The 912,392-nt window shown below is 51.9% G+C and overlaps 193 protein-coding genes and 40 pseudogenes across 193 annotated transcripts; 122 read left to right on the top strand and 111 right to left on the bottom strand.

The window, feature by feature from the left end:
- Positions 1-7,631: 7,631 nt before the first annotated feature.
- Positions 7,632-11,522, top strand: SAPIO_CDS7511 (uncharacterized protein; the record flags this gene model as incomplete). The annotated part of the gene is made up of 5 exons (XM_016789360.1): positions 7,632-7,923; positions 8,022-9,327; positions 9,428-9,499; positions 9,566-9,634; positions 9,710-11,522. 5 exons carry the CDS (start codon positions 7,632-7,634, stop codon positions 11,520-11,522), a joined length of 3,552 nt encoding a protein of 1,183 aa, XP_016641187.1.
- An 808-nt stretch (positions 11,523-12,330) lies between these two features.
- Positions 12,331-12,630, bottom strand: SAPIO_CDS7510 (uncharacterized protein; the record flags this gene model as incomplete). Its single annotated transcript, XM_016789359.1, has 2 exons — positions 12,331-12,505; positions 12,599-12,630. 2 exons carry the CDS (start codon positions 12,628-12,630, stop codon positions 12,331-12,333), a joined length of 207 nt encoding a protein of 68 aa, XP_016641186.1.
- A 1,538-nt stretch (positions 12,631-14,168) lies between these two features.
- On the bottom strand, positions 14,169-14,884 carry SAPIO_CDS7509 (uncharacterized protein; the record flags this gene model as incomplete). Its single annotated transcript, XM_016789358.1, has 2 exons — positions 14,169-14,726; positions 14,840-14,884. The coding sequence occupies 2 exons, from the start codon at positions 14,882-14,884 to the stop codon at positions 14,169-14,171; spliced, it is 603 nt and encodes a 200-aa protein (XP_016641185.1).
- Positions 14,885-15,802: 918 nt separating this feature from the next.
- Positions 15,803-17,815, bottom strand: SAPIO_CDS7508 (uncharacterized protein; the record flags this gene model as incomplete). Its single annotated transcript, XM_016789357.1, has 4 exons — positions 15,803-15,891; positions 15,966-17,344; positions 17,456-17,529; positions 17,627-17,815. The coding sequence occupies 4 exons, from the start codon at positions 17,813-17,815 to the stop codon at positions 15,803-15,805; spliced, it is 1,731 nt and encodes a 576-aa protein (XP_016641184.1).
- A 1,566-nt stretch (positions 17,816-19,381) lies between these two features.
- On the top strand, positions 19,382-21,800 carry SAPIO_CDS7507 (Pre-mRNA-splicing factor cef-1; the record flags this gene model as incomplete). The annotated part of the gene is made up of 2 exons (XM_016789356.1): positions 19,382-21,385; positions 21,471-21,800. 2 exons carry the CDS (start codon positions 19,382-19,384, stop codon positions 21,798-21,800), a joined length of 2,334 nt encoding a protein of 777 aa, XP_016641183.1.
- A 633-nt stretch (positions 21,801-22,433) lies between these two features.
- SAPIO_CDS7506 (uncharacterized protein) lies at positions 22,434-24,354 on the bottom strand (the record flags this gene model as incomplete). Its single annotated transcript, XM_016789355.1, has 3 exons — positions 22,434-23,385; positions 23,900-23,917; positions 24,110-24,354. The coding sequence occupies 3 exons, from the start codon at positions 24,352-24,354 to the stop codon at positions 22,434-22,436; spliced, it is 1,215 nt and encodes a 404-aa protein (XP_016641182.1).
- Positions 24,355-26,999: 2,645 nt separating this feature from the next.
- Positions 27,000-27,878, top strand: SAPIO_CDS7505 (uncharacterized protein; the record flags this gene model as incomplete). Its single annotated transcript, XM_016789354.1, has 4 exons — positions 27,000-27,218; positions 27,326-27,405; positions 27,480-27,526; positions 27,625-27,878. 4 exons carry the CDS (start codon positions 27,000-27,002, stop codon positions 27,876-27,878), a joined length of 600 nt encoding a protein of 199 aa, XP_016641181.1.
- A 232-nt stretch (positions 27,879-28,110) lies between these two features.
- Positions 28,111-29,287, bottom strand: SAPIO_CDS7504 (Uncharacterized protein; the record flags this gene model as incomplete). The annotated part of the gene is made up of 2 exons (XM_016789353.1): positions 28,111-29,042; positions 29,218-29,287. The coding sequence occupies 2 exons, from the start codon at positions 29,285-29,287 to the stop codon at positions 28,111-28,113; spliced, it is 1,002 nt and encodes a 333-aa protein (XP_016641180.1).
- A 1,437-nt stretch (positions 29,288-30,724) lies between these two features.
- On the bottom strand, positions 30,725-31,933 carry SAPIO_CDS7503 (annotated as a pseudogene; the record flags this gene model as incomplete).
- Positions 31,934-41,660: 9,727 nt separating this feature from the next.
- SAPIO_CDS7502 lies at positions 41,661-42,512 on the bottom strand (annotated as a pseudogene; the record flags this gene model as incomplete).
- Positions 42,513-45,446: 2,934 nt separating this feature from the next.
- On the top strand, positions 45,447-47,550 carry SAPIO_CDS7501 (uncharacterized protein; the record flags this gene model as incomplete). The annotated part of the gene is made up of 4 exons (XM_016789352.1): positions 45,447-45,519; positions 45,666-45,724; positions 45,823-46,770; positions 46,843-47,550. The coding sequence occupies 4 exons, from the start codon at positions 45,447-45,449 to the stop codon at positions 47,548-47,550; spliced, it is 1,788 nt and encodes a 595-aa protein (XP_016641179.1).
- A 361-nt stretch (positions 47,551-47,911) lies between these two features.
- Positions 47,912-49,108, bottom strand: SAPIO_CDS7500 (annotated as a pseudogene; the record flags this gene model as incomplete).
- A 1,712-nt stretch (positions 49,109-50,820) lies between these two features.
- SAPIO_CDS7499 (uncharacterized protein) lies at positions 50,821-51,819 on the top strand (the record flags this gene model as incomplete). The annotated part of the gene is made up of 3 exons (XM_016789351.1): positions 50,821-50,924; positions 51,077-51,612; positions 51,680-51,819. 3 exons carry the CDS (start codon positions 50,821-50,823, stop codon positions 51,817-51,819), a joined length of 780 nt encoding a protein of 259 aa, XP_016641178.1.
- Positions 51,820-56,158: 4,339 nt separating this feature from the next.
- Positions 56,159-56,866, top strand: SAPIO_CDS7498 (annotated as a pseudogene; the record flags this gene model as incomplete).
- Positions 56,867-57,478: 612 nt separating this feature from the next.
- Positions 57,479-58,210, bottom strand: SAPIO_CDS7497 (putative kinetochore protein SPC24; the record flags this gene model as incomplete). The annotated part of the gene is made up of 3 exons (XM_016789350.1): positions 57,479-57,918; positions 57,991-58,123; positions 58,184-58,210. The coding sequence occupies 3 exons, from the start codon at positions 58,208-58,210 to the stop codon at positions 57,479-57,481; spliced, it is 600 nt and encodes a 199-aa protein (XP_016641177.1).
- Positions 58,211-58,896: 686 nt separating this feature from the next.
- On the top strand, positions 58,897-59,568 carry SAPIO_CDS7496 (uncharacterized protein; the record flags this gene model as incomplete). Its single annotated transcript, XM_016789349.1, has 4 exons — positions 58,897-58,918; positions 59,001-59,019; positions 59,075-59,168; positions 59,239-59,568. The coding sequence occupies 4 exons, from the start codon at positions 58,897-58,899 to the stop codon at positions 59,566-59,568; spliced, it is 465 nt and encodes a 154-aa protein (XP_016641176.1).
- Positions 59,569-61,729: 2,161 nt separating this feature from the next.
- On the top strand, positions 61,730-63,621 carry SAPIO_CDS7495 (uncharacterized protein; the record flags this gene model as incomplete). Its single annotated transcript, XM_016789348.1, has 3 exons — positions 61,730-61,882; positions 61,993-62,516; positions 62,613-63,621. 3 exons carry the CDS (start codon positions 61,730-61,732, stop codon positions 63,619-63,621), a joined length of 1,686 nt encoding a protein of 561 aa, XP_016641175.1.
- A 4,206-nt stretch (positions 63,622-67,827) lies between these two features.
- SAPIO_CDS7494 (Fungal specific transcription factor) lies at positions 67,828-71,147 on the top strand (the record flags this gene model as incomplete). The annotated part of the gene is made up of 2 exons (XM_016789347.1): positions 67,828-69,368; positions 69,899-71,147. The coding sequence occupies 2 exons, from the start codon at positions 67,828-67,830 to the stop codon at positions 71,145-71,147; spliced, it is 2,790 nt and encodes a 929-aa protein (XP_016641174.1).
- Positions 71,148-72,040: 893 nt separating this feature from the next.
- Positions 72,041-75,023, bottom strand: SAPIO_CDS7493 (Xylanolytic transcriptional activator xlnR; the record flags this gene model as incomplete). Its single annotated transcript, XM_016789346.1, has 2 exons — positions 72,041-74,562; positions 74,678-75,023. The coding sequence occupies 2 exons, from the start codon at positions 75,021-75,023 to the stop codon at positions 72,041-72,043; spliced, it is 2,868 nt and encodes a 955-aa protein (XP_016641173.1).
- A 16,016-nt stretch (positions 75,024-91,039) lies between these two features.
- Positions 91,040-93,083, bottom strand: SAPIO_CDS7492 (uncharacterized protein; the record flags this gene model as incomplete). The annotated part of the gene is made up of 3 exons (XM_016789345.1): positions 91,040-91,323; positions 91,379-91,872; positions 91,951-93,083. 3 exons carry the CDS (start codon positions 93,081-93,083, stop codon positions 91,040-91,042), a joined length of 1,911 nt encoding a protein of 636 aa, XP_016641172.1.
- Positions 93,084-96,920: 3,837 nt separating this feature from the next.
- SAPIO_CDS7491 (uncharacterized protein) lies at positions 96,921-98,622 on the top strand (the record flags this gene model as incomplete). Its single annotated transcript, XM_016789344.1, has 3 exons — positions 96,921-96,925; positions 97,000-98,087; positions 98,159-98,622. 3 exons carry the CDS (start codon positions 96,921-96,923, stop codon positions 98,620-98,622), a joined length of 1,557 nt encoding a protein of 518 aa, XP_016641171.1.
- A 1,416-nt stretch (positions 98,623-100,038) lies between these two features.
- SAPIO_CDS7490 (uncharacterized protein) lies at positions 100,039-100,724 on the top strand (the record flags this gene model as incomplete). The annotated part of the gene is made up of 2 exons (XM_016789343.1): positions 100,039-100,542; positions 100,635-100,724. The coding sequence occupies 2 exons, from the start codon at positions 100,039-100,041 to the stop codon at positions 100,722-100,724; spliced, it is 594 nt and encodes a 197-aa protein (XP_016641170.1).
- Positions 100,725-101,220: 496 nt separating this feature from the next.
- On the bottom strand, positions 101,221-102,452 carry SAPIO_CDS7489 (Origin recognition complex subunit 6; the record flags this gene model as incomplete). Its single annotated transcript, XM_016789342.1, has 2 exons — positions 101,221-102,199; positions 102,271-102,452. The coding sequence occupies 2 exons, from the start codon at positions 102,450-102,452 to the stop codon at positions 101,221-101,223; spliced, it is 1,161 nt and encodes a 386-aa protein (XP_016641169.1).
- A 648-nt stretch (positions 102,453-103,100) lies between these two features.
- Positions 103,101-103,890, top strand: SAPIO_CDS7488 (putative secretory pathway protein; the record flags this gene model as incomplete). The annotated part of the gene is made up of 2 exons (XM_016789341.1): positions 103,101-103,639; positions 103,719-103,890. The coding sequence occupies 2 exons, from the start codon at positions 103,101-103,103 to the stop codon at positions 103,888-103,890; spliced, it is 711 nt and encodes a 236-aa protein (XP_016641168.1).
- A 128-nt stretch (positions 103,891-104,018) lies between these two features.
- Positions 104,019-105,260, bottom strand: SAPIO_CDS7487 (annotated as a pseudogene; the record flags this gene model as incomplete).
- A 564-nt stretch (positions 105,261-105,824) lies between these two features.
- SAPIO_CDS7486 ([Myosin-light-chain] phosphatase) lies at positions 105,825-108,007 on the bottom strand (the record flags this gene model as incomplete). The annotated part of the gene is made up of 5 exons (XM_016789340.1): positions 105,825-106,016; positions 106,094-106,523; positions 106,590-107,001; positions 107,220-107,363; positions 107,440-108,007. The coding sequence occupies 5 exons, from the start codon at positions 108,005-108,007 to the stop codon at positions 105,825-105,827; spliced, it is 1,746 nt and encodes a 581-aa protein (XP_016641167.1).
- Positions 108,008-109,042: 1,035 nt separating this feature from the next.
- On the top strand, positions 109,043-111,035 carry SAPIO_CDS7485 (Uncharacterized protein; the record flags this gene model as incomplete). Its single annotated transcript, XM_016789339.1, has 2 exons — positions 109,043-109,302; positions 109,388-111,035. The coding sequence occupies 2 exons, from the start codon at positions 109,043-109,045 to the stop codon at positions 111,033-111,035; spliced, it is 1,908 nt and encodes a 635-aa protein (XP_016641166.1).
- A 582-nt stretch (positions 111,036-111,617) lies between these two features.
- On the bottom strand, positions 111,618-112,379 carry SAPIO_CDS7484 (annotated as a pseudogene; the record flags this gene model as incomplete).
- A 3,249-nt stretch (positions 112,380-115,628) lies between these two features.
- Positions 115,629-116,837, bottom strand: SAPIO_CDS7483 (annotated as a pseudogene; the record flags this gene model as incomplete).
- A 3,432-nt stretch (positions 116,838-120,269) lies between these two features.
- Positions 120,270-122,471, bottom strand: SAPIO_CDS7482 (uncharacterized protein; the record flags this gene model as incomplete). The annotated part of the gene is made up of 2 exons (XM_016789338.1): positions 120,270-121,696; positions 121,772-122,471. 2 exons carry the CDS (start codon positions 122,469-122,471, stop codon positions 120,270-120,272), a joined length of 2,127 nt encoding a protein of 708 aa, XP_016641165.1.
- Positions 122,472-124,577: 2,106 nt separating this feature from the next.
- Positions 124,578-126,586, bottom strand: SAPIO_CDS7481 (Uncharacterized protein; the record flags this gene model as incomplete). Its single annotated transcript, XM_016789337.1, has 3 exons — positions 124,578-124,923; positions 124,987-126,316; positions 126,400-126,586. The coding sequence occupies 3 exons, from the start codon at positions 126,584-126,586 to the stop codon at positions 124,578-124,580; spliced, it is 1,863 nt and encodes a 620-aa protein (XP_016641164.1).
- Positions 126,587-131,616: 5,030 nt separating this feature from the next.
- Positions 131,617-133,741, top strand: SAPIO_CDS7480 (ABC1 family protein; the record flags this gene model as incomplete). The annotated part of the gene is made up of 2 exons (XM_016789336.1): positions 131,617-132,431; positions 132,559-133,741. The coding sequence occupies 2 exons, from the start codon at positions 131,617-131,619 to the stop codon at positions 133,739-133,741; spliced, it is 1,998 nt and encodes a 665-aa protein (XP_016641163.1).
- Positions 133,742-138,137: 4,396 nt separating this feature from the next.
- SAPIO_CDS7479 (uncharacterized protein) lies at positions 138,138-139,713 on the top strand (the record flags this gene model as incomplete). The annotated part of the gene is made up of 2 exons (XM_016789335.1): positions 138,138-138,565; positions 138,639-139,713. The coding sequence occupies 2 exons, from the start codon at positions 138,138-138,140 to the stop codon at positions 139,711-139,713; spliced, it is 1,503 nt and encodes a 500-aa protein (XP_016641162.1).
- Positions 139,714-140,984: 1,271 nt separating this feature from the next.
- On the bottom strand, positions 140,985-144,538 carry SAPIO_CDS7478 (annotated as a pseudogene; the record flags this gene model as incomplete).
- Positions 144,539-145,143: 605 nt separating this feature from the next.
- On the top strand, positions 145,144-146,808 carry SAPIO_CDS7477 (annotated as a pseudogene; the record flags this gene model as incomplete).
- A 183-nt stretch (positions 146,809-146,991) lies between these two features.
- SAPIO_CDS7476 (uncharacterized protein) lies at positions 146,992-147,866 on the bottom strand (the record flags this gene model as incomplete). Its single annotated transcript, XM_016789334.1, has 2 exons — positions 146,992-147,198; positions 147,405-147,866. The coding sequence occupies 2 exons, from the start codon at positions 147,864-147,866 to the stop codon at positions 146,992-146,994; spliced, it is 669 nt and encodes a 222-aa protein (XP_016641161.1).
- Positions 147,867-148,487: 621 nt separating this feature from the next.
- SAPIO_CDS7475 (uncharacterized protein) lies at positions 148,488-149,681 on the top strand (the record flags this gene model as incomplete). Its single annotated transcript, XM_016789333.1, has 5 exons — positions 148,488-148,501; positions 148,632-148,704; positions 148,767-148,852; positions 148,919-149,182; positions 149,333-149,681. The coding sequence occupies 5 exons, from the start codon at positions 148,488-148,490 to the stop codon at positions 149,679-149,681; spliced, it is 786 nt and encodes a 261-aa protein (XP_016641160.1).
- Positions 149,682-157,455: 7,774 nt separating this feature from the next.
- On the top strand, positions 157,456-159,566 carry SAPIO_CDS7474 (uncharacterized protein; the record flags this gene model as incomplete). Its single annotated transcript, XM_016789332.1, has 5 exons — positions 157,456-157,788; positions 157,877-158,276; positions 158,395-158,613; positions 158,711-159,109; positions 159,193-159,566. 5 exons carry the CDS (start codon positions 157,456-157,458, stop codon positions 159,564-159,566), a joined length of 1,725 nt encoding a protein of 574 aa, XP_016641159.1.
- A 1,273-nt stretch (positions 159,567-160,839) lies between these two features.
- SAPIO_CDS7473 (uncharacterized protein) lies at positions 160,840-166,402 on the top strand (the record flags this gene model as incomplete). Its single annotated transcript, XM_016789331.1, has 4 exons — positions 160,840-160,912; positions 160,973-164,122; positions 164,187-165,763; positions 165,908-166,402. The coding sequence occupies 4 exons, from the start codon at positions 160,840-160,842 to the stop codon at positions 166,400-166,402; spliced, it is 5,295 nt and encodes a 1,764-aa protein (XP_016641158.1).
- Positions 166,403-166,678: 276 nt separating this feature from the next.
- Positions 166,679-167,672, bottom strand: SAPIO_CDS7472 (uncharacterized protein; the record flags this gene model as incomplete). The annotated part of the gene is made up of 3 exons (XM_016789330.1): positions 166,679-166,932; positions 166,996-167,072; positions 167,296-167,672. 3 exons carry the CDS (start codon positions 167,670-167,672, stop codon positions 166,679-166,681), a joined length of 708 nt encoding a protein of 235 aa, XP_016641157.1.
- Positions 167,673-168,437: 765 nt separating this feature from the next.
- Positions 168,438-169,016, top strand: SAPIO_CDS7471 (annotated as a pseudogene; the record flags this gene model as incomplete).
- A 788-nt stretch (positions 169,017-169,804) lies between these two features.
- On the bottom strand, positions 169,805-171,479 carry SAPIO_CDS7470 (Pantothenate kinase; the record flags this gene model as incomplete). Its single annotated transcript, XM_016789329.1, has 3 exons — positions 169,805-170,664; positions 170,738-171,020; positions 171,123-171,479. The coding sequence occupies 3 exons, from the start codon at positions 171,477-171,479 to the stop codon at positions 169,805-169,807; spliced, it is 1,500 nt and encodes a 499-aa protein (XP_016641156.1).
- A 1,897-nt stretch (positions 171,480-173,376) lies between these two features.
- Positions 173,377-174,338, top strand: SAPIO_CDS7469 (uncharacterized protein; the record flags this gene model as incomplete). The annotated part of the gene is made up of 4 exons (XM_016789328.1): positions 173,377-173,562; positions 173,671-173,706; positions 173,787-174,178; positions 174,260-174,338. 4 exons carry the CDS (start codon positions 173,377-173,379, stop codon positions 174,336-174,338), a joined length of 693 nt encoding a protein of 230 aa, XP_016641155.1.
- A 2,915-nt stretch (positions 174,339-177,253) lies between these two features.
- SAPIO_CDS7468 (Protein EFR3) lies at positions 177,254-180,924 on the top strand (the record flags this gene model as incomplete). Its single annotated transcript, XM_016789327.1, has 2 exons — positions 177,254-177,468; positions 177,651-180,924. The coding sequence occupies 2 exons, from the start codon at positions 177,254-177,256 to the stop codon at positions 180,922-180,924; spliced, it is 3,489 nt and encodes a 1,162-aa protein (XP_016641154.1).
- Positions 180,925-181,958: 1,034 nt separating this feature from the next.
- SAPIO_CDS7467 (uncharacterized protein) lies at positions 181,959-183,217 on the top strand (the record flags this gene model as incomplete). Its single annotated transcript, XM_016789326.1, has 2 exons — positions 181,959-182,283; positions 182,406-183,217. The coding sequence occupies 2 exons, from the start codon at positions 181,959-181,961 to the stop codon at positions 183,215-183,217; spliced, it is 1,137 nt and encodes a 378-aa protein (XP_016641153.1).
- A 1,656-nt stretch (positions 183,218-184,873) lies between these two features.
- On the top strand, positions 184,874-186,899 carry SAPIO_CDS7466 (uncharacterized protein; the record flags this gene model as incomplete). Its single annotated transcript, XM_016789325.1, has 5 exons — positions 184,874-185,105; positions 185,221-185,782; positions 185,906-186,455; positions 186,553-186,806; positions 186,872-186,899. The coding sequence occupies 5 exons, from the start codon at positions 184,874-184,876 to the stop codon at positions 186,897-186,899; spliced, it is 1,626 nt and encodes a 541-aa protein (XP_016641152.1).
- Positions 186,900-187,462: 563 nt separating this feature from the next.
- On the bottom strand, positions 187,463-189,800 carry SAPIO_CDS7465 (uncharacterized protein; the record flags this gene model as incomplete). Its single annotated transcript, XM_016789324.1, has 6 exons — positions 187,463-187,633; positions 187,704-187,895; positions 187,960-188,243; positions 188,306-189,211; positions 189,280-189,413; positions 189,484-189,800. 6 exons carry the CDS (start codon positions 189,798-189,800, stop codon positions 187,463-187,465), a joined length of 2,004 nt encoding a protein of 667 aa, XP_016641151.1.
- A 3,092-nt stretch (positions 189,801-192,892) lies between these two features.
- On the top strand, positions 192,893-195,063 carry SAPIO_CDS7464 (uncharacterized protein; the record flags this gene model as incomplete). The annotated part of the gene is made up of 6 exons (XM_016789323.1): positions 192,893-192,932; positions 193,014-193,252; positions 193,331-193,693; positions 193,802-194,059; positions 194,140-194,637; positions 194,731-195,063. 6 exons carry the CDS (start codon positions 192,893-192,895, stop codon positions 195,061-195,063), a joined length of 1,731 nt encoding a protein of 576 aa, XP_016641150.1.
- A 263-nt stretch (positions 195,064-195,326) lies between these two features.
- On the bottom strand, positions 195,327-196,492 carry SAPIO_CDS7463 (uncharacterized protein; the record flags this gene model as incomplete). The annotated part of the gene is made up of 2 exons (XM_016789322.1): positions 195,327-196,125; positions 196,215-196,492. 2 exons carry the CDS (start codon positions 196,490-196,492, stop codon positions 195,327-195,329), a joined length of 1,077 nt encoding a protein of 358 aa, XP_016641149.1.
- A 1,828-nt stretch (positions 196,493-198,320) lies between these two features.
- Positions 198,321-199,407, bottom strand: SAPIO_CDS7462 (Acyl-CoA thioesterase II; the record flags this gene model as incomplete). The annotated part of the gene is made up of 2 exons (XM_016789321.1): positions 198,321-199,169; positions 199,300-199,407. The coding sequence occupies 2 exons, from the start codon at positions 199,405-199,407 to the stop codon at positions 198,321-198,323; spliced, it is 957 nt and encodes a 318-aa protein (XP_016641148.1).
- A 780-nt stretch (positions 199,408-200,187) lies between these two features.
- On the bottom strand, positions 200,188-204,311 carry SAPIO_CDS7461 (Oxysterol-binding protein; the record flags this gene model as incomplete). Its single annotated transcript, XM_016789320.1, has 3 exons — positions 200,188-200,277; positions 200,686-201,873; positions 201,948-204,311. 3 exons carry the CDS (start codon positions 204,309-204,311, stop codon positions 200,188-200,190), a joined length of 3,642 nt encoding a protein of 1,213 aa, XP_016641147.1.
- A 1,773-nt stretch (positions 204,312-206,084) lies between these two features.
- On the bottom strand, positions 206,085-208,686 carry SAPIO_CDS7460 (uncharacterized protein; the record flags this gene model as incomplete). The annotated part of the gene is made up of 2 exons (XM_016789319.1): positions 206,085-208,264; positions 208,335-208,686. The coding sequence occupies 2 exons, from the start codon at positions 208,684-208,686 to the stop codon at positions 206,085-206,087; spliced, it is 2,532 nt and encodes an 843-aa protein (XP_016641146.1).
- A 6,459-nt stretch (positions 208,687-215,145) lies between these two features.
- On the bottom strand, positions 215,146-217,746 carry SAPIO_CDS7459 (uncharacterized protein; the record flags this gene model as incomplete). The annotated part of the gene is made up of 2 exons (XM_016789318.1): positions 215,146-215,634; positions 215,707-217,746. 2 exons carry the CDS (start codon positions 217,744-217,746, stop codon positions 215,146-215,148), a joined length of 2,529 nt encoding a protein of 842 aa, XP_016641145.1.
- Positions 217,747-225,203: 7,457 nt separating this feature from the next.
- SAPIO_CDS7458 (Uncharacterized protein) lies at positions 225,204-226,437 on the top strand (the record flags this gene model as incomplete). Its single annotated transcript, XM_016789317.1, has 3 exons — positions 225,204-225,437; positions 225,499-225,596; positions 225,684-226,437. The coding sequence occupies 3 exons, from the start codon at positions 225,204-225,206 to the stop codon at positions 226,435-226,437; spliced, it is 1,086 nt and encodes a 361-aa protein (XP_016641144.1).
- A 5,781-nt stretch (positions 226,438-232,218) lies between these two features.
- Positions 232,219-234,740, bottom strand: SAPIO_CDS7457 (uncharacterized protein; the record flags this gene model as incomplete). Its single annotated transcript, XM_016789316.1, has 3 exons — positions 232,219-232,687; positions 232,757-234,633; positions 234,732-234,740. The coding sequence occupies 3 exons, from the start codon at positions 234,738-234,740 to the stop codon at positions 232,219-232,221; spliced, it is 2,355 nt and encodes a 784-aa protein (XP_016641143.1).
- Positions 234,741-237,488: 2,748 nt separating this feature from the next.
- SAPIO_CDS7456 lies at positions 237,489-239,105 on the top strand (annotated as a pseudogene; the record flags this gene model as incomplete).
- Positions 239,106-239,938: 833 nt separating this feature from the next.
- Positions 239,939-240,746, bottom strand: SAPIO_CDS7455 (putative exosome complex exonuclease rrp40 protein; the record flags this gene model as incomplete). Its single annotated transcript, XM_016789315.1, has 2 exons — positions 239,939-240,475; positions 240,549-240,746. The coding sequence occupies 2 exons, from the start codon at positions 240,744-240,746 to the stop codon at positions 239,939-239,941; spliced, it is 735 nt and encodes a 244-aa protein (XP_016641142.1).
- A 377-nt stretch (positions 240,747-241,123) lies between these two features.
- On the top strand, positions 241,124-242,969 carry SAPIO_CDS7454 (Ribosome-associated complex subunit SSZ1; the record flags this gene model as incomplete). Its single annotated transcript, XM_016789314.1, has 3 exons — positions 241,124-241,259; positions 241,322-241,448; positions 241,532-242,969. 3 exons carry the CDS (start codon positions 241,124-241,126, stop codon positions 242,967-242,969), a joined length of 1,701 nt encoding a protein of 566 aa, XP_016641141.1.
- A 481-nt stretch (positions 242,970-243,450) lies between these two features.
- On the bottom strand, positions 243,451-244,964 carry SAPIO_CDS7453 (Uncharacterized protein; the record flags this gene model as incomplete). Its single annotated transcript, XM_016789313.1, has 3 exons — positions 243,451-244,067; positions 244,164-244,788; positions 244,884-244,964. 3 exons carry the CDS (start codon positions 244,962-244,964, stop codon positions 243,451-243,453), a joined length of 1,323 nt encoding a protein of 440 aa, XP_016641140.1.
- Positions 244,965-245,677: 713 nt separating this feature from the next.
- On the top strand, positions 245,678-248,467 carry SAPIO_CDS7452 (annotated as a pseudogene; the record flags this gene model as incomplete).
- A 590-nt stretch (positions 248,468-249,057) lies between these two features.
- SAPIO_CDS7451 (uncharacterized protein) lies at positions 249,058-250,297 on the bottom strand (the record flags this gene model as incomplete). The annotated part of the gene is made up of 2 exons (XM_016789312.1): positions 249,058-250,109; positions 250,195-250,297. The coding sequence occupies 2 exons, from the start codon at positions 250,295-250,297 to the stop codon at positions 249,058-249,060; spliced, it is 1,155 nt and encodes a 384-aa protein (XP_016641139.1).
- A 1,641-nt stretch (positions 250,298-251,938) lies between these two features.
- Positions 251,939-252,667, top strand: SAPIO_CDS7450 (annotated as a pseudogene; the record flags this gene model as incomplete).
- Positions 252,668-253,257: 590 nt separating this feature from the next.
- On the top strand, positions 253,258-254,522 carry SAPIO_CDS7449 (Chitin biosynthesis protein CHS5; the record flags this gene model as incomplete). Its single annotated transcript, XM_016789311.1, has 2 exons — positions 253,258-253,329; positions 253,434-254,522. 2 exons carry the CDS (start codon positions 253,258-253,260, stop codon positions 254,520-254,522), a joined length of 1,161 nt encoding a protein of 386 aa, XP_016641138.1.
- Positions 254,523-255,263: 741 nt separating this feature from the next.
- Positions 255,264-257,681, bottom strand: SAPIO_CDS7448 (annotated as a pseudogene; the record flags this gene model as incomplete).
- Positions 257,682-268,731: 11,050 nt separating this feature from the next.
- On the top strand, positions 268,732-271,180 carry SAPIO_CDS7447 (Uncharacterized protein; the record flags this gene model as incomplete). The annotated part of the gene is made up of 3 exons (XM_016789310.1): positions 268,732-269,090; positions 269,182-269,798; positions 269,868-271,180. 3 exons carry the CDS (start codon positions 268,732-268,734, stop codon positions 271,178-271,180), a joined length of 2,289 nt encoding a protein of 762 aa, XP_016641137.1.
- Positions 271,181-272,475: 1,295 nt separating this feature from the next.
- SAPIO_CDS7446 (uncharacterized protein) lies at positions 272,476-275,538 on the bottom strand (the record flags this gene model as incomplete). The annotated part of the gene is made up of 3 exons (XM_016789309.1): positions 272,476-272,609; positions 272,683-274,968; positions 275,058-275,538. The coding sequence occupies 3 exons, from the start codon at positions 275,536-275,538 to the stop codon at positions 272,476-272,478; spliced, it is 2,901 nt and encodes a 966-aa protein (XP_016641136.1).
- A 3,821-nt stretch (positions 275,539-279,359) lies between these two features.
- On the top strand, positions 279,360-279,880 carry SAPIO_CDS7445 (uncharacterized protein; the record flags this gene model as incomplete). The annotated part of the gene is made up of 3 exons (XM_016789308.1): positions 279,360-279,409; positions 279,482-279,666; positions 279,747-279,880. The coding sequence occupies 3 exons, from the start codon at positions 279,360-279,362 to the stop codon at positions 279,878-279,880; spliced, it is 369 nt and encodes a 122-aa protein (XP_016641135.1).
- Positions 279,881-280,774: 894 nt separating this feature from the next.
- Positions 280,775-281,529, top strand: SAPIO_CDS7444 (uncharacterized protein; the record flags this gene model as incomplete). The annotated part of the gene is made up of 4 exons (XM_016789307.1): positions 280,775-280,829; positions 280,905-280,998; positions 281,050-281,204; positions 281,309-281,529. 4 exons carry the CDS (start codon positions 280,775-280,777, stop codon positions 281,527-281,529), a joined length of 525 nt encoding a protein of 174 aa, XP_016641134.1.
- A 571-nt stretch (positions 281,530-282,100) lies between these two features.
- SAPIO_CDS7443 (Adenosine-deaminase) lies at positions 282,101-283,510 on the bottom strand (the record flags this gene model as incomplete). Its single annotated transcript, XM_016789306.1, has 3 exons — positions 282,101-282,906; positions 282,990-283,246; positions 283,302-283,510. The coding sequence occupies 3 exons, from the start codon at positions 283,508-283,510 to the stop codon at positions 282,101-282,103; spliced, it is 1,272 nt and encodes a 423-aa protein (XP_016641133.1).
- Positions 283,511-284,092: 582 nt separating this feature from the next.
- On the bottom strand, positions 284,093-286,146 carry SAPIO_CDS7442 (uncharacterized protein; the record flags this gene model as incomplete). Its single annotated transcript, XM_016789305.1, has 7 exons — positions 284,093-284,143; positions 284,225-284,619; positions 284,705-284,871; positions 284,948-285,455; positions 285,512-285,599; positions 285,699-285,827; positions 285,928-286,146. 7 exons carry the CDS (start codon positions 286,144-286,146, stop codon positions 284,093-284,095), a joined length of 1,557 nt encoding a protein of 518 aa, XP_016641132.1.
- A 3,978-nt stretch (positions 286,147-290,124) lies between these two features.
- SAPIO_CDS7441 (uncharacterized protein) lies at positions 290,125-291,657 on the top strand (the record flags this gene model as incomplete). Its single annotated transcript, XM_016789304.1, has 5 exons — positions 290,125-290,364; positions 290,431-290,476; positions 290,530-291,201; positions 291,293-291,545; positions 291,627-291,657. 5 exons carry the CDS (start codon positions 290,125-290,127, stop codon positions 291,655-291,657), a joined length of 1,242 nt encoding a protein of 413 aa, XP_016641131.1.
- A 344-nt stretch (positions 291,658-292,001) lies between these two features.
- SAPIO_CDS7440 (uncharacterized protein) lies at positions 292,002-295,304 on the bottom strand (the record flags this gene model as incomplete). The annotated part of the gene is made up of 3 exons (XM_016789303.1): positions 292,002-294,836; positions 294,904-295,218; positions 295,272-295,304. 3 exons carry the CDS (start codon positions 295,302-295,304, stop codon positions 292,002-292,004), a joined length of 3,183 nt encoding a protein of 1,060 aa, XP_016641130.1.
- A 940-nt stretch (positions 295,305-296,244) lies between these two features.
- Positions 296,245-296,709, bottom strand: SAPIO_CDS7439 (annotated as a pseudogene; the record flags this gene model as incomplete).
- Positions 296,710-297,346: 637 nt separating this feature from the next.
- SAPIO_CDS7438 lies at positions 297,347-298,675 on the bottom strand (annotated as a pseudogene; the record flags this gene model as incomplete).
- A 1,779-nt stretch (positions 298,676-300,454) lies between these two features.
- On the top strand, positions 300,455-301,265 carry SAPIO_CDS7437 (uncharacterized protein; the record flags this gene model as incomplete). The annotated part of the gene is made up of 3 exons (XM_016789302.1): positions 300,455-300,479; positions 300,597-300,978; positions 301,208-301,265. 3 exons carry the CDS (start codon positions 300,455-300,457, stop codon positions 301,263-301,265), a joined length of 465 nt encoding a protein of 154 aa, XP_016641129.1.
- A 1,983-nt stretch (positions 301,266-303,248) lies between these two features.
- SAPIO_CDS7436 lies at positions 303,249-304,634 on the top strand (annotated as a pseudogene; the record flags this gene model as incomplete).
- A 1,095-nt stretch (positions 304,635-305,729) lies between these two features.
- SAPIO_CDS7435 (uncharacterized protein) lies at positions 305,730-307,351 on the bottom strand (the record flags this gene model as incomplete). The annotated part of the gene is made up of 6 exons (XM_016789301.1): positions 305,730-305,966; positions 306,100-306,483; positions 306,575-306,858; positions 306,983-306,994; positions 307,069-307,087; positions 307,313-307,351. The coding sequence occupies 6 exons, from the start codon at positions 307,349-307,351 to the stop codon at positions 305,730-305,732; spliced, it is 975 nt and encodes a 324-aa protein (XP_016641128.1).
- A 2,807-nt stretch (positions 307,352-310,158) lies between these two features.
- SAPIO_CDS7434 lies at positions 310,159-312,825 on the bottom strand (annotated as a pseudogene; the record flags this gene model as incomplete).
- Positions 312,826-314,081: 1,256 nt separating this feature from the next.
- Positions 314,082-314,949, bottom strand: SAPIO_CDS7433 (Superoxide dismutase; the record flags this gene model as incomplete). The annotated part of the gene is made up of 5 exons (XM_016789300.1): positions 314,082-314,104; positions 314,166-314,262; positions 314,320-314,471; positions 314,566-314,745; positions 314,937-314,949. 5 exons carry the CDS (start codon positions 314,947-314,949, stop codon positions 314,082-314,084), a joined length of 465 nt encoding a protein of 154 aa, XP_016641127.1.
- A 3,662-nt stretch (positions 314,950-318,611) lies between these two features.
- Positions 318,612-323,902, top strand: SAPIO_CDS7432 (Rho1 guanine nucleotide exchange factor 3; the record flags this gene model as incomplete). The annotated part of the gene is made up of 3 exons (XM_016789299.1): positions 318,612-322,133; positions 322,212-322,862; positions 322,937-323,902. 3 exons carry the CDS (start codon positions 318,612-318,614, stop codon positions 323,900-323,902), a joined length of 5,139 nt encoding a protein of 1,712 aa, XP_016641126.1.
- An 842-nt stretch (positions 323,903-324,744) lies between these two features.
- SAPIO_CDS7431 (putative GTPase-activating protein) lies at positions 324,745-328,270 on the bottom strand (the record flags this gene model as incomplete). The annotated part of the gene is made up of 2 exons (XM_016789298.1): positions 324,745-327,729; positions 327,845-328,270. The coding sequence occupies 2 exons, from the start codon at positions 328,268-328,270 to the stop codon at positions 324,745-324,747; spliced, it is 3,411 nt and encodes a 1,136-aa protein (XP_016641125.1).
- Positions 328,271-330,954: 2,684 nt separating this feature from the next.
- Positions 330,955-332,418, top strand: SAPIO_CDS7430 (cGMP-dependent protein kinase; the record flags this gene model as incomplete). Its single annotated transcript, XM_016789297.1, has 4 exons — positions 330,955-331,129; positions 331,200-331,295; positions 331,416-331,953; positions 332,091-332,418. 4 exons carry the CDS (start codon positions 330,955-330,957, stop codon positions 332,416-332,418), a joined length of 1,137 nt encoding a protein of 378 aa, XP_016641124.1.
- A 1,005-nt stretch (positions 332,419-333,423) lies between these two features.
- On the top strand, positions 333,424-335,292 carry SAPIO_CDS7429 (Inositol 5-phosphatase; the record flags this gene model as incomplete). The annotated part of the gene is made up of 2 exons (XM_016789296.1): positions 333,424-333,704; positions 333,909-335,292. The coding sequence occupies 2 exons, from the start codon at positions 333,424-333,426 to the stop codon at positions 335,290-335,292; spliced, it is 1,665 nt and encodes a 554-aa protein (XP_016641123.1).
- Positions 335,293-335,713: 421 nt separating this feature from the next.
- Positions 335,714-336,034, bottom strand: SAPIO_CDS7428 (uncharacterized protein; the record flags this gene model as incomplete). The annotated part of the gene is made up of 2 exons (XM_016789295.1): positions 335,714-335,776; positions 335,858-336,034. The coding sequence occupies 2 exons, from the start codon at positions 336,032-336,034 to the stop codon at positions 335,714-335,716; spliced, it is 240 nt and encodes a 79-aa protein (XP_016641122.1).
- Positions 336,035-338,081: 2,047 nt separating this feature from the next.
- SAPIO_CDS7427 (uncharacterized protein) lies at positions 338,082-340,665 on the top strand (the record flags this gene model as incomplete). The annotated part of the gene is made up of 3 exons (XM_016789294.1): positions 338,082-339,484; positions 339,546-339,832; positions 339,893-340,665. 3 exons carry the CDS (start codon positions 338,082-338,084, stop codon positions 340,663-340,665), a joined length of 2,463 nt encoding a protein of 820 aa, XP_016641121.1.
- A 655-nt stretch (positions 340,666-341,320) lies between these two features.
- On the bottom strand, positions 341,321-343,533 carry SAPIO_CDS7426 (uncharacterized protein; the record flags this gene model as incomplete). Its single annotated transcript, XM_016789293.1, has 5 exons — positions 341,321-342,639; positions 342,724-342,807; positions 342,864-342,952; positions 343,139-343,403; positions 343,497-343,533. 5 exons carry the CDS (start codon positions 343,531-343,533, stop codon positions 341,321-341,323), a joined length of 1,794 nt encoding a protein of 597 aa, XP_016641120.1.
- A 1,586-nt stretch (positions 343,534-345,119) lies between these two features.
- Positions 345,120-345,368, top strand: SAPIO_CDS7425 (annotated as a pseudogene; the record flags this gene model as incomplete).
- A 1,340-nt stretch (positions 345,369-346,708) lies between these two features.
- SAPIO_CDS7424 (uncharacterized protein) lies at positions 346,709-348,182 on the top strand (the record flags this gene model as incomplete). Its single annotated transcript, XM_016789292.1, has 4 exons — positions 346,709-347,452; positions 347,510-347,535; positions 347,598-347,686; positions 347,758-348,182. The coding sequence occupies 4 exons, from the start codon at positions 346,709-346,711 to the stop codon at positions 348,180-348,182; spliced, it is 1,284 nt and encodes a 427-aa protein (XP_016641119.1).
- Positions 348,183-348,940: 758 nt separating this feature from the next.
- On the bottom strand, positions 348,941-349,836 carry SAPIO_CDS7423 (uncharacterized protein; the record flags this gene model as incomplete). The annotated part of the gene is made up of 3 exons (XM_016789291.1): positions 348,941-349,328; positions 349,403-349,673; positions 349,740-349,836. The coding sequence occupies 3 exons, from the start codon at positions 349,834-349,836 to the stop codon at positions 348,941-348,943; spliced, it is 756 nt and encodes a 251-aa protein (XP_016641118.1).
- Positions 349,837-357,990: 8,154 nt separating this feature from the next.
- Positions 357,991-358,917, bottom strand: SAPIO_CDS7422 (annotated as a pseudogene; the record flags this gene model as incomplete).
- Positions 358,918-360,553: 1,636 nt separating this feature from the next.
- Positions 360,554-362,158, bottom strand: SAPIO_CDS7421 (annotated as a pseudogene; the record flags this gene model as incomplete).
- A 489-nt stretch (positions 362,159-362,647) lies between these two features.
- SAPIO_CDS7420 (uncharacterized protein) lies at positions 362,648-364,418 on the top strand (the record flags this gene model as incomplete). The annotated part of the gene is made up of 2 exons (XM_016789290.1): positions 362,648-363,445; positions 363,498-364,418. The coding sequence occupies 2 exons, from the start codon at positions 362,648-362,650 to the stop codon at positions 364,416-364,418; spliced, it is 1,719 nt and encodes a 572-aa protein (XP_016641117.1).
- Positions 364,419-365,433: 1,015 nt separating this feature from the next.
- SAPIO_CDS7419 (uncharacterized protein) lies at positions 365,434-367,161 on the bottom strand (the record flags this gene model as incomplete). The annotated part of the gene is made up of 3 exons (XM_016789289.1): positions 365,434-366,388; positions 366,450-366,893; positions 366,953-367,161. 3 exons carry the CDS (start codon positions 367,159-367,161, stop codon positions 365,434-365,436), a joined length of 1,608 nt encoding a protein of 535 aa, XP_016641116.1.
- Positions 367,162-367,765: 604 nt separating this feature from the next.
- Positions 367,766-370,334, top strand: SAPIO_CDS7418 (uncharacterized protein; the record flags this gene model as incomplete). Its single annotated transcript, XM_016789288.1, has 4 exons — positions 367,766-368,033; positions 368,104-368,360; positions 368,427-368,619; positions 369,187-370,334. The coding sequence occupies 4 exons, from the start codon at positions 367,766-367,768 to the stop codon at positions 370,332-370,334; spliced, it is 1,866 nt and encodes a 621-aa protein (XP_016641115.1).
- A 528-nt stretch (positions 370,335-370,862) lies between these two features.
- SAPIO_CDS7417 (uncharacterized protein) lies at positions 370,863-375,349 on the top strand (the record flags this gene model as incomplete). Its single annotated transcript, XM_016789287.1, has 4 exons — positions 370,863-371,275; positions 371,335-371,402; positions 371,458-371,665; positions 371,716-375,349. 4 exons carry the CDS (start codon positions 370,863-370,865, stop codon positions 375,347-375,349), a joined length of 4,323 nt encoding a protein of 1,440 aa, XP_016641114.1.
- A 1,251-nt stretch (positions 375,350-376,600) lies between these two features.
- Positions 376,601-377,041, bottom strand: SAPIO_CDS7416 (uncharacterized protein; the record flags this gene model as incomplete). The annotated part of the gene is made up of 2 exons (XM_016789286.1): positions 376,601-376,624; positions 376,685-377,041. The coding sequence occupies 2 exons, from the start codon at positions 377,039-377,041 to the stop codon at positions 376,601-376,603; spliced, it is 381 nt and encodes a 126-aa protein (XP_016641113.1).
- An 833-nt stretch (positions 377,042-377,874) lies between these two features.
- SAPIO_CDS7415 (1-alkyl-2-acetylglycerophosphocholine esterase) lies at positions 377,875-380,028 on the top strand (the record flags this gene model as incomplete). Its single annotated transcript, XM_016789285.1, has 4 exons — positions 377,875-378,039; positions 378,115-378,411; positions 379,463-379,592; positions 379,661-380,028. 4 exons carry the CDS (start codon positions 377,875-377,877, stop codon positions 380,026-380,028), a joined length of 960 nt encoding a protein of 319 aa, XP_016641112.1.
- A 1,898-nt stretch (positions 380,029-381,926) lies between these two features.
- SAPIO_CDS7414 (Casein kinase I-like protein hhp2) lies at positions 381,927-383,203 on the bottom strand (the record flags this gene model as incomplete). The annotated part of the gene is made up of 4 exons (XM_016789284.1): positions 381,927-381,936; positions 381,995-382,457; positions 382,534-383,095; positions 383,192-383,203. 4 exons carry the CDS (start codon positions 383,201-383,203, stop codon positions 381,927-381,929), a joined length of 1,047 nt encoding a protein of 348 aa, XP_016641111.1.
- Positions 383,204-386,828: 3,625 nt separating this feature from the next.
- SAPIO_CDS7413 (uncharacterized protein) lies at positions 386,829-387,860 on the bottom strand (the record flags this gene model as incomplete). Its single annotated transcript, XM_016789283.1, has 2 exons — positions 386,829-387,297; positions 387,376-387,860. 2 exons carry the CDS (start codon positions 387,858-387,860, stop codon positions 386,829-386,831), a joined length of 954 nt encoding a protein of 317 aa, XP_016641110.1.
- A 2,198-nt stretch (positions 387,861-390,058) lies between these two features.
- Positions 390,059-390,598, bottom strand: SAPIO_CDS7412 (annotated as a pseudogene; the record flags this gene model as incomplete).
- Positions 390,599-392,097: 1,499 nt separating this feature from the next.
- On the top strand, positions 392,098-393,604 carry SAPIO_CDS7411 (Histidine acid phosphatase; the record flags this gene model as incomplete). Its single annotated transcript, XM_016789282.1, has 2 exons — positions 392,098-392,194; positions 392,268-393,604. 2 exons carry the CDS (start codon positions 392,098-392,100, stop codon positions 393,602-393,604), a joined length of 1,434 nt encoding a protein of 477 aa, XP_016641109.1.
- A 2,446-nt stretch (positions 393,605-396,050) lies between these two features.
- SAPIO_CDS7410 lies at positions 396,051-396,512 on the top strand (annotated as a pseudogene; the record flags this gene model as incomplete).
- A 1,517-nt stretch (positions 396,513-398,029) lies between these two features.
- Positions 398,030-400,553, top strand: SAPIO_CDS7409 (uncharacterized protein; the record flags this gene model as incomplete). The annotated part of the gene is made up of 10 exons (XM_016789281.1): positions 398,030-398,325; positions 398,381-398,429; positions 398,482-398,762; positions 398,881-398,891; positions 399,090-399,577; positions 399,651-399,751; positions 399,809-399,845; positions 399,915-400,011; positions 400,320-400,376; positions 400,432-400,553. 10 exons carry the CDS (start codon positions 398,030-398,032, stop codon positions 400,551-400,553), a joined length of 1,539 nt encoding a protein of 512 aa, XP_016641108.1.
- A 2,031-nt stretch (positions 400,554-402,584) lies between these two features.
- SAPIO_CDS7408 (MFS sugar transporter-like protein) lies at positions 402,585-404,516 on the top strand (the record flags this gene model as incomplete). Its single annotated transcript, XM_016789280.1, has 5 exons — positions 402,585-402,598; positions 402,688-402,936; positions 403,005-403,928; positions 404,010-404,113; positions 404,179-404,516. The coding sequence occupies 5 exons, from the start codon at positions 402,585-402,587 to the stop codon at positions 404,514-404,516; spliced, it is 1,629 nt and encodes a 542-aa protein (XP_016641107.1).
- A 303-nt stretch (positions 404,517-404,819) lies between these two features.
- SAPIO_CDS7407 (uncharacterized protein) lies at positions 404,820-405,729 on the bottom strand (the record flags this gene model as incomplete). Its single annotated transcript, XM_016789279.1, has 2 exons — positions 404,820-405,246; positions 405,389-405,729. The coding sequence occupies 2 exons, from the start codon at positions 405,727-405,729 to the stop codon at positions 404,820-404,822; spliced, it is 768 nt and encodes a 255-aa protein (XP_016641106.1).
- Positions 405,730-407,165: 1,436 nt separating this feature from the next.
- Positions 407,166-408,116, top strand: SAPIO_CDS7406 (uncharacterized protein; the record flags this gene model as incomplete). Its single annotated transcript, XM_016789278.1, has 3 exons — positions 407,166-407,389; positions 407,540-407,747; positions 407,838-408,116. 3 exons carry the CDS (start codon positions 407,166-407,168, stop codon positions 408,114-408,116), a joined length of 711 nt encoding a protein of 236 aa, XP_016641105.1.
- Positions 408,117-408,989: 873 nt separating this feature from the next.
- On the top strand, positions 408,990-412,096 carry SAPIO_CDS7405 (uncharacterized protein; the record flags this gene model as incomplete). Its single annotated transcript, XM_016789277.1, has 4 exons — positions 408,990-409,336; positions 409,410-409,639; positions 409,730-409,901; positions 410,296-412,096. The coding sequence occupies 4 exons, from the start codon at positions 408,990-408,992 to the stop codon at positions 412,094-412,096; spliced, it is 2,550 nt and encodes an 849-aa protein (XP_016641104.1).
- Positions 412,097-413,090: 994 nt separating this feature from the next.
- Positions 413,091-415,155, bottom strand: SAPIO_CDS7404 (Transporter; the record flags this gene model as incomplete). Its single annotated transcript, XM_016789276.1, has 2 exons — positions 413,091-413,489; positions 413,569-415,155. The coding sequence occupies 2 exons, from the start codon at positions 415,153-415,155 to the stop codon at positions 413,091-413,093; spliced, it is 1,986 nt and encodes a 661-aa protein (XP_016641103.1).
- Positions 415,156-417,611: 2,456 nt separating this feature from the next.
- SAPIO_CDS7403 (uncharacterized protein) lies at positions 417,612-421,232 on the top strand (the record flags this gene model as incomplete). Its single annotated transcript, XM_016789275.1, has 7 exons — positions 417,612-417,721; positions 418,205-419,018; positions 419,243-419,328; positions 419,389-419,397; positions 419,456-419,968; positions 420,018-421,113; positions 421,197-421,232. The coding sequence occupies 7 exons, from the start codon at positions 417,612-417,614 to the stop codon at positions 421,230-421,232; spliced, it is 2,664 nt and encodes an 887-aa protein (XP_016641102.1).
- A 7,509-nt stretch (positions 421,233-428,741) lies between these two features.
- On the top strand, positions 428,742-432,460 carry SAPIO_CDS7402 (uncharacterized protein; the record flags this gene model as incomplete). The annotated part of the gene is made up of 2 exons (XM_016789274.1): positions 428,742-429,274; positions 429,382-432,460. 2 exons carry the CDS (start codon positions 428,742-428,744, stop codon positions 432,458-432,460), a joined length of 3,612 nt encoding a protein of 1,203 aa, XP_016641101.1.
- Positions 432,461-434,046: 1,586 nt separating this feature from the next.
- Positions 434,047-435,159, top strand: SAPIO_CDS7401 (annotated as a pseudogene; the record flags this gene model as incomplete).
- A 1,209-nt stretch (positions 435,160-436,368) lies between these two features.
- SAPIO_CDS7400 (Type I phosphodiesterase/nucleotide pyrophosphatase) lies at positions 436,369-438,710 on the top strand (the record flags this gene model as incomplete). Its single annotated transcript, XM_016789273.1, has 3 exons — positions 436,369-437,220; positions 437,289-438,258; positions 438,319-438,710. The coding sequence occupies 3 exons, from the start codon at positions 436,369-436,371 to the stop codon at positions 438,708-438,710; spliced, it is 2,214 nt and encodes a 737-aa protein (XP_016641100.1).
- Positions 438,711-439,608: 898 nt separating this feature from the next.
- On the bottom strand, positions 439,609-440,823 carry SAPIO_CDS7399 (annotated as a pseudogene; the record flags this gene model as incomplete).
- A 1,056-nt stretch (positions 440,824-441,879) lies between these two features.
- On the bottom strand, positions 441,880-444,945 carry SAPIO_CDS7398 (uncharacterized protein; the record flags this gene model as incomplete). Its single annotated transcript, XM_016789272.1, has 6 exons — positions 441,880-441,988; positions 442,052-442,375; positions 442,472-442,892; positions 442,962-443,988; positions 444,059-444,375; positions 444,438-444,945. The coding sequence occupies 6 exons, from the start codon at positions 444,943-444,945 to the stop codon at positions 441,880-441,882; spliced, it is 2,706 nt and encodes a 901-aa protein (XP_016641099.1).
- A 689-nt stretch (positions 444,946-445,634) lies between these two features.
- SAPIO_CDS7397 lies at positions 445,635-446,813 on the top strand (annotated as a pseudogene; the record flags this gene model as incomplete).
- A 2,486-nt stretch (positions 446,814-449,299) lies between these two features.
- SAPIO_CDS7396 (DNA-directed RNA polymerase, mitochondrial) lies at positions 449,300-453,532 on the bottom strand (the record flags this gene model as incomplete). Its single annotated transcript, XM_016789271.1, has 2 exons — positions 449,300-449,350; positions 449,417-453,532. 2 exons carry the CDS (start codon positions 453,530-453,532, stop codon positions 449,300-449,302), a joined length of 4,167 nt encoding a protein of 1,388 aa, XP_016641098.1.
- A 633-nt stretch (positions 453,533-454,165) lies between these two features.
- SAPIO_CDS7395 lies at positions 454,166-455,944 on the top strand (annotated as a pseudogene; the record flags this gene model as incomplete).
- A 193-nt stretch (positions 455,945-456,137) lies between these two features.
- SAPIO_CDS7394 (uncharacterized protein) lies at positions 456,138-457,448 on the bottom strand (the record flags this gene model as incomplete). Its single annotated transcript, XM_016789270.1, has 2 exons — positions 456,138-457,222; positions 457,334-457,448. 2 exons carry the CDS (start codon positions 457,446-457,448, stop codon positions 456,138-456,140), a joined length of 1,200 nt encoding a protein of 399 aa, XP_016641097.1.
- Positions 457,449-457,795: 347 nt separating this feature from the next.
- On the top strand, positions 457,796-458,643 carry SAPIO_CDS7393 (uncharacterized protein; the record flags this gene model as incomplete). Its single annotated transcript, XM_016789269.1, has 2 exons — positions 457,796-458,245; positions 458,353-458,643. 2 exons carry the CDS (start codon positions 457,796-457,798, stop codon positions 458,641-458,643), a joined length of 741 nt encoding a protein of 246 aa, XP_016641096.1.
- Positions 458,644-459,417: 774 nt separating this feature from the next.
- On the bottom strand, positions 459,418-461,337 carry SAPIO_CDS7392 (uncharacterized protein; the record flags this gene model as incomplete). The annotated part of the gene is made up of 2 exons (XM_016789268.1): positions 459,418-461,008; positions 461,120-461,337. The coding sequence occupies 2 exons, from the start codon at positions 461,335-461,337 to the stop codon at positions 459,418-459,420; spliced, it is 1,809 nt and encodes a 602-aa protein (XP_016641095.1).
- Positions 461,338-469,503: 8,166 nt separating this feature from the next.
- SAPIO_CDS7391 lies at positions 469,504-470,760 on the bottom strand (annotated as a pseudogene; the record flags this gene model as incomplete).
- A 1,940-nt stretch (positions 470,761-472,700) lies between these two features.
- SAPIO_CDS7390 (uncharacterized protein) lies at positions 472,701-474,452 on the bottom strand (the record flags this gene model as incomplete). The annotated part of the gene is made up of 4 exons (XM_016789267.1): positions 472,701-473,007; positions 473,069-473,401; positions 473,596-474,116; positions 474,285-474,452. The coding sequence occupies 4 exons, from the start codon at positions 474,450-474,452 to the stop codon at positions 472,701-472,703; spliced, it is 1,329 nt and encodes a 442-aa protein (XP_016641094.1).
- Positions 474,453-476,057: 1,605 nt separating this feature from the next.
- On the top strand, positions 476,058-477,962 carry SAPIO_CDS7389 (Uncharacterized protein; the record flags this gene model as incomplete). Its single annotated transcript, XM_016789266.1, has 4 exons — positions 476,058-476,312; positions 476,380-476,792; positions 476,871-477,601; positions 477,673-477,962. The coding sequence occupies 4 exons, from the start codon at positions 476,058-476,060 to the stop codon at positions 477,960-477,962; spliced, it is 1,689 nt and encodes a 562-aa protein (XP_016641093.1).
- Positions 477,963-478,712: 750 nt separating this feature from the next.
- Positions 478,713-487,548, bottom strand: SAPIO_CDS7388 (uncharacterized protein; the record flags this gene model as incomplete). The annotated part of the gene is made up of 5 exons (XM_016789265.1): positions 478,713-486,301; positions 486,356-486,493; positions 486,564-486,744; positions 486,798-487,274; positions 487,348-487,548. 5 exons carry the CDS (start codon positions 487,546-487,548, stop codon positions 478,713-478,715), a joined length of 8,586 nt encoding a protein of 2,861 aa, XP_016641092.1.
- A 787-nt stretch (positions 487,549-488,335) lies between these two features.
- SAPIO_CDS7387 (uncharacterized protein) lies at positions 488,336-489,531 on the top strand (the record flags this gene model as incomplete). The annotated part of the gene is made up of 2 exons (XM_016789264.1): positions 488,336-488,880; positions 488,997-489,531. 2 exons carry the CDS (start codon positions 488,336-488,338, stop codon positions 489,529-489,531), a joined length of 1,080 nt encoding a protein of 359 aa, XP_016641091.1.
- An 865-nt stretch (positions 489,532-490,396) lies between these two features.
- SAPIO_CDS7386 (Uncharacterized protein) lies at positions 490,397-491,454 on the top strand (the record flags this gene model as incomplete). The annotated part of the gene is made up of 3 exons (XM_016789263.1): positions 490,397-490,510; positions 490,586-490,708; positions 490,813-491,454. 3 exons carry the CDS (start codon positions 490,397-490,399, stop codon positions 491,452-491,454), a joined length of 879 nt encoding a protein of 292 aa, XP_016641090.1.
- A 114-nt stretch (positions 491,455-491,568) lies between these two features.
- On the bottom strand, positions 491,569-492,537 carry SAPIO_CDS7385 (annotated as a pseudogene; the record flags this gene model as incomplete).
- A 1,769-nt stretch (positions 492,538-494,306) lies between these two features.
- SAPIO_CDS7384 (Mitochondrial phosphate carrier protein) lies at positions 494,307-495,494 on the top strand (the record flags this gene model as incomplete). The annotated part of the gene is made up of 4 exons (XM_016789262.1): positions 494,307-494,449; positions 494,545-494,964; positions 495,016-495,398; positions 495,481-495,494. The coding sequence occupies 4 exons, from the start codon at positions 494,307-494,309 to the stop codon at positions 495,492-495,494; spliced, it is 960 nt and encodes a 319-aa protein (XP_016641089.1).
- A 328-nt stretch (positions 495,495-495,822) lies between these two features.
- On the bottom strand, positions 495,823-496,883 carry SAPIO_CDS7383 (uncharacterized protein; the record flags this gene model as incomplete). The annotated part of the gene is made up of 3 exons (XM_016789261.1): positions 495,823-496,458; positions 496,535-496,702; positions 496,773-496,883. The coding sequence occupies 3 exons, from the start codon at positions 496,881-496,883 to the stop codon at positions 495,823-495,825; spliced, it is 915 nt and encodes a 304-aa protein (XP_016641088.1).
- Positions 496,884-497,842: 959 nt separating this feature from the next.
- SAPIO_CDS7382 (putative o-methyltransferase protein) lies at positions 497,843-499,358 on the bottom strand (the record flags this gene model as incomplete). The annotated part of the gene is made up of 5 exons (XM_016789260.1): positions 497,843-498,153; positions 498,228-498,682; positions 498,742-498,865; positions 498,935-499,058; positions 499,125-499,358. 5 exons carry the CDS (start codon positions 499,356-499,358, stop codon positions 497,843-497,845), a joined length of 1,248 nt encoding a protein of 415 aa, XP_016641087.1.
- A 1,049-nt stretch (positions 499,359-500,407) lies between these two features.
- On the top strand, positions 500,408-502,567 carry SAPIO_CDS7381 (annotated as a pseudogene; the record flags this gene model as incomplete).
- Positions 502,568-502,855: 288 nt separating this feature from the next.
- Positions 502,856-508,049, bottom strand: SAPIO_CDS7380 (Polyribonucleotide nucleotidyltransferase; the record flags this gene model as incomplete). The annotated part of the gene is made up of 4 exons (XM_016789259.1): positions 502,856-506,391; positions 507,313-507,747; positions 507,820-507,927; positions 507,992-508,049. The coding sequence occupies 4 exons, from the start codon at positions 508,047-508,049 to the stop codon at positions 502,856-502,858; spliced, it is 4,137 nt and encodes a 1,378-aa protein (XP_016641086.1).
- Positions 508,050-511,336: 3,287 nt separating this feature from the next.
- SAPIO_CDS7379 (uncharacterized protein) lies at positions 511,337-512,604 on the top strand (the record flags this gene model as incomplete). Its single annotated transcript, XM_016789258.1, has 2 exons — positions 511,337-511,401; positions 511,521-512,604. 2 exons carry the CDS (start codon positions 511,337-511,339, stop codon positions 512,602-512,604), a joined length of 1,149 nt encoding a protein of 382 aa, XP_016641085.1.
- Positions 512,605-513,974: 1,370 nt separating this feature from the next.
- SAPIO_CDS7378 (uncharacterized protein) lies at positions 513,975-515,956 on the top strand (the record flags this gene model as incomplete). The annotated part of the gene is made up of 4 exons (XM_016789257.1): positions 513,975-514,512; positions 514,601-514,691; positions 514,759-514,776; positions 514,846-515,956. 4 exons carry the CDS (start codon positions 513,975-513,977, stop codon positions 515,954-515,956), a joined length of 1,758 nt encoding a protein of 585 aa, XP_016641084.1.
- A 560-nt stretch (positions 515,957-516,516) lies between these two features.
- On the bottom strand, positions 516,517-517,141 carry SAPIO_CDS7377 (uncharacterized protein; the record flags this gene model as incomplete). The annotated part of the gene is made up of 3 exons (XM_016789256.1): positions 516,517-516,831; positions 516,896-516,963; positions 517,084-517,141. The coding sequence occupies 3 exons, from the start codon at positions 517,139-517,141 to the stop codon at positions 516,517-516,519; spliced, it is 441 nt and encodes a 146-aa protein (XP_016641083.1).
- A 676-nt stretch (positions 517,142-517,817) lies between these two features.
- SAPIO_CDS7376 (mRNA cleavage and polyadenylation factor CLP1) lies at positions 517,818-519,401 on the top strand (the record flags this gene model as incomplete). The annotated part of the gene is made up of 4 exons (XM_016789255.1): positions 517,818-517,856; positions 517,922-518,717; positions 518,782-519,048; positions 519,133-519,401. The coding sequence occupies 4 exons, from the start codon at positions 517,818-517,820 to the stop codon at positions 519,399-519,401; spliced, it is 1,371 nt and encodes a 456-aa protein (XP_016641082.1).
- Positions 519,402-519,531: 130 nt separating this feature from the next.
- Positions 519,532-524,386, bottom strand: SAPIO_CDS7375 (uncharacterized protein; the record flags this gene model as incomplete). Its single annotated transcript, XM_016789254.1, has 5 exons — positions 519,532-519,979; positions 520,044-522,509; positions 523,022-523,424; positions 523,485-524,070; positions 524,132-524,386. The coding sequence occupies 5 exons, from the start codon at positions 524,384-524,386 to the stop codon at positions 519,532-519,534; spliced, it is 4,158 nt and encodes a 1,385-aa protein (XP_016641081.1).
- A 583-nt stretch (positions 524,387-524,969) lies between these two features.
- Positions 524,970-527,026, top strand: SAPIO_CDS7374 (ATP-dependent DNA helicase II subunit 1; the record flags this gene model as incomplete). Its single annotated transcript, XM_016789253.1, has 3 exons — positions 524,970-525,035; positions 525,095-525,703; positions 525,770-527,026. The coding sequence occupies 3 exons, from the start codon at positions 524,970-524,972 to the stop codon at positions 527,024-527,026; spliced, it is 1,932 nt and encodes a 643-aa protein (XP_016641080.1).
- Positions 527,027-527,600: 574 nt separating this feature from the next.
- SAPIO_CDS7373 (uncharacterized protein) lies at positions 527,601-531,083 on the top strand (the record flags this gene model as incomplete). Its single annotated transcript, XM_016789252.1, has 3 exons — positions 527,601-528,150; positions 528,222-529,132; positions 529,200-531,083. The coding sequence occupies 3 exons, from the start codon at positions 527,601-527,603 to the stop codon at positions 531,081-531,083; spliced, it is 3,345 nt and encodes a 1,114-aa protein (XP_016641079.1).
- A 605-nt stretch (positions 531,084-531,688) lies between these two features.
- Positions 531,689-535,372, bottom strand: SAPIO_CDS7372 (uncharacterized protein; the record flags this gene model as incomplete). Its single annotated transcript, XM_016789251.1, has 4 exons — positions 531,689-532,930; positions 533,010-533,443; positions 533,839-534,948; positions 535,129-535,372. The coding sequence occupies 4 exons, from the start codon at positions 535,370-535,372 to the stop codon at positions 531,689-531,691; spliced, it is 3,030 nt and encodes a 1,009-aa protein (XP_016641078.1).
- Positions 535,373-536,434: 1,062 nt separating this feature from the next.
- SAPIO_CDS7371 (Fatty acid synthase subunit beta) lies at positions 536,435-542,823 on the bottom strand (the record flags this gene model as incomplete). Its single annotated transcript, XM_016789250.1, has 2 exons — positions 536,435-537,570; positions 537,627-542,823. The coding sequence occupies 2 exons, from the start codon at positions 542,821-542,823 to the stop codon at positions 536,435-536,437; spliced, it is 6,333 nt and encodes a 2,110-aa protein (XP_016641077.1).
- A 3,418-nt stretch (positions 542,824-546,241) lies between these two features.
- Positions 546,242-551,968, top strand: SAPIO_CDS7370 (Fatty acid synthase subunit alpha; the record flags this gene model as incomplete). Its single annotated transcript, XM_016789249.1, has 3 exons — positions 546,242-546,764; positions 546,827-551,781; positions 551,858-551,968. 3 exons carry the CDS (start codon positions 546,242-546,244, stop codon positions 551,966-551,968), a joined length of 5,589 nt encoding a protein of 1,862 aa, XP_016641076.1.
- Positions 551,969-553,902: 1,934 nt separating this feature from the next.
- On the bottom strand, positions 553,903-554,289 carry SAPIO_CDS7369 (annotated as a pseudogene; the record flags this gene model as incomplete).
- Positions 554,290-556,292: 2,003 nt separating this feature from the next.
- SAPIO_CDS7368 lies at positions 556,293-557,378 on the bottom strand (annotated as a pseudogene; the record flags this gene model as incomplete).
- An 817-nt stretch (positions 557,379-558,195) lies between these two features.
- Positions 558,196-559,544, top strand: SAPIO_CDS7367 (Actin cytoskeleton-regulatory complex protein END3; the record flags this gene model as incomplete). The annotated part of the gene is made up of 3 exons (XM_016789248.1): positions 558,196-558,432; positions 558,501-558,735; positions 558,817-559,544. The coding sequence occupies 3 exons, from the start codon at positions 558,196-558,198 to the stop codon at positions 559,542-559,544; spliced, it is 1,200 nt and encodes a 399-aa protein (XP_016641075.1).
- A 453-nt stretch (positions 559,545-559,997) lies between these two features.
- SAPIO_CDS7366 (uncharacterized protein) lies at positions 559,998-561,482 on the bottom strand (the record flags this gene model as incomplete). The annotated part of the gene is made up of 3 exons (XM_016789247.1): positions 559,998-560,219; positions 560,303-561,088; positions 561,366-561,482. 3 exons carry the CDS (start codon positions 561,480-561,482, stop codon positions 559,998-560,000), a joined length of 1,125 nt encoding a protein of 374 aa, XP_016641074.1.
- Positions 561,483-563,745: 2,263 nt separating this feature from the next.
- On the top strand, positions 563,746-564,347 carry SAPIO_CDS7365 (uncharacterized protein; the record flags this gene model as incomplete). Its single annotated transcript, XM_016789246.1, has 3 exons — positions 563,746-563,836; positions 563,992-564,059; positions 564,198-564,347. The coding sequence occupies 3 exons, from the start codon at positions 563,746-563,748 to the stop codon at positions 564,345-564,347; spliced, it is 309 nt and encodes a 102-aa protein (XP_016641073.1).
- Positions 564,348-564,576: 229 nt separating this feature from the next.
- On the bottom strand, positions 564,577-566,251 carry SAPIO_CDS7364 (Tyrosyl-dna phosphodiesterase; the record flags this gene model as incomplete). The annotated part of the gene is made up of 3 exons (XM_016789245.1): positions 564,577-564,986; positions 565,052-565,811; positions 565,874-566,251. 3 exons carry the CDS (start codon positions 566,249-566,251, stop codon positions 564,577-564,579), a joined length of 1,548 nt encoding a protein of 515 aa, XP_016641072.1.
- A 2,110-nt stretch (positions 566,252-568,361) lies between these two features.
- On the top strand, positions 568,362-570,702 carry SAPIO_CDS7363 (Disulfide isomerase; the record flags this gene model as incomplete). Its single annotated transcript, XM_016789244.1, has 3 exons — positions 568,362-568,543; positions 568,614-570,282; positions 570,352-570,702. The coding sequence occupies 3 exons, from the start codon at positions 568,362-568,364 to the stop codon at positions 570,700-570,702; spliced, it is 2,202 nt and encodes a 733-aa protein (XP_016641071.1).
- Positions 570,703-571,417: 715 nt separating this feature from the next.
- SAPIO_CDS7362 (uncharacterized protein) lies at positions 571,418-574,436 on the bottom strand (the record flags this gene model as incomplete). Its single annotated transcript, XM_016789243.1, has 8 exons — positions 571,418-572,620; positions 572,687-572,789; positions 572,860-573,126; positions 573,185-573,404; positions 573,554-573,767; positions 573,879-573,889; positions 573,959-574,132; positions 574,217-574,436. The coding sequence occupies 8 exons, from the start codon at positions 574,434-574,436 to the stop codon at positions 571,418-571,420; spliced, it is 2,412 nt and encodes an 803-aa protein (XP_016641070.1).
- A 2,962-nt stretch (positions 574,437-577,398) lies between these two features.
- SAPIO_CDS7361 lies at positions 577,399-577,866 on the top strand (annotated as a pseudogene; the record flags this gene model as incomplete).
- A 1,794-nt stretch (positions 577,867-579,660) lies between these two features.
- SAPIO_CDS7360 (Translocation protein SEC62) lies at positions 579,661-581,029 on the bottom strand (the record flags this gene model as incomplete). Its single annotated transcript, XM_016789242.1, has 3 exons — positions 579,661-579,846; positions 579,915-580,468; positions 580,576-581,029. The coding sequence occupies 3 exons, from the start codon at positions 581,027-581,029 to the stop codon at positions 579,661-579,663; spliced, it is 1,194 nt and encodes a 397-aa protein (XP_016641069.1).
- A 635-nt stretch (positions 581,030-581,664) lies between these two features.
- On the top strand, positions 581,665-582,248 carry SAPIO_CDS7359 (uncharacterized protein; the record flags this gene model as incomplete). Its single annotated transcript, XM_016789241.1, has 3 exons — positions 581,665-581,796; positions 581,861-582,134; positions 582,223-582,248. The coding sequence occupies 3 exons, from the start codon at positions 581,665-581,667 to the stop codon at positions 582,246-582,248; spliced, it is 432 nt and encodes a 143-aa protein (XP_016641068.1).
- Positions 582,249-583,031: 783 nt separating this feature from the next.
- Positions 583,032-591,244, bottom strand: SAPIO_CDS7358 (uncharacterized protein; the record flags this gene model as incomplete). Its single annotated transcript, XM_016789240.1, has 3 exons — positions 583,032-590,009; positions 590,098-590,810; positions 591,241-591,244. 3 exons carry the CDS (start codon positions 591,242-591,244, stop codon positions 583,032-583,034), a joined length of 7,695 nt encoding a protein of 2,564 aa, XP_016641067.1.
- A 2,206-nt stretch (positions 591,245-593,450) lies between these two features.
- SAPIO_CDS7357 (NADPH--cytochrome P450 reductase) lies at positions 593,451-595,854 on the top strand (the record flags this gene model as incomplete). The annotated part of the gene is made up of 3 exons (XM_016789239.1): positions 593,451-595,229; positions 595,450-595,728; positions 595,837-595,854. The coding sequence occupies 3 exons, from the start codon at positions 593,451-593,453 to the stop codon at positions 595,852-595,854; spliced, it is 2,076 nt and encodes a 691-aa protein (XP_016641066.1).
- A 4,697-nt stretch (positions 595,855-600,551) lies between these two features.
- SAPIO_CDS7356 (uncharacterized protein) lies at positions 600,552-602,709 on the top strand (the record flags this gene model as incomplete). Its single annotated transcript, XM_016789238.1, has 8 exons — positions 600,552-600,567; positions 600,684-601,596; positions 601,660-601,750; positions 601,812-601,901; positions 601,965-602,056; positions 602,110-602,379; positions 602,433-602,513; positions 602,574-602,709. 8 exons carry the CDS (start codon positions 600,552-600,554, stop codon positions 602,707-602,709), a joined length of 1,689 nt encoding a protein of 562 aa, XP_016641065.1.
- A 940-nt stretch (positions 602,710-603,649) lies between these two features.
- Positions 603,650-606,450, top strand: SAPIO_CDS7355 (uncharacterized protein; the record flags this gene model as incomplete). The annotated part of the gene is made up of 7 exons (XM_016789237.1): positions 603,650-603,714; positions 603,781-603,818; positions 603,978-604,867; positions 604,967-605,075; positions 605,143-605,595; positions 605,700-606,237; positions 606,357-606,450. 7 exons carry the CDS (start codon positions 603,650-603,652, stop codon positions 606,448-606,450), a joined length of 2,187 nt encoding a protein of 728 aa, XP_016641064.1.
- Positions 606,451-610,419: 3,969 nt separating this feature from the next.
- SAPIO_CDS7354 (Uncharacterized protein) lies at positions 610,420-613,257 on the top strand (the record flags this gene model as incomplete). Its single annotated transcript, XM_016789236.1, has 4 exons — positions 610,420-610,639; positions 610,770-612,101; positions 612,226-612,903; positions 612,995-613,257. 4 exons carry the CDS (start codon positions 610,420-610,422, stop codon positions 613,255-613,257), a joined length of 2,493 nt encoding a protein of 830 aa, XP_016641063.1.
- Positions 613,258-620,310: 7,053 nt separating this feature from the next.
- Positions 620,311-621,945, top strand: SAPIO_CDS7353 (uncharacterized protein; the record flags this gene model as incomplete). The annotated part of the gene is made up of 5 exons (XM_016789235.1): positions 620,311-620,434; positions 620,602-620,947; positions 621,275-621,404; positions 621,514-621,752; positions 621,846-621,945. 5 exons carry the CDS (start codon positions 620,311-620,313, stop codon positions 621,943-621,945), a joined length of 939 nt encoding a protein of 312 aa, XP_016641062.1.
- Positions 621,946-625,643: 3,698 nt separating this feature from the next.
- Positions 625,644-628,931, top strand: SAPIO_CDS7352 (Phosphorylase; the record flags this gene model as incomplete). The annotated part of the gene is made up of 7 exons (XM_016789234.1): positions 625,644-625,800; positions 626,013-626,333; positions 626,424-626,689; positions 626,770-627,279; positions 627,368-628,287; positions 628,358-628,430; positions 628,524-628,931. The coding sequence occupies 7 exons, from the start codon at positions 625,644-625,646 to the stop codon at positions 628,929-628,931; spliced, it is 2,655 nt and encodes an 884-aa protein (XP_016641061.1).
- A 3,365-nt stretch (positions 628,932-632,296) lies between these two features.
- Positions 632,297-634,175, top strand: SAPIO_CDS7351 (Mitogen-activated protein kinase; the record flags this gene model as incomplete). The annotated part of the gene is made up of 9 exons (XM_016789233.1): positions 632,297-632,352; positions 632,425-632,472; positions 632,618-632,747; positions 632,849-632,892; positions 632,998-633,097; positions 633,173-633,529; positions 633,697-633,775; positions 633,848-634,031; positions 634,100-634,175. The coding sequence occupies 9 exons, from the start codon at positions 632,297-632,299 to the stop codon at positions 634,173-634,175; spliced, it is 1,074 nt and encodes a 357-aa protein (XP_016641060.1).
- A 3,376-nt stretch (positions 634,176-637,551) lies between these two features.
- SAPIO_CDS7350 (uncharacterized protein) lies at positions 637,552-640,117 on the top strand (the record flags this gene model as incomplete). Its single annotated transcript, XM_016789232.1, has 4 exons — positions 637,552-637,901; positions 638,006-638,435; positions 638,566-638,778; positions 638,831-640,117. 4 exons carry the CDS (start codon positions 637,552-637,554, stop codon positions 640,115-640,117), a joined length of 2,280 nt encoding a protein of 759 aa, XP_016641059.1.
- A 1,093-nt stretch (positions 640,118-641,210) lies between these two features.
- On the bottom strand, positions 641,211-643,936 carry SAPIO_CDS7349 (Cullin-1; the record flags this gene model as incomplete). The annotated part of the gene is made up of 6 exons (XM_016789231.1): positions 641,211-641,399; positions 641,481-643,366; positions 643,439-643,521; positions 643,596-643,612; positions 643,711-643,774; positions 643,881-643,936. 6 exons carry the CDS (start codon positions 643,934-643,936, stop codon positions 641,211-641,213), a joined length of 2,295 nt encoding a protein of 764 aa, XP_016641058.1.
- Positions 643,937-645,502: 1,566 nt separating this feature from the next.
- SAPIO_CDS7348 (Uncharacterized protein) lies at positions 645,503-646,721 on the bottom strand (the record flags this gene model as incomplete). Its single annotated transcript, XM_016789230.1, has 3 exons — positions 645,503-646,498; positions 646,598-646,617; positions 646,670-646,721. The coding sequence occupies 3 exons, from the start codon at positions 646,719-646,721 to the stop codon at positions 645,503-645,505; spliced, it is 1,068 nt and encodes a 355-aa protein (XP_016641057.1).
- A 2,178-nt stretch (positions 646,722-648,899) lies between these two features.
- On the top strand, positions 648,900-649,818 carry SAPIO_CDS7347 (uncharacterized protein; the record flags this gene model as incomplete). The annotated part of the gene is made up of 2 exons (XM_016789229.1): positions 648,900-649,336; positions 649,413-649,818. 2 exons carry the CDS (start codon positions 648,900-648,902, stop codon positions 649,816-649,818), a joined length of 843 nt encoding a protein of 280 aa, XP_016641056.1.
- A 2,466-nt stretch (positions 649,819-652,284) lies between these two features.
- SAPIO_CDS7346 (uncharacterized protein) lies at positions 652,285-653,374 on the bottom strand (the record flags this gene model as incomplete). The annotated part of the gene is made up of 2 exons (XM_016789228.1): positions 652,285-653,058; positions 653,138-653,374. 2 exons carry the CDS (start codon positions 653,372-653,374, stop codon positions 652,285-652,287), a joined length of 1,011 nt encoding a protein of 336 aa, XP_016641055.1.
- A 3,160-nt stretch (positions 653,375-656,534) lies between these two features.
- Positions 656,535-657,916, top strand: SAPIO_CDS7345 (Survival factor 1; the record flags this gene model as incomplete). The annotated part of the gene is made up of 4 exons (XM_016789227.1): positions 656,535-656,557; positions 656,659-656,874; positions 656,947-657,748; positions 657,815-657,916. The coding sequence occupies 4 exons, from the start codon at positions 656,535-656,537 to the stop codon at positions 657,914-657,916; spliced, it is 1,143 nt and encodes a 380-aa protein (XP_016641054.1).
- Positions 657,917-659,037: 1,121 nt separating this feature from the next.
- Positions 659,038-659,858, top strand: SAPIO_CDS7344 (uncharacterized protein; the record flags this gene model as incomplete). The annotated part of the gene is made up of 5 exons (XM_016789226.1): positions 659,038-659,236; positions 659,323-659,338; positions 659,437-659,524; positions 659,580-659,642; positions 659,742-659,858. 5 exons carry the CDS (start codon positions 659,038-659,040, stop codon positions 659,856-659,858), a joined length of 483 nt encoding a protein of 160 aa, XP_016641053.1.
- A 362-nt stretch (positions 659,859-660,220) lies between these two features.
- SAPIO_CDS7343 (uncharacterized protein) lies at positions 660,221-661,513 on the bottom strand (the record flags this gene model as incomplete). Its single annotated transcript, XM_016789225.1, has 2 exons — positions 660,221-661,083; positions 661,405-661,513. The coding sequence occupies 2 exons, from the start codon at positions 661,511-661,513 to the stop codon at positions 660,221-660,223; spliced, it is 972 nt and encodes a 323-aa protein (XP_016641052.1).
- Positions 661,514-667,554: 6,041 nt separating this feature from the next.
- On the top strand, positions 667,555-670,345 carry SAPIO_CDS7342 (uncharacterized protein; the record flags this gene model as incomplete). The annotated part of the gene is made up of 3 exons (XM_016789224.1): positions 667,555-669,238; positions 669,302-669,579; positions 669,647-670,345. The coding sequence occupies 3 exons, from the start codon at positions 667,555-667,557 to the stop codon at positions 670,343-670,345; spliced, it is 2,661 nt and encodes an 886-aa protein (XP_016641051.1).
- Positions 670,346-671,923: 1,578 nt separating this feature from the next.
- Positions 671,924-673,780, top strand: SAPIO_CDS7341 (uncharacterized protein; the record flags this gene model as incomplete). The annotated part of the gene is made up of 4 exons (XM_016789223.1): positions 671,924-672,258; positions 672,317-672,677; positions 672,740-673,316; positions 673,374-673,780. The coding sequence occupies 4 exons, from the start codon at positions 671,924-671,926 to the stop codon at positions 673,778-673,780; spliced, it is 1,680 nt and encodes a 559-aa protein (XP_016641050.1).
- A 2,683-nt stretch (positions 673,781-676,463) lies between these two features.
- SAPIO_CDS7340 (Dynein heavy chain, cytoplasmic) lies at positions 676,464-689,629 on the top strand (the record flags this gene model as incomplete). The annotated part of the gene is made up of 3 exons (XM_016789222.1): positions 676,464-676,752; positions 676,825-689,120; positions 689,195-689,629. The coding sequence occupies 3 exons, from the start codon at positions 676,464-676,466 to the stop codon at positions 689,627-689,629; spliced, it is 13,020 nt and encodes a 4,339-aa protein (XP_016641049.1).
- Positions 689,630-690,161: 532 nt separating this feature from the next.
- Positions 690,162-691,845, bottom strand: SAPIO_CDS7339 (uncharacterized protein; the record flags this gene model as incomplete). Its single annotated transcript, XM_016789221.1, has 2 exons — positions 690,162-691,593; positions 691,679-691,845. The coding sequence occupies 2 exons, from the start codon at positions 691,843-691,845 to the stop codon at positions 690,162-690,164; spliced, it is 1,599 nt and encodes a 532-aa protein (XP_016641048.1).
- Positions 691,846-694,796: 2,951 nt separating this feature from the next.
- Positions 694,797-695,947, top strand: SAPIO_CDS7338 (uncharacterized protein; the record flags this gene model as incomplete). Its single annotated transcript, XM_016789220.1, has 4 exons — positions 694,797-694,815; positions 694,967-695,183; positions 695,263-695,665; positions 695,729-695,947. 4 exons carry the CDS (start codon positions 694,797-694,799, stop codon positions 695,945-695,947), a joined length of 858 nt encoding a protein of 285 aa, XP_016641047.1.
- An 847-nt stretch (positions 695,948-696,794) lies between these two features.
- Positions 696,795-697,368, top strand: SAPIO_CDS7337 (uncharacterized protein; the record flags this gene model as incomplete). The annotated part of the gene is made up of 2 exons (XM_016789219.1): positions 696,795-697,039; positions 697,137-697,368. The coding sequence occupies 2 exons, from the start codon at positions 696,795-696,797 to the stop codon at positions 697,366-697,368; spliced, it is 477 nt and encodes a 158-aa protein (XP_016641046.1).
- A 516-nt stretch (positions 697,369-697,884) lies between these two features.
- On the bottom strand, positions 697,885-699,364 carry SAPIO_CDS7336 (Aryl-alcohol dehydrogenase (NADP(+)); the record flags this gene model as incomplete). Its single annotated transcript, XM_016789218.1, has 6 exons — positions 697,885-698,350; positions 698,416-698,540; positions 698,621-698,766; positions 698,866-698,961; positions 699,078-699,151; positions 699,228-699,364. 6 exons carry the CDS (start codon positions 699,362-699,364, stop codon positions 697,885-697,887), a joined length of 1,044 nt encoding a protein of 347 aa, XP_016641045.1.
- Positions 699,365-701,541: 2,177 nt separating this feature from the next.
- Positions 701,542-702,413, bottom strand: SAPIO_CDS7335 (uncharacterized protein; the record flags this gene model as incomplete). The annotated part of the gene is made up of 4 exons (XM_016789217.1): positions 701,542-701,602; positions 701,672-701,948; positions 702,070-702,318; positions 702,401-702,413. 4 exons carry the CDS (start codon positions 702,411-702,413, stop codon positions 701,542-701,544), a joined length of 600 nt encoding a protein of 199 aa, XP_016641044.1.
- Positions 702,414-703,629: 1,216 nt separating this feature from the next.
- Positions 703,630-704,280, bottom strand: SAPIO_CDS7334 (annotated as a pseudogene; the record flags this gene model as incomplete).
- A 2,931-nt stretch (positions 704,281-707,211) lies between these two features.
- On the top strand, positions 707,212-708,387 carry SAPIO_CDS7333 (uncharacterized protein; the record flags this gene model as incomplete). Its single annotated transcript, XM_016789216.1, has 5 exons — positions 707,212-707,448; positions 707,522-707,580; positions 707,677-707,723; positions 707,783-707,994; positions 708,073-708,387. 5 exons carry the CDS (start codon positions 707,212-707,214, stop codon positions 708,385-708,387), a joined length of 870 nt encoding a protein of 289 aa, XP_016641043.1.
- Positions 708,388-708,510: 123 nt separating this feature from the next.
- SAPIO_CDS7332 (GRF zinc finger domain-containing protein) lies at positions 708,511-709,898 on the bottom strand (the record flags this gene model as incomplete). Its single annotated transcript, XM_016789215.1, has 2 exons — positions 708,511-709,245; positions 709,317-709,898. The coding sequence occupies 2 exons, from the start codon at positions 709,896-709,898 to the stop codon at positions 708,511-708,513; spliced, it is 1,317 nt and encodes a 438-aa protein (XP_016641042.1).
- Positions 709,899-710,507: 609 nt separating this feature from the next.
- SAPIO_CDS7331 (uncharacterized protein) lies at positions 710,508-711,335 on the top strand (the record flags this gene model as incomplete). The annotated part of the gene is made up of 3 exons (XM_016789214.1): positions 710,508-710,683; positions 710,762-710,990; positions 711,141-711,335. 3 exons carry the CDS (start codon positions 710,508-710,510, stop codon positions 711,333-711,335), a joined length of 600 nt encoding a protein of 199 aa, XP_016641041.1.
- Positions 711,336-712,404: 1,069 nt separating this feature from the next.
- Positions 712,405-714,374, top strand: SAPIO_CDS7330 (ATP-dependent RNA helicase; the record flags this gene model as incomplete). Its single annotated transcript, XM_016789213.1, has 2 exons — positions 712,405-712,778; positions 712,844-714,374. The coding sequence occupies 2 exons, from the start codon at positions 712,405-712,407 to the stop codon at positions 714,372-714,374; spliced, it is 1,905 nt and encodes a 634-aa protein (XP_016641040.1).
- Positions 714,375-714,972: 598 nt separating this feature from the next.
- SAPIO_CDS7329 (uncharacterized protein) lies at positions 714,973-716,146 on the bottom strand (the record flags this gene model as incomplete). The annotated part of the gene is made up of 2 exons (XM_016789212.1): positions 714,973-715,526; positions 715,603-716,146. The coding sequence occupies 2 exons, from the start codon at positions 716,144-716,146 to the stop codon at positions 714,973-714,975; spliced, it is 1,098 nt and encodes a 365-aa protein (XP_016641039.1).
- Positions 716,147-718,220: 2,074 nt separating this feature from the next.
- Positions 718,221-722,373, bottom strand: SAPIO_CDS7328 (Inner centromere protein; the record flags this gene model as incomplete). The annotated part of the gene is made up of 4 exons (XM_016789211.1): positions 718,221-718,859; positions 718,929-721,982; positions 722,042-722,132; positions 722,198-722,373. 4 exons carry the CDS (start codon positions 722,371-722,373, stop codon positions 718,221-718,223), a joined length of 3,960 nt encoding a protein of 1,319 aa, XP_016641038.1.
- Positions 722,374-723,003: 630 nt separating this feature from the next.
- SAPIO_CDS7327 (Structural maintenance of chromosomes protein 2) lies at positions 723,004-726,809 on the top strand (the record flags this gene model as incomplete). The annotated part of the gene is made up of 5 exons (XM_016789210.1): positions 723,004-723,030; positions 723,098-723,138; positions 723,200-723,320; positions 723,397-726,482; positions 726,545-726,809. 5 exons carry the CDS (start codon positions 723,004-723,006, stop codon positions 726,807-726,809), a joined length of 3,540 nt encoding a protein of 1,179 aa, XP_016641037.1.
- Positions 726,810-727,205: 396 nt separating this feature from the next.
- Positions 727,206-728,744, bottom strand: SAPIO_CDS7326 (MOSC domain-containing protein; the record flags this gene model as incomplete). The annotated part of the gene is made up of 4 exons (XM_016789209.1): positions 727,206-727,443; positions 727,511-727,622; positions 727,696-727,804; positions 727,866-728,744. The coding sequence occupies 4 exons, from the start codon at positions 728,742-728,744 to the stop codon at positions 727,206-727,208; spliced, it is 1,338 nt and encodes a 445-aa protein (XP_016641036.1).
- Positions 728,745-729,491: 747 nt separating this feature from the next.
- SAPIO_CDS7325 lies at positions 729,492-730,280 on the bottom strand (annotated as a pseudogene; the record flags this gene model as incomplete).
- Positions 730,281-731,753: 1,473 nt separating this feature from the next.
- Positions 731,754-733,822, top strand: SAPIO_CDS7324 (Uncharacterized protein; the record flags this gene model as incomplete). Its single annotated transcript, XM_016789208.1, has 2 exons — positions 731,754-731,838; positions 732,036-733,822. The coding sequence occupies 2 exons, from the start codon at positions 731,754-731,756 to the stop codon at positions 733,820-733,822; spliced, it is 1,872 nt and encodes a 623-aa protein (XP_016641035.1).
- Positions 733,823-748,056: 14,234 nt separating this feature from the next.
- SAPIO_CDS7323 (C6 finger domain-containing protein) lies at positions 748,057-750,591 on the top strand (the record flags this gene model as incomplete). Its single annotated transcript, XM_016789207.1, has 5 exons — positions 748,057-748,353; positions 748,420-748,447; positions 748,517-749,271; positions 749,381-750,183; positions 750,288-750,591. The coding sequence occupies 5 exons, from the start codon at positions 748,057-748,059 to the stop codon at positions 750,589-750,591; spliced, it is 2,187 nt and encodes a 728-aa protein (XP_016641034.1).
- Positions 750,592-751,290: 699 nt separating this feature from the next.
- SAPIO_CDS7322 (Mob1/phocein family protein) lies at positions 751,291-753,068 on the bottom strand (the record flags this gene model as incomplete). Its single annotated transcript, XM_016789206.1, has 2 exons — positions 751,291-752,772; positions 752,853-753,068. 2 exons carry the CDS (start codon positions 753,066-753,068, stop codon positions 751,291-751,293), a joined length of 1,698 nt encoding a protein of 565 aa, XP_016641033.1.
- Positions 753,069-754,156: 1,088 nt separating this feature from the next.
- SAPIO_CDS7321 (uncharacterized protein) lies at positions 754,157-755,619 on the top strand (the record flags this gene model as incomplete). The annotated part of the gene is made up of 6 exons (XM_016789205.1): positions 754,157-754,280; positions 754,343-754,426; positions 754,515-754,526; positions 754,582-754,678; positions 754,733-755,231; positions 755,293-755,619. The coding sequence occupies 6 exons, from the start codon at positions 754,157-754,159 to the stop codon at positions 755,617-755,619; spliced, it is 1,143 nt and encodes a 380-aa protein (XP_016641032.1).
- A 1,985-nt stretch (positions 755,620-757,604) lies between these two features.
- On the top strand, positions 757,605-759,341 carry SAPIO_CDS7320 (uncharacterized protein; the record flags this gene model as incomplete). The annotated part of the gene is made up of 6 exons (XM_016789204.1): positions 757,605-757,651; positions 757,839-758,299; positions 758,357-758,702; positions 758,791-758,994; positions 759,065-759,206; positions 759,282-759,341. 6 exons carry the CDS (start codon positions 757,605-757,607, stop codon positions 759,339-759,341), a joined length of 1,260 nt encoding a protein of 419 aa, XP_016641031.1.
- A 1,304-nt stretch (positions 759,342-760,645) lies between these two features.
- Positions 760,646-761,381, top strand: SAPIO_CDS7319 (CUE domain-containing protein; the record flags this gene model as incomplete). The annotated part of the gene is made up of 2 exons (XM_016789203.1): positions 760,646-760,936; positions 761,064-761,381. 2 exons carry the CDS (start codon positions 760,646-760,648, stop codon positions 761,379-761,381), a joined length of 609 nt encoding a protein of 202 aa, XP_016641030.1.
- Positions 761,382-762,768: 1,387 nt separating this feature from the next.
- Positions 762,769-765,285, top strand: SAPIO_CDS7318 (uncharacterized protein; the record flags this gene model as incomplete). The annotated part of the gene is made up of 5 exons (XM_016789202.1): positions 762,769-762,874; positions 762,945-763,281; positions 763,348-763,826; positions 763,904-763,946; positions 764,028-765,285. The coding sequence occupies 5 exons, from the start codon at positions 762,769-762,771 to the stop codon at positions 765,283-765,285; spliced, it is 2,223 nt and encodes a 740-aa protein (XP_016641029.1).
- Positions 765,286-766,902: 1,617 nt separating this feature from the next.
- On the top strand, positions 766,903-767,694 carry SAPIO_CDS7317 (uncharacterized protein; the record flags this gene model as incomplete). Its single annotated transcript, XM_016789201.1, has 4 exons — positions 766,903-766,935; positions 767,007-767,190; positions 767,304-767,474; positions 767,579-767,694. The coding sequence occupies 4 exons, from the start codon at positions 766,903-766,905 to the stop codon at positions 767,692-767,694; spliced, it is 504 nt and encodes a 167-aa protein (XP_016641028.1).
- A 2,788-nt stretch (positions 767,695-770,482) lies between these two features.
- Positions 770,483-773,866, top strand: SAPIO_CDS7316 (Pro-apoptotic serine protease; the record flags this gene model as incomplete). Its single annotated transcript, XM_016789200.1, has 4 exons — positions 770,483-770,829; positions 770,945-771,141; positions 771,221-773,521; positions 773,601-773,866. 4 exons carry the CDS (start codon positions 770,483-770,485, stop codon positions 773,864-773,866), a joined length of 3,111 nt encoding a protein of 1,036 aa, XP_016641027.1.
- A 591-nt stretch (positions 773,867-774,457) lies between these two features.
- Positions 774,458-775,528, bottom strand: SAPIO_CDS7315 (annotated as a pseudogene; the record flags this gene model as incomplete).
- A 216-nt stretch (positions 775,529-775,744) lies between these two features.
- SAPIO_CDS7314 (uncharacterized protein) lies at positions 775,745-776,615 on the top strand (the record flags this gene model as incomplete). Its single annotated transcript, XM_016789199.1, has 2 exons — positions 775,745-775,753; positions 776,286-776,615. 2 exons carry the CDS (start codon positions 775,745-775,747, stop codon positions 776,613-776,615), a joined length of 339 nt encoding a protein of 112 aa, XP_016641026.1.
- A 1,545-nt stretch (positions 776,616-778,160) lies between these two features.
- On the top strand, positions 778,161-781,992 carry SAPIO_CDS7313 (uncharacterized protein; the record flags this gene model as incomplete). Its single annotated transcript, XM_016789198.1, has 2 exons — positions 778,161-780,571; positions 780,774-781,992. The coding sequence occupies 2 exons, from the start codon at positions 778,161-778,163 to the stop codon at positions 781,990-781,992; spliced, it is 3,630 nt and encodes a 1,209-aa protein (XP_016641025.1).
- A 362-nt stretch (positions 781,993-782,354) lies between these two features.
- Positions 782,355-783,932, bottom strand: SAPIO_CDS7312 (uncharacterized protein; the record flags this gene model as incomplete). The annotated part of the gene is made up of 4 exons (XM_016789197.1): positions 782,355-782,360; positions 782,434-783,258; positions 783,324-783,520; positions 783,602-783,932. The coding sequence occupies 4 exons, from the start codon at positions 783,930-783,932 to the stop codon at positions 782,355-782,357; spliced, it is 1,359 nt and encodes a 452-aa protein (XP_016641024.1).
- A 957-nt stretch (positions 783,933-784,889) lies between these two features.
- Positions 784,890-786,095, bottom strand: SAPIO_CDS7311 (Leucine carboxyl methyltransferase 1; the record flags this gene model as incomplete). The annotated part of the gene is made up of 2 exons (XM_016789196.1): positions 784,890-785,731; positions 785,831-786,095. 2 exons carry the CDS (start codon positions 786,093-786,095, stop codon positions 784,890-784,892), a joined length of 1,107 nt encoding a protein of 368 aa, XP_016641023.1.
- Positions 786,096-789,127: 3,032 nt separating this feature from the next.
- On the top strand, positions 789,128-791,653 carry SAPIO_CDS7310 (uncharacterized protein; the record flags this gene model as incomplete). Its single annotated transcript, XM_016789195.1, has 4 exons — positions 789,128-789,139; positions 789,723-790,141; positions 790,209-790,762; positions 790,845-791,653. 4 exons carry the CDS (start codon positions 789,128-789,130, stop codon positions 791,651-791,653), a joined length of 1,794 nt encoding a protein of 597 aa, XP_016641022.1.
- A 1,092-nt stretch (positions 791,654-792,745) lies between these two features.
- On the bottom strand, positions 792,746-793,606 carry SAPIO_CDS7309 (uncharacterized protein; the record flags this gene model as incomplete). The annotated part of the gene is made up of 6 exons (XM_016789194.1): positions 792,746-792,918; positions 792,997-793,065; positions 793,141-793,193; positions 793,310-793,315; positions 793,403-793,474; positions 793,587-793,606. 6 exons carry the CDS (start codon positions 793,604-793,606, stop codon positions 792,746-792,748), a joined length of 393 nt encoding a protein of 130 aa, XP_016641021.1.
- Positions 793,607-794,434: 828 nt separating this feature from the next.
- Positions 794,435-797,086, top strand: SAPIO_CDS7308 (Ribosome-releasing factor 2, mitochondrial; the record flags this gene model as incomplete). The annotated part of the gene is made up of 3 exons (XM_016789193.1): positions 794,435-794,635; positions 794,738-794,798; positions 794,886-797,086. The coding sequence occupies 3 exons, from the start codon at positions 794,435-794,437 to the stop codon at positions 797,084-797,086; spliced, it is 2,463 nt and encodes an 820-aa protein (XP_016641020.1).
- A 489-nt stretch (positions 797,087-797,575) lies between these two features.
- On the bottom strand, positions 797,576-798,491 carry SAPIO_CDS7307 (uncharacterized protein; the record flags this gene model as incomplete). Its single annotated transcript, XM_016789192.1, has 3 exons — positions 797,576-798,009; positions 798,079-798,245; positions 798,337-798,491. The coding sequence occupies 3 exons, from the start codon at positions 798,489-798,491 to the stop codon at positions 797,576-797,578; spliced, it is 756 nt and encodes a 251-aa protein (XP_016641019.1).
- Positions 798,492-803,422: 4,931 nt separating this feature from the next.
- Positions 803,423-804,887, top strand: SAPIO_CDS7306 (uncharacterized protein; the record flags this gene model as incomplete). Its single annotated transcript, XM_016789191.1, has 3 exons — positions 803,423-803,755; positions 803,826-804,058; positions 804,119-804,887. 3 exons carry the CDS (start codon positions 803,423-803,425, stop codon positions 804,885-804,887), a joined length of 1,335 nt encoding a protein of 444 aa, XP_016641018.1.
- A 1,398-nt stretch (positions 804,888-806,285) lies between these two features.
- SAPIO_CDS7305 (Acetyl-CoA C-acetyltransferase) lies at positions 806,286-810,118 on the bottom strand (the record flags this gene model as incomplete). The annotated part of the gene is made up of 6 exons (XM_016789190.1): positions 806,286-807,173; positions 807,239-807,542; positions 807,761-807,991; positions 808,674-808,870; positions 808,946-809,890; positions 809,969-810,118. The coding sequence occupies 6 exons, from the start codon at positions 810,116-810,118 to the stop codon at positions 806,286-806,288; spliced, it is 2,715 nt and encodes a 904-aa protein (XP_016641017.1).
- Positions 810,119-811,600: 1,482 nt separating this feature from the next.
- SAPIO_CDS7304 (Ubiquitin--protein ligase) lies at positions 811,601-812,283 on the top strand (the record flags this gene model as incomplete). Its single annotated transcript, XM_016789189.1, has 4 exons — positions 811,601-811,642; positions 811,736-811,800; positions 811,868-812,092; positions 812,160-812,283. The coding sequence occupies 4 exons, from the start codon at positions 811,601-811,603 to the stop codon at positions 812,281-812,283; spliced, it is 456 nt and encodes a 151-aa protein (XP_016641016.1).
- A 2,513-nt stretch (positions 812,284-814,796) lies between these two features.
- On the top strand, positions 814,797-817,904 carry SAPIO_CDS7303 (Kinesin heavy chain; the record flags this gene model as incomplete). Its single annotated transcript, XM_016789188.1, has 3 exons — positions 814,797-814,916; positions 815,180-817,587; positions 817,664-817,904. The coding sequence occupies 3 exons, from the start codon at positions 814,797-814,799 to the stop codon at positions 817,902-817,904; spliced, it is 2,769 nt and encodes a 922-aa protein (XP_016641015.1).
- Positions 817,905-818,916: 1,012 nt separating this feature from the next.
- Positions 818,917-820,106, bottom strand: SAPIO_CDS7302 (putative Ubiquitin conjugating enzyme; the record flags this gene model as incomplete). Its single annotated transcript, XM_016789187.1, has 2 exons — positions 818,917-819,873; positions 819,945-820,106. The coding sequence occupies 2 exons, from the start codon at positions 820,104-820,106 to the stop codon at positions 818,917-818,919; spliced, it is 1,119 nt and encodes a 372-aa protein (XP_016641014.1).
- Positions 820,107-821,229: 1,123 nt separating this feature from the next.
- On the bottom strand, positions 821,230-822,417 carry SAPIO_CDS7301 (uncharacterized protein; the record flags this gene model as incomplete). The annotated part of the gene is made up of 2 exons (XM_016789186.1): positions 821,230-821,807; positions 821,931-822,417. 2 exons carry the CDS (start codon positions 822,415-822,417, stop codon positions 821,230-821,232), a joined length of 1,065 nt encoding a protein of 354 aa, XP_016641013.1.
- Positions 822,418-823,296: 879 nt separating this feature from the next.
- Positions 823,297-825,297, bottom strand: SAPIO_CDS7300 (uncharacterized protein; the record flags this gene model as incomplete). The annotated part of the gene is made up of 4 exons (XM_016789185.1): positions 823,297-824,548; positions 824,627-824,697; positions 824,779-824,923; positions 824,999-825,297. 4 exons carry the CDS (start codon positions 825,295-825,297, stop codon positions 823,297-823,299), a joined length of 1,767 nt encoding a protein of 588 aa, XP_016641012.1.
- Positions 825,298-825,972: 675 nt separating this feature from the next.
- On the top strand, positions 825,973-827,052 carry SAPIO_CDS7299 (uncharacterized protein; the record flags this gene model as incomplete). Its single annotated transcript, XM_016789184.1, has 2 exons — positions 825,973-826,174; positions 826,259-827,052. 2 exons carry the CDS (start codon positions 825,973-825,975, stop codon positions 827,050-827,052), a joined length of 996 nt encoding a protein of 331 aa, XP_016641011.1.
- Positions 827,053-828,306: 1,254 nt separating this feature from the next.
- On the top strand, positions 828,307-830,334 carry SAPIO_CDS7298 (annotated as a pseudogene; the record flags this gene model as incomplete).
- A 646-nt stretch (positions 830,335-830,980) lies between these two features.
- On the top strand, positions 830,981-832,137 carry SAPIO_CDS7297 (uncharacterized protein; the record flags this gene model as incomplete). Its single annotated transcript, XM_016789183.1, has 3 exons — positions 830,981-831,031; positions 831,215-831,857; positions 832,055-832,137. 3 exons carry the CDS (start codon positions 830,981-830,983, stop codon positions 832,135-832,137), a joined length of 777 nt encoding a protein of 258 aa, XP_016641010.1.
- Positions 832,138-834,248: 2,111 nt separating this feature from the next.
- SAPIO_CDS7296 (Carbamoyl-phosphate synthase arginine-specific small chain) lies at positions 834,249-835,764 on the top strand (the record flags this gene model as incomplete). Its single annotated transcript, XM_016789182.1, has 2 exons — positions 834,249-834,461; positions 834,583-835,764. 2 exons carry the CDS (start codon positions 834,249-834,251, stop codon positions 835,762-835,764), a joined length of 1,395 nt encoding a protein of 464 aa, XP_016641009.1.
- Positions 835,765-836,343: 579 nt separating this feature from the next.
- Positions 836,344-837,709, bottom strand: SAPIO_CDS7295 (Zinc finger protein gcs1; the record flags this gene model as incomplete). The annotated part of the gene is made up of 3 exons (XM_016789181.1): positions 836,344-836,667; positions 836,739-837,539; positions 837,659-837,709. The coding sequence occupies 3 exons, from the start codon at positions 837,707-837,709 to the stop codon at positions 836,344-836,346; spliced, it is 1,176 nt and encodes a 391-aa protein (XP_016641008.1).
- Positions 837,710-839,174: 1,465 nt separating this feature from the next.
- On the bottom strand, positions 839,175-840,852 carry SAPIO_CDS7294 (uncharacterized protein; the record flags this gene model as incomplete). Its single annotated transcript, XM_016789180.1, has 4 exons — positions 839,175-839,504; positions 839,595-839,834; positions 839,917-840,208; positions 840,647-840,852. The coding sequence occupies 4 exons, from the start codon at positions 840,850-840,852 to the stop codon at positions 839,175-839,177; spliced, it is 1,068 nt and encodes a 355-aa protein (XP_016641007.1).
- Positions 840,853-844,008: 3,156 nt separating this feature from the next.
- SAPIO_CDS7293 (putative NADPH reductase TAH18) lies at positions 844,009-846,180 on the top strand (the record flags this gene model as incomplete). Its single annotated transcript, XM_016789179.1, has 4 exons — positions 844,009-844,176; positions 844,278-844,453; positions 844,562-844,660; positions 844,722-846,180. The coding sequence occupies 4 exons, from the start codon at positions 844,009-844,011 to the stop codon at positions 846,178-846,180; spliced, it is 1,902 nt and encodes a 633-aa protein (XP_016641006.1).
- Positions 846,181-846,850: 670 nt separating this feature from the next.
- Positions 846,851-849,671, bottom strand: SAPIO_CDS7292 (uncharacterized protein; the record flags this gene model as incomplete). Its single annotated transcript, XM_016789178.1, has 4 exons — positions 846,851-848,853; positions 848,923-849,279; positions 849,404-849,495; positions 849,580-849,671. 4 exons carry the CDS (start codon positions 849,669-849,671, stop codon positions 846,851-846,853), a joined length of 2,544 nt encoding a protein of 847 aa, XP_016641005.1.
- Positions 849,672-857,225: 7,554 nt separating this feature from the next.
- Positions 857,226-859,269, top strand: SAPIO_CDS7291 (annotated as a pseudogene; the record flags this gene model as incomplete).
- A 1,878-nt stretch (positions 859,270-861,147) lies between these two features.
- SAPIO_CDS7290 (Uncharacterized protein) lies at positions 861,148-864,272 on the bottom strand (the record flags this gene model as incomplete). The annotated part of the gene is made up of 2 exons (XM_016789177.1): positions 861,148-863,774; positions 863,849-864,272. The coding sequence occupies 2 exons, from the start codon at positions 864,270-864,272 to the stop codon at positions 861,148-861,150; spliced, it is 3,051 nt and encodes a 1,016-aa protein (XP_016641004.1).
- Positions 864,273-865,373: 1,101 nt separating this feature from the next.
- SAPIO_CDS7289 (uncharacterized protein) lies at positions 865,374-866,567 on the top strand (the record flags this gene model as incomplete). Its single annotated transcript, XM_016789176.1, has 4 exons — positions 865,374-865,451; positions 865,529-865,691; positions 865,805-866,012; positions 866,084-866,567. The coding sequence occupies 4 exons, from the start codon at positions 865,374-865,376 to the stop codon at positions 866,565-866,567; spliced, it is 933 nt and encodes a 310-aa protein (XP_016641003.1).
- A 764-nt stretch (positions 866,568-867,331) lies between these two features.
- SAPIO_CDS7288 (uncharacterized protein) lies at positions 867,332-870,244 on the top strand (the record flags this gene model as incomplete). Its single annotated transcript, XM_016789175.1, has 5 exons — positions 867,332-867,588; positions 867,685-867,877; positions 868,752-869,072; positions 869,175-869,472; positions 869,541-870,244. 5 exons carry the CDS (start codon positions 867,332-867,334, stop codon positions 870,242-870,244), a joined length of 1,773 nt encoding a protein of 590 aa, XP_016641002.1.
- A 624-nt stretch (positions 870,245-870,868) lies between these two features.
- Positions 870,869-872,660, top strand: SAPIO_CDS7287 (uncharacterized protein; the record flags this gene model as incomplete). Its single annotated transcript, XM_016789174.1, has 2 exons — positions 870,869-871,314; positions 871,400-872,660. The coding sequence occupies 2 exons, from the start codon at positions 870,869-870,871 to the stop codon at positions 872,658-872,660; spliced, it is 1,707 nt and encodes a 568-aa protein (XP_016641001.1).
- Positions 872,661-873,023: 363 nt separating this feature from the next.
- SAPIO_CDS7286 (Uncharacterized protein) lies at positions 873,024-874,293 on the bottom strand (the record flags this gene model as incomplete). The annotated part of the gene is made up of 2 exons (XM_016789173.1): positions 873,024-873,277; positions 873,363-874,293. 2 exons carry the CDS (start codon positions 874,291-874,293, stop codon positions 873,024-873,026), a joined length of 1,185 nt encoding a protein of 394 aa, XP_016641000.1.
- A 676-nt stretch (positions 874,294-874,969) lies between these two features.
- On the bottom strand, positions 874,970-875,959 carry SAPIO_CDS7285 (annotated as a pseudogene; the record flags this gene model as incomplete).
- A 2,567-nt stretch (positions 875,960-878,526) lies between these two features.
- SAPIO_CDS7284 (Transcription-silencing protein Clr2) lies at positions 878,527-880,426 on the top strand (the record flags this gene model as incomplete). Its single annotated transcript, XM_016789172.1, has 2 exons — positions 878,527-878,773; positions 878,838-880,426. The coding sequence occupies 2 exons, from the start codon at positions 878,527-878,529 to the stop codon at positions 880,424-880,426; spliced, it is 1,836 nt and encodes a 611-aa protein (XP_016640999.1).
- Positions 880,427-884,774: 4,348 nt separating this feature from the next.
- SAPIO_CDS7283 (uncharacterized protein) lies at positions 884,775-885,932 on the bottom strand (the record flags this gene model as incomplete). The annotated part of the gene is made up of 3 exons (XM_016789171.1): positions 884,775-885,030; positions 885,103-885,672; positions 885,769-885,932. 3 exons carry the CDS (start codon positions 885,930-885,932, stop codon positions 884,775-884,777), a joined length of 990 nt encoding a protein of 329 aa, XP_016640998.1.
- An 11,225-nt stretch (positions 885,933-897,157) lies between these two features.
- Positions 897,158-898,207, bottom strand: SAPIO_CDS7282 (annotated as a pseudogene; the record flags this gene model as incomplete).
- Positions 898,208-898,713: 506 nt separating this feature from the next.
- Positions 898,714-899,995, top strand: SAPIO_CDS7281 (Mitotic checkpoint protein BUB3; the record flags this gene model as incomplete). Its single annotated transcript, XM_016789170.1, has 4 exons — positions 898,714-898,723; positions 898,791-899,034; positions 899,138-899,220; positions 899,289-899,995. The coding sequence occupies 4 exons, from the start codon at positions 898,714-898,716 to the stop codon at positions 899,993-899,995; spliced, it is 1,044 nt and encodes a 347-aa protein (XP_016640997.1).
- Positions 899,996-900,703: 708 nt separating this feature from the next.
- SAPIO_CDS7280 (uncharacterized protein) lies at positions 900,704-904,011 on the bottom strand (the record flags this gene model as incomplete). The annotated part of the gene is made up of 5 exons (XM_016789169.1): positions 900,704-901,528; positions 901,629-902,559; positions 902,645-903,544; positions 903,695-903,780; positions 903,829-904,011. 5 exons carry the CDS (start codon positions 904,009-904,011, stop codon positions 900,704-900,706), a joined length of 2,925 nt encoding a protein of 974 aa, XP_016640996.1.
- A 2,881-nt stretch (positions 904,012-906,892) lies between these two features.
- On the bottom strand, positions 906,893-908,984 carry SAPIO_CDS7279 (uncharacterized protein; the record flags this gene model as incomplete). The annotated part of the gene is made up of 6 exons (XM_016789168.1): positions 906,893-907,565; positions 907,648-908,136; positions 908,203-908,242; positions 908,324-908,382; positions 908,455-908,764; positions 908,882-908,984. The coding sequence occupies 6 exons, from the start codon at positions 908,982-908,984 to the stop codon at positions 906,893-906,895; spliced, it is 1,674 nt and encodes a 557-aa protein (XP_016640995.1).
- Positions 908,985-912,392: the final 3,408 nt, after the last annotated feature.

The following is a 912,392-nucleotide window of genomic DNA, read 5'->3' as shown; positions in this document are numbered from 1 at the left end:
AGAAGAGGAAGACGGCCGATCATATCATGAGAGGTTTCCATCGTGGATCAGCGCCCGATATTCCAACCCACTAAGCATCCCTTGACCATTCGCCTTGGCATGGCCATCGCATCCAACGTCCTGACCCTACCCAGGGCAAGATTAAGACCCTTCTATCTCACAATATCCTTGGTATCACCTGATTCATGGCAACCTTCAGGCTGCTGGAAGTAGCAAAGGTATGTAAATAGACCTGTCCATCTTTGCTTGATTCTACGTGTTATTTTTTTTTTTTCTTTTAGCATCTTGTTTAAGAATTGACTGCGGAGAGTATAAAATGCTAACAGTCTTATCTCATAGACTACCTTGTCTTCTTGAAGTCTAAGATCCGGGTCGCCTAGCATTCAGTTTATTCAGCCACAGTCTTGGTTACGGAGGGCAAACTCATGGTCGCAGCATGCGATTTTCGTTGGGTGAGCAAACGTTCCAGGAAGGAAATTTTTCCCGGAATAGGAAAAACTGCAGCCGCTTTTGACTGCAGCATCTCAGTCAAGCTGGCATCATGTCATCCAAGCCAAGTTCAGGAAGATTATTACTTTGAAGATGGGCACCACAGTCACTTGCGTTAACAGTCTCCCTCTTCAACATCAATAGCAGTATAATTTCTTAAATTATGTATTAGGATCAGATCAATGCTGTTGTTAGAATGAGCAGTGGAGATTGGTTAATGTAAATGGAGATTTGACAGGGCTCCAAAATCGCCAAGACTCCAGACTCTTCTTCGGCATCCTAGAATTCCCAGAAGGTCACTGAAAAAATAGGCCCCTTACGACCCTGAGCGAGAACATTGAAGTTTAGCCAGAGGCCAGTCAACTTCTCATTGAGTCATCCAATGTCGCCCACGGGCGCTGAAAAGGAGCCGTCTCGAACCGCCGGGCAACCACCAATGCGAAACGGGGACTGGACTCCAGCGATCTTGGAATCCAGCATAAAAGGCAACATTTCGCCCAGTCAGTTTAGTTGAGTCAGAACTTCAACACAAGCACGACCGTTGCATCGAGTGTGGATTTCTAGAGAGATGTTCGTAGCTGTGTATGTTGCTTGAGACAACGCCCCTATTGTAATAGTCTAGACGCCTCTGCCTCCACAGCGTCGTCCGCCTCAAAAGCCTGTTATTGGATCGCGGTTCTCCTGGACCGCCCGCTCACGGTCACGAGAGCCCTAGTCACCGGTAAAATCCGTTGATAGCAGTGTCGATGCAAAAGTGCAGGAAACTTCTGAGTTGATCACTCTATTCAGTGTCTGTCGCTCTCAAGTTCCTACCACCCCCAGTCATCCTCAGAGTTCTTGATTGTGGTCATGCACCTAGGTAAGAATCCAAAGGCAAACTTGGTCACAAGACTAGCAATAGTGTTTGGTTGAATCTTTAAACTCTCCGCTGTCGACTTCTACTGCTCAGTCTTAGCTCGCGCCCAACCATTCAATTCTTCACATGGCCATTATTTCAGCCTCACTAACACCGATTACGTAGATTTACAAAGAGCTATAAAATACTGATCGAAGGTGACTCGACAAGCGGTGTTGAAAATATATCGACTAGCTGTTGAAGATAAAGTTACCATGTGATTTCGCTTCTGACTAGGAATTTGAGGGACTTTATGGGTTGAAATATATAAAGGCCTGGTCCGTTTTTATTCTACTGATATCTCTTTGTACTCTCTTTCCTTCCGCAGAGCTCTCGATCTCAGTGTAGCGTCTGTTCTTTCTCATGACCAGTGATGATGCTCAGAACATAGATTCGGGGAACGAATGGGGAGGGGATTTGAAAAGTAGATCCAAGTGGCTACTATTTCAAGACTCTACCTATTCTATCAAATCTGAGGTCAAATCTTCTTCATCTACTTATCCCCTCTTCTACTTCTCTTTTCTTTTCGATTCCTTCTGCCTTTCCCTGCTTTTCTTTCCATACTGTTGTCCATGACTTTCTTCCCATAACTGTTCTCTATGCCCCGCCTCCCTGTTCTGCTACTCGCTATCGAGAGAAACTCCCTAGCTCGCATAACCCAAATGTGAAGGGGCAGGATGGCTTACAGCACCACATCTCAGTCATAGAGAGACCATGGCATTTTGATCGATGGCATTTTGCTTGGGGACTTGGCAGCCTTGATGCGAAACTATTTTTCCAGCACGCAGATAATTTTACTTAATGACTTGAAAATGAGAAAGCGTTCAGCCAGCAACGGAGCTATCGGAGACGGGCAAAGAAAGGGGGAGGGAGAGAGGGGAGGGGGTGGTATCCCCCGAGGAGTTGAAGTAGTTGGATGAGCATTGATATATAATGGACTAGGATACAGCTTACACTGAAAACCAAACCAAAGCGGCTTTGGACGGAAATCCACCAAAGTCTCAAAGGGTCAGGACACGAGACAACTCGACTCTTCCCCTTAAACTGAGGAACACGTTAGGTGCAGGCCAACAAGGCTATAAGGAGACAAATTGAAACCAGTTTGAACAATACATAGTAGGTTACATACAGCTCTGCAATACAGCTCAACGTCCACAAAGTCCACTCCTTATGGAGTCTTGATTCCATGTATCCAACAAACACACACATCATAAAAGAAGACAAAAAAAGAAGGGGAAAAAACCACACAACACTGCAACCGTCCTTCGAACATCAATGACTCCCTGGTGTCATACCAACCAAGGTGTGCTCCGTTATCGTCGTCATTCCAACCAAGCCCCTCTGCATGCCGCGTCCTTCCGCCACAAGCAAACTCAGCGACACCGCGAAGTCCTCGAACATCATCCGCCAGAGTGCCGATGTAGGGTACGCCGCTACTGCATCTCAGAACAAGACTGATACGATGCTGGCTGTTCATCTGTACGATGGTAGATTATATGCTTTGTCCATTCCCCCTTCGGGTTGTGTCGGACTCTTCTATCCGTCCCACGTGTGGTATATCGTCTGATCCTCAGTTAGTATCGGGACACTAGTAGGTGGGACGCAAGGTATCCTTACTTGAGGCCGCCTTGAAGCTAGAGTTGATAGCAAATGGAGGTTCCTTTCCTCGTTCTTCTTCCTTTGGTCCTGAAATTGCGGCGAGAGGTTCGGGAAATTATGTATCGCGAGGTGCTTGAGAGTGGATGTTCCAAATTCGCATTGAACGTTTCTCCGCTCATTAGTTGTCGAAGAGATGCCTACACCAACGCAGTCATTGTTAGCAATTTGCAATTGGCCATGAGAGTGGATCTATGTGAAGAAGTACCACAATTGCTTGAGGAGGACAGGCACTTATTAATGAAGTTCGATGAGCGCAGGAGGTAGGGCCATAGTAGCTGAACAACAAGGCAGACCAAATACGTCGAGGGGAGTCCTGCTGTAGGCCGCAACATAACTTGTTAGCTACTTATAATGAGACATGAGAGGGGAGCCTTTTTTTTTTCCCCCCCCCCAAAAAAAATTCAAAAAAATGGGAGGACGGGGGCGGGAATCGGGCGCAAAGAAGGGGGGGGGGGGGGGGGAGCGGAAAGAAGAAGGAGGGAAGGGAGAAGGGAAAGAGAAAGGGAAAACAACAAGGGAACAAGAAGGATATCAACGCTATCATACAAAGAGCTCAAGTGTAACGTTGTTTTTCGCCCATAGAGGACCCACGCACCTTTTAATTTAATTCGCCAGCTTGACCTTAGTGACGAGCTGCCAGAGGTGGTAGTAGAAGAGACTACCATATAAGAGGAAGAGAGAGAATAATTGCTGGGGCTGAACTGATCACCTAGCAACAGGAAAGGGGATATTTCTTCGGACAAGATAGAAAGAGACAGTGAGATCACATAAAGTGAGAGAACGGCAGACATTCTTGATGCTGGAAAAGAATTTCGCTATCGAGGTATGAAGTACACTAGGAGAGAAACAGAGGGGAGCAAAAAGACCGGAAAATACTAGGAGGACACTGAAGACGAGAAGACGAGAAGAGAGGAAGAGGATATGGGAAGAGGAGACGAGAAGTGAAGTTGGGAGGAGACGAGAAGCGAAGTTAGGAGGAGACGAGAAGTGAAGTTGGGAGGAGACGATGGGAGGAGAAGATGGGAGGAGAAGAAGGGATGAGAAGATGGGAAGAGAAGACGAGAGATCACTTCAGATGGGAGATATGGAGTGGGGTAAATGGGATGCTGGAAAGATAAGAGAGGAATAGAGGAAGGAGAGATGCCTAGGTAGAGAGGAGCCCCAGGTTGAGCTTGGAAGGAATAGTAGTTGAACCAGCATCTGAAGGGAAGCAGCAATTCGATATGGCACCTAGTGATATGCTACTAAAAGTGTCTGGGAAGGTGTGGAGGGATTCCTATAAAAGCAAGTTTGGAATGGCGATCTAGAACTCTCTACTAACAGTTACGCCTTCCTCCGCGTTGCCCCAATATCGTGCGATTGGTGTTAGATACACTTACGTTCGTCCTCAAGAAGGAAACCGGAGGATGGAATCGGCGGCTCTAGACCACGGACATCTCCTACTACAACCATTTAGGAAGAGGACAAAGACCATATTTACTTTCATCCAAGGCTAAGGTTCGAGAGATTGTGGAAACTAAGACCGGAGTCCTGCAGAGGAGATCGAAGGGTAGGGCAGCAAGGGCACCCTTGATCTAGATGTTTTGACCTGTGCGCCTTCCTATGTAGATTGCAGGAATAATTCCCCAGTTCTTGCATGTGAAACTTCTCTAGAGATTCATGCTTCCGCACATTGATCCTAGAAGAGCAGAGCTTAAATGAAAAGGGAAGGTAGGGAGCAATGAGGTCTTGAGCTGTCAAAGGTTCTCCGGAAGGTGCTATTGAGAAGGGTGTGGGATTAAACCAACGTGTCGAAGGTATCGCATTTCTCGAGTCTTGAGCTGACTCCTCTTACATTCACATGTACGAAGCAAGTGGAGAAAATTGCGGAAAGCTTGGGGAGGGTTCCGTGAAGTAGAGCCCTTCTTTTTGAAGTAGAACAAGTTTACTTCCTGGCGCCAAGCCCTCTCCTCAGCTGCTTATTCCTGATTTCGTTCGAATTTTGGTAGTATGAGCCTGCAACTTATCGAAGCCAGGATTGGGGTCGGTAATCTTGTCACAGACCACTTAGATAGCCCTTGATCAGATTCGTCTTGTGGTTCCAGAGTCAATACAGAACTGTGCCACGAATTATCAGCAGCTTGCCCGCACCTCACTCAGCTCTTGTGAGCTGCCAGACCATCAGCGGGCTAGCCTAATCGTGGGCCCTCTGGCTTTGGATACCAAATTGTAGAGAGAAAAGGGAAGACAAGTTGCGCAAGGCTGACCCATTGAATACGGCAGATTCCGCCGGATGCGTTAGGGAGTCCCTTTAGCTTAAGCTACAGCGAAAATGGACAACGACTTCGGAGTCTGGGACAGTTTCCGGCGTGCGGAGCCTCCAGGATTGATGCTCGGTGTCACAAGAATAAAACTAGCGAAAATGGATTCGCTTAAGCATTGGGGAAGACAGTGGAGACTGGACTCCTGCCCTATACAAGATGAACCTCCTTAGGTCACGCAGCCGAAACTCGAGATACATGTTGCGAACGGATTCCTCAGCCCTGAAAACGTGTGAGAGCAAGCTCGTTGATGAAGAAAGGGGGGTGCTATCTAACGGAGGAAACATACTTAGAGGGAGGTGTAAGAATCATTAAAGAAAGGAAGAGGTAAGGGTGCCTTCGATACATCGTGCTTGTTTCGAGTAGTCTTCTACGGACCGCTTCCAAGTCGGCGCAGGATAGTAAATATGGAGTTCTCTGCAGTTTCAAAGTACCCACGACAACAAGACATGAAGTCGATAATGATCAATTGATGATGATTTCCGAGGTGCTTGGCGAGGCAAAACTTTGGCCTGTTGAAGAGGAAGCGACGTGACCTATGACGTCATCCCAACCCACTAGAAGGGCCTATTGACAACTCGAGGGTGTGGGAACGGACGTTGTTGAAACCCGGGCCGCCAACAGAAGGCGCTGTTTCCGCAGACCGATGACTTCACACTACTTAATAGTAGAACGCCAATTGCTAGAGACCATGGCAATGTGTAAGGTTCAATTAGTACATTTGTATTTCGCTAAACCTCGAAAGGAGATCTGGGGTGGTGACTTAAACTACGGAGTATGTCGGCTCTAATATCCCGTTGCTGCAGGCTGCTGGCCTGGTGGTGCCGCGCTCAAGCCCCGGAGTGGTCTCTCACTGTCCAATTGTCGCCGGATCGTATTAGCTAACGCCACAACCAGTCAGCATCAAGTCCCCAGGCATGTTCCTTGTTCACTCGTGAAATCGCAGATTGCTTCCTGCGGTTATTCTAGACCTCCTCTTTCCTTCGCCGACACTTGTCCACTTCCAGTCTTTGAAGTTCATGGATGCTAGACGAACGTCGTCTCGTGGTAACCTGAAATATGATACGCTTGCACCTTGACCTTCCTAAGGTGTAATAGGCGAGCGCAGAGTCGTATACAATCCGGAACCCCCCGTCCATTCACTTCCTGATCGGGCAACGTACATATTAACCACACCAGAGCGAAACCATGACATCCATCCGCTCATCGGAGAACAACATTGGCGACGCTTTGGCCTGGCTGCTGTCCAACGGGGCTGACATCCACGAGTCAGAGGCACTGCAAGAGTTTCTGTGCTCGCGACACCCATCGCATCATATCTGGTGTGTCTGCGAAAATGTACGAAGTATCTATGTGCAATTGTGAGTGTGTGTGTGACCGCCTCTGGCCCGGATTGGACATTAACCTCCTCACGATAATGTGTGACTTGATGATGCAGAAGGATGGGGTAGAACGCTTCGAACAGACCAGACTCTCCCAGCCAGAGTGCATATCTTGACAGTGCCATTACCCAGAGACGTTGAGCGACGCTGCCCGCACAGCGACGCCTCGAAAAAGCTAGCATGAAGGGGTTGATGATTGTGGCGAAGATGCCAAACGCCATTTTACTTGAATAAATACAGGTTAATCGAGTCGTTCGATATTCGAGACTAGTTCATCGCAGGAGGAGGTCAAACATGGGCCCTGACACGCTGGTAGCACGTTGGTGACACGCCGGGCTGGGCTGCACTGCACACTAGTGTTCAGGAAGATCGTGGTGCCAACCATCTGGCTGTGTCTTTCGCTCTTGATTGATCAATCAATCAATGCTCGATGTTACTTCGGGCATCCCTCCAATTGCACTTGGCAGAGCGCGCTAACCCCCTAGCACGAGGACGCCCCCCACCAGTGACCACCACCACCAATACCACTACATTTCGCATTTTGCATTGATTGTTCCCAAGCCCCCACGAACTCGCGGACTATACTGTTCAAATAATATCTATCGTTGACCACGCCAAGTCTTCCAAGTCCTCCAAGTCCCCCGTGGTCGACTCTTAAAACACTTAGCCGCAAGAAGCGAGTCGACTCTTGCGTCGTCTGCCGCAGAACACATCTCCGGCAAATCTTCCCACGGCTATTTGGTGCACCACACTCCTTCGTCCATCAATTCCTTCTCTTCTCCCAAGACGATCCCTCCCAACCCCTTGGGCTTCTTTTTTCTCCCCTCCCCCATGGAGTCTTAAGCTCCTGGAGTCAAGCAAGGTGGCGCGATCTGAATCTAGGCCGGTCCCGACTAGGATAGGACAATGTTTTCCTCACTGCTTCGCCGAAAGCAGCAGACGCCTAGTCGTCGCGTCCACGATCGAGATCGAAGTGACCCCCTTTCCAAGCCTCATCCGCTGTCAGCGTCGCCAGGACCAGCAAGTCGGTCGTATCAAGGAGCCAGACACGCCACTGCCGACTTTACAGAGGTCGACGATGACGATGACGACGATTCAATCGGAGGTGATGGGCTTGGTCCCTACCAGCTTGATCCGATCGACGAGGATGGCCCCCATCAACCCCCCATCCTGCCACTATTCTCGGCAAGCTATCTTGGTAAGGCGGCGATTTTTCAGTAGTCCCCATACAAAAAAAAGCAATTTTATCCTCATCGAAAATGTTACATGCCATTGACACATTCGGATTTTGCCTAGACTCGTTGCCAATTTATTCTATAACCCACGCGATTCGAATCATCATCCAGGCGCGAACCGAGACGACCCTCTCCTGGGACCAGCTGCGGTCCCCGCAAGTCTCGCAGTTTCTTATCAAGCCCATGCAACAGCTGATTCGAACACACCATTTTTCCAGGGCCACCGTATACTGTCTAATGGCAAACTGTTTGCAGTTTTCCAAGGAGGGTCAAATGTATCCTGGTAATGCTGGCACGAGTAGTACTCGCGCCAAAGTGTGCGAGCTTCTTGCCCTTAAGCTGCTAAAGGAGTATACCACCCGGGAGCTTATCGATGTCTTGTCGTACGATTTCTACCCACTCCAAGGCATGCCAGGGATTCCACCGCCCAGTAACTCGGGACTGAAACGAGCAGACAGCCGATTGGGGTTCAGAGCCGCTGCCGGTCGAACGTCCGCTCTCGAGGTAGCAATCCGTGCCTCTGCGAAGCATTTCCTGGCCCATCCCCTCGTGGTTCAGCACCTGGAAGCTATTTGGAACGGTGCAATCAGCTTCTATTCCGCTGCTGATAGTCTGCACCGAGAAGTGCGCCCAGCCTCAGCTTTTGCTGGGCCCAAGAGACAGCCCAGCAAACCTGGTGTTCGGACCCCTTTACTGGGTAGTCAGTCATCCAGGGACGACCGGAAGGATACTGCTGCTGTAGGAAGAAGGACAGTGACACTCTACGACCCGCGTCAGGCTTCTCTTTTCAAACTCTCCCGGCTCCGTGTTCCCCGGTATCGGTTCTTCCTCTCCACCTTATCCCTGGCTGTATTGATTGGTTTGTTCCTTGCCGTGCTTTCCGCCAGGTCTACCCGGATTACTACCCTGGAGCTTATATTCTGGTTTTGGAGTGCCGGCTTCATGCTCGACGAACTCGTCGGGTTCAACGAGCAGGGCTTCTCCCTCTACATTATGAGCTTCTGGAACATCTTTGATCTAGGCATCTTGATACTGCTCATCATCTACTACTGCATGCGTGGATATGGCGTTTTCCTTGTAGATCCGCACCACTGGAACCAGATGGCGTATGATGTTCTCGCCGCGAATGCAATCCTGCTACTTCCCCGGATCTTCAGCGTTCTCGACCATTACCCATATTTTTCCCAGCTTCTTATTGCCTTCCGTCTTATGGCTCTGGATCTCGCGGCCGTAACCGTCCTTGTCTTGATTTCATGCAGCGGGTTTTTTGTCTTCTTCACAATGTCGCAGGACAATAGTGATCCGGCCGATGTAGCCTATTCCATTTTCCAGATTCTGATGGGCTTTACACCAGCCGCCTGGCAAGTGTAAGTGAAGTCTAACATACACTCCATCCTGACAAGTATAACCGAGACACCTCAGAATTGGGTAGAACATGACTGACATCAAGGTTTCGCATCCGCACAGATGGCCGACATACAATTGGCTTGCCAAGGCGCTGATGGTTCTCTTCCTAATCATCTCTCATTTCGTGGTCGTGTAAGTCCTCTTTTTCCCCCGCCCTCATGTCGCTGAATGAGCGGTAAACTAACTTGGCAATAACAGTACAATTCTCATCACCGTCCTAACAAATTCGTTCATGGCTATCGCCTCGAATGCCACAGAGGAGCACCAGTAAGCACTCCCGCTGTGGCCGAGACTCGCCCCATTGTTTCACGCATTTTGCCGGTAAGCTAACAAGACCTGTAGATTCTTATTCGCCATCAACACGATATCCATGGTTAAAAATGACGCGCTCTTTTCCTACGTTGCGCCGACCAACATATTTGCGTGGTTGCTCATGCCACTTAGGTACTTCATGCCTCTAAAGCACTTTGTGTGGTTGAACCGGCTCGTCATCAAGGCCACACATTTCCCCCTCTTGTTCTGCATCTTCTTCTACGAAAGGTATTGGCTCGCGTCCTCGATGTTTGAACCCACGGATTTGGTGGAAAACCCAGGCCGTAGTCGACCGAGGACCATCTCCTTCGCTGATCCGGCGAGTCGCACTGCCGTGTTCAGCCCTAACCTTCGGGTTCGTGAAGAGTCCCTGGTTGGGTTCCAAAAGGACCATGCCTTGGAAGAGGTATTTCGTAGAGCCCCGGGCCTCAACACTTTGCGAAGTCAAAGAAGAAATGAACGGCGAAAGACACAGAACGCCATCCGGAATTGGATGGATCAGCATGATGAGGCCGGGACTTCCCCAGTTAACTGGCCGACTCTGGACAGCAACAATCGTGGATCGGAATGGGCAAGACGATTCAGCCTGGGTCGTGACCGACCACATAGGCTGCGGCAGGTTTCGGACGTTAGGTCTGCCGCCAGCGACCCTGCCGATCTGATCTCTAACAGTGGTATGGGAACATTCCCTCGTCTTACCTCGAGATCGAGACTACAACCTTTACCTTCTGAATTACGAGATCTCACCGACGCCGATGGTGACGACGAACTGGTGACAAATGACGAAGAAGAAGAAGACAATGTTACTAACACTAACACGGGTGGGAATCACGAAGATGATCCGACTGGGTCGATGGAGGAGGATGATGATGACGAGGACTACTTCACGACGCCGATGGCGAGCAAGTTCCACACAGCAGCGCCCTCTTCGTTTGAGTCGTCAAGCCAGAAATCAGCAGGGAAATCGCCGCGGTCGGCAAAACCCAGGCGCGGCTTGCATTCGCGGACACTTTCGACAAATACGATTCTGTACGACCCGCAAGATCCTCGACTGGCCCGCAGTTCATCATCAGCCGACATGGACAAGTCGCCATTGACACGTCAGGCATTTAACCGAAACTTGGACTTCGATAGTCCTCCTCCAGCCGAGACGCGGTCTCCACGGCGGACCCTCTACATGACGCCACGATCACGCCCAACAGTGACACAGAGGCCCTCCGCGGTAACCCCTCGTTCGATTCCACGAATCGCAGATCCGATCTCGCGTCTGACGCAGGCACGCCGACTTTCTTCCATCGACACGGGACCGGGGTCAGAAAGCACGAACTTGCTGGGCAACGACGCTAACATCGAGGTACCGTCGAGTTTCCAAACGCAAATGGCGATGGCGATGATGAAGCAAGGTGGGGCAGCAGCCGCCGACGCAGCAGATCGGGATCGAATGGGAAGGTTGATGCTGGCGCGGATGAAGACTCTAGAGGAGAGCTTTGCGGATGTTGTGAAGGAGATGAGGGAATTTAAGAGCAGCTCCACGGCCCCGCCGACGAGGAGAAATTCAGCAAGCGAGGGTGGCGGTGGACGGAACGCCGTGGCTATGATTGAGGTCGCCGGCAAGGATAGGAGACGAAAGGCCAAATCCACATACGGCGCCCGGAAAAGGGTGGTTGTGGCCTCGACGGCAGCACGACGGCCGTTCACCAGTGGCAGTGCGAGAGCGGAGAACTCGGCGAAAGACAAAGGAAAAGGAAAGGCGGTAGCTGTCGCTTCTGAATCCTCGGAGGAAGGCGACGCTGAGGAGAGCTTCACCGAGGATCACTTCACGAGGAGGGGAAGCTCGTTCTAGGTCGGGTCGGCATGGTGGATGCCGTATTGTTTCTATTAGTGCGCCAAGGCGGAAGGGCCTGGTTTGGCCCCCTCCTCTTCTTTTCGGCATCTCATTTGACATTACTAGTTTGGACACAAAGTCATTTTGTTTTTGGCAGCGAGAGAGAGAGAGAGAGAGAGAGAGAGAGAGAGAGAGAGATTCATCCACGGGCGCATTGGTGGGCGTTTTTGGAGGCTTTCTGTATCTGGTCTGTTATGGGCCATGTGTGTGTACCTGAGCATCTGTTTTTGCAGTACCCATTGTTTGTTGGGATGGGAGGCTATAGTCATGCACTTTCCCGGGCGTTGTGGCATTTGTGTCTTTTATTGAACTCGTCTGCGACGAGGTAATAGCATAGCTGAGCTGGGAGTTGGTCTTGTCTGCTCTATAGTTTGTATTTTTTGGCGAGGGCATTTCTGGAGAGGCATTCGGAGGATGCTCCGCAAAATTGGTACATTAATGAAGCATTGACAAGCTTGTAACTGAGTCGAGAAATGAGCATTGTTGCCGATAATGTGGGATTGAAGTGAGAATGGATTGACTCCAAGTATTATTTAGGGGTTTCATCTATCGATATGCGTCGTTCTTTGTCTCATATCTACAGTCTTTACAATCAAGCAATGGTGCGCCAGCCAGTTCCCTTGAAGTGTAAAACACTTCCCATCCCGTCATCGATAGCCATGAAAGAAGAAGAAAGAACGCCGGTTAAGACCAAGCCAGGAACATAATGAATAACGTCAAAAAAGGAATAAACCACGATCATCGACCGCCACCCTCTCTCCTTTCTTCAAATCCCGCCGCCGCTGCGATCAACAGTGACGTGGAAATTCGGCCTCGCGGGGGCCTGGGCCAGGGCGAGCTCGTTGCGGCGGGTCGCGGAGGAGATTCGGTACCGGAATGCGAGGACGGCGGTGGCTGTTGCGGTTGCGGATGTGGCGAGGAGGAGGGTGCGGCGGCGGCTGCTGGAGGATGGTATTGATCCTTTTGCTTAGTTCTTGGAGAGTTTCGTTGTATTGAGAGGAGAGGGGAGTGAGGTAGTAAGGCTTGGAGTTTACCTGATGGGGAGGAGGGCCATGATGGAGCTCATGGTGGGATGTAAAGTATGTGATACAAGAGGGAGATGAAGCGAGCTCTCGGTGTGCGGCTATCGATAAGGTGCCGCTGAGCTTGAGAGAACGTGGAGAGATGTCGTCTGCTTGTATTGGCGACCAGGGTCTTGGCTGAGGGATCTAGTCTCGCAGTTTATCTCGTCTCTTTGGATTTTATATCAGGGTAATCCCGTACAGGTGAAGCAAGGGAGTAGGAAAGAGGAGTCAAGACTACGCTATATAATAGGTACAGGCAGGCGAGAGGGAGGCAACGAATATAAAAGGTAAATCGATGTGCTTGCATGGAGCATTCTCTCCTCTCCTCTCCTCTCCAGTCCTGTACTGTCCTGTCCGGGCTTGTCTTAGATCTCCCAACAAAAGCAATCCTCAGCTGGGCGAACCCGAAAAGGGAAAGTCTCACACGAGCTGCTCCGGGTACTCCGTATCATGCACGGAGTACGGGGGAAACGGGCAATCATTGGTTTGAAGAAGACGGGGGACCAGACGATATTTTCGACGTGTCGAATGGTAGGGGTTCTTTGAGTACCCGGATATTGGAGTGTTACGAAGTACATTTAATGGGGGATCTGACGGGATTCGTCCGTTGATTGACGGATCCTGATCGTTTCAACAATGAACTCTCGGTTCATCAACCAGGACACAGTGGCGACAGTTGCCCGGAATACGGCCTTAGCTAGCACTGGTACGCTGCGGAGGGTTTGGACGGATGCGGGGTGGAATCGGGTGCAGACATTGATCTGGACGCAGTGCTATGTAGAGCAGTACCGTGCAGCGATGCCCCACCACTATCAGCGTGATGCAGAACTGGCCGGATCTAAGGAACGGGCAGGACGCCATCATTGATGCCAACATTGAACTAGGCTAGGGATGAAGTGGAAGCTGATTGCTGGGCTTCTGTCGCTGAGACCCCCACACGCTTATACCTGACATTGGCGGAGTTCACGAGGTGCCCGAGTCGTTTCGCGACATGTCTTCTCTAGATGAAGTGAAGCGTCGAGCTTTACATGTAGCTCGACCTGGTCTCCTTTCAATGCCGTCGTTCTATTGTATTACACCAGGAAGGACCTTCACCCCGCATTTCCACTATCCCGATTCCCCCTGTCGTGATAAGAAAACCGCGCTGAGAGGGCTCGGTAATCGACGAAGCTAGAATACGGATTGATAGTATCATGCAAGGATAAATGATATTTCTCGGCGCCGAAACAGATATCCAATACCATCCTCCTTGCTGCCAAGGACAGTAATGATATCTCGGCTCGCTGCGCCTGGTTGAAATCTTTCTTCCCTTTCCTTCTCTTGAACCGCCGCTAAGCCCCGTGGTCTTCCTCTGTCATATGCAACAATATGCTGTAATCTCCAATATGTACTCACTCAACGTAATCTAGGCCCTCGTTGTCCATTGCTGCGACTCCCCATCTATCCCATGGCGTTCTATAATCCAACATTTGGAAATCATTCACATAACCCAAGCCTCCTCCATCATCACGAAAAAGAAACAAGACGGAAAAAAAATCCTTCAGGCCCCCATATCCCTCAACACCTTCTTATACTCCTCCACCTCCCTCACCATATCCTCCAACGACCTCCCCTGCCTCAAAGCATCCTCAATCCTCGCAAACCCACCCCCCGCAACCGGCCTCTCTCTCCCCTCCAACGCAACCCGATCCCACAGAGCCCCGCCAATATTCCCCTCCTCGGCAGCCATCCGCTCATACAGCGCGTCGCCCTCGCCCGAGGGATCCTTGGCCGACACGTCGCGTATCCTCGGGATGACGTGCACGTGGACGTGCGGCACCGTCTGGCCCGCCTCCGAACCGTCCTGCAAGGCGATGTTGAACGACCCTTCCTCGGGCGGCGCGGGGATGGTCGCGCCCGTCGACGTGGGTGTGGGGCGGAAGTAGTACCGCGCCAGGAGGCGCTGGACTAGCTGTACGGTGGTGAAGAGGTCGGTGATTTCGGGCGTGGTGAGGTCGGTTAGGCGTTTGTGGCGTGTTAGGGGGCAGACGAGGACGTGACCTGGTAGGAGGGGCTTGAGGTTTACGAGGGCGAAGGAGTGGGGCGTTGTTAGGAAGACCTGTAGATTTGGGGGAACGTAGTCGGTTAGCTTTCCGGAGTTCTTCTCGTATGGTAGGTAGTATAGCAGATTGGGAGAGGCAGAAGAGGGAATCAACTTGCTTGTCGGGTCACCTCGAAGGGGCCGAAGTGGATCTGGGCCGATGTCGAGGTCGACATGTTGCGATGGAATAGTTTCAGAGGACCAAGTACTCGCCCGCAAGCCCTTCCCCCAGCATGCATCGTATCTCGGTCAGAGTCGGAGTTGGTATTAAAAAGAAAGAAAGAAGAGAAAACCAAGAGGTACGGTTTTCGGGCCCTTGTCGTCGTCCTCTTTCCGAGGGTCCCCACTCTTACTGTAGTCAAGGCGGAATCTATAAAAATTGCCGCTGGGCTGGGTGCCGAAAGAGAGAAGAGCTGGCCTCAAACTCGGGACGAGGGGGACAGACACAAGAAATATTATCGAACGAGATAAAAGCGTGTCGTCCTCGTCAAGGGTTTCCGCGAAGGGGAGCTCGGGGGCGGTTCGACCCTCAGTCGATGTGTGGGTGGCGCGAAAGATCAATTGATGTGAAGCTTGGCGAATGGGATTGACAAAGATTGAAGAGGAATTGCTAAGCAATTGCAATAACCTCTCAATTGATGGAGAACAGCATTCGACACGGCAATTAGAACCTCCCGCGCCCATAACCCCGCGCCCGGACCCGCTGTAACTCTGCCAAACTAATTGTAGCCGTGATTGAAGGAACATTAAAACGTCGTGTTTAAATGAGATCAACACCTCTTCATAAAAACATATTCATATATCGAATCGTGAACTAGGGGATTACTGGAGTATCAATTCACCAAAATCACTCTCGTATAGAAACGTAGGAAATTCTGTAAACAAAAACGAAAGACACGGCCTGGTTCTAGCTCACTCCTGGGATACCATCACGTTGAGATAAATCATGATGTGAAGACATGTCCTAACCCCCCGGACCCTCTATGTTCCAGCTCTAACCCTTGGCTATGGAAAACACCCTGGAGGCGAGCCACTAATGCGCTCTAGAATGTACATATAAGTAGGAGAATAACGAGAGAAAAGGAATGGCTTCCTCAGATGAGAAGCTCTTCCTCCAACGCCGAGTCCGACGTAGTTGGCCGAGGTGCTGGAGACGGCGGAAGTGCATCGTCCCTCACGTAGACTAATAGAGACCACACATGGTTAGCAAATAACAACTCTCAAATCTAAAAAAGACATCCAAGGGTTCCTCCTTACTATGAGGTTTGACGATCAGACTCGCCGCCAGCGAAACGCTAAAGAGAGCCGCCAACAGGATAAAAATGGCCTGAGGGTATGTGTCGAGAGTCGCATGGTACAGTCCGTTGAATGCGAGTGGCGCCGCCACCCTAGCTAATCCGTGCAAGAGTCCAACGGCGCCGAGAAGCTGTCCGACCTTTTCCGGCGGTACATGCTTCGTAATCGCCGCTTGAATCGTCGCGCTACCGAGACCGCCGAAAGCTGTGACTATACCACTGAGAACAAAGAGAGGCTCGGTGCTCGCGAAGAAGTAACCCGTGGCACCAAGGACATCGGAGATTAGTGCCGTCCTGATGAGCCAGATGTCCAACTCATCGCAGCCCTTGTTGGTTTCAACAACCCGACCGGGGAAGAGGCGTCGCCGGCGGGCGGCCGGGCGAGTTCGGAAGATGTAATTGATGAGAGGGAGAATCGCCATGAGAACAAAGGCTCGCACAGTAGACACAAGCGACACGAATTGAGAGCTCCTGTAATTGTCCCACTTGAACACGTACTCGCTGTACAGGATAATGACCGTCCCTGCGCCCATGGCGGCTCCGAGGAGGACCATGTCCACGAGAGCCAGTGAAATAATGTTGCGGCGGAACCGCGACGTCGCACTGGGATGCTTGTTGTACAGTATCCTAAGTGGCGCAAACGGATTTCGATGACGTAGTGAGCTCAGCCAGCTATTGTCCTCCCCTCGCGCCTCGAGTTCCTTCGAGTACTTCTCTCGACTGAGAAGCTGTCGCCTCTTCGATACAGATTCTGGAAGGACGAATAAAACGAACAAGACGAAGAAAACGTGGCAGCCGAGAGCCACGTAGAATATAGAGACAAGCTCGTTTCCGGTATGTTTGATAAATTTGGCCGACAGGATTGGGCCAAGCGCAAGACCAGTGAAGAGGCAGGCGTGTAGATATCCGATAGCCACACTTCTCTTCGAAGGCGGAGTGCAGTCGCTGGCGTATGACTGGCCAAGGATAGTCCCTGCAGTGAACGAGCCGGTGAGTCCATCAAAGACCGATCCGAGTATTATCCACCTATAGTCAACAACGTCCGGGAATTTCGCCGCAACAATTGTAATAATCTCGCCAATGATGCCTCCACAAGACGAGAGAGCCAGCCACTTGGCTCGGCCATACCTGTCGGACAAATGCCCGAGTTTGGGCGCCGAAATAGCACTCAGCAACCCGACCGCAAGGTTCATCACCAGCGTCATCTTCGTGGCGGTCTTCTGGACTGGTGAGATCTGGCATTCTTCGTTATTCCCACCAAGAATTACGGGTGGGAAAACCAGGCCAGGGTTTTTGGAGGTCTGGTCGGCGAAGTATTCTCGGCAAATCAAGCTGATGATTCTATATTGGTCGAGTGAAGCCATGGGTTAGCGCACCGGCGTCGCATAGCGCGTGCGTAGCAGAACCACGGGGAGGAAAGGAAAGAGATTAAGTTTCGCCCGAAACCCTTACAAATTGAGCTTTGGTACTATGATACCGCCAAAGGCAAGTGTATAAAGGAAGAAAGGCCCGACCAGCCAGTAAACCTGAATCACCATGCTGGTTAGAATACAATCCAATCCACTTGGACAAGAAGTCCTCCCGAGCATGTCTTCATTATCTTTGGCGTCCCGGGAAACATACAGAGGGCTTGCGCCACCACGGATGGCCATCGAAGTCCTCCGCTCCCGCCCAGGTATACCTAGGTCCAACACTCGTGGCATTGCTGGTCGCGCCATCTAACAGTCGTGTCGTCTCGGTTACATCGTTTCCAATGTTGTTCGGATTAGGCCCGCGACCATCGCGCTCAGCGCCGGTTGAGAGACCGCCCATGGCTCTTGGGTCTGGGCCGGTTCAACAAACCGGAGACCTGATGCGCGTGTGGTTCAGAGGCCGGGATGCAAGTTGCGATCCGGCCGAAGCAGACGGGTTAGTTGGCTTTTGACTTGTAGTAAGCTTTTAAAATAGAATTGTCGAGCTGTATTCCAATCTTAGGAGCTCGCCGGTGCCGGAGGTATCAAACAAAATCGGAGGGTTGGCGAGCGATACGGACCGATCAAGACCAGAAGTTAGGAGTGGGTCGAAGACAATGGGAGGGTGCTGGTCGCACTCTTATATGGGATCGTGCCCGAATGCATTGATGGTTCGGACTTAAACCAGAGGCCGGCGGATAAACCCCAGCGGTCTCATGCAGGTGCAAGAATTAATACGTGGTGAGACAGGATTGAAGGTCCTGGCGGAATTCCGGTTGGGTTGGTGGGATTGGGTTGTTTTAAAGACCAGGGCCAACCCGGATAGTATTTGTCGGGTCCGATGTGAGTTAACTCAATCCTTGTTACTTCGTATTTCGTCCTCCGTCATACAGGGCCCAGCTCTGGATGATAGTCAGGGGATGCAAATGCGCACAACACACAACACGGCGAGTTCACCAAGTATGAATGGTTCGTAGCTTTCTGGAGAGGTTGGAAGAAGAGGGGCTGCCAACAAGACAGCTTCGGCAGGTGGTAGTTTTGGATCAGTGAGTTTCTTTTGCCCGAATTGGAATTGGTTGGCTCAACTTGGTTGATTACGAGAGAAACGTCTCCGATGAGGTTTTGAAACTTCTCATCTTTGCAGTTGATGACGTGCCCCTGGGACCTTCCTGATCTTGGGAACCAATTACAGCAGTACTTTATTCTGTAGCCTAATGTTATCGCTCGCAGAAGAGCATCGATAGCATGCCACGATACCATGCGACGATACCATGCGAAGCCATTGATGCTGTCCCAAGATTCGTTGGAAGTGCTGCCCAATTCAGCTTCGATCTTGTCGCTGACACTGACACTTCATGATTTGATTTCTAAGCACTTAGCACAGGAACTGGCCCAGCTCCAATCGGGCTTAGTGAACCTTGATCTACACTCTTGTACTTTTGTACCGCTGGGGACCGGTATGAGTACCTTACCCCAGGGTTGAGCTCTTATCAAGAATAACTCAGATCAGAATATTTGTGGAGACCAAGCAACACTGCATTGTGGATGCCATCCATGCATCGGCCTTGTTGGGAACTCATCAACGATTCGGCATTCATTGAGATTAAGGAACGTATCGGGGATTGGCGGGGGAATCATGAATTTGATCATGGATCAATCAATTCACGTCCTTCGTATCACTAATCAGAATAAACGCGTGATCTTCTCGATGTCGGTGTGTCCAGATAGATGCGGGTCTATTGTCAAGGCACCCAGGCTCACCGAAAACGCTGAGTCAGCAATGCTGCAGCATCAATCCAAATATTTTCTTTAGCAGGCACGAACATGCAATTATGTAGCCTCGAACGCATCATCGCCGCCACCCCCTACACGGCACCACGACATTTCCTTCCCCCACGCTTCCATCGTCCCCAACTAGCCAGCAAAAATGCCAGTCGTAAAGGGAGGCGTGTGGACCAACATCGAGGATGAAATCCTCAAGGCCTCCGTGTCTAAATATGGCCTGAACCAGTGGGCTCGCGTGTCCTCGCTGCTAGCCCGCAAAACACCCAAGCAATGCAAGGCGCGCTGGAACGAATGGCTGGACCCGAGCATCAAGAAGATCGAATGGAGCCGCGAAGAAGATGAGAAACTCCTACACGTCGCCAAGCTTATGCCCACGCAATGGAAGACGATAGCCCAGATTGTCGGTCGAACCGCGAACCAATGTCTCGAGCGATACCAGAAACTCCTCGACGAGGCCGAAGCGCGTGAAGGCCTTAGCCTCACGGGAGCCGACGCGGAGACGAGAGCGCCCACCGCCGAAGATGTGCGAAAGCTTCGTCCCGGCGAGCTCGATCCCGATCCGGAGACGAGGCCGGCGCGACCCGATACCATCGATCTCGACGAGGATGAGAAGGAAATGCTGAGTGAGGCCCGAGCGCGTCTCGCCAACACGCAGGGAAAGAAGGCGAAGAGAAAGGCGCGAGAAAGGCAGCAGGAAGAGTCGCGCCGTTTGGCTGCTCTCCAGAAACGGAGGGAGCTCAAGGCGGCCGGCATCAACGTCAAGGTCACTACCAAGAAGAAGGGCCAGATGGACTATAATGCCGATATCCCGTTTGAGAAGAAGCCGGCGCCCGGATTCTACGATACCAGTGAGGAGATGGCTAAAAACGAGCATCAGCGCACACATTTCGATCCGCGCAAGGTACAACTTGCAGCGAAGAGGAAGGGTGAAGGGGACGAAAACGCCGACAGGAAACGACGCAAGGACGACAAAGATGCGCCGTCGGCGTCAATTCAGGCCGCCATCAAGGCGGGCCAAATGCAGAGGATTCGAGAGGCGGAGCAGAGCAGCAAACGGCGGGCTCTCGTCCTACCGGCTCCCCAAGTCAGCGATGGAGAGCTTGAAGAGATTGTCAAGATGGGTGTCATGGGAGAGAGGGCCAGTACGACGGCGCGGGAAAGTGAGAATACGGCGACTCGTGGACTTATCAGCGACTATTCTACCCTCAATACCAACGCGCCTATTCGAACGCCGATGGCGCCTCCCCAGGAGGATCACATTACCAACGAAATTCGGAATATCCGCGCACTGACGCAGACCCAATCCTCCCTCCTAGGCGGTGAGAACACCCCCCTCCACGAAGGCTCAGCCTCCACTGGCTTCGACGGTATCGCTCCCCGGAAGCAAGTCGTTGCTACACCGAATCCCCTAGCGACCCCTCTACGCGCTGCCCAAAACGGTGTTGGTGCTACCCCCTTGCGACCTGGGCAAACACCGATGCGCACCCCACGCGATAGCTTTGCTTTGAACGCCGAGGATGGAGTGTCGCTGGCATCGGCTACGCCTCGAGATATCAAGACGCACAACCTGGCTATGCGGCAGCAGCTTCGGAAAGGGCTCTCCTCGCTTCCAAAGCCCAAGGATACCGAGTGGGAGCTAGAACTCCCCGAGGAGAAGGAAGAGGTCTTTGACGACGAGGGTGCCCGGGAAACAGACGCCGCAGAGAGAGACCGCAGGGAGCGGGAGATTCGGGAGGCTCGCGAGGCGCTAGAGCGGAGGAGGCGGACGCAGGTCATGCAGAAGAATCTCCCCAGGCCTACCTATATCAACATCTCCGAGCTGCTTGCGAACGTGGATCTAGACTCGGAGTCCCCCGAGGCTTTGATAGCGAAAGAAGCGGCTGCCCTGATGGCCAATGACGCCATCAAATATCCCGTGGACGGAATCAAAGTCGCCGGGAAGGCGCCGACACTACAGACACTCAGTGATGATGCCCTGGCAGAGGCCGGTCTCCAAATCATGCTCGAGACGAAACCGATCCCGAGTCTACAGGTTATCCAGGATACCTTTGACTCGCGGAACAAAAATGCCATCCTTCTAGGCCTGGGCTGCTACGACGATGACGAAGAAGAAGAGAAGGTGGCAGCCGTTACCAGTGCCTTTGATGTAAGCTTTTCTCCCTCGACTTATTTTTTTTTATAAAAAAAAATATATATTCCCGTGATGTAACTAACCATCGCCACCTCATCAGGACATTCAAAACGAGATCCAAGAGACCGCCCAACGCAACGCCAAGATCGAGAAGAAGCTCGCCCTCCACCTCGGCGGCTACCAGAAGCGCCAAAAGGCGCTGCGCGAACGCATCGTAACCGCCGCGCGGGACCTCGCCAAGGCCGAGAACGCCCTCGGCGCGTTCAAGACGCTCGCCGTGTCGGAGGAGGTGACCATCGCGCGGAGGCTGGAGGCGCTGAGGGAGGAGGTCGGGTTCGTTAGTCGGAGGGAGAGGGAGGCGCAGGAGGAGTATAGGAGGTTGAAGGATGAGTTGGATGGGTTGGCGGCGGTGACGAATGGGGTTTATTGAGTGTTTTTGGAAAGTCCCGTCATGTGGTTTGGTGAAGAACATGGTGGGGGTAGTTTGTGAGAAGATACATAATGGGTCCTTTGTAAACTGTATTCCCTGGGCTGGGTTCATGGGCATTGATAAGAGACAACAATAACACAAAGCATATGGTATGGAACACTCACGTCTGATCATACAAGTGAGCATTAACATAGTAGGCCATGCCTGAGCCCCGGGGGGGAGCCCACCTGGGATGCTACATCATAGCCATACTGTCTACAGAGTTGGATATGAGCGTTCAATCAATATATTGATCATTAATCTTTCTTGGATACTTGCGGTTGGCTTGCTCCCTCAACATCCCTCTTCCATTCTCAGTCCATAATTTCAAATGACTCCTCTATGTCTCGACATAAATGATGTCGAGCGGGAGAGAAAAAAAAAAAAAAAAAAAGACAAACAACGCCATAATAGGTGCATTTCCGGATCCGTGTACTCCCGTTTTGCCTATGCCTACCCTCTGCGTAATGATTTCATAGCTGCCAAACTCCAGCGTCGCAGCCTTTCTTCATTCCTTGGAAACAGATGCCGAATTTTTCTTTCCCACGATCCCTTTGCGCCATGACAAGGAAGCTCATCAAGCCATGTTATATATTAAGATTTGCTCTCTTGCCCTTCACTTGCCAGAACCGCCGCAGCTAAGATGCCGGCACCCGTAATTCCTCCACAATGGCAAGGTTTCAACTCCACCTCGACGGGGATCTGGGGTCCAAACTCCTCGGAAACGATCTGGCTCAGAAGCTTCTCGTAATCGTAGAGGTAGTTTTGAAAGTTCACGATGCAGCCACCCGTATAGCCGACGCCTAACTTCTTCACGCCATTCCGTGGAGGGGAGGCGCTCTTGACGTCGGGCACAGGCGGGACCTCGCCGGCGACTCTGAGAAGGGAAATCGTGGCCGCCGCGAGAATCGATGCGGCTCGGTGTTGAATTCCCTGGGCGATCTGGTATAAAGCCTCGACATGCGACTCGTTCCACCGGAAGTGGGAGGGCCCCGTTGCCGTGGGGAACGCATTCTCTAGCTTCTCCAGAAAGCGAGGGTTCGGAGGACCGAAGTAACTAAGGAACGTCGTGGACATGGCATATCTCTCAAGCAGAGCGCTCGGTAGCAGTGCAGGGGCGATTCCGAGTTCTGTGGTTAGATAGTCGAGAAAGATGATGCGTCCCAGCTCGCCAAGGTATCGTCCGGACGTGACGTATTCCAGAGGCTGAAAGCCGGGACTCTCGCCTGCGCGATCGAGCTCTTCATCCCATTTTGTGATTAGTCCTAGCTCTCTCAGTGGAACAGCAGTCCCGTTTATCGTCCATTCTGTGTTGACGGCGATTCTATTATGCTTGGGTCCCGAGCTGATCTCGGAGCCGAAGGAGACGGAGCTGATCTTATTAGCCATTATTTCCAACGGTAAGGTAACTGTCGCGTTACAGCCGGTGCCGACTATGAGACCCATCGCGGGTACTCGGTTCTCGGTTTCGCCATACTGATAGATGAAAGAGACGAGGGTTGCCACGGAGTCGTTGGCAATGGCTGCGATGCGGATCGAGGGAGTTCTGGTGTTCGGTGTTTCTCGTAACCTTGTAACAGCTGAGAGCCTAGGTCGGTGCCTTCGTCTAGTTTAAATCCCTTCCCCATCGACATTAAAATTGCCTCCGAGAGTGATCGCTGTAGCATGGGAAAGCTGAAAGTGACGCCCATGGGGAGTACCTCGTCCGGGCTGAGGCCCCATTTCAAACGCCCATCGTTCACCACCGCAGCAATGGTTTTCCCTACCCAGTCGAAAAGGGCAGTTGGGTTCTTGTGTTTCAGTTGCTCACCGATGGGACATGACCTCTCCAAAAGGACATCGACGGTTGGTGGTTTGGAGTCATCCTCGTGGAGAAGTCTCACAAACCCAACACGGAGATTGGTGCCACCACTACATTCGGTTGTTAGTCCATGTCCTCGCCTTTCAAGCAAGTAGACCATAGGGTAAAGCCTGGCGGCTTGTAGGTTGAGCCTGAGTTTAAACAGGTATGCTTTGCATCAAGTTGTACAGGTTGTAAGAGCAGGTATTGGATAACTTACATGTCAATGGCCAATTGCCTAGGAGGTAAGAGAATAGGATCAGTTAGCACATGTGAGCCAATCCAAGATGAGCTCAACTTGCCCCTCACTGATGTGACCTGAGAGGGGGCAAAGGAGCGAGACAATGAAGAGCAACAGTAGCGTTGCATCTCCATATGCATTCATTGCGATGGTGGGGGAATGGGGAAAGAGTGGCTGGCGAGCACTTACCTGTTTAGGCAGCCCTCCTGTTTGCTAAAGTCTCCAATGGGCCGGAGCAGGGACGTCAAAATAGGTGTTGGGAGGAATTGATTCTGAGAATTTGCGGCCAAGTGCCTAAAGGTGGCTTCGAACCTTCGAGTGAGGTCAAGCAGCTTTTTGGAGTCGACATGAAAGGCAGAGAGATATTGGGCGAGCGGGGTCGGCAGAGTCCTCGCCTCAGTCACGACTACCGACAGGGATTTGGCGACCGTCATGGTGGCGAAGGAACCACGAGCGATGAGGGTGACGTTGTCCACCGAGATTATTCAGGAGCGTAGGATGGACAGCAGGTGGCTTCTCTCGTCGTGGGAGAGGCGAGGGTAGTGGCGACCTGGGCCTTTGGATGTTGGAAGGTGAGAAGGCGAAGTTCAGTGGGAGATGTAAGGCGGTCTGAAGCTTGAGGTAGGTAGAGGTAGGTAGGGCTGTGGGTAGAAGCTGAGAAGGGTGTGTAAATATTTATATGGCTCAATGTTCCCTCGAGATAGTGAGAGTGGATATGATCAAAGCAGTGAATGTATAAGAGGCAGTGTTGGGACGTTGGGTCAAATCGTCAAAGGTATCGATCAATCGGACAACATTGAAGTGATCAATTGGGAGTGTGGAGGGAGTGTGGGGTGTCAAGAGCTCAGGGGAGGGTGTATACGAAGCAGAAACATCGAAAGGAGCCGAGTCTGTTGAGAGGTGGGCCTTCTTCGTTAAGAGCAACTAGCGTAGAGAGTGACAGCGGCGGGAACTAGAGGGAAGGATCAATGGATGATGCCTCCACCTGCCAATTCATCTGGTCAAACCGAGCTGACGTTTCGTTGGTACCGGGGGAGAGCTAGAGGTGTGGATGAAATTGCAATCGTGATTCACGGCAACAATCAACAGCCATAGATTGTGGGGGGTTTGGACGACAACTGTACACGACAACATTCGACAACTTTGAACTACTTCGTACTGCCGATTTGACAACGGAGCATTCTCAGAGCTCCACAAAACATGTAAAATATCAGCTAGGTTGGGGGGAGATGCGATCGGCCTAATGCATGCAAGTAATCAATTGATGGCCTCGTACCTGCAAAAGTCTTAAATTTTCCTGCAGTCGAGTCTAATGATATAGACTCGAGATGGGACTAGTGACAAGAACCGATCCCTCGATGTTTCCTATTTTGGGATGCGACGTTGACGAGGCGAGGCGAGGCGAGGCGAGGCAAGACTGTAAATAGGTGGGCGGGCTGGGTATCATTGATATCAATGGCATAACTCATTGATATAATTGTAGGCGGGGCGCGGGACGTTGCGTGGGAACAATCGCCCACGGCGCCTGGCTTTGCTGCTTCAATTAGATCAATTGATTGATCCCAAGATCGATGATAATCCAATGTTAGTTTGTGGAACACCGAACACTTTTGAATGCGGAACTGAGGGAGTCGGTCCAATGTTGGTGCCAGGGGAAGCCAGCTGGCCAGCCAGCCAGGCCAAGACAGCACAGCACGGTAACACCGAAGATTAGTGGTTGCCCAGCCATCCTCTGGCCTCCAGGCGGTAGCGCCGAAGGCACACCGGAGTGAGACTGGGGATTTGATGCTACTAAACAGAGCCGAATTGTGGTGCGGGACGAAGTGCCACGCAAATGAGTCCAGCGGTGATTGCCCTGGCTCGAGGCTATCTTTCTCGGGGATAATATGTCAAGTACACAGAGATGGCGTCAAGTCAGATGGCAATGTTAATGGCCGGCCAAGCCTATTGAGGCATGAAGGGTAAATCTACAAAGACCCAAGGTCTCTACTCCTCGTTCTTCCAGAAACGAAAAATGGATATGGCTGCCACTTCATCATTCTTTATCTAACGCTTAGGCTCGGATCTCAGACGACCCAAATCTAGGAGGCCTTTCCCGTCTGCTTTGAGGTCTCTCGTTGGGCTTTATTTGCTTAAGCCAAGGTCAGGGGTGTTCAAGAAGGAGTACCTGTCGAAATCCACTAACATTTGATGAATCGGCGAGGGACGCGGCGGAATGTATCCATGTCCGCCACGCCACTCTCTCAAGACACTGAGTAAGCTTCTTGTCCGAGCTCCTTCAGCGGCTTTCTAAAGTTAAGAGGGCCCAAGCTAAGACAAGCTGCCGAAAGCAACATCATGTAAATAATGTAGGCCCGAGAATCGCAACAGTAAACCTGGCGCGTGAGATATCACGGAGGTAAATTGCGCCGAGGTACGGAGTAGATGTCTACGAAGTTAGGGTACGCAGTCACCCTGGATTGGTTCGAGTCGATTAAACTTCGTAACTCTCACTCTCACTTCGTATGGGGGATCCGGCACGTCAACACTGCCCTTCCTGACGAAATTATCCTCGAGGGGTCCTCTGTGTTTCTAGTCTTCTCTGACGCCCATGTGATGTGCTCTTGTGCTTCAGGCAGCTGCTTCCTGATGCGTAGTTCCTCGATTGTTTTGTTTTGTCGTCCATGTCCTTGGGGGAGTAGAATGTTGTACTTAGTTTGAACCAGATATTAATTATACGTGAAGTTGTATGGGGATGTGGCCTGTCTGGTACAAGTCTTGAGGCACATATGAAGTACATACATACGCATATTGATAGTTAGTGACGTTTACCCACTTTGCGAAGCTCGTCCTATGGAAGCTCCAAAGCAATCAATCAATCAGTCGGTTGACACCTCAAATAAGCTAGCCCGCTTTAACACTTTAACCACTACCCACCAGAAATCCCTCCACGTTTGATTAGCACCCGACTTGAAGTTAACCTCATCATCACCCACTTCAACCGCCACCGCTTTACTGCTGTATTGACGGCAGCCTCGCCCAGAACATGCCTCCGAACGAGAAGCATTTGCTACCTACAGCATCTCCGCCCACGTCACCGATGGTCCGATCCCGCGCCGCGAGACACCTGCTCGCGCTTTCCGCCATCCTCCTAGTCGCCTGGTATTCTCTGTGGCACTGGGACTATCTCGCTCGCCCATCCAGCCCCGACGCTCCCCCGAAAAGCAGCCAACATGGCGGCGACGATGCTTCTGCGCGCCTCGAGAGCGCGCTAGTACCTTTCGAGGCTCATGTCATGAGCAAATGTCCAGATGCGAGGGTTAGATGCTTTCCCACCACCACAGCCGCGCCTTCGCAGCTACTGTCACTGCCAGCCTCCTTTTCACCCGTCGGCCGACTTCGGGCTAACGTAAACGTGATGCACAGGACTGTCTGAGAGAGATGGTTTTGCCGGCAATGCAGAGAGTGCACGACAAAGTCAACTTCACCCTCTCATTTATCGGAACGTAAGTGGACCCGGTGTCTTTCACGATTGCGTGTCAGGAACCTCGACTAATCGGACCTTTCTCGGACCCTCTAGACCTACCGACAACGACGGTGTAGCTTGCCTACATGGCCCCCAGGAGTGTAAGACCCCCGGTGAACCACGGCGATCTCGATCTCTCTTTTCTTTTTTTATCGCTGTCGCTACGAAACGCCACCAGCTAACACCCGAATCTACACAGGCATGGGAAACATCCTCGAGCTCTGCGCCTTTGAGCTATACCCCGACCCTAAGATCTCCCTGGGCTTTACCATGTGCATCTCGCGAGACTACACCCACATACCCGAGCGAACTCTTATTCAGGACTGCGCTCTCGAGCACGCCATCGATTTCAAGGCTTTGAACGAGTGTGCGTCCGGCGACGACGGCGCCCATGGCGTTGATTTGCTGCGCAAGAGCGTAATACGATCCAAGGAGGTAAGCGAATCGCGATAACCCCACTGGGAATGATTCTGCAGAAAGGAGGGCATCTCGCATCGGCAGCGCCACCACCACCAGGAGGAGATCGTATTTTTGCTAACTGCTCTTTGCTTTTTTCAACCCCAAAATTAGGCCGGTGTCACCAAGAGCTGTACCGTGCGACTCAACGAGGAAATCTATTGCGTCCGAGACGGCGGCAAATGGGGTCCCTGCCCAGGCTCCCCCGACGTCGACAAGCTCGTCAACTCTATCGAGGATCTATACCAGTCTTCGTCTTCTTCTGCTTGAGCGGCCCAAACACCTGCTCCCACAGCTCGCTCGCCTCTCCCACCGTATAACTCATAGCGACAGAGTCCATCCCAGCCTCCTCGTCGTCCGCACCCATGACCTTGAGCGTCTCGATGATGCTCTCCAGCCCCACCGCCTTCCCCGTCGCCTGTGTGGCTCCAGCCTCGAGCGCCACGTGTACGATGTGGATATGGAAATGGTAATAGGTCGGCTGATAGTGGACGTATAGCTTCAGCTGATCCGCGTCGATGGAAGGATACGTTTTCACCGTCGCCGCCACCACTTTCTCCTTCATGTGCTCCAGCCAGGGGATGTGCTTCTTCCTTAGGTCCCTCAGGCTCCAGATGTCGCGACGCTCCACCAGCGCCAGCAAGTGCAGTGCCTCGAGCGTCTTGCGGTCCCAGTTCAGGTCCGGCAAGAGTAGGAAACCCTCGTCGCCGGCTTTGCCTAATTCCGTCCTGTATATAACGTCCTCGACCTCTTTGCGTCCCTCGATAATGTTGTAAGCCCAGTTTAGTCGACCCTGTTCGCGCTTGCTCTGCATGTATGGTCTCACGTGGTCCCTGTAGATCTCGGGCGTTTCGGTGACGAAGCGCACGCCTTGTTTGCTGTACTTTTTGATGTGCGCCTCCGTGCAGGGGTAGATGAGGTTAAGCTTCATGTCGGCAAAGAAGCTCCCCGAGTCTTGCGGCTTTGCTGTGAGGCCGGCGCCGTTGGCGGCCATGTACCAGTGGTAAATGTCATTAGCTCCTAGGTTAGCCAGGCGAGCTAGCGTTCCGGGAACGGAGCCGAGATACTCTTCGTCCGTTGGCCACGGTGCCCTCTCGAGGATGAGGAGGGCGGGCTGCGAGTCGATTTCGCCAAGGAGAGAGATTCTTCTTCCAGCCTGGTCTATTTATCGTTGAGAAGGAGTGAGGAGTTTGCTTATGTTAGTTTAGGGTCTCCTTATTTATTATTATTTATTATGAGCTTTTTTTTTTTTTTTTTTTTTTCCTTCTCGGAACATGTTCTTGGTTTTGTGAAAAGGGTCTTGGGAAGTGGAAAACAAGGGTTGGGAAGCAAGAACCTTGGTTGAGTGCCCTGACGAGCTTGAATTTGGGAATGAGCGCCTCTGCGGCGGCTTTGCTCTCGACCATCTTGCTCGATTCAAACTTGTTCTCTCTTCTGAATGGTCACCGTGTTATGATAATATTGGAATAGGTTATTGAAAGAGGCTTGTGCAAGGCTGAAGACAAGTCGGCCTGGGTGATCCAAGAGAGCACAGGCAGTTGGACATTGTTTTAATGGCGGGGTTGTGGGGGAGGAGGGGCTAAGATAAGGCGCGTTCTCCGGAGGCTTCGTTTCATCTACCCAACTTAGAGACAATTGAAGCATTGATCGAAGGATAGCAAGCCCTCCATGATTTACAAAGTACGTTGCAGCAATCACTAAACCTGCGCAAGAGCACGTTTAATCTTGACGAGAGAAGAGAAAACAGAAGTTCTTTTTTGTATATCTAGCTATGGAGATACATATATGGCGCTGAAACCGTCCAGCAAATGCACAATGTTGCCCAAGTTCATTGCAATCATATCCAGTCATTAAATACCTTAGAGAAAAACGAGAAATTAAAGCTCAAAGCGGAACTAGGAAATCGAGATGTTTTGGGGGGCGATACGATAAGGTCCTCCCGGTTTTGCATCGCGTATCTCCTGAGCAATCTCGTCCATTTCCTGGCTCGTCGGACTCGATGCTACTCCGATCGCGATCGGTTGCAAATACGAATCCAACCACAGAAGAAAAGTGGCGGATGAGAAGAGTGTCCACCAGGAAAGGAGCTAGGATATCGTCTCCGCCCCGAGATACACCGAGAGAGTTATCCAACAGCAAAAATGGAAAGGCAGACCAGGAAAGTAGCGAAGGATGAGAACCAGAAGCCAGCAAGAGGAAATGTGGAGTATAATGGCAATACCCAAAACATACCATATTTGCAGTATATAGCTGGACGACAGAAAAAGGGGTAAGGCAAAAGCAGTTGAGAGAGAGCGCACCGAGGCAAAAACCAACAACAGAGCAGAAGGCGACTTTCCCAACTCCGACTCAAGATCAGACAATGCCATCCCGCTACCAAATTCGCAAAACTGTTCGGATTTTCTTTTTTCCTTTATCGTGAAGAGAGTCGATTTGCTTTACCCGCCCAATCCAAAAATTTTCATCATGATGTTTTGAAAGTCCAAGTGACTGGCAGCAGCGAAGTAGGAAACAATTAAGCAAAAATAAGAAAAGAAAAAAAAACATGTTGGTCTCTCGCTATGCAATGTCCCGTCCAATGTGTAAACCCCCCGCCTGTTTAGAAAATAGAGTTGGATTCGCGTAGATATAGAGACCCAAAAGTGGGTGATCAATCTTTGACATGTTGCCAAGTACGATCGCCAGTAAATGTGCTAGGCTGTGACGAAGTCGTGTAGGTATGAGGTTCCCAAGGTATTAGGGCGAGACGGATGATGGCGATAGATCAATGCCACGGGGCACGATCAGGGCTTTGGGAGTATTACTCAAGAAAACGGAAGATGTATTATCCGTTCATGAGCTGCCTAAGCCGATGGAGCCGCGGGCGTGGAAGCCACCACCTTGGGATCGACTTCCAAGGCGCCAGTGTCTCCAACGAGTGGAGAATCGGCAACGATCTTGGCATCCATATCTCCTAGGGCCTCATCATCGTCGTCGGCTTCGAGTGCACCCGATTCCATTGCCTTTGCAACGGCGGCTGCGACTCTCGGAGGTGGTCGCCTGGCTTCTCGAGCATCTTTTACGACGCCCGTGTCTTTCATCGAGCTGAGATCGCGTCTCACCGCAGGTGGACGATGTGTCCTGAACTTGGGAGTTTCAGGTGTCTCCTTGGCCAGCTCCGGTTCTTCACGCAATATCCTCTCCATCTCCTTGTCGGCCAACTCTTTGGTTTCGCCCAGTCGTCTGGAAATATTGCCAATCTCCTCGTTGCAGTCACCGTCGCGAAGGAACTGGTGGGCTGCCCTCTCAGACATGCTCTGGACGTATTCGAGGCCCTTGTCGAGTTTGTCGTAGAAATCGTTGGCGTCACCGCCGGCCCCCCTCATGCCCCTACGGGCAAGAGCAGGAGACAGAGCGGACGAACGCGCAGCACTGAGATATCGGATGGATGGCAGCGGTCGTGGCGGGGCATTCGGGTCGTCTTCATCGTCATCGTCATCATCCTGGTTGTCCAACTCGGCTAACCGTTTAATTTGTGCGACTTTGGCAGCCATCTTGGCCTTACGCATCAGATTCCGGGAGGCGGAAACAAATTTGACGAGCTCTTCGAAGAAGCTCTCGACGTAGCTGTCGTAATACACGATGATCATACTTCGGGACCGGTAAGCTGCAGGGTTGCCCTCGACGGAGACGATAGATTGTGATCGATGACGCTTTCGAACCTGGGCTCTGGCATGGGCCTGGGCTACTGCCATGGCGCGCTTAGTCTGCTGTTTGAGCTCGGTCGACGTCACCGCGGGATCGGCAGGGGATGTAGGGGTTGCCGGCTGAGGGGCCTGCTCCGAGTTGTCTTGGTTGGGCTCGTCAGGCCCCGGACTGGGATGTGCCACTTCGCCATCCTCCTTTCGCAAAAGCGACTCATTCGAGCCTCGGTTTCTGATAGACCGGGCACTCTTCTCAGCCTCACCAAGAGCCGCTAACTCAACCTGACGCTGCTCAATCTGACCACTTAATTCACCTAATCTCTGTAACCAATCCGGCACATTCGAGGAAATATTCTTCAACGCGTCCATGGCCATGACGCGATGATCGTCTGGGGGGAGAGGGGAAGGAATCTTGGAAATTCGTCAAGGGGACGTTAGGCTGGATGACCTAACGTTCAATGCAACGAGTACAGATCCGCTGAGAAAGTCGGCTGTTCTCAATTCAGCGATATCCTACGCCCGGGAAAATAAGAACGGCTGCCTATGATCGTCCTTTGCCTGGAGTATGCTTCGAGAGTGGGGCGCGGAGGAGGAATGGGTGAGTGGCGATAGTTGCCGCTATAGGAAAAGCATTGCGGTGTTCGATTGCAGTGGAGTGATTAAAAGCCGTAGGGATTATCGATACTGGACAAGACGATTCTGCGGTGAATAACTCGATCTTGCGGCCTCGGATGAAAAGTAGAAGAGAGGTTTGCGAGGTTTGGGAGCCGGTTGTCGTGAAGACCTGTTTGGTCGTTGAGGGTCACGGAGAATCTAGGCTGTCGAATTATCCGAGATCAACGGAGTCCGCGGACCTCGGCGAGATCGGTCGTGATGGTACTAACCAGGCAAGTCGTGATTCAACACGATCCTCCTATCCTCGAGTCGTGTGCAAAAACAATAAACACGTCGTCGGGATGGGTTGCCCAAAGACGTTGCGTTGTTTGCAAGGTGGACGGTTGGAAGACAATGGAAGGAGAGGACTGAAATATAGAGAATGAGACTAGTGCGAGGGAAGGTTGATTTAACCCTGCTTCAGTTTTTAAAGAAGGATCATCAGCTAGACGAAGGGGGGAAGGGTCGGGGCCACGGGAGAGGGGAGATGGGGGGAACGGACAATAGCAATTGGCAAGGACAATGACAATGGACCACATTGAACACGCTGGAGGGTTGTATCGTGAAGTACAGTACGAAGTACCTCGTACCCTCCAACTTGTACCCTCGTACCCTATCCCGTCTGCTAAGTACTGTTGTACTGTTGTACTGTTGTACTTTTGTACTTCGTACTCGAGAACTCCGCGCGATCACCCCCAACGAAGTACAAAGGTAGTGAGGTACAATTTGTATCGCAAGGGGAAAACGTGGGTGGGTGGGGACCCCGAAGGCGGGCAACGAATATAGGGCATCAATTCTCATGCTCATTCTCCATTTCCATTCATCCATGGGCCATAACTACGACATCGTACGTACGAAGTATGGATCGAGCGTTCATCTAGGCTAGGATTTCCTCCATGTCCTTGATAACCTAATCGGGATAGGGACATTAGATGCTCACTACAGGGTACATAGTCTTAAGTTTTATTATGTTGCCGCTTTTCCCCATTTTGTGTTCAGAGGAAGATAATATACAATCACTTCAATTGTGGGTGAGCACTCCGTTTATTTCTCTTCATAGCTTATTGCGTCCCGCCTGTTTTAACGGGGGGATTATTGGTACGGAATCCGTGCTCCCTCACATCAGGGTCGAGACCACAACCGCCTGACTGCCACCCAAGTACGTACCTCGTACGTCCAAAATCCCCCTCCAACAGGCTTCTCATGAGTACTTCGTTCTGGCATGGGACCCCAGCATTTCCCATGTTGCACACTGCCAGGCGTTGCAGTGGCAGTTTGCAGACACTAGACCCTAGCCGCCAGACTTGGGGTACACTGGAAGAGTTGTCGACCTGACCAGCCAAGCACGAACGAAGTACGAAATACAGTTCACCATTATCACAAAGTATACATTGATGACGTTCGCGAAGTGCACAATGTCACCCGCTTCCTTCCGTCTCTGCATTTGAGAAAGAGGCGTGACCGCGATCGGGACACGAAGCAGTTCTCATCAGCGTTGCTCGATATTAACACCGAAATGGATAGAGTGTTCCCAAGCAGTATCACACCCTGTAAGTTGTCTACAACGAAACGGACTGATGTCTTTAAGAATCACGAGCGTGTTTGCCAGTACGCCAGCCTCGTCGAGTCTCTTCCAATCGCTAGTCCAATGGCACAGGGATCAGAATGAGATCTCTCACTGACAAATATACATGCTTCGTAGTCGCTTTGTCGTCAAGGCGGAACACAGCTCCACATTATCATGAAACCCGGTTTGGGCTTGTGTTTGACCCTCACGGCCATGACTACAGATTTGACTCTCACTTATTGTGCCTTACATTTTGACCTAACCCTCATCGCCAAGAGGCATCGAACTTGCATTTGACATGACGGCAAGATTTTGACCTATCGGGATCCGAGAGGCGCTATTGGCATGGCAAAGGGCTATTCCTGTTTCCATCGGTATTCTGCGCCATCGAGGTATTGATCCTCCACTGCACCCTACCTGCAAGTGTCTGATGGCACTGCCCAACGAAAATAAAGACGACTCAAAACATAAACAGACACAACGAAGACACCCTCAGCAATGCTATTGACTTAATGGCATCATGTACATCCGCTCCGCTCCTTGCCTTGTCACACAATCATCCACGATCCGCCCTTACCCGCCGTCTCACCCGCCCCTCCATTCTCCCGTCCTAAATTTTACTGCCCGTCCTTCCTTCCCATCCCGGCTTAGATGGAGGCACTACTTGTGCACTACGCTGGCTCGATATCTTAGCCCTAAACTCACAGTCGATATTTCGCGTTCGCGCCGTTTCCCCGCCCCACCTGGCCTAGTTGTTACGACGTGGGGTCCTCGATGTCATGCATTCTCACCTACCTATGTAAATCTACACTACTAGTATTCAGATTCCCCTATTCCCATCGTAAACATATCAAGATGACGGTCAGTAATTTGAGGCGGCCATTGGCCCAACCCCCATTTACCTTCCTCGATGGAACTCTGGGTACACCGCGTTCTCCGGTTGGCAAACGAAAAAAACTCCCCACGTATAAATTGGATCAGCTCCACATGGAGCATTGAGCGGCGTTGGTCATGCCAGGAATCGTCTTTATTTCGTACACTACTTCGTAGGAGTCGAAGAAGAGCACTAGCACTTAGTTCTTCAAATAAGCCTTGACTAAGAACACGACTAGCAGAAGCCGTAATATGGGGGAGGCAAGGTTGGTGTCATCAATACAAAGACGCATCGAGAGACGACCGTCGTCGCAGATTACCCAACCAGAGAAGAGAACGAAGTATGCAGTAGTTTTAGTTCTCTGGTCTCTATAGAGGGTACTCTCCCCGCTCTACGAAGTAAGGAGCAGTAGTGTCTCCGTGATGCATCACCAATCCCAGAAACCACTACGAATGACCATGTACGAAGTACTTCTGTGGTGTACACGGCGAAGGGCGAGTACAAGTACACTTCCTACACTACTTGTCCGCGAGAAAGAATCTTGAACAACGCCGATAATTGTAGTTCTTGCCAATGTTTTGCGCCTGGCCTCCTCAGATCGTCCGTCTGGCATTGAAAAAATCCATCTCGCCTCCTAGACCACCGGTAAATTGGTCCAGGCTGGCGAGCGCATGATTAGTGATGTTGAAATCCACACGCCAGGCACTCCTCGTGGCTTGAGAAATTCCCACTGTTAATATGCTGTGTGTGATCGGATAACATTCTCATCTGACACATGTTTGTTTTTCTCCAGAGCTCTTGGCTCGTGTGGTTTTCGACTGACTACGGCGTTGGCAAGAAAGCCAGCAACAACACCTCAATCAATTCAATACTCGTTCACGTAAGTTCCCTTTAGTGATCGTCGGCGCCGAAGTCCGTGCTGCCACTTTGTGTTGTAGGGGACCTGACTGTCAGAATCTCCGGCTTCAAATCCCCAGCTCGCTTGTATGTATGTCCTTTTTTTGAGTGCACAAAGCCAACTGAACCCTTCGGCGTCGGCGTTAAGGGTGTGTTGCACCGCCCTCACCCTCGTTTTTTTTTTTTTTTTTTTTTTTTTTTTTTTTCCTTTAACCCTCGATGGGAACCCCTGTAAATGCGATACGGTGGGTGGTGTTCCATTGGGCCGTTAGAGTCCGCCTCCCAACTAGTTTAAAACAGTGGCCGAAAGCCTCAAGCTACCTGTGAACTCTGTTGAAGCCACAAATCCCAGTTTGCAAGGATCTTGGGGCTACCTTTGTAGGTTGGTCGATAATAGGATATTGTACAAGTGAGGCTCCAGCTCATGAACGATCCTCTATCTGTTCAATTCAGGATGTTTGTTCCTTCGAGGACGGTGGAGCTTATGTCCGAACCTCTGCCCCATGCTACCTGCAAGGGAGAGGATTGTCTTCGATGACCTATCATGGCCGGAGATACGGACTTATTTGTGTTATTATGTCTGCAGCCGTCTCGGGGTTTTATGATCTGTCACTCACTCAACGCGAGTGTATGTTTGCAAGTGGTGCAACGCAGGGCAAGGGTTGTCAGCACGCCCGGTTCTGTTCCGTGCTTTTGAGTGCGTCGTCCTCAGAAGGGCAAACACCAGTCAAGGCGCACAGTGCGGAACGAGATCCGAGGCTCTTCCTTGATGTCTTTGTTTGCCTTGGTCGGTTGGCTCCTGACTGACCATCCCGAATGAGTCTTGTGTAGCACCACTGCAACAAAAAGCAAGAAGAATGAATCGTTTGATCAAATCGTAAAACTATCCATCCATCGAGCGTTCAAGTATCCCTTGGCATACAGAGGTGTAATAGTAGTTTCGATCCGCCCAAGAACAGAAAAGATCGACTACATCCCTGCAAAAGTAATACTCAAAACGGTTGAGCTGGTCTCTCGCCCCGGATGAAGTGGAACTTCGATTGATCTCTGGGGTTTGTGATGGTCCTGTGACGTACTGGGCCAGGATTAAGAATTTGTGATTATTACGACGTACACAATGGGCAGAGTCGGTATGGGCTGCTGGGACTCTGTGAATATCGTTATCCTCTGTCTTCGGGCGCTCTATTCATTCTCCTGAGTCCAGTTAAGAGGAGAAAAGAGACAGCTCGACCGCTTGCGACGATTCTCGGGCCGAGTTGGCCGAGCTCCACCACGATGTTTCTGGGGTCTTCCCGTGTTGGTTTCCTTTTCAGAAATTTCAGAAAAGGCTTGGCACTCCCGGAGCTTTTTCTTCTTCACCGAGTCCACGTTAGGTACGTATTACCAGACCGTTTTCCAGTGTGTATTAGTTGGATACTTGGATGATACTACTCCGTACGCCGGTTATTATAGAATTGAGCGTTTGGTAATCTTATCTTCTTGACTCCAGAAGGCAACGAGTCGAAGAGACAAGATGACGACGGACACGGTTCGGTGGAGGTAATATTACATCCTAGGAATATCACGCTATCACATTGGTGGGGGTAAAATGCGTACGAAGGGGGTAGCGGTTTAACACTTGATCAATGTATGACGATGAAATGGTCTCTTTTCTCTCACCAAGCAATAGAAGGTTGGCCTCATCATCGATGTTAAATTTACCACTTCGTGGGGTTGTACAGCATGGGGCGGACCACACCTGAGCCTAGCCCAGGCTCTGCCATTGGCATCAAGCAGTTTAGCGCCGGTTGATCTTTGAAATGCGTGCGGGCGGGCTCATTGTTTTTTTGAGCGTCCGCTCACACTGTATCGACAGCCGTTTACTGCTTAGCGTGGTGTGGGGAATTTCCCGCCCGCTGCCATTCTGGTGCATTAATGCTGGCATCGTACGAAGTACAATTGTACTTTATGGTGTACCGAGGTACTGAGGTACTTCATCCCCACGATTCGTACCGCTTTGTACGAAGTATACTTTGGACTTCTGGGTCAGGAAGGGTCTATTGATCATTGATGATTTGATGTGTGTGGAGTAGTTCATATGAAGTAGTTTGGCCTGGCAAACATTTTGTCTTAGTGTTTGCAGAATTAGTGCCATCTCGATCTTGACTTCAACAGACCACGCATTCTCAAACCATCAAATTAAGATGTTGGCAATAAAACAAAATTTGCCCTTGTTTCCAGAAAAGACCTCAAGGGCAATCTCGCACTGATTTCCCCTCTTAAGAGTATACGCCAAGAACACACCATCTACCTGAGCAAGCCCTTCGAGTGTTCCACAGCCCTTCGAATGCTTCCCCAAGCCTCTAGGCTCCAAGTCCCCATGCGGGCCGAATCAAGCGCCAGCGATCATCCTCAAGAGTCAAGCCTCATCTCCTCAACGTTGACTTCGTGTAATATATCCAGGACGACGGGGGAACGGTTGGCTAGAGGGCGGCGAAGTCATTTGCTCGGGTCCATCGAGGGCCCTCTTTTGAGCAAAATTTGGGGCCCCTGATTCCCTGTGTATGACTGGCCGGGCGCAGCATCCACGGGTGGTTCGAAGGCACAAAACCCTCTGAACACAGGTACGGAGTCGTCCAATTCCCCCACTCACCCCCTAACATGGTGTTCAGGACTCTGTAGTGTGGCGTTATGGAGAGACATCTGAGTGTCATGCGAGTAATAAGTATTGCTCATTTCCCTCAAGCTCACAATGCCTCCAAGGCCTCAGGGCCCGTTTCCGCAAAATGAGACGGCGCCCGCCTCGCAACGCCAACTTTCAAGTGCCGACAAGTCGAATGGCAGGTGGCATCAATCACTCTGTGTGGCATGGCATTACGAGCACGCTGTTTCCGAGGTTCGATTGGTCTCTGCGTATCTGCAGCAGCGTCCGAATGGATCTATGGCGGCGTGAACCCTACATCCGGCCAACCTCCCGTCCCCTTTTCCGTCGTCAATCATTCCCTAGTGCATAATAGGATTGAATGGGCCGCTTGGTGCTTCGTAGACCCCCTTCAGTCCTTTTTTCCCTTTTTCTCTTCTGGTTTCGTACCTTCATTTTTGCCCTTCTGGTCGAACGGGATATGTGCCTGCTCTGCATGGACAACACGCTCCTGTTACATACTGTAGTGTACATTCCTAGTACCCACATGTCCATCCCTCCGCTGTCAAGCATTCTCCAACGAATGATCAATTGATGTCTCTGAAGTTGCAAGTTCAAGTACTTCGCCGTTGTCAGTCCAATTGTCTTGGCCTGGAAGCGGAGCCGTTGCGGTGATTTCTTCCCCACCTGCGACTTAGTGTACCGCCTTGTACCTCAGGTACCCGAAGTACCCCTCGAATAGTTGAATGGAGCGAGGATCCGGGCTTGTAAACTGATCAAATTCGACCTCATTGTTGGTGAGGATTAATTTTTGGACGCAGGGTGAACAGTGCTTCCTGCTTGCTTGAGCTGTGCTCATCTTGAATCGAGCGGGACGAAAGCGGGGGGGACACGCAAGACGACCGACAATAATCTCCCCTTAATCGAATGCATCATCGATGGCACTACGAAGTAAGAAAGCTGCAGGAAAGGGGAAATTTTTTCCGCTTGCCTACTCCGTACTGTACGCATGCTTCGAAGACGAATGTTTACTCCAATCGGCCTGCTCTTCGATGGAAGGGATCCTCGATGTCGTATCGACGCGGAGATGACCAAGGTGCATGCATATATCCAACGTATTGCAACGCGAAATGACTCCATCGATCGGAGCGTGCCACATCTTGGATTCCCTCTCAGGGATCATGGCCGGTCCGCTGGAGGGTTCAATGAAACGGACCAGAAAGAGCGGTAACAATGTGGCTACGCAATTCGAGTTTGCCAACTTGCGAGCCAGGCCGGGCGAGACTAGTGAATGAAGCTTCTGATGAATGGCTCCATGCCCTATCCAAGGCCCTAAACCTCACGTGGCATCAATCAATTGCCAAACGCTAACAACAGCAACCATGTTGCGAAGGAGTACATTACAAGTAGCGTAGACTGGGGGAGTCATTAAACTAGTGTAGTTGAACCCCAGTTTACACTATAAATAGGTCTGTCTCGATATATCTAAAGAGCGAGAGTAGGTTGAGTGAGGGTATGACTATGTATCACGATCCGAAAATCCTTAATCATGGCCCCTTCCGCGAGTGTCTTCTCAAGGCGTCGTCAATCATCAATGTCATCCTACTTTTACGGAGTGGTACAGTATCAAGCAAGGAGGCCCTACCCGTACCCGTTTACCAAGGAGGGAAACGGAGCAACCTACTTCTTTTAGCATCACCTCACCTCCCTCCGGGCGTCAAAGCATCGGATGTGGAGTAACAGTAAATGCGAGGCGAGACTGCCTGTCTCCGACTTGATAGGGATACGAAGCTTCGACAGCTTTGGAAAGGCTATTGGCAGAGGAGCGAACGGCGGGATCGCCATCGCACCGTTTTCCCCCACTCCACCCATTGATTAGATTGATGGACAAGTGAACATCGAAGTATTATTAGCGATTTGATGTTCATCTTTTGATTGAAGAGTTGCCTTATCCTGAACGGACCAACACAGTTCAACACATACTTCGTACGGTGCGGGCGGGATGCAGCACAGGACAGGCATTTATCAAGCGTTAGAGCACGTCCTCAACGCTAGGGGAAGCGCAAGAACGCTGCCGTTCATCATCGGCGATCTTGGCGTCGATGGAAATAATCTAGTGTATGTATACGAAGTACGAAGTAGTGTACACTCCACTCAACTACCTCGCAGTTCCCCCTAAAACCGACCCTGTTTTATAGTTGAGACTAGTGTACTTCACGAAACTTCCTTGACGAAGTGTCACTTACCTGTAGCTTATCCCCACTCTGTCAGTTAGCCACCTGGTGCGCCCTTTGCAAACCGGCAGAAACGGGCTGAGGTCAGAAAACATTTCGCGGCTCAGCTTGCCCTAATTCACCCTCCCACCAGCCTCCGGCAATGTATGAGTATGACAGACAGGACAGGTTGAGCAGGACCCTTGCTTCTGCGGCCTTTACAGTTTCCGTGCTATGTAGATCACTTACGAGGGATTGGCCCACCGCTGGCGGGCTCCCAGCACCATCTCTGATCTCGTTTTTAGACCAGCCTTTCGATCTGCTGATGGCTGGCAATCGTAGATTACACGCCCTACCCACTTCCTATACTTTGATGCTCTCGGTCACAGAACGGAATCCCACCGCCTTCCTTGTGCGGCGGGCGGTAGGAATATCAAACACTAAATCTCTTTTCTCTTGCTGGTGCATCACGTTTTCCACCGCAAGTGTAGCCCTCGAGGATGCTACCAGCACATCGTGGGACCCTTGCAACGTGGAGCCCTGGCCAATCCTGCCTCTTCCGGACAGGACAGATGCGGGAGACCATCAACCAGGTTTCTTCGAAATTTCTTCCATTTCCCATCTTGGTGTGCCATCGAATATTACCTTCCTATTGCTTCTCTCATCACATTCCTTTTCGTAAACATCAAACTGGATGTCAAATTTAAGGACGCCTTTTTTTTCTTATTACCCCATATGATTCCAAAACCGCCTCCTCTACTGCGCACTTGACTGACCCCGAAGACCCTCTTTCACATTCACCCCTGGAGAAACCAACCACCAAAGTCCCTGATCGCGGCCCCGTAATATACGAGGGACTCTAAGGCCGACAGTCGATGATAGCTGAATGACTGCATGGCAATTAGACGGTGAAAGTTTGCTGCTTCTGTCCTCCTGCAGTAACTTATGCGGCTTTTTAACCTCACTCGTACTTGAAACGGGGGTTCGGCGTTTGGTGGAGTGTAGTCTCAGGTACCATTTAGACCCGTCTTCGCCCCATCTCATGCGGCGTCTGCCTTCCTTCGAGCAAGGCACGGGCGAGATCTCGTTGAGATATCTGTCGATGTATAAGCGTAACGTTGTAGTCATCATTTGGGAAAAAAAAAAAAGAGTAAGGCGCTGCATTTCTCATCACCTCGTGGAACGAGATGAAATGAAACCACTCGTCTTCTCTGCCCCTCTTTCTCCCGTACTTCGTATACTTCGCGGGGCCTCGCCTTCTCCTTCCTAGATCATGGCCAGACCTCGGTAGTCTCCCAAGTGGGATCCGCATCCTTACCAAGATATCGATATCTCCATCTCCTCGCCTTGCCTAACTCGCTGAGATCAACCCTGTCCACCTCATCCGGCACGAGCACTACGACCCTAAAATTCTTCCTAGCAATCTCATCTCCGAGGTCCTCTACCTTCTGCCCTAGACCGAGCCCTTCCCCTCCGGTGCCCTCCGCCACGGGACGTCCCGGCTGGGGGTTCCTGAAAGATCCTCTCATCAGCGGGCTCATGTTGCCAAAGTGCCCTGTAATTTCCCTCTCCCAGCTAAACGACCCATCTCCAACCCGCCTCATGCGCTCCAGTAGAGTCTCCCGTACCCTCACGGACGCCTCACCGTCGGACTCGACGTCGGGTGCTAGCAGGTACGCCTTGCCGCTGAATCTCCACTGCGTCATCGCGTCAGGAATCCAGAATACGGCCTCGAAGGGACCGCCTCCCCCCGTGCCTCTCGTGCCGTCTGGGCCTTCTTCCCCCTCCAGCGAAATTTCCTGCGCCTTGTCCATCCTTGCGTCGGTCGTCAGCGAGAGAAAATCGCTCTCGTAGATGCGTGGGTTCCTCTCGGCCGGGTTATTTTCGTTTTCCGGAAGTGTCCCCCACATGCCGCGAAAGACAACGGTTCTGACACGGGGCACCCACGAAGTCGTGGCCGTGGTGGCCACCGGGAATGATGAGGATGCGTCGGCGATGGTGCCGTTGTTGTTGCTAGTGGCATGGATGGTGCTGAAGGAACATACGGGAAGCGCGAGCTTGGTGAGGTGGGAGAGGAACTGAGCACGCCAGGGCGCCGTTTGCAGCGGCTGTGATGGGGGCATTACGGCTCGTAGTGGCATGCTCGGGAGGTTTCTGATGCACATAATAGGGCAGTACCTCCGTTTATTTTTGTCGAGTTTACCGTAGTCTCATTACTGATTTATCGGCAACTTGGGTGATTCTCGGGCTGGGCTCGCTGGGGTTTGTTTGTGAGCGATTGACTGAGGTATTGATGTGCTCGGGGTGAAGTTTGCACCTTTAGCGCCGAGGTTGCGAAGCGGGATGGGACGGTGTGGGTTTTCGTTGAAATCATCGGATCTCGTTCACCAAGACTTTCCCTCCCCTTTCCCTCCCAAATCATGTCTGCCGGCCACATCTACAATTTGCATGTTATCAACAAACATCGCACGCTAAATCGAGATGATACAGGCACTATATCAAAGCGACACTCGCAAGAAACACCGCTAAAATACTTTTCTTTCTTCGGGTAAGAGTGGGCGGTTACTGCATGTCGCACGCAATTCTGAGGAGTCCTTTCGCTTTCCCTTCGCCTCCCCAGACGTCCACCTCTCCGCCCGAGCCACGCTCTCTGCCTGGTGCTCTAGGAGAAAGAAATTGGCGAAACGTATGGACAGAAGAATAAAATATGGGACGGTCTCGAATCGAGTCGTCAGCGCTACATAAGTGGACTAGCGACGGGGGCACCCGGAAGATCTGGCCGGACCATGTTTAAAGAGCCTTTCTTAGACCCTGCAAACCCGGATCCCCTGCGGCGGAATTCGCGTGTCATGTTTCATCGAAGTCGATGATGGTTCCTTTACAGAGACCCTGTCCACATGGAATGCCCCCATGGAATGCCCCCATGGGCCAGGTATTCCCCACACAAACAAGCCAAACGCAGTGAGTTGATATCGCGGCTGGGCGAGCCGGTGAGGATATTAGACCGCTAGCACTAGACGTGAGACGAGGTGAGTGATCCAAAGGGTTAGCTTATAAGCACACCCCTTCGTAGCAAAAGGGGCCTGTCATTAATGAACAAATCGAAGTTGAGCGTCGAGCCCTTCTCCCTCTCTGTCTTTTCTTCCTGTGTGGGAAGGTGCATATTCTTATGGTCCTTGTCAGCCCATCAGGTCGTCACCTGCTTCACTTTGTTGCAGTCATGGAGGTTGCATTGCTCAAGTCCAAGTGACATGAAAATTACATCCTGTTGGCAACATCTAGGCAAAATTCTGAAAGGATGGGGTCTGGCCGCAGGGGTTGGTGGGTGTAAGCCAAGGGAGGGCAAGTTGGCTTTCTGAGCCTATGTATCTCTCAAATGCGCTCAACCATGCCAACAGATGAGTCCGCCTTGACGCTAACCTTAAGCCTTCTTGCGTGGGGAGCTTCCGGTTAATAAACAAATAGAAGGACGACTTCTTGCTGGCGTCGTAGTTGTAGTAGGTTCCTCTTGTCTAAATAATTTAGTGTATTGGGGGATATGGTTTCCTTTGACGAAAGAGTGTCAGGCAGGCGATCGAGTTTCTCAACCACTCGCGGTTTGCAAGTGCAGCTTTCCCTCGACCAGGCAAAGTCGTGTGTAAAGTCCGACCGACTGTATCTCTAGAAATATTGCAGTCCACATGTTGCACGAGGCTCTCACAAGAACTCCAACGCAGCCTTCCTTTGGGTCTGAAACTCTCCGCTGGGCATGGGCAGTTCTAGCTCCTTTGTGTTGGTCGAATCCGGCGGATTGAATGACGACAAGTTCCGACCATATTAATCGTTTTAGCTTGCAAAGGTATGACGCCAATGACCAGGTGGTGGAGTGCGTGGGCGTGCAACGGGATGGGGCAGAGCTTTAAGCTTGAATGCTTGAGAGCCCACGTGTGACCACCTTGACTATATCCCCCATTCAAACAGTCAAAGAGTAATCTTAGTTTACATCGTGTATTGCCAGCTAGGAAATAGTTTGTGAAGTAAACTAGTTTAGTGAGTTGATGTTTTCTGCCAGTTCCGACGTGCCGAGAGAATAGCCCAATAGTTTAGTTATGTGTGTTCTGGCGTGCTCGATTGGGGGCCGGTGAGGCGTGATGACGCTGGATCAGGACACCGTCGACAGTGTTCTGCCCACCACAATGCCTCTATTATTCGACACTGCCGTTGTCACTGGCTCTACCACTTTGCAAGGTCTGGAACTTTTGAGTCAAGTCGTGGGCGGGGGCGTTTGGCAGACGGGTTCTTCGTATTGGATGCGAGACTCGTCAGCCCACGGATCAATCGACGCCCATTGGACGATAACCTGCCCAGAACCCTGGCCTGCATTGGCACGGACAAATGCAGTTAAGAGGGAAAGGGAAAATGTGGGAAAATTGTGAGGGACGTCACCAAAAGTTGGCCCAGAAGGTCACACACATAAGGTGAGGTGAGGTGAGGAGCGGGTGGAAGCACTGACGAGGGGAGGCAAGAGGGGGAGAGGGAGAGAGGAGGGAGAAATCAATGAGAGGAGGGGGGCGGAGCAGTCTTGGTCTTGGCCACAGATGCCGACCCCGTTTTCCCCCATTTTACGCGACTTTGGAAAGAACCAGACGCAATCAATCCTTCGCAGGAATTGTGAGCACGAATGTACACATCTCCCGTCTCCAACTTTAAACACCAGAATTCAAAATTCAAACAGGCAACCATTTTCTTCACCCCCGCGAGCCCCAGCGCCGGATTCCTCGCGATTTGACAATTTTGTCCGACAAGACACCTGCCCTACCGTTTGCTCCTCCGCTCTTGGTCGAGCTCTTCGGCTGCCTTCGTAATCGGGCAGACAGTCCAACTTTGGGGGCACTTTGAGAGTTTGCTCCCTCCGCCCCTATTTTTGGAGCTTTGCGCGCTTTTTCGTTTTACCTGTCTTGGCCCGCACGATCGGGATTGTTAGCCTGGATTTCTTGCCTTCACTCCTCCACTCCCGATTCTCCCCTCGTGATTGATCAAAGACGTGGTGGCCCTGGATGGGCAATAGGTATGCCGGAATGCGCGGCCTCACCGGAACTGCTCTGGCAGTATTGCCTGTGCTGAGCGGTCTTGGATATGTGAATGCTCAGGGTGAGTTTAACCATCACGATTTTATTTTGGATCTTGTCGTTGGTGATGTTCCTCGAGTACGTGGATTGGGAGGAAGAAGAAGAAGAAGAGGCTGCTTGGTGCTCCGATCCGAAATAAAACATTGAAATCTCATTGCCATTTATTAGAGACCGCAACTGCTCTTATCCCCCTCGACCTCGGCGACTATGGATTCGATCGGGAACTGGTACGTCGGCCCCTTTCCGTATTGTTGTTGTCTTGTCTGTGATGCCCGTGTTTGTGCCTCGAGTTCTGAAACCTGTGCCGTTCTTTTCTTCTGTGTAGACTCTCCTCTTCACCCTCTTCGAATCCGATAAACCATGCGGGCTCTCCAACATCCAGCTCAACGGCCAGTCCCTGGCCACCCTCGCCGGACATTCCGGTCGCGAAACGATCTTCGAAGATTATGGTTCCGAAGTAATTACCAACTGGGTGCTCCAGTGTATCGACGTCGACGATAAGCCGGTCCGGGAAAGCATCACCATCCAGATTGACTCCATCGACGGCACGCATCTCGAAGATGTAATATTCACCGTAAACTTCCATCAGTCTAGTCCCGTTGCGATTCTTAGTGTGGATGGGCAGGCCACCAGTGCCCCAATCCTTGATATAAGTTCGACTCAAAGAGATTTCTGGGCTCCCGCAAGTGAAAACGATGACCCAGACAGCGAGGTCCAAGCCGCTATCGAGGAAATTCAGCTCCTCCGCTATCAACAACGCGAAATCGCCCATCGGATTAAAGAATTGGAATCCTTCGTTAGGCAATCCGAGTCGGGCAATGCGTCTTCGTGCCGAGGGAAAGTTAGGTGCATCATGAAGCACTTCCTCGATCGAGTTGCCGGCATAGCTGCCAAAGCCTATTCCAATGTTGTGGGCTCCGACTCGGACTCTGCGTTCAAGTCTCCTAATCAAACATCCCTACACGGTGATGGCGAGGGCTCCAACGAAAGTAGCACTCGTTTACACATTCCCTTGAGGCGGCCATCCTGGCGCCCTCTATTCTGTCCTTGTTCTCCCGACGACTCTACCAGCCATCTCCCCAAGACTCCGTCGGATGACTCGACCCTGCCGCCTCTTCCCATCACTCCTCCTCTTGGCGATGACTCGCCTTCTAACCCCGACAACTCTACACAAATACCTGGCGATGACGGCGGCATTGGAAACGGCAAGCCGGGTGACTCTGAACCTGATTCGAAGAAGGGCGGAACGAAACCCATTCAGTCGGATGGCAGGGTAAGTTCTAGATTACAATCCAAAATCCATACATACCAATATCACCAAGCTAATCGCAAAGCAAAAACCTAGAGCAATTCGTCGCCTACGGATAGCCTCATGCCCGCTCTAGTCTTCATGATGATCGTGGCCTCGATTTTCTGCGCCGTCCGCTACAGACGCCGCATTGCCGAGTTCCACCAAGAGCGTAGACGTCGACGACTAGAGCGCCACCGTCGGCGTAGGGAAGCCGCCCTCGCCTTCGTCCGCCGCCTGATTCCCGGTCTTCCCAACCAGCGCTGTACCGACATGGAGCAACAGCAGCAGCAACAGCAACAGCAGCATCAACAACATTACCAGCAGGTCGACATTCCGGACGTGCCCGAACCGACCGGAGAAATGCAGCAACGTACGCGGCGGTCACAATCCGATGCGTCGAACACGATGGAGCAGGACCTGGCTCAACTGCGTGCGGCCGTCGCCATGGTTGATAACCTCGTAGCTGGTGGCGACGCCATGAGAGAAACAGCCGTAGTAGACCGCGAACTCGACCCGTTGTTGACCAGCATGCGTGGGCGTCGGGGTTCGATGCGAGAATCTGCCGGCTTTGCCGAGTACTCCTACCCCGCCATGCACCACGATCTACCGCCCGCGTACGAGTCCGAGGAGGAAGGCTCGTCGGCCATGCCCGCCATTTCGGACGGTTTTCGACGAGGTCAGGGAATGACGCCGTATTCACCGGGGTACGGGACCTCGACGGCGAGGAGTAGTGCCGACGAATTAGGATATCGTAAGCCGTAATGGGCGGGGCTGGAACACACAACTTGGTTTGGTCTTAGGGAAAGAGACGGGAATCTGGGAATAGGGAACGAACTGTGCTGGCGTAGGTAATGGATATGGTTAGGAGGCGAGGGAACATCTTCTTGAGTTATGATTTTCTTTTCTCTGGCGTTCCGGATATGAAGGGAGGGGAGGCTTCCACGTAACTGGACCATTGGGAATGGGCTCTTGATGGCGTTTTAAGGCTGGCATTTTTTTTATTTTTTATTTTTTATTTTTTAAACCCTCCCTCTATGGACCCCGTTCCATCAACGGTTATTTTTCTATGTAATAATATAATCGTCGAACTGCATGATTCGTCTCGTCATAGGCGTGCGTGGCTTCATTTTCCGAATACAAACGCCTTGAAATTCCGAGCTATTCTCTCCACACCATCCTTTAGCTCCCACCCCTTGGCCTCACACACTCTACGGTAGATGTCCTCCAGAGCAGCGTCCATGTCAGGACCAGCGGCGTGCAGGTCACTCTCGACCAACAACCTATCATCCGGGATAGCGGCCAGCACCTCGGCGAACTTGGCGTGTGCCGAAGGAGCGCCCAGGTTGACGGCGGTGGAGAGGGAAAAGTAGACGTCGGCTGGGACCTGCGGTTTCACGTAGCGCTTCAAGACCTCGACAGATCCGCTGAAGGAGTGGAGACATATCCTCGGCGGGAAAGGCTTGCTCGCAGCCTTTCTCTCCTCCTTCTTCTTTTCCCTCAGGGCTCGCATCTTTTGATAGTATTCGTCATTTTCTTCGTCGTTGGAAAATTCAGATTCGTCGCTGGTAGACCACCAGTCCTCTGCGTTGGGCGCAACCCTCCTCCTCTCACGTTTACTCAGCACGTCCTTCTCGTGACCTTTCCATAATGCGGAGATGGCATCGTAGAGCACGCCATGGGCCTGCACGCCGTGCACGCTCACGGGAACCTGGAGCTCACCCGCCAGCCTGAGCTGGGCTTGCAGGACGGCGATCTGGTGGGGGATCGAGACAGTGTGGGGGCTGAGGCGGCGACCTTCCCTGCCGCCGGGAGTGGTGAGCGAAGCGTCTCGGTTTTGAGGGGCCGTGCCGTCGGGCCACTTTTCCGGGAGGCGGAAGGCTTTGTCGATGCCGATTTCGCCAATTAAGGCTACGGGGTGGGATTTGACGCGGGATCGGGTGGCGTTTAGGAAGGAGGCGAGCGGGGTCGGGGTGGGTAGTTGGGAGATGAAGTCGGGACCTTTCGGGGGAGGGGTAAGTATGGCAGAGTAATGCTTCATTTTGAACTCCTGTATCGCCTCGGGGGAAGCGTCGGGGCCGGGCACATTTGCCGCCGAGGGGTCGTCATCGTGATAGAGTTGGTGGGCGAACCACGGGTGCCAGCCGAAAGCGGGTATGACGTATCTTGAAGAAGGGTCACTGTACGATGATGGTAGCTCTGAGGGTTGCTTGAGGCCGTGTTTGGAGGCGACTTCGCCGACGAGATCCTGGTCTTGGGACCGGGTGGCCATGATGGCGAGAAGTCGCGTGCTCATGGTGGGGATACTGGCTATGGAGCTCATGGTGTCTGTGGGATGGCAGTGGGCGTCGATCACCCCGGCTTCCCAGGGGAAGGGGGAGGTCGGAGAAGAGCCGGAGTCCTGGCTGGGAGCATGATGCTCTCCTCCACACATGACTTTCTTTAGATTTGGCTTCAGCCCTGCAAGGCGACTTCTCACTATGGGGGGCGTATAGAGTACGGACTTGGGAGAAACCAGACCCTTCTATGGCGAATACTGTTCTTGTAGGGCGGAAATGCGGAAGTGAAGTCCACTGTACGCAGCCAGCGTGTATTATTTGAAGCTTATTAGCCTGATTACTAAGAACCCCCCCTTGATCAGATATTATCTGGGGAGGAGGCAGAAGGCAGAATTCCTAGACTTTACAATACCATGGAATACACGAGTAATCAAGTTCGGATTTGGTTTCATCGAAGTGACTGATTGTGTTGTCTGATTCTATCAAATTTCGACTGTTTCTTCTCTGGATCTCCTGAGTTGGATCTGTTTCTTCCTTCTTTCTGTTCTGTTTCAGATCTTTGAGTCCTGATTGGAGGGCTACAAATTGGTGCTTCTATACAGATCAGGTGGTGTGCCATCCATCCACCTAATTCTATTACTGTTATTATTGAATCCTGTCTCTTTTCATCAGATCTACTTAATTGACCCTGTAATTAGCTTAATATCTACCCTAATTATTAGAAGAGTGCCCTTTTTTTCCTCCTTTGATTGATGATCAGGAAGAAGAGCACCTCCCCTTCGACACTGGTACCCGCTGAATCCTCATCCTCCTCTCTGATGGAAGTAGAGAGGGACTTGAAGCACCTCTGCGAGCAGGTTATGAAGGATGAGTTATTGAAAGAATTGAGCGATCATGGATAAGGGCCTAACCCTGAGGAAGCAATGTCGGTTATACTTGCCCTGATGACCTTTACTGGGGGCCCTAGAGAAGATATTGGTGATTACCTTGATTACGTGGAAGCTACTGTGGTGGTGTTGACGCTAGTAGAGATGGGATAGAAGATGCTGCTGAAGAGATAGGTGTTTCGATCTGGCCTGAAGGGGGCTGCTAAGGCTTGGTATTCAGCCCTGCCTAAAGAGACCTGATTGGATTGGGAAAAGACTGTTGAGGCTGTTTAGGAGAAGTATGGTGAGGTTGCTTGGGTAGCCGGGGACCCAGTGGTAGTTGCTGCTGCTGCAGCGTTCTGAAGGCAGGAGGGGGAGCCCCTGAAGCTCAAGGTTCAATTAAGGGTTGATGGCACGTTGATGGGGTGTGAGCAATAACATTGAAGCAACAGGCAACGACCTAGTTGAGGTGGGGTTATTAGTACTTCGTAGCTCGAATCGATTACAAAGGCATACTGGCGAGATGGCGATGGTGGTGTCAAAGAAGCACTTGACGGCTTTACTGGGGTGCGGGGCACAATTTCGAATTTCGTAGTTCGTGGTCTACAATTGTAGTGAGGGGCAGACTGCGAGTATCATTATAATATTAAGGTTTATAGCCTTGGTCTTAGTTTCCTAAAACTAACACTAGAAATTTATCAACTATTCGGCAGATTTCTGGGCTAACTCTGGACGTCGATATGGACCACTGTGTGGACGATGAGTTAAATACAAATAATTCCTCTTCCTTCCTTGACAGACGCTCTTCCAATTTAATTGCTATTACGACGCAATCTACCTTTACTATCAGAAACAAGAAACTCTTTCAGAGTCTATCATCAGAATTGACAATGTCGATGTCTATTTCATCAGACTCTGCGCCGGATCCCGATCTCAATACTATACCACTCCTCAGCCTAGACTCCACAACCCTCTTCGAGGTCAAGACCGTCCAGTTTGATCGTTAGAGCCGCATTGAACACCGCCGGTCCGAAGGCGACTTTCGACGAAGGGAGCAAAATAGAGAGGTGTCTCCAGAAAACTCGTTAGTATATCCTGTCTAGCCCCTTTCCACTACACTACTGACATCATCCAACTTGATGCTAGGCGCCACAGGAAGCGTCCAACAAGCGAGACGCGCATCTTGCCTGTTCTCTCCTTGCCTTTTATGGCGACCCCTGCTATCTTCCCTCCCGCGCTCATCCAGCAATGGATCGAGCAGGGAAAGGCGCGACTACTACCTGATCAACAAGTTCAGGTCGACCTCATGGCAATGCTTGCGTTTGCAGATCGGGAGTATACTGGATGTGACGATGATTATGGTGACTTGGTGTTTCCTACTCACTGGAATACCGCCGCGGTCCTCGAGTATGTCGGCTTTTCGAAGAGCCGGTCCTTGGAACTCTTGCATGCATATCACCAGACCGTTGAGGATGGCCCCACAAACTTCACGCTGTGCGAGTACGCCATCGAGGCCACAATTGGGGCGACGCCAGCCCTTAGCAACGCCGACAGTGACTGGCGAGCATATATGGAGTCCCTAGGTCTGTCAGAGGCAACAATCCAGAGACAAATGAATGACGACGTCAGGAAAGTGCGTGCGTCATCTACAATGGACGCCTGGATTTGGGAAATCTTACAAGGTAGGCTTTGGGGGCTCCACAACCTTGACAAAATCTGCTATGCATGGTCTCGGGGCACCAAGAGTAGTGGACACGGCCAGAAAGGCAGTTCATCTAAACCCGCCCAACAACCCTCTCAGCAAGGACCTGCGGGCCAAGGGGAAATCCAACAGGAGATCAGGGAAGATGGAACAATCTCGCCTTGTGTTAGCGTTCAAGACGTTTTAGGCGATGAGAATAACGGCATTCCTGGGTTTCTCTCTCTATTTAAAGGCTGCCGTTTTGAAGTCGTGCGTGACTTCTTATCCGACATTCCAGATGTCGCCGATGGCCTTGATCGCATTCGATCCCACACATGTGGAGATTTCAGTCCGGGGAGCGCTCTATATCTCACGACTCAAAAATGGGTTGCGGTCCACTACGCGCGAGGGATTCAACGTGCCGTAGGGGAGGTTTACTCAGAGTCACCGGTTGTTTTGCAGTTACTCGTTCCCAATGCATGGTTTGAGAAGCAACAAATCAGCACAATACCATACTCAAGTGCGTGGAATCAGGTAATTTGGGCATGTCGGCGTCAACTGAGCAAGTCAGATTGGCCACCAGCGGTCAAAGGCAAGATTAGGAATAGCCTTGTTGTTGCTGGCCCTATCTGTGGCGTCTCGAACAAGGAATTCGTCTCTTCGTTAAAATGGGAGGACATTACAGAGGAATGGGTGATGAAGAACGGAGTCGGTGACCGGTCGAGCCAGCATGTTGTTGGTCGCTCATTACTCCCTTCGCTGGCTTCGGTTATTCCCCCTGGTCACACCAGGGTCATTGAGAAGAGTGTGTGGTCACAGTGGGACAGGGACGAGGCTTGATATTCAACTGAGCTTTATCATCATTAGACTACTGATAGTTACACGGTGGGCCGTCCTCTAAGAATTAATTTTTCAGTCTGTTCTTCTTTTTTTTGGCTGTTCAGGAAGAGCAGCTGTGTCGTCTGGGTACCTGCGTAAGAAATAAAGCAGTCAAACAGTATCTACAAGATGTAATAGGAAGTGCGTATTCGAGTGTAGGGGCGTAGTAGTACTTGACTTGGCTACTGAAGAGTCCAGAGAAACAGCTAGATACATAGAAGAAACCGTGGTTTTTATGGTGATGTTTTCCTAGTTCTTCCCAGGCAGTTCTAGCTCACCGTACTCCGCAGTAGTCCGAATGACTCCTGGATCACCCTTGACTGTACTAAGATATCCTCGTGGGAGGTCCCGTTTGCTCTTTTCCGTCGCATGCTCTTGATCTTATTCAATGTATAGTTAGCCCCTATCAATAAATGGTGGGTAAAGGACCTAATGTTTGGGGGGACGAGGTGGTAAACTTACTCTACGCGCTTTCACATTTTCGCGTGGGCAGCTTTGACATTTACCGCTGGGTGGATCACCTCAGGAACGTCATCTCGGAGAGACCTATTAGTGCGGCTCTGACCGCAACATCATACTTGAAAAACCTTGAAGGAAACAAGTGGTGGCCAATGGTCATGAACCACTTCCTACGGGAAGCCGCTGCGATGCTCTTGCATGAACTGGCAGGCGTCGGGTCCGTAGGTCAACGGGACGCAATGCTGAGAACACGCAATGTGCATGTCAGGCGGCATTCCCGTCCCATTTAGACCAGTCCTTACGCCCTATGATAGCTGTGTGATAGGGTGGGATGCATTCGGATAGCGAAGGAATCAGGCCGATGCCGATAACGTGTTGACTGGAGATCTCCCCCTCCTTGTTCCTCAGTACCCAAGAGTTTTGAAGAGCGCTCCAGGTCAAATCAGGTTCTGAGAACGCCCGCGTGTGTTTACCGCAAATTGGACCGGTCACCACGAGATTATTCCTAAACTTTCCGTGGATATCAACCGGTCAATGTTCCCGAGAGGTATTTCTTCTGCACGCCCAGACAAGCTGCATCCAGAGATCGCCGTACGGGATGTGGCTGATATGGTTTTTCAGAAACCCTGCGTTAAGGGATGAGAAGTTGAAGGATAACTGGAGGTTCGGTGGATGCCGTCCGTGCGCCTCGCAGGTATCCTCTTGCGTGATAGATCGCCACCCATCTCTGAGTAGTTAAACATAGTGCGTTGGCTATGCTAAAGTCACCACAAGCTGAAGCTGTTGCTCGGTACAGCCCCGTTTCAATGGAGGGGTTCTCGCGCATGAACTCCCCGGCAGTGACGAATCGACATCCCTTGTACAAAGACAGGAAGCCAGGGATGCCGCCACTCTGCTCGCCCATCACTTGCTGAACACTAAGAACGGCTGAGATTGAGCCGTCTTTGTTGACGTGTGGTGGGATACCCTGTGTCTTTTGGGTTGGTAGTTGGATTGGGCCTGATTCACCTTCATCGGTCTTGGCCTGGGAGCCTGTTGCTGCTTGTCGGCATATGGAGTGAAATTTGATGAGGGCTGAAACGCGGGCCTGGGGGATTTGCTCCAACCATTCCTCCATCGTTGACATGGCCCTGACTCGGCGGACGTCGTCATCAAGCTGCCAAAGGATGAATGTGTTCGAAAACCCCAGGGTGGAAAGCTGGAGTTGCCATTCTTCATCTTCGTTGCTAATAGAGGTAATCCCACTGCATATGCAGCCGATTGCATAATCCTCGAGGCCAATATAGGTCAAGCCGTCTTGGACAGACTCTGTCCACGCTTGGTAGAGTTCGAGTGAGCGCTTTTGGTCAAAGCCAAGGTATTGGAGGACAGCTGGCGTGTCAAAGTGGGTTGGGTGTATGGATGTGTCATAGTCGCGTTCGTCTCCAGTAAAGGGCTGTCCTTGGAGGACTACTGTCAGGGGCGACTTTGATCCTATGTAAGGTCGGAAGCAGTTCTGCACAGCCCTGTTGGATCCAAGATCTCAAGAGTGGTTGGGGGACAAGCTCCGTGCCCATGCCCTGTAGGAGGGATAGCGAGGGCGCCATAACGAGATCTCTTCGTGGTCGTTCTCTTGCAATCCTAGAAAGTTACAACGATGTTAGCGAATAGGTGCAGTTGCTGCGGCTCGCGATCCAATAGGTTGGTAATGGCGGTATCGTCAAGTGCCCTGGCCTTGTGGGTAGATATGTCATAATCGGTTGCGCCAGTTTGTTTTAGATCCATCGGACTGGAGCAAAAAACGCAATGGCAGTGGAATAATGGTGAAATAGATACGATGATGCATGTGATGGCTGACTCTAAGGCAAGCACCCACCCCTTGTTTCCCGGCAGGCATTCGCACCTTCCACAACTCATTGCCGACTTCATCTCAGGCAGGCACAATGCAGCAATCTCGACCCCATCGCCTCCATCGCCTTCGTCGCCTCCATCGTCTCCAGACCTACACAATTGCACAATTGCAGGGTCCTTGCCCGTAAGCACCATCAATAATAGCAGTGCTCATTTACGGATGGTTTTGAGTTCAGCCAAGACATAAGCTCTACGCATTCGGCAAAGGCAGATAAGGGGGCTAGAAGATTCTTTCCAAGTTGGTTAGCACTTGACTGAAGGTAGTGTCTCAAAAGGGGAAGCCACGTTGAGGTCATTAAGCTCTATTTCTCACGAGCAATGAAGCAAACAGATTTAGAGTTGGTGGGGACGGCTTGAGTCACCGAAGCTTACTTATTGTTTGTATTGGGAACCTCGAACAATGCAGCTCTGACACTGATTACCCCAGAAAGTACGAGCTTGTCAGAGTCTGTAGGTTCTGTTAGATCCAGTATATGCTCTGATCGCTCCCTGCGCCGTTGCGTACCTTGGTTGTTTTCAATTTAATGTTGATATACAAAGGTGATGATAATGGAGTGGGTACAATTGTACACAATGTGGAAACATTGCTCGATTAACAACTCGTCGGATCAATTGATAGTTATACAGTACTTCATAACAATTGAATCCTCGAGCTTGAAATTGATGTTGCTGTACCCCGCGGAAATGGCGACACACAGGCGTGGGTGAAGCTTGGAGAGCTTGGTGACCTGATTCTTGTTCGTCGATCTCACTTACCACGGTCAAAACACATGTGATTGGATTCCCCCTTCTGCCTGCCAAAACCTTCCGGCCACACACCGTGCGATTCTGAGTTTGGCTTTGACTAATAATGTTCGATGTTCCCTCGTCCCTCCTCGTCCCGCATTCTTCGTCTGTTCAATACTTTGTATTGTGTTGTTTCTGTTGTCCCCCCTCCTTTATGCTTATCGTGCCTGTTGACGTCGGCTCCCGGACTTCGCTCGTCAATGAGGGGAGAATGCTTTATCTTGTGCCCCTCCATACTTGCAAACTCCACCCCTCTCACATCTTCCTAAGGCCGACTTAACGGGGAGCTCGACCCCGTATATTATGACGAGGCCAGCACCAGCCATTGTCTATATTGCCCATACCTTGATAAATTCGAGTTCGCGAGCGACCTAAGGGACGGCCGCCTGAGCACATTTTCTTTTGATCGATTGCGCTACTCCAAGCGGGCTTGCGCCCGACAATGTGAGCGAACACAACGCATCACATCCACTCCGCACTCCTCGGATTATCGCCTCGAATTGTTCTTGCGACAACTAATCACCCTCTTCACCATGGCTTCCTTCAATCCCCTGCGGCTGTTGATAATACCTTTCCTATCTATTGTTACCATTCCTCTTGCCATCTTTGCCGGACTTACGACAACTTTCGCCTTCTCTGTTCTCCTCTTCCGTGTGATGATTGTCTACCTCGACGTTATCATTTCTTTCGTCCCCAGCTACATTTTCGGCACACTGTTTTCTCGAAGACGGCTGGAATATACCATGTATTCCCAAGTCGGAAGCTCCCATGTTTCTCCCGCGTCGTCTCCTGGCAGGCGGAGGAGGCGTCGTTTAAGTACGGCAAGTGGTATCTCCGTCGAGGCACCCAACTCAGGCTATGAGAAGGGTCTGGGAATAGCACCGAGCATTGGATTGGTTAGAGATTTTGAAGGTGTTGGTGGATGGAGAGCGAGCGGCGATGATGACGACCTGTGGACTAACATCCACTCGAGGATGGAGTTGCCCGACAAGCACCATCAATACTATTATGGAAGACCCCACCATCAGCGGACATTATCCGCAGGGCTGGCGCCCTCAACCAAAGAGGGCCTACTTTTGAAGAGGGCGAGGACAAGAAGTCCTGGAGAGCGTCGAAAGGTGTCACCAAATAGCTCCAAGGCTCGCACACCCCCTTCGCTACCGCCCACTTTCACCTCCTTAGAGGATGAACAGGGCTTCTTTGACTCTGCTGCCTCCCCCAAATTGGCGAGAAAATTATGACGGAATCTCCTCCTCAACTTCTTTTCGCAACATGACATCAGATTACCAAAATCAACAAGGGAAACGGGAAAAGTCGAACGGAGTTATGATTCTGGGTCCAATAAGGTTCGAGATGCTCGTGCGCTTCATGACCTGCATATTTTGGATGGAGACTCGCAAATTGGAACATGCGATGGGACTACATATGTTAGAAGTGTATACTAGTGTAGGATACTATCGCGGGCGATGGAGGAAAAGGACCTCTCTGCTCTTTTTCATTACCGTGTATCACTTGACCTTTCCACGAACCCCCTTTGCCTTCTCAGACCGACCCGACCGGACAGCATTAGGCTACCTCTTGTATGGACTGGGGAAAATGTCAAAGTTGCTTTTTTTTCGGTTTTCCTTTTTTTTCTTTCTTGCTCGTGGGGGTATGCATGGCACGCGCTGGCCGTAGAGACTGTCATCAGTTTGTCAAGAATCATTACCGCATCATGTTAAAGAATTTGATATCCTAGCAAGACCCATCCAGCAACGCCTTGCACCGCCAGAAAGCCTCAAGTCCGATCGCAGCCTAGCCCCTTTAAACCTCATAACAAGACATAACCGGCCTTTCCCCGAAACATCCATAACTTAAACCGTCTGCCAGAAGTAGTTGGCGTAAAAGAACCTCGAGAACTTCTTGTCCATGTTGACGACGTGCACATCACCCTTCCTATCATTCCTAATGATAGCCTTCGTGAACTCCCCATCCTTCTCGTCCCTCTCGACCTCGATACCCAGGCTCCTATACACCTTGAGCCTCAGCAGAACCTCGTCGTCGATGGGATCCCGCCTCCTCGCGCTCTCTCCGCCGTCGACACCCTGGAGCTCGAGTTCCTGGAGGCGGGCGGCGAGGTCGGCGGCTTGAAGGGCGAGACGTTCGGTTTCCATCTCGGCGTCGGAGGCGGCCTTTGCTGTGCGGAATTTCTGGGTATCGAGGCGGGCGATTTCCGAGGCGTGGTCGGTTGAGGAATGGGAGGAGACTAGTTCTTCGTGTTGGGAGTGTTTCGTCTTGAGGGAGCGTGCAAGACCTAGGGATTTATTTTGTCAGAAAAAGGAACGACTGGCTTTTTCCTGTAGATTTTTCCCGGTGTTTATCTTACGTCTTATCGCATCTTCGGCTTCCTTTGCACGGAGTTCTCGAGCTTGGCCGAGTGTGGAAAGGGATTCGTTGATGCGCGATACGGCTTGTTTGTCGGGGGCGATGTTGAAGTTTTTGATCGTGTGCTCGATGAGCTGTGGGAGTCGCGACACGTTAGTTTACAACTTTCCGATCATGATGATGGGGTTGCGTACCGTCGCGGGATCCTCTGAGAGAAGCATCTTGGATGGGCGTCGCTTTGGCTGCGTGAATGGGGGATCGGCTGTCGCGTTTTTAGTAGGGAAGTTTCCGCTTCAATTGTTCTTATAGACGACCGGGCTGTGGGGAGGATTCAATGTTGATAATTACAAACCCAAAAAGTTGAGAAGAGTTAACAATGCGATCGTGTGTGGTGGATTCTTCGTGGCGTAGTGGAGTGTGGAAACATCAATTCAACCAACCAATGTCCTAAATAGGCAACGGTCCAAACATTGCTGCGTCGCCCAGACGACAATCGATTACAGGCGGCAGAGCCCCACGAGGCTGCCCAGACTCTGAGTTCCGAGGGTTAAGTGTCTAAGATCTTAGTTCCGTATGGCCACTTGCTAAGCCGCTCTTCGTCATCACGCGCAGTAGTGGCCCAAGCTTTTTTTCACCTGCCTACGAAGTACTCAGTCTTTTTGCCTCTGCCGCGCAAGTGTTTGATTCAAAGAGACAAAGAGAGTCGAGACAAATAAATGCCTGACGTGCCTCGATAAATCGACTCCGGATCGAGCAGCAGCAGAGACATTCCACTTCCATACTTCCCTTGTTTCTTACTTTATTCGTGTATTTCCGGAGCTGCAATTTTGCATTCGCAACGAATCTCTCCTGACCTGACTTTATTACATCACCAACGTAATCTTCAGAATCCGAAACGAATCCGAAAATGGGTGGTGACGAGCTACCATGTGAGTTTCTGCTCTAGCTATCGAGGCATTTTCTTTTCTGCTGTTGTTGTTTGCCTGGTGAGAGTGCTAACGCTTTGAGTAGACGCCCTGGATGCCGAGACGTAAGTCACAGTGCTCACCTTGACCCTCGGTCGACAGCTAACACTACTTTCCTAGTCCACTGAAGGAGTCGGAGCTCCGGGTCCTCCGCGATCAGTTCGAGAAGGAGGGTGAGATGGTGAGCGTACAGACCAAGTTCAACTATGCCTGGGTACGGATACTCCCCATATTAACCTGTCACTCGGCTTCGTCACAATTTCTAAAACCATTTGGATCACTAGGGTCTCGTAAAATCCCAATCGCGAGCCGACCAGCAACTCGGCGTCCGTCTCCTCTCCGACATCTTCCGCGTTGCTCCCGAACGCCGTCGCGAATGCCTCTACTACCTAGCCCTCGGTAACTACAAGCTCGGCAACTACGGCGAGGCGAGACGATATAACGACATCCTCCTCGACAAGGAGCCCGCAAACCTCCAGGCCTCGAATCTACAGACGTTGATAGACGACCGCGTCACTCGGGAGGGTCTCGTCGGCGTGGCGATAATGGGCGGTGTTGCTGTTGCGGCTGGCGCTGTGGGTGCATTTTTGCTCAGGAATGCGCGGAAGAGGTGATCTATTTTCTTTTTCCCTGTCTAGGGTTAAATTTTGTTGCGTTGAGTTTGAGATCTCTCTCCTCTCTCGCCTCTGGGGCTCTGCTTTTCCTATCTGGTGATGGGGGCGAATATGTGCCACCTGTCCGTGTATACCGAGGTACATGATATATGAATGGCGCACGACATGGGAACATAAGTGGCGGTTGTCTGTCTTAATACGTCATCTTCTTCACTTGATTCCCAGAGCCCACACACTGCATTCATCTGTGTCATTAGACGGACTACAAAATGGAGATGGAAGCGTTTAAATCCACTCTGATGGGATTGTTGGTTCGAGTTGCGCAGGGCATAGTTCCCCGATTGTTTCTGCCCCTCATTCATATGAGCGCGTCCCTCAACTTTTCGGCCTCGGTGGAGGAATAAGCTGACGGCGAATAGAAAAGTTAGATAGTCTCGATGAATAGGCAACACCCGATGTATAGCAAACTGAAGCGAGTCACGTAGGGTGCTCTCTAGAGGACCCGGTCGAGGGTTTCGGAAAGCACAACTGTGTTTTCACGGGATGTAAACACGTGGAGATATCGAAGTGTCAAGGGTGCATAAACGTGCATCAAATACATGGGGATGGGACTAACTTGGTGGAGTAAAGGTTAGCTGCCGCCATTCATACGAAGCATATAAACTATCAACGTAAGGATCTCAGTAAGGAAGTGACCTTGTAAGCTCTTCCCATCAAAGGCCACTGACGTGTGAAGACCCAGATGGATTCCAAGAGAATCTTAAAGATGTACCTGTGGCGAAACAGCCACGAGATCGGTGAGCCTGATATTGCGAGACGTGGCCGGTTCTGTCGCCTTACCTAATCCCGATTTCACTGTTCGAGATCGGAGCTGAGCCTTTAGTTGCAACTTGTTATTGTGCCGTGGCCTTTGCCGTAATTGACCGTGGAACTTCCCGTCTTTGTTCCAGGGCGCGAGAGAATTCCTTGACTTGGAGCTTGTCGTACCGCGCCTACCTTATTTCCGTGAACGAGTACCTGGTCTAGGACAGTACGAGAAAGTCGCCATCCTCTCCCGCAGATGACTTGGCCTGGTTTGCAACACTCTAATACAAAACCCGACAACATTGAACTATTGATCAATGTACTGAGGCCTTCTGATCCGCCTCACCCACAATACTAAATCAACCGTTCACCTTCCTACTCCTTTCATCTTTCCTTGTTTTTATTTTTCTACTGCTTATTGACATCAGCGTGGTCCGTTCCTACACTGCGTTTGAATTCCTGAAATTCCTGAATTCCCGACCGACAACGATAACCCTAGAAGGAACATCCTAACAAACGGCATCATCGCCTCATCGCCTCCCCCCACCAAGGCTAACTTCCTCCTACATTATTTCCGAGGTTAGTTTTATCGCGACGACGAGAAGTATATACTTCGTACGTACATACGCCGCTATCGTCTTGGCCACCAGCTACGATTTGTCTCCTTGGTATCCCCGTTCCAGCCTTGGCTTGTTTGGAACCTCGCATCGGTTATCGAGCTTCTGGAACGCCAGCATTCGAGCTTGGTCAGCCGAGCAACAGCTAAGCAAGCCTAGGTGCGATCTAAGACCCGCTCCTGCCCAAAGTTCCATTTCGTCCATTTGGTTCGTAACAGCTCCCAACGCACTTACCATCCGAGATAATCTCTCGCCTCCCAAATCCCAAAGCTCTGGGCAAACGGGACGGTTGCCATCAATCTCAGTCCAACTGGGCTTTGATATCCCTGTTTGTCTGACATCTCGGGCCTAACGTCTGCCGGGACCAGTTTTCCTTGTCAAGCCCGACCCCTCAATCCCCGCTGAACAAACATCAAGAAGCGCAAGGAACCTTCTGTTTGTCCGCGCACCCCACTGTCGCAGCGGTCGCGGCGAACAAATAAAAATCATTGACTCAAAACCGGCATCGCACCCCCAACAGTCCCCAAAAGCGACCTTCAGTTTCCCAAGACGGGCAAAGCTCACCATCCCATCCCCCACTTCGCTATACCACATTCCTTAACCCCACACAGCCAGCGAAGGAATAAAGTCCAACGGCAACAATTTCCAGGCTGGCTTCTAGAGCGTTTAGACTCGCCGGCCTTGTCGCAGGCCTTGGTCTCACAGCCTTGGCGGCCCATCAGCGAAGCCAGGCCGCCAGGATGGCTTCAAGTACGAGCAGCAGCAGGTTGGGTCATCTGGACGCCACCACCGGTCGTCCTGTCGTCTTTTGCCACGCCTGCCATAATGAGTGGTACGGTGACGAGCGTGGCCAAGACTTGTGCCCGGCCTGTGGAGGGGACATAATTGAAATCGTAAGTCTCAAACTCAGCTGCCCCACAGATTCTCCTGGAGCTCCGGTGCAGTGTGGCAGCCCTTCCATGCGAGAATATGATAATGCTAATTGTCTGCGTTTTCTCTCTAGGTCAATCCGGATAACGATCCTCGGGATATGGACTATGACGACGACCTCACCGCCTCCAGCCCAGACCTCCAACCCCGCCGCCATTCTGAAGATTCGGACCCTGAGGAGGCCGATATCGAGGAGCATATTCATCCTGCTCACCCAGCGGGTTTCTTCTTCAATCGACCGGGTTGGCCGGAGCCGCCTGCTGACCACCGGCGCGACGCTTGGCCGAGCACTGAAGATCGAGATGCTCACGATCCGGAACTTGCTGAGAGTGAAGCGGCGACTTTACGTAGGTTTTTGGACATGGCCGGTAGCTTTGGGGTCGGTCGAATCCTCCCCGGAATGCAAACTCAGAATCGCGAAACTTTCACACTGGGCGGTGGAAGTGTGAGGCGCACAACTTTTACGAGCGGTAACGGCAGGCACACCACGAGTGTCACGATAACGTCGGGTCCTATCCACCTCGGCCCTCGAAGGAATGGTGGTGGCGGCGGTGACGATACTGCCGCCTTTGACCAGTATGTTCCCGCCTTTGACCGGTATGTTAAACCACCGACCAGACCAACATTCTTTGAACAGTTGTCCACTTTTTACGATGGAATTCTGTTTGCTAACGACAGTATTAGAGCTTTTAGAACTATGCTGGGAGGCATGGTACCTCGGCCTCCCCCGCCACCTCCCCCTGGTCGCGAGGGTGCAGATGGTGAGCGGGCTACCGGTGGTGCTGGTGGTGCTGATGGCGCGGGCAGTGCTGGTGCTGGTGGCGAGGGAAATCTTCGAGACCCTGCCTCGGAACTTCTCATCAGCCTCCAAAATCTTCTCGGCCTGCTCGTCGACCCTGCCAATGCCCGACACGGCGATGCCGTTTATACACAAGAGGCGCTGGATCGGATTATCTCGAACCTGATGGAGAGTAATCCCCAATCGAATGCGGCGCCTCCCGCCTCCGAAGGCGCGTTGGCTAACCTCGAGAGGAAAAAGATGGACTCTGACATGCTTGCCGGCGTCGGTGGTAGTGTCGAGTGCACTGTCTGTATTGACGAGATCAAGATTGCCGAGGAAGTGGTGTATCTGCCCTGCAAGCATTGGTTCCACGAGGCTTGCGTAGTCATGTGGCTAAGGGAGCACAATACGTGCCCCATTTGCCGATCGTCGATCGAGCCAAACAACGGCAGCCGCAGCAACAACAGCGCCAACAACAACAACGATAATTCCAACACTAGCAACCGTAACCCTACTAATCCACTAGGATTCGGACTCGGAGGTGGGCTACCCGGACTACAGCAGAGGCAAGATTCTCAGTCCCGGGCCCAGGACCCTCGGGGCAGGCCGGCGGCGTTTGGCTGGACGGCATTCCTCGATCCACCCAGCGGACGAAGGTCCGCTGTTGGCACGAACTTAAACCTCCGTGACACCTTACGTCGAACTACGACCGGCACAAGCGCAGACCGCGACCAGCGCTGGCCTAATGTTGGATCTCGACGAAGCTCGATGTCCCCTCCCAATACCGCCGACGCTGGATCCAGGACAAGAACTAGGAGTCCGTCAACGAACAGCAGACGGTCAGCCCCCTCAGACCAGGACAACCAACGTGAGAGTGGCAGCCGCTTTAGCTGGTTCCGGGACCACTTTGGAAGGAGGTAGGTATCTGATCGCCGTACTCCACTACGCATCTCAGCGCGCCTGGGTATGGCCCCCTCTTTTCCCGCAGGGGTAGTATTATTGTTTTTCTTGATTCTCTATTTCTGAGCTTGGTGCTCGGAGGAGCAACCCTGTGGTCCCTAGGTTGGGCCGAAAAGATTCCATTGTCATTCTCGGGGTTTACCGTCAATGGCGGATTTTGCGGTCAATGGCTCGATGGCATGGCATGGCACGGCATGCCACGGTTCCGAAATGGACTCTATTCATGTGAAAAGGAGGATCCCGAATAGAGTGATAGATCACTTCGATTCGATACCGTTTTCTACGGTTTTTGGCCTCGCGGTTTCGAGGACACTCGGCGTTTTTCTTTTCTTAATTTCTTTCGTCAACATCCCAACATCCCTCCTCCCTCTCAACCGTCACCCCCGTTTAGTGATAGTGAGGCGGGAGTTATTTGTACAATAGACTTGATATTGCCGTTGGGTGTTTACTTCTTTCTTCTTCCTCCTTCTTCTTCTACCTTTTTTCGTTTCCTTCTTCTCTTTCTTTTTTCCTTCTTTTTTTCACGATACATTTTTATAATCGTGCGGCAAAAAGGGGCAAAGTTAACACATCGAATGCGAACCTTTGGGAAGAATGTTGATTTTCGGCAGATGAGAGCGGGAAGCATAAGGAAATGGTCATCGAGGTAGCAGGACTGATCAATGAATAATGATCCATGATTCACGGTCTACATTTTGTATATGCCTTCAAATTGTGTGAAGTTACATGGCTGTGCATAGATGCTGGTTGGGCCATATCCTGTTAATCCATGTATGCTGTTGAGTAAAGGGTCCTTTACGTCAATGTCGACGACAAGCATGGTGAGGTTCGCTTGTTTTAGGAGCCCGAGGACGAGGGACCCACACGCTAGGCTTTTAACATTCCCTGTTGTCGAGCTGGGTGGGAGAGAGCCAGGTTGGTTGGTAGGTTTGGAAATTGAAGGGTCGGGGGTCGAGGCAGCCCTCGTAAAAGGGTTCACTAGACGGCCAAGAGCTGCGTGAGCCGCGATGGTCTCAAACAAGGACGAAAGGCTTGATCCGTCCGAGGAGGGGGTGAGAGGAAGGGGAAATCTCGGAGAGCATAACCCAGAAGGAGATGGGCTCTAAATCAGCCGTAGCCAGTCCTGGAAACTGTATTTGGTGCGTGACCATTCTCTAATGCTAGGCTAGGTTGGAAATAGACTGACTAGAACAATCGGAGGAACGGATACTGCCCTGTTGCGGTATCGTGGGCATTTTCTGCTTCGTTGGAAACGACGGATTCACACCGACGCCAATCTACTAGTACATCCTACCAATCACTCCCTCCCACCCACATGAGAAAAGTGCCATTGAGGTATTTGTGTATCCTGGCACAAACCCAAAGGTATGACATGGCACGCCAGCTGCGCATCGGGGCCGTTTCCGAGAGAGTGGGACATTGTACAGGGCGGTGTATTCCCACAAAGACTCGACTACGAGGGGGGAGGGGAACATGGGTCGATCGGATGAGAGATTCTCGGCCGGAATTTACAACAACGGCCCGCTAGACTTCCGGCTCCGAACTCTGAAGGCAAAAAGGGCCAGATCACAGACCAGAAGATTGCGTTAAGCCCGAAGCTGTTGGTGTGCTTGATTCAGCAACCACCAATCGCTATTAATAGAGCTGCTTGTTCAAACAGTAACTGGTATTTTTTTTTGGCGAGGAGGGGGGAAAGGCCAGGTAGGGCATAGGGCTGCTGGTTACACGAGCGAATCTTCATCGTCCTGTCCCGCCTTGTCGGGACGGCGGAAAACATCCATCGTCAATCCGAGGCGGTCTTTGTCGTCTCGTCTTGGGGAAAGAAGGAAGACGCCGTAGCCAAGTTCCGGAGAGAGACTACTCCCCAAGTCCCCAAGGCCAAGGCTAGCATCACAGCTCGCCAGGAACTCCACGTGACTGATGTAAATGAAGTTCACTCATAATGATCCAGCTCAACCCCTCTTTAACCACCTCGTACGAAGTAGGTGTAGATTAATTCACTGGCCTTGCTCATAGCCTGCGTCACAATAAGGTTTAGCCACTCCCCCAGAATGCCGGCAAACGGAGACAGACGGATCTGGGGTAAGTGGTACAGCACGGGTATGTGAAGGAAACACAATCCCATCACCAGGACACGGATAGTTCCAACTTGGTGCTTGAGAGAAGCAACGACGAGATCGATGTAATTAATCCTTGACCTCGCTAGACCATAGACCGGAGAGCATCGGGGGGGATATTGCAGACACTGAGTACTTCGTAGTTGAAATTCAAATTCAAATGCACGTGACGTCGGCGAACCAACGAGGCGAGTACGAGCGCCGTGAACTGGATGGTTCGTTTTCGTAACCAGGAAGTTGTGATTGGAAATCAATCTGATTTTGCCTCAAAGCCAGGCTGCATTGACTTCTTCCCCAGGTCCAGGTTCGGGTTGATGTCCGTGGGTAGTACTTTGCATGGAGTAGCATGGAGTGAGTAGCATGGAGTGAGTAGCATGGAGTAAGTAGCGGTACGCAGTACGTACTTCTTGCAGTGCACTATACTATCCCGCTAGTTTTAGGGACAAAGGAGACGGTGTTCGGGGTACTCCACGGGGGACTCGGCGTACCTCGACGGTGATTGAGGTACCACAACATACACATGTCGCAGTGGCGATACTTATCCCCGACGGAGGAGTCTCGGCATTTGCTTCCAAATCATTCAGAAGGAAAGTCGCTCCATTTGCTGGATTCGACCGATTCGTTCGTAATTGGAATTGGAATTGTGACCCTGATTTCCAGGTACTTTGGACGTGCTTCAGTGCAGTCGAGCGTTTGATCGAATTGCATTGGATCGAATGAGGTCAAGTCGCAGGGATCAACTGAGTTTATTCATCTTTAGCGGCGGTGGGTTCAGACTTTCAGAGTTCAATGTTCAGTTTCCGCTGGCAACCGCAGTTCATGTTGCATCTGCCTTTCGCCTCGTGCCCCCCAAACGGCTCAAACCCCAACACCTGCGCTCATTTCACGCCAGCAGCAGTTGAGTGATCCACAAGCCCCGGATTTGAGATTTATACTACACTCCACTTCTTAAGAGTCAACGAAGGAGAGTCATATATTTCGATCCGACTTCAAGTTCCTTTTTGAAATACTCATGCGAATGCGGGGAACTCGCCCCTTGAACCTCAACTCGGCCCAGCTCCGTTTGTTCATCGGTTCATATTCCATCCATCTCAGCACATTCGGGCGGACTCCCAAGAGCCTCGCCCCCTCATCAATTGATTCTCCATAGCCTCAAACCTTCAGACCTTCCATACCCCCACTCCACTCCCTTAACGCTCCAACCGCCTGCCAGCATTGAGTAAGACTCAGGACCTCAAGCCAGGCTACTTGTCTTGTCACTGTCACCCACTCACACCCATTCGGTCCTCGCCATCAATTCATCGCCCGACCTATTCAGAGTGCCGTACCCCTACTACGCCCCTCCCACTCCATGGTTCGGCCTGCATGAGTCTCTTGCTTTTTGCATTTCCAATTGCTTCCTATCCAAGCCCTTATCTTCGGAACCCGACCCTGGATTGCGTGCTCGAACTCACCACCCGACTCGGAGGTACCATCCTACTGGAACTACACTACGAGCTACTTTCCTGCTGTAGCTCCTCCGCTACGTCGCGCCTTGTCGCCACTATTTCTTTTTTTTTTTTTTTCGGAAAAAAATTAATCGCTCGGTGAAGCCCCCGTCGGATTGAGCGTTCCATAACCAGGGGCTAAGCCTATTTACTCTGACACGAACCTAATCGTATCGTCACTTGTGTGCTGAGGAGCGATATCCCCCGGTGTTGTCGCCCGTTACGCTGGGAAGAGACGCCGCGGGTCATGAACGAGGAACCCGCTGATTGCTCCTATCGGCCTCACTCCAGCCTTCAAGCTCTATTTCCGCCACTGCCGTGCATTTGCATTCTCGCGACTTGCTCGGATCCCGTGCTCTAACATCCATTGTATACCCTGTCTTATCGCACCCCGATGTCTTAAAACCCCCTTCTCTCACCCCATTGATATACTGCCGCCTTATTTTGGGCTTCCTCCACATATCATACGTTTGCTCGTTTCCTTCTTCTTCTTCTTGTAACACCCATTTCCCCCTCGCTGTCGGCCTTTTGGGACCTCTACCTAGGCTGATATCCCTCGTGAGATGGACCCAGACCCTACCCCACCGGCTGCCTCGAGCAGCAAGCCTGGCCCATCCTCCGGCAAGAAGAAGGGACGCCGGAATACGGATCCCACCGCCCAGAAGCGCCGGTGTGTGAGCACGGCCTGCATTGCTTGTCGGAGGAGGAAATCAAAATGCGATGGAGCCCTGCCCAGCTGCGCCGCCTGCGCTAGCGTCTACGGGACCGAGTGTGTCTACGACCCCAACTCAGACCACCGTCGCAAGGGCGTTTACAGGGAGAAGGCCGGCATAGTGAAAGCCCGGAACTCAACCCTGCACGTCCTGATGGATGCGATCATCAACTCGCCCGAGGACGAAGTCCATGACTTGGTACACCGGATCCGTACCACGAATAGCCTTGACGCTGTCGCCGAAGCTATTTTGAGTCACCAGAGTCTCAGTGCCCCCGAACCCGATCAGCCGGAGACTGGCGAAGAGGACCAGCCCGCCGAGGTAACTGTTGGCGGCGAGCGCGATCTCGCGCGGAAAATGGGAGAGCTTCGCCTAGAGAATGGACTTGTCCGCTTCATTGGCGGGACGTCGCATTTGATATATCTCGGCGAACCCTCAACCGTAGACCCTGAGCCGAGCACCGCCGCATCTCACTCCGGTGAGGATCCTATCACGAGCTGGACGACCGTAACGAAGGATCCTCAACTCATCATCCACCTCGTCAACATGTACTTCAACTGGCACTATACTTACTTCGCCACGTTATCAAAGAGGCTATTCTACCAAGACTTTTTCAGGGGCAAGCATGCGAATCCGGTTTACTGCTCCTCTCTCCTAGTGAATGCCATTCTGGCCCTTGGGTGCCACTTCACCTCGGTGCCGGGAGCCTACGCTGTGTCGGGAGACAGTCGTACCAAGGGCGATCACTTCTTCGCCGAAGCCAAGAGGTTGTTTGTGGAGAACGACGAGTACGAAAAACCTCGGCTCACCACCGTCCAAGCTCTGGCCCTCATGTCGGTCCGCGAGGCGGGCTGCGGCAGGGAGGCCAAGGGCTGGGTTTACAGCGGCATGAGTTTCCGCATGGCGCACGACATCGGCCTGAACTTTGACGCCGGCGCCATGGGTTCGGAGAGAGATCGGATGAGCGAGCACGAGATCGATGCCCGGAGGATAACATTCTGGGGATGTTTCCTCTTCGACAAATGCTGGTCTAACTACCTAGGCCGGTTACCTCAAATTCCTCAAAATTCGTACAGCGTTCCGAAGTATGACGTCTTCCCCGACGAGGATGCCGAATCCTGGTCGCCTTATACCGATAACGGCTTCGATCAGACCTCGAAGCAACCGGCTAGGACTAGGGCCATCGGTCTAGAGCTGTCCAAGTTGTGCGAGATTAGCAGCGACTTGCTCATTTTCTTCTACCACCCTACGCACATTGGCAAGTCGAGCGGGAGGTCGGCCGAGCTCAAGAAGCTTAGTGAACTTCATCGTAGGTTAGAAGAGTGGCGAAAGGAGCTTCCCAAGGAGTTTGAGCCCAAGGATGGGCAACTACCGAACGTGATCCTCACCCAGTAAGTTTCTCAATACTTTTCCTTAGTCAACTGCTAGCTGGTAAAGGTAAAGGTAAAGGTAAAGGTAAAGGTAAAGGTGGCCGAGGTTGCGCAAGTCCTCGGGCTATCCAAAGGAAGGAGCGAGAACTCCCTTCTGCTCGCTCCTTCTCTCCTTTCTCCCCCTGAGAGTTTGTAATAGCTTTATATATGAGTCCATGGAAACAACTTTCAACCGAGCAGCTCAAGTAGTGGTGACACTACGACCAGTGGCCAAGTGGTCATTGGAGCGCTCAGAAGGTTAGAAAACAGCAGTTTTCGTAGCTCGCGGCAAGCGACCAGGATTCGATCCTGGGAGCGAGCCCCGAGCGAGCTTTTTGTTCTTTTTTTCTTTTCTTTTTTCTCGCTTTCCCCCCCCCCCCCCCCCCAAAAAAAAAAAAAAAAAAACTTCCTTTCCTCTTTCCTTTTAATCGTGCTCCCTTCTCCGTCTATTTTCTTGACCTTATTTTTCCTATTCTTCTTCATTTCTTCGCTCGCTAACATTCCTCCTCTAGCATGTTCTTCCACCTCCAGTATATTCACCTCTTCCGCCCTTTCCTCAAGTACACCCCCGCCGCATCCCCGCTCCCTGCGCACGTCTCCCCTCGGCGCATCTGCACCGCCAACGCCGTGGCCATCTCCAAGCTCATCCGTCTCTACAAGAAGAACTGGAACCTCCGCCAGCTCTGCAACATCGCCGTGTACATCATCCACAGCGCCTGCACCATTCACCTCCTCAACCTGCCCGACAAGACGGCGAAACGGGACATCATCCACGGCGTCAAGCACCTCGAGGAGATCGCCGAGGACTGGCTCTGCGCCCGCAGGACACTGGGCATCCTCAGCGTGCTCTCGAGGAAGTGGAACTGCGAGCTGCCCGACGAAGCGCGGTCCGTCCTGCAGCGAACCGATGAGAAGTATGGGACGTTTAGCACCTCGGAGGTACCCTCGCCCTCGAGCGGTGCCGGGTTGCTTTTACATGCCGACTCCCCTTCGGCGGCGGAATATGCCTCGATGGGAATCACTGCCGCCGCGAAGACGAACCAATTCGCAAGCATGCTCTCGTTCGAGCAGCAGATCCAAGTCAACGAACGCCTGCTAGCCCAAACGGCAGCTTCCTCCCTAGCTGCCACCGCGAACGCCAACACCACCGCCCCAACATCCAACCCCGCGCTCACGATCCCCGTAACCCAGCAGCAAATCTCGGCCGCCCTCTCCATCGCTGGCCAGGAACCCCTCCCAGGAACAAACGACTGGGCCTCCCTCCGCACCACTCCGACCCTCCCTAACTACCCCGCCCACCCAGGCTTCTCCCCCATGCCGCGCGGGAGCGGCCTCACGTCCGCACAAACCAGCCGCTCGGGCACCCGACAAGTCTCACCCAGCAACATCTTCCAAGAGCAAGGCATCGACGGGCAAAACTGGTACCTCAACGACGGCGTGCGATGGCAGCAGAACTTCGAATCGTGGGACATGCAGGTCGGCGGCACGCCAGCTGCAGCCATGGGATCTACTCCCACTACCTCGGGGGCTGCCGCCGCCGCCGCCGTTGCTAGCCAGGCCATGTCGCAGGGTCAATCGCCCATCTTGGCGGCGGATCACCTGCAACAGTCGCAGCAGCAGCAGCAGCAGCAGGCGTCGCAGCAGGGGTTTAGCTTTAGGACTGGGGCGGGGAGGTTGGGAATGGATGATGCGTCGTTTGGGGCGTCGTTTGATGCTCTGGCTGCTTTGAATGGGTCGGCGTGGTTATCAGGTTTGGATTAGACCGGGGGGAAAAAAGTGGCTTATATGTTCCGGAAGTCGTAGTCGTGGAAAAGAGAGGAAAAGGAAAAGAAAAACCAAATTGTAGGACTGAATTGCTACATTTGTTGTCATGGGCGTTTATGGAGGGAAAGGGGCGGGCGGTTATTGATATCACGGGTTTCCAAGCTTTGTCATGAACGGTGTTTAGTTCGAGAGCAACATTATGTACATTAGCATCGTCGTATATACATACTCCCAATTCTCACAGTTCCCATCTCCTCTTCTAAAATTCATAGCCCTCTCAGGAATCCATGGAGGAAGCCGGGTAAGAGGAGAAGATACGTTCAGGAAGAGGCCTATGTTTATTCAATCTATCTCGGCAGATTCGACCAGGCGCCGACAGGTTCGCCATCTCTCGACTAGATCGACATTTCCCAGAAGCCTTCATGAGAACAACACAACCAGTGTTCCGATATTTTCAACATCGTAGTACTCCATTAACTCTCGAGGCGGTAGAAGCCTAAACTTGAGGAAGTAGGGTAATAAAAAATAACCATATCAACATTAACTACCCAGCTTTTTGAGACATTGTGCGGAGAAGAGAAGATCCGAACGAATAAAGAAGAAACGCCAAAAAGCGGCAAAATAAAACAAGAAGAAAAGAGAAAAAGGAAAATAAAATAAAATAATATAAAATAATATGCTGAGAGGTAAGAATCAAATGAAAGGCCCTCGTAAAATAATCCTCATCTCCCGATGCGCCATCACAGTCCGTTTGACCCGGCCCAAAGGGAAGAACAAAAAAAATCAAACTCCTCCTGATAATACCATTCCCGTACAGTTGCGATCTTGGATATATGTAATAAAAAGGTATCAACCATAAAAATAAATGAGGCCCAAGATAAGACAAAACATTAAAGGGCTAGACCGGTACCATCCCCAGTCCATCGATACAAAGAAAGGAGTTCGCGCCGGCGCTGGTGTTGTTCGCCAAGGTCCTCTGGCACGCGGCCACGTACCTGGGCAAGAGCGCTGCGCATGACCCTGCTAAAGTTGCGCTGGTACTCGGTATTGAGTGTTACCACGCAAGCTTCGTGGGCTCGAATGATGGTCTCGCACGCCTTGACGACGCTGGGAGAAGCCTCAAGCTGCAGCTTGTCGGCAATAAGGAGGAGGAGGAAAGAACCTTGGAGGAGATAAATACCGAAGAAGAAAGGCATGAACTCCAAACCAGGGTCGTATTCGAGGATGTTGCTAATGGCTTCTGCGGCCGAGACCGCGTGGCCAGTGGCATTGATAAATCCTTGAGACGAGATCCACAAATCATTATCGTCGAGGAGGTTGATCGGGTCCCATTTTCCAGTGAGGAGAATGTGGAGGACATGCATGACGTGAGTACCGTACGCAACGACAATCCGCGTCTGAATATCACCTTCAGTCATGCGGTTGGAAGAGTTGGTGTGTACTGAGTGGCCCGATGGGGATCCCACCACTTCTGCCACGTTACCAGTGTGCTCGCCGTTGTTCTCTTTGTTTCCCACCTCAATCTTCTCCTCGCCATTATTGCCGGTTCGGAGATATTGTTGCTCGAATCGTTTTAGGCTCCGTTCATATGCCTCGAGATGTCGGGCAATCTCGGCCGCCTGATCATCCCACTCTCGAGCGGAACGGAAACCGACACCAAAGCGGGGGTGGTTGCGCGCGTGATGGAGGTCAACGATCTCACCAAGGATGGTCATTAAGGGGAGGAAGTAGCCGAAGATGCTGTGTCCGGTGCATTCGAAATGAGGTCCTCGAATACGGGACATCTGGACCACATTTTCCGCTCCCGAATTGAGCACATTCGGGTCGGTATTGCTGTTGGCGTACGCTCGGAATTCACCATTCTGCCAAGATGTCTCATCCATGGGTTGCATGAGCCCCTCGCACTCGATATCGAGGAGGAATAGCGGCCTGTTGTAGCAAAGAGCAAGGTGGCGATCGACGATGTATACGAGCCACCAGATACGGCGTCGCTCCTCCCTTTCCTCCTCCGAGATAACTCCTGGAATATTGATATCCTCATCGGCTTCGCCATCGGCGTCGATCTCATTCACATTCTCTCCATTCTGGTTCATAGGATTCTGCGAAGGAGGAAGCTCACGGCCAAGCTTGAGCTCACGAGCAAGCGACCAAGCTGCATTCCACCACCTAAGACTAGCACCCTTGTACTCGCTTGCCGAGACAACGGTAGCCAGGTGAATGTAGGTGATGACGTCGTCGAGGGTCCCCGCCGCGCCGAAAGCCCCGGATTCTCCGGTGAGAGCATCCATGCTGATGGAGCCTGGAAGGGCAACGCCAAGGCCACCCAGCGCAACGCCGTCGATAACAGGGCTAGATACTGGGGAGACGTCTCCCGATGGAGTGTGAATCAGAGGCTTGAGGAGGCTGACGGTGAGTTCAAGGAGCTTCTGGCAGATCTTGCCACGGGCGGATGGAACACTGGTAAGGAACTGGGCATCGCTAGTCTGAGCAGCAACCCAAAGCATGCTAGCGAGAAGAGCGGGCTGGCACTGTCTAGGCTTGCTGGGGTGGAGGAACGAGCGCTTGCGGAACACATAGCCGAGAACGTAAGGAGACATTGGGTGGATTTGAGCCGAGGATGACGAGGAGAAGTAGAGATCGATCAAGTCGCAAGCAAGGGATGCTGGGATAATGTTTCCGAGATGGGGCATGAGGGGCTCCAGGACGGGGTACCGAAGGTGAGACTGTTGAGTGAAGCTAGGCTGCTGATGCATGTGGGTCTGGAACTGCGCTGGAGGAGAGGACATGGCAAGATTCCATCCAGGAGAAGTAGCCTCGCCTCCCATCGGGTAGCCGCCAAGAGGATTGCCGCCCATGCGGAAAGCCGCATTGCTCGAGAAGTTCGTGGGGCTTTGCGTCTGAATGCCGTACGGAAGGTCAGGGTAGCTCGACATGTTCCCTTGGCTGGGTCCATATGGCGTGTGGCTAGGGCCGCTCATCATGTGGCCCATTCCCTGTCTCTCATAGCCAGTGTGCACATTGCCGTAGCCGTTCAAGTCGAGCCCGGCGGGATTCTCGAGGTGGTCTCGCTCCATTCCAGGATGGCCCGTCATATGCGGTTGGCCATGCATATCACCAATGGTGTCGAGACTACTCGTCCTCTGGTTGCGCTGCATAGTGTCGTCGGCGAGATCGTTCATAACTTTCTGCTCAGGGTTAACCTGCCCGTCATTGGAAACCTGCTGCATGTTCTTAACGTTAGGCGGGCTGTTTGGCCGCTGTTCGTTGGCCGGGCTGTTGTCACCACCCTGACCTTTTTGGCCATTTTGGGCGGCGGCGGCGGCCTGTGCTGCTGCTTGCTGAGCAAGGTCCTTGCGCGAAGCTTTACCTCGCTTCTTGCGTTCCCGAATGTATTCGCAGCCGAGACCAAACTCTGTGAGGTAGTAATCATGTTAGCTTAGCTACGCCAGTCCCGCATTGTCCGAATTAGGATAGGTCGAGTGCTCGGTCACAACCTCAAAAATATACGCAGCAGGGTTTTAACTTACCGATACAGTGAGCACATGGGTGTTGGCCATCGCACTTTGTCCTTAGCTGGTTGCATTGGTCGCAAGCTCGGCTAATCCTCCTCCTGATGGGACCAGCGGCCCCAGTAGCCCTCGCGGTAGGTCCATAGGGATGTTGCCTATGCTTTGGTTGAGGGCCTGGTCTCGCCATGTGAGGGTTTACGCCAACATGCTGCTGGAGTTGCTGAAGAGCATAGTGAGGACCCTGCGGGATCCCTTCGAGACCAGTCGAATGGAGGTGAGGGTTGGGAACATGACCGTTCGAGAGGAGGGTGGTGGACGGTATGGTGTGGTACGGTGAAAACCGATGAAGTGGATTAGACAACATGTTGTCTGGGGAGGGGAAGATCGGTATATTAGATTGGGGCGACAGCTTGACCGATTTTCTCGTTAGCTTGGGGGAAAGAACTTGGCGTGAATAATAGGAAGATATATGGAGAGTGTTTGAAGCGAAGGTGGTGGCTATAAGAAGCGGGAAAGCACTTGTGAAAGACGGAGGCTGACTTCGAACGAATGCAAGAAGTTGGTTGAAGTATGGAGTCAGCGACGCCTGAGGTCTGTTTCTTTTGTCAAGGTGATAAGAGGAGAGAAGAGAATGGGTCGAACGTCAAGATGATAGAGACGGATGAGGAGTAGAGGGGACCTTTGTATCTTTATCTTTGATTTCACCACTTGGCGAGGGCGGGATGGACGGAGAGCTGGCTCCACATAATACACAGCTGCAAGGACCCAGTATGCGGTACTTGAACGGACCGATGTGTCATTTTGTGGGGAAAAGCAGAGCAGATGGATTTAAGGTGAGCATTAAGCATGACGGAACGAGTGTATAGAGGAAGCATTAACAGGAACCAAACAGTAAGTGGCGCGTGTGTGTATGTGTGTGTATTGATTGATGTGTGTGAATGTGCGGTGGAGATCTGCGCTGTCGGGCACGGAACCACTGCTCCTCCAACGCCCGCCAGAACTTCTGAACTGTGGTACGGCCAGCATGCTCGATATTGATCAATGTCTGTCGTCTGTGGTTGTGTCCTGTAGATGGGATGGCGGGGTTGGAGTGAATTCAGGTCAAGGTCAAGGGGGGCGTATGTCGGGGTGAAGGGGGGTGTCTAAAGGAGAGCGGGAAATTCGACCGGGGGTGACAACGAAGGAAGGGACAGGGGTCTCGGCGGAGGGGGGAGGGGGTGAGAAAGTTGGAAGTGGTGGGCATCAGGAGGGGTGTGCGAGGTGTGTGCCCACAGACTGAGGGAGAGAAGGGAAGGAAGGTCCCCAGTCAATAGCACCTGGGGTCTTAAGAGAGAGTAGGAAGTGGGTATCGCTCTTTCCGGACCACCCAGTCGATCCCGGAGCCATGCAGAGCGAAGCGAGTTATGAGCATGTGCGACTCGACATTAAGGTACGAAATGCAAGAGGGAGGAATCAACGGCAGGAACCTACCAGAGCAACTTCCATGAGGACCTCGAGAATCCTTTTTTTTTTTTTCTTTTTTTTCTCGGAGATGTGTATCACGCTTTATTCCGAACCCCTCCTTCCAGTTGATCGCTCACCTGGAAAATGGGTTTGCGGGGATCAGGTGTAGAGCCAATGCTCACGAAATGGTGTAAGCCACGAGATCTGGTTCGGGTCTGCACAACTGAGACCGGACACAAGTTCAGGTGGTGAGCTTCTTGGGTTGGGGTAAGCTGTCGTCTTGTCGTCAGGTCAGCGGCCGCCGCTCGTTGGTGATGTAGTCGTTCCTGTAGTCTATAATACCGTTCGTCTCAGCTGGACAAAATAGAGGGGGGTAACGTCTCGAATGATGCGTGGTTGTTATTATTGCAGTATGGTCTGCTCGTCGAGATTCGCTCCTCCTTGTGGCACGCTAAGTCCCTTTCAGAAGAGCGAAATCTAGATGGCGACGCCGACCTCGATCGTAGTTTGAGAGTGTGTGTCCTGTTTCAATTAACAGGACCAGAGAACTGGTGAATGTGGGTGGCCCTCCCGTCTTCGCAATGGTGATAGGTGAGCAGAGGGCTCAAACTTCAAAGAGAAGTCGTAAGGCCTTTCCGGATCGATTCGGTAATAGGCCGCAATTCCTCACACGGTTTGATGCTTCCGAACGCGAAAGGGCAGCTCGCTCAGTATCGGAGCAAAGTCGAAGCAGACAGCAGACTCGGTTGGTCGAAGATTGGGAGATGTACTCTCCCCTTTCTCATCAACGCAATATCGCCTCTCGCATTTAAATTGCAAACGCAATATATAAGACGCCGAGGAGCCCCAGACGGAGGGATAACACGGGATCGCAAAGAGAGTATGTACGAGGGCGGCGAATAGGACTAAGGCTCGAAACGAAAACAATACAGAGTAATGGCTTGCTTATTACCTGGACAGTCGATTTGGGTTCGTACGAGGGGGAAAAAAAAATGAAGGAGAAAAGGAATCACCGATGATTCTTTTGGTATTCATACTCCCTGCTTCGTACACACTTATACTACAATAGAGTAGCGTCGCATTCTCTCCTGCCATTCCTTTTGGTACGGTTGGATTTCTCCACCAGCGCTAGTTAGTTCGATGGATCAAGGACTTTTGTCCGCACGAAACAGAAGAGAGAAGGTCAATGACCGCCAGGCTCCGCATTACTTAGAATTACTTCATGGAGGGTTAGCGGAAAAGGTTGCAGTCATTGGTGGCCATACATTGTAGGGCAGGGGTTCTATATTGTTGGTCAGGAAGGTGGCGGAGGAGGAGACATTGACGGTGGGCTCTATTAGCCAGGCAGAGCAGTCTTGGTTCTCCTTCAACCTACTGACTGAGGCTTGCTACACTACCAGAGTCCATCTTGGAAGTATCACTGATGAGATCTATCAATGGACATCCACATCTAGACTTCAATTAGGTCAATCTCTTGAATGTACCATGACTGAAATCTTCCTCGGAGTATTCGATCAATAGCGCAGTGGGCGGGTCCTGTGGCGTGTCTTCCTCGCACAAGTAGCGCATTGACAGAGTATTCAGTTACCAAACAAAATCAATTTGATCAGGGGGTGGGATCAAATGAGGTCCTGACGCCAAAGAAGAGCAGCACGGTCAATTGAGGTATGCCGACTTAAATACCCTCGTCTTGGTGGGACAACCTCCACACTTTGACCTTGGCTGACCCCACACAAATCCCCTCTTTCGGTTTTGGAGGGTGGGAGTTGACTTGACCAAAGCAAAATAATTTGAAGAAATGCGGAGAGATTGTGGGCCAGGGTATCGCCGGTGAGCCTGGCGATTCTGACGATGTCGGTAGTTGATCGAAGGAGGACTTCACACCGACTGTGCATACTCGAAAGTGCTTTCCTGCATCAAGAAAAAGAAACCCTAATTACTGCCGGCTACCTATCACAGCCGTGGCCTCCTATCTCATTCTTCAATTTGCCTTCCTCAATCATAGAGCAGATATCAGTCAGTGAGAAACAAGGACTTATAATTTGCACATCGCTACAGGGCAAGGCTAGCATGAAATGTCAGTAACGGGCTGACATGTATATGTGCCTGCTGATATCAAATTATCAATCCGTCGAGTATATCTCGACTGAGGAAAGGGAGAGGATCTAGAAGGGTCCCTTCATTTTTGCGAAAGACCATGTGGCACATCGATGATGGTGTGCTGCTCCAAACACCACAACGCTACCAAGAGAGCAGTATGAACTGTCAGATCGGACAGGCGGAGGCTGCAGAAACGCTTCATATCCCCGAGATTGATGAAAATTTGTAAAGATCCGATGTTTAATGTCTAAAACAGATAAATTCCTTCCGAGGAGACCAGAAGGCTGGTCTGGGTTGGTTTAATACAAAGAATGTCACCATGACGCGTAGCTTTAATCCCAAGGAAGACTTCCTTCTCTGGGCCGATGGACAAAAAAGAGACAGCATTGATCAACCTCCTATCAACGCATCGAGGGTCGGTATTAAACTATTGGTACCCTTAACTATTTAACCATGCTCTACAGAGACTACTACGTTCATGGTAAATGGGAGACGAAGACGCTGCATCCTTGAAGAGGCTCTCGCTTCGGATAGTTTCAATCCTAGATGAGACGTCGCTTTACTCATATCATGCTTCCTTCGCAAAGATGCCCCCGAGAACGAGAGGCTTCGCACCGGATTAATTTTCTTGCATTACCTTTCAAGACTCGCGAAGCACATCGCGGAGAGAGAATCTGGGTTCAAGAGCGCTAGAATAAGACTAGTCAACAGCCTCTCTATTTCTTCAAATTAGCATTACCGTGGGTTTGTCCGCCTAGTGCTTGAACACTATATAAGTGACATAAATGCCATCCGTTTCGCCGTGGCCAATTCTTCTCGAGTATTTTGAGCGCATGGGAGGAGGTTTCTCAGTTAGGGTGTTCGGACAATTTATGTTAAGGCGCCCGCTGTATCTTAATTCATGGACTAAAGGCCGAGATAGCGACGAGAAGGAGGGGGTACTGCAGTCAACGTCCGTGATTCACAGTGCACAACGGAGGTCGGTACGATTGTCAATTGGACGATGTAAGATCTCTGGACTCGAATATTATTGTTGTCCCACACCACCAGCACGCCAGGACTTAAAGAGTCTTGGCGTTGACGCCAATGATCAATCCTTCTTGTTACGGAGTCGCTTTAATATCCACGACGAAGCGGTGGCTTGGTTGTAGTACACAGCGATTCAGAGATGCGACTCGATGACCCTAGGCCCAGTTCTTTTCTCTTGGGGGGGACTTGAACCAAAGCATTAAGAGTGTCCACTTCGTAGGAAGATAGTTCGAAGACCAATACAGACGAAGTTATCTCCATTTTCTCATGCACTCAAGCATCTTGTCGAATATCTCGACGGCATTGTGCATTGCCTGTATGCCTCTGGGGAATGCACAATCCTTCGTAGCACTGAGGTTTGTGATGTCTCCCGACACTTGTGTTCTGCTCCCAAAACCGGTCATTTGACTGCATCTTACATCAAAATCCAGCTCCATCCCACAACACTTTGTCATCATCCGAGACGTCGCGGTGCGCGTACTTCGTAGATGAAATGCTCTGCATCCCAAGAACCCATGCACGTCCATCAAATCGTTCCCTCAATCCCGATGCTGTAATCACATGGAGGAACTGGATTGGTCAGGGTGGTTGGGCGGAAAGTTGTTCCAGCTTCGCCGGGTGTCGGTCCGCAACTCCCACGAAGAGGGTGCGTTTAGCCTGGTTCCTTCCTCCACACTCCATCTGCGCATTATTATTGGTGGAATTCCCTTTCCGAAGGTCGTGGGCGAATAAAATCGCTACGCGACCCACCCCTCTCCATGTGACTAAACCGGAGCCCCAGAAAAGCCTTGCAAGGGAAAAGAGTACACAGGTAGCCATTGATCGTATGTTTGTTGGATGGACAAACGAACGTGGGTCGTCGTTAACTATGAATTTAACGTCATGGCTCAACGTCTCTGCACCTCTGAGTTCCCATGTTCATTGTCTTGCTCGTCGCTTCCCCAGTTGAAGTTCCAGGAGAATAGTTCTGGGGCATATCAACCTTATTCTACATGACTGTAACCTTAACTTTCTTGGGGTAGAAGCTCGGCAGTTGTGTATTGGCGGTGTGGAAGCCCTACTAGAGCCTGGAACCCTCAATGCATTGATCAATTGTTTTGTTCGCAAGTACTTCCAGCAACATTAGATTTTTAATTCAAGTTCGCGTACCTGCTGAGGGAATCATAGATAGATTGATACGAAAATACAGGACCAAGATGACGGACGAGTATGGATGGAGTGCATTGGCCTCCACGCCGGCTTTGCCTCACATCCAACCATTCCACTCATATGCGTCTCTCACCTCTGATCTTGTCTATCTCCTTGACCAAAAGCCGGGTTGAGTATGAAGAGGGAATAGAGTAATATACTCAAACGACCTGCATTTTCGCACGATGCATGGCCCCCGACATCTCACCAAGGAGCCTGTTTTTGTCCCTTGCGAGGTAAGCGATTCTGCTTGAACTGAACGGGAATGGCAGCGGATCCTATTCTTAGTCTCTGCCACAAACGCGGGAGGGAGCCGGAGACATTAATATCGCTTGCCACTAGCAAAGAGTGCTAAGATGTTCAGCTGACTATTGATCCGGCCCATTCGAGTGCGCATTGTGGCGAAGGATGATGTATGAATAAACTACAAAGCAAGGACGATATACTGTAAGACTTGTCGACGACAGCATGCACATGCTCGATCTGCCGATCCCAGAGCCAAGGAGAATGCCAATATTCGCAATTCTCGTCTGGTTCTGTTGATTAAATCTGATGACGATTCTTGGAGGACCTAAAGGTAGACGCTGTGCGAAATGAAGTGGCAATATAGCGGGAGGCGGCCCAATTCCGGTCTCGTATCACTAGCGAGAATGCAAAGGTTCGCCCATTTTCTCAGAGGAAGCCGTCCGCGGACGTACCCGCGGACTTAGTGATGATATTCCGGGCAGTGAACTTGGATTGAGAACGCCGTCCCTCCAGAACGGTTCGCCCTCCGAGGTGCATCACAACGTTAATGGATTAGAATCCAAAGAGGCCACCACTCTACAGTTTTAGGTTGCCAATCCACCCTTGTAGCAGGTGATCATTGATGTGGATGTCGGTTCCCTGTGGGCGACTATCCCAGGGTCGGGAATATAATGGTACAGCATTGATCGGATTTTCCCCCTCCTTGTCTTTGCCTGGTCGCTCCATGCGAACAGAATCTGTCTCTGGAGAGTCAAGGTCCGCCACCATGGCGGAATGGGTTTCGCGTGACACACATCGCAGCCACCATTCATGGGCTGGTCCAACCATGACTTGTATCATCGTTTCATGTTTCAACGCTGTAGTTCCGGGGTTCCGCTTTGGGACACGCGGGTTGGCAGTACTGAAACCGAAACTAACCTGACAGCTGCATGGCAGCTACGTGTGAAGAGGAGCCGCCCAGCCATTCGGGCATTGAAATAATTGGTGTGTTAGCTGCCAACCCAGAACGCCCAGCAAAAGACACGACCAGAGCCCGTACTCTCACACTCTCCGGTGCAAAGCATTGCTCGACCCAGTTCGTGATGTATCCTAATCCCAAGTTCTGATCCTCAACTCCAGCCTGGGCATAATCCTGATTCTGCTGGCTAGCTCGACCACTTGCGTCTTCCTGTTGTCCAAGTTTGCTGCGGCAGGTCTTGATTTACATCCACACCCCCGTGACCAGCTGGCTCTTCAGAAGGTTCCGGTCTGGCACGTCATATTAACTTACCACCTCTATTAGTCGTTACCGAGCGGCAGCGGACAGTTGTTGACGGGAGTGCTTGCCGACCTGTTTCCCGGGGGGGTCGCGGAATCGTGCGGTCAAAGGATCCTGTGCCCAGCTTCCAAATGAAGTGTCCTCTCATTTTCTTCGTAATCGGGAACGGTGGTCCGACTTCCCTTCGGATGAGCAATATTCCACTCCCGTTGTTGAGCAGTTGCATTGATGAGGTCGCTGACTGGTCTTGTCCTCTTCTGCCCTTGGAAATAGTTATTGCGTGCCGCATCAATTGTTTGCACGTCTCCTTATTTGGACAGACACGCACTCCATGGCCGGATCTACCCAGTATTTATTGCTACTATTATTATTATTTCTTTTCTTTTAATTCTCTTCGCCCCAACGGAGAGGTCATTCAAAGATCTAATACTGTCAACTATACGAGGCCTAGTGAACAGTACCTTGCGTGCCTTACAGGCTAGTTCTCATACCACGAACCCAGAGAATCACCTCAAGAGTTGAAATGACAATTGGTATCAATGATGTATTCTTGTTATTCTCCAAACGGCTGTGTTGGCGTACAGCACCAGGAGGGCAAATCAGTGAATGGTCTTCACCACGTTAATTTGTTCGCAATCCGAGAGCACTTTACCACAATACGCTGCAGGACGGAAATGTTAGAAAGGGAAAGGACCAGATTTGTGGAGAAATCCACTTAGTGGTCGCAGGGTGCAGATCTTCATGACGAAGATGTGTCTCTTCCAAATGCACCTTCAACGTTCTTTTTCTCGTCCCGCCTGACCACTCGAGGCAGGCCTTGAGGGGTGAAACACAAGAGCCGCGCCAGTTCGACGACACTACTCGTAATACGAGATAGAGAGAGAAATAGTTTGGTAGTGAACACTATAGGAGTTGTATAAAGCTGAGTCTTGATTGGTATGTGCCCATCTTCCTCCTATCACTTCATGTGCACTAGAATGCTTCTGGTAAGCATTGTTTCCACGAAGTATGTCGACAAAAAGGGCCAACCAGCCTCGGAAGGGGGATAATAATGCACCTGGCGGGTGTTACTAAGAGGCTTCTTCCCCTTTCCCCCTTCACCGAAACCAGGTCTGAAATTGGTAAACTCCCCGTCCGTGCCTGTGCCTGGCAGAGAAGGCGGGGAAAAAGAGATTGCTACCAGTTTCCAGCCTTCCTTACATGCGGGACCAGTCTATGCGACAAATTGAAGAGTGTGTGAGCAATGTTCGAAAAGAGGTGTAGTGGTGCTGTGATATACTATATCTCGAACACTATGGGAGGTTCATGCCGCGGGGGCGGGCTTCACCTGCTGATCGAGGACTGTTCACAGCCTCATCAAAGTTACGTAGAAAGATGGATTCAATTGTACAATTGCCATAGCGTTTCTTAATCGGGAAAGGCTAGGTGCGGGTCGTCTTCAAGCGAAATATGCCTGGTAAGCCAAAATGGGAAGGCGCCATGAGGGTCATGATGTGGTGATATTATCATGGCCAGGTCAAGGATCTTCTCGGTGTAGACCCACTGACAAGAAGTGACTGACCCTGTACTGAGGAGGTGAACCAAGACCAGGCCACTTACACGCTCCAATGATTCGCCAAGCCACGGCGGACATTTAAGTATTCTAGGATCTAATCACAGCGAAGTATCCTTCCCTTCTACAAACATTGGAAGTACCGAGCTTCATTACAAAGCCATCAATGAGTGATGTTTCCAAGTAGAGGGTTGCAACCATCCACCACGAAGGAACATTTGATTCAGACTGCCCCTTCTCGGTAGAAGGGAACATGAAGTGTGATGGCACCGGTTAAATTGCCCCACGTGCTGGATAAATAGGAAGAAATTCCCTAATTCGGAAGGGGACTTAGACAGACTTGGGGGTGGAAGAGGATGAGGGGTTGGGACAGCATGCACAATGTACACGGGTACTAAACCAGACATTGGAGTTTCTCCAACTTCGTAGGTCACTTTCGAAAGACCGAAGACCACGTCGCCTGCATGGTTTTGCAGAACAGCTGGATTTTAGCCACTTGATCGAGTTTATTGAGGTAATTTACATGTTCCATTCTGGTGCTGTGCCTGCCTACTGGGTTCACACCGGTGAGCACCCAACCTCCTGTATGATCTCCATTACTATGGTTTGGCCAGCCCAAGCATATCACGGATCAAGGGAGAGAAATATACGAGTTTGTAGTTCGATATCAGAGGAGTGGCGCTCTTTCAAGAAACGAAAACGCTCATGAGGGCTTGGATGAAGACGAGATTGATGCGTAGATTCTTAACGTGTTCTGTCACAATCGTCTGTGAGTTACAAGAGTCGGAGCAGAAGTAATATCGCTAGGCCACACCGAGCTGATCCAGCCCCATTGAAACCCACACCCAACGGTGAGATCCATTGAACAGTCAGCTTCAAAAGCATAAGCCAGATTCCTCTTCTTGACGCCGCTGCGCTTTGACAAATGCTAAAATGCTTAAAGGCCGTGACAACCGCCAATAGCGCAGAATATACAAGTACATGCGAGGCTTGCGTCTTGCGGTGAAGGTCGAGCAGATCGACAGCGACAATAAAGAATGGAACGTTTCCTGCGTGGATCAGACTGGGGTTGTGACCTCCCTATATGATCTAGTTTAGATACCTTGCTGGTGAAGGAATTGTGGCCCGTTCTTTCCTTCTGGAAGCCTCCTTGATGGGGAAAGATCGACAGGCGTCCACGTCTGACGAAGTACAGGCAGAGGTTGTATCGAACAGCATTTCGCAGTCGAGAAACAGAGCCTGCCAGGCGTCTTCCTAGCGCTCATTGACAGGCAAAATGTGCAAGAATACGCTGGAAAGGTGCAGTCAGTGTGTCTCGAACCAGTCCGTTAAAGGCCAGGCCAAGTGATTGGGCTCTCAATCAAAAATCCAGGGTGAGACGTCAACTTCATAGTTTGGCCTTCCCTTGCACATCATTAGTAGGCTTAGTCAAGGTATGTGGGGGTAGCCAGGCCATGGGAATGTGAGACACCATTGAAATCAACAGTCTGGCGAGTCCCTTCAAGTGTTTGTCTCGAGGGCAGGTAGGCAGGATGCCTAGAAGCACCGGAATCGACATCTCCATACAATGTTCTCTGAGTACGGAATCACCTCAATACAAATTGGATTTTTGTCGATAACACAGGCGGAGTATTCCTCTACCGGCGCGCATCTCACGAACTATTGGAGGTGTGGTTTCACTAACAGTAGGAGTACTGCACACTTCAGGTGGTCAAGTGTCAACTGAACCAGATGTCAAGATTCGGTGGACCAAATTCCTCGGGGTTGTGCCGCCGCGTCACATTTAGTCAACCCACTGCCTATCACGCCGCCCAGTCTTGATCTTACAGATAGCGGTGTAGAGTCGGGCTCAAGACCATTGGCAAGAAAGTTTGTGGGGGCATGGGGAACAGAGTCTGGAGATATTGAGATCGGGTTATAGACTGACGAGAGGAATTTGGTTCCAAGCATACGGAGTACCCTCTCCGCATGTGCATCATACTGACTGACCGTCTCGCCAAACATCATAAAGAACAGCACCGTTCGGCGTGGAGCACGAGGCCAGTGATGGCACAGACATTGGGACGGCTCACCAATACTGAACACTCTGAAGAGCATTGAAGCAACACCACGGCCACGCCGACCGAAACTCACTTTCAGCCCCAACATGAAATTAGAGATGTCTTCGGCTCTCGCACATCAATATCCAGGGCAGGCGAGAGCCAACCGGTGGCTAAGCAGTTACGGTACTCAGATCGATTGAATTAATGGATCAATGGTCTGGTGGATACTGGTAGCGAGAGACGGAGGGCCGAACAGTGAGCGGTGACGGGTAGGCGAGGACTAGGGTTTCGGTCAGTTGCCGTTGTCGTTTCGCGGGGGGGTTTCTGGGGACGGATAGAGGCGGGTTTGGGTGTTTGGGCGGGGTCTGGGGTACCCCTACAGGGCCGGTGCGGTGCTGGTTCAGCACCAGCCCACTGTTCGTCGGCTCACCGCCAGCTGGGCTCACCACTATCCATACATTTCCCACGATTGGATGAGACACGCTATGTTTCGCCTTGTCAATCAACGAAATTAGCACACACAAACCACGGGCAATAATGTCGTCATTTCATCGGGGATCAAACAACTTTGTCAGCGGCGCTCGGCAAGATCTCCGATCCTTCTGCCCTTGCTCTACGATTGCCTCTCACAAAGCCCTGGCCGGCTTCCCATGCGAGATCCACTGCCCCGTGCTTCCTCCGAATGCCCCAAGCTTTGGGCTGACTGAGTTGCGATTACTCGCAGTCTGGCCCTCGCGCACCTAGCCGAAGATCCTGCCCGCCAGACCACCCCGTGACTTACCCTCTTACATAGGTCTCCCTCTGCTGGCATGATGATATTGAGGATCGTCGCCTTGGCCTGAGCGTACTTTTAATAGGCGGTATTCGCAGGAGGTTTCATCAGCCTCTCATGTACGGGTAGAGAAGCAGCAAAAGGCAATGCCAACTTGCTAGTATCTCGGAAAAGGGAAAAGACCGACCGCCGCTGCGACTGCCATGCAGACTTGTTGACGAGTTGAAGAAGCCTTATTCTGGACCCGTTCCTCTGGGTACAAGTGCTTCAGCAGCATGAAACGTCACCTGCTGAATACTGCACCTCAGGCTCAGGATGATTTTATCCCGAGACCGTCATCCACAACCCCTTTGAATTTTGCCCGCCCCAAGCGAGCTGCGTATCCATTAACACCAAGGCTACTAGGTGCAAATGAAAGAAACACGGGCGCGATCCTTTTTTTCCTTGCCTTTTTTTTTGGTTTTTTTTAGGGGGGGTTGGAGAGGGGGTTAAATTCGTCTGACCGAGAATACTTCCACTTGAAGTACTTCGTGCTCATAATACCATCTGATGGTCGGTGAGAGGATCAGAGATAAATGGCTTTGGCCACTCCCTGGACTGTGGGCAGGCCTATTCGAACAAGGGGAGCCAGCCACATTCTGTGCAGGAGAGTGCCGAACCGTGCTGGCCATGCTCCTGGGCGAGGAAAAGCATTTTCAAGACCGGCGATCTGTCATGGGGGCCTTGCTCCTTCCCTGGCAGGGAATTTCTAGATCTTGCTTGGCCCATCGTTTGGCCTAAACCCCCACACTCGCGCCACAAACGTGGAAGGGTTGATGGTTCTGCGAGGCGACAATCGAACAATCTCTTCCGGAAGAACCAGCCTCAACCTACCCACGTCGGTCTCTGCGGTTGCGGGGTTGATCTTGGTTCCAAAACTTGCCACTTGATCAAGTGAAGAGCCATGGTATTGTGAATGGAGGAAATCGTCTGAACCTTAGAGAATCGCGAGAGTGAAGGTGATCTGGCATAAACACACGCTAGTCCTGTAATCAAAGAGGCCAGCGAGTCGACTTGTTTGCAGTGTCAGTCGAGGCTCGCCTTGCTGGCTCGCCTAGCTAGGATCCAATGCGGTATTGTTGCACTCCGACAGGCCTCTCCTTGCGGTTGCCGTGTATCAAAGTGCACGCTCGGGGAGTTTGAAAGATGGGGGGCTCCAAGTCGAAACAGTAGGGTGTGGGGTGTTCCTTCTGGATTATCATTTCTTCTTCTTCTTCTTTTCCTTTTTTCTTTTCATCCCATGATGTGCCTGTAGAGCGTGCGCTGCACGCTCATACAAACAACCCACCCCTGATCGGCGAGGTCATATTCGCCACTTCTTACCCTCGATGATTGATTCGTTTGCCGCCACGCTGTCCGCCTTAATCGGAATATTATGATCTGTGGCTCCCTCATGCAGGTTAAGATCGAGTTCGAGTGGCTCCTGCGGTGGCTTGAGTTTCTCTGGTTCATTGTAGAAAGAGCCGGTTTTGGAACGGCGGCTGCTAAAATGGCTGGGGTGTCAGATGGCAAATATCAGACACAACCACGGCCAAAACACCACCGCGGTCAATCATCCCATCATCCCAAAATTGGAAGGTTGATGTGAGAAGAATGGGTCGGAGAAGAAAGTAAGGAACCAAAAAAGGGCAAAAGAAAAAAAAAAAAAAAATGAGAGAAAATGATCAGACAAAACTGTGAGTCGCGGGGTGTAGATTCAGAGAAGAGGATGAATGCAACGGAACCGAGGAGAAAACCCCAACATCTGAGCACCAGCTTGAAAATATTCCCCTGTGACCGCATGCGCCGTCCATCATACAACTTTGTATGACATGCCGGCCCAATCACGAATGTCCCCCCACACTCCATCTGGTTGTTTTCTCTTCCGTGCGTGCTTCCTCTCTCGTGTCTGTTCTATCTCCCCACGGCGTATCTGACACCATAGAAAGTGTTGCAAATGCAGGCTGCCATGTAAGACAGCTTCGTCATGACACCTCAATCTTCTGTTCCACGCCGGGGTGGTACATCCTCCAGAGTGTCGGGGCTTTCGTGAAACGTTTCTCCGCATACGCCCTACCTCCCCACGGGCTGTAAACCTTTTCACTCGTGGGATGCGGTCCTTCCTACGGCGCCTAGACCGCTGCAGGAAGAAAAGTTGCCTCGCTGTTCTTTCGTATCTGTTGATCGACCTTGCTTCTCGGGGCCGGTCTCGTACTGTTGATATCTCCACTCTTTTCATTTCGTGGGTGCGATGTATCAGGCATGGCCCCGTCGTGTCGAAGTCTTCGAGAAGGTCGGAAAGTCATGGTTCCCTAGACCACGATGATGTGCGGTCTTTCCCCTTGACCTTCCCTCCGCGGATATGGATGTCTCTCCATCCGATGTTCGAACATGTTGTGTTGCGGGGATATCCTTTCTATGCCGTTCCCCCTTGTCAGAAGAAGCCATCTCGTGCTTGAAAGGATCGTCCGCCAGTTCCCTTTGCCTTCTCGCTTTGCCTTGTAGTTCGAAGGTCGACAAGTATCTTGAGGCACAATGCATAGTGCCGTGAGCCTATCATCGGTTTCCCAAGTGATCTGGGAGTGTCGCTAGCCAAGGGGCTTTTTGTTATCTTCCTCTCCCATCGGCTTGTTCTGTATGGTCGCCATTGTCTCAACCATTTCATGATCGATGAGTGCGACTGCCCAAGATAGTATCTCCAGTCGTATCCCGCCGTTCAACTGGATAGTCCAGCTCATCATCCGTGCGGCCGTGTGGCAGGTTTGCATCGTCCCCTGATCCCAGACGAAGGTCTCATCCATTTTGTCTCTCAACCCCTTCCCTTCGAGAAGAATGAGGGAAGTCGTCTGACATGTTGGGGTTTTGGATGAAAGTCGTGACAGAAGACATTCTGCATTGGTAGGGTAATCCATACCGGCAGGGATCCTTAGATTGGGGTGACGTTACTTGTTACAGTGAGAGGCAATCATGCAGTGGTGAACTCTTGGGCGAAGGGATGTTGGACTGGCTCGGTGTGTTCGGTGGTTTGTCGCAGATAGAGAATGTGTCTTAGAGGTCCTCGACAAGAAAGAGGTATGGTGGATGCCAAGTTCAGCACCAAGATGGCTTCAAAGCGACGTTCATTGCAATCTCTTTTTTGTAGGAGAAGGAGTTAGACGAGCCGGCCTCAGGAGAGAAGGCAAGCTTATATAGATCAAGCGTCCAGAGAACGCGTAATTAGGGCGTCATCCATCAAGAGCCTGAAGTTTGATAAAAAGGAGCAAAAAAGTCCTTCTCGTCAAAGAGTCATCTTTCCCGAATTGTGCCTGAAGTGTATATCCTCTCGCCTGGCCTGAGAACTCGCTGGCTCTGGAATTATTCTCTTCCTGCCAGTAACTTTGCTACCTTTCACTTTGCCTAAGAAGAGAAGAAACACAGGTGGCCGGGGAAAGGCCCCATCCTCATTCTCGCCTGTTCTTCAGATTTCCACTTAGCCAACAGGGAAACAAAAGAGACTGGAGAAGGCTCAAATGGATCAAATAATGGTCCCTGGAAGCTCCACAGGGTGGACGTTGGCGAAATCAGCCGGCTCGGCAGGAAAGACTGGCTTTTGTTCTACGTTGATGCCTGTACAGGCAGTGTTGGGAAGTGTCTCGGACAGAGAATGCCGAGTTCATGCGCCGGGGCACCCTTCAAGAGTGCCGAAAGACGGCCAGTTAGACACTGGCGATTGGTGACGTGTACTTGGGTGTCATGAGTTTTGTCTTGGACTTACGCAGCTTTGAACTGGAGAACGCTAAAGGTTGGTTTTGGCTATTTTGAGGCGTACAGAGACGTCGTGGAGAATTCTTTTAGCCCCATCTTATGGCCCATAAGATATCTAGATGAGGTGACGAGTTGCACTCAGGAAAGGGCATCTTGTCGGCCAGCTCAATATCCTCACAGTAGCCTGTGCTGCCTTTGCCTCCTCGTCGAACCCAAACTTAACACAAGCTCATAGATAGCTCGTTCTCATCTATTGATGTCTACTCTCACCACTGAATGGGATGGCTATTTAGTAGGCATTAATCCGAGTCTTGTGAACAGTCCTCCTCTTCTTGCTGGTCAGACAAAAAATCCACTGGAGGGGTTGGATATGTGTAGTTGAAAAAAGCGTCGCAGAACTGATCCATTACTTTCGCATCGACCTTACCTCCCAATATATCCTTGAAAACAGACCTCACACTGACTCGGGCCACCATTTCCAAGACGTCCATCTCCGACGAATCCAGCGGAGGACCTGCAGAAAAAAAGAAGATCCTGGCGGCTTGGGCAACTTCAGGGATATCTAGCAGTTCCGGGTCAGCCAGGTTTTCAAGTAGATATGACCATACTGATTCGGCGAGAGGGGAGAACCTACCACACATGCAAATAGAATCTTCGCGGTCCGTCACGTTTAGCCAAGCTGAAATGATTTATAGAGAGTTAGATGGATCCTTACCTTGAAAGCGGAAATTCGCGAGGCATTGTAACTCAGGGCCAGGGATTCGACCCCCTGTTGAGGATGCGGGTATCCAAGAGTCCTCAAAATCTCTGTGCGCCATGAAAGTAGAGATGGTAAAAGTCCTAAACATCAACTTGTTCAGCTCTACTGGCCCAACAAGCGAGCGAGCCCCTATTGTGCGTATTAACGACTAGATTCTTGTGCCGACAGGAGGACGTAGTATAATCGCGTCTATCAACCAATGCAGGCTAGGAGCGGAGATAATCCTGGCTACTTACCCATTGCGATGCATTCCTCAGGGCTAGGCATCAAATTAGAGCTAGTAGATATCTCAATGTCATAATCCGGTTCATCGGCGTGCATTCTTCGACACAACTGCAGATAGAAATAGAAGCGACGGGGAGGCAGGTGCAGGTACAAATTCGTGAGGTATTCGCGGTTGAAGACTCGGGTTCGCTCGTCGATGCCGTGGGACCATGCGTCGATTTTTATCCTTAGAACTAGCATCCTGAGCGCCTGGTTCATGTCGTAGAATATTGTCCGTGTATGCCCGCCTTCTCAACGACGTTAGCCTTCTCCAGTCGGACCTTAAGACTCGGATATTCTTACCAAGAACGCCGTAAACTCCCCCAACCTCCATACCCTGAGGCATCATTTCGTAAAATTCGTCTATCTTCGAAGCGAATAAGTCGAGGTATTCGAGTCCTGAAGGCCTGGGAGGCTTTGGGCGTCGACCAGCTGCTTTGCGGAACTCTGGTAAGTCCACATATTCGGACGCCTCTGGGATATGTTCCAAGAGCTCTTCAACTTTGAACTCTCTGCTCTTGTCTTGAAGAAGCTCCGTAAAGTAGCGGTTTTTTTGTATATGGACTTCCATGAATTTGTCGTAATCATCTACCGTCTCGGTCGGCTCTTCGGGGGGGATATAGCAAGTCCCCTCAGAACCAAGAGCCTTTAGTAAAGCCTCGAACTTCCCAAGCAGCCGCCGACCGCTAGAAACAGTATCACCGCCCAAGACCTTGTGATGGGGCGTAGTGGAAGTCATGTAGTCCTCTAAAATGCGAAAAAACCCTTCCCTTGTGCCGAACACGACATTCCTGCATCTGGAGGCATTATCAAGAAGAATCCCGTTTATTCTCTTGACATGTCTTCCTTGTAATCTGAAGAATGAAAATATGAACCTATCGTCCTTTTTGGGTTTCCACTCGGGCTGAACTTTGCCGTGATAGATAATGTATGGATTCGAGGTTTCGGCTTTCCCAACAGGCAGACTATGCAAGATAGATTTGGGCTGCACGGCCCATTGCTGCAGGCTTGCCTCATGTACCCTTCGGAGGTTCTGTCGGCTCTCATGGTCAAGACGTTCACCTCGGTAAGGGAGGTCATTGCTTCGGAGAACGAGCATGAGTTTAGGGGAAATGGGCGCAAACTCGTGGAACCGGCGGCAGGCACCACCTTCGATTTTTCCTGTCTTCGGGTCTCTGACGAAGGAGTTCGGGCCTTCAAATACGTTGTAGCTGTGGTCGGTGAGAACGTACTCATCTTCATCATCGGCCACAGTGCACAAGGCCATGAAGGACATGTCGATGTGCGATGCGAACCACACGGCATCCGGAAAGAACATTGTCGACATTAGGGTTTTGGTCCATTCCCTGGTTGTTTTGTTCATGTCCAGGTCAATGATGGCTCCAAGGCCCTCAAACCAGACGTCCAAAGGTCGACTGTATCCACGTTTTTCCATATATTCGAGGATGAGGACTCTGTCGTTCTCCGAGTAAGTATCCGGGACGGAGTGGTTGAATCGTCTGCGAAATCCAGGACCTCGATACTTGAGCAAGAAGAGGAACTTTCGGACAAGATCTCTTTCGAGACGAGTGAGCATCACGCCCCTTTTCGAATCTTCCAATTCCTTTACCATTCTTCTGAATATGCCACACACTGTCCGCTCCAAGCCGCGAAACTTTTCCTCAATACGCTGCTGCTCCTTTGTAGGCTTGTCAGGGTCGCGGTACATATCCACTTCACCAAGGATACGGCCCACCGGGGTCTCTTGGATGGAGAGGACATCTTGCTCGAGATCGAGGTTGTATACAACAGGGTCCCCCGGGTACATCCCCTTTTCGTACTTCTGGCCTTTCTGCTTCTTCTTCTTATTCTTCTTATTCTTCTTCTCCTTGTTGGAGTCGGTGTTGTCTTGGTCCGGGGGTGCGTATTTGTGCGCGAAGTTCTTGAGGAGGAATTGAGGTACGAAGTGCTGATATTGAGATCGTACTCCCGAGGCCGGGGCCGGAAGCGATCCCTGAGGCTCTGACATGATTTCTCGAAGATTTTCTTTGCTAGAATTTTGAGGTTTTGCGATGAAAATAGACAAGCATTCATTCCGAAGATACCATCCATCAATATATATGTATATAACACCCAACAACTCGCGTCAAGAAAGTCTACTGATACGAAGCCCATATGGGACGACCAAGGCTCGATCGAGGGATGCGCACATGCGGCCGGCCAACCGCTGCTCAAGTCGACGATGATAGGCTGTTGCGTGGCAGCCTGAGGGTGGATCAAGAGCTCCATCGAGACCGAAAGATCTGGAGGGGAGATTCAAGAGTAGGCATCTGGATGGGTCCAATCAAATCCGGCCGCATGTTGGTGTTGGTGATGTTGGTGATGCCACCACTTCAATGAACGAATCACATAGTGAGGGCATACCATCCTCTAATCGGGTACGAAGTACTCTCTACCTCTCTTCTCTCTCAATCAGACGAATATATATTTCTCCCAAGATCTCCAAACTCGCAGAGTACCTGCCTCTTCCTTCCATTCCATCCATTCCTTCACCACCAACCTTGATCCGCGCGAAACCTTGACGACGGAAGAGTCAAAGAAAGAGGAAAACAAGAAAAAAAAATAGAAATTGAAAAGAATGGAATGGAAGGGCTACGTCGATGGCCTCCTGGAATCGGCGTTATGCCGGATCTCCAACGTTTGTTCAATTAATCCCCGCTTCATTCATTATGTATGACCGATGAACGTTAGGAATCCCGCGGAGGACCGATTCCAGGAGGCCATCGACGTAGCTCTTCCATTCCATTCTTTTCAATTTCTATTTTTTTTTTCTTGTTTTCCTCTTTCTTAGTTCGTTTTGTTGTTTTCTTTCCTCTCCATTCTAGACTGTCAGTAAGCCTATCGCCCAAATAACATTGATGGTATCAGGAGAACTAACCGTCCCCAAGCAATAGACACCTCGCCCCACGGCAAGGCTCAATTGCCTCCAGGCCATGTTGAATAGCTCCCGGGATCTCTCTCCAATATTGTGTGGGTTCTCAGCACAGATGAATATGCATTCGCCTTGCCAGCTCGAATCAACGAGAGTGCTAACCCTAGTCCTGTAGGATTTAACCGAATCCCCAGTCCAAGCTGAGGATATTCCTCTGCATGAACAAGACATTTCAAGTGGTAGCACCTTCATTCGTGACCTGCTAGACACCACGTCGAGATGGCTATCGGAAAGCAACTGGAATTTTCATCCTCAGCTGGCCTTGTCCTGGGCTGCTTTCAAGAACGGGCCTGCAACATCATTAGATGTGTGCGAGGTGCTAGAATGGAGTTCAATTAAGCTATGAAGTGTCATTACAGTCGGTAAGTGTTAGACAGTTCATTTTTGCGGTCAATTAGTGGTGAAGCAATATGGGGTGTCTAACAGGACCTTTTATCATCACAGACACTAGATTGACGGACCTGGGTACGTCGTTAAAAGGTCCAATTAGCGAATAACAAAAAAGAAAACTTCACTACGAAGCTTTAAACCAATTTTAAACAAAACTCTTCAAGCGATTGGCCCTCTGGGCCCAAAATTTCAACAAAATGTCGGACGGCAACTTGGAAAATCAAGGGCCGACGGGGGACTGGGATAGAATATCATGGGAAGAATGTCTTATGGGATCGGAAACTGTGGCCAATCCGGCCACCGGCTCGGTTCCGAGTCTATTTGGAACTAGGACTGATTTGCTGCCTCTCGATGACGGCAGTACAACTTTCGACCGGGTCCAGCAGAGCGGTCCAGCCAGCACAGATGAGCAGCCTTTGAACTTCCTATCCTTTGAAGCTGCATTTCCCGGCTTCCCCCTCATCAACAACTCAGCCGACTGGCCTACCACTCATCAACACGGGTTGGACGTCGGCTATATGGGGGGTATGGGCAGTGCAGGCATGGAATACCTTGGAGTTTGCTCATCTGAAACATCATCTAGCTTGTCACCGCTCTCATCTCCCCTTAGCTGGGGTCTCTCGAACCCCACGTCTCCGGGAACCCAAAGCAGTTACACGCCCTTCAGTCCTGTGGCAATGGCCACTGGATATGAGGGGCCGCTGTTGCCAAACAACTGGCCTCTCTCAGAAAGTGCATCTCCGACGCCGCCGGTCCCAGTTCCTAGGAGCACAAGATGCAGGAATAGAAGCCGGGAAATCAAGAGAAGGGGACGAAAACGAGTAGGAGAGACAAAGTAAGTCTCGAATCGAAAGTGTGGCACATTGATTCCGCTGTACTGATACACAAGAAACAGACGAGAGATTAGGAAACGAGAGAAGCCGGAGAAATGTCCTGAGTGTGGCCAGGGAAGTTCCTATGATCGGGATCGCAAGCGGCACATGAATAAGCATAAGAAAAATCGCAAGAGGGTTCATTGCCCGTATTGCGACAAGCCCTTCATAGCTGATTATCAACACAACCTGAAGAGGCACATCAAGAAACAGCATCCGGGTGAAGCTGTCGACGCAGCTGTATTTCGTCGGGTTTTCCTTGAGTCTGGGACAGAATGATATCGATAGTTTGTGTATTTCGTTAGCCTATGTACGTGGTATTTCGGAAATATGAAGTCTGTTTAGTTTTTCTCGTAGTTGGAAGGGGAGGCTTGGAGTGTTGAAGTGTCTTGTCGTAATGTTCATCGAGATGATGTTTCGTCGTCCATTGCGAAAATGACAAGTGGCAATAGACTAGCAGCCAATTGTCCACAGCTGACGGGATGGTCGCAAGACCAGGTCATTCGTTCCTTCCTCTTCAATGCATCGATTGATCTTGGCTCATCTTCTCAGCTTCAAATCTCATCTTCGCATTGATGATAAAAATAAACTCTTGGATCATTGCCGTGGACCCGAGAAAATCGCAGAAAATTGCAGATAAGTGCTAGGCTTGGCATTTCTATCTTTAGGAGTCTCTCGATCGGGAAATTCCTCACGCGACGCCGGAGGTTTAATCTTTTGCAATGCGGCGGGACTCTCGCTTGAGCCAAGCGCCAGGGCGTTGAAACGAAACAGCTCGATCTCTTCTTCTGCTTGGCCCGGAAGCTTCCGCTTGTGACCGACCAACTGCGCTAAGAAACGAAAAAGTGGGATGAAACCCTGGACCAACCATGAGCACTTTGTCTCGAAACGACGCCTGGTTTCAGTGGGGACTGCAGCTAAAGTTAGGATATTCGCACGGGCGTTGCATTTGACTGGCTGACAATGCTAGACATCCTTGAAGGAGGTAGTGAACTATTGTCGATGTTTGAACTCAACCGCTTTTCATCCCAACTGCTCGTTCTACTCGTCAGGTAGCCCCTGGCAGGTATACACATTCCTCGCCCAGGACGTACGAGGCTCTCCAGACTAGCGATCCTTCCATCCGAGGTCGTCGACATGGACGGGATAATGGATCTGGGGACGACAACACCTGTCCCCTCCATACTTTAACCTTCTTCTTCCCGTCCTTTCATCGAATATACTTTTCTCCTCTGCCACAGTCGTTCCCGTGTTTCGTTTCATTGTGCCTTTTTCTTCTTGTCCAGTGGTTTGTTTCCTTTCTCCATTCACTTCGCTGTCTGTCGCTAGATAGACCCGCCAGCTGGCTGTGCCTTTTTCTCTTTCTTTCAGATATACGCAGAGCGGCTTGAAAGCAAAGTTCGTTTCGTTTCATTCTATTTTCCTTCTCTACTGTGTCTCTCATACGACACACGGCCGCCCTCAAGATCGTTTTCATTACGTTGCGAGGACCATTTGCTCTCTACGAGCAGTGACATATCGAGAAACATTAGAGTGAATATCTCCATCGAGATACCTACCAACTGGGGTGAGCTTGAGATTCGGACTCATCCGGGAGGCCAAAACTTTCACTATGCGGTAAGTAAAAGGGTCCTGAACCACACTTACATCGATTTACAAGAGGACTAACCCAGTTACAAAAGTCAACCAAGGACTACAAGAGAGCTCCAAGCCGAGCTTGATGAGCGTCAGGTCGTTGACCTTACCGACAATGACAGTGGTGTCAACTCCGACGCAGACAATAGTGCCTTCTCAGACACTGACGATGGCTTCTTCAACCGAAACAGGCTCACTGTTATTCAACGCCGCAGGAAGAAGAACAGGGCTCAACGACGCCAGATTCCAGGGTTCAACACGGATGACGATAGTGGTAACAACTCCAACACGGATAATGATGGGGCCTTCAGCGATACCGATGACGGTCTACCCAATCGCAGCAGACTCCCCGCTGGCCGACCTCGACGGGTCAAGCGTTCTGAGAAGCGCCAAATTCCGATATTCACGGACGATGAAAGTGGGAATAACTCCAATACTGACAATGGCGGCTTATCGGATTCCGACGACGGTTTCTTCAACCGAAACAGGCTTCCTGGAGCTCGTCGTCGTGTCGTGAAGCGCGCGGAGAAGCGCCAGATTCCCGTATTCACTGACGGCGACAGCGACGCCAACACCAACACTGACAACGACGGTTTGTTCTCGGACTCCGACGGTGGCTTCTCCAATCGCACGCGAACTGGGGTCAGGCGACGTCATGTGAAGAGTTCCAGGCGCCTCGGGATTGAACCGAGAACAGATTCCGAGCCTGACAATAAGGGTCCTTCCCAGGAGCCCGAGTCGGAAGATGAGGCCAAGCCCTCCCAGAGTGTCGGGCCACCCGCCGAATCGCCGTCTCCAGTAGTTGGCCCGGCCCCTATTTCGTCGGCGACAGACCCTGTGCCGAACGTTGGTGACCCAACTTCGGCGGCCCCTCCTGCAGACACACCTGCCCCAATCCAGACCCCCATCGTGAGCGCACCAGAAGCACCTAGTACCAGCGAAGGAGTCGGCCCAACGCCCACTTCTGACGCGGTTGGCCAGATCACAGGCGGGACATCCACTGGCCCTACTCTTAACCTACCCGCTTCAACCAACATTGGTACCGGCGCCGAACCAGCTGGAAATGCTCAAGACATCACGTCCGGCAACTCTGGCAGTGGCATGAGCCGTGGTACGGCGGTCGGTATCGCCTTCGGAACGATTGGTAAGACTCCTTCCTATCCTTTTTGCGTCTATCATGAGGCATAGAGGCAGCATGCTAACATGATCTTGCAGGTGGCCTCGCACTCATTATTGCCGCCGTATTCTTCTTTATAAGATGGCGCAAACGACGGCTTGACGACATCTTCGACCAGCCTCCCCCAGCAGGGCTACAACGCACCAACCCCCGCACGGATACCCTAGTCATGGACAGGGCCATGCGCGCCGTATACGCCAACGAGCTCGGCCCAGACGACAAACTCTTTGCGGGCCAGGAGACACTCGATCAGCGCTCCCTTGCCGAGAGAGAGGTTGATCAGGCGCACAGCCCGGTTGACCAGCCTGCGACCGTCCTGCCTGTGCCTTTGGATAACGCAAGCGGTCGTGGGAGCGTCTTCCGAAACGTCAACGGGTGGTTGCAAAGGACGACAAGTGCGCTTTCGCAGAGACGGGACTCTATGCTCTTCTTTACACAGCCGGATGCGCAGACAACAGGCCCCCCTCCGGTGCACCTTGGAGGAGGAGGCAAATATAGGTAAAATGGAGTTATTTATTGCTTTTATTGTTTTCGTAACAGGAGGAAAGACTGGGAAATATTTTGAAAATCTTACTGTCACGATTCACTTCACTTCTCTACCATTAGACACAGGAGATCAATAGAACATACGGTTAGCTGATCATGTTTCTCAAACTTCCACAAGACGGTTCTGTGTAACTGAGATGAACTACAGCAAGGCAAGGACCATGAATATTGACTCCAGTTAACCCCGTTCATCGCAAGTCTTCGAGCTATCCAGATACCGGATATTGCTATTTGGAATACCCCCAAGAGCCCACCGCGATAATTGAAATTGCGTCTCTAGGAACCCACGTATTCCTTGCAACCAGGGGTTTCTCCTGTATCTCTCGGGTGCCAAGCCTAAATCCGTGCATTCCGATCTCCGACCGTTGCTCTTCCCGTTTTGCCCGGATCCAGGAATGCCGATGTGGGAATGAAAGAGATCCTTCGTTCTTCAAAAAGAAACTCTCGGGGGAAACGCCGTTCCTTGCATCTATCAATATATCAAATCTGATAAACCGCCGACAGATCAATTTACAAAGTACTTGGATAATGCCGTTCTTTCACCTTGGTCCTTGGCTTCCTCGTCTTTTGCCTAATATCCCGCCCTCCCCGACTCCGACTCGCCCCAAGCAACGGAACCAGTTCTGCTCCCCAATTTGATCTCCCCCAATATTTAAAGTCCCCTCTGGAAACTACACAAGTACTCCATTCCGTACACTATAGCAATGTCTCTCTTTACTGTGCTGTTATATAGAGTGCCCTTCCCCACCTTCTTACACCGGCACCGGCAATCTCCAATTCCACAACTAATTAATATACACAGGTCTCTCGGGGCTCCTCTCCAATCCGACCAGCCAATGTCCTACTCCCTTGCTCGCACGGCAGTTATCCGGATCGAGGGCCGGCCGCAGGGGGGCGGGTGGTTGGTGAAAAGAAAAACGCAGGTTCCTTCTCCGCGCCGATTCAGATAGAATGCTCCTAGGTAGAGAAAGGGGTTGTTGGGAATCCCCAAACGCTGGTTGCATGGGCAACGGGAGGGGCTCTCTTCGTTTAGCCATGTGCACCTGTTCAATGGAAATCCGATCTCCGAGAAAGAGGTCTAAGAAAGGAAGCGGAAGGCAGAAGAACGTTTGCCACGGACATATATAACCAATGTAAGCGCTCGAAAGGGGAAATGGGAGCTGAAAGGGGGTGGGCCAGAGAGGTTATATCCATCCCCCACATCCCCTCGCAAACCCTCCTCTGTCCAATTTAGAAGAAGGGAAAGAAAGTCTCTCAATCCCACTCGATTCTTCTCTTTCAACCTCCAATCCGCCTACTCCACCTCCCTCGGAATCTCTCTCCCTCCCCACTCTCCACAACCTACTCTCTGCCCCCCAAGGCCCTGAACAAAATGGTCTCTTCCTCCGTCCTCGGCCTCTCGGCCCTCGTGGCCCTCGTCCAAGCCCACGGCCTCGTCGAGTCCCCCGCCGCCCGTGCCCCAGGAGAAGCCACTGCCGCCGTCTGCGGCCAAAACATGGTCGACTTCTACAAGGCCGACGGCACGTCCTACCCCGAGGCCCTCATGCGGAGCCCCAACTGGCAGAACGGCATCACCGAGGACTGCGATCTCTACCTCTGCAAGGGCTACCAGTTCGAGGACAACCTCGAGAACGTCCAAGAGTACAAGGCTGGCGACAAGGTCGACTTCAAGGTCCAGATCCGCATCCCCCACGTCGGATACGCCAACGTCAGCGTTGTCGATACCGCCAAGAACGCCGTCATTGGCGACGCGCTCAAGGTGTGGGAGAGCGGATACGCTGATGGGGCCAAGTTCCCCAACCTTCCCGCAGACGAGACGAGCTTCAGCGTCACAATTCCCGAGCTCGGCGGACAGTGTACTGAGCCTGGCGCCTGTGTACGTCCACCTCACCCCCTCATCCCCAGTGGACCCATTTATAGATCAACTAGACATTCGCGTGTAATTTATACTAACGTCTGATGCTGTAGGTACTCCAATGGTACTGGCTCGGCCAGGGTCAGACCTATGAGTCTTGCGTTGATTTCGTTGTCCCCGGCGCCGCTGCTGAGGAGGAGTAAAAACCTCTTAAGTCGTTTGAGAAGGCGAAGTAGGATGAGCAAAAATTGGTCTCGGGGGGTTCGTTTTGGGGTCCATCGTACTGCCCAATGGGTGTAAATAACAACCGTGTATGAGCATTGGGAAAGGAGGGGAATTTGACGTTGTTTTTCGCTATTGTTTGTACATAGATTCGAACTTGTCTTGTGAATATCATCACTTTGGCCTTGGAGCTCTGTCAGAACCGAGCGCCTTGATACTATTTCGTCAGTCCCTTGTCCACACGCTGTCGCCAACTGGTGGAGAATCGGCAGCGATATTATATTCGCTGTTCGGTTCGCTATTAAGGTTTCCAGTTTCACTTTCGCTTTCTTTTGTTTGTCACGCTCCCTCCTTGAGCAATCCCAACGGTGATTTTTATACGCCCGAGCGTAGCTAATCCCAATAAAACCTGCCCTCTATCTCATAACTCCCAAACTCCATTCATGCAGGATCGAAGAAAACAGGGAAGAGAGAAAACTAATCCACGGTGCGGAGGCCAAGTTCCGTCTCGAGGTCGTCCAAATCGCCAGCGCCTTGATCAGCAAGGCGGCCAGCGACGCTCTGTAGCCACACCTTATACTCCTCCTGCCGTTTCTCACTCAAGTAGTTATACCTCGGCTGATGCAGAGTATCAGCCTTATGAATCCCCATCGTCTCCCGCACATCCCGTCGCTGGCGGCCCTTCCCCTTACTCTTGGCTCGCTGCACGTTCTCCGACGCTACGTCTTCGAGAGCCAGATACCAATCGGCATCAATCCAGTCTTCTCTCACACGCTTGATTGCCGTCCCCACGTCAGGGAGCTTAGGATTCGTCCACCCATCCCAAAACTCCGCTTCCGTTAGGCCCTTTACATCAAGCGCTTCCCGGGCGTGGTTCATAATGTCCAGGGTCTTCTTCATAATGTCGACCAAGGACTCGACATCGGGCTCTACACTACCGAGTATCGTTGCTAGTCTGTCCATGGCGACCACAAAAATCGCAGCAACCGTGGCCGGGAGATGCGAGGATATCCACTTATCGTTGGTCCTCCTACCGCCTGGCGCGATGGCGTACTCGACACCTGCAAGAACAAATTTGCCGTAGTCCTCCCTTCGGAACTCCGCGACCAGGAAAGCGAGAACGCCGCGGATCCAGGGGTGCAGGCCGACCTGTGGCTGAATCGACTTTACGAACCCCCTACCGGTGGATTTCGTCGGTGTATCTACGAGAGTGATATCCGTGGCCGAGACCTTCCTCGCAGAGCGGGACACAGACCTGTCGAAGCCTTGATTCGGAACTGACTTGATAGCGCTCCCTAATGCAGGCGAGCTAAGGCCCTGTTTGGGTTTCGAAGGTGTGCTTCTTACCTGCCGGCCTGGAAGGATATTGTCGAGATGGGTGTATAATCGCTTGTAGACACGCGGAGGTATCGGCGGTCTCGGTTCAATAGGTGGGAGGTTTAAGGTGATTTTTAGCCTGCAGAAAGAGATCCTGTAGTTAGCACGTGTCTTCTTGAACTCGGCTGAGGGCACTCCAGGAATGGTTACCTCTCGCAGGCAATGTGCGCACACGCATACATCCTCGCGACCTCTTCATCGGCCTTTAGAGTGCTAGCTCGCTGACGAGACTGTGTCAGGAGGGTGCGGGCAGTGTCCACAAGGCGCGGCGGAAGCTGGGAGCTGTGCGTGGGCATAAGAGAGAGCAGGTTCTGCTCTATCGAGCGACTCATTTTAAACCGTCAGCCCGAGCGGCTGTTATCTTCGAGGACAAAATTGTAGGTGCTGAATGAAAGCGGCTGAAGTGGGGGAGGGGGAGGTTGGCAGTTTCGAGTTCAGGTTTCGCGCGAATCGAACTCGTCCCGGCTCGGCGGATTCGAAGATCAGATCGACGGCGAGGCGAAGATTATTCGCAAAATGGATCGCTTTAGGGCCCAAATTGATCTAGCAAGAATACCGAGGTATGCCAATTCTGGGTTAACGGCCTGCAGAAAGTAAAGGGCGGAATGGAAATGGAAATGTTGAGGAGAAAGAGACGAGCTTGTGACGAGGACAAAAAAGGTGGGAAGGAGGAGCTATGACGCTATGGCTGGAGCAAGGTCAGGGGAAGGAGCGCAGGAGCGCAGGGGCATGGGCGGGCTCAAATCGCGGGTCGCACCAGCATCACAGCCTCCAGGATTAGCGCAGACTCGACTTGTAAATAAATCACTGAGTGGATACTGGCTCCGAGTTTATCTTCGGACTTTACCAACCTTACTGACTTTTCGCTCTCTCTCTCTCTGCAAAGTGTATCCTCATCTGTTTTCCGCTAAACTCTGTTCTCCCCATATTTACCCTTTCTACCTGTTCAAACAAAGTCGTCAACGGAACCCGATTTCGCAATGCGCTTTCACACACTCTCCGCCCTCTCCCTCGTAGTAATCGGCGCTTCTGCCCATGGAGACCACGGGTCTGGGTCGAAGCAACCAGCTATCGCTGACGATGCCAACTGGATGACAAAACACATGGCAGGCAAGTTTGTCTTGTTCCTCCCGCCCCGAACTCTTCCTCCTCTCTCCCTTTTAGACGACATGTCGGAACTAACATTGACTGTGCGCATAGAGGAGCACCACCTCGATCACTGGGACGCCGCCTCCTTCTTCTCCCTCCACGACTTCAACAGCGACGGAGTCTGGCAACCCGAAGAGCTTCTGCGCACATACGGTCTATTCGACAAGTCCAATAAAGACGTCCCTGCCGAAAAGCGAGCGACCATCTTGAAGGAGCTGTTGAGGTTACTCGATCGCAACGGCGATGAGGAGGTGTCGCGTGACGAGTTGGCCACGTTCCTAGCCGAGGGAAAGACGCTGCCGGACATGGGCACTGGACCAGGACATCACGGCGACGATGAATACGAGTATGAGATCCATCATTGGGAGAAGTAAGCGATTCACTGTTTCCTTTGATCGACTGAGTCGGTAGTAGAAAGTGAGGGCATTCTTGACTAACGGCATACTTAGGTACCACGGCGATGATACCGAACTAGAGGACCTCACCCACCCGGAAGATATCGAACACTTCAAGCTACATGAACAGATGGAACAGGAAGAGGAAAGGATGGACGAACTCAAGAAGCGATCCGTGATAGAGGAGAACATCCCCGCCATGTTCCTCCGTCCCCGGAAAGAATAAGCCTCCGGCTGCCGCTTCGGCCCTCCTCCCCCTTGATGATACTCTGTAATGAACCCACGGATCTGATGGGAATGTTGGCGCATATATGGAAGGATGATACAGGTTCGGTCTTTCTTCTCGCGTTGATTCTATTGGGACTCTTTAGATAGTGATACCTTCGTAATGTATACATCGAAGACGCAATGCCAAACTCTTGGCGCAATCGTCTTCACTCGCTCCACATGCTCTACCACAGCCTTCCTCTCGTTGCCGTCATCCTGGGCCCATCTGTTAAACATGTGCCCAACTTCCGCTCGCCGTTTCTCAATATCATCCTCTCCCACATTTTCATGAAGATGGAGCCAGCATTCCGTGCTAGGGCACGACATGCGCCATGACTCTTCCCACGTATCTTTGCTCGTAGGAAGCAACCCTCCGTTGACATGTAATATCTCTAGTCGTTCGAGACACAGCCGGAGGTTCGCTATCCGCTCGAGCGCCCTCTGGTTATCCTCGATGAAAACCACGATCTGCTCATCTCCCACCAGCAGCTCATCAACGGGAAGCTCAAGTGCCTGTCCCTGAACCACCTTGACTTTCCACCCATTCCGCAATGCGCCCCTCCGCAAACCCTCGACGCTCCACGGGTTAATCTCCCAACAGAGGACTCTCATGCCACGTTTCGCGTAAGAAAAGACGAAATATCCTATGCCGGCGTAGAGATCAACAGCCCATAGACCCTTCAACGCAGCCAGCGACTTCTTTCTCCTCTCCAGCCTGGCGTCTCCACGGTGAAAGTCCAGGATTCTCGCCTTCTCCGTAATGTTCCCTCTGCTAAACATCGTGTATCGCGGCGCCCAGGTCTGGAATATGCCATTCTGTTTCGTTGATACCCAAAACGCATTCTCCAGGTCTTCCTGCCTTGGCGGCCACCGCGTCCTCGCAGGCCCAAAGTCCCCGTACAGCGTTGCGATCTCCACGGGACTCCTCAGCACGTTTTCCCCAGCCGTCCGGCCAGGCCCATGTCCTTCGCCCCCTCGATCGACGTAGAGCGGAATCCCGGCGTTGACTGCTAGGTGCGTCACTTCGCTCTTTTGTACCTTCGATATTGCTCCGAGGATAATTCTGAATAGACCATCTTTCTCCTCTTCGTCGCTATCCTCTAGGACACTCTTCCACGCCGAATCTGCAAAGGCGCCGGGGGAGAAGAGCACCATTGGTTCGTAGACCATGAATCGTTTCGGGAGCGACTCGGCCAGCGCTTTTTCAGTGTGGCCTAGTGTCTGCCACTCAGTGACTTTTTCGGCGGCGACTGTGGAAAGCCATCGCGATACTATTTGCGACGGATCATAAACGTAGCGAGCCTTTTTAGGCCGTTTTGGGCGATCCATCGTGAGGCTTTCAGGTGGTGGGCGACTTCAATTTGGGGCCAAAAAAAGATAGAACGCAGCAGAAATAGGTAGGCTTTCTCAGATTAACTTTTGGATAGAGAGCCAGCCCTATTGGATTTAGTCGCCGGAGCACATTCTGCGAGATGTGCGATTATCATCGATTGAATCCACAATAGCAATCAATCGGGAATAAAATATCTCTATCTTGGTAAAATTCTTGACGAGTATTTCCATCACGAGTATGCGCCACAAACCAATAGAAGGGACATCACTTCACCAAAGAAGGTCCGAACCAGCTTGAGAAATAAATCATCACTCGCATTCCATGCAAACGCCTCTAAAGCTATTGACAGGAACAGTCTAGCAGATTGGTATCTCGTTGGTTTCATCAATATGCCATCTTCCTTTACATCTTCCATACCCTCGTTATGTACCCCAGTTAATCCCTCCAAAAAATAAACAACGGCAAATGACTGCGGGAAAACTGAAAAACAAACAAACTTGCAAGGAAACACGATGCACTACTCCTATCGTACATACCCGCAGATGAGTAGAAAACTGGATCTAAAGGAAATAGTCGCTTGGCCCTCTCCGATTTGGCGGTACGTGGCGTTGCTCATCAGGAACGGCAGAGAAGATGCTAAACTTGGGATTCAGATCCCTATCCACCGTCATGATAGAGGCAACATTACCGCATCGGTAACAGTAGTTCGGTGCCGACCATACCGTTACCACGGAGTTTTGTGGGAAATGGTACTGCGGAGTCAAAGTCAGTACGGCCGAGGTGAGGATTGGGCAGGCATATAAACACTACAGAAGGAGCCAAAGCATACCTTATATCCCTCATTGACGAGCTGGTGAGCACGCGCTATCAACTTGAGCCCGTTGACATGGTTGAACTCGGTAGCCACCTTGTTCCCAAAGAGCCACCCAGCCCCACGAGGACTGACAGCCCAAGTGTCAATGTCTTCGGGGTCGGACCAAACAAGATCACAGAATGCGCCTTCGTGAGGAATTTCCTGTGCACGAGCGACAACCCGGATCTGATCAATCGTCCGAATCTCCGGACTCAAACCGCCGTGAACGCAGAGAATCTCTCCATCAACGATGGCGGCTAGAACAAGGAAATCGAAAACATGACAGCAGGCTTTCCACACGGAGGCATTGCCGTACTTTTGCTGGCACTCCTCGTAGAAGCCATAAACCTGCGTAATCTGACGAGACTCGTGATTTCCGCGGACTAAGACTATTTGATCTGGGAACCTATCAAGATATCACGCCGTTAGCAAAGTCGTGAGCAGAGTAAACACCAGACGGGTTAGCACATACTTGGCCTTGAGACACATCAACAAAGTAAAGGTTTCTAAACTGAAGTAGCCGCGATCCACGAAATCTCCGAGAAAGATGTACCGCGTATCTGCAGACTGAGAACTGCTGTTTGTTACAACACCAGCTTCTGTCTTCGGGGCATCAGCAGGACCAGGACTCTCCTCATCTCCAACCTCACCACTCGCGTCATCGGGGGATGTTTTTAGCTTCTTCTTTAACTTGGGGTTGGTGATCGACGTTGGGGGTTCAATGTCATCCGATGTTATCACATTGGTTGACGATTGAGGGGCCTCAACTTCCGATTCCCCTGGCATGCCGCCGGAAACTCTGAACAGTTCGAGAAGATCATAAAACTGGCCGTGGATATCACCACAAACGGTGACTGGGGTACAAACGGGTTGGATATTCGATTCTAAAGTCGGTTTCCTGATTAGTACATCTTATGGGCGTCGGGAAACCACGAGGACACACAAACCTTCCATAAGAACTTCCTTCACCATCTCACAAAGCTCCTTCATCACTCTCTCTGGCAGATAATGACACTGCTTCGCTTCCTCTAACCACTCGTCCAGCCCAGAATTGGGGCCCAGCTTAGCTGGACCCGGCTTCGGAACGGGCTTCATGACGAACGGGGCGAGGGAAGAGGGGAGGAATCGCGATCAATGCAATTCGGGAGAAGGAGGGCGCGCTGAGGGCTGCCTCGAACACTGGCGCTCTCAGGAGACGGGGCTCCAGTCGCACGCTCGCGAGTGGGAGTTTGAGTGTTGCTCGAATCTGTGCAATTTCCACATTAGAACCCATTCCATGGTTACGTTCGAAATGTGCCGAATGAAGCCTGACAGCTGCTTACTGGTGGAAGATGCTGCGTTTTGGAGCTCGTTTTGATCCGCGGGAAGAGCAGGGTCTACAAATCTGGGGAATGGCTCCGAATCGCCGGGAATGGGTGCGAACGCGTAAGGAAGCTGTTGGTCTCCACCAGGTCGTGGTGAGAAGTCAAGACGCGGGGATCGGTGAGGAGCGTCGACGATGTTGAGGGGCGGGGGGATGGGTCGGGGTCGGGTCGTTGTGCCCGTAGCTGAGACGCGTCGCTGCTCTCCGGGACTGCCTCGGGCGGCGATGAGAGCCGTCCGGTTTTGAGAGGCCGGGGTAGGAGGACTAGGAGCGGGGGAAGGACCGGAGAGAGGCGGAAGACTCTCAGACGAGCTCGCGGACGATGTTCCGTTTATCTGAGGGACGCTGTTGGCGGGGTTGATGCTGGGTCGTGCAACGGGGGCAAAGCTCTCGCCGAACGCGTTTCTCCGAGGTCGAGGCGGCCCGATACGGAGTCCAGCAAAGTCAAAGGCAGAATCCCTATTAGATTGGCTTCTGCCCCTCTCTGGGGGAGCTCCCTCTGGATGATCACCATCCTCTGAAGACATCTTTGGGATAGTATCTCACGTGACTGGATGTGATAAATAGGCGATGTTTAGCCGGTAGGGTGAAGGAGAGAAATTCACAGGGCCTTGTTACCTTCACGTGATTGAGTTGGTGTTTTGGACCTAACAGGTGTGGGGCCAATCTCCTTTCACCATTGCGCTGCACAGCACCTTCCACTCAGACCCCAGCACTGGAATGGGTCCTGAAAGATGCACTGGAACTTGGCTGCATCATGTGATTTAGTTGCTGCTTCAGGGTCCCCATTCTGAAGCCAGAGTCACTGAGGCCTAGGTGAGGTGAGCAAGCACAAAGCAAGGCTACAAGTACATCTAAAGGGTGAGTGATGGAAGCAAAATAGGTGTATGCATGCCAACTACTATTCTTTAAATTCCTCTTACTCAATGATAAAGGATATCAACTCCTAGAAGCTTATTTTCTCATTTTACTTTGAATTGTTCATCAAAATTCCCAAATTTCTACCTCTCTAAACTCATTACTGGTGTGTTGGTGCTGGCTTGACCTAGGTACTCTTCACTGGTGGCATTGATCAAATCTTCCCCATCTTCGGTCTTAGGAGCACTTTTATCTTCGCCTGAGAATCCATTATAATTCCTCTTCCCAGGGACACATTCAATGTTGGTCTCAACACCTTCCACCTGCACGACATCTCCTTTTGCCTCCAGTTTCCTTCCTTGAGTATTTCTCGAGGGTTGGGTAGGCTGGAATCCTGGTATCAAATCCGCCACCGAGCTCTCAAAACATCCCCATCACTTTTTTCAAGTCTGCCTCCCCACCATTTTGCCAGAAGCAGGCTGAGATCCTCCCAACATCCAGCCAGCCTGCAACCCATCGGGTCTTACTCGATATATCCTGGCCGGCGGCCCCAGCACGGAATCTCATCTTTAAGCATAACCAGCATCGGCTCAGTCGAGCCGGCTCTTACGGCTTAGACATTGGCCTCACCGCCTTCGAATAATCCCACCTCGCATGACGCACAGCACTCGGGACCACATCGGGACCGAGCCCAACAAGTCGGGATGACGCCGCCACCAGACAAATCTGCGGGCAGGGCTAACGGTGTGTTGCCCATCTCCGTAACTCAGCAACCGGCAGATAAAAATGCCAAAGCATCCCGAGCCAAGCCCAAGGCCGCCGCGGACGGCATCAAGATGAGTGTTCGCTACCTGCCTCCCGGCATGAAAGAGTCTGAATTCACCGCCATCCTGGGTGATCAGTGGAAGGTCGGAAATGGCAAGGTAGACTGGTTTTTCTATGAGCCTGGAAAGCAAGCTAGAACGTAGGTGCAGATGCGGAGGAGTATTGGCATACGCACATGTGTTGCCTTGAAATCTAGACACCAGGTACTGACACACCGCTCATAGCTCTGGAAAGCCATCCCGTCCCAGCATTGCCTACCTACACCTTCTGAAGCAGGACAATGTCCCGCTTTTAGTCGACACCGTACGCAATGCCACCTGGGAGGATGCCGGCAATACTTACAACGACCCGGCTTTGATCTTCCCGCCCTTTGTGGAGAGATGCGCTTTCCAAAGGATCCCACCCGCTAAGGAAAGAGTTGACCCTAGGCAGGGGACTATCGACTTGGACCCTGATTTCATGGCTTTCCTTGAGGAGCTAGCAAATCCCAAACCTGCTCCGGCGGAGCCGTCCGAACAGGATGCAAACACGCCAGCCGCGACAACAGTCACACCTCTCATTGAGTTCCTCAAGGCGAAGAAGGCCAATAAAGATAAGGAATCGTCGTCCTCAAAGGGAGGAAAGCATTCTCGACAGGACACTAAGACCGCTTCGAAATCTAAGAGTGATGAGTCTAAGAAGGGAAAGGAAAAGAGTGAAAAGGGAGAAAAGCCCAAGGAGGAAATCAAGATTCTTTTGAAGAAATCGACTGCCGACTCCGCCAAGGACGCGAAGAGCACCTCTGGGAAGAAGACATCAGCTTCTGCAACAGCCTCAAGCTCGTCTCAGCCAGCAGCAGCAGCAGCTTCACCTTCCTCTGGGGACGCGGCACCTAAAAGCCGCCGTGCTGGTATTGCAGCTGCGGCTCGAATCCTTCAAAGGGACCTAGGATTGAGCCCAGGAACTGCCCATAGGCGAGCACGTCTCGATGCTGCGAAGGCTGAGGCGGAAGCGAAGACCGCTAGTTCCCCCCAACCCGCCACGTCCACTCCCGCTACTGGTTCCAAGAACTCATCCAATGCCGCAACGCAACCGGCCACTCCGACCACCCCCGCCGCCAACAGCCAGCCTTCTGCTGGATCTGGTAGCAAGTCTCAGTCATCTGGTCGCTCCCGCGGACGGGGATCGAAGAATGCGGATCAGAAAGGCAAAGGCGCAGAGAACACCGCTAACGGCTCGGGCCCAACCGCAGCGAATCCGCCGATTCTGCTGAAGAAACGACAAGACCAAACCTCTGCCACCGCACAGCCCTCATCCTCCGCTGCCCAAACACCTGCGCCCCAGAAGCAGACACCTGGAGAGTCGTCCAAGGCAAATGCTGAGAAGAACAAGGGCGGCAGTCAGAAGAAGGCCGGTGCCATTACTCCCGGCGCTACGCGTGGCTTTGTGAAGCACGCGAACCCCTCGCAGGGAGTTACTGAAGCGCTTTTGAAGCAGGCTCTTGGTGCATTTGGTGCTGTCACGTTCGTGGAAATTGACAAGCGGAAGGGCTTTGCCTATGTCGACTTCGCCGAGCACGACGGCCTTGTCAAGGCTATTGCCGCCAGTCCCGTTTCTGTCGCGCAAGCTACCGTCCAGGTTCTGGAGCGAAAGGAGAAGAAGCCTGCCCAGGCAGCGGCTGCTTCTTCCACCGCAACCGGTTCGGGAACGGCATCTACATCGGGCGCGGCAGAGAAGGAGAAGTCCGGACACCGCAGCCGGCGAAGCAGGAGGGGGGGTGGTGGTGGTGGTGGTGGTGGTAGTGGCGGCGGTGATAAGGCCGCTGCAAATGCTTCCACCGCTGCCGCATCAGGCCAGGCGGCCTCGTCCGGATCGAAAGGTGGCACAGGTTAAAGATGCAAGCTGGATTTGCGCTTCTATGAAGCAAAACTATTGACCCTTCCCACGAGCTGCTGAACGCACAATGTCGCCTCTTCGAGGATCATCGTATCCTTAGCGTGGGCCGCTACGGCAGCGTGAACTCAGTGTTCCCCCTCGCCTTGTCGTGCAGCTTCTAAGCTCCAAACTCGTCGTTAGAGCTCTTGCTCTAGTGGGGGAAGTGGATTTGCATTCGATCAATGCGCTTATGGTAACCTCCTGGAGGATCCCGAACATCCTAGAAGCTCGCCAAGACGAAGACTACTATACCACTCTCCCGATGCCGTTGCTACTCTGTGCAGCGCGGAATGCTTTCCCGGAAAGTGATAGGAGTAGTGTTATATCTATGGGATCACCCATCGTCTGAGCGCCAACTATGGAGTAGCGGTTTGAGTAGCTAGCTTGAGAAAAAAAAAACGGAGAAGAGACAGACAGCGGGAAAATCATTGTTAACCCAGCTAGATATATCCTTAATTGAGACTGTCCACTCTCTATATATCTATCTATCCTCTCCATCTCTCTCCGTAGCATACAAGGAAATGTATAAATGTGTGTACCTCATATCCAACCCAGTGTCCTCCCAAAGGAAAACAGTAAAGCAGCCAAAAGGAATCCAAACACCACCGCCGCCCTCTCATGCCACAACGTCATAGCACGCGCCCGCAAGTCCCTAACGATCAACATCCTCTCTCCAGCATCTCTTCTCGCGGTCCTCAACCCAGGCAAATCATCCAAGCTCCTCGCATTATTCAAAGCCTGATACTCCAGCAAAGCGCCATCCGCGCTCACCGCCTTCTTCCCCGCCCAAAGCTCCAAAGTCGGCCTCTCCGTAAAAGCATAAAGCTCGCTCTCCCCCTCGGGCAGCAACTCCTTCCGAATAAGCGGCACGCCAAAGCCACAACTCGTCGTGACCCTCCAAACGTGACCTCTCACGATGGCCCTAGCCCCCTGGTACACCCTCCTCCCGCTGCCGCCGGCGTCGCCGATCTCGGCCAACATGGCGGCGAAGCGCGGATGGTCCTGCTCGACGATCTCGGCGCGGCAGAAGAGGCGAAGGATGCGGGGCGCGGGGCCGAAGGAGGTGAACATGACGGTGAGGCGGGCGTTCTCGTAGGCGTGGGCGACGGTTTCGCAGCCGGAGCCGGTGCGGTCGACGTAGGCTACGAGGTTGGGGTTGAGCACGGCGAAGTGGGAGGGGGAGAGGCCCTTGGGGGATACGTTTACGTGGGAGCCGTGGGTTGGGGCGGAGGCGGTGAAGAAGATGGGTTGGCGGAGGACCCAGGCGGTGAGGTCTTCTGTGAGGGATGGGTAGATTTTCATTGTGGGGAGTGTTTTGGTTTTTGTTTTGTTTTTGGTTTTGGTTGGTGGTGATGGGAGGGGGGTGGTGATTGGAGAGGTGAAGCTGCGCTTTGGATTGGGGATGTGATGCACAGCTTCTTTCTTTTCTCCGGACGCCGCCGCTTGAGTAAGATGTATGTCGGAATGAGGAGAAAAAAGATAAAATGAGAAAAAAATGAAGTGAGAAAGGGAAAGAAAACCGAATTACAGAATTCCCAAGACGGAATAGATTAAGAACATTGAGGACTCGAAGGATTGGAGAAGCACAGTTACACGCCCTTCCTTTCGACATCTACGCCAAACTTAACGCATTGCAACCCCCCCGTCATCCCATCCTATTAGAAGCTACATTATTGAGCTGCCCGTTTGATCAATTAACGTTTATCTAGCTTGTCGTAGCCCCCCTTCTCAGCAGGTCAAGTCCGAAGTTTCAGCATTGGAGACGCTCCTATGTTGGTCCTGAGAGAACGAACGGACAGATGGTCGGACTTAAGACATGTCCGATTGGAGACAGATCAATTCGTGACAGACTTTCAGTTCCTAACTTGACTCACCGGAGATCCACCCGGACTTGGAACCTGCGCCTTTGCTGCAGAGGTGTGGCTCTCCCTTTGTTGGCATTGGGATTGCCATATTGACTTATTGCCATGCAGAGCTGACTTGTCCTCGGAGACGAAACTGAGCCATTGGTCTTCGACTGTGGAAATATGAAGGAAATGCAGGCCGTATTGATCAATCGGATGGGATCAACAGATGGAAAAGAATCAAAAGTTCACTATTCCTTTCTGGAAGCATCATGCACTTGGGATGTTTCAGGGAGCAAGACCTGTGTGTACTGAACATTCACACATCTTCAATGTTTCAATCCACACCCACACCACAGACAGCAGCTCCCCCGTCGGTTATGTGTCAGTCAACACCTAATAAACAAATACTTGTTCTCAATTGAAAACCATCAACCTCATCTTTACAATTGGAATTTGTAGATCTGAAAGAAATCAACATTCCATTCAATCTTGTTTTATGCATTCAGTAATTCATTCCTCTGCACCAGTTGGAACCAGTTGGGGCCATTCCCAAGGCTCCATATTGGCATTCTGGAAAGCACCATTTCAACATCAATCATTGGTTCGGTGGTGTAGTTGGTTATCACGCTTGTCTAACATCCACAAGGTGCTGGACACAAGAGGTCCCCGGATCGAGCCCGGGCCGAATCATCAAGATTTCTTTTTGCCCATTTTTTCACCCCCTTGGATCCCCCAATTCCTTGCCTGTATTTTTTGTTTTCCCCCTCTCAAGTGCAGGAATTACTGCTCTTGTCGTACAAGTCCTCGGATTTGCCAGAATCGAGAATTTCCCAACTAAATTCGGAAAGGACGGAATAGGCTGAGCGAAGAACTCTCAGGGTGCGGAAAGTGGTACCTGTACTCCGTACATGCATCTTCAGGAAAGCAACCCGGCTCGAATCCAGACCAGGCCATATTCTAGAAACACCTGCCAAGGTGGTACGGCATGAACATGTCCTCTTACTCGCATCCGCCCACATATGTCTCCAGGTCTCCCGTTCTCCAGTCACAAGCCCACAGGTATACGAAGTAGGGGAGTACGGAGTCCCTCAGTCACAGAGAGATCAACGCATCAAGTGTCCAATGATACATATATATCGTCTATATTGCTTGCGTTGAACAAGGTTACCCAATTGAAAATCTGAGGAACAAGACCCAGAAATCTATCTACATGACGTTCCCCCAATACATAGCGGTTACCCGATTCCTCTTTTACCTTCGCTTTTTTATAAATGCCCCTCAGTCCCAAGATCCCTTTTTTTTCCCAACTCGTACAAGACGGTGTTACCCATACATGATTGTTCACAATGCAAAATGATCACCCCAAGAAACAAAACGCAAAGAACAGCAGAAAAAGAAAATCTTCGAGTCGAGAAAACAGACAGGGGTATGTTGCATGGAATCAAACAAAAAGCATCGACTCGAAGACAACAGGTGGTGATCATCAACACTGATCAAGACCAGAATCGCAAAGCAGTAAAATTGCCCCGAAGAAGCGGAACCAGTCAAAACTGGAAGGGGGGAAGAAAAAAGAAAGGGGGATAAAAAAGAAAAAAAAGAAAGAAACCCGAAAACGGACGCGACGCTGTTACACTCACGCCCCCCCCCTTTCTCTCCCGAGGGGGTGTGATGTGACGTGACTCCTCCAGTCACCTTCCGCCTTTTTCCTTCCCTTGTCGGCCAACGCAGCCCAACCATCTTCTGTGAGTCATAAACCTGTCAGCAGGGCACCAATGGCTGCTGAGAATGTCGCCCGGCGACGGTCCGAGGTTGTTGTGTTTCTGCAGCTTCCGCATAACGACTGCGTAGACCAAGGTGCGGTGACTGAAATTTGCAGGAAGAAAGTGATGCAAGGAATAAACTGGACGAGATTGAGGGGGAAAACAAATCCGATCGAAATGGCGAGAGATGAAAGTGCGATAACGAGAAAATATCAAGAAATGTAGCGAAAAAAACGTGAGGTGAAGATCGGGCGCGGGCCGGATATTCTAAAAATGTGATGTGGGTTTGGGTATCAATGTAATTTCCCACTTTTTTTTCCTGTTGCCTTTTTTTTTTTTTTGTGTGTGTCCTCTTTTTCCAACAGTCCTCTTGTGGCAATTTCCTTTCCCCGTTTCATCCTTCTCTCTTTTTCTTGGGTGAGGCGGAGTCGAGGCCCAAATTTCCGGCTAGCCAGGGATGCCGAATGGGAAGCCGTCAATCATTTTGGTGTGGTGGGGTCATTCAGCCCCTCCCCCAGACCACTGGAAAGTGGTAGTGAAGTCGTACCAGACTTCTCTGGTTGAGGCCGAGAAGAACCAAGTACGGCTAGGCTAGCCACTAAAGGGAAGTCACGGAACTGGGGGCGGGAAGAGCCATTAGTGGTTCCCTGGCTTCCCTGTTAATTTTGACTCATCGAATCAACCCGACGGAGAGCCAGAAAGCAGGGAACGCTAAGAAACGACCAAAAGGAAATGAGAATAAAATTGCCCAGGAGGAATGCGAGGGACGGGGAAAATTTGAGTTTTTCCGAGAGATGAAATTGCGCTGGCGGTTGCCAGTACACCGATCCACGCGGTGAGAAAAACTAACGGTGGAGGCCATTCGAGGGCGAGATGGGAAAATCTCCCCCATTGGTGCCGGTCGCTGCAAAGGTGCCAATATTGCAGCTGCATAACGCATTCAATTACCTGGGATAAGGACGGGCAGTATTAACGTAGACGTCCGTGGGTCGCGTGTAGCCGTTGGCGTCAGTGCGAGAGGCCCTCGACACCTCAGAGTAAGCTGTCGTGTCTCGGTGTGAGTCTCGGTGTCCTGGAACCACCATGGCGGAAAATCGCTGAGTAGGAGGAACCGAGCTATCCCGACGACGGCGTGGAGTAGTGGGGCCCCATGGTTCTGCGTATATGCCATCATCGGACTCGTACTCATCATGCTGAGCGGCCGCCTTTGCAGTGGCTCTCTCGAAGCGTTCGGCGAGGGGATCCCTCCTGGCAACCGCAGTCGACCTGCGCTTGCTCTCGGATCGGCGTACGCTGCTCGACTCAGCGTTCCGTGAGGTAGAGGATGACTTTCCTTCGCTTCGGGAGCTCGAGGACGACTTATCCTTGGAACGGGAGCTGGAAGATGAAGACGACTTTTCGTCCGAGCGAGAGCTTGAGCTCGAGGAGCTCGAGGATTTAGCCTTGGTCTTCTTTTCCTTTACTGGCGACTGAGACTCGTATCCGTCAGAAGCTACCGCCGCGGCTAATTTCTTCTCGAGCTTTCGGTTCTGCGCCTCAAGATCTTTGACTTGAGCTTCGAGTTCTTGGTTCTCTGCCTCGAGATCCTTGTTCTGCGCCTCAAGTTTCCGGTTCTGAACGTCGAGATCTTTGCTTTCTTTGATTCGTGTCTCAAGTTTCCGGTTCTGCACCTCGAGATCTTTATTTCGCGTCTCGAGCTCAGTGACGTTGGTCGTGAGGGATGCGCACCTTTGCGCAAGGGTGCCCTTCTCCTGCGTCAACCTCTCGTTGTCGTCGGTTAGAACGTCGTTGCGCGCCTCGAGCGCCTCATAGCGGCTGCGGAGGACACGGTAATCTTGTTCGCGCTCGCCGGCGTCGCGTTCCCTGGAGTTCGCCTCGGCGTCGGCAACCTCCAGCTTGCGCTCTAGGTTTCGAATTCGGGTCTTGGCCTCACGGAGAGCCTCGGTCAGAGCTGATAACGTCGAGAGCTGTTCGTCGCCCGACGTGTGGGCCGAGTCATGCACTGCATACCCCCAATCAGGACTGGTTGCGTAACTATCTTGGTCACTGGACGAACCAACTCCAGAGTCGGTGCTCTTGTGAGAATAATGCTTGTAGCCCCTGTCTCGATGGACCCTTTCAGGGTACGGGTAATGGGATGATGGCATCGGCATCTTGGAAGCGGGTGAGGAAGGTAGAACGACGTAAGTCCTGGAATGGAGATGACGGGAATCCACACGGGCTTGGTGCTTTTTCTTAGGGCTATAGAGTTCAAAAAAACCGGCTAGGTTGTTTTGATCAGTTGTTCAAGCGAGTTGCAGGGTCCGATTATGTTAGCTTGCTTGAGATGAAGGCAAGGGTCCAAGTCTAGGTTTGGATCTAGTCGGCTCCAGCGGATAGAATGCAATGGCAAAGAGTTAATAGAACCCTGGGCTGAAGCTCCGGCGTAAGGAATGGATAAAATTTTGCCTGTGGCTTGCAAGAAGGATCCAAAGACCGGAGTGTCCACGGACGGAAAGGTTCAATATATATAAGAGACTCCCGGAATAATAATAAGAACCGGATGACAATCTCAGTTCCTTGGAGTGGGAGGAATGAAGTAGGTATGATGGTTGAGAAAAGAATGCGTGATGGCAAGGTTGACTTATAAGTCCAAAGTGGTCTTGATCTCGTTAGCTTGAATGAACCCGGGATGGGCCGGCTGCTGCCTTGAGGGTGATTGATAGTGGTGGTGGCCCGGAATCATGCAAGTGTAAAAAGAAAGTGTCGGAGGCGCGGGGAGCTTCGATGTTCTCCAGAACGGATACTCCCACTGCCCCTCGCTCAAAGAAGACGTCCCAGTGGACAATTCGGATCACCTTTGTCGTACAAGGAATAAGGAATGGTATCCAGATAAATGAACAAGGAGGGGTATCACATGTAGAAACAGCCAATGTTGAAACGAGAAAGGCAAATAGAAAAGAGAGTGGGTGGGTTGCCTCTAGGCAGGATTCGCAGCACTGCCATGCAAGGACGGACAAGGAGGGTGAGGGTTGCTCAAGGCAGCCTATGTTTCTCTGGCTATGCGCCACAGGATGCGTTGACAATCAGTGTGTAGATTCGCAGGTTGAGAAGGTGGTGAGTGACATCCAGTGAGCGCATGGTGGTGAGGAAATTGGTGGGATGGGGTTGGGGTTGGTTGAGACGAGAGTGTGCTCAACTGCGTGTAGGAGGATGAGTGTGTGTGTGTGAGTGTTTGTGTGTGTGCGCGCAAGAGCGGGAGTTAGAGGAAGAGAAGAATTGAGAAGAATGCTCTAGAGCGGTGGGAAGAGGGCTGGACTGGATGAACACGCAACGTGTAAGGCGCAGGTGAGGAGATGGATGTGCCACAACACAGCACTGGTGCGCCAAAATACGTCCAGAGAGGTCAAATATGAAGCCACGGATTTCCTCATAAAAAAATAAAAAAAGAAAAGTGTGCGCTGTTCAAAATCCGTCACCAAGGGAAACGGGAGAATCGGACAGGTCCAGGAAACAGGTGAGTAGATCAATATTGTGAGTCGGTGATATTTTCGATTTGGCGAGATTGTTAGAAAATCCACGAGGGATGGAAGGAAAAGGATGAGGAGGGAAACTGAAAATGGAGGTGGGAAGGTGATGAAGTGGTAATATAAGGAACACGGAAGAACAAGGAAGGAGGAAGGAGGAAGGAGGAGAGGAGCCAGGGAACAATAAAGGGGAGCAACGCTACGGCGGGAATTGCACAGGTCCCGATTTACGACAAGGGTCAGAAATTTACCAGCGCGGCGGAAACTGGAATGACCCAGACTAGTGTAGGTGTACGGAGTAGACAGGGTAAAGAGTCGGAGGCCAGAGCCAAGGAGGGGGGAAAAGAAAACGAAAAAAAGAATAAAGAGAGAAAAAAAAAAAAAAAAAGAAATAGGACGAAAAAAGGTCGCGGTGACGGGGAGAGATAGGGCTGGGCCACCGGGAAGCGGGAAAGAACAACCAGGGGGGCGTGTTCTTCGGGAGCAAGGGGGCGTGTGTCTATGGTTTCCTCCCCTCTGGTGCATTTTTAACTCCTTTTGCCTGCTTTGGGAAACGGGAACCCTGTGCTCGTGCTGTCCTGCCGACTGAGACGCCGAGAGTGAATGATTTGGAAACACTGGCAAGTTGCAACCCTCATCAATACGTGTACGTGTCCCTGCCCCGATCACCACAATCGCACCGACCAAGCATTACTTCCATTGTTTGTGGCATATTATATTAATCTCGGAGCAACAAAATGGATATCACCTCCACAACCGTATCGTATCTCTGGAAACGCCGAGGTGCTCCCCAGTAACCCAAACGAGAATTGATTCGATGAAAGCAAAAAGGTTAAGAAGAAGCACTTCCGACCACCCTCGACCAAGCCCTGGGCTGTCGTGTGCTGCGTCGCTGGGTCAATGTTGCCATCAGCAGTCTGCCCAGCGTGCCCAGGACTCATTTGGTACCAGGACTCGTACGACGAAAGCGGAAATGGAACGTGGAAGACAATGAGAGAAATTATTCCCCGAGTCTCCCTCGTTCATGATCAACTCAAGCTTCAATCGAGCCAGGTATCCCTTGCACAAGTAGTAGAATAATGCCGTCTCTCTTCGGGAGACGGTTCTTGTGTCCCCCCCCCCCCCTTTTTGCTAGACATCAATACCCGTCCACTTTTTGTAAGTGTGACTGTGTGAGTGACGACGCCGCGTGTCTGGAAAACAAAAAATGAAAAAGGAAAAGTGAAAAGGAGTGTGCGTCAGCCATGCTCATTGCCCTCGACGTGTCCAGTCGCGTTCGTTCCTTTGTTCTATTCTTAACACTGCTCCGCCAATCCTCGTCCTCGACTTGCAAGTACGAAGTACACCGCCCATGTTGGTGGTGTAACCGCCTGCACTAACACTTCAATGATCAACTCAATGTTCGAGAACGCGTTTTTCGCCCCTCCGGCCTGACGCATTCCCACCTCCCACAGCATAAAGATAGCACGACCAGTTTGCCTTGTGCGCCTTCGCCCCTCACGCGACAACTTATTGTGCTCTCTGCCAGCTCAGTTATTGTTGGACCAAGGGTGGGCTGCACACCTCCCTCAACTGTCTAAGCCTCTCTGGCATTTACTTCACTTACTACACTTTTACCTTGCTTCATCCTCGGAAATGACAATCAGTGACAGTGGTGTGATACATGTGAATTCCTATAGAAAGACTATCATAGAGAACGAATGCTCATCTAGGCAGCCTTTCCAGACTCGAGGAGCCAAAGTGCGCTGAATACAGCCTAGTTTCCTCCATAAACTGAGGCAATGTGCCTAGCAAACAAAACTAGGGAAGCGGGCAGAATTGGGCCCGAGAAAACAGAGAAAATCAAGTTAGACAGATCCACCTTATCCCTGAGCGCAACCAAATCCTGGTGTGCTATAACCGTAACGCCTTTTTCGAATCCTTTTTCCTTTTTCCTCGACGCCTTTTTACCCTCTTTTTGTTTTTCATGTCTTTTTCTGGTCTGGGTACCAAAGAATTGGGATCCAACCCTTGCTTCGTAAACGAGTCGGGCCAAGTCCCCAACATACGTCATGTTTTCAGCCTGGCCTGAGTAGTGGACTAATACATGGAAGGGATGGACCCAGGAAGAAGCGCGGCACTACCCGACTTCTCGTCCACCTTCTCCTCATCGTCTGCGTGTGCAGCCTCCTTTTCGGCCTTAACATCGGCATCTTCCTTTCGCGCCTCCGCCACCTGTCGCTGGTAGTCGAGAGACTGGAGGGCCGCGTTCAGGAGAGGCTCCGCATGCTCAGCGGTCGACATCTTGTTGGCCTCATCAATGGACATATGCTTATATGACTTTTTCAACTGTGAGGCCGCCTTTCCCTTGGGCATCGATCGTCTGTCAGCCACGGCTCCGAAGGGATTTCGTCCTGGCTTTCGCTGCTTTTGCTGCTGTTGCTCCTGGAATTCGTCCAATGTCATACCCAGTCGAGCAGTTCCGCTGTAGAACCAATCATCGACCTTCTTTTGGCGTTCGTGGAGTTGATCGTCCGACATCTTGACTGCGCCAGCGGGGTAGCGAGTGTTGAGTTCCGAAGGGTCCCAACCGTAGGGCTTAAGAAGCTGGGCCTCGATAGACCAAGCCTCATCTTCGGGCAAGTTGAGGTTCAACCTCTGGCGAACGCCTCCCTGATGAGCCGGAATTCCAAGAGCAGAGACACCCATATTCGATCCGGGCGTGCCATTGTAAGCGTTGGGGCCGCGGCTGGAACCGGAGGGGTGACCGATGGCCAACGCCTGCTGAGTACTGCCCATCGGCAAGGTATTGGTTGCGCCATAGAGGCCATATCCAGCGCCGGCGTCAGGGCCTTGTGAATTCACGTTACCCATGGGGTGACCCTGCTGAATGTTTGTACTGTAAGGGTAAGGGCGCAGATTGTAAGAAGGCGACTGCTGGGGCTGTCCAGCCTTGTTGGTAGGCGAATTGGCGTGTCCATGGTTATAGGCATGTCTCTCAAAGCCTGGTTCAGACGGAGCAGCTCCGGAGGCACTTGCGTTCGTCATGGGAGGACCGAAACCGCCATGCTGACCAGAGACTGGGTTGAGAGTTGGGGCATGGCGAGGGCCTTGAAATAAGTCTTGGCCGGCTCCAATTGCGCCGTGGAAAGGATTACGAACACCGGGGTTAAGGTGCATTTTCTGAGGAGAATGAGGGAGCGAGGGCATGCTACCACCCGTTGAAGAGCCCGCCTTTGGGACAAAGTACTGGCGCTGACCCGGGGGTCCGGCCCGCAACGGCGCGGGGGCTCCTGGGCCAGTGGCCAGAGTCGAGGAAGAATAACCCCCCAGGAGAGGCTTATAGTGCTGCTTGCTCATCTTTGCTTGCGCGAGTCGAGCAGCGTAGTCTTCGAGAGCTCGAATATCTGTCTCAGAAATTTTCGAACCACCAGATCCTTGACTCATATTGGGGAAGACTGCCATGTCGTTGCTGCGGGATGACGCATTGCTGGATGGATTATTGGGCTCATTGGCTCCTTCCATGGCTTGATGCTCGAAATATTAGAACTGGAGCAAGGACACACAATGTGAATCATGAATAAGGGGGGAGGATGGCATACCGAGTCTGATGCGAGCATGCGACAAGGCATTTTGGGCTTTCAACTGATTGGGATTCGGGTACGAGGCCAGGTTAGCCAATGACTTAACTGGAAGCTTTCGAAGAGCCTCGTCAACCGAATCGTAACCGTTGTCGTTGTTCCTCGGGATCGGGATACCACGGGAGATTATATCAGACTCCGATACCGACGGAGACATGGCCGAGTTCGCAATTTCGACAGAACGGCGCATAATCTCCTGGGGAGATGGCGGCGAATCGGAGACCGGACCCGGACTGCCATCGACACCAAAGGCGGGATGATGCATAGGGGTTTTGGCACGGTCGTTGTTTTGCCGGAGAGGTGAATACTGACTCGTGGGAGAGACGAGATATGGCCTGCCTCCACGAGTGGGGGAGCCAATACCCACCATCTCCAGCTGCCTTGTTAGAAGAGAGACACGGTTTCCGTGCTCTTGATGGGGAGACCACCGCTGCGCTCTACCTCGGCGAATGGGAGCTTGAAAGGATTGCTCCGACTCCGGCTTCCAAATGGTACCGGCCGTCGTGTAAAGAGTTGGAGACTGCTCCTCTTGTTCATTGTGCTCCTCATCTTCAGAGAGCAGGTGCTGCCTCTTCTTATCGGGCGGGGCCATCGACGACGTTGTTCCGCTGCTTGGGGAACCCGCATAAGGGCGCTTGCCCGAGGGAGGAGTCGAGGACATCTCGGTCCAACTTTCAGCGGCTCGAAGCTTACAATTTCTGTTTGTTTCTGAAACGGGATGGTGCGAGGCTGCGATCTCTCCTTCCGGCTCTCGCCTTCAGAATGAATCCGCACTCTACCAAGATGCGATGTTAGTGTCAACTATACTACCATTATTCCAAAGGAAATGCCCGGCCCGGAGAGATCCTGAAGACAACAGAAAGCCAGACGACAAGGAAAAAAGGGATAAGGGGACGTGGAGAGCCATTGAGGCAACAAATACGACTCACACTGGAATCGGAGTCCACGAGGACGTCGATTATCCTCAGTGTGCCTATGTCTAACTCATCGTCAGATATGTTCGTGTAAGAGAGCGGGGTTGACACCAGCTGGGAAATAACCGAATTGGTTGTTGCTTCCCAGCTGATGATGACAGGGCAGGAATGGAAAGGGGGAAGGAACTTCGATTGGGAGGTGATTCGATCTGAACTTACGGAAGGCGCGTCCTTCGTCGCAGCTTCCTGTTTTGCTGCTTGCTTGGTATCCGGTGATACCTTTTCGTTCGGACGCGTCCTTGCTGCTCGGGTGCCAGTGGTCGGTCTGTGACGAGGTCAGCTGCGAAATGTTTTATTTCTGAATGAGAGGGCAGGAGGCGAAGATCGCTCTAGAAGGAAAGGAAGGGATTCACTTCGGAGGAACGATCAGCTGTTCTGGAAAGGCTAGCAACCCCAGGTACTTTACGAATTCGAATGCCCTGTCGATATTTCATCAGTCTTTGCTGCCCTGGGAGGGATTGTATGGTTGAGATGACTGTTCGAAGGCAATCCTCAACGCATACGTGTCCGAACTTGTCCCTGGAGGTGAAGGGCAAGCCTGGAGCTGTGGACTTGGGCAGAGCAAGGGGTTCGACAATTGATGCTAACTTACCTGCGTGCGCTCCAAGACGCGTCGAGACTGGACTGTTTGGTCTGGAAAGAGGGCAATCGACCGAAGTCGAAACGCGAAGGGGAGGGAAACACGAAATGATCAAAGGAACAATAGATGACGCGAGAACGGCGTCCTCGAAAGAAAACGCGATTCCCACTAGACGATGTCAACAGGGAAGTGTTTGAAAGGCTGGCTGTATGGAAAAGGATGAGAGGGATGGATGTGGGAGTGTTTGTTTAGGGATGAAGAAGGGAAGAGGAGAGAAAAAAGGCTTCCTCTGAAGGAGACATACAATGTAGGATGGGATGGCAAAGACCAGTTGAGTCTGCTTTCAGTGTTGAAGGGCTCGGGGATGGGGGGATCACATCTGACGAGGCCGGTCCCACGATGCCATTGCGGAGCACCCCTTTTGTGGATGCTCCTCGAAGCCCAGATCATCTGTGCCCCAGAAACAGGCACGTCCATGTGAATTACATTTGCTATAGGGCACTAGAAGTAGGGACTCATAGGCCATAAAGTGTGGCCTGCTTGTCCTTAGGCTCCTGAGATGCTCTCGGTAGCACCAGATGTTGAAGAAGTCACCTCTTTATAAGGCAGGATAATGAAGATCATCTTTCATAGAACAAGGCAAGCTCTCAGCCTTCACTGGATCAGATACACATGCAAGAAGGGGAAAAAAGGAGAAGTATATTGAGACAGAAACGGACAGGGAAAGCCTCCTGTCGAGACAAGTTGTAAAGGTGCCCTCTACTCCAAACGCCTTGACGAGTATAAAAAGCTGTCGACGACCACGTACCGACATCCTCGGATATCCATCCCACCGCACCTTACTTCCAACCCACGCCCTGCAAATATCCTCCTTGATAGAACCCAACCAACAGCAAAAGAATGTAGTGACATCAAGATGCCGAGTCCGAATGGACTCTATATGGTGCGTCCTCCCGATCAAGAGGTAGAGGAAAAGAGTGGCCCCGGAAGAATACGTCCCAATACGTATAGGTGGGACAGGCGGCAACCACGAGTGTCTCGGATTATCCCTCCCGTGCATACTATGCCAAGTCAGATGGCCGTGGTATCCAAAGCATCAATCAACTATTTACAGGACGAAATGAAAAAAAAAAAGGGGGGGGGGGGGGGGGGGTATAGGTGATAGGATAAATGAGAACTCATTCCGAAGAAATGGAATTCCCAGACTCTCGACTTAAAATGCAGGATAGGACCTGGCTGGCGTCAAGCCCGGCGGCGGACTTCGCCCAGGCTGCGGGCGCCTATTTTGGAAATCGGGGTTGCTAGCTTGCGGGGTTGGTCGTCCGTAGCCCCCAGGAGAACCTTGCGCCCATTGAGGTTGCGGCGCCGGTCGCGCGTTCGGATCTGCCGCATACCGAGGGTCCACATCTTCGTAATAGGCGGCGCCCTGGTCTGGGGTACTGCGGCCCTGAGGTTCGGGTCGGCGGACACCAAGAGGAGACGGTACACTTGGGGAATGTCGGCCTGGGCCGGCGCCTTGGTTCCAAGCCGCGCGAGGTGGCACGTACTGCCCTTGGGCACTATGAAATTGTTAGTAAAGGAAAATCCCAGGTTAACTATAACAGAAGAAAGCGGCTACGTACTCTTCAGCGCTGTACTTGCTACCCTCACTGACGTATGAGTCAGTTGGCCTCGCACTTCCCGCTCTGGCCTGTTGCAGTCCCACCATCCCTGCGACGTCCGTATCGCCATCTCTAATTGGGGCCTGGGGCTGGGCATAATTGCCCGTGGGGCCTGCGGGGCTGGCGTCCATCTCAGCTAGTGGAGTGCCAGTTCCTTCAGGCAAAGGAGGAGGTGATTCGGCACGAGGCAGCGTGTTGCGATCGGAATTATAGGAATCGTATCCAGTGCTAGAGGGGATCGTGGTACTGGAACCATATTGGTCGTTAGGCCCCCGGCCATACGGGCCATAGGCATCTGCTGGGGACGGACGTCGGTCGTAAGGGCCGCCATTGTTCATGTTCTGGTAGGGGACCCGGCCGCCCCCTCGCATCATGCCACCAGGACCTCCCCGCGGAGGCGGGCCATAACCGCCTCCCCTTGGGGGTCCGTATCCACCCCTCCCAGGTGGTCCATAGCCCCCACGTGGAGGCCCGTAGCCTCCTCTACCATACCCACCACGGCCACGATATCCTGGCGGCGGCATACCGCCACGACCTCTGGCGCTCAATTGATCGAAAGACGGGCCGCGCCGGAGAGCATAGTCGTCGGGCGATGGGCCCATAGGGTTTCCATACTGATCCTGCTGCATGGGTGGCACCGAATTGGACCTCATGGGCTCCCCCAAAGGCGGACTCGTGGACCCGGAGCCCATAGGATTCGGCGATGGCTGGGTAGGGCTTCGTTGAGTCAGGGGTATTCGCTCGTCACTAACCTTGTCCTCCTTCTGCTGGTTCTCAAAAGATGCGAAGGCGGGGAGCGCATCGCCAGTGCCGTTAGCCCCGCTAAGGATGGGCATAGTAGGCTGACGCGCGAGAGCAAGGGCCTGTTTCTGTGCTTCACGATTATAATAATTCTCACCGCTCATCTCGGCATTTTGAGCGACCCTGTTCTGCCTGGCTTTCCGGCTAATGAGAGTTCGTCGCATTGCGCATGCGAAGATGCCACTAAGAGCGACCATAATTGTGGCGGCAAGCACAATGTAAGAACCCCAGGCGAGGTGAGGTATGAAGACCAACACATCGACAAGGAAGGCAAGCAAGCACACAAGAAAGTCGATGAGAATAAGAATGAAGATGCCGAGAAGATAACGAGTGGAGTGAGAGGCAGAATGAAGGTGGGCAGCAGCGGCCATGATAAAGCAGGCAAGGGTCAGAAAGGCTGCAATAGGATGCACTATGAGAATAGTGGTTAAAGAATTCCGAACCGACGTGGGCAGATCGAATCTGGACTCGTCGGTATTCAGAAGCCCAGCTACGCGAGATTAATGTTAGTTTCCATGACGGCAACGAGCGTCGCACATTCGAAACTCAAGTTCCTAGAAGGCAGAGACGTACTCGGATCATATCCGATTGTTATGTCGGTGCAACCATCGGCGCCACAAAACCCAAATACACCAAAGTTAACACCGCCCAAACTGCCAAGGGGAATCGCGCTGATAATCGGGGCTGAAAGAACCGCCAGTAATATCAAGGCGAAAGCCCCAAAGAGCAGTATCGACAGAGGAGTGGCTGGTCGCAACATCGTGACGAAGATCCAGGGGACAAAGATAAACGGGGTACGGCGAAGGGCGCCAGCGTCGTCAAGACGCGGCGACGAAGAGGAATGTGTCGCTCAACAAAGAATCGGACACGTTCTAATTTCCTGGGTTCATAGTTCTCGCGGACGAACAAATGGATCGCTCGAGGGACGGGTTGGATTCGGGGACGAGTAAGTCGTACACGACACTTCGACGATTCGGAGCCTTCGCGAGTCGCACGAGGACAGTTTGTCGGTAGGGGGAAACGAGCTTTCTTCGCTGTGAGACGGAGGAATCGCTACCGTTCAAGGAGAAGAGGTAGCGTCAACGTGAATAAGACAATTGCTCGAGTAAGAATATCAACTTCGGGGATCGGACCAGCGTAGAAGAGAGAAGAAAATAAAATAGATGTGCGTATCAACGAATGTGGAGGTTAAGGAGCGTGGTTAACGTTAATGGAGGTTTGGAGAAGGGAAAGCGTTGGTTGTCACGATGAAGATGCTGGGGATTTCAGTAGGGGACAACAGGATAGGACCGACGGAAGTGCCTGGCTATGGATGGGAGGACCCAGAGCCAAGGCAATCTGGGGCGGGACAGTTGAGCCATGGCAACAGCCAAAGTACCGAATACAGGGCCGAACGTGGAAAACGCACTTCCAGAAGGAACCTGGGACTCGTACGAAGTCTGTCCAGGGAGCAGTGGTGCTAGGCGACAGATACAAAGGTACCTTGAGTCGGGGTAACCACAACTTAAAGCACGCCACATTGCGGGAGGTTTGTTACAGCGTCCCGTGCTAGTTTAGGTCTAGTACCTTCCTGTAGGTACCTAGTTATGGTTGCATGCATGAACAAGCTTCAATGTTCTTCCGCACTTTTGGTTTCCAACGTACACTGTACACTACCTCACGACTTCGTGCCAACCAACTAACGAACGACGAAGTAACATTAAAATCACCATTTGGAAGTGTTCATCTCCTTTTTCGCGATCCTGCGTCTTGTCCTTGCATGCTGTGTCCCCTACCAATATTGCTGCATCACCATATCACTCATCATCATCAGTCGAGATGTTCCCTCAAGGCTGGATTCCGTCAGGGTACTTTGTAGAGAATGTGAGGTCTGTGGATTGCTCAGGTTTGGCGTTGCGGGCTAAACGATAGCTTCAGCTGTTACCCCAATGTCCTCCCCCGGGGCAGGACTAGCGCTGTAAATTCAAGATCAATCCAGTTCATCCATTTAGTCAAGTTCCAGCAACTGGAACCTACCGTCAATCGTTGATCTAGACCGTGACCAACGATAAAGCTGACGAAGACGGAAGCGTAAGCTCCCGGATGGATCAGTCTGCAAGTAATGAGGGTCTTGACAGTTTCTCGAGACTATGTCGTGTAAACGGAGTGGAGAAGGGACGAAGCGGGGTGAAATGTGATGAAAGAAATGACGGTTTAGCCTAGGGCCCTAGGCTAAGACCAGAACGTTCAATATTATCAATTGATCTGTTATCGCCTACCAGGAGCGGACTAATGCAAGATCGCCAGCAGGATGCGCAGATTTTTGTGCAGAGGAACTCTGTCTGTCTCTGTCAGGGTCCAAATTGGTGGGGCGATGAAGGGGTCTAGTTTCGCCGGGCCGTTAATTCCTCAAATAGCCTGGTCATCGAGCAATTCTCAAGGTATTGTGATTGATCCAAACAGCGACCAACACTGTTGCCATTTCGACGTCCTTGAAGACTTCAGCGATTGATCAATGATATTATCTCACTTTAATACGAAGTCATGTCGCATTCTAGAATGTATGAGGTACTGCAACTATTGTTGTTCAGTCCGAGTCGTGTCCGTTACCAAGTACGTAACCCCAGTATTTACTTCGTACTTCGTACCTACCTTTGTATTCAGGCACCAAAAGCTGGCTGGTTAAAATGAAGCTCGGAAATTACCCTGACATTTCGAGCATTCCAACACAACGGACAACAGGAAATGAGGACATTTCTCTCTGAAGTGTCCAACAACTTTACGAAGCAAATGCAAATATCCATAGCTCGCACCGGATGCTTACCCTCTATCTATACGAAGTAGCAGCGTCCATGATGTTGGGTTTCGCGGGCCACTGTTCCTGAGCCTCAAATCAACCTAGATCCAAGTTTAATATTTAAGTTCTCAGGAGTCGTTTTCATGCCTTCACTTACGCTGTGGAGATAATTCAGTGTTGTACTTCGTACCCACACCTTGACTCCAACAAAGTCCGTAGTTGTATTCGATACTTCATCAATAGCTTCAGTACCCATTCGTCAACGCCCCAGATAGGGTCCGTCGATAAGATCTAGCGACCCCAGGAGGAACTGTTTCAGATGCTGCCCTTGATATCCACCTTAATTCGTAGTTCGGACACGTAATATTCGATATTCTGCGCCTCGTGGGCCACGCACTAAGCCCTTGCTGATTCGAATTGGTGACGACAAAGGAGCCCACATTCAGTCGATCGAGTCCACTGCCTCAGCCAGTTAGACATCTTTTGGTAGCGAGGAAGTGTGAGGGAAAAACTATAAAATTGCCTCGTGAGTCGAGTAGAGTTTACAGCTAGCCTGAACCTCAGAGAATAGCCCCAGCCTATGCATCGGAATCGTAGGGCTGGGTCACAGGATTGAATCCTAAGCAACTCTGTTCAGGGTCCAAATGAGCACTCCGGAGACCAGCACTTGATAGGCTGAGCTGCACAGCCTTCAAATGACGCCCAGTCAAACCAGTCAGAAGCTGTCACTGACATAACCTATCTTCCCTGTCCCCAGTCCACGCTTCAACACAGACTCGGCGACCAAGCCTGGCTCTGACAAGAAGGGGCGGGAAGGAACTGCATGAATGAACCCGCCCAGACGTCTCAACGCCGGAACTGCATCGCTTCCTTTCCGATGTGGGTGGGCGACGATAAAAATAGCCCATGCGCCTTGGACGTTAGTTGCCGCTCGACTACCCTACTATGTACAAAGGTATGTTGGTGCTATGAGTTCGTGGAGAGTTGAGTTCGTGTTTCTAGGAGGCCATAACTTCGCTGGAAAATCTAATACGCCCCCCCTTGTGTATAAAGTAATTGCTTTCTTATCTTGGGATCGTAGAATACTTATGCCATCATGATCTAGCCGCTAGGCATCGAGAACAATCATCCATAAGAAGCGGTATGTGATGGAAACGGCAAGCTAATGGTATATCGGCCCGAACACGGCGTAAATGTCCACTTGCTTCGTCTATCGAGACAATTGATTCTGCTCAAGCGAGTTTTTCTTTTTGCCATGGACGGTCGGTCTCAATTCCAGTGGGTAGATCCGTCGACGGAAATGAGGCCACTCCGAGTTCGAATTTTGGCTCGAGCTTGGGCTCAAAATGTCACGGGAATGATCATTCAGAACAGCAGTCAATGGGACCTACGTATTCGAGAACCGCCCGCTAGTTGTGATCACGGTGTTTGCTTTCCATCAGTGTTGGCCCGCTCATTAGTCGTTTCTCTGGTTCTCTATCGAAGATCAAGCGTTGACTTGAGCTGTCAACCAGGTTCTCCAGGGGCAGATCCGCGATGCAGGGGCCAGAGACTTAAGGAGTTGGAGCTTCGACGAGTATGTACTACATTCTAAGGAGCACAGAGGGGGAATAAGGTCGAGGCATGGGTGAGGGTTATTGGGCATGTGGTGAATCGGTTTAGGTCGATCATAGGCGTTGAATGCATGATCTCGAAATAAAACTTCATAAATGGTAGAGTGACCCACCAGGACCGGATCACAAAGCTGCTGAGGGACGAGAGGGATCAATTACAAATTCAGGGAAATCCGACGATATAGCGGAAATTAGATATCTCTCTGTGAAATACTCTCCGACGTGGGGGGGAAAAAGTTCACATGAAAGGTCGCAGTTAAGAAGGCTGAGGCTACGAAGTGAATTAGGGTATATTTAGCTGAATATTTTACATCGCCCCAGTAGTTTTCGTCACCGTTCATAGTAGGGAAGGAAGTTCTAAAAGAAATCTATTTCTCGCCCTTTCGTCTGAAGAAAGCCATCATAAATCCTTTTTTTTTTTTCAATTAAAAAAAAAAAAAAAAAAAAAAAAAAAAAAAAAGGGAAAACATCGAAGATGCATCTTAGGTTTCCTCGTAAGTTACCGAAATTATCTGTTTACTAACTACCTCCTGAAATCTTCAGTGAATAGCATTGTGTTGGTGCAAAGGGCAACTGCACTCGGCAACGCCACATTAAAGAACACTGCCGCCACGGAGGAAGCCGTGCCACATGGCCGGACCTCACTTTCACATGAAAGGGACGAAGGCTCCCACATCTATAGAGCAGGAATCAGACAAGACGTGCGACGGCGCGCAAGAGAAAAGGGGAGGCGCGAGTGGCGGCGAGCAATCTGTCGTTTCCCTTAGGCCTACAGGTTGCTACGAAAGTCATTCTTTTACAATTCTATTTTCAATTTCACTTTCTCCCTACCTTTACTTACCCCCTGCCCCCGAAGTCCCACGATGCAGATTCCGACTGATGGTTGACTTTCTGATGTCCTACTTGACCATTACGACCACACGATGACTTGGGACCATTTCTTCTGTTTGGTGTGGCTCCTAGCCTGCGTCTCTTATGAGCGGGCGGCATAGACCTGTTTTGTGTTGTGGGTTGTGCTGCTCGGCTCCGACAAGGAGTACAGGGTTTCTTTGTATTTTTTATTTTTATTTATGATTATTATAAATTTTTTTAAGACTGCCGCGTTTCCCCTTCTGCGTGGGCAGAACTCACCAAAGATGGCACATCTCGAATCCGAGGCCGAAAGTTGTCGGACTTTGAGCTGAGTTTGCTGAAGCGCGGCGATTAGTTCTGCCGTCTTAACTCCGTCGGTGTGGATGAGTCGGCTTTTTCCGCTCGGATGATATCACCGCTACGCCTGCCTGGATCAAATTTGACCATCAACCACCCCGACTTCTTGATCCGACTCTCTCACGAGCTGGAATGCCCGCTATATTTTCTACATGGCGTCCTTAGCGTGATATTCGCCAACCCTTAGAGCCTATGTTCCGGTCAATGAGAGGCAGGACCCCGTCGAGGGCCCTGCAATTTGGCCAGCACCAGCAGCTCAGCAAGCCATGCCACCTAACTCGCGGCTCCCTCCAACGCGGTCCTAAGGCTCAATTCACTACCGCCCGACCTCGCCCTTCCCCCTATTCCTCTTCCTCATTCGAGCCTCTTCGGCCTCCGTCGCCAGCGTCCCTAGGCACCCCGCGAGCTCCGAAAACCTACAAGCGCACGCGAAAATGGCTCCGTCGCCTCCTCGTCCTCTCCGCCACGAGCGGCACCGTCTACTTCATCGACCGCTACCTCTACGCGTCCAGCCTCGCGCGCACCCTCCGCACCTTTGGAATCGGCGCCCTCGTCGCACTGGACTACAAGATCAACTTCCGCCCGCAGCCCATCACCGGCGGCACCGTGCAGGACGTCCACCTGCGCAGCGCGGAGCGGCTGTTCGACCTGCTGCGCGCAAACGGCGGGCTCTACCTGAAGATGGGACAAGCTATCGCGATGCAGAGCGCCGTTCTGCCGCCTGAGTTCCAGCGCATGTTCGCGCGCATGTTTGATGATGCGCCGCAGGATGAGTGGAAGGACGTCGAGGCGGTTATCGAAGAGGACTTTGGCAAGAGTGTGGAAGAGGTGTTTGGGGTGAGTTTTACGGGAGAGGAGGGTAAGGGCCTTATGGAGAGGAGAGCCAGGGCCAGTGCTAGTGTAGCGCAAGTCCATTGGGCTCGACTTCCGGATGGCCGCGAGGTCGCGATTAAGATTCAGAAGCGGGAGATCGCGAAGCAGATTGCTTGGGATCTTTGGGCGTTCAAGTAAGTTCTTTTATGCTGTTCCCCCTGCCATGCGAAACTACGAATCCTCAAAGGGGCGAGATCTATACTACCGGGATATTTTCTCATTTTTTGTCTTGGCTCTTAGGACGGTAACGAGAATCTTCAGTTACTGGTTTGACCTGCCCTTTTACACTATGATACCCTTCATAACAGAGCGTTTAGAGTTGGAGACGGACTTTGTGAACGAAGCCAAGAACTCTGAGACTATGAAGAAGCTTATTGAGGGCGAACCGGGGATCCGTGGCCGGGTATACGTGCCCAAAGTGTACCCCGAATTTACAACAAGGAGGGTTCTTGTGGCGGAATGGATCGAGGGTGTCCGGCTGTGGGACAAGGAAGGACTCACGTCTATGTGGCTCGGTGGCTCCGGGAAAGGATCACCTGGCCTTGGTAACGAACTTCAACCTCCTGATTTCAATCATGCTCGGCGGGAATTGCGCCAGAACCCTCTTCGTGAAAAGCTCAAGCCCGAGAGGCTAGAGTGGAAGGGCCGTCGGGGTCTGGGTGGTCTAGGTCTGACCTCGAAAGAAGTCATGAAGACGATGGTGGACCTGTTCTCGGCTCAGATTTTCAAATGGGGAGTGGTCCACTGCGATCCTCACCCGGGTAACATATTCGTGCGGCGGAAACCGAACGGCAAGGCCGAAATGGTCCTCATCGACCACGGTCTATACGTTTACATGAACACAGAATTTCGCCATCAGTACTGCGTCTTCTGGAAGGCACTCATGACTTTTGATCATAAGATGATGGTTGACATCACGGAGCAGTGGGGGATAAGAGGCTCCGATGTCTTCGCGAGCGCGACACTGATGCGGCCTTACGAAGGCGAGGAGACGAAGCAGTTCCTACGGGAACTCGAGGGTAAATCCCCTTCGGAGAAGCAGTTCCTCATGCAGCAGAAGATGAAGGCGAGTTTGAAGGACTTCCTCGCCGACGAGGACAAGTGGCCCAAGGAGCTCATCTTCATCGGCCGCAACATGCGCATCGTCCAGGGCAACAACCAGTACCTCGGGTCGCCTGTCAATCGGATTAAGATGATGGGCGAGTGGGCGAGCAGCAGCTTGTATACGGATCCGAATCTACCGTTGAAGCAGAGACTCGTGAATGCGTGGCGACATCTCCTCTTCAAGACCGTCCTTGTGGCTACGGATATTGCGTTTTATTTCTTCAAGATCCGCCAGCTGCTGGGCTGGGGCGGGGGCATGGAGGAGGAAGTTGACCGACATATGAGGGACATGGCTCATGGGTTTGGGGTAGAGATTGAAGAGAGTGTCTTCTCAGGGTAAGCAATTTCGACAATTAAAAATTGGGGGGGAAGGGTATTCGATCTCGATATATTGAGGCCCATGTACGATTAAGGATAGAAGACGAGTGGCAGGAGTGTGTGGTCACTCACACACCACACACATGAAGACACTTCTCAATCTAATACCTACCAGATTTATTGGACGAACTACTGCATGGCTCGGGTCTGTGAGGTGCCGAATGGGGAAGGTCATATCAGACTTATTCTAGAAATCATCGAGACACGACAGCTTCCGTTTTCGCAGATGGCAAAAGGTCACGGACTGAAGTGTTCTTGCGTCTGTGTTACGACTACTTCGTACTTCGTAGTTGGTGGACTGGGGTCCCGATTATCTTCAAATCGGCGGGCCTCCTAAGTAAGAGAGGAAGAGCAGAGTCAAGGAGAACAGCAATGGTGAATGAAATCTGGACAGGCAGGCCACCGAGCTTGCTTAAAATTCCGATGACCCGCAAGCCTTACAGGGTTGACGGTGAATCGCAATCGCAGTCTGTCGATCGACACTTATCGTTGTTCTCTTCTCCAGCAAGTCTCAGCTCGCCTCGTCCTCCAGATCTCCACCAAGAAGGAGCCTTCTTGATAAGTTGATGTTCATTAGGCGGGTAACAGGGATAGAGTAACCTTGGTCTTGTGTCTTGTTACCCCTTTTCCTGCCTTAAGCTGGACGGTAATTGCGAAGTACAAGGGATCCGGTATTCTCAAACGAACCTCCCCTCCATTTCCCGCAGAAGCTCAAAAGTCTCGTCTCTTCTTCCGCCACATGGTTTCCCCAGTCATTCTGAGGATTTAGCGTCAAATGCTAGGACCGTTTCGTGGCCCCTAATCTTAGTTGGACATTGAGATTCGAGGACCGAGAATCAAATTGGAGGAGGAAAATATCCCGGGCGCCCCACCTTTGCAACTCGCAAATATAACGCTGGATTAAACACCGAGGTGTCGGTCTGGTGTGATTGCTTCGTATGACAGCCCAGGGCAACCCCTAATAATACTTCTTAGACTGAGGAGCTACAGTGGAAATACCCATCGACTGCCTTCAATTCTTGAATCTTGCTCGCTCTCAGGTCGAGCACGTGTTAGCACCTGCAGGAAGGTGCCCACTGCTTCCTTGTGCCCACCGTTTTACTTCGAATGCCGAGATGCGCAAGCCCACTCGCTACACTACACTACCCCTCTTCTTCTTCAAGTGCATGGCTGGCCGCAGAAGAGCTCACCTTATTTCCTGCACATCTCCAGGCGTATGGGCGGACTTACAGTAGCGCCCTGCAGAGACGGTATTACTGTCCCCCTCTCGTCTCGCCTCCCACACAACGGGCTCTCATGGTCCCATTTGGTTCAGGAGAACATCCTGCTGATTGGTTCGATCAACCTTGGAGCTAACGGGACAGTCCACTTTTGCTGTCCTTCCATCATTAGGGGAAGGCTAGCTGTGATTGGCTGTGGGGGCTGCCGGGGTACCTGCAATTTTAAGGAGACAAGGCCTGGAGTGATGAAAGTGGCATCTCTGATGACCTTTGTAGGCGACAATGCTCCGAAGGACAAGCTAAACACTTTGTACTTCGTATTTCGCAGCCCAGGAGACATCTGGGGGCATTGTTTCGGGTGTTCACATCGGTTGCAAAGGCAGGAGGTCGGCGCTTAACGCCAGAAGAATGCCGTGATGATGAACTGGTTTTACATCAAGCAAGGGCAGAAATCGGCCCCGAGAAGCCTCAATGTAAGTACCCGTGACCGGATCATCTCCTGGCCTCGTTTTTATCCGCAGCTTTCGCATTGTGGTCGGAGAAGTGCATTGTGTACCAGTGGTAGTGATATATCCCCTAATATCACCGGGCTGGAGCAGTGGAATCAATCCATTCGGTCATCCTGTGGTTTCCCAGGGAGAGGATGAAACTAACCGCGCCGAACTCACCCATGTTCAACTCTACCGAGGAAAGGAATTGGAGAGGGGTGATGTCGGGACCGTGAGTGTTCAAAAGGAAAAATTGGCTCCTTCTCGTCCTGGTAGTAGGTACGAAGTAATAAGGCGAGATCGGGCTTGAAGATCTGCATTGCGCAGGGCTCAACTATGCTTCGAGAAAATCCTGTTTCTCAGCTACTGGTCGAGCGCCAGAAGCTCTAATAGAGATTGAAATTGTTACCACTCAACGCGCAGTACTCCGTATCTTCGTGCACCATTGCCGGATGCATGTCTGAAGTGAATGATGCACAAGGAGTACTAAGGATGTAGTTATTTGCATCGAGGAATCGAGGATCCAGCCAGGTCAGCTTGGGTTTGGGGCATTTTCTTGTCGAGTCTTAGTGGAGTCGGTCCCAAAACTACCCCCGGAGTCTTGGCCCGGGTACCTGGGTTAGTACTTGGCCTTGTTTCATTGTACAAAATACAGCGGAGGAGCTCGGCGGAATCGACCTGATGAGGAGCTGGACTACGAAGGAGGGAAGAGACTCAGGCACCTCCACGTACCTGTATACCTGGTACCTTCGTACTTACACCGCGAATTGAAGTGATTTGATGGATTGATGGATTGATTTGATGCGAGGCGAGAAGATAATTATTACTCCTCCGTACAACCCTGGTAACGCATGTACTTCGTACACCCCACTAGCAAGACACGCCAGACAAGACAGTGTACATCGTACTTGGGGTGTGTAGTCTAGTCGTGTCATCCGCATCAATTAGCTCCTGCCTGCCTTCTCACCCCCTCCTGCCCATTTCCAGTCGGTTGCTCCCTTCCAACGTCAGAGCAAAAGTGGGTGGTTCCTGTCCTGTGTCCTTTGTCCTGTGTCCTGTTCCTGGCTGTCTGGTGTGTCATGTCCGGCCCAGATTGTTCTTTCCTCCCTGAATTCTCACAGTTGGCAAGGATCCTTCAACGCGTTTTTCCTTCAACTTTTTTTCTTCACTTCGCATCGTTTGCAATGCAAGCTGCATTCGACTGAGAAATAAAGTAAAACAGTCTTTCAAAATCTTTACCTGTCATTGTTTACTTTTTTCACTTCTTCTTACCCTCTTTACCCCGGTTTTGATCCACCTAGTCTCGGGTCGTCCTGCGCTGCCCGGCACCACCATCTCTCGCGCGACCTCACTTCGAACTCGTTCTCTGCTGACCGTCGCAGAAACACCTGGTCTCCCCCAATTTGGAGTTCACCTGTCAACCGCGATTTTCTAGCCCCGGATCCAAGTCCCGACTTGCTGAGACAATCCTCGTGTGATTCCGAGCTATCAGCGAATCCATTCGTTCTAGAGCCATATCCGCCCTGACACCCTCGTTAGCCAATCGACGTTGCGGATGGTCGGTTGAAGTCGAAGCTGCGCCGAGCATCAGAGTCCCACCTCGACCCCCTATTCTAGAAACGCCCATTCCCTGCGATTGATATCGCCAGCATTTCTTTTCTTCATCTTTTCTCCTAATAAACGAATTTCTCTACGAACTGGACAGGATCAAGCCAGGTAAGTTTACATCGTGCGTTTCGAGCACATCGCCAGGCGCTGCCTATGTTCGATTAATCGTGTACTCGTTTTCCTACCCCTGGAGCTAGTGCTCCCCCCAAACGGCCATGTTTCGAAACATGCTTTTCCTTGTGTGAATCCACCCGTCCGCCTTATTTGCGGGCCAGACCTCACAACTTCACCCGTGACGTCGATCTCTTGACTGCATCGCAAGAGAATTAAAGTGCGCGTGAAGCATGGCTGGAGGAGACCTCGACCCAACGGTCCCGTCGAACTCCAAGCTTCAACGGGGGTTGGGCAACCACTCCGCGCACACCCTTTTAGACCTTCTCGGGTGGATAATGGGCTTCTGCACTCTTGCAGCACAGATACCCATTCTTGGGACTCTGTGGCCAATGATGCGCTGCGCATTGATGGGAGTCGGCAGGCGAACGCGAAGCATATATTAATTGAGGGCGTGGATGGCTATTCGATGACCGCTTACCCTGCCCTTCGATATATCGTTTCGGAATTGGGGTCTCATCAGGAGATGGGTTCATCAGCCACAGCTAACAACTTCTCATGTGCAGGTTATCATTCATCGATACCCCATCTTCTTTTACGACCTGGCTGCGCCATCTATTCCTTGATTCGTATTCATCGTGCGCACAGACAACGACGACGTGTGCTCGCTCAGCTTAGGAATTTGGTCCCCGAACCCCCCTCTAGTGTTGGTTGCTGCAACCCGTGCGATCCACCTTCGTTCCCTCATCGCGCTGTCATCAACCCGCGTCGTGAAAAGCATCAACGGCAACGCTACGTCGATCGAATCTACGCTTCATCAAATAGCGGTCGTTAGCAGGCATATCACCCGCGTGGTTACTCTTCCGCAAGGTACACGAATTCGCAGCCTAGCGGAAGATAGTTTCCCTGTTAATGCCTTACGCTGACAAGAATGACGCCGCCCCGCCGTTCTAGTCTCGGTATGCTTCTCCGTCGAAGCAAGTCTGGGGACCTCAAGTCCCGCAAGGCCAAGGACGCCGAGCGCCAGCCTTCGGTCTCCAAGGTCGCCCCTAAACTTCCCGATGTCTACCGAGGTCACGAGCAACTGTCAAACAGTTTCGGCACCGAATTACGACCCGACTCGGTCTCCATCATCTCCGGCACGACTGATCTCTATTCCGCTCGCCCGTCAATTGACCCCGGACGGGGCCCCCTGACAGCCGTCCCCGCCCCTCCGCCGGTTCCCAATACGCCGTGGGATCCCTATGCGCGTACCGAGAGCATGACCCATCGGGGTCGGTACAGTTATGCCAGCAGTGCGATTAGCACTATCAATAGCCCTAGGAGGGTCCGCAGACGCAAGGATCCTACCCCATTCAAGTACGTCTTGCCACATCCCATGTAGGGCTCTGATTCGATAATACTGTCTATACTGACATGGAGTCTAATTTAGTATCCTAATCATCGGTACCCGAAACTCCGGCAAGACATCCTTCCTCGAGTTCCTCAAGACCGCCCTTGCCCTGCCACCCAAGAAGAGAGCTAAGAGAGCTGAAGAGGACGATTTTACTCCCCATGCCCCGCCCTCGGGCAATTTCATTCCTCACTATCTCGAAACTGAGATTGACGGTGAGAGGGTGGGACTTACACTCTGGGATTCCGAAGGCCTCGAAAAGAACGTGGTTGATCTGCAGCTCAGGGAGATGTCCGCCTTTTTGGAGAGCAAGTTCGAGGAAACCTTTGCAGAGGAGATGAAAGTAGTCAGGTCGCCTGGCGTCCAGGACACCCACATTCACGCCGTCTTCTTGGTCCTCGATCCCAGTCGGCTCGACCGTAACGTTGCAGCGGCGAAGTCTATCTACTCGAACGGCCATAACGGTATCAGCGATGCACGAAACCCGGGTGCTTTGGACGACGACCTCGATCTTCAGGTCATGAGAACCCTCCAAGGCAAGACGACGGTAATCCCCGTTATTTCCAAGGCCGATACGATCACCACGAAGCACATGGCCGCCTTGAAACGCAGTGTATGGAACAGCATCAAGAAAGCTAACCTCGACCCACTGGAGTCTCTGGCGCTCGATGACGAAGATGGCAGCTCGGCTAGTTCCAGCCGGATCGACGAGGTTGATGAGGATGCTGTGCAGTCGGACGCCGGCTCTGATTCGGCACCCGGAGAAGGACTCCCTATTCAGGGGAACGAAGGCCAGGAGGCCGGTCAGGACCCCGACGATTCCGTCCGCCGTCGCAAAGCAGAGAAGGAGGAGGCCGCTGAAGAGGATGTCACATTCCTGCCCCTCTCCATCATCAGCCCAGACCTTTACGAACCCGGCGTTATCGGCCGCCAATTCCCCTGGGGTTTCGCCGATCCCTACAATGAAGAACACTGCGATTTCACCCGTCTTAAGGATGCCGTCTTCAGTGAGTGGCGTGCCGAGCTCCGTGAAGCTAGCCGAGAACAGTGGTATGAGGGATGGAGGACGAGCAGATTGAAGCTTCGGGACGGACAAACGCGCCGCCGAATATAGAAGGGCGAGCTAGATTGTCTTTTCCTTGTTGATGAACCATACCCTAAACCATTCAGGTGGCATTCATGGTACGCCTTTTTGATTCCCGGTCAGATCAGATCTCCTCCCAAACTCTCCTTTTTTTTTTTCGTCATGTTGTCGAGGTTGAATACTGCAGCATACCCCCTTTGTTCTTTGGTTTCGTGTGTCTTCTTTTCTCCCTTTCTTCACTTTTTCTGGTACACTTCTCTTGCACTTGGGGAAGGGTTGGGTGGCGCTCTTGGAGGGTTAGAATGTTCAAAGATTCGCGTTTCACGGATCCCCAGTACCGCCGCCCCTATCACGAGTCGCACGACAGACATTCCTTATTTTGATTCCAATTTTTTTTCTGCTAATTGATGGATACACAAAACACGGTGGGCATCGACGGCCAAACGCCTAGCTAAGCGATGCGTCTTGGCTCATGTCTTGCGGTGTTTCGACCTTGGTTTTCCTCCGGCCTCAGTGGCGATTGATGGATGAGATTGGTTGAAAACGCAAAAGGCGATTTAAAATACCCCCTTATTTTTGTGGACGATGAATTTTCTCTCTTCTTCTTTTCCAATTTCTTTCCAGCTTCTTTTTGTTCTATTCACTCCATTCGGTCAAAAATTCTCTCCTATGTATCTTAGTTCATTCTCGGCTTCTCGACCCGTCCGGTCCGGGAGCTTGAAAACCTGGGTTTCAATGGAGGTGGACTTGTTTCTTCTAATTTTCTCCCTTGGCGCTTCGTCAATTGATTCTCGTCGGGACCCGCAAATGATAGACCTGTCAATCTTTGGTTTCTGGTAAAATGAAAAGAGGCTCGTCGTTTGCTTGTCGTCACCTCTCTGTTGCGTCTTGACGTTGACGAGACCTTCGTGCGTAGTTCCTTTCACGGAGTGGTGTTCCTTGGCCTCGATGGGCTGTATCAGCTGGCTTTAAGTAGGAGAGATGGGCATGATATGCAGCAACCAAGGGAGCAAACGCACGTAGACAGGCATGGTACCATAAAACACTGCATTGGAGGAAGAAAAGGGGTATCGAGTCCGTTGATTAACCTGCCAAAATTGCAAACTACCATCCCAAACCACCATCAGAAAGACCTAGTATAAGAATAAAATGACCAAAGCAACCCAGGAAAACCATCCTCGCACGCCATTCCAGGAGCCATACTGGGAAGAACGGCAATTGAAATATCCACCCATGAAATAAAACCTTCACAACCCAAGGGTAGTCGAGTCCTGCCGCATCGCACATTGTGAATGGCTTGCTCAGTCCTCCCACTCAGTGTTGAGAGGGTTGCCGTCGTCTTCAACATCTTCCTCCTTCCGGTCAGGGTTCTTCCCACATCTGATGAGCAAATTCCGATCCTTCGCGCTGAGAAGAACCGCGTCGAAATTGTTAGGTAGAACTCCATCGTTTCTGATACAAGAAAAGATAACAACGTTAGTCGATTCTGAAGAAGAGAAGGTAGAAAAAGGCCGAGAAAAAAAAGGGAGTGGCCGGATAGCATACCTAAGAATATCAACCTTGATATTCCGAGCCTTGTCTCGAATCTGTTGCTGTGTCCGCCGAACCGCGAACAACTTCTCGCGCCTCGCCTTGTCTTCCATGTGCGCCCAGTAACTTCCGTGCTCTCTAATGAGCTCGATCACTGCCTCCGTGTCCTCCTTTGTCCAGAAAATGCGCCTCCTAGGTTGTCTGACAGCAGGTTGGACATCTTCGAGAAGCTCGGTGCCGGCTCTCACAACAATGGATTGCTCCGGAGGCCGTCTTCCCGTAGCAGCTGGAGTCGCTGCTCGGATCTCTGCCTGAATCTCTGACGCGGAAGCCGATGGGTTTCCTGTAGCTTCGCGAGGCTCTTCTGTAGCCCTCGAAGATTTGGCCCGCGGCGGCCTGCGTTTAGGAGTCTTGTAGGTACATTGAGGCGGGACCTCCTCCGGCTCCTCTAGTGCCTCTGTGGGAACTTCGTCTGGCACATAGTCTTCATCGCGGTCGTCGATCGTTGGCAGTCTCGCGTCTTCGTCCTCATCTTCGTATTGCCGGCGGGATCTCTTCTTCGAAGGCACAGCAGCAGCTGGAGCCTCGATTGAAACGTGCCGGTCACGGGAGGGGACAGCTTCGCCAATGGTAGCCCGGGTACCTCGGGAGGCTGAGAAAAGAGCGCCTACTGACGCTACGCCGGTGTGAAGGGTGCTGTGGAAATAACGGTTAGTGTGACCGTAAAGATGGACATCGAGGGAACGGCGCCACGGTACGCACCTAGGATCTGCGCGGTCATCAGTCTCTTGCTGGATCTGCGCTTCTACGGCCGAGGAGACAAGTTCTTCATTCTGGAGCTCGCGGACAGGTACATTCTCTATCGTGTCAATCACGGAACGGAATAGGTTGTCCGCCCATTCCGACAGATCGTCGAAGAACCTATCGATTGGAAATGTCCTCTGGAGATCATCGATGTCGACCTCGGCACCTTGCATACATTGCCAAAGCTCATCAACTCGGTCCGCAACCTTTTTCCTAGCCTCTCTTTGGTCTTCCTCTTCCTCCATGTCCGGATCTTGGGAGAAGTCGACGTCAAAGATGGGCAAAAGCTCGCCGTCGTCGAGGTCGAGGGTGTCAAATTTTCGGGCCTCCCCTGGCGCCGAGGCTAGGAAGACATCAGCGCCGATTTCTAGCGCGGTAGTGCCGTCCAGAGAGCGTTCGGCAAGAATCTCGTAGATCCAGCGCTGCGTGCGGATATCGAGAGCGCGATCAAACGTGTTGTACTCCTGGTAGCGCTGGGAGAGAACGCTTTGAGGTGTCATTATACACCAAGGGAATTGCTTGTCCAGGGTCTGAAGGAGGCTCAGGATGTCGTCGGAGTCTTGGCTGCCGCCCACGGCAAACAGAGCGTCCATGAGGATAACCAAGTTCGTCGCAGAAACCACATTCAGAAGGGCATCCCTGTCTGTAGAATCGTCGAGGGATCTAGCAACGAGATCCTTGTCTAAGAAGAGAGACTCGCGCATAATGTAGTGGACTTTCCAGTTGTTCAGCGCTTGTCGATACGACTCGAGCAATATCTCCCATGTCCTAGTAGAACGGTCCGCAAGCCCGAGGTGATCCCTAAGACCCCGGGCAGCGGCCAGAAGATTTTGCTGGAGCGCGGTCATTACCGCAGCGTTGAGGAGCTCTTCCTCATCTCCGACAGCAACTCTGACCACGGCTTCTAGAGCAGTGGCAGATTAGCAATGCTTCGAGGAAATATGATTCTGAAGTAATACATACGTTCAAGTCCTTGCTCTATGAGACCGTCAGAACCCACTGCCTCCGAGTCCTCATCCACATTGTACTTAACACTCTCAATGCTCCTAGGCTCGGATGGCGCCTTCGCCCCGCGCCGAGCAGGAGGGCCTCTCTTTATCTCCGAGGGTTGTTTGGCCTGGCTGGAGGAAGGTGCTGTTCTTTTGCGCCGAGGCCGCTTTTGGACCGTGGCTTGCTGCTCTGGCTCTGGCAATTCTTGGCTGTCATCAACTACAGCAGTCCTTTTTCGTGTACTTCTTGTAGATCTGGCAGAGCTGTTAGCTCGCCTTGAAGATCGTGTCGCTGTTGCCATAGGACAGGTTAGAAGGACTGTGGCTTTGCTGAGGGTATAAATGACGTAGGCGAATTCTGCTGTGACAACGAGAAACCATAGAAGATCAGAATTCAGTTCCAGGTGAGCTGTATACAGTCCTCTTCCACACACACACTATCTGATGGAAATAATCAAAGGACTGTGTTGAGTGGGATGAATAAAGAGGGTGTCGGTAGGGAGGCAAGAAAGCTTTGTTTACCTGAACCCTAAGGAAGACTGATCAGGAAATTCAATCGTTCGGGTTCGGGTTAAGACGTCACGTGATCATTCTGGTATGCTCCTTCCTTCGAGAGCCGGAACCAGCTGGAACGGAACAGAGGCATATCTATCTGCCTAATTGAGATTGAGGTTGGACAAGACAAGATAATACTCTGCAAACACCCAACAATTCCTCAAAATTATGGGTTCCTGTCTCTTTTATTGTCGGTCTTAAATTCACGAAGTAGGAGGGAATCATCCCAGTAATGGAACGGAGACAGTGCAGCATCCACCCTGGTCAAGACTGGCTCTGAAAGAGCCTGTAAAACCACTCCTACAACAACATAGAACCCCCAGTACGAAGTTGTGCCACTTAATTGACCTTTTTGGGTGGAATTCTCCTGATCCTATCGGGGCCGAAAACCCCGAGAAGGTAGGCCGTCCGAGTCAAGAACAAAAAGACCTACCATATTGAGTAGCACCAGTTAGCAGGTAAGCTAAAGAGAGTGAAGAGTATCTGAATGAGAGAGGAAGTCGTACTGTTGCCCCAATGTTCCCCCATGTCATGGCATTCCACCTACTCACATCTGTGAAGTAGTGGTTACCCAGGGCATACCAAGTGAGTGCAATGTGTCCAATATCTGCTACCCAAAGAGCTATGAGGTAGTTTCGAACAACTTTAATCTCCGTGGTAGTCGAAAGCACGGCAAGCCCCACCATACAGAGGAGAAGATATAAGTTACCGAGCTGGAGAGCAACGAGGCGACTGTTGGCAGAAGTTGTAACTGGGACTGGGCTAGGTATTTGCTCTGCAATGAACCAGTCAGGAGAGTAAATGGCGCCAACGAAGCCGCCTATCCTATCGGGGGATGTTAGTTCGGGAGGGTGGCAGAGGAATATGTAAAGAAAAGGGTACAAGTCAGTAACGACTCCTTTCGAGTTGTCTTACAAGGAGATGGGCTCGAGGATCGTGAAGACAATCCTCGGGAATGGGGGAAGGGTCGATGCCATATTTTGTGTTCTTATTTTCCCCTTTCTTTCTTCCAGTGATTTCTTATCCTCTGATGTTTTCGCAAAAGCCTTCTCAACTACTTCGAAGATCAAGACGCACAGTGTTACAGCTAGACTAGATTCCCAATCTGATTTGTTGATGAGCTGGACCTGCATGCGGATGGCCTGGGTCTCCGATCAAACTCAGCATTTCCAGTTGGCGGTGGCCCTCCTTTCCCAGACTTCGGTCTGGAATCCATATCACGTGAAAACTCGATTCATTTTTGGTGGGGTTCACCTCTCGGTCCCGTCATAGTATTTGTAGCTTCAGCTGATTCCAGGAGTCGATTTACATCCAGCTTGCTCTTCTCCGCCATCAGTCTTAACTCTTCCCATCTTTCGTCGATACCATGTGAAAGGAACCCTCCGACATCTCCTCGCTATAGCCTTGCCATCGTCCCTTCCAAGCATCACATTTATGTCGCTTTCTTCTGAGCTTATGGGTGTTCGTCCCTCCACAGATCGCTACTATCGAATCGAACTGTTGGAACATTTCTGGCCTCGGACTATGGGCCTTCCCTCAACCAGACTAAAGGAGAGTGCAGCTTTGATGCCAGGATAGCACAATGGCCACGATAGAACCGCGCCTAATTCACCTCCTCAACGATGCCACGACACCCAATCTCCCCTCTACGGACCTCCCGCCGCTCCAGTCATCCGGTACCTCTCGGCATCCCGATCGACTGCCTCCTCTCGAGCCCGATGCGAATATCCAAGCCGATAAAAACTCTATGAATTCTACGCTTCCCCCTTACCTCCTTGACGACAGCACCAATCTGAGGATCGGGAGGGCGGATTCGAGATACACCATCTTGGATCGTGGGGTTGGCGTTGGAGCTGCGTCCCACTCGCTTCGCCTCCTACTTGGAGAGACATCAGCACCGGATTCGTCAAGTCCTTTAAGCAAAATACTTGGAGACGGCGTAGATGGGTCTGACGAATTATCTACAAAGAAGAGGCACCGAGCGATCGCAGTCAAGGATGACTTTGTCCAACTGCCCCAACCTGTGAAGAAGCAGAAGGCCACTCAGCAGCAGGTTATGCCCCCCATTATCAACGGGTTACTTGAGCCGCCTCCAGATGCTGCGTTATTCCCACCCATTTCATCGAACTCCTTCAATGATAATGACTTGAACCTCAACCTGCTCCGAGAGTTTACGAATGTCAACGAGGATCGCAACGCAGCCACGGGATTTCGTGACCCAACGAAACCTCTAGGTGTGAAGACCAGGAGGCGATCGACGAAGCCCCGCAGGAAATGGACGGAATCGGAGACTAAAGATCTTCTTCTGGGCGTGAATCGGCATGGAGTCGGCAAGTGGACGACGATTTTGGAGGACCCCGATTTCAATTTCAATGATCGCACCGCCGGTGATTTGAAGGATCGATTCCGGACATGCTGTCCCGATGAGCTCCGCACAAACCTTCCGAGGAGACCCAAGCCACCCGGAAAATCCTCTTCTTCGACTCGGAACCCTGGACCCACCAACCGAACGAAATCAAAGGCTAAGACCGGTCTTCTGTCCGAAAATATCTTGATCGCTACGGAGGAGGAGGAGGCAGAACCACAGGCATCTGCGGGCGAGTCGGCGAGTGATATGCCTCTAAAGAAAAAGAAAAGCCGAGCCCACCGCAAGAAACTAGAGGATTTGGCGGAGCTAGGGATCCACGGACCATTCAAACGTTCACGCCGCAGAGAGCGGAGGCCGTTCACAGAACAGGACGACAAGGAAATTCTAGAAGGCCTGGATATCTACGGACCGGCATGGACTAAGATACAACGGGACCCTCGGTTTAGTTTATCCAGCCGACAGCCTACGGACCTGAGGGACAGGGTCCGCAACAAGTATCCGAATGTTTACCAACGAATCGAGAAGGGCCTATTCCAGATTAAGGACACCAACCCTGGGAATGAATTGCTGGAACCGTCGGTAAATATGACGATAGAGAACTCTCTGACCAAGGTTTCCTCTGGTCCTGTGGACACTCAGCTCAATCGGCCGAGTTCACGGGACGAGATGCTGAAATGGGGTGGTCCAGTTCAGGGTCCTGAACTGCCCGAGCTGATATCAATTGTCCCAACAACGGCCAACATTGGGGAGATGGATATATCCCGCTTTCTCGTCGATAACACTTCAGATTTACGGCCAAGTGGGAAGCAGGCGCTCCTCGGCGCTGTGTTACCATCACGGTCATCTTCGCCAGTTCCTGGAGGCCTCGCTTATGAGTAGAGAGATCTGCGCAATGCTTGAAAACGTTTTTTTTTTTTTTTTTTTTTTTCCTCTTTTTTTCCCCCTCTTCCGCTTGAGTAGCATAGAGATATGGTAGGAGAATGCTTGAAACCATTAGTGATGAATCAAAACCTGCACAGCCCGTAAACAGATATAATTCTATAAAAATGGATTCTGAAGATCTCATCGCGGCGGCTCTTCTTGCGGGTTGCCATGGTCATCAACCTTTGGTGTCGCGTCCGTGAACACTAGATTCTCAAGGCGCTCAATATTCGCCTCCTCCTTCCGCTTTAGAAGTCTGTTCATACTACTACTGCCTTTTACGACTAGCTTGATCATAGCAACCAGCGTATATGTAGCATCGTTCCCCGCATTGTAAAGGTAGAGCTCCTCGTGTGGGCACCCAAGACCCGTCAGAACACTTCCTAATGAAAAACTTGTAAGCGGCCCCGGCAACCTTGTCGGCTCGCATTATGCCCGAAGACTGATAGCGCCACTCTAAATGTGTCGACGACTGCCGTCACGGGAGCGACGTTGAATATGTCGACACCTAGGAGCTGAATGATTCGTAAGTCGTCTGTCACGGAAGGACCTACAAGGACGATGTTGCGAAGACGAGCGTGGCGGCCAGTCGGCGGATAGTCTTGGTCCTTGACCTGGAGAGCTTTAGCGATCACGGAACGGAACTGGTCCTGACCGATGCGATTCGTCGGGGCAAATATGCATCGCCGGCCAGGTATCAATCTCTTCGCCTTGACGGGGTATTTAGTAGAGAATTCCTGGGTTGTAATGAGATCGTTGAGGCTCTTTCTCGGGCTAGAGTCTCTCAGATCTCGTGTATCAAGAATGGCGATGCCGCATCCTTCAGTCTTGAACTTGTGCATGTCCCATCGGTCCTGTCCTGGCAATTCCAGATCGATCGAAATAATCACGACATCCAGGGAGGAGAGTTGTCCAGAATTTGGTGTTATTCCTAAAATTGCCTTCAGGCGTCCAATTCCGCCACCCTTCCCAATCTTAATTGGGGGTAGGTCGGCAAACGGAGAAGTTGAAGCCATCGTGACGGTGACGTAAGTGGTGTATCGGTCCTTGGCGATTGTAAAAATGAGGGACCTCAGAGCAGCGCAGTTTTCAGCGGGTCAGTGGTACACTGTACTGCCTGAATATAGCTATGCCCACTTCGTAAGTCGTATGGAAACGACGGTAGGCTAATAGTTGGCAAATTCGAGCATTGATGAACATTGATGGGGTGGGAAGCATGTGCTTCTCGATGCTGTATTACCATCACAGTCATCTTCACTGGCTCCTGGAAGCCTCACTTATAAGTAGAGAGATCCGCGCAACGTTTGAAGGGCCTAATACAACCCCTGAGTGAATGGAAATGAACACAATATCTGAGCCTGATCCAGTTTCCTAAGCATTCTTAGTTTGAATTGTTCCTCCTTCGGAGTTCAGTTTAAGGACAACGGAACATCCCGCTTAGTCATCAACAATTTTATTAACCCTACAATTGCACTCGTCGAGTTTTGGCGGCTCGTCCAATTTTTCTCACGTGATTCGAAACATCAGAAACCCCACCAGCCAAAAAAATAACCACACAAAAAAAAGAACTTCGAGATCTCAATTCAACCACGAAACTTCTGATCTACTAACCCCATCACCAACGCCCAGCAATCAAAATGGCCCGTGGAATGTAAGTCGACGCCGCCTTGCTACACCGTCTAATCTCGATATATCATACCTTTCGGCCTTGAGATTCGCTCTTCGCCGCGGAGATGCGTCGCAATCGCGCGCCTTTGAGCCTCGTACTAACTATCTCATAGCAAGAAGCACCAGAAGAGACTGAGCGCTCCCAGCGCTTGGATGCTCGACAAGCTCGGCGGAACCTACGCTCCTGTTCGTTGAACCCAAGATTGTTTCGCTCTCCAGAAGAGGAAGAGAATTAACAATTGCTATAGAAAGCCGGTGCTGGTCCTCACAAGGCCCGCGAGTGCCTCCCTCTCATCATCTTCGTCCGAAACCGACTCCGATATGCCCTCAACTAGTGCGTTCTGCCTCGTTTTCGCCGTGAGAAAATGAGACGAACTTGCTAACGAATGTCTGCTTTTAGCCGTGAGACCAAGGCCATCGTGATGCAGCGCCTCATCAAGGTCGACAACAAGGTCCGAACCGACATCAGCTACCCCGCCGGTTTCATGGACGTCATCACCATCGACAAGACCGGCGAGAACTTCCGTCTCATCTACGATACCAAGGGCCGCTTCGCTGTCCACCGTATCCAGGCCGAGGAGGCTGAGTACAAGCTCGGCAAGGTCAAGCGAGTTCAGCTCGGTCGTGGTGGAATCCCATTCTTGGTCACGCACGATGCTAGGACGTGAGTTCTGTCAGACATCATTCAGCCGTTGGATCAAGCTTTGGTCGATTCGAAGTCACCCGACGAATACAAGATTGGAGCTTTATTTGACGGCTGTATGTCATGCCCTTTATCCCCCCAGTCTGCTAACGGTTTCATTCTGCCTCGTAGTATCCGCTTCCCTGATCCTCTTATCAAGGTCAACGACACCGTCAAGATCGATCTCGCCACTGGCAAGATCACCGACTTCATCAAGTTCGACACTGGTGCTCTCGCTATGGTTACTGGCGGTCGTAACATGGGTCGTGTTGGTGTCATCACCCACCGTGAGCGCCACGACGGAGGCTTCAACATCGTCCACCTCAAGGATGCCCTCGACAACTCGTTCGCTACCCGTGAGAGCAACGTTTTCGTCATTGGTACCGAGAAGCCCTGGATCTCCCTCCCCAAGGGCAAGGGTGTCAAGCTTACTATTGCTGAGGAGCGTGACCGCCGCCGGGCGCACGCTGCTGCTCACTAAAGCATAAAAAAAAAGCTATGTTTATAGGTAATGGGGTATCAGTCTCTTTACACACACGGGCCATGGAATTGAATGAGCATTAAAAAAAGGCGTTTCTGGTTGCCTGTTTGATTTCGTCCGAGTCAGAATCAGCGTTTTCCATGCGAGAAATAGAGATGCCACACGGGGCAAGGTCTCTGCGGGAAGAGACGCAATTGACTCTTCGAAAAATTGAGTGACTGAACTTCAGCTTTTTGTGAACAGAGTGCCCACGCAACGTGATAAAACAAGTGATTCGCGGACAAGACCATCCCAGGGTCATTGTTCGCTTTAGTCCCAGAGCCTATAATCTGCACCCCTTCGAACCCGACTCCCGATCATAACCTCCATCAACCTTCATCCCTTACCATTGTGTGGAAAAACTCCTGGCCCCCATGCCAGCCACAAAAGCCCTGCAGCATGATAATCTATAAAGACAGAGTGATTCGTTTGCATCATGGACTAGTGTAATGGAATCGGAGCAAAGTTGCAGGAGATATGGTCTGATGGCATCGGGATTGAGAGAGCGATTATATTCTCATCTTGAGAGGAGCGTGGGGTAATGGTGACATCGGGACGAGATCAAAACAGGGTAGATGACCCAATCGCTGCCGACTTGGAGGATGCTGTCCCGCTCAAGATATTGGAGACTTTGCCTCCGAAGTCAGCGCTGACAGCCATTTCTGGTATCTAGCTAGGCCCGCTTACAGCACAGATGTTACGGATATTTACATTTGAGAGAGCGTGACCTGCTACGTACGCAGGTAATCCTGCTTTTACAGGAACATGACATTGCTAGGTTGTGCTCTCTCAGACCAAACTAGACTTACCGAGTGCAAACTCAAGAACAAGAAAAAGAGCGAGACAAAATCATCTTGCCAAGCCGCCTCGCTAGAGAAAGACCAGCCCTCCTCTCCTCCCGCAGATGGCCCAGCACCCTCGACATTTACCCCCGAAGGAACGATGGGAAGTCTGACATCGTTCCAGTCTGGCGGTGACTGCTTCTGGGGTGAACCCGGAACAGGCCTCAGCCACCGAGCTGCAGGGCCGCGCTTTTGGCTTTTCCATTAGTGAGCGATATGAAAAATCCCCGGTCTGTTTTCTCACCCCCTCCCTCTCACAGGAGGGGTGGGTCACCGGACAGCGTAGGGTTCAGGTGAGAAAAAAGAACTTGTGTCTCATAAGAGGTTTCACGGCGAAGTTGTAACGGATTCGGGATTTGCAGAGGTGAAATCGACGGTTGAGAGGGCGGGATGAGGGTTAAGAGATTATCGTGCTCCCCTTAACAAGGATCATCAGGGCGGCGGGCGTTGTTACCCTCTCCTTGGGCCTGGACCAGGCTAAGGGCGTGGGGGTTGAGCTGGAAAAGGACTCGGGGCGGAAACGTGGGCGAATGAGGGAAATTACGTCGTAATGTTCAAGGGAATATGCGTTGGGTGGCGTCGTTGCAAGCTGCACTGGTGGTCAAATGGTGGCGGTTTCATTCAGGGACGAGTCAATGTTGAGGTTGAGATTTGAGGTTGGCAACAGCAAGTGTGATGGAGGGACGTACTTCGTACCTCCACACGCTCTTGCTCACCGACTTCACCGATGTCAGATTAAGCTGCTCAGGGATCTGTAGGTCAGTCCACAACGTATTATTGACCTGCTTGATCGGGTACTATTAATGTAGCGTTTCCCTGGTTGGAGTCTGGGGTAATAAACTACGAAGTACTGCATCCGAAGGAGGTACATAGGCAATGGTTCTCGGTACCAACAGGCCCGCTGAAGATCCTTGACCATGCCGGATTCGACTCACATTCACGGGGTTCCAGCGACGGTAATTGCTCATTGACCGTTGTTGCAGAGAGAGGCACGAGTAATTGTTACCGCCTTCATCATTTACAGAAATACAAACGCGAAAAGAACTGCGAAGTAAAACGAGCGTCTTAATAACCCCTCGCCTAGGACTGGTCAACTTCACGTCGTGTTCGGATAAGTGCAGAAGGAGAAACATGCAGCAGCTGGTCAGATGTCGTCCCCAGAGCCGAGAAAGTTTATGCGACTGTCGAGTGTCGTGCGCAAGGAAGGGAAGCAAGCCGGGATAGATCGTCATGTTGGCAGACATACTGCACAATGTGCAAGTGCAGCAGCTGCCGGGGGAAAAGGGCCTTCGTGCCTGAGTCGGCTCTGGTGCCTTGGTTTGCCATGCCGTAGATGCAGCGGCTTGGACTTGCTAAGGATGTTCAAAAGCCCGTTTCCACAGTTGCAGGCGATATGAAGAAGGCAGTGGCAGCCGAGCAGGGCGATGGAAAAATTTGATTCCTAATCATCCGCGGACCTCAAGAGGCGGGACCACGTCATGTCGTCTCACCTCAGCTGCGGGGAGCATGGCCCCAAAGGTCGGTTAGGCAGGGTTGCTGAGGGGTTGAAGCAGACGAGGCGAATGAAACCGATGAAAGGAAAGTGCGGAGAGGCAGCTGTTGAAGATGCTGGTGGTGGTCTCGTGGGAAGCTGCCCGGAACGGAATGATGGATGGGCGTCGAGACAATTTACATGTAAGTGTGACTGGACAACCCGGGGAAATAAAGCCAACCGCAACTCTGGAGGGGAAGATGCATATGCTCTGCAGCATGTTGCTTGAAAGAGGGGGGACACGGTTAGAGACATTGGAGATTGATGGAGGGGGGAAGAGTTAAGCGAAGGTGATCATTTTCAGATTCATCGCGTAATGGATTCCACGACATGTGCTCCAGTAGTCGTGAAGAACGAGATTCCCGGTTCCAAACGCCATTGAATTGAGGGCGACCGGAGCAATTCTACCGAGCTACATTGCGCTCATGCTTCTACCTCTGTCGTTGTCAACCACCATTCGAGAGCCTCTCCATCGTCGCAGTTCCAGCTCTACATACTTCGCATGGAATAGTCCGAAGAGGGACAAGAGGTGGATCCAGTTTTAGGGTAGTATGGGGTACATATGTCTTGAGAAGAACATGAGCCAGGGGGTTTCGCGAAGTGGTTTAGTACCGACAACCGGACGACCTTTGACTTCCGAAGTAGCACTAGTTCAGAGTCCCTCCCGGGGTCAAGTCTGGGGTCTGGGGTATGTATCTGTGCCTATTTGACAGACGTGAACTTCGTACTCCATCGAGACGAGCAAGAAAGAAGCGGTGGCGGGAAGTGGAATGAAAAGTCGGTGACGGAGCTGAGCCTACGAGATATGGTCGGGGTCGAATTCAAGGCTCGAAAGTAGTACGATTGTAATAATGTGCGGTTGATATTGAAAAGCGATGACATTGTCGACGGATTATATTTGGTCATCAGGCCTCGAGATGCAGGTGGCCATAAGGAGGCCCAGGCCAAGCCAAGTCTGGCGGTAAGGGCGCTGGGGTATAAGGATGCAGGTTTCGGGAGAATGGGATTCACCATCACGATTATAAAACAAGATGAAAATCTTTGCGCCATTGACGTGCGATCGTTTGGACGGGGCCGGGTGGTGGCCTGAGGATCCGGAACTTCCAGAAGCGATCTTGTGCATCACAATTGAGAGCAGATGTGTCTTGGGCGGGTAAAGCTGGTGTGCTGCTGTTGCACTGCATCAAATATGACCATCCGGCAACATAAACTGGCAGGTGGTCATGCCGTTGGGATTTCAGAGATCAGTGATGGAGCGCGAGCGACCACTCCGTGTTAGTGGATTAGTGTGGGAGTTGGGATTTTGATCGCAATACTTCGTACTTCGTAATCAACTTGAACAATATCACTCTATCCTGGCTGGTGGTGACCTCAAGTCGTTCCTGAGTGGGCTGCCCATCGGGTGCTGCAACTAATATGATCGCTGATGCTGACGCTGCAAATTGTGTCTGGAACATTGAACTCTTCCGCTTCTCCACGGTCATGCCGACGCTATCCTCGATGTAATACCGAGCACCAATCTCGAAAAGTGGTCAATCTGGGAGGCTCCGACACAAATGGATTTGAATCTCGAGCGATGTTAATTACAGGGTAATATTCCGAGTCAGCACTGGCACCGAACAAGCCGCTTGCTGCTAGCCTCCAAACTCGAAATTACTTGTACAGGTACGAAGTACAGTCCAGTCCATCAGATGTCAAGTGGCATCAAGTGATGATGGATACCGATCCGTGTTGAAGCTCTTCTCAATCCAGGTTATTAGGCTCGGTAGTCGGACTTTATCTGCCACCTTATGTATCATCACAGTCCAGATGAAAGTGGTCTGTCGGATTGATCTCCGACCTTGCATGCACTTCATCGACAGGGAGCCAACAGCCATGATCGTGTATCTTTTTTTCTAAATTCCCTCTTGGCAGTCCCGCCTCGTTATCCCGTTTCCCGGTTTACGCGCAAATAGTCTGCGCTAGTTTATATCAAATCTCGATGCACGTCGTCTTAGTTCGACCGCTCCCACCAAACCTCCGATGAGACGAGAGTCGCTTCGCAGATCCTAGCGCGTGACTTCTTTTCGTCCTTTCCCGACGGGCCCACACTGACGAGGAGTCCCTGATCACCGCCGACCATTCAATGTTGTCTTTGAAGTTCGGCCATGATATGTACCGAATGGCACGGCGAGTCGTTTCTCGTCGGGCATTTCCGCTCATTCCACCATTCCAAACTCCCGATCGGACAAGCCACGCATAGGAAACAGAGATCCAATCCGGTTTTGGATTCCTCTTGGATTCCTCTCCTTCGCGTCAGCTTGAGGTATTGAATACTACTTTCTATGTCTTGCTTAGACCAGATAAGGGCCGGAAGCCGCCTGGCTGTCTGGCTGTGCCTAAGCCGCACACTGTTGATCACACATCGGGCACTGTTCCTCGTCACTTCAAGGTGGAGAATAAGACCAGCCCGACGCAGGCAAGAACTGAGCTCCTGCAAAAGGCGACTCCGTGATGGTTCATAGCCTATGGCAGCAGGCCGGATGCTGCCTCCGTCGTCACGTTGGCCTGGCGTTCTGGACTCTAGAGGTCGTAATACCCACAACTGATGGCATGGAGGTGCAATATTGTACGAAGCCGTCAATAGAAATCTACCTCCGCCATATTATTCCTGAAGCTCGGGCCAATCGCGGCTCCTCTACCCGTACGGTAGAAGCTGTCGATGCCGTTCGACGTTCGTACCTGTACGTGAAGTACAAGAGCCGCTCTCCAAGGGTGAAGCATGCGGCAATGAACATTGAAGTCCTTCCAGGAAGAAAAGTTTTTCCCCTTCTCCCCTTCGCCCCCTTCTCTCACTCCGTCTCATCTCACCAACAACGTATCAAATGCAAGCTGGAAAGGGTGAGGGAGAAATTGACGCATCTTGAGGGCGCCAGCCTTTGCATCTGCCATTTCTGGAATTTATCAACCTCCACGCCACTAAGAAACCAAGAAACCCCCCAATCCCACCCCATGCGTCCATCGATCCGTTCCATGATTCTTTGGACGGCTTAAATTGGGCTAGCTTTATCACCGTTTCTGCGTTTTTGGTTTCTCGTTTCTCGTTTCTTCGATTCAATCGCCTCCCACCACACTCTCACATTCCCCTCGCACACCTTTCTATCCCCACGCCCAGTGGTTACCGCCTCGGCCGAATTTGAAGCTAGTGTCTTGATGGATAGATTGAGCTCAATGTCCCTCAAAAAGTTCCAGAGAACAACATACCAAGTTGTGTATGTACAAAACCAATTTACATCCAGTTTGCTATGATTCAAAGTCTAAGCTCTACAAGAGCCCTGTCCGAGTCGGACCCGTCCGCCATTCCCAACTCCTCATTCTCTAGCGTCTTTGTCTCTCCGCTTCCCCTCTCTGAGTTCAACTATTCCTATTCTGCGAGGCCCCGCCTCGTTTCAACATTTCAATAAACAGACACTCTTGATTCCCTCCCACTTCGACGAGGAGACACTCAGGAGCTCCAACCCTACAAGGTAACCCCTTCCTTGTACACGCGCCTGCGAACATGAAGTAGTATAGATACTTGGCCGTGCATTCATTGTTTTGAGCTGCGTACCTGCCGTTTCAATGTTCGATTCACGCGACCCTCGGTGCATATCTCATCTCTCCTACATGCGTGTCGATGGTTTAAGAAAGAAAAGTTACCGTACGAATCCACTTGTTATATGTTGCGTGAACCTCTATACCGATTACAACCCTCTCGAAGATGTTTAGCCCAAATCCGTCCTGGTTCCCCTTGCATCCCCAGTGTCTACTCCGTACTCCGCCCTAACGCTCCTAAGCTCGTGTCTCCCCTGCTCAAGTCCGTACTTATGATCGTCATCACTCGGCAACTTCATCCACATCTTCCCCTTACTCCTCAGTCTTCAGCCGTCCTTGGTTGCGCATTTGCGAGCCTGCAGAATTTGCTTTTTGCCATCCGTTCTCGCTCGCCCCGTCCATAGGGGCTATATTCGCCTCCCCAAGTGACAAAAATATAACGTTTCTGAACGAGGGTTTAGACCTGATTGGACCAGGACTCACTCACAGACCTAACCCATACCCTTGGGATAATACCTTCGTACCAGTTGACGCATTCAACCACATCCAGCCGGGGTGCCTTTTTCCTATTTCCACCAGAACGTTTCTCTTCAACTGCAACCGGTTCCAGATTCGGAAGAGGAAACAGACCTCGTGAGGAAGGGAAGCAAGCCCAATCTTCCTGTGGTACAGTACAAAGCCCGCTTCATTTCAAATTCCACCTGCATCGGATCAGCTCCTTACTTTCCTTACTTTTAAGCCCAGTACCTCGAAAGCCACCGACATTTCTGGGCCTGAGCCTTTTTTTTTTTTTTTTTTTTTTTTTTTTTTTTTTCTTTTTTTTTTTTTTTTTTTTTTTTTTTTTTTTTATTTTTTTTTTTTTTTTTTTTTTTTTTTTTTTTTGTTTTTTTTTTTTTTTTTTTTTTTTTTTTTTTTTTTGCCCTTTCGAGGTAGGGTCTGCTGGTTGGGAGAAAAAAATATCGAAAAAGAGGAGGACGAGAACCCTGTCGAGGCAACGAGGCGTTCAAGATTCCCGGTCACCGCTTATAAAACTGTTCGTTTGAGGGTGAGAATTTTCAACTCTGGACTCGACATTTATCAGACCTGAAGCCGAGACGGGTTCAATGATTCACAGCTACCTTGGTAGTTAATAGTTCAATACTGATACTGGTTGGTATTATCGAGGGTCACAACCGTCAGAACCGTCAGAACCACCACACCACCAATCCACCACAGTGAAGCCCGCAATAGCAAACAGCGCCATTTCGAGTAAGCACCCACTCACTCGGATCTGGGTATAATACATCAAGACACCCACCGTTCCTTCCTCATCATCACGAAGCTAGCGTGAATCACACCGGATTTTTATTCGCCTTTTTACATTGACATTTTTGGTCGATGAAAACTCGTTGCTCCAGTCTTCCGGAATTTAGGCTTGTTCTTCTTTATCCACTGTCTCTAGAGCATCTCATTGATTTCAACCTCTGGAGGATCACTATTTAACGAGCCAGGCCCTCTCATCTTACACCTTCTACTGAAGACTGTCAACTAAATCTCAAAGGGGCCTGTCACCATCAGTCGGCCATTCGGTTTCGGAACTTCGTCTATACTGAGACAGCTGGTCTTTCATCGGAAAATAAAATATCAACCTAGTTTTCTCTTCGATTTCGCATTCCCCAGCCAGGAAACTCACTCGTCGGGTAGAAAGGTGAGAGACACCACACTTGTAACAACTCGTCGGTGACTCGACATCATTCGCCACCCCCTACCTATATAGTACATACTGCAGCAGCTTTCCACACTTTTACCAATGTCGGTGGGCAACTGCGCACGACCGCTCCTCCGTTCTGGCCGAGCGGCCTCTCGGTCGATATCCCACAGGCAACCAATCTCCACTTCGGGTCCCCGGTACTCCCAAACTTCAAACAATGCGGGCTCTTCAGCACCGCAGTCCTCCAAGTGGACGGGATCTTCCGTCATGGCCGTGGCTTTGGGTGCTGGAATTGCTGGATGGGCAACTGCTTCGCTTAGTCCGGAAACCGCATTCGTAGCGGGTGACCTCCTGCCTCGTCTCGGAGGTCACAAGACTCTGTTGGACGCCGGAAAGCGCCCTCGCTATGCAAATTTGAAGGACATGGAAAAGGTATCATCAAAAGTCTTCAAAAGCCTTCAAAATTGAAATAGCCATGTGAACAACGAGACAGTATCGTCTGACTAACCCACGTTTTCAGGCGCTGGACGAAATCCGGCAGGCATTCGGCCACGAAGACATTATTTCCACGGACCCGGAGGACTTGTATGCCCATGGATACTCCGAGTGGTCGACCACGAACCCAGATGGCCTCCCTGTCGCCGTAGCGTATCCGCGCTCGACCGAGGAGGTGTCGATCCTAGCTCGGATATGCTACAAGTACCGCGTGCCAATCATCCCCTACTCCGGAGGATCCAGTCTCGAAGGCAACTTCTCGGCTCCTTACGGAGGTATTAGTGTCGATTTCGCCTTTATGGACAAGATTATTCAGTTCAACAAGGATGATATGGATATTGTGGTGCAGCCGAGCATTGGGTGGCAGGATTTGAATGAGCAGCTTGCAAAGCAGGGAAGTGGACTTTTCTTCCCCATCGATCCAGGTGAGTTTCTTATCCTCCTCTCCTTATAATTTATGATTTTTCAAGTGCATTTTCATCGCCTCAGTTCATACAACGATGAGTTTTCTTATGCTAATCAAAAGAAACCCACGGGAATTAGGCCCGAGTGCAAAGATTGGTGGCATGATTGGAACCAACTGTTCTGGAACTAATGCCGTCAAGTATGGCACCATGAAGGACTGGGTTATCAACCTGACAGTCGTGCTAGCAGATGGCACGGTGATCAAAACGAGACGTCGACCGAGGAAATCATCCGCGGGCTATAACCTTAACGGCATTTTCGTTGGCTCCGAAGGCACTTTGGGACTGGTAACCGAAGGTATGGTTTCGCAACTACTCATATTATGGGCATTCCTGTTGGGATACTTCCGTTTTAGCCAATGTAAGAGCTACTAACAAGACACTCTCGCACTCAGCGACCCTCAAGCTTGCCGTCATCCCGGAAGATCTCTCGGTAGCTGTAGTCCCCTTTCCGTCCATCCGCGACGCAGCCTCTGCCGCCGCCGAGGTAATGCAGTCCGGTATTCCCGTGGCCGCCATGGAGATTATGGACGAAGTCCAAATGAAGGTTGTCAACATGGGAGGCGCCACCAAACCTCGGACGTGGAAGGAGCAGCCCACGCTCTTCTTCAAGTTTGCCGGTACCAAGAGCAGTGTCAAGGAGAATATCAACCAGGTGCAACGAATTGCCAAGGCGCACAAGGGGGGAAATTTTGAGTTTGCCAAGGACGAGCAGGAGCAAAAGTTGTTGTGGTCGGCTAGGAAGGAGTCTTTGTGGTCGATGCTTGCCCTGAGAAAGGATGGAGAGGAAGTTTGTGAGTCGTTTTCCTTCACGTTTTCGGTGTATTTCCCTCTCCCTCTTCCCCCTCAACTCTCTGATGCTAATGTTTGCATGTAGGGAGCACCGACGTCGCAGTACCCTTCAGCCGACTTGCCGACATCATTGAAGTGAGCAAGAAGGAGATGGATGACCTCGGCTTGTTCGCCAGCATACTCGGCCACATTGGAGACGGCAACTTCCACGAGAGCATCATTTACAACCGCACCAAGAAGGAGGAGCGCGACAAGGTCGAAAAGTGCGTCAAGAACATGGTCAAGCGCGCCATCGACATGGAGGGCACCTGTACCGGTGAGCACTCTGTTGGATGGGGTAAGAAGGACTCGCTCCTGCTCGAGGTTGGTCCTGATACTCTTGGGGTGATGAGAGCGATCAAGCGGGCTCTAGATCCGCACTGGATCATGAACCCTGGAAAGATCATGGATGTTCCTTGATTCCTTGAATCTTGGGGCGACAATCGATATGGCGCTGGGAATGAAACGGTGTATAAATTTGACACCGTCTCTTGTTTCACGGGTTACTCAAAAAGAGGGCTTTGGAGGATTTCTCTTTTCTTCATTTTATTGTTTCGTTTGTCCTTTTCCTTCTCTCCCATCATAGCATTGGTTTCAAGGGCATAACAGCATGAGCATTGGGGTGTAGAAGGAGGCCTATCTTCTAGGACTCGAAGGTATGGGGCGACCAGCGTACAAGAAACTTTCAATTACAGTCTTTATTCCGCATTTCTGGGCCCGTTACTACATGTGTTGTATGAGAAGATGTTTTATGACTCTGTTTGCACCCCAGGATCAAGAGAGCAAACAACATCAGCCACACGAATCTTGTGTATGGATTAATCTATCTGCCCCGTTGCAGGGATGGACGCCTTGGATTTGTTACACAGGCCTCTATTCCCTCCTCCCTTCTCCTGCAGTTTCACGATGCTTATATCTTCCATAAATCACTCCATAGCGTCTTGTCGATCTTCTTAAAGTTACCTGCCCCAGGGCTCTAGTTTCTATCCTTGACCAACCTGAGAGTGAATATTGAAATAATTGAGATTGAGGTTCGGGTACCTGCCTCAACTCAATCAGCCTCCTCCCTTCCTCCACAGCACCTTCCTGATTTCACAGATAAAGATTCATTATTCCCATTATTCCCATGACTCCTCAAATTTTGAGTCTATCAAATCTCATTGATGCTGACCTCATCGTAGCTTCCTTCCCAATCCCTTAGATCTCCCAAGGTGCCGCCTCTACTCTTCTCCTCTTCCATTTCCAATTACCAGTCTTCTTCTTCTTCTTCTTCTACCTCTTGTTTCCCCCAATCCCCTTGAACCACATCAAGGAATACCCTACTGCAGTACTACAGCTGATCATCTCAATTCCATCTGAGAAGTAAGTGCCTGTGACGAAGGAATTCCCAGTCATATACCAATTCATCTGGTATTATCTCATCCTCAATATTTCCTTGTTGGACAAGTTCTATGCCTCCGCAGCCCATCCACCTAACTCTTAGCACACCCACAACAAACACTTCACACTTCACACTTCACACTTCACACTTCACACTTCACTCGCCTAGAGGAGCTAGCATCGAAACAGCCATTCCCTCACATTTATCCAACCCTCGTCTCCCTCTCTGTCTCAGGTTTTACCTTCCAACCTAGACTCAAAAAGTCAAGGGGAACTTCCTCTCCCATTGGCTCCTGCTTCAGAACCGCCAGCCATGGCGATTGATGGAAGCGGGGAGACCGGTGGCAGTGGCCATCTTGGGGTTTTCAACCCTGCTCAATCTTCAGGTAAGACTTCTTACACGACGGTTTTGACACGGCCACAGTCGACTAACCGGGGACATGCAGGGAGCCCCGACGACCCGAAAGCTGAACTGGGAGGGCCCTCTTTCAGAAAGAATGCATCAAGGACTTCTGGCCAAAAGGCAGATAGGATAGAGAATGGCAGTCACCAGTTTGAGGCCGCTGAAGCCGGTCAGTCAACCGATGTTTCTCCCAAGGACCAGGACCAAGACGAGGTTTTAGTCAGCCTTCTTTCTGGTCCTCCAGGCGAGGCTGAGTCCAAGGTACCCGAGTCTCAGCCCCATTTCTCAGACGAGCCCTCATTCAAACGGGCTGGCCTAGTGCCAACTGCACCAGATCCAGACTGGAAGAAGTGGCCTGAGTTGACCATCAGACTCGGAAATATACCGTATTCGACACTTCCGCTAGACCTATATCGAACCCTGGAAAAGCATGGGGGCAAGATAATCTTCGCCGAAGTACTTGAGGATGGAAAAGGCTACTGCAGGATCGGAAGGGTACGGTTCAGCCCTCCGCCGGCCAAGGCCTTTTGGGAAAAATCCTTCATATGGATGCGCTCAGCTGGCCAGAACTGCAAAGTCCTTATCGAAGTCGAGCCACCCAAGCGAATGATGGATAGCACGGTCAGAAGTCCCATCAACGCTCGCCTATGGTACAGCAGGATCAGCAAGCTGAGCCCTATCTCTTTGGACTTCGGTGTTATGCTCGGTGACGCTACCATGCTACGAATGAAATCAATCGAACGCGAGTTCACCCCCGAGAAGGATGGGGGGCTTCAGCTCACCGTCGATCTCCTTCGAAAGCAGATCGTGGCTTCATTTGGAGTCAAATTCGCAACGAGGCCTACGCAATTCTACAAGTTCGTCTTGGATTTTCACCAATTAAAGAAGATTCACTGGCGTAAAGCTGGCCCAACTGCCTGGGAATTAACCATTCCACTCGACTATCCTCCTCATTACTTCTGGAAGAGAACAAATGTCGAGGAAACTTTCGCCAAGAACGCGACGGTTTGGACGGAGGGATGTCTGTGGTACCGAGTTACCGACATTGCGACAGACGCAGGTGGTATTATGTTCCGTCAACTCTCGCCCTATGACTCGCAGGAGATCACAGATCCGGCTTTCATCCATCTTGGAAGGTGGACAACTTTCAGGTTCATCTTGGAAGAATGCACGGAGTTGACCACCGTTCTTCAGGCTCTTGGGGATTTCAACGTTAACATCGATTCCGAGACGGAGATAAAGGTGGACAGCCGCCTATCGCCTCCATTCTGGACACTCGCGAATTTAGAGCCTGAGATGCGGCGCGACTTAGCTGATAAGTCTGAGACCCTCGCGAAGATCATCGAGACATCATCAACCATATTAGACAAGATGCCGTTCGAGATCAGGTATCAGCTCGACGTATGCATATCTCGCGGTGCGCTTTCAGAATATGCTATAGACCCCGAGTTTCTGGAAAAACTTGGCAGTCTTGACCCGAAGGAGGCAAGACGCATTCTCGAGTACGTCGCCGACAACGAAGAGCGTATTAGCGACCCGATGTCAATCTTCGAAATGGATGAAGATACCCCCTTTAGGATGGAAGCCCTGAGTCTGAGGGTGCCTCACTATTGCGTGGTGACTCGGAAGGTTATGGTGACCCCGACAGGGGTGTACTTCACCTCGCCAGGCCTTGAGATCGCCAATCGAGTTCTCCGGAAGTACAGATCTCTACAGGACCGCTTTATTCGTGTTCAGTTCACTGGAGAACTTTATGAAGGCCGAATCTATCCTCGAAGTGAGAGCGAACAGGACGACGAGATGTACAAACGTGTTCTTCGCGTCCTCACACGCGGCATTCGAATCGGGGCACGCCACTACGAATTCCTAGCTTTTGGAAACTCGCAGATTCGGGAGAACGGTGCTTACTTCTTTGCCGGCACAGACGAAGTTTCTTGCGATAGTATCCGCGAGTCAATGGGTGACTTTTCTCGCATCAAGACCGTGGCCAAGTATGCCGCTCGCATGGGACAATGCTTCTCCACGACCAGAGAAATTCGAACCATCAGCATTCCAAAGATTCGCCATGTCAATGACATTACGAACAAAGCAGGCTACTGCTTTACTGATGGGGTGGGTAAAATATCCCAGTTCCTAGCCAAGATGATTGTCCAAGAATTGGGGATGGGCTGTTTGGAAATCATTCCCTCGGCGTTTCAATTCCGCATGGGCGGATGCAAAGGTGTCCTCGCGGTCTGGCCGGACGCTAAGAAGCGGGAAGTGCATATTCGGGAGTCCCAGTTCAAGTTTCCCTCCAAGTTCAATGGTCTTGAGATCATTCGATGTGCACAGTTCGCCGTTGCCACCCTGAACCGACAAACCATTACCATCTTGTCCTCGCTGGGTGTCAAGACGGAGGCGTTCCTTACCCTGTTGAACATCCACGTTGATAAGCATAACAACGCTCAACTTAGCAGCCGGGATGCCATCACTCTTCTTCGCCAACAGGTAGACGAAAACCAGACTACTTTGACATTGGCCGACATTATCCTCCACGGTTTCAAAGAGCCATCCGTGCAAGAGCCATTCATAGTCACCGTTCTCAACCTGTGGAGGGTCTGGTCTCTCAAGCTAGTCAAGGAGAGAGCGAGGATCCCCGTAGAGAAGAGCGCCTTTGTCTTGGGTTGCGTTGACGAGACTGGGACACTTCGAGGTCACAAGAAGTCTACGGAGGGCTCAACTAGACAGGGCCGGGACTTGCTACCGCAAATCTTCCTCCAAATCACGGACAGTGAAGACCAGAGGAATGCAACTGTTATCACGGGCGTTTGCATCATCGGTAGAAACCCATCTCTCCATCCAGGAGACATCCGAGTGGTTGAAGCAGTCGACGTGCCAGCCCTCAGGCACCTTCGTGACGTGGTCGTCTTCCCAAGCGTAGGGGACCGTGATCTTCCGAGCATGCTTTCCGGAGGAGACCTCGACGGGGATGATTTCTTCGTTATTTGGGAGCCGAGTCTCATTCCACCCGAGTGGAACTATCCGCCCATGGACTACCAATCGCCGAAACCGAAGGAACTGGATAATGATGTTCACGTAGCTCACCTTCAGCAGTTTTTCGTCCGGTACATGAAAAACGACATCCTCCCGACAGTTGCCTTAGCCCATCTGGCCCACGCAGACAGTTTCGATGATGGAGCCAAGAACGCAAAATGTAAGTTTCCCCTCCTAGTTAGGAATGAATGAGTCTAACAAAATGGGGTTCGTCTGAAATATAGGTATAGCACTCGCCCACATACATTCCAAGGCCGTCGACTATGTCAAGACAGGTGAACCGGCAGAAATGGATAGATCGCTCAAGCCGCGTCGATGGCCACACTTCATGGAGAGGCGAGCTCCTCGTGATATGACGTATCGCTCTAAGAAAGCCCTTGGCGTCATCTACGATGCTGTGTGCAACGTAACCTTCACCCCTAGCTACACCGAGTCGTTTGACAAGAGAATCTTATCCAAGTGCCCGAAGGATAACGCACTTCTCAAAAAAGCTCGCCAAATCAAGACTCAGTACGACATAACTATGCGAAGGGTGCTAGGCCAGCGCGAGATCGCCACCGAGTTCGAGATCTGGTCAGGTTTTGTCCTGTCCAAACCCCGGGTCGGCAGTGCGTATAAAGTTCAAGAGGAGGTTGGCCGACAGTACGCCACTATGAAGCAGCGATTCCGTGAGCTCTGCTATGATGCTGCGGGCGGGAACTCAGAGGAAAAGATCGACCCTTTCGTCGCAGCAATGTACAAAGTTACCGAGGAGGAAGTGAAGATTGCCCTTTATGAGCGCCGGGATACCACAAATAGCGTCTCAAATGGGCCGAAGCATAAGAAAATTGATGCTAAGTCGATGCCGCTCATCAGCTTTCCTTGGATCTTTCACGAAGTACTCTGCCGGCTGGCAACTGGAAGGTCCGCGAGGACGCAGGCGGAAAAGCCGACCGAGCCCCCCGAGGGAGTTGACCAGGATCAAGTTACTCGTCTGAATGATGGAAGAATCATTCATCGCGGCGAGGTCCTGAACCTTTTCACCTCGATGGAGGATGAGGACGAACTTGACGATGGCTTATTTTATGCCGAACAGGGACCTGAGCAGGCCGATGCTTTGGAGTCCGCGGAACTCGCCGATCAGGTAGTAGAGGTGGCTAATGGTCAAACCGGTGGGAGCGAACAGCTTGTTGAACTCCAAGTGGATTCGGATACGCAGGATTCTCCCATTACGCAGGCACAAGCGGATGATGTCGTTTTCGAGACAGATGGCATACTTATTGACATAAGCGAACCCCCTCAAATGCCGCAGCAGCAGCCCCGATTGACAATGAGCTCGTTGCGACCTAATACTGAGTTTTCAGTATCCGGGTCACTGGAGAACCAGGGGCCCCAAGTTGAGCAATCGCAGTCGAATACTAGGCCCGAGCTAACAGATAGAATCCTCGTCGACATAGAGGATAACGGCCTAGAGGAGGAGACGGAGCTGGCCCAAGTTGAACAATCGCAGTCGAATACTAGGCCCCCCGAGCAAATGGATGGAATGCTCATCGACATAGAAGACAACGGCCCAGAAGGCTCAGTCAGCGGACCACCAAAGGAGAGTGCTCTATCACTCTTGGCTGAGCTGATTTATCAGGGAGACGGAAATCAACAGGAGCCGGACAACCAGCTACAACCGGATCCATTGGTCTCCACGTCAGAGACATTGACAGATCTAACGAATGTGCCAAATGGTGATCTAGTTAATGAGGAGCAGGAAGATAGCCCTGGCCTCGAAGGAGGAGAGAATGTGTTGATAGACTTCGAGTCTCCCAAGAAGGTAGCAGGCCCCCACAGTCAGAATTCTATCGTAGAAGCACCACCTCCCTGGTTTGCACAAACTCGCGAAGAGCAGCCACTAACTGAAAGACCCATCCAGGTTAAGCTGCCCAAGGCAAGTTGCTACAATACGAACACTGGCTAGAAGCCACAGTTGGAAAGCGAAGACGCAGACGAGACTTTGAACGACAACCATGCCCAAACGGAATCTGATACCAGCACTATACTCATCGATATCACTCCAGTTATGAAGCATGCAGGGCGTGAGACTCCGTCGACTAATTCGCCTAATATCAAGCTCATGGAGGAATTCTTCATGACCGCCAGTGTTATGATGGACAAGAGTCAGTTTGAGGGCGGTGATTCAGGCTCCCGATTCGGCAAGGGCTCGACCAGTAATGGCGTGAGCTCTGACACCGAGAGAGTGTGGGGAGCAAATATAAATGACAAAAAATGCGAGGGGGAGACTGCAGAAGACTCGGAGTCGAAAGGCAGGGTGTGTATCGACTTGGACCAGCCTGTCGCCGACTCGGATGTCCTTCGGGGTACTCATCCGAAGCGTCGAAGCCTTGAAGACACCGAGGACAAGACCTTGGAGTATTCCTCATCGATTACTCCTGAGATGTTTGAGGTCTGGTAGTTGAGATTCGAGGGCAGACAATTTAGTGGCTGGTTGATTAGGAGGAGAACTATTTGCCCGCTCTGCAAGGGACTCTTTTTGATCCTCTTCGCTAGTTTGTTGACGTCGACATGGATGCATTGCAAGGTATTTTAGAGGCCGCAAATTTACTTTTTCACACAAATGTCTGTTCTCAAAATCCATTTTTCTCCTGACGTGACTTCTCGACCCTCGTGCTGCCAGAACGATTAGTGACATTCCATTCCATTCAACCAGTTGACATGCCAAGAAAGGATATCATCCATCCCGAGACAAGTAGTAAGAACTAACCAGCAGACAATCGTTCCCATGTTTATGCAAAAGCACAAGTCCCGTTTCCGGCGCAACGACGACGGCCTCCTTTTCCAACTGGCGGTCATGCGGATAGAAGACGGTCTCGCCGCCGATGCACCCGTCTGGGTCGGAGGCTGAAGTGAGGTAGAGGAGCAAGGTCCAGGTTGTTTTGCAAGGAGTATTGTTTGGTGGGAGGGCTACGGGGTTGGAATCATCGTCTACAGTTATTTGTGGTTAGTGGGTGATGCGTGTTAGGGCGGGAGGAGATTGACTGTTGATACAATGGCAGTCAAAGAATTGTGATTTAGAATAGCGGTAGACGCGGATGTTGGGGTTTAGACCCATGACTTGGCCGCCCCTGGTTGAAGCGGGATATGTTAGTCATTGCTCATCGATGTTGAGGAATTTAAGAAGGCCAAGCTTGATCCAGAGCAAAGCAAGAGGCACGACACGACTAACAACAGTGAACATGGCATGGCACACATGAAGGAGCACATGAAGAAGCGCATGAAGAAAAAAAAAGAGTACCACGGAATACGACACGAAGGGACCGATTCCACAGAGCCTGGGGGAGAACTCACCAAAGGTGCGCAAACTCCTCCTGGGCAAGCACATCCCTCAACCCCGTCTCCGCCCACAACCTCTCAGCAAAGGCAGGGTCATCGACCTGGAAGCGATCATTCACACGTACGGCCTCGCCCTTCCTCGGCCGGCCGGGAGTCGTTGTAAGCGGGAGGGTGCGGAGGAAGGACACATAAGAGCGGCAGAGGGAGCGGGGGAAGAAGTTGGGGAGGAGGACGATTTTGTCTGGAAAGGAAGGGTGAGGAGTCGGAGAGAGAGGGATGACCGGGAGAGGCGGTTTGAAGGGGGGCCATGTGGGTGGTGGTGGTTTGGGAGGAGTGGAGGGTTTGGTGTTGTTGGTTTGGGATTTCCTGAGTTTGGGTTTGGGTTTGGCCATTCTTCGAGAGTTCAACGTTGATTTGGGATTGCGAGGACCGGTGTATGTAGATGGCTCTTTTACAGACTACGGAAGTTGCCCAGTAGGTCTGTGTTAGCCCTTGGAAAGCACTTGATATCGTAGACTATGTGGAAAGAATGTATTTCTATCTGTATCGAATTCAACTGCCATAAAGTCCTTTTGCCAGGTATTTATTGTTGCTCTGTCCTTCTGTAGTAGTCTAATATTAGTCAGTCCGTCCTCGATGCCAGAGCCATCAACGAAGTTAGAGCGGAGAACCAGGCGCTCAAAACGCCGCGGACGCGGTGGACATTCGAGTTTTGAGTTCTTGGCAACAAATTACAAGCTCCTGAGATATTATTGAACTCTCGTCTTTGACATTCATGAATGAAGGAATGGAGGGGGAAACCGGGGAAAGATACACTCTTCATCATGGTCTCTAGGCCGATGCATTTATCACACAAAATACTCTGATAGCTGCATATCTTATCTTTGCGACCGATATTTTTCCGTCGCGCATCAAATTCCCGCTGCATCTTTCAACTCGCGAGAAGAGAAGGATTGATATCTACTTCATACAAGTTGTCAATTCAACTCGAAATTCGTCTCTCGGTCTGCGTCAATCCTCCATCTCCATCCTTGAGCTGCGCCCTTCGCCCAATCGAAAAATCTCATACCTCCTCAAACTTAGCCATCCCACACACCCGTCCCCCAACAATCCTTTAATACGGGACTCACAACATACACGCACACGCACACGACACAATGTCCCAAACCAACTCCGCCCCGGCCCCAAGCTCCGCGCCGCCCTCACAAAACCCCGAACCCCGCGACCCCTTCTCCCCCCGCGCCGTAAAGCAACTCGGCCTCTTCTTCGCCGGCTCCGCCTTCATGCTAGCCTCCCTAGCCGTAACCCGCCGCGCCATAACCCGCAAGCAAATCGCCGCCTTCCCCAAATACTACCAATCCAACCTCCGACCACCAACCACATCCACAGCCACAACCGCAGCGGAGGCAGCAGCCAAAGCCACAGAATCGACAGCGGCATCGGAGGCGTCAAAAGTCGACGGGGGGCTCATCGCGGCGGAGGCCCTGGGCTTAGCGACGCTGAACGTCATGAGCTTCGCGCTGATGGCCACGGGCGGGCTCTCCTACGCCTTCGACATCTCGTCCGCCGAGGATCTGAAGAGGTACGCTAGGAGGAAGATGTACGGACCTGCGGGCAGGCCGGACGAGGACGCTGAGAAGGAGTTGGAGGAGTGGGCGGCTGGCATATTGGCTAGGGTGGGGAAGGCTCCGGGGCAGGGGAAGGACGCGGAGGGGACGGTGGAGAAGGAGAGGTAGTCCAAGTCCTAGCGTCAATTGTCGCGTGGGGCCATCGCGGGATGGAGAATGTGTTATGATGATGGATGGGATACACGATGTGACATGCACCACCTCCGGCGTCGGCGTGTGTGTGTCCTTGATTGGGGGTGGGTGGGCGGCCTTGAGATCCTCGGAATTCGGGATCGCTCGGAGCAGGGCTGCTGGAACTCTCGTGTTATTGCTTGATATGAGTGATCACGAGGAGCACATTTGAGTTTTGAGGCATATTGGCGCCTCTCTATATCCTGTATTTGTACGACTGACATCAAAGACCCGGTAAGGGCTGTTTGGCCTTGCCTTTGAGCAATATACCTCGCTCCACGCTCTATCTCCATCATCCACCTGAATAACCAATGATCTTCCTCCTCTCTTGCAGTAGTCTCTCTCACTCTCTCACACTATTTTTTTTTTCTTTTTCCTTTTTCCATTCATATGCAACAAGATACAGGAACTGTTCGGGATACTAATCTATCACAAGACAACCGGCCCGTAACCCCAAAATGCAATAGGTATACCACGCTATCAAAAATGGAGGGAAAAAATGAAGAGAAAAGAAAAAATGAGCCGCCATCTGGGCGTCCATGTAAAAACATGGTAAATGCAGTTGCCTTTATGCCTTCCTCTTTCCTGTAAATGCGCATCCTCCTCTTCTGAACAAATCGCGCTTCCAAACCATGGAAAGCAACAAGAAGAAAAATTAAAACAGTTAAAATGATAAAACCAGCCGCTCTCAATCTCTCAGGTCAAGGGAGCAGTCGGGGCATTCCTTAAGCTTCGGCGGCTTCCTTTGCGACTCGCTCGCGCATCCGCCACTCTATGCCGTCCTTGGCGACAGCTTCCTCGAAGCTACCTCGCCGACCCCAGTTCCTAGGCTGTCTCTTGAGGAACGCACCAACGGCGCCGAGATAGCCCTCGTGGCGAAGGAAGTAAGCCTGCTTCTGGCCGCCGGACCAGAACTTGATGGCGTAACTCAGAGTGTTGATGGTCTGGCGGTGGCCTCGGATGAAGCTTCCGCCAAAGTAGATGTGATTGAGGTTATGGATGCGGCTGTGGAGATGGGCCAGCTGGCCGATGTTGTTACTGATGGCGTAAAGGAGAGAACGAGAAATGTCGGCGCGGGAGAACGGGGGGATGCGGCCACTTTCCGAATCCGCCGGTGTGGCCTGCTCGGACGGCATGGCGGGGTTCTGGAGGGAGAAGGCCGTGGCGCCGCCGCTGTCCTCGGCCGCTGACTCGGCTTCCCTCTTCATGCGGAAGACCTTGCCGAAGGAGGACGCGATGGTCGTGCTCTTGAGCCCGATCTTTCCGTAGTCCGTTCCATAGATGTCGCCCACGAGCATGTCGACCTTGGAGTTGTCGCCCTGGTCGGCCATGTCCAACATCTCGTCGAATGTCCGTGCGCCTGTCAGGAGGGAGAGGAGACCCCATAGGGTTCCGCCTCCGAGGGACGTACCACCGACTCGCTCATACTTGTGGGGGCCGGAGACCTTGAGGAACGAAACGCCGGAGCCGATGTTGACGAGGAGGTAAGGGTAGATGTTTTCGTTGGGGATGACGAATTCCATTGGTTCTGTTTCGCTGTATGTGAAAACTTCCCGAGGGATTTCTGTAATAAAAAAATCAAGGCCTATTACGAGTTAGCAGCCTTCCTCGTTCGCTGGCGTATGGATGTATGCTTTGCTGGGTACGAGGAGACACACCAATAATTAGACACTCCATCTCATCTTCCCGTAACACATCAACTCCAAGGACGTCCCGAATCTTGTCATAGAACTTATAGGCCCCTCCGCCAGTGGCCATGACACAGAGCTCTGCGGGATGCGAACCATTGAGTCTCTGCTGGTTCTCCTGCAAGTGTTTCATGAACTCCAGACAGTCGTCGATACGATCGGTCTCAAAGCTGTGGAAATTCAACCGGCCACCGGGCTCGGTAGAGTGTGCTTCACGGGTGAAGTAGACGAGCTTAATTAACGAGCCGCCGATCTAGTAAGAGGGAGAAAAAAGATGTTAGGAATTCGGTCTCAAAAGCTTGAAACAGAAGACGACTGCGGAGAAAGGAGAACAAGAAAAGAATGCGCCACTTACATCAACAGCAATATGGCTCACTACCGCCGTGTGATTCGGTAACCGGATGTCGCTGGTCTCCTGGGTCGGTGATATGCGCCCAGACTTGACTGGTTGCTCGGTCGGCGAGCCGGGGGGAGACTCGACGATGAAGGCGCCTTCGACGTTTATTCGAACGGAGCCGGGATGTATGATGGTTTGGTGTATTTCTTCCGCCGTCGTGGCTTCGGCGTCGTGGTCTAGGTGTTCGTGGTCTTGGTCGTGGTCTATAACCGCCGTGGTGGCGGCTTCTGTCGCTTGGCGGTCTTGGGGTTGCGCTGGGGTCTGCATGGCGTCGACTACCGCCTCTTCAAGGAGGGGCGACACTTTGGTGGGCATATTCTAGAGGAGGAGGGAGCATTCGGTGGCGAGGGCGAAGGACGAAGAAGTTTGCAGCTTCGGGGGAGCTTTATGAGGTTCCTTGGCAGATTTTGTAAACGAAGTAAAGAGAGGAAAAAGGGAAGCCTAGCAAGGTGCGGTAAAAGGTCCGATTCAACCTCCGATGGAGCGGGAAGCTCGCTTATTGAGGATTGGGAGGGGCCTGAAGGGTCCAGTCGGCAAATTTCAGGGGTCGCACTGGTCAATGGCAAGGATTTGCGGGTTGGATGTTGGGGAGTCGCAAGGATAAGTTGGAGAAGCGGTTGGGGAGATGAATAGATGAATCAAAGGGTCTGTACGAAGGTAAAGACGAAGGAGGCGAATTGGCTTCGCGATGGGAGAACAAAGGGAACACAATACTGTAGTAGAGCACGAGGTGAAAGTGAATGAACTTTTTTTTCTCCCCTTCGCGTTTTTGTGCCCCTCGTGTCAAGTAGAAAACTAGCCTCTTGTTCTACTAGTTTAGTATTGCTTCGTGGTTTTGTGTGCGGTATCGTTCTTTCTGCCTGTGCCAGTGTGTGCCAGTGTGGGCGAGTCGTTGATTATATTCCTCGAAATGGACTAGAACATTTGATATTGATGTAACCATCAAGCCGTTCGGCCGAGGCCCTGGGGATCAACACAGTCACACACTATGGATATGGGGAATGTTGGGGGATCCGGTGGATGCTATCGGCCCAAGTTGAAGAGTTGTTACTGGACTTCTCCATGACTTTATTCTCTTGCCTTTGCGGGGTCTCCACGTCACTGCTACAATTCGGTCCTGGGTTAGGATGTCTGGATTGTTAGTCCAGCCCGTTGAGTTCCGGTACTGGTACCTTGCAGGACGTGGGTGGCCAGATTTAAGCTCTCGACCACAAGACCACAAGACCACGAGGGCAATGGGGGTGCAATGGGGTGCAATGGATCGAATGCCGTGCGCTCCCGAGGTTCTCTCCAGAAAACTTGGTCAAATCCGATGGAGCCGGGAGTGGAGAAGGGCAATCGAGGGCCGAGCTGCCGCAAAAAGGGAACTGCTGCAGTGTTTCTGCTCAACCCGTTTCTGGTCAAGTGACGGGTTCAGATTCGGCCAAGACCCTGATAATCCGAGGCTGCCGCCTGGCTGCTCAGGCAAGGCGAGCTTATGTCCGTCACCAGGTTGGTTGAAGCAAGCCAGGCCAATGTCGCCGTTACAATGGTTGACAAGTTGACACAATGCCGTTCTAAACTAATCTACACCTCGCCGAAGGGAACAATTGAAGACACGAGGGTTGTACCAGGGTTGTACTTGCCGTGAGTGCTTCTACGTCATACTCACAGATTCGTGAGACTGCGCCCTTATGGTTTGATACGTTTGGTACGTTTTGGCACGACAAAGAACAGGAAGCATCAAATCAATTCAAGACCGTGGTTCTCCCGTCGGCGACCTGTCTCTGCCGTGGTCGAGAGGAAGTGGCACCATTCACACATGTGGGGATTAATTTCAATGACACCGGGGCTGTTTGTCGACTTGGATGGGCCTTTGCGACTCTTTTTGCAACTCTTTCGTAGGCAGCGACATTAATAAATTTGAAGAGGCCCCAACAAAACTTCCCTCGGCTCCAATATTTTCTTGGAAGAATAGAAGCAATCGAATGTGACCTTGGGGTAGATCGATTACTAATCAAATTGGTGTTTATTTTGACAGTCGTTTACAGCTGCCTTTCGATCGACAGCTGAAATTGAGACTCGGCCACCCCCCACTTTGTCTCACTGGAAGAATGCACACCTCGGGGATTAGATTGTGTCGTTGAAGCTCTACATTGCGAATGTGTTTGTTTTCCTTCCCTTCCCCGTAGACTCTAGACTCCGAGAATTCTATCATTCCTTCTGCACAACCATGCCCCGCAGAGCATCTCTCGTTGTCCCGGCTGCTGCTAAGCACACAGCTACCGTCATCTTTGCCCATGGCCTGGGAGATACTGGCTATGGCTGGCAACCGGCGGTAGAGAATTGGAGGCGGCGGCAGCGATTGGATCATGTCAAGTTTATACTTCCACATGCACCTGCGATTCCCATCACTTGTGTAAGTTGCCATGAACTCTCCTCGTCACCAACAATACTTCAATATCACTATCTATTTGTGGCAACCGTAAGGGGTGGCAGCGGCTAACATACAGTATTTCCTCTCCAGAACGGCGGCATGCAAATGCCTGGTTGGTTTGACATTGTACGTCAGAAAGTATCCGCAAGCCGTGTTTTCCTTTTGAAGAATGGCGCAACTTTTCAGATAGCTTACACCCTCTCTAGAAAGAGCTCAACGGCACTCTTGAGTCCTTACAAAGGAGCGAGGATGAAGCCGGCATCCTCGAGAGTCGTTCGTACTTCCACGACCTGATCAAGCAAGAAATCGACGCGGGAATACCAGCCAACCGCATCGTCCTCGGTGGTTTCTCCCAGGGAGGCGCCATGTCCATCTTATCGGGCCTCAGTGCGACTGTCAAACTCGGCGGCATCGTCGGCCTCTCGTCCTGGATCCTCCTCGGTGGAAAATTCAAGGATCTTGTCACCCCTGAAAACAAAGAGACGCCAGTCTTCATGGGCCATGGATCCTTCGACCCTCTGGTCATTTTCCCGCTTGCTCGAATCTCTTTCGAGAAGCTAAAGGAGCTGGGTTATGATGTCACCTTCAAGACCTACCCGTAAGTTTCGGCTTTTCTGTTCTCGTCTCTTTTGGAGTCTTCCAGGAATTGCCTTATTTTTATCTAATAAGCGAGACGTAGAATGCCCCATTCGGCTTGTCCAGAGGAGCTTGACGACGTTGAGGAGTTCCTCAAGAAGAGGCTTCCTCTGGCCAACTAATGCTAAAGCCAACCACAATTAAACGAAGTCTGGACACATTTACGGCAACTTGTTGATTTATCCTTCATAGAAGGAAGAAGGGTTAGGAGAGGAGGGCCACAAAAATAAGTCTATAGATCGGATATTTGCGGGAGTAATTGTCGTCTCTTAAGGAAGACGAGGACGTGATTCTCACCATATTTTCAAGGACGACCTACAGGTAGCTCGTGAAAGTGTGTGACTAAGGCTCTGATCTTCATCCAAGTCTGGGCCGTCGTTGTCTTGTTGAATTTGTGAGACATTGCGACGAAGTTGTCTGGAATTAGCGACATGAGCCATTTGTTGGTTGGCAATTGCCGGAGTCTACAATGCGCAGATGCAGTCGAGAAGGCCCGGTGACTTAGTTGAAGAACTAATGAAGGAAGTGGTTGCATCCATCCCGAAATTATGAGAACGCCAGAACCTCAAACTATCGCACGTGGAAGCCATCCGCGCTTTTGATATAAGTGTTCGAACTCTAGACTTAAGCTTTAAGCTCAAGGACCGCTTTCCACTGGCGGCAAAGCGTTTCCCCATGTGTCGCTACTAAATATTATTCTCTTTTGTTAAACTTAAGTTCCTTTTCAAGAATCGACATGACTATTTCTGACCACATGCAAACATCAAATGGATACTACATGTGCCCTCACGGTAGATGTGATTGTGCTGCTGCCACCTGAGTTGGATGCAAACAACAGTGTAGCCTGAAAGAAGATGAATCGTCCAACGTTTCGTGCTGTTGCCCCCCGCCGCTCATTTGTTCGTTTCCCCCGCAAACGTAAATTTGGTTGAACGCATCGACGTTCTTCTCTTCCCAGATCGGAAACGTTGATCGACGAAGTGGGCGCGCACTTTTGCCTTGCGTGCCTTTGGTGCTTGCAGGCTGTGCGTTCTAATCTAGCAGTTCCTAGAGTTTAACGTTGCAATACACTAGAGTCGTGCGAACCAGACCCCAAAAAGATCCCTTAATGGCGTGCATCAAGACGATTTGTTAGCAAATTAGAGCCTATCAGAGCCTGCCCGGCCCACGCCGGCGGAATTCGGTACCTGGTGCTCTGGGAGGGGGGCGGAAATGTCCTTCAGCCGAAACTTAAAGGCTCAATCGGGCAACAAGCCAGATCATCACCAGTAGCCCGTCGTTGAAGGTCGGGCGTCGGGGTTTCTTGAAGCTTCTTTTTTAACGAGTGGATCCATGAGGATTAGGGCATCACAATGGGCTTGGATTGTTCCCGCCAGCAGCTCAACAGGCGGACCTTTGTTGTTGACTGTGGCGCATGTCGTCCGTTGATGTTCTACGTGGAATGACGTGGCCGAGTATGCGAGTAACCTACGATTTCAGGTTGCTTCACGAATCCCACTAGATTGGGAATCCGGAAAGATAAAAACCCCACAATGGTGACGAGTAATTATGTACTTCCCAGCGAGGGCGAGGGGTCCGCACTTCACTGTAGAAGTCAAATATTGATATTGATGTCCAGGCGATACAACATTCGCTAGGTGAGTGAGGTGCAAGAGTCGGCGAACTGTCCGTCGTTGATTACGCTTGTTTGAGGACGGGCTCGATGGCATTTTGGGGTCCGGAGTCGACGGGAGATGTCAAATTGAGGTAGCAAAATCGATGTACTTCGTAGGCAGCCGACTCTGAATCACCCATCACAACTGAAATCTTAGTCCATCGAGTCGCAGTGTTGGCGCTTTTCCCTCCCCTCTTAGATACTTTGAATAGTCCCACGTGTAAGTACTTCGTAGACCGCTAGACTATCGATTGCATGAAGGACGAAGTAATGAAGAACGAAGAAGTACTGAAACCCACTTGCCAAGATAATCACAGGTTGTTCATCGCCAATCTCGGGAGCTTGGGGGATTTTTAATGTATCGTTACTCGTCGCTTGTTCCTCGTGTAAGTCTCCTTCCTAGATGTCTTCAGATGGAGGGGAACTCGATGCTTGCTCCCATGGCGTTGGTTTCGTGCTCGAGGCGGTAAATGTCTTAACGTAGCACCAGGATGCAAGGCCACGAAAGCTCCGTATTAGGCTACTGGCGATACTCGGGATGGACAGGCCATCGGCGCAGGGATGGCACTTCCCTTGAACGTTAAATCCTAGATAATGGTCCAACGCGGAGGAGTTATTGCGATCCGAAGAGGCGGTCGGAGTCGTTGACGCTGATATCGATGCGGATGTCGATGGACAGCTCACGGCTCGAAACCCGAGAGGGCAGTTGGAAGCTGTGAAGCTGCAGAGCGGAAATACTGGCCTTTAAGAATTCATGTACGAGTACTTGATGCTCGAGTTTTCGTCACCTTTTGCAAAGTATTGGAACTACCTACAGTGTTGGCAACTGCCTGCCTGAGTAGAAAAACACTCGGGGGGCTGAAGTGGACTTTTAATGCAGAAGGCGGGCCTTTTGCGCAGCGTCACCGGTGTCTTACTTGGTACAATTCTTCGAAGGCGTGCTGGACATGGTGGATGGACAAAGGAAGAAGGCGCCAGGTGTGGTGAGCTAAAAGAAATAAGGTACTTGGAATAAGTCAATTTACTCAGGTCACCGACAACGAAAACGCCACCTTCTTTGTACTTGTACCGTCGCTCCATCAATTGGCTTGATCCTTGTATCCTTGTATCTTTGAATCCTTGTCCGCCCATTTGCTTTTGATTCCACCTCTCCCTTTTCTCCCTCCCGCTAATAATCTCAAATCTCTCCATCGCTGATCCCATCTTTCCTTTCTTTCCTCTTCGGCATCCGAGCTTCCATGTCCTCTACTCCTCCAATTCTCCCTTCCCTTGAGTAATGCCATCGTACCGAAATCCCGACCTCGTCTTCCATCCAACCGCAGTGTCCCCTCTCACCCGGTATCTGTCCACTGCATCCTGGTAGCTTCCGGCTCGTCCGGCGCGATGCATTCCATCCAGGACAGGTGCCGTCCGAAGCACCAGGTCCTTGTTTTGAAATGTTATCCGCGTACGAGAAAGGGTGCCGTCGATGTCAAGCCCAATTCCAGCGAACTCAGCTATCTTTTATTCTACGCCACTTCGCGACGGTCTAAGATCCAAAAGATTGGCTCGTTCCTAGAAAAGAAGACGGCCAGTGATGTCTGGAGAGTTCGAATCGGGTACGTTCCACGTCCACGACAATAACCACCCAGAGTCGCCGTTGTCACCGTTTCTTTCTTCGATATCTCTATTCGACGCCATCCTTGTTGCCCTTTCTTCTCTGTTGTCTTCTTCCCTTATTTTGATTTCTTGTTAATGAGTGATAATCTCAAACTAACGTGGCGTGTGTGTGGCAATGTAGAAATGTTCAGGTCACCCTGCAGATTCTCGCTGCTCTCATCGAAAAGTCGCCCAAGGACCTACCACTGATCGCACCATGTGTGCTTCGTGTCCTCACTCTGGTCCTGGAATCCCACGACATCACCATGATCGAATCCTCCATCCCGACCTTTGACGCCTTTTGCGAAAACCACGACGCGTCATCCCTCTTCGCCGATCAAGATTATATCAGGCAATACGAGTCTGTTGTTCGGGGCTATGCCAGCCTCGCTTCGCCCAACTTCGTGCCCACCAAAGGCCCGTCGAGTAAGCCCATGATGATGCGATGGCGGAATGCAGGGCTTGAAGCGATTAAGAGCATCGCATCTTCGGACGCTCTTTCTTCCCTTGTCGGTCGCCAACTGAACGTTATTGTACCGATTGTTTTGGAGAATCTTTGGAACGACAACGAAGACTTCCTCGAGACCCTGCATCAACGGGTGGAAGCAGAAGAACGCGTCGATTCCGAGAAGCTCACCCGCCGCCGAATGAGCGTCGCAACTGTTCGGACCGCCGACACGACCGGCGAACCGAATCCTATCGCCTTGTCCGGAACCGCCTTCGACGTCGATAAGCTTGCCGAAGAGGATATTTCTGTGTTGGCGATGCATTGTCTCAAGATGATTTTCATCGTGCCAAATCGACCCCAGGTCCAAAGTGCTACCCAGGCCCTCCTAGCTTTCATCGAAGAGAAACTCGGCCACGGCGAGCGTCTCCTGCGCAAGGATCCAAGGACACACAAAGACTGTGGTTGGGCCATCACCATCTACAATCAGGTGGCTAGGTGGGCGCCGGTCCAAGATCGCTACATGATCTTGATCACGACCATGGATACCCTTGTCCGAACTCTTGTCCGGGACGAGAACCTGCCAGTGCACCTCGCCCTGACCGCCATGGTGGGATCGCTGCTGCGATCCGACGATGTTAACCTTATTGGGTTGAGCGTCATGGACGTCCTCCTTCAGCTAATTCAGCAGATGAAGAAGCTTCTCTTACTGCCGCCCTTGACGATCGATAACGACGACGATGGAGAAGGCGGAGAGCGGTCGCAATCACCCGCTGAACAAATTCGCTTAATCGAAGCCCAAAGGAGCGATCTCTTGGCCAGTATTGAGCACTGCATGGGCGACTTGGCTACTCATGTCTATTACGCCGACCAGATTTCCGACATGGTCTCGACTATTCTCCAGCGACTCAAGCCTAGTCGATCCGGGAGCACCAGCTCTTCGCCCCGCGCCGACCAAGAGGACGAAGCCACCGATCTCGTTGACCGAATCTCGCATGCGGAGGCATACTTTTCGTTTGGGACGGCCAAGATTGCCGCGTTAAGGGCGGTCAAGTCTATTCTCCTCGTTGCGAACCCTCCCTCCAAATCGAAACGTGATCGCTCGCTCACAAGGAACCGTGTACCTATTCAGGTGTGGGAGGGTACTCACTGGTTGCTGAGAGATCCTGATGGTGAAGTACGAAAGGCCTACGTCGACGCGTTCGACACCTGGCTCGACCGCGAAACTACGAAGGCCGACATGAAAGTGTACGATGATGGCCGTCATCAGCGATCTGCCAGGGCCACCCGGGACGCCAATGGCAGCTCTATTGCTCGTCGGGCCGCGTCTTCAGCCTCCAACCACGACAAAAACATCAGGGCGTCGGGCACCAGGTTTCTGCAGCTCCTGCACATTGCAGTTTACGACAACGCCTTACAGCATCTCGATTATGACGCCGATTACGTCCTACTACATGTCCTGCTTCTGAAACTAGTGTTCAGCCTCGGCGTCAACGCTGTACGTTACGGCCTCCCGATGATCTACAGACTACAGGAAGACATCCAGGAGGCAGAGACACCACTACACAAAGTGCGGATTGGTAGTCTTGTACACGGATATTTCTGGATCCTTACAGAATGTTTCGATTTCGAAGCCTCCGTCGTTGGGCGTGCCATCATGAACGAGATTATCCGCCGCCGTAGCAAGCATTTCTGGGTGGAGGGCATTACGATCCCTCCCCCTCCGGTCGAACTGGTAGGCACTCCGGGAGTTCCCAAGCCAGAGCCAAAGCTACCATTCAACGAAATTGAATGCGAGTCGCTCCTCCCTTTCGACGACCGACTCTCGCTAGTCGACTGTATTGCCGTGGGCTACCAGGAAATCGCAGCATCACCAGCAGCGAGCCCTGCTGCTTCTCCCGGAAGGACTTTTTCCCAGCCCGTTATGGCCTCATCGATGACCTCGGGCACGATTGCGGTGACGACTACGGATTGTGACCTCCCCATCAACTATCGCGAGACCATGCTTGTAGAGTGGACGAGAGAACAGGCTATCCTTGCCCTTCAACCGGGGAGCAGGTCGGAGTCATTGAACGGATCCAGGGCAGGAACTACCGGGACGAGCAGAAACCGACTAGGTATTAACGGCAATGGATTGAACGGCTACCCTGCCTCGCCGTATGGAAGCCAACATAACCTTCGGCCAACTTCTGCTCAAACCGGCGGTGCCAGCGGTGGTGGCCTGGCACCTCTTCATGTCAGCAAAAAGGGAAGCATTCGTAACGGAATCTCGCCTTCACCGTCAGCCTCAAGCCGAGGCTATATTGCTTCTATCGACCAGTTAAAGCAAGTTCTAACGGGCCAGATTCAATATCCCATGCCTGGAACCGCGGGCGCTATGGACGCAGATACAGACAGCCTCGATAGTATGGTCAGCTATGATTACACTGCGTCCGAACTGAGCGCTAGTCCGGATGGGCAGCCCGCGCCTGTCGAGCCCGCCCAGGTCAACTCGGGCCTCCAGAGGAAGCCATCCAAGGGCAGAAGCACCGGGCCTCTTACATCCAACCCAACCCACGAAGCCGGACCGGTTATGGATCACGTTCAGGAGGCACAGGCCACGCCGCCTGAGCCCGAAAACGTGCCACCGGTTCCACCTCTGCCGACGCTCGCAACGCTTGTTACATCCAAAAGCGGGGACATTAACCTAGCGCCCGGACAGGTGGCACAGCCTCAGGACGGAGCCAGGTCGCCTGTGCGCATGCTGAGCAGCCGTAGCGGCGACAGACCTCGTACGAGCAGAAGCACTGATCGCAGACTTCCCAGCCGAGGAGGTGAGCGAAACATCAGCAGCCGTGGCGGTGACAGCTTTAGGTTGGGCTCGATGGGCGAGAGCCCGAGATCGGGTGTTGACCTGGATGAGTTGTTGAGGGGCATTGACAGCCGGTCCGGTGAGGAGGGCCTAGGCAATCTCACCCGGCCGCCATATTAGATACCGATGGGCGTTGCCCGGTAGATTTTAAACCCGAAGCTCTCAACAGCCTAGGGCCCCGCGGGGACTTTTCTTATTTTAGGAGTTGGTTTCAGGAGGCGTCCTTGTCCCATTCATCACCATTTTCCTCTTCGTTGATTTTTGCTGCATTTGCTTTTGTGTTCTTGGTGTTCATATGTCGTTTTAACTCTTTTCTTTCTTTTTTTTTTGTTTCATGGCGTCGGGAGATGGAGTAAGCTACAAAAATAACAAGACTCTCCCCCCAAGGCATGTCGGTACTCTTTTTTTTTTTTTTTTTTCTTTTGTCTCCCTCTGCTTCTTCATAATCCCACGAGTGGGATTCGGTACAGCCAGCGTTTCACACTCTTCTACACTCACGCGTCTGCCTTTTGTTATTTTTCTAGCCTGGTCATCATGTCGCCGTGAGAGCCCGCGCTACTGTACCATTATTTTAGTTTTCTTCTTTTTTTTAAAATTCATGCATCTGCTTTGCGGCGCCCCGTCCCTCTCTCGACGCCGAGGAGAGGACGGGGACAGGGATAATACACAACAAGCATGGTTTAGCGAGGTTTCGGGGTTGGATGGTTCATGTTATTTTTACTTCTTCCATTTGTAGGGTAGTGGTGGCAGTAGGACCGATCGAAGAGAAAACTGCTGTATCAATGCGAAGTTTTCGAGTCCTCTGGATGGATATGAACTGGATATAAACATATTTCCCTGTCCATGGTCCTGGTGAACTTGATGAAGCCATTTTGATAATGTCGATCCAAAGGTACAAAGGTACAAAGGTACAAAGGTACTTAGTATGTACAATTGTAGTATTCAAGGTAGCTTGGGGGCCGGCCAATCAGATGCTGTAATGAAATCCACCCTTAGCTCTCTCCGAAGGGATTTTTTGCCCGGCTCCGAGTCGCAACTTCACAACGCTCTTCCTCTTAATATCTTGACGGGCTAGAATCCACCAAACCCCGGCGCTCAATCCGAGAGAGATAGAGATACCTAGCCCGACCCTTCCTCAGAGATAGGCGGGAAAAATGCAATCCCTCACCCGCCTCGGGGGCCGCCTCCCCTCGCGTGTCCTCCCAACACGCGTGTCCGCCATCCCGATCCCGACGACGGCGTTCGCTCTCTCTCGACCCTTCCACGCCGTCAGCAGCCGTGCAGCCGATGTCGCGCCGATCGTTGGCACGGGCCCCCCTCCGCAGGCTCCGGTGAGCCAGGCGGAGGAGGCGTACGCTAGGGTTCGGAAGAGGAAGAGGCAGGCGGAGATGTTGAGGTTGGCGAAGGAGGCCAAGGCAGGGAAGGGGAAGGGGTTGAGTAAGAGGTTTTGGGACGAGGTGACTGTTCGGGAGGTTGACGGTATGTCTTGTCCTTCTGCCCCCCTCTTCTTTTTTCCTCCCGCACTCTTTGCTAGTTTATTCGTTCTTCTCCGCCGTTACTGGGCTTCTGGGCTAGCTACATATACTAACATATTTCAATAGGCGCTCTCCAGGTCTTCCTCGACCAGCGACCCCTCCGCCACCCAACAACCAAGCAAATCATTCAAATCCCCCTAACAAAACCCCACCTCGCGACCGCCCTCGCACTGGAATGGGACCTCCTCTCCTCCGTCCAAGACGCAACGCGCCAACACCTCATCCCCCTAACGGGCCTCATCTGCCGCGCCCTCGACCTCTCCCACGAAGACCAAACCGCCGGCGCCGCAACGAGCGCGAGCCGTTCGCAGATTGCGAAAATGGTCATGCGCTACCTCGACACGGACTCGGTGCTCTGCTGGGCGCCCGAGGGCGACGAGACGCAGCAGGATGCGCAGGGTAGGACGTTGCGCGAGCTGCAGCGCCACGCGGCGGAGGATATTGTGGAATTCCTCGTCTCGAGGGTGTGGCCAGGCGTTACGATTGTTCCCGTCCTGGACGGGAGTTCGATCGTGCCGAGGAGTCAGGATGAGGGGGCGAGGGCTGTTGTGGAGGGGTGGGTGGCGGGGCTGTCGGCGTGGGAGTTGGCGGGGTTGGAGAGGGCGGTTTTGTCGGCTAAGAGCTTGTTGATTGCCGCGAGGCTTGTGGTGCAGTGGAGTGAGCACGGGGCGGGGCTCGGCGAGGTGGTGGAGGAAGGGAATGGGGATGCAGTGGAGCGGTTCGGGGTTGAGCAGGCGGCGAGGGCGGCGAGTTTGGAGGTGGATTGGCAGACGGGGAATTGGGGCGAGGTAGAGGATACGCATGATGTTGATAAGGAGGATATTAGGAGGCAGCTTGGGAGTGTGGTGCTTTTGGTGTCTGGGACGGGGGGGAAGTGAGCGGATGACATTGTATGGAACTTGTAGGAGTAGAGCAGGCTCGTCACGGAGTGTACCATTATCAAAAAGACATCATCAATAGACTGTAACTTGGAGTTCATCTGGCCCTGGCACGGGGCTATCGCGAATCAGCAACCCACTGTGTTGGCGCGTAGTGTCGTTGGCATCCCGCTAGGCAACACAGGAATGGCCACGGTCGCAAGGGAAGCTTGGGAGCAGACATCCAGACATCCAGACAAGCCAGGTAGTTCAGTATGTGTTAGGAGGGGGAACGCACTTGGCTGTGAAGCGTTCAGTCATTTCCCTCACATCAATTAATCCTGGGCTGCGTTGCAATAAACTTCAATGCTTCATGAAGCTGCTCCCATTAACCGTCCCATCTAGCGATGGCCTATTTTTAGCCACGAGTGCGAGTGGATCAGATGCGATGCACAAAATTACGGATGGAACGGGGAGAATAATATAAGTATGAAAGAAAAATGATATTAATCATTCCGAAACGGTTCATTCCTGATGATTTCCAGGTCGTCAAGCAAGCACTACTTGTCGGAGGAGTTCGTCGCACAAACCCATCTCGGATCAATCCTTTCAATCAATTCCGTCCATCCACTGATCCAGGAAGTCTTATCTTCCGCACTACCTGTGTCCTTGTGTGTTTCTACCCACAGTGATCTTCGTCCCGGCGGGTTGGATCGCCCGAATTGGGACGGAAAAAAAAGGCCAACAGCCCCAAACCTAGCTGCCTCCGCCAAGGTCCAGTCTCCGCGATACGAGCAAAGCTGGAACTCTGAAAGCCCCGTTCGATCGAAGGTTCGATCGATTCTATCAACGCCTTAGGTGCGGCTCACGATCGTTTAGTACCGACAAACCCGGCAAGGCATGCGGCATTACATTACTCCAGCCCACACCAGCCCATCACCTCCGCCCCATCAGCCATCAGGGCTGGTCCAGCTGGGTAGCATTGGCAGCGATACCTGCCAATACGAGACCAACCGCGCCTCTCCACTAATGAAGTGATAGCTGCCCACATCGCACTGCACACCCCCCTGCAAGCCTGGTGGTCTGTCTCCAAGTCTGTCCAACCCGCCGACCGAGGGAAGCAATGCGAAAGGGGTTCCACTGCGTCGACAACAACTAATCGCAAGCTAGCCCGTCGCCCCGTGGAAAAGGATCAACGATGGACGCCCATATCAGGTTTAATTGGGTCTTCTTTTCCTTGGTCCGTGTCAGTCTGTCAGACCAAGGTCAGGCTGCATGACCCCAGAGCTGAAATTGATGCACAGGTCACCTCGGGAAACCCACGCAGAAGCTGTGTCGCCTGGACTAGTGCAGCTCGCCCAGACCAATTTAGCTTCCCGAAGCGGAATGGGGGGGCGAGAGCGAGGGAGCGATATGTTTTTATGGAGGTCGTGATCTGTTTCTTGGATTCCTTCATTTACCTTTTCTTCTCTTACCTCTTTTTCCTTCTCACTCCAGCTTTTCCCGATTGCCGGATCGTGAGGAATCTTCCTCAAATGGTGTGAAACGGGGAACTCCTTCTCAAGCCTTTCCCCGAGTATCCGTTTCCATTGCAAGCAGCTCAGTGCGCTCGAGGCAACCCAAAGTTGCACAGCCCCGTCCGGGGGTTCTCCAGATGCACAACGACCTCAAGTCACGATGCCGCAATCGCGATTCTCGTCGGTGACGACGGCCCTCCTCCACGGCCTCCTGGCCTCTTCGTTCGCCGGGATCGCCAACGCCGCGTCGTTCCCTCGCGCCGTTACGGGGGATGGATTCATTAGCATCCCTATCGATTGGAAGGAGAAGGTGAAGAGCTCGAGCTCGATCCAGGCGCGGAATCCGTTTGAGGTTGCCCTAGATAATCAGGTCACTTTCTACACTATAGAGAGTACGTAGAAGACGGCGAAGAAGCAAAGCAAACTGCCCCCTCCCCCCGTCACCCCCGCCAGCAGCATGAATCCCGAAACTATAGATGTGTATCTAGACCTGACCGAAATCTCAAGTCTCTCTCGGCAAGCCCGCGCAATCCATCGCCGTCCTCATAGACACAGGCTCCAGCGACCTCTGGGTCACGCCGACTTGCAACCACTCCCCCGACCCATTCACTACCAGCATGTGCCTCGCCTTCGGCACCTACAACCCGCAGCGCTCCACCACCGTCCAGGGCCCCGTCGCCAAGGGAAGTCTCCACTACGGCGACTCGAGCGACGCGAGCACCCAGACCTCCGTCACGCTAAACTACTACAGCGACAGCCTCACCATCGGCACAGTCACCCTCACCGACCAGATCTTCGGCGTCATCGTCGACGGCACAGTCGACGGTATCTCAGGCATCTTTGGCCTCGCACCTGACGTCCATGCGGGCTTCGCAGAGGGTCAGCCGTATTCGCTTGTGCTCAACTCGATGAAGGAGCAGGGGTTTATCAAGTCGAGGGCCTTTTCGCTGGATCTGAGGCACGCTGACGACGAGACGGGTGCCGTCATCTACGGCGGTCTTGACGTAAAGAAGTTTGCTGGGCCCCTCGTCAAGTTCCCCATGCAACCAGGTGTAGAAGGCGAAGCTCGGTAAGTATCCCCCCCCCCCCCCCCCCCCAAAAAAAAAAAAAAAAAAAAAAACACCCTTCACGCCCTCGCCGAATCTTCCCGTCCATGACCTTATCCCTCCATCTTTACTAACAAAACCTCCAGCCTCGCCGTCTGGTTCTCCACAATAGGCGTCACCCGCACCGGCAACACAACCCACTCCGTCCCCGAAACATCCACCAACGCCCTCCTCGACAGCGGCACGACCCTAACCCGCCTCCACCCGCAAGTCGCCCAGCCCCTCCTCAACGACATGGACGCCACCATGGACGACGAGGGCTTCTTCCTCGCCCCTTGCTCCCTCCGCCGCACCGCCTCCACCGTTGACTTCGGCTTCGGCGACCCCGCCAACAACGGCGGCAAGGCTCCCATCGTTCTCCGCGTGCCCATGTCCGACTTCATCCTCGATACCCAGCACCCTCTGAACCCGAGGCTGTGCTACATCGGCTTGCGCGTGACGGAGCATCAGCAGATCCTGGGCGATTCCGTCATGCGTGGAGGGTATTTCGTCTTCGATTGGGATAACCAGGAGGTTCATGTTGCACAGGCGGCGAACTGCGGGACAGAGATCCTGGCTATTGGCGAGGGTCGCGATGCGGTGCCCGGTGTCCAGGGGAAGTGTTCACTTGATAACCCGAATCCCACAGAGGCTCCCGTAAGTTTTCGCCCTCGGGATAATACCTTTTATCGAACTCAGCTGTTCGTTAGGCTGGCTTCCTTCCCCATGCCCCGCTAACCAAGAGAGCGTACAGACCGCTGCCGATGAAGGTGGCCCGGCCCTCCCTACAACGCCCTACACCACCACCTTTACCATCTCCTCATGCCCAAGCTTCGATCTTGAATGTACTCCCGGCATGCTTACAACGCAGACATACGTTCCCCTCACAACGGGCTCATCCAATTCGGCGGGAGGGAACGAAGAGGATGCTGCATGGGGTCGTGGGGACATTCTCAACCTTTGGATCTTGTTCGCTACCGGTGTCGGCGCCGCCGCTCTAGTTTTCAGGTAGGCGAGGGAAGCACGCGGTATAGAGCGCTCTCTCTTTCTCGCTCTTCCGTGTGTCACATTAGCACATTGGGCGGACTCGGCTTATTTTAGATCGGGACGGCACTTTTTTTTTAAAAAAAAAAAAAAACTAATGTTATTGTATAATGTACGAAACCGAAACTCCTTTATAGAACGCCATCTAAACTCGAAGCCCATGCTCCATCCCAATAGATGCATTGGATCAAAAGAAACAAATAAAGGAAATGAACAAAATTAACTGAAATCAATGGTATCAATGGTATCAACGAAAGCGAAATGAAACCCGGTCCGCAAAACCTTGAACTGCGCCGCTCAGCCTCGACTAGAAATAGAAAGCGAAGAAGATGAACGGAAAGAAACGCCGAAAAAGAAAGAGAAAGGAAGAAGGAAAAGAAAACCCCCACGTCCCACTTGCTCCGGCCAGTGGTATATCGCCCGCTCATATTGATGTCGTTGACTGGAATATAGCAAATGCTGTCATCCCATTCCGTGCGCCTTATATCGGGGGAAAATCGTCCCGTTGGAGATAGTATATGTCGTCCCGCGCCCGTTGTCGAGTAATAAGAAATATAGATTGCGAATCAGTCGTTTCTCCCCGCCCTGGCCCTTACCGGTCATCATTATATATAGTAAAACTAGGCCGTCGGCTGGTTGGGACCGGTGAGAAAGTCGGGGTGCAGAGCCCTCTCCGGAATGGCACCAAGCTCTTGTGCAAGTCGGCGGTCTTCGTCCGTGTCGAGCTTGTCAAGGCTGATATGTCGGCTGGTGAGAGCAAATCGCCGCTTTCCGTGAGGAATAACCCGATGCTAGAGGGGAAAAAAGGGACGATTAGCACGAACTCAGGGGGATGCAAAAGCGAAAGTCGCAAAGACTCACTTCGTAGCACCTGTGGATGTCAGTGCCATGCATGACCACAATGTCGCCATGGAACAAGTGCAAGTCGAACACCGAGTTGTTGCCCTTCTTATCCTTGCCCTTGAGCTTGGGACGGAAAGACATGGTCGAGGGCGAACCCAGAGAGATCGTGGCCACGGTTGGGCCCAGCGTGTCCTCGCCGTCGTCATGCCACTGGATAATCGTCAGAACTTGCCTTATATGTAGTAAAGATGGACGTAACAAGTTGTTGACTTACGTTAATTTTATCATCCTCAAAATAGCCGAGGGCAAGGAGCTCATTAAACTCAACAAAACTGAACTCCAGGGACTGGGCAACCTCGACTTTTCCATTGCCCTCCAGCTCTTTCACCGACTTCTCCGCATGATCAATGGCCTGCTTGCCGGCCCACCTCATTCGCAAGAGAGCACGGAGGACGGTGTCAGGGGCATCACTGAAGCTCTTAGAAGCCACGGAGACGACGTATTTATATTGGGCGCCGTAGTTCTGTGCGAAATGACTAGTAATGATTTCGCTCTTGCCTATAAATGATGTCAGCTCTCTTCATCAGAAAAAGAAATGTGTGTGGGGTCTCGATACTTACCACCCTTGTGTCTGACCGGCAGGCGCATCCAGTCATCCTTGGTTGCATGCTCGTGGAGATCCTGGAAGCTGTCGTCGGCTCCGTTGAGTGCAGCCCTGGTCTCCCCGGAAGGGCGGAAATGGGCGAGAATGCCAACAGCTCGCTTGGGGTTCGGCTCTCCATTGAGAAGGTCGAGGAGAGGAGTGACGGTGACCTCGTAGCCTTCCGTGCTGAAGCTACTGGAAATTCCGACCATGCCCTCGTGGCGCTTAGGCTTTCGATTCTCGAAGCTCATTCTGATAGTGCTGTTGTCAATCTCAGAAATTGCGATGGGCCTCATGGTGCTCTCAAACTTAAAGCCGCAGCCCGGGGTGTCGCAGAACCATCCCGCCCAATGGCTCCGAGGAGAACAACCAAAGCACCTAGGACAGACAAGGCCCTGCTTCAGGTGCTTCTCAGTGCCGGCATCTCCTTCGGCAATGGTTGGGAGAGTCGGGACAAGGCTAGGCGGAAACTCCCTCGCGCCGCCAGCTACCTCGGGATCCTTTCCGATGTAGGTGGTCCTCTCCTTCAGAAACTTCTTGGAATATTTGAGATCGGCAAACTTGACGTCACCAAGATTGAAGAAGGCCGAACAGGGGTAGTTGAGGCAGGTCCACGTTTGGGAAAAGATCTGCTTGGATGGCTTCCGGCAAACCTCACAGTGCTGGATCGGGGCTTCGTAGTCTCCAGGGCGAGGGCTAGGAGAGACCGTCGTGCCCGCTGGCACCCACCAAGGTTCATTTTCAGGGTTAACAATTTCCAGCTTCATCTTCCAGAATTTGAAACCATTGACATCTTTCTCAGCCCAGATGTCGGTGATGAAGTACCAGTCCAAGACGTTATAGGCATGGGGCATCTTAGATGGCATCAAGGGGCTCATCTCACCTAGAGACGATGTTAATAGCTGGAATCTTGCATAACACAAGCAGCTAAGTAATTGTTTTAGCACTTACCAACCATAATGCCAATATACTGGTTCTTTGACAGGGCTCTCAAGGAACCTCTCAACATCAACGGGCAACCTTGGTCTCGCTGGCGCTCCCTTGTGTTGGAGGTGGCACCCTCCGCGACATCACGACCACCTCCACTATTGCCATTTATCAGTAACTTACTTTCACCCCACATATGCACCCCATTGAAGCAGATAGATCACTCACATATTCATGATGATGACACCATTGGGATCAACCAAGTCTCTCTCAGCTGGGAATCCATCCAGCAAGCTCCCCATCAAAACATTTCCGGAAATGTATCCTCCAGATTGATATCCTTTATAGTAAGGAAGGGCACTGCAGAGACCTTGTCTCTTGTCGGCCCATACCGGAGGGGAGCCCCGAGGTTCTGGCAGAAGCACCGCTCTCTCATTCACCAGACTCTTAAGAACACGTCTGGCACCACCGCTCTTCCTCGAACGCTTGCTCGAGGGGCCAATAGTCTCCGAGGAGGCCACTCTCTTCACAACAACCGCCGCCATGTCAACAAATGCCTTTCAGGTAGGTATTGCAGTCGGTATATAGTGCGGCAATCCTAGAGGTAACAGGTTAGCTCTCCCATTCGGATCATCATGAGACTGAAGAAACAGAATCAAGGGCAAAAACCAAAACAAACATGACAACTGAAAAACAAGAGTACGTGGTGATCATGCAAACAATAGACTTGTAAGACAATTCCGGGGAGAAGGTATTGGAGTGCAGGGGAGGAATCTGTGCATGGGCATTGTGCTGTGAAGTCAAGGGCTGGTCTCCCAGGAGGCCGAGATAGAGCTTGAAATCAAAAATGGTTCGGTTAAATATATTTTATGAGGGGAGGGAGGAGCAAGGCAATAGATGCCAAGGTCAGTGATTTCAGGACGTGACATGTCTAGGAAATGCTGTCTCCAGCTCCAAAAGAGCCGCTCATACCCTAAGTCGCCGATGGCAATATCCGGAGGACACCAAGAGTCGACAGCCTAGAAAGTCGTTAGAAACGACCATCACTTCGAGTCTAATGGGAGATCCTGCACAAGAGGTGCTGTAGGACTAGACTTACCTTTAGATAGCAGGTGGAATGATGAAGGGGAATCTTCTTGTGCCTATAGATGGGATGAGATCGCTTCAAGGCAGGCAAGGGCAACAAGCTTCGATATAGAAGTTCCAACTGATGATGGAGCGCTTGTGGGAGAAAGGTTCGATTCGTGGAAGAGAAGAAAATGGGAGAAGAGGAAGAAGAAAAGCACTGGAGTGGAATTTGTTAGGAAATTGTAATTGTAAGGTGTAAGGGAGGTGCACCTTCCCTTGATCTGGGAAGCAGTTGAGGAGTAAGTGCACCAGGCCCAAATACTTACCAATTGATGGAATGAGAGGAAAATGAGATGTCAAGAGGAAACTAGTATCTGTGAGTAACTTCGAATTGCTTGAGAAGCATTCACAGCACGGAGAACTGGATATCTCAGATGGATGAGGTTGGGATTGGGATGAAAAGGATGGGGAGAGAGATCTGGCTGAGAGCTGTGAATGTGAGATGTAGACGCGAGGTGCAGAGGCGAGATGCTCTGGTAGAGAAAAGAAGAGAGAGGGAGAGTAGAAAGGCACAGGCAGGTTGTATTTGTAGTTGAACCCTGATGATTCATCTGAACTAGAGGAAAGAGCTATTTGTGAAGGTATCTATAGAGGGTAAGAGAAGGCACGATGATGAGTGAAGCTTCCTGCCCTACTGATTAGAGTTGTTCAGAGGGAAAGTATGATGATGAGGATTGGATTCCCTGGAAGGAGTGGGATATCTCGAAACTTCCATTGTACCTGTAGGAACCGATGTGGAGACATTGATCTGGGCAGCTCTTTCTTTCCTCTCTGTTTTGTTCTTTCTTTAGGGATATCTGAGTGAAGGCATCATCACCACTGCATCCCCAGGCTGAGTTGTTGGAAGCGCTTTGACGTCTGCCCGAAACAATCAAGATGAAGTGCCAAAGGCTGCAGCCTGCTTGCATTAAAGAGAAGGATTGGGCTAGATTTGGAGAAAAGGGCTAAGTTTCATCTTGGTTTACTTTCTTTCCTCTTAAAGCTGATATCCTTGATTCCATTGACGGCTCAACTTGCTGCAATTATCATAATCTCGACCCTTACACCGATTACACTACTATTCTAACCAACACCCACCGAAGCTCGCTCCGTTGTACAAACCAAAATCTGCCGAGTCTCGGCGAACCTCGGCTCCCCCCTCCAGCCACAGAAAGGAGGTATGAGAACGTTGCCGTACTCTTTTATCAGATAATAATGCTTTCATAGGGACAAAGGAACTTCCTAGCAGCCTAGGGCAGATTCAATGCCATTGTGTGAAGAGTTGATTAGCGCCACGTCCAAATCATCACCGCCACGACACGAACAGCGCTTCGTACGAAGATGTCCCGAGTTTCAAGGTAGAGCTGAGGACGAAGTAATGTATTGTAATCAACAAGAGATGGTGTCAACCGGGAAGCAGGATTTAACTCGGACGCTAGTTTACTCCGAAGTGGTTACTCCAACTCGCCCCCCAGCATATCCCCACGAGTGCAGCAAGTGGGGAAATTGAGCTGAGCACAAGACAAGACATCAACAGTAAAAAGGATGAAGACGTCAGAAAATAACATACGAGTCCCGTTCCCCTCAGCCGGTGTGCCTGCTCGGCTCTGCCTCCGCTGGCGAGATGGTGGTCGCACTGGAGCACGAGTCGGTCGGGGGCAAGCAGCGCTGGAGCCCCCCCTGAAATGCTGGGCATCGTGGCATCGTGGCAGGAGTGTGGAGATATATCGGGGCTTTATCGACGGAAAAGCCAATCACCATGGAAGAGATCTCCTTTGGTAATACGGGAGGAGATGACGTGCGCAACAAAGTTAGATTTGGATGGAGCAGCGAAGCTATGGTTGGGCGAGTCGGCGACAACTTCTTGTACTTGTACTTGGGCGATGCGACACAGCTTAATGCACCTATCAAGTCGCTAGAAGTAGCGTATGCCGAATACCGACTTCGCCAGCCGAGGCGAGGGTCGACCAGGGTTCTGGGGGTGTTGTGGAGAATGCGGGGAGCTCAGTGCCCCCAGATCTCGACCCAGAAACATTGAATTTCTACCCACCAGGCACCGGTCCTTAGACTCTTTAGCGTGGGGTTTTTGCCAAGGTGCCTCGGAACTTCTCTGAACGGGGATAGTGAGAGGCTCTAGAGCGCGGCTAATGCAGTCGACGCAAGTACAAAAGTAGATAATCCGAGGCTTGGGGCCCCCTTCGCTGATGCGACGTCTTTGTCTCTATCCTCGATATATTCTGTTATTCCCTTGACCGCTTTAAAAGCCCCGCCGGTTGTCGTTTTAAGTGTCTCGTGAGCTTGGAGTTCAGCGCTATTTGATTCCCGTTCTAGCTTGTATTGGACCCTCATTTTCTTGTTTAAGGAGCAACCCCAACATTTGGAGGGGGACGTTCTATCGCCAGCCACCCAGCCAGCCAGCCACGCTTCTTCATTGCTCCCCTCTCGCTGTGCAACGTTTGCCTCGTGTAAAAAAGAAGCCCTCCAAAAAGGACAGAGAGGAAAGAAGAGCCATCGCTCATAATAAGCAACAATGGTTTTCTACCCGCCTTCCTGGGTCCCCGCGCTCCCTGGTTCGTGATACGCACAAAACATACGCGAGAGAAGCTTCCCCGGTCCGTTATTCTGTTTGCTAACCCCGCCCCCGAACTCAGCGGTCCCCGATTCCATTACCATCGAGCAGTTCATGAACGATGAGACCTACAACCGCAAGCCGCTTCGCGAGTCCCGGAACCCGTATACCTGCGGTATCACCGGCAAGACTTACACCGCTCAAGAGACCAAGGAACGTACCAACTTCCTCTCCCGCGCAATCGGCAAGCGGCTTGAGTTCGCCCCCAACGACGACGCGACCCCCTGGGAGAAGGTTGTGGCAGTGTTCTCCGTCAACGCTGTAAGCCATCCACCCCCTTTCCGAATTCTGCACCCCTTGAGGACACTCCCTAAAACCTGATCCCCTTGTCTTGTTTAGATTGATTATGTCCCCCTCTCGCATGCCGTCCACCGCCTCTCCGGCATCGTCACCCCCGCCAGCGCCGCCTACTCCGCCCAGGAGCTCGAGCACCAGCTCAAGTCCTCCGGTTCCGTCGCGCTCTTCACTTGCATGCCCCTCCTCGAGACCGCCCTCAAGGCTGCCGACGGTGCTGGCATTCCCCGCAACAGGATTTTCCTCCTCGAGGTCCCCGGCGCCAAGGCCGCCGGATTCGTTACCGTGGATGAACTCGTCCGTGAAGGACAAAAGTTGCCCGAGATCGAGCCTCTGAAGTGGACTAAGGGACAGGGTGCTCGGCAACCCGCATACCTGTGCTACTCGAGCGGCACTTCTGGATTACCGGTATGTGCTTCACGGCCGCCCCCCCTTCCCGGTCTGGCATGTTGGTTGGCTGGGTGCATTCAATCGTGAACTCCGTATAAGCTAATGATCGAGGGGCTTTGCAAATAGAAAGCGGTAATGATCGCACATGCCAACGTCATTGCGAACATTTTGCAAGTCACCACCTACGAGAGCGTTCCCCGCAAGCAGAACGGAGTAGGAACGCAGGTATCTCTGGGTCTCCTACCATTCAGCCACATCTACGCCCTCGTCGTAATATGCCACGTCGGTACCTACAGGGGAGACGAGATCATCGTCCTGCCCAAGTTTGACCTCAAGACGCTCCTCGCCGCCGTCCAAAACTTCAAGATTCGACAAATGTGCATTGTAAGCTCTCTGCCAAATCAGCCCGACTTTCTAATCGACCATTTCCCCAACAACCTACTAACTCACCTCACCCCCCACAGGTTCCCCCCATCATCATCGCCCTCCTCCGAAACCAAAAACTTGCCTCCCAATACGACCTCTCCTCCCTACGCATTCTTTACAGCGGCGCCGCCCCTCTCGGAAGCGAAACCATTGACGAGGTCCTCCGGATCTTCCCCGACCTGCGCCTCTGCCAAGGCTACGGCATGACTGAGACCGCCACCGTCGTCTGCACCACCAGCGAGGAGGACCGTCACCCCGGAACCTCTGGATCTCTCGTACCCGGCGCCAAGGCCAAGATCATCGACTTTGAGGGCAACGAGGTCACCACGCCCGAGACCCCCGGCGAACTGCTCGTACAGAGCCCCTCGGTGGTTTTGGGCTACCTGAATAACGAAAAGGCCAACGCCGAGACATTCGTGCACCACGACGACGGCAGGTGGATCAAGACAGGCGATGAAGTTGTCATTCGAATCTCGCCGTTGGGCAACGAGCATCTCGTCATCGTGGACCGCATCAAGGAGCTCATCAAGGTTAAGGTATGTCCGAAGGAACAACGCACCCCACTCCACCTTCTTTATTTTTTCCTTCCTCTTGCGTGCTCACTAAAACTAAAATTACCTACCTTGTAGGGCCACCAAGTCGCCCCCGCTGAGCTCGAGGCCCACCTCCTCACCCACGAGTTCGTCTCCGACTGCGCCGTCATCCAGGTCCCCGACGACCGCGCTGGCGAAGTCCCCAAGGCCTACGTCGTCAGGGGCACCCATGCCGCGGCCCATCCCGAGGACCACGTGGCGAAGGCAATTGCCAAGTACGTCGAGGACCACAAGGCTAGGCATAAGTGGCTTAAGGGCGGTATTGAGTTCATCGACGTCATTCCTAAGAGCCCTAGCGGTAAGATTCTCAGGAGGATGTTGAGGGATAAGGAGAAGGAGGCCAGGAGGGCCAAGGGCGCGAAGCTGTAAATACTCTTGCTTCATTTGTAAAAAAGAATTTTGCCTCTCTCATGTTTGTCACATTTATTAGCTTTGAGGGAGAAAGACGTGGATAATGATGAGAAATTGTAAATATTTTGCAGTTGCATACTTCTCATGTTTCATGCATTTCATGCATGCCCTAGATGCCTCGATAGATATTTACTTCGTTCCGGAGGATGCATGGTGTTTTTCTTTTTTTTTTTTTTTTTTTTTTTTTTTTTTTCTCTCTTCTTCTTTCTGGCAGCCATTTCTCAGGCAAATACCAGGTTCTCATTCCCAACTACACCATTCAATACGTTTCCGATGCCATTCACATTGCCATTCCCTCCCTGCATAATGTTGACAAAGTTATCCGCCATGAGCTGGATTCCACTGACGAATCCCTGCTCGTCGAACTCGCAGTGTCCACCATTAGGCGAGTTATCAACAGTCTGCAAAGCATTGATCTCAGCGTTGCTCAGACCGGCATTCGAAGCGAGCTGCTCGTAAGCGACGATAGACTCCGGGATAGACTCGCGAAGAAGGTCGAGTTCTCCGGTCGTACTCTGGAAGTGGATGCGGGTGGATTGGGCAACCGCATCGCCGTTGACAAAGTTGACCTGGGGTGCCATGGCAGCACAGTTCAGTAGCACGCCGTTACCCTGGAAGTTGCTCATATGTTGCGGGATGAAGAACCCGGAGAGGAGAAGAGAGCCGCCCGAGACGCCAGTGAAGAAGACGTTCGAGCTATTAAAGGCCATGACTTGAGGAAGGACATCTAGGATAAGATCGTTGACGGCCTGGGCGTGTTCAACACCGTTAGTGCGGTCGAGCCCTGAGCCGCCGCCCCAGAAGAGGTTCGGGTCGGGAGCGAGGACGGCAACTCCCGCAAGGTTTCCTTGGATGGCTTGGTTGGGGAAATCGAAGAAGGATTGGCCGCCGTCTCCGTGCAGGAGAACGTTGAGACCGAGAGTGCCCTGGGTTCCGGGGTCTTGCGTGCCTCCATCGACGCCGGAGGTGGTCGTGAACTGGTCGGCAGGTCCGCTGATTTTGAAGCGTAGTGGTAGGCCACTGTTTGGAGAAGAGAGAGACAGTTAGCCGACGAATTCTCAGTGGAACTCAACACGCTATACGCTTCGATGACGTTGTGCAAGACCTACTTCACGTCGACAGTGGTATCAAGAATTGTAGAACCATCAGTGGCTTGAGAGACGCCGTCGGGGACCTGCGCTGCTTGCTCCTGGGCAGTCAAGCGAGCGGTATTCCCATTTCCATTGTTATTGTTATTGTTATTGTTTCTGTTTCCGCCGTTTCTGTTCCTGCCTCGTCCCCTTCCGTTGTTATTCTGTGGTGCTGCCTCGGCCACGGCGCCAAAAACAACGAGAAATGCGAAGAAAAGTGCCACCAGGGCAGAAAAGGACGGACGGACGCTCGACATCCTTCCTCCGTGAAAAGAAAAAAAAAAAGAAGAAGAAGTCAATGGAACGGAGAGGAAGAGAAAGCGGCAACAAAGGAAAGGAAGAGGATGAGAAATACAGAGGAGAACGTGAGGTGTTCCAGACAGCTCACTTTAAGCAACACCTCCTGTTAGTGCAAGCTCGTTGGCAAGGGTGCCAAATCTAGGTCGAAAATACCACGACCGCCTCCCAGAGTTGGCCCAAGCCATTTTGAACGGGCAGCATTACCGCTCTGCACCCGATCTGAGACGATGGGCGGTCAATTTGGGAAGGCCAAAATAGTCTGGCGATGTCGAAACACTTGGTGTCTGATGCCACAAGCGAGTGCTCGAGGGAAATGTGGGGTACCAACCCGAGACTCACTGTCGACAGGGGAACCCGACGAGGCATAACAGGGAATGGGAAAATCATAAAAGCTACGGCTTGGATGTGCTCAGATCAAGTTCTTTTCCAATCAGTAATCGACGCCTGCTGTAGGGAAGGGGGCGATCACGATCGTTGAAATGATGAGCCAAGGTCGTGTAAATCCTGGCTTCCATATTCAAGATGTCCAAGTCTAGAAGAATCGAGATAGAACCAACCGCACAATAATAGCATCAATAACTTCATCTGGCGGATAAAATAGCGACGACCGAATATTTGTCAAACTCGCCTCACAGCAAGGACCTCCGCGCGGTCCAGTTCGGGCAAGTCTCGCATGCGAAGGGCCGTGGGCAAGGGGCTGGTCGTTACGGGCCTTATTAAGGCTTAGCTTGCGACCGCCTCTGGTCGGAACAACTATCGATGGGCTCGAGGACTGCCTTTTTCCAGCATGGCCTGTTTCCGGCCAGATCGAGTGTCATCGAAATCGAAGTGATGTTCCTTCCCGGAAGCAGAGGGAGAAGGGAACGAGGAGACAGTTCAGGGAACCACTCGAAACGAATTGCAGAAGAAATAGAGATCAGCATCTCAACCACAGATTCGGAGCCAAGAAAGCTGCCGCGCTCTGAGTAAAAAAAACGGTGAAGCGAGAGCGTCCAAATCTCTCGTTCAGAGAAGAGCGCTGAGAGCCGGTCTCGCGTCGTATCCTGAGCCAGAAACGGGCATTCTTTTTTCGAGAATGTTTATCGTTTCAATTCGCTCGTCGAATAAGATTTCCATCCCCCGGCTTGAAGCGTGAATTGCCCTTTTAATCCTCCGATGCGCTTCGGCAACGGGGTTGAAACCGCTGTGTGAGAGGATGGTGGGGGCGCCAGGTATTCCTTCCCTCGGGCTTGGCGGACTCGGCACGGGCGGGCGTTCTTGAAGGAATGGACGGTTGTACCTTCCGTAACCAAAAACACACACCTTGCCCCGGTATTTTGACACGCTTATGGGATTTGTGCGAAGCGGACCTCGGTAGAAATCTCACATTGCTCAGCCGTCCTTTTCCATCCCTTGATATTCCGAGCTCCCTTCCCATGGATGGCAACAACTTCCCCATGCCTTCTCTTTCCCTCTCGACTCAGGCATGGCCAAGGAGTAGACGTCTCTCAAGGAGTGTAAGCAGCGCTTTTGGAAGGAGCTGGTACCGGGAGTAGATTCTGGAATGGAGGACACGATCGTCGATAAAACCCCCTTTACCTCGCCATACCAAGGAGACATCCAGGCATCATGTGTGGCTCCATGAAGATTTGGACCGTTCAGAATATAAGCTTAATCTATGTTATCGAAATGAGCGAATTCTAATATACTATACCTGCTCAATATCCGAGACCTACAAAAACAAAGAAAACCGTAACGTCCTATTGTAAACGCAGCCAGAATCCAGGTCCCAATCGCCGCATCCATCTATAACTTCGCCTTGCCCGTCTCCTCCTCCTCCACCTTCTCCCCCCGTTCCCCTTCCTGCTCCTGCTGCAACCGCAACACCCCCTCCTGCACACACGTCACCAACAGCGTCCCATCCGCCGAAAACACCCTCTGCGTGACTACGCCCCTCCCATCACCAGCCCAGGGGCTCTCCATCTCCGCAAACATCCACTCATCGGCCCTGATAGCCGTAGGCTCATGGAAGTAAATGCTATGATCGAGCGACACCATCATCCCTAGCTTAAACGACGACGGCTCCGATGGAGGCGGCACCTTGAACATGCCATGGATCCGCGGGATGGTGCCCAGGAAATACGAATCCGTGATATACGCCAAAGCCTCGATATGCGCCGCCTGTCCGCCGGTGATCTTCCCCTTGGCCCTCACCCAATGCGTACACTTCCTCCTGTCCGGCGTCGAGCCCTCTCCTGTGACCGTCACGCCCTGCCACTCGATGACGTCCGTCGAGTCTACGGCCCCTTGGCGCTTCTCGTCAGGACTCATGCCCACGGCGTGCTTGATCAACTTCTCGCCTCCCGAGCCGGACCTGACGAAACTCATCGTCGTCGTGAAGATGCATCGGCCGCGCTGGCGGGCTTGCACAGTGCGCGTGGCGAAGCTGCGGCCGTCGCGGACTCGCTCGACGTGGTATGTGATGGGGATGGCGTTGTTCCCCGCGAGGAGGAAGTAGCAGTGACATGAGTGGATCACGAAGTCTTCGTTAACGGTCCGTTGGCCTGCTGCGATGCTTTGGGCTATGGGGACGCCGCCGAAGATGCCGCGGGCGCCGGGGGGATGCCATGCCTGGCGGGCGTTTGTGAACATGTCCTAGCAAACAGAGGTAGGTCAGCCGATTTCGGCTCCATGACGCTGACGGGGAGGGACGGCAGATTCGTCAAGAGAGTGCAAGGGAGCAAAATAGAAAGCTTGGTTCGAAGTGGCGGGGACGATAACTCACAGGTCCCAGGACACCCAGTTCTACAATCTCAATAGCATTCTCGAGTGGCGCCTTATTCGGATCATCCGGCGGAGTCCGCAAAAGCGTAGGTCGTCCGTTTCCGCTCATGATGAATGGCTTCAAACACGTATTCCCTTCAAGGAGGCAAGGAAGAAGGCGGCAAAAGACGAAGAAGGAGAGTAAGAAGAAAAAAAAATAATTATGAACACCCCCTCGGTGCGCTGTATACCCGAGTTGTCAATTGAAGCAGTAGACTAGGAGACGAAAGAAGATCGGAGAAAAGCGAAGGCCGGCCCTTCTCGTGGTCTAGGGGAGAGTAAGAGAGTTTTAAGATCTTTCGCGCTCCGTACGCCCTGTCCAGCCCGGTCCGATATGAAGGTTCCACGTCGGCACGTGTAATTGATTTGACGTGGTGAATCAATGCAGTGATGTATCACCGGACGCGGTACACAGCCAGAATGTCCCCCACTCGGGAAAATGCAACGCGCCGAAGGGGGAGGAGACGGGAAAGGATTCTCGAGTTTTTAAGAGCTTGCTTGCAGCCCAAGGTGGTAATGGTTGTAATGAAATAAAATGGAAGGGTCCCGAACAAGAACTTGAGAGGTTCCAGTTCCCAACTTCCAGGGACTGAGTGGACCCCGATTGCAACGGCGAATGAAGAGTGTGACGTCCTCGGCAAAACCGTAAGAAAATGTTCCTTTTGGCCTGTTAGAGTCTTAATATTATCTCCGTAGTACGAAGTACCTGATTCGCAAGTGCAAGTAATACCTTGTTGACAGGTATCAGTTTGACGTTGGCGATAAGCGTTCATTCGTTAGGGGTGGGAAAAGTTGCCGAGGCTCGGCGTCCACGGAACCCCACAGTGGCGGACAACTGTATTTCCCTCATCTAAACTAGCAACATGATGAAGGAGAGCTTCTCTTTGCTGTCCCATCCACCGGAATCTGGACCACCGCGGAGACCGGACGCCGCTTCCCTCTGTACAGTCAAGGTAGCATTTGATCCGATCAATCTATACAACCTATCACTATTTAATATAACCATTCTCAGAAGCCTGTTCTTTGTATCATCTGGCTATCCTAGGCTCGAGTCTCCACCGAGACTGGTCGAGAACTCGCAGGCGGAGGGTTGTTGGAGCACAAGATATGAAAACAAACAAATAATGTATTCCTCTATTAATTGCCACCAGCTCATCCAAACTCGTCTCTGCTGCCAGCCGATCTCGCTTATGTCCATGCTCCTTCTTCTGCTCCTGCTCCTGCTCCTGCTACTACCACCTATTCAAACACGGCCGTTCCTCTCCAACGACCTGGAATGGCTTCCGCTCCTCTACCTGCGCCTTCACCTCATGCTCATCGTCGTACCTCGTCGCAAAGGCCCATTGACATGGCAATCCTCGTAGATTGGCTCCAGCCCATCCCACGCACTCTTGTCACCATTGCCATACCTCTCCCTCCTATCCCAGTATTCGCCGTTGAACTTCCAGTATTCCTCCCCAGTAATCTCGCACCGAGCCTTGGAGAACCACGCGGGGATGAAATCCTCGCCTCTGGCCTCCCGGATGCGCCGCCGAGCACGCTGCGCTTCCTCCAGCCGGTTCTTCTCCGTAGCCGCGAAATCGTACTCGCCGTCCTCCATGGCCCGCTGGTCAGGTCGCAGGCGCGAATCCGTAGGGGCAATCCACTGTCGGAGGTTGTCATCGATGTGGTTAAAGGTGACCACGAACGGTGTCAGGTTGAACGGGATACCCTGCGGGCGTGGGTTTGCCTTCCAGATCAAAAACGCACTGTTGGTGTCGCTGATGCTGCCGCGGTGCGTCGAGGCGTTGTCAGATACAGGCTCGTCGACCTTGGCTTCGTAGCCCGGAGTGAGTCGAGCGTAGATCTTGGAATTCCAGCGCCCGCCTAGACTGAAGCACACACGTCCGTCGGAATCGAGGATCTTGCCCGAAATCTGGTAGGCGCTGGACGCTGTCCATCCGCGCGGCTTGAAGTCGAGGTGGCAAACCTCTCCCGTCGTCCAGTTCTTTACTTCCATGGGTCCGTAATTGTCTACCGTCGGGTTACCCGTGATGATACCAATAACGGACGACGTAACTTTCTTCCACGTGTAAAAGTCTTCTTTCCCTCCAGATACCGGACGCAGCTTCAGGAACCACGTTCCCAATGGGTTGATATCGAATGACTTTCCGTAGAACTTGGACTTGACAGCGGATTCGCCATAGTATGTCCATTTAGGGGACTCGGCCCAAGCGGCTCCGACAGGTGGGTGATGGCTAACTTGTTCAATGAAGAAGCGGTAGTTTTTGTCTGGTCGTACGTATTCGAACGTTTCGCCAAGCAGAGGGTTGAATGGCTTGGCGACTCGTCCAATCGTCGAAGCATACTCGCTGGCAGCGAAGGCGGCAACATAAAGCAGTCTCTCAAGAGAGTCCGTCCGTTCGGCAGCGAGGTCAAGCAGGTCGGCGTACTCCATATCCTCACCACAACGGTATAGAAGCGATGTCGGCTCGTTGAAAGATACGGGGAGAGTCATCTTTGTCATGTCCTTGCCAACCATGGATTTCAGGATGCCCTGTTCATTCGACCAGTTAGTAAAACGCTATGCCGCTGGAGAAGATGGCGGGTCTGTAGTGTTCGTTTCCTTACCCATAGAGAAATCTTTGGGCGATTGTCAGCATCAAGCTTTAGCCGCGTCCTGACGCCGTTTTCGTATCCCTTGAAAGCCGAGCTGATATCTACACCTCCCGACACCACCACGACGGCCTCGGCGGGCGGTAGTTCTGTGACCTCGACCTCCCCTGCGTCGACTGCATCGAAAAACTCCTCGTCATCCGATTCGGAGCTCTCAGACATTTGCGCAATCTGCTCAAGCGCAGTCCGGCGACGGCTCAGGGACTTGCGACGGGACTTGATGGAGGCTGCATCCTCAAAGACTTCTTCCTCGGGCGCCTCGTCTTCAACGGCTTCCATGCCGCCACCGACCATGACTTCCTTCAACGCCTTCTTTGTGAGTCGGCGCTTCATCTCCGCCTCGCCGTATTTCGCCTCGAGGGCTTCTTGCTCTCGAGCGACCTTGGCCATGCTCTCCTCCCACATTCGTCGCATGTGGACTTCTCGATCGAACCGGTACTGCCAATACGAGTCGCGATCCTTGGATATCTTAAGGAGATTCCCGACCAGCTCCGAGAGAGTCCTGATAGCTCCGTCGTAGGTCGTGAGGGCCTGGCCAACACTGGGGTCACCGATCGGAAGTTGGGGATTCTTTGCTGCCTGCGCCATGAGAGAGGCGTTGACGGCAGAGATGGTATCCAGTTGTATTTTAGCTGACTGAGCTGTGATACTAAAGGCGTCCTTTGACGGCGCAACCCCATTGCGGTTGCTGGTGTCGTCGTCGTCGTCGTCGTCCTCCAGGTCAACGGCGGGGCCACTTGGGAATCTCGACAAGCCACCGTCGGTTCCTATTTCATCTTCCACGTCATCGTCGACACTACCGATGGTGCTTGGCCCTGGACCCGACTTCGATACCGGGCCTCTATTTATTTGAAGGCTGCTTCGGTTAGCCTCGGAGACACTCAAATTATCCGTCGATGTATGCTGGGCTGACAAGTCGGTCGACCCGGTACGGTCCGCCTTGGCTTGTCGGAGGAGCTCGGCAGCCCGTAGCTTTTGCCTCTCTTCCTCTTTGGCCAGGTCCTTGCTCCACTGGATCGAGTTATTCAGAGCCCAGAACCAACGCTTCGCCTCGACTTCGTGGTTCGCCTTGAGCGTGTACTTGACGGAGGATTTGCCAATGATCTCAAACTTGGTCTTTTCGTCGGCGCTCATGTGAAGCCGTGCAATTCGCATGTTGATGGCACCTCGGCAGGCAGATCCAGCATCATCCTGGTGCTTGTAGTAGCTTAATACACCATCTTCGAGGACGAACCATCGCAGTTGGTAGCCCTTTCTGTAATTGGTCCACTTCTTGAGGTAACCTTTCATTTCTCGGCCTTCTCGGCCAGCCAGCGGATCTCCAGGCAAGGCGGATGACGCACCTTGCGATGCGGCATGGCCAAGCACGGCCTTCTCCTGTATTCCTCTCTGCGCTGCGACGGCGGCAGGAGATCTCTTTAGCATCGCCCTTGTAATATCGTCCTTTGTGACATCCTGAGGAAGCTTTCCCCTTCGGTCGCGCCTGAACGGGTCGGCACCGTGCAGGAGGAGAATCTGTATGAGTTTCGTGTTCCTCTTTCGGGCGGCCTCATGGAGCAAAGTGCCTCCAGTGTCGACAGTAGTCTGGTCGGACGCGAAGTCGGGACTGTTAATATCCAAAACAGTTTTCAGACGACTCTCTTCGAGTACCTCCTTGAGCGTGCCATAGTCTTCGCGATTTACGAGTTCCTGAACTTGACGTATTTTGGCTTCGGTAAAGAGGGATCGGGCGAGCTGGAGCTGTTGGAAAATCTCAGGGTTGCGAGAGACGTCAATCGGCAAGCGGCCTTGGTGATTGGCGATCGCGTCATTTATAGGCTCCTGCTCAAGCAAAAGTCGCACAACGGCGGTCCGGCCTTGCCCAGCAGCAATGTGAAGCGGGGTGTTGCCATCCTTGTCCCGGGCATTGATATCAATCATGCCGGCGAAATTCGACAAGATATATTCGACCACGGGATATTCGGCGCACTGTACGGCCAGATGTAGGATGGTGGTGTCCTGGAGGGTGGCATTCCCGCCAGACAGAGTCGAGGTGCTCGCCCTTGGCCCTCCCTCGGCGCTGTCGCGGATGGCCCTCGAGATGGAAGCAGTATCGCCGCTCCTCAGAGCCTCGACGATGCGGAACTTGCGCACCGACTGCTCGAGGGAGGCGCCTTTGCCGTCGATAGAGTTTCGGGGCGGTGAGGCCTGGGTCTGGGTCTGGGTCTGGGTCTGGGTCTGGTTCGAGTGGGTGCGGGCGAGGTTCACGGTCGCGGTCGACGGTTTCGAGCTATGGCGATTCGCCGTCGCCGTGGGCGGTGCTGCTGGAGGTTGTGCCATGTTGGGAAGTGCTTTCGAGGCTAGCGTAGGATCGGCGGCGGAAGAAGTTCCAGCTGGTGGGCTGGAGCTGGTATCGTCAGGTTCGCTGTGATCTCGATGCTTTCCACGAAGCAGGGTGATGGCGGTGGCGGATTTAAGGTATTTATGGTTACTGCATGAAGGGAAAGCAATGATGCCAGCTGTCAGCTAACTTGTAGAGACTAGGCCACTAAAAGGCCAAGAGCGAACATGTGTTAAGAGCGACGACAGCAAGATGGAAGATAGAGAACGAATTTGCCAAAACAATAGAAAAGTATGGACGGGAGCCGGATGAGTTGCATTGACCTCTAGCGCCGAAATGCTAGGATAGACGAGAAACCGGAGGGAATATGGAAGCGAAGAGGGGGGTTTGAACGGGTCTGGACGAGGGGTTGGACCACTAACTGTTCGTCAACATCCGACATTGTTTCTTAGTTCAACTGATACGTGCAGCTCTGCGGTACAATAATGCGAGAATATGTTGCATGGAACCAATGCAATCAATCAACGGTGGGGGCAGGCCACACCGACTCGACCCCTGGCGCAGGACGAAGGGTTCACCAAGCTAGTTCTGCGTCGTTGAGGAATGGAGAGGAGGCAAACGTAGTGGGCGGAATGAGGAATGCCGCCGTTCTTGGAGACGGCCAGGCGCTGAACAGTCAAGTAAGTCAAATAGGGGAAAGGCATTAGTGAATGAGGAATCAGGACCTAGTCAGAAAAGTAGTTCGCACAGGGCTACGGACAGCGCCAAGAGTCCCGAGACTCGACGATGAAGAGGAGAAGAGGTTTAAAAAATTTTGATCCGTCCAACACGAGGAAGATATGCAGCATGCAGAAGAAAAGGTGGTGTACAGAAGGAGCAAGAGCTCCAGGCTTCATCTTGCCTCACTGGTCTTGATCAAGAGAATACATAATACACAGTACGACATGGACTTGGCGGGATCCTAGAATACAAGATCGTTGTACACTTGATATGTCGATAGCCCATGTACAACGTGGATCTCAGCAGATGCTGGCAGTTGAGGGACGAAACCAAGCCTTGGGACCTGGAGACCGTGAGCACGGACTCTAAATACCACGTGACCATACTTGATCGTCCATCAGCGTTGCATCTCCAGCAGATAACGTCATTTCATCGAGCACAGCCCCTGGATCATCTCGGTCCGCCGAACTCAGAGTTGAAAAGATAGAAACCTTGATCCCCCCCAGCCGTGCGACTTTGGTGCGACTTACCACTCATAACTTCATGTTTATCTCCTCTGACGCGCGGCCGAGGAGACACAACATACCGAAAATGGCTGCTTTGGCTGGTCAGTCCCAATCATTGACGGAATGAATACTGGTACATCTCGATAAAACATCACAACTCCTGATATTCAAGGTTTATGTACAGATTCATCAAGAAACGAAGCGTAAGTAGAGAGGCGGACGAAGTAAATAAACGCTCATTGTTTTGTTCTTTCCATGCCAGATTTACTAATGGTCAACCTGATGTTTACATGTAATTTTCACTTGACTTGCAAACAAAGAGAATAAATAGATTTGGGGGAGAAATTCGAGAGAAAAATGTTTCCGGGTGTGAGGACGGGGAATCGCTTCACCCGTCGTTTGACGGGGGGCATCAGGTGAAACAACTAGGACCTCATGATTAAAACAAGTGAGAGAAACAAGAAAAGAGACGATCCCATGTATATCCATCATTCAAAAAACTCCACACCCAATTATACCCATTTGATCTAACAGCCCTGGATGAATCTAAAGAGCGAAGAAAGCAGCAGCCGCGACGGCGAGGAGGCTGAAGCCAGTGCTGGCAGCACCCGCCGTTACAGGGGGGAAGATGGGGCTGCTACCCTCAGTGCCCGTGGGGCTGGGTCCGGAACCAGTGGGCTGAGGTCCACGGGTGAAGGACAGAGTGGTGCCGGGGCTGCCGGGGTTGCCGGGCTGCTCAGGGTTGCCAGGCTGCCCGGGCTTTCCGCCATGGCCAGGGTGCTCAGGGTTACCGGGCTGGCCGGGGTGCTCGGGGTTTCCAGGCTGACCAGGCTTTCCACCGTGACCGGGGTGTTCGGGGTTTCCGGGCTGGCCAGGGTTGCCGGGCTGCTCAGGCTGTTCGGGATTGCCAGGGTGGCCGGGGTTTCCGCCGTGACCAGGGTGCTCAGGGTGGCCGGTAGGGTGGGCGGGAGGACCAGTGGGCTGCTCACCCTCGGGGCAGACAGTGGTGTACCAGGGAATGGTGACGGTGGTTACCTCACCCTCGTGGCAGGGACCCTTGCTGGGAGGGCAAGAAGTGATGGTATAGGTCTTCGTCTGGTACACGGTGCTGGTGGTGTACTTGGGAGGAGCGGTGGTGGTGATAGTAGCACTACCAGAGGCCGATCCGCTGCCGGTGGGCTCGGGGCCATCGGTGGAGGAAGAGCCAGTAGGGCCGGAAGTTCCAGAAGTTTCACCACCGGTAGGACCCGAGGTTTCGGAGCTGCTCTCGCCAGTGGGACCAGCAGTGCTGGCAGAGTCGCTGGCGGAACCGCTAGGGGTAGGCTCAGTGGTGCCAGAGGTCTCACCACCAGTAGGACCAGCAGTTCCAGAAGTCTCACCGCCGGTGGGACCGGACGAGTCGGAGGTGCAGTCGCCGGTAGGAACGGAAGAGCTAGCCGAGTCGCTACCAGTAGGCTCGGGGCCAGAGGTGCTGCTGTCAGTGGGTCCGGAAGTCTCAGACGTGTTACCACCGGTAGGACCAGAAGAGCCGGTGGAGCTCTCGCCAGTGGGAGACTCGGTGCTAGATTCGGTGGCAGAAGCAGAATCGGTGCTGCTCTCAGTGGCAGAAGCGGAGGGGCCCTCGGTGCTGGATTCAGTAGCGGAAGCAGAGGCAGAGTCAGTGCTGCTCTCGGTGGCAGAGGCAGAGCTAGATTCGGTGCTGCTCTCAGTGGCGGAGGCCGAGGAAGACTCAGTGCTGCTCTCGGTAGCAGAAGCGGAAGGAGACTCGGTGCTTGATTCAGTGGCAGAGGCAGAGTCGGTGGCGGAGGCCGAGGTCGACTCAGTGCTGCTCTCCGTAGCGGAAGCAGAGGAAGACTCAGTGCTGCTCTCGGTGGCAGAGGCAGAGCTGGATTCGGTGCTGCTCTCAGTGGCGGAGGCGGAGGTAGACTCAGTAGACGAGGCGGTCTCCGAAGCAGAGGTGCTGCTGTCAGTAGCAGAGGCCGAAGTAGACTCGGTGCTGCTCTCAGTGGACGAGACAGTGCTAGACTCGGTGGAAGAGGCAGTGGTGCTGCTGTCAGTGGTAGAAGCAACAGTGCTGCTCTCGGTGGAGGAAGCCGAGGTGCTAGAAGCAGTCGAGCTGACAGTGGACGAGACACCGCCCTCGCAGGCCTCCTCGGCACGGGCAAGGAGGTGGCGGGCGACGACAGGGACGTAAGCGACAGGGGCGTCACGTCGGAAGATGTACGCAGGAGGGCGCTGGGCAGCTACGGGCGCGGGGGAGCGGACAACCTTGCGGATGGTTCGCTTCTTGAGCTCCTCACGGACGCCGGCGTTGTATCGGCTGGAGTCGAGGTCGGCCGAGTCGGTCTCCCACATGGAAACACCACCGAAGTGGGTGAAGTCCTTGTCGTTCAAGATCTCCTCAATGAGCTTGTTGGCGCCGGCCTCAGCACCGCTAAGACCAAGGAAGAGCTTGGTGTCCTTGTTCTTGTACTCGGCGCTGGAGAGGTAGTCCTCCCAGACCTGGTAGTTGACGACATCCCAGGTATTGGCACCGGAGATGGTGGGGCACGAAGCATCGCCGTTGAACTCGAGGAAGATGGCATCGAAGAGACCCGAGTCCAGAGCCTCAGACTTAGTGACATGCTCGTACGAGGCGGCACACTCGGGAGAGGCGGCAAGGAAGATGGGCTTGCTGGCGGCAGCACGGAACCTCGCGGCCGCGTTGGCAACGACCTCCTGGTTCTCTGTAAAGGTGTGTCAGTAAAAAGAACACTCACGTCTTTTTTATTCCCCCATGTGCTTGCTTTGCCTTACCGAGAGTCCTGTCGATGGTCAGGTCAAAACCGTCGACGGTAGGGAACGTCTTGACGAAGGTGTTAACCAATCCCTCAGTACCGGGAGTGATCTTGACGAGGATCTTGGTGCCCTTGGCCTGGCACTTCGCGGCATCGGCTAGGACCTCACGGCAGTCGATCGAGGGCCTGGCAGTAGGATCAACGCAGGCGCCGGAGAGGGTGATGATGTCGGGACGAGCATCACTGTCGCAGATGTTGGCGAGCCTTCGGGCGTTCTCGTTCTGTCCCCAGTTGAGGTTGATCGCGGGGGCGTTAGTGGCGGCAACGGGCCCCAGGGCTGCGAGAGCCGCAGCAATATCGGTGGACCGCATCTCGAAATTGGTGTATTTTCTTCTTTTTTAGACAATTATTAATTATAGCTCTGGTATTAACTAAACGATCGGAATCGGATGTGCTAAGGTCGAATTAGGTATCCAGAGGTTGCTTTCAACGAAAGGACGCAAACAAGATGTTTGCACGATCACACAAGATGGGACCGTTCGGCTCCGGGATGGGATTATCAGAGTTGGAGTGAGAGAAGAAAGGAGACCAAAAGACAGGTGAGAATGGCTTGAGGACTGGCGTTGGAGTGGTATTATACTCCCGCACACTCTACCCCATGCCCCGTTCCCAACTGGGCTGAACTTGCGAACCAGGAGGCGACGGGCTCTCCATCCATGCATCCCCCCCTTTGGCCCCGTCGTCCACTTCCGCCTTCCGAGGGCGCCAGGCAAAGGCGCAATACGAGACCCAAAGCTCACATCGCGCCGGGGGAACCAGGCCCCAGAGCCAGTGGGATGTGGTCCTGGGCTGCATTGGCTGCTGAGGTCCCCGTCCGAGTGTCCAGGTACCTCTCCACCAGATTTACAGCTCCATGGTACTACCAAGACAAAAGGAAATGCCCTGTACGACACTAGGGGACGCTAAGGAAGAATAAGTGGGCATGATAAGAGTGGCTTCCCTTGACCAGTGAGGTACAAGTACGTTTAATGAGAGGGCGACGCGAGAAAACGGCTGGGTTTGTCGGAACATCTGCATGGTGTCAAGAGGGTGATATCCTTGCTCATCTGGTGGCGCCTTGCTAAAAAAGGGGAGAAAAAAAAACCAGGGTCGCAAGCTATGGTTCGTTTTGTTTGTACCTCGAGGGTACCATCCTTCAGGTCATTTGCATCCACAGCATGAAGGCTGCCTGCGGGGGACGCGGCTCCAAGACACCAAGTCACACCAACTCTACTCGTCAGGTACAAATGGACATTACCGCTGTGGTCGGGGTGCATGCCTCGGGTGCCTGACAATCACCCATTTTGAAGTGACTTGACCTTGTACCCTCTCGGTACCTTCACCAAATAGGGCATAAATGGTACCGTCAAGCAGCCACCAGGGGCTCTGTTCCTGGCGCAGTCGTTCCGTCTGGTTCTGGTTCTGCCCCTCCTTTCTCGCCCTCCTCTTTGACCTGGCCATTTCCTCACAGGACCCTGTCAATATTTAATATTTAGGCAGGGAGGGCTGCCAAGCCATCCAATTAGGAAATCGCTGATTTCGTATCGCTTCAATGCGTCGATGCTGGTTCGCAACGTGGACTCCGGACAGAGGTGGGTTGAGCTAGGCTAGCGATTGATGCCTTCTATTCTTATTTCGCGAAGTACGGAGTACGAAGCTGTCTCGCTGACACCATTCAAGCGAAGTTTATTACGAGACTTTACTGGGCGAGTATTCTAAAACCTGGGGCGACCCATCGTGTCTCAGAGAGGGAATAAAGAAAACCGAAGATTGTGTGCGTTCCTGTTGCTTTTTGGGGACGCTTGACAGCACGTGGTGAATCTGGTACCTGAACCCTGTGGTGTGCCGTGAGACAATGCCCTGGGCGGAATTTGTTCCTCCTCCACACTCTATTCCATGCATTGTTGGCAAAGGAGATGAAAGAGATTTGATTGGAGCCAACCACCAAATAGGACCTGCCCATCTCGTCGAGCGTCAACATTAACATTGATCCATCGCCAATGGCTTACCAAGTTGAGGACCCACTGCAAGTAACCCAGCACAACCAACAAACAGTTACTTCTGTTATGGAGACTTCGTATGAAGTGGAAGAAAAGCGTCCCACCCAATCCAGGGGGGAAGGGAACACAAGCAAGAAGATTGATGCGTCCTCTCTGCCCCAATACCCCGAAATTTCGTGGCGTGTTTGACGGCATCCCCCCCTAATGGTGACAGGGAGAAGAAGAGATTTGGGAGCTTATTTGCGGAGGAGCGGAAAGTGTTTTCCTGGGCAGTGGGAACGGTGCCACAGAGTTTTGACACTTTTCCTACCGACTTGTACCACCGTCCAAAGGTCCTCGCCTAAATTAGCCCTGAAGTATTCTTTGTGCGCGGCGACCACGGCGAGGTACTTTGAGTGGACGCTCGTACCCATGAGTAGAATCATTGAATGCGAGCAACCCTGCAATGGTACGCTTACCACGTCCCAGAACGGAGGATTGAAGCCATCGCGAAGCTTCTTCACTTCTCGCCCTCTCTTTTTCTCGTCTCTCATGTTTTACTCGCCAGCTTTACGGCATACATGCAACAATCGTCACGGTCGTATGAACTACCACTTCGTACTGCACTCTTCGATGTCTGCCAACTCATAAATATTTCCTCATTCTTCTTATCCGTCTCACTCTGACTCAACGGTGCTGTGGAGAAGAGAAGGGAATGGGTTGGAATCTCCGGCGGGGGAGAAGGATACGAGACGGCTTGCAGGTTGCCTGAGCCAAGAAACTCGAGATTTTAGCTGCGGGTCAGGTCACGTCACAGAGCGGTCAAGTCGCTTCGACCGTCATTACCTTAGAGGCCCAGTGCATAAAGGAAATGCTTTGTGCATCCGTCAGGGGTCAACCAGGTTGAGGACTTTGACACTAATTGCGAGTTTGGACGAAAAGAGTGGGGACTGACCCATGTCGGTTCTTACTCTATACTTCGTAGCGTACGAAGGACGAGGAAACGAAGTCAGCACTTCACTCTTCCATTCTTTTCCCAGTCTAACCTCGTCGCGAAGGTCTCCTAAAACGGTCAGGTCAACAGTCGATTGTACCGATGGCGCGATACGCCCAGCCCACGCGAAATTGTGGTCTGGAGGATCCAGCCACGCAGACATGGTGATAATGCTACACTGCCCTCGAAGCAAGAAGCGGTTATATTACGAAGTAGTAAATCCCACGCAAATTTGTAATTGCAGTTCCTTTCACTTGCGAGAGGAAGACATTGATACAGGCGCCTCTTGTAGAGAGGTGGAATGGATACCTGTGATCGGCATAGGAAAAGCATCAAACGAAGATAAAGTGAGTCTCTCGGCACTTTGGAGTCGAATGAAGGCGGGGCGAAATTGAGGGGGAAATCAATTGATGCGATCGAAGCGAAGAGGAAGACCCAGATGTTCGGATTCAGGCACCCAGAAAGTAAAGAGTGATCTTGTTGATGTGGTGGAGCGGAACATTCAAATTTCAAACTGTTGTGACCCAGATGACTTACGAAGTACATGGCCAGGTGTGGTCCACTCGAAGAATCAATATCGTTTAAGGAGACCTCAAGCTGTGTACCTTCACACGACAAAGTACTTTGTATGTAGCATTCACGAAGCCCTATGGCTAACGCATTAAAGGGTGGACCACGGCCCTGTTCCCCTTGCCCTGTCCATTGTCAGCGCTCGGCGAATCGGCAAAGGCCACCAACGTCGGGGTCGAGGGGGGCAATTTGATCCTGCGCTAAATAGTGCGACAATATTTTCCTAGCTGAGTTGCCCCGTTCACTCGAATTAATTTCGAGAATAATGTACGCTTTTGGAACCCCCCCTTTCCGCAGGTACTGCACGGCTTTTTTCTCACTTTTGTCGAGGCATCCTCTTACGGCGCTTGCAGAGATGTTGTCAACATTGAAGTCTTCAATCTGCTCCTTGGGACCCGAAAGGGTGGTTAGTTCACAGTTGAAGTCTCCGACCAAACGGCAAAGCCCATCACTTCGATATCACCCCGAGACAACCAGGGAGCGTATTCTACCGGCAGCCCTTAGGAAACGGTGCGGTCATCATCATTCGTACGTCGTAAGCGTGAGCAAACGCTTCTTGTTTCTGGATCCCGTCAAACGAAAATTGATCCATCCTCGCATTACTAAGTAGTGTGCCCAATATCAGGCCTTCTTATTCACATTACAAGGGGACAAGACTGCTATGATTGGCGCCTCAGTTGGCTTGCCGATGGTGTGACTCCAGCTTGATCCTAGCCTTAGTTCATGGACGCTAGCTAGGATCGTGTCTGGTCCAGGTTCAGCTTCGCTGCCCGATGTCCAGAAGGCGGAACATGGAATACGAGAGAGATGGGTCAAGATGCCAGCTTCCAGTATTAGTAGTCTATTTTTCCTTGCTTCGCTTCCAGAAATAACTCAAGAGGTGGAAGGCACGTCATTTGCTTCGTAAACTAAACGAAGCCGGCAATACCTGTGTAGACGTAGATCTTTGGCACCCTTTTGACCTTCACCTTGGACATTTGTTTGCATCTTGATGCTACAGGCGTTATCCGCAGAGGGACTCAGACCTGGATCCATCATTCAGACTCATGTCTCGCCTTGCCGTCTCCTTCTTCAATCCTCCTCTCCCACGATATTGTCCGAGATATGTTTCCGGGTTAAGCCTGTCTTCGTGCCGCAAAGCTTTCTCCTCTCAGATTAACCATCAGCCCTACAAGCCACGGTTTTATTAAACGCCCACCCGTCAAGACGGAAATTAATCTCAGAATCCCATCGTTAAGCTTACCTCGTACTTCGTAATACCCTCCCCAAGTGCTCTGACAGGACAACAACGCCTCCAAGTGTCCCTCGTCGACTCGTAATACCTCGTACCTCGTAGAGAAGGGGGCCGAGGGGAGGGCTCTGCATTGCCTGAGCGTTCAAATTGCTTCCCCTCCCTCGCTCTGAGCTCTTCTCCCGAGTCCCGGAAGAACCACACCACAAAAACAATTTTTACATCATGACTGCCGGTGTCATTGGTCTGGCGCCGCCACCATTGCTGCAGCCAAATTGTGATGGCTGATTTGGTTCTGCGATCGTGCCATTGGACAATTGGCACCTTCTTGTCATCTGAAGCTCTTATTTTGCGTGCTTGTAAACGCTTGCTCCTCATACGAGGAGGAGGCTGGTGTTCTCGAGTTCCTGTTTGGCACGCGAAAAGGAGACTCCTGCCCTGCTTCGTATGGAGACCGGCTTCGACTTTTAATGATGCACATGCGGAGTCTTTGAAAGGCAGAGGCCGATCAAAGAGCTACTTTTAAGCTTCTCCATTAATGAATTGATGCACCATGGCATGAGCATCCATAATAACCCCATAAAAAGTTCGGACGGCAACACAGCTTGATGCGAGGCGAGGATCATCTCCGTTCCTGGAAGGGCCCTCTGTGGCTCACTGCGTCACGTCGCATGGAAGATAAATGAAGACATCCGTCGATCTCTTCATGTAAGAAGCTTAAAACCTTAAAAAAAGGTTTTTGGAATGACGAGCAACTCACCACTTTCGAAGCCCAGGAGCGGATACTCCAAGATTGGCGACAGCTAGTCTACAGCTGCTGCCCATTTCATTGAATGGGCATTGATATGTAACCAGCAGTCCTCATGCAGAATTCCCGGTTTCCCCTGTTATAGCCAGCAAAAATAGACACCTACTTCTATTTGTCCTGGAGGCGGATGCGCATATCGGCGTAGCGAGACGGAACCACTGCGATGGGTGTGGTTCTCGGTGATTACCTTGTTGAAAGAGAGGTGCGGTGGTTTGTTGAAGTAGGCGTTTGAATGAGAAAAGCTGGGAGACCGTGCTCTTTCGCCATTTGATCTATCTTGCAAGGCCCGAATCGGACGAGTTCAGAGCAAGGAAGCTACCAGTCTATCGGTCTAGCCGAGCCATCCCACAGCTAGAAGAGATTCTACATCTCGCGGAGCAGAGAGCTCGTGGAATGATGTCGTTGGTAGATAACGCATTGGAGCGCCGGCAGAAGTCTTTGTTGCCGACAGCAGGTGTCGTCCTCCCTCACAATCTAGTCCCTTCGCCCACATCTCACCGAATACACAATTAGTAGAGCTGCTTCTTCGCCAGATAGCTCGTCTCCCGAACTGAAGTGAAGTTGGTTGGCGTTTCGGTGTCCTAGAGAACGCCTTGGATGCCGTGCGGGCCTTAGTATCATCAAGAAAATTCTTGATAACATCAGTTCCTGTTATTGTATCCCATTGTAAGGGCCGATGGGGGCGAGAAGACTGCTGGACGGTGTCCAAGAAATGAGCCTAACGCAGAGAACCGCTACGGACCAAGGACTACTTAGATGCTGATGGGATGGGCATCACACCATATTCCCCCTATCCAGCATGGCCTTCATAGCCTCGAGAATGGAGAGAGGCTATTCAGGGACATTGTTATCTGCCCATTCTCTGGGGGTGTGGCTCCCAGCAGCATCTGGATAGCTTCGCCAAGGTAGCAAGAGTCTTTACAATGTTTCTATCCTTACCACGGACGGGCACATCCCACCACTTGTAAGCCATGTCGTTCCACCCAACTCAGTGCCAGATGGCAAATCCAAGATAGATATCACATCAGGAGTGCACTGCATCCACGGTCCTTCCCAGTGAAAAACAACAGGTTCGATTCTCGAAAATAAGGAAAATATAATGCGTAGCAAACCACATCATATATCTGGGTTCACTTCACGCATATGCAATGTGCATCGTGTATACACACATCCAACCTCTGCCCCCTTTGCTCACTTCCACGTCATAATCTAATCTCTATCCCGACGCCTATCCCTCGACCTCTCTCTCGACTTCCCCCGCTCCGGCCTCGAGACCTCCAAAGTACTCGACCTCTCCCTAGACCTCTCCCTCGATTTGCCCCTCTCCGGCTTTGCAACATCCAGCGTACTCGACCTCTCCCGCGACTTACCCCTCTCAGGCCCCTCAACCGTCAGCCTCTCCACGCGCCTAACGTCGTTCGGCATGCGCGTGATGCACAGCTCGCGACAGAACAAGCCCCACTGGCCGCTCGTAGCGTCCTTGATGGCGTCCTGCAGCTCGCGCCCGTAGCGCTGGTGGTAGGCGCGCTTGACGGCCTCCATGTGCCGGCGATCCCAGTGGTAGCGCACGAGGCGCGAGGTGAGGAGCTCGCGGCGGAGGTCGTCTTTGCGGGAGGCTGTGAGGGCGTGGTGGAGGAGGAGGGCGTCGCGGACGGGCTTGTTGATGACTCCGTTTAGGATGTGGGCGAGCACTTCGCCCTGAACGGAGAGAGAGTTGTTGTTAGTGGCGGGTTAGAAATTGTCGATTTGGTGTCAGTAGATTAAACTTACCACTAGGTTAGTGCTCTTCTTGAGTGCGTCGCGGGCAAAGTTAGACTTATAATGGTGCGAGTACTCCCTGAGTACCTCCCTCAAGTGCGCATCGCTTCTCAGAACCACAATCGAAATCATGAGGGTCTCGCCACCCTTCTCAGACTTCACAGCATGTCGTAAATCCTCGACGTCCTGGTCAACCAACTTCATGTTCACCTCAAGAGGCCGGCCATACGAGTCCACATCCTCCATGCGCTCCTCGCCAAGCGCAAGCAACACCGCCTTCTTGAACTTATCTTCCCTGAGCTCCGTCTTCATGCACCTAGTCAAGCTATCGCCGTACTTCTTATCGTGGAATCCATCCTTGATCAACCGAATTTCCGTGTTGGTCCTGCCCATGAGCGACTCGATCAGCAGCTCGCGCCTGGTCTTATCGCCCTGGTACCAATAGTTTGCCCAGTAAGCCTCGCTCTCCCACTGACCCAGAGCCGTGGCGTAGCACGCCTTCATGAGGTTAGGATCCTCGTCCCTGAGGCGCGATCGGATGTGCTTCGCCACGTTGACGCCCTTGCGTTCCGTTCCGGCCTTGACGAGGGCCTTGTACTGGGCGCGGAGCTCCATCACCTCCTCGTGGCTGAGGCCCGGCAGGATCTGGATGAGGACGTCAGTGTCGGGAGCCCTTCGGTCGCCCTTGAGTGCATTGGCCATCTTCTCAGCCACGACCTCGGGCACGTGGAAACGAGCTCTACGGTTGATCCTTGCATCATCGCCATCGGGACTCAAAGGAGCCACATCAATAATGGCGTTCCCGTCATGTTGAGGGAGCATCAGCGGAGACGGCATGGGGGAGCACGATTGGTAGGTTCCATGGTATGACTCGAGAAGCGGCGACGGAGGCGCTGCAGCAAGAGACATGTTGAACGAATGGTGTCCTGTGTTTACCGACAGAGACGACATCTTGTTGGTCGGCGGCGCAGGAGACCTGTCGCGCCGCCTGTCTGCCTGGTCGACAGTTAGGACATTGGACGAGGACCGTCGAGGGTCCTTGTCCCGCTCCCGCTCCCGCTCATGGTCGCGCTCAAACCTGGCAGTTTTCTTCTCCGGTGGGTATCCGGAATCGTGGCCAGAATAGCCATACTTAGACAGCAAGTCCTGCTCCTTTCTAGTGAATGCTTGGGTTGATTGGCGAATGGTGTCACGCAGCGACAACTCTTCCCCGGCCATTTTCCCATAGGCAAGTCCTTCTTCGATTTCAGCCTTCTTCTGGGCTTTATTCGAGGGAGGAGACGGTCCTCGCAATTGGAAACGGTGTCGCCGTTCGTCGGCATCGCTTTCCTTTCGGCGACGGCCGTACTTGTCATAGTCTTCAGCAGGACGACGGCGGCGGTCGTCGACGTCAGTGTCGTCGGACTCGTCGTCGGAATCGGAGTCGGAGTCATCTCTTCGACGTCGCTGCGGCGGCTCGCTCTTCTTCTCAACGGGCCTATACTTCTGCGGGAGGAACTTGGACAATATATCATCAGCGCCGAATTCTCGGCCCTTCTTCTCTGGACGAGGAGAAGACCTCTCATCGTCACGATAATAAGAATACCGTACTCGAGAATCACGGCCAGCGTCCACCTTCTCCTTGGAGCTACGGTAGGCTGAGTCAGGTGGAGGAGACACGGTACGATAGTCGGATCGCTGCGGCTTGTCGTCCTTGAAGTCGAATGCACCCGGCATGGCGAGGGCGCTCGAAGAATCGCCGGGATAAGGGACACCACCGCGACCGGACGGCGGCGGGTACGGCAAAGCACCCGACGACTGACGCGGACTTGTGGGGGATCGGTAGTCATTACCTCTGTCCCTATCGTCCCTATCGTCCCTACGACGGCGAGGATAGTCGTCTAGGTCATCCTCGGCGTAAGCGTAGCTCGACTCACGTGTATCGTACATTGGTCGCTCGCGTTCACGGTCGCGCTCGCGCTCGCGATGAGATTCCTCGCGATCCTCAGCCACGTAGCGGCCTGGGGACTTTGAGCGTCCTCGACGACGTCCTTCGTCGACGTTCAAAGACATTGCTGCTTGTGTTGGGGTGATTGAATTGAGGGAAGAGAGGGGGGGGGGGGGGGGGGGGGGGGGGGGGGAGAAGAGAAGGGCGGGGTAAGAACACTCCGTATTTTCATCGAGAGTGAGGGGAAATTTCAGTCCTCCTCACCAGGGACTCAGGCACCCAGAAACCCCCCTCGCTTCACCATGTTACACATTAATGCGACAAGGGCATGGAACCGGGCTTGGGATTGCCCGTTTGATGGACCTTGGAACTCGGCCTCAGGTTGGTAGGGCTGGGAAGCTAATGCACTACAAGTACGATTAAGGCTGATGGTCGCTACAGTCTTCATGCTGCTTCGTGACACCTCGCGAATTGATTTGGTGTTACGGCGTCTTGGCGGTTCTCCAAGCACTCTACAAAGCGAGTCTTATTCTGCAATGCAAGGCCAAATTGTAATAATCGACAGTTTGCATCTCGAACATCTTCTTTTCGTTGGACCAGAGCTGGGATGAGCCACGCGTCATTTCGTGATCTTGCAATGCAATGAATCCCTCGTAAAATGATGGAGGTTGGGATGAGGAGACGAAGATAAAGCGATGGCACCTTTCCAATGCTTTAGCGGCTGACCTTGGTGCAAGTAGCACCTGAGAGCTTCCCCCTCTTCCTCCCATTGCTCCATCAAGCCTTCTCCCTTGTCGAAGCGAAAAGATGTCAGAAAAATCCTGATGTCAAATCGCGTGGCTGGTCGTTTAGCGTCCAATGAGCAGAACGGAGGAGGTTGGAGGTTCTCGAGTCGACATCGGGATTTCGACCATTCAAGCGTTTGTGTGGCGGCGCCTCTTGAGAGGTCCTAAACTGCGCTTGGGCCGATGTCAGGAAGAGCTGTCCATGTCATTAGCTCTTAGCTGCAGATCGTAGGGCAGTTAAAGCCCGAAGTCAAGGCCGCCGACTTGCCAAGTGCCAGCGAGACAGATCAGCAGCTCTGAAAGCCGTTGCCCAGGCCAGGCCGAGCTAAGTTTTAGGCGGTGGTCAGACCAGTCCTTTCCCAACATTGCCGAGTTTCTGCTGCCAGATGATGGGCGCGTTCGAACTGACAAAAGACGAGATGATGGAGAAATGGATGGCGGGGGCTACAGGGTGTTTTCGAAGATTTTAACCAAGATGCAATGCCCTCCTTGTTGTAGGTTTGGACGGCAGCCCGCCCCGGAGCCGAGCAGTCTGGCCTGGTCGGTAGTCGGACGGAGACGGGCCTTCGTCTCAGATCTCACCCAGCTTTAAACCTTGAAAGCTCGCGTGGACTGCGGGTGGTGGCACTTGACTCTTGCCGCCCCCATTTGATATTCAAGGCCCATCTTTTTGGTATCCGCACAATGATGTGAATCACTGGTGAGTCAACCATCGATTCAATCAGGAAGGAAAATGGGAATAAACATTCATCATGATGCCAGAACTAGGAGCACCCGAGCCTAACTCGAGAAGCTGAATCCCGCACCCTTTCCAATTGAGATATCTTGAAGGGGTTTGCCTATCACCTCACGAGCTACCTCGGTAGCACGCGGTAGATCGTTGCCCATTAAGACGGCTCAAATAATAATGATAAATGCTCCAAGCGCAGAAATAATAACAATCTCAGCAGAGACGTCAGCCTACACGGCTTTTTGGAGCCGACCACGACCCACCATCAGGCTCATCGACCGGATTTCGTTTTCATAGGGCTGTTCCGGGACAAGAGGATCCATCGAGAAAACCGCCACTTGCCGGGCCAAGATAGACACGTGGGGAGCACACAGAAACCTTGAGCTTGAGCTCACGCATAACACACGCCAGACACGAACTCCCACGCCACGTCCGCACCCGGAGCCGCACTCGCGCCCGCTTGTCGGCCCTAATGCTTCATGGTCCACGAGCAGTATTACACTGCAGGGCCATTAATTGATCCAGGTGAGATCATTGCTGTGGATTCTCGAGTCGGACGAAGTACGAAGTACGCTCCGGTCAGTTCATGAATGCATGTGCTGTCGACTCCTGTTGGGTGGGGGTCCAGGTAAATATACGGCATGAGCTTGTACTTGGGATAACCAACAATACAATCCACTCCAGCCTTAATATAGGGTGTGTCCAGGGCATGCGGAGATAGTGTCGCCATCGCTGCTCCCTCACCGTGAAGGACAGGACGAAGTTAAGACGAAGCCCACAATGCATCCGGACATAACCCACCATGAGTTGAACCTGAGGCTGACAAATGGAGAAGCAAGCGCTGCGATTTCAAATGAAATTGATCAACATTGATCCAATGTCATGGAATCATGGATCATAGATGCCTGTCCCTTCATATCATAAGCCTCTGATGAAATCTGCTCTCGCCAGGCCATTTTGGGTCATAACAGAACACGATAACGCACAATAGCACATCGCACATATACCGAACGAGGTAACCCTCACGGAGTTTAAAGAATCAATTGGCCCGATCCAGTCATTCAATGTTCTGTATTCACGACATCGACATTGAATTCTGTGCCGATACTGACAAATCATGGGGAACCGACTGACCAATTGTTCTGTCACTGTACTTTAATCCTTCTCTAACCCCATGAACGGTTCGTTCATCGTCCGCATCTGGCTCATCCCAGGCTGAAAAGATGCAACATCGCAAAACCTTGCTTATCAATCAGGCAATTGGAATTGCTCATCTTGCCAAGATAGTTCAATGTTCCCAAGGGTCAAGGGCGTGCACAAAAACCCAATAGAAGAAAAGGAAGAAAAGGAAGAAAAAGAACAAAACCGCCTCATAACTCTTCTTCTCTGGCCTGAGGCTATCATATCAGAGTTTGCTAGCGTAGGCAAGAAAGGGAAAAGCCAAACCCAGGCGGACCCGCTGGTGACATCATCGTGTCTCGAATTTTTCTGCAAAATTTCCTTCTGTCTCATGCACAAGAAAGAGACCATGTCCAGGCTATCGGTGTCGATTAAAATACGAAGTGAAAAAAAATTCGATACCTCGGCGGTATCTAGAAAGAAAACTGTTTATCGTGAAGAAGGCGAGACCCTTCAGCGACCCCAGGGTCGGGGCCAAGCTTCGATGTTCTTTTGCAGTTAACTGACCATTTACCCCAGCGCCAAGTGACGCATTTGTGGCCTCATGTCAATGCACGAGAGTCTAGTTTGACTTCTTCCGCCCGAGTGTGGCTGCCCGCTCCCCTCCAAGTTCCCTCCTCCTCCCTCCTGGTGGGATGGAGCGAACCCGTTTTGCGCGAACCTATGGCGCACCACGGGGACCCTTGTTTTAGAGCTTCGTTCTTCTCGCCGATCTACGGCCTCGATCGAATCGCCGATTTTTTGCGACTCAAGTTCCCGCATTTCTTTTTGATTAAATCGCAGCTCACAAAACAGGAAAATAAATATCGCATTTCCGAATATCCAAGAGTCACGCGGGATTCAACAAGCGCCAAAAGATCCCGATTACCCGGCCGAGTCCGATTCGGGCGCCCGTTCTTGTCCGAGTCTCCTCCGGTCCCCGACCCACACCACAGGGCTCCAGCAATGGGACATTAGCTGCGGGAACAGGGGCAGGAAAACTTTCGCCTCCGCGGGCAGCGGACGCAATCACACAGACCTTTTTTTTTTTTTTTTCCCCGCCAAATGCTCTGATAATACCGAATCGCCGTCTTATTGGAGAGCTCTCTGCATAGTCACAATGCTCTCGTCCTGCACCATGATGCATAGACAGCTTCCATTGCTGATGATCGTGAGGGGAATTGCTTCCGCTAACACGAAATGTACATTGTAACCTACATTGTAACGGCGACTCTTCCATCATTGATCCATGTTTCTATTGCAGTAAAGCCGTTCAAGGAAGGGGAGTGAGGACGCTAAGTTTATGGTTGATGTCCTGTAGTCCCTCTCATCCCTGAGCAACATTGACGGCTACGTCAATGGAGAAGGGGCCCGAGTTCCATCAGGGTCATTTGACGACGTCGGAGACATGTGCCTGCTCGTGAAGCCGCTCGGGTTGTAGGTATGTCTCCGAAGAATAACCCGTGGTCCCCATGCATGGCAGCGGGGAGCAATTCCATCATTGACGCAGTTTTGCGTATCAGAGCCGCTCAATTGTCCTTCCTGAGCAAGAGCGGTCCTCATCCAATACACACCAGTCTACACGACGCTAGAATTGTAACGACTGATTGATTGATGACACACATCAGTGATCGATGATCCATACTATGAAGTTGTGGACCCTCCCTCCATCACGATCCACCAGAGTGTCATCCAATGGTGGATGGAATTGAGTCGGGATTTGGTCTAACGCGAATCCCGTATCGCCTCAGATTCGATCCCACTCGGACGCGGGCCCAATTTTCCGGCTTCCTCCGCACCACCAGGTCCACCTGGCTGGACCCAGTCCTGGTCCCTGGAGTGTACCCTCAAGCTCAAACGTATCGATACACTCACATTGTGATACCATCCCCTACCCACCCACCCTACTCAGATACCAAAGCCCTCATTTGATGTTCGTGGAAACATGATGTGGAATCCAAGCATCTCGAAGAGCAACCCTTGCAAAATACCTAATTCGTACGACAAAGCCGCTCCGGCAGCCTCATTTACGCCTTCCCCTGTGGTCCTTTTGCCGTCCACGTCGGCCCCCGAGCCAAAAACACACGTAAGCCATGAGCTTGTGCTCTCGAAGGTAATCTCCAGGATGCCCAATAGGCTCTGCACATATGATTCTTTTTTCGGGCACCCAAAAACCCTGGATCATAATAACCCACCCCTTTTTCTTTTTGTTTCTACTCTCGTAGTGCATGTACCCTCGCTCGGTTTTTGCCCTTTTGGATAAGGGAAAAGCCCTTAACTTTTCGCAGATCCGCCGCTCGGCGGTCCATCGGGGTCATATTGAGCCCCATTCCCCGATGGGCCTTGTACCCTTGCAGAAGATTTGCTGCAGACTTTCCATCGATTGCCAGAAGAGGGCAAGCTAAAACCAGCTATAACCATGGATCCACACTTACCGAATTTCTGATGCCGCTCACGACCACCTTGAAGCTTGACCGCAAAGCATCAGGTCGTGTAGTACACTGAGCACACCAACTTCGTACACTTACCCGCTGTATCGGTACTTACCACCAGCGACTGAACTGTAATGACCGAAGCAAAAGCATGATCATTCATCGTGCTTCTGCGTGAATCCCCAATCGCGCGTGTACTTCGCATTTGGCCTTGGGTAAGAGAGTTATGTATACCACTCCACCACTATCAGTCTACCACATTATCAGACATACGAGCGGGCTGACCTACCGAAAGGCATCATCTCTGGGGGTTATGTTGCTACCCACCCACATCCGCAAACTGCTGGAAAACAGCCATTTTGCATCTTTGGTAAGGGGCGTCTGGGTTGCTGATATTGTCCGAGTGGGTATGTTCCTGATGTTGTCTGAGGACAATGGAAGTACCCCACTACGAGCTTATCATCGAAAAAGTCAAACAGAACAATTTTCGAAGACTTTTACAATTCATCCTGCACGTGGACGCCTTCTCGATGCTGACTCTTTTCGGACATAAACCGGCAACAAGGCTAACCCCCCCTTGCGCCAGTTTGACGGCTTAACCCCGTCTCGGAGAGGAGTCATCAACTACCCTCCATTGACATCAAGGTGGCAGCAAGATGCGAGGATTGTAGTGTTGCAACTCATCAGAATGTGTGAGAACCGGGACAGCAAGGTTTGCTCCCATTGCACAACTCTCAGATCCATCCCACCCCCTCCCCACGAACCCGGAACCACCCGCCAAGCGATTTTCTTTCTAAGCCTTAAGAGATCATCTGCATCCTGTGAACGAAGTACAGTACTTCGTATGGCATTTCCTGAACCGGTTATTACTGCCTGTCCCGGAATTTGAATTGTACCCGTTGTGAATGCAAGGTTGGGTATTACACGCTGTTGTATTATAGAGTACCGAGACAGTCTTACTAGGCTAGAAGTACGCTGGAATACCTCCATATGCAGGTAGATGACGGCGTTGGTGATGGAAGATGATCACAGCTTTGCGCCTGAGCGCCCCCATGTCATGTTAATCGAGTACCTCAATTGAGGTTGGTAGGTACCTTCGCTTTTCTCGGATGCCGAGCCGCTAGGATGGGATGAGGATATTCGGGAATGCGAGGATGCGAGGATGGCGACCCTCCCCCCTCCATAACGTCAATCAAATCACCGGGACTGTTGCTGCGGCCACCACTACGCAAACAATCTTCTCAGAATCGGCATTCTGTGGTTAACGCCGTCCGCCGCCCTACCCTAGAATACTGCCACACTTCGCCGTTACGGCGATACCCTCAACTCCAGCCTCTTCTCTAGACCCCGAAACCATGTACACTGATTTACAAATATTCTTTCCCTAAATCGAACGTGACAAATCCTCGAAGCAAGGCCAAGCCCTCCTTCGGGAGTCGCAAAAAGGACGCGAGTCCAGTCATCTCCCAGCGGGGAGAAGGACTGGGGTGTTTCTCTGGATAGTGGCTTGGCTTGACCCTTGGCCATTGCCATTGGTTTTAAGGGGGGGGGGCCATGTGAGGTCCATTATCCGGGATAGAGCTCCGACGATACGATGGCGTCTTCCCCGCAGAATGCAAACATTCGATGAGACGCGCCTCGTCCCATCAGCGCTTCGGTGTGCGAAGCTTGTACGCGGATCGCGAAACGGGGACGGGGTATTAACGAACCGGACAGAGGAGCGTCCAGTGAGTGCGAGGGATATACGGAATTAACAAATAGTGCGGTGCCTGCCCAGGCATGACCAGGCCTGCAGAAAGTGGGTACCGGTACAAAGCCCCCAAAGCCCTCCAAAGGACAGGTGCAAACGCGCTTGGCCATCCTCCCAGCGGAACGGTCGAGACTTGGGCCTTCATTATTAGGAAGTACGAAGTACTCATGTCATCATCGTGAGCCATCGAGTAAGCCCGCCGAAACATTATTAATCGGGGTCGGAGTTGCGCCCTTCTCCCTAGCGCGACTTCCTCGCCATGACAATCCCACTCCCGTCCCCACAAGTACCAAAAACCACACGCCCCTCCTAATACATTCACGCCACCCCTCCTTCGTTCTTTTTCCCAAGTTCCCAATGTTCCCCTTCCGGCTCCACTCGGTGCGGTCATATCAGACACACATTTGCTAGTCCCTTGTTGCTCTTGAGCTCATATATATATTTATCAATCCCGGTGCCTGAATCCCGCGGCGTGCAAGGTTATTTTTATATACTCCCTTCCATCCCACGTTCGACTTCATCTGCTTCCCACTTACACCTGTTCGAACCTCTCTAGATTTCTCTGGTCGTGACTACTGCTTAGGCTCCCAACAGCTTCACTTTACATGTGTACACTCATATATAGTTAGACAGAATCCTCTTCTGCTTCTCTCTCCTTCTCTCTCTCTTTTCCTTTCCTCTTCGCCTCAATTCTTCCTTCCTCCGTGACCGTATCAGAGAACACACAATGGGTCAACTTAATCTCCCCTCTCCTCCCCAGGAGGATGCTACTCATAAGCCCGCGAGAAAGTCCTTGTCCAAATCATCAAGATCGTCCGGCCGCACCTCGAAGCGTGTAGGATCCCACGGCGTCATCAGCGCGGCGACAAGTCACCTAGAAGCCCACTCCCCCGCCGCCTCCGATGGCAGGCATAAGCGAGTATGGAAGGCATGTGAGAGGTGTAGAATGAAGAAGACCAAGGTAAGCAGAAGGCATTGGGTATTCTATTGGGGGGGATTGGCTGGCTCACATTGCTATGTAGTGCGATGGCGAGTTCCCCTGCAAGAGGTGCAAGGATGACGGCCTTATATGTACTGCCGGCGTGCGCAAGAAGGTCGAATATAAGCAGCTTCCCCGAGGGTATGCTTCCTCCCCGCCAATTCGAGCTGTTCCCTTTCCTAGCTAGTTCGCATCTTTTCTCACGCCTTTTCTTTTCCCTTTTTTTAGATACGCCGAGGTCCTTGAGAGCACGCAGTTCGCGTTAATAGCTACCATTCACAAGCTCTACGGCATGGTTCGCAACGGAGAGAGCTGGGAACTTGGTGATCCCGAGCTCAACGATCGAGGACTTCCCGTCGTCCACAACATCGCATCTAAGCTTGGCTGCATCCGCCCCAATAGCGATATCGACCTCCCCGTACACTCAGTATTCCCCGAGGACGAGAGGGATCTCAAAGAGCTTGTCAGGCAATTAGAGGCCCAACAAAAGGAGCGGCAGGTGCAGACTTCTACGACGACACAAACGGGAAACATCACGCCGACGAGTAGTCGAACAGACCTCAGCTCCGCATCAGAACATGAGCATTCCGATCTCGAAGACGACCATCGACCCACGCCGAGCACGACCACCACGGGCCAAGTTTTCCTCTCGCCCCAGAGCCTTCCCCCATATAATGATTTCGAACCAGTTCCAGATCAATCTGCGGCAGCTGGTGTCCTATTCCCCGATGCACCGACAATGGCGGACTTTGCAGCAGCGTGGGATTCCCAAGCAGCCATGTCGATGATGCCCGATTTCCTTTCGCACCCGGCGGCGATGTCCAATGCCCAGATGCTTACGCAAGGGTTGCTTGAATCAGAATTTGGAAGGCTTCGACCCCATGTTGTTTCCTGTCCTAATCCAGAAGTGATGTTAGGTGTGGGGGATCCGATGATGTATTCGGGTTTCGATGAGGATGACGGCCAACAAATGCGGTTGTAGTCGAAAGCATCTACCGACAACATCACGCACAAGAAAAAAGAAAACCCCAAAAAGAGCAAAAATAAAAATTGCTGGATTTCTCTTGGAAGCATTTATAAACCAACTTTTACAGCTATATTCTTTCTCACCTACTAATCCTCGCTCTTCCAATATCTCGTTGCAGCGGAGAGTGGGGGGTGTCCGGACTGACACTAACGGAGTCGGACCTGGAATTATTTTGGCTACGGCCAACGGATCATCATTCACAAATGGGATAGAACAAACGGGTTGGCGGACAGGAGTCGAGTCTTGATTTAATGACGAATGAAAGAACAACCTACCAGTGTATATTACGGAGGCTTTCTGGAACTCTTTGGAGGGTGAAATTTCAGGGAACCGTGCTGGATGGGAAAGAATGGGAGGAGTTATCGGTGTCTTTTTTTTCTTCTTGTTTTTGGCTTTGCCTGGCCACGATTTCTCTACAACACCCTCCACACTCTGATTTTTCGTCGATACTCTCAATATCAAAGCAAGCATATTAGCGATGGCGAATCATTTACGCTCTACAAAACTCGTCCCCAATCTGCAAGTGTCTTCACAAGTGTCTGAGCCAGGATGGCATGTGTGTGTTTCCCAAAACTTTTTACACTATCTGGGTGCCTTCTTCAGATCAGATTCTTTCCTGATGGTGAGAAGTGGAGCTCACCGATGCCAACCCAAGCTAGTTGTGTTTTTTCCGCTCTTCTTTTTTCCCGTTCTTTCAGCAACCAGTTGAGGTCTTATCGGGAGTCCCCACTTAGATCGATTTACACTATGACAGACTACAGGACAGCGAACCTTGGAATCTGCACGCCGAGACATTTCCGTGATGCGATCAACGGGGGTGTTGAGTTCTTTTTTTTTTTTTGTCTTGTTTCCCATTTCCCCCCTGGATCAATCTCCCTAGATATCTCCGTTCCATGGAGACAGGGAGTAAGAGAAAAAGATGGGTCGAAACGGGAGCTAACTTAGCAGCAGCCAAAGGCGTTGAAGAAGAGACGAGCGATGTCGCATATTTGGTGGTGTTACAATTCGAAGCCGTACGTTTTTCCCGGGTAGTGTTGAGCTGGGATAGGTCAATGCATGCGCACACGGGACCATTTTTGCGTACATATAGTACGCTACAGACACTACACTACATGGAAGATTGGGCGGAGAAAGCTATTCGATGCCGAGTCCGCGGAGGTGTGGAGCTGTTCAGGGACAGAGGCTTTTTTTTCGGTTATTGTTTGTTCTTTTCTTGGTTCGTTTCTTTTCACTAACACTACAGAATAGCCCCTGACGGGAAGGGGGCCTGGTTCTGGCCTAGTTAACACGAAGATGGTGGAATGAGCCGCGGCCGTGGTTGAGGCAGATGGCTAGATGGTGGAGATGAAGATGGAGCTTGGATCTATCTCCCTGCAGCTTCCAGCTCACAGGATGGATCCTCGGTGATTTGAGGACTAGGTTGCCGTTTTTTCAGGAGGACGAGCTTCGTACTTCGTATGATATGACACACGAAGGCCTTTGACGATGTTGGATTTGACTTGATGGATTGCACCAAGAGCCAAGCCACCTGGTGACGACGTCAGGTAATGGTCAAATAAACTATTAGACGGCTACCTTCCCGAATGCGATCTTGGCAGTCCCTGTCGCCAATTTGCGGACCCCCCCTCGAAAGGAGGAGGCTGTGACGAAATATAGAGTCCGCAAGTATGAAGTACGTGTCAATTGAAACAACGGCAAGAAGAGCTACGTTCAACAGATCACGAGAACTAAAGGGGGGAAGGTTCAATAGGTAGCATAGGTAGCATCGGGATTAATACTGATGTAGGTTGTTGGACATCACAATCGAGGCAGATGGCATCAATCTGTTGATACTTGATGTTTCCTCGTCATGGGCTCAAACAGCTCTACCAACCTTCGCACATGCATACCTACCCTAGTGCTTGTGGTGAAGAACTGCATCGGCCGAAGCTAAAGACACGCCCCCCCTCTCGCCCCCCCCTTCCCTTCTCCCTCGCCCCCTGATAAGGCGGTGGATAGCACAGGCATTGTGTTCAATCCATTGATCCCTGCTCCCCTACTCCCCCTGCTCTGGCGCTCTGGTGGACCGCTCCCCTGCACGCTCGCAGATGGGGCTTCTCCGTCCCCGCTTCGGTGCCAGGCGGGGCATTTCCTCGGCCTTATGAAGACTCCGTGTCCGTCAAGGTCTTTTGTTCGAGAAGCCGAGAAAAAAAGCCAAGGCGAAGAAAAAAAAAAAAAAAAAAAAAAAAAAAAAAGAAGGGGGTTTCTGGAAGAAATTTTGGTTAGGGCTTTCGCATGTGAACGGAGCTATGATTCGAATTGATTTTTATTTTCCTCATTTTATTTCCCTCTACTTTTTTTTTTTTCTTCTGTATCACGATATGTCTATTGTTGTTGTTCGCCGCTATTCGATGAACCATCTTGACATTCAAATCTCAATCTCAATTAATTGATGTGCACAAGTACTTCGTACTTCTTCCATGCAACGTCTTTGCTGGAAGTGACCCTGTGTCCTCTTTACACGTCTTGGCTCGCACCAAACAAGCAAGATACGCGTATTTCTCGCATTCCCAAAGCGCCAAAGTGCGTACACCTGAGCACCAGTCAGGCTGTTAAATCCCCTGTCCGCCCAGCATCGGCTGAGCCAAGCTTAATATTCGACCCCCCGTTCCAACCAGCGGCACGAGAATTCGGTTGCCTAAAAAGCTTGGTGATGGGAATGTGCGGATTCTGCCCTTTTCTGTGCCCCCTACGCCTCCCCCGCTCTTTCGCATTCGACGTATTTGATTTCTCAATCGTCGTCTCATCTATTTTTTTCTCGTTTTCTCTGGTTTCGCATTCGCAAAATGGCGACATAGCCCACTCCTGGCGTCGTTTTGACGCACAAGGTTTGCGTAAACTTTGCTCGTGGTTGACCCGGTGGGAAGGGAAACGGGAACATTAATCTGCCCTCGCGCCAAGTTTAAACAAGCTCACCCCTCGTGCAAGGGTACAGGTATTTTGATGCGTCTTACTCTCGCTCTCAGGACATGAGTACATTGATGGTGGCTTCGTTTTCTTTCGCTGACTGCAACGTGTTGCGCCCTTTTTTGCAGATTTGGGAAAGGTCAAATGCTCTCTCTCCCCCGCCACGATGATGTTGATGGCTGGTTGGCCTGTTCCGTGTTATTGATGTATACTAATCTATTCCGATTCACGCTCTAAGTTGCGATCCTGATGCCACACTGGCATAAAATAGTCAAAGTAGGTACGAAGTAAACTAAAGAGCAAAATATGCTCGCAGGGAATGCTAGAAGATTGATAGAAGCCCTGCTTTCTTTTTTCCATCCACCCCCCCTCGCACTCGGATACGGCACACGATGGTTACTTGTATCAGTACGAAGAACGTTGAGGACGGAGACAAAAAGACGGAGGCACGGAGATAAGATGCAGTCACGGTCATAAGATTCAGTGGCGGACATCGGGGTTTACATTCACCGACGGTACGGAGTACGCAAATACTTCGCGCTTCCAACGCCGTTGTGCTTCGGACGATCAATTGATGTGTCCGTGTGCTATGTACGATACTTTACCATATTGCTCCATACTCGCAGTTATTCCTATTCGTTATTTTTCTTAGGGATCCTTTTCGAATCCGAAGTCCACTCCCGTTCGGTGGTTTAAGCGCTTGGCATCAATTCTTATTGTTTGCCGACTACCCATAACCCATAACCCATAACCCATACCCATACCCATACCCATACCCATACCCATACCCGTATCCATACCGAGACCCGCTCACGGTAGGGCAACGCGAGACGAAGACGAAGGGAAAAAAAGGTTCTTTTGCTGAAAAAAGCTACCTGTTGACGTCAATGGAACATCTTGGAAGCCACCGAATGTTTTCCACTTTTCCACCTTTTCTTCGTCCTTCCCAATCCCGCCCCGACTCCATCTCGGAGTCTCTACTGATTGGTTCCCCGGCAGAAGGAAACTCACATTTGTTAGCCCCCGTGGACCTGGACCCTTGAAAAGAACGTCAATACTCAGTAGTGTATGTACTTCGATAGCTCATTGCCTTGTTACCACTTGGTGTGAAGAATAAACTGGGGCTTCTGCTAATACGCATACAACATGGGGGCCACAAATTTCATGTTTTGAACGGTGCACGGAGATTGCCCTGCCCAAGGTCGGGATTCGGGAAGCCCACACTTCCCGGCCGAGTTTTCACCATTTTTTCGGTGTTCTCGAACCCGTTTCTACCACTTACAAGGAAAATATCCACACAGAAATCTCGGTCTTTCTCTATTTCCCTCTTCCGCCGTTTATCTTCCCGCGATCTGCGACCATCATCAAAAATCCAACCCAAAGAGTCACCTCCTGCCCCCCAATCCCCCCCGTTCTCTTTGAAAAAGAACGCACACACCCCCCTCCTCCTCACTCAAAACCCGAGTCCCTTTCTCCGAAACAAGATACAAGGATGCAACAAAGCTGACCGTGGGACATACCCCAGATGAAATCGTACGACGAGAATTAAAGTCGAACTAGTGTAGTCGTGAACATCAAATCGAAGCTACCCTTGTGTGTGATGTATGTAGCAGCAGCAGCAGCAGCAGATTACCAACTCACCCCCCTTCCTGCCCCAGGAAAGTGCTCGTGCGGGAATAAAAAGAAAACTACCGATGCCGTGTCACCGCGGCAAATCATCCAGCTGGCTTTCGACTAGCCCGTAGTCCCGTCCTACTTACATCGGTTCATTCCCAGTTTTGCGAAGGTGCCCTCGACGAAATTCCGCAGGAATTTAAAAACGAGAGGGTGTGGAAAGGAAATAGGAGAGACAGGGGCGCTTGAAATCCGCAGAAATTGAAGCCTCGCCGAGGCTCTCTCCATCTCTTCGCCGGAGTCCTCATAATTTCCGTCGCACTCTCGAAGATGCAGGCTCACTCCTGCGGACCGTCTTAGGGTCCCGGCGGAAAGGGAGCGGCACTACGCTACAAGTCCTAACTCCGTACACTGCATTCTATCCACGTATCGCCAGAGTTTGGGGTGAGGGGATTGAGATTGCCTGGCATGACAGTTCGACCACCTAGACTACGACGGTGACATGTCATTCCCCAGGGCCAAGAACAGCCAAGACCTGGCCTACAGACACTAACGAGACTGAATCTGGGGATGCGTTCAAACCTCATGATTCCATTCTATTCTCTCATCATTATTGGGCTATTAATCTACCATCCATCGGCAAGCCCTTCTTTGTGGAGGAACAATCTGCAGAGGCATACCATACAATCAAGCCAAGATGAGGTCCATAGAACAAGAATGAAACCATCTAATCGACTCTTCGTCTTCCCTCTCCTTCCAACCAGGTCCATAGAACAAGAACGAAACCACCTATCAACTAATCGTCTCCCTTCTCCTTTCAACCCTTGCAAATCTTCTCTCTCCGCACACTAACCCCAAGTAGCCGGACGATCTGTTCGTAATCGTGGTGACATTTTGCCGCCTCTGATGGAGTACATCGTGAGGATGGTTTGCTGGCCTTTGTTGATGTAGTTTATTTTTTATCCTTGATTCTCAGGAAGCCAGTATCCCTCACCACTCCACACTTCCAGCAAATCGGACGTCACTCACTCCTCCTCGGCGCCGTTACCAAGAACGCTTCGAGGATCTGAGGCCATTGGAGTTCGGAGGTTGAAATCGATGAGGCGAATGAGAAACGTCTAAGTAAACCATCGTCTAGAGGTCTCCTGTTATCACACCCCGCCATCCATCGACTCTTCAGGGCCTAATGCGTATGAGGCGACCCCGACGATCACATTCCTCCCACATCTTGAGCAGATATTTCGTATTCTCTAGCTCTGCCCCCACCTTTCTCTTGGTCATATGCGGATGCATCAGGATAATCTCCGCTTGGCGGGCCCTTGTGATCGCGACGTTCAACCTGTGTGGATCATCCATGAAGCCGGGCGTCCGTGTGCGAACAAGGTCCAGAATGACGACGTCCGCCTCATTGCCCTGCGCCGTGTCGACCGTTCGTACGTCCACTCTTCCCTTGGCCGATTCACCCAAATCACGAACGAGCGAGCGGTAGTTATTTATAGCGGTTCGGTAGGGGGCGATTACCATGATTGTGCCGGGCTCATCGGGTTTGTCGACTCGTCGGAATTCAGTGTCGGCGAGGAGTTCCTTGACCCGCTTCATTGCCCAGTTCTGATGCCACTCGTTGTAGAAGCTGTTGGAGCGCGAACTCTCATAGGATCCGATCAGGTGAACGAGCATGCGCGGCTCCTAACCTTGCTGTGCGTCACCAGCGAACCCTTCGAGGAAATCTCGGAGATGTTGAAGGGATTTGGGGTACTGTTCATCGGCGGGGATCCCTGTGCGCATACGGCCAGCATAGAATAGCTCGGAGGGCAAGACCTCAAGGCCACCGTAGGAGCGGTGATTAATGTAGAGATGATTTCGTAGCGCACCCACCCGATCGGCGCGTTCCATGGTGCTAATGGTCAACTGCTTGAAAAAAGGGTTTCTGATCAGCTCGCTATCTTCGCGGGCGTTGTTTGCAAGACCGGCGACGAAAGGGCGAGTCTGCCGGAAGTCCCCAGTGTAGATCCACACCTTGGGGGAGAAGAACGCGATGGGGATGAGGCTTGTTAGCTCTCTCGCGTGAGGGGCTTCGTCCAGAAAGACGACATCGGGGTGGTACATCTTCGGGAAGTTTCCATAAGCCGCTACGGGGGTGGTTGCGACGAAGTCGGCCGTTTTGAGCACGTCGGAGTACAGTTTGTAAACACAACGCCGGAGAGATAGCGCCTCTCTCGGCGACTGGACGCCTGCCTCTAAAAGCTTCTCGAGAGACACGGCAAGCTCAGGATACTTGTCGTTCTTGTGCTTGTAAAAGTGATCCCATGCGGCCTCGTCTAATGTGGGCGCTTTTTTCGGATCCACGCCAGGCAACGCACCCTCCTCCCTGTAAATTTGGGCTATTGTGACAAACCGCCGGCTGAAGTCAGGACCACGAGTCTGGGCTGAATCAGCCTCATCGAGGGCCATATTGAGAGAATCGCCCGAGTCACCATTGATGAAGGTACTCTGGCGCATTTCGTATGGCCAACCATGCATTCTGATGATTGTCCTTTTGAGCCCAACCTCATTGCATAGATTGTGCATCCGGTCCGCCGAGTCATCAACCGGCTTGTTGACATCAATGAGGTATAGGATCTTGGCCCGTCGGCGGCGAGTATCTCCACTGCTCATCGTGTCTCGGAAAGGCTGCGATAGGGCAATAGCAGCGACAAGAAGATTCCAGTGTGTTTTCCCCGCACCGGGACAACCAGCCACCATGTGCAGCCTAGCAGGGATACTCGAAAGACCTTCATAGGCAGCGCGGGCATCCGGGTTCAGCGCGTTAAACATCTTAACAAGCTTCGTAGGGATGCTAGAAGTCGCCGGGCGCTTCATGTGCGGGAGGATGGAAAAAAGGTCCAGCGTCGCGTCAGGGCTTTTCGTGAAATCCAGCATCCACTTGAAAGCCTCAATACTGCTCGGAGACGGCTCTCGGTCGGCGCCTTCCCGCTTGTCCCCTGTCAGCTGATGAAGGGCCGACATTTCGGCGAGGTAGCTGGTCAGATTCAACTCCAATCGGAGTATCACCTTCACCGAGTTGAAGTCATTCAGGAACTCCGGCGTCAGCTTGGAGAGCCCCTCGGCAATCGAACATGCCTTGAGGACCTCCGGAGCTTTCGCGTTCGAACCCTCCCCAATCGTCGGGAAGACTTTGAACGCTGCGTACCCCGAGTACGCAGTCGGTGCAATGCCTTCCATCGGATTGTCGACCCTCTCGGCCGGCACAAAGCCAGAGCCAACACGCTTGTCCGCAAGATCAAGCGTCTCGTCGATGGCAAGAGCACACCGGTCCCCAACCTTCGGGAACCTGGTGTCTCCTCCACTAGGCGGCCGGACAAAGACCAACCACTCCTCGCGCGCGGCGCGAAACGGGCCCGAGACCACGAGAGGGCAAATGACCCAGGCAGCCAACAGACGCCGGGACTCGTTATAGCCCTTGATTGTGATGAGCTCGTTCCTCATCTCGATCGTGGCACCATCTCCATGGCGCACCCGGAACTCTTCAACGGAGAAGGTGTCGATTGGCTCCTGAACGGGCGTGCCCTCATGGACGTTGACGAAGGAGAGCTGAAAAGACATTAGACACGCTATTTATGCTATTCTGTGAGGTCTCGATTGTAGGAGAGACATTAGGTCTGGGGACTGGGATCGAGTAATTTACTCACTTTCTCCATCGTCGCGGTCATCTGCTCCACTGCAGAATCTGGAATCCTCTCTGGCAATCCCACGTTGGCCATTCCTATACGCGTAACTAGTAAGCATCAAATATCGCATATAACTAGACTATATACCTGCATGCGGCCCATGTGGGAGTGCCACGAGGAGGTGGCAGGAGAGATAGTGTAAATATATGTATCCCGACCCGGACAGAAATATATACGCGGCCTGGGAGGGGTCAATGAAAGCAAAGACACAACTTACTGGGCTTGGACTTAAAAGATAGATATCAATTGGCTGCCGATAAAGGAGTTTTTGCCTGGACATGACGGTTAGCAACAATAGGAGAGGAGAGGCAATGGGCAAAAGACATCTGAGACTTACTAGGTGATAGATGATAAAAGGGATTGATCTAGAGATGCTCTTGATGTTGCTTGTGATGCTATCTCTTGATCAGGAGAGGCTGATAGAAGACTTGGTGAGAAAATGAGGATGGGAGAAGGTTTGAGTTTCTCAGATCTCTGAGGGATGGGGGAGAATAAATAGTGCCTGGAAGCAGAAGCTTGGTCGGTGCCAGAAAATAGTCACTGGAGGTAAGTGATGTTTGGCGTGCTGTCAAGTGAAGTGAAGTGAAGTTGAACTTGAAGTGGGTGGTCAGAATCAGGGAGTGGAGTAGTGGAGGAGGGGAGGAGGGAGGTAAGAAGTGAGCTGGATCAGACCCTTTCTTTTCTTTCAGAGGGGACAAAAGAAGTCCTCTATTCAGAAGACTACCCTTAGCTATTGTCGAGATGCCTCAATTGATCCAGTTGATTGATCCAGTTGAAGTGAATAGGAGAAGAATCATTGATGGATCGATGAGGGAAGGAACTTGGGAGTTGCCCTGGTTAGAAGTTTCGTGCCCCTTACAATTCCCATCGCTCCTTCCTCCCTAACATCCGGATGAAAGAGCCAAAGAGAGCAGCAGCAAATCTCCCAAAACTGAACATTGAATTTTTGTCTGAATTCTGATAAAAGAGCCTCAAAGTAGCGCTTGACTGTTTGTCCTCGCGGGAGAGACTTCGAATAGTTACATGTTACCTAAAAGTCCGTGACGGGATGGAGAGTAGAAGGCGTAAAGAGCCACTCGCCCAGTAGCAACTCGAAGGGCGAGATCGGCAAGTCCTGGGGTATATATAGGAATTGCTCCCACTTCGATGGGCTTCGGGGAGAGAGAGAGAGAGAGAGAGAGAGAGACGGCATCTAGATCATATTGGACGGCTGCCAGCATACTTTGTCTGAGATGGAGAAACGGCCATTCGTCCTCGGAGAGATCTGTATCCTTGGACCACTCTCATCCACTGCAAGGTCTCCCGGGACTTTGAGATCACTGGCCTGTTGTCCGAAACATCAAGAGATGAGAGATGGACTTGTCTGGTTTGGCAGTATCCTGCTGACATTTCCGTGGTGGAGAGAACAGTCGGGGGTCATGCTTTTCAGGACAGCAAACTGACAGGGAGTCGGTGTCCAAGCAACAGGCGGATTTGTAGATCAGTCTGGGCTTTTTCTTTCCTCTACGGCGGCATATTTGCAGGCCCATTCGTATCGTCAAGGTCGGGGTCGAGATTATCACAGGGGATACGGCCGATGATTTGGTCCACGATTTCCATTTTGCGGATGGGAACTACGTTAAGGTACCTTCTCCGTCGTTGAAAACTAGAATGGCCACAACGCTTTATTATAATTTCGAACAATTCTCGAAAACGCATAAGAATCTAGTCATATCAAGGCCATCTTGAGGTGAGGACAGAAATTCGACCAAGAAACTAGCCGGGTGATGAGCATGCAGAAGGTGCCGCGTCCGATGGTAGCACTTACGTAGTTCTCGTCGATCAATGATCAATGATGTAGTACCTCTTTCGTGTTCTTCATGTTGCAATCGTACTAAGAGAATTGTTTCTTGGTGGCAGGTCTTAAGTGAAACATTGATGGGTTGGAGATTGGGGTCGTGTCTGTGCTCTCAGACCCTTGCAATTATCTTGACCGAGAGATCAATATTGTGTTAAGACAATACTTGTAAAATGTTATGATTCTAGGTGCTACAAAAAGTCCTTCTGTAACAAACACATGGTGCGAGGTTGGGTTGGAGGCCGCCGGCGCCCAGCTTCACCCGCCACACCCAAATCCGTCTTTCCTCCTGGACAACTGATGTTAGGAATAGCAAGACCTGACGGACTCACACCGTGGCTTGCACACTCCACACGCCGCCTGAGTCTTGTCCTGTCTGTCTAAGACCGCTGAGGCTGAAAGGGTTTAGTCCTGGCTCGCTAATTAAAGCACCCTGAACAACCTTGGATGCATCTGCTGAAGGCGGCTGACTCCGCCTCACCCACAACCGCCAACTTAACGAACCTTCACCAACCAACGAGACTTTTTTGCAATAATGCCCTCTCCATCTCGCTGTTGCCGCCTGCAACAATGACGACAATTCGGCAATTCAAGTAGAATTGTCACTATTGTTCTGAGAATCTTACCCACCGACTCTCTCATCGATTAGACCTTAGTCCAGCGCCATCGCCCTATCCCGCTCTCCGCGGTTTCCCTCGCATAAGTCCCTTTGGGGACGGAGCTGTGCCACGCTACAGAGGGCGGCTCCACGTTCAGCCTCGCCCTTAAACCATCGCGGCTCGGCTGCGAGTGCGTGTCTCAATTCGAGTCTGGCTTCGGAAGACTTCTCGTGAACACCATTACCTCTCTCTATAACCCGACCTCGACGATAACCATCCACGATGCCACCAATCGCCCACCGTTCACCCCTCGAGCCTAGGGGCTTGTCCGCTGGTGCAAAAGCTGGTGTATCAGTCGGCACAATCCTGGGCTCCCTTCTTATATTACTCTGTCTCTGGCCTGTCGTTGCTCGATTTAGGAATCGACGACGTAGACGACATGCAGACCCAGATGAACTCCCCGGCGAAGGTCCTGCGACCTTTGCTGCACCGGCGATGGTTGAAGCTCCGGCCGCGCCAGCTGACCGTCGAATGTCGACGGACTCCTACGTGCAGCGGATGGATAACAGACTTGCTAGCCGTCGGTCGACCAAGGACCTTACTCTTGCCTCGTCTGACGGCACCGATGCCTCGACCGCAAGAGCTCCTATGCCACCAGCTACGACGTCAGTTCCCGGTGGTATGCCAGCCGAATCTCCATCGTCGGCAGGTCCGATGCCATCACCGATAGATGTCGAAATGGCGAGAATGGTTGCTTCGTGCGAGAGCAGAGGATATAGTGGAAGCTACTATAACACCGACATTCCGTCCGAGGCCTTTGGCCTTACCTCTTCTCCCACCTGGGATTCTCAAATTTCTCATCCGTCCCTGGGAGGACGGTCACCAACACGGATGAGCGCGAGTACATTGCTCGGGTCATTGTTTAGAAAAGTCACTGGCCCTCGGGGCAGTAGCAGCTCTCCTTCAACAGTTGTTGGACCCACCTCTCCTTTCCCTGATTCTGCGATTGCAGCTCATGCTTTATCCGAGTCACCCACGGAGCTGGAGCCACCGCCAAATGAGCTGTCTCGCTCCCCCGAGGAGCAAGCTTCCCGTGCGGTTGATCTTAGCCGTATTGAATTCCCGGCACCTGCTTCACCTCCGCTTGCACTTCCCGGACACGCCCCTCCGGGCACAGTGAATCCCATGCAAGTCATGGGAGCGATGACGGCGGCAGAGCAGTCGTGGCTGACGAACGCTGAGCTCATGAACCTGACGTCGGCACCCTCTCATAACCATGTTTATTCCGCCGATCCTATTCCTCCTGTCGAGACCTCGATCACACCCAATAGAGCTCCACTCGGCATCAGCACCCCATCTCCCTCATCTAGTGAATCGACACCAGAACCCGGTCCGATTTTGGAAGATGTCTCCCATAGCCAAGACTACGCAAGCTACACGGCTGGGGTAGAGCAAGACCCCGAGCCTCAGTTTACTGTGGCAAACGGGATACCTGACGTAACTATCAAGACCGAACCCGACGTTCCAATAACGGCTCCAGACTATATGCGGCCAGTTGATGGCCAGGTTCATCAATATACTCACCAAAGACACGCCAGCTCCGAAAACCCCTACTACACGGATCACTCGACATATTCCACCCCATTCCCGGCGCCATCTCCTTCGGGGGCGTCAACATTAAACACACCTGACACCCGAATAACTGACACAAGCCCGTCGCCAAAGCCCATGACGACCCCTGAGATAAAACAAAGCTCTTCACCTAATCCTCGCATCCCGCTTTCACCACAGAGCCCACAAATTCTAGTTTGCGATAAATGTGGCCAGAAGTTTGACCAGCCTCATAAGTTGAAGTATGTTGCGGAACCATCACTCTCTCCGCCCTGCCCATCCCGCTAACCCGCCTTATAGTCACCACAAGAGGTACCACGACCGACCACATGTCTGCGAAAGACCTGGATGCGGCAAGAGATTCGGCACGAAGACCCATCTTGACCGCCATATCAATGATAAGCATGAGCAGACGAGACGCTACCATTGCCCCGAGCCAACCTGCTCTTATTCACGGCAAGGCGGCAAATCCTTCCCTCGAAAGGATAATCTACGGAGGCACATGGTGAACATACATAGGCAGAACCCGCTCCCGGACCAGGAATTCGAGTTTGTTGACGTGGTGATGGCCGGTACCTGAGCCGGGGGTGAGACTTAGCAAACGGACTGATCAATTCTTTATACCTAGGCGGCAACCAAAGGAGCGCTGTCTTGCCGTCGCTAAGTTGCATTTATATCCAAAGCGTCCGATCGACGTATTTCACCACGCTGGCAAGCCTTGCTGCCGAGAGGGAAGTTTTCTTCCCCCCAATGGTCGTGTAAAGGGAATCCCATATTCGGGGGTTCTCACTCTCTCCTAGTCTGGCACCTTGGTGGAGGCCGTTTTCCTCGTCGCTATGGAGTACAGACGATCTTGTGTCACTTCTCTGCGTACCTGGCACGGGGCACGAATTCATAGGGGCAGTTCGTGGGTGTATTTTTCTCGGGCTCACGGTGAGATTGAGGTTTTGCTGAGCAGTCATGAATGTCGTACTTAGTTTTCTAGCATCATAAACGAAAGGGTTTGGCATCGGTTGGGTATCAATAGCAATAGAAGGCGAGATTTTTAGGGTACTCATGCTTGACCTGTTTACATCGTTTGTGCTGTCAAATTTCAGGCCGAGCAACAGTCTTTTCAACGTTCATTTTGTATTTATGAGCTTGCGCACGAGCTTTTTTTGCTGGTCTACAGTAAGATTCTTCCGGTCCGTCTCGATCAGAGCATTGCCTACGGCGATTATTGTAGGGATACTCTCGCTATTGACCCACACCTTGCCATTCCTACCCACGGCGGTTTCGAAAGCCAGGCCAGCGCCGCCTAGCTCGTCGAGAACGACGACCTTGCCTTCCTCGACCGCCTTGGGCATAAGCAATCTCCTCGCGAAGCCCAGGGAGACATTGAAGACCATGCCTCCGATCAAGGGACCTAGTCCGTCTGACTTGCCCGTCGACTGCGACACGCACTCGAGCTCGGGATCCATGTGTTTGTTGGCGAGGGTGACGCGGGCGTAGACGAGGGCGCCGGCGTTGAGGTTCGGTTTTGTCTTTTTGGTCGCCATTTCGAAGGATAGTTGTGGGAGGGTAGCGTTGGCGGCGTAGTCGGAGAGGGAAACGTAGTAGAAGTCGGCGGTAGAGCGTGTAACAGTGCCGATGACGAGGTCGCCAACAGCGGGGAGGTACTAATGAGGTTTCAATATCAGAACTGGAGGTCTATTTTCCTAGCAGATATAGCGCAAAATGGATCCAACATACACGCCCGGAGCTTCGTTCAACCCATATCGAATTCTTCCTCTTGTCAGTGAGTAGTGGTCCTGCGATTGTTGGCACTAGATCGCTTGGGGGAACGAGGCGGAGGCCGGGTCCGATCCGAAGAGGCTGTTTCGGGTGTGTGGGTATTAAAGAAGCGTCAATTTCGTCGCCCGGAAGGACGAATACTGGCCTGCCCGCCATGGCGAAACACTCGTAGATTTGCGCGAAGCGTAGAATGCTTGAAGCATCAACTTTCTCTTGCTCGAAACTGTCTTTGGGAGATATTCATATTCTAGTCGCACTGATGCATTTGACGGTTATGTAAGCATGATTTTTTGGTGGGGTTGGGCTAGTTCCAGTGTGGTGGGGGGCACTTTCCAAGCATTGCCTCGTTGCACGCCAAAGCAACGACATTCGTTCGCCCTCGCAGGAAAAAAAAAAAATCGGACACAGAATTTCTGTTATAAACAGGCCCCCACCATCCCCTCTGGGTAATAGGCAACTCCAAGTCTTCGAACGCACCACGGTCTAGCCTCTAGATTACATCTCCTTCTCGTTTGTCGATTATACCATTCCACATGTCTGAATCGGCGGTTACGCTCGGTGTCGAGCCGGATGCTCGCACCGTGATCGGTATCTCTTTGGGCAACTCGAACAGCTCGATTGCCGTCACTATTGATGACAAGGCTGAGGTTATCGCAAACGAGGATGGAGGTGAGTACCGGCTCCAATTCTCCCATGGAGGTGGTGACTATTGCTAACATGTGGTATTTTAGATCGTCAAATACCTACGGTTCTTTCCTATGTCGATGGCGACGAATACTATGGCGGTCAGGCGAAAAACTTCCTTGTGAGGAATGCGCCCAACACGATCGCTTACTTCAAGGACTTTTTGGGCCAGGAGTATGGATTTCTCGCGCATTCTATGCTTTCCTTCTCGAATTCCGGTGATCGTACTCTTGCTGATTTTGAATTTCCTTTTATAGCTTCAAGTCGATCGACCCCACCCACTGCCATGCTTCCGCCCACCCTAAGGACGAGGACGGTGTCTCCTTCACCGTCAAGGACAAGGATTCCGAGGAGCCATCTACCATTTCCGTATCCGAGGTTACTACGCGATACCTCAAGAGACTTGTTACCGCTGCCTCCGAGTACCTTGGCAAGACCGTCACCTCCGCCGTAATCACCGTCCCCACCAACTTCAATGAAAAGGCCCGCGAGGTCCTCATCAAGGCTGCTGGCGACGCTGGTCTTGAGGTCCTCCAGCTCATCTCCGAGCCCGTTGCCTCGATTCTTGCCTACGACGCGCGTCCCGAGGCGACTGTTCAAGATAAGATCATCGTGGTGGCCGACCTCGGCGGCACTCGATCCGATGTTACCGTCGTCGCCTCCAGGAGTGGCATGTACACCGTTCTTGCGGCCGTCCACGACTACGAATTCGCCGGTGTCCACCTTGATCAGGCTCTCATGGACCACTTTGCCAAGGAGTTCATTAAGAAGCACGACACCGATCCCAGGGAAAATGCCCGCAGCTTGGCTAAGTTGAGGCTGGAGTCCGAGGCTACTAAGAAGGCTCTCAGCAAGAGCAACAATGCCTCTTTCAGTGTAGAGAGTCTTGCGGACGGCTATGATTTCGCGGCGACGATCAACAGGTTACGGTACGAGATGATAGCGCGCAAGGTCTTCGAGGGTTTCAACCGCCTTATCGAGGGTGCTGTCAAGAAGGCTGGCCTGGATGTTCTCGATATTGATGAGGTTATCTTGGCTGGCGGCACTGGCCATACTCCCCGCATTGCTAACAACCTCGCCTCTATCTTCCCCGAGTCCACCACAATCCTTGCTCCCGCGACGAGCGTGAGCGCTCTCAACCCCTCCGAGCTTGCCGTCCGAGGTGCCGCCCTTCAGGCTTCTCTGATCCAGGAATTCGAGTTCGATGATATTGAGCAGTCGACTCACCCCGCGGTCAGCACTGTTAAGCACATTACTAACTCCATCGGTGTCATTACCATCGGTGCTGATGGCGAGGAGGTATTTACTCCTGTCATTGCTACCGAGACCGCCGTCCCCGCCCGCCGTACCATCACCATCCCTGTACCTGCGGCAGGCGGCGATGTCCTCATTAAGGTTGTCGAGGGCAACACCCACATCAAGGTTACCCAACCCGAGCCCAAGGCCAAGCCCGCCAAGGAAGCCGATGACGAAGATGATGACTCCGATGAGGATTCCGACGAGGAGGAAGAGGAGCAGAGGGAAAAGATCTGGAAGATCGGCTCTACCCTTGCCGAGGCCGCGCTCAGGGGCACTAAGAAGGGCGGCAAGGTTGAGGTGACGATAAACGTCCTCGCTGATCTGAGCGCCACGGTGACGATTAGGGAGGTAGGTGAGAAGGGTGGAGTTAGGGGTAATATCAAGGCCTCTGCTTAAAAGAAGGATGGGTTTGGACGAAAAGAAGGAGGCTATGCGAGCTCTCCTCGCTCGGGGTTCTCTTTTATAGTTTTCCAGGCTTTTCTTTTTTTTTCTCACAGCTGCATCGACGACGATTTTTCATATGACCATACACTGGATGAGAGAAAGGGGCAAAAAAGGAGGGAGGCGAGGCAAAATAGGGCGTCTGTTTAGAGATACAAAGGCATGGTTCTGATGTAAAAGAAAGGTAGAAGCATGTTGCAATCGGAATCCCACCATTATTCATTTACCCTGTGGCGGAGACTTGGTTTGGAAAAGCAATGTCGTATAGAGATGCATGGGTGGCTAACCTTTGGTCTGAGGCGGATTTCTTTTTTAATACGATTATCGAATTCTTTCATATATTGAGTGTTCTGTAGATCGATAAATGGCTCCCTGTAATAACACCAGACAACTAACGCCAATAAGCCGAAGAAAAGTATGTACCAAATACCAAATATTAAGCCCTCATCGTCGTAATTCCACCTAACCTCCAAGCGACAAGATCATCCCTCGCCTCCGCTTCACTAATCTCCATCGCCCTCTTCACCCCCGGATCCATCCCCCGATCACTACTCCCCAACGTAGGCGCCAAGCTCGTCAAACTATCGCTCCTCGACCTCCTCACATCGTCGTCCTTCGCCGATGTCCTCGACACCACGGGGACTCCCCCGCGCCTCTCGGGGCGAATCGTGCGGATCGAATTGATCGTAAGCGAGCTCCTCTGGCTCGTCAACGAAAGCGCGTGGTGGTTCCTGTGCGCGAAGCGGCGTTGGGCGTTCCGGAAGTCCGAGGGGCGAATGGTGCCGCCCTGTCCTTCGTCGCCGGAGAGGCTGCCACTGGATTCTAGGTCGTCATCCGTGTGCCCCTGGGTGGTAGGGAAGGGGGACGGCAGGGGTTTGGTGGTCGAGAGACGGGCGGAGGAGAGATTCCAGCCGTCGCCGCCTGAGAAGAGGTTTTCGATTACGGCGTCGGCGGGGTGTTCGTCGGGTTGGGCGCACCAGGAGGCTGTGAGGGCGTGGCGGTAGAGGTCTTGGACTTCGGCGGCATCGCGGGATTTGGAGAGGTTGGCAATTTCTAATTTTTGAGGTTAGTATACGAACCGGGGAGAGGTAGTTTATGAGAGTGGGAGAGGAGAGCAGAGAGAAAGAGAGAGGCAGAGGAGAAACATACGGCCCGGCTCGTCCTGCTCTGCCTGGTCGCCAGCCATAATCCCTGCAATGCCGCCAAAGACAGCTGCAGTCTTTAAGGGCGGAGCGACATAGTTCCTCTCGCCATCGATCTGGACCATGAGGATCCCAATCTTGAGTGTACTGTTGATCTTGCTCTCCTGCATGAGATACCTCCGCATGATGCCCTCCTCAGCCACACCATCGGCGCCCGAACTCCGCGGTAGCGGGGGAGGAGCCATACTGCCCGGGGAACCCATTGCAGTAGCGAAACTAGCTACACTCAAGCTGGCGCTCCGCTTCCTCGTCGTAATAGCATCGCTTTCCTCAACGAACTCGCTCAGATTCAGCCTCACGACGCCAAGCAAGATGCGCTCATCTCTTGCGCCGCCGCCGACGGGGAACTCTTGAAGTACTTCAAACTCGATGAAGCACTCGCCGAGACTCGCGTTTCGGTCGATGCCAATGCGAATCGAGGGAACGACTTTTGCGTAGTTGTAATCAACACGGTGATTCGCGATGGGACACTTTTGAGTGCGCCCGCGGTGCTCCGCGTGGATGGAGCTGGTGATGTGCCATTTTATAAACGAGTATCCAGATACCAGCGGCACATTGTTGAGATCATAGATCTGAAAGTTTATATTTTAATGTTAGCTACGATGTTTAGGGGGCAGGAAAAAGAGTAGAAAAAAAGGCTAAGAAAGCCTGGCGGAATACGACGAACCTTGAGATGCAGCTCAAACTTAGGCTGGTTGGAGAGTTGAGTTAGCTTTGGCGAAAAGATCTTGCGCTTGAAGGAGTGCATTTCATCCCGCTCTGCGCCCCGTTTGGGGGAGAGGGTAAGAGGGGGAGGTAAGGGGTCTGTCTGTATGCGCGAGTTGGGGCTCTGGGAGATGAGATATAACCTGAGAGAACGCTCATGTGCCGGGGCGGCGATGAGATGGATGAATCTCATGCCCCGGAGGCGGGAGTCCGTCCGAGAGACATATTTCCGTCTCCCTCCCTTTCCCCCAACTCTCACACATTCGGGGCTCGTTCGGGAAGGCTCTTACCCTGCGTGACTTATCTTGTAAGAAATTCATACTGTGTGTGCTGCTCACAGATGGAACCCAAGTCCTCCAGCCATTATGATATGATGGTGTGTACTGGGTGGGCGGGAAGCTGGCACATTCCAAGGTTTGAGCCTTTCTGTTCTTGGGATAGAATAAGAGATCAAATCCACGGGTCGCAGTTGCTTCGCTGAATGGGGACAGTGAATTCTGTATTATTGCACTGTGGTCTTACAATGGATTGTACGTTGGTACACGGTGCTATCTGCTTCGGTATCTGATCTAACACTGCCTGCACTGTGGCCCCACCAAAACTTTCCCCAAAATTTGGTTCGAAGCTGCTCTTTTTGAGATTCGAGCTCGTGAATCTAAAGAGCACGAGGTAAGCTTCAAGCATTGTACCACTGAGGAATTTATTTCCCGGCTTCCTCCGAGAACACCACTTCGTCTTTCCACACATGACCGCAGCATGGCGCCCAAACCGGTAATCGGGTCTCAGAGCACGACGAAACGCAAGCCCAACGGCAGCAGTCAAGGCCCCGGCAATGGACGACTCCCTCCCAAGCGCACCAAGTTCCTCGACGCGCGCCAGATCGCGGCGCAGCCTGCCCACGAGGCCCTCGGAAACGATGGAGAACTTGACTTGCAGGCGTTCCTCGCGGCGCGGCAGTTCGAGATCGACGCGCTGGAGGATAGCATGCGGAGGACGAAGGAGGCGAGTAGCAGCCGCGCGTTCCAGAGGCTGCCGCGGGGTATGAGGAGGCGGACGGCGAGTCATAATCCGAAGAGGGTGCCGAAAAGATTGAGGGCCAAGGCGATCAAGGAGAGTAGGGAAGATAATACGCCTCTAGTTGTGTCGCGGAGGAGGAAGCCACGGACGACGAGGGGGAGGATACGCGCCGAGATGGCGAAGAAGCTGGGTCTGATCGCGGAGAAGAAGAGGAAGAGAGCGGAAAGAGCTGCGAAAGAGAAGGCGAAGGGGAATAATGCGGATACTATGGATGCCGATAGTGATGAGAAAAGGTCTCCGAAAACCACTATCACGACGAGGGCTCCGAGGCCCAAGCTACGCAGAAATACCCTGAACCAACCTCTCCCCGTCAAATCCAAATTTAGAAGACGCCAAGTCACAAAGACGTGGCTACCAACGCACGTCTGGCATGCGAAGCGAGCGCGCATGACGGAACCCAAAAACCCTCTCTGGAGGTTTGCTGTACCCTTGACGCCTAACGAAAAGACATATCGTCCGACGCATCGTGCTCAGGGCGAAAGTGGTACTGTGATCTGGGACGCCAGTTACGTGAGTACCATTGGCCTCTACGGAAATGCGGCTGGCATTGAGAGGGTACTTAGAAGACTGGGCATCACTGAAGACAACTGCTGGAACGATAGGGGTCGAAAATGGAGAGCGGGCACGAGGGCATGGGCCGGTCTGCTTAGCCGACAGAGTGGTCCCAGTCAACCTCGTCGAGATATATGTCCTGTTACCGTTCTATGGAATCCTGAGTCCCCAGTCAAACAAGAAGAACAAGGAGAACCGGTGTCTTCGAATGCGAAGCCGAGGAAAAAGCAACGGCAGGTTTTCTTCCGAGTACACCCTTCAGCTTTCCTTGAGCTGTTCAATGAGCTTCTCCGACTTACTAAGATGGAGAACCCACGACTGTATATTGAGGATTTGCGCTTCGAAATAGGGAGCATCGAACTTACAGGACCGGCTTCTACCGAGGCCTTATTGGGCATTCTCATACCTTACGCGAGAACTTCGGAAGACAAAGAGTCGCATGGAAAACTATTCAGAGAACTGGCTGGTCTGACGAGTCCCGCGTCGCTCCCGGCAAATTCTGTGCTTGGGTTCTCTATTCAAGATCCGAGGTTGCGGTATCCTCCTCGTACCGTAGAGTTGCCAGAATCCCAGACCGACGAACTACTAAATTCCCTTGCGACCTGGCCCGCTGAAGACGGCCTACGACCATTTAACCTATGGAACAGAGATGCGAGGTATACCGCATCCTGCCTCCCATCCAAGAAAGCGATTGATCGAAGAAAGAGCTCGAAAACGCCCGGCGCTTACCTCAAAGCGACTTCGGCTGATCCTCCCATTCCTATTATCCTAATGGCCCAGCGCTGTGGCTTGGGTACTCAGGCACAAGGCACTTGGACCCTTATGGCGCCCTGGAAGTGTATACAACCGCTCTGGTACAGCCTCGTGCACTACCCGCTTTACTCGGGGGGGAATCCCAGGTTTGGCGGTCTCCATCAGATGCAACAGGTCGCTTTCGAACGTGACCAGCCATGGTTCCCCGCTGATTTTATAGGCACCAATGCCGGTGTGCAGTGGGAGCTGGAGCAGAGGGAGAAGCGGCAGACGTATTGGGGTCGGAGACCAAAGGGCAAACGGACGGAGTGGAAGTCCATCGAACTTGGGGCAGGTCGGAAGGGCGAGCTTGGCAACGGACTACACTGCGATTTTGGATTTTTGTTTCCAGCGCCAGACCAGGTTGACGCCTCGGCTGTTGATGCTATGGACGTGGACGGAAGTCCCCCCAAGCCAGCTGCTGTTGAGGAAGAAAGCAAGACGTCAGGGCTCGAGGGAATTGTGCAGCTCTCCAAAGAAGAGTTTCGTTCTCTGCTGAAGAAAGCGAACGCAGACAAAGCGCCGCCAGCGAAGGCTGTAGTCCAGGTCCGCCTAACTTTCATCACAAAAGGAGTGGCCACAACATGTGCAAGGATCTACCGACTTCCTCCCCGCCCGCCGACCAAGCCTGTAAACCCCGACGTCATTGTCCCGGCGACACAGCCTCAGGTCGCGCCAGTAACTGGCGGCAAGAACAAGCGTCTTCCCGTCAATTTGCGAGAGCAGTGGCTTGCTCTCCTCCCTGGAAGCGACAGCGACTCGAAGAAAACGAGCCGTCCGGCAGCTCTCTCAGCTCCGCGCATTCCGCCAAACGCGGACCTCCAGACAAGGAAGCGTCTCCTCGCAAAGTCTCTCGTTTCCGGCCCCGTAGCATTCCCCCATCCGACGCCGAACAAGACGGATATCGCCGGTCACCCCCTCGTTCCCAATGCCGACGATCTTATCGGGTTCGTGACGACGGGGGCGTTCTCGCTGAGCGAAGGGAAGGGCATCGCAGTTGGGTCAATCGCCGTGGCGAAGGTCCTCGATGAGCTGAGAAGTGGTAATTCGAAGGAGGGGATGTTGTGTATTGTGCGCAATGCTGGGCAGAGCATTGGTCGGTTGGCGAGGTGGGAGGTGATATAGATCTAACAAAACAACAGCCTCCTGTAATATGAACGCCGGAGGAAGAATCTCCCCTCCACGATAAGGGGCAGAGACGGATACCCGGAGGAGGCTCGGGGGAAGCAAAGCCTGCCGTGCTATGATGCGTTTTCCTTCATATGTATTGTAACTCGTTTACTGCTCGCTGCGGATAGACAGAGGAGCTATAAAATATACCCCTTTAGGATTATCACGTTCGATACACTTATTAGCCGAGCCAAACTACAGCAAAAAGATGCCCCCAAGTGTCGCGGCCAACGTCGCTTAACTATAAGTAGTTATATGGCCACTGCGCCAGCAGTACTTACAAGGATCTCAAAACTCGAGAAATATAGAGATAGAGAATCGTCATTTAATTCATAAGAAAATTGATTGTCCCGAGCCTGTTTGCCAAAGGTGAAGAACACTGGTATCTGTCCGTGACATACATATCCTTTCCTGGTCGCTAACCTTCCAAAACGCCTCGGTTGATTGCAAACGCCCACACAATATCCTCAAGATCATCCCCTTCAAGTAGGGGCTAAAAGAAGAAGAAGCAAAAAGAAATAGAAAAGCGAAAAACAAGACATAGCTTAATCCTCCTCACTAACCTCACTTTCCGAGTCAGCATCCCCTCCACTGTTGGCCTGCATCAACTCGTTCTCTAACTCGGCCGCCAGATCATCCTCCAAATTCGACTGAAGGCCCGCCTTGAGATGCGCCTCCAACTCATTCTCCAACCCCGCTTGTAGATCCGCTTCAAGATCAGCCTCGAGATTACGCGGGACGTTAACATCCTCCATGATGGCATCGTCGTCTTCGTCATCTTCATCGTCCTGCCCATATGCCGAGTTGTGGTTATTTTTCTTCCCGACCGGACTAGGAAGTTTGAATCCACTCAGAGCAATGTCCTCGTTGTCGGAGTTACTCTCCTCGTCGAAGTCTTCGTTGCCAGACTCCCGCAGCTTCTCCGCAAACTCGGAGAACCGCCGTAGAGGGAAAGTATTATCGGGGAACGCGGGCGAGAAGTCGTTTTGTCGGTTCGGCTCGGCACCGGGATACTCGACCAGCAAGCCTCCATCGTCATCGTCATCCTCGTCCTCCTCGGATTCCGGATCCGGCCTCTTCTTCTTCTTCTGAGGCTTCTCGGGTTCCTTTTTAGGCTCGGGGGCCGGCTCGGGTAGGGACAGTTCTATCGATTTGGGCTCTTCCTTCTTCTTCTTGGGCGGGGCTTTGCGCCTCGGGGCGGCTTCCTTCTTCGTAGTCTTCGGCGCGGCTTTGGTAGTAGCGCTTTTCGTAGCGGCGGGCTTCTTCGCAGATTTGGCGACAATGCTAGTATCGGCCGTAATGGAAGTGTCGAGCTGCTCGAACTGCTGGCGCAGGCTGTCAGGATCAGAATTGTCGGGAGTGCGGGTCAGGTTCATGTTGAAGGTCGAATCGATCCTGTCGAGGACGAAGACCTTGCGGGAAGGGTCGAAGTACAGAATGTACTGGTTCTCGCCGACGGTGCGGGTGCCGGCGTAGGCGTATTTTCCGCCTTCATCTTGGAAGGAGAGCTCGTAGGAGGAGGTCGAGCCGGCGATGGCGGGCTTCAGACGGGCTTGTTCTGGGGAGGTTTCCGACGAGAGATCCGGCTTGTGATTATCTGGAGGGGAGGAAATGTTAGAACCGGCGCTTTCAATCGCTTGAGGTCATCGGATTCTAAGGCTAAGGGGAGTGGAAAGACATACATCGGACGTTCGTAAACACATCCTTTGCGGTTCCGCCTAGGAGGGCATCGCTGAGAACGACAGGGTATTTGGTGGGTTTCGTAGGATCGATTACAGCCGCCATGATGGGCTGAGGGTAGCTGGGAGGTGACTTTGGTGAGATTTGCAATTAGAGAGCAGACCGAGCTTAGAAATACGAGTATAATTGGTTTTTTATATTTTACTTCTTTTTTTTTCCCCTCCCGGGAATGGGAATAGAAGAATCGTGGGGAGTAAGGGAGGGACAGACGACGTTGAAGGAGGTGGGATGGGTGCCAGGCATGGAGCCATTCGGGAATCGGGAGGAAGCGAACTTCAATGTTCCCTTGTCACAGCATCACTGCCCGCCAAGGCGGCAGCAGGCGAAGCCAAAGCGTGGGCTAAGCGGGGCTTACAAAGTACATTGTACCTCAAACTCACGGGTCAATATCCATGCCTCCGTCACTACTTGTTCGCCTGGGTGCCGAAGCGACTTCAACCCTTTAAGCACAATACCAAACCGCTCAAATCCTATTAATGGATATCATTTTCGGAGACCACAAAACTCGTACCGATTCAAGATAGAATTGCGGCCGTCCAGAGCAGTTTCATAATAATGGCGCTCCAGCTGCTGAGCACATTTAGTAGTCTCATCCCGCCTAACAACCACGACTGATCCGGATAGCTATGGGGGAACTTGGTGTTTCGAGAGGGCATGCCACCATCATTACATGCGCCGGTACAATATTCCTAGCCAACGCCAAGTTTCCCGGCCTTGTTCTGAAAGCTGCTCTATTCCGGTCCGCCGGTAGCACCTTCCCTTGATTGATGCAGTGATGGAAATTCCCCTGGAGATGGGGAAGATTGAGGAAGGAGCCCGAGAAAGGAGCCAGAGGAAGGAGCTCCTCTTATCTCCTAGCACTTTACTGTTTTGTACAATGATGGCGTCAGGTATACTCCAGTGAGCTAAGTGAACATCGCTAGTTCTGGGGATTCTCCTTCCTCTTCACTCTTGCACATGACATGCGTCTGACAACACAATTTGACTGTTGATACTCTCTATGACACCTGCCTCTTCAGTTCCCCTTCTATGGCAACCTATATTGTGTATTCTTAGTGTTGAATACGATTGACTGATGGAAATAACATTAATCTATCAGCTCTTCCAGAAGCTTAAGCTTTACAGCAACTTCTAGTAAGAACTGATTTCAGGCTATTGACAACTTACTTATTCCCTTGCTATGCGTAATTAATGTTTCGGTCAGAGCTACCCTGACTCTGATCTATATACACAGGTATATTAGTACTGCTCCTTTTTGAGTAACTGGGGAAGGAGCTCCTCTGCACTTGATGATGTGAGGTGGGAGGTGGCAGGGGATTTGATGTTATTTTGAGCCTTGGTTTCCAAGGCGTCAATTCGAATGGAAAATCTCAGGCTTATGTAAGCAATTTCTTCATCTCGATGCACAATTGCAAGTCCTCAACATGTCCAACGACGATGCGCCTTCATTCTCATTGTTTGGCCCCAACAAAGAACATCTTGAAGAACTTTGAACGTCAGGTGTAGTACCATTCAGAACAGCCGGCATGTCTTCTCTCTTATAGACTCTCCTCATCACCGAGTCACTTATGATATTGGGCACTTGATAGTCCCATTAACCCTCAATACCGATTTCCTTCTCTCAACTTCTCCAACTCTTGCCATGCGGCCCACACATTTTACCTTGAACCAACTTCAACTCATACAATGACCCTCAGAGTGCTAGGGCAAACGTGTCGGGTATGCTGGTCAACGCCCTTCATTCGCTCCTTGAGCTCAGCAGCGAGGCCCCTTTCCACCGCCTCACCTTCAACCCCCAGGCCAGGTCGGCCATCAAGATCCAAACCTGTCTCCCAAGCCACGCGTATGAAATACAAAACCGCAAAAGAGGGCGGAACGATCATACCGAAAGTTGCTGCCTGGGCAACCAAACACAATGTTGGCTTCCCCTACGAAATGAAGAAGATCAACCTCACGGCCGAGGGCCATCTCTCCATCCTCGTCAAGTATGCGCCGCGTCCAATCTTCCGCACTTACCACGTACATCTCTTCATGAACTTTGAGGACGTTCTTGTGGAGTACTGGCTCTACAAGTACGAGAAAAAACTGAGAGAGCCGCTATGGATTCAAATTGTAGGCTCGTATGCCGTGCAGCCCATCATGCGCAACTACTCTAGGCGCAAGATACGGCGGGCGATTCACGCGGCGATGGCGGAGAAGGGTTGGGCGCCGGATGGGACCATCGCAGAGGTGCAGACGGGCCAGGACGGGACCGTCGAGAAGCCACCAGCTTTTGAGTTGACGGGCAGTATTTTGGTCCAGATCATGGACACGATCTCCGTTCTGGATTCTGATCCAGCAAAGTGCCTGGAGCTTGGGAGAGAAATCGTTCGCTGTGTTGAGGCGAAACAGTCGATGAATGCGGGCCAAAGATGAATCCATCCAACCTACATGTATAATTACCATAGCTTGACTTTTCTCGAGTTCATCACGTATTAATATTATTACCTTTTTCAGTCTGAGCGAGACCCTGTCTCGGTGATGCGTCATGTCCAGAAATTTCTCACTTGAGATGCTCATGAAAAAGACGAGATTCAGTAAAGCTCAAGATGCTCAACATTATAACCTACCTAATTAAAACCTAAATCTAAACTGTTAGGGAGGACTCTCATCTCTTCTGGAGCCTACTTCCTTGGTAGGCTCTTGAGTGTTATCGGAGGCTCTCAGAATCAAGTCAATTTCGGGATGTAACAGCAGTATCGTTCTAGAAGATATATGCATAAATCCAGATTAAATTAACCACCTCTCAATCAATGCTCAGTGTGTCGATCCCAACCACCTCCTGGCGCAAAAGTCCCAGATTCGACCAAGGGAAGCTCTTGAGCGCCACGACTCCACGACGTGCGGTCCATCGTATCGGTATATTGGTCCGCAATTGAATACACGAATAGTACTATCCGAATTCCGTAGTCCGCGATAACGACTGCTTCTGGACTCCAAACCTAGCTCATACCATCTCGACGAGAATGCTCGTCTCGTTAACCGTTGGCAAGGTCGATGCCGGCGTGACGGTTCTCCTCACGCCGGACAAGCGCCTGGTACGTCTCTACTCCTTCTCCAAAGGTCTCTTTCGGGCACCGCAAAAACCTTGAAGTTCTATCCACGGATCGCGCAACATACTAAAACCCCGCGACCCCCTTAGATTGAATTCCCCTCCATCCTCCTCCCACCCAACATCTCCTCTGGCAGCATCGTCGACATCGCCGTCTCCCGCAACACAGCCTCCGAGCGCGCCGCCGACCTCGCCTTCCAATCCCTCCAAGACCACATCCTCTCGTCGTTCGGCGCCGCCGAACCGTCGCCACCTCAACTCCGCTGCCTCAACGCCACGCAGACGAGCGTCGTGCTCGAGTGGGACCCCATCGAGCTCTCGACCGCGGACCTCATATCGCTCGCGCTGTACCGTAATGGCCAGAAGGCCGGGAATATCCCGCGCCCGCGCGATATGCATAGTACCAAGATCTCGGGTCTCGCTGTCGATACGGAGTATACGTTCCATCTCGTCCTGCGCACGACGGCGGGCACGTATAGCTCGGACAGGGTGACGGTGCGCACGCACAAGATGACGGATCTTAGCGGTATTACCATCACGACAGGTATCTTGCCTGCTGCCGTGCGGGAGAACCTCGTCGAGGCCGTTGAGAGGATCGGTGCCAAGATGACGGATACTGTGCGTATTGATACTACTCACTTCGTCACTACCGAGGGACGGGGCATCGCGTGGGAGAAGGCCGTGGAGACGAATATCCCTGTCGTAAGACCGGAATGGGTTACCGCCTGCGAGCAGAACGGTCGTATTTTAGGCGTGACAAAGTTTTACCTCGACGCCATGCGTCCTGGTCCCATCGAGACTACCACGTCGGTGCAGTCTCCGAGGACCGCGCATAAGGACCTACCGCCCGTACCTCATCCTTCAGAGCAAAAAGAAGCCGAGGCGAAGAATGCCGCCGCGCGAGGGAAGAATGCGACGGTCGAGTCGGAGTCGGATAACAGTTCCGAGGAGGATACCGCCGAGGAGCCCAAGGCCATTTCTCACGCGGCCGAGCAGAAGATGAGGGTAGAGGAGAAGGATACTCAGAAGGTTGCCCTGCGACCTGCGGTGTCGAGCCCATCGGCCGAGGGCGACTCGAGCGAAGGAGATGAGGATGGGGAGACGAATGGTAATGGCTCGGCGCAGACAAAGCCAGCCGTTTCCCCCGATGGGTCTTCCTTCCAGGAGGTTGAGCTATAAAAGAGGGTCCTTCATCATGTTGTTTCTTCTTTTCCCTTCTAGTAGATGTAGGTGAAGGCAGCGAAAGAGAAAAGGGAAAGCAGTCAGTCGGTTTTAAAAGTTACTGGGCGCAAAGCTTTTAGACGCGGGGGGGAAAGGGCAGGATTCCCTTCGTAATGAATGCCCCGGAACTACTTTTTGTATCTTTCTTTTCTCTTTCTCTTCCTTTCAGAGAGTCTAGTCCGAGGTGGACTATGAATACCAGCTATTTCTCTTCCCCTTGAATCTCTCAAGTCCAATTCCCCTTGCGCTAGGACTTTCCCGTCACCGTCGAGGCAAGAAGACGTCCGATCCCTTCACACTAGCGAAGCTCGCGATCAGCTTAGATCCGTCAGGGCTTAAACCTCCATGACATCAAGACGACACGAAAACATCGCAAAAGTTGGAGACAAATTCGGATTAGGACAAAGTAGAATTCTGGTATGATGGTCATCTATGTACAAATATAAAAAGAAAAGAAAATTTAGCCTGCTTGGCAAAATGTAGCTGATTCGATAATTTTTTTTCTTCGATTGGTAAAATCCCGCCATTGTACGCCGAGCGCTTCGGGCCGGCTGGGCCCAACCAAACCAAACGGGTATATATAATTTGAAACACTCCCCCGACGTTGCTCTCTTTTTTCTTTTTGGGTCCCCGGTCATTACCAGACATTTTCATCATCTCTCCTTCTCCCCACCTCTGCCTTGTGAGTTGGGCAACTCGCTAAGCTACCGCCTCTTCCACGGGCTTCGCGGCGAGGTTTGGTTGCGAGGCAGCCTGCAGCTCCCTCATTAGAGGCTCCAGTGCATCTAGACCGCTTCCCCTGCGGCCGCCGTCAGCCGCGATCTCACCCTTCTCCATACGCTTGAGGTCGAGGAGGGCCTTCTCATTTAGAGTGCTTCGTCTCGTAAGGCGAGGGTAGGTCGTCTCTGCCGGCTCCTTCACCTCGGTCATATTGACGCCACTGAGACGACGCTCGTCCTGAATTATGACGAGGGTACGGTTGAGACTGTCGAGAACGGGTACGATGGCTTGAAGCCACATATCACCGCTACGCTCGAGGCGGATCATGCGTCGTTCCATATCTCGCATTCGTTCTTCGGCGAACGAGGGGATATTTAGGCTAGATGCGGCCAGGCGCGTCGGAGAAACGGGGCTGGGTGCATGCATAGTCCTGGCTTTAGCCTCACGAGCCTGTCTCCACTCGCGGCGGCGAGACAGGGAGACTCGATCTAGTGGAACATCGCCGGGACCTCGACGGGATGGCGACCTTCCTCGGGGAGTGTGGGGAGGCGTAAAGCCGTCGGCGGAAACGGGCGTCTGAGGACGTGTCGAGAGTGGAGAGGTGGTCATGGTGGTCGCAAGAGTTGAGTGCATCTCGGGAGGCGTCGATGGCTTGACGTCAGCGACAACGATGACTGGCGAGATTGATGGTCCCCGGGGTGGAAAGCGACCAAGGGCTGGAGATTCAAGATCGGAATCATTATTAAGGTCGGAGTCATCATTCCCGAGGTGAGAAAGGGATGTATGGCTGTGTTCCCGAGAGGAACTCTGGTAGACCGAGCCATCTTCCAACTCAAACCTCCTGATCTCTCGGGAAGCTCTGGACGCTTGAATGTCCCTCCTCTTCTTTTCCCTAACTTTCTCCCTCCGAGATCGCCTCGAATCACTAAGAGATTCGGCTGGCAAAGGGCCTGTCTCTAGAGCAGACTCGAGCGGGTTGCTCGTAATGACGTTGACCTCCTGGAAACTGGTCGTGCTTTCGGCAAGAGCCCTCAAATCCGAAACTGAGTTGCGAGGAGAACCAGAAACCTTGATCATGGGCACCGCCTTGGCGATATTGAGCCTGGTTGGCGTGGAGTCGCTGGCGTTTGACCCGACGGTATTTGACGTGCCCGGTCTCGTGCGGCCTGAAAGGGGGGCGGATCGAACCGCCGTTTGTGCTATAGAAGGAGAGCTACGCTGGCGTCTTTGCCCGTATAAAATACCATCAATTGACTCAGCCCGGGCAGAGCTCGGGGATGGGAAAATGCTCCATCGGCGGGTCGGCTGTCGAGCCCGTGGTGAGGAGGGTGCAGATGCTGAAATAGGAACGGGCGGTAATATAGGTGGGCGCGCTATTTCCTTGGAAGCCTTCTGACTTCTGGTGCTTGAATTGCGTCGTACCATTCCCTCAGTGCTTGGTCTTTGCTCCATTGTGGCCGGGTCGCAGGGTTTGCTGTTGTTATTACCAGACTGTAATGGGGGCGCAGGAGGTAAACTGGCAGTGTAGTAATCGCGAGGGGTGTTGCCGCGGCCGTTTAGGGATTGGGATCTGGTGAGTTGGCGAGGAGTTGGTTCTGCGGTTACGGAGACGGGGGAATAAAATCTGCGGGGAGGTGTGATGTTATCATCGGCGGAGAAGGACTCTCGGTTCTCTGACACGGTGCGGAGGACAGTCACGACGCCTCTGCTATCGGTATATCTCACAACCGAGTCGGCTTCCGATTGATATTCGGCGTCCTTGCTATATACTGGATACTGTGACCTAACGTTCGGGCCAAAGGGAGAGTACTCGACGGGGATGGATATTGCGATGTGACGATGGCCTCCGATTGTAGTGCCAGCGACAGCGGTGTCGGGAAGGCGGATGGGTGAAGGTTTCTTAGGTGCGGACCTGCTCCGGCGAGATACGAAGGGTGTTAATCGCTGCCATCTCCCCCTCTCCGTGGATCCTTCTTCGGGAATCGACATGAAATTATCGGGTGGCGGCTCCTGGTTCCGGAGGAAGTCGACCAGGTCCCCCATCACCTGGCGACTCTCCATTTTTATGGCTTGTTCGTGGCGTACTAGCTCTTCGGTGCCCTTCCAGACGGCTCTACGTTCGGGGTATCGGAAGAATTCATCGAGCAGACTGGAGGAAGACCTGGCCCTGAAGAGTGCGCGTTTGCGCGCAGACCCCGAGTGGGACGCAGACCTCGCCCTTGCCGACGTACACGACGAGAGTGACACGGGAGGACTCGTAATCGATGTAATAGTTGGGAATTCCGTAAGAGCGGTCACGTCACCGGATGTGGTGCTGGACGCGGCTTCGTGCTCAGTAGCTAGCACATTTTCGTGTCGAAGGTTGGACGACCTCCATAGCTTGGCTGCCAGTGTCATGGGAGGGACCAGCGAGATTATGTAGGGAGAGTGGGTGGCTTTCTTGACTTTTCGAAGCTTAGCGTCGAGGAGGGTTGGACCGTGCAGGCCCTTCGGTCAATTGGCGGCGCGCAACTCGATGTACGAAGCGAAGTATAGTCGCAATGGATGGCGGAGCTTGTTGAGAGGGTGGCATGAGCCGATGAAACCAAGAGGTACAACGGAATTGGGGTCGGTTCTTGTCTTGGAGAGTACGAAGCAGGACAAGAATGCAGCTTTTGCTATCGACGCAAACACGCATGCAGTGTGGTTCAATCAATTGGGTCGGCGTAAGCAGCAAGTCTTCCAACAAAGTTTCTGGACCCGAGTCTTGTTTAATATCCACCGTTCCAATCCAATTGGGGTGAGGAAGCAACTTCTTCTTCAAGGCATGGTACCTTGGAAAAACGAAATGAGAAGAGAAAACAAGGGAGCTGGACGAGGGTAAAGGCGAGGGACCGGACCCAAGGAATTTCAGGAACCCTCCAGAGATGTAAATGCTCGACTTATGAGGGAAGAAACATTCTCACTGGACCTGGTCCCTGGGGGCGAGCGACAGAGCCGCCCCATGCGAGGAGGCAGGGAGAGGGGAAGGGAGGTGACAGGGGAGAAGCACTTGTATGAAGTACTTCGTACTTCATACTTGGGTGGTGATCAATGAACCCAGGCCAGCATTAGGGATCAAGGCTTCACGCGCTACTTCGTACACAAGGCCGTAATGAAGGGGTCAACGAAGCCAAAGAAAGTGCACAAGTACTTTGTACTTGTCGAGAGTTGCGCCAATGATCTGGGTTCTCGAGTGGGAAGCGAAATGTCGAGACCATCATTTGCACGGGTTTCTGCGAATAAGTGATGGGTGCCGTGACAGAGGCAGGGGTGAACCATGTGCAGTAGTATTTCTTGTACCAAAGCCCAATGTTAAAAAGTTATTCGAAATTGAAGACACCTCGCGGTGAAGTAATTAGCCACACAGTTCGTGCCAGTTGTGTTGCTCGTCGCCTTGGATGCAACTGTGATTCCCGACAGAAGAGATGAGTGGTAATTTTCTGACAAAATTTGGGTGTCTACAGACGTACTTCGTACTGTAGCAGTGTACCTGCTTCTACGGAAGTACCTTTCCCAACCTTCCCTAAAGCAAGAGGTGTACCCGGCACAAGTGTGATGATCGACGATACGGAGCCTTGGTAGCCCGGCGCCAATTTTCAGGTCAGAGTGGCTCTATCCTCACTCAGACCAATTGGCGGATTCAAGAAATCCTGTGGAATAATAGTGTGCTTGTACGAAGTATTTATGTAGCAAATTGCACTAGTGTACTTTTTCATCCACAGGCACATTCAATGTTGCGGGAGTGCGCCGAGCTGCATCGAGGAGACAAGGGTATAGGAAATTGAATGCGTATTTACGAAGTACAGCAGAACCATTCTATCAAGTGTACTACAAAGTGCACTTCGTTGTTCGACCAAGGACATCCATAACGACCCCGTTCCATAGATCGAGGGTGTGCTCTGCCAACCTTTTCGAGGAGGAGGGGCCCGCTAGAGTCTATTGAGAATAGCTTGAATTTCTGTCAGGGCAGACTTCTGTTTCGAAGCTCGTCACTCTTTCCGCGTGCCCGGAAGACTGGCAGGACCGGACAAGGGATAACGGCGTCCGGAATGAACATCCCAGCAGAATTGATTCATCTCGTATGACTGCCATTCCCATCCCCAGATCAATGGTGTAAGTACGAAGTACACTGCATCACTCGTACTAGTACTTCGTACTTTGGATAGAGAAGCCCGTCGCGGTCGAGGAAGGCAGCGTCCGGCGGTTGCGGAGGGAAAGAGCAACAGAGCTTCTTTGCCTGACCTGAGAAAGCTCGTCTTCCCTGGGTCCTGACATGTGGAACAGGAAAGGCGACCCAGTCAGATCTGCTCTTGATGTTTGTTGCAGGATTATGTGGCGCGCGCTAATTCAGCACAGACCAACATCCACTTCAGCTTTTCATCAAATCGATGATTGTTCTTTCCTTCCCAACTTCCGCCCACGTTGCCCTGCGAGGTGAGACATTGGGACCTATCCGCGTTCTGGAATGAGACCTTGAGAGCTTGAATTATGGAGTCTGCAGAAATCCTTTGATGGTTGCTTTTTTCTTTCTAACGTTCGACTCCACCAATGGGTATTCTACTTCGTACAAACGAAGCAGCTAAGTCCACAGACCTGGCTCTCGTCGTGGTATATATCTTAAGTTGCATCAGTCTCATCGAGCGAAGGCTCCAGGATCGAAGTAACTACTATCCTACACTCGGGAAGCACGAAGTAATGCACGCCGACACCATTTTATTGTGCAGACAGCTGCCCCTAGCCCTGGTCGAAATCAGCATCATGCATTACGAAGGACATTCCGACCTCCTCGTACTTGACGGGACTCATGCAAGGGGGTTTGTTCAAGAGCTCACATAGGAGGACGGTAACAAGCCTCGACGACGGCCCAGGGATGAGATTAATCACATTAATATTACCATGTTGGAACTCGGCTCGAACATGCTCCCAACATTATCAGGCTTACGAAGCAGCACCTCCTTGCGTCATACGAGAAGAAGAATCGGGCTACGAAGCAGGTGATGGAACTGTTCGCCAAGCGTTGGCCGTGCAAAAAAATTTTCTTTGAAGATAGTTGAAAAAGGCCGAAGGATCGAACTTACTTCGATCTACACAGGTACACCGTGGCCACATGTGCTCTGGGTTTATTCGAATCAATGAAATAGCCCTATTTGACGCCCCGTACCTCGGTCTTCGACAGAGTGTCCATGAATCTGGACGGCGGTCCCGCTTAGCTGCAGGAATCGTTGGAGCTAGTCTCTCGGGTGGTCTCATAGATGGATCCGCGGGCTGCAGGAGTTTTTCGAGATGCATCAACATGCAACGACTATGAAAAGACCAGCCACTGACTTAATGCAATGCCCTCCCCAGCCTTTCCATCAAGGCGAGTGGACTGAATCCAGCATAAGCCTGCGGCGGCAATAGCGATCACTGCAAATAGCCCGGGCCGAGAGATATACGAAAAGTTGATCGTAGCTCTAACCTGCTCCGGAAGTGCGCCGCAGTATGAAATGCCTACTTATATAATTTGAAGCAGACGAAAGAGAAAATTTACTTTCTTCTTGTCTAGAGCAACCATGAAAAGAGTATTCTCTGATTGGCCTTCCCTAATGAAACTTGAGATCTACTTCGTTCATGTACCTGAAATCTCAAAATCTATCTCCCCTCTGTCCGACAGCTCTCGGTTTTTCATATTAACTGCTAGTCTGATATTCATCATCTTCAAAAGACTCGACCGTCGAAGAGTATGTTACCTATCACTCGTCTCTCTGGCATATACTACTTTGATCGTAGACAATATTCCGTGCTAACCACACGATAGTTGTCTTGGAAACGAGAGCACTTCTCTGCTCGATTTCCGGGCATTGTCGGGTGGTTCTAAAGAGGCGCCTGCTGAGAAGTCCGCGCCCTCGTCCGGGTTCAACTCAGGCTCTGCGTTGCGGGCACACAGCTCGATCTGCCAAGCATTTGCCATTTTCCATTTGCCGTTGGCGATGGACTTGAGGGCTGTTGCAGGCTATTGTACAATCTATTAATCGCCACTCCGCCAGATTAGAGAGAGATGGAAGATAGTAGAGGGCTGGGGAAAGAGGGATGTAGGGATAAATTTCGTAGAGTGTGAATGGTGGCATCGGGGAATCCTCATCGTCGCGAGAAGTATAAGTGAAGTTTGGCCTATATTTGCTAGCGAGCTCTTGGTTTGGAAGCTGCTAAAAGAGTTCTTGTGCCTGCCTCTATTATCTAGTTACTGGATCAAGCGAGCATTGTGCCGTAAACAGAATCGAAATTCCTTCGACTGGGCGACGGTTTTTGATAAGCCTTTCTAGAGCGCTTCTTACGGGTAGCGTCTCCTTTTACTTGGCCTACATCGAGGATTTTTACCTATCAAAGTGAGAGTATCGTCTGCGTATTCGACTGCTACTCGTATCCTCTTAACTTTGATTATCGTTGAGACATATGGTTCCCGAGTGACGCTAGCTGCTGCGCGTGACGATACATCCGCCGCCTCGTTCGGGGTATCCCGTCCGATAGCTGCGTGCTTCGATCTGAGTGCCCGTCATTACATTTCCCATTCTATGCCGCCGCCACACTGACGAAGAGAAGGGTGATACTCCATATGGATCTAGCCACTTATGCCCAGTTATCATCTCACAAACAGTCAAAATGATGATTTACTACTCATAACCTGGCTCGCGGGCTGCCTAGCAAGACTCAAGAGGAGCAGACGGTTCTTAAAGCTTGACTCTGCAACTTACAGTCGCGGATGTACATAGGCTCTACGTCACCCCTCACACATAAGGAGAGGAACATTGTCTTCGACGTGGCTGGTGTGACTGCTTCATATTCGGGGCTTACTTTGAACTTACCATCACGAGCATCACTATATGTCTGTTACGGCCGGGCCTAGTAAGGATGGAAGGTATAATACAATACCAACTTCATCCGAGAAGCGGAGCGGAGCGGAGTTTAAACACCTCGAAATGCGGGAACTCGCCGGGAAGCCTGAACGCTGTAGGATTCCAACCGGTGCAGTTCTCTCGGCTGTCTTCATGCTGGACTCACCTTCGATGGAATGGCTCGACAGGAGATTGGATGTTGGATATTCCCCTGTCATGTGTTGCGGTTTTCCTTGACATGCACTGATGATGTATGAGAGCTGTCACTCAGAATGTCTTGCAGATAAAATGGCTGCTCTACCGAAGGGCTCTCACGTATCCCAACCTCATCATCTCATCATCGGTGCCGAAGCTGCTATGGATGTACTTGCCGATACCAGTAACAAAGTCTATCGTTTTGAAAATCAATTTAGTGACATCTGTCTATACATTTTAGTGAGAGTGAGGAGGCCGAATTGGCTGCCTTAGCGGATAACCTGAGATAATTACATCGAGGCGAAACAAACGTGGTTGTTATATGGTTTGACCCTTGGCGAAGCATCGACATCATGTCCTGCGAAAGCTAACGAAGACCCTAGGTTCATGACGGAAGTCACATATTCTGCACCTCAATCTCTCGACGACATATCAAAAATTAGGCAAGATATAATGTTCATTCCATTCTAGTTGTAATGGGCATTTCATATACCTCGTTCCAGCATTGCAAGCCTTGTTCTTGTCGTCCGATATCAGACAAGGAATAATGCATTAACTGGAACAAGCATTAAACTTGTGCAAGTGGAGAGGGAGAAGGGAGCTCTTATACACTCACGAAGACTTATTTCTCTTCTTATGGCGAACCGAATCGTTTACGAGAGACAACCGGCAACCACTGAACAGCTGGTTTGAGCTTCGGTATCAAAGTGCCTCTAGCGAGTGAATAAACATGACAGTTGGTTCCAGGAAGAGAGACTAGACTCGGTCACAAAGATTCACGTCAGCAAATCAAACTCGAGGGTGCCAAAATTGGAAATCCCGTAGTTGCGGTTCCCTCATCTGATCAGATGATCTAAGAGCGGTGATCGACTAGGGAGAGACGTAAGACTTACATTAAGCAGGAGGATCCTACGCTTGTCCTGGCGAAAGGATGTGTTCGGCGACGCTCTGAGCCGGTCAGGGCCGGATGAATTACAACCCTTCCTTTGACTCGCCTCGAGCATTGGAACGCTTGCCGCAGGTAACCCGAGCCGTAGGAAGGTCTGCCGATCTTGTGTTCGCGAGCGTAGGGACTTTAAAGCTCGCGTAATATCGAGAATATGTGGGCTCGCTCTCAGCTGCGGTGAGAACCATTCATTAATATGGCAGGCAACATATATTGGCCAAATGCAGGGCAATATCAATATGGGAATTGGACTCGAGCCGAGCCGGTCTTAGGGAAGAAGAGTGGGTACAAGCTTCTCACGGTCATGGATTCCACCATTTAGATACGAATGGCCTTTTATAATTTCAGGACTGATTGCTCGAAATGAATCTTGTAGGTTGGAGAACGCATGAAGCCGGAGAGGCTGGTGCCCAAAAATCCGGAACTGGGCGCAATGGGAATACATATCCGCCGTAAGGGAATGGCATCTATGGCTTCACAGTAACGCCGGTGAGAGTAGGTGTATGGACACACCGAACGTGGCGGACTCGAGACCGATATGGTTAGGATGTATGCCATCTGTACCAAGAAGAATTTGATCTGTTTAATGCGTTAGATCTGAGTATAATCTATATCTATTGATATCAAGGATCATGTAATCGCGTAGTTCATCGCTTATCTCTATGCTCTTCTGACAGCTCAACTCAGTTCCGTTGCCAATAGCTTCTGGATTATGGATTAATCATTTCTCACTCTCACCCAGCATCGACCTGCCTCAGGCTAATCAGTTTTACACGTGATCTAGAGTCAGGACGGCTGGGTTGGTGGTGGCTGGATAAATAGAATCTTAGACAAAAGAAGTGTTCCAGAGTGTTGGCGTGAACGCATCTGAAACATGGCGGGTGAAGGCCTTATTTTTTCCTTTTTTTTGTTGCTGTTCCTTGCCCCATGGCAATCACGCCGCTGATCTCAGAACACCCGAGACAGTGAAGCAAGACAAGGACGGCCAAGTAAAAAAAGCCAAGATTCTACGCACCCTATCAAGGGCCGACCTTCTCCTTATTCGGTAACGTGTTGGTGATCAGGATTCGCGGATTGCCAGAAAATCATGACGAAGGATTCCTGACGCGATCACGAAGGTGTGCAGAGCATCGGACGAGGTATACGGGAGCCGAGAACGAGACCCGTGGAGGCCAGGAGGGGGAATACGGAGGGGACACGGGGGGAGAGTCAGGAGTCTTTTAAACCTTCCATGCGACCACTCGGCCCAATGACGCTGGGCGGCATCCTTTGGTCGAGCCATATTTGCGGCCGGTAGAATGTTTCGTTTCAAAACCCCAGCCCGAGATGAAGCGACCAGACTGACAAGTTGATATCGCAGTTGGTGACGGTCAAGGCACTGCGGTTTGACAGAGGAGGGAAGATGGTTTGAACCAATCCCGAGAAATGGTGAAACAAATATGTGGCATTCTTTGCTTGTCTAGAACAATGTACGGATGGAGAGGTTGGATGAAGAAACGGGCTTGGTGTCGAGGAGACATTCGTGGAGCTCTGCCGAGTTGGAACGTACCATCTGAGACATCAAGGTCTGTCTCGAGCGAACTTTCAGACATTGACAACCGAGAAGGACAGTTTTTCACGATGCTCGTTGTTCTACGAAGAGGCTGGGTGACTGCAGAGGTGCGGCATACGGACGTCGGCATTGTGTTATTGTTGGTTGCCTGCGTAGGTTACCAAAATACAGATAATAAATCTTGCTCTGGTTGTGGATCGGGACGCACAGTGATCTTGTGCTTCCTTCCCCTTCCCGCTGCTGTGGGATTGGATTGAGCTTCGTTGACGTTGAAGCGACTCTGGGTCAAAAGGGAAGAGTGGAACGGTTGACAGGACAAGTAATCTACGAGTACGATGTTACTTCGTGCCTGACTTGGCTGGCCCAGGCACCACTCTGAAGAGGGGCACAGCCACGTCGGAAGGACCCTTCCTCCCAACAGTCTGGTCATGACAATCCGTACCTTGCATGAAATGCGAGTCTGTGCCCCTTTTGAGTAAAGCCACGAAGTAATTTACACCCACAGTGTCCCGATTTGTCTGGAGTAAGCACATACTACGAAGTGTTTACCCAAGCGCAAAGTGTCGTCGATCACGAGGCACTACGTTGAGACTGGTCCATCGACGCCGTCGCCATGTACGTTTTGGGATGACCAAGGTGAATACAAAGGCATACGCCGTGCGTTCAGGCCTCGAGCCTGGGTTGTGCTGCAACACTCAATCTGCAGACTTTCTCGATCTGGCCAGGCACATTGATCACAGCGATTTTCATGGAGTGGAAATTATCTTGCCCCAAGCGGCTATCAACATCAACAATGGGTCTGAGAGTTGCGTGGTTAGGCTGTTGATAAGAGGCCAATAACGCTTCAGATGTGGTCCGTCGTTGTGACACTGAATTACTTTGTACAAGTAAGTATTTCGCGCACTCTTTGATTCGAGGAGCAGGGGCCATTATCTGGGTACTTTATGACTTGGACCAGCCTGCCCATCCAAGTTGACGCCGGCAAATGTAAGTCGATGCACGCTGGCTGCGTCAATCGTGCTAAATCTGAAGGGTGCGCTCTATGTGGAGACAATCCCCCTACCTTATTTTAAGAGCATCCGATCTGGACGAGTATTATTAGACGTAATTAGAACGAGATCTGAGAAAATACTGGAATGGGCCCAGCTATTTCCGTCGCTATTGGCAAGCCACCCGACGACTTTATGCGTGTAAGGTCAGGCACGCGAGTTTGTGGGGTTGGATGGGTATTTAACAGACACACCTATCTGCCTCCTGCGACCCTAGCCTTAATGAATCGATGGGATGCTTGGTTTCGGTCTACGAAATAAGTGGCTGGAAGCGAAACAAACACCAAGATCATTGATTGAGGTTTCTAATCGGCCGGTCGCAACTTTTGAGGTGGATTTATGGCTCCACAAGGAGTGCACCGCGCCCGAATGCACGAGACCAATTTATTATGCAACGTGTGTTATTATTCCTTCGTAGACTACGAAGGGAAGGACAGCGTTTTTCTCGATGCAAGCGTTCCTGCTTGGAAGCCTCTGGCTCTCTGTAGTGTATGTACTTTGAAGCAGACTCCATAATGCCTCAAATTGATCAGTCTCCGTCCATATTCCACTCCGCCCTGTTCGGGAGCTCCTTGACCGGGCCCGTCATACTTCGCAAGTTCTGCGGAAGAACCGGAATGTCCTTGCACCAGGTCCTCGTGTTATGTTCGATACTTGAAAGGGCAGCCTATCGAACGCAGTCTCCCTGGCAGGACGAGCACCTTGCTGCTTCGTACCAAGTGTGCTAACTGCCTTGTAAGTCTCATTCGGCTCTGATGGTTTGCCAATTTGCTTGCAATCCCCACCCCATACATATTTCCCTTCCCTTGCCTTGTCACGCATATAAGTGGGTTTCGGAGATCTGAGTTAGTCTTGGGACCAAACAAAAAACGCTGTTCTTTAGTAAAATGGCATTGGCAGCGCGATTCAATCGGTTTCGTAAATCATCTATTTAAGTTGACTTGAAAATCTCGAGAACAGGTCAACGTTCTTTGAACATGGTCTCTGTGCGTGGTGCGTGGTGTGTGATTGACACTTGATCTTCTCCTCTTCCGACACGATGCCGCCCTCTTCTCACAACCGTGTCGAGTTTGCCGGGGACCCCTGATGTGCCCCCATTCTGAAACACGCACTGTCCTGGACAGCCCCGCGTCCTTTTCTAGCGCCTTCCCATACAATTTTGGTGAACTTCGTACCTTCCTTGAGAAGTTGAGTGAGACAGGGGTGGCGGAAAGTGCGCTGTGGACAAAACGCCCCACCCTCGCTTTGGAGGCTGCGCTAGGCTACGCAGGGGATGGCAGGCACGAGGGGCTAGACTTGTACGAGGAAGGACGAAGACGAGAATCGACTGAGCCTTCGTCGTCGCTCCTGCTTCTTTTCTTCTTCTCTTGCTTCTTCGCTGCTTCCTCCTCTTTCTCAAACATTTGACATTGTCATTGCCTCCGATTGACTCAAGATCGAGCCAGCCTAGCTTTAAGGTAGCGGAAGTGGGATGCATCGAATAGATTTTACTCAACTCGATCAAGGTGAATAAGTAGACAGACGTTCTGGGTTCTGGGGCTGCATCCCACCTTTCTCGCGTCCCTACGTATCCTTCTCGAAACGAATACTGTACGGAGTAGGTGATCTCCTTTTCTTATTTTCTTCAATTTCTTCACCCTCCACTTTATCTTATTCTGCGCATCTGTCACCCATCCCACCTGCGATCCGGCTGTTTAGGGAATCATGGGATGCCCTTGTTGCTGAATACGTGCACGCCCGTTCCCTGTGTCTATCCCACACCTTGGTCGTCTCCCTTGCGACACCACTCCCGCTTTTGCCAGTCGACGCCGGCGTCCCCATGGCCTCACTTCCACACCTGGCTCTCCCCAATCCCATCTTTTCCCAGTTTCAACCGGAACTGACACTTTCTCGTTGGCATCTGCAACTCTTTCCCTTCTTTCACCTCTCCCTCTCGCTTGTCACCTTTTGAACTGTGCTTCTACTTCCCATCTTTGCATCATCTTCCCTATCAGACTCGTGTTACCGACTCTCTCTCTCTCTCTCTCTCTTCCTCTCTCTCTCTCGCTCGCTCTCTGATCTCCTCAGGTTTTATTTTACATAGCAAGCTGGCATCTGCATTCTATTCTCTGTGCTATTCTTTTTATCTTCGACTTAATACTTCTCGTCATTCTCTCCGGATAACCTCGATGGTTCCACTGCTTTGGATTTAGAGTTGAGAGACACCAATCGTTTTTGAGATACCCGACTTTGTCACCTTGTGTGTGCCCTAGTCATTATATTCGTTCGGCGGATCCTGTTACTCTTCGGAAACCTTGGCGAATCTGGCCGCGATATCGCACGAGTTCCACTTATACGAGACTTTGTTCGGTGACCTCCCGCCACTTCGACGGTTTTGTTCCACGATATCGACGCATATCGGCGCAGGGGCCCGGCAGTGCACAAATTGCTCTTCGAGAAGGAACGGGTGTCGGAATAGAGCCAACCGTCTTGGTTCGGATTCTTTATTTAAAAGATCTCGAACAGTGAAACGAGTACGAGGCTGGGTGCCGAGTGTGCGACATTTCCCCACCGAATCCCCGTCTCGCCTGATGTCTGACGGTCGTGTTGGAAAGTGCTAAATGAGTCTACCTCAAAATGGAAGAGAAATGGATCGAACAGAGGCCTCAGGGGGATCCGTACGGATGGCGAGGGAACGTGCGGAGGCTGGGAACGTGATGCCCGAGGACCGGTCTTCTGGAGCGACTCCGCCTAGGCCTGCACGCCCACGAGCTTTTCAAGGAAAGAATGGTCCTGCAGGAGTCGCAATTTCGAGGCCAACACCAGTACCCCAATGGCCTCTACCAGGGCCAATACCGGAACCGGTGACGGCGTCTGGTTCCAAGCCATATCAACCACCTCCTGGAAGGTCACAGCCCCCTCAACGACCTCCCCGCCCAAGCCATGTGCCGTCAATCTTGGACAACTCCCGCGTGCAAGATCCCACTCCAGTCTTCCAATACCAACCCCAAAATGTAAGGGACTCGGAACAAAGTTTCAGCAGCTCTATCCCCCCAACCCCCTCGTCCCTCCAAACAGCTTCTTCTACGGCATCGATCCCCGACTTTCCACTACCCATCTCTACCGCGCCTCCGGGCATCCCTCCTCCTCGAAGGAGCGTGACCTTAGGTCCACCTCCTTCAGCTCGAAGAGGTGCATCGTCGTTTTACTCCAACGTTTCATTCGTATCCCCCATCCCTGAAGAGAGTCCGCGAACGAGATCTCATACCTCTCTGGCCTCTAGTGCCGCCATGCCCGAGAGCTTCGGAAGTTTGTCCCCTAGCAATAGTCCTTCATATCCCGACCCCTCCTATGACGAAATGATGAGGGCCAATGGTCAAGAGCGGAACTCGCTTGATATGGACGAGAGCCAACTTGTGAGGAGTGCTAGCATCGGTAAACGGGGCAGGCCGCATCTCGTTATGAATAAAGGGGTGACCGCAGGCGCGGCGCCTAAACGGCCAGGGCCGAACCCGATTCAGGATCCATTCGCGGACGGAACGGGTTACGTAGAAGCGTCGAGTTCCGAAAATACAGCTACCGCCTCGAAACCCGATACTCCGCCGAACGCCATCGTAGCGAATGCGGTTGGTGCCGCCCAAGCCCGCAGAACACTCTCACCATCACCACCGCATGCGCCTTATAATCGATTATCTGCTATCCGGCGACCTCCGAGATTGGATATGGAGGCAGTGGAGAGGGCAAATTCTAGGGGAAGTATGACGAGTCTCCCGGACCTCATCAAACGGGCCACACGACTCGCGGCTATGATAGACCGGGGCAAACGCCCAGCGAGCCGCTTCGAAGAATTAGACTTTCCTGATGAGAAGGCTGCTGGGCGGGATTCGGATCGCTATTCACGTATGCTCCCTCTAATATGTATATGCTCCAGTTTCCGCAAGTCATACTGACAATCGACCTTATTTGCAGTAGCTGATGACCGGCATCAATCTGGATTTTCAGATATGTTGGCGGCGTTTCCCCCTCCGGCACAAGCAACTTCGCGTACGAGTCGAGTGGGTAGTTGGTTTAAGAACACCGCTTCTTGGCCTCTACCTCCTAGTCGCGGACAAATGAACCAACAAACCAGTGTTACCGATGCACCGCGGGCAAAGAAGTCTTCGTCTTCTTCCTCTCAACAGAATAAGAGGAGGAAGTTCTGTGGCCTCCCATTGTGGGGTTTTATCGTGATCATCATTGTCGTCCTTGGTATCATCGCAGCCGCCATCCTCGTGCCCCTCCAATTCTTCGTCTTCCGTAATCTCGGAGGCCCCTTTGGCGATTCTGCTCTGGCTCAATGCCGCGAACAACTTACATGCGAGAATGGTGGTACCAATGTCGTAGCACGCAATGTATGCTCTTGCATCTGCACAAATGGGTTCACTGGCTCCAACTGTACCATTGCTGGTTCAGCTGGGTGCACGACGACAAGCTTGGCCACCCTAAACCAGTCGCCGGGCATTGATAACGTCACCCTTGGACAGGCGATCCCGCGCCTAATTTCGGATGCTCAGGGCAACTTCTCCGTCCCCCTCTCCGGCACCGAAATTCTTGCTCGTTTTAATTCCGGGAGCCTTTCCTGCACTGCCCAAAACTCTCTCGTAACATTTGACGGTCGCTCCGCAAGGAACGGTGGGGCACAAGCCAGCGTCCTAGGTGCAGCTGTTGATGGTGATGCCGACGATGCTGCCGTTGTGGGCGCCGCTGCCGCTGTCGCTGTATTTGTTGCAGTGGAGGTTATCACCATCATACCCAACCCGGTAAACGCGGCCTCCGGTTCGTCAATTGCCGGATTCCAAACAATTCCGGTGGTTACGACAATCTCCAGGACTCTCATCAATACACTCACAAACAGGATCCCTGGCACGACGACAACCACAGTTACCACAACGCTTCCGCCGACTGCGACAAGCATGCCCATGTCGACCTCGTTTGTGGTTTCGGAAGATGTGTTGGACTTTGCACGAGTTGCGGTGCTTTTTATCCTCCAGGAGGACGGCATCTCGGACGCTTCACGCGCCCAGTCGGTGCTGCAGCGCTTCTTCACAACATCGAATTCTGCCAACGGCCGTGGCACTACGCTGACAACAGACGCGGCGTCGAACGTTGATCTCGGGAACGGAAACTCTATCGACCTGGTCAACTTTCGGGTCAATGCTGGATCTGGCCTTACTGGTGGTAGGACCTTTAAGAGAGCACTAGAGCCAGAAGATGCTGTAGCTCGACCCCCTATCGTTCCGTGAAGGTGTCTTGGCCTAAGCATGGAGAGGCCATAAGATGCCGGGAGTACACGTGGTACGGTGGGTGAATGACTTCCAACGAGACCCGCCCTAGGTTCACTTTTGGTTGCCGCTCCCGAAGGCTACTGCCAATTAATTCGGATTCTCGCTGTCTCTGGATAAGAAGCGACTGATGACTTGGGACTCTTTATCTCCCTTCTCTTTTCCTCACCTTTATTATCATACCAAAATCTCGGGATAGATATCCCACGATCATTCTATCAATAACATTTTCCTTTATCGTATACATGTCTAGCAATGGGGTTCCGCTAGGCGGCATTGGGGAGTTTGGAGTAAATGAAGAGAAGAAGAATCTTGTATATACGGATGAGACTCCTTCTGAATGGACCATCTGATGGGTTTCGGAAGGAGATTATGAACATAGCGTGTGGAGGAGACGCTATCCTGAGCCGTCCCTTGACGCGGAACGCCCAAACTCAGGGTTAATGAAAGTAGCATCTATTGAAGTTTAGGAATTGAAATATCGGGCCAGATTTGGGTTCTCTGGCCCTTCTCCAATCTTCTCGGTATACCAGCAGAAATACGTAAGTAAGTGTTCAAAGAGACTATCAACTGCATTCTTCGAAGTGAGACGTAGGATATCGCCGGAGATCGTGTAAAAAGGTCATGGTGCAAAGTCTATATTGGTCAAGTATCGAGAGTAATTCATCATGACAGCACACTCAAGGGCATCACTAAAAACAACCCGCCAGCTCCGTTCCTCCTTGGCATTTCCACCCTCGGCCCCTTCCCAATAACAAAAGGAACATGCATCCTATTCGCACATTATGAATCCCGTCTCGTTTCCTCAGAATCGTCCCACTACCCGCTACCCTTTTCGACATGGTATATACATATATATCGTTTTCCAAGTTTAATCATGAAACGCTCAATCCTCTAGTCGAAAGGTTATCAAGTTTCCCTTTCCTCTTCGTTGTTCTGGAATCAGCCGCGTACGTTCTTTCCTTCGTTCGTTTCATCTTCGATGCTAGAGTTTCTGGTTTACCTCCTGTGGGGAGGATTGAATCGAGTAAACTAGGTGAATTGGGACGGAGGCGAGGCAGGAGATATGTCGTGTATATGCAAACCAGCCGCATATACACAACATTCCCGGGAAGAAATGAAGGGCGGAACGAAATCGGACTGAGGGACATTACAGCTCGCCATAGAAATAAAGGGTACGCCGATTTATCAATTTATCGAGGCGATCCCGCAAGGCGAGTAGGCAGGAAGGTGGTCATGGCCGAGCTCTCCTCTCCTCACATGACGGCGCATTCGCCTTCCTGTTGCTTGCCCATCTTGCTTCGAGAGATACGCTCGCGCTGTCTTGGTCCGCTCTTGCCTGCCTTTTTGAGGTCTTCAAGGCGCTCTCTGGCCTTGGGGAAATCTTGGGCTATTATTCAAAAGGCCGTAGTCGTTAGCATAAAGGTCTTTTGTTTTAATATGAGAGGGTTGTGGGAACATACCGGCCGCTCGCCAATACCACCTCTTCGCATCTTCCATGTTGGCAGGCACACCGATGCCATCCTCGGTGAAGTAGCCCATAGCATACTCCGCCTTAGCCAGGCCAGCCATGGCCGCCTTCCTCGCCCAGAGGTACGCCTCCGTGTCGCTCTGCGCTAGCACGCCATCGCTACCGGTGAGGTACCAGCCGCTGAGGGCGAGCTCGGACTGGTGCTCCTCCTGCATGGCCGCCTTGGAGTACCACATGATCGAGAGCCTCGGATCGATAGGGCAGCCCATGAGGCCGTACTCGTAGGCGCAGCCGAGACGGAATTGCGAGAATTTGTACCCCAACTCGGCGGCCTTCTTGAAGAGCGAGAATGCATACTTCTCGTCCCGGATGATCACGTCGTTGGGTTGCGCTGACTCGTACAACAGGCCGAGTTCGTGGAGGGCGTGGGGGTTCTCCACCGTTGCTTGGTCGGCTGCCCGCTTAAGCCAGCCGATGGCTTCGCGCGGGTTCTTGGGTTGACCGAGCAGACCCTTGAGCTGAATCATACCCATCTTGTACATCGCCGGCGTGTCACCAAGCGTGGCTGCCCTCTTGTACCACTGTATGGCCTTGAGCGGATCTTTCCTCGTGCCACCGCCGTCCTCATGGCCGATCTCGCAGCATACTGCCGTCCGGTAGGCGGCAGCGGCGTGGCCCAGCTTCGCGGCGGACTGGTAGAGGGTAAATGCCTCCTTGTTATCTGCCTCATTGCCGAACAGTGACCTTCCGAGGCAATCGGCCAGGAAGAACATCGCGTCCCTATTTTGCGCACTTGCTAGCTTTTTCAGAACCTTGTGCGCGTCCGCGAGGTATCTATCGCGTGACCTAGCTCTCGTCTTGGGGTCGGCAACGTTCGGGATCAGCACCTCGGAAGCTTCTACAAGTCTCTTTGCGAATCTAAGCGCCGTCTCTTGGTCATTCGGATCCGCCTTAACAATGACCCTCAGGCGCTCGAGTTCCTCAGTTGTCACCGGATCTGGAGGTAGTTCGGATGGGGGTGCGCTTGAAGGGGGCCCGCTGTTACTCATCATAGGTGCGGGTGATGCGCCACCGTACGTCCTCACAGGAGGGGGTCTATTTGTTACGCTTACAACCGAATCGGCCATGAGTCCTGGTCGAACGGGGGTAGGGTGTGAAGGGAGTGCGTCTGGGTTAGCTTGTTGAGGCGGCGAAGGGTTGGGTGGTAGACCAGCCGGGGGACCGCCCCTCATGCTTGCGGGACCAGGAGGGAGGCCGGAGGCACTGGGGCGACGCATCGGCATCGGCTGACCTGGAGCGCCGCCGAACTGACCAGGTGGCAGTGCAGGCACTGGTGGCGCATCCCCGGGCATCTCGAAGATTGTGTCCTGGCCATTACGGAGGTTCGGCTGAGATTTGGTACGAGGTAGGTTGAGTCCTGGTTGTTGCGGACCGGGACCTGGACCATTTGGTAGACCGCCGGGACGCATATGTAGATCCATGGAACTCTGGGGTCCATGGCGGGGAATAGCGTCGAAGTTCGGCATATCATTAGAGGAATTGGGCGGAGGGGGGCCGTAGTCGCCGTAGCTGTCAAATATGTCATCGTACGAAGCGCGAGAGCCTTGCCTCGCTGGGTGCTGAGGTCCGTTACCATAGCCAGGCCCGGCGCCGTATCCGGCCTGGGGTGGAGGACCTTGGTTGGGATATATTCTTTGTGGGGGTGGCCGCTGACCTTGGGATGTCGCCGGCCTTGGTGGCGGGGGCATTCCTCGATTGGGTCCAGGTCCATACGGCATCGGTCCCATTCGTTGGGGAGGGCCCATTTGGTTCTGTCGTGGTTGCATAGGGTCATTTACTGGCAACGTCATACTTCTCGAAGGCGGCCCGTATTCATTTCCTGGCGGTCCTCGTGGTCCGGGACCGTATCCTGGATCGGCATATCCTTGGTTAGGATCTACAGGCCCAGGCCCACCAGGAGGTCCTTGGTAGGGATTCGGGGCAGGCTCGGAACCCCGCCGTCCTTCTTCGAAGCCAAGAGGAGGTCCGGGGGGAGGAAGGCCTCCGTCGGGGGGTCGCACCATGCTTCTTTGAGAACCGTCGCTGTTCCGACTCATTGGCATGCCTGGTCTTTGCGAAATATCCATCCCGGCCATTTGATTCGATAACTGTGCTTCATCGTAGTCGTTTCTTCTTGGTTGGTTGGGGTTCGGGGGATATTGATTGCCACCAAATCTGCCATTCACAGGACTTCTCATGCCACCATTCATACCATTCATGGGTGGCCCGCCTTGACCTTCTGCGACACAACAAAAAAGCGAGTTAGCTGCAAGCAGTTCTGAATATGTCTCGATACTACTGGGCAATGGCCGGGAGAATAGGACTTACGAGACAGATCCATCGGTGGCGGCGGTCCCCTACCGTATGCGCCGGGAGGGCCGCCACCCCTTGGAGGGCCATTTGGGAAGCCCCGACCAGGTCCAGGAGGTTGGCCTCCTCCGCGTGGGGGGTATGGACCGTTTCTCATATTCCCCATCGTTTGGGCGCGTGGTAATGGACCAGGTCCACCTCGACCGCCGGCCATCGGGGGAGGCTGGCCGTAATAATCCTGCCTTGGAGGGGGGAATCTCTGATCTTGCGGGGGTGCCTGACCATAGCCGGGGTCTTGGTATTGCTGGCCATACTCGGGCCCATAACCGCCGCTTCCATCGTCATAGTATTCGTAGCCCTGGCCACCTTGGTAGTTGTCGTAGCCCTGTTGTGGATATGGTCCAGGGCCCTGCATTGGGGCGGGGGCGGGGTTCTGCCGCGGCGGCGCTGGCCCAGTGTAGGCACGTTGTGGTGTCTGGTACGCTCCTTCGTAAGCCATGATGGCGTCGTCGGTTCTGTTCAGCGCTATGCGTCGGACCCGTCTCTAAAATAAAAGTGGTAATAACAATAATAAGAATTAAACAGATCGGATCGTCTACACCCGACAGGCCGGCCTGCCCAGTTCTCTCGATTGCCGAGGCAAGAGCGGAAAGAGCGCGAGTGCCTTTCCTCTCTTCTCTGGCGACGGGAAGACCGGTCGAGAATTGGGAGGCAAAAGCTTCCCAAGACCTGAAGTTGACGAGGACGTATGAGGAAGCTGTCTCGGAAAAGTGGGCGTCTGAGCTCGAGAGAGCGTCGAGAAGGAATTGTCGGGGAGACGACTTTGCAGTCGGGTTAGCGCCTCGTCTCTCTCACTCTCTATCTGGTCTGAATGCAGAGTCGCGAGTCCCGATTCGGCGTGTCAGTGGAAAAGGCAGCTCCGAACCAGCACCTCGATTAGATGCTATTCATGGTTGGGTTTGGAGAAAAAGGAGGTACAGGAGAGAAAATGGAGCACAGTATTGGGGTACAGCAGGTAGGTTTGCTACCGCGAACTATTTTGCACCCGCTTCGGTCGGAGAGTTGATCGACGTTTCGGCAAGGGAAGTCAACAGCCCACGATTCGTTGGAGGGTAACTGACTGGAGGAAGTTTGTAGGGGCGGGCGGAGATTATACTTCGAGAACGATCCGATTCAAACTCAACAGGGGAACCCCAAAAAAGTCGCACGGGAACAAATGGCTTTTTTTTAGTGTCCCGTTTCTTCACCATTAGCCGCGTTCCCAAGAAAACGAAATGCGGTGCGGCCTGGTTTAGCTGGTAAATCGGGAAGCTGGGGTAAAAGGGGCCGTTGATGGGGCTCTTGAACAAGACTCTTGGACTTGGAGGGGGTCTCAGTACTCATGGGAAGGGCACGAGGTACAAGTACACTAACTCCTAACGGCTATTCGACGTTGCGTCTGTGTGGGGGGGAGGACGCCAATCCAAAGCCAGAGAGGCATCGAGAGTTTCGAGACTGACAGTCAGACAGGTCATTACTGGTGAGGGCATGGCATGTGGACTGTGGACCGTGGACCGTCGTTGACCGTTTCGGTTTTGTCCAGTAACCTGCTAGAACTAATAAAAGCTCAGGACCTCACAGGTAGAGATCGATAATGCTAAGAACAGTTTAATAAGGTCGTGTAGTTGCAGTTTAATGTTGTATTGAATGGTAATAGAAGCAAGGATCAGGAGTAATTCGTACACGACACCAACTTCAACTTGTAACGGTGAGTCTGAATCTAATAATGGGTTAGTTAGAACGGGCCAATGGGTTATTGGGGCGTGACGGACGAATCCCGAAGATCAACAGTCGAAGAGAGGAAGGAACCGGGTGGCTCCATTCTCCAGGACGAAGCCGTTGGAATTAGGCTCGGAAGGTGAAGCGGAGGTGCCTGACAGGAAGGGAAAACTGATGGGTCAATGTACCATTAACAAGTAAATATTTTGTTCTCAAGACCCGAGAGTAGCAACCGTTCAGTCTAGTCCCTCCTTCCTCTGCTATGTTTGAGCCCGGTGTGGCCTGAGCTTGTGACTGGTGTTTAACGGTTCCAGGCCCTGGCCTGGCCCATTGATCGAAGCCAGGCTGTGTCGGAGAAAACCTAACAAGGTTTGATACCACGCTCCTGCCGGAGAAGCGGCTAGGCAAGTGCTTGGAGGCTTTCCGCTGCTACGATCCTCCGAGTGTTTTTGACCCGGATTGATGCCTGCAAATACAACGCTAGAGCCCCCTTCATCTGACCATAATGACAACGATGCTGGGAAGTTCCTGGAAGGAACGAAGACATCTGTTGAATAGCTTAATGTCTTGGACCTTCCGCTGGTGAAGGAAGAGCAAGCTTGATCGGAAAAAGGCACCGACTGGAACATTACGAGTACTAGTACGAAGCAAGTCCAACGCTGCGACCAAGTTAAGACCGAGTCTAATTGATCGCGTAAAGTACTACACAGGTACAAAGCCGAATTCCTGCTGATTGTGGGCATCGAGTACTTTAGAATACAGCGCGAGAGCCATTAATTCGCGTGACGTGATGTGGTGGTGACAGGAGACGGACGAGATACTTGTATTGCCGTCGTTCAACGCCAGGGGCATTACGACCAAGGGATCAATTGCTGGATCAATAAAATCCACCGAGTCTGCAGGTACCAAAGCCAAGACTCCACTGAGCTGCACTGAGCTGGCGCCCGTCCCAAACTCCCGTCCCAAAATACCTCGATGATTTTTCTCCGGTCCAAGTTCGCAAGACTTTCCCAGGACTTTTCATAACAGGATCGTCCTTTCACCTTGTCACTTATGGCCCTTTTTCCACTTCATCATGCGCCCCCCCATCCAATCAAGCCTTGCCAGCATTGTAAGTCGCCAAGACCGACCCTTTAACATTTCTCTCACGTTCCCCCCTTCGTTTATTTCGGACATTGCAGAGGGACTCGCGTCCTTGTGGAGCACGACAGGAAGGACTCGGCATTGGCACGGATCCGGCGGCTCCGCAAGTTCAAGAACATTTTATCTCAAAAGGGAGCGAATGGGGGTCAGCAGAGAGGTCAAGGGTCTGATGCGTGACAGCACCCTATCACTATAAGACAGCATCTAAATGCCTAAGCAATGGGTTGGCGTCGTACGTGTTACGCAGTGCAGTGACAACAAATCCGCAGCCGGTACCCTTAACGAGGGAAATAAATACGCGGAGAGCAACATGACCCTCTCCGTTACTTCCATTCCAAGAGGCCTCACTGTCGAGACGATCACCCGCCCGACATTGGAGAAATGCTCATCGCCTTAAGGCTGCGCCTCATCAAATCACAGGACTCCATCCACTCCCAACTCATGGTGGTGTCCTACCGCTCAGTATCCCAATGTAGTCTAATCTCAAGGCTCAGCCAAAAGAGCTTTGCGCTGTCCCAAGAGGACTGCAATCATCAACATGATTGGTCCTCGACGCCACCCGTCCCCTTGAACAACCATCTGCAACTCTGGTAGGGTCTAGATGATGAACGCCGTGGGAACTGGTCCTTATCCCGGAACAAGCTGTATCAGCCAGGTCGCTTGCTTTCCCGGGATTCCTTACGAAATAGAAACGGGGGAAAGACACTCGAATGGATTTCTCAAGAATCATAATGACTGCCCTCCTGGCAGCGTCCCTTGCATTTAGGTACTTGTACTGCGCCTGTCTTCCGTACGGAGTACGAGCTATTCCGCCGCGATCAGACGGGATATGGGAGAGATGGAGTCCATAATCCGAGCACCGCCAGTGAATCACATCTCGTCAAACAACCACTCAGCAGGAGCCAGACAACAGAGGACAATAATACAATACTGGCTCCCTGGCTCCACGTTGTTTGGAGTAAGGGGTATCACGAAACGGCTGTCCTCCGTTCACCTACATTAGGTCCGGGATCTGTCGAGCGAGTCAACAAGGATTCGGGGAGCCTCACTGATTCCTCTGACATCTGAGATGTGGTCACAGTTACAGAAAACCCCGGTTCACGTCTCGGGCCATCCTCTGAGGAAGAGTCTAACGGCTCCTGTAACAAACTACCAAAGCACGCTCTGGTGTTTCCGTTTCGTCTTTCGACCAGATCTCCCGGAATTAACACTGTGTATTTTGTACATCCGAAAGAGTACACTGCTCTGGGCAGGAGAAATCTTTCAAATAGACCGCCTTCCTAATTAAGGGGTCATCTTTTTGACTCGATTCTGCCGACTGCCGACGAATAGGATTTTGGGCATTTGGACCAGCGCATTTTATCTGTGCATCACGACCTTGAAACCAAACTTTTGACGTGTTTTACGCCTGCCGCTACAATGTCCAAGAAGCCATTTAACTGGTGGTTGTGGACCAAGGTCCTGCTTGGGTAAGTGCTTATCCTCCTAGCTTCCCGGATTCTTGAGGAGCTTGATCTGAGGCTAACAGCTCAATCCAACAGTGGAGCTGCCATCTCCGTCGGCGGTCCCTACCTTACCATGAAGCTCATCCCAACTCAAGAGGAACTGTTCAAGCGATACAATCCCGACCTGCAGAAGAGAAGCTTGGAGAATAAGGATAAGAGGGAGCAGGAGTTCGACGATTTCGTCTCTATGATTAAGCAGGCGTCCAAGTCTGACAAGCACAGTATGGTCCTCCCTTTCCGCCCTCGGTCTCTCATCTAAAGGGCGAAACTGGAATTGCTAACCCCGGTCGGTGGCGTTTAGTTTGGATATCTCTGAAGGAGATGGAGGATGAGAGGAAGAAGAAAGAGAGGGCCCAGATGCGACAGGATGCGGCGGATGCTCGGGCGAGAAGGCAACAGATGCGTCTCGAGGCTGGACTCGAAGCGACCGAGTAACGCAGCCATTCAGGGCTTGTTATAATTACTTGTCACGAGTTCGGATTGGTGGGGTTGGAACTGTATGATATATAGGCATTGCTCATCAGGGTTGGCGTTTGGTGGATGAAAAAGACTCTTCTACGGGGAGCAAATCTACGCGGACCTACCGAGGTAAACCGCATGACATCAAAGGGAACTGTAAGACTTATCTCGACTCGACTACAAGGCGGAGAAAATAAGCAAATAATATTGGAAATACGACTCGATGGAGGCTTATATCTCAGAATTACTCAATCTCAAGCCCAACACGTTGAACCCGGCATCCCGAGTTCCCCGAGGATGATGCTGACGGCTTCTTACTCATGATGCGAAGTAATGAGTACTCTCCCAAGTCCGAACGATGGCGAGCCCTCACGTGAGATCCAATGCGGGACCTGAATTTGTCCATTGTCGCCGAGCCCAATTGCTGACATGAGCAGCACCTTAACCCCACACTCACAATTGTCACCTTCAAGCTTCAAATAACTTCGTGAGGTCTTTTTACCGATATTTTCCCTGGTGTTGTGGAAGTCTTGGCACGCACAAACGCTGGGGTTCAGAGCCAGTAACTTTTTTTCGATCATTCCCCCAGCAAAACCTCATATACCGAATTCAACCCCCAATATCTCGGATCTTTGACCTGTACGTACAGCCCTTTTCGACTCCCCCTCACCGACGTCATTCGTCTATTCCCCAAATACAAGGGGTCTATCGAGCCCGATTGAATCGCATTGCGTTGTTCTGCCCGCGCAAGGTTGTTGCAATTGGAGAGTGTAGCCGCTAAAATCCTGACCTTGACCCCAGTTTCTCAGACCCCTTCACTCCCGCCCTTTCTCCGCCTTCTCGCATCCGTCACATACCGAGATTACCAATATGGATTCAGAAGTTCAGGAGCGCCTCAAGAAGCTCGGTGCCAGCGCCCGCATTGGTAAGTTGTTGTCTTGCCTCATTGCTGTGTCGACCCCACACATGAACCTTTGTCACTGACCTGCTTTTCTCCTAGGGTACGTAATAGCAAGACCTTCCCCTCCCTCCGTCACGCGATGCGGCTACCCCTCCCCGAACCATCGAGAAATAGACCGAGGGCCTTGTATGATGTGCGTGATGGACTAACGAGCTCGGCTGAATAGTGGCAAGGGTACTCCCAGGCGTAAGGTTAAGAGGGCGCCGGCCCGCTCTGGCACCGATGACAAGAAGCTCCAGGCCACGTTGAAGAAGCTCAACGTCCAGCCTATCCAGGCCATTGAGGAGGTCAACATGTTCAAGGAGGACGGAAATGTCATCCACTTTTCGGCCCCCCGTGGTAGGTTTTGTCTAACCCCTCCTAATGCGCAGATATATATGTATATATCTGGGTGTGTTGCGTCATTCGCGGGTTGTCTAACGCATAGTGCCCCATGAATCCAGTTCACGCCGCTGTTCAAGCCAACACTTTCGCCATCTATGGTAACGGCGAGGACAAGGAGCTTACTGAGCTTGTTCCCGGCATCCTTAACCAGCTTGGCCCCGACTCGTTGGCTTCCCTCCGCAAGCTCGCCGAGAGCTACCAGCTCCAGAAGAAGGATGAGGACGACGAGGACATCCCCGACCTTGTTGAGGGCGAGAACTTCGAGTCGAAGGTTGAGTAAAAGGGAGATGGAGGGAGAGTTTTTGTCCCGGTATACGACGCCGTCGAGAGTGACTTCTGTGCTTGGATGAGGGTTTCTAAGCGCGGATAGCTTTATGGGATATTGCCATTCTTCGTTACTTCTCTCATCTTCCTATCCTTCCCGATCGCTTTTTCTCCTCCTTACCCCTCCTTTCCTCCCCTCTCGTGAAAGGAAAAGCGAAAACAAAAAAAAAAAATCAAGACTCATTTTGGTAGAAAATGAGCGGATATCCTGGCGGCTAACTAGTTGTGGCATTATTCTCAAAATCAACCCAACGAGGAAATGGAAATATGACGGTGACGGTTTCTTCTCTCTTTTTTTCTGCGGTGATGATGAATTGTTAACGGGAAAATGCGCCTCAAAAAATGGCCGGAGCGATTTCATTTTTAAAGGGTTGAGCCAAGGAGGAAGTTGTTATAAGATCATCTCCGGGACTGAATACAGACTCATACGCAGGTAACTTCTTTGGTGCCTTAGGCCTGCCATCGATTTGAGTGTAGATGTATGCTTCCCTACTTTGGACACCTCGCTATGAGTCGTCAAGAGTCTCTTACTTTAGTGTAAAAGCCTCATCACCAACATTCCGCACCCATCCCATCAGGGCCTCCTCCCAAACAAACTTCTTCACCTCTCTTCTCTCCTCTAGCCGCGCCCCTTCCTTAACATCCCCATACCTCTCCACTCCCAGCGTCTCACGTATCTCCTCCCCGTCTCGCCCAAGCAGCTCAGCAACCTCCAGAGCAAAACACCACATCCTCCTCCTCGAAAGCGCACTCGCGCCCCTCTCCTCAAACGCCCTACGTCCCTGAACGACGCCACCGACCAGACCCTCGTCGAGGCCATGGGCCCCCCAAACGGCCGAGACGTTGCATGGGGCTATTTTCCCTTTTGACCGCGCGGTTGCTTGTCGTTTGGAGAAGTCGAATTCGATGGGTGTAGTTAGCAGTTCGAGGGGATGGAAGTGATAGCCTCCTTCCCAGGTGGAATTGCGTAGGGGTTCTGTTCTGTCGAAGAAGCATCTTTGGAAGCCTGTCGGCACGTAGGACGCTGAGGGGATGATGAGGGCGGTGAGATATGCGTTTGAGGGGTGGACGAGGAGGGAGGTGAGGGAGGATAAGAGGGAGGTCGCTTGGGAGAGGGTTAGTTTGTCGGAGCAGGACTTGGAGAGGGTGGGGGGCGCGTCTGGGCGGGAGGGTTTGCGGCGGATGATGCCTAGGTTGGAGAAGTATTGACGTCCGTGGAGGAGTGAGGCGGATGGTGTGGTCCCCGGGGATGAGGAAGCGGGCGCTGGGGGGATGACCCATGGTGTTGGGTCTTCTTGGGCTGACATTGTGAGCTCCATGCTCGCGTCGCCGCCTATATGAATAGTATCAAAGCTGTCAACACATGAGATAGAAGGGATTAAGTGTCGGGGATTATTAGTAGGGCTGACCACTTACACGGGGCTTCGGAAGAGTACATGTACAATCTTACGTCGTCATGAACGGTGAACGGCTGGCTCATCCCCGGGTCAGCCATCGACCGTCGTAAGATGAAAGATTCGTTATCCTCGCCGCCGGTCTGAGATAGCCTTCGAGCCTCTGAGAGGAGGTAATGGTTGAAGACGCGGATGGCGAGGACTTCGGCATGCCAGTCGTGGAGGCCGTTCCCGTTTGTTTCTTTTAACTTGGCTGCTGGGAGGCACTTCATGCCCGTCCTGTAAAAATGGATGTTAGTAGGCCGTTGGATAGCGCCAAGTATGATTCACCCACGCGAGAGACAGACAACGCAGTTCTCCATTCCGTTCTGCAACGATGCTGCTCAGCGGTATCCATTCATGAACCCCCGTATCCCGTATGGCAGGCTTTCGTTTCCTCGGGAGGCTATTGAAGTGTTCATGGACGAGGTTTGCTATTTTGTCGGCTGTTTCCGATGATGTGTTGGAGACTGAAGCCTCAAAGGGAGGTTGAAGAGCTGTCATTGTGAGTCTATAAGACTCGATGAGGACTGCTGTCATTGAGATGTGAGGTTAGAGCGCCTTCTGCGGATGTTGAGCAGAATTTCTTGGAGTTTAATCCAGCTTGTTTAGCACTGCGGGGCTTCACACTCTTAACCAAACCACACATTCATCTACTTCAAACCAAAGACCACCTCTCGCCACATACCCCAACTCAACATCAACGACTTCATGTACTTTGGGGAGGGCCACAGAATCATTTATTATATATGTATATACGGATAATGTATTTTGGAGTGTTTTTTATTTTTTATTTTTATTTTTGAGTGTCCTGTGATCAGAGGTGTGAGAAGAGCCATCTGCTTGAGATTGATTTATCTTATACATCGACCGGACCATTGGATTTGCAATAGCCTTGCCTTCCAGTGTGTTTAGTGAGAAGAAAATCGGCATCAACTTCAGATGAACCTTCTAGTTCCACATGTATACATATAAACCAAACGGCGGGGTGGAAAATCAACCTTAGACCATGGCCCCGAATCCCCGAATTCGCTCATCTCACATCCTGCCTGCTTGACTAGGAGTAGGAAGATGCGACACCTGCGCTCAAACCTGAACATTTCGGAACAAAAGCGACTTGGAGCTGTCGGGGGTAGACTATACGCATCATTAGCAACCACTCCAGCTCCCGGCATAGAGCTCTAACATCAAGCAACGTTTGGGAGACAAATAGCATACCATCACTCCAAACTCCAAATTAGGAATCCGCCCAGCCGTCGAATCAACGTTCCGAACATCGTATCTCAAAATCGCATTGGCCAAAATCATCTTGATCTCGTTCGCCGCAAAGAACCTTCCGGGACACGCGTGTCGCCCGTACCCAAACGACAAGTGGTGCGGGTGCACGCTGACGAACTGGTTCGCCGCCGCCGCCTCGACGGATCGCGGACCCTTCTCCTTGGCACTTTCTTCTCGCACACGCGAGTATCGGAAGGCATCGAACTTGTCGCTGTCGGGGTAGACGTCGTTGTCGTGGTTGACGCCGATGGAGGGGACTTCGATCATCACGCCGGCGGGGAGAACTTGGCCGGAGGACAGAGTGACAGTCTTGAGAACCCTACGATGGAACGCCGCTAGGGGAAGACAAATAGATAGTGTTAGAGGCTTTGAGTGTTCGCAATGGGGACTGGGATGGTTCATAAATGGTGTTCGTCTTACTGAAGCTGGGAGGGTCGACTCTGGACGTTTCTCGAAGGAAGCTGTCTAGTTTCTTCATCTTCTGGAGGGCTTGGCTCGTAAAGATACCTCCTGTTTCCGCCAGTACATCTCGGATTTCCTGGCGAAGTTCTGGCACAATCTCGGGCAGAGCCGCGAGGTTATAGAAGCTACAGGGGCATGTTGTCAGCTAGGTGTTCCCGCTCTCTTCCCCTCTCCTTTGTGCGGGAAAAGAAAGGGACTAACGCATTCGTAGCTGTCATCGACGTAGTATGAATAGCCGCGAAGCTCAGACCAAGCTGCGTCCTCGCGATGCCATTGGCGTCTGCCTTTCCGGCTTTCACGCCGGACTCTATCAGCCATTGAAGCAGGTCATCGGGCTTCTCATACTCGAGATCGTGCTTAGCAGCTTCCATCCTAGCCGAGATAACAGGCTGCAGAAAGTTCAACGCCTGCTCGACCCTCGCATCCAAGCGCTTCACCGAAGGCAAGTAAGGGGCGCGCTGATCCCGGAACCACTTCAAGCGGCCAATGTCCTGAACGGCGGTCATGACTTCGATGGTGTAGTTGATGGCGGCATCGAGGTACTCCTCGCTGTGGCAGAGTTCGGGACCAATAAAGATCCTACCGGATACCATGGCCACGATTCGAAGGAGTTTCGCGTAAATGTTGATTTCCGTCCAGTCGTCGCCGATATCGAGCTCCAACTTGAAAGACTCTCCGACCTCCTCGGCGATGGTGGGATTGAAACGAACTAATATCTGCTGATCAGTCCAACATTGGAATTAAACAAAACCAAGACAGGTATACCTAGAGCGGGTGTAAGATCAAGCCTGACGATTTTTGCGATCCTCAAATTGTCATCAACCCGAAGCTTTGTGTGCTTGGTTTCCATGAGCTGGAGCACATAAAAGATAAATTAGAGAGTCAATTCGAAAGTAGGAGGGGAAAATTGAAAAAGAAATAACAAAGGCCCTCGACAGGGAGGAATACCTACCTCCTGGATGGCGGCCCGCATACTAATGACATCGTCTGGGAGTTTCTGTAGCTCGCCGAGGAATTTGGGAGAGACGACAATGGTGGCCCGTTCCTTGGTTGTAGTGACCCTGAACACGCCATCCTTGAACTGAATGCGAGGAAAGAAACGTGTTAGAACAAACCCCTGAGTGTTCACGGCGTCCGTTGAATAGACAAGGTGGTCAATTGTTAAACAACAGCCACTCTACCTTCTTATAGCCCTCCTCGTAGAGGCGCTTGGCACCCATGATATAAGCGACCCTGCGTTTCTCGGCATCCCCTATTTCTTCCCCGACTAGAGGGATCGAGGATATAATATTCCATTTGTACAAGTACTGGAATAGACTGGCTCCAAGGAAAGTAGCGGCTGCGGCCGCGAGGAGAGGCCACCGCTGCGTGAAGAGGTCGAGAGTCTTTGTATCAGCCATCTTCACGTTCTCAGATGGAGGGAAGCAGGTCTGCCAGATCTATTCCCAAGAAAAGATGGCGATGATGGGATAAGGGCTGGCGCGCGTGGAGTTGGGACTGAGGGGTTGGTCCTGGATGTATATATATATATGTATTATATTGATGCAAGATCTGTGAATAGAGATGTACAAGGGAGTCCTTGGATAGCTCCTACCAATAGAAATATGGTCAATTTGAATGGAAATTCCTGCTTCCTGATTCAACATGAGAGGCGGTTCGTTTTGGGCCACGTTGAAAGGTGTTCAACACCATCGGTAGCTCGCTTTAACCCGAGTCCGTCCCGCAATCGCTCCTGGCAGGCATCCTCAGGGTTTTACAATGAGTGTTCTCGCATTTCAGTAGGCCGAATACTCGCACGGGTGGCCGCGATAAATGACGGATCGTATTCGTACCCGGGGTAGAGCGCCTGCAAATACCCGGATGCGTAGATTGAGCAGCACTGCAGTACAACACCCAGCACCCACTGGAAAGTCGAAGATCGACGTGGCTTAGGAATGAGCTACAATGTATCATAAATGTATCGCAACTTATCATCGAATGAGGCATGTATCATTGATGTAGGGAGAACGCGGGTTCAATGCGGTGTAGATCTCGATATCTCGATGCGTGGCAGTTCAAGGTTACTCCGAGTTCGAGAGTCAGACTCCGCATTCTCACGGGTCTGGGAGGCCAAACTCATCGAGTCCATTTATCGACTTCAAGTTGGAGCCCGAATTAAACAGTAGAATCAAAAAGGAGTTATATGTCGGGTCAAATTAGGCGCTCATCCTGGGCTCAAAGACTCTTGGAATCATCAAATGATAATTGATGATGTTGGAGATTGACTGACGACGTTGAGCCTTTGCCTTTGGGGTAAAGTTTAAGCGAAGTTTAGACCTCCGCAACGAAAGCATGAGTATCGATGAGAAGCGATGTCCACTGCTTCGATTCTCTCCTCAGGCTCCATTCTGAGAGTCCGGAAGGGTAGAGGAGGAGGAGGGAGGAATTTGATTGAGAGGGAAATTCGGAGCGGCATTGGAGCGCTCGCTATGCCTTCTGCCAGAGCATAAATGGGCAATCGATTTGACTGTCACGATTCGCCTCTGTTCAGGCCGTGGATCCAATGCGCCTCCCACTCCATTTTGGACTTGCTTCTTCTCATCATAAATAATTGCCCCTGCAGGTTGCAGACCCTTTCGCTCACTCAGACCTGGATCCTTCAATGTATGCTGCTGGTTCGTGCGAGATTGAGCTCCTTCTTAATTTAAGAGTCCTGCCCGGGCCAGTTGCGGCGCCGGGCAGTCCTTTCCTGATCACTTGTAACGGTCTGCCATGGTGAGTTCTGGCGCTGATGAGTCGCGACGACCGCAAGAGTCGCCATTCCCATGGCAGCCTCACCAAAGACATACCCGGCGATACAAGCCTGTCACGGGCTAGTGCTCTTCGACATCGTCCAGCGAGAAGTTGAGGATCGTGATCATGGGGGGGATTGCTTCCAGCCTTCGCTCCTAGAATGACGGCCTTGATCTCGACTAGAGAAGGGCTACGCCGCCTCCATTCAACGTGTTGTTCCATTACTCCGGCCCATCAGTTTTCACACGGGGTTATCGAGCACAGAACGATGTGGATGGTTGTGACTAGGCGATCCTGCCCGGAGTATTTGCTATGCTGCTACCGTCGAAAAGGTCAAGGGCGGTGTTTGGCAGTTCAGAGGACGCGCTTGGTGGATCTAGGTGCCCTGATTGCCGATCTTTGCTGTTGAGTTAAGAAATAATACCAGAAGTAAACTCACCTCGGCCATTGTACAATATCTCCGCCTAAGCGTGAAGACTGCACGCGAGTAGAAGGAAATTGGATGTGAACATTCCGGTTTCCTTCCTTCTGTAGGCGATCTTTGGGACGGGCAACGTACCCCAGTATGCCCTAGCTCGAAGAGATCTGAGAACTAGCCAGGGCAGGAGACAGCCAGCCCTACCGACCCGAAGAGTAATCGATTCATATGGGGATATCCAGATTCCCCTTGGTCGCATCTGATGATTGCGTCCAAGAAACAAGAAGGCCGCCCTGTTACCACGGCTCGACTGGACAGGAGATTCCGCTTTCAAAGTATTACAACTGGTTCACCGTCTGGTCCGTGGGCTGGGGCTGAGGGTGTCGTTCCTGGTTCCGAGCCAAGAGCGATACCCCGGACCATCAACGGAGAGAGCAGAGTAAGCACAACCCAAGTTCAATCGACGGAAGTAACGTTTCCGGGAGTACTACCTCGGTCCTGCAACAAAAGGCCTTGCCTCGTGAACATGTGCCAAGGGTTCCATCCGTCTCACCTCTCACGAGAACCCTGATGAAGTCGGGATTGAAATTGCGTTGATCTGAGATGTGACCGCTAGTAGCGACCATGGAGGCCTGAGACGCGACGCATGCCCCTTGGCGGTAACTCTCGAGCTATCTATGAGCGGGCAGAAGCTGCGTGGGCGTGTGCGTGGGGAGGATATACACTATCTGTCAGGTGGGCCAAGCGCGTGCGTCCACGCGTCCTCTGAGCAAAAACTTCGTATTGAATATGCTCGACCGAAAACGTCTTGTATTCCCCGTATTCCCCGATGCTTCCGGAGCCTTCAGCGGCCCCGGGAAGCCTCGACTGTCCGGCTTTTGAAAAAAAAAAAAAAGATGCATGTCGGACGACCCTAGCATTCCCACTGCAGATGAGAGCTCGATACTCAGATTCGTCTACCGTCCGAGGTCAATTCCGCCAACTCTAACAAGAGATCCCAATTGGAAGCCCAATTCCCATATAAGTTCTCAATGATGCTGCCGTCCGGATCCATGCTCGAGAGCGTTAGCATCAGCCGCAACTGCACGAGGTTAAATAACAACTTCAACCCACCAACCCACACTTGTTGCATTCAATGGAAATGGAAAGATTCGCTCCGTAGTGGAGAAACCCTGCAGGATGTTTTGCCAAATGGGGTTGTTCGCCGGAAAGAGTTTAGGGGACCGCTGGCTTTGATTCCGCAGTCCGCCAAGCAACCTTCACCAATGATCACCAATGATCACCCATGATGCCCCATGATCCCCCCAGTCTTCGGGGAAACGAACGAATCCCCTTCCGCGAAAGCGACCCCTCCACGGAGGAAATCCGCGTTCTTGCGAATGTCACTGGTCCCCCTCAGGTAGCGAATGTCTGGAAAACCTCAGGGCTTCATGACGTTACCCGCTGGGTCATGCCACTAGCCGGACATGGTTAGATATCGGAATTCTAGCGCCCCCCTTGCCAATTTAAATGCTTCGAGAGCTCCCTTTGACGATTCTGACCAGGGGAGGAGGGGTTGATGATGGTTACTTCGTGTGTTCGGCGTTCCATGATTGCGGGACGATGCGCTTGAGGTAAATACTTCGTGATCATTCGGATATAAATGACAGGTGTTTTTTCTTTGGTTGAACATGGGAACATTGGATTGAGGCAATGGAAGGCTTTTCCTTGACAATGGCCGGTCTAAGTCCGTCCTTGCGTCGTCATCTCGCCTGTGATCCATTCAAAGTAGTTGGTCCTCTTCCGCTTCTCTATCTCCTACTTCATAGAGTTCCATCGAGGAGGTCTCCTTTACCGGCTACTTCGTACACTACCTTCGTACACTAGTGTAGTGTATAGACTCCTTGGCGAAACCAACCCTAACAACAAAGACCCTTGTAAATCCGTTCGTGCTTTAAATGGGGCGAGTTAACCTTCCCGACGGACTAACATGAAGTGACCAAACACTCAGCCGCCCTCAGTCCAATCTTCATTGATGTCTTATATTCCTCAAAGCCGGTGATTCGCATTGCACTTCTAACGTACTCCAATATCACCTGCTTCATTTCGAACTACTCAATCGATACCGGGAATCGAAGCCGCAAACGTGAACAAGAAGCATCATCCATTCGTGGGGCCACCAAGGTTGACAACCCCGCCAAGTGTAGACATGGAAGACTCCCCGATCCTATCTCTCGCAAGGAAGATCACAGCCGATGCCGAGATTCTAGACAGTTACCTGAAGGAAAATGACCTGGCGATACCCGGACTCGGCTCCGATAGCCCTTCCGACTTCCCGGATCTACCTCCCGAAATCCAGGAAAGTCGGCAGAGGATTCAAAGAAACTCGAGCAAGCTGCAGTGGCTCGCTCGCGGCCCAGTAGAGACGATCCGATGGGCGACCTGGGGTGTAAGTGTTCCCTTCGCGATGCCCCATAGGCTCTATACAAGGGATGTCCGCTAATTCGAATCTCAGTTCTTGGACTCGATGAGCGTTCAGATAATAAACCACTTTGGAATCGGTACGGCACAGTCCTCAAATCCATCGGTTTAACCCCTCCTAACTCTAGCCCAGCATCCCTCGTCCCCCTCGACGGAACCATCACCCTAGAAGAACTCGGTACAAAAACAACCCTAGACCCCATCAACCTCGCCCGAGTCCTCCGCCACGCCATGACCAACGGCTTCTTCCGGGAGCCAACCCCCGGCGTCATCGCCCACACACCCACCTCGCGCCTTCTCGCCCAAGATACGAACCTCACGGCCTGGCTGGGCTTCCAGCTCGAGGACATCTTCCCCGCGGGCGCGCACGTCCTGGAAGCCCTTAAGAAACACCCCGAAGCCACGTCGCTGACCCGGACCGGCTTTAACTTTGCGAACGGAACCGTTGACAAGGAGCCGATGTTTGTGACTTTTGCAAAGGACCCCCCGCGGGCTAAGAGGATGGCTCTCGCTATGGCTAGTTTGTCTGGAGGGAAGGGCTATGAAGTATCTCACCTTGTGAACAGCTACGACTTTAGCGACGTTGACTCGAGAGGAGGTACTCTCGTTGATCTTGGTGGTAGCCACGGGTTCGCTTGCGTCGAGATTGGCCAGAGATGGCGAAACATGAAGTTTGTCGTGCAAGATCTCCAGAGGACTATCGACACTGCGCCCAAGCCAATCTGTGACGATGAGCAAGTTGCAGAGAGGATCACGCTCCAGGCACACGATTTCTTTACCGATCAAGTCGTCAAGGATGCTGATGGTTCGTTAAACTCTCTCTCCTCTCTCTCCCCTTGACCTTTTCCCCCTGCTTCTCCTCCTCTCCTCTCTCCTTTCCCTTCTAACCGTGTTAGTCTACTTCCTCCGCTGGATCTTCCACAACTACTCCGACCCCTACGCCATCAAGATCCTCAAATCCCTCATCCCCGCCCTGAAACCCGGCGCCAAGATCATCATCAATGACCACTGCTTCCGCGAACCGGGCACCGAAACCCCATTCGACGAAAAGGTGATGCGCAGCATGGATCTGGTCATGTTGGCTATTCTCAACGCGCACGAGCGGACGGAGAAGCAATTTGAGGCTCTGTTCCGAGCTGCGAGTGACGGGTTTGTTTTCAAGGCAAGTCCGACGTGTGGTTTTCCCCTTGAAAAGGTGTGTGAGCTTTTACTAATTCGTGGGGCCTTTAGGGTGTTACGAGAACGGAAGGGTGTAGGATGAGTGTTATTGAGGCTGTTTGGGAGCCGAAGGAAGGTGACCGGTGACGAAACGAACGAGCCGGATATCTAGGAGCCGCGAAGAGGATCCCGGTTAAGGAGGTGAAATGGTTTATGTGATGGGTCTCAGATTGCTTTTATGCCCCCTCGGAGTTTCAAGAGCCTCTCTGCACATGGCCATGCAGAGAAATGCAAGTCTCATTTCATACAATAACCTTCGTCATGTCATCAGAACCCGTGACTCTCTCCATCTCCGTATGCCAACCATGCCATCTATCATCATAGTATGATGTATCGTCAAGCTTAAGCCATTTAACCTGTATGCTCTTATGCGTCTATGCAACTCCTTCACTTTTTCTTACCTCCCCTGCCTCCCTTCGCTTGCTGTCCTCCTTTCCCACCCTTACCACCCGCAGCACCACCCCCGCCAGGAGCCATGATGCTCACCTTACCAACCGGCACAACATTAACCACCTCCTCCGCCCTCAGCGCCTTGATCAACTCCACCTCCCTCGGCCACATCTTCTCCATGTCCTCAGCCCTGGGATCCAAGCTCCCCTTCCTCTCGCTATCATGCCTCCACCGTTCCAGCATATCCTTGACGGCGCGTCCCTTCTTGAGACTCCCCGGCTGCAGCTTGATCTTGTACTTCATCTTCCCCATCGCCGCCCACGGAGCGCAGACGGCCACCGCCTCGAGGATCTCGTCTCCCGGTAGGGGTGTCCCCACGAAATCCTCTACCGCCGCTAGATCTTCCGGCTCGCCGGCTCCGACGACATCTAGCCCTTCCTCCAGCAGGCGCTTCCTCCTGGCCTCGTGCTCCGCGGCGTCCTGTTGTTGTTTCTGATGCTGAGCCCTCCTCCTCTCCCTCTGTGCTTCGAGCTCGGCCTCCCGTTGGGCTTTCGCCTTCGCTTCGGCTTCGGCTCGCTGCCGACCTGCCGCTGAGCCGAGGAGAGTGGCGATGGCTTGGCGATCTTCCTCGTCTTGGTACTTGTACTTTGCGGCAATCTTCTTAGCCTTGCCGCGTTGCCCACGTTTAGAAGCTTGTTTCTTTTCGGACGTCACTGTACTGGCCGCATAGGTTGAGGGTGCTGCGGTGGACTCTGCTTCTGGGTCTGGCGTTGTGTCCTCGAGGGTTCTCTCGTCCTCGTTTTGCTCTCCGGCATTCCCGATTTCGGAACTCTCCTCTAGAGTGAGCGCCTGGGTGTTTTTAGCGATTTCGGTTTCCTCCGTTTCACCTCCCTCCTCCTCCTCCCCGTGGCCGGATGACTGAAGAGGGTTGGTAGGAGGTCGCTGATCCTGGTCCTCGGCATCAGACTCATCTTCTATCTCTTCACGGTTTTCCTGCACCGTAGCGTCTGCTACATCTGCGCCGGTCTCCTTCTCACGGGAAGGAAGTAGATCAGGAGCTGAGACGCCTTCACTCACTGCATTTCCAGATCCTTCGTAAATTCTGTGCTTCGTATGTTTGGCCTTGCTCTCCTCGCCAACACGGAACAAAACTCCAAATCCTAGTAACAACGGGGCTGGGGGCAAATAGTTCTTCTCTCCGCTAACGGTGAAGTTACCTGGCGGCAGAACGTGCCCTCCGGACAAGGTCTTGGAGACTTGCTCTGCCTTAACCCACCACGCCGCCATCAACGCCTTAGAGTCCCACGCATTAGACATGGAGACGGATAGTATCCCGGCCTGGGAGAGTGTCGAAGGCGGGATTGGCGCCTCAGGTGTAGATGGGTTATTCTTGATCACCACGTGCGAAGCGTTGGCAACGTCGGCATGGCAGTAAATGTCGCCCTTCCTCAGGTGCCTCTTATACAGGATTTCGCTTTGAGAGGCATCCTTTCCGGCTAGCACGAGATATCCATCCGACGATATGAACCAGATGAACTTCTCGAACCAGGACTGCTGGCGAAGGAGCTGTAACACAGGCTTCTCCTGTTTCAGACCCTTCTTTAGATCCTGCTTGATCTTCTGCTCGGCGCTCTTCATTGCCCGGTCAGCTTGAAGAGCCGTCTTCTGGGCTTTATCGGCAGCGGTGCGCTTCTGGTCGTAGTATTCTCTGGCATTGGCCCAGGGACTCAAGCCGAGGTTGATATCGATTGCAAGCTTTTCCGCCCCCGACGCCGCAGCATTCGCTTTACCTTCCCCCTCAGAGTCGGAGGCAGACGAATCCGTAGAGTATCCCGCGTCGGATTCTGCATCTTCCTCCTCTTCACCAAGTAGAAGGGTAATGGTGTTCTCTGACAGTTTCAGGGGAAGCTTGATAATCTCTGCCACGGGGTTCCCGTGCTTTTGCTCTCGAGCTACCAGCTTGCCGACGTCCACCCAATCCATGCCGCTGTCAAGAAGGCCGCTCACAGCATCCATAGCCTCTTGGACCCGTTCAATATTGGCCTCAATGGCCGCCGCCTTCCGGTTGCTAAGTGTCTGGGCTTCTTGCAAACCCTCTAATCTCTTGGCCTGGTCCTTTCTTGCGGCATCGAGTTTCTTCTTCGCCGTAGCCTCGCGCTCATGGAGTCTAGATTCCAGCTTCTGACCCTCGATAGACGAATAGAACTCGTCAACCGTCTTGTTGAAACTGTCGTAGGTGAGAATCGTGTAAGACAGGTTGCCGATGAATTTATGAGGCACGAAGGGATGGAAATCTTCGTATATTAAATTCTCTCGTTTCGCTGGGGGTGCGTCAGGTTCTGTGCTTGGGGTGTATCCGGGCTTGTGCCTGGCAATTATGTACCCCTTGCAGGTTGCGGTGCTGGGAGACTCATCGACCAAGCGCCGAGCATCTTGGAGTGCGTTGAATAGGAGATCGGTTTGCTGCTTGCTGGCTAGAATCTCGGTAGGGGAAGCGTCGGCGTTGAACTCGCTTGCACGAAGGACATGTTCTACCAATACAGGCGGAATCTCAGTTATCGTTGTGGCCAAACCCTTGCGCAATGCCTCTCCGGGTTTCGATTTTTTCTTCTTCCCACCAGCATCCCCACTCTTCCCAGCCTTCTCAGCCATCGTATGGAGAGCATCGCGGAGACGTTCCAGGGTAAGAGGCGGAACCTCGTTGTAGTTTTGTCTCTGCTCAATCGCATAGGTTAACCCGATTTTCTGCGGCTCCTGACCTTCCCCCTCGTGGACAATCCTCAGTAGAGCTAGGATTTTTAGATTGTGATCGGTGAGAATAACGTTGCCGCCCTAGAGTCGCAGTCATCAGCCCATTTGCTCGTAAAACTTTGGCTGTGTATTCCCCCATTGAACGAACCGCAAAGAACTCGAGGAACAATCGATAACTCCCATCGCTGAACACAAACTCGATAACCCTGTCCGTGCCAACCTGCCTGACCTCGGTCACCCTCCTCGTCTTCAGGAACTTCCTCAAGCGTGCGACAAAGCCCGACGGAGCGGCAGCTGTCGTGCGGGAAAAGTCGGTAAGGTGGCAGCGAAAGCCGGCATCGACGACGAGTTGTTTCTTGCTATCGGGTTTCGCGAACTTGAAGAGCATAATCTTGGAGGAAAGGTCGTAGACGTTGGCGAGTCGCAGCGTCACGAGGCTTTGGGAGAGCTCATGCGCGATGGCCTGCAGGGCTTGTATTAGCACAGGGAGAGAGGACGGGCAATTTCGATGCGCACCTTGACATCGAGAGAGGAGAATCTTTGCTTCATCTTCGGACTGTGCGCTTTTCTCTTTCTCTCTTCAGCTCTAGCTCTGCGTCCAGTTTGAGCTTCAATTGATGTCTTGCGAGGTGGACGTTTCCGGCACACAGCTTATGAATCAGTTCAGTGCTTGAACCTCAGTAAATTTTGGCGGGGCAGTTCTGAAAGCCCCCGCCACCTTCGGCCAAGGACGTCATTTCCCGAATCTCAGGCAGAGGCAGTGCAGGAGTCATTATGAGTCACACCTGCCGCCAACTGTCACTCCAGGACATCGCCTCATAATACCCTCAAAACAGAAGTGAGAAGCTTCATCTGAAGCTGGTCTTTCACAGATAGCGGGTTGGATTCATTATGTTAGGCCCTTGGCGATGAGAAAAGAAATGTTTTGGCTAGACGCATGTCAAGACGGCTTCGTGGGTCGCTCCGTTCGAGGGTGGGGGATGACACCCTCAGACTCTGAGACGCCTTGCATCAATCCGGCTATCTCGTCTCCCTTCACCCTTCTTTTGGCCAACAGCAGTACAAAGGGAGTGCAGGCTCCCAGCACAGGTCTCAGGGATACAACGGCCTTTGACAGCAGTTCACAATGCCTCGATCCTTTTCAATTTCTAACCATATCTTGGATCCACTGAAATGCGCTGTCTGACCCATTGGGTTCTCATATACCAACCCCCGGCTGGGTACGGGGCATAAAAAGGGCTGAAAGATTATTACTATTACTATTATTGTCTGTCGAAATACCGGAGAACGGGGGAGCGAGAATTAAGATGAGTCTGACGAGCACCGTTGCGTCATAAACATGCAAGGACCCGGAGTCCACTGAATCCCTAGAAGAGACCTTCCTCCAAAGAGAATAGAAAAATGGACGAGGAAGGGGGTGGATAGTACACAGAGGGATATCTTAACCTTCCCTTAATATTGGCCTATTCCTTGCCAAATGCGATCCACCTTAGGCCACAAGCACAACCACAACAGCTCCAACCGCAGGGAGGACATTCCCAATTCCCAACTTCGGAGCCCCCCCAGGGACCGAAGTCTGCGCGGCAAGATTGCGGCGAGTCGTCGTGATAGTTCTCGTAGTAGTCCTCTCGCCTACGGTAACAGTGACAGTACCCTCGCGGGAAGCAGTAGGAGATGGAGAAAGGGACCCCGTCCCAGACACATCCGTGCGACCGTCGTCTCTCTCGTCGTGGTCCTGGACGTCACCGTCGCGGCCCTGATCCTGGCTCTCATTGTTGTTCTGATTGCCGGTGCTCTTATTGCGTGCCTTGGTTGTAGTTGTGGCGGGTTTGACTGTGTGCGAGGTAGTCGCGGGGGTGGGCGCAACTGTTATGGAGGCTGCGGGCTCGTCGACGGCCGTTTGCGCCAGAGTTCCGGCGAGGAGCGTGGAGAGGAGGAATATGACAGGCTTCATTTTGATCAAGTTTGGGGTGAAAGCTAGTGTATCGAAGAGTGCGGGAATCAGATCGGAGCCGGGGATGTTGTTTATATTAATCTATCAGTTAACCTTCAGCAAGCTTCATCGTTGCTTGGCAACTCTCCTCAACGTTTACGGCGAAGAAGCTACCAGAGTTACGAAGCTTTTAAAACCGAGGAATCCTAGCCACTTTGAGTTTTATACGAGTAAACAACCTCCCTTGGACCATCCCGGACGCCTGTCCTATCACCGTGGAAAGGCAATCCCCATAGTTCGGTGACGACGATCGGGGCGGTTTCCCTTCTTAACGTCCGATTCGTATCTGGGAAAAGGGGAGAGAGGACCTAAACAGGCGCCAATAGAAACAAAGCCAAATCTTCACCCTGATGGTGCTCGGAGTTGGCGGCTTTACACCTACACACACGTACAAGTCCGTGAGATAAGTTGTGCTTGTCTAAGTTGTACATTTCGCCAGTCCTGGTGTTCGGCGGTTCGAACGGAGGAGACCCAGTCTCGATGTACTGTTTGTTTACCCCTTCTGGTGCGTCAATATGTTCTAATATGCAAAATATGTATATTCCTATAAGAATACTGCTGTACAAAACTGGTTGTCCTACAGTCTAAGTCTACTTTTTTATTTCTGTTTCTTAGGTGATGTCCGTTCAACCGGCGCCTGACTTATCCCGACTCCGGTTCCCTCGGCCCCGCTCCGCGTCACCACGCCACCCAGAGCCTTCCCAGCCGCGACTTGTATTCCCCGACCGCCCTTCATGTTATTGAGGCTAAGGACGCTGCTTGCGCTACCTCTCCGAGCTTCCGCCGCCTCGACGGCCCTGGCAGCTGGTGTCTGAGGCCGGCTTCCGTCGCGCTGTTCGCTAGGTTGATCCTGTTCTGCAGCTCCTGCTGGCGATGATGCTTCGGCCTTGTCTGACGATGACGCCCATGTCTCATCGCTAGAGGACTGTCCACCTTGGGGTGTGCGTAGCCGCGCCCCTAGAGTTGGAAGATCGGGAAATCGTTCTCTCGCGCGGTGTCTATGGGTGTAAGGAAGGGTATCCCTGGCACTGTGGCTGTTATCCGTGGGAACAACTGTTTCTTCGCTATCCGTGGCGTCGCTAGCCTTTCGAGAGTGGTCGAATTTTGACTGGAGTAGGCTCTCCTTCCTCACAATCCGATATCTATCGTATTCCTCCTGGCTGTGTGCCGCGTCGGTGAAGCTGTCAAGAGCGTCGAAAACGTGCGGGAACACCTGCCTGTCGGCATCTCGAGCCCAGAGGAAATCCAAATGTTCATAGTGCGGGATCTCTGTCGCCACGGTTTGAGGTGGTAACTGCTTCAGCATGACCTTAATATCGACTAGAGAGTCGCATCCGCCGTAGACGAGAACAATTGGCGTCTTGATATTTCGCGTCGGGTACCTGGCAACCTTGGTGTACTTGTTCTGAGCACTAAGGGAAATGCCCGGCCGATCGTCATCGTACATTTGGAAGCTTTGATTTCTTATGATCTGGAACCAATGTACCACACTCTTGGTACTGGTGAAAGAGTAGAGGTGAGAATACGCCGCCAGCTTCTGGCTTATAGAAATGTTCTTCGTCTTCCAGCCGAACAGGAAATTCAGACTCATGTCGATAACACGGACGAAGATGGGTGGGTACAGGATAGATTGCCACATTGTTGTCGAGCTAAGGATAGACCGCCGACCAAAGAGGAGGTAAATGACTTGGGGTGATGCCTTGACGAGCGCATCGACGATGCCGTTTGAAAGGCCAGCTGGGGCCATCGCCGGAGCGAGTGCGATAAAGACGTTGATCTTGCAGTTCAGCTTGGGATGAATGGAGAGCGTTGCGAAGGCCTGGGCTGTTCCTTGGGAAAAGCCGATATATGAGAGGCTTTCCACACCAGTCGTGTCGAGAATGTACGAAATGGAGTCGGGAATATCGTGCAAGGCAAACTCGTCCATGGAAAAGTTCCAAAACTGAAGGCTCGAAGGCGAGGAGTTGACTGACTTCTTGGAGTATTTGTTGCCTCGATTATTTCCCAGCTGTGCCCGCTTAGTTTATAAGTCCCTCAGAGGGGTTACGGAGCGCACTTACCCATACGTCGAATCCTCGCTCCACTAAAACTAATGGGAGGCTCCTCTCGGCATCTGTGAGAGACACCCAGACCTCGCTGTTCATTAGGAGGCCGTGGTGGAGGTAAACCACTCTCTTCTTCAAACTGTTGGGACCTGCATTCACCGCTTTCCCTTCTTCGCCTTTCCTCCACGCCAGCCGATGCAAGCCCAATAGGTACCCATCTTTAGTGAGTATTATATGCTCTTCAGCCTCGTATCCAAATAGGCTGCACAGCTCGATGAAGTCCGACGCATCGCGGATCGAGGTCGATTTGGCTGGAGAAGAGTGTCAGTTGGCGCACCGGGTGGGGGGCTGTCCGAAGCATATAAGACGAACATTGATTGCGTTGCGCCGCTCTCTTTTGTGCCGGAGACGTCCACCGAATAAAGAGCCGGCGAGAAGCTCGATAGCAAAGGGATATTATAGAGTCGGCTGCCAGGAGGAAGCGGTTAGATATGATTCCCAGGGGTCAAGTGGGGCAACTCGCAAATGTCGTGTACTCACGTAGCGCTAATGTAAGGACTCGAATGAAGGCTTCAAGTGCCACGAGACAAAAGGATCCAACTAGAGCGAGATATTCGGTCCTGCGCCTTGTTAGATAAAGCTGCAGCAACCGCGCCGCCGCGAACAAAGATCGTTGGCAAGGGCGGTGTAGCTTACAGGTGTAACCGGCCAATGAACGGAAAAGGCATTTTAGGTTATTAGGATAAGCGATTCGGGAAAAGAGGCATTTCCTAGGTTTTGACGGATACGAGAAATTTAGGTTGCTAAGGATGGAAGAGAGGCTTAGGAATCGCAGCGTGAGGATGATATGAATGACAGTATTGGAGGAGGTTTGGGAACTAGAGTGCTGGTACTGCGTCACATGTCAATTGGGCCCATGTGATGAGAGGCAGGAACAGGACAAAAGAGCTGCAGGCGCGAGGCGATATGACGAAACAAGTCGTGGAAGGTGCAGGCAGTAAACTAGGAAGCGCCCCAGAAAGCCGTAGTCCCGGTGAAGTTTTCTGGCCCGGACAGCACAGGAGATGGAGATGGATAAGCCAGGACTTGATTAGATCGCGATATGCGAAAAGGGTGCGATCCGGCCGAACAGGGGGTAGAATGAAATCGGTCTAGCAAATGGGCTACGTTGTAGGGTAGGGGGTTATTGTCGGTTGATACTCGGTCCCATCATTGCTCCCCGAACCCGCCTCACGACTTCACTTCATTTAGGTTTGTGTTTGTGCCCCTTTACGAGGAACCGTCTAACTATGAGACGGCATGTGTTCCTGTTTAAGGAAATCCATGAGGACCTGGGAGATACGATTCAAATCCTGAACAAACCGCCCAACTTATCTTGGAAGCGACAGCCCAACAGCGAACAAAACTGGCAAGTGTATTAGTAAGACAACATGGAAGTAGGTTTCCCGACGACCCGGATATCTCGGTGAGTAGCCAATCATATAAATTATATTCCAAGTGGCTCTGGTATCCACAGAGGTGCTCGAGGACACTGGACCAATCATGGAGCTTTCAACTTTTGGCTCTCCTGATTTTTAAAGATCGTTCTAACCTTCCAACTTTGCTTTCCTTCCTTGCGCATTCCACCCCAACGTACCTCGTGTCATACCCATACCTTCACAATGCCGAGTTCTTGCAAGGAGTTGAGTAAGTCGCACAGTTACCCCTACCCTCTCCTCGCCAACGCTGTTGAAGGTGGTGGCTCTCCTCCCAACCAGGTCCCAGTTTAGTGGCGCTAACGCGCAATGCGCCCCTTCTTCGCAGGAGCCGCTCTGGCGCAATGCCTCCAGGAGTCGGAATGCGTCATGGTCCAACGAAACTCGGCGGCCGACTGCCTCCGCCCACCCCTCGTCGACACGCTCCCGCCGAAATGCCAACAGCTCAAGAAAGGTTTCGGCGAGTGCAGACGCGGGCTGGTCGACATGCGCAAGCGATTCCGCGGCAACGTTCCCGTATCGTACCAGACGATCCAGAAGGCCGATGAAGAGGGCAAGGGATACCAGCTCTATGCCGGAAAGTCTGCTTTCGGTGGCGGGGTCAAGATCACGAGCGGCGACGAGCAGGAGCAAGATTGGAGGGAGGTGGCGAACGAAAAGTACCGCGCCGAGGCGGCGGCAGCAGCTAAATCTGACGCGCCCACTAAGTCGTGATTTCGCTTGGTCGTGGGCTTTTTATAAAATCTCATCACACATCTACCTACTTGCAGTCTCGAGAATGCTGCTCGCTGCGGGGGCAAAAGGATCGTTGCATCGGTGGCGTTGGTAATAGAGCTTCGGCCAAAGGCGTTTCTGGGTTTCGACACTATACTTCACTCCACTTCACACGCGTCAATGTATACTACAAAATATATAGCTGAGTTATGGGTTTTTGGACAGATCCTTCGACTCGTCTTCGGGTGGCGGCGGCTTCTTCCTCCGCGCCTTCACAGTTTAGAGCGGCTGGGAACTTTCGGCTGTGGGCTGTGGGCTGTCAGAGCTGTCAGAGTCCCATAGAAGGCGACGGCTTGGATATAATTCAATGGTGAGCGGGTGTGTACGATGACACCGATTTTATTTCCCAAGGGTCCGTCCTAACTGATGTTTTAGTGAAATGTTGTCCTTTACGATAGCAGGTTGGTAGAGGCATTGGCGTATTTGGCTTGTATACAAACTTCGTACGGCTCGCCTCGACCAAGGCTGAAGTGAGTGGCTGACGTGCAATTGATCTCGAATGTACCTTGGTAAGGCAGGATACCTTTAGGCCAGCCAAAGCTGGCCGGGGCCTGTGCCATTCTGTTTGCTAATACCTCGTACTCCATGAGACGGCCTTATCAAGTAAGATTCAATGTCAATCGCTGCAGGTGTTCACTTATCCCTGCGACGCTGCGCACAACGGAATTTCGGCAACCACGCCAAGAGTCGAGGTCAGTAGATTCACACGAAAAAGAAGGAGAACCACGGCGCTAAAAGTACAAGATAATACGGTGTCCGTCTTCCAAGAAATGGGTGCTCCCGTATTCGTGCTCAAGTGGTGCAATCCAATCCATCAATAGCGATGAATACGCAGCTCGCAGGATCAATTGATCTCTTTGCCACTTCTCCGTAAGTTTGTTTTATTCCAAGAGAGATCGGCCAACATCGCCGTGCCAATACGACGGTTGCCAGCTTTGAGAGATCTAGACCCAGGAGGGGGAACTGTGTGGCAATCTCTCCTTCGCACTTGAGCACCATCCCCCCGTTCGTTTTTGCGCTGGTGGCGCCCAAGGATCAGTGGCCTCATTCTGGTTCCCAAGGCCAACAACTGCGATAACGTTGGCGCATTCCATTTCACATCCCACCTGATACCAGTATGTAAGGGTGGCTTATCAGTCTATGCGCCAAGAGCCAAGAACATCATGGGAGATTTAAAGCATAACAATCACTACTTCGTCAGAAACGTTGCCCAGCCTATTTCTCCCTCAGTAGGAAGATTTGATAATATTGAGATCAACTGCCAGAAGCGAAAGTCTAAATGGGTGACCCCCTGACTACACTTTAAGCTCTGAACTAGCGGGTTTTGGATCTGGTACATGGCTTGTCTCCTGTCCTGCTTCTGTTGCCTCACTTCTCCCAGCACAAACTCTGCCTCACGAGACAATTGCGGTGTACCAGGTACTTCCACCTGGAAACCAGCATGAGGCGGTAAACGTCCAAAGTACAGTGTACAGTAGCAGCGACCTAAACCCTGTTCAGCAAATCCGCACGCGGGAACCTTCCCCATCCGTAAATTAATACGGTCATAAAACAAGACACAAATGCAGAGAAGAGTCGCTCTTCTCGCGCCGTCCGTCACTCGGACTGGAGATACCACCGTCGGATGCATTGGAAAGGGAGGTCATGAAATTGATGGGAAAGTCTTGGCTTTTTTCTTTCCAAGGCCCCCTTTCCCGACCCTCCCTATTAGACTCCACCGGTCCCTGGATCCCCCCATTTTTCAATGGGGAACGTTGTGAAATGCTAAATATCATTCTTCATCCACTCCTTCGGTGCCCCTTGACCCGGATGGGCGATTCTAGACTCCCTACCAGAATTCCTTCACTTCGGCGTCATCGAGACAAAAAAAGAAAAAATTCTTATCCCGACGGATCAGTGTCGCGTGCCATGACCACTGTGTTCGGCCATGGATTAGCGGCATCTTCTGGGGGTTGAACAAAAAGGCATATGACGTATCGTAGTTTGCTCGTGAGACGAGCAGACGAACCACTCCCTGGCTAGGAAAACCTGTTACCTACCTAGCGTTACGCCAACATAAGAAAAAGAGAAACAGGAGGAAAATTTTCAAAATTCGAGCAACCAGTTTCCCTTTCTCCCAGCAACTTCGCCCTCGGTTTATTCGACCTCGAAAGGGGACGAGGGTGGTTTAATTCTCGGGAAGGAGAGATCCAGAACCCGCTTCAGGATGAATTTGCGATCTCCAATCCACCCGCGGCGGCGGAGGCATACCGTCCTCATCATCGTCATATTAGTCGTCATAACCTTCATCTACACCTCGGACCACCTCTTCAGTAACGCAATATTACGCACCGACCAACCCCCAACACCCCAACGCCCCGAGGCCAACGCAGATTCGAAACCAGAATCGGAGACACAGACACCACCACCCCAACCCGACGGCACCACCGACGACCACCAGGCTGAGCAGAAATCCGATCAGCAGAATGACAAACTTGAGGAGGAGGAAAACCATGAGAACGAAGAAGAGGAGGAGACCAAGGAACCTGATCCGGCGGATGATATCACGTCCTATGCCGCGAAATCGCGACCAGACTTCACCGGCTCCGGCCTTGTAAAGAGGATACAGAAACTCCCCGCTAAGCTCCTCCCATCTAAGGGCAACGACAAGCGGCTCATTATCATCGGCGATGTCCACGGCATGATCGACCCCCTACAACAACTCCTAGGCAAGGTCGGCTTCGACGCCGAGAGCGGCCGTGACCAGATCATCTTCGTCGGCAACCTAGTCAGCAAGGGCACTGACAGTGCAGCCGTGGTCGAGCTAGCCATAATGCTCAACGCCACATCCGTGCGGGGCGTCGAGGAAGACCGAATCCTCCTAGTGCGAGAGCTGATGAACTCCAAGAAGAATGCGACCAATACGATCCACGGCCTAGGTGGTGACGAGGATCACCTCGAGCAGGAACATCTCTCGCGCGGAGATTACGCCGAGCGTGTCGTAGCCGATTCCCTAACGACCGAGCACGTCGAGTGGCTCGCGAAGCTCCCCGCCATACTAGACGTCGGCTTCATCCCGGGCCTGCAGAACATCTACGTCTCCCACGCGGGCCTCGTGCCCGGTATCGAAATGGACAAGCAGGACTCGTGGCCCGCCATGAACATGCGCAGCATCGTGTATCCGCGCGAGCAAGTCCGCCGCGAGACGGCCAAGAAGACCGTCGAAGAGCGACTGAAGAAACAGGAGGAAGAGCTAGGGAGGAAGAAGTTTGTTGGCCGGAAGGTGAGAGAGGCGCTCATCCAGGCAGAGCTTCAGGAAATTTCGAAACCCACAGATAGGGACGTTATTGTTCCCATCGATGATTATTCGGGTGACGAATGGTTCCCTGTGTGGAACCGGATCGAATCCGAGAAGAATGACGAGGAGCGGCGGACTGTCATATATGGTCGCGACACCAAGAAGGGTCTGAACCTCGGCAAGAATACCTTTGGGCTGAATACGAAATGCGTGGATGGAGAGCAACTTACCGCCCTTGTCATTGCCGGCTCCTCATCTGGTGTCACTCACAAGACCGTGTCTGTCGACTGTCAACAAGATTTCGAGAAGGAGTGAGGTTGGGATAACCTCGATATTTACTGAGCTATCTTCGACTCACTCCCGCCTCACCATCATTAACCCTCTTTTTCTCTTTTTCTCCTTTCTTTTTTAATCCCAGTCATTGACCACCGCTTCACACATCCCCACTTATATCATCCACCGCCTGGCCGGCAGCGATCTTCTTTCCGTTCTTCTTTCTAAAACACTTCACCTCTTGTCCTTTCTAGCCAGATTTGCATACATAACAACTATTTTAATCGTCCTGTCTAAGAGGCCAAGCATTTGATGCTGTACCGGTGGGATGAACGGTGGACAGGGGGGATACATAACTAGAGATAAGTAGAGAAAAGGGGGGAAACTCGGGGAGCTTTCCCTCTCAATATCTACAATCATAAAGAGAGCGCGCATAATGGGGAGGCGACGAGTACTGCATACCAACTAAGGTTTATTTCTTTTTTCTGACGAGGAATTATTTTGGAGTTTGTATTACTTCGAAGAGGTCTGGGGGGAGAATTTTAGTTCGACATTGTAACATGATACCTGGTTTCTTCTAATCTTGGTTCTCCCGCCCGGTGAGTGTAGAGGAGAGAGCGGATTGGTATTGGGGACCTTAGCTCGGCTTAACATAACATAGAGGAAATCAAACGAATTGCCTCAAATCTCATGCAATAATTTCGCGATCAGAAAGCCATACGAAGTACGAGGTAGACGTGTCTATTTAAGTTTCACTATGTCTTGTATTGAGTTGTATTTAACTTCTATGGGAGACGATAGTAATGACCGTGCTGTTAATGCGCACCATCAACGAATGCCCCCGGACCGAATGTATATGACTTCTGTTGGCCCAATTATCGTTCATCCGCCTCCCAATTCTTAATGTCCACCTGCCAATTGATATACCAATCTCCTGTATCCATCCAATGCGGACTGGCCCTGAAGTTGTAGAAGTGGCAATGGCCATATATCAAAGAGACAACGCCAAAAAGCCCCGATACACACGAGACGGGCTCTCACACCAAGGGTCTGCCACAGCATCCGGTGAATTCTCTCATCCTGTTATCCCCTAGCTCCTTAGCGGAGGAGAAAGAGTCTAAAACGTGTCCTCGTAATTTAAGCAGCAACCTTGGCCTTGATGATGTCCTTGAGGACGACGGCGTCGGCAGCGAACTTGCTGATGCCCTCACGGAGCTTCTCGACGGCCATCTGCTCCTCGTTGAAATCGAATCGGAAGACGGCTTCGTTGTTGATGTAAGTCTTCTTCTCGATGTTGAGGGCAGAGGCGGCGGCAGCGTCGAGCTTCTTGGGGACAGCCTCCTGGGAGGTGCTGAGCGTCTCAAGAAGGGCAGGCTAGAAGGAAGCGATAGTTAGCAAATCTGTTCCCCTCTGTTTATGTACAACCCTCCAAATCTTTAACATTTGCACGCGGTAGCTGAAGTACCAGATCGGCGAGTGCTGGGTGCTGGGAACGGAAGCCACTTACAGAAATAGTGAGGTAGTCGCAGCCAGCGAGCTCGGTAATCTCACCAGTGTTACGGAAAGAGGCACCCATGACGATGGTCTTGTAGCCGAACTTCTTGTAGTAGTTGTAGATGCTCTTGACGGAGGCGACACCGGGATCCTCCTCCTTAGTGTACTCCTTCTTGGTCGCGGCCTTGTACCAGTCGAGGATACGTCCGACGAAGGGGGAGATGAGGAAGGCGCCAGCCTCGGCGGCGGCGATGGCCTGAACGAGGGAGAACATGAGGGTGAGGTTGCAGTTTACGCCGTGGTCGCGCTGGAGGATCTCGGCGGCCTTGATGCCCTCCCAGGTGGAGGCAACCTTGATGAGGATACGGTCCTTGGAGATGCCCTCCTCCTCGTAAAGCTATAGGTGCAAGTGGTAGCAAACCAGTCAGTCTCTCTAGAGCCTACAGGAGGTTGGGAAAAGCAAATTGGCGACTGTCAGTGTGGCCTACCTTGATGATCTTGAGGGCCTTGGCAACGGAAGCCTGGGTATCGAAGGAAAGGCTGGCATCGACCTCGGTGGAGACCTTGCCGGGGATGATCTTGAGAATCTCGGTACCGAACTCAACGAGAAGACGGTCAAGAGCCAGCTCGACCTGGTCGTTGGCAGAACCGCCCTTGGCCTTGGCGTAGGCAACGGCCTTGTCGATCAGAGCGACGTACTCGGGCTTCTTGGAAGCGGCCAAGATGAGAGAGGGGTTGGTCGTGGCATCCTGGGGCTTGTACTTGCCGATGGCTGTAGTTGATATGTGTAAGTTGGGTGTTCAATCAAGTTCAAGGGTGGTCAAGGTATCTCTCGTGATATGATTTCTTTGTTCTCTTTTTTTTCTCCCACTAAGAGACGGGAAGGGATAACTCACAAGCGAAGTCACCTAGAAGCTAGTTAGCAAGAGCGAATTTTGTAGAGTCATCAGAAGGTCATCGGAAGGATATCGGAGGAGCTTACCAGTATCACTGACGACAACCTATGCACCGGGAAAAAGCAAGAGGTCAGCAAATAGATGTTGGAAAAGCACAAGAGTATAGTTAAGTAGCAGAATCCCCATCGGCATTCTAGCACCATCCGAATTGACCTATGCAACGGACGGCGAGGTCCTCGTTGGAGCCGTGGACAATGAAGCTCGAATGCGACGATGGGCCCCGGACTGAGGGGTCCTCAATGGGCAGCGCGGGGTAAAGAAGGAACTCACGGTGCCAGTGGCCTTTAGTTGTTCAAGAGCGCTCGACATTGTGGCTGTGGATGTGAATAGGGAAAAATCAAGAAACGAGGTTTATTCGGGGGGATAATGAACGAATTCTAGCAATGATAGGATAGAGAGGATGGACGATAGAAGGAAGAAAATAAATGTCAAATAAATGTCAAGAGGTTTAAAATTTTTGCGGGTTCTTGAGTCTAAATGGAAGAAGTTGGAAGGAAGGAGGGGTCATGCACTGTTCATATCCCCGTCGAAACGAAGCAAAGCTGGCGGCGAAGCTGGACCTGGCAAGCGGAAGAACTTCACGCTGGAGGCTAAAATTGATCGGACCTCAGGTCTCATGTGGCAATAACAAAAGCTCAACTGAGGTACAAAGTGTATCGGAACAGCATCGATCAGATCAATGTAACCAATACCTTGTGTTTACCTGGGGGCTTGACCACAGCTAGCAGCACAGGCCTGATCAATTGCTCAACGTCTCGTCTGCCGTGCTCGGTTAGTGTTTCGGAGCGCTGGGGCTACTTCGGCGTTTGGAGCACTTGAGGAGTCGCCGTCTCTCAAAGTTGCTTCTGTCTCTGTCTCTGGACCCTGACCTGGTTGATGATGTGACGTATCAAATCCAAATCGGTAGGCGGCTGGGTTCGCTGGATATTGCCGGTGTATCAAGTCTGGCACCTGCCCTGTCCTGTATCGCCTCGAGCTCGCCGATGCTGGCTGCCTCGTCTCTAAGATAGATCAATTGGTAGCTACGAAGTAAGAGCGGGTAGTGTGTACAATCGGACGCAGCATGAGGTCAACATTGAGTGATCAATTTGTAAGTGGGAAGGAGTCGCCGGACAAGGAGTGAACCACTGGGGAGCTAAGGCTAGCGCGGGTTGAGGAACTTGCTAGAGTGCTACTGTACTTCCCACACTCCACTACACTCAGTCGCTGCAATTGTGCCCCCAATCGTCGTGGTGGTGTGTTAGTCATAACGTCTGGCCAAAAGTCTATCAATCTTACAAAATAATTGTCATTGAGGTTCGGGCGCTGCAACGTCCGGTCTTGCCGCCCGCATTCCCCGGCCTCTCCATCCTCTCGCCAAGATAACCAACCATGATTGTAGTCAAGGTGTATACAAAGAATTCCAAGGAATAACCTCGAAATGGGAGCCGATACTTGTATACTGCTTCCGTTGTCCACTGCTTAGCATATACTCGCCAGGCTACGAAGGCGGATGAGGCGAGCCCCGCGGGGGCCAAAGCTGGTTGACGATGACGCCGCGGAAAAATAAAATTGGTAGAGAAGTAGAATTGCACGTTGTTCAGATTGGCAGTGAGATTGGCGGTGGCTCAACCGATGACAAATCAATAACACATCAAATCAATTGATACCGTTATATGAGAGTATTTACCAAGTAGCTGCCGCGCAACAGCAACCTGATGGGTGCTCTTGGGCTCTAAACAGGGCGAGAATAGGAACGACGGAGGGGATATCAAACAGCCGTCCTCAGGCATTTGAGTCGGTGATTGGAGCGCACCTACACCTCTTGGCCTGGGCCCACCCCGGACAGGGTAGCAAGATTGAGGTAGGGAAACCATATTGACCACCTTGATGTTTGGGACATGCAATGGTGTGAGCTTTCGAAGACAGACCGAAACGCCAAGGAGCTGTTGAGGCACTGGCCTTGCCCTCGAACTTGCACTTTGATCTCCGTTCATTGTGAACACTCCTGTTTACAGCTTCAAGTCTTGAACAGCTTCCCAAGGTGTACGATGCCATTCGAGCTTTGTCAATTGTTATCAATTGCTGCTAAAGTGGAGCCGGCAGTAGCACTGAGGTCTTGAAGCTGGCATTTCATTGCTGGGCCATTTCTCAAAGCTGTTGGCTCTTCAAATTCTGCCCCTCTTCCAGCCCCTCCATTCAACCCCGCCTCGATTACCTGTACAGCACGGAGGGAATTCAATCAATTGATGTTGAAGGATACTACCACTGTTCAATTGATCAATGTCTACAGATTCCTCCTGTAACTGAATTGATCAACTCTTTTCGTCCCCCAAGGCAAGCCCCGCCAACCCGTAAAGTCCAGCAGTGGTGTAATCGCCTCAACGGTCGTCACGACCCCCACCCCCAAGACTCCGGGGAGAAGCGGCACGCTAGGACATGCCAGAGTGGGCTCGTCGAGGGGACGTCGGGGATCTTGGATTGATCAATGTATGCGTGCTTGCTGTATCAATTACGTTACCGGTCCTTTAGATACCTTTCACTCTTCGGAATCGTGATCAACAGATGATGTGATGGTAGCATTTCGCGTCCCCCTTCGAGCTACGATACGACGCAAAAAGGCTGTCCTTAGCTCCTGGCTCGAGGTGCACTCAACTATAACTTCGTATAGCCCCTTCTGGTTCAACGAGCCATTCATTCTTCCTTAGCTTAGTATACACTATACTAGTTGTACACGTTGAAGCAAGCGAGACACGCTAGAGGGAGCTTTACCCGAGACAGCCGCTGGGAGTTGAACAGCTTCCAGAGACGAGCTCGACATGGTCCAGCCGACTCTGTTGCGTCTTCATCGTCAAACCACAACGTAAAGCGCACTTCTACAATGTTCTTGAAAGGAAGTGAATTCATTGCTCTAGTTGTTTTGATGCTATACCAGTGATCATCATGAAACCATTGCTTTTGTTTTCGCTCATCAATGTCGTATGCCACCCAACTTCGCTTTCCTATATACTAAATGCATCTAACCCAACCGCTCATGTGTCATTGCGACCTTTTCGTCATTAATTTTTTTCCTCTTTTATAGTTTTCAAAAGCTCTTCATACCTTGTGGACCTTGATGCGAAAATTAGAGGCTAGATTTAGTCCTCGGTGATATCGCCATACTCCCACATTCCGAGCCTCTCCTTCTTAGCATCGTCTTCAACCTCGCGCAGGTTCTTCAGGATGCCCTCAAACGCTTTGTTGCGCTCCCAAGCCTTCAACTTCCTTGCCACCATGCCGTAACCACCCGCGACGACGTCTCGGTTGATCGACTCGAAAGGTCCAGGGAGCTCGTTGGAAGACTTGGGGTCGTAGAGCGTAACGTAGCTCACGCCCTCCTTGGAATCGACATAATCGAAGCTGCCGACCAGCCTCTTGCCCTCCGTGATCTCGTTAATAAAGCCGAGGGCGTCGGCGAAGTAGTGCGGCGCCGTGGGTAGCTGGACAAAGGACAGCGACGCGTCAATGGCCTGCGCCTTGAGCTTCTGCGTGTTGAACTCTGGCTGCGAGAGGGGCCTCAGGTTCGACCAGGGGATCTTCTCGCTGTTGCCGTAATCGATGTAGACGACCTCGGCTACCTTGGCGGTCCTGTCGTTCGATCGGATACGGGCGCGGTACCACTGTCCGTCCGCGGAGAACTTGGCCGCGACGTAATCGCCGCGGTTGGGAGCGTCCTTGATGGGAGCGTTGTTCTTGGGGTCGAGGTGGAACTTCTTGAAGGCAGACATGAGGGTCTCAAGAGCGGCAGTTCCCTGTCCGATTTCTTGAAGCTTCAGCTTGCCGTTCTCGTCAATGCTGGTGACGATAACGTCGCGATAGTCTGTGGGTTTCTTAGCACCAGTATCTTCCGCTCCGTTAGATGCTTCCGCGGGTGCTTCCTCCTCTTCACCTTCCTCCTGCGAGGGGTCCCAGTCATGCCACATGCCCTTCCTGCCCTCCTTGGCTTTCTTCTCGGCCGCGAACAGCTCGGCCGCATTGCCGGATCTCTCGGCCGAATAAGCGTGGACCGAAGCGAGACCCTCCTCGACCAACAGCTTGGCAAAGTTCTCGCGGTTGATGTAGAGCGCGCCAATGAACCCACCGACCTTGTCGATGTCGTGAATGTCTACCTCACAGTCTCGCTGATTGCAGCGGCGGTTGGCAAGGTCAAGGGCTTCCTGGCCAAAAGGCTCACCCTTGTCATTAGGTAGACGAGGAGCTCTGGGCGCGCGGATTCCGCCGAGAACCAAGGTAATCTTGATGCTTTCCTTGGGGATGAGGATGACAAACCTCGACCCGGACCTGCAGAAATCAACCACACCGGGAATCTTGCGTTGCCGTTGAAGGGATGCGAGCTGGACCTTGGCCTTTTGAGCTGACTCCGATGCGTCGGCATACTGCTTCACCTTGGATGGCTTTCCGGACCACATTCCCTTCTTCTCCGTCTTCGCTGTTTCTTGAGCAGCCAGGAGTTCATCGTAGTTAGGGGCACGGTCCGTGTCATCCTTTCGATGCCTGATTACGGATGCCCATCCCTCCTGTACTAGGAGAAGACCCACGTTCTTTCCCTTCTCAGTTATGGTAGCAACATCGCGAGATTCGAAATCATCCGTTGCAGGTTTCGATCCGTCGATGCTGATGTGGACGTGCTTGCCGATCACACGCTTGCGGAGGAACTCCTTGGCCTCGTCCCTGAAAGGGGCCTCGCTCGCTTCATTGGTCCGTGGGCCCCTCACGCTGCTAATACTGATTCGCTTCTCGACATCGCCAACCTTGTTTCGCACGACAATGGTGTCGGCGCTGATGACCTTGGCGACAATCATATCCATGGCTCCGGCACCACCTTCCTTGCTGACGTGGTTCTTATGCAACCGAAGCTTCTTGGACTGGGCCTGCTTCTCTGCCGCCCGAAGGGCAGCCATCTTGGGACCGAGCATTGTGGAATGGAAGTCGTTACACCTCGCAAGGCCATCCTGCAGGAGGAACTCGGCAATGTTACCTCGGGGGTGGATGATCTCGGCAACGAGTTGGCCCTGAGGGCTAGCTCCGACAATGTGAACCTTGATTTGCCTCTGAAGAAGACGGGACTCAACGTAAGCCTTGGCCTCGTTGCCGAACTCCTCAGCTGGTTGGACCTGTCCTGTGGATGGGATCGTTCGCTGAGTAGAGGGGGTGCGGATACCGGCAACAAGGGTCATGACTTGCAGGTGCTTCTTATCAGATAGCAGGATACGCGTCAGAAGACGATCACCTCCTAGGACACGCTCAACAATGCCCTCGACCGTCTTTCCGGACCATTCCTTCAGGAAGCTAGGATCTCCAAGATCGTTCTGAACCTCAATCACGCCGCTGGCGCCCGACCACAGCCCCTTGCCCTGGGTCTTGGCATCGGATTCGAGGGAGCGGAGGCTATCCAATCGCTCAAGGATCTCTTCAGAGGATTCCTTCCTGCCGGCATCCTCCCTGACCTTGACCCAGCCTTCCTTGATAAGTTCATCAGGCAAATCGGGGCCATCCTTGACCTTGACAACGCCGAACTCGCGGCCCGTGGCAGGAATCGTATAGAGTACGGTGAAAAGGACGGGCTTTCCCAAGGCAATGTTCCTGATGAACTCGCGAGACTGGAAGGCGAAGGGCTCGTCGCCCTCCTTCTTCAGGTGGGGTGCGCTGACGTAGGCGAGGGACAGCGTGCGTTCGGCGGCGGCATTGTTTGGGTTCCCAATGATGAGAGTGTCGCCGCTAAGCACGCTTTTGCAGTAACCGAGAAGCTGTTTACCGGTAGCCATTGCGGTATCCGTGGAGAGGGGTAGGCCGTGGAGAAGAAGGGTCCTAGACAGAGCACGGCCAACCAGTTAGCTACTTGGTAAGCCTATCATAGTAGTTGAAAGACTGGACATGTAGGAGAAAAGTGTAGCTTGCACTTCAAAGCTCAATGCCAAGGGATTGGGGTTCAAGACAATGACGTTCAATGGAATCATGGAGAAGCTTAGAAGATCAGGCGAGCACTCTGGAGCAGGGTTGACAGAGGCGCAAAAGCTCTGGGGGGGTACATACCTAACAGACTGGGGAATTTGCTTATATATCAGAAGTATACTCTAGGGATAGCAGCAGACCAGAGAGGTCTTGAAGGGGAGAAGATGATTGAGAGGTGAGGCGATGAACTAAGGGACAGGTAATAGTATTGATCAACAGAGACGGTGAAGGGTTGACGTGTTAATATTGAACTCCACATCGACGATAATGGGAGCATGAACTCTTCACCCACTGGGGCAGGCGATTAATTGGCCGTTTCAGGGACCAGAGCACCCCTAGCCTCCAGTGCTCCAGGGCCAGGCCAGGCCAAGTGGCGCAATTGTTGCGGCCAGCTGATGGGGATTGCGGGGTCGATGAAACCGCCCTCGCCTGGCTGCCCCAGTCCTCGTTGCGTCACTCCGTGGCACAAAACCCAAGCGTTCTTAAAGTACACTGTATTTTTCAAGACCATTGATGCTCCTTTTGTTCACATTGTTCAATGTCGAATCAGAATAATCTATTAATGTCCCGAGAATCGATCAGCTCTGCAGAGCTGCTCAAAAGTGTTTTGAGTCTAATTTCTTGCGAATTTCCGCAATTTGAAAACTACACTCAATTCCGGTTCCAAAGGGATTGAGAAGGGCGCTGGGCATTTAAGAACGCCGCCGTTTTGTGGCATTGACCCTGGTCAGCTTGGAGCAGGTCACGATTTATGAAGGACGATGACATTCACAACGTCTCACAGTAAGAAATTTCATACTGTGTTGCCCAAAGCTCTAGAGCTTAGCTTAGCTTCGATTCTCCTGAAGCAACCACCAACATTTCCCCAGCTATCGGGATCAGCTCGCACTTCGAAACTTAACGCCATCGAAGGGACTGTCAACGAATTAAGCCATTGGCAATACTATTTTCTGGTCTGCACTAGACTATCATAGCTGGCATTCAAGATACAATGGCTGTATTTACCAAATTGGTGGAACCCTTTCTGTTGACTACGGCGCCGTCCCGTCAGGGAGCTTCCAACGACAGCTTAAGCGGAGATACCAATGACACCTATGCATCCCAGTTAGTTGCGGTCATACATAGATGCAACGCATAGCATGTCAGAACTTACCGCAGGCGGGGCGGGGGCCGGCGTTGCCAGTCTTCAGACTCTCCTCGTTTCCTCCCTTGCCGAGGTCATCAGTACCAGCGTGGACAACAATGGTGCGCTAGGCAAACCGTTAGCATCTATGTGAGTCGCAGGAACAAATTGGGATTAATCATACGCCGACGACGCTCTCGGGGCCAATCAGCTTGACAAGGCTATCGGTGACGGAGCCCTTGGAGTTACCCTGGGCATCAGTCTCGATGTTGCCGAGATCTCCGACGTGACGGTCCGAGTCCTGAGGAGCACCGTGGTTCTTGCTATGGGGGTTGACTGATAGCAATGACGTTAGCAACCGTCCCTTCAGTCATGGTATAATGACACCTGTGCCGATAGCATGGTCTAAGCGTGTCGAACGGGCACTTACAGTGAGGACCGGCAGAAGTGCAGCCGTTGGTGTTGTCGCCGAAGGTGTGGATGTGCATGCCACGCTTGGCGTTGGGATCGTGGCCAGAGATGTCCCAGGAGATCTTGGTGGGGGCGGACTCGGACTCCTGCTCGAAGACAATAGTGCCCTTGATATTCGAGTCGCCTCGAACGACGCAGACTAGTTAATCCATTCCGTTAGCGAATAATGGCCCGACATGGAGGATCGATTTAAGCTTCCCGGGGCTCGCCACGTCGTGCCTTGCAGAAAGGCCCGCAAATGTGCTCATAGAAAGTAGGACGAACACCACCCTCCAAAACACCTTGATAGATGGCATGGTGGGGTTGGATGTACAAATAGAGCTAACTTACCAGCCTTGACCATTTTGAATTAGATTTGTACTACCTGGTTGATGATTGGAGTGTATTTCCGAGATGGAAAGTTGGCGGATGTTGATGGATTTGACGTGAAGACTAGAGGGAATCTTTGGGAATTAAAGGAAATGAAGAGATTCAGGAACTGCTCCAGATGCAGAGAACCAAGAAGAAGGAAAGAGTCGGAGATCCGATGTCTGTCCGGCAGCGGGGAAACGAGTGCCCCGCTCCAGTCCACAAGCTTCCAATTGTCCAATGTACGTTTCTAACAACGGTATTTAACATGCGTCATAGTAACTGAACCGGTACGTAAGAAGATCTCGGAGTTGCTGCTTACAAACCCAGCTTTCGTGGTCGTTACCATTACAAGGGCACTCTTCTACTAGTATGTAACTTCGCTGGGGAGGTGATGCAATTGGGCCATCATTGATAGTCTGGTGCTGGTTGAGGGGAGAGGGGCAACTCCACTTTAGGTGATGTTTGGGTGATTGATCAAGGTGATTGATGGAGCCCCATTGTCTAACCTACTTCGTAGAGTCCGGCAATAAGGGCGGGGATATGGTAACACATGGAATTCATGGAAGTGAGCACGAGCTCGGAAGTTTTTCCGTTCCAGTACAGTGTAGCTCGGGAAGTAAACTAGCTTTGGCGGCTCTCACGTATCAAAACAATTTGAACAGTTTGAACACACCTTCTTCAGATGTGGGATCTACTGTTTGGTTTCATACATGTCGTGGAAGGAGCTCCTGGCACTTGAAAGAAGGTACTCGGGAACGTCAGCAATTGGGGTTGGCTTAACACAAAGAGAAGGTGCATGGTACTAGACATGTTCAATCTGTCATGATCCTGTTGCTAATATTGCGTCTGCAATACGAAATAGAGTTGTGCCCGAAGCAGCTTGCTGTGATAAAGGTTCATGGGCATTGATGAGTTCGGGGATGGCTGGCAAGCCTCTCATTGGGGGTTGGAGTGTGTGGGGTGGGTCACTTTCTGCCAGCTAGAAACATAAATAACTTCCCCCTCCCTGGTGGGGTGCCCACTGCATGGATGGACTTGGGATTGTCTCTTGAATGGATCATCCCACCATGGGACTTCGAGGACTAGTGTAGGAGATGGCGTTCTCGAAGTGCTCGTGAAACCATCTCCACGATTTTTATCAGTCCAGTGAGTGGAGATAACGGGTTCGGCACTTCGTTTCTTTTGTACTCAGTTATCGTCGCGGATAGAGAAGGCCCGAAGCTTGTGAAGAGAGAATTCGCAGAACAACGCGTTCGATTAGTTTCACAGCATCTGGGGTAACCGACCACCAACTCCGAGTACTTTTAAGTGCCGAAGGAGTGATGGTGTGACTGGCTGATATAAACTGCCAGGTGATAGCGCTTGAGGCCTGGAAACAGAATGGCTAAAAGTCCAGGTGATGGAGACTTGGAACACGACTGGCACTTGGGGAGTCCTCTTTAAGACCTTTCAGCAGGAGAAAGGCCTGCGCTGTAGCCAGGCTGTGTCTTAGATGGTGTTCCGTTTTGTCCAACCCCAGTGTCATCTGGAAGGCGTTCATCTGTCCGTCGTTCGAGGACGCATATTTTTCATGGATGTCGAGCGTGGGTGGGGCGTATTCAGCCTTATGACATCCCTGGCTTGCACCTTGCACGTACATGCGAGATTTTGCTGGCGTGGGCATGCAAGTTTTCCTTGTTGAGACTGGCCAAGTGAGGGTAGGCGTATTGCAAACCGATAATTACGTGTTAGGAAAGCCATACTGAGATGGATGGTTGGTGACTAGGATAGGAAACGACGGGGCTGGCTGTCGCCTCATGATGCGATAAGGTGATGGCTAAAGGAGAATAACTATTGATGCAGTTGAGAAATGCCAAAAGATTACCTGAATGTCAGTATTTCACACGATATACTGACAAGATAGTCTCATCTACCCCTCCAACAGATATGCAAAGCGAAATCCAATATCCAGCAGACATGAGGCCTATCAAAAGGAATTCCGGACATTACCTGGAAAATAGCCTAGTGGTGAAACATTGAAGCTTATTGGCTAAGAAAACGATTTTATACACTTTGGGGTCGCTGTGCTGTCTTGACTGCGCTCATGTTGTCTGACTGCATCGCGTCTTGGTTAGGACCTCCGTATGAGCCGGGGATATCTGACCTGGAACGTCTTGGCAGAAGTGTGCGAACACGTAAGTCGTAAACTATACCCGTGTATTGATGCAGGACTCCAACGTTGCAGTTGCTCCTCCATGACAGGGGCATTTTGTTAATGTGCCTCCGTCCTTTAATATCAATTCGAGTGTTGTTCCCTTGTCGCTGGGCCTGGAGAATATTGTGCCTCGGACTCGGGACGACTCTCCCGCTTGGGTGGTGAGGTAGCCAGGAAAAGATATCGCCTCTGACGCGTCCAAAGGAGTTGCTCTGGATTCGATGCTTGCTTGGCTTGGAATACGATCATGGGCGTTGTTCCAACTCTTGGTGGATACACCACGCTGTAGGACTTTTTCACACGAGAGTCGCTGGGTACATGTGCGTCCAATACGAGCACCATGAATTAGCATCGATCGATCAGATTGTTTGATCTGAAGCGCAAAAAAAAAAAATCACAGCACGTGGATAACGGGTATTAATGATATCTCCATGAGCGTCAAGACTCGGAGAAAGAACGTGCTGGCAACATGAGTAATAAATGGGTTCAACGTTCCTTCCCTGGGTAAGACACAATTACTGAGGCAATTACACGACGAAGTACGAAGTACAATCGTTGTTGTGACTCGTGACTTGTCCCTGCCTTTTGGCGTGTAATGCCCTCCTTCCGTCCCCACCCAAGTCCCCAAAAGAACATTGAACGGTTTTTTTTAGCTTTGGTTCTACCTACTATAATTGCCGCCCACCCTAAGCTAGTTACTTCGTAGTGTACTTCGTAGTGAAGTTTTAGGTACGGCGTACTTCAAATCTTGCTTCTCTGAGAACAACGCTCGCACCGCACAAGCGGGCATTCGACGCACATACCTCCACGCCTGGTCCAGGACACCACCTCGATTGGCCTGGCTCTCCTACCACTCGTCTTGAACCCATCCTCTACCCCAGCCTGCCTGCAGACACACGAAACAACAGCTTCCACTTCAAAATTGTTGTGGTCAGCGGGAGAGCCAAAAACACCTACATCGGCCGATAAAATCTATCTCTTTGCTGGGTCGTCTTCGATCCCGCAGCATCGAGGATAATCCCTCTTGAGATACTTTGCGAACGTCTGCATCTGCCTGCCCTGTCTCATACACACCCCGCCCACGCCGACGCCTACCTCCGACAGTGCCCCAGTCCTTCCAGTCGTCCTAATTGTGGCTGGCGAGCCGTCTCTGCCTTGCGGCATCCTGACGAGCCCTTCAACACAACCCGTCCTGCGCAAGTCGTTTCGTGGTGATTTTCCTTCACGGAAGGACCGATGGAGTGACTACCATTCGACCTGCTGCCTACAACAAAGTGTGCTTACACACGGAAAACTCCCCCAAACCAACACCATCCACGAACACAATCTCCTCTCGCCCGACCTAGCAACGGAGTGAACGAGCGACTCATCTTTTGATTACTCTTGGAGCCGCTGGCTTGGCTCGCCATTTCATCGACAAACAACGGACCGAGGAGAGTCTATCGAGGACACAGATAACTATGTCGTTCCGAGGGGATGATCAGCGCCGCTACGGCCATGTTCCACCTGTTCAGTATCCGGTCGCAAACCAGTCGAATGACCATGCTTCCTATCCAACGCGACGGCCTAGTTTCAATCAAGGTGATGATGCCGCTCTGTTTGGATCGGCACAGTCGTCATCTCAAGTCTTTCAGAATGCGCCATTACTGCCACCGCCGCCACCCGCACGAGGGGAGGAAGAGCTGTTTCTGACGAGCCCAACTGAACCTTCCTCCTCGATCAGCAACTTCGCGCCGTCCTACCAAAACCAATATCAGCCGTCCTCCCCCTACCAGCTCTCATCCCCGTCGTCCTACAATCCGCAGCATTTTGCAAGGTCGCAGTCGACGTCTTTACCATATCATCCTGCCCAGCAGCCTCAATATTCCAATCTCATCCAACCTAGCAGCTCCCTGACCCAACAGGCTCTGCGGCAGTCCACGACCAACTACACCCCCCAAGCATATAATCCAGCCGCCTATGCGAGCACAGCGGTTCCCCAAAGGAATGCGACATACCACGGTTACAACAACTACTCTTCGCATTACGCGCCGTCGCAGGCGGCATATGGCTCGCCCAGTACTGCATACTCACCTGCCTTTCCAAGTTCAAGCCAAGCGACTACGCCTGCCACACCCCAGTACGAGAACCCATTGCCGAGCCCACCGCTCCACAATGTGTCGTCATCTTCCCAAGTTTCGAGTTACGATCCGTCTGCCTACTCCCCCTCTTACAATAGCACTCCCTACGGCACGTATTCACCGAACACCAACAGTCCCGCCCTCACCACCCCTTACTCTGCAGCGAGCGATTCCGCGCCGTATCCCCACGTCTCACAAATGCCTGCTGGACCCGGTTATTCTGTGAACGATCCAACTTCGTTTTACAATAGGACTTCTCGATCAAACTCCCGCACCTCGCAGCTGCCATCTCCGCCGCCGCAATCATCTTCGGGCATCCAGCGACATCCCACAAATGCTCCCCTTCCAAGCCGGCCCATCGACGCGCATCAGGATGGGCTGCTCTGGAATTCAAATGGTGCTGCGAGAGATGACGATTTAACTGATGAACTACTAGCCCAAGATACGATTATCCAGGACATTGAGGCAGAATTGGGGGGATCTGTACGTCGCGACCGGCCTACGCCAATTAACGGAGCCCAATTATCAGACGAAGATATAGAACACCTTCGGCAATACGATCCCAATACTCCCACATCTGATCCAACCCGGGCATCAACTTCCGTTCAGGTACAATCTTCGGCATCGAATGTTCGCTACCCGTATCGACTCGAGGAAGAAAGTGATCCTGAGGGGACGGCAGGTGTGTTGGCTATGCAGCAAGCCGAGATGGAAGACCGAAGGTTTAGTGGTGCTCCATACCCGCATGCGGACCTGATACCGGTACCCTCGGATCACGGTGGGAGGAGGCAGGATGACGAAGAAAGTAGCGACAGTGATTTTGGAGGCATGGACCTTGGCTTGTTCAGTGGGGGCTATGCAGGCAACCTCACGTACGGAAACGATGTTGGCTTGACAGACGATAGACCATTACCTGCTCTTCCCTCGTATGGCTTGTTCGGAGGCTATGAAGGCCAGGGGGGCCCTGCCCAGGCTTTGCCACAGGCAGATATGGACTACCCCGGAGCCGGCGGGCTCCAGCCTGCCAGCTCGTACCGTCCGCCAGCGGAAGATGGAGAGGAACAGGCCTCGCTGCATTCAAGGCAGAGCGGGAGCGAATCGCCATACAAGGACGACTATCCCGATATCTTCTACCACCCTGGTTTATCAAACCGGCCATTACCCGCTTTGCCGATGCTTGACACACTATCACTTCAGCCAGCCGCGACCACTAGCCAAGGCCAATATCAGCAGGATCAATCATGGGGTTTGGACTCCCGTGGACAAGGCCAGGAGGGTCTGGAGGTATATAATGCTCTATCCGGACCGGCGCACACCCAGGTCGAAAGATCCATCTCACTCACTAGCCACACCACCACCCCACCCGTCCAGACTCCATCTCGTTCTAGGACCGATGCCGCAGAGGAAAGAAGGCGACAGTATCGCCAAGCCCAACACGGGAAACAAAACTCGGCCTCTTTCGACTACGAAACCGGTTCTGCTGTTACTTACGACATGATAACACTACCCACGGGCCGCAAACGCAAGTTCCTCCCCTCGAAGCTGACCTCTCAGGATCTCAAGCGATGCGCCGAACCCTGGGCTCTTAGCAGCATTGCCAATTGGATGCGGGAAATGACAGAAGGCGAGCCTGACCTGAAAAAGAAGACGATTGAGGAAGGCCTTATCAAGTTGTTCACGAGCAAAGTTCCAACAATGAATGTTGCCGATGCCGAGACACTCTCTGCTCGAGTGGTGACCATGATGCTGGAATCCGGTATCCTGGTGCCCGAGGAGGAATGGGTGAAGTTCGCACCGGGGTCGATATCTGGTGTTCTGTGGCAGCTGTCAGCCTCAGGTTGCTATGCGCCTAAACTACACGAGTGTGAATCTCCGGGCCGTTGCTATTCGTACCATTGCACTCGCACGTTAAAGAAGGCGAATCTCGATGATCTGTTGGCCGAGGACTCGGTGAAACAAGAAGATTGGGCGACGTTCTTTAAGCTCACTAAGGAAAGCATCGAGGGCAAACACAAGAAGGAGATTGAACGGCAGAATGTGCTTCACGAGATCGTCACGAGTGAGGAGGGCTACATGAACCAACTCGAAGTGTTGAGGGTACTCTATAGAGATCGTCTGCGCACTCTTCAGCCGCCCATCATTGCACCTGCCAAGATCGACAAGTTCCTCAAGACCGTTTTCGGGAAAGTCGATGGTGTCCAAGAAACCAACAAAGACCACTTACTTGCACAGCTTAAATACCGTCAACAAGAGCAGGGCCCATGGATTGTCGGTTTTAGTGATCTATTCCGCGAGTGGATTCGAAAAGCACGGGATGTCTATATCGAATACGCATCATCCTACCCGTACGCAACGTTCTTGGTTAGGCGGGAAGCCGACCGTAACATTCTCTTCAGGCAGTTCCTTGAGCAAGTACGAAATCATAAACGCTCAGAACGCCTGGACTGGACCCATTTCCTCAAGACTCCCATTACGCGCCTGCAGCGGTACAGTTTCCTTCTCACTACTGTGGAGAAGAACATGCTGCAGGATAGTGAAGAAAAGACGAATCTCACCAAGGCCATTCAAGAGATTCACGCAGTAACACTGGAATGCGATCAGAGGGTGGCAGAGATGCAAAAGAAGGTTGAGATGATGGAGCTTAGCTCGATGCTCGTGCTTAGGCCAGGTTTCCAAGCTATGCTTCACCTCGATCACTTGGGACGGGAGCTATTATTCCAGGGCGATCTTCAACGGATGGGCTCCAAGGGTGTCAGATGGGTAGAGACGCATGCTCTCCTGTTTGACCATTACCTCATCCTGGCAAAGACTGTTAGTCTGAAGGACGGACGAGGGGAGAAGAAATATGACGTTTCAAAAGAGGTAAGCCCCCGCCCCGCCTTGTATTTCTGGTCCGATGGAAGATAATATTTGGCTGACATCTAACCTCCCTAAATTTAGCCCATACCGATGCCTCTCCTGTGTCTTGAAAGCACCAACGACGATGCTGTGGCGAAGCAAAACCGTATTGCGGCCCCACTAGGTCGAACTACAACCTCCGTCTCCGACACCAAGCTCAACAAGATAGCCACCAATGGCAGTGACAGGCCTGGCCTCGAACCGACCTCTTCGGCGACGACCGTGCCTCGACTAGGTCAGCCTCTGGCGACTGACCCCGAGGGCCGTATCATGTATCCTTTCCGAATCAAGCATCTGGGCCACGACATGTACACTCTGTACGCGCCCACGCCCCAGGTCAGACAGGATTGGTGCAACAAGATCATAGAGGCAAAGACCCGTCATGCAAAGGCGCTATTCTCGCAGAACGCCGAACCGTTCAGGCTGCGCGTGCTCGCTGACAGCGCGTTCGCGTACGATGGAATAGCAGCCATAGGGAAGCAACCAGGCGTCCCCATCGAGGGAACTCCACTTGACCGGGCGATAAGAGACCTCGAGTCGGTGTATGGCCCAGGGCGAGGCCCACCTCCCGTTTGCCGAGCCCAGGTGAATTGTGCGACCGGATTCTCGGCGTATGGAAAGTCCATTATCGCGATCGGTACAGATTACGGCGTGTTTATATCCGATGCTACGGATCCCCGTGGCTGGCAGAGAGTCTGTCTCCCTCACTTTCGGCTTTTTTCTTTTCTTTCTTTTTTTCTTTTAGTACTAACATGTTGCAATTACAGACTGTACCCGCTCAGCGCGTCACACAAATCGCTGTGCTAGAAGAGTTCTCTGTATGTTTAATCATCGCCGACCGATCCCTGATCTCTTATCCACTGGATGTTGTTGCTCCCGTGTCCAACTTCCCGGCGCCACTGCATGACAATCCTCGTCGGGCGCCTCAGCGCCTTGCCAAGGATGTCTCCTTCTTTGCGGCTGCACGCATGAAGGAGCGTATGCTTGTCTTTTACAAGAGAAAAGAAGGTGTCCACAATACCTTCTTCAAGGTTCTAGAGCCCGTCTTCCACCGGACCACGGAGAAGAAGTCTAGGTGGCTTGGCAGCAGCCGGAAGTCGGGATCTACGGAGTCATTCCGCGACTACGACGAGTTCTTCTTCCCAACTGAGTGTTATTCTTTGAACCTGTTCCAGACGTACATTGCGGTGGCCACCTCCAAGGGCTTCGAGCTTTTGACGCTCGACAAGAAGCAACCGATGTCCATCCCCGACGTCAAGCAACCCTCCATCGCCAACATCGCCAGCCGCATCCGCGACCAGAAGCCGCTGGGCATGTTCCGTCTCAACGACCAAGAGTTCCTCCTCGCATATGAGGACTGCGCCGTCTACGTAGACAAGCATGGCGACGTCAGCCGCACGCTCATCATGGAATACTCGGGCAAGCAGAAGAAGGCGAAGGGCGCCACGCTCTGCGGGCAGTACCTCGTCCTTTTCAACGACGACTACGTCGAGGTCCGCAACGCCGAGAATGGACGTTTGAGGCAGATCATTGCGGGCCGCGATGTTAGGTGTTTGGATTACGGCGCGCGGGGTCCTACTGGAACGACCTCTGCGCTGGGCGGGATCCCTTCCTCTTCGTCTGGGCAGATTGATTCGAAGACGACGGTAAAGATTGGGATGACCCATCCCGAGATTCCGGGGATGCAAATCGTGTTGGAGATGCTGCTCAACGACGGACATCTTGAGAAGTAGATTCGGTTTTGTAGGAGTTTCAGGTAGGGGCGGGCAAGATACGAGAGTGAGGAATGGATATCTTAGGTGTTATGGAAGCGAGGGAAGGGAGAGGGCGGTGTATGTGTGTGTGTGTGTGTGTGAACAGGTGATACTTGTACTTCTTTTCTTTTTTTCTTTCTTTCCTATCTGCTTTGGGATATGGAAGGAGGAGGGATGGTGACTTTATGGTTGATATGATACCACGCGGATTTCAAAGTTGCCTTGCTCTTGGACATTGCTTCTCTGTTATGTTGTCTAATGTTTTTGTTCTCGGAGATATCTTGACTGAGATGTTCGTTTTGCGTTTTTCCGATGACTGTTTCTCAGATGGTGCCATGGATGTATGAATGAAATGTTTTCGATGCCCATCGATTCGTTCTAATGATGGCCTACTACCCAGAAACTGATCTTGTGATGGCTTGTAAAGAAATGAAAACTTTGAGCTCACAATCCGGGAGAAATCGATCCCGCGATTCTGTGATCTCATTTCGATATCATCAAAATCCGACTCTGAAAAATAAAACAAAAGAAATAGCTCTGATGCTTGCTTTTCATTTTATAATTCGAAGCTCACTTCCCCTCACCAAAATGCGTAGAATCTAAAATCTACCAGCAGTTATAACTTCCAAGCACATGTCTCTCCTCCAGGCAATATAACCATACAGCGCCATCCCAAGTAGATAGAGAGACAAAAAGGCAGAAACAACTCACTACGCCGAAACATGCAAAAGAAAGAGTGGAGGGCCAAGAAAAGGCAGGGAAGGATTAGGACAAGATATAGCAACACATCACATCATCCTGGTAATGATTCCTAACTCTTTTCAATTCCTCCCGTCAAACTCCACCAAGCCCTTCCCCGCAGAACCCGACCCGCTAAGTCCCGGATCCGTATCTAATAAGGACAGCACGCCTGCAGCCTTAGATCCCTCGCCTTCGCTAGCCGCCTCGGCGTCCGCTCCCGAGAGCAAATCCCGATCCGAACTCCTCACGGACCTCCTCTCAAAGTCTAGCGTCGAACCGACCGTTCCACGACGAGCGTTAGCACCGGCACCAGCACCAGCACCAGCACCAGCACCCCCATCCTCCTCATCCTCCTCGTCGTCATCGGCGTATGGCCGTTGACCAGGTTGGGCGTTCTTCTCCAGCTCGCGTTGTGCCTCCTCCATCCTTCTCCTGACTTCCGTAGCAACCCTCATGCCGTCCGTCACGATATTGTCCAGTACACCACGTAGTCCGCGGCCGGCTCCGCCAAGGGCGGGTGCACTGGTACCAGGAGCGCGGGCTCCGAAGCCCAGGCTGGCAAATGTGGTCAATCCTCCAGAGGAGGAAGCCTGGCTCGGGAGACCCTCGATGATGTGGAAGGAGGTCGGGAAAGATGACTCGAAGAACTGCTCGAGTAGCTCATCCGCGAGGACGACCATGCGGAATGTGGGGAGAGTAATATGTAAGGGATTGGCCGGATCAAGTGCCGCATTTGCAGCCTCGGAATGTGCTTTGGAAGCCCTTCGTTCAATATGCGGTTCCGCGTCGGTTGTGATTGATAGCGCAGGCGGCTTCTTTGCAGGTTGCGGGGCGCCTGTCGGGGAAGCTGGTCGAGACGAAACGAGGAGGTCATCATCATCATCCTCATCGTCGTCATCGCCGATAGAGAAGGTATTGTCAATCTCAGGAGTTTCTGGAACCTCGTCGGTTGCTTCTAGGTTCTTCGGATGATCCGGATCGGCATACTCGAAGCAGCGCCGTATGAAGGCGCTGACGCTACCTAGAAATTTTTCATTGTTCGAGATCCCGGGGAGACTGAGCTGCGACGTGCTCGGGTTGCCGCCTGCCTCCCCGTTCGGGCTAACAGCAGAAACGCTCAGCGAGCCCTCGAGCCCTCGCCGAGAGAGGAAGAGCAGTGCCTCGGACATTCGCAAGATCCCCTCCCTATCCACCTTGCCGTCGCCATCGTCATCGTAGAGATCAAAGAAGTAGTTGATCGTGGCCATGATATCGCGCTTGGACTTTATCTTTGCGAGCCCGGTTACCACATTCTGGAGCGTCAGTGCCGAGTTGTTGTCCACGTCCCATTTCCGGAACAGCAATTGCAGGAATTCGTGGTCGGCCGGCTCTGGGCCGCTACCCCATGGGCCTAAAAGGGCTTCAGAAGGTCTCCTTGAACGCTGGTAGTACGAGTTCTTATCTCGGTCAGCGAAAGTGTCCCTTCTCGGGGTTGGAGGGGTATCTGCGATGGCCCATTTCGAGATGCCGGCGAGGAACTCGCGGAAGGCGTCGTAGTCCATGAGACTTGTGCTAGGGCCGAGGCCGACTCTACCCTTTTCTATACTGTGATCTTGCGTGTGCGCACCGGGAAACAGATCTGTGACTCGCCCGCGATTCGATTTAGCTTTGCGACGCTGTTCCTCTTGGACAATCCTTATCCGCTGCTGGCGTTCGTAGAGTACACCGTAGAACCTATCATATAGCGCACCGAGTTCTTCCGTGCTAAGCAGCTTGCTGTCAGGACCGAGGTTGCGAATGGCTGTGCGCTTGGCGAAATTCTCAATATTATTGAGAACGGCATCCTTGTTCTTTAACCGAAGGTCGGTAATGGTGCTGTGCGTGATGCCGGAAAACTCCTTAAAGGCGACAACCAGGAGCTCCTGGAACCGAGTAACGGCCCTGAGTTTGGGATTCTCCGACTTGGGGTGAGCCGACTCATGGAGACGAGAGAAGTAGGACTTGAGAACAGAGATAAAAGCGCCATCATCCGTCGCATCCAAGAGCTCCTCGCCATTTATCCTCAATATCGCAAGGCCAACTTGGAAGAGGACTTTGGGTCCTTCAATAAAGAACACGTCCAAGACACGAGTGGCAAAGTAAAGAGGCATGGAGTTGATGTAGAGCGACAAGAACCAGGGTAGGGAGACCACGGATAGCTGGACGTCGCTCTTTACAAGATGTTCCCAGAGAATGGGCATGGTCTTCTCGACAAGAGACTCGAATACCTTCTGGTCGAGAAGGGTGCCGTACATGGTAGTCGAGTAGTAACCCGGGACGAGCCGATCGCACAGGGCGGAGAGCAGGAAGAAGGCCTGGGCCTCAGACATGTAAATAAGTAGCGCGGCCACAACAATATTCATGGCCTGGCAATACCCAACGTCAGAGTTGACCCAGCTGTAGGCGGTCAGGACTCTCCGTAGCCGGCCAATACCCTCTTCACTCTGAAAGCCAGGGTATTCCGGCAAGCTACGGTTCAAGTCCTTTTCGATCTCGTCAATCGCGAGCGATTCCTTTCCAGAAAATTTCGTTAGAGTATCGGTATAAAGGGTGGGGTTCTCCAGTCTTAGATAGATGGATCCAGACGTCAACTCCCAGGTTTCTCCTCGAAGGCGGTTCGGCAGACCGACACGGATGAGCTTGTGAAAGGTGGGTTGTCGGATCAGAGTAAGGTTCCTTCCGTTGTCCCTTAGATACTCGCCCCAAAGACGCATTTTGGCTCGATCCCGCATCTTTTTCGGATCGCCTGGGTAGCGAAATATCATACCAAGGCCTGCGTCGGGAGGGTCGGCATTCTTCCTATCCTCGGTACGTAGTAAATATTCGGAGTAGCACTGGGTGGACACCCGCTTCATCTTCGCGACATTGACGACGTTGGCACGCAGGCCCCTTTTGAGGCCATCGCAGAACCTCTCGCAAGCCTGGCGAGTACTGGCCAGATGTATGGTTATCCGTTGTTCCCTTACATTCGAAGTGTCCTTGGTCCCGTCTTTTGCCTTCGGTGGGTCGTGCATGAAGCCGTTCCAGGTAGTTATCGCGAGGGCGAACTGGGTGAGTGATGGAGAGTCAGCAAACGAGGGAGTTGGTGCCTAGCTATGGCGTAGGCAAGGGTGCCGAGAGTAGAGAGAGAGAAAAAGGGGGGGAAGAGGAGAATATGCCCACCTGGAAGTTCTGACTATTAAGCCTCTCTACCCGGCGTATCGCACATAGAGGAAATGTGAATCCGTTGCCACTAGGGCCGCCGCCGTATGTCTGGGCGGTGAAAAGCGATGACGTTGTCGTGCTGGCGCTGTGAACGAAGCTGCTCGGGGTGGTGGAGAAGCACATGAACGATTCGGAGAGGTGAAGCTTTCCAGCGTAGTGCCAGCCAGCATCTTGGGCCTTGTCCCCGTGGGTGACATTGGAGGCAGGTATAGTCAACTCGGCATTGATTTCGTGGAGCGGCGTTTGGGACGAAGGGAGACGGAACTGGCTCTGGAAGAGGACGGCCTTGGACGGATTTCGGTCCGGGTCGGAAAGATTCAACCCTTGGGTGGAATCGATCAGCTGCTGAGCCTTTTGAACGAAATTCGTGAAGTTGTTCAACATGACTCGCAGTGGGCTCGGCCCGCGGTCATCACGGTGAAGGATGTAAGGAGGGGGAGGATGTTGAGCAACCTGAGCTGCTGGCTCCTTGGGGCGAACGAATCACGACAGTAATTGTGATGGGTAGCTAAGCCAAGAGCGACAGGTCCGGGAACAGGCGAATGCGGTTGAAACAAAAAGAATGAAATGGAAAAAGGAGAAATGGACACTTTGGAAAATAGGTATGAAAGTCGAGATGATCTCGGAGGGGCAGCAAACGGTCGAATGCTGGCATTCGCAATACCTACAGCTGGAATTGGTCAAGGGAGCATTGAGGATGCGGCAGAGGCAGCCTTGTGGCAGGAGCAGCCAGAGCCAACCCACCGGATAGTTCATTCGCTCAGTGGGTGGGGCTAGGCGGTAAGAACGCATCAAGAACAGCGGAGCACTAATGACCTGGGGTCTAGTGCAGCAAGGCGGATTGAGGTACCTCTATATCTGTGGTACCTGTCTATACGGAATATCTTACAGGTGCTATAGGTACACATTGCTAGCCGTGACTGCACAATATTAGACTGCACATGGATTTGATCCTGCTGATGACCTGTGTCTGTGCTTACTTCGTGCGCTCTAACATCAATCAATCCCCCTCAGTTTCTAGCCCCTGGAGATGTTGAACAATCAACAACACACTGAAGCGTCCCGGCATCTCCCCTCCAAGAACAAGAGTGTACCACTGTTAATGGTCTCTCAGCTTGAACAGTGGATGATTCTGGCTTGATAGCGGCGGGACTCTCAGCCAGCTACCTCAGACTTTGATTTGATAGATATCGTAATACAGGATTGATCCCCCGTGAAATAAGGATGCCATTTGCATCTCTCATCTGCCTGCCTCCTGGGGCGCCAGGCCATCCGATGCCATCCTCGGTCAGCCACCAGGGGAATCAGTGTTTGCTCGACGACGCGATGTCTCATGTCCCCCCGCCCCAGTCCAGAAGCTCATGTCCTGGTCAATTTGACGATAGCAAATGGCCATGATATGATTTTCATCCGAAAACAATTCGTTTCCTATTCCAGTGTAGCTCCCAATCTCTTCTCCCCTGGTCGGCAATCGCCAATAGGGCAAATAGGGGCGGCGAAGGTGCCGACCCGTTTGCTTGGTAAACCGCATCATAGTGACAGTTGCAGCTCTTATCAGTCGGTCCGTTGAGCTCTATTCGCAGGCCAGACTTGACAACAACAGATTTACCCATTGGGTAACATTACGCGGGCGCTCTTTATTCGTGCATGGACAGGCATGGATTCCCTTTCGAGGCTCTCGGTTTGTGTTAGCAGGGTGGTACAACGACGTCGACATCTTGTTGCAATGCATCGGTTCGTAGCCTGGAAGGGCAGGAGAATCTAAACTCCCGAAGTATGGGCGTGACAGACGTCATGCACTTCGAAATCGGTCGGGATCCCCGAGTATCGCCCGCCGTCTTATTATTTGGAACGCCGCGTGCTCGGCCTCATTTGATCTGATCCATCCGGGGATTCCCCCTTCCGGCCTCACAGCATCAACATCAACCGACGCTCCATCTGCGCGGCAGAAGATAGAAGCGAAGTGCCGCCTGCAAGCGCTTGCTTCCTCTGAGCTATTGACCGAGATCTTTTTCAGCGGAACATGAGGTGACCAGGGGACATATTCCGATCGGTAACTCTACAAAGCACGCGAAAAAGACCTTAAGCAGCCGCTAGCAGGATCAATTCACTTTATCAGAAGGCTCGGGTGCGGAACAAGCAGGAGAGGATGCGATCACGCCTCGAGCTGTTGCGTCATATCTCTTGGCTGCGCACCAAGCCAATCATGGCTGGCATCGAGTTCTATCGGGTGCTGAAGGGCGCATACGAAGGTAAGCAATTGCACCAACAGAAACTGTTGTCCCGATTTTGATTGACACTTTGGGGGGGTTTACCTCGTAGTTCGTACTCTGACTTGTCGTGAGAATGAGCATTTGATGAGTACCCCGCTGTGCCATTGCGAACCCCCGCGAACACTGATGGGGCTCGGGGCATGGAACCTAACCTTGATCGGACGCAGCCGCAGAGGCACGAAGGAGACATTAGAGAGGTGGCAGTCTGCCTCTGCACCATTACTTAAATATCTCCAATGCCCGGCCCGATTCGAAACCACTCTTCTGCAGTCCCAACGCTCATTGTCAATCCAACCTTACTCTCCTTGGATTGGCCGAGCGGTGGGCTCCGTCCCTTCCATCGTCTTGTCTCCCATCCTAAGTGTAATTCCTCTAGCCGCTGAAGCTACCATGCCACCCCTTACCGAAGTCACCCCTCTAATGCTCGAGTCCCGCGCCAGCTGGAGAGCCTAGTCGAGAGACCCCTCCATCAAATCACATCACATCACATTCGCAATTGACGCAGCCGAACCCGAATGAAGGGAAACCTTGATCTTTTTTGACGCATTGCATTGGGTTTCAATTGTGCTATCAATCCGACGTGTTAAAACTCTCCCACTCCCCTTAAACCTCTGGCTCGGCCATCACTTTCGCAGCGCCCAAGGTATTCGCAGGAGACTCCTGTAATGGGTCCCTGTCGAGCCTGAGCGCCCGAATCCTCAACCCGCCACCACGACGTCTCGAAGCTCGAACCCCTTTCGGCTTTCTGCCGGCTCCATTCGTTCCAAGTTCGATAAAACCTTCGGCCGTCTTCGAATGCCAAGCGACGTCGCTGCTGCCGCTCCCGTCCTCGCGGCGCTAGCGCAGCCCTTCGGAGCTGGTGCAGTTAGCGATGCGCATCAAAACGGAGTCGGATCGGCGTCACGATCGAGTGACGGCCAGCCCAAGGTGTCTCTGAAGGATTTCCGCCTCATAAGGACTCTGGGAACGGGTTCGCGATCTCCTCATTTCACAAAAAGGTGCCTGTCTCCAAGGATCAGCTAACCACCATCGGTACCTAGGCACCTTTGCTCGAGTATGTCTCGTGAAGCCCGCCGACGCCCCCGAAGACGACCATGACAGCGTATATGCCCTAAAAATACTCCGCAAATCTGAAGGTAACTCGATCCTTTGATGTCACCGCTCGTCGCCCTATCCCCAGGCTTTATGGCTGCGGCTGCCCGTTGCCCATTGTCAGTCCAACCACCAAGTTTCCTCTCTGACCTCTCTCTGCGCAGTTATCCGGTTAAAACAGCTGGACCATGTCCGCAACGAACGTGCTGTCCTGAGCGACGTGAGCGGACACCCTTTCATTACGCGACTTATAGCCTCGTTTTCCGACCGCGACAGCGTCTACATGTTACTCGACTATATTCCCGGCGGAGAGGTTTTCACATACTTGAGGAGGATGCGGCGTTTCGATGAACCTACTGCTCGATTTTATATAGCCGAGCTCGTCCTCGTTTTGGAGTACCTCCACGAAACGCAAGGCGGGGTCGCCTACCGAGATCTGAAGCCCGAAAACCTCTTGCTCGATAAGGATGGCCATATTAAGCTGGTAGACTTTGGCTTCGCGAAGCGCCTCGGCCGTGAAGGCGACAGGCCCGGCGAGACATACACGCTCTGCGGTACGCCGGAGTATCTTGCACCAGAGGTGATCCAGAACAAGGGGCATACGACAGCAGTTGACTGGTGGGCGCTGGGGATCTTACTATACGAGTTCTTGACGGGGTATCCGCCATTCTGGCACCAGAATCCCATCGAGATCTACAAACAGTGAGTTGTATTTCCCCTCTTCCGCTGGACCTAGCCTAGAAGCTATCGAAATGCTGCATGGAGTCATCTCGTCAGCTACTGCAGGGTGTGAGTGGGCTGTGCTAACCACCAGCGTCACACCGCTCCGACGAAACTAGGATCGTGGATAAGGCTGTTGTCTTTCCCAGCGAACCGGCCTTGTCGGCGGAAGCCAAAGATCTCATCCGACAGTTCTGCACAGTGGACCGATCCAAGAGGTTAGGCAACATAAGCGGAGGCGCAGCAAGGATTAAAGAACACCCGTTCTTCCGTGACGTGAATTGGGACGATGTCTACCATCGGCGGACCAATGGTCCAATCATCCCTCCGATCAAGGCGCCGGACGACACGCAGTGTTTTGATCGATACCCGGAAGACGACGGGCGACGCGTCGTTTATACCGACGAGATGGCGGCGAAATATGACCATTATTTTAGAGATTTTTAGACCTACTTCTGCCTCTGATCTGGGTCCCGAGTCAGAGAGGAATATTATAAACCGTCGATGGGTTCAAGTCTCAGATTAGGTCTGGGAGATGAGACCGTTTGGCTGGAACCTGCAGATATCGAAGGACTCGGTGAATGGTGGCTGTCCTCGCGTCATGGGCTGGCGAGGGACAGAGCTACGGACCCCTGTAGATAATTTCTAGAGCTTGATGCAAAGCTAACAGAAAATATAATAATCCATTTTGAAAGCAACAGTCATAGCTTATAAGCCAGCCTCTTCGAGAAGTGGTTCCCCGCAGAAGCGTGGCTGTGAATGCCCAAGGGTCTTTCTAGTCGTTGTCGTTTATTAGCCAGGCTCTGGTCCGGATGCCAGGCTAGCGCAGCCTCCTACATATGGATTCAGCTCCCTCCCCCTCCTCTCCTCTCCCAGCCTACCGGACATACAGTTGAGGCAAGGGGCAGGGTCAACAGGGTCAGCAGGGTCCATTGCAATTCCAACCCCCTCCTAAATCGTGGATATCGAGAACGAGCTTTCGTGGCTGTACACCCGAATATCATCAATCCATCAATCCATCAATCGATGCATTGGGACAAGTCATCACGCGGCTTTCTAGCTTGAGGCTCCCTCCTTCCACAAGTGGAGGCAGCTTAGTCGAGGGCACCTGCTGCCTGCATCGACTTGGAGGCGGAAGGAGGGAACGCGTGAACAGTGAACAGGAAGGAGCTACTGCATAAGGAGGATTCAGGCGTGAAGCTTGACACCTTCGTCTATATAATTACAATGATCCGCCGCTCGTGCCATCTTCCCCCTTTGAGATCCGTGCAACCACAAACCTGACGAGAGGAGATTGACAACAAGTACTTTGCTCTCTCCAAGCTGGGCTAAACCCCAATCGAACAATTACACAGAGAAAGGCCTGGAAATTCTCACTTTGTTGGGCAGTAGCGCCTATAATCGAAAGACACCAGAACTGAAAATCCACGCCAGTCAGGCTGCTGAACCGGAATGTTCCGCCGCACAAAAGCGCCCCACCCCCAAGAAACTCCAAGTCTCGCCCAACCAGCGCCAGCGACCGCAGACAAGATCGCCTCCGTTTCCGTCCCAGTGTCTGCTACTGCTGGTGAAAGCCGGTCCTCGTCCGCCTCGACCATGACCCCCTCGACGGCCGTCGACGTGTTCTTCCTCACCTTCAACTGCGCGAAGAACTTTATCGACGTGCCCGTATTTGCGACCCATCTCCATACCGCACTGAAACAGCGGGCGGAGCTGCCGGATCTCGTAGTCTTGTGAGTCTTTCCTGCTTGCTTTGCACCCCGTGACACACCCACCCTCTTTCTAAGACAGAGAGTCCAACCCTTCAATCGTGTCACGCGATGGTGGTGGCGGGGTACTTTTAGGGAATGACGACGCTATCTTGGTCGTATTCGAGCACGGGATTACTGTGTTTCGCAAGCCGATTGTTCGCTAATCATTCGTATTCTTGGATTTAGCTCGCTTCAGGAAGTAGCCCCGATCGCGTATTCCTTCATCGGATCGTATTTTCTCAACCCCTACCTCACACGCTACGAAGAGGCCCTTAACCTCGCCGCCGATGTCCTGAACAACCCCGAGGCTCTGGAAGACGCTCCCGGCGGCGATGGGGCCATCTCGCCCCTCACCCGTGCGACCCTGGTGGCGCCGCCGGTGTATACGCTCGTGCGATCGAAGAATGTCGGTATGACCGCCATACTCCTTTTTGCGCGGGATCCGAAAACCGTGGCGGACGTGCAGGAGGCAGAAGTCGGCTTCGGCGCCGCGGAGATGGGAAACAAGGGTGCGGTTGGTCTGCGGATCGTGTATGAGGGAGTTGGAAGCGACAAGAGTTCAGAGATGACTTTTGTCGCGACGCATCTTGCTGCCATGGAGTGGAACCTTGCGAGGCGGAACGCGAACTGGGCGGCAATCATGCGAAGCATGACCTTTGACAACCCAGAGAAGATCCTTCAGCCTAGGAAGCCAAGTGGCTCCTCGTCCGGCGGCGCTTCGTCCTCCGCCGACGCCCAAGAGGCCGGGAATGGACGTGCTAGTGTTGAAGAGGCTGTACGTCTTTTGCACAATCAAGTTAATGAGGAGAGTATCTTGATGCAGCAGCGACTGCATGACATCTCGGTCTTCAAACCCACGTCGCATCTCTTCGTCGGTGGAGATTTGAACTACCGGATATCTGCCACATCACCCCCGCCAGATGCGGACTTCCCAAGCCTGGACCCGGAGTCTGAGCACTATTACCCGCAGTTCTTGCCCTTGGACCAGCTCACTCGGGAGCGCCTTTCTGGTCGGACCCTTCACGGACTCTCGGAGCACAGGATCGAGTTTCCCCCAACGTACAAGTATGACATTTTGCCCGCCGAGTCGTCCACCTTAAGAGACCCTCTCAATGTCCGCTGGAAATTTGCCCCGCATAGGTATCCTTCCTGGACCGATCGGATTCTTTACCTCGACATTGCTCCGTGGACGAAGGCTCGGCTGTCCAAGGCGACCCCCGAGATGAAGGTTCACAGCTATGACTGCATGCCAGTTGTGTCATCAAGCGACCATCGGCCCGTTTTCCTGCGAGTGGAGGTTCCTGTCATCGACAAGGTAGACCTGATCCCGCCGAAGGAACTCGAGGATGGGGTCAGCGCAGCAACGGTGGCAGAATGGAACTTGGATCCTCGCATGAAGTTGCCTGTGACAATCGACCCGGAGGCCTGGGAGCGACGAGCAGCAGCAAGGAAGAAGGAAGTAATGGCCGGATGGAGTATGTTTCTGTGGAGTACTCAAGAGGGGGCGTTGATCCTTGGTACGTTTATGGTAGCCATCGTCTTAGGATGGTGGCTGTATCAGGGATGGTGAGGAGTCGCTTTTTTCCCTCTCTGTCTTCATTTTCTTTTTTTTCTCTTCCTACATTTCTTCTTATAAACGAGTGATATTGAAGGGAAAACATCACGTTATGATACCCATCATGAAACTTTATTTTTCCTTCCTTTTTCGGCGAGGGTTGAGGGGGTTCATCTCTTCTGAGTTTACATCCTTTGATTTGGGTTTGGGCAGATTATTTCTGGGGGCCAGCTCAGGCGGGCTGTTGCGAATGGCGTTTGAGCATCATTTCTACTCTGGAGGGATACTTGAGCCGTGTTATCATTCACTTCGAGATCTTGATATATACATATATACAGAATTAGACGGGGACAATACAGCGCTCAATGAATACATTTTTTATTTTCTTTTCTTTCTCATTTTATCTGACTGTGAATATCCTCTTCCGAGATCTAGCCTAGCCGTAACGACACTTGCATTTGCAGTATCCATAATTGCCAGCAGTTCCTGTAGCCACGCACTACACGCCCATGAGATGGATCCATTAGTACGGCGAGCCATGACGGGCCATTAACAAGATGTGAAGTGCCATGTGACATACGTAAGAACCGTAACAGTTGAGGTATGCACTTCCACCGGCGCAGCTGATGTAGCAGGCATCGCTGACGATGTTGCAAGAAGGGGCGCGTCGTTCGATGGTGTTTGGTTCGGCTTCGGGAGCCGGAGCCGCCAGGGCGGCCGTGAAGGAAGCGACGAGGACCCCGAGCGAGAGACGCATGGTGTTATGGAGCTGGTTTTTTTTTTTTTTTTTTTTTTTCCCGAGAAACAAAAATCTTCGAAACTGGGTTTGATGCTAATGACGAGTTTCCGGGTTGTAAGTGCCCCAAGCACGACTTTGCCGGTTCCTTTATACTTTGCGTCCTCTGGAGAATCTCTCCTTCTCTTGTTCGCTCTGCGCTCAAATAGGAGTCCTAAAGATGTCCAAAACCTCGACCATCAAGTCGGTCATCTAATCAGACCGGGCTTATGCTCTTCCACCCCCGCGAAGAGCGGCATCTCCTTCGCCGAGAGTTGCATTTGTTCTGCGGGAGGACCGTCTTCGTCATCCGGCTACTTTCCCGGGAGGTTTGATTATATATTCGAGCGCATTTTATGGTTCGCTTCCGTCTTCATGCGTCCGTGAGGTTGATGGGAGGCACTTTGGGAGGGTTGGGTCGTACTTATACGAGACCAATGTGGTGTTGCGGTTCTCTTTTGGGGAAGCTTTGGGTGGTGGGAATAATTTGGCCCGGCAGGGATGCTGGCCTAGTCTATTCCCATTCTTTGGTTCCAAATCGTCATTATCCGGGGAAAGAGATGCAAGCTGACTCGTGAATATGCTTGAAGACGCATGCAATAGATCGAGGTCTGAAGAGTCGGATGCGGATACAATTGGAGGTTTGGCTGGCGGGATCGAGGGTTGGGGACCATCGCTGGTCGTGGTTCTGTGGAAAGGGAAAAGGGAGCTTTGCTTGGTCCAGGCCGGACCCTCCCCACTGCTTCCGCCCAATTATTCACTCCGAGAGAACAAGATCGGAAGAATTCCCGCAGCTGCTATTAGAGCTGCTATTCATCAAAGAGTCACACCGCGAGATCACGGCCAAGACGCTCGCGTTTCTCGACGATTGACAGGCTGCAGATGAAGGGAATAAGAGCCGTTCCTGGATCGACGACGTGTCGTACATGAAGGCGTCCAGCATGCCACTAGCGCCGCCATCTACGGGTCTGCTGCTGCTACTGGACACTTAGGGTTAGCAATCTGTACGTGGCAGACCAGTGATCGGGGCGTTGGACCAGGTTGCATACGTTGATGTGCAGCCGCTGGACAGCGGCATTGAGTCGCGACGATCAGCCATTTGTGCGCGCAAGATGGTTTCGTTTTTATCGAAGACAGTGATACAGGAAACTTTGTTTAGATTTCTCTTCCATCATTTGCTTCCAATCAGAAGAGATTCATTTCTCCTTTATATCCCGAACAGTCCCTATACGACTCGATGGACTTCACCATCAGACCGCACTCACGATCAAATTCAAGAACGATTGCCACCCATGCAGTCAGTGCTTCATGAACAATTGCACCAAGAGACAAGTCTTCTGGGATGCCGACCCGGGAAGAAGGGGTCGGGGGTGGGGAGCGACAACCCCTGCAGCCCTGTGAACTGTCATGGAACATCTCATGAACACAATGTTTCCACCAAGCGAAGTAATTTCGAGTTTCGAAAACCCTTGATTTCGCCGACTGGTTGTCTTTTGATCTAGGGCCTGCCCTCCAAGGAGCCAACCGGGCCCTCCCATCATCTTCTTAATGTCCCCTGAAACGGGAGAGCCATCTACTGCAGGGGTTTGTCAGGAGGGCCAATGAAAGACACAGCCAACCCGCCATCAGCAGCTCATGGTGATCTCCATAAGCGAATCAGCGATCTTCAATCGCTGCAGGATCTGGGCTGCAGGGCTAATAATGGGTGAGAGGGAAGAAGGCAGCCTGCGCCAGTTCTTCCACTTCTTACCATGACGTTGGCTGCCTGCCGACAGACGGGATGCGAACCACGGCGCAGGTGGAGAGCCCGCCTTCATTGACTTCTTGAGGGACGTCGGGAGGAACCGTCCTTCTTGTCATTCTTGCAACCTGATTTCCGTTGATCTCTTGTGATCCATCGACACTTTCGAACTACTTGCTGCCTTGAACCAAACGCCAATCAATTAGCAACCTCATTATTACTTCAAAGCTTCATTCAACATATCCTATACCCACTTCAAGTCATCTCTACTGCTGCCGCTTTATCCACATGTCTGCGCATCTGGCCCATCCTACGGAAGATGAGGAGCTTCCTTATTCCCACACCATTCCCTTCTCGTGGCTCGATTCCCCCAAACGTCTAGCAATGCCGTTTCACAAAAGGACAAGAAGCTCAAGCCTAGCAGCTTCTGTTAGCGAGATAGAAGAGCTCCCATCACCAAGTGCGGGGTTCGGCCACGATGCGCTGGGTCACTGTCGGAGCCCGTCCTCAACAAGCTCTTGCGCGGAGTCGCTCACTTACTCTGCCTCGAGCATCGCGTCCACTCCGAGTACCCCAGGAACATTTCCGGGGAGCCCGTTAACCTTCTTGAGCGAACAGGAAGCCGGGCTCTACAAGGAATTTGATTTGCCCCAACCGCTGGATTCGGTCTATCCTGAGGCTGTCCCGCATCACCGCCGTCCATTCTCTCCCCAAATACATGTCATTATGGAGGAGTCTGACGGCGCCGAGGAGAGCTCAAGACCCATTTCACCTCAGCCCAATGAGTTTCAAACCCTGAGTCTCCCGATAAGGTTACGCCGCTCAAGGAAGAGAGGAATTAGACCCCGCGGGGGGTCCGACCCATCTCACTTGAGTACATCTCCTACTTCTTCCGCACCTCTTACCTTCGCCCAGTTCCGAGAGATACGAGCGGAAGCTCGCGCCAAAGTGCACAACCGAACAAAATCCCTTCCGACCTTCCCCAGCCATCGAAGCTTGATCTTATTCCCACGCCGGTCATCACTTTCGGATACGCAAGAGGCTGCTGACAAGTCCCTACATCGTCGTCTCAGGGGTTCTCGGAGTCCGCCTCACGAGGAAATATCTTCGGAACAGGAGAGCTGTGTCCGCCCTCGACAAGAGTGCCTTCGCGAACCATGGTGTGCTCCGCCTGAAGTTAACAGCTACGATCCAGCTGTTGTCGAAAGGATAGGCCATTCCATTTTGCGAGAAGCGTATGGTGTCGGTTCCTCGAATGCGCAAGTACCTCTTAAGATTCTGGATGCTGTCATTAGATGCCTAGAGGATGTCGATGTTGTTGCCCGCCAGCTCGGCTGGACTTCGAATAATGTTTATTACCAAGCCTCTCCTGGAGATAATTCATCATGGGATAATTCGGGCACAACTTCCATGAGCTCATCAGAACAGAGAGGAGCTGGAGGGTCAAATAGCCGCAAACGCACTTCCCAACAAGCCGGGGATGGTGGCGACGATTTTACGAGCGATCAGCCAGGCGGGAATGGCGGGGACGACCTGCTCTCACCCGACGATATGAGCCGGAAGAGGGCCAAGACAGCCACCCAGCAGTCTGCGTTCAGTTGCCCATACAGGAAGCGCAATCCACTGCGCTTCAATATCCGCGACTATGAGAATTGCTGCCGAAAGCCCATCATCGGCATTCCCGAGCTCAAGTAAGGAGACGGTAACAATATTCGTGTCTTCGTATAATTTTACTGACCGTGAAACTCCCAGGCGCCACATCCAGACATGGCATCGCCGAGGAGGCGCCGTGATGCATCAGTGTCGCCGGTGTAAGAAGGGATTTCCTTCCGAAGAGGCTCTCGATAGACATTCAGAATTGCCGAAGGACCAGATGTGCGAACCTGAGGGCCGTAATAAGCCAACGCAAGATCCTGAGGATGGGATTACGGACGAGATGAGCAAGACTCTCGTCGACAGGAAGGCAAATGGCAAGATCCAAACCTGGGAGCAGATTTGCAGGCTTATCTTTCCGACAGATCCCGACGTCCCTCAACCAGGTATGTGCTTGTTAAACATTTTATCAATGCTTGGTATTTCTCCCACTTACAATTATTTAGAATTCGAGCCCGTTATTGAACACCACGAAGTCAAAGATGAGTTAAAGAAAGCCACTGGGATCCTTTGCGACGGGCTTCAAAGGGAACTCTCCCATGTGCCTGATCTCGATCCTGGCCGGCGCTTCCAGATCCTCCGAGCGCTAGAAACCGTCGTCGACGTCTACGTAGCCTTCGCCTTGAGAAACTGCAAAGGCAGATTTGGGTCCTCGTCTCTCTCGGTGGCCAGGCGGCCTCAAAACATCCCCACTCGACGATCCTCTTCCGCAAGACCACCATCCCTCGAACCCACCGCCCAAACGGGCTCCAGCTCTAGAACTAATACCGCACCGGGGGCACCCATCCCTTTACGCAGGCTCGCCCCCCAGCGGAACCGAGTTTCCTCCCAGACTCGGGTCCAGCCGTCCCCTTCACTACCTCCCATGAGCGAGTCCGGTGATACCTCATCGCTGGCGGATGCACAGCCCGAGTCCTATATCCCGAGCCCGGAAGCCGGCTTCCGCGATTCGGGAATTTCTCTGCATTGCGATGCGGATCATAATTGCACGGCAGACGCAGGCGGATGCATTTGTCAACTTGATGCCTCGTCTGGTAACAAGGCTCACGAAGACATTTCGAACTACTACTTGCCAGACTTCTCCCAGCAAGCGTACCCTGGATGGGAGTTTTGGCCCTTGCCAAACGCTGACCTCGGCGCTGGCTTCCCATCACAGATGACCGCAGGCGGTCCACAGCTTGGCGAATACAACGCATTCGACAGGGAAGGTCAGAGTTAACCTGGCTCTGTCTCCAGGCTATTCACCGTTCATGGTAATCTTGAATAGGAATTGTACATAGCTTCAGTCATATTCAAATAAAAATAATAATAATCACAGAACCGTAAAGACAGGACGGCATCCCATAGGGTGATTGATGAGATGCCAGAAATGAGACCCCCTCTCCGCCCCCTCGTTCTCCGTCTCCCTCTCTCTCTCTCTCTCTCTCGCTCTCCCCTCCCTCCCCCCTCCTTCCCACCATCCCATTTTTTAAGACAAGCACTATGCGCCTGTCCGGCTGTTTATTTTCAGCCTGCTCTTAAGCTCCTAAGCTACACGAGCAGTGCGCAGTCGAGGGAATTTGAGCAATCGCTGCTGGGCGCATGCGATGTTCTAGTAGTTTACGCATGCGTCCCAATCAGCGATCAGCGGGCTCAAATTCCCTCGACTGCGCAATGCGTACTACCGGTAGGGCCACCGGTGTGACAGGTGCAGCTGTAAGGCTCTTATCTTTCTGCTAGAAAGACTAGAAAGAAAGGAAGCCTAAGCATTGGCTTATTGAAAGGTCGTGAGTGCAACACGCTCCATTCCGTCACCCTCGCTATTTTTGATCACCTAAAGGGTGATGAAAGGTGATGGAATAATAGCGAGGGTGACGGAATAAAAGGCGTAGCGTTCACGATCCGCGGGTCGAAAATGACGTAGATCTCAACCCGGCTAGAGAGAGCGGAATACCATTCCTTCGACCGCTATCGGACTCTGCTTCGGTCTCGGTGGCGAGTATGTCTTCGCCATCCGCAGATGTAGATGAAGCCAGTTGGGATGCCGGAAGCTGAGATGTCGAGGGTGTGTCCGTATCCGAACCTCTGCGATCCCAGCTACCAGCTACGTCGTCCGTCTCGACGGCGGGCTCACCAGAAAGACTCAGGTTATCCATGGTATCCGAGATGAATTCCAAATATCTCGCAATGGTATCTGCCTCGGAAAGAGGTGGAGGGCCAACCGTTTCTTGCGGTATCGAAAGTCGAGTTTGTGAAGGCGTGTCTGTATTATTCGAGCCTCTTTCTTGCCGTCTTGGCGTTGAGTGGGTTGTATCAATATCGGGCTCACCAGCAAGACTCAGATTATCCATTGTATCGGACATGAAGTCCAAATAGTCTGACATGATATCTGTGTTGACACGAGGTGGGAGCCGAACGCTTTCCTGCCATTGGTCGGTCGAGTCGTGGGCCCTGCGATGTCCAACCCTCTCCGTCAACAGACGGAAGATGTCGGCCACAATTCTCTTTTTCATGCTGTGCATCACCCTTAGGCGAGTTTTCTGGCCTCTTTCGCCTTGGTCCATGTAGACCGGCGGGTATGCCCACGCCGAATAGACATTCCCGTGTGAAGTTCGAACCTTGACATCGGTGGGGTGCTCATCGAAGTAGTACGCACACAGCTTGCAGGTGGGCTTGCTTGAGCCGATGTACGTGTACATGTTGAAGAACCGATGAGGGGCAGTCCCACCGTTATTTTCAAGCCAGTGGTGCAGCTGAATCTCTGCATGAACGATAGGCTTGATGTTGCTGTTCCACTTTTCCTCAAGCTGGCCGTCGAAGTCTCCGACAGTGTTGAGTCTATCCACCTCGTCTCTGGATCTTGCCAGCGCTGCTTCATCTGAGGTGAGCACTCGGATAAACTGCTGGGCAGTCTTCGCGGCGCCCAATAGTGGACACGGGCCTTTCGGGATAGAGTCGAGGAACTGAACATCAAACTGGTCAAAGAGGCTGGGCCACAGTTCCCGTGCGAGCAGGAATGTCTCGGCCGCCTTTCTGTAAGCACTCAGCCGTTCCGAGACGTGACAGACCTCGTACCAACATCCAGAGTTGTGGAGACGCTCCTCATTAACAAGCCAGAGGCGGATTCTATAAAAGACTTGACTCGAGGAGTAGATTCCATCAATGGATTCAATTACTGCCTTGATGGCAGAGAGGTAATTGTTTTTGGATACCTCTGATTAGGTTGGGTTAGGAAAACATCGTCAGCTTCGATGAATGAAACTACTTGTCTTGCTGGATCTTGTTAGGTGCGACCTACCAGAGTCGAGATTGGCCTTAGCCCTTTCCAGAGCAGTCGAGGCCAAGACCGTCAAGTTTTCAAGGAGAGGTATGAGAAGACGATCTACAAGGGTTAGTTGGCCCTCTAAGTGGATAGGAAAAGAGTATATATTATCTTACCACCTTCTGTACTCTTTCCACCTTTCTCGCTGTTCCTCAATGCCTGGATGCAGTCCTTCAGATGCTCCCCAAGACAGCTCAGGTATGACCTGATCCTTAAATGATTAAGTACGAGGACAAGGTTCAGAACAAGGTTCAGAACAAGGCCTTCATTTCCACTTTGTCCTGATCGCCCCGACTGCGTCCAGGAGCTCAAAAGCCTAAGGATCAACCACACAGATTCCCGTAGCTTTCGGTGCTTCGATTTGGGCCTGGCGTTTGAGGCGAATACATACAGCACCTTGTCTGGTTCCTGTAAAATTGCCGCCGCCGTCACGGTGTTTCCGCTGGGTTCATTCTGGCAAATCAGCGCCAGCCGATTGACAAATCCGCGGAAGATCTGCTCGGGGTCTAGAGATCTTTCCAGCGATACGTCGGAATCCAAACGTATGCTGCGTTGGTTCGATGAGCCGGCCCTTTCGAGGACGTCTAGAAAGACCACCGGTGGGTAGAACTGTCTTCTCAGAGGAGAAGGTAGCTCACTAATCCTCCTCGGCGCTTCTAAAGGTTGCATATGTTAGCTTGCATTGGTACACACACACTGGGTCAGGAAGGTAAGTCCTTGATCACGCCATGAATCGCAAGAGGGCATACCTCGACTAGCAGGACCTAGAGCTCCGATACTCCCCATGGCCAATTTTGGAAGGAGAGTTCTCTAGAGATATCAAATTTGAAGGACAGGAGATTCGGGATAGGTGCCAGGTGATGGGAACTTATGAGGAACAAGATGTATCTCATGAATGCTTCAATCTCATCTAATGCTGTCAGTGTGACGGTTGAGATGAGGAAATTTATGTCGAAAACAAGGGAGTTATTTTGTGATTTATATATTATGTCTTTCGCAGACTCGGGAATCCGGGATGTGAACTGTGATATAATTCAACATCACTCGAAAAGGCCACACAAGCAACCGAGACAGGGGAGCCTGTCTGTCTTCGGAGGCCCATCACTTGAGCCAACAGTGGACTCAACCTGCGCAACAGCGTGTAGACAAACCATCATATGATAATTCCCATTTCAGAAACCCGTACGGATCTTCTACCAGTTTCCAAACGAGTCGGTATCTGCGCATATACGGCCGTCGTGACAAAACGGAATGTCTCCATTGGGTGAATCTGCATAGATATATGCCGAGTTGAAGCCAGCATTCGAATGCGCAATTGGGAATTTTCGTAGACATTTTTGATCCTGGTGGTTGCGCCTTTGACGGAATTGGGCAATCACCGCCTCAATTCGCTGCGAGATACATGCGCCTGGGAGCCCCAGTTGGAGGCCCAGCGAGATGGCGCGGTTCGCCAACAGCGCACCATGGCCGGGCTCTACGCAATTCAAGACATTCAGGTAGCAATATCTGAGCTAATGCTGGGCCTCTTTCAAATGACGACTGTTTGTACCGGGAGGGGGGGAGGAAGGAGGGGGGTCCGGCTGGTTGAGTAGCCAATCCCACACGGAGGACATCCGGCCCCCATCTGCGAAACCAGGCTGGCTTGCAGAACATGGCGTTAAGAGCCAACTGGAGTCCTGTTGTTATTATCTGTATCGCCAATGGTTTTCACACAAGTTGCGAAGATTGTAGGAGGAGTGGGAACTCTGTGGCCAGGCATCAGCACTACTTGCAGGCGAACCGCGGTCGCCTGGAGGCCGAGCACAACAACCAAGTTAACGCCAAGGAAGATGCCTACAGAAGCATTGAGAAGAGGGGAGGGGAAAAGAGGGGAAGGATTGAGTCTACCATGTTTTATTGAGCACGTAAATGGGGAGTGTGGGTGAAGTATTAAAGCTGATGAATCCGGCAGTCCTCGTTCGTGACTGAGGCATTCCTCGCCGCGCCAGCGCGCTTCACGAATATGGCAGTTACCGCTTAGCGGAAAGTAAGTCACCTCACCTATTGGTGAAACTTCCTCCTATTATCGCATTGCTAACACTTTACTTAGGAAGGGGTGTGTACCATATCGGGGATTTAAGTGGTGATTGATTAGACGGTGCCATTGATGCGTTGCACTGATCCGTCTCTTGAGTCCTGGCTGTCTTTGATATTAATACTTCACTTGTTCGGTTTTTGGGCCTTCCGAAAGGCTCGCGTCTATTTGTGCGTCCTGACATATTGTGCAACACTACCTTACATCTCTACTGTTCCCTTGAATGTTCTAACGATATGAAGCATCCAACGGCCTTGACTTGGACCTCTTCCATTAATCCACCCACTCAGTCTGGAAAATGAATGATCCGTGGGCCATCAACGGAGACTGGGATGACATCGATTTCGATGACCTGTCGCTGTTAGACCAGTACCTCCCACCAGAGCTGGAAGTTGATGTTTCAACACCGGCGAGTTACTTCGACATCCTGACTGTGCCTACCAGCCCGTCTGACTGCGCCGAGTCATACGAGGCCGCCGGAGCTAGCCCTAGTTCCAATATCAACATCTCCAACTCCCCTTCCGAGGTCGTTGCCGCCCATCATTAGGCGGGTGATAGCGAGGACTTGGAAGACAATGTTGGCGATCGGTATTGGGATGATGGCTCGACTCCGGACGGTGTGCTGGTGGTTCCACAGAGGGGAAAGCATAAATACGAGGAAGTTCCCATGCCTGGGCCGGCGGAATGGACCCATAAAGTTCATGAAAATGGGAAAGTGTTCTATAGCTGCAAGTTCGCAAGGGTCGAGGGCGGGCGATTCTCTTGTTCAAATACGAAAAAGTATAAGCAGCTGTGCAAACTTAGGTAAGTCTCTTCCTTCGTGCAATCTCATCTCACTTCTCTAAAACATGCTACTTCATCCACGAGATGCACAATCTCTACACATACTAAGAACTTCAGGTCTCATGTGCGAACACACTATAAACCGACGAAATGCCCCATGTGTCACTACCAAGCGGCAAATAACAGGGGTATTAAATATCATCTTAAAACGAACCACGGTCAGGATAAGGAGATATTTCCTTGCGAGCATTGTGGCGAGAAGATCAAAAACAAGCGGAGTAACTTCAATCGGCATCTTCAGACTTGTCGCAAGGCGCCTCGGCCTCATGCGATGCCAAACTATTCATGGAGTGAGTCTGCATAGGTTTGAAATCCTCTCCCGACCCCCCTTGTCTGCATCACATCGTTCGTTAGTGAGTTGATACTCCAAGAATCTTTCGCTCATGTCATTCATTTGAAGTACTCAGCAGCCGAAGTTTTTCTTATCCCGTCAATGGTCATGTTTATATTCTGCAGCTGCGCTGAAATTTCCTGTCTCCTATCGTCTAATAATGCAGATACCGGGTACCTGCTCTTTGTTCCGTCTGTTATCATTATTTTCTCTTTTTCATTTTTTCCTACCCTTTCTTCTTTCGTCTCTTCTTTTCTATATGATGTTCTATTTTACGATATTTTCCTCCTTGGACTGTATTGTTAGGGTTACGGTTTGCAATGTCGGTGTGTGTCAATTTGAAGATGGAATAGCAACCTCCCAGGCGCGTGCCTTTGTTCGGACGAGAAACGTGAAAGCCCATTCTAGTCGGGCCTTGGACTATGTCCTATTCCCGTGAAATGCCAAAGAGTGAACGAAAGGAGTAAAGACAGTCCACTGGATAAAATTGCTTTCTGGTCTGGAATAGCCCAATTACCCGACGTGTATTATTATTTGATCCGAGGCATATAGCCTCAAATATGTATGGATCAAACTCGATTCAACATTGTTTCAACTCTCCTCAGCTTTCTTACATAAGTAACACGGTACCTGAGATTTCTGGTCCTTCTGGCCACGTCGTTTCGCCTGGTTGGAACCACTTCTCTGGGTTTGGCGTCCACTTCGACTTCGCAATGGACCTTCACTCCACCTTATTAGGGTTAATCCTCCTCTCTGCACCTACACTAGCAGTGGCGCTAACTTCCTCCCGATGTCCGGCAGACCACGGCCAGGCGCTCAGCGGTACGGCTGTCCGCCGTAGCACCTGTCCTCTGCCAGTCGACGACTACACTGCGTCTCGCACCGGCGAATGGAGCCCATGGACAGAAGAACCGCAATGTGTCTATCCTGAAGTCGAGGACTGGGATGAAGACGTCAAATTCTGCGTCTACACTTTTGGGACGTACAATCTCGGTGATGGAATAAGCTTGCTCACGACCCCAGAGGCGGCGGCGAATATCGCCGGGGCTCTCTGGAACCCGGAGCCAGCTTGGAGAGCTCGAAAGCATCGCCGACGGAATACTAACTCTGAAGCTTCCGGGGAGATAAAGTACAGGTTGGAAGAGATTCCCGGGAAGGGTATTGGCGCCGTGGCCACTCAAAAAATCTTGCGTAAGGAAGTCTTTATAACCGATCTTCCTTCCCTTCTCATTGATGCCAGGCTGGAGACTCTCTCGGAGCGCCCCATAGAAGAGTTTGAGGAAGAAAGAAAGGAAATTTACGAGAAGGCCGTGGCGAATCTTCTGGGGAAAGATAGGGTGTTGCGGCTTGCGTCGAGCAGAGGCGATAGCACTGTCGATGACATTTTCAAGACCAACTCTTTTCTGGTGGCTATGGATGAAGGCGGCAACCACAACGGCCTCTTCCCCGAGATAGCGGTAGGTGGTTGTGGGTTTGGACAACATTAAGAAAGTGTGCTGACCATGATATTATAGCGAATCAATCACGATTGTGATCCTAAGTAAGATGATGGGGGCAACAGGTGCGAAGCATTTCTGAGGGAATACTGACATTCTTCTGTAGCGCCTCTGCTCGGTTTTCAAACGAAAAGTTTACGATGACAGCCATGGCTCTAAGAGATATTGAGCCAGGCGAGGAAATTTCTTTTAATTGTACGAGGATGAATTCAACGCAGTCTTCGCCAAGACGAGTTCCTTAGATACGCACGCTAACACGGGCCTAGATATTCCCTGGGGTCTCGCATCCGACCACCGGGATTATATGACCACCCACTTCTTCGGTTTCAAATGCCGATGCTCGTTATGTACGGCCCCACCCGAGGACATCAAACTATCGGACACCCGTCGGCGACGAATCCAGGAGCTGGAAGTCTCACTCCACAGCGGCAACGAACCCTACGAAAGTGCTGTCGACAAGACCCAAGAACTTCTCAATCTGGCCAACGAGGAGGGTCTCCATGGCAAGATGCAAGAGTTCTACCTCGATCTTATGGGGGTCTTTTACGACTACGGCGACTACCAAAATGCTCTCGTCTTCGCGGAGATGGCGTTGAACCTGGCAAAAGACTTCGAGGAACCCGGTGGAAGCGTCATATCTGGGATAAGGGCCAATATCGGGGTCCTGAGGGGTTTGGTCGAAACAAGCTAGTGGATTGTCGTCGAGGCCGAAGGGAGCGAAGATGGCGAAATCCCCGAATCTAAGCTTGCCAAGCTCGCCTAATCCCTTCATATGTCGTATTTAACCACTCTAACCTACATGAAAATGCAACTCTAAAAGAATTAAGTTATCTCACTATTAACGCCATGACCTACAAGTCAAGACTATCAACACCGCTAACCTAGAATTGGGAGGTGGGTGTGGGTCGTCGGTGTACCAACGACTCGGTTATGGTTGAGAATACGACGGGTCTCCCTCTTCTGGCTTCCGGCATCATCGGAATTTGATCTAGGGATCTATGTAAATGCTCTGGTGTGAGCAGGGTGATAGTCCCAATTTCAGTAGTGCGTCTTGAGCATTGACCTCAACCTGGCAGTTGATATCGGGTCCGTCGATCTCCCCCCGGATGTCTGCGCTAGACTGGGCAAGAGCACGTCCGTCTAGCAGGGCTCATGTTGATAAGAGAAAGGAGGCAGGGAGTGCACGAAGTAGGCCTTATCGGAAACATGTAGGCCAAGACCTATTGAGGTCACTTGCACATATGACATATCAAAGCTAGAGGTGGTACCGAAAAGTAGTTCATTTATTAACCAGTTTAACACTATGTCGCCTTGAGCACAGCCAATTTATAGCAACACGACGCCGAATGAAAACATAATCCGTAACAAATCCAAACTCCGCCGATCCCTGTTAGTAGTACTAGTGATAGTGGAGAGATTTCCCATGCGTTCACCCAAAATCAAAAATCATTAATGCGCCCCCTCACCAACCGAAAGTTCCTTCATAGCCTTTGCCATTCCGGTAAACGGGCAGGCCGGCGCCGCGGTGGAAGGCGCGTGCTGCTTCAAGTTGGGCTGGCTGCTGCTGTTGAGCTTCTCGACGGTGGTGGCAGCCGACTCGGCGGCCTCCTCGGAGAACTCCTCGCCGTCACGGACGTACCACTTGGCGAAGAGGTCGTTCTGGATCCAGATCACCTTGTTGATGGCCTTGACCATGGCTATCCTCTTGGACATGGGGAATCCATGGTGGGAGAGGATGCCCTCGACGAGGACGGACTGGATGAGGCAGAGCGTGGCGCTGATGTGGATGTATTCGACGTGAAGGGGGTTCTTCCTTCGTAGGCCGACGTGCATGGCGCTGTTGTCATTAAGTTAGATGTTAGTCCCTTGGGGAAACGGTAGAGATATCATGATGAAGGTCATTTTACTTACCCGACCTGATCAAGCCACTGCCAGAAAGCCAATTGGGACTGATCGGAGCAGATTTTGTGAAGGTAGGAGTTGAGGAAGGTCTTGCGTCGTTGAAGCTCGGGGCTTCCATCCTCTAATATCGTTTGAAGAGGCTCCTCGGATCGGGTGTCCCTGATTTCAAAGGCGCGGGCTGTGATATCGAACTGAAGGAGCTTCCTGTAGACGATATGTACGACAGCAGGTATAATGTCCTTGACGAACTTGGAGCCGAAGGCGAGAGCAGCAACATCAGCTGTGATGGGGGTGTTAGAGGACGTTACTCAATGAGAGGCTTGGGTGTTGAGTTGCTGGTACGCACAATCGTTAAAGTCTAAGAAGCGATGGAGGTAATCGATACGCGCCTCAAGGCTCGTGTAGAGGGACTTGCGATCGATATGTTCCGTCGTCGTCGTCATATTGTCTGAGCGTGTGTGTGGTGTGTGGTGAGGTATGTGTGTGTCTGTGTGGGTGCTGTCCGTAAGAGAGGAAAGTCGCAATCGATGAAGATGTACCAGGGGTGAGATTTAAAGTTTTTGCGAGGTGCAGCGTGGGATTATGTATGACGAAAGGGATGATCCGTCCAGAAGAAAGAAAAAAGCAAGGTGTACTTCGTAGATCGGAAGGAATGTTCGGTCTCAAGGGAGGGTCGGGGATGGCTCCTCTATGTATAGGCCGTCGACGGATGCAGAGCTTACTACTTGTAGGTGATGACAGACTCACTCCTCCTCCTTCACCTGCGGTGGAATTTGGGTAGTACTTTTATATTAACACCCCGGTCTCTTGGATTGCACTAGGACACACATCCATCCACGTAGGAAAGTGGACTGCGTACTCTCCCAGTCTCCATAGACTCGAGGAAGACCCTGCTCTCGGAATTCCGACCAGTTGACACAACTGTGCCGTCTACTGGCATGGAGGGACTTCCCCTCGTGGGCCAAGAACACATGCCTGCGACAGGGGGCTCAAGCTGTGCAGTAGTGTGTTGGTCCCAACGCCAATTGGTAATAATCTTCTCCTCTCTAAGCCGGAGCAGGAGCTGATTCGACGGGGGAGATGAAGGCGTCTCCCTAGATAGGGAGCGAGTGTCACCCCCCTCTTTGGGCGGCAGTGTTGCTTTGGGAGCCGTGCCTCTCGGTGTCTCGGTGTCAAAGCCGGAGAGGGGAAGGTGTCTGTCTACAAAGTAATAGTGCATCACCAGCCGAAGTGCCGTTTCAGTATCTCCTGTCTTGGCATCGGTAGTCTATTTGGTACAGGGAGAGGGCAATAACAAAGCATGGCTAATATCTGAATAAAGCATTGTGCAGTTGGTTTACGTGCCAGACCGGTCAAACTGCCTGGGCTCTCAGCTCGGTTGGGAGCTCCGACACAGGGAATCCCATGCTCCATCTTTCGCAGCCAACAGACCCGGAAAAAGGCATCCGTGCGCCGCCGTAATACAAATAGTGCATTTGATCTGCTTGCTGGAGGATCCGCTAGCAAGCAATCCTAATAAAGGGTCTTTCATGTACCGAGGTACTTGCATTGATATTGGCTCAAACCAAACTGTACTTGGTCCAAGCATTAGTTTCAGTGCACTGCGTTAGGTCTGGCCCCCTGAAAAAGGTCCGCTCTTCTTCGTGCTTGACGCCACTAACGCTGCTCGGGAAGGAGCAGTAGCCCAGCTCCGGCCCTGGCTCATGGAAATGCATCCTTCAGAGGCGATAGCGGATGCAGATGGCAGGAGCCAGGAGCCAGGAGCCAGGAAGTTGTGTTGTTGGGAGAGTCTGACCGGGTTGCATTTAAGCCGTGCTAGGCCCTGGGTACTATTGGCCGGCACAGACATACATGTAGAGGTTCCAGGGGATTGGTAGGCATACGAGTAGTCTTTCGAGTCCCCTACACACTTGTACGTGCTTCATGTAGGGTCGTGCTTGAGCATAATCCTTTCGTGCTTCGTAATACTACTGTAGAAGCCAGGCAGAAGGAGGGGTAGAACGGTGATCTCCCTCTAGCCCAAAAGGAGCCTTCTAAAGGCGAAAGGGCCAAAGAGCGCATAGAATGGAAGATGCAGTAGTGCGGGAGTCCGCCAAGGCCGTCTAACATTGCAAGCAGTGCAGCATACATGCGACATTTGAAAGGACAAATGGGGGGAAGATTGGCGTTTGCTGGAGCAAAGTTTCGCGGAACATCCTAACCCTCGCCACAACGGCTCCCCAATTCCCAGAATGGGGGTATTTAGCAAGTGCAGGAAGATGGACGATGTGAACCCAAGGATCTGGGTTTGGTTATCCTTTGGTACGGAACTAAAATTCCGCTCTGTGGGTCAGGTTAAGCTGATGTTCGCTAGCGAGACACTACTGAGGCTCAGGGCGTGGGCGGGTTGGGAAAGCAATCAATCCAATGGTGCCGACGATCCATTGATCGATACTAATGACAGCCCATAGCACAGCGCAACATCAGCAACATCAGGCTCTCGTGGACCCTGTGGATCTCCCGCCACCAATCTCCACCCTTGCGAATGTCCAGTGCTCTCTTGATAGCGTGAGAAGCTGGGGCCTAGGGCGGGCGCAGACCAGCGGAGACACCAACTGTCAAACTGCGTTCATCCTGTACTGGTAGGAGAAGCAACGAGCCCGCCCAGATTTCCGATTCGGCGATTGATTGCACTGATTGCTGGTTCCCCCGTCTCACGATATCCTAGGCCGGGCTAGACACAATCCATTCGTCCTCCTTGTGATGCTGCGGAGTCTATGAGGAGGAAGCAGATGAGGAGATTACTAGGACTGGGGGATACGAGATACGCAAAAGCAGCGCAGCACGGACATTGATTGTCAGCACAGCCCAGGGATGTGCCGAGTCGCCGGGCTTTTTGAAATTACACTACACATTGCCAGTGCGAAGTCTTATTGCCAGGACTTCCGCTCCGAAGGAACGAGCTATTTTTATTTTCATTGTTATTACTTGGACTTCGTATGTGTACATACTTCGCAGTAGGAGGCACGAGGGATCAAATGCGAGGACAAAGTGTTATTGATGCGACGAAGTACTTCATACATCAATCGCTCGTGTTCTCAATATTATTGGGGCATCTAGACCAATAAACGGCGTTCTATTCGCATCCATTACCCCAGAGAAGCACTGGACACAACGCAGTAGCTATCACGGAGTGGGTCGTGGCTGCTCACATTGCAAGTGGATTGCCCCCCTCCCCTGCCCATGTGTCGCTCACCTACATGCATGGAGCATTGGAGATATATTATCATATTACTTCAATGCAGCTAGTAGGAGTGATGGCAGGGAATACTGCAGCAGACTGGGTAGTAGGTGGGTGGTAAGATGGCGAGGAAAAAAATCCTCCCAGCTCCGAGCAGACGATCTCCTCCCCAATGAGAATGTTGCAGGCATAAAGTGCAACTTGGCAAGTTCACGGTGGGCTTGGCTGATTGAGGGATCAATTTGAGGGGTTTGGCTAAGGGGCTTTCTGTGTCTAGTCCACCCAGTCCATCTCGTCCATCCAGTCCCATCCTCACCTCCGGAGTACACGTGTGCGTTCTCGTTGACGGATTTACTCACACACTACGACTCCTGTGGATCAAGTCGGCTCGATCAGGCGTCATAGCTGTAACGGACTATTGACATTTGACATTGACATTGATCGATTTGATGTCCACATCGCAGACTAGTGTACTTTAGTTACGAATGCGCCCTTCATCTAGTGCAGTGGAACCAGCCGCAGTCCCGCCAAGGACTTTGAAGCGACCAGGACCAGGAGTCCAGGACTGATCATGACGACGTATTCGCAAGGACCCCTACAATTTTACTAACAAAATCGCAGAGTATCATACATCAATGGACGCCTGAAGCTCAAGGGTTATCCACGGTTCTGGACAGTTGAGGCACGTTCCAACCCCGCAAATCTGGCTGGCTGGCTGGCCTGGGGGCCTGGTCCTGGCTCGCCAGGCGCCTGTACCTTCGTAGTGGTACACTAACTGGGCGATCTTCCCTCCCAAATCATCAGTGAATTTGTAGCATCTCCAATTGGGCAATCGGCAAGAAGCCCTGCGCTCCCTCCGATCGAAACCCCTAAAAACGACACATCACTTCGCAAAAATAATCCCGTTCCCGTCCTCCGTCGCTCCCGCACTACCGAGGTAGTGGGTGGGTGGTCTGACCCTCGAATATCAAACGACAAAGATAGTCTCGAGCCCATCTCCAAGCCTTACAGCTCAAGCACGCCGATACCGTCTTTTTTTTTTTGTCCCCTAACAGAGTTCAGGAGGCACTCAGCGGCATCAATTTCGCAGCACCCGCATCAGATCCACTCAACAAATCCGGGATGCCATGCTCCCTGGTCATCCTAGTACTACAAAGTAGCATCCCTTGAAGTAGTAGTAGCAGCACGTGGGGGCTGGCTGGCACCAATCCAGCTAGCAGGCTGACGCAATCTCACTAAAGGCCGTCGCTCTGCTGTGTAATAAGTATCGATCATTGATCAATTCAATCAATGTCGTACTCGACGGTTGCAACCTTGCCTAGTGGGTAATTACTAGTAGTGTAGTGTACATAACTTTGGGGTGGTGTTTTTGGCGATTTGGGGTTTTAGTCTTGCAAATAATCCGAAGTGGATGGTTGACGGATCGAGAATGACGGGCCAATCGCTCCATCTCATGGGCCCCCTTTCCTTGCCCGCCACCCCCCAACAAAGGTGGGTTTGGTTTATCGGTTCGTGTGTCCAGAACTTCCAGCAAACGAGATCCGGAGCGTGCCAGCGGGAGTCACTAGTGGGATACCCTTTCAACTGCTCCATTGCTGAAGGGGGCTTGTGTATGTGTATTGTGTATTAGTGTGCTAAGAAGTACGATTAGATTACGCTACGTAGCAGTCGAGTCGACTGAAGTCCTGTCACATGGCTGGAGTGGAGCAGGCTGAGGTCGATATGGAGATTCAGCTGGTCCCGGTTGCCACGCTTTTAGGCCTAGACTTGTCCTAGTTTACTTCGCACTGGCGTTCTCATTGTCTTCATTCCCTACTTCAGACACATCGATCGAGACATGACCAAGAACTAGCGTGCGCCCGGTCCTTCTCTCATGGATTTACTTGACCCACCTCCTCCCCTTACCTCCGAAGTGCTACTGAGAAGTACATATATACACTACTTCGCATGATAAGTACTTCGTACACTGCACAAGTCCATCCACATGCGCCCTCCTCGTCTGAGTCGAACGCCACTATTCGTCCCTTGCAGAGGCATGGGCATGGGTACCCCTATCATTCTTGCCATGAGTGGGGGAGCCACGAGCCTGTTCAAAAAGCAAGTTGCTGCGGTTGCCGGGGATTATTACACAGTATGAAGCACGAGTTAGAAGCCACCAGAAGAGATTCTAGCTCGAAGATCGAGATCCTTCGACTTCACTCCAAGAGTGAGTGCTTGCAGCCAGAATCTCTGTCACAGTTGAGACCGGTAAGTGAAGGATGGGCTGGCCATTCTTCTACGGAGCACGAGGTAAATAGCGGATGGCCAAATTCAGTACAAAGCACGAAGGAGTGTGATGCATGTCGGATATATAAAAAGAACTGGTCTCCTGATATGAAAAATCCAGTCCCCTGCAGACTTCATCAGTTTTTTTGCAGGCCATTTTCAGCCCCATCCTAAGATTGCTTGTCTCAACGCCTGTTAATAAGCTAATTAATCAAATCATCACGCCAAGTACCGGCTCGTTATCGCCCTTTTCTGCATTTCGTAGAAATACAGATCTCTCTTGCAAAAATTTGCCATGGTGGAATTAACGACGTGTCCTGCTCTCTCAGGATTATATCGAAGCCATTGGGTGCGACTTCGTCATCACCTTTAGCCGGGGAACGTTGTGACTTGTCATACCCTAAGGTATGGAAAATGCTTAAATTTGACCCATACTAGGCTCCTAGCTCATAGATCCTTGCTTCGGCATGTTGGGGGGGGGGGGGAATTTCTCCCCAAGCTTTCGAACACTGCTGTAATCTACTGCCCCCTGCTCGAGCTGAACCTCTCGATGTCCTGTTTATCTCGTCCCTGAGATCCCAGGGCACACCAGAAGAGCAGTCCCATTTTCCCTATAGCCCTGGCATATCTATGCGGGCATCCTTAACGCCTCCTCTCTTTGCGAGAACTATCTCAAACGTGGCTCGCCCTGTGTTTGAGGTCGATAGCAGGCCTCTCTTCGGTCAATTTGCGAAGGTTGTACCATCTAGCAGTGACATGGTGGCTCTCATAAGTTCCAGAACTCTTGGAAGACGGTCTGATTGTTGTTGCTAGGTGCACATCACGACATTTACCCACCAGCGGACCCCTCCGGCGCAGCTTACCCGTTCTTGAACAGGAGCCTGGACTCAACAGATATCACCCTCCTTGATGGGGATGACGACGGTGCAACGCCGCCTCAGAGGCACCGGACCCTGAGCAACCTACTAGACGTGATACAGCAACTTGTCTCGTCCCAAGTAAAGATTACCTTTCGTAGCAAGATGTCCTGTATCACACCCGGCTAATTAAGAATTGGCAGCCTTCTTAGCAAGGCGGTCCTCAGGTTGATGTCAAGCACGGCCTCCTAGAGATCGAATACTTGCACAGTTGGCAATTCGAAATTACGGAGAGCATTGTCGCCATCGATATGTAGCCTCAGCAGCCGTTTCTCTGGCGGTTCTCAAGGGAATAGACACCTCGCTAACCCTAGGCTGGCAGACTCGTTCACACATAGACAAAAATTTCCTACTGTCTCCATCCTCGCCCTCCAATCTATGTAGACGGCATCCGGACCGTCTGAGGGCTGTCGAGGAAACAGGTGAATATGGACATGGGGGACGCTCTGACTATTAGCATCAAAGACGTCCTGAAGGGGAATAACCAGGGCAGATGCCTTGTAGACTCTCTCTAACATGCGTACTCCGCGCTTGACGATCAGGAAAAGGTCGGCAGCTTCGGCATCTACTAGCTCTGAGAGACGCGCGACAGGACGTATCGGCGAAACGAGGACGCGGCCAGGGAGGAGAGGCCGAATGTTGACGAAGGTGAAAGACAAGGCCGTGTAGTGGACCACAAACCTACTGCTGACGACGAAAGTGTAGAAACGGAATACTGCAGAGGAAGTATCAGATGCCATCTTTTGACACGAGTCTGTGATATCGCAAAAGCCAGCTTGGCTGTTGGTTGCTGCTTGTCAGTGAGGCCAAGAATTAGACGTGCGAGTCTGATCAGCGAAACCTATTAACTGCCTAATCATAGAGGCCAACTTGAGTCAATATGAATTGGAGACATCTAATCCGGCGGCGGATCTCCACACGGGCCTTTAAACCCCCACGTGGGCTGCCGCCTGCAGAGTCGTGGAGTCATTTTCTTCACTATCGAACAGATGAGCCCAACGGCATCACAGCACCTGGTCGAACTACTACGTCCCAATTCGACGACGGAAGAGTGTCAAGTGGGATAAGAAACGGATCATGGATTAGCCCGAATTCCGATATTAGGTCCCTATCAAAGGCCAGACTTGGTCGAAACAATTGTATTTGGAGCGAGGCGATGTTACTGCCCTCTCTTTGATCTGGGCCGGATGACTAGTGATGGAATAACCCTAGGCTTGACCTGGAAGAAGACTGAACTTGGGCATCTTTAGCTGCCGCCTTCATGGCCCTTGGCATCTGATATCGGCCTATTACTCTTGCGTTCGTTTAGACGCTCTTTCAAAGCGATGTCCGTGCGGGGTGGCTAGTAAGGAAGAATCCCGGCTTGGCTACCTACTGCGTGTGTTCACATCGTAGATGGTGACGAGAGAGTGACGAGAGACATGTTGAAGACGCCCCCATAACTGGTCTTGGAACTCCAAGATCTCTGTAGGGTGATGCACTCAAGGGCGTGTATCATATAGAAGGATATACTGACAGGGTAACCAAGCTGCCCGGCCATCATCCGATTTTAAATGATTGCCCCATTCTCCATTCCCTAGCTAGGTCCTCATCACCCGAATCTATGACCTACCCAGCGGATCTTTTCCATCCGTAAAGGGTTGATATCAAGATGGGATGGGTCCTACATCCGATACCCTTTCCAGCACTGGAAGTCGTAGACTCGTAGTTCTGCACATGCCGTCGTAAGATAACTACATATCGAATGCGGCGTTAGACTCCCCCAGGATACGTCTGACCCTAGAATTGTCGGTCTGGATAGGAGTTGTGTGTATGGAGGTTGAACTATGCCCAGAGCATGACTTTATTTTCAAGGTCCGACCGGTGCGTTATTAGGGCCATCAAGGCCGACAAGTAATCCTCAAACGGCTTCCCACGAAGAATTAAGGCCCATGCGTTTCACATTGCTGATGGCAATTGGACGAGGTTCAGTTAAAGTGCTGACATTGCCGCTTCTTACAATGCTATTGATGCATCAATTCAATACTACACTGACGTACATACATTTGTTGGAACAATGTCGATCATCCGCAACTGCACTGCCTCTTTGGACCACGACCATACCTTGCGAAAATAATGCTCCTTTGGCAACGTAATACTTCGATAGACTCGTTTTCGACATTTTTCAAGCCTACCCAAGTCGTTAGGTGGACCAATTAGATAGTGTAGCTTTCCAACTCCTTCTCCGTCCAGTCCCAAAGTTTCTTCGCCAGCTCATCGTTCTTGCCATACGAACTAGCCCGGCCGGGAATGCCAATTGGTTCGTAATACTCTCCATTCTTGACATCCTTGGCTACAGAGGCCCAAAGCTGATTCTTGGCGCCGTCCTCAGGAGTCACCAAGAAGTAATCCCAGAGAGGCATAGTAAGCCTGAGGATGGCTGGCGAGTCTGTGGCAGCATGGAACAAATTCGTCCTCACAAGGCCGGGGTGGAGAGAAACCGAGGTGAACTGAGGGTACTCCTTGGCGAGTTGGCGGGCGAAGAGGATACAGGCCAGTTTGCTTTGGCCATACCTTGCAGAGGAGGACATATTCTCGGATTTCGACTTGAGTGACTTAAAATCAATTCCTCCCGTCGCCGTGTAGTTGTGAGCGTATGAGCCGAGAGAAACGATTCGAACCCCGGCATCGGAGCTCTTGGCAGTCTTGTCAAGGACAGGAACCAGGAGCTTTGTGAGGAGGGCGTGGCCGACGTGATTGGTTCCGAATTGGATTTCGTAGCCCTCCTCTGTGACGGCGGGCGGGATGGCCATAACTCCCGCATTCAGGAGAAGAATATCCAGGCGGTCGGATTCTGCCGAAAACTTCGCCGCCGCGTCCTTGACGGATTGGAGAGAGGCGAGGTCCAATTTCAGAACAGTAATTGGCGCATCTGGGACCTCCTTCTTGATGTCTTCTACCGCCGCCTGGGCCTTTTCGAGATTCCGTGCCGCGAGCCAGATCTGGGCGGGATTGTGTCGGGCATATTCTAGCACCGATTGCTTTCCGAGACCATTTGAGCCCCCTGTCACAAGGATTACCTTACCCTCAAGAGAGGGAATGTCTTTCGCTGCCTTGAACGGGACGGATTTGCTCCAAAACATGTTGATCAAATGGATTTTGGGCTCGTATTGAGAGGCGAAATAAAATGAAGAGCCAGATATTTAGACGTCAAAACAGGTCCTGGATCGAGATAACGGGGTGGCACCATCGACGACGCAAGAGTGGTCCAGCATGGTTCCATATATATTGACTTCCTAAGACCAGGAACATGCGTCCAGCCACAGACCCATCAGGAGATTTAGGCCAATCATTACGCTGCGACGAGGAAGGTAAATTGGTTGACCCGGTAAGAGTCTTGGTCCGTGCCAGCGGAGTCGGAAAATCGGTCGTTGCCGGCTTCGGACCATCTGGAGAATCCCAACCACTTGAACCTCAAGTCGGGCGATAGGAGTGAGGTAGCACATGAAATAACTATAATTACGAGAGATCTTCTGGTTTAGCTTCAACATCAACCCGGTATTCTAAACTGTCACTGTGATATATGGGTCTGGCATTGCACCACTATGCTATCTAAAAGTACAAAGGAAAATAACTAATGAAATGATTATAGTCTTCAGTCTATTCGCCCCCGCAGGCTTCTAGAACCCCCTTCTCCCTCTTCCCCTCTAGCCTGGCTGCTGTTCAGGGTCTCTGGGCATAAAAGAAACCCGTTGCTCTCTCCAGGGCCCAGAAGGCCTTCCCACTTTCTAGTGCTGTCAAGAATGTTAACCCTGGTCCCATTCTATCCATCTGGTTCCTATCCCTATCGTGGTTCCAGAATTCCTCTAGCTATACAAAGCGTTCCCTGGTCTTCTCATGCCTGCAGCTGCAGTATGGGTCATAGTTCTCATGCTGGCAAGCCTTGTGGTAGTCCACGAAGTCCCCAAGCCCTGTCCTTACTTGTATAAGCCTAGACAGTATCTGTCTAAGGAGCTTTAGGTCCTCATATATTCCCACATTGTAGCCTAGGCTTCTCCAGATGTTTTCTAGGTACCGCCCAGGCCTTGCCTTGCTATGCCATACTAGTTGCTACCTGCATCTGATTTCCCGGGCTCTAGCCTTCACCCCTGCTAGTGTCGGTCTGTCCTCCTTGTTGTCTGTTGGGAGTTTGTAGGTCTCCCCGTCTGAGTATAGCTTATCTGCCCTCTCATTCTCTTTGATTTATGTGTCCTGGTGACCACCTGATCTGTACCCGGCCCTTGCTCTGCTCCGCCAGTTCCTGGTAGCGTAGGAAATCCCTTTGGGATGACTTTGGGGCTATGTTTGCAAGCCCTTGGATGACCGCCTGGTTGTCTATATAGCAGGTGATGTGGGTAGTGCCCGCCATTCTCATTGCCACCTCTAGGCCTTGCCTCGCTCCCTTGGCCTCCCCATCAAAGGCCACTGCTGTGTGTAGATGTCCCTTTCCCCATGTCGTTCCTTTCCCCCTCTCCATATTGAGTACGCCCATGTTGCTCTGTCCTCCCTCTGTGACCCGTCTGAGAAAACCAGAGTATGTCTATCTGGCAGCTGTGCCACCCATTCCTTGAAGGCTTTAGCAGCCTTACCTTTCCCCTCGTCTATGTGCGTCCTGGTTCTTCCGAACCTCCTGGCCTGGTGTCAATACTATGGTAGGCAAGGTAGCCTATGTAAAATCCCGCTTAGATCCCAACCTGCCAATCCGTCACCGTTAATCTTCTCCATGAGACCCTGGCCCTCCTACCCCCGACTACGTCGCGTCCTTCGCTTTTTGGTCACTCCCTGGGGTTTTGCTGATGGCGATTCCAGGCTACCGGCACTGGCGTTCGCCGGTTTCGATTTGGGGCGGCCGCGCCGCGCCGGAGCAGCAATATCTTCAATATCCGCAGTTGTCTTGTCCTCAGCGGCTTCTTGCAAGCGCCTACTCCTTCGGGGCTGTGCAGGGGCAGTCTTAGCAGGGGCCCTTGGAACATCTCGTCCGGCCGAGGATTCTTGGGCTTCCGAGGGCCGTTTGGGGGCCTTCGGTCGTCCCCGAGTGCCTTTTGGCCCACTCCTTCTGATAACCTTGGCCACTTTCGATGGATGAACTGGACCGAGAGCATTGTGCGCAGCATGTTGGGAATTTCCACCTTCAACGGATGGCTCTCTTCGAGAAATCGACGCGGCGGGAGATTGATTGGCCTGATCATTTCGCGGGGGACATGTATTCCCCGAACCAGACAACGAGTTTTGATTCGATGCCCCTGGCGAGCAGGACCTGGATGGACGTTGACTGGACGATACTCCTTCCATTGCGTTTCCGCCCTCTTCGAGCGATGCCGGAATAATGTCCGCCGGCGGGTCTTGCGGGGATTGGATCAAGTTGCCGGACGGTTGGTTTGATTCGTGGGGGGCGGGGGCGAATATATTCCAGGTCCTAGGTGCTTCTCCTGTTCCACAGCCGTTGCCCCTGGGCGCATCCGCTTGGATTGGGGGAGGATCATCGCCCATCTCTTCGCGAAGCATCTCCTCAAGAGGTTGCTCATGCTTCCACGACATCCCGGGCAGTACGCCCCAATTTCTATTCCAAATCCCTCTCTTAACCCAGGCCGCTTTCACCCTTTCGTAGGCTCTTGAATTTATATCAGCAGATTCCGGGACAATGGCGTCGTTAGCCCGTAACTCGAGTTGGATCCGCTCTCGTTCTATTGACACCTGGTAAACGAACTGATGGAAGGGGCGAGATGCCTCGCGCTCTCGTTCTCGTGCAGCCAGTCGCTCTGCGACTGACCGCTCGCTGTTGACTTCGGGCTGTTTTGGTTTCACCCGTTCTTCCTTCTTGGGGTCGCGGAATAGAGATGGTCTTGAGTTCGCCTCCGAAGGCATTTCGGATTCAGACTCCAGCTCAAGCGGCTCTTCATGCCTCCAAGGGCCTTCAGGCCGACCGTTCCATGAGTGGGTCCACTTCTTCCTCCAGATACCCTGATCAATCCAGCGTTTCTTGACCTTCTCCTCCGCAAAGCTAAGGTAATTGGTGCCGCGAGGCACACTATATATCCCATCTTCCCTTGCCTTGATGATCCAATTACTCTCATCGATCCTCTGGGCTTCGAATTGTTCATAAGGAGTCGATGCGCGATGTTCACGCTTAAGCTGCCATTTTCGTTCTTCGCGGCGTTGCTGTTCATCGCTAGGCGGGTTAGGACTTTGGGACAGAGTTGAGTTGTGCGAAACGCAAGCCGAGTATGGTGGCGGAGACTCTTCGAACCGTCTTCGAGCATGGTCCAGTCGCTGAGGGTCTTGGGCGAGTGTCGCTAGGGCTCTATGAGCCACAAATAGCCCTTCCCCCCGGATTGAGTCCGCCATGGAGAAACTGTAAATTGGGGTGGTAGGCCGGGGGCCGTGGTGGGTAGTAAAGATGATGGAGAAGGAGAGATGAGAGATGAGATGAGGTGGAAAAGGCGAAAGCCGAAATTGGGCGTGCGACGTCACGGATGTTGCCGTGTCTAAATTTGGCGTGTCGAATCACTGCCCTTAGGCGCCAAGAAGTGGCATCATTTGCGGGAACACCACCATTCATTGGCTGCGCATCGCCCTGCACCAACAGATAACCGCCCGCTTCTCGAATCCGAAACCTCACTGCCTACCTCACAGCAAGAGAGACCACTCGAGATGCGAAAATGCAAAGACTGGCGTTAAAACGTCTTGGGGCCAAAGGCCTGGGCAATCATGCCCTCCCGCTACTTGCTCCGGTCTCTTTTTCTCTTAGATTCTCTCCTCATTTCCACTCGCCGTTCCTCGTCCTCGTTCACCCCCTTACTTCGACAGTTCATTACTAGTGTTTCCATTCAAACGATGCCTCGTCCTGAACCTCATCCACTAGCATTATTCTCCCTTAAACCCTGCAACCCGCGGGCGGAAGAAGTCCTCGCTCATCAATGCAATAAGCACCTCATTTCGTGGTTGAACGGAGAACTCGTTCTCGATATCGGCCACGTCCAGTCCAAGTCTGGCAATACTACTCTCGCAACGATAGGACGCGGTGGTGATGCTGATATCTTCGTGGAAGGCTCCAGTATTTCAAAGATCCAATGCTCGTTCGAGATCGAGTGGGTTACTGGTATTGTTATGTTCTACGACAGATCCCACAGTCAGACGAGCCAAGTTTTTGGCCAGATCGTTTTTCCGTTCGAGTATGGTCGTCCTCGAAAAGTCGTCGTGCATGATCGTGCCAATACTGCCATTGGATTTGGTGGCGTGAACCGGAACCTCGTCCAGTTTGAATTAAAATGGCACAATAGCTCGTCTAAAGTGACGGAGATGGTCAAGAATCGGAAGAGCATTGCTCTTAGTTATGAAGAGAACCCCCGCCTTGCTCAAACGATCGACGAAGCCGACACCGTCCTGCCCTCTCAACGAGAGACCAGAGTTCACACCGCGGGACGCCGACAGCCGCAGCTGAGATATGCGAAAATCGACGATCTTGGATCTGGGCAGTTTGGAGATGTATTCAAAGCAGTGGACGTAGACGCGGGCAAGCTTTTAGCTGTCAAAATATTGAAGCGGCCGACGGGAACAACAGAACAAGATTGGAAGGCATTACTACACGATTCGCTCAGACGTGAGGTAGAGATCCTTTCGAGGATCAGCCATGTGAGTTTTGCTACTTGAAAACCTAATGTACATGAACTAATATCAATACTAGCCGCATGTTGTAGACTATATCGGTTCGCGGGGCTGGGAGGCAGGCAATGTGGAGATATTCATGGGTTTAATGGAGGGGACCCTGCAATCATTAGTCGCAGGCGGGTGCTCTACCCATATTAATGACCTGGGCGGTACCGTCCTTCACCACATGCTTCAAGCAATCGATTGTCTTGCTGTGGAGGGCATCATTCACCGGGATGTGAAACCAGAAAACATCCTCTACATTTCACGGATGGGCGAATACCATTTCCAGCTGGGGGACTTCGGTCTCAGCAACCGCCAAGGCATTGCGTCAACTTTTGCTGGTAGCCCGTTGTTTATGGCTCCAGAGATGTTTCAAGGCGGGAAGCAGACCCACAAAGCTGATGTATGGTCACTCTATGTCACGATGTTGTGGACATTGGATGCGGAAGGGTTCCGTGAGGCCTCGAAGAGGTTTAAGACTCATGAGGAGGTTCGACAAGCAGTTCTATTACTAGCTTCCAAGGCCGACTCTGTCTCGGTCATCCGAGAGATGGCGAGGATTGACCCACAGGATCGCGCTTCAGCGGCACAGATGCTCGTCAAATGCTTCAGTGGAAAAGGACTCACCACTCCGCAAAACCAAGTTCCGCCCCTCACGAGTCCGAGAGTTCACGATAAAAGTCCTGCCCCGGCCCTGGCTAGCCCTGCACCAGCGAATACCGCGCAACCAAAGCCAAGACATGTCCGAAGGAGGCCCAATCCAGTCTTGGCCACGGGCCAATTCCGCGTCGACAAGGCTCGGCATCCCCAAGCACAGGTGAGACAACCGTTTGGGCCGACTAAAAGGGGCCTCGATCAAGCGCTCGATCGAGTGTACCGGCTTACTCCTGGCGGCTTTCTTGACGACAATGCCGACGCTTTCGGTGAGATTTACCGCCAGCTCAATCACCCTTGATTATCGCGGGGCATGTAGATATCGATGCGCTTAGGCAGCATATAGTGTATTATGTTAACTTTGTCTCTTGTTTGTACGGAACGCGAGCGAAGCATGCTCCTTAAGTGGGCATAATTAGTACACAAATCTTCTCCTCTCATCGCCGACAAGCCTTGGATATTATCTCGAGCCATCTTACATGTAATTAATGAGATGGATGAAGAGGCTTCTACTGTAATCCCGCATAAGCTCCTCGACTCTGCTTCTCCCTCAGCCTACTACAGTGACGCACCTGCGAAGTGGCCAAGCTCGTTGAGAGTCCTCCTTGAACAGCTTATGGATCTCCTACGAGTTCAATAGACTACCTTGAGTTTGGTAGGCACACACCTAGACCCGGACTTAGTTGTTACTGAGGATCTCCACGCCCTCACTTCGTGTTGCCCTATCCAAGTTGACCGCTAATTTTCTAGCGGATAGGCATTACTATATTCAGGACTATGTAAAATGAATTCATTTTGACTAGGGAATACAATGGTACGCTTTATGATATTGTTTCAGATAAGAAGCTTTTGAAACTATTTCAAACGATTTTTCTCCCGCTCTTTTGTTCTCTAAGTTGGGCCAAGATGTTTGCTCGTTTAGCACCAAAAACTTTGGACTAACGTAGATATGCCATTTCCACTAGAGAGCCTCTGTACATTCGTAACTCTTCTAACTAAACTAACTATACAACTGCTCTTGCTGTAAGCACTTAACTGCTAACGTACGGCCCTGACCGTGCTGGAAGTCAGCATATTGTTGAACGAGAATCTGAAATGGAGGAGGGTAAATGGACAGAACATCATACGGTTCTGCTACTATTTCGGCCGCGAAGATATTCATCAACTACCTTGATTGGGGGGCACGCCTGACGACCATTTGAGCATGCACCCGATGCGCTAAGTGCTGCTATCCTGGAGGGCCCTATACACTGATCAAACATGCGTTCTATGTAACATATTACCCAAATAGCAGGTGCGTGAGCTAGTTGGTATAGTTACACGTCAGGAACCGCGGCGCTCCACACGACATTCTCCCACCCCGGTCTTCTACTAATCCTTGCTCTCAAGTCTGCCGTCTTGTCTGGTCTCATGGTGCCCGTGGTCAGCCTCGGCTTGGCTACCTTTGGCAAGGGAAATGTGCTACCATCAGGAGCTAGAATGTCAAATCCGCTGAGCAGCACCACCATGATGCCCATGACCTCAGCTATCGCAAAATTCCGTCCGGGACACAGGTCTTTCCCTCCACCGAAGGGGAAGTAAGCTCTCTTTCGGAGGTTAGAAACAGGATCAATGCTAGTTTGTGAAAGAAAGCGCTCAGGATCGAACTCCTCCGCTGCTTCACCGCCCCATGCCTCGGGACTTCGGAGAGAAACTGTGGTCGGAATCATGCAGGTGACTCCTTTCTTCAGGAGATAAGTGCGGCCATTGACGTCGCCTCCATCTGAGAGATATGTGTCCTCGACGACACGGCGATGTAATGTTGCTGTCGTCGCTAGACGATGGGCCTCTCGGAAGGCTGACACTAGTCTCGGGCAGAGACTATCTAGTCGGCTGACTTCGACAATAACCTTGAGGATCCCGGTGTTGCTGTCCACGTTCTCCTCCTTAATGGCGCCGATGACCTCTTCTCGTAAACTGGCGAGCAGATCTGGCCTGCTGAAAATCTGGACCAGGGCCCAGAAAGTAGTCGGGACCACATTCATTACGGATGCGTGGATGACTTGGGTGTACGCAGCTGCCATATCGCTCGCACTGAAGTCGTACTGCTTCTGCATTGCAGCCGTTTCTTGTGTCATTCGCGAAATCTTATGCATGCCGCTCCTCGAGAAATCTTCTTGAGCAAAATAAGCAGTCAAAGCCTTTTCGATGGCGACACGACCCTGATGAGACGTGCGGTCCTTGATGGCTGCCAATGGGGTTCGGCGAGAGATATCTCCGGCCTCCCAGTCCCTGAATATTATGGATTCAGTCTATCGCGAGTGCCACAAAGGATAGCGGGGGGAGAACAGACCAGTAAGATTGAATCAGAGACGGGTCCTTCTTCCACGGATTACATCCTGGACCGAGAAGAGTTGAGGTTGTTACTGTTGTCATTATGTTCCGCATCCAAACCCAGAGGCTGTCGACTTCAATCAACGTTTTACCCTGCGGTTGCGTAGGCTGCCGAAAGATTGAGCTTATTTCTTCCATGGCAATAGTGTTCATCTGCTTCAGTGGTGTGCCTGCCATCTGCTGCTGAAAGAGCAGCATCATGCGCTCGTGCATGCCCTCTTTGGCGTAGATGTGCCGGGCCCTCAGAGACAGCTCATCCATCCGGCCCACATACTCGGCCACCAGCGGCGCGAAACTGAGGTTTTTGCTTTTGAAAGCTGCCTGGACAAGGTATGGCGAGTTGAGCACATAGACTTTGCCGTTGAACATGCGAAGGGTGCTAACGGGATGGTGTGTCTTTTTACTAGACGATTCAGTTAGCAACGTAACACTATCTTACTTCACAAGACACAGATAGCGTACTGGAGTTCAAAGAGGTATCGATGTGGTTGTTGCATCAATCCAATAAGATGACCAATGTAGGGAATTTTAGACCGAACTAGGGGTGGCTCTTGAGGGTCGAGCTGGAATCTTGATGAGAGACGCCATAGCTTCCCAACCACAAGGGCAATGACAATGAAGGATACGGGAACGAGATAATTGTGAAGAAGAGTGAGGAGATCCTCGACCATCTTGGTGATGCTTCACTGGATAAACTTAAAGCTCATTAGGGGGTTGGTAGATGCTGCTTGTAGCTACGACTAATCCCCCAGGTCGAACGAAGAAAAGAGAAATTCGTTTTTCTTATCTCAGCCTTCAACAGCAAGGGTAGTTTAGAATCATATATGCTTGTCTATGTATATATCAGGTATCCCTCCAGAATGAAGTCATTCACATTATCAAAATCGCAATGGCCCATCAAGCGGGAGGTGTGGGAGTAAGCCAACCTTATCGTAAGCCTCATCCCTCCCTTACATCAAATGCAAGGAGTAAGCCAACACACATCAATAACATGCTGTAAGCCTGCAATTGTACCCGTCGATCTTAACTAAGCAATCGGCTGTGGATGCCGATTTCCTACCTTAACGCCTTAAGCAATCCATTGTAACTATCCTTACAGATTGAATCCAATGGTTAATTCGGTCTTTCAGTGTCTCTATCCCTCCTTGCTTCGTATTGTTTGTTCACTACGACCTCCCTTACCTCTGCAGTGTCGCCTATTCCCTTACTTGCCCCGCGGTGTTGTGTTTCACCCTATTGGCAAGTTATCTCTATTCGCGGAAACAAACTTCTACAATGATGATCATCAAGGGAGCCCTGCTACTATGGTTTCTGATGGCGGCTCGGGTAGCGAGAGCGGGGTACGGTACGGGTTCCGCAAATATCTTTAGCACTGGCACATCGTGGGCAGAAACCTCTACGTGCGCCGGCAATCTCGACGCCCCAAAATTTACACCGAGGGCAGCAAATGAGGCCACTTATGATTGGTATATGACTACTACTTCTGCTGGTGGTGGTCGTCGTCTTCCTCTAGCTAACATCGGCTTTGAAAATGTGTTAGGTGGTACTTCAGCGCTGTGTCCGACTCGACAAATGCTTCTTTTGTCCTGATATTCTGGGACAATGGCCCAAAGGCCACTCGGAATCCTTACCTCTGAGGCCCATACTCCATCACAATGAATGGATGTTTGCCAATGGGTCGGTCTATTGCTTGGAGGCTGTAGCCACCGGTGGTGCGACCATCGTGGTGGATGAGAATGGCATATACGCGAACTGGGAAGGAACGGGCTTCAGCTACACGGAAACGAGACTCGACAAACCCGGTGCCGAGTACCTTGTCACGATAGGTAATGCCGACATTGACGTCCACGACACCATCCATCTGAAATCAGTACGTTTTGAAGCGAATGCCACTCTGCCGCCTTCTCATCTTATCACTAATAGAATACGATATCAGCGAGCACCGACGCATATACCGTGTTCCCTCAACAAGCCGGGCCAGACGCTACAGATGATGCCAAACGTCTTCTGGGCCAATGCTCTGCCAGATGCCGACGTTACCACCGACCTAACAATCCATGGTTCGCCCTTGACCACAACCGATGGCGTGGGTTACTACGAAGAGACATGGGGTGATGCGCCGTTGCTAGGTAGCGTCTACACCTGGTGCTGGGGACACGGCAGTGTAGGACCCAATTCAATCACCCTGGTTCGATGCCGTCGATCCTGCCATGACCGAGCATGTCTCGGGCTATGTGGCCAAAGAAGGCCAAGTACTGGAGATTAGATGTGCGCCGGGAGCCCTCTCCGTGCGGCCCTGGGGCGCCAATTCGGAATATCCGCCCGTTGCATCGACGGGCTTGATGCAAGGTCTATAGGCTCGCTACCGGTTGGACGACGGGTCCGTTCTCGGCGTAAACATTACAACGGGAATAGTTGTGTTCTACTAGGGAGGCTTCTCTGCGCGTATGCTTGGGACTCTTGAGGGCGGTATCGAGGGGTCAAACGAGACTTTTCGAGGTGCAACTTATACGAGTTGTTGAAGTTGGAAGGTTCTCCAGTCTGCACCTTCTGTGATACATAGATTTATTCATCATTTTTCTTCCTCAAATTGAGTCCGATCACATGACTCGCACGGACCCGAGAAGATCTGGCAAGTCCTTCCGATGCAACATTATTTTTGGCTTCGGAACCTTGACTCCAACTTCCGCAACTAGTTAGCAAGCTAGTGCCCACTAATGCCCGCCAAAGCGCCGGTTCCTTAATACCCACAATGGCCTCCCTGAGCCCAATCCTTGTCGTCGGGGGCTGCGGCTTCGTCGGTCACCACATAATCCGCGAGGTCTTTGAGCAGGACTCCTCGGCATCGATCTCGGTCCTGGATCTGCGTACCGACGCGAATCGTGACCCACGTGTCACCTACTATAGCGGAGACATCACTCAGAAATCCCAAGTTGAGATGGTCTTCGCCAAGGTCAAACCCAAGACTGTCTTCCATACCGTGTCGCCGCACCCGCTTCAGGTCAACCATGATCTCCTGGACAAGGTCAACATCACTGGGACGCAGAATCTCGTCGAGTGCGCCCAGCGGGCCGGCACCGTAGCCTTCGTGTACACGTCCAGCACGTCCATCATACACGACCACTATGTTCCGTTGCGTGACGCCAATGAAGAGGCCCCCGTCATCTACCGCCCACAACAGCCGGAACACTACGCGCATACGAAAGCCGTCGCCGAGACGCTTGTGCTGAATGCAAACCGCGTTGGCGGCTTGCTGACGGCTTCTATTCGCCCGACGACAATTCATGGGGAGGGAGACCTACTCGTGACGGCGAACTTGTGCCGCAATGCCTACACGAGAAAAGCCCGGTTTCAGTTCGGCGACGGCAAGAACCTGATGGATATCACATACGTGGGGAACGTCGCGTATGCCGAGGTCCTGGCCGCTAAGGCCCTGGTCGCCGCATCATCCTCTCCGCCGCTTCCTGAATCGCAGCGTGTAGAAGGCGAGGCGTTTTTCGTGCGTAACGATGAGCGGTATCCGTTCTGGGAGATCAACCGGATGGCTGCGAGGATGGCCGGGTATCCCGTGGCGGAGGAGGATATCTGGGCCATTCCGCTGTGGCTCGTTATGGCTGGCGCATTCTTGGTGCAGTGGCTTGTCTGGGGGCTCACCCTTGGAAAGAAGGAACCGCTATTGACGACCAGGGTTGTGAGGCTCATCACGATCGAGCGGACGTTTTCGATTGACAAGATCAAGGAGAGATTGGGGTACCGGCCGCGAGTCAGCACGGAGGAGGGGTTGCAGAGAGCAGTTAATTGGTATATGCAGGAGGTATATGCGAAGAAGGACAAGACAAAATGAAATAATCTAATCCGGGTTTCATCTGCGAGGCCGTTCCGAGGGTACCAAGGGGCAGTTAGAGCGAGCGAGGTGGATCTGGAGGGCCATTGTGTTAATTACCTCCAAATGGCACTTCACCTTGCAATTCTGTTATAATCGACAATAGATCTTTTTTAGACGACGTCTCACCAGAATATAGATAGAATATAGGAACATTTATGAGTTGCATACCCGAGGATTATCCTGTCCCATGCTGGAGCCTCGCCCTGTCCAGCGGTGGACTCCGTGATGAGTGTAAGACCAACACGTGCAACTGTATAAGTGGCTGAGTTTTACATCACACATCAATTATTTTATTTTTCACCTGGCGTTCATGTCTTGTCGACCCCGCTAACCCCATACCCCGCTGCCATACACCTACTTGCTCGTAGTATATTTATTGTTATTTTATTGTTATTTTTGTTGTTACTTTATATTTTTGCCGTCTTCTGCTCCCGGGCCCCTGACACACGTTTGGTTTTCTTCAACGGCTACTAGGAACCCGCTAAAATGGACCCACTCTCCGTTCTCGCATCGGTCACCGGGCTAGTAATGTTCGTCTCGAGCACTTACAAATATGGCTCGGGTGTGAAAGGCGCATGCAAGGCCCAGGATGACTTGAGAAACGAGCTGACGGCCCTGTTCACGGTCCTGACTGGGATGACCGCCACCATCGCGAACGACGACGCCTCATCCCCCGAGCACCCCCGGATATTTACCCAGCTCCAGCTGTCGTTGGAAGCGTGCCAGAGAGACATTCAAGAGCTGCAGGAAAAGCTTGAGAAGATGTCAAGCGCCGGGAAGATTAAAACAGCAGTGAACCGTCTCAAGTGGCCTTTGGCCGAAGATGACACGACCAAAATTGTGCAGAAACTGTCGAGATATCGTGGCCTCTTCCACAATGCGCTGGCCGTGGATGCCTCGTGAGACGCCCCGTTTGTTCTCTTCCGAAGCTGTTCGGCGCTAAGCCGGTTTCCTACAGGACTGTGTTAAGCAGCACCCATTCTAAAGTGGTGACGATGGAGGAGAATCAAGAGAACACTCGGCGAGGTAGGTGCGAGTCTAGCGCGGATCAAACAATTCACGAATATTAACGTTAGTCTAGAATTGGAAAGACAGAAAACGCTCCAATGGCTGGCGTCCTTTGCGGACGAGCCCGAAAAGAAACTAGACCTTCTGCTCCGACGCACGATTCCCAGCACGGGGGAGTGGCTCCTGGAGTCGCCGGAGTTTGTCGAGTTTACCAACGGCAGCGAAGGGGCCCGGTCGCTTTGGTGCCATGGGCTTCCGGGGGCAGGAAAAACATACCTCTCGTGAGTCTAGTGACGGATAAAGGCGCGGCATCAGTAGCTGACTCTGCCAGTTCGACGGTGATCAACCATCTTGCGTCCAAGGCCGCGAATGGCACAGCAGCTGTCGCCTACTGGTACTTTGACTATGCGCGGGAAAAGGAGTTAGATCAACAAATGTTCTGTGCCACATTGCTGAAGCAACTAGCAGGCTCCCTTCCGCAGCTTCCATTGGAAGTCAAAGATCTGCACCAACGACACAGCGCCAACATCGCCAAAACACGCCCTCATCTCTCCGACGGCCTTTCGGAGACGTTGTTCTCTCTACTGATCCAGGTCGAAATGCCGTTTATCATCATTGACGCCCTCGACGAGTGTCGCGGACAATATTTAATGCCAATTTTGGACATTATCACCAACCTCCAAGACCACGGAGCGCGAGTTTTTGTGACCAGCCGGCCTTCGATCGATTGCCCGTCTAGCACAGCATCTGTTTGGCACAAAATCGAAATCCATGCACACGCCGATGATCTCCGCCGTCTTGTCGCCCATAAGATCAAGGGCAGGAAAAACAGTACTACCATGCAGCGAATCATGACACCAGAGCTGAGAGAAGAAATTGTCGAGGCCGTTGTCGCCCAGGCCCAAGGCATGTTTCTGTGGGCTACGCTGCAACTGGACGAGATCCTCAAGGGGTGGAAGAAGGCCCAAATTATCAGGGCACTGAAAAGCATGCCCAAAAGCATATACGGGGTATTCGACCAGACTCTGCACCGCATCGTAGACACCGATCTCGCCATGCCGACGCTGCTCTGGCTGGCCTATGCAAAGGAACCATTGGACTTTCGCGCCATTTCTCACGCCGTCACCATGGAGGTCTACTACACCGAGGAGGAAGATGAAGACGACACATTTGGCGCCGACGACATTCCCCACATTGAGGAGCTGGTCGAGGCCTGTTGCGGACTCGTCATTATGGACGGGGACAAGAACCTCCGACTCGCCCACTTTTCCATCCAGGAATACTTTTCCCAGAACCCTGACAAATTTGCGCCACTGACGGAAGAACACGTCGCCAGGGCATGCCTGGCATATCTGTCACTCCCAGTGTTTAGGGACGGGTGGCTGGACAGCGAGCGGAAGATGCAACAGCGGCTGCAGAGGTACCCCCTTTATTCATATGCCGCGAGAAAATGGCATACCCACTTGCCACCGAGCCCGGCGTCGCCGGAAATCGAGCGCGCTGCATGGAAAGTGTATTCGCACCCGGGTCTCTTTAGCAGCTACAGCCAAGTCTTCTACTCTCAAGATTATCGTGTTTACACAAACCGCAGATTAGGAGGTCATGATATGTTTTCATTCCAGGAAGGGTTCACCCCACTCCACCATGCAGTAGAGCTAAATCTGCCTGGAGTTGTTCGCCGTCTGCTCGAACACGACTTGGATCCTTCTTCTGAAACTCACCAAAAAACAACTCCGCTACATCTCGCCGTACGCGATGAGAGAAAGGATCTGGTAGAGATGCTGGTTTCTGCCGGAGCAAACCGCTCTGCTTGTGGTCTGATCCCATTCCCTCGGCTGCGAGAAGTGTCTACGGATGACTGGGAGAAATTCTGGCACAACCAGTACGGCGCGTTTCCCCCCTCAAGTGACCGTTATTACTATCCAGTGGAGTTCGCCTTCATCATGGGGCTTGGCGACATCACCGACATACTGCTGAATGATGCCAAGCTGGACCTCGAGGTGGCCGGGGCGATCTTACGAACCGCATCTACGTTGCCCAACCATGAAATCGTAAGAAGGGTGCTAACAGACTATCCCGAGCTCGACTATTGGTGTCCAGCCTTCGTCCAAGCAGTCAAGGCCATTTGCAAGAACACCGGCCGCAGTTGTGTAGAGTTGGAAGATAATGCCATTCGGATCATCCTCCAGTCTCGGCCGCCGATCGGTGATCAAGAGGGAGTGCTGACAGCGATGCTGGCTGCTGCGGTCTCGGCTGCTCCTGAGTTCGTTGCCAATTTGCTAGACAAGGGAGCCAATCCCAACGGCGATACCGACGCGAGCCCACTTCAGATCGCAATGCTAGGTGGCCGTGATGCCGCCGCCATGTTGTTGATCGAGAAAGGTGCCGACTTCTCCAATCCCCAGATTTTGGCCAGCGCCGTGCGTTCCGGCATGACTCATCTGGTTGAATTTCTGCTCGATCACGGTAGCGATCCTAATGGCCGCGACGAAAATTCGAGAGATGGCTTTCCGGTTGCCATTGCTGCGGGTAGAGGGCATGCAGACACTCTTGCTTTGCTGTTAAGTCGTGGCGGCGAAGTAGATGGCGTTAATGAGTATGGTCTCACGGCACTCGGAGATATTGCATTCGACGGCGATGACAATTTTGAAATAGCCAAAATTCTGCTGGACTATGGGGCTGATCCTAATGCGGACGGATTCAACGGCACGCCTTTGATGCGCGCGGCGATTCATGCCCAGCAAAAGTTCATCGCACTACTCATCGATCGCGGAGCCAATGTCAACCTCGTCAGCGAAGGGAGAGATGGCACGATTCTAAGTGTGGCTGCTACGTATGGGCATGAGGACCTATGCCGGCTTCTTCTTCGTTCGGGGGCAGACCCGAACCTTGGAAAAGACGTTCTACCGCTAATGGAAGCCCTGTCGTATAAATTCAGCATAGAGATATTCGAGCTGCTGCTTCAGAACGAAGCGGACCCGTTGCGTCGAACAAGCGACGGACGTTACGCTTTGGAGATTGCAGTAGGACGGGGACTGCAGGACGCCGTGCGTGTGCTGCTCGAGCACGGAGCTGATATTCACATGCGAGGAGGCCGATACGGCAGCATTATGCACGCCGCGGCAGCAAGTAACGACGATGCCATAATCAAGATGATGCTGGATTTGGGGGCGGAGGTTGTTGAAGATGACAAGTACGATGGGCTGCTGCACCGAACTGAACGTCATCACCAACTACTTATTAACCTCGGTGCCGACGTCAACGCCTTAGGACACTTTGGCACGCCTCTGCAAGATGTCATTCAAAAGTTTCACGACAAGAATGAGACTCTTCTTCAGGTCTTCGAACTCCTTATCAACTCTGGGGCCGATGTCAACAAGAGCGGTGGCTACTTTGGATGTCCTCTGCAGGCCGCTGCTCGCTTTGGGCTGGAAGCAATCGTCAACAAACTGCTTGAACTTGGTGCTCGGCCGGAAACTGCCGGTGGCCGTTACAGCACGGCTCTGCAGGCTGCTGCGCGCTTTGGACACGAGACAATCGTTGACAAGCTGCTGGAGCACGGTGCCTCGCCTGGCGGCGACGGTGGCCGCTACGGATCGGCCCTCCAAGCCGCAGCCTATCATGGAAATGAGGCCGTGGTCAGCACCTTGCTCGAGCACGGAGCCGAGGTGAACAAGACCGGGGGCATCTATGGCACGGCCCTGCAGGCGGCAGCGTTCCGAGGCCACCAGGTCATTGTGCGGCAGCTGGTGGAAAGCGGTGCTGACCTGACCCTCCGCGGTGGCAGATATCATAATCCACTAAAGGCAGCCAGGGAGGAAAAGTCGATACGGAATAGGGTTACGGCTCAGATTCTGTTGGAATATGGCGCTGTGGATGATTTTGTGCCACCCGAGCACCCTGCGGAGAAACACTGGCGCGGTTCTAGAAGTGGGGACGAAAGCGAGTGTGACGACGATTACTGAAGATTAGTGATAGGGTGCCAAAATGGATCAGAGGGAAATCAATCATGATTGCTTCACTGCCCCATCAGCTCCAAAGATGACAGAGCTTGGTCTGCAACCGGTTATAACTGTAGGCCATTGGCTTTCTCACTTGTGTCTATAGTTTTTTTTTGATGCTATCCCTGACGCACTGGTTATGCCAAGGATGCTTTCACGTTCATACCCCCTTTCTAGATTGCCATGTATAGTCAGACACGATGTCGGCCTCAGCTGGGAAAGCATTGGTGGAATAGTGCAGACTCGACGGTAAATGATACGGAGCATAGGGCGCGCCGTCTCTGCGGTTTGCCTCCGCTAGATTTAGCTTATCAAATGCAATGGCTAGGCGCAGGCTGACGGTGACATCCATGTGGTGGACAAGGAGGTCTTCTACGCAAATGGGTCGACGCATCACGCTCAACAAGCCTCCACTATTAACAAAGCCCAGTTGGGAAATAATGTCTTGTGAGGAACTTTTTAACTGACTTGTCACCTACTAACACGAGAAAATCCACTAGGCAAAACAATGCCAAAGTCCGGCTCCGGTAAAACTTTGGGCATAAGTGACAAAAAAACCCAAAGTAAAGAAGCGACCTTGATATTGTTGACCTGTATTAGAAATGTAGTATAGCAGCCACATGAAGCTGTGATGTACGCCCCAGCAACATAGGACTGCTCATCAGACACCGCCGGCAAACGCCATACTGAACGTACTCATTACGGGCGCTTTGGGCTATCTTGGCGGCTCGTTTCTCGCCGACCTGCACCCGACGCCCCCCAGGACCTCCACGTCCTCGACAACGACCCGGACCTCTACCGCATCCAGCAGCACCAGAAACCAGATGCTGTCGGGCCTTCGCGACCAACAACCAGGTGATTTCCTCGCGCGGGGCGGCCGGGGTCCCTACATATCTCTAATATATAGCTTCTGGGTCATCATAGCTTAGAGGTAGTAATGAGGAATGATTTAGTGATGGCAGTGCCTATATAAATAGGTGATGGGTGAATAGTTAGCATATGTGATTAAGTAGAATACTCAGTCATAGGCTGTATTAATTGAGATATATCCTCAAATGAAGCTAGGGCTCTTTTCCCATTGAAGTTCTCAAGAATAGGAATGCTTTCAGTCTCTTAACTCTAGCAAATGCCTATAGAGCGGTGGGGAAAGACCAATCAGATTCCCCAGGGAACTGCACTGAAGGTATTTAGCGAATCTCAGCTTACGGCGATGACTTAGCGTGGTTTGGCGGCGATCGGCTATCTTGCATCCCTTGACAAACCTCAGCTCCTCCTTTTCATAAGCAACGCCTGACTTACTTCTGGTCCAAGGCCACTCGGCATGATGACAGTCCCCAGTCTGCCCTTTCCCTCGGGCATTTTCAAGTTATACTGTTGCAAGACATGTGTGACGATCACCCTGAGTTGCGTGTTGGCGAAGAACCGCCCGGGACAGGCATGAGGACCATATCCCCAGTTCATATTGTCGATGCTCACGGACACGAAATGATGCAGGTTTCTTTCTTCGGATCGCGATCGCAGATTAAAGTAGCGATAACGGTCGAAAGTATCCGGGTTGGAATAGAACTCCGGGTCTCTCATGACCTCCGCCGAGGGGCACACAATGTGGGTTCCTGCAGGGATCATCTCGCCGTCGTGGAGGATCATGTCCTGCATAGCTTTGCGATTGAACCCTGTGATGCTAAGAGGATTCAGGCGCTGCGATTCTTTAAAGAAGGAATCGAGGAGCTTGAGCCTTGGAATGCTGCTCTTATCGAGACATAGGTCAAACTAGGTGGAGAGGACGGAATCGAGCTCGGTGCGAAAGGGCCCGATGTACTCCGGGTGGGCCGCGAGGTCGTAGAGGATATGAGACGCGGTCAATGAGGATGTGTGGATTGCCGCCATGGATAGGACTAGCTAGGCATGTGCCTGAACTCTAAATGGAGCTTCTCTTTCCACGCTCAGAATTCAGTATATTCCAAGTCACCATGTCTTGGGTAGGGTTTCCAGCTTCGATGTCGGCTAGACGGGCAGGACCACTCTAGTCATAATCTTTATCATTGTCTCGTACGAGTTCCAGACGGCTCGGACTTCGGGGATGAATCTATAAACTACAGGTCGAAGCCATGGGTTCCACCGACCTATTCAATATTGGCAAATTAGTACAAGGATATCTAATGAGTAACGGGCTATTGCGACATATTTGACTTACGCAGGGCTCCCGCCGCCTGAAAGACCTGGGATGCGAATTGAATGATACAGCGAATGTACTCCGGATCGTGGCAATGCTCCGGTCCTATGAAAACCCGACTGGATGTCTGCGCGATAATAGGGACAAGTTTGTGCCAAATATTGACACCGGTCCAGTCCTCGCAGGGTCCGATGGCGTGTTTGAAAGCAAGCTCGCACTCCTCGGCAATGTCTTTCATGAGGGGACATAGGCAGGTTCAAGAAGAACGACAGTTGGGCTTCTGTCAAGGAGCCTCTCTTTCAGCGCATTAAGGGACATGGAGGTCCCAACACCAGACACTCAGGAATGGGATCTGCAGTTTCCCGAGACCGACGAGCTGCAAAAGCTACTTCATAGGGCGGGATCATCCACACCGTTGACACTGATGGATGACGCCGGGGGTCATGCCGATACCGGTCTCGAATTACTGCAGAACATGTGCGTAAGTAGCCCGGTCAAACCACCTAATATCATCGACACTTTGTCAATTGAACTAAACAACCTAATCCCAGGACAGTTACCTCCAGTCAATGAAGCTCAAGAGTCCGGATCACCGGGCCAAGATAAGCCCCTCCATGCGATGGAGGAAGACGGACTACTGTCATGTCCAGATTCGAGCCCGGAACGGGGTCCTAACTCGATACTTCATTTGGCCGTCCAGTCTCGGCGACCGGCGTCCGTTACACTACTTTTGCGTTACGGGTTCGATATTGATGCCAGGAACACCCAAGGCCGGACGCCCTTACTAATCGCGATCGAGAACGATGACCATGAGACCGTGAAGACGCTTCTTGCGCACGGCGCCGACCCAAATGTGCGGGATAATAGACAGTGAACGGCGCTAGAGGTCGCAATAATGGATGGAAAAACCAGATAATGGAGATCTTATTAAGTTTTGGGGTGCGAGAATGATGGCTGCTTCGAGAGCAAATGCCACCAAGGTAAAGGCAGCACTCTCTTGTATTGGCTTTTGCATATATGTAGGCTGTTGAGAAAATGACTAGCTGGCTAGGTTGGGATATTCCATAGGCATGTTAGGGTTAAGGTCAGGGTCAGGTTGATAAGAATCACTAAAGGGTCTAAAAGATACGGGCTCTCGTTGTTCAGTGAGCTCTTGCTTTTTTTTTTTTTTTTTTTTTTTTTTTTTTTTTAACTTATTTTTGACGTATATAGACTCTAATATTTAAAGATGGAGTACTAACTCTGCTAAATAAGCTACGCCTACGCAACCGTATGGTTCTATTTGCAAAATATGATACAAACGTCGTTGAGTTTGCTTGTAACTTCGTAGGATTGGCTTAAACAGGGTCCTCGATATGTGTATGCCGCATCCGACAAGTCACAACATTTCATGTTCAGAAAGCAAAACGAAATCCTCTAGATACTCCATATACACAACGCCCCCGGCTAACTATTTTCCTTCCAGAAAATCACACTCAGATCCCAATGTTGGGTGATGATTCCCTCCCACTGTCCCGAAGAAACTCGGCGGAAACTCGGCTCATCGGATGCACCTGTGCGTGAGCCTTTCAATATCGAGTTAATATCGAGAAGCATCGACACACACCACCCTTCCCCAATGCCGGTACCCGGTAACAAGAACCACAGCCTGTACCAAGGCACGCGGCATGTGGAGGTAATATGGAGTGAGCAAGTATTTGATCACAAGCCAAAACCCGCTCACGTCCTTCGGACCTGGACGGAGGCGATGTTAGTGGATGAATGGCTAGGTTTACCACCGTGATGGTTGCGTCCGCGAGGTTGGAGTAGTCTTCAATGACGTGGATTTCGGATATGGTGCCAAGCGATTGTGGCTATATAAGTAGGATAGCTGCAGTCCTACTGACGGCGCTGGGCCCATGTAGACGGCGTCCCAAAGGCCGAACTTCGAGGAAGAATCCAGACGAAAGGCGAACAAAACCACACATAAGATCTCAAAGATTAAGATGAAATTTACCTTGGGCATCCTATTCTTGGCCCTGGGCTATGCCCACTGTGAGTCCCTCTCTACCTCTACCAACGAAGACCGAGCTGTGATACTGGCCCTAATGCTCCCCACCAAGATGTCTTCGACAGTCTCGTCCTGCATGGACAACCGACTACGCAATGGGGATACGTCCGCATCACCGAAAACCACTATAGTAACGCTCCAGTCGTCGACGTAACTTCGCCCGAGATCCGATGCTATCAAGCCACAGACGACGGCTCATCCACCGAAATCGCCAACGTCACAGCCGGAGACACCGTTGGCTTCACTTCAAGCCCGGCCGCATATCATCCAGGTCCCCTGAGCTTCTACATGGCCAAAGCTCCCGATGGTGTGTCCGCTGCCGAATTTAACGGCACGGGAAACGTCTGGTTCAAAATCTCTCAGGATAAGCCCGCCATTACTGCGTCCAGTATCACATGGCCAAACACTGGTGAGGAATAAAGAGCCGTTTGGGCATTTTGAAATTGTTTTCTTAAGTTTGCTAGCCTCTAATGTAAAGGGCACGCCGCTAATTCTAGTGATAAAAAAATAGGGAAAGCCCAACTCCAAGTTACCATACCCAAATGCATCCCAGACGGCGACTACCTCCTCCGGATAGAACAAATAGGTCTCCACACAGCCTCTTCCCCTGGAGGTGCCCAGTTCTACATCTCATGCGCCCAGCTGCACGTAACTGGAGGAGGGAAAGGAAACCCCCAGCCCCTCGTCTCTTTGCCTGGGGCGTATACGGCGAACGACCCGGGCCTGGTCATCAATATCTACTACCCGATCCCTCAATCCTACGCTGTTCCTGGACCAGAGGTTTGGTCTTGCTGAGAGCCGCCACGACTCGAGCTAAGAGAATGCCAGTCACACAACGCCGCTCAATAACTAACAAGAGTGAGTCTGTACTTTAGAAAAGTGCCGACACGTTATGTAACGAGGTATTTGGTACTGAGGGAAATTGAAGCGAAGGAATACATCTACCTAGTGAAGGCATAACAGCATTGCATTCTCGCTTGGGAGGATGGAATGTAGTCGTGCGCGGATGGAGGGCATTGCTTGGATCCGATCTATGACGTCACGAATTACAGAGGAGAATTTGATATAAGGAGAGCGCACTTGAATTTCGATGCTAGTTAAGAGAATTAAATACTACCCGCTGTGTAATGTGCCTGGCTTCCCTCGACGTCGCGAAGTTCATGATTGAACTACGCTGGGGCGAAAGCATGAGAGTCGGACGGTCGTGAATTTGTGAAGGCCGGGTCTGCGAGTCGAGGAACTAGGAGAAACCATCGCCGGGAACGAGATCGAGGAAGAATCTCACTGGCTCGGGGACAGAGCCCTTGAAGCAGTAGAGAAACATTCCGCTAAATTAAAGACTGGCCGAGGCCATTTCCAGATCGCAAGCAATAAACATCCACAAAACCAAAAGGAGAACAAAATAGCGTTGACGCCCGAGGGAAAACGGTCATGTCCAGTCCGCATGCTTTGTTAACGCAAAACGTTCTCCCACAAAACCAGCGAGGAGGTGGCCTTCTTAACATTAACGGATGGTATTGACGGGTGTCAGAACGATGAGACGGACGGACATTCGGCACGACGCTTCGCTGCAAAGGAAATAACATCAACGAGAAAACAAATTGGGGAAATTGGGGAAATTGGGGAAATTAGGAAATAGAAAGATGGGGTTCGAGGATCACTGTCCATCTGGTCATCTGGATTGGATCAGGATGGGGTATCGACGGTCTCCGCTGTTCGAGAAGGACTTGTACTAGGAGATGCCCGAAACAACAGCCAATCTTCTCCCCCCTCTCAGCGTAGTACCTTCCGAAAAAGGCACCGGACATGCCGTTCGAGCGAGATCCAAGCCGTCAAAGCACAGTGCTACACACCATCGCTATTGACGACGGTGGAGAACCGGGCTTCTAGACTGAATATCATCCCGAGCCATGTAGTAACAATCCCAAACCACGACAGAACGAAAAAGGAAACGACGCAAAAAGGAAAACCCATGCTATATGAGATGCATCGTGACTAGGGTCTAGCACGCGACACGCCATGCAGATGTTGCTCCAAGGCAGGCCAGGGCCGACGAATCAGCAGTCCGCTCCGAGCTACAAACTGCATTTGGTGGCATTGGGGGTCGCGGATCCGGTCGAAAGAGCCGGTATACACCTGGTCCACGGGTTCAAACTATGATCATGGGAAAAACGGTTGTATGTACAGCAGCGGGCGGGACGGGATTTTGAGGGAAATCTCGCGGGCCACCGTACTAGAGGCACAATCCTTCGGGGGCTCTCATCATAGTCCGCTTATCGTCCACTAATTGATATTAGCGGAATGTAATTGATAGAGCACTAATCCGCTCTAGGGTCAAAAGGTAATATTGAATTGACAACATAAAGGCGTCCGGCTTAGCACTTACAGTCGGTCAACTCCGTGTTCGCCCTCAGGATCCTGAGGTCGTCGGCGGGACGAAGTGGGATTCGGCTTCGCGGCACCACCGCCCTGAGCAGCAGCGTTGGCATTGGCAGCCTGGGACGAAGAGCTGGTATTCAAGTTTCGCTGGTACTTATAGACGGTCCAGTCGAAGACATAGTCGTACTGGAAGCCCTCACGGACGAAGAGATCACGGAAGATCTTACGGAGGTAGCTGTAGTCAGGCTTGTCGTCGAAACGGAGCGAACGAGTGTAGTTAAGGTAAATGGCGAACTCGTTAGGGAAGCCACGGCAAAGAACCTCGGTCGGGGTGGTCATCTTCTTCTCCATGATGCGGTCGTACTTCTGCTTCTTGGTAGCAGCCTTCAGACCCTGCCAGGGAAGCGAACCGCGGCAGAAGTAAAGCATGACGTAACCAAGAGATTCCATGTCATCACGTCGAGATTGTTCTAGAAAACAGGTATTAGCAACAGCGTGGATGTAGAGGGGAAACGGGGGAGGGAGAGATAATAGATGGCAACGTACCGACACCAAGGTGAGTATTGATGGAGGCGTATCGAGCGGTGCCAGTGAGGTTCTTGTTCTCGCGGTAGGGGATATGGAAATGAGTCTTGGGATCCCGATATTTCTTGGCCAGGCCGAAGTCAATGACGTTGACCTGATTGCCACGTTTACCGATGCCCATGAGGAAGTTATCGGGCTTGATGTCGCGGTGGATGAAGGACTTAGCATGGATGTACTCGATGCGGGAGATGAGCTGGTCGGCGAGGAGGAGGACCGTCTTCAGGGTGAACTTCCGGTTACAGAAGTTGAAAAGATCCTCCAAGCTGGGGCCCAAAAGGTCCAAGACCATGGCATTGTAGTCACACTCGGTGCCAAACCAGCGGACGAAAGGGATGCCGACACCGCCGGCCAGGGACTTGTAGACTCGGGCTTCATACTCAAGCTGGGGATGCTTGGCCTTGACGCTCTCAAGCTTAATGGCAATTTCCTCCCCAGAGATAATATTAGTGCCCAGGTAAATATCGCCGAAAGAGCCCGAACCGATCTTTCGACCGATGCGGTACTTGTTACCGACACGTAGATCCTGTGGATGACAAGAATGTTAGCACTGGTGACCGTAACACGGACAAGAGCTAGCTGATCGTTCCCCGCAAGGGTCGAGAGATGTCTAGTCACATACCATGGTGGTCATGGCGGTGGTATTTGAGGTGCGACCGTTCCTGAGAGACGGAAGCAGACGATGGTGATTCGGTTAAGTCGAGTCGATGATACGGGTAGGGGACGTGGAGGCGTCAACCTGATTCACCGAATTGGTTAGTTGGGTACCTGCGTGAGGATATGGGGTATAAATCGATGTATAGACCCCAAAGGAAAGAAAAGAAATGTCATGGAGGCTGAATGGGAAATAGACGAGAAAGGACAGAGGCAACGCTGCGTAACAGTGAGGGGTTCGACGTTGGGGATATTTGACGGGAGAGAGATGAGGAGGAAACGTAGGAAAGAGACGCGTGGCAGAAGAAGATGAGTCGAGTTCGGATGATGATAACGCGGGAAAGTCGGGGAATACACACCTAAGCCCTAATAATGTTGAGTCAGAAATGAAAGACCAAAGATGCTTGATTGACGTTGGGAGCCCGGGGGACTTGAGGGGGAGAAAGATTAGGGTAAATTCCGGACAGGAAGTGGGAAATAAATAGATCGGGAAGGGTGGAAATGGGTTGAAAGGGGTAAGGAGCAAAATAAAATTCTTACCGAGAGTATGTCGCCAGGTGGAAAGCGTAGGAGAGGAGGCGAAAAAGGTCGGTGAGGAGGAGAGCGATGATGGTGATTATGTGAGGGGAGGAGAAGGGAGGAGAGAGATGGAATTAGGATGTGGAAGAGGAGGCGAGTTTTGGTCTAGTGACCCACGCTGTGGTCTGACCCTTTTGCAACCAGTTGTCAGTCGCGGCTGGACAGGTTGGATTGCAATTGGGGGCCGCCCATTTTTGAAGGAAATAGCAGCCCAAAGTGGAGCAGAGTGAGGAAAGGGCGCCCCTGACTGGTGCACGGTAACCTCCTGGAACGTCCCTGGCTCGTTCTTGATTCAGCAACAACTTGGTACAGGTAGCAACTCATCAAGCGCCTATTATGCCTACATCGATCCAGAGCGTTGGACGCGAACCCTTTATGCAATAATACCATATCGGCTTCGCCTACGAAGGAAACTTCTTTCGCCTTTTGCTCTTTGATGGAGTGGCGATTCCAGGGCAAAAAATAGAAGCCAATCCGGTCCAGCCTATGGTGGAAATGTCCGAGATCCATCATGCTCATTGCCCTCGTACTGCTCTTGGAGATTATTCTATTTTTAAATTTTAATTCTGAATATTCCAGAGCCGCTTTATCCTTATCACGGCCTGGTCCTCATTACCGAAGCAGTGGAGACTTGATGTGAACCAACCCCACCAGACACCCCCCAGTGCCTGCTCCCAAGGAGGCACAAAGACCTGCATTTTAAGAATCAAGAATCGTAAGGTATAGAAGAGGCAGTCGGAACGCGGCAGTACAGTGATGGGAGGCACTACATATACCGGCTGCGTTATATTTGACTGGAATGACCTCGCAAGCCTTTACGATCGAGACACGTAAGAAACCGATTGGGGGAAGGGTTTGCGCAGCATATCCGTGAGACGCGGGTCGCAATTGGGCAGCAACAGTGCGTCAGGTGACACTCGAATGGGGTACGAAGCGATCGGACGGCCAGCAAGCAGCACCCAGTGTTGGCATGGCTCGCGGCCAAGGCAATTGGAAAAACAGCACAGCAGGCTGGACGCCTCAACTCTGTACGTTACGGGTTTACCAATTGCGTCGACGCCCTTCATGTCAGGACCTCCTTGCCAGCGCCAAGAAGGGCGGGCGGTATTTTGAGGGATAAATCTGGCGAGTGGGTGGATGGCCTGGTCTTCCTTCGGCACTAGCCAAAGCGTCAGCAGTGCGTCGTGGGAAATGGAGATCAAAGGAAATGGAGAATGGATTGGTTTGATGTGTGAAATGCGGACACGCGTATCGAGAAACCAGATTGGGGCGACACACGCGACCATTACTTCCAAATCTTCGATGTCGGTGCCGAAGTACAAGGAGCAGGAGATTTCCAGCTGAGGGACACCAACAATTTTAACTCGCACCATTGCGCGCTACGAAACTGAACTCCCGCGCTGAGAAATAAACCCACACCTTCAACATTGGAGAAATTGAGATGAGAGCTCAGGCTTCCTCGGTTGTTGGATCAAAAGCCACCCCCCTCCCCCCTTTCAACCTCTGATCAATTCACCCCTCCGACGGGATATTCCAAAAAAAAAAAAAAAGACCTTCACAGAGAACCGTTAGAAAATACTTCGTGGGTACGTCCGCGAATCCGACCCGAGGCAACGGATTCAGCCAACAGTAACGATCCTCCGAGGAACTAGGACACAGATGCCCCGATTATTCGCAGACAAAAGACCAGCTTCCTTTCTTGGAAGTACGAAGTACGAAGTAAGCTTGAGATATCTGCTTGAATGATCTCCTCAGCCGGAAGAAATCCAAGTCCAGAGTAATATCGCACGGATGGTGCAAGGTAAATTGACGAGGACCCCGAATTCCAGTCTGGGTTCCGGATTTATGCGTATCCGCTTAATTCATCCAGACTGGGGCTGGACTGGACATTGGACCAGCCCCTTTATGATCTCCACCATGTCATTCACATTTGATCTTACTGCTCGACGCTGTCCCCCCTCAAATCTCGCGTCGGGTCCGTTGCGACCGAACAACATCACCATCAAACCACTTGAAGGCTTGCCCAACCCCCGCGAGCCAAACGTCGATCCGGTATCTGGTCAGGATCGAGTCATTTAGCGCCCAGTAACGCATCCTCCCAACGCGATGCCGATTTAAGCATGTTGTTTAGGAATGATTTCCTTCAAAGTCCCCTGCATGAAGCTGGACTATCAATCACATGGTCAGTGTTTCTGATGGTCCAAGGGCGTATTGATTTCTCCGAATTGGTGAAACATTTCTCTTGGCCCAATTGCTGTCATTACTATCCTTGTTTCTCACCGCTAAAATTTCAAATACCACCACTGACGAGGCGAGACAAAAAATGGTGAGGCAACATGCTACCTCGATAATTTACAAGTACATTCCTCGTCTGATCAGGAAAGCTCGTTTAACTCGATATCTAGGACTAAGCCAGAATCAGCTTCAAAGCGCACAACAAAGTCCAGGCACTCACCGCCCCAATGCGTCTTCACTAATGCAAGGATTCAGATGATCGAGTTTTGACTGCCACACCTGCAGAATCTGACATACTCCATGACGTCGCAGACCCTTTCGAATATCCTACTCTATCTTATCAGCATTGAATTGTAGACAAATCCAAGACCACAAGCTCGGCGGCGAGCGTTTCGCTCCAACGATGCAAAACAATTCGTTCTAGAATTAATGATGCTGCACAAAATTGGTTTATGTCAAGATCAATTGATGCGAAATCTAGGCCACTGACACATCAATGTAGAACAGGCCCTTTTTCGGATTGATCGATTGAGACTCGGTAGCAGGCTTGATGGCAGCACAGCTCTCTTGACGACCAACCCTTTTCGCTTCGGTCAGGAGCCTTCTCTAGACAGCGCACCATTTCCCACAATGAATCACCGAAACTCCGCTTTGTCCCTGAGGGTTTTCCATTTTATTCCGACCACCGATGCCGAGATATCCCTTCATACATCACCCTCCCATCACACTCGCGGGGGTTTCCACGTTGAAAGGAAAACATGATTGCCAAAACAAAGGTCCTATTTCCTTTCTCAAGAGCAGCGCGAGTTTTCCTGCTTCCCATCATCACCACAGCCGATAAATAACCTATCAAATGACGAGCTGGACTCCTCACGTTCAAACTCCGTGCACCTCCACCCGACGCTCTTGGATGTGCCCTGACAGAACGTGACGCAGCAGCCAGAACCCTTTGGATCCCACTTGTAGCTTGTCGAACTGAAAGGAAGGTCTACGAAACCGGGCTTTCCCTGGACTTCGGTTGACTTCCCAGAGAACTTGTCGCCGGAATATGCCTTGAATCTGAAGCCCACATCGATAATTTCCTGCCGGGTGGTGGTAGGACGAGGCGAGGCGGATGAGGAACGCGTGGATGAGGTGGGGGCGGAGGTAGGGGAGGGGGAGGATGTCTCAGAGGCTGTCGAGGATACGGATGGTGTTGTTTCGTCAGTGGGCGATGGGGTTCCTGCTGAAGATGGTGCATCAGCAGTAGGTGTTGGCGTTCTAGACTTCGCGTCAGTTATGGCTTTCCGGGAAAAGAGGAGGACATTAGGGAGCAAAAAGGGACGAGAGGCATCTTACGATGATTGATCCGCGGCCTCGGCCTTCTCTGATGCCTTTTGCCGGGCGGCGATGGCCCCCACACCCCCTCCTACTCCTGCCACGATCATTATCAGGGCAAGCGCCAGAATAATAAGGAAAACCTTCTTCATGCCACATATCCTCCGGTCGTCCTTCTTGGGTGGTTCGGAGGTCCAGTCTCGTTGGACCGTGCTTTCCTTCCTCGAGACATTCTCCCAACCGGCGACGCCCGTGCTAGCGGCATAGTTGGGGTATGACGGATCGCCTGCTGTCGATGGTCTATAGGGCGGGGCCGGAGTCAATGGCGAGACAGCGTAGTAAGGCACGGGTGTTCCATTCGGAGCATAGTGGCCGGGTCTGGGATCTTCAACGACAGTGAATTTCTGATCACGGATATCCGCCCCTGCTCTATCGTACGCCTCCGCCTGTGAGAGTGCCTGCGGTGCCGGGTCCGGCACAACCTCTGGTAACGTCGAGTAGCTCATCTTGGGGACTGTGATCTTAAAGAAGTGGAAAAGAAGGCACTCGTATTATCTTTGTATTTGGGGGATTTAAGTATATAATACTCTCATAGTAAAATAATAAAAGACGCATGGAAAGGGAGGCACGATTTGGGTGATTCTAATTTCATCTTGCACATAATTGACAGGGTATGGAGCAACTTTCCCCAGAGTCTTACGCTGATGTGCAGTCCAGAGTGGATACTAGGACACTCCTAAGGTAATCTTGCCGAGAAGTTGAGGGACGAGGGTTTCATTTGCTGCTTGCCTGCTTATTTTTGCCAGAACCCTGGTTTATTTTAAGATTCTTTGCAACGAGAGTGGCTGTGAATTGCTGGAAATCGAACAACCAAAACCTATTAGCTAACTCCCATCCGATGCAGGTCCACTCTCCAGATTGCTAGGATGTACGAAGTACTAGTCTACCAGATGCACGAAACGCAGCACTTCCCACATGTAGGTATTTTCGTTTCACCTTCTAAGTACATCATATACTGAACTTCTCATCCGAACTTCGTGGAACAAGACAGCCGCACAGGTCTTCCTCTTCAGGAGAGCACAGATACTTATCGTACTCTCCCGCTTGTGCCACAATGCGGGACACAAAGTGCATGCTAATGCCCAAGGGCATCAGGCAACACTTACGCTAGGATCCCAGGGCCCCCCAGATCTCCGAACCTCGTCATGATTGGTGGTCAGTGCGTCCCGGCCCAAGCCGCACGTTTTGCAGCACGTTTGCATCTAGAAATAGGAATTCGCAGAGGGCAACATATCTCTGCGGTTGGAGCCACCAGCCTTGCAACAAGCGACAAAAAGGATTCTTTCAAATTGATTGAGTTATATTCCGTTCTCCCTCGTCACTAGACGCGATTTACTATTACTCGTGAGTAACCAGGTGCATACAGAACCTGAGTAACCAGGGTCTATCCGTGACGAAGACCGAACTGCCAAAACTCGCGAGCCACGCTCACCTGGTCACCTCCATCTTTGCAGTGCCCCTATGTGTTATGATGGCAGGTCAAGAAGCAAGCCACTGATACGGAAATTGTCTTCGTTCATCAATGAAAGCCCAGGCATCCACCATCCATAGGCCCAATTTCGCCACCCATACACAGGTAGACAGGGGTGTTCTTGCCCGACCTTCGATGAAGTCAACACTGTCACTGTCACGGCGGCCATCCAGTGCACACTTGAGCATGAGCCCAACAGAGTTTCGCTGCGTATGTAGCCCTGCAATGTAAGAGCTTAGGTTCTGCGATGAAGGCACTGAGAAGATAGTCAATGAATTCCATATAGTGCGGCTCCATCATGAGACTGATGCGGGAGTCTGATTGGGGGAGAGGAGCTAATAGCCTAGTGTTCAGTAGCCTATGTATTCCAGTTTTAGTTAGCTGCAATTCTCCTTGTTTTGGTGAGATAACTGTTAGGGCGGAGGTGACCATTTAGTACCTAGACGCTGAACCACCACGCGCCAGCGCCCGAGGAACGCCCGAGGAAGAGGCATCAAATGTGACCGTTAAAAGAATCGAGACAAGAAAATGTACAACAGCATGGAGTGCCTGCCATTACTATTATGTGATTGTTAGAAAATCTCCGATATATATCACAAAACTTATATTTATGGAGAGAAGAGAGCCTAGCTCACAGGGTCCCGATGTCGAATTTATGGGGCTATTTCCGCCGAACTCAACCGACTTAGCTGAGCAAAACCCATCACAGCTAGAAATAGTAAATTACTTTTCACAGCCAGTCTTTGACCTCTGTTTTTCCATGAAGGCCATGTCTTCTGGTGACAGTAATATTCGACAGGGATCTTGTCGAGAGGAGGGAAATTGTGGCATGCCGAATCGTGCAGGTTGATCAAGGACGGATTTCAATCGCCCAGGGTTGACGCTGTCAGAACTGTAGATCGGCCTTTGACCCGCAATTTCCTCCGAGACTGACCGAAGGGAGGATAAAAACTCATTGGGACTTTCACATATGGTACTAGGGGAATTTGGAAGCAAACCACCACGAGTCTTGACCATATTACTCCAGAATAATCCAAGAAATCGGAAATCTGGAGAATTATTCTTGAGGATGGGGGTAATGATATTGCTCACGTCACGCCAGATCTCGGCGATTCGTCTCCTTCTAATTTCTCGTATAGATTCTACTGAAATGGTCAGTTGTCGCATTGAGCCCTAGAAACGAAGATTGAACTTAACCTTACCTTCGATACGAAATGGGCCGAAGCAGGAAAACCCACCAAACTGCCGGCCTCCCCCAATCAGCAAGCGTCCTTGACCATCCAATACAGCATCCAGCGCAAGATCAGTCGCCAGTTTGAGGCAGAGAGCAGCTGCACCTAGGATCAAGGCGATGTACAAGGCTTTGGCGCGATCATCCAACTTCTTAGAGCTAGATGCCGTCTCGGCAATAGCTCGCCAGGCGGTTGCCCAAGGCCTCACAACACCGGCCATATCATACTTATTGACGAGGAGCATGATCTGGTATACTACATTCACGTCCGGTGCTGCTGGAACATGCTCGAAGATGGAGTGGGCGATACCGAGTAAAACAAGCAGGGCGGTAGGGTCATCCTCTGGCAAAACAACTACCCACTCCTCTCCAGTCTGTTTAGCCCTTTCTCCACGTTGAGCTTCTCCATAGGCGCCGAACAGCATCCGTTTAAAGACGGGAGATACGCGACGTAGCGTGGAGGAGCAAACAAGAAATTCCATTGCTGGTTCCCCCAATTCTTCCCCAACGCGAAACACGAGGTCTCCATCGTGATCGATAGAAATCCTGGTGATTTCTGGGGTGTGATGGGTGTTGTTGTCATCTATTGGGTTAGCGGTGGCGGAATGTGTGCTCATTGCGTGAAAAGCGTTTGTTTGGGCGTGATATGATTATTGAACTCTCCAGATTAGCCGGTGATGTGTGGCCAGAGGTTAGTATTGGTTTACTTCGAGGAGAGGATTTGATGCTTTCAGTTTGCAGAACAGGAGCGAGTTGACGAGGCTTGCCCAAGGTAACCATGGTCGTCGTCGCAGCCCAATATGAAGTCACGTGGAATCAGGTCCCACTTTCTAAGTGTGGATTTGTTGGCGACCAACCATCGAAGAAAGAACAGGAGCGAGATTGAATTGAATCAGGTCAAGCCAAGCCAAGCCACCGAAGAAGAAGAAGAAAAAAAAAAAAAAAAAAAAAAAAAAAAAAAAAAAGTGAGAAAGAGAAGGCACTAACCAGTAATGCCTTTCTCTGCGGTTTCCAGCCGCGCTCGCTAGGAACCATTCGCGCGGGGCTTTCGAAGAAGACTACCCGTTTTATTACTTGACAAGATGCATCGAATGAGTCTCAGCTGGTGGTACCACAAGGAACACGGATCGTGGGTTAATCACGACATTGGAGTGCTTCTCTACATCGCCCTAACTACTTCAGCAAGTCATCCGTGGACTTTTGGAGCTGGGGCGGAGTGACGGAGTGGGGTGTGTGGTTGGTGTCCGAGTCTGTGATATCCCACTCAATCCCGCAACGAAGTGCTGTCCAAGAAACCCGATCGAACGACCTTACTTCGCAGCGATCAGATCCTGTCTTGGGGTTACTTTCCAGGTGGGCATTTGATCCATGGATGTCGAGGCAATGGCCTACCCGAGTCACAACTGAGTGGGAGACTGTCAGTCAACGCGCCTTTGACGTTTCCTAATCCAGCTCCTTACACGTCCTAGTAGTAATACGCTAATGGGTCAGTTGATTCTGAGAATTGTTTTTTTTGTGGAGCGATTCCTCGGAAATGCTCATCCTTCGCTCAAGAATATTGCAGATTCCCCCGCACAGTTGCCTCATCTGGTTGGTTTCTGTACCACGGCCCGCATGCGCAGCCAAGGGTCTAGATAGAAAATAGCACAACACGCCGATAAGTAATCATCAAAAACCGTTCAGTCACTGCAAATGTCCAAAGCATCGTCCAATTGACTTGGACGTTGCCTAAGAACCCCCCACTTATCAATCAGTGACTGGTTCCTTGCCTCCTTGCTAAGATAAATATGGGACTGATAAGCCCCGAAATTCTCGAGCTATTAAGTTGCCTGCTTCCTCTGCTGCTCTGTCAAGTTTGGTTAAAGCCGAATTTCACTCGTGGGGACTGAAGTTTACCTTCCTACAAAACGCACGCCCTTGGACCAACTACCGGAGTCTCTCAAAGCTTTCCTACCATTCCGCGTCCCCTATCATCCACACTATGGCTGGAAAGGTCGCCCTTGTTTTGAGCAGCTTGCTGGCTTCTGTCGTCTCCGAGACAGTTCATGGCGTTGTCGTCTACTCTCGCCATGGAGATCGTAAGTCCATGCTCCATTGTAGCCCCCACTCACGCACGATGTGTATGGGATGAATAATAACGAAATCCCTCAGGTACTACGAAGCATTACAAGAACCAGCAATTGACCAGCCTCGGAGCTCAGCAGAATTTTGCCCAGGGCAATCAGTTCCGGGCTCGTTATCTTGATGCAGATTCGCCTCAGCGCATCCTGGATATTTCCGAGGACAAATATGTCTCGTCCCAGGTCTACGCCAGTTCGCCGGACCAGGCCATCTTGCTAAACACAGCTACGGCCTTTTTGCAAGGCCTGTACCCCCCTCTCGAGGGTCTTGATCCCGAGCTCGCTACCAGCCAGCTCAACAATGGAAGCGAGTCGGTTAGCCCCTTGAATGGCTACCAGTACGTCCTGCTCCATGGCCAGAGCGCAGACGCTCCCGATGCCATCTGGATCAAGGGCGACGACAGCTGTCCCACTGCGGATAAGGCTCAAAAGAGCTTCGAGAGCAGCACCGAGTTCCGCGACCGATCAGACCAAACCAAATCCTTCTACGAAAAGTTCCAGTCTACCCTTGCGGATGTGTATGACTACACCAGCCCCGCGAACTTCTCGTATAAAAATGCCTACGACATTTTCGACTTGATCAACGTTGCCCGTATCCACAACAAGTCCTCTCCTGCTCTTGATGTCTCTGACGAAGACCTCTTCCAGCTGCGGACTCTCTCTGATAGCTCCGAGTTTGGCTATAACTACAACGTCAGCCAGCCGAGTGGGTCAATCCATGCTAAGACCCTTAACGCGGGCCTGCTCAGTCAGCTTCAGAAGATCGTTACTACCAAGGCCAAGCTCAAGTTTTCTCTCTTTGCTGGAAGCTACGACACTATGCTTGCCTTCTTTGGTGTCAACGGTTTGATTCAGTTGTCCGACAACTTCAGGGGCCTCCCAGATTACGCCTCCACTCTGAGTTTCGAGCTCTTCACGGAGGAGGACATGACGAGCTTCCCCGACAACACGGACTCATTACGTGTCCGCTTCTTCTTGAAGAACGGCACCACCAGTGAATTCACTTCGTATCCCCTCTTTGGAAGTGGCGAGGACAGCCTCTCGTGGTCCAAATTCCAGTCCGAGATGAGCGACCGCTCGCTTTCCGATGTCGGTACCTGGTGCAGCGCTTGTCAGAGCAAGCTTCCCTTTTGCGCCGCTTACATCGACGACGCGTCTGCTGACACAAATAGCAAGAAGGACGGCGGCCTATCTCCTCTCGCCAAGGGTGGTATCGCCATGATTGTGATTGGTTCTGTCTTCCTTATTGCTGGACTGGCCCTGTTCTTGCTGTCTAGGAGGAAGAGGGCCCAGGCTCCTGCTGCGGCTCCTATGGCTACTGCTGATCAGAAGAGCATCAACAGCGACAGCACACCAAGCCAGGTTTGAAAGTTTTAACTTTTGAGTATTTTCAACATTTTAATACCCATGATATATATTGTGAGGAGGATGGAAATGTGAATGATGAATGTGAAAAGAGATGTATTTTCTTCCTAGCTCCGCCTATGAAGTCCCCGATAACTCTATGAAGATATTGCAAGATATTTGTTTGGCGAAACTGTGTAGTAGCTTTTGACTGTGACGCCTTGCCAAGCTCTTTTCATTCAATGGTCGATAAGTCGTCCGAATTATGGATTCAGCGAACTACGATTTAACTTCTCACTTTACCGTAATATCTGCAGCACATTAGTCTTCTCTAAGCTAATAGTTGCTTCGACGCAACTGAAATTTCTTGAATTATCCTGGTTGGCACTGTGATTTCCATATATCCTGTGAAACACAACTCCGTCATATATTGCAGATTCCTTCCAAAGCGTAAGAAGTCATCAGCCTTGCATCAACTACGGACAGTGGCTTTTTCTCTTTTTACAAGTCGCCTAAAACGGCGTGTTGATAAGTGCAATATATTTACCTTCGTAGTTTTACATTATATAAACCTGTCCAACTTTGACAGGCTTTTTCAAAGTCTAGGACCATTCCCACTAGTAGACCGCGTATATGTGGACTTGATATTGTCCAGGAGCAACTGGGTTTTAGGAAGTATTTATTGGCAGGGCTGACTTATCGCAAGTGCCAGACCTCCGATAGCCTAGAAAATCTCAAACAACATGGAATGGACACGCATGGAGACGCGAATGCCTCCTCAACAATAGAGGACGAGCCAGAGTCCAGCATCCCAAACACTGCACTATTAGGCCGTCATCGTTGGCGCTATGAAACTTACAGCACGGAGGCTTTCTTTCCTGACGAAGACGATCACGTAAACGAATCTCATCCGGGAATCACGGATGAAGACTGATTGCCCTCATTTACTGAAATGTGTAGTATCAGTAGCAGCTGGGCTGCTAAATCCTGTCCTTTTTGGTCTTGGACTAATGACCCGGGGGAGGCTCCCAAGCAATCATCCCTTCTGAATCACAATCGGGCAGCATATCCACTTGTTCTCTCTTTACTCTCTGCCTTGGGCTACAGAGGGGAGTGCGGATTCAGGGGATGTGTTCCTAGCAGAGCAATTTGGTGAAGGCGAGTACTTATAACGAAACCTCCAGGGGCGCTCGAGTGGATAGTAAATCGATCGCGAAAGTTTTGTTGTCGACGCTGGCAGGCTTAGTACTAGGTCATAGTAGAATCGAGTACCCCAGTGCAGGGCGCTCGGAGTGGACAGTAATACTACCCTAAAATCTCATAGGAACAGCCTGTAAAGAGTTCTCAATGGAAGATAGGACGAAGTTGCCTTGCGTACGGGCTGGTTGATGAAATGGCTCGAGACCACGTGGGCAATTATCGTATGTAGAGTGGTATTAACTGGAATTCTAGACGAAGTAGCTAGAGCTGGACGATTGGAGGAATATTGTGTAGAGAAGAGTCCTGCTGCCTAATATGCTAGCACGGATGCCGATTACCGCTATTTTCCGACCATATGGTTTAAAGCAACACAGCCATGCTACTCCCATATATAGAAAGGAAGCAACGTCTTACTAGGCAATGGTTAAACGTGGGGAGCTGCCGCAAAGCTCCTGTAAGAATTGACAGACGTCGGATCGGTTTGATACTAATACTCGATGAGCTGCAAAACCTATGAAAAGGAAAATTAGAAAGGATAACCGGAAAAGAAGTTCCTATCCGACGGGCCGAGAAGCTGGTTCTTCTGTCCGATCCGAGAGAGAACCAGCTCGGGAGAAAACTATTTACTCGACCCATTACCAGCCTATCGGGAGATCAACCCAGACATGAGAAAGGGTCAATCTGTTTTACGTTTCTTTCCTCGCAATAACTCCCCGAAGTGACCAAATACGCCAATCCAAACACACTCAGGGGCAACCGGCTTAGAGTCTCGCCGGATCTGCATAAGCGGCGGGCAGCTCTTTCAATAGGTTTATCCATACTTGACTTCACCGAACGACTTTCCAAGCTTCTCCGTCTGAGGCACATGATGGCTCGCCCTCCATGAGGTCGGATACATTCCAGATTCAGCTTGCAGCGCGAATCAGGCACTACCCAACATCCAATGGTTGAATGTTCAACTGTGGTTCTGAGCAGTCGCCGGCTATGAACGAATATCCAGCTTCCATAGAAAAGAGTGACGCGTTCTTGCAAAGGATATCGTCATCTGCAGGAAATGAGTAAGCAATATGTCATTCCGCTTGTTGAATGGCTCGTTTGAAGAGTACGAGGAATACGGGAGTACAGGAATACCAGTCCTCGGGTTTGACATGTTATAAATAGTTCTACCGGAGCCCGAGGAGGTTGTCATCTCAAGCACGGTTTTTTAATAGACTAGGTTTTACCAACCATCTCACTCTTCTACCCAGCAGCCTATCACACACAGCTCGAAATGAAGCCATCTCTGGTCGGCATCTCACTTTGCCTCCTCCATGGCCTCGGCAAGGCTGCACCCACCGCGAATACTGAACTCGACGGACAAAATTGGAACTCCAAAGGGAACCAGAACTTGGCGATCGCTGGACAGCATGAAAATCGGCGAGATAGTCACAATAACGGAGAGAGAAAAGCTAGGGGCCATTTTGAAGGGGGTAGCATCGGCACGGATGGGACACGGGTGACCGGCGTTGAACCCGATGGCACTCGGGTCACTAAGCGGGACCCAGGAGCGTGGGATCCTAACAGCGCCGGCACCGATGGCGCAGCGGACCCGCCGTTGGATCCGGATGGCACCCGGGTCACTAAGCGGGACTCAGGCAAGCGTGGGTCGGAACCTTACAGTGTCGACGAGAATGCGGCGGACCCGCCATCGAATCCAGACGGGACCCGGGTTACTAGGAGGGAGGTTGATTGAGAATGGTAAGAAGCAATAACACGAGCTCTGTAGAGCAACTGATTCTGATACTTGACAGTGTCGAGACTCGAGAGCACGTATGGGCCTGCCTCCCAGGGCAGGTCTTATCGGAATCGAAGGCTTTATGTTAAGACTGGAGACGTCACAAGCCTAGCCTACCAACTCCAGGACTATCCTTGTGAATTATATGGAAATGTTAAAGGGGGGTGAATTACCCGAAAGCTTGATGAACTATTGTCTTGTCCGGAGAAACTAACCGACCATCTTCTGTCGCTCTCTCGCCGATTGTAATTGAGCTAGTATAAGTTTCCTATTTGTTCTGCATCAACAAACTATATAAAATATATGTTAGTCAGTATTAATGCGAGTTCCTTGAATCTGTTGAGAAGTAGAATTCCCTTTCGAATGCAACAGGAGTCATTGTCGAGGTGAAGATCTCGTTCTTAGGGCTGATCTAGACACTAAGCCACTTACGTAATGTGGGGCATTCTCTCTTGATACAGCACAGCAACTCCACATGCAACATTCATCTCGAATAGAAGGTGATTTCCTATATTCTTAGATAGATTCTAACATGATACTGGAAATTAAGTGGATATCGTCGTATGGAGATCTTGATAGAAGCTCTATGAGGCACAATTTTTGGGAGAAAAGTTGGAGCCTCAGCTCCAATTAGGAGCCGCGCATTAGCGAAGCTTCGATAGCCCGAGTATGTTGAATGTGGGGTCGCAAACGTGACAATTTGCCCCAACGTCACTTCTCTTTTCCCCTCATATATGAGCCATCTTCTCAACCAGCACCTCGCATTCAACACCACCAATTAAGTTTTCTAGAGCACCGCGCCCTTGGATATTGCTATTTTGTCAATTCCAACTGCTCATACTTTAACACCATGGCTTGCATCACTGTTGCCGCTGCAACTCTCCCGAGTGTCCCACTGGACTTCGCCGGGAACCGAGATCGGATCCTTCAGTCGATAAAGATCGCCAAGGAAAAGGGTGCAACTATCCGAACGGGTCCCGAGGTGTGCTTTGAATCTCTTATTTTCATTGAGTAGGGACTAACGTGCCGAAGCTTGAAATTCCCGGATATGGATGTCTGGACCATCATCTAGGTATGTCCATGTTGAGCCACTTTTTCTGGCCATGTCCGCTGATAACCTGAGCAGAAGGTGATACCTTTCTTCACAGCTGGGAGGTTCTGGCCGAAATTATCTCAAATCCTGTTTGTGAGGGCATGCTCGTGGATCTAGGTATGGGAGTTCGGCATCGCAATGTTAGATACAACTGCCGAGTTCTTTGCACATACAAACGGGTTCTTTTCATTCGGTATGTTTTCGTCCAAAATTTATGGAATCCAGCACTGGAGCTCGGTTATCCCCGAGGGAATCAACATCAGCATTTTTGTCGTGTATACGATCTGGTTGTTGATTCTCTGCTGTCTATAGCCCTAAGATGTCCCTTGCGAACGATGGCTTATATCGTGAAGCCCGACATTTTACTGCCTGGCCCAAAAAGATGCAAACGGAACCCTACTACCTGGAGTCTATTATCGAGCGAATTACTGGTCAGCATACTGTCCCTTTCGGCGACGCAATCCTCTCCACGCTTGATACCGCCATCGGATGTGAAACTTGCGAGGAGCTCTTTACCCCTTCAAATCCCTCGACCTATATGGGTCTAAATGGCTGTGAAATCATCCTCAACAGCAGCGCTTCTCACGCCGAGCTTCGAAAGCTGAGGACTAGGCTCGATCTTATTGCCAACTCTACGAGGAAGTTGGGAGGTATTTACGTTTATGCCAATGCTACCGGGTACGGAGAGTTATTCTATCATTACGTTGTACTATTTCTAACGCCACACCCGTAGTGTCGATGGCGAGGCTCGCATGATGTTTGACGGCTCCTCGATGATCCTAGTAGGCTTCATCCCGATCTTTTATGTTGCCAGTTTTCTAATTTCCTTTCCAGGTCAATGGTAGAGTCTTAGAGCAGGGATCTCAGTTTTCCTTGAATCCCGTTGAAGTCACAGTAGCGACAATTGATATTGAACAAGTTCGGAGCTTCCGCTCCAGCATCTCGAGAAACGTCCAAGGGGCTGCTCAGCCGGACTACCCCCGAGTTGAATTTCCCATACGACTATCCCGACCGGCCGACGAAGTGTACTTTTCCGACGTGTTGAAGATGTCCAAGGACAAGGAACTCCGAATCCTTGACCCCATGGAGGAGATTTGGCTGAGTACTTCAGTATAGTATGTATCGAGTGAAAGCCTAGTGTCGCCATTCTCTTTGTCTTAAGGCGTCGATGAGTTTCTGTTCTCAAATCTTCGTTACGTTACATCTAAAGCGAGGGCTAACTTATCTACACAGTCTCTGGCAATGTGAGTGTTTGAGACTATTACGAGGCGACTATCTGTCGAGGTATCCGCTTCGAAGTGAATTGCTGGGTTGTAAACTAAACTCGATGGTCATTTAGATCTTGTTCGAACAAACGCTGGGGGGTTCTTCCTCAGTCTTTCTGGAGGTAATTCACTGTCGCTCCGAATTGTGCATCTGAAATTTGATCTGACCATCCCTAGGCTTGGATAGCTCAACAGTCGCGCTCTTCGTTTACGGAATGGCCAGGCTCGTCATGCATTCCATCGCAGCAGGAGAGACCACAACTCTCTCAGACCTCAGGCGCGTCACTGGCATAAAGGACTTCTCACCCAAGAAACCCGAAGAGATTGTCAACCTCCTACTCACAACCTGCTATATGGGAACTGTAAACTCCTCCGAAGACACCAAGTCACGGGCTAAGAAGCTGTCCGAGAAGCTAGGCGGTCATCACTTGGATATTTCCATCGACAATGCCGTTGGTGCCCACAACGATCTTATCAAAACGGCCTTGAATTTTACGCCGCGGTATAGCGTCCATGGCGGTAGCCGTGCAGAAAACCTAGCGTTGCAGAACATCCAGGCTAGAAATCGTATGGTGGTCCAGTACTCGCTTGCACAACTAGCGACGACGGCCCGGAACCTGCCCAGGGCTGGTACACCACTACTTGTGCTATCAAGCGGTAACGTGGTAAGTTCTACTCAGTACATGCGCCGACTGAGTTTTCCATGAGTTTCCTCGGAGCGCATACTTACTTCTCTAGGATGAAAACCTTCGCGGATACTACACGAAGTACGATGCCTCGAGCGGTGATCTAGCGCCATTGGGCAGCATCTCCAAGACTGATGCCCGTCGTTTCCAGAGGTTAGTCGCGGGCGCTGAAGAACGAGGCTTAATCGATACTAACAATGATTACTCTAGCTGGGCACGCGATGAGTGGGATCTCCCAATCATGACTGTAAGCTGCTACCCTCCTTGATCTCCAACCCCAACGCCTTCTACAAAGACATTGGCTAATATAAAGCAGGACTTCCTCGAGGCAACGCCCACCGCCGAGCTCCTTCCTCTCGAGGCAGGTGTACAAGACGACGAGTCTGAGAACGAGATGGGCATGACCTATGAGGGTAAGTATTATTTCCCGTGCAGACAGAATCACTGTTGTTATGCATCACGGCACTGACATTGGCGGATAGAACTCTCCGTGTTTGGAATCCTGCGCAAAGTGGATAAGCTTGGCCCTTGGTCCATGTACCAACGGCTGCTCACACAATGGGGCGACCGCCCTGGCATGACGCCGCGAAAAGTTGCGGAGAAGGTTATGCGATTCTTTAGATTTTATGGCAAGTCAAGAATTCTTCCGTTTCCACCTTGATCCCCATTCCCAAGCTACCAGGAACCGGAAGCTAGGTTCTAACTATGATATACCCTACAGCGATCAATCGTCACAAGGCCACCATCATCACTCCCTCGATTCACTTGTCCGGATACAGTAGGTGTTAACGTAGATTCTGACAGGTCACGGACATGGCTAACGCTTTCGGTAGATCCCGATGACAACAGGCACGACCTGCGGCCGTTCCTGTACGTCGTAGACTTCCCGTGGCAATTCAACAAGATCAAGGCACATGTGGAGAAGTTAGAAGCACGGCTCCAGAAGCGTGCCTAAGCAGCGGCCAAGCCGGGGTGGGGGCAATGCTCCTTTTTTTTAGATTCTCGAGGGTCAGCCCGAGGAGTTATAGGCTGGTAGACAAAATAGAGTGAGATAAGGAAGAGAGGAAAAGGAAGAAGAAGAAGGAAAAAAGTTCAAAAACAGTAAGAAAAAGGAAGGATTAGAAAAAGAAAGGGAAGAAAAGGGAAATGGGCTCTGTTGGATTCCTCCCTGTCTATTCCTGCACCTAACCCCTCTCTTTCTTTGAGACAAGGACAGGTGGCTGGTGGATATCTATTTAACCCTGAAATATACCTGGATATTCCACTTTAAATCGAGGAAAGTCGAGAATAATGAGAGAAATTACTCGGGCGAAGAAAACTCGAGTCTCTCGGTCAAAAGGTCCCGCGCCAGACCTGCTCTGTGACAGTTTGGCCGAGAGAGACCGACGCCACGTCGTGACTCCACCGATCAAAATTTTCTCGGTGATTGATCTCATCGTTATGGGGTTGATCCTTTGCTCTTTGATCGAATTAATGGAAGCCGTTTTTATGACAATCATTCAGTATTTTCATGTCCAGGCTGTTGTTCGTGCAAACGCCAAGTCCTCGGCTCGTTCTCTTTCCCTGTTGTTCTCGTCAACGTCTTGAGGCTCAAACAACACTGGGGTTGAGCTCTATCGGGGCTACGTCGGTAGTTGGCTTACAGTGGTTCGGAAGAAAAAGAGCCGCCCGACATGGCCCTATAGGGCAGTGGGGGCAGCTCAAGCTTCCCGGTGGGGAACGCCACACAACAATCGATTGATCAATGGATCAAATTTGATTGATCAATCCATTTTTTTTCCATTTTCCAGATTCTTCTGGCAGGCGATGTGGTGTCGCACGATGGTTTTGGAGAAACGCAATCTACTCGGGCCTTTTTTGGAGCAGAGGGAGGTAGGTACTCCCAGCAACACACCGCGTCGATGACCAACCGAACAAGCGACATCAAATCCGAGATCACTACTTCATCGAACTTGGAGGCTGCCAAAGACGAATTAATTCAACGGAGGCGCGAAACATTTCCAGATGCGGTCTAAAGGGAAGAACGTAAAGGGCCAGAGACTCGGGCTGATCTCCGGTGGCAATTCTAATCCCCGGTAATCAATCGGTCAGCTTTGATCAATCAGGCTACTGGAGTTTGAGTTGAAAAATCTCGTGGTACAGTAAAGATCTTCAAATCAATTAAAAACAAACATCGATGTAAACGTACGAAGTACACGAGGACTCTCCAGCCTCGGCCTCGGACCACTCTCCGGCTGACAGCATGATTACCTCGTACAATGTAAAGTCGCCCCAGTTCCCAGGACAAGCAGACACTAAACTCTTGACACGACATCAACAGAACTCGCTCCCACAACCGGAGATTGACGTCACTGGCCACCTACGCGACCGAATTCGCCGAAAGTTTAGCTAGCCGGCCTGCCGATACGCTCACAGTTCCTCACTAACACTGATCCGGCAGCCCGGACTACCCCATTTGACATCTCCACATTCAAAGAAGGAGAAGGAGAAAGAAGAAAAAGAAAACGGACTACGAAGTAAGACACAACATTAAGTGCCTCGTAGTAAATGCTTGATTCAGAGAAAAGTCAGCTCGCAACCCCCACATGGGCTCGCGGAGGGTCCTAACAGAGACACATGACCCCGTGGGTCCCCCGAAGTCTCGGTGGAGACGATCGTGGCTCTCTTTTCCACTCCGACTAACAAGATCGGCCCTTTTCAACGAAGTGGACTCGCCATTGGCCCTCCCTCCTTTCTTCGGATTGCCTCTGCTTCCAGCCGGTTTTCACGCCTTCCCCAGGAGATTACATCACGATCTGTGGGGGAGGCCACTGACATCACGGAGCATGGCGGAAATAGAGGACGAAATTCTTTATCCGTTACCCCAGGATTCTGGAAACCCCGGCGGGTTATTAAACTCGGCGCTGCCCCCGGATGCTGTCGCGTGTTGATATCCTTCCAGGTTCACCACCTGTTTTCTCTTCTGTTATACAAGTCTCTTTTCACAATGCTTGGGCAAAGGTAGGCACTTTGACGGATCTTCTTATCAGATCTTCTTCGCTGGTGTTGCCTTTTCTTAACAGGTTGCTTTACTAACATGGATGTTGCAGAAAAATCCGCATCAATGGCGCCTATTGCGGCATGGAGGCTATCCTCCTGGGAATCATCTCCTCGGTCGGAGGCTTCCTCTTCGGCTACGATACCGGCCAGATATCCGGCATACTGCTTTTCAGTGATTTCATTCACCGATTCGGACAGCACCAACCCGATGGCACGAAGGAGTTCAAGCCCATCATCGAGTCGCTCGTCGTCTCCCTCATGAGCATTGGCACCTTGGTCGGATCTCTCACCTCATCTTAGTACGTACACTTTAAGCCGGCAAGTATGTTCCATATTTTTCTTTTCCAAATAGCTAACTCCATTCTAGTACCGCCGACTGGTTCGGTCGTCGAAAGAGCCTGAGCTTTGGCGTCATCATCTTCCTCATCGGCTCCGTCATCCAAATAACCGCCATGGAGAGCTGGGTCCACATCATGATGGGCCGTTTCGTCACCGGTTTAGGCATCGGCAACCTCTCCGTCGGCGTCCCCATGTTCCAATCCGAGTGCGCGCCGCGCCAGATCCGCGGTGCCGTCGTTGCCTCCTACCAGCTCATGATCACCCTCGGCATCCTCGTCTCCAACTGCGTTAACTATGGCATGCGCGAGATTCAAGACTCTTCTGCGTCATGGCGCGTTGTCATCGGCCTTGGCATGGTCTTCTCCCTTCCTCTCGGTATCGGAATCCTCGCCGTGCCCGAGTCACCTAGATGGCTTGCCGCTCGGTCGGACTGGGATGCCGCGCGCATGTCTCTGGCTAGGCTCCGGGGTCTGAAGTATGACCCGCACAATGAACTCGTCGAGGCGGACTTCATCGAAATGCGGGACATTCTCGAGAAGGAAAAGGCCGTCGGTGTTGGTGGGTGGAAGGAGTGCGTCATCCCGAGGGCGAACGGTATCCCGAAGCAGGTGTACCGAACGTTTTTGGGTGTCTCGTTGCACTTCTTGCAGCAGTGGACTGGCGTCAACTACTTCTTTTACTACGGCGCGACCATCTTCCAGTCGGCCGGCATCGATGACCCCATCCGGACGCAGCTCATCCTCGGAGCCATCAACGTCGGCATGACCTTCTTCGGGCTGTACGTTGTCGAGAAATTCGGACGGCGGTGGCCGTTGTTCATCGGTGCTATCTGGCAGGCCGTGTGGTTGACCATCTTTGCGTCCATGGGTACTGCACTCAACCCCGAGAATAACTCGGCGTCGGGCATTGTCATGATTGTTTCCGCCTCTATGTTCATTGCCTCTTTCGCTTCGTAAGTTCCTTTTTGCTGCGGAACCACATGTATGGTATTGAAGGACTTCCATTGCTAACGTTCCATCCTTTTTTTTCCTAGCACCTGGGGTCCCATCTGCTGGGTCGTCATCGGCGAGACTTTCCCCCTTCGAACTCGTGCAAAGCAGGCGTCCCTGGCGACATCCTTCAATTGGCTTGGAAACTGTACGTCCACCAACCTCCCTCAAACAATCCCGAAGTTCATTTCAAAACTAACAAAGCCCTGGCAGTCATGATCTCATTCCTCACCCCTCTCGCCACCGATGGCATCTCCTACGCCTACGGATACGTCTTCGTCGGCATGAACCTAGTCGGCGCCCTCGTCGTCTGGTTCTTCCTCTACGAGTCTGTCAGTCTCAGCCTCGAGAACGTCGACCTCATGCACAGTCAGCCTGGCGTCAAGCCTTGGAAGTCGCGAAGTTGGGTTCCCCCGGGCTACGTCACTCGCCTTCTCAAGGAGGACGAGTCCGAAACGGGAGGGGCGAGGAGTGGTTCGGAAAATGGAATTCTTGAGGCGCAGGATAAGACGAGGTCTAGCGATGTGCCGGGCGTTGAATATAAGGCGTAGTTTCGGAGGACGGGGGGGAAGGGTTAGGTTGTATTGGTGGTGTCCGTTGTCCTTTGAAGAAGGGAAAAGTGATGGTGGGCTGTTGTTTGTTGCATATTGGCGATGCATTGCGGTTCTTCTTACCAGTATGAGTTGTACGATTTCGTAGATGACTTAATGACTTCAGCGATTTGCTTCCAAAAGGACCAAGTGCGGCCATCCATGATGAGATGGGCTAACAGGTAGTGCAACAAATGGGTATCAAAAACATTTGTAAAAAGTACAGAAAATACATTCCCCATATCCCCGAGAAGAACCACCCCTCTACCCCTTCGAATAAGGCGGCGGTCTCTCCTCTCCCTGCTGCGGTGGCAAGCTCCCCAACAACATAGCCTCCTGCTGCGGCGTCTCCTGCCCACCCTCACTCGCTTGCCCTTGCTTCCCCTTGACGCGAATGAACCAGACAACCGCGATCAAGATGGCAACCGCACCCACGCCGACGCCGACTCCGATGCCGACTTTCGCACCGGTGCTAAGGCCTTTTCGGACGGGCGGCAGGTTGAAGGAGTCGGTGGGGATGGGGACGACGGAGGAGTCGGTCGCCTTGAAGCGGATTTGAATCGGGGTTGCGATGACGGAGCGAATTGTCGCGGAGAAGGTTTCGGTTTTGTAGGCGTATTCGGTTTCGACGGGGGTGTTTAAGAGGGAACTGCATTCTGCGTAGTCGACGACGGTTGGACAGTCAAAGTTGCTGGGTGGAGGTGTTAGTCCGGAGTCTTTTCTCTGCTTACATTGGATCATTGTCCAGAAGAGACCAAGGAGTGCGGTCCGGGGAAAAAGCAGCGGGTATTGATTTGAGTTGAGAATAAAAGTATAAATACCTCGGACAGCACAGATTCGTCGTCTCCTCTCGCTGCCTCGTAGTCGGGAGTGTGCAGGCCTGATATCCAGACGGGCAAACACCCGGGCTAAAGTAGCGGTTCGAGGCCCAACCTTTGGGACAGCACTCATCGCCAGCAGGACCTTGGCAGCCGACCTCGAGAGAGGGATACCTTCCCGAGGACGCGGAGGTGCGAATGTCCATGCATGATGACGGCGGCGTGAAAGTGGTCGTCAGGGGTCCAGTGTATGTCCTCCGAGTGTCGGAGGAAATCTCGGTGGCCTTTTTAGCGGCTGTTGAAGAGAGGAGGAGGAAGGAGATGGCAACATGTAGGAGAGGTTGTAAGGGGGCCATTTTGGTGTTGTTCTGTTGGCCGAGTCGACGCGCATCAATTGATCTCAAATTCAGGTCTACGATAAAAAGGGGGGACTCGCTAATTCTTATCTGATTTCCTGCCAAGAAAAATATCGATTGGGATCCTAATATCTTCGTACAGCCCTACATGTCAGAATCGGAGGAACGCTCGTCCAGACCCAGACGCAGAGGGGAAATGACAAGGATCGGCCCTGTCGCGACGTTGCAATCGGGGCTCAGTATTCTTCACAAAAATCCAATTACCAAGGCGAAGTTCTTCATGCTGCAAGGGTAATTTTAATAGCGTAATTACACTCCTTGGACACCAGCGCAGTGTCAGTGCGGTTGACGAATTCAGCCCCATTGCGCCTTAATCCACTTTAATCGGGCAGTTAAGACATCAGCGGATCCATGGCGCAACGGTAGCGCGTCTGATTCCAGCAAAAGTTGGAGTGTCCAATCTCCTGCGGAGGTTCCAGAAGGTTGAGCGTTCAAATCGCTCTGGGTTCACAAATCTTTTTTTTTTCTTCTTCTTTTCTTTCCTTCTTCCCGCCTCATATTCACAGAAGCCCTTCTCAGAAATAATCCCTACTGGGATCATTTGATTGACCCGAGAAACCCAAACCACACCTGGGTTATTGTCTTAAACTTCACTTAGACGAACCGAGCAAGTTAACAGAATCAAGTGTTCAATTTTATTCACGAAGCAAAAGCTGCCAATGCCTGGATGCCTCCATATATTATGACGTTGATAAAGGACATTGCCGAAGACTGCACCTGGCTTCATGGAATTTGAGCGGCCCAGAACTCAGCTCGTCCCCCATCAATTCTCGAATTTACCTGAGCTCCCTCTACATAGGGGGTTCAACGCTCCATGGGTTCATCATGGTTCAATCCGACGTGGTCCAACTCCATCCACGACGGAAAGTCTGCCAGCCGCTGTAACTTGAAAAGGAATTGAACTAGATATCAATTGATAGATGAAGGATTTCGATTTTATTTGGGAACGAGCTGCCTCGATAAAGTATCTGAACGAACGACTCAAGAATCAGTTCAAATGCAATGTGGCGAGCAACCACCACCAATCTTCGAAAGGCGGGAGATTGCGAGACCAGGTCCTCCGGAGTTTACAATCCCGGTGGCGGTGGTGGTGGCATTTTGCTATTACTCATGTTGATTGCGTGTGGTATCGTTGCCGTCCAAATACGAAGGAGGAACATACAAAGGTATCATTTGCATAAATACCCCAAGCCGTTCATGATCTGTGCCACCCTTCGAAGCGGGGGGAGGCAGAACCACGCCGGATCATATTCTTGTTCCCACCACTGTCGTTCCCCCGACTGCGAACTGCGCGGTCATGCTGTCGACTCATCGACCCCAAGACATCTAGATAATAGGGCCCTATCTACAAAGGCAGCGCCTAGCGCTTTAAAACAATGAAAATCGTCGTTGGTGGCGCCAGCGGCTTTGTCGGCACCGAGGTCTTGCGCCAGAGCCTGGCCAGGCCCGAGATCACCTCCGTCGTCGCTCTAAGCCGAAGACCCATCACTGTCCCCGAAGGCTCGGATGCCTCGAAATTCAAGAATCTAGTTCTCAAGGATTTTGGAAACTATTCCGAAGAAGACAAGAAGGAGCTGGCTGGTGCGAGTGGGTGCATCTGGTAAGTCCAGCAGCGCGCAGCGGAGCAACGGGCTCATTCCTTACCACGATCGAACTGGTGGCGAGCGAGGCACCCGGCATATTTTCCATGATGGGCCTCAAAATATGGAGCAACCCAACGTCTAATCCACATTCTTACCCTTGACCACAGGACCATCGGTCTTGTCCCCAACAAGCTTCTCGGCCACAGCAAGGCGGACGCTCGGCGAATTTGTCTCGATTACACCGTGAGCGGCATCAAGGCAATTCATGAAGCTGGTCCGGCAAAACCCTTCCGCTTCGTCTACGTCAGTGGCGCTCCGATTTCGCGAGACCCAAACAAATGGCAACCTTTCATGGGAGATTATTTTCGACTGAGGGTAAGATTGGATAACCCGCTTTCCCCAATAGTTTTACTCCTCAATACTTCAAAAGGTCTTTCCAAGTTATCTGACGATGGAATCAAATAGGGAGAGGTTGAGAGAGCTGTAATCAAGTACGCCGCCGACAGCAACGGCGAGGTCGAGGCTACCGTAGTTAAGCCGTCGTACATTGGTCCGACTCACGCGAGTGTCATCAAGTCCATCATGAACGTGTTTGGGACTCTCCATCTGGCCAAGACCGTTGGCGTCGACGAGATCGCCGCGACGATGCTGAGCCAGATCATAGATGGGATTGAGAAAGATCCGTTGGAGAACGAGGATCTTGTTAGAATTGGGCGAAAAACTCTGGGCGAGTGGAAGAAATAAGCCAAACGGTGCGGGATGTTTGTATGCTTTTTGAGTGATGCGTCGTAATGTCTGTTCTGGTCTTGTAACGTCTATTTCTGAGACAGTCTGCTTCGGTCTGTCTCAATACCAGCGAACTCTACAAGGTACCTTGGTTGGAGTGAGTTAGGTATAGCTTCTTACCCATAATTAATCGATGAATGAGGTGCGGTGTTACTGCAAACGATGATTAGAGTTGAGACATGGCGCTGGCTTCGAGCAGTTGTCCTCTTAGGCTCAAAGGCTCCTTTCATTGGCATCATTGAGGCATCTGGACCCATTCAGTCAACGTGGCCCAAATCTCCGCGGCAGTCTCTAAACTGCCCTAGACATCATCCACCGACTCTGTAGATCACTTGTCCTCCCTCCCCCTCACTCTCCAACTTAGATCGACACACGTGCATCGACGCAGGTATGCACGAACTATGTCTCCGGCACCGAAGCCGAGTCTAAGTCGCCCTCTTCATGATGAGTTGACCCAATGAATACGATCCTTGCCCAACTCTTAACGCCGCTATGCGGGTTTCAGCTTAGCCAGAGCACTCTCTTACGCATACCAATGCGTGCTTTTTCCAATATTGTCCGCGAAAAGTGGGGGAACGACGTTACTCCATTCAAACTCGTGTGGAAAAAGCACATTGGCTTCACCCAAACAGACCAGGTCATCTACAGAGCTTCCAGATAAATACCAAGCATTGACGAGGCCTGCCTCGCTGGCTACGTTTCCTATAAATCCGCTACCAGTAATTTTTCCTTTATTTAGAGGGCGTCCCCGTCTGAAGTCTTATCAATACACTTTCCAAATCGCTGTTCTCATCTACTTACACTCTTAGTCTTCCTTTGGCCACCCAAGCAATGCCTCTCACCGGAAAAGTAGCTCTCATCACCGGCGGCACGAAGAACCTCGGTGCCGAAATCGCCCGCCAGCTTGCTGGCCAGGGAGCTCACCTCGCCCTACACTACAACAGCCAAGGTTCTAAGATCGACGGCGACAAGCTGAAAGCCGAGCTTCAAAAGTCGTCTCCCAAGTCCAAGGTCGCTCTGTACCAGGGCGACCTGACGACGAAGGCGGCCGTCGATGGCTTGTTCGCGGCTGTGCTGAAAGACTTCGGGGGGTTGGATATCGTCGTTAACACTGTGGGCAAGGTCTTGAAGAAGCCTATTACGGAGATTTCCGAGGCCGAGTACGATGAGATGTTTGCGTAAGTTTCATGCCGTTCCCGGAGTCGTTATGGACAATGATGTTAATTTTTGGTGTGCCCGGTGGAATTTTAGGGTCAATTCCAAGGCTGCGTTCTTCATTCTCCAAGCCGGAGCCAAGAACGTCTCGGATGGTGGCAAGTTGATCACCATTGTTACTTCGCTCTTGGCTGCCTTTACCGGATTTTACACATCCTATGCCGGTTCGAAAGCCCCTGTCGAACATTTTACAAGGGGAGTCGCCAAGGAGCTTCAAAGCCGCAAAATCAGCGTGAATGCCATTGCCCCCGGTCCTATGGACACTCGTAAGCGCTTTAGTCCTTTTGCTCTTTGTTTCTCATGCCATTTAATTCACCACCGTTGGCCGGTTAGACTAACATTCTCGGACACTTAAGCATTCTTCTATCCCCAAGAATCGGAGGAAGCCGTAGCGTACCACAAGAGCCAGGGGATGGGAGGCCGCTTGACGGAGGTTGAAGACATTGCTCCTATTGTCAAGTTCTTGTGTACCGAGGGCCAGTGGATAACTGGTCAGACAATCTTTGCCAATGGTGGATACACCACCCGGTAAGGGGTTGGGAGGGTGAGGGCTTCCACGAGAAGGTATTGATCGAGCCTACTTGCATCTTGGTCGGAGCTGTTGGACTTCTACTTGATGTAAACTGGAACATGTTGATCAAGAAATAAACCGCGAAGTCCAGAACATAGGCCATAAACAGACACAATTCATAAATTCATGAATCCTTGATGGGTGAATCGATTGTTCAATTCTTAAGTATCGAGTCGATTTCTGCATTCCAGCCCAGTTGCCATTCCCCGCCTGCATTACAATCCTTCCACAGTCCCGGGCAAAAGAGGATCTCACGATGGATATTTCTATTGTCACGTCACCCTAGCAAGATGTGCTCTAAAAGTAAGCCGCTTCCTACACTCAATCTCACCTCTTAGGTTGCAAATCTAGGTCAACAGGACTATCAACACCAACGAGATTCTCGCACCACCCCAAAACCAAGAGCCAGACGCGCCTGAATATCAAAACAATAGAAGACCGAAGGATGACACTGAAGCGCAAAGCCTCTATTTCTACAACAGATGTGAGCGCGAGTCCTCTTCCTCCATCAAAAAGAGTCCGAGCGGAAGGCCAAGACATGGAGAGCGGACACAACTCGAGAAGACAGGAAGATGCCGAGAGTTCAAACAGCTTTGGTCAACCATACAGCGTAGTATTCAGCGCTGTGATCAAAGGTGGTGGTGTGGAAACCCGGCCGGATGGATCCTCAGCATCAAAAGATGGCGAAAAAGAAGAAGAGGAGGAGAGGGAAGAAGAAGATGAAGATGAAGAGGAAGAAGAAGAGGAAGAAGAAGAGGAAGAAGAAGAGGAAGAAGAAGAGGAAGAAGAAGACATAAATCCGTGGGCAGATGAATTCCCAGAAGGGCAAGGAGTATGGGAGCAAAAACAGAAAGAAAGAGAAGAGGAAGAGGCAGCAGCAAGGAAGGAAGAGGAGGAGTCGGAAGAAGAAGAAGAGGAAGAGGAAGAGGAAGAAGAGGATAGCGATGATGATGACGGGGAGGAAAGACCTACCATCGCACCATGGATACAAAGAGTCTTGGATAGCACCCCCTCTCCCGAATCTGAGTGGGCACAGGAAGGCCCATCAGAGCCAGAATCAGAATCGGAATCGGAAGCAGAATCGGAAGCAGAATCGGACGTAGAACTCGAATCGGAAGACAACAGACTGCCGAGCGATTCGGACTCCAATTTTACATCTGACTCTGGAGACGACAAACCAAACACAGGCTTTTACGGAGAGCTCGTCGACTTCGGCTTCCTCCTCGGCGTTGCCCGGAAAAGAAAGCTCATCGTCTGCGAGAGGCTCAAATCGGGCGGATATCCCGCCAAGCAAGGCTGGCAGATTGTCGACTGGCTACAGCAGAGAGGCAACATCAGGAAGCTGCATTACGGGATCAAGTTCGTCAGCCCGCCGCGAAGCCCGCCGGGACGGAACAAACAGGAGCGGGAGATAAGAGACGAAGGACAATGGGCGCCAGCAGTCCTCGACAGGATCGCCAATGCGACAAACAGGAATAGGTTTTACCATACGTTGAAGACGCGCCTGGCGCAGTCGAATTCAGTGACCTGGGCGTGGATCATTAACATTATGTCCCGCGAGGCGGTGACGCTGGAGGTGTACGGCCCGCCGAAACAAGACTTTATTCGCGACGTGGAGTATCACTACTTCGATAAAGTTGACCCAGAGGACGGCTGGGGCATGATGACAACTAGACCGGCTCGGCTCCGCAGGTACCTGCATGAAGAGATAATGGAGATGAAGAACTTCCTCGAGCTGCAGATAAGCGTCTTCTCCGCCATTACTTTAGTCCCAGGTAGTGATAGATTCCAACTCTTGGACGTGGCACCTCTTGAGGGTCTACACCGTCTCTACGTCAACACTTGGGATAACGATAGCCATTTATTCGAGCCAATCGAAGCTGGCGATGGGGTCATTGGCTACGCGGGACAGGTTCTCACTCCCATTGGCAGTCCACCCCCGACCGATATCCGATGGCCCCCGAAGTTCCTGGACTTAGACCTCGCTTCGGAAGACGAAAGTGATTTGAGTTACGCCACGGGTTCTGAGTCTGATGACACGGAAGGTACCTCCACGGGGCCGACTCCCGACTCGCCCGATGCGGGAAATACGGATGACAGTTTGATGCGATCGGCTCGGCCTGACGAGTCCGATTCGGACATGAGCGGATAGTATCGCTTAAGACCCTTTGAGAAAAGTATCCAACCCACGGTGATTCCTGGTGTGGGTAGTTAGCCCAGGGAAAGCACCGGTCCCTAATTTCCGTTACGCCCAGTCCTTGAACACCTGTTCTCCTGTGAGGCCTCCCAGTACCCACCATATCAAGAACTCGCCACACCCGACACCAAATCAACAAGTTAACCGATACAGAGGCAAAAGGGATACATAACATAGAGACAGCCATTTTAGCCCACAGGATCCCAGGGGAAGTAACAACACGCGCTCCATTGAGCCCGCGTCTTCACTCTCGGTATTCCCAGTCCCCCATGTCTTGCAATTGGGCTGCGGGGAGAATATGGAATTATGGTCCTATAGGAGGCGGCAATTAAACACCCATTAAATTTCGTGCACTTACTCGAGAGCGTAAGTGGAAAGAAGGCGGAAAATTGAGCGCTTGTGGTTGTTTTGGTGATAGGAAAGAGGCAATGGCATACTCGACGGCGATTCGGACGTCATGGGACTGAGGAGTCGCAAGGCAGGTGGTCTACAAAATACATTCCACTCGAGAAATCGAAAAACCTATCTTCGGTCGCAGTATCTTCCGCTGTAGCTAGTTCATAAAGTCTTCCTTATCTGTCCGTCATAAGGGATGAGGAGGTGTGTTATCGATGGGTGCACCATGAAGTCGGCCGGGTGGGCCGGAAATGTGAAAAATGTGAGTGACAGAGGAGGAAAGTACCATGTCGCCTTCTGATTATCCCGGCGATGAGATGGTAATGGGTATCGAAGCCGAGGACGTCTAGCCTTGGAACAATAAGAAGAAACAACTCGAACGGGGGGCGAAGCCTGGTCAATTCGTGGACTTCCACTCCCATACGAAATGGGCCTCGTTCTCCCCAATCCATGCAAAGTAGAATCAAAGCAAGCATCCCCATTTTCCCTTAAACAACATCCAAGCCATCATGACAAGACAGGAGAGAAAAGAAATCAACAGAGAGAAACGAAATCATTTATTCTGGGTATCCGGATCCACAACCACTTTTCCTTCCACCTCGCCGCTCTCCAGGGCATCGCTGTTCCCCGAAGACACCACCGCCTCGAAGGCGACCCCAGGAGCATACGGGACCCTGCCTTCTCCACGCCGGGATGGCGAGATGATAACATCATACCAGCGCGGTACGATGAAGCCAAAAGCAATGATTAACAGGGCGATGTGGCCTATGGCAAAACCGAGGATGTGGAGAGGATCTATCCGGAGTTTGTAGAAAGCGGGATATGAGAATCCAAAGACAATGGCGAGAATCGGACCGGCGACGTATCGGAGAAGGGGACTCCAGAAAGCTGGTATCTCCCAGTTGTTTCCGCGACCGACGATAACATTCAGGTCACGGCGCAGTTGGTTACCCTGGGCAGAGAGGAGGTTTGTTAGTTCTATGATACGGTCCATCTTCCACTGGCTGGCGGGGGCTGATCTGATATCATACCGAGTAAAAGGCCAACCAATAGAACCGGCGAAAGATTGCATTTCCGTTGAAGAGCTTAGGGGTCTCCGCATCCGGTGTTTTGGCAATGAATGTCGAGATGGCAGACCCAGCAACGTAGAGACCGAAGCCGACTCCAGCGCCAACCGGAGGTCTCACAGCATGGGCGATGCCCACACCAAGAACCATACCGCCAAAGTAACCACAGTTATAAACAATGAACGCGGGACGACCAACTTGGCCGACAACGTCCTTCCATCGGTAAACGGTCGTAGAACTCACGCATTCGGAAAAGACGACAAATACAAGAGCGATATCGTTGATCCACCGGTCGATACCATCGAGAAGATAATAGCCGAATTGGGTGCAATACGGCAGTGACAGGAGGAAGGAAATGACCACGAGGGTGGTTACGACAAGCGGGCGGGGGTACTTGATGCCGGTATCCATGACAAGAGTAACCACGGCGTCCAACATAGCGAAAGCCGAACTGTATCCCAGGACCATGAGCGTGAAGAACAGGGCGAAAGCCCAGAAGTTCGCACCAGGCATCTCAGTAATGGCCAAGGGAAGCGTCAGGAAACCAACGGTGAAGCTACCCAGCCGCGTTCCGTCTTGGGGGAAGAGGCGAAGAAACCCAACCACGCCAAACACGGCAAAGGCGGCAATGTTTTCGAACAAGACGTTGCTGGTAACGATGAGGATGGAATCCACGACTGCATTTGAATGTTTGCTGTTGTAGGACGCGTATGAGGTGAAGTAACCGAAGCCAACGCCGGTGGAGAAGAAGACCTGGCCGCAGGCCGTTTGCCAGATCTGGCCGTTGGCAAGCTTATCTCCGTTCCAAGTCGCGAAATACAGCTTGATGCCCTCTTTGGCATTGTCGAGAGAGACAGCACGGCCAATGAGGACGATGGTCATGATAACAGGCAAACCCATTGTGAAGTATACAACGCGCCCGGTCAACCCCACACCCCTGAAGATGCAGAGCCAGACAAGAAACCAAGTGAAGGCGGTCCAGCCAACCGTCTCTCCGACGAGGCCAACACCAGGGTACTTTGTATAGTTGAGAACTTTGGTGCCATCCTCAGTCAAGTTGCCGGTAATGGGTGGGATGTTAGCGACCACATCCTTCATGTAGAATTCCTCTCCCCGACCGGTCCAAGGAAGTGGACTAATAAAAGAGTTTCGGAAGTAGTTCATAATCCACGCAAGGATGACCACGAAGTAGGGTCCGACGACGAAGCCGACATAGAGCAGACTGAGACCGACACCCTTCAGGCGGCGGTTTATATTGTTGAAAGCCACAACGGAACCGCCGCGGTAGGCTTGGCCGATGGCGATTTCAAGGACGAGGACCGGAATAGCAATCAGGAAGACGCACATAAGGTACGGAATGTACCACTGTAATCCATGGTTGTTGTATACTTGCGACGGGTAGCGCAGGAGGTTTCCCATGCCCGCGCAGCCACCCATGGACGCGAGAAGGAAAGCAGCACGCGATGGCCACTGATCTCTGCCATCTTCAGCTTTGCCGGGGGGCGGCGCAAACCAGCCGCCGACCTTCTTCAACACGTTTTTGACAGACATTTCGACGAGAACTGGCGGGGACTAACCCCGGTGAACCGGGTGTATGAGAAAGGGAGCTTCGTCTATTGCAGCAGTATTCAGCTGTCACCACTGGGGAGTGGGGGATAACTGAATACTTCGTATCTGGGAAAAGGTTAATAGCTTGAGAAGAAGAAGAGGAGGAGTGCCGAGCATAAGCATGGACCAAGGTTTAGACGAAACAAGAATCGTTGACATGGTCTCCCGCATGGCATGAGCTTCCTTTAAGAGAAGTTGAGTCCAGTATACACAACGAGGATCTGGTCAACATGTACGTAATTAACAAGATCATTCCTTTTCCTCCGGTCCCCATGGAAATTTGACCCAAGATCAGCGCGAGGCCCTCTCACGCTCGACCATCTCGCCAAGCCTAGCCCCATAGCAGTAAATGATCCGGATTTTTTTCTATCCTCCGAGGTGGATTCTGGATAGTAAACAGCCAGCAAGCTTGGCCGGACTTGTACTATCAAAGTATTTTAAGCTTCCAGCTCAACAAAGCTTAGATACTAGAAACCGGGGGTGATACTTCCTAATACCAGGCACGAGGAATTGAGGGCCGATGCACCTCCCACGCCAATCTGTCTTGGCACAGGATGATGGCGCATCTTTTTCACCGACTGCGATGTCCGCTGACGCGGGTAGGATCGAGTGGAGGCGAAAATTCTCCTACAAACTGCTGGTTCAGGGTCTCTTCGCCTGCATCAACAGGTTCGAAATCCTCGATATAGCAGGGTCCACTCGATAGAGTCGCACTGCCAAGCATTCCAATTTTCGGGAGTCTCAAATCCAAGAGGTTAAATATTCCTTCCAAGTTTCCTGGGCGGGGCAAGCTCCTCCACCTCCTCCACATTGGCTTCGGATGCGGCGTTCAGATGTTGCATTGCTTGATGTCGTCATCGCCATATTTGGGGGCTCGCGGGTGGACGAATCTCGGACCGGCTGCAAAGGAGTCGGCTAGTCCGTCCCTTCATGAACCAGCCGAGCGACGCCAAATCGACTAAGGCCCCGATGTTCCCACCTCCGTCTTCTTTCTTTTTACTTCGCACTTCTCCGGTGGAAATCCGGCACATGGTTGGGAGCCTCGCGAACATGAGGCCCAGGCTGCCTTAGCTCATGGCAATCACAAGCACGTCTAGTCGTGGGTGAGAACAATCAGAGGGCACCTCGAAAATTATAAGCAGTAGAAGCCGTGGATAAGTTTACCAAAACATGTGCCAATCTAGCAAGGAAGGGGTATCCTCTAATAATACCAAATCGGTTCCTCTCCAGTGTCAGGTCTGCTTCTCGTGCGAGAGTAAGCTGGCTGGGTTACCATCATTCATCAATTGATGTCTGGGGCAACTCTCACAGTCTCCCAGCTCGTGAGGATAACGTTGCACTCATTTACAGCGGTGGGGGGATCCCCAAACCTGCTCTCTGGAGTGAGTGCAGAAGGATCGATGCAACAGCAATTGAAGCCTGGATCGATGGGTATGACAAGGCTATATTATCCACCTGCCACCCACTTTTGGCGATGGCGCAATCGCTCCAAGCCTCCCCCCTTCGGGGTCAATTGGAAGGCTCGTACCCTTCGATCGGAGTTAAACTTGCAAATTCAATCTGATTACCCAATTCAATCTCGTTGGTCACCACTCTGGGAACGATTCTAGTCGGTCCTACCTCTTTCTCATCAGGCAGGCAAGCCTTGGCATCAGTTCAGAGCTGAAGGCAACTGCTACAGAGTGTCGGGAAGAGCGAGCGATGTTGCGTTTGCGTTACCAGGCATCCCACGCATGCAAGGCAGATGTCACATCACAAGAGCTGGATCCTTCCTGGCTCGCTCGCATCGCATCCTCGAGAGGTTGGAGTCTTCGATCTCGCCAGGCCTGCATGTTGGGGCGGGCTCGGGACCCTTCATATCAGTATGCATTCAACAAAAGACATACCTGGGCTTTCACTCCATGTATCGTTTGGAGGACCTGGCCACTCCTTGGCTGTCGATTCCACGAGAGGCTCAGGCTGAGACTCCACGGCGATCAGGTGCCATCGGATGCACTTGAGTCCTTAGCTCTTGGCTACTAACCGCTCATTGATACTAACGAGGTCACCACTGCTGTCCGGCTTGGCCTTGACAGAAATTCCACGTCCCAATAGTTGATAGCAAAAAAAAAAAAAAAAAAAAAAAAAAAAAAAAAGACCCTACAAACAGTCCCCGTCGTCAAACAAAACCAGGTGCATGCCTCGCCAGGCTCTCGTATCCTAGACATTGACAACATTGGTTGGGACTCTTTTCCGCCATCCACCAGTCTGCCAACCGTCGACCTGATAAGAGAACCAAAATCCCCCCAGAGATAATACTCGGTACATCATTTTTATGACTCGAGTTACCCTACCGCATCGACCGGGAAAAGTTGGCATGGAGTTAGGATGTTGACGCTCCATTGATCCAGGCAGACGCGATGGCCCTCGACAAGAACCGAAGGAGCGACTTCAGGCTGGGTGTTGGTGGACCAAATCATCAATGCCTGGCGGATTCTGCCGCCAGTGTCGGCAGCCATGGTAGTGCATTGTGAGGGGGATGAGTACACAGCCTGGCCAGGTGTGTCCCAAACATGGCTGGCGCAGACGCCGCCCAACGCTACAAACCATCAGCCGGGACAAGCAGCATTGCTCTTGGAACTTATCGTGTTTCTGCCAGGTTGGAGCTTATGGGTGGATATGCATGTGCAGTGAGTTGAGGATATTCGTTAGTGTAGACTTAGGTGATTCCGACCACGTTTTTGATGCAGACGCAGCAGTGATATGCACACAGGCAGCCCCCAGATGCAGCCAGTCAGCTACTCAACCTCCAACAAGCACCCAGGCGGCTGAGTTACTGTTTTTGTAAAAGAAATCCCCCTCTTTCTCTCCCAGGTGCCAGCTCTTCAGCCAAACTCAGCCGCTAAGCTCCCAAGTAGAATATGGGGCGAGCAGCTCCTCGGTGAACAAAGTCTCGAGTAGCCCAATGTCGCCCTCTATCCGCCCTTGACACAAAGCATCGCGCCATCATAAGTTTTGGTTACAGCGTCGGCGATTTTCTCGCTGTCTTGAAACTAGCAAATCAAATCCGGAAGCAGTTTGTCCAGGCGCCACAGCAGTTTCAGGCCATCAGCATCGAACTCCGCAGCCTGACCATCGTGCTCCAGGATGCCGAGGTCAGAAGCGACACGCTCTCCCAAGAACAAGCCAAAAGGTTGTGTGTTGTTCTAGGTAACTGCAAAGCGCTTCTCTCCGAGCTAGAGACGACCTTAAACAAATATACCGATCTCGAGAAGCCGATAAAAGGCCGCGCCTTGAAGCGCTTTTGGAAGAGACTCCAATGGGAGCCTGACGACATACGCGACTTGCGATGTCGCATTACGGCACAGATATCAATTCTCAACACCTTCGAAGTCCAAGTCATCGCAAATTCAGTCGCAAAGTTGAGTATACGTCAAGAATCCGACACAAACTCCGCGATGCTGGAATGGATAAGCCCCGTCGATTACATCTCTCAGCACAATGACTACGAGGCTCGTGGTGAGCCTAGGTCGCGCAAGTGGCTTTTCGAATCTTCAGAGTATACGCAATGGGTCAACAAGAAAGGTGGCATTCTACTGTGTCCTGGGACCCCCGGTAGTGGCAAGACAATTACAACGGCAATGATAACCAAAGACATACAAACCATGATCGGGAACGACAAGGACAGACGCGTTGTGAATGTGTACTGCACCTACTGTATCAGCGTCGCGATCAGGAGACCAACGAACTTCTTCGCAGCTTCCTCCGTGCCTCTTTGGAACGTGGCGCCCGTGCTCCCTTGGAAATCTCGCAAGCGTTCGAGGCAAGTCAGTCACAACGCAGGCCATTCGACCGTGGAAAAGTAATCGACTTCTTGTCGCTATCACTGTCGGGTCTATCGAGAGCATACATCCTTGTCGACGGGCTGGACGAGCTGGAGGCTCACGTTATGCGAGATTTCCTACGAGTTCTCGTCAAACTCCATGGCAAATGCGAGTCTAATCTTTTACTCACCACGCGCCATTACGTCGATGTTTAACCCTATTTCCAGGGGAAGAGGACAACGACCATTGAAATTAGGGCTAGTGACCAGGACGTTCGACTGTATCTGTCCCGGAACCTGTCCCAATTTCCCAGGTTTGTGGCCACAGATAATACCCTTAAAAATAAGATCATAGACAGAATTGTGAATGCAAGCTCGGGCATGTGAGTACTATATCTTCTTCACCCTCCCGGAACCGTGCTTCTAACATTATGGGTGTAGGTTTCTCCTTGCCGAACTTCACCTGAAGTGTTTAAGATCGAAGACCACACGAAAGGCGCTCCGCGTGTCCCTTCAAAGCCTCGCTACCGGTTCCACGGCATACGACAAGGCATATGAGAAGGCCATAAACATGATCGAGTCGCAAAGCCACGACTGGAAACGGCTGGCTATGCAAGCGGTTTTGATCATCGCATGCGCAAGACGGCCTCTCGCCGTAGAGGAATTAACATATGCATTGTCACTCGATGACGACAGCGATACCATTGATGTTGATAACGTCCCGGATATCAATGACGTCGTCACAGCCTGTTCCGGTCTGATCACTGTTGATGTCGAGCGACGCGTTGTACGCCTCATGCACAAGTCCACGCGGGAATACATCGACGCAAGAAAGGCGTCTCTGTTTCCAGATGCTGATACGATTATGGCCATAACTTGCAGCCGTTATCTGAACCTTGTTGCTGCCTCAACCGATTCTCCTGGCGCTACAGATGCGCCTCTACCTTTCACTCAGTACGCCAAAAATTACTGGGCCTACCACACTTACAAAGCTGAGACCCAGCGCTAAAACGGCCGTCCCGAAGCTGAGCTCTCTAGCAACAGCCAGCCCAAGTGACATAATGCCATCAACAGCCTCTTCCATCGAGGCTGCCTCAAATCTAGGTCTCATCCAGATGGTTAGGGGACTCCCTGATATCAAATCAAAGCTTATTGAAGCATGTCGTCATGGAAATTGTGGCATGGTTGATTTGATACTTCGTGTCCACAACTACGATCTAAACTCTGCGCCGAACTACCTTGGTGCTCCCAGCACTGATAAGGGGCCTATGCCTGCCAACGACTGGAAACGCAGCTATCGAGTAGATCTCAAGCTCTATGACAATGTCGAGGATGTTGTCCTACTCACGATTGCCACCGCTTCCGGGGACATCCCAATGATTGAACTTCTCCTAGCTTCAGGTGCAGAACTTCTCAAACAGTTAACAAACAACGGATTAGATGTGGATTACGGCGGACCACACAACTACACCCCTCTGATGGCAGCCATTGCCAAGGGAGACATTGATGCTACCAAAGTTCTCCTCTCACGCGCCGACATTACGAAGCAACATGGGCCTACGGGCTACTACCCTATTCACTTTGCGGTGACCCTCCCCAGTCCCGCCCTCATCCCAGTCCTCCTGGCTGTGGATGGTATCGAGCCCAATGTACTTGACGAGAAGGGACGCAGTGCGTTTCGATTGGCGGCTAAGCTAGGCCACAGTGAGGTGATGGAGGAGCTTGGAAAGGACCCAAGAGTTCAACTCCACCTCCCTTGTGCTGAAGGACGGACAGCCTATGACATGATTATCCGACCGCCCATCGGTGATGAAGGTGTCTTCCGCGCGATGCTGTCGCTGGACCCGGTTCACGTTCATGCCGATGTGACCAGCCCTGAACTCTCCCTACTTCACAGGGCATGTTCGGTATTGCCTATAATGAATCTCGAACATGGTAACGTGGGAGCATGGGATTTCGAGGAGCTGAGGAGTGAAGAGGCCGATGTCGCCCGGCTTGTGACGGCCATGTTAGACTTGCCGACAATCGACGTAAACCTCCGCGACCGCGAAGGGAACACTCCACTCACTCTAGTCATTCGTTCTTGCCAAGTTGATACAGTACGGGCTCTCCTACAGCACAAGGATATCCTTCCAAATATCGGATTTGAAGCGCGCAACAGTAGTGACCCTACAATGGAAAGGGCATCCCCTTTGTTAATGGCCTCGTCCCTTTTTAACGTTCTCTCTATTCCAAAGCCCCATTGTTGCGTCACGATAAGTACAGTCACGGTAGAGGAAAAGTACTACAGGTTCCGAAGCAAAATCCTAAACCTCCTACTTGACTGTCCAAAGGTATTGACAGGGTACACCAACTCGAAGGGATGGACAGCCCTCCACGTAGCAGCGGCTCATGGGAACGGGGACATGATTCGATCGATTCTTGACAAAACATCTCTTTCGACTCATCTCGGAAAACTACTTCCCGATGGTCAGAGTATTTTGTCTCTTGCCATGGGCAACAAGATGGTGGGCGACGAAACTTTGGGGCTGTTATTTGCTAACACTCCGCGTCGACTCCGTCCAGACAAAGAGAAAGACCTACAGAAGGACCTACGGAAGAAGTTCAAGGATTTCGAGAAAGGACCTTTAACTATGTACTTGCGTACGCTAATACTCCAGAAGATGAAATGGACTGGTGGTAGTGTAGCATCAATGACATAGAAATTGCCTCCTGCTGAGAGTGCTTTTCACAAATGGAAAACGTTGGAGTTGAAAAAATAAACTCATGCTTAAGATGGAAGTACTAATTGATGCCTCGAGCTGTTCTTCGAGTTTTGACGGATGCTGGACATGGGAGCTAGGCCAGAAAATCACTGCTCGCCAATCACGTAGGTGCATCCTTCTTTCCCAATCCAAACCTCGTGGGTTCTCCCCGCCTCGACATCGATCCTCTCTCCGACCCCGTGCGTGGTTTTCTCGGGACTCTTGTCCGCAGGGTACGTGATGGTCAGTTCTCCCTGGATGATGAGGTGAGTTGTCAAGCCGTCATGAGAATGGGGCCGATAATAAGCATTCCTATCAAACTCGGACACCGTTAGCTTGTGATTCTCGTGATTGGATTCCGAACCACCTCTTGCCACCATTAGGCTAGAATCAATATAGGAAAGCAGGTAGATCCGATTGCAACTGGGTGTTTTGCAGAGGTACCATGAACGATGGAGAGCCCCCGTTTGAAGCCAAGATAGCGACTTCAATGATGGAATTTGGATTGGAGGCCAACGGAGGTTATTAAGTCGACCTAAGCCAGCTTGACAAGATTCAATCTATCAACGTACGGTTGATCAGTCCAGGTAAACACATGGGGGAACCCCCAGGATCGGACTTCAGCTTCGTGATCGGAATTCGAGTCGGGCATGGTATGGGATCAGTTCCATCTATCTGGCGCAGTTGTGTTGAAGCTGCCGATGCGGACGCGGGCGCAGAACAGCTCGCTGAAGCGCAGATGTTATGCGTACTGCCCAACGAAGTTAGTTTCACAGAGCAATACGTAAGCTGGGCTATTCTTTTATCTCTCAGATCTACTTCGATTACTTTTGGTGACATCAATGACGATGCAACAAGCAGTTCGATACAACAGCAGACAAGCCTCGCCTCTGCCAATCCCATAGAGGCAGGCATCGAAGATTGAACACCGTCCTTTGTCAACCCGGGTGCCTGACCCACATATTTAGGTCTCTTTAAATGCCCACATGGCATCATGTGCTAGCCGAGGGCGGGCGGCATCACATTATTTATGCAGAGCCTCTCACCCTATCTCTCCAACGAGATCACAATCCCGCAGGTTCATTTATAACGCAATATGCTCGCCATCGCTGGAACGCAGCCGCACGCATTCGCTTGGCTGCGACTTAATATATTCGTTCCCCCGCTATCCATGCCTCCCCCAACGGACACCTGGGGCTTCATTTCCACGCATGAGCTAGCCTGCGCCCGGTGGATACCTCCAGCGCTTGGAGTGGGTGTGGTGAAGGTGAACAGTGAACGCTGATCGTCGCGGCGTGGGGAGATGGTTGTCAATGCGGACTCGTAATGGAGGTGTGGTCATGGAGCTGACGCTCTTCAAGCTATTTGGACCTCACACAGTTGGTTGGGCACACGCATGGACAAGTAAACACATGAGGGTGAGCAACGCTGATCGAGGCACAATGTGCCAACTAGCCATGCACGGTGTTGGCGGTTCTCACTTTACCTTCCGATCCTAAAAACCTTTTGACCAGATAGCGACGAGTATACCTATGAGGGAAAAGACGGCAGCTCGCTGGGTCCGACACTAACTCGACACCTATGACCGTCATGGCCAATCAAATAGACCTCTAGATGTATGGAAAGAACCGCGCCGGATCGAAAATGAACCAAGTTATGAACCGGCGATCACCACCTTCTGGAGGGAAGCAGCCGTTCTCTACTGCTGTCATCTGAAGTTTCACTCAGGGATCAGAAAACTGTCTCGAGAACCCCGTAGATGTCACTATCGTGTGGATGTGATCTCTGTATATCTCGATGGCGTGGATGAAATGACCCAGGACTTCCAGTGGAGACCGGCCTGGCGCCCAAATACGCCTGCTTGTTCCGACGAACCGTACGGAGTAAGAGGCGCAATATTAGCGAGGCTTTCTGGCGTGCGTCGGGACTAAGCTTCGCCCTTCTGCCCGCTGCGTGGAAAATCCCCACAGCTAACAAGGGGATTTGAGGGGATGCGTGCCCCGTACCAACTCGAAATTGATTATATGAAGGATGACCAAGAACGGGAGTGAGAATGGCGATTGGCTCGGCAGATAGTGAGAACAATATTACCCAGCCTCACCCGTCGAGGTACGCACGCTCCAGAGAAGAGCAATGATGCTTGCTTCGTCAGAGTTAATGTGTGGATTAGGTACATGAAAGCACCAAGGGGAAGGCCACGGAATCAAAAGGCATCACTATGGTACGTGGGATCTACATCTTGGCACACGTGGGACCAGTCGCTTTGGAGCATTGCGTCTCAATTGATATTAACCGCGCATATCTTAAGGTCTCTGTGACACTTCATGCGGCGAGGCGAGAGCTTCAATCGCTCATGGCCGGCTGGGTCGAAAGTTTCGCCGGATGACTAAACAAACACCTTTCCAAGGACTTTATCAGCACGATTCGGAGAGCAGGAAAGTCCAAGTCTAGACTCGAGGAGCGGTGACCATCTGGTGTTGGTGAGAATGGGATATACTCATAGCAGGCGGGTAATATCCGCATGGAATACGGATCTGGTGGCGTCCAACTGCGATGATCTTTAATCCTCTTCTAATGAATCGTCGGACTACAATGGTTTGTATTTTCAGCAGAGCTCAAACAGAAGAGCGACCAGGCAAAAGCGTTGAAACCCCCAGACTCTTGTGGGGACAGACATGCTCTGGAATCTTTCAAGAATTCTTCATGTGTACGCACTGGAAATCAATCGGGCACAGGGACAGGCGAGCTTCTGAAAGAGACCCATCCTTGCTTATGGGTCCAGGGAAGGTCATATGGCTTCAGGTGCAAATTCTTCGCTGGATTAGGGCAGTTGCTTGGCTTGGGGTACGCTCAAGCTTGAAGGGAAGGGGTGGGGCCGAAGGAGGTGTTGTGTAGCATGATCGTCACAGGGAGCAAAGAGCTTAATCCTGATAACTGCAGGCCTTTACGAAGTAGAGAAGTGCCTCTAAATATTATGTTCTGGTAGACTTTGATTATTTCTTTATAAGTAATCCGAGATCTGATCCCTGCTGGTGATGGGAAACACCTATGCGGTCGATGAGGAGATCGATTGACGATTGACGGTCTGTTCTTTCACTCATCGACTGCGAGAAATAGGGGCAAAGTAGCTGGTGGGCTCAGTAGTGGTCTGGCTGCCTCAGACTTATTCCCTCTTTGACGATGCCATCTTCTCGGGGCTATTTGAAGCTCCAGAAGCTCCAGTAAGGCTCGATACAACATCGGATTCTGACCTAGTACCCGTAGACCGGGCAGTGCTAAACCGAGTCGTCGGCCGAACCCCGAGTGCAGATGTAGGCATTGGGCCAGAGCCAATTCATCCAATATATCCACCGTCCTTGAGCATCGTTGATCTTGTCCCGGAAAGGCATTGGTTGGTGAATGTTCGTCGACAGCAGAAATCTGAGACAAAAAGCGAGCCCGGAAATTTCACGGGGTGCAGAGACACGGGGTTCTGGAGGGGACTCTCCGCATCGTTTCCTGCGCAGTCCGCACTTGCACTTGTGGATAGGGAAGCGTAATAGGGATATCCTTCCGGGTTTGAGGATCCAGAACTTCTAGCCCGGGCGGTTAGCCTGCAGAGAATTGACGGCGGGTCAAAGTTGCCCGAACCCTTTGAAGGAATGATAATACGAGGGTTTGAAATGTTAAACTGGTGCCGCATTTAACCAGGATTAGGGAAAACCCTTCCAGAACAGGAATTAGACCGGTGTGTAAAAACATGTACTCGTTTGTATTAAAAAAATGCTTCTTGTGGAGTCCATGGCCTTGCTTTTACTCGACTCTCTAGACCTAGTATAATCCTTCAAGGATTCATATCGAGATGTAAGTAGCATTGATGCATATGGATTATGTGGAGAACACTTTGTGACTGGCACGCAGCTTGAGCATTAAAAGGGGCCGAATACTAATCTACACCATACTGCCGTAAAAGAAGCTGGGCGGTATGCATTGGTGTGGTCAAGGAGGATCAATTGATGCTATCAAATGTATCGAACGTTGATGATCCCCGATTTCCCCGTGCATATGGTTCCACGACGTCGTGTCAAAGAACTTGCCAAGAAACCATCAATCTCTGTAAACATACGCACAGAAGGTCCAGTTATAAACAACTACCCTAGTCTCTCATGCCATCGAGAACCGTCGAGGTGATCGTGACGGGAAACAGGACTCCTCCGGAATCATGGCACTGCATCCCGCAGATCTGATGGAAACAATTGTGAAAGGCTACCCCTCGTCAGGGCGACGATGCTAGAAAAGATGCAGTATGGTTGATTAAGCTTGATAGACTTCTGAAACGAGTCTGTGTGGTGGTGGTAATGGCGTTTCCGATCCGAAGTAGCCGATACCTGAGGTATGATAGATGTAACCTCAACAGACTATGTAACCAATACCGAGGGATGCCCCTGCCACACGCGGAGAATAGGCCGGATAGGTAAGACTAGGGTACATCGAATGGAACAGTGGCAGTCATCTCGATCAGTTCTCTTGTTTCAATTTCAGCATCTCCGCTCGAGCTGGCTCCTGGAATCATCAAAAAGAAGACGGTTTGTTACGAGTGGATATTGCTCGAGCCATATTATGTTGCGCAAGTGCTGGTGCCGGTGCTGGTGCTCGTGTCCCTTCTGTCTCCTCCGGTGTTCGGATAAGAGAATCAATCATCGTTGTCACAATCTCTCTTGAAGAGGTGGTTAGTATTGGCGGTGGAGGATTGTTGATTTCAAGAGGCTGATCGGCCTCGACATTGGGCCAACCATGCTGACCCAATGCAGGCGTTCAGCACTCAAGGTTGGATCATTAGTTGCGCTGTTTTACTGAGTACTTGATTGAAAAGAAAAGGCCTCAAGAATAACGCCAGAGTCCTCGTAAACTCTGGTCAGAGTACGAAGCCCGGTGATTTAACTACCGTGCCCTTTTCTAGTCAGGGGAGCGTGTGCGTCAAGATCTGTACATGTGGTGCCAATCCAGCCATCCATTTGAGTAGATCTGTTCCCGGCATCGACACTAATGTTAACCCTGCATGCCAGTCCAACCTCCTTTCCACAGATCGAGCGATGTAATATCCTCTCAACCCCGCCATTTACACCGCATTCAAGTACGCGTCCAGCTTGAAGGGCGATGGCGGAGAAGAGAATGTGGCAACACAACTTCGTGGAGGCTCCCCATCATCATCTCCTCCACATCCGGCAGGTCAGCTGAGCTCGACCGGATCAGAGCTGTCCACGTTGAACGCCCGAGTCAATGGGGAGGTGTATCATCCACCAACATCCCTTCGTAAGCAACTTGCAATTGGGCGAGAGGAGAGCAAATGTTGGTGCACACAGGATGGTTGAAGGCCTTGACCGCTCGCCAGCCAGCCAGCCAGCCAGCTGTCCAGCTGTCCAGTCGAGGGCCGCTGCCCGAATTCGCGACCCCTGTTCGCCTGCTCTCCTGCTCTCCTGCTCCCCGTCTCCAACCCCTGGAAACCAGCAACTGAATCAACAATGTATCAATTTCCGTCGAGTACCTTCACGTCCACTTGCTTAAGTACGAAGTACATATTTGCGCTTCATACCTCGTTCCTTCGCAGCTGTGATCTTGCGCTGCACTTCGTCGGCACACGTTCGATTTGGCACATTTCGGCATTCGCTAACACGAGAATGGGGGGATTCAAATGAAACCATATGTTGTCATTTCACTAGTTCCGCAAATTCAAGATTGGAGCTGCAACACGTTTTCGGCGCTAGTACGAAGTAAGTTGCCAATGACACCTCACGCGAAGGGAGATCGTAGATGTACAGCAGTGCACTCACTACTCTGCAGTACCTGATCTTGACCCCGGTGCGGCGGCCGGGAACGGAATCAACCATCGGGGTCCCAATCAAGGCCGGGGTCTCTGTCACTCTCTGTCACTCTCGGTCACCGAGTACTTTAATCTGCTGCTCATCCGTGCCCAATTGCTGCGTACATGTCCATTTCCCGTGTACCAACTGTCAATTTAATCCCATGCAAGAGAATAAATCCCGATCTGCTTGTAATTGATGACTTGTAACGCGTTGACCATGGCGCTTTTCCCAGAGTGCAGGATTCCCTGGCGGACAAGGTTCCCACCCCAGAGCCAAGAAACCCAACGAGAGGAGGGGGAAATAAGAAAGACAAACAAGAAAAGTCAGCTAAATGGGGATAGATGTAGACGATACTCCCCCAGCCTTGACCTGAGCTCGAGCTCCCATTCTCCACCTTCCCTTGCTCACCCTGGTGACATTGGACTTTCCCCAAGTCTTCTGTTGCACCTTCCCTCGCTCCTCCTAAACTTACTTGTGCTTCGGAGAGGGAAGGTGTCTTTTTGTTGCTCTTGCTCGCTCCTTCTGGGACTACTCTGGGATTTGGGCCGCTCCTGCTGCTCTTTGGATTGCCTTGATCTGCGTCCGCCCCGAGCCTCAGCTGCTCCCACCTCAAACTTTCCCTACTTATCCCTCACATTCCTCACACACCCCCGTCCCACTCCCATATACTTGACGCCGCCCCTCGCTTCGAATTTTAAACAGGAAAAAAAAAGTAAGGGTGGATTTGCGGCATGGAAGTTTCAATATCCGCTTAACCCTTACAAAGCCGGCTAAGTAGACAGCGAGCCTAACTTGTCGAACGCTGCCTTGGCTCGCCTTGTGCCATAGACGCTCTTCCCGCCTACCGGATCTTTCGCCAAAATTGCCTTTATCCAACACGCTGGACTGTGAAAGGAACATTGAAGCCTTCGGCCACCGCTCAATTCCGAATCGGGAGCCCCGTTGTCTGTTACTCCTCGCACCCCCTTGCATTCCCGCCCGTCTCCGGAAGGACCATAGTCAGTTAGATACTGTGAGAGGCCGACAGAAGGGAGGGGGTGTACACGCGGGTTCTAAGGGAGGCGAGCACGAGTTGGCTCGATCCAACGAGCATCCCTTGGACGTACAAAGGGGGCGGTACCACCCGTCCCCAGGGTCCCGATGGGCAATGCTAGTAGTTCATCCATTGAGGCGACACCGCCGCCGAGAAAGACTCCTCATAAGCTGTCCAAACCTCAAGTCGGCAACCATGCCTCTACTACAGCTGGCCTGTTAAGCTCTCATGGACGCTTGGCTCCCAGCATTGCCCGACCCCTCAACTCCTCCCACGACGACGGCGAGCAACGACGCTCACGACGCTCTTCTTTCCTCTTCTCTCCTCGATTGTCCTCTCGCCCTTTCTCCGTCTCCGGTCCCGCCTCAGAGCCTGCTCAGCGTCACCACATTGAGCCCGTCGTGACTCCGTCAGCACTAGACTACGATCGTGTCGAGCAGCCTCACGAGACGCCATTGAAGAACAGCTTCGGGCGGAGAAGTTTCTTACGATCCAAGACGTCGAGTCGCTTGTCCGGCGAACAGTGGCTGGCTAGCACTGGTTTCACAGTCCCCCGAAAAGACGACGGCCTCCCTCGCGTTCAGTCCATGATCCATGACCCACCTCCTAATCAAAATTATTCTAGACCTTTAACCGGAAGGTTAGCTGACTCCAATCTCTTACCATCCTCTCCCTGTCTCAGTATAGACTTTGGCCCCCTCTTTTTGTTAAAGACGAAAGTCTGACTTGACTTGCCTTGAACCCTAGCTGGCATATGCCTGAGAGCAGTACCTATGACTCCTATGACCTCGAAACCTACCAAAGCAGTCGACTATCCCACCTTACTTCAACTGTGAATATGCCTGACTACGAATCAGCAGTCTCCGAGTCCAAGCATTCCTTATTAGAGAATACCTGGAAAAACTCACACCCCGCCACCGGACCACCGAGCGTCGGGTTATCGCGAACAAACTCGGACGTCTCCTTATACGCTCCCGTTCGCCGTCGTTCAGTCATCCGGACCCCTGGCGTGGCCACTCGTGCAGAAACAGCGCAGGAGGTGTCAAGGAGGACCAGCCTTCGAAGTAGGCAGGAACCAGCGGCGTCGGCTCGTCAGTCGAGAAGGAATTCGATCGAGCCTACCCCTCCACGAATACTATCGGTGCCGGTGAAACTCGCGGATCTAAGCGTCGAGAGAGCCGTTACACCCAGCGAAACCGAGTATAAACAGCTAGGAGCCATGAAATTTGGCTCCTTACGAATCACGAATGGGGCACCTAGCCCAAGCAGCGAGAAGAGACGAAGGAAGCGAGGGTCCGGAAGCCATGTCTTTGTCTTGACAAATGACTCAGATTCAAGTCTTGAATCAAATCAAAAACCGAAGAAAAACCCGGAGCCGAAGATCGTGGAACCCCAGCCGACTCTGAGTAATCTGAGCCCAATCACAGCGACGTTCCTGAAACTAGAATCTAGAGTTGAAACCCAACCGACAAACATCACCAAGACCGAGACCGAAACATTCGCTGGATTTCTCCCGGGGATGAACTTTGGTTCATTTTCTCTGATGGACAGTCGGCCGGCTTCACCAGAACTCCAGACTACATCAAAGCATACCGCCGTTGAAGACGACCTTTTCGAAGATGATGCACAGCAACCTGCGCCCTCTGAAACGAAGAAGGAAACCCAGCCAAAGCGACGCGGGAATCGACCTCGCGCCGACGTAACCTCCAAGACCCTCCAGATTCTCTCAAGACAAGACCGAGATAGCGGTATTGTGTCGAGTCCAACCTCTGATTATTCTCAGAAGCCTTTCTCAAAGACGGATTCCGGATACAGCTCAAATGTCTCCATACGATCTCTTCGCATCTCAAATGGCTCGGCGGCAGATAAGGATCTTCCTCCCTGTCCTGGTGAGACACAGTCTCCCCGTCCAGCACTCACGGAAACCCTGAGCCCACCTGCTTCCTTCCTCGGCGATTTTCGCCTACCCAGTCCAAGGTTGATCTCCTTGGCGAACGAGATACCAGCTCCGCCAGACCGGGAGGCTCCACCACCACCACCTCCTCCCAAAGACTTTCCCGCTTCCCGGGCAAACTCAACCGCCGGCACCAGGGCACCCGAAGTGCCCGTCAGACACATCGCAGACCTTGTCGCAGCGAGACCTAGGAGAACCCGCCGTGTTCCGGTTTCGCTGCTAACCAGCAAGAGCCGGGCATCCGGGCCTAGGTCTCCAGATTCCATTCAGCTAAGCCCTCCTCTCTCCGATTCTTCCAACGCTGCTGCGCTTGCCGACCGCGCCCGAAAGCCGGGGCCGCTGAAGAGGCTTCTTAGCGTTACCTCTAGGAGGAGTTCTCGTGATAGCGGTGGTCTTCGTCGTTCGTTCCGAAATTCTGGATCATCGACAGCTTCCTCTTCTCGGGATTCAGCCTCCACCCCGGACCTTCGCGCCAGAGCCAGCAGGGAGGCCCGACCTTCTAACTTGGCAAATGTGGAGTCCACTCAACCTGAGGAAAACGATCAGATCCCTGCGACGAGGACCGAAACCCCTGAAGAGATCACTGTCCGAAGACGCCGCTCGTTGCAGGCAATTTCAAACTCGGTCGTAAACGCTGCTGTCGCTGTATTTCCTTCTAGAAAGTCTCTGCGGAGGTCAATATCACCGAACACTAGCAACGATGATGAACAAAGGGTCCAAGACCAGGAGTCGCAGCAGGATCAAGAACAGAGACCCGCGGCCCCTTATAACGAGAGATGGAGTGGAAGTAGTTCGGCAGAAAGCGACACCACATCGACATCAGATTATACCCGTGATGCTTTGAGCCGAAATGGATACGACCCGTCATTCGTGGCTATGACAAGCGCTCGAGATGCGTATTTCTCTCCTGCGCCGTCTAGAGCACCCTCCAGGGCAGGGTCAGTTGCTTCACGTTCGGAGCGTGAGCTGGATATCCGACTAGCTGCTCTCAAAGCTCGGTCTAATGCGGGCAGCCCAGCGTCCTTTGACACTGGATCTCCCCATCAGTCCTACGTTGGAGATCATCCCTACATAAATGGTCCGTCACATGGTCTTACGCGCACTCGAAGTGTCATTCAACTTCGCGTGCCGCCACCGCTTCGCCCGCAGTCGAACTCCGCCAATTTACACAGGGCGAGGAGTCAATCGAGCCTTACTCGACAGCTCAGTAGCGAAAATTTGTACAGCTTTCCACCTACAACAGCATCAAGCCAGTCAAGCCAAGACGGTACGATGACACCACCGGAGACTCGCATGCATCAGCAGCAATACCTGCAACGGACTATGAGCGACTCTGGGAAGCGGAGCTGGTCATCCTCCAATGACTGGGAGAGCCACCCCTGGCAACCACGGATCTTGAACAAGCCACATAGCCGAGCCGAGTCGACCTCCAGCCAAGGTAGTAGTGGGGCACCATACCCACGGTCGGCGAGCGCGAACCCTTATTCGGAGCAGCAGAGACAGATTCCACGGCGACCATCCAGTGCAAATCCTTACTCGGATATGCAGCAGCACATCTCTCAGCAGTTACGACACCGATCCAGCTACGAATCTCAAAACAATACCAAGCCCCGCAGCAGCCATGGTTACTTCCGGCAGAGCCCTGACCTATGGACCTCGACGCACTATCAACAGCTCCAGATGCAATATGGAGGGACCGCATTTGACCCCAGAGGCGGGTGGTATCCGCCCTACGTACCTCGATCGGGCCACGCCAGGAACAGGAGTTCCTCGTCGAATGGGTATCCCGGATACTATCCTCCGCATGCCCCTTTCAGGGTTCTTCACAGTTATAATTCCCCGGCATATCGGCATGCGCCGATTTGGGGATGAATTGGGTAATGTTTGAACGGGTTCGAAGGGGTTCGAAGGTGTTCAATGAGGCCGTCCTCGCTATGTTATACTCGATGCCAACCCGAAGCCTCAAGTAACCTCATTCTTTTCATAAACGATTTCTTTTCTCGACCTAATTCTCGGGGCCAAACCAACCTCGATGAACGATATAGATTATCAGCTTGCATGAGTGGCGTTTACTCTTGTTTTTTTTTTTTTTTTTTTTTTTTTTTTTTTTATTACTTTTCTCGACCGCCCACCATTCTGGTACTTTGCCGGTCTCCGAATCTACCGGCCGACCTAACACTCGCTTAAGAAACAGCCATGATGAAACGATGATCCCGGGTGTTCGAGTTTTCACCACCCCCATCCAGCTGCTACGTGCTGGCACAGATCTCGCATCCATGGGTAACGAGGTACCCAAGCAGCCACGGCATTTTTGCATGCCACGATTTTCCTTTGTTCTCGTTTCTTACCTGGCGATTATGGTATCTCTAAAAAATATACGCACACGATTCGGGTTGGGTTTGAAGGAGGGAAAGCGACGTCGAATATTGTTGGGTTTGTTTTGTCTTGGGATGCATCTAGTGCAACGATTTCATAATGGTGTCGAGAAGCAGTGGATTTCTTCTTTATTATACCCCGTAAATTGGATATTTGATTGATGGGTTCGATACGACCCAGGAGGAAAGAAATGGAAAATCGGGCCAAGACCAGAGATATGAGGTCTTTGTCTTTGTACGATAGAAATGATAGAGGGGAATGAGGTTACTTTTAACATTGAATCGTCCGCTTCTGGCATGAAATGATTTTGATAAATCTTACGCGTAGATATAAACATTGAGGCCGGATGGCTCGACAATACGAAGTAGATTGAATATAATTCTTGTATATCTTGAAAACATGATTACTAGCCGACATGGAGGACCTAATTAGCAGCATATTGATCCTCAATACAAAGGTACTGGCCCTTTGGTTCTCAAGCGGCGGCGTAGAAACAGTTCATATCAAGAACAGAAAATAGGGAGAAGTAATTTGGATTTTTGGCTCTGCCAGTCTCTGAGGAAAAGGTACTTCGTGATGCTCCGTTCAAAGGCAGCTTATGTAAACGGAGTCTAGAGACGATGGAGGTTTGGAGCCTGTGTTCGAACCCGGCTCAGGGCTCTCTTTTTATTTCTTCCTTTTCCCCTCCTCCGACCCTTTCCTCGGTGACCCGCAATCTCGGGTATCGAGCTTCCTCGTCCGAGGAACACTTATCAGTTCATTGCAGGCCGCCAGGCTACCAATAGAAACCGCGTGGTCCCCAATGCAACGGGTACTTCGTATTACGCGCACTTTGGTGGGTTCCGCACGTGGGGAAGAGAGCTGTCCCCTGTGGGGGTCAGGATAAGGCGTGCTCACACCTCCTGCGCGATGACGGGAACGAGGAACTTCTTCTGCTATTTCCTCACTTTCAATTTCGTCATTGTCGTCGAGAGAGTCTTCGTATCGAAAGAAATCTTCGCGTGGCTCAGGTTTGCAATCAATCAATTGAGAAAAAATTACGACCCGGCGTTATCCTAGACGAAGACTTACACGTGTCGAAAATGGGCTCCGTGGAAGTACTCACCGCCACCACCTCCCGAACGAGCGCGCCGCTCTTATCCGACGTGGTCTTCGACGAAGCGACCCCCGAACAGCGCAAGCGAACCTGGGAGGACAACGGCATCGTCTGGGCCCGTCCGCTCTCCCTCGAGAACTACATCGCGCGAGAGGCGGCCCTCACGGAGACACCCCTATGCCGCGACGGGAACTGCCACTACTGGATCCTGTACAGGCGGGACGATCCGCTGGACATCATCTCGAGCTGCGAGACGCCGCGCAAGAAAATGTTCGTGCGGCGGGGCAGGTCCGGGGGCAGGGTGGACGAGGTGGAAGCGTACTCGGTGGGCAGCGTGCATACGCACCCTAGGTATAGGGCGCGGGGCATGGCGGGGTATTTGCTTGGCAAAGTGCAAGAGTTCCTCGACGAGAGGGTCCAGTGGAGTTTTCTTTACAGCGACATCGGGAGGCAGTATTACGCTCAGAGGGGTTGGAACGTCTTCAAGGCCGACCAGATGACCATGTCCCTCGTCGAACCAGGGTTCGTCGTCCCCAAGGGGATTAGGTTACTTCAGAGCGGAGCGGAGATAAAAGAGCTTTGCGAGAGGGATACGAGCGCGTTGAGGAGTCGGCTTGCCGCGCTTCCGGAGGATGGGAAGACTCACGTCGCTGTTGTCCCTACGTATGAGCACATCTCATGGCAACATACGAACGCAAGCCTCTCGGCAAAATATGCCACTGGTCGTCCTGTCACGAACGTCGGTGCTGTCGCGGCCGGAGGGACGAGCTGGATACTCTGGTTCCACGACATACGCGAGCGCGAGCTCAAGATCCAGCGCATCGTGGCGGAAGGGGAAACATCGGTAGAGGACGTCCGAGACCTCCTCGAGGCGGCGTTTGCGGAAGCCGAGGCGTGGGGGTTCAAGACCGTGATCGTTTGGGCTCCTGGCGACACGGTGTCTCTCGGGGCCAAGGCTGTGGCGAACGGGGGGAGAGGTTATGTCAAGATTGTGTGGAGTGAGAGGGGAGATACTGGGTTGCCGAGCTTGAGGTGGAGGAGGGATGTCCATCCTGGGGAAGTGGTGTGGCATGATAGCGAGTTCTACGCCTGGTGTTAGTCGCTTGGTTCCTTTTTTTAGGGTTTATAGCGAGGGTTGCTTCTATGCACATAGTATGTCTCGAAGGAGTTGGCAAGGACCCGCGTGTCAAATATATTGATGATGCAAAGCAAAGCGCCAAGTGCGAGCAGGACTTGCATTCACATGAGCAGCCTTGAACGAGGTAAGAGAGGAGGAGGATTCCTCGAACCTGTCATCCTCCTTTCAGTCGTGAGTATTGCTCGCCACCGTTAATGTAGATGGACAACATAACTGGGGATGCCCGTAGAATAATATTATCATACAGGTCGTGTTTGACTCCAGGGAATTTTACTGGGTTGAAGGAGGATGACGAACCAGGAGGCTTAAAAAAAAGAAAGAAAAAATAAATAATAAAAGAAGAAAAAGGGGGGGAAAAAGGGCAGAACCACAGCAATCCATACCACTCCGCCCTGCCCATTAAGACGATTTCAACGACGACAATCGGGCTCTGGGCGTAGGGACTGCTGCACCATGTGGTTCGTTGCTGATTTGATTGTGTTGATTTTTCGTGACTGGAACAGTGCAGCACTCAAACTCGGAGATTTTAGTGAGCAGTTGAGCACCCTATATCCATGACTCGGATGAGCAATCAGCCACGTCTTTCGGAGAGATATGTCGGCGAAATAGAACAGTAGACTCCATTTCGTAGAACAGAGGAGAAGCCGTGGTGATCCCTACTGCTTAAAAGCAACTTGAAGGAGGCTCCTGCGTATTTATAGTCCTCCTGAAGTCTCCCATCCATCTTACAAGTTTATTTTTCTTACGGGCTCAAATTAAAATTATTCCATTTTATATCGAAAATATTCATTGTGATTTTGATTCTGTCAAGCACAGAACTGTTGTCAAGATAATCAGAGGCCATCGCCTTTCACGCTTTCCCCCTCAAGAAATAGGAAGAATCGGCAGTTCCATATCTACAGCTGTCGCCGGCTGTCTTCATCATCAACCTGCGACACATTGACACACGTTGCCTTGGATTGATCCCTTGTTGGCGCACTCGGCCAGAAGAGTGTAATAGCGCAGGGGAGCTGAACATCGACCAAAGAAATTTATTACTGACTGCGCTACCTCCACGCGTACCCTGACGGCTACACCGTCCATCTTAATCTGTCGGCCTTCCACGGTCTGTCGGGCAAATCATCAAATGAAAACCCCGTATCGTTATTCCTTTTGAGACGCCAGCCCGCGATGGCACCTACGCGGAACGTGCTGCACAAGTCCGGCCCGACCGAAGCGGACACCGGATCTCTGCTCTCACCGATCAACTACGACGACGATGCCAGGTCACTGCACAGCCGCAGCGACCAGGACACCGACAGCGAAGATGACGAGCTGCAAATGAACGCGAGGAACAGCCGAGAGCTCCGCGCTCACGACCGGATAATGCTGATGGAGGAGGAGGAAGTCGAGCACTTGGTGACCAAGTCTCGGAAAGAGAAGGAGTCGGGACTCGGCATAGGAAATCCGTTTGCGATATTTGGGAGGAAAACCCAGGACCACGATGAATCTCCGAACACTTCCACCGAGAACTTTGCCGAGAGGAGACGCCGGCGTCGCGCTCGAAGGCGAGAGAAGAAACGGCGATTGAAGGAACAGGCCGCGCACGGCGAAGATGGCGAATTGATGTACGAGATGGAGGAGGGCGGTATGAAGGACGGCAGCTCCACCGGCGAGAGCAGCGAAGACAGCGATGTCATGGACCAGAAAGAGAAGCACATGAATACCATCGCACACGCAAAGGCCGAGCGGAAGCGAAGCTGCTGTCGCTGGATCCTCATCAATATCATTGTCGTCATCGCCCTCGCCGTCCTTGTATTTGTCGCCTGGAGACTCACCATCGACCGCAAACGAGTTAGTATTGCGTCGAGGGTATTTAGTAATGGGACGGCGCTTTTCGGACCAACCACCCTCATCATCAGTCTCGACGGGTTCCGTCCCGACTTCCTTCAGAGAGGGCTTACACCTCGACTGAACGCCTTTATCAAGGAGGGCGTTTCGCCGAAGTACATGCTTCCCTCCTTTCCCTCCGTTACTTTCCCTGTAAGTATTCCGCCGATATCTTTGGCACGCAAAGGCGAGAACAAACTTGGTCTAACGCAATAGCCTAGAACCACTATACTATTGCTACTGGCCTCTACCCCGAGAGCCATGGTATCGTGGGAAATACATTCTACGACCCCGCCCTCGGTACAGACTTCCATTACACGGACCCGGAGCGCAGCCTCGACCCCAAGTGGTGGAAAGGAGAGCCTTTCTGGGTGACGGCGGAGAAGCAGGGTGTGCGCACAGCTATCCACATGTGGCCCGGAAGCGAGGCTCACATTCTCGGCATCGAGCCAAGTTTCTTGGATCAATTCAACGGAAAGGAGGCGCTTCCCAAGAAGGTGGCGCGTGTCTTCGAGTTCCTTGACCTGCCTGGGAAGGAAAGGAGGGACGTCGACATCAAGGATACCCGACCCCAGCTCATTGCCATGTACGTCCCCAATGTCGACTCAGACGGGCACAAGTATGGCCCCAACAGCACCGAGGTCAACAGGACGATCAAGGACGTCGACAACATGCTGGAGGACATCTTTCGAGGTCTCGAGCAGCGAAACTTGACCCAGATTGTCAACGTCATCGTCGTCTCCGACCACGGAATGGCGACCACAGACGTCACCCGTCTCACCCAACTGGACGACCTTGTTGATCTCGACAGGGTTTCACACATTGACGGATGGCCGCTTGTTGGTCTCCGGCCCAAAGACCCTAATGATCTCCGATCGCTCTACGAGCAGGCACTCAACAACACCAAGGACAACCCTAACATTGAGGTCTATCTCCGCGACGAGAACATGCCTAAACGCTACCACTTTTCTGACAACGAGCGTATTGCGCCTCTTTGGCTCGTCCCCAAGACCGGATGGGGAATTGTCGAGAAGTTGGAAATAAATGTCGCCGATGCCGTAGCTAAAGGCGAGGTTTACCATCCTCGAGGCCTTCATGGTTATGATAACTTGCATCCTCTCATGCGAGCTATCTTTGTCGCTCGTGGCCCGGCATTCCCGCACCCACCAAACAGCCAAATTGATGTCTTCCGTAAGTTCTTTCGCTTCTTTTTTTAAATACCCGGTTTACGAAGCTAACGCTGTGTGGTAGAAAACATTAACGTCTACAACATGCTGTGCGACTCTTTGGGCCTTCGCCCTGTACGCAACAATGGCACTCTCCATCTGCCGCTCCACACTGTCGGTTTGCATGCCGACGAGGACTTTTCCGAACCGCTTTCTGACCCCGAAATCACCCCATCGCCGTCCAAGAGCATCGGCGTTGATCCCGTCTCCGTATCCACCTCGCCGACAGCCGAGGTCGGCGCTCCAACCAAGGAGAAGCCGCCGCAACCGCCTCCGTCCGAGGAAGGGGATGAAGACCCGACTGAGGAAGAGGATGAGTCGCAGATTGAAAAGGCCGAGTCTGCTATCAAAGACTTGTGGGATTGGCTCACGGAGAAGATTGGAGGCATCTGGGACAGTGTTACTGGTTCCAGCTAATGCGGTGGTGGTGGCGTCTTCTTGTTATTCTTCTTCTTCTTTTCCTTTACTCTCCTTTTTACGTTTATTCTTTTGAGGTTCTAGGGTTGTCTTGGTCGATGTTGGCCCAAGGGCGAGTCTGTAGGTTGACAATGGAATTTCGCAAACGGTAGTATCAGGTACTTGGGTCATTGGATGGCGTTCTGGGTCTTAAACACTACTTTTTAAGATTTTTTTTTAATACCGCAGATGACAGACTCTATCATTTATTTGTCCTTCTTCCCCTCCTTTAAACCTGTTTATTGTGCTCTTTTTCCCTTTCGAAGGCCAACGTTAGTTCAAGGCAAGTCAATCAATGTGCCAAGCTGAGTGTAAGACTCAATCACAATGCCGTGTGCCTCCTGTGCCAACAAATAGCACTGGAGGTGGTACAGCAAATCAAATTAGACAGGGCAGGTAGCTCAGTGGTAGAGCGGAAGATTGCAGTTCGAAGCACAACTGCAGACATCTTTAGGTCGCGTGTTCGATCCACGCCCGGCCCTTCAACTTTTCGTTTTCCTTTTTTTTTTTTTTTTTTTTTTTTTTTTTTTTTTTGGGTTTTCGTTTTTCCTTTTCCTTTTTTTTTCTTCTGTTATCATTATTACCATTATTTTCTCTCTTGTCTTTTCTGGCCCTTTTAGCAGACTCTCCCTGGCCTATCGAGTGCGCTACTACAAGATAAGAATACGAAGGAGACTTGGGGAACCGCGGACATTGGCGAGGGAGACATAAGGAGAATGACAGAGTATTCGCGGCGCTAGAAAAATGCCCCGACTATTTATTAAAGTGAATTTACTTAGTTCTTCTCTAGAGGTTTCTCAGCGTGCGTGGGAGGCGGAAAGTCAGTCGGATCACCATCGGTGCTATGCGTGCGACTACGCTAGAGGGAGGAGGCGCGGGAACGTGTCGATGGCATGTCGATGTCCATGCCGTGGATGTCCATAAGCATTTCAATCTGCTGCTTGAGCCGATTGATGTTACGTCCCAGCTCGGCTTGCCTTATTTCCCATGCGTTAACTTCCGTCCGCAGTTCGTGGAAGTCTCCTCGGAGCTTGGTGAGACGTCTCTCCAGCTTCTTAGCGTACTCCATCCACACGTTGGTAAGGTGGCGGCTCATGACTAGAGGGTCGATAGCGTTGGTGACAGCGGTAGCGGTAGTGGTGCCTACTCCACCGTCGCCCTCCTCAGCAGGCATCTCGTCATACCCGCTAGCATCGCCGTCAAGTTGGGCTGCGGCCAAGCCGCTATAGCCAGCGCGAGCTCGACCCTCCGTAGAGGTGTTGCCGGGAACTGGACCGGCCGTGTCATCGCCAGCCGCGGAATCGTGTTGGGTAATAGTGGCCTGGGGAGACTCATTGGCGGTGCCCACGTACGTGCGAGACGATGCATGTGAGAAAGCATAAGCCTGAGCTCCCTCTTCATCCTCATTCGGTGCGAGGCCTGCGCCCTGGACCGTCGCAGCTGACGACGTTCCACCAACAGGGTTGCGACGTCCTCCCTCTAGGGACTGCAGCTCAACTCCATGCTCGTCAGTTTCGCGAACAGTCACACGGGGACCCTCCCTCTCCCTCAGGGTAGGATCAGTTGCAGCAGCATAGAGAGTGATGTATTGGAAATGACGCATTTCTCGCTCGCGTGTGCGATTGTCCCGCCACCGGCGGAACAAAGGTACAATGCAACCGAATGTAGTCAATCCAATGACGAGAATTCCGCCGAAGACGCTACCGATGATGATGACAGTTTTGTTGTCGTCCACGGAGGCGCCGGTGGGAAAGGTAGTCGCCGATGTGATTGAGTCAAGGGTTGTAAGTGAGGGCTCAGTGGTGGGCGAAACGGTCGCCACCATGTCGACAATCTCCTGGTCCGGGGTAACTCCGATGAACACAGCGCGCTTTGGGGGCTGCTGGCCTTGGCCGATGCTGGTGAGAATAGTTGGCTTCGAGTTCGGAGCATTGGCGAGGGTCATGGTGGGCATCTCGGAGTCCTGGGCACCGAATCCCATGCTTGCCTGGTCCTTCTCCTCGCCAAGGAGATAAGCCTCGAGACCGCGGCAAATCTGGCTTACGACGGATTGAGTCGAATTTACTGGTGGCATTTTGGCGCGATAGTATCAAGTCGAAATAATCGGGTGCCGGAATTGTGTCTGGAAAGGATGATATCAGTATCCATATGCCAACGGCGGGCCTAGGATGAGGAATACTCACAGGGAATGGTATTCAGGGGGAGAGTGAAGTTTGAGAAAGGAAAACGGGGTTGTACGGGAACTGAATGAATTCAGTGTTTGTGCCTCTGAGACTTCAAGTCAGAGGGTAAGGGCCGACCGGAAGACCGCACCGAGTCCTGTTGCCGAGGACGGAGTGAAAAGCGGCGAAGTGGGGCCGTGAATATCGGCAGGCCAACCCTAGGTAACAAAAAGTCACAGGCCAACCAAGCACAATACCTCTAAGGTGCCAAAAATAATAGGGAATGCCTTGGGAATGAATTTCAGAGGTGAGTTAGGTGAAACTGATGGGTCAAAGGGTAAGAGTGAATGGGCTGATACATGTAAGGTGCGGAATGATATCAAAAACAGAGACCAGAGGTATCAGGACTCCTTTGTGTTGGGAGGATAGAGTCCAGGAGGAACAAAGGATGTGTGAGAAAGGTGGAAAATTAGAATTCAAAAGCAGAGTAGAAGGAAATGATCTTTGGGCAGGGAGGTGGTCTTTTCTTTTGAGAAGGTAGGTGCAGAGTAGTGAGTGATCTGCCCTCGCTTGAACAATCGCCTGACCCTCATCGCGAGACCAGCTCTGATGGACTCAATGTTTGACTTTGCTATGCCAGTCAAACATGAAGAGACCTAGTAAGGTATCTAGAAATGAGACAAGACTACTCCAAGTAAAGGGACCATGTTTGCAAGACGGGCTACCATGACATTCGGACTGGACTCCATGTCAGCAGATGGCAGGTATAAAGTGAAAGAATAGAGTTAATTGCAAAACTACAGATGGGTATTGCGTAAAGAATACAGCCGCGACGCCGTAGAACTGATTATCAAACTAAACTCCTGAAATGCATGCGTTATGCTTCTTCGAGCCACATCCCAAGAGGGCGAGATCCCTCTAGGCGCCTTCAACCAGGATCCCTTCACGGCCGCGCCAGCACCAGACTCCTAGTTGGAGCTCGCCGCCTCCCTGATTCCCTCGGCAGCGGTCTCGACGACCTTATAACCGACCGCATTGCCGTCGCCCTTAGCGGCCTTTGCGTAGGCCTCGTCGCTCCTGTGACCCCCAAGTCAGTTAACATCCTCATCGAGGTCTAAGAGAAACATAAGAGAAACATACCGGTCAAGTAGGGCCGCGAGATCCTTGTCACTCAGAATCTCCTCGCCTCCGGAATACTTGTATACCTTACCATCCTTCAAGAGCAGTCCACGTAGTGTCTCCCTGTCGAGGTCGCTCATGGCATCCGTGAGTTTTCTGCCCATGGTCTTCAGCGTTCCCTTCCGAATGACAAGCTTCTCAAGCCGACGCTTGGCTTGAGCGCTGAAAAGAAGATCCTCTTCGACCGTGCCCTTCGTAGCGAAGCGATATACTATTACGGGTCGCGTTTGGCCAATTCGGTGGCAGCGATCCTGCGCTTGGAGATCCTGTTGAGGATTCCAGTCACTAGTTGACAGTTAGCAGAGCCACTTTGTTTGCCTAAAGGCTTTAGAGAACAACACTGAAAGGGAAAAAAAAAAGGGGGGGGAAGGGTTTAAATACCTGTCGAATAGAATAACAGTGTCAGCTGCCATAAGGTTGATGCCTTGACCACCCGCCCTTGTGGACAGAAGAAATACTTTCGTATCCTCGTCAGTGTTGAATTGAGAGATCATATCTCGGCGCGCTTCGTGGGAGACCGAGCCATCAAGGCGACAGAAGTTGTATTCCCTGAGATTGCAATAATCCTCGAGGATGTCAAGTTGTGTCTTGAACTGGGAAAAGATCAAGACCTTATGACCGCCTTTGAACAGAGCTGGGAGAAGTCTGTCCAGGAGAAGCATCTTGCCCGACTTGGTAACCACAGTCTCGTCAACCGGATCGTCGCTATAGGTCCAAGGATTGTAGAAATTGTGTGGACTATTGCACACCAGGCGAAGCTGCATGATGGGATTTCCCAGCTTCTTCCTGGCCACTTCCTTTTCTGTTTCAGGTGAGAGCAAGTTAGATGAATTTTTCAATGAATTGGAGATGCAAAAAGGGATACACGTACTGGCCAGCTCAAATGAGCTTGCGAGGGCAAAGTCCTTAGCCGTTTGCGCCTCTTCCAGGTTTGAGAGCTCCTGGCTTTCGTACTCTCGGATAAGACGTGCCTCAAACTCGTCGTCATCAAGCTTATCTTCGTCGACATTAGCAAAGGCGTCGATCTTGACGCCAGGATGCGCACGGGTCCGTCGAGATGACCCCGGAGTACTCTCTCTGCTAGATCGGTAGCTCTTTGGCTCGGGAACGGGGAGTGTAGCAGGGCCCTTCCTCTTCCTCGACGACTCCGTTTTGTCTTTCATCACCTCCTCCTTCACAGCCGGTGCCTCGGATATCTTCTTAGGCCGACCCCGGCCCCTTTTACCCATCATAAGGGCGAAAGCATCCGTTGCGGATGGCTTCGCGGCCTCTGGTTCCATAGTAGATTTCTTCTTTCGAGGCGACTCTCGTGTAGGCAGTTTAGAAAGTTTGTCGCTGGCACCCTTGCGAGAAGCGCCGCTTGTGACGGAAGGTGAAACGCTGCCTTGTCGGGAGGACAAAGGAGTGAGCAAGTCGGGAGGTGAAAGAGATTCGGACCGCTCGCTGATATCTCTGGCAACCATATCGCTGAGATACGCACGAGTATCAACGCCTCTATCGCTGATGGCCTTGTACAAGTCGGTCTGCTCCTTAGTGAGGGGGGCATAAAGGATGTACTCCCGCTTCGGGGGCAAGTGGCTAGCCACATCGGCCTTGACGCGGCGAAGCATCAAGGGCTGCAGAACAATGTGAATCTTACGCATGAGCTCTTGCTTTTCTTCATCCGTAATGAAGCTCTCCGTTCCCTCTTCGTCCTCTAGCCCAGTAAAATCGAAATAGGAGTCGAAAGCCTCCCAATCCTTGAAGACAGAAGGCAGGAGAAAGTGAAGCAAAGACCAAAGCTCTTTCATCTCGTTCTGGAGGGGCGTTCCGGTGATGAGAAATCGTGTGGCAGAGGTGAAAACTTTCAGCTCTTGGTAGAGCCTCGCATCGGAGTTTTTCATACAATGGCCTTCGTCCTGCAATAGCAAAATCGTTAGTACAGAAAACAGAAAACAATGTAGCGGCCACCGGTTGGGTCAAACTTACAATGATGATGAATTCCCAACCGATCCGAGCCAGAGTTGTCCTATCTCGAAGGACAATCTGAGGGCTGGTAAGTACGACGGGGAACTTGTTCGTCGCACGGGAATCCTTATAATGTCGGAGGATCTTGTTTTGCCAAATATTCTCTCTCTCACCGGGCGTCCCATGATAAACGACGACCGGAATAGACGGAGTCCACTTGTGAAACTCATCCAACCAGTTAGAGAGGGTGCTCAATGGTGCGACGATGAGAAAAGGTCCGTAGAATTCATCCGTCTCTCGAAGGGACGCTACAAGAGAAATCATCTGAATTGTTTTGCCTACAAGGCATGTCAGTATCGACGCCAAAGAGTTATGACGTCCATCAGAACAGGGGACATACCGAGACCCATTTCGTCAGCCAAGATACCACTAAGCCCTTGGACAGCAATCTCTCTCATCCACGTCAAGCCCTCTAATTGGTAATCTCGCATAGTACCGCCAACCATACACTTCGGCTGCTTAGCAAGCTCCAGGTTATGCTCGCCAAGGGAGGCACCGGACATAGAGGTGCCCATTCGACCAAGAGCTCGAGTCTTGCCTGTAATGATGTCGCTGAAGGCCGCGGTCTGTCGGAGAAGGCTGTCTAGCTCGAGGGCTTTTTGCTTCTTCTCTTCGGGGGTGAGAAGTGGCCTCCTCTTACGCTTATTCTTAGCTCTTGCAGCAGCCCTTCTCTTGGCATAGTCCTTCTCGTATTCAGCCAAGGCATTGGCCTCGGCTGTTACGAGTCGGGATTCCATTTTCGGCGGCGACGAAGAGTCGAGACTCGGCGGAGATGAAGGTGGTGTGTTGGGACTCGGGGAAGAAGAAAAGATGGATTTGGCAGTCGAGGGAGATGTGGGAGCAGACATATTAGGCATATATAAAACAACTCATAGCACAATGAGAAGAACAAGAAGTTTTTGCGTTGCTCTATCGCTGGAGATCCAGGTATCAAGAGGGTAGTTCCAAGAAAGACAATGAATAGACAGCAATCGTTTCCTGAATGAAAGAACCAAGAAAAATTCGTAAAAAAAAATCTATAAGTGATATAATGAAAAGGCCACTATATCCAGTGTTGGAATTCACTTCCAATCCGGAATTGGTGATGTGTGAGGAGCGCAGAATGTTGGAATGTGAAGATACTCAGCTATAATGTCAGTGGGAGGGCGCGTCCCACGCGTAATGGAACAGGTGAAAGTGATTTCCCACGCGTGACGCAAAAGGTGCGATGTCACGTTTTTGCGTTTTGCTAAATTGTCTAGATAAAGACATATTGCAGGCTTCCTTATCTTCTAATTGAAAAGTATTCAATTATGCGCCCAAAATTCATCTCTTGAAGTTCTGCCCCGCCTGTCCCCGCCATCCTCGATGACTGGAATTGAATTGAGACCAGAATAGATTTTCATCTACGAAGGAGAGTTGAAAAAGTTTCTAAAGACCACAACTCAATTCCCCGACACACCCTACACCCTCAACCCCCAAATCCGACAAACTGTTGCCCCTACGAGCTCTCCGTCCCACCATCCGGGCGCTTTCTCCTTTCCGCCAATTCGTCAACATGGCCGCTATTTCCTCGCAGACCTACACTCCCGAGGAGGAGACCGAAATTAAGCAATGGCTCACCACCTCGGATCGATTGAAGTCCGGCGCTGAGGACAAGAAGTCCATCCTCGACGCTCTCGACGCCCATCTCTCCAGCCGAACCACCCTCCTCGGTACCAAGCCCAGCAAGGCCGACGTCGCCATCTATGAGACCCTCGCGCCCGTCGTTGCCCAATGGTCGCCTGATGAGCGGACAGGCCAGAACGGCCACCCCAACATTGTCCGCCTCGTAGACTTTGTCCAGAACTCTACTCTCTTCGGTCTCGATATCAAGGCCGAGGACAAGGTCAAGGTCGACCTCGACGATGTCCGATACGTCAAGTCTCCCGAAGATCTCAAGGCTGAGAAGGAGCGCCAGAAGAAGGAGAAGGCCGCCGCCGCCGCTGCTGCCGCTGCTGGTGGTAACAAGGCTGAGCTCGCTGACAGGACCAAGAAGGAGGGCGCTGCGGCGGGTGAGGGCAAGGGCAAGGGTGAAGCCAAGCCCAAGAAGGAGAAGAAGGAGAAGCAGCCAAAGCCGCAAAAGGCCCCCGCGACCCCCGCAGTCCTTTCTCCCTGCCTCATCGACCTCCGAGTCGGACACATCCTCAAGGCCGTCAAGCACCCCGAGGCCGACTCCCTTTACGTCTCCACCATTGCCATGGGTGACCCCGCCGGCACTGCCGATACCGAAGAGTTCGAGGGCCAGGTGTGCCGAACCGTCTGCTCTGGCCTTAATGGCCTTGTACCTCTCGAGGAGATGCAGGGTCGCAAGGTTGTCGTTGTCTGCAACCTCAAGCCCGTGAAGATGCGAGGCATCAAGTCTTGCGCCATGGTGCTGGCGGCGTCACCCAAATTGAAGGAGGGCGAGACCGACGACCACAAGGGACCTGTCGAGCTCGTTAACCCGCCCGCCGATGCCAAGGCGGGCGACAGGGTATTCTTCGAGGGATGGAAGGGTGAGCCCGAGGGTGTGTTGAACCCCAAGAAGAAGATCTGGGAGACTTTCCAGCCTGGATTCACCACTACGGACAACCTTGAAGTTGCGTTCAACGCGTCGGTGGTAGAGGCCCTTGGGAAGAAGGAGACTGGTAAGCTCGTGACGGAGAGTGGTGCCGTATGCACCGTTCCCACGTTGAAGGATGCCCAAGTGCGGTAAGACCATTTACTTTATGGAATAGCCGTACACCACCATAGATGATTCGTTCATGCCCGCGATGAGATATAAACAACAGAAGAGATTCAAAGTCTTCGATTAAGGTATCAATTTGGCCAAAGTTCGCCATAGATCTCGTAGAAGTGAATGGAAAAAAAAAACCAAAGTAAGCGCCACTTCTGTCTCTATCATTCATCCCCAACATCACGTACATTAAGTTACCAGCACCAGAACCTCGGAGTAACGCCATCACATCCTTCCTTCCCTATCCTACGCCTCCCTCTCACTCCCGCAATCCCAACGAAACCGGGTCAGGGTACCCATCCGTCTCCCGCCTCGTCATCCAACTCATCGGTTTCCTCAGCCGCCTCGGCCGTAGTAGTAGTGGTCGATGGATCTCTCGTCACAGTCCTCGTGATTTTTGGACCTGTCTGCACAATCGGAGTCGCCGCACACTCCTCGTATCGATAGACCGTTTGCGTATTCTTGCACGCCACGCATTCGGGGCATACCGGATCGACAGTCGCTGTGCTGGGACAGCAATCAGTCCTTGAGATCCCACCCCCTTGTTAGTATAAGCGAAGCAAAAGAGGCAGCTACTCTCAGTAATAGATCGCAAAAGGAAGCACGCACTGGCAGGGAATATCAATGGTCTTCATGACGATGTACATAGGGCACATAATGCTCCTGTCTGAGGGGCATGGACACCTCACATTGTCTGTTTTTGCGTTCTCGTCAGTGCAACTGTTTTCTTCGGAAAAAGAATATATACGACGTCCACTTGAACTAGGCGTTCAGTCTGGCAATGAGAGAGCAGAGAGCCACTCACCGGCCGGGAGAGTATGTGTATAACACCATTGTTGAGAGACTTCCCATGTTGTCTCTAGAATGGTATTGACGAATACCGTCGTGCAATGCTCTGGTAGCACAACTGCGTCCTCGAGTGACGGTGGAGACGTGACGTGAGGTGCTGGCACGCTCGCGCTGAAGAAGAATTTCGAGTAAGTCAAGGAGTACAATCGAGTTTGGCTCTGGTAAGCCTTTCTGAGGACATGAAGGTATATACATACCCGATCCGGGCAAGGGTAGCAACGATCAAACCCGTGTAGATCATAGCTCTTCACTTGATATCTCTTGGCTCGTACCACAAGAAGTGCTAGTTTATATGTTTTTGGCTGTTTTTGCAAATCGCTTTTCTCGTATTGCTGTTCTGAGTAGATTCTATTTTGCATCAATCAAGACGAACCTCGCCAAGCAACAGGATTGAGAACCATCTAGATCTTATATACACCCGGGTCATTGTCCATCCATCCATCACATCATGCCCGTGGCCTAGAATGTTCAGGAAAGACTGCCATGCCCGAGTACGCCCTAGCACGCGGAAGATATATTAATTCAAATTGGACCCTCGCCTCAGTGAGCCTACAATAACCAGGTACGCGCCCCCGGTTCCGAGCCCAAAATACCCGGACAATCTAATATCCAGCGGAGTAGACCGGGCACACCACCTTAAGCAGACCGTTATAGCCTAGCCCTCCGTGCATGGTCTTCTCCTCTTGTTTAATTATCACCTGGGTTTCTCATCTCCTGGTCAGTGGCTCTTGGCAGAATGACGTATAGCGATATTATCCCTGGTACATCAATCTAAACTACACGACTATATGCCAGCCGAATCCTTTGATCCTAGCCTACAGCCAAGAGAGCAAAACGTAGATGAGCCGGGGACTTCCAACGGCCAGGGTTCTCGGGTATGGTGATGCATCCCGGAAGTGATCTGATCGGGTATATCGACCATGGATGTTGCCTCTCTATATATAGCCCGGCATCATCATCCCGGGCTATTGAGAAAGTCGATAAATGAATCTAACCACGGAGGGACGTGGGTACAATCACTCCATCGAGGGTGTGTCGTCCAGTCCCCCTTTTCCTTTTCCAAGTGTCCAGAGAAGAATCGCCCTCCCTCAGTCACTCCTTCGCCCTCGCCCTCATATCGTGGGCTGTTGCTCTCCTTCATCCCCTCTTTGGTATCATAGCTTGTCGGCCAGGAAAAGAACCACACGGATTCTCTTGCCAGCTAGGAGCTATATAGTAGGGTCGGTCATACGTGGAAAGTTGATCCAATCCTAAGAAGAATCCGGTGCTGGTATGGTCCCGAGATTTTCTGAAATTTGACTTCTTTTCTTTCTACATGCTTTCTGGTTTAAATCCTCTATGCGTCGCCCCTGACCTTTTCTCCTTTTGTTTTGTTTTACCCCTCTCGCTCAGAATGTTTGTACAAAAGTATATATGATACAGGATGGCTGTCCCTGGCATGAAATATCGTACACTCCACATTGCCTCCTAGAGCGCATCCATCTGAGACAGCCCCAATCCTCCAAGTCTATACATAAAGGGGTACATGCAATGTAATACAAAGCTAAGAATAAAAAAAGAAAGAATGAAAAGAATGGTATCCATAAAACGCCTGCCACCCACGCGTAGTTGATGCATCACGAGAAGAAATACTGGCTCGACTTGAGCTTCTGCACATCAAAGTCACCCTACGAAATTTTAGTTAGTATTCGTATACGCGAGGCCAGCAGGACGAAGGAAAACGAAAGACATACCTTTTCAGGAACCGGAGGGAACGTCAGCGGCAGCCAGACCTGGATAGTCTTGGGCGCCGCCTTTCGCTTCTTAGGAGCTTCCTCCGTCACCGCCTGGAAGTGCGGCTTCTTCATGCTGTGCAGAACGCGGTCGACCCAGTCAGACGTCGTGTCCTCATCCGCCTCGGACTCCTCGGAAGCTTCGAGGGCCTCCATCTTCTCGGCAGTTCCCTCGTTTCCATCCGCGAGAACGTCCTCCACCTCGGTATCGCTTATCTTTCCGAGGCCGACTTCCTCGGCACCCTCGGGTGGCACGAGAGCGTCGGACTCAGCCGCGGAGTACTCTTCGAAAATGCTCCCTGCCGTAACCATGGCCTTGCCCTTTTCAACCTCGGCGGGGTCCGATGAATTGAGGAGCTGTTGACGCTTGTGTTCGAGGACAAGCTCATCCCTCGCCGACCTGCGCTCCTCCTTCCGCCACTTTAGAAGCCTCTTGCCCAATTTCGAGTCCTGTCGAATCTTGGCAAGATAGATCGAGCCCTTGTACCTCGCCTCAAACTCGGCACCGAGACGTCCGATGACATCTTCGCTGTGGATGCGAATAAAGCAGTCACGAAGGATGCTGTTCATCGAGTCCACGTCCGCCGCATGAGTCCAGAAGGAGTCGTGGACGGCAGCGAATGAGAGGCCGTCGTCGTGGCACTGAAGAGCCGACAACATCATGTGAGACGCATCCAAGGAGTGGATAAAGTTGGGAGGGAAAGCCTGGAGCTGCTTGCGACGGTTGACAGGATCGGCCAAATCGGGGACGGTAAGCGACAGATCTTGGATGCAGGTAGGGATAACTCGTGTGACGCTCTTTCGGTACGGCTGAGCGACGGGCATGCGGAGGGGCGTCGTCCAGACAATGGTATTCTTAAATTGATCGCTCAGTTCGTCAAGCGCAGACCGCGGCGTCTTCCGGCCTCGCGATCGTGCTTTGGTGGCCTTGGAAGAATCCTCGTTGGCTGCGATACGTTCGAGCTGCTCCGGCATAAGAGCATTGCAAACTCGACCGCCGACTTCTCCGAGCCAGGTCTGGATCTCGTGCGCTCCCTTGAACATAGTGGACATGGCCTTGAAGATGTGGTGCGCGATGTAGCTGGCGAGTAGGATGGCAGGGAATCCGCTGTCGGCTTCCAAGGTAGGGTAGGCGGCATCCAACTGCTTGCATACCTGCTTCTTAGCGCCAGCAAAAGTAACACCGTAGACATTGGTCATGACCGTCTGCTTGACAACCTTGCGGGTGATCTTCCCGCGCACCGCTTTGGCGAAGGGGTTGTCCTGCTGACAGTCCTTCTCAATCAAGTCGATGACGAGGTTGGCCACGGCCGAGTACACATCGGCTGGTCGTTCACCTGGCTCGAGATTGACTTGCTGCGCACCCCAGGTATCACCTCCAAGGGCGGCATAGTGCTGAAGACCATTGCAGGTGCCGTCCTGGTGGACTGGGAGAGTAGAAACGAACTTCTTGGGATCGGGCGACTCCAAAGCGGCCTTGAGCTCGAAACAAGCTGCGAGACACTGCCACGGGTCTTCGCCCTCGAGCCACCACCGCGAGCCGTTGAGCGGGTTTGTGGCCGAATCAAACACGTTCCTCAGATGCTGTTCCGTGAAGGCCTCTCGCTCGTTTAGGCTTGCCTTGCTGAAACCATACACGTTGGCAAGGTGTATCTTGAGCCAACGAAGACCATGCTCACCAAGCTCCTTGCCTTTGCCGAACCGAAGAAGTCCACGGACGTGGTCGGCACCCATGTGGTTGAGGTAGGTAGGTAGGGGATAAGCTCGGCCGCGGAAATCGATGTTGTGGGGGAAGTAGAAGGTTTGGTTGCGGTAAGCTCGTGCAACCTCGAGCTGCAGGTTAGTAAAGCAGCGGACCGAGTGGAAACCGGACTTCTTGTTCTCGGCGGCGACAACAGCACGGTGCCATGCGGTGCGAGCCTGACGGTCATCAGTCTCGGGTTCGGCGGGAACCGAGACGTCGGGGTTGAGGGCGGGAATGCTAGCAATCTCATCTCCCTGGTTCCATGCCTGGAGCATGACGTTGAGGACGGGGTTGTTGATCCGCCACGCGGTCTTGCCTAGTACGTCCAGGCCCTTCAGCATTTGGTCCAGATCACCCCTAGCAATGGCAGCCTCGGTATACATTCGCTGATCCTTCTCTCCCAACTTTAGTCGGACAAGGTTGGCGGAAGTCTCCAAGAAAGCGCCCTTCAAAAACTTAGACCAGGGCTCAGGCTCGACAACCATAGGAAGATGCTTAGCCAAGAAGTTTCCCTTGGGTTCTTTCTTCAACAGTTCCACAAGATCATCATGCACGAAGAGCATGCCGACCTTCTTTCCCTTGCTAAGCTTCTTAGTATGGTGGAACGCGCGCTGGTATTGGCTAATCGTTTCCTTGGTCTCGGGGTGCTTCCGGTAAACTTTGATCTTGGCCGTATCGATCAGGGCGGATAGCAGCGCAGCACCGACTTTGGCACGGATAGAGGTCGGCCACGGTTTGGCACTGGGGCTTTCAACATTTGTCGGCGTAGGCGATACTATCGCCTCCGGTGGCTCAATAGCGTCCGTGGCTTCGGTTGACTCGGCGGTTCGAAGGACAGCCTGGACATGTCGTAAACGCCTCTTCTGACTCGACGAAGTATTATCCTTCCTTGCTGTCTGCTCGCGGATGTCTTCTTCAACAAGTTTTGCGATGCCGTTGATGGTCGCGGCAAGCTTCGCTCCCTTTTCCACGCCCATAATAGACACGGCGTTCAGCGTTCCAAGGATGGTAACCGCAGCAAGTCGCGACGGGGTAGATTGTCGGAGGAAGGGCCCGTAGAGACACCTATCAAAATCCTCTTCACGCTTCTTCTCCGTCTTCGTTTCCGCAATCTCAACCTTGACGAGCTCTTCCTTCAGCCTATCCTCAAGCGCGCACTGCCAATCATACATGCGAGAACCTAAGCTCTCGCGTCCGATGATGGAATTAAGGCCCATCTTCTGGAGCGATTCGTTCTCCTCTCTCCATCGCTGAACTGCCGCATCAACGCAGTCACGTTCTAGCCTGCTTTGGATTTCTTTGCGCTCTTTGACACTCAAGCTAGAGATATCGCAACCCTGAGGAATCTCATCAAATAAAGAAAGAGTCTGTTGGACAAGTTTGAGACTGAGACCTTTCTGAGGTGTAGGCATAACGTCGGGCATCTCGCTCGCCGCGATGTCGTTGGAAGATTGGTGTTGGTGTATGGCCGCATCCGCCTCAACAGCTGTAGCGTCTTCTTCAACCACCACGTTATAAGTCGGGCAAATGTCTGTAATAACGGCGAGATCTTGATCGGACAGGATGTCCGCCATCGAAAGCACCTCCAGTCCCGCATCGCCTGGAGCCATCCCCATGTATCGTGCGACTGACCGGCTCAACCTAGCACCTCGCTGAGACAAGATGGACGCCTTGAGCATGCAAGCAATCGTTTCGGCAGTCTGAGGAAGTCCCGATCGTCGAATTTGAAGTTCGTACCACTTATGGAGCTCCTCTAATGCGGTCTTATCGGGGGACATACGCATCTGGTCGAGAGACGTCCGTAGATAAAGGTTATGGAGCATGATTAGTTGCTCTTGGGGGAATTCATCGAATTGGCCGAGTCGCTTGAGGACTAGTTGCGCCCGGTCGAGCTTATGGACCTGAAGACACGCATTGAATACCGCAATCAGCTCTTCAACATCTCCGGAGATGCCTTGCCGATTCATCCGCAACCTTTGTATGCTGGGCGCAGGATCATCGATTTTGAGAGGTTGAGAGACATTGAAGGGACGGAGTTCGTAGTAAGGACTGGAAGCAGGTGTGTCGAAACTAGATAGAGGCGAATGGGATGAGGATATCGGTTCGAATGGACCTTGGGCGAAGAGGCTGCTACCATCAACTGCGGTGGCTAGAGTCCTCGCGCCATTATTGGAGCCACTCCAGGGTTGGCCATCTTGCCTTGCTGGCAAAGCGGTCCTCGCCGGGCCTAAAGTGTGGTAAATTGCAGAGGAGCGTCGTGCAGTGGTCGGCGATACATATCGCAGGTTCCTTATCCGATTGAGGGAAGGCCGAGGGCCGTGTCGGAGAAGCATCTTGCCTCACGCGATCAACCGCGTGAACACGCGAGGGAAAAGGAACAGGAGAGGTTTGGCGGTCGCCAGATTAGAGTAATTAAAGTACCAATTAATAAAAGAACATGGCTATGGGTAAAAGTAAAACAAGTCGGTCTTCCCTAAAGGAGCGTTGAGAAGAAAGACGATGGCGGAAGGATGGGTATTGTTGAAGACGTTCCCCCGAGAATTGAGGTACTTGGGGATAGAGGCGATTCTTCTAGCACGACTCGACTGAGGATTTCCAAAAATTTTCCCTTCGATTCAATCTTCAATCTTCTGTCACTGCGCAAATCTCGAGATTCTCATTCGCGGATTGTCACGTGTCAGTTGAGTAATTTACTCCACAGCTGGCAGCTGGCATGGTGGTCAAAGCTCCTTCCCCGTCGGCCGAAGTGGAATTTTCGTGGATGGATCAATTGATGGATCAAATGATGGGGGGCGGGTTTTATCTTGGGTGTCTTGAGACTTGAGAGAGGAGCGTGCCGAAACCCATCGCCACTTCACTCGGTCGACGGCCCTGTTATTCATTCCACCATGGCTGCTCGACCGTTTTCGACCTCTCTGGGGTCTTTACAGACCCGGCTATGCTCGAGAGCTATCCTAAGCTCCTCAATGCGCTTCGCTAGCCGCCATCCAACAATCCAGGCCTCGTGCACACCTTCCAAATTGACGGCGACACGGTCCTTGAGCTCCTCGCTCCCGACGAGGACATCGAATCCCAAAGACACACCGACCGAGGACGCCGAGCTCCAGAAACCAACCACGGGCAATGCTCCCCCTGAGTCTACTGCAGGATCGACAGACACCCCGTGGTATCTCCAGGTCGAGCCTCCAAGCCATCCTCCCGTGCAAGAAGCAGCACCACTACCGCCCCTACCCGCCGATTCTCCTCCGCTCCTCCAACCATTGATGAAATATATATACGAAGAGATGGGCCTAGACGATTTGAACCTGCTAGACCTGCGAGACTTTGATCCTCCGCCCGCAATTGGCCACAATCTGCTCATGCTTTTCGGCACCGCTCGAAGCGAGAGGCACCTACACGTTGCGTCGGCCCGCCTAGTGCGATGGCTGCGATACAACTACAAACTGGAAGCGGAAGCAGACGGCCTCATCGGTCCGGGTGAACTCAGGACGAAGCTCCGCCGGATGCGGCGCAAAGCGAAGCTACTCGGGACTAATACGATTTCGAGAGCTGGGGCCGACGACGGTATCACGACTGGCTGGATCTGCGTTAACCTCGGCATGGTTGGCGCCGAAGTCAACGAGACTGCGCGTTTCGATGAATCCGGTCAGTTATCCGGCTTCGGGAATAGCGCCGTGGAGACAGGGTGTACAATTGTTCTACAAGTCATGACGGAGTCGCGTCGTACGGAGCTGAATCTCGAGAAACTCTGGCTCGACAGCTTGGCGAGGAATCAAAGGCAGAGACAGTCTTTTACATCGGCGCCGCCAAAGGGCATGGCGACTGCTGCAAAGCCGCACCCGTCGGAGTCGCTCCCCGGGCAGAAGCGGTCCTATTCTACTCAACGCCTTGTTCACGGTGAATCCTCAGACGAGAGTCTTCTTACGCCGTTCAGCCCTCTAAATGAGGCTCGGCGCAAGGTCTTGTCTTTCCAGCTCGATCCGAGCGATGCGCAATATCCCGCTGTCCTCCGCTCCATCTTCTCGCCGTCCCTCGGCGAAGCTCATGCTAAGGAGCAAGTCAGTCTCGCAGCAGATGTCATCCGAATCGTGTCCGATCAGAACAAGGATATTCTCAACAACGAGATTCTCATCACCCTCATCGAGTCCATCGCTCGCTCCGGGTCTAAGAGCCCGATCCTCGCCAAAGCCCAGGAGAACGTCGAGTCGCTCCTGATCATCAAGCGTCTCCCTTGCCCCGAGGAACCCCAACTCATACGACTCATGCAAGCCTACGCCATCCAGGGTAACTGGAGTCGCTTCTGGGACACGTGGCGTCTCCCACCACGATTTCGACGTGCCCGCTCCGAGAGCCTCTACGCTGCCTTATTCGAGATTGCGGCGTCGTCGAAAAACATAGCTGTGTGTCTGGAGGCGCTCCGAACCTGCGTTCACGATATGCAGTTCGAGGACCCGGCGGTGTTCCCAACGGATCCCGTGTATAACGCCATTCTCAAATGTGTATCAGTCGCCGACGCCACGGCTATCGAGACGGCTGACAGGGTCTTGAGCGGTGAAGCTCAGTGGCTCAGCTCGAACTATATCGGGCCTCCTAACGAATGGAAGCAGAGCAGGGCGCAGATCTTGTACGAGAGACATCGGGATAGAGAGCTTGTCACCTTAGTTAACACGCTGCGGTATGTGAGGGAGCAGCATACCCTGACTGGCAAAATGACAAGAATGGAGGAGAATGTCAACAGCGAATAAACTTGCTGGCAGAAATATTGTATTAGTAGACTGTATAACTCAGATTAAATTAGACAGAGAGACATTGATCCCCTGTATTTCCAATAATAAACAGCTTATTAGGCCTCAACTCGGGTTTTCTCTATACCTGCGTTGGACTACCGTCCTTTCTAGGTGGGTTTTCCCCTTCTCTTTTCTCTTTATATTTTTTTTCTCACGCTCTTCTCATCGCGTCGCGGATCATAGGTGCAACCTGCTTGCGACTATGCTTTAAATTCCCCTGCTTCCATGCTTTCCCCCATTGACCATGCGCATCAAGATCCAGCAGCCCGTCCCTAAACGAATGCAAGTCAAGTTCCGCCTGTTCAGCCTTTTCAAAGTCTCTCGAAGCCTCAACGGCCTTCTCATTCCGTCCCCAGAGCAACACCTCCCTCTCATACCGTCCGTCGTGCGTGGCCAACGTCATTACGGACACGAGATCGAGACCCTTTTCCTCAGCCCATTTACCGAGCTCTCCCATCAGGACATCGGCCGAACCACCGGCCCTACCGAGCAGGTAATCAAAATTTTGAACGACAGCAGATGTCCCCAGCTTCATGCCACCTTCGACCCACTCCTTGTAATCCTTCCTAAAGATGTCTCTTAAAGATAGCCCGTCGAGATCCCTCCTCACCCTATGTATCTCATCACAGTACTTCTCCCTGTCATAGCCGGTCCCACCGAGCTTCTCCTCGAGGTACTCCACGGCGCGGACGTCCCAAGGCGTAACCCTGTCCTTTGCGCGAAGATTGACCGTGTCGGAGAAGATGACGCCCAGGGCCATGAGTGCCATGCTCTTATCGGCCTCGGCGGCGTCTTGTGACACCTTCGCCTCTCGAGCCAGAGAATCCCAAGCTTCGCGGCAATGCTCGACGATGAGACTCACGCAGCTCCCGCTCGTCTCGATGACACGGGGTTGCACGTCCTTGGACACGAAGTTCTCGTCGGCGTGGTGGTCGACGCATCCGACGATGCGCGTGCCGTAGCGTTCCTTGATAATACCCGTGGGGCTGTTGTGGTCGACGAGATACAAAGATAAGTCGTCGGACGAAGCGGCGTTCTGGCCGCCCTGGGGTAAATCGTCCAGGGTGAGAAGGTCGCGGGGCTCAAGGCCGGCACGGGCCAACACGGCGGTCATCTCGGATCGGAGAGGGAGGTCATCACGAGGAAGATTGGAGATGGGAATGTAGATTTTTCGGGTTTGGGCGTTTATTGTGTGGAGATAGGCGAAGATGACGGCCGAGCACAGCGAGTCGAGATCTAGAAGGGTGAGAAAAAATGAGAATAAAATAAAAAGAGAAAGAGGAAAAGTAGTGAGATTTCTCGATCTCTTGTAAGTGAGAAAATTCGGCACTCTTCATGTTTACTTACCTGCCGATTCGTTCCCGGCTACCAGGGTCAAAGGCAACTCTCGCTGGGTTGGGGAAGCGTAGAGCTTCGCACGAGCGAGAGAGAGGAAAGCTCGCAGGCTCGGTTTTGGCGACATTGTTGTGTGAATCGATGTAGATGGTTGGGAAAGAAGAATAGATTTGCTCATCAAAGTCTCAGGTCCAGCTTGAAGTTAATCGAGCTTCTTAGATTTGGACTGACTCAGTCATGGCGGGGTTGCTCCGCTCATCTCATCAATCGATCTCAATTCAATTCGACCCCGCCACCATCACATCCACATCCACATCCACATCCATCCTCATTTCATCGCATCAATAATCTTAAACTCTCAACACCCTTGACCATTCGCTGAGCCATCAATCTGAATCCTTCTCAATACCATCGCCCCTATCCTCAAAAACCACCAACCCCCCCGTCCTAAACCCACCCCCACCATCCCCCAAAATGGCCCCCATCCGCCTTGCCATTCTTGAGGCCGACATGCCCCAACCCCAAACAGCCGCCCGCTACTCCCACTACACCGGCCTCTTCACCTCCCTCCTCACCTCCGCCACGTCCCCCACGCCCGTAGCAGCCCGCTTCACCATCACCCGCCACCACATCGTCAACGACGCCTCCGCCTACCCCTCCCTCTCCGACATCGACGCCATCCTCATTACGGGATCTAAGCACTCAGCGTACCTAGACGACGAATGGATCCGAGATTTGGTGGATTATACTCGCAAGGCTCTCGAGACGAATAGGGTGAGAGTCGTAGGGGTGTGTTTCGGTCATCAGATTCTGGGAAGGGCCTTGGGTGTCGGTGTGGGGCAGAGTGAGAAGGGGTGGGAGGTGGCCGTTACGGATGTTGAGTTGAGTGAGGAAGGGAAGAAGCTCTTTGGCTTGGGGAAGATGGTGAGTTTGGATATGTCTGTTATACTTGGAAGAGAGGAAGAATGGCGAAAACGTGAAAGACAAAGGAAAAAGACGAAATGCTAATGAGGGGATGATAATAAACACAGAGAATCCAGCAAATGCACCGCGATGAGGTAAAGGCCTTCCCGGCCGATGCCATCCAACTCGCTTCTACGGCTTTTTGCCCCGTACAAGCTATGTATGTGCCCAAGCGGTACATCTCGGTCCAGGGCCATCCTGAGTTTAACGAGGAGATCGTCCGAGAAATTTGCGAGAGGAGACATGACGCCGGCGCTTTCTCGGATGAGCTTTATGGGGACGCCATGAAGAGGGTGGGTAATGAGCATGATGGGGTTGCGATAGCGAAGGCGTTTGTGCGATTCCTGGAAGAGGAATAAGTAAAACTGGAAAGATAAGTTTTTTTTTTTTTTGTTTCTTTCTTGGATATAGAGGGGATATAATTAGAAGTACGATACTTGAATTTTCCGATCCCTTTTATTTATGAGGCTGATCGTTGTTGCACGAGAAGATAGTGGAAGAGACATCTATGATAGAGCTACAGCATTTGATAGAAAATGTATATAACATGAAGGGGACATCCCTCGCCAAAGTGCTCCTTAACTGCAGAATATCCACGGATATATCAATGCTCCGAGTTGGTTATACAAACCTTGTACTATGCCATGCTCGTTCTCCCCCCCCAAAACGCCGTGGTTATTGTATGCCAACATGATTACCGTTCCTTATCCAATACCGAGAGCCGAGTTATCCCCTTCCCATCAAAAAGAAAGAAAGAAAAGAGAAAAAAAGGGTAGTGATGCCATGAAATAAAAATGTTCACAAAAAACGCCCCTGCCCAATGCTGATGATGCCCAGAGTCTAGCGACGATCCTCCTTTGGTCGTCCTTGGTGTCATAGATGCCCCCAAACCTGCCAAATTCTGTGTTCCCCGTCCCGATGTGATCCCGCCGAACCCGCCCCAGCCCGCCCCTGTGTTCTCCAATGGGTATAGTTTAGCGTCCATGCCTTGAGATGCAAGCCCATAATGCGGGATCCCCAGTCTTGGTGAACTCTCCAAGTGTCTCCCGGGAATGGATATTGTAACAATAACAAAAGAAAACCCCGGTATGGTAGTATACAGGGGGAAAATAGAATAGAACGCCAGTCCACAATCACCTTCCAACCAACGCCTCCTCATCATAGGACCCCATATCCTTGGGGGGCTCCACATCCACCACATCCCACCACTGCCGACTCCTCCTCTTCCCCAACGGCATCTTCAACCTCCTCTCCGCAATCTCCACATCAAGCCTCCGCCGCGCAATCCGCCCATCAACAAGCATCTCCTCCCTCGTCCTCCCCACAGTGGGTTGCCTCCTCCTCGGAGCAGCCCCAAACTTCCACGACGACGTCCCGGACCCCGTCAGCTTCGTCTTGTTCACATGCCTCCACGGCTTCTCTCGGATCGAAAACAGCAGCGCGTTCACGGCACCCTGGATGCACAAGCTCATGAGGCTGAGCACGAGCACCCCGAACGGCACCAGGTCGTCGTCGTCTTCCCACGTGAGGATGTGCGAGATGAAGGGGACGAGCCAGACGACCATGTATACGAGAGGGTAGATGAAGAGGAGGCGGAGTTGGTGGCGGATCTTTTCGCGCGTCTTGGCCATGCCGGATACGTCGGCATCGGTTTCGGCGAAGAGGGCCGACGAGGATGTCGTCGAGCTGTAGGATGCGCGGCCCGCGGCGGCGCCGTCGCGTGTGGTTGTGGATATGTTTCCGACGGACATGATTCGGGCGGGTTGTTGGTTGAGGGCGGCGGTCGACGTATTATCTGCCGCAAATATCGAAAGAGGGAGTCCGTCTCCATCGCGCGATAGTAAAGTGTCGGGGGTCCGTGGAGAATTGATGCCTCCACCTTCGAAGTCGACGATCGTTGTGGGTGAGACAGACTCAATGTCGGATAAATTGTCGGCGGGTCTCGATGCCGGCCGAGTCGGTGGATCGGTGGCGTTGGAGTTCGGCCATTTCCACTTTGTTGGGAATTGGTGCCGCTGAGTTGGGGCCGGCGCGTCATACTGAACTCTTGCTAGGTCGAACTTTACCGAGCTAAAGGTGGATACCGAGTTTTGTCGATCTCGGCAAGTGTGATCAAAGGCCGACCCCCTCCTTGAGGACGGCAGTGAGGAGATCTGATATGTCGTCGCCGGCGGGGTCGGAGCCGGCGATTCGGGTTCGCGTAATTGCGTAAATGCGTAGTTCGCTTGGTTCCTCTTTAGGTTGATGCGGTTGAACCGCCTCATAAGAAACGAAACATATAAATATATACAAGCGTATATGAAGAGGATCGCGAGGAAGATGACATAACGGGGAACCCAGCTCAGCACGGTCCGCGGCCAAGAAGGTTCGATAGGTAAGAAGCAGTTCTCGCCGAGGTTCACGTAGCCGTAGGGCTTGTGAATAAAAGCAAGAGATGCCATGAGGACGGGGAAGCAGAAGAAGGCGGCATAAGCGTAGGGGCGGTACGGGTATAAGCCATATTCGCCGTTGGCGCGTTTTGGCCTAAAGATGTAGAGGGCGGTGTGAATGGCGATAAGGAGCACAGCAACATCTGACGCCTCGACACCGACGGTTAGGAAGAAGCCGCTGGCTTGGCAAAACGCCGACGAGGATTGTACGGGGCCATGTACGAAATCGACGACGGCGAATATCATAAACCAGAGTGACTTGAACATGTCGCTCTGTATAAGAAGCATGATGAGGCTGTGACGGAAAAAAAAAAAAAGGTTAGAAGCTCAAGCTTGGCATGCTCGTCATAACCGTGCTGCACCTCACGCAACACAGCGTAACACGCAACCAAACACACAAACTTACTCGTGACGGAAGCTGCGTCTCATTCGCGTAAACCAGTAGAATGCCACCAGAGCAAACACGACACTGACGGACGAGCAAGTCAGCGACGTCAGCTTGAGAAAGAAGACATCGTTGTCGTCTAGCCACCTGGGAACGTCGGTGCCGTCGGTATTGCGCGGGAAGATGTCATGGCTACTACTGCTGCTACCGCCGGGAGGAATGGCCAGGCTTGCGGCCATCGTACTGGGAGCTTCGCTGGCCCGCACGAGGGCCAGGTGTTGGGAGGATGAAGTCGGCGGTGGGCGAGGGGTGATTATCATAAAACCATGCGAGTTGAGCCCATGATGCGAGTGGAAATAGGGCCGCCTTGTTCAATCTTTAACCGCCCAGAGATAAGTGGTGAAAGTCGAGAAGCGCAGTTGAGGATTCGAATGGCGGGCTTCTGGTGCGACATTCAAGATGCGGATGTAAGTCGTCGAGAGGAGCGGTCGTATTCTAGGCTCTTTTGCTGTGTTGTTTCCTCATTCATTCCTTAATTCGCATGTAGGATCCCCAGGACAGGTCTAATCACAATTCGTCAAGCTTTTTCGACAGAGCCGAGGAGCATTCCAGGAGAGAGATCTGGGAAATGAGTGTAAGGTCTGAGGGACGAAGAAAGCGGTTGAGAAGAGAAACAGGATGCAAGTCCGTGAGCGAGCGAGTGACGGAGTGTCGGAGTGAGCGAGTACGTATAAGTGGGTTGGAGGAGGGAGGTGGTTTAGGTTGAGACTAGTAGGGCACGCCAGACGAGGGTAGGGTGGGTAATGGGCACATCCCGACTGCAAGTAGGGGCAAGGGCAGGGTTGAAAGGCGGTATTTAGACTAAGGCGACCATGGTTGGTCTCGCTGGTCTCGCTGGTCGGCGTGGTCCCGGAGGGCACAACAGGGCAGAACAGGGGACAGGGATTGTCTTGGAAAAGCATGGGTGGCGGTGACCAGCGGAGCACAGACTTTCCTGGTGATCGGTACCGCACAACTGACTCCGTTGAGAGCGGAACAGGGAGCCGAGATGATAATAATAGTTGGGGGAGGCGATAGTGCTACGACAGAGGCTAAACCACTTTGTCGTACCAGTATTACTACTTAGTGCACAAAGCTCAAGCTACAAGTACATTGATGGATCGTTTTGACAGGACCTCGACATTGGACGGGACCTTGATGGATCCCAGACGGAAACCGGAACCGGCTGGCCTTGGAATGAAGGGGCAACATCTCAAGAGAGATGAGGATGAGAAGAGAGCGTGTGAGAGCAAAAAGGAAGGGAACCGGGTCCTTTTGGTTGCAGATCTCGTACGAAGTATGAGCCCCCAAATAACGTTTGAAGGGTCTGGCTGGAGCTGTTTTAGCAACAGGGAGAGGATTTGCATCCATGGATCACTGGTACAATTGTATCAATGGGGATCATGTCAAACCAGATTTACACAGCTTGAAGTCACTTTCGGCGCGGTAGTCGGATCACATTAATACGTGGTCCGTATGCGTGCGCTGGTGCTTCGTACGAAGCCCAAAGTCGTGGGGAGCACTGAAGCTCCAGTATTTCGCCGCGTACACAGGTACGGAGGTACCTCTGACTGTCTGACTGGGGGCATTACCAACCAGCTGGCAGCACTCCACTCCACCTTAAACTTCGTCCCTGAACAGAGTAGTGTCGCAGTGGATGTACTCCGCAGCTCTCCTTGGTCGGCAGTCAAGGTGACAGGAGCTCGCATTTACGCGTACCTCGGAGTCGTACCTTCGTACCTGTGCACAAGGGGCCAGCCAGCCATTGTAATCTTAATGCCTCTGGGAAGTACTTTTCAATCCAGCTCGTTGGCTTCGTCACCGTCATCGTCACCGCCGAAAATAGATGGCGCGTAAGTGTACCAAAACTAAACAAAAAAATCGTGATTTTGTTTAGGTTGTATTCCTGACGTACCCTCCTGCATCAACTCTCTCCATTGGCTGTAGGGTTAATCCAACAAACGACCTCGGGGATACCCTCATTGTGCGAATCGTCGCATTGCATTGGTGTCCCAAAATTTCCTCTTCTCAAACCTTTTTAACCACTTTACAAATATCCCAAGCACCGCCCGAGGCGTTTCCGCTCCCTTTCGAGGATCACCGGTAATACAGAGCAAGGGAAAAGCCAAGCGCCTCGGTGTTATGAGTACGAAGGATACAAGGTTGGAAACTAGGAACACATTTGGAGCGTCCTCCGAGCTCTACTTGTAAACTACGTTTCGCGTGATCAAAGGAAAAGAGAGACAGATCATTGATGGCTATTATCACAGGGGTCGACGTTGGCAGGATGAGCAGATCCCGGGACCGCCCCCCTTTGTCAGGAAGCAAGGGAGCGTGACGATCAGAGATCAAATCGGTCGTGGCGGCGGTAACAGAGCTGGACGGAGTGGGCGCCGACGCATCTGGACACACCAGCAGTAGCGTGGGGAGTATGAAGTTACAGAAGTGTGAAGCAAGGTACGGGGTACCCCGGAAGATGACGGAGTATGGGATGGCTTGGTGAGAGCAAGTTTTTTTTCCCTCCTCCTACGCCGAAAAAAAGGAATGGGGGCGTTTCTTCCTCTCCCCTCCCCCCAAATCTTTCTCACTTGTTGGTGACGAAAAGACAGTGGCAGGGGACGGAACAGAAATAGGAGAGACATTTTGACCAAAATTATCTCAGCATTTGAGCAAATCTCTCCGAATGGCGGAATTATATCGAGAGCGAAGCCAGGAGAGGACTCTCCAAGACAGGATCGACAGCTTGGGCTTAAAAAAAAAAAAATCTAAACTGGGAAAGGAATGGGCACACGTTGAAACATGGTGGCTCCAGAAAAAGTATCGAGATTGCGGTGACGACTCCAGCGTCCAGGATGCCTGGCTGGCTGTGACCGCATCGTACATCACCAGACATGAACTAGCAATCAAAGCATGACTCTCTGCTTGTAAACTACGAAGTTCGAAGGAGAGCTTGCATAGTCCCGCATCAATTCCGATAAAATACGAGACTCGATTTTCCTCGATTTCTCTTTACATTTACTTCTTCTCCTTCTCTCTTTCAGCCCGTTCTGGTAAAGAGCACTGTGAACGACTGGCCTTAGCTGTGCTGAAGCTCTGCAGTGGGGATGCAACAGATTCAAAGTTGTACAGCTAGCTGGCTTTTTCGTGAAGACTATCGTCCAAGGATGTAGAGGTGGTCGTGGAAGTTACGTCAAATTTATTATGCTGTACGAAGTAGTGTATCATTGGGGTTTTAACTGTTTGCCCCGAATAATCACTATCCACAAGGAAACTAGTACTTCGTACTTCGTAGTGTGAACTAGTAAAAATCAGAGGAAGGGGAAAAAGGAAAATGGGGAATCGAATCACCTCAAATATGACCACTTGTGAGGGGCCAGAAAAAGGATCAACTTACTCGTTGCTTCGTCTCAGTTCCACCTTCGTGGCGGGAGGGACGCCACTTAATTTGGACCATGTTTGTCCATCGTTCACTGCCGATGACAGCAGCACAATGGCATGGCTCCGAGGCAGCAAAAAATAGGCAGACCTCGGAACCATTATTTGTCCGTCCAACGGCAGATTCATTGATTCGTGGCTCGTCCTTTAACCGTGGTCGATTGATGGTCGCTGTGAACTCAGGAGGGTCGTGCTCGGCTCATTGTCGCCATCCGACCCGACCGTCTCATGTTCCCAACTTTGTTCATGTTGTCACGGACTCAGGTTCCTACTAAGATTATTCCATGCCATTGGTGGCATCATTATTGCATCTGATTCCAAATCGGCGATGTCTACCTGTGTACGAAGGTAAGTTTTAATGTATTTCAGGATCGGGGTCCTGGGCCCGAACGTCTGGACACACCAGGCCAGCGAGCATATCCCCAGATGAGGTGTCGATCGAGATCGCCGAAAATCGGACGGTCCAGCAACAGCAGCCGGGAAAGCTCTCAGCAGACAGTCTTGTCTCATACGAAGCCTGGACAAAAGGCATTATATACCGAACAACATCTCACGTACGCGGTTGATGCGGTTACCGAAGCCTGGCATTGATGCATCTCATTCCCTGATCTGCGCCTTTTGATGGGAGAAGGGGCTACTGTGGGTGTATGAGAGGATCTGTCGATCGACGCACAGTATTTTCGGATACGCTACTGCCGACTCCTGCCTGCTGCACCTTGATAAAAGTGAGATGGAGAAGAAAAACGGGGGAAACCAGCTAGTCTTTCCTGATGCTGTAACATGCAACGACCATCCGCCTGGCGAGCTGTGATGCATGAGTGAGTATATGCACGATAGGTGCAAGTGTTTATTAGTTTACTATGTATATTTCAGGACTGCCTGTCACTACTCAAGAACTTGTTGATGTGACAGACAGAGAGAGGCAGAGACGGAAGGTCGTCAAATGCCCCATTCGGCATTTGCCTGTCACTGCCACTGAGTAGTTTGCTCTCATCCTACGACCTTCAGTGGACTTGGTGTGAAGCTGCCCAGTCTGGCTATTTTGGACCATGGACCATGCACGTCAGCCAAGCTCGACCCGACTATTCACTCCGCTTGGGGACTAGCCTGGCCTGACCTGCGGACCAGCTCGCCCTTTGCCTGGCCTGGTCGTACGCCGAGCGGAGATTAGACCGGTGAATGTGAAAGGGCGTGAATTGAGGAAATCCAATAGTGTAGTCACTGTTGTGGCCAAAGTTCAATGCATTGGCCCCTAATGTTGACGCGAAGAAGAGTACGAAGTATGCGTACGCATACATAATCGACAATGTGATTGCTGGCGCCAGACTCGACGAGATTCACCTAAGACCTAAAGCTAGTTTAATATCGGATCCGCCCATCCGTTATCCATCATCACATCAAGTCTTGATCAATGCTTCAATGTTGATCAAGGATTGATGGTTGATCCCAGGCCAGCCTGGTTTGCCACTGCCATCAATTTGCAACCCGCCCCCTCCCCGTACCCATCCGTCCCCCTTCCCCTTTGCCATGCAGCCACCCCAGACCATTAAAAGACCAGTGCAGAACCAAACGACCGGCAGATTGCCGATCAACGAAGTTGATTCGTTGGAGCTTGTCCAGCATGGGACACAAAGGGACACAGGGCAGAGGCCGCATGCAGCGGTGTGAGCTCCGAGACCAGACAACACGGGGTTGGAGTGAATCACTTCGTACCTCATACATTTGTTGATTCTTCATCAATCGATCTGTGCTTCGCCAAATGTTAGCACTTGTCGCCTATTAATGTGGACGGATTCCTGTCCTCCCAAAAGGGGTCCCCTTGCAAAATACTGTATGATTCGGTACGCCATAACCGATCAACTTCCAGGCTGGCTTTGCTTTTCCTTCCGCAACCTCGACGCGTGAATCAACCACTGGACCTTTACCTCGTAGCCGGCAGAGTGATTGGGTCTTGACCAGCCACCCTCAGACCCTCATCTCTCTCATCTTTGTATTATTAGACTGTGCCTCCTTTCAACCCGAACTCTCCACTACTTCGTACCTCCACATGCCGAACGGAAACCCCCGCGCGATGGGCATAAAATCTGAGCCTTCATCAGCAGATCAACATTGCGGTTGTTTTCCACTTGTCCACTAGTAGCGTATAGTTAGTCCACCTTAGGCCGTTGAGACCCAAACTTGTCTCAGCGGAGTTCAAGTTGCGTTCCTTTGAGCTAATAACGAAAGCGCGATCGGCAGGAAAGACCCATCCGAAGTAGTGTATGGGGGTACCAGTCTCCCAGAGATGGGGAACACCTAACCCCCCGTTCCCGTCCTTGATCCACACGATCCACATTGCTAGAGGTGGTGGCTAGAGGTGGTGGCTAGAGGTGGTGGGATACACCTTTGTATCAAGTAAAGAAAAAAGTAATCATAAAATAAGACCCAACAGCAACAGGAGGAAACTGATCGTCGGCGGGTATTACGTAGTGGAGTCGCTTGCCAGAAGTCGACAAACTCCTGAAGAGCGGCGGACTGTGTACGATTGCCCTTGTCCCTTTCAGCGCGAGAGCTCAGAACGCGCCGCAGTTCGAGGTCAGGTGGGTGAGGCAAAACTGACACTATCTGGTAACGAGTAATGTTAGTTTATTACCATCCCTTTCGTAAAAGCCTTAATGATTTGCAGACCGCTACTCTCCTAGCAGAGGTGAAGAGCTAGAACTACACTAAACTACTTGATCGATAGATGACGTTTTGGACATCCCAGGGAAATAGTTCCGATTCTTAGCTGGGGGATTAGCACTACCATAAACCAGCTACTACAAGAGCGGATACAAGAACCGACGTTCATGCATTTCTCGCATCGCATCTCCACTAATACTTTGTGCTTTGATCTCACTTCAGGCGGCGGAGTACATACATACGGTTTAATACGTACATGCTTCATCTATGACATTTAATGCATTTTAATCCTCTCATCAAAAGATATCACGCAGGCGCCTGCCATGTGAAGTAGTTTATAATGCAGTAATACGCGTTTCCCTGTTTCGTGGGACGGGACTCGTTCAAATCTCCCAGTTGGAGGGAGGCTCAGCCCCACGACCGCGAAATCCCCCTCGCTTCCCCTGCTGGCGTGGGAGAATCGGATTGGTACAGACAGACAGTCACTTGAGAATGGGCGCACAATCGGTCTGATACGACCTGCAAGATAGGTTGGGCAAAACACATCACATTCCCTCACCTTTGTCACATCAACCTCGGGAGCGCTAACTTTTGTGTGAAGATATCTAAGAATAGCTGTGGGAGGTACGAAGTACGAGGTCGCAGCGCTTCGTTTCCGACTTCTGTCTGAGAAGAAAGTGCAGAAAGAAACAAAGATTTACTTCATGTTATTCTTACTTCCTGGGGGCTGTTGCCAGTTCGACAACCAGGAGCGGGCACCAAAAAGAAGAAAAAGAAAAAAAAATCAACCTGTTCATGTTCTCTTTTCAGAAAAAGCATCAATAGCTAAAGCACTGGCGACATCTCTGCCTGGCGGCGTGCTGTCTCTCATCATCTCATGGCGTTGCTTTTTGAGAACTCAGCCCTTGCTCTCAGTTTAATTGCGACTTTGTCGCTCTCTTGTCTTGTCGTATCTCGACGCATATCGAGCGGCGCTCCTTGCATTCGTCGCATAACGAAGGAGGAACTATTTGTGATTCAATGGCCCGCATCGAATCGATTTAATAAAGAACGTGGCTGATGGGCTTTTTGCGATACAGATGGACTCCAGCACGAGACCCCAAACACGAGGTTTGACTCTTCACCAACGAAGCCGTTATAGCCCCCACCCCCATCCCCCATCACTCATCACCCCAACCTCTCTTGCTTCTAGTTCGGCAGTTTGTCTTCACAATTTGCTGCTTCCTGTATGTACGAAGTACACCAACAATGAGAGATGACGCTGGGCTGGGGGCACAGGCCATGAGCTATCAATAGATCAGGGTTGATGTCCAGCCGTCGTCAACTATCCCGCCCAGCACTTTCATGCTGGAACATCAAAGTACGGATTCTATAGATTGTGCTCACCTGCCCTCCAACGCCTTACCAAACGCCTCACCCAAAGTTGATGCCTGAGGTGAGCCGAGAGCCAATTTTAATTCTCCGCCACACGAAACGGCAGGAACAGGGAAAACCAGCACACGCCGCAGTACTTTCGTATCACAGCACCTTGAGCGCACCTTCAAAACCCTGTCTCTCCCAGCACGTCAATTCCGCCAACATGTTCTCCCACGTTACCCCAAAGTTCTCCTTCCCTTGCTTAGTTCGTGATGTCACTTCCCATTCTCCATTTCTAGACATCGGAAGTTGTTGCTAGACCTGACCGTTTTGCTCGCCACCCAACTTCACGGCGATCTTGGGGGGCAGAGCTCGTCCTCCCCTGACGGTCTCTAGACCTTCGGTCCCGGTATCTTGTGCGCCAGCTTGTATCTGATGTGTGTACTATCCGAAGCGGCGCCAGACCTTGTCCGGGCTACCGTTGGTGGGCGATGGAAGATGTCGAACTCCTAGCGTTAGTTGGAACCTTAAACTTTCGAGTTACTCCGCAGGGCCAATCTAGGGGGTAAGGCTCTCGACGCCCAGCATGTCACTATAGGGAAATTATCTGAGAATTTAGGGAGACGATCGCCGATGGTCTTACTCCTCAGGGTGGTGAAGATGTATTGCCATCAAAAACGGCCGGTGCACGAGTCAAGATGATTTGTCAATGGTCCTAAACCCTGAAGACATGCCTCGTATGGTAGCCACGAGGAAAGGATACACTTCACACAAGTAGAATAATGAATAGTAATCTACATCCTCAGAACCCATAGCTAGAACCTTAAAAGGAAAGCTTACCATCAAGGTGTTTAGGATCACGATAACCTGTTCCTTGTCGCAGCTGCTTCTTCATCCACCATCCTATTCGGTACCTAGATAGCTACGGCCGAACCCCGAGAGTCATGTACGGCTGGCTTGGGCTTCTTGGCCATGATAACCGCTTGACCAAACTTGGTGAACACCCTGATTTCCGTCAACTCCAAGCCAGCACGCTCCAGCAGATGGCGATAATCGGCGCCGGACCGACCTTTAGCATCGTGGCACGCACGTGCGGCGAGGGCTGCCGCAGGAGTCCACAGATCCGGTTCTGGCAGGTTGCCCTTGGTCTCCCACCTGTGCCCTTGCACGTAGTCAACAATCATCAGCAAGCTGTCGGGGGACATGGATTTAGACTGGGATGCGAGGATGCGCACACAGTCGTCGTCAGCCCAGTTGAGAAGGACAAACTGGATGAAGTATGCCCGCGCCCCTTTGACTGGCTGCTCAGTGAAGAAGTCGTACACCATGGTCTCAACACCGGCCTCGCGGGCCTTTTCCGCCTTCTCGACGACAGCGGCGCGATCCTGCATGATGATCCTGCCGCCGAGCTTGTGGACCTTCTGCACCTCGATGGACTGCGAGCCGTCGCCGCCGCCGACATCGACGAAGACCACCTCGTTCTCATGCGCATTATATGCAATTTCCTCGTCAAAGTGCACCACGTCGACCCATTTCGCCGTGACAGCGTGGACCGCGGCCATGTACCCATAAAAGCTCGCATGCCTCTCAGGACGTGATTCAAGCCAGTCGTAAAAGCTATCTGTGGTGTTGTGGGCGACCTGGAAGGCCGTCCTCTTGCCGCTTCCGTCAGGCCTCTTGGCACCGCTGGTAAGGACCTGATGGAGCGAGCCATAAGCAGGTCCGACTATGTCGTGCCAGCAGGTGAGGGTTGTCATGACCTTGGGGTCCAGCAGGTTGTGAGTGAGCTTTGTGGGCGCGTAATATCCCTGCTGAGGTTCGACGGCGGAGCCGTGGTAGCAGTGATAGTCCATAATGGCGCTGACGAGGCTCTTATCCAGGTTGCTCGCCTTCATGAGGTCAGCAAGCGCAATGGGGCAGGCGTCGTCACCCTTGGTCAAGGCGGTCAACAGGCCGAACTCATTGCTGAGGCGGGCTACGACGAGAGGAAGGTTCGCGAACATGATGCGTTGCATCGACTCTTGTGGCGTCTCCAAGGCCACTGACACCTGACGAGTGAGGCGTTGAATCTCTGAACGGTACAACTCGTCATGGCTCAGAATTTCCGGGTGCTTGATCAGCAGCTTGAGCTGGTCGATGAGATATGTCGTATCTCCTATCACTAAGCCCATGACGCGAAGTTTTGTTTGTGGCTCCGCACAAACGGAAGCTGTAATACTGGTTGGGCAAGGGGACAAGAAAGAAGCTTAGGATGTGCAACGGTCCTGTGATTGGATCAAGGTTTCAGTTGTGAAGAAGCACTAAACGGGATGGCGCAAAGAATAACCCTATAGAATAGCCGGTAGGAGAATTCCTGTCTTTCCAACTATGTATTCACTCATATAGGCACCAGGCTGCTGTGGCAGAGGCAAGGTCTATAATAATGAAAGAAGCCCCTACTCAGGGTATGCTCGACTAGAGGCGGTTCATGTTGAACTTGCAACACTATTGTGAACCAGACAGCATTATCGCCCTCTATTTTACCGATAGTACCGATGGTATCGATAACATGTCTACTCCTTGGCAGGATTCAGGACCGGTCGGACCGGAGCATCGGAGCATGAACCGGAGTGCCGACCGGAACGCCCGCCGAGGTGACCGCCGAGACGTGCGCAGGAGAGGTGAGCGACGATACTTGGCTCACAAGTGGCGATTGAATGGATAGAAAAAATTGTACTGGCAGTGCCAAAATGGTCAGCCATTGAAGAATGTTCGGGCAAGGACACTCCTGAGTTTAAGGACCTGCTCACGGCGGCGTACGTTGGTGACAAACCGATTCGCCTATAGTTGTATTCGAATTTGTATTTTCATATCTTTGGTTCAGAGGTCAAGGAGGCCCATTAAGACCCCCCTCCTTTGGGGGCGCTGGATGGGTCGAGCTGAACCATCCAGAGTTGCTGTCGTGTTCAACCTCGTCTCTCGGAATACCATCAACCAGCAACAGCCTCACAGTAGTTTCAAGCCCATCACCCAGGACGTCAAGACAGGTAATCCATGCCAAGTCACCATACAACTTCCTTTTCATCTAGTCCATCCAGCATGTTGTCGCTCAAAGACGCATTATTTCACGAGGGCACCCCTGCAGTGGAAACTGCCCCTCCCCTCACCGAGAATTATCTTATACAGATATTCCGAGGGCCTTTCGACACCCCAAGGCAGGGACTTCATGTCCTCCGAGCTCACCAGCAGCTTCGATAAAGGCTATGCCTTCATGGGGAAAATCCTCACAGGAGAAAGCCCCAAAGAGACAGGATCTGCTCTGTGGAGGTGGCAATTATGGCCTTTAACGGTCTATAGGGTAATTCTAAAACATCCGCAGACATACCCTCTCCCGCTACTCTCTTACATCAGACTCGCAGATATCACATAAACGGCAGTCAAGTTGGCCCTGTGGCTTGGGAATTAGAGCCCTTGGTCCTCTCTCTGTCCGTCCTCTTGCAACACCAGGCTCAAAACGCGTCTGATGTTGATCTTTCTTTTCCTACTGATCCGCCTCTCCTAGAACAGCAGCTTGGCAAGCTGCAAGTCGGCGAATTTGCTCCCACGATGAAATTAGCATGTGGGGAGTGCAACTCTGTCTACAACCAAAGCATATATGAGTGCTTATAAAGTAGCATGTTTGTGTTATTCTGTTAGGCAACCTACGCGTAAGGATGGTTGTGCCCTAAAACGTAGCTTCATCTTTCGTTTACTATTGCTACCTCCCGCAAACACCGACAGCTCTGTTAAGGAAAACTAGTTTCAATGGTGTACTAGATCTACAGTTTACTATTAATGCTGCTACTCACTAGAAGTTCGCCCAAGATGCTTAATCCCACGTCATTTTCTTATGACGAAGAGGCAGCGAGCCCTTGACAGCCGCCCTTTTGTTAATTTTCTCTTAAGAGCCTAGGCTCCTCATGAGCTCTTTGAACGGAATAAAGGTTGTAGTTAAGGACTAGGTTTTACTTGTACTATATCCAGATATATGGACCATGCTTTTGATGTAAAGAGTAAATAGATAATTCCTATATAATAACACCCAAACCCCCGAGGGGAAAGACCGCCCGAATCTCACACTAACACTTCAATGTTAATCCCAGTCCCCATCCAAGACAATCTCCCTGCCTGTTTCCTTGGCCTTCAGGATTTCATCAATGGTCCACGGCTGGTATACATGTCCAGGAGGGACATTAGTATTGAGAAATTCACTCCCACTCGTCAGGTGCCTTAACGCCTTCTCGTAGTTTTCGATTGCATAATGCTCTGGATCGTGTTTCCAAATCCAGCTGCCAAGTATGCCGATGGGCTTCGTCTGTGAAGCATCCGCATTGGCAGAGCGATTGCGCATCTCATGGTTGAGGACGCCCAGCATTTGCAGACAGGATACCCGCTCAAACCTGTAACAAAAGAGAGGACGTTAGATTACATTTATAACTTCTCAGACTGAGGGTGGCCAACCTCAGTTTGTTATGAACACGGGTTGCCCAGGGCACATTGTCTTTCCCAGCAAGTCGCAAGCAAGCTGCCAGAGAGACGGCGTCTTCCATACCCTGCGTGGCACCGTTCCCGGAGGATGGAAGAAAACTGTGCGCCGCATCACCGATCTGCACAACTCGGCCGCCTGGGGAAACCCAGCAAGGTTGAGGCTCACGCCACATGAGTTTGAAGTCGTGGATCTGATCCTTGGCTGTTGCCTTGATCAATCGATCCGCGAAGTCGGGCCAACCGTCAATCGTGGCCGTGGTTTGAAGCACGACCTCGGGTCCAACCTTGTTAGACCAGGACTCAATGCTACTTCCACGGTTCTAGCGGAACATTAGTGATTTATATGTTTGGCAAGGGAGATGTTATTGAACAATACCGGGTATGTGAGGTACCATATCATATCATGTTTTGTTCTCCCAAAAAGCGCGTACACGTCTTCTCTAGAGTGCTATCAGCAAAGAGGTCTGAGAAAGGTGGTAATAAGACCTGGTAGAACGAACCCCATCCAGAGTTGGGTGGAGGACATCCCATTCTCTAACAGAGGGAACTTCTCATCGATAACGGGATCTACAAGAGCCTGATCGATAGGCAGCAACGCTCGATAGATTGAAAACCCTGTGGGGCGGGCCGGGACTTGACGGCCCAAAGTGATACTATAAGACTTGCTGCCAATTCCGTCAGCTGCGACAACCAAGTCCGCCTCGATCTTTTCGTTATTTTCCAAAATCACATAAGCCTTGGAAGAATCAGGGTCCTCTTGGTATTGAGTAACGTGTTTGCCGTATTCCACCGTGAGTCCAACTCTCTCAACCTGATCGGCGAGCATCTTGTGCATGGTCGGACGACTGTGTCTATATATCTTGGCGGTTTGCAGAGTATTTGGACCTTCAGGGCCATCTTTCTTTTGAGCATTGGGACGGAAAGGAGCCGGACCGGAAATCAGGTCCCCATTGATTTTATGCCATGAAATCCACATCTCGTATGAAATGCGGTCGTTCTCCTTGGCCATGTCTGGCCACCGCTGCAAAGCGCGGACCGCGCTGGTTCCTATAGTGAGTACATCACCTGCAGAGAATTTTATCATTAGTTACGACGACGGTAGGTCGACTTTCTCAGGACAGCAGTTAACTGGCATGATGGATGATTTACCTGATAGAACCCGGGAGGAGCTTTTTTCAAGAATCCGTACCTCGTGGCCCTGACGCCAGCACTCGAGACCGGCCAGTAAGCCGGCTACTCCTCCGCCAACAATCAAAACAGCGATTCCAGTTGGTGATGATCTCTCAGGCAGTGTGCCAGATGAGCCGTTTGTGTGCGGCAGATGCGCAGAGTCGGGTTGTTTCAGCTCGATGCCCATCACGGATTAATTTGGTTAATGAGACAGGTAGGAATGATACGAAGTGTGGTTGGCAATCTCTTGGAGTCTACGCATGTTTTCCCCCTTTAATGTTTCAATGTTACGGCACAAATCTATGCGAATCGTCCGAGGTCAGCCAAATTTCTTCGGGACGGTGATGTCAAACACAGACAAGGAGGTGCTTCAGCCCATTCCATAATCCGTTTCTCTTCTGAACTCTCCGCGCTGCTAGATTCCGACCACTGCAGAGTCCATCCGTTATCTCGGAGTCGGAATCGGAGTCGGTGGAGGTGTCGGTGCAACATGGGTCGAGGATTGAGTCCTCGGCAGGTCAGATCGGGAGTTCGGCGCCGATAGCCTTCTGATCTCCGATGCTTATCCATGGGTTAGCCAGGGTTACCAAGTGCTTATACCGCGCTGATCTCTTGGCGCAGTAAGGTATCGAGCGACACGCCTGTCTCTCACAGCCGGGTATTGGTGCTCTGAGCGCAAACCAATCCGATCCTGGCGATCTTCCATGCCACAAGTACACAGGTACTACTTCGTAAACCCCCTTCTATTTCGAGGTCTGCCAGCAGGTGAAAGCTGTTGACGGACGGATGGATGCGCAATCGGAAATAACGCATGCGCTCGTTCTGTCGGATATGATAGGATGTTGAGCCAGATTAAATAATTGTCAAATCCTTCCTCCGGCCGAATTGAGCGTGGGCTTGATATGCAGCGCTAAGACGGAGAGTATATTACTGTCACATTAAATAGAGACGGAAATGGGATTTCTTAGCTGCTTCTGATTGGGGAAAATCACTGTCGAGAACCGTCTCTATCCTCCTTCCCAGAATTCCTCCGTTTCCAATTCAGGTTCCGCTGGAATTACGGTTCAACAAGGACACACTCTACGGTCCTGGGGAGTCCGCAAGATGAGGCGGTAATCGTATTAGTACTGAGACTGAGACCCTTGCTTTGCCATTCAAGGGCTTCGCATGTCGGCGAAATGTGCCGCGAAGAGTCTGGAGATGATCATTAGCCATGAATGTGATGCTAGGCACTCCGAGAGCGATGCAATAACTCAATCTCGCAAAGGTGCTCCAAGAGACAAAACGTACACTCTGGGACTGGATGGACCTGGATCCTTGCCGAGGTGGAAATTAGCTACATGCATCCTTGTGTTTATCCACTTGGCGGCGTTTTTAGCGCAGGACAACCAACACTCTCCAAAGGCGCCGCCTCCTCAGATCTCGCCCTATCCGGGCCGGCCCGCAAAACCGCTTGATTCGGCCTTTGGGGCAACGGACTTAAGGATTTAGGGCTCGCGCCAACCCCCTTTGGGGGCCAAGGACTTAAGGATGTAGGGCGCGAACCCGCTTGATTCGGCCTTTGGGGGCCAAGGACTTAAGGGTGTAGGGCGCGAACCCCGATCCTCGTGTCAGATTTGGTCGTCCTCTCAGCTTCTTGAAGTGAGATGGACGTCTTCTTATCACAGGCCGCACTCCCAAGTCATGATTGACCAGCACCAGTCGCATCGCACCCATTTCACTTTTCTGAGGCACACAGAGCCTCATCTCAAGCCCTCCCTCCCCGAATGAATTGAGCTAGACGACATCCGCCATGTCTCCATCAACGGCTTCCCACGATCTCAAGTCCAAAAAGGACAAGTTGGATGTTGAGTTTAACGAACAATCCACGGCGACATCTTCGACTGTCGAGGTAGAGACCGAGAAGAAGCGAGATACTGGTACCGATGAAGAAGTTGCCGTTGCAGAATCTGTGCCGCAGGATTCCGGCGACTACCCATCAGGTCTCAAGCTCACATTCATCGTGGTTGCGCTTGTACTCAGTGTCTTTCTCTTTTCTCTGGATCAGGTAAGTTTAATTATTACCGGCTTGCAGTTCTCCCGTGGTCATGTCCTAATGCTGACTCTCAATCCAGACCATCGTTGCAACCGCCATTCCAAGGATTACTGACGAGTTCAAAAGCATCGACGACATCTCGTGGTATGGTTCGTCCTTCTTCATGACACTTGGGGGATTCCAATCTATGTGGGGGAAAGTGTACAAATATTTCCCCCTTAAGATCAGCTTCCTGATGGCCATTTTCATCTTTGAACTTGGGAGCTTGATCTGCGGTGTCGCTCCAAACTCTCCCGCCCTGATTGTTGGGCGTGCTATTGCTGGCGTTGGCGCCGCGGGCGTCGGGTCCGGAGCGTACACAATTATTGCTTTCGCTGCTGAGCCCAAGAAGAGAGCCACCTTAACCGGGGTTATTGGCGCCTCATATGGCCTCGCCGCTGTTACTGGGCCACTCATTGGCGGAGCGTTTACGAATACGGTCTCCTGGCGGTGGTAAGTCGTGGAATCTTCCATGTTCTTTTTTTGTTTTATTCCTACTTGTGCTCTTCTTGCCTAACCCTTGGCGCTTAGGTGTTTCTATATCAATCTCCCGATCGGTGGTCTCGCCGCTTCCATCATCTTACTTTCCTTCAAAGCTCCTCCGGCGGCGAAACCGGCTGAGGCTACGCTCCGGGAGAAGTTTCTGCAAATGGACCCCCTGGGGACCGCGCTCATTATGGGCGCCGTCATATCCTTCCTCGTTGGTCTTCATTACGCTGGTTTAGGGAAGCCGTGGAATTCCAGCACCGTCATCGGCTTACTCGTCGGCTGTGGTCTCATGGCCATTGCCTTTGGGTTTCTCGAGTCCGTCCAAGGCGAACGCGCGATGTTGACACCGCGTCTTATGCGCATGAGAAACGTCTGGGTCAACGGCATATACGGGGCCTTCTTCGCTGGTTCGTACTTCGTTCCGTTGTACTATCTACCCATTTACTTCCAGAGCATCGACAACGCGACGCCCATTGGCTCAGGTGTGCGCAATTTGCCGCTCATCATTGCCTTTACAATTGCCACCATTGGCTCGGGTGGAAGCATCTCGAAGACGGGCATTGCAACCCCCATACTGCCAGTCGGCTCTGCTATCGCCACCATCGCGGCCGGTCTTCTCTATACTCTCGACATCGGGACTGGGGCAGGCAAATGGATTGGCTACCAGATTCTTGCCGGCTTTGGATACGGCCTGTCGTTCCAAGTCCCGATCATCGTGAGCCAGGGAACTGCTGACCCTAGCGACTTGGCTTCTGTGACAGCTATTATCCTATGTGAGTGCTCGTCAATCCTCTTTATCCCCCGTCATCCCGGGCTATCGTCTAACGATATCACCTCGTACCAGTCTTCCAAACCATCGGCGGTGCAGCTCTGATTGGGGCCGCGCAATCCGGCTTCGTCAACCAGCTCTTGAACAAGCTTCCCAGCACCGCGCCGGGCGTCAATCCCGCTCTAGTCGTGGCCGCTGGCGCCACTGAGCTGCGCGAGGTATTTTCGGCAGACGATCTGGATGGTATCCTTGTTGCGTACATGGCAGGTATCAAGGTTGCTTTTGCAATTACTATCGGGGCCGTGGGCTTCTCGTTCCCAATAAGCTTGCTTAGCAAGTGGAAGAGAATCTCAACAGCAGCTTAGGCCACCGAAAAACAAAAGCAACACTTGAAGGTTTCCACGGCTAGAAAGGGCGTCACACTTAAAAAAAAAAAAAAAAAAAAAAAAAAAAAAAAAAGGGAATATATAAGTTCGAGTACTAAGGTACCCCCTTTCCAGCATCCCATCTCAAATCCACATCTCTCCAATCCAACCCGCATACTAAGAACACATATCCCAGTCTACTTTTAAGCTTCTAGAATACAAGAACATGTTTCACTGGTGATTTCGGGATCGCTGGGTTCATCTACATTATTACTTCTTCCTTCCACTTCCATTTGAGTCTTCTGAATTTCTTCGATATTTGCGAACTTTGAATTTGGGCTCAATTCAACCTTCTTCCTTTTAGTTGGCCTTACAGCCTCAAGCTGCTGTTCTAGTAACCTAATCCTCTGCTGAGCGGGAGCCAGCTCGAATGTGTTCTCTTCAAAGGCTTTCTGAGCTTTTTGAAAGAGAAGCCGCTGTGTGGTAGTATCGTGATGGGGGAAAAGGTGACTACAGTGAAAAGGTGTAAACAGGTACCTCTCCTTAGTTCAGTAGTGTCGGGGATGGTATAAGTTGTATTGGAAGCCAAGGGGAGCAGAGAACTGTTATTCCATATCACAGGACCTAGCATCACTATTTCTTTTCCTTCCGGGAACACAACAAGTTCAAAAAGTCTCATTATCATAGTTATCTTTATCGTGATACATTTACAGCTTAATACCTACTGAGATCGAAGGCCGTCAAGAAGTATTACCTCGAACCTGACCCCTTCCGCAATACTGGCGATACGAAGACTTCGTCATGGCCAGTAAACGTCGCCACTACTCCCTTCGGCATCCCCATGGCCGTCGCTCTCCGCATCCACTCGGCCGTCGGCAAGACTTTAATGTGGCCGCCGAGCTTTTTCTCATACATGCCCGCCAGGTCCGACAGCCAGTACTCGTTACTGCTGCAATAGTTGTGCACGGCAAAACCCTTCTGGGGATCGTGCCCATATGCGTTTGCCAAAAACTCGGGCACGACATCACTGACCTCGATGATATCCAGTTGTCCTACCCACTGCTGCGGATCCAACGCCGGCACGGCTCGCATCCGGGTGCAGAAGCGGTCCAGCGCAACTAGCGGGATCTCATCGGGAGCATCGGGCCCCATGATGTTGGGGAAGCGGTGCACAACCGCAGGCGGCGCGGCGTGTTCTAGCAGCATCTCGCCCATCCACTTACTGGCAGCGTAGCCTATGGCATTCTTCATCAGGGACTCGGCATCGGTCGGAGGGGAGATGGCTGACGGGGGTATCTCGGGCAGCTCATGGGTCCCCTTCTGCAGCATGGCGACCGATGATGACGATACGAAATGGACGGGGACACCGCGCGGCGTGGCCATGGCGAGGAGAACTTGTGTCGAGACAACATTGGCGGTGCGTACAGCCTCGTACGACTTGAGATGGTTGACCTCGGCGCCCAAGTGGATGATCAAGTCGGCAGTCTGGCTGAGGCGGATGAAGTCGTCGTTAGAAAGCCCCAACAGGGGCTTCATCAGGTCGCCTTTGTACTCTCGAATCCTGGGGTCCCGGACGCGAACACGGCGTGAGCGAATGCAGAGACAGTGCAGCTCAGCAACGTTGTCATCTGCGACCAGGTTGCGAAGCATGTGCGTACCCAAGAAGCCTGTGCACCCTGTGAGAACGATGCGCCGTGCACTTCTCCGAGGCGCATCCTTGACCGACTCGGCTCCTTGCGGGATAAGAGCAGGGATTCCGTCAATAAGTCCGGTCAATTCCTTTGTCCAGTCCATCTCTGGGTCCTGACGAGCTGTGCCGGAAGAGGATGTTGCCGCCGCCATATCGGACCCTGCCTGAAGCCTTCGCCAGCCTGTCAGAGCGTCCTCACACAGTCGAGATACAGTGTGGTTCGTGGACATAATTTTCAGGATGGGTACGTCGACGCCGAGCTCCTTCAGGAACCACTCACGAATCCGGACCGAGACGAGGGAGTCGACTCCAAGGTTGACTGCAGGAACATCGCCCGATATTTGCGCTGGGTCGAGCTGGAGCATGTTGCCCAAAGCCTGGGAAAAGCACTTCTCCAAGACTGTCAGCCCGTCTTTGGGATCCTCCACCGCCGCCAGCTGAACCTCGACTTTAACGTTCCCGTTGACCTCCTCTGGTCCACCGCCGCTCTCTCGAACTCCTTCTTGGACGAGATAGCACGAAAGCCGCGGGTCTTGGTGCCATGCCTCTTGGAAGGACGTCCTTATACCTGTGATTAGCTCGGGTGGCTGGTCTGAGTTGGGTCGTCCGCACACAATGGCCTCGGCCAGCATCTCGCACAGATCTGTCTCGGATTGTCTATCCAGCCGTGGCAGAAGTGACTTTTCAATCGTCGCGAGGTGTTCCTTGTCTGAACGATGGAAGATGTAGCCCAGCCCCGTCAGGAACCCAATGACGATGACAGAACCCGCCAGGCCACGACTGCGACGCTGGCGCACCAGGCTGGCCGCGAAGTGGTTCGCAGCACTGTAGGCGGATTGGCCGATAATGCCGACCAGCGAAGTCGCCGACGAGAGGACGATGAAGAAGTCCAGAGTCTCATCCTCTTCACCGTCGCCAAAGAGTTCATCAATATTCTGAGTTCCCACAACCTTGGGCGCCAGCACGGCCTCAAAGTCGGGCCAGGACATGTCGACAAAGAGACGGTCCCGAAGCACCATCGCACCATTGATGACGCCGCCGACCGGCGGCATGCTGGACTTGATGTCGGCATAAAAGGTTCTCAGAGCATCTCTGTTCGTAATGTCAACGGCCATGACACGCAGGTCTGCCCCCTTTTGCGACATATGCTCAACCACACTGGCTGGCACACTGGGCTTACGGCTGGCCAGGACGACGCTCCGAGCTCCGTGATCCACCATCCATAGAGCAATTGAAATGCCTACATCTCCCGTCATGCCGAAGAGAAGATATGTCTTGTTAGCGGCAAAGAGCCCGTTGTGCTCGACAGGATGGACCACGGTGGTGACTTTGTCGGTAGCGGACCAGTCAATCACCGTTGCAGGGCCCAACCCCTTGACTACCTCCGTTGTTACGTTTTCGATGGGCAGGATCTGGTCTAGGTTATCCGGGCCCCTCCGGATGTTGTCATGGTCTTCAAAGTGCTGTCTGGCCAGCCTGCATAGGTCCTCGCGGCTCAATCCAATAATCAGATCATTCAGATCTTCGATGTCGATGGTAACGAGCCTGGAACGTGGAGACGAGGCACGCAGCAGCGCCGAAATACTGTTGCTCTTCCAGGGCTTCAAGTCGATGAACGTTTTCACGTCTCTCATGCGCATGCGTAGTGATTGAAGATTTCGCTTGCTGATGTAGGGATGGATGAAACCCCAGTCGCCAGCTCTCTCCATATCCGACGTCGTCTCGAACACGGTGAGACACTGCTCTGCAGCAACACGGGAAATTGCCTTGCTGAGATGATTTGGGGCGCCGTGAATCCAGACGGGGCCCTCCAAGTCGCGAAGGAGATGCTTCACTAGCGCCTGAGCTGTGAAATGGTGGAGCTGTTGCGCGGCGTCGACCGACTCCTCGGCGGCGGTGTTGGCGGCACTGCGTTGGCGATACAAGACGCAATCCTCAGCAACCGTGACGATGGAGCTGCTTGCGTGTGAAAGGCCGACGAGTTTATCCCCTGATACCATGTCGTGGCCCACCCACAGATGAGCAGGCCTCGAAGATGCAGATGCAGACATCTTGGACGAACCTTCGCAGCAGACAAGGGAGTAAAGAGACGATGCCGTGACCTTCACACGCACCTCGCCTGGCTTAACATTGTGGACATGCTCATGGTGATGGCGATACAGCAGTTCGAGTGCTCCGTGTCGCTTCGTGACCTCGATGACTATATCTGGAAGCTCAAAGCTGGTCAGCTGGGTGACTTGTCGGTGCCTCGCCGTGGACCGAAGATTGATAGCATCCAGAGCCAGAACCCTGGGTATATATATAGCACCGTCCCTTAGTGTAAGCTGGGGCTCAGGGGTCCAGAGGATCTCGTCCGAATTGTAGTCTGAATTCATCCCGGTAAGTCGGAGGAGAAGAGTTGCTAGTAAAGACGGTTCAAGGGTTGCGGGCGCATCGACGTCGAGGAACTGAAGCCTCAGGTCACTACGTTCGGCCAGAAGAGTCCGTCCCAATCCCACGGTCACGTTGGCCAGGGGATTCTTGCCAGAAGTCGCCCCTGAACTCACCCATAGAACAGTACTGGCGTTTCGGAAGACGGCCTGCACGGCTTCGAACCTCGACTGGCTCATGGAGTTAAAGACCGGGCTGTCCAGGTCACAAAGGCAGAGCACAACGGCACCGCTGGGAATCTCAATGCCCTCAAGGTTACGTCTGATGACAGCCCCGGCAGAAGCGAGGAGTGTTTGCGACCTGGATGCGAGTTCAGAACCGCCGACGACCAGGACTTGTTGGTCGAGAGGCGGCATTGGCGACTGAGAATTGGTGGAAAGGGGCTGACGGAGCATCTGGATGGTTTCGTCGGTTGCCTGGGATAAGATGACCGAACAGAAGGAAGGCGTCGAGCTTGTGTCCACCCCTGAAAACCCGGTGACCTTCAGTAAAGCATCCCACTCGTCGAGGCCGATCGTGGGAGCCCAGACTCGTCCCTCATCGGCGCCCAGGAACCACCCAGGAAGCGTACCCATGATGAGCTGGATTGGAAGATGGTCGCGTGTGATCTCCAGCAGCACCAAGTACCCCCCAGGTCGAAGTAAGCGGCGACAGTGGCGGACGGTATCCTTCAGGCTCCGTGTTGCGTGGAGGCAGTTCGAGGCAACGACCATATCGAACGAGCCCTCCTCGAATCCTTGCTCTACCGGGTCCTTTTCGATGTTGAGCATCTTGAACGACAGCTGACTCAGATGCTGGCTGAACTTTGCTTTCGCAGGCTCAAAGAAGCCGGCCGAGATATCCGTGTACGTATATGATGTGTATTTGCCGTCCAAAGCCGAAAGCACCGCTCGAGTAGTACCACCCGTCCCAGCACCGACTTCGAGCACCTTCATACGAGGGTACCGATGTGCAAGCTGCTTAACCAAGGACTCGAGATCGAGGTTGCCGTCAGCAAACCCGACTCCCTCCACATACAAACGGTCGAGCATACCGTCCTTCATCAGTACCTGGAGAGGAGGAATAGTTCCGCGAGCTATGGCTGGCAGCTTACCACCCACGGCATGTAGTAGCTGCATATCATTGTTTCCTGAAGCCAAATAGCTGGCGCTCCATTGCTCCACGTCCTCGAGAGTGTCGTTGGACCACTCTGCTTGAATATCGGGGTGCTTGCCGGCTTCGATCTGGGGAAATAGATGCTCCCTGACCCACTTCATCATGTGCCGCCGATGTTTGCTCATAAGTAAAAGCTCAGAGGGTTTGATCTGGTCTCGAAGACTCCGCAGGTAGAAGTAAGCGGTTCGCACAAGAAGCGTGCGTAACAAACTATTCTCTGGAGAGAGTTTGGTCTTGAGCCTGGGCTCAATCCCGTAAGCCGCATCTCGCACCCATGTCTCGGCTGCATAGAGCCAGCGATCTTCCTCCTGGTTCAGGGCGGTCCAGTGGACTCCGCGCAGTTGGACATGGATGGTGGCATCTTTTGAGTCGAAAACATCTACGTCGCCTTCAAGTGACTTTGCATCCGCCAAGGTCAGAAAGCTATCTGCCATGAGGACGCCGGGAGACGCAGGTGGTGCCACCATGTTGATACGGATGCAGTCAATGGCGGTTGGCAGATACACCGTCCTGAGACGACCGTCTTCTGGATATGAAAACCCGGCCAAGAGGCCTTGGATGGCAGTGTCGAGGACCGTGGGGTGCATAGAAGACCGAATTGTAGTCGGCTCAGGGGGAGCCGGGACGGTTACCACGGCCTGGTTAAGGCGGCGGTCCACTGAGCTGGCTCTGAAAGCATCTGAGTAGTTGTAGCCCACTTTGGACAAATACCAGTAGAACTGCTCCAGGTCCAACGTGTTCATGGGCAGCAGAGGCTCCGTCCGGGGAGGCAGGGCGTTTTTCAGGGGCAGGCCAAGCCAAATCCGCACGCTGCCGCTGAAATGGGCTGTAAGCCCTGTCAAAGGGCCGTCCAGTTTCGTCACGTTGATATCGCCGCTGTAGCAGGCCACCTCGGCGGCAATGCAGCTGTCGGACTGGCTCGTAACACGTATGGTAAAGAGAACCTCAAGACCCGGGGAATCTTCCTGCAAGCTCATGGCACGCACCATCTCAATGTCATGCAGCTCGACAAGACGCAGTGCCTGATGGTCATTGACGAGACGCACAGCAGCCTCATACGCCATGGTCAGGTACCCCGTTGCCGGGAAAAGAACTTCGCCCTGGATGGCATGGCCCTTCACCCATTGCAGTTCACTTAGTTTGAAGACCTGTCGCCAATGAACCTCGCGCCGGCCATGCTCACCGAGTGTGACCGGAAAGCCGAGGAGTTCGCGAGGCTGGCTCTGAGTGCGGAAGATGCAAGATGCTCTGGACTCACGCCAGATGAGGCTATCATGATCCCAGGGGTAAGGCGGCAGGTCCTTGAGAATTACAGGATACTTTGGGCTGGCTTGGGGGAAGGCTCGGTGTAAGCCGTCAAAGGTGATGATAGGGCGCATCGACGGGAACAACGACCAGATGAGTCCTAAACCAGCGGCAAAGGCCTCAACAGCACCCTCTCCGCGTTTAAGGACACCAGAATACGGAACAGCTACACCCGTCAACGACTTGATCACCTCGGAGGCTGGACCCCTGAGAGCCGGGTGCGGTCCAATTTCAAGGGCGAGATCCAAGACGTAGGATTCTTCAGACACTGCTCTGCTTACTGCCTGGGAGAACTGCACCGTACTGGTCAGATTATCGACCCAGTACTGTCCCCCGAGCAACTCAAGACCATGATGGTCGTCGAAGGAGCGACTGCGGCCATTTGCACCCCAAACACTCGAGTACCACACGCATTTTTTGCGACCCTTCAGAACGCTGATCCCACAACTGCGTAGCGATTCGAGATAGGGTGAGGCGCATGGCCGCATGTGGTGAGAATGATATGCTGTGTCGACCGCCAGCACGCGGGCAAAAGTGTTGCTCTGGTCCAGCAGTGCCTTGGCCTCATCGATAGCATCGGCGTCTCCCGCCAGCGTGCAACTCGTTGGAGAGTTGTTAGCAGCCACCTTGAGTGCCGAACTAAACTCGTTGCAAAATGCCAATGCCTCATCCAAGCTCATGCCAACAGCCATCATCTTGCCACGCTTTCCTCCGGGCCCCTGTGCCAGATGAGAATGAAACCCTCGATAATAAGCCACACGAATAGCATCCCGGGCATCCAGGTATCCCGCAGCATAGGCGGCACCAATCTCACCCGACGAGTGTCCAACAACGGCAGAAAACTCAACGCCAGCCGTGCGGAGGACGTCTACGAGCGCCACTTGGAGAGCAGTGCAGAGAGGCTGGGAGATGGCTGCGATACCGACGCGGGAGGTCTCCTTTGGTGCCGAGAGCTCGTCGATCAGGGACCAGTCCGGGCGATCGCCGTCGGGGAGCGTATCGAGGCTTCGCTGCTGCCGGTCCAACGACGTGCGGAACACGGCGGATGCTTGGTAGAGCTCCCAACCCATAGTAGCCCACTGAGCACCTTGCCCAGTGAAGACACCGAGTATCCGGGGCGGTAGTGAATTGGGAATGGTTGCGATGCGTGACGTCTTGCTGAGTGCTTCTGTGCCTGTTTCGAGCTTATCGGCAAGCTGGGTGGCCGACGTGGCTGAGAAGGAGGCCCGGAACGGGAATTCCGACCTCTGGAACAGGGTGCGAGAAAGCCTACCAAGATCTGTGTCGGGATGATCTCGTAGATAGTTGGCTAACTCTGCAGCCTTTGCTGCCAGGGCCTGGGCCGAGTTAGCAGATAGGACGAAGAGTCCAGCCGGACGCGATTCCGACACATGATAGCGCTCGTAGCCCCCATCCCAGCTTTCGATGATAGCGTGCGCATTGGTCCCGCCAAAGCCGAAACTATTCACACTTGCACGACGCGGTTGGCCCTCTGGAAGCGCGGGCCAGGGGGTTAACTCTGTCGGGATGCGGAGGTGGTTGAAGAATGGTCGAATTTTGGGGTTCAGCTCCCGAAGATGTAGGTTACCTGGAATCTGGCCGTGCTGGACCGCCAACGACGCCTTGAGCACGCCAGCCAGTCCTGCACTGCCCTCTGTGTGACCAATGACGGTTTTGATCGATCCAACATAGAGCTGGCCATGATTCTGGTCTGGATGCCCCGGGAAGAAAGCGTCGTGTATTGCCCGCGCCTCGATAGCTAGAGTTCGTCAGCGTCCCAGCATATGTATGGGGTTCACAGTGGTTCTATTACGGTCACCCACCGGCGTTCCGGTGCCATGTGCTTCGAAGTATTGTGGACGGTCTCTTGGGTTCGTCGGGTCTAGCCCGCACTTGGTGTATGTGTCTCGGATAAGTCGAGCTTGTGCCTCAGAGTTCGGCATTGTGATGCCTATATACGTACGTTATGATCAGTAACAGGGAGCCACAGAGTGCAACTGGAACAGCGTGGGAGCTCAAACCTGGTGTCCGGCCATCGGAATTCACACCCGTTTCACGGATAATACACTCGATGTGGTCACCATCAGCCACAGCTTGGCTAAGAGTCTTGAGAATAATGGCAGCGAATCCCTCGCCGCGCGTATATCCATCGGCAGAAGAATCCCACATGTATGATCGCCCGTTGGGGGACAGCATATTTAGCTTGAATTCCACCTGTTAGCTTGACTGCAAGTCTGCAATGAGCCTTGACATACATTTGAATAAGCAATAAATGGCTCAGGTCCAAGGATGAGATTCGCCCCTGCTGCAACCGCCATGTCTACTTCTCCGCTTCGCAGAGCAAGGACCGCCTGGTGTAGGGCAACGAGCGATGACGAGCAGGCTGTATCAAAGGCAACCGATGCGCCTTTCCAGTCATAGAAGTACGACACACGGTTGGCCAGGATTGCCATCGAACCGCCGGTTGCATGGTACTGCGGCAGGCTGTCGAGGCCACGCATGGCAACGAGCTGGTAGTCGAAGCTCATGGCTCCCACAAAGACGCCAGTGGATGATCCCCGAAGCTGGGGGATGGAGTAGCCGGCCGATTCAATACCTTCGTAAACGGTCTCGAGGAGGCATCGCTGTTGGGGGTCCATTGCCTCGGCCTCCTTTGGGCTGATGTTAAAGAAATCGCGGTCGAAAGCCCGGGGGTCATCCTGCAGGAGGTAGGCATACTTTGCGTTTGTACTCTAATGCGTCCAGCGGGTGATTAGACTTCGAGGCTTGAATTCACGATTGTAGGATGGGGCAATGTTGTCTTACCCCATGGTGTTGGCTGTCTTGGTGATAAAATGCCTTGGTATCAAATCGACTGGGTGGGATTTCTTGCACGATATCCCGAGGATCCTTGAGAAGCACCCAAAGCTTTGAGGGGGAACTAGCGCCGCCTGGAAAACGACACGAGCTTCCCACTATCGCGATAGGCTCCTTCGCGAGCCAGTTGGGGTTGGCATTACTACCCATGATAATGATTGTGTTGAACTCAAATCAGACGGCACAGGAGGAAAAGATAGTCCTGTTCAGTAGAGACGTGAAGTCAAGTGAAATTCTGTGTCTTTATTGTTCAATTTGACTAGGTTCTGGTTTCTGGAGTCGTCAGTCTTTCTGCTTCCCGGGCAGAGGTGTGAGATATTCGAGCCATAAGCTCACAAAGTACACCACCACAGTCGGTCTCTGTTCGCCCTTTGGAAATCTCTCCTGTCGGGGGCGTGAATCCCGGAAGCCAAACATCGGAAGTACGAGAATCTCGCCGAGTCCAGCCATATTGAGGTTGTGTGGGCTCCGCTCTATCTCATCACACACGATGGGCTGGATGCCACTCGGTGTTTTCTTTTTTCAATTAGGTGCTCCGGCTCAGTTCCACAATGAGCTGCAGGATTGCGGCAAATCTATTTCCCGTCATTCATCACAGAGTCGGGGCAATACGCGTACTCGACTATCAGCACCGGCGGCATTCCCGGCTCCTCCGATCCACCTCCGGCCGCCTCCGGTCGGCCTCCGATACTCTACCGGCTAAGCTGAAATGTGGCGGCTCGTCGTTATCGCTGCTATCTGGATCGATAATGCGCCTCCGACGGCCTGGAATGACATACACCGCAATACTCTGGCAAAGAGGTGACCGAAGACAACCAAGCAACAGGCATAACTCCATATCTCCAGTGCCCTACGTATCCAGTGGATTCGTGATTCTTTGACTTCCGTGTACGCGCTATCACAGCATCCACCAGAAAGCACACATCTCAAGTCGACAATGAAGGCTCACACGGCAATGAAGGCTCTTGTTGGCGGGGAGTCTGGTAATTACCGGCTCGCGGACGACATCGATATCCCTGCCCCCAAGCCAGGCACGATGCTGTGTCGTGTGCATTCCGTCGCCTTGAGCCCATACGACGCAAAGATTGTAGACTATTCCAACACACCTGGCGCTGTGGGCGGCTGTGACTTTTCCGGCGTCGTCGTTGCGGTGGGCGAAGGAGTGGTGCGGTTCAAGGCAGGTGATCGTGTCCTCGCTGTGACTTTTGGACTCAGCGCCTTAGACAAGACGGCGGGTGCCTTTGCTGAGTATGCTCTGGCAATCGAAGACCTGAGTTGCCATGTTCCGGACAGCTTGTCCTTGACGCAGGCGTGCTCAATGGGTCTTGGGATTGCTACTGCTGGCCTGGCACTCTTCCAAGCACCTGGGCTACAGCTAAGAATGCCACGCTCCAACCACGCCGATCAAGAGACGGGTGCTTTTGTTCTTATCTCAGGGGGTGCAACGGGCACGGGGACCATGGCAACCCAGCTTCTGAAGAGGTGAGTTGAAGGTCTCGCCCCGTTGTGGGCTAGTGTCCTCGGCCAGAACCCAGAAAACTGGATCGTGGAAACTACCTCATTCACTCACTCACTCACTCACTCTCTTTCTTTTACAGTGCTGGTTACATACCCATCGTTACCTGTTCGCCCGCTAACAATTCCCTATGCGAGTCCTACGGCGCCGCGGCTTGCTTCGATTACAACTCAGCCACGTGCGGTGCTGATATCCGCGAGTACACGGCCAACAGTTTGACCTCTGTCTTTGACTGCGTCACTGACGCAACGACTATGAGGATGTGCTACGCGGCCATTGGCTCTTCCGGTGGTCAATACGTCGCTCTAGAGCCCATTTCTCCTATTATCAAGTACACGCGGAGGGATGTCCGCGCTGACTGGCTGATGGCTCCCACCGTTCTGGGGACCCCCGTGGAGCTTCCGGGCTCGTATGGACGCCCGAGAACTCCAGAGCACAGAAGATTTGCATCAGAGTTGTTTCTGCTGGCTGAGAAGCTACTTCAGGAGGGCGAAATTAGGAATCATCCTCTAGAGATTCGGGACGGAGGCCTGGCGAGCATCCCCAGATATGTGAACGATTTGCGGGTTGGGAAAGTGCGGGCAAAGAGACAGGTTGTGCCATTACTGGCAGGGTAGACAGCGTCGAAGTACCTCTGACAGGGACGCTCATGCCGAAAAGTTCGAATCCATTTGTAACGAAGAGTTCGTAAAGGACTGATTCCAGGCTAATACTATGATTGGAAAAAGCCCTCCATGTTGAGCGAATCTCGGAATTACTTGCTGTTTAGAATCTAGGAGAAACTGTGCCACCTAGGCTGTAGGCTCTACCAGGTTTGGCCATCAAATACTGAGACGAAATGAACGTCCTCGAGACTAGAACATGATTTCCGTGTTGGGTAGGTCTCTGGAATTCTAGAGGCTAGTACGGGAGAAGGACGGCGCTTTGCTTTACGATAGCGGTCAAGACATTCTCGGTTCAGTTGGTTCCACGTTCTTCTATTGTTTGCGATAGCTTTCCGCTGCCCTACGGAAGCGTTGGTTTCAATCTCTTAGGTATGTTATCGACTGATCAATCGTCCACGCCGCCCGCCTGCATAGGTGGGCCGGGCCTGTTAGTTGAGGTGGTTCGAAGGATTGTGCGAAGCTGCAGATGGTGGTTGGAAGGATTTTGAGAAGCTGGAGATTGTGGTAATTCCGACTAAGCTCCGTGCCTTCTGTCGGAAACAAGAACATGATGTGAGCCCGACGCCGACTCGTGAGGTCGGGGGTCGGATCGGCAGCCGAGGGTGGCAGCCGAGGGCGGCAACATGAAGTTCCACGTACTCTCCTCCATAGCGGGACTGCTGGTCCCTAGCGGCCCACATGGGGCTGGCTTATAGACCTGACTAGGACTTTAAATGCTCGCTGTCTTGCTTTAATCGGAACAGGACATATCCAGACAGCCCCTTTTCTTCAGCCAACCGACACGATCACGCAATAACCACAATAACCACAACCACCAATGGCGTTATCTTCCCGCGAAGACATCGAGTTTAAGACCCTCAGCGGTGTCACATTGCGTGGGTGGCTGTACCCTGCCGATAAGCGCGGGCCGGGAATTATTCTTTCTGCAGGAGTACGTGAGCCGTCCACACCCACCCAGACTTTGGAGGATGAGGTGAGATTGTCCGGCTGACAATAGACCGTCTAGTTCAACATGCCCAAAGACGTAGTCTTACCAGAAATCGCCGAGTGGTATCGCAAACGTGGCTTTACGGCACTCATCTTCGACACATACGGCATCGGCGCCAGCGACGGTGAGCCCAGATGTGATGTAAGCTTACTGCTTCTAGGTGTTGAGGCCGCCCTCCTCCCCCCCCCCCCCCCCCCCCCCAAATTGCCATGTCAACGCGCACTGACCTCGGAGCTACGCCGCAGACAGACATGCATAGGCGGGTTGAGGACTTCATCGATTCCGTCACTTGGCTTTCTCAGAACCCCCTAGTAGACCCGGAGAAGATTGTGCTCTGGGGTCTCTGCTTTGACGGCAACATCATGCTCGCCACGGCAGCTTCAGACCGCCGGGTAGCCGGCGTCGTGGCTGTGGCGCCCATGATTGACGTGACCGGCGACCCCGAGCGCCGTGAGGCCGTCCTCGAGCTTGCCCTAGCAGACCGAGCCGGACAGCTCGCTGGCGAGGAGCCCATGTACCTGCCTCTGGTCGACGAGGACGGCGTCATGCCTCTCGGCCAGGTGTCGGGCCTCGGCTTCTTCTCCGCCATGGAGGACATGAACCTGCCCGTCGAGAACCGCGTCACCGTCCAGAGCTACATGAGGGCCCTCGGCTGGAGCATCTTGCATTTACTGCCCAAAATTAGCCCCACGCCCGTCATCATGGTAACACCTGAGCTGGACCAGGTGTTCCCCGCGGAGAGGCAAAAGGCCGCATTTGACATGTTGGGAGAGCCTAAGGAACATTGCGTTATTGCTGGAAGGAATCACTTTGACTGGATGTTTGGGGACATGGATGGCGTTTTCAACAAGCAGCTCGACTTTTTGCAGAAGTACTTGAAGGCTTAAGAGAGTCACCTTTTTCTTCTTTTTTTTTTTTGGTTGTTGTTTTTCATTCGCGTCTATTTTTCCCTTTGACTTCCGTCAATTTTTTTTTAATTTTTTTTGTTTGTTTTCTTTTTCTTACCAAGTGTTGAGTCTCTCCTCCATGAGAGTTTGCAGCCCCTGAATGACCTGTCTGAGCTTCACATGCTCCTCGGGAAGTCGTCTAAGCATATCTTGGGCAAGGTCGACAATCCCTGGCGAGTCGCCTGCTTCTTCTCCGCCCTCGAGCCCAGGGATCGGCTCGTGGGGATGGAAGAGGGCGATGCCAGTGACTTGATCATCTGCACCCGAGGCCGCAGTATTCCGGCTGTCCATGCGGAGGCTCCGGCCTAGGCGATTGATCAGGTGCACGATGAGTTGCAGGACCATGACGAACTGCGCAGAAGATGCTCCATCGCCGTGCAAAGCCTGCTGTTGCTGGTCGCTCCCCACGGCCATAGACCCTAGGGACCGCTGGATCGAGCCACAGATGGCCCTGAACAGGGCCAGGACGTGCTGGTGAGAGGCGAGGGCCAGGAACATCAGGCCATAGTCGGGGGTTGGCCGTGGATCATTTTCATCGCGGAACACGGGTTGCGGGGCGGAAGATGTGGACTTGGCGAGCGTGATGCTGTTGATGATGCGCACCAGGGCATTTGCAGCCTCGAACGCGTCATTAACCACAGGCGAGTTTACCGTCAGGGGTGTATTAGTATTACCCACGCGTTCAAGTTGACGTGCGGCGCGCCTGGCCCCGCTGCTTAAGGCCATTACTTGTCCAGTCAGGTCATCAATCGTGCCCCTGGTTTCGCTTCGAGAGAGTGTTGAGTTTCCTCCTAAGGCCTCCTGGGTCCCGACGTCACAGACTCCATTTGGCAGTCCTGATAGTGCCCCGGGGATGGACAAGAGGCTGGGGTTGTTGGTGCTCTGGCCGTCTTGATCGCCGTCACCCAAGCCGGCCATGGTCGTCTCGGTAATATCGAGCAACGGCATTCCCATGTCGCCGAATACAGATGCTGACCTATCACTCCATGAAAGCATGGCGGCAAGGTCTTGGCTAAACCGCATGGTTCTCATAGGCGACGTCGCGTTCGCATCCCCGAGCTGGCGAGAGGCTCGCTTATTTTTCTGCTTCACTGCGGCCCTCGTGGTCAATCCATGTACTTAACAAAGTGAGAGTGAGCATGCACAAGGAGAAGGGGCACACGAGGTACACGACATACAGGTATACACACATGGCACGTCCGCCTTTGCGCATCGCTCGCAAGTGGCAAGCTGGTCGCTGCCGGTCGCTTGTAGATCCCAGTTCTTCAGGCATCGCACCTTTTGTTGGCGGCAGCGGTCGCACGAGTGTCGCTGGGAGTGCATTTCGTGAATAGAGAGTCGTGTGATGCGTGCGGAGCTCTGTAGCCCTTGCAAGGCATGTCGAGCGGAGAAGAGGATGCTTTACCGTTGACGGTAACAGCAATAGCAGGATAATTCAGCGCATCTCATCCGATTTCTTACCCTCAATTTTATTTATATACACTTTATCATTACGACACATAATCAACAGATCCTTCAGAGCTGACCCCTGTCAAAACCATCCAAACCATCAACGATGTTTATCATGTAGACCTTTGTAACTACGAAGTAGAACCGAAGCACATCAGCAGCGTACCACGGTAGGGGTAGTGTACTTTTGCCCTAGCGGTAAGTCGGTTACACTAAGATTAAGCTATGTTATGGGGACTAATGCCAAGAATGGCCGTCTCTCGGCCCGCACCGCCTTGTTCGTTAGCAGTGTAAGATGGTGTAAGATAGTGTAGGATTCTAGTTTAGATGACTAGGATCAGGGTGGCATTCAGCCGTTTATCGTGGAATCCACCTTGGGGGCAGTGTAAACTACACTGCACTACAAAGAATGAGAATGTTGGGGGTCGGGACAACACGGGTGCCAAGTCGGCCACGAGGATGATGTTTTCTTCATGTGAGCGGCCAATCCGGCTTGTTCTAATCCCTTCTTCGGGAAATGCGTACGCACGAAAGGCAGCCTTGTTGTACCTCTAGTCAAGTCGATTGGCTCCATTTGAGCGAGAGGTTCGCGTTCCCCTTCCCGTTGCAACCTCGACAGAGCGGGGATCTGACCCTGAGCAATCCGGTTCCAATCGGGGCTGTTTTCTTCATGCGGCTAAATCTGCTAGGCAAGGTAAGCGTGAGATGCATCATCGGAGATAGCGCCAACATTCGTTCCATAGAGTCGTTCCATAGAGCATGCCAATTTCCCATGAGGGTTTAGTCTACTTCGTATGGGCGCGCCCCGTGTTGCTCTCCTATATTCTCCATAAGGTGGTGTAGTGACCAGCTAGATTACATAGCTCATTAGTAGTAATGACAGATCGGCAAACCATCCGGAGATAACGGTGTCGATCATGTTGATTCACAGGAGAGAAGCTTTTTTTTTTTTTTTTTTGGGGGGGGGGGGGGGGGTTTTCACTACCAGACGTGAGACTGAGCCAGACCAAGCAATAGACAATAGAGGCAGCTAGCTTGGCATCTTGAGGCGTTTTTGCTTGTACAATACCTACTCCGTATACACTACAACCATCACACATCAATTGATCATTGATGAATCTTGCCCCTTCGGCCCGCGTTAGCTTCATTCCGGGCGGGCCAGCAACAACAAACGGTTTGCCAGGCTAAAACAAGGGACGGCGGCCGCCAAACCCTGCTGTGCCGGGTGCCTCCGTTCTATATATAATTGATTCTAAAGCCCTTCTAGCCATTCCATTTTGGCTTCTGTCTTACAATCATTTCTGCTGCTGTCGCATCACGCATTCGCTCTCACGACCGTCACAATGGCTGCCGCTCCTGCTGCGGCCGCAGCTACCATCCCAGCTCCCAAGAGCAGGCCGGAGGGCATCGATCTCTATGCTCGCTTCGCTCTCGCTGGTGCTCTGGGCTGCTCTGTCACTCACAGCGCCGTCACCCCGATCGACGTGTACGTGTTCTCGATTCTTCATTGGGTCTCGCTCTAGCTCCAAACCCCCAGCTCCATCTCCGCTATGGACTGACATACAAAAACCTGCCACACAGGGTCAAGACGAGGATCCAGCTTGACCCCGTCACCTACAACAGTGGCATGATTGGTAGTTTTCGCCAGGTCATCCGCAATGAAGGCGTTGGGGCCCTCGCGACGGGCGTAGGGCCGACTTTTGCGGGCTACTTCTTGCAAGGCGCCTTCAAATTCGGCGGCTACGAATTCTTCCAGCAGAAGCTCACTGATACCTTCGATGCGGAAACCGTCAAGCAGAATCGCACCGCCGTTTACGTTGTTTCCTCTGGCAGCGCTGAGTTCTTCGCCTCCATCGTCCTGTGTCCCCTGGAAGCGACGCGTATTCGCCTTGTTTCGACACCCGACTTTGCCAATGGTCTGGTCGGTGGTTTCAGCAAGATTCTGAAGAACGAGGGCATTGCCGCCTTTTATTCTGGTTTCGGTCCCATCCTCTTCAAGCAGTATGTTCATTGGATCGAAGCAACATGATACAGAGCGCTATGAAAAAATAGAACAAAAAAAAAAACTAACCCCGCGTACATGGTTCCTTACACAATAACCAAGTTTGTCGTTTTCGAAAAGGTTTCCGAGGCCATCCTGAGCCAGTTTGACAAGTCGCAAAGGTCGGCCGGTGCATCGACCGCTGTGAACTTGGGATCTGGTCTGATGAGCGGTTTTGCGGCTGCCATTGTGTCTCAGCCTGCCGACACCATGCTGTCCAAGATCAACAAGACGAAGGGTCTGCCTGGTGAGAGCACCGCCTCTCGGTTGATCAAGATTGCTGGCGAGCTTGGTCTTCGCGGATCTTTCGCTGGTCTCCCGACGCGTCTGTTCATGGTCGGTGGCCTCACTGCGGGCCAATTCGCCATCTACGGCGATATCAAGAAGTTCCTCGGTAAGTGTGCTTCTTTTCGCTCTTGCTCGTCATTTTCGTCCCGTCCACCGGGTACGGGGCACGAACTAACTCTTGTCTACAGGCGCTACAAAGTAGATGTATAGAACGTTGGACACGATTCCTAGAAATGATTCCCCAGCTTGACGCGGTTGAGGCCAATCGTTTTAGATTTGTCAGTATTGAGGTATTTAGACTAGACCTGCTTGTATCTACCCACGTGTTCGATAGAAGAACCTCGAGTTCATTAGATAGAATTCCGTTAGAGTCACCGTCCGACGACATCGTTCCTACATCCGCCGCACGCGCAACAAGCAGGCACCAAGCAAACACATAACTTGATGTCCCGCACCTTAAATTCTTCATCTCATTCTCTTTTCTTGCTAGCCTATTTTCTTGTTTAAGCAAATGCCGAGCCTAACGTAGCTCAGAACTTCATCACCTCCTTGAGGAACGCTAGCTGGCCGCCCAAGAGCTCATCAAAGTTTACATCCTTCAAAAAGTTCATGTGACCTCTGCCCTTTACAATCTCATACCTCTTCTGTGGCGACTGCAGGCTATCAAAAATGCGCCGTTGGAATGCGGGCGGCACGATCTCGTCGTCCTCAGGCGTCAGAATCATGACCGGGGTTGGGTTGACGGCCGCGAAGAGATTCATTGGCTTCCACTTAGCATGGCGGTAGAAGCTCTGGATCGTCATGTGGTCGTTGAAGCTCGGGGCGTTTTTCTTGGCCCCGTGGACCCAGGCGGGGAGATGGTGCTTCTGCTCGGGGGTCATCTCGGCCAGATACTTGAAGTGCATCAGGTGCTCGCCCTTGTCGTTGAGAAGGGGGATGTACTGAGGCGGGTTGCCACGAAGCTGGCTAGCCCGATCTGCGACCGCACTCGCAACTATGGCAGCCTCGTCCGGCGGGTTGAGGCACCAGTCCGGCATCAGACCTTGTGCGATGACCGCCTTGACGCGCTTGTCAAAAGCAGCAGCCTCGAGCGCAATGCCGGAGCTATAGAAGAAGCCCCAGATGGCGATACGGTCTGGGTCGACCCATCCCCCATCTTGCAGGAACTGTTTGACCCCATTGATGTTGATTAGCATACTCGGACCCTGAGGGCACCGGCGAAAGGTAACTAGACAAACTTACAGTGACAGCGTCGTGGTTGTCCTCCGCCATCTTTTGCGGGTCGAGGTCGTTTCGAGGCAGGCCATCGCTCTGGCCCAGCGTGCGGGCGTCGTAAACGAGAGCCGTCACGCCGTTCTTCCCGAACCATTCGGCGACGCTGGCTACAAAGATCTCTTTTGGGCTGTTAAACTAGAAGAGGGAAGCATTAGTCTTGGTAAAGCGCGAGCTTGAAAACATATCGGCGAGGAGCTCATCTTACTGCACCATTGACAACTACTGCAGGACCGCCCTTGGGTCCCTGAAACAACCAGCCGCGCAGGGTCAAGCCATCCAGAGTTTTGAACTCAACATCTTTACGCTCCCCACTCATGATGGTGATGTTTCGATTCGATTCTTACTTACGGGGAACGCAAGATAAGTTCACGCACTTTGGTTATCCATGCAACTCCCAGATGGCGCTTTCGAAGCATGGCGGAGAGAATTTACGTTGATACAAATTCTATCGACTGGACAGCAGTTTTGGGGGGCCAGGAGAGGACTGATTCCGACTGCGACACGATTGACTCGCCATCTCGCCATTGCCCGGGCATCCACAACCTTCCAGTCTGTTGAGCAGATTTGAAACCGTTATTCCAAGTTTCGGGCCCGACTCGGTAGACGGATCGGGCGTCGGCGGCGCCGGTGGGCTCGGAAACGTTCCGATGCTCACCGGTCCGACTCACCGCCGACCTCAAAGTAACTCGGTATGTAGTAAGACTGGAATGCTCCGGCAGAGTACGGAGTATAGTTTGCCCGTTCTCGTGCTGCTAGGATTCTCTCAACGCAAGAAGCAAAGGAACATTTGACACACCCACTTGCCTAGCATCGTCGTGTGAGCTCAGGCGCTGTACGAAACAGGTAACCAACCCGAAAGCAACTTTTACAAACCGAATTACGAGTTGAGGCGAAATTGTGCAAGTGAAATAATGAGCAAGAAAATTTGTTGTTCTTAGTGTCACTGGCAGCGATTTCTGCTTGGCCTTCAATAGAGGCAAAGTGCTTGATTGTGCCAGCTGCCATATTTCCCCTGAAGGTTCCTTTTCCTTTTACTCAGTGTCAATCTCAGGAATCTTGGACTTCAGGAAGCCATTTCATCAAAAGTTAAGACCAAGAAAGTTTGCAGGATTGGGTAAAGTGTGATCTGTTCGTTCTCCAGCTTAAAAGTCTACTTAAAAGTCTCGGTGATGCTACTTCATGTGTTGCGATTGAGACAGACCCCAGCCAGAACCGATGAGCACCTCCGTGTTGAAGGGGTTGTGATCTGCTGGCATTGAAGCTATGCGATTTCCTTCATGCAAGGACGGCTTGGACAGCACCGTGGTTAGTGCCAGGGGAAGTATAGATCTTCTCCAGCTTGAGACCTGCGGCACTGAGTAATTCTTGCCAGTCTTTTGCGCTGCGCTCGACACCAGTGACAGTCATTAGAACTAGATCCATCCACCCAGTTTCCGAATCCCCTCCAGTTGGGGGAACAACGATTTCTGCGATGACCAAACGCGACTTTCCGCGCTCCATCGCATTGGCAATGTTCTTCAGGATGTCGACGCAAAGATGATTCGGCCAGTCATGCAAGACGCGACGGATGTAGTATATATGCGCGCCTAGTCGTCAAAAGTTAGCATATGTTTATTGTCGTAGAATGTAATGTGAGGCAGGCGACAGGAAATGCGCTTACCCTGGATTGGCTGAGGTTCAAAGAAGTTGTACTCGTACTTCTCGATCCGCGAAGAATCCAAGTCGTACGTATCGCTAATCACCTCTGGACGATCTTGCAGGACCAGGCGGCCCTCGATGTCCGAGATAGCCTTGTTGATCCTCTGAAGGCAGTGTCCCTTCCCACCTCCAACGTCGACTACCAACACGTCATCCTTGTTTGTCTTCTTGGATGCCAGCAGGGCCCTGAAGTCGACAATGTCCACGGACCACATGGTTGTAGCAGTCTGTGCTCCCATACCGAGGTTGAGAGCCTCCACACGCTTTGGATACTGCTTCAGATGCTCCCAGAAGCTCTTGCCGCCGGTTTGATGCGCATACGTGTATGCATTATCTCTCTCCTCCCCATCACTCTTCCAACCGCGAGAGGCGAGAAACTCGTGCATTTTGACCCACGGGGGGTACATTTCGTCGAATCTAAAATATGGTATTAGATACGAAATAAGGGCTCCCCGGCAGGGATTTACCTGACTTACATCAGAGTATACATTCCTCGGACTTCTGGGATCAGATAAGCCTTGGAGAAAGCAGTATGGGCATACTCATCCTCTCGCACTTGTTGGAAGGGTCCGGTGACGCTCACAACTCTCATCAAACGGGCTAGGAAACGGGTGAGTTCTGGATGCCTTGATGCCTTCAAACTGGCTCATTGAATGGTGACTAACTTACTGAGCAGGTTCTGGTCAACACCGAGCTCGGATGCCAGCTTGGCTACAGTGATGCTGCCTTCAGTGGGAATCTTGTCAAACGCTCCCATTGCAATGAGGCAGCGAATAGCCGATGCTTGGGATCCCTAGGAACGTTAACCAATAATCAATATTGAGAGTCAGAATCCAATGCAGGGAGTCTTCGGTCCTACCATTTCGAAGAATCCATAAACGGTATCAATGGGCCCACGAATTTCTTGGAGAAGCTGGATAGCATCCTTGGTCATGGCATTGCGTGCAACTGCAATCTCGCCCTTATGGGCAACTTCTTCACTACCACCGTACTTCCTCGTTACCCGCTCGTAGGCGGCCAGAGAGGACGTGACATGACCGATGGCATCAAGGATCGCTGATATTGGTTCTGAGTTATTCGGCATGGAGCCCATGACGCAGATACGTTGGGATCAAGGGAAGAAGCGTGGGTTGACTGGATTCAAGATAGGCACCTAATCTTGCTGCTTGACCTAACCGTGGGCGAAAGGGGAGTTAAGCACAAGTGAATGCTTAACATGGACAGAATCTCTAAGTTAAGAAGAGAATTTAAGTTACCAAACTTCAACCATCCCTCCGTCTTCCAATCAGTTGACGGATTATCATCCAAGGGGCACTTTGCAAACAATGATAGAGGTCCGATACTCCGTGGCATAATTCCTGTGCTACTCCTTTGCCGACAAGGTATCGCGACTAAGCTTCTAGAACTAAGCGGCGTTCACTAAAACATGGCTAAAGGTAGACGACTCTGTGTATGCGACCGTGTTTCCGAACCTCCGGCGGTGCGTCGGTGGCATGTCGGCGGCCGATCGGAGCGGGTCACTCCGCGGCTGCTACAGGCGGTGCTGGCATACGGAGCTAAAGCTCCTAACCACCTCTAGAACCTAATCCGTTAGTTCAGTTCACTTCTAGACTTGATACCGGGTAAGCAATATAGATAAGCATCAATTGATACCTTTGCATCCTTGTCTATTTTTGATATAATCTTGCGGTAAAGAAGCAGACGGTTACTACAGGGTAATATGTGGTTAGGAGCCCTATGGATTGCATGAAGCCGGCGGTAGAGAAATGGAGGCCCCACGGAGCAATACTACACAACACAATTGCAACAGGACTGGGGAGTAGCAATGGTGGGCAGTGGTGGACATTGATCATTGATCTCGGTATGCAGAGGGGTCAATGCTGGACGCGGGAGTTGTATTCTGTACTTCGTACATACTTTGTTACCATACTGTGCAATTATCGTAATAATACACTGTTTTTTCAGTTTCTGATGTAAGCTCGAGGGTGAATTTCCTCCTTCACCGCTTTGGAGGGACCAATTCTGCCGTGGGAAATTTTTTGCCCCACTAAAATTTTGGTTGCACCTACGCTTCATCTCTGTGCTCTAGAAGGCCATCTTCGAGTCTCAAAACCCACGCCGCACCAATCGATTGCAACCAACATGGTCGCAAAGAAGAAGTCAAGTAAGGGCTCGGGGGCCTCTTCGGCCCCTAGCCGAATCACCGACTCTCGCTTCGCCAGTTTCGAGACCGATCCCAGGTTCCGCCTCCCTTCGTCGAAGAAGACCAAAACGACCATCGACAAGCGTTTCGCGCATATGCTCAAGAGTGAGGATTTCTTATCCAGTGCCAAAGTGGATAGGTACGGCAGGAAGCTAAAGTCCGACGCCGGAAAGAAGGCGTTGCAAAACCTATACCGCCAAGAAGAGGAAGACGAAGAGGAGGATGAGGATGAAGACGAGAAAGAGGGCGTCGAGGAAGCCGGATCTGAGTCACAATCGGGAGGCGAGGGCGAAGAGGATGAGGAAAGCAAGACTACTGGTCGGCCTTACGATCCCGCCCGAGATGGCGGGTTCTCATCTTCTGAGTCTGATTCCGAGAGCGAAGATGAAGAGGCCGTGAAAGAGGTAGAACTCGATACCTCCGCTAGCATGCAGAGGTTTGCAGACGAGCAGGCCGATGTCGAAGAGGGAGAGGTCACAAACAGGATAGCCATCGTCAACCTGGACTGGGACTACATCAAATCCCACGACCTCATGGCGTTATTCACCAGCTTCCTTCCCCCGAACGGCAAGGGCAAAATCGAACGGATATCCATATACCCCAGCGAATTCGGAAAGGAGCGCATGCAGCGGGAAGAGCTCGAGGGCCCTCCCCGAGAGATTTTCCGCAACTCCAAGAAGCTAAAGGATGAATCGGACGACGACGACTCTGACAGTGACGCGGCGGATGAGAGGATAAAACAGGAACTGCTCAAGGAAGAAGACGACAAGGATTTTGACAGCGATGCTCTTCGCGCGTACCAGCTAGATCGCCTAAGGTATTACTATGCGGTCATGACGTGCTCCGACCCGAAGACGGCGCACACACTTTACGAGGCTACGGATGGTACAGAATATCTCTCGTCGTCCAACTTTATCGATCTGCGATTCATTCCCGATGACGTTACTTTCGATGACAAGCCTCGAGACGAGTGCACCTCCGTTCCCGACGGATACGAGCCTGTCGAGTTTGTCACTAATGCCCTGCAGAGTTCTAAGGTAAAGCTTACCTGGGACATCCACCCCGAGGAGGCCGCCCGGAAACAGTCGATGAAGAAGGCCTTTAGCGGGAGCCGGGCCGAGATGCAAGATAACGATTTACGCGCCTATCTTGCGAGCGATACCGAGGACGAAGCGGGTTCCGAAGAAGAGGGAGAGGAAGAGGGCGGCTTGTCCAAGAAGGAGCTAGCGAAAAAGAAGCTAAGAGAGGCGCTTGGGCTCGGAGACGAATCAACAAACAAGTCGCCTAAGGACGGACCCGTCGGTGACATGCAAATCACCTTCACTTCCGCCCTCATAGAAGATCCCAAGAAGAAGGCCGGAAAGGAAGAGGTAGAGGAAACGACGATAGAAAAGTATGTCCGCAAGGAACGCGAGAGGAAGCAAAAGAAGAAGGAAAAGGCCGTCGCGAAGCGCGGGGCTGACGGCTCTGGGGACGAGGAGGAGATGGTGTTCCAAGACAACGAAGCTGCCGGCGAGACAGAAGATCTTGGCTTCGACGATCCGTTCTTCACGACCGAGGAGCCAGCCGTTACCAAATCCCAGCTCCGGAAAGAAGAGCGTCGCAAGAAGCGCGAAGCAAGAGAAGCCGAGAACGCCCAGAACGCCGCTGAGAAGGAGAAGCTGCAGCGTATTATGGACGACGGCGCTGAGGAGGACGGCATGTCGCGCTTCCAGCACTTCGACATGAAGGAGATTATCCGGGCCGAGAAGGACAAGAACAAGAAGAAGAAGAAGAAGGGTAAGGGCAAGCACGGCGAGGAGACCTCTTCGAATAACCTCCAGGAGGGGCAGAAGTTGCAGCTTGACGATCGATTCAAGTCGTTGTTTGAGAGCCACGAATATGCCATCGATACGTCGAATCCCGCATATACTCGCACGGAGACGATGCAGAAGATGTTGGACGAAGGGAGGAAGAGGAAGGGCAGTGACCGTGATGGAGAATCGAGGGACAGGAAGAAGAAGAAGGCGAGGAGGGATGTGGGCGGGGATGATAATGTTGATTTGAGCGGGCTTGTGGCCTCGGTGAAGGAGAAGACGAAGAGGAAATCCAGGACGTAAGCAAGTTCTGTTGTCCTGGGGCATGTTTGAGTTTTTTTGGTAGAAGAAAAGCTCTTCGTGAGCAAGTATGTATATGGCACCATCACTGGAGTTACTGGGCTCTTTTGTTTCATAAAAGTGTGGAAGGTATCGAGTCTGAGCTTAAAAAAGCATTCGCTACTTGTTTTGGAGTCCTCTAGATCTCTAGATATTCTTTGCAAATCATTCCGCTTTTTGGGGTTTGTCCATCCCATTGCTTTCCACATAATATATGCAACCGTAAAAATATACATGATAGATCCACGTCTTCTAACCCCAAGTACCTCCACCACCACCAGACCTTCCAACCCTCCTCTGCGCACTAAGCCTCCAATCATCCGGTCCCTCAAACCTATTAAACAACGGCTGGATCCTCTCAGCCTGCTTCCTCTTTGACAGCCTATCCGTCGGCGCAACCTTGAAAAACGTCGGCGCCGCCTCCACCAACCACTTGGGCTCGATGACCGTCGTCCAATGCATGTACTCCTTCGTTGTCAGCACGAGCTCATGGTAGATGACCCACTCGGCCTGCTTGCCGAACAGCGCCGAGCTGGGATGCAGGTACACGGGGGTGCCCTCGATGAGGGTCTTGTAGCCTTCCTGGGGGTCCTTACGCGCCGAGTGGCGGAAGAAGCCGGAGCAGAGAGCCTGCCGCACCTTGTGTGTGTCGCGGCCGCACGAGACGATGGGATGGCGGTAGCGCTCCATGATTTTGACGAGCTGGTCGCGCACGTCCTTGGAGCGCTTCATGGACCGGTGCTGGATGTAGTTCTCGAAGCACCAGGCGTTCTGATACCCGCTGCGCTTCCAGCTGTTGTAGACGTTGAGCAGGGTCAGGTGGTCGCCGTGCGGATCGTGGAACTTGGCCTTCTTCTGGTCGGCCTGGGTCTGCTTCTCCTTGGGCCGGTAGAAGACGTTCATGCCGAGCATCGCTACTATGCTGAGCATTTCGTCGGAGCAGCCCAGATCGACCGAGGCGATTAGGACTTTGGCGAGTGACGGCTCCATAGGAAAGTCGGCCATCTTGCGTCCGAGGCGGGTAAGCAGGCCCTCGTCGTCGAGAGCGCTGAGCGCATACAGCTCCTCGAGGGCTGTAAGCATAGTGTTAACGGGAGGCGGGTCCATGAAGTCAAAGTTGATAAGATCGTTGATGCCCATGGCTTTGAGCATGAGAATAGTTAACGACAAGTTCTGCCGCTGGATTTCTGGGATCGTCGTCGGCAGCATCTCGGTTTGGTACGCTGCCTCGGTGTATAACCTGAAGCATTTTCCGGGCCCAGTTCGGCCGGCTCGACCTGCTCGCTGGTTTGCCTGGGCCTGTGAAATTGGTGTGACAACAAGCGAGTCCATACCGAGCTTTGGATCATACGCGTTTTGTTTGACGAAGCCTGGATCTACGACAAAGTAGATGTCGTCAATGGTAATGGAGGTCTCGGCGATATTTGTCGCAATGACGACTTTTCTGGTTCCCGGCGGCGCTGGTTCGAAGATTCGACTCTGCATTTCGCTCGGCAGGGCCGAATAAACGGGGAGAATAAGGAGTTCTGGCACATCAGGACCCAGAGCTTTCATACGTTCATATAAAATTTCGCATGAGGTGTCAATCTCCTCCTGGCCCGTTAAGAAGAGAAGAATATCTCCTTTGGGTTCTGTCAAGTGAATCTGCATAACAGTAAGAAGGGCAGCCTCGAGGTAGTCGCTCTCGGGCTCTCTCGAATATAAGATTTCCACGGGGTACGTTCGTCCAGGAATCGTAAAGATAGGGCATTCGTTAAAATAGCTCGAGAATTTATCTGCGTCGAGGGTCGCAGAGGTGACGATAATCTTGAGGTCCGGCCGACGCTTGACCGTCTTCTTCAAAAGGGCGAAAAGAACATCTGTGGCGATGGTTCGCTCGTGGGCCTCGTCCAACATGATGACGGAGTAGCGCTTCAGATCGCCATCCATGAGGATCTCTCTTTGTAACATACCATCCGTCATGTACTTGATCCTGGTCGAAGGAGTGGTAGTGTCGTCGAAACGAACCGTGTATCCGACCTCCTCGCCAAGCTTACAGCCAACTTCCTCGGAGACACGCTTGGCGACAGACATGGCCGCGACACGACGCGGCTGTGTACACCCAATCATGCCACTATTTGCAAAGCCTGCTTCAGCAAGATACTGGGTGAGCTGCGTGGTTTTGCCGGATCCCGTCTCACCAACAACGATAAGAATCTGGTTCTCCTTCACCGCACTGATGAGCTGTGACCTAAAGGCGAATATGGGGAGGCCCTCTCGCTGTTCCTTGATGCTAAGGTTGGTTCGCTTTCCGAAAGACTGGTCCCTATTCTGGACGGTCTTCTTCCACTCCGGCACAACATCCGACTTTGCGTTTATCCGGGCCTTTCGGAGCTCGCTCGCAAATGTTCGCTTATCCGGGTCTGCCATAGGGTCATGCCACTGCGCGGATAAGTCATCCTTGGGCGCTGCATGCGCTTCCGCATCTGCCTCTTGCTGGCGAGCTTCCTTCCTGTCCCTCACGAGCGCCGATCCCGTTACGGCCGCTCGGTTCATCGAACCATCAGGAGCCTTGACAACGCGGATCGGGGAAAGTTCCAGAGACTGCTTTGTTTGGCCAACCAAGAATGGGGGTTCCTCCTCTCGAACTTCAATATCGACATCCTCCTCCAGCTCCATGCCACCGTCTTCCTTATGGACTGCTTTCGTCTCCTCCTCAAGTTCGGGAAAGTCCGATGCCTTCGCTACTCCGGAGCGGATGAGCTGTCGTATCTCCCATCTGTCCGAATCTGTCAATTGCTTCTTGTGCCTCGGCGGCTGTGGATTGCGGAATGATGTGGGCTGGTCGACGAAGCCATGTCGGCTTCCCAAGGCCTCCATGTTGGCACCGGATCCAAAGGCGGGAGCCGGGGCCGCGAGATCCTCACCGGTGTGTTGGTCGACATCCTTGAGCGACAGGCCTATCCTGTTTCCTTCGATGCTGACGACTTTGACCTTGACGGGCTCACCCATAGATACTACCTCAGAAGGGTGGCCAATGCGTCGGCCTTCGGCCAGCCTCGATATATGTATTAGGCCAGTACATCGCCCCTTGATACCTTCTAGGGACACAAATGCGCCAAAATCCTTGACGCCCGTGACCTTTCCGTCATAGATCTTGTCGATAATCGGCGCGGGGTCCAGTTCTCCTTGGTACCTCGGTGGTGATCTCGACCTTGATCTATATCTCTTCCTCCGCGAATCTCGGTCTCGCGATCTGTCGCGTGACCGATCTCGTTCTCTATGGTTTCGTCTCCTCGAATCTCTGTCGCCGTCTTCGGGGGACCGTGAACGTTTTCGCGACTCTTTCGGCTTGCGCGGCCTCCCTCCTAAACTCTCCAACTGCGCCAGGGTATCATCTATCGCATCGCCATTCGACTCAGGCGGGACTTCCTTGTCAGGAAGCGCCAACCCTGAAAATATTTTTGCCTTCTCCTCATTACTTCGCGTCGGATGCTCTTCCTCTTCGATCTTGTTCGCGGCGCCTTGCTTCTTCTTGAGCTTCGGGTGTAGTGACCTGCACAGCCGGTCTATACTCTCGACCAAACTCGTAGGGAAATCGGCGCCGATAGATTTTAGCCTCTGCTTGAAAGCGGCAAGGTCTTCGCATTCGAGCCGCTGGGCGATGATGAATTCGGCAAGGGTCTTGTCGGAGACGCCTGTGTGGTTGTTAATTTCGGCTTGTACTTTGGAAGCCAGAGCAAACTGCTCCAGCTGTAAGAGGTCGTCCATCTTAGAGCGCCCGACCACGTCTATCGGGAGGCGATGAACTAGATTTCTGTGTTGATGGTTGCATGGTATTAGAAAGCGAAGACTAAATAATGCTGCTGAATATAATACCCAGCCTTGGCTGGATTCGCGACAAGAAAAAAATCCGATGACTAAGCAACTATTTTGGCGTGGCTTATCACTCACAATCGGACCTTGGGGGTGGCGACATCCACCAAAGCCACCAGTCTAGAGAAGGTTCTCGGCCAGATCCATCTCGACCTAGGGTTACATAGGCCTCGCTCACCTTCGGCCAAACCAAGAAACCAGAGTAATGGAAAAGAATTTGTCCAAAAATGGGAATAATAAAATAGGAAGAGGACAGAAGTTTAGGGCGGTGCCAACACGGACCGCCTCCTTCCCCAACTCGAAATTGAGGATGCACCACTGGGTTTTTTCCAGATTTGAAGCGCTGGACGCTTCGCCTAGCTATTATCATCCAGCGGCCCTCGCTTAGGGTAGCCAAACTTCGGTCGATTCCGGTGATGGTTGTGAGATGCTGTTTCTCTTCCACTGATCCATGGCTCCTTTCCCTCACAAGGAGAGCCACACGTTCTCGTTTTTCATTCACCACTTATTAGAATCTCCACAAGAAGCAGATTTCGCCCCTTTTTGAATATATATATATATATATATATATATGCAATATAAATACTGCTGGATGGCATGATTTCCCCAGAAGTGGAATTCCTAGGCCGCGGGCTTGACTAGTTCTCCCCATACTCTGGGAAGCATACTCCATGGCTTTTGGTCGCCTTGAATACTATCGATATTCTCCCATTCTCCAGCTGCCGCCACGATCGCTCTCATATCTCGCGTTAGATTGCAGCCGCCAATAAGCTTTCTCCAGCTTGGATTCCAGAAGTCTAGACGCCGTTAACAGCTGTCTTTGTAATATAAAGAGGTCTCACGGCAGCACTTACATTGGATTGCGGCAGTAGTACGGTCCGAGTTACGGTGATGCTCCCAGAATATGAACTTCCCACCAGGCTTAAGCAGCCGGTAAAGCTCCTTGATAACGGCTTCCGGGTTGTCCACCGAGCACAGAACCTGGATGCTCAGGACAGTATCCACACTCTCGGCAACAACACCATGCGTTTCTAGCACGTCGCTATCTTCCACACGGCATGTAACGAGCTCGTAAATGTCTTCAAGACCGTTTTTCTTGACCTGTGTCTCAATATCTCGTGTGAAGTGCGAGTTGCTCTCCACGCCCACGACACGAGTCACCTTTGTCCTGTCGAAGCGGTGCAGTTGGTTACCCATTCCGGGACCGAGCTCAAGTACCACACCAGTAGAAGCTGGGACAAGAACTGGGATAGTGGTTTGATTTTGCTCAAAGCGGCAAAAATGCTCATCTATTTAGCATTCAGTGTTAACCAGGCAAAGAACCTCCCCGGATAACTGTATTTGAGAATCCGAAAACACACTCAGAACTTTAAACCACAAATAAAACCCCGAGTCTAGGAGATATTTGAGGTTAAAAAGATCGGGGTATCTGCCACTGAAAAAGGCCTCTTTTGATTGGGCATAGATGGCTACGGAAACAGCGTCAGCGTAAACTTCGCTTCGTCAATGTTGCAATAAAATCTGCCGCCATACCCCAGATGCCATATCGGATGGGGTCCCATGGCTCGGTATAGCTGCGAAAGCGATCCATGAGGTTCCAAGGCATCGTGGAGCCTTAGAGTCAAGATAAGCATCGATAGAGTGGCAAACCTGACGTTATTTGGCAGGGTGAAAAGGAACAGTTCACATTCCGCAACAGTCAAAGGCTCCAGGCCTCTATATACCATTCGCCAATACAGAAGGCAGGATTTGAAATCTCGCGTAACACCACGAGAGTCGACCCGGTCGGTTAAAATCCTTCATTACAACACCGAATCATGAATATACCCGGCAAGGCGAGCTCTCGCTACTCAGTCAAGTGGATGGATATTTATAAATATGGCAGTGAAATGCTTTGTCGGGTCACCGTCTTGAGTATACGCCCACGCATATCGGCACTCATTTCCAATTGTGTCGATCTAGCATCGAAATCAAAAAGGGATTGATGCACGAGACGAACATATCAATCCGCCTACCACTCTAATAGCACTTAGGACCTAGGCTACTCATTACTCCGAGCCGAACTTCTAAAATATTGCCGGGAGGAAGTAATACAGCATGAAACTCGGGAGTTCAATCATGCATCTAACCTTTGCCCCTGGGCCTGCAAGGCACAAGTGGGGCGGCTCCGTTCCGGACTCGGCAGACACATCCTCTCACCAGCCCGCATCGGGCTGCGGAGGCATGCCGAGGCGGAATGAGAGGATTTAAGGTCCAAAGTTGGCCTTCTTACAGGAAGATTGGGGAACGTGCTAAAATATGCCTGTACTTTTTGCGTCATACTTATTAGGGAAGGACCTCGTAGGTGAGAAAGTCGATGCTCCTATAAATCGGCATAATCTGACAACCAGTACGCACAAGATGCTTGCCATCACTTTTCAGAGACCACCTAGTAAGATCCTAATTCTTTTTATTTCCCGATAACTCTCTCGTAAGCGGGTCGGGGGTGGGCTCAGTTGCAAAATTAATAGAAGCATTTAAAATCGAAAGTTAGCATTTAAGGGTGTTCTGACCCATTTCAGCCAGCCATCTTGTCTCCGACACTTGGGTATTGACTATTTTGGGATATCCGGGGCTTATTCTACTTTTATTACTATAGTTGAGGTGTTCTGTAATTGTGAACTACGATTGTAGTCAAACCGTAATGGGGCTCCACAAGCTGAAGCTGCTACACATCTCTTAGTCGAGGCCCAGACACTTGATCTTGCATCGTCATGTTGGATGTGGTCTCGACACGTAACACAACACGGCAGGCTATCCCCCAAACACCTCCGGAAACGTCAGCCGTTCATCAGAGAGAAGTTACCAAACCAAGAAGGCCAATATACCTCTTTTCATCGTAAGAATTCCGCGCCTGATCACCGCGCCACCCCCAAATGCATACTACCGCCCCATTCACCCAGGGTTTGGGCCAGAAATCATTCCTCCCTTCTCTGCTATTCCAAAAACTCTCTCCATCTCCTGAACAACACGATCCTAGGGAGATATCGAGTGTCAGTGATGAGCGGGGTGTTCCTGTACTGCGCCCCCAACTAGCGGTGGGTTAGATTGCGAGATGCCCTTGCGTGGATGAGCCGCATTTCAAGGATTGTGAGAATCCCTGTCGACTATCCCGCGTATGGAATGACGAGAGGGGATTATCTAGGCAACAATTGGCAAGAAAAATGTCTCTGCTTTTCGAAGTGATGGGGCTATACAGGTTCATCTTCCGAGACGAGAGCAAGAGCCATGTGGTTGGTATCCTAAACAGGCCCCTCCACCCTATGTGCATCACGTCAGCACCGAAGGTGTAAGATAAGCCCGGCAAACGTCTTGTTCTCCGCCTTGGATAGTAAGTCTCGTGAAATGCGTATCATGAGTTGCCAACTAGGGGGCCGTCTCGTTCATCTCGGAAGAATAGCGAGGCCAAAGGCAACTTTATCACCGAATATCCTTGGCGTGACTGGGGCCATCCTGAAGGGTTAGGACTTGCAGCGAGCTGGGTTATTGGGGCGAAGCTAAAGGCATCGAGTTGCAGTTTGAGGGTTGATTTGACCAACCGACGTCTCCATAGCACTTGCATCTGATCAATTGAGAAGGACGCGGGTCGGAACGTTGAAAGGGGATTCTGAGATGTATGAAGTGAGATAAGATTTGATGGCTTCAGTCCAAGTCAAGGTTGGACTCAGCTTGATGCGTGATGAGTGTGGGGTTGAGACTCCCTGACTAATTTCTGGAAGCCCAAATCTTCGCTGTCGGCGAAGTCAGTACTGCCTCGTTAGTGGCGGGGGCGGAGTGAATGCGTCACCAACGGCTCGAATAAGTGTACATTGGGGATCACAAGTGGTACGAGAACTAGTGAGTGGTTCCCTCCTCATTCTGCGCTAGGACAATGTACCACAAATTGATGGTCGAGGTCCATGCTTCAGCTGAGTAAATTGGAGCATTCCGACTTGCCCTTGTCCAATCAATCCTTCGGAAGAATCTCTCTCGTGCCAGGAATCACAATCTCTCTTCTTGGATGTAAACTACGAAAGAGGCACCAGGCGGGAACGGAGTGGCTGAGATGCCTGAGCAGCCTGAGCAGCCCGAATAACACTTCGTTGTGGAGTGTACCGCCGCCACACAGAGATTGTACATCGCCTTGCTGGACTTTTTCAACTTTCCAATTTGGGGCATTTGACACTGTTTCATCCATCTGCGATTTCTGTCGCTCCCGCCAGATCCCTTGCCTTGGTCCGGGCTGCTGGGGGATCCGCGTCGCCACTCATCGCGCCAAGAAATTCCTTCTCGTCACCACTTGTTGCCGTTGCTTCCTGGCGGCCTCGCACTCTCAATCTTCTCGCCCTTGCACCTTCCTGCTCTGAGGCAATTCACCAAGCACATGCCGGGAGGTCCAGTCTGGTCCCACAAACAATAGAATGAAGGTCGCTGTTTCCCATTTTAAACCGCTCTCGTCCCCTCCCTTTCGCCTTCCCCATCAATCCGACCCGGGCCACTCGACCTCTTCTTGACCTTGTTCCAATTGTCCAGTTTGTTTCATACGAAGTACTTGGAGTCACCCACACGTCACTCAACCTCGATCTTCGTCCTTTATTCCATTTTCTCTCTCTCTCTCTCCCCTATTTCCCCACGTGGATATAGGGCATCGGCGTTTTACTTTACCCACTCGACAATTCCATCGCAAGACTCCGAACAATCCGTCCAAAAGAGGCAACTTAAACATCTTCCACCTCCTGCACTCTTTTACACCACATCCACAACCACATCCACCACGCCCCACCTTCCCACATCTCTTCTTCCCAGCCTGGAAAGGCCCCTTCACCTTAAATGAACAGCACACGTCAACGTTGTCAAACAATGAGCAATAAAGAAATTCCTCATCGAGACGACCTTGTCGACTATGGCCATGCTGTGGCTGGACAGTAAGTTAATTTTCTCTCCCCTCCCTTTCTGCTACAGTCTACGATATCGACAACAATCATGGTTGGCAAAGGCATCCGACAAGCTATTTTCAAAAACCATTACTGACCGCTCCTGGCAGTGCTGGTGTCCTTTCAGATGCTGATGGGGAGCTTTTTATTAAACCCTGCACTCAGAAAGAAATTGATTTTTATCAGTCGGCAAGCGAGAAGTTTATAGAGTTTACTGAAATTATGCCTCTCTTCATGGGAACACTCTCACTTTCTGATCCTGCTGAGGTCAGCTCGGCCGAGGAAGATGTCCCGACCGGCGATGTCGCAGCCGCTCTACTGCAAGTGGCAGAGACTACATCTGCAGTTGCAGTACCACCAGTTGTCACTTGTTCTGCTGCTCAGGAAGCCACAGTGCCATCCACCTCGCAAGAAGGCGCTGCCAAGGACAACGTGACTTGGAAACCCAACAAGGACAAGCGCATCAAGACTACTCAAGCTATCGTGCTCGAAAACTGTACCCACGGCTACAAGAAGCCAAATGTCCTCGACGCGAAGCTCGGCGTCCGCCTCTGGGCCGACGATGCCCCGCTCCAAAAGAGGCAGAGGTTCGATGCTATTGCCGCGGAGACAACGCATGCGAACTACGGATGTCGCATTGCCGGTATGAGGGTTTACCAGGGTTCCCATGATAAGACCGAACTCAACGAGGATGATTATCGGGTATATGACAGGGACTACGGCAGGACACAAGTGAACAACGATACCTTTGTCGATGCTGTTCGGAAGTTCGTCTTCAACAACGCAGCGGGCATCGACGATGCCCTTGGCAAGGCTGTTTGCGGCGGATTCGCGCAGGACCTCAAGCGCATTGAGGAAATCCTTGAGAAGCATGAGAGTAGGATGTATTCTGCTAGCATTCTATTCGTCTACGAGGGCCATGGCGAGACGCTGGAAGCCGCAATCGAGAAAAACAATACCCTAGTGGAACGGATCGAGACTTTTGAGTTCAAGACATCCCGGATTGACAGCGGGATCGTGATGACAGAGTATTCCGAGGAAGAGGAAGAAATCACCATCACTTTCCCCAAGGTATACACCGTGAAGCTCATCGATTTTGCCCATGCCAAGTGGGTACCGGGTGAGGGCCCAGATGAGAACACCCTTACAGGCGTCCGAAGCCTCCGTCGCATATTCGAGGAGTTGGCCGCGTAAGATGGTTCGCGGCTTGAAGGGAAAAAGGAAAAAAGGCACAGGGCGAAGCTTAGACTCGAGCGTGTTTCTCAGTTTTCTTTGCATTTTTGTTTTTTACGTTTGCATGTAACAAGCGGTGACTTGGCATTCGCAAATACCCAACTGGATGATAAGGGCAGAGGGAGAGAGGAAAAAGCAGAAAAAGTGAAAGGAAAAAGAGAAGCGGGATAAAAGGCGGCATGGAAGCCTTCGATGGCATGTCCATAGAGATCCAGCCCAATGGAATGAATATATGAATGACGGCACTTACTCCATCTAGTATTCTACTCACCGCTCGCCCCATTATTGAGGCGAGGCTTCTCGAACTTACCAAAAGGAGTAGTGATATCGAGTCGGAACCCAGAGCCTCTCATCGATCTACTAAATTTCCCGCTGGAGAGAGACAAGCTTGTCAAGGCGAACTGCATCTTGGCCGCCATCTGCCATCTGAGTTGTTCGCTGACCGAACTTCTCTGCCGAGTATCTCCCTCCAGCACGGTATGACTGTGGCTTGACTCGGCTGCCTGCAGCACATTTCGTGCCCGTAACACCAAGACATCCTAAACTTGCGAATTATACATGGCCATCATAGCAGTGCCTGCATTTCTCGCCTCGCAAGTGCAGCCCCAAAACCTGAGGTGTCTCTCGAGTTCAGGTTTCTTCCTGTTTAACTAATTCCAGTGTCTGTACCGAGGTAACATAAACGGATTGTTTGCCTGACCTCCATTGAAGATATCCGAGACGTCAATAACTAGACTCTCCGGGTTCCTGGAGCAAGCTTGACATTGTTGTGGCTCTCATTCTCAGTTACTAACTATTTTCGGGACTTCCAAGCCTCTCACAGAAGAGTGGTAAAATGTAGACTCATTCTAATGGGAGCCGCTTAGAGTTGAATCAGGAGGGAGTTGTAGATCGTTTGCTCCTTCCATATATTGGAATCCGTTTGCTCAAGACGCAGACATCATTACCTCCACATATGGATGATGGCCTATAATGACCTACTTGTTTGCCCTTCTTACTATGAGCAAACATCAATTCCTTTTTTCCATCTTCTTTGGAGGCCAGTTCTATACCTCTTCTTTTACCAGATGAGTCTGTGATTTCTATTGCAATTGGCGAATTCAGGGCAGCTTATCCTCCTCCTTCCCAGTACACCCTCTCTGCCTCTCTCCTCGTCATAAGAGAGGAAGGTACAACTCTCAGAGCCATCAAGAAAACCCCCTACAGGTCTGTATTCGGCGCAGATCTAGTGGGCACTTTCTTGGCTTGTCCTCATCTCTCCCCTCTTCTTCTCCTACCATTGTCATCTAATTCCTCACAAAAGACCTCATCTAACATCTCACAAGCTCATCATGCAGCTCACCTTTCCAGACGATAGGGTCAAAAAGTCCCACCTACCCGATGGTGGTGATATAGGCTTGTGCTCTGGCTCTGGCTCCAACAACGTGGATCCTACCCCCCAGTCCACAAATGAACCTGTTGAGAGCCATGCTCCTACGACCTCTTCCACCACTGTCGGAAATAATCCCAGCATTGAAACCATCACTGAACCCATTACTTCCACCGACACTGGTGGCTCCCTTGCTGTTGGCACCAGTGAAGCCCTTGAGACCAACGAAGTTGATGATGATCGCCAAGCTCGAGTAAGGGCCAAAAGGGCTCGATACAGAGCCAGAGCCAAGGCTCGAAAGGCTAGCGAGTCTGAAGATACTGCCAATGGCGGTGGTGAGATTGTTGGAGGTGCCGAAGTTGATGCAATTGATAGGTCTCCGGTTGAAGGCACTAAGAAAAAGAAGAAGCGTGCGAAGCGCAGGAAGGCGTCGTCCGGCACTGACGGGATGGATGAGATCAATGTGGAGGAACTGGCCATCAATGATGGTACTACTGATGGTTTGTATTTTGCATCACTCATCCATCTCCAATACCATCTGCCACTGCTACATTTTCCGAGATCAACGCCTGGCTAACTAACCTACAGACGAAGGAGATATGGGCAAGATGGATACTCAGTCGACCTCGACCATCGCCTCTGACGTCCGGGAAAAGAATGAGCCTGGACTCTATAGCCCGTAAGTTGTCTTGCTGGACTCAATCGCCCTTGTTCGATTCTTTGAAATGCTAACGCTCTTTTCCCAGGGACCTTCCCTTTCCTCAGTGCGTTTCCACCGCTTAGTGATACCGTTGGCTTTAGAGAATATCATGGGCTAACGACAGGAAATGAAGGCGCCTCGAGATTTGCATCATGCGCTTCCGCGAGCAGGCAAAGCTTGATCAAAAGAAATCCAAGTTCTTCAACGAGTATTTATTCCTGGGAGGCGTCAACGCCCACGTCCCTCTCAGCTATGGCAGTGACAGCAAGGCTATGGATGAGGGAGACGTTGTCCAGGCCCATCTCGTCGCCTCAGAGGGCAAGCTTTACGGCTCGCCTGATGACCTCCAGTACTATGATCCCAATGACCCTGGTGACTGGTCTGTTGACTGGTATAGAGTGGTGGCCGGCTACATCTCCGAGGCCGTCCCTCGAATGATCTGGCAGACCGAGACCGATCCAAAGGACCAAATGCTTATCGCCATCGACGTTGTCGCGGACTTTTTGAAGTACGTGCTGAAGCACAAAGTTTGCGACGAATACAGCGACGACATCAAGAAGGCTCTCGGGCTTTGTGACGAAGGAAAGACTGACATGGCCACGATCTTTGACTGCACTCGAAAGCTACCCAGCTTCTTCAACGACGTTCTCCTGGGCCTCTTCGCTGGTGACGGCAACGACAATACCCCGTTCCAGATTAGCGATGCGACGAAGTGCAACGAGAGGGAGCTTCTTCTGATGGCGGCGGTCGGAGTTCACGCCCTGCCCCACGTATACGCCAACATGCGCAGCACCTCGGTCATCCAAATCACCAATGTCCAAGAATTCGATCTTCAGATCCTGGGTGTTCATCGATCGAATCACCAGCAGACCATGCTTTTCAACTCGCATCTCAAAATCCATGGAATCGACAGCGACCTTAACCTCGGATACGTCACCGTCAAACATGTTGTTCTCCCCAGCCTCGTGTTTGACGGAGAGCCTGCGCGAGTCCCCCGCAAGGGTGTTGACCGCATCATCATGGAGGACAGTATCCTCCAGCACTTGAAGCGGGGATTCTTCATCCGCGTGAGACTTGCCGAGCTCAACATTGGCCTCATGTTCATGGTTGAGTGTCCCACCATTCTTCCGTGCTTCCAGACCCTGTTGCCCCAGGTGCTTATGCGTCGCTATAAGCGAGGTCCTCCGCGCAAGGCCGCTCGTACCGTGAAGGATTTCTTTGACGAGGATTTGTACAAAAATTAGTTAACTAAATCCATTTGACCTACTCGATCTGGGCCGCAGGCGCCGGTCGGAGAAGATACGAATGAGAATCTTGAAAAGGGCGGAAGATTGGAGAATGTACATTAGTTCTGCGGTCCTTAAGGACACTGCCAATAAAAACTTCGTCAAAATTCAAATTCTGCGCAAAAAAAACTTGAAAATGATATACACTACCGGCGACCTTTGGAGCGTGATATAATGAATGACAATCCTAAGCGTAATACATACTCCAATTGATCGCGAAGTGACTGCGATACGGCAATCATATCCCAACCCTTAGAAGCCATGTAGTGTCGGTCGGCTAGGGATGGCGAATTGCACGCTCGCTGTTACCGTCCCAACACTTAGAAATGAGAAACAAAAACAAGTCCGTCCGTCCGCCCATGCTATAAAGCTCCGTGAAACGCCATATAATTCAAGGTTTGGAAGATCACACACAATGCCTCCTATAGAAGTAACTTTAGAGGCTAGAGGAAATCCCCATCCACTAGACAGCTAGGGCGGTCTAGAGCGGGTAGATCGATAGTTCGGTCAAGAGGCGCTTAAGGAGCCTGAATCTTGTTGTCTCCAGCTACAACCTCGGCGTAACTTGGAGGGCAGGGCGCATTGCTGCTAGAACCTTCAGCATTGGCATGGACATTGGGGCTCTGCTGAGGAGCAGAGTGTGGAGCAGACTGCGGTGCAGGGGCGACGGTTCCATAAGAGATGTGCGGCTGGCGAGGAGGCGGGCTTGTAGCGGGACTCTGGATGACGACGTATGTCACACGACTTCCGTCCTCCTGGTCTATGGTATCATATTCGAAGATCGGATCGGGGTATTTTGCGATGATGTACCACGCATGGAGGAGGCCGGGGATCTAGTTACTGGGTTAGCAAGGCTCGTCCCGCGAGGTTTGGCGTAATAGAAGGTCATTAACATACGTAGCCAAGGCAGAGGAGAAGGATGTTGATCAGGGAGTCGGTGGAGCAGATGCCACGCTTTACCCAGACTATATGATATTATTAGCGATCGCCGCAAAAAGCGCAGCGCCGGGGGAGGAGACGTAGGGGTTATCGCCTTGCCCGGCGTGCTGAAGGTGGCGGGGTTCCCGGATCGTGATAACTCATACCTGGTAGAGGAGGGAAGAGAATGGCGAGGATGCCGAGGAAGATGTCTGGGGTACACATGGCGGATATTGAGCGGAGGAGTTGAGGGACGAGGTTCGTAAATGGCTGTAAATCGATGTTTTCAAAGATCGGAAGAGCGATGGTGAGTAGGCAAGAATCATGAGAACATGAGGTTGGTCGGAGGGCTCCCAGCCGAATAAACGGGCGAATACGAATGACGAATGACGCAGCGCGGGGACCTGGAGGATTACGCCGGATTCAGGCCAGGTGATCAAGGCGAAGATAATAGCGTACTAACTTCCTAGTATGCCAACTACTGCTTAAGCTGTTAGCGACGGATCGTTTTGTTTTGAAGCATGCCACTTGGTTCAAGCAGCTGACGGACAACTGCCAACAGTCCTATCCAATTGAGTTCCAACCAGCCTTCAGCAAGCTTCGTTCCAAGAAAATGAACAAGAACGAGCAGAGCTCAGTCTAGACCGAGCATAAAGGAGGTTTTGGAACGGGGATTTAGCATCTAATTTTGGTTCTCATGTAATCTCACTCTCTGAAGCGATTCACTGCAGGCTTTAAATTAAGCATCCTATTTATGGTGGGATGGTCTTCCATCTCCTTCCTGGTTGCCTTTGTTCCGTCCCTGACATCTAGCCCAATCAACAGAGCTACCTGCAGTCGCGGAAGTATTCGAAAGCGGATTTGACCCCCTTTGAAAACTGGGCAAAGCTGGGATTCCAAGATGGCTGCTATTCCTGGGCTAGGGTTGATGGAGGAAGCGGTAAAGTCGACCCGATGATAACCAAATCGATTGTAGAGGATTAGAGCCTGACATCTTATCTCTAGGCCCCGGCCGTTTCCTCTACGCGAGAGATCGAGCTTCCGCCCTTTGGACAGTTCTGCTTCGAGGTTGGCTTTGGTAGCCCCGGTCTGACGGTGAAGCTCATCTCGGGAACCGCCGAAAAGGACGGTACCGAGCTGAACCTGAACCATCCGTACCACTTCTCCAGCATCAAGACCAACATCCTAACTCTCCAAGGATGCAAGTTAGAAGTCGACGGAACCTGCGACAAGGAATGGGTTATCAAGGATGTCCCGCCTGCCGAGAACGTTCCTAACATGTACGTCAACATACATTTTGGGCTTCACCACGAGCGGCTCAAGGCTGCCGCAACAGGTCGCACCGGCCCTAGGGTCTTGATCGCCGGCACACCGAATTCAGGAAAAACCACCTGTGTGAAGACACTGGCTTCCTATGCCACGAAGAGGGGAGATCAACCGTTGGTGGTTAACTTAAACCCCGACGAAGGCATGTTAACGCTGCCAGGGACCCTGAGCGCCGCCGTCTTTGCCTCGATGATGGATATCGAATCGCGACAGGGCTGGGGTGCAGCCCCGGCTAGCGGACCCGGATCTATCCCACCAAAGTTACCGATTGTCCACTTCTACGGACACCAGAATATCGAGGATGATGCTGGTCTTTATAGGGAGATAACGACGACAATGGCCGAGTCGGTATCGGCAAGGTTGTCTGAGGACCCGAACGTCAAGAGATCTGGTTTGATTATCGATACCGCAGGCATTCAACCCGATAGTATGGAAGGCCTGGATCTGTTGTCGCACATCATTTCCGAGTTCTCGGGTGAGTATTTATGTCCTAGCGCGAACGCTCCTGTCCCTGGCAATCTTGCTAACCTTGTTCTTAGTGAACATTGTAATCACTATTGACTCACAGGGCCTCGAGGAGCAGCTCAAGGAGATGCTAAAGGACGAAATGGCACATTCTGAAGAGCAAATACATATTGTAAACATCTTCAAATCTAAATCGATCCCCGAAAGGGATGAGCTATGGTTACTTCAAGAAAGAGAGGCGGATATCAAGGAATACTTCTTTGGCGATTCGAGAATGGTGCTGAGTCCTTCAACACAGCTTGTTGACTTTGACAGCCTGACAATATTCAAGCTCCCTGAGAGTAAGCTCCCCCCTTCCCCCCCCGAACACCCTGTAATGCATTGAAACGGACGAAAATGGAGCTGACCAAAATGGCGTCCTCAAGACGGCGAGTACACACCGGATGCTAAAGCACTGGAAAGAGTCAAGCCTACGGCCGACATGGTACACTGGACGCTAGCTATCATGCAGGCTTCGGTCAAGGATACCGCGGAGACGATCCGGACGTCTCTCGTTCTTGGATTCGTGTACGTCGCGCATGTCGATGTTGACAAGTCCAAGATAAAACTCTTAGCGCCGCTGCCCGGAAGGCTTGGAGATCGACCGCTCATCCTTGGGAAATGGCCGGAGCCTCATGTCAACCTCCTCGGCTGAACACCCTGCCTTTCCCCTCTCGCGACTAGATTCTAGATACCCAATGAAAGGAGAACAGAGGAGCGATGAAATTAAACTGATCATTATAAATGCGTCTATGAAAATTACACGCTGGCCAATGCATTCCTATTTACAAGATCTTCATGAAATCGTTCAACGTAATCGGCCGTCGCACCGCATTATTGAGTCCTTCGTTATACTTGACCCACACCTTCACTTTGCTCTGGCTACTGCCTGAGCTGCCGCGGTTCACGTCTCTCTCCTTTAGCGGCGCGGACTCCTTGATTATTCGACCGAAGAAGTCTCGCTTGACTTTAGCTTCAGGCACCGTGCTCTCTCCGGAATCTATGTTCTCCTTGTTACTCGAAGCAGTGATGAGAGGCGCTGGGGTTGTCGCGTTTTGTTGACCAGGCTGGGATGCATCTTGGAACCTGGCTTGCCTGGCGGCTTCGGCTCTCGCGACTGAGACTTTAAGAAGCTCTTGGTCAAGGACTTGACGGACGGCATATCGGGTGGGGACGTGGGATGTCAAGGAGGTTCGGGAAAGAGTCTCGAAGTCGGCAAGTTCATCCAAGTCTCTGCAATTCATATCTTAGCTTCTGTATGCGAGGTGCTCAAACGGTATCTGCGAAATGAACTTACGGTTCCATTCGGTAAACAAACTGCGGCCCGCGGCTTGACATTGCCTCGCCCTCGAGTCGACCCTTCTGCAAGGCAATGCCGACTTCTGCCATTACCTCAGCGGCGCGTCGGACCATCTTTTTCTCGCTATCCTTGCGGACACTGGCCGTGCTCGTTCCCTTGATGCCTCCGCCTCCCACAACGACAGGATTGACGGCTGGCGAAACCATCCGGACGAGGTAGGGGATGAACTCTGTAGCCATATCCTCAGGGCTTCGGAATAAGCGCGCCAAAGTGGGAGTGAACTCCCCTTGCATCGCTTGCAGCATGCTCCTGTTGTGTTTCTCCGACTCGTGGGCATTGTACGACGCACGCGGTCCTGAAAATCGTGACTGTGGTTCTTCTTTGTCATCGGCACCCCATTTGTGATCATATGTCGACCCATAGGCACGGATAGGGGATGCGAATAGGTTATGGCAAGCGAGCACGGGCTGACTGAGATACGGAGCAAGTTCCCATTCTTGGCCAGAGTAGAGCCTCGTCGAGCAAGAATCGAGGAAATGCAACCAATCGTACGCCTCGTTAGGCTTGGTGAGGTAACAGTCGTCATTAAACTCATGATTGGGATACTCGGAAATGATGTCCGACATGACGCGGTCAATATCTCCACTCGTCTCCACCATCTGCCGAAGCATTGCCATTCCGCTCCTCTTGTGAAGCTCGGAAAACCCGAGTTGTTCCTTTGGCTGCTCGTGGCGAAGGTGGGCGTCTTGGGTAGTCTTTAGGGCCTGGCGAGGGAAGCCTGCGCCTTCTTGAAATACCCTGGTAACGATATCCTTCACGCCGCCACGGCCCATCCCGCGTGCGCCGGCGCCGCCGTTCGTTAGATCTTGCAGGACGTGTTTCTCAACCCAGTGTCTTGTGAGCTTAGGACCGTCGTCGGGCATATTTCTGAACCTTCCAGCCACCCATTCCCCGACGACCATGACACCTCGCAAGTCACCTTGCACGGTACTCTCTGCGCCGCGTCTCGTATCGAGTCCACTGGACATACCCCAGGCGGCTTCACAAAGTTTCCTTGCTGCATCTTTTTCACAAGGGATACCCTCCTTCTCAAAAACTAGTGTCAAACGACCTACGACGGCATCAATAGAGGGCTTTCCGGCGTGGATAATCTCAGCTAGGCCCGATTGACGCAACGGTCGAAGAGAAGGATGATAGACATCGTTGCAAATTAGGATAAGAGGCCGTCTCTGCCGGAAATCATCACCCTTTTTTCGGCGTCGACTCGTAGTCTCCAATTTCTCCGTGGTCGAGGAGTTCTTCTGGTCAAGCAGGGCAAGGTCCACAAGGGCTTTGATGAAACCGCCTTCTCCAGAGGCGCCAGATCCGGTGGTCACCCCGTCAACCTCGTCGACAATGACGCAAACGGGTCGAGCAGGCCTCGACGGTTTATCCCCAGGCCGCTTGCTATTAGTAACAGTCTTCACGTTCTCCGTCCCCAGACTGGTGCGGATGCGGTTGTTAACCACGTTCTTGCTCCTGTCATCGCTTGCGTTGATTTCTACGACCTCGTAGCCGGCCTGCCTTGCGCAGACGTGAGCAAGTGTTGTCTTTCCAAGACCTGGAGGCCCCGTAAGAAGCAGAATTTTCTTGTGCGGCTTCTCATGCTCCGGTTCTTGATCTCCGGGCTTGTGTGACGCGAAGAGTGGCTTCTTGGGCTTGGGCTTGGCCGAGCCGGGGAAGACGATAGGGTCCCAACGCTTAATCCACCTCAGGACCAGGCGATTTGTCCCGTCATCGCCGCAGAGATCCGTGAACTTTCGGGCCCTGTATTTTTCAGTCCATAACAAAGTCTTCTTTGACTTCTTGCCCGTGGGTTGAGCAGTAGTGATGACAGATGTAGCGCAAGGGTGAGGTAGAGTGGGAGTGGGGCCCTTCTCCTGTTGGTTCTTGATCTCAAGGGATGCCAGTCGGACCAAATCATGAATCTCAATTCCATAATACGCGCGCTTTGCTCGCCCCTCCTTCGTCTTCGACCGCGCGGAGACCATGCTCTCGTATGAGACAGGCGCACTTTGTTTGCGCAATCCGATGGCTGCGGTTTGCCCGCCGCACGTCTTAAGCCTATATGTTCGCGTCGCGCTCATGAGGTTGGATCGAAACTGGGATATTTGGCTGAATTGAAGCCGATCGGTCTCACGTTGTGTCGGGAAATCGAGGGACTCTAGCTGTGCATCTTGCTGTTGCGAATCCCTGGCGAACGGACTCTGGAATTCTAACGTGTCTGTGGGCAGAGAAAAGGATATGGCATCTCTTGTCTTCCTCGGCGGCTCAACCATACGCTTCTTGGGTAAGGGCTGAGGATCCTCGATTTCGTCGTCAGAGTCGGCGTCCATCATGAAGCCACCAACCGTTCGCGGTGCAGCAGGTCTGGTCGAAGGTGCTTCATTCTGGCGGGCTCGCTTCATCCCCAGCGACGCGGGACTGCTCGGGGGGTATAGGATCGGCGATGAAGCCATTGCAGAATGGATAGAGAGAAATTTATAGACCTTCTAAAGGGAAGTTCTATGAGATTGACTCGCACCAGAAGAAAGACAGCCGAGTCAAACAAGCTGAGGTTTTTTGGATTGGTTTAACACGAGCAGATGAGGGTGGGCGACGCTGTGGGACGCGTTAATGGGATGAGGATGGACGCGTCCAGATGTGGATCACTGTGCATAATAGTTCGCACTGTCAATTGTCAATTGTCAATTGTTACTCGCATCAAACCACAAATCCGAAACCGAGAAGAGAAGACATCGGAAGCACTAATATCGGTAAGGCAAATAAAGTAGATATCTTTCGTTAATGTACATGTTCGTGGGGTATTCCTGTCTACCATTTTCACACTATATTTTGATACATTCGAATTTTTCCTCTAGGCTCCGTTTCTAACCCGTCACGCACTAAGAGGCGGGTGGGTGTGCCCGGCGAAGAACTTCTTCGACTCCGCGCACCTTTCGCTCTTGCATCCGGGGCAGTGCAGCACCATCTGAGGCGAGCAGACGTGGCCGCCATGAAGATGCTCCTTGGCAAGATCCGCAAGGGCCCTGATGAAGACGGGGCTTCCGTTGAGACTTTCCACTCGCTTCACAGTCTCCGGATGGCCCGAGTCTCCGATTACTTCATAATCAAGCTCATAAAGCGTCTCGATGTGATCCGAAGTAAAGGCAATAGGCACTAGGACGAGATCCTTCTTTCCCCTCTTTACGTATTCTTCTACAGTCGTTGCAGTTTGAGGCCCGAGCCATGGCTGGGGTCCAACTTGAGACTGCCAGCAGAGTCGATAGGGATTGGAGAAGTTCAGGCGTTGCATAACGTGGTAGACCGTGGCCGCAACCTCGGCCGGGTATGGGTCGCCTGCCACGGTAAGTTAGTTTCTTTGGTCCAATAAGAATGAGGAGAAAGACAAGCGCATACCTCGATTCACTACCGACATTGGCAAGCTGTGTGCAGAAAATAAAAGAACGACATGCTTTCGGCGCTCCTCTGGATATTCTGCTAGCTTGGCTTCAATGTTTTGCGCGAACGCCTCAACCAATCCAGAATGGGCGGGCCACCGGTCGATGACGCTCCATTGGATAGTCCCGCTTGTGTCCAAGCCCGCCTCCCTCGCGGGCTTGCCTTCTAGCCTCTGCCTCCACTTCCAAAGCTCATTCAAACTGCTTCCAGTCGTAGAGCAAGAGTATTGTGGATATTGCGTAAAGGCGACAGCGCGACCGCCTCGGCCATTACCGAACCCATCGTCAAGGAGTTTCTGATACATCTCCTCGGTCAATGGATCGGCATAGCGGAAAGCGACGTAAGGTTTGTGCGGTGCGGTTTCGGGAGATATCTCGTCTAGAATCTTGCACATTTCGGCATTCTGATGCTCGGACCATTTGCGAATTGGAGATCCGCCACCGATAGCGGCATATTGTTGTTGAATTTTCGGGGTCCGGCGTTTGGAGATGAGGGGTCCGAGATAGTTTTGTAATCGACCGAGAGGAATCAAATCGCCATCGGCCTAAGTCTGCCATTAGATCTTGGGCCACAAAAGCCAAGGGGGTCGGAGGAGGTGCGCCTACAAATAACCGACTGAGGAAGCTCTCAACTTCGTCAGTCGTCGATGGACCGCCCATGTTGAGGAAGACCATGGCAGTGGGGCCCTTGGACCCTGTCGCATCTTGTGTGACTGGGTGCGCATGGGTTGTCAAAGAACGGGAGCGTGCCGGCGTCCGCTTTGTGAGGGTCAATGAGGCTGAGGCTTGCGGCAATCGAGTCGAGGATAGGTTTCGAGCAATGCTCTCCGGGAGCTTGCTTAAGGGCTGGCGGAAGGCCATTGTGACGGCGGAGAAAACGAGTGGAGAGTGGGAGAAGGGAATGAGAAATATCGAAGAACGGGGTAATTAATGTGTTAAGGATGAATTCTGGCTTTCATTGGCAGTTAAGTCGATGCCAAGGTTAGTTTCGAAGTCGCCCGAGAGTGGATGGTCCGAAAAATTATAAGGCCGCCCATGACTCTCCAAATTGGCCACCGCCGCAAGCTCAACAACGGTAGTTCAGGATCTGGAGGCAAAAAGCCGAGTCGCTTGCATGAGAACTCCGGAGATACCGTATCCGGGGGCAATTGTTAGTGCACTAACAGAATAAGTTTGAGTGTCAAGAAATTTCCGCGGAGATGCTGCCTGCTTTGTTAAAATCCTTCTCCGCCAATTGAGGCCAATCATTGCTGGCCAATTCAACGGAGGTAGTAAGCTAAATTTCACGTGCCTTCGCGTTGGCAGGCAGGCGCAGGGCGCTGAGGTCAATCGCGATGGTCCAGGCAGTCATCGCGTAGAGCTAGAAAAGACACCGTCATCCAGGGTCAGTTTCTTCTTCTTTTTCAACCAATTCTCAAGGTCACAGCTCCAAACCATCGAAACAATGAGTGAACGCGAGCCATGGCAGCGTGGCGATGATGATGAGATTGATGAGGAGGTTGATGAGAGCGTGGGTCTAAGTTATAACACCAATCACACCCTAACGACGATCTACTTACGATAAGCTAGAATTACAAAACGCAAAAAGATGCAGTACTCATCGCAATTGAAGTGAGCGAGTCTATGCTCACTCCTCCTCCAGCTTCTACGAAGAAGAAGGCCGACCGAGATAGCCCCCTGACTGCTGCTTTGAAATGCGCCTATCATCTCATGCAGAAGCGCATCATCTCTAATCCTAAGGATATGATAGGCGTCTTATTATACGGCACAGAGAAGTCGAAGTATCAGGATGAAGATGGCGATTCAAATGCGCCTGTCTATCCCCATTGCTACCTTTTCACCGATCTCGATATTCCCGCCGCAGAGGACGTCAAGGCCTTACAGTCTCTGGTTGAGGATGACGAGAGTGACGAGGGGATTCTAGTGCCTAGCAAGGAACCCGCCGCCATGGCCAATGTTTTGTTCTGCGCGAATCAGATATTTACCACCAAAGCTGCGAATTTCGGGAGCCGCAGATTGTTCATCATCACCGACAACGATGACCCTCACGCCACAGACAAGCAGGCCAAGTCCGCTGCCGCGGTAAGAGCCAAGGATCTGTACGACTTGGGTGTGGTTATAGAGCTATTTCCAATTATTCGCGGAGATAGCGAATTTGACATGGCAAAATTCTACGACGTAGGTCTCAGAACTTCACTTTCGGTTAATAAGAGAGTTCATTAACAACTAACTCACTCCATCCAGGACATCATTTACAGAGATGCTGCCGCGGAGGCGAACATGTCGGAAGTCTTGAAATCCAAGTCCGGAGGCGGACTGAGTCTTCTAAACTCCCTAATTGCCAATATCAATTTTAAACAAACAGCAAAGCGGGCTCTCTTTTCTGGTGTAGCATTCGAGGTTGCTCCGGGTCTCACGATATCCGTCAAAGGCTACAATGTGATCAGCCGCCAGAAAGAGGAACGCAGTTGTTATATCTGGCTGGATGGTGAAGTACCCCAGATAGCTGTCGGAGAGACTACCAAGGTGTCAGAGGACACCGCCAGGACTGTCGAGAAAGCAGAGATGAAAAAAGCCTACAAATTTGGTGGCGAATACGTCTATTTTACACCAGAGGAGCAGAAATCATTGAAGGACTTTGGCCCAACCACGATCAGAATAATTGGCTTTAAACCACGGTCAAGTCTCCCCTTCTGGGCCAGCGTTCACAAGTCCTCTTTCATCTTTCCGAGTGAGGAGCACTACGTGGGATCTACCCGAGTCTTCACGGCCTTGTGGAAGAAGCTCCTGAAGGATGACAAGATGGCTGTTGCGTGGACCATTACGCGGTCCAATGCCAAGCCTGCCCTAGTCGCCATAATTCCCTCTCGAGATCGAGCGGATGAGGAATCGGGTACGCCTTTCCTCCCCGCTGGGCTGTGGCTCTACCCCTTACCTTTCGTCGACGATATCCGCAACCCGCCAGACATGCCAGATCCGGTGCAAGCCTCGGATGCTCTCGTGGATAAGATGCAAATCATTGCCGAGAACTTGTGGCTCCCTAACCGCATGTACAACCCGTCCAAGTATCCCAACCCCCAACTTCAGTGGCACTACAAGATCCTCCAAGCCTTAGCTCTCCAAGAAGAGGTCCCCGAGACGCCCGAGGACCTCACGATCCCAAAGTACTCTGCAATCGCGAAGCGAGTCGGTGGACATATCAAGGATTGGCAGGCACTCGTCAACGAGGAGGTCGCGCATGTGAAAAAGCTAAGCGCAATCAAACGCAGTGCTGATGACGACGAGGTTGAGAAGCCGAGAAAGAGGACAAAAGCCGAGAGCAAGCCCTCGTCTTCCGGGATGAGCGATGCGCAGGTCAAAGCGGCTAGCGAAGCTGGGAAGTTATCAAAGATGACGATGGCGGAGCTAAAGGATGTTCTTGCCTGCAGGGGCTTGCCGATACTCGGCAGGAAAGCTGAGCTCGTCGAGAGGTTGGAGGAATGGGCTGATGGGAATGCCTAGTCTAAAGGCACAGGCTGGAACTTCCTCGAGCTTAGGGCTCTGTATAACGTGTATGAAAAACTGTATTATTATGTTTCCTTAATTATGAAACTTCTCTTTGGGTCTTTTAACTTTGAAAAATGGAACAGTAGCTCCATCATTTTGTGTGCAGGTCGTCGCAACAACTTAACGACTTGCTTGTGACGAGAGAGAGAGATGCGTATCCTCACAGAGAAGTGTGGGTTCACAACAAAACTCCAAGTTTATTGATTTGAGCTCATTCTTATCTCCATGATCTCTTTGCTTGAAACAATCAAAACAGAAGTCAAATTTCTAAAATAAATTCGGCAACCTTGTCCGAGTCCATCTCTTCCATCATTCGGAAAATTAACCTCGCGGAGTCAAGAATATTGACAGCTGTCAACACCTGTATGAAGGTACCGTTCCCACTTTCCTATTTAGCTCGATACAGAGTACGCGCTCCACGACAAACCGCCAACGTCGACGCTCACGACGGACGCCACCTTCTGACGAAGGACCCGACCATTGCTCATCGCCCGCCCAGTGCGCTCCTCGGGGGCATGGCCAGCCAAAGATGGCGGATATATTCAGCATCTTGGGTCAGTCGTTGAAGCAGACTGCTAACGGCTCGTCGCTCTCCGGCTCCTCTATCGACGACCTCCAGGCGCATCTACGCAAGGCCCTCGAGACAAAAGTATCGGCGGCGAAAGCCGAGCATATTTCATTTACTTACGAGCTTCACTCCGCGACGCGCTTCACCATCCCGAGTTCCCAGAACGAAAATGAGCCCTTCAGCGCGCTCGACGGGGGCGTCACTCCGATGTCCATACCTGACGGTTCCAACTGGCCGTCGCGCATTATTTCGGCGAACGAAACGATTATGAACCAGCCGCAGGATGACCCCGTGTTGCAGAAGCTTGTCGCGAGGCATATTGCTACAGCGGTTGGTGCGTGTGACGGCGGCTCTTGGGTTGTGAGGGAAGTGTCGAGAAAGCCCCATGGATGGACGTTCACCTATATCTGCAAGCACTCGACACAGGCGTGGCTTCGCCAGAACGCAAAGAGTGTGCAGAATATCATTGTCTGCGACTATAGCGCGAAGGAATTAGACCCTATCTCTGCAAGTACGTACGCATACAGAGGAAGAGGGTGGGAGTGTGAAGGCGGGTGTGATGATGCTAACTTCTAGATCCAGGTCGGCCCGCATTTGACTGCCGAGGGGCTTTGATTATCTCGTTTTCTAGAAGTTCTCGAAATATCACGATTAAATACAATCATACTCCCTTCCATAAGACTGTCGCCGAACTTCTCGTACTCTTCGCGCCGCCGCCTCGACCCACTGCTCCCGCTGTCGTTCCAACACCAAAGAGCGCCAAACCTAGCCGCAAGAGAGATGCTCCTAACGGTTCCGAGGATGGAAGCGCAAGGAAGAGGCCCCGGACAAAGAAGAGTAACGGCACTGCAGCTAGTGGTGAGCAAGGGTTACCCGATGCGGATGGCTCTACGCTGGAGATCACCATGCTTGATGCATCGACGCTCAGTACTCCTGGAGGTGAAGCCGCTGGTGAGGGTTCTGCGAGGCCAAGGCCAAAGAAGAAGAGAGCCCCGAGGCCCTCGAAGAAGAAGGTGAATGAGCAGTCCGGTGATACAGCATCCGCAGCCAATGATCAGACTCCAAATGAAACGGTGCCCGGGGCGGCGACTACGATGATGACACAGATCAACGTTGATCCGGAGGAGGCAGAACGAAGACATCAGAGGGCCATTGAGCTTCTACAGGGTGCTGGAATTGATCCCAATACACTATCGTCCGATCAGTTCAATATCTTTGCGAACCAATCTCCCGCACTGCAGCAGGAGTCGCTAACGATGTTGATCCAATATGGTGCCGAGAGATTAAGAATCGTGCATCCGAATAAGGATTCCTCAGCGGCGACCCAGAATTCTCCAGCTGCTGAGCCAGCAGCCCAAGCTAGCGAAGCTGATGAATCCGCGTTGGGGGATACTTCCTTGCCTCAAGAAACTCAATCGACTCCCGGCGCTAAGACAGCCGGCAAACAGCGGTTGACGCGTGGGTCTTGCTCAAATTGCAAGGGCAAAAACAAAGTAAAGGTATTGTTGCTTTCTATCCTCATCGCTCGAAGTTCTGCCTCTAACTTGCTTGATTATGCAGTGCGGCAAAGAAAAGCCGGCATGCCGAAACTGCATCGATGCAGGTGACGAATGTGTCTACCCCCTTCAGAAGGCCAGACCCGCGAAGCCGAAGTCGGCTGCCACCATGATCGAGGACGCAGATGTGGAGGTGGAGGCGGACATAGACGCAGAAGTTGAAGCCGAGACTTCGCATGTGCCTGGGGAGGATGTCATGACGCCCCATGACCTGGACAACGACCCGCAAGCCATCATTACTGATACTCCTCAGCCTCATTTTATCCAGCCTTCGAATAGCTTAGGCGTTGGCTCGACCACTCAACAGGACGGTCAGAATGTCCCAGTCCATCCATATCCCGAGTTCGTTTCTCAACTGTCCCAGCCTCCTGAACCAACTTCAACTCCAGCACCAGTTGTTGCCCCATCGATGGCCCAAGAGCCCACCGAGGCTAAGAAGAAGAAGAGGCGCCGTACCTTACCCTCGGCGCCCATAAACAAGAGGAAGAACGACCACATTCCCCTCGCTCTCCCAGAATCTCCAGCCACCAGCGCTTGGGGAACGGCCACCGTCAATCCCTCAACGTTGATGAATCCGTCCGGCGGAACCAATCAAACGACCACGACCACGACTCCGACCAGCACGTCGCAATCCTATCTGAACACCCAACATGTAGCTGCGGCTACGCATGCCATTCTCCAAGAAGAGAACAGAAGGTCGTCGACCCATGCAGCCCAGAAATCTCAGACCGGACGATCTCCGTACCAAGTTACAGCACCAGCTCCTAGGGCCAAGTCACGGCAAAGCAACCGCGCTCAGAGCCGTACTCCCGTTCCGGAGAGAGCGCCATCCCGCGCGTCCAATACATCTGCCCTGCAGTATCAACAGCAAACGCAGCCGCGAGCACAGCAGCAAGCTGTGACGGGAGCGACTGCAATAATGGGAGTAGGTGTAGATTCTTCCGCGCGCCAGAACAGTGGTAGTTCTCGTACGGCGCAAACGACTACGAGGAGTCCAGATGTTGCGACGTATAATGCGGCTCCCTCAATGAGTGGGCTGGGAAACTTTAACTATACGGAATTTCCTTCGCAGACGCAGAACGAAAGCGACCAGACGAGTCACCGCATCGCCTACGAGCCGTACTCTAATCATCCTACGGCGGCTTCAGCGAATAACCAGTCGTACACGTATGATAATTCCAATCGCTCGTCGACATCCAACGCCACCGGACTGTCCTCGTCTGCAACCCAGTCGAGGACGACGGGCTACTCCGCCTCCACTTCTACCTCAGCATCACATTGGGGTCAACAGCAAATGACCAACACGAACAGCACAGTCCCATCCACCCCTTCGACCTCATCGTACTCCCAACCCTCTCTTACCGCCCCAGTCTCGTCGTACTCTCAACCATCTCTCACTACCTCGGCGTCGTCGCAGAATTACTTTAACCTCCGTGACAGTAGTAGCACGACCACCACTACCACTACACATGGACCCTCGAACCCCTATACCCAGAAAGCCCCGCAGCAGTCGCGGCAACAATACCCAACATACAATCCCCAACCAGCAAAACAAGCGCAGATGGCGAAGCAGTCCGTGCAGCAGCAGCGTCGCCAAAACACACACCAACAACAACACCAGCAACTACAGACGCAGACACAGACCCAAAACCACCATCAGCAGCGGACCCAACAGAACTGGTACGGCTTCGACTCCTCCGCCACGACATCGTCGGCGCAGAACAACTATCGATCAGCCCGCGATAGCCACTCGGGTTACGTCGGCGCCGGGTCATACCAGCACCACCATAATTCCCTCAACCTGCCGAACCATGGGGGTTCGTACGGGGGTGCTGATAACGATCCGCTTATTGATTTGCTGGGCGCGTCCGTTCACCACCGCCACTAGCTGAAGCTCCTTTCTCCATTTTTGGGGGGGTTGATTCTCTTTTTTCGTCATTTTTATTTTCTATTATCCTGCTTTTCTCTAATCTCAGGAGGCGTGGCGTTTTATCACTGGAATTTCCTTTTTCCCTCTAGATTTCGTGGCTAAGGGGGGTTGTGATATCCTGTCTGTTTTCTCGGCAAGGCAAAAGAAATGCTAGGTAGCATGATTTCTTCTGGGGAAAGTTGTTTTCACTATTCGGCTCTTTTCTCTTTTTATCCTCGGGTAGCTCGCAAGCAGTTGATGACATGAGGCTTCAAGTCTCAGCTAATGATGAATGGTTCTATGTTCCTTATCCTGCCTATTTCTATACAAAAGTTGCGTTTTGCAATCGTCCCTCGAGACGAGTTCAACGTAGATGCTAATCTGACACTATCTTACCAACTTTTCCTTCTTTCCTTTTTGCTGTGTCTAATGCGAAACCGTGCAAATGCCAAGTGTCCCCGTCCCTGAAGCTACTGATGATGATGACAAGAAAAGAGAGAGAAACAAAGAGGCAATCCGGGTATCAAAACAACATCACGCAACAGAGCAAACCCCCCGACTCTTCTCAGCCCTATAATCCCATGTTAAGCACCCTCTACTTCCCCTGCAACGGCCTCGCCCACTCCTCTTCCCAATTCCCTAACCTCGGCAGCCAACTCAGGATTCCGCCTACTCATCTCCGACAAGAACTCCCAGGTCCTCGAATCTCTATGCCTCAGCATCTCCAGCGCGACGGCGCGCACGGCGTCGGCATAGAGTACCCATGCGTCCGTTCTCCTGCGCGCGTGGCTGCGATCGGGACGTGAGTTTGGTGACTTGTAGACGGCGTCTATTCGACGGAGGTATGCGAGGGCGCTGTCTAGAGAGGGGCGGGCGAGGTGGAGGGTGAGGTGGGCGAGGTTAGGGGGTGGTAGGGTAAGATTTGGAAATAGTTGTATAGCTTCTGTGCAGATGGATATTGGTGGATCGGGTGATACGAGGAAAGGATGGAAGGTCGTGACGGTTGGTGGATCGGTCGTGAGGGAGGGGAGAGTTTCGTAAAGGGCTTCGGCGGCAGGGAGGTTGTCCGAGAAGCAGAGGGCTTCTACGAGGACGTTGAATGCGGCGATTGGGACTCGGTATGATTCTCCGAGGTTTCGTAAAATATGAGTACATTCGTCGACTTTTTCTGGCGAATGTTTGAGGACGTCGAAGAGGCTCCTTGTCGCATCCCTTCCGGGCCGGACACCAGCGCTGTCCATGACGCAGAGAATTCGCAAAGCCCCCTCCAAATTCTGCACACCCATGTACGCCTCTATTATAGGTTCAAAGTGTTGAAAGGAGAGATTCACCCTGCGGTCGGCGGTTACTCGCAGGGCCTCAAGAGCAAGCTCGGGATCGGCATGCCGTGCGGCGGTGTTCATGATGTTGAGAACCATTCCGTCCGAGGGGACGATTCCGTTCTCTTTCGTGGCGACTTGCCAAAAGTGCTTCGTGCCTCGGTAGTGGTATGCGGTGCTGCAGGCGTCGAGGAGGTAATAAAGTAGATCGAGAGATATCGCCGGTGCGTCTTTCTGCTGGGATCTGTATTCTAACGCCAGCATGGCCTCGTCGAGAAAACCAAGCTTCCCAAAAGCAAAGACAAAGACTTCATAGAGCCAATAGGGTACGGATATACCTTCGGTCACTATATCCTCAAGTTCGTCAAAGGCTATCTCGTACTGGCCGTCCCGAAGTAGACCGAGCACGGTATTGACCCTATGGTCCGGCGTAAACTCAACCCAGTCCTTCCGCATCGCATCGAGGATCGTCGCCCGGAGGAGGTAATCAGGGTGAACAGCAAGGGCCTACAAGCGCGTAGTTAACACATCTGTTCCACTGGCCCCCAGCTAGAACACAGAGAACGGGTTCCAACTCGACACATACTGCAAGCGCCAGGCCATAAAACGCAGGACTAGGCCTAATCCCCAATGCGCGCATCTCCTTGAAAGCCTCGACCAACGTCCCTGCCCTCCCCCGTGTATCCGACTGCCTAGCCGCCAACTCTTCGAAACGAGCGAGAGCGGCCGCCGGGCCTTTATCGTCGAGGAAAGCTTGGAAGGCTTCCCTAGTCCACCCCAGATCTACCTCGCGCGACTTTGCTCCATCCTCGGCAACCTGAGCGTCTTTGTCGACCGTCGTTTCGAGCCTCGGGCGGGGTACAATCCGGGAATTTCCCCAGCGGCAGGGGGTCTGGGCATGGGCGGGCGATCTAGCCGACGGAGGCCCCGCGTAAGTCCAGTTTCGGCGGAGGAGAAGTGAGCTCGTGCCGGGGTTGGTGGTGGTGGCGGTTAACGGGTGGGCGTTGGGGAGGGGGGGAGCTCTGGATCGCCATTGCCTTGTCAGGACTATCCGCGAGCCTCTCATGGCGGATTTTCAGGCCATTGTCGAATTCGAGAGTGGGTGGAAGGTTCACGCGCGAGAGCTTGGAATAATATTCAGGTGAGTCTTGCCGCATCTTGCGTTTTTGGTGAAGGAATTGATTTAAAGGTGCTTAGTCAGCGCCAACGATGACCTCAAGTTTCCTGTTCACAACATCGAAAACATGCCGCCACAGCCCCTCGTCTTGTCCAGTCTCAACTATTTTTAACGACCCCAAAGTCTAACATGGGCGGGGAATATTCAGGTTTCTAAACGTGGCCATGGACCGAATTTACGCCTGGAACAGCCCTTCCCGCCTCATGCACCAAAGCGCCCTTCACCCAGACCTTCTTACAGTTCCTATCATCACCATTAAACAACCACTTCGCAATCTTCTCCTCCCAAGTCTCCCACCCAAAGATGTCCACGTTCCCTTCACCCTGCATGATACCGCCCTCATCAACAGTACCCAGCCCGACCTGGACAGCATCAAACTCCTTGCCGACCTCGAACCCGCCAATCTTATCCGCCATGCCGACAACTTCCGCCCCTCCCCTCGTCGCAAGATAAAGCACCTCCTCGACGGAAAGTTTCACCCTCTCCTTCTCCTCGCACTCACCCAGTCCCATAGCCACGTGCCGACTTACGAGGTGAGCCTGCCGCGCGTTCTCCAGCACCGACGGGCTGTAACCACCAGACATGTCCGTTCCTAAGCCAACATCAATGCCCCTGTCCCAGAGCCATCTCACTCGCGCCGCGCCGCTCGTAATGCACGAGTTACTTGTCGGACAATGCGACACTTTCGCTTGTCTCTCCGAAATAAGACTGGCCTCCTCCTCGGACAGGTGAACCGCGTGCGCCAGGATCGTCTTGTTCGTCAAGAGCCCGTGGGAATCGTAGACGTCCGTGTAGCTCCCGCTCTCGGGAAACATGGTCTTCACCAGCGCAATCTCGGAAACATTCTCCGAAATGTGCGTCTGCACGGGTAGATCCGTCTCCTTCTGGAGATCTCCCAGAAGCCTCATCGTCTCGCTCGTGCAGCTCGGCGCGAACCGCGGCGTGATGACGGGCTTCACGAGAGCGTACGATGGATCGATCTGCTTGACATGCGTGATGCATGCCTTCGTAGCTTCCAGCGCCGCCGAGGGCGATTCGTCGCGGTAGTTCGCCGGACACGTCGACTCCTGGTCCATGCATACTCTTCCTACGAGCGCTCGCTGGCCCAGCTCGAGGCAGAGGTCGGCAAGAACATTAGTAGACCCCACGTGGCGCGTGGCGTAGTAGGATGCCGTCGTGGTGCCGTGGGAGAGTGTTTTGCGGATGACAGCTGTGTAGACCCTCCGGGCGAGCTTCTCGTCGCCGAGCTTGGCTTCGAGAGGGAAGGTGTAGGTGTTTAGCCAGTCTAGTAGCGTAGATTTACCAAAGATACCCACGTTGGGATACTGGGGGGCATGGAGGTGTGTGTCTGTAGTTGTAGCATCTAGTCAGTAAGAGAAGAAAAAGGGCAAAGGAAAGGAAAAAAAGAAAAAAAAAAAAAAAAAAAAAAAAAAAAAAAGGCAAAGAAGGTGAAAATGTCCCCAGGAGAGCAGTATCGGGTCCAATCCCGAATCATCCGCTTCATTAGGCAAGGGATAGTAAAACTTACCAATGAAGCCTGGAAAGAAGAACTCTGTCTCCTTACAGACCCTCACATCCACACTCTCTGCAATCCAACCCAGCCGAGGATACAAGATCCTCTCGGCAGCATCCCGATCGCAGTCCTTCTCGACGGCGACGATAGTGCCCTCTTTATCAACACAGACCGCTGTATCGATAAGATATTCCAGCTGGTCCCGCGTCTTGGAATGGATAAAGGTGCCCAGAAAGAGCTGGTTCTTGGAGACGGTCATCCTTTCCCCTTATTTTTTCTTTTCTTTTCTAAATCCTGTCCTTTTCGAAAACTTAAGAGTATTGAAGAGGGATATAAGTAGAGAATTCAAAGCACCGGTTGAAGAAGGAGATAAGTGAAGTTGAGTCTTGTGGCGAGCTGAGGTTGGGGGTGGCAGGCGTGGGAGGTGGTCTATTAATGCATCAGACAATACTTCGTAGAGTGTGTCGATAAGCACTGATGTGGTCAAGAATCAGTTGTTGATCTCTCCTTGGCCTGCGGCTGCACCTAATCCGTTTTGGTTAGACCCGGAATCGCGGCCAACGCCGAAAATCAGGGCCCGGCGTTTGCCTCTCAGCTCGCAAACTTACCTAGCTTTGGGTTCCTGGATGTCGGTCCCTTCCCATCGGTATCTGCCGCCCGCCCACCAGGACAGTTCCGTCGCGGACTGAAGCTCTGCCTGGAAGATGACCTGCAGCACAACTCCCGCTCGGTCATAAAAGGCTCACCTAGGAAGTTGAAAAGAGAGCCAAGCTTGGCCACGGTAACATGGGCTTGGAATTGGTTAAGTTACGAGGTTGGGATTTAGTTCGTCGACTCAAACTTACGCCTAGTAGTGTCAGGGGCTTTCCTTACTATGTGCACGATGGTGGCCGGTCTGAAACGAGGCACAACCCAGGACAAACATGGAAACACTCAGTCTTCACCAAAGCAGCATCCGATCGCCACTTCATTGCAAGCCCAGAGAAATAATTCAACAATTGATTAAGCGAAGAACAGAGAACGAAATACAGTCATACATCAAACAAGTCTATCAATGCCAGATTAAACCAAGCCCACCCAAGAACCAAGCAAGAGAGAAAGAAAAAAAAAAAAACGAGACAGGAATAAACATGGCATGAAAACACTTGGTCGACCACAAGACAGACGGCTCCCTTTCAACCGCTGCCTGGGCACCAAGAGGAAAATAAAACTGTATATCCGTCTTTTTTTGACTCGAGTCCCCCAGATCCCCTTCCATTTTCGCGCTCCCAAATGCTTTTATCATTAAAAAGGGTGTGTTGAGAGAGGATAACCACACCCTTTAAGCGGCGGCCCCAGCACCGGCCTGCTCAACTTCCACTCCGTTAAGGGCCCGAGTCTCGGAACCACTGTTGGAGTCATCACTGTCCGCGTCATCTTGCGTATACTTGTCCCAGTTGGCCAGCACATGGCCGATGCGAGGAGAGTTGGTCAACTTGTAAACGTCCTCGAAGTATTCCTTGGTCAACTCGAATGGCCTGGCGGTCACGTTGGGGATGTACTTTCCGATAAGCTTGGCCGGGTCGATCGTGGTCTTGTTGATCTTCTTGAGGAGGAAAGACCTGAACGGCTTGACACCAGACCGCAAGAAGGTCGAGTGGAAGGGTACATCAATGCCCCGGAGGGGAATGGTGGCATAGCCTCGCTGGAGTTCGACGGGTTGAGGCTTGCGAAGAGTAGCGTCGGCGCATCCGCGGATAATCTTCCGGAGAGCATCCTTAGCCTCAGGGATATTGCCCTTCATCTCCTCGACATTGATTTGCTGCTGCTTGAGGAAGTTGGTCACGCCAGTAAGAGTGTCGAGGGCGCGAAGATCACCGGCACAGACGTATTGCATGTTGGCAATGTTGTAGTTGACAATCTCAACGAGCCATCCAGTCTCCTCAGCGATGTTGTCGACAACATACTGAAGTGCCTGCTCGTTGAACGTCTTGGAGATACGGCCAGGGTTAACGGCACACATCGAGTAGTTCGAGCGGCCCGCAGCGTCACGCTCGACCGCGACCTGCATTGTCAGACCACGGTAGAACACAACCGACACCAAGCTCTCAATCGGCATAACATCCGCAAGGGCAGTAAGGGCCGAGTATTCACCGAGCGAGTGTCCGGCGAAAGTGCTGTCACGAGGCACCAGACCCTTCGACTTCATGTCCTCGAAGCTGGCCTTCTCCATGAGCGTCAAGGCGGGCTGAGTGAACTGAGTGGCCGAGAGAAGACCGGTGGGCGAGCGGTAGGTGTACGAGGTGGTGGTCTCATCGATCTCCTTGAAGATGCGCTCAGACTTGACGGTGCCGTCGCTGGATACGCTCTCGAAGGTCATAGCCATGTAGTTCTGGCGGATGGCCTTTCCGCGAGGACCACCAAAGTGGATGGTGAGCTCCTTGGGGTTGTTCCTCACGATGTTGGTGATGGAGAAGCCTGAGCATTGAAGTTAGCGATGAGGTCACATACTAGAAGTGGACAAGTAAACATACCGTAGTTGTCGAGAAGGTACCTGTCAGCACGGTCCCAAATGTCCTTGGCGACGGGGCTGCTTGCGTACAAGTCCATACCCATACCCTGCTCCTGAGAGCCCTGGCCAGTGAAGACGTAGGCGGTGACGGGCTGCTCAACCTCGGCCTCACCCAACAAGACCTTCTCCTCAGTATCCTTGTTGCTGGCCTCGACCTTGATGATCTTGCGACCAGCTACCATACCAACGTGCTGAAGCTTGACCTGAATGTCATCGTTGGGAAGGACCATGCCGACCAGCGAGGCGTGGAAGCTCCTGACTCGGCCAATATTGTTATCAGCCGCCCAGGTTTCGACGAGACTACGCACGGCAGCGCTGGAGTACATTCCATGAGTGATGGTTCCAGGGAGATTGGCGTAGTTGGAGAAGACACGAGAAACGTGAATAGGGTTGTAGTCACCCGAGACACGAGCGTAATTCTCGTTCGAGGCGGGAGCGCGAAGCTGGAGAGGAGTCTTGCCACTCAGAGGAATAGGGTTCTCAAAATGAACCGGCTGGTCCAAGGGAACACCGTTGCGGCTGAGATAGTCGATGACGGGGTTGCCATGCGATAGGCCGGCCTCGTAGTCAACACTAGCCACTTGAATGATCTCCTTGGTAGGCAACTCAAGAAGGACAGGGCCTCGAGTCTCGACGCTGCTGTAGACATCCTTGTTCTTGAATCGCACCAAACTCTGCAGACGGAACGTCAGGGTCTGGCCGAGGAGCTCAATGTTCTGGGGCATCTCGTCGGCCATGAACCACTGCTTGGATCGGAGAACGGCGACATCCTTGGTGGTGGCGAGGTGAACCTTGACAGGAGTCTCAAGCTTGCGCTGGAAGGTATTCTCATAATCGGTGTAAGCGCCGCGGTACAAGAATTGCGAGGTCACTTCCATAACGGCCTCGCCATCACGAACAATGGTACCGCAGACCTCAACCATCTTGCCGGACTCTTGGTTGATGACGGCGTTGATTTGGGCAGTGGTAGACACTACGTCGCCCTTTTTAAGAGGCTCCGCACCAGGCTTCATCCTGAACTCGTTGGAGAGGTGGACGAGTTTGATCAGATCACCATCAATCTTGCGCGGGAAGATGGGTTTGGTGATGGCCTTCCATCCGACGACGATGGCAAAGTCCATGGGCGCGTACATGATCTTGCCGGGCCGATCAACGAAAGCCTCGCCCTTGTTGCCAACGGAATAGATGAAGTCGTTGATCGCCTCCCCGGTGATGGTAGCCTGGCCACCGTCAAACTTGGCGGTGACGAGCGCATCAAGATCCAAGGCTTCGTCGCCGAACCATGCCTTCCAGTAGAACTCCTTGATGCGGTCGTTACGGCCCTCCATAACCTCTCGGATGGGGGCATAGCCGGCATCAGGATGATACGTGAACTTCAGAGGCAAAGGAACCGGCTTGCCGAGGGCGGTGGTATCCTTAATCATGTTGACAACAATCTCGTTGGGACCATCAAGTTTGACCTCGATGACATCCACGTAATGGTTGTGCCTCGGCTGCTCCCTGACAATAATGACTGTCTTTTGGGGTTCGTTGGGGTATTGGATCTCGACGAAGAGGCCCTTGGTTGGGGAGAAAATCCTCTTGATGGGGTTGGTCTCGTACTTCTGACCCTGGACAATGACGTCGGAGAGCAGAAGGGCATGGCGCCAGCTGCGCTTGGGACCCGCTAGAAGGGCCAGCCAAGATTCCAACGGGGGCATAGCGGCCGTGGCCGATGAAGACAAGCGGTAAGTGTTCTTGTGCGTGTCATAGGACACCGTGAGGGAGTCCAAGTCAACGGGGATCTCGGCCTCCGTAACCCTACCACCGAAGTACTCTACGGTAGGGATTCGGCTAGCATCACCACCGTAGATGTCGCGCGTGAGACCGGCAATATGACCATTGTGGATGCCGTCAAGGATTTGCTTAATAGGCTCATCCATGACGGTCGAGTACTTGACGGCGACAGGGCCCTGAAGAATACAGGTTCTGCCAACATCCTGGCCCTGCACGGCCTGGACATCTTCGGATTGCCAGAGAGAATCCTTCTTGAAGTAAAACTCGAAGTTGTCGTCAAATACAGGGACGAAAGGTACGGGCTTCTGGATAGGCCGGAGACAGAGAAGAAGGAAGTGCTCGACATCATGGGCGTTGACGATCTGAGTCTCAGCCTCGGGATAAGCGGCCAGAACGCGCTCGACAGTCTCAAACGGCTCCTTCAAGTCTGCCATGTTCTGCAGGACAGACGGATTGCCCGTGGTCTGCGTGAAGCGCTCCTCAACGCGCTGGATCCAGTCGGCCGTGAGGCGGATATAAGTGGGATCGATCCAGCGGGATTCGTGCTTGACGTAGAGGAGCTCAACCATGCGACGGACAATCTCGGCGTAGGTCATCTCATCGACGTCGACCGCCTTTCCAGCCTTGTTGCGACCGAACCAGACCTTTTGGAAATCATCGTTGAGCTTCTGGATGATGTAGTCACGGTTCTTCTTCAGCTCAGCAACGCGCTTCTCCTTGGGAAGGCTGAAAATCTTCTGGTCCATCTCGGCCCAGAAGCGGACACCACGGGTCGCCAACTTGTGAATCGGCTCACCCATCTCAGAGCGCACGGTAAGGACACCTCCGGCCGGACCCTTGTAGGTCTTTTCCCATTCGGAGTCATCAACACCAGGAGCGGCAATGATGGCCTTCTTAGCATCAGGGCTTGTGTGTGCTTCCTTAGCGACCATCATGCGACTGCCAAACATGCAGCCATCGAAAGGCATGGGCGGATAGCCGAATTTCTTCGACCACTCGCCAGTGATGTAGGGGTAGGTGTCCTCAGCACCACCGAAACCAGAGCCGGCAATGAGAATGATGTTTTCAGCTCGGCGAATACGGGGATACATCTGAAGCATGGGCTGATGGAAATCCTCGAAAGAGTGATGACCACCACCACGGCCGCCAGTCCATTGCAGCATAACAGGGAAGGTAGGGTTGGCATTAGCAATGTTTACCACGGCCTGGATAGCATCGACGGAACCGGGCTTGAATGAGATGTGCTTGAGGCCAAGAGTCTGGATGTACTCGTTGGCAACTTCGATGGAAGGCACACCAGCTCCAATAGCCAGGCCCTGGATGGGTACACCTTCAGCTCGAAGACGACCAATCATAGGAATCTGCCAGGCCATCGCCATGGGGTTGACGTAGATGAGGTTAACGCCAATGCCACGGCCAGGAGGAATGGCTCCTTCGATCTTTCGGATGGCAGTGGTCATCATGCGAGGATCGAAGTAGCCACCACCAGCAAGCTCAATATGGTAGCCAGCGTTCATGGTAGCGGCGACGAAGTCCCACGGGACAGTCGCTGGGGTCATACCAGCCACCATCACAGGGGGGAGGCCAAGCAGTCGGCTCATCCTGGTGTCAACGTATGTGCGGCCACTCGCAGTCTTGACAAGCTTGGGACCGAACTCCTTGACCCAGTCAATAGCATACTTGACAGCATTCTCCTCGTCACGGTCGAACAGTTCCGACTTGTATCCGACCTCGGGGACAGTGCCCTGGACAGCTCCAGCGAGGATGACACGAACGCCGGTTCCGTCCTTGTTGCGACTCGTGAGGATACCAATGCCAGAGATGCCACCAGGTCCGAAGTCCAAAACGTGGGTAGCCTCGGGGAACGCTGTCGCCTTCTCCCAATGCACGGGATCCCGTGTGATAAGGCGAATCAAGGCGGGTACAATGTTGCCCTTGACGCCATCACGCACGTCCTTGCCAGTATGGGTATCGTACAGTGCGATATCAAGGGACGACGAGTCAATATCCACATCGCGCAAGTCGTTGTCGATCAGATCCGTGGCCGCCGCAAGGTACTTGCTGTGGAAAGGAGCGGTGATTGGCAAGAAACGGTTGGAGAACCGGACCTTGCGCTCAGTGTATGGAATCCTGTTCTGGTCGAGGCCAGTAGGCGCCTTGACTTTCCGTAGGCGCGAGTTGAGACCGTAGAGGGACATGGGAGGGCCCGTCACGACCATGTTTCGGGGACTGTTGATTAGAGAGATAGCGATGTGGCGATCGGCGGGGAGATAGTGGTTGGTCGCATCGACGTGCTTCTGGACTTCAGCTTGGGAGAGGTCTCGGATGCTAAGCATAGGAGACGGCGTACCCTCACCATTGTCGATAGAGTCTTGAAGCATGGACGGGGTAATAGAGGTTCTGGGGAAGGTCTGCTGGCTTCGTGCGCCAATCCAGAAGAGGATCGTCAGAGCCTTGGTGACAACTTCACGCCACGAATCCCAAGAGCTCGCAGCAGCGGTAGCCGCAGCAACAACGACACCCTGAGAGTGGCCAGTGGTGCCCTGGATCCTGTCACGCAACACACCAGGATGTACGCCGAGGACCTTGCAGGTCACTTCATAGTGGGCAAGTTGGAGCAGACCAATGAGCGGGAAGCTCACAGGCGCGGAGATGAGGTAGTCGACATCGGGTGTGGCATCAGGATTATGTAGCCAGGCCACAATATCGAGGCCCTTGGGGTAGAGCTTCTCAGCCTCGGGGTGCTTCGAAAGCGATTGAAGAAGCTCCGCCGACGCCGTGATCAGCTCGCCAACAAAGGTGGAGTACACCTTGTGAATTTCCCTCAGCTCCTCAAAGTACTCCTCAATGTTGCCCTGGCCACCGAAAATGGTATAAATCTGCGCCGAATTATCGTCGGCAGCCCTGAAAAGGGCGGACTGGTGGGGCTTCACGGGTCGGTTTGCGGCCGAGCGACCGGCGTAGTAGCAGCGGATGACTTCTAGCTTCTTGGAGTCGATGCCGGGAAGCGTAGAAGCGAGGGGGTGGACTTCATTCCCCTGGAGGAAGGCGCGCTCAAATTCGTTTAGCACAAGCTTGAGGACCTCCTCATAGGACCCCTGGGCGTCATCTTCTCCGGTCTCAATCTCGTTCGCGATGAATCCCATATACCTCGCTAGGAGTTCCGGCACGGATGATGGTTCGTCATCCTGTGCTAGCTCGTCTGTGGGTGCGGGGAGTGTGGCGGTAAACCTCTCCTTCAACTGAGAGGCGTGGAAATGGAGGCCAGTGGGGACGAGAAAGGAGGTCTCGAGCTTGCCGTGAGCGATGGTGAGGGGGCGGAGAGATGAGCTCGATCGCGGCGTAGATACGCCCGTCTGAGGGCCTGCTCCAGCGCCGTACATGTTGTATGATCAAGGTATGGGGTATCTAGAGTTCTGAGCTCGGGTGCGTGGTGGTCAGCTTGTTTCCTCTCTGTAAAGACTCGACGCTGCGGTACTTGTTCTTACATTGACGACAGTTGATGATCCTCAACACCAACCAGGCGAAAGAAAATTTATGGCAAGAGATCCGTGATCTCAAAAATTAAAAAGGCTAGGTCGCTACAGAAGCGAAAGTGGCGTTCGCTTGGTCTAGAGGCGAGGGGAAGGGCAGATGCTTCGCAGAACTGCTTTGGAAGGGGCAAAGCAGTCTATCGAAGGGGGTATGAATGTGGAGGGAGAGAATGAGGTTTGGAGGAATGAAGAGATAGGATGAAGACAAGACCAGGAGCGAATTGGTAAGTCTGGGTTATTAAAGAGGCAATGTAGACTAAACCTAGGCTTTCCCAAGCTTGAAGAGTCCGTAGGGAAGAAGAGAGAAAGCAGATCTCGACGCTGTGGTGGGGAGATGAGATGTACACTGGGGCCCAGGCACCTCAGATTTCAGAGGATAGACCGGACTAGCTGGCGGTACTTTTTTTTTTCTTCTTCTTCTTCTTCTCTCTTGCTTGCGGGCTCCCCAGGAAACCAGTGTTATTGACGCCGTTGCAAGAGCTAGAGGTACTTGGTCGAAGCTAGGTACCTGAATTTTCTTTTGAATATTTTTCTTCTTTCTTTTGTTGTCGCATTGCCGTTGCAACAGCTAGCTTTGGCGGGCCAAAGTTGGTGAAAGCACTACCATTGGCCATTGGCAGGTGTCTCTCCAAGTTGGGTCGCCTTCCTCGCCAAATTTTTTTTTCGTTGGGAAGTCCCACACCCTCACCACACGCCCCTTCCACCCGCTCCGACCGCGACAATATGTCATAAACTCAATGCTACATAGTGTACGAAGTACAAGTAAATAACAGCACAACAAGCCGAGTCCAAGGCGATCTGTCAGGGGTCCTCGGTACCTGGGTACCAATGCAGTCTCTGGATGCAGCCGAAGCCGTCGTACATAATTACCGAGTGACTTGATCAATCCATCCTCGACAATTGGAGTGTCCTGCCTTCTTTCAGGCTGTGCTTGCGGACGAAGTAAATAGACCAAGGTCTCGCCCAGCCTGTACCTGTGTTACCCGTGGCACTATGGACCAAGTACTCCATCCGTCTCCATTTTCTTGCGGGAACACCTGGCGTTAATGTTGTTCAATCGTTGAATTCCATGTTTCCCAATTGAACGTTGAAATGGTTTCTCAGAGACAAAAATGGATAGAATCCCTTCATCCGGTAGTTTCGTTGCCTGCCGGCACTTTGTAACTTGGGTCGGTCTCGAGCTTCACTGTTGGCCCAGAGTCAACAAACACCCAGACAAGAGAGCAAGAGCACGAGTTGCTCCAAGCTTCGGTTCTCTGAGGGCGCCTGCTGGTATTAGCAGGTCGTCATCTCACATGCCGTATTGTCCCGTGCCCATGATCCGCGAGAGACGGTCTATGAAGGGCAAGGAGATCACGAATTGAGGGTCCTCGATGGCATTGGATGCAAGAGCAGCCACCCGCTTGGTCCAAGGCACTGTACTTTTCAGGGGGGCATGTGGGCAAGGTACACAGTACTTCAAGTACGAGTCTGTCCGCTGATAGCCCTGTAAGGGCGTGCTGCTACACTACAACTTGGAGTGATCGTAATTACTTGGGAGCTGTGTGGGGACACTATTAATTCCGAGAGCTCGTAAGGAGTTAGTGCCGTGTGTTGATGGTTGCAGCGCGGGAGTCTGGGCCTGGGCAGACTGTATCTCATACTTCGTCATCACCGCCTACCGCTTCTGCGCAAATCCGTCGGCTTCCAAGGCACACCGGAGCGGCAAAACCGCGACAGGGCAGCCTAGCGGTTGGATTGGTGATGAAGTATCACTCTGACAGTGGTTCACTCGGAGTCTACGACATACAACGTAAAGAAAGAAGGACCATGACATCTCCTGGCAGCCACGCAACATTAAAACGTTCCACCGGGTGACAGACTGACAAGGCAAACTGGAATATTCGAATCATGTTCTAGTGATTCGGGAGAGGATATCTTTCGGTATCCGAGGTCAAGGCAGCAGATTATGTTGATAGGGGGGCTAAGGTCGTGCGATGTTCGTGAGACTGTGAAATTGAAGCTTTCCACAGGTTCCGGGGGAAAGGGTTGAGTCGAGCTACATTTGTCTACAACGGAGGGGTAGACAATACGTACGAAGCTGGCTGTATTTACTTGTACCGCGTACGGGACTGACGTATTCCTGCGTACTTCGGAATACCAACAATTCCGAGTTTTGGCTGGGTGATTTGCTGAGATCAATTGATCTGGATTGGAGTGTGGGTGGGAGTGTGGGAAATAGTGTATAGACCAACAAGCTTTAAATTGATGCTCTGGGGAACTAACCTCACACGAAGATGCTCGGTATCCTAACCAATGCTCGGCTGTAGTGACCGGACTATGGCGGAAACCGAGTGGTCGCCTTGAGACAGGAGGGACAAAATGATAGATAAGGTGTGCTGGTTGGGATATCAACCGTCGAGCCTTTAAGAACACGACGTGAAACTGCGCCATCATTCGGGTGGTAAAACTGTTCACAGAATCAAGGTTGAAATGGGTTGAATTGGCCATGGCAAAAATTGAGGTTCGAAACTGTTGATGGTGTCCCCAATGAATTGGGATGTGGTGGGGAGCTCACAGATGCATCGAAGTAACTCCGGATTGGGGCTAGCGCAGAAATATGGTTGAGGACTTGAGCAGCTTGTGTCTTTTCGAAGCTCTCACACACCCCACGGCAGGCCGCCGTGAAGTGTACCCCTCACTCTTGTACCCAGGTACATCTCCAATTGCCAGCAACAAGGACGAAGTACCCTAGTACCTCAGACTGCCAGGAACCGGCACCCGCCAACAGGGAAAGGAGTGAGGTGCGTGTTATGGGGCGTGCAAGATGGTCTGGACTTTTTTTTTTCTCTTCGATGCTCGGGTTCAACAACAACACCGGATTTTCTTGTTGGTACTATTACCACTCAACCCACCTTACCTCTTAGCTTTCTCCGCGAGCCAAGGTCCAACTTTTCTTCTGAGACCCAGCTCTTCGTGTTATTTTCATCATCTGTTTCTTTTCTCTCTATACCCCGCCAGCTTCATTCCTTAAGGTCGTTTACAAGGACCTCCATAGACCTTCTTGCCTCCTCACTCTAAGCACTTGGTTTGCGAGCTTCTAGGCGTCCAAGGAGCCGGAGCATCAAGAACAGCGCCTCCCATTCATTCAACGAGAGGCGGCTGGTGATTCCCATAATAACTTTTTAACTCATAGAAAGCCGTACAAGCGTCAATTGCCTAGGCACGGCTTCACTCTACGACTAGAACTAATACCTCCCCGGATACCCGCGATCCAACACCGCCCATCATGCGTCCCGAAGTCGAGCAGGAGCTTGCTCACACCCTTCTAATCGAACTTCTTGCCTACCAATTTGCGTCCCCGGTTCGGTGGATTGAGACCCAAGATGTCTTCCTCGCGGAGAAGACCGCCGAGCGCATCGTCGAGATTGGTCCCGCCGAGACCCTCGGTGTGATGGCCAAGCGAACCCTAGCATCCAAGTATGAAGCTTACGACGCCGCGAAGTCCGTTCAACGTCAGATTCTTTGCTACAACAAGGACGCAAAGGAAATTTACTACGATGTTGACCCTGTGGAGGAGGAGCCGGAACCCGCCGCTTCGTCTTCTACCCCCGCGGCCGCCGCCCCTGCTGCTGCGACTGCTGCTCCTATTGCCGTTGCCGCCGCCCCTGCTCCATCCGCAGGTCCCGCAGCCCAGGTGCCTGATGCGCCAGTACAAGCTCTAGATATTGTGAGGGCCCTCATTGCACAGAAGCTCAAGAAGCCCCTCCTAGAGGTGCCTCTGAACAAGGCGATCAAGGATCTAGTAGGAGGTATGGATATTCATCTCATTTCATCACTACATTGCTAGTAGCAGTGCTAACGACCCATGTAGGCAAGTCCACGCTTCAAAATGAAATTCTCGGAGACTTGGGCAAGGAGTTCGGTTCAACCCCTGAGAAGCCCGAGGATACCCCACTAGACGAGCTAGGTGCGGCGATGCAAGCTACATTCGACGGCCAGCTCGGCAAGCAGTCCCAAGGCCTGATCGCCAGGCTCATCTCTTCGAAAATGCCCGGTGGTTTCAACATCACCGCATCGCGCAAGTACCTCGAAACGCGCTGGGGTCTCGGTTCTGGCCGACAGGACGGCGCCCTACTACTCGCATTAACAATGGAGCCCGCGAGCCGTCTGGGATCGGAGGCCGATGCCAAGGCCTTCCTCGATGATGTGACCCAGAAGTACGCCGCGAACGCCGGTATCAGTCTATCCACAGCTGCCGCCGCCGGCCCGGCAGCGGGCGCCGGCCAAGGCATGATGATGGACCCCGCTGCCATCGATGCGCTCACCAAGGACCAGAGGGCCCTCTTCAAGCAGCAGCTTGAGCTGTTTGCGAGGTACCTCAAGATGGATCTTCGAGCCGGTGAAAAGGCCCACCTCAACTCCCAACAATCCGAGAAGGTCCTACAGGCCCAGCTCGACTTGTGGACCGCCGAGCATGGCGACTTCTATGCTGCTGGTATCGAGCCTGTCTTCAGCTCCCTGAAAGCCCGTGTCTACGATTCCGCCTGGAATTGGGCAAGGCAGGATGCCTTGAACATGTATTTCGATATCATCTTTGGCAGGCTCAAGGTTGTGGACCGCGAGATTGTGAGCCAGTGCATCCGCATCATGAACCGATCCAACCCCAAGCTTGTTGAGTTCATGCAGTACCACATGGATAATTGCCCAACTGACCGCGGCGAAACCTACAAGCTCGCGAAGGAACTGGGCCAACAGCTTATTGAGAACTGCAAGGAAGTCTTGGAGGCTGCACCCGCCTACAAGGACGTGTCTGTCCCGACGGGTCCTCGCACTACTGTCGACGCCAAGGGCAACCTGAACTACGAAGAGGTCCCTCGTACCAGCTGCCGCAAGTTGGAGCATTACGTCCAGCAGATGAGCGAGGGTGGCAAGATCTCCGAGTACGGTAACCGCACCAAGGTCCAAAACGATTTGCAACGCATGTACAAGCTCATCAAGCAGCAGCACAAATCTACCTTGACCAGCTCGCAGCTTGAGATTAGGAATCTGTACCGGGATGTCTGCCGCTCGCTAGCCATGAATGAGAGCCAGATTCTCCCCAAGGAGAACGGGTCGCCCGGTGCCAAGAAGCCTTCCGTAAAGGGGCCCACTCCCGGCAAGGGCAAGGTTGAGACCATTCCCTTCCTCCATCTCAAGCGCAAGAACCTCCACGGATGGGATTACAGCAAGCGACTTACCACGTTGTATCTCAGCTGTCTCGAGAAGGGCGCTCGTGATGGAATTTCCTTCCAAGGCAAATACGCCCTTATGACGGGTGCCGGTGCCGGTTCCATCGGCGCTGAGGTCCTTACTGGCCTCATCAGCGGTGGCGCCAAGGTCGTTGTCACCACGAGCCGTTTCTCCCGTGAGGTCACTGAGTACTACCAGTCACTCTATACCAAGTTCGGTTCTCGAGGCTCCCAACTTGTTGTTGTACCCTTCAACCAGGGTAGCAAGCAGGACGTTGAGGCTCTGGTCGACTATGTTTACGACCCTAAGAACGGTCTTGGATGGGATCTGGACTACGTTATTCCATTCGCTGCTATCTCTGAGAATGGCCGCCAGATCGACAACATTGACTCAAGGTCAGAGTTGGCTCACCGTATCATGTTGACCAACCTGCTTCGTCTGTTGGGCTGTGTCAAGGCTCAAAAGGCTGAGCGTGGCTTCGAGACTCGCCCTGCCCAAGTTGTCCTGCCCCTCTCCCCGAACCACGGTACCTTCGGCAACGATGGTCTTTACTCCGAGTCCAAGCTCGCCTTGGAGACCCTCTTCAACCGCTGGTACTCCGAGAGCTGGGCCCACTATCTCACCATCTGCGGCGCTGTTATCGGATGGACCCGTGGCACAGGCCTGATGTCAGGAAATAACGTGGTCGCTGAAGGCGTCGAGGCCTTTGGTGTCCGCACATTCTCTCAGCAGGAAATGGCCTTCAACCTCCTTGGTCTCATGACCCCCACCGTTGTTGACCTCTGCCAATCCGAGCCCGTCTTTGCTGACCTCAACGGTGGTCTTCAGTTCATCCCCAACTTGAACGAGACTATGACCAAGCTCCGAAAGGACATCATGGAGACCAGCGAGATCCGCAAGGCCGTCAGCAAGGAGACTGCCATCGAGAATACCATTGTTAACGGACCCGACTCCGAGGCTCTGTACAAGAAGAAGATGATCGAGCCTCGTGCCAACATTAAGTTTGAGTTCCCTACCGCTCTTGACTGGAAGAAGGACATCGCCCCTCTCAATGACAAGCTCAAGGGCATGGTCGACCTCGAGAAGGTTGTTGTCGTCACTGGTTTCGCCGAGGTTGGTCCCTGGGGTAACTCGCGCACTCGCTGGGAGATGGAGGCCTATGGCGAGTTCTCTCTCGAGGGTTGTGTTGAGATGGCCTGGATCATGGGTCTCATCAAGCATCACAACGGACCCATTAACCGCCGCCCCTACTCCGGCTGGGTTGACTCCAAGACTAATACCCCCGTCGACGAGAAGGATGTCAAGGCCAAGTATGAGAAGTTTATTCTCGAACACAGCGGCATCCGTCTCATCGAGCCTGAGCTCTTCGAAGGCTACGACCCCAACAAGAAGCAGCTTCTTCATGAGGTCGTCATCGAGCAAGATCTCGACCCCTTCGAGGCGTCCAAGGAAACTGCCGAAGAGTTCAAGCGAGAGCATGGAGATAAGGTTGAGATTTTCGAGATTCCAGAGTCTGGAGAGTACACTGTTCGCCTAAAGAAGGGCGCTGCTCTCTGGATCCCCAAAGCGCTCAGGTTCGACCGTCTCGTCGCTGGCCAGATCCCCACCGGCTGGGATGCCAAGCGCTATGGTGTTCCCGACGACATCATCTCCCAGGTCGACCCCGTCGCCCTCTTTGTACTGGTCTCGACGGCCGAGGCCCTCCTCTCGTCTGGTGTCACCGACCCCTACGAGTTCTACAAGTATGTTCACGTATCGGAAGTTGGTAACTGTGTCGGTTCCGGTATGGGTGGTGCTGCTGCGCTCCGTGGCATGCACCGTGACAGGTACCTCGACAAGCCACTCCAGAACGACATTCTTCAGGAGTCTTTCATCAACACTATGAGTGCCTGGGTTAACATGTTGTTGCTTTCGTCTTCCGGCCCCATCAAGACCCCCGTCGGTGCTTGCGCCACCGCTGTCGAGTCCGTGGACATTGGTTACGAGACCATCATGGAGGGCAAGGCTCGCGTCTGTATTGTCGGCGGTTTCGATGACTTCGGTGAGGAGGGCTCGTACGAGTTCGCCAACATGAAGGCCACCAGCAACGCCGTCGATGAGTTCGCTCACGGCCGAACTCCTCAGGAGATGTCTCGACCTACCACTACCACTCGTAACGGCTTTATGGAGTCCCAGGGATGTGGTGTGCAGATCATCATGACCGCCAAGCTTGCTCTAGAGATGGGTGTCCCCATTTACAGTATCCTTGCCTTGACCACCACTGCGTCTGACAAGATCGGCCGTTCCGTTCCCGCCCCCGGCCAGGGTGTCCTTACTACTGCCCGCGAGCACGCCGGCAAGTTCCCCTCGCCTCTCCTCGATATCAACTACCGTCGTCGCCAGATCGAGCGCCGCCGGAAGCAAATCAAGCAATGGAAGGAGTCCGAACTTGAGTTCCTGTATGATGAGATTGATGCTATGAAGTCTCAAGGCGAGAAGTTCGACGAGAAGGAGTACCTTCAGGACCGTACGGCTCATGTCGAGAAGGAGGCCGCCCGTCAAGAGAAGGAGATGCTCAGGAGCCTGGGCAACAACTTCTGGAAGAGCGATCCTTCCATCGCGCCCCTCCGAGGTGCGCTGGCTACCTGGGGTCTCACTATCGATGATCTCGGTGTTGCCTCCTTCCACGGTACATCTACCAAGGCCAACGACAAGAACGAGTCCTCCGTCATCTGCCAACAGCTCCGTCATCTCGGCCGCTCCAAGGGTAATGCCATCATGGGTGTCTTCCAGAAGTACCTTACTGGTCACCCCAAGGGCGCTGCTGGCGCCTGGATGATGAACGGCTGTCTTCAGGTCCTCAACACCGGCTTGGTGCCTGGCAACCGCAACGCGGACAACGTCGACTCCGTCATGGAGCAGTACGACCTGATTGTCTACCCCAGCCGTAGCATCCAGACCGATGGTATCAAGGCCTTCTCTGTCACCTCCTTCGGTTTCGGCCAGAAGGGTGCTCAGGCCATCGGTGTCCACCCCAAGTACCTCTTCGCCACCCTTGATGAGCAGACCTACAATGCTTACTACGCCAAGGTTGAGGCGCGCCAGAAGAAGGCGTACAGATACTTCCACAACGGCTTGATCCACAACAGCCTTTTCGTTGCCAAGTCCCACGCTCCTTACACCGACGAGCAGCTCAGCAATGTTCTCCTCAACCCTGACGCCCGCGTTGCCGAGGACAAGAAGTCTTCCGAGCTCGTTTACCCCTCCAACTTCATGGCTCTTTCCGAGAAGCCCGCCCCATCTTCCGCCGTTAAGGCGACACAAACGATGATGGAGGCCCTCGCCAAGAAGGTCGTTGCCAAGAACTCCAAGATCGGTGTTGACGTCGAGGACATCTCGGCCATCAACATCGAGAACGAGACCTTCATCTCGCGCAACTTCACCAAGGCCGAGATCGACTACTGCCGCCAAGCCCCCAGCCCCCAGAGCTCTTTCGCGGGTCGCTGGAGCGCCAAGGAGGCCGTCTTCAAGTCCCTCGGTGTCCCTAGCCAGGGTGCCGGTGCCGCGCTCAAGGATATTGAGATCGTGAGGAACGATGACGGTGTTCCCTCTGTCAAGGTATGTTCATGCACTCACTTATATTATGTTAACCCATCCCTTCCCTTTAGTTCATGGCTAACTCTTTTCCCAATAGCTCCACGGTGATGCTGCCACCGCCGCCAAGAAGGCCGGTATCAAGGACGTCAGCGTCTCTATCTCTCACTCAGACTCGCAGGCCATGGCCGTCGCCGTCGCTTCGCTTTAAGAAAACAAATATACCCTGTGAGGATGAGAAGAGTCTGGGAGGGTAGAGAGTGCAAAGACTAAAAAGAAGGCAATAACATGGTCCTGTGTGAAACCTTTGTATTCGCTCAATTTTTTGGGCTTAATCTGCGCTTTTTATGTTTCTCGCTCTTGTTTTTATATTTTACTTCACGGACCTGTTTGCCTGGGATTGGAGGAGGAAAACATTTCATAGAGTTTTCAAGTTTTAGCCAGTTGAGGGGATTAGAATAGAATCATTTCAAGTTCATCGTGTGTCTTATATACGCTCCATTCACCCTGTGATATCCTGGGCTTGAGCTGGAATCGGTTGCTCCGAAGCCCATGGGTTTAATGGTCTCATCCCTCCGGATCATGGATGAGCGGTCTTGGGATGTGGGAGACTCCGACGATATGAAGTCACAGAAGCACGTCATGTAGGGGACATCATCAAGTAAAATACCCCGATTGATTATTTCGTTTGTCAACAAGCTCTTCTCAGTCCCAGCCGTACATAGAGAACAGACACTCTCCCATTCTCCCATTCCCATTTCCCTCTCGCTTTTCAACCCAACTCAACCCCTCCACTCAACCCAGTAATCTCGGATGAAAAGATATCGACAATGTACGACATCGGGCGGTTTTCCAAACAAATTCTTCATCGGGCGCCTTCTCCCGGTTGAGCCTCTTTTGCCGTGTGTGTGTATTGTTTTGTGTCATTTGTGTGCTGTATCATTTGTGATCTCGTGGTTCGCCAGGGATTGTTCTTTTCGGTCAAAGTCGCCGTCTCATCTCCATTTGGTGGATTGTCCCAGAATAAGTAAGGGTGCGGAGTTGTTATCGCATTGCAGCTCGTCGCTTCTTTCGGGAGGAATTACGGCATTCTTGGTTGTTGGCATCACTCGCTGACATTCCCTCTGATAGTGGTCACCGTTAGCGCAAGTGCAAGTAATAACAGGAAGAAAGTTCCAGGAGGGAGACCAACGTACCTTTGGTAGATGTGTGTTGTATAAGGTGGCATACATGCCCACGGCAATGTTGGTTTTTTTCTTCATTTTTTTAGTGTCCAATACGAGCGGCGCATCGCCATTGCTTGCTTGCGTGTAGCGACGTCCATGTAGATTATCAAGTGTAAGGGAAGAAGTTTCGGACAGTATAGCAATGTCGACACGAGGAAATCTAGGGGGGAAATAGGACAATCAAAGTTAGAATACCTCACAAGATAAGACGAAGTGTGGAAGCTTGGTGAACACAAGGGAAAGGAACAGGGCAATGAGAAAAAAGGAACAAAAGATAAATGTAGGCACTTACCTTCCCAAAGAGTAGAAAGGCTCTCGTAAATACACGAGTAATTGTATCGAACGGGTAGGCGACCAAGGTCTGGTGGGCGTCGTTGTCGTCGACGGTGGAAACTTGAAAGACTTATAGCAAGGATGAACAGTAGACTGAGTGGTTGCAAAGAGTGGAAGAGTGTTTGACGACCGAAGAAGTGTAGAGACGGTTCGCGCTCAAGACGTAGACGAGGATGTGACCCGGGAAGGCTCTCTTGATAGATGAGATCTTCTCATCGTAGTTGTCGAAAGCCGAGTTTGCGTTGTTCGAAGCAGAGCAGCGTGGTCAAGGATGTGAAGTGGGTTGCCGCAACGAGTGTCTCGTCTCCACTCGACAAGGCAAAACCGAAAATTGGTATATCGGAAACACATCCCCTCTCCCAGCCAGAGGACCCGTATATAGGAAACAGAAATCCACCCCCAGAAGAGGTGGGAAAACAGACACACACAACACACACATAGAGTTGAAAGAAAAACACCCGTCCCCTCGCCCCCTCCACCCCTCACCCCGGATCACGAGACGGAGCGTCTTTTGATACCCAGATCTTCAGGGAGGTCCGGACAGGCAAGAATACGGCAGGGAAAACAAAAGTTATTCCCGTAACCATTACTCCTGCTCGCCGGTCCCCACCTGACCCTGCTGCTGGTTCCTCCTCGAGTTCTGGCCCACTCTTGCAGCCGTTGGCCGAACAGGAACCAGATACTCTTCCCGAGTGGTGGGATGTATCTCCCTCCACTCATCGGGATTCCCCCCCAGCAGGGCGACCTGGGCTCTCAGGTAAGCCGTCTCCGCCTCCAACTCCACGACCCTACGCATGCCGTAGTCGCGGTGCTCCGCCTTGCGTCGACGGGTATTCTCCGCCGACAGACGATTGAGCGCGCGACTACGCTCACCCGCAGACATCTGGTCTAGCTCCGCCTGCGGAATCTGCAGCTGTCCAGCGCCTTGCTGATTCCGCTGAGACGGGTAAAAGTTTGGATCTGAGCGAGGCATGCTCAAGAGCAGCCCCGCCCGCTGAACCCGCACCCCCGAGCGTCCTCAGGGACACTGGACAGGTCATTCTCGGACACCATGTGCCCGAGGAGACCACCCATGTTAGAGTACGGCCCAAGGTTCGCCCCACGATGCCACGTGGGGTTTTCCATGGGCCACTCATAGGGCGCCGCAGCGTCCCCGACGGCAGCTTCAGCCGGATCTGGAACGGCCGTCGTCTGAGCAGCGCCCCCGTCATTAGAGGCAGCTGCCTGGGCCCCAACTCCAGGATGACCAACTGCCAACGAGAGGGTGGAGGGCATACCCCCCACTGCACTCTCATTGACACATGGGTCCCAAGAGGGCCCCGCGTTGACAATGGACAGCTGTCCAAAGTCCAGACTGCCAGATGTCGGGAGTAGGTCCATCAAATCCCCCATCACTTCCGGAGGGATATCACTAAAGTGATCCCCGGGTTGATGAGGGTTGACTCCCTCTCCCGCTAAAACCGAAATCACTAGGTGTCAGCTCGGCCGTAAGTGCAAAAAAATCAGGAAGTAGGGATCGACTCACAGTCATGGAGCGGATCCTCCACGCCGCCAGAGCCAGGGCCTTCAGTTGCCGTCGGCTCGGCACCCTATGCCTCACCGAGGAAACTGAAGGCCTGGTTGGCGGCATGTCCTTCCACCCCAAAGCCCTGCCCGTTGTGGGCCATTTTTTATCTATATATATCACCGGTTAGGCATGATGTATATAACAGAGGGCCTCCGGAGCACTCTGGCGTATATAAAAAAAAGAAAAGAAAAAAGAAAACAAGAGAAGACATGAACGGAATGGATATGAGAAGAAGAGAACCCGAAGCCCAAGAGACAACCGTTGCGAGCCAAGGAGGGATGATGAGGGATGATGAGGGATGATGGAGGGGGTAGAAAAAGTGGCATCCAGTTGGAGGGAATGGGCGTTTTTATACTCGACCACCGAGCACCTCTGAATCACCAATGACGCCACAGAGCCCCGAGATTGGTGACTCAAAGGCTGTTTGGCAGGTGAAGTGGGTTGAATAGGCTGGAGAATAGATTAATGGAATCAACGCAAGGGAATTAGGAAGGTAGTGAAACAGGATGATTTGTAGCAAGCAGGTGTGATTCCCAACGAGGGAGTCATTGGGAGGGGAAACAGGGTCAGTGATTGCCTTCCAAGTGAGGAAGTCTTTAGAGGATGGGCAGGAGATGTGAAAATGGCTTCGTGACACAGAGACGAGATGTGCAGGGAAGCGATCAATATCTTAGGAATATAGTGTCAGACAGGAACAGCCAACTTTGGTGAAATGAAGCAGAAATCAAGAGCAAATGAATCTGAAAGGAGATATAACCACTTACTATATTGGATGGGTAAAAAAAAGGCACCTTGCCAGAAAAATAGTGTCTTTGTTGAAGCTTTTGAGCTTTGATTGAGAATGTTGAAGAGGAGAAGAAATCGTCAGGGTTCTCTCGATTCAGAGTAAATGGGTGTTTATATAGTTGATTCTGGCTCCTTCCCTGGCCCCCCAATCACTGGAGCAGGGCAACTGGAGCAAACTGGAGCAGTGAACTGGAGCAAGGAGAAACTATAATCTTGATTGCTTCACAAGGTGAGGTGAGGAAGGAGCAATACATAATAGGCACAGGCAAAAGCAAAGGGCAAAAGGTAATAGGCAACAGCTCTCCGAGTCGGATCCTTCCCAAGTCGGTATCGCCATCAATCCTTCAATCAGACGACGGGGAGGGTCGATAGGTTAATATGCCATTGTCCCTTAATCAATCGATCTCTACAATCGTAACCGCCAAGTCCACGGTCCAGAACACCTAGAAGGAGAAAGGGGCCCCCGATTTAGAGAGATCTCAGCGTACCAGCTAATCATTGATATGAGTCAAGCAGTTGGCTGTTCTGGTACTAGAAAGATCCCCTACATGAGCCACCAGTTCAAGGAAGGGGAATTCAGATAACGTTTGCTGGTTTTTAAACTGTGATACATGACCTCCACACTAACCCCGGTTCAAGGTATTGCCCGCTCCCCTTGGGTTGTCCTCTTTGAATTCATCCCACTGCCTCGCCTTGTACGTCTCTTCGTCTGCCTTTTCTATGTTATCCTCGTCTGGCTCCGGCCTGTTAAAGCTCGCCTCGCCACCTCCTTCGATGATATTGCCTCGCCTCCTCTCCTCCTCCAAGTACTCATCGATCGACATCGTAGGCAGGTTGTGGCCAGGACGAAACACGTCCTTCTTCAAGTCTTGCCTCGTCCCCACAATCGTGAAGGGCTTCAGCGGTTTTCCATCCTTGGAGAGTAGCGGGCCTTTTTGCCCCAGGAGGGACGTTAGTGGCGCATCCAGCCGTTCGGAATAACCATCGGCGTGCTGACCGGGCGCCCTACGGCGGAGATCATCGGGAAGAGTGGTTTGAGGTGGAGGAGCTGGAGGCGCGAGGGCGAGCATCTCAAGTTCTCTATTCAAGCTCTCGAGATCCTGGAAGGCCATGTGCGTGCAGAATTCGACGTTGGTGAGATAAACCTGGCGAACAAGTTCTTCGTCGCCATGCTCTAAATACCTTGGGTTTCTTTTGAGTGAAGCGAGCTTCTCCTTGAGCGCCTTTTCCGCCTTGAAGTTCTGAATCTTCGAATTCCTCTTGGCTGCTGCATCCGCGCCTACCACCGTAGTAAAATGATCTGCATCCTCATTGTACCTCTCGTAGAGCTTAGCGTACTCTCCATGGAGCAGCTCATATCTGTCTAGAAGTCCTAAAAAGGACTCATATGCAGCCTTTGCCTTTTTCACGATGCCCAGTCGCTCTGCCGGCGAAGTGGTTGGCGTTTTTTGAATTACTTCTGCAAGGTGGTAGCTTATGAGAAGATAGGGCAGGGATGTCGTCGCAATGTCGTCGGCCGACTCGTTAGGGCTGAAGATGGACAGCTCCGATACAAGGCGGAGACATTCTTCGTAGGATTTTATGGCTGATGAAAGCTTTTCACGGAACTCTGCAGAAGTCGAGTCGTATGTGCTTGCAAGGGCGGCTTGTCTCTCTTCTGCCTGTTCAAAGAGGGTCTTGAGAGACTGTGGCTGATCCTCTTCGGACATGGTGGATTGAATGTGAAATTGAAAGGGGGAACGAGATAGAGGTGTCAAAAACTGCGGACTATGGGGATGATGTAGCTTAATTCTTAATATGGGGGCGATTTGGTCTTCTCGACGGGTTTGAGGGTTTCACAGAAGCATTTGCATTCGAATGTGGTCGGGAATAAGTTGAGGCAGTGATGATGATAAATGGTGGGGTTGTTCTAGTCGCGACAAGAGAAGAAGCAGCATTTGCCCCGCGCTGCCACCTCGATCTACTCGTCGCTCGCGTCAACTCATACAACCCGGCCGAGGTTAGGTGTATTTCAAAAGCCAGTGGCAAGCTCAAAAGCATGTATGTATACCATCTATATGAAGAAATTTCTCTAAATATCCGATCCGATATTCGCTTTAAATCTCGCCTCGAAACCCTTCACTGAAGCTCGTTCACTGTTTCCAACATTCACTGTTCCCATCTCAGAGGGGTGAAGTTGAGAGATCCAACGCCGAAAATTAGCCGACTCAGAGAGCACAGTGCACAAGCTCGCCCCTTCTAATTACGTCGCCCCTGTTGATACGCCCATCGTTGAAGCCGCAATCGAGCTAGACTTGGGACTTATTCTCCAGCAACGTCTCAAACGTCTCTCTCTCTCCATCCGATCATCAGTCGCATGCAGCTACGGCCCTCCCGGCCAACCGATCTCTCCCCCTTCCGCACCCGTCCCGGTCTTCGACGTTTCCCTATCACGACCGCAGCCCACCGTCCCGACTCTCCCTCATCCAGATCCAAGCGTATATAAGCTCGCGCAGGGCAACGTCGGTTCCCCCCTTTGCTTTCACCATGCCTCCGAAAATCGAGCAACAAGAGATCGAAACCTACTGGAACATTTTCGCCACCAGAACAGGAGGCCAGAAATATCTTACCGGCGAGCAGGCTGCGCCCGTCCTCAAGAACAGTGGTTTACGAGATGACCAGTTGGAGCGGGTGTGGGACCTCGCCGACGTTGACAACGATGGCAACCTCGACTTTGAGGAGTTTTGCGTCGCCATGAGGCTAATCTTCGATATCCTCAATGGGGTGGGTCAAATTCAAAACTCTAGGACGCTCAAAATAACTCTCTAACTAATTCCGCTTCATAATAACAGGAATACGCCGACGTCCCTTCGACACTCCCAGACTGGATGGTGCCCGAGTCCAAGTCGCATCTCGTCCAAGCTACCCGCGCGATTACCGGAAAGCAAGTTCAATTCGAGAGAGTCGAGGATGAGCCGGATTCTCCAGGGCTCAAGGATGGGTTTGACTGGTACATGAAGCCCGCGGACAAGTCCAAATACGAGCAAATCTACCAAGAAAACAGAGATATGCGAGGCGAAATAGCTTGTATGTTGCTGCAAATGCGTCCCATTCCTGTACTAGGTGTGGTTATCAAACCTCCATGTTAACAATTCTGTTGGAATGCAGTCAATTCCCTCGAAGACCTCTACGAATCCCTTGATGTACCTGATACAGACATCCGCTCTGCTTGGAATCTGGTCAACCCGGCGGCCCACTCCACGATAAACAAAGATGCCTGTCTCGCTTTCCTACACATGCTCAACTACCGACACGAAGGCTACCGCATTCCCCGCAACATTCCCGCCTCTCTCCGGTCATCCTTCGAACGCAACAATATCGACTACCAGGTCGACAACCAACGCACCGCGGCGGCATCTCGCTGGGCGACCAAGGCTGACGATAATACCTCTACGGGCCGCAAGGCCAAGTTCGGCGAACAGTACCTTACTCGGCTGGGCCACTCCGGGTTCAAGACAGCGGGGACCGACTTCTCGACCGAGAAGACGGAAGACTGGGAGGAAGTCCGCCTCAGGAGGCAACTCCAGGATCTCGAGGAGAAGATACAAAAAGTGGAAGCAGACGTGGAGAGGAAGAAGGGCGGCAAGCGAGACTCCAAGCCGGCACTCGTGAAGAGGGAGCTCGAACAATTGCTAGACTACAAGAGGAAGCAGCTTAGGGACCTAGAAGAAGGCAATAATAAGGGGGCTGGCGGCGGTTCGAACTTGAAGTCCATCTCCGATGACTTGCAGACGATCAGGGAGCAGGTTGATGGGCTGGAGAGCCATCTGCGTTCGAGGCAATCGGTTCTAGACCAGTTGAGGCGGGAGATTGAAGACGAGAAGGCGAGCAGATGAGGGGCCTTTTTCATTTTATCGTTTATCTTAGCGTTACATTGTAATCTGTATATTTCTTCTTGGTTTTGGGTTTCGCGAGCGTTTTTGGGAATATTCATGGTGTTTGAAGTTGCACTTCATCGCGGAAGGCCTGGATCTCATTTCTCGGTACTGAGCAAGCGTTCGCATCTCAAACTCACCATCAAAAAACTACAGGCCCTATTGCTGTGTCCGGAGCGGCTCCTTCCCACGTTGGATACACCCACTAAGCAAGAAGCACAAAATAGAGGTTACAAGCAATACAAGTCCAGAAATGTTTTCCATGTAGCTGCTAACCTGGTAAGACTGATACAGAAACCAATCGTTCTCTAAAAGAAAAAGGGGGAAGACAGAAGAATAAAAAGAAAAAGGAAAAAAGGAAAAGGAGAAGAAAAAAAAAAAAAATTACACAATCCCCTTGGCCTAACTACTTCTTTACCACTGAGTACCGTCAACATATTTGGGCGCCCAGGGGAGGCCCAGAGTGCGGCCCTTAAGAGCCCACGCCATGATAGAGAAGACCTTGACGCTTCCGATCCGGCCTACACCGCGATCGCGGCCAGCAGCGCACATGATGGCGTCGAATGGCAAAAGCTTCACAGGAATCTGTGGCTTGCCCTGGATGGCGAGCTCAATGTTCTTGGCAACACCAGCGGCCTATTTGCCGTTGTTAGTCTTACCTCCGCTTTTACAAAAGTCTATTTAGTCAAACCCGGAGAAGGGTCAAGGGGGAAGCTCACCTGCTTATCAGCAATCATGAAGCCGGCACGGGGCTTGGAGACGATATCTCCGCATGCCCAGACATTCTCGGCATTCTTGACCTGGTAGAATTCATCCACCTCTGCGTACTTTCGCTCGTTGAGGTGCTTCGCATCAAGGAACCCAGTGTTAGGTCTGAGGCCCATGGTGGGAAGGTACAGATCGGTGGTAATAGTCGTGCCATCCTCCAGCGTGACTTCGGTCTTCCCGCTAGGCAGGACCTTGGATCCCTCAACCCTTGAGTTCTTCCTCACATCCACGCCAAGCTTCTTCATCTCATATTCCATGTTCGAGCCGATAGAATCCCCGCCCATAAGCGCCGCATCGGCAGACAAAAGAACAACACTCTTGTCAGCCCCATACTGATACTTAATCTCACTCGAGGTCTCACACCCCGTCGGTCCAGCCCCCGCAATAACAATGTGCTTCGCCGCCCGCACCTTCTCCGCCGTGTCGTGGAGCTGCTTGATCGTGGCCTCGGTGTTAGAAAGCCCCTTCCACGGCACGTTATCGTTGGCCGAGTGGGCGCCCGTCGCGAGGACGAGGTAGTCGTAGTTGAGGGTAGTCTCGCCGGAGCCGTCGGCGGCCTTGACCCGGGCCGTCTTGGCGTCCGTGTTGACGGCGGTGGCGGAGCCGAGGACGAATTGGAAGTTTTCTTTGGGGTATTGGGAGAAGCCGGGTTCGATGGCGTGGAAGATCTGGTCGTCTTTGACGAGGCCGGGGATGACGGCGCGGATGGTGGCTACGTTCCAGTAGAAGTGTGTGTTCTAAAAGTAAATGTTAATCCCGTGTCGACACAATTGCAAAGCCACCAGCTCCATTGAACGGCTTGCAAAGTCCGAAGCTATTTTTGCCCCCGGTGTGATGTAAATGGCCAATCGCCAAGTGCTGGCGACGTTAATATGCGGAGTTTTGGGTTTCCCCAACCCACATCGCCGGAGCTCCGAAGGTCTCAGCCCCGTGGAACCTGTCAGGAACGGCCCAAGCGGCAATTGATAAAAAAGAAGAGAACAAAAAAAAAAAAAATCGGGTGAGAAACCATACCGGGGAGACGAGGACGACTCGAACATTCTTTTCCGTTTGCCTCGTGTATTTCAGCAGGCGATGGGAAACGGCCAGGCCGGCAAAGGAAGCGCCGAGAATGACGACGGTCTTGGACATTTTGGCTAAGCTGATCTTAGGAGGGAGATGGAAGGTACAGGCGGAGAGTCTGGTGAACAGCCGTCGAGGATCAGAATGCACAGTAGCAGGAAAGTACAGGGCTCAGTTAAAGATGCGGAAAGGTTCGAAGGGCTTGAGGACTATCTAAGCGGGTCGCAACGAGAGGAGGGCCAAGTCGATATTTATACTTGGCGGAAGAAGCAGAAAATATGTCCGGATGTACTTGATCTTGGGGCAAAGTACCGTCTTACAAGATATCATCATTGCTCGGAGACGGAACGGGGGTTGGCCGGGCTAAGCCCGCAGGGACTCGTACGCATGAAAGTCTCCGTGCGACCTGGTTGCTACACGCGTTCGCCAGGGCTCTGTAGTAGGGTACTATTATGGGCGCAGAATGTGAGACAAACATTGCTTATTGTGTACAACTTATGATACTCTCAGACGGAGGACTAAATGTGTTGTCTACTAATGTCTGGTTTCCCAGGGCGAGTTGAACGTTGCACCCTTGTGGGATCTTTATGGAACTTGTTCTACCATGGTCCTCCGGGTTATCAAAGGGATGTCTAGGCCAAACTCTCCTTTAACATGCGAGATGGGACTACCCAGTTGAGGCTTGAGAGGTTTCTTGGTGTGCGCGTAAATTATCTTCGAAGAGGTCATGTTCCTAATCCAGTGCCCCAGCTGAGCTCCGACTTACACACGCAGAAACATTGGCGAGTTGTGCAGAAGGCGGCGTGGATGTCAGGGCGAATCCGGCATTTCCATAGGTCACTACCAAGTTTGACAAACTCGAGATGATTCGGTTAGATGGTGCATATATCTATAAAAATGCTAAATGTTTGACGAGAATCAAAAGGAACCGAGAGGCATAGATGGCGTTGATGAATCCGGTCGAGAAGTGGGGATACTCGGATCACACATGTTGTGTAACTGGAAGGACGCCTCTCTCTGAGGCACGGGGGACTTGTGGTAACGGATCCGAGATTTGAGATGTTGCAAGGGCCTAGTTTTCCTTAGTTCTAGTTGTTATCGATGTGGGAATTGAAGCCTTGCGACACTAGATTTTATGTGGTTCAGGTGACGAGGTATGGACTGCAGCGGTCATGCCAATGAGAAAGCTCAGGTTCTAAATCAACGGGCGCGAGAGGGCAAAGAAGCTCGAATGCGGCTACATGAAGGTTGGAATGTAGGTTGGAAGTACTCCGTAGCGTAGCCGCTTGAGGTTAAAATTACAGCGAGAGGATATCTTGGCTACCTACCATCTCCCAATCACGAACGATCAGATTGGTTCGGCCCATCAATGCCCGTTCGAGTTCCTGTCTCCGTTGTTGAGGTAACTTGCTTGGTAGCTTGTCGTCTTCGCCAGCTGGCTTTCACATGGCGCAAACAGGTCGAACCCCACTGGAGATGCTCCATTCTGGGCCTCCATTCTGGGCAATTCTGGATAGTGCAACTTGGAATGATAACCCGAGGCCCAGCGCTGTAGTAGTTTACTTTCGTACAGCTTCACTCGGAAGGGATCTTGTTTCTTTCATTCATGGCATGGACAACCTTGATACTTCCCCAGTTTTTCTTTGGAGGAACCGCGCCGTTCATCTCGCAACATTCATCTTCGTATCAGATCCTTTGGACGCGGAACCAATAACGCTCCGGCCAAATAACACACTTGTCTCTTCCTTGTTTCTTGGCCATTGGCAACAAGCTTGGTTGGAATTCGATGAGTTCGATGAGTTCGATGCGCGGAGGAAACTCAGCTCGTTCTGTCACCGCTAAAGGTGTGATGAGGTCAAACAAAGTAGAGAGGGGCAAAAGAGCGAGACGAATCCGTAATATTGGTCAATGAATAATACTTGCTTGGTACCTTTGTACTTGACTGCCACTAACACTACTGTACCGCTGTACCGCCGTACTGCTGTACTACTGTACTATTACTTCGTACTTTGTCCATCATCAATGGTGCGAGGCACGAGGACGAGGGGTCCGACTTGGACTCGGCTTTCTTTGTCTTGTACCCCGCCATAGCCAAACCCACCAAGCCCGCCCCCCGCCATCAAATACAACCCTCCTCAACAAACCCATCGACTTTGCTCTTCCCCTTTCTACCCGAGGACTTTCAAGGTTCCACATTTCGAAAGTATATTATCGGCTTTCCCCCTTTGCTCTAGAACCCTTGTGCCTGTCAGAAACACTCCTCATACAGCCTCGCGCCTCGAACCCTTCCAAACACAACCCTTTATCTGCCCCACCACCGAATCTGCCCACCATGGTCTCCAAGGAAGACTTCCTCAAGGCTGCTGAAGACTCGAAGAAGCTCACCAGCAAGCCCTCCAACGAGGAGCTCCTTGAGCTTTACGGTACGTGCATTGTCAATACTTTCTGTCACCTTTCAACTCTCTGAACCTCACCTTCCCGGGGGTCACCTGCCCCACCTCCGTCTCCCCTCTTCGAACCCCTCGGCGACCGCAACATGAACCGAGCAAGTAAAGCTGACCATACGTCATCTCTCTAGCCCTCTACAAGGTCGGTAACGGCGAGGACATCACCAAGGCTCCTGCCCCCGGCATGTTCGATCTCAAGGTCCGTTTTACCACGCATTCTGATACCCCGTTTCGCTTTCGGAGTTCAACCACCGTACCCGCCGTGGGGGTCTCTTTAACCAGCGCTAGTCTTCTGTCGAGTTCACGCTTCAGCTAACACATAGCTTCCACAATACAGGGCAAGGCCAAGAAGAACGCCTGGCAGAAGCTTGTCGACGAGGGTGTCACCACCGAGCAGGCCCAGGAGAGGTACGTTGCTCTCGTTGAGCAACTCAAGGAGAAGTACGGCTACGACGCCGACAAGGTCCCCGAGGCCGTTGGATCGTAAACTACTGGTTGAAATATCGAATACGAAGGCATTTATTTGGCGCGATGAATTGCTTTTATGAGAAAGAGATCTAGCAACTTTACGAATTCTGAGAAAATAATCACATTTCTGAATATCGACGTATATAAGGTGCTGGGTATTTCCACGCACCAACCCGGTGTCATGCTCGAAGTGAAGATGTGATATGCCCCGCTGCACCGCCGGGCAGCGAGCAGGCTTCTGAACCGGCCTAATCCGTCCAAAATTCCCCCAAGCAGTCGGGTTCTGGGTAAGACATGGTGGCAACCCATGGTATCTCATCCTTGCCATACTTCTGTAGGGGGAGACTATAGGGCATCCGAAGGCCGACCACCGCCGTTTTCCCGCCGTTCTCCGTCACCTCTTTTGACGGTGTGTCGTTTTGAAAAGCCCCAATCATGATAGAATCCTTTACTAGTAACTCTGGCCAAACCAACACCCCAATTTCCCATGAAGCGATGCGGACCTCATGTGCAGCGTTGGGAGCCTCACCCCACGCCTGCTTTGATAGGTTTGCCGAAGTAATCAACGCCCAGTCGATGGAATCTTCGCCATGGCGAATATAAGTCTTGATGTGTGGGGCTGCCCGGTTCCTCCCGCTGTTATGAATCTCTGCCTCACCTAAATCTATGCTCCAATGTTAATGTCTTGTAGGACCTCTACTGTCCAGGAACGAGTAAACTGACCTTTGCCTTTAGGGGCATCGTTCGCCCAGTGGTAGAACATGGGTTTCATGTACTCCAACTGTTTGGCCTGCTGCTTGGATTGGATCCGCATGTGTATGGAACCGCCCGATCGATAGCCGGCGACTGACCGTCGAATTTCATCAACGGTGGGAAACATCACCTTGAAGTTTGGTCGACCCGCGGATGCTGACTTCGAGGCGGACAGCGCTTGGAAAAAGGTGCCTTTCAACCATGTATCTTTGGGCCCGAGAGTTGCTATGGATGATATCTGCACAGCAACGTCAGAAGCACCGTGCTGGACGGGCACCTCGGCTAGAGCTTTCTTCAGCGCAACCCATCCCCACGGTTGAGAAGACCGCACAGGATGGCGTCCGGGGACACTCGCTATGAGAACTGCTCTTACGGCGGAGAAGTCATACTTGGATAATTCTTCGACAAGAGGTTTACAAGTGGGCCTTCGTGCGTCATAAGCTCGTAGATATGCTAAAAGATCTTCCTTGAACCGCTCTCCGCTGCCTAGAGGGTGGGCTTGCTTGCTGCCAGTTTTCTTTGGGTCCTTTAGAAGCGGTAGTAGCGGCGATAGCCAAGCGCCATTGGTTAGCACTGTCCAGTCCTGGACGATGCTGTTTGCTGTGTGAATGATGACTTGGGCGGTATCATCATGCCTAAGCAGGATCATCATCTTTGAGTGATGCGTGCCAAACATCTCGGGCATGGGGGCAACATGGAGGCTGACATTGGCATACTTCGCTGCCTCTGCCTACACTTTGCTTAGCTTCATCAGAAAAGATAAGCGACTAGGTAAGATGGGCTCCTTTTTACCTCGAGTCTGATTTTGCCGGGGTCTTCTCTCTTCCAGTTTCCGTGGACGATGTGAAGCTTCACTAGGTTTCTGACGTCCTCATCAAAGGCATCGAGAATATACGCGATGTCGTGCATGTAGTTAAAATTCCAACATTCCTTGATCAGAGGGTCACCGAGGAGAGTTTTAAGGGTGACTGTCCCCTGATTGTAATGGTCTGGCAGATCGTCAATTCGTGTGAGCTTGATGGGGGAACTCATCACTACCGGGCCATTGCGGGTAGTCCGCTTTCTCGCTGGGGGGCTGATCGAACGCGTCAATGAGGTTGGAGCTTCGACTGTGTCCTCGTGAGACTTGACGCCTGAGTCGTATCGGGCCCGCTTGGGAGGAGGTTCCATCATGAAAGCTCGTCGATAGAAAGTCAATTGTGGATTAGGTAGTGGTTGTCGGAGGCATTGGACAGTCTTTGAGACCTGTGATGTGATGGACAACAGTCTGGGAAGAGTTGCGGCTGCTGACCCTGAATAAGAGTTCATCAAGGCTAAGGTCTGAGGAGGAGCCGCAACCTACAATTGTAACTCCCCAGTCTGGAACCAGAGCAGTCGATGAGATGGTTCTTTCTCAAAAACGCCTTGTCACCAATCCACGACGGATTTAAGTCATCAAATACAATCCAATGTCGTAGCTCAAGTTAATTGTCAAGTTAGTTGTTGTCTTGGGTAATTCAATCCAGCTCGTCCGCGCATGTCGAATTGAGAATCAGTCAAAATGCATGTACCTCTGCGACTCGATGTATCTTTTTCGTGCAGTTTTGGAGTGATTCGTTCAACCAATCTGTACTATTGATATTCTCTTAAGAAATTCAAGAAACACATCAGTATTGGGATATTACGAAGTAAGAGGAAACCAATCCCGGGCCCATTTTCATGGTAATTTCTGTTCTAGATTATCTGTCAAGATGCGCTCTCTCCCATGGTGGTAGCCCAGCGTGTGATTGATCAAATGGTTCCTGAACTATTAACACTGCCTGGCGTGTTCGGGCGAGTCTTAAGAGGCGCCGCCTGCGCCCAAAAGAAGGATCAAGTACCTGTGCACGCGGAACTTCAATACACCACTGCTCGTCATCATTGCCAACCACTTCAAAACAGCTTGGCCACAGACCCCGGTCGAAGATTGTCGACTGCTAGGTTTATTGTGAACCCTCTGAGACTGAGTATGATGTGACAACCTGCTCTACCCGTTATCCATACTCTGTGGGCTTGTCCGAGCTTGAGATGTTGAATCAAACAAGTCGGCGGAGATAGCCTGGCTCTTGTTTCAAGGTGTCTTGCCTGCAGGAGCTAAATTCTTCGATTCGCAGTCTAAATTTACTGCAGCTCTTTGCACATTCAAGGATAAGGAAATACGAAGTACTTGGGGGCGCGGACTTCTGACATGTATGCCATCGGTCTGTTCAATCCAACAGGGCCTATGAAGTAATACGCCTCCTTTCCCTTCACATTCCCTATCTGCCACTACTCCTTCAAATGCAGCGGAATGCACAATCGTGGTGTGTGTGGCGAACGGAGGTACATCCGAATTGTATCGATTTGCCTGTGTAAACTTAGTTTACTTCGAAATGTGTCCCCGTCCGCACTGCCGCCTGAGATGTTAGGCCTTGAACTATTTTTCGATCCATCGGTGGGTCTGCAATTGCTTGTTGAAGCTTAGTGGAGAGCCGACAGCGGTTTTATCCAATAAGCTTCGAGCATCGCGCCATTTTTAGCGATAGGGAGGATATCAAATGAATTGATGTTCATTGAGTAGTCCATCGTCTTGTACTTGTACCTGTACCTGAACATTGGTGGACATCCGCCTGTTCTTGATGTATCCTGCCGTTCTCCTGATTTTTCCACCCCCTGTGTGGTTTCTGTCCCGTCTTCTATCATCCCCGTGTTCCTCCTTAATTTTTCCAGGACACCAAGTTCTCTTCGCGATCTCCAAGGTTGGCAGATTCCTAGCCACGATTTTGTATTTCTTGGCTCCTTCTTTCCTTTCTTTATCTCACCATCGCCCAATCATCATCGTTTGGCCCTGACGACTTTCCTTTCTCTCTTTATTTGCTCCTCCGATTTCGAGGAGATTCCGGTCTGGCGAACATTTTTTGACATCTCCTGTCTTTTTTGTTCTCGCGATCCCTCATCAGATTGCCTCCTGATTTGCCAGCTCAGCAATCCGGCGACTTGGCCTCCAGAGGCGCCTTCACAACCCACCCACATCCCGTTTCCAGATGATAGCCGTGACCGAATCATAGACGACGAGTCGACGTTACGGACCACCTGTAGCCTTTCGTTTGTCTCTTTCTATCTTGAAGCGACCGAGACGAATTTCATCGTCACGACCGGAATAATCCTCCCTGAACTACCAAGCTCTCGTGACGATATCATCACCGATCAAGCGCCTTGTCTCCGCATCACTCGTTTGCCCCCCGCGCGTTTCTCAGCACCTTTTAGGTGCCCCCTTTAGAATATGAAGCTTGCTTCAATGCTAACGCTCCTCGGAGCGACGGCTCTGGTTCAAGGCAAGGGAAAGAAGGACCCTGAGCCAACTACATTCAATGGTGTCGAGGTTCCCCCGTTATTAGAACTCACTCCCGATAGCTATGACAAGGAGTTAAAATCTTCGACCTTTGTCATGGTCAAGCACCACAGGTAGATCCATCTCCCTCACTCAGTCTCCTTAAAAATGGCGTCAATTCTTTCTAACGGCATCATCTTGCAGCCCTTATTGTCAATTCTGTCTCGAGTTCGTCCCCACCTACCAAACCGCCTACGAATTCTATTACACCTCGCAACCGGAGGGCACCGACAAGAGCTTCAGCGAGTTTTACGACTTCAAGTTCGCGTCGATAAATTGCGTCGCGTACTATGATTTCTGCGCAGATCATAATGTGACGTCGTGGCCAACAACTGTTCTGTTCAAGAACGGAGAAGTGGACGGCAAGATTCGCGGCGCCAAGAACATGACTGTTGTGACCAACGTCATCGAGAAAGCCCTTGAGAAGGCCAAGCCTGGTTCCAGGCCAAAGAAGCGAATAATCCCCAAGCCTGGTGTTGATCACGTCGACTCTGCCGAGACCCCGAAGTCCGACAAGACGGAGGATGTAGATGAGCAGCCGGCCACGACGGGCTCCAGCGCTAAGGTGAAGGCCGATAAGGTACCTGCTGAAGAGGTCGAGAAAAAGACGGCCGAAGAAGATGACACCGAAGAGATCGAGGAGAAGAGGGCTGAAGAGGACGTTGTCGAAGTCGCCAAGGAGACAAAAGCAGCTAATGACGTTCCCGTCTTCCCTACCCCGAATATCCCCTTCCCGACCCGGGCCAAGTCAACGGCAACTCCTAACAAGGAAGGAATCTCGACCCCCCTTACCGCCGAGTCGTTCCATGACAAGGTTACGATGACCCAAGACCCTTGGTTCATCAAGTTCTACGCCCCCTGGTGTCATCACTGCAAGGCTCTTGCTCCCACTTGGGATCAGGTTTCCAAGGACATGAAGGGTCGTCTCAATATTGGCGAAGTCAACTGCGATAAGGAAGCTCGTCTCTGCAAGGACGTCGGTGTCCGAGGCTATCCTACAATTATCCTTTTCCGCGGTGCGGAGCGTGTTGAGTACGACGGTCTGAGGGGCCTCGGCGATTTGCTTCACTTCGCTGAGGGCGCCGTAGACCTGACTAACGGTGTTCCCGAGGTCGACGCCGAGTCTTTTAAGGCCCTGGAGCAGAAGGAGGAGGTGATTTTCGTCTATTTCTATGACCATGGTGCTACGAGCGAGGATTTTATGGCCCTCGAGCGTATTCCCATCCACCTTGCTGGTCGTGCCAAGCTCGTCAGGACCCGCGACCCCGAGATGTTCAAGCGCTTCAAGATTACTACGTGGCCGAGACTCATGGTCTCTAGGGAAGGACGTCCCACTTACTACACTCCCATCATGCCCAAGGACATGAGGGATGTTAATCAAATGCTTCAGTGGATGAAGTTCGTCTGGCTCCCCATTGTTCCGGAGTTGACCGCAGCCAACGCGCGTGAGATCATGGATGGCAAGATCGTCGTCTTGGGCATCCTCAACAGGAACAACGAGGAGTCCTTCCGAGATGCCCAACGTGAAATGAAGAGCGCCGCCAACGAGTGGATGGACAAGCAGATTCAACTCTTCCAGCTTGAGCGACAGGAGCTTCGTGATGCTAAGCAGCTGCGTCTCGAGGAGGCGAAGGACCGGAATGACGAACGAGGAATCCGACAGGCCAAGGCTATCCGGATCAACATGTCCATGTCGGATAAGAAGCAGGTCACCTTTGCCTGGGTTGACTCCGTCTTTTGGCAACGCTGGATTAGGACCACCTATGGCATTGATGTTAAGGACGGCGATCGTGTTATTATCAATGATGAAGACGTAAGTTTCCCTACCAGCAGCAGCTTTTGTTTGCGGCGAACGGATCTAGCTAACTTGTGCTCTCTATAGAACCGTCGATACTGGGACACTACCATCACGGGTAACCTCATTACTCCTTCGCGCACCTCGATCATGGAGACAATCAGCAAAGTCACCGCGTCACCGCCCAAGATCAAGGCCAAGCTGACCATTTCGAGCTTCGAGAAGGTCTTCTTCGACTTCCGCATGGCCTTCGTCGAACACCCCTGGCTCTCCCTCGGCTGCACCTTTAGCATTGCCCTTGCCGCACTATCCTGGTTCCGTGGCCGGCTACGAAGGACTCGTCCCAACTTCAGACTCGAAGACGCCATGGGCATCAAGGAGTTGAAGGAGGGTCTGCTCGGGGGCGGAAGCTCTAACAGCAACGGCAAAGTGGACTAAAAGAAAGAGGGAAGAGATGTGACGATGAAATGACTTTATTACATTGGGATTATTACTAGCAGTTCATCTTTTTTGACTCTTTCCTTCTTCCATTTTCGCCCGCCGTTCTTATAGGGCTTCTTCTATAACTTCTCTGCTTCTAGCCGAAGTTCCCAGGGTTTCCGCGTCTTTGTCATTCCGTTTATTCGTCTGACTCTCAAACATCTGTCATAGAGATATCATATTTATTTATCAGGTCGCCAAGGAAGGAGTTGTCTCTTTTTTTTTTTTTTTGTCTTTTTTTCTTTTCTTGTTTACCCATACTTCCAGGCGGGGAATGGATACGAAGGGGGTGTTTTTTTTTTGCCCTTTCTTCTTTTTTTATTCATGGTCAACATAAAAAGGAAGGCGAGGGAGCGAAGCTTAATTCACATGGACGCTTTTTTGTAACTTCTTCTCACTTTGGTTGGCTGCTGCTTTGTTTGCTTTGGCTAGGACTTGGACGTTTTCTCACCCCCCTTCTCTGCTGTACTAATGTTCCATAAGATAAACAAAAAAACACGTTGTACTTCAAGACTTGGTTCGTGGTCGACTGATGTGAAGAAGTAATGGAATTGACTTGATGTTCTAGTCCCATTGAGATGTCAAGTCTCACCCTCTTTCCAACGAGGCTAGCGCCTATGCCTGAAAGAAACTGCACACGCATGATATCCTAGGTTCGGCAGGGTTCTCCTGTTCAAGTATACAACTCCGCCGTCAAGGTATTCAACTCCAGACCCTCCTTCGCGATATCCGGCTCATCCACCAAAAAGTCCAAAGGCATCTCCACAAGGGTTCCTCGCACGCGGCTCAACCACTCCTTCACCTCGCCCACACCACCAGGGAACTCCGACTTGACAACGTGGCCGTAGCCAATTTTGCCAGCTGCATTCTGAGCCTGCTGCGCCTGCTGTTGTTGTTGCTGCTGCTGCTGCTGGTTGTTATTGCCGCCCTTTTCGGGCTTCTCGGCGGCACCGGGTATGACGAAGTGCTTCGAGAAGAACTCGTCGTAAGCCTTCCACGTGCGAACGTGATTATTCGGCACATTGTGGAAGACCTTGCTAAAGACCTCGGTATTCACGCGGGCCGTGGTATTCCACAAATTCCGGAAATCGGGGTGCAGCGGATCGCGGACGAGCTGGTCAGCGTGCGAGTTCCAGTCATACCAGTTGGGGCCCTTGTCGACGCCGGACCAGTTAACGTTGGGCTTGTCCCACTTTTCGTCGGGAATGAGGCCGAGGTGCTTGCGGAAGATGAAGCGTCGGAGGGAGGCGGCGAAAACGCTGGCCTGGTAAGGGCGGCCGTTCATGTACGAGTCGACAGGGGTAGGGTCCTCGATGACGACGGCGATTTCGGAGTCGTGGAAGCCGAGCTGGGATCGGTCGTTGATGTTGGCCGAGCCGCAGATGACGAGTTTGTCGTCGGCGATGAGGAGCTTGCTGTGGATGTAGAGCTGCTCGCTCACGAAGGAGTCGATCTCGGCCTCTGGGGGACCATACCAGGGGACAGATCGGATATCAGCACCACCCGCCATGTAACAGGATGCCACGGTGTCCCAGGTAGAATCCGGGCCTCTGGACGGGCCGTTGATGCGGTCGTAGTTTCGAAGGTTGTAGAATGCAATATATCGACTGACATCCTGGATACCGTTATTTCGCAGCGTCTCGAGAATACTATGCCCACCACGAGAAATGGAGAAGTACTGGAATTCCATAATCGCTCGCGTGCCGAGTGCACTGTCAGCCTTCAGGTCACCGGGGAATCCAGGGACAGCGGGCATGATGACAATGATCAGGAACTCTTCGTTGGCGTGATAGGCTTTGAGAATACGGTTCACGATTGCAGTTCCCAGCTTGTTGCAAACTGGTTTCTGAGCATCGCTTGTAGCAGTGATGAAAAACTATCGTCCAGTGTTAGACAGCCTGCCTTCATCTATCAAGCTTTCTCTCTTCAAAAAGGCAATTACCTGGTTCTCAATATAGATAAAGTGCTTCGCATTGGTGATGGCGTCTATGTAGGCGTTGGCAATGGAATGCTCGGTGGGAAGCCCAGAGGACCATTGAGTAGCGCTTTACAATAGTTAGATGTTTAGGTCGACCATGACCAACTGAGTGCGGAAGGCCCGGTCTAATCACTTACCTGCGCACTAGCTGGATGCTGCTTCCGGCGCCGCTATGCCTGGATGGTGGCCTTTGGTGGGTGCGGTCATCGTGGCCGGTGAGATGGCTCAATCCTCGGTTGAATCGACTGTGCATGTCACCCAGGAGTCGCTGGCCAGACTGACTCCAATCGCCGCCCAGGCCCCGATCTAGTCCTTGGGGACTAGGGTTGCCTGGCACGGTGGCCTCAAGCTTCGCATACTTGCCAGCATTCTTGTGTCCATACTTCTGGTCGTAAAGATAGTTCCTACAAAGATGTCAGCAAGACGGACCCGATGGGGACTGCATACTCGGAGAAAACTGACCACCGGTCCTTAAAGTGATGGATTAGACTCCCGACAATTGGGCCGTTCAGGCTGATAGTAACATCGGTCCATCCCATCCTGCTACTCTGACCTCGGTCGAGCTTGTTCTGCTCCCACTTATCCACGTCGTGGAAGTCATAGATTCGGGCATTATTGTAGTCTTGCCCAGGAAAGACAACGGCCTCGAGGTTTCCAGGGTGAGCATCAGCAATTGGGTGACCTGAGAAATAGAATTAGTATCTAGAATGGTTCCCGACTGCATGCAGTCGGCTACGGATTTGGGTTCATATTACTCGTGGTGTCCCATCGTCCGAAACCTAGAAAACGTGTTAGCTCCTCACCCAGACCTCGACGGTTATCTCAACCTACACATATCAAGCCCGCCCATAAAAACAATCTTCTCATCGACAAGGCAAAGCTTCTCATGATGAGCCCAAAACAGCACCATACCATCGCTAGTACCGTAGAGGGCCTTTAAGGCGTCGACAGAGGTCTTTGCAATGCCTGAACCACCGAGGTTGAGGCCGGAGAAAGTTTTGTTCAAACTGTATCCAGTAGGCGTGTGGTCAGGGTGCCTAAAAACCTGAATATTCGGATGGAGAGACTCGAGTCGCTTTCGAGTATGCTATACGTTTACTCGTCAACAAAAAAAGGACATGGGAATTTATACGATGAACCTAGTTCTCAGACTTACTGCAGAGTTTACTTGTAACCAGTGACGAGATGTGAGTGGCGGCTCGGGTTAATTAGAATATCAAGTGGTAAGTAACTTACAGGCCAATGCTGCTTGAACCTCCTTGTAGACGATGATGTGAACTTTCACTCCGCGATCGGCAGCAGCATGGAGCAGCTTATCGAGACGATATCTCTCGTTGGCAGAGGGAGGTCGACGCAGATACAGCTCGGGACTGAGCCACCAATCGAGGATGTAAATGCTCTTTTGAGCAGCTAACGACGAGCTTTCAGCACTGCGATGCCCCGCGTAAAATCTTGGGTTCTCTTCTCACACATATACGTAGCGCCTCATCTTACCTTCAATAGCCTCGGATGCGGCCCAGAAATAGGAGCAGCCATCGACATACCACTTGGCGTTTCCGACAGTCTGGGGTGCGAAGGAGGTGTACCGGTTGTCTCTATGATGGTCAGGATGAATATGGGTGCATTCATGACCGAGGTGAGTGTGGGAATGGCGCTCATCATCCCCACTCAGGAGACTCTCGATGCGAGCCCCCGCCTTGCGGAAGAGATCCATATCGAAGGAGGGTCACGCAGGAGGTAATCACGGTCAACAGCAATGAGAAGGATAATAATTGCAGATGTTTCCGCTAGGGAAATCCGGAGGTGGCCGCGCTAAGGTTCGGGAACTAGGAGGGAGAAGAACAAGACAGAAAAATGCACGAGGCAAAAGACGAGGCTTTCATCAACCGCGGAGCACCGCAGAACGTCTTCAAATTGGTGGGACAGATAAGTGCTTCATGTGGCGGGGGTGAGCTGAACAGCCTAAGACGGTAGGGTCTAGGCGCATAGGCTTGGCCCCGACCTGACCGAATTGCCGTGGCACTAGACCTGCAGCATAGATTGGCGGATGTGACCTTGGATAAGACGTAGAAAGATGTCAGCTGAATCTACTTCATACAGCGTCCGGTATCATCGGACCTGGAGGCCTCTAGTGGAGAGAGAGCCGTTGCAGGAGTGTAAAATCCAGCCAGTGGATTGTCGCTGAGCGAGAGCTCGCGTGCGATGCTGGTCCGATCCACACAGGGAACTTAGCTTTCAACATCCTGGTCTTGGTGGAGAGTATCAGAGCATCACCACGAACCTCGAGCCATCCTCGCTTCTTCCCCTCTTCGGCCCCCTCTTTTTGTGGTTATGGATTTCTCGAGGAATGATATAAATCTGGAGGCACGTCTCTTGCAGCTGTCAATCTCGCACCAGGGCCTAGTAATTTGCTATCCAAGTCGCAATCTATAGAGGATGAACTTGGATGGTGTAGAACCGTCTCTCGCTCTGTCGGGACACCCCCAACTTGGCCGTCTGCATGAATGATTGGGATGCGAATCGAATTTGACAGGCTGGCAATGCGTGTGAAAGGGCATCCTGTACAGGCTCAACAATTTCTCACAACTACGGCCACGGTCCGGCGTTTGCTTCGGGATGCGCAACTCGACGTTGTACGAGGTCAGAAAGGTTTTTGTCTTGCTTTTCATTCCGATGTAAATTTCACACTGGAAGAAACTCGCCGGTGTGATCTTGTTTTGCTGTCCGTGGCTGCTCCTCCGCGCTTCGTACATCTCGAATGCATGGTTGTTACCGGTGTCAGGTCCTCAAGGCGTTCCTCAAGCCCTAGGATTTGGTGTCTCCTCATGGATCGAGACTTTATTTTATGTCCTGTTGCCCACGTGCCGCTGCGGTTTCTCTCCATGAAGAGAGATCCTCGAGTAGAGTTTAGTCGCTATTAAATCTTCTGGGCACAGCGAAATTTGACTGATGAGGACCATCGATTCGATGTCAAAGTCACTTGCAGCTTCTTTACGAAGGAGCGTACCTGTGTCCTACAATTGCAATGCCTGTGCTGATTAATACAAAGTAAGGACTTGGAGGCTTCAATTGAGCGCTCCTGCTTCTATACCCAACTAAAAGAGTCGTCTGTGACTCGTGACAGTAACACTAGACCGACACTGAACATTTCAATGGAGAAGGAAGGAGGACAAGAAGTAACTTTACATGTATCACCCACTGGCTTCTTGAATGCCGACATGCGAGGAAGGAAGGCTGATCCAGTCGGGAAATTGTTGATCCAGACATACGGAGAGAAGGAACGAGAGAGGTGGATTTTGTTGCGGAAGGAGACGGTAACGGGAGACGCTCTCTTTGGTAAAAACACAATGTGGCGTTCCTTCCGCGACCGCGATGCGTCCTTCTATCGCGCATCATCTAACGTAGACTGAGAATTCTACAGAAAATCATACTCGTCCAAAGTAGGTTTCCTGAATTGCATGTAACTGGAGTCCTTCTTGTCATATTAATCTTAGTGCCCCTTGCCCCCTTTCCCCCTTGCAAGCCCGACATCACACCTCCGTTTCCTCATGTGCCTCGCCTCAGCACAGGGTTTTCTCCTGCAGGTGCAACGCTTTCTCCCTTTCTGCTGCATTCTCCTAGCTTTGCCGATCCCACCATCGCCATCAACACTGACCAGGACCATGGTCGAGGGAGAGTCTCGGGAGCCGGGAGAGAAATGGAATCGATTGGTCTACGAAGTACAAAGGAAGTCAATTGACAATTGATATCGATGACGGGGATTATTAGTGACGTGTGGTGTGTGCCCCTGCATTTTCCATCCTTTACCTCTTCCGAATTGTGACATGGCGATATCCTGCTTGGAACGCCGCCCCAAGGAGCGCAGTAACAGTTTGCAACGAATGTATTAGCATTCGCCCGGCCAGATACTCGACAGAGCGAGTGTGACTGCCGACTGGAGGTTGAGACTCCGTGCCTCCCCCGCCATCCGTCGAGTCTGTCGTCAGATGCACAGCGTCGTAGTTGGTAAACCTTCAGAACAAGATCAAGGTGAGGGAGGAAGAGAGGAAGACAAGGGGTGAGAGACAAACTCTTTAGTCTCTCCACGCGTGAAGTAAGGGCACCTTTTCTCTTGGTCAATGGCTTGCCTTGAGGCAATATATGTCCCATCCTGGTCTTTGCCCATTGTGGACGAACCAAAACCTCGGCCAGTCCGCATCTCAACACTGCAACCGGTCTCTCGGTGTGTGTATGTGTGCGTTTGTGTGTCTGCCACCACTCTCGCCTCTTGCTTGCATTGATCCTTGCTGCAGAAAAGTGAGCGTATTTCTATAGATCCTGGCACTTTCTAACTCTCAAAACGGCAAAATCCTCGGTAAACCAACATAATATCCTGATATGACCATCTAAGTCCGATATACTAACATCTGCTCATAAGCCCAAGTCTGCTACTTAACATCTTACATTTCCACCCTCGATCCTCCAGAGGTCAGAGGTCAGCAAAGGGGCTCGCATTAGCATAAGACCACGGTCCTTCCTACTTTTACCAATCTCACGGTCCTTTTGGTCTCAACAACAATACATACAAGCGCTGTATGCACCGGATCAGTTGACATCTCGAGGACGCCAAGTGTGACATCTCGAGTGAAAATTTTTTTCTCCTTCCTTCCCAGCTGCTGCCAGACTCGAGAGGAAAGATGCTATCTCCCGACTTCACCGAGGCCACACGGCCGGGCGTCTCGACTCGGCTTTTTACCGAGAATGAGACCCACCTCATTCCGTATCTCGCTGCCATCCATGCCAACTGCATCACTTCCGACCATAGCATAGTCACCTTTCTTCCGCCCTTGGATCAAGATAAGCTGCTCAAGTTCTGGAAGGATGTCATTGCCGATATCCGCGAAGGCAAGCGCTTCATGGTTCTCCTCTTTGATGAGTCCGAGCCTCAGCCTACCCAGTCTGGGCTACAGCTGATGGGGGCTGTGACTCTCTCCATACCCTACTCCGAGACCGGGCCTTTCCGAGGCTGGGTTGAGAAGCTTATCGTGAGCCCGAAATTTCGAAGGAGAGGCGGCGCGACAGCCCTTATGAAGACCCTGGAAGTTGAAGCTCTTCGAAGGGGGAGGACACTCCTGGTACGCTCAGATCCATTCACGCCTACGTAGACGACTCACTCCCAGGCACACTGAATATCCCTCAAGCGAAATCATAGATCTTCTACTAATAACTTGCGAAATTTGATAGATGACTGATACTGAAACTGGAACTGTGGCCGAAGCCTTATATAGGAAGTTGGGATACGTTGAAGTAGGCAAGATTCCCGACTTTGCTATAAGTCCTGGAGGTGGTTTGAGAGCAGAGACATTCTTCTATAAACAACTGCTGTAGAGGCAGCTCCGTGATATGCTCCACAGAGACAATGGTTGTCTACGAATACACGGTTAGGGCATGCATGTGTGTGTGTGTGTGTGTGTGTGTCTCTTTCGGTTTCTCGTCTTGAGGGTATTCGGTCTTCGGCGTCCCCCAAGTTTCATGGTATTGATGGTTTACTGGTTACTATGGCCCTCGATCGAGCCAGGCTTTTTCACTTCCGAACAGGGTTGAGGGTTTCATTTGGTTCTGGGCAGGCAAAAAGTTATGAAAGGGCATCAATTATTTGCCACTCTGTGCGCACACACAAAATCGAGAGCAACATTTTGATCCATCCTCCTTCTCCTGCCCACGGGGTTTCAAACAACTGGCAGAGAGGCACACGAGTGAAAATTTTCATTTTTTACATCCGCTTTCTTCAAGATCCCCACGCTAAGACCCGCCTCCCACACCCCAAGTTGAGCCACCCCATTCGAACCCGACGTCTGGATCGCTTCACCCCCTGCACCGAACCACCAACCAAGTCTTGCGGCAACCCACCCATCCGGCGTTGCCCTTTCGGAGTTTGCACCACACCGCCCTTGCTAGACCAACGCTTTTTGTCCTTTCTGGCTCCTGTATCTCGAAGTGTGGGATGAAACCAATGCGCCAGATACGTACTTTGGTTGCCTACCACTTAGTGTGTCACCCCTTTCCTTCATACATACTTTAGTTGCTAGTGAATATCCTGCTTCCGTCCCGAGTGGGAAAAGAGAAAAAAAAAAAAAAAAAAAAAAAAATTGTTCATGTATGAGCAGGAGAGGCCAGGCCGAATCCGGCAGGTGAGAATGGCTTGTCGGGAGATTGCCAAATAAAAAAGAGGCCCTCGAGTTGCACGCCAGTAAGTACACGCGAGCAATCGGCAGCAGAAACCTGCTCGGTACCCGAATTTGTCGTGCGTGACGAAGGTTCGGCACGCCGGAACGGAAGGACTTGCCCGGTCCAGCCTGACGATGGGGCGAGCCGAGAGACAAGGGTCGGGAGAATGCATCTTTAAGGTGCGAGGCTCTCTAAACAGAAGGTGGAAAAGGCTTATTTTGTTCCTCGGACCTTTTTTCCCTCCCCACGTGCTGTGTGAAGGACCGTGGAGAAGAGGACAGCAATCGTTCCATTGTACAACTTTGGAAGTCTGTGCCGGGAGTGAAGATGGATCGTCAATTGCAAGATTACACTGAACCACCATGGGCGAACTGCAGCTTCCCAGTCGCAGCAAACGAATCATTCCATTTTTCGGGCCGCCATTGGCTTGTAGTATAAATAAATGAGTTAAATGCTTCCTTCTCGCCGTACTAATACATATGATGCCAAGGCCATGGATGGCGAGGGAAACCGAAAAAAAAGGCGCAAGAAATTCTTCATTCCCTTCTCTCCCCAAGGAGAATGCCGATTAACCCCGCGAGAATCGCCAAAATAACCCTTCGTACCTTCATTCCACCAGTTTTTCCGACTCGAGGAGGACGTACTCAACCCCCATATTCTAAGAGTCAACGGGGTCGTCGGGAAAGGTACACACAAAAAAAAAGAAAAACAACAGAAAATCCTTCATTCCTCTACTCGTCATCCGCAAGCTCTTCTACCTTGGGAGCAACATAGGAACGCTGCCTGGGCTCGGTATTGATCTGCGTGTCGGTGGCGGGGGGCGCGTTGCCCGTTGTACCACTGATATGGGATTGTGCCTCCATGTTGGACAGGCCGTGTGACTTGGTCTTCTTCTTCTTCTTCTTTTGGGGTTCGGTCTAACGAGAGTGTGTTAGTTTTATTAGTCGGCTGGAATCACAAAACGGGATGATTGAGCATGATTTACCTCGTGCCACGCCCACACGGGTCGGAAACTATCCATAAATGAAACATCTTCCCAGAGATTGGGATAGAGCCAAAGACCAGGTGGGACGACAAAGTATGTGACGCAAAACAGAATAACTCGGAAGATGGCCATGAGGAAGAAGAGGCCGAGCAGACCAAGGAATCCCCAGCTGAGGTAGTACACGCCTTGTCGTAGCTTGACGGGCCAGAGAGGGTAGAGCACGATGAGGAAGATGAGGATGAGCGCAAGTACGGCGTAGACCTTTCGCTTGATCTGGGCACCCTCCCAGAGCCAGGCGTAGTACATGTCATCATGCGCGTCCTGCTGGGGCTCAATCTTGACTGTCCATAGACCCTTGACTCGCTTGGGCTTCTTGCCGTGGTTGTGGCCCTCATGGGGATCGATCTTGGTCACACGAAGAGCGAGCATGGACATTGGGAGAAGTTTGAAAGTGTTTTCGAGGGACGCGCGATCCGTAATCTCGGGTAGAAGAGGGTTCTTCTTCCTCGCCTTCTCGTAGGCGGGGGACTGAAGGGCGCGGAGAGCTCGCTTGACTGTGACATGCCGCAAAACGTTAGTTGCCGTCACTCACTCTAAAGAGGGTATGCCGCTTCTCCAATTGAATAGGCACAATCGACATGTATGTCCTATGTGAACTCACCTCTAAACATGTCTTTGCGCTCGCCATTTAGAATACACGTTCGTGGCTTAAGGTCCTGGCCCTTCAAGAACTTGGCGAGGGCAAGCGCCCGCGGGTTGGGGGGACCGGGGGTAATCGGCTGAGGCTGCCCTTGGGGGCGGGCATTCCCTTGAGGGCCATGCTGATGTTGAGGTCCTGGGCCACCACCAGCACGCTGCTGCTGCTGAGCTGCTTGCTGCATCCTCATCTGTTGCTCACGAGCCTGCTTCTTGAGGTGCTCGACGAATTCGGGGACGGTCATACCGGCCTTTTGCGCCTCCATAGCTAGCTGCCGCTGCATGATTTGGATCTGCTCGGGTGTTGGCATCTGGCCCGGTCCAAAAGGGCCCATGGGAATGGGGATGCCAGGGCCGCCAGGTCCTCCAGGACCACCAGCGCCCGCAGGGCCACCCGGGCCAGGCATAGGCATCGACATGATTCGGCTTAAGGTTGGCGATGCGAGGGTGGTGTCGAGAGGGAACGGACAAGGTTTAGATGAAGCTTGTCTGTCTGAAGGGGGGTAGCCGCCAAAAGTAAGGAGAGGGAGGGACGAAGAATTGAATGAATCTCAAAGAAATTATTATTTAGTCAAAAAAGGACCGAAAAGAAGTGGCCAAGAAGCCTTGACCAAGCCGTGAATGGTCCAAGAGAGGAATCGAATGTTTTGCCTCCGATTGAGGATGAAGCTTCGAAAGTCGAAGTGACCAGCCGATGTGGATGTGGAAGTGGATGTGGCCTTAGCAAAAGCCCAAGCCAGAAGTTATTCTTAGCGCATCCATCAAACAGTAACTGTGTTCACTTCTGAAATTTCCCGTTCCTGGTTGCATCACCAAAAGCGGGTCGGTTAATATTCGGCAAATAAAGTGGACCAAAGCCTGGTGAGTAATCAGTCCCTTTATCGGTCCTTATCTTTATCACTAGGCACCCCACTTCATCCAAGCGCCTCTTGTTCTGCACAAGCTTGTCCGGATCCATATCCGCCACCAAGTCTATCAACGCCAGAAAACCAACTTCACGAACAGTGATCTCATATTCAGGTAATAATCGTTATACAACAACCGAGAAGAAAATATGGGTTCCGTTTTCCTACCCCATCTTCGAAGCGGCTGGCACGTCGACCAAGCCATCCTCAGCGAGGAGGAGCGTCTAGTCGTCATCCTCTTCGGTCGTGACTCTGATCCCGACTGCATGAGAATGGGAGAAGTATGTCCACCTCTCTTTCCGGACAACCCCTAATGTACCGCATGCTAACCATTGCTACTTTTAGGTCCTTTATAAGATCTCTGAACTAGTCCGCAACTTCGCCGTCATCTACGTCTGTGATATCGACCAGGTGCCCGACTTCAACGAGATGTACGAGCTCTACGATCCTTGCACCATCCTCTTCTTCTGGCGCAACAAACACATGCTCTGCGATTTCGGCACCGGTAACAACAACAAGCTTAACTGGGTTCTCGAGGATAAGCAAGAGCTTATCGACATCATCGAGACCATCTACCGCGGCGCGAAGAAGGGCCGTGGTCTCGTGGTCAGCCCCAAAGGTAAGACTGCATTACTCCAACCCTCTTTCTAATGCGAGGGGATCCATCTCATCTCATGATCGACTGTACTGACATGTGTTTGACTTAGATTACTCCACGCGACATCGGTATTAAGCATTGGCTCTTCCGACATCCACAGGACGGAATCTTGGTTTATTCTAGCTGCCCGGCCGAAAGCGTAGGCCAACATATCCTCCAACGAGAGCAAGGGCGGCGTCTTGGGCGGAATGATATTGCATTGTGTTTTTTTCTCTATTAGGGTTCGTCTCACATATCTCAATACCACTAAGCGATTTTTTTCTTCTTTCCCCCTCACTTCCTCACCTCGATGTCGTCAATATTGCTAATGCTCTGAAGAAACGGAACGAGCAAGAAAAAAACCCCAAGGTAAGGAAGAAAAGGTGGGGGAACAAAAAAAGCTCTAATCATCGTGACGCTCTCTGTCCTATGTCACCCCAGGACACTGAGGACGGCATCCTAAGCAAAAAAGGTACGCCGTTTCGCCCACCAAACTAACACCTATGTAAACAAAAGCACATGTAACTCTCCCCCCTTTCCGCCGGAACATAGAATGTTTTCGTACCAACATTAAGGCAATGGCCTTAACGCTTTTTCAAATCATATTGAAATAGCGTAGAGGATATCCAGACAGGCCGTAGTACTTCTTTCATGTGTCGCAAGTGAAAAGGGGGAAAGGGGCCAGGTATCAACCACATGTAGCACCAATATTTCGTAGTCCTCATCTCAATATATACACAGCATTGAGAAATTAAAAAGGAAAAAAAATAAAGATTTAAACAGTAAAAAGTCGTGTCTCGAATGAAGACATCCGGGATGGAGTGCACGGAGATATGTAGGCAAGGGGTAAGAGAATAGCAGCTAACGCACGCAGTCTCGCTAAAGCATATCAGCTGGGGGCGGTTGTTGCGATTTTGGTGGAAACAAGTTTGTGCCAGACGGCGCTTTAGGCATATGAGGCGGCCCTGCTCGGTCCAGCCGGAACCGGTCCAAATCTCTTGTTCTGCTTCCCGTTAGCCGCCGCACCCCAGCCCTCGACGATTGCGTGAGTGGCCGTATCATGTTCTCGAGAAAGAACGAGCCTTCAGCGCTCCCTGCACCTGGCCGCTCATCGTCCGCATCGGAAAAAACGTCCTCGTTGAGTTCGTCATCGGAGGCTAGTTCGCCTATCTGCGCCGGATACTGAGAGGGAGTGGAAGGGGACATCTCGGATCTGGAAGGGACATTTTGGCGATGCATCGATGAGGATGCCGTGAATGCACCAGGGTTCATGGTATTGGAGCTGGCCTCACGCGACATAGCCGGAGGCCGTTCGGCGAACCCATTCTGGAATGAAGTGTTGCTAGAAGCCTGGTGTAGGATGGGGAGGATCTGGTCATCGTAGAGTTGCACACTCGACTGCGAATTATCGGGATCATATTCGGTAATCGTCCTTGATGACCGCCCCTCACTAGGCGCGCTCTGTGACAAGTCATCGAAAAAGTCGTCGAGGCTATCAAGCTTGCTCACTAAATCTCCCATAGTGCTGTCGGCACGGAGATCGTCAGACATCATTGTGTCGGTTCGATCAGCCAGCGGGAAATATCCGTATGCGAAGTCATCAGTGTGGAACTCCACTTCAGGCGTTGGTGTGGGCTCATCCACTGCACCTTCAGGACTCTGGCACATGTAGAATGCCGCATGAATGTTTGCACGCGTCGAATCTGTCTTCTTTGCAGGTACTGGGATGGCCCATCCCGACTCTTCTGGTATACCGAAGAGGCTTTGCGTCCGTTCATATTCCTTACGAATGGCCTTCGACGTTGCTCTTGTCATGCTCATTCGAAGGTGATGCTTATCCATAGAGCTCCCCGACATAGTCATGACATTGTCTAATACCTCTAAGGCCTCCATGCAAAACTCCGTTTGCAACAACCGAAGCAATGGTGAGATTAGATCTGACCCATGACCCGCGAGCTCTGATTTGCGCATATCCATCTCGGGTATGACTACGCAGAGAATTTGCATAGTCTTAATCTTGACCCAGGAGATGGCATTGGTGAGCTGGCCCATACAGAATGTGACCATTTGGAAATCGAGGTGTGGGAGGAAGTATTCCTTGAGCGCTCCAAACATCTGAGTCAAGAGCTCCTTGCTTGAGCGATATTTGCGGGAAATGAATTTATCAAGAACAAGAGCAATGCTGGAATATCCCTCGCTCTCAGTCACACTCAAAAGTACCTGGGCGGACCGTATGATCTCTTCGTCTTGTTGACCCAAATCCAAGGCGTGAAGAAAGCCTGGCAGGTGGGCAAGGATGGCAAAGAAGACGCGACTGTCATCCCCAATAAGGTTATCGCTTGGCAGTGGCACGAGTTTGTCCATTGTTCGCAGGGTGGGTTCCATGCAAAGCGACGAGCGCAACCCCTTGTGGAGAAGAGGCTGAAGGCCCTCAAATGGCCCATCCCAGCGAGCAGGCTGCCCATCCAGTAGCATCCGCCGCACAGCATCGGCCCCAAAATCTAGCTTAGCAAGATACTCATTGAGCATCTCTACCGCCTCAAGGAATTCAAGTTCATTGATGGACTCGAGGCAGGCGCATGTTGTCCAGAATAACTGCGGGAACGTTGCCAGTTTGTCTGCGTCAAGTTTGACGATCAGGGTCTTTAGTGTTGTGAGGATCTCCATTGAGAAGGTGCGGATTTCGGGGTCCTCATCCGCAATAGTATTGGACAGCCGAACCAACATTCCGCCCAACATCGACTGATCCAGAGACGTGAGAATGCATCTGAATATCTGGAAGGATCGGCAGGCGAGGTGTCGTACAGGACAGGACGTAGCCCAGGTTAGGGAAAGCCGACCCCAACGCTCCTTAATTCCTGGGAACGTAAGTTCAAACGTCTTGACAACCTCTGCTGTGAGGTGTTCCATGCTCGGCGGGACATTGTTGTCTCTGTCATCAACCTTGCCGTTACTGTCCTCGTAACTCCAGACGACTGTCCTATCGTGTCGTCGGATCGAGTCTATTAAATCCTCGATCGACCTCTTTGCGGTGGCAGGAGTCTGCTCGGCTAGCCTCGAAATGACTAGTTCATGGATCAGATGGACGAGCATCTCTCGCGCCTGTTCTTGCACCAAAGGCGTGTAATGGTCCCAGAGAACCGTTACAACCTGCAACAGCACTGGGAGATCATCAGAGGTAAGGTGTACGGGGGAAACCATCAAGTCTACCAGGAGGATAAGGGAAAGCTGGCCGAGAGAGAATCCAGCTTGCTTAGTTCCGATAGGGAGAGCTTCAGCTAGATCCGCACAATAAGGTAGATTGCTGACATCAGGCGGGGCCGGGACGATCTCTCGCTTCTCGTTCGGGACCATGGCCTTAGGAGTAATTTGCATCATCAGGAAGTCGATGACCTTCATGCCAGGGGTGCTTGATAGGAAAACGACGATTTGCTTCGCATACTCAACAAAATTCTGCTCGCGGCGCTCGAGGCACAGGGAAATGATGAAATCGAGCACGACCCTAACATTTCCAGGATGTGGACCAGTTGCAAGCGCTTGCCAGAGCGCTTGAACCTCGTTATGAAGAGTGCCGCTGGCTTTGATTGTGATCTCCACAAGATTGGCCAGAAGGACATAGGATGGTGCCGTTGGGCCACCATTTGGATCAACCATCAGCTCGATGGACTGGATCCATGGTAATATAACGGCAACCATGTTCTGCTGAGCACCTGGTTGAAGGTCTTTGAAGTATAGTGTGAACTCGGAGAAGACGTGGAAGGCGAGGTCCGTATGCTGTTTCGAGAGGCGCTTCGAGATTTCAAATTGAGCAAGCTTATAGACCGCCTTAGTCTTGTCCGAGATACTGATATCGTAGTCCTGAATTTTGGAGCTTCTTCCCATTTGTTGGCGTTCATCTAAGGTCCTGAGTACGTGCGCCGATTTGGACCGAATTTCACTCTGGTCATTTCCCAAAGTAAAGAGGCAAAGGCTCAAGACTTTCCAAAACGCAGTTGGGTAATCAGCATGCTCCTTGAGCACCTGCGACACTACGGAGAAGTAACTCTCGAGCACCTTAGGAACTTCGGCGAGGTAACACCTGGCTATGCAGTGCTCAAGGAGGTACGGGTACTCCTTATTGTGAATAATGAGATTGTGGAGAGCACGTCTACCGGTCACATTCATCCGGTCACTTCCCGAGTTGAAGATGGCCTCGATCCAGGTCAACAGCCTTCTTGGGTCGAATTGTAGGATGACGCCACTCTCGGTTGTAATAAGGAGGGGTCCGCCGCAGAGGGCAGCCATGGAGCTAAGAGCAGCAGTCCGGAGGTTTCGCTTTTCGATCTCCATGGCAGCAGTAACAGTTCCTCGTTCGCCAAGTGCTTGCTGATCAATAAGAGATTGCCTCATAGTGTCTTCACGCGCCCGGATTTGGGTCTGATTTGGGGAAAAACCACACCAATCTTCCATGAGTGAAAAGGCGGACTTTCTCGACTCGAACGTCATCCACCGTGACGGATCTTTGGTTCGGTTGATACCCTCGAAGAGCTCTTCCATGAGACCGCAGTAGTGGCGCCGTAGTTTTTGAAACTCCCAATCGGTTTGCACTTCACCATCCATGAGGAACAGTTTCAGATCTTTGGTGTAATTGACGAGATTGTTGAGAATCCATTCATCCTGATAAACTTCTGGCTCCTTTAAGAAGTGTGAGGTCAGTTTATAAACGTGCGTAATCTCGGTCCGAAGCAGATCCATCTTCCGGTTCCGGCGAGGGTTGCTGTTCGAGCGCTGATGAATACGCGCCCGGGCCTCATTATTGCATTGAGATACCTGCGTCTGGAGTTCCTCGAGCAGGGTGCGATAAATATGAATATTGATGGATCCCATCGCGACAACAACAGCCTCCCTGACAGATGCGGACGAGGCCGAGAGCATGGGGATAAGAAATTTGAAGAGCGTCCTCGCGGAGACGATCTTGTCTGCAGAAGTGGACTTGGAGGATCCTTTCCTGCCGTGCTGGTGAGCGGTAGGCGTGGTCAGTGGCGCACTGCCTGGGTCGGCGAGTGTGGTACACGCAAATATAAGATACAACTTCCATTGCTCAATCAAGACCTCTGGTTGGGTGGCAGGTGCCCTTCCGATTAAGCGGCCGCTCCCGGGATCTGATCCGAAGTATGGACCCCTTGTAGGTTCGGATAGAATGGTCATGGACTTGTACATCTGCATTATTCGATTGCAAATCAGATCGCGGCCAATGGTGACAGTAAAGGGGCATTTATCAAAAGCCACCCGCATCAGGTTGGGGAGGATCTTGAACCAAAGCGTGGTATCATACGAAACGTCACTCGTACAGAGTTCCACGAGAGCACCTTTGTTGTTGTTGCTCAAGATGCCGCGTTGCAGACGGCTCCTTTCCGCGACTGAGAGTTGCTCGTGTTTCAAGTTAATGACCTGATCAGCGTCGTTTTCCAGAATATCAATAAGGCGCGGTGTATCTTTTTCCTTTCCTTGTGTTTTACCAAGTGCTGTATCAAACTCGGTAATGAGGCGCAAGACGGTGATAGCAAAGTGTCTCACTCTCCGTGACTGAGAACAGAGGAAGAACAGGCCATGAGCTTCAACATAGTCAACCTCCGCCCAAACACTAGACAGGTCAAGCTTCATGCCCCGTATATCGGTATTACTAGAGCTCGCATCGGTTGCTGTATTAGATGCATCCTTAGACTTTTGTCGAATCTCCTCGATCCATATCTGAAGCAACTCAACGTAGAGCCTCAGTGTGCTCTCAATGTGTCCTAGGCCAAGCATTCCCCCGTCTGACATTGTCGAATACCTGTCGTCGAAATTGAAGATGAATCTGGAGAAACCCATGGTGACCTGTTGCGAATGCGATTGCCTCGCAATTGCCTTGAGCGATTGCGCCGAAGACTCCGCAATATTCGACTGGACATGAGCAGTTCCGGTGCAGAGAAGGTTGATGAGTGAATTAAATGGTATTTCCACCGACAGGCACCTAGGGAGAGCCTGGACGGCAACATGAAGGAGCTCATAAAAAGCTTGCTTGTGATCGGACGGGCCTTGGTGATCGTCGCGCCGTGAAAAGTTGAACGTCTCCGCGATAGGGGTCTTTGGGCCAGGGCTGTTAAACTTCTCATCCAACGCGGCTTGGCCACCAAAGGTATTATCGCAGATTATAGTAATGGTACCGAGAATTTCGCAAAACTTAAGATAGTACTCCTTCACACTATCGCTAAGCGCATGGATAAGGACCGGTCGAGACACACCATCCTCCTTTGGGGGCGGCATTGGGATGGACAGTGGCGCGCTGCGAGGGGACATGATGCCGGGCGAAGTGGGAGTGCGTTCAGGGAGCGAGGAAGATGACGGGACGCTGTACTGAGGAAACGGGGGCTTCCCTTGCTCGCCTTTCTCAAGATCAGCAATAATAGCCAGAAACGCTCGGATGCCGATAACGACCCTGTCGGGGTCGAGTTGCTCGACACGAAGCTCCTTGTTAGACCTAAATAGTTCGGCATTGATAAGGGGGAAGATGATGTTCTTGAAGCAGTACTCGGGATGCTTATAGCCAATGATTCGAATAATCTGGATGAGGGGCTCTGCCACGCTGATATCGGAAGCCACCAAAGATCGCTTAGTTTGAGGAAGTACTAGCTTTATAACTTCATCCAACTTCCTCAGGGCGCTCGGCGTGGAATCACCTGCCCGGTAAAGATAGGTCCAGAGCAATCTTGAGATCACCTGCAGACCAAGAGACTTGGCATACCGGTCCTTAAATTTTGGTTGCAGAGGAAGAATCAGTTGCAGCCACTGAGAGTTGAAGGTGTCTGGAGTGGAAACGCATAGGAGTGTCGCCGTCAAGGGAAAGGCAAAGCTCCAGTGCCGCGGCTTCACAAACATCTGTGCAAGGCGCGGGCCAATGGTACTCCGTACCTCAGCCCACTTAGGATGCGAGAATTCGCTTGGAGAAGCCTTCGCGGCAACGGGAATCAGAAGCATGTCGAGAACTTGACAGAACGTCGTTTTCACCCGTTGGCCGTGCGACTTATTGAACAGTCGGCCGAGAGCGACGAGGAAGTCGCACGATTGTTCCCAGGCTTCGACAGGCGTAACTTTTATGCGCAATTGTTTCATGCCTCCCAAGACGAGTTCCATTTTCCCCTCTATATCGCGCCCAGCGGCTGAATTAGGGCCCTTGATAACGAGCTCCTGGAGCGAGTGTTCGATATCAGAGAGAAACCTCTTGGTAACAGTTGTAAAACTAATCTCGCTCATCGTTCCAAGAAGCTGGGCGAAAAGGTTCCAATTCGCTAGCTTGAGGGGGGACATCATCAGTTGCTCGGTATCTGCAATCTTCAACTGGCCAAAGATGATTCCTTCTAATTTCTCCTCCATCTCGGACGTAATGCAAGCCAGGCTACTCTGGCTGATAATTTCGATGAGGACCCTGCACAGGATGTATATAGACACGGTGGATCGACGTTCGGCCTGGGCAACATACTCCTGCCTGGATAAAGGCGAGTTTAGGAATGGCGGCAGTCCCGCATCGACAGATGACGAGGGCTGGTGGGGGTGAAGAGGTTCGGTATTTCGTCGTTGCAAGGGACTTAAAGGTAGATGGGCCTTAGATTGCTGAGCCTGTGTTCTGGCTTCGTTTGCAAGGTCGCTCTTACTCTTCCTCCACAGCATCATTAAGTCGATCAAAGGTTTCGGCTTTTGACTCGCAATGTGGCCAAGGGCGACTATTGACTGATCAAAGCTCGGGTCAACACCAGGACCACATATATGGTCGATCTGTGGCTCTGGGTCGAAGGGCACGGTGATGCAATCGTTCAACTTCTCCTCAGCTTGGGCAATGAACTACTCCAATGTCAGTGGCGAAGACTACCTAGGGAAAGGGATGTCCAGCAAGGCCTATCATTCGGGAAAAGGACGGAGCTTCACGTACGGAGGTAAACAAGACATGCAGGGCGTACTCGCCCACGGTTTTTTGTTCATCTCTATGGTGTCTAGAGGAGTGGGACGGATGGTGGGCATGATCGTGGCGAGATTTGACGCTTTGCATACGCTCGACCCGTCTAGTAGTTGCCGAATAACTAGTGCTTTCAGGGATCGAGGCGGGTTTCTCGGGGACTTGGGGTATAGAGGTAAGGGTAGGGGCATTTGAGAGAGAGGTTCCGGGTCTCGAAAGCGGAACGTCGTCATCTATCCGCAACATGCCATGGAACTCATGGCGGTCTGACAACATGGCGGCTCCGGCCGCGGCAATCATCTGCGGGCTCAGGGGACTAGATGACGAGCTGGCCAGGCTTCCATTTCTTGAGTGTTGAATCCCATGGACGATAGAGGTCTGGCGATGGTGCCCATACGAAGCGCTCTTCGGATCGATAGGTCGCTCAAGTACACCTCCAAGCCCTGTGCGAGATTGAGGCGTTTGAAGACGCGGGGAGGTCAAAGTTACGGGCGGTGCGGATGGGGATATTTTCTCGGCCGAGGATTCTCTCGAGTGGGCAATCGGTCGGGGAGCGTGGGGTTCTAAGGCATTCGGTCGAAGTGTTCGGTGCCAATCGTCTTCGGGCTCCTCGTCAAGCCTTGAGACGGATCTCGGGGAGAACTTGACGGGGTCGGGCGAATGGTCCGGCAGCGTCTGGGACGGAGCTTCTCGACGGAACAGAACGTTAGCACGGGAAAGCCTTATCAATGGGCGCTTGCAGTATTCTCCTATCCTTGTGGAACAAAGAGGTGTCTATATGTCGTGTACATGTATTATCCGAAGTGAATCCCCAAAATTGGTCAAGATGAATGGGAATGACATCAATGGGGCAGCAGTGAAGGGAAGCAAAAGATGCTCGAGACTGAAACTGGGTTCGCTAGGTCGAGACAAAAGACGCGGGAGGGGATGGGCAACGCAGGCACACAGTTCTTCTCGAGGGGTATGTGTAATATAAGACCTGGAAAACATCGACTCATAAAACACCGACTCAAGGGCATAAGAACAATACAGGGAAGAATGGAGAGGAGAGGTTGCACAAAGGAATGGGTGTGGCGGGCAAGAGGTGAGGGGCCCACGGAGAAGAGCATTAATACTGACCCATTTCGAGTTGGGCAGAGTCCCATGATCTGTTCTACCACATCTCTAGGCGGTGCGCCTTGCAAACAGTGGCACGCGGTCGGTCTGGTGTCAATCGAAAGGGTAAGGATCAAATCGACGAGGGTAGGGCGATATGTTGGTTGTGGTGAGCTCTCGCCGTTTGGGCATTTACAACAAGCTGGGTAATATTCCGCCCTCCAAAGAGCAAGGCCTGAGGTCGTTGAGCATTAATATGGGTGGTGCTAGAAACGGAAACGGAGGCAGGGATTGCTGGCTGAATGGGTTGGAAGAAGATTTTGACCGGCTGATACAATTTAGCACGCGAATCTGGGCGTCCTGCAAGGGGACGTTGAGTGAGGGGGCCTATTGTGGCATCTCTTATCACGGGAGGAGCATACCCGCCATAAACAGATGGTGTAAGAATGGATGGCACCTGGTGAGAATTGTCACGACGCGCATAATTATTGCTACACTAAATAGGGGTTTTTGGGGGAGATCTGGCATGAGGTCAGAGCTGTCTGCTTAATCATCAGGTTTGATAATTGTTCGGGCAGGTGTTGACATTTGGTGGCAATTGACATCACATGTCGCTTGAGTGTTGAGGCTCCGTTGTTGAACAAAAGTATAGGTATGTACGAAGTATTGTGCGAAGTACTTCAAAGAATTACTCGGTGCAATTTGTACAGAACATATAAATACTTAGGAAGAGCTGCGGAGAAAGAGAGCGATGCGAGGATTCGAAACAAGCAGAAGGAATCGGCGATGAGTATAAATTGGTCAAGATCCAATCCACATCTCCGCGGTGAAATATGCTTGTGCCGAGCCGCTAGCGAAGCGGTCGTACTTCGTAGCGTATTCGGAGCATCAATCAGTATCTCCAAGTATCCACAGCATTCCTCTCTCAGAAAGGCTACCAAACAGCCGAAAAGACACAGTTCGGTGAACCCAAATACGCCTCAATGGTGAACATCACGATACCATACTTAAACGCTACAGAGTCGAAAGTAGTTTAGTTCTAGGAGTGCAGATGTTCCCAATGGATAAAAAGAAAAGAAAAGAAAGGAAACGAGCATGACGAAATAATAGATAATGCAAAAGCAAAACGAAGGAAAGAAAAAGAAGAGGAAAGAAAAAAAGATGAGTGAGTGAGAGACGAAAAGTACAGCTGTCATCTCGATAATTGTATGAGAATCAATGTCGTAAGACTTCCAGGACCGTCCGTCATCGCGTCAATTCAAGTGGCCAGCGTAGCATTGTCGTTGCGATTCATTGCTGCCTCCAGAGTCCAGAGTCTAGGCCTCCCGTCGGAGAGGATTTCCATCCGCCAATCCCGCACTCCACTCAAATTCAAAGATCTCGCAGCCAACAATCAGTGTCGTTGCTATCCTGGTCTATTGTCGGCTCAAAGTGGGACGACCGGGCTTATCTCATCAGCGGGTGGGGCATGGACAGTTCAAATTGACCCGTGGGCTGTGGGCAAGACTTGGCTTGGGACTTCAAATTGTTCCTTGTCCTTTCCGTTGCCATTTTCGATGTACCCATACGAAGTCGGCGTACCAGGTATTTCCGACCGGAAATCTACAAAGTACATACAAAGGTACACCCAACCCGAACCCGAACTACCGTCCGGGCCACATCAACCTCCCTGGTCCTCCCATACCCTTTTTGCTTTCTCGTGGTGGACCCTCGTCTTCGCAGTCAACGGCAGATCACCGCCCCCAGCAAAAGAAGTACTGAGTAGCGCTCTCAACTGGCGTGGTGCCCCGCCCCGACTTCCCCAAGTTTCCAGGTACCAAGTAGTTGTACACGGCGTCCCAAAGCTAAAAAATCGGCAGACAGCGGACAGCCAGCCTCTGCTCTCCCACCAGCCAGCCCACGCTAGAAATATAATTCTTCTCATCCCCCTGGATGCTAATCCTCCTTCTCCTTCATACATTGGAACCTCGGCCCACATATCCATCAATCTTTCCTCTCTCTTCCTCCAGTTTCTCTCGGCCATTTCTCTCCCTTCCCTTTCCCACTCTCATCCTCCCTCCGCCTTCCGTCGGCCAAAGTGATAACAGAGATTGATCCTCGATCTCTTGCAGTGAGCCTCTCAACTCTCCAGCTCGCTCAACTCATCACGCAACGTCTTCGTCTCAATTTACCCCGAAGTCGGACCGCCCACACAAATCTCGAGGAACCTTTTTCTGTCGACCCAATTCGTCACGATGGCCGAACTCGACACTCTGGACGTTATCGTCCTATCTGCCCTTTTCGTTGGTACTGTAGCGTACTTCACGAAAGGAAAGTACTGGGCGGTAGCTAAGGACCCCTACGCCAATGCCTTCAGCAATACGGCAAAGGCCGGCAAGACGCGGAATATCCTGGAGAAGATGGAGGAGATGGGCAAGAACTGCATCATTCTCTACGGGTCGCAGACCGGCACCGCCGAGGACTATGCTTCCAGGCTTGCCAAGGAAGGGAAGAGTCGATTCGGCCTCGAGACCATGATCGCTGATCTCGAGGACTACGATTTTGACAATCTCGACACCATCCCCAGTGACAAGGTTGTCATGTTCGTTCTCGCGACTTACGGCGAGGGTGAGCCCACTGACAATGCCGTCGACTTCCACGAGTTCTTGACTGCCGACGATGTCCAGTTCTCCGAGGATCGCAGCCCTGCCCTCGACAACCTCAACTACGTCGCGTTCGGTCTCGGTAACAATACCTACGAGCACTACAACTACATGGTTAGGAATGTGGATAAGATCCTCCAGAAGCTCGGCGCCAACAGAATTGGCGAAGCTGGCGAAGGTGACGACGGCTCCGGTACCATGGAAGAGGACTTCCTTGCCTGGAAGGAGCCCATGTGGGCCGCTCTCGCCAAGAAGATGGGCCTCGAGGAGCGCGAGGCTGTCTATGAGCCTACCTTCGAGATCGTCGACCGGGACAGTCTTACCGTTGAGTCTCCTGAGGTATACGTTGGTGAGCCGAACAAGATCCACCTCGAAGGCAACGTCAAGGGACCCTTCAATGCGCACAACCCGTACATTGCCCCTATTGCCACCTCGCACGAGCTCTTTAATGCAAAGGACAGGAACTGCCTGCACATTGATGTTGACATTAGCGGATCCACTCTGACCTACCAGACTGGTGACCACATCGCCATTTGGCCAAGCAACGCTGGTGCCGAAGTCGATCGCTTCCTGGACATCCTTGGTCTCACCGAGAAGAGGCACGATGTTATCAACGTCAGGGCCCTCGAACCCACCGCCAAGGTTCCTTTCCCTACCCCGACTACTTATGATGCCATCGTGCGATACCACATGGAGATCGGCGCCCCCGTTTCCCGTCAGTTCTTGGCCACTCTTGCCGCTTTCGCCCCGAACAACGAGATCAAGGCCGAGATGACCAAGCTTGGTGGTGATAAGGATTACTTCCACGAGAAGACTAGCGATCAGTTCTACAACATCTCCCGGCTCCTCCACAACGTCAGCGGTGGACTCAAGTGGACCAATGTCCCCTTCTCGGCCTTCATTGAGGGTCTCACCAAGCTCCAGCCGCGATACTACTCGATCTCGTCTTCGTCCCTCGTTCAGCCAAAGACCATTTCCATCACTGCGGTCGTCGAGAGCCAGCAAGTCGCCAGCCGACCCAACGACCCCTTCCGTGGTGTGTCTACCAACTACCTTTTCGCCCTGAAGCAGAAGCAAAACAGCGATTCCAACCCATCCCCCTTCGGTCTAACCTACGAGATCGAGGGCCCCAGGAACAAGTACAACAATATCCGCGTACCTGTTCACGTCCGTCACTCCAACTTCAAGCTCCCCTCGGACCCTTCCAAGCCCATCATCCTCATTGGACCCGGAACCGGTGTTGCTCCTTTCCGAGGATTTGTTCAGGAACGCGCGAAGCAGGCGGAAGACGGCACCGAGGTCGGACACACTATTCTCTTCTTTGGATGCAGGAAACAAACCGAGGACTTTTTGTACAAGGAGGAGTGGGAGGTATGTTACCCAAGTTCCTTTCCGGTTCCTACCCATTCGCGGACACAAATACAAATACAAATACACATTATGTTGTTCATCACAGAGATGGCTATCTTCCTACCTACCTACCTACCTACCTACCTAACCCCCCCCCCCCCCCCCCCCCCCCCCCCCCCCCCCGGTTTCAGCACAACCACTTCATCAACAGCTCAACTAACATTTATTCCCTTTTTTCTAGGAACGCAAGAAGGTCCTCGGAGACAAGTTCGAATTGGTCACAGCCTTTTCTCGAGACGGACCTAAGAAGGTCTACGTACAGCACCGACTCAAGGAGCGATCGAAGGAGATCAATGATCTTCTTCTCAAGAAGGCCTACATTTACGTGTGCGGTGATGCTGCCAACATGGCCCGTGAAGTGCACGCCGGGCTTATCCAAATTATCGCTGAACAGCGTGGCATCTCAGAAGCTAAGGCGGAAGAAATCGTCAAGAACATGAGGTCCGCAAACCAGTACCAGGTATGTAACGACATCCCTCCCACCTCTACTACATTTCCCTTCCCGCCTAGTCTTTGGCCCGTAGCACACCTCTTGCTAACTTGTTTGTTTTTTTTCCCCACCGTGCAGGAGGATGTTTGGTCATAAAAGCATTGTGACATTAGGTGGGGGGCAGGCATTGTTTCTCTACCAGTTCTTCTCTTAATTGTTTTAGGATATACGGCATCGCAGGTGCATGATGATTAGCGGCACAGGTTCACGGGGTCGGAGGCTACAGGACTCACACTCCTCCCAACCGGGTACAAGCAGGCATGGCGATCGAGCATCAGATGGCAGGGGAGACGAGATATGACGTTTCTTTGGATTTTAGACTAATTTTGGGAGCGGTGCAGGCGCTACTGCTTTGGTCCATCACCAGTGGTCTTCATTCGTCACACGATGGAAGAAGGGGCTGCGTGGTTCTGGTTGTACTACTCTCATATACCTTGTTTCCCCCTATTTCCATTGTTTGTTCCACCGATCTTTCGCAGTTATAGTAATGCAAATAGAATTGATCCATTTCATCGTTTTCAGGCCACATTCGTGATTATTGGCCCGGGAATCCACATGCCGCATCGGAAACCCGAGGCTCCAAACACATCAAGGCTGCCTCCCACCCACCCACAAGATTGCGTGGGTTCCCAAAAGCTAAAGCGCAATTCGGGAAGTCAACCGGCTTCCCTCGCCATCAAGGAGAACCCTCAATTGACCCGCTTGTGCGAAATTCGAGTAATGTACTTGTACTTCGCACAGTTACAGCTTTGCAACGCGTTTATTCCCCCATCCCACACCCCACAGTGCCCACAGTGCCCACAGTGCCCACACCAAAGTCCGAACTTTCAATGTCCGTTCGCATTGTTTCCTCCCCACACACAGCAAGCTTCAATCTTGTTTTAATTGGGATGTCACTTGGCCCACGCGAGTAACAGAGCCACCTGCCTAGCCCCTAAAAGGAACCCCTCAGCTAGTTGTGAAGTAGCTTTCAGGGTATCAAGGACCCTGGCACAAGTACTCTGTACGCGACGTGGTTTACACCGTTTGGCGCTTGGGGGTTCTGGACCGAGTAATACCAGATCTCGCATTAAAATTTCCAAGTTCCGGGTAGGGCAGGTGGGGAATGGCACCCTTGAGTTGGAGATGCGACAAGCTCAATTTGTTCCTGCTAGTGCTTCAGGGTGAGGGGAAATGGGGTGATCGTGTGGACTTTACCGCTTTTCTGGGGCTGAAAAACTGACCCCGATAGGCTCGGCTTGATGTCCTGTGAGCACATTCCCCAGGAAGCCAGGCGAAAAAAGGTAAGGATACCACCCCCTCGGAATTTCGGAGAGTCAAATCCTGGGTAACCACGTCACGTGCTTCGGCAGCGGAATCGGTTACGGGAGTGTCCCCAACCTCGACCTCGACCTCGCTTCCCATCATCGGCCAAGAATGGGATTCCGGGTGATCAATGATGCCTTGGGCCAGGGTACTCACCAAAAATGCGAAATCCCGAGGACAAACAATCCCGTGCGTGTCTGTATTGTTTGCCTCGTAGAGAGTCGCGTTCTCGCAGATTTGATTCATGATGTTGGCAACAATGCTTGATGGCCGCGGTCCCGGGTTACACTTCCGAGCACAACAACACCGAAACAACATGAACTCCCCTTGTCGTGTCGCCGACTTGCGTTAGCGCCGATGCCATGTCGTTTGTTCGGAATCCCCACACCCCGGCTCTCACCTACGGCTACTCCTGTGCTGCGCGGGAATCCAAACCGGAAATACCTTGATGCATGCGTGAAGATCCGGAACCCGCCTCGCGTCTCTTCGATGCAGGACAACAATCATCCTCAAACGGTACAACTCATTGAGGAATTTTGTCACATTGTAGTAGAGGAATACGTTTGACGCACGCAAGGATCAGGTCGCATTGTGCACCTGTCCATCGGTTTTTCAGCGCTCATCGTCACCTGTTCATTCCTGTGTAAGTCTGTTCATTCCGCTATGGATCAATTGAGGGTTTTGGAAACGACAGTAATTCCTGAGCTGGAGTCTCGGATTGTACTCAAGATGTACCTCAGGTGAGTCTTTCCCGGTGTTGGTTAGACAACTATTCTAGAATAGTTCTTCAGGTGTCATCGATAGTATGGGGGAACCTTAAAAGATGTAGAGAACAGGCATCGGTGATCAATGTGCTTTGTATGATTTGTAACCACAACCTAATGTGGCTTATCTTCTGCGGAAGCCTAGTTGAGATGCTACGTGTATTCGACGTGAATTCCCGCCAGGACGTGAAGAAACCGCCGATTGTCACTCAGCGAGTCAGAGGTTGGACGTCATCAGGAGGAAGATGCCCTCTCTCAGATGGACAGGAAGTTAATAAGTTTCCTGAGAGCCCAGTACAACATGGTACCTCACTTGCTTCCTCTGTTTGTGCTTGCACATACCGCAGATCCGCAGGATCGGGCTTCCAGTCACTCCGCACTGCATCATGGCGTCCTATGCCTTGCTTATGGCGAATGCAATGGGCCGAGACTCAGCGGTCCTCGATGTGCGCCTTGCGTTCCCTAACAGGCGACGACCAGCGGCTACCCACGCTTAGCCGCCCGCTTGTTTATGGAGGTGGAGGGTACGCGAGCCGCCACTGGTGTTATCCTCCATCCATGCATTTGGTCACTAGCACGGGAGCATGCCGCTTTAGTTTGAAGGGGGCCAGAAACAAATGGGCAGGACGGATCGCCTTTTGCTATAACGGCGTGATTCCTCAACACCATTGGCATTTGCAACATGGGGCCCCGCCTCATGCGATAGACTCATAGCAGGTTATACTGTTCCCCGTTCCGTCAGGATAATCCGACCCTGATATCCTGAGCCTTATATTCAGTTCTTGTTTTATTATTGAATGGAGCCGGCTTGGCTAAGTTTAAGACAAGCCAGTAGGTGAAGTGTTACATTTGTTGTCCTTCTTAACTCCCGGAATCGTTTTCGGTCTGTCATAAGGACCGAGAGACGTCACGGACTTGAACAACACAAGCCAGGAGGCCATCTTAGCCTTCACACGCGACATCCCGTCTGACAGGAGCTCCTCAGTTGCATCGGTAAGTATGCCTAAGTTCACAAGTCTTCTCTCACGCCTATCGGATCATTATATGATGGTGGTCTAACTCTGGGCAAACTACAAGCTGGTATTTTTATTGAACTTTCCTACACTTTATTCCATCGTTATTTTCGAGATACAAATCGCAGACATAGATCGTTTCTGCCTCTTACCTTGTGAGAAGGGCCAGACCGGTGTCCATTGTCAACGCCACTAACACGAAAAGACTTATCAATCTCCCCAAGTGCATTGAGCTCACCAGGAGGTCTCGAAACACACCTGCCGTTTATCCTTACGACAAGGCAGACACGTTGACCTCAACATTTGAGGCGAGTGTTGCGTGAGAAGCTAAAAGTTTGAGCTGGTTAGGAAGGAAGAGCCCTCGTTGCTTCTTGCCCTCACCCCCATGTGACAGCTTTCCCACGAGGAAGTTGCCCTCTTGAAATCCCTTCCAAAGCTTATCCAAGCAGTCCTTGGACTTGGTGGGAGCTTCCACTGAATCATCATAATTCTTTCTTCTGTATTGATCCCTCTAACTTCAACACATCGTGTCTTTCCCATCTCGTTCTTTTTATCTTTCCTTTCGTCACTGCTCCGAACAAACCCATTCTTCTACTTATCTATACGCATCTATCCAGTAGCCGTCGATCCTTCTTTAGCGTCGATATATTTGGCCTCCCCTTCCCTCAATTCAAAGCTGCCTCGACTCGCGGCCCCTCGACCGCCCTCTACGTCAGTTCGTTTCTTTCGTTCTATTCGGTTCTCGACCTCCTTCACCTTTGAATCCGCGAATCTCGAAAAACCAGCAGAGCTATCTCAGAACCTGCAGCACTTTCCAAATAGTGGCATACTTTGGGCTGTAGCCATAGAAGAGGTAACTGCTCCCCAGCGCGGCCCCTGCCCCTGACTTCATCGTGACTCCCCGTCTGCACTTCCCCCCCATGCATTGGCTAAGACGGTCAGAGAGCGCCTGCAGTAGCGCGTGGCCTGGAGATATCGATGCGCCAGAGGTTGAAGCTGCCCATCTGGTCCTTCCCTTGATTGCCACTTCTCCACGCGCCTCCTTTCCTTCCCTCTCTACAATTGATACCCCTTGGGCGATTTTCATCGCCTTTCCCGAGACCATCGTCCTCGTTCTCCCTCCGCCTCTTTTCCTTTTTTCCCTTTCCTCTCCAAGCATCACCATCACCAACCGCACTCCCATCAATTCTTTTTCTCCATTTCTCTCGTTCCATAACTTCTCATCCAACTTCTTCTTCTTCAGTTTACTGTATTACTCACTCGCTTGATAACAGACACACAACTACTCTTGCCTCTACGACCTCTCGATCACTGGAAGAATCTTTTCGGTATCTCTCGCGAAAACACCAGCCAAGGTAGGTATCTCTTGTGACTCCTCGTTACCATCACCAATTTGCCCTCTATACACGCTCTCCCTACTCTGCACTGCATCTTCAAAACCACGCCCTCTCCTTAATCTCTCCCTCTCCTCCCCAACGCCTTAGCTATCCTTTGCGGGTGGTTCGGTCGTCGGCTTCAGACACTCCTAAGCCCGCAGCCTATGCACTCCCGGTTGTACTCCTTCATACACAGGACCCTCCATTCGATTTCCTATGGTGTTCTTTACAATTCTGTCCAGTCCCTCGTTTAACCCGTTGTTTGGGTTTCAAGCTCACAGTTTCTTGATTGCAGTTTCAACACCAGTTTTGATCCAACTATTAGAACGTGTAAAATGGCAGCACCGCGGTGTAAGTTCAATCACATTACGTCTGCTAGTTTGTTATATATACACACACTCTACCCTACCCCGTGTTTGAAGATCTATCTAGTTCTCAACTAATCCGACGCCGCATTTTACTTCTAGCTCCCATGAACCCGACGATGCCTGCGTATCACGGTGCCGGGTCAATTTTGGCCGACGCTCAGCATGGTCCCAATCCTGCCCTATCCGGCGGCCAGCAGTATCCTCTTCATGTGCCCATGGCTCCAGGCGATGCAACAATCGGAGGTGTTATGGGCCAAATGAATGCTATGTCCCTTGCCAGCCCCGTTGGAGCTGGATACCCGGGACCCATTGGTCCGGCTTACGTCTTCTCAGACGGCCAGTACATCTTGGCCCCGGTTGCCAATGGCCAGCAGCCAGTCGGCATGATGGACCCTTCCTTCGGAGGACCTGCGTACATCGCGGCTCACCACCCGGGCCAGTTCCCTCATACAGTCGTCACCTACCCCCCTGTCGTCCCTTTCACTCCAGCCAGACCTACTGGTTCAAACGCCCGTTCGGACCGTGCTCACGGAGAGGGACCCCCTCCCCTTGATAGCGGCCGTCGTGGCTCGTACTCGACGAACGAGTCCACTCCCGCTACACCCTACTACCCTGGCATGGCGAACCGGGACCATGGCAGAGTGTCCATCGTTGGACTGGACCGGTCCACTTACACGACTCCGTCGCCGCAGCAAGGTGCTCTTTTGTCACTCAATGCTGATCATTCTGTCATCGCTAAGCAGATCCCAACAGCAATTGATCAGAACATTGATGAGCTGCTTAAGCAGAGCCCAGCCATTCCCAAGGCAGTTCCTGCGGTCTTCACCCCCGCGAGCCAGATCAAGACCCTTGAGCAGAGCCTCGAGAATAGGATCCCCGGGAACCGCAATGTGTATATTCGCGGCCTTCACCCCACCACTGACGATGAGCTCTTGCTCAGATATACCCAGAGGTTTGGTGATGTTGAGACCTCTAAGGCCATCATCGACACCGGAAGCGGAGCATGCAAGGGGTATGTGCTGGCTCACAACAAGCGTTTCTTCCATTGCCCAAGGCACTAACCCGAAGAATTTAGTTTCGGTTTCGCTAAGTTCTATGACGTCCGAGATTCGGAGAAGTGCATTCGAGGCTTCCATCGCCTCGGCTATGAAGTTGGTTTTGCAAGGGTATGGTGAACCCTCGACTTTTACTCGCCAATAGGCATGGTGAGCTAATTATGATTAAAAGGAGTCGTTCAATTCTCGCCTCAAGGCTGAAGGCGATGACACCTCGACCAACCTATACATCTCGAATCTTCCCAAGCATATGACTGAGGTGGTGAGTATGACCGATTGATGCTAAGTCCCTAGGAGAGTGGAGCTGATACTGGAGGTGCCCCAGGAACTCGCTGCCATCTTCGCTGGATACACCATCATGTCCAGCAAGATTCTTCGGGACAGTATGGGAAACAGCCGAGGCGTCGGTTTTGCGCGGTAGGTGCCCCTGTTTCTATTAGTCCAATTTGACTGAACTAACTAGTACGCAGGTTCGAGAGCCGTGAAATCTGTGACCAGATCATCAAGAGTTTCAACGGCCTTCCCATTGTGACTGAAGGCAACAACTCGCCGATGGTTATGAATATCCGATATGCTGATACTCCCGCCCAGAAGGAATTGAAACGAGTGACCGCGGAGCGACGCCAATTCCGCACCAACGAGTACAACATCGGCGCCTATGGCACCGCCCATGTCGGCATGCCTGTCCAGGCATACGGAATTCCGACCTCTTATCGTCGACCCTACCCGGCCACTATCCCGTATGTTGTCTGTGCATCTCATAGTATCCCTGCTGCTAACCTCGTGCTTTCAGGGGAACTCCTCGTGCTTATGTCGGAGTTAACAATGGGGTTACTTATCGAAGCGAGCGAGGATCCGGCCAGGCTGGACACCAGTATGGCACACACTTTCTTCATGCCGGCAACTGGCTCTGACTACTAATGATGTTGCCTAGGTCGGAACGAAAAGCTCCTATCGCCGATTGTCCGTCGCCGAAGACTAGCGACGAGGTCAAAGAAGCAGACGATGACCAATCTATTTCTGAGGCAAGCACTTCGCCTTCCCCCTCGGTCAAGAAAGAAGATATTTGAGTGGGATTCACTCGTCAAGCAATGGGTGCGGCCGGCCATCGAATGAGTCTTCTGCTTGGGAGATATTCCGGTGATAGACAAAACGGCGGTTTAGATCGAGATGGGAGTTATGGCGTATGATTCATCGTATTCCGGTATTCGTTTTCATTTCGAACTTTTCGCAAGGCAAGATTACGGACTGCAATATCGTTTCGTTTCTGTTTTTCTGTTTCCTTTTCTTTTTCTTTCTTTTTATTATTTTTCTTCTTTTTATCACTGGGGGACCTGCAAGTTTCTAGATTCATTTATTTCTTAACATGTCAACCAGGAGAGGGGAGCGCGGAGCTCAAACATGTCTTTCCCTGGTCCTTATTTTACGACATCCGTACAGGGAAAACTAGATAGTGGCTAGCACGAACAAAAGGACAATAATATAAAGGGTATGTCAATCAACGACAAGATGGTGCTGTTTGTTGTGGCTTCAACTCACCACAATATCCTGATCTTCATCATTTTGTTTCCTTTCTTTTTCTTGCTTAGGCACAGGTTGTTGTTTTTACTTTTGCCTGTCCTTGTTCAGGCTGAGAGCTAAAAGCTGAAGCTGCAAGGTAGGGTGTGGCACGGACCAAGATTGCAACCATCTGAGCTGAAGATCTGCAGCTCACTGCTGAAGCTAGGTGTTGGTGACGTTTTTAGGACAAGTCGTACGTCTTTGTAGGCTTTAAGAGCTTCCTCAGGTTTGGATAGCACCACTCAGCTCCTCCCATTCTCTCCACCCTTTCCTCCATTGCCAGTATCACCAATTTTCCGCAGAGTGTTTTCATGCTCTCATCTGCACTCCAACAAAGCCCACAGGGTTGATAGTTAAACGACAGAATAATTACTCTTGAAAGAGTCCCTTAGACGTCGGAAGACAATACCTTGGTAGACGGAGATTCCCTTGGCTCTTCAGCGTCACACCATGGCGAGCCCAAAGGGTGCGAATGCGAGAGAGGATGATGAGCAACTGTCAAATTCGAACTTCAAGTATGCGAGGACACAACTCGCTCTCTTTCCGAGATCCTTTTCGGGCTAACTTCTGTGTTTGAAAAGTGTCGACTACATAATTCATTACAAGGTTCCTAAGAATGGTGCGTCCACGATACTCGGTGTGGCCTGGCTTTCGGTCTGGCCACCCTCTCTACCACATGTACTCGCTTGCATAAACCCCTTCTACCCGCCCTATCCACATATGCCTGCTCCTTTACTCTTTGACATGGGATTCTGATTTCAGTTATGGTGTGTTTTAGAAAGAATCGAAGCCGAAGCGGGATATGTACAGCTCATCGAGGCCCTTACGACCGTCGGCCTCGCCTCCGAAGTCCGACCGGGAGACGACTCGTCGATACTAGTTTTCGTCAAGATGGCGTCGGAGACGCTCCTCCGGCAGCAGGTTTTCCGGGCCCGACTACAAGACTGGCTTCAAGGCGTGCGGACGGCGGGACCCGGTGCCGACTTGTCCGGAGCGCTGATGGAGGAGCCGGTGAGCGAGGCGGAGCGGCTGAGGCTCATATACCTGGCGATAACGAAACCGAAGAACGAGGGGGGTGCGGGAATTACGCCTAAGAGCGGGCAGTGGAAATACGTCGACTCGGTGTTCCCGCTTCACGATCGACACTTCAACCGCGAGTGGATGAAGAGGCTGAGCACGAAGTATCTCCTCAACCAGGATGACCTCGACGAGATTCGCAACAAGTTCGGCGAGAGTGTCGCTCTCTATTTCGCCTTCGTCCAGAGCTATTTCCGGTTCTTGGTGTTCCCCGCGGCGTTCGGATTCGGTGCTTGGCTTCTCCTCGGGCGGTTCTCGTTCCTCTACGCTCTTGCGAGCTGTCTGTGGTCCGTGGTTTTCTTTGAGTTCTGGAAGAAGAAGGAGGTTGATCTCGCCGTGCAGTGGGGTGTTCGGGGAGTGTCCAAGATTCAACACCCACGACCGCAGTTCAAGTTTGATCATGAGACGGAGGACGTTGTTACGGGAGAGCCGATTAAGGTCTACTCGCCGTTTAAGCGACTCAGGACACAGCTGCTGCAGGTCCCATTCACGATTGCCTGTATCGTTGTTCTCGGAGGGTTTATTGTCATGTGCAATTCTCTCGAGATCTTCATCAACGAGGTGTACAGCGGACCTTTTAAGACCTACCTTGTCAGTAGCCGAACACCGCACCCTCTTCCCTTACCTCCAGGCCATGACAATTCCGAGGCGAGTTAAGGAATATTTGCTAATGTCGATGCTGTCTTATAGCCGTACTTGCCTACGATCCTTCTTGTTACTGTGCTGCCCGCGTTCTCTTCTGTTCTGACAAACTTCGCTAAGAAACTGACTGAAATGGAAAACTATGCAAATATCGATAGTACGAGCCCCATCGTTTCATATCTTGCTTGAGGATCGAAGAGCTAGCTAACAGAAAGCTTCCATAGCTCACCATGCCGCGCTGGTGCAGAAGGAATTTGTCCTTAACTTCATCACATCATATATGCCTCTCGCCTTTACCGCCTTTGTCTATCTCCCCTTCGGACATCTACTTACGCCCTACTTGCACATCTGGGGAAAACTAGCCCAGGGCCTTACATTCGGCCAGAAAGAGCTGAGCGTCCAGGAGTTCCAAATCAACCCCGCCCGCATCACAGGTCAGATGTTTTACTGCACTGTGACTGCGCAAATTGTCAACTTCGCCACCGAGGCTATTGTGCCGTATGTCAAGCACAAGGTGATGACCCAAGCCAAGGAGCAGGGCATTTTGGGTAAGGCGGCAAAAGTTGGCGCCAGTGATGCAAAGGAGGAGGCTGCGTTCCTTCGGAGAGTCCGACGGGAGACTGAGCTCGAGATTTACGATGTCACAACTGACTACCGAGAGATGGTTATTCAGTTCGGTAAGTTTAAAATGAGTGATGTAGCCGAACGTCGAATCGTTTCTCCCAAACGACATCATCATTATTATTACACGTGACTGACTAGAACACCTCGGCTGCCGTAGGTTACCTGTCACTCTACTCAGTAGCCTGGCCTCTTGCTGGATGTAGTTTCCTCATTAACAACTGGGTCGAGCTACGTTCAGACGCCTTCAAGATTGCGTCTGGATCTAGGCGTCCAATCCCGTGGAGGGCCGACTCGATTGGTCCTTGGCTCAACGCACTAGGCTTCCTGTCTTGGCTCGGAAGCTTGACCAGCTCGGCCATTGTCTTTCTGTGCCGGGATGGGGCCGACGGTTCGAGGGGCGCCGCGTCCAACGTGCAGGCCTGGGGTCTTCTCCTGACGATTCTACTGGCGGAGCACTTCTATCTAGTCGTACAGATAGCCGTGCGTTTCCTGATGGACAAGATCGATAGCCCCGGGCTACAACGAGAGAGGAAGGAGCGTTTCAACATGAAGAAGCGAATACTCGAGGAGAACCTTGGCGAGAATGCTGCTCTCGCGGCGTCGGTTGCTCCTGGGATCGAGATGAGTGAGAAGCTAACGCAGTCTGCGCTTCGAGAGGAAGCTCGACGGGCGGAACAGGGATCCGTCGAGGATATGTGAGTGGTTGCCGCAGACTATTGTCAAACATGCCCCTTGTTCGCCCTTGTAAGAGGGAAGGGGGGACTCTTCTTCGGTGGATTGTGGCGTCGGGACTAACATCATTGGTGCCGTCTAGGTTCTGGCAACGACAGCAAGGCATGGCTGGAACCATCGAGGCCGGTCGCACTCTTATCTCCCAGGTACGCGGAACCCCCCCCAAAGACACTTGATAAAACCTTCGTTTCGTACGAGTGTGCGATGGCGATATCCTTTCTTTCACAAGTCCACCGGATGCATATGCCGCTAGAACAATGAGAACTGACATATGGGGTTTGGCGCGATGCGGGGATTAGCTTGATGTCGCATCCCGAAAGCAGGAGTGAAATCCAAACAGGAAGGTGAGAGGAGAGTGCAGACGAACGATTCCTGATAATTTGAATGGCTCTATACTATACTACTACATACGCTACACGACCATTCCTTGTACGCTACCTATCAGGATGCTGGATTCATGGATTTGAATACCGTTCTTGGCATTAATTCAGGGGCAACGAGACATCAACATATACTTTGTACTTTATCGTGCAATCCATTGAAGCTCTGAAGCATTGGGCATTGGGGTGGAGACAGACCATCGCTCGCATCACTCCCATCGAATCGACTCGGAAACAAAGATCAGTAGGTTAGTTCCAGCGTAGTGTACGAAGTAGGGGCGCTAAGTTATACAAGTGCGCCTAAGGTTGCGCACTTTCCCTTGTTCGTATCGTAAACAGGGCCAAGATTCTGAGCGCATCGTTGAACGTTTCCAGTCTCATTTCGCATCAGATTACACGATCGCGCGGTACACGTCCGTGAGTATTTACGCAGATTGTTATGGAACCCCGTTCCTCGGTGCCGTCCTTGCGCATTCACGAAGGTGCACGGGCAGAGCTGTCAGGTTGTCAACGCATTAATTTACATAGTGGTGGAGAGATTCCTGCATGTGGGATCCGAAGCTTGGGTAGAGTAGTTACCGGCGGGCCTGCCGAGGAGCACAACATCCCGAGGGAATGAGGAGAAGAGTTGATCCTTCAATTTGCTCTCGAATATCAACAAAGTTTCTGGGGAGTGTAAAGGGACTGCGTGCGTATTTTGAAGGCCGATTATTCACCCGACAGAAAGCCAGGAACTAGGAAGAATAGCTCACCTCGCCGGCTGGGCTGTTGTGTTGACAATCCCTGTTTTCTCGCCTTGCTCGGCCCTGACGACAAGGCATGCACCAAGTAAAGCTCCGTAGTAGACGATTTTAGGACGGTGGATCCTCCCCCCCTCTTTCAGCTAATCTTGAATCGTCGAAAATAACCCAGGTTGAGATTTGGGCATTTTCCCTTGGCCGCCCTCGATATTCCTTCACTCGTGCCCTCTTACTCTATCTGGACATGTTTATCGAATAGGTATGGGATCGTCGGCCACGCTGGTCCAGGCGTTCTGGAAGCACAGGGCAGTTTGTATGCAGATGGCGTGGGCAGCAATTTCAACCTACAGGTCGGGAGCCTTGTTTGAGAAGGTCTTGGACGTGGGCGTCAAATTATGGTACCAACTACGAAGTACTTCGTACTTGATCGAGATGTCGAGATAATACAAAGTACCTCCTGGCCGCCGTCCTTCATAGTGATTATGCCTCGCGTTGTGTCAGACAGGTCAGACTGCACATGTGGTCTCATGCGGGCTTCTCGAAGGCATAATTTGGATGGCGCAGTTGACGCAGTTGACGCAAGTCGCTGCCTTCATACATTAAGGCGCACACACGCAAGTCCAGCCGTAGTTACGAGGTACGAAGTCAAACACCACACACCCTTCCTCTTGCCGGGTTGGACAGGGACAGCGCTTTTTTTCTGGCGCACCTGCCGGAAGAAGGCAGACCGGCCGGTTCTAGTGCACGTATATATTTTATCAGTTGCAGGGATGACGGAACGACGGAAGGTATCAATGATCGATATCACTTCTGGGATGGGTAGGACGAGGGAGGATGCAAGCTAAGCTGCAAGGACTAACTAATACTCCGTAAAATGGGAAGGTAGGGGGCCATCAATCTCAAGTTCATCGATAGCTTCGTACATCAATTTCATACAACATCGCCTACACGACTGTGCCAGGAGAGTCTCCCGAGTTCAAAGCTGCTTAGCTCAATGTCCAGGTAGGCACACCAATACGCCTCCAGCCAGCAACGGCTTAGTTCGTTCAAAGTTGCAATCTAGACCAGTGACAGAGACCTCCTGAGTCCCACACTCGTCTCGCTCAACATCATTGATCCATTTCGTTTTCCCCTGTTACGACCTAAGCTTGCGTCAATGTCAATTGAAACATTGCTTTTTCGACTTTCCTCCTTACTAGGACAAATACGAAGTATATAAAGTTTTGAGGCACTATTAAACGTTATTCTGTACCTGCGCCATATATTGGTAGCTATCCCGAAGAGCTTCACCGAGAGGGAGACGACACAGGTTTGGTGGAGAGTGTTTCGTCGACCCTAGTTCGTTGTTTAGCGATACCACGGTACCAGTGTAACAGTGAAGCTCACACAATCAGGCCCTGGCAGGCTGGTACGGGGCGATGCTGCGCTACTGTAAGTCATCAAATTATTACATCTCCTTGGAAACTGATTAAGGCTGGCGAACTGCACCTTGTAAATTACGAAGTAACTAGCTTTTGCCCACTACAAGGAGCCAACAGCTTGAGTGACTACATCAATGATATCAACTGTTGCCCTCCTTGACACACTCCCTACCTGGTTTCTGCCCCTGGCCAGTTGGTACCGTCACACTGAAACTTGCAAAGAGTGAGAAGTAGCATGACGAAGGAGAGTTCATCACTCGAGAGCAGGTGGCTGAGGTCGCATGAACATTTCTCAGTCTAAACTACACTACTTGTACGAAGTAGATCATGGATGCATTCGTCGAGGAGAGGAAACAGTTCCTCGCTCTCGAGTTACGAAATACAACGCACGTGTATTGGGTCTGGCTGAAGCTTCCTCAGATTAACCCTCCAGTCTCGGTTGTCCTAGGCGGACCCCACCTACCACATTGATCGTACACTAATACCTGCTCGCCTCCCAGGCCCTCAATCCTCACTTCTGGTCCCCCCCCCAAAAAAAAACTTCCCAGTCGTCCCTACCAAGACCACGTCGCCCCACCTAGCCTGCGCCCCCGAATCCACCCCCGGTCTGCCGTGCCTTCCCTCCATCCAGCCAGAGTTGTCCTAGCACCCACGCGCTCCTTCCACATCTGCCTAGGTCGATTCATGCTTGGCCGTTCTTGGTAACGACGTCTTGCCAATGGGTCCAATGTCGTGATGCTGAACCTCGGTGACCCTTGTGAGGGAAAGAACGCACGCTACGTTGAAGAAAAGGGACCAGGATGCCTGCCCTCTCTGCGGAAATAACGGCCTGGTCTCTAGCACACAATACAATTGATGCTACCATTTCTCGCGTAATAAACTACTAGTACGGAGTACGAGGAACTCGACCCTGACTTCCATATCGAATCAACGACGTATGCCCATGGATGTAGCCCATCAAATCAATCAATACTTCGGGCTTCGTACTCTTTCCTCACGCACCCCCTTCCCCTTCCTAGCTTCCCCCCCTTCTCCCCCCCACTAATCCAGAGTAACCCTACGCCGACGGGTGTGGACACTCCAGAAACGCTAGAAGTCGTAGAACACAATCTCTGGGTCAGTTTTCACATCCCAGAACACCGGGCAGCGGAAAGATCCTGAATCATTATAATTACCACTTTGGACTAGTACGAAGTCGTGAGGAGGAATACGCCAATGCAGCGCAGCTGCAGTCCGGTGCTCGTTTGTGCTGAGTTGTGTCTATATCCAGCCTTACCTCTCTCTATGCCTGGCCATCTCTGACGTTCCCCCCCTCTTCTCTTCTTCCCAGTCCTCCATCCTCCTCCATCCTCTTCCTCTCTCCATGTTTGTTTTGCTTTTCTATTGCCAGTTGTATTTGTGTGTCTTTTTTAAACTTAATCTGAGTATTCATTCGAGCTGCCTGTCATCGGGTCTTCTGCAGCGACCTTACTACCCATATATCATATTACCTTGGTCGCTTTTCTTATTTCTCCTGTTGGGCGCGAGCTTTGCGCGCTACTCCTTCTTTTCAACAGCATACGCCCGGGCGCACTTTAACACTCTGCGCCGACGAGGACGCGAAGATGGACCTCGTAAACGATCTCGTGCTGACTCCTTTCAAGGAGATTGTCGAGAAGGGAAAGACCGCGCGAGAAAATGCCGCCGACGATCATCCCGCCATGCACAAGGCCAGCCAGGCCCTCGTGAGGGAAGGCGAGCGCGCACTCAAGAAAATCGAGCCTTTGTGCAAGAAACATGTCGAGGAATATGGTTCCAATTTTTTGGACGCTTTAAAGGAGAATGGTATGTCTTACATGTCCATGGCGAAAGCTACCCGCCGTCGAGCAGACTTACACACAGATGCCCCCGGTGTAACACTTTCTTTGCTTGCCTCGTGGGCTGTATAATAACGCAACATGAATCTTTCCTTTAGATGAGATCGCCCAGTACCGCGCTGATCTCAATGATCTCCTATGGGAATTTGACGACTTTATCGAGATTGATGAGTTCGACCCCGAGAAGTTCTCTGAACTACAGGCCATGTCACGGAAAGCGGCGCCGCGCATCTACGACATCATCATGAGAATGAGGCTAGAGCCAGTGCCCAAGGACGAGAATACAGTGCAGACCCCGATATCTGAGAAAGAAGACGCCAGGGCAACCATCCCTACGCCGCCCCCTTCCGCCATAGGGTTTGCACCACCCCCACCGCCCATTCCTGTGAACACCGCCCTTAAACGAGGACGGTCGGCGGCATCCGCTCCCTCGGCCCCGACAACTCCGCTTCCCACACCCCCGCCGCGGAGATCCCTGCCCACCCCGATCACGAGTGACAGAGTTCAAATCCCGGTCCCACCATTGCCGCCGAATTTGAACCCGTGGGATGTCAAGACAAAGCCTCCGATGAACCACATCGCTCAAGCTATAAAGAATGGCGTCCAGGTCCCTGAGCGTAGGCGGCCTATTGTGACCAATTCTAGTGAGATAGTTCTCCCTCTCATGACGGATAATATTTCGAAACGTGAGAGTCAAAGAAGTTCCCAAGCGCTATCTCCGACCGATTCTCAATACTCGTTCCAACCGCCGAATGAATCTCCAACTCTGGGCACTGCATTGCCAGCGATACCTCTCCACGGGAGAGCGAGAGTTATGGGCTTTCCGCCCTCGGTCAACCGCGTCGTCACTCAATCCATCCCGGAGCACTCGCCTGTGAACGGGAATATGCACCACACACCACAGACTCAGGCCTGGGATAAACCATCCCACTTGAGCTTGTCATCCAATGCCGACCTACCACGGCAACAGTCGGTGGATTCATTCCGTAGCTCCTACGGCGCTGCTTCGTCCTCCGGCGGGGATAGTCGCGCTTCGGCGCTTTCTGCTAACGACGGTTCATCCATCGGAAGCCCCATTTTGGGGCAAGCCGGCGCTCCTGTGACACCCGCCACACCTCGAGACTCAGCGGTGGAATCTCTCCCAGTCATTACGCAAGATGACGATGGTCTCATCCCTGTTGAGACGGAAGGGCCGAACTCGAAGCCGGCGCTACCTGGCATTGCCAGACGTGACACCTCGGTTACACTTGCCAGCTCCTTCTATCAGCTCAAGGGATTCTGCGAGGGTGCCAAGGAGGTTCTTAGGGGCGAATTGGGTGTGAAAAAGGTCAAGAAGCCGTCATTTAGCGGATCGCAACTAACGGCCAAGTGCACACACTGTTTCTACGAGTTGGATTGGAAGGAAATCGAGATGGATATCAACCACAGTGGTAAGTGTCGTGTCTTTTATCCTCCTTCTGAATAGCCCCATCCGCACTGAAGCCTCAAGGCTAGGCTAGGCATCTGGTCAATATTTTGGCTGCTCTTCTGTTCCGCTTCTAACGTATCATGTAGCCGATGCGAACTTTGCCATTGGCAAAGTTGGATTCCGCATTCGATTCTTGCAGAAGAGCCATCTTGCTACGAGGAGAGCAGACGAGCCTCTCTATGCTTGCGTCTTCTGTATCCAAGAAGGACGCACTCCTCATGATGGCGATGCAACTGTCTTTTTCTCTCAAAAGGAATTGTGTGAGCATATCTCCCGCCATCCTCGGCCACTGCCCAACGTTCCCGGCGTGACGGTGGTGGAGGAAGCCACGATCCCTCCTGCTATCCGTAGCAGCTATGATCTCCACCTCAAGGGTGAGGTGGAAGAATCTATCGTGGACGAGAAACTGGCAGAGATTTACAAGCTTCCAGTAGCAACGGCGAAGGAGATGGTGAAGAAGATGTATGGCATGAGGCTCCTCCATGACCGCACGCCGGCGTTCGAGTTGGCTCCCGGAGCGCGCATTGTCGGGGTCAGCTTCCCAGACAAATACCACGGTGAGTGGTGCATGGGCTACCACGACGGAAGGTACGCATCGTTCCCATTTGAAGTGGCAAAGCTGGAAGCGCCGCCGCCTCATGAGCTTCGTATGGGAGGTACGAGCAATGTGAAGGGTGTAGCCAAGTGGAAATTCAATACCAAGGACAAGGGCAAGGCGGAATGGCTCAAGTTTGAAAAGGGGGACGTGATTAGCAACATCAGCTGTAAGTTATTTTTACTCCTCCTCCTCTCTCTTTTGTGGGCTCACTGCCCGGAATGAGCCAAGAATTGCGGCTAACAGTTGAACCGGCACAGGGAGCGAATGGGATCACTGGTGCTGGTCCGGCACAAACGCCAAAGGCAAATGGGGAATCTTCCCCAAGTCTCATATTGACTTGACTTCGGTTAGAGAAGGTGATGATGGGTCTGACCGATCTAGCATCATCAGTGGCGGTACCACTAAGACCCGCGTCCTCGGACGGTTCTCGTCCAGGAGGTCGGATACAAGGTCAGATACACGTCCAGACACGCCCTCGGCCAAGAGCTTCGGGCCAGCTTTGGCGGGCTTCCATGCCTAGACGAGATGATCCTCTCCGCTAGACATCCAAGCCGTTGATTCCTTGCCTTCTATATTTCTACATTCACACCGCCATGAGGCCCCGGTCATCTCCCTTTCATATCGTTCACCATGATGGCTTGTACCTATATTTGTCGTTCATTTTACTTTCTTAGATTATACCCGGGGCATCTCCTAAGTTTCTTTTTCTTCTATTTTTTGCCTCTTCTCACATAACGAATGGACTGGGATACGAAGGAATCTATTGATAACTGTGGCTTGGGAAATTTGTGGATCGGAATTAGTTCCTTGATTCAACGATAGACTTCTACGACGGAAATTGAGAGAGCGATTATTCCAATTCTCCTATTTTTGCAGGACTTTACTTGTACTTTGGGAGTGTGGGGTTTCTGTGTCATTCTGCAGTTACATCGTACACGCCACTATCTTCCACCTATATTAAGACGTTCGCAGCAACGCCGATGCTTATCGGAGGTATCAATTGAAGTCCGCAGAATGCCTGACGGGTCTCGACGTGCCGTGGGGCTGGTGGCTGGTCCAGTCCAGTCCTCGTTGAAAACGCCCGCTTTATCGCACGTGTCCAGGTGAGAAGTCGACTGTCTCTGGGACCATTAGAGGACTCTACTGTTGTTTATCTCCGTCTTAGAATACTCCGTAGAACCCACTTGTCAACTCCATATGCAATTAGATTCGGAAATACTTACCGAACTCGGTTGCTAGGGGCACTGAAAGGGCATGCCCATGCCAGCCTTTGTGGAGTTATCGGGGCCCCTGTCGGGCTAGCACTTCGAAGTGGAAGCAAGAAAGTTCGAGGAATGGAGTGGAGGTTAACACGACCGCGAAGTACATTAGATAGCACCATTTTCCAGACGCACGTGGCGGCGGGGGCAAGAGGAGTACGAAGTTACCACGACGTGTACGGAGTACACTAAGTACCCTGTCAAAGCAGGGGGAGGCTGGAAACCCGGAATATAATCTCGAAAGCGTGGGATCGGAGACGATCAAGTTGGGGGGCCATTACTCGCCTGGGTGAATATAAAGTGGAGAGGTGGAGGAAAAGGTAAACTAGTAAGGGGGTGGGAAGCATACCGAGAGGGATTTTCACCTTCTTGGGGTTGTTCTGCCGGTGTTGCGGAACGATGGACTGCGGACTGCGGACTGCGGACTACGGTTACCGAGCGTGAAGTCGGTTGGTTAGATGCTTACTTCGTAGTTTACGTACGAAGGAAGAAAAGAAGGTGCATGGGAGAGAAGAAGCATGGCGAGAGGGCTACCGTTAGCGTTGCAGTGGGCTGAGCCAAGCTCTCGGTATCTCATTGCAGCTGTTGGGGTGCTTCAGATGGGGTGTTGATTGTCGTGGTGGTGATGATATTGATGAGGGGGATGCGGATGCAGATGCGGATGCGGATACCGGTGGGTGTGGAGATGATGGCCTTTGTTCCTGGTAAGGGAGGCGAACATCAATTGATCAATCGATTTTCGATTTGAATGCCGGTCGTCTTCACAGCTCGAAGCTACAGTCCTGGGACCCACGAGGTGCCCTGGCTGGTTATCCTGGTTCGAGGTGTTTGGTTGGCAAGCTTCGTCTCATGGCATGCCGTCTTGAGATTCGACGTGAGCTGTGGCCTCTTCATCACGTCAATACCTTGATATTGCTTGGCTCCAAGTAGCATCTCCTACGACGCTAAAGTGCCATTTTACAACCAAGTTTACGAAGCACGCTCGGAGAATATAGCACAGACAAAACTCGCTCGTTCTTGAACTGTTCTTTCGGCAGAAAGTACCGAGAACGACGCATTAACAAGAGTCCCTAAACAATATCGAACGTAAAGTGATTACTACAGTCGCTTTCTATCATTCTAGAAATTCCCTGGAATGGTCTACTTTTCAACCCCTCGTTTCTTTGGATGCGCCAGCGAGATTGGAAGAGAACTCGGTGCCTGGATGATCGACAGTCCTGAAGTTTGGGGAGTTTGGGGTTGTGGCCCTGATTTGCACACCGAAATGAGGAGCAGATCATTTTTGCGTTACTATTTTTTTTTTTTCTCTTTTGCTTTTCCGTTTTTGCCTTTGTGTTTCCACACCACCCCCCCCGGAAGATGGGAAAATCATGGGGCGCCTCTTCCACGTAGGATAAGACGGATAGTAATTACTTCGTACGTGCCTAACCTTAATTGTTTGACATCAAATCGACCTGCCGCCACCGAAGTCAAATCAGTTCAACGAGGATAATTCAACTTATGCCTCATTGGGCGCCGAAGGATGCGCAATATGGCGAGAGAGAGGGAGAGGGAAAAAAAGGTGGCTCCTTGAGAAATGCAGCTTCCGCTGCTCGATGCGGATGTGAAGCTCATTTTTGCCCTGGCTGGTAATTCTTCTGATTGATCCGGGCAGACATGTGAATAGTTTTGGGAGACCTTGTTGTGCTGGCTGCCAACCACGTTGTCGGGACGAGGCGAGTGTCGAAAGCGCTCGTGGTTGTTGGGTTGGCGAGAAGGATCATGGATGCGATGCAGGCGCACCTTCTCGCTCACCGACGAGAAGCGGAAGTCGTCACACACGAAGTGGCATCTTGGCTTCACAATCATATGCAATCATGTGGGTGTGCAGTTCTGGCTAGGCACGGCACCGGACAAGGGCATGACATTAGTTGTGGCTGGGCTGGGCGTCGAGAAGTCGAGAAAACGTACCCTGGTACTTCGTACATGCAAGTTTTCCAATCTTGGATGGAATCGCGGGTTTAAATGTCTCGTACCTTTCAAGGTACTGAAGGTGTCACTGCTGCAGGAACCATGACCCATGACGAGTCCAAAGTCTTGCATTATTGCCAACGCCAACAATGACACCAAGTTACCAACAAACAAAGTACGACTCGGCACTTCATACACGCACCCAGGAACTGGACTGGCTGGTTGATGTTTTGTCGTTTGTTTTACGGAAGCAGTGGGAGATATTCGCAATGGACCGATGCTACCCTGCATAGCACGGAACTCCATGGTTCAGGAACCTCACATATAAACTGACATGATGTAATTCAATGTCCCCACGTGTGTGCTCCCGTTGTGGTTCGGGAATCGGGACCAAAGCACAGTACTCTCACCAGCGTCCCCCAGAGTGCTCAGACAGCACCAACACCACCAACCTCGCCCACGCACGCTCCGTGGTTTAATAACCAGGTCCTTGGACAGAGATCATCGCTGGGCACGGACTGCCTGACTAGGCGTGCCGTCGTACGAGGCAATAACTCCTCTCCTAAGAAAGAGTACTGACTTGTACGAAGTACAACTATATAATAGTTTGCGAAAGTAATATATGTAGTATTAGAACTGTGCCAGCAGTGCCTTCACTCCTTGGCGGTCTTCATGGAAGATCTGCTGCACAGTAAGGGGCTCTTAGCAGTGTATGATAAGAACAAACCCGGTGGCAGGCTTCGGGTTTGGTAACTCGGAAGATTTGAGAATAAACGAGCCGATGCAGATTGCGGGGGTTCTTCAGCATCCTGCTCTCATACCCCAGGAACTGTAACGTTTGCAAACATGACGAAGAGTATTTGTAACATCGTTAATAGTTTAGTTTGCCCGTTGATCGATTTTTACCACCGTCTCTCAGAAAAGAAAAATAAAAGGAAGAGAGGAATGTCAAGGATGCCAGTTCGCAATCTCCTATTTAATCTTTCTGAGTTGTGATGGGACAAGGCTCCCTCGTTCCTGAGATGGCGGCTTGCCTGGTACAGGTCCCTGCCAACCCAGTTCGTCTCATCAGCTGAGACGGGGGGAATGAATGGACGGTGGGACTCTGGATACGAACAAGGGAGGTTCTACAGGAGATTCTGAGGGGAGTTTGGGACTATTCGGATCACGTCGTTCTGTCGCTGGCTTCCCCCTTTAGACCATATTGAAGGAACCTTTTCTCCGATTCTGCTGCCCATTTGAGTGGACAATGTTATGCGTCTCAGGGCGCTCATCGTCGAAAAGACGACGCTGGGTTGTGTTTCGCCTGACAGTTAGATGTTGGCGAATGCTACCCTGCAGCTACTTTGTAGGGGTCGGCTCTTCTCCTCAACGTCCAAGCCAGGCTCCCAAGACGGCTTCCCACATGGCGCGGCATGGCATGGCAAACCCGAAGAATTTTCGAAAGCCGCATTTCCCCATGCCTGGAGACAATGGCATGGGACAATGAAGAGTTGACGAATGCGGAGCACTGAGGGTGTATGATCCCTTGTCTATCACTTGACCATCTCCACTGCAGTTTATTAGGACTTCGTCCTGAGCTAACCTGTAACGAGGGCAAGGCCAGGCGATAATTCCGCCGCCATGCCATGAGCACAGACGAAGTAGATGACATGGGCAGGGGAAAAAAAAAGGAAGAGTCGGCGGCGAGAACAATAATGGGCTGGCTGATAACAATACCTGGGCAGACAAACCCTTAATCAATATCTACTTCGTACTTTGCAGGGCCGTTGACATGCCCCTCTAAAAAGGGCAAGGCTCGAAGCTCTGAAGAGTGTGCCCCAAAGCATGCTCACATCCAAGTACCACTATCATGGCTTCACCCAAAGAATCGATCTTTTATATACCTCAACTTGGAGTTTGTTATCACCTCTTTTGCCCGGTCCGAATATTACCTCATATCTTGGTATGCCTCGACTGGCTCACGGGGTAGCAAGTCAGCAAATCGACGACTGCCCAGACCTAGGAAGCACACTACTCTCTGAAGTAACTCGAAGAGTCCAAGTCGCATTATGCAGCGTTGCACATTGCGCACGCCATGATTGTTGTTAGTGCCATATTGTGTCCTTGCACCTCCCCTTTTGAGACGAAAAGCCAAACTCTCTCGGAGAGCAAAGATCGAGGTTGAGGAAGCCCATTGCTCGCACAAAGATTTGCTCCTGGGATCCACCCCACCCTTCGCCGACCTTGGCTGCAGAGTGCCTGTGTTCCTGAACAGTTTTGTTCACGGAATATCCCCCCTCCGTTTGACGCAGCCACTTTGACGTTGATGTTGGTGGGTGCCCTCGATATTCGAGCATTGACCGCAAGGCGAGTTCACACGCACAACGCGTCTCTAAAACCGAACCTCCCTACGAAGTACTTGCATGTCCACGTCTTCCTTTCCTGTCCTTGAAGCGGGACTGTCCTCCGCTTCTGTTGCAGGGTGAAGAAGGTGAATGGAAAGACACCCACATTCCACTGCTTGAGAAGTCTATCGAGGCACAGTTGTCATGGAGTGAATCAAGCATTGCCCCTTGCGATACGGTAGTGACCACTGATTCTGTATTTTGCCATTATTCTCACTAAACCACATTGCTATCAAGTACTGCCAGGCCTGGCGAAGTAACGTGGAATTAATGTTTCGCCTAAAAGATCAATGCTGAAATTAAAGATTGGATTGCCCTCGATGCGGCTATAAGAAAGTATGCAATAATATTGAGTCGAATCTCCGTTTGCCTTGGTGCTTGGTCTGACTCGAAGCGACACCTCGTACAATCCAGACTCGATTTATTGTTGATGTGAGTACTTCATACAAGGACCACTCTGCAGCCAGGCTACCTAGTATGCCGCAGTCTGTGACAGGGCCGGGTAGAGAGCGGCACTCGAGAACAAGCTTCAGTGCTGGAGAGGCAATAATATTGTGCTGCATTCAGTGGAATTGATGGGTCTCAATTGTACCTCTGTTATTAAGTCCATGCGCTTCAAATTCTTTTTCCGTCCTCGATTCGGTCGCCTGGCTTTGTCGCTGTACTGCAAAGTACGAAGCACTCGGCCAAGTACTTCCAAGTTGCTGATGATGTATTTTCCCATTCTGAATTGCCTGAAATGATTTGCTCCAACTTGGGGGTCTCGCCCTGGTTCCTCCATTCTTTTGTCCCGCTCCTCACTTCCTCCCTCGCGCTTTCCCTCGCCCTCGCCCCTGTACCTGTAAAGTACGGCGGTCTTTCCCTTTCAAGCCTCAGTTTCTTGTGACTTTCAACCTGCCGCTTTTGTTCGCACCTTCCATGCCTCCATGCTCGAGGCGTATTTGGCAAGTACGAAGTACAAAGTAGCATCTTCCATCCTTCCTCTCATGCTATTCCCGCAGCCCCGACTTTTATCTCCTCTCCATGGCTCCACCTCCACAGTCAAGTCGTAATCCACGATCCAGCACATTGATACATTGACCAAGGTTCTCATTTACTCTAATTCCCCTCTGCTCCTCTCTCCTCCTCTCCTTAGACTCCTCCGCTGGCGCCTCGCAATTGATCTCTGCCTCGGCGAGTCTCGACATCCCAAATCAACCGCATTTGACCTTTGCGCACGAATGTTCGGTGGTTCTGTGTCCTTGATGGACCCGAATCGCTCTCCTGTCGTCTCACCAATTTCAACTGATATAGCCACCATCGACTGGTAACTAGACTTTCCTGGTCTGGCCGCAACACTGCGCCCTCCGTCAAATCCGAGAGCAATCAGACTTTCGAATCGCCATTGTCACCATCTGTCATTTCTCATCTTTCTCCGACTGCGACTCGACCCCTCTCTTACTTCAACCCGTTTTTCTCGATTCGTTCAAACCACCTACACCGCTGCCCAGCCTTACGCCTCGAGCGACAACCTGCGAGTAATACCGCCGATTGACCTGTCCCACTTTCGACCTGACATCCACCAGCTTCCACTCCTCTCTCTCCCGAATCGAGCCACGCCTGTCCCGACAGCATTTTTTTTTTTCCTCACTTTGTGCCCAACCTCAAAAGCAGCCGTTGCACGTTGATCGAGCCGTGCCAATTTGTTGTCGGCGACCGAATCACCGTTACCAACCTGCCCCGTTCGACCTTACCGAGTGTTGCACACCGCCGACACCGTCACCGCTTCCTCCGTTGGACAATCGTTCTTCGTCCGTCATGGGCCTTGGATTGTCGGCAAAAACTTGATATATATTTACCAAAATTTGGGAGGAACAGAGTTGTCTCTCGAAGTTCTGTCGTGGACAGCGCCAACCGTATTGACTCGACCCTTTATCCCCCCTCCTTTGATTTTGACCTCCGACCGTTGACGGCACGCCGCGCACTTTAATGTTCACAATGGGTGCATGTATGAGCTCAAACAATGAGGAGGCCATTAGGAAGAAGCACAGTCAAGCCATTGACAAGCAGCTTGAGGAGGACTCTAAGAGGTTACGACGAGAATGCAAGATTCTACTGCTAGGTGTGAAGTTTTCTTTGCTTTTCTTATTCTCCTCCCTCCTCCCTCCTCTTTGCTCTCTTTCTTTCTCTTCTTAATCAGAGAGCAACGCCTGGCCTACACACCTCACTTCTACAGCAGCTAGACATTTAATTACAAGAGCAGAGGGCTGACCCTGGAGAATGATCTAGGATCTGGTGAGAGCGGCAAGTCTACTATCGTAAAGCAGATGAAGATTATTCACTTGAAGGGGTACTCGGACGATGAGCTTTACAACTACCGCCCGACTGTATTCAAGAACCTGGTGGAATGCGCCAAAGCGGTCATCCAAGCAATGCACCAATTCGAAATACCCTTCGCCAATGATGAGAACAGCATGCATGCCAAGTTCCTGATGGAATACTCTGCCGAATCCGGGCCCCAGGCCAACATCGATCCCGCAGTCGGCACTGCTGTGAAGGCAATATGGAATGATCCTGCAAAGGATATTCTGATGGAGAGGCAGACAGAGTTCTATCTGATGGACTCGGCGCCTTAGTATGTGGCCAAGACGGCCTACCCATTCCTTGGCTGACCATGGCTCTCTATATACCTTTTTTTTTTCCTTCTTTTTTTCTTCTCTTCTTCGGATAAGACTAATTTGACCCGTCTATAGCTTTTTCAACGAAGTTGAGCGAATCGTAGCGCCAAACTATTTACCTACCGAGATGGATGTATTGCGAGCACGAACAAAGACTACTGGTATATATGAAACTCGGTTCCAGATGGGTCAACTAAGCATACAGTAAGCTCCATCCGTCTTCCATCCTCCCCTCTCTAGTGTGAGGGCTGATCTTTGGACATTCTGGCTTACACGTTAAACAGCATGTTCGATGTTGGTGGTCAGCGAAGCGAGCGCAAGAAGTGGATCCACTGTTTCGAAAACGTCACATCCATCATCTTTTGCGTTGCGCTTAGTGAGTACGACCAGGTTCTACTGGAGGAGAGCAGCCAGGTAAGCTTCGAAAAACGCCCTCTTATCACCATCGCCAGTAGGCCTTCAACTGGGAGGCTCATGGTGCAAGTGTTTGAGAGTAATGCCTAACAGAGACTCCCTGTTCTAGAACCGAATGATGGAGAGTCTGCTACTGTTCGATTCCGTGGTCAACTCGAGATGGTTCATTAGGACAAGTATAATTCTCTTCTTGAACAAGGTCGACATCTTCCGTGAGAAGCTCAGCCGTTCGCCGCTCGGAAACTACTTCCCAGACTACTCCGGGGGCAACGACGTGAATAAGGCCGCCAAGTATCTACTCTGGAGGTTCAATCAGGTTAACCGAGCACACCTCAATCTCTACCCTCAGTAAGTAATATAGCGGGTGCTCCTTTTTGGGGGCAAAAGGCGTTTACAAGAAGCCACTATCCAAATGATATGAGCTAACGGAACGCCCTCTAGCTTGACGCAAGCCACAGATACGTCAAATATTCGACTCGTGTTTGCGGCAGTCAAGGAAACGATACTGAACAACGCACTTCGAGACTCTGGCATTCTATAAGCCGACAATCGAATACTAACCTTAGCCTATATTTTCCGCCTTCCTTTACTTCCTCATTCCCCCTTTTTTTCACCGGCTTTTCGAAGAATACGGCCTCCTTTTTAGTGTTACCCCCTAGCATGGACCGGCGTTCAGGTTACGACTTTTTTCGGTGGTTGTTAGTGAAGGAATACCACACACTACACTCGTTCTTTAGCGATCTCGCGATGCAGACACGGCGTTCCTCTTTGCATTTCGATCGACGTTCTTATAGTTATACCACTTCCGGGCCGTCCAGTAATATCACAGGCACCAGTCCCATCCCAAACGTTGAGCCTCCGCCTATTCACCCGCATCACATCACAAGGCGAGCGAGGCTCATATTAGATGTTCGTGATGCAAGTACCTCCGGGCTCAACCATGCCGTGCGGTGCCTAGCTTCTTACCATGACGGCCCTCCCTCATCCCGCCCCACGCGCCGGTTAGCTGAGGATTTTTCTAGGAGGAAATATTCCATGGAACTAGGCCTATGTCTAAGCCAGAAGCTGAAAATAAACCCTTTTACGGCCTTTCTTTTCTTTTTTCTTCCCACCAATGGTTGTGTTATTTTGTGGGCAGACAGGGATTTGTAAAAAGCCGGCACACGGACGGCGTTTCTGTCGAGGCTTGTTCAGTTCTTCGCTATGACAATGAGGTCTCAGGTTTCTCTTTGTTTGACGGAACGGAGGGATTATTGGCAGCAGAGCTGGCCTTTGGGTTTTTGCATGATGGGCAGTTCTACACGACAGATAGGATACTTATAGACTATTCTTTTTCTTTTCTTCTCATTAGATACCTCGTTGTTGTCCGCTAGCTGGTCGTGGTTCGCGCCAACCAAGGTCCGCTATCAATCTAGTTTCATATCGGGTAGGCCATCCCGGTCCCGGGGATATATGTGAGACCTCCGGACCTTAACGGGATGAAGAGTGCTGAGGATCTAGATTTGTGTGTGGGTGGGAAAAGAGAGTGTGTATGTGTATGTTTGGATGCGTGCTATTTAACATTTCCCCTCCTACAAGGTCTCTGGGGTGTCATGCATTCGTTATCATACATCATACCATCAGGCCAAATCTGGAAGTCATTGCATGGAGGTTGTGATTACGAAGTAGATACATTGATAACAGCGCCCAAACCACGACCATGTTCTCTAGATTCCCCCAGGCGGCTTAACTTCATAGCAAGGGGCTTTTGGTCTACTTTCGAAGTTGAAGTACTCTAATGTGCGGGGGCTTGGGTGTTGGGAAGAGGTGGGAGGGGCGAGCCGTTGATCAGTGAGTTCAATTTTTCCCTGATCCACAGTTCTAAGTCGCGATCTGGAGCAGGGAAGGGTCCAACGATGACTGGGGACAGCCAATTGGGCAATTGAGGGGGAAGGTGGCGATAGGTTGGAACACTAGATGGAGGGGTGGGATATCAATTGCATTGGGATTTTAATGGCGAGCCGCCAGGGTATCTTGACCCTCTCAAGTCGACACCAAACATTGAATGGTGTGGGAATAATTGACGGATCTATTGGTACATGTAGTTTTCATTGTTGTTCGAATTGATTGGGATGCGATTTGGAGAGAATCTGGGGGGGGGGGGGGGGCAGCTGGTGATGTGATGATGCTAGGAGGTCAATGGCAGGTAGGTGAGGGGCGCCCTGGGGGAATCAAAGATGAAGGTACGAAGTAGTTTACGAAGTATCCTTACGCAAGTGTATGATGTATCAATTAGGATGTGGCCCAAGCTTCCAAGCTCGAAATATCCACAGTTCGCCTTGGCGGCTCTTTCGTGGGTGCTCTGCGGCGTCGGACTCCTTTGGTCCAATAGCTCAAGGGCGACGATGCATTGGCGAGATCCACTACAAGGCACAGTGGCGACATTCGAGTGCCGCAAACTGGTTTCCCAAATTGATCGAGGACGGGAAACGAGGCATGCCAAGGCAGGAGTAGCTTAATCGTGCTTGGTGATCTCAATTGCCTCAATGCCCCTCCTTTTCGCCCTTCGAGATGTTGAGAAAAGAAAAGCCGGAGCTATTTTTTCAGTCTATTTTTGCCACTCATGTCGCAGGGGGGGTTTCTACTAGACCGAAGCTATTCATGGACGTCCAATCCAGCCGCAAAGCGCCGCGCCGCACCCTTTCGTATCCACGATGTGTCCCTCCACTTGGGCTTGCTGGTTTTGCGGCGGCCTGCACAGATCGGAAGAAAATCTTTACCTCTCATCCCTCTGTTGTATAACAGTCATTGATGTTAAAGGTCATCAGCGGTGATTACCCCTCACCAATTGCTGACCACGACAGGATTTGGATGGAAATGACCAAATGCTCATTAATGGCCCATCAGGAAGTTGGATTGGGGAAGGCGGGAGGCGGGCTAAATCTAATCGGCGGCTCACTGCTTCATATGCTCATACCTTGCATGTGGTTGGTCTGACCCAATCGAGATGTATCACTACATCAATCCAGCGCACATGAAAACTGCAGTGTACAATTTCTTCGGGGGATGGATTTAACTCTTTACACAATATCGGGAAAGAGGAGAAGCCCAAATTCAACGGTGAGACAGATGCCAAACAACTACTCCGTAACATTAGTGGGCGTCTTTCACTAGTACCTGCCTACCTGGACCCATTTCGTTGATACTTAAGTATTACAACAAGTATCGATTAGTCCAGGTACAACTTACACCAACAAGCTGACCTTGAGCTGTCGCCCAGAAGAGAAGAAGAGGAGGGGGAGGGGCAGCTTTAGTTAGCTCCCCAGTCAAATCCACACACAATAGCTTTACCTCCCCTCTCGTGATATGAAATCAAATTGCGTCGAATTTCGAAGGTTTTTGGCGAGCGCAATTTTCGAGTCTAACTGCGACGATTACGTCGGGACGCAGCATGACCCGGAAAATGCAGTTGCACATGCTCTCAGAGTATCAAGAACCTGGTCTCTCTGAGGGGTTGGAGAACTTGCCATCCATGGCACGAAGCCTAGACACGACATCTGCACAATCGATTGATGTAGTGAATGATCCAAAAGCACATGTAGCGGGTACATCAGCTAACACGGGGTGTCCGAATCCTATCGTTCGTCGCAGCTTCGCGTTCAAGTTCTAGATTCCTCCTCCGGGTTACCTCAAGCTTTGCGCATACGCTAAGCTCGCCCCTCCGTACCCTCCGTCAAACCTGCCGCAGCTCCAAGTCGCGTCAACATTGGGCAATGATGGCACCAGGTTCGTACGAAGCATGCGGAGCGGGCGAGAGCATCAAATTGAACCCCACCTTTCCAACCCCAAATGTCTCCCTAGATCAGATGTAGCTTCCTCCTGTGCTCCATCGTCTGACGCAGGAAAAACCAGACATCTATAAGCTCCAGAGCTCCCATATCTGTTTACTCTCCCCCCTTCGATGCTGTGTCTCTAGCTTCTGATCTCCCTACTTCTCGGATTGATCCTATTCCTTAACCATCTCTTCGTTACGGCCAAATCACCCTCCTGAGCCGCCGGTACTTATTATTCCCCTGTGATTTTCCCAAGTTTGTGTTATCTAGAGCTTCCTTTGGAGAAGCTTTACCTCCGACCTTTTATCTCTCCTCGACCCATTGACCACACTACACTCTACCCCTCCCTTCCCCAAAGAAGAGACCGCACTTGTCTTAGCATTTTTCCTATATTGAACTCGCCCGCAGAGAGAACACACCCAGCAACATGACGAACGACCCCCTTCCTACCCGCCAGCGGAGGCCCTCTGTGGGTGTCCCTCTCGTCGACATCCAAGGAAGCGTTGGCCCCGCCGGCATTTCTCGACCCAAGCACAAGCGAACTTTTACGGGCTTTACTCCCCAGGAGATCGTCAGTGTTGAGGGTACGTATTGTTTTCCCAAGTATGCGAATGGCGTTAGTACCGCGAACCATCACGGTGCCCCACCATATGTTTCAATACACCCCGATTTCTGGAACCGATGCAGTTCGGGGAGATCTGCTCGCAGGCCATGATTATTTTTCATCCCCTTCTTTGGCTCCTCGCTGCTTTATCTTTTATAGAATTATATGAGTTCTAAATCTCTTTCATCCTAGCTTCGATTCCCGAGCCGCAGCGCGAGGCCTGGAATAGGAACAAGTTCAAGCCCTTCACTAACAAGGACGAGTTCGAGCGAGAGGTTGTCCGTCATGTCGAGACCGATTTGGCTCGCAGCGTCTTTAACTGCGACGAGTCGGCCGCTTATGCCGCTACGAGTCTTGCCATTCGCGACCGTTTGATTGTGGACTGGAACAAGACTCAGCAGCGCCAGACCTTCAATGACAACAAGCGTGTCTACTACCTCAGTTTAGAATTCCTCATGGGACGCGCTCTGGACAACGCTATTCTGAACGTTGGCCAGAAGGATATCGCTAAGCGTAAGCCTCTTGTTCGATTGTAAACTTGAGAAATTTTGTATCTCTTTCTAAGAGACGCGCCGATTTTCTAACACGAACTTCTTTGTGCAGAGGGCCTTTCGGACTTGGGTTTCAGGATTGAAGACGTCATCGAACAGGAGCATGACGCAGCTCTCGGAAACGGTGGCTTGGGTCGACTTGCTGCCTGCTTCCTCGATAGCTTGGCCTCCCTCAACTATCCCGCCTGGGGATACGGTCTGCGATATAGATATGGTATTTTCAAGCAGGAAATTATCGATGGCTACCAAGTCGAAGTACCCGATTACTGGCTTGATTTCAACCCCTGGGAATTCCCCCGACACGACGTGACTGTCGATGTAAGTCAAGAAGACCTGGCCAACCTTGGGGGTTGAATTTTAAGCTGTAAAGGCGCTAGATTTGCTGACCCATTTTGAAGATTCAATTCTACGGTTCTGTTCACAAATCGACCGGTGCAGGTGGCCTCCCTGTCTCTCACTGGGAAGGTGGCGAGACCGTGACCGCGGTCGCGTATGATGTTCCTATTCCTGGATATGATACTCCTACCACGAACAACCTCCGACTTTGGTCTAGCAAGGCGGCTAGCGGCGAGTTCGACTTTCAGAAATTCAATAGTGGCGACTACGAAAGCTCTGTCGCCGACCAGCAGCGCGCCGAGACCATCAGTGCGGTTCTGTACCCCAACGACAACCTCGAGCGAGGAAAGGAACTCCGTCTCAAGCAGCAATACTTCTGGGTTGCCGCGTCTCTGTACGACATCGTTCGGCGGTTCAAGAAGTCGAAGCGCGCGTGGTCCGAGTTTCCTGACCAGGTTGCTATCCAACTCAACGACACTCACCCTACGCTTGCCGTTGTCGAGCTGCAGCGTATCCTAGTCGACTTGGAGGGTCTTCCCTGGGATGATGCCTGGAACATTGTAACTTCGACGGTAAGAGCTCCCCCACGCCACGAACGCATATATATCAATTGTCAATTGCCATGCGTCGATGACATTGTATTAACATCGAATGTCTTAGTTTGGCTACACCAATCACACAGTGCTGCCAGAGGCGCTTGAAAAATGGCCCGTCGGTCTCCTCCAACATCTCCTCCCTAGACATCTCCAAATTATTTATGATATAAACCTCTTCTTCCTCCAAAGTGTCGAGAAGGTCTTCCCCAATGACCGCGATCTCCTTAGGAGGGTTTCGATTATTGAGGAGTCTAACCCCAAGATGGTGTGCATGGCTCACCTCGCTATTGTCGGTTCCCACAAGGTCAACGGCGTCGCCGAGCTCCACTCCGATCTCATCCGGACAACTATTTTCAGGGACTTCGTCACGATTTTTGGCGTCGACAAATTCACCAACGTCACGAACGGCATCACCCCACGCCGGTGGCTCCACCAGGCGAACCCTCGCCTCTCCGAGCTCATCGCGAGCAAGTGTGGTGGCAGCAGCGAGTTCCTCAAGGATCTCACCCAGATCAATAAGCTCGAACTTTACCTCGAAGATAAGGCCTTCCGAAAAGAATGGGCTGAAATCAAGTACGCGAACAAGGTCCGTCTTGCCAAACTGATCAAGTCCGCGAATGGCATCACCGTCAACCCTGCGGCTCTCTTCGATGTTCAAGTGAAGCGGATTCACGAATACAAGCGCCAGCAGCTCAACATTTTTGGTGTTATTCACCGATACCTTCGCCTCAAGGCCATGTCGCCCGAAGAGAGAAAGAAGCAGCAGCCCCGCGTTTCCATCTTTGGTGGAAAGGCTGCACCGGGCTACTGGATGGCTAAGCAGATTATCCACCTCATCAACAACGTCGGATCCGTCATCAACAAGGACGAGGAGATCGGTGACCTCCTCAAGGTTGTCTTCATCGAGGATTACAATGTTAGCAAGGCCGAGATCATCATCCCCGCCTCGGACCTCAGCGAGCACATATCTACCGCCGGAACTGAGTAAGTACAAGGACACCAGATATGCAGGGAGTTTCAGCCTCATAATGAGCAATCGCTAACATGCCGGCAGGGCTTCGGGAACTAGCAACATGAAGTTTGTTCTCAACGGAGGTCTTATCATCGGTACATGTGATGGTGCCAATGTAAGTTGGACCGAGCTGAGGCTCATCATACCCATAGTCCGAGATGCCATTGCATGTGTGTAAACGCTAACCTCCTATTGTTCCTGTCGGTAGATTGAAATTACGCGCGAGATTGGAGAGAACAACATCTTCCTCTTCGGCAACCTCGCGGAGGATGTCGAGGACCTCCGCCACGCGCACACGTATGGCACACACACACTCGACGCGGATCTCATCAAGGTATTCGATGAGATTGAGAAGGGCACGTTCGGAGAGCCTAGGGACTTTAGCGCGTTGATCGCCGCTGTCCGCGACCATGGCGACTACTACCTCGTTTCGGACGACTTTAACAGCTACAACACCACGCAGGCTCTGGTGGATGAGGCGTACAAGAACCAAGAAGGGTGGATCACCAAGACCATTACGAGTGTGGCGCGAATGGGCTTCTTCAGTAGTGACAGGTGTATCAACGAGTACGCCGAGGAGATTTGGAACATTGAGCCTCTTGTGGTGAAGGATTAAGGGGATGGGAATGGGGATGGGCGATTTCTAGTGGATTTGACGGATTCCTCAAGTATGCATGTAGTGGCAGTGTGGTATTGAATCAAGAAACGTTTTCCTATTGGATCTTCCTCCTAACTCGGCTCCTCCACAATTGCGTTTCGCGTGAAGGAAGCAAAAAAAGAAAAGGAGAGAGAGAGACTATCCGTAATGCAGAGCTAGAGATTGTGGGAAATTCATCTTTGACTCATCACATTCAAGTTCAATGACATCTTGAATCTCATCTGCCATCTCCTTGAAAGAGATCGATCAAAACACAGAGACAAGTTGCTCGAAGACGATCACCCCAGTAGTGAGGTATATTGGGGAGTACGATTCTACTATGTAATTAAAGTGTATAGTCGATAAAACAGATGCAATGTCTGAACCAAAACGTGGGGAGTGGGTATGACGTCATGATATCTCTGTGAGATCGTTTTGAAAATAAACTACGGCTTGCATCCTCAGGATTCTGAGGTTCGGGATGGACCACACGGAAGGTGACAGGTGTCAGGACGAACAAGTTCCCAGGATTGGATGGCAATATGAAAAGGGGGGAGAAGGCAAGGTTGAAAAACAGCTGCCAGCCAGGATGAAGAGGACATGGTTTCCCGTCGTAAACTAATCTAGATTGCGTCGGAGTATCAACTCGGAGTGGGAGCCCAACAGTACAGATGAACCAGATTACCACGGCAATGGCTCGTCGCCACTAAAGAGAACGCGGAAAACGAGACCATTCATTGGGGAGGGGAGGAAACGGCGCAGAATGAGCCACGAGGCATTGCGTTGTGGTCGTGCATCATCTTGCCTCATGGTGCGAGACTGCAGCCGTCAAAATCGGAGTCCCGACGCCCCACAGTGTACTAGCTGCGGAACATGCTGATAGCGTAGCAGATGAGGTAACGGGAGATCCATTGATACTTCGTACTCCGTAGTTTACATTGGGGGGTAGGGAGCGAGGAAGCGAGGGAGCTGGACGGTAAGTCGGGAGGGAGTGACGTCATCGTCGGAGGTTTCGCGCCTTGCAAAAAGTCCGGAAGCTCGGAATTGCGTGCAGGAGGACCTACCTCACTGACATGTGCTACTGCTAAACTGGGAGGCTCGGTTGCCGTGTTTTGAGAAAGAAGTTCTATTATTTTATTTTATCCCAATTTTATTTTATTTTCTTATGTGTTTCTGTCTCGGGTGTATTCGCGAGAAGGAAGCCCAAAGCTAGCTGGAACCAATCTAAATAGCCTTTCCTTCGTATGGGGAGCACAGCTCAATTGGCAATTGATGGAGGGAGGGGCGAGGGGGGGCGGGCTATGGATTGATCGATTGATTAATTGATGTAATTGTGCAGGATAATGCCAGCACATTGGGGGTGAGCTGGAGCAGCCGAGGAGCTAAAGCAGATGGGTTTTGTTCCTAGTTTACCTTCTGAGGCGGGTGTAGCTGTTAGATGGATCTGATGCTTCCACAAAGTAAACGTTCAGGAAAACAACTTCACCTTTGCTTTCCCTATCTCCACTGAGAAACATTAGGAAATCATCGACGGCTTGATCTCTCTTTTTCAATCTTATCTTTCTCTCTAATCTTTTCATCTTCTCTCCAGCTCCTCCCTTTCCATCCGTCCCATTTATCTGCCGTGTCTGGATATCGTGGCGTGCGGTACGATATCGTCAAACACGATCACCAAACCTCGCTCGATCTTCAGTTCTCAGACAACTGCCCTCGGGTACCTGAGCATCGGTCCGGCCGGGGAAACTTTGGTGAGATGATCGAATTGACAGCTCCGTCCGGTTTCAATTGAGCTCGAACAAGCCGCAATCTGAGGCACGCGAGCTAGATCTAGTCCGCACTTGCCCCCGACGCAGGTGCGCGATTGTCATATCATCATCCTCGCAAAGATCAAAAGTGCGTAGAGGCTCGGTAGAGCAAATCACATACTCTAGTCTAATTGAAGGATCCTTTCAAAGATCTGACCACTGGTTTCTCAGGCTGGTCGAGTTTACGAGGTGATTGCCACAAGGTCCGTCCAAATCCGCCGGTTTATATACTCTCGTGCAATTACTAAAGAACGATGCGAAGAACAATTGAAGTCAAAGTCGTCAGGATCATTTGATCCAGGTCCTCGGAGCTTGGTTCTCATCGGCCGGAGCTCTCCGATATAGTACGCCGCCCGAACGAACCAGCCCCCGGGCTCCTTGGGGAATAAATCCGAATTTCCTGGGGCTGATTGTTGGCGCACGAGCACGAAACACACTGGATTGTGAGCAGAGTGCCACCCTGGAATAATTGGGTCCAAAAATTGAGGGAAATCCCAGGCCTTCAGGCTGTCAACATTGACTGGATATCAATCAGAATCGCCATTTTCAGTCCATTTGCGCCTCAGGACAGCCTCGCTACTGAGGCCAACTTCAAAGGCGTTTCAGTGGTGTCTGGTTTGCGTTGTCCGTTGTCTGTTTGCTAGCGGCACAGTTGCTGTCCAATCTGCTGCTAATCTGGCGCTGTCCATTACGAAGCAATTGATCAACCATCTAAACACTAAATCTTGCCCCAAGAGGAGGAGATATTCCAGCTCTAGCAAACGCCCAACGCCAAAGGCCAGACGATCAAGAACAAACGGTCTCTGCGTTGTACACCACATCAAAGTCACATTTACCCCGCCCTTCCTAGTCCGCCCAACCAAACTTGCTTCCAAGGGTACATTCTCATAAGGTACCATCCTTCACATCCCGCCTTTCCTTTCCTTGCCAGCTAGTGAAGGGGAGAAAACAAAAGTGCAGCAAATCGACGGAAAGGTTTTAACCTTCTTTAACTTCCCCCGCCCGCCTCCCAAGGTGATTGAACACCGCTCGACAGAGGGGCATTTGATGCTAACTCGGAAATCCTCTCGTTTTTTTTTTCTCTTACCTTTTCCGCGATACCAAGGTCAAGACAGACCACCTTGCCTCTAACCCGCACACCCCGCCAACCTTGCCCCCAAATTCATTCACTTCATCACTTCCGTCGTTCTCGTCACAAGAGACAGTTGAGCCACCAGCACCAGCACCAGGACAGCTCATTGGCACGGAGCACGGGCACAGGTACGAACAAGACCTGTGCAATCCACTTGGCCTGTCAACCTAGCACTGGCTCAAGCTCCTACACTCAGCATTGAAGCTCTGTGCCCTCAACTTCGCAAACCCCTCCTTGTTGCTGGCTAGCAAGCTCTTTCCAAAGCTTCTTCTCCACCTCTACCGTCTCTCCTCCCCTATCTACTCCCTGTTCGGCCACCATACCCGCCACACCTGGAATTATTGTAACGAGGAAAGGCGCAAGAGAAAAGAAAAGAGAAAGCAGAGGGATCAGATAAATCAGTCAAGATGGCGGAATTCGTTCGAGCTCAGATCTTCGGTACCACCTTCGAGATCACATCGAGGTAAATCACTAACTACAAGCTGTCTTGCCATGTCCAAATAATGTCGGATCCTAATCCTAACCTCCGGGACAGGTACTCCGATCTCCAACCAGTCGGCATGGGTGCCTTTGGTCTAGTCTGGTAGGTTTATTCTCTCTTCTCTCTTGTCCTGCCACTTTATTAGAGAGTCGTGCCGAACGAGGCTTCCCCTCAAGTTTCTCCTTCCTCGCCTCCATCCAAGCCCGTCTCTCTAGCTACTAATCATCGTTGTTTTGGTGGTGGATAGCTCTGCGCGGGACCAGCTCACGAATCAAAATGTGGCCATCAAGAAGATTATGAAGCCCTTCAGCACGCCTGTGCTCGCGAAGCGAACGTATCGTGAACTCAAACTTCTGAAGCATCTCAAGCACGAAAACGTTAGTCCTCGTCCCCACCCTCTAGTCGGAATTCAAGATTCAGGGTCTCCACACCTGCCCCGGTCCTGGTGGGAGAATGTGTCGACTGACCCTGGGTCCAGGTTATCTCTTTGAGCGACATCTTTATCTCCCCTCTTGAAGACATGTATGTAACGCCTTTTGTATTAATGACATCCCCACCCCCCTTTCACCTGGGCGGCGATCCGCGCCTGTCTTTACCATTCCACTAACACGACCTGCCTTGCCGTAGTTACTTCGTCACCGAGCTGCTCGGTACCGATCTTCACCGGCTCCTCACCTCCCGGCCTCTTGAGAAACAGTTCATCCAATACTTCTTGTACCAGATCATGGTTCGTATCCCGATCTGGCGGTCGTTCATTCAAAGGCAAGCCATGTGTGTGTGTGTCTGACCAAAAGCGTTATAGAGGGGCTTGAAATACGTCCATTCAGCTGGAGTTGTTCACCGCGATCTCAAACCAAGCAACATCCTCGTAAACGAGAACTGCGATCTCAAGATTTGCGACTTTGGTCTGGCCAGACTGCAGGATCCTCAGATGACGGGTTACGTGTCTACGAGGTATTACCGTGCTCCGGAGATTATGCTCACCTGGCAAAAGTACAATGTTGAGGTCGATATCTGGAGCGCTGGGTGCATCTTTGCCGAGATGATTGAGGGCAAGCCTCTCTTCCCCGGCAAGGATCACGTTAACCAATTCTCCATTATCACCGAGCTCTTGGGCACTCCTCCGGATGATGTTATTAACACCATTGCGAGTGAGAATGTGAGATTTCCCCCTCATCTCCTCTCATTTTCCACTTTTTTTTTTTTTTTTTTTTTTTTTTTTTTTTTTCCCTTCTTTCTCCTTTTTGTTATTTTTTTCTTTCAATTTTTTTTTTCCCCTGGTTCAACTACACTTGCGAGAGGATGTGCTGACAGTTGGAATTACAGACCTTGCGGTTCGTTAAGTCACTACCAAAGAGGGAGCGGCAGCCTTTGGAGGCGAAGTTCAGGAACGCCGAACCTGCTGGTGAGTTTTCCGTGTTGATGCTAGTGAATAAGTCACCGTAAACTAACACATCTTTTTTTCTCCTTCTCGAAGCCGTCGACCTCCTAGAACGGATGCTCGTGTTCGACCCGACGAAGAGGATAACAGCGGCCGATGCGCTCGCCCACGAATATCTCGCGCCGTACCATGACCCCACTGACGAACCCGTAGCCGAAGAGAAGTTTGATTGGAGCTTTAATGATGCCGATCTGCCCGTCGACACATGGAAAATTATGATGTAAGACAAAGTCCAGCCCGATGATGTATTTCTCCTGGGACAGAAACTAAGCTGAGACGCAATCGTAGGTATTCGGAGATCCTTGACTACCACAACGTCGAGCCGGCGGCGCCTCCCATGGGAGAAACGTTCGCCCAGCAATGAGAGAAACCGAGCCTTGCCCACAGCGCCATCCGCCGCGGTCTCGCTGAATCCGTGAGTAGTACCGGCGGGCCCTCCGATCTGTAACCCTTTGCAGGACGAAATAAGACTTGATACCCTGGCTATAATGCATTTTATGTCTATATCTTCCTTCTTTTTCCTGATCAAGGGGTCTTCTTGCACCCCGAATTCGATCGTTCTATGACATGCGACGGCATCTCTGGGACGGGCAGCTACCTGCTACGGTTGCGCGTAACAGTGAGATCGCTAGGGAGGTTTGGGTCGCAAGGAGCCTGGCGTATGTGCGAGATTGCTCTGAACCGGCCGCCGGAAAGCTGCGGCATCTCCTTTCTTTCCTTCCTACGAGATTAGGTTTGATCTGATGAATACTGGAAGAAGAAAAGTAGGTCGCTGGAAGGGAGCGAGGTGGGAGAGAAGCACGGGAGAACGGAGCCTGGGGCCCGGCTGCAGTCGTTTCACAAGACTCCTATTACTGGGTCTGTAATGGGGAGTTTTCTAGAACGGCTTCGCTTGATCTTTGTATTTTCTTTTCTTTTCTTTTCTTTTCTTTTCTTTTCTTTTTTTTTTTTTTTTTTTTTTTCTGCCTTTCTAGTTGCTTTTCTTTTTCTTCTCCCTTTACGTGTTTCCTCTCAGATGCTCCCTCTCACACTCTCTCACTTACAAAGTAAACGGCGTCATATAGGAAAGAGGAATGAAAGAGACAATCAATAGATACGAGCAATGATGAGCAACCAAGGCTGTGGAAAGGCAAGGAAAAAAAGATGGCGGTGCTGCAGGGTTCTTCTTTTCCAAGTTCCAACTACGTCATTTCCTATTTTGTATCCTACGAAGCATGGAATATGCGGAATGGGAACAGGTGTATTTCTACTGAGCAGATTATATTGATCATGAGGGCGCCAGACTTACTAAATATTTTTCTGGTGAACCGGGATTCCATGGCTGGCGCTCGTTCGTCTTCCAAGTACTTCGTCAAAACTGGCGGACGTGTGTGATGCGCAGCGGGAGGAGCCGGGTTGACGAGACGCCCAATCGTTTACTGTTGAATATTCAGCGTAAAGGCCGTAATGTGTAATGTACACACAGCATTGTCGGCTTTGAACCGAAATAAATTGCAATCCGCCCACATGCCGTATGCCACATGCCACATGCTAGATGCAAATGCGAGGCCACGTTGGCAGGGTTGCCGCTTTTTTTTTTTTTTCTTTTCCTCTCTCTTTGCGGCGGGGGTGGGTGGGAGTGGGTGCGAGGGTATGTAGTTGAGTGGATATTAACATGACGAACATCGAATGCAAGTTGGGAATGCGTGGCGGATGGAGGAGGGAGTATATGTACGACATCTCCAAGGCCTATAGAAGAGATATATCATACTGGATTATCACGGACTGCATTAGGAGTTGCCATTGAGTTGGTTTCTAGAATTCTCAGCGAGCAATGGAGTTGGAACGGGACTTGATACGCGGTCGCTGGAGCCATGCCTGCGGTTCGTACTGGCTCGGCGAAGGGGTCGCATCGATCTGACACCTCACACCTCACACCTCACCTCACAATTTGCAGAACAGCATGGCATCGTGTCGCTCGTCCCCTTTTGTTGCTGCGGGTTACCCTCGTATGGTAATACTTCGTACATGCCAGCGCTGACATCCGTCTTGGTCGAGTCAGGCTACTCTTTGAGGGTAATTGGGACTCGGTCTACTCCGTACACAGGTAGATACTGACCTCACAAGTGGATGTCACGAAGCGATGGTTGGGACAGAGAATGTCATCGGCGTGGGATCTTGATTGTCTTGACCGCCTCTCTGACCAGCGTCAGGGTCAGCACCAGGTCACGGCGGACAGCCTGGACAGCCTGGACAGCCTGGTGAGAGCATTTGTCTTTTCTACTACTTTATACGAAGTAGTTTGTCATTTATTTCGAGACCTTCCCCAATCGGTTTCACCTTGTTGACCACGTAGCCCTCGATGTCGGCAGACGCAATGCTCTGGCTTGCGAACCGATATATGACTGGCCGACGTAAGAAATCTAGAAGGCCATCCGATTGGCTTGGCAAGTGAAGCCTTGTGCATTGGTGGAGAGAGGATGATTTGGATCTGCGATTTTGCGGTTAGTGCATTGCGACTATTCACCACGGCGGCTTGGACCTGGGACTGGACTGGATTGAGACGGACCAGACGCTTGGAGTGCCAAGCCCGGCTGGTCCATTTTCGATGCTAAATTGTAGCGTGGACTTCTGGACTTAACACTTAACTTCCGACTTCCGGGAATAGGAATTTTTGTCTTTGCTGGGCATCCCAGCGGCTTGTTTTCTTCTTCTTCAATTCCTCACACAGAGATCGGAGATTCTCCGATTCTTGCAGCGTTCAGTCGTACAAGCGCAGAAAGTGAGTACTGCAATGTCTTGATTGACTTTGAGCCAGACTCGATGTCAAATTTATCAAAAATTACCCCGCAGTTTGACAAGTTGGCGAACCCCACCAAGTACAGTTGTACAATTGTACGATTGTACAATTGAACTATTACTGCCTGTTGCTGGCTGCTGATATCAATTGATCATCATCTCCGAGTGGAAGGTGGAAAAGGGGAAGGGCAACGAATAACGGACAACGAACAACGGACAACGGACGAGCAGCTTCAAGGTTTGAAGCCGCTGAGGAATTGAAGATCCAAGTGCCGATAAGCTCAGGGCAGCATCTGGCTGGCAGCTTTAGTCCATTTGTTCTTGTCTGCTAACGCTAACTGCTTGTTGCTCGTCTCTCTCGCCAGTCCTCAGCGTTCTCGTTCTGCAACACGTCCGCTCAGCGAATCCGCGTTCCTGATTCGAATATATATATTTATTTTTGAGTGGGCGGGCTGGACAGCTGGCGGCACCAACACCGAGATCCCGATATCGAGACCTCGACTCCAACTCGCTGATACCCCAACACAACACCACGACCTTGAATTTCACGATTCTCGCCTTGCCTTGCCTCGCCTCGCCGCACCACCTCATCCCCTCCAACCCGCCGGCCTTTTCTCGACGCCACATCCGTTGATCATAACCCCAGGTCATACGCTGTCGCTATCATCTATCGCTGTGCATGCGCTGTGTGCCGTGTGCCACCTAATTCCTGTCGTATATCCAGCCCGATTCTGCGATTCTGCGATTCTGCCACGCCAGCTCTGCCGTATATTTTTCTTGTCCCGTCGTCTCCCGACCCGCCTCGTCGCATGTGCAGAGACCTGCCCTAAATCGATTATTTGCCTACGAGCCCCTTCTCGACTCGGGGAATACGAGCGAATATCCCATTTACCACCGCCTCAATCCACCCGCCCACTTCTTATTATAGAGAGGGCGAGGCGAGGTCTGCGAATTGAAGCACCATGGCCGAACCCAACCCCTGGGCCTCACCCACCGAGCAGCGGTTTAACGATGAGCATACGTATACGGCGCCAGCTACCGCAGACTCCCCCACCTCAGACCAGTCTCAACCTCAACCTCTGCCTCAGCCTATTGACACCTCTTCTCTCTCTGTACCCCCGACACCTTCCATCCCCGAACCCCTAACTCCCTCGAGGGTCGGCTTTATTCCGCTGGTTACTGTTGTCGATTTCCACCACGCCAGAGGCCCCGAGGTTGAAAGGTGGTTTGGTGCCCCTGAGGATACGGACCCCGCTGTTGACTATGGCTGGTCCCTGTTGCCTTTCATGGCGCTGAGCGATGGCGCGCATGCGTAAGATTGCTTCCCCCGCCTTTTCTTTCTCTTATAACTAGCGCACAAGTTGGAAGGTTGAAACCGAATGCTAATGTAAGGGGTGTGCCCGCGTCATTGCACAGATCCGAAGAAGACTTCTCATACTTTACTCTCCTCCGCCCCGAAACCCCTGCCGGCCCCGCCACCTCCTTGTTCGGCATATCATGCACTCGTCAGCTCGACGCGTCCCAGCTCATCAACCGCCCCGCCGAGGTGACCCGATCCACCGTGCAAAAGGCCGTCGTCATCATCGCCGACAGTCCCCAGGCCTTTGGTATGCTGAGGGAGCGCCTGAGCATTGTGACCAAGGCTTGGTTTGCCCAGCGCGAGTTCACCGATGTCGAGATCCTCAAGGGCTTCCAGGAGAGTCTCGCCGATGAGAAGAGAAGGGGTCTCATGAAGCAAGAGGAAGAGAGCAATGACCATAACCTCGGGATGAGCTTGAGGGAGCTTGTGCATGAGTTTAAATGGCAGTCCTTGGTTCTGCTCAAGGCGTGTCTACTACAAAGAAAGGTACGGCCCACCACAACCGGTTCCAATCCGGAGTCGATAGGGCTCTCTCCCTCGCCGTTGTATATCATGCCAGTCCAAATCGCATGGCGTGACGGCAAAAGAATGGACGGCGCTAATTGACGTATAACAGATGCTCTTCTTTGGATCTCGTTGCGATCGGCTGTGCATGTTGCAATTTTCACTCATCTCTCTAATACCAAACCTTATTCGAAATCTCCAAGACTGCGCCGATCCAGACCTTAACGAGTACGAGAAGAATCTGACACAGCCGACGAGCTTACGGACGAGCGATAGAACTTCCCTTCTTCAGTACATGGGTCTCCCGCTCCAGATCTTTGGCAAGGTAGGCATGGCTAGCTACAGACCCTCTGACGATCCCACTAACTCCAAGTCAGGGGAGCTTGTTTGGTCCGTACACACCTCTGCAGCAATTAGATATTCTCGCAGACTTTGGGACGAAATCGTACATTGTTGGTAGCACCAACTCTCTTCTTCTTCAGCAGAAAGATCGATATAGCGATATCCTCATCAACCTCGACGAAAACACCATCAACATAACCTCTCCCTCCCTAAGGTCGGCTCTAGCGCTTACGGCGTCGGACAGGCGGTGGATAGACTACCTCACTCAGGAGGTGAACGAGACTTGGGACGAGGCGAACCCGAACCGACCGACGACGTTGAGATATGTCGGCAGCGAGGAATTCATCCGACTGCAGTTCGAAGAGTACATTCTCGCCCTCATCGCCTCCGTCAAGTACCACAACTATATCAAGAAGAACCCCGACGACGGCAGAGTGCTATTGCCTCATATCGAAGGTGACCCGGCAGCCGATTTTGGACTTGAGTGGGTCGAGACGTGGACGAAGACGGAGAACTACCGTATATGGAACAAGAATACCGACTCTCACCTCTTTGACATCGTAGATCCCAAGCACCCTTGCGCCGGCGGCCTCACGATCGACGACGTGCAACGGAGGATAGCTGAGCAGGTCAAGGAGCTCCACCTCGACGAGCGATTCGCCCAAGGCCGGGAGGCACTCGAGCGGAACCTAGCCTTCGGTCGCGAAAAGGCCTCGACCATGTTCAACAAGATCTATGCCGACATGGAGGCCTTCCGTGAGGCGCAGCGCAAGAAGGCCGAGGAAGCCAAGGCCCAGCAGGGTAGCAGCGGTAGCAGCAACGGCGGCAGGGGAGCCGGGGCGGGTCAGCAGGCGGCCTTCACCGGCGTGGATCTCAGCAAGGCCTCGCAGACCATGCAGTCCGTCGGGTCCAAGGCGGGCGCGTACGTGAGCAGCTGGGCGGCGTGGGCCGGCGAGAAGCGCAAGGCTGCCGGGTGGGGCAAGATTTCGTCGCCCATTGGCACCGGCGGCTGGGGTCTCGGCGGCGGAGGCAAGGCTAAGGCCTCCGGGGAGGATAACGGCCTTTTAGGTTCGCCTGTGGTTGAGGAGAAGGGCGGCTATCAGATGCTCGGCTCGCGGAACGGGGCGGGGTCGAGGCTGTCGGACAGCTCTACGGCCTCTACGGGGACTTACTACGCCGATAGGGATGATCCCCTGAGCGGTGGTGGCATAGGTCAGAATGGAAGCAATGGGGCAGCAGTGCCGCAGGATGGTTTTGTTGCCGTGGAGAAGCCCGGATCTCCCGTGAAGCAGGGGACAAGTGAAGCCGGTCCGAAGAATTAGGTCGCCAGCAGAACACCAATGCTTAATTTAAGTTCTGGGACGGCACATGCGAAGTAAGAGAAGAGAAAAAGAAGGAATAAAATAGCAAGACGATAGCGAGGGAGAAGACACATAACAGGACGGACTGGACAGATGACGTCCCTTTATACACTAGAGAATCTCTGGATGTTTGGACCGCATTTTGATCTTGGTACAAAAATGGTAGATGGCATTTATTGATGCTACTAATCATGAAGGTTTTTACTAGTACAACAAATAATAATGACGAGGAATAGGAGAGGAGAGCTTTTCGCCAGACTGCTGGGGAGTGAGAGGGGAGAGTGTTTGTTTACACAGCAAGAGAGAAGAGGTTGAGGCATGCGGTGATTGGAATCGACGTTTGTTTTGGCTTTTCTCCGGCCTGCGGCTGGACCTCATGATCTTCTTTTTCTTTATTCTCCTATATTACAAGGGAACACAGAACGGGAACCTGGTAAATCACAGATACAATCCTAACATAGAGAGGTCAATGTCAATGTCAGCACTTTTTTTTTCTCCAACAAAGTCGACAGAAAAATGAGGAAGTCTTCTTCTAGTTAATGAGGTTCCTTGATAAATCCTCCAATCAACCAACTTAAGGCAAAAATCATATAACTCTACCGACCCATCGACGTCTTCCCCTCTTGAAAGGGTAACAATACATAAGAAATATAATAAAGAATAAGAATAAGAAACGAACTTTATTCATCTCGACGAGGTGTAAAGGAAAAAAAAAGGGAAAAGAAAAAGAAGCCATCAAAAAACCATGGGCATTTACTGCCCTTGCCCATAATACCATTCATTCATTCATCCATTGCCGGCGCGCCAGCCCCCGCTATTCCTTGAGTGGTAAACCCTCCTCTACCATCACCGATGCGCAGAAGGTATCCGCTTTTTTGCCCGCTTCTTCACTATGTTCAGTTTGATATCTGCATCTGCTCGTTCATTTTCTGTTTCTATCTCGTTCTTGTTTCTCTCTCTCTATCCACTTGTCTCCCGACGCCTGGTAAAGGGAGGACGGCGAAGTAGTGGTGAGATATATGGGAGTGGGTATGCTTGCTTTGACAAGCAGAAACTACGCTAGGTATCCCAACTCCTCGTCGTCGAGACGTTCCAAATATTCCTTGTCCAGGAGAATTTCTATGCACTTCTTGATGTCTGGGATCTTGGGATTGAACCTCGACTTGATCTGTGTGATGGTCTCCGACACGAGCTGCGCGTGCTTCATCCTCTTCCTTGCCTTCATGATACGGACCATGGCGGACTGCGCAGAGAAGTGTTAGTAGAGAAAGGGGAGAAAAGAGGTAGACAAGCAGGGGAAGGGGAGAAAAAGAGTAAACTTTACCTGAATAAGAATCTTTCGGTCCTCTTCAATGGTCTTATTCGTCTCAGCCTCCTCTTGCTTCGTCTCCTTCACACCTCCTTGGTCAAGCTTGATTCTTATCTTCTTGCTCCTGAAGTCGGTGTTGAGCTTAAACGAAGCGCCCGACTTCACCTTGCTTCCTTCGGGGGATATTAACAGCACCTTGGCCTTGAGAATCGTTGCCATGGCCTGCTCTAACACATCGGGGTTGAGCTGGGTCGTCGCCGCAATGTCGTCGTAGCTATATGTGTCCCGCTCGTTGAACAGGAGAAGAATGGCCATCTGGTATAGCGATACTTGGAAAGCGTACGGCGTCTTGGTCCCTTTGCAGTAGTGCGCCCTCACCTCACCCTTGCACAGGTTCCAGAGCCATGTCAGCTTTCGGCCCTCGTGATTCTCCTTGTAGAATTTGTAGAACCGGTCAAAATCGGCGGCAATCTCGGCGGGAGGGTTGAACTTGGTGGTCGGTGGCTGCAGGGGCCAGAATCCGGTACCGAGGATAGAATATTGAGAATCCAACGTGGATCCACCTCCCTTTTCTGCCTCTTGGTTGCGGAAGTTGGTGTTGAGATCTTTAGAGATTTGCATATCCTGGAACATCCTCTGGAGCTTGTTAGTGTATTCGAAGCCGCAAGCCTCCTTGAGTTTGCTGATCATGCTAGTCTCAGCGTCATCCGATGACGAGTTGCCATGGACAAGTCGGCGAGCCAGCATGCGAGAATAGAATTTCTGGAATACGTCCTTGTCTTCAATGTATTTGAAAACGGTCATGATTTGCGTAAGAGTGGCTTCAAGCTCGGACTCCTCAACACTGTTGCCACCCTTGCGCAGCAGCACATCGGTGTACTTGGCAACGAGCTCGGGAGACTTGTTGGACCCAGACTTGCACACTTCGTTCCGGTTGACGAATTCCCTGCAGGCATTATCCAGCGCCCGAGTGAATTCCGGCTCGTCGCAGAATGCCTTCTTCACGAGAGCCTGGTACTTAGTGTGCGTCTCGAGGAGAGCGTCCACATAGACCTTTGGCTCGAGCTTCTCGGCCTCCGAGGCCACCTTCTGCACAGCAGACAGGCCCGCCTTTCGAACATGGCTTTCAAACTTTTGTCGCAACGGATCCAGTCCCTCAGGGATCCGTGAGAGCAGTTTGTACATCCGAGCCATGTCCTCTTCGCGGTCGTTATCCAGTAGGACCTGGAACTCGTCTCTCAAGAGCGCAGAGTGCTCGGCGATAAGAGCCTGATGGCAGGTGTTCTTGAGAGGTACAGCAATATCCTGGTGGAGATAGGTGCGAACTCGCTCATCTTCTTCGTCGAGCCGCGTCTCGGCCTTCTTCATGTACTCGACAATACTATTTTCGTTGACGAATTGCTTCGACTCGGCTTGGTAGAATTCGGCTGTGGCCTTGAGGAAAGGCTTCTCGAAGTGGAATCGATAAACATCTAACGTCGACTTAGACGGATCGGTCTCATCAAGACCCAAGGAGACAAAGGAGTCGACGACGGCCTTGATCTGGCTGTGCTCAATGGTCTCGCCGTTTCGTTGCTTCTCAACGAGCTTCAAAACAGCGTCCATAACCTTAGTGTGAACTTGCTCGAAGAGAACCTGGCGCCACTTGACCAAATGAAGGGTATACACGTCGTAAATCCCCTTCTTTCCCTCATCCATCTCGCGCTTGACCCAATGTCTGTTGAGGTACCGGAAGAGATGATGAATATACTTGGCGGCAACGGTGTAGCGATCCCATTCTTTGATATAGAACGAAAGAAGAGCTTCATCCGTATGACCCTTAGATTGTTGTACGAGTTCCTCAAGATGGCCCTTGAGATACTCGATGAGCTTGTTGTAGAGGTCTTCCCCAAGAAGATGCGCTGCATCCACGAATCAGTAAACGCATGTCATAAAAAAAAGGTTACGCTTTGTTGTACTGGTGTCTCACGAACCTCCTTTGTGAGCAGCATTCGGGTGCCCAACCCCTGTCGACGTGCTCATAACCTTCTGTGAGGTACAGAAGTTGTGAACGGCGCTAGAGAACGAAAGTTAGATCGGTCAGAGGAGAAGAATCGGTGGGTGCGTATTAGGTGGAGGCGCAAGACGTACGTGTAAATACCAACATACTACAGGTTTCACAAAACAGAGTTAGCAAAGAAACTTGGATCGATTATGGCAGGATTATAGCAGGAAGTGGGCGACCAAAACAGCGGGTAAGACTCACAATCTGCATGTCAATGTCTTGGGCGTGCATTACTCGAGAGATACCCGCTTGCAGATAATTCCACCTTCCACAGAGTTGTTAGTCCAAATGCTCGTTCAGTTTGGGACGGCCCATTTGCTCCCGATCTTTGGGAGGGAAAACGGGCGAAGCCGAAAAGGACGAGCGCTTACGTAGCTGCAAGGTCCTCCTTGTTGGGCTGTGGAGGCATCTGAATTGAGGGTGGCATCTTGTCGGTTATCGGAGGAGATGCTTGAGGGGAAATGGGTCGAGGAATCGAGGGCGGATATTCTCGCCGACTTGAGACTGGACGTGAGAATCGCGCAAGTTCTAGGTCCACGAGAAGGATTAGGCTTCGCTGTTTGATTCGAACAAGAGGGGTATTTAAGATATAAAATGCCCGGTACCAACAAAGGACTAACCTCAGGCCGTGATTAGTCGCAGGGTCCTTGCCTGGACGCTGGTCTCTGGGAGGATGCGACGCGAGTGAACCGCCCGTGGGGTACCAGGGGAGGGAGGGGGGAAGAGAAGAGTATTTAGATTCCAGCTGAGACCACTGCCAGAAAATATCGGCAAGCCTGCTGCTAGGGGACTCAAGAAAGACGGCTGAAGGCGTCGAGGGGATCGGGGGTCGCTGGGTCGGAAAGAAAATGGGCAACGATCGTAAGGCGGCGTGACCCGCTATCTCCCAAAAGAAGGGCCGATGGGGGTGAAGAAGCAGGCCGGTGAGGGACCTCAAATGCAGGTTCGCAGGTAGTCGAGAGAGGATGAAAAAGATCCAGAATAGGAAAAAATATACGGTCGCTAAATTTTGGTCGAGGGTAGAGTGGTTGATGGTCGTCGGATTCGAGATAGTTGCAAAGGCGGGAAGTGGTAAAAGGTATGTTGTATGTATGGAGCGTCAATGAGTTTATAGTTGGACGTTAATAATTAGAGTGTCTGGCGTTCTGGTTTCTTGAGGAAGGCGAGCCACTCGAGGCAGCCACCACCAAATGTGGATCTTTTGGTTCTGCCGCATCCCACCGCCTACTTCATCTTCTTTCCCCGCCAACGACAAGACTCTATAATTGTAGCCTTGCTGGTTCCATGGAACAGCGCGCTCTTCTGGCAGCTCCCAGTTAATATGCTATTCATTGACCAAGCGCTTTTCAGAACACTTCCAACGCTTCAGGTGAGCCTAGGGCCGTCGATCTACAAGCGCGGAGTAGCCATCGTCGGAACTCGAAGTGATGTCAAATGTATTATAGTCCATCTGAGTATCACTCGAATGCGGCAGAGTCGAACAACCTCTAGGCTTCCACTATCTACCCGCAGTACATGTTGACTCGGGATCTTTCTTTCCCTTCGTCTTCGCTGGCAACAAGGAGAAATCAGCTGCTGCCTTGTCTTACTCTTCGACACTCCTCGCTCGGACCCCCGGGTGAAACAAGAAGTTTGCAAGAGCTTACGAAGTAGTATTCAGGAACCCGGACGGCGTGAGTACAAAAAAATAGAAACAAAGTACGAGATGCTGGGGACAAGGCCTAGACGTAGGCCTGGCTTGATTTTGGTAGAAAGAATAGAAGCTATCTGCGTGTGTAGTGTACAAAATAAAAGGGTAGAGTAAGAGACTCTCCGTCTGCTTAAAAGACTGTGTGTTCCGATTCCCATATCGATCCGACCCTAGCCTGTTTGCGCCCGCTGATGCAATCAAGTTACTATACCGACAAAGATAAAACAAGACAGGAAAAAAAGGGAACCCAGGTAAAAAAAAGGAATGAAAGACGAGTATGGAAAAAGAGCCGGTCAGGTACTGTTACACACGACTGGTTTCGTTTTCACCTCCGCCCAAGCGTTCGACCGCGCGGAAAATGTTGATAATAAATGTGCTTATCCATGCCACGAGACCCAAAACCATAAAGGCGGTTAGAGCCTTGGAGAGCTGTCTCATGGTTGCATCAGCATCTCTAATGTTATGATGAATTAAAACCTCGAACGCCAAGGCCGTACTCGCGGACTTGAACACGATGAAGAAGAGATCGAGAAGGATAAGCCCAATTTTGGCAGAGGCAGGCCGTAATCCGAGAGGTTTCCCGGTATATTCATCCTTGATCATGAACGCAATATAGGGAATAGCGACGGAGTCCACCACCGCGGCAGCAATGGCCTGGCCACTCTCGGTACTCCTGTCGGGGTCATTTCGCAACAGTCGAAGCATGGTTCCGGCAATGGCCAGCGCAATAATCGAGGTAAGCATCACGGCAAGGCGGGATGCGAGGGGAACTAATGAGTGTCGAATAATCATCTTCCACAGACGTCGGTATAGGGTCATCGCCCGCTCCCTTCGCGAGCGCGCCTGTCTGTCGTGGGTGTGTGACGGCACATCGATTCTCTCGTTAAAGTTAGGTTGTAGTTTGTTGAGTGTTTCGATGTCGACAACTGTCGATACTTCGTTCGGTGAGGGAGGTCGACGGGACGAGCGAAAGAAGTCGGACCATTCAGTCCGCTGCTGGGTTCTCGGCACGTATCGCGACACGATCACGGGCTCGGCTGTTCGTAGGTGATCCCACTTGCGTCCTTCGGCGCGGCCATGCTTAAAGAGGGTCGGTACCTTGGTTTTCCGATGGGGCGCACTCTCCAGCCTCGGGTCGGCCCAGCTAACAAAACCATCTCTGGATATCCGCCTCTCGACGTCGCTAGGATTCGAATTGTGGTGGGATGGTCGGAGTTGGGGAGGTGGGTTGAGGAGGCGGCGTTCGTCTTCGTCTTCATCGTCGGCTTCGTAGGAGACAATCCATGCTGCGGACGAGGTCTGAAGTTAGTGAACGCAGACTTGGTCAATGGCCCGCCAACGCCGGCCGGCCTTTCAGATAGGCATGTTGCATCGCCTGTAGGTGCCAAACACACTCACCTGGCAAAGTCCTTGGCACCCTTTGCCGAGGAAAATGGTTAGCCGTAGCAGTACTTCCACTCCTTTGCGAACATCGCATTTCAGACTGTCCCGAGCTACCCGGGGGTTGGCCTATGGAAATCATGGTTTGGGGATCGTTGGACGCGACGGGACCACGTCGGTGGCGATCGTCGGGTTGTCGAGGGTTGTCGTAACCCCTCTCGGCCTCACCGGCAGACGGGTCAGCCGGAGGGTTAAAATCTCGCGGTGGGATTCGGCAGTATTGAGAACAGTGAATCCTCTACGCGATACATGGGGGATAGCTCGTCTCGAAATAACCAACAAATACTCATACAGTTTCGAACAAGGGCGAGAGAGCGGATCCTCGAAGGCAAATTCTCGAAAAATAGGACGGGGTCGTAGATGTTGGGGGCTGAGCGGTTGAGGGTTTTACGGCTGAAAGGAAGGAATCACGGTTCCGGCTCGACAGGGGAATATTAGTAGAGCATGCTAGACGAGAGACTTGGCTGAGGACGAGGCGCAGTTCTCATGCCCGCACCAGTCCATACAGTCAAGAGGGCGTTTCGCGATCAACGTTCGTCCGGGGTCGTGTGGTTGAATCGTGTCGAGGCGGGTACACAAAGGGGAGCTGGTAAATAACGGAGCGCTAGGGTCTGGTACACGGCGCCGAGGGGGCAAAAAAAAAAAGCGAAGAAAGGAGCGGGAAGAATTGAAGGGTAAAATGGTTGCAATCGAAGTCGAAGTGAGGCCCCCTTGCCCGATGATAAAGTAGGCAGCCGACAAGTCAATGTGGCTACGGTTTAGGAGGTGAGAAAAAGGGAAGAAAGAGTATCGACAACAAGTGACCCTGATTCAGATTGACTTCGAGAGAACAACTCCTGTTCATTGTAATATCAATGTTTAGTATAATGCACTGAGGTCATTTCATGTCCTGCTCAAATTGCGGTTTGGCGCTGGGGCAGATTACCACGGGTACATCAGGACAACGGCTCAAGCCAATTGGATGATGAGCCTCACAGCGTAGCATCTACCTCCCTGGATCACGCTAGTCCGCAGCGCCCCAGTCGCTTCGTGCATGTAATCGATACATTTGATACATTTACTACACTCATACATTGATCGGGTCAATTGATTGATGTCTTAGCCTTCCAACAATGGGCAAAACTAGGCGGGGTTTTCCAACCAGGCCGCCACGGGGCATTGTCATTGACTGACGTTGGCGGACTCGCCTCAAGCTCAAAGACCTTAGGTCGATCTTTAGCTGCATCTGACTTGGAGTCTCGAGGCCCGCTCCGTCCCCCACGAGGGCCGAAAATGGAAGACTCCCCAATCGATGGAGGGGCTCAACAATTGATCAACCAAATGCGTGTAAATGGACGAAGTGCGCAGTACTCCGTACTCAGCTTCGCAGCATGTTTCGTAATCTAGTTTAGTCGTTTTTACTCCGTCAGTGGTTTATTAGGCAACGGCGGAATTAGTTTAGTTTATGTGGGGATATGAGCTAAAGGGGGGCCAGGATTCGATGGGTTCCCTCTCATATTTAAGCTCCCAGCTGGACCGGGTTATCAAAGAAATCGTGTACATTTTCCACCATCATCGTCCGGAATTGAAGGCACTCGAGTTCACCTAAGTACCACTAAATCCCTGTACAGACGTCACTTATCAGCATCAACGACTGCGAAGTACGAAGTCCGAAGTACTCTAGTCAATCCCTCAACTCCCCGAAGCAAGGTAACTACCAAGTACGAAGTAGTGTCCGAAGTACGAAGTAGAATTCACACATTACATACACGGTATACGAAGTACTTCGGATCCAATCGCACTGCATAGCTGCTTGATTTGGCGTCATCCTGGCCTCCCATAGGCTGGTCCCGAGCATATAAGACAGTATTATTCATACAGTTCTATTCATAACCCTTGCCAGGATTTTCGTCCGTGATTTGCGACGCGGCTCCCGTCGCTTGTTTCGTGCCTGCCGTCATTGGAAAAACTGAAGAATCATAAGAATGACCCAGATCTCACCCACCTTCACCCACCACCACGGACGAGTAAGCTCAGTGAAACATTGATTATTCAATTTTTCTCCCCCTCATCTGACCTCCTGAGCTACGAGGTTCCTCTGCTGTCTTCACCACCTCGACTCAATTCCACCCAATACCTCCGCGTAAAATGCGATAGACCACCTTTCTGCACCTGCGCAATCGTCATCGATACGCCATCCCCGAGAAAACCCTCACACCCCGGCGCCGCAACCACATTCACGAGACAAACGAGGAGAGAAATATAAAGCCCCCGCGCCGCGATGCGCTTCGTCCTCCTCCCAATCTCTACGAAACGGACGCTCCTCTACTGTATACGCAACAGCGAGGCGACGAAGCCGCGCAACAGTCTCGTCGACAAGGTTACCGCAAGGGCTGCTAACGTCTGGGCCGGCTGGGAGCGAAAAGAGAGTGGGTGGCAGCGCAAGGTCGTCGACTACGGAAACCATGCTCTGAGGCGGATACCTTTCCAGGAATGGGGGCTTAAATCCGTACCGCCGCTGTCTTCGCGGCGCCAGAAGGAGCTGCTGAGCAGCGGGGAAAAGGTCGAGCTTAGCTTTCCCCCTTCCGTCATACCCCCGGATAAGGCGGAAAAGGTTCTACATACATTGGGCACGGAGAGGGAGGCGCTGCACCGCATGAGACTTATGTGGTGTTTTATCGGGATGCCCATAACTGCCCCCATCGCCTTAATTCCTGTGTAAGTCTCGTCGCTTTCTCAATCCGACCTCTGCACGGGGGCAGAAAGGGAGAAAACCGCCGCTAACGACTTTCAGTGTGCCCAATATTCCATTCTTCTACCTGGTATATCGCTCCTGGTCCCACTGGAGGGCTATCAAAGGCGGGCAGCATGTTCAGTTTCTGCTGAAGAACAAGCTCCTAACCGTCGCTCCTTCATCCATATTAGATGAAGTATACACGGCGCCTAGGCTCCCAGGAACTTCCTCAAAAGAGACCCAGCAGTCCAAGTCGGAAGCGACTGAGAAGGATACCGACACGCAATCAGCCGAGCCTGCTGGCAAGGTGTTACTATGCCATGACACGGTGACCAAGTTGAGTAAAGCCTTGGAACACCCCGAGATTGAGGCCGAACTCGAGCGGGCAATATGGCAAGTGGAGCAGAGCAATAAATCGGACAAGCCCTCGAGCACCGACTCTAACAAGGGGTCTAAGGAGTCCTGATGCTCTGCCCTCCCATACCGCTGCAGGTGTGTTCAGGTTCGGGCCCCCCCACCTTCAGAATCAAGATCCCCTTCCCTCCTCCTCCTTCTTCTCTCTTCCCTCTGTATGATAATCATGGCGGTTGTTCTGGTGCTTTGACGTTTGAATTCGGGTGTCAGTTGAAGCACAGCATGTATGAATGATAGACGATCCACGCACGACTCAAGTATTCAATGTTGGTGGAAGGATATAGGAAAATAGACGAGGAGAGAAAAAAAAAAAAGGCACGAATTTAATCTTGCAACTCTTCAAAGACTAAGTTCAAAACTGGGAGCATCTTTCTCTAGCTATTGTGCTAAATTGTCGGTGTGGTTTGAAATTTGGGGAGTCTCGCTTGGTCTCAAGGCAATATCAGCCATCCACCAAGTCACCATCTCCGAACAGGCGAGGTGCAAGACGAAAAATACCACGAGTACCTGGATGGCTTGCAAATCATGGCCTCGGTCATCGTTCGGCGCCAGGATGGGCACCTCCTCGTGTGCGCCTACTAACTGCCTGGCACCGCTCTCGGCGAAGGCGTGTGAACGAGAGTCTCCGCTGATGTTGATACGGCAGTCAGCAAAGTCTCTCGAGCTGGCTTGGTTGACGGATAAGAGCTCAACTCCCGGGAAATCAGAATTTAGAATTTACCGTTCGATTCTTCCCTGTCAATCTCTCGGGAGTTGGTATGCCTCGGGTAGTCGTAATCGCGCTCTCTCCATGTTCGTCGCCAGTTTCCTCCGTTTCGTCCGCTTGCATGACCTCTCCCTCGATGTCGATGTGGTTTTCGGCCAAATTGATCCCCTCAGCCATTTTCCGTTCAACCTCTTCTCTAAGGGTCAAGTCTGGAATATCCAGTTCTTCCATGGCTATGTCTTAGGAGATGGCATCTTCGGGGTAAGACAATTCAGTGTTAAATCTGGTTTATTGCCTAGGCTTCAGGTGCAGGTTCGCACACACAAACACGCACACGCACACACAATTGGGGGTGTCAACAGCCTCGATATGCTTCTGATGGAAGTATACATCAATGGTTGGCATTCATGACTTTCCTCAGATGTGCAGAGCACAGATCCTATCAGTAAGTAAAGCCAGGTTTAGCAGGGCTTGGTGCGAGGGGAAGAAGCTTCTTACCTTCAGATTCTTCTGAGATCGTGGTATTTTAGTGGCGTGGTAAGATATTTAGGAGAGAGTTAACGTAAGATAGGAACTGTTGATCTCTCACCTGAGTGGGACTTGGCTCGTGAGAAATAACTGCTTGATGGACGAAGGAGTGAGTAGAAGATCTTATGATCTGGTTACTGTAGCAAGACTGCAAAGAGAGTGTATCACCACTTCCTATTGCTCCAGTCTTCTAGCATGAGCGGGATGCTTTCATCTAGGCTTGTTAAGCAGGAAGGCACTACCAATCAGACTTCTGCTTGTATTCAACAACAATAGTAGGTATCAATATTTTACTTATCCTGGGTTCTCTTCTGGCTTCTACAGCAAGACAGTGTAACCGGATATATCAATGGAAGATAAAATGTCTTGATTTATGTGCTAGCGGCCTGTGCCCATGCAACAGAGTTCCAGGAACACGGTTTCCAGGAAGGGGAAGGAGCCGGGAAACATATCTGCAACCAAGCGAACGACAGCAAGCAAGAGATACAGCCGTCCCATATAGCTTAATGGCCTGTAAAACCCGCCACGGCCTTGGAATTATTGCCTCCTGATGGAAAATTGGGCAAAATCAATTGCTGCGGAGAATCTGGTGTGTATCATTCACGGCGCGCAAACAGAGGGCGTTTGCCCAACAAAACGAAGAGAAAAAAGGACTAAACTTTTGACCGGCCACCTCCCACTATATATATAGAACACTCGCTTCAGCATGGCTCTCAAGTACGCCGTCAACTCCTGGTGTTCTGGGATCTAGCCATAATTCCCGTATATCATCATAGTAGTGCTGGTGGGCAGGAAGAGATTGCTGACCAGCGCTGACCCTCCTTTTTTTGTACCAGTTCAACCAACTCCAACCAATTCCTCCCTGATTAAAAGATTCCGAATAATAGGTTTGGGTATTCCCTAACGTGCGCAGCAACTCGAAACATAAACGACAAGAAACAAGAGCTCAAAACCCCGAGAAACAGGTAGTGACTACCAAATGGGGGATGTAGGTCTTCTAGAGCAACGAAGAAAGAGCGCAGAGTGCGTTGTGTGGTCCGCGCAAGAAAAGCATCTTCGCAGTCATGAAGCCAGATTTTGTGCTATAAAACAGGAAAGGACATTGTAATCGGGACGTAAAAGCGTTCGTGCAGAGTAGCAGCAGCAGCAGCAGCAGTAGTAGTACAGATTGAGTCATGTTTGGAGGGAATGGTTTGCCCGGTGATCTCGCCTGACTATGGACGTTGCGACAAGAGGACCAAAAAGTCAGGGTTGAGGCTGGCACACCAGTCTCCCCCTTCACGTTCAAGACTCGGGCTCCTCGGTGGTGGGTTCATCCGAGAGTTTTGCCTTCTTCGCTGGAGGGCTGTCCCTCACCTCGGGCTCAGGTTCGGGCTCAGGCTGTGGTTCGAGCTCAGGCTCGGGAGATTTTGGGGGAGTACCGTCGGTCACAATAGCAGTTGCAGCTGCTGCCGTGGCGGCAACAGAGGCCGCAGCAATAGCCGCTGTTTTAGCCTCAAGCTCCACCTCCAACTCATCCAAGCGGCGCTTCAGACTGTTTTCCCGTCTATGGCTGTCATCCAGCTGCTCTCGGAGTTGGGCTTCTGCCTTCGTAATAGCCTCTAAATCGGCGCGAAGCTGGGCGACCTCGTGCCTAGACAGTTCCTGTTCATGCTTTGCATTGGCATCGGAAAGCTCCAGCTGTTGTACTCGGTCACTGTATAACTTGTTGATAAGTTCCAGTTCCCCAACGCGCGTATGAAGGCTTGAGTTCGTCGCCAAGAGCTGCTCTGTCGAAGGTGGGGTGGAGTCGCGACGGTCTCCATTCAGGGGCGACGGCGCTCGACCAGCAGATCCATACGCCGCAAGTGATGTTGCGAGCGAAGGATCTTGTATCGATGGGAATCCCGGTATCCCTGTCGCCGTGTACAAAGATGGCGTGCCGGTGCGCGAAATGGGAGATCCGGAACCATTTGCGGATTTTCTTCGCGCGGCTTGGGCCGTAGCTGCCGCCGCAGTACTTTGAACATCGAGTCCATTCGGATCCGTCGGATTAGGAAAAGGCTGTGGTTGGACCTGCTGTTGATAACAAATATCTGGTCAGCATTATCCCTAAGCCAAAGGATATCGCAACGGACCACTGAATGCGCAACCCTACCTTCTTCTTGGACAAATCTGGCCGCATGCCCGCATTCTTGACTCGGTTCCGGCTTTTGATTACATCCGTTTTGAGAGATATCGGTCGTGGGCGGTTATGCAACTTCAAAAACAAGCCGCAGGCATTACACAGAACGGCGCCGAACTCATCTCGACGCCAGAGGGGTGTTGTCGAGGTGCTGCAGTTATGGCACGTAGGCTGGGAGGTTTCACGGTTATGGTTAGCTGGAGTGGCCATTGTGTTTTTGCTCGACCATACGGAACAAATCAAAGGGGTTAAGAGAATCGGAGAGAGCTTTGAGTTGGGTAGGAAATGTGGTGTCGTTGTTGATTATGTGGAGGGGGAATTGCCCAGTTGATAAGATTTCGGCTTGAGTGCGACAAGAATTTCATGCCAACCCACCCAGTCGATTAGATCTTATCAAAAGGTTCATCCAGATTGGAAAGATAAGGTGAATCACGTGATCACGTGCAGGTTGCATCTGGCCTGGGCGTAGTGGGGGTTTTCTTCAGGACAATGAATGAGAACGCCGATCTCAAGCGTCCGGCAGTAATTGAGTTGGATGAAGGGGGTTTCACGGATGGAAGAGTTATGTGCGCTTGCTGATACTCTGAATAGACAGCATTGGGGTTGAGATCTGATAGTGTTTTGGGGGGGGGGTTCTGGTTATCGCATTCAAGGAAACAAAAAAGTGAAAAGAAAAAAAAAGAGATAAAAAGAAAAAAAAAAATGACGTGGGTTGGAGAACCGAAAAAAATTGGGTCCACTGTGTATTCATCCAAGCTGTCGTCATAGCGCGCAACTTCCGCCGCCACGAACACGAGGCCAACAGATTCCCTCAGAACGAAAAGAAAATGTTATGAGAGAAGATAAAGTTATACTTACAAGAGTGTTTCCACCTCCGCCTGCGGTAGCTGCAGGAGACGAAGCTACATAAGGGGGTGGAAGATTTGCAGACCTAAGAACGATGGAACAAAAGACGGGAGGGATATGTTAGCCATCCGATCTAGCTAGGCGACAACTAGGACATAATGGCGATTCTACACGTCTGAAAAAGGATAGATACCCAAGGGGGATGCGTAGCAGAAACTAAGCAGCGAAGCGAAGACACGGCTTGGTTCCTGACGCCAGAGGATATCGTTGATGGAGATGAACCCACGAGCTCGCGGGCGACGGCCAATAGGTCTTATATGTGGAAGGGGAATCGAGTCCATGCAGTCGCATCGGGTTTCAAAGCGCTAAACATACCTTATCTGAGGGGAATTCGCTGTCGAAGTTGCCGAAGCAAGTGACGAGATGCTAGGCAATTGCGGGAGAGAGGAAGATGTCGAGGCGGAGCTTGGTCGGGATATTGGCTCGAGGGTAGCCGGGGGGAGAGGGAGAAGTTGCGGTCCATCCTCCATCACCAACTGAGATGGAGGCACTTCTCGTTCGAGTATCCGATCCGAGACCGGAAAAGGGAAGACGGTGACGGGGGGAGCGGTCAGCGTGATGGATAGAGACAGCGGCGATCGAAAATGATGGCCGCAAGCTAGGAATGAATGGGGCCGAAGGATGTGATCACGCGATGCTTGACACAGAGTGACACTCGCAGCAGACAGTCGCTAGGGAAAGAGCCGATAAAGTCGTCAGGACGCGATCGAATTGATGAAGAGAGCGCCAGAAAAAAAAAATAATCGAGGAAGATGGAGCTATCGCCAGAAAATGGGGAAGAAACGACAAGGAAATTAAACAACAAATTCGGGTCCAAGTAAACTAGTTTGACTTATCAGATCTAATAAAGAAGAAGGAACAAATCAGAATAATCAATAATCAAGCTATAACATTAAGGTGTAAATGGAGGGCGTCGCGGTTGAGGATATCATGGGTCTCTTGCTCCGGAAGTTTCCAAGATGCAGATTTTTGACCTGCACGTAATCATTGCCCACTTCGTACTTGTACACTTGCACCTCTCTTTCTCCTTGACTGGTTCTTCTTCGGAGTTTCCCAAGGTTCTTGAGAGGTTGATGGCTAAATTTTTCTCTTGGCCAAAAAAATAAGATTGCGCTAATAACATTACCACCCGTGGAGAAACTGGCTTATGATTGGCCCAGCGTGGGGCTTTCAAGGGCACTAGGACGGAACGTCCTCTTCAGAGCCTTGCTGGGATCCGCTTGCTACTTGCTGTCTTCCCTTTGCTGAGAACACCAAAAATCGAAAACGGATTCATGTTCGAGTCCCATAAAAATGCCCTTCGGTTTTATGACGGTAAACCGCAGCGGCGGAAGGTGCTATTTTGAGAAAAGGCGGATGAGTTCGGGTTTTCAAACCCAAAACCACCGAAGATCTAAACAACTGCAGGTAAGAAGCTAAAAGTGTTGACAGTTGCCGAGTCTTGGACAAGAAGCTTTCGGAGTTAACGGGCACCAAGCGCGAAGGTGGACCTCTTCCTTAGACATGGGGAAGGAGGCAACCAAGTGAGACATGTCACCAAGAAATGGTTACCTGAAGTACGAAGTAAGAGAACGTCCACGCGTCCCGAATAATATTCCCAATATGTCCAGCATATGCGACGTAGGAGGTAATGCTCGGTCGTACTTTGGCCCTTCTTGAAAAGATGGCGATTTGATGGTAACTGGATGCACTAACATAGGATGACGGGTTGCGAACTTGTGACTAATCCTTCGTAGCGAGTGGATCAGTTCAAAAGGAGCCAGGCTGCTGGACTGGTAACGGCAACTTGAGGTCTTTCGCGAAGATCTCGGAGCTGCGCATCCTTGGGACGGATCCGTGGACGAAAGGCGGCCTGGTGTTAGACCCCGAGCTACTCGTACTTATAGCAGAATCAAATCTCCCACCAGGCACACTTTAGAGCAATAACATCAGATTGACTTGGCCAAACACTCAAGTTCAAAATTGATTGATCTCGTGCACGGTCAGGGCCCCACTGAAGCGTCCAGGGTCCAATCGCCCCTTTCGTGAGTGGCGGTAACCCCGCCAATCCTGATTTGTAGAGACTGACCATCCTGCCCAACTATGACCTCAATGGCATTGATCAGAGGGGCGGCCTAATAGAATTTCACCACATCAATCGTGCCTTCCTTCCTGCCTAGCACCTAGCACATGCCCAGTTCCTGGAGAAGGCGGTGAATCAGGAGTTGAAAATTTAGTTTCTTCTTTTCCATCACCACAAGGCTCGGACGACTCTTTCTTCATTTCTTTACACTCCTGGGGACCCCGCTTATTTCTACCAAGTACAAACAATAACCCTCGTCGTACCCACCACGCCTTGGGCGCTTCCTCTCTAACTCTGAGATCTTGACTCACGCTTTCCTTGCCTTCTCCCCTTGTCGACCCCTTCCTTGAACGGAATCCAAACATCGGAAAGGCTATCCTTGGTAGAAAGAACGCCGCGATCATGTTCAACTGGGCGAAGCAGCAGTAGGCGTCTTTCCCGTCTTAGCCTTCCCCCCCCCCCCGGGCCCTTCTTTGGCATGCGAAATATAATCTAAAACTAACCTTGCCCTGAATTCTTCGGAAAGGCTGGCAAATGTCGCCGGTATCCAGGAACCCATCTACGGCCCTACCGCCATCAAGTCGGTTGCGGAAGAAGCGGCAACGGTTCCATATACCGAGCTCAAGCGCGACGACTTAAAATGGAGGGCCATGGACTCGACCTCGGTGGAAACGCAGACCTTCTACTTCATGTCGACTAGCGGGCAGCTCGGTTGTGCCCAGGTCATCTATAGTAATGTGGTGTATGGAACGCTCCTCAAAACCAAGCCCGAACTTTTTTCCTTTCTTACTTGCAATACTAACCCATTCTCCAGTGGCCTCCATGTTACCTGCCAGTTTACCGCAAAAGTCTTCTCTCGCGACGCCTCGATACCCCACATCTGGTCTTCCACCCAGCTCTCCAACGTTGATTTCAGCGATGATAAGACTTGCTTCTATGCCGACAACTGCGCCGTCGAACTGTCCGAAGATGGGACTACGTACACGATCAAGAGCCTGGCTGATGAAGGTTGCATCGTGAATCTGACGGTTACCCGGACCACCCCCGCTATCCACGCCGGAACAACAGGTACCACTCTTTTCGGCACCGACTTCACGAATCCCTGGGGCTTGATGAGACATGCCTTCTGGCCTCGATGCACTAGCGAAGGTACCATCACCACCCCAGATGGCCCGATCGATTTCTCAGGCCGAGCATTCTACGTCTACGCCCTGCAGGGCATGAAACCCCATCATGCTGCGTCGAGGTGGAACTTTGTCAACTTCCAGGGCCCAACCTATTCCGCCATCCTCATGGAGTACACCACCCCTCCCTCTTACGGTTCGACGACTGTCTGCGTCGGCATGATTGCGAAAGACGGCGAGATTGTAAGGGCTGGCTGCGACAGTACTGCCACTCACCTCAAGTCCGCAGGCGACCCGGTGAACGACTGGCCCGCCCCCAGCGAGGCCAAGTTTACCTGGTCTGGCAAGACGAAGGATGGGAAGGAACTTACCGCCGTCCTCGAGGGTGCACTCGGTGAGCGTCTTGATAGGATAGACGTCATGGCTGAAGTTCCTGGATTTGTAAAGAAGATAGTACAGACCGCAGCTGGAACAAAGCCATACGTGTATCAGGTAAGTTCTATCATACCCCACTTGCTTGTTTGACCTCGAGTGAATAGCTAATATTTGAATGTCAAGTACTCCCCGCAAGTGAAGCTTACTCTTAAGCTCAAGCTTGGTGAAGAAGAGATCTCGGAAGAAGGTGAGCTTCTAACAGAGGCGACCTTTATATCAGAGTAGACATGTTGGCTCTGGTTCTGTGTCCTGTACCTGGGCACAACTGGGGCTAAGCATGCGGCTTACAATGGCCTTTTTTCTTCCTTTGGTACTTTTGAGACACTCGACTTCTTCTTACGTTGGGCTACAAATGGATTATTACATCTTATAATAATACACGGGACAAAGAGTCCCTTTAATCGTAACACTTTTTTTAATTCGTTCAATAGAGAATTTTTGTAACCAACTACTGCTTCCATACTGAAAAGGTTTCGTATTGCCATCAATGTCTTATTAGTGTGGTCAGAGAGAAACAGTAGCGGGATCTGAGTAGATCTAGCGAATTCTGGGTTTTGCAAGGGTAGAAAAGACCGCTGGAGAACCTCGGCGGCTCGTCGTATCTGTTCGATTCCAGACGACAGGACGACTAGAGATGCTTCTATCTTGTCCGAGGGTAAGAGAAGGGGGATGAAAGGGAGGATTTTAGGATCAAATACGCCAGAGAAGAGGTATCAGAGCGCATTGCAAGGTATACTGTAGACCGGTGAGTAAGACGCCGAGTATACACCGGCAGGTTCATCCAATTCCACTCAAGTTTGATAGGGAGATCGAACTCATCGAGAGCAAAGATGGGTGCGTGGTTAGCTTCGCTGTTGAGTGGGCAGAAGGCGCAAGGGGGCCGGAGTAGAACCCGCTCACGAATGATCATGAATGATAGATCCAGGTATGTAAGCCGGCGTTCGACCCGGAATTGACAAGAGCACAGGTTGTACGCAGCATTGAAAATTGGTTATACTTTGTGTTCTTCCCGTACGATAGCTCGGTCTCACTCGAGAACTTAAAATTGTAGCTGACGTCAAAGGTATGTCGTGTTTGCAGCGGATGTTGGGATTTAAGTGTTTTATCTGTTGGTGGGTGTGGTCGGAGCCTAAGTGGAAGGAGCTCCCGGATGCCAGACCGGACCATCCACGTGACAGACAACAGCGGCCCATCTCTCACGGCAGGCTGCCGGCACACCCTCTCTTTCTTTCATTCACCATTGTTTACAATTAATCTTTGTGATTGTGATTATCGGTCCTAGACATTGTTGCATCCACTAAGGATTTATTCAAATTGTTGTTATCGATCATTGATATTAGCAAACTATGCCTCCTACCTTTCAGAGAGGAGGTCCCTCAAGGGGCAAAGGCACCGCGGCGCCCATTGTTTCTGGAAGAATGGGCGGCAAGGGCAAAGGCTTGATTGCGCCTCGACGACACCAGTATGTGTCCTTGGAGCTAAACGGAGGACCATCGACTGACATCCCTTCAAGCAGGGTTAGCAAGGACGCCCTCAAAGGCATTAGTAAGTACTATCTGGAAGCGCCGTCAATGGTGATTCTAGTCCAAGAATCTGCAGACTGATTGATGTCTTCTCTTCCACCACACCAGCGCGGCCTGCTATTCGGTACGTATACACCCATCCCTTACTTCGCTCTAACCGAGTATTTTGGGCTTTGGTGGTATTGTGATTTAGTATTTTGCTGATCTCTGATTTATTGCTAGTCGTCTTGCCCGCCGCGGTGGCGTAAAGCGCATTTCAGCCACCATCTACGATGAGGTGCGAGTGACCCTCGATAACCGCCTGCGCGCTGTAAGATCGACCACATTCTCAGCACTTTTCAGCGAGATGGCTAACATTCACTTAGATAATTAAAGACTGCGTTCAAGTCCTTGAGTATCGCAGTCGAAAGACAGTCACGGTGTCGGATGTAAGCTCCTGTTCATGTCAACCCTAGCCCCGCTTGCCTTTTGCCCCTCAAGTGTTGGTCACGAGCGGTCGCGCAGCTAACCTTTTCAACTCTCCATAGGTCCTCTTCTCCCTTAGGCGCCTCGGCCAGCCCATTTACGGGTTTGATCCAGAGACTCATGCTCCCCCGTCTCGAAAGGATCCGAACCGTGCCATGGGCAATTCTCAAGGAGCCTAATCTCCCCCCGCCAGCAGTTGCCATGCTGCCCCATTCCATCTTCAGTCCTATGGCCGGCGATTTTTGTTGGAGTTAAACGGCGTTGAGATGGGTTTTCCTAGCACTTACGAATTATGACGAATGAAACGATACCAGGCGTCTATTTCTTTGGGAGGTAAACAGGAATCACCGACATGCGATTAGGGATTAAGAATGGTATATGCACACCGAAGAAGAGAGACGGCGAATACAGGTACAGGACCGCATTGAGAAATAGGATTCGCGAGAGAGTTTAACACGTGCAGAGAATGGAGAACGGGCTTATTTAAAGCCCGGGGTATATTCATCCATCCGTTCGTATCTCATGAGCCGACTATCTTCTTTCATCTCTTTTTCCTGCTACTGTCGAGATCCGCCAATACGTCGTCCAACGCTTGCGTCGCCCTCCTCTCGCGCTTCCTGAACGAGCCATTAAACATCTCGGGGAGGATCATGGTGCTGTTTGCGTGTTCTTTCGCGAATCCCACAGCGGCATCCTTGCCGCACTTCTCCCTCGTCAACTTGACAGCCCTCCTCAACAGGCTCATTCCCACCCCTTCGCCTCGGTGCGGCTTTGCCGTCGTCCAGGCCTTGATTACGCATCTTCCCCCTCTCAGGCTAGGGTGTCGACCCTTGCGCCTACTAAGTGAGGTAAAACTAGGCTCTAGCCTCAGCACGAGAGCCCCGATGATTTTATTTCCCTCGTGTGCTGCAAGGACAATGTCTCGCCTACAATCCCCCGAGGCTACCCACGAAGGGATGACATCTTGGGCGACGCGGATGTACCCCGCCGTAAGGTAATAAACGGCAGCAAGATAGGTCGCCATCAGGAGGGCACACATTAAGAAGGGTACAGCGAGATCTCTTCCCCTTGCGCCGTAGGAATAGTGGAAGGCGAGGCCCATGGAAGTCACGAGGCCGCTTAAGCAGAGAGGGTGGGTGCCGAGGCCTATTACTGCTTCTTTGCGCTGTTCCACGACCGATTCGGCCACAAGCTGGAGGGCGTCGGTCTTTTCGTCTTCATTCGTGAGGATTTCGAGGGAGAGAGGGGGGATGTCGTCGAGTGGCACGAGAGGCGTGTTTGCGCCTAGCGGCGAGGGCGAAGAGGGGACATAAGTGATGGTGGGCTCGAGGAGCGGCGTGTTAGTTTGGGACGAGAGAGCCGAGTGGTTGAGAGCAAGGTTGGCGCGTAGAAAAGTAAAGAATGCTGTTGGATGGCAATGTTAGCTGGAGACGTGGAGCTTGGAGAAAATGCAGAGACGGGAGGCTGTTGGTCGTGGGAACAAGCTTGATTTGCCTGCCGATAACCCGCGACATGCAACATACGAGGCTAAGAGCTCTGGAACCGGAGTTTCTCCCGACGGGTCGTCTACCCGAGGCCAGGACAACAGAGCACCCCATTCCCGAGTATTTTAGAAAGGGAGCTGTTGTCCGAGGCCAAGGACAATAAGACAAGACAACGAACGACATTGCCGCCGGTCAAACGGATAACGAAGCGCACGTGAGGAAAGGAAAGATCAGGCCTTACCAGTACTTGTTTTCAAGGCCGGTACTGAATTAATTTTGTCGACTATCGAGGAAGGGTGGCAAGCACTGAGATCGAGTTCCCGGACCTGGACGTGGCGGTGAGATTCCATCACGTCCCAACTGGTCTGGACCAAGTCGGGTGTTGTTGGTCGTGATGGTGGGGCTCAACAGCCTAACAAATTTTCCTGCCCTTCGAAAATGGATTACCAGAACCGCCTGACCGTCTGAATCGTCTTGCCTCGAACACAAGTCGAAACTTGCTTGCTCAGTCTGACCCTGCTGGAACCCGTATTATGTGTACAGAATTTGCTCGAAGGGAATTTTGAGAAAATCCCATCTATACAAATTCAATAGACGGCACCATGGGCTGATGTGTGTGTGAATGCGTATGTTTTGGTCGTCGGTAATGGTAAATCGATAGGCCGAGGATTTAAAGTGAGGATTTTAGCAAGTCGACTTAGACGGACGGGGGTATACGCAATGGATATATATCCCCACAACTAGAAGAAATGACAATATGACGAGGAATGCTCTGCTTCCCACAAAAGATTTTTCTTCTTAGTTCCAAGACAGGCAATGCACTGTTCGTTGTCCGGGGAATGTCCGGACTAGGTAATAGACGGGTTGGGCAAGGTGCAAACAGACGTTCCGAGTGGATGAAGATCACTGATCAGTGATGGGTCATGGCATTATCGTGGGGCCAGCCGCCGATATGAGAGAGAAAAAAAAACCAAAAAAGAAAAACCGAGGACTGATCTAGTGTGGCAGCAGAGACCATATCTATACTTTGACATGAATGCGGGCGCCCTATCAAGACACGACACAAGAAAGAAAAAAAAAAAAAAAAGAAAGAAAAGAGAAGAATAAAAGTAAGTACACGCCTTCTTGCAGCACGGTACTCACGCCAACGCTTGCGTGGATGAGCGCTTTCGTCGAAACCAGCCCTCCCTTTCGAAACATGCTCCTCGCCTAGTTGGTCGACGATTTGGTCATTCCTGACCTTTTCCCACCATCACATCCAACCCGTCCCTCTCTGTGATGGGCTAAAGCGGCGCCCCCGCCTCCTCCGACACTCTGGTGCCGACTATGCACATGTCTTTGCGCCCGATAAGACGACAGGTTGACCGACCAATGGTGTTTCCTGGGCGGATCAACGAACTCGGGCAAAGTGTGCATCAAGATCCATGTATAGCTCTGGTGTCTGTGGATACCCTCCCACTTCAAAATCCAATCCAATCCAATGGGTTGTTAAAAAGAAACGCGAAGCCAACGGCAAAGTAGCGTACGACTTGAGTGGTTGGCTCGAAAGAGCCCGGACATAACTCCCTGCGGATCTGCGCTATCCGTACACTAGGAAGTGGGTTAGCTGTCCGGTGGTGTTTTCTTTGGAGCTACTTTCAACGAATATGCAAGAAGGATCCCCTCCGATTCCCGATGCAGTTAACCTCTGGCGTCTGTTGGTTATTTTGTTTCACACCATGCAATTTTATTGTTTACTCTCATCAAGCGAATCTAAACTAGACTACACAGGTACGTTCTCATGTCTTCGACGATAGTGTGGTCGTAGTGTAGCGAGGCATATCTGCTGCACGTTGGATGCATGTCGGTGCGGCTGTTAGAGCAGGTTTGTGAGAGTGGGTGGGTTGGAGCGTGTTTGGGAGCATCAGGCAACGCCAGTCCCCAGACCAGGAGCACGACGTTTCTTGTAGTGAGTACTTGAACGGAAGACGGGTTTGCCTCACGCTGCTTCGTAGTTCATACCCCGCAGTTTGCTTGGATCCGGGACTGAACTGAGTTTACACTATCACTTTGCACACGTCCATTGCATCGAACTAGGGACCCGTGACAGATAGACAGACCGGGGGGCTGGTCCTTGGTGTGTCGGTGAGGTGGGGTTCCTATTGAAGGCTGGTACGTACGAAAGTATGGAGTGTACTCTGTACGAAGCCAAGTCTGGCCCGGAAATAGAGCCATGAGCTTTTCTTGGTAACAACTCCTCACGTTAATATCGAGGTTTATGGCGCTCGACGACTCCGCAGGACGATGCCCGTTGATCTGTTTACCCAGCTTGGGAAGTGCATGTGGGCAGACTGTCATATGGTAGATCGTTCAACCGACAGGTTTATGCAAAGATTCGGATCCTCTTGGAAATGTTAAAAAAAATCAAGGCCAGAAGAACATCTAGAAAAATACCAATCCTTGGGTTCTAGCGTATCAATAGACCTGGTGCAGCTTCATTCTGAAACAAGGATTGCCTCTTCACAGTTCTTGAGTGGAGGCACACGTCCGAGATGCGCGCCGGGTGGATTCCGTTGACTCCACCATGCTGCAGCACGCAGTAAATCGTACGAAGCAGACCAGCGCGCTGAGATGACTGGATGAGAGGGTATAATCTGATCGAGCGTACGCGCAAGTGCTTTGAGAGATGGCATTTGAGCTCGGAGCGAGTCGTAAGCAGCACCTGAGGTTGACTCGGTTGAGGAAGTATAGCCGTAAAGTAATACATAGGAATGCTCCTTTGTGTGCATTCTCTCTCAGAGTCGATGCGATTGAAATAGCTACAAATTATTTAGGTCAAGGATCAATCTCGAGAGCCCTACTAAATGTAATCCCGCAGCGCACCACCATGGGTCGGAGGGGGTTCTTGAACAATCGACCTTTGACTGTTTGAATATCAGTCTTCCACAAATCAGGGATTGACGATATGTCTTCGTCCCAAGGGATCTGGCTGACGCAGCTCGGGGCACTAAATGCATGGGTTCACTCCAAGGCCGTCGGCGATTTCGTCAGACCCTCCCAGACATGACGACGATTTCCTGGGGTTGGTCGGGAAAGTCTTAACTGGGTACCCCGGAGCTTGATGTACTGCGAAGTCCGTCCTTGGCAAGGCGTTGACATCGAGCACACCTCGTTTTGAAACAACGCAGGACACCCCATCCTTGCTCCTGGGGGACCTCAGATCCGTACGATCAAATGTCAAGAAAGGGGTTCAGAACCGTGTGGCGGTATCAAACTGGTTTTTCTCGGCCCTCCCCTCCACTTGCGTGATGTGCATAAGGATCGCTGGGTGGATGGCGCCATTGGCACGAAGCAAAGACAGTTTTGGTGTCCCGTTCGGTGAGAGACCTCCTGGAAAGACTAAGCATTGTGGCTCGATGCTCATTTCATTCTTACTTCGTCCACGCTGTCAGATTTGCTTCTGCCACGATGGCTGATGGTGGCGTGGCACAGATGATGGAAAGCTGTGGTGGGGCTGGAGAGCTGCTTTATTAGCCGGTTGAGTTTTACAGTTCTACTTCGTCGGGTTCCTTCAAAACGACAAGAACGTTACAGAACAACACCTCAACATCGATGTTGTCCAAGCTTGGAATTGTGCTGCCTACATAGGCTCTATCTCTCTTAGGGCCAAGCATCCCATTCCGTTGCGGTTCATTGCGATTCCTTGCTTACTTGTAGTTCTTGATGAGGATTTCCTGGTTCACCGGAAATGCAGCCCACAACGCTTACCGTCGCTCCTCTTGGATGGCCCATTGCTCGGCCGATATTAGAGATTACCTACAGTTGTTGGGTCATCCTTACTAGATATTCGGTTCGTCGCTCTCGTTCAAGATACATTGTCGGATGTCAAGGTCGACTTAGAGATGGGGAGAGTCAGGTGTGCTGAAGGGCTTCAGCGTTCGACAGTTGTGGCGGCTGAGATGCTCAGATCACACCGCTCCGACTTAATCTATATCCACGCATTGGGCTGATTGTCTCAGTGCTGGACTTTGACACCGTCCGGCTGCCGCCTGTCCTCACTAACAAGCTGTATTATACTGATGCCTGGTCCTGCCGAATGTTCGTGGTAGAGTGGTTTGCGAAGTAAGAGGAATTCTCATGGTTAGCGGTTCAAAGCACTGCGTTAAGAGATCAATTGATAAACTAATTTTACCTTCTCCTTGAGCTAAATACACTAATTAATTAGTTTAGAATCGAATGCCTGGGGTCTCATAGGGCGGTGCTGTGGCTGTGCTCAATAACTTGACTGTCCTTGTTGTCTCTTGGACTGGTGCAGTCTTCAGCTCCTTCTAGTATACCTCGGAGTCGGTTCGAAACTTATGAGTACTAAACTATATATTTTCCTGGCCAATATTTCAACGCAAGGCTTGGTCTCGCCCAGTGGCAAGACACAGGTAGGATTGGATGAGACCCGATTATGCTGTGCTCTAGGATAAGTACGGCGCGCTGCCCGCAGAAAGCTGACGAGCAGGCTCGCATTCCTTACCAAAATGGACCATTCGAAAATGTTAGCCTGATACGTTCCCCAAGTTGGCATCTGGTGACAATCGTCATTGGATGTTTTTCACAGCCACAGAGACCTTAAGTACTCGTTACACCCTAGGGTAAAGCCGCCGACACAGGTCAAAATGTAAATGTACACTCTCATTTTATCTCAACAGCCTGTCGGGCAATGAGTGAGGAAACTTGGAGCCCTCTACGAGTACCCGCTCTGTCACCCTGATCTTGTCCATCCCAGCATCGACCGGCGCAAATTGGTGGGAGGGTCTGCAAGGGCGCACAGAATCTACCTCGGAATTACATCTTGGACGTGATCAAGAGGTACCGGACGGACAATTGGAGTTGTAGGACTCAATCCTCGATCTCTTGAGGTTGTATTCATGTGCCTCCATCGCGCTACTCGTCACTGCCTTGGGTCTGCCTTGCGCCTCAGTCTCATCCTCACAGCCGATTTGCTCCGCTTCCACCCCGGAAACCCCACGATAGTCTGCGCAGAGATTGCTCGTTCATTTATCAGAGGGAGAAAGGTCGAGGATCAAGACGGAATTCAAATGCCGGGAAAGGTCTTGATGTCGGTTGTTTCCTCGTTTCCAATGGCTGTGGGAGGCCCCCAAGTTAGTGTACAAAGTGACATATCAAACTGGATAATAAACGTGGGAGCCTGTGGTCTCGCCGTTTCCCGTTGCGGTCCTGTCCTCACCAATCCCCAAGGCAGTAGTAGCACAATTGCTGATTCTTGTTACCTGTGTGGCACAAAACTGAGAGCTCAGCTCAACTTGAACTCCTCGAACGCAACGGGATCCACTACTTGTAACTGGGCGCCTCACTTTTCTTGTGACCTCTCCTGCCGTTTCTCCGCTTCCCGTTTCCCGTCTCCCGTCGCCAATTCCCTGTTCCCCATTCCTTGACTTGCCAGGTGGAGGCAGTGAGCCAGGTTCAGCGCAGGAGTGCATGTCAAGCCAGGTCCTGTCCCTTTCAATTGTTCCCCCTTCGCCATTCACCGTTCACCCCCCACACTTCCCACACTTCGAACCAGCTGGCGTAATCCGACCCCGCCGCCGCCGACAAGGAACGGGTGAGAGCTTAAGTCCTAGCTTGACAAGTCCTAAATTCTGGTCTCACCTCAACTCCAGGCCCCAACCTCGACCTTGACCTCGAAAGATCTGATCTTCAACCCCTCCAATAGTCAAATCTTCCATTGTCCCCGCTCCCTTTGATTCTCCAGATCCGAACTGAAGAAACACCAAAAAATGGGCAGAGGTTACATCACTCATTGTTCTTCCTAGATCAATCCTGTTCAATCTTTTTGACTTTGCCTTTTTGACCTCCCCTTCTCTTCTATGCCCTCTATTCCACTAGCTCGCCGCCACTATGGACCTAGAAAAACCACGCCTTTCGTTGTCTATTGCCGGCGACCAACCGGCTTCTGGACTCTCAGCCCTACGGCTTTCTACTCGATCTCCTTCATTCAGTCGCTTAAGCCTTAGGCGATCAAGAGCTTCGTCCATCTCTACAGCTTCATCTTCAGAAATATCTCACGGCGCCGTGTCCTGCGTGTAAGTTTTTATTTGCCTTTTCGTTTAGCGTCTCGCATCTTAGATCTCACACCTGCCCTCACACCTCGCACGACTCCAGTCTCTAGCGTCATGCCTCAGCCCTCTGGCCCCGTCACTCTCTTCCGTCGCCATGTTAGGAGATCCGGACTAACCATAGGAACATCAGAGCCCGAGAGACCTCTCGTGATGACTGCGCATTTAATCGTTTCATGGTCTGGGTTGCCGTTAAACGCAATGCATCTCAACGAATGACCCCGGCCGAGCGCCTCGAGTGTCCATTACTGCGGTGTAGGAAGAGATTTTGTAACCACGAGCTAATGCTCCGTCATCTTTACTCGTGTGAAGAGTTGGAATCTGGCGAGTACTGGTGTTACGAGTGTGGGAAGGTTGAGAACTTCACCGATGCGAAGTGTAAACGGTGCCTCGGTCATCCTACGAAACGCCGCAAGATGCTCTCCATGGCCAAGACCTTCTTTACTTCCCTGGGACACAAGTCTAAGAAGGACGCTATGCTCAACTCACCTCCAGAGGATGACCTAAACCCGCCACCAAGCTACGATTCCTTGGCCATCGAGTTATGTACCACGTCCGAAATCCACGAGATCGATTCGATCGAGATTCCCACTCTTAATCCAGCGCCGCGTTCCCAACCCCAGCGAATCTCCTCCCAAGGCCAACCGCCCAGGCCAAGACCAGGACCGGAACCCTCTCCCTTCCTTTCCATGATTTCGCCCCGGCCCACACCCCCTTGTATTGTTCCTGCCGAGCTGGAAAACCGCATGATGATGAACCCAGCTGGCCCTGACGGCGTTGTCATGAGCTGGATTAATGATCCGACCGCCTACATTCCGTCGGACTTTACCAACCCGGATAGAAGGTCCATTGTGTCTCTTAGTTCTCATACTGGAGACGAACGTCGTGTGAAGACCCGGAGCAAGACCCTGGCCCCTAGCTCCTCGCTTCGGTCAAATGCGAGCAACTCGAGCACCAATAGCACCAACAGCACAAGCAGCACCAGCACCACTGATTCGGCTCAAACAGCGAATACAGAATTTTCCATCTCGCCATCGGAATGGGGAGACGTGTGGCCGTTACCCTCAATGGATGCTGACCTCGACTCGCCAATGTCCAACTTCTTGTATCAGGCAAAATATGAGAGCAAAGACTTGCATCAGGCATCTCCGTTCGGCAGCCCGATGGACGATGATCTAGTCCTGGCAGATGTTATCTCGGAGCTGCCTGCAGACTACCCTCCCTTTAGTTCTCTCCCTAATGCCACCGGTGATCTCTTGGACCCTACTGCCCTTCTGACTTTCGACACGTGCGATCTGGACTCTGGAATGACCCCTACTCTCACTGATCTGGTCTCTAGTAATGGGGGCGGAGATAGCAGCATTACGTCGCCTTCTTCTGCCAGCGGCCCCTCCACGTTCGACTTCCCTAGGTTACCCCATACGGATCCCCCCTTGCTTGTTATGTCGATTTGGGAAACTCTTCAGGCTCACGTCTCTTCGTCGAAAATCAAGTTACAACCTCTGGATACTAACAGTTTGGCTCTCCGTTTCTCGGCAATGGATCCAAGTGAAGTAGTATCCATTGGCCACACCACACTGAACCGATTACTGAATAACGAAGCCCCCGAGTCACCGTTAAGCCTGTTATGTTTTGTCCACATGGCCTATTCGTATTTCCTTGTTGTTCACGAAGAGGATGCTCAGACTTACTCGAAGGATCTCTTCTTACAAGCCCTGAGTTATGCCCGTAGCTTTACCACGTCTTCTGCGAACGAGTATCTTGAGGTCACCCGCACGCTCTGGCAACCGGACAATTTCGAGACATTTGAATATGGGGACCTGCTTTCTCTAGGAATACAGCTACCGATTACCCCAACCCGGTTCTTTAGCAGTACTTCTGCCAAAGGCAAGGAGCGCATGGGTGAATTTGGCTCTCAACCCCAGAAGGTGGATTCACTAGTCGGGGTTGCACAGCATCTCCTTGATGGTAAGAACTCTCCCTTCCTTTTCACACATGCCCAGATTATTGACAAAACAACAATTTATGCAGAATTCGAATACTCTGTTTTGCCCGGAAATGCCCCTCAGATCTTGGAAACCTTGGCCTCAGACCTCTGGACAGCGCACCTCGAAGAATCAAGTCTGCCATGCAGAATTGGAAATCCCATGTTTTCTGTCTCAGTTAGCACTATTGTCGATATTATGCGTCGAAAATTCGACAGCATACCCGACTTGACAGCCGCACTTTCCACCGTCCGCAACAGAGTTACCAAGGGCCAGATAAGCACTGTCCGAAGAGCGGAGCTGGAGCTCTTACAGGCAGCTAATGTAAGTTGGAGATTCGCCCCTGCTTGAATTTCCTTGTGAAGTATCTGGAAAACTAACGGTTGACTAGGGTTCTATTCCTTCTATGGCTTTTATGATGGACTACGCGCCGTTTGTTCGAAGGCAATGCGATGCTCTCTACGGCAATTTATCATTGAGCGCCACCCCTCGATCAACTTATTACAGCCACGCCACCAATCTTATCGAGTCCATCATCACTTCAATTTCTCCTCGCCAAAAGCCTCAAGATCTGAACGACTTGTTTAATTCCTTAACCGATCAATTCATCTTTGATGGCGGGGACCCGTCTCTACAGTACGGCCTGCAGCAGTCCGAAATCGAATCTCCACTGATTGACTCGGGGGCAGCCTCGGTGAAGGCCATATCTAGTGGCCTACCGTCTCCCGAGCAGCAATTACCAGAGCACGTTACGCGCGATGAGCCGGCACAGAATTATGCTCAAGTAAAGAAGTCGGCCGAGCCCGAGATTCGTCCTGAACCCCAGAAGATAGAGGCGGATGCCTGTTGTGAGATTTGCGGTTACAGGCCCAAGGGCGACCCGCAATGGTTTAAGGGTAGCATGGCGAAGCACAAGAAGCTGCAGCACTCCAAGGCCCCACCACGGATCTACAAGTGCCCGTATCCGGGGTGCACTAGTCAGTACAAGAACCGGCCGGATAACTTGCGGCAGCACCAACTGGACAAGGGTCACTTCGTCGATGGGGAGAACGCGAGTAGGCGTCCGACTAAGAGGAAGAAGTTGGAGTAGTGACGGTTTCATCTTCGGTCCCTCCACAAGAAGCGCCTCGTTTTTTGGAGTTTTTCTTATTCTCTCTTTTACTTTTTCTTCTCCTCTTTTAGAGGTTGTTTACTCTCTTTTGTTTTCTTCGTTGGGAAGACTCTATGTCTTGGAAATTTATGGGACGGGGACTTTTTGTCATGATACCAAGTGTTATAGAAGGCGATTTAGGCGTTTGGATGTCTCGGGGCCTGGGTGTGCGGCTCCTCTCTTCTTCGTATCTACTAAGTAGTGCATCACCACTATTATAAATCTTTTCCACATTTGAGATCTTGAGCGCTTGGCTTGATGGGGTCAGCAATGTGCGAAGCCTTGATCCTGAACGAACTCTGAAAGCTCACAATCTGTTGTCAAGACCATATCTGTGTCCTTCGTATTGATTACCGAGTCCGGTGCATAATCAAGCTTGTGTAAGAGACGCCGGGCAGTGCCGAGGCGGTCACAACTCTGCTGCTGTGTACCACGCCGCTTTGAATATGCTTTGGGGTACATTCGTTCGACGCAGCCTTCGAAAACGCGAAAGCACGTGACGTCAGCTTTGCATTTCCGCAGCTGGGGTACCTGGTACTTTGTACAAGAATAGAACAAGCATCCAAACACGCCACGCCACCTCACACAGTGTGTCCATCCCGGCTTTACGCCTGTATTTCGTGGAGGCACAACTAAAACGCTACAGTTAATCTGAGGGATGGCACTGTAAGACTAGGGTAACTAGTATAGTGACTGTCTGTGAAATCTACACTGTGCATCTTGCGGATGAGTGATTGGTGTATGTGACGCGCTAAGAGTGTGCCATTCTGGAGAAGACGGGGATCACTAAGACAGTGTGAAGTGACTCTGATTAGTATCCTTGAAAGTACCGAATACGCCACGCTGACGCGCTGATGGGTGATGTTGTGGTCTTCTTTTCCACGAAGGTTCCAGGTGCAGTGTTAATATCAAGCGACTCCAACGTTTATGGCAAGGCGAAAGTACATGGTACACAGTATACGTCGTCAACGGCTGACCCAAGTCCAGCCAAGGAAAACTGGCCTGTTCAAACCATTCGCCTCCAAGCTGGACTTGGCTAGTGCGGCGGCTTCTCATTGGCCAGCTTACCGTTCGACCCAGTGTTATTGTCAGGCAGCCGGTCGGATTTTTGGGGTCCCAGCACCTTCCCACACCAGCCCAACCCGAAACTTTCCCTCTTCACTCCCTCCACCCTCCATGGTTTCCCCCCCCTTCCCCTTCCCTTTTCTCGACACCTCCCACAAAAACAGAGAAAAAACAACCTGGAAGCCCAAGCCCACATCAACCCACACCCCAGCAGTCCACACCCTCCCCCCCCCATTTCATTACTTCTGTATTCACCCCCGAGGGTTTCCTGTATGGTCACAACGCACCGCAAGTCCATCATCACCATCGCTAGGATTACGAAACCTTAAAGCGACAAGCAGTTATTTCCCCATCGTCGTCCTTGTTACCTTTTCGCGCCTCCGAAACCTCAAGGTCTCTAACCACCCCGGCTCCCGGCTCTCAGCCATCGTCGTCGGTCGTCGCCCTTCCATCATGTCGGCCCTGGGGCAGTCGGGATCCGGCGCCCATCCTGGCTTGACATTCCCCCAGGTTGGCCTCCGACGCTCTGCTGCCTTTCAACCATCCCATGCTCCTCCTCAGAATAAGGCCTCTCCCGTGCCTCACGCCGCTTCTCCCTACCAGCAGCAAGCCTACGCTCCCCAGCAGCCTCCGCAGGCTACGTACAGTCACCATCTCTTCAACCAGGCCGCCGTCAACGGCAATGTTGGCAACGCCCAGACTCGAGGCCCTCAGAGCCATGTGCCCGGTGCCGTCGTCCAGGCGAGGCAACGGGCGGCTCCTCCGCGACAACAAACGCCATCGATGATGTACGGGCATCAGCCCATGAGTCAACCGATGCACAACGATACCATCATGTCCCACCAGAGTCATCCCGCACATCAGACCCATCAGCCTCATCAGACTCACCAGTCTCTCCAGCACCACACTCAAACACATCAGAGTCACCCTTCCCACCAGACTCAGCAGACTCATCAAACGCACCAAACGCAGCAGCACCAGGCGGCTGCTCACCAAGCCCATCAGGCGGCACACCAAGGACACCTGGCGCATCAAGCTGCTGCTCATCAAGTTCATCAGGCGGCCCACCACGCCCATCAAGCACATCAAGCCCACCAGGCAGTTCAGCAGGCAGCGGCAGCGCAGCAAGCAGCAGCGGCAGCCCATCAAGTACATCAGGCCCACCAAGCCCACCAAGCTCATCAAGCCCATCAGGTCCACCAGGCGCGTTCGCAACAGACTCCTACTCCGACAATACCCCCTCAACCCCAGCCTCAGCCTCAAGTTCAGGCTAAGCCGGTGGCCAAGTCACAGCCACCGGAATCTCCCGCGCAGCCTCAGGAACAGCATGTTCCCGAAGCGATGGAAACGGAAACCCATGCCGAGAATGGTGAGGATGAGAATGCTGCTGATGCCAAGCTCGGGGACAACTCTCCGTTTGTTCCCCGCCAGCCTATGGGAGAGATGATGTCTCCACCACCCGAGGGCGGAAGTTACCCCACCTTGGAAGCAGTTCACAAGAGTGTGTTACAATACTGCACATCTGTCGGCTATGCTATTGTTATCGGTCGGTCAAAGAAGACTGTCCCTGGCCTGAAAAAGGTTCTGTTTGTGTGTGACCGTGCGGGCAAGCCGCCTAGTCGCGTCAGTCCCGAGGCCCGCAAGCGCAAGACGTCCTCTCGCAAATGCGACTGTCCCTTCGGCTTCTTTGCTATCGAGCAGCGAACCCAATGGACCATTCGGTACCGCCCTGACCCCCAACATCTCAGACATAACCACGGCCCGAGTGACAGTCCACTCCAGCATCCGGCAGCGCGAAAACTCGATAGTAAGATGGTGGCAGCGGTGAAGTCGCTGAAAGAAAACGGTACGTCTCCGCCCCAGAAGCATGTCTCTGTTAACATTTTTGTCTGACCAGGACCAGGTGTCGGCGTTAGCCAGACGCTCGAAATCCTGCAAACCGAAAACCCCCACGTCCCCCTCCTCCCGAGAGATATATACAACGCCCGAGCGGCTATCAACAGAAACCCGCAAAAGGTTGCTACCGGCCTGGCTGAGAATCGTCCGGCCATATATAGCAAACCACATCCAACCGCCGAGGAACGTATACGAGCCGATTTACGACGAGAACTGGCCAAGACGCGAGAAGAGCTCGAGAAACTTAAGGAGGAGAAAGATAAAGAGGTAGAGGCTCTGAAGGCTACCATTGCTGAGAAAGACAAGGTGATCGAAAAGTTTGAAATGTTTATCGATATATGCAACCAAAGGGTCATGGTACAGCGAGAGAGACTGGCTGAGGACGGCGGTGCTAGGGGTGCTGGCGCCAAGTGAACGGTGAGGACGCATATTCCCTGCCATCAGCATTTCACTTCACCTAGACCGCCCGCCTACCTGGGAGACTGAAACCTGACTTCCTTGGTTCTTGCGAGCAACCCTGCCTACTTGCTTCGTACTACTCGCTCGCTTCTTTATAGCGTCTTGCTAATCCCTCGCTTAATCGGCTGGCTTTCGGCAGGGCAGGGCATCAATGTTCCCTGGCTTCGAGACACTCTTGTCTCTTTGTTTTTTTGTCCATTCTTAATTCTGGGATGGAGACCGGTGCTTCTGGAGCTTTTCTTCCTTTTTTTTTTTAAATGTTGGACCATAGTGGGCTCTTCGTCCTGGGGAATCATGGGGATGGCATATGGACTTGGTATTTATTTTTCTGGTCGTATTGGGGGTTCATGCATTTGATGTTCGTAATGACAGCGCAAGGAGAGCAAAAAACGGGCTTAGAAACCTTATACAGACAGTACTTGCTTTTTTTTTGGTTGCAATGGTCGATAGCTTGTTTCTTCACTCAAAGCGGCTTCGTTTTTATTTCTCCGTTCGGTGTGTGTGTGTGGGCCTCGAACCGGCGCGGGCTCGACAGTGGACTCCTTTAGCCCATCTAGGACGCACGAATGGAATGAAACGCACTCTCCAGCACTCTCCTATAAATGCTTGTTGGCTAAGGCTCTAGTGTAGAGATTTCCAATGGTTGCGAGGGGAATTAAACGCTGTGGTCGTTTGTGGAGCAGCGTACGAAATAGTTCGATTCTTGAATATTCCAAAATTTGGGTCTGTCTGTTTCGACTCCCAAACTTCCGGATCTTTCGATTGGTGATCTTCTCTCGATAGGTGGCAAGTTCGCACTCTATCTTCCCGTAGAATAGTAGTCTATATAGCATAGTGTAAATCTACGAGGTAAGGGCAGCGTCTGATCAAGCAGGGTAATTGCAGATCCCTCACAGGCAAAGAAGAGAATAGCCCTCGAAGCCTGATAACCTGAAGGCAGTTGTAAGGTTCTCTACCTCAGTATAAGATCTAGAAATGACGATGAGTTCCCCTTCATGCTTCATACGGCGACCGCTCCCAACATGATGATTCCACAATCCCTATGATTTGATTTGAGATATCTTATATGGGGAATGATACGGTGTTTCACACTGGTACGAAGTAATAGGCGGCACGCCTGCATATGAGGCTTGTGGATTCTTCCAGGTTACCCCTGTCCTCATCCCCTCCAAAAGCACGGATGGAGTTCTCAGAACCGTTCTTCACCATGTATGTTGATCGTGGTTCACACAAAGTGCACGTACTTGTGATAGTGACAGTATACCTGCGTACACTAATACAAACTGGTATGGGGTGGCAAGATTACCCCTGTGGATACATGATAAAATAACACCAATGCCCATATCTTCACCATCATTCATGTTTCAGTGGCTCATGGTAAGAGCCGGAGGCCCTGATGGCCCCTGGTTCTTAGCGTGGATCGTAACATTTGATGGCAAGTCAGCCTGGAGCTCCATTTATGGAAGACAGCACCAACTGGCTCATTCAACTTCGTACTTTATACTTTGTAATAGAGATGAGGACAGTGAGTGTCGTCTGTAGTGTGCGAAGTAGTGTAGTGGTAGGAGCAAACGGCATCTTTCCAGCTGTCAACAAACGGTTGCCCGTATTCGCTCAAGGGGGGGCCAGCGTATCAAAGCACTGTGTTAAAGATCTGAGGGAGAACTGTTTTAATCGTGGCGAGCTAAGAGTGGTCACACAGTGTGAAAAATTCAACGGAAACATTGGGGCGAAACCTCAGGGACGAAAGTTGAGGCCGATATTACTGGACCGTCCCGTAAGGCTCCACTAACTCATCAGATCCACCCCTCCACCACCTTTGATTTCTCTCCGACTTATGTCGGTTCTGGTCACTATAACAGTGGATACTGTGTAGCAATACAGAAAATGAACCGTTGAATCTCTTCAAGATCAATCAACACCCACCGTCAGGGGGGCGTTCCGTTAACACCAACTGTTCTGTTAGCTTCCGTCCACTAAAAAAACCTGAAGTAAATTGCTCCATCCGTAATAACTATTCACCCCCTTCCAGACGCATGTCGTCGCGCAGGGGGTCACTCAGGTCGCGTACGTAGACCTCCGAACTCGTAATCTTCTCGACCCCAAATGTACCGTCTAGGAAGTGACAAGGGGATATTCTTCGTCCATCTCGAACGGACTTCATAATAGATCCCTTCCTTTTCTATCCAACCTATCGTCCGTGGTATCAAGCATCGGAAGGGCAGAACAACGCCTCTCGGCGCGACATCAAAGACACAAAGCCAGCCGTCCAGGCAAAATTGCATGAACACGACACGATAATCCTCAAGACTCCATACATGCCCGACTTCGATCTATACCTTTAATAGTATTTTTTCTTCTTCTTTCTCTTGCTTGAGCCAACATCCGACGACAGCCTATTATTTTCGAACGGTTTCGTTCTTTGGCTCATTGGCCCTTCCTTTTTTGTTTGTGCCAGCGGACGCATTTTCCTTCTTCATACGGATTCTTCTGCGAGTTCTTCGTTGCTATAGACTAAAATACCCTCTTTCTGCGATCTTCGTTCCCCCCTTTCGTTATGCGATGACCTAGAAAATCCGTACCTATCATCGACAATTCGTTTTTCCTTCGACAATACAATACCTACCATCCTATCAAGATGGAGGTGTCACCGTCACCCGCGAGCCCAGCCCCGAATGGCGTGAGCTCGCCTTCGTTCCCTGCCATAGACCCAAATCAGCTCGTCGACCATCTCGTTGCTGTCATCGGCAGTACCCTCGGTGCGACGAAAGAGGAGCTCGAAAGCCCTGGTAGTCTTCTTCATAAGAGCCGCATTGGCGACACGATTCAAAGATGTTCCCGCTTCGCAGCAGATACCCAGCAATCCCTCTATGTCCAGAAGGATATCGCTCCTTCATCGCCTACTGAGGCTACACCTGATGAATCCAGTATGTGGTGCTTTCTTTCTTGATATCACGGAGGTATCTTGGCATGATCCTAACCTAACAACTCTGCAATAGGGGCTCCTTTCCATACATACACCCTCACAACCGAAATGTCCTCGCTCCCCACGACCGTGTCCTCCCTTGTCCTCCTCAAAAGAGCTCAACCACTCGACCCTGCGCTTCCGCTTACCGCCCAGATACTCATCACCAATCTCCCTGGTCCTGCTACGTTGAACGCGACGGTTGGCGAGCAAGGGCCTTCTACTTCTCCCTACGAGATCCTCCAGTCCCTGATCCATAACGCTTTGGTTCCCTACTTCGACGCCAATACCAAGACCCAACTTACAAACGGCACGAGAGGCCGAGCGGATGTCGACTCGAAGACTGGTATCCCAATCACGAAGAAGCGATGGAACGATTTGGAGCTCAGCTTGCTCCATCTCCAGGAGAATGTCGAGATCCCTCAGGTGTCCCTAACGTTCCATCCCGTCGTACAGTCAGCCCTCGAAGCCGCCCAGTTGGATAGAATGCGACCGTCTCTCGACCTGATCCCGGAAAGAATTTTACAGGATAGTTCGATTCTCAACAATTTACAGGCCAATGTCAACAGCTGGATCAAATCCATTCAGGCCATCACGAAGATGACGCGAGACTCATCGTCCGGTCCGGGCCAGGATCTCAAGTTCACCGCGAGCCAAGAGATCAACTTTTGGTTGTCGATGGAGTCTGCTCTCGAGGCCATCGAGGCCCAGCTGGAGAGTGATGGAGTTCTACTCACCCTGGGAATCCTGAAGCATGCGAAGCGTTTCCAGGCGACTGTAAGCTTCACCGCTGATACTGGCTTGAAGGAGGCTATGGAGAAGGTGCAAAAGTACAACCAACTCATGCGAGACTTCCCCCTCGACGAGCTACTCTCGGCCACTTCGCTGCCCAAGGTCCAGGACGCCCTTATCCAGATATTTGCGCATCTAAACAAGAAGCTGAAGATCTGCCCTTACCCTATCCGACGAGCTCTTCCGCTTGTTGAGGCCATCTCGGGTGACCTTGACGAGGTTCTCCACCGGCTACTTCCGGGCACCGAGTTGGTTGAGCTGGAGTATCCCGAGTTCCAGTCGGTTATGAAGGCCTGCGTTTCCATCTTTCAGACGTGGGAGGAGAGTATCAAGGAATTTACAAACGTTGCTCGTGAAGTCACTCGTCGCCGAAATGACAAGTTCATTCCGATTAAGGTCAACAAAAAGCACTCGGAACTTGAGGGCCGTCTCAAGTATGTGAGTACCTTCAGGGACAACCATGAACAGCTCCAGCGGACCATTGTCAACGTCTTGGGACCCAAGGCGTCTGTTGACGGCGTGGTCGAACCGGGAGACCCCACCGGCGCCATCGTCATTGAAGAGATGGGTGATGTCGACGCTGTTGAAGAGGTCAAGCAAGCATGGGAAGCCCTCAGGAACGTCGACCTCCTCGACGTCTCCCCTCAAGGGACGGAGAGGTGGGCGAGAGCCGAGAATGTTTACAACGAGCGCACGACGCGGGTAGAGAATTCCATCATCACCCGACTTAGAGACCGCCTAGGAACTGCAAAGAACGCAAATGAGATGTTCCGCGTCTTCTCCAAGTTCAACGCGCTTTTTGTGCGGCCAAAGATCAAGGGTGCTATTGCTGAGTACCAGCACCAACTTCTTGACCACGTCAAGCAGGCTATCAACGGCCTTCACGAGCGGTATAAGCAGCAATACGCCCACTCCGAGGCCCACGCCATGGCTCAATTGCGTGATCTCCCTCCTGTTTCCGGCGCCATCATCTGGGCCCGCCAAATCGAATTTCAGCTAGACGGATACATGAAGAAGGTAGAACATGTTCTCGGCGAGGAGTGGAAGGTACACTCCGAGGGTCAGAAACTCCTTCATGAAAGTAACCTCTTCAGGTCGAAGCTCGATACACGCCCAATTTTTGAGGCTTGGGCACGAGAAGTCAAGAGGAGAAAGATTTCGATTTCGGGTTTCCTATTCACCGTTAACAGGGTTCGATCATCTAACACCTTGGAACTCACTGTGAATTTTGACCAGCAAGTGATCACTTTATTTAAAGAGACTCGAAACCTGGCCTGGCAGAACTATTCGGTCCCGCATACCATCAGCTCGGTATCCAAGGATGCCAAGAGGGTGTATCCTTACGCCGTTAGTCTGATGGAGGGCGTGAGGACTTTCTCGCAGACTATGCGCCAGATCTCCGAGATGGGTGAGGAGGCTGTTCTTCTCAACGGCTACCGCAATGACGGCTTTGCCCTTATCAAGAAGGGCGTGCCGCTGAAGTGGGAATCCTTCGTGACCGCTTATGATGTCTTCTTCAATGCCAACCGAGCCAACCACTCCCTCGCAGAGCTTGGCATTGGCAAGGCAGGTGAGAGCAAGCACGGGATGTTCATCCGGGAGTTTGTGGCTGCCGTTTCCCTCCTCCAGTCCAAGACCATTACTTTGGCTTCCATCCATGCTACCGTGGAGAAGGCACTTGCGGAGCTTGCGATCTGCCCTTACGCGACCGACGAGTTCCAGTCTCGCTTGGAGACCATCCAAGCCGCCGTTGATCAGCTGAACTTGGAGCAGTATGTTAACCTGAACTTCTGGGTCGAAGGGATGAACCAGAAACTTAAGGACGTTCTTCTTGCCCGTTTGCAGCACGCCATCCATGCCTGGATTGGTGCTTTTGAGGATGAATATCTAGAAGAGGGTGGCCGGAAACAAGTTATCGACCCGGTCGAGGCAAAGAATGGTCCCGTCATGCCTCGCCTAGTGCACGAATTGGCCATGCGAAACCAGGTTATCTATCTCGACCCGCCGCTCGAGCATGCGCGAGCCGGATGGTTCCTCCATCTTCACGATTGGCTTGGCGTTGTTTGCAACCTCCCCAAGCTCAAGGCTACCCGGTACCAGATGGCACTCGCTGCTAAGAACGACGACGCCCGGTTCACCGATCTTCCCATGGAGTGCGCCGATGCTCTTTCTCGCGTCTACGTTGCCATGGAGGCCAAGCTGCGGGACATTAGTGCTTACGTCGACAAGTGGTTGCAGTTCCAATCACTGTGGGACTTGCAGTCAGAGCAAGTCTACGAGGCCATTGGCGAGAAGTTGTCGAGTTGGCTTCAGCTTCTCCAGGACATTCGCAAGACTCGTCAGACTTTCGACACCCAGGAAGTCAGCCAATCCTTCGGTCATATCACCATCGATTACGAGCAGGTCCAGACTCGCGTGAACACCAAGTATGATCAGTGGCAGCATGATATCCTCCTCAAATTTGCTAGCCGCCTCGGAGCTCGTATGCGAGATGTTTACGCCGACATGGACAAGATGCGCCGAGATCTCGAGCCCCAAACCCTCGAATCTGCCTCTACTGACAAGGCGGTCAAATTTATCACGGCTGTCCAGGCTTGCCGTAGGAACGTAAAGATCTGGGCACCGGAGATTGATATGTTTCGCCAGGGCCAGTCTACATTGGTCCGACAGCGATACCAGTTCCCTCAGGATTGGGTCGACATCGCCCAGATTGAAAGCGAATGGGACGCCATTAACGAGATGTTGGAGAAGAAGTCGAAGATTGTCAATGATCAGACGGATGCCCTCCGGGCTAAGATTATCGCCGAAGACAAGCTTGTGAATGAGCGAATTGCTGAAGCCGCTTCTCAATGGAACGAAGAGAAGCCCGTTTCCGGCACAATTCCTCCTGACGTCGCATCCGCTACTCTTACGCAATTTGAGAGCCGCATCACAGCTCTCCAAGAGCACTCTCAAATGGTTGCGAAGGCCAAGGAGGCACTTGATCTTCCGCCCAGCCCCGATTCTTCTCTCGATGCCATCATGGAGGAGGTCCAAGACTTCCAGTCCGTCTGGGCCAATCTCGCCACAATTTGGGCCAGCCTTAACGATACCCGCGAAACTCTCTGGACGGCAGTCCAACCCCGAAAAATCCGCGGCAAGATCGACGACCTTATCAAGAACACCAAGGAAATGCCGAGCCGGATGCGGCAGTATGCTGCATTTGAACATGTCCAGAAGATTCTGCGTGGTCTCTTGAAGGTCAATCCTATCCTTTCGGATCTCAAGTCGGATGCCATTCGGGACCGCCATTGGACCAAAATCTTCAAGCAGCTGCGTCCTGGCAAGCGATATTCCCCTGTCTCCATGACTCTCGGAGATGTTTGGGATCTCAATCTCGTTGCAACAGAAGCGATCGTGAAGGATATCATCGCCCAGGCGCAGGGCGAAATGGCCTTGGAGGAGTTCATCCGACAAGTCCGAGAGACGTGGACCAACTATGCTCTGGACCTAGTCAACTACCACAACAAGTGCCGTCTAATCCGCGGCTGGGATGACCTCTTTGCCAAGTGCAGTGAGAACCTCAACTCCTTGCAGGCTATGAAGCACTCGCCCTATTACAAGGAATTTGAGGAAGATGCCTCGGCCTGGGAGGACAAGTTGAACAGGCTCCATGTCCTCTTCGACATCTGGATAGACGTCCAGCGACAGTGGATCTACCTCGAAGGTGTCTTTACCGGTAATGCCGATATTAAGCATCTCCTGCCCATCGAGTCGGGCCGCTTCCAGAACATCAACAGCGAGTTCTTGGCCGTGATGAAGAAAGTCTACAAGCAACCGTACGTCTTGGAAGTTCTTACCATTCCGAATGTTCAAAAGTCCTTGGAGCGTCTGGCGGAACTTCTGAACAAGATCCAAAAGGCCCTTGGAGAGTACCTTGAGAAGGAACGTCTGTCATTCCCTCGATTCTACTTCGTCGGTGACGAGGATCTACTCGAAATGATTGGTAATAGCAACGACACTCTCCGTATTGCCAAACACTTTAAGAAGATGTTCGCCGGTATCTCGGGTCTCACCATGGACGATGATAACTCTATCATCACCGGATTCACGTCTAAAGAGGGTGAGGTTGTCAAACTTAAGAAAGAGATTTCCCTTGCCAAGACACCACGCATCAACGACTGGCTTACACTGCTGGAGGACGGCATGAAACGGACGCTCGACCACCTTCTCGCAGAGGCTGTCGAAGCCTACACGCCCATCTTCGAAGCTGAAACGCTTGACGGGGCGGCGTTTGACAAATACATGGAAGAATTTCCCAGCCAAATTGTCGTCCTGGCGACGCAAGTTGTATGGACGACGGCTGTTGAGAAGTCTCTCGCTGCAGGCGGGAAGACTCTGCAGACATTGTACAATCGCGAGGTTGGCATCCTGCGATACCTTGCCGACACCGTCCTTCGCGACCTCGGTGTAATTGAGCGAAAGAAGTGCGAACAGCTCATCACCGAGTGTGTCCATCAGCGTGACGTTATCGAAAAGCTGATCAAAGCAAATGCCACCCACGAGAAGCATTACCTGTGGCTCCTGCAGATGCGCTACGTCTACACCCCCGAAGGCGATTATCTCTCGCGTCTTTGCATCAAGATGGCCAATGCTAAGCTGGACTACGGCTTCGAGTATCTCGGTGTGCCGGACCGTCTTGTGCGGACCCCGCTTACGGACCGGTGCTTCGGTACTCTCACCCAGGCGCTTTGCCAGCGTCTCGGAGGCTCCCCCTATGGACCGGCAGGTACTGGTAAAACTGAGTCCGTCAAAGCCCTTGGTGTCCAGCTCGGACGGTTTACCCTCGTGTTCTGCTGTGATGACACGTTTGACTTCCAAGCAATGGGCCGTATCTTCCTCGGTATCTGCCAAGTCGGCGCGTGGGGTTGTTTCGATGAGTTCAACCGTCTGGAGGAGAGGATTCTATCTGCCGTCTCTCAGCAGATTCAAAACATTCAGCTCGGCCTTAAACAAGGTGTCGAAGACGACAATGCCCAGATTGAGCTCGTTGGACGACAACTACACGTCAGTCAGAATACCGGTATCTTCATCACCATGAACCCTGGTTATGCGGGCCGATCCAATCTCCCAGACAATTTGAAGAAGCTCTTCCGAAGTGTGGCCATGTCCAAGCCAGACAAGGAGCTGATTGCCGAAGTCATGTTGTATTCCCAGGGCTTCAACCAAGCAAAGCAGCTTTCGAAGCAGACAGTGCCCTTCTTCGACCAGTGTTCCAAACAGCTGTCGAAGCAGGCTCATTACGACTTTGGTCTCCGTGCCTTGAAGAGCGTTCTTGTCAGCTCCGGTGGCCTGAAGCGTGCTAGGCTCTCGAATGGCGAGGTCAATGCAGTTGACGACGCGGCGTTCGAGCCAGAAATCATCGTTCAGAGTATTCGCGAGACGATTGCTCCTAAGCTCATCCGAGATGATGTCGATATCATGGCCGGAATCGAGGAAGTCTGCTTCCCTGGCATCAAGTACGTGCCGGCCAACCTCGAGAAGCTCGAGAACGCCATTCGAACACTCGCCAGCGAAAGACAAATGGTTGTTACAGACTCCTGGATGACCAAGGTTCTTCAATTGTACCAGATTCAGAAAATCCATCATGGTGTTATGATGGTTGGAAACTCGGGCAGTGGCAAATCTGGTGCATGGAGGCTCTTGCTTGATGCTCTTCGCGTTGTTGAGGATATCGAGGGTATTTCCCACGTTATCGACTCCAAGGTCATGTCGAAGGAGGCCCTGTATGGTAACCTTGACTCGACAACGCGCGAGTGGACCGACGGCTTGTTCACGAGCATTCTTCGTAAGATCGTCGACAACCTCCGTGGCGAAGATACAAAGAGGCACTGGATCGTTTTCGATGGCGACGTTGACCCCGAGTGGGTTGAAAACTTGAACAGTGTCCTCGACGATAACAAACTCCTAACTCTGCCTAACGGAGAACGTCTCAACCTACCGCCGAACGTCCGCATCATGTTCGAAGTAGAGAACCTCAAATACGCGACCTTAGCCACTGTGAGTCGTTGCGGTATGGTCTGGTTCAATGAAGATATCGTATCCCCCAACATGATGGTCGCGAACTACCTCGAGCGATTGCGAACTGTCGTCTTCGAAGATCTTGATGAGGATGCCGTCGGCTCCGGCCAAAACCCCGCCAAGATGTTGGCTGTGCAGGCACAGGTCGCTGATCTACTGCAAACCTTCCTGACCAAGGATGATTTCATCCTTGCAGCACTCAAGGAAGCCGAGGGATATACGCACATCATGGACTTCACTATTGCCCGTGTCCTCAACACCCTATTCTCCCTATTAAACAAGGCGGTCCGAGATATCATCGAATACAATGCCCAGCATACCGACTTCCCATTGGACCACGAACAAATGGAAGGCTATATTTCCAAGAAGCTTCTCCTCGCCCTCGTTTGGTCGTTAACCGGAGACTGCCCACTTGGTGAGCGCAAACTCTTCGGCGACAAGCTTTGCGGTATCGCCCACTTTGGATCGCCCCCAGTCGATGGTTCCAGCTCTTTGATCGATTTTGATGTCTCACTACCCCAGGCCGAATGGACTTCTTGGCAAGCGCAAGTCCCGACAGTGGAGGTTAACACCCACTCTATCACACAGACCGACGTCGTCATTCCGACTCTGGACACGATCCGCCACGAGGATGTTCTCTACTCGTGGCTTGCCGAGCATAAACCTCTACTACTCTGCGGTCCTCCCGGTTCCGGTAAGACGATGACATTGTTCAGCGCTCTTCGCAAACTGCCTAATATGGAAGTCGTCGGCCTCAATTTCTCGAGCGCCACCACACCCGACCTCCTTATCAAGACCTTTGAACAGCACTGTGAATACAAGAAGACTCTGAACGGTGTTATCCTCTCGCCGAGGCAAATTGGTCGCTGGCTTGTCATCTTCTGTGACGAAATTAACCTTCCCGCCCCCGACAAATACGGAACTCAGCGGGCTATCTCGTTCCTGCGCCAGCTTGTTGAGCACAATGGTTTCTGGAGGACCTCCGACAAGTCCTGGGTTACCCTGGACAGGATTCAGTTCGTCGGTGCCTGCAACCCTCCAACGGATGCTGGCCGAACGCCTCTCGGCGCCAGGTTCCTGAGGCACGCACCCCTGATCATGGTAGACTATCCTGGCGAGCTTTCGCTCCTGCAGATTTACGGTACTTTCAACTCTGCCGTGCTCAAGATCATTCCTACGCTTCGCGGCTATGCCGACGCACTTACGCAAGCCATGGTCAAGTTCTATCTCCAGTCACAGCAGCGTTTCACACCTAAGATCCAGCCACACTACGTATACAGTCCTCGTGAACTTACTCGATGGGTCCGTGGTGTTTATGAGGCCATTCGACCTCTTGAAACTCTTACTCTCGAGGGTCTTGTCCGCATCTGGGCTCACGAAGCTCTTCGTCTCTTCCAGGATCGACTCGTCGCTGAAGAAGAGCGCCAGTGGACTGACGAAGCCGTCCGCCGAATTGCGCTCGACCTCTTCCCCACTATTGATGAAGAGAAGGCTCTTGGAGGACCGATCCTGTTCTCCAACTGGCTCTCGAGACATTATGTACCCGTCGACCGCGAACAGCTTCGAGACTTCGTCAAGGCCAGGTTGAAGACATTCTGCGAAGAGGAGGTCGACGTACCACTAATCCTCTTCAATGACGTTTTAGAGCACGTCTTGCGCATTGATCGTGTGTTCAGACAACCCCAGGGACATCTCATCTTGATCGGTGTCAGCGGAAGTGGAAAGACTACTCTGTCGCGATTCGTTGCCTGGATGAACGGTTTGAAGGTCTTCCAAATCAAGGTCCACGGCAAGTATACAGCGGAGGACTTTGATGATGACCTCCGAGATGTCCTGCGCCGTGCCGGATGCAAGGGCGAGAAGATTTGCTTCATCATGGATGAATCCAATGTCCTTGATTCCGGTTTCTTGGAACGTATGAACACACTCCTCGCCAACGCCGAAGTTCCTGGTCTGTTTGAGGGAGACGACTATGCTGCTCTTATGACAGCTTGCAAGGAAGGCGCTCAACGACAAAACCTACACCTCGACTCCCCCGAGGAACTCCACAAGTGGTTCACGCAGCAGATTGTCAAGAATCTCCATGTTGTCTTCACGATGAACCCACCAGAGGATGGTCTATCTTCCAAGGCAGCCACCAGTCCTGCTCTGTTCAATCGATGTGTGCTCAACTGGTTCGGTGATTGGTCTGACCAGGCCCTCTTCCAGGTCGGCCATGAACTTACCCAATCTGTTGATCTGGACCGTCACAATTACGCTGCTCCTGACACTATTCCCGTGGCGTACCGTGCTCTCTCGCTGCCGCCTTCTCATCGCGAGGCTATTGTCAACTCCATGGTTTACATTCACTACTCGCTGCAACGGTTCAATTCCAAGCTTCTGAAGCAACAAGGTCGGGTCACATACCTAACCCCTCGCCACTTCCTCGACTTTGTTGCTCAGTACGTCAAGCTCTACAATGAGAAGCGAGAGGACCTCGAAGAGCAACAGCGTCATCTCAACGCTGGTCTGGAGAAACTCCAGGATACCGTGGACAAAGTCAGCGACCTCCGTGTCAGCCTTGCAGAGAAGTCTGCGCAGCTTGATCGCAAGGGCGCAGAGGCAGATGAGAAGTTGAAGCGCATGCTCGCTGATCAGCAAGAGGCAGAGCAGCGCAAGGCCGCCTCCCTCGAGCTTCAGAAGGTTCTTGATGTCCAGCAGCGAGAAGTGACTTCGCGAAAGCAAATCGTCTTGGATGACCTCGCTAAGGCCGAGCCAGCCGTCGAAGAAGCGAAGGCCAGTGTTAGTAACATCAAGAGGCAGCATCTAACAGAAGTTCGTTCCATGAGCTCGCCTCCACAGGGTGTACGTCTCGCGCTCGAGGCCGTATGCGCGCTTCTCGGCAACAAAATTACGGACTGGAAATCGATTCAGGCCATCGTGCGAAAGGATGATTTCATTGCCAGCATCATCAACTTCAACAACGAAGAGAAACTAACAAAGTCTCTCCGGCTCAAGATGCGCAATGACTACATGGGCTCGCCCGATTTCACCTTTGAGAAGGTCAACCGCGCCTCGAAGGCTTGCGGTCCCCTCGTCCAGTGGGTGTCGGCCCAAGTTAACTACGCCGAGATTCTAGACAGGGTCGGCCCTCTCCGCGAGGAGGTCGCGCAACTCGAAGACCAGGCCCTACAGACCCAGGCTGAGGCCAAGGCCGTCGAACAGACAATTGACAGCTTGGAGAGCCGAATTGCCACTTACAAGGCAGAGTATGCCACTTTGATCGCCGAGACCGAGGCCATCAAGGCGGAGATGTTGAGGGTGCAGTCTAAGGTTGACAGGAGTGTCAAGCTACTCGACAGCCTGTCGTCCGAGAGGATTCGTTGGGAGGAAGGAAGCAAGTCTTTCGAGACTCAAATCAGCACCCTTGTCGGTGACGTCTTGATTGCAGCGGCCTTCTTGGCCTACAGTGGTCTCTATGACCAGACATTCCGAAAGTCAATGATGGACGACTGGCTTCATCAATTACATTTGTCGGGTGTCCTCTTCAAGGCGCACAATCCGGTGACCGAGTACCTCTCTACTGCCGATGAGCGGCTCAACTGGCAGCAGAACACTCTACCTGTGGACGATTTGTGCACGGAGAACGCCATCATCTTGAAGCGTTTCAACAGGTATCCTCTGATTATCGACCCCTCCGGTCGTGTCACAGAGTTCCTTCAGAAGGAGTGCAAGTCGCGCCGCTTGACTGTCACTAGCTTCTTGGACGATTCCTTCACCAAGCAGCTTGAGAGCGCTCTGCGATTCGGTAACCCGATCCTCATTCAAGACGCAGAGCATCTTGATCCGATCTTGAACCATGTTCTCAATAAGGAATACCAGAAGACAGGCGGTCGTGTTCTCATCCAGCTCGGCAAACAACAAATCGACTTTTCGCCTGCATTCAAGCTGTATCTCGCCACGCGAGACCCGTCGGCAACCTTTGCCCCCGACATTTGCAGCCGGACAACATTTGTCAACTTCACTGTTACGCAAAGCAGCTTGCAGACTCAATCTCTCAACCAAGTGCTCAAATCTGAACGACCAGACGTTGATGAGCGTCGATCCAACCTCATCAAGTTGCAGGGCGAGTTCAAGATCCATCTCCGACAACTTGAAAAGCGTCTTCTGCAGGCTCTTAACGAGTCTCGCGGAAATATCTTGGACGATGACAACGTTATCGAAACATTGGAGACCCTAAAGACAGAGGCGGCCGAGATTTCAGCCAAGATGAGGAATACTGAAGGCGTGATGACAGAGGTGGAGGAGATTACGCAGCAATACAGCATCATTGCCAAGTCTTGCAGTGCTGTCTTCGCCGTCCTTGAGCAGCTTCACTATCTCAATCACTTCTACCAGTTCTCTCTCCAGTACTTCCTCGACATTTTCGAGGCTGTGCTCCATAACAACAAGCACCTTGCGGGCGTGACGAATTATGATGCCCGCCGCGATATCATCGTCAAGGATCTGTTTGTCAATACCTTCCAGCGGACTGCCCTTGGTCTCCTTCAGAAGGACCGCGTTACTTTGGCAATGCTCCTTGTTCACGCTTCACCTATTCAGATGGATAAGACACTCCTCGAATTGATCATCAGCGACAGGGTTGAGGGTCAGGATATCTCGAGTAACCCCAGCCTGAAAGCTGACGCTATGAATAAGGCTAGGCGCATTCCTGCTCTCAAAGACAAGCTCGACATGGCACCTGAGGCCGATTGGGACAGGTTCTTCACCGAGGAGATTGCCGAGAACTTTGTGCCCCGCATCTGGGATAATACAGCCGACCCTGCAGAAAAGACTCTTCAGTCGCTCTTGCTCGTTAAGCTCTTCCGTCTTGATCGGTTTATCCCGGCGGCCGAGCGATTCGTGGCTGGTGTGTTCGGCCCCGCAATCTTCGATATCATCGAAGACTTGGGAGAGACAGTTGCCGAAGTGCCCGCCACCCGTCCCATCTCCCTGGTTTCTAGCCCTGGTTTCGATGCCAGTTACAAGGTCGACAATCTTGTCGAGAGACTGAATGTCAGGTGCACCAACATTGCCATGGGTTCTAATGAAGGCCTCTCCGGTGCCGATAAGGCCATTGCGAACGCCGCGCAGACAGGCTCTTGGGTGTTGGTCAAGAACGTCCATCTCGCGCCCACCTGGCTCCAGAGTCTGGAGAAACGCATGGAGAACCTCAATCCGCATGCGCAGTTCCGCCTCTTCCTTTCCATGGAATCCAGCCCCAAGATTCCGGTCAACCTGCTCCGGGCCAGCCGTGTACTCATGTACGAGCAGCCCGCTGGCGTGCGCGCCAACATGAAGGACTCCATGTCGTCGCTATCTACTCGTGCTACGAAGAGTCCTGTGGAGAGGACAAGGCTTTACTTGCTCTTGTCTTTCTTGCATGCGGTTGTCCAGGAGCGTCTGCGATACGCGCCTAAGCTCGGTTGGAAGGCCTATTGGGAGTTCAATGACAGTGACGTGAGTTTATTTCCCAGAATGCCCCCAACATCCAGTAGAGTCTTCGAGTACGCTAACAATGTCGATTACTACAGTACGAATGTTCTGCCTTCATCATCGACACCTGGATTGAGGCTGTCGCGCAGAACCGCACAAACATTGCTCCGCAGAACATCCCGTGGGAGATGATTCGTCACCTCGTCGTTGAGACTTATGGCGGCAAGATTGACAACGAAGGCGACTACCGCCTCCTGACCGATCTCGTCCGCAATCTCCTGACGCCGTCGGCCTACGATACCGGCCACAAGCTCGTCGACGATGCCGATACCAACCTCACGGTCCCTGAGGGCACGTCGTTGCCTGACTACTTAGAGTGGATCCACAAGCTCCCCGAGAGAGAGCCGCCTACGTACCTCGGCTTGCCAGCCAATGCCGAGAAGTTGTTGCTTGTAGGACTAGGACAGACGATGATTCAGAATGTGAAGAAGGTTACGGATAGGTTGGATGATCAGGAGAAGCTCATGGCATAAGCCATTGAAGGCTTTTGGGGGGCCACGATATACCGCTTCATACTTCAGCTGTTTTTCCTATGTACACAATTACGAGATTGGAGGAAAGTTGGACAGAGGAGTTCATTGGCTTAGACATTGCATGAGTATTTGAAAGGGTAGGAAGGATATTGCAGTGACCATTGCAACAATGGTTTTCTGATTTTCTCTTGTATTATTTTTTCTTTTTGCTAAAATTTTTTTTCGAATGCCTCCCTCGAACGGAGATTGATATCGTTACTGTTCCTAGAAAGTTGAAGAGAACTTGTTACATTAAGAATCGTGTTACATCGGACCTGTGTTTGGACATGCATCGAAAACAAGAAAGCAGGTCGAGATGAGAGAATAGACAAGAAACTGGCCGGTCCTGCCCCCCCGAAAACCACCGAATGGGGGGTGGAGTTAGTTAGATACATGAAAATATGAAGGAAAAGTGAGATAAGAAAACCAAAAATAAGAATGAAGGAGAAACCAAAAGGGAGAAGAAAGAACAGAAAAGAAGCCTCGCTATCGCCTAGTTCATCATATCGTATCCCGTTGTACCCTCCTCCATCAAACTCACATGTGGATTCTCTTGATCATATCCCAGATCATCGGGAAAGGAAAATCTGCTTATGAATTCTCTAGTGTACTGAAATATTTCGTCCATGTAACGCCGTTCTCCCGAGGTGACGGGGACCGGGGAAGGGAAGGTAAGGTATGCATACTCATCCAAGAACGGGTCAAGGAGGTCAATCTTAGGCTCCCCCAACGCCACGGCAGCATCGCGGGCTAAGGTGAGGAGAGCCGTGGGGGAGGAGGATCTCGTGGCCTCTTCCAGTATGTGACCATTGGTAGATACCGCCGCATCCCCAGCGTGAGATCTGGAAACCGTCGTCAAAATCATCGAAGTCATAGTCAAGAGAAATTCCGATGTCGTGATGCCGAAACCTTTGAGAACGAGTCGGGCCCAGGGACAATAGTTTCCTGGGAGATCGTAGAAGCAGCACCCCCACAGGAAGCAGAAGACGTAAACGGTAGCCTTCCAGGTAGGGTCGTTGCGGTCGCCTGCGGTTAGAATGCTGGAGGGAGGGAGTCTCTCGAAGGGTCCGTTGAGCTTTTTGATGCACCAGGCGAGACAGTCGGGCAGGATTCTGAGGAACTGGCTCTTTTGGCCTTTCGGTAGTTGTTGGTTGCAGAGAAGCGTTTGCATCATCTGTTCTCGCCAATCCTTTCCATAGATCTCCGCCTCTCCCAGCGCTTGCTCTCCCGTTTGCATCAACTTTGAGTACTCATCCAAGCCGAAGTTGATCAACATAAATCGGGGCATATCGATGATCTTCGGGTAGGTTTCCAGGGGTTGCGGGTTGCGCGTTGCCTGAGTTATCGAGCCGGGAATATCAATGACCTTGGAGCCGGTTTTCGAGGGTTGCGGGTTGCGCGTTGTCTGGGCCACCGAGCTGGAAATATCAATGATCTTGGGGTAGGTTCTCGGGGGTTGTGCATTGCGCGTTGCCTGGGCTATCAAGCCTTCAACTCCAGCGCGCACCATCCGGGCAATGTCCTGCGTATCCTGCGTGTTCTGTGTGTGGTACATGTCCTGCGGTTGATATCCAACTCGCCGAGCAATATATCCTCGGAGAATGTAGAGAAGGTGGCAGAACAGAATACCATCCTCACTTCCACGGCCCTTGAGCTCCATGATAAGCCTATTGATGTATTCCCTTATCTGCACGGCCTCATCCGCCTCGCAAGTCCTGGCACAGTTGACCAATAGGTCCAAGAAAAGCCTCGGTATCGTGCACTGGGAAAGTTGTGTCCAGTAGATGGGGAAGGCGTGGCGACCATCGGAAACAGCCTGGTGGAAGTCGGCGGCGCTGAGCAGTCGCTTATTATTCCGGGAGTCGCCCGCGGCGCGGTTCTTATAGACCCCATGTTTGTTAAACTGGTTGACGAATTGTCTCTCGCTGTCAAAGCGTATTCTTTGTGTGAGCGAACAATGGCATTATACTCCCAAGGGCACAAGCTCTGTCCAAGGCGTAGCGGACTTACGTTGCAGGGAAATCCAGCTCTCTTCGAGCCACTTCTACTACTTCTTGGAGGGACATTCGATCGTAGAGGCCGGCAAAGGTCCATCTGTTTTTGTCCCATTTTTCATCAGGAACACGCGGTTGGTTCTTCTTTTTCCGGTTTCCGTCTGTCACGTTCTGTCGAGGCATGATGCAGAAAAACGCTGCATAGTCTAAGAAAAGAGAGAGTTTTCTCTAAGCGGGGAGTGTGGGAGGCCGATGAGATCACCGAGGGGCATTCGCGGGGGAGAGGGCGTGCATAAATCCATCAGGCATGGAGGCGATGAACGACCAGGCTGAGAGAGGCTTTATATGTTGAGCCAGATTGGTCGTTGTGAGCTGGCGCTGATAGTCGTTTCCGGCTACCACAAGATATTAAGTGTAAGAGCAGGAACGCCGCCGCCATATGGAAGTTTCAAACATATATATCTACATTTCTGAAATTACAAAATGGCGAGCGAAATGGACAGGATGCAAATTCTAGCACGACAAGATTAGAGGGTTCGCGGTTCGCGGTTCGCGGTCCATGAAGCTGATGGTGGTGACGAAGACCAATAAAGAGAGGAAGGTGTGACAGGCATCAACGCAGCAGAATGCAGGACGCTCAACTTCCCCACGCAAGCAGGTGCCGTGTCGTATTGTGGTTGGAAAGGTGAGCCAGGTCATATAAGCCTGGCACCGAAACTGACCTGGGCAGGGGAAACTCAGGGTGCCAAAAGCCTCCCGTCTCGCCGGGTCCCCCAGAGAGGGCCCTTGGCCCATCAGTTTCTTCAATGTTCCAACTTCCAATTGCATGGGAGTTCGCCTTCGCCGAGCATTCCGCACTTATCTCAGGGTCGCCTTGATCGTCGAGGCACTCTCCTTGCTGTGGTGGTGGTGGCTGTGGTGGTGGCTCTGGTGGTGGCTCTGGCGGTGGCTGTCGCTGAAAATGGAAGAACGACGTGGCTGGAACAGCACCCGCAATTGCAAGGCACACACCGCGCCGTCAATGAACCGCCAGTTGCAAGGAGACCGATTATCTAAGTGGACCTGACGATTCGGACAAGGGAGAAGGAGCGAGCACACCCAAACCCCCTCTCCCGTCATCTCAGTAACAGTCAGTTGGTGAACCCGTTACTAAGTGGAATTCGACTACCTTCGTACCTCGACTATTTTACTACTACTCCACGTGCGAGTGAAGAGGGGGGGATGGAGGACAACTCTCAGCTGTCGCAAAAGACTTTAGCTCAACTCTAACACGATAAACTTGGAGCCCTCAAGGTCTAATCACGGGAATCGCCCATGTTGCCAGACGTCCTCCAGGTGCTGGTACATTTATTTCTCTGGCAGTGAGGGGTCAATACTTTTCTTTTCTCCAAAACTCCAAATTGATCAATAAAACGCACTGCCAAGGTAACAGAGCCCGAAGGATGGCACATGAGTGTCCAGTCCGGGCCAGTCCGCATCAGTCTCGGCCCTCCAATTCAATCCGGGCTCTGAGGGTTGGTCATGCAGACACACCAAGACACCATCCATCTCTCTACTTAGTACACTTCTAAACCACGATGCACCAGCACAACTCACAACTCGGATGGGATCTCACCCTCGCGTTTCGTGTCGCGTACCGGGCAATGAGGATCCGATACCGTGGCAGGTGCTTCCTGTATTGCAGTATGCGGTTTGCGGTACACGACCCTTGGTGATTGCAAAGAAGGCCTATCGAACAATCTGCCTGAGAGACATTTAGCACATCAATTGATCGCTCGATGCAGGGGGTCTTGCCCTTGGTGTCACGTCGAGGGCAGCAACGAGGTTATTGCGGACGGTGGGTGGAGGTAAAAAAATTGCATCTCAAAGAGGCTAAAAGAGAACATTAAGGCGTACCCGGGTCTGTCCAGCTCTTGCCCGGGATTTGGACATGGACCCATATTCATCAGGTGGCCCGGTTTTAGGTCCGGCCCCGGCCGCAGTCGGAAAACCGGGCACGATCAAACGATGTCCCTGCAAAACCGCCCAATCCCTCTCTGTAGGCGGGACTTCGATTATAAACCGCACGTAAACGTCAAATCAAGCTGCGAGGTGCAACCCAAATCTCTCCACACTTACCCCGTAGTTATAAATTACCTGTGCAATGTTCGTGGGCCGTGAGGGGAAGGACCACTTCATTTCAGGCAGCAAGAAACATTAAAAGCCAGTGCACACAGAGCTCGATTTACCCCTCTCCCGCAAAAGCGTCCCAGGCTCCCAGGCCTTCTCTGGTGGTTGTAAAATTTGATGAAAGTCCCGAAGCAACACTTCGAAGGCATTTGATCCAGTGCATCCAATGCATCGATCCCCTCCACGCAGAGGCCATGGGGTGAAGAGCTGAGACATGAGAGGCCAAAAACGACGGTGACGCATGCACCCCGTAGTTCCGCGTAATTATGTACTTCGTAACTTCCTGCAAAGTGTATCCCTCATGTACTTTCTGCATGTTGGGTGCTCTTGCTTCTCTTGCACATCGCACATGCCTGACGCTACCCCTCTAGTACATGAGTACCACTTCTGTACAAGCGTCCAACTGCTCCTTCCCTCCCTCAAGCTCCTTCCCCACCACCCACAGGTGACCATGACACCCCATAACATCACCATCAATTTATGCGGTTCCAGTTACGAGTACAGTTGTACCACTACCTAGTGCAAATTGTAAGGTCCGACCTGCATCTGCCGCTCCTACTGCATCATTGACCCCTTCCGTCATAGATTGCTACCTTCATAATCCGTAAAACCTACGTCTCCCCAACGTATGAAGTAGTTTATGTCGAGTGAGCAAAGCTGCCTCACACCATGTAGCACCTCGACTAAAGCTGCCATTACATCAATCCCCCATTGTCTGCTTCGAAAATCGCCTGTTTTTAAATATCCAAGACAACCCAATCCTTGTGCCCATCCATCCCACTTTGCTTCCCTTTTCCGAAATACCATCAACCGCACGAATTCGACCTCCATCGAATCTCGCCCACGAACTTGAATTTATTGACCCGACTACACCTGCTTCGAAAAGAAGGAAATATCCGATACACGAGACCGAGCGAAACCTAGATCATTGAGAACCGGCCAAATCTCCGAACGAACAAGACACAATGGTCGACTACAACGCCTGTACGGAACCCCTCTTATAGCTTGGTGATGGCCCGACATGAACATGAACCCACCTTACAGCACCCTCGAGAGCCCTTAGCATTCCCGCCCAACCACACATCCAGTGCTCTAAATAGTCATGGGCTAACATACGTTTGTCTGCATCTTTCAGGGAACCCCTTCGCCCGTCGCGAGACTCATACGCCCCAGTCCATCACAGCATACAAGGTCCTGACTCTCCTGACCTGGTTGCTTGCCGTCCTTACCTCGGTCTACTATACTGTTGAAGAACCTCGGGATGGCTTCACGATCAGGAGGAGAATATGGGATCTTAACGACCTATACCCCACTGGATTCACCCTAAATCCCATTATTGCGAGCGTCTACTGGTATGTTCATCACCTCCTTCCGACCATCGTGATCCCCTATTAGTCCTCCTGCAGTTATTCACTGGCGGTCAAATGGCAGGATTCTTCTCTTCCTCTTGCAAGTCGGCTATATTAGCCAGCTCTTTTCTAGCGACGCTGCCCGCGTCACTGCCGCCGCCAATGTCGGCAGCCACTTCATCCTAAACAATCTGCTCCACTTCGGATTCGTGATGCTCTTCGTCCGCTCCCACTTCATCTGGGCTGAGGTGGTTCAGGTCATCAACTTCTTCAACCTCCTGAATCTGTACTTCCTCCACCGCACCAACCCAATCCTCATCCACATCGCCTCTGCGTCGGGACCTCTGGCCTGGGCCTTCGTTGCTTTGTACTGGAATGGTGCACTCATGGTCCGCCATCCCGATCACCTTGTCGACAGAGTGTTTGCCAACATCTTCATCTGGTCCATCCCCGTATTTGGACACTTCTGCTTGTTGATCTTCAAGGTTGGTTCTCCTGGTCCCGATGGTGCACCGTCGTAATACTTAACATATCGTGCCTTGATACAGGACTACACCATCGGTTTCTCCCTCAGTATCCTCTCCGCTGCTCTCGGTGTTGGCCAGTTCTTCCACCGGGTCGTCGCCCTCCAGTGGATCTTTGCCTTCGTTAGCATGGCTACCCTCTTCCTCAGCAGCAGCGCTGTCGCTAGTCGTGTCTGGCTTCGACGAGAAGCCCCCCCTCCCGCCGACCAGGAGCGCGCTCCTCTTCTCAACGACGAGAATTAAGCGGGGAACATGAGAGTGGGAGAAATGTGCGGCTGAGCCTAGTGACTCTCAAATCAGTCACACATTGTGAAGGGGTAGGTGTCGTGTGAGTTCTCGAGACTCGATAGTAGTGTGTTGGTATAGGGAATATGGGTATGCATGCGGGCCGTAATGGAGCGAGGGACCTGCCTCCTTCTCACACTTCACCCGGACATCGTCTTTCCCGGTGAAGCGCCCCACGCAAGAGAGTTGACGAACCTAATTCCAGTTGCGTTCTTCTCCCCAAAAGTGTGGTCACACAGAGTTTTATGGGCATTACCAGGAATGCTAGTCAAGCTGGCATATGATGGACAGTACACATAATGTTACAACTGAAACGAGTCTGGTGGATGGTTATCGTTTTGTTTTTGTTTTTTCTAATACTGCACGAATCCCGTGCTCAGTATCAATCAGTAATGGAACTAATACTGCCTTTTCTTTGACCTTTCATTCGGCGTAAGAGGAAGAGAGGCGTCAAGCAGAAACTGGACAGTGAAAGCGGCAGGAACGAATCCTCGGAAGGGGGATGTCGCGGTGCGCTTGTATCCATTCCGGTTCTGAAGTTACGAAGCCGGGTTTCATCATCACTAGGCTCCGAACCCATGCCGGGCCGGGACTCCGAACGATCGGGATGGAGTGGAGCGAACCAAGATTCAAATTGCGCTATTTGAATCCCGCGATAATCTCTCGAGCTCTTATCGATAAAGCTCTCCCTCACCACCAAAAAAATAAAAATAAAAATTTCCCCCTTCTCTCAACTCCCCAATCCCGGAAAAAACCATCTCCCAAACCCAACAATGGAAACCTCCCCAACAAACCCCCAAACACAATGAAACCCCCACGACCCATCCTCCCGTTCCCCATCCCCCTTCACATCGGCACCGACATATGCCGCGTCTCGCGCATCCTCTCCATCCTGACGAATCCGAAGCGCGGGAGGCGGTTTGTCGATCGCGTGCTCTCGCCCGAGGAGAGGGGGTTGAGGCGCGTGAGGAGCGCTTTGGGCGAGGGGTATTGGGGGAAGGAGGCGTGGAGGGGTGGTGATGTTGGGGTGGCGGAGTTTGTTGCTGGACGGTTCGTTGTCCTTTTTTTCTTCCATTCGTTTTCCGCACTCAAGCGATCGATGACGGTGAAGGGGAGGGGCTAACTTTCATTTTCGGCGAGAAAATAGATTCGCAGCGAAAGAAGCCGCGTTCAAGGCGCACCCATTTCGGCGATTAACGTTTCACGATATTGTCATTCGACCTACGTCCGACGGAGAGGAATCCGGGCCCATCGTCGCCGTTATACGGGGCGAGGAGGTGGATCAAATGGCGATGGTGTCCATTAGCCATGATGGGGACTATGCGACGGCCGTCTGTTTGGGATTTGATCCTACGAGGAAACAGCCGAGTGATCGGTGATAATAAGGAGATGGAGAACGATTGCGACTCTACCTACTACCTTGACCTGCCACATCTCAGACGCGACACACGCGACCGAGCGAGAATTGCCGAACAGGTAGACTCCACGGGGTCTCTCGAACACGATCTATTCACTGCATTACCAGGGTTCAAGCACGATAACCTATATCGAGAAAAGTGAAAATTCTACGCTCCAACAACCCAATACCCAATAATTCAATCCGAATATCGTCGTGGCTAGTCATCGGTTCGCCATCTGTATGCCGGTCTGTACGGCTTCTGCGGGCCGCCCTGCGAACCCGCCGAGTGCCGCCGTTCTGCTTGGCACTGCGCGCATCTCTCATGGCGATTGCGGTCCTTCTCATGCTGCCTCGGGGAGGTTCTATTATTCCAATCATCCTTCCAGAAGCTCGGCTCTCGCGGATTCTCGGAAGTAAGTCTGATCGGCTCTTGGCGAGGGACGTAGTCGATGTGGCCTCCCGCCCGAGGTAGCCAGGGATCTATCTCCTTGCCATTCTAGAATAAGAGATCGAGAGGGAACCCTGGATTGAACGGGACGGCTGCTTCGATGCGCGACATGTCGGTCTTGCTCAGACTGGTGATTATGGCCTCCAAGGTTCTTTCGAGCAAACCGATCGTTGGGTTGGAGATTAAAGGGAAGACATAGGGCTGCTTTTGCATCACATAGGCCAAGGCGATGCAGCCAAGCGTTGTCCTCTTTTCTCCCGCGATGGCCTCGAGAGCCCTGCTCAACTTGAGTTGGTTGTCGGTGAGGGTTGGCTTCCGGCCCTTGGAGGTTGCGCGGTGCTTTGCTGTCGAAAACGCAGGACCGCTGAAGGCGCCGCTGGCGACTATCGCCATACCCTCAGATAGGGCCATGGGGGCAATGTCTCGCTCAATATCCCGGCTAGCGGCAGACCAGCGGCCTTGGTAGATGGAGAACGGTCTCAGACCATGGCCGCGGGCATACTCATTGGCCCGGCTGTGTGCCTACATTTAGTTTCTAGGATATAACACCCAATGGCCAGCGTGATATATATCGCCTACCTGACTACCCAGGCAGGCATGTTACTCGCCCCAAGATATAAGACCTTGCCGGCGGCGACGAGGTGATTCAACGACTGCATGAGCTCGGGGAAGTCGGTCGCCTGATCCCACCAGTGGACATACAACTATGAGAGAGAGAGAGAGTCAGCCAACAAATACCATTATCTAGGAGATCGCGTTCCATCTCACGGTGAACGGCACTCACGATGTCGATATAGTCAGTCTGGAGATTCTCCAGGCTTGTGTGGACAGAGGTCGTCAGGCTTTTCGCGCTGTTGCCGGTGGAATTTATCATAATCTCGCCCTCACCGTGTTCGGCGCGGAAGTTGGTCGAGTATTTGGTTGCGATTACTAGTTTGATTTCGGCGTTAATAGTCGACTGGACGTTTATCCCTGGTCGAAACCGGGCGTATATACAGGGGACTAGGAACTTCTATTCTTTTAGCTTACCAAGCTGATCTCGGATGTGCCTCCTCGCCATCCAGCCACCAATGATTCTCTCTGACTCGCCTCCTTGATAATTGTTGGCAGTGTCTATAAAGTTACCTATGCCATGTCAGTAATAGCTGGGTAGGTGATGGTTACCGACTGCCAATCCGCTCGGTTCTTACCGCCCTAGTAGTTCGGTCAGTCTCTGCCGTATCCCCAGAGTGAGTCCTTACAGAGGCAACACACATGGTCATAGTAGAAATCCAGAACCGTTTCAGCCTCGTCCTGGGAGGATCCTTCACCATCCCTATATACATAAAATATCATCAGCATTCCATCACACATCAGTATGTAGTTCATAAATGTTAGAGTGTTTTGCTTACCAGCCTCTGCCAAAGTTCATTCCACTCAGACAGAATGGGCTTACTCTTACCGATGCACTGGGAGAGAGCAGGCGATATCGGCCCAAGGGGCTCTTAGGAGAAGGAGGAGACGGGATGCTAGACATGTTATGCACCATGGTGTCTAGTGTTGTGATGTATTGAAAAGCTAGGATTCTTAGTTGATGATGTTTGGAGATGATTATAGGTTATGTTGGAGAAGAGAGTGGTTGGTAGTTAGTACAAGAAGGGAAAAGTCGAAGATTGAGAAATAAACTTAGCCACAAACTCTTGAAAAGATCCTTCATAAAAGCTCATAGTCTGTTCATCTACCTCCAGGGTGATTCTCATGGAACATTTGAAGCCGTTATTGTGCAGGAGATCAACGTAAGTTTAGCAACATAAGAAGTATGTGCAAGTGAGATCACATTTTAGCCGTACTTCAGTAGTAGAAGTAGCAGCAGTAGCAGCTCTTTCCTAATTCAAGAGGTACACCACCCTCTAGAGAACTGCTTCCGGTCCTTCTTTCCTTAAATAACTAGGCTGGTCTACGGGGGATTGATGGCTCTTTCTTCTTTCACTAACACCTTGACCGAGGTTTACACAATAAATCAATGGCTTCAAATCCAGTTCTATGTTCACCGCAGGAACATGAACTCTGGCGAGCATACTAGTGTCATGAGTAAATCGGCTCCCCTCTATCTGGAATTGCTATGGATTTACCTACTGACATTCAACATGGGTTCTTCCTCCGTCCATCGCCAGTTTCAGAACTCGCAGGCCTGAACAGGGACGGCAAGGCAATCCCAGTCCCTGGTCATGGCTTTCAGGTCAACTCGTTTGAGGGTATATCTGCCTCGGAGACCGGAGAATCGCTCTTGGATCTACGACCCTACGGGTTCGGGTTGCTAGTGGCCGAGTAAGTTACCTGATATTTGCCGGAGAGCGCTCTCTAATAGGAGGGGTACGGATTTTCAGATTTTCAGATATCAGTGTTCCTCTGGATGACAGTATATCCGAAGATAGTCATTCCTCTCCGAGGCGGTCTTATTCGACCGGCCCGCCAGCTCAGCCGGTCGATATCTCGGAAGATGGCAGCTCTCGGTTGTTTACACGGAAAGCAGCATATTCCGAATCGCCTAGCTCCGACTTAGCCCACGCCGGTGACCGTAAGAAAAGGGGTGCGTCCTCGGATGCTACCCACCAAAGTGTAGCGGAAGGCCCCACACACATGACGAAAAGCCATGTGAGATTCCAGTCAGCTCGCCATGTTCCTATAAGGCGCAGAAGGCGTAGGCGACGTAAGCCCTCGTGCCCACGCGGGCCCGAGAGGCTTGGCCATTTTAAGATGCCCGGGGAGACACCGAACTTGTCGAGATTTAAAATCCCAAGCCAATCGAAAGAGCGGCCTATTCCAGGGACGGCTGCGTATCAGGGCAACGATGGTTTTGAAGGGGCGGAAACAGTTCCGGGAAAGAACATGGTATTGGCGTCAAGGAGCAAGCCCCGAGCTATCCCAGGAGTGGGAACGTTGTCCCTTGCCAGGCGAGGTCTTCGCAAAGCCACAGATAATTCAAAGCTACCACCCGCCAATGGTAGTGTTCTTGCGTCGACTAACACTAACGATGATGTCACGATCGAGGGAGCAAATACTAGCAACCGGCTACCAAGCATGTTACCAAGCAGTGAGGCTTCTGTACAGCACAGCTTTTCTTCTGATGCCTGGGTGAATAGTGGTCACACTCCACGCCATTCCCTTCCTAGCACCGAAAAGAACATTGGTGAGAGTGAGAACCCTACTAAGCCATTCTCAAAGTTGTCTTCAAGAACGACCACTAACATGGAATCAACCCCATGTGAAAGTCGAATTTAGCGGGGGGCTGGACGAAGAGAATCTTGACGATCTCGCCGAGAAAGTTCCAGAAACACCGCTCCGGCGTCCCTCGCCGAAGCCGAGTTACTTCTCGGCGCTTGCTTGTCCACTGGAAAGCCCACAAAGCGCTGGCTATCCCTCAATTCTCTCGTGGAGTGGCCGAATGCCTATTATTTCTGCTTCAGATCCACGATTCCCTTCCTGGAGGGAATTCATCTTACACCCAGCAGCAACCGACAGAGATAAGGTGCCGCCCGTTACAACAGATGGTTTGGGGGGATGTCAATGAATACCGGAGGTAAACAACGCCAGCCCTTCTACTTGGATGGTTAACGGATGCGAGACGGCCTGCAGAAATTTATTGATCCAATTTCGTAATATGGTTTGGGAGCATTTCATACATGGGTTCGCCATACTAATCGACACACTATTAATACACCCCCCCTACTCTGTCTTGAGGACAGCGATGGTGTCCCCATTCTTCACTACCTTTTCTGGCATAAGCCTGGAAATTGGAACAAGGAGGGAGGCCAATACAACAAGCCAAAATGTGGTCACTATCTGCACCAAAAACCAAATACCCGAGCCGACAATGGGCAGCGCAACTTTGAGGATTTCGCTGGGCTGAATGAGCTGTTCGTGCTCGACAATGTACAGACGGGTTCGTCCGCCCGGAGCAGAGGGATCCTCGGGGTCGCATGGGGGTAGGAATTGACCTTGAGCATCGAGGGTTCGTTGAACGAGACGAAAGATGAGAGTGGATTTGATCGTTGGCGAGTGGAAGGGGATGAATTTGGGATGGACGTTTTCTGAGATGTGAGCTGTAAGTGTAGCCGTTCGTTGATCATAGACTAAAATGGAAAGTCAATGTCAGTTTAGCGTGGCAGTAGCTTTGATATAATTGATATTTATCTCAAAAGGCACTAGCATCATAGTTGCTGTTGTAATAATAAGAGGGCCGTGAAGCCATACCTGCGGATTCGAGATTGAAGCTAGAAATGTCGACAAACATGCATCTTAACCTATAGAGAAGACGAGTGATGTGACGCGAGTTTATGGGAGGGAGAGGGAGATATGGAATGTGGATGTCATCGAAAGAAGGAACTCGGATGAGAGGATGGACGAAGGAGGAGGTGGGGAGAAAGTAGGTGTTGAAAGCATCGCGTTGATCGTCGGGTACGCCAAAGGCGAACTTCTTCATCAGGGACTTGATGTCCTTGACTGCGGGTGAGAGGAGAGTTAGGTCAACCGGAAGAATTGTCTTTTTCTCTTTTCAAAAATAGTGAAGAGCTTGATATCTAACCTGGGTGATCCATGATGAATCGTATTCAAAGATCCAAGAATTGTGCCAGCCTCGAAGCTTGAAGGGTTGAATCGGAGCTCGTCGTTCCTATCGTTGGAGGTGTGGTGGTTGTCTTGGTGGTTACGGGGATCGGGGCAGCTCTTGCGGTGATGCGAGGTGATGCGAAGTGATGCTTCCAAAGAATTGCGAGTGCGTGCCTGGTACTGATGTGGATTATCGCAATTGAGTTGCGGAGTTGCTGAATCGACTCGCCCAACTTGGCGAGAATTTGGGATTTATTATAACTGAGAATCTGGTGATGCAGGAGATGGGAAGGAATGTTGAACACAGTGAGGAATGAATGATAGATATATTTGCATGTGAGAGAGGAAGCAGGTCGAGCGATAGGTGAGAGCTACTTCGTACTTCGTGGCGATTTGTATAAGTGCCCGTTCAAGTTAGATCGGGCGTCAAGTGTCGTCATAGATGGGTTTTCGGAGGCAGCGGGAGAGCGAAGATGGGGCGACGATTGATCCCATTTGATGCTGCTCTCTTGGTCAGGTCGGGACTATCTAACGACTTCGTTCGTAGGGCAGGAAAACTTGGCTCTGATGATACTTCCAGACACAATGTTTCTCCCAAGGTATAAAACAGGTATCTCGTCTTCCTGCTTGCAAGTGGTGACACGACAGGGGAAAAAAAGAAAAAACTTGGCGGCAAGAAGCTTTGAAGGCACAGGTACGAAATCAGGAACCCCAGGTTGGTTCAGTCCGAACAAGGTCTCACTTGAAAACGGAACATTTGAAACTCAATAGTTGTAGCTACAAGTCCTCACGCTTCGACTAGACATTGCTAGGCACTATATTGTACCAAAAAACAGCTCGTAAAGAAAAGAAAGACAAGCCCCAAGTCCCATCGTAGACGCCATATCCTCGTACATGTTTTCTGCATATTTCCTTTTCCGAAGCTTCGTAACATCTCCCCATCCGCGATACTTCCCCGCAGTCCGAACCTCCGAGCCACTCCTTTTCTGCCCTAGTTGATATCATAGAGAAGCAGCAAAACCTTTCCCCTGAGATCCAAGAAAATCCTGCGAAAAAGAAAAGAAGGCGACAGGCAGAACTATATACCTCGTTACCCACAATTCAAAGAGCCCACCCTCAACCATCTAGTCCGACAGCCCAAGCCCAAACCTTTCCCAACTAATACCAACCGCACACTCCCAAGAAACTCCCCCAACCACCTGCAGTTCAATAGTCCCTGCTACTCCTCCTCCGACTGTGTCTCCTCTCTGACTCATACGTACTACTCTCTGCCCTCCTGCTCCCCCTCCTTGGCGGCAACAAGTCCTCCTCCACCACAACAATCTCATCGTCATCGCTAACCGTGCTCACCGTCCGCGGCGCCCTCGCCCTACTAACCCTCCTTCTCCTCTCCACATAAATCTCACTATCACTCTCCGGCGGCTCGGCATCAACAATAATCGGGCGCGGAGCACCTCCCCTACTACTATGCCTCCTCATTTCCCCACCACCTCCGCCCCCGCTCTCCCTCATCCTCACCTCCACAGTTTCCCGCACTCTCACACCCGAGCGGGACCGTGACCCTCCTCCCCCTCGCCGCCTCCTACCTAGAGTGCCTAGCGTCAGCACCGAGCTGCCGCCTATGTAACTTGATGCCGTTTCGCTGTAGACGGGCGGCGCGATGTTGAGACATGTGTAGATGAGGAAGATGACGAGGAGGAACCCGGCTATGGAGCCGAGGACGATGCCGGCGACGACGCCGGGGTGAGGGGAGGAGTTGAGGTCGCTGTAGGCGGAGGGGACGGAGCCGACAGTTTGCTCGTCGTCGCGCGGGAGGAGGTGGAGGGGTCGTGCGATTGGGATGTCGATAGCGGGCATCGTGACTCGTTCTTTTTCCGCCTCTTTCGCGCGCGCACTTTCGATCAGTTGTTTTTTTTTTTTTTTTCCTTCCTTTTTCCTGGGATATCCGTTTGGGGTCCGGGAGACCTTGAATTTGCGACTCGTAAGGCGTAGGTCTTTTTCAACACCCTCTAAGACGTCGGCTGCCTCGAGGCAGGACCTGGGGTCGGTACATCAATGGAACTAACCCCACCAACTGTGAAAGTAAATAATTCAATGTCGTAATAAAAGGTAGCTCATTCAGCCTCGAGAATTGGGTTGGCGATGCAGTGAATCCGAAATAGCGCTAAATAGCTTCCCGCGATCGTTATGGTGGGGATTTCTTGGAGGAAAAAAAGAAGTTCGGGCAGGTCGAAAAGATGCAGCAGGAGCCTGTGTCGCACCGAGAGTGTCAGCCCAGGATTTCGCGGCGCCTTGATGCTGCGATTCGGTCGTCCGGGCGATGAGGAGAATTGGCGGGGATGCGACGAAGTGTTAAGAGCTGGCGGACGGCTGTTGGCAGGTGTAAGTACATGAGCTTCGTGGATCTTCCCAATTGACTTTTTGGGACTCGGATGATCACCGAGTTCTAGAAATCTCATGCGAACGGCATTGGATCTTGATTAAATTGATTCTGAAGTTGTCAAAGAGGAGATGCGAGTATTTAATGAATTTATTGGGCGAGGACTACTGCATGTTGATGCATAAAATACTCTCACGGCAGCCAGTGGTCTTGTCGCCGACTTTGGCCTGCAGCTCCCAATCCTGGTCGACTCTTGTGCCTACACCACAACGACTCATGATCTTTTCTTCACACGGCATCATTATCAAAACGAAACAATTTTCACAAGGCTTGGATGTTCAGTTTCGTACGTGCACTTGAATGTGTTTTGTTTTCACCCTGGGTTCCCAGATCCCTCCTAGAATCTACGCTTCTTCTATCCAAGTATCCGTGAGCAGAAAAGGGAATAGGCAAAACGAAGGGGAAAAAAAAAAAAAAAAAAAAAAAAAAAAAAAAAAAGGAAAGGAAAAAAAAGGGAAATAAAGAAATTCAACATGCCTTCTTAGAAGGCGCATTGGGATTTGAGCCCAATGCGGGGGTCGAACCCGCAGCCTTGAGATTAAGAGTCTCACGCTCTACCGATTGAGCTAACCGGGCAGGCTAGTGTTTCTTGTTGTGTTTAGTCTCCTCGAGTGGCAATCTTAGGGGATGGGGTAAAGGAAATCTGGGAACTAAGAATATAGCTCTAGATATAACGTCACCGAGGGTCTTCACGATTCACACAACGCAGAATCCCTTCCAGCGAGGCTGCCATTTTGGAAACCCTCGCCTACTTCTCTCGATGGGCCTGGACAATGTTTTCTTCACGTCGGAGAAGCCTTGCTTCGCTGCTTGGGTTCAACAGCGGAAAAGTGGACCAGGTCGGCACCAGTCAAGCTTGTAGTGTCCACAGCATATCACTAGTTGTTAAGAGCCAAGGGGGGAAAGGAGAGAGATCTGAAAATGGTTCGACATATGCCCAGTTGTATTTTGCTGGCTTCCTATATGAGATGAGTAGGGGATCTACAGGGGAGATTGCTTTTACGCCAGAGTGGCGGATATGCGGGTGAGCTCTTGGTGCTTTTTGGATTGGGAGGTATACACTCAGTGAGACACTATGAAGAATGTTGCCAGCGAGAAGAGGCTCATTTTCCGGTTGCACCGGAATATCAAGTAGATTTCCCTCCTGTGGAGGAGTTGGAGTCATCCAGTCCTCGCGCTGTGCCGTGTCCAAAAGGTTATGACCGACCTGACTTATGACGAGATGGGGGGAAGGAATTAGGAGTGGCTTCGTGAACGCAAGTCACCGCGTCATGAAATAAATCAATATATCTAACTGCCAGAAGAGAAGTAAAGGCGAGCTCTGTCAATGACATCCCGGAATTTCGAGATCCCAACATGCATCTGACACTAGCGACACTGAATGCCGTTACCTTCAGCGACATGCTAAAGTGGTCGCTTTTCATCTGCGGCTTGGATGCATGGAATTGCGACAAGACTCCGGGTGAACCGGTAAGCAACAGCCATCTCCCCACCTTGAAACATCGGGGCGTCTGGCCGCGCAGCTCTATCGTGTTGAATACGAACTGGTCGAACTGCTTGTAGTCCTCCCGAACAGCCCGGCATAGGGCCGGCAGCTTCCACTAAAACGTAGGTGTCTATCACCTGACAGCGTGTCTTTTTGGCGTCCGCAGCAATCAAAGCTGGCTGAATTTTCGCTAAGATTAGTTCGTGGTGCGGGGTTCACTCCAGTGCATCTCAACAAATACGGATTGATGCGCCGCTGATTACTATTCGGCGCGTCAGCGGGGAAGCACGGCTCCCGCCGCTAACTTTGTATTCGTCGGAATGAGTCGTCGTGATACCATTCAGTCAGCTTTCACAGCCCAGTCAGACTTCACCCCTTGAAGTCTGAAAGGAGGTGATGGTGCAGATGAGCTCTTGGCACGCGTGCTAAATCCGTTGAGGTTTAATGCTCATGGAGCGTCAGCCCTGAATAGTTTTAGGCATCCCCTCCTTGTGGCCTTGAGCAGGGTGCGCGGGCCAGAGTTCCCCCACCCCCCGCGTTTTTCACGGAGCAACTTCATGCCCGCTAGATCCCGTGCGAAAGAAGCCAGAATCGTGCAAGGAATTGGTTAGAGTCCGCACATCGGTACCTCTGTCCCAGAACTTCTGTGAGGGCCCCGCTCTCCACAGTGTCGGAGAGGATCAACGTTGAATCGTTGCTGTGCCGCAGGAGCGAGGAGAAGTGTTTTCCTTAGCGGTTAAATCTTTAATGCAAACATAACAACGCTTGGCCCAACCCAGCTTCCTCTTTTTCAAATCCAGCGATTTCTCTCCAGGTTTTCTCCATATTTCGAAATAGTATTTCTTGAAGACACACCGTAAACATGTCGTCCGAGACCCAGGCACCAACGAAGACGTACCGCGGCAACTGCCATTGCGGCGCCTTCGTCTATGAGGCCGAGGTCCCCGAAATCAAGAGCGCGATGCAGTGTGGCTGTAGCATCTGCTTCAAGAAAGGCTATCTTCTCATTTTCACGCCCGCTAGCACCGTGAAGATCGTCAAGGGCAACTTGGATGATCTCACGACATATGAATTTGGCAGCAAAAAGATTTCTCACATGGTAGGCGTTTGACCGGTCTGCGTTCACACCGGGATCGGCAGTCAAATAGATGAGCATACTGACTTCGGTGCAGTTCTGCCCCAAATGCGGCGTCTCTGCGATCGGGAAGGGAGACACTCCCAATGGCACTTTGTATGCGTTGAATGTATGGGCGTCCCCTTAGCGTCTAAATTGTCATCGTTTCTGAAGTCCGTTTCGCTCGATACTAATTCGTCTGCGGCTTGACAGGTTCATTGTATCCAAGGGATGGATACCCATGCTCTGGAAAAGACCCCGTAGGTGCTTTGTATGCCGGGATAGTAAAGGATATATATGCTGATATGCTTTCAAAGAGCTGGAGGTGAGAAGATCGGACAAGAGCATGTGGTGCCCGAATACTCCGGCCCGGAACCGACCGCCGAGATCGAGGGTTCGAGGATGTACTACGGTAGCTGCCACTGCGGGGCTGTCACGTTCGCCTTGCGCAGCAAACCTATCGACAAGAATTATGACGGGTTCGGGCCTGTCGCTCCAATTGCGGAATGCACCTGCAGTATCTGTGAAAGGGTAAGCCAGCCTCCTCGCATCCATGGTCGCGGGCGCCAAACCCCTTTGTCAAACATCCGGAAACTAACGCTCGTTTAGTACGGAGTGGTATGGATATACCCCAATAAAGACCAGCTTGTCATTCAGGGGTGGGATTCGATCACCGATTATACCTTCAATAGTGGAATGGTGCTCAAGTCGTTCTGTAAGAAGTGCGGAGTTCTCATCGCGAACAAAGTTAGGGACCTCACCCAGGATGAGATGGACAAACTGGACGAGGCGACCAGGGCCTTTGCGAAGGCGAACAACCTCTATCCGGTAAATATCAGAGCGCTGGACAATTTCACTCTCGATGAGTTGGATATCAAGGTAGTCCCGGGTCACAAGCACGGCACACCCTACGTGAACCCTTAGAAGTATCGGCAACTCTCACCGCACAAACTCGCCTGGGTGAAGGGGGTCGTCGACACGTCTCCTGGAAGATAGTCGTTCAATTCAGCATGATTGATGATAACCACCTCAACGGAGAGTGGGATTTCATCCGATCGCAGTGGCTGTGGCAGTCTTTGATGTTGATGAAGATACAGGTTTCGCACGGGTAGGGTTTCCATCGTCATCGAACCGCGCCCACTCGAAAAACGTGCATGACTCTTTGCCCGGGACGTTTCCTCCGTGACACATCCAGAAGTATTTGCCGTAGTTTTCCTTCTTCTTTTGCACTACCCTAAGCACGCAAGGTATATTGCACTTGCACCTGGGTGTAAAATTTGGATGCATGGTATCCCGATAATACCGGTATGTGATGTTTATTCGCTTGTTCCCAGCAATTGGGTGCGGTTCAACTGAGAGCGCAGGTGCCACAGAATGTTTCCACTCCTCCTGCATCTCGGCATGCATAACAAGCAGTGAATTGTGCGGAAGGTGGATGGAGATCTGGCCCTCAGCATCCGGGTTATCGGCCGCGTCTTTATCCGAGTCCCTTGGCAGGATACGCCGCACTCTGAATTCTCGGGACACGCCCAGAGAGATGGAGCCGATGACTGCACGAGGTCCAAGGTAAGTGAGCTGGTCGCTGTGCCAGCCAACGCTCTCCTTCGGGCCATTGTAGCAGTTGACAAAAGCTGCATTCGGAACCCAGGGTTTCGCAGATTGGTACTTCAACTTTTGGCCATTTGGGTATCGCGTGCGTATCCTCGTCTCGATTTCTTGGTTCACCGCTTCCTGGACGATAGGTTTCACCTTTAGCAGATGAGGCGTAAGTCGACGGACGTCCTACAGATAAATTTGAGTATCGAGACTAGAAGATAAGAGGAAGGCAAAACGACAAATGAAAAGTTCCCTACTGTAAGTCTAGCGCCGTTATAAAGGTAAGCGGTCTTTTGCTCCCGCATCTCGTCGTAGCTTTCGACGAAGAAGCCGGAAGTATGCGGGCTCGAGACCACATTTTCAAAGAGCTTGAACGTAATCTTCTCAAACGATTCTGACTCGGCCAACAGTTCTTCCAATAGCGCATTCGCTTCTTCGGCTGGCAGGAAATTGTGAATGATGGTGCAAGGCGTGTGTTCTGCGACATCGACAGGGTCATAGAGATGCATCGTAGCCCCTTTCTTTGATATCAACCTCTTCCTAGCAGGAAGGGCTTGTCCATCGTCACTCTTCGGCAAAGCAAAGTGCCTAAGAGAAGGTTGATAGGCAAGAGCGCTATTCAGCTTCTTGAGTGGTCTCTGGGACTTGAGAATCGCAGACGCTTCTGCGACTGACCCATCATGGGCAAGGAGTATGTCGAGTAATATCTCTTGCTCGATGCTGGGATGAAGTGACGAAAGTATGGCAAGTTTCACGTCAGTTGGTTCATCTTTCGTGCTTTCAAGAGCGTCTTCAAGCTCGTCAGTCTTCTTGCGCTTCCGAGTAATAAAGGCATCCATTGTCCATTGTTTGAAAAGTGTGAAAATTAAGAGAATTTCAGGTTACATATACTGGGGAGGCAGACATCCACCCCACTTTATTTGGCTGGTTTAGAAATCAGAATTCACCCCGCAGGCAGCGCAGAAATCTCTCGTCACAGAAAGGGCGTATTCTTCTACTCCGTAGTTGTAGATGGAAGCGAGGGCTGAGTGGGTGATGGGACGCGACCTCCTCAGACGGTGTACCCGGATGGTGTGCGCGAAATCACCTGACCTGGCACTTGGGAAAAGACCCCGTCTTGACGGGTTAACGGGTAGTTAGGATGACTAACAACCCCACTTGCTTGATCAAGAAGTCAAGTGCGATTGAGAGACACCCCCCACGAAGACCATTTCGATGGCGCCTGCCGAGGTCCATCCGAGGGGCAGTTCTACGAGAGCTTCGTTCGCCTAATTAAATACGTCGTTGTTCGTCACTTATTGCCTTGGAGCTCTGTCCAACCCGAGACGGCACTCACTCGTACGTGACGGCGAACGAACCCCTCCTGGAATACTGTGTTCCTGAATGCGACTTTACCTAGACGTGGGGGAAAATTGGTGATGCCGCTCGGCATCTTCACCTGATTAGCCATGGCGGCGATGCTCGAGTTTAGGACGCAGGGTTACAACCCCTATGCGGTCAAATACTCGCCTTATTACGATAACAAGATCGCGGTCGCGACATCGGCAAACTTTGGAATTGTTGGGAACGGCAGGGTCTTTGTCCTGAACCTGACGAACCAAGGGACAGTGGTTGTGGAGAAGGCGTAAGTCGTTGAACTGGGAATGCGAAGGCATTGGATAGTTTCGGTCGCTGTTTTCTGATGCGGAGGCACCGTCCTTAGGTTTGACACGAACGATGCGCAATACGATGTCGCTTGGTCCGAGATCAACGAGAGGCAAGTGGTGGTAGCATGCGGAGATGGGTCTATCAAGCTTTACGACATAGGGGTGGAACCGGGGTTCCCCGTTATGAACTTCCACGAACATAAGAGGGAGACGTTTTCTGTGTGCTGGAACCCCGTGACGAAAGATAGTTTTGCTTCTAGCTCTTGGGACGGCACGGTCAAAATTGTGAGTAGGGAAAGGGGAAGGGGTGTGGGAAGGGGGCCTCCTTTCGATTTCGCTGTCCGCCCATGCGAAGACCATGGCTAACACGAATTAGTGGTCGCCAACCCGTATGAATTCGATTACGACGCTACCCATAGGGAACTGTGCATATAGCACAGCCTTCTGCCCGTCGAACCCTGCCCTAGTCTCGGCCGTCTCGAGCGACTCACATCTCCGGATATTCGATCTCCGTACTCCGGTAACTGCGAAGTACCATTTGACAGCGGCAATCCCGGTCCACGCACCACCTCCGGGTTTCCCAGGGCAACCAGTGCCAGCAGTGGGGCCCGGCGAGGTGTTGACCCATGATTGGAACAAGTACAACCACTCTATAATAGCAACCGGAGGTGTTGATAAGATTGTGCGAACTTTTGACATACGGAACCCGACCAGTGGCCCCGTTTCCTTGATGGAAGGGCACGGATATGCGGTGCGGCGGTTGGCGTGGAGTCCCCATGAAAGCGATATATTGATTACGGCTAGTTACGACATGACGGTGCGGGTATGGACGGATGGATCGAAGTACCCGAACGATCCCACTCTTCCGGGGATGAGAGGAAGGCAAATAGGTCTCATGAACAGACACACAGAGTTCGCAACGGGAGTGGATTGGTGCCTCTTCGGTCAAGGCTGGGTCGCCTCGGTTGGTTGGGATGAGCGGGTATTGTTGTGGGACGCGAGGCCGTTCTTTGCTAATAGATTTTGAATTGGGAACCACATTGATGATGGTAATTGATGTCTGTATAAGCTACGGATGCAAGACCTTTCGTGGCTGTGTATTTTCTAGCAGTAATGTAGCATGGGAGCAGCCTCCTCCGGAGTAGGGTCGTTGACTAGCCAAAGTGTCAATTCGACTTTATTAACTTTGATGATGCTTCTGCGCCCAGTTTGAGACGATGACAATTCCAATTCGCAAGGGACGTGGAACAATGCCTTGTCAATTGTCAAGTCGAGCCATTCAATGTTGTCAATTGCTGTCAATTGTTGCAAAGGTGCATGATGAGGTAATCTTGGGGGCCCAATTAAATTTCAACCGCGAGACCAGTCGCGTGGTTCCTGGTCTCTGTGGCAAGGGGAAGAAAAATTCCCAAGCCAAAAAAAAGTTAGGACGAACGAGAAAGTCGAGTCTCTTTTCCCGCAAACACCAATCGCACCTCCACCACCCGCAGTTCATCTTCCTCTCCTACAAAGACTCTTTCCCAGGGATCAAATCCTATTCATCAAAGAAACCACCTGTCCTTTCATTCCTTGCTCCATTTACACCCGTCTTCAATCCGAGAGAGCTCTTCCTCTTTTATCGAAGAGCTTTCGGAGCTCTAATACCGAGCGACGCTTCTTAATCATCATTCCCTCTCCTCCCTCCTCCTCTTCCTTCACCATGCTTCGCCAATCCCTCCTCCGAAGATGTACACCCATACGTCGGGTGTGCGGTGCCTCGGTCTCAGCCCCGGCCGTCTCTAAATTCCAATCCCGAGCCGTTGGCCTCATCCCGACTCCCCGGGTCACAGTTCGACCTGCCTTCTATAATGCCTTCCACCACTCTCGTCTCCTTCACCAGGGAACTGCGACAGCCGCAGAGACCGAGGCAACCGATGCGGAGCCTGCTAAGGACCAGACAATGCGTTTCGAGGATGCCATCGACGCTGGTATTCATCCCAATTTGATCCGCGCCGTCCGACAAGATATGGGATATGAGTACATGACCGAGGTGCAAGACAAGACCGTGCGCGCAGCTCTCCGCGGACTCGATCTGTAGGCTCCTTACACCATTCCATCGCATTGACCTGAATTAGAGAAAAAAGCTAACCATCTCTTAGGGTTGCCCAAGCAAAGACCGGCACGGGAAAGACTATCGCGTTCCTTCTCCCAATGCTCCAACGCATGATTGACGAGGACTCTAGCCTTGCGACCAGGCACATGACAAAGAGGGCGAAGCCGGATGACATCCGTGGTATTGTGATATCGCCTACCCGTGAGCTTGCAGAGCAGATTGGAAAGGAAGCCATGGAGTTAACCCGTCACACCGGGCTCGTGGTCCAGGTTGCTGTTGGTGGCCAACATAAGGGATCCATGCTTCGGGATATCCAGCGTCGAGGATGCCATCTTCTGATCGCCACTCCGGGTCGTCTAAAGGACATCCTGGAGGATCCCAGCAGCCGCGTTGAGGCTCCTAATTTGGCTGCGCTTGTTCTTGATGAAGCCGATAGGATGCTTGACGTCGGATTTGCCGACGCTCTGGAGGATATCCAGAGACTGCTTCCTGATGTCAAGGAAAAGCCACGACAGACTATGCTTTTCTCCGCGACAATTCCCCGCAATGTCATCGGCCTAGCGAGATCCATGGTCCGACAGGATCAATTCGACTTTGTGCAGACTATTCGACATGACGAGGCGCCCACACACGAGAAGATTCCCCAAAAGATTGTCATTCTGCCTTCGCAGGTCAACCTCTTCCCCGCACTCTACGAGCTTCTCGACCGCGAGGTCGCAAAGTCAAAGGAGACAGGGCAGCCGTTCAAGGCCATAATTTACTACTCAACCACTACCATGGTGGAACTTGCCCATAAAGTTCATGCCACGATGCGAAGGTCACGGCCTAATGATATTAAGTATCCCTTCACCTACTTCATCCACGGTCAGCTCAGCCAGAGAAACCGGACTCACGCTGCGGATTCCTTCCGCCGCGCCCAGTCTGCCATCCTCATCTCCTCCGACGTCACTGCCCGCGGTATGGACTTCCCCAACGTAACCCACGTTATCCAGGTTGGCCGCCCGGTCAGCCGCGAACAATACATTCACCGTCTTGGACGTACGGGGCGACAGGGCAAGGATGGCGAGGGCTGGCTCCTCATCCCCGCGCATGAGGCGGAAGACACGAGGCGCTCCCTCGGCGACCTCGACCTCGTCCGTGACACCTCGTTGGAGAGTTCTCAGACCCTTATTGAATCCGAGGAAGCCGGAATGCCGCAAATCTTTGAGGATGTGCGTTCGGCATTCGAGCACGTTGATGAACAAACCCTCACCGATGCCTACACATCGAAATTCGGACACATGCCGCGCTGCGATGCGCAGGATTTCGTGGACGATACCAATAAATGGATCAAGCTCATCTGGGGCTGGCCCGAGCCTCCTAGGGTCTCGCAGCAATGGGTAATAAAGAGGGGTCTCCGTAACGTCCAAGGCTTCAACGTCGGGCCCCAAAATCACTCGCCCGGGAACATGAGGCGTCCCCCGGTCAACTCGAGGCGCACCTTCGAGAATAGGTTTGAGAGGGTGATGCATGAGAACCGCCATACTGACTCCACCGGCCATAGTGGTCATCAACACAGGCGAAGGCCTAGGTGGTGAAGGACGTTTTCTGAAAAAAAATACAATGAAGAAGATGGTCAGGTGGTAGTGTGTGTACGATAATAATGCTTTGGAAACGAAGGGGAGAGAGGAGCAGGGCAGAAACGAAGCACCAACAAAAGAAGGTTCAAAATGTTTAGAAGGGGGGGGGAAGAAAATTGAGCGGCTCTTGGACGGATCTGGGACATCTCTACTTTGTTTTACTACACCATCTTCGATTCTTTTTTTGTTTTTGTCAAACAGGTTGTTCCAGTTTTGAGCCTTTGTAATCGATAGACGGAGGGCAGGATTGAATGACAGTTCGGGCGTTGTAGTATGATGATAACCTTGTGTATATACCTTTAGGCATTAGGCAGATTGTCCGCTCTCGTTGATTGATGTTTGCTATATATCAATTGTACTCTATCTTTCGTACCTCGTCAAAAGATGTATCCGTTACCTCTGTCCGACCGCCCTGGCAAACCCCGTTATGTGAACCAAAACGCCGAGAACCGAAAAACAAGAATAGCACCTCTACCTTCACGTCTATCCCGTCTCTATCCAAGGGAAGAAGAAGAAGAAGAAGAAGAGGGAGAAGAAGAAAAGGATTGGGAAACGCTCAAAACCGCCTCCTCTCCTGAATGATAACCAAGCCCTCCCCCAAGCCATCAGCCACACCACCCGCAACACCGCTAACCGTCCACGCAATACCACTCGCAACAGCCTCCCCCACAGTCCTGTCCCCACCAACCGACATAGTAGCGACCTGCCTAGCAGCCGAGCGAGCCATATCGACAGCGCCGCCGACCAACGCACCCCCAACATGGTACTTCCTCTCCGCACGTGCAGCAGCATGGAAAGCGGCTAGGATGTGAGGGAGCAGCATGCCTATTATGACGAGGTAAGCCGCCACCACGGTCTTCACGAGGCGGTGGAGGACGGAAGGAGGCGGCGGACCGCCGGCCGAGGAAGGGTGCATGTGCGGGGAGGAGGGGTGGAGGGGGCGGGGGAGGGAGGAGCGGAGGGCGGAGATTTCGGCGGGGGTGAGGTCCGGCGGGAGAGAGGTTAGGAGGTGGCGGAGGCCGCCTATGTATTCGGTGCGTTCGAAGGAGGGGTTTCGGGAGGAGAGGGGTTGTGATTTTTCGTCGCGGGCGATAGAGATTTTTGTGAGTCCTGGTTTGGCTGTTAGAGATCCCGGTTTATCGAGGAAGAGAGAAAGAGAAAAAGCAACAAGGCTCGTAAAACATACCACGGCGGACGGAGTCCCACTTGATGCCCGAGTCCTTTCTCGGCCTTGCAGGAAATGTCTCGGATTCCACAGTCCCCGCCGAGTTCCCCCTTGGACGCCTATCCGCATCATCCAACACGAGCAAGGCATCGCGAACATCCTCCATCAACGACGCCATCTCCCTCTCCTCGATGCTATACTCCGCCTCAACCTCCTCCGTCGTCAGGCTGCTCGGCGTGCTCTCCCCGCTGCAATGAGCAGTGGTGTACCCCGTGCCCGTCGGCCCTGTACTTGCGCCGTAGCCTGCTCGTTGTCTGAGACCGGTGGTTCTTAGGGTCCTCCGGTTTCCTGTTGCCTTTCCGTTCCACGGGCTTTGGCTTCCTGGCCGCGTGGGCAGCGGCGGCGTGGCTTCGCCGCTTTCGTCCGCTGAGGAATCTAGTTCTTGAAATCTCGGCGTGGAATCGATTTGCGGGCCGAGGCTGGTGCTGGGTTGCCTCACGCCTCTGTGAACATTGCGGATACGTTCGAGGCCGGACTGGACTGTGTATGGGAGTAGGGAGAGCATGGGCAATGGTTGTTTTGTTTACACAGGCAGTGTATGTTTGAGTTTGAGTTTGTTGATACAAGAGTCGGTGATGGGAATCCGCGTGCGGGTGTAAATAGTAGCTTATCGTATATAGGCAAGCATATGAGTTGGAATGAGAGAAATCCGCTGTGAATGTCCAGTCTTGTTGGAATTAGGAAAGATTAAAGGCAAGGCAAGGAACATATATCGCAATGTATATCTCTCTCGGTGGGGGATGCCGTGGTAGATGGTTGGGGGAAGTCGAGAATAAAAGTGAGCCTCAAAGGAAAACTCCTCCCGGCAAGGAATCACGGAGGCCCACGGAATCGGATCTCGGATCTGGTGTCAGAAGGGAGCTAAAATAGAACGATATGGAAAAAAAAAATAAGCTTTGGGTGTGGCCTCTTTTTTTGGAGGGCGTGGTCTCTGCTCCTTGCTCCCATACGACGGCGGTCTGGTTGTGTGTCAAAAAAGAACCAGAACAGTCATTGTGCTCGGTTTGCCTCACCTCGGTCGAAGGACATCTGCCAAGCCTGGCATGCGCTAGAGAAAGGAAAGAGAAGAGAATAAATGACAACAAGAATAGAAAGATAGGAAACTACGGCGTTAGGAATGGGACGGAGTCGAGCCGGAGAAAGTTTCTCTGTTTACACCCCCACTAGGTCCACGAGGTGGACTTCCGAATCAAATCCAACACGAACACAGACGATGAGGCGAGATTGGACAGGCCACAGATAGACTCCACGTCGATAGGGATGACGAGAAGAAGCCGGCGGGAAAGCTATTCTCGATACATTGGCGGATCAATGCGAGCCGGTCTAGCGCCGTGTTAAGCACTTGGATAGTGCAAGGGATCCTAGCGAGGGATGGCAGCGGACATTCCTTTTTTTTTTTTGCCTCTGGCTGCCTCGAGACGGAACATCTAGATCAAATGCCAAAAGCATCTGCACGCGTTCAAGCCAAGTGGACCCTTGCGTTCGCCCGATGCCACCCTCCTGGAACCTCAACGGCGCTACGTCTGGCCTTTGAAAGCTGCAAGATGGTAGATCTGGACTGGAAGAATACAAACCCTGGTTGGTCCTCGCCTCGAGAATCGAGTTCTTCGCTCAAATATAGACCCCAAAACAGAATGCAGCAGAAGAATGGAAGAAGCATTCTGCAAAGAGCCTCCTCCGCTGTCCAGGGCAGCCTCGGGCACGATAATTGACGAAATTGTCTAATGCGGCTTTGACCGGAAAGAGGAAAGAGCACTGGAGTCTTGGATTTTGACATGTGAAAGTCGGTGACATGCTGCGAGATAAGAAGCATGTGCGCGAAGGAAGGAGCGACTAATGCGGGCATGCATGTGCTACATCGGATTGCCGCCTCAACTCTGAAACTGAAACTCACCAACAATGCACAGTTCAATGTTTTAGGGAATGTTTTAGGGCTGCTATTAAGAGGGTATCAAAATTACTCTCTGTGTGGAAACAAAACTCGTTCAAACTCTGGAACTGGCCTGCTTGAATTTGAATCACCAATTCCAATCATATCAACAGAGCCAATTCTTGCTCCATGACCGCACAACATGTCCATCTGATCCGATGGCTCAAATTATTGCCAACTTGCAGTCCGTGATCCATGATATGGCATCGAGTTATATACCGAATAATGCGATGGCGATGCCCAAAATCAGGTATGGAGCAGTGCCAAACTTGGTGATCAGCCACCCATGCTGCTGCAGTGTTGTTCTCAAAAACCTGGAGTCCTACATCTTGAGAAGCTCAACTAATAATTCCGTCATAATCATTATAATATATGCTTTCAGTTATAAGCATCATGAATATGTAGAAATACAAGGGACAGAGGGAGAGCCTGCGATGTCCCCTTTTCTAAGTGACAGCAAAAAAAAGTGTTCCGTAGCACTCCCACGCCCAAACGCCGAAAGGAATAAAAGACCAAGCAAGCATAAACGCCGCCACACAAGCAAAATACAACCGAAACGCCATCGAACACTGCCCTGTCCCGTACTTCCACGAGCCACTTCTCTCTATCTTGTAGCCCTCCGCCATTGATATCGTCCCATTTAACCTCCCTATGCCATGTCCTTGCTCAACTCATAAGTCCATGCTCCTTCCCGCCGGAGCCTGTCTCGAGCCGCCATATCCTTCCGGATGTCATCCTCCGTCAGGCGGTCCGCACCGCTCCAGTTAGCGCTCGACGTGCGAGCCCTGAACTTGTGCCACCTGTCCTTGCTCTTGCTGAATACCTCTTCCATATTGAGGGGAGCCGGCGGCCCAAAGATCTGCGATGGATCCATCGTCTCCTGCCTCAACAACGCACGGCGGAGGTCCGGCGAGTCTGCCCAGGACGCTACCACGCCCTGGTCATTGTCTGAATCCTCGTCTTCGTCGTCCGTATCGATTTCTGGCAGCTCGATAGAGTCGCCGTTGGGGAAGCGCGGTGACGTGCGCGGCGCCGACTTCGCCGTCGACTTAACTGTAGCAACCGCCCCCGGCCTGGCAGGCGTCTTGAAAGCGGTTCCTGTCTGGCCAGGATTAGATGCGAATGGGATTGCGCCCTTGGAAACCTGTGCCATATCGAGCGGGTGAGCTGCCTTTAGGGCACCGTTGTGCTGGGATGTGACCGCTGTCTTGAATAGATCGCGGGGTGCGCTTGCCGGTGGCACTGCTGTGTACCCGCCGAGGAACATCGACTTGTTCTGAACCTCCGGCTGTGATAGTATTGTTAGTATACACGTCCGTGTTCGAGGCCTATCATGAGAATTGGTATCACTACATACCTTCTTATAACCAGCCGAAGGGCGGACAGGAGGGCCCTTGATGTTAGGCAAGCTCTCCATGTCCTCATCCGGTTCTTGGCTTGTCCGTCGTCGCTTGGCATCCTTGCCTTGGTATGTAGGTCCGTTGCGCGCCTGTTGTGCACGGGCATTACCCGCGTCGTTATCTTGGCCCAGCGGCCGTTTCTGGGCCTTGTTCGCGTTCGACAAGAGGGCATTGACTGGCCGGTTGAGATCCTCCTGAGATCGGAAAACCGACGAGCCAAGCCGCGATGGAGGTCTTGGCGGCTGTGAAGTTGCCTGCTGTTCCTGAGCAGCTGCGTAGTCAGGTGGTCCGTTGGGTTGCGATCGTACTGCCGGAGGTGGAGCCCGCGTTTGCTTGGCCTTCTCAATGGCCGCCTGTCTCTGCGCCGCCTTCTTGGCTTCTAACTCCCTCTCCTTTTCCCTCTGCCTCTCCGCTTCGAGGCGCCGCTCCTCTTCCTGCATCGCAGCCCTCTTGCGTTCTATCTCTGCCCTTGCTTCGCGCTTGCGCTGAGCTTCGCGCTCTTCCTGTTCCTTCCGTTTCGCTGCGAGCTCCAGCGCCTTGGGACGTCCCGTCGAGGAGACTGAACTCTTAAGGCTCTGTACTGAGCTCTTCGACTTCAGCTTCGTCTGGCTGGGCTTGGTAGCGGCCTGCGTCTGAGGTGCGCTGGGGGCCAGAGACTCGTGCAGGTTGGCAGAGAGGGCATTGTTGGACGGATGATACTGCGAATGATGGGCCCCCATGTTGACCTTGATAACCGTGGGTGCTGCCTTGGACTTGGTGGCGCTGTCCTTCGTTGGTCGCGTCGGTCGTTTGAGCTCACGGCTTCGGATAGCGGGGCCTGGACCGCCCGCGCGAGTGGCTGATGGCGGAGGTGGAGGGGGCATCGCAGCCGATGCATCTTGCATCTCGACATCTTGCTCCTGGACTTGTGGCTTGGCTCTCCTTGGACTAGACCTAACTGGCTTTGGAGGTTCCTTCTCAACCGGGCGCTTCCTCTCCTGTTCCTTCTGTGCAGCAACCTGCTTCTCCATGGCCGCAATTCTCTCTTGCTCCTTGCTAAACACTCGCGCTTTTTCACGCTCCTTTTCGCGCTCCTTCTCGAGCTTCTCCATCTGATCAGCTAATCGACGGGCTTCCTTCTCCATCATCTTCTCCTTGCGCTCGCGCTCAGCGGATGCCCGCGTGCGCCGCCCAATGGGCTTCGACGGGCTTGCAGGTCTCGAGAAGAGAGACTGGGCATCGGGCAAGACCTTTGACAGATCGGGGTACATCGATTCACCGAGATTAGGCTGCGCAATCGATTCTGACGAAGGACCTGGCAAGCATTCGAGACGAGTCGTAGACGGGGATAGAATAGAAGACTTTCCCTCTGCACTAATAGCTGCGCTACTGGCAAGAAGTCCCTTAGAGCTCTTAAGGATAGAGGACAACTTATTCTTGACCTGCTTCAGAGGGCTATCACGGGCCGTTCGCAAAGGGGATTTCATGGGTGTTCCGGGACGGTCCGATTCCGAAACGGTCGCCAAAGTGGGGTTTGAGACCGAGATTCCCTTCTTTGGGGAGCCTGCGGAGTCATCCTCTTGCAGCTTCGCATTAGGGAGCGCTGAGACGGACGCAGATTTCATGTGTGTCAATGTACTAGTTGTCCTCTCGGGAATCATCGGGGGCTTGTATGGTGAGTTCGGTCGGCTTGTTGGTTGTCGCTGCTTAGGCAAAACAAAATCGGCACTCTCAGTTTCGGAACTAGCCTTGCCCGGCATCGGGCCGTACGCGTTGTCCTTTGGAGGAACGGCGGGACGAGGGCTGGGTTGCTTGGCAACTGTGACAGGGGGGTCAATCCAGTCGTCGTCGTCATCATCACCAGGGAAAGCACCAGGTGTCGTTGGCTTTCGGATGGGGCTAAATGGCCTTTTCTCATCGTGTCGCGCCGGGGCAGGGGTGGAAGCCGTATTGATAGGGGCGAGGTTCGCAATAGACTTGGATGGACGGCTGGCTTTAGCCTGAGACTGTCCAAGCATGCCGATCCGGTCCTGAAGACGCTGGGTGTACGTCTTATTATGGTCTGTGATGGCTTCAGTAGGTTTATGAGACACGGTTTCCTCATCTTCATCCACATCCATCTCGTCGTCGTCGGTCGATGGTGGTGGAATGATGGTGTTGCCAAGGCTCTTGCCGCCGGTGGGTCTACCGTAGTAACTGGTCCTGTTAAGATCCAGGTGACTGGTTCGCGACATCCTACCACCCATGCTCTTTCCAGTCGTCAAGGGTTCTCGGGCAGGCAACGTCGCAAAGTTCAGACTGCTCTTACGAAGAGCGGGCCTGATTGGGCTAGAGTTATCAGAATGGGAGTGCTCATCGTCCTGCTCATCATCTGCCTCTTGTTTTGGCTCGGCCTGGCTCGGTACTGGCTTTCGGATGATGGGTGACCCAACTTGGGTCTTCAGAGGAGAGGCCTTGACGGGAGACATCTTCATAGGAGAAGACTTGACCGGAGAAGATCTTATGGGGGAAGGAGAGCGCGGAGCTGAAGCGTGGGATGATGGCGCGTTACTTTGAGGTGGGATATTTCTAGAGCGGGTAGTTGTCGGGGATATGATCTGTTGGGTGGCATCTGGGATGACTCTCGCAGTTTGTTCTTCCTTTGCTGTTAGGAAGGTAGCTGTAGGAGACTGGAGCACTCTTGTCCGAGTCGGGCTCTGTTGCCTGTGGAGGGTAGGCGAGCCGATGGGAGAAGCAGCCTTAACCGGGCTCTTCGCGTTCAGCGGCACACGGGTCTGGCTAGGGCTCCCCAGGTCATCAATCTCCTGAGATTGACTTCCGTGGTACCCTGAGTCTGCATGAGGAATGGGAGCGGGAATCTGTCGATTCGGAGAGGGAAGAGGCCTTTTGGCTGGCGAATATGCAGGGGTCGTAGTCGAGGGCTTTTTCAGTTCGGTCGGTGCCATGGGTGAAGGGGAGTTGAGTCGGTTAAGCTGCTGGAGGAACGGGTTTGCCGTTCCACGGGGCGTTCCCGAGAAAATATCTGACAGAGGCTGTAGCACGAGTTAGAGGTCATTGCCAAAGCAAACGCGGCACCGCATCGAGAACGTACGACTCTCGCTTCTGTATTTTCCGGTTTCCTAATTGCTCTTGGAGTCTTCGCTCTTAACTTTCCAGGAGTCTTAAACATCTCGGCGACATTGCTATTGTGCCAAATGTTAGTGCCGTGGCGTCTCTTGTATTCCGAGGGACGGGTGTGGGATCTTACATTTCATTCTCGTCGAAGATCCCGGCCATATGCTCGTTCAACCACTCGAAATCGTTTCGAACCGAGTAGGAGAATTCTTCAGCCTCGTCTTCCACGATCTGGAGAGCTGCTGCTCTCTCCTCCGAGATCCATGGCGCCGAGCCGATTGGCAAACGCGATCCACGGATCGTGGCCATAGCTGAGACGGAAATCGATGTAGGTGTGAATACAGAGGCGAGTGCGGCTATGGTGGAGGCGGACTGAGTTATCAATTGGAGGATGAGACCAGTTTGTATGTGAAGAATACTGGGAAGAGGTTGTTGATGGCAAGGTTGAGGTTGAGGTCGAGATAGATAATAGACGAGGGTGTGGGTGGTTTGTGGGAGTGTGGAAGAGCTTCGGCCAAAGCTGCCGGGTCGTGTTGATTTCCCGCCTTTTCGTTGCGTTCGTTGCTTTCATTGGGGCTCGTTTGTTTTGATTCTTCCCGATCCGGGTTAGTCTCTCCTCCCCTCCTGGTGTGGATCACAGCGTTGGCCACTGTGGAGAGCTGCTACCTCACGTGACTTGTACAACTGGATCCCGCTGGTAGGAGCGCGATTGTGGCGGATCATTGGCGTCTTACTGGCTCGACTCTTTGAAACACCGAAGACATGAGTAAGACCAACACTGTAGTGCACTGTATGGAGTACTTTGTATCTTTGTTTACTTTGCGATTTGCAATTGAATTGGACTTTCCGCGTCGCAGCTCCCCTCAGAGAACTTCGCAACATCACCTCTGAATCAATACTAACCACTCCAGCGGCCTTGACGCTTCGCATGCTGCAAACATGAGGGTTATCGAGGTTATCATAGACGTACGACTATCCCTTTCGCCCTCCCGGCCATATCCATGTCTCCCTAGCATACTAATCCTCTCTACAGGGCTTCAAGTCGTATGCGGTGCGAACCGTCATCTCAGGATGGTAAACATGCCCCTCCAACCACCTTACGCGCGAATCGTGTCTCTAAATCGCCACAATGTAGGGACGAAAGCTTCAACTCCATTACAGGCCTAAACGGCAGTGGCAAGTCCAATATTTTGGACGCCATCTGCTTTGTTCTCGGTATCACAAACATGTCGACAGTTCGAGCTCAGAATCTACAGGTATGCACTTGAACGTATTCGGTGGGCCGCCGGGGTTGCATGAAGCGGCCATTTGCTAATACCATCGCGATCCCAGGACTTGATTTACAAGCGTGGCCAGGCTGGTGTCACAAAGGCGAGCGTCACCATCGTCTTCGACAATCGCGATAAGAAGAAGTCCCCCATCGGATTCGAAGAATATGCCACCATTAGCGTAACCCGGCAAATCGTACTCGGAGGCACCTCCAAGTACCTGATCAACGGACACAGGGCGCAGCAACAGACTGTGCAGAACCTCTTCCAATCGGTTCAACTTAATATCAACAACCCCAACTTTCTTATCATGCAGGGCCGCATCACCAAGGTCCTGAACATGAAGGCCGTCGAAATTCTCGCCATGATTGAGGAGGCTGCTGGCACGAGGATGTTTGAGGATAGGAGAGATAAGGCGTTGAAGACGATGGCAAAGAAGGAGATGAAGCTTCAGGAAATCACCGAACTTCTTCGTGACGAGATCGAGCCGAAACTCGAAAAGCTACGGACAGAGAAGAGGGCTTTCCTCGACTTCCAGCAAACCCAAAACGACTTGGAGAGGCTAGATAGGCTCGTCGTAGCATACGACTATGTCTCAAACGTGGATAAACTGACAAGGTCTGCTGCTGACCTGGAGAAGAAGGTCCAGAGGCAAAAGACGCTCGAAGAATCAGCCGCCCGTCTCAAGAGCGAGATTTCTCATCTCGAGGAAGATGTCAAGCGAGTTCGAGCCCAGAGGGACAAGGAGCTCAAGAAGGGTGGCAAGGCGCAGGCTCTCGAAGATGCAGTCAAGAAGCACTCCAATGAGATTGTGAGGCTGGCGACTGTCATGGAGCTCAAGAAGTCCAGTCTAACTGAAGAGGAGGAAAAGAAGACTGCCGTCGAAAGGACAGTTGCCGAGTTAGAGACATCCCTCAAGGACAAGGTCAAGGCCTTTGAGAAGATCAAGGCGAAGTATGATGCTGCCAAGGAAGACCTTGAGAAGCAATCGAAGGAGGCGGAGTCGAAAGAAGAGCTGCTCCAGACCCTCCAGACTGGCGTAGCTTCTAAGGATGGCCAGGAGAATGGCTACCAAGGCCAACTGCAAGATGCCAGGAATCGCGCGACTGCTGCCATTACCGAGCAAGAGCAGGCGAAAATCAAGATTTCTCACCTTGAGAAGCGCGTCAAAGAGGAGGAGCCGCGCGCCAAGAAAGCTAAGGAAGCAAACGCCGGTCTACTGAAGGAGCTGGAAGGTCTCAAAGTCGAAGCCCAGAAGCTTGAAAAGGAACTTGGAAAGCTTGGTTTCGAGCCGGGCCAAGAGGAGGAAATGTATAAACAAGAGTCGGCGCTCCAGGAAAAGATTCGGGAACTGCGACACGAGTCCGATACCCTCAGGCGTAAGGTAGCCAACATTGACTTCACCTATGCCGATCCTGCACCAAACTTCGATCGGTCCAAGGTCAAGGGCTTGGTTGCCCAGCTCTTCACCCTCGACAAAGAGCATACCCACGCTGGCACCGCTCTTGAGATTTGTGCCGGTGGTCGTCTTTACAATGTTGTCGTAGACACCGAGGTTACCGGTACGCAGCTTCTCAAGAACGGCAAGCTCCGAAAGCGGGTGACAATCATTCCTCTGAACAAGATTGCCGCCTTCAAGGCCTCTGCTCAGGCTATAGCGACCGCTCAGAAGATCGCTCCCGGCAAGGTCAACCTTGCCCTCTCTTTAGTGGGTTACGACGAAGAGGTGTCAGCGGCAATGGAGTATGTCTTTGGCAACACTCTGATCTGCGCTGATTCGGAGACGGCGAAACAGGTCACTTTCGACCCGAGTGTGCGCATGCGAAGTATTACCCTTGAGGGTGATGCGTATGATCCTTCTGGAACCCTATCAGGTGGCAGTGCACCAAACTCGAGCGGTGTGCTTGTCACGCTGCAAAAGCTGAACCTCCTCACGAGGCAGCTGAACGAGGCCGAAGCCACTCTTAAACAGCTCCAGGTCAAGATCAGCAAAGAGAAATCCAAACTAGACAAGGCAAAGCACATCAAACAGGCTCTTGATCTCAAGGCCCACGAAATCAAGCTTGCCGATGAACAAATTGGTAGCAACTCGGCCTCGTCCATTATCCAGGAAGTGGAGGCCATGAAAGAATCAATTTCCCAGCTCAAGAAAAATATTGCCGACGCACAGAAGCGACATGCTGAAGCCACGGCAGATGTCAAGCGGATTGAGAAGGACATGAAGGACTTCGACAACAACAAAGACGCCAAGCTGATTGAGCTCCAGAAGGCCCTGGACAAGTTGACAGCTACTATCGCTAAGAACTCTGGCTCGGTCAAGGCCCTTCAAAAGGAGGTTCAATCCGCCCAGCTCGACTCTGAGCAGGTCGGTGCAGATCTCTCAGGCACCCGCGAGCAGCTGCACGAGGTTGAGCTTGCCATTCGCGCGCAGCAAGACGAGATCAAGGCATTGGTCAAGGAACAGGCTGCGGTCAAAGAGACGCACGACGTAGCCCAGGCAGAGCTGGAAGACGAGCGATCTAAGCTTAACATCTTCGATGATGAACTCCGCGCTCTTGAGGAGGCTACTCGGTCAAAGAACAAGAGAATCACCGAGGAAGGTCTCGAGCTGCAAAAACTTGGTCACCAAATCGAGAAGTTTGACAAGGAGCAGCAGCACGCCGCCGAAGAGGTTAAGAAGCTCGAGGCCAGGCACGACTGGATCGTCGACGAGCGAGACAAGTTCGGCCGGCAGGGAACGCCATATGACTTCAACAGCCAGAACATCCGAGAATGTCGCTCCACACATCGAAACTTGACGGAGCGCTTCCAAGGCATGAAGAAGAAGATCAACCCCAAGGTGATGACTATGATCGACAGCGTCGAAAAGAAGGAGGTCTCGCTTAAGCACATGATGAAGACCGTCATCCGTGATAAACGGAAGATTGAAGAGACTATTGTCTCGCTTGACGACTACAAGAAGAAGGCGCTACAGGAGACATGGGAGAAGGTCAACGGGGACTTTGGTCAAATCTTTGCGGAGCTACTCCCAGGCAGCTTTGCCAAGCTAGACCCTCCCGAAGGCAAGACTATCAGCGACGGCTTAGAAGTCAAGGTCTGCCTTGGTAAAGTCTGGAAACAGAGCCTCACTGAACTGTCCGGTGGCCAAAGGTATTATTTATTTCCCCTTCCAGTTTTTTTTAAGCTCGGCAAATAGCTAACACTGGATTTAGATCTCTCATCGCCTTATCCCTTATCATGGCACTACTCCAGTTCAAGCCGGCACCCATGTACATTCTTGACGAGGTAGACGCCGCACTTGACTTATCACATACGCAGAATATCGGCCGTCTCATCAAGACAAGGTTCAAGGGCTCGCAGTTTATCGTCGTCAGTTTGAAGGACGGAATGTTCCAGAACGCCAACCGCATCTTCCGAACAAGGTTCAGCGAAGGCACGAGTATGGTGCAGGCGCTAACACCGGCAGACCTCAAGTAGATGGAATGAGCGCGACGCAACTATAGACTGGGGAACAGCGGATGGGGCCTTTTTTTTTTCTATATCTCGGGCAAAGGGATGGCGGAGGCGTGGGTACGGTTGCGTTTTATTGTGTGTCATGACGGGGTATTGGGTGTGACGGATCATCTGCGCTGGATCTTGTTTTCTGGGACAAATTTTGCTTGAAATAATGACTGGCTACGGCACCTGTATAGTTACGCTTTTGAGTTACATGCGTTTTACGGAGCAATGAAGCTGAATTGTCTCTTTTCCTCTCGTACATACGCGCCAACAGGCGCGAGACCAACACCGTTGAAGTTACCATTGACATGCTTATATATCGACCGACCATTCGTACACACACATCTCCACTCTTTACACAACCTTTTCCCACATCTAAGTCCTAAGGAAGAAGTGCTCGCCTCGCTCTTGAACTTCAATTTCCATGCCAACCTCAAGCCAAGTCTCCAGAGCCACCCGTCTCGACTCTTCCGAGAAGAGAGGCGTGAGCATCATGCCCAAGCATCCGTTCTTGGGGCATCCATCATCGATGTTGCGATGCTTTCGGAGATAACGGTCAGGCTCTACGGGGTGGGGGATGCCGTTGGTGGGGTCTACATTAGGTAGTTTGCATCTATATCGGCACCGTTAGAAAAAAATGAACAGGATAAAGATACGAGGGGGGCTTGTTGATTCTTTACCTAGAGGTGCGGCATGAGACATGATAAGTGCAATCTGAGCTGACTGATGCCGTTCCCTGTGTGACGCGGAGGCTCTTCCAGCCATCCTCATCATAAGCCGGAGGCCCAGAGACTATGAAGACAAGGTTAGAAACCAGGATCATCTAGGTCGAGAGGGGGTGTCGGCAAGGAGAGAGACAACATACCAACAACATTGGGCCTGAATCTCCGCACGGTGAAATTCTTGAGAGTGGGATCGGCTATCTTCTCCTCCATGTCCTCGACACTAGCAAGATTGATGAGATGAATCGGGTACTTTGGCCGCCGTTAATTTCCTCAGTTCGAGATCACAAAGCCAGGTTGTTTTCGCACTTACGGAGTCCTGGAATCTTACCGAGGGTTGATACCCAGCCTCCTCCTCCTTGGGCGCATTTCGATAGACCTCCCTCAACGTATCCGGGCCCATCCTGAAAGCACCCAACCTCTCACTGACACCGAGATAGGTAGTGAGTTCGCGGGGGACCTCCGCCTCCATGTTCAAAGCCGTAACGACATCCCTCCACACCCTCACCTTCTCGTACCTATACCCCCTGCCGGCGATCTCGGCTTCGGAAGGCAGGTTAACCGGCAACAGGATCTCCTTCTCGGGGACGCCGCGCCAGCCTTTACCGAGCTTAGCAGCGATGTGGTCAAGGACGCCGAGCAAGCCCGGCCTGCTCCACGGGAAGCGCACAATCATGAAGGTCTCATCCGAGCCCCGCTCGGTAAGCTTGCCTCGGGTCTTAACGGCGTCGGGGCACCAAACATCGATGGCGACATTAGCCATTCGCGGGAATTGCCTTTGCGTGATGAAATCCCAAACAGGTTCCTCTCCGGCAGGCACGTCCTTTAGCCTCGCAAAGGTGTACAGCCTGTCATATTGCAGGCCCGAAGCGAATACTTTCGCCTTTGACAACTCGATCCCCTTGCACGACTTGATAGGGTAGATGAATAGGCTCTGGATTCTCGTCTTGGTAGTTGGTGAGGATCCGGTTGCCGGCTGCGTGTTCTTCTCCTCCGGTTTCGGTAGGTTGGAAGCTCCAGGCTCCAACCCCAGCTTTGTGTGAGTTTGAGAGAGTGCTTCGGAGATGCGGATGGGTACTGGCGGGAAGAGGATGACGACGGGCACCACGAAGCTGCAGAGGGTGAGGAGGAAGACAAGGGTGGTTTGGACGTCGAAGACCGCAACGGCCTCCTCCAGAGTGAAGTCGAACATGGTGGAATTGATAACTGAGTTGAGTTTTCTCTCAGCTCCGATGTTCCCGGTGATGAAACTCGATCTTAGACACCAAAAGTATACACGCGACCGCCCACAGTTGTGCCTTTATCAATCTCTCATGAGAAATTGTATGATTATAAAACTGGGACTCTTTTTTCTCTCCTGGAGAAGTCCAATTAAAAGAAGAGAAGCGAAAAAGCAGGAAAGAAGAGGAAGGGTGAATATCTAAAATTGAGAATTCACATTTGAGAATCCTCAAGCCGCCCGTTTCATCTAGCCTTTGAAACGAAACTTACCCCCTGGAATAGCCTCACCTCTCCCAAAACGTCCGTGTCGCCACCCTAAAATTCATGGTTGTAGCAACTGAAACCAACTGTAAACATCACGTGATCGAATATTGGCGTTGTGTTGGGATGAACTCTTCTATTCATGAACCCCGATCTCGGCTCCGAAACGGGCTCTCGCAAGTGCCGGGCCGTGGGTTTGAAGGGACACTTTTTATATAATTACCGGCACTAAGGAGACTCCTATACTTTGGGGACAGCACTGGCAGTGGGACTAAGAGTCACTGTCGGCATATTTTAAGACACAAGGGGTTATAAGGGCGTGTGTTTCTATTGATACTCCTAGAAGGTAGGAGGAGTCGACCTCATACGAAGCCATCTAGCTAGCTACATATATAATATTCCACCGTAGACCATAACATAAAAGAAACGAAATCCGAACAACTTGCCATTCTCCCAACTAAAACGCGGTAATAATTCGATCGACGATATCATGGACAGGGCTTCCCGGAAGAATCTTCTGCCCACCCAAGCAAAAACCGGACTCATTGTCGTAGTTGGCAACATTCTCGTGGGGATGGGCGTTGCAGTGTCTGCAGTGTTTGCACGTGCTTCGGCCATGTCGACAGATCGTGCTATGCTTGCAAGTCCTCGGGAGTTCATTGAAAATCGCTTTCCACTCAGTGATGACACTGAAGTCACTATCTCCGTCGGGCATGGGCATGCCATCAGGGAACATGATAGTTCCACGCTTCGCGTGGAGTTCGTACTCGGTCCATCCTGTCTGGTCCGCATCATCCTCGCTGTGGAGTTTGAGCCCGAATTTGCGCTGCAGACCTCGCTCAGAAACGAGAGTGCAGAACTCGGCTAGGAACGACTCAAAGCCCTTCATGTCGGGCACGTCGTACGTGCCATACTCATAGGCCTGGAGGGATCCATTGCCCTTGACGAAATAATGGATGCCCCGGAGTTGGCTGTCATTTGGGGGCACAATGGGCTTCATGATCTGCACGGCTCCGTATCCAGGGACAGGGATCTTTTCAAAAGCCATGACTTCCCCCTTGGTGGTGTCAAAGTGCTTGTGGATCAATCGAACACTGACGCCCTTGGGAACATTATGCTTGCTCAGCAGCTCGCGGAGGCCTTGGAGATCTTTGGAATGATCCTCGGGTGCCGTGGCAACTTGGCTGATTAAGGGCAGAGAGTTGTAGGTGCTGGAAAGCACGAAGGTATCGATCAGACAGGCCATTCTAAGACACCTGAGGGGGCAGTAGTTGTGGAATTGTAGTTCTGAAATCGTAGTTATGGGATTGTAATAATGGAATCAGTAGTTATGGAAGGGAAGCTGTTAGCTCAAGAGAAAAGAAAATGTTGATGGGATTTGGGTTGAAATTCACATCAAGAAGGAAGGGCAGCTATCTCGCCTTTTGTAGACCGAATCCGAAGCAGATGCCTATTCCGTCAAATCTCTAGTGAGTTCGGCTTTTCCATGATGGCCTGCTGGTCTCTTCCTGTCGGCCTGTTCGTCCTTCATGTTGGCTCTGTTAGCCCTGTTGGCCCTGTTGGCCCTGGTGGCCCTGGTGGCCATTCATGTTGGCCGGCTGACATTTTCATATTGGGTCGGTCATACGGTGCGGTCAGGCCAGCTCTATGGCAGGGTGATGCTCTGCTGAGTGTCGAAATTGATAAATAAAGTAAATAAAGAGAGCTGACGAGGGTTGGATAGGGTAGTAACAAGAATCGGTTGCCTAGAATTCCCTATCAACTACCTGTTTTTGCTCCTTGAGGCTCTCGAGTCTAACTGTTCCGTCCAAGCATTCACAGGCCCATTCATAACCGTGAAAGTAACATTGATGGTAATTAAGCATGTATAGTATCGAAGGCAAGATCGCTTGTGCAACTAGGATTAGAGTTCAAGAATTAATGCTTCCAAGCTAAAAAGCAGTTTGTGAGATATCGATCCTGCTGGTCAAAGACGATATATTAATATTCGATTTCTGGTCAATACCCCACAATTTTCACCCCGCCACGACTCAGCCATCACTTCGTACTAATGGCACATCATCATCATCCAAGAGAATGACATCAATGGCACAGCCCGGGGGCCTTGGCTGCAATTGTAAGCTGAGAGGCTTGGAGTGGAAACATCAATTGATCAATTAATTGTATTTAATGCGACCCGGCAGCGTCGATCAGCCGCACCCACAATGAACACCGGAAGAGAGACGCGAACAGGAACCATTCAAGCTCAACGTGATCCTAAACGTGCTGGCTGCTTGCTCAACTGGAAGGTGGAACCAGAACACTTCAAGACAACTTCGAGTTCTAAATCACATTGTTCGCCAGGAGGGGAAATAAAAGAACATTGCTACAATTAATGACGAGGATCTTTTCTGGTAATGCCGACTAATCGTAAAGGTAGTATCTAGGTCAAGATGCTTCCTCGATACAGTCCAACGCTTCAAGCTCAGACTTGGCCTGGCTAGGCCTTTGCTGGCTGTCCTGTCGTGGGGCTTATGGTAGGCATCGACGCCCCGCCCCTTTCCCTCCCAAATGCCCGATGTGTATAAAAGCTCCATCACATGCACTCGTTTCCTGGGCAGGCTGTGTGCCGTCCACGTTTCTAATCACACCTGATTTTAACTCCCCTCATCAGTTCAACATCGGCGATTTCACTCGAATGTTCGGTCCTCCTAACTTTCCATGCAACATTGATATTTCCATGCAGCTCCTGAGCTCACTCTTCCAGGAGCTGCCAACCTCCTCCTCCTCCTCCACCACCATTCGCACCACGCACTGGAGACCTTGTAATATCTAACACACCTTCGTGCCCGCTGGCGCTAAACCGGAATCCCCATACGACCTTGTTGACCTAGGAGAATCAAGTCTTCGCCGGAAATTGTGAACCACCTTCAGATTTCTTACTACTATTTACGACCGTCCTCACACCGCGAAGCGTGTTCCATTATCATGGAAAATCGCTTGCTAGGAAATCACCTGCTAGCCTCGCCGGCCTCCCGAACGAGCGACCAAGAAATCCTTGATAACATAGACGGCCGCATGCACGGCCCTATGGGCGGGTTTATCAAGAGATATTTCACCAATTTTCAATATGTCCACCAGGATGCTGCATTGGAAATTCACGCCGCCGGAAAGGTTGTTGGCCGTTGTGTTGTTCCAACAGCGGCCCCATCGCCCGGCAATTTCCTACAATGGTTTTCCAGCTATGTCTCGCGGGAGCTTGGCGGCGCTCGAGGCTCGTGGCATATATCCGGAGACCGTGGTGCACCTAAGCATGGGGGTCCTGACAACGGTGCACGTCTCCTCTTGACCGTGCCTGCTTCGCCGCCCTCCAACGTACAGATGAGGTGGGACGACGTCCAGGTTATTGGCCAGTTCTACCCTCGCCGTCACGTTCATTATCAGGATGGACTATTGCGCCTCTGCCGGTCCGCACACGAGGTCTTCGCTAGCCAGCCTACGCGGCTCTTCTTGCATGGCTTCTACATACGTGGTCCACTCATCGAACTTTGGGTCTTTGATCGATCCGGCTTATATTGCAGCGAAGTCTTGGATATTGAGAAAGACTTCATCCAATTTCTATCAATCATCCTCAGCTACCAGCGAATGACGGACCAGGATCTGGGGAAAACCAACATCATTGAGACTGATGAGGGCGGCAGCTACCTTATCCCTGATACTGCGGTGATACCCTCTTTGGGCAAGCTCTATCTCGAAAGCCAAGCAATTACGTCTCGCGAAGGCCTTGTTGGCACCGGGACTGTTTGCTACCGGGCTAGGTTGCCTGGCTCGAATCGGTGGGATTACGTCTTGAAGTTCAAATGGCGCTGGGCCAGGGAGCGTCCGGAGGATGAACTTCTGAAGCTGGCCAAGAAGAAATGCGTCTGGGGTGCCGTCTCAGTCGATTATTACAAAGAAGTTGAGAGTACGGCAAATCTACGACGAGGCATGCGGTGGGGGACACACAGAAAATTCGCCAAGATGGACTCTCCTGAGAAACCTGGACGTGTCGAAGAGCTGCGACAAAACGGGTCTGGGGATGCCGGCGGACTTGCCGACTATACACAAGAAACCGACAGCTACTTTCAAAACCGGATTCTTGCATGCATCGTTACGTCCCCTCTCGGCAGACCGCTTCACACCTTTAAGTCTTTGCTAGAGTTGCTTCAAGTGTTTCGTGATGCTATCAAGTGTCACCGGTCACTCTATGATGACGCCAAGATTCTTCACCAAGATATATCCTCGGGGAACATGATCATTCTGGATAACGAAGATGAAAGAAAGCCAAAGGGGATCCTGATAGATCTCGATTCCGCAATAGAGCTCGACGAGGGGTTAGAAACAGAGCATGGAATTGTTGGCACCAGACCATTCATGGCGATTGGCGTTCTGAAAGGTGGATGCCATACTTATCGACACGACCTGGAGTCCTTCCTTTACGTTTTCCTGTGGACCATAATCACGAATCATACGGAGAAGCTCCCGGAAAAAAGTAAACTTCGACAGTGGAGTGATGGCGACTGGGACGAATTAGCGACACGCAAGTCTCTTGACATGGATCAGAGCGGCTTCCAGGGTATTTTGGAGGAATTTCCTCCTGAATTCCACCCCCTTAAGCCTCTCGCCGAAAGTCTACGTCAAATTCTATTCCCAGTACGGGATGGGATAATTTGGACAGGGACGGACGACTCGCTCGAGGCCGCAGACAGGCTCTACGACGGAATGATCCAGATGTTCGAAGAGGCCATTGCTTCCCAGAGCCGAAGATAGCTATAATAAACTGGAGAAAGTGTTTCTCGGCCCTTCGACTTGATAATGACTTGGCTGTTGAACAAATCTCCTCCCTTAGGTGTAGTCATTAGCTTGATTTACGAATGTGCTGACGTGGTAAGGTATTGATTTTCTTTACGACGAGCTTCGAGTAATATGAAGTAGATACCAGCACGTTTGGTTTTGGTCAACATTGCATTCTGGCCGGTTCCTTTTCGTGAATGCTGTATACGCCATCGAAGAGCTTGGCCGGCTTTAACCAAATATTACGCCTCGTTGTAAGATGGCCCTTCGTCCCATCATCCTCACTAAGACGGATGAAGTAGACCGAGGCTTTCTTCATCAAAATTTTCATTTAAAAAAATAATGGTAATAAAAAAAATTTAAACCGTGATGGCAAAAATTGCATACTGAAAAAATCCGCGGAAATCACGCCGATCCGCAGGTGGGATATATAACAGCGGCAATTATATGGGGGTGCGAACGTATGTAGTGTAGTGTAGTAGCATCCCCTAAAGGCACAGTAACTACGAAGGAGACCGACCCTATTTCTGGACAACGACGTCGTGTCCAACCTCGCAGAGTGCTACCCACAGGGACCCGTTCGTCACCTCGCCCCGGTTCAAAGTGGAAACAAAACCGCGACCATTGGCTTGGGAGAGAAGTTTGCTCGCCCACTAGGGTCTCTGTTTCCACAACAATCCATCCATAGCGCACAGTTGTCCTACTTCGTACAGTCGGAGATAGGATGAAACGCTGAAGTTCTCTGTTATAGGCTGGGAACCCAACGATAGGCCCGAGAAGAACCAAGGTTTCCACGAGCAAGCCAGACCGGAGTAGGAAAGGGCGAGGCAATAATTAATCTCACACGATGTTCCATCGTCCACCTGCTCCGCCGGAAGAGAGGATGAGTGTGTGAGGGAGAAATTAGTCGGCGAGGTGGAGGGAAAATGGAAGAAGTTTTCACTTATTCTACCCGTATTGTTTTGGAACCTGCGGAGTCAAGATCGACGCCAACCAAGGCGGGTCCTCCCATAATCACGGAAAATTGTTCAGGGATGAGAAAATCCTAGATTAATCGACACCCACAGCGCCCCTAATACCTTTGTGTCGGACTGTGGGTTCCTACCGACGGCCCGCGTGGCGTTCAAAGAAGATTCGACCTAAGCAAGGCGCTCATTTCCCACTCTTCATGGGAAAAAAAACATCAAATGAGTCGCGGCGCTAGTGGCGTTCAACTATGACAAGGGAGCCAAGTGAAGATCCTGGTTGAGTGTTGAGCTTGGCGGCAAACCCTAGTCGAAGTGGTAAGTGGCGCTCAGATGGGTTTCTCTCCTGCGTCCGTACGGAGTACGAAGTAAACTGGAGTCGTAGACCTCCCAGGTTGTAGCCTGGAGTTGGCCAATGCAATGTCAAGACAGATGGCGAGCTCTCACCTTGGTGAGACAGCTACTTCGTATCTTTAGATGTCTGAGTACCCTGACCTTGACCCAAACCCAAACTGCCCCAGGCAAGGCGGTTCCCACTCGATAGCCTCGCCGTTATAAGGTCATACTCAACCGTGTCGTGGCTCTTCCAAGGACCCAAAATGCTATATTATAGAGCAAGACCCTGAACATTAATTACTCCTCGTCCCACTTGGACACCAGACAGGGGATCAGAAGAAAAAAAAATATTCAGACCCAAATCCTGCAGTCAAGACAAGCTTTCATGCCTCTCTGGGCAATGATCGACTTCTGCATTGCAGGATGAAAACCTATCCCCGACAAGGGATGGTTGATTTCTCTATTTTTACACACTTGAGAAGAGGCTGGACGGGGATACCGGAGATGATAATTTAGTGCCTGGCTACTCGATACGCGTACGGAGTACTCTGGGTTGTTACTTACTTCGGTCCTCGTACTACTAAGACTGGAAGGACTGAGGTGTGAAGAAAAGGATCCAATATCCAATATCCCTTTCCGCTCAGTCTCCACGTTATTCCACAGGTCGGTGGGATGGGACCTGGGCCGGCGGCAGGACGAACCTCGGGATCCAGGGCTGGGGTGACCTGGCCAAGCAGCCCTATAATGCTCGTCGTACGACCAACTGTCCCATTGGAAAGGTACTTCGTACCTGTCATTCTTTCGGGGTTGCATTGAACTGGAGCACAGCATTCCGGTGCAGGCAGGGATGAACTGTTGCCAGAGGTAGTATTGCAAGATTGGAGGTCCTCGAATTGCTGTGCTGTATTTATCAAACTAGCTAGCCAGGCTAGTGGTGGTAGTGATGGCGGTGATGGTGGTACAATCGTCAATGTCTTGCTTCAATCACCATCTCAAGGAATCGAGGAAGGAGCGTTCTATTTGATTAGGGGAGCTACCTTCATCATGTGCTAAGTTCCAAATTCCCTGCGTATTTGCCAGAGAGACGCACGAGCAACCACGCGGCAAGGCAAGTCCAAATAATGGATGGCATCGCCATGGGACACCATAACGCCTTGAATTCGCTGCTTGTTCACCCGCAGCCCACACTCTTGGATCTTGGAGGCCACGCCCTGCCATACTTTTATTAGATGAGGGCTTAGCTCCAGATCCCATGTACCACGCCAAGTGATAGATGCACATCCTCTGACTGTCTGGTATATGAATGCACAGGCATTCCCTCGAGTGCCGTTCCAGATCTGCAAAGTATGCAATCGGGGCATCTGAAGTGCAGCATCACCAGCTCTACATAGCATCGTATGGATCGTCTGGCGGCTTGTCGTACACCGTAGGAGCTGCGACGTCAGCGAAAGAGACTGGAGGCTATGCCATCTCCAGGTTGGCAAGCAAGCCTGGAAGAAATCCTCGGCGTTGACCATGTAGGAGACAGAAAGCTGCTCGAGATTGAGGCTTCGAAGAGCAAACGCGGCGCCGACTCTGGGGTCTACGATGCGGGAGGTGGTCACTTCATCCAGCCAGGGTGGCCGGCCATTGTTCAGTGCTACCGCGAGATCGTCGTTGAAATCTTCAAAAACTGACAATGTCTTGAGCGTTTTGGGAAGACTTTCTCGCACCAATTGTCTGAAATCTGCAGCTCAGATGTTAATATTAGAAATAGGGGTGCCTTGGGGATGGGGATCGAACGTTTGTCAAGTAGATCTCTCCGCCAGCTTTGCCATGGACGCCATGGCTCATAGACTATGTGCTCTAAACGGCAAAGCTTGTCCAATATGGGGAGAAATGCCCAAGAGCAAAGCCGACGACGGAGCTGTCGACGTATGATGAAGCATGAGACTACGTTAACCTCAGGAAGTCCTTTTCGGAAGCGCGGGTCGATCTGGCTAAAGAGCCGCAACACAGCATCGTGAGGGGGAGTCCTAGCTCTTTGGCCTTTGATCCAGCCATGCTTTGGGTCATGCCACCCGGAGCCATATTCCTGCAATGAAGTTGTGTCTTCGTTACCCTCGTCACCCGAGGCGAAGTGATAGTCCTTGAACCAGTGGTCAGAGTCGCTGGGAGAATACGCGTTAAGCTCTAACGTCAAGCCCGTCGACGACTTCCAGGTGCTGAGAACGGTGAATAGTTTCCACACTCCTTTGCTGACGATGGCGCTATTCCGAGATTCCCAGGACTCTGACTCCTCTCTTTTGCAAGATCGGCAGGTGTATCTTGCCAGCTCAATATTGAACGAAATATGGCGAACGAGGTCCCTCTGGCGAACGACCATACATTCAAGGTCATCCAGGCAAGAGACCTTCAACTGCAGCGTATGGAAGTTTTTCGCCTCTATGAAAATCTGCCATTCTTTACAGACAGATGCTAAAGAAGCCCAGCCAGGATTTATCTGGTGTCTGACTGCCTCTAAAATCATAAGGCGAATCTCCGCAGGTAGAGACATCCAGCACCTCTGTTTTGTTTCTATCGAGTCGTGAGGTATCACTCCATCACATCGAGCACCGCTGCAACTGTCTGCCATGATGACGAAATTTGACAGGGAGGATGGTATTTCGACCTGGGAAGTGTGCTTTATCAGCTATGTGTACCAATGTAGTGGTAGGGTAGGGGGTCTGCCCACTTACAGACGGTATCACGGCGATTTCGACAGAGTGTATCTCTCCTTTCCGATGCAGACAGTTGTCGTGCTCAACGCATCATAAACGGCCGCAAGCTGCAGAGCCGGAAATCATCTCATGACCTATGCCAGCCTTGAGTACTATCTGGGTTTCACATGCCCATCCTATGCCAGAGGTGCTGATAGAGTTCTGAGGGTTTGGGCACTAAAGGGACCAGCCTCTGAGGCTATTCATGTGCCGTGCTGTAAACAAGAATTTCGGAAAAAGTATTATTACATATAAACTACTCCTTGCTTTACAACCTTCTTCCCTTTCTATGATATTAGTTCTCGAGAAGTATGAAGTAGACATGGTGTCAGTTGTGAAGAATCAATGAGAGGACTTCTCGCACAGGACCTTAGATGTGTTGTTGCGCAGTGAAGATGTCACAAAATGATCAAGATTACTTCGTAAATCCCATCGAAATCTCCACCTATTGTCGCAATGGTGCCGCCATTTGACCCAGTACACCGCCTTCAGTATTGACGCGGTAATTACTAGGTAGCAACCTCCGAAGTAAGATCCACAACCCGCCCCATGCGTTCCTGATCACCGTTGTAGTGCAGCTCTCGGTCGGGATGGAGGCGGGATGGAGGCTTCGAGCACTTGACCAAGTGTGCTCACCGGCATGCAGCGCACGTCTGTCAGTGTCCTCCGCCCGCAGACAAGGGAGCTGAAGATTTGCTGTTGGTCCAGAATGAGAGGGGGGTGGCTAATATTGGGGCCATGAGCCGCATCAACCGTTGCTTTTCCCAACTGGGAGAAGAAAAAGAAGGCAGAAATAGAGAATCGGAATAGGGGGTAAGATTGCGCCGTCTAGCTTGTTTATTTTATTTATGTCTACTTCGTACTTCGTAGTTCAATTAGCAGACATTGATGTATCTGCATGTCGACATGACAGGTGGTACGCTATATGCCGTGTCACGGAATTCCGCTGGTCAGCCCGCTTGCCCACTCCTCTTCTGGGAGTTGAAAGGCAGATCTTGCGGCAGGTTTGTTGATACTTTCGCATCTTATAGGTGATATACGAAGTAGGGGTATGCTCTGCATGCACATCGCGCCCTCGACCCAGGGTAAGAAGCCGATATTTGGTTGAGAAAACTTGGCTGACCTGCCAGCGGTGTTATAGTTTTACGCTTATAGGAGGTGTACGAAGTCAGCAATCAACAGATTACTTGGTAGGGTCTGGCGAGGCCTCTGAACCCCAGTAGGCGGTCTGTGACCTGTGAAGTGCTCAATACGATTCGTTGATGGTCCAGCCGTCAGGAGCAGGGCGGGGTTCATGCTTCGTTCGGCTTTGGGGATGGAAATCCGCCTTCGTTCGGATGGTACTTTGGAGACTGCTCCGGCATACAAATCCGGCCGTTGGGTCCCTATGGAGGGGAGCCCATTCTCCTGGGACCCCCTGCTCGAATTTGAGGGGTTAGGACCGTGCTTATTACTTCCCTCCTGAGGCGGTGGTGAGAAACCGGGTCGTCTCGTCGATCCTCTCCACTGGGATAGGGTCCAGATAAGGCTTGGTGTTTGTTCAATGTTACTTGTACCCCCGTATCCCTGATCCTGGTGACTTCAGGGCACCAACTTTGCGAGGGGGCGACCGACGACGGGAAGTGATCAATATTGAGAAACGACCTAGAACCAAGAACCAGTATTGATGGTACTTGGAAATGGACGCCATGGAGTTATATTACCCTATAATATTGGTACAAACCGTGAAAACAACCTATAAATAGTCAAATCAAATGTCTGCACCGGACAGGGACTCTACTTGCACATTTGAAATAAAACCCCAACAATCGAGGGAGAGCTTGGCCGATGTGGTAAATTGTCCGGTCTGGTCAGTTCGCCTCGTATATCGAAGCCATCACCCATGCAGGACAATACTTCGCTCGAAGTATGCATATAATTGCAAGCACTCAGCTTCACGGCGCTAACGCACTCGAGACCGATTCCGTAGGATCCATCGAATGCATTATTCTAACAAAGGGATAGATCAGTACATTGTCATACCAGGGCATCCTGTTTCTCTTCCCATTGTGGAGCGGTTGCTCGAGGTTTTCTCCCCGAGGCCCCGTTCCAGACACCATCATCCTATTTCTGGAACCAGGGGCATCCCAGTGGCACTTGGCCTTAGTGTACTCGTCATAGGTGCATCAGTCTTCGAGTTCCTAGTTTCCCAGGGCCGGGACGATGGCACAACATATGAAGTATGACGAGCCTTGCGAAAAACTGAGCTATCCGGGAGGACCTGGAGGTTGGGTCTCTATGGTGAAGACAACAAGCTGAGCTGAGATCAGAACTGAGATCAGATCCCGCCACATCTGCGGCACTGAGATCTGGCCAATGACTATAAAATGACGATCCGCCGTTGCACCTTCTCATCCAAGCCTTGATTGGTTTGGAGAAGGTACAATGTAGTAGTGTACCTCGGGACTCCTCCAATGGTGGGAAGACCGGCTTCGTTCGTGCATCAATGACCGCTCAGCAAAGCCCAGGTCCTTATTTTTGCAAGTTACACTAACGACGCGACGAAAAATACACTAAACATCCTCCTTTGGTCGTGTGTGGAGTTGTGTGGGTGGAGCATGAAGCCGAAGCAAGCTCACGCTCGGACTGTGTCATCGAAGAAGATGAAGAAGATGAAGACAGGAGGGACGGGTGATACCGGGCGTGTATATGTACACAGCATAAAGGTATTTCTAATAGTGAATATTGTATAGCAATACTTAAAGCCAGTGTACTTATACTTATGCTGCCGGCCCCACTGACACGGACTTGCAACTTCCACCTTCAATCAGTGCCCTGTCAAGTGTCAACTCATCAATCCGTCCCCATCATGTTCTTCAGAGCCCTGAATGCTGATCATTCTAGAAGGTCCTTCCAGGATGTTCCAGGATTCAATATTTCATCCGGAAGAAGCCTCCTTAGCCTCTAGCCTGGCTTCGCGGCACCGCCCACCGTTAGCCCAGTTCCAAGGACAAGGAATTGGAATTCCTCCTACTAGTTCGCGGACGAAGGAAAAAAAAAATAATAAAACCGACTAAGATGAGATCGATAGATCGATAGTTTGGGAGATGAAGCTAGCGATGTTAGCTCACCGACCTTGTTGAACTCTACCTCCACCGTATTAACACTACGAAGTACAGCCTGGCATTACAACGAGAGAGCCAAGGCAAGCTAGCGGAGCAGTTCGAACGAGGAGCTCCAGCTCTCGTAGCCTCACGGGGTAAGAGCTCATTCCTCAGACACTGCACTGGCCCTGAATTTCCATCGCTATACAACCAGCGGTTTCGCCATAAACCCCGTCTCTGTATCGCACTGCCTGAAACGGTTTAGTGCTTGGAGAGGATGGCCATTCTTGTGGTTCTTACCCTTACGATATCGCCGTCACAGAAACTCGATCAAGATCCATGGCTCGATCGATTTGATGGCTGACTCGTGCATGGCTGTTACTCAACAAGGAGATGTGCAGTCCCATATCGCATGGGGGCGCAGGATGGGACAGGCCATTTGCAGCCCCTCACAAGTCTCCTGCGTTTGAAAAGTATCAAGTGTGGAGTGGCGGGGAAGCCAAGGTTGTCCCCCTTCTCATAGTAATATACCAATACTTCGTACTTGGAGATGGTACATTTCCTGCAACTCGACACAGGAAAGGGGGGGGTTAGCTGAAAGAGTCAACATGACGAAAGGAGAGCTAGCGCATGCCATTGCATGGGCTGTTGGATGATGTTCCTCCTCATCCATTGGCCTCGAATCAGCCACCCCGGGACCAACGCGGTATGGCCTGGTCAAGGTCGCAGCCTCTATCGGCGGACGTGCGACGGAAGGCGTGCCGGGCCTCCTTTCCCACTTGTTGGTCGGGTCCGTCCAAGATTGCAGTTTGTGGGTTTCCCGTGGAGCGTCGATTTGGACCAAGTTACGAAGTGGTATTTGCGACTGGTCACAACAAACGGCCAGACGTGCTGTGCTCCCCGCTGCCTGGTAGTGCAGCCAGCAGTGCAGACGGACAGCAGACGGCAATGTACTGATCGCTGGCCTGGTCATCATACAGGATCGCACTAAACCAGCTCTGACATATTTGGCATCCAGTTGGTCGGGGGGTGGGGGTTGTTACCACTATTGCTTCGTCGTTGATGGAAATGGTCCATGGTCCACGTCACGCACGCAAAGGCTAGACGCATCATAACCAGAGTGGCGGTAGCCCAAGTGGTTTGAGACCAACAGACCACTGTCGCATCTTGATGCTTGCATACTTGTGATCTAGTATGCGGCACCTCTTTTGTCTGGCAGCCGCCAGAGGAATCCGCATCGTCTTTGGCATCTCGCAAGGATACAGCTTCTCCGCCGTTTCGTCATCCTGGCCACCTTTCCTACTTCGTATGAAGGAGGGGGGAGGGAGTCGATTTGCTTCCATGATCTATCTCCCTTCTTCCCCCACCTCACCTAGCCCTGCTCATTCACCCATGCGCGACTCCGCCACTACTTCAAACCAGGAGACGCCGCAACGAGAATCCGTATGCACGAGGCCTATTTGGTTTGTTTTAAAGTAATATTCTAACACATCTAAGAATACGGGCTTTGACTTTCCGAAAAGCCCGAGGCTGGCTAGGTACGGCTACAATTGTTAAGGGGAGAAGGCGCGACCCACATGTTGGTAGTTCTAACAAGAAGAGTTAGAGATCCCATTGCTAGGGAGTGAAGAAATCCCCCCAAAAACCCGAGTCATTGCCTCATAGGTAGTTCTCGTTCTCGCCTTGTTGCTAGGCGAACCCATCGTCATCGCAATGTAATATCCCGATATTAGAACTTCGGCGCTTCATCGGGTCGGGTGAATCGATCTTACTTTGTGGACTGTACACTCCTCCTGTCTCCAATGTACCGAGGTACACTATATCACAATCGGATTCCTACACAATCGGAAAATAAAATTCTCGGTTGCACAGGTTGGGATGGCATTGAGTTGATCATTAGTGCTGTCCCAACAATGGCATCTCAAACTGTGCAGTCTGGGACAGTCTTCAGTTTGATCAGTCTGAATCTGGTCACTCTCGTCAGAGTAGTGTGGCCATGTATTCGAGAGTTGGAGTTGTCTGTTTGAATGACCGTCAAATACTTCATTGATCGTACTTCGTGCGAAGTAATGCTGACTTACCGCGGATCATATCGACCGATCCGTATTTGGCTTCAAATGAAATATCAATCTTGCCCAAGATGGCAACCTATTTGCGCAAATCGATTTTCCTGTCTAATGAGATGAAAAGACTGCCACACTTAAATTCGACACTATACTCTACTAATAGTATCAACCAGGTAAATAGACAGGAAAAGGCAATCTCGACATGGAAATATCGTACTACATGCCTGCCTTTGCAGGCCATGCTTGACGGGTCCCTGCCCCCTGCCTCCCCCGCTGTGCCCCCCACCCCCTCCTTCTTCCTAATCCGGCTAGATGGCGGAACCGGAGCTTTCATCTGATGGCGGAACAGGGATGAGATTGAGGTGAGAGTTCCTCCAGCAGGTTCCGCCGGGTCGTTCTATCAAGCTGCGAAGTACGAAGTAAGTTCACATATTAATTACGAAGTCCTACAATTGAAGGTTGAGTTTCTCTAGAGGGCAGTCGATTATCGACGGAGAACACGACTAACACCACCACCAAGGTCTCAATCTCCGTTCGAGCTCTCTGTCAAAGATGTGGTGTTTTTTTTCGGGGGGCTTCTAATGTACTTCGTACTTCACACATTGAAACTTCCTCTCGAAAGTTCTCCGCCCCTCAACCTCCAGCTGAGATAAGTTTGGCAGGGACGCACACTAGCATCAACATTAAAGTAACCCACGCCTTTAGTTGGGATTCCTCTCACTACTTCGTACACTCTAAAGACATCTACACTACGAAGTAGGCACTCTGGTGGTCACAGTTGATCAACTTGCTGGCTATGTCGTGAACTGCCGGGTACTTTGAACAAGCAAAGTTCCCAGAATGACATGACCGGCAGGTGCCAAAGGAGACCAGAGTGGAGCCAGGGGTAATGCTCTTGATGAAGAGCGCCTAGGTTCCGATGAGCTATCTCTGGGTGAAGAAGTGGGATGAGGACAGTGGAATCCACAGATCCAAGAGCTGGTGTACTTCGTATATCGTGGTGGAGATACATCACCGGTCTTAAAACTATCAATATCAAATCAAACTTGATGCTGTGTACTTGTAAAAAGCCGCAGGAATCTGTGAAATAAATTAGCACATGAATAGCCCTAATCTCTTTTTAAAATCAATATTGGTAAAGGGTGGATGGCGCCAGAGTCTGCGCAAGCGTTCAATGCTTACCCCATGACCCTTAGCTGAACGTGGAAATCAGCGCCTACTCCGTACGCCTCGGCGAGTGGAACCAATTTTGGCTTCCACATTTGAGTGCACTCCTCCTCTCCTCCTCTATCATCAATTTTTATCCGTCATTTGTTCTTCCGCCCCTTCCTGCCTGCCTTGCCCGCTAAGCCAGAGCAGCTGTTGGATCCTGTATCTTTGTACCTGTCTGGCTGTACCACCATAGTTCAGACGGAAGAAGTACCTGTTCCGCAATTGTCCACCTGATTCGAGGCACTTTGCTCGGGAAGCTACATAACGAAGTGGGTATCCTTCATGGTACCTGGCGCTTTTAACTTTGTGAGTTACGAAACAGTCTCAATTCCCGGATCAGCAACGATCCTCCAGTGTGGAAAGTACGGAGTACACTACCCAAGAACTACTGTCTCCCCTGACCTGACTACTTATCGGGCTCTTCATGTCCAGGTACTCGAGCCGGAGTCTGGCGTGTGTAAGCCTCTAGTCACTTACTTGTATCAAAGGATCAATCAATTGAACATTAGTGGGGAGTCAAGACCACTGAACTCTCCTAGCTTACTTGCCTGATCTTTGGACGATACTAGTAGTGTACATCTGTGTACCTATATCCATGCCAATGACCGTCCCATCCCGTCGTACCTGACAGCCATTTTGATCGTATCAATCAATCCACTCTCCCACTTCCTAGCAACCCACTGCTCTTTCCTCCGTCAGTACGAAGTAATAATACTAATATTGATCTTGGCCTGGCTCAAGTCGCATGTACCACCAATAACCGCCCATTCAAGGGAGCCCACGACCATCCTAATTAGAGTCGTGAATGTAATTATACAATGTGTCAGTGGAAAATACTACGTGTACACCGGATGATAGTGTGGTTCTCAGCTACGAAGCAGCTACCTGGGAGCCGGCAGGTACGGGCGGCGAGCTTGAGATGAAGCGTTAAGTCTTGTTAGTCGGCATCAATTCCCTGATCCTCGACTCCCTCCACCCTTCCTTCCCCACCAGAACCAGACTTGGTCCACCCGCAGAGGCTTCACCACGAAGTACTCTTGACGGGCTTGTTTTTCTCATTGTTGCGATGATGCCCGGATTAACGACGTATACGAAATACGCCGTAGGGGGGACTACCTGCGATCTAGTGTACGAAGTAATATTGGAGGAAATGGGAGAGTGTGGATTGATCTGGCTAATTCGTGAAAACGGTAACTAGGGGTGTCAAACTAGCACCCATGCCCTCTACTAAGTTGTTAACTCCGCTTCCCTCCCGGCTTCTTGTCCTACTTTAGGTAGGCCGAAACGCTACTGAAGTGCGGAGTCAGTCCACCGTCCGAGTCCTGTTCTCTAGGAAGTATGTAGTAGGAGGCCGTACGAAGTACTAGCATGCTAGTATGTGCCACATCTGCTCAAGCTTGATCAAGTCTTTCCCTTCAAGACACCGATGCAGCTCACACTACCACTTTGACACTTTACCTCATGGCTTCCGCGGCTTCGTTTTCGCATCAATACAATTATACCCTCAATCTCAATACCTGTGTGCTCTTCTCATCTTCGTAATCCGTCGCAAGTCTTTATTCAGACAAACAAGGAGAGGAGCACTACGAAGTACTCCCAGACACTCAGGCGTTCTCTTTCCCTCTTGCACGGATACAAACTGGAGGCAGTTTAAGACTGAGAAGTACTACTTGTACGGAGCCTTCCTCCAAGACCATCCACCCTAACAAGCAACCCATTCTGCCTTTGACCCGACCATTGGGAACCTCCCGCCAAGGGTCAGGACCCCGGAACAACATCCGCAACTGCACCCCGGTACAGAGTACTTACTTACAAGGCAACTCTCCTCCCCCCTCCGATCCTCATCACACCTCGTGCTCTATTCCAGCCTCTTCCACACCCCCCCGGGAACCTGCACATCTCTTCCTCATTCCTCCAGCCCTGCGCCGAACCCCAACATGTTTTGTTTATCCCCTCCCAGTGAATGATACGCTCGGCTTATTGAACGGTGCGTCCCACATAACCAGTCATCATCCAGTCCAAGGAATCTAGTTGTATTTCGTTCCCATTCCAAGCTACGCCCAGGGTAAGTTCCAATCCCTCCCAGGCCTCTTTCCTCTTTCCTTCGTGGTTGATCTGGGAGATTTCCGTCCGTCCATATCCATTCACCCACTAGTTGCACGCCCTCGAAGGACGACCTGGTAATAATGCAACGACCCTACAGTCCAGTTCCTTGCTCCCTGGCTCTTCGTGCGGCTGTTATATGGATGGCCAAGTCTTACGCCTGACCATACATTCTTGTCCAACCAGAGGCGTCTCCCTTGGATCCCAACTACATTCGAAGTACAGTGAGTGGCCTGGTCGAGACCACAGTAGATTTCTCGCCCGAGTTCCCTGCCGCCGTGGTCTTCCCAAACCACGACCGCCGTCCAACTCTTGGTATTCCAGTCAATAGTCTCGTTATTACCTTCCCATCCCAGTCCTCACTAAGGATACCGGTGAAATTGGTCCGTTGTTCAGCCTCATTTGTATGGGCTCTGCCTCCTAACCGCGACTCTGTAAGTCTTCCTTCCCCTACTTCGTACATATCCGGTATGTACTGGAGGTCTATATCTCGTGCCTCCTATAACCCCAGACTTGGGTTCACACCATTCCGTTCTTGTCATCAATAACTAGACCGCAAGCTAAACCCGCCTGCAAGAAATCTCCCTCAATCGGTGATTGACAATAAAGTAGTTACCCCTTACGCACAATATATCGGGCCCTGATCAGTCTCCCGTCGTGACGGATATCTGGAAGACTACCCTCTTTCTCCCCCGCCTGACCCGCACTGATCTGCGCACATTATTTTCGAGCTTGTGTGATAGTGATGGTGGAGGTGGCCTCCACAACTAGCTCTCGCATTTCATAGGTATGTGTCTGCGTCCCATCTTCATCCTTCATCCTTCATCCAAGAGAGCCGCTCTACACCAAACCAATCGTACTGGATCGTACAGGGTCGTGATATCCTCTCCGGTCATCACGAACAAGCAGGGGTTTCGGCTCCATGGTGTCGACGATAAACAAGTATTGTACTTTCCTCCTAAGGGTTTTCTGTTTGGCAGTGGGGCAGCGGATGTCCCATGGTTCTTTCTATCGATGCTACTATTTATCGTCCGCTACCTCCCCGCAGGCTAATGAGATGTCTCTCCTAGCTTAATCCAGCCATCCTTTCAACGAGCCACTAGGCACCGCCTGTAAGCTATCTTTATCTTGGACCTCACGCCAGTCTCGAGCTGGGACATCTGTCGTCTCCGACTAGGTCCAACGCACTGGGCGACTGTTAGGTTGTCCACCGCCTTGAACAGAAACATCAGCTACACCATTCTCCAATCACCAGCTTCCCGCCATTAGATCAGTCCGCCCCCACGGCAAACCAGCCTTCCCCGACACTTTCATTTAGCGCCGACTGCAACTAGCAAGCCCGAGGAAGCCGCACTCTCGATGTAGGGAGGGAGACCGTCGAAGATTGTCGCCTGTTTAATCTTTTGGACAAAGCCACCACTTCGAACCTGCATCCCTCTATAACGCCCTCATCTGTGAACCCGACATTGAAGTTATCTGTGCCGCCTCATCTTTGAAAGGGACAACTCCCCTAGTTTTCCGAGACCATCTGTGCGGGTACGATCCTTGGCCCATCTCCCCGCAGAGCATGTAAGGTCGCGACGAGATCAACTCAGTGCTCTGTCCAACAGTCAATCGACCTCTAATTGGCGGTGCGAAGATTGTTGTTCGAGGGGTACGGCTGCCACGAGGGAGGCTATTGGGGTCTGCGGTACACCCACGTTCGCCATGGGAGACTTCCATCACCACCAGTTCCTGACCTCCATGGTGGGCGGCCAGCCCAATCCTAACATCATGGCCCAGGAGGTCCACCAGGCCCATATGCCGGGTGTAGTGCCTTTACCGTCACCGCCTGTGGCGGCACCTTTCTCCGGAATCGGATACTTCACTGCTTTCCACGACCCGCTGATGTTCAGCGTTCCTAAAACGCAGCGGAGCAGGAGGAAATCTACAAGCGGACTAGACACCGTGAAGCACCGGCGAACGAGGTCCGGTTGTTTCATGTGTAGGAGTCGGCGTGTGAAGGTAAGAAATAACTTCGGGATGCCCAGCATTGACTTTTCCATCCACCTAACGATTGAGTTCTTGTAGTGCGACGAAACGCGGCCGATCTGCGAACGTGAGATTTAGTTTTCCACTTGCCACATATGTTTGCGCGCATATATTGGAGGTCACTGACGAGATACAGGATGCAAGAAAGGAAACCGAGAATGTATTTACCCCGATCACCCTTCGTCTAAAGCGCCCGGATCGCAAGCTTCAGCGAAAGAGAGCCCGCCACCCGCGCCGTCTCAGCAAGTGACCAGCCCTGAATCCTCGATAGGCGGCGACGAAGCAGACACGGAAGTAAATGTCAAACTAGAGCCGATTCCCGACGAGGAGGAGGAGGAGGAGGCGGAGGATTCGGAACAACCAAACTGGAGATACACTTCATCCCAAGGACCTAGCGGAGCAGGGTCACCCAACCTTACAAAATCCAGCACGCGACACAGCTCCGAGACCCCTTCTCTAGAAGGCAGCAAGAGCTCACCATCAGGTTCACCAGCGACGTCGAGCACCGTGACGTTGAACGCCTACCAGTCCGATCCAGCTCTACACGTCACCAATACACTCGCGAGTTGGTCTCACCTGCCGGCCGACTTCCAATATTACTTGAATAGCTTTTGCGAAAATATTACACATTACCACTACTGCCTTCCAAACGACCCGGACGGATTCTTCCCATCTTTGCTAGTCAACGTCGCCCTCCAGAATGAGGCTCTCCTCAACGCGGTTGTGGGGTTCTCCGCCTACCATGAAACACTCAAAAAACCCGATGCCAAGGTCGAAGACTTCTTGAAGTATTATAATAAGAGTGTCACGCTGCTTCTGAATTCTCTGCAGAGGAAGGAGCCGCAAACAGTGGCAACAATCGTGACAGTACTGCAGTTAGCTACGATAGAAGTTAGTCCTGGCTTTGTTCTCCCCCCCCCCACCCAACCCAACGTAGCGCCATACGCGTTTTCATTTCATCGCATCCGTGTCGCGAATCTATACTTACTTACTCTGGCAGGAATATCTCGGAGATTGGATTAACATTATGGGCCATCAGAAAGCCGCTCTACAGATCCTCATGAATCTATTTACCCCCGAAACAGTCATGCTTTCTCCAGTTAGCCGAATGGTCCTAGCTTGGTATCAACGCTTCGACGTCTTCGTCGCAGTGATGGGAGGGTTCAAAACGGCGCTTCCACGAGAGTGGTTCACGGCCTTTGTCGATTTCTGCCGAGAGAGGATTGCTACACACCCCCAGGAGGTTGAGTGGAGGCTGGAGGAGGGCACCGCGTTCTTGCGACTTGTCTCGATGGAGATGTCTATGCTTTACGCGAAGGGATATCGAGGCGAGATATCCCCTGAAGGGTTCAGGGCCGAGCACGATCGTATATCGAGAGTCTTGGAAGACTGGAAGGCGAACATTGACCCTGCGCTCACGAATCCAGCGTTCTCCGTGAAATCGTTCCCTAACCAGTATCCATTGGATCCGGAACGCGACATAGTCAACCCTTACGTGCCTGGGACTCTGTACGAGCAGCCTCTCGTGTCCACGACTCTGCTTACATCGGAGTGGCACTCCATCAGCGTTATGCACAAGTGCCAGTCCCCGACAACGCAAAGAGAGCAGCTATACGCGGAACTCCGAGAACATTCCTATGCCATTTGCCAGATCTTTGAGGCGATCGAGCGCTGGCCGAAGAGTCCAAAGGGTGTTTTGATTATGATCGAGGCCTGCATCGCCATATCGGCCCTTTTCTTACCGCAAGATAGGAGGCATCATAACTGGATCCGCCGCAAGTTCGCTCTTATGGAAATATTAGGGTAGGAGGATATTATGCATTCTCTGTCTCAAAGGATGCTCTCATTACGTAGTTCCCCCCCACTCCCGAGGACTTGATGCTAACGTTGCTGGCTTAAACCAACAGGTACATTCATCCTCTAACCCTGCGTAGCAAGATGAGCGAGCTTTTCCGCGAGCCATCCTGCGTTCGGTGGTGGCTACCAAACGACGAAGGTTTCACGCCGATACTGCAAAGCATCCGGACATTTGCCGACGAGCGCAACGCCGTTGCCGTTTCGGCGCAGGTGGAGAATCTAAGGGAGGTACGACATGTCTTTGCCAAGATGCAGCTGTCGGATGATACCGGAGGCGATGAAGCAGCAGCAGCTGCTGCTGCTGCTGGCGGTTCTGGTGGTGGACCGCCGAGACTCCCCGGGATGGGGAGGTAAAGGGTGAGGGTGACCTAAGGGGGTCGACTGTATTTATTGCATAGGTGTATACGGAGGCGAGTTGGGTAGGCGATATTGAATTGATGATATAGGCTGCCTTGCGCTTGAACACAAGGCGTGTACCTGGGTTGATGACTTTGGATTCCAACATTCTCGTTCGAACCCAGTAATCATAATGCTGAAGCGCTTTATGCAGAACGCACGGCAATCTAGAGGACAACCTGTGGGACTTATCAATTGATTATTATTACAATGGGTTTACACTCAATCTACAGCTTAATTTTCCTTCTTTCCTTCCAGTATCCTCCCACGACACAGGACCCCCGAAACCCATTCCCTTTTTTTATGCAAACTGCAAACCTTTTCTCCCTATCCCCTCCGTGCAAGTGGAATACTCTTATAGCGTCACGCGATCGATACGGCTCAAGCTTCACCTCTCCTGCTGCCTGCTCGGCGCGGTGTTGCGCCCACAGAATGTCGTGGCAGCCACGCGAGGCAGACACGGACTATGGTCACGGCGCTGCGAGTCAAGGCGTTGTCTCTATTATCCGCTTCATCACGCATCGTCTGATTGGGGAATGTGGGCGCGAAGGGAAGGGGGGAAAAGGTTATCGCAGAGTTGCATGGAAGATGGTGTCGGTGTCCTTAAGTAAAGCGGTGATTTTAACGCTAGTCTCTGCGCATTGTATAGGTGGTCGTTTACTCCTTCTTTTCCTCGGTGGGATTGGTATCAATGTCGTCGGGAGTGTTTTCCTTTTCTTCAGTAGGCTTTTCAATTGTGTCTTTCAGCTCACCAGCAGCGCTAGGTTCCTCGGTGGATGCTGGCGCATCAGGCTCTGACGGAGCAGGAATGCTCTTCTCCTCAACCGGCTCGGAAGGGGCTTCTTCTACTAGTGTAGTCGCGTCCGCAGAAGGCTCCCCGTCCTCCGCAGTATCGGTAGAAGGAATCTCCTTCGATTCTGAGGTTTCCTTTCCGTCTGTCACGGCGGATGGCGCTTCCTCGTCTACTTCAGTCGACTGACGTTGTTCCTGAGATGCCGCCGGCGCAGATGTCTCCTCCTCACTCGGTGCTTCAGGTTCAATATCCCCAAGGGGAGCAGCCTCTTCCTTGTCTTCATCGCTCTTCACCGGAGCTACAGTAGATTCAGCAGTGGCAACCGTAGGGGTCTCGGCCTCCACGGATGACGAATCCACAGACTCCCCCGACTCCTGCATCACAGAATCCTCCACAATAACCGGAACTTCCTCGGCCTCAGGCTCGGCCTCCTCCTCTAATACCGGCTCCGCGGATGCCGCCGAGGCAATGTGCAACGCTCTGGCTCTTGCCGCAAGTTCGGCCCCCTCGTCTTCATCCGCCTCAATGACGGTAGTAACGGCGCTGCCAGTTGACGGGCTGCTACGGATATGGCGCCTGGTATTCGTCCTTCCAACGCCGTGGTCGTCCTCAGCGCGTGGCGCGTCTTCTGCTTTCAGGAAAGCTTGGCCCCCGGGGAAGACCCCTCCGGTTGGTAATCCACTCACAGGTGTTGCCTGCGCCTGCTTATCGCTAACTGCACTCAATTGCGAGGCCTTTTCTGGGTCCAGTCCCTCAGCTTCGGGGGGAAGTTTGTAGGTCTCGCCAGGGAGGAGGTCGTACATGTCGCATACTGTCTTAAAGAAGACGTATAGGCCGGTTTCCCTCTCGACAGACCAGAAAACACTGCGATGCTGGAACCAGGCGTGGGCAAAAATGCGGTGTAGTCGGCGGAAAACATTGACGAGGTTCTTCATGGCGATATTCTTGTTATGGGTATCGGACAGTGCGACGAAGCGGCTCGGGAAGATCTTTTGGTCGGTCACAACATTGGCGGCCCAATCGAGCGTGTGGCAGCAGTAATCGATAGCGCAGCAACTCTTGGGTTGCTCGTGGACGGCGCAGAGGAATTGCCACTCTGAGGCTCTCATCTCGGGACACGTCGAGGCGCTACATGGTGGGGTATCGAAGAGGAATCCAATAATTAGGCTGTTGCATTGCGAGATTAAGAACCGGCAGAGCTCGTAGAGCCAGAGGGTACGATCTGTAGAGGGAGGTGGGGTCGCGAGCTGGACAGCCGTCGATCGAGTGATGGGTTGGGTGCGACCTTTGCTGTGGTGGTAGTGCAACGCGGCGAGGTGTTCTTGCAGTTGGAAGGCAGAGTCGAGCTGTGTAGAGGAGTGTGAGTTTAGGATCCGTAAGAAGAAGCCAGAACAAAATCGCTTAGAGAATTGAATAGAGAGCTCACCTCGCTCAAGGGCATCAACGGGGGGCCAGCTGCCATGTCCGCAGCTTTGGTGCCGCGATGAATCCTTCGCTTGGAGCTCGTTTCGAGTATCGCCTGCTCGATCTGCGATGCTTGGCGGTTTGCGGCCCCATTGCCAGAGGGGGAGGCTGGCCCGATTTGTATTTCCGCCGTGGGAGGCGGGCTGGGGAGCCGCGGTGAACTGGGCGGCATCGACATGGTAAACGAAGAGTCTCAAGGTGTTGAAAAGAGTTTATGACTGAAAGAGTGTCACGGGTTATCCAATTCGGAAGTGCTGATAGCTGGGTATCGTGATGATGATGAGGCGAAAGGAAAATGCAACGGAAAGCTGGGCTGGAAGTTGGGAGCAATGCAAGATGTTGCCAGGGAAGGCGAGGCGAGATGAAAGCCGCGTTGAATTTAGCGCCAGGAACCATGGGCAACTGCACGAATTGGCGTGGGAGACTGCTTAGCTTAGTCAGCGTCGACGTCGCATGCATCTAAGCTGAGGTATCTCCCCTACCTTGAATAATATCAAATGGGAGAGTTTTGTGACGGCAAAAGGGAGATATCAGAGTCCTGTAAATATTAGCAACCCGAAAAGTTCTCGCGGTATCGGGATCATCCAGACTCTCGCCTAGCAGCTTGTCTGGCTGGCGTTGGGCACGAGTTCATCGGGCCCACAGGAAACAGCTTCGAGCCTCTGAGCATCCGTCCGCCTTACATCTCGCCAAGCACAATGGCAACGGGGTTCATAAATGTTTATCCACTTGGGAGAGATTCAAACTACGAAGTAATTCAAACTAGCATAAGCCCAGGGAATAGCTATTTGAGGAACTTCGCATAAAAGGCGTCAGAACGCTTCTCAAGTTCATACAATATATCGCTATGCCTTGTCCTTCAAACGAGAGGGGGTGGATTGTCAGCACCTGGTCTTGCTGTCTCGGCTTCAGACGGCGCAAGACTGGTTATTGTTAGGACACAGAACAAGAATGAACGGGAGATTGTGAGGTCGGGAAAATTCCGGTTAGATTCCAAAAGGTGCCCCGCGAATATGGAGAAGAAAAAAGCTACAATTGTACCTCTGACGACCTCCGCCATCCCACATCTGGTGGTGGGGTTGTTGTACTTGAATGTTTCCGAGTGACATCGCCACCAAAGAAACAGTTCCAGTAGCCATATAAACCAGTCTTCCGTTGAAGAGGAGCTCTTCATATTGCAAAGACTGAAATCTTCGAGATTGATACCGGCTTTAGTATAAAAGCTGCAAATTCGATCGTTGTCAAGCTTCAGCTACATTTCCAATCATGGACTATGAAGATGATGCGCCACCAGACCTCGTCGACGTTGCTGGAGACCACGAGCTAGAGCAACAACAAGAGGAAGGGGAAGAAGAGGTGCCCTTCAAGGTCCCCATTACTATAGTAACAGGTACTACTGAATATTTTTGTTAGATTTATATTGAGGGCGGTATTTCTCTAACAAAATGAAAGGATATCTGGGCGCCGGGAAGACGACTCTGCTTAATTATATCCTGACAGCGCAGCATGGCAAGAAGATTGCAGTTATCATGAACGGTGAGGGAAAAAAATTCAAGAAGCAACATAGGCCTTTTAAGATAAGGCGGCGGACCCCCTATGCTAATTACCGGACTGCATTCAATAGAATTTGGTGATTGTAGGTTACCAGATCCATGTTACACAGTCGAGCACATGAGCTAACTCTTGTACAGCCATGGATATTGAAAAGTCCCTTACTGTCAACAAGGGGGGCGAGCAGGTCGAAGAATGGCTGGAGGTCGGCAACGGCTGCATTTGCTGCTCTGTTAAGTAAGATCCCCAAATGCTAAACATTCTTCAACGGCCGAGACTGACGAGAAACAGAGATTCCGGTGTCAACGCCATCGAGTCCTTGATGGAGAAGAAAGGCGCCTTTGACTACATCTTATTGGAGACCACCGGATTGGCCGATCCGGGTAACTTGGCGCCACTATTTTGGGTTGATGATGGCCTAGGAAGCACCATCTATCTTGACGGCATAGTGACTCTGGTTGACGCCAAAAACATTATTCGCAGCTTGGAAGATCCTCACGGCGAGGTACAAAATGAGGCCCACGAAGATACTCATGGGCCATTAATGACGACGGCACATGTCCAGCTATCCCATGCCGACGTCATCGTCATCAACAAGGCCGACTTGGTAAGCGAGGAAGAGCTTGAACGCGTGAAGGAGCGCATCCAATCTATCAACGGTCTCGCCAAGCTTCACATTACCGAAAGAGGGGCCGTTCCTCAACTTGAAGGGTTCCTATTAGATTTGCACTCTTACGACCGTGTTTCAGATCAAGATCTCCGTGCTAAAGGCCACAGCCATCTAGACCCGGTACGCGCTTATTCGGCCCTTGCAACAAGTGATTGCCTTATACTGACGTAGTTATTCACAGACTATCTCGACGCTTACCATTCTGGTCCCCGTACTCTCGTCAGAGCAATTGGACAAGGTGGATGTTTGGTTGAGGTCGGTGCTTTGGGATTCTGAGCTTCCTGGCTTCCCATCAGCGGCACCATTCGAGACCCATCGATTAAAAGGTCGGCTGGTCCTCAAAAACGGCGCTGTCAAGATGATCCAGGGCGTGAGAGAGATATTCGAGATTCTAGATCAAGAAAGGAACGGCGAAGATCAAGTCCCACAAGAAGGCAAGATTGTTGTGATTGGTCGCCACCTGGTGCCGGAGAAATTCGAGAGAAGCTTCCGCAATGCGATAGACTAAAAGCAAGGGTTAAACGGGAATAGAGAAAAAGAATCTTGAGCATTCCTCGCTGAACTCAACAGGTGCCTAAGCCGTCATTAAATGAATCAAAAGAGTCCAGCTAGTTGTCGAGTCATTTGGTGGACGCTGTGCTTCGCCATGCTGATGTACTTCCTCATTTGACTATCCCGGAATTTTCGTCCGTATGTCAATTTTAGAAAAGAAAAGGGAGAGAGTCCCTTACCGCTCATCACCCTTGCATTCTCAGGCTCATGAAACAAGCCAACTGGTCAAGATTATATGGATGGGATCGATGAGGGCGCTTAAAAGTGAAGGATTATTGTCATGCCATAATAAGTAATAAGTACGACGCACGGCCTACAAATACCAGCTGTCAACACCTGTCGACACCAAGAGTTAATTTTTGCCACCTGGCATTGCCTTGCAGAACTGACGAGGCCCTGAACGAACGTTCGTATCCAAAGCCTTCTCTTGACGACATCCAAGAAGATCACATACTTCAGCATCGCAAACACCCACGTCTGGAAAGCTTCAATCTCCCCGACAGAAATCTACCTCCCGCCTTACACATACCGCGACAGCATCGTACGCGCCTATTCTCGAGATCCGGCATTTGCCGAAATCAAAATCAATGATGAATCGACAAGGTAGGACCCGATACGCTTGCCAAGCTTGCTTCTGTTCATGCCCTCCGCGCCCCGACAATCCCGTTTGCCCCTTCAAAAGCCCGGTCGAAAACAAAATATTCGCATCATTCTCGATAGCGCGGTGCTGTTACTCATGTTATCGCCCTTGCGACGACGATGGCTCTCGAAATGCCTGCGATACCGACCTGCGACACCCGCCACTGCGTCAGATCCAGCTGTTTGGGACCCAATACAATACACCGTAGCCTTTCTTGCAATGAAACTCCTCTATCATTCTTATGTTTGGGGTAGTTGCCATTCTCAGGCGATCTGGTTTCTTCCAAGCACACTTGTGCCCGAAGATCTCTCCTATCAGTTGAGCATCTGAACTACTGCAGTAACGGTGTCCGTTCCGCTGCGTTGCTATCGTCTGGGCCTGCCGCACAACTATTCCTATCTATTCCCTACGATATTTCAAGTTTCCAGATTCAAAATTTGCGCCCTTTTATACGCTCATATCCGGGAACGTTTAGAAGCTAACGACGCCTCTATCAGGAGCGGTACCTCAAACAATGCGCGGGATACCTACTGGGTTTGGGGCCCAGCAACAACCTCAACAACCGGGACGAACCGTATCGAACCGGATACCGAATGGCGGAAAACTAGGTAGGGAACCTGTGCGACGAGTTGGGACGACGGCCTGAGCACGTGGTTGATATTCACGCATCGATTCTAGGAAATAACGGCTCTGGATGGTCAGCGTTTGGTGGCGGTATTTCTATGGGCGGCGCCGGGCTTCAAAATGCTCACCGTCAAGCGGGAGCTGGAAACTTGAGCTTCGCACAGAGCCTACTCGCCTCACAAGTGCCTGCGGCTCCGCTCGACTTAGCGTAGGTTTCCTTTTCCTTTTCTCTATTTTGTTCCGTCATTGTGAATCAATGCCTGCAAGAACGCATCTCCCCCGCCCCCTCCCCTTCTTCCTTCCCTGTTACAAACTAATGATGGGAGTCTTTTCTCCGTCCCCCCTCCAACACACACATACACACATTGAGCAATACTCTCTTCTGTACGCTCACTTCTCCCCTTCCCCCTCTCGTCCGCATGCGACACATACCACCATAACCCACCATAACCCGCCCTCCTTCTCTACCTTTCCACTGTTTCTTTTTCCGTATCTGTTCTTGCGAGACGACCTTCGAGCATCCCTACGCTTCGTGGCGGCTGGTTATCCTAGCTGCCGTCTTCGAATCAGTATCTTGCCCTCATGACTGAGAGGAGATGAGCCATCCGCCATCTTCTGTACAGGGCATCGGTCCCACGCGCGTCCGGCTTGTAGTCAAGCGAGCGCCGATGGAAACAATGGAAACTGCTGAGTCGGCTGAAGCCCTAAGGAAGAACGGCGTTAAGTACGCTGCAATTGTCAAGGGGTAATGTCTGCTTTTGTGTCCTGTTCTGCAACTCATCAATTTCACTACCCTAGTCGAGACAAAAACACGCCCAATGCGGTTGTTAGTCCGGCTCCAAGCTTGCTTCTATCCCTTGTTGTTTTTACATCTTACATCAGTGATTCTGGGTCTGCTAACGCAATATTAGTGAATTTCCTTCCCTATCGAACTCGGCGCAAGTACCCGCCTCCAGTCAAGGGGGAATGTGGTCGGCAGGTGCTGGTATCGGCGGTGCCCGGGGCGTGACTGGACAGGTACCACGGCAAGGGTCAGCACCTTTACCGCAACAAACGCAACAGGAGGATATGTTTCCCGGGGCGTCAGGGCGGTTGCCGGCAAATCAGAATGTCTTCCGGTTTGGGAACCAGTCCACCATCAATGCCTCTACATCATCCCAAGTTCAACCAAGCAGTGTGGATGATTTTCCACCTTTAAATCGAATCGGCGGCGACCCAAGCCAAGAGAGGGGTGCATCTCTTATGTCTGCGTTAGGCTTCGGTTCTCAAAACAACTCCTCGGCAGCTTCAGGGCAGAGCGCTAGGGCCGAGAACGGTCTGTTAAGTGCTCTTTCGGCCAACCGTGGGGGTTCTGATGGACGGAATGCATCGAGTAAGTTCCGGTAGCTTCGTACAGACATTTCCCAACTCCATGCTAACTTGGTCAAAGGTGGATCAAGGTCTCAAGATAGCAGAGAGGGCGCATCTGGAAGCGATGCACGCCAGAAGGCGGGATCATTCAGAGAAGGAAGTTTGGCTGCGAGTGAGGGATCACCGAAGGCGGCAGAGACGCGGAATCGTCTTGGAGCTATCGGTAATGCTCCTCCCCCCTCGAAAGCCAAGGAAGTCGAAGAGCCTTCCGTTCCTGAAGTCCAAGACCCTCTTGCGGGCATGGCGCCGGAGGACAAGTGGGGTCTCAAGGGTCTTCGCACACTCATGAATAATTACCCCGATTATAACGCTATGGTACTAGGAGTCGATCCCAACTCCCTAGGCCTTGACCTGGCATCGTCTGAGTAAGTCTCCCCAGATCCCTGGGATCTCAGTTCACAATATGTGGTCATTCCAACATAACGTCGACATTTCTAACATGTTCTGTGACAGACTCATCTCCACCCAAATTTACTCGTTATTTGACGATCAACCACCGCGGCCGGCGATTCCTCACTTCAGGCTGCCTGACTGTTATAGTGTGAATAATGTGCAGCCTATCGAGACTAAGATCTCTAGTTTCAACGAGGACACTTTATTCTTCATTTTCTACGCGAATGCAGGCGACGTCACGCAACACCTTGCTGCTCAAGAACTGTAAGGATCTCGCTTTGCAAGGTCTAAAACATCGTGATATCTGATCTAGCTAACACCCATGTTCCAATAGTCATCAACGAAGCTGGAGGTGGCATAAGAAACTTCAAATTTGGTTGACGAAAGACGAGCACATGGTGCCGCAACAAGTAAGCCCGACCGCCGAGAGGGGGTTCTATATCATCTGGGATCCCGCACGGTTCCAGCGAGATAGGGTAGGTTCCCGACACGGCGAGACGTCATTCCTCAGAAAGGAAAGTGGTCACGAGACTAACCGTGCCCGCCCACAGAGGGAATTCACTCTCCACTACGGCGACCTGGACACAACACTTGGCGGCGGCGCTCAATAGAGGCAGCCGACCGACGAGCTCCAGTATTCATGGGCCATGGTGTGCTAGCTCGGGCCCCCCGAACCCGGGCTTCTCTACCAAGTCAATGGTCATGGAGGTCCAGACCCACTTCACCGATGTGAATTTCTGCTTTCCTGTTGTTTTCCTACCCTCAGTACACGCATCCCCATGGAGAATGGGAGCCTGCGGAGGACCAGCTGGGCATCTACCAGGTTTTATGAGGGGATGGTGGACGGTATGTCGGTCGTGGCGGTCAATAAGGCATTGCCTCTTACTAGACGACCATACTAGTTTAAACATGTCGTGCGGTGCACGTTGCACCGCTGCTCTACTTTTGAACGTCTTCCTTTTTGGGAGTCTGTGGCTATCTGTGACCGCCAGTGCTAAAATATTCTGCGAACATGACCGTAGAATCCTAGGATCCGGCGGCCTCTGGATAGAGATTATGCGGGTCTGGCTTCTATTGTAACGTTCACGCTTCTACGTATATGAAAGTAAAAATACAGGCGCATCGCAATTCGAGCGAGGCTGGACGAGGAATGTCGTGTCAAACCCTCAGAATCTCGCCAGAGATGTACCTAAGTACCATGCGTCAAAAATGGAAATGGTGCCAGTGGTGGGTGTGAATTTCGCACGCCATCAAATATGTATGTACTTGCTAGATGAAGTAATTAGACATGCGACTTCGCGTTCTTACGAGTAGTTTCACCTGTGAGCTTGGTCAGCTTGGCACCCTCTGGCATCCCTCTGGCACCGCTCTTAGCACTTTCGGGCAAGGCTGAGAGGCAAAAAGTGGCTCGGAGTTGACGTGTAAGGTACACCACAATGTAGATTACAAGTACTCCAAGCACCTGCAAATCTCCCCCATTTAGATTTAGATACCTCCATCAATCAATCTTCGGGGGGACCCATCACACCGTCACCTAATCCTAATCTAAACCTCGACCTCGACCTCGATCTCGAGGGAACCGACTCCTCCCCAATAGCGCTATTTTATTTCTTGTTCTTTTCATCCTCCGACCTACGCTTTCTCGAGACATTGGCACCTTCCTTTATCCTTCGAATCCGAGTTTGCCGACACGATTACATCAAAGGCTCTCCATTCCCTCGGTTCCGAATTGCGGGGACTTACCTTGCCTGTTCAGTCCCCATCCTCTCACCTACCATCCCAAGAGCGGTCTGCGCGGTCTACTCGAGCCGACGAATAAGTCCCATATCCATTCTTCACCGCCACCGATTTGAGTCGACATTTCACGATTTTGCCCGCCTTTTGATTCCGATCCTCCTATTCCGCAACAGCAACCATGTCAGACCAACAAGTCTCCTTGCCATTCCTCATCATCCTCCTCTTGACCATCGGCGTCGTCACCCGCTACCTCTTTTTCTCCTCTTCGACGTCGGGACCGCGGGCGCGGAACTCGAGGAACAATTCGGGGCGTGATGCGAACGCGGCGAGGTTGAGGGAGGTAGCGGCGCAGCGGATACAACAGATGTTCCCCCAGGTGGATCGGAGGACGATATTGTGGGATCTGCAGAGGAATGGAGGGAGTATACAAGCGACTACCGAACGAATCCTGGCGGGCAGGATGGAAACGGTAAGAGATGCCCATCGTTTTACTTTTTACCTCTACGGCATTTTACCGAGCGCCGTTGTCTAGTCTTATCTTACCCATGAAGGGGGGAAGAAGCTCGCTCGCTGATCTCTTGTCTGTCTCTTTACAGCCCCCTATCACTTTCCAACCGCAGCCACCTCCCGGATCGAATCCTTCAGCAAACACAAGCGCACAGCAGGCTAAGCAGGCCGGACGACCCAAGCAGCCCGACCTGATCACGCGGTACAACCTACAGAACAAATTGTCGAGCGAGAGCGAGGAGGGCACGCCATCGGAGGAGAAGAAGAAAGAAGGCTGGAGCTCAAACAAGGACGAGAGGCAAGCGCTGCTCAAGAAACGAAGGGATGAGATGATTCTGGCGGCGAGACGGAAGATGGAGGCCAAGATCGCTGCCGAGAAGGCGGCGGCCGGAGATGCGGGTTCTTGAATGGATCTTTTTCTGGGGCCGCAAATCGGCGTTGGATGGTTTTTCAGAGTGTACATGCTAGCGGGAGAAATGTGATACATAGATGGAGGTTGTTCTTTTTTGTTGCTTTCAATAGGAAAATAGGATGTCATGTGTATGATATAAGTGCATTGGCTCTATGCTAGAGAATCTCGTCCACTCTCTTGATGCGCATTGAAGAGGGACGGGCTTGGCTAAAGTGTCCTCCAAGGAAGAGCTTGAGCTCTTTTCTCTCCTATTTTCTGCGGCTGCGTTGTCCAATCCGTGCAGTTGCTTACATTGAAGTATGCACTGAGCTGTGCCGAAGTCTGCTTCGTAGATATCTCCATCGGCCTGCCCACATTGATCGAAGGTTCGGGAATGGCGACCATGTCGACAAGGAATTCACCTGTCGCTCTCTGCCAGGTGCCAACCGGCAACCATCCACCTGGTCGATCTTGCCTCGTCCACTTTGCGAGATTCTCGCCAGGCAGCCCATTGTGCATCCCAGCTTGGGACCCCACTAAGAATCCAAGAGCCCGCAATTGTAAGTTTACATTTTAATGGCCCATCACTCTGGACAACGCCCAAATCCACAACAGTTGATTCCTCACTTCTCGAGCCGCGATTTATTTTCTCGACATCGGAGTGGTCACACAAGTTCACCAACCACATCCAGAGATAATCCAGCTGATGGGCTGACCTGCATATATCTCTTGCCTCGTACGAGATTCTTCCTTGATCCAAATCTTTTCTCCTGTTATTTTCTGTGAGAAAAAAAAAACAACTTCACAAACTTAGCACAACCTTTCTTTGTTGGTTGGTTGAGCTTGCCTCGAAAGTTATATTGTGCTGCGATTATCCATTCCTCACCATTAAATAGAATACCAGCCAGCCTTGAGCCTTGCTGTGCTCTGTTCCAACGCTTTGCCGTATATAACCCCCCACCTACGACTTTCGCTCAACCCTTCGAGGAGTTTGTGAGAAGTGTTCTTCTTCCAAGGCGCTTCCAGCAACGATATTTTTCGCGAGTTTGGCCGAGAAGCGGATAACCAGGTTGTCCCGCGCATACTCCCGTCGGCCCATTTGGTGGCCGCCAGACAACAAAGAGAACGAAGCCTCCGACCATATACGTAATAGCTGTGCTGCGGCAACGGCAGTCCCGTCGCGTCTGTGGAGTCGACGTCCCTCGCCCCGACGATTAATGCCTCGGTCCTTCTTATAGTCTTCACTTTCTTCGTCCAGAACCCCCCCTTCGGCATTTCTGCACCCTGGCTGCCCAGTTGGGCACCTAGTGTCCGCCTCGCCTTACTGTAACGAGTGACGACCACGCATATCACATACTGGATGAATCTCACCACGGCGCCCTCGAACAACGCTTCAAGGAACCATGGCGCTAGCTTACGAGCCAGAGAGGGATTTCTATAAACTCCTTGGTTTGAGTGGCCCGTCTGGCATCACAGAGTCGGAGGTCAGGCAGGCCTACCTTAAATGCGGTATGTCTTCTTTATTCCAAAGGCCCATGGACTGTTTGGATATAGCACGAGACTAAACGTTTTACTCTAGCCCGAAAAGCTCATCCCGATCGCGACAGGTCGAATCACTCAGCGACCGAGAACTTCCAAGACATCCAACAGGCATACGAGACCCTCAGAGATGACACCAAGCGAGCCAAGTACAATCGATTAAGAACGGAGGGCATAGTGCGGGAAGAGGCTAGGAAACGAGAGGAGGCTCGAAAAAGAGACAATGAAGAACAAGGAAGGAATCGGAGGCGTACCCCGACCGCGAGCCAGCAGTTTGGGCCGGAGAAGTACTTTGCCCATGGCCAGCGTGCGCCCAAACCCAATACCTCTCAAAGGCAGCCGCCGCCGGGAGTTTATTCTGGGTGGGCCGAGATGGGGTAAGTAGCTTGTCGACTTCGATTCACTCAGACTTCACTCAACAGTCACTAACTATACGACTAAAGACGGGGCAATACAGGAAAATGGGGAGGGACTACGGGGTCCCGAACTCAGAAGCCCGCCCCCGAAGCTCAACCGCGCCCTCACCCGACTAGCAGAACCCCAAGGAAGGCAGCAGCCCAACGACCAGGCTCGTTCGCAAATTATAGGGAGCAGATGAGCTCGGAGGAAAGCCCCCCCAAGAACGGATATCGGCCAAATAGCTCAACTATAGGAGACGAGCCTCGCGCCAAGAGCAATAGCTATGCCTCGACTCCAAGGACAGAAATACCCAGACCGTCGATGTCGGGCGGATCTGATACCGACTCGGAACACATCGAGTCAATACTAAAGGGTCGTACGAGCCAGCCTTACCAACGCACCCATGGAGAACGGACGAAGATCTTTGAAGGACAGGCACAAACGGCAAGCTCGGGGGAAGAAAGTCGTGGCAGGAAACCGACAAAAGATGGCAGAACGTCAAGCCGCTTTGATAAAGCTAATGGTGGGTTTATCAATGTTCTATTCGAGGTGGCCTAGTTCTATCATCGCCCTGGATACCTAACATACTTGATATTGCAGGTCACAATGACGAGTCACAAGCAAAAGCAAAATCGAGTTCAGGGTATGTTTTGCTATTGTCCAATCACTCATATCTTTTATTACCTTGAACCCGCCCTTCCCAGATCTAACTTGCTTTCCAAAGGTTCTATCCAGCTGGCCAGCCCAATGGGACTTCCCCGCCAAAACCTCCGCAGCCCCTTTTCACTCAGCATGCTACTGAAGATATGGGTTCCTGGTTTGTACGCGATAGCGATCAGAACAACGCCTTTCGGTTCACAGCTGGTGGAAAAGATGCTCCCGAAACACCTCTTCGACGAAGCAGGTCAAGCGGTTTCATTGGTCGTAAAGCGTCCCCAGCCAAGAGGCCGAGACAAGCTGCAGACTCTTCACATCAGAGTCCAGCGGTGGATGAGACTCCCGAGACTCCCAACGTCAAATTCGACCCCAAGGATTGGAGTGATATAGGACCCCAAGCGTTCGAACCACGACCCAACGAACGCACACAAGTGTCGCCAACCCGAAATTTGCGCTCAACGCTAAAGAAATCCACGACCTCACGGCCGACATCGACTCCACATCGTGCCACGGTTAGTGACGAGGCAGAAGAGCCGACGGCAAACCTAAATACGAAGTCAACCAAGTCTAGGAATTCCGGGGCTGCACGTGTTGACAGCCCTCTCGCCATGGATATCGACTCCCCGCCTCCTCCGGCATCTTCCACGCCGACCCAACCCCCTCGCGCGAGAGCAATGCCTGTTGAACCGTCGAAACCCGAATGGCGTGCTGGAAAAGCCAGCGAGGCAAAGCCTAAGACTAGCACTTCAACTCCTACCATGCGCTCGACAGTTAAGCCTACTAGCGGCGGATCGGAGGATACAGACGAATTCCGGGCCACCTTCAGCGAGCTCAAAAACGTACCTCCATTCGTGCCTCAAGGCACAGGGCTGGCGTCCATTGGTGATTTGAAATCGAGCTTACCCTACACCAGCCAGCCCTCTGAGAGCATCCCCATCAAGCAGGACAAGCCGAAGCCGCGCACAATGGACATGCCGACCCCTCCCATTGCGCCAGTGTTTCCCACCGCCCTGGGCAGCAACGGCATACGACCTACCCCCGATATTATAAGCACCTACCGCCGATCGTTCAATACGTACCTGTCGCTGTGGAACGTGTATCATTCTATCATGGTCAACCATTTCGCAGAGCGGCAGAAGCAAATGGCCAATGCGCAAGCGATTACCGTCAAGGAGATACCCGCCGAGAAACAGCGGATAAGGGAGCGGAAGGAGTGGCTGCGGCAGGATCGGGAAGTGCGGAAGAGGTGGGCGGCGGCATGCGAGGAGCATGAGCGTCGGTTAGACGAACACTTGAATGTGCTGGACAAGATGGGTGTCGTATGAGAAGAGTTTTATGATTTTGTGAGGTCGATTACAGGACTCTCCTCTTCTCTGGAAATGTGTTTTTTACATGCATGCATAGACTCTTGTTTTCTGAACCATATTTGGCAGGCTTGGTGTTGAGTAGCCGGATTTTTTGAGACAGATACCCTCTCCGGTTTGTTTTCCCAACGGCCATGGAAGACTTTACGCAGCTATCACGCCAAACTATAGAAGTTCATCAATTTACGAAGATACGCCCTCGGGAGTCATGCGCTATCTGTGTGCCTGTGTTGTGTTGCCTTACATTTGATGGATGTGAGTCAACACAGGCTCCCTAACTTTGATGTTATAGCCCCTGGTGTTTTGTCTCATAGCAAAGCTTATTTTATGCTTCTCGAATATATTGGTTGACACCTCGATACAATCTATCTTACTTGGAATTTGGGCTAACTTTCGGCCTCGGCCTCCTTCCGGGTCCCTGCCCCACCTTTTCGGGGCACCAACAGATGACCTTTCGGCGTTGTCCCCGGTCCACTTCCGATGACAGGATTGAAGAAGTAACAGCAGAACATAGAGCTATTAAATATTCACACATCTCCTGGAGCATACGAGTTTTATTGATAGAATACTTCATCCTTGTATGGAGAGTGCACCTGATGCCGAGTTTCCCTGGTTGCACCCTCCCTTTGAGCCCTGTCAGATTCTCTAAGATCCCGTGGATGGCTTCTTAGATTTTCTGAGCCTCTATATGCTACGAAATCCCCAATAGGAGTAAATTTATAGCAGTCTCTGATGTTGTGCTGAAGAGGTGAGTGCACCTGAGCTGCCTGGATACTATTCTTTGTTTCTTTCTTTCTCTCTCCTTCATCTACCAGAGTTGGCTTCAGCTGGAATCAAATACATCCACCAACACAAATAACTTCGCCTCTCTCTTAACCTACATCTATACCCACTATCTCCTCAATCTGGCATGTCTACTCTTTCATTCTGTTGTAGCTTCCTAATCACCCTGACTAGGCCCTGCCTTTTGGACCTCTCTTGCCTCTAGATCCAAGAGAATCCAGGCAGTAAGTTCACTCTGGTTCGCCCCAAAGAGAAATCTAGGTACCTCATTTCATCTAAATATTCAAATTATGCGAGTGCTAGGGACAGGATGTTCTCGCCTTCTTCTCTTACCCTCTCAAGTGAGAGGGCCCCTTCCTAATCTCCCAAGCAAATTCATTCGACGAGATATTAGATCCTTCCGCACCCCAGAATAGGCGAGTGCAAGGTGAGATTGGAGACTGGAGAGCTCTCGCCTATTCAAGAGAAGCTTTTCATATTGTCTCCTTCCCTCCTGGCCTCCCTCCTCTACATCCTTTATCCTCCCTTCTACTTCAGCCCTCTCCTCTCACTTGTTTCTTCCTCACTCTTCATACTCAACCGACCACCGCTGCTCTTCTTCCCCTCGAAACATCTTTGAGGACGACCCCATTTCCATTTCATCAAAACATCTTCTACAGCTTCCTTCTCACTCTTATTTAAGTGTGTTCTCCTTCTACTTCGTTTCGAAACGCACCTTGACATTCTCATCACCACGCTGGACTCAGAGCTAACCACGCCTCTCACAGCTTTTTCAATCACAAACTTTAAGCCACCATGTCTTCCCAATCTTGGACGGAGACTGAGCGCGTAAGTTGAGCCACCCCATCCATTGCCATTCTCCCGCGTCATAGCATCCCCAACGCTAACATGGAAGGCAGGCCAACCTGTGCATGCAGGTTCTCGACCAGTGGCGTCCCACGAAGGGCCACGTCGACTGGGATAAAGTCGAAATCAAGGGCCGCACCAAGAAGGCCTGCCAACAAGCTTGGCACAAATTCTGGTCTGACATGAGGGCCAAGCAAGGAGAGGACGATGGTGGCAGTCCTACTCCTAAGGTTTCGCGTATGTTTTTTTTTTTTTTTTTTTTTTTTTTTTTTTTCCATCTATCTCAATCCCCCTCACCACCACTCCGACCATTGCCCGACTGACAAGTTTCGAATTCCCTCTCCCGGTAGCCCGCAAGCGAGCTGCTCGCAAGCTGAAGGTCAAGGACGAGGAGCAGGGCAGCTCCAGTGAGGACAACAGTCCTTCCAAGAAGCGTGTTCGTATCAAGGTCGAGAAGATCGAGGATACCGACGATGAGGTCCCCAAGACTCCGGTCAAGAAGCGCCGTGGCCGTCCCAAGGGTAAGTTCTCTCACTCTTCTTTTTTCTCCTACTCGGCTGGGTGGACTGCTCTCCGAGCGACGTATTGCATCACAGATGCTAACTTTTCAACGTAAATTCGACAGGCTCTGCCAACAAGAAGCGCGTCAAGACGGAGATCGTTGATGATGAGATCGATGTCCCCGGCTCGATCGAGGAGGTCAACGCGGCCGCTGCCTCCTCTATTGGCGACAACGCCTAAGGATTCCAACATTCGCATCTACCACCTTTTTTTTTTTTTGGACGGCTGGTGAATGACCAGTGCCCCGTTTATACTTGCGCCACTCGATGGAATGAGCATATCCCCGGTTTTAGTTGTTTTCCTTTTTTTTCTTCTCTCCTATTTTCTTCATGATTGCCCTCTCTTGAGACCCCAGGCAACTTTTTCTTTCACTTTTCTTCTTGATCTCGCATCAGTAATTCTCTTTTGCGATATGAAAGGGGTTTGGTATTAGGAGCCATATGAGTTGCTCATACGTTGAGAAGATAGCGAGATAACTCTGGTTAGAGAGATGAGTCGCTTCCGTTTCACTTGAGACGGCGCGCTTTTCTTCAACATTGATATTTTCCACAGGCAAGAAAAGCCCCCTTTTCCCAAAGGGAGAAGGGTATAACATGGCACAGGCGCTTCAGATTGTTAACTAAACCTGAGGGTGGAATAAAAAAGAAACTTCTATATCAAACCTAATGATGAAGCCAAACCCGTGATCGCGATCGCTCCAAGAAAGTAAACACATCTTGCAAGTAAGTGTGAGAAGACTACCACAGCTCCTTTCCTAGACTGTCAACTGCCAATCCCGAACTGGGAAGGGTTTAGTAAGTGGACTCGCCACGAGCTACACTTGATTTCCTACGAGTTTGGAGGGGGTTTCCCTGCCAAATAACATCTTTCATCCATAGATCCCACTCAGCTGCATGCCGTGCCCTGCAGTCTAGACAGGAGTCTCTGCAGGAGGAGGACCAGAAGCATGACACGGCGGCGGCAAGCAGTACGAAGCACGCAGCACGCAGCACACCCTTATGGACGCAGAGGACGGTGTGAAGGACGTGGTTGGTTGTCTGGTTTGGTGCATCCACAGGAGGGTGGGATTGTCGGGATCGGGGAGAAGTCGTGAATGTATGTATGTATGTAGGATGTAATGGTGTGGTACCGTATAGCAGCACGCAGTCGTGCTCTGCCACTCTAGCTTCCCGCACCCGTAATTACGAGGCTATCGGAAAGAGCAGAACCATAAGTACGTAGGCACAAGAACTGGACGGGTCTGGGATGCTGTTACGACGAGCAGGCTGTCACTGCGAAACTATTATTACCTCGGAGAGGCATTCTGTAGCCTACTCCTACACTAAGCCACTCTGGTGCTCCCGACCCGGCACACCCACCTTTCTACTATGGAGTCGCGCCCTGCATGAAGTGTGTGCGACGATGGCCCAGCTGATGAGAGGAGATGACCTCGGATGCCTCCATCCTGGAATCATAGAGCGAACAAGAAGGAATAATACGGAAAGGAAATATCGGACTCGGGTGATCCACCACCTTTTATGTGCTCTGGATTCTCCAGGATTCTGCCTGTTCTTGCCTTGCCTGGCTGGACAGACACCACCTTGATACTGTCGAGGGGCAAGTGCCGATTGCCTCGAACAAAGGTACAGGACGACGATGACAGTTGGGGGCTATGGTGATGCACCTGGCAGATCCCTGTCCATAGTATGTTGTACCTGGTTTCTAAGGATCTGTAAGTACAAAGTTCGGTATTCGGTACAAAGGTACCTGCACCCGGAGACACGATGGATCAATGATGTTCAAGTTAACGCCAACCAATTGACCCATTAAAACTATCAAGGTTGTGTGGAGTACATTGATCAGTGAGGAACAAATGTACCTGACAGGCACAAAGATTAAGAATAGGTACAATGGAAGTGCTGAAGCAGCCAATTAACACGGTAATTCCAACTGCGCTGAGCCTCGCGTCTTGACGCTGCAAACGCAGACGCCAAACATAAAATGGGAGAGACAAAAAAAAGAAAGGAAAAAAAAAAAAAAAAGAAAAAAGAAAATTCAGCTTTCAAAGTTGCTCCTTCCACTCGTCCCCAGTCACATTGATTTAATCCCATCCCAGAACCGAGGCAGGATGCACAAGAGCCCAGCCAGGCAAATTCATCCCTTCACAAAACATTGAAGCCGTTGATCCATCAGTCAGAGCACCAAGAGCAGGAGATCTCGAGCCTGTTTATTATCCAGAGGACCGATGTGTTGGAATGTGGTTTGATTTAATCCGATGTTGCATCAACACCAAATCTAGGGCCCTGATTTAATCCTTGATTCATATATGCCTTCAACCTTGGTTGAATGTTGTTTGAACGCATAGCAATCAAATATCGTTTGATTCATTTTGGACACGCTCCTCCTTATTCTCTCTTGTCTGCAAAGTAGAAGTCTGGGCTTGACTTGTTTGGTTGTTGCGCAAACTCGGCTGCGGCAACATTTTCGCAAGCACCCATAAAATAGTACGTCTCTGCCTCAAACTCTGTCACTTCCTCCTCTCCATTGCCCTGCCCTGCGCTGTCTTGGCTGTTTTGTCAGCCTCAACACCCTCCTTGTCACTTCCCTCGTCAAATCTCCCCAACACCTCCCAACCCACTCGCCAGAGCCCCTCCCTATCCACGGACAACAAAGGGCCTCCAGTATCCGCACTCGTCGCCTCCCGACGTTGCTTCTAAGACTTCGCCATCTCTGCATTTACCACCTACTAACTCCGTCGCCGGCAGCCTCGAGCTCTTTCCTCTCACACCCACCTCTCACCACTCGCCGCAGCTCGCAACGGGCCTTTCCCACCTGATCACCCCCAAGAGTGCCCGTGTGACCGAAGAAAACAGGATACCCGCGAAACCCGAAGCCTTGACCATCCCCGCCCCCCTTTGCGTCGTCGACACCTCCGACAACCTTTTTCCGCGTAGCCATCCGGCGCCCTCCCATCCGTATACATTACGCAATGTCCGCCCGAGCTAAGAGAAAGGCCTCGTTCTCGACGGAGGCGCGGCCACAGAAACAACACCGGTCTTTGAATGGCAAGGTGTCCGCCGGCGATAATACCCCTGACGGCCATCTTCAGAATAATCATCACGCCTACGCCCACGAATCCGACTCCGAGATGGAAGTCAACGCCTCACAGCTCTCTGCCATGTTAAAGCTGTCTCACGACACTCTTGAGTGGCAAGAGACTATTGGAAAGGTCGTGCCTACCGTGGTTTCTATCCGCTTCTGCCAGCCGTGCTCGTTTGATACCGAGTTTGCCGACACAAGTGAGGCGACTGGCTTCGTAGTAGATGCTGAAAAGGGGTAAGCAAGCACCTTTGCCTCATGGCGCATTTCCCCCCCCTCTATGTGAGAGGAAGGATGGAGAGAAAAATCGCATGTTGTTCAGGCATACTCATAAATTTCGCTTTTTTCTTAGGTACATCTTGACGAATCGGCACGTCGTCGGCGCCGGTCCTTTCTGGGGCTACTGTGTATTTGACAACCACGAGGAAGTGGACGCCTACCCTGTATACCGAGATCCCGTGCACGACTTCGGCATCCTACGATTCGACCCTAAGGCTATTAAGTATATGCCGGTAACAGCTCTACAAATACGACCAGATCTGGCGAAGGGTATGGGCCCCATGTAGCGTTTTCGGAAAAGTGAATGAAAGGGGGAGGAAAATGTGCTAACTCTTTCATTCCCTGATAGTCGGAATCGAGATTCGAGTCGTTGGTAACGATGCCGGTGAAAAACTCTGTATTCTTTCAGGTGTTATTAGTCGTCTCGACCGAAACGCCCCCGAATACCAAGAAGGTTACAGCGATTTCAACACATGCTACTACCAAGCCAACGCCGCCGCCACGGGAGGAAGTTCCGGCAGTCCCGTTGTCAACATTGATGGCCACGCCATCGCCATCCAGGCCGGCGGCCGTACCGACGGTGCCTCGACCGATTACTTCCTTCCCCTTGACCGCGCTGCCCGAGCTCTTCGCTGCATTCAAGAAGGCAAGCCCGTCGATCGAGGAACGATACAGTGTCAGTTCCTTCTCAAGCCGTTTGACGAGTGCCGCCGGCTCGGCCTTTCGCCCGATTGGGAGACGTCCGTTCGCGAGAAGTTCCCTGGAGTCAACAGCATGCTTGTCGCCGAGATCGTTCTTCCCGAAGGTCCTTCGGACAACAAAATCGAGGAGGGAGACGTTCTTATCAAGGTCAACGGTGAACTCCTGACCCAGTTCATTCGCCTTGATGAGATTCTAGATCTTAGCGTTGGTAAGAAGATTCAACTGCTGCTCCAGCGCGGAGGCGAGGACGTCGAGGTTGAGGTTGAAGTGGGTGACCTGCATAAAATTACCCCTGATCGCTTCTTGACGGTCGCTGGTGGTCAGTTCCACGATCTCTCATACCAACAGGCGCGCATGTATGCCGTCGCTTGCAGAGGGGTCTACGTCTGCGATGCGACGGGGTCCTTCCGATTTAGTGGTGCTGATAACGGATGGATCATTGAGTCTGTCGATCACAAGAAGACGCCAAACCTAGACGCTTTCATCGAGGTGATGAAGTCGATACCGGACAGGTCGCGCGTCGTCGTCACCTACAAGCATCTCCGCGATCTCCATACACTGAACACCTCTGTCTTGTACATTGATCGTCACTGGTCTTCGAAGATGAAGCTCGCCGTGCGCAATGATGTAACTGGGCTCTGGGACTTTGAAGAAATCGGCAAGCCTCTCCCCCAAATCCCCCCCGTTACGCGCTCGGCCTCGTTCATTCAGCTCGAACACACTTCTCACCCCGCTGTCGGCGATCTTGTACGAAGCTTCGTGCATGTGAACTGCAGCATGCCCCTGAAACTCGACGGCTTCCCCAAGAACCGAAAATGGGGCATGGGCCTCGTCATTGATGCCGAAAAGGGTCTTGTCATCATTTCAAGGGCCATCGTTCCCTACGACCTCTGCGATATCACCATTACCATTGCAGATTCCATCATCGTAGACGGTAGAGTGGTCTTCATGCACCCGCTCCAGAATTACGCCGTCATCCAATACGATCCTAAGCTGGTTGATGCGCCGGTACTAAGCGCTAAGCTCGGCACCACCGAACTTGTGCAAGGTTCTGCGACGCACTTTATCGGGTACAACCGCATCGGCCGTATTGTGCATGCCGCCACGACAGTTACCGAGATTACGGCCGTGGCCATCCCCGCCAACTCCGGCGCTCCGCGGTACCGCGCCGTCAACGTCGATGCCATCACCGTCGACACCAACCTGGCCGCCCAGTGCGGCAGCGGAGTCCTCGTTGGCTCCGACGGTAAGGTGCAGGCGCTCTGGCTCACTTACCTCGGCGAGCACAGCTCGTGTTTGGGACGAGACGAAGAGTATCACCTTGGTCTCGCGACACCGACGTTGCTGCCCGTCATCTCCCAGATCCAGCAGGGCATTGTGCCGAAACTGCGGATGCTCTCGGTCGAGTTCAGAGCCATCCACATGGCGCAGGCGAGGGTCATGGGCGTATCAGAGGAGTGGATCAAGAAGGTTGCCGAGGTCAACAAGTCGCATCACCAGCTGTTCATGGTGAGCAAGCGGACGTTCGAAAGGAATCCCGTCCAAGGCAGCGTGCTGCTCGAGGGCGACATCCTCCTCACGCTCAACGGGAAGATCATCACCAAGGTATCCGAGCTCGACGTCATGTACTCTCACGAGAAGCTGGATGCCGTCATCGTCCGGAACTGCGAGGAGATTCAAATGAAGTCGGGCACGGTGCTGGCTGATGACGTCGAGACCGACCATGCTATTTGGTTCTGCGGCGCCATCCTGCATCGCCCTCACCATGCCGTTCGTCAGCAGATCAGCAAGCTGCCCAGTGAGGTTTACGTCTCGGCCAGGACTCGGGGATCACCGGCGTACCAGTATGGCCTTGCTCCTACGAACTTTATCACCCACGTCAATGGTAAACCCACGAAGGATCTTGATACCTTCCTTGCCACCGTCCGGGAAATCCCTGACAATACTTGTAAGTCTTCACGCTCACGCACTCTTCCTCCCTCCTAATCCGAGTAAAATCTGCCGCGATGCTAACACTACTATGCTAGACTTCCGCTTGAAGGCAGTTACCTTTGACTGCGTGCCCTGGGTTGTGACGATGAAGAAGAACGACCACTACTTCCCTACCGTCGATTGGATCAAGGACGCCAGCGACCCGTGCGGCTGGAGGCGAGTGACTTACGAGTGCGGCAAGGTCATTCAAGGAGATGCCACGGATGGGGTTGATCCCGATCCTATGATCACGGAGGTAGAACCTGTGGAGATAGAGCCTGTGGGGGTGGAGCCGGTGAGCGCGGAGACAACATCAACATAAACTTCAGTGGGATCGTGGTTGGGAAAAGTTGGGTGTGTAGGTGGAAGCGGAAAGGTCACTACTCGAGTAATGAGACAGGAGAGGAAGCCAAAGAAGACTTTCTCGTGCGATGAGGAGTTGTGTTCTTTCTTTGACTTCGAAGGTCTAATGCCATTACTGGCATTGGTTGTAAAATACAGAGAGGTTCCGTGGCAGGATCTGGCGATATCCAAATCCCCACGCATGGGTCCGGAAAGGGGGCGTACGTACAGGTATCAGAAGCATACCGGGCTTCTCGACCCGGAGGCAGAAACAAAGTTATTCGTATGGAATATATAATATCGTTTCCAAGAAGTTGCTAGTTGAAAAAAAACTCGAGGGTAGCATGCTAGAATGTGCGGAGAATTGAGAACGCTATGTCTTACAGCTGAGGATTGGTATCCTAGTAACATGGTAACCACGGCAAAAGGAAATAGAGGAGAGAAAAAGAGAACCCAAAAGGAAGAAATAAGAACGCTAGCACCCCCACGAATGACGAAAACCACCCCCATCACATTAACGGACCGCAGTACTACAGCCCACCCCCGCAGAGAGAGAAAGAGAAGACGGCGTTCATCCCAGCTTCTTCAGTGCGGCAAATCTTTGCTCCAACTCGGACAGGTCGGGGATACCACTCCCCGGCGAAACCGTAGGGGCGGGCTTCGAGACGGCGGGTTTCGAAGCTTGCGGCCTTTGGGGCTGCGGTTTGGGCATGGGTTTTAGTTCCGTGGCTTTTGGCGTCGCGGGCTTTTTCGGCGGGGGGCCGGCTGGTTTCGGAGCTTCGCTTGGCTTCGTGGGACCTGTAGACTCGGTTGGCGCATTTCCCGCCTTTTCGGGGGAAGCGGGCAGAGGGTCTTGCTCGAGAAGCCCAAGCTCAGCGAGAGCCTGCCCGCCGCCACTTCCCTTGTCATCGTCATCACCGCGTTCGTCCTCGTCCATATCAATTAGCAAATCCAGCTCTTCAGTGCCTTCCTCCTCGGCTGCCAATCTACCCCGTGGCCAGTCAACATTATACGCCCTCGCGATCTCCTCAAGATAACCCTCGACGAGCTGCGGCTTAGGTGGCTCGACGCCCAATCTCCTAACCACCTTTTCGCTAACACCGCCCTCCACACCCTCCATAGCTTTCAGCACAAACTCCTTCCCAAACTTATCCCCCAACAGCGCCCTCAGCACAACCAATTCTTTAATCTCCGTCCTCGGCGCCGCATAAATAATACTCTTCACAGCCTCCTCCAACCCAGGATCGCAAACAGGCTGCTGCTGGTTATGATTATTATGCGACTCGCGGGAAGAAGCGCCCAGGATGCCCGAGGCGTCGAGGAGCCCGAAGCGCGCCAGGAGGAGCTCGCAGTAGAGCTCGAGGATCTCATGTAGCTCGGTGAGGATATCGGCGCGGATGATGGACTCGACGCGGATGCGGGCGCTGTCGGGTTTGTGGGCTTCGAGGAGCTGGGCTACGGTTCGGTGGGAGGATTTGGTGAGGGAGGCGTCGCGGGATTGGACCATGCGGAGACGGGCGACGGAGAGTTTTAGTTGGACTTTGAGTTTGGCCTGTGGGGGAGAGATGTTGTTAATGGGAGTGAAGCTAGAAGTGTGGGGGAAGGGCAGACGGACTGATAACGTTGCTGTTGGAGGTGGCATTTTGATGTATGGTTCCGGACTCGGAGAGTGGACTTGGGTATTGGATCGAGCTTGAGGGTGTCGCGGTGGGTGGTAGATGTGGTCCGGGGTTAGGTCGGGGGTTGGGGTCGAGGCAGAGAGAGCTTGGTGATGCGATGAGGTCAATATGCGTAAGGCTGCGCCTCGAGTCGAAGCCTACATAGCACGATCATTCCAGTGGCAGGCGATTACCCCGCCATGCCATCGGTGCGTCGCTTAACTAAGCGCGCTCTGAGGCCCCTGTTCATCGTGTACAACAACCCCCCTGGTGTGTGTAATTTAGAACCACCAGGCCGGTGCGGACCGCTAAAATGTGGTTTCCACGTGCACCCCAGCGTCAACTTTCAATTCGAAACACCCCCCTGAACCTCCATCTTCGCTGTTGCAGAGGGGCTGTTGAACACAGGAAGAGCATGAGAAGACAGTGACGATGCTGTCATTCATACTAATACAGAATCGGCAGTGAGTGCCTCCCTCAACGAGTCCCTTTGGCAGCGCGTGGTTCCTTTGCAGAGGGGGGACACTGACGTTGTGCTTCAGGGGTAAGACCCGGTTGGCGAAGTGGTATGTCCCATACAGCGATGAGGAGAAGATAAAGCTCAAGGGCGAGGCAAGTTTCTTTCCTTCTTCTTCTTCTACCCTTCATTCATTACCACCTTCCGGATGTCCCAGCCCCACCGCAAAACGGCACGCACCTAGTCTTTGCGCAAAATAGCTGACCCTGCCCTTCTCTCCCCAGGTCCACCGCCTCGTAGCCCCCCGCGACCAAAAATACCAATCCAACTTCGTCGAGTTCCGCAACAACAAGATCGTCTACCGGCGGTACGCGGGCCTCTTCTTCTGCGCGTGCGTCGACACCAACGACAACGAGCTAGCGTACCTCGAGGCCATCCACTTCTTCGTCGAGGTGCTCGACGCCTTCTTCGGCAACGTGTGCGAGCTCGATCTCGTGTTCAACTTTTACAAGGTGTATGCCATCCTGGACGAGGTGTTTTTGGCGGGGGAGATTGAAGAGACGAGTAAGCAGGTTGTTTTGACGAGGTTGGAGCATTTGGATAAGTTGGAGTAGAGGGGATGGAATGGGCGACAACGGGGGAAAAGGACGCCGGAGAAGAAGAAACAACAACAACAACAACAACGAAAGGAAACGGTTACAACGGATTAATATGTCCTGGGTTTACTGCGCTACCCGAACTGGTATTTGGGATATTCGGTTATGGCTTTGACAGAATAGGGTTATTTGGGAATCTCTTGCTATGGGGAGGAATGTCGGAAGCCTCGATATACCTGGAGTTGATACTCCTCGACACTCGCGAGACTTCTACGCGATGAATACATGTATGCATGCTACGAGCACGTTTCGACAGGCATCGTGCTATCCCTATGCGACACACCTCTTGCAACTAGCCGGGATTCGAACTTGGATGGGCGCTTGTAACCTCGGGGCGAGATGAGTTGGTTCTGGCAAGGACCCGCATAGCGGACCCCACGGATCCGGTATCTATGACGGGCTGCGTCTGCTTTGTTGAGATTCTTGCTGCCTCTTCCGTGGACGTTCGAGTTGAGACTCTTCCGGTTCTAGCGCAAAGCAGAAGATTCACTAGATTCAAAAAGCTCAACGAAAGTACCGCAGCGTCACTTCTTTGAATGTTTACTTAGTAGATAATCAACGCCAGGTCCCAATTTTTTTTTTTTTTTTTTTTTTTTCTCTTTTCGAGGTTTGCCAAGATGGATGGAAGGACATGAACTGATATATAGCGTACACATAGTACAAATCGACCGTTGAAAATGTCCTAAAAATAGAAACAGAATACGATGCAACTGGGGCACATCAGTGAATATGAACCGAGGGCAAACCTTTAGTGTCCTTCAGGGAGTAAGGAGGCGACTTGCTTCGATCAATTACTGACCAAATGTAATGTTTCGACTTCGACTTCGACTTCGACTCACTCGCATGAGCTGCCAGAGCTAAGCACAATTGAAGACCCGAGTCGGGTTAACGTCCTATGAACTTTTCGGCTCCGGGTCCCACCAATTGGGCTCTGGCCTTTTTTCTTCTCTTTTTTTTCTCCGTCTCTCATCTCGCCTAGGCTCTTACATCCCTGCAGTATTAAATTCATTCGTACCATCCAGCTTTGATTATTAAATCCTTAATTCCGGATCCTCTCGATGTTATTCGCAGTCCGTGGCTCCATGGATCTCCAGATCTGCCCTACGAGTCTTTTGAACATCCATAGCAGATGATCGATGATCCCCATACATACACCTTCACCAGCAGCGTAACCCGCACTCTCGCCTCTTTCTTAGGACGCTTCAAGCTCACCCACCTCCAATTGGCGTGTCTTCGCATCCGATCCGACAGCAACCCGCATGAACTGTCCCTGCCACTCCTTGCGATCTTAACCACTCTCGTCATCCACACACGCAAAAGGGATACCGTAGTTCTCTCCCGTCATGGGCTTGTATCCAGAATTCTTACGCTTAATACCTCGTTCCGCTCTTTCCGCCGACTCCTTCACCTAGTATCATCCGGTCTTGGTCCTCCAAACCCCTCATCACGCACATTGTCTCCGCCGTCCCGTACGGCGGTGGCAATGGCAGTAGTTCTCTCACAATGACCTTATCCAAGACTATAAAATCCTGGCTCGAGGACCTGCGAGACCATTTCAAAGCGAACAATCGCTGGAGGCGGTTACTAAAGTACAACCTCGCTATGACCGTTGCCGTCATTATCTCCATCCTGCCTTCGGTCATCAGGGCCTATGGAGTCGACACGTTCTTTATACCGCTCCAGGTTGTCTTCTCTCACCCGGCCCAGCGCGTCGGTTCCATGATCGAGACTCAGATCCTAGTTCTTTCTGGCGTTGTTGTCGGCACGGCCTGGGGCTTGCTTGGGCTGTATCTCTCCGGTCTCGTCGTCGACTCGAACATAAACGCTGCATTCGCTATCCGCGCCATCTTTGCCCTCTGCTCCGCGATGACCCATGGCTTCTTACGATCCTCTACCCCGAAGCTGTTTAGCTTCGTTTGGTTCCTCCTCATGACCAGCTTCATTATCTTAGCCGCGAGGCCCCTTCACTTCACCGTTTCGCTGCTGTCTCTTATCATGTATCCCGTTCTCACCGGACAAGCCATCGTCACCTTTTTCGGTCTCGTGCTATATCCCGATTCGTCCTCTAGTTTCCTGGGTGAAGCTACCATACATGCCTTATCTGAGACGTTTGACACGCTTTCTAAAGCCACCTCGTGGTTCATTGCCTCGGAAGCCGAGCTTGAACATGTCCTGACTCGTCCGCTGACCAAGCTAACTACTGTCGACACCAGCGTAACGTTAGCGACGCTAGAAAGGAAGCAGACCACGGCCCTATCTAGAATGCGCTCAGTGCTGCACAACCCCCTAGCGCACATGAGGAGCAGAAAACCAGAGGAGAAGAAGAAAAAGAAGAAGGACAAGGAGCCCCAGGAGCCCCAGGAGGACGAGTCACCCCTATTGTCTTTGACAAACGCCAAATCAGACCTCCGACACAGCCTAAACAGGTGCAAAGACGTCCAGAGAGAAGTCAACTTTGAGTTGTCCTATTCGGCCCTGCCCTTGGATATCCTTCGGCCGATCACCACCGAAGGCATGGCGAGCCTCGTCCAGGAGACCATCAGGATTGTGGGTGCCTGCGAAAACAAGCTGGTCATGATCGAGGAGGAAGACGAGCCCAGCGACAACGATAATTCTTCCGTGGTGACGGAAAAATCTGCCCCGCCAACAACTCGGCATAGCCAGGAGATGGTCGACGCGGTGCCCGAAGCGACATCGTCGGGAATCTTTTTCAAGCGTCCTCCCGGCCCCGCAAGGACCCATTCGACGCCAAAGGAAGAGTTTCTCGAAAAGCTAAAGCTCGTGAAGCCGACTCGCGAAATAGAAGCCTGTGATGCCGATCTACTCGAGGCCATCGTTGGTCGTATCAGAGCGCCGACTAAGGAATTCCAGGTTGCTCTCAAGGAAGCAGTCTCCATTCTGATTACCTCGCTCGCCTACTGTTACGATGTTCCAGAACTACCGTCGGGCGCCAAAACACCCAGGGGCGTGCTTTTGGAAGAGGTCGACATGTTTATCGACAGCTTCGAGAGGGCCATCTCGACTTTCGACGAGGATTCTATGGACGAGTTCAAGCAGTTCACCGGGAACAAAGACGACCTTGAGGAGGAGGACATTCTTCCCCAGTTCGAGACCTTTCTCGTTTCTTCGTTCCTCCTAGGTCTACGTCAGACAGCCATTCATATCCTCCAGATGCTGAGGTACGCGAGACACCTCGTCGAAGCCAGGAAACGGCGCAACGATAAGCCGAGAGTGTATTGGCCTCACTTCACCGACTGGGCTGAATGGCTGTCTCTCGGCGGAGAGGACGACGCCATGGTGCTGCCCAAGAAAGCAAGGAAGCGCGCTCGTTCCGGCGCAGCTGAGAACGGTAATAGCGAACATCCCACATATGATGCCGATACGATTTCCATCAGGACGGACCGCTCGGTGAAAAAATGGAGGACAAGGGATACAGAAGCAGGCCGCTCCGACGCCGGCACGACCACCACCCGAGAATCGAAGAAGCCGAAAAAGAAATCCGTCAGGTTCGAGGAAAAGCACAGATCCAAGAAACCAGGCAAGGAGAGCTGGATAATGAAGATCAGAGGAAAGGCCGCCGACGCGATCGAATGGGTGAGAACCGACGACGACCTCGAATACGCCATTAAGCTGTGCGTTGCCGTGGCGCTTGTCAGCTGGCCCGGGTTCCTGCCGTCGTGGCATATCTGGTACACAGATCTCCGCGGCGTTTGGGCTCCGCTGCAGCTCATCCTCGTTTTCGAAGTGGCTATCGGCACCTCGCTCTTTGTCTTCTTCATGCGTCTTCTGGGTGTTATCGTCGGTTGTACGCTTGGCTATGCTGCTTATGCCATTGGTAGCGGTAACCATGCTGTCGCTGTTATCATTCTCATGCTTGGCATTATCCCGTCGACTTACATGCAGGTGGAGACGAAGTACGTCAAGTCGGCGATTGTTTGTATCACAACGTCGACTGTCGTGGCATGCGGTAATATCTCACCTCTAAACCCCCCCCCCCCCCCCCCCCCCCCCCTCCCTTTTTCTTTTCTTTCCCCCGGCTCCCGAGTTGTCTCTTTTCTATTTATATCTCTATTTGTAGAATTCACTAACATTTTTACCAGCATCTTTTAACAAAAGTGGCGTTGCCGTCGTCAACTTCTACGCCCGCCTCGTCTCCTTCCTCATCGGCGGCGTCGTCGCCATCTTCGTAGAAATCTGCCTCTACCCCGTCCGAGCCCGAGACCGCCTCATCGAATCCCTCTCCTCCGCCCTCCGCGAGCTCGTCTACATGCAGGGAGCCGTGTCCTTCGGCATCGATGACCCAGAACTAAAACAACACTCGACGCGGGTCTATTCGGCCTTCGAGTCCTCCCGCAACAAGACGCAAGCGGCCCTCGCCGCCGCCGAAACTTTCTTGCCCTTTTGCGTCAGCGAACCGCGCCTCAAGGGCGACTTCAAGGCCCTGGTGCCCGTGTATGCCGAGATCATCTTCGTGCTGCACCAGATTCTCGACCGCATGGATAACGTCGTCAGCCTGCGGAAGAACTACGGTTTCTCCATCCTCGAGGACTTTAATCCCGTCATTTACACCTACAGACGCAACGTGGCCGGCGGCGTGACACTTAGCATCTTCGCCGTCAACGAGGCCCTGACGACGCGCCTCCCGCTTCCGCAGTACCTTCCTTCCAACCGCACGGCGCAGCTCCGCCTCATCCACCGCGTCCGCGAAGTCGTCGCCTCCCGCCGCCAGCGCCATGCCAGCGCCACGACCGAATCCCCACACTCCGACTGCGAGTCGTCCGTTTCCTCCCTCGACACGACGGCGCAGATCGCCGCGCGCCATAAGATCCTCTCGTGGAACGCCGCTACGTCGGGGCACATGGAGATTATCGAATACGTCGAGGAGCTCGTCGAGCTGGCTAAGCTCATCGTCGGCGTCAATGCCTTCCGCGGCGGCATGCTCGCCCAGCCCGACTTTGGCACGTATATCCGCCGCGGGAGCACGCGCTTCACCGAACTTCCCGGCGCGCCGCACCACCAGGGTAGGAGAGTCAGTGCCGAGGGTGGCTTTAGCGACGGTGCTGGTCTTAGGAGGGCCGCGACGTATAGCGGGCCCGTTCCGAGGTGGGTGCAGAGGAGGAAGAGGGCGCTTGTTGCTAGAGGAAAGGCAGCGGCGAGTAAAGCGAAGGAGGCTGCCGAAGGGGAGGAGGTAACGGCGACAGCAGCGGTCGGGGAGCATCAGGTTGTTGTGCCGGGGAGTTTGAGGAGGGTGGGGACGAGGTTTAGGAGGGATGCGACGGTTTCGAGACGCATGGGGACTTTGGCGGAGAAGGGCAAGGGTGTGGAGAGGAGTTGAAATGGAGTCATGTTTGGATGTATTAATTGGCATTGAAGATATTACTCTGGGCATATTGGCATTTTGGCGTTCGACTTTATAGGGCGCGCACATTTTTTATAGTCGGGGGATGCATAATCATATAGAAGAAGACTCATGAGACTGGAAAAGGCGAAATACACACACCCATTCGCAAGAAACAACCGTTTTTGCGCCGAAAGCAGATTGCTGTCCATTTCCTTCCTTCTAACTCCTAAGACACCTAGAAACAGACGATGCGTGATTGCGAAAATTGAGGGTATCATCCGGGGAGGAAGAAACGCAGAACGAAAAGGAAAACGCCCAAGTCGATACCGAAGAGACCAGGCAAAGGAGATATGCCCTCAGAACTATGTAGTGAAGGTGGTTAGCAGAGACATTTAACAATAACAACAAACATGTGAGAAGAACACAAAGACTCACGATATTGAGACTAGTCCGATGAGACAGTCTCGTGCCGTTCAACATAGCCCTCGATTTCTTGGGTCGCTGCTGCAGACGCCTAAACGCCTCCGTCACATGCCTCGGCTCGATAGGCGACCTACCCTCGCTCGGGGGATCAAAGAGGCCCTGGTTAAGCTTGCGCTTCTTGTTTCCACCAGCGGCCTTGTCGCCGCCGTTCTGGGCGCGGTGGAGGACATCCTCCTGCTCCTTGACACTTAGGGCGACCTCGGTCAGGGTCTGCACCATCTCGAAGGTAAGGAAGCCGAGGATATCGACAATGTCATCGGACGGTTTGCTGTCGGTGACAATTCCGAATCCGGCCCACTCCCTGAATCGTTTGCTCTTGCGGAAAGTGAAGGACGCCTGACGGTATTCCGACCAAGTGACGTACTCTTCCTTTGTCATGACCTTGGTGCGTTCGTCCGCCTTTTGGAGGCGCTGGAGTGTAATGTGGTTCATAGCCTCTTCTTCTTCATCCTCCTCATCGTCGCGCTCAGGGACTTCCTGGTTGTAGAACGAGCTAGGCTCCCAAGGGAGGGTGGTCTTGGACGTCTTGATCTTCTTGGCAGTATCATCGACGGGACCTCCGGGTACAACTCCGCCAACGGGGTCCTCCGCAGCGCCTAGATCGGCATCGCCGCCCTTGTCGTCTGAATCCTTGACATTCTTGCGAACATCCTTCCAGGAGAGGAAGGTTCGGAGTCGAGACACCTTAGCCTGGTCGTGTCGGATTTGGAAGATTAAATCGTTGATGCCGATCGATCGAGAACCTCGTCTAGCAGCGAGCTCGGTGCAGTTGCGAAGCTGTAGGGGGGAAAGAGTGAGTGCAAAGCCGGGTTTTTCTTGCGTTCAATAGATAGTATGCTTACCAGCTCAATAACCTGCTGTCGCACAATATCTTCGATGATGCCAGTCGTTTCAACCGATGGTTCCGCGGTTTCTCCCGAGACATACATCATCTGTTCGATGAGCCACATTAGCCGCGCTCTGAACCGATGCTGGCTCTCCTTTCCGTGCTGAGGCATGGGGGGCGTGGGTGAAATTTCGTCAAGTCGCAGGACGCGCTCTGCAATGGTCCTGCGCTTCTGCCTCTTCGCGCTTGGCTGCTGATCCTAGCCACTAGCCTGCCGCACAAGGTCAGGCTCACCGGAAGAGCCGCTGACGCCCTTCGTGAGTTGCAAGGGGGTTTCTGCTGTTTCTATGGTGGTAAAATCGACAAGCTCGTCGAGCGTATCAGGGGGTACTGGCGAACTCTCGCTAGAACCGGGATCAAAACCTGTTTGGGGTGAGACGGCAGGTTCACAAGTAGGGAATAGAGCTGGGCCAACGATCTGCTCCACTAGCTGCGACAATGGCGAAGCTGTAGTTGTAGTCAGGGTGTTGATGTCCATGGACAAGACACTGTCTAGGCTTGTAGGAGATGTTTCCACACTTTCCCCAAGCTGGCCAGCTGGTACAGGATCTGACGAGTGTGTCATCGTGGTTTTGTGATATTCTTCTGGACTCTGTTGCTGGTGCCGCTGCTCGGGGGGATCGACTGCGCCTGAAGAGGGCTTCATCACTACACGATGTAGTAGTTCTTGTAATGAAAGGGGGCTCACCGGATTGCTTTGGAGATGAAAGGAAAGAGAAGAAAAATGGTGTGTGGGAAGAGAGACGAGAAGGGTATGAAGTGTGTGAAGTGTGTGAAGTGTGTAAAGTCCAGTTCCATCAATCTCCAGCGCCACAATCTAGGGCCAGGCCCAGGAAGGCAGATACTTGCCCTTCATCTAAGGGCAAGCGCTACCATGCCTTTAGAGTGGGATTGGGAGTCGAAACACAACAAAAGAGCCTCTTTGACACTTGACGATGGCGACTTCCACACTTGATCGGAATCCATATCCACATCCGCAGCTCCAGAGGGTCCTCCCACTCATTGTTTCCATGATGTCTCCGATGCACAATAACACTCTACCAAAAAGTCCAAAAATCCCCATATAAGGAATTCAGCATTAATATCATTGCTCGTGACGAGACCTACCTGGCTGATCTCCTGCCGATACTTGTAATTCTTCTCCTGCGAGTCCGCCATCTTGTCTCGATCGTGTGCTTGGGGGGTTTTAAGATCTTTCTCCTTGGAAGGAAAAAGAGCCCAGTACTATAAAACAGCAATACAAATTTAAACAATAAAAAGTCGATAAAAGGGCGCACGAGTATATAACAAAGAGAGCGATGGCGTTGATGAAAGAAGGCGAAACGATGCAAGTGAGTGTTGAAGTCAGCCACACCGCAACCGGATTGTGAACGCGCTTTCATCACGTGACAGAGTCTTCTCAACTTCCACTTCAACCAAGTGACCGTCGCGAAGGACGAGACTTAAGATTTATCTGAAATTTGAATGTCAAGAGAGATAGAAGAGGAATGAATACATTATCGTGTCTATTCGTGTTTGCTAATCAAGTCGTCGAGACGCATCCCCTCTCATCTGCCATGGTAAACCCAGTCCCGGCCCATCCCCATGCAACGATGTAATGGCTGGCGAGCAGCACCCACTCCTCAATTTCGTCCAGTCCTTCAAGTCTGTCGAGCCTCACCTTCTCTTCCGGCAATACCCACTTCTCGAAAATATCATGCACTGTCAAGACCTTTACTGTAGAGAAACCGGCTTCCTTGAGCCGCTTCGCCTGGTCATTGGGTTCCTTGTAAACCTCAAGGGTCGGCATGCGGATTCTTCTCGCGGCAAGATTCGATACCATCATTTTCCCGAAAGCATCATCTGGTTTCACCGGTTCATATATCAAAATGGCAATGCTGGCAATTTTATCCGTAAACCACCTTATGATCCGCTCCGCATCTGGCGATTCCAAGTAGCACAGACAACATTCTGATACCAGGAGCGTGGGGACATCCGTTCTCAGCCCGGGCAAACTTGATTTTCCGCCGCCTTCCTCCTGGCCTTGGATCAAGCTGCGTAGGTCGACTCCATGGCACCAGTACTCACCTCCGCTTGGAAGTTGCGCGCTCCAAGAACCATTTTCGGACTCGGATGGGTTCGGGAGGATGTTGCGAAGGACTGGCACAGCCTGTACTGTGCGCAGCTTCTTTGCGCAGGCAGCAGGGAAATCTATCTCGTGGTAGACGAGGCCATTCTGGCCTGGCTTTGCGAAAAGTTTCAGCGGGCGGGTATCGGTGCCCGCCCCTAGGGAGACGATCTGCCGCGACACTCCTGCCGAGCTGTCCCCGGACGACAGAAAAGTGCTGATGAGAGTGTCTACGGCTGTAGTCCTCGTATACGTGCCTATAGGTGAACCCAAGGTGAGCAAAAAAAAAAAGATCTCGTACGATGCAGAATAAACTGCACAGCCCGCAAATCCATCTCCTCAACGACTCTGCGCACCTCGATTGATGATGGGAAGCCGGCGGCTGCCCGGACCATGGGCGCTTTGCACGAAGTATTGGGCATACGGATCATCGAGATATCCCAAATTAACAGCACTAAGCCGCGACACGGCAGCGTCGGTGTCCGTGCCTTGAATTACCTCATCTTGGCTACCGGGTCCGGACGATGAGGCAGGTCCACCACGCCGTCCTCGTCGGAAGCCTCGACCGCCGTCACCAGGCCCTCGAGACTGGAGCAGATTGGGCAGAGGAGGCACGGACATGAGCGTGGCTTTTTTGCGGCAATTAATTCTTGGCTACTTTGTAGATGTCCTTGACCCGCCCGGTACTTCGTTTCTTGGGTCTCCCCTATTCTCATCAGTCTTTCAATCAAGGAGTATGGGCATAGGGATCAGGATCATGAGAATGTAAGGAGCACGCCTTACAAGGGTCGATGGCACTAGTGGATTTCGGTTCTCAAAAAAAAAGGGAGAAACTTCGTGGTGGTGTGTAATGGCGTATTGGTACTATTGCATCCCGTTTTGGTGAGTTCAACGTCCCGTTGTAAAGTCCGACGTTTTCGGCAACGCGACGTCTGGTGACTGTTCCCAACACTGTACAGGTACGGATTGATCGATGTCACCAGGCTTCAATATCAATCAGAGAATCAGCCCGTCTTAGTGGAGGGGCCTGCTGAGATTATCGGCGCTCGGCACTTAGCCCAGCGGGGTTGAATTGGTGGATCGCTGGGCGGATACCGTGCCAATTTAATCGCTGCAACGCTCAATGAAATCAAATCAATCAATGATCGAATCAAATCTTATCGAAATCAAATCAAAGTCACATTCGGGGTCCAAGTATCAATTAGTCCGAGTCGAGGCTACAGCCCATCGAACGGTGTGTACATTAACGACTGCTCCAGTCAATCTATCCATCCAGTTTTGACAGTGGTTTATTTCGTGTCGTGAAAGCTACCCGTTATTACTTTGCAAGTTCCCTTTGCCGTAATCTTGATCGCTAAACAGCCGGCTTCTCAGTGTTGAGGCCCCAAGACTCGATCTCTAATGGCGTCAGATCGGACCTAACTATACGACAGAAGCTACCCCATTGTTCATACTCGGGATCACTGGGCCCCGGACTGTCGATCATCCCAGGACAGGGTGCCAAAGTTGGCTCTCCCTGAGATCATCGGGACGGAATCAGCCGTACTGAAAAGGGAACGGGTTGATTTAAGTCGTGGGTTTGGGAATGCCGCACTGACGCGTACCAAAAGTGCTGGACGGCAGCAAAGCTGACGCATCAAATCAACCAAAACCCAGGCGATCAGGCCCTTGCAAACCGTTTTCGTAGAGGTGAAGGTCAGGTTGGCCCCAAAGGCTCGGTCTGTCATATTATGAAGTGATCAATGCTACGCCCAAAACTTCCAAAGCCTGCAGGCGTGGCTGCAGTAGACCCTCGGAAATTGACCCGGGTCCCCCGACCTGGGCAAAAAGTGAGTGATGACCAACGTTAACTCCTTAAGCTGAATTGCGGTGAGAGATCGGTCGGCGATGAGACATTTGTTGGGCTCATGAAGAAGACATGTCGGGCTCTTCATGACGACGCAGCACTCAGATCTGGTTCGCCGTGGTCACATCGAAAATGAGGCCGGGGAACCAGACGGGCGCCTTCTGGTTCGCCAGAAAGATGTCGTAGGGCGAGGCTAATTGCCAAACGTGAAGAGGTAGCGATGCCCTCTCCGTTAGAGACGGACAAGCGCATGCTTCCTACGTATGTAAATGTACTATGCTGTATTGATTCCGCGAACTTTCATGCCAACTGCGAAGTCGTCCATGAACTGTTGGCGAACAACTGATGATGGTTTTGAGATTACGTTCTCGTCCCTCCGTCGGGATCAACATCGATAACATATCGATATTCTTGTGTGCGTACCGAGTACTGCTATACCTGCCCAGAAGATACTAGCCCGAATCTGTTAGCTCAGTAACATCGAACCTTAAAACAGCCGTGATTGTCCAAATACGGTGCAGGTTTTGAGACATTGGGGATGTCCCGACCAAGAGCAATCGCAACATTGATGAACCTGGTCTCTTCGTCAAGGGCGAGTCCATCGCCCTGCATTACAGTCCCGACTGTTCGTTTCCGTCCATGAAGACGCTCTTCCTTGTAATACTGAGGTATGCTCAATAGACTGCATCGTCCGTCGTAAAACGCTAGTGAGCACCTCAGTGCGAAGTACGGATAGGGACGCTCAAAGGTAGCGGTACACTACATCAGTGCCTTAGCCCATACTTTATTCCAGTGGAGGCTGGGCGTTCGATATCAATCAAATCAATCAATTCCAATCCAAGTACTGAGGTACGAGGTACGCTACAAGGCCAGTGTACCCCTGGTACGGTTCGATTGTGCCGCTCGCCCCTTCTGCAACGTTCTCTCCTAGTGCGTTCTCTGCTCAAATCCAAACTGCCTCGCAGACCAATCATCGTGAGCTGATTGTAAGCAGACCTCATGCCTCCGGGCCCGGAGGAATAGGATGACCGCACGGAGACAGGCAAAAGTACTGCGTACGTGGAGAATAGTAGCGGGAATGTGGACTCAGCACTGCACTTTGACTCTGCTTCTCCCCCGGTGCAGACCTCATCTCAACCACAGACCACACTCACTCAGCCCCCGGGCACTTCTTCTTTCCGTCTTCAATCCACGTTCAATCATCTGTGAGCTTGGCGACCACTCTAAAAGCTTGTATTCGCCCCCGGAAATTACGAACCCGCCCAGCGTTGACTTTCTGATCTTCTCTCTCTGGCACGAGGTGTACTCCGTACGCATACTTGTGCGAAGTAGAGAAGTGTACGAAGCATTGCGCAGGACCAGCCGACCAGGCGTGCCACTCTCCTGGATTGCACCACACCATCTGTTACCCCAGCCAAGCAACGTCGTCAACCCCTGCTCCTTACAAAGCATCGACGCCCCTGGTCAGCAAATAGTCAACGTCTGGTCTCTTCGACATCCCACCACCAGTCACTTTACCACCAAGTTGCCTTAGATTCGCTGGATTCCATCCCTTCTGGAGTGACGACGGTGTTCTCCTTTGACCAACCTCTGCCCACGCATCACGCTACCTTCCACCGTTACGGAGTACTTTGCAGCACGAGGCCCACCCCCTTCATCACAAGACATACAGGAATCCCAGGAATTATCCAACTGCATCGTGGCTGAAGCAGACCTCGAACGCTCGAGACCCGTCTTCTCCTCGACGCGGAAGTGCCCCCTCCATTTCAACTTAGCCCCCACAAAGGGTCTTCGAGAATACCGCATCATGCCCCTCCGGGTGTGACTTGCCAAGGACCGCCCACTCTCCCTGTAAACTCACACACTTCTTTCTGGCTCTCAACCTTTGCTTTTCATCATCCCGTACCGACAGCCTGGCGCAAAGTGCGACTCTGCCAATCACGGCCGCTTCCGACTGACTCCTGCAAGCTGCCAGTACTATAGTTTTGTACCCCCGGTCCGCCACCTGTGTTGGCTGACACATTCCGACGCTGACGGTCAAAGCCCCCGACCGTCCCTTCTTGGTTCGCCCCTCCGACTTTAGTTGTGCGTTCCTCTACCCATAGACCTGATCAACACTTTGGCCACGTCTGTAATAATAGACTCTTCCTCGCCCGTTCCCTCACTCTTCTCCTGTACAAGTAGTACATTCTGTTGCGGAACCTGAGGAATCGACAAGGGTGTTCTCTAATCTGATAAGCGGCACCGCCCCCTTCCCCAGTCCGGGCCTATCAATTTCTTCTGGTCTATCCGCATCCGACGCCAATATCAATATCCCAGCTGAGGCTTGGCAAATGCTTGCCTTGTCCCCCTAGACCTGCATCCTCACCTGCGGTCATCACACCCTTCAAATCAGATCTTAGGGCTTGAAATCTTCCTTTTCGACCAGCAGCGTCAGAGCCGAGTCGCCTCTCCTCTTCCCTCCTCCTCCTCCTCCTCCTCCTCCTCCTCTCCTCCTCAGACTCGGTTCGAGAATCGTGCAGCGAATGGCGATGTCTGAGGAGTATAACCCCTCTTCATCTCGGGCGACGAATCAAGCCCCGCCGCCTCGGACGGCCCTACCGTCGAGGCCCATCTCCGCGAAGCAACGGCAACCCGTTACACAGTCTCCGCCGCAACGTCATACTTCCACGAACCCCGGACAAGTCGCCGCAATGAACCCAAGTGGCTACACTTCTAGATCTTCTAGATCGCCCGTTGATAGCCCAACGAAACCCGAAACCGGCCAGCGGGCCCTCCCCCAGAGGGCGCAGACCAGCGGCCAAACTGGTCAGGTGTGCAGGTGCGTTCCCGATGCTGTGTATTCCTGTACTTGATACCGATTTTAACATGACAAACTCTTCGAATAGCAACTGTGGCACCACTCGGACGCCCTTATGGAGGAGATCGCCGCAAGGAGCCACCATCTGTAATGCATGCGGACTCTACCAGAAAGCGAGGAATACCGCGCGACCAACAAAATTGAATCGAACGGGTGTTGCCCTCACTTCAGAGCCTCGCCAGTCTCCCACTAAACTCCCAACATCGTTACCGACAGCAGCGAAAACTGGGAAGAGCATTCCCGGAGCAACATACGTTGCAGCAGACCAAGCGCCGGCAGGAACTTGCCCTGGGGGCGGCCGCTGTAACGGGACTGGTGGTGCCGACGGATGCAACGGATGTCCTGCCTACAATAACCGGATTGCGAAGAGAGCCCAGCTTAACGTAAAGGGTCAGGGGGCGAGTTGTAGATCCGCTGAGCAGCCAACAGAACCCCACGAATCTCAACCAGTGGATATCGCTGCCCTCAAGTCCCAGCAGGCGCAAAACACGCCCATGGTTATTGCCTGCCAGAATTGTGCTACCACAATTACCCCTCTATGGAGGAGAGATGAGAGTGGGCACACTATATGCAACGCTTGTGGTTTGTTCCTCCTAGCCTTAAAGACTTCGTCCCTCTGACACCATAACCATCCCTGGGCAAGGATTAACTTAGCATTACGCAGGTCTTTATTATAAACTTCATGGCGTTCACCGTCCTGTTACGATGAAAAAGGCGACTATAAAACGACGCAAGCGTGTCATTGCCGCACAAGACGATGCCGAGAGCGTTGAGTATGAGGGATCGACCCGTAGCACTGAGGGAACACCGGAGCGCGGAACCATGAATGCTGATGGCTCTGTCAACCTTGGCCTTCGACGCCGTCCGGATCAACCACTCGCAATCGAACCTCGACCTGGATTCTCAGTTCCCGGAGGGCAGGGTTCACCTGGATCTGGCCCCGCAGCCTACAGGAGCACTCACGGGCTACCGCAGCATGATGTTCCAATGTACCTCAACGAAGAAAACCGGCTGGCATCCCTAGCGACAGTCGCCTCGAGCGAAGAAAGGCAGCCGTCATTGTCTCCGGCGTCGTTCCTCTCATCCCGAAAGCGATCCTTTTCAGCCACAGAGCCCGATCCGCCGACATCCCCAGAAGGGAATCATGAGACGACGAAGCGAATATCCTCGATCATCTCGATCCTTAATCCCACTGATGATGGCGCGATCGAGACCAGCGGATACGAGGACAGGAGGGACTTTTACCATTCCAATGCGAGATCGCCGCATGGCTATGCGACGAACACTGGATCAGTTCCAGCCTCGGGCAGCTCCCATTATTCGCCGAACGTTCCAACGTATTACCGGGATGTCAGTTCGGAGAGGGATCCTTCAAAGGAAGAGCGAAGGGAAGCCCTACGACGCGAAGCAGAGAGAATGCGGGCAATGTTGGCACAGAAAGAACGAGAGTTGGCCGAACTCGGTCACGAATAGCATTGGGCTGAAGGAACAAAATGGGGGTACAAAATTTGGGAGTCGGAGTCTTGGAAATAATGATGACGTCTTCGTTTTCTTGGATACCAATTGGGAAGACATCAATGACATTAAAAGCCTTGTGTTCAGCAGAAATGGGATGCGATACCGGCGCAAACTTAAAGGGTCGATGGGCAAAGACGTTTTATATGCGGACCAATACCTTTCTTCTTTATAGGAGTATTTTTTTTTTCTTTTTTTACCACTCGGCCTGCTGGAACGTTTACTACGACTAATGATCGAAAATACTGGGTCATGGAGCTTTGTTTTTATTCCTTATACTTTTGCCTTTTTTTCATTTTCTCCCCTCTTCTCAAGACTGGCCGGCAACGGGCTATACTCGTACGCAAACAAGGTTGGATGAAGGAGCAGGTTTCGCAAAAAGACGCAGGTATATATATATTATGGTTTCTTTGCATCTTGGTCAAGGGCGAAAAGGGTTTCTCAAACAAAACGGACGCCGCATTTTATAATACCATGTGTGGAATGAAGGGAAGGAAACAAAAGGGTCGCTGCAACTTAGAGGCGGTGTCGCCTTGGGTCCAAGCATACATGTAGATATATGTCCATGTTCGTGGTTTTACTTTTTCACAAGATATTGATACTTCATAGGTGAATCTTTCTGCCGGATATCTCCTCCAAGAAACACGTCTCATCTCCTTTTTACATTATACTTTTACACGACACGCTGTCCACTTCAGTCTACAAGTGTACAAATTAGCAGTGTTACAAGCGCCCTCAACCAAGCCCATAAAAATCCGCCTTTCCCACGTCGCAACCATGTTTATGTCCACCAGATAGATCCGTCCACCAAACCCTGTCGATTTGCGCCGCATTTCGCCGAGAAGATGTAAGATGTAGGTGACGATGTCGTACAAGTTTGTCGCTCTTCTCCAGATCCCGCCGATCCGACTTTCCCCAGAAAGAAGAGGTAGACGGCCTGAGGGATGATTTGGAAAGAATACAAAAAGACATTATATTCCGTTCCCCGCCCTCGTTTCCCCCAAGCCTATTCAACCATTACTCTTCACACAAGGTGTCGCACGGCGATTCTTAGACACCCTCGGCACCCCAGCCAGCATCGGCCTCCCTCATGTTGGCGGGGGGTTCGATCGAGGGGACGAACTCGAGACCAACGTAGCCGAGGCCGGTGAGGCCGACGATGGAGCCGGTGATTTTGGACCAGACGCTGTCGCCGAGGATCAAGCTACCGATAAAGATGTAGACTGTGATTGTGGTTAGTAGGTCAGCTCGAAAGCAGAAGGGAATGGTGGTCTAAAGGGGGGGGGAATGGGGAGCCCTACAGCAACCACGGCCGATGAAGGAAAAGAGGAAAGAGCCATAGCGAGTGGCCTGAGGAGGAATTTGGAATTCTGTTGGGGGGGTTGTTAGTTCTCGCTTCGCTCTCGGTGGGGTTTTTAGGAAGCTCGGGAGAGTCGGGGACGGACCAAGGAGACCAACGATAGCGGCGAAGAGGATGATGTAGACGGCCGTGATGGTTCTGGTGTCATGGTAAATTAGTCTATGTCTTGCGCCCAGTCTTGCGAAAATGTGTTTCAAGCTTTGGCGATAAAAAAGGTCGGCGCCGAGACTATTCTGTCGAGATGCGAAACATACCCATGCCTATCAGATAGGTGGCATCGTTAGCAAGAAAATTGACGATAGAGGTAGGGATTCCGAGTCTAGACAGGCGGACGCAGAAAAACTTACCAAGAGAAGGGGAAAAAGAAGGAGATGCCGCCGGAGAGCATGCAGCCGGCAACGGCGAGGTTGATAATTCGGCTGCGCAAGACAACATCATCATCAGTATTAGCTATTTTGACTCGAAAGGGGGAGAAGAGTAGGGGACTGGCGCTTGATCCGAGAGCGATCGCATCAATTGACTGAGACTCACAAAATATCGGAGAGTTCCATTTTGGCGGATATAAGACGTGGGATGCGACGAAACTGGAAACTTGGTCGAAAGGAGGGCAGAAGGGGTTGTTGAGGCTTGGGCTGGTGATGGGACAAATAATGAAGTTTCCAGTTTATGTTCGATGACGCGGAAATCCAGGCAGCTGAATTTCGATGATCTGGACATCTGTACAGGGTGGAAACGTGATCGCGAATTGCAGTGGATCTCGTTTAGGTACTTCAAATTGTTCATGTTCCACCGCAATCACTCAGTTCAGTTCATGCGAGCACCTGTGTGGACCTGGTCAGGCCTGGTCAGGCCTGGTTTGTTGTCTCGACAGTTTCCTGTACCTTCTACCTTCGTATTGCGTCGTGGATTGCGACAGGGACTTGAAGGCCAAGGTATCGGGTACTTTGCGGTAGTTCGTACTTCATAGTTCATAAGTTTACTTCGTCCTTGGCGCCACGACCTAGATTGGAAGCTACCAAATTGATGCTCTACGAAGTACGGAGTACAGGGAAAGCTCACCCTGCTTCAAGTAATGCTACCTCTGGTCTGATACCAAGCACATAGTTGATTTTGTACCCGATACATTTACCGATTCACTTCCCCATCTCCATTAAGTGATCGTTCACCGCCTGCCCAAACAGTAGGAGCTGTCCCGAGTTTCGGATGAGCTCTCACTGATCGTCAGACACCAAGTTTGGATTCCTCAATGAGAGTGAAGTGAGCTACCACTTGCTGATCTGACCTGCCGATGATGAGCGAGTGAACCCATCTACGGTTGACACAATTTCAACAGTCGGCTGAAGGCCAATGAGGGCATCTCTGCTCCAGCGTCCTTCAACATGACTATCACAGCATCAGCATGGCTGATGCAGGGCATCATCCGGCAAAATCCTAGACTACGCCTCACCTCCCGCCTCTTTGGTCGAGGCTTCTCTTGCTCATTGGTTTCGAGGCAGGTCCATATACCTGCTACTCAGATTTCGCCGGGATCTCATGTGAAGGATATCCGGAACATTGGCATCATCGCCCATGTAGATGCTGTGAGTTGATTCTGGAAGCCTTACCTCGACAGCCCCACCCATGCGCTACAATTGTATGCGCGATATGCGATGTACGATGTGCTAATGGCCCTCAATCTATAGGGCAAGACGACAACTACGGAGAGAATGCTATACTGTAGTGGCTTCTCCGCTCGCCAAGGAAGTAGGTTCAGCTAACGTCTCATTGATGGCCACGAGACCTGCCTGTGAGACCGACTTGTCGAGTTCGCCAACTAACATCGGCATCTAGGAGTTGACGAGGGAAGTACCGTCACAGACTTCCTCGAACTTGAACGAGAGAAGGGAATCACCATCCAATCCGCAGCCGTCACCTTCCATTGGCCTCCGGCAGCCGATTGCCCGCCGGGGATTCATCCCAGAATCATCAATCTCATCGATACCCCAGGCCATCAAGATTTCAGGTTTGAAGTCGACCGTTGTCTCCCAGTGCTCGACGGCGCCGTGTGCATCATAGACGGCGTCGAAGGTGTCGAGGCTCATACTGAGCGAGTCTGGTCGTCGGCACAGGAGCATAGCATTCCCCGCATCGTCTTCGTGAACAAGCTCGATCGCGATGGCGCATCGTTCAGAAGATCAGTCGTGGACATCGGCACTCGGTTAAATTGTATGCCGATCGTCTGTCAGATCCCTTGGTATAACAAGGAGGAGGACTTCACCGGCGTAGTTGATGTTCTCAGCCGTACAGTTTTCCAATGGGCCGACAGGAAACTGACGGTATCGCCTTTTACTCCCGAGATGGATCCAAACCTTGCAAAGGAGCTTGACTTGGCGAGGGAGAACCTCATCGCGGTGCTCGCAGACCACGACGAGGTTATTATGGATTTGTTCCTCGAAGCGCCTGAAACTATCACGAATCAACACATCAAGGACGCCATCCGGAGAGTGGTAAGCACCGGTGACGGCGCCGTCGTTCCGGTCTTTGCCGGTGCCTCGTTACGGAGCATTGGTGTCGAGCCCCTGTTGGACGCCGTAGTGGACTACTTACCAAGCCCCGACGAGCGACCAGAGGTGGTCGTTCGCAGCGGGACCAAGAATCTCCCTCTCTCCGAGGTGCTGAAAAAGACGGTTGACCGCGGCGGGCACCAGCGCCTGGCGGCCGTCGCTTCCGTCTTCAAGGTATTCAACCATCCCAAGGAGGGTCTTTTGAGCTTTGTCCGCATCTACGCCGGTCACCTCCCCAAGAACGCGGCGCCCTGGAATACCCACATGCTCCAGGTAGAGAGACCTATGGGTCTCGTACAAATTGATGCTGCCAAAACTCACAATATTGATCAGCTTGGTACGGGCCAGATCGGTGCGCTACGAGGGCTCAAATTCGCGCGGACCGGAGATACGCTGATCACGACGGTTGGCCACAAGGCTGTGCCTGATGAAGCCAAGCATATCCAAATTCGGCCACCCGAGATCCCACCTCCGGTCGCTTTCTTGGCTATCGACCCATTCGGCCTCGTCGCGGCAAACGAGCTACAGACTGCGCTACAGAACACGTCGAGAGAAGACCCTAGCCTGAGGTGGAGCCGAGACGAAAAGACGGATCAATTCATCATCCAAGGCATGGGCAAGCTCCACCTGGACGTCATTGTTCACGGACTCAAGCAAAAGTACAAGATCGATGCCGCCTTTGGCGATATCGAAGTCGATTACAAGGAATACCTCTCCTCTCCCACAAGATCCCACGAGGCGGTGTTCGACAGGGTCCTCGCGAACAAGGCAGGCACCGTTGTCTGCTCCGCAGTGCTCGAACCAATCGAGGAGCACCACCGCGGGTCTCTTCTCGAGTCTACCGTCGAGAGAGAAGGCAACATCTTCCACATCCAGATCCCGCTCCCTGAAAGTGGAGATCTGCCTTTCAACCCAGAAGAGTCGCGTCAGCAGATGCTTAACGGTGCCATCGCGGCCCTCGCCAGGGGCCCGAGGCGAGGATCTCCCGTCCACGGATGCCACATCACCCTAACCCTTGACATAGAAGCGACCAAGACGCCGTCTGGCGGCCACTTCAGCGGTGCCGCACGCCGTGCTGTTCAAGACGCGCTCAAAGACGCCTACACCAAGGGCCAAATCGGCATCCTCGAGCCCATCATGAAAGTCATCATCACGTGCCCCGAGTCCGCCGCGGGCGTAGTCCAGCACGATATCAGCGCCGCCGCGGGCGGCCACGTCCTGGAGGTGAAGGATCTTTCGGGCGAAATCGTTACGGAAGGGTCGGTGGATGTTTCGAGTATATACGCGCCGCCGGACCCTTACGATGCCATCACGTCGTTGAAGAAGAAGTCGACCATGAGGAGGGTGCAGATCACGGCTAAGGTGCCGTTCAAGGAGATGATTGACTACGATAGCCATTTGAGGAGTAAGACGGGGGGTAGGCATAGCATGACGATGTCTTTTGACTCGTTGGCCAAGGTGACGGGCTACCGAGACAAGAACGTGTAAGAATGGCCCGGTGAAAAATGGAAGGAGGGCATAGGATATGCGACGAAGAGGGCGTTTCTCCTCGTGTAATATTAGTTTTGATGGGATTGTATCTGTCGGATATCATAGAAAAAGTACAAGAACGAGACAATACAGGAGCCATGAACGCAATCCAATATGAGATATATATTTGCTGCTGTTAAACTACTCGCAGAGCACAAGACTAAGACTACAATTTCGTATAAATTCCAGTCCCCCTCCAGTAAACCCACGATTAAGAAGTAGGAATCAGGAAAACAATAGGAGACGTAACTCTTTCCATTACTTGTGAAATCGAGTAGGAAATTTGGACAAAAGATTGTTTTTGATTAGGAAAACTCGAGAGTTAAGATTAGGATCCCGAAGTATCGAAGATATAAGGATTGGAGGAAAAACAATTGCGCTACCTATTCAAGGACAAGGGAAAGAGGGAGCCAACTCCACGCTCGGCGCCTATATCCGAGCTGGCACCTATTTGGACGGCTCAGTGTTCTCTGGAGCTTGAGGCTTGCACTTAGCATTGCAGGCCCGAACACCCTGGACGACGGACTGAGGCAGGTTCTGCTTGATCTTCTCAATCAAGTCCCCGGAGATGGCGCTGTCGAACCTGTTGTCGAGGGTATCGAGAAGCGCGTTCTGGTCAAGCTTAAAGATATTGTTGACGAGCTGGCCCGTTCCTGGATCTTCATTGGGGAGCGCCGCGACGAAAAATGCGTCTGAACAGGTCGGATTCCATTGATGATGAATGGAGCCCTGGTAGAATGGTGTCACCTCGAACTTGTTGACGGTGTTGCGGATGGGTTCGGCGCCGTTCTCGGGGACCATCTCGGTGACGAGGCTGCCTTCGATGACGAGCTGGAGCTCGGCGGAGCGGGGGTGAACGTGGAAGGTGTTGATACCGCAGGCTAGAATTGGGACTAATGTTAGAGAGGGAGCTGTTCTCTAGGAGAGAAAGTGGGTTTTTGGAAACTTACGGGCTATCCTGCCAACAGCCAGGGAGGCGCCGGTGCCAACAAGGGCTGGGAAGCTGGCGCGGTTAGCTAGCTTGACGCTTCCGCCTTGGCCCTCGGGGATGTCATCGGGGGTGAGGTTGAACTTGAAGTCCTCGGGCTTGGTGAGGATCTTGAAGCGGTCGACAGCACTATCTTGGCGTTAGTCCTCGGTACTTTTCGTGACTTGCTTTTCTTTTGTTTTTTCCTTCACTTTCTCCCCTTGGTGAAGTGGCTACTTACAGAGGAGCAAGAAGGAGCTTCTGGGTAACGGAGAGGGCGTCGGCGGGAGGAGCCTGGTTGTTGTCCTGCCGGCGCTCGTGGAAGGAGCCCGGGGCGGCGAGGACGGAGGAGGTAAAGGCGAGGACGAGAGCGGCGGCGGTGGAAGTCAAACGCATTTTGGCCGACTTAGACGCGGATATAAATAGAAAATGAAAGTGAATAGAGTATCAAGGTCGTAGAGAATAATACAAATTAGGGAGATATTAAGTTTGTCGTAAATCAGATAGACTGAAGAGATGAGGCTTCTTGGTTGGTGATAATGCGAACAATGACGATGATGATGATGGTGATGATAACTTAAAAAGATGGCCATCTGAGTGATTCCTCGTTCGTTTATATACACCATTCGCACTCGACGATGGCCAACCTTCTACGAGGGCTGTGAAGCATCGCCGGCTCCTCAAGATCCCGTCCTTAGTTCTCACCACCCAACGACATCGTCACGTCCAACAGGGCAAGACACAGACCCAGCCCAGTGGAAGACCGCCCCCAAACCATTGAGGGATGACGACGAGAATAGACGCCAGGAGCCGCCATCCTCATGGGGCTGCGCTTCGGCGGCTAGGGCCCGGGAATTTGAGTTTCCGGGGTGCTTCTCCGCCCGGAAGGGACTCGAGCCGAGTGGAAAATGACGAAGAAGGATGGGCCGGAGTCGTTCTGTTCTTGAACGAATGGTGGGCTGGGGAAAGTGTGCGTGGCGGAGCCCAACTGCCAGAACGGATTGGGAATATTTGATTCCTGCAGCACACCCAACCCTCGATCTGGTTGCGCGTTGGAACAAAACCCTCCAACTCTATTCGACACACACATCGCTGGGTGGGTGGTTGCTGACCATTAGGCTTGGAGGATGCAAGGTCAAATCCTTCTCACTGCCCTGGGTGGTCGGGGACGTCAGCGGCTGAGATCTGAGAACGATGGACGTGTCAATGTTCTTTCTTTAGAAGATTGTGCATATCTCCAAAACGCGCAGTCATTGGACCATAGCAATCACTGCCTTTTTTTTCAAATTCCCCAGAGAGCGTAGCAAGAAATAGAGAAAAAAAAAAAAAAAAAAACCCCTGGGGTTTCGGCGTTCCTTAAGCAGAAGAAACAGTAAACCGCATTGAGTCAGAATATCATTCCCGCTTCGTGCTCCAAGACAACCTAAAAATGTTTCGGAGGAAATGTTTCGAAACTTTGTTTCTTGTTTAGAGCCCCAAGGGTCCGGATTTGGATGGCTTCGGCCCCCAAGATCGGATTATTCCTGACCTGTCGCTGTCAATGCCGCCTCAGCCTTCCGGATCTGCGTCGATCCGTACGTCGCCTCGTCTTTACGAAGTCGTTGGTAGGGTCGCCACGCTTCCACCCCACCGAACAGTGACATTCCAGCCTTCGGATTCCATAAATTCCAGTTCTAGAAATCCTGAGAGTGAGTGAGGGCGAGAGTGAGAGCCAGTGAGGTGTCAGCGCTTCCGTGAGTGGTGTGTGTGTGTTGGTTGCCAGCACAGCCACGAGTTAATTTTGGCATCAAATCCGGGGAGAAAATAATCGAAATAATAATGAAAATAATAGTAATACGTCGTGGATACTAGCACCGGATTCGCCCCGCTGCCCCGGGCTATCCATTCGTAGGACAAATCGAGCTCAAATCGAGTTAACAAACAAAAGGTGGGCAGCAAGTCATTTTGCAGATGGTGTCGTGGGATGCTGGATGCCGGACTCGCCAAACAGCAAGGACATCTCTTAGAGCTTGCTCTGCTTTCTCCTCTCTCAGCATTCTTCCGAGTCACACGACAACGGGCTTCAGTCCAAATACTCCGTACACTAACGAGTTCATGGACCAAAACATGCACGTGGCGAGGGAGACAGGACGTAACCCAACTGCCATCGGTCTGGTAGTGGGAGCGGGTATCGCGGGCATGATCCGAAATGTGACCTAGGATCGCTTCGGGTGATACGTTGCGTCTTCGCTTTCAAGTCTCGAGAGAAGATACTGATCAACCTCTTCAAATAGCCGTCGCTGCTTGAGCCGACTGGCTGGATGGATTGGATGCATATTGGACGGGAAAGACAAATAACAAAATAGCAAAATAACAAAACACCCTTGTAAGTAATCTATCTGCATTTAGCCAAAGCAAGATGGAATCGGGTCGATTATGAAGGTAATCCTCTTCTCCGACTACGGACGACCGCGATGCGATCCAGATGGCGGAATTGCCCGCATAATATCGCTTGGTTACTCGGACATCATCAATATAAGCGGCCTGCAAGTGTCTGCGGTAATGGCATTCATCCTGGGTTCTGGGAATCGGCGGACGGCTTGGGTGGAAAGTAGAAATCGCGATGTACCCGGCCTGGTCCTTGCTTGGATGATTGTCTTAACAGCCAAATGTTTTCGTCGATCATTGGTCTTTCAATGATTAGGAAAAAAACACGCGAGATGAGAGACTTCCGTCTTTTCTGTCATGATCCTAGCCTTGCGTGGGGACAGCCGAGAGACAATATCGGCCTGGTAACGTACAATATCGTAGTATTGGCTGTCCTCGGCCCTATTTTTTTCGACGTTTCGGCAGTGTTGCAATTGCTTCTTCGCCTCGTGTCAGATCGTAGGAGCTCTGCCGCCTGCTGGGATCAATTCATCACATCACCTTTCCTCTCCAACACTGGCCAGGAATCATGAGTTCATGACGGTAGAATGTGGGTTCCTGCCTCTTAGTGCACATATAGTGCACTTCTTAACGGTGAACTGGTCAGATCGTTGCCTCCTCGGGGCTTAGGCTGCGGCTAAGGTGAATGAACCCACAGCAGAAAATGAGCAGAGCGAACGATTTCACGATAACTCCCCGCCGGTTTCTGAGGTAATTCCTGCGTGCGAAAGGAGACCCTAGGGCGTTGGCCAATTAAGAGAAGACCTGAAATTTTTAATCATCTTAATCTAGCTGCAGGGACGAGTCAAAGTTGTGGAGAAGACGAGAGCATCAGCAGATCCTAATGCAGGACGACGGCTTGACTTGTACATCAGCATTACTGCGAGGTACGCCGTATGGAGCCGTTAGTGATGCGCAGAGCCTGTCACTTGATGGATGAGAGGCACTTCGAAGTACTTCGTACCCGATGGCATGACAAGTACACAGGTAAACTGAGATGTAAAAAGGACAAAGGACTGTCCGCATCAGAATTGCTGCTGCCGATCTCACTTGGAGACGAAATGAACCCTCGAAAATTTTGTGCCGCCGAACATAACAATCACAATATTAATCCGGCACGAACATTGGTCTAGAAAACAGTTGAATGAAATGCTCCAGGACATGGAAACTCACCGTGAAGCCCAGCAAGAATTTCGGCTGAGGTAATAATCCTTGAAATTCCACAGGGCAACCCATGTTCTTGGTGCCATGTGGTCTGCCACGACACTCTCGCCAATGGTGCACTGCAGTCCATCGTGGCTACCACCATCGTGGTCCAATTACCGAACAGTGAAGCGACATTGATCCCTGCTCTGCGAGTGCTTGTCTGGACTTGCTAAAAATCAATATTTGCAGTCGCCATTGGGCTGGTGGATTGTGCACTTATATTGTGGTCGGCGCCTCTTGAGCATCAGAGGAAGGTGGAAGAGGGCATGTCAAGGCCCAAGAGAAGGGGAGGAAATGAGCGCCTGCCCTTGGTTGGTTGTGCATCAAGACCAAAATGTCCAAGTGCCAGAATGCTCATTTCGTTTGTACCTGCTCCGGGTCAAGCTCAATTTGCGATCCAGCTCTGATTGGTCCCTGGAACCCTGGGTACCTGGCTAGCCTTTTAAGCTCCTGCGAGGTACCTGAGCTACTTCGGTACCTCATCTCATTTTCCGGCCCCGCGACCCAATCATTCGAGCCGATCACTTGCGGATCCCCTGTCTTTGGGTGGGGCGGGACGACGAGAAAGAACCGTCGAGATTTCTCCAGGGGTTATGGAGGGGTTATGCTTGCCCCAGAAACAGAAAATTGGACCATTTTCGCTCTCCAAGTTCACTGGGAAGTACTTCTCAGTACAAAGTACAGCATGGCCTTCTTAATGAAGGCCACTCGGGCTTTCCCCTTCATCTGCTTATGGGTAGGCGCGGGTCAGAGAAATGGCTCTGAGACGAGGCCCGTACCCCATTGTTCTCGACGTGTGCTAAATCGTCCGAAGTACCCAATGGATACCACCATGACACACTCGCTTCTAGTTCCTGACGTGACTCTTGTATGCGAGGCAGTGTAACTGCCATGTATAGTTACGGTTCTGATGACCCCCCTGTACCCCGTTGCTTCAGATCGTTAACCCGTCGACGCCCAAGGTTGTACCCCGAGGAGTAAGTATACCCCTCCACTACATACGCGAACGGAAAGCTGTGCGGCAGGACCCAATCTGGAATTACCCTCTTCAAAGCCACCCCCGTCAACTCTTCGCCTGGCTGTGGCTAACGCTGGCTCCTGGTGCACTGGGATATGAGATGGAGACCAGGCCAAAGGATTTTCTCCTGTCATCCTATCCCTTCTTCTGCCTCCCCTCATCATCCTGGTCCTATCCTCACTCATTTTCTGTCCACGCTCCTTCCCCTGTACAGAGTACATGCCATTCATTTTCTCCCCGTTTTCGTTCACTTTTTCTCGCTCGCGTTGTTGAGATTTCTGCTTTGCCCCTTCACCCCGACACTCATTTGCCGAACTACTCGAGATTGCCCAGCGCCCGTCCTACCGTGTCCGTGATAGTCTCTCGTTTACACCTCGTCGAACGTACGGATCGGAATCGAACGAGACCCAACACCTCGAGTCTCGCGCCAAGAATATCTGACTTGCACACATCTAGGAGCCACATGGTGCTCACTGCTTTTTGATACTCGCCTCGTCAAGAAACTTGCTTCAACTTACATGAATTTTACGCAATATACCCAACCAAGCCTTCGTTTACTCAACAAGAATCTTTCCTGATATCACGCGCAAGCCGCGCTTGACAAGCAGTGTCCCTGCGTCACTGTTGGAGTCCCGATTAACTCCGGTCCTTTCTCCCTCTTACTCTTCACGCACGCCTACACGAAGTTCGATCCGCGATGAGGCTCTCTGGCGTGTCCGCGGCCTTGGTGCTGCTTTCGGTCGACGTTGTTTACGGTCACGGTCACCGCCATATTCACCGACGACAAGCCCATGTGCACCGACCCAGTCCTAGGGCGAACGACCCTGCTCCTGCCATCGAAAAGCGTACTACCTGCTCGCTTCCTAACGACGGCGATCTCCACTATGTTCCTGGCGGCATGAACAACGGTTTCGCAATGAGCCCCGATCAGCCCTGCACCGCCGGCATGTACTGCCCGATTGCTTGCAAGCCCGGCAAGGTTATGGCCCAGTGGGAACCTGGGTCGTCTTACAACTATCCTTCCTCGATGGTAAGTTGCTCGGCGGTGGTTATCATGGCGCGTTTTGCTCGGCGGAATATGTACTAATTTCATATCGTAGAACGGTGGCCTGTACTGCGATTCAAATGGTCAGGCGCAGAAGCCATTCAAGGATTCTCCCTACTGTGTTGATGGAACCGGCTCCATCAATGCTGTGAATGAGGCGGGAAGCAAGGTGTCCTTCTGCCAGACGGTCCTCCCTGGAAATGAAGCCATGTTGATCCCGACCGTCGTTGACAGCAGCGCTGTTCTCGCTGTCCCTGATCCTAGCTACTGGGCTTCGACTGCTGCCCAGTAAGCCATGTCTCCACCATACTTGTCTCGAACCGTATCACTAACAAGAATACTCCGTAGCTATTACATCAACCCTCCTGGTGTTGGCGATGAAGGCTGCATCTGGGGTGACAGCTCGAAGCCTATCGGCAACTGGGCTCCGTATGTTGCCGGTGCGAATACTGACAAGAGTGGTCAGACCTTCGTCAAGCTTGGTTTCAATCCTATTTTCGAATTCGAGGGTGCTGGTCTCGAGAAGAACCCTCTCACTTTCGGCGTCAAGATCGAGTGCCCTGGCGGTGGATGCAACGGTCTCCCCTGCGAGCTCAACCCGGCCAAGAAGGGATTGGGCGACGTCGTCAGCAATCAGTCGGCCGTCGGAGCTGGTGGCTCGTCGTTCTGCGTTGTGACTGTCCCGTCTGGTTCTAAGGCTAATATTGTTGTTTTCAACACCGACGGCTCGAGTGGTGGAAATAACAATAAGGACAAGGAGAAGGAGAAGCCACAGCCTCAGCCGCAACCTGAGACCACTAAAGTGAAGGAGGAACCCTCGCCAAGCTCCACAGCCGATGCACCTTCATCTTCCGCGGAGGCTGAAAGCGAAAGCACGACTGAGGGCCCGTCCAGTTCTACCCGTCCCACCGTCAAGCCTGGTATCTTCCTTGAAACTGATGCGCAGACGTCGAACTCGCCTTCTACCCAGAGCTCAGATGACTCGGCTCCCACCAGTGCTGACTCGACCCCGACCGAGTCCCAGTCCAACGAGAACGAGGCTCCCGGTCTTCAGCAAGGTAGCGCTGCTGTTGCTGGCCTCGTGGTCGCACTGGCGGCTGCAGCTGTCTTGTACTGATTTCACTGTTTGATCTCACCACCGCCTCCCTTGGTCATTACTGCTTGGCGTCTTCTTATTTTCTTCGCTTCCCAGCCAGGGTGTGATACCCTTGTTTCACTTCTCGCGTCAAATTTCCCCGCGTGCCTCTTCTATCGGGACAGCGCCGATCGCAGTCTGCGCTCTCGTTGCTGTCTCCGTCGACATTTGCACGCCGCCTGAGAGAACCGCCCATACGCTCAACCCTCGCGACCGCATCACGAACACGCCTTTTCTTTTGGAGATGAATCCCCTTCCCAATATATGGCTGCCTTCGTTTTGATTTTCTCGGCCTGTCCTCATCTGCCCGGTGCCAATCATGTGTAACGATGTCGACCAAAAACCGTCTTCAACTTCCGTATGGCCTAGGCGAAGAATGCGACATTTCTTTCTTTTCTGCTTTTACTGCACTTAGAACCTGCCATACGACATATTATATCTTCCAGCCACTTACCGGCGAATATTGTTTATTCTTATTCTGTCTCCGGCTCACTTCCATTCCTCGATATCCACCGCAAATCTGCAGATTGTGCGACTTTACTTTCAAACGATATACCCAATTCCCGGATCTGACGAGCCCGGGAGCTTTTTTGGCCAATCCTGAATTGGCCTCACTTTTTTCCTCGACTTCTCTCGTTACTCGAGAACCTCGTGTCCTCAGTCACACGTTCTCTTTACAACATGCCAGAACCTTCGCGTCCCTCGGCGAGCGGACTGGAGAGGCTGCTTCTTTTTTTGCCTTCTATACTGTCCGTGGGGATTGAAGGACAGGTACAGTTTGGAGCTATTACAACTTCTCATGGATAAATTTGAGGAATACATTGGAAGGGAGCCGGGACCAAACACTATTGTTCATTCTTTTCTCGGGGTGGATATTACAAGGCGATGGGATAGTTGGGATCTTTTTTTCTTCTTTTTTTCCAGATCATTCTTGGCTTTTTTTGGGTTTTATTAGTTACTCCTCACGAGTTTACGATGAACTGGGAGGTGTTTGTATGTATGCGTATATATATGTCCCTTCTGCCAGAGCTCGAGACAGTTGAGCAGGAGCAGAGGGGGAGTATATATAGCGAGGCATGGAAACGGCGGTTAGGAAAATAAAAGAAGGGACGATGTACTTGAGGGGATGATTGATTGGTTTTATGTTGGAGAGGAAGAATTGAAAATAGCTTAAAAACTTGGGCTCTCATGACATTTGGATGTGAACGTTGACTTGATGAATGCCTTTGTATGCGCATATATATTATAACTATACTAGAAAGCCTATCGTTGACTTGTATCCGGGCGGAAAGCGTGGTGCTCGTGCTACCCAACTACTTCGTATGCTCAAGAAAAAAGGTCGTTATTATTCCCCCCAAAAATCCTTAGCATCCCGTCCCTTCACGCCTTCACCCAACCCGGCACATCATCCCAATCCACATCCTCCTCGTACCTCCTCTCCCTAATCGCCCGAGCAACAACAGGCCACCCGGCCGCAACAGCGCCCTTCGTCTTCGCCCCCAGCACGGCGAACTTTGCCATGTCGTGAGCGAGATAGCCGTGCAGGAGCCCCTGCTGCACCAGCGCGGCGACGGTGAGTTCGATGTCCTGGGGTGTGACGGGGGCATTGCCCCAGATCAGGCCCTCGTTGGGGCGTAGTTTTTTCCTCTTGTAGCTGGCCGGGGATGGGAAGGTGGCTGTTGTTGTTGGTGGGGATCCCTCGAGGCGGTTTTGGAGGTACGTGGCTGCTGCGAGGAGGTGGGTGAGGTCGAGGAGGGGCGCTTTGCGGGAGTTGGGGTCCGTCGGGGGCGTGTATGTGAGGAGGAAGACGCGGCGGGAGAGGGAACGCCAGAGGTAAGGACGCAGCCTGTTCGACAACGTGAGCAGGATACCCTTCTCGAAGAGCCACGATTCGTGGGCCGCAAGGGTCTCCTGGAAGAGGAAAAAGTCACCCCTGCGAACAGCTTCGGCGATGGGGTGAAAGATTGGCGCGAGGGGCTGCGCTTCGGGTCGGGAGAGGAGCTCACGGGACGGCAGGACGCCGAGGAGGAGATTCGCGGGGATGAGGTAGGTGAGGATGAGGGTGCGGTGGGAGGTGAAGCTGGGCGGGGTCTGGAGGTAGGCGCTGGAGAGGCAGGCGGAGGCGCGGCTGAAGTGGTTGTTGGCGAGGTTGAAGCGGCCGAGGTAGTAGAGGAAGGTGACGCGTTGGGCTGCGGGATAGAGGGAGAGAGGGGGGGAGTTTGTGGAGATGTTGGTGAAGATTTGTTTCGCGAGATGGGTTTTGCGACACTTTTGAGAGGAGTCAGTTATCAAGGCTTGAGGGAGATGAGTGAGAAAAAAAATGAAATACATACAGCGAAGAGTAACTTGAGCACGAGGTTCGCGAACATGTAGACGCCCACTTTCTTCCCCTCGGGCTTGCCGTATCGCGCGCTCGACCTATCCGTCAAGCACGTCGTGAAGATCTTTTGGATGATTTCGGCCGATGACTCGGCTACGGACTTCCTGCCCTCTTCGTCGCCTCCGCGGAGTCTGCTGGTGAGATCGGGTCGCTTGTTAAGCATCATGGTGAGTTGGGCGAGGACTTCGCTCAGCGACATGCTCGTCTTTAGGAGCATGCCGCCGTAGGTGGGATTTGCGAAGGCGGTGCTGCATGAGCTGTTGTTGGTTTCGAAAGACACGATGTCAGCGACCAAGAAAAACAAGTTATTTGGAAGATTGAGGTTCGTTCTTCGCTGCTCCGTCCATAGCAGTGCAACTCATCGAGGATGACCACATACTTTACCAATCCACACAACAACGAATGCGCCCTCGACAAATCCTGAAAATCCACATCTCTCCAAAACCCAAAATAATCCTTCACGAACGTCACGAACCCGGGCCACGGCGACCCCTGCCCCTCGCTCACGTCGTCCTCCTCCGGGAGCCCCCCTTCAACGGCCGCCTCTAGCGCCGCGTCACCGCCTCCGTACCGCTCCTTGAGCTCGCCTGCGAGCTTGTAGTATTGAGGAGACGCATTGGGCGAGACTTGGAGCCAGGCGCGGAGGTTGTCGCCGTCTTGGGCGCGGACGAAGCTGCGGAGCTGGGTGAGGAATTCATTGACGAGACTCATTTGTTAGGTTTGGGGTTTTCAGTAAATTGATGAAATTACTTAAGAATAGAGAAAGATGAGAATGAGAAGGTGAGAAGGATTCCCCTGTCGGAAGGGTGATGGGCTGGGGGGTGCACTTTCAATGTTTCGTTTGTTGTGAATGTGAGGTTGAGAGGACAGTGTGAAAATTTGGGGACGTGAGTGCGTTTTCGAGGGCGGTTGGATCGCGCTTCTTGCCTCGATTGATATCTTCGCTCTCCAGTCCTCTTTCTTACCCTCATACCAAATCACGGACACAACACGATTCTTAGAAGTAGGGAAGCGGAGCAGACGCGGTTCAAGATAGGTTTCATGAGTTTTTTTCTTCTTAATTCATATGCAATTTCTACAATGGTACATGACTTCCCATCAGGGATCGGCACTTAACACCCTACTCCTCGCTGGCCCGACCACTTTGGCCTTTAGCTGGCAAACTTAAATCATGCCAGGCGATATAGGCCAGAGGGCTTGTGGCCATCTTCCCCATTCATAGATCGTGATAAAATACCCATATGTCGTGCATGTCCTCTGTCCAAGATACATCGCACTATTCAAGGGAAGCGAAGGCAGGCTCCGGCTCCCTCAAAAGCTCATTTCATCCCCTCGTCTGGGCATTTACGCCCTTCAGTTTACCGCAGTCGCATATGTTAGTGTCTTACTCGACAGACTTGATCCTCTGGACGACGATGGCCGTGGCCGCACCACCTCCGTTGCAGATGGCGGCAACACCGTATTGGCCGGGCTGGAGCTGGTGGAGAAGAGTGGTGAGGATACGCGAACCGGAGCTGCCGAGGGCGTGGCCGAGGGAGATGGCGCCTCCCAAGGGGTTAACATTGGCGTTCTCAAGACCGAGGAGCTAGGAGGACCAAATGTTAGCGTGTGTTGTCGAACGGAAGACTCTTCATAATTCATCTGCTTTCCAGCGACTTACCTTTCCGTTGGCCTGGATGACGGCGGCGAAAGCCTCGTTGAACTCCCAGACCGAGACCTGGTCCTTGGTGATACCGGCCCTCTCGAGCGCAATAGGAACAGCCTTGGAGGGGGCAATAGGGAAGTCGATAGGATCAACGGCGGCGTCAGCGTGGCCGACGATCTTGGCGAGGACCCTGGAGTCGGCACCGAACTCCTTAGCAATCTCCTTGCTGCCGAGGACGAGGGCGCTGGCGCCGTCGTTGAAGGTGGAGGCGTTGGCAGCGGTGACGGTGCCAGTGCCGTCCCGAACGAAGGCAGGCTTCAAGGTGGGAACCTTCTCGAGCTTGACGTCACGGAAACCCTCATCGGTATCGATAACGACCTCACCCTTCCTCTGCTGAACCGTCACGGGGACAATCTCGTCCTGGAAAGCCTTGGCGTCCCAAGCGGCCTGGGCCCTCTTGTACGACTGGATCGCATACTCGTCCTGCATCTCCCTGGTAATACCGAACTTCTTCGCAGTGTTCTCGGCGCAGTTACCCATGTGGATCTGCTCGTAAACGTCGGTCAAGCCGTCCTTGATGAGACCGTCCTCGAGCTTGATGTTGCCGAAAGCGGGGAGGCCACTGGCCCTGGGGAGGTAGTAGGGGACCCTCGACATGTTCTCGAAACCACCAGCGACCTGGGCCTCAGCGAGGCCGAGCTGGATGTTCTGGGCGGCGAGGACGACGGCCTTGAGACCGGAGGCGCAGACCTTGTTGACGGTGACAGCCTCGACGCTGGTGGGGAGGCCGGCGAATATCGCGGCCTGGCGGGCGGGGGACTGGCCGACGGAACCCTGGAGGACGTTGCCCATGTAGACATCGGTGATCTTGGAGACGGGGACCTTGGACTTTTCGATCGCCGACTTGATCGCGACAGCGCCGAGCTGGGGCGCGGGGACGGTCACGAAGGAGCCATTGAACTAATGCAAATCGATTCACTTTAGCACTCCCTTCTACGATTTCAAGAAAGGATTACCCGGAAAGATAAAAGATCTTACCTTGGCGGTGGGTGTCCTCGAAGCGCTCAGAATGTAAGCATCTCGGATCTCTTGACAGAGGGGGGCTCGACTGGAGAAGCCTCGGCGGACATTGAGCTGGGCAATGCGCCTGGTCATAGAGGCAGACTGCCTGAGGGGAAGCGCCACCATCTTGTTGCTGAAAAGTAGGTATATGATATCACGAACTCGAAAAACCGCACACACGAAGAGAACAAGAAAGAAAAAAAGGCAAAAAAAAAAAGAGGATTCGTGCGAGAATTAAAAAAGGGTCAACAACAAAATCCAGATCGGTCTTCGCAGGGTGGAGATTCCGTCAGGTGGAGGGGCCAGAATTGGAGCAGGCAAAGGGATTGGCGCCGGCTCGGCCAACTTCGGCTAAGGCTGGCCCAAGGCAGAACGACGGAGGGCGTCGGTGTTTGTTAGCCCGGGGTTGTCGCAGACACCGACCGGAGTGATCACTGATCACTACTTTCCTTCGATGGCATTTCAGCGCATCAAATTGATGTAAATGCCTTCTTTACCCGAGCTACTGACCTCACATGCTTATTCATAAGTTTTCCCTAGAATGATTGAAAGGCAATTGATGAAATCATCATGGCGTTTTGGCCTCGCAAGCGGCATTGGGGGAATAACTGGGGATTTGTCAACGCCAGAGCCGACTTACTCTATAATTGTCCTGAGTCAACCTCGGCATCGCAAGTATCATCCTTCTTTCGCCATGGAAATAATAGTCCGTCCGAAGAAAGATGATGACGCCCCCATTACCTGCAAAGGAGTCTCGGTCATATGGACGCTAAAGAATGACATTAGTGCATTGTCCTACACAAAATTGGCCTTTGGACATGGTCAAGTTGGGGAACAGAGAATGCTTTGTCGAGGTTTTGCGATATGTTACAATCTTGTGCAGTGGCGAGAGTTGAGCCGAGAAGCGCAAGACGGCGGACAGTTCAGAGCGTAGACGACACAGCCGCCCAACATTGAAGTTTACAATTGTCTTGCCAGCGCTATCAATTTATCGATTTAGTAATATTTGGTCCAGCAAAAGCCGAGATGCATTCAATTGGCTTATTTGCAGCTTAGGTCTAAGGACAATTGGAAGTAGAGTTTACATACAATTCGAAGAACGCGTTGCGTCGGGAAGATTCGCAAACGCGTCAATTGGGAATGAGTGGATTTCTAATCTAATAATGTCTTTACTTGACGCCTGCCTCATATGTATCATATCCCGTTTAGTCGAATTCGAGGCAGGCAACACGATTTCGGAATTTACTTATTGATGCATCACGTGCCTTAACTCCTGATCACGGCAATGGTTAGTGGACGGCGGTTGCCAGCTGCGTCGAAATGGCGATTTACCAATCAAGAAACAGTCATTGATAGACCAGGCTCTGTCGCCCCCTCTGGACGTTTCTCAAGGCCGCCCGTGGAATCCTCCGCCTGAACCGCGAAGTCTCCTCACCTTGCCTCCTCCCACTTAAAACTACATTCCCCATCTTTTCATGAGTCAAACCCCTTTTCACATTCAATCCATTCCAATTCATCTGCGATCCAAGTAAATCTCTCCCTCTCACACGCCTCACTTGAATACCGACCCATCTTCGACTCCCTCCGCCATTCTTCATCTATCCGAAAATGTCTACCGCAGCCCGACGTCGCCTCATGCGCGACTTCAAGGTGCGTGATTCTCCTTCCGGCCGCCTCTCCCTTGGCCACAAGGCTCTCGTGTCACGCTGCGATTTTGGTGCCTAACAAGGAGATGTTCATCAGCGCATGCAAACCGACCCTCCCACTGGTGTTTCCGCATCACCAGTACCCGATAACGTCATGACCTGGTACGCTAAATATCGAAACTCCCACGGAGACGATCGAGTCGTGTGCTAACATCGGTGACCGATATAGGAACGCCGTCATTATTGGGCCCGCCGACACGCCCTTTGAGGATGGCACCTTCAGGCTGGTAATGCAGTTTGAGGAGCAATATCCAAACAAACCCCCAGCCGTCAAATTCATCAGCCAGATGTTCCATCCCAACGTCTACGCAACCGGAGAGTTGTGCCTTGATATATTACAAAACAGGTGGAGCCCGACATACGACGTTGCCGCTGTCCTTACAAGCATCCAAAGGTGCGCCGTTCGCCGTCCCTTATCTTCTCACCTCATTTATCATCCCAGGCTAACCCTGTCCCTGCAGTTTGCTAAACGATCCCAACACCGGGTCCCCCGCGAACGTCGAAGCATCGAACCTGTATCGAGAAAACCAGAAAGAGTACGAGAAACGCGTCCGAGAAACGGTGGAGAAATCCTGGGAGGAGTAGAGAGACCGACCTCTCTTGTCTTTTACGGACAAGATTCCTTGGCCCAACCATGGTGGCCGTACATCATCATATTGCAGCCCTTTGAAGGGCATAATGGAAATCACGCACGATGGAATGGTTCTTTATGAGTAATGAGTGGCCCATCGATGGCAGCACCCCGGCTCCCAGTACGACGGAAAGACGCGACGACATAGATATTGGGCGTTAACGGCTCTCCCTCTTCGGACCGGGAAGACAGGGGAAGAGGCATTCCTTGTCGACGACATATCGATCATCGATCATCGATCATCGATCATCTGGCTATCTGCGTCCTTGATGATTTATTGCTCTTGGGCAACGTTATAAGCTTCGTTCTGGCCATCCGAATCATCGAGGCCGCGGTCTTTTTTGCTTTTTCGTCATTTCTCTCCCTCTCTCTCTCCGTTGCACCCAAAGAACCCTTAGTTTTCAAGACGGAGTTTAGGCGGGGGCGAAGGGAGCAATGGTAGTCATGCATTTACAAAGCGTTTCGGTATACCAGGGATACATAGTTTCTTTCCTCGTTTTCTTCTTCGTTTAACAGACTGCACATGTTCATTCTTGATAGGTTGCGTTTTCGTGAATATAGTATGGTTCGTCAGCTATTTTGGAAGATTGGCTGTGATCCTTTGATATGAGATCGGCCGTCGTCTATGTTTCCTCTGGCATCTTCCTTCCCTAAGTCCCCCGATGACGGACCACTCTGTTCCCATTGCATTCCACACGACGTTATAGGATCCATGAGCGACAGAGTGGGTCTACAATTCCGTCAATATTCCTCTAAGCGGTACTTTGTAAGATTTAAGCCATAAACCACAGCAAGGGCCCCACTGCATTGAAGCAATTTGGTTGTTCCCTTTTGCCTGGGCAATACCAAATCCAATGCGTTCATATTATTACTGACATTGATACTAGAAATGGACTCTCTACATGCAGGGATCAGATGTAGACATGAAGAGAGAAGTTTACGTCAATGCGGCGGAGATGGGAACGTGAAGAAAAAGTATTGGGCAAGACGCTCTAGTTCCCGAAGCCATGGTGGTAAAAAGCAAGTACGAAGTACCTTTACGGGAGTTGAGTTGATATGGGAAGCGGGAGGCCCGGCTCCTATTCGATGTGAGGAGTGATGGTTCCCGTCCGTGGTTATATAGTCGTCTTGCTCTGGACTGTGGGAGAAGATCTCTTTGGCCTGGCCATCGGCCCATGATGTCCGTCTAAGACATTATCGGCGATCCAAACATCAATCATGCCCCACAGAGACATTGAACTTGGTATGAATCTAGGATAGGCTCCGTGTGGCTCATTAAATCCTTTGGGATATTGTCTCAATTGACTATCTGCCGCATCTCGACTATAATTACTTCATCGAGTACTTTATGCACAGAGGGTCTCCGTGTTCTATTCCTGCTCGCGACAAGGTACCTATCCGCCGCGGTGGTAGCTATGGAACTCTGTCAAAGCCGAGTGGAACAGTCCAGAACGCATCAATTATCTGGGCCTGGCTGACCTATGTAACAGTGTGTATACCTTTGTTCAAGGAACGAAGTATTACGCCACTTAGGGTCTCGGTTGAAGTTCTTGTTGGGCAACGGACCACAGCCACAGCCACTGTTGGGAGATGAAACGCGCCCTGAAAAGTTTCAGTCTGGCGCCATAATATCACTGTGCTGGTACCAGTATCGATAAGTGGCATTGGCTGATCAAATGTACCTCAGGACCAGACGCAGCACACACGGTTTCTGATACTGCTCACCCCTTCATGTTCTGCCCCTCCACTACCTTCGTAATTTACGCCAAAAATCAAAGTACCGTTTAATAACAAATTTTATGGCAGAGTACATCCATCGGCTGTTGATAAACCCAATCCGACACTGATTATTCCTCCTGCACGCGCATTTGTTTCCCCTGTCGCGTCATCAATCCTCTCAGGCACCCATTATTGATTCTTCTTCTCCTTTAACCCATCCAAGTATTTCGTACGATTCCCCTTCCCTCGTTTTGATTCTGTTTTTCTTCCTTTTGCGATTACCTTCGTTCATCCCCGATTTCCGGTCTTGGTTATTGCAGCCGGCATTTCCGTTGCCCTCACTATCGACCACTAAAGTGCCAAGTGGGTGGTTCCCCGTTTGGTGAATTTGGGGCCTGTCCGCTGCCAAACTTGAGGCCTGTTGGCTTCTGGGCCTGCTGCGTCGCCTGTGCCTGTGCGTCCTCACTTGGGCTGTGACTTGTTGACACCACCCACATCTGCCAAACACTTGATCTGCCACCTTCTCCCGGCGACACTCCCCGCCTGAGCCATCGACTAATCTTGCGCAAGCACGGCCGATTTCCCCCCTTCTCGCGACATCCGGCCGTCTTCCCACATTCCGCCACCGCTTCCCTGCATGCCGGAGACGCCAGACAACGCGATTCTTTTCGTTCGCGCCCGGCTGGAATACCATTAACAACCGCCCTCCTCGGTAGACGCCTGTCCGAGCTAAGGACGTCCGCCCATCATGTCGGGTGCGAATAGTATCAAGGTCGTCGCCCGATTCCGACCTCAAAACAAGATCGAGTTGGAATATGGCGGCAAGCCTGTCGTTTCTTTTCAAGGAGATGATACCTGTATCCTGGATGTATGTGGTTTCCAGTCTCATTTGCCTCGCTGCTTCAGCTTTGCGGCTCTTGCCCCCTCGTAGCCCCTCCCGCTCCCCCCCTGCACCGCCATGCGCCGACTCCGGCTTGCAGCACGCATAGCTTCACCAAGGTCAACGACGCTCCGTTGTCCCATGCTTAATATCGACTCTTACGTTCACGATGACTGGGTTTTTCCTTTTCTTGGAGTGCTGACGGTTAGGTCTATTTTACCAAATCCTACTTGTAGTCAAAAGATGCACAGGGTACATTTACTTTCGATCGCGTGTTTGGCATGACATCGCAGCAATCCGACATCTTCGACTTCTCGATCCGCTCTACAGTCGATGACATCCTCAACGGATACAATGGAACGGTTTTCGCTTACGGTCAGACCGGTGCGGGTAAATCATACACGATGATGGGAACAAGCATCGACGACGAGGCCAACCGCGGTGTCATCCCCCGTATCGTCGACCAAATCTTCGCCAGCATCATGACCAGCCCCTCCACAATCGAGTATACCGTACGGGTGAGCTACATGGAAATTTACATGGAGAAAATCCGCGATCTCCTCGCCCCGCAGAACGATAACCTTCCCGTGCACGAGGAGAAGAGCCGTGGTGTATACGTCAAGGGACTGCTCGAGATCTACGTTTCCAGTGTTCAGGAGGTCATGGAGGTTATGAGGAGAGGAGGGAATGCGCGAGCCGTCGCCGCCACCAACATGAACCAGGAATCGTCGCGTTCACACTCCATCTTCGTCATTACCATCACGCAGAAGCACGTCGAGACGGGATCGTCCAAGAGCGGCCAGCTGTTCTTGGTCGATCTTGCAGGTAGCGAAAAGGTTGGCAAGACCGGTGCGAGTGGCCAGACGTTAGAGGAGGCCAAGAAGATCAACAAGAGTTTGAGTGCTCTCGGCATGGTCATCAACGCCCTTACGGACGGAAAATCCTCTTACGTTCCTTATCGAGACTCCAAATTGACACGAATCCTTCAAGAATCTCTTGGTGGTAACAGTCGGACGACACTCATTATCAACTGTTCCCCCAGCAGCTATAACGACGTGGAAACTCTAAGTACTCTGCGATTCGGTATGAGAGCGAAAGCCATCAAGAACAAGGCCAAGGTCAACGCCGAACTCAGCCCCGCGGAACTTAAGGCTCTCCTACGGAAGGCACAGACCCAGGTTACCACTTTCCAGAGCTACATCTCGAATCTCGAAGGCGAAGTTCAGTTATGGCGCGCGGGTGAAAGTGTTCCGAAGGACAGGTGGGTGCCTTCGCTAGCTGCCGATGGCACCGGAGCGACTAAGGCGCCGCCCCGAGATGCACGGCCGTCTACACCGTCTAGGTTGGCGGCAGAGCCACGAGCGGAGACACCGACCCTAGAACGGTCCTCGACACCAAGCATTCCGCTAGAGAAGGACGAGCGAGAAGAGTTCCTGCGCCGCGAGAATGAGCTTCAGGATCAATTAGCGGAGAAGGAAACGCAAGCAACTAACGCCGAGAAGCAACTGCGAGAAACCAAGGAGGAGCTGACCATCTTGAAGGAGCACGATAGCAAGATTGGTAAGGAGAATGAGCGCCTTACTGCGGATGTCAACGAATTCAAGATGCAGCTCGAACGTCTCACCTTCGAGGGTAAGGAAGCCCAGATTTCCATGGATGCCTTGAGGGAGCAGAACGCCGAGCTCACGGGTGAGCTCGACGAGGTCAAGCAGCAGCTTCTCGATGTTAAGATGAGCGTCAAGGAGTCCAGCGCCGTCCTTGACGAGAAGGAGAAGAGGAAGGCAGAGAAGATGGCCAAGATGATGGCCGGCTTTGACTTGGGTTCCGACGTTTTCAGCGACAAGGAGAAGTCGATTGCGGATGCCATCAAGCAGCTCGATAACTTGTTGGAGCACAGCACCGTCGGCGACCCTATCCCACCCGAGGAGTTCAAGGACCTCCGTCAGCGTCTTGTGGAGACTCAGGGCATCGTCCGACAGGCCGAGCTATCGACGTCATTCAACTCGTCTTCGAGCGCCGCTGAGACCCGTAGGAGGCAGGAGCTCGAGCAGCGCCTGCAGGTACTGCAGACTGAATATGAAGAGCTTTTGGAGCGGAACCTTGGTGAGGCCGACGCCGAGGAGATCAAGGCCCGTCTCGAGACGGCTTACTCCAACAAGCAAGAGCTTCAGACGAAACTTGTCGACGACCTTAAGGCCGAGGTCACTCAGAAGACTGCGGAGATCGAGCGGATGAGCACCCTCATCGACGACCTTCAGAAGCGCGTCGCTTCCGGCGGCGCGGCTGCCATGGCCAACGGCAAGACCGTCCAGCAGCAGATGGCCGAGTTCGACGCCATGAAGAAGAACCTCATGCGCGACCTGCAAAACCGCTGCGAGCGCGTTGTCGAGCTGGAGATTTCTCTCGATGAGACCAGGGAGCAGTACAACAATGTGCTGCGCTCGTCGAATAGCCGCGCGCAGCAGAAGAAGATGGCGTTCCTCGAGAGGAACCTCGAGCAGCTTACGCAGGTGCAGCGCCAGCTTGTTGAGCAGAACTCTGCGCTCAAGAAGGAGGTTGCCATCGCTGAGAGGAAACTCATTGCTCGTAACGAGCGTATTCAGAGTCTCGAGGGTCTGTTGCAAGACAGCCAGGAGAAGATGGCAGCTGCCAACCAGAGGTATATATATATCCCCCCTTCCTATTTCATGATTCCGTTTCAGTGCGTCGTATATACTAACGCTCCACCCCTCTAGATTCGAGGTACAACTGGCAGCCGTCAAGGAGAGGCTCGAGGTCGTCAAGGCCGGAAGCACGCGTGGCATCAACTCACCCACGGGTATCGGCGGATTCAGCTTTGCCAACGCGGGCAGCAGAATCGCCAAGCCCCTCCGCGGAGGAGGCGGCGGTGACGGCCCCACCAACCCTGCCATTTCGTCTCTGCAGAACGAGGGTTCGACTAACAAGCGATCCAGCTGGTTCTTCCAGAAGTCTTAGATGCCTCAGGTCGGCGTATGTGTAGGTAGTTACCATAGAAGGGCGGGGACGCCCACCAGTTTTGAGTTTTGTTTCTCTCGGGCATTTTCTTCCTCGGACCTCCTCCTGTTTTCCCCCTTCTTACTCTTCTCTTTCTTTTTCTTTTTATACTCCTTCCGTCATGTATCCCTCTCTCGCCTCTTTCCTCCATCTCTCTTAGAACGATTTTTTTTTCTTTTTTTCTTCTGTCTGTCTGATTCCTCTTCTCCGGCGGAAAGATACAGCTTGTAACGGAAATGCATGGATGAGGAGTACGGAGTAGGCTGGGTAGGAAAGGGAGGTTGAAATGAAATGACACATACACGTCACCAGATACATATACATACACGCAGACATTGAAAAAAAAGATCCTACCGTCCCGCTTAGTACCTTTTATCACTTTTCTCATATGAGCTCGGAGCTTTGTAGGATTCGTGGGGGCCGGATGTAAGAGGTTCTGCCGAGGGGACCAAGATTAGTTTCGTTTGTTATGCTCGCTGCGTCTAGAGTTTAGATGTCAAGACGATATGATCCGATAATTTTTGTTTTCTTTTGCTCTTCTCTCTCTCCCAGAAACTCGAACATTTACAAAGCAGCCGTTGTCTGTCTCCTGTCCACTCTGCTCTTGAACAATGAGAGTAGAAACGATGGGGCCTAGGGGTAGACGGGGAGGTTCGATTTAACGACGGGATTGTATTTAACTACCACTTTATAAATTGGTGTGTTGGTGAGACTGGCTGTCATTTCAGGCAAGCTCACTTGCGATAATACAATCTTAGGAGTCTCGGTTTCAATGCAAGACGAGCAAGTAGAAACATATTCAATCGAGCCCTACGTTCAAAAACGGACGAACCTCAAATTGCAAAGAAATGCACATACAAAGGGAACCAAAAAAAAAAAGGAGCAAAGGCAGAATATCCACCTATCTCGCATCACCCTCCCATCACCTCACGGCCCTCAACTCACAAATCTCACCTCATAGCCCCCCCTTCTCTTACAAGCCATTGTTGCTAGGGGTCTTGGAGAAGTGCCAGCCCAAGAACAGCTGCGGCACGACAAACGCCGCAACAGCGAGCCAAAACGCAATGTTCACGCCAAAGATCTTGACGAAGAGGATAGCGACGCGCTTGATGGTGGCGCGCGACAGCGTAGCCCAAGCATCGCGGACGGAAGCGAAGGGCTTGCCGCCAATGACGGCGGGCTCGATGCGGCCGCCGAAGGAGCGGTCGAAGGGGATGATGGTGTCCTGCTCGGGGGGCAGAAGGCTAGCCTGGATGCGAACGAGGATGACGAGGGTAGGAAGTACGAGAACGAGCTGGAGGATAAAAGTGAGAAGGACGAGGACGACGCAAAGAGCAGCGCCCTTGCCGTCGGTGGGGGTGGCGGGTGAGAAGGGCGAGATCGGATAAGGAATGCCAGCAAGGAAGCCGATCAGGGCGGGGACGAAGATGGAGATCAGGGCGGCGGCGGTATGAAGGAGAGTCGGGGAGGCGACGGCGCGGAAGGTGGTGCCGAAGGGAGGGAGCCGCTTCCACCACCTCAGAGGGCTCGAGGGCGTCAGGACGATGTGGATCCAGGCGGTGTTGAGCTGGACGAGGGCGAGCTGGGAGAGGAGGAAGCCGAGGGGCTTGAGGGACTTGCCCAGGATTCCCGAGAAGATCTCGGAGACGAAGGAGCCCGCGAAGACGTAGACGATGTAGCAGAAGAATCCGCGGAAGGAGGCGCGCCAGCCGCCCGTGGACTTGAGGAAGGCGTAGGTGCGGCGGAGGCTGGAGGTTACGGGGAATTCGGACTCGGACTTGGTGCCGTTGTTGGGGGCGGCAGAGGCTTCGACGTCGGCGTTTGCGCCGGGGGCTGGGTCGTCGAGGGAGAGAGGTTGGTAGGCGGGTGGAGCGTTCTCATCTTCGACGCTGGCGAGGACGGGGTAGACGTTGCCCACGGTGTAACCAATCTCGGGGAATGTTAGCCTTTTGCATCGAGGGAAGTTGAAAAAATAAGCACGTTCGATGATATAAGACGTACAAAGAGGGCGATGGGCAGGAAGATGAGAAAGTCGACGCCGAAGAGAGCCCAGAGCCATTTTGGGAACTCGGGGAACGGGACGGGAGCTTCGTCGCCATCACCATCGAGGTGCCGCTTGATCAAGGGGGCGGCGATCTCGCCGATCGCTCTGGGTGTGAGCATCTTGTCGAACTTGGGCCGTTTTTTACTTGTAGGTATGATTGATAAGAATAAACGAGCTCAGACGGCAAACTTTTCAAGATGCTTGTTGTCAGGAGAAGAGGAAGAACCGTGAAGGATCGCTTTTAAATGGAGAGTTGAGGGTTGAGGAGTGGATGGGGGCAAGGGGGGCTGCTGCTTATTACATCGGGGTACTTCGTAATGATTACGACGTTCACAATCGAACGTCAAAATCAGCATAGGTTTCACAGGGCGAGACTTGCCCCAAAGTATTTACTCCTCCCCACTTGAAGAGGCACAGCATCGGATCAATCAATCAAGTGCTGCTCGGAGAGCGAGAACCAACGGTCAAGAAGCAACAGCTCCAGGCTGCGGAGGGCGAGTCGCCAGGCAGCAGCAGCAGCAGGAGCGTGGGCAGACGGCAAACGGGGATCGCGGGTCGATGTGGAGCACAAAGTACAAGTACGAAGTGAGGATGATCCGTGAGGGCCGTTCGAGGTCGATAAAGAGAAGGATACCTTGCACTGCCCAAGGGAGTTATGTACTTTGACATCAATCCTTGGCGAGAAACCCGAATATTCCGAATCTTATTTTTAGGAAGAAACCGTTGTGTGCTTCGTAGTGTACGGAGTACTTGTTGCGTACGTTGTAGGACAATGCATCAGAGACCATATTAGCGTACCGAAGGATGCGAACAATTTATGCAAGGTTCCTCATCAACGACCAATGATCTGTTGGTAGCCAGACCATGATGCCGGCGCACCCACACCTCAACTTCAACTTGTACTTGGATGATATTACATTTCATGTGCAGGTTCAGGTTCAATCAGCGTAGAGATATTCCTGGTTCTCAGAAGAGCAGGCCTGAGCGATGAAGAGAAAGAAAGAAAGAAAAAAAAAAAAAAAAAAAAAAAAAAAAAAAAGAGACTTGAAAATGTCGCGAATACCACTTCGTAAATGCTAGCAAGTTGGGGTATAACATTCAGTCGTTCAAACATCTACTTCGTATGCATCCTGCAAGTTCATGTCCATCCAACAAAGGGAATCCGCCACCTGTGCCGTGTCCGAATCTCAGGGTCACCCTCCACCGACCGATGTAAATGCCTCTGTGATCGGCCTCACCTCATCACCCTTTAAGACGACCCGCATAGTACTGCTTTCTCCAGATCGTATCGTTCCTCGCCTGACAACCCACGATGGCTACCGTCATCGCATTCCACACCCCCTGGTTCTTCTTGTTGAAATTCACTTCGACCTGGTAACTGACCTGCGCGTCCTCTCCTTTCGTAGGGTCGATCGTCAGAACAAGAAGAGTCGTGTTAACGATGAAGAGCCCGTAAAGCACAGGTGGTTGAGTCGTGAAGTTAGGCTCCTGAGCGTCCGCCATCGTCTCGTCCTCCTCATCACCCCCTCCTGCTTCCTTCTTCCGCTTAATCCAGAACCTTCGATGCGAGCGCGCCAAGTCCCTCAGCTGCGACTGCATATAATTCGAAATCCCCGTGCCTCCAAGGTTCACATCGACGACTTCAACGAAAATGTTGGGGAGAATGTCGATGTTATCGTAACCCCCATCCTTCGCGGCCCATTTTAGGTACTGGTCAACCTCCTTCTGGATGGATGCCGGTATTTTGGCCTTTTGGCCCGTCTGGACCAAGGCTCTGACAACAGTTGTGAGGTCAATCAGGCGAATAACTGCTTTGGTCGCTAATTTGGGGAGCTGTTAGTTTGAGGGCAGAGCTAAGCAGGGTATGCCGCGCCGAATCCTCGCATGCATGGGCATGGGCTGGAAAGAGATAATAGACATTTCTCAATAGAAGGAGAACATACCACGAAAATCTTGGCCCGACCACGAGTACACCACCGGCTCATCGACTTCAGACGTAGAGAACAAGATGTCAGGTACCGGAATACCTCGAAAGTCGAAACTCCAGTGGGGTGGTAGGAGGGGACTATATTGTCTCATGAAGAGAATCCGAAAGAGCTCCTCCTCATCCGGAGCCCATTCGCCGCTGCCTGGGAATAGTGCCTTCTCCTGCATCATCTCCTCGTACCGATCCGCCTCGAGCTCCCTCTCCACCTCGTCGAGCCTGCTGGAGCCCTCATCGTAGTCGTAGTCTTCCAGCGACTCGTTTATTAGAGGTGAGCTAATGCTCCTCCTTTGCTTCTGTATCCGGCCAGCAAGTACGCGATCCCTTTTGCGAGTGCTTGACTGTCGGCTACTGCTAGCTGTGCTAGGCGTCTTGGTTCTCGGGCCTATCTTGGGTTGGTGTGGTGTGTCGACTGGTGAGGCCAAAGCTTCTGGGGCGTGCGCCATCTTGGTAAATTAGTTCATAATAACGTTCTGCCCAGCTGTTGTATTTTATTTTGGATGGTCGAAGGCCTTGGTTTCGTAGAGTAGACAAGTGTGGGAGGATCAGTTTGAACGAGACAGGGCCCTCCTGTGCGCTCGGGACAAAAAAAAGGGGGGGAATGTAAAGTTTCGTCAGTTGGCAAGCTTAAATCAAGAAAGCCAGGTCCAGAATGAAGGCCGAAGTTGTATGCCCAGCCCCGGAATAGCCCCAGAATCTCGTTTGGTGTTAGAGGTCGCCGTCTCTGTGAGGCGCTACGTACGATATTATGTACAAGCTGGATTAGGAATGCCGTTTCGGTGTGCAATACTCTCTCAAAAATTGCCCATGCGGCCGGCCGTGCGTGCTGGAGATCGATGAAAAAAAGATGTGAGAAAATCCGAGGATACGTAGGGAGCTAATGTGGTTATTAGAAGGTCGCTTGTCGGAGGAAAATGATGAACGAATATCACTACAAGAGGCGGTGTAAGAAGAGATGATACCGGCTTGAAAATGTTTGGGCTCGGAAGAGGTTGGGAGTTGGGAGTTTAAGAGTTGGGATTTGGGGTTTGGGATGGGCAGAATGGTGAGGCATCAAATCAATTGGCGACCCGCCCCTTCTTCAATTACTTTGTAAGATTTGGTGTTGCACGATGCCAGGATGCTCCTTCCACTTGAAATATTAACTCTACTTCGTACATTTCGTACTTACGGGAGGGGAAAATGTAGTACTATAATATTTCTTATATCATGGCAAAGAGAACGATCTTGTTTAAAGAGCGGCTCAAACCCCAAATTCAAGAGTCAGTTTCTGTAGGCCTGTCCTTCGCAATAACTCATCGCCGTCACTCTCTCCGCCCATGTTTTCAAATCTCGCTCGTATCGCCGAGTAGCTGTCGTGACTGTACCGCAGCCCCAATTACACCAACTGTATTCTTCGACACGCAGTCGATAAGAGCCTTCTGCTCTTCCAGAGTCCTCTCGCGTATGCGCTTGATTCGCTCCTTACCCCGCCGTGGACCCTTGGGTTCGGATGCTATTAGCGGCCCCTCGGGTATCTTCAACTTGATTTCCCTGTATCTGAGCTTCTCCTCCCTGTAGGCCTTGTCCCGGATAGTTTTCCGCTCCTTTTCCACTTGACTTTCTTCTCTGTGGGTACGTTTACCCTTGTCGCCCTCGACTATCAGGCCTCGCTGGCTTTTTTGATTTTCATTGTCACTTTTGAGGTTCCGCCGAAGCTTTAACCATAGGCCCAGGCGCCTCGAAAACACACCCGCCCACATCCGGCACTCGACATCGCCTTTCCACAGGATATCGATGGCCTCGTTCAGGTGATTGAAAGCCAACTCACGTTTTCCGTCCTCCATCATGTGGTTTGCTAGCCAATCCGTGGAAACGGTAAAGGCCCGGGTTTGGATGTCGAATTTTAGATCCAACATTGCGAACAGTTTGCAGTGAGTGACAGTGCAGTCCCGAAGTTCGATGGCTAGCTCCTTAATTTGCTGCCTGTTCTCTTTAAGGTTGCCTACCATCATCGCGAGTAGATAGTCGAGAAGGATTGAAACTCGATGATCGCCACTGCGGCTATAGGCTTCCTCTCCCGTATGTTCATAGGCTTGGACCAGCCGTGACCGGAGCGTCTCGTACTGCGTACGGATGGACGATGGGCGATAGTCTATCTTCCTCTGCCAAATCCCAGCCTGGTGCGACACCATGGAGAGTATTATCGGATGGTTATTACCCATCATTTCCTTGAAGCAAACTATGACATGAGAATAAACCCATCTCATGACGTCTTTAAAGTCCCGAGGCGACGTGGCAAAACTCGCATCTAGCCATGCTGCAAATTCAAGGAAAGGGTGGTCCCTGGAACGTCTCTGGAACGCAAGGCTCAAATACCTCAGGAACATGCCGAGGAAGGGGAACTCGTTCTTCTTCTTCCGCTGCGCACCTCGGAGGCGAATATCGCGGAGAGTAAAGGCAATCCTCCAGAAATAAACGAGGAATCCTGGATCTTTATCCACCGCGGCCCTTCCAAAGTCGTTGAAAACCTGCTGGAGGGCATAGTTGAAGCGAGTCTGCATCCCTGCGCGTCCAAAAGCAGAAATGGTCTCGCACCTGTGGGAGAGAACTTCCCACGAATCCCCCCGAAACTTAGCCCAGGATGGACGAACCCAGGTGAGGTCGTTGACTGACCAAGCCGGCGAACCATCGAGAAAAACCTGGTAGACCAAAATTTTCACGATGTACGCCATTCTTTCTTCATCCTGGGGTGGCAAGGATATACTTCGTGGTGGATTGCATGGTCGTCGATTGTTGTACCCTCGATTGTTGTACCTCCGATTTACCGATACTGTCCCTCCTCGCGTTACCTTTTGTCTTTTGCGGGGAGCTCGCCGCGGTTCGTTCGGGATGGCTCCGCCATTGTTCTTCGTCTCGTTTTTGTCGAAAGCGGGCTTCCATCTCTTAAACTGCGACCTGTACATCTTGTCCCTGGGCAGGCACGTAAGGTCAGATACGAACGAGCCCTCAACAACCCAGAACGCAACAAGCCTGGAAGACACTCACGACGCTTGGAATAAAAATCTCGTTTTCATAACTTCTTCGAGCCTTTTGAGGGGCTGGCTCTCGATGATGTATATTTCGTATATGACGCTTTTGATTTGGTCCCATTTTTCTTTCGAGATGGGCTCCCGTTGCATTGGGCCGAGTTGGCCTTGGGGGTCGAAGTCCCACGCCATAGGTGGGGCTCCGGGAGCGGGATAGTATCCGGGCCAGGCTCCGCTTGGACCGGACATGTCGCCGGCATTGGTGTACTCAGGCTGGTGCTGAAAATTTGGAAATGTTGGGTATCTGGACGGATCCATTTTCAGGATCTGGGCGAAGAATCTTGGGTGTATTCAGGATTGGAATAAGTGGTTGGAGATGGCGCTGATGGCATGGAAAAGTGAACACCTCCGGGTTCAAGAGAGGTTATTTATACCCGCCGACTTACGAGCACCGACAAGAAACGACTAAAGTCTACTTGCCTGATGGCCATAGGCAACGAGTAGACAGCTCGAGTATTCGCCAACCAGGCTCCTCCGTTCCATCTACCAATTCAAGCCATACCACGTAGTCCCGCATCCCACACGACTCGAACGCGTTGCTATCTCGGACCGTGATTCGACGATGCTAAATGTCCTCGCATCTGCAAGTGGCCCGCCCTGCTCATAACTACGCCGTCCGGAGTGCTCCGCTCATGCTACAAGCCCGCAGCACAAAGCATCCAACGAACCAGTCATTGAGGCCGTTTGCTGCATTCATATGTTCTCCCAAAGTATTGGTCGCATCACTCGGCATCCCTGGCTCGAAGGGGAAGAAGAAACAAGGCAACATACATATTGCGCAATGATTGTCTCTCGACTCCTCTTTGGTACAAGGCATTTAAGCAGCCCGATGAGCTGCGAACGAGGGTAAGCCGTTCTGCTCCCTCTACTCCTCATCCTAGAGCACCCGCCCTTCATCGTATATCCGCATTCATATCTCACTCAACGGCAACGATGTCTTCCGTCTGGTCAGACAATGCGTCCACCCTAGCAGGCCCCTCATGGGGCGCCATGCAGAGACAAGTTACCAACATGTACGAAGTCATAAAGGAACAGAGAGGCAACAAAGAGCTCGCCATCATTGCTGTCGTACCAGAAGAATACTCATATGAACTCGAGCTTAAATGCGAAAGGCGCCCATGGGAGATCTGGAAAGGTAAGCTCGATTACGGATACTCGGAAACAAATATATTCACCCGACTGAGTCGCTTATCTGTGCTAACCGCCAATGCGTCATCAGGGAGGTCCCTGGTCCTAGTCACCACCAGCGACTGGTTGCAGGAGACCATCGAGGAGGTACACGATCTTCAAAAGCACAGCAGCATGATCATCCTGGCTAGTACCGATGTCTCTACGATTAGTTTCAGCGTAGGGTCTCGGATCAACACCCTCACAATCCTCCGTTGCCGTCGCGGGGGCACCCGAGGTGGCCAGCTCCTCATCACTCGTTCTTCCGAATTCCATGGTGCCCGCATCGATCAATGGCAAAATCGACACCGAAGGGGCCGACGTCTGCTTATTGGGAAGGGCATTGGAATATGGATCGACTCCGCCGATAATGACCGTTGGTCGACCTCTAATCTCTCGGCCAAGGATCGAGAGAAGGTGAGACGCAAACTGGACCGGATGCGTAACACTGAAATGGAGGGTAGCTGGTGGGAGAAATGGAGGGGATACGTTGCTGGTATCCTTGGGGTTGTTGTCACTGGGTCCAAGCTTACTGCAGGTTTGAAGGCATCTGCCAGTGGAATGTTTGTCAATTTCCAAGTCGCCGGGCTGGGAGCCTTTCAATTTGGCAAGGCGAAGGCTGCGATGACTATGCTGGGGACAGCAGCTGGGCCTGCTGTCCTGCTTGGTGTTGGCGTCGCCGCTGCCGTGTACTTCATCCCGTGGGAAAGTGTTCTGACCTCGCTCAAGGGCATCCTCTGGTCCATTTGGGATTGGTTCACGTCGCTCTGGGACAAGTTCACCAACTGGGTTAAGTCAACCGTGGGAGGGCGAGCCTCCCGGAATGGCGTCCCCATGGCCCGCTAACTGATGGGCGAAGCTAGAGCTGGCAACCAGCCATGACAGCCGTTGATGGCATTTCAATTATTAGGATAGGTTTTAGGCCTCGCTCAGCACTCCATTTCTTTATTTTTTCCTCGTGGACCCCCCATGTACGCTGTTCTTAGTTAGGGTAGCACAATAAACTGGCCCTTCTCGCCTCTTGATCGTTAAGACTCGGGAGATGGACGGGCAGCGTTGTCATTTTCAAGGTGCTGATGTTCAGCGAACTTGTGCCTGTCAATCATGTATTTAGATGCTCCTTCTTCGCGGAATTCTGGCATTGGTTTGGATTGGAATGCTGAAAGAGGATTCTGTGGACGGGGAGACCAATGGGGATAGAGAGGTACGTGATGAGAAGAAGGGTTTCTCAAACTTCTCCTTAGGCCTGTGGATACTAATAAGATTAGCATCTCCTTAGAGGCGCTTTCCAATGATGCAGTCTTGTAGATTCGTTTAGCTTGCTCTCTTGCATATCCGGAGCAGTCTGTGATCCTCTCATCTAGAGTCCAGGCTCCCACCCAAGATGTCTTAGACCATGTAAGATTACAACTTTAAGAAGTTAAACCACCATGTTTTAAGCAACGATACCTACTTCGTTGAAAGTGGCAAAGGCGTAGAGAAACCCATTTTCAGACTATTCACTGCGACGTGGTGAAGTGTCACTTACACTTGAAGCTGGGCACAGGGACTGGTTGAGGCACCGTGACATGATCTGTTGCATTTCAATGTTGATCTTAGGCTCAGTGCATAAGCTTATGTAAGAAATACGATTGTGCTTTCCCCCACAGAATCAAGTCAAATTGATGTCGAGTCCAACGGTCAAAGTACCTTGTACCTTCCTACCTCGATCGCATTCCCCACTCTTTCCTTCGGAACGTCGCTTGAACACCCCTGCCGGCAAATAGCCGCAATTTTCAAGTTCTAGGTACAAAGTACTTCGTAGCACCAATTCCCAACTTTTCAGTGCGCGACGCGATACTTTGGACTTGTATTACTTTCCCTTCCAGTTCTTTCAAACAACCCAATTGCCTCCTTCTTTATTGCCACGCAAAACATCCAAATCCCGCCCTCAAAGAAATTTCCCCAAAATTCCCGGGCCTGTTTCTTTCTGCCTACGTTCCTTGACATGGTCATAGTTTCAACAGCGATTCCCATCATTAAGGCATCCCACCCCTCGTCAACGACGGTTTTTGAGGAAGAAATGCTCCAAAGCGAAGCTACCCATTGAACATCATCGCCATGAACTGGTCCAAACTCAAGGTTACAGAGCTCAAGGCCGAGCTCAAGAGTTGCGGTCTTCCACAGAATGGCCTGAAAGCAGATCTGGTTGCTAGACTCGAAGCCGCCGATACCGAGCAACCGCAAGCCGCAGCCGACGAGACCTCAGAGCCGCAGCCTGGTCCCGAGCCACAACAAGAACCTGAGCCTACTGAGGAATTGACGGCGAGCGCGGATGCAGATGCTGTCAAGGAGCCCCCCGGAGCGCTGGGCGATCCCGAAGTTGAGGAAAACTTGGGGTCGAGCGATGCGGAAGATGTTGAAATGAACACTGTCGAGTCGAGCCCGAACAGCCAGACGGAGTCCGCACCTCTAGGTCGTACACCAGGTGCAGCACCCGAGGAGATCGCAGATCAGGCCACAGAGTTAAAGCCCGAAATCTCCCCGGAAACGAAGCCCGAGGCAGAAACCGCACCCGTCCTTCCCGCGCAAGCCGAAGATCTAGGCGCATCGGCGACCGAATCAAAGCCTGATATTCCTCCTTCACCTGATGCTGGGTTGTCCACTTCCCAGCCGTCTCAGGACACTCAGAAGCGGAAGCGATCCACCAGCGCTTCCCCGGCGCCCGATGAGGACGCCCGAAAACGTCAAAAACAGGATGCTGAAGATCACGAACCGGCCGATGCCGCCGCGGAAGGAACGAGGGACGTGGGGCAAGATACGGATATGCAAGATCAGCCGTCCGTGGCCGTGGAAGCAGCGACCAATGCGTCGGCTGCGGAAACTTCCACACAGAACGAGGTCGCGCCTTCTCCGGAACATCCACCCTCGCCCCACAATAATCATCATGTGGTCGAGGTCCGGCAATATCCTGGCATAGAAACTTCTGGGAATGCGATCCTTGAACCGAGCTACGAGATGGAGGTTGAGCGCGACATCGACCCGGCAATCCACCCTGCTACATCGGCGCTCTACATCAAGAATTTCATGAGACCCCTGCGAGCACCAGATGTGCAGAATCACCTGGCTAAGCTTGCAGCACCACCTGGTACTGAGCCTCCGTTGGATGAAATCACGGAATTCTTTCTGGACCAGATTCGCACCCACGCGTTCGTGGTATTTAAGAGTGTTTCGGCGGCGTCCCGAGTTAGAAATGCGCTTCACGATTGCGTCTGGCCTGACGAGGTGAATCGCAAGTCTCTTTGGGTTGATTTTGTCCCACCGGAGAAAGTGGGCGAGTGGATTTCTACAGAGGAATCTCAGGGAGGAGGCAGAAGCTCGACGGCGAAGCGGTGGATTGTCAACTACGGCGAGGACCATTCGGGCAACATTATCGCCCGACTCGAAACGGACGATAAGCCCCTGCGTGTGCCGACGGGACCAGGAATGCGTGGGCCTCCGCCGCCGGCACACCCTCGGCCTTCACCCTTGATGCCGTCTACTAGTGTAAACAATGTCCCCCTGGGTCCTCGATCGCAACGTGGGCAGGAGTTCCAACCCACTCGAGGGCCTGGCCGGGGTGCACCCGGTCGCCCTGGTGGTAGATTCAACACGACGTCCGCCCGGCCGTATGTCACGTACCAGACGGTTTCGGAAGACCTCGCCCGTGAACGACTGGAAGATATGCGTTCATACTACACAAAAGATACCCATCGCGATCTCGGCAAGGAGATTAACCGATATACCTTTGAGGATGGTTCTCACTTTGTTGATAGGGGAACCGAGGTGTTCGAGGGTATCCGCCCTCCCCATCGTGAGAGGGAGCGTCAGGGACACGGAAGACAGCGCCGAGGCCGACGACGATTCGGAGGGGGAGGGGGAGGAGGGCGCGGTGGAGCTTCTTTCCGGCCGAGGAGTGATAGATATCTCCCTGGCCTGGAGGATCGTGATGATCGGTCCCGTTTTGACGGGGGTCGCCGCAGGTTTTTTGATGAAGACAACCCCTACCGTGGAGACAAGCGGAGAGATGGCTTCGGTGATAATGAAGGAAGGCTCCGCTATGATGATCGTGAAAGTAGGGATGATCACAGGGACTCTCGCGACTACTGATCTACGACGCGAAAGCCTGGAGATCAGAGAGGAATAATGAGACCTCAGAGTAAGGAATCACTTGGCGCAACTTGGCGGACGTCGGGGCGTTTGGACAGGAGGCTGGTAACAAGACAATCACGGTTCTGTAAAGAAGATGCACAAAACGAATACATATGGTCTAGAGGATTCGGTCGGTATTAAAGAGGGTCGGTCGTTTGTGCATTTTACAGTCAGCTGGGATACCCCAGAGAAAATACAGAGGTTACTGTCTATGAATTATCAAGGATGCATCTCCGTGTGCCGTTTTTTCATTCGCTGCTTCGTGATATTATTTCCAGTTATCTTCTCCAGTTAACCTCCCAATTCCGACCCTGGGCATCGCTAGCGACCGACCTTGCATCTCTACATAGGCCATTGTTGGTCGGCGTGGCGAGCCACACTGTCGATGTGGCTAGTAGCCGGTAGTAACCGAGTATACTTCGCAATGCCTAGGTTCGTCCGGGTAATTTCAGGCTTGCGGGTATTCGAGCGTCCAAATCTGCCCTACCAGATCGGACCGAGCTCCCCTCATAGGCCCGTCCTCATCTCGAAGTTCTGAACCTTTTGAACTTCCCTTCGCAAGCCATCGCAATTGGCATTTGACGCATATTCCCAGCCGCCCATCATGTCTGCCCTTAGGATTCTTGTGCCCGTGAAGAGGGTAATTGACTTTGCTGTAAGTTTTGGCAATTGATTTCATTGATCTTTTCTTTTAGTCTTTATCTATTTTTTCGTCTTCCCCGCCGATATGCCTTCTGTCGCAAAGGGAAGCATATCCGGAGGATAGAGTGTCGAGAATTATCTGGCAAGTAGAAGCAATGAACAATGACGCCTAACCTTTTAATTTCCCTCTTTACAGGTCAAGCCCCGTGTCAACAAGACCTTCACCGGTGTCGAGACAGCCGGCGTTAAGCACTCGATCAACCCCTTCGACGACATCGCCGTAGAAGAAGCCGTCCGAATCCGAGAGCGTAAGCTCGCCCCCGGCGGCGTCGAGGACATCTGCATCTTCTCGGCCGGCCCGCCCAAGGCGCAAGAGGTCATCCGCACGGCGATGGCCATGGGCGCCGACCGCGCCGTCCACGTCGAGCTCGCCGAGGGCGAGGACCTCGAGCCCCTCGGCGTCGCCAAGGTCCTTCAGAAGGTTGTCGAGGAGCAGAAGAGCAACCTCGTGATACTGGGCAAGCAGAGCATCGACGACGATGCGGGGCAGACGGGCCAGATGCTCGCGGGGCTTTTGGGTTGGGGACAGGCTACGCAGGCGAGCAAGGTCGAGTTTGGCGAGGGCGATAGCGTCAAGGTTGTTAAGGAGGTGGATGGTGGTGTTGAGACGATTCAGGCGAAGCTTCCTTTGATTATTACGACGGATTTGAGGTTGAATGAGCCCAGGTTCGTGAAGTTGCCTAATATTATGAAGGCGAAGAAGAAGCCTCTCGAGAAGAAGAAGCCCGAGGACTTTGGTGTGGATCTCGCAAAGAGGTTGAAGGTTGTCAAGGTTGCTGGTAAGTTTGATATACACCTTTCTCTACCCCATCTTTTTACGACTCAATGCCGTTTTCTTTCTTTCTTTTCCCCCGGCCTGAGATCTTTTGGGGTCTCCTTGAACGGTCATGTTCTGTCTCCACGACCCTTTCGCCCTCTTCCCTTCCTTTTTACTTCCCTCTTTACTTCTTTATTTTGCTAACTGTTTGATGCGCAGAACCCGCCCCCCGCCAGGGTGGTGGCAAGGTCGAGGATGTCGGTGGACTCGTCTCTAAGCTCAAGGAGCTCGGTGCTTTGTAAATTGAACGGAAATTCACCTCGCGCTACCTGTAACATCTTCTTCCATGATTGTGGATAGACATATTTAGACTTTGAGGGAAAGGGGGGGTTATTAGCTAGATCTTTTCCTCCTGCTGGCGTCGCTGGCGGTTTTTTTTTCCCAAAATCGAGTTTCTGTATATTCCGCAACCGGGTGGGCCTTTTTCATCTTTTGTTCCGAGAGGCTCGATCTGGTTTATACCGAGGTACGTGTAATTGTACCCATCTGTCGGTAAGATCATTACCGGTCGGTGAGATTCACTGAGTGTGGAGAAGATTGGAAAATGTTCGGGCGGACCGACAGCCAAGCGGCAAATTGTCGGTCGTGGACACCGTCGTGCTTCATCGTCATGGTTGCCCCTCGTGCTCGCGTGAGCTAAGCAAGTCTGACATTTGATCGATCTCGGATGCATGCAGGGCTCGCGTGCTCTCGTCTCCAAGTCTTGGAGTCAATTGGCAACTGGGGATGTGAAATAATCTTACAATCAATTTTCAGGACCAATGCTTGTTGATGGGTATTACACTACAGAGTACCTAGTGCGGATAAAGCTGATCAAGATAAACATGGAGGCCGACGTCCGGAGCATCCTGCAGGTTCTCAGATTCTCAGGTCGGACAGATCATCCATCACATATTTGGATTCCTTCTCTTGATGTCAGTGACGACAGACCAACCTTACCCCTCCATCTCCCATCGGAATGCTGTCACCACCCTGCAAGCCCACAAGCTCTCCAATTCTATGAAGGCTTGCACCGAGGCCTCCCGTGGATCGCCTGCGGGCTTGTTGGCACTGGGAAGACACTAACATAGGAGAGGGCACCTCATCTTCTCTCGAGCTGGCCAGGCCATACTGCAAACGTTGTTAGTGCGCTGCACTCCACTGGAAGAGAGTGGGTTTGTAGATTACAATTGAGTTGATCCAATCCATCTCTTCACTTGGGTTTTCGATTTCGGACGGGGCCATTCCTAGGGTCCATCAATATTCTCCACTGCAATTGCCACAGACCCGAGAGTGGTGTAGCTTAGCGTCGTGTAGTGCAGTGTTTGTTAGCCTGGCTCGGTACACACAAGAGCAATCAATGCACTGAGATCTGCCTGGAGATGTGAGTAATAGTTTGCTGGCTGCTTGCTGGGCTTGGGATACTCATGGATGAATTGAAGCGACGATATCGGCGAGTCCATTACCAAATATTTTCGTTAGCGGCAGGAGCCAACCAGAACACTCACAAATGCTCTTATTATCACGAGACGCCCCTGTGACTCCACCACTGGAAATTTTTTCCCTGCCTCAACTCTTTTCTTTTGCCTGTCCTTTCCTGATCTTTGCTCCCTCAAAACTGCACTCCGACATTTGAAGCAAGCCAAACTCTTCTCGCTCTAGCAAAACCCTGCCGCATCAAAAACCAAACCGACTCGCAAAACAACAGTCACTGCATGTCTGTGACTCCCTTCTCCCGTTAATTTTTGTCCCCTGACAATTAAGCCCCATATGACTGGGCGCCCTTCCGAGTTTACCTCCCAGGTAAGTTAGCAAGCAATAAGAAAAGAAAAAGAAAAAAAGCAGAAAAAAAATTCTGTTGCCGCTCGCGGGGGACCACAGCCAAACGCCGAGACCCTGGCGGCGGTGACTGCAACGTCCGAGTTCCACCCCACCAAAATTTCTTGATCACTGTTATCACCCATGGTCCATGGTCAATCTCTGCACCTCTTCCCCAAACTATTGCTCCCCATTGTGTCTCGAGTAGACCTCGAGATCCTTCAATCATTTGGCATATTTGTTTTCCATCATAGAATTATACATTCCTTCGTTTATTAGAGTGGTATACTAATTCGCTGGCTTGTAGGACTATCTCTCAGGTTCGTGCCTCTAGACAGTCATCGTGACACACACACACACCGCCCCAATCATTGATCCCTTCTCTTCTTCCTCTAACTCTATAGCAAACGAGAACCTCAACTAACATGCTAAACCTAGACCATCTGTGGCGAGCCTTAGCCGCTTGAAAGGTCTATTAACACCTCATTGGATTTTTTTTCTCTTTTACATCTCTTTTTCTTTTACCTGAACTGTCCTGTTACACGAATCCTTCATAATGCTTCCTCGACTGGCCCTTCGAATCGCCAAACCCGCTCAGGGTGCTGGCTTTGTGGCTGCTAAGCCTGCCCACTCCCTCCTCCAAGCTCGATATGTCTCCCAGAAGGCATTTGCTGGAGGCAGCAGGGGTCGAGACATGCCCAAGCAGAAGTACCGAACTCCTTCTTCCCCCGACGCCGTCAAGCACTCCACTGCCACTTTGACCATTCATGTAAGTCCCAAGGAAAAAAAAAAAAAAAAAAAAAAAAAAAAGAAGAAGGAAGAAAATGACCCAACGTCAAGCCTTCGAGAGCTACGGGCAGCTAACATTCGTTCCTTTTCCTTCTTTACAGGATGGTCCCGTCTTCCATGGCAAGCCCTTCGGCGCCAACAACAACATTTCCGGCGAAGCCGTCTTCACCACCTCCCTGGTCGGCTATCCCGAGTCCATGACCGATCCCTCCTACCGAGGCCAGATTTTGGTCTTCACCCAGCCCTTGATCGGCAACTACGGTGTGCCTTCGAACGAACGAGACGACTACAACCTTCTCAAGTACTTCGAGTCCCCCCACATTCAGTGCGCCGGTGTCGTCGTCGCCGACGTCGCCGAGCAGTACAGCCACTGGACCGCCGTCGAGAGCCTGAGCGAGTGGTGCGCCCGTGAGGGTGTGCCCGCCATCTCCGGCGTTGACACCCGTGCCATCGTCACTTACCTCCGAGAGAAGGGTTCGTCTCTCGCCAGGATCACCGTCGGTGAGGAGTACGACGCCAATGAGGATGAGTCCTTCCTCGACCCTGGCCAGGTCAACCTCGTCAAGAGGGTTAGCACCAAGGCCCCCTTCGTTGTCGAGTCCCCCGGCGCCGAGTTCCACATTGCCCTGATCGACTGCGGTGTCAAGGAGAACATCCTTCGCAGCCTCGTCAGCCGAGGTGCCTCCGTCACCGTCTTCCCCTACAACTACCCCATCCACAAGGTCGCCTCCAACTTTGACGGTGTCTTCATCTCCAACGGCCCCGGCGACCCGATCCACTGCCAGGAGACCTCTTACAACCTCGCCCGCCTCATGGACACCTCCGAGGTCCCCATCATGGGCATCTGCCTCGGCCACCAGCTCCTCGCCCTCGCCGTCGGTGCCCGCACCATCAAGCTCAAGTACGGAAACCGCGCCCACAACATCCCCGCCCTCGACTTGACCACCGGCCAGTGCCACATCACCAGCCAGAACCACGGTTACGCCGTCGACGCCAAGACCCTCCCCAGCGACTTCCAGGAGTACTTCGTCAACCTCAACGACGGGAGCAACGAGGGCATGATCCACAAGACTCGCCCCATCTTCTCGACCCAGTTCCACCCCGAGGCTAAGGGTGGACCGATGGACAGCTCGTACCTTTTCGACAAGTACCTCCAGAATGTGCGGGCCTTCAAGGCTAGCCAGGCCGTATACAAGGACAACAGGCCCACTCAGCTCATGCTCGACATTCTCAGCAAGGAGCGTGTTGGCGTCGAGCCCACTCCTCTCGCCTCGGCTTTGTAAAAGAAAAAAAAAACGGGGACGGTGACGGTTACGGTGACGGAGACATTGAGGGAGGAAAATACATGTTTCCACTTTGGGTGATTTGAAAAAGGCAATGGAGTTATATATCTTTCGTTTTTATATTGGGTGTTTTTATGGTTTTAGTCGGTTTTTAGCTCAAATGGTTTCTTGTCTTTCTCTTCTACCTTGTGTGTCAGGTAAAAACAGATTGCACCTTTGAGACTTTGTATGGGAAGCGCATATTCTGTTTCGGCAATTCAATGAAATGACATTTATGGAATCGTTGCAGTTGCTCGTAGGAGTGTTCGTCTACAGTTGTGTAAAATCTACCCCAGCCCCCGGTAATATCTCCTGAGGTTTTATTTGTAGTGTCCGTTGCACACTGAGGCTCAGAGGAAGACATCTCAGCGCCACCCCTCCGCTCCTCGGCTCCGGACTGTTTTCGTCGGGTTCGTGTGATGCATACGCCAAGGAAGATGCGAAAAGACTTGCTATTTCCCTCGCTATCTACTTGCTACTCGTACAGATCATGTAAAACCCCCTTTTCATCCCCTCTACTCCCTCGCCCATCCCAGCCCATCACCAATCGTCCCAATCATCCTCCTTCTTCTTCTTAGCCGGCCCCCCTCCCCTCGCACCCCCACCCATCCCCATAGCCGCCGTCCCAATAGAGCTAGAACCCTGCCTCTGATCCGCCAACGACGCGAAGTCGTCCCAAAAGTCCTTCCGGGACTCATCCAGCGGCGCCGCGCGGTACCGTCCGCTGTGTGCTTGGCCGCCCGGTCCGTCGCCCTCGACGAAGCGCATGAAGCCTTCGTTGGCGGTGCGGGCGCCTTGTTGGGCTTGGCGGGCGACTTGGGCGGCGGTGAGTTGGGCTTGTTTCGCGATGTCGGATTCGGCGATCTGGTGGGAATTTTTAGAGACGTGTATTAGATTGAAAAAGGGATAGGGAAAGGGGGAGGGGCTAACAATACCTTTTGCGCAGTAGGCTGGATATACCCTTCATTGACGTCCTTGGCCGTCTTCGTCACCGTCGAAGCAAACCACCCAAAGCCCTTCGTCAACGCAGCAAGCGGATCCTTCTGCAACTCGTCCAGCGAAGGCGCGCCAGCATTCCCATTCCCCCTCCCGGCAGCAGGTCCCGGCGTGTTTCCGAACCCGGCGTATTTCCCACCCTGACTAGGCGGTAGGTGCTCGCTCCGATTCGCATTATCAGCGCCCAGGCGCGCGAAGTACTTATCGTCGACTTTGATCTTACCGCCGGCCTGTCCCTGAGCAGCAGCGGAAATAGGAGGCGTCGCCGTTTCCCTCCTCCCCGAAAGCGGCGTACCACTTCTCGCCTGCGCAGCAGGCTTCGCCGTCCCCGTAGCCGTCGTCTTCTTCTTCTCACCCCCAGCGGCAGCAGAAGCAACATACTCCCTCCCCTCCACCTTACACGTCAACCTCTCCTTCCACTCCTCCCCAACACTCCCGCTATACCTCTCCGCAATGGTCGCCTCGTCCCAGCTGAGCCCCATCATGACCGTATCCTCGTGCTCCTCGAAAAACTTGCGCCAACACTCGTTGCCGCCCAGGCGCATTCGCTCGATCTCGGTAGGCTTGAAGGCGTCCATCGATACGCTTCGTACGAAGGAGATGTGCACGCCGAGACCGCGGTGCACGCCCGCGCACGAGAGGCAGATGAAGACGCCGAATTTGGGGGAGGCCCATTGGGGGGAGGGGGCGCCGCAGTCGCAGCAGATGTTGTTTTTGCCTTCTTTTCCGATTGCGAGGAGCTATGTTGTAGGGGCATTCGGAGATGGTTAGTCTCGGATCAGGTCTTTCGAGACATTTGGAGTCTTTTTTCGGAAACATGGAGAGGTGAGGGTGCGGGAAAAAGGAGAGTGAACCATACCTTTGACCGTGTCTCGGGATCAACTTCCCACATTGCCTTACTAGTCGCCATCGTAGCAGCGAGGAAGCCTCCGGTCGTCCAGTCCAAATATCTCCGGATCTAGCTGTAGAAAAGGGGGGAGAGCCAGGGAGAACCACACAACCCCTTACGCAACTCTTAGCCAAGGTAATCCGAGATTCGAGTGATCGATAGAAGGCTAAGATCTCGGAGCGTCGAGCGATTCGAGGAGAACGGCAGGGTTCGGGGTTATCGTAGCGGGTCGGCTTTTGAGGACAAATAACGCTGCTGGCCGTTGCTATAACATTGCCGGGGATGTTATTATCGATACGATCAAATAGATTGTGGAAGGGTCGTTGCAAGGGGGCAATTGTCTGGTGCGGGTGACTTACTGCTCTTTTTGGGCTGCAACAGACAACTGACAGAGGGAATATGACAGCTGGTCAGGGGTCTAAATTGGAGCACGAAGTACTTTCGTTTGGGACTATTTTTGGCACTGTACTCCGTACCTGTGTATTCAACGTCCGAGTGTCAAGACTCGACACAGTTCGAATAAGAGACTCGCGGACTGAGAACAAAGCAAGCCAAACGATTCACACATTCAAGGTTGAGAGGAGCCTCAACCCTCTGCACGTGAACAAGTTCAACATTTTGAGATCCTTTTGTTTGTGCGTCCTTCGTCATCGTTGCCGTGCCCTCTCTGTGGCCACATCTATTAATGCATTCAGGCAGCGATTGATGGCTGATGGCGAGATGCTGGACCAACTGTAGCACACACAATTTACACACCACGCAAAAGCGCAAAAAAAGGGGGCCATCCCTAGTGGTATCATCGTATTAGAAAAATAATAGTTCCCGTGTATTCTCTCGATGCGCCAAACTTTTTTTATCCCAGCTTTTTCCCAGCCCGCCTCCAAGTCTGAGCTAATATACAACCCAGAGAAGGGTGTGATTGAGAAAAGACGTCTAGGTATGTAAGAAATACAGAGAATAACCGGAACCCATTTGCCACCATCCATGGGATAGGTGCTGCGTAGTGTGTCTGGGCATGAACTTGATGCAGTTGCTTCAAGCAGACGAAAAGAAAAAGTAAGGGAGAAAAAAAAAATCAAAAATCAAAAGGTTGGAGAGTGTGAGGGGGAATAACGTGTGTAAATATTAAAACCGGAATTCACCATTGGGCATTGGGGGGGATGTGGAAAGACAGAAATCAGTTAAGTGATCATTGCCCTTGTTGTCCTCGTAAAAAGAAGGAAGAAAAAACAATTCAGTGCATTCTTGACGCGAGAACAACCCATCCACGTCTAACCCATTCCCAAAAGCGTTCCCAGTGACTTGTCGGGGGAAGGGGCTTGTCTACCATTATATTTGAAACTTCATCCGTCCAAATCCCAGCATTGTGTCGCAATCCCGGGTTCTCATGGCCCAAGGGAGAGAGAGGTTTCGCGTCCGCGGGCTCTCTCCGTTCCTAATGAATAGCCCGAGAGGGACTATCATCCATACTAGGGGGCTGGTTCCTCTAGGCGCTGGCCGTAGCAGCAGGAGCCGCCTCCTCAGCTCCACCGTTGGTGGCAGTCTCTCCCTCGGCAGCCTTAGCAAGAGCCTCATCGGTCTTGTCGGGGCTGTCGATGGCAACCTTGACAGCAATCTCTCGGCCCTCAATCTCCTTTCCGTTCATCTCAGCAACGGCCTTCTGCTGCAACTCCTCCGAAGCAAGAGTGACGAATCCAAAACCACGACCCTTGCGCTGCTCACCACGAGCCTGGAGCTTCTTGATCATGAATCGGGGAATGGGTCGAAGAGCAATCTTAGCAGAAAGGGGCTCGTAGGGAGCAAAGAGCTCCTTCAGCTACAGTGAGGGGGGAAAAAAAAGCAAACGTTAGTACAACTCGACCGACATACGGGCAGTTCCCGGGAGCAAGCAAACGAAATGACAAACCTTCTCCTCAGTAAGCTCGTATGGGAGGTTAGCAACCATGACCTTAGTCTTGGAAGGAATACCATCAGCAGGAGGGCCACGCTCCCGGCGCTCCCTCTGGGGACGGTTGTTTTGGGCCTTCCCATCCTGGTCAGCATTTTCCTTGTTGGTGATGTCCGCCAGTGGCTCAACCTCAGCAGGGGCAGCGTTGGCGTCGGTCGATCCGGCGGCCGCACCAGCGCCCTCAGCAGCGACACCCTCCTAAAAACAAGTCCAGTTAGTCAACGGAATCGACATGAAAGAGAAAAGGCGGCGCCCCGTCACAACACGCTTGTCTACTTACAGCAGCACGGCCGCCACGGGCCGCACGGCCTCCACGTCCCCGTCCACGGCCACGACCGCGACCCGAAGGACGACGGCGAGAGCCCTCACCTCCGGAGCCCTCGCCAGCCTCGTTCTTATCGGCGTTCGACTCCGGCTTGCGAGCGAGCTGGACGGAGACCTTTCGCTCCAAGATCTCCTTGCCGCTCAGCTCGCTGATGGCACGCTCGGCTTCGCTGGGAGTCGAGAGATCAACGAAGGCGTAGCCGACGGGCTTGTCAGTACGAGGGTTCTTGGGGATGGAAACCGACTCCCTAGAAAGGACAAACAGAAGCTGTTAGCCGAGTGTCGTTGACAAATTAAACACGGTACAGGGTAAACAGTGTGATGCATTACAGAATAATAGAATGACGGCGACGGGGGAGGGGGAGGGCTCCAGCTTAAACAACGACTTGCGTCAAGCAACAGGTGTTTAAGAAAAGGGAAGGTGAGATGCACAACAACCGGAATCCGGAATCCGGAATCAGCCAGGTCGACCAACATCCAACATTCGCATCGCTCATCTCCATAAATCCATTATTGATGCACAAACACACAAACGCATGCCATCCACAAAGCACATCTCGAACAACAACAAAGGTGCACGTGCAGAAGGCAGCAATGGTCCCAAAGGCATGCAGGTAAAATCCGAGGGTGTGTAAAACGATAACAAAAGAAAGCTTGATGCAGTACAAGGCACAGGCACGACTCACACAAGGTAACCCTTGAAGAATTCTTTCAACTCCCCCTCCTTTGTCGCGTAGGCCAGGTTGCCGATGTAGAGGCGTCGACCCTCAGCCGCGCTGGCGAGGACGGCATCGGTCTTTTCGTCGGCCTTGGAAATGCTTGTATTGGCCAGAGCGTTCGTAACGTCATTGACGGAGGCGTCAGAGGCCTTCTCCACGTTGGTAGCAGACATTTTTGATGGTGTTGTGGTTGACTGTGATGGATGGGTCTGGTCGGAATGAATTTGATGACGTCCGAACTGAGAAATCTTGCAAAGATTCTGTTCGGAAGGATAGCAACTTGAGAGTACTCCGAAGAATTAAAAACTCTGGATCAATGAGGGGGAATTACAGGGTCGCTTCGTGCCCTAGAAAACTTGGGGGAGGGAGGAGGTGATGGCTTGACTGCGTAATACGCGATGACACAAGTTATTTGAAAAGTTTGTGATGGAGAGGAGGGAAGAGGGAAAGGAGAGGAATAGGAGGTCCAAAAATTTCAGTTGTTGAAAACAAATATTTTTTTGTTCGCCGTGGCGACTGGCGACTGGTGACTGGAAAGCACGGGACAGGGGAGGGGTGCAGTCTGGAGGCAGGCGCAGGGGGCGGACAGGATATTGTGCAGCCAATTCGAGGAAACTTGGGAGGGTCAGAGTGACCAGGGTGTGGCCAGGGTGGCTAGGATCAATAGAAGGGCAGGCAGGTCCAGTCCAGGTTTGTCCTATCAAGCATCAGTGACTAAGAAGGAACTGGGCGCAATTGCGCCAGACACAGCTAAAGTCGCAGACCGACGAACCCTCGTATCCAGTACGGATCTGACACGGTGCTTCCAGAAAACGTAATACGAAGAAGTACTTCGGAGCATACAAAGGTGGTTTTACCACGGAGTACTTGTAAGCCAGCACGGAGGATAACACAGGATAACGGGCCTGGTTGTTCCTCCTCCTTTCCGCCTCCTGCTTTCCCCAGTTTACCTTCGCGACTGCGTCTTGTGCGACGGTGGTCAGACTAGCTCCAGAGCCAGGAGCTTTCCCGATGTGGATGCGTAACGACTCCCGGTAGCAACCGCTTGTTTTACGCCGGCCCTGTTCGTCATCAAGTCACCAAAATAAGACACGCCAAATCCTCAAATGATGGCCCGGGAACCCTTGGATGGGCCGATTGCATTATCGGGCAATTTTATAAAAAGATTACCTGCACAATGGGCTTTTCCAGAGGCGAAACGAATCACTGAACCTTGACGAGGACAATTTCGAGGCAGGCACCATCAAACAAAACTCGAGATAAGCAAACCCATCACAATTGCCGCCTTCACAGTGCTTGCCATGGCCCTTCCCTAGTGTCATTTGTTGGCTTCCGACGGCTAGGCGCAGAAATCGGAGGAAGAAGGCGCAGGGAGCAATATCATATTGGGAGAGCCACCAGGAGATAGTAAGCCGCAGCTCTAACCGGGGAAGGTGTCAATCGGTGAAAGTCATTAATGGATGGCTCACACGGACAGCACGCATCCGCACCTGCGCCTTCTTTCCCTTCTCGCCATGCTAACAGGCCGTGAGAACCATAGCTTCCATTGCCTGGCTTACACTATTCTTCATCGAGATGGGGATGGGATGGCTGATGCTCCTTCTGAGCTCAACCGAAAAGGGCCTGGTCATAGTTTCCACTTTCCACTGTCCCGGATCCTCGAAACTGCTTGTTCTCTCCGCTTCTTCACTCTTCGACAGGCACTAACGTGCGCTTTGCCTTATGGTCGGTATGGCTGGGTGGGTCCCTGTCTCTAACAAGGATTTTAAATTCTGCCCCATCGGAGCTAATTTCCGCCATTCCTCGGCGTTGATGCTCCACTGATCTTAGATCTAACGAGAAGGGCTACACGCAATATTGGATCTTGATGCAAGCCATGTCATCTGCCATCTTGCCCGTTATGGTGAGGCGAACGGCCATGTACTAACTAATTTCGAAGTACTTGACGAAGATCTCAGGTCGAGCAATCCATCATCGTTGAGATCAACACGTGATGAGTGTCGGAATTTTCCAGAACCAGCACAGGTCTTGAATCGCCACCAGGTAGTCATTATGGTGCTTGGGGGGAAATACTTGACAACTGACATGTTCGCGTATAGTGCGAACAATATCAAGTTCGAAGTCTCAAGTAACGGGGCCAAACATCGCGCTCTCGCCTTCCCTACTTCTTGTTTGCAAGTGGGCTGGGAGCCTGCTCCTACCCGCGAACTTTCATGCGCAGCTTCCGAGGATTAAGTACTTGTAAATACCATTGTACTCAACCTTCCAGAAACAACCAGGCTGCCCCTTTCCGCCGCCAACTTTCAAATTGCGAAGCCTGACCAGCGGCAGCTTTGGCCAGGCGTCTTAGATCCCGAAAATAGGCAGTGCGGTCTTTTCGTCCACTGCCGTCTTCCAATGGACAGCACTCAGGGAAACTAGGAGCTCCATTCCTAGCTGCCTTAGCTGGAGCTTTCTTCGCTTGGGAACACATCAGTCATGTTAGGCTTGGTCGCAAACTCGAGGTAAATAGAGCCGAGACTAACGCGAGCTTTGCATCGGGCTCTGTTTCACCCAACGTAGCCCACATAACTCTACCGACATCATCTGCAGAGCTACGTCCATCCTATGGTAGCAGCCTTTTTCACTTTCACGTCGTACAGCAGCGCCACTGTTCACTTCCCCGTTCTCGCCACATCGAAGAAGCCAGGCCACGGTCCAAGAAGGTCAACCGAGAGAGGGGTCGATTCCAAATCCAACCGCAAGCCTAAGACGCAACGCAGCTACCCAGGCACGCACCCAGTGCCGATGAGCGAGACGCGCCCGCCTCCGTCACCGCCATCTCGACAGAGTCCCATCAGCTAACCCCAACGTCATCTCGCAAATCTTTCCCTTTCGAGGACTTCTACCTAGATAGATTTAGAGGGGGAAACCCTCCATCTGCGCGCATTTGCACAGGCTGTCAATAAATGCAGGAGGAAGGGGAGCACAGCTTATCTGGAGGGGACGGGAGAAAAATAAAATCAAAGGGAGAGAAGTGGTTAAATAGACTACGCATATATCGAAGTATTAGCTAGTTCCAGGAGTGAGAGTCGAGCTTGTGGCGCTCCAAAAAATGAGCTTCCACTCCTTCTTATCGATCTCGGCATCCAACGGCTCTGATTGATCGATAAGCGGACTTGGAGTGAAGACTGGATGACTCTACTTCGGACTTCTTGTGCCTGCACAACCTAAAATCTTCACGGCATTTGCATCTCACCAACGCTAGCATCCATGCCGAACGCACCGCTTTTCTGTGTTTCCTTTGTCCTTCCTTTCCATCTAGACTTCCAAGCGCCTTTTTGCCCATCATGAGCGCCGGAATCCCCAATGAGTCGGAGTCGCCCCCGAACCGGACAATACTCATTCTATATGGGTCCGAAACCGGAAACAGCCAGGAAATCGCGGAAGATCTCGACAAATGCGTTCAGCGGTTACATTTCGAGTCCAGACTCGCAGAGATGGACAGCGTCCAGCTTGTTAGTTTCTTTCTTCCATCTTCGAACGGACACATTCATTCTTTTTTTTCCCCTCAGGCTGGTGCCGTTGAGTCAATGCATTGACTGACCATTTCCACCAGAGCACATTGCTTCAATACTCCCTTGTTGTATTTGTGATCGGGACTACGGGACAGGGCGACGTCCCTAGGAATGCGACGCTCCTTTGGAAGAAACTGTTACGGAGGAAACTCGCACATGGGTGTCTCGCGGCCGTGAAATTTACCACCTTTGGACTTGGCGACAGCTCTTATCCCAAGTACGTCGAGGTCTCTTCCAACGTTGTGCTTTTCTCTCTCTCTCTCTCTCTCTCTCTCAATTTGTTTATTTATTCACATTATCCGGTTCTCCCGCTGACATTCATTAGATTCAACTGGGCCGCGAGGAAGCTCGTTCGCCGACTTGAGCAGCTTGGGGCTTTGGAGGTGTTTCCCAGTGGCGAAGCTGATGAGCGGCATGCTGAAGGGTGTGTATAAGTTCGCCTGGTAGTCTTTCTGAGTGAGATATGAGCTAAGATATTCTCTCAGAACCGACGGACTTTACCTTAGATGGGTTGCGAAGCTTCAGGAGTGGCTCTTATCAGCATATCCTATCTCGGGGGGGCTGAAGCCGTTGCCAGAGGAGGTGCCACTCCCGCCTCGATTCGTCCTGCGATGGGATTCAACAGAGACCTCGCATGATGATCGTAGCCGTGAACGCAGTCTTCCGGTCGCTGGAGGACGGTTGTTAACCCTCGTATCAAACGAACGCATCACTGCCCCAGAGCACTTTCAGGATGTTCGCCTCTTGAAGTTCGACCTCCCCGATGAGAAGGACGGCTCAAAATTAGAGCTCAACCCCGGCGATACTGTTACGATATTCCCGAAGAACACCCCAGAGGATGCTCAAAAAGTGATAGACTTTATGGAATGGGGATCTATAGCCGACACCCCCATCGACTGGTCCAAGTGCGAAAAACCCACGACGATGTATGTGGACGACACCTTCACGCTCCGCGACCTCCTTACCCACAACCTCGACATCACCGCCGTCCCCAGGCGGAGTTTCCTCCGCAACATATCCTACTTCGCCTCCAACCCGGACCACAAAGAGCGACTCCTCGAATTCACCTCACCGCAATTCCTCGACGAGTACTACGACTACACCACCCGCCCACGCCGCACCATCCTCGAAGTCCTCCACGAATTCGACTCCGTCAAGGTTCCCCCCGAACGCGCGCTGGATACCTTCCCCTTGATCCGCGGGCGAGAATTCAGCATCGCCAACGCGGGAGACAAGCTCCGCCACCCGACGGACCCGAGTCTCCAGCGCATCGAACTCATCGTCGCTCTGGTCCGATACAAGACCATCCTCCGTAAAGAACGCCGCGGCCTCTGCTCGCGCTACCTTGATACCCTCGCCCCGGGCACCATCATCCCCACACTACACAAGAAATCGTTGACGACCCTCGTCGGACCCGCCGTAGACTCGAAACCGCTCGTGGCCGTAGCTACAGGGACCGGAGTAGCCCCCATCCGCTCCCTCCTCTACCACCGCAACTCCCAAACCCCACAGGCCGAGGACGCGGAAGAAAGCGAGAATCCCTCCGCCCCACCAGCGGCGCACCTCTTCTTCGGCTTCCGAAACCAAAAGGCAGACTTCCACTTCGCCGATGATTGGCCCACCTTCCCCTTCCTAACAATCCACCCGGCCGAATCCCGCCCCGCGCCGCCCGAGACGGAGGCGCCGCCGCCGTCCAGTCCCGGGACAATGGTAATACGCCGCAGAGGAACCTACGTGCAAGATCTCGTGAGGAAGGAAGCATGTACCGTGGCCGACATGGTTCGTCGCGACGCCGTGTTTCTTATTTGTGGCGGGTCGCATAAGATGGCTGAGGCGGTTAAGGAGGCTGTCCTTTTTGCTATAGAGACGGAGATGGGTGTTCGTGACAGTCAAGGGCGGGATGAGGTATTTGGTAGGTTGAACTGGGTCCAGGAAATTTGGTAGCAGAACAAGGGATGGAAGGAATAGACACAACATATTGCAATGATCATGATAGAGGAGGGAAAAAAAAAAAAGTCGGTTTGAATAGATGTTTTCATTTTAATTCTTGATATATCTTAGGTTTCCTAAACCACCTCGACGAAATTAAGAACGGCCAAGCACACACATCATCTGTACATTTCTACGCTGCCCATCTCTGTACGTGACCTAGCAAGCCTCGATATTCCATGACCCATGATTTCAATGTTTGTCCAGAATTTCCAACATCTTCCGTCAACCGTGCGATTTTGAACATAGAGAAAATGCGAGATAAACGCCGATTTTTGCCATGTCAGGCAAGTACTAACACCCACCCATATAATATCCCCATTAGAAGGCTGCGCTTCCGAGTCGATTCCCATCCTAGTAACCGTAAATAAAACGCCTAACTATTTACTTGTTCCAAAAGTAAAGGGCAAAAGGAAACAAAAAAGTCAGGCGCCGCGCTATAAAGACAAAGATATGAGATCAAGAACACCTGTGACTCCATTGCCACTATAAGATGTCCCAAAATAAAGAGAAAGGGAATGACATGTTGCTAATATAAGCAAAATCGAAAAAGGAGAGAGATATATGTATAGGCATGATGAGATATGCATAGGTGGGAGTAAGGGAGAGGGCTCTCGCTAACTCCTCACCGATCCTCCTCCCAGCTATACCGCCTTTCGGCTAGTTGAGGAACGTGCACCAACTCAGCACCCGCATCTATCCGCTCGAGGCTGCGCGGGCTCTCGAGATTATGACTGCTGGGCTCGTGGTGAGTGGGCTGCAGAGGGCTGACAGGTGGCCCGTTGTTGCGGCCCGAGCTCCTTTGATTGGGGGCCTCTTGAGCGAGCCGTTCTTCGACATCCGTGAAGTTGCTCCCAAGAGTATCGGTTGACACGCGCGCATCTTGGTTTGACATCACGGGCAGGCCTGGACTTTGGGATTCAGGCCCAGGTGTACGTGGTATTATGGACCGGCTAGGGCTTGGTATTGGCAGTTGGACGTTCTCCGGGAGAGGCCCTAAGCATATGATCTTGGTCGGGTCGATGGGCGTTCGTTGGATCTTACCCAAACTAGAGCTCGTAGAGGAAGGAGATATTGGAGAAACGTCATTGGCAGAGCTAGACCGACTCAGAGATGATGCATCGCGTGCGTGGTCGTGAGAAGACACAGTCCCGGACCGGCCAGTCGCCCCGGCGTATATTGGAGAAGGGAAAGATGGCGGAATTGTCATAGGAGATGGCATATCGCCATTTTCAGTCCAGTCGCCACGAGGACTCATGGGAGAAGGCAGGGACCGAGGTAAAGAGTCGGTGTTGGCGTAGGTTGGAGAGGAGGCTGGCGAGACACGGTCAGAAGGCCTATATGTCTCTACAGGGCTCACGTCCTGCATTGTCTTGTCTCCAGTGGACGCTTCGGCACCCGATGCCGCGGTACCTTCGACTGGTGGGCTGTATGCTGGGACTGGCCCTTGGAGACGACGTTCCATCTTGCGTCTTGCGATCTCATAGGCGCTGAGGTTTTCGCTGCCCTCAGTTCCCAACTCAGTTTCGCTCATGATGGAATGAGTGTCGGCGTCTAGCTCTACCGGGGGCAAGGGAGCTGGTAGCTCGTAGAGCTCGTGAGTAGCATCCGCGCCAACCTCGGCTGGATTCGTCTCGGTCCCAGACGCCTCGACAGACTCGGTTTTTCTGGACCGTTTTCGTCGGATAATCTTGGAAAAGATCCGACTGACTGGGGTTTTCGGCGTCTCCGTGAGAATAGATGAGGACGTGTCCTTGGTATCCTCTTCAAGTAAGGTCTTTGGCGTTCGAGTTCTCTTTCTTCTACGTCTGCAACAAAAGCAAAAGATAAAGAGAGCGATGAGCGTAGCGACAACCACGCCAGCTACGATGCCAATCATTTGATTCTTCGAGAGCCCATGCTTGTCGCCCGTATCCAAGGGAGGGGGGTATGGGCTGTTTGGAGGTTGTTCCACAGCCTTGATCTCGGTGTCTAGGCTGTCTGGGAAGAGTGCTTGGTGAACGGAGAATACGGTACTGTCGTACTTTGTTAGAAGATAGGCCTCTTGAAGGAAGGTTCTCCCGAGAATGAAAGTGTCGTTAGGGGCCACTTTAATGGGGAAGTATGGCACGGATTTAGCCTTGTACTCGATAGCCATATTGTTAAAAGGGTACTTTAGAACTTGGGCGAATGCGTGGGCAGAGAGTGTGATGTTGACAACGCCAGGGACTTCAAGCGGCTGGCCGAAGTCGTCATTGTTGTCATAGCTGGATAAGCTGAAGGTGAAAGAGAAGGAATCATCAGCCCTGAGCAGGTCGAATGTATCATTCACGAGGTATGCCCCGAACTCTGTCCTGTAGGTTAGGTTAAAGGCCTCGGCGAAATTGCTGCAGACTGATTCGGGGAGCCACAGGAACGGAGTCGAGCTGTCGATGATGGCCTCAAATGATGAGTTCATGTCAGACAGAACACGTCGGTTAGAATCCCACCAGTCGGGCTTGCTCTTCTCGGGAATAGAGACTTCAATCCCGCGAACGAGGGCCTGTGGAAGGGCAGTTTCCCTTGTCAGAGTGAACTCGACGTCGTGAGGTACAAATCTCTTCTGGTCGTAACCTCCCAGGACTAAAGATGACGGCATACCAGAGCCCTCTACGAAGTCGGAGTTAGTTTGCGGTCATCTGTAAATTAGACAGCATATAGGCCGAGATTGTAACGTACTGTAGTAAGCTCCCGCAGTGTAGCCATACGTATAACTTGGGAACCACCCGTGCTTGGCTACCATCTGGCTGAAGGGAGAATCGGAGACCTGATGCCCAAATTCGCCGGATACGATCCCCAAACCAAAGAAGCCGCTGTAAAATTCAGTCGTGTTGAAGGCAGCAATAAGAGCCCTGTCCAACGCTACCAGAGTCTTGGTTTGCGAGTCCCTAATAACGAGAGTGTCTAGGCCGTAATTGCCGTTGGCTTGGACATTTGCGTACGGAAAACTGAGTTGCCAGTCGCCGAGGGAGTACCACGTCTTCGATTCCCAAATATCAAGGGTTCCGCCACGGTATTTGGGACAGAGTTGCTCATCTGCGAGACCGTTAGCAGGAGTAGCCTGGAGGGGAAGGTCTCCGGCGTTACTAGAGCAGAATGAGGCCCATTGACATACATTGAACACATCCTCCAGAGCCTACTACCCAGGTTTCTGAAAGACTTGTACTGATGATGAGATTCATCGTCGCCTCAGATACATCGACATTGCCGACCCACAACTGAGTGGTCGACCAGTTGCCATCAATGCCATGCCTATACACCCAGAGTAAGCCTTAGCAAACTGCATCGCAAGATCGGTAGTATGAACTGAAGCATGTCGTGAAGGTCCGAACATACCATCCTTCTCCCACTAGAGACCTCGGCTCCGGGCGAGCATAGATTGCTGTCAAGGCCGACAGGACCAACGCCGCGAGACAAAAGGGACGCATCGTCGCGATACCCTAGGCCATGTATAACACAAGCAACGCCGTCGATGCCTGGAGGGTGCGTAGGGTCACCAGAAGAGCGCTGGGAATGACATGGGGATTTTCGAGAAGTAGCGTATCAAGGGCTCCGCGCGTGATCTATTCGCCTCGCAATCATTTCGCAACGAAAGGCCGTCGATGGCTTTTGGGCCTTAGAGTCGTGTCCGCGCTTTTCGACCGTAGTGTTACTTGAGAGGTCGAGGGAAAAATTATCGAGAAGATTTCGCGAACATTACACAGCGTAGCAGAAGTACACGCAGGTAGACGCAGCAGTGGTGGCAGCGGTAAGGAAAACCGAGGACGGCGAGAGCGAAAACAAGAGCGAGTGTATTCAGTTAGTGGCGACCAAGAACGGACGATGAGAATGGAGGACGGAAACGGGACCCGGCGGTGGAGGGGGCACGGCAGCCTCAGTGACCGGCTATTGAGTGGGAAGAGAAGGGGGATAATTAATACATATTAAAACCCCCCTCGCTCCTTCTCCGGACATCATATTGTGTACCAAGCAAATCGACATGGGGCACACGAGGCACAGTGCGAAGGAACATTCGACCCACCTCCACCTCCCCAAGCAAAAAAGAACTGCATTGATATCGAGAGGTACTTGGAGATGGACGATGGATGTGATGTACCTGTACGAAGAACAGTGTCATCCGACCCTGGAACGGCGAGACCGCAAGTGCAAAAGTGTACAAATTGGTGTTACTTCGTTCTCTGTTCTCTCTACCTAAGTTGTCCATAGCCTTATTCCTCCAAAAGCTCCACTTGTCCAATACAACATAACGATGAGGACCCCAGAAAGTTTTTAAGTTTAATTCTCTGGATATCAGATTCAACGACCACCTGGCTTTCGCTGGAATTAGGATAGTAACTTCGTACAAAATCAGGCTAACGTTCCGTGCCAACCACTGGCAACTGACAACAATTTGAATCAACACCAGTGTGGCTCAGACTCGATTGATAGAGTTTCTGGGGGGTCCAAGACCACCAAGACCAGACCACATGGCTTCCCACTGTCAGGGTTTCTGTCGTGCTGCATTGGACTATTACACTAGATGCGCTGAGAAGGACTCGGTCACCGAGATCGTAAAAGCATCAAATGCAAAGGCGGGGGATGTCATTGCTTGCTGGGGATGCCCTGCCTCCGCGAATCGTGTTATTTCGCTCCTGCATAAACACTGGGGTCTGATGAAAAGGAAAATCGATCGAAGTCCAACTAGGAAGGTCGGCTTTGTAGGCGCAAGTATTAGCTAAGTGCATGTTCGCGGCTCCCCCGTTTCCCCAGTTCTCCCTTTTGTGAGCTGCGCTTTCCTTTCTACGAAGAGCACAAGACAACTAAACCTCATGAATATCATGAATATTCACATGATGACTCAAGCCGTACCCGTTCTCTTCCGCAGGGAAAGTCCGACTCGAGCCAGCCTTGAGGCGATAACTTACACGCCGTCCCTTGTTGCCATTCACCTCCAGGTCTTGACTCTGCCGACGTTAGGGAACAACGATTTATCAATTGATTGTTTAAATGGATTTTAATTTCTATGAGGATGGCTACCTATTCAAATTGTACGATACCTGCTGGCGATCGGTTCTAGCAGTCCCTTTCGCCTCAAGTTTTCTTTCTTGCTAGTTGGCTTTCTTCTTCTAACACCATTTCGATCTAGCAGCTAGTCGATCTCGGACGACGAGGTGTATCAACAACTGTACTCAATCCAACGAGCTTAGAGTAATAAACTACCTGTGTACAATGGCACGCTTTGAGTTCGTCCAGTCCCCTGATTCAACCTGGTTGGAACCGACGTCTCATACATACATACATCCGCGTCCACGCCACTCATGGGATTTGATGCCACTCGCCAAAGTTGGCTGCCACACCTAATATACAATCGGTGTATCCAACCACTCTGGATAAATTGGCAAAAGCTGCAAGCACAGCATCACTTCCCGTCTCTGGTCCCACAAATCATCTCATGTGATCCCCATTGCCCTCCCTGGCCATCCGGTTTAACGACTTGCTCAAATTTCGTGTTAGCTTGGCGTTGCTGAGAAGCGAGCGTCGTGCGTATTGTCTTGGACAACCCGCCTTGCTAGCGTTGAGTTAATCTCTGATACTAGGATATGCGGGTTTTCGGCCATGTCTTTGGTCCCCCTACTGTCGAGCAATAAGAGCTGATGAGTGCAGTCGAACGAGATAATCAATTCCGGCCCATACAGCAGAGCATATGAAACCCCGGAATTTAACGTATTTCTCTAAGGAGGATAGACAAGATTATAGAGAAGTGGGCTTATGGATCCCGCTCCCGGCCAGACAACGACCATCCTACTTCCAACGCCCAAGACAGCGTACAGCCAGAGATGAAAACTATCAACCGGGCAGCAGCCCGTGTCTCGGGTATGTATGCGACCGAACAGACTAAAGGAGGGGAGGCTGAGCGTATGTCTTGTTGTCGAGCTGATGTTTTTCTCCACAATGCCTAACAAGGAACGCTCAATTGATTCCTGGAATGTGCCATGAACACGAGAGTGAAGTGAATCCGAGTTCTTTCCTCACTGGAAGCTTACACTTACAGTGCTGCCCGAGAAATGCGGGCACCGTTGGCCGTCCCGAGACCTACTTGCCGGCGGTCTCAATTGTTGGCAACCTGGTCCACGCAGGTTATTGTTGTGAAAAGGCCATGGCTTACCGCTTCTCGTACGAGATCTCGGCGGTCTGCGAGGACTGGCGATTCGCCATGTGTGATAATTAGAGACCGTCTTAGTTTGGCAGTGACACTGCAGATATTGAAAGCCAACGTTTACTTGTAAGTGTTGCTCACGACTGTGACGTTGAGCGAATGGGCACCGTGGAATTTAAAGCTGCTTGTCCAGCTTCGCTAAACACCAGTAACTAGGGAACACCGCCAATCGGTGAGATCGCCAGCGTGCAAGTTCGTCGTGTTAGGCTTTTCGCATGCGCACTGCGCCGAGAATATGGCGCCCCAAGAGTCAAGATTGAGCTGTCCAATAGACGCCCAAACGAACGAACCCGATTTTCATGGATGGCCCTGGCCAAGATTCGAGATGGCTTGTGGGGGGTTGTGTGAAAGAAGCATACGAAGCAAATGGAGGCGACGCTTAGTCCGTCCCTACGCCAGACCGGGCATCCTGGGTTGGCAACACGAGAAAGTTGAGGTGACCACCTGTTGTTTCCTTGCACGGGAGCTGCGTGTCTCAACCAATGGCCTGTTCAAGGAGAGAGAGAAGGCTGGCACGAAGCACCAAGCTGGCCTTGGAGTCTCTCGTCAGCGTGTTCGCATTTCGAAGCCGCTTACTTCATCCTGCATCTGCGACTGATTCATGATCCATCCCCACCCGTACAGCGCAAAATAGCCCGGCCATCTTTCCTTTTCCACAGCTCTAACCTCCGGAGTTGTTGATATTAGATTAGTTGTTTTCGTGGTCTACGAAGTAGATTTCCGCGATTCACTCGGCTCCTTCCCCCCCGTTCCGTACTGTGCGGAAATATGTTTCCGCACATATTCGTATTGCTAGTCTGTGGCCGGCTCCCTCTGAAGCACGCTGTAAGGGAGGGCGATCGTCATGTCACCAGATGGGGCCCGGAGGTTCACGCATCCCAATCCACCGCATGTTCACTCTCAGCGTCTCCACAGCATTCGGATTGACCTAGCCAGAGACCTTCGATCTTCTTCGTACTCAAAGAAGAGCACACCACGCAGACAGGCCATGGATCTGAATAATGGCAGGTTTCATTAACACTGCTGTTTCTGACGGGCAAGGGCTGTTACCGACAATCGAGTCCTGGCATGCAAGACCCGACCATGAAGAAAACCTGCAAGAGGCCGAAAATGACTTGGCCTTTATTGAGCCGCTTTTAGTCCACTCGGCTCGTCGCTCAAGGTTTCCGCTAGATTGTCATCTAGGAATATGCTAGGCGTCGACTGTCCGGAACCTAAATATATCCTCCTACATGCGTGCGATTTTACGAGACCAAAACACAACGCGGTACCCTACGTACGAAATCGTAGTTTATAAACTACAAAGTAATCTAGTTATCCGTCATCCCATCCATCTGTGGGGGAACATCACGGTACCGAGATAGTGTTGATGGTGAGAGACCTGTGGGTCATTGGTGGCTTCTTGAGAGTGAACTAGGGAATAGAGGCTCTGATTGGCCGAAGCACGAACTGGGAACGTCCTGCAGTCGAGGCAAGGCGGTTGTGCTGGGAATCCTGGACCCGGATTGCCGATGGAATTGTCCTGCCTATTCTCTGGGTCGTGTACGATATCTGGAACGATATTGTGGTACCCCTCATTCCTTGACGACTCATCGGTGAACAAGGGAAGCCGTTACCCACGCATAAGAGTGTGCAAATTGTCCGGAGCTCGAGTCAATCCCGCAATTTGCCTGGAACAGAGGAAAGGGGCCAGAACGATGAAATCTAGCCAAAAGACGGATCTTGGAGTTCATTCGCTCCAGTGCCATGGACGGAATTTTAAGTCGAACCTGCATGTCGGACCCTTTCCCCTGACGTAAAAGAAACCGGACACAACGCAGGCTTCACTGACCGATGGCGGGCGAGTGACAGCGCGGCAACCTTTATAATGCACAAGAGAGTCGTGGTCCATGTGCAATCGAAGCTGGTCCAAGACCTCAGCTGCTTCATTAGTACTTCGTACCTTTGGGTCCACGAGTACTCACGGATGGGGGACACGGAGTGCGAGTACCGAGAATGCATTCCTGGAGGGTAATTACTCTGCGAAGGAGACGAGAGTGCGCGCTCATAGATTGCACTTCGCTGTCCCCGCCCGCATCTTCTAAATTGCTCACAGCAAAATTTATCTTCATGTCTCAACAAGCCGAGCCGTCATATTCGTAAATGCTCGCCTCTTTTGAATGCCGAGTCGGGGACCGGAGCTGCGACAAGAGATAACTCATTCACCATGCAGCAAGAGAGCAAGACGAACGGTGCAGCTCAGCAAGCCTGGAAAAGAAAAATAAAGAAAAAGAAAAGCAACATTTATGAGGTGGAAAAAGGAACGAACGTGCTTCGCCGTCGCTGTTTCGCATCCGACCACAGGATTTTACATGGTTGATGCGGACTTCTTTGAAGGCTGTGAGGGCTGGCCAGCCAAAGCCGCATCACCTGGCGATCAGCCGAAAATTCGACCGGTTTAAGTTGGTGAATCTTCTTCGCTTAGAATGCAGGCATGATGAATTCGAGGCAACGTGCAGACGGAGGAGTGTCGCTGCCGACCACGCTCACAAACGAAATGATGCTCGACTGTTGAACAACGTACCTTACTCAGAACGACGTTGCCCGACTGATAACGTTCCTACAAGCCGCTCTGTCCACTGGTGGACCCCTTGCGGCATAACTAAACTCTGATAATCTACTAGCCTCGACCTGGACAGCCAGTGTCACAGTGGATTTGGCGATAGTGGGAGGGCGTAGTCCTGTCCTTCCAGGACGCTAGCGGGAAAACATCAAATCGATCCCTAAACCGACCGGTATTTCCAGCTGGCGTATCTGGCCTGGCCAGCCAGGCCGACCACGCTCTGATTTGGTGGCTTAACACTAATGGTCCTCGGCCTGGAAATGTCTCGGGTCCTACATAGGCCCTCCTTAGATACATAATGTGGACATACTGCCTGCAGGTCTTGAATCGGCCCATTTAAGAGAAAGAGAGTGTGGTACATCGGAGAACACCTCTTTTGAGAAGGGACCGATCAATCATGAAAAGGCCGGAGAAAGGGATCAACAGCCCCTAAATCCAACTAACGACTAGTGGTCTCGCCTCCGGTTAATGTTGAGAGAATTTCTCAACTCCCACTGAGATTATACCAACCACCGGATCTTGCTTTTCCACAACTGCTGGGCGACACCAGTTACAAGTACATACAGACCAGAATTCTCATTAATTCTCGGTTGGAAGATTGGGGAGAGAGTCCTGGCTGACGTCGACCGCCGTGGGTGGTGCGTGCCAGTTTGTGTACCCTACTGCTTGAAGTAGTACGCTATTCCTCGCAAAGGCACGCGCTGAAGAGGGCGAGAGGGAACGCGGCGTGGGGTGGGTAACTTTTCGGGCGGTTCCCGACCTCCGGGTCTTGATTAAAGGGCCTTGGCAAGGAGATCTTGACCGTTTGAGATGATTTATGCTCCTGATGGAGAGGTACGGAAAGCACAGTGCTTTTCTGTCCCAGCAAAGTTGTACACTTGCTAAGTCAGGGACTAGACGCTCGCTAATCCATCAATGGTCCCATGCGCAATCATGGCACGCATCGTCCGCCTGACAAGATCGAATTTGTGGAGTTCAAGCTACTTCGCACTACGCACGACTTCGTAAGGAGTACATTGCCTGGCTTGTGGTACGGACGTACCAGATCCTGCTCACGCGTCCAGCGACGTACACGACACACTCTCTACATGATATGTGGGTGCCACCAAGATGCAGGCCGCAGCTCATTTGCATCAGAGTACAGGACGCCAAAGAGATACATCGCTTGCAATGAAAGCTAGGCTACACAACTCGGCATGTTCGTACTTCCAAGGTCAAGCTGTTGTACGAAGTAGTGCATATCAGGCGGGCTGAATGCTGTTGTTGTCCCCTGCCGCTCTCACTTTCACTAGATTTCGTGGCGTGCCTGCTCGCACACTAATGCCTGGCGCAGATCCACTGTACATACGATGTACACTGCAGGAATTCCTCGGTGCAGATCAGCCTTGGCTTGCACAACAAGGAATGTCCTGGACTTACCTGGCCCAGTCGTGGATCCATGCAGCTCCTTCGATCGCAATTCCACGTCGTCAGCCCACGGAAATTCACGAAGTCGATCAGTGAGATCGTAGCGAAGTACCACAAAGTACGACGCTGGATTGTGGTCGCCCGCATGAGATGGGACTGGATTGGAGTGGACCACAACAAGACATGGGACCGCCCCTTGTACGAAGCCAGCCCTTCTCCCGGTATCCATCATCCGCCCCTGTTCCCCTGTCCTGCCGATGCTGCTGCGCCGTGCGGGACTGGACAGGAGGACATGGCTGGCACGCACTCATAATACCCCATACTTCAATAGCTTCACGTACCCCTTCTCGACCACTCCATCCTTCAATCCACCATCCCGATTTGTTAACTCCAATATTAACCCCTCAACACCCATATTGCCTTTAATGGGATCTCTGTCCTGTCCTGTCCCCATTCTTGCCGTCCCAGTCTCACCATCTGCTTGACGAGTTCCTCATCCCATTGTTGTCTCCCACCGAATTCCGACTGTCCTAACTAATTCCATCCTCTCTTCACATCCCGCGCTATACTAGACCCTGCCGCTCGAAATCCTCCCAAAAATCGACCATGTTAGCTGTTAGGACTGTGGAGGAAAAGTGCCGGTAGACCTCGATCGGAGTTCATAGCGACGTCGAATTGATAGAAAAAGTTTGATTTGGGCAAGGCGACCTTTCTTTTTTCCACATCCCCTTTGGAGAGACTGGCGCGGGAACTCTTCAATCCACACACACCGTCACGATGGCGATCCGAGATCTAGCACTGCTTGGTCTCGTAGTCTTCTCGGGTCAACTCTCCTCTGCGGCGCGAATAGGTACGTGTTGTTAAAATGCGCTCTTTTCGCATGGGAATTGTGAAGGTGAATTTAAAAAAAATGCGGTACTGACGTCGCGTTGTTCCAGGTCCGCGATATCACTGGCAACGTCAGCTGAATGAGACCTCACCCTCTCAAGATGCCTTGGCCACCCCAAAATCACCCTTACCGCCACCATCTGTCGACACTGACGGTAGTGTCGGCACCAATCCCGCGCTATCGTCACAACCAGAGGAGTCACCGTCTGCTAAATCTTCCTCGGAGCCCACCGAATCGCCTGACGATAACACTCCGGACGTCCCCGACAAAGCATCCTCACAAAAGCCGAATCCGCCTACGATAGTGCCAGAACCCAGCGACTCTGGGCATGATAATGGGTCGCCAAGCTCGGGCGGTGGGGATGGAGGCAACCCCTCTGAGTCCTTGGTAAAATCCGATGACGGGGCTGTATGTACATCTCTTGCGCCAGGAGAAGTCAAGACAGTTTTCTCCATCATATATACAGAAACCGTTACTTGGACCGGAGATCCTGCGGATTATACTCCTCCACATCCTACTATTGATGTCCCAACGTATTGCGATTCGGAGCGCGGGTCACCCACGACTGCCCCACCAACGATACCTACATCACTAGCTAACGGAGGCAGCACCGCAGACGACACCTCGCTCTGGAACACAGCCTGTTTAACCGGGTCTAATGGCACGACAACCTGCTTTACGGAGCCTTTCTTCAACCCCTCGTTTATTTTCAGTAGTCGGGCCCCCACTGCAATCACTCAGCCTGTTAGTGTTACAAAGCCCTTCTTCGAGGCTCCGGGTGAAGGTCTTGCGCCGACTTCTACCTTCATTGTCACGTCTAAGAACCCCAGCGTCGTCTTTCCCCCTTCAAAAACGCCGGATTATGGGGCAGGACATAGTGTAAATGGAAATGATGGAGGTGGAAAGAACACCCATAAGCCGGTAGATGGTGGTAACCAAACACCGCGACCTCCATATCAGAGCATGCTTGTATCGGATTTGGACAAGCGGGGAATCACGATCACGGCCGAACCTACCCGGGTCATTATTGACGACAAGACCCTCTCCAATATTAATCCCACTGCAACGACTACGGTCACGGTAGGCAACGGTATCTACGAAATTAACCCGAGTCAGATTATCCAGCTGGGCGGAAAGACGATCGATCGAGGCCTTGGCGGACAAGGGCTCTACGTAGCGAGCCCGACCTCCGCCGTCATCGATGGCCTTTCTATAGTGGTCTCCGGTGGCTCTGCTGTCATCGGTGGCTATGCCTACACAATAGGACGGACGGCGGAAACACAGGTGGTGCAAGGCCGGACGGTCGTTATTAGCCCTAGCGGAATAAGTTTCAAGAATAAAGGGACCGGTATAACATACGAAGCGAAGATACCGGAACCAACGGGAGTTATCGTGGCTGGCGGGGAACTCATGACGGCGATTGGGAAGTCGGTGGTCGTGTTGATGCAGACGACCATTACGTACGGCGTAGGTATCGCGCCGCAGACAGAGACCGTCGACGATGATACTGTCGTGATTGGCCCCTCGGACGTTGTCGTTCACGGCACGACGATAGGAGGTGATCGCCTCGGAGCATCACAGACGAAATATGACATTGTCGGTGGGGCTACACTCACGCAGATCGGAGCATCCAAGGTGGTGATTAAGGAAACGACTTATACCGTCGGTCCTGGAACGGGGACGACCACGACTTTTGTGGGCGGCGAGACTATCACCATTGCGCCAGAAGGTATAACGGTGGCTACGTTGACCATACCATATCCTTTTGGCCCGACAATCGTCACGATGCTTCCGATGCCCACCGAAACTGCGGCACCATCCGTGGGAGAGGACGAGGAAGATGGGGGAATAATACCCAGCCCGAACTGGACGGCGGGAATCACAGCATTATGCATTGCGCTTGGCGTCTGGGCTTTGGAATTTGCGATTTGAACAAAGGGGGAAAAAAAAGGTGGAATGGAGCGTTCTTCGGGACATATTCTTCTTGGACTCTTTCCTTGCGACACAACACCGGCAAGTTGGCAAAGCCTCATCTTGTGAACGGTTCGCCGCGTTGGCCTTTTGAAGACTTGATATCAATAGTCGGGCTTACTTGGCTGTTTCTTTTGTTTTTCTTTATAAATGTTTATGACGACACGATACCCGGGATATCATGGGATTTTCTCGACTCGCCGGGATGGCATTGAATGGGTGGGACTACTGGTTTCGGATGTTATACGTGGAATACGGAGGACGCAGAAAGGAGCATTTTACGATGTCTCTTCCGTGAGCCTCTACGAATCGGCGATTAACGTGAAGCCGAGGACCAATTCCTGATGGATATTGTCGAAAGACGTGTATATTATCTTACATATGGCACGGAGGACCGCACTGGAAGGGAAGGGGTTAGAGGAGAACCGCTCTGTCGACACCTCCTGCTAGCCCTTTCTATTCTCCAATTCTTTTCTTTTCTGTCTTGGAATAGGTCGAGCTTTTATGGAGAAGGAGCACAATTATCGGGTAATTGGCGCAAAAGGCAGGAACTGGAATATGGGAACGAACAGTCAAGAAAGTCTTTGGTTTACACCGTCTCCTCGGTTTGTTGGATATTGGAGCCACTGGGATTGTTTCTACCTCGGTAGATAGAGATACTTAATACAGGCATAAGCTTGATTAAAGAAATATCAATAATCGAATCAAAAGAGCTTTGGATCATATTGACAGGGCTGACCGTTGTCAGTCGCGAATCTGCAGGGGAAAAAGGATTCTGTCCAGCGTAACATCGGCCTCAATGTGAGATCCTCGGGGCTGAAAAGGATCATCGCGGCTCTCCTAGTTTACAATGTCAATCCTTCAAACTCTGATTCGCTGATGTTTTCTGGTCAAAGGGTACGCACTGGCAAGCCCCTTTTCGGGGCAGGTATCCCGAAAAGGCAACAATTTTCGAACTTCCTGGGCGAAAGAAAAAGAAAAAACTACGAAGTAATGGTACTTCTGCACGTTTGCGTGAGCTGGGGGTTACTCAGGACCCCGGTGAAGGAGAAAGGGGAAAGGATAATCTGTCTGTCACCGTTCGCAAGTTCTGATAGGAGAAGCTTTCGCCGAATTGAGGGCGCCCTTGTTTCGGGCCGTTTCTTCCAGTGACCGTTGGAGCGCTTTTGCTTGGTCCAATGTGCTCAGCCCTACCCAGCACCCAAACATGGCTTTTTTGTTCGGATGACCGGGGGGGGTTTGATACGTCTACCCGATTTCCCCGTTCGTCATCTATTATCTCCTCCCCAAACAAGGGGTACACCTTGAACTAGGAGGCTAATTGAGTTTCTTGATCCACCGGAGCCGCATAAGGCGAAGCTCATGCAAAGGGAAAAGCGTCAGACTGCAGGATGCTTCAACTGAGATCGGCTTTCCACAATCTTTGTAATCCAAACTCGGGGCTTTGCCTCCAGGGACATGGGTCAAGGAGTGTGACTTGAACTTTCCGAGGCGACATCACGAGAGGGGCTAGGCACCAAATTTCGGGTGTGAAAGATCAAAATGTTGTATTAAGATGGGCCCATGAGGGGTGAAGAAGAAGAAACGCGCAAATACAAGAATAAGCGTACAGCTAAAACACGAAAAATAGACTACGACGCGAGCCGCTGCCAAGTATGTAAGAGAGTCAAGGGGGCAGTTTCCCCCTGGCTAAGAAAGATAATCGCGCCGGACTCAACGACCAAATAGACGCATGTGCCCAGCTCGGCAAGACCTATGGCTAGGTTCACAGAATCGGCTCGCCCTTCGAGTTACGACCCCCAACTCAAGCTTCCCTCTTTGCGGATGTGGGCTCCTCCTTTAGGGAGGTGAACCGCCCCTGTTCCCGGTTGCTGGTTTCTTCGACTTCTTGCCCCTTTTCTTGTACGTAATGGGGAACCCAAACTCCCCAGGGCTGCTGCTCGTACTGGCTGGGACCCCGCCAAAGTAGTCATCCACAAAGGGATCACCACTCTCGTAAAAGTCGGCTGAAAAGTCATCCGAGGCCGCGGATGCTTCCGCGGTGAGGGCATCAATGTCCACTTCGCCAGTATTACCTGCCACCGTGCTAAAGGAAGACGACGCAGACTCAAAGCCATCTCCAGTGAAAGAACCCGTGTCGCTGGTCGCACGTCGAATCTCGTCCTGGACGAAAGACTCCTCAGACATCATGAGAGCGTAGAGTAACGACTCTTCTTCTGTCAAGTCACCCAACTCGCCGGGGCCAAACTTCGCTTTCAGCCACTGATTGCGCTCTGATTCCTGGTCGAGATCGTCGAGACCCGCACGATCTAGGCCCCCCTTGGACCGCTTCCGGCCTGAGGGGTGTGCGGCCGAGCCATAGGACCAAGATCGAATAAAGGCGCCAAAGGCAACGACGCCACACAACTTTGTCGGATCCGGATGTAGGCAAATGGATGTTGCAGCCGAGTATTGGTGGTTTCGTAGTGCTGGGTTGATATGGGCTAGATGGCGAGGTACCCGATTTCCCGATCTCGTGTTGATGGTTCGAATCGCCGCCTTGTTAGCAGAGAGTGGATCCCACGCCTGGACAAGGCCATCGCTGCCACCATGAACAAGATACAGAGCTGTCAGAGCTAGGGAGGAGACCTCAGGAGAGTCGGTGTGGATGAGCTTGACCAAAGACAGACTTGAACTACTGGGATCTCGGCCATTCCAGATCATTACAGTACCCTTGTCAGTGCCTACTGCTAAGAGCCGGGCTCTGTCGCCAGGTATCTCGGCATGGTCGGCTGTGGTGCTTGAGGACGCCGAGGCTTTTGAGTTGAGGGCAACAAGGGGGTCCTCAGACAGAGTTGAGAGAGCACAGTTGGACGTGTCCAGCGCTGATGATGTAATTCGAATAAGTGAATCGCAGCGAAGGGAAGCCGCAGTCATTGACCAAGTATCGGCTCCGGAAACGCGAGATTTTGCTGAATACTTGGTAGTGGTGCGTGGACCACCTTGCGAGAACGCCCTAGCATACCGTTGGACACGGGCAGGCTGATCTTTGCCATAACCGCAATCAATTACAAAGATGGCCTCACCAGCGTCATTACCATCATCGGCGGCAAAGTCCACCTCTAGTCGCCTTCGCATATCCCAACCTTGATAGGTATCTCGAAAGTGCATTGGCCGACGGCTGCTCCATTGACCGATACCAAGAGCCTCACTTTCCCAGTCTTCGGTGCTGAGATTCATGAAGTTGGAGGAAGAGCGAGGCCCTCTGAGGGTAGGTTCGGCTATCGGGCTGCCATTCTGATCATATTGAGACCGAGGCTTGCGGCGGGTAGACTCTAGAAGATGCCATTCAACGGATCTCCCAGACAACCACGCATTTCGAACCATATTCTCTTCGTCCACGGATCGGCCGACGGGCTCGGGGATGTCCTTGAGGTAAAAAACTTCACCCAGGGCATTGAGGGCAACAGCCCACACTCGGCCGGCAGCCCGTCGAGCAAATGTGTAGTTCTCGTCGACCTTCAGGGCAATGATGGGGACCCCGGGGCTCAGAGCCCACCGACATGCCATATCTCCATCCTGAAACCTTCGACGAGCGGTTTCACGACCCAGAGAATACGACGTCATAATGCCAGTGGTGGACCCGGTCATCATTCCAACCATCGTGTGGGTCAGCATAGGAACATTGCTATACTTGGCAATCCAGACACTTGAGATGGCTTCGTCCGCAGAGGGAGCAGGTACTTCGGCGAAAGCGGACGCTGGCTGAATGCCATGATCGACATATCTTGCACGGTGCCCAACACTGGGCCGGAAGTAAGGATATCCCCCCGGAAATCCTTCACCTACGATGAAGCCGTACGTCGGACTAACGTCCATGACATTCGGCAATCCCGCTGGGCCTTCCGCAACACCGTACAAGGGCAACGTCGGGAAAAGTTCCTCGACTTGAGCGAGGGTATGGACATCAGCAAGGCCCCATTTGTCGATTTTGCCTGTCATGGGATTGCTCATGGAGCCGACGCCAAGATCGGCACCGCCATGGATTACTTTTTGAGGGCCCTTCTGACTGGTGAAATCTGCGTAAATGTTGGTTACCACGCAGGGAATCCTCGAGTCATACGTCAAAACAGCATTGAACCTCTTTACGAGACGCCCGGAGCTGTCGACAGAGCCTGATGGGCGGCCGTTCACAAGGCCGCGAAGGAGCTGGCTGCGCAGGATATATTCACTTTGCCAGGTTGCATTGCCTGTCAAGCGCGTGAAATATCGCAGATTGCTGGGAGTGACGTCATTTCCTTGGTCCTCCCAGACCGGGTCAAAGTCGTCATCGGCAGCGAGGACCGACGACTTGTTGGAATACAGTCGCTGGAACGCTATTTTCCAAGCATGAGGGGTCTTGACTAATGTGTAGAACTGCTTCGAGACGAGAGCCATGGCGGCGTAGGAGTCGGGATGCAGATACGACAGGATATGGGTCAAGACCTCTACACAGGGAGAGGTGAGGGACTGGTCAGCAATAGAAACTCACAAGCTAGACCAGCATTGAATTCTCGCTCACCATTTGGGAAATCCGTAATCTTGGGCCCGTCAGGAGGGGCGTCGCCGACGCGTTTAATGACTTTGAAGCCTACGCGGCGTCTTGGAGTAGCGACTACGGGAACGAGAGCATTCTCATGTTCGGAGACGCGTTGTCCAAGAGCACGACGTTGTCCCCCCGGAGAGCGATCCACAACATTTAGTCTGCGAAGGCGTTCATTGAAATTCTCGATGTCGATGCCGCCAAGCCATGCTTCGCCAGAAACACCTGAGGCCGCATCAGAGGTAACGGATGGGCTTCGAGGGTTTGGGGAATGCAGCTGGGAAGCTGAGTCCGGGGTATGATTTGCCTGGAATCCATGATTGGGAGAGGAAGGAGAGGTCGCGCTAGTGCTCCGTGATGATGTCGTCGTCTGGGTTGAAGATTGATGGAAGACTTGTTGCATGAAGCTGAGAGTCGAACCTCTGCCAAGTATGAGCCGCGTACTGTGCAATCAAGAACTTCTTGCACAGTTGAGAAGGCGTCGAGGTCCTTTAAGGTCGAAGAGAACTGTTAGAGACGGAATGAACAAAGATAAAGGTTGAAGCTTCCGAGCTGTGGCTAAGAAGATGCTCCGGGAAAACTTTGAATCTATAGGAAGCTAGGTTTCCAATGAACCTGAGTTAGGGGGCCGTACGTGAGAGGTCATGTACAATAGTAGGAACCAAGGTGATGTTGTGTCAGGTCCGATTCAGACCTCGCGACGAAGGTTGGAAAATTCCGTCTCAGACGCCTCGGACCGTAATTTAACCGGGAGATTAGCTGAACAGAATCAGGAAGGTTCACGTTGAGTCATCGTTGCCATGATAATTTGACGCGACAAGTGAACCCGCCGATATTACCCACATTCTCCAGCTCCAGTCCTAACGAAACCCTGACAGCTACTTTGGAGTCAGCCATTGCGAGGAGAAAGGTGCACCGAATCGCTGCGAAATGCCCCTCTCAGATAATATGTAATTTTAGATTTATTTTCCTAAGATTTGTAAGAGTGCGATAGCTCGCGTATTTGGGCCTTAGTTGGGTGTTTTCTACATGGAAGTACTTCGTTGAACAGCTTAAGGGCTAGCACGTGCTGATAAGATAAGATCGAGTCAATCCCACAGAGCTGGATATGGCATTCTGCCACCTGCCCACCACTTCATTGCCACTCACCCCACCATTGATGTCGAGTTTCTTGGTTAAAAATTATTTACTAGCAGGCAAACTCCACGACCATCCCACCCAAATCGACGTAAGGCACCTCACCCCAAACTTCACCCTGGTTTTCTCACCTTGGCGACTGGTTTCCTATAAAATCCACCTGTGTACCAAATATTCTTCAGGCCAAATAAAACTTTCCCTAGATTATTCCGATAATATCTGCGATTATTCCGGCGTATTCGCATCGCGAACTTCAGGCCTTGTCAACCCTCACGACCGCAGGCAAAGCAACCCCGCCTCTTAACCTCTCTATTCTAACCGACCGAACATCAAACGCCCGTGTCGACGTCAACCTACAACCGCCGAGATGTCTTTAACAAACTGCCGTTTCTACGAGGAGAAGTATCCGGAGATCGATAGCTTCGTCATGGTTAATGTGAAGCAGGTATGACAAGACACCAGCAAACACAAAGCCAACATCCAATCAAAGCTCCTAATGCCCTAACCACTTGAGATATACAGATTGCCGAGATGGGCGCCTACGTAAAACTCCTCGAGTACGACAACATCGATGGCATGATTCTCCTCTCCGAACTTTCGAGGCGACGCATTCGGAGTATCCAGAAGCTCATCCGCGTGGGTCGCAACGAAGTCGTAGTGGTTCTTCGAGTTGACAAAGAGAAGGGTTAGTGCACCTCCCGCCCAGCACCCAGCCAGCCAATACTGAGCCGGTTGCCGCTCGCTCGCCCGCCTTTCCCACTGCAGTATAGCAGCTGACCGGGGTATATTCTGTGATAGGATACATTGATCTTTCCAAGCGCCGAGTCTCCACTGAGGATGTCATAAAATGCGAAGAGCGATACAACAAGGGCAAGATGGTGCACTCCATCATGCGCCATGTCGCCGAGAAGACCGAGACCCCCATCGAGGATCTCTACAAGGCCATCGGCTGGCCTCTGAACAAGAAATATGGCCATGCTATCGATGCTTTCAAGATCTCGATAACGTGAGTACAACAACACAACATTCGAGTGTCTCTTCCGGACGTGCTTGTTAACATCCCCCTCCTCCACACAGGAACCCCGACGTATGGAATGACATCACCTTCCCTAGCAACGCTGTAAAGGAGGAGCTCTTGTCCTATATTGGAAAGCGCCTTACTCCTCAACCAACCAAGGTCCGAGCCGACGTCGAGGTTACCTGCTTCGGGTACGATGGAATCGACGCGATCAAGACGGCACTTTCTCAAGCCGAGGCACGCGACACCCCCGAGACGCAGGTCAAGGTTCGCCTGGTATCACCGCCTCTATACGTTATGACCAGCACTTGCTTGGATAAGAACGAGGGTATCAAGCGACTGGAGGAGGCCATCGTCGATGTCCGGACCAGCATCGAGGCTGCGGGAGGAAAGTTGGAGGTGAAGATGGAGCCCAAGGCCGTTACCGAGAGCGACGACGCCGAGCTGCAAGCGCTTATGGAGAAGAGGGAGAGGGAGAATGCGGAGGTTAGCGGAGATGAGAGTGTCAGCGAAAGCGACGACAATGCGCCTGATGCGATTTAATCCATATCCGGAAAAACTCGAGAGAAGCGAAAACGCATTTGATAGGGGCCACGCCCGAAGCATGGCAGCGGTTCCTGATTCTGTAATGTCCTGGCACCATATACATGGGGGGATTGCATGGCCAAAAGGAAAAGGGGGGGTTATATAACAGGGCAGGCGGTTCGGTTGCACATGTGCTCACAGCAAGGGGATCGCTGAATGAGGAAGAATTATGGGGGATCGTGTCCTCTGGCATAGCATTGTTCCTGGAGGTTGTCGGCTAAAAGTGCTCTGAATGTTTTGTGGTATGGCGCAGGCCCAGTTTTTGTTAAAAAGTCAATGGCGGATTTTCATGGTTATCCTCTTTCCGAACTGGTGTGAGCTAAACGGGGAGAGCATCTTCCGAATAGGTTATGCAACGGATGCTTGTCCATTCTGGTTTTAATGTTCGTGACTTGATGGTAGAAGCGGGCGTGTGTTTCCTCTCAACTTAAGCCGCAAAACGCCACAAGCACCCTTGAATTACACACTGTCTACCGAACAGCCAATTTACCCTAGTCCACAGTTAATTCTTCTGTTTACACTATGTGGCGCAAAGGTTGGATGTGGCGTGACCTCTTCCTGCAGGAACTATTGCAGTTGCTCCCGACTTCAATGTTCAAGAAAATATCCACGACTGGATCCCAATGCACCGCTAGATCAGGTCTCAAGGCACCTCATGGGTTGGAACGCTAGACCCATATCCCCGAAGGCCAATTTCACCCGAGCCCTAACATAGGTCCTCCATGGCAGCGTCGTCGGCATGGAGGAGCCGCGGCCCCTTCCTCCTGGACTTCTCGCGACGACTCGTAAGCTGGGCGACTTGGATTCCGGTTGCCATTTGCTTTAATGCATTTGTCGCCGAGGTCACGTTTATAAAGGGGGGGTCTATGTACCCGTTTCTGAACGGGGACAAAGATTCTACCCTGCGGAGTGACGTTTGCCTCAATTGGAAGCTTTATCCCCACCTCGGGCTCTCGAGGGGCATGATAGTCACGTTCAAGTATGCTAGATTCTGTTCCAATTTGAGACCATCATTCCACGATGCCCCTTTCTCTAGTCGATCCATTGGCTAACTCGAACGCTTCCAATGTCACAGATCACCCCTCGATCCCGACAAGATTGCCGTGAAGCGGATCGTCGGCCTCGAAGGAGACCTCGTCTGGTCGCGTCATGCGCAACACTACGATGCGATACGTGTGCCGAAGGGCCACATATGGGTAGAAGGCGATGCGGGTAACGACCGAGAATCTCTCGATAGCAATGCTTATGGACCCATCTCCGTTCGACTGGTAACGGGCCGGTTAACGCATATATTATACCCATGGAAGAAGTTTGGAAAGATTAAGTGGTGGGAGTATCGCCTAAGGACGGGACCGGAATATAGGAGGCCGTGGGGCCACTGAGTTGTATGGTGTATGGACTGGTTATCTTTCCTGATCATGCTCGAATGGTTGTGTGTATATTCAACTGTGGTTATTATAGACTGGAAAAGGCTCCTACGGTTTGCTTATAGACTAGGACATGTCATGAATCAAATTATGCCCTCCTGCTTTGTGTGAATTCTAGATTCTAAGGCTATATTGAGTTTATTTTCCCTTCTCTCTACAGGCTCTGCAGGTGAGGCCTGTTTCTTATTAACCCTCCTCATCAAACCGGACCCTTCGGATCCTGGATGTATGAAGAGGTGGTTTTCTACTTCGTAGAGTGGTCACAATCACAAACCCCTTATCTGTCATACTCTACTCATACAGTTGGGGAACTGTGAAATGTATCCCACCTAATACCCGATTTATATTTTAAAATAAGTCCAATCCGCAGATACGGGACAAAATTCGTCAATTGATAGTCTCGACTCGCCGCTGGGCCTGGACCGTACTTGAATTCCCGTCTCATTCGACTGGTTGAACGGAGCACAGTGCTTCGGGCACGGACCAGTCCGACTCGGGCAACCACGGTCGACACTCACAGGCGACAATTTTTTTTTCCTCCTTCATCAAATCGTGTGGACTTATCAACGCTCAGCATTATTACACCTCACGCACCCCCCCAATATCCTGACCGCGACCTCGCCTTCCCGACTGGGCAGCTAGCCGGTTGCTAGGACGAGACGGCCGTCTCGCGCGTGCCACAGACGATCGTTACTTTTCCAGAAAATAAAAACAGCCGAAAAGGACAACTTTGCCCGCCGTCTTCCGCGGACAACCTGCGATGTCCTTTGCGAGCCAGGTGCCCAACTCTACTTCGACCACGACGACGACGACCACAACGACCACCCAATTAGTGGTGGATCCGAACCTTAGCCCGATCCCAGTCTCTCAATCGGTCGCTGGCTCGCAAGCGACAGCTGCTCTCCTCTCGGTGGTGGATGACCATGCGGCGAGAACGCGTGCGCTGCAGGATATTAGCTTCGGGGGCCATTCCATCGGTCATAATATGACGGGCGGCCAAGACGTCGAGTCCGAGGGGCGGCCGCCTTACACTCACGTAAGGATTTCCTCCATTTCCAGCGATTGCAGGGCGGGTTCGCTTTGTATCGGGACATCCGGGTTACGAAATGTCGAGATTACTGACTTGACTTCTCTGCAGGCTATGTTGGCGGGAGGTATTGGCGGCTGTACCGGAGACTTGTTAATGCACTCTCTCGATACCGTAAAGACACGGCAACAGGGCGATCCACATATCCCACCCAAGTATACATCGCTTGGCTCGTCCTACTACAAGATATGGCAACAGGAAGGATTACGAAGAGGCCTGTACGGAGGATGGATTCCTGCTGCCCTCGGTTCTTTCCCCGGTACTGTCATGTTCTTCGGCACATACGAGTGGAGCAAGCGATTCCTCATAGATCACGGTGTCCAGCAACATATCTCCTATCTCGCAGCCGGTATGCATTATCCCGCGGTATAGAGCCCTGACATCATCCGACTGCATAGCTGACTTTGGTTTCCGCAGGATTTCTTGGCGACCTTGCTGCATCGATCGTCTATGTCCCATCCGAAGTTCTCAAAACTCGCCTCCAATTGCAGGGTCGATATAACAATCCTTACTTCCATTCGGGCTACAACTACCGCGGAACCATGGATGCGGCGAGAACAATTGTTCGCAACGAAGGGTTTTCTGCCTTGTTCTACGGCTACAAGGCCACCCTCTGCCGAGACCTCCCCTTCTCTGCGCTTCAGTTCATGTTCTGGGAACAATTCCACGCCTGGGCGAGACAATACAAGCAAAGTCGAGATATCGGCGCTCCCCTCGAACTTTTGACTGGCGCCACAGCGGGTGGCCTCGCCGGCGTCATCACTTGCCCCTTAGACGTAGTCAAGACGAGACTACAGACTCAACTCAACCCTAATATTCCCGAGCAACCACCCATCCCGATGCAAGGAGTCCATGCACCCACCAATACTCAGAAGCGCTCTATTTCCACGTCCTCGCCTTCCACCCATACGCCTCGACCGGGCGCGATCAACCTCCAGACTTCTTCTGTTTTCGCCGGGCTCCGCGTAATATACCAGACCGAAGGCATAGGCGGATGGTTCAGAGGTGTTGGCCCACGTGGCGTGTGGACGTTCATCCAGAGCGGTTGCATGCTTTTCTTGTACCAACGATTATTACGACAACTACAGGTCTGGATGCCGGACGAGGAAACCGCGCTATAAAAGCAGCGCTCCTCTGGCTCGGCCAATCTAGACGTCCTCCCATTCTCCTCTTCTTTTTTTCCCCTCGTGTGTTGTTTTGCTCGACGACCACCTAGAGTCTTTATCGACATAGTCTGGAGCGATAGACTTGTGTATTAGTATGCATCTGATGTTGTACATGTCCAAAGAAGGATATTTTTTTGGGTGTTGGAGTTTGGTAGACAAGAGTTGAGGACATAGACCATGGGTCTTCCCTTTATTTCTCTTTGTTTTGCAATTTTGGGAAGAGATGTTATAGACTTTATATTTAAAATTCTCCAATGAAAAAATATATATTGTAAATCAAAAACTCATCAACTCGATCATGCAAAAGTAGAATGACAGTTGTTCCTGGCATCTGGAAACTGCCTTGACTTTGTCGATGGACTCGGTCATGGTGGGGGCGGGGATTGGTGGTTGAGGAAGGAGCTTGGATCACTTTCTCACTTCGCGTGCATCGTCAGAGTCGCGACAACTGTAAAATCTTCCCTTCATCCCTTCCTCAAAAGCAATTGAACAGCAGCACAGCACTCGCAAACTTTCAGCAATCGTGTCTCACATCTCAGTCTCCCACACTTTTTCCGCTTCCCTCAGATTCCAATCACAATGGATCTAGAAAGAGAAATCACCCCCAAAAGGGAACAAACCCCAACCAACCCTCCCCTCTCCTCCATCCCCCAGAAACGCCCCCACGACGAAGCCCACGCCCCAAGTGTCCCCTCGCCGCTCAATCCCGAAGTAAAACCCTCCAAGGTCCCAACGCCGGCGACAGACGAGATGGCCCCGCGGGACAAGCCAGCCAGGACGAAGAAGGAGTCCGCGAAGAAGCGCGAATCCAAGGGCATCGACGGCGGGAGCAGTCGCGCGACGCCGGATCCGAAGCTCGCGCAGACGGTGGTGGTGGACCCGAATACGTGCTCGCCGCTGAGATACAAGTTGGCGCCGCCGCGGCCTTCGGATTTCGAGCCGCCTAAGGGGCCTGTGTTTACGCCGCATCATGAGCTTGTGAAGCAGGATAGGAAGAAGGTTCAGTTTTACGAGACGTCGGATCAGTAAGTTTGGGGGGGAATGCCCAACTCTGTGCGTGATCATTGTTTTAGTAAGTGGTATACTAACACTGCGCTTCCCTTTCTCAAGTGTCTACAATAAGAAGAACTTTCACTACACGCACTGCATTGCGGACCCTGCGTTCCCCTCGTCCTTTTACTATCGCCAGACCGAACCCGAGCCTCTGGGACCGCATATCAGCTTCGAAGATGCCGCGACGCACATGTACTTCGACGATACCGGCCACCACATCACTACCGATAAAGGGTTCCGCATGGCGAGAGCCAACGTCGCTGTCCGTGAAGGCCGTTGGTACTGGGAGTGCAAGATTACCAACGGCATTGTGAAGACGAAGAAGGGCGAACCGAATACTTCGAATGGCCACGTGCGAATTGGATTCGCGAGGCGCGAGGCATCCCTAGATGCGCCCGTTGGATTCGATGCCTATAGCTACGGCATCAGGGACAAGCAGGGCCACAAGGTGCACATGTCGCGTCCGAAGTCGTTCTTCCCTCCGGACGAGGAGATTTGCGAAGGGGACGTCATCGGCCTCGAGATTAAGCTACCTTCGGAACAGCTTCAGCGCAAGGTCCTAGCAGGTGACTATAACCCCGTCGTGGACGACCCGGACGAGGAGCCAGACCCGTTCGCGCCAGCTCCGAATATCGTCAGGGACCGCATTCCCATCCGATTCAAGTCGCATCTCTACTTTGAAAAGATCGACTACCACACCACTAAGGACCTCGAAGACCTCATGAACCCCAGTCCGGCTGTATCGGGCCCTTCTATACCACCCAACCCTAACCACCCCGCTCCGGCGCTACGCACCCTACCGGGCTCCTACATCAAAGTCTACAAAAACGGTGTCCTGGTGGGCACCCCCTTCGAGGACCTCCTCGCCTTCCTCCCACCGGCGTCGAAACCGCAATCTCAGCCCGGCGCGCGCGAGGGCCTCGACGACGGTATGCTCGGCTACTACCCCGCCGTGAGCGTGTTCCGCATGGGCGCCGCCGAGGTCAACTTTGGCCCCAAATTCTGGTACCCACCCCCGGGTTACCAAGGCGCGGGCGACGACGAGGACGAGGTCGACATGGTGGGGGTCGAGAACGATGACGGCAAGGCCACGAACGGGCGCGAGGTGCGACCGAGGTTGAATCGGCTGCGTCCCGTGTCGCAGCGGTATGCGGAGCAGGTTGTTGAAGATGTCATTTATGACATTGTTGACGAGGTGGACTTTTGGTTGCAGGATGGTGGTCCGAGGAATGTGCCCAAGGGTGGAGAGGGGAAAGTTGGTAGTGTTGCTGTGGTGCCTGAGCAGGAGGAGATTAAGGAGCTTGTTCAGGACGATTAGAACCTTGAGACTGGTGATATGTTGATTTTATGGATGGACGATGTTTGTGTCGGACAGATATTGAGATACCCGGAAATCGATGATAAAATGGAGTGCTTTACGGGAAAGAGAGAGAGATACGATACGAGAGGCGAAGCTATAAGAATATGGGATTCCAGAGTGAACTAGCTAGCTATGTAAAGTTATCCAAACATGCTATTACACAGGTAGAAACCAAATACCCAACGAACCTATACAAGGTGTGCCATACTTCTCCCACACATGTTGCCTTTGCTTATTATCTCATTATCCATGTCCCGAAAAATAAGGTATCCGGTTTCATTAACATCGTCAACCATATCAACTTTAAAAATCCTCCCTTGTTTAGTTCCCAATCCGAGCAGGTCCCTGAGATGGGACCGTTGCAGGCTCATCGTCCGGTTCCGTCACAACCGGAACAGGGTTCAGAGTGTGTGACCCAGAGCCCCCCGCACGCGACGATTCGCCCTCGCCCTCGCGGACCTCCTCGACGCTCAGCCTGTCCACATCTCCTCCCTTCTTTGATCCTTCGGCGGCTTCTTTCTTGAGGCGCTCTTCCCTGCCGCGCTTATAGCAGTACCAGAGCACGAAGAGGAGTACTACGTCCCCATTAGTTAGCTTCTATCGTCATACAGGCCGTCATTGGGTTCCACGGGTGAGGGGGCAAAAAAGAAAAAAGCTTACAGAACACAGCAACGCTCCACAGCAGATTCGTCCCGATAAACGCGGGGAACCTCAACTTCAACGCGTTGACAATCGACCTCAACATGCCCGCAATGGCTCCCGGCTTCGTCACCATCTCCTGCAACCCTTTGACAGTCAACAGACTCATAGCCGCATCCTTCAGTCCTCCGCCCTCGACAATCACCTCCTTGCCCTGGGCAGCCGCCGCCGCCTTGAGTACATCGGGGGCCAGGGAAGCGGTTATCTTATCGGGCATCTGCATGACGAGCTTCTGCAGCGACGAAGGCAGCTTCTCGAACGAGCGATCGAGCAGCCCGTCGCGGTCCTCGATTAGAGATACGAGGTCGCTATACGCCGTCGGCACGCCATTCGCCAGATCCTTGAGCACCTGCGTAAAGCGCTTCGCTAGATTCGCTACATCGGGCGTGAGGGAGACGACGCGGTCGGAGCTATCGGTCGTGAGGTGAAGACTTCGCAGGATGCGACTAATATCCCGCTCTTCGCGATCCACTTCAGCTTTCGAGGCATCCGCCGGCGGCGCCAACGTAGGGCCCTGCTTCTTCTTCTGCTGACCGAAGAAGGGAATAACTGAGAACCGCTTCTTCTTGTCCTTGTCCTTCTCCTTCTCTTTGCCCTTGTCCTTATCCCCCTCGTCCGCGACTGCGGCCGATCCTACAGAGCTGTCGGAGATCTCTCCCGAGCGACGGCTGAAATCGTCCGAATCCCATGTGATTTCGGGCGTCTTGATGCGAGGGGGCAGAGGCGGCGCGGGGCCTTCGTCGGAGGCGAGCGACTCGAGGAAGCTCTCGTCGTCGGGTTCGAGGACGGGGCTGTGGATGATTTCTTCTTTGGCTTTGCCTTTGTCTTCTTTCTTCTCGTCCTTTTCGGCCTTGTGCTTCTTGTATTTTTTGTAGGCGAAGTATTCGAGCATCGTGGCGGGGCGGTTCGAACGAAGAGCGGTCCGGTGCGGTGAGGGTTGGCGAGGATATTTGTTGAGGAGGGGGATGGATGTGGGAGATGGGACCTAAGAAAAGGCGGAGGATATGTATCAAGTTGGTGATTGGCAATCGGTGCCTCTAAGAATGACCGGGGAAGTAAATGTGGAAAGGTGATTCGATGAAGATGCTCGATTGTTGCTTGATGCGGGCTTAAGAATGGAAGACGGAACTAGGGAATCTAATTGAAGATAATGTTTGCGCAGGCAACCGAACTGGAGGCCGCCACTTGAACTCTATCCATGATGTCACGAGCGCCATCGCAGCCTCAGCTGAACATGGGCGTAACAAGGCCCCTGAAACTAACTCCGAAAGATACCAATACCAGGCGATCTCCGATTGACCAATTGATCAAATATCAAGCCAGTCAATCATCATTTACCAGCGCAAATCTCACACAAAATTGTGTACGAGGCCATGATTACTTCATGACTCCTTGCAATACTTTGACTCCGCCACCATGACCGCACAACTTATTCGAAATTATATCAATTCTCAAGAAGTCGAGTCTTGAGGGGTATCACTGAATTTTTGTCTTTTGCTCCTTTTTTACAGGCCGTCCCGTCCCGTCCCGTCCTTTCCTCATTTTTTTCTTTTTCTTTTGTTCTTCCCTTAATTTTCGTCCATCGTCGAATCGTCATTTTGCTCGACCTCCTCCTCTTGCGCATTATTGAATATGTCGCTCGCGAGAGTATTGCTCTTCCTGCCCCTTCCTCTCGCTTGCCTGTACGTTTTCGTAGAAGTAACTGCCCTCTCACCGACGAATCGGTTCCCCTCCCAGCCCTTATCACACTTCGGACATGTCCTGGCTCGTCTACTTCTCCAATATCGCTCTTCACAAATATCGTGAAGTCTCGCCAGACAATCCCTCTCGTTGCATCTCTGTCCGTAGGTGACGATCTCCTTGCACGCCTCGCACATCTTGATGCGCTGCCACTCATCAGCTGGCGCATCCGCGTCATTGTACGTATCGAGCAGCCAGGTTCTCAGCTCCATGAGTGCGCGGGGCGCAACGCTGTAGAAACCCTCGTGGCTCTTCTCAAGCCAACCGCCCGCCACGAGCTCTTCCATGACCCTATTGACGTCGCTGTGCCGTAAGCCCTTGTCCGTAGAGACGGCCTGGGACTCCTCGCCGTCGACGAGGCTGACGTTGGGATTGTTCGCGTTTCGGGGCGGTCGGCTTAGCGATATGGCCTCCTGTATCGTCACGCACATCTTCTCCATGCGCGGCGTATTGTACGTGTCGAAAATGGCGTCGAGCACGCGCTTGATAAAGGAAATCTCGTCGGCCGTGAACGTCGTGGCGAGCTGCGTGGCGGGGTCCGACGCCGTGTTCACGAGGGCCCACACGCGCGTCTTATTGCCCTGATGCACCGTGCTGCGAACCTGGTAATCGAAGTGCGAAACGGCCTCGGAGGCGATGTTGATGAAGTAGTCGAAGTCTCCCTGCGTGATGTGGTCGGGCTTGACGTCCTCGACTCCCGAGGCAGTTTGGATGGCGGCGATGATTTCCTGCCCGTCTCGGAAGGTGACAAACCCACGGCCCATGAGGGCTTGGAGGAAGGCCCTGTTGGTGTCGTTGTATTCGTAGTCTACCTCCATGATGAGAGAGGTCTTGGGCGGGTCGGGAATGGGGAGACGAATCGAAAAAATCGAAGGATAGCCAGGGTGTCAATGAACCCAAGGCGGGCGTGGCAGTTCACTTTGGTTGTTCTTCGACGCGTTCCTGCTTCTGGGTGGCGGGGCAAATCCAGAACACAAGCACAGTTGATTGCATCAGTGCAACACCAGCGGTATGTGCACTGCACCGTATCGAGCGGTATCTGCACGGTATGGATGACACGTACAGCCCTATTTAAACCTTCTCAAACAGCAATTAATCACACTATGTCTCTCCCACGGCCGCAGCTGGCTCTCTCCGTCCTCCAGATTGAGGGATTGCAGGCATAGCTAGATTTTGTCCATACCATCGATGTCCTCGATTCTAATGCCGACTGTCAAAATTGATCAATTGATATTTCTACCTTCCCACGGGACGCACTAGGGTGGACGTCGCTATTAGGGTTAGGCACTCGTGGGCCAGTTCCCCGTGAAAGCCCGCGGCTACGCCCATGACTCCTCCTATTGTGATTGTGATTGCGACTGCGCTTGGACCTTATATGAATCTCGAGAAGTCTGATACACCTGGTAATGAAGGAATTGAAGTGAGCGGCCAAGGAATCGCAGTTAGCCTTTTTCTCGGAGCAGAGAATATCAATGAGTCTGTAATAGGCCCCCATTCCTGCATCTCGGTCATATGCCTTAATGGCCTCACAAAAGGCCTTGAATGGGGCCTCTCCCTGGACCTTCGCACATCCGAGTTCCGTCATGGTGTAATAGTGGTCCTGGACCTTCCTCATCCACCCATTGAGCGAGGTCCTCCTCAAATTCCGAGCCAGTAGCCGGTCCCATTCCATCTCAAGACTGAACTTTGTGTGCGAGAGGTCGCCTATGAGTCTTGCTTTGAGCTTTCCGATCAACGACCCTATTGTCTCGGACTGGGACAGTATAATCCCAATCTTCGGACTGATGGTGTCGACCACAGCAATCATAAAGCAAGCCATCTTCGCCTTATATTCAAAGAAGTCTTCACGCTTTTGCTGGTAGATTTCGTGCTTCAGTCCTAGGCGCTCGATTCCACCACAGGAGGTGACGTCCGTCGTCCCCGGCTCAGTCGGAGGACTTATCCTGGGTTTTCTACCGTAGTCGTCTGCCGTTATGTCATCGTCGAAAGCGATGTAGTCGGCGACGAGGCACCCGAAAGCCAGCGTCCGAACCTAGAACCCACAAATGGCCAGTCTCTTGCAGTGGTCAGGATGACCGGTCCTCGGGGATGATATCCCACTCGAAGGCATCCATTGATTCGAATCCAGCCCGTTTTGGCCGACCATCTTCCTGCTCAGCCGAGACCATCGCCTGCAGGCTGCGAGAGACATCTAGAGACGAGCTTAGAGCAAATAATGATGGCCGATGGCCCGGCCAGCCCCCAAGCGAGGCTGCTGGGGCGAAGATGAAGGGAGACGAGACGGAGGGAACCAGCACCATCGCCAAAATAAGGAATAAAACGCAATGACCACCAGTCCTGTGTGTGCTCAAGTCTGGTCATCCATTGCCGTCCTCTATGAAGGCGCTGCGGGCTCTTCCCCTTTGCAGTTGATCATCACGGTTATCGCCGACTCTTGGCGTGCTACCGATACCCAGCACCGGGGAGCTTAGGGAGGGAACGGCGCGGAATATATCGATGTTGACCTCGAGGGCTCATGGGATCTCATTCCAGCCAACATCTAGGGAGGACTAGCATACTTGACGGGATTTGGATTCACACATCTGTAAAACTTCTTGATATAGAACTTTACATAATAAAGACACACTTTGGCGTGTCTAATATGTATAATTGTAAAATCGTAACTGCAGATGTTGATGATTGTTTTTTTTTTTTTTTTTTTTTTTTTGGCTCTTTGAGGAGAGGCACAATTGAAGAGAGCTCTTGATGACTAAGCAGCAACATCATCTCAACCACGGCGAAAATGCCAGGGGAGGAACAATAATAAAAGAAAGGGCAAAACAACCTGCCAAAATCAATGAGAGCAATAACGATGTCTCTGTTGCTAAAGGCTTTCTAAAAGTCCCAGTTTCAAGTCGCGAAAATAATGTGAAGACTGCTGATTTCCCCCCCAGATTGGCTTTGTCTTAGCATCAGGAACACACAGTAGCCCTCACTTCAAAGAACCCACATCTCAAGCCAACATCTCGAGCCAGACTCACATCTCATTCCCGACTCATCAAGGACCTTAGCATTAGTTGGCTTCCCACACACCCCCGGGCTACCTGCATTTTATTAACCTTGGAAACCTTGGGGAACTATATATATATATATAGCGGTACCCGTGCTGCTAGTAGATTGCTAGTTCGCTGGTGCCATCCTCATCAAGTGCTCAAGTAAGAGCTCCCGAAACGTGTCTAGTTTCGCAGATACTACGCCACCCGCGTTTATCAGACATCTCATTCTCCGGCGATCCCACCTCGCATCGACTCAGCCCTCACCTTTTCTACTCCCGGATTGAGCCAGGGAAACAAAGACCGGAGTCGCCTCACCTCCGAGTCCGGGCCTAAATCCCTGGGCCGCAACCATGGCTGGCCAAGTGGAATATCACGTCCTCGAAATCCGTCGAAGCGATGGCTGCGACACCGGTCCTGGATATTGGCCCATAGTCGAACCCGCCAAGGCTCCCAAGAAGACAACCAAAGATGGGCTTGAGAAGGTGACGAGGGCGAAGCCACAAATGGTCCGTCTCGAGGCGGACGACCCGCGATTTGTTGAATGGAGGGTAAAGCTGGGTATTTTACTCAAGCAAGAGATATCCCCAGAACCGCACGGTACGTTCGTCATGGGATGAGTTGATCGCAACATATGCTGACCCAAGGCATTTCTCCGGTATAGAAGGATTACCGTGGTATGTAGAATTCCCACGGGGATACTGGTTATACGAGAGATCCAAGGTCCTCTGGGTTTCCGGATACCCGAACAAGAGCAAGCTATTTAGAACGCCCCAAGAGTTTGGCCTTCATCTTCTTTGGCTCCTTGGAAATTCTGACGACCGGAAGGACTGCTGTTGTATCCATTGCAATATCCTCCCAGTTGCGAAGGGTGCTACGGGCGCCGACGATGAGCTTGTCGTTGTGAAACCAAAGACCACTGCCCAACCTCGTGGAGCTCCCACGGCTACTACGGCGACGAAAGCTGCACCCGCACCAGCTCCGGCCACCACCGCTGTATCTAGTGTCCCTGCCCAACCCACCCCACTATCCCAAGTAGATGGTGCGGTATCGAGGGCGCCTTCCGTCACAGCGTCTCTCGCCGCTGCCCCCGCCCACGGCACTCCCCAGCAAGGCGTGGCCAACACTGCACCCGGACGTCCTCCGCCCTCTACAGCTCCTGCTCAACCGGCAGTGACGCAGGCGACCGTCACTCCCGTGGCGAGCCTGGCCGTGCAGGGGGCCGCCCAACAAGCCAAGGAGACGATATCCCTCCTCTTCCGGACAGGAGAACTGGTCTGGTTTACGAACGGCCAGAATTGGAGACTGGGTCTCATAGTACAATCAAACGGCGGAACGCATCAAGTCGTACCCATCGCTCACGGGATGATCATACAGCCACCCGTCAGTAGAACTGACAAGGACTTGCGGCCTTTCTACGCCTTCACTGTGCCTCCTCCTATGCGAGAAGACCTAAAGGGCCGTAGCTACGATGAGATACCGTGGGGCGAATTCATAAAAGGTCTAGCGGCCGGTCCCAACCCTAAGGGGGAGTTGAGCGTCCTGGTTCTCGATGCGTCGAAGCTGGCTGCACTTAAGATTGACCAGTCCTACTCTCTTTTCACGAAGTTGTCTCAGAACGATATGCCCGCCTACTGGGGTGTCTTCCTCGGCGCAGAACGCATCGAGATTGGTGACACCTTGCGGGTTGCCGCCCCGCAAAACTACGCACACGAACCCGGCGTCTATCTAGGGCTCGAAGCAATCGTCCTCCAGCCAGGCCAGGGTGTTCTCTACGGGGGAACGCTCTACCAATTGAAGGAGGGACCCACCGGACAAGGCGGGGTGGGCGAGAGCATCCACGAACAGGGCCTACCACGCGCCCTACGCGAGGAAGCCGTCTGGCGCAAGAGCGTAGCCCCGGATGTGCCCGTGGACTACAGATATCTCCAACCGAACGCGTGGTTCCGCGAACAAGATGTCAAGGGCCGATTTTACCCGACTCATCGTCTCGCGCCGATCATGAACCCGCAACTCTTTACGGACGCCGTGCAATCTCGGAACTTGGCGCAGGCGTACCCGGCGCTTAACGGACGTTTGGACGCGGCGGCGGGGGCGGCGAAGATTAGCACTCGGAAAGCGAACCGGGTGGAGACGGCGGGACCCTCGATTCCTCACGGCATCAGGTTTGCCTTTGAGCCGTATGTGCAGGAGGAGGTTTCTGCCGGTGTTGGCGGGGTGGCGGCCGATGCTCGTGTTGGTGGCTCTCAGTGATTGTGGGAAGAAAAAAAAAAGAGAAGGGGGGATTTCAAACTTGCGAGACGTTGTCGGGCTGTTGGACTTTGCCAAGTCGTCGTTATCTCACAACAGAAACGGAGAGGCATCAGGCCATACATCCAGGATGTGTTGTTACCTGTATGATAATTGAATTTACGAAGGGTTCTCGGATATCTCGTCGTCGATGTTGCAGTTTAAACTGGTGATTGTTGATTCGCGTTCGCGGTTGACTACGGAGGTGCAAAACGGTATGCGATGAGCCGTTTTCTCTACCCTATATCGGATCCAACACACACACACACACACATCATTATACTACGACTGTAATATCGCGACTGGCAATTGACATCGCATCGCAAGAAGTGCCGAAGGGGCTTCCTCCCCCACCGGGGAGATAGAAAGTAGCATTCCGCAAAACACAGAAATTTAAGCAGGGTGCCCCCAGTTCCCCGGTATTACGAACCCCCTCTCGCTACATCTCATTACTTCAGATCCTCAGTCCACTTTCCGAGGCTTTTATAGACAATTCTAAGCGTGTGGGGGGCAGGAATGAAGACAGAGGGACTACGAAGTAATACGAAGAGATGTTTGAGAAGGAAGCCGAACCTTGTTCGACGAAGGATTGACAACGATCCCTCGTTCACCAGAGTCGGAGATGATTATGATTGCTGGCGTTGGCCCCTGTTTTATAGATTTAAAACTGATTACGAGAGCTGGGTCGCATTCTGTGTAGGAGTCTTGCTTTTCCTTTTAAGACAAGCGCCGTAGGCGATAGGGTTGTCGTCAGGGGGTATCATGGATGATGGCGTTTCTGATGAGCGGACGCGCAGGAAAAACTTGCTTCTTTGAGAAATCACCCCCGAATCCGCCGTATAACAGACGAGTTACATTCAAGTTCTGAGACAAAGAAATGCAACTTTCGGAGCCCACGCCACATTCGCCATCGGCCGCCCGTAATTCTAGTGTAATCTTACTATCCTAGGGGGTTAGTTGAGTTACAGAGGACGCCGGGGACACGGCTTTTATTCCCCGCGTAGGATTGGGATGAGACCGGGGAGCTTTTCGGAGCAGGGGGCTACGTTTCTAGGCGGGGGTTGCTCGGAGCATCTCTCTTTGCTTCCCGTTCCTTTTTGAAGCTTGGACAAGGGAAGAAAGAGAAAAAAAAAAAAAAAAAAAAAAAAAAAAAAAAAGGTAATGGTGCCTTTTGACATCTCATTTTTCACATGCCATTTTCCCTTCGCGGACCGTGGTTCTCTCCTTATGGAGTACTTCGTATCTGTTGATGCAAGTTGTCGGACGTATTCTTGGTATCATTGGTGTTTTTTGATATCTCGAGACCAGTGCCGACTTCCGGGAGGGATCAGGGATCAAGTCGTCCAGGATTCATTCTCGCCTCATCGTCAAATTCAAGAAGGAGTCCCGAACTTCTTCACTCGTCGATGCCTCGTCAGCTCTTCACAAAGTGCGGCCGAGATTTAACATTCGCTGTCTCGACGAATCAGCTGTCGAGAAAGTGATATATCAATCGTTCCTGGTTCAAGAACGCCCGCCAGCCACGGCGATGAACGGTGGTCTTCATCACGGAACATTCATTTCGGATGTTCCGGGGTTTAAAAAAAATCCTGTTTACCCTTGTCTCTGCTTCTGAAAGCGCACGATGTTATTAATCCGATGAACCAAGTTGATCCCCAACAGACTGAGCAGAGGGGGAAGAAAAAAAAAGAAAGGAAAGACAAAGCCACCGAAATGGAGGGCTGACATCAAGGCGATCCTGGCAGAACGCAGAACCGGGTGGTCGGGATCCTTGATTTGCACACACTGAACGGCGATGAAGTATTTCGTACCGGCTACGAAGTACACTCGTTTGACAGCATTGATGAAGGCTGAATCGACTCGCTGGGCGTAAAGTAGGCGAGCCAGGCGGCCCCGATCAGCCCTTGGCTAGCGCGAAGAGTCAAACCAGGCGGGCTTGAAGAGCGGTGAAAGCTTGAGGTCCGCCTAGCTGTCCGCTGTCCGCTGCCCCCTATCCGGTGGTTGAGAAAAAAGCAACGAAGAAAGCCGACCTGGAGCTGGGATATCGAAATTGATTGATAAATCTGTTCCTGTGGCGCTGTTTTCGGGTCGCCGAGGGAGTAGTGTATGCGCCAGCCAAGCTATGTCGGGTCAGAGCCCAGACTCGGGGCGAACGAAATTCAAGATCCATTACGTATTTTGATCCTGTTGGCTGGACCTGATATTACCGCCGGTCTGGAACCGAATGTGATGTTGCCGTACACTATTATTACCTTGGGGCAACGCTTGAACCCTTCACTCTGGTAGGTCTTTCGAGATCAATACTTCGTACTGTATTTTCACACCATTCAGGCGCCAACCAACGCTAGGGCTGCCCGGTTTCCCTTCGTCTTTAGCCAAACGTTAGCTTCCCTAGGTCAGGGAAGTTATTTCCATCTACTTCGTAGCTCCGTTCGAATGTACTCACTACTTCGTCCTCCAACGTCTTCCGCTGTCGATGTCCCCTTGGCTGCGTCCCAGGCTGTAAGACTTCGTAGTGTACTTCATCTTGTGAACTCATGAACTCACCAATCCACGCGAGCCTCATTCCTTCGGGTCATCCTCCAAGCTCGTCCGTCTCGGTCTTAAGAAAACACTGGAACAGGCCATGACTGTTGAGCCATACAGACACCCACCACCTGAGCCGATCGACCATCTAATTACACTGTCGAGTGAGCGGACCCATAATAGGCCCATAAAGCCAAAATAGCGACCGAAGGGTCCCATTCACTTGGTAAACCCACCCCTTTTCTTGCAAGTAGTGTACGAAGAAGTAACGCGTAGGGGAACTCTACTTCATACCTACGCTGCGACCACTCGCCCATCCCCTTCGATAGAACACCATCTCCCCAGGAAATCGGATCAATTGATCAATTAGTGTGGGGGCTGCCGGTGTCATCGAATAAAGCTTAACCCCCTAATTGGATTGGCACGAGGCAGAAGGAAAGAAAAAATTGCACAAATCTCCCTTGCTCTCTTGGTTGGCGGGCAGATCCAAGCTAGAAGCTCTTCGAGGAACATATTTCTCGTCTCGCTTCTTCGTGGACGTTTCAACCCTTCTGCCCTTTTCCGAGACATTTATACCTTCACGTACCATAGGGCCGAGGAGCGGAAGCCGAAGAGTAGAGGAAAGTCAAAGGAGAAGGAGACAAGCACAAGGCGACAAGAGACATCAGAAGGGCAGGTATATAGTATAAGCCAGCTAAGAACCAGCGCGGTCACCAGTCTTAGAGATCTTCGTCGGTCCACCAAAAACAGCGATTCCCAGAAACGGAGCGGAAATTTTTGTTTAATTGAACGCTCAAGAACCTATCTCAATCCCACTAGATACCATCACTCTCTCCCTCCCCCATGAAGCAATTACCGCCTCCCACCGTGAGGCCACCCATCTCCCGCTTCCCTACACGCTCCCCTCTTCGCCTGCTCCTTCTAAACCATACGAACGGAACGAAACGTATGTGTCGTAACCACCCTGTTCCCCCACGGGCCCGGAACCTCGCCGCTCAGCGGAACAGATCAATGCAATTGTGGTCGTGAAATTCAATACAGAAACGGCGTGTCGAAACAATGCGCTGAGTCAAGGTGTCGTAATCGCGTAGGCATGATTGGAAGAAATAAATGAAAGAAAATGACAAAATAGAAACCCAAGGAAATGGACAAAATGAAAAAGAGATGGTCATCGTTATTCTTTGTCCGTTACCTTCCCTCCTCTTGTGCGGATTCGTAGGACCGACCACAAACAGAAAATATCGACGCCCCGGAAGGAAATAAAAACACTCTGTGGAACAGGAAAATATGACAATGCTATCGAGAATGATGGCAACAGCCCATCAACCTATTTTCGTTTTTCTTTTTTTCTGCTTTTGTTTGCGAACTTGGAGACACCCACCGATACCGATACCCGATAACAAAAATGGCTCTCGAGCGGTTCGGAAGAGATGTAACGGTAATCTCCAAGTTCGAGTCGCAAGGCGGAAATCGGGGTTCGAGGAATGACCAAAATATTCCGTCTTAGCCAGATTCATCTTCGGAAACAAGAACTCCCCCAATAAATGCTTCGTCCCAGACTCGCTTATACGCTCCCAACTGTGCTGCGAAATAAATTGGAAAAGAACAGACAAGGATATCATGAAAAATGTCACGTAAACGACAATGCGCCTATCGCTCCAGCTCGGGCACCCAAGGCAGCCAGCGGTCTCAAAATCTAAACATCGTAAATGCACAACCACCATGAGCCCCGTTGAAGCGATATTAGGCCTTAGGAAGCCAGCTGCTCCCAGTCCGGTCGCGTTGTCTACCCGCCAACCTTGAGCTTAGCAAGCTTTTCTTCGACCTGTTTGAGGACATCGGCATCTGGCTGGGGCTCGACTCGTCGGGGTTTTAGTCGCGGGCATTTCTCGCACTTGGCATGCTGACAAGACTGGCAGGCAGTACCATTGGGCACGCCACCTGGGAAAATCGTCTTGCATTCGTGGCACTCGTGATGGGGGATGGCATTTGGCCCAAATTCGTCGCCAGGATAACCGAAAGGATACTTCTTCTTCTTGGCACTAAACATGGGGTTGACTTGGTTAATATCACGGAGGTGCAAATAGAATCAAAGCTGATAGTCAAACACTTACGGATCTCTGGGACAATCTGTGCAGCGGATATGTCCGCAGTTGGCGCAGAGCTTGGTTCCCGTGGTGAAGAGGGTACCGCACTCGTGACAGTTCCTACGCACACGCTGACGGGGCTTCTTGTAGATAAGATCCTGAGTGCCACACTTAGGTGGGATCCTGAGCTCAGGTGTCTTTCCATCATCATGACGATAATCGACGGCAATAGGAGGGTTCTCTTCAAGTTCCTTGGCCTTGGCGGCTCTTCGCTCGCGACTTGCCTGTTTCTCGGCCTCGGTCCTCTTGGGAGGATAACGAGAGCACTGCTTGCAGCGGACATGCTGACAGTTGGGACATTCCTTGGCTACACCGAAAGTAGCGTTGCACAGGTGGCAGTTGCGTCTTACTCGCATTCGGATCGGCTTCTCGACACGAAGGGCATCTCCTTCAGTGGAATACCAGTCACCGGGGTAGAGTTGAAGTCCGAATCGCTCACCGAGCTGCTTGGCGCGCTGTTCGTACAACTGACTTCTAGGAATCTTAGTAACACCTTCGGGCTCCGGCTTGGTTTCCGTCTTCTGCTCAGAGGATTCGCTGAAGAGATGTCAGCATTCGTTAAACCATGCGCTCGCAGACGCCCCGGTTGTTCGACGGAGAAGACGCTCGTCGCCTCCATGGAAAGAAACCTACCCCTTCTTATGCGTCTTGGATCCAATGATGGAAAACCTTCTGGTGGAGCTCTCGCCCTTCTTAAGTACGGTCTTCATTCGCGAGAGAAGCTTGCCAACACCCTTCTTCTCCTTCTCTTTTCCTTTCTCCTGGGTAGGAGCTGTGGCGGGGGCTGCGGAACTCATTGTGCCGATGAGGTTCAGGTTCGATGATTTCGTTGGTATTGGTTGGACAAATTGGAACGTGCTCGACAAAAGACGTCGGCAACGGCTCACACAAGAGCACTGTCGAAACAAAAGCACGCAGCGGATTATACAGTGGCGGGGTGGGTCGTGTAATTCGGAGGGTATCTGGATGTTCGAAAAGCAACCAAAGATCGGACTTCGTGTTATCGGATTTTTGGGTCTGGTTCAGGGAGGTAGGCGGTAATATATGAGTTCGATTACCAATTCACTCGGCTTCCCGTCGATTCGGATCGAGTCGAGTGAATCGTTTTATGGTAGTGACCGACGGCGAGATTTGCGGTGGATTAGAGTCCACGCAAGGGGGGGTTGGTGGACGATGCCGGGCGGTACGGTGCGATGAGGAATGGAGGTGAAATCCGGGAGCGAGGAAGAGGTGGAAGAGAGAGGAGATTTGAGGGAAAAGGAAGTGGAGAGAGGTGTTAATATTGAGTGCATGGGTGTGGAAGGAAGGACGGGGACTGGTCCGAGGAAACAGGGAAAGCGGACAGGGCGCCTACGAGGTGGGAAGGGAAGGACCACTCCTAACTTCGTAGTCGTATGTGCTGTGTACTTGGTACGAGGTCCACGAGGCTCCCTTCCCCTGTGCTGCGGTACAAGCCAGCGACTTGGACCGGGTGGCGTACATTACAGTACTCCATCCAGAAATACGGGGTACTCCATCAGGATACAACACCGACCCAACCCTGGCATTGGGTCATACGTTAATTGGAGTACCCAAACCCAAGGAAGAGCGAATGGGTTGATGAGGGGGTGGGAAGAAGTGACCTCTGCATGAGGCCGGACTGAGCTCCGTATGGATGCGCAAAAACCCAGGGTAGCAGCACCTCCCTAGTGTACGAAGTACTTGTCGTAACATTGAACAAACACTTTGCTTTGACTTGGCATTAGTACAATTCCGTTACTACTGTCGTCAAACAGCATCAAGAACTGTTTGTCTCTATGCTCCAGTTCACAATTCCGGACTTGGTATATGAGCAAATATTTGGCCCTGATATTCTCGCAACTGCCACTCAATGAGTAGACTCATGCTTATATCTGGCCCTGCCTAAGCACTTGTTGTTATTTGTTGAGTTGTTGACCTAGACCAAGGTGGATGCGATGAGGGTCTGCGCCTTACCAGCAGTCTGCGACAATGAACAGAGCATCTAGGCGATGGAATTGTAGGAAGAAGTGTATCTTGAACAGTATTTTGTGGTCGCTGGGTGGGTGTAAAAGGACTGGATAATTTGATCCGTTTGATCTTGATCAACTGTTGTGCTTGGATAAAGTACCCACTGAGTACCGGAATGGGGGTACAAGACCCATGAAGAGTAGGCCACTAATCCGAATTGAGACGACGTATTGATGGACTTGGGGAGGGGCTCATCAAGTCCCTGAGACATGACTCGAGTCACTATAATGTACCTCTGCTATTGTACCCACTTCCAAAGCTCAAGAAACAACCGGCTATGTTCCCAGTGCTCTGGTATTGGGGTTACCAATTGTTCAAGGAAAGAGCAATAACGAAACCGAATGGTCGGGGCAGCACTGCATTGTCAGCAAACAAATGGGAGGAAATAGATCGGATGCACAGTGTCAATTTAGCAACACGAGGCAGGTTACCAAAATCAATTGGCCCAGCGACAGAAAGCATTTCCTCCTGCTTGACCGCTATTAATTGATTGATTGAAATACTCCACCACATTTAGTACCAGACCAAACAAATTTGGTAGAAGTGGTGTGTGAAGTACATCGATCAATATGGCGTCCCTCTTGGGTCGTCAGTATTGCCAGGCTGTCTGGGTTGCCTTTCACAGCATATTCTGAGGATAGTACTTCGTACACTACGAAGTACCTGTGTACACTACTTGGTTCACGCCAGAGGAACTGGCGTACGACCGTCCCGATAAACCCTGTCGATGCCTACTTGGTATACCCTGCGAGGACAATCGTGGCATGTTGAACAGAAGGACAAGCCCACACTGAAGGGGCCGCAAAGCTCGGATGTGCCAATTAAAGGGCTCCGTCTTGGAGGCGGCGCGAGTGCCTAAGCCAAAATAGACCACGCCTCCTCTCGCTTGGACACCCGATGCAACTTTCTGCACCAGGAGTGGTTGGCCAACTGCGGGGGTCCAAAGAAGTGACACCAAGTGTTTGACAGAGTCAAGGACAAAGTATGAAGTACTTCAGAGGGAAGAAACGTGGTTACGGACGGGCATTTTCTTACGGATGAGTGGAAATGGTCTTTGGGAACAGAGTGCCATCATCGACGCCCGAGAACAAGAAAATAGCTGCGCCATTACGCTACGACGTTGCCATTTAGCTCCCGCAAGGGAAAGCCCGTTAAACCCTCACCGCCACCGGTCCGACTTGACGCAACAAAAAGTCCCACAAAGCTACCGTTCTCTTCTCAGCTCTTGCTACCGAATCGCCCCTCGCAACCGGCCAAACGGGAACTCTCACCACGCCGAGGAGCTGGTCTAACAGCTGGACACAGGTAAACTAGCTATCCATTCTCTCACAACAAAAACAGCGACACAAACGGTCGCGATGAGACAGGTCCACACAAGCAATTAGGACGGGAATGTGACAGATAACTTCGCTGGAGTCGGGCAGTGCTCCGACAACGTAACTCTAACGGCGCCACGCCGCTGAAGAGCCAGGTCAGGCCTTGTCTTTTCTTCATCGAGCAGGGGGTCCAACATGTAGGCGTGAGTAATTCAGTGCGAATTGTAAGTCAGCGAGATGGTATCCCAGTCAAGAACCGTCATTGCCTCTCGTGCTTTCTTTAAGAGCATACGCCTGCCTCCCTGACTCCCTGTTATTGACAAGGGCTAGTCATCCTCCAGTTGTCAACTCAGACGCTACGAAGGCCTGGCCCTTGTATACATCGTTTACGGACCAGTGGCCTTCCTGCTGTTCAAGCCATCAATTCAAAGTCCCCGTCGTGCTGGATGGACGGTGGAACCGCCAATTTCTTCAGTGATTACCATGTCCGCGACTAGCAGACTCGCTTGTCCGCGTCGTGCGAGTGAGAAGAATGCAGTGGAGTAAAATAGCCCCCAACGGTATCATAAGTGACAGATCGAGGATGACATGTCATTCACGGCTTTCACTGAGAGACAGCGCCTCATTTATCATCCGAGGCCATGCCATTTAGGTGGGCAGAGCAAGATTAGTGCACAAGACTCCCCCCTTTCACCGTACCAAGGATGCAGGATCTCTTCTGGTCAGCTTCTGCCGCATCTCTCGACGCCACAGTTAAGTTAACGGCGGACGACATGAGTACGTAATATGCTTGGAGTACATGTGTACCTCGACCCTCATTCGGGAAGCTCCAATCCCCAACGAACGACTCTTGATTGTACGTCGTACTCATACCACCAAGGGCCAAGTCACTGCCAAGGCAGATGCCGGTAGGGGCTTCAAAGTTGTTGTCTGATGGCTTGGATATAACCTTGGGCCTCCAGTGCAAGTTTCCACCTCGAGGATCAGTCTCAATTTGATACCTGTGTATTGATCCGATAAACTGTAATCACAACTGAAACAAGTCCGTCGCTGACTTTCGTCGTAGACACAAGCGCTCCATTGCTGACCTGCTTTTTCCTCCATGGCACCCCATCAGACTTCTTCTCGAACGTGCTTGTTTCACCTACCCTCGATGACCACACCACTCTGGCCCTTTTTCTAGTCAATTGCAGTAACTCTATGTGACAGAGGGTATAGAAATTGCCCCATTCGCAGGGCGGATAACGCGTGAGAGACGCCGGCAGCCGATCATTTCGATGAATCAATATTATTGTTCTTCTCACCGTTTGCAGAAGTCCCACTGAACCGAAGGACCAGCAACATTGTGTTCAAGATCAATCGATCCATGGATTGTCTCGAGGCATACTTCGTACATAGTTTAGTTTAGATAATAGGTACCAGCTTGACGGTGCAAAAAGCATTTTGGCATTCACGGATTGATCCGTTTCATTTTATCTTTCCTTTTTCTTTTCTTTTTTCTCTCCTATTTCGAAACGACAACTGGCCAAGCCATCCACCTCACGTCAATCAATATTTTTCTCGGTCTATTGGTCTTCCTGCATACTGCCACCTGCAACGAGCCACTCGCCCAGTTGGTCTCCATCCCACCGTCAGTCTCTTGCATGCCGAGTACATATTTTTATATTGATATCACGCCAGGTTCCATAGCATCGTGCGCCGTATCCTGCGGCCGAGTCAGAGGACGGCCCGGAAACGAAAACTTCTGTTTGGTCACCGCCCCCCGCTCGAAACCTGCGACAGTAGCGTCATACAACAAACACATCATTTGATCATGGGTTTTTGCAGGTGCACGCCCGTTCCTCGATCAGAAAAAAAAAAAGACAGGCGCCCCCGTAATGATTTTCTTAAGAGGTCGGGCGCTGAATCCATCACTCTGCATGCAACGAGGAGGATTGGACAAACTAAACTAATGAAAATGGGGTTATTGGGGCCCAACCAGCCTCACCGGTTGGTATTGCCCCTCCATTCGCACCAAAACAGTTAGTGATGTTGAGTTGGTTCCATCTTTTCGGGTCTCTGTTTGCTCAGCGCGGGTGTATCCGTATTGCCAATACTAAACTAATCACAAGAGCCACTTTCTCGTTGGGGAAATAAGGTGATTCCTCTGTCTTCTCGAGCTCGGCTCTTCTTTATGGGCTCGGGACCAGATACAGGAATTATCGATTCAAGTCTATCTCAGCTAGCATTAGTTTACTTCGTAGCCACGAATCCCTCTCCACCGACCATTTGATAGTGTGGCACTTGGATTGGAGAGATTACTTCCTAGCAAACCCTGGCTCAGCTGGCGAGTTTGAACGGCGAGAACAATATCCTGCTGACGGATGGCAAACTAAACTGTTGTCAACTACGAAAGAGATTACGCAGAGTGTCGGCGTATAAGCTACTAATATCGCCACCAGCTTTTCTCATCTCTGCTGGACGAAGGCGAAACTAGGACCTGCATTTTTCACCGAATCCTTCGTACAAAAGCAATTGAAGCTGCTTAATCCACCCCGCTTTTCCCAACATCTTGTTCGTCAAAAGAAGGAGGCGGGTCTAGCAAAACAGCAACTGAGGGGGGCGGGCCATGGGAAATGCCGCCTCTATGGGCCGCATTCGAGAACAAAATGAACGGAGGGGAGGCCCAACGAACTGGGACAGTAAATCCTTACCCGACTCGTCCGGCCCATCTTTGCGTCAATCCGCCCATCTCACGACGAGGCACTAACCTTACCCGTTTCTTGATGCGCTAGTGTATCTCGGGCTCCTTTTGGAGAACAGACCCTTAGAGATGGCTAGCCCTTCCATCCAAATCCCTGAATAACTGTTGTCTGCTTCTCGAAAGCTGGTAAGATCGGCTCGCCGATGGAAGGATAATTTGATGCTTACTTTGTACCATTATTCGGTCCCGAAGAAAAAAAAAAAAAAAAAAAAAAAAAAAAAAGACTCTGGTTCCCTAAACCTGCAAAGTACTGCAGGGTTAGGTTTACGGAGTAATTCGTATTTCGCACAACTATTAAATACAGTTTCCGAGAGTGTCCAGGATGATGTGTGAGAGTTGAAGAGGTGATTGTGATCACAGCCCGCCCACAAGCATCACACAAAAGGAAACAGGCGGTGAGGATGAGAGTGATGGTGCAATGCTTGTTCCGTCACATGAAGAAAAGCAATTCGATGGCCCTGAACCGCTCAATTGGGTTCCATGGCGACTGTGATGAAGTGGCTACTTCGTGAGACCTGCGAAGGTGTGCAGGTTGATCACATATCTTCCCCACATCTTTTTTTTTTTTTTTTTTTTTTTTTTTTTTCTCAGTGTCGTTGGTATCCGTCGGATGACGTAAACCCATTCATTGCTGCAATTGCGAGGGTCTCAGAAGTGGGGTTCGGAAAACCTGTCGTCGGAAACGGATACGAGGGAACAAGTGAGCAATGAGGGGAAGACCAAGCAGTTCCACCAATATTCACACCTTCCGGTTGCGAAACGGAGACTAGGACAGGCGTCCCGGGCTTGGATGTAACCACGGACCTTCTGTTTTGGTGGGTTGGAGTTACACTTACATAAGTACACTGTTTATTCACGGTATAAACACAAGGGGTTCATGCGAACTTACACGGTATACAGAGTACATGCTCGGGCCCACATGAAGAAACGACGGGTGGGTTGAGTGATGCGCAGGAAGGGAGGAAGGGAGGAAGGGGGTGTGGAGGTTCGCTTCTGGCGGGCGGAGCACGGAGCAAGAAGCCGGTACCATATTGTCGGGTCCAGCCCATGAGGCAGCGCTCAATCGCACTTTGTTTTTATCTCGGTTTTCGCCACCCCACGCAAAACTTGATATTGAGCTCCGCTATATTCAAAGCTTTGGACCACACGACGGGAAAAAAAAAATCTGTCAAGCCGAAGTTTTTGGCCGCCATCGGACTCCCGATCGTCATTCACTTTCATCTCTCAAGTACGTCATTGGTTCCCCTGGTCGTTCCCGAAACCCGAGAACACGGACGGGCTAATGGATGGCAGCACCCTCCAGAAACTAGATTACTTCTCGCAAGCACTGGCTCGAGAAAAGTGGGCCTCGATGTCTGAGTCGCTGAATCGTACCACAACGAATCAAATCTAAACTGCCCAATGCCGCAGTGTACTCCGTAATATAAGAGTACTACCTCGTACGCTTGCCTGGAGCAACTAACTTTACAAACCTACTTCGTAGAAGGATTGTCTTGGATGAGGGGCTCTACCATTTAATGATTGCTTCTCATCGATAGACAGAACGCCAGTGGCGTTGCTAGAAATATGTTGTCCCCTGCCTGAAAACCTTGATTCTGGAGGCGGTTGACTTCTGTCAACTTCGTAAATAATGGAGGTTAACGTTGCCGTGCGACTGATAGCGGGGTGGTTGGCCACGTATGGAGTAAAGAGCCACTGGTTAATATCAACTTCTCAACTGGTTGGCAAGTACTTCGGTATTCCCGTTATATTCCCGTTAATAACAGCATCTCTCGTCACTTGCGGTGGGTGTTCTTTCTCGTCGTTCGTTCCTAAAGCTGCTGCACAGGGCAGTGGACTCATTTTCCCCCATTAGTGATCTAAGCTATCCTCGATTGAAGAGAGCCAAGGCTGCAAGAGTGCATACCGTCCAATGGCCAGTGCCGACGAGACCACTCCGCGGGAAGATCCTGCTTCCCCGACCCTTGTCTTGCCGAGTTGCATCACATAAAGTGTGCCCCGCCGGTGAGAACCGGTGAAAAATCAGTGGTTTGTTTGACGTGTTTTGTTGTTCTACTATTAGTACGAAGTAGCATGAGGATCTTGTCATGACTCTCTCCCAGCGATATCATCGTCTTCCTCCTGTACGGGAAATTAGGAACTGCAAACGACAACAAAACGGCTGCGGAACCCCACACTTCCGGGCTACGGGTGCGGGTTAACACGCGCAGATTCTATTTTCGACTCAGCACTGACATTCAGAGAACCCACTCGCTGGCTGTTATCGGATGGGCGGTTTTTCTTTCTCTGTTTGCTTCCTTTTTCTTGTTCTTGTTTGGCCTTGGCGCGGGCCGCGGAATGCAGCCTAGGCCCGTCCGGAAACCAATGGAAAGAGCTCGGACAGTATCAACCAACATGTTCTTGTTTCGTCATGCGCCCATCTGCATTTCGCAGAATCCGGGTGGGTGTCAACAAGCCATCCCAGGTGTCTTGGGAGAGCCGCATACGCACCCTGTTGTTGCTATTACACTTCTGAGACTCGCTCTGCTGTATTCATCAAGCGGGCTTTGTAGAAATGGTATAAGATCTGCGGGCTGTGGCTTCGGGGAAGAGCTCCCGCTGAAAAGCAAAAGTTTGGGAACTACCTCGGTACACAGCAGGGACGGGACGTAGGGTCCCCTTTCATCCCGACGAAACAAGCTGGGTATCGTATTGGGGCCAAAAATATTCCAAGATCATTCTCGGATGATTCGAGAATGCGTCGGATCCTCTAGAGCAGGCTTTTCCGTCCCGCCCGGCAGAAGATGAAGAGAAGACAGAAAGAAAAACGGCGGCAAGGACCTTCTCTCTCAACGGGATCAAGGGTTCGATGCAAACTAGCGGGCACTAAGCCTTGAAGCCAGGAATATTCTGCCTAGTGGCAACACTCAGTGGAGTTTCCCGCACCTTCCCGCCTAAAAGCTCCTAATTAGTTGTTAGACCGCCTGGTTCAGGCGTGAAGTTACAGGGTTGTCCAGGGCATATTTTACGATTGAAGGATTGAATTTTTAGGGAGGACGGGAAGGCGGAAGTGATGGGGAACAGTGGAGGCGGGAGATTGACAGGAGCAATGTTGCGCGCTATCCGCTCCATTTTTCTCAGAGAGCCTGTCCCTGTTCGCCCCTGGTTCCACTTATGAAGTACGAACACCAGTCCGTGGGATGTAGTGTATTCGTTTTGGTGAGCTCGTCTCTTTCTGCTGGGCCTCGACTGATCTCCCCCTCCTTGCCAATGATTGATATCCATGCGGGACGATCAACTTCAGGTTACTGATACTGATAAGCTGGATTTGGGCATATGGAATACTACTACAAGTAGCTCACGTACACGACAATGAACCTGCTCACTCTTGTGGTACATGCGACACCCACGCTGGAGGATGATGAGTGAAAGTGGAACTAGGACGGAGAAATAGCTCCCCCTTGTCAAAGCCGAGGTTGAGCTGCCGACAAGGGTTGAAATTGAGGGGATGGAGTCGAAACGACAAACGAAACGGGAGACGTCAGCTCCTAGTCGCTCCGGAAGCAATACCGTAACACTGCTGGCACCTCTTCCACGTCGTACAGGGGTGAATCAGTATCCCATGGTTGAGCAGCATTCCACTTCAGTGCAGACAACTTGGACTTTTTAGAGGGGCTCGATAAGGTCTTCCCGAACTGGGAGAAAGCGCCGGCCACGGGGCTTTATCCTCTGAAATTCATTGGCGATGCCCCTAGCCAGCACGAGCAATATGGGGCCCCAGACCCTTGGCAAGCCTGGAAGGTGGAGGGAACCAAGAGGGGATATCGTCACATTTCCACAAAGTAAGTATAACTCCCGCTTCTTCATCAGGACCTTGCATATCACGGATGGGCGCATTTGAGCTCGGATTCGCCGGCTTCTGCTCCCCAGGTCTCCCGTGCTCCCCCAGGATTTTACTGAGGACCCATCGGTATAGCCTACATCAGTCCCTAGATCGACTTAGACTCCGCTCTTGAAACAATACAGAAGGACTAGCGGTGATGATGCCTTCTTTGTCCAAGAGTAAAGTATGCCGAGGTCTGTCCGTCTCCTTTGTAATGGACAGGTAGGACCAAGAGTGGGACAGAACAACGAGGACGGAAAGCATTCCTTTCATCGAACCAGGGTCAAGACGTGCTTTTCTCCTTAACTGGCATACTGGACGCCCCATCCGGCTGCGGGCCGTGTTCGGGTAGCTTGGAAAGACTCCTCTTTGTGAAATTTCGACACTAAACCGACTCCAGCATTGGAGAGATTACCCTTGCTTATCCTGCCTGCCCTCCCGTTCGTTCTTCACTGTTGTCTGGGGGGGATTGTTTCCCTTTTCCTCGAACACGTGTACTTGCACTAGCATTCTTGAGGATTAGCATCATGACCATGGGGTATTGGTTCCCCCCCTTTTTACAAGTCCCATCGTTAACGATGACTGTGTTGTTCCATAGACGACGTTCGTCCGGTTTCTCCCGCTCTCTCCTCAACTTGGCTTACTAGGGTTGATGGACAGACATGGCACCATCGTATGCAGAGCAAGACCGTTTTTGGTTCGACCCGCGGCCGTTTTTTGTGTTCCCCGAAATTTTGCATGGCATCAAAATACTACCTCTATAGTTATCATATTCTTCAGGAAGGTTAGATATCTGATACAAGTTCCAATTCGTCCTACTTCGTACACATTCACCACGACATTTAAAGACCACTTATGAGTGGATCAACAATTCTTGGACACCCAAGGTTGAGGGATATGATGAAGAGCCCGCCTAATTTGCTTCCTGCCCAATTCAAACCTCGTCGCCTGGGGGGACCATGACTAGGACCCTGTCTACTGTCCATCACTGAAGCTCCACGTCATATTCTTGCCTTGCGCGTTGTGTCGTGGATGGACCCGAAGCAAGGATTCTCGGCTTCTTTTTGCCTTTCCTTCTTTTTTGGCGAAGATTTATCTCCGAGGACGGTGAGGACGGGTCGTTTGAACGGCAGGTCGACGAGCTTGGTGCCCAGTCATTCCCCTAGCCCGAGATAGCGTAGAAAGGGGGATCGGGGAATAGTTTTGACGGGAGGAGAGCTATGCTCATGCTTTGAAGAAGAGGGAGAGGTCATTCCGGAGTCGGGTCCTGGTTCGGATCTCTTGATAGGTGTTCCCCACAAACCCGCCGCAGAGAAATACTGGTGCGCAGAGCGTACGAGTAGAACCTGGCATTCGCCGGGCAAAGGCGGGAGCTAAGACCAGAGCGGCGACTTGAAGTTTCTTGTTGCCTTCCCAGTTCCCCCAGTCAGAGGGCATAAGACCTAGGATTGAAAGGACGCGAACCAAGTGAGGCTAGGACCCAATCTTCCAAGCAGTGGCAACATCAATGTAAATGTTCATGAGTATCAACCGACTAATCTCTGTTTCTAGACAGGCTCAGCTTTGGACCGAGACCCATTCGTCGATAGATAACGATAGACAAAGCCGCAGAAGCTCTCAGCATTGCTTCAGTATCGATATTATTAGCACGCACAAGAGCATCGCCACTCCAAGCGCTCCATAAATTTTGACGCAGAAGACAGAGAAGATACAGCACTCGTATTAACGCGGAAGACGAATATGAATAAAAACGAAAAAAAAAAAAAAAAATTAGAAGAAAAGGGAAAAAAAATGAGGAAAGCGATAAGCGGCGAACGTTGATAGACTCAGCAGTCCGAGGACCTCCCTCCGAGTCCGCCCCAGCATTCTTTCACAAGTCCCGATACGAACCGGCGCCTGGAAACATCCCTGGAGATGCGCCGTATTTTCGGTGATATATTGACGCTTCATGGTTACCTTGCCGTCAGCCAGTCGACGCTGAGAGACTCGCTCGTCCTGGTCGAAGCCACTCATCTAGCCGACATGCGTTGAGCACGAACCCTTCATCTTCAGCAGATCCGGCGCTCACCCCCGTTACTGCCCATTGTACAAAGCTCGAATGCTCCCCGGAACATGTGACACCGGCGTCCTCGATGTCTTCCACAAGTACGCTAGTTCGGGTCCATAGGAGCCAAGGTCATACCAAGCTTCAATCCTAAGCTTGCGCTCATGGCAGAGGGTGACCGCATAATCCAGCGGGCATTGGGTGCAGTGATGCGTGACCTCTTTGCCGGGAGAATCGCATGCCTCCTTCACCACTCTCCCAAGCTCGCCGGCGTGAGCTTCGTGCTTCTGACACAGCGAGTTATATACGGGGATGGTGGGTAGCAGGCGCTCATGTGGGCAGAGGAAGTGATTCCATCTTCCTACATGGAGCGACTTTAAAGACCACCATTTAGCCGAGAAGGTGCTTGTTTTTGACAAGATGAATTGTCCGTTGACAACCCTAGGTTCGTAATGTAAGTCGAGCCTAGAACTGTGCGGGCTGCTCACATCGGGGCAATAGAACCACTCTCGCGCCGTGCGGGAGGCTAGAAGCCTCGCCAAATATCTCGAATATCGTGGGTTGGTATTCTCTAGTCTGTAGTATTTGAGGGCGAGTTGGACATGTCTCTGGTCGATGAGATACCCCCACACGTACGAGATTCGCTCCATTTTTCTCCGACATTCGTAAGTACGCGGCCGTTTAGGTGTATCCCGAGTGCGAAGCCTATGTATGTCGCAGCACCTGTTGCAGACCCAATAGTCCGGTAAGTTGTAGGCAATGCCGAACCAGAATTCGAGCTTATCTTCCTCGGGCATGTCGCCCACCCGTTCTATCCAGCTCCCTCCCCAGTAGCTGCGCAGGGCTCTGCATGTTTGCGAAAGGTGGAACCTATCAGACCATATAAAACGGCCATCCATGACAGCCAAAACGTCCAGAGGTATTCTGAGAATCGGTGGGATTTCATTGCTCCTTTCCTTGCTGTTTCTGTTGTTGCCATGTCCGTCGTGCTCGGTTTCTGTCCCCGTTTCCACACCGCCCGGTTCATTTGGTTTCTGCGCGGCCTCCAAGGGAAAAGTCCTGGTTATTGTAATGGCCATGGCTTTTTCTCAACATGGGAGAGCTCTATGTGAATCTGGGCCTGAGGTTCTTTTCGTATTGAAGGTAGCCAACATCTAGACCTTGGAAGATGCGAATGGAGGCATACTTCCACTGGCATAACCTATGTTCATTTATGAGGTCACAGCATTCCATGGCTGTACATGAACTAAGAAAGTTTGAGCCTCAAATATCACTCTGCTGATACAATTGATACCTTTCAGGTATTGTAATGATAACAAATTGGCCATTTAAGCTTGAACAATGGTTGTTGCACATGTGAAGAGAAGGAGAGACTTTGACAGTTGCTGTTGATGGTTGATGGGGTTTATTGCTAGCAGCTGTCGGCAGTGGGCGACCCAAACCAAGGGCTGTCAGCATATTTACCTTTTCCCCAGCACGCTTGGAGCTCTCCCAATATTTACTTCGTGTGCTTGGCTCTCAGCCTTAGATCCCCGCCAAACAACGACAGCTCTTCTAGAAATAGCTGTGCCTTTCGCATCTCAAGATGGCGCCCGGTAAGGCCTTCAACCACAATAAATGCTATTGTCCCTCGCCAATTTTGCTAATCATGTGCCTTCCTAGCAATCCAATACGAGCTCTCCCCGCCGCCCGCCGACGCCGTCTCGGCGCTCTCCTTCGCACCCAACTCGTCGAGATTGCTCGCCGCCTCGTGGGATAAACACGTGCACCTGTACGACGTAAAGGGCGAAGATGGCCAGGGAACGTTACTGCGCAAGTTTGAGCACCGCGCTCCCGTCTTGGACGTGTGCTTCGGCGGAAGCGACGACGAGGCTTTCAGCGCCGGCATGGATTGGCAGGTCCTGAGGTAGAGAGCCCCCCGAAACTTATGGAGGTGATGCGGGGGGAAGGGAAATCGCCTCGGTGTGTTTTATAGAGGATGCGATGGACTAATTGACGACGCGGCGCAGAATCGACCTGTCGACTGGCGAACAGACCGTCCTTAGCAAACACTCCGCCCCCGTCAGGCGAGTCGTATATTGTCACAACCAAGGTCCGCGGCCCCCAGATCATGAACTCCAAAGCCCCTCGACTAACTTGTTCCCTCTTCTACCTCTACAGGCATCCTCGTATCCGCCTCTTGGGACTCAACCCTCCACTTCCACGACCTCAAATCCCCCACCTCACAACCCCTCATCGTCTCCCTCCCCGGAAAACCCCACGCCCTAGCCGCCAGCCCCACCAAGCTCGTCGTAACCATGACCTCCCGCCTCGTCTCCATCTACGACCTCTCTGCCGCCTCCTCTGCCCTCGACTCCGGCTCCCCGACCCTCCAAGCCTGGCAGCAGCGCGAATCCTCCCTCAAGTTCCTCACCCGCGCCGTCTCCTGCATGCCCAACGACGCAGGCTACGCCACCAGCAGCATCGAGGGTCGCGTCGCCGTCGAGTGGTTCGAGGACTCCGCCGAGTCTCAGGCCCGTAAGTACGCTTTCAAGTGTCATCGCCAGCCCGCCCCCGAGGGCGACGGCGACGTCGTTTATCCCGTTAACGCACTCGTTTTTCACCCGGGTTATGGTACTTTTGCGACGGGCGGTGGGGATGGCCACGTTGCGCTTTGGGATGCGGAGGCGAAGAGGCGCATGAAGCAGTATCAGAAGTTCCCTGAGAGCGTTGCGGCGTTGGCGTTTTCGTCTGATGGGAAGTATCTTGCTATCGGTGTCTGTCCTGGCTTTGAGACTGGCCAGGAGGATTACTCTGGTGAGGGACGGACCAAGATATTTGTGAGGGAGTTGGGCGAGGCCGAGGCAAAGCCAAAGGGAGCTAAATAAGCCTATTGTTTCTGTTCTTTCCCTTCTCGTTGTATCCTTCCATTCCTTTTTATGTGTTTATATTTTCTCGATGAGGACTGAAAATACCATGGCGTTGGTAGGACATAGGGGCGGAAAATCACGAGTGTTTTTCTATGGAAAAAGAAATGGCTAATCGTATTCGTTTTCCTCGACACCATTCATTTTTTTGGTTTTTCTTTTTTTTTTTTCTTGCTGTGGCAATGAAGCAAGATTCTTTAAGAAATGGACCATCTACAATAAGAGTAGTTAATAGAGAGCTGCCGAACCATAAGAGAAACAAGAGACAACAAAGTCCCAGCATCGAAGCTCGAATTCGCCTGTCTCCAACAAGTAGGAAAGTAGAAAAAGGAACAAAATTAAAAACATTTATACCAGCACGCCTCCCGCCCGAAATCTCCCACAAGTAAACAAAAAACCCACCCACAAGAATCGCCAACTATAAGAAGTAATTTCGCCGTTCTTATAAAAAAAAAGAAGAATTTCCCAAGTAGGGGGGGCATATCCGAAAAAGCCCGCTAAGCCCAAGCCCTGTTCACTTGACCCGCGCATTCCTTTATAGGACCCAAAAGGACACCATTGATATCAAGGGGTATTGAAGACTTTGGAAAGAAAAAAAAAAAGAAACCATGAAGAAAAGGTTGACTCTGCCGACCGAGAAGGACAAAAAACAAGAAACTCCTTCAGCTCCTATCCCTGCGCCCCGCCAGCGCCCCCTTGCTGCTGTCCAGGTGGGCCGCCAAAAAAGAACCCGTCAAAGGGATTGACCTGCTGTCCGTCTAGGTCCTGATTAATCCCCGCGTCCCAGCTCAAACCGAACCCTAAGGGATCGAGGCTTCCGAGGTCTCCCGAGGGCGGCGCACCTCCTTGCAGCGCCTGGAGGAATTCCATCGACTGAATATCCGGGTAGTCCATTGGGTTGCCCTGAAAGGGACCTTGCTGCTGCTGCTGCTGCTGCTGTTGTTGCTGCTGTTGCCTGAGGTATGCCGAACTGCCCTGTTGCCGCGCCATCCGCCGACCGAGACTCGGCGTCGCGAGGAGAGCCGGATCGATAGGCGAAACCTCTTGCCCTCCACTGGGCCCGCTGCCGTCCGAAGGGCTTGGTCCCGTCTGAGCCTGTGCCTGCATGACGCTGTAAGCGTCCTCGTAGGTCTTGTTGCGGGGGAACGAAGGTGATATGGGCAGCTCGCTAGCGGCAGAAAGTGCCGGGGAAGACAGATTATCCATGTCAAAGGCGAGGTTGCGCGACGTGGGGCCCGACATGGTCGTGGAGGTTGAGGGGCTGCCGCTGGAGGATTGCCAGTCCATGACGGGGCCTTCCCTTGCCGTGGCAGTTGACCGGCGTTTTCGAGATGCGCGGCCGCCGAAGCCGCCGTTGTGGTTGGCCATCTTGACGGTGGCCTTTGCAGTGCGGTCGAAGGCGTCTCGGCAGGCTTCGGCGGGGGGGCATTTGTCGATCATGTCTGTGAAGACTGACTTGGCCGCAAGTATCGTGAAGTCGACTTCATCCATTGTCTAGGAGAAAGAAAAAATTAGATATTGTACTGAGTACGGGTAGACGAGCTTTGTGCCTGGGGCAGGGGGGGGGGATCAGAAGCGCCAGGTGGGAACCTACCAATCGACTCCTGACAATAGGCGAGTGCCAGATTGCATAGAGATACGCAATTCCCGCCATAAAGAGGTGATGCGTAGAGAGGTACGTGTAGCTGACGAGGCCACTTAGATGAAGCTGTCGATAAAGACGGAGAATCTTCTGGCCGGCTTCCGCGACCTTGAGATATATCCTGTCTTCATCCTCGTCTAGTTCCGCAGGATATCCGGTGGGACTGTCCACTTCTTTAGAGGTATTATACTCGCCCTCGAACATTGGTGGCACGCTCAAGCTGTTCCGGTAGAGTAGAATGATGGCCTGCCAGTAGTTGAGCTCCAGGAATTCAGTCGAGAAGGCAACTCCCGTCTTCTCCTTCGAAGGCGCTGTCATCCGCCACTCGTAGAGCCTGCGGTCGATGTCGATCCTCCATGACCTAAAAGATGCAAAGTTCACCAAGAAGGGAGATGGCAGACGGATGTGCATGTCGGGGATGTTGGCGTTTTGTCGGCTTGCTCGCACAAGCTGAGTCTGTTTGTACATCAATACCTGGAGAATCTCGGACTGCAGGAAGCGGAGCCTCAGGTAATGTAGCCCCACGGTCTTATAACTCGGCTCTTGATTGTCGGGGGTGAATATCCCGGCCTTTGTGATGTACTTGTCGTCAACTTGCGAGGGAAGTTCTGTTGTTATAACCTGGTCGCTAATGCCAAACGGCCGACCAACCGAGACGCTAATGAGGCGATCGAAGGCATAGGTGCACCACCATAATCTGCGGCGCATATCTCGCTGGTAGAGGCGCTTACCCTTGTCGTTGGGCTGCATATCGGCCAGCCGGGGGTTCTCTTCTGACTCTTGCTTAACCTGGGAGGTCTGGTTTCCAGAGTCACCATCGCTTCCATCTTCAGAGTGCAGACCGAGATCAACAGCGAGTCGCATAGCAACACCAATTATATACCTGCAGGAGTTGAAAAGGGTTAGTCTAGACATGTTGACGGGGGTAGCAAAAGTGAAAGAGACAGAGAGAGCCGGCTGTAACTTACCATAGTCCCGGAGGAACCGGCCTCAGGAGGGCAAAATTTGCTAGTAACAGAATAGCTTGCAACACGTCAAGACTGTTTCCACTATTGCTCAAGCATGATTCTAAGTGTACGATGGCACTGGCGTGGTATTCCTCTGGTTCCGCCTGCGCGGTCCTCGATTGGTCGACTTCCATCGAGCCGCCCGCCGGTGGACGCGGATCCGGCTTGGTTCCATCATCCACTATCACGCCGCAACCAATAGCGCAGACCATGTTCAGCATGTATAGATCGCGAGGTGATCGGTCTGCGGGATCAGTAGCGTAAACCCGATCATAAATCTCCGTAAACTCTATACGGTGAAGGATAGGTATTTGAGGATTGGCGAGTTGGAAGTACAAGTTCACCAGCTTTGCACTTATCTCCTTATCGGGGAAGGGGGCAGGCCGGATAGTCGGCTTGGTATGGAGGCCAAAGAAAGATTCCCGAAGAGAGGCTCCGCCAGTGATGCGTGAGGGTGGTTTTTGGATGGTTCCGCCAGGGGTCGGCGCTGTAATGGCTTTATCGGTATTCGATGCCTGGTCGGATACAGAGTATTGGACAGCAGCCAAAACCACGCGGGCAAAGGAGACTCCAGAGGTGTCGGCAAGGGAGCGCGGCTTGGTCGAGCTAACAATATTGGGCATACCAGATGCCTTCGGGTCGCGCCCCGCGACCTGTACCGAGTCCGATCCGGAGGTCGACTGCTTCTTGCTTGCGGGGCTCGATCCAACAACACCGGTCTCGGCGACAGAGAGGCCACCTTTGGGGCCGGAACCCGTACGCGAACATAACTCCAGGTCATCGGCGGGCGGGAAAGAGATTTTGTTCTCGAGGAGGATGTTTTCCAGTTGCTCGACTCGGGTCTCTAGGTAGTAGACGTAGCTTCAGATACCCTCCAAGTCAGCACGACCGTTATACATTTCTCGACCCTCCATCGCTCTATCACAAAATAACAACACGACACAAACGACCGCAGAAAACAAAGAGCATCACAGCGCCCGCAAGCCACCCCTTCATACAGCTTTTACCCACCTTCTAGGAATTTGTTTCTTCGTTATCGGGTCATAGCCCACACAGGCGACGCCGGCCTTCGCGCAGCTATTACAGCTCGGAAGCTTCTGATCGCAGCGGTTTTTGCGCAAGCGACAACGATTACAAGCACTCACGTTGCGGAAATTGGAGCTGTGGCCGGCGCCCCTGGGATGTGCTTGATGGGTATGCGCATGCACGTCGCTCGGCGACGACTGGTCGTTTCCGGGCGAGGGAGGCGAATGGTCTACCGACGACCGTCGCTGGCGCTTGGGTGGCTTGGGGTTGGGCGAGGGCGGGTCATGCTGGGAGTTTGGCATTGTGCAGGGGGGATTCGAGATAGGCACAGAGGAGGCGGAGTCGGAGGAGAGAGGGGAGGGGAGAGGAGGAGGAGGAGGCGGTGCGCTGAGGGACTCGGGCTCTGCGCGAATTTGGATGGCAAGCGACGGTCATCTATCGAGCATGCAGACAGACATTGGTGACGTTATTCCCAAATGGATCAATTGGGTCGTGGTCTGGTAGGGTTAGATCGGGGCGGAACGTGCACGGGGAGGATGAAGAAAAGAGAGTTTGAAGTTTTCGAGACGGTTGCAACATCGATGGGCGGTGGGCGGTGGGGGAATTTTGCCGCTTTCACGAACTTGGACTTTGACTTGTTGGGAAGGCGGGACGCGGCACATGGAAAGCTCGGAGCCCCGGCAGCTCAGCGCGGGGGCATGGGCGATTGGCTATTTGGGATTTTGGGGGGTGGTGTTTGGGTCTTTTGGTCTTTCGGGTCTTTTTGGGATTTGGATTTGAGCCTGGGACTTGGGTATAAGGAATTGGGTTATTGGCCGGGGGGAGAGGTCGGGTTGGGGGTTGCCAGCTGTCTGGGATCAATCAATTGACGGGCGATCAAATTTGGGACATTTGGAACGTTGGAACGTCGAAACATTGGAACATTGGAACATTGGAACAGAACGTTGGAAACTCGGATGGCAAAACACTCGAGTTGCTAGAACAATGAAACGAAGCCAATTGATAACAAAAAGTTGTCAAAGTTTTCGAGGCGTCGGAAACAACCAATTGGCAGCTTCCGCCTGCCAGTGCGCGACGGACTGCCCGGCCCCGGTCTTGTTGGTGCTGGTGGCACGCAGTCGGCTTACTGCTTGTACGTACTTGGCGAAGTTGACAATGAAATTGATGCTGATGGTACCTGCTACCTCGGAATTGAACTACTCCGATCTCTTTGCTGCGCCATTTTATCGATGGCTGGGAGTCTACGCGAGTCATCATCAAATTGCACGACGGATCAGATTCGAATATTAGCATTTTCGAGCTAATCTGCCTCGAAATTGATCCATGGATCCATCATTGATGCCTTTTTGAACTCAACTTAATCCTTCGTAGTGTACACCTCCACTCCTTCGTTGTTCAAAACGGGAACAGTGCCTGTTGGAGCCTAGAGCCTTACGTTGAGCCGAGCGTCGACACTAGCGTAGCGTACTGATAGTGCGCACGACGCGGCGCTAGAGTCCAGAACCGAGAGCGTAACTTTGAGTCGTGGTGCCCACTTGGTCAGTGTTGTGCCTGCGAAGTAAACTTAAGTACACAGGTAATACCGACGATGCGGACGATGCAGACGATGCAGGGCCTGAGCGAACGAAACAATTGTGCCTAGTATTACTCATAGGCCAGCAAGGTTCAGTGGCACGTGTTACTCCTTCGGAACTTTGACCATGAACCTTGAAGTTTACAAATATTATTCTGCTGTGTACCTCGTACGGACGAATTGACTTCATCGTCGCTTTGATGTTGCGAACAATCAAAAGACCTCGGTACATCATACTTCGCAGGTCTTGATTACGAAACATTTAAACAACGAATGGAGCCAGGCACTGTGGTACCAACGGCTTGGGAGAGTGCAAATAAATCGTAAAAAACAGAAAAAGAAAACGTAACGTTGAAAGAATGGATGCTGTTGATGGAGGAATCTAGGAAGTGGAAGTGAAAGTGGAAATGGAAATGGACATCCAGAAAGGGCAAAATCTGAAGACAACAGTACGCAATCATTGAAGGTAGACAAGGGAGCCCCTCTCTCGATTGTCCACCGTTGTGTGCCATCTCGTGGCTTCAAAGTTGGATGATTAAGCACACCTTCGAGTCCAAGAGAGACTTTGGACTTGGAAAGAGCTTGAAGGGACTATCAGATCAATGTAGTTGACATTTCCCATCACCTCTTCTGAGTAGACTGTAAAACCCGATCCATGTAAGCCACCCGCCCCGACACACCGGACTCACCGGGACTTTATCACTTCGAGTGGCTCAAATACTAGAATCGGGGATAACCCAAACAGAACTGTAATGGCAAGACGTTGCATCTGAACTGGACACTTCAACCAACACACGAATCCTGAAGCCCAACCCGGCTGGAGTGGAGTGAACCGCGACGTCAAATTGATGTGGTGTATATTCAACAAATCTCCGGCAAGCTGGTGCCTATCGAAAGACAAGGTTGGCTGGCATTATTCAAGCTCTTAAAGTGCATAACCCCATCTAGTTAAAACCCTTCCACCCGTACCCGTTTGCGTGGTATCAAATAAAAATATGCTTCGTATACAATAAACGTCCTAGTGTCTTCAAAATGTGTGTTGAAACAGGAAAACGGCACAAAATCAGGACAACAAGCCCAGTTCATCATCATAGCTGCTTTCGAAAAAAGCGCAGGTGCAATAAAAGAACAAGCATTAATGGAAACACGACCGAAAATGTAACTGTCATGTGTGAGACGTCGGTCCCCAATACTTCTCGTGAGAGAAAGAGTCCCATGACTAAGGTATTATGAAATTGGTAGCCGCAAATAAAACAACCCAGATGACGATGACAGGAAAAGGAAGAGGAAAAAAGTGCTAGGAAAACGTCGACCAAAAGGATAAACCGAAACCATAAATCACCAGGCCCTCTGATGTTTACCGCAACCATGCTTTTTATCTGTCCTCCGTAACAAACCCGTCTATTATTTCCCTTTAAACGCCGCTCCGGATATCTTCGTTGCTGAGAAGGTGGATTCCAAGAAAATGTCGGAAAAAAAAAGTGTGTCGTTGTCGATTAAAAAAGAGAGATATCAAAATGTTAATGGAAAAAATCAAAATGAGAAGAAAACCTTCTGCTGGACTGCGAGACTGTGGTCCTGAGGGGAGGGAGGGAGGGGATACAATCAAGTTATTCGCGACGTTCCTCACTGCTCGACAGTTCCGGACTGGGGTCTGCAGGAGAGACCTTCGGCGTCTCGTCAGGTTCGTCGAGTCGCCCACGAGGTTCCGTCAGACGAAGGCTCAACACAGCTCCGGCAATGGTAGTAATGCCGCTGCACCACCACGCCAATCCGGAGTAGCCGCTCTGCAAACCCAACGAGTAGAGGAATCCCGAGATGGTTGGACCGAACGCACGGCACAAACTGGCGGTAGAGGCGGCGACGCCATTAATGGTTCCCAAGGAAAGGAGAGTGGGCGCCGAGTTGGTGAGGAGAATGGCATTGCTGGGATAAGCCATCGTCGAAAACGTGCACTTCCAAATCACCATGACGTAGATCCCGACCATTCGGAGATTCTCGGGGAGGAGGACCAAGTAAGGCGTCGTAAGATACAGCAGGAAGTAGGATATGGCGATGAGCCGGAAGAGGGTCAACGCGCCCAGCTTGCGGACGACGAAAGGGAAGAGGAAGACCGTCGAAACCATTGAATAAAAGCCCTGGACTGCGAGAATCACACCAATCTCTTTAGTGTCGAGTCCGAATCCCGATACAAACTTGAAGGGTAGCTCGACTTCGGGCGCTGGTTCCGGCGGCGTGGTGCTGAGGAAGACTGGGAAGAGCTGATCAAAGGTCATTGTGTGGCTGGTGGTGAGGTGGTTAGCAGCGCTCACTAGCAATTTCGAACCCACACCTCAGAGGCGACATAACAGAACAGGGTACCTACAAGGCAAGGATGCCATATGAAATGATATTCAGAATGACTGGCTTGGTGAATATTGTCTGAATGGGTTTCGCTGGCGGTGCCAGTTCCCCGCTTGCTTCGAGGTCCAAGGGTTCGGGAGAGCCTGACCCGGGGCTAGACGTGAGTTCTGGCGAGCTCTCGCTCGTTTGGTATCCTGGGAGCTCATCGAAATCGTCGAGCAGGGGCTGCTTCTCAGCCTTGCGGCTGGTGGCCCGACAAGTCTTCGCCGACACCCACTGCGTAAGGCGCTTTCCGAGTTCGATTCCCGGGTCTCGCCTAGACTTCTTGCCAGCGTGAGTCTCTTCCAGAAACAGAATTCCTACGACAACACCGCAGCATACTGCGACGGCGCTGAAAAGGTTAGGCAGCAGATATGGGTACTTCTCCCAGATCGTGCCACGAGGGAAGAGGTCGGGATAGCTGATGCAGGGTCGCGCAAGCGCGCCACCAATCATCGGTCCAACGATAGATCTGTTGCCGGTCAGTCAGTGGGATTCAGTATCGGAGAGCCTTTTTTTCCCCGCGAAAACGACTTACCCAAGACACCAAACCAATGGCATAATTGTATACGCGCGAGCTGGAAAGTGAGAGAGACCGTTAGTTGCGCAAAGACCTTGCCATTTAGTTTTGTTCGGGGGACACGCGGAACTCTACGTACGTTGGTGCTCCTTTACCGTGATAAGCTCAGCAACAGTTGTTTGCAAAACACCGATGTTGCTATTAGTTCCAGTCAGTCATCAACTTCTGCAGCTGAAAAGTCCCCCGGAGAGGGATAAACGTCTTGCCTACCCGTTCAAAAGGCCACCCAACGCCCTCGCGAAGAGGGCAACTGAAAGACTGGGAGCGAATCCGAAAATCAAGGCGCTAATGGCTGTTCCGGTCAGACCCATGAGAAGGATGGGTTTTCTTCCGACCTTGTCGCTGAGCCTTCCCCACATAACACCAGTTGAGAATTCTGCTAGGGTGAACGCCGAGGTGACCATGCCAGCATAGACAGAAATCTTGTTAGGATCATCTGTGATATGGAAGTCCTCGATCATGAAGTAGATGTAAGGGAAGATGGACATGAACGCAATAGGTTCGCATATCCGGCAGAGGGCTATGTGTTGAATTGTTAGCGACATCTCATGGCCCCATGCCTCCCTCTAGACATCCGTTTATGGTCTCCATATGACAGGGACCGGAAGCTTTCCAAGATTGATGTAGGCGGACCAACCTAGGATAAGCATTTGCTTCTTTGGAAACGGAGGTAGCTCCCTTTCACTCGAGGTGTCCTCAAGGTCCTTCTTGGAACCCTGGGTTCCGTAGCCCTTCCTCATGGTGTCTCAATGGTGTCTGAGGACTGGGTGCTAATGGAGACGATATATGCGGCTGCTCCTGATAAGCGGCAGAGGAGAAATTCTCTAGTGACCGGCGAGGGCACGCGTCTGATATCACTTTCTAGATCAATGGTAGGTCTTCCGGTCAAAGGCGTATATGATTAGGGCAGTGTCCTCGATAGCACGTGGAAGGAAGCCGGGGGAAAGGTTGATTGGTGTCCGTGTAAGAAGAGCTGAGCTGAAGATAAAGTCTTGTTGAGCCGCGGCCTTTGGAAGATATGTAGGTGTGATGGGCAGTCACTAGGGCAATGGAGAGAGTATGGATGGATCGTTCTCTAAGGACGATGAGATGCGTGTGAGCCGCGTATGAGGGTAATGGGTGTCTCGAGGTGGGACGCCAGAGTCTGGGAGAGGATAAGACGATGGTTCGGGTGACGATGTGGCTTGCAATGGCTACATATACAAGGCCTAGTCCTGGGGTGAGCAGCAACTCGGTTGGGCGGGAGTTTCGGAGACTAGTCTCAAGAGAAGGGAGGAAGTGAAGGGGGGGAGGAAGCTAGTTTATCAACGAAGCTCTTGGGCGAAGGAGCGATGGGGACAAGGTGAGAGGGAGTGGATATAAAGGCAAAGAACCCAGGGCAGAGGTAAACACCCGCCGTGTCGTTGACAAGACTGACAAGGACTACCTTGCCCAACACGACGAAGGGGTTTCGGTTCCAAGTCCCCAACTTAAGCCGCAGTGGTTGGGGCTACTGCCCATTGGGACTACCATTGGGGCCATTGGGGACATATGGACCGGGTAGGTCACCAGGGCCATGCTCGGCTGCGGAAATAACTTGGCTCTCAGATTGGATAGGAACGGCGGTGACGGGAAGCGCCAACAATAATACCAAGGGATAAGCAAACATCCTCGTAGTACGAAGTAAATTCTGTGTCTGAGTACCGGGCCACTACTGGGAAAACATGGCCAGGAAAAAGGGAAAAGTAGTCGTATACTACGCATTTTCCAATCAAATCCAAACTAGTCCTTTTCGTTCAAGAGGGGAACGCCAGGCCGGCGCGACGAATGGGGGTGTTAGCTTGGGAGTTGCTAGCAGAGGGACCAGAAAGGTTCCAAGTTTTCGGGCATGATGGTCAGTGAGACAAGCTCCGGGGGTGTGAGTTCCAGCCGGGGAGCCTTCCAGGGGAGTACGACATGATGGTGGGGAGAGGGTGTGCCTAGCGTTGGCTGAGTGGGGCAGCAGGGGTAGCAATGCTGGGAAGGAGAGAAGGGGACTCAGGTAGTGGCATGTACCTCCCCTGTCTTCATTTTGCAGACCTGCTCTCTCGACTGCACTACCTCATACGAAGTATCCATTGATCATTGTACCAACGGCGCACCGGGCGATGGGCCTGGCCTGGCCTGGCTCAGGTGCACTTGACTGGGCTAGTTACTCCACTGCCTGACCTTGCCTTTCAGTTCTGTTGTGGCACGGGTACGAGAAGGTATCTTGATCAAGTGGGTAAGTGCGAGGCAGTACGCGAGCTGCTCTTTCTTCTCTGGCTGCACTTTTGACCCTGTTTCCCCCCGTTTCCTGGATGCTCCGGCTGTGTACGGCTCACACCTACCGCCAGGCCGGGCGATTTGCTGGGTGTCCAGGCGGCACTGCGCAGCCAGTGCTGCCATTGAGCTCCGGAAGTGCTCAACCTTGTGAACGTAAACCACGTCGTAAGAATGGGAAAGGAAAGACGAACAATGTCTTGGGCGACCGAGAGGAGGACCGCCACTTTTTCCGTTTTCCCCATGCTGTCAATCGATCGTCAAACTGATCCTGCGCCGTTTCAAGACATGCGAGATGTCGTATTTTTTTTTTTTTAAAGTTGGCAATAAGCCCTACGGGTGTCATTTTTACCAGCCGTCGATCCACCCACCGCCTCGTTCCAATGTCGACCATCTACATATGAAGTAGTAGTGTACGTACAATCGTAGCACGTCTCCACGACAGATCCTATCGTGGAAGGTATACCCTGCTGGATACATACTTGTAACATGCACTTGCTGCGTCCACCGCGCTAACGGTAGGGCAGCAGAGGTCCTCCTGTCTGAGACGGGAAGCCGCAATGGGGTGAATAGTGTAAGAGATAAGCCTGTGGGGTGGCAGCAAGAAGGCGGTATGGGGGCGGTGACTAACAAAGGTAGGAAAGTAGGAAGAAGACTGGAGCTTTGAGGCGTCCTGACCTCGACCCGAAGTGATGTTCAATCGATGGCAGGGAGAGGGGGAGGCAGAGAGGGGGTCCAAAACGAGCACAAGACTTCATCGGATGAGAGGCGCTGCCACGCCATCATTGATGTTTTTCAAGACTTGCCTTTTTCTTCTTTCTCTTGCGCCGGACAACAATGTGACCTCTACAAGTGGCTTCAGCGCCGCAGCTAATAGTACTTTGTGTGAGTTGTATTATAAGAGAAAAAAATTCGGGGTGAAACGTCACCGTTGGAACGACATCTTTGTACACTTCAGTGCTGTATCACCTTGGCCAGGCCATTTCATCAACACGGATGTGGTAATAACGAGAGGGATGGGCCGGAGGCAGCTATCCGTTTCCGGCATCGCTCATTGGCGCGGGCTAAATTGATGTCGTGTGTGTGGAAGTATCTGATGTGTGACAGGATAAGGGAATAAGACTTGCTCAACCGTGCCTAAGTATTTACTCTCCTGTCGCTTTTGCTCAAAATCTTTGGGGGAGCGTGATGCGACGAGATGGTCAGCCTTCAATCCGGCGGGTGATAGCGTCGGAAGGGGGTCAGAGCCGGGACCGGTGTAGAAGAAGTAACTTGAAATTCCACGGGATCACACCCATCGTCCCTGTCGAAGGACGCCCGTAGCGGGAAGAGGAAGCCCTCCGGCTGCCGAAGGCGGGTTGTTCTCCTGGCATCATACGAAGTACTGTAAGTCGCGCCCAATAAACGACGATTATGGCAGTCCCAGCGAGCTGTACATCCTCTCACTCATTCATTTTCCTCCTCTTTTGTACTGGATGCTCTGGCCTTTTTGGTTTCTACCTTGTTAAGTGGTTTTTGACAATGGCGGGGCTTCCAAATATTAAGGCTGCACTGATCACAATGACGATAGGATCTGAGAGCACCGACCGACCTGAACCAAGATATTGAGATTGCAAGAATCACTCAAAAATCTTGGAAGGGGGTGGGAAATGGCAGGATCACATTGGTCAATAGTATTCCCCTACTGGTTGGCTCTCGACTCTCTCTCCCTAGCTCCATACTTCGTAGTCAGAACTACTTCTCGACATTTTCGAAGGAGTCCGAGAACGTGGGGTGTGTAGCTCGGAGCTTCGAGAAAATGGTACCCTACAGTGGAGATGTGGTATAAAGTACACATCACTGGGGCCACTTCCGTCTCTATGGTGCTC

The sequence above is a fragment of the Scedosporium apiospermum genome, assembly GCF_000732125.1.
Source record: "Scedosporium apiospermum strain IHEM 14462 chromosome Unknown SEQ_SAPIO_0110, whole genome shotgun sequence".
NCBI lineage: Eukaryota > Fungi > Ascomycota > Sordariomycetes > Microascales > Microascaceae > Scedosporium > Scedosporium apiospermum.
The sequence above is the reverse complement of the archived record's forward strand: the minus strand, read 5'-3'. Positions and strand labels throughout refer to the sequence as shown.